We start from the raw sequence: 1,153,433 nt of genomic DNA on the forward strand, positions 1-1,153,433 counted from the left end.
CATGTGGGGGCGGGGGGGGACAGGCGCCTTTTCCATTGTTGCCATCGCAGGGCGCCCAGACGCTCTATCCTTGTTTTTTGTTTATTGTTATGGTAACTACTGGCTTTCATAGTGTTACATGTTTCATAGTGTCACATGCAAACAGTAAAGATGTGTTCCACATTTTAGCCATTCCCCTGTTAATGGACATTATATTGTTTCCATTTTTTTTCACTAATACCAAGGATACCATGGTGACTATACTCAGATACAGCTTTTTCAGCTTATGGTTTGGTTTATTTCCTTAAAACAGATTCCTAGACTAATACTGCAAAGGTGAAGGAATGATGATTTTTATAGTTCTCTTGCATATTTACAAACTATTTCCGAAAAGTGTTGTGCGCACTTTAGGGCCACCAGCAACATTTTTTTCCAAGACTGGATGTGGATATCGATGCAGTGTTTTTCGCTGTGTGGGAAGAAACTATCACTGCCTTGCCCAAAGTTTGAGAAAACGTTAATAGCCAATTAAGTGTTTTTGCAAAATCTTGCGCTAAGGAAATTGATGTGCTGCTAACAGAAATGGAAAGGAGGTAAGTAGACAGCGAAGTAACAGGCACCGGAACTTAGCACACACCTGTCGGAAGTACCGGAGAAACAAGTCACTAGGAAGGCACCTGAGGTGCTCCGACTGCCCAGGACACGGGACAGGACCACGAGCACAAGCTCACCTGCTCCCAGGGCGCCCCTCGTGCACAGACAGTGAAGGAGCCGAACATCAGGAAGGCCAGTCTGCGGCGCGCACTGGCCCAGAGAAGAGGGGGCGGAGGGAATGCCGGGCGTGTCTGGACGTACCGAAAGGAAATGGCACTTCTGTAAGAGAGCTGAGGGGCGGATGCAGTAGGCACCTACGGAGCTATACAAGTGACAGAAGTTAGCCCAAGAGAGAATGAGACACGTTTATACAAGAAAGTAAGTGTGGTTACAGTGGACTGTGTGGGGTCAGGGACATACAATATGTACATGGGCGTGGGAGTAACTCCAATCACAATGTGATTATGCTGAAAGGACGAGTGTGAGAAGAAATGTGTGTGTGTGGAGAATAGAGTCTGCTCTGCCTCGTAGAGATGGCAATAGATAATGTCTAAAATTTAAAGTAGCAATCTGAGCCCTGACCAGTGAGGTTTAGATGGCTGAGCATCGTGCCACAAAGCGAAAGGGCACCAGTTCAATTCCTGGTCATGGCCCATATGCGTGAGTTGCAGGCTCAGTCCCCAGTTGGGGGCATGCACGAGGCAACTGATAGGTGTTTCTCTCTCTCTCTCTCTCCCCCCCTCCCCACCCCTTATAAATAAGTAAATAACATTTTTAAAAAGTAGCAAGTCAAGATACTTCTCATTGGGCGAAGTAAGGATAAACAAGAAGTAATAACTTTCAAAGCTGAGAGTAGTTGCCTCTGGGGCGGAGTGGCCTAGGGACGGGACGGTGCAGGGCCCCATACAGACCTGTGTGCGTGCGCGGCTGGGCTGCGTGGTAGGAGACTGGATCACGACGCCACGGCGGTCAGGTCCTCTCCCCCCGGTTTCACTCCTCTTGCCCGCGTTTCCATCCTTTGTAGGACCACGGGGACCTGGAGCCGCTGGGGAAGCACAGGCCACGTTTGCAGCTGTGTGTCTGCGTCAAGGCATGCGGCAGGTAACGGGGAAGGGTGGGGAGTCTGGGCACACCTGAACCCCCTGCCCGGCGCAGAGTGTTGGCAGGAGCCTGGCAAATGGGTTTGAGGGCCGAGCTCTTCTGCGTTTTTGGGTCACAGTACAGGGCAGCCAGGGACAGCTTCCAGACGGCTCTGAAAGGGGCTCGTGATGTCACCAGTGTGCGGGCTCCTGGTGGCAATGCCTGAGCTTTCTCACTGGAGGAAGAGCACACACAGGCCTCAGTGGGGCTCACTTGGGGGGCGGCCTCCAGGAGGGGAGGGCCGGGTGACCCCATGTCGAGCCCGACATGGGCTTTGGGCCCATGACTCGGAAATCCAGCAGTTTCTTCTGGTGAACCCTCGGGTCCTTCCCCGGACCTCCGTCTCTGGCCTCCCCATCCAAACGTCCCCAGACCCTTGTTCCTAACCCAGAGGAAGAGGGACTCTCCTTGGGGGGGATTCAGCTCTCCTTGAGTAGATGGATCCCCCTCATCCTCCTCCAGTGAGGAAGGTGGGGTGGGGGGGGACAGGCATCTGTGACCCTTGACCCGGTGATCCAACAGTGGATGGGGGGCCTGAAACCAGGACGAACACACCTGAGTACCGGCCAACTTCAGATGACTTTCCTTTTCTGTCTTTCTCTGCTCTTTATTCCTTCTGGTAAGGCAACATTCTGAGCTTAAGAATTTATTTAAGAAGTCGGCAGAATTCAATATGTTACATTTCAAAAACCTCTATAAGTCAAAGAAAAATATAGCCAAAATAAAAAAGCAAACCCAAAAACCTCATTTGTACCAAATATGACAATGTTAATATCATTTTACAGAATTCGTCTGAATTGCTTGAAAAAATATTAAGGCACTATTAAGAGAAATAAGTATGGGAGCCCTGGCTGGTATGGCTCAGTGGGTTAAGTTCTGGCCTGCAAACCAAAGGGTTGCCAGTTCGATTCCCAGTCAAGGCACATGCCAGGGCTGTGCACTGGTTCCCCAGTAGGGAGTGTGCGAGAGCTAACCACACACGTTGATGTTTCCCTCTGGTTCTTCCTCCCTTGCCCTGTCTAAAAATAGATAAATAAAATCTTTAAATAAGCAATCCTTTTTATTTTTTCTAAAAGAAGGATAAGCATTGGAAAGGAAGGAAGGAGATATGTTAACAGGCAGGTAAACAGGTAATTCACAAAAGATGAACCATAAAAAATGTGGTAAAATAAGCAACTGTTAATCAAAGAAAAAGTCAGTGAAGGAGCACTTCTGGCTTATGAAATGAGCTGTGTGGACCAAACGACAGCCCCCAAGTCACCGCCGTGTGTTGCTGCGCGGGTGTCTGGGAAGCGGACTCCGGGCAGAGACTTGGGTCCAGGGATTATGTTGGGGACTCGGGACAGTGCTGAGTCCGAGGGGGAGCAGGCGGTCAGAGGGGAGCTGAGCTGGGTTACCCCGGCCAGGGCATCAGGGGATCTGCAGGGAGCTCCGCAGCAGCGGTCAGGGAGCTGAGGGAGGGCGGCTGGCCTGGGCCAAGGGCAACTCCTGCAGGGGGCGGGGGGACGGGGGGACACACCTGCGAGGCCTCCATGCCATCCTCCCAGCAGGGTGGCAGCCCGACTACTCTGCCTGTGTCACTGAGTCACTGCCATCATCACGCCATGTCATTGCAGCTGTCAGAGCAAAGAAGCTCTTGAAGCCTCAGGATTCTCTGCTCGGAAGCTCGGAAGCTCATTGCTCACAGGATCAAAGGGAAAGGGGCTGAGTTTTCTCCCTTTGGAGCGAGGGTGGAATCGCACAGATCCCCATCAATGGTTTTGGAAATCTCTGGTCCTGGGGCTGTAGGTGGATTGACAGGTACCCAGCCACCAGCTGCTGTCCTGACAGGTGACTGGTAAGTTCTGTGCAGGGCCAATGGAACACGGTCTCTAATTTCATGCGCAGTGACTGAAATGTCCCACCCAGGAAGAGCAGTGCCAACAGATGGGGGCAGGGGGTCAGCTTGTTTGCACTGTTTACCTGATTGAAGGCTTTACACACACTGTCAGGGGAAAACCCGCTGTCAAGAAATCCACCTGCTCCTAATGGACCATCGTTAATAAGCCTGTTTTAGCCTCAATGGCCAAAAGTCAGTTATGATCACATGACCTGCATTATTCATTTACAACGCGAATAGCTGAGCTTTGCTTTACTTTCCCAAACTGGGATGAACTGGTGACTGATGGCAGGGGGACAACAAGTATGTCAGGTGAGTCTTTGTCAACCCTGCAGCCGGGCCCCACGACATCAAGGAGCGTGGTCGGGTTGCTCTGCTCCGACAGAGTCCGATCACCCTGCACGCATCGTGGGTGCCACAAAGTGTTGATGAAAGTAAATGAGTCTGCGGTTCCCGCTCGCCCTTTGAAACCAAATTCAGTTTGGGGCCTCTTTGGGCGTTTCTTGAGACATCTTCATCTAAAATATCAATTTGCATAAAAGTCTGTCGAATAAAACTTAGCCTCGACTTGCCGAGAAGAAAGCTTGGTTCCTGCTGTGTTCAGGGAGGTGAGGAAGAGTGTATGTTTCATTTGATGGGAATCAGAAGGGCCAGTGGGGAGTATCTCATCAGTTCCTTAAAGTCGAGACTGAACACTTGGCAGTAGCTTCTCTACCCTCTTGCGCGACCCCGCGTGCAGTGAGCCAGCTTTCCTGGTGCACCCACATCTGCTCGTCCCACCAGCGCCGCGGACATACACGACAAAGGCGCTAGTATTTTAGATGCGTGTTGGTGTATTTTAAGTTGTTATCTCCATTACAGTGTGTGATTGCTCAGGAGTGTGCCCACCGAATTTTCTTTAAAACAATCTCAGCAGCCGAGGCCAAGGAGAGAGACGGTCATGGAACCTGGCTCGGGCGGCGCGCCGTGAATGTGTGTGGTCCGTCCGAATTTTCAGACCTCAAGGAGCTGAAATGTGCAAAAGAAGGTCCGGTCGGGTAATGGGCCTGGAAGCACGACCTGGTGGCTGAGGCAGGCAAAATCCCTTTGAAGTCAGAAAGAGTTTTACTTACCTAAGGAGCAAAGGGTTTAGTTCTCAAGGAATCTCATATCGAATGATGTTAGCTTCAATCAGCTCTTGGTAGGCAGAGAGTGGATATGCCGATAATTGGATTTGTCATATAAAAATCACATCAGCTCAGACCTCGGAGCACCATAGACGGTATTTTCTCATAAGGCACATTTCCCAGCCTCTGAACCCACTTTAACCTGGCTGGGAGAGCATCGCTGTTCTCGGTGACAGCTTCTCTGAGAAGTGGCGGGTGATTGATTATAAGTCAAATACCAAAGTTCATCTAAGAGTTTCTCAAAAAACACTTCAAAGATAAAGACAGTTAACAGTTTTTTTCTGTTACTTTTCAATTATTTTTTGGTCATTTTGTGGGAACAAATTTGAAATATTCACGTAAGTGGCTCAGCTTATGTTATTTGACCACAAATCAGTGTTTTATCATAGGAACTGTGGCTTGAACTTTCAGCCTCTTCTTTTTTTTAAAATTTTATTTGTTTATCTTTAGAGGGGAAGGGAAGGAGAAGGAGAGAGGGAGAGAAATATCAATGTATTGTTGCCTCTTGTGTGTCCCCTGCTGGGAACTGGCCTGCAACCCAGGCATGTGCCCTGACTGGGAATCGAACCGTGATACTCTGGTTCGCAGGCCCTCGCTCAACCCACTGAGCTACACCAGCCAGGGCTCAGCCTCTTCTTTTTAATTTCTTACAGGTGGAATGTTTAGAAGAGAAATATTGTAACAGACTTCTGATGTCATAACTGAGTTTAAAAGTCATAATCTTGACTTACTAATAGTGACCTTGGAAGTTTGTGATATTATCAGTTGGAACTTTGCTAAGTCACAAATTTGAATTCTGTGAGCCTCAAGCCACCTAGCTGGTTCCGTGAGCCCGCAACACACCTCCATGTAGAACTCAGGTCCCAGGCCTACTCTTTGCCCTCTGTGATTGTAAGAAACCACCATCTAAGTATTTGCTCTGCTTATTAGCTGCTCTCTTTCTCTGAGACCTGCCTCCTGCATATGGAGACAGACCCTGGGACCCCATTTCTGCTCCCCACCAGCCCATCCAGGGCAGGCTGGCCCCTGACCCAAGCTCAGCCCATCCAGACTCCCTGGCAGGAACGCAGAAGTTTGGAAATGGCTCTCCGCTTGCACGTAGACCTGCAGGACAGTGCTGCACGCCAGCAGCCAAGAAAGCTCATCTGCAGAGAGAAAAATGAAGCTGAGGTGCTGATTAATAGTTGAAAGAGACCACGTGGCCTCGGAGCTGGAGAGATACAGAGAAACGGCGGCGTGGTGGAGGGGTGGCCTTCCCAGTCCGGATTCCGTCAGGCGTGGCCGTACTCTCTGCCTTGAATTTTTTGAAGTAGCTGTTATAACTTAAGATAATTCCCCATTTTTCTCTGCTGGCTTGGAGTGGATTTCTATATTTCACAGACTCAAGAGCCCCGCTGTCTGAGCAGGGGGTTAGCCGGCCCCAGCTGCGGAGGGCAGAGGCCAGGGTCAGGAACCCAAGTCCTTGCTCGCACAGGATCGCCACAGAAGATCCTGCGGCTATTCCAAGTTCTTGGTCACAGCCGACATTCATCACAGAGCAGAGAATGAGTAAAGGGAGTCCTTGCTGACACTTTGGTGCTTAACATGGAATAATTTGTTAATTTAATTGATAAGCATTGTCACTGAGTCAATGAGTCAATGGGCTTCAGAGCCAGCAGGGATTTTCCCACGACTTTCCTAGCGGATGCACCTGGTGCTGCCGGCCTCACCACCCCTCCCAGGACCGAGGCGTCGGGTGCTTCTGCCAAGGGGCCCTGGGCACTTGGATGGAACCATCCCTGGTGCTCGCTAACCCTCCGAGGTCTATGCTCCTCTGCTCACGGACAGCTCTCCCCACGTTTGCACACAGCTGAGCCTGCTCTGGCTGGACTCTGCCTTCCTTCAAACACGCCATCTGCTGTGGCTTCTGGTCCCTCACCACCACCCTCCCGGGGGTGAGCTCCAGTGGTCGTTCCCATCCACAGTGTGACTGTGACTGGAGTGGGGTTCTGGCGTGCTCGCACAGGACATGGGGCCTCAGAGCGCAGAGGCTCTTGCCTACGGTGATCGGAACTCCAGGTACCAGGCACGCCTGAGTGCCTGAATGATTTTTTAAAAAAATATTTTATTTATTTATTTATTTATTTATTTATTTATTTATTTATTTATTTATTTATAGAAGGGAAGGGAAGGGAAGGAAAAAGAGTGGGAGAGAAACATCAATGTTTGGTTGCCTCTCATGTGTCCCCTACTGGGGACCTGGCCTGCAACCCAGGTGTGTGCCCTGACTAGGAACCAAACCAGTGACCCTTTGCTTCACAGGCCCATGCTCAATCCACTGAGCTGCACCAGCCAGGGGTTGAGTCTCTTTTTTTAAATACTGATTTTATTTAGTTATGAGTTTGTCTTTATTGTGACAAAAATTACACAACATGAGCTCTTTCCCCTTAACAAATTTCAAGTCTGCAGCATGGTGTTAACGACCAGCGCAATGCTGCACAGGGGGCCTCCAGAACTCCTCCGTCTTGGATGACTGACCCTCGACACCCACGGGACAGGGACTGCCCATTCCTCCTCCGCCAGGGCCCCGGCGACCGCCATTCTACTCTGTGTTTCTCTGCGTTTGGCCCTCCTAGAGAGTTCATATAAGTGCAGTTGTGTGCCATTTCCACACAGTGGTATATTGGTCTCCATAAAAAAGAAGGAAATCCTGTCGAATGCTTCAATATGGATAACCCGAGGACATTATGCTTCATGAAATAAGCCAGTCACAGAAGGACACCCCAAACCTGAGTGTTTTAATGGTGAATTCAGCCAAATAGTTATAGAAGAGTTAAACCTGAGGACACACTCCCCATACATTTTACCAGGCCAGCATTACTCTGACACTGAAGCCAGATAAGACCACCACGGGAAAATAAAACTACAGACCCATGTCTGTGATGAATACCAATGGGAAAATACTCAGAACACTAGGAAACCAAATTCAACTGCCCATTAAGAGGCTCATATACCACAGTCAAGTGAGTCATCCTTTGGATATAAGGATGGCTTAACCTACATGAATCAAAAAATATGATACATCACATTAATAGAATGAAAGATTTTTTTAAATCATTAATAGAATGAGATTTTTTTTATAATCACACAATTATCTCAGTAGATGCAGAAAAAGAATTTGACAAAACTCAACATCCATCTCTGATCAAAACTCTTGGGTAAAGGAACGATCTCAGTGTAACTAAGGCATCTACGACAAGCCCACAGCCAGCATCGTCCCCAAGGACGGAAGGTGGGAAGGTTTTCCTCTAAGACCAGGCAGGAGACGAGGGCAGCCGCGCAGTCCTACCCTCCCGTTCACCGGAGGGCTGGGCGTCCCCTAGAGCCGTCAGGCAAGACGAACCAACAAAAGGCACCCAAATCAGAAAAAATTATGTCTGCATACGACATGGTCTATTATAGCACAAATGTGTAAGACTAAGCCCAAAGAAAATGTGAGGACAGATGGACAGACTCAGTAAAGTTGCAGGATACAAAATCGATATACAAAAATTCGGTGCGTTCCTACAGATTAACAAAAATTTACGCCCAAAATAAAACTACCTCAATTACAACAACATCCAAAACAATAAAATACTTAGGAATAAACTGGACCAATAAAAAAAAAAAGTTCGTGTACTGAAAGCTATAAGACCCTAATGAAAGAAATGGAAGGAAACACAGATAAAAGAGCCATGTTCATAGACTGGGGTCTGTAGTGCCTCATCTCTTGAGGAGATGTGTCAAAGAATTTGCAACCATATTTTAATATTGCCACCATTGGCCCATGGACCGCAAGTATTTACATTCCTCCCACCTACAAAATGCAGTTGCCCTCCATCAAGAATTCCTGAAAGTCTCTTCTATCCACAGTACCAAGTTCAGGCTTGAAGTGCAGGATATTGCTACCTGAGTCAGGGCCAGGTGTGAATGAGGCACCTGGGGTTACAGCTCCTTGGATAGGATTTCTCTCGACTTACAGACCTGTTCCCTGAAGAGGCAAGTTCTCTCTCCCTAGACGAGTAACGTGCAGGGCAGGACAGGCCCGGGTTTGCTACGATAGATGCGCACGATGAGAGAGGAGGAGTGTGAGGGAGCACCGCAGGCACCAGTCACAGCGACCCTGAACACGGCCAGGCCCGTCTCCTGCTTCAGGGCCTGCTGGGAAATGGTTTACCGTGACTCCAGCTGCCGCCCTCTGGGTCCTTGGGTTCACCCTCTTGTCATCCTTCCCTTCCTAAGATCACCAGCTCATCTTCGCATCTGGGACGTATTCTCAGTTTGCTTCCTGCCCATAGATGTTCAGGGCTCCAAAGACCTACTATACTTTTTCTCTCTCTTTCATTCTAAGCAGATGCAATTTTGTGCCAGAGAATATAGGGGCAGGTTTTTAAAACTTTCAGAACCACCACCGTTGTTTTATTTTTGTTACCAGGTGTGCTGTAGTTCGGAAATGAGAATCTTTGGAGGTTTCTTTACCTAAATAGCACATTCTCCTCTGATGACCCACAATTAATTGAAAGCTCATCCAGCTATTCGTGAGTGGAACCAGGCGTGAACTGGAGTTTCAAAAGAACAGTCAGTGTCCTCACGTAGCTGGGGGAACAGGTCAGAGCCTTCAAGAAGCTGTTCAGATTGGATCTTGACCCAACATTAACCTCCATGCAAACGATATGTGACTTGGGGAACCACTGTATTTAACCTTAGGAAATCGGATCAATGCGATTAAAATGAATTTTCTTTCAAGGCTGCCTTTCTCTCTTCACTTGTCTTTGGTGGGGGTGCTTGAGAAAAGCAAAACTCCCCAAGAAAATAACTATAATTTGGAGATCATTTTTGTTTCCAGAACTAATTTTTTTTTCTTACAAAGAATCATATGCAGCCCTGGCTGGTGTAGCTCAGTGGATTGAGTGTGGGCCTGTGAACCAAACAACCATGGTTCGATTCCCAGTCAGGGCACATGCCTGGGTTGCAGGCCAGTTCCCAGCAAGGGACACATGAGAGGCAACCATACATTGATATTTCTCTCCCTCTCTTCTTCCCTTTCCCTCTAAAGATAAATACATAAAACCTTTTAAAAAAAAGAATATGCAAGCACTAAACACAAAATGTTCGAATTACAAATGGCCTACACAGGTGAAATAGTTCTGAGAACTCTATCCTCTTAAATCACATGGAAGATGGTTTCTGTGGGAAGGAATTGTGTTCTGCCCACCCTAGAACACACATTACCAATTTAACTGTAATCGCATGTGCATGTTTTCAGTCCCTTCCTGCCAGACATGCTCTCTACTTACATCCAAAAAGTTTCAGGGGAAAAGGTTTTATTTTCTCTGTACGGATATTGGAGAAGGCGGCCTTCTCAGATACCAGCTCGATGCCCCTTTGCAAACTGGGATCTGGGGCCACTTAAATGTAAGAAGAAAGAAAAATGATTATTCTGATGCTTTGAAAAACATGGATGAATTTTTAAAATCACTGTTCTTGAATTCTGGCCAACCAATTAAACAGCAAAATTCTGAAGACAAACTACCAAAGTTGTTTGGAGACCTTAAGCTGGTCTTCAAACTTTGAGAAATTCTACCTATGAAATTGCAAATGGATTTATGTGACTGTTTACTGTTGGACTTATTCAGTCAGGCGCAAACCATTCTGGATTCTGGAATCACAAGCACAAAAATTGGCAAAACCTTACTGGGTGTCGTGCGAAGGTGGTTCGGAACAGATTTTAAAAGTCTCCTGTGGGCTGCAGTCTCACTGGCTGTTTTTCTAGGACGCACCTGTGTTCGTTTATTTGAACAGGTGGGTGGATAGCACTGGGACATGTAAAGAAGGGACAGGTAGTGCCACAGAACCTTCACAGAACCGGATTTAAGTTGTAAAGCTCCAGATACCAAGGACATAAGATGACCCCCGAAGACCACTGCTATGCTGTCGAGGGGTGTCCAACCTCCTGGCATTTCTGGGCGACACTGGAAGAAGAAGAGCTGTCTTGGGTAAATGTTAAATAGATTGTGAGACATAATCACAAAAGAAAATCTTAGTAAATTTAGTAGATTTAAAAAATTCTATTTAAAAATAGAATTTAAAAAATAGATTTTAAAAATCCATGTTTTTCAAAGCATCAGAATAATCATTTTTCTTTCTTCTTACATTTAAGTGGCCCCAGATCCCAGTTTGCAAAGGGGCATCGAGCTGGTATCTGAGAAGGCCGCCTTCTCCAATATCCGTACGGAGAAAATAAAACCTTTTCCCCTGAAACTTTTTGGATGTAAGTAGAGAGCATGTCTGGCAGGAAGGGACTGAAAACATGCACATGCGATTACAGTTAAATTGGTAATGTGTGTTCTTAGTTTACTAAGAAATACTTAGTTTTAAGTAAATTGATGATTTGTGTCGGGCTGCCTTCACAGCCATCCCGTGGGCCACAGGTCAGACACCCCTGGGGCAAATCGGGACACTCAGGGCGCCTAGATGCTGCCTGGGAAATGAGTACACTCACGTGCTTCTGGAAAAGGGGCAGCTGGCATGGCCAGTGCACAGGCTCAAGCAGCCCGACCCTGCTCCTACGCCCAGGGGAGGCCTGTCTCACTGGTCCCCCTTCCCCTCCAAGTCCTGGAGCAGCATCCCGACACAGAGCAGCCATCAGTCTGCCCGCTGTTTGGCACGGATGCTGAGAAGAAACCTCCGTGCCGTCTCTGGATGCGATGGTCACAGTGACCCCAGACTGAAAATAAGCCACGGGCACAGCGGATGGCATTCAGTCACTAGGAATAGATCGCAGGTGGGAGTCACGAGGCAATGCTGTCACGGCACGAAGCTGTGACACCAGGAATGGCATCAAGCCAGCGCATTCGTGGGGACAGCACGGGGTGGGAGGGGTCTCTGGCTCTGTCACATCCGGCACAGATGTCACATCTGCAAAACAGAGGTCCTGAGGCCTGCTTCCCAAGGTTGCTATGAAGATTAATAGAGAGAAGCTGTGTGAATCACCTTAAAGTAGGTGTCCGCTAAGTGTCAGCTCCAAATCATAGCTGCGGAATTTCGAGAAGGACCTGAAGGGGGTTTCAGAGCAAGGTGTTGGAAGGTGTTCGGGTGACCAGAATGGTGGGTGAGGTGTAAGGAAAAGATCAGGCACTCCCACTTGTCACACAGCGATCAGGACAGTGGCGGTGTTTGCCCCTCTTTTGAGCCCCAAACCCCGGCAATGTCACCGAGGGATGGGGCAGGGATCAGCAGTGGCCCACAGAGTTCCCCACCAGGGACTGGTTAGCTGCCTGGCTTTCCACAGGCCCTGAGCTGCAATTTCAAACCCAGGTTTTCAGCTCACACAAAGCACGTGATACATGGGGGCAGCTTCTAGAATAGCCTAGATGGGGTTTCTTTTTGAATTTCTCGGTTTTATCCGTCAGTGTGGAGCAGTTTCCTGGCAGTCTAGGCCCCGAGAATGTCTTGTCCTGACCTTTTTAGGTGACCCTGGGTCCTGAGAAGTGCTCCTGTGTGGTGCTTAATGCAGTCATATCAAGTGGCCTTGAGTGCTCATCAGTGAACTAGAACGTGAGCCCCATGAAGACACCAAGGGGCCACAGATGTGGCGGGAATTACAGAAAGTCTCAGGTGTGGAAATGCCTGGATGTTGGGAAAGAGGAACGGAAGTACGAGAGAGGAAAAGGGAAAGCGAAGGGTAACAAGGGACAAGAACGCAGGGACCCTCTGGCTCAGGCAGCCCTGGGCTGCTTCCCCAGGCCCAGCTTCTGACACGGCCACGCCTGCCCTGCGGCTCTGACCCACCGCCTCAGCCAGAAAGAAACCGAGCGTGGTCCTGAGGATTCAGCAGGGTCCGTCAGACAGTTACCCGATCACCCGGTGCACTTGCTCTCTCCTTTTAACTAATAGGTGAGTCATGCTTTGCAACTTAGTTTTGGCTTGTTTTCTTGGAGAGTCTTATCTTTTCGATCTCACTCCTGGCCACAGCCCCTGAGCCATCCAGGGAATGTCTTAGACCAGCAGCCCTTCTTGGGGAAGGACAGTTAGTTGTTGGCAAACCCTGGGTCTCGGCAGCCACCCGGCTGTTCTCTCTGCACTCCCGGTGTCGTCCTGCATCCCACCCAGGGCTGGTCCTCGTGAGCTAGACGCCAGATCCTGCCACGTGGACCTGCGGGCGGAAGCTGCTTTGGACCCGTGAGCAAGCTCAGCCCTGAGTTGGGCTGCTCGACTCCTGGCGTTCGAGCCCTGGGCCACACGGTAATCAGGTTCGCAAAAGCTCAGCTCCTGAGAATTAGACAGAATGAGGATTCTGCTTAACTCATTAACCCTGAAATGAGAGTTGATGGGTGAGATTAACGCCATGCAACAGATGGGCTGGGAGTGGGGGGAAGACGTGGCTACAAGTCATGTGGTAATGAACTTGTGTTATCAGGTAAACCACTTCAGCACAGATGTCCTGCTTTGGAAAACACACACACACACACACACACACACAGAGCGCAAGGCATGACTGATGTTGCTCAAGTTTTGTGAGAAGTAATCTGACTAACACCATAGGCAGTACCCACGGCGCTCAGATGTGCGTAGTGATAAGAAAGACCTCACCAGGTAACTGTCTTGGTGGCTGCAGTATGTTTGCTGGTTGAATTTTACAGAAAAATGAGGGTCCTCATGTACTGGGGCTTCTTCAGGACGCAGGTATCATATGAACAAACCTTAATCTCTGTAACAAATGGTTTGCACGTAGGTGGCTAGGTTTGTACTATGATTACGCACTTAAACAAAATTAAATTGAACCGTGAAGCTTAAAAATACCTTAGATTTACAGACCATCGTTAAGTCCCCTTTATTCATGGGCACTTAAAAAGTCAATTTACTTCTGTCTGATACAATTTTCAAAGGAAGGCATGGGGCTCACCCACTGAACCCTCCTGCTCCCCTAGTAAATTCTGCATCTCCCTCGCAGTGATCTCGTGCAAGCGCATAGCAATTTCTACGCAAGGTTCTCCCGGTGTTTCTGCAAACATTAATTAAGCTTTGCAACACCCCAGCAAGGGACAAGACTGGCATTACAGGCAGGTGTCCTGTGCCTGCTGAGACGGTGGCTGGAATGACATTTGTCCCTGTCACTCAGATGCAGCCCTGGAGCAGGGGCCTGTGGGGAGAGAGGATGTGCTGATTCTGCCAGAACCACCAACGCCGCTGCAGCCTGCCTCCCTCGGCTCGCTCTGACAAAGGCCAATGGCTGCTTTTCTCGTCAAGTCCTGGCAACCTTTACAGCACGTACAGACACTTAGTTGTATCTGTTATGGTGAGTAACTAATCTGATTTTTTAATCATGTTTTGAGATCAGTTTAACTAAATTCGGTGTCCTTTCCTGCTCTTACCTTCACCTGAACAGCCCCAGAGCTAACCATCAGAAAATGGGAAATTATCCCACAGAATGTGGTCAGAAAAGTGTCCACATCCAGACACCCACAGACCTCAGCTGCCTTCCAAGTGTCCAGATGTGCCCTTGGCTCCGGGACTGCTGTAGAAGCGTCGTGGCGAACACGTGTACTGCAGACGGCGCCTCCTGGCTCTCAGCCTTCACGGTGCCCCATGAGCATTTGGGGGCACGTGTACACCCGCCCACAGCTACCGCGCACCAGTGGAGACGCAGTGTGCCCGGCGAGGCTGGCAGCAGGAGCTGCAAGGGGGCCCCATGGTTCACAGCGCTGGGGGCCAAGGCCCAGCCTCGCAGGAACCAGGGGAGGCAGCTAAGCCTGCCCTACAGGACAGTGGCTGGGTGACCTCCACTTTCAAGAGACTCCTCCACAAAAACCTCAGAAGGCCTTTGCACTTCTCCTGTGGCCTTGTATGGGTTTCGTCTCTCTGGTGTCATAAGGAAGGCCCTGGCTGAGGGTGGAAGCGCTGGCCAGCGACAGAGAAGACCCACATGGACAGGACCCTGTCCTCACCTTCCTGGTGCAAAACTGTCCCTGCAGGGGGGTCACCCCCAGCGTGGGGCCCAGGGCCCAGCGCAGGCTTCACTAGCCACTCCCGTGACCCTGCCCCAGGCTGCGGGCTCAGAGCCTCTGCTGAGCCAAAGAAGGGTGACAGGTGAGGGTGAACTTAGCTCCGAAGAGCAGAAGGAAGATGCTCTCTGACAAACAGGCCAGCAGGTCAAGGCAAACACACTTCAGTTGGCAGGAACACTGCAAACCTGTCCACGAGGGTGATCCAGAAGATGTTTCCCGGGTCTGTGCACAGCGTCCCGGGTTAGCGTTTGGTGAAATGAGACAGTCCCTGCGTTCTCTCCTGTCCCCTCAGGAAATCTTCTGATGAGACAGAGTTTCTCCTTGGACTGTAATGGAGGAAGACATGCCATTTAAAATGTGTGGGAAAGAGAGGAAGCCATTTGTCTCCTCTCAGTTGTGTCTGCTGCCCCTGGTGGTGGCAGGTGGTGCCACAGGAGCTGGGTGACAGAAAATGGGAATTGATTTAAAGAGATAACATAGATAGGGTACATATATGGCAAAAGCTGTGAAGGGGATATATTACTTTAGTTAAAAATTATTCCACCACTGTCTGTTTGAGTAGTGGACATGTTTTTTAAGCAGATCTCTCATTGCCAGCTTGATGTTAGGGCAAATGTAAATGGCATAATTTCTAGACTTTAAAAATTAGGTAATTAATGATTTAAATTTAAATGTAGCTCAGATTTATTATGCACACCCAACCCTAACTTTCTTTTCAAGTGGAAGCCTTTAATAGTGTCATATTTAACCATTTGAATTGTTATCTATAATCATTTCTACTTGCTTTTAGTACTCACATGGGAACTGGTCTTAAAATGTCTCAAAATAGGTTTCCTAAAGGTAAACAGCTGTTCAGTTTAATGAGCACAGATGCATAAATCCCCCCCCCAAATATTGGCAAAACAAATGTAACAACACGTTAAAGGAATCATACACCATGATGCAGCGGGATTCAGCCTGGGGAGGCAGGGATGGGTCCGCATCTGCCGATCAGTAAAGGAGATACACTGCATCGCAAAGTGAAGAATAAAAGGCAACATGATCCTCTCAACAGATGCAGGAAAAGCATTTGTCAAAATTCAATATCCATTCACGATAAAAACTCAACAAACTGGGTACAGAGGGAACAGGCCACAACATAAGGAAGGCCATATGTACATGATGACCCAGAGCAAACGTCAACACTCAGTGCTGAAAAACTTAGAACTTCTCCTCTAAGATCAGGAAGAAGAGAAGGACATCCACTCCCATCGCTTTTATTCAACGTCACATTGGCAGTCCTCTCCAGAGCAATTAGGTGAAAATAACAACAGTAATAATAGGCACACAAATAAGAAAGAAGAACATTGTCTCTATTTGCAAATGAGGTTTTCTTATATATATAGAAAGTCCTAAAGGCAACACCAAAAACCTGTTGGAAGTAATTAACAAATTGAGAATATTTGCAGGATACAAATCACACTTAAAAATCATCTGTGTCTCCAACAAAATCATCTATATACCAACAAAAAAAACCAAAAGAGAACTTAAGATAATCTCATCAAAAGCAATAAAATGCCTAATGAATAAATTTAACCAAGGAGGTGAAAGCTACAGGGAAAGCTACAAAGTACTGATGAAATAAATGTAGGAAGACACAAATAAGTGAAAAGATATTCTGTGTTGTTGGACTGAAGGAATATTGTAAAAATGTCCATGCTACACAGAGCCATATACCTACCAAAATTCCAATGGCATTTTCATGACAAAATTCTAAAATACATATGAAATCACAAAACACCCTAAATAGCCAAAGCAATCTTGAGAGAACACAATTGGAGGCATCCACTGCCTGATTTCAAAGCACATTACAAAGCTATTGTTTTTAAAACAGTATGGTATTAGCATAAAAACAGATGCACAGACCAGTGGAACAGAATAGAAAGTCCAGAAATAAACCCATGCATATATGGTTAACTAATTCATAACAAATAAGCCAAAAATGTACAGTGGGGAAAGGACAATTTCTTTAAATATATGATGTTGGAAAAACTGAAGAGCAATGTGCAAAAGAGTAAAACTGAACCCCTGTTTTATACCATACTCAAAACAGATTAAAGACTTGAATGTGAGACCTGAAACTATAACACTCCTAAAAGAAGAGCGAGTAAGCTCCTTGACATTAGCCTTGACAATTTCTTTTTATTTGACATCAAAAGCAAAGGCAATAAAAGCCAAATAACCAAGTGGGACTGTATTAAACTAAAAACCTCTGCACAGCAAAGGAACCCATCAGCAAAATGAAGAGACAACCAAGGAATGGGAGAAACAATCCAATTAAAATTGGGCAGAGGAGAAAAACAGATATTTCTCCCAGGAGGACATACAGATGGCCAACAGACACATGGAAAGACCCTCAATGTCACTAATCATTAGAGAAATGCAGATAAAACCACAATGGGATATCACCTTACACTGGTCAGATTGGTGATCATCAATAAGCCAACAAGTATATGCTGGAGAGGACGTGGAGAAAAGGGGACCCCCAGTACACTGTTGGTGGGAATGCAGACCAGCACAGCCACTGTGGGAAACAGTGTGGAGGTTCCTCAAAAAAGTAAAAACAGAGTTGCCATACCTATAATCCAGCAACTTAATCTTTTTGGTATTTAGCTGAGGAAAATAAAAACGCTAACTCGAAAAGCTGTATGCACCCCTATGTTCATTGCAGCATTACCAGTAATAGCCAAGATCTAGGAACCACCTAGATGTGCACTGGTAGACGCACAGATACGGAAAAAGTGGTATATAGGTATCCAGTGGAGTACTACTCAGCCATAAAAACCAGTGGAAACCCTCCTTATGGGACAGCATGGATGGACCTACAGAGCACTATGTTAAGGGAAAAAAGCCAGCCAGAGAAAGACAAATCCACGTGATCTCTCTCACTCAGACGTGGACCCAAACCACAGACGAACAAACAGAACATGCTGCGGTCTCCCAGGATGCTCTGGGACTTGAGCCCCATGCCAGGAACCAGGGCGAAGACCAAGCATTAGAACAGAGGACACTCTGAGCAGCTCCTTCGCTCAGGAGGTAACAAGGGTTTTAGGAGCTCGGGGTCAGGTACTGGGCACGGAGACCAATATGTTTGTTTCTTTTTATCTTATTTCATAGAAGGAAACAGAGTAAGGTCTCTAGTGTGGTTAACGGTATTCCACCAAGGTCAGTTTCCTGGTTTCAGTATTATACTACAGCGCTGTAAGATGTCACCACGGGGGGCAGATAGACGGTGCTTTTTGTACCATTTTCACAACTTCCTGCCAGTCTTCTGTGACTATTTCATAGTAAGTAGTTGTTTTTTTTTAAAGGTCATTGGTCTACCTGGAAATGTAACCAGAGATAGGCCACCGGCTGCTTCCGTTCCGTCTGCTCAGACGTGTGAAGCACAACGCACTCCTCATGGCCACGCTACAGCGAGAGAAAATCATCAACAGGTGTGGGCCGTGTCGGTAAACTTTCCGAGAGGTGTTGACAGAAGGCCTTCTTAGGAGATGTAACAGAAGTATTTGGCACACCGGAGCTGGTCTGCAGTGTACCTGCCACCATTGGCAAGAGGGTACCGATGACCAGGAGGCTTTGACGGGACGCAGAAATGTGAACTTAGTGTCCTTTAGAGAGGGAGTCAGCAGTGGTCTGTCTGTAGGTCTCCCTGTTCCATTCCCCTGCAGGACACTCCTGCCCGTTGTCCTGGTGGACGTGCTCTGGTGTTGGGCTGGGGACGGGTGACACAGTTCCCCTTTCTGTCCTGGGAAACGATTACCAGTAAAAAACTGACGCTTGGCCCCAGTGAACTGCGAACAACCCCCCACCCTGTTCCTGGCACAGCTGACTGTCTTGCTTTCTTTCCATGGCTCTGGTCTAATCAGCCCCTCGGCACATGGGTACTCTGTGAGTTTGCAGACAGACGGGCCTTGTCGCACCACTCCCCCCCTGCACAGATGCTCCAGTTCTTTCATCTCAGATCCTGGGACTTCCAACTCAGAAACCATGTCTGAAGCAAAAATGGCAAAGGAAGTTTAATACACTGGCAGGTTCTCATCTTCCTCACCTGGGCTGCTTGCACAACGGAGGGAAAGATCTGGAAACAAGTTTTGTTCCGTGGAGCGACCTGTGCTCTGGAGGCTCTGCAGCTGCCAGAGCCCTGGCGTGTCCTTCTTCGGTGGCTGCCGGTCAGCGCGCCTGAAGCCTGTGGGCTAGGTTTGCACATACAGAGCAGAGGAGAGCCCGTCAGTGCCCAGACAAACGGGCCTCCCTGCAGGCCCCTGGCCCTGTTATCGTCACCCTCAGGCACAGCGGCGGGGCGTCTCCAGCCCAGTTCCACGCTGTGTGTGTGGCTCCACAGAGCCATCGGAGTTGCCTGGTATTGGAGGTGCACAGGGCTTCATCAGCTCCCTGGTGAGAGCAGGTGGGTCAGGACCCTGCTGCGCCAAAGCGAGGCCTTCAGTGCAGACACGTGCCCTGGACACTGAAAACGTTGTGGGTGACATGGTGTTTTTTCATTATTTTTAAAAATTTTTGGTTCCTCTAGTTACACATGGCCAGGATTAGGGTCCTCGTGCCGAGACCACTTTTGAAAGGCCACTGCCCCCCAAAACCTTCTCCAGTGATGAGGCAGAGCTAGTGCAAAAAGGAGAGTGGGAAGCACCTGTTTACTCTCAAGTAACACCATGTGTACTTGCACACAGCTTCTGCCCAGAACCCCAGCGGAGACGGTGCTTCCAGGCTGGACTTTGGGGCCCGTCAAACCCTTTAACGCCAGTCATCACACACCCAGAAATGTACACCCCGAGGGGCTTCCTTTCTGAAGAAAACGGAAACAAACCAGCCCTGCAGCAAAACCAAAGAGAAACAATTTCCTGGGTCTGCCTAGCAAGGATCATCAGCAGCTCCAACAACACAAACCTACTGGCGTGTGCTTCTGTAGGTCAGGAATGCCATAGCGCTGTCACCAGGCCACACTCAAGGTGCTGGCGAGCAGCACTCCCTTCTGCAGGCTTCAAGGTGAAATCTGTTTCCTTACCTTTCCTGGCTTGCACAGGCTGCCCAAGTCCTTCAGCCCCTGGCGTCCTGCCTCCATCTGCAAACCATGAAGAGCAGCCCGAGTCCTCGTCATGCACCCTGTGTCTAGTTCCCTGCAGCTGAGCATGGTTCTCTGCTTTTAAGGACTCGTGTGAATAGACTGGCTCCAGCTGGAAAATGCAGACTCACCTCCCCCACCTTCATCATATCTGCGGAGTCCCTATTGCCATGTAAGACACAGTCACAGGTTCTGGGGAGTAGGGTATGGGCATCTTCAGGGCCATCATTCTGCCTAACACGGGCCTCTAGGCAAAAGGGTGCGAGGCTCGTGGTGTACACTGCATCCTAGTCCACCTGGGCAGCCATAACAAGACACCATGGACAGTGTGGCTATAAACAATGAAACCCCATTGTTCATAGTTCTGGAGGCTGGGAGTCAGAGGTAATGGCACCAGCCTGGTCAGTCAGCTCCCAGTGAGGCCGCCCTCCAGCTGTGGCACTGCCAAGTTCATGCATCCTCCCGTGGCAGAGAGCAGAGAGTGAGGTGGCAAGCTCTCATCATGTCTTGTGAGGGCAATGAGACCGTGCATGAAGGTTCCACCCTCTGCCCCTCATTGCCTCCCATCACCGAGGGTTAGGATTTCAACTATAAATGTGGGGGGGACACTACAGCTCAGTCCTCACCACCATGCTGCAATCTCCCAGTGCTCCCGTTTCACCAAAATACCAATGATTGGGAGCATGTAGGAAGCTTGAAGGCTGTGCTCACCAGCCAATGCTATTCCGACGTGTGTGTTCCAAGTCACGCACAACCTGATGGAAACCTGAGCTTTGAGGACAACACTGCGGCCCTTCTCAAAACACGACAGCTGGGGGCTGCTGGGCAGCTCACGCTGCGCAGTGTGAGAGGAGTGTGTTTATGGTCATTAGGCCTCTGCTCTTTAAGGAGGCTCACCTGGGTGCCCTGGGCTCGCAGGTGCCTTTACCTTCTGCCCTCAGGCTGAGTTTGGTTGGTGCAATGCAGGAGCAGGTCAGAGGTGTGATGAGATCTCGAGAAATGTATTGTTGGACACTGTCTGCTTTCCTCCACCTAAGATGACGTATTTCGAAGGCAGTGCTGGCTCAACTGAAACGTAAGGAGGAGTCGAGGATGATGCTGTGCTTTTTGACTGGAGCGACGAGAAGAATAGATGAAGTTCTTGAGACAGAAAAGTCTGGGAAAGGAGAGGCTGGGGGTGGGGGTGGACAAAGGGTCTGGCTGTGGACATGTGGCATTTGAGATGTCAGTTAGACAACTGAGTATGACAGAAAGTCAGGTGGGCGGAGACGTGAGTATGGAATTCAGGGACGAGGTCTGAGCCAAAGGTGTCTATTTAGGGATTGTCAGTGTTTGGGGGTTTATGTAGGTCCTGAGACCGGATGAAAGGCCCCAGAGGGTAAGTACAGAAATTGACGAGATGCCTGAGGATAAAAGTTGTGGGGACAGTCTCATGTTTAAAGGCCAGAAGAGCAGTTGCATTGAGCCAAAGAGAAACCCCAGGAAAGTGGGGTGTTGAAGGACAAGCGGAGGACATGCTTCCGGTAAGGGGTGGGGATCGAGAAAAGTGAGTAAAACGAGGGCTGGGAATTACCCAGTGGGTTTATCAGTGCGGAGGTGTAGCAGATTCTTGGTGACAGGAGTTCGAGTGAAGTAAACAAGAGCCTAAGCAGAGTCTGTTCAAGGAGACTTAGAGGAGAGGAAGCCCAAACAAAAATACTAGCCATTCCTTTCAGAGTGTTGAGGTAAAAGGCACCAAGGAATTGAGTTCTGGCAATGTTGGCTAGAGAGGGATTGTGGGAGGTTTTTAAAAAATGTTTTTTTCAGTTTTTAATTTTTTTAGATGTAAGGACATGTACGTGACCTAATGGGAATGACCCCAGGGGGAGGGAGGGCAGCGGGTAAGGCAGGGTCAGTGCCCGCAGTTGGATGAGGCGGGAGAGGAGGCAGGTTTGGGGTGCAGGTGCACACAGGTCAGCAGATTGGGCGGTGGGAATGTGGGGAACCTCTCTTTTGGCTGGCCAATTTTAGTGACCAATTTTATTTTAGTGAATAAAACCAATTTTATTTTAGTGAATAAAAGTGATAAGCCAAGAGTGAAGATAGGGGAAAAAATGTTAAGTGCCAGAAACTCTCTTTTCTGCCAGTGGCTCTCTACTGTCCTCAGCAGAATTTCAGGACCTGGGAGCAGGGCCCTGCTGTCGTATCTGCCACAGAGAGACATTTATAGTCGAGGACACCTGTGAGTGTGCCCTCACACAAGCTTGGCCCCGAAGGGCCACCAGCTTTCTCGCTGCTTACCCCACCACCCCTCTGCGTCAGGTGCCTGCACCTGTCCAGCCCCGTGATTGGAGGGACTCGTTAATCACTTGTGGGGATACAGCTGAGGACTTTCGGCAACTCTTTCTGCCTGGGTTCAGATCAGAACTTGCACATGTACTGCATTCTAGATGTTGCTTTGGCTCCTTCCTCCTTCCTTGCTCTTAAAGGGATGTCTAATCCACAGAGGGGGTTAAGAACACCTGCTTCTGAGTTATTAGGAAACACTGTCATTGTTTTTGTTTAATAGATCATTCCTTCTGACAACTTCCAAGGCGAATAAAACAAGCGTCTATTGGCTACCCACCACTGGCATGGAACTAATCTTCTATGAAATCCACAGAGAAAAAGAAGGAATAATCCCGACTCCCATGATGGCAGAAGGTAAATTTCTTAAAATTCTTATACCCATTAAAATAACTTTGGAACATCCTTGCAAAAGTATTCCACTTGGTGGTTAAAAATATTCTTAGGGGGTAATATTTTGACGTGCCAGAGGGCCGCTGGAGGTGCAATGCCACTATTTTTGTCTCTGAAAGGCACCGTTTTTCTTTAGAATGTCTGTATTGGACTCAGGACTTTTCCCTTCCAGCATGGGTCTCACTGTAACAAGAGTGGGGAAATGGGGAGTGATGAGGAAAACGACATGCGGTACTTTCCAGGGGTTGTCTGAATTGTGTAAGAACTTGTGAGACATGTCTGCGAGTCTTTGTTTTGCAAATCAGGACACTAGCGTGATCACAGCAGCCGTGAAGCACTTGGCATCGTGAGGAATTGTTCATTGCCATGTCTCCGAAAAGTTTGGAAATACTGCTGAGTTTTCCTACAACACTCCCTAAGCCCTCCTGCACAGAAAATGTGCCCCCCGTGTCCTGGCCTGGCATCCAGACTTTGACATCATACCCCTCCACCAGCCCGACCAAATCAAGGTCCCTGAAAGCTATTCCCATCTTGCCAAGAGCAAGAAGCTGCTCCAGCGCATTTATTGAACTTAGACTCACTTCCATCGCCCTGTGGATAACTCTGGCCCACAACCAGCCCTTACGGTTGGACACCACTTGATAAATGACCTCAGGATGACAAGGAGTCATGGAGAGCTCCTCTTTGATTGCAGCTCTTCAGTCACTTGACAGCACTGTGGGCCCAGCTGTGCGTTACCAGCTCACTGAGAAGAAGCGCCATAAAATGGTGTTAAACACCTCGCCGCAGTCTAGACACAGTGCACCTCTCCCTTCTCCTTTGTCGGGTGTCAAGGGAAGAAATGAAGCCTTTATGGCTGGTTTCTTCCTACAGATGTGTTGGTGCCCACCCAACCCGTCTTGTTTTGTCGATTTGCCCACCAGTGGGTTGTTTATATCTTGCCCCTCATTGAGGTTTTTGCATCACACCTGATAAGCATCCTTAACACCACATTCTAAAAATCTTCGGGCACTTTTAGATTGTCTTTCCTTAGACTCTATTCTGAATCTAGGCCGCAGAGAAATAAGCCCTCAGTTTCTAGGGAGCAGTAAAAATATTCCCTCTGTTCATTCACAAGTGCTGTATTTAAGCTCACGCTAAATGAGTAACTTCTGGCCACTAGAGAGTTGGCTTCACATTCCAGTTCCAACTGCAATATTTCAGTGCAAAGAAGTGTCGTTATTCATAGGCCATCCACTGGCTTTGATGTGGGGGAGTGACCGAGAGAGCGAGTGTGTGTGTGCCTGTGAAGGATGGCACGGGAGAAAGAAGGAATCCCTGCCTACGCCTATGGCTTGTTTCTTTCCTTTAAATAAACTCAGAATTTTCCTCTAAACTTTCCATGTTGCCAACAAGTAATTCCATTCACAGAACAGAAAACTAAACTTAATACACATGTATTTTGAACGATAGATTTGGTTTTCTAAGTTTTCTCTTGTCCCCAGTGAGATCTCTCTTCTCTGACATCACTTTCTGCATCCTTGCTACCAACTCCTGCTACACGCTATTAAACGACTTCCCGTTCCTGGTGCAGATAACTAGCTTTGAGTTGGAAGCTGCACCTACCCTGTTAGATCTCACACTTCTACGATGCTGTCCCTACTTCTGGGAAATGAATGGACGAGACTGATGTGTGTACAGCACTGCTCCCCCATGAACATAGCAGGCATGCAGAGGATCACCCATAGCCATCTTCCCTTCTGAGACCAGGAGGGAATCTTCCCTTCTGAGACCGGCGAGGCCTCAGCCGTCTCCCCACCATAATCCTCTAGACCAGGAATCAGCAAGCATTCTTTGTGAAAGAATAGATGGTACATAGTTAGGCTTCACTGACCATACACTCTTTTTTTTTTGCGACCACTCAGCTGTGCTGTTGGAGGGTGAAAACAGCCACAGGCTGTATGGACTGAATGAGCACCACTGGGGCCCCATGACACATGAGTCCAGGGCAGGTGGCGGGCTGCATTGACCTATGGGCTGCAGGCTGTAGTTTGCCAGCTGTGTCCCTGCTCTGAATACCTACCACCAACCAGATTTACCGTCTGAAGACAGAGCCCACCTGGTGTTCCCCGGCTGAAGTCCAAGGTGCTGCAATGTCCTACTAGCATAAATAATAGTGTTTGCTCTACTCGTCTGTCGATTTCCACCTGAGAAACTGACTCCACGTAGTCTGGGGCCTTCTATTTGTGGTACCTTGAAGTTAAAGTCACTTTGAGACCAAGGACAGCAAGTTTCAAGCCCTACTCATTTTCACTCTAACTTTGTCAGGGGTGGGGCTGGCATGAAGATTCTCTACGATCTTTTTTTCCTAACATATCAAAAGAAAGGACATGAAATATCTCAATGTCCTTGCCTTAGAATAAGGCCTATTAAACATAGCAGTTCAAGCACACAAAGCTTTTCCCTGTGTGATTATAGAGAAGCAAACAACAACAAGCAAACAGACCTCAATTCCATTGCAAGGGGATGGGGCGGAAGACCGTCTGACAGCAGCCATCAGCTGGCCAAACCTCAGGTGTTCCTGGGCTTTAAAATGCGTGGCCGCAGTTTCAGCTGTCTCATTCCTGGTTCCAGTCAGTGGACTCCTGATCCAAATAGATGATCAAAGAGAAGTAGGTAAGGCTTTGAAAACCTAAGGGGACATTTCAGGCAAGAAAGAAAGAAAGAAAGAAAGAAAGAAAGAAAGAAAGAAAGAAAGAAAGAAAGAAAGAAAGAAAGAAAGAGAGAGAGAGAGAGAGAGAGAGAGAGAGAGAGAGAGGGAGGGAGGGAGGGAGGGAGGGAGAGAGAGAGAGAGAGAGAGAGGGAGAGAGAGAGAGAGAGAGAAGGAGAAAAGAAAAAAGAAAAGAAAAGAAAGAAAAGAGAGAGAAAGAAAGAAAACAAATTTGTTCTCAGAAGACTGTTACTTCCATGAAGCATATCTCTCATTGTCTTTCATCATGGATAATTAACATATCTTTTAGAAATGATAAATATGTAATATATCTCTATATTTTAAAAAGAGACCCTCTGAGATGCCAATGCTAGAAAGTTAGCACAGGCCCTCTCCCGGGACGCTGCCCTGGAATTCATTCTGTCCCCCAAGGCTGGCGCCTGCCATCTGCGTCCCTCCTACTCTTCCCCGGACACGCTGCCAGCAGAGACCATAAATGTCCTCTTCTCAGACCATCATCTGGGAGAAAAAGCACAAAATACTTCATTGGATCCTTTCGAGCCCAGTGTTACACGAAAAGACAAGAAATCTATTTTTTATATCCCCTCATGACCTTCCAGCTCTCTTTAACGCAGCTTCATCAATTGGGACAGTAAACTCATTAACCTGTGTATCATGGCTTTGGAATAGAGATCATTTGGGCAGGTCTAGCCTAAAGATGATCTGATCAATATTTATGGAAAAATAGAATTATGCATGCTGCTGATGAATGCAAATAACTTACTGAAGCAATCAAAAAGCTCACCTGAGTTTCCTGAATGAAGTCTGAACTCCGGTGAGACTGTCAACAGCCTCGTTGAAGGAGCCGGAACTGCCGCTTCAGCCTCGTACACCAGCAGGCTCCGGGCAGCCTCCTTCTGCCCTGACCAAAGCCCAAGGCCGCCCCTGCCTTTCCTTGCCCGGTTCTTTGTATTGAGAATATGCCCTTTTCTAGTTCTACCTTTCAAAACTCGATTGCTCCTTTCGAAGCCACACTAAAACATGGCCAGCATACGAAGCCTTGTCAAATGTGCACCCAAGACGAACTCCTCCACTACTTCATGGCGCGGCAGACGAGCGCCACGTTGGTCCACCAACACCTTCCCCCCTGGTGCAGGCCTCTGACCGCTTCATGGCGCTTTTCTGTCGTCATGCCAGGGCGTTTACATGTGGGTGTAGTTTGTCCTCACTTTCCTTTTATTTATACTTTATCTTACTAGTGGGCCATTGTGTTGAAATTTTTATTTAATCCTCACTTGATACATTTATTGATTTTAGAGAAAAAGGAAGAAGAGAGAGAGGAAAAAAAAAAAACCATTGATTGGTTGCCTCCTACAGGTGCTGACTGGGGATCGAACCTTCAACTGCAGCATGTGCCCTGACTGGGAACTGACCCTGCGAAAGTTTGGTGTTTGGGATACCTGGGACAACTGAGCCACCCGGCCAGGGCATGTGCTGAACTTTTCAAAAAATCTTGTATATAAACAGTTTATATTACCCATAAATTTCCAGGGAAGTCCGGAGGTATTCCATTTTTTTTTTAATGTAGAAAGTGTGTTGGGTTTGAGAGGTTAAGATCATCGGAAAGAGATTCTGGAAAGATCTGTTCTCCTTTTATTAATTTCAGAGTCAAAGAACAATACTACCAGATGCCCATTTGCCCAAACAAAACATTTTGTCAATATCGTAACTTCCTCCTTTGCCCCCCCCCCCCCCTGGCCAATCAATCACTAAGACTCTCGGGTTCTACTAAGAAGCCTCTGGTCCTCTCCTGCCGCCACAGTTTCTGTCACTCATCAGGGCCTCATTATGTATAAACTAGATTATTTCAGCTCCACCTCTTCCTGGAGACTCTTTGAAACCTGTAAATCTGATTTTTTATATTCCCATTTAACATCCCTGGCTGCTCCCTAGTGCACGAAGCTCCTTAGCATGACAAAGAGGACCTTTTAGGTCCTGGCCCACACCCCCATCTAGTTTTACCTACCTCAGCTCCTCTCCTCTGGCTCCTGCAGTCTGCGTTTCCTCCCAGCAGCGTGTGCTATGCTTCAGCTTTGAACCCGCCCTCTACGCTGCCTGGGCAACTCTGCTCTGAAAGCAGAGCTGGGGGGCGTGCAGAGAGGGGTGGACCTTGTTTTTTAAAAGCAGTGCATTATTTTTTGTACCTGTATTTGCATAGACCTTAAGCTCACTGAGAGCAGGAAGTATATCTCTCCCCCTTTGACCCTCAGACTTAGCGGCCACCTGACAATCAGTGTTCGTGGGCGCGCTCTGCAGCGATGATGACCAAGAGGGCAACAGCCAGGTGTTGTGAAACCGAAGGAGGTGACACAGCGATGTCGGAGCACAGTGCTCTGCAGAGAGCGGATGCTGAGTGGGGACTGCAGGCTGCCTGACGTTTGGTTTGGTGTTGGGGTCGTGTTGTCGCTGTTTGTCATTATTACTTTTGGTTTCAGGATTCTTGGAAGGAAGCCAAGCATTTAAATAAACTGAGACAGGAAATCATACATTGAGAAGAATGGTTCTCAGAGAACCTTCAGCGAATACTTAGTGTCCTCGTCTACTCACTGACAATAGCCACTTTTTATTCTGCACAACACAATTTGACGCTATTAGTTTATTACAGGGTTTTCTTTTTTTATTAAATATATGAATGTTCATGATGTTTTAGAGTCAAGATTTATGTTGTGCAGGAATATATGTATCTTAAAAACTATGTCAATGGCAGAATATTATTAGATTTTCAAAAGTATGGTTCTCTTGCCCTGGCCAGTGTGGCTAAGTGGGTTGGAATATTGCCTGGTAAACCAACAGATCACAGGGTTGATCCTTGGTCAGGGCACATGCCTGGGTTGTGGGTTCAATCCCCCGTTGGGGCATGTATGAGAGGCAGCTGATTGATGTTTCTCTTTCTCTCTCTCCCCTTCCCTTCCCTTCTCTCAAAAACCAATAATCATGCTCCTAAGTAAAAATTTTAAAAAGCGTGGTCTTCTTCAAACTCTTCGAAGTGTATTGTTGTGCGCAGTAAGGCAGATACACAGGCACAGGAGGAGGTCAGCTGACTGGTTCTCTGCATTGTGATTTACACCGATGGCCATTTCTCTGCCCCGGAGAATGTTCATCAGTCCTGTGGCCAGAAGGCAGACAGTGCATGCCCTGGCACACTTAGCTGCCAGCGTCTCGTGCTATCCCTCTGCCCAGTGAGACACAGCCACCAGCACAGGAGGAGAGCCCGTGGATTTGTAGCTATCAGAGAGTTCTTTCTCCATCTCCAATGGCATACTTTGGAGACCCAGGAACACGCAGAGAAGCACGCCACAGGTAACCCAGCTCATCCTTCGAGATGCTGCGCAAATGTCACAGCTGCCCAGGAAAATGGGGCACAAGCCAACCTTTTCCCAGGCTCCCCATCCTTCTCTGCATGGCTGCCTGGGACCCCTGGGCCTTACTGGGGGCAGCCTCACCAGCAGCCTCCCTGGGACGCATCTTGGTTTCCTTGTCAATGGTCTATCATAGTAGAGATTTGGCCCAACCTGCGCAGATGTCTTCATGAAAGTACCAGCCACCCAAATACATCATAGCAGGGTCCCTTTGTGGTCTCAACCCAAAGGCTGAACTCGTGAGGAAATGTCAGGCTCTAAAGTCAGTTGGGAGGGAGAGAAGTGCTTGTCTTTTGTCTTACTTTACAGGGTGGTAGAGACTTGGAAGAGCATTTTATAGTCAACATTTTAATTTTAAAAAACAAGCCCAAAACCCCATCATTTTTTACGTGTAAGCTATAAAATACTGTATTTTGCTGTATACGATGCACACCCACATTATGTATGCACCACACATGGGAGAATGCGACCCATGGTGTGTGGTCAGCTACCCATGTGTAATGTGCATCCTTATTGTCCCCTCAGAAGTATGGGCAGAAAAGTGCACATTATACAAGGCAAAGTAGGTACACAGCCCCATAGAGTGCCCTTGTCTGGAAAGGACTCAAAGAGAAGACTTTGTCCTCTTCATTTGGGAGACACTCGTCGAGGGAGGTGGAAGTGTCCCTGGTGACAAGTAGTTCTCGTGGGGGCGCGTGGAGGGAAAACTTCGATGTGTCTGAAGAGGCGAGCTGTGCCCCACGACTCCCAGCAGTGCATGTACCGACTGGTGCCCACACTGGTCCAGGGGGAGTCTGTTCTTCTCTTCCTCCTCCTAAACTTGTCGTGTCTGGTCCTCGAAAACATCACAGACACAATTCTCCAACTGAACCACCGAGCCCAGCCTGGTCACTGTAAGTGGCAAACTATCTCCCCGTGCTGGGCTCACCTTCCACCTGAACCCAAAAAACCTTAACCATTTGGAATAGAATGTCAACATCACTCTTTTGGGTAAGGATCCTGCCCGGAACAAATCATTCCTTCTTTTATTCCAAGGAACTTTGGTTGAGGAGTTCCACTTCTTGAAATAAAGTAACATAATACACCATATCAACTTGCTCTGGAAGAGTCCTTTTCTTTCCAACAGAGAGCAATCCACTGGCTTCTTATCAGCAAACTCGGGCTGAACTCGGATGTCTTTTGAACCTGACACCTCATCGGGGGTGGTTTTTGGATGGATGTTGGCCTTGCAAATGCCTGTTCACTGGCTGAGATATCAGTGACCTTGGTTTCCGGATACCAGGAAGTCCATCAGAAAAGGTAACCAGAAAACAGGATTCTCTGAGCATGAAAGAGTCAACGCCATCCCAGGGGGGGAGCCATGCAATTGCCTCCCAGACACAGGGGCCCTAAAGTATTAAACATTCTTCAAATTTTAGCAACTGGCCAATAAAAAAAAAGCAAAAGTAGCAACAGAACTGAAAAATAAAGACATTATATAGTATCCAGGTGAGATTTATGTCTTAGGATATGTATGGCTAATTAAAAGGTTTAGGAAAATCCGAAAAATGGTAAGAGAGCTAAAAGCATTCTGCGTTGGCATTTTTAGCTTAGTATATATTTTATATCAGAAAACAAAATAGGTGAACAATCATTGTTTAGAAACAGATGGGAAGAAAGGGTCTTCTTTCTACTCGAACATTCTCGACAGAGTGGGAAACAGTCACGCAGAGAATCATTAATAACTTTTTCCAGCATTGCCGAGATGCACAGGTGGACAGAATTTAAAGTTGCTCCCTAAACACGGGAATATTCTGTGTTTTGAACTGTGTCGTTCCCACTGCATCTGAAGCCGCACAGCTGGAGGACTGGGGAGCAGGAGGCTTAAAAAGTGTGCCGCGGAAAATGAACCCAACCCACAGTTATGAGGGATGGGGGGGCGGGGGCGGTGCAGATAGGTGCCTCCTTCCCATCAGCAAGCAAGTAATCCTGTCCCTCTCGAAATCCTTCGCACAGGAAGGGGTGTGATCAGGCACTGCTGGGAACACAGATATCTGCACATTTTCTCCCTTGGCTGACACAGTAGATCATAAGAAACCACCGGGATATGACAAACGAGGGCATCTCAAACGGCCTACAGGGGTCTGTGCCGACCAGCTTGCCTGGGCGCAGGACCGTTTTGCTGCAATTTACAGACAATCCTTCCCGGGAGAAGATGAATGGAGGTGAGCGTGGAGCTGCCAGGCTGGCCTCTTGGTGTTTTTAATGCCTCGTGCGAACTTTTCCTTCTTTCCTGTGGCGTTTGGAAAAAAAGCAGGTGGGTGTGTTGGTAAAATATTTTGCAGATTTTAAATAAATGCACCACAGAGACTCTCAACAAGTCACCGGAGTGTCTCACTCTGGGCTCTTGTCCTTACTGCACCTTAGTCTATGGGTGTTTCCCTCCAGTCTTTCAGAGTCCCTGCAAACCAGGACAGATTCCATAAGGAGTGCTTCTAAGGACAGCAGCAGAGATCAGAATATAAAGTTTTGCCAAAGAGTAAATTGGAAAAGTTTTAGAGAAGGGTTGATAAGAAAAGTAATGGCATTGGAAGAACAAAATAATGAGGAAATGGCCAAGGCACGAACTCTTAAACTATTTTTTCAGCCACTGACGCCTTGAGAAGTGGGGTGAGAAGCCCGTGGGCCCTCCTTTTTGGTAAAACAATCATGTGCCATTGGAGGATGCCAATTCCTTTCCCATCCAAGGCCTCCAGACTGCGCCCCTCCCAAGAATAGCTGTCACTGCTTCTGGCTGAGAGTGTGAAGAAGGCTCAGTGTGTTTTGGGGTGCTGCTCAGGGCTTCTCTTTCTGTGTGCACCCCCCCTCTGACTGCCTCCCCTTGTCCAGGTGCCGGCACCCACCGGTTCACCTGGTTTTGACATCCCGTCCCGCCTTAATGTCTCTGGGCAGCACTCATCGGTGAGCCTTTTCCCTCTATCGTCACCCACCCACCTTCATCCCCAGCTCGATGTGCCCCCTCTCTGGTGGATTCTCATAGATTAGAAATTGGGGTTCATTTTCTAGCAAAGCGTACCAGACTGTGGGGGACAGCAGACTTTACATGGTGTATCACGCACATGCACACAGGCGCACAGCTATGTCAGGGGTGGGGACAAGGCTCCTTGGCTCCATCCTGGGGAGGGGATGGCACTTGCGATGACGGCCTTGTGTGTGGGAACTGGGTGGAGGCAGAAACCAAGCTTCGTGGCCTCAAGAAAGTAACTGGGGCTTGTTAATTAACCAATGACTTTTCACTGGAGTGTGTCCCATGGGTGATCCATTTTATTTAAAACAAGATTACCTTTTAAAGTAGAATTGATTTTCAATGCTGGGAATCAGGCTTCTGGACATCAGCCAGTGGTCACTGTGGCCTGAAGGTCCTTGGCTCACACACGCTCAGTGTGGAGGGAGCACAGTGTGCGTGGTGTCCCCCATGGCGCATGGCGGGAGACCCTGGGCAGCTGAGCACAGAACTCCAAGGTGGGAGAGTGCTCAGACAGGCCCAGATTTCAACCTGACCTCCAGGGGGTGGGCCCGCAGAAGGGAGGCCAGGGGGCCTGGGGGCAGCTCAAGGCCGGGACAAAGAAGGGCCGGGGCATGCCAACCGCCCAGGACAAAGACTCAGACATGGTCCGCATTTACTGAGCGCCCGCCCTGTGCCAGGCGCCATTCAAAGTAGTGGGTCCTTGCCTTGACCTTGACAGACAAAAGCCATGGGGGTGACTAGGATAACCTGAGACTGCCAGGTAAGGGCTGCAGGGAGACTCAGTGGGGAGTATGGTCGAGGGTAAGTGGCGGGGCTGCTTTCGGCAGCTGTGGGGGACGGTCGCTGAGGGGTCACTGCTAGCCCCACATGGCTGGTGAGCCTTTCACACCTGGTGGGTCCAAACTGAGATGTGACGTCACACACACATGCCAATGTCTAAGTGAAAGGCACACACAGGATTTCAAAGACTTAGCATGGGGGGAGCGAAAATGTAAAACATCTCATTCATAATTCTTATATCAATTACTATTGAACTTACTATGTTTTTGGATATATTGGGTTAAATAACCCAAGGCACTACAAGTCCAGAAAAGCAGCGCCTGCTCACTAAGCCTTGAGCAGTGAGATAATACAAATGTAGCCCCTGTGGCTCCTTCTGGGATTTATGCCTCAAGACCTGCCTGCATTTAAAAATAGCTCTGGAGGCTGCCCGCTCTGGACCAGGTGCTGCCCTGGGCTTTGCCACTCGGGGAGGAAGGCCCGCCCCTGGGCTGACCTCGGAGCTCCTCTGCCAGGAGGTTAAAGGTCCATCCACAGCACATGGGAGATCTGCACGTTCCCACTCTTCCTCTCACGTAACGTTGGGTAGACACGCCTTTTTCAGAAATGCAAGGACAATGTTTTTACCTGTAGTAGTCTTTCCCAACTCGGCCAACAACTCAGCGCTCCCCCTGGTTCCCCGCGACCACCTGTGGCTCCATGGTGAGTCCACGCGTAGCCATTTCTGTTCCGGCTGCTCCAGCCCCGAGTCCCCACCATTCTCATTGCACTGTGTTTCTATTTTCATTTCTTCTCCAACTGGTTTTTTAAATGTATTATTAAATAGGAGGCAAGGCAATCTGAAGGCGACAGCAGACTCTTTTAGTGCTAATACAGACATAAAATGTCTGTAACAAATTACCCTGTGGGTTATACAGTAAATGCTGATGCAGTGAAGTACGTGAGCGCACACCCTCCGTACAGCCCATGCCGACCGCACAGAGGCCATTTCAGAGACCGTAGGTCAGTGTCAGGGCTGCGTGCAGGGGGCTGCAGCGGCCCCTTCACATCGGAGCCGAGACAGGGCCCCGCTAGACGTGCTGTTGTGTGATCACATTTTAGTGCCTATTATGGCTTGATTAAAGCTCCCCTGGATATTCCTTTTTAATGGGATTTGAGGAATTAAAAATGGCTTCGCAAATCACTTTTTAATCTGGCGAAGTAAGCAGGGAATGGAAAACACCATGCCACCCTCTTCCAGTGCAAGAAAAGTTGTAAATAAAGAAAACAAATTAGCGGCTGGTTCACACCTCATCAGCTACCTAATAACCTGTTACCAGTTAATTACATACCTCCAAAATGCACGTGCAGGGGAACTTACTCGGAGATCAGTTTCTGAAGGGGGGTGGGCAGAGAAGCACCCTATCAGTAAGGGGCTCTCTTTCCCTCCTAGGATAACCAACCATGCCAGGGGCCCGGGGGGGGGCGGGGAGTGTATTTTCTCAAAAATTGCAGTCTCGACAGCTCCACCTGTTCAGGAGACAGCCTCAGTGGCCTCCGCACTAACAGTCCAATCTCATCAGACACACACAGCTGGGGCAAACATAGGTTTACAGCTGTGAGTACATGAAACCCACAGTCCATCCTCGTATTATTCTTTGTTTAAAATTGCATTATTTTCCATGCCAACAACTGGGAACCTCTCATGCCCTACCCTGTATTTGTGGGGGATCTCCTGGGAAATAGGGTCTCTGCTGTCCCCTGTGACTTCTGACCTGGTGGGTCTCCCAGGTCAGAAGTGCCCGCTGGCCACACACTATGTTCAGATTGCCATCCACTCGGAGCACGGTGACAAGGGTGCCCACCACCGCTGCCAGAAAGGGGAAGCAGCTCCGCCATGTGCTCTCTGCTCCCCACAACCCCTGCTTCTTATGGTTTAGGCTTTAGTGTGAATAGAAAGCAGTTGGAAACTATGGACCGTATTTTGCCATGTAAATGCACTCTTGTGTATAGTAAGGATCCACATTTTTGGCCCAGACTTTCCGGGAAAAAAAAAATCTTTCATTTAAATTTTTAATTCCTGTTTTTATTATTTACATTTAGAAACAAAACTGATTATTATATTCCAGGGTATTGTTTTGCATATGGCTATTATAATTGCTTCCTAGAATTACACTTTTAAGGCATAAGCATAAGTAAAAGAGTTAAAAACATTTATAAAGGTACAGAATTAGTACCACTCATGTATAATGTGCATCCTCATTTTTCCCTCAAAAGTTAGTGCAATGAAGTGTGCATATACATGGCAAAATACAGTATAGTGAACAAGTAAATCTGGGATAGAACAGTTGAAGACTTTTATCTTCCCCAGTGTGTACACAGGGCCTTTTCGGGGGAACGGTACAGGTGTGCATGTGATTGATTTCTTCCAAGTCCTTTTTAAATATGTGAAGAGCTCCAAAATGTGGCTTTCTAACATCTGAAAATGTTAAGGAGATAACTTGTTTCTTTTTTGCTAAAGTTTTTTCTTTCTGGTTTTTTCGTTGTTGTTGTTTTGCTTTGTTTTCAGTTTTGCCCTTTCTTTATTCTCTTTTTGTGTGTGTGTGTGGAGCTGTTATCTCTTGGTCAGGACTCCAGGACATTGGTCTGCACACTGGCTTTGACACCTGGGACGTCTGCAGTTGATCATTTGCTGGCTTGGAGCCCAAGGCACTCACTCCCTAAGCGAAGAGAACCATAACCTGCCCGCCTCACTGAGGGGCCTGAAGGGGCAACTGACAGAAGTAATTTCGGTGCCATGAGCCTGTGGGAAATGTTTGTTATTATTATTTGCCCTGGTTTCTGTGGATAGTGGGCCACGGCACCTGGTTGGGTGGCCTGATAAAATCTATTTCCTACAGCATTTTAGTGTAACTTGTGACCTAAAGTCTTAGAGTGATAATATGCTACGTGCCGACTAAAGGCTCCACTTTCAATGAGCTGATTTTGAAATTAGAAGTATAGCGGTTTCCCATCAATGAACTCCACAAATACAGTGTATGAATTCCATTTGAATTATATTCATTCATGTGATTATTAATATGATGTGTACTCAGTCACTGAGTATCAATTTGTCATCCAGCAACTGCATCCTTTAAAGTGCACCACAGTCAGAAGACATTCAGTCATTTCCAATTTAAAAAATATATTTGTATAAACACACATATGTACACACACATACACCATATATATTCCATGGTCCATAAGTTGCCCCAAATCATGCAGGTAAAATTCTCATGGTTATTTGCCCAAAGACCTCTGTTTGCTGGTCAGGTAAAGGGTCAGACTGGTCGGGGCAGAGTGCACGAGTCCTTGTGAAATCCTCATGTGGGTACCACGCACGTCCACAGACACTCCCCTCAGAGAGCAGCGAGGTCTCTCCACGTTGGGAGGACACAGCCAGACCACGGCTCCATAACCACCCCCACTCTCGCTGGCGAGTTAATCCGTGTGGTGCAGTCCATCCTGGAAGAGCAGAAACAACTGTGAAGAAACAGCTTCTCAGGTTGAAAAGACTGGATTCCTTTAGTTATATCTTTACTATATCACTTTTGCACATTGGGAAAGTCATTCAAACATAAGACCAAAGGCATGTGTCGTGCAGGAGTCCCACAGTCCCGCCCCTCTGAAATAACCATTCTATACGTATGGGTTTTAAACAGAAGAATGACCATCCTATAGGCTCTGTCCTGAAGCAACCCCTTACTGATGGAAATTCCGGGCCTTCCCAGACTTTCTGTGACAAAAGCACTAGGAATAAGCACCCTGGAGCATACGTCTTCCCATAGCTGCGAGAGTGTTTCGCCGATCAAACAACTGACCATAGAGTTGCTGCGTCAAAGAGCACAGGCATTTAAGCCTTAATAAGCGTTCCCGACGACACCTCTGTAGAGGTTATAATTGCACACCCTCCCACGCAGGAGGCGGCACTGCTGCTGATGCCTGCGCTGGGTAGGACCGCCCCTCCAGGTCTTCGCTGCTCTATTGGTTACGAAACGATGGTTCTCCCTTGATTTCATTTGGGGATTTGAGGCCATCGTGGGACTCAGCTTTCATCCCCTATTTCTAGTCATTTTAACTGCCTTTTCCATTAGTTGCCATTCACTTCGTCTCTATCTCACCCAGTGGTCTGGTTCTGTCACTGCGGGCCAGGTCGCATCTCTCCGAGGCTTGTCGATGGGTTGTCCAAACGAGCCCCGTCTGAAACCCGTGCACTTTGTTTGCCTCCTTCCCTCTTACCTGATTCCATCCCTACCCCATTTTGAAATGTATGGTTAAAAAATAATTTTCAAAATAAGAGGTGAAATCCTACTGTCATGGAGATTTGCAAATGAACACACGCTAAAGATTTTACTCTGAAGAGGAGACGAGGCACACCCACCCGTTTGTCAGGAGTTGTGCGCTGTCTCAGCAGCTGCAAAAGGCGAGCCTCTAGTGACTCAGGGTGGGCTGTGGAAGGGTGATGTGTGGTTTTCCACTGACACACACTTCTTTTCCTACAGTCTCTCCCCTTGGATCAAAAAATCACCTCCAGAGAGTATCTTGATTACAAAGTAAGACTGGTGGTGGTGAGTGCAGCCTGGTGCTCGGTCCAGCGCAGCAAGAATACCACTTTACCATAAAGGCCTTCTTAGGCGAGCTTTGTTGGGCGTTTTCATAGGGAATCTCAGAATGGACTTTTAAGGGCTTCTTGTTATGCGCTATTCTCAGGTGAGAGATTTTGTAATTCCATCTAATAATGCCCTGGGGAAGTAAGACAGTAATTACACACTCAGGGGGTGAGACGCAAAGGCCTTCTGAGTTAGAGTCACACGCATACAGACATAGGGAAAGGGAGAAGGCCGGGAGCTGCCATTGTAAAATTTAAGCCTCGGGTCAAGAGGAAAGACGGAATTGGAAAACTCACCTGTCTAGATATCGCTTTCCCAGTGGGCGTGCAATTCGTAATTGATTTGATCTCCAAATAGTCAACAGAAAAGACTAACGTGCCGGATTCTCTACCATCTCTCACTTAGGAGAGAGCTCTGTAAACTATGGATCTACTTCCAGAGACCACTGAGTAATCAATCAGATGATGAGACCAAATTCCCTACAACTCATGGGAAGTGACGACTGGCCACAAACACTCCAAAACCAAAACAAAAAGCCTAGAACCAGTAGAGAGGAAACTTAAAGTTAAATAAGCAGTGAGGGAGCCAAGTGTTTCAGATTAACCTTTGGGGGCCCAGGAAAGACCTGCATAGGTATGAACCACCCAGGGGAGCCCTTGTAGGCACAGGAAGTGTTCCCAGCTCTGGTGGCCGAGTCTGCTGGGTATCTCAGGGGAACCATCCAAACTGTTGAAGGGTAAATTTCTGGAAGAGATAAAATCATGAGTCCCTTCCAGATATAAAAATGAGCATGCGTTAAAGATTTTACTTTACTGATTCAATAAGGGAGCCAGGTAGATGTGCTCACTGGTTTGAAGAAAATGTCGGAAGGCTCCCAGTTCTGTGGGGTGAAGGAATGACAAACGCAGGCAAGACCGGGTTTTCCCACAGGCCAAGTGGAAGTCAAGGGAAACTCTGTCGAGCAGCTTACAAAGAGGCTTTAAACAGTTCGGCGGTTGTGGGAGACTGGATTCTGGTAACCCAGAAGGGTGTGCTGCATGCCGATGATACATAGTTTTCTACTGAAACTCAAAACTTATTTTCTTCCAGTCTGTTCTTTTGGATGTCTTTATACACATCTGCTCATGTCTCCTGTAGGCCCCATAAATGTTTTATTACTCCTCCAAATAAAACCTGCCTCACATATGACTAGCAGTTGAGAACACATCTCAACTTAGGTGGTAAATGCCAAGTCATTTTACTAATACTTTTGTCCTGTCTATGAATGATACTGAGTTGTGGGATTGAGTGATTTTTTTCATTTCTATTAGTTGTTGGGTTGTCGTTTATAGGTAATATGCAAAAGAAAATAAATTGCTCACAGTCGAGAAAAACTTAGGTTACAGATGGAAATGGAGGGGCCCAGAGCTTGTTTAATTGATTGATTGATTGAGTCAATAATCATTTCTGGGTTGTTGTCCATGATGCCAGGCACCATACTTTATGAAAATGCAGTGTAAGCTTTTAACAATTTTAAATTGATCTAGAGCAGTGGACAGGAAATAATCATATATAGAGTGGCACGAGTCTCTTAAAGCAAAGAGGCTGCTGCAGAGGGGCCCAGAGGGCAGACTGGGAGTCCAGTCACCAGGACTCTGCAGCTCAGCCCTCCAGGAGCAAGGTCAGGATGTGTGCAGAAGGGTGTTTTGGCGGAATGAGGACAAGGGCATGGTTTGGAAGGCAAGAGAGCAGGTATCGTTCTGGACTTTCCAATTCTTTCTGTGTAGCTGGAACAGAGACAGGGAGAGGGAAGGGATGGGAGGGGAAGAGATAAGAAAGAGGGGTCAGCCATGGGGAGCCCTGGCTGTCTGCTGTGGGTGAAACATTTTAAGCTAGGGAGTTTGCCAATCGAATCTACATTTTAGAAAGACCCCTCAGGTAGCCAGGTGGGGAATGAATGAACTCTAATATTCTGACTAATGATCCTGCATGGATCTTTAACAGATTCTCAGTTTCCCCTCCCCCACCCCACCACCATCTTTGTTGCAAGGTGTGGTCTGTAGCTGCAGCTTTGCAGCATTTTGAGTGCAAGGCTGGGACTTTGTGGTATGGGACAAATGAAAAGAATGAAGGGAGAGAAGGACGACATGAAGCAAGGGTCAGCAAAGCATGGCTGGCCGGCCCGACACAGATGCTTGTCACTGTAAGTGACACTTAGTGGGAACGCAGCCCCACCCACTGGTTTCTGTGCAGCCTGTGGGTCCTTGGGTGTCAGCACAGCAGACTGAGCCTACGAGAGAGGGTGCAATGCAAACATGAATGCAGGCACGATCTGGCCCGTCAGGGGAAAAGTGTGCTGGCCCCTGAGATGCAGGGTGAAAATTTTGTATTGCTTATTTTGCATATTTGATCATGTGCTATTTATTCCCTATATTCAAAATGAATTACGCAAATATTTGCAGCCAGCTTAGTATGGATTTTCAAAGCTTGAAAGTTGTGCTGGCGATAATACTTATATTAATGCCATGTAGAAGACTGTCTGCATGACATTAATTCTCAAAATCTTCCCAAAAGGAGCAGATGGATCTGGTTTATGTGCTATTGAGCTGGATTTATTTTTGCTCAAGGAAAGATCAGGAAAGATTTTAAATATTCTGCATAACTTGCAGGACCTTGAATTTGAAAATCTCAAAGACAGCGAGTGGGAGTTTGGGGATGGAGTGTAACAGTCAGGATCCTCCCTGAATTCTTAGTGGAATGCCTCTGAGCTTAGCCCAGAGCCTTACGGGGTCACTGACTAAACTTAGTGACTTCCTAGGGGGTCCCTTTTCCAAATAAGATGGCCTTGGATGGCATCAAATAGGCATGTGCAGGGAGGACAGGGCTGGAAGGGGTCACACAGAGACACTTCACCACTGGTGTCCCTGGCATCCTCACGAGGTCCTGCATGCCAGCTGCTCAGCCACCCCGAGCCAGGACACACCGAGCATTTCAACATTCATAGAAGAGATGCAAAAACTGGTTTCCTGCCTCGGGCTTCTGTGGTGTCTTGTCTCCCGTACTCACCTCGGGAGATGGACCGAGACGTCTGCATCAGCAAGAACCTCCTTGGACCAATTGAAAGCCAAAGAACAGTGATGTTAAAAAAAAAACATATTTCAGTCCTCGACTGAAATGATTCCACATTTTGGGAGAAGTCAGTCTGCATAACAGTAGGTATTTCCCTCCTGGTGTTAAGCCATCTTCCTGTCTGCTGTCTTCTTGGGTTTGTTAATGGCGTTTCTTGCCTTCTCTAGACAGCAGCCTAATTGGTTATGTCCTGCAGAAACCCCTTGCTGAGAAAGAGATTTCATTTGTTCCTTAATCCGGTGTTTTTATGCAGTATGGAAAAATGCTATTAACTTGTTACAGTAGTTTGTCAGCTTCATCATTAGCCTCCTAATGGAATCCCTTCCTTTGATCTTAATCTGACTTCTGTTATTTTCTTCTTTACTAACCTCCGTCACAACTTCTGGTTTTATTTCCTAGCCCAGAATATCCTTTTCTGCCAGAGAAAAATCATTCTCATCACCAGGAGAAATATCACTGCCCACCCACGGGGGGCATCTCGTTGTACCTGGTGCTGCGGGGGGTTGACTGGGACTCACGACCTTTCTTCCCTGATGTCACAGAAAACCCAAAACACGGCAAACAAATAAACAAACAAACAAACACCCACTTTGTGTCATTCCTTACAGTTGGAGAAAATGAAAGGCAGCGCTCCAAAGTGTGAAGATGCAGATTTCAAAAGGAGGCGACTGGGTTGGAGACGTGGAACAGGCTGTAAGTACCCGAGGTGTGGCCCTCCCTCTGGGGTTTCTGCCTCACGCAGGATGACTCTGCCACCTCCTGCTTCCTTCTGTCCCCACCTGGTGTTCTGGCGGTGGCGGAACGCGTGGTCGCCATGCCACCAGTATTATTTGACATCCTTCTTTTTATAAAATTGAATTTCTTTTGAAAAATGTCAGGAAGGGACACATGTTCTTCAGTACAATGAGCTGAGCTGGGGACAGATTTGTCACTGCCACCTCCCAAATCACCTCTTCTGCTTCTGACAAATATCATGTGTCCTGAGCTTGTCTGTCCTTGCTGACCTTAAAGAAACAGAAGCGGGCTCCCATCCTTTCTGGTCTCAGCACCGTGGCCTGTCACAGCGGGCAACTTAGAGATGACGAAGGTGTTCCCGTAGATTCCTCTGCTGCTGTCCCCTCTGGGAACGTGCACAGGGGACCCAGCAGGACGCCACGGAAAGGGCTGTACGTGAAACCAGGCTGCTCTGCATGGTGGTTGGGAAACTTTGCCTGCTCTAAAGCGTCTGTCAGTTTTATTTCACAAATCCCTTTTGTTTCCCAATAGAGGGACCGATTCTAAAAACAGCTGCTTCTTCACTGTGGACCCTCCCTCTACGTGGGTCATATGAAAAAGAAAACAGTGAAAGGAAAAAAAAAAGGAGGAAAACCACTAAAAAAAGAAGAAAAGGGGGGAAAAAAAGAGAACATTAACGTGAAAAAACATAACAACATTTAACTTTATTCCTGGGCAGGGGAGAAACAGAAGCTCTCCCCCCCCTTCCTAAGTCCTCCACTGGGGTCCTGTCCCAGAGGACAGAGGAACAAGACACAAGCACAGGAACGGACTCTGTGAGTTTTACACGGCACAGGAGCCTTCGTAAGGAAATGGAGATGCAAAAGGAATGGCGGAGCCCAAGTGTCTCCGTGCTGGGTGAAGAATGGACAGATGGGACAGGGTGAAGGGGGTGATGGAGGCTGAGTGTAGGGGAATATGGGTGTGGGGGGAGGGGGTGGGAATGGGGGTGGGCGAGGCTCAGCAAGACGCCTGCACTGGGGTTCCTCTGTGTGTCCCAGACTTTGTCCTCAAACGTAAGGGCCCTCCTTTCCTTCGAGGGCACCTCGTATATGAAGGTTTCATGACCTGACCCAGGGGAAGGTCAGAAAGTCCTTCCTTCACGTGCCTTTTCTCAGAGTTTCTCTGTTTCAACTATTTAACGTGCCAAGGTGCCGTACAGTGGGGCAGCCTGTCCCGGACTGTCACCACCTGGTAGATCAGCCTTTTTCTAAGAAAATGGTATTATTGCTAGTTATTCCTATGTCAAAACTGCCGCAAAGAGAAAGGAGTCTGTTAATGTCATGATGCTATTGCATCATTCTACTTTCAGGTAGTTAATCCTGGAAAAAGCAGGAAGTCCTTCTTTCCCAGATCTGAAGGTCTGTGTTGAAACTGACAGCAGATCGTAAGAGACTAGCTGTATTAGAAATTAGCTTTTAATTGCAATCATTAGATTAACCCTTCTCAAGAGTCCTAGATGCTGGAATGTAGTCCTGTCCTGGGGCCCATTACAACTTAATGTTGCAGAAGGTGTACTGTAAATGCGTAGCTCTGTTCTTTCCTTTCTGCTCTTCAGATGATGTCACCAAGTCACAGTCCCAGGAGGTCTTACAGACCTCTCTCTCCATTGGACACCACCTGGCCATAGTCATGTGGCCCCAGGCAGGGCGATGCTGGATGCCGAACACATCAGATGAAGCTTGCATGAGTGCTGAGCAATCAGCACAGCCACGACTCTGAACCCCTTACTCACGATGGCTCGTGTTTTTTCTCTGTGAAGTTCCTTGACTGTGAACCACTGAGGAGTTTGGGCTTTTGAGTAATAACTTCCCTGTTCTTCGTGACTAGTGCTCTGCGAATAGAGCCACTCTCTTATCTCCACCACAGTCCTCAGTTTCATGAAGTGTTTGGCTCTGAGGTTCAGCAATCTGCCGGAGGTCACAAAGCTACTGCCAGGTGGAGCCTGGATTTACCCCAGGGCGTCCAGCTATCCAGCCTCTGCCCTTAGTTGTTACTGCTCTTGCAATTCACCCAACAATAACCATGTACATTACTTAAATGCTGAATATCGTGCCTGATGATTGCGATACAAATACGAACAGAAATGGTGCATTGCCCGCGAGAAACTCACAATGGAGAGTGGGAGGTGGCAGGGTAATGGAAATGCAGCAGGGCAAATGTCAATACCAGAAATGTGACCGAGTTACATGAGGATCACCGAGGCTTAGTGTTTAATGTTTTCTTAAAAAAAAAAAAGAAGAAGAAGAAGGGTGGTGAGCAATCCACGGTGAAGCTTAGAAAGTGCTGCTAAATTCGCTACTTAAGCAAATGGGAAATGAAAGTACCACTACTCACTCTTTCAATTCATTGGGCCTTATGAGCCAAATTCATTCACCTTCAGCGACGCTAACTCTCTTCTGTCCTTGCCACCCAGAAACAGTGTTTGGAAGTGGGCAGGGAATGCTGTGTTGGCCCGGGCAGTGGGGCACAATTCGATTCTGGGTGATAGACTATTGCTGGATGGCGTGTACTTGTCTTTCCTCAGCAGCCTCTATTCTTCTCGTTCTCCCAGCCTCGGTCCCTCCTCCCGGCCCCTGCCTCCCTTCCCCACGGAAATACTTCCTGGATGTCTCATGGGGAACTTGCTCCACCACAGACGGATGCCCCTTCACAGAGGCTCCTCTGCCCGGATGCTTCCCGGCTCCATCACTTGGTGGGTTAGTTTCCTAGGGGGGTGGGAACAAATCGCCACAAACTGGGCGACTTGAAACTGTAGAAATTAATTTTCTCACAGCTCAGAATCCAGATCTTTTCAATCAAAGTGTCAGGAGAGCCATGCCGCTTCCACAGGTTCTTGTGTGCGTGTTTGGGGGTCGGGGAGGGGGGCAGACTCTACCGTGCCTCTTCCAGCTGCTAGCGGCCCTGGGTGTCCGTAGCGTTGGAGTGTCGGAACTCGCGTCTCTGCCTGTGCCTTCACACAGACACCTTCACTGTGTGTCGGTCGGTCTCTCACGATGAAGACTCTCCCCTCCAGTGAACTCTCAGCTGTCTTCTTGACGGGCCTCAACCTTGGTCCAGAAAAGCTGCAGACTCGGAGCTGACATGCCTTTGTGTCCCCGCCCCCGCACAACCACACACACATTAAAAGTCCTGAACAAACTCTAGTCAGGTTTCTAAACGCTCAAGGCTGCATCGTTGGATTCTGCCTTCTTAAGTTTCCACCTGGGGAAGCTCAAGGCTGCCCGAAGAACTGGCTGTTTGCTCCTGCCCACGCTGAGGACGGGCCCTTGTCTCCTGGTCTCTGTGAGGGGCTAGGAGTCTAACTTTGACCCGTGCCGGTCAGCAAACCCACGGGTGTTGCACGTACACCAGCCTTCCTCCCCTCCCCACTCTCAGGAAATTTCCACTTCTCTGACTCTGCCCAAACCCTCGCTGTCCTCCCTCCCCACGCCTTCCTTCTTCCTAGAAAGTGCACCGCACCCTCTGCACAAATTTAAGTGGAATTCAGTTCACAATCATAGACCCTCTTCCCTACGGCCATAGTTCCCCACTGACCAAAACAGCCTCACCACTAACACGTGTCTCTCTCTGACCCGCACAGAGACACTGTCATGGAAGGCAGGGCCCCCCAATCCAGTATGACCTTGTCGCAGTCCTTACCTCACTGACACCTGCAAAGACCCTACTTCTAGGTGAAGTCACAGCCCGAGGTTCTGGGTGGGCAGAACTTTTAGGGGGGCATTATCCAATCCACAACTCTCCCTGTGTCCAATTAGTCACTGTGCCAAGCTGCTCTCTACCTAATACGCAATGCCTCGGACGGACCATCGTCAGTCAGGCAGTCAAAGGCCCTCCTGTGCCGCCCTTCTCCAGCCTCCCAGGCAGCTGGAGGCTGCCACGTGACCCCGCCCTGGCCAACAACCCCTCAAGTCAGCTGTGGAGAAAAGAGCCGTTCGACAGCACGGGGCCAAAACCATGAGAGCTGAGAAACATCGCTGATAGTGCCAACCTTCTGTGCCAACACCAGCCTCGACCTGCCCGAATGTACTTCAAGAAAATGAGCCTCTATGCAGTAAGCCCTGTTTAGCCCAAATTCTGTTTCTTGCATCCAAATGCACTTCTGATTGATTTACTCATCAAGCTCAGTTAATTTTCTCTTTGAAATGTCCCTATTTCTTTCCCCCTTTCCATTCAATCAAGTCTTTACCATGTCTCACTAGACAATTAAAATATTCCAATTATCCTCCCAGCCTCCCTGCCTCATTCTAGAATCATCCATTCCCTCTGGGGACTAGAGTAATTGTTCATAGACACAGACCATACTCTCTGCTCCAGAACTGTCTCCCGCTTCCAGTTACTTAGAGAAAAATGTCTAAACTTGTTAGCACTAGTGATCTGGCCTTCATCCTTGTTTTCTACTCTTTTTTACTTCCATATTGTTTGTGCCCTCTATACTTTTCAGTATAAAAGTATTTCCCTGGACACACCGTGGATTTTCACATCTCAGTCTCCATCCTCAGTCTGAAAGACATTGGGGGGAATCCTGTTCGTCCCTCAGAGCCCAGCCCCAATGCACCCTCCTCCATGAAGTCCTCCGCTGTTGTTCAGTGGGAATTAATCCTCGAATGTACATAACATGCTCCTCTACCTCAGGCAGCCCTAGGGTTTAGGATGGTTGACTTTCAGATAACTTGCAGCTCCGCCAAGGGTACATCTGCACCTCCGAGCCCTCCTTCCCGTGCTGGACGCAGGTGTTTGTCCTTCACTGAGAAACATTTCACACCAGCACACGGCGGTTCTGCCTGAAGGTGTGAGGGAGAAGGGAAAATTGGCCTTTTCCCCTCTTCGTTCTCTGGCTGGTCAGACAATTAAAGTGACCTAAGACAGATACACAGGAGCAAACCACCAAAGGTGATTATGATGTATGTGTGTGTGGAGTTCCGTGAGAACATGGGGCCGGAGGACACACTGGGCTTCAATGCCACCTTGAGCTTACGACAAGGGTTGGGGAGGAGAAGGGGTTGGTCATGGTTTAGGACTTCAGAGCGAGCAGGAAGGCCATTCACATGTAGGTGAAAAGCAAATGTTTGGTGGGAAATGCCCCCTGGGCCGTCTTTAACGAGGGGACACAGAGAGGACTTTGAAATGGGCCTCCTTGGTTCCTCCCTGCCTGTCACACCCAAGTGCATGTTTCACACCATTATTGATGATGGTGGTTCTGTCTTTTAGGCCAGTGAGGGGGAAGGTCAAAGGCGTTTCCCCCCCAAATCTTTTGTTTCTTAAAAGTAACCTGCTTAAAATAATCCATTTCCCAAGGAGGTGTATCTTGGGGTGGCAAACTCAGCTCCCTTTCACAGCAAAACATCTGATCTTGCAGCTTCCTCATCTCTCTTCCTTTGTGACACTTGCACTGTTGTTTAAACATCCTGATGCGTGACACAAACATGAAAGTGGTCCTATTAATGAAAGTATTAATTGAGAGCAACATTACTATCGTGAAGCGGGCTCCAATTTGCCGTGTCTTTAGCTTTAATCAGATGCTCAGCGCGCTTAAGCTGGTCCACCGTGTGCAACAGTAAAGAAATAGTACAAAATGAGAGGATCTGGAAGGATATTGTTGAAGGTTAGGGCCTGAAGCCCAGGCCTAATATGAGAAATGGAGACATTTTTTAAAATTAAAGATTAAGAACAGCTGCAAAACATACTAATTATCCAAAGGCAGAGAAAATCACAAGGCCTTAAGGCTCTTGATGGGAATCCAACGTAAGAGGAATTCTCTTATCAAGAAATGAATGAGGACTGATGTTCTGTCCTTCTAAATTAAAAGTGTTTAGGTTGCCAGATAATCACATGATGTAAACTTCAGCATTGGGGATTCAGTCATTAATATGGTAATAATTATGGATGGTGTCAGATGGGTACCTGAATAGTTGGGGGCTCACTCTGGAAAGTATACAACTGCCTAACCACTATACTGTGATGTGGACTCCGGCCCACGGGGTCCACGTGTTGTGGCTGCGATGAACAAATTCACACGGACTGCAGAGGCCTGTGGAGAAAAAGGGCCGGCATGGCCACTCTCTGAGAGAGAAGCCCTGCCCCTGCCTGGACAGGCTTTTATTGTTTTTCTGGGCACATTACATGGAGGATGGTCCTCATTTACTATGCACAGTTTCACTGCAGGTGATTACCTTTTACAGATAACAAAGGAAAGAATGTTGCTAATTACTTCAAAGAGAAAGGATATTTGCAAACACAAGGGGAAAGGTGGTTGAACTTGTTACACTCCATACTTGGGAGGTTTAGAACAGACTTTAGGAAGTTACTTAAAGATATGCAGTAAACATTTGCTGCCTCAATTCAGGGTGAGGGAGTTTTGGCAACAAGCAAGGTTCAAAGCAGCCTGGGTACAATGCAGGCCTGGTTCCCCACGGGAAAACCCATTTGTGGGCGTGGGTCCTGTATGCCGACTCATTCCCCACTGGTTTTCTGAGTCAGGGGCTGGGCTGCATTCGCCACTGCCATGTGGATTGGTTCCCTGTAATACTGTACACCTGAAACTAACATAAAATAATATTAAATATCAACTGTAATTGAAAATAAAATTTAAAAATGTTTAGAACTTACATACAACAAAGTTATCATCACGATTTTCTGCAAAATCTCCATTACCAAGTCCTTCTCCCCAAAATGGAAATGATTTTTTTAAAGAATATTAAATGCCATCTAAAGGCACTACAGAACTGTAAATTGAGGTAAGAAATTACTTCAGAAAATTACTTTATAATCTCTAATATATAATTAGAGATTAGAGCTTTTGCTGCCCAAACTTTATTTTCTATTACATTTTTTGTCGTTGACACTATTACAAACATTCCCATTTCCCACCCTCCCTTGCCCACCTCCATCCAGGCCCCGCCCTCCCTTCCCTCTGGCCATCGCCGCACTGTTGGCTGTGACTATGGGTGATGCATACATGTTCTTTGGCCGACCCCTTCACCCTCCTTCATCCAACCCCTCTGACAGCTGTCAGTCTGTTCCACATGTTTATGCTTGTTTCTATTTTGTGCACCGGCTTATTTTGTTCATCAGATTCCACAGGTGAATGAGATCATGTGGTGTTTTTTTTTTCCACTGACAGCTTATTTCACTTAGCAGAATACTCTCCAAGTCCATCCATGCTGTGGCAAAAGGTATTTCATGTTTAATCTACGTTTTTAATGTAAAAAATGTTCATGTAATCACGTGCACATTCTGTAACACTCAGGGACGAGACAAACGAGGCACAGACACCATAACTGCAGACGGCGGAGCACGTGTGGCCGCAGCTGCGTAGAGAGAACCCTGCACAGGGCTGGTCTCCGACTTCTGCAGGCACTGCACACAGCGGGAGAGTAATTAATTGGGCTGCAAGAGAACAAAGAATTCCTGATCAAATAAGCTTAGGAATAGCCGTTTACTGAATCCCGTCTTGGAAACTCAAAGTGTACATTAGCATATTAAAGAAGTCCCATGCTTTCAAAAAATCCATTTAACTTTGTTTAATGATTTACTTGTAAAGAGAAATAATCCCCCACCCCCCACCCCAGCACACCTATTGCCTTTTCCAAGGAAACAAAAAGCATATAAAAAAAATCAAACGGTTTTCTTTGAATTTCAGTTTGGGAAGAACTAACCAATAGGTGCTCTCTCTCCCTTCTCCTGAGCTCGACCGTGCCTTTCCTCCCTCTCAACTCTCAAGGCACCTGTCTGTCCCTCCCCAAGCTGCAAGGGCCCTTCTGCTGCCTCTGTAACTCATTTCCTGAGTCCATGCCCAGCTGGCTCACTTCCACCTCTGTGACCTTCTAAATAAACTTTCTCTGATAGTTTGAGTCGTTGGCCCTGAGTCCTTTCTTGGCCAGAGCTCAAGTACTGGCCTGTCTGGTCACCAATGCCTGGTACTGTCTCTCTGCCACTAACATTTTTCTTTTTTAAGTTTCATCGGTGAATCAATTTATTTAAAAGAATATGTCATAATTAATTATACTAAGTGACATTACCAAATAATTTTAGAGTGGTTAGCTCTGGAGAAAGGAAGGAAAGAAACACTGTTGGTCATTATGCGTCTGTGTATTTTCTCTTTCACATTTCTTAAATTACAAAAAAAAAAAAAGAAACTTCAGTGAAAATACAATCAGAGTTCCTCTCAAGGAAATTAAAAGTGTGCATGGTTGGGGGAAAGCTGAAGCCCAGCTCACTGGCTTAACAAGGGGGCATGATGTAAAACTGGTGTCCGACTCGAGTGGTTGGCCAAGTGACTTCACCCCATATCACTCCCTTCTTAGGCCCCGCTCTCTCCTGCAGCCCCCCGCTTTCCAAACACAAACAAACACAAAAAATGAAACAATGGATTCCAGGGAAAGAAGGATGCCTTACTTTGAATTTTCTGCTGTGACTAGCCTACTATTTAATATAAAACCTCTCAATAAATATTCACTTAATTAATTAACGAAGGGGAGAAGGAAGATGATTTGGAGTGTTTGGAACTTTAAAAGAGTTTCAAAGCCTATTGGACTTCCAACCAATTTTTTTTATTGTGGTAAAATATACATACTATAAAATGTATCCTTTTAATCTTTTTTACAATCCCGTGGCATTAACGACACTGTCCAGCCCATAGCTCTGTCATCTTCCCGAACAGAGGTAAACCCTGTGTTCTGAACCACTGACCACTGGGTGTTTTTCCTTTTGCTACTTCTCTGCATGAGTGTTTCTCTCCAGTATAATATATTTGATGTATCTGGGGTATTTAAATTTGTAATTTGGTCCATAAATTGTGAGAAGGTGAGGCCTACATTAAAATGGAATCCGAGGAGGGAAGGGGCATTGCCTGGAAATTGGGTATGAGAGGGCCGGTGGCTCCAGGACCTTCCTGTTGGGCGCAATGAATTACCGTCCACTCCTTTGGGTTAGTTTTCTACTTCAGAGAATAAGTGAATGGCGGTGTGTGTGTGTATTTGTATTTGGACATGATGTAGTTGGACCTTAATGTTGAGAATATCTTTGTAATGTAGAGAGATAAGTGTATGTTTTGAATGTACTTTTGGAGATGTGTGCTTAAGCCATCCTTTCCCAGGAATCACCCGTTCTATCCATAATGGTGACCCACGGGCAGCCAGCGATGATCTCCCCCAAGTGGCTCTGTTTCAGCAGTAGTTGATTGGATCCAGGAGAACACCTGCTTCAAAGGGGCCCGTTTATTGCTCTGTCTCCTGGAACAGGAATTGGTAATGATGGGAAGGCTATTCTCTTCCCATCGTCACATCCCTGCCTTAACCCATTATTCAGAATTCTTAATCTCTTGGGAATATTGTGGAAGTCTCTCATCCCCGTGGAAGCTGGTGGAGTGACTTACTTAATCGGGGAGTTGGGGGAGAGGGTGGCTGCACAGGGTCTGACTGTCCTCAGTTTCCCTTCCTGTACGAGTGCAGATGGAGTGGGCTCTCCCCTGGATTCCTCCCCCAGCCTTCACCGTACGGCGAGCTCACCTGGCCAGGCCTGCTCCTGAGATGGAAGAAATGCCGTTGCTTGATAAGCTGCTTGTGCCCAAGTGAGTGCAATCCAAGCAGAAGTTGTAGGAAACATCACTGTGGTCCCCGTTCGAGTCACATTCCCTAAGCATTCTACTGTGGCAATTTGTCAACTGCCTGAGGAATGACAAGGGAGAATGGTATGACAAGTTGGCACCACAAGGACCACAATGATTGAGGCAGCCAATCATTTCGGGCCGGTTTCTTGGATGGCAAAGTTGTAAAGTAGGGACCTTTGGAGTAAGTATCTTCCATCTGTCCTGTGGCTGGGAAATGTGGAAAATACATCTGACAGGAGAAAAAGCAGCTGTGTAGAGAGGAGCAGAGCCAAGCCAGAGAGAGTCCCGATGGCTCCGGTCCCATGTGGGAGCCCAGCTGCATTGTACAGGCCAGGGGTTCCCTGAAATAGCACTCAGTCTTTCACAGTCTTTCATTTTTGTTAGGCTAGCTCAAGTTGCTTTTATAACTTTCCCAGAATATTGACGAATACCCCCTCTGAATTGCATTATTCTCATCCTTAAATGGTAGTTTGAATACTGTCCTATGTATCTTACTAAGGGAATAAAATGAGGTAATAGAGACAGAAAGAATCAAACTTTTAGAGTCCCTTTGATAATATCCCTGATAAGTGGTTGTCTATAGGAAACCTATCCACATGGCAGTGGCAAATGCAGCCCAGCCCCTGACTCAGAAAACCAGTGGGGAATGAGTCCACACACAGGACCCAAGCCCACGGATCAGTTTTCCCGTGGGGAACCAGGCCTGCATTGTACCTAGGCTGCTTTGAACCTTGCTTGTTGCCAAAACTCCCTCACCCTGAATTGAGGCAGCAAATGTTTACTGCATATCTTTAAAGCAACTTCCTAAAATCTGAGCTAAACCTCCCAAGTATGGAGTGTAACAAGTTCAACCACCTTTCCCCTTGCGTTTGCAAATATCCTTTCTCTTTGAGTTAATTAGTAACATTCTTTCCTTTGTTATCTGTGAAAGGTAATCACCTGCAGTGAAACTGTGCATAGTAAATGAGGACCATCCTCCATGTAGTGTACCCAGAAAAGCAATAAAAGCCTGTCTAGGTGGGGCCCGGGGCCTTTTCTCACTTACAGAGTGGCCATGCTGTGCCTTTTTCTCCACAGGACTTCTACAGTCCATGTAAATTGTTCGTCACAGCCTTAGCCACAACACATGGACCCTGCAGGCTGGAGTCCGCATCAGGCCAGAGTCTGCATCAGTTGTCCAGCCTTTTTCCCGGACAGGAAATCACTGTTTCTTAAGGCAATCTGTTTTGTTTTCAGAGTTTTCTAGTTGCTGGAAAATGGGTATATATAGAGAGAGTCAAAATTTTCTTCCTTGTAACTCCACCTCATTTATCCTCAATCTGTTCTCATGGGTCACCCAGAATCAGTGCAATCTCTCTTGTTCAGGACATTAGCTCTCACGTAAGCATTTTTTCCTCTAAGCTGAGTGTTCTTAGGTTATGTAAGGATATGTCATGATTTCTCTGCTTCAGAGTGCATAGAGTGACCACGGAAGTAAGTTTGGACATATGAGTTAAAGAAAAATTTTGATTGTTTTTGTCATTCAAAAAGAAAAACAAAAAGACTTGGTTAATAAGGCAGTCAGAGCATTCGCATTTTTATGGTGTTTCCAAATTTCCAACAGATATTTTCAGGGTTCAGGAAAAAAATTACGAATTCCCAGGAATTCTCGAAACAAAAGTTATTTTGTATTTTTACAATACTTGTATGTTTTTAAATAATGATGAGGGACCATAGTCAGTATTATTTTTTGATGATAGAGTTATACTAAATGTTTTAGAGGTTTTCTAGAAAAGTAAAGACAAATAAATACATGTTGCAAGAGCATATATTTCAATAACGTGTAAAAATGATCTTTGTTGGACACCAGAAAAAATTAAAGACAGAGAAACTTAACACTAAACACCAAATACAACTGATTAAGAAGTTGAAAGGCATTAAAACATACAAAAATTATCACTCTCAAAATAAAAAATTAAAATATGCAAAGCGTGAGTTGCCCTAGCTGATAGTCTTGACCTTTGTTCATAACAAATATTGTAGAGGTATAGACATTTCTTTCATGTGCCCTGACACTTGTTGAATTAAGAGATGCTGCATCCCGAAGCATCTTAGAAATGAGCAGCACAGTGCACATAGCTTCATTTCAGTGCTGTTTCACTTCTTTTGTGTGCTTGCCTTGGTTTTGAAAATTGATATTGCTTTTGATATTTCAGATTTTAGGTTAGTTTCTGATTTCATGTTGGAATATTCCACAACAATTTATATCTTCTTTGCCTTTTTTTTTTCTATTCAAGTATTTGCAAAGGGACTTCTGGGGCTGTCCAACTTGAAGTAGCCTCAGTCCTCCCAGGTCCTCCTGCTTAGAACCACACCCTGGGCATAGCTCAGCAAACACAGAGGAGACTCTGAAGGGTGAAATGTGGAAGGTGGACTGTGTAGGCACCTAGGAACATGTGTTCCGTGGGTTTCCTGTTGTCCAGTTTTCTAAGTTTTTTTTTTAAGTAGTCATTATTCAAAAAATAAGATAAAAAATGATCTTTGTAGTAACATGTAATAAGTTTATAATTTTTAAAATGAATTAAACACAAATTTTAAATCTGTTTTAATTTTAATACAGTAAATATGGACATATACATCCCACTCATTTTTAAGATTGTTGAGCGCTGGAGACCAAAACTTTTGAAAACCTCCATAATATATTGCATTATTTACTTACTGATTGTAAGCATGTATGGATAGGAATAGATTTGACTATAACTCTATTCATAGAATGTGTAAGGGAACATGTCTAATCATTATGTAATGTTGTACCTTAGGAATATATGATTCATTTTTCCCCTGATCACATTAATGCCATGTGGAGGGTTGTTCTAATATAAGGAGATAACTCATATTTCAACTTCACACATAAAGCCAGTTTCACATTTAATTGCTGGATTTGAAGAAAGTGGGATGTTCTGAGGCTTTACCACGGCTACTTCTTTTTCTTTTTAATATTTTACTTCTTTTTAAAATTTTTTTTAGAGAGGCTGGAAGGGAAAGAGAAAGAGAGGGAGAGAAACATCAATGTGTGTTTGCCTCTCACATGGCCCCCACTGGGGACCCAGCCTGCAACCCAGGCATATGCCCTGACTGGCAAATGAACTGAAACCCTTTGGTTCACAGCCCACACTCAATCCACTGAGCCACACCAGCCAGGGCGACTTCTTTATTTTTTTAAATAGACTATTTTTAGGGCAGTGTTAAGTTTACAGCAAAACTGAGCAAAAAGTAGGGTTCCTACATATCTCCTGGCACACACTTGCACAGCCTCCCCAGCTAGCAGTGTCCCAGAATCAAAGTGGTCCATTCGTTACAACTGATGAACCTCACTGACACATCAGGGCCACTCAGGGTCTATTCATCCCTTCCCCCCAACTCTTGACAAACAGATGTTCTTACTGTCTCCATTGTTTCACTGTTTTCAGAATGTCAGAGTATTGGAATCATATAGCGTGTAACCTTTCCAGACAGCCTCAGCTTTTTTTTAGGTACATTTGATGAATCTTAGTGAAAAAGTCAGGTCCAACTTAGTAACTCTTTTTTGCATCTTTATTTACTTTCCATTATAAGAAAGTCGTCCTGACACATTGCAGACACTTAGCTACCAGTGGGCAGCAACTCCATGGAATCACAGTGCTAGTGCACACACCGGTCTTCTCAGCTAAGTGCTCTTGGAATTAAATCCTTAAGGATGGCAACAAACAAACAAATAACACCCCCCCAAAACCCAAAACCAAGAGAAACAAAAAACCACAAAACAAAAAATAACCAGCCAAACAACAACCATCGTCCCCCACCCAGCTCCCAACAAAGCTTACCAGACAGTATCTCAGGGACAAAGATGAAACACTACAGAAGTGGCACATGTCCCCTTCACAGACCAACTCAGTCCTCCAGAGACTCTAGGAGTTATATTTATCAGGTTCGTTTAAGTCTCTGTGATGGTTCTTAAACCTTTAGAATTACTGTGATTTTAAACCAAAGTTATTGTAACTTTGATAAAACATAATACTCATTTTTGCATTAAATGATCTGGAAACGCAGGTGTACTTTGGCAGTATCCAGAAGGACCACGGAAACAAAATAGTGGATACTACTGGGGAGGAAGGGACTTAAAAAAAAAAAAAAAAGAAAGAAGCATTTTCAGTGTCTTTGGTAGTTCTAGGCTCCTCTTTCTTGGTGGGTGGCCCTAACCCAGTGAAAAGTTTGTACTGTTAGAAGGCAAGGGGTTAGGAAGGTAGTGTCCGTTCTTGCCAACTAAAGCACCTGTCTTGGATTAGTGCTGTCCGGCTGGCTCAAGACAGCAGGGTTGAGTGGTGTTCTCCGTGCGCCTTAGCGGAAGACCGGCAAGGAGCAAGGATGGGTTGGCAGCTGGACACTCGGGGTTTCTCCAGCTGAAACACCCGGCAGGGGGCTGAAGACAGACAGCCTCAGACACTTTCAGCTCAGCTTTCTGTCGCCCCCTCTGCCACCAAGGCGGTGCTGAGTCTAGGTTAAGCGCTGGCAACTGCTCGCCTTCGTGATCCGTTGTAAAGCCCTGCCAGGTTTTGGGCGCAACCACACGGAGGTGGGGCTTCATAGCGCGCCAGCACGCAGGGGTGGGGGCGGGGCTTGCCGCCTGAAGAGGCGTGGCCACGCAGGCTTGCCTCCAGGCTGAGCTGCGCAGCGGGTGCGGAGGGCGGGCCCTGGCGGAGGGTGGGGGGCTCTGGGAGCTGGTGCGGGTTGGGTGATCTGTGTGCCGTGTTGGGGGGGGGGTCCCCTAGGGCCCGGGACCCTACTCTCGGGGCGGCTCCAGGCGAGGAAGGCATTGCTGTGAGCAAAGGGCGGTTTGGCTGGGGCTCAGGAGCAAGCGTGCGTGCGTGCGCGCGTGGCGTGGAGGTTGCCCGGCTCCCTTCTCCTGCGAAAGCAGAGCAGGAGCCAGCGCCTCCTGCAGACCGAGGTCCGAGCCTAGAGTCAACCCGCTACTCTCCTCCCCATAGGGAACCACCTCGGCCCCAAGTCCAGGCCGGGAGGGCGCGCTGTGGGCACGCGCTACTCCCTTCCTGCAAGTGTTGGGTAGGTGGTGGGAGTTCCAAAAGCTTGAAACTCATAATTTTAAAACACGTGTCTGTCTCTGTCCTTTTTACTTTTAGGGTTTTGGCCAAATTGGGAGAGGGCACACAATATCCACTTACCCCTTCTCGCCGAGGAAGAGCGGGAGAAAGGGTAAGTAGGGAATGAGCAGGGATGGAGGGAGCTAGGATTGTGCAGAGACAGAGCGGGACACACAGGGTCTGGACCCCGGGAGCTGCCCCCAGGGGATCTTGGGCCCAGTTCCTCGTTTTCTTCAGAAACCTGAGGCCCACCTTCAGGGGTAACATTCTCCAAGCTCAAGAGCTTTATCAGGCTTACAGACAATGTAGAGTTGGCTTCGAGTTTGCCCTTGCCCTTGACTTCTTTGGAACATTGGTCTTATACCTCTCAACTCTAACCCCTGGGACTGTACTATTAAAGAATCCTGGTCCTCCTTGATAATTAGTGGGGAACACTCCCAAGGATCTTGATATTTTAAAAAAGGACTGCTGTAAAAATTCTTGAGGACTCCAAAGCATAAAGTTAATAGCAGTATCCCACGTGTTGAATTTCTTTTGGGATCTTCTCTCAAGCTTATAGAGGAAGGTATTTTTCTCTTGACCTGTTTTTGATACCCCTTCACCATCATTCTGTTCACTTCTGAAAAGTGGCCACACAGCCCCCTGAAGTCCCTGGAGGTTCCCTGTGATTTCCAGTGTGGTCTCTCATTGGTCCTTTTCTGGGAATTCTCCATCCCTCTCCACCGCATAGCTGCCCACTCCTCTCCCAACAGCAAAATGAAGCCCAGCCTTTCCCAGAAGGTTGGGAACATATAAATCAATGCTTTGAATTAATTAAAGTTCAGGTTAATCCCAAAGAGGAACAGGGAAGACTGCAGTATCCCTCTGGGATACTCAGGAAAACGGGAATAGCCCCTGACCTTGACACTGGCTGTCTGTGGCCTGAGCTTGCCTTTTCATTCGTTTGAATGAAGTGGCAGGTGACCACCTAATGCACTTTCTTAAAACTCAGAAAATAGCCATTTATTGATGAGGGGTTCATTCACTGATTCAATAGATTTTCATTTATCTGTTGATGTAAGCGGGGTGGGAGAATGATGTCGGAGGTGGCTGTTTTGAGTCAGGCCTGCACCAGTTTTCTGTGGATTTTCTGACTAGCTCAGTGTCCATGTCCAAGACCTTCCCTGTGCTGATCCTGTGGCATGTGGGTCTGTCCGTGTTGTGGGACAACAGTGTATTTGTCTGACTTTCTGGTACTTTCAGTAATAAACTTTCAATGCTGACTGACCATGGTGATTTGTGTCCTGTAATGAATAGTACAGTCATTTTCCCAGTGTAATAAGTATATTGTAGTAGTATCATAATTCGGTGAGGATAATTTTTTGAATTGTTTCATGCAAATGACCTAAGATTAGGAAGCTTGCAGAGTGTTGGGGTTGCCGCACTGAGGGAAATAAACACTAAAGTTCATTCAAGAGGGTTTCAGTACCTTGAACCTCATTTTTTATCACAGTGAAAAAGGTGTCTTTTTCTGGTTACAAAGGGTAAAAAAACTTTTTTAGTGGAATCTTGCAAGGATATAAAAAGTAGAAAGTCAGTCTCCTCTGAGCTTACTCTCACATGCTCACTGTCAACTGTGTTGATTTCTTCAACTTTTTGTTTCATAATTATTTATTATTATTTGGCAAAATTCTAAATTTCTGCCTTTTTCCTCCATGTTTTTTGGCTGTGTACCACCATACCTGTTTCACTCCAGATCCCCCAAGGTAGACGCTGCATACCTTTTACGTGTAGTCTGTCTGATGCGGGTTTGATTCCTGGGCCAATCTGGTCAGCTCTGCCACTGTGGGCCAGTTCAAACTTCTCTGCTCCTTCCTTGTCGCCTGTCAGAACAGAACCATGAGCATATTAAAACGAGTGTGTACAAAAAGCAGTGGCTGGCCCTGTTGGATTTCCTTCTTTGTTTCTCCATCTGGTCACCCGTCACTTCCGTACGACTTTTCCTTTGCTCGTAAAAAGCAGCCTAGTATTTAACTTCCTAAGGGTGCCAACCCTCCTGGGTTTTTGCATTTTCACAGAGATCACCTCTTATATCTAATCCTGGAGTTTCTGGGACAAGGACTGACACCTGCTGCTGAGGCTCACACTCCCCCCTTCTGATCTTCCACAGCCCTGCCTACGCACAGAGTGCCAGCTTGAAAATGGAAGGGACAGGGTTTCTATAATGCGTTGAAAAAGCTCTGAGACGGTGCCCAGAGTGAGAAAGACATACTACTGCATTTAGCTGAGAGCTTAAAGCTAGGATTTCTATTTCAGAAATGTCTGTGGCTGATAAGAATGATAATAAAAACGCTGATGCTTCATGTCTGAACTGTCACGATTTTGCCAAGGTGTGGTTTCATCATACGCCTGAGCTGAGTATTTGGTGTAACTAATGCTGCTGTAGAAGCCAAGAAGACAGGTCCGCAGACATCTGATTTCGCACGAGATGTCTGGTTTCACTTTGCTAAGGAGTACATTTTGTCAGTAGATTATGGGCATGTCAGCTGTACCCCCATGGTCTGTGGCACTTCTGTCCTGAGTTCTTGTCTGTAGGATTTAGTGTGATGTTTTATTCACATGACAGCACACTGGAAATGAGCACCTGGTCAGAAAAGCACATTTCCCACATGTGTCTTCCAGTGTCATTGTTCCTGCAAATTAGGGTGGAATAGTTTCTATTCTTGGTGATTTTTTGTGTGTGTGGGGGAGAAAAATAATTTTAAAGAACAGAGTTATTTAAGGAACCTATGTATTCCCCAAACTTATTTTCAAGTCCATTTTTTTTGTGTGTGATGTTGATTGGGATAATTATAGGAATGAAATAACAAATAGCATTTAGATTTCTAGGGTAGGTCCCCTAAAAATCTAACTTTTTAAACTCATTGTACCCCCGTGAGGTAGGAGCGGTTCTGTAGACTCTCACCCACACTGATAACAGTGTTTTGGAGAATAGCATATTCTGAGTTCCAGCCTGAAAGGGCTTGACCGCATCCTCTTCGACTTTGAGGTCATCAGGGCCATAGAAATACACTGGAGGCTGTCATTCTTGGGCTGGCTGTGTCACTGCTTAGCTGTGTGATCTCGGACACAGATCCCTCCACTGTAATGGGGCTCTGACTCCTCATCACTGTCAGACTGAGCATTTGTAAAGTAGCACAACATCCGGGACAAAGAAAGTCTTCAGAAAATAGTAGTTTCACCTTCTTCCCTCTCGGCCCTCACCACGAGAGCAGAGACTTCCCATCTCTTGCAGCCCGGGCCAACCCACTGGCCAGGATGGGGGTGCCAACGTAGGGAATTCACCATGGACTTGGGGATTTGGTTCTGGGGACTGGGAGGGGTATGGAGAGAAGGGACAGAGGGATGAGGGGTGAGCAGAAAGGGGAAGCCAGTCTTTCCTCAGTGCACGGATGCAGGTCCACGAATACTTGACTCAGAGAAGGAACCACCTTTACCTCTGGACTGTGGGTCGCTCTCGTCCGCTGCTCTGCCGGAGACTCTGTCTCTCCTGCCTGTGTCGTCCAATGACCGGCTTTTCTCCTTGTCACTTTGACACTGCCTGATTAACCATGTATTTCATTTTTTTTTAAATGGGTGGGACTTAGTAATAGAGGTCTGTACTTCATTAGGATCTGTTTTTTTTTTTCTATATTCAAAGTACAGTGGATATTCTCTTGTCCTTTCACTGGCCCATAGCTCATTCATTCCTCTTGAAAAAAATTTTTGTATTATGGTATGCTGTGTGCATTGAACTAGATATAAAGGTGAAAAGTCACTGTCCTTGGTCAAGAAGTTTACAGTATAGCAGAACAATAGACACCTGTACGAAATCGTGTGCGATTGGCCATTTGGAGATACTCTTGGAGAGGAAGGCTCACAGGAGCTCTGATCCCTGACGGAGATGCCAGGGAAGGGTTCAGCAGTGGTTGTGTCTGGGCCGAGTCTCGGACCCTGCGTAGGTGTGGGCAGGCGGGCAAGGGGCGAGGAACGTTTCCAGGTGGGGCCAACAGCCTGCGTTGTCATCTGGAATTCTGGGAGCAGCAGGTGTTCTGGGCACTGCATACAGGTCAGTAAAATGAGAGTGTGGAGGGCAAAGTCAGGAGGGGAAGGAGGTGGATCGTTGATCGGAGTCCACTTTCAATCCCACGTGTGGCAGTGACCCACTGAAGCCTTGAATGTGACACGCGAGGTCACGGACTCCGTGTGCTGGGTAGGTTGCAGGTGGAGTGGGTGGGGGCGGGGCGCCGCAGGATCGCATGCTGGGGCGGACAGTGCGTTAGTCTGCAAGGCCGGAGTTTGAGAGCTCAGACAAGGGGCGAGTGGTGGGGACACTCTGAAGTGAGAAGGGTTAGGGAGAATATGTAGGAGGAGGGGAAACTGCCTGGTCTTTGTGACCGAACGTGAAAGGAATGGGAGACGTGGACGTGAGAGTGACACTCAGGTTCCCGGCTCAGGCTCCTGGGTCGTGAGAGGGAGAGGGGAAGGGAGAGCAGGTCCGAGGGAAGCTGATGAGTTCAGGTTTGGGCCTGTTGTGGTTGACGGCTTGCCGTCGTCACTGGTGACAGGAGGCGTCCAGGGGGCAGTTGGCTGCTGGGTCCTGGTGCATCGCAGGGGACGGGGAGGCGGGAGGTGCAGGTCTCCGAGGGAGGGCGTGCATCCGGAGAGCCGGGGAGGCATGAGTGGCGAAGGATGACAGTGCTTCGGAGGGCTGCCCAGAAAGAGAAGAGAAAGGGGTTAAAGTAAGTCTTAGGGAACACCCACATTACAGCGACAAACCAGAAACGGGAGGGGGGGAGGCTGAGGGGGCGTGGCCAGAGAGTCTGGGCCAACAGACAAAGTCCAACTTTTCAGGCCAAACTTTTCAGGCCAGCGGTAGAATTTCTGGTAGAAACCAGTGAAAAGTGTAATGCTCCGGCCCTGGCTAGTGTGGCAGAGTGAAGGGAAACTAGAACACTTAGAGCAAAACTTAAGATCCATCATGCCACCTTGGCCTTGTGGCGCAGTTGGTTGGAGTGTTGCCAGTCCATCCAAAGGCTGTGGGTTCCATTCTGGGTCAGGGCACATACCTAGGTTGCAGGTGCAATCCTGGTTGGGGCGTTTATGGGAGGCAAGCAACTGATGCTTCTCTCTAGCATTGATGCTTCTCTCTCCCCTCCTCTCTAAAACCAATGAAAAAAACAAAAAAAAATGCATTGCTCTGAATCAAGTATGACAAAAATTGTAAAGTGCTCGTTAGAAGTGATTGGTTTGGTCAGAATGGCGGGGGCAGAAGCTGCACAACCGAGGGTGACCTGGTAACAAGGAGGTGAGGAGGCCAGGTGAGGAGGTATGCGTGGCCCCTCCTCAGAGATTGGGGCTTCATGGTCTGCAGTCCAGAGTTTTAAAAGCTCTGCAAAGGGTTTTCCAGGTGCCGGAGAGGGAGAGCCGGCCTGCAGACTTGACTTCTGTGTTTGAGGGGAGGGGCCACACGGAGAGGGAGATGTTGAAAGTGTCCTTGCTTCTCCTCACAGTTTTTTGTTTGTCACAGTTTCTTGTGGATGCAAATCAGGTTGTCCCTTCCTTGGCTTAATCCTCCCTTTAAAAAAATCCGCCCTGACCCACCCTTGAACTGCCTGTTTACACAATCCCTTTGAGGCCAGAGGTCCATTGCTGCCCTGCTCTGTCCCCATCTGGCCCTTCTGCACACGGTGTTCTGGATCCTAATCCAGCTGGGGTTGGGAGAAGGTCTCCTTCTTTTATTAAAAGGTGCAAATTTTCAAAGGAGTGTGTACCAGGAGACTAAGGGAGGAATAACCATACCAAACATGAAAAATTACTCTATTTAGCAAAGACTCATCTGCTACCTTCAAGGCTGTATGTGCTGCAAGGACCTAGAAGAAGGGAAGGATGAGTAGGATAGGGTTTCTGTCCTCACGGAGTCCGTGCGAGGAATGGCTGTGACACTAGTGCCCTGTGCCTTGCGTGCTGTCACAGAGGTGGAGCTGAGGGTCAGGCAGGTGCAGGCACTGGACTTTACGTGTGTGATCCCAAAGCCTCCCCCAAGGAGGTAGCACGTGAGCCAGGACTCGCCGGGGAGTTAAGGGATGGAGTGTGGAGGTTTCAGGGTGTGGGATCAGGAGAATAAAATAGTCCTTGGTGGCCCCAGCAGAAAGGGTTCAAGTTTCCCACCTCTTCTTCCTTCTTGTCCTGCTTGGTGTCTTGCAAGGCATCTTTGTCTGAGAGGGAGCTCTTAGGGGATCCAGATGTTTCTGCTCACCTATGTGGTACCAGCAATCCCCTTCCTCCCCCCGTAGTATGAACTGTTTGTGATTTTACCACCACCAGTTTATCACCTGTTGAAAACAAAGACTGATCAGAGCAATGAAATCAGCATCTCTGGGGATGGTGGCTGGTCCTGAGACTGAAATTTTCAGAGTGCCCCAGGTGTTCACGTGGCAGCCAGGTGCTTAGCCCATTCTCAGGGAGGGTCGGAGCAAGCCAGCACCCCCTACCCCCCCATACCACGGTCCTTCCTGTGTGACTCCTTCAAAGTCTCATTGAACTCCCACCAGGTTTGATAACTCACAGCGTGTTCTGGACTAAGAATACCTGGAAGGTGGAAGTACACATTTTTCTTTTATGTCATAAATCACAAAAATCTAATCTTTGCAGTTTTATCCAAAGGTTTATTCTGCGAGCTTGGTCTTTGTCATGGCACTTTGACATACAGACTTTTTTTCATATCTTTCTCTTGACAAATGTTCATAGCATTTATGGTCAGCTTTTGAAAAATGGTCTTGTTTATGGCTGGAGGACAGGTTGTGAACACATTATCCAGTCCTAGTTTGGGAACCACGTGCAGCAGACATCGATTAAAGAAGGGGAGTATTTGTGACGGTGTGTTCTGGATTTTAGGATGACTGAATTTCGTATGATTTTTTTTACACTGCGGACCGAGAAGTTCACAGCATCTCAGGAATGTTTTCTCCTTTCTCCTCTCTCGAATATTTACCTGTGCAGATGTCTCTCCTCAGGAGTCCTGTATCTCCCTCGCCACACTCCGCCTCCTCTGTCTGCTGGCCGCACCTCATTTTCTCCCTGTCTTTGGACTCAGTTCATCGATGTCCTCGTGGGGGATGAGTGGGCCTGATGGAGCGGGCAGGCATCTCGGGGGAATGAGTGCATAAAGAAGCATTCCCCTGAAGCCGAGGGTGGGCGGCAGTGGCGGAGCTAGAAAGCTGTAATCGGTAGGAAAAGGTTACAGTTGCTGTAATCTACCTTGATTTTTTAACAGACTATTTAAAAGATTATAGTTTTACTGGGCACTTGAAGAGATTACAATTTTAATAGACTATTAAAAAGATTACAGTTTAAAAACGATTTAAAAGATTATTGTTGCCTTAATTTATCTTAATTTTTTAATAGACAATTATTTTAGAGACGTTTTAGGCTCCCAACAAAGCTGAGTGGAAGGTAGAGATTTCCCATAGTCTCCCCACCCACACCCTGCCCCACGCCCCTCCCCCATTGTCCACATCACTCACCACAGTGGTGCACTTGCTGTCACTGATGAACCTCTGCTGATGCATCGTCACCACCCAAGGTTATGGTTTACCGTTGAGCTCACTCTTGCTGGTGTACTGTTACGGGTTGGACGGACGTGTTGGTGTAATGACATGCATCCACCCCAATAGTCTGGCGCGGAGCAGTTTCCCTGCCCTGAGCATCCTCAGTGCACTGCCTGCTTGTCCCCCTCTGCTCCGCAAGCCCTGGCCGCCCTGGGTCTCTTCACCGCATCCACAGTTTTGTCTTCTCCGGAATGTCCGAGAGTGGAAATCATGTCGTGTGTAGCCGCTTCCCCTGGATTTTTAGTTTGCCTGATAGAGTAGAGTATTTACAAAGCACGTTTTATATTTTCCCAAGCGCTTAGTTGTTTAACAGGAGTTTTATTAGTGTCAGATTCAGATGCTAAATAATTGTTTAGTTTTGTTAGAAAGTGGCTATTTAGTATATATAGTATTGTTACTATGGAAGGGCGGTTCACAGGGTCATAGGTACCATTAGCATGTGTTTGTTACACGTCTTGGTGTTTCTCGGGTGTGAGGGGCGGGCGCCCTGGAGCCTGGCCCTGGGGGGCACAGTGTTAGAAGAGTCACAGTTTGAGACCTTCTGGGGCATCTGAGTCCATGATGTTAATACTCCAAACATTTCATCAAACCTTTATTTTAAAACTTAAAAAAAAGTAGTCATTCACCATGAATTTCTAGACATTAAAGTGGTTATGTGGTGTGAGAAGAATATGGAATGGGGTTATGAAGATTATACGAGTGCTGGCTCTGCTGTCAGTGATGTGAACATGAACTTGTGTCTGAGCTTCGTTTTCTTTGGGAGAATGGAGCTATGTACTTCATAGGTTATTTCTGGGGACTGAATGAGCTGTTTGTAAGAATCCTGTGTAAATTTAACCCATTATAAAGAAGTATAAGAAATTATTAGTTTACAAGTCATACCCAGTTACTATTTTCACCTCTAATTTTTTTTTGTTCTGGTTTGTAGACAAGTAATACAGGGAAATAATGATTTGAGGTTAAGGAGGCAGTACAGTAAGCCCTCACCATCATCGGTAGGTTCTTGGAAGTGTGTCAAAACAATGTATAATGAAACCAATTTCACCAAAGGCTAAATGATACAAACAAAAGTTACATTCCTATGGTATCTCATCGACATCATCACGAAACAAGCCTGAATGAAATATGATTCTAGGACCTGTCGTACTGCTGAAAAGATTATTTAGCTGTGTTGGAGAAAAAAATGGATGTTTTTTTTTTAATCTGAATATGTCTCATTGATTTAGCTGCTTGTGTCTTCTCGGGAAAGCTGTTCACTCTGCTTGTGTGCTTGGCTCCAAATCACATTTATTACCTAGCTGTCAGCTGGAGTGTTAGTCTCCCTTCCAGAAGCATGAATTATATTGCCATACTCTGTACAGAGTCAGAGGCGCATTATTTCCTGTTTATGGTAAGAAAAGGCGAGTTTCTAAAGCTCTTATGACCTGTCTCTGCGTGGTTGAAGTCACTAGGGCCAGATGGAGTTCGGAAAGAGAGAAAAAATAGTCTTGTTGAAGTCCTGAGGCAGGTGATATATTTAATATTTTTTTAGGTTCAATGAACATGTCCCTGCAGTTTAAAATACTAGGGGGACGGCCAGGGACATACTAATGAATTAAAATTATAGAGAACTTTACATTTCTGAGTTGGAGACATCTCGACAGTGCTCAGTTCATACTCAAAGTGTAACAGTCATTTTCAGTCAGTTCAGTTGACATCTTCATTACATTGCAATCGCAGCTTTTCGTAGCTACTTTCTTCTATTACCTTCAAATACACCATTTTGCCGAAGACAGAAATATGACGTGTCCTGAGGCTAAAGGTGGAAGAATGTCCAATGACCAGCCCCCCAGGTAGATGTGGGGAGTCCGAAGGGAATTGTCACGAGACCCCTATTAGGTGCCATCTGACCCTGATATTGGGAACAGAAAGAAGAAAATTGGAAATGGTGCACGGGACCCTGAACAGGAAATGGTGCCCAGGACCCCTATTAGGTGCCATCTGACTCCGATATTGGGAGTGGAGAGAAGAAAACTGAGCAAGCATTCTGGAGAAGCAGCCAGTAGGACTTTTCTGGCTGTTTGTTTGGAACAACTTGTCTTCATAGCAACCAAATAGAATGTCACTTTGGAGCAGGGAACTGGGTGATGACATGGGTCCTGTCCCCTGCTGGACCTACCCAGGCTCGAAGTGGAGATGCGCACCGATACCTACATGTCATGATGAGCTCTCCCTGGACGTGTAGTCCCAGACCCTGAGAGCAGGGTAAACAGGGGGTCTGGCTGCCTGCTTTACAGGCAACGGAGAGTGGGCAGGCTGAGGGAAAGGCACAGCGTCACACAATCTGAGCCCTGCTTATCTGTCTTGGGTTTTACATTAAAGAAAGTGGGGCGGGGAGAGTTGGCTCCATCTTTTATCCCCAGCAGTCTCATCTGTAAGTCCTCTCATCGTCCGGGTGCTTAAAGTTCACTGGGGACAGTCACTGTTGGCAACCCTCAGGCGGGAAAGTGGAGCAGCACTTTGCCTTACTCTGGCTTTCTGCAGCCTCTGTCCCACGGCCACTTAAAATTGGTGTATTGGATAAGTGGAAGTGTATCTGCATTCTAATCCGCTTCAAGTCTGGACACATAGGGCTGACTTGAGTTCCAGAGTGTAGTCGTGGTCTTTGTAAAATTCCTATGTGACTAGCTCACTCCCCTGCTTCAGGTGGCCATGGCTTACAGTGGCCCTTTGGGAAAACTTGGGTCAACTGGCCTTTTTCCCCCGGCCCTATTGACTTCTCCAGCATTTTCCTCCCTTTTCATTCCAGCCTCAACACTCTATACTCCAGTCAGGCCAGCATATAGACAGCGAGTTCTGACTTACCTTGACCTTTGTTTTATTTTATTTTTTCAAATCCGGGCCATACCTTCTCATTAAAGCTTTAGAGGCCACTGCCCACCCTGGGTTGAGTCTCCCTGCCCTGACTTCCCACAACACAAAATTCATATACTTATTGCTCTGCCTTGTGCAGTGTACTAGACTCTAACTGAATTGCTGTTGAATCAACGTGACCTTGACTGGTTGGGAGAGAGCAGAGAGAGCAGAGAGAGCAACGTGAACTGACCTCTGAAGAAAAAAAGGAAGAATCTTCAAAATGTCAGGTATGGGTTGAGCAAAGGCAGAGTGGGAGGGCCTTTGTTCCCGCGCTTAGGACCAGTGAGAAACTGCCTGGCCACAGTAAGGGGCTGTGGGATACATAAATCGAGGTTAGCATGTGAGTGACCTAAATATTAGACTTCATAGTCTATAAATAGTAGGGAGGGGATAATTGAAGGATTTTTGACTGGGGACTCGTATGGGCAAACTGTGTTTTAAGAAGATTAATCTGACAAGGGTATAGAATAAGTCAGAAAGTAGAGGGAATAATGAGAAGTAGACCAACCAGGAAACCGTAATTTACCTGCAAGGTAGTGAGGATTTTTACTGTGATAATTGTAGGGATAGAAAGTAAGAGATATTCAGAAACCATTAAAGAGGAATGATAAAACTTGACTGTGGAAATTCTGCACTGCCAAAAAACAGAATAAAACTTAAAAAACTATTTCAAAAAGCAAAGACAAACTAGGAAAAAAGATTTGCAATTCATATCAGAGGCAAAGAGCTACTTTCATAAATATATAAAGGATTCCAGAAACAAAAGCGAAGAGACGAATTGAAAAGCATAGATGGTAGGTAGAAAATAGATAGGAGGGAGGGCAAGAATAGTATGGGAAATATAGAATCTAAAGAACTTGAGACATGTGGTTATAAACTAAAGGGGGAGGGAAGGGAGGGGGAGGAAGGGTAGGGGAGGGGGTGTGCAGGGGGGAGGGGAATGAAGGGGGGAAATAGAACAACTATAATGGCATAATTAGTAAGATATATATTTTTAAAAAGCAGACAAAGCTATGGAGGCTGTGAATAGATAGAATAAGAGAGATGCAAAGTGAACCTTCAAGAAGATACCCTTTTTTAGCTGACCAGATTGTCAAAGAACACATTTTGAAAGCACAGTGTGTCTTCGAGGGCGTGGGGACACAGGCAGTGTCACCTTTGCTAACAAGAGTCTGAATTCTCCTTGGAACCCATCTGAACATAGTTATCAGACCTTAAAAGACAGGCCATTTGATGGCTGTAGCCTACAGGTCTTGTATGTGTGTGTGAAATGATAGATGTTTAAGGATATTCTTGACAGCTATTGGAAACGGCTGAAACGTTTCCCTCAGTGGACCGGGTGAATAAATTATGGCACACAGAGTAGAATATTTAGCAGTTGTTTAAAGTAATGAAGCAGTTCAGATATACTGAAGTGGAGCAGTTATTGTTGAAGAGGTAAGGTGTAGACCTGTGGGTATTAGCAGATTATTGTTTTGGAGGTGAGTAAATTAAGATACTGTTTTCTTGTCCAGGCACAGGACATCTCTGGAGGGAATTATTTTAAAAGATGGAAAATGCCTCTGGGGATTGCATCTTGGTGGCTGGAGAACAGGGTAGGGGAGGAGTCTTATTTTCCACCATACACCCCTTCTTAGATACTTTGAATTTTGTATTTTACAAAAAGGTTAAAAAGGAAGAAATGTGTTCAACTCAAAATATATTTCTATTACATGTTGAATTGTAAATACAATAGAAAAGTGCATTTAAAAGAACCCCGTGGTTCGTATCTCTGATAAGGGGTCAGTAACCAGGGTGTATAGAAACTCCTGTTTCTCAATACAAAACACAGTCCAATTAAGAAATGAGCAAAGGGCTGAATAGACTGTTCTCCAAAGAAGACATATAAATGGCTGATAAGCATTTGAAAAGAGCTCAAGGTCACTTATCTTTAGGGAAATGGAGAACAGAGCCACAGGGAGATAATGCTACCTCACACTCATTAGGATGGCTATTATTAAAAAAAAAATCAGTAACAAGAGTTGACAAGGACGGGGAGAAATTGGAATTCTCGGGTGTGCTTAGTGAGCACAGGAATGGTACAGCCGAAACAGGTCAGCAGTTCCTCGAAAACTGAAAATAAAATTGCCATGCGATCCAGCAATTACAGTCCTGAGTGTACACTCAGAAGAGTTGAAGGCAGGCTCTCGACACCCATGTGCACAGTGGTATCACTCACAGGAGCCAAAAGATGCCAGCTGCCCCAGTGCCCAGGGGTGGGAGGGTGGACGAACAAAATGAGCCATGGACATACAGCGCAGCCTTAGCCTTCAGAAGGAAGGGAGTTCTCACACATGCTACCACGAGTGTGGACTTCTAGGACATTATGGTAAACAAGCTAGTCACAAGAGGACAAATACTGGACGGTTCCATTTGCATGAGTATTCAAACTCATAGAGACATAAAGTGTTAGAACGCTGAGGGCAGAGCCTGGGTGTGGGGGGATGGGGAGGGTTGTTTCCTGGGCCTGAAGTTTCACTCTTGCGAGACCGAGAGTTCTGGGCATGGTCTGCATAGTAGTGTGGATATGCTTGTCACCACGGAACCCCCTACCGAAAAATACACCACATTTGCCTGTATAATGCACACCCATGTTTTGGGCCCACACTTCCAGGAAAAAAAATCTTTCACTTAAATTTTTTAATCCAATTTTTATTATATTTAGATACTTATCTTTTGTATTATAAAGACACTTTACCATTTATTTTTGAAAATATGGTATAGGAAATTTAATGCAACAAATTATAAAACACAAGAACAGAAGCAAGGTATTTCAGGTACTACCCATGTATAATACACATCCTTATTTTCTCTCAAAACTTTGGGTAAAAAGTGCTCATTATACACAGCAAAATATGGCACTTAAAATGGTTAAGATGATAAATTAGTATCATGCATTTTACTGTAACTATATACATACATACATATATATATGTGTGTATGTATATGTGTGTGTGTGTGTGTATATATATATATATATATATATATATATTCCCTCCTCCTCTTTCCAAAAAAGAACCCTGTGGTAGAAATAGTGGAGATGAATATGCAGACAGATGGTTAAGATTCAGAATATAATCTAAGTGTCCAAAACGAGGTTCAGACAAAGCTTTGTCAGGGCCCTGGATGGGATGTGGATAAGGGAGCTCGCCTGTGATCCCACGAAGTAGGAGGTGATATTCTGAGTGGGTGTTAGAGGGCAGTGTCACGGGGTGGGGAGGGCTAGAAAGACTATCTAGGCCCAAGGTGGGTTTTGGGGTGGGTAGCCCAAGGAAAGGCTCAGAGGGAAGGTGAAGGGCCCGCTCACAGACCAGAGCCAGGGGAGGCCGGCGAAGAACCGGGCAGTTCTTGGTGTCTTTGTATGCTGGGCCACGGACTTCGGACTTTGCCACTGTCTGGTCGCGGAAGTGTGTTGAATGGAGCAGTACTCTGATTTATATTTGTAGGAAGGGGGTAGGCAGTGTGGGAGGTCAGGGGCTTGCGTAGGAGCCTGCTGAGAGATTCGGTGGGCTCTGTAAATGGAGTCCTTTTGCGGAGTTGTGCCATGTTGCTATGGTGGCCGTGAACTGTCGAATAAGATGGCACAGATTCTATCTGAATATGCTGTTTTTGGCCCGGGGAATCAAGACGTGGTCAAAGAGTTCTCACGGTGCTTGTTGGGAGCATCTGTGGGCAGAGCTAACGAATCAGGCATAGCCGTTTTCTTCTTGGTCTTGTGTTAACAGTGTAAAACAATGTCCTTTTCCTGTGTGTGCACACTCACGTGTTTGTGAACTCTGGGCGCTGGCCTGTTGGCTCTTGGTGTCATCTTTCACTCTGTCTCCCGCATGGTAAGGGAGAGGCTGGGGGTTTCTGTCTGATTCCCACATGCTCTTGCTCGTCTCTTGTTTGGGATGTAAAGTGCTCCGACTCCTTGGGTCCTCCTGCTGTTTGTTTGCTTTTCACCAAGCTGACAATGAGCTTCGTTTGTTCTTAGGGTTGCCTGCAAAACTCCCACAGACGTCATTTTCTATAGGCAGAACTCGGGCCTCATCTTGCTCCTCTTTTCTGTTGTAGGAAGCCCGGTTTCATTGGCTTTTGGCCAGAGACCATCTCTGTGAAAGATTTCCTCCAGTCAGTGGAGCAGAACGTATTTAGTGCTCGGAAAGCTGGAGACGTTGTGTTCCAGAGTTTCCCTCTGTAAATCAGCACAGTGGAAATTCCTTGGGCCTGATTGATTTTCCCTGTGATGGGTGGGGTGTTGGATTTGGTGGCTGCGTTTCACTGTTTTGGCTCTGTGTGCTGTGTGCATGCCGTCTCACTCTTCGAATTAAGAAACGCAAAGTGAATTCGCAGAGTCGATGGGAACCGTACCCAATTTTAAAGGCAGAATTAGTTCCACAGCCAGGTAGTAGATTGCTCAGTTGGTTTCCTCCATCTCTCTGTCTTCCGAAGTCCTGGAGTGAAAGGCCGGAGGATACACCTGTGCCCAGCCCTCGGTCCAGGAGGCTGGGCTGGATTTTGACGTCATTTATCTTGCTAATTTTTCCCTCCTGCTGGGAGAGTCACAGTTTTAAAAGAAGGCTGAGAAAAGTGTTTTCTGATCTGCTTCTATTGAAAATATTCAGTCAAAGGAGTCAAAAGGGAAAGATATATTCCCAAGGATTGCCACCCGATGATGGAATTAAAAAAATTGCAAGAGTGAGTTATCTGAAGTGTGATTCTCTCAGGGTAAGTTTGCCATCCTATTAGCATTGATTTGCATATCTTTTACTTTTCACCAGTGTGTGATTGGATCTGAAGATACAAGTCTACATTAGCTCCCACACACAATGTAACCGTATGGCAGTACCGACTCCCTAAATACTGTCTTTGCTTCTAGTGCCTTGGACGGAGGGTCTGGTAGGTGAGAAAGGGAGCTTCCGAGACCTGAGAGTCTCGGGCTGAATCGTTGGTCCAGGCCTCACCTTGACCCTCTGCCAGGCACATGGTTTTCTTTTCGTGCAAACGGACACGGGTGGATTGGGGGCAAATTCATCATAACCAGTAGGGCTTCAGTGGCAGGAGGTAGCTGGGGTAGGGTGACACTCACACCGGCTTTGCACGTGAGGAGCAGAGTGGATGAGTGTGGTTGTGCATGTTTACTGACTAGGGAATGTAACCACTGCAGCAAGGGTGGTGGTTTAAAATGAATGGCCGTTTTATGTTAAAAGTGGGGTTGATTTTTAAAGTCTTTGTTCTGTATTTGCTTTTATATTTGCTGAAAGTATTGCCTATGAAGATAATGCTTTCAGCACCGGAACATGTTTTCCGAGAATTAACTACATGCTGTAGGAGCCGCTACGCAGTGAAGGTCACGCTGATTCCGTAGCAGTGCCAGGTTTACATGTTATGCACACAGGTGGGTCGGTGCGGCTCCCCTCTGAGTGTTTAAAGACCCGGGTGAGAAATGCAGTAGGGAAGCTGTGAAAGGGCACAGTGTGTAGGAATGTGTGCATCTCCCAGCTTTGCTTTGGCGGTGAAATTTCAAATTCCAGAGGCAATTCGGAGGGCCCATGGGATAATAGGGTTTTCAGTGCTTGTTTAGTACAGAGACAACTCTAATTGTATTTTTCCATGAATTGGTGTAGATAGATTGGTACGTTTCCTCCCGCCGTCCCCCTTGGCCATTTGGAAATTCACTAACGATGAGTGAGCCTCGTACCTTTGCTTCCTATATTGCGGACTGGGTTAATTGTGTGGTCAGAGCGCCTGTCCCGTCAGTCACGTTGGAATGCTGGAACGTCCTGCTCTGCGGTCACTGGGGTTGGGCAGTGGCTGCCAGGCAGTGGTCATGCTCAAGGGCGCAGGCCGTGGGGACAGGCCACCTGGATTCAGTTCTGCTGCTGTCTGACTGTGTGACCTTCAGGGGATGGCAAACTGGGCTCCTCTGAGCATCAGTTCATAGCTTTTAAAATGGGATAAAGTGAGAGCTAACATAGTGGTTAACTAAGCTCATTAGCATAACAGAATTTTATTATATTGATATAGTGGTACAATATTTTAGACAACACAAAATAATGTGTAGTCTTTACTAGACTGAAATTCTTATTTCATTGGTTTCCCAATGAAATTGTTTTTTTCCCCTAGTTCCTGTTTCTTTCCGAATTTATAGATTTAATAATTTGTGGAAGAGTACTTTTTTGACTAATTTTGTGAGTGACCCATCAGTCTATCTTTATTAAAAAATAGAAACAAAACCTCACTGTACTGTCAGAACTTTTATGTGACTGTTAACTATTTATACTGAAGTTAACACCCCAAAGGTAGCAAAATTTAGGCATAATTGTGGCAAAGGAGAAGTAGCATTTGAAATATTTTCTGCAGGATTCTGTTACAGACGTCTCACTTCTAAGACTGACTTTTTGTAATTGCACTGTGGTTCTTTTGCTAGGCCTGTATGAAGAGGTCACATGGCTGCCTTTCTTTTTAATTAATTGGACAGCAAAGGACTTGGATGGACAAAGGTCTTTGGGTGATATACTTAGCCATTTTGCAGGACAAAGCTACATTAGGTTCTGAAAAACTTCCTCATTATTTAGAACTGATAGGTATTAATTTAAGCTGCTTTGAATTTCTATATGGCTCATATATTTTTATCTGGTTCATATATTTCCTGAAATCTATCAGAATTGTTACTGGATTTTCTTTCTAAACCATTTGCTGTAACTACCATTGCTATGTTTCCTAATATCATTTGATGTCGAGGAGACAATAAAAAATAAGTTTCTTACAAAATTAGGAAGATCAAGGAGTTATTCTCTGGGCTACTGAGCTGTTGATTAAGTTGAGAGAAACCTATTTCCCAACCAGTATGGAAGTCATTTAGTTTTACTTATTATTACTGGTGCTTATTTGCAATCGGGGCACTCACCTTTGATGCCGAAAGCAGGAATGTACTAGAAGTTCTGCAAAGTGTGTGCGTTATCCTGCGCTACCCAGCTGGCCACCTGCCGTGTGTTGGGTAGATGCGCACAGGTCTGAAGTAAAGGTCAGATGGACGGGAAGCTGAACTGTGTCATCACCAGAAGTGAAGCTGATTTCCTGAGTGTGGTTCTCCTGCTGCCGAAGTCAGGACTGTCCTGGGAGCCCAGGGGCAGTGGTGATGGTGCTGCCGGCACAGGCCAAGGGGCCAGCCCTTGGACTTCTGACACCAAAGGTAAAGGCCCGAAGTTGGAATCATGGATGGTTGAGCAGAGGGCCTTAGAGACATGAATTGTCTCACCATTGGCATAGCTAGGACTTGAGTCCAGGTTTTCTGATTTCTCATTTCGTACTGAGCCCTGGGAGAAGCCCTAGAACAGGGTGGGCAGGTGGTTCTTTGGGAGTGACACTGCTGGCTCTCAAATGGCCTGCTCTGGTCACCCAGTTTGTGCCTTACATTCTTGACTGGCATTTAACGGAATGGAGTGTCTGACACAACCATGCCAAACTCTCTTTCCATCAACCTTGTAAACAGGTGTTAATGTAAACCGAATGTAAAATTAAACAACCTGTCAAGGTACATTTATTTTACACCTGCAGATGCTTAGCAACATCCTGAGACCTTTGGGGCACGTGAAGAGGAGTGAGACCTGGCTCCTCCCAGTAGAGGCTGTAGTCTAGCTTGGGGGGAAGAGAACAGGCAACACCGGGTGCCAATCAAGGGTGTGGCTGGCACGTGCCTGGGAGTTTGGAGCTGCCAGCTGGCACTGTGAGGTTTCCTGGAAGAGATGAAGATGAAGTTGGCTGATTCTTACCTCCATAAACCTCTTGAATAAATAGACACGTTCAGCTCCAAAGGTTTCCCATTCACCTAACTTAGGAACTTACACAGCTGGGACTGGTTCGCAGCTGTTTGCCTGCCTCCCAGCAGTGAGCCCTGCTGGCACCGAGGTGTCGCAGCATCTCAGGGTCGAGGTGTCCTGGCGGCTGCAGGTTTCTACAGGGGAGTCCTGTTTCTGCTCCTGCCTCCTCCAGGAGCTCACCAACACAGCCATCCTCCCCACTGGGCTCCTGGATGTGGGGTGGTGGGACACCCCCTGTTTTCGTCACCTTGTTCCCTGTTTCTTCATTGGCAAGTAGCTAACGGTTCTTGTTGAATGTGAGTTTGGTAGATTTTTCCACTTAAGGTGGTTTTTACTAAGAGATTATCAAAGTGTTATGAGATATTCATGTACAGGACAGGAAATGGCAGCAGCTGGCTTTCACAGTGGGCTTTTCTGTGGTTCAGTGGGATTATTTTGGGATTCTGTGTTACGAATCGTTACCTGGAAGATTGGCGTATAACTAAAGTTGTTAAACACTCTAAGAAGCATACACTTAGAAATAACTGCTTCAGAAACAACGATACTTCTCAAAACCCACATTTCCTCTCCACCTGGACATCTCCGCATTCACATGGCATTTCTCACTTTAGCATAAATAAGGGCCTATAAACCTGACAGAGGTGAATTTAATCCAGGCAAGAAACATGAGAGATATTAGTGCTTCAATTAGATAGTGTGAGCCTCCACCCAGCACTGATCCTATAAGGCAGGGTTTCTGACCTCTTTCCTTATTCTCAGTTTAATGTAGTGAATGAAAATCTTTTTTTAAATATGTGAATATTAAAACCGCAGAACAAGAACAGATAAAATCAGAGCGGCTCTGAGTGAGGCTGGGTGTCGGGGCTCAGAGTCCTGTCCCTTCTGTCCCTGTGACTGACGTCCCTGGGTCCAGAGCCTTTTGGAACCTTCAGGACACTGGAGCACAGGTCAAAAGACACTGCTTTTGAGGAACAACAAGTTAAGCCCTTCCTAAACGTAAGCTGTTAATTGAACAAACATTTCTTAGTGCCCTGTAGTTGAATGGATTCTGAAAGATTACCTGATTCTTGTTACCCATTGCTGCTGCTTTTAGACATGAGCTGTGTGCTGTGATTTATTGAAGAAAAGAGCACCCCTCGAATCAACCTCTTGAAGTTTTATATGTGTCAAAAAGCACTTTCTTGAATATCGTCAGCTGCCAAGTAAGCGCGTCTGAGGAGAGGTGGGGACATCAGGCAGATGCAGTCACCTGCGCTCGCGTGTAGGCACACGCACCGCACACAGTTCGTTGTCCGTGGTCAGGTCCATTCCTCCACCACATCCCTCACATTCTGAGTGTAGCATAGAGAATTTATGTGGATAGGGAATTCTGAGGTTAGCTTACCAAAATAAATAATTAAAATTAGTTTTAGCAACAAGTTACCGAAAGTGGTTTATTAATTTCTTGCATGAGTCTGTCCAACAGCGAATGCCTTGGGGCAAGGCACTGGGTTGGGTGGTGAACAAGCATCCTACCCCCCAGAATACATGGCTGACTGCAGGGGAGAAAGAGGGAGGCAGGTGGGCCGACTGCCGTGTTGGGGGCGGGAGCCTGGGTTGTAGGGGACCACCGGGGAGGGCACCTCATCTACCCTGGGCAAGGTGGGCTGGACTCCAGCAATCGCACGTGGCTGGGTGGAGTATCCATGCTGGAACTCGGAGTCATTGCCATTAGCTGTGTGTGCTGAATCGGGGTCAGGGGGCACAGTGGTTCCTGTGGGAAATGGGGAGTTACGAGGCAGCTGTGGTTTGTAGTTTTTCAGGACAGGACACCCTGGCTGACTCCCACCTGGACCTGAGGGCAGCTGTTCAGATGACAGACTCACGCTGAGAGTGGGAAGGCCAGAGTGGAATGCTGCTGTGCCGTTTGTCTTTCCATCACGTCCCCAGCGGCCTCTCTCTTTGACAAAATCTCTCTCTCTCCATGTTATTTTTATGGTCCTCTTCACCTTATCGCAAGGCTAGAGCGATTCAGAAGGACAATGCTGAATGTTCAGTATCTGCACAGATAGATAAGTCTTCATTCTTCCAGGACAGAAATTGGCAGGTGGCCTGGCACCGGGCAGGTGTCAGGAAGTGCTCATCCACCTGAAAGGAATTAAGTGCCCAAGGAAGAGGTGCCAGCTCAAATCACGTTTTTGGAAATCCTTTCTCTGCCTCTCCCACCATCCTTTAGGCGTAGCTAATTTCACCATCAGCTGTTTCCTAACAAACCCACAGGGGTCTGACCGTTGACTACCAGGACTAAGGGTAATTTACAAAACGCTGTGCGTTTGAAATAGTTCAAGTGCACAGACTTTGCATTTTACAACCGACCCCAGACTCACTTAGTAACTGGAGAGGCAGGCGTACTCACAGTGGACGGCTTTGTTTGCTCAGCTCAATAATTATACTTTTGAGATTAGTTTGAAGGACAATTGATGAATTGAAAAAAAATTTGTTTACCTGGGTGGGAACATCATTTCTAACCTCTGTCTGAGAGTGATCCCAAAGGAGACTTACGTTAAAATAACATTTTGCCTTTTATTAAACATCAATTCATAAAGTATTTTTGTGTGATCACACTCAATTAAAATGAACACTGCCTAATTTGCCTTTTGAAGCTAAATACCCCGTTCTTTCATATTTTCCAATTTCAGAAACTAAGCATGTGCAAAGGTGTTTTTCAGTGGTTTATGATCACCACTGACGTTAACCGTGTATGTGGTCAGATCTCCCCGCATTTGCCCAGGGGGAACCCTTCCAGCAGGCCCCTTCCATGCGCGTTCATCGTTTTCTGAGCCCTTCTTCACCTGATTGCGTAACAAGATGTCCCAGGCTCCTCTTTTTTAAAATATATTTTATTAATTATGCCATTACAGTTGTTCTATTTTCCCCCTTTATTCCCCTCTACCCTGCACACCCCCTCCCTCACCATTCCCCCCTTTAGTTTATGACCATGTGTCTCAAGTTCTTTAGATTCTATATTTCCCATACTATTCTTGCCCCCCCATCTATTTTCTATCTACTGTCTATGCTACTTATTTTCTGTACCTTCTCCCCCCTTCTCCTCCTCCCACTCCCCTGTTGCTAACCCTCCTTGAGATCTTCATTTCTATGTTTCCACTCCTGATCTAGCTGTCCTCTTAGTTTGCTTTTGGTTTAGGTGTGGTTCTTAATAACTGTGAGTTTGCTGTCCTTTCACTGTTCATCTTTTTTATCTTCTTTTTCTTAGGTAAGTCCCTTTAACATTTCATATAATAAGGGCTTGGTGATGATGAACTCTTTGAATTTGATCCTCTCTGAGAAGCACTTTATCTGCCCTTCCATTCTAAATGAAAGCTTTGCTGGATAGAGCAATGTTGAATGTAGGTCCTTGCCTTTCATGACTTGGAATACTTCTTTCCAGCCCCTTCTTGCCTGTAATGTCTCTTTTGAGAAATCCACTGACAGTCTGATGGGAACTCCTTTGTAGGTGACTGTCCCCTTATCTCTTGCTGCTTCTAGGATTCTCTCCTTCATATTAATCTTGGCTAATATAATGATGATGTGCATTGGTGTATTCCTCCTTGGGTCCAACTTCTTTGGGACTCTCTGAGCTTCCTGGATTTCCTGGAAGTCTGTTTCCTTTGCCATCTTTAAAGGTTCCAACATCCGAATTATAGGGGTACCAGAAGGGGAAGAGGAACAGCCACGAGTGGAAAACTTATTGGAACAAATAATAAAGGAGAACTTCCCCAGGCTCCTCTTATATGCATCTTCTGGGGCCTGGCCCTGGACCGAGCCTTCCCCGGAGGGCCCCGTGCTAGGTACAGAAACAGTCATTGCTGAGGCGGGGTCTTTGCTCTTGGGTCCCCAGATCTTCCTTGAGGTTCCCCAGTGTGTCTACAGCTCCCTTGCCCCCAGACAGCACCTGGCTCCCAACCGACACCTTTACTCAGTCCCACCTGTCCCTGGAACAAAACTGCCTCCCTCACTGCGCTCCTCCTCCCCCACCCCAGCTGAGCACACGCAGTGAAATACTCTGTTCAAAGGTCATGGGATTAAAAGAGATGGAAGGAGATGTTTGGAGGCGATGGGTATGTTTATGGCATTGATGGTGCTGATGGTTTCCTGGTGTATACTTATCTCCAAACTCCTCATGTTGTTTACACTAAAGATGTACAGCTTTTTGTCTGCCATCTATGCTGCAATTCAGTGTTAGTTTAAAAAAAATAGAGACAACCAGTGCATTGCCATGATGGGTAATGTGGGGTTAGTGTGAAATGCCCATTTCCAGAACTCTTATATGCGAAAGAAATAATAAAGCTCATTTCTGTTTGTGACACACACACACACACACACACACACACACACACACACACACACGAGTTAATTGGATGAGTCCCTGTTCCATCCGCCACAGTTAATGCCTGTTTTATTCTCCATTTTGTTTAGACTTTGAGCATTGTTCAATGATATGCCAAGGCTGCGGGCTTGTTCCCCGGTCAGGGCACATACAAGAGGCAACCCGTGACTGCAGGAATGAGCAGGACAACAATGAGTGTTTCTCTTTCTCTTTGTCCTCTTCCTCTCTTTCTAAAATCAACCAATCAAAAAAAGTTAAAAAAAAACTATCGTGAAGGTAAAATTTATTTATTTTCTTTTTTTAACTTATGGAATATTTCTCTACATCTGCATTTTACTCAGAATAGCATAGACATTTCTCTCAATAACATGTGTGTATTGGTGAAAAATGTTTAATTCTGCAAAATGATGTCCTAAAAGTGATAGGATGTATAGGGAAAAAGCGAGGAACAGAGGATTTGAAACCAGTGGGATTTTGTAAACAGAACTCAAACACAAAAATGACAACGAGCTGTGATGAAAATGGTCAAGTCTCAACCAGCATTCACGCCCCCCGTCAAGCCTGCGAATTTCAGGCAGCCTCGAATCCGGGTTTTCCTCCTCTGGGTCGAGGGCCCATCAGGTCCTCACTTCTACTGAGGAGTGATTTCATCAGAGGTAAACACCTGATCCCGGGCGTTGACTTACCGACTTTATTGTACTTAACCACAGGAGAATAATGTGTGTTTCTTCATCTGCACTCAGCTTCCTCAGAAACCTTCACGCAGAGAGGGAAAGTCTTGAAGCCCCTTGATGACACCTTCCCTTCGAGTCTGAGAAAACTTCCCAGGCAAAGTCATATATGAGCCAACACAAAGGACATCATTTTCCTGCCTGTGAATGAACTTATGTTAAAGAAATATCTGCCATAGCAGAGCAAATCTCTTTAGTATGTGAAGATGATGTCTATCCAACGCTGAGAATTCAAGTAATGAGGGGCAGAGGAGGGAAGAGTAAAGGCTCCTTGACTGCCTATAAATGCTGTGACCGCCCTCATTTTGGCTCACACTCTTCCTCACCCGACCTCTTTTGCTGATTATGACGACGACAGCGATGTGTGTGTGTGTCTAAAATTTCAAAGAAGCGAGTTCATACTACGCCTCGTTTTCCAGCTTTCCTTCGAAACCCAAAGTCAATCAACATAGCTAGACAGCGTCCTTTTGGATGACACATTATTCCACTTCAGTGCATGGCGTACCTTATGTATTTGGGGACACTTAGGCTGTTTTTCGCTGTTATAAACTGGGGTGTACTGAAAATCTTTGATCGCGTCCTTGCCCCCAGAGGAGGTGTCCCTGCATCAGCAGGTGGGGCCAGGGCACATTCCAGAAAGGTCGTACCTATTCATTACACCCGGACAGTGAGTGAGGTCTGTTTTCCCACGGTGGGTGCTTTCAGGTTTCTAAACCGTTGCCCGTCTGATAGGTCGCAAAGGTGGTACTTGGCTTTCATTTTGTATTTGTTTTATTGCTACTGTGACTGAACATCTTTTTATGCCTTTATATACTCTCCATGTTTTGCTCTTGGTGCAATGCCTTTCATGTATTGTATTCATTTTTCAGAACATTTGTCTTTTTTTTCCTTATAATTTATAGGAATTGTGTAATTTTAGGGATTTTAAACCTTTGGGATTAATGTATATTGCCATTTTTAAATATATCATGCTGATTATCTTATAACCTTATTTATGGTATGTTTTGTTTTTTACATGATCAAATCCATCTATTTTTCTTTTGTGTTTTGTGGGTTTTGTGAAATGTTCAGAAAGGCCACTTATCACTGCTGAAAGGTTACCTTACCTGCCTTCACTTACTTACAATACTTTCATGTTTTTAAGTTTTCTGTTTAATTTTTGAATTATGTAGAATTTATATTTCTATAATGATCAATATCCACCTTTTATTTTACCCCCTCCAAATTGCAGCTAGTTATTTCAAAACCGTTTGTTTTTCCAGCTCTTCCTCCTCAGTGTACATAATACCTTTATCATGTACCAGGTGTGTTTGTGTCTTTGGATCTTTTCTTGACACTATTTTGTTACCTACTTCTGAAAAAACAATCACCCCCACACTTGGTAGTGTTAAAACATCATCTCTCATGGTTTGCACGGCTCAGAAATTCAGAAGCGGCTCAGGTCCGGCGCATGGTCTCTCTTAAGATTGAACTTGGCATTGCAACCCATACCATGGTCATTGGAAGGCTTCATTGAGGGGGCGGGCCTGCCTTGCAGGTGGTCCTCCTTTTGGTGGCTGGAGGGCTGCTGACTGTTGCGGGAGGGAGCCTCTGGTGGGCCAGCTGTCCCTGCCACATGTGCTTGCTTGCCCAGAGTGGGGGTCCAGGACAGGGAGCCAGGAGGGAGCCCCTCTTATGACAGCCAGCTGCAGAAACACACGGCATCATGGTCCTGCATTTTGTTTGCTCAAAGTGAGGCGCTACGTCCAGCCTGCCCTGGAGAAGATGGGAATCAGGCTCCTCTGAAGGGCGTCCTGTCGGGGAATGTGCGGGAACATTATTAAGCCCCACAGCCCCCTCTCCTTCCACTCACACCCACAACCACGTCTGCACTAACAGCACAGCTTTTATGCATCAGTTCATTGCAGGAGTCGTGTCAGGCTGATGGGATGTCACATAAGGATATCCTCTGCTGGATTTGACGGCCACTGGCTCTTACTGGTCAAGTATCTAAAAGCAGACATGCAAAATAATATCAGTAATAACCTGGGGACACTTGAAGTTGCTTTATTTCCCCAGCTTCTGGGAATTCTTTGGAATTATGAGGTAGGGGTCATTGTATTTTGTTGCTGGTGCCTGCTCATAGCATTAAAATTTTTTTACATGATTTCAGACTTTCACAGGTAATTTTAAAGGTTTTGATCGGCAGATATGTCAGAGCGCTGCATGTTGATGAAATTTCCCAGGTATCTTAAACAGAATTTCCTCATATACCAGCAAGGGGATGAAATCAGAAGGAGGCATTTGCACGTGTGGGAGCAATCCCAGGCACCCCTCAGCTCCCTAGGGGTTCCCTGGGCGCCCTGTGCCCCAGGTCCCCGAATCCAGAGAGGGCTGCCTTCCATTTTTCTTAGTCCCCAGGAGGAGCTGCTTTGTGCTTTGACTTCTTGGCTTCCCATTGCCCCCCACCCCTGCCCCCAGCCTCTTTTTGAGAAAACACGCGGAATGTTGCCAGCCTGACCTCTGTTGCCATTTCAACAAGTGTGCGTGTCACCTGCTCATACACTGAGAGGACCGGAGCTGCTCACTCCAAAGTCAGTAGTTGCTGCTGCTTCCAGCCTGAGTGGGAGCTCTTCCTCATCCCGCTGCACCTCCACCCAGTACAGGGCTGCCACTGCTGGTGGAGCTCGCTGTGGACGGGCAGCTGCCGTCCTCCCAAACCCCGACCACAGTTTGGACCCCGACCAGGTTTTATTGTTGAGAGACGACTCCTCAGAGTCCCGATGTGTTTGCATTTATTGCTGAGAGTAGTGTATTCTTGTCCCACCTTTTTGGGACCTGGCCCTCCCATCCCTGCCCCTTCCAGTCTGGAGGCTGTGGCTATTTTGAGAACCCTTCCTGTTGCTATTCCCAACCCCAGTCAAAGGAAAAGCCACAGTTTTGCTCTTGACCTCTTCACATAAATTTGAGTTGTTGCCTTGCATTCACCTGTAGGTATTTGTAGTCTGGTAAACAAAGCAATGTACTTGAGGCATGAAAAGGGGAGGGGTCAGGACAGTATTATCAAGAGACCCTGAAATCGTGTTCTTTTAAAAATTTGCCTGTTCAGGCTGTGGAACTAGGCTCTAGTTATATTATTCAGGATTCCTGAAATTATCTGTGGTAAAATCTAGTTACAAAAATGATGTAACTCAATGACAGAATTGTTATCTTAACCCTTATAGAATGCTATAACTTGCTTACACCCATCTCTGGATTTCGGGTCAAAATACTAAACGATCTCCCCACAGGGCGTAACTGGCAGTGGACAAGAGTGTGTGTCAGATGTCACAGTGTCAGATGACAGCCCACACTATCTTAATTTTGCAATATGCTGCGTTTGCTGGTGTCGTTTATATACGGTGAAGCAACAGCCTTGCAGGAAAACAAGAATGTTTAACAATAAAACATTCTACTTCTTCATGTAAAAAAACACGCCTATTCTGCCTACTGTCAAGGCCTTATGAGACGCCTGTCCGAATCGGGCAGAAGTCGGGTTGCTGTGAAAAGTAGTTAAGAAGCCAGTACGAAGCACTGCTAGACCGTTGGCCAAATGCAGAGCCCAGTGGTAGGTCAGGAGCTGGGCTGGCACCGTGGGCCACGGTGCTCCGTGGACTGTCTCCCAGGGCCGCTCTGCAGGGACGTTTGCCCACCACCCCTGTTACTACTGACCGGGGCCCACTTTCAGACGTTCCTCTTGTGTATTTGCACTCTTTATTTTTTTAGCTTCTCAAAGGTGCCATCTTTTTCTTACTTCCCCTGACTCATGCCTATTGCTTAGTTTTAATTTCTGAAGCATTGTGAGGTTTTTTTTTGAGAAGGATGCTTATTACATGAGACTCCTTTAAAGCCAGTGTCACATTCAGCCTTAATGCTAAATAATGCATTTTTAAAAATTAAAAAAAAATTTTTTAGCTATTCTGTAAGTATCCTGGTACTGGAAATATGTTCTCCTGCCATTGAAACTCGTATTGCTTCAGGTGTCTAATGGTATTTGAAAATGGTATTGGAGGACTACCAGAGTGTCCTCTGATTGCTCTGTGTGGGCCCGAGAGAAGTGCCTAGTGGTTCGCTTACACGTTTTCCTTACCGCGTTGTTAGCTTCGAGTCTGAGTTGCCTTTCCATTTCACCCGGTGATGGCACTTCACTTTTCCGTTGGATGGGAAAAAAGGTAGAGGTCGACATCCAAATTCCGTGGTTCCCTCAGTCTAAAGTGCACCAAGCTTCTCCGTGCTAATGGTTATCATTTAATGGGATTTTTTTCTCGTTCTGTAAGAAGCCATCTGCTATCCTGCTAATTCTTATGATAAATTATTTTCACATAATTTATGGCATTTGAGAGCTGAAATCTGAGATGCGGCCTCAGTTATAGACACAGCCGTAGGGACGAGGGTGGCCTGTGGCGGCCCCGAGGGGCCTAGTGTATCGTCGGGGGTTTGTCCTCACGGACCACAACACATAGTGGCGTCATGAAGATGTCACATTGCTAAGGAACAAGACAAAGCAAAGTGGAAAGTACGTGTTATGTCCAGTCTTCTTTCTCACTTCTCTTGGTGTGTGCCCTGTTCCCTGGACCGGTGGCTGGTCCTTCTGCCGCTTCGGAGAGGCCGTGTGCTCCTCCACAGTCTGCATGGCATTTCCTCTGCCCCGAGAAGTCCGCCACATGCGGTGCACACGGGGGTTCCCCACATTCTCATGGGCGAAGTGGAAATGTGACAGGAACATTGTGCAAATTAGTGAACATTTTTCGCTCGCCGCCCTCCTCTCTGATTCATCGGATCAGCTTTTCGCACGGAGCTGTTTCTCGCAGTTCCGGCTCTTGCCTTTCTTTTTTCCCCTCAGTGATCATCATATAACTTCTTCCTCTGGTCCAATTCCAGCACTAAGTTATCTTTTCCTTTTATTCCGCTTTTAAACATAGATTCTCAAAACACTCCACAATTCCTGTTAGTTGGCTAATATCAGGACAAGTGAATGGTCCCAGCCAGTCAAATCTTATGACAAGGTGAGGTTTGAAGCAGAATGAAACTATGACTCTGTACGTCAGGTGTCCCGTCGCCCAGAAGACAAGAATTACTGGTGTCATGGGACGTAACAGACATCTCCAGGTCTGTTAGCCTTTCTCAGTTTGCTGTTGCCAGTCCTCTGCTTTGGACAGTGACTTTGGACGCTTTCTTCGAACAAATACCTTTTCACTGATGATCCAGACATTGTCTTCTAATGCATTAGTTTTTTTTATTCCTTAAAAAAAAATACCTGTGGACATTTTGAGCCTCCAAAACACCCTGCAAGGATTCTCAGATGGGAAAATGGTGGCTTGGGGACATTTAAGATCTGCTCCCTGGCCAAATAAACTCATAAACATTCTTCAAAAAACTGGGGTTCAGCAAGATGAAGCAGTGTGTTCACAGTGACGTGACTGGATCGCGATGTGAACCACGGCCCACCAGCCTGCCCTGCAGGGCCCTCCCTGTGAGCGACACCGCATCTGTAGAGCACCGCCTCAGACAGGCGGGGGCTCCTCTTCCACTGAGGCTGGGGTGGGGTGGGGGTGGCCATGAATGCATGACCTCGATGACTGCAAGGAGCCCTGACCAAAACCTCAGGAAGCCTGTATGGATTTGCAGATCCTACTTGCTTTCTCCCTGTCTCAGTTGTCATAGAACACGTCCTTGGGGTTCATTTGCTTTTTAACCTCTCCTCTCTGTATCCAGATGCTTGTCAGTTCACCGATACAAAGTTACAGTTATCTGTGTCAGAGAGGCAGTTTTTAGGTCACGATGGGGGCCCCTTATCTTCATCAGACGGCCGGTATTGACTTTGTACTGGGTGTCTTTGCCAGACACGATGCACTTTAGGTCTGACCTCATCACATTTCTCCCCTTTATCGTTTTCTGGCTAGTTTTTCTTCTTTATTTTTTTTTCTGTGCATTTTGTCCTTTCTGAGGATTTTCAAGTGAGAACTGCTAAGGCAGACATGTTCAAAGATAAAGAATTTGTTGTTGGCATTCACATCATAAAGATGATCAGTTGTCTGTTTTTTAAAGTATATTTTACTGATTATGCTATTGCAGTGGTTCCATTTTTTTCTCCCCGTTACCTCCCTGCATCCTATACCCCACTCCCACCATCGTTCCCCCCCGCTTAGTTCATATCTGTGGGTTGTACATATAAGTTCTCTGACTTCTTCATTTCCCAGACTATTCTTAGCCTCCCCCTGTCTATTGTGTACTTACCATTTATGCTTCTATTCCCTGTACCTTTTCCTCCATTTTCCCCTTCCCCTCCCTGCTGATAACCCTCCATGTGATCTCCACTTCTGTGATTCTATTCCTGTTCTAGTTGTTTGCATAGTTTGCTTTTGTCTTTTATGTTCAGATGTTGATAGCTATAAGCTTATCATTTTACTGTTCATAGTTTTGATTTCTTCTTTTTCTTAGATAAGTCCCTTTAACATTTCATATTACAAGGGCTTGGTGATGATGAACTCCTTGAACTTGACCCCACCTGGGTGGTATTATCTATTTGTAATGTGGCAGGAGCAAGGTGGCCCTGAAAAGCTTTTTTTGAGTTGGCTCCCATAGATGGCTTTCCCACACCTGCTTCTGGTGGAATTGAAACCGTTCCATTTCATTGGTTATTTTCCCCTCGAGTTAGTCCAGACGTCTCCAGGTGCCTGCAGAGTCCGCATGTGCTGAGGCTCTGCTTGCAGAGCGAGGCTGTTGGTCCCGGGAGCTCCTGGCAAGATCCACCTGATCACGAGTGGTCACATGCCCCTTGCTCGTGATCTTTTTACAAGTCCCTCTGGGGGAGGGGACTGTGGTGTGGTTGATCTCAGCGTGGCATCTAGCACAGAGCAGGCACGTCACGCAGACTGGATGAAAGTGTCAGCTCCACGTGGCCAGGGACCGCACCTGCCGGGCTCCGCCGCCTCATGAGCGCTGCCTCAGTGCCCAGACACGGGGTAGGCGGTCAGGAAGGCGGAGTCAGGCACTGGGTCAGATTTGCTGTGATCCCTGTTCTTATGTTCTCTGGTGTTCGTAGTTGGGTATCTAGTTTGAGTGAATAAATAAAGTCTCGATTTAGTTATCCAATCGTGTAAGCTTGTGTGATTGGAAGGCTTCACATGTTATAAAAGATATTGCCTTGTAATTTATTTTCCTCTTCAAACTTCCCACCCAGTTTTTTAATTGTTTTGATAAGAATTCAGATGACTTGAGGAGAATTTATCGGCCTGGCTGCTAGGGATTATGCTTTGATGCGGGATAAAATGTAAGCGAGTTTATGGCTAGTTTTCGATAAGCTCCTGCATGATGGAACCCTAAGCAGTCGGGACAGGCCAGGGGCATGTTCTTTCTAGGGCAGGTCAGCGTGTGGCAGAGGCTGGTGGCTCCGAGAAACCTTCATGTCCAGGTGCGATATGCCAAGTGGCAAGTAGCCAAATCCGAAAGCTTATTTCAGAGTATTCTCAGTTGAAGAACTTCAACAACTTCAATGAACTAGGTGTGCCTCCTACTTAAGCAGTAATTTTCTCAGGAGCAATGTTTTGAACCTCAAGTGACTTGCAGGGTTTCTAGAAGAATGAGGTTACCAATAGAAATTATTTCCTTTTGCCAGGGATGATGTTGGTACCACAGGGTAATTGCTTAAAGGAAATTTTCTCAGAGGAATCGGATGCTAGGTGCTTATTAGCATGGTAGCTTTCAAGATTTAAGATGTGAAGAAAAGACCAGACCACCCCAATAATTCTTGGGCAATTTATACAGGAAAGGAAACACATTAACATTATCACAATGGGCATGCCGTATTTATACCTTGACCCGGAAGTATGATGTTCATGTCTTCATTTATGTTGGTTTTCTTGAGTATTTGGGGGGTAGTTAGGAGCTTTTAAAAGTGTTTTATAATTATGAGGGACAGGGGTTCTTTACAGCTCAGGTAGGACAGGACTGGACTGAGACTTCTGAGTGACCACCTGTTTGCAAGGAAGCTTTCCTCTGATCCTTTGTTGGGGGCAGCACCCTCGTGCCTTCACACCGGCACACCTGCCCTGTGCTCTTCGAGGCTGTCTTGGCGGACAAGCACTCATCCTGAGTCTGGGGTGGGGGAGGTGGCCGCTGTGGGACGTGAAGGTGAGAGGTGAATGGGCCGTGGCTCCCAGCTCTTTTCCAGTACTTCAGGTGTACTTGTGTGTGACCTGGGCTGGATCCAGCGTCTTTGTTTAATTAAGGCCGAGTCTTTTCTCTCTTTGACACCTAAAGTCTCAACCCTAAAGGGCAGCTCTGTCTCTCTTCTTAGTATGAGTACTTTTCTTTGTTTTGGTGTCTGCATAAATCCTGCATGAACTGTTGCTAAATTCATAGACACAGAACGCTGGGCACAGCAAGGACCTTAAACATTGAAGGGCCTTTCTTTTTACAGCTGAGGAAACTGAGGCCCAGAAATGAGCCGATCAGTTAGGCAGCTGGGTCTAGGCCACCTTGGGAGCCCCAACTGTCATTGCTATGCTCTGTCCTGGCTGTCATAGTCACTGGATGGGGTAGCAGCATGGAGGAGAGTGTATATTGGAAAGAAGGGAAGGCTCAAATTTTTCAGAATCTTATGCAACTTATGTTAATGTCTCTTTTCCTTTAATTGATACTGTAGTTGTGTGTGCTACTCCTGATGGGTAGCTGAGCTGTGGTCTTATCCTATTTGAAGGCTTTCTTAGTGTTTATCCTGCAGGTGTCCCTAGTTGCTTAGCAAAGGTCCACACATGCAGGGCACAAGGGACAGTAAAGAGGACACACAATCTCTTCATTCTGTCACATGTTGGCTCCTTTTATTCTAAGAACCACAGATGCATAGAAGCATGTTTTTCAGTTTGCATTTGTCCCATCCATTTAATTTTTTTAGTCTAATTCCTCCAGGTGCCTAAGCCTATTTGGTCTGATTATTAAAATACAGTGTGTTTAAAACCAGTTTGTTAACTACCTAACTACCTAAAATAGGCAAGTCATCAGGTGAGTTATAATATGAACTGTCAGCGTTTCCCTCCCGTTTGAAATACAGTGCTTACTATGGATGGTAGAAAAGTAAGAATTTCTAAGTTCAAACACTCAAGATGCTGTCAGAAGCACACCGAGGCACTGTTCTGTCATAGCCTGCGTAGGCCGCACACAGCACGTGCGCTCGCTCAGTGGCACGTGTTGATTGCTGCACTAAGGGGAAAGCCTTACCCAGTGGTTGTGCTTTGCATCGCGTGGCAGGGAGCCTGGCCTGAGCACGTGTGGCTTGTTCGTTGTGATGGGAGAGAGACCCGGACTGGGATTACCCCACAGTTAGCTACCCACCAGTGTGACTTCTTAGGATGGTCCTTCTTTTTTCAAGGTCAGAAACCAACAGAAGTGCAAAGAAGAAAATAGTCATCCTCTACATTCCCAACATCTGGAATTACCCATTCTTAGCATTTTGATAAAACTGTTTTTTTTCAGTCTTTCTTTATACTTTAATTATACAACTGATATATAGGTATTTGTTAAATGATTAAAACAATAATAAAAATGATACTCTGTTTTATATACTTTTATATGTGTATATAAGTTTATATAGAAAATAGGAAGTAGAGTTTAGAGTTTTTAAATGATGGAGAGTGATTTATCTCTCATTTAACTGCCTCCATGGTGGTGGGGACCTGGGACCCTTCTGTTGCTCTGCCATTGTTAACTTTAAATGGCCACCCCTACTCCTGTCACTGCCTCATCATCACAGGTGTCAGAAAATGAGCCACAGAAAAGGGAGGACATATTCCTTTTAAGGACACGGTGTGGGAGTATGTCATTTCTGCTCATCTCTCATTCATCACACCTAGTTACATGATCACACTTAGCTGCAAGGGAGGCTGGGCAGCCATTGAAGTACCTTGTTGAAAATTCTGTTACTGTGGAAGAGAATAGGTCTGAGGGTATGAGAAGCATATCCATTATAATTCTTACTATTTTTCTACCTTACTATTTGTAAGGGGAAATTTTCTACTAAAGTTATCAAGTGGACTGGAGCTACCAAGAATAGTTAACCAGAGTGAATGCATTTGCCTTTGGGATTTCAAATCTAATTTATTCCAAAGGTTACAGGGATGAGGTTGCTCTTCCTGAACTCAGTTTTTCTTGTGCTGCTTTTTGCATCTTTATTTTCCCCCATTTTTTATATCTGTTTTAAGACTCCATTTTATACTTGTTTTCTTTTTGTTTGCAGGTATGGCACAGTCTCAAGGCTGGGTGAAAAGATACGTCAAGGCCTTTTGTAAAGGCTTTTTTGTGGCAGTGCCTGTGGCAGTGACCTTCCTCGATCGGGTCGCCTGCGTGGCAAGAGTGGAGGGAGCATCGATGCAGGTGACAATTCATATGACTTCATTTTTGCTGCATACACTTCATTAATTCTCAAGCACTAGAGATGAGCTTTGTCAGCCCAGTTCTGGGCTGGGAATGGAAAGGTTTTAAAAAGATCTTGAACTCTAATTTAACTTTAAGAACTTTCTTTATAAAGCCTTTTGGTATAGTGATCATCAGAGGGGAGGCAGATAAAAATAATGACCAGGTTGTTCTCTGTCTCTCTAGTATTTTCAAAGGAATGGTAAGTGAAGATTTGAGGACATTTTACTAAATGATACCATAGGCTGTGGATATGGCTTGGGATTTTAAGATACTTTAATTAATCCCATTTGATTCCATATGTAAATATAGTCTTAAAGACCAAATTATTAGGGAAGATACAGGGTGGGTTTGGGTCAGATATGTGTCCAGCAGGTAGAAAAGTCCAGAGCACTGGCCCCAGATGGTCTAGTGTGTTCCGTAAGCATGTTGCTGACTGAAAAGTTTAAGTGAAGAGGTTTGGAGGGGGGATTTCCAAAAGTTATATGCAAATAGTCCTCTGGAATAACTTAGAGAAAACGTTATTGTTCTAAAGTAGATGTCTAAAACTGAGCTATTTAAGTATGTTTATGCAATTAAGGAGAATTTGCATGTTGTGATATGGTTTGTTTTCTTCCATTACTGGCATGTTTTAAGTTCATGTCCGATGCTAAATAGCTGTGTAGAAGAAATAAGTAAAATGACTACACGCACTTCTAAGGACTTGTGGTCATACAGAGAATAACCAGCTTTGGGGTGTGTGTGTGTGTGTGTGTGTGTGTGTGTGTGAGTTAAAACTCGTTAGGGGCCTAGACATCAGCTTTGAGCAATTAGAATGCATTTGCTTTTCGTTGTATTTACCATATTGAAGATCAGCTCTGTTTCTGAGTGTGGGCACTCAGTGAGGTCCAGAGAGGGGTACTTATGGGGTGAAGCAGAGGATCTCAAGGGGGGTTGTCTGAGCGTTGACTCTGCGCCTGTCATTGGAGGGCACCTGGGGCTTTTCTCTGGCCAGGGGACTCCGAGCCCAGCCCTCATCTTTCTGGTTCCCTCCATAGCGGTCACCAGCCCCAAGCAAACTGGTCACTTACTCTGAGAGCAAAGCTCTTTCACTGGGGGTCACAGACGGAGAGGGACTCACAGGCACGAGGCTTCGTTCCCCAGTTTAATGCGTGTGACACAGATTGGGTTTTACATTTCCTGTCTCTTCAGATTTCAATTCCTGGCAACCTCATTTTAGACACAATCCTTAAGGAAGGCCAGACTTTCTTGGTTGAGATTTTGAAACAAAACCTTTGTGTGAGATGAAAACTGCCTTGTCTGCCCCTACCCGAGTCCAGTTTGGGTTCCTTGGTTCCCACTGAATCCACCCATAAGGATGTGACTCTTGGTAACAAATAACCACATTGATAATATTTTCTCCAGTTTCATTAGTGTTGCTTTGCTACACAACCATCACTCTCCTGAGATGGATTCTTTCAGAATGTGACACCTCCTGACTTTGGGTCTGATATTTCAGGGAGTCACGTGGCAATCAGAGAATCCCGTTCCTCTACCCATGGAATACCTATATTCATGGCTTCTGTTAAGAGGAATTTTACTACACTCACTAAAAAAGATAAGAAGTCAATTGTCTTATAAAGAAAGTGTTGGGTAGTGTCATTCTTAAGTGTTCGTCTGTGGATTAATATTAAGTTTTTGGCAGAGACTTTAGAGTTCCTTATGGTATTCTCAGACCTTACTCCCAAGAATTCAGAGTCGTTACCTTGTAGTGTGTGTGCTGTTATGTGGAATTTTCTTGGCCGCCGGGTACAGAGAAGCAGGTTGCATTGACGCAGATGCACAGGGGAGTTAATGGGAAGGCTGTGCCCACCCACGAGGAAGGCAGGAGGGCGCGACATCGAGGACAGAGGACCGGGGCCTTGGGTGCTGCCAGGGGGCCCGGCCTCTCTGTTTCCACCGCCTGCATCTTGGCTTCGGTCTTGCAGACCAGCTTTCCTCACCACGGAGGGCACATGGCTGCTGGCAGCTCGCAGCTTCAACGTAGCTGATGTCGTCACCGCTTGAGGGGGAGCTCTGGTCTCATCCTTGATTCACTTGGAAGAGTCTCAGGGAAGGACTGCGAGTGAGTCAGCTTGGGACACACGCCCTGGCCCGTGCACAAGGTTTGGCCAGCTTGGGACAGGTGCACGCTGCTGCCTGTGGCTGGGCTGAGTGAGAAAGTGACAGCGCACGTTTGCATCCCACTGTTCCATGGGCTTTCGGGGTGACACAGGAGTGACAGTTCTCAACACAAGGGGGTGGGGCCATTTTCAGAATAAAAGGGGAAAGGATATGCTGGGGAGAAAGGACAGATGTGACTGTACTTTAGGAAGTTTAGACTGCTTCTAAGTATAACAGAAAATTTATATACACTTTTATTAGATGTCGTTAAGTCTTTCTTAAAACCAGAGTAGAGATTGCAGAAATGAGATACGGTTATTATGGGAGTCAGCATGTTTGAGGACATCTTTCCCACTGCACGGCTTCTATGAATAGATTGTGTTCAGCCCTGGGGTTCAGCTGAATTTTGGGCAAGTGTTGGGAAACACCCCTGTCTTCACATATACCTAATGATGCAAAGACTAAAATTGCAGGCAGGGCATGCGGAGGACTCTGGAAGTCCCTGAGCACCTGTGGGGAATCACACCTACTTCTGTTCACTCGGAGGCCTGGTACTCATCTCTGGTGTGTGGCAGGTGGTCGAGCTGGTGTGCGGGGAAGGCATACTCTGCGTGTCTGGTGATGTCACCTTTACCAAGGTTTAAAAGTGTGAAAGAAAGGCAGAGAAGCCAGAGGCAAGGAAAAAATAGAGAAGAGGAGGAAAAGAAAAGAACAGAGACGAGTTGGGTGATGGAGGGTGATGGAGAAAATTAGACAGCTGGGGCAGTGAGCAGGGAGACAGGAGCCGGGGACCAGTGGGGAAGAGGCTCAGGGCAGAAAAGTGCTCTGGTGAGGGGGGTGGACGGGCCTTTGGCAGGCCCTCACTCAGACTTGCGCCCAGGCTGGTGACACGTGTGTGAGGCACGTTTGTGTGGACAGCTGGAGATGGGCCAGCCCCATCTGTTCTCCGTCTGGGTACGCGCTGTGAAAGTGGTGGGCCCTGCAGAAGGAGTTCACGCTGGTGTAGGTGAGCAGTCCTAAGCATTGCTCATTGCAAAGTACTCGAGCTCACCTGTGTATTCAGGTGGAAAGGTCATATCGAGTCATTGCTCTCAGTTCAACTATATGAACATTTCTGTAACTCAGGTCATTTTGGGGCATGGCCAATAAACAAAAGCACTGGTAACTGTGAACTGGAATAGGGAGTCATTGTCAAGTGGCTAATAGGTGCAACACACTGTTTTAGGTGCCACAGGGCAGGTCAGATACAGGTCTGTCTTCAGGGTGCTTTGACATTGGCAGAGGAGGTTCAAAAATTAGTAAGCCAGGATGACGGGTGTGTGTTCAGATATAGGAGATATCAGGCTGTCAGACGGATGTTGGCAAGGACATCCAGAAATGAGAACTGGCTTGGTTCTGCACCCCGTTTTGGAGAACGGGCCTGGCCATTTCAATCTGGAACAGAGTGAGTGGTACTGGAAAATACCCATAATCTCAGAGCCCTTTCGTGGTCGGCCACCATGTTGACCTTCACTCTGACAACGGCCCACGTGCAGATCTTTATTTCTCACCCATGAGTCTGTAGGGTGAGCAGAGTCACTTAGGCCATGGGGTGTCTCTCACTGTGGGGCCCCGCCCTGGAGGAGCCGTGGCTGCCTGGGCTGTGCTCTTCTTGAGGGTGATCGTCAGAGACGGGGGTGATGGGGAACACTCAGAACCCCCGAAAGCTTCAGCGCCTCTCTTCTGCCTGTATTCCTCGGGTCAGAGCAAGTCACACGGCTGAGCCCAAAGTCAGTGGGCTCTGGATGTGTGCCTCACCCACAGGGAAGCCGTGGCAGGGGTGGGGAGGGCAGGAAGAACTGCAAGTACGTAAGTACGTCCGTGACAGGCACTGTGGCTCCAAGGACATGTGTTGACCTCAGAGGCAACCTAAACTGTTGCTTTCACCTTTGCGTCTCCCTAGGAAGACACTAGGCTTCGTCTGAGGCAGACAAAACTGGAATAGGGTGAAACGTGAGCCACCAGTGCTGGAATGGATCGATCCATTTTGGACGTGTTCGGGTTGGAAATTGTCCCCCATCCTCTCAGATCATCTCTTTCGCGTGGCCTTTCTGAAAGGCCACGTCTCTGCAACTTAGAGACGTGTTGTTTAAGAAAATCCAGGGAATAAAAGATGGGATCTCATTAAAGGGGCAGACAATTCCAGTCCTTCGGAGTTTGTTGAGTAAGTAAATACTGTTAGTGCTGCACTGGAAACTCACTATGAAGAACACATTTTTTTTTTGTCTGAGTTGTGTTTGTGTCTTTTCCAAATTCTGTTCACTTAGGATTTCATAGCAGCTCGTTTTCAGGATTCTTTCTTACAAGACATAATTCTTTATCCTTTAAACACTACCTCAGTGTTTCTTTCTGTAGGTTTGCAACATTAATTTATAATTCAATAGGTACCTGGCCAGAAGGCTAGATAGAGATGATCAAACGTGAGGACTCACAGCTAGTCAAAGATAAGTCATGCATGAAAACAAAGGTTTTTAATAATATAATTCTGTGGGGAAATAGGAGTTCATAAAACATTTGATTTTTAAAAATAGAGCTGTGTAGGCATGTCCATTGGACTGGGAGAGAGGACCCCTTTCCTGGGCTGTGCACACTGGGCGCTGCCCGAAATGGTTGGCTCCACATTGTCCGTCCATACTGGCCGTGTCCCTCGAGTGTGCGAGGCACTCCTGTGGGTTGCTGAACAGTTGCTGTGAGCGGGGCACATTTTTCTTTTTTAAGAAGCACCGCGTTATTCAACCTTAACTTCACGCAGGAAACGGAGACCAATACTGTGCACAGTTGAAACTCCAGGGAGAATTTATGTTGGTGGAATGCAGTTACTCAGATTAGAAGTCCAATGGCTCACGGAGGCTTTTAGAGAGAAAATGTGCCCTAGGGGTCGTTTACCGACCTGGCATCTGGGGTTGAGGTTTGATTCCAGTAAGAGTAGCTGCCGCGGTGTCCCTGGTTCTTGTCAGAGGGGCATGCGTGCCTTCGATGGTTGAAATGACGGCCTGAGACTTCCCAGAGTAAGAGAAGGAAGTAATTGTAAGCACGTTGTCCAGTGTTTTCTGCAGTCGGTACCTAGTTTTTGACCAGTGTACCACGTTCTTCTTGCCATTCTGCGTAGCCGGAGGGGACAGCACTGGGAGAAAACACCACCACACAGTGCCATGTCTCCAGCCCCGACTTCAGAGAAAGACACGCACAGAATATATTAGAAAATCAGAGAATGTGAGGGAGAAGGGAGTTTGATCAGTGCAGAGGTCTATATTCCTCAGTAACACACGTCCCTTGGCTCAAAATTGCCTTGACTTTCCCCGACCTGCAAATGATTCTGAAGAAAGCGGCTTGCAAGAAACCTCTCAGACTCCCACCTGGCTCTTGCTAGTCATTACTCTCTTCCCCGCTGAGTTTAAAATGAACAGTCCTGTCCAAAAAGCAAACAAAGAGTCTCGTGCTCTCTGTTTCTCGATCACATTTATTTATTTTATTTTATTTAAAAAATTGAAACCTACAGTGGGCTTAATATTGAGCCATCATTATAGATCCTAATTATTATTTTGAATTCCAAAAAGACAGATGCAAATAGACTCTCATGAAAAGAGGTACACTGTATTTTGTGCGGTAGAATCTAAGGCAGAGTTAGGGAGGGTTACCTTGCGTGCTGAACTTGAACTTCCAAGATGTAGCGATGCCCCAGGGCACACATTTCCTGAGGTGCTGACTGCTCTGTGTTCTCACCCCCTCCCTGGGCTGGGCTGGCTTCGAATGCAGCCTGGAGGTCACGCTGAAGTTTGTATTAGCTTCCCCTTGAGCTTTCCTCCCAAATTACTTCTGGCTTGAAAATCTCACCCGAGGTTTTTACTCCTTAGGATGTTTGTTACCTGTTTGTCATTAATAGAGAATTCAAATGGATGAGTTTGCAGTTACAGCCTCCAGCTTTTGTGATACAGAGATGGGTGGTGAGTGGCAACTTTCCCACATCCCTTCCCTTCACGGGCTTCCCTGGCCCCTCCCCCCATTGGGAGCGCAGCAGGACGCTCTGATTTTATGCATGTTTCGAGGGTTCCCGCTGTTGTTGTTTAGACATGGACTTCACCATGCCCTTTGGTCTTTAATGTGGAAGTAACTCGAGGCTTCAGAAAGGTTGGAGGAGTTCTACAGAGAACACCCGTGGGCCCTTGGCTCTGATTCTCTGGTTTTCAGTGTCTTGCCACGTTCCTTTACTCTCTTCCTCCTTGTCTTTCCCTCCCTCTCCCTGCTCCTCTGCCTCTCTCAGTTTGTATGCAGTATGTGTATCTGTGTTTCTATGTACACACGTGTATGTAAGTCTGCACACACAGGTGTGGTTACAGAACCACCCGAAAGAAGGCTGCATGTGTTATGCCTTTAACAGAATCATACCTCGAAGACTTCAGACATTCTCTCTCTCAGCTGTTAAATGCACTCAGTTTAAAGACATAAAGAGGGAACCGAAAACATGGTTACTTAAAATTGTCAAGCAATGTACTGTTTTTACCACTTGTGCTTTCATCTGTTTTTGAAGGTATAAAAATGATATTGTGGTTAGGTTAAAAATTTTATAGAGTGTGAATTCGGTAACATTGACAATGAAATACACAGGAGCTGAGATTTACTCTTAAAGACTGGGGGAGCCGGGAGAGCAGGCCGGGCTGGTTGGGGGATGGAAGGGCACGGGCCTGTCTCACCGCTGCTGCCAGGGGCGGTGGGGTCCCCTCCCCGCTCTGCCCACTGGAACCAGGGTGCTGGGCCCCTTCCCCTCCTGTGGTTGTCCTGTGGGTCTTGGGCTAGAGAGCAGGCTTTTCTCCAGGCTGTCCTGTCCTGCCTCTCCGTGGCCCCTGGCTGCAGGCTTTCTGCCCCTCCGAGTCCACCCCGGGTATATGGGAAGCAAACAGAAGACCTAGGAGACCCTCCGCTGTGTCCTTCCTCAAATCCTAGGTCCCTGCCTCCACTCCGTTTTCATCCCCCCTTTCAGAGTCTTCCTCTGTTCACGCTTCGTGCTGGGCCCGGCGCTGTCAGAGCAGGCGGGGAGGCTGGTGATGAGCGCAGGTGTTCCCTTTCGGACCTGGGCTCTCGTGGTCACACGTGACTGTGTTCCGGCCAGTGTTAAAAGGACAACAAGCAAGGTGATGCTTCCAGGCCTGGCCCCTTAAAGCCGCCTCTGTGGCTTGTGCTCTGTTCTCTTCTGCCTGCTGGCTGATGGCAGGGCGTCCGGTGGGGTAGAGAGTCCACAGAACAGAAAGCACCTGAGCGCCGCAGGGCGGAGTGCAGTGCGCATGCTCACAGGGAGGCACCCCCTTTCCACGGCGGTCAGTCCAGCGGTGGCACTAGACTCGAGGACCCTTTTCCTCTCGCCTTTGCCTCCTCCTCCGCTCCCCTAGGGCTAAACTCGAGCCCTGTTTTCTTCACACGGCTCTCCCTGATCCCTTCATTTACTGTTGGAAATCCTATAGCACTGCACATTTTGCGCCCAACAACACGTCCTCCGCCTTGATCTCTCGTCGTTTCAGGGGTTCGCGTGGACTCCTTTTGTGAGCTTCTGCAAGAAAGGGCCTGTTCACCTCTCACCTAGCTGGTCACAGGGGTGCTGAATAAATGCATCCGAAATTCCTTCTCAGAAGCATCAAAGCTCCTACATAATTAAACCCCGCAGAAACATGGTAAAATGAAATTACCATCATTAAAATTTCTCTCTCTGACTCTGAGGGTGTTTCTGTACTCTTCACCCCGAACACCTTCCAGCTCCTTGACGAATCCGCCCCCGTGTTGAGAGCAGAGGTTTTGCAGCCTCCCTGCCCACGCAGGACGTGGGCACTCCCAGGCGCACGACCGGAACAGAGGTTCCCTGTAACAATGCCTCCACCCTAGTCCCCAGCATTACGTGCGGTGCCCTCTGCTACTTTCTATTCTGGTCTCAGCCCATTAAAGTGGCTCTGGGACTCCGCAGAGGTCGTCACCTGTAGTTTGAAAAATGCTGCTTCATGGTGGGAGGGAGGCTGGAAAGGCCGAGGCTGCCGAAAGGGCCCTGTGGCGGAGGAGCCGAGGCAGGTGGGCTTGGTGTCAAGGCTGCGGGCACTCAGGACCGTGAGGAGGACAGGGCCGGGGGCCCAGAAAGCCCTCTGGGGCCAGCGTGGTCCTCGGGCCTCGTTCCTACAGGTTCCTGAGCCCTGGTCAAAGTCTACGGAATCAGTCGTGGCCATGGCCTGGGAATCTGCATTATGCAAGCTCTGCAGGTGCTCACCTTTGACAGCCTGTTCCCGGACCCAGAGCCCCAACTCTGGGGAAAGGGCAGCTGTTTGGGGACTCATCAGACATGGAAGTGCTTTGCATGAGAAATCCTGATTACCGTGGTGTTTTTGTTTTAAGATTTTATTTATTTTGTTTTCTCTAGAGGGGAAGGGAGAGAGAAAGAGGGAGAGAAACATCACTGTGCAGTTGCCTCTTGCACGTGCCCTGCTGGGGACCTGGCCCACAACCCAGGCATGTGCCCTGACTGGGAATCAAACCAGTGACCTTTCTGATTCTTAGGCTGGTGCTCAACCACTGAGTCACACTGGCCACAGGGCCTTGGTGTTTTAATGAAGCTTTTGAATTCTAACTCTTAATACCTTTTAAAAATATAGTTTTTATTTCCTATCCTTTGTCTATTAAGTCATTTGTCATATGTCTGAGCTAATTTTAGCTTATTTAATTGTGTATAATCTGTTATGCCAATGGCATAATTTATAACACTTTAGATTCTTTTTTTGCTTAATAAACTTTGTTTTTATTTCTTCAATTTTTAAATGCATGATCTGCACTTTGTGGCTTACAAGTGTTATCTTTTAATATTTTTCTGTTTGTTTAGTTCAGCTTTTGGCCAGCTAATTATCTATCCCCCCCTTTTTTTGCAATATAAACCATCCTTTATTTCTGTAGTTTTAAAATTAAACACTTAAAAATTTACTTACTGATTTTTAGGTGGGAGAGAAGGAGAGAGAATAAAAAATGTTTGTTTTTCCACTTATTTATGCATTCATCGATTTGGTTCTTGTATGTGCCATGACCGGGGATCAAACCCACGACCTTTGTGTATCTGGACAATGCTCTAATCAACTGACCTGTGTAGCCAGGTATTTCTGTGGTTTTTTAAAATGACCAATGGGAAGCACAGAGAGTGTCAGCGGAGAGATGGGCCTGTGCCCTTAGCATGGGGGGGCGTGGAGGAGTTCCCGCCCTGGTTCCCTGGTGAATCGCAGCTCCCTCGCTGATGGCTGTGGTTTCCTCCCACGCCGACTCTGGCCACCTGACTTGCTTTTTAGCCCGTGCAGCATTGCACCTGTTAATCCGGTAGAAACTTGGTAAACCCTTGTGCAATAGGAACGTGCGAGGAAACCCTGGCTCTCCTGCTGGAGGGGCCACTGTGGGGGGCAAGTGGAGCATCCTGGCTTAAAAGCCCCCCATCAGTGCCTGGTGTGTGAGCAGAGTCCTCTTGGACTCTCCAGAGAGGCCCCACATGACCCCAGAGGACTGCAGCCACGTGAGGGAACTCAGGAGAGACCAGCAGGGGACCTGTCTAAGGAGCAGAGCCCAAATCGCAAGCTTATGGGCAAATAAATGGTTGCTCTGTTAAGGCACAGTTTTGGGGCAGTTTGTCATGAAGTAATCAGTGACTGAAATAAAAAGTGACATTATTACTGTCCTGACAGAATCCTTCAGAATGTGTCACTGGTCTTGGAGCCAGGTGGTGGTTGGGGCTGGAAAACCAGTAATGGGACTGCTGGCAAAGACTGGACGAATGACCAGCGACTGTTAGTGGAAGCTGGAAGCTGAGAGAGCTGCTGTCGGACACTGGAGCAGTGGTGGCCCATGCTGGATGGCACTGAAGCAGTTTAAAAAACTGTCACTTGCAGGACCTTGGGATATACAGATGAACCTAGTGAATCCAGAGCTCTGGCTTAGGAGCTTTCAGGGCAGAGTATTGAAATTGTCAGTTGGCTCCTTACAATGTCGTACAAGGTCTTACAGCCTCCCGCCCTTAGCGAAGGCATGCTTTTCCTCCGATGTCCTGTAGGTCGGGCGTGTGAAGAATTGGTCTCTGTTCCAGCCCATGTGGGACCTGCCTAAAGACTCACATGTGAGCAGGCAGGGGCTGCTGGGACTGGCTGGCTGGGCAGGGTGACCCATCTAGGACAAAGCACTAAGGTGACTCTGGGAAGACAGGGTCCTAATGGGAACTCGAGCAAATGGCCAGGTGCTCCTGTGGGGAGTCTGTGGGAGCTGGAGCAGGTGTGAGGAGTCCATTATTTTGTCCTTATTAATGATGTGCCAGATGGAACTGGGACTTAATACATATAAATTTCCTGAGAGGCTTTATGACTTGAATTTCCTCCTTTTAGCACTCAAGTGTAACATGCATGTGACCATGGGTTTTAATCACCCAGCCAGGTGAGGGGCCCTCCGGTCAAAAGCTTGAATAATTTTTGTATTAGCTGGATTCTTATTGTAAGGGGTCAAGCATTAAAGGCTCAGGGTAATAAGCGCCCTTACCTGGGAGGGATGTTCCTCCAGGTTGAGCCACAGCCCTTGGGTGCAGCTGGAGCCCTTGGATCACGTGTACCCAGTGAGACAAGTTCAAGGGCCCCAGGTGGCAGGCAAACAGTGGGGCCTAGAATAGCAACGGGGTGGGGGGGTGATGGTACTTTAGACCACTTCATCCACAGTCTTTCCAGAGTGTGGCATATACTAATGAGGATTCTATCAATAGAATATACATTTATCTTAACTGTAGTCCATGCTTCCTGGCCAGCACTGCAAGTGGGCAAAACTGTGACACAGATAGCACTTTTTTAGTTTTTTTCTCTTACTTTTAAACTAATAGTCATCTGACACCCCCAATCATTTTTCTAATATTATAACTTTTCAAAGGAAGTTAGAGGGCAAATCTTGGTTCCTCATGGCAGCTCGGAAGCATCTCATTAAAAAGCATGGCATTTATTCAACAATTTAGAGTATTTCTAGTCCGGTGGGTGGTGCTCTGTATTTATGAGATAGTTGAAAGCACCTATCACTCCCAAAGAAGTGAGGTGAAAACCAGGCTTTGTGGGTGAGTAGACTGTAAGTAGCCAATTGCAGGCTGTGAACTTTTTTTTTAATTAAAAAATACCAGAAAAATTAATAAGAAATTTATTTAAAAAATCAAAACTAGAATAATAACATTTACTGATTGGTGGCTGGGCTAACTCTTACAAGGTAAAAAATTCGTTATGTCTCTCTTTAATTCTCTAGCGGAGCATTACTTTCCCGAGCCACAACATAGATTCCCCTGAAACTGTTGTATGCTTTCAGCGTAGACACAAGCTGAGAATTTAGGGTACCTTGACATTAATATTTGTTTGTAAGAGCACTGACATTCCTTCAGCAGAGTCTTCGATCAGGGATTCACAAAAGCCACCTTCCGTCTTGCACCATTTCAAAAGCAGGTGTGACACCTGCTATTTCTAGCTTTACCATAATTTACTAATATCTGCTGAAACCTTCTGCTCGTATTTCTGCTTGTATTTTTCTAGAGTGAACAACCCAGTGCTTAGGTCACAGTAAAGCACACAATAACCTCCTTTTTATGGATAAACTTAATTTTTTTTTTCAAAAAAAATAAAGTAAAGGAAAAGTATATGTCAGCTAGAACTAAGAAGTTCGATTTTAATGTATATCATTTTATATGTATGTGTGCATATTTTAACATGAAAATTCAGAATATGCTGGGCATGATGTCTTTATAGAAGATACGAGTACATAGTTGTGCACAGTCAAGTGTGTATGGCGGTTAAATCCTAGAGGCAGAACAATTGAAATCCAAAATAAAGTATTTTATTACTTTACTCGCCTAAAAGAAGTGAAGACACCCCCAAGAGTTTAGAGACGAGGGGTAGAACTTAGAGCCTGGAGACTTTCAGTTCAGAGTTTAAAGTGACAAGCGTCCAGGGCAGAAGGCAAGAGCGACATTTCTCTGGAAGAACATTGTGTGAGCTGGTTTCCCCCCGTCCTGCTGTCCCTGCACCCACACTGCGTCTTGTTCTGACTGTTGACCCTGTGTCACGTGAGGACTATGTCTCGAGCCTCTGTGGGTCTCCTCCTGTAATTCTCCTGGTTGCCCCGGAGACTTGGTGGTCAGCCTACCTCATGGCGCCAACATGGAAATGGGGCTTGGGAACATTAAAAAAATGAAGGTCCTCTAGCTAGTAAGTAAGGGAATGGAGCCAAGATGAGAAGAGCATTTTTTTTTTAATCTCTAGAGCAAGAGCAAGGCTGCCCTAAAGACCCCTGAGGTTGATGCTGAACCTGAGGTCTCCCTGGCAGAGGCCGTGGGATAGATGGAGAGGGCGCAGGTCACGCAGAAAAGCGGGCAGGGCAGCTGTGGGCCGGCTTTTGTTGTTCATCGCTCATTCTGGTGATTTTTTCGGTGTTTTTCCACTTACCGCTGGGACTCTCTTCCAGTGCTAGCAGCGACGATCAACGCAGTCACGCATTTTGAAATGTAGCCGCAAACTCCTAGATTAAATATTCTCTGAGGTTTGTAACTTCCCCAAACTTCATTATTTTAAGCTGGTTACAGTTTTGATGGAGTCCCTGGGAACCTGGGATCGAAAGTGCTGACAGCACGACCAGAAGACGCGCTCTCAGTGGTTCCATCAGGTTCCCGAGGGCTGTGAGATTCGATGCGCATTTCCTGTTCATCGCTTCTCTGACGTGAAAAGACTGCTTGTTCTGTTTGGAGCGTGCTCTGCCGTCTCCGCAGGGGAAGCACGCGTGGGCTCTTTCTGAGCTGTGATGTGGGTTACTCGTTTTCCTAGAACAGCAGCACCCGTATTACGTTTCCTTAAATGTTTTCTATAAATGTTTTATTTTGAAGTTGGTGCATTCTTTTTCTTCTCAAAAGTCATTTTGGAAAACTCAGGAAATAGTGTTTTTTTTTTTTAATTTAAATTGCTTAATTGAAGTATGAGGAACGGCAGTTTTTATAGTGCTGTAAAGTGGTTTTCCAGTTCAGGAAAGTTCCTGTATGATAAGCGTGAGTCACATTCCTCTCTTCATATTCCTGAATGAACAGTGAAGAAGAAATGTATTCTGTTGTGATCAGCTTGATGTCATTATGGAAAATAATAAGGCACCGCTGCACTTTACTCCTAATCCTTAAATTGCCTAACTTGATGCGAAACAAAAGCTTTTCTACTAGACTTATCTCGAACGTGTTTCCAGTGAAAGAGATGTGGCTATTGGTTAGATAAGGTGCATTGCTTATGAACCCTCTGGTTTAAACATGCTTTTTGAAAACCGTTCATGTTTTGAACTTTAAGCTATAGAAATACTCCTCCCCAACCCTTCTCCTGGGTGCGCAGATATGGATAAGACATGACTTCTGCATTTGAGAAGCTCTCAGCTGAGTGAAGGAGTCGTGTGTAGGCAGCTGTGTGTCACGGGGTTTCAGGAACCATCCCTGAAGTTGACATGAACTGGGAAGAGAGCACAGGTGGGGGAAGGATTCGCTGAACCTTGTGGCGAGGAGATCAAAGAGAACTCCTACTGTTTCCTGTGTAAAGTCAAATGTGGCCTTCCCAGTGCTGACTCCTGATTCTCATCTCTCGCTGTTTGAAATCCGACATGCTACCTCCTGGGGTTCTTCTCCGAACACAACTTTTGCTCACAATGCATTGCCTTTTGGCTCCAACAGTTGGTATTAGACAAGTAGATAGGTGAGTCATTCTGTAAAGGATAGATGGGTCCGAGGGTCAGGATTTGGGTCTGTGGGCATTGCTTCCGTCCCTGCCCTGGAGCACCAGGATGTAATGTCCTGATTTTTGCAAGGAAATTGCACGTGGTGATGTTTGTGTTTTAAGGGTTCTCAGAGAAGTTGCCGTCAAAGGCCTTCTGAGCAGAGGGCAAGTCTGATGGTGAGAGACTCAAAGAAAGGTAGAAATGGAGGGTGACACGGGAGTCTTCTAGAAGGGCGACCGGGTGAATGGTCTCCTGTTAACTAATGAGGGTGACACAGAAGTTTATTTGGGTGCTGACGTGGAAGCCGATCTCCGTCGTTGGCACGTTAATGTGGGGAGTCTTCAAGAATTTTATTACTTATTTTTTGATTCTTCCCAGTTAGCATTGTTAACCATCTTCAGTGATCAGGTGTCAAGAACACACGTAAGAAACAATTTGTTCTCAATATGCTGGTAGACTTGTGGAGAGAGAGACAAGGCAGTGATGACGAGGCATGTTTGGATGTGCTGTGGTGGAAATAGCCACGGGTTCTGCGGGGAACTTGGGAGGGTTGGCTGCCCACTGCCCTCTGAGGATGGGAGCGGGGAGGAGAGAGGAGTGTGTTAGGAAAGGATGCTTCTGAGCATCCCCCGTGGGGTTCCAGGTTTGTGAAGGTAGGAAGGGGGAAGAGTGGGAAACATTTCAGGCAGAAATATTTGCCTCTGTGTTGAGGCAAATATTATCACTCATGAAGGACTCGGGGACCCGTGGGAGAGGTTGAAGTCTCCAAGGACACCTGGAGGTTTCAGGTCCAGAAAGCTGGGGTGTCAGATACAATGTGGTGATAATGGCCCCAGGATGAAACGTCTGCAGCATTGTCCATCTTCTTTGTAGAAAATCTACAGATAGTTCCAGGAGTCTTTCAAGAAAGAGATGGTCACTTGGGCTCCAGGGTCTGGCCGAGCACTGGCCAAGGTCATGTCCTCTCCTGCCTCCACCCCCGTGCCGGGGAGAGCCGGACACGCCCTGTGGTTCAGCCCCTTTCCCCCCACAGGCACAGACGTTCCCCTCATGGTACTCTAAGGGACCCCACAGTGCCCATGGTGAAAGGCCACCTTGTCTTCCGTGTCCTCTGTCCCACCTCCCCTACTCAGGGTTGTCATGTATCCATTCACTTTCGCTGCACCCCATGCGGACTCAGGTTGTAGGCATCATGCTTCCTCACTCAGCACTTTAAGCTCGATGGCCCCTGATGGTCAGGTGGGTCCCTGCACAGAATGTTTCTGTCCCTGCCCCACCCGCCCTCGGCACATCAAAGCTCATCTGATCCCAGGGTGACAGCTGCTTATGAGGCCACCTTACCCTGGGACCAGGGCCCTTGCTGCCTGCTCTCTCGGGAAGAGAGGGCAACATGGGGCATCCCCACGTTTTCCGTGCTGCCCCACTGTGTGTTTCTTCTGCTCATTTCACTGCTTCCGCTGGCGTGTCCCGGTTGGGTCGAGGTGGCTCTTTCCCCCACGAAACAATGCCGCGTGCTGTTGTGGGATTAGCTCCTGTTTGGACCTTCTGTTGGGGGGGTCGATTCGATTCCTCCTCACGTCTCTTGAATCCTTCTTAAGGCTCTCCACACCTCGTTACTCGAGTTTAGGAGAGATTCAAATACCTGGTGCATTCTCCTTCCCAGTCGGTATTGGGCACGTATCTCTCCCCTGGTTCACTGTGTAGAATCCTGATGAGCCCTTTTGAAAACTCATCATTTGCTGTTCCTTTAGAGCAGCAATTTATTGAAAGTGACTATGTTAGAGATATTTTATTGTTCCGCACAGAGCTATGACACGCAAGGCACCGTGAAGACTAAAAAACACAAATGAGAGACATGTCTCTTTCTCCCTGTGTTTTAGCCCTGCCTGAATCCCGGAGGGAGCCAGTCATCCGACGTGGTGCTTTTGAACCACTGGAAAGTGAGGAATTTTGAAGTCCAGCGTGGTGACATTGTGTCATTGGTGTAAGTAGACCAGAAACATACTGTATTTGTACATAAATCATAAGGATGTGGCTTAACTGGCAATCTGCTGCTAATGCCATATTGTTAATTAGTAAATTGTAGGTGCATTGAGAATCGAATGTGTTTTCAAAAATCAATCTTGAAATGCAACGATGCTATAAAAAAGTTTTTCTTTTATATTTAAAATGTTTCTGTTGATTGACCTACTTGGATTTGGCAAAAAGTGTTTAATGAAATGTTGACTGGTAGTTATTATACTGATGATTAAAATACATGTATTCGATATTAGTTTTGATGATTTCCAAATTTTGCATCTTGGAAGCAATCTTTTATTCCCATGTTTTATTACTCTGTGTAGGTACAAGATATTTCTAGAGTATGACAAGTGTGATGTGAAATTCGATGACATATCAACTCGGTGACATACCCATCAGTACTTTAATGGACAGAAGGCAGTGTGGCAGGCTGTCCCACTGGAGACTTTTGTGTGAGACCAAAGGTGGCGCTGTTGCTCTGTAAAAGTAGGACAGCTGGCCAGACACGTGAATTTCATTCCAGTCTTAATGTAGAAAAGGACTGTCAAAAGTGTGTATAATTGACACAATGATATAATGCCTAGTCCGAGCATGTGCTTGCATGGTTAGATTTGAGATTTTTCTGTTTGTTTGTTTTCAAAGTAAATTCACACTGAGAGGACTACAACAGAACTTGCCTTATTTCTTCTGGTTTTAGCCTCTTGTAAAAATGTTTTCATGTGATTCCCTATTATTCCAGTTGGTGCACTAGGATAGCAATTAACCGAGCCGTTCTTGCCTGCATTTTGACAACAGTAAAAATCCCATCATTTGGGGGAACCTTCCATTTTATATTTCTGATTCTTGAACGGGAATGTCTGTTTCTTGGATGATATTTGTAATTGTTTGCTGGAAGCAAAGCATCATTTCCTCGTTTACACGTAACCTTTCACAGGTGCTTTGTGGAAACAGGTATCTTATAAGTGTGCCTCTGTGCAGCCTGCTCAGCCAGCCTTCCTTTGACAATCTGTGAACTAATCTGCTTAGTACCGAATGGAATAAATACATCGGAGTGGAGTTTTGTGTGGCGGACGTCCAAAAAGGGGGTGAAATGCTGCTCGTGCTCAGGAGCACTTTCTGTGCTGTTAGCCTGCCCTTCGGGGGGTACTTCCAGCTTGGCATCCACAGGGCTGCTCTCCCAGCCTCCGGGGCATCCTCTTCCACGCTGGGTTAGCCTGTCGTGCGCTCATTATTCTTTCATCTTTGGTTTGACAAGGGCACATCCTCGCTTAGTCGGTGATGGAGGTGGTGCCCGCCCAAGTGAAAGAGGTCACACTATACGCAGACAACTGCGCATTGTTTTTTCCCATTAGAAACACGCTGTCTCTCGGCTAGTGAATGTGAACAGGTAATTGGGGGGAAAAAGCTCCTTGAAATTCAGGGTTGCATGGTCCATAAAGGTACCCTAACCTCTCATATGCTACTTAGAAGACAAGGAGAGAGAGCAATGCTCTTTTATGTAAATATTAATTATAGTTACTTATTATCTTTATAATATAGTACATATAATACCATTTTTACTTATTATTTACATGAATTTAAAAAGGGTATATTTGAATTGATGTTGAGAGGACACATTGTAGCTCCTTTGAAGTGTATTTCTAAGGAGTTAGTCATGCACTTTATCTGTCTGGTACAGATAACAAGTTTTCTCTCACAATGCTCATTGATAGCAGGAGCTGCTGGATAAAAGAATGCTTGCCATTGGGCATTGTATTATTTAACAACAAATAGTTAAGTATTAATTGTTGCTTCCTCTGAGAAATAAGAAGTCATTCTAAATTCTATTTCAGTATGATGTCATACTATGAAAGATACTGTTTAAAGTGTATTTTTACTTTTATGAGCAAAAATGCTTTCTAGACACATCTTTATATTTTTATATATTTTATAGTCTGCCTCATTTGAAGAAAACGTTGGCTTGATGAATGCTCACAATATATGTTTAATGCACATAAAAAACACTGAATATTTGCTTTTCTTACAAAATGCATCAATCTGGTCTTAACTTAGACAATAATTGTCAGCATTACATTGGAGTATCCTGTTTAAGAACTGCATGACTCATCCAGAAATGCATGACTAAAATTTGAATTTATGGCTAAATATGAAATGTATAAAATGCAAATCAGTAATAAGCACACATTTCATTGGTATATTATTCATCTTTGGAAACAAGATATTATGACAATTTGTATTTTAAATAGTACTGGAACAGCATTTTGCATACTCTGCTCAGAGGGTATGGAGGTACAGCATTTCTACTGTATTACATATGCATTTCTCAAACACTTTCCAGTGCGCATATTCATATTTGAATCAGCAGGGCTTATGCAGCTTCATAAATGGAATAGTAATGAAAAGAATAACAATTTCATTAAAAATGCCAGCACTTTAAAAGACATGAACTTTCTAATAAGAAAACACTGCAGTAAATGTAGGATTTTACTTAAAACAAACATGGTGAGGGTGGCTTGGTGGAAGGCGATAGAAGCGAGGGTCGAGGCTGCTGATGTATGCAGACCAGTAGGGGCATCCCCTGGAGAAACTGCGAGGAGAGAAAAGTAGCAAGCTTTGTGCAAAGTGTCCTAATACTAGACATGTTTGCTCTGCTCTTTGCCATGTGTTCCTTTGTGTATGTGTGTGTGTTACAGGTATGTAAATGTGTCCAGATACATATATAATATGTACTTTAAGATCAGTGTTTGCCTTGCAAGAAGCACTTCTGAGGGGAGGGTTGAATGCATAATACAGATTCTTTCCTTCCCTAGTCTGCTAGCATTCTTAGACTTCAGGTGCTGTTATGAATGAAAGAGAAACATTAATGCTGTGGGGAAAAGAAATCACATGTGGACCAGTGCAGCCTCTGCCTCATACGGAAACCCTTTCTGCATTTATCAGTTGCCTATGAGCCTGATTCATTGTGAGCTACAGAAACAGAAGCTGGAGCAGAAGCACCCATTCTGCTTTTGTCCCAGGGGTTTTCTTCGGAACTCATCGGCTGCCTCTGTTTCTTAGAGTGGGCTGTCCGGGTGGAGGCGGGGGAGTGGGCTGCAATGAGCTTCTTTGCCCCTCTTCTTTATCTTTTCCTGTCACTGTCTTTCCGTAAAAAGTTGACCTCAGGGACCTGTTGTTTCAGCCTATTATTTAGTAATGCTAAGTCAAAAGGTACGTTTACTTAGTGTAGTAACAGGACTGGTTGGGAGAACATTGTTGGTTCTCAAGTGCTCAGTATTACTACTAAGTATGTAGGTGACATCGTACTGTCTTAGTGAATTTGCAAACCAGTAGTGGTGATTACCATGGATTCTCTGCGCCTTGGAATTGACTTTCTATCAGCCTGTGTCATGGCCGCACTGTCGCCCACTCAGCGTCGGTAGCGCTGTGTTCCAACAATGCATCAACGAGTGATCTACTGGGACAGTGTCCAATAATCACATTTACAAGTGCATTGACTATTGTGAAATATTAGGCTTGAGGAGAAGTTACAAAAACAGTATAGAGAGTTTCCATATGTCCCCCCTAATGTTTTTTGATGCTTCATTGGGGGAATGATTGACAAATAAAACGGTAAGACATTTGAAGTAAAACATCGTGAGGACAGGATATATGTGGACCCTGGGAAAGGATTTCCCCGTTGAGTAGCCAGTCATTCTCTCACATATGTGTGCTCTGGGGGAGGGGGAGGCTATCGAAGTTGTACTCTCAGTAGATTTCACCCGTCCCACACTGTGTCCTCAGCTGCAGTCTTCTCGGTGTCCAGTGGGTGCCCAGACTTCGGTTCGTCTTGTACCCGCTAAAACTACTCTTACACGCAACCGCAGGACAGTCACTGAACCCAGGAAACTGACATCGATGCAGTCCTGTTAACTAACCCATGGACCTTTTTTGAGTTTCACCACTGTTCCCAGTAATGTCCCTTTTCTAGACCAGATCCTTGGTTGCTCCTTGTCCGTTTGACCTTGACGCTTTAGAAAGGTCCGGCCAGTGACTGTGCAGAGTGACCCTCACCTGTTTAATTACCGAGGCTATCTTCCCTTGGAGAAGCACTGCTGTTGCCAGCACTTGCTGAGACGGCTGTGGTGGGTGGTGACAGTGGGGAGGGGACAGGGCCAGAGGAGAGGGAAATTCTCAGGTACAGGCCTTTTTAGTTTCTTGGGACCACATACCTGGGTCACATCTGAGAAGGTCCCTGGCTTCTGCAAGTTACACAGTCAAGTTCACAGCTGTTGCGAGTCAAGGAGGAGAGCTGTGCGGGTTGGGGGGCTGTGGCGTATGGCAGAGGGCGGGGGAGCTGAGGGCAGGTCACAGCTCCTACGGCTCGGAGACAGTGTCCTCCAAGTTCACAGGTGGGGTGGGGGGAATTCTCATTCATAAGCACCACTGCAGAGCAGGCCTCGTGCTAGGAGCTCCGTGATTTCTAATTCACGTGGCAATATCTGGAGATTGTTATTTTTAACCCGGTGAAACTGAGAGTTAGCAGTAGATGGTGAGGAAACAGAGCGAGAGTCTGAACCCAGGTCCGTCCGACCGTGAACCTGTTCTGTCTGCATTGTAGGCACTTGTGGCTGCTGAGCACTTGCAATGAGGCTTCTGACACGTGTTTTCTTTTCTCTCCTTCTCTTTTTAAATTTTTATTGAATTTATTGGGGTGACATTATTTAGTAAAATTATATAGGTTTCAAGCCACTTTTTAAAAATGATCACATTTTGGATATATTCAGTCAGGTATCTCATTGAAGTTACTTTCACCCCTTTCTTTTTCCTTTTGTGAGGTGGCCGGTAGAAAATTCGAAATTGCACGTGCCCCAGGCATGTCTGTTGGACACTCTGCGTCTCAGCTTTCTCCCGCCATCCTCTGCTGTGCTCCTGGAGCGCGTCTAACGTGGCCTGAGGTGTGACCCTCCGGTCCGGGCGTGACCACACCACGGTGGCTGTGCGGTGCAAGGCAGACCCTCACAGTAGGTCAGCACTCTGTGCCAGTGAGAGTGTGGGGGTGATCGTGCCCTAGATAAAGGGGACAAGACACACAGGGAACAGCAGCTTTTATTTATTAACCCCTTATTATTTTCTAATCACTGGGATAATGCTTCTGGATTCATTTTTATGTATTGTTTTAAGAAATCCAATAAAGTGGATACCACTGTTGCTCCTTTTTATACACAAGAGCACGGGGCTGCCGAGAGGTGCAGCGACTGCTTCAAGGACTTGCAGCTGGTGAATGCTGGCGCCGAGGGCCGAGCGCCTCCCACCAAGTCCGTCACGCGGTAACGCCTCTGTGGACGGTGGCGACGGGTCACCTGAGGACACTTACTCATTCTCCACACAGACGTCATCCGCCCCAGCGTCTCCACATCTTCCCCTTTCTGTAATGAAGTTTCTCAAGCAGTGCGTCCTGAAACGAACCCCTTCATCAACAGCAATGATGCTTTGTCGTAAGCACTTCGTGTGCCTGCAACGCGGACAGCTGGTTTGGGGCACGCCAGGTTCTTCCTGCCGACAGACAGCCGGTGCCTGTGACGGCTGCTTCTCTTGCAGTGACCGCGAGCAGAGAGTGATGAAGCTCTGAGCCAGGAAGGGGATGAAACAGAAAGGAGCCTTTGAATAGAAACGACGGGGGGCCAGTTCCTCAGTGTCTTGAGTGCTTGTAAATCTTCCCAGGGCCTTTGACCCACCGAGGGAACTTGATTGGAGCCCGCTAGAAACCGAAAGTGTGTTTTGAAACAAATGCCCAGAGCAGGAATAACCGAATAACGACCCAGAATTACCTTAAAAGCTGGTTAGTTTTCTGTTGAGTTGGGAGACTATCATTGTGTATACTTATCTTTCTACCTGCATTGATCTCTAACTTTCTGTTGTTGATAGCCAGATGTTTTTCTGAGGTTGTAGTTAGTATTGTGCATTTCAGGAATAGAACTTTACAAAAGACAATGACTTAAAAAAAAGCTCTATGGGCATGGTGAAGTACCTGATTTTATTTTGGGGTATTTAAAAAATTAATTGTCAAAGTGTTGGAGTGTGGTGTCTGGGTCACAGTTGATTTTGAAGAGAGATTTAGATTTTGGTACTTTAGATTACAAGAGTAATCTGTATTCCTTCCTAAGTAGACTTAGAAAGGATACTTGAAAAGAAAATGAGATAGAGTAAGTATGATTGCTATTATTTGACACTGCTTAACTGGCGTTGTAACTGCTATTCGTGGACACACGCAAAGTTGCTGCCCTGAAGGTCGTCTTTAATTAGCTTGCTTTCCTTCTCCCCCACAGAAGTTTGCTTTCTTTACTAGAATAAACAGTCCTTCAAAACTTTGTACATTTAATTATGCAATAAAACTTTTTTTTAGTTCAGAGAAAAGCTGCATTTAGAAATGTTTCAGTGATCATAAATTTCCATTGTGAAGTGGTGACATTTTACGGTAACTTAACTACAGGAGGTATCCGCAGCTCAGCCCATTTCATAGCCCTTACATTCTTTGACACATGACTCAGAGTTCTCAAAGGACAAAGTTATAGAGGCAACATCCTATGATATAGGGTGTATTTATGTTTCTCACTGTTTTTATTTTTCTGTGAAAAAGCTTGGCTTCTGAGAACACTGTTGATTTTAAGTGCAAGAAAGCACACACGAAGAGGGAGGTTCCAGGCACCCATTATATGTTATATATATTTATTATGTGTAAATAATTTATATATACCCATTATATTCATACTATGTGTAAAGAGTCCCATCAGGCTGTTGAGGAAACGCTTTTTGAGTCTAAGTTCACATAATAATTCTAACAGATAAATAGTTGACTTTCAGAGAAGACACAGCTTAGGTTTCAAGCAGGAAGTGCAACCCAGAAATGCAACCTCCCCCGTCTGTCTGCCAGCCTCCCTTCAACACACGCTTAGAACCAGTGAGACCCAGTGAGACCCAACTCACACATAAGGAGAGGGGGTCAGTCAGTCTGAGTTCCACTTTCAGCTTTGCTGGACTGGGTTGTTTTGAATGGAGGCCACGGCGAGGAGAAGGAGAATGCCACATCCACCAAACGCCTGCAGGCACCGCAGCACGACTGGGCAGGGGTGGGGAGGGTTGGGGGGGGTGAAAGTCCCGGAGGGAAGAGAAGCAGGTGGGGGTGAGCCCACAGTCAGGGCCGCTTTGAACCCTGGCTTATCTGTCACTTTGTAGGAAGCCCAGGATGGGAGGCAGAGAAGCCAGGCAGCAGCGGCTAAGGTGTGAGGCACTGAGTGGAACTGCTGGTAGTTTCTCAGTGCTAGGGAGTGGGTCACTAGGCAGAATTCAGGGAGGCCGTGACGTTTCACTGGGACTCCTGCAGGGCTGCAGCCTAGGAGTTAGGGAAACTTAGAAATAGACCACAGCTTCCAAACATTGAAATGCAGCTTCGTATAAAGTCAGTCCTGATTTTAAGGCAATCTGCCTTTACTTTGACCGGCATTGCCAGAAGCAAGAGGCGCCACGCAGAGTCTGTCAATTCTGTATTCAACACCTGGCAATCAATAAAAAGATGCCACGCATGTCAGAAGGCAGGACCAAGAGAAGAGCCAAACAAAACAAGAAATAACAGAAAGAATCTCATAGTGATCTAGCCATTAGGATGATCAGACGTGGGCTATAGAATAATTATAATTAACAGTTAAAATAATTGATGAAAAGATGGATCATTTCATCAGAGAATCGGATTCTAGGAAGAGAACTGAAAAAAGGCCTGAAATGAAAACTAATGTAACTGAAGGGAGGCACTAGGCAGGCGAGTTTAACTGCCGATCAGACCCAGCTGTGGAGGGGCTGCGCACCCTGCCGATGGGCCATTTAGGGTGATGGACTGGAGTGTGGAGGGAGAAAAGGATGGGACATGCAGCAAATAGTGTAGCAGACACCTGGGACGAGGGGAAAAGGTCTGACCCCATGTCGCTGGGGTCACAGAGGAAGAGGAGAAAGTGACTGGGGGTGGGGTGGGGGGTTGTGTCTGCATAGAGGCGAAGAATTTTTTTCTGAACTCAGGAAACCTGGCAACAACTTACAGGTGTGAAAAGGGCTACAAACCCCCTCAGGATAAACACAAGGAGGAATCTCATTTAGGGCACCTGCTAGTCAAACTGCGGAGCGCCCAGGGGGAGAAACTTTAGGAGAAAGAGAAGATGTATTACCTTCAAAGAAGCAAAACCAGAGCTGACTTTTCAATGAGGGGGAGACAGGACACAATGCTCAAGGGAAAGAGCCCTCACCTGGAGTATTGTGCTCGTGGGAAAGATTCCCCGGAGAAAGGGGGAGAAGACTTTCCAGCAAGCCAGCCCCAGCACACGCCGCCTTGTCCTGCTGACTTCCTTTATGAGAAAGTGGTACGAATTTCAAGAAGGCAGCTACAGAGCATTCAGCCTTCAGTTTGGGCGGGGAGTGTGGAATCTGAGCGCAGGTCCGTGCGTGGCCACCACCTGTCACAGACCTGGGAAGCTGGCCTGGGGCCGGGGCAGGCCCTGGACGAACGCAGCACTGACCTGAGCCGTTCCTGGAAATAGATTCACCGTGCGAGGGGTGACAGGTGATATTATTGCAAGTTCTTATGTTTGCACAATGTGATCTGTTAAAAAACAGTCACATTTCCTTAAATAAAATTGGCACTAAGTGTCATGGGCAGAATTGTGGTCCTCAAGAAGACTCCAGGTCCTGCTCACCAGGACAATGGACAGGACGTGTCATCACGCCTATGAATAAAGCCGGTGGCTGAAAGGACTTTGCAGATGTAATGAAGGTCGTAAGGTTGACCTTCTGTTGACCTTAAAATGGGACGGGTAGCCTGGCTTATCCAGGTGGGCCCAATGTAATCACAGCAGTCTTTAAAAGCACAGGCGTGGGTGCACTGAGGGAGGTGCTGCAGGAGTCAGAGGGGAGGGCTGGTTCGGAGGGTCATGGCCAGGAGCAGCGTGAAGCAGGCTGCCTCTAGACCAGGGGTGTCAAATCCATTTTCACTGGGGGCCGCAGCAGCCTCGAAGTTGTCTTCAAAAGGCCGAATGTAACTTAAGGACCGTATGAATGTAACTACTCCTTAACCAGGGGCAAGGAGCTCGGTGCTGCCTCCAGGTAGAAACAAGGTGCCGGGCTGGATAAAACAAGGTGGCGGGCCAGATTTGGCCTACAGGTCTTGTGTTTGCCACCTGTGCTCTACAAACTCAGAATGACTGCTGACCAGCAGAGAGACGAGGACCTCAGTCCTCTAACCACACAGAACTGAATCTTGCCAACAGCCTCATCAGCCAGGACATGGATTCTCCTCACGTCCAAAGGAGGGCCCAGACTAGCTGACACCTTGATCTTGGCCCTCTGAGACCCTCAGCAGAGTTCCCAGTTGGCCTGCCCGATTCTGTCCTGGGGAGCGGTGGAGAGCGGTGAGTCACTACATACGTGTTATTTTAAACCCTTCCATTTGTGTTAATTTGTTGTAGTAGCTACTGGAAGTGGTGGTGTTAAATGCAGACAGTTCTATCTCTATCTGAAAATGTATAAGGAAATGAACTTTTACAAAAGAGTTTTATCAGACATTTGAAAAACACTGATTGTATGTAACTTCTGGACCAATTAGCGAAAAATTATTTTCTTTTACATAACACAGATCCTCTTCTTGGCAAGTCCTTGGTGCTTGATCCCAGGACAAGGCTCTGGGAGACCCCACTTTCTGCTGCATCGCTTGCTAATTGGCTGTGTGGCCTTGCCTGGGTTGTCTTAATTGTTCCCTGGGTCAGTTTTGGTATTTGCAAAATAAGAACAATAGACTAGTTGGTCTCTGAGGCCTCTTCCGTTAAAAAACTGCATACAAATATCTTTAGTGATGGAGAAGGAGTATTTAGGGAGTCGGACATCAGAATCAGTCCCTCAGAATGTCAGAAAAAAGTGTTCCATCCTTTTAAAGCTAGAGTCAGAGGTGGTTTGGAAATTTTGAAAGAAGGCTAATCCTGGTGGCCCATTAGGCAGGAATTTTAGGATGGAGGACACTGAATTCCAGGCCTTATTTTGCTCAAAGGCATCGAATGAGTTTATATGCTTATTAGGATGGTCTTTTGTTGAAATTACTGAAAACTGAGAAATGATAAGTTGGTAGTAGGTGTTTTACAGGGGGGACAAGAACAAAACCTTTGTCTGTTTGTCTAAAGTGATGCAAAATAAGTAAGCTATACCAGTCTTACGGTTCCTTACTCCTTGTAATTCATTCTTGGAGTTGAGCTTTTGAGACTGGTGGATCATTTTATTCCGGTTGTGTCCCCTCTTTGGCCAATGTAAAATCTTTTTCCCATGGGTGACCGTTCTGGCCCCTCGTTCTCAGGACGATGGCACCAGGTTCCACAGAGCGCCATGGTTCAGGCCCCAGAAATGGTGGGTGGGGGGGGCGAGGCAGTCTCCAAACTGAACTTCCACGTAAGCTTATTGGACCCAAGGTCAGTGCTCACCCTCCCAGTTTTCTGTCTCCCACACACGCACTGCAGTGTTTGGTGAGTGGAGGTGGCTGTCGCTGGGAAAGGTGGTGTCTGTGGCTGATGAGGACGGGAATGGGGTTGAAGCGACAGCCACCAAACTGTGTGTCAGTGCTTTGGAGTCCAGGGAAACACTTCTTTCCAGGAAGGGGACAGGAACACTTCCCCCACCCCCTGCCCCTGGATAACTGTTTTTTCCACACTGTCCCATGTTATAAAAGGCTACTCCTTGCATAACACAGTGACAGGTCGACTCCTGTTCAGAGGTCACCTTCATATTTACCGAGGGCACCAGGAGCGTAGGTGCCACTTTATTAAAAACTGTTTGGATGGCGACACTGCGGACACGTGGACGCTGGCGCCGCTGGATTTGGCTGCCAGTGTGATCGTTGTATCAGGGCGTGTTCCGTGTTCAGAGGTTGGGAGCTACGTCACGAAGATCTGCGTGTGTCGCTGCAGGGTCGTCACTCCAGAGCGTGGTGACATCACCGCAGGAAGCGGTTCAGCGCCAGTAGTAGGTCTCACCTAATCTTACTGCAGAATTAAATAAGATTTATTAAAATACTGCAGGTTTATTGAAAATCCATCATTCTCCTGGAGGGTCTTTGAAGAGCCAGAAGAGCTTGAAGAAATACCAGGGAAGCTTGGTTGACAGGGACAGTGTGTTAATTGAGTTGAAGGAAGGTAAAGAATTTATTAACAGAATGGATCTAAAGTTGGCCAAAAAGATTTGTAATAAATCAAGGAGGGGAGTTATTTAATAAAGACGGAGACCAGTGATTGGTGAAGGAGGGGGGATATTTAATGATTCTAAGTTAAAGGTTAAATGGCTTCAGTGAATTTCAGTTTAACAAAGAGGAAGGAAAACAATATGGATAATTAGGCAGTAATAAGATCACACTGGAAAAAAAAATCAGAAACCTGCCTTAGGTGTCAGGGGAATATTGGGTAATGAACTTAACCTACTGCAATTATCTTTGAATAGACACTTTTGCTTAAGAAATGGAGGGAACGGTGTTTTCAGTTATCTTTGAGGAGGTATAAGTCTTTTGCACATTTATTGTATGTGGATTTTAAAATGATAATAATGAAAAAAAGATTTTTCTTCTCTTTAGTTAACCCAATAATTTATATAAGCACACATGTGCACACGCACACACACATATGTGTATGTCATTATGAAAATCTTATAAAGACGATGACAGATTCTTGGCCATTTTTACCGTGTGCGATCTTACATGTCTGAATTGTGGAAAGATGTTGGCAATCATTTCTGGAATCAACGTAAGGTCTAATTTTACATGACCTCTGTACTAATGATCAGATGAAGGGGATAGTAGCAGAGAAAATGACTTTAAGGACGGTGCAAATGCAGAGTTTGAGTGAATCTCAGCTCCCATGATGCCGTGCAGAGAAGTAGTTCATATGACATCCCTTATAACTAGTCTTTCTTTTGTCACTGATATTCTTGAAATTAGCTTGACTTCTCTTGTATTAGGTATCAGATCAAATATAGTTGGACATTAGATATTAATGTGGAAAGCCAATAAAAACAATCTGCTTTTCACAAGGCTAGCAGCTTCTGAACAGATCGTGGGCTCAAGTGGGTGGTGACCCAGGGGCAGCATGGCCATCTGCTAAGTGGAGATGGGGACCAGGAACTGAGGGACCCGGGTTTGGGGCTCACTCTGCCACCAAGATGCTATGTATCCATTCACTTGCCAATGAACTTCTGTGGATCTTTTTTCTCCTTTTAAATAAGATGACAGGATTGCATCCGATAATATCGGAGGGGCCTTGTAACTTGACAGTCCTGTTTCTCTGTGTGTAGGTGACATTTATTTTTACCAGGGGAGGCATATCACAGCTTCTACTGGATTCTTCTAGACTACTTTGTTATACTGAAAAATATTGATGATGTGATCATTTGGCAAACAATTTCCGGATGCTGACGTGGGGCACAGACCTGGACACTGCGACTCAGCAGCGAAGAAGACAGGCAGGCAGAGCACCTTTCCTCTGGAATTCGCTATACTGCTGGGCATGCCTTGAACGAGACAAAATTAAAAACAGGCATTTTCAAAGCTTACCAGAAAGGACTCGGGTGGGCTTCTACGGAGGGACGCTTGCTAGTCAGGAAGGCAGCAGAGGTGCTGCCCGGCCTGGGGCTCGAACTGGCTCCCAGGAGTCAGGTTGCGGTCTCTTCCTGACCACGCCTTCAGCGGCTGTGTGTTGGTCGCTCAGCGTCAGCCACGGTGGGAGTATTTAGATCGAGAAGGTTGGAAAACACTCCACAGCAAGGCTTTAAAACTTAAAACAGTAAGTTGCCCGGTTTAACAGCACATTATTGGTGGTCAGTGTCACGCATGACAGAAAGGAGTTTCTGCCCCAGGGTGTTTTGCGGTCAGCGTGGAGACGAGGTGCAGACGCAGGCTGCGTGGCAAGTGCACAGGGCCAGAGGAACGACCACTGTTAGGATGTGGAGGCTGAGCTAAGAAGGAAGAGGGGCTGGATTTGAAACGGGGTTTCCAAGACAGTGGTAGATACGCTACCAAAGAAAAGCAAGAGAGTGCGGGAGGGCACGCGTAAACCTTTGAGGCAGGAGCAAACACTGCGTGGAAGGAGAGGTAGGTAGTCCTGTTGATCTTGAACGAGGCATCAAAACTTGGCCTCATCCAAGTAGAGCGACGTCTAAATCACAGATTTGCTTCTGCCAGCAAAGTCCCCAACGTGGCCAGAGTTTCACTAGCCATGAAAAATTGAAGACTGTCATTGAGTTTCTGTGATCTGATCCCTCAGTGGCAGTTTAAAAAATCCTTTATATCAAATCATAAATTGGAAGGCCATTAAAGTGTTGCTGATGGTAAACATTTGCAGCATGTTGGTATGGAATCGATCCCAGGTACCTGTGCCATTTCTTGCCCATCACCTCAAAGTCACTCTTCATCAGAGGGAGTTGCTGTGAACATCCACACTGATTCCAGCCACGGCGACTCTCTGACACCATCCTGGGTCATGCTTCAGTGATGACCTACTATGGGCAGTAACCCGAAAGGGGCAAGTACAAGCCAGGGAAACCCGAAAACTCCCTTGTGGTTGTGCAGAAGCTCAGCTGGCAGTGACCCCTGCCTCTGTACTTGAGGGAAGTCCCAGCAGCCAGTAGATGGGCTACCAGAGAGGATTCCAGAAGGCACCACCTTGGACAGGGACCGACTCTCAGGCTGCAAGGCACAGAAGGGGACATGTGAGGATCAACATGGAAAACTCCTCTTTGCAAATCAGTCACCCAGTGCATGCCCGACTCATTACCGAGATTTGCCTCAGTTTTTTTTCCCTTTAATCTGTGTGATGCATTCAGATAGTAGCAGATACTCATGAAGTGGAAGCCAGTATTCTTTATTTCTGTTACTCTTGGTAATGTCATTCGGGAATCCCAGTAACAGTGTTTACTTGTTACAATAAACACTGGATGGGTGTACAGAATGAAATAAACATGCTGTCTAATCAAATAATCTTTTTTTCCATTTTCAGCACTGTGTCTTGGAGCAATAACTATACCAAGAAAATAACTATCATGATTTTGGCAGTTATTAGCTTATTAAACTGTCTCAAGGAATTAAGTACTATGTGCGGTTTGAAGTGATAAATTTACTTTTCAATTTCACTTAGAAAATTAGAATGAAAAGAAAATCTCATTTCTGTTTTTTTTTTTAACTGTGCCCTTTCTTTGGGGGAAATACAAATAGATTTATAGTCACTTGGAGTCTTGAAGAAATCACAGCCAGTGGTTGGTTGTGGTGACCAGTGAACCAGAGGCGGCAGCTGGCCCAGAATGTAGTGGCCGTGTGAAATCTGAAGGTTTCATTGGCAAAGTGGGACTTTAACCTCCTGCCAGAATTTGAAATATGCTCTGTCATCATATACTGTGGCTGTCCTTGGAACGGTCTAATTTTTGACTTTTTACGAGTATTGTACTTCAGGGCACCCTGATGCTCCTGCTCTCGGATGACAGTTAATAACAGGAGAGTTGAGAAGTAAATACTTTGAATTTTTTCTAGTAGGTTTTTTTTTACAACCTTTTTAGAAAAGTGATATATACTTGAATGGATGATATTCACTTTACAATTAGCATGGAATTGGGTTAAAATAAATTCAGAGTATAGACGACAAAAGTATAACAGAAGCAAAATACTCATGGGTTGACATACTGAGTATTTTAAAACATTAGTTATAGGTTGACTGGTGAACACAGGAGGCTACGATGCCTGAGGATATGATTTTAATGTGTTTGGAGGTTACGATTTTTATCACAAGCCGGTCATTTTATTGGATGTGGCATAGGATGAGACACATGTAACAGCCATGCTACTATTGTCTTTTTTTATCCCAACTTTTCAATTTTTACTGACATTTTAGGAAGTGGAATAACAGAAGTAAGCCCATGGGTCAGTTCTAGTTTTTTTGCTGCTATGCAGGCAGATGACCTGAAAAAGCCACCTAATCTGTTAGGACCTTCCTTTCTTAAACTCTGCAGTCCTGAAGCTGTCCTGGGTGAGCTTATTATAAACTTCACTTTAATGGCAGGTAAGGCCCGGCGCCCACAGAACATCTGTGAATTCTGCTCTCCCTCCAGTCCGGCGTGTCTTCATTCCCGAGGGGGGGCTGTCCAGTAGGGGTGCAGCGTGAGTTCTGGGTGTGATTTTCAGGTGTCCAGTCGGCACGTGGGCAAAGTAAAAAGAAATAGGGGACATTCATTTTAATAATATATTTTATTTAACTCAATATATTTAGCATATTATTTCCACATGTAATCAATATTAAAAACATTAACGAGATGTTTTTACACTTTTTTAAATACTAAATCCTGAAGTACTAAGTCCTGAAAGCGTGGGCTGGGCTTCCTGGAGCGCACATCTGCTTGCATCCGCCAAGGCTCCAGGGCCCAGGAGCCTCACGGCTACTCCATCAGGCCGCGCAGCGGAGGCATCGGCCCCCCGTCACTACCCACGAATCCACTTCAGGGGCTTTACAGACACCTGAAATTCCTTCTGCTCCCCTCTTTTATTCCATAGCGATAGATGTGCTCTTCCTGGAATCTGTCAGGATTTAGAGCCAAATTGACATATTTTCTCCTTCTTTATTTTGAAACTTCTGGAAAGAATAAGTAGTATGTGAATACTCTTCAGTTCTCTAATTCATTTGTTCCCTCAGTCCACTGAAGTCAGACTTCTACCTTCAGAGCTCAGGAAACTCCCTGGAAGAATTCTCACCCCTTCTCGTTGCCAGATTCGGTGGCCCCCGCACAAGGGCTCTCTGCTCCCCCAGCAGAGGCCAACCCTGCAGAGCCTTCCTGCCGGAGCTTTCCCGTCCCTGTGCTGGATGGCCCCTGCTCGTCCTCTACACTCTCCATTTGGCCCCTTCCATTCTAGGTCCTCTGTTCCTCTCCCTCCGCCCACTGCCCTTGACCTCTTTCCTAAGCGTCAGGCCTGGGCTTGCAGCTGCCTGCTGGGTGGGTCTGGGAGGCGATATCCTGTGCTGTTTCCAGCCCAACCCCTGCCGGACTTGTCGTCTTCTCCAGGTCTTAGTTGGGTTTTGGCGTTTCTGTCGTCACAAGACATAATCAGCAACTCGCCATCATTTTTGACTCCTGCCATTTTGTCCCCATCTACGTGCACTTGGACCCAGAGTCTTGTTGGCTCAATTTGTGAATTAGCTATTGAATACCTTTCCTTTCTCCATGTACAGAGCTCCAGTTGGGGTCCCCTGGACCCCTGTACGTGCTAAGGTCCTATGTGGTCTCTCTCTTCGACTCCATTTCCTCTCAGACATTGTCCATATTGCTGTCAGACTTCTTTCCAACATGCGTGGACAGTGTCGTTTTCCTGTATGAGTCATCCGCTGGTTCCAGCTTTCTCACAGGTTTAACAGGTTTGGTGAGTTTTACCCCCCAGGTCCTCCCTGCAGCAGCCGTTATTCCTTTGAAACCCCAGACAGAGCCGACAGGGCCCATGGGGACTCAGGCCTGCAGGGCTTGGAGTTCAGGCTCTCTGAGCACTCTGTGCGGAGCGGCACGTGTCCCAAACTGGCCACTGCCTGTAGTCAGTCGGGGACTTTCCCCTTCAGGGGGAAGGAAGATCAGTCTGCAGGCCCAGCAGACGTGGCTGTGAAGCTGGCCCTTCCTCCCGGCCCATCTCTTCCCCTTCAGGCCCATATTTTGCAGTGGATCAAGAGAGTGGATCAGAATTTAAGCTGAGTTAGAGGAAATGAGACAGTGATGGCCATAAAGGGAGTGACTGGGAGCAGCTGAGGTGCCCGCTGACCTCCCACATCCAGTACATGTGCTCCAGGGGAGAACAACAGATATAACAGCCCACGGAATGCAAACACTAGAATCAAAGTCCACACATCCACAGGCAGTGGAAGGCAGGAAGGGAGGTGGGGGCGGGGGGACGGCGCAGGGAGAGAAGGTGTTCAAATCAGTCCAGGCACAGGGGCCAGCCCATGGATTGGCCAGTGCTAGAAAAGATGGGCAGGAAACCCCATGGTCCTTGCAGACCCCCAGGTGTGAAAAACCCACACAGTGGTGCTGGGAAGGCTGGGCCCGACCTGCCCCAGAGACATGTGAGTCCTTGACTGCTGTTCTACTGTCCACTTTAGACGGTCTTTTCTATGTTTCCCTCTCCCCTAAAAGCCTTGAAGACCTAAAATTGCTTCACCGATGGAACTCTAGGCTTCTTGATGCTTGGTGGAAGAGAGTGGGTATCGAGGCCGGACGGCACGTCCAGCAGCACGCCTGTCCTTGTAGGGAACGGACCGCTCCGTGGGCGCTTTGTTTACAGTTGTGCCTTCTCTACTTGGAAGCAAACGCAGAGAAATACCTTGGTTAAGCTGTGCAGTGCGCTGCCTTTTCTAGGAAAACAATAGATCCCCCAAGGTAATAAGTAGGAAGGACCGGGCAGTTAGTAGATCTAGTTGCAGTGAGAAAGAATGGCTTTAGTTATTACCTATTTCTTAATATTTTTATTGGGGTGGCCAAAAAGTTTGTTTAGTATTTTTCTGTACAATGGGTCTAGTAGTGCTTAGTTGTCTTTAACTTCACTCAAAGCAATTTCATTAGATTGTATCATGACTGTTGTCATATGAGCATGCATTAAAAAAACTTATCAAAATTGGTGAATTTGGAGATATTTTAATATTGAAGATGAAAGATGATATGCAACATTTTTGGTGTATTATGCTTTATTATTTCAAGAAATAATACAAAAGGTTTGTGCAGTGTATGGAGAAGGTGCTGTGACTGAACGTGTCAAAAGTAGTTTGTGAAGTTTCTTGGTTCTGTTGACATTTTTGCCAAAGAATTCTCTGCTGTGGGGCTGTCATGCATTGGAAGGTGTTTAGCAGCACCCCTGGCCTCTACCCACTAGAAGCCAATAGTGGGAGAGAGCTGACAGACTCAAAACATCCAAATCAGTTATTGGTGAACATGAAAAATGTCCTATATTTTACAGAAAAAAATGTAGTGGACTTTTTGGCCAACCCAATACCATGGGCTGTCTCCTGGCCTCTTTATTTTTCTAGCATATTTCAATTGGATGAGATACTATGGGTTCTTTAAAATGCAGTGTGTTTTTTCACCCAGCCGAGTCCTGTCATGAGTCTCGAGAGCTGGCAGCGGGCTTCCCTGAGGCAGCACGGCCACGGGTCCTGGGAGCAAGGATGAGTAGTAATTGCAGAGCGTTACTTCGGGGGGACCTTTAAGAAATACTAAACAGGCCAAGGCACTGATTTTTCGCTTTCATTTCACAAGTGTTTGTTTAAAATCTAATTGCTTGATCTGCAAGAAAACTAGAGGTCATAAACAGCAGTGAATAAATTGTCCACAGGCCTATATTTGCATATAGCAAGAAACGTTTTGCCCTTTTCTCAAAAAGAAAAAAGGGTAATAACCAATTATCATATTTAAAATGGTAATTAACCTTCTCATCTCTGTAATCCCAAGCAAGTCCAGATGGGAACTCGGGGACTTGGGGTCCGGCGTGTTGTTTTAGTGTAAACCTCAGTCATCATTGAAAATTTATTCTCTAAAATCAACAGCATTATGCTTAAGAGTGTGTGATCAGTGTGACTCATATAAGTAGGAGGGAAAAAAGTCAAAATATTTAATTGCAACAAAATATTTTCTTTAAAATGAATATCATCTTTTATAGAACTGTATATCATTCTGGGCTGTAGATACAATGGGAAAATGTAGAACTAAAAAGTTTCGAAAGCTTACTCTGTGCTGGGAATTGTCCTAAATGCTTTGTATATATTATTTCTTTGCATCTTCCCAATAGCCCTGTGAGGCAAGAGCCGTATTACATTATGAAGAAACTGAAGCCCACAGAGGTTAGGGAAAGGGCCCAAGGTCACCAGTAAATGCAGGAGGGAGGATTCAGACCAGGGACTTCTGACCTTGGAGCTGTGCACCTGCCCCCGGGGTTCTCTGCTACTTTGTTTGTCTGTCTGTTAGTCAGTCAGTCTGTCTGGTTTTCTTGATCATGAACTCTACTGCTACTATTCTGAACTCTCAGCTGGTATGCTTATTTCCAAGTCAGACCTTTGTTGGAATGTAGATATTTCTAATGTATTGATAAACAAGCATACATATAAATACATAAATAGAGCATGTTGAAATGTGCCTCAGAGCCATTTTTTACAGTAACAATTACTTTATGTTTATTTTGTTTTTTTGTAGCTGATGTATATACTGTTAAGCCAAGTTAGCACATTTTTTATGAAGTTGCTTGTTTCTTTTTAACTTAAAACGAAGCCTTACGACTTGCAAAGATGAAAGAGGGTTTCTTTTCCCAGATCTTCTCCCCAAGTCCTTACCTTCTCCTAAAAAGGTGCTACATTTGATGATTTTTCATGTCTTTTTTAAGCAAAGTCTGGCTCCAACCCCCTCCTCTTATCCCTTCCAATTAAACGAAACCAAACATACATATTTTGGGATGAAGAGCACCATTGAGGGCTATCCCTGGATTGAGGAGCGGTTTGGTGACTGTCTTTTACCAGCCTGAATGGACCTCGGGGCTGTGGCTGGGTGCGGGGGCCTCCCATGGAGCCTGGCGAGGCCCAGGAGGGCGATTGATGAAAACCAGAATCTTGTCTGATAGCTCAGCCGACCAAAATGAGCTGTAAGGAAATAAAGCTGCGGATTTAACACGTCCTGCCAAATGGGGGTTGGAGACCCAGGGATAGCAGGAGTGACAGGTTTCTCTGACCTTGAAAACCGTTGGGAGTTCTGAGAAGGGAAGTTACGCAGCTGGCTATTTTTATGTTCCTAGCATCTGTTTGACAGGGCAGGGCAGCTCCTCAGAAAATGGTGCAGCTTGGATTGATGTAAAGCGCAGGTCAAGGGAAAACCATCAGAGGAAAATTAATAATACCCTAACAGCAGCTAATGCTCACAGAGCACTCTGTGTCTGGTACTGTTCTAAGCACTTTTTTTTGTATATTAACTAATACACTCATAAAGTGAACATCAGCAACCTGATGCACGTCTGCATAGCAGCCCTGTGACTTGCACGCTACCATGTTTGTGCCCAGTTACTAGTACCGGGAGAGGCTCAGTGCACAGTGTGGGGCATGGAGGAGGCAGGGGCCGGCGTGAAGCACCTGCCCCCACAGCCTGTGCTCTGAGCCTCCTGCTCTGCACCTCCAGACGAAGGTGTGAGAGGGAAAAGCAAAGGGGCACCGATTATCCAGGATCCAGAGCAGGGTCATACTTGACCGCGTGTATCCGAGGCACCCATGCCTGCAATCTCACTACTGGGGAGGGCTTTGATGAGTAGATCAGTCAGGTTGTCTGAGGTAACGAACTGGCCTAGTCCAATGTACCAGACAGGGTCTTGGTGAGAGAGAGGTGGGGTATTCCCAGGGGTAGGGAGAATTTAATGCAGGAACTGTTTACAAAGGGATGGGCAGTTGTGTGCAATTTGACCGAGAAGGCATCGTGATGCACACAGGCACTGGCAGCAGTGGGAGGGCACGATGGCCTCATACAAGCAGGGGCCAGGGGATGGGGTCACCTGTACAGGTGAGAGCTAGAAGCATGGGGGAGGGCTAGGGGACAGGAACTAGGACTGCAGCCTGGTGGGGGCAGGGCGTGGTGACAGGTGCCCCACCTTCTCTGTCCTTTTACTGGGGATCTACTACAGGTGCCTCCCATTTGCTGATCCCAACCAGAAGCTTAGGAGCCAAGGAAGCTTGGGTGGTGTCCTTCACAGAAGTCGGCCACTGGGTGGGGGGCAGAAAAGATGAGTGGATCTGGAGGCCAACAGAGAGTTTACTGCATAGGGTGGGTTGAGTTGTGCCTCCTCTCAAAACAGCCCTCGACCTCAGCCCCTCAGAGTTGACCTTACTTGGAAGTGGTGTCTTGATGGAAGTAATCAAGTTACAATGATATCTCTGGGGTGGGCCCTAATCCAGTGTAACTAAGGTCTATATAAAAAGGGAACATTTGGACGTAGGAAGGGAAGGTAATGCAGAAGCTGGCCATCTGCAAGCCCAGGAGCACCTGCGGCTTTGAGAAGCTAGTCACGAGGCCTGGGACAGAGCCCTCCCCAGCCTCTGCAGGGGGACCGCGGCTCTGTGGACGCCTGAGTCCTCCTCTGACCTGCAGAAGCCTGAGATGAAAAATTCCTGTTCTGAGCTACCCAGCTCTTGGTACTTTGTGGCGGCAACTCTAGGACACTGATACCCTTCATAGCATGGTGAAACTTCTCTTTTAAAAAAGTGTATTGAATTTATTGGAGTAACATTGGTTAGTAAACTTATAGGTTTCAGGCGTACAGTTCTGTCATACATCACTGGCAAACTGTAGTGGATGTTCACCACCCAAGTCAACATGATGAAGCTTCTCAATGGCCAATATCACTTTCAATTTCTTTTTAAGTTTACCTACAGTCATAGATTCCTGAAGACTTTAGAAATTAGCATGTGCAAAACACTGAGTTTCGCTGTGAGTGACTTGCCCCAGGCCACGGAACTTGAATGGCAGTTGGGGCTGGGGCCTGGGAGATGGCTGTGGAAGAATTGTTAGAGATGGACATACTAGTGTGGCAGGCCCATAAACACATGGAAACTTTGAATTTTTAGTCACGAAAAGCCTTATTATAATTTATAGGTTTTAATATTGTAATTGTTAATTTCTGGGTGTTAATTATACCTTAGTAATGTAATTAATTAACAAGTTAGCTTTCTTGTTAATGTGAGTAGCTTTGGAAAGTCTTTGGGTGTAAAACTCTATTTTGAAAATTTAGAAGCAAAATAGCATTAAGTGACGACCATGTTATCTGTCACATTGTTTAGAGATTATAGATCCAGTGTGTCGAGTTGGGGGGATGTTGATATAACTGAGCTGGAAATTGACAGGCGTACAGAATCAATTTGCTCAAATGAGGATTTTGAGAGTTACTTTAGTTGATAATTTAAAAAAAGTATACATGGACAATGTTTATTGTTAAAGTGAAGGCATATAAATAAGGATAAAGATGTTTATGCAAATCACTTGTAATATCAACCCTCTGAGAAGGCACGTTTTCATTAGGACTTTTCCTGTGTTTGGATACATAGGTGTGCATATGATACATGCAGAATGGAATTACGTCTTACAAAGATTTGTCGCCTACTGTTAAAATTCAACAACATAATGGGAACTCCCCTTGTTTCCATATCAGTAAATATAGGAATATTGTACAGTCCCTCAAAGTGATACAGTAATGATTGCTTCCAATTTTTGCTAAACAACATAATGCTACACATCATTTTGCTTTGCAAACAACAAGATGATGTACATTTCTGCAGGTAGATCATTGTATTATCCAGGTCTTGTTCTGAGTGGCTTTGTAATTTGCATGAGGAAAACAGAGCCTCGTAAAAGCCAATGCAAATGTCCAGAATAAAGTGAAAACTCAGAAGCATATCTCACAGAAAAAATTTGCAGTAGGTTAGAGACATGTGCTGAAGTCAGTGTATAAAGAAAGGCTTCGAAGAAAAGTGGGTTGAAAGATAAAGCCTTCACAATAGACCTTAAAGCTATATGTTGGGAGTAAGGATTACAGCTCTTTAGGGAAGCACTTTGACAATGTGCACCAGAAGCCTTAAAAAACTTTTCATCTTTGCTAGAATGAATATACATATACATTTTTTTCTAGGACGCAGTCTGGTTTTCATTTCTGTTGGGACATATTCTGGAAAATTTGAAACCTATACAGCCTTGTTGCATCTGTAACTCCCATCTAATTCCCTACCTGGTATCATTTTGTTACAGATTCCGGGCATTTCATTTTAATTTTCATGATTGTATTTGATATCTAGTAGTTTCATTTTGAGGAGTGTATTTGGAGTAAAAAATTTGAAATACTGGGAAAACTTTATGCCCGATATGCTCCTTATGGAACTATTTGTGATGGTGCAAACATGAATTGTGAGGTATCAACCCGATGGGTTCATTTCCTGTGGTAAAGCCTGGGGGGTGGAATCCAGGGCAACATGAGTCAAAGCTGATGTGGTTTTGTTAAAGAATAAAAAGTAATTAAAAAAGCATAGAGAATCAAACACACAGGCAAAAACTTGGCTTGGAAAATGTGAGAGGGCTGTATGGCTAAACAGCAAATCATAATTTTTTGGATCACAATGTTGTGGGTAATTTTTCCCCCTTTTGTCGGCTGTTCAATATAGTCCATGTCTTCTGTATTGACCATTAATTAGTTTTATGATGGGAAAAATTCAATGAACTTGAACCATGCTAAAAGCATGGGACACCATATTTGGCTTTATACAACCACACTACCTGACTAATTATGTATCATAATTGTGGGAAGTACTTATAAGAACAAATAATATGAAAAAAAGATATTGATAGAAATCTTCTAGATTGCATATTTTGCAAGTGTCTTCTCTTTAAATTAAAAAAAATTTCAATTACAGTTATATTCAATACTCTATTAGTTTCAGGTGCACAATCCAGGGATTAGATGTTTAGGTAACCTACAAAGAGATCTCCCCGGTACATCCAGTTCCCGTCTGACACATACGTGGTTACTGCAGTGTTACTCCCAGTGCTTTGCTGCACCTCCTTGGGCCTGTTCCGTACCTGCCCATCTGTCCTTCTGACTCCCCTCATCGTTTTCACGCAGCCTCCAGCCGCCCTCCCCTCTGGCATCTCTGTGTCTATGAGTCTGTTTCCGTTTTGTTTGTTTAGCGAATGACTCTTTTCAGCCCCTCCTTTTCCTACTTAACTTTTTCCCTTTTAACCACTTTGAACAGACAGAGAGAAGTCAAAGATTTATTTTTAGAAACATCTCCCACAAACATTTTTCCTTATGAAATACAAACAGAACAGTAACAAAATACCCCACTCTTCTTTCTGACTTTCTGAAATGTTGATTGGCATTAAATTTGCTGCTTATTTCTAGCTGTGCTTCCTCTAGTGTCTTTTGTGTCTTGAAATTTGCACTAACATTGTTAAATGCCAATGGGCTTCACTGTATTTGGACAAGAAATATCCCTTACCTAATAATATTTGAATAATAGTTAAAACTTCTTTAGAAACTCAATTTCTGTGCCTAGATCTTTATGTTTTATTTGGTGGGTTTATTGAAATTCAGATGTCTTGAGTCTGAGTCAACATTTTATATCCAGGGTTCTGGCTACCTTCTCAAAGAAAGCGATGAAAAGATGAGCAGGAGAGGATAATCAGGAAAATTTGCTTTTTTGGGAAATTCTTGAAGAAAGAATTTAAAAAAATTAAAACTAAGTTTACTGGGATGATACTGGTTAATAAAATTACATAGGTTTCAAGTGTACATTTCTGTGGTACATGATCTGTATTTCGCTTTGTGTGCCCACTGCCCACAGTTGGATCATCTTCCTTCACCGTGGGTTTGACCTCCTCCATAACCCACCTCCCCCCTGGTGACCACTGGGCTGATTCACGGAGGGAATAATTTTTTGAGATGAAATAGAGTAGAGAGGCAAAGGAGAAGAGATTGGAGGAATGATTTGATTGGTAACTTAAGGTAAATTTTCTTTTTTTTTGTCACTTAGGGCAGTAGGTCAAAAATCAAAAATATCATTGATATTATTGATGGTAATCATAATAACTTCCTATGAAAACTGATCAGTTTTTTTTACTATTTTGAAACTACTGTCAGTAAAGCCCAACTGACAGATTATGAGGAAATAATTTATATTTTAAATAATAATTTAATAATTTACATTATACAAATTTACTCAAAGAAAATATATGAGGAAAATTTGCTCATGCAAAGCTTTGTGTCAACCAAGTAGTCAAAAATACATATTATATTTATTCACTTACTGAAGAAATAACTTATATTTAGAGATTGAAGCAGATTACGTGGCCTGAAATCTGCAAAAGAGAAAAAAATATATATGGGAAATTTAAGTTTTAAATCTCTTAGACCAAAATATCTGGGTAGTACAGTTCTATGCATAAACTCAGTGATTTATATGCTGTATCTTGAAGGGACTAAAGGAGCGGCGACTGTTTTTCATATGTCACAGAATTCTATGTGTTTGCTTCAAGGGACACATCAATGACTTTTGGAGACGTTACAGTGACCCTGGGCAGGACCGGGGCAGTGGCAGTGCGGAAAGGGCAGTTCAGACATCTACAGCAGGAAGGTGTTGTGAGCTGGTTCCAGGTAACAGCTCCCTGCGCAGCCAGTCGGGCTGCGGTGCCGGCCACACTGGTGTCGTTCTGGCTTCCCCTCAGGACCTTCAGTCGGGTTAGCCAGTGCGGGCAGGCGGCTTCATCGGCCAGTGTGGTTGGAGGGGAGGTGCATTTCTGTTTGTGCGTCTGTGACAGCCGGGTTGCCGTAGTTCCCTCTTTTTCTTCAGCACACGCATGGAAAACAAAATGCTAAGGAGTAAAATTTAGCAAGAGATCTGATTGCTGTCATTGCTAAGGTTTTAGAATATTAGGTTTTTAAATAGGAAAATACCTCTGTTCATCTACATTTCAACTCACTTTTGCACATGCAGAATTTGAGGCACAGGAAACTTCAATGTGTTGTTCTCCTGAGAAGCTGGCCACCCGCCTGTCAATCCTGTGCATTTAACAGCCATCTCTGCGGTACCTAATTTTACTAGGTTCGTGCTAAAATGCAAGTGTAACCAGGGAGGGCATTTCTGCATTAATAATCCGGTACTTTGTGTGGCTGTGGTTTAGTGGCTGAGGCAGCCAGTTCCCTGGGACAGGTACCATTCGTTAGGTGAGGGAGGAAAGGGAAGGAAAGCTACTAGACATGAGACACTGAGTCTGTGACTGTGAGACGTGGGTCAGACCCAGAGTCTCAGGGCCTGGACAGTTTTGACAGTGCCACTTAGTAACTGTTCGACTTTGGGCAAAGTGCTAACCCCTCTCAGCATTTAGAGATTTGTCTTGTATGAAATGGGAACAATGATTGTCGTTCTTCACTTCATAGGTTAATTGTGAGAATCAAGGGTAGGGTGAGAGAGTTCCAGGTCCAGCCCACCAACATTCGTGACCACTATTCTGGGCAATCCAGCAGATGTCAGTAAAAAAGAGAATGTGCCACAGGTGCCACACCCGTGACACCCACGGGCCAGTGCCCTCACGGGTCACAACCACGGTGGATTCTTTTCCACTGGGCAAAATTGAGTTGCACTGGTGTGGCAAAGAATCCTTTATATTATCAGGTGTTACTATTAAGAGAGTGGTAAAGTAGCTGCATGATACAAAAAAAACTTAAGCTCTTGTAGAATCAAGACAACCCGGAATTCTGCACTATGAGGATACTTACTAACATGTTTTCTTTGTTTTTTTTTGCATGTTTCAAAGTCTTTCACATTATTTCCTGACAAATCTTAGAGTTTAGAAGGCCTTTCACTGAACTTGAGCTTTATGGGAAGGATAGGAAGAAATATATGGGCTATTTTTTATTTTTGGTCTTGAACAACAGGTATCTATTTTCTCACAGTTCCAGGGCCTCTGTCTATCTTGCAGGTGGCCGGTGTCTCCTTTCTCCATGTGTCTTTGCGTGGTTGTCCCTCTTTATGTGCACATAGCACTGTCTAAACCTCCTCTTCATACAAGGACACCGGTAATTCCAAATTAGGCCCCATTCCAGTGACATCATTTAATATTAATTTCCTTTTTCCCCCCTAATGGGCTCTGTGGAGGTTGTTGAGGGGTGGTGTGGATTGGGAAAACTGAGAGGAGTAACTGCACAGTAAGGGCGTGGGGAGGGGCCAGGGGTCTGGCGCATGCAAATAGATGGGGTGGCGAATTTGAGGGAGAGGTAGGTTCCGGGCAGGAGACTCTGGGAAGACACTGCCCCAGGACGGGAGGAAGCTATATCCATGCTGGGGCGCTTTGGTTCTTGAGACATGAAAGGAGGTCAGCCCAGAACAGAAGGATGCTGAATGTTCTACCAAAGGCTGAAGGGTGCCTGTTTCGTTTCCGCTCGCAGCAATGCACTCTTCCCCGTGATGCCATTAGGCTGCGGAAAGTCCTGTGCAAATTAAGTAATTAGGCTTGGAGCTGCCGGAGGTGTAGTTAGTGCCATGTCGGTACAGGCAGAGCCCCCGGCAGAGTAAGACCTTGTTCGTTCAGTCTGTTGGTGAGCCCTGTGCCACGTGGTGTTGTAGGTGCATGGGGTGGGTCTCTGCCCTTGGGAAGCTCACTCTCCTTCTGACAGGAAGAGGCAGATACAAAATGCCACCCATGGGGAGAGGACACAGCTCCTCCGAAGGCGAAGGCGAGCTCTCTGGAAGCCACTGGGGGAGGGGACGGCAGCAGCTCACCGTGCTGAGCAGAGTCACATGCGGGCTCTGAGTGGGAGAGTTGCAGCGACCTGCTGTTCCAGCCTCTTTCTGCCCTTAGCATCCCGAGAATGGAGCCGGCTGGCTGGAGGGCCGCAGGGAGTCAGCCTGGAGTGTTTGTCAAGACTGTGATAAAATTTTGCAATTAATAATAATAGAGTACCAGCGATGCAATTTGTCCTTTTCTCTTCAGCAACAGAAGATAATGAAATACATTGTAGGAAAATGGCAGCCAATTACCTGAGTTGAACACCAGGGATAATTTTGTGGAAATAAATCTATCTTATGAAGGATTTGGGTAGCATTTGAGTCACATGCTACATAGGAGTTTTATGACAATTTTGTGTGCCTCTAGTTTGTTTAGGGATTTCTAAGATTTAATTTTTTTCAAAAAACTGGTGTAAACAATGTTATATTGGCAAAATTGTGCATGTCTCGACAGCTTGTGAAAATAATAGTTAGCTTCTGGCTTTTAGTTACAAATCTGTATCATAAATTGCCTGACTACTAAACTTGAGAGATGTGTGTGTGTGTGTGTGTGTGTGTGTGTGGTCATGGTAGATTATACAAAATTGTTGCTGCTAAGAGCCTTATAGTAAGGCTCAAAAGTAGACTCTAAACCTGCATCTTGATTAATATATAAATGTTTCTAAAAAAAGTCCGAAGTGTCCCATGGGTCATGAAGTGGTGTGATATCTGGGTGTGGTGTCCCCTCCCTCAGCCCCATGCTCACGTGCGACTACAATTGCTTCAAGCCTGCGTGGAAAGATACTACTGGTTTTATATTTTCTGGCACCTGTGTATTTTATCTTCTTTTTGTGTAAGCTTTCCCCTTGAAAAAGCATCCATTGATTTCTTCGTTACGCTATAGTGGTACGTCTGGGGAACACATGGGGTTTCTTATAGAGTAAGCGGCGTTCGGGCATTTTCTTTTGGTGATCAGGTGCTTCGATCACTAATTACGCTTTATTGATTGGTGGTCTGTGTGCCTTGGTCTGTGGATTAGGAGCTCCTCCTTTAATACTAAGTCAGTTGGCCTTGCCTCCTCTCCTCTTTCTTTCCTACTTTGTTCTCTTATTCTTTCCTTTTCTTTAATTAATCCTATTTTGCATCCTCTGCCCTTTCCGCTCTCCGTGAAACAGATGATCGACGTCGAGCTCTGAACCCCGAAAGTGCTCACAGTGTCTAGAGAACACGCTTGGAAGCATGTTGTCTCCTTGTACCTGACAGTTTTCATCATTCTTTGGCTTCACACCTGTGCTGCTTTATTCTTCTGCATGGCCTTGTATGGCTTTGCTCCTTTGAAGTCTAAAGCCATTTAACATGTGTATGTAACATGTGTATGTGTTAAAGCCATTTAACAAGTGTTTGTGTGTGTGCACACCATTTTTCTGTCTTCCAAGAAAATGGGGGAATAAATTTGTAGGAAGGAGGGGAGAAGGTAGGACATTTTCTCACTTTGTGGGGCAGTCCTCACCTGAGCTGAGTGCCTACTGGGGCAAAGGCTATGAGGAATCGTGTGTGTGTGTGGTCCCCCAATATTTTCCTCTCTCAGAACCATATACTCTAGGTGCTTAGGGATCCGTGAGCAGAGCTTTTTCCTGTAAAGTAGAAGAGTAGCTGTGAGAAGGGAAATGGGCGCAGAAGTTCTACCCAGAGGCACTTTCTGACATGTAACAGTTTAGGAAGGAGCTCACATGCAAGTCCAGGAGCTGGAAATTGATTCCCTTAACATTCTGTGTGCCCAAGCACCCCTTAAAAATTATCCTGGAATTCCAGGGCATGTCTCTGTACCTCGGTGTGAAGACCACAGAAGTGGCGCTGTGCTTCTGTCCCTGACTGCTAGTGTGCACCCTCTTATTTATGTCCGCGTGTGCATTACCGTTAGTCAGCTGTGGCCCGTCCTTTATTTTCTGAGTATATAAAGTCATCTAGAATGCTGATCAGATCTCGAAGCACTTGGTAGATGTTGCCATGGGGACAGTGAGGATGAGGAAAAGGAAAGGGAAGAGGAAGAAGAGAAGGAGAAGGAAGAGGAAGTTAAGACAATTTTCAGAAACCCAGCAATTATTTACAGCTACTTAATAATGCCCATCATGATTCTAATCATTTTACAAATTTGAAGTTATTTAGTCATATTTAGACCCTAAGAAGCAGGTACTGGTATTATTTCTGTTTTATAGAGAAGGAAACTGTGAAGCAGAGGCTGAATCACTTGTCCAGGCTCCAGACGTGGAGCCAGGGCCTGAGCCGAGTTGAACCAAGTGTCCTGCTGGGGAGTCTCAGCCGTGGTAGCACTTTCCTGTTGCTCAGACACGTGCGTGTGTATGTGTGTGCACCCTGTACATGGGCGTGTGGGTGTGTGTGCTCCCTGTACATGGACATGTGGGTGTGTGTGCTCCCTGTACATGGGCATGTGGGTGTGTGTGCTCCCTGTACATGGGCATGTGGGTGTGTGTGCTCCCTGTACATGGACGTGGGTGTGTGTGCTCCCTGTACATGGACATGTGGGTATGTATGTACATATTTGCCAGCGTGTCAGCTGAGCTAAAATACAAACATGTGCATCAACAGATACAGGAGTATGTAGATTATGTTAAACATAAGGGAAAGGGTATTGTAATGAATAGAGAAACCCAAATTCAGTAGGGGAATACAGAAAAATAGTAACTAACACACATAATTCTCCCAAGTGACAAGGGAACTGATTTTTTAAATAAAAATGCTCTGTTTTAAAAGTGAGTAAGTGACAATGCAAGGGTAGACTCTGTTTCTCCTGCTCACAGCTGTTCACACCTGTAACCTGCTTCGGTTCCACCCTGCGCATGTGCTGTCGCGTGTGAGGTTTACGGAGACGTCATTTAAGATGGTCTTTGAACCTTTTTTTTATTGCTTTGAAGTTGGATGCCGCCCAGACGCATGCACGTTCTTTACAGTTCAGGTTTCCACTCACACCGCCAGTTCAAGTGTCCCGCCCTTTCGGGTGGGGGGAAATGACCTGACTCCGCCTCTTGCTCCCCGCACTTGGCCTTGCCGCTGTGTGGAGAGCATGGTGGACGCACTGTTTTAGATGTTTACAGTGATCCCCACACTTAAAACCAAGGGAAAATGGGTAGCGGTAGAATACACAATATGTAAATATATTAATTATATTTGAATTAAATAGGATATTTCATTTAGATATTTGAATTAAATATGATATTTTTGAGATTTTAATGGTTTTAGCCTTTTGTGTTATGTCTGAAAATTTGAGAACATGGATGCTGATGTCCTTCTTCCACATATATTTTTATTTAACACCAAATACTGTTTTCCTTTCCATTATAATTTTTACCTTCAGCATTATTTTGTACCAGTTTCAGGTGCACAGCACGGTGGTCGGACAGTCATGTTGTCTTCACAGACCCTTCTCCCAGTACTCCCACTGCCCACCCGGCCCCTGCGTGGTTGTTACATTATCATTAACTGTATCCCCTGCGCTGTACTTACATCCCCGTGACTGCTCTGTGACGAGCAGTCAGCTATGTCGAGGCCTGCCCTGTGCTGTGCATCTTGGCCCAGGAGGGATTGTAACACAGCACTCTACTAAGTCCCCAGGCTCAGCCCTGTCCATGGGGCACTGGATGAGTGTGTGACCACTGCAAATTTGCCTGGCTTCCTGGGAATCAAGTTCGTTTCAAGCGGAAGACCAGGCTCGTGCCCTTGCCACCTTTCCCGGCCCAGGCACGGTTCCTCTGAGCAGTCGTGACCCTCTGACTGTCTTGAAGGTGGCGTGGTACTTCGGTGAACTCACAGAACTGCCTTCTCTGTCGTACTCTTTGGAAAATGGACTGTTTTGTGGGGCGTGGGTTTATATCTTTAAGAGGGTGCATGTTTAATCTTTAAAATGAAGAGGATGGAGTGAGATACACTTTAAACATCTTTCTTAAAAAATAATCTACGCTATGATGCATGTGTATTTTTATTAACTGACTCAAAAGTTTTGCTGGGTGTTCTGGAAAGAAAAAGCGAAGTGAAAATCCTGTATTTTTCCCAAGCAAATGGGACATCGAGACATTTCTGGATGTTGTGTGAGGCCTTTGCTCCCCTGTGACGCTGCTCTGTCCACACAGAGGCTTTCCCCTGCTGTGTTTCAGTGGAAATTTCAGCCACGTCCGAGCCAGCTCAGTCTGGCTCTTCCAATAACAGGGCTTTTGGGCAGCAGCACTGAACTGTGGGGGGAGACTGAGTGTTAGAATCACTGACCCTCCCGTGATTTGGGGCGGCTCCCTGGGCAGATGAGGTGGGGCACATTCCTGCACCTGAGGAGTCTGCTTCCTAGAGTGCGACGTGGACAGTAAAAGATAAATAAAGTAGAAATATAGCAGATAAATTCAAGTGCTAGAGGAACAATTAAAACAGAGTGAGGTGATGATGGCCTGATGGCTAGTTTAGATTAGGGGGTGGGAAGAAACAGTAAAATAAAAAGAAACGCTAATTAAAAAATAAAACCTTTGATGAGTGGTACAATTAAAATTATTTTATACACATCTTTTGAGACTCTTAGTTTTATTCTTTTATTGCTAAGGTGCTGAGTCTGACACAGTTCTTTGTTTTCACTCAGGATTTTTTAAAAGATCTATTTTGGCTGATCTTCATAAAAAGAATAAGTGTAGTTTTGTGCAGGGACTTAGTGTTAAATTCTTTGTTTAAATCAGTGACAAGATCCCAAGTATAATAAAGCACTTAGAGTTTTAAAAAATTGGAGTGACTTTATTTGGATTTTTATACAATGAGAAAAACTCTTTGTTCAGTATTCAGTGATGTGTATCTCTGAACAAAAGAAGAAAGAATCGGAGGATAGCTCAGATCTGTCTTGGATAAAAATGCATCTTTGTTTAGTTTAACTTTTCTAGTTTCTTCATAAAACATCATGATGAGCAGTTTTGCTTCTGTGTTATGTTGTTTGGTTATTAAAACTGTTCTTTTTTTTTTTTAATGGGATAACTCATTTCCTTTCAGCTATTGCCTTTTTTTTTTTTAACAAAGCATTTCTGTATTGCCAGTTGGGTTTTATGTACATCATTTTGACTGGCTTCAAAATAGAAGCTGAAGTGGGTATGCCACAATGTATATAATCATTTTTAAATGATTTTGAGTTATATCTGAAATTTTGCTGTTATAAATAATTTTGTGATAGACACGTGGCTTGTGCTTTTTCTCTGTGTTTGGGAGTCTTACTAGGATTGTCCACACCTGGACGTCTGAGTATTCCTTCCCTTGTTTCCCAAAGAGCATAAACATTTAAAAATAAAAATTAGGAAAGTACTGATTTCAATTATCTCAAATTATAATTCGAGATCTGTGAAGGTTTTTAACTGTAAAAAACAAAAAAAAAATCTGAAAGAGGACTATACATCTGTGATTTACCATAGAAGTTAGAACTAGGGCTTTTGTAGAGTTTTGGTGGCCTGATGGGCAACTCTTTAAGAAAGTGGGTAATCAAAAACTGGAACAACATAGTTACCAAAAAACATTTTTAAGACTTCACTGATCTGATGTCTCTTCTCATATCGTACTTCCGGCTCTGTGACCCTCCTCCAGCTTACGTCTGCTCGCGCAGAGCCAGCGGTTCTTCACCTCCCTGCACCTGTGCCCGTCGTGGCCAACTCCGTCAGTTTTCCGTTCATCTCCCCCCCACTTGTGTGGGCCTCTCACCCTCTCACCCTTGCTCTTACCACTTTTGATGGACGTGCCCACCCGAAGGTCAGACTTAACAATTACAGAATTGCAGGTTAGACCGACTGGAAAGAAACTCTGTGATCTTGCATTCTTCTCGTCGTTCTTGGCCACCTACTGTGAGTGAGTGTGAGCGTGTCATGGCCTTTGCTTACAAAGAGTTTACAGACAAACAGAACTGGTAAGGAAAATGCATGCTTGCGTTTCAGAAGGCCAAGCCCCAGAGAGCAAAACGGCTTACTTGTGAGACAGTCTCCTTTTCCAGTGGGTTGTGGAATCTTGAGAAAGTCCCGAGTGCATTAGTTTAGGGATGTATGTCATGGTGCCAAGAAGTGCATTTTCTTTCCTGTTTCTCTGGGTTTGGTCACCTGACCAAAGTGCTACATACAAATCCAGGCCGTAGTAGAGAGTGGAAATGCCGTATGTACTATAGCTGTTACTGAGATACAGAGGTCTTCTGTCCTTGAGATCAAAAAGGGCACGGGATATTTAAATTTAACAGTGTCTATGGTCCACTAACTTGCTGGAGTAAGAGAAAACAATATAAGTATTCATGAGCTGCTGAGGATTTTATTTTTCGCACCCTACTTAGATCTCTTAAAACATAGCTTATTATTAAAAAAAAGTTTCAAATAGTTATCCCGCTGTTTTTCTAAGTGATTAATTTTACTTGGCTTGCTTGAATAAGGATTTTGGCTTGAGTTTGGAATATCTGGTAAGTTAAGGAGGTTTTGGTATAAAGTATAAAAATGTACCAATGATTCTCTCCATAGTTATGAAACAGCAGATACTCTCAAAATTATTCTGTTCTAAACTCAGATTTTTAAACATTTATTTGAGAGAGAGAGAACAGCAATTTGTTGTTTGACTTTTTTTATCCATTTAGTGGTTGGTTCTTGCATGTGACCTAGCTGGGGATCTGACCCACAACCTTGGCATATCGAGGCGATGATCTGAGCTACCCAGCCAGGCAAAGCTACACAGACCAGGAGTAGAGTTGGCTCAAGAATGCAGTATGTTCCTTCCTTTATGTCTGCTTGGCGTGGGCGTGGCTGTAGCTTCTGAAAGGCGCCGCATCTGATCATTCTCGCCGAGGGCCTCACGTGCATCCAAGTGGTTCCAGAGCTGCAACCGGTGTCTGGTGATTTGATTCTGGGCCAGCATCCTTGCCACTGCACTGGGCTGCCCTCCCCTGCTGTGATTTTGATTCTTGGATTCTGTATTTCTCTGGGTGTGAGCTATGTCCAGTAGAGAAACTTAAGAAATTATTTGCCACCACAATAAATGCTTTTAAAAGCTCAGAGGGGTGCCGGGGAAGATCCTATTTCTCTAACTTTCTGTTGCTTTGAAAGGCAGTCGGCAGCCCTTGGAGTTTCTTTCCAAGAAACACGGACTGTCCCATCTGGGTGGGAGTTTAGTTAAATCTATTTTTTTTTAGTTTAAATTATTAAATTTGTTTATTAGACAAAAATGTCTACATTACATTTTTAAAAAATTTTTTAATTGTTGTTCAAGTACAGTTTTCTGTCTTCTACTCTTGGCCCAGGCCACCCCAGCTTCCTCCCATTTCCACCTCCCCACCCCCATAGTTTTTGTCCATGTGTCCTTTATACTTGTTCCCGTGAACTCTTCCCCTTTTCTCCTGAAATTGCCTCTCTACTCTGGTCCTTGACTTAATTCTCTTGGGCTGTCGTGAGATGGTGATGTTTGATAAACATGAAATCAGGGCTGCTGGGTTGGTTTTATTATCTTGTCTTAGCTGACTTTCCTGGCTTCGTCATGTAGGTGGACGCAATCCTGCAGCTCTTAGTTCGAGAACTGTGCCCAGTGGTTGCTGCCAGTACAGATGCCACTCCGGTTGGTCCCCGAACGATGAACATTGGCCTGTTCAGACTGCCTGCCTGGCTCCTTCGCACACGGGCCTTCTGGGACCACAGGCCAAACGCTCTGGCCAGGTGGGCTTTTCCGAGAGAGCAGGCTGACTGTCTCTGTTGAGGAGGAGGAGGGGCCCTTTGTGTGTGTGTGCGAACAGAGAGCTGGTTTGCACACCTGTGTGGCGTCGTGGGGCAGGGCGGAGGCCCAGGCCCTGCTGCGAGGAGCTGTCCCTGCACACAAGCCTGGGTGCTCATAACTGAACTTTCATGTCTCAATTTCAGTCCAGAGTCTTAAAAGTCCTGAGAACTGTCTGTGCACATTTAGGCTTTCAATTTCATTTTTAAAAATGAGCCTTGTGTTAAGCAATGCGGTTTCCAATCTATTCCCGGCAGCTACGAGCTCCATGGTTAGTGAGGGCCCGAGTTTGAGTCTGTATGTTTTTTTGAAATGCTCAGCTTTGAGTTTACCTAGTATCATCCTTCCATTTGCTTAAATGGGTAGAACTTCACGGCCTTCTTCTGGGTCATGATGCCTTTAAGAAGCTCTTGATCCCTACTTCTGAAACAAGTGCCTGACTGGATGTCCACACGCTCAGCCCCCGTCTGTCTCCCGCACGGTCACGTGTGTGCCGTCTCACCCACATCCCCTCCGTTTACAGGGCCTGGACATCCAGGCCTCCGCCCCCTTCCCCGAAGCACAGTGACACCCCCAGCTTCAGGACTTCTGTAGGTCTCACCCCAGTGAAAGGAGAGAAGGGAGAGTCATGTTTTGTCAGATACTTCGTACTTGTCAAAACCTTTTGTGTTTTACTTTCTCCCTTTTCATTTCTTCTAAAATCAGGAGCTGTGCTGCTACATGTTTGTGGAAAAGGAAAGAATGAATCATGGCAGCTGTGAAGCTGCTCAGCGAGGGAATATCCCATGATTCATTTCTGGGGGGATAATGTGCTTCTGTGCATTTACAGATCAGGAAGCAGGTGCCGTTGCTTCTGCTGTGGCCGGGTGTGTCACAGGCTTTTTTGTACTTTGCATGTCTTTCTTTGAACCTTCCGTACTGCTCTGGTTTTAAAATAAAGCACTCGGTCAGTAACCAGAATAGCATTTTCTGGGGTCAAAATAAAATAGTTATGCATCTGGTTATTTCTTGAGAAAGATACTCTCTCCAAGTATTTTTTAAGGTTTTTAGTGTAGATTTTACTCTTCTTTCCAAAAAAGTTTTTTTTGAAATAATAGATTTGCTTATTACAGTATAAACCATTTTTATAAAGGTCTTTTTAGGGCTATAGGGGCTCACCTGAGTATTTTACACATTTAAATTGTTTTTCTCCTAGTCCTTATTACTTAAAAAATACTACCAAAATGTCTCTTTCTTTGGACATTTTCAGTATTTATTTTTCCACTTCCCTGCATCTTTCTCATTTAGTTAAGAAGCCAAGCATCTATTACTTATGTAGGTGAGGGAGGCCAAGTCACTCATTTGCTAAATGAGGCCCCTGATTGCCCTATCATTTTCTTGAACACTGAAATACAAGGTCAGGGAACGACAAAGATGATCACTCTCTTAGAACACTGCAACTCGAAACCTAGAGCAACACGAAGCTTCCGCGTGCCCCGTCACCGACAGGAGTGCGTGCGGGCGAACTGCTCCAGAACATACTGGCATCAAGGGCAGGTCGTGAGAGGCAGCAGGCTGAGCGGCCGGCTGCTGGCGTCCAGGATTCCCCACCAGCGTAACTAATGTTCCAGCAAAACCAGATCCAGGCCTGCATCTTCAATTCAATGTGTTTCACGAGACGAAGGGGCAGTGTGATGGACCGGCCTCGTAGACCTGGGCCCTGGGCTCTGTATTTTCCATTACAGCATTCCAGAAGCAAGCTCTTTTTAAGGCTTCGTGACCTGTTGGGAAGATTTATGGTGTAATAGGCAATATGAAGAATATTTTAGTTTTTGTTTGGTAGAAACATAAGATGGAGATTCACAAGCTGATCAATAAGCAAGATTATTTTGCAAGGTTGCTCTGAAATTTGCAGATGGTTCTGGAACTCTGTACAGAAATGTCCCTTTCTGTTTAAGATTCATTGATTCGAATCACTTAATTGCATCTCAAAGTTATAGCTTTAAATTCTCACTTCTATCTCAGAGTGATAATGCAGTGTTTCATTAAATAACAACAGGCATTATTATGTGTACTAACAGATGAAATTGGATTTTATATTTATTTTTGTCTTACAAATCTGTTTCCCTAGAATCTCTGAATACTCTCATTTTCCATTGTAATGCAGTGCTCAGTCTTAAGAACTTCCCTAAAAGAACTTTTTCTCCCTGTGTCAAAGATCCTCAGAACAAAACACCTCGTTCGGCCAAAGGATCATTTGAACATCCCCATCAAAAATGGCTTAGAACAAATTACAAAGCACCTGGAGGCAGAACCTCTGGCCCGGCTCGGTCACTGGGAATTTTTTCCTATGATTACTTAAGGTGAAGGTCCAGTGATATGTCTGTTCTCAGCCACTGACAGATAAATGGTAAAAGAATTCGAAGGTCTGTGTTACTGAGCTCCGTAAAGAGTGCGCGTCTTGGGTGAGCAGTGAGGTGAGGAGCTTGGATTTGACAGGGAGCAAGGGAAAAACTCTTCGTGACATTGCAGCGGTCAGGAATGCAGTGAGGCTGAGTTAGGGCTTTGTAAGGAACTGAAAAGATGGGGTGAATCCGAGCCCACCATAGCTTCTCCTGACCCAGATTCTGCACTTGCACAGCCCGGGCCCGTGTGGCTCAGTTGGGCATCATCCTGCAGACGGAAAGGCTGCTGGTTCCATTCCTGGTTGGGGCACATTCAAGAGGCAACTGACTGATATTTCTCTCTCCCTCACTCCCCCTCTCTAAAATAAAAAAAAAATTTAAAAAGATTTGCAATGCACGAATAGGTATATGGGTAATTATTTTTATTATTTATTACTATTTATTGCATGGTAGCACTCACTGCTTTTCACTTTTAAAGTATCTAATGCTTACACTCAGCATGTGAATAAATAGTAATACTGACATTTTGCAGATAAGGCACATTGAAGGAAGCCCACATATACTAGAATTTTGCTTAAGTTTTTTAGATGGGCAAACTACTCATTAAAGGGAACGTGCCCATCCATACATTTGGCAAACAAAGTATTTAAAGTATCTAAGATTGTGTACCATATACGTGGGCTGTGGGCGCTTTCTGCCGAGCTGAGTTGCTGGGAGAGACTTGTGTTTTCAGATGTCGAGTCGGGGGCGGAGCTCCTTGTACTCCCAGAGTGTTCATTGTTGGGGTTTCAAAAGCTGAGAGCAGTGTTTTACAAAGTGAGTTCCAGGTAAAACTTTTTATGGGAAAAGTAATTCCTATGAAGTAGTGAATCCCATGTGGACATGCCTTTAACGATTTACAGTGGAGCGCAGGTCCCTGGGGCTCCGCGGTGAGTGAGAGACACCAGACCAGGTGCTGGTGTTGGGACGTGTGCAGAACCTCCCCAGGCACCGCATGAGGCAGGAAGAGGAGGGATCCGATGTATGTGCACTGGTTTCAGATATTTTGATACATTCAAAAAGCAGCCACTGTAGGAATAGAATTTATTCTTAGCTGTAAAACTTCTGTGTCATGCTTAATTATATAATTTCCATCAGTCCACAATGAGTCTCCCCCCCATGCTCCATCTGGAAGAATTTAACTCCTTCTTCATGGTCTAGAACGTGCCTTTCCGACCGTGCTCCTGAAACACTTAACAGACAGCACATTGTCTTTATGGGACTGAGAGACATCTGGTACGTGGAGGATATCTGTGGGGTGTGAAGTTATACCTTTCATTTAACAAGATTTTTTTTTTTTTAGTTTTAACTATTTAGGTGATTGTTGTAAGTACTTGAAATGATCAAGCAAGAGGGCAATTAAGGTGATGGTTCAAAAATCTTTGGGAATACTGGCTGATTCCTCTTTTTTGTTGGCTTCTTTAGAGACTGTTAATCAAAACTCCCTTTCCCCTCTGCCCTCCCGTACTTACCCTGGGCAGACGGAGGTGGCAGAGTGAACCGTGTGGTAGCTCGGGAGCCTCCGGGGATCGCTGTGTTGAAGTGGAGTGTTCAGGTTTATTTACTCACCTTTATATTATCAGAGGTGTATGTAGATTCTGGAACAAGTTTTACTCAAGATTTTCTTACAAATGGATGAATCTGCACCAAGTTTATGACTCTTGTATTCAGGTAGAGCATTTTATTGAATAAAGAAGAAGTGTGGTATAACAAATTCTCTCGAATTGAGACTGGCACATAAATCAGCAATATTTATGGGCAATTCTGGGGTTCCCCTGTCTGGGGTCAAACCCCACTCAGCCAGCAGCCAGGTGTGTGACCCCAAGGAAGTGCCTTAGTCTTTCTGCGTCTTTAAAATACGAGGGTCCTGCTGGGTCTCTCCATGAGACAGCGTAAGTTAGTAGGTGTAGGTTTGGATGCACGTGGAAAGGCCTGGCATGTGGTGAGAGTTAAATAAATGTCAGCGAATACATTTTTTTTTAAAGTTTTATTGTGGTACAATGTGCATAACATGAAATGCATCATTTTCACCATTTTTAAGGGTGCAGTTCAGTGGCATTAAGTACATTCTCGCTGTTGTGCCACTGTGACCACTGTCCAGCTCCTGAGCTCCTCATCTTCCCCCCCCCCCCTTAAAGCCTGTCCCCATCAAGGGCACAGCTCGGGGACCACACCTCCCTCCTCCCGCCTACAAGAACATGGCCCATTCATGATCTCTACCAGCAGAACAGTTTGGTGTGGGGCAGGGGGGCAGGTTTAGAGTGACAAGTTATCGCATTACTTCCAGTCCTCTTTGTGAGAAGTCTTTCTTTCTGTTTCTTAACTGTGGTAAGTGTTTCAACAGGGTTGACTACTATAACATGTATATTCCAAGTCTAAATTCAGCTCTTCAATTGTTTGAACATGACTTCTAATTTTTCATTCAACCGAAATCTTTTTGTCTTCACTGTCAGCATATTGCTTATCTATTAGAATAACCTCCTTCTACAGCTGGAGGAGGCCAGGACAGAGTAAGTGGGCCCAGGCAATTATATAAAGCCTGTCTATTTAAAGCTGCAGTCACTTGTGTGAAATCGGGCTTTTCCTTCGATTTCCACCTATGGCTATGGCTTGCAGAGATTTGATTTGCAGTTTCTTTGATGTAATTTCAGGCCGAGAATATCTTTGCAATACAATAATGACAAACTAGGTTATTGGAAGTAGGCCTTAATGAAGTGTAAGGGAGATGAAATAAAGCATAAACAAAACGTACCTCAAGGAACGTGCACATAAGTAGCATGTAGCCCTAGGCAATTTTATATTTATACTGTAAGTGCATTTTCATAATACATAAAGGTACTTTTAAAAATGTTGGTGCCATTTGGAACATTTCCTAAATGGAATTAGGCAACTGAGCTTTCTTTTGTCTTTTTTCCCCCCTTAAATGGACTGGTATGGTCAGGGCAGCATTTGGTTCAGTATGTTTTGTACTCCAAGGACGGTGTTGGGTGTTTTGAAGAAGCAGAACTGCAGTCGTACCGAGGGCTCCCCAGGCGTTAGCAGTGCAGAGCTCACGCCCTCGGTGCAGCATGGCATCTGTGCCAGTGTCAGGGAGGCCTGAGCTGCTTCCTGCGGAAGGCTGTGGAGGCTCAGGTGAGGTCCGCTGTGAGCCAAAGGCATGCATTTCAGTTAACCCTTTCAATCCCTGGGTTCGTAGCTGTGACAGGACGGGGTCGTTGGATGTGGCGGCATGTGTGTGGAATGCAGAAACAAGAATGTAGAGATGGTTAATTGGGAAGCATGCATGTTCATCAGGACATAATTTCCTAGCACCAGGGGAAGTTCAAGGTTTTGCTGGGAACCTGAAACCTAGATCTGTTGCGGGGGAAATCCTCTTTCAGGAAAAAATACAAATACGAATTTATGTACGAAGGTCAATATTTACTTAGCATGAAAAAAAATTACAACAGATGATAGATATCCAAAAAATAGCCAATGACGTAATCACCACAACATTTAGAATATGAACATTTTAAAACTGCTGATCAAACTCTAGAATTACTTCTTTCTGCATCTATAAATGTGTAGTCTTTGATTTTGTCTTTCTGTGCTCCTAATAACTGCATTTGTGGTTCTAAGAGAGTTATGAACTGTGTTCCTAATAAGTGAAAACTTCCGATCTGACTAGACATCTGTTCAAAACTGAATTATGTCAGAATGTCTGCAGCAGTTTGTTGATAAAGTTCAGTCATTTTTAAAGAGAAGAATGGAACTCTCTGCCTGCCCTACTCCATATGTGGTGACTGGAAGAGTTTTCCAGACTGTGAACATGTGGACTGTGTTATCCACTACTTACCTCCTCCCCCAGTTCTGGCTCCCATGGGACACACACCTGTCCCCATCCCCAGGACCTCCGACCCCGAAGCTTCATGTCCTGTTCCCAGGGGAGTCGGTGCAGGGGGAAGCCGGTGGAATCCTAGAAGCTGTTCCTGCAGCAATAATCAGTTACACAAGGAGATGACGAAGAAGCAGGGACATTTGTCCACTGGACCCAAACCACATGTCATCATCAATCCGCCTTCCTTTTGGCCTGACCCATGGTAACCCACACCATCTGACACAAGAGGAAGAGTGGCCAAGGGGACAGCTGGGTGGGAAGGGGTAGATTTTTATGGTTAAAACATCTTACTGTTGCAAATTTTATGAAAACATATAAAGACCCTCCCAGCTCCCTGCAGGGGGCTTTTCAAGTGAGGTGCCCGAAGTGCCGGCACCATGTGGTCAGTCTATAGGAAGGCCACCTGTGCAGACAGGTGCTGTCTCTGTGGCAACACCAGTCTGCACCGTCCCATGTGCCAGCAGCCAGGCAGCCAGTGGCTACTGGGTGCATGAAATGTCATCAGTGCCTCTGAGAAAATGAGCTTTAATTTTGTGCAGTTTTCATTCCTTTAAATTTAACTGTGGTTAATGGTTGCTGTACTGGACCATACAGGTCTAGCATCTACTTCATTAATATTTAATGTAAAATCAGTGCTTATTTAATTCTATTAAGGATACTATGTATTGTATCATATTATGCTTAGCTTAGGATGTCTTTTAGTTATTAATCTCTCAATTGTGACATCAATTTTACATTAAATACACTATACATTTATTGCTCACTCAGCAAAGCCAGTGGTTCTCATACTTATGGACACAAGGTATTCTGCCTATCTGTCTCTATTGAACTGAGATAAACACCTATAAAGTATTCCGGCTAGAATTTTTAGTATCTTGCCAGAACATAGACTTGAGACAAATTATGTTGAAAAATCTTAAATTATGGGTTAAAAATGTGTGTTTTCAAAGTAGGGGTTAAAAACTTACATGTTTTTTCCTTTGGAAATTTGTGTTTCCAAAGACTACAGGGAAGTGGATTATTTGCTTGACATGCTTACTGTCTGATTTGACTAGTACTTCGTTTACTGATCCTCGTGGTCGGAACCAGATTCTGGGATCCGGGCCCCACCTAGTCTTGCAGGGCATCGGGCACTGACCGGGACTGCTCAATTGGCAGGCGAAAGTGAAAACACGCATATTGTTTAATACAGTGACGTGAACCGCCATGGTGGCATAGAATTACATAGAATTTCTTGAAAAATTTTGCAAATTATATTCATCATCTGCTTAGCACGGGATGGGAAATTTCTATTAGTTACCAATGCAGCGAACAGGTGACCTTTCAAGCACTGTGTGTAAAGTTTCAATATGTGCCTTAATGGGGTAGGTGATGATTTTCTCTTCATGTGCTGGTGGTTTTTATGGGCAGCGCTAGGTGTGGACAGGAATCGGGAATACAGCTTCTCTGTACATCTATGTGTAATGATTGTAATTAATATGTCGACTGACTAGATTAAGCTTTAAAAAATTGAAGTGAAACACATAACACAAAACTAACTCCTTTAAAGTGTATAATCCATTCAGAGTTGTGCCTGCTCAGTTTAGTTCCAAAATCTTTGTGTTATCCCCAAAGGAGCCCCCATGCCCAGAATGGGTGTCCTATTCTGCATATTTTACATAAACGAAGGCATACAGCATATGGCCTTTGTTCCTGGCTTCTTTCACTTAGTGTGATGCTTTTAAGGTTTGTCCGCATTGTGGCTGCGTTAGGGCTCCATTCCTTTCTATGGCTGAATAATACTCCATCGTGTGGCATGCCACACTTTGTTCACCCACTCCTCTGTTAGAATAGCCTGAAGTACAACGGAAACTGTGCCCCTCAGTAGTTTTTTAAATTAGTTCTAAGCCTTGATTGATTATAAACATTTGTGTATATAGTTGTTCAATATTCCTCAGGTTTAGCTTACTGAAATATTACAAATACTTCATTTTACCCTCCCATTTCTATTCATTAATTTTTTAGCCTTTATTTTGTGCTTAATATCATGTATGAAATTCCCTTTAAAGTATTTTTAATGTTAATAAGATAGTTTAATGCACATGCTCTAAATCTAGTCTGATGAATCATAGAGTGATAAAGCTGGAAGAAAAAGAAAATTTGGTATCTATGAGACTGATGTCATTAATTAAAAAAAAACCTGTTTGATAGGAAAAAAGACCACCAGAAAAATCAAATACCCTTTTTATTCACCTGTCATCAAAACCTTTAGATCTTAGATTTTCGATATTCTCTTCCATATCAGTGAATGTACATAAAAGTTAGCCTCACCAGAATTTTAAACTCTTGTGTGGACCTCATGGTATTCAGCTTCTTGTTTTTTATCTGTTTTGCTTGGTTGGCCCTCACACTTTTATATTCTAGAGAGTTTTATATAGAAAAGCACAAACATTGACTCTGCCTTTGAAAATTATATAAATTCTAATCAGAAATCCAGAACATTTTATTCATAGATTTTTAAAATTTTGTTTTTCCTTTGTACTTCTTTGGGATCAGCACCTGTACAGTTTGTTTCCAAATGGCCACTTGGTAACAATTTGGGAAATCCTAAGTAGCGTTTTGTAACAGTTTCTTCCGATGGATTTGTCCTTGCATTTTATTCTTGTCTGTGCATTTTTCAATAGGCCATGGTTGTGTCATATATGCTATTTGCCACTTGGCTTTCAAAATGTCAAACACCAGTGATATGCAAAATAAAGTAATTTACATTTTTATGACTGTGAAATTCAGTTAATTTTCCAGAATAAAGAAAACCCCCAAATGACTTCTTTTAGCATAATTTGTGGACTCTGGTGGTTTGTCAGCTTGAAGGTAACAGACTGTATTCATTTTCTATTGCTCTGTAGCGAATGGCCATAAACTAGTGGCTTCAAACTACATAAATTAATTATCTCACCGTTGTCCTGGGTCCAGCATTATGCTAATGGGCTTGACAGGCCTGGCTCCCAGGCTCAGCCCCTTATCCTCCGCGGGGCGAGGGTCTCCTGCTCTCCTGCTCTCCAACCTCCCTGGGGCGGTTGGCAAAGTGCGGTTTCTTCAGCTGGGTGATGGAGGGCCCTGCCCTTTCACTAGCTGTTGCCTGGAGACCGCTCTCGTTGTCCGGAGGCCCCTTTAGGGTCTCGCTAGGATGGCCCCCAGCACAAGGCCCCCCTCTTCCACTAGAGAATCTTTTGGGCTTTGAGGCTCGCTCTTCAGGAAGGACACCTTCCCTTGTGAGGACTCACCTGTTTAGCCCAGAGTGGTCCCCAGCTGGTGCACTCCAGGTGCAGCTTCGGGACCTCACTTACATCTGCCAAGCCCCTCCCCTTACAGGGAATAAAAGATGCAGGGTTCACAGTCTCCCCGCACTCACAGGGAAGAGGCCAGGCAGTGTGCGCACCTGGGGGCGGGATCTCAGAGGCCTTTCTAGAATCCCACCCTCCGCAAAGACCCTACGGGAGGCTCTGAAGCTGTGTTTGTGTGTGTTGTAAAAATAAGTAGACTGCATTTTTTGTTGTTTTTGGAGCAGTTTTAGGTTGACCAAAAAATGGAGCAGAAAGTACAGAGAACACCTTTGCATCCCCTCTCCCTCTCTGCACAGTTTACCTTCTTCGTCTGCATTCGTTAAAGTTGGTGAACCGATATGGATACGATATGATGAACGCAACTCCATAGGGTGCGTTAGGGCTCACTCCTTGTCTTGCTCAGTTTCATGGGTTTTGAGAAGTGTGTAATGTCGTGTATGCACCATTACAGTGTCAAACAGAAGAGTGTCACCTCCCTCCGAACCCCCATGCTGCCCATCCCGTCCCCGTCCAGAACCTCTGGCATCTGCTGGTCTTTTATGTCACCAACAGGCTTGCTTTGCCACTATGCCATATGGTGGGGATCATGTGGTATGTGCAGGTAGCCTTTTCAGACTGGCTTCTGTCAGTTAATAATATGCATCTAGGGCTCTGCCCTGTCTTTCTGTGGCTCCGTGGTGCACCTCTTCCTCTCAGTGAGTAATCGTCCATGTACAGGTGGCCACGTTTGTCAAGGAAGCTGCCCCCAGGTCCTGCTGAGACTTGCTGAGAAGCTTGGGAACCTCATGTGTGGGTAGAAGGCAGTGGCTTATCTTTCTGGTTCCTGTGCTTTATTCCCTTCTTGTCCCTTGGGGTGTGTGGAGATGAGCCAACACCTTGAGAGCTGGCAGAAGTCACCCGGAAGGTGCTCATGTGGGGTGCCGCTGAAGCCGCCTGGGTGTGTGGGCCACTGGGCTCCCCTAAGCTGGTGACTGCCACGGGCAGGCAGAGGAGAAAGCACCCTGGGGCCAGAAAGAGAAGTCCTTCCCTCTAGTGCCTGCTCACTGAAAGTTAAGGTCATGAGAGCTGGCGAGGAAGATCAGGTAGAGGGCCCGGCTCCCGGATCACAGAGCAGGGCCATGAGGGGCCGCCTTCCTGCTGACAGGTAAGACGCGGCAACTGGCTACTGCTTTTCTGAGAGTTTTCTGCAACTGTCAGTAAGGTCATATGGCTCTTTTTTAAATCTGTCAATGCAGTGGCTTACACTGATGGGATTTTAAAAAGTTAACCCAGCCCTGGCTGGTGTAGCTCAGTGGATTGAGCACGGGCCTGCGAACCAGACAATCGCGGTTCGATTCCCAGTCAGGGCACATGCCTGGGTTGCAGGCCGGTTCTCTGCAGGCCAGTTCCCAGCAGGGGACGCACAAAGGCAACCATACATTGATGTTTCTCTCCCTCTCTCCTACCCCCCCTTCCCCTCTAAAGATAAATAAATAATAAAATATTTTTAAAAAACATTAAAAAAAAAAGTTAACCCAATCCTCCATTCCTAGATAAGCCACACCTCTTTCTCTGTATGTTATCTATTGCTAGAGATATTTTGGTAACATTTTGTTCACGATGTTTCTGTGTAGATTCAGGAGGGATGGTGTGTGTCCTTTTCCCTTTCTGTGGTGTCCATCTGGTTGCTGTGGCGTCGGGAAGCATTGCTCATGCTTCTCTGAGCGAGTTTGTGCAGGATTCCTCTCCGTCCTTCCTGCAGTATTTGATAGAGGGCACCAGGGAAGCCATCTGTGTTTAGAGTTTTCGTTCAGGGAAGACTCATCAAAGTTAGAAATTCAATTTTGGAGATCGATGATGGGTTTTGTTTTTTTTTTTGAGTTGATTTTATAATTTGTTTTTCAAGCAATTTATCCATTTACTCTAAGTTACCAAGGATATTGACATAGAATTGTTCATAATATTCCCTTGTTACTGTTTTAATGCATAACCATCGATAGAATATCTTCTACTTTTGGTATTTATAATTTGTCTTCTCTATTTTATTTTCTTTACCATTTTTAGCAGTTATTTGTCATTTAAAAATATTTTCAATAGACAGCTTTTGCTTTGTTTTCTCTTTCTTTGCTTGTTTACTCTGATATTTATTACCTCCCATTTTGTATGCACTTTGATTTTAGCTTTTCTTTTCTTTTCTTTTCTTTTTTTTTTACTTTCTTAAGGTATAGAAATTTATGTATTTTACAGATAATTTTCTTCCAAACCAGTGGTTCCCAAATTTGTTTTCAAATTGAAGTTATCTGAGTGTCTTTAAAGAATACCGATGCCCATTTCCCAACCCTACCTGTTTGGGTTTGATTGTCTACATTGATAGGGGACAGTGAGCTATTAAAAACTCCCTTGGGGATTCTGATACTGGCACGTTCTGTGAGGTGCTGGTCTAAGCACTACACTAGCTTTTCCCCACACATTTTGGTAATGTTGCAGTGTTCATTGAAGATCTTCTGTTTTTCAGAAGGGCGTCACTTACCGGGCCACACCTTAGCTTTTATTCTTGTTTGCTGCTATGGGGAAAGTCGGGCAGCCCATCGTGGACAGGAGGCGGGGCTTCCATACAGAACGGGCGGCCACCTTGTCTCTGAGGGAAGATTGTTTCTCCTTTCTGCAGTTATACTTGATACAAGGGCTGATTTCTCTGCATGGTTTGGGTAAAGAAGACAATATAAGGACAACCGTACTCAGATTTCACCCAAGAGTAATTTCACGAGAAGTGGATGGCTTGTAGGGGTGTCCAGCCTTTTGGCATCTCTGGGCCACACTGGAAGAAGTTGTCTTGGGCCACACTTCAAATACACAAACGCTAACAAAAACAAAAAAAATCTCATAGTATTTTAAGTAAATTTATGACTTGGTGTTGGGCCGCAATCTACAGCCATCCTGGCCGAATGCGGCTGGCGGGCCACGGGTCAGGCACCCCTGTTAAAAGCATCATCCCAGCAAAATTTCCCGTTGGCCGCAAGCTGTAGTGGGGGCGTGTCTGGAACAGGGCATGAGGTTTATTTCTTTGCCGGTGCAATTTTAATGTCTTATATTAAAGATCATGAAATCTTAGTCTCATTGGAGAAGAATATCCCTCTTAAATTTCGCCTTCTGTTAGCAGAGTGATGAGTACAGTAGTTGTAAATCTACTTGACATTATAATAAACTGAGTCCAACTTTTCAAAGTGAAAAAAGGAAAGAGATTTTAAAATCTCCTTTGTGATCTCTTCCTTTTCTCTATTGCTTATTTAGAAGTATATTGTTTGATTTCCGAATGTTTCAGGGCATCTCTCCTTCTCTTATTTAAAAATTAATTGCTAGTTTAGTTCCGTTGTGGTTAAAGAAAGTCTTCTGAGTGAGTTTAATATTCAGTACTTGGAAATTTATGGAGCCCTTCCTTCTCCAAGGCCTGACATATGATGTCTCTTGGTTGATTTTTATATATGTCACCCTCTTCCAGTTCCATACCTGGGAGGGTGTTCCTGTAGCAGCCCAGCATAATCCTTTTTACCACTTTAATTCATCACAGTGAGGCACTGGGTCTAAACGTGAATATTGAATCTGGTTCCTCTTAAAAGTAAGCATTATGCTCATGTGTATTTTTATTTTCTGGGGTTTCAAAGAACTGTTTTATATAGAAGCCCAAAGATTACTTAATCAATGTTAAATCATGATAGCATCTTTAAAAAAAGCCCAACAGATTTTTCACAGAGGTTAAGATATCCTTTAGGTCATGTCTTTTCTTTTTTCTTTCTGGTGCAAGTTGGTGATTTATTCATTATATTGGCAGCTTCTACATGTTGTTTGAAAAATGAATTGAGACTCAAAATGAATCTGTGCTGTCGTAATGGCTCTTCCCACAGTGTGTGATGACTTACAAGAGTTACTCCTAGTTGTATGTCACCCCGGAGGACTCTTTAATGCGTTTGGCTACAGAGATCTGCAAATGGTTAGCTCTGGATTGATATCCATATTGAAGAATAAATTTATTATTGGTGCATTGCTTTCTAGGCAGACATTATTCTCTAAGAGAATTAAGGATAGGAATTAATTTTCTGTTATGGAATGGTTGCTTCAACTTTAAATAAATGCCTTAACTATGCACATTACTGACTTGGGTAACCAACACACAGAAAAGTTGTTTAATTATTAGTTTGGAACATTAATTAATTGCACAGTTTCCTAATAAAACTACAAGTGGGAGCATACAGGCAAAAATATTTCTGCATAGAAGCAATTTAAGTGACAGAAGCTTGTCAGCACTTAGAAGCATTTATTCTGAGTTATACGTGGCCCATATTTTAGCACCACTGTTATTTTAGCTTTGCATCAATGTATCATTAAGACAGAAAGTGCTGATGTGGGTTTTTCCATCTTAGCTCGCAAAGGTGTTGGAGGTGAATGTGGTTTTCATTGCACAGCCTGTTTCCTTCACAGTCTGGGTGTTGTGTTTTATGAGACTGTTTAAAACACACTGTTGTCAGATATGATAGTCCTGCTGCTTATTTATATGAGGTGCCTTGGTTGTTGCTGTTTTATACTGACTATATACAAGGTTGCTCATTTATCAGCTTTCTTGCCCGGAGCTGTCTCTAAATTTGAGAGAGTTTCACGGGAAGATATAGGAGAAGTTGACTATTCCGAAGTTTTCCATTTATATTGGTTTACTGCCATGTGACATTTATAATGCAACTTGACTACGAAAAAGATAAAACACACTGTCATTTCATCTTGTCCCATTGTGCTTCTCGGTTACAGGAGCAATGATGTGTCTTCAGGTTTGTGACATTGTTGCCCTAGAAAAATTGTTGTGTGTGTGTTTATCTGTGACTTGTGGGGAATAATGCTCTGTTTACGTGCACCACAGTGATATTTTGTAGCTCTACAAACACACTGTTTCAGTAGGTTAGATCATGGGTATTCTTTGTGTTTGCTTATGATAATTGAGTCTCACATTTACTGACAAGACCGTCTTGATAATGAACATGTATTTGTGGCTGATTTTAATGTTTAGTAGAGATAATTTTAAGTGTTGCAAATTGATCTCTTTTAGACCATCTTAAATATGCCATTCATGGTCAATTTTCTGTTTATACACATGGTACCTTTTGTTTTTGCTGGTATATAGGTAAATGCTATTATTTAGCATTTCAAGGTAGAATGATTTATTTTTATGAGTTAGTTATTACATTCTTAGTTTATTTACTTCTGGATCTTGACTTAATGTTACTTAATTTCCCTGTGTCTCAATTACCTCACCCTCTGAAAGAAAGATGAAATAGGTCCTGTTTTATGGGATTATGTTTGAAATTAAATGAATTAATACATGTAAAACACTTAGAACAATTTTTGACCCCTAGCAAACAGTATGTTTGCTAGGGGTCAAAATCATTATTATCACATTAGATTCAAGAATCACTTAGCCAGTTATCTTTTTTGTTCTTTTTTCTTTCTCTATCTTTATTGATGGATCACTTGCATCCCAGAAAATTCACCCAGTGCAAGTGTTGACATCACTGACATGGAGTGGGTTTGCAGGGCTGGCTGGCCACCCCACACCCACCATTAGAACTTTTCCATCTTTTCCAAAAACGCTCCACGTGCCTATTTGCGTGCCCTCCCCTGTCTTGCCCCCAGCGCACCATCTGTCTGCTTTCTAATTCCGCCGATTTGACCTTTCTGGACATTTTATGCGTGCAATTCCACATCGAGTGTGTGTGCTTCGTTTACTCAGAGTGGTTCTGAGGTTCGCCCCTGTCCAAGCAGACGGTATCTGTGACTCATTCCTCTGTACTGCCGACTAGTATTCCTGTCCGTGTGTCCTCCAGGTTGAGTCTGCTCGCCATTGGAGGGACCTTGGGTTGTTTGCTGGTTTGAAGTCTGATGAATAATGCAGCTACAAATATTCCTTTACAAGCCTTTCTGGAGACATTTATTTTTGTTTCTATCGAGTAGCTTCCTCAATGTGGAATTGCTGGGTCATGGGGTAAATTTATGTGAGCTGTTTAAGAAACCACCCAACCTTTTCCGAAGCTGCGGTATATACCAATTCACACCCCCCATTGGCAGTGTGCAAAGGTGCTCATTTCTGTGCATCCTCACTAGCTTTGCTTGTGTTCTGATGTTTGGGCTACAGCGGATCCCTGTATGTGTACAGTGGTGTCTTGGGTGGTTTCAACTTGCCTTTCCCCAGTTTCCCTAGAGCACACACACTCTCATGCATCTGACTGCTCCCTCATCGGGCGTGCCTGCATCCATCTGTGGGCTCCAAGCTCCAGGCCCTGGCCGCAGTTGGGAGCATCCTGGAGTGCTGTTCCTCTTGTAGTGCCTGTGGCATTGGCTGAAGCTTGTCTCTTTGCCTGCTCTGCCGCCTTTGCTTTGTTCCAGATGTCCCAGAGAGCCTGCCCCCAAACGTCTGCACATCTCTGAATCCCGAAATCTGCTTCTACAGCTGGGCTGCTGTGTATACAGGAGTGACTAATTCAGAGGCAAGAAGGAAGAAGTCCTCGGGTTTGAATGGATAAATACTTGAGCAGAGACCTGAACGGAATGAGGAAGGGATACATCTAAATATATGGGGGAAGAATTTTCAGACAGAACAGCCAAGTGAGGAGACCTTGGGCAAGACCAGGCTTGCCAGTCAAAAGGCTCACGTGGAGAAAGTATGGTGTGGGTGGCACACGGGGTACAGCCAGGGGCCCAAGCGTGTGCAGGGCTTCGGCAGCCAGCCCTGTGTGGTCTGGTGGGTATTTTAGCTGTGGGTTCCATGACCGTGCTGGGTGCTCTGTGCAGGCAGAGTGTCAGGGGCCGAGAGCAGGAATAGGGGCCTCTGAGGAGGCCAGGACGTTAGTCTAGGGGAGCAAGGGTGTTAGAGCGGCAGTACTGGAGTGCGTGAGAAGTGGCCAGGTTCTGGGTCTATTTCGAGGACATAATTTTTTGACTTTCAGGATTTGGAATAGGAGAGAGAAAGGAATCGAGGATGATTCTAGAGATTTTGGCTTAGGCAGTTGGATGAACAGAAATGTCTTTTGGAGACACGGAATGTGTAGGAGCAGGAGGGGTTGGGTGGAGATCAAAATGTCAGTTTTAGATAAATGTCAGTGATAAATTTGTGTGCCTGTTAGTCAGCTGGGCACAGGTGTGTCCTGAGATGTCTGGGTCAGGGGTGAGGACAGACTGGGGGGGCTGGCAGGGTCTAGATGTCCAGCCCTGGGTCTGAGCAAGGCCCCCTACGCAGAGGCGGACAAACCTTTTCCATAAAGGGCCATGTCCACCTGGCAGCTCCCACAGCAACCACTCCCCTCTGCCCTTGTGTTGTGAAATATTGTGACAATAAACACGTGTGGCTGCGCTCCAGCAAACCCTTATTGATAAAGACAGGTGGTAGGCTGGACGCAGCCTCCGGGAGGTGGTTTGCTGACCACTGAGCCATACGGTGAATAGAGAGAGAGAGAGCAAGAGAAGAGCTCTGAGGCCTGAAACTCAGAACAGGGTTAGGTTATCATTTATTTACGATTACCCTCGTTTAACTCGCATTGGTAACTGGACAGATACTGCATGCGAGAATCTAAATGTGTAACATTCTAACTGTCTTTGGTCTCATGTGTACTATTATTGCACTTTGTCAACCATTCTCCAGCGTTTATGCTATAGTATCACACAGAATGCTCAGAACTCTTTAGACAGTTGAGTATGAAATTCTGGTTGGAATTTTTAGGGCACTGTTCCAAATACACACTTTAACATGGGGGCCTATTTGTTACATGCTGTATCTGGGAGCTTTTCATCCCAGGCTGTCCGCCGTTCCCCGTGTGGGTGCACCTGCACTCAGAACCGTGAGGGCAGAGCCGCGAGTTCACAGATGACAGATGGACCCTTCAGAGCGTGGTCACGTCCCGAGACCCGTGAAGCCCCAGGGGTTGCACCCTTCCTTGTAAGTGGCTACAAGTGACCTGCATGCCCATGTTCACCCATGAACAAAAGCATTGTGGGAGGAATTTTAAAGACTTAGTGTCTTAGCTTGGGAGGATGACTGACTAGACATCACTAGAAGTCTTGGTGAGGCTTGAATTTAACATGTAGACCTATAGTTCTAGCAAGCTGTGCCTGGTATAATTTTTATTTTTTCTGATTTTTCTATAAGCAGCAGATGCAAGGTGAAGTAGGAATTAAGGAACTTCTGTAGGTAGACTTTCTCAGTTGCTTCTTACAGTTCCGACACCAGAAGTGTTTCTGGGACTGTTGGACTGCCTGCTGACAGGCTTTATGTATAAAGAACTCACATTACCACAGGTCACTGAATCAATGTAGGAAATACCAATTGACATCATTCCTTTAGGGAATGTGGGCTGCTGTTTGATATTATTGTCTTTGTCAAATATGGAAGTTGAGAATGAGTTTTATTTTCATACAGAGACTTTAAGAATGATGCGATGTCCTCTTCAAATTTAATTTTTTTCCAATGGGTCAGAAGTGGAGTTTGGAGACTTTCTTTTTACCTCTTTGTGTAAAGATAGTGCTTGAGTTTCCCACAGACTGTTACATGGAGTTGGCTATCCCTAAATACAAAAAAAGAACTCCAAAAAGCATTAAAAACACTTCAGAGCTCTGCTCAGAAGTTTTCATTTTTCATTTTGGGGAGAAGCTGTTCATAATTGGTATTCCTATGTGCCTGTTATATTTGAACGTATTTATATTCTGTCAGATACAGTGTGTGCCAGGTGAGATCATTATGAAACAAAACTTTTCACAGTCATTCAAATAGTAGTTGGGCAAATCCTTTCTTTGCTAAGAGGCTGTTGGTGATTCCTGACACTCCCTGTATTTCAGGTTTTGCGGAAGCACATTTAACTGTACCGAGCAGAACCTGCTTCCTCGACATGCTGTTCGTTACCTTCTCAGATGGATTTAAGTCCTTCGTACTGTCAAATGTTTTAGACAGTACATTGACTACTATGGACTGACTAATACTAAAGAGCCGTGAGCTGGGGTGGTGGGAAATGTGACGGCCAGGCCACGCCCTCCCAGCAACTCTCCCGCGAGTGACACTGTCTTTTGATAGTGGTCCATCGGCACATGTGTTGGGGTTGCTCCAGGCACGGCCAGTACCGTAATGTGCATGTTACAAAGGTAAATGAGCAAAAGCCCTTGGAAAGGCGTCAAAACAACAGGGCTGATTTTGCCCAATTGTTCCTTTTCATTTAACTATGATGGTCATTTCACATTCAGAATTCAACTGACTTTTCAATGGTAAGGGCCCCCACTTTAACAGTGTTTATGGGGAGGGGTCCCTACAACTTCAGGAATACAGAGTGTTGGGTTTTGACCTGGCTCTCTAACTGTATGTGGTTTTGAACTAGTTATTTAAAAATTTTGTCCTCTGCTTCATGTGTATAGAAAAAGGTTGTTAGACTAGATTATTTTATTGACTTTTTAAAACTGCACATATATTTTGAATACCTACTAATTTACCATGCGATGTACTGACTACCCTGGGAAGTATGAAGTAGATAAAAGGACAACTCTTTGACTCTAAGAATTTAACCTAACAACGTAAGACAGCATGGGATGAAGTGCCAAAATGAGCACCCTCTGCAGTGAGGCAGAAAGTGGTGTGGGTGGGGCCAGTCTGGGATGCCCCCCCCCTGAGAGAACGGAGCATGAGAACGGGGCGTGCACTGAGATGTCAGAGCTCCAGCCAGGGGCGAGGATGTGCTCCGTGAGGGGGGCCACAGGCATCTCTGCCTAAAGAGCCGTCGGTAAACACTGTGTCTGTGGGGTGGCGGGGGCTGGAACAGAAAATGCTCGCTGGGAAGGTGCCAGGAAACAGGCTGGACGTTTTAGAGACGTGAAGGGCGTTGAGGAGCTTCAATTTGCTCTGGTAGTAAATGGAAGCTTTTAGGTTGTTGAGCAAATAAAGCGATAGAAGCAACATCTTAAGGCAAAGGGTGATTCCATTTCATTTTGCGAGTCATCTGCAGAAACGAATAAGAGAATCTATGTCAGGGACCAGGGCTGCGGAGTTTTACAGAGAGCGAGTCGCAGATGGAAGGTGTCTGCTTCATTTTGTTTTGGACACGTGATATTTAAGGGTAAATATATGAACGATGGGCCTCCAGGTTTGTTATTACTTTTTTGAAACAAGAATGTATAGCATGGGAGACAGTCTCCTGGATAAGATTTTTCCTGGATTTTACTTGCTCACCCAGCATTTCACTCTAGACCCTCAATCAATGCTGATTTGATAACAAACCTGTAGCCTCCCAATTCTGTTCTTCACAGCATCACCTGGGATGCATGTAACTAGTCTCTAGCTTAACCACTGAACTGCTGTTTTGACCACGCCTTGCCTGACCACATAGTTTTCTCAGTAAGTCTGCGGGACTGCAGAGGGGCCTCCTGTTCAGCAAGCAGGACACCCCTCCACTGCCTGACCACGGCCACTCTGCACACGTGCGCAGGAGCTTAGTGTACAGGGTGCCTTCGGAAAGGGCATTGTCAGGTGGCTTCCCTGTATTTATTGCTATAGGAGTATTGGAATTCAGAAGAGCATTTAGAGCTACAGTTTCAATCCTGTCTACTCTGTATTTAAAAAAATTTTTTAAAGATTTTATTTATTTTAGACAGAGTGGAAGGGAGGGAGAAAGAGAGGGTGAAAAACATCAGCGTGTGGTTGCCTTTCATGCACCCCACACTGGGGACCTGACCTGGCCTGGCCCGAAACCCAGGCATGTGCCTTGACTGGGAATCAAACCGGTGACCCTTTGGTTTGCAGGACAGCACTCAATCCACTGAGCCACACCAGCCAAGGCTCATCTCTGTATTCTTTTAAAGCTAAAACTCTTATGCCACTACAGGACATGTTTATTTTTCTTGGAGGAACCAGTGTATGCTACCTGGTGTTACTGTTAGTAAGTGGATTGCTCTGTACCTCAATAGAGTGTGACTCCTTGGAGATGCAAAACTGGTGTTAATTGGTTTTGCTCGCCCCTAACACTTAGCACAGGTTTGCAATCAGAAATATTTGTTGAGTGAAAATACTGCCCTTAATGCCTGTATGTAAATATGCATTAGAAAATTGGAACTACATTTTATTTTAGAGACGTATCGTCACTTATGGTCAGTTTGGTGGTTCACATGCAGAATAGCAGGCTCCATTTTGAAGACATCTCAAAAAGTTCGTAATGTTACCATCAGATCCTTTAAAAGTAAAAGCAAGTCCTTTGGGTCCAAAGTGCACTTATTCTGAACATTTATGGAAATGTTTAAAAAGTCTAGACAAGAGCATGAAAAGCAGGAAACGCAAAATAGAAACAAAACAAAATGAACCTTTTGTTTTTGTTATGTGTCCTTGAGTTGGCTCAGGTTCCTGGGGACCCCGTGAAGGAGTGACATCCCCAGTGTCCCCTCCTCAGCAGCCCTGCTTGGCCCCTGGAGACTCTTGCCCTGGGGGCTTCTTTCATGGGGTCAGTGCAGCTCATATGAGGCCCACACAGAGCCCCCCCCCGGGGTGTTGGCCGGCGGGATTCACAGGACGGGGAAGTGTGGCCTCTCGGGCTGTTTGTGGTGCTCACGGGCCCTCTGTTTTCTAAAGATCCTGAAGTCCTTCGCGAATCTTTCATTCACGTGTTAACCATAAGCCATCTTTTTAATTGTTAGTAAAAACGAACATGATGGGTTATATTAGTGTTTGAAACTGATGTGATAGTAGATAATAGACTTTCACACAAAAATTGAAAGAAAACTTGAATTCGTGAGTACCCTTTTCCTCTGGTAGTCGAATGTATTTGGGTAGTAACGGTGAGGACTGAGTGTATAAACTGATGACCGTGATCTGTTTTTCCAGCTTATCTCATAATCGAGTGGCACCGCTCCTGGCTCTGTGGGCATGCTTTTGTCTGTGTTTTCTTTGTTTCAAAATGTGGTACTAAAAACACACACACGGAAACTGAAATTTAGTTCCACTGCATCCCGTCATCTCCTCTAGTTTTGTTCTGTTGCTAAACCAGAAATTCACATTTGCTAGATTTTTATCTATTGCCATGGAAATTGTTTTGTTATATTTCAGTTTCACTACAGGGACAAGCAGCAGGAGCTAATGGACCATAAGAGGGAAATGTGTTGTTTAAACAATGATTATCTTTCATATTTGGCTACCAGGAACAGGGGAAGGTACAATTCTCTGTCACACAGCAGGACCAGGGAACGGACCAGAGTGGGAAGCAGAATTCACCTTACAAAAATGTACAGCTGTCTCACGAGTCAGAAATAAACGCTACCAGCTCACCAGACAGAAGTATAAAACGTGCCCAGAGAGAGCTGTGTTCTGTGAAAGGAGGCCTTGTGGTAGGTTGGCTGCCCATGTAGACAAAGCCTCAGCCAGCTCAGTGGGGACTGTGGAGACAGCGTGGCCCTCAGCATGGCTTATGTCACCCCTGTTCTGTCCCCAGATATGGGATGCCCAGAGTGGGCGGGCTGCTCCCTGCGGGTGAGGCAGTGATGGAGGCAGTCTGATGACCACCCCGCCGCCTGCGGACAGTGAGCTGGTCCGTCCTCAAGGCAGGGGTGTGGTGACCCCCGACGGCTACCCCAGTCTTCTTAGCTCATGAATATCAGCGATTTTCTGCAGTAGTATCCTCATAGTAGTTGAAATTCCCAGTATACAGAATCTGGCACAAATAATGCCCCTTGTTATTACATAAAAATCTTTTATTACAAGATTATAAGCATGTGATTCTGTAACATAACAATATCACACTCAAGCACACCATAGGACATTTTAGATGAAATGTCAAAATTGCTGTCCTTTTTGTAGGAGACATTCACGCACCCTACCAATGGTGTTACTTCTGCCGGACCCCGTATACCACTTCTAATCAGCCAAGTATTTCATAAGGATGAACAGTTCATATTGTTTAAATGTATTAATGATAAAAAGCCCTTTTAATGTCTCATTTGAGTGCTTTTAAAATTATGTAGACTATGTATTGTCTCTAGCCAAAGTAGAGTTTTTTTAAAAAATAAAAAATTATATCAGATTGTATCCTTCATAGAAGGTTAAGCTTTTTCTTTATAGTATATGAACATTTAACAACAAACATTTCTTTTTTAAAAACTTTTTATTTTTACAGTGATTTCCAATTTAAATGATTCCCACTCCAAGAACAGGACAAAGAACTCACATATGTTCGTCACTCAGATTCCTGTTAACACTTCATTACAATTGCATCATTGCTTTCTCTCTCTCTCCCCTCTCTGCCCCTTCACTCTTACATTTTGTTATTTTGAAGATGTTTTTGTTTGGTTTGACAGTAAAAGACGTGGACACGATGCCTTAATATTTCCTTAACACGTTAGTATTTCCTGAAAATAAGGACGTTTTCCCACATAACTACAATGTCGCCTTCCACATAGGAAATTCATATTATAACAGATGACCGCCTAATGCCCAGACCCCGTTCTTCACTCTCCTGTGATCCCAGTGATGTCTTTGATGGGCCCACATCTAGGCTCAGGCCTGGCCTTAGTTCTCCAGGCTGTTTGGTCTTCTGCCCGGAACTGGCCCTCCGTCTTGCCTTATCTCCCGCCAGCTGGACCTTTGGGAGAGCGCGGCCGAACTGGGCATCTCTCTGTGGGTTTACCTGGTGCTCCCTCGCGAGGAGGTTGCGAACAGTGCATCCTGAGCTGAATTACTGCAGAGGTGGTGCTGTGCTCTCCGCTCATGGTGTTAAAGTCTGGTCTGGCCTGATTGGACACTTTGCCTGCCCCAGCCTTGGGGTCACTAAAAAACTTCTGGTTGCATTTTGTGGAGAATGACACTTACAAACCAAGACCTGAAGTCTAGTCCCGTTGCCAGTGGGGTAGTGTTGCTTCTAGGTCACCTTAGACATTCAGTCTAGGAGGTATAGGTTAGTATGTACACACAGGAGTGAGCAAAAGTAGGTTTACAGGTGTGTGTGATCTTCTTTTCACTAATAAAGCTACTGTAATAATCAAAATCTGCGCGTCTTTTTCCAGATGGACAACTGCAAAGCTGTGCTTCCCTCCGCGTATATTCACACTGTGTCCGCACATGCATGTGTCTGTGCGTATCAGCTGATCTGTCTAAAGGAGCGTGTTCATACTGATGTCTCCAGTGCCAGCCCTAAATGGCAGGACACAGTCTCCTTCCCCCTTCACATACTTGTAGTTTCCTTCTCCGACACCGAAAGACCTGTCCTCCGCTGTCCTCCGTGTGTGTGTTTACTCAATTCCCTGTGCATGTTCCTGTCTCTGAGCTGCGTGGGCCGCCCCCTGGCCAGGCCCTGGTGTCTCCAGCCGGCCCTTGGTATATTTGGTCTTGGCCTTGCAGGCCCTGCTAGCCAACCGCTTCGTTTGCACATGGGGTAGGGGCCCCAGAGCCCTGGGGTTCTGGGCTACAGTACTTCTCCCTTTGGGTACCAAGCGTGGTGGGGTGCAAAGGGATTCGGCTGAGCAGGAGGCATTTGGCTTGAATTACATCATAAAAGAAAGTTCTCACTGAGAATGGGATTTTCTATCATTTTACTTTTTAAAAAATATTGTTCTACGGTATGAATAGTGGGGTTTTAGTGCTTAGCTTCTGCTATGGATGACAATAATAGCACTGGGACGTGTTTGGCCACTTCTGACACCGCAGAGCGCATCTGGGTAGGAAACCGTCCATATTGTTGGGACTGTCTGCCTTTGGCTTCCTTTGGACTTTACTTCTTGGAAGCTCGATGAGCGATCGTTATTAACAAAAACAATTTTTGTTGAGTCTTGTTTGTTGGTTTGCAATAATGAAAACCGTTATTGAGCCCGATAATTTTGTGCTTTTATTTTCAGGCAACAAAATGTTCTTCTTTTGTGATGACACCATGGAACGGAGTGTAAAAGCTGGTTTTAAAGGCTGTGCAGATTTGAGAGGTTATAATTTAGAATGGTGGCGTGGTGGTCAGAGGAAATGAGCCAAAGTTAAAAGGCTTTTCTGTGCCGTTGCCTCTGTAACTGTCCTCAAAGTGCTAGGCACTTTCTGTCATGAAAAAGCCTCCCATCCGGTGGGTAAATGTTATCAGCAGCAGGAGCCTCATCATTTCTCAAAACAGAGCCTTTATTCTGTAGTGTTTGAACAAGAAATACAAATAATAGTATTTTTTCTTTTTGCAGGACAACATGGCTATAGGATAGGGATCGTTTGACTATTTTTGAATACCTGCTCTGTGATACACAAAGCAAAATCAAACCAGAAAGTAATGGGTGGTAGGATGGAAACCTAAGGTGTTGTCTTGCTTAAATCTCTTTTGTCCCTTTTGTGAGTTGGGAATTGGTTCTTCTCTTCTTCTTTTATGGAGTTGTTTTATGTCTAATTTATTTTGGAGGATAAGATATACTTGCTTGTAGCTGCAAGTCGATGGTGTAGGTATTTCGGCCTTGGTTTTCCGTCCCCTGGGAGGAGCGCGGGGAGCACTCGGAGGTGGGCAGAGGAGTAGGCACTCGGCGACTGTGGTTCTAGGGAAGGGCAGTGCGTCCTCCCTTCATCCATTTTCTTTAAACGGGTCTTCTTTTTCTCACAAGTCTCCATGCTTCCTCCTGTCCTCCCCTCACGTCGATTTTGATGCTTCTTATCCCATCCCCCTCTTTGTGTGTCTCTCTCCCAGGTACTGACTCACACACGTGTGTGCTCACTCACACTTCAATTTAAATAGTTGACATGCTCAGAAATGTTCCCAAGCGGAGGTTGCACAGGGCCAGTGTGTACAACCTGTGAGTGCTTTTGTGTATATGTACATGTGTACTCACACACTGTTTTCAAAAAGGTAACCACTCGGAGCCCCTGGCTTACTGTAGGGTCTGAGTCACAGTCACTGAGTGAAGGAGTGTGTGAGTCAGGAAGGAGCTGTGATATCGTGACCAAAGCAAACTGGGCCAAGGAGAGAGCAGAGTCTCATGGAGATGCCCTCAACACAGCGAGGGTTTCATTTTTGTAGAGAGGGTTATGCCAAGTTATTCAGGGAACATTCGGAACAGTTGTTCGCTTGAGTCTGCTGGTCTGAGTCCCCTTTCTGCACCAGCTTTTCCTTGTGATTGGCAGGGGCTGACTCAGTGAACTCTGTAAACACTTCTCTGGAAAGGTTTACCAGTCACAGCTGCGGACACTGACCCAAGGGGGCGGCCGGGTGTTCGTCCATTTCCTTCCTTTTGAAAAGCCCTCTTCCCTGTGGCTCGTCTTTGGTCTCGTGACAGCCAAGGAGCTGGAGTGCAATGACTTTTGTGGGATGGCCACCAGGACCAGGACATTTGCTTTTTAAACAACAATTGGAAGACCAAACATTCTGCAGTCACAGCTCTGACATTTCACTGTTTGGAACGGCGCCTGGCCCAGGGCTGCCCCACAGAGCTTGGGGGCGCTCAGCGGATGGGGTGGTGTCCAGCCCTGACAGTGTGCGTGAACCCGGGGCACGAGCTGCATTGTATCACCTCTTTCTGGTTTGTCCCCACCAAGGGACGTACAAGGAGCTCCAACAGGGAGCTTAGTAGACATATAAGGAAAGGCCCATGGGCGTTTCGATGAGGAAGTGATATTTAAATCTGACTGGACTGCCAGGTGGACTTTCTTGAGTGGGTGACAAATGAAGTAGACACTCAGGGACTTGAACATATGAAAGTAGGAGAGATGATTTCAGGAGGATGAGATTAAGGGGAACAGTGACAAATGAAGAGGCAGAAAAACTTGGTGCACATTTTTGTTGTCTGTTGCTAAGGGCTTTTGGAGAAGGGGGTTTTGAGGTGGGATTCTTCTCAACTTACCCTCTGGCCTTCCGGGCTGAAGGGACAGAGGGCAGCAGGGGACTCAGGTGCTGCTTCGTGGCTGGATGCATATGGGGTCCAGTCCCGGGCTTTTGAACCCCAAGGCTTGGGTTTGGAGGTATAACTGTGTTTCTTACTCCATGACACTCGGTCCCACTCACCTTCCCAGGTGGAGGTGGGCAAATTGGCATGGGAAGGAGATGAGGATGACCAGGTTTCTGATTTTTTTAAAGTCAAATATTGTCATCCTTTTTTGGACCCTGGCCCTTATCACTGCACAACGACCCCCCGACCCCCGCCCCAGCAAGTGCACCTCCTCCAAGGGCCAGCTGCCGGTTCTATGCCAACCGCTCCAAACGCTCTGGCTTCAGCTGAGACCGCCCTCTTGTAGCCTGAGCGCCGGTTCCTTCCTACGTACTTCCACTTACACGTCTTTGGGGCCTCTCCTTCTTGACACCTTGACACAGCTGATTGTAGCAAAGCCCTCTCTCCTCTATTTGCTGTTGCAGTGGGCGGTAACAGCCTCTGCATTGGCCCCACCCAGAATGTTGATGAGCATCTCAGACTTCCTTCCCTTTAGTCAGTCACCACATCCTGTCTCTGCTACTTTCCTTTCTTCCCTTGAGCCTTCTTTCTCCCGCCCTCCTCCGTTCCCACCTTCTGGGTCAGGCTGTGCCACCTCCTCTCCCCCTGCCCGTGTGGGCAGCCTGACTGCTGGTGCGTGCGCCACTCCGTTTCATCCCCTGCCCCACTCCTGTCCATCTGAAATTCACCACGAGTGACAGGTCTGTTATTGTGTACTCCAGTAACCACATTAAAAACAAAAGGAGGTGATATTGATTTTAATTTTTTTATTGGATCCGGCACATCCAACATACTATTCCAGCCTGTGGCTCTGATCACATCTCCATGTGCTCAGCCGGCCCACACTCTTGTCCTCTTTGCCTGGAAGCCTCCTATCCCCTGAACACACCTTCTCAGGCAGTAGCGGCCTGAGCGCGCTTCCGGCCTGAAGCCGCCTCGACCCACTCCCGCAGATTTCTTCCACTTGTGGCTTTCCAAGTGTTTCGACTGTACCTAGTAAGAAGCATGCTTTGCACTGTTACCCAGAGGGTAAATCCATACCCATGTAAAACTGGAACAGAAGCTAAAAACAACTTCATTTCATGATGCACACTGTAATGTTTTTTATTCTAACACACTTAATGAAAACAGCTGATCGTGGCTGACTCTGCTAATCCCGGGGCCCACAGGCAAGTCAGAAGCCACAGTTTGGGACACACACGTCTCCACCATCAGCCATCCTATCCATGAGGCTGCTGTCACATTTACCAGGTTGTACTATACATTTTTCCTGCATTTATCTTTTCACAAGACTCTAAACTTAGAAGTGAGAAGCCCAATGCCAGCAGCAGCGTGCATGTCCCATGTCGTATATTTATCAAATGGGACGCGAGGGCAGAAGAGCCGTTCACTCCAGTTCAAGGGCAGCATTGCCCCCACCCAGGTGGACCCGAAGCAGTAGGTCGTGCGGCCATCTGGAGGATTGGGCGGCGTGGTCTGGATGGGGAGCCAGGTTTGTTCTCTCATTCTGGCATCCTGGAAACCGGGGGGCAGTAGAAACAACTTGATGGGTTTGAGTTACCATCACCTCGGATACCTGAGATAAACAAGGCCCGTTCCCTTCCTGTGAAGGGCTGGGCTAACCACGTGTTCCCAGGCTGCAGTGTCTGCCTGGCAAGTGCCGGCGATTCTGATGACCTGACCCAGAATCAGCGTTGGCCAGAGAGAAGCCAGGTGGCTCATTGCTAAACTGGTTTGACTGCTAATTAAAGGGCTAATTTCTTTCCCTCACACTCAAGAGTGTGACTGCATCCACTGCCAAAACATGCAATAGCTGGACAAGCTAAATTGGCCCAGGAAAACCTAATTGGGTATCTTCTATGTTGTATCATTCCGTGCTCCTATTTAAGAGAGCCTGGGGAATAGCTGTGCATGACGGTATTGATTACATGTCTGCTGCTTCTTAATAGCTGTGTATTAACTCAAGCCATTAAGTGGTCAGAAACTAAATGTCAAACAAAAACAGAAACAGGGACAGGGCTAGTCCTCTCCCTTTTTGCTCGGTGACTGCTTTTGCTTTCATCATGTCCCACCTGTGTGGGACGTGGCTTCATGACTAGAGGGCTCTCATTCTGACAAGATCATTATCCGGCTGCATCAGGTTCCAGCAGCCAACAAGCATCTCCTGTGCTAGTTCAGATTCTTTGAAGAGATTCAGTACAATCTCATTTTGATTGTAGCTATTTCTTTATAAATATTTAAAAATTCTCTTGGCATGTGACAACTCATAAATAGACCATTGGACAAGTGTTAGGTTAATAAAAAGGCATATTCCTGGGAAGTGCTTTCAGATTATGCAGGTGCAATAATAAAGGATCATTTTTCCTTGACAAATAAGTTAGCAATGACTTAATTCTTTCCTGTTAATTTGCATTGAGTATTCACAGCAGAATTTTTATGAGCTATGTCTCTTGTCTTTTAGTAATACATTTTTCATTTTTGTTTAGATAATTCATAATAGTGAATTATGTGGAAAGGACATTTGCAGTGTATATATGAATTCTATTTTTTACCTAAACTTGCATGGACATATGAATCCTCTTGTTGATGTTAGAAAAGAATTTAACCAAGATTGTCATCCAGAAAGTTGTTCATCAAAGTTATCTCACCTAAACATTCAAGACTTGAACTGACTTGGTGCTTTTCTTCATCTTACCACCGAGTCCCTGTCTGAGCAATAGTTTGTGAGTATGTGTTAAACAGTTTTGTTGCTTAGAATTTGACACTATGGGCCCCTTTGACAGGTCTGGGATTGTTCTGGTTTTGAAGGCGAAAGCCAGCAGACTTTATTGTTGCTATTATCAATGTTTTCATTATTTGAGAAAAGGACTGGCATCTGCATGGGCCCCTCAGCCTGGCTCCTTTCCACTCCATCCATATGTAAGGGAGCCTCCATTTGGCCCAGTGACAGAGCCGAGAGGGGTTGGGGTTGGGAGGTGGGTGTGGGTAAGGGGGGGGGGGGGGCGGGAACACGGAGACAACTGTATTCGAACATTGATAAGAAAGCAAAACAAACAAACAAACAAACAACGCTCAGTGAAACAGTGACAGTGTTTTCCGAGGTGCAGCAGTCTAACCTGAGATTGTTGTAAGGTGCAGAATTAGGAAATTTCACCTCACCCCATATGCATCTGGCCACTCTTGCAATTGAAAGATGATTTGCATGTAAATACAGCAACTGTAATCCTGAAAAACCGATATATAATTTGTATTCTCTCGTTAGAGAAGTTCTTGGACTGGAATATAAATTTTCTTTGCCTATCAGTTTAAGTGGGAAGCTGACCTTGTACATGGTCTTTCTTGTCCTAGTAGGAATTTTTTACTAGTAGGTTTGTAAGGTTTGTGATGAACATACGGGGATACTTTATTTTAATTTTGATCTTCTCTTACTGTGTACAGATGTCACATGTCTGGTTTAATAAACAGCTCGTGTTCTGTCTTATTAGCCTTTCAGTAAATAGGACCCAAAATAGTCTCATTAGCCTTTAGATAAATATCATGTTAATTAAATATGCATAAACACGGAAGCATCTACTGAGTAACCATCTCCGCAGTAGTTATAATCCATTTTATATTAATTTTTGTTCCTACGGCATTGCATATCTACTTCTGATGGAGGGTAACCACACCATCAGGGGTCTGCATCTACCTGGTTTTTGTGTTTGCAAAGACCCCAAGTCCATCAAGTAGGTGTGTTGAATCAATTTGATTTCACTTTGATCAGAGTTCGGCGCTAATGGCATTGATATTGTAGCTGTCTATGTGCCAGGAAGAACTGAGGTTTGCTAACCCTTTGTGCTGACTCAGAACGTTGATTCGCTGCAGGATTTGTGTAACTATAGATGTTCCCATGCCGCTCCCCGTGGGACAGGGTGCAGGGCACCCAGAGCATCGGAGTTCTACCAGAGAGGAATGTGTCCCTTCTTGTTTTATACATACACACACACATATTTAAAAATAGCTTTATGGAGATTTCACCCACACTCCCTATGGTTTACCCTGCAGCTCCTAGCCACCACTAATTCTGAATATTTCATGTAAATGCATTGATACAATATGTGGTCCTATGTGACTGGTGTTTCCTGTTAAGCACACAATTTTCCAGGTCCCTCATGTTGTAGCAGGTGTCAGTATTCGGTTCCTTTCTGTGGCTGAATAACATTCCATTGCTTTATCGGTTGCATTTTCTTCATCCACTCATCAGCTGATGCTGTTGTTTCTACCTGTTGGCTGTGTTGAACAGTGTGGCATGGACATTCATGCACAAATTTTTGTTTGGACAGCTGTTTTTAGTTACCTTGCCTGTATGGCTAGGAGTGAAATTGCTGGGTCACATTTAGCATGTGAGAAAATGCTGAACTGGTTTTCAAAAGTCGCTGCGCTGTTTTATGTTCTCGCCAGCAGTGCGGGGAGGCTTCAGCTTGTCCACACCCTCCTCAACGTGTTGAATGTCTTTTTGGTTCCAGTCACCTCCTGGGGCTGAAAGTGGAATCTCAGTGTGACTTTGATTTGCATCTACCTCATGGCTAATGATGTTGAATATTTTCATGTGCTTATTGGCCGTATATATATTTTAAAATAGTAAGATTATGATTTTCTGTGTGTCGATAATTTGTATTTTTAACTAAACATCTGTCAGATCTGTCCATTTTTTGTCATTACTCTTTATTCTTTGTAATTTTAGGTAAGGGTTTAATGCAAAATTAGTTACTCCTCATCATTTCTTGGTGAGCTGAGTATTATACCCATAAAAACTGGGGCTTAGAGGATGTAAGTCATTTTCTCAAGGTCTAGTCAATGGTACAGGATTTGAACCCAGGCCATTGTAAATCCCGAGCCTGACTTCTCAAGTGTGTCACTATCATGCACCTCAATTCCTACGGGTTCTCATGTGCATTGTATTGCTGCTGATGCTGCTGTGATGGCTCTTATTTTGTCTTCTCTGCCTTCATATCCCACTGAAAGTAAGTTTCAAGGGGCCCTCATAGTTCAGGAGGTGCTGCTTTCACCAGATGCGGGAGATGTGCACACAGGCTTGCAGAGGCCTGGCGGGGCGGCCAGGGTTGCATCCACCTGCCTCAGGACCAACCGGTCTGTTTGTTAAAACTGCATCTTCCCAGGCTTTGCCCTCGATCTTCTGAAGGAGCCAGGTGAGAGCCAGGTGAGAGCCAGGCCGAGGAAGAAACCCTGAAGCCAGTGGAATGAGAACCGCTTTTTTGGGGGCAGACACCTCACCCTCCCACAGGACGATGGTTTTATTTGATGCTTTGCTTCTGTGCTTCTGCCCTGTGACCTGCCTGTACTCTCTGCGGCAGCCCTCTCTCTGCAGCCTGCTTCCTTTGCTGCTTGGTGAAGGCGTCTCTCGTGTGCAGGCAGACAGGACTTCAGTCTGTGGTTTCCGTCCCGGGAGTCTGCTGAGTCGCTCCTTCAGGAGGAACCCGTGCTCAGCATCTCCCAATACTCCAGGTGACCTCTGCCAGGGAAGAGACAAAACCCCTGGGAGGAAATTTGAGCATGAACCAAAAATAGCCAAGTCTTCTTGATACAGATCCTGATGTAATCTTTGGATGTGTGCTGAGAAAGTTGCATATTTCCTTTTCTCTGCAAACGAAAGTCCAGGCTTAGTGAGAGTTTCAGCTCACATCAGCTGCTGCACGCCTTGTGTGGCCGGTGACAACCTCTCTGCCTCACTTCCCCACGTGGGTTGTCAGGCTTGGAGAGAAGAAGACTGTTGGAGGGTCAGACTCGTGTTCTGCACCCCTTCACTCTTGCTTTATGACCGGGGCCCTTGACTCACCTCTGGCCTGGTGTGACTCTCAGGATTCGGCTGTCCTCTGCTTCTCCGTGGACAGTCGCTGTGCGGACACTGTGAAAGCTGCAAGGCGCCCGACAGCATGGGCCGAGTCAGAGGGGCGGGGACAGTTCTGTACATGGACCACGGTAACGTGCGACGGCACCTGCATGGAGACACTCCTCTTGGAGACTTACGTCCTGTTATTTTTCTCCTCCTGAGAGCCAGCTCCTCTCACCGAGTTCTATAGCTTCGTGTTAGTCCTTCTCCTAGGACGTCATGTTTTCCTTCTCATTGTTTTCTGTCATCCGCCTTGTCCAGGAACTTACCAGCTTCAGAATGATCAATGCTGCAAAGGTTAGAAAGGTCAGACGTGAGTTTTTTATACAAGCATTCCCTTGACTTTTGCAAGTGCGTTGTCAACAGGTTACCAATTTGCATTGTTCAATATCCATTCATAGGCACTCAGGACTCTGTCAGGCTCCAGCGGGTGAGCAATTTTTAAAGCCCTGGTTTCTGCTTGGATGGCGCTCATCACGGAACTGGTAGAGGCTGTGATGTGGCTTTGGCATTTGTCAGGAACAGGCTCTTTACTGAGCACCACAGCAGGAAGAGGCGGAGTGAGCCCGGCATTAGAAAGAGGTGTTTGGCATGTTTTCCTTCAGGCTCAAAACAGCAGGGGGGCCTGGCTGGTGTGACTCAGTGGACTGAGTGCTGGCCTGTGAACCAAAGGGTAGACAATTCAATTCCTAGTCAGAGCACAGGCCTGGGTTCCGGGCCAGGTCCCTAGTGGCAGGGGGCGGGGTTGTGAGAGGCAACCACACATTGATGTTTCTCTCCCTCTCTCTCTCTCTCAACACCCCAACCTCCCCAAACCCCAAAACAACCACCAAAAAACAGGGGAAAAACATTTTTTAAAAACTATGATTTGATCCAAAACTCTGATTTTTTTTAAAGGCATAGCCATTCTTGTTTATGTGCGTTCCTGAACTTAACAATGGGTCTGTTTCAATCCCTAATAGACCACCAGGCTTTCCTGTCATGCTTAGTGGGGCAGGTGGTTTTTGAACTAGCTTACTCAGCAGAGAGGTTAGTTTGGTACAAAATATGCGCAATCCAACCTTAGCTTGTTTTTTCCTTCCTTTTGGTCTTAGAATTCATTCTATCATCACCCCCTATCCTTGAAGACATTTTATCTTAGTTCATAATCTTCACTAACCAATTTGTCTTGTGTGGGAGCCATAAGCATTCACAAAGCTCATAAGGAAAATGGTCCAGAGTGGACCAGTTACCGTCTCTCGCCCAGGCAGCATCCAGGGGGTCCTCCCTGCATCGCCACCTCTGCAGCTCCATACTTCGTAGTTGCAAAAGGTGGTTTTCTGTCCTGTCCTCAGTGTTTTCCTCAATATTAGGATGTTTACTATATGCCACTTGCCAACTGTACGTACCAGCGTCATGTCACATAGTTGTCATATAGTTCTGGAAACCACCCACCTGGCAGTGGCACCGGCCTGTGCTCCCCAGTGCCACGCCCTGTCCTCCCTTTAGTGTAACTGTTCTGACCATCTCCAGTATTGTTTCCTTTTCGGAGAAAATTGGTTTTCCTTTCCCTGATTTACATCTTCAGTTAAAATGAGAGATATTCATCTAACAACCCCTCTGTGGGAGGCAGCCGAGCTCTCACTTCCGCTCCGCCTTTTCCAGGTCACGGAGCTGGGATCACGCCATACACTGCGTTCTCATACTGGCTCCTTGCACTCAGTGTCTGCGCTCAGCAAGGCTCCTCCGTGTCTTTCATGGGTTCACAGCTCATTTCCTCTTAGTACCGAAGAATATTCCATTGTCTGAATGGGCCACAGTTTATTTATCCATCACCTACTGAGGGGCGTCTTGGTGGCTCTCAAGTTTTGACATTTAGCAACAACATTGGTATAAACATTTGCGTGCAAATTTTCATAGGGACATATATTTTCAAGTCATATAGGAAAATGCAGTGAGTGCTTACACCTTTTTAACACTTCAAAAAGGATGACAATGAATTTTTTAGAGCTTTCAAATAAGCCATAAAAGATAGAGAACATACTCATTAAAATGATTACATGTGTTTGGTTCTGAAAGCTATTTTGCAAACAATAGAAATCATTTTGGTAATAATTTGGAAAGCAATTACTTTCTGAAAATTATTATTGACTTGAAAACAAATGTATGTTTTTGTATGGAAAGTTATCACCGACATTAAAAGAGGCCACATGGCTGTTTAAGAGAAGCTCCAAGGCCGCCAGGCAGAGTTTCTGTTCCCGTTGTATGTGTCGGGTGGGTTACTTTCAAATATCAGGAGTCCGGGCCTTCCTTCACTCCCAAAAGACAAAAACCTGTCAAATCAAGAAAAAAAACAGCCTTTCACTTGCCTCTGCCTTTTTCTGATGTTGTTGTCATAGTTTTTAAACAGCTCTTTTGGATATGTCTTCCCTGAACAAATGCCTACTGAGTGCTCTGGAGGGGCTGGGGGTATATCAGTTAACGAAAGAGACAGACAGCTCTGCTCTCATGGAGTCTACATTTTAATGGAAGGAACAAGCATAAATGGAATTTAAGGAGAATTCCTAGTGTACCAGATATTATTTATCAGCAGGCATGGAAAGAATCAAGCAGATGAGGGGCGGGCGCTCTGGTGGCCTTGGGGTGGCCTCACTGCCCTGAGCGGGAGCTAGGGGTGAGCTGGGGGCCTGGGGCCTGTCTGAGAGCTGATGAAAAGGGGAAACACGGGCCTGCAAGGGTTCGTCCTGATAATCCCGGGACTGTACACTCAGTAGACTGAGTGGTGCTGCAGGGAAGGTGCCTCGGTTCTCATGCCTGGCTGGCCGGTGCAGATGCGGAGGAGGACCGCTCCTGCCTGGCGCTCCTGGGTGCTCCCTGGCTCTGTGCTGATGGAGGCCCAGGAGTCAGGGGAGGTGGTGTCCTGTGCAAGGGACGGATAGAAGGGAAGAACCAGAGCTGGGTCAGGCATCAGTGGCCACGGCATGATCAAGGCCACTATCATGGCCTTGACTCTTGATCAAGTCCCACCTCCATGTCCCTTCTCCGCTCTCCTGGGCCTCCACTTTGTTCTGTGGCAACTTGCCTGACCTCTTGGTCATGTTTCCTCCTGCCCGCCACCAGAAAGGGAGAACAAGCGATGGCCATCCTCTTCTTTCGTGAGGCTCCAGTATTTCATGGAAGTGCACACCACACAGGCAGTAGCAGGCCAGAGTTCTCTTTGTTGTGCTGTGTTTTGCAGTTGCTGGCTGTTTTTACCTTGGGTCCCGGATAGAATACTCGGGCCAGAGGTGGTGTGGTGCAGCTGCCCCTCCGGGGAAAATCGGGGTGGGGGGCACTGAGGCTCTGGGAGATGCTTGTGGGGTGGGTGTGACTTGCTCAGCTGGAATTGTGGCCAGCTGTTGATCATTTTGAGTGTCATGGCTGGGAGATTCTTGCTTACATGGACTAGCAGGAATTTAAGACTACCGACACTTTGTGATGAATGTTTGATGTTGAGTGTTCAACGTTAAAAACTGTGATTTTATGTTGAGCACTCAACATCAAACAAATAGTGAGACAAAACACTAGTGTGTTTTGTTTGCACAGGTTTTTGTTTTGCTTTAAAGAGTAGTTGTCCAAGCTGAACTTACTGAAGCTAAAACACACGCATATACCTGCCTCTTCACACCATTTCAAGTTTTAAATTTCTAGTATATGTCGTGTATATGTACCCTCTGTGTATTTAAAGAAATGGCCTGCCCTGGCTGGTGTGGCTCAATGGATTGAGTGCCAGCCTACAAACCAAAGGGTCGCTGGTTCCATTCCCAGTCAGGGCACATGCCTGGGTTGGGGGCCAGGTCCCAGTAGGGAGGCGTACAAGAGGCAACCACACATTGATATTTTTTCCTTCTCTTTCTCCCTCCCATCCCCTCTGTCTTAAAAAAAAAAAAAAGAAAAAGAAATGGCCTCACGTGGTGGCTGTGCCCCGTGAGGTTGGTCTCTGTACACACTGTCTCCCCAGGAGACAGCGTCTTTCTGTGCTGGAAAGAGCCCATGCTCAGGCATCTTTCCTGGGGGCCCCGGAGCCCCTGCCAGGGTGTGAGAACTCTGTTCCATGGGGGTGTGCTGGATGGAGTGGTGACCATGCCCCAGGATGCCCGCTCCTCTGAGCTGAGGGTGCATTTGGTGGGATGGCACCGGAGCGCGCAGACTTTCAGAGGGAGGCGGGGAGCAGGGTCCAGGAGGCGGCAGCAGTGGGACAGAGACATCACATGAGGTGGCAGGGACTTACTCGATGAGAAAAGGACAGGAGCCAAGCCCAGAAGGCTGAGCTGCCCTGCCACTCCTCTGGTGACATGCGTCCCAAGAGCCTGCTCCCCGTCACCCCACTCCCGGGCCATTTCAGACGGCAGGGGAGGTGAACCCCTCGTGCTGCGTGGGGGCAGTCCGTGCCAACTGCACCAGTGCACTTCGTGCATTTGAGCAAAGCAGGTCTATCAAACTCATCACAGAATTTTAAAAGGAATTATTTGTTCTCTTGAAACATTTCTCTAAGGTTGGCACTTATACAACATTTGAAACCATGAAGGAAAGCATATGTTGGAAGAATGTGATATTAGAAAAATGTAAAAATTTGTAGAAGATGCATTGCTTTTCCTGCAGGTCTTACAATGTATTTACGGAGCAATAATATTTCAAGCCTTTTTATTCCTTAGGGATAAATCTTCTGAGACAGGGGTGTCATCTCTTACAGAAACAGTCTGAAGTTATTTGATTTCTGTTTGTCATGTGAAACCACCGTGCCATCCGATTTGTCTGAAAAACAATATTAAAAAAGAGTCGGAAATACTCAATTCAACAATTGCATGTGTTTATTTCTTGAAAGAAGGTATGGATTATTGGTATATATTCTTAAGAATCTCCTTTCTCCAAAACATAATATTTTATGAGTACAAGAAAACCTTCAGGTAAAACCACCCCCTTTACAGACCAGGAAAACGAAGAACCGGAAAGCCAGAGTGCTTTCACACTCCCGCCGACGGGAGGCCTGGGCTGGATTTCGAAGCTTCACATTCTTTGGCCAGCATGTTTTCCAATAAACCAAAGGAATGGAAAAGAATAAATGTCAACTGGAGAAATGCTAAATACAATTATATAATTTTATCCCTTTCTGTCTTTGTTTTATTTCACACATTTGTCTTTATATTTTATTCCATACGTTTATTACCTTTGTTGTTGCTAGCGAAGAAAATAGGCTCTGACTGCAAGGCAGTAAAGGAATTTATTAGCAGTGTCTGGCATGGGGGGTGCTCCCAGCATTGAGGAGAGACTGCAGGGGTGTGCTGGGAACAAAGTACCACCTGGTTGGTCTGAGGGTGGCAGGAACATCCAACAAAACTTCCTAGGCTCTGTCGCAGACCCGAGTCAAGTCTGACGACATCTTTGGCTCATATACAGACTCCCTGACTCCCGAGAGATTGTGTCTGATCGACTACGCTCGGCTCAGGTGCTCCCCGGCCTGGGCCCTGGGGCGAGCAGGCAGTCACTAGAAGGAGGCTCCAGGGATCATCTCTGGTTCCAGGGTTGGAGTGTGTGTGTTTAGGTTTATGCTTATACCAGGGATGCACAGTGAAGGAGAAAATACAGTGAAAGGGAGCTGAAGAGATGGGGAACAGAGCCCAGTGTGCGGCAGCCATAGATGACACAGGTTCACTTCACCTGTCCATCGGGGTCTTCTTTCCCTGGAACACTTTTTCTGGTCCAATAAAGCCAGCCTTTTCTATGTGGCATATTCGGTATTTTTAACATGTGGGTCATCTGGTGGTAGAGACTGGGGCTGTTGGAAAGGTTTTTCTGGCTCTTGCTTGCCCATCTGGAAGCACTAGGTCCCCCTAGTCAAGGAGGTGTCCACTTTCTGTGGTTGTGACAGGTGAGCAGTGGTGGGGAGACCCTGCTCCCGAGGGAACCAGCTCCTCTCACCTAGCAGCTGTCGGTAATTCTTGCCCGAGCCAGCTCTGTTGTGGTTGCAAGATGATGCTCCCTGTCAGCAGCAGCAGGCCTGGTCCCAGGTGGCTCTCAGCTTTCTGCTCCGTGCTCCTTCCCTGGACCCCACTGCTTTCTCGTGTGACTTCCCTGCCCTCCACACCCCTGTCAGTGGCTGTTCTGGGTCCTTGTGACACGACTCGTCCCTGAGCATTCCCTACTTTCTGGGACAACAAGATCCCCAGGCTCATGGGCGCCCTCTCTGCCCCGCCCTGGAAGCGTCCACCTTTCCAAGGAACCTGGATTCTTTCCAGTGAGGAAGGGCCGGAAAGCCCACCACGTGGGTGCCTGGGGTACTGGCGCCGCATGTTGATAAATTGTGGGTTTGGGCCAGTGGCTGATTGTTCCCCCTTTTCCTCCTCCAGCAAACTGGTTATTTATTGAGTTTCTCTGCCTTCAGGTAAGATGCATCCTTCATAACCAAATGAGGTTATGAAGAGAATCATCTTTTAATTCTCTTTGTCTTGTTTATAGTCCTCTGTGTACCTGCGGTGGCATTCCTCCTGAGTGTCGGTGCCAGCTGCCACTCCGTGGGACATCCCACAGTGGCGCCGATGCCCAGCGAAATGAGCTGTGGTGTGGGATTAGTAATGACACCTGTCACAGGCAGGTGAGATAGACGTTGTGATGCGGGGTTGTTGAAAAGGGAAAGCGGGGAAATATTTTCAATAAATGAAATATTCATGACACCAGGCTATGTTTTAGAAGCTGAACCGTTTCTTTCTTTTTTTTTTTAAGATTTTATTTATTTGTTTTTAGAGAGAGGGGAAGGGAGGGAGAAAGGGAGAGAAACATCAGTGTGTGGTTGCCTTTCACGTTTCCCCTACTGGGGACCTGGCCCACAACCTAGGCACATGCCCTGACTGGGAATGGAACCCATGACCCTTTGGTTTGCAGGCTGGCACTCAATCCACACTCAATCCACTGAGCCACACCAGCCAGGGCTGAACAATTTCAAATAATGACTTTCTTTTCTACATCCTTCTTGAAGTACAGGAAACTATGAAAATGGAGAATTGTGCAAAGGTCACTCCAGGATACTAACATTATTCTGAATTAAATAGTAACAGTTCAGCATAGAAGGTTAGGACCTTCTCATTTAAAGTTTCCCTTTATTCTGAAGGCATTTTCTGTTGGTTTCAAGTTCTAACCACTGGGACTTTTCTATATTGAATATGAGTTTAATAAAAGCAAGTAATCACTCTCTCTATATGTTTATGGTTTATACAAAATATTTCACATGCATCTAATTTGATACTACTTACCTAACATGATCTTGTAACTATGATTTCATTAATATAAAGAAACTGTGACTCAGATGCATTATGTAATTGCACCAAAGTTACATAGCTGTGGTCTATTTATTCACCTATGCCCTGTCTGTTTGCAAGAGAGGCATTGAGGTAGATTATTACAAAAATAAAAATACAATAAAAACATGACAACTGTGAGATGACACAAAAGCACCAGAAGTATAAGAGCAGGGGAGAAACAAGTAAGCTAATTGTAAGAGCTGTTATAGTTGTTATGATCAGGAATTAAATTGTATTTTACTCAGCTTGACTCAGTAGTCATCACCTGCTTTACTCTGTTACTGTTACTGTTTGTTTGGGGAGATGGGTCATTTGAATATATATATATATTTTTTTCTTTCAGTCTCTATTTTTTTTTAATTTTTATTTTATTGATTATGCCATTACAGTTGTTCTATTCCCCCCTTTATTCCCCTCCACCCTGCACCCTCACACCCCTACCATTCCCCCCTTTAGTTTATGACCATGTGTCTCAAGTTCTTTGGATTCTATATTTCCCATACTATTCTTGCCCTTCCCCTATTTTCTATCTACTGTCTATGCTACTTATTTTCTATACCTTTTCCCCCCTTCTCCTCCTCCCACTCCCCTATTGCTAACCCTCCATGTGATCTTCATTTCTATGGTTCTGCTCCTGATCTAGCTGTCCTTTTAGCTTGCTTTTGTTTTAGATGTGGTGGTTAATAACTGTGTGTTTGGTGTCCTTTCACTGTTCATCTTTTTTATCTTCTTTTTCTTAGGTAAGTTCCTTTAACATTTCATATAAGTGCTTGGTGATGATGAACTCCTTGAATTTGATCTTATCTGAGAAGCACTTTATCTGCCCTTCCATTCTAAATGAAAGTTTTGCTGGATAGAGCAATCTTGGTTGTAGGTCTTTGGATTTCATGACTTGGAATACCTCTTTCCAGCCCCTTCTTGCCTGTAAGATCTCGTTTGAGAAATCAGCTGACAGTCTGATGGGAACTCCTTTGTAGGTGACTGTCCCCTTATCTCTTGCTGCTTCTAGGATTTTCTCTTTCATTTTAATCTTGGCTAATGTAATTATGATGTGCCTTGGTGTGTTTCTTCTTGGGTCCAACTTCTTTGGGACTCTCTGAGCTTCCTGGATTTCCTGGAAGTCTATTGCCTTTGCTAGCTTGGGGAAATTCTTCTTTATTATTTGTTCAAATAAGTTTTCCACTGGTGGCTGTTCCTTTCCCCCTTCTGGTACTGCGGGAATACAAAGAAAAGGAACATTGCCCACTGCGTGCATATGGCGAAAGCTTCTTGGAAAAGCACTTGAGCTGGCCATGGAAGGACCGGGAAGAGCCAGCAGACATTGCAGAGGGCAAGGAATCCTGGGAAGGGGTGGTGTGCAGGACAGTTACCACTCGGGTGTTGGGGAGCTAAAGGAGTAATTGCAGCAGGACATGGATTGCAGCTCCGAGATGAGCAGAGGGAGGTAAATGGGCCAGGTTGCCATGTCCTCACGTACTTGTAAATATTTTGTTTTGAATCTAGAGGCCCTGTGAGGAGTTTTTAAACGGGGGAGTGCCGTGGTCAGATCGGTCACAGAACAGCAAGGAGAGGCTAGATTGAGGGGCAGAAGGACAGTGCAGAAGTTCGGGGCAGGGAGGAGGAACTGCATTTCTGGGGCATTTTTTAGTTCGAGCCTAAGGAGCTGGCCAGTACTGGTGCGAAGGACAAACAGGGAAACCCACGGCCGTTCAAGTCTCAGGATCAGAGAGGAGGCAACGTTAATTCTTCACTGGAGATGCTTTCATCGCATTAAATTTCCAAAAGTAGTTCTCACCATCGTGGATCCGTGCTTACATGCTTATCTGCTTGTGAGCCTCCTGGGGTTCTGTTAGATCGGATACTGATTCAGCAGGTTTGGGGTGGGCCCCCAGTTTTGCATGTCTACCAGGGTCACAGCTCACACTTCTGTTGCTGTTCTGAGGACTCCCCTGCGGGAAAGGACTTTGAGCCTGTTTACTGTTGTGATGATTGTGCTGTCATCGATCGTTTTATAACGAACACAGCGGTGGTCTTCCTCTGGTTGCTCTGTGTGTGTAGAGGGAGATGGGGCCAAAGGCAAACAGAGAAGTTAAGATGCTAAGAGCTGTGAAAGGACAGAAGGGCCCATCGGCCTGAGGTCGGCAAACTGGTATGTGACCACTTTGCGTAGTACATGTGGTTGATTCTGAAGAATCCAACTTCTAAGGCCTCGATTTCCAGTCTTTCTTGAAACTGGTCCCCCGAGAAGGCATCTCAGCAGCAGGTCTTCCTTTTCTGTCTCCACCGTCACAGTGGCCCTTCTCTCATGTCACAAGAAGAAACGCTGATGGACCCCACAGCCGCTCCTCATGTCGTGGTGCCTGTCTAGGCCGGAGAGTATCTGTTGCATTAGGCAGAGGATCAGTTAGAAATACTGGTGTTGACTGTAAAAACAGCAATGACCTAAATACTAGGTAACAAATCCTTTTGTAACTCGGATGGTTTCCAATTCTTTGTTTTCAGGATGTGCATAGGAAGATGAAATTGAGTCATCAGCTGGTAGATTATTGAAAATATTTGGTATATAGTTAACTATGTGATTTTGAAGGATTGAGTAGCATCACTATAACAAAACTCTTTCCATTCTCACCCACTTACTCAATTGATCAAAGTTTTGCAATCCTTTCATAAAAAGAGAAAACAATAGAAAAGTTGATGTGGAACCTGGCCTTGTGCTAGCAATAAATAACATTGAGAGGCCTCTGAAATTTTTTTAAAAGAAAAAAATAGCCTCATCCATTTCATTAAGAATTGCATTTCTGTTGTAATACATATTTTTAGTTTGAATTTTACAATCTTAGAAAATAAAACAAAATTTCAAAGTTCAGTTATAAGGTTTGAAGACAAATATTTTTATTGTAGAAAATATTGGATCAATAAAAATTTTTCAGAAATAAAAATGTGTTATAGTAAGGTAAAATTCTTTGTGGAAGTGAATTAAATAAGTTCACACACAAAAATATGAACCATGTAAAATTTCTTACTCTTAAATAATGTGTTCAAAAATAGACCATATCGTCTATCAAATTGCTGTGAATTTAGAGTTCTTTGGTACCCTGTAAAGAGTGATGTAACAGTTTTAGAATGAGAATGTTTGCAATATATGGGAAATTACATCCTTTGTAGCCATTTAAGCTTGTGATGGAAATTTTATACGTCAACTGAAAAAGCGTAATTGCAGAATTTTAGAAAACTCTTTTGGGACTATGGGAGGAGAAAAGAGTGGAGGCTGCTGCTTTGGAGTATTTTTCTCGGGCCCCCACTTTGCTCATCAAGACTTTCTGTAAAAATCAGGCGAGGAACAGAATTGAGAGCAAGCTCGTCGAGAGCTTGTTCTGTGATCGGTAACAGAGCGGTGTCTCGGTTCGGGATGCTTGACACACAGGTCGTGATAGAATCAGTTTTCTGCTCTCGCACACGTGTGTCCCAGATCCCCTCGGGCGAGCCCTTCTTCACTGACAGGTGCAGGCAACCCTATGCAACACCGGATTTGCCTGGGCATTTGAAGAAGTAAACACCTTGTTGAGACGCCATAAAGCAAGATGGGTATTTCAGGACATTTTTGTGATGGTTTCAGCCATTTTCAGTTACGCTTCAACAACTGCTATAGAATGTATTATATGCAACTCTGAATGGTGAGTTGGTTGTGAAATTAGAGGTCTGCCCAGAAAGTATCCAGCCATGTACTATGAAAAAGAGACATTTATTGAAGAAGATACAAGATACACACACAAAAAACCCCCAACAACACTGTACACAGGACAATGATGCCTCAGTCCCCTTCAAAGTCGCAGGCACCTTGGAACTTCACACACTTCCCCCAAACACCATCAGCTGCCTCATCCTATTTTGTTGACTCTCATCAATGGTCTGAAGTCTCTTCTCTTTCAAAGGTGATTTTAGTTTTGGGAAAAGCCAGAAGTTGCTGGGTGCCAAATATGGGCTGTAGGGGACAGAGTCACCTGAGTAACTTGATGTTTTTTTTCACCCATAAACTCTTCATGAGACATGATGCATGAGCGGTACATTGTTCTGATGAAGCTGCCAATCACCAGTTGCCCATAGCTGTGGTCTTCTGAATTATCGGAATAGTTTCTACAGGGGAATGTTCAGGCTTAATGCAAAATTTGATGCAGATTCATTGCTCTACTCACTCAGTCATTTTGAATGTGACGTCCACACAGTGCACATGCTCACTCAACAGCATCTGCCACCCCCGCTGACTAGTACAGTGAAGTCGTCATTGTTCACACAGGTGCATTCCAGTCCACTCTCCGTGGCTGCCAGGTGACATTGATACCATGCAAACCATTCTTGTTATATTCACAATGGCTGGACTTTTTCTGGACAGACCTCTTATGGTCCCCAGATAGTTGAATTAGTTAATATATATAATTATATAAAAGTCACTCTGTATAATCTTGGGTAATTCCATATTCAAAAACGTGGGCAGCATGCAGTGATTCTCATTTTTCTGGGATAACTGTGAGTGTGTCACATTGGTGTGAGAATCATAGGGACCAGACACCCACACTGCCGGTAACTCAGGACACTGGTACTTAATCCCAAGTATTCAGTACCTTGTTCTTTCTACTGCCGCAGTTTGAAAACTTGCCTAATAGTTTATCCATGCAGAAAGCTACTTATATTTAAATATAATTTATTGTTTACTAAAAGGGATTCTGGCAGTAATACAAGATTTTGCTAATTTGTTTATAGTTTATTAAAATGAAAACATTGAGACCCCCAAAGAGCTTTTGTTTACATGGTTTAGTTTTTCCAATAGTTATCGTATTAGAAATTAAAATCGGGAAAATGAAAATATAGATTTATTAATGCATTTAAAATAAGAATAAACTTATTACCTATTAGTATAAGTATTTTTTGTGAAAGATAACTATATTTCCAAATATAGTTTCCAAACACATTTCCAAATCTATTTCTTACCTTTTTGTAAGTCTCCTTAACATCTGGCTTAATAGGAACAGCTGGACTCCCACGTCTGCTTTTGCGTTCACTCTGGTGCGGTGCGTTGGTCTGGCTGAGGTGTAAGGAGAACACCTGCCCTCAGGTCTGCGCTCGGAAAAGGGGAACCTTGGGGAACCTCGGGCAGGTCCTCCGCCCTCGGAGGTCTGTGGACCAGACCAGGAGCACTGCTGCTTTACACTGTTGTCACAACCGCTGTCACACTGTTGTCATTTGTATGCATGTGATAAAGGGGGTGCGGTTTTCATACATGAGTTTCTTGGATGTCATCTGCATTTGATTCATGCTTTGTGTATCATGGAAGACTTTTTCCTGAACTTTTCCATGTGTAATTAGATTTATGACAAAATTATAATCCTAACCTGTAAACATTAAATAAAATTATGGGGTACACTAGAAAGTGAGTTTCAAGAGGATACAAATTGTGAACAAGTGTTTCTTCTCATTCAGGGAATTCAATAGAAAAGAAATTCAGCTATATTATTATTATTTGCTAAAAACTGGTTGTAATGATGTGAAAGAATTCTAACTCCTGGAAAATATTGGTCCCATAAATCTTTTCAAATCATCTAGATTTCCATCTTTCTTTCTGCTCTTTCCAGCCTCCCTCCCTCTATCTTGTTCCTCCTGTTCATTTAAGAAATACTCGTTGGACTGTTTATCAGTCAGGGTTAGCCCTAACTTATGAACAGAGATGGAGATGCCCCATAGTTCAAATGCAGTGGAACTGTGAGCACATTTCTATTGGGGGGGGCTGCTCACTTCAGGGGGCACCCAGTCAGGAGAGGACAGTGTCTGCCTTGCTCAGGGACTGGAGAAGGCACAGGCCCCTCACAGCTGCTGGCTGCAGGGCCGAGTCATCTCTGCCATGGTTTGCATGGCTGTTCAGTGAGCTCTTGGCATTCACGACCATGGGGGTGGTCACTGGGATCTATGTGGCAGAAAGATCCGGTTGCTTCTGTCTGGGTGATTTTTCAAGTAATAGGGGCAGAGGTGGCCGCCCTCCCCCTCACTGAGTTAACTCAGACCTGTTTGCTTCACACAGGCTTATGCCCAGGTCTCGTTGTCGGGGTGTGCAGGAAGCGACCCTGACTTTCTAGCTTAGTTTTGAGGCGTCTCGCGGGGCCTGCACTGAAGAATGTCTCTGGAACAGAGTTAGGGAGCCGGTCTGTACCCACAGAAAAAGGCTGAACCCAGTGCGTTTAAAGCTGCCAGGCATGGTCACCAGGTGACTGAAGCACAGCACCACCTGGCTTCAGCACCTTGATTTTTGTCCTCAGTCATCTGAATCTTCCTCCTTTTCACGGAGCTTTCCTGCTTCTTCTGGTCCCCAGTGACAGCCAGTCATTTCCAGCAGCCTCAGAAGACTTGACTTGTGGTGTGAAAATCATAAAACTTTCAGCCTTCCCCGAATTGGCTTAACGTATTGAATTGGCTCAGTGAGCCTTTCAGGGCAACTGTGTGTGTGTTGGAATCTGTGGTCATTGCCATTTGGCCGCTTGGCGTGGGGGCTTCTTGGTTTCCAACTCTTGACGAGGTCCTGTGTTATAGGAACCAAAATGTACTTTTAGGGAGGAAACCGAGCAGGTTCTATGCTGTGTTATTTTCCTGGGGTGGGTCGGGATAACCCCCTTTTCTCATGCCCTGCTGCCCGCGGAAGGTTGTTCTATAGAGTTTATAATGGGAAGAGAATTTCTTTAATGCTTGGGCGTTACCTAAGTAACTGGTGGAGTAAATAACTTACCTTTAACCTTGGGTGGCATCCTGGTCTTTGAGTGACAGCGGGTGGAGGGTAGCTGGTGATGCATCTGAAGCTCTGGTGCAGGTGAGGGAAGGTCGAGCGTAGTCCAGGATGGAAGCCACATCTGAACGTATTGGGGTCTCCAACCAAATTGTTCATTCCAGAGAGGGAGGTACCCTCAGGGTGAGGCAAAAACAAGCCCAATGATTTTGCACTTGAACGACAAGGTGAGTGGGTGACGGGGGCAGTGGAGCATGGGCTCCTGGTGTGTCCGGAGGATCAGAATAGCCTGAAGGCTCTCGTGGCTGGTGGGGACTGGGGAGTGTGGTGGCAGGTGTGGTGATGGAGAGTCACACCGCAGTTACTCCAACGCTGGCCAGCACCCACTTTACCTTCAGTTTCCCAGTTCATGGGAAGGAGGGCATGTTCCAGATGGTTAAAGGTACCAGAGAGAAATGGACAACAGCCCTGTGCTTTTCCATCCATTCTTCACAATGACTCACGTGGCTGAAGGCTAGGAGAGTGATTTCAACGCGTTGCTCACCTCGTAAAAGTCAGCTTGACGGAGTTAATTACATTAATTTGTCTAATAAAAATATGTAGGCATAATGGCTAGAGCTGGTGGATGTTACCAGTAATGTAAATTAAAAAACCAAGTGCACCATTCCGATAAAACAAGTTAATTTAGTTGACACTGTTCTGAGTTGGGAAAGCACAGACCGGCATCTGAGGGAACACATTCAGGATTTTTAATGTGGCAATTAAACATGGTTAGGGGGCTATGTAAATTAGCATGTTCGTAAGCGCATCACGGTCATCTTCATCTGATCCGGCTGACTTCATTTCATCGGCATTTGAGGGTAGTTAATTCTACTTTATAGTTGCTTACCAGGACAGCATGCCTCATGCTGTGTGGTGAGGTTTTGTAAATGAATTTAAAGAAAATTGTTATTGTTGGAAAAAAATTTCTTATTTAAGCACCATCTATAAAGTTGCTGCCTCAAGGGATTGTTGCTGTATGGTATTTAAAAAAAGATTTTAAATGGGTTTTACAGCTTGCCAGTTTTTCAGCAGAAAAACACAGATGTGTGTATTTAGCAAAAAAAAACAAGCCCAAAACTTGAAATACCATTGTCAGGCAAGTCTCTGTCTACATCTCTTTGAAGGGCTAGTGACTCATCACAGGGCGGAAATGAGTTTGCAGTTTAGGGAGCACTGGACCCTCAGAGATAACTTTCTGGTGTGTACACACAGACCGTAAGAATCGTATAAAGCACAGAGGGCAAACACAAGGCCCACGGGCCGAGTCCAGCCCACCACCGTGTTTAATCCACCTGGTACCTTGTTTCTACTCGGCAGCAGCACTGAGCTCTTTGCCCCTTGTTAAGGAGTTACATTTGTACAATCCTAAAGTTACATTCAGCCCTTTGAAGGCAACCACGAGGCTGATATGGCCCCCCGGTGAAAATGAGTTTGACACCCCTGTTAAGTATTTGTGAACATGCCAGCTCTTTCTCTCCCTTTTTTGAAACCAGGGTTTTTGACATCAGCTAGTTCAGAAAGTTAACTAATTTAATCCTAGATAGTATTGCTTATATGAGAATTCTTCTGCAAAATTTTAATTTTGTATTAAAAAGCAAGCATTCTGGACTTGGTATCAAGTAAGGCATTGTGAAGTCTTACAGTTCTCCTCACATAAACTTCGTGCATTTCTTGTTAGGTTTATTCCTACTTGTTCCATGGACTTGTACCGCTATCTCTCAGAAGATTTCTTTTCTCAATAAAATTTGCAATCAATTATCTCTGTGTATAGGAAAGCCACTAATGTCGTTTTTGGTCCTGGCCACATTTCTGATGGTTCTTATTCTCATTCCCTTTCATTTGATTGTGCCTGTCTCTTACGTAGGCCTGAGCAAAACCCTGCACTTCTCATTTTTCTTTCTTTCTCTGGAGAAAACCTCCATCCACTTCCGCTTGACTTTCTTGGGAAGCTTCCTGCTCTTGACCACTAAGTGGAATATTTGCTGTAGGCTCCACCTGTGCAATTAAAGGTAGGGTTCTTCCCTGATTTCCAGTTGGCTTTTTTTTTTGGTTTCTTTCTTTTTTTTATTTGTAATTAGATGTTTATCTTAAAGTGAAAATTATTAGATTTTAAGTACTTTCAGATTTTGATACTAGGTATTGATCAAGATAGCAATGGGTGTGTTCTGCATTTCTCTGTTAATAGGGTGAATATATTACATAAATAGCTGTGTTTAATTCTGCCTTTCTTGCATTCCTGTGATAAGTCCTATTGGGGCACGAGGAGATATTTTTTCACTATGCAATTGGGTTTGTCAAGATTTTATTTGGAATTTTTGCCTTCATATTTATAAATAAGAACTTATAGGTTTATCTGATATACTGCCCCATCTCTCCGTTAATCATAACTATAAAGCTGTATGTTCTGCCCTCAATTAGCTTTACATCCTCCCTAAAGTGCGCCTGTCCTCACCACTCCAGCTGCACGTCTACGTGCCGTCTCGCCCCCTGCAGCCCTGACGGAGGGCCCTGGGCAGGCCAGCAGCGTCGATGTGTCAGAGTTCTTAGAACAAGGGGGAGGGATATGAATGGAAATGTGTGGATAAGACCATGTTTTCCTTTCAAAGCTAATGAACATGTAACTGACTATATTTGTATATGTGGAATTTACTGTTATACACATATGCAAAGATTGTTTATTTTTTTCTTGTTAAACTTTTTTTTTTATGTTTCCAATACAGTCCATGTGCAATATCGTACTGGTTTTGGGTGTACAACCCCGTGACCATTCGTGTGGCTTCATGGCATTTAAGGCACTGGTGCCCGTAGTTCCAACCCCCAGCTGAGTGTCTGCACGCCCACCTTTTACTCTTAAGTCTTGGGGTACACATTTGTTGCCTTCATGAGAAACAGAATGATATAAAATGCTACTAAAAACGAGGCAGAAAAAGGAACTATTCGGTCAAGTGTCATGTTGAAGTAGGTGAACATCATTTCTCTGAGAAATCTCAGCCTAATCAGATTCAAGTTTATGTTAATACACCAACTGAAATAGAACATGTTGAGGTACAGTGTCGCAGTGGTCGTGAAACACACAGGAAACAGTCTAAAGTGAAGTTCATTGGACACGTGGTACAACATGAATGACATCGCAATGGACGGCGTGTCTGCATTAGCTCATTTCAAAACCGTGGCTTAAACTTTAACATAACAATGAAATAATTAGATAATGATCATGAACAGCAGTGGTCGCCTCTCTTTTTGCAGTCTCATGTTTACTATAGCTGTTCATGGAGCATTTTTTATCTGTAACATTCGTTTGAAATTTACGTAGGTCAAAAAGAATAACTTTTATTTTGATTTTGACTTTGTTTGCATCAGCGTGGAAGCAGAATGGTGACAGATGATCTTGGCGATGGGTGGCCCCCGTCGCTGGTTGTTTTGTGAACTGGCAGTTGCCCGTGCTGAGTGCGAGAAAAACAGGTGCTGGCCTCATCGTTTTGGTTTCACGGGTTGGTGCAGAATACAAGATACCATTCCCTCCCAGGATACAGCCCAAAAATAGTGAATTGACCAGAAGCGGTAATAAGTCAGCTTTTTGGTTGTACATCAAAATCAATACCTGAGTATTGTTAGAAATTTTCGGATTGTGATTTCCTCATCAATTTGTGTTGTACTTTCATCTCTGACAGTGTAATAGTTGGCCATCTAGCCGAATGGCGTTAAATGTGGTGATGGAAATGCATAGTCAACATTCCCCTGACTCCCCACCCCCTGCCCAGCGGTTAGTGGTCGTCATTCTGCTGTAAGTAGATGGAAACGCGGAGGACAGGAGGGTGGTGGGGACCACAATTCAGAATAGATCAGGGGGAGAGGTGAACGTCCTCGTGGTGGCCGTGAAGAGAGATTTACCTGTTTTGGTTTATTTTGGGGAAAATGGTAAATTCTGCATTTACTGTAAAATACTCTGTCAAAAGGAAATGAAAGTGTTTTATGGTGAGGTGAAGTTCAGATCCCCTCCTAAGCAGCCACCTCAGGCAGAATCCACTGTCGTGAGTATGGACACATATAGAGAGTAACTGTAGAAGATTCAGCTAATTAGTGAATGTCTAGAGCTTTCCATTTTTGGAAGAAATACTGTCCCATCTTAATGTCCCAAACAGCTACTGAGTGCCACTCCAGGTTCGGGGTACATGAAGGTGACCCTGCCCTCAAGGAATCAATCCTAATAATTTATAATAATATGAGGCATTAATAATTGTGAAGCAGTGATGAGTCAGTCCAGCACTATTGCTATATATGCAAAGGTAATGATATGGAACCTATTTTATTAATAGTTGGCATCAGGGTTGGTCTTTGAATAGCTAACACAATGAGTTTATATGGAGAAGAGGAAGCCATGATTTTGGAGGGTGGTCGGGGTGGAGACTTTGGCCTTGGAGGAGAAGGGACATTCCTCTTGACTTGGACAGGGAGGGGCTATCGTGGGCCGTGAGTAGAGGCTGAGGCTGCACAGGGAGGATGCAGAGTGACCCTGCCTGGGAGAGGCCCTTTATGTCCCTGGCCTCCCCTCCTGCTGTCACCCTATGTGGCCTTTGTGGCTGTTCTCTCTGTGTAAGCTGGGGTTCCCCCTCTGTTCTCCTCACTCACACTCCACGGGCCACCCTTCCCCTCCTACACACACCCTTAGTCCCTGTCTGTGGCAGAGGGTTACCTGCTCACCTCTCAGCTCCTACGTGGATTAGGCTCTGAGGGCTCTGGAAGCCACGGCACACTTCCCTCCTTTACTGCAGTTTGGAGGGAGAGCTGATTTTTAACATTGGAAATTTAAAAACAAGGACACCTGTTGTAAATACCGTCTGCATTGGCTGAATTCTTGCTCATTGTCTTTAAACCATTTGCTCTTTCTTGTACATCGGTCCCCTCTGCCTATACGATTCCCGGAGGGCAGGGAGAACGTCTCCTGTGGTTTGGGCAGCCGTCCAGGACCCAACCGAGCAGCTGCCCAAGGTTGGTACTCGTTCGCATCTGTCAACTAATTCCTTCTCTTTCCCCTCAGCAATTCATCTTTCTTATTTCCCACATTTTAGAGAAAAATAGAATTGAGACAATTTTATGTTCTGATTTTGGTAATTTGGGCTCCGGGAGGCCCCTCCGTTTTGACCACGTGGTTGTATATCAAAAATAGTTCTCTTTCTGGTGGCCTGGCCCTGCAGTTGCGGGAACTCTGCACCCAGAGATAAACCAGCCTCAGGTGTGGTCAGCACCAACCCCAAGCTCATGAAGCATTAATGAGCGCATACAGAACTCCGTCTACTTGGAGGGAAATAAATACTTGAAAGGATTGTTAATGAAGAAAAGATTTCTTTGCTAGTTTAAATTTATTCTAGGAAGGCCCTGAGGAGTTTATAGTGTGTACACATAAATGAGACACAGGGAAAAATATATATTCCTTGCTTTCAGATGTCAGAACTCCTGCACAGTGGAATCAGCTGGTAGGTGGAGAACAGAGGTTCTGTTTTGACAGATGGAACATCGAGGGCCTGGGACCCAGCATCGAATGAGACTGTGGTTGTTTCTAAAGACCGTCTGGCAAGTCTCCTTTCATTCAGGATGCTCATCCTGCCGTCGGGGCCCCTGGGACAGCACCTGTAGACACAATGGCCTTACTCATGGGGCAGATTCATGTGAACTGTTTGTTATTAGAATTTTTTTTGCATATTTTCCTCTTTTACTTATTAAAATGGTGTTGCTTGGTTTCTGACACTACAATGCAGAGTTGCAAGGGGTGAGGTGTGGTTAGTGGTTTGAAATTGGCTTGTTTCTCTTAGGGAGCAGTGAGCAAGCCCTGGAGAGTGACTGGGAGTTCAGTGCTGGGCCAAACATGGTCTTGTGGAATGAGAAAGAGTTCACCCTAGTAACTTGTGTAACAGAATTTGTTGAGCCAAGTGTTGTTCAGGAGAGGAAATGAGCACTGAATTGGGCCCCAGAAGCTAATAGTTAGCTCACGCTTTTCCTTTGTCATTTTTGCTCCCATTTAAAAAAAATATTGCTGTGAATCTTCACTATCGTCCTCAAGTCCAACTCCCTAGCCCCCAGCTCCAACCCCACTCCTCCCGGAATTGATCTCAGGTTATTAGGAAATAAGAGTCTTGGAGAGAAGCTCCCTCCATTTCCTGCTGTAAACACATCACCCCCTCGCCTGTCCTCCTCCCACCCTTTTCCTGCTTCTCCAGGGTAACGAGCCCCGGTCCTGCTCCAGCCTGTGCTCTGCTCATAGGTTCTTTTGTACTGCCCTGAAACCCGCTGCACCCGGGTCCCTTTTTAACCACTGACACCTGCAGCCCCTCCCTGGCTCCTGCTTTTCTCTTTCACACTTGAAATGCTTGTGTTGTCCACCAAAAACAAGCCACTTCCCTGCCCAGTATCCACACCCTTCTCATTCATAGCCAGGTTCCTTTCTGATGGTCTGCACCCAGGTGTTTACTTCTACGTCCCTCGATTGTCACTCCCTGGTAACCACGGACTCCTCAGCCTCACCACCTTGTGCCCTCTCATGCCTCCTACCTGCCGGGGGCTGGCCTCGCTGCCTGTGTTCCCTCTCCAAGTCCATCCTGTCACCTACGTGGAGAGCCTCGTCACCTGGACTACCGCCTGTCCCTCTTCTGCATTCTCACCGCTAACCTTGAGGGAGCGTTTGTTGGGTGACAGGGACTCCTGTGCACTCTCTCCGCCTGTCATCTAACTGCACTGGGTACCCACAAGCCTGTTTCACAAGTGCAGACACCAAGTTCAGCTTCAGTCACACAAGGTGGAGGGTGGGGCTGTGAGTCAAACCGGGACTCAGTCCGCAGCTCACGCTGAACCCCGTGTGTACCACAGCATGAATCCAAACCATTGCCACTGCTGTCCACCCTGCCCCTGACACCTCTCTGGAATCCACAAACGTGCTTGGTGCCTCCCCCACCGCACCAACCTGGTGTAGCCTCTTGTCCAGGGCTCATGTGGATCGTGGTGAGAGCCTTCTTACTGCTCGCAGACTCTGGGCAGCTTCCTTTTTATCCAAGCATGTCTGCTCTCAGAATAAGCTTCCTGAATTGCTTCAGTCCACGTATAAGTTCATCATCTGAGATCCTCATGGCCTCCTAACGCTAAGGTATGTTTGGTCTTCTTCCTATAGCATTCAGAAAGGCCGCCTTCAACCTCGTCTTGTTTGGCCTTTTGTTTTTCAGTTCCTTGAAGACAGATGTAGTTGTTACTGCAGGTGGCTTGGACATCTGGGTCAGTTTATGCATTAAATCACAGCATCAGGGTGAAGCAGGGGTGCAGAGGCCCTTCTCCCCATCCCACTGCCTGCTCTGGCCAGGTCCCCACTGTGGGAGTCCAGGACAGGGGTTCAGTTTGGACATTGCCTCAAGCAAGTGCTTCTATTTCTGCAACCCTCAGTATCTTCATTATAGGATGATGGCCGTAATGGCTTCCTTATTAGAATTTAGTGAAACAAGATGAGCAAAAAACTTAGTATGTATGTTGGTTCTTACTGTTAGGATTACTGCAGTACAGCAGTTGCAACATGTTTAGGAGAGAGTAGCTAGGTAATTGGAGTGACTCAACACTATTCCTGGGACAAGTGTTATAGCTGAATAAGCTACAGTGGTTTAATTTGAAGACAAGAAAACTGATGCAAAGGGTATGTAAAGCTGTCTCCAAATATTTGTGGGGATGTGGAACATGAAATTGATTTATTCTGTTGGTTTCAGGCAGCATAACCCAATAGGCATAAATTGAAGAGTTAAAGTAGATTTTCAGTCGCTATGAAGAATTCTGTGACAGAGCTGTAGCAGGTGTTTCAGTGGTGATTGGGGCTGTCACATGGGACATTTGTTCTCCAAACAGGGAGTCAGACCTGTTACCCACCAGCCAGAACCTCCACCGCTTAATCTCCATGGTGCCATCCATCTCTGATGTTCTACAAGTCAACTCAATTTTTGCACAGCATGTTATTTCCCAGAATATTCCACCAGGGCCATTTACAGATCATGGTTTTTGTGGTAACCAACTCCTGTAATAAGTTGCTGGTACTTTCAGTGATCAAATACCACACACGTGTCTCCTTCTGTCTTTGCCTGCTGCCCTTTCTATTCCCCATGTGTTCACTCTGGCCTTTGGGAATCAATGTCCTGTAAACACCAGGAGACAGTTGAGTGTTGTCTGCAGCGTGGGGCGCTTCCTGCAAACAGCTGCTCATTGCAAAGTGGTGGTTAACAAATCTGCCTCCGGAGGCCACCGTGCAAAGGCCCCAAGGGCACTGAGCTGTCACGAAGCAGCGCTGCGTCAGTTCGCTGTGAGAGCACAGCTCGTGGATACTTTTCCTGGACCCCACCTCAGTCACACTGCATGTTTGGCAACAGCAGACCCGCCTGGGAGTTGTAAGGGGTTCCCTGACTCTTAAAATCTGAGAGCACTCTGTGCGATCCTCTGTGACATTCCCAGTGTTCATGTTTAATGTTTCTGTGCAGGAAAACTCTAGGAAAAAATCAGGTGTGAGGTGGGAAATAACCAGGATTGATCTTTGCTGCTGCTTCTGGCCCCATCTGCTTTTCCCCAACTTATGGTCCTGGGTTTCTGGGACTCAGATGTTGTTTTTTTTCTTTTCTCTAAAATCTTACGATGTGGCTTCTTCCTGACACCACTACCCTCCTGTGGCACTTTGTCTTCAGGACGTCCTGGACTTCCTCTCACTTGTCTGGACTCTCAAGTACATTAGCTTCTATTTTTCCTTGATCCTTCTTAAGGCGACAAGCATCTACTTTTATTGGCTAAACTATATCAAACCATGTCTTAGTGGTAATTACTTTTCTTGCCCTATGTATAGCACAAAAATACTCTGGGATTGGAATTTGGAAAAAAAGTCAGATTTTTGTTAGTTTGACGTAAAAGGTTTTCTTTCCTCTTCATTCCATTTACTAGAGTTCATGGTTCTGTTTGATGTTACAGTGAGCCATGTCTATGGATTCTGTTTACTGAAATGCTGCCGTCAGTGGTCAACACTGGTTTGCTATCTCTTGGGCAATTTTCATTGCTCTCTAAAGCCAAGTTAGCACTTTGGGGAGTATGGCAGCTCTCACCATGTGTTTTAAAACATAAGTGTCCTTGTTTGACATGGATTTTAAATGCTGTTCTAACCTCAGTTTTCTTTAGTGTTCGAAAAGTATGTGGATGTATTGGAGGCTAATTACTCAATTTTTACTGAATTCCTTTATTATGCAGGTGTAGGCCCAGGATGTTACAGAAACAAGCCCCTTCTCCTGATGTCTTTTTCTTTTCTTTTTTTTCCAACTGTGGTTCGTCTTTGCCCGCTGCCATCGTATTAGGAATTTTGGCTCTTAAGGCCAGAGTTTGGTAAAAAGGAAAAGGAACTATTCATTCAAAACATACAGGTTTAGAGTAATGGCAGAATGTTGCCACTGAATCCCCAAGTCCCTTTAAAACAGCCCTCTACACACACACAGCCCTGCTTCCCCTTGCCAGAGCAGGCCATTAAGGGGCACTGTGTCTCAGGAAAGGAGGCAGAAGTTTGTAGCTTGGCTAGACTCCCAGCTCCTCCCAGTCATCCGCACTCAGCGGGCAGGCCTCCTGCGGTTCCCGGCTCCATCAGCTGTGTTGCCATGACCTCCAGTTCTTAATCCAAAACCACATCCTTGTGGCAAGCCAGGGACTCCTTCTGCATCTTTTCAAACTGCTAAGAGAGAGCTCTACATGGCTGCTACGTCTTGCTTTCCTGCTTCCTGAGCCGCGTGGTCAAGGGAGCTCTCTCTCTGCTCCCAAAACCACACGGTTAGACCCCACATGGCTGCTGCACCTCGGTTTAAATCCCCTGTGGATCTTCCTCTGTAGCCCCATTTCCAGCTCCTCCCACAGTCAGCTACACCTGCTGGCACTCCCGTACTCTGTCTTTTTGGCTGCCATAGGTAGTCTGGGCAGGTGTGGCCCCGTGACATGGAGCAAACCATCTCTAAGCTCTCACGTAGGCACTGTAACCAAAGGAGCTGTTTTTCGGTTATATCATGGGTCAAAGTCATGTGTATCGTCATGGCTCCAAGCGGGCAGGCTAGGAGACTAGTCTGCTGTTATTGATATGGATACGCAAAATAACTGCTGCTTTTTCCAGCCCCCAAACTAGGCTTGTGAGGGGCCCTGGCACCTCTCAGCCTACAGCCCATTACAAGATGACAAAGTGGAGTTGAGGTTTGTACATGAGGTGGGGCATGAATGTATTGCTAGCTCTCATACCTTGGTTCCCTGTTTGCGTGTATGGGTCGTGGTGTAGTTTACCCCAATTTACTTTGGATTCTTTCAGTCACTCTTTCTGGACTTTGGGTAAACCCTTCCCCTCACTGGGTGTCTGTTTCCTTCTCTGGTAAATGAGTGTGCGGAACTCGGCTGGTCCCTTCTAGACCTAACTTCTGGCTGTACTGTATGTTGCCACATCCATGTAGGGTATTAGATGCATATTAACGAAGTATCGCTTAGGTGGGCAGCTCTGGGTTTCTCTCATCTCCCTTGCAATTAGGAAGAACTATTTCAGAGAGAGAATAACTGTCCTCCCCCTTCCAGAACTTCACACTGGTGCTAAATGAACCAGGGAGCAGAGTTCTGCTGAGTCATGGATTGAACTTGGCGTTCTAAGCATTATAATTGCTGATGAATAGTGTCTCTCAGGAGCCTTCTGTAAAATGATCCATTCTGACATCCAGTGACCTTAAACTAATATTTCTATTATATAATTCAGTTGCCTCTGTTTCCTGCAGGTAATGGCATTAGTTTGTACTGAGGTAGATAATGATTTTGTTAGCAATTTCCTTTGTGGTAAGTGTTTTCACAGTAATTTAGTTTGAAGAAAGGATCGTTTGTACAAATAAAATCAGAGGAACTCACCTGTAGTGCACCATGGTCAAGAAGAAAAAGGTATAATCATTGACTTCTGGAGCAGTGTTCTTGAGACTCAGGGTAAATACCACATTGACTGAATTTATTTTGGGGAAAGTTTGCTGTCAGCTGCCGGTCTTCCCTGCCTCCCTTCCCTACACACACGCACACACACGCGCACGCACACGCAGCCTACTGTGGGAAACGGACATGAGAGCGGAATCAGACCTGCTGCCCATTCTCTCATGAATGGGCGAGAACGTTGCCGACCTGGATTTCTTTGTCCGTAGACGATATGCACACTTCACGGGAGCGTATCGTGAGCACCCAGAGCAGAGCACACGCTCTTCTACCGGCACACTGCAATGTGCTCAGCCAGCGCCAGGGCCTTCCCGTTCCTGCACGGGGGCTCCCAGGTGCTGGAGGCCTCCTGCCTTATCAAAGGCAGCTGAAGTGGAGTTCGGGCACCTTTCCCCATTATGTGTACACATTGCGTTCTGGTCGTGGCGGTCACGGCTGATGCGTTAACTCTTTTTTTACTAAAGTAGTTGATTACTCAGAGTACTTCGCCCCCATTTTGTGCCTGATGATAGTTCGCTGGAATTAGAATGATGGAGATGGGGGTGGACAGTTAAAGTTTAGTCTTACATCTCATTGCTTTTATTATTTTTATTTTAAAAAATTTTATTGTTCAAGTACAGTTGTCTCCATCCCCCCCAACCACTCCTGCCCACCCCAGCCATCCCCACTTCCCACCCTTGGCAGGGTTTTCAGGAACAGCTATAAAGGACACATGGACAAAACCAAAGTGCGGCAGTTTTACATTTTTATTGAAAATACTTACATTCCTGGTAAAACAAGAAAGTGCTAAGAAGACAGAAGTAGCACTTGTTTCCTCCCACAGTTTGCTTTTACCCTTTGATCAGGTACAGTGTCCCCACACAGCCTCCACAGGCACTGCTCTGCCAGACCGCTGTCACTGCGTCCACAGGCCGCGGTCCCTGCCCCTGTGCTCCTGGTGGCTGGGAGCTGCTCTGCACCGGGGCTGAGGGGGGCCCCTCACAACGGCTTTCCCTGTGTGCCACTGTGGCTCCGTCCTCCTCCTCCCCTGGCTCTCTGCCCCAGCTGCCTGTGCTCAGCCCAGTGGCCCTGCTGTATTGTCACACAGCTTCCCTGAGTGTTCTCCCTCCCCATCTGCACTCGGTGTGGAGGCAGTGGCTTTGTCTGTGTTTGTGGGGACCCTTGGAGAGTCCCCCTCCGCAGACTGTGACTGAGTGTGTTGATGCCCTTGTTGCTGCCACGCCTGCCAACGCTGCTCAGCAAGAAGGAAAATCTGCCCCTATGTGCATGTACTTGGCTTTGCCATTTCTCCCAACACCTTGAGTAACCAAGACGCTCCAGGTCTGACAAATTGGAGGTCAGACTTGGGTCTTTCTGCTGAATAGTTGATTTATTCCCATCTATCTCTTCATCCATCCATCCACACATCTCTCTACCCAAATAACTTACCCAATACCTTCATTTAGTCAGTGCCAAGTGTGTGCTAGAAACCATGGGAAACAGAAAAATAAATCAGTCAATAGATGATTACACTAATTATGTTATTGGCTATTCCTAAATAGTTGTTTCCCATCTTCAAATAATCTCAGAAGCCTGGGAAATCAATGTTGATGTTACTAAGGTAAATGAACTGTTTAATATAATGTGTTAGATTTTACAATTCCTTGCTTTAAAAAAAGACCCAACACCATGACATTTTCAATTAATTGACAAATGCTGATCCTTTTTGCCTTACTTACAATTTTAATGTTCCTATAAAAATCTCACTGAACCAAGAAAATACTGCAGGGTTTCTGAAGGCTGAATATTAAAAATTAAACGATAACCGTGTAGGCTTGCTTCTAAATAACGACTAAAATTTTAGGATGGAGTTTAAACAAGACAAGAGTGACCAAGGTGAGATACCCGTGACGCTTACTGGTCAGTTTTCAGCGCCACTGTCTGGTATTTGGCTTAGCTCATCAAAGCCAGTCTCCACGGGACCACCTTGTCTTACCTGCTATAAAGGACAGAAAACACAGAGCCACTTCTGGGAATGACGGCATTCCGTAAGGCACGCAAATGAGAGTTTGCTTTCTCGAAACTAGTTTGACGTAGACCTTCAATGTTGTCACCGCAGGAGAGAACCATTCTGTGACTGGGAGGTGTCGGTGTGGACGAGCCCCATGGCGGCCACTTCCCCGGGCGCACAGAACTGCACCACGTGGTGGGCTGGGCCTGGCTGAACGTCGTACGGTGGCTTTGCTTCCAATTAAACCCTTAGTTTAATGGAGGGCTCTGATAAGGGTTTTAAAATGAGTATGGTTGATTTGCATGGAGGTAAGTGAAGAAATGGCTGTTGTCCCTGACATATCGCAAGGTCTCATGGAAGAAAACTGGCGTCTGAAAGGGAAGCGTGGAGCTAAAAAGGTTGGGTTAGAAGCTGCCGACTGGAAATGGTCATGGAAGTGCAACACCACACCGCTGCAGATACCCTGAACTGGGGAAGGCTCCTTCCTGTCCGGATTCTTGAGCTGGAAGATATCATTAGAGAATAAACCCCCAAATCAAGGGTAGATTAAAAATGTAGAAAAGTATAACAATATCATTGAGACCAAAAGATAGGTTGAGAAGTGCCATCGTAACTGAAAGTACCTAAAACACTTTGAACTCATACTCTCTCAGTACCTCCTATATTCACTTTTAAAATAACTTCTCAAAATGCAATTATATAAGTATCCAGGGAAATGTTCTTAACTAAACCTTTGGACATCAGCAAGTGTGTAGTGATTTAAAAAACAGAAGTACTGCTTTACTGTTTTTAGCCGACCGCAGTGGCTCTCACCCTGTGGGGGACCGTCCTCCACTCGGTGTGTACCTTCATTCCTGAGCATTTACGTAAAACGCGTGCACCCGAGTGGAAATACGTAGTTTGTTTTTGTAAGAGAAATCAAATAGTTCCTATTACTAGGCATCTTAAAAAGTCACAGTGGGGGCGTGTCTCTCTGTGATCACCGTGAGCAGATGAGCAGAAGCAGTGAACACATGGCGGCCAGCACGCTGCTAACTTTGTCGGGACGGCAAGGCCGCCCCTCGGTCCAGTCGCGCCGAGTTCCCTTTCCACCAGTGTCGTGTGAGGAAGCCAGCTCCCCCCGCACTGTCACTGCCACTGGGTACCGTGAAGCTATTCAATGTTATGATTCATGGGAAGGACATTTCCATATTTTTTGTACTTATTAGTGATATTGGACACCTCCTGTTCTTACGTTTTCTTCAATTTCTTCCATTAACTAAATATTGATAACTTCTGCCTACTTGTATGTTGTTCTACATAATAAAACATATTAGCCTTCCACCTTTCACACGTGCTGCAAATGCCTTCTACCTGTCTGCTGGCCATCTAGCTTTGTTATGTTGCCAGTCTGTTGACAGTTCACCTTCTCACGTGGTCCAGCTGAGTTCTGAGAACTCTTGGATCTGTCATAACACGGGCTCTTGGCCGGCATCCTGATACTCGTATTTGCTCTCCCACGAAGACGTGCATCCCTCCACCAACTGCAGGTTGGAAGCCGTTGGAGAAGCTGAGGGAGGCCGACACACAGCTCTGGGCGGTCTGCTCCTGTCCCTCCGGCTCCCGGTGCCCGGCGTTAACACCCAGGCTCCAGCAGAGCCTTGGTTAGTGAGTGGGAATCGCTGCTGATCTGATCAGTTCTGTGGTGCTCCACATGCACTTGAGAGGAAGGGTTATTTTCTGTTTTCAGGGGGTAGAGTTTAATATACAGTAAAAGCATCTATATTATTGTATGTTTTGGGTTTATGTTTAGAGTTTTAGTTTCTAATTTCTGTTTCATCTACCAAAGGTTGGTCTATGGATATTTAATTTGGCTCTGAGTGTTATGTTCTCATTTTCTTCTGTTTTGCCAATTTTGTGGAGAGGGAATGGACTTTTCACCAGTAAACTATTTAGGTTCTCATTTTCAAATGTCTTTTTATAGCCGTTACTTTGTTTGGTGGGGTTTTCGGTGACTTGGGACAGTCATATTCCTAGTTCAGGATGACCCTCTTCTCTCCCAGAGGCAAAGTTTTATTGCTTCTTTGGAGACAGCATGACTTTTTATTAGTCTCACGTTTGATTTTTACGTCTTCTTTTATCATACGGGACTCTGCCTGTCCCACCTCGCTGCTTCGCCTCTCTGCCCGTAGCTGCTTCTGTTTTAACTCTCTCCTCCCTCCCAGGGGAGCAGCCTGGTGCGGTCCCCTGCGCCTCTTCAAGCCCCTGCTCTGTTCTCAGCCCTCTTACCTCATTGTTGCCTGTGCAGTATCATCTCATCCACGTCTGACTTTCTCTTTCTAGCAGAGGTTTTAAATCATGCTTCAGCCTGCCGTTCGCTCCCCTTGTCTTCGTTTTGGCATCATTTCTCCTGAACAGCTCTTGGTCTCCATGAAGCTTTGTGCAGGAAAATGGGCAGAACTTGCTAGGGCTTAATACTTATTTTCATCTATATTAGTAATTTGAAGTTGAGATGTTTCTGTCCTATAGGCTGAGGTCATGAGTTTGAATCATTTTATTTGTTCTTTCTGTCACTTTTATTTTTCCCGGGATGTGTTGGGACTTTGAGATTCCCCCTGCAGCCACCGCTTTGGCTGTCCAAAACCTCTACCTGTGGAGCTTGCCCAGCAGCCGGTAGCCACTGAAATATTTCCTGGTGTTGCTTATGATGCAGTCCCAATCCTGAAGCTATGCGGAAGCTTCCCAAACGATGAGAAAACATTTTGAATTATTAAATTTATATAACATAGACTTTATCAGACACATAGTCTGAGCAGGTTAGAAAAAAAGTGAATTCTGAGGTCTCACTAAGGTCTTACTAATGTGAAAGTCAATGGCTTCTTGTCTCTCTGTTATTAATGTTCAAAGTCCCTAATGTGTTTGGTGAGGCTAAATGATAAAAGAATGATCTCCTTTTTAAGTGTGAGTACTGTCTTTTTGCTAAGATTATCTGGTGCAGCTCTGTGGGTTTTATATTGAGTGCAAGGGCATGTGGAAGTTTCATGTGGAATAGTTACACAGGAATTTGCTGAAACAGTGACTCTGCTGTTTAATGACAAGTGACTGTCCACGTTTCCGAAGCTACACATCTCTCTCTCTCGTCCTTCAGCTTTATGAACGTCCTGTCCATTGGCATGTCCGTTTATTCTGCTACAGGGTCCGCAGCTCTATCTGATATGACTAAGTCTATGCCTTGCTGCATTTGGGCTTGTAAAATCTAATGTCATATTTGTTTCTAATGGCCATTTTTTTGGTATTCTTCAAACTTTGTAATGCTTTTAGAGCCCGTGGCTTCTGAAATTGTTTTCTACCAATTAGGAGCCAGAAGGGACTATTACTTTCTTCCTGGGGGACATGGACTAATCCCAGAAAAGCTTTTCTAAAGAGCATTCTGTAGGCCTCTGTTCTTGCTGCCATGGATTTCATGGTGACATGTCATAATTGCAGTCATGGTGTTTAAGTGATTTTTCCTGAATGATACCAATTTTTGAAGCATTTTAATACTCCTTTGTAATCTGCAGCTGAGTTGAAAAGAGCCCCAGTTGTATTGACAATTTTCAAAATAACTTCTAAGAGCTTATAAGAGAATAGTCTGGGAGGAGCGCCCCAATGATGCCCTTTTAGGGAACCGTACGAGCCTTGGAGCGAGGCTGAGTCTTTGAACTTTCCCTGGTTCTGTTAAGGCTGAGGGGTCACGAAGGGGCTGGCTGCAGTTATCGTTCATTCCCAGGTTAACAATGGAAAGACAGAAAAATAGGGGCAGTTCCTTGCTACACAGTGCTTTATTCTCATACTTGTTTCCATAGGTTATGTAGCTACTGTATTTACCCCACAGGTGATCATGTATTGGTTAAAACCCCACTTCCACACTGAACTCAGAATCTTCTCTGTACATACATGTGGGGACATCATTTCCCATACCCTGTGGTCCATGTTTTTCTGCTTCCATTTCTGACCTACAGCAATTTGCGGCTCTCTCCTACCTCCGCACTTACCTTGGTGAAACCAAGGATTCGAGGATAGAATTTAAATTATCAAGATACCAGAAGATTGCTTTCTGTCTTCTGACTCCCCTGTGAAAACAGTTAACAGTTTTTTTTCTTTTATTTAGAATGGGTGGGCTAATATTCCCATATTCATTGAACTTTCGTTTATTTGTGTGTTGCATGTCTGTTATGTGGCAGATGATGGAGGTCCTGGTTTAGTCTTCTAGAGTGTGGTGAGGCAGATGGCCATGGTGCAGTCGAGGACACTACCTTGCAGGAATGGCGGTCAGGGGCAAGAGCAGCGAGGAGAGAGCAGAGAGCACGCTCGCAAAGCCATAGACAATATTTTGCGACTGCAGCACATTCACGGAAGATACATTACAATTTATATCTAAGTTGAGGAACAACTCAGGTAAAGCAGATGAAATGAGTCATTCTATTTAGGTATTTGCTCTTATGTAAGTTTGAAGAATTGGTATGTTTGGTTACACTTTTCTGTATCCAAGTTATGTTTTCTGACTTGAGTTTAGAAGCTGTCTACATTATTAAAATCAAGATATACAAAAGAGTTAAAATCTACAAGTCCAAAGGTAGAAATTGTTTTGTATCATCATTGTGCAGATGCCCATTTGCCTTGCAAATAGCTGTAAAAGGCTGTTACTTATATGAAACCTATTGAAATTAAAGTGCCTAGGTGGCATCTCTGAATAGAGCTAAGTAATGACACTCTGTGTTTGCATATGACTTCGGGCTATTGAAGAAGCACAGGTTTGCAGGCAATTCTCTTAAAACCCAGTGCTGGGATTTCCTTATGCCTAAATTCCACAGCATAAGAATTTTGCTAGATGCGTTTGTGTTTCTGTAAAAGTCATATGTTAGATATTTATATAGATTTTCTGAACACTTACATTATTTCCTTTTTCTTTTCAAAATTTATTTAAATTGACTTTGGTAGCTTCATTAAATAGTATGCTGTTTTATGTTCCTTTTACAAGTAGGTTTGAGTCTTTGTTGGTTCATGCACATATAACACCTAAAGTATGATCCATACTTTCAAATCTGACATAGTGTACTGAAATTATAAATTATATATAGTAAAAATGCATTTAAGAACTGTAAATGATTAGGATTGGTACATGACCAGTTTAAAGTTATAATCTTTATTTTTATTGCTTTTCAAATAGCAACTGCACAGAGAGAGATCTCTTCAAGTGGAGAAAACTCTCAAGGACAAAATAAATGAGTACAATAGAAAGAGAATGATACCCGTCTCCGTCACAGATTGGATGAATGTTTGCAGTCATACCGGGGGCCACCTGAGGGTTTGAAGCAGTGATGAGTCTCACAGTTGTGCTCACGCAACAAGAAAAGCTGCACTTGTTAACAGACTCACAGAGGGTGTTGGATTGGGAGCAGATCATTTTAAACCGTGTCTGCAATACGTACCAGGCTGTCCTTTTAAAGCAGGGTAGGAAATACATCTCAAAAAGGCAAAGTTTAAACTCTGGTGTTATTGTACCCCATAAAATTTACTATTAGTTAATTTTAAAGGATTAAAGAATTGCAAACAATTCAGATGTGAAGAACCACCTTTCTAAACTTTTCTAAGTCAGTTCACTTTAAGGCAATAATCTGTAGTCGTGTCTAATTTAGTATAATTTAGACTACTGTGTTTATTGTTAACTTTAACTAGCTTAAATATTTATACTAGTCCTCTCCCCACTTGCACCAGATAATAGTGGCCCTCCTTTTCAACACTGTGAATACTATTACTGTATGTAATTAACTTCAGTTTAAAGAAAGCAATTTGGGATCAGACAGTTGAAAACAAGCATAGTACTTAAGAGGTTTATTCTTACAGAAAACATTGTACCTTGTCCCACAGTAATTCTGCAGTGTCATCTAATATCTAGCCCACAGGTGTCTCCAAAATACCTTTTGAAGTGTGTTCTCTTTTCGGTACCACTACCGAAGTTCCCAAGGTCGTTGTGTCTTACACATTTTTTCCAAAGTCCGTACCACTTCAATAAAACAGGTAGGGCCTGTTGTAACAGCAGCTCTTTTCTACATGGATTCAAATACAGACCAGTCATGTTCCCTGACATTCAACAGTCATGTGCGGTGAGAGCCTGTCATGCGTCCCTCAGCACTCACTCCAAGGGGCTTTCTTCCAGCCTCCTGTGCAGAGCCTTGGGCAAAGGAGAGGCCGAGCAGCAGGAAGAAAGGCTGCTGTTGGCAGTGGTTTAATTTCACTGTCTTCAGGAAACACGCAGTTTCTTCCTTCCTTGTGCCTGGCGCTGTCCAGTGGGGGCGGCATATCCTGCTGATGGTACCAGGTGTATAGATACACCATAGTAATACAAAGTGGAAGCTGTTAAAATGAGTTCAATAACAAGTAGGTAACTAAATCTGGAGTGTTGGACTCCCTGAAAGAGATTCAGAAACTAGTCAAACATTAAACGTTTTACTTGGGCAAGGGTAAAAGAGGACTTTGTATGTGCTGGTGAAGGTTTTTCTAAGTTGCTCCAAGGTTACCCTCTCTCTGTGTTATCTCTAAATTTGGCAAAGCATTGTGAGTGGCATCACCTTGTGCATTGCCACAGGAGGTCCCAGGGCCGTGACAGACAGCAGTGGGGCTGGTAGCCAGTTCAGGTGAGGCACTGATCTTGCCCTGGCTCTCAGTTCTTCTGCATCTAAGTGTGTTACATTAAAACCTCGTTTCTCGGTGACTGCACCAAACCATCGCCTTCAATCCGTATTTGGAGGGCCCAGGAGGCTTCTTTTCAGTGGGGTGATCTTTTTCTCGGGAGACTGCCTCACGGCTTTGCTGAGTACACCCTCGAGAATGTCCTACTACCTTTGCTGAAGAAATGGGACTCCCTGGAGAGATGTTGCCCACTTGGCGAGGAATTTCTCAGTGGCGTCTCCCTCCGCTTGTTTGGAGGCCCCCTCCGCAGTTTCCCCTCACTGACCTTCATCTGCCAATCGTGGTAGATCCTCCTCTCCTGGGCGAGGGTTCTCACTCCCGGGACAGGGCGCAGTCAGGACGTCTCCAGCCACAAGGAAGAGCCAGTTCCTGTTAGGGGAAGGAAGGGGATTAGGCTGGTTCTTCAGCTACTGGGAAGGGTCAGGCATCGGGGTCAGGACCTGCAAAGCAGATGCCTGAACTGGCTTTCCAAGTGTCAGAGGTGGCCTCTGCGGCCCTTGGTTCCACCAGCTTCTCGTGGGTCCCTTCACCTGCACAGGTTCTGTTGCCCTCGGCCACTCTGAAGGGGAAGGTGGGCACATGTATTTGCACACCAAGTCTTCCCATTCCTGAGCCCTCCAGGATGGCCTTGGTCCTCGTGCCTCCATTGAGTGATACCCTGCTCGGTGTTTTCCCGGCTTCACCTGTGGTTACCTTCCTCACACTGAAGGTCCCATGTCCTTGCACTCCAATGGCAGTGAGGCCAGTGCGTGACTCTGAGACGGGAGGCTGCGGTGGGTGGAAGAGGGTGCAGATCACCCCCTAGCTCCCTGGGCAGCCAGTCCTGGAGGGGGCTCCAGCGCCTTCCCCTCTGATCCCCTCCCCCCATCCCATGTATATATTTTTAATAAAACCCAGGGCTTCCTGTTTTGGTGCCTGTGACTGAGTAAAGAGAGCTGACTCTCTCCCAGGGAATATGTTTTGTTGCTGAAAAGTTGGAGTGTTTCCCGTCAAATCATAGATAGCAGCACGCAGTGCCAAAGCCCCTCCTTTGCCCCCCACCCGCTCATTGTTAATCCAAGTGGGGTCAACTGAAGAGGAGGGGAGTGGTCCAGCTGCATCCTCCCCCTCCCAGTTCCCTCTCCTCCACTTCGCACTCCCCACGGGGACACCAGCTGTACTGTTCAGGAGGCAGGAGTCCCAGTGGGGACTGAATGCGGCGGCTCAGCCCGGCAGTGAGTGAGAGACAGCTGGAAACCGGCCTTCTAGGAATTTCACTTCTGCAGGGAGAATGCGCGCTCACAGTTTGGGAATTATAACTTTGATGTCTAAGATGAAGAAGTATTTTAAGTCTAATCTTTGGTCTTCATTAACATTTTTTCTATGGTTTCGAGAAAATGTTTTCAAAAATTTAAATTTGTTGGTTGTTAAGCATTCTTAGTGGCTTTGCACTCTCATCTTACATATGGACTATTTATATACTAAACTGATGTGTGATGATGGATGAATTGCTTTCAAAATACCTAATCCATAAAAAAACTATGCAGTATCCTTTTCTTCACATCTTTATAAACCTGAAAGTGGTAGGAAGTGAGGAGAGAAGAAATGTACTCTGGTTCGGTTTGGGCAATTTTGAGAAATGGAACTTCAGCAACAGCACTGCACATGATCTAAGCAGAGCGTGTTTTACCAAATGTGACGGCAAAGCAGTGATACATTACGCATCGCACTGTTGGGCGCTACTCAGGTGTAGGCAAAACGACACCATAGTTTAAATTAACATTTGGGCAGGTTACTACTGTAGTAAAGCGTCACAAGGTTCAAGCTCTCCCATAAGGAAATGCCAAGGATCAAGGGCGCGGTGACCCCCTGATCTACCCTGTTAACCACTCTGAGTAACAGTGTGGGCAGGGTTCAGGGGCTAGGAGCGGTGATCTCCTCATGGTGGCATGTAAGATTCTGCCGTCTTCTTGGAGGGTGGTTAGTAGATGTGTATTGGAGAAAATGCAACAAATGAACAGACTCGTAGGCACCAACAGCAGTACGGGGGGTACCAGAGGGAAAGGGGGGAGGGGAAGAGGCAAAAGGAGGTCAAATACATGGTGTGGAAAGCAGACCAGACTTTGGGTGGTGGGTGCACGGTATAATAAATGGATGTTGTAGCATGAAGTTGTACACCTGAATGCATATAACGTCATTAACCAATGTAATCCCAATAAATTTAATTTAAATGCATTGCAGCTTTTGATTCAGTATTGGTACTTCAGGGCATTTCTGTTAAGGAAAAAATAAGAGAGCTACACAAATAATTACATGAAGTGTTTTATTACAGAAGGATTTATATGACTAAAACATTTTATAAAGCCTAAATGCAAAAGTGATGGAATGCTTAAAAATGTTTTGATAGGTCTGTGTAGTTACACAATATGCATTCATTTAGAATTATACTTTGGAATTTAGTGATATGGTAAAAAATCTATAATAGTCACATTAAATGAAAAGAGTGGAATGAACTTATATTTATTTTGCTAGCCATCACATTTGTGTTTTTTAGAAAAAGTACCTATGTACCAGAATATTGAAACAAAAATGTGCCAAAATATTATCAATTTTTACTTGTAATTTAAAGATTATAGATTTTAAAAATGGTTCATTTTTATATACGTCTTGAACCTTTCAATGTTTCTAGCACTGACAGGTGTTATTTTAAAAGTAAAAATTTATATATTCATTTAAAAAAGCTGTCACAATTTGCTCACACATTATATATTCAAATGTATATAAATTCTTTTGTGGCTAAAACCTCAGATTATCTTTTTCTTCTGTGGGTTAAATTATTGTTGGCCATCGCGCCACTAAAATAGTATTCACCAAATATTCCGTTCTCTGTGGAATGGCATTTGTAAAACTCATAAATTTAGAGAGCACAGTAATGTCAATGCATTGAAATGAATGAAATGGTGTCCCACACAGGTGCTGTCATTTGCATATTAATTTCAGTTCATGTTTTTATGGAAATGACAGACTTATCCTAGTCACATTCCATAAAAATAAAAAAAACAGGTTGTGCAGCGATTGAATGTTGAGTGCTTGTCCCTGTAGAACCCCGGTATTCTAGAGGCCGTCCTCAATGGGGCTTTGTCTGTCATATTGAGTTTGGTCCCTTTGCCTTTTTTGTTTTGCTTTAGAATAAAAATGTTTATTCTAGAAATTTTATGAATTAATAATAGATAGTTCATATTGAATATTTATTTTTAACGACTGGACATTGTTTTCTTTTAAATTGAAATTTCTCATTTAGAAAAATTACATTTAAATTCAACATTAATGACACATTAACCTTGAGTGCATTTTGTCATTTGGATCTTACAGATGTTGTTAAAAATATTCAACAGCTTTTGTGTAAGTTGACGTGCCTCAGCCTAACTGCAGGGACCTCATGAATTATGGTCTATAGGTGACAATTTGGTTTTACCTCTTTTCGTAGGCATTTCTTCAGTAGCATTCTCTCTGTTGTCCATTTTTGCCAAATTACATTGTATTTCATCCATGGTTTCAACTGTGTTTGCGTGCACAGTGGACTTTCATTCTCCATTTTATCCGTGTCTCATGTTGCCTCTCTCACTTGATGATTATTTCTCACTTGTCATTTCTTATTATGTTTTTGGACTTTGTATTCATCCTCCTCCCCACTCCCTTTTTAAAAATTAGCTTGTCTATTTTGCTGACTATTTCAAAGAACCAGCTTTTTGCTTTATTGATTTTTTGTTAAATTTATTGGGGTGACATTGGTTAATAAAATTATATACATTTTAAGTGCATGATTCTGTGATACACACACACGCACACACACACACACACATACAGTCTTTATATTGCACTGTGGGTTTCACACTCAAAGTCCAATCTCCTTCCTCAGCATCTGTCTCACCCCCTTTACCCATCACCCCACCCCCCACCCCATTTCCCTCTAGGACCCATTGATCTGGTGTCTGTGTCTAGGAGTTTGTCTTTGTCTGTCTTGTTTGTTCATTTGTTGCTTTCAAACAAGCAGTAAATGACTTACTAATTCTGTAGTCCTTTTGTTTTATTTTTGTTAATATCTTGGGTTTTATTTTTATTAATTTCTTTCTGCCTTTGTTTTACTTTCATGATTTTTTTTTAGCTTTTTGACTGTAACATTTAAATCACTTTTTAAAAAAAAGTTACGTAAATCTATGGAGTCTCCTCTGACAAGTGCTTTTGTTGTTACTATAAATACTAGTTAATAGCTTGCTTTTTAATCTTCGGGTGAAAAGGTCTGTCCTCCTTTTATATTATTATTATTAGGATGTTCCTTATTTTTTTCATTGTGATCAGAGAATGCTATGAGTCTATTTGTATATTAATGTTACTATACTATAATATAGGATTGTATTCACTCACTAACATTAGCATTAGCATATTTCCAGAGTTTTGGATTCAGTTTCTACTACTGTCCATACTTCTGAGTCTTGGCACCTAGAGATTTAACTTCCTTATATTTGGTTCTATGACCCCCAATTCCTTTGTTACTACTTTCTGCCTCAGCGTTTCATTGGTTTGGAGCCAAAAGCAACTGATGACTCTGTCCAACCCATTAGAAGGCTGTGCTGAAGTCATGCCTCCAGTTTCCGGGAGGCTGTGTGACGTGAAGCACTGTTCTGAGTCCAACCAGTCATGGGGGCAACGGGACCTCCATCAACATTTATTGGGAATCTATTATATGACATGAACTATTCCAGTGGAGTCGGGAATAAAGGAATTTCTGGGGCAGCTTCTTGTACATTAGTCATTGCTCAGGAGATCTGAGTCCTGAGCTCACAGCCCTGTGTGTGGGACTGATGAGGCAGGCAGAGCTGCGGATGGGAGGGTGGCATCTTACACTCCTGCAGGGCCATCTCCTGGCACTGTTGTCTTGCACAGGTAATGCCAAGGCTCAGCCGCGAAGGGGAGAGCACTGAAGGCCTCTCTTGAACAGGGACACCGCTTCCTTGTGCTTTGGGCTTCGTCGTGCTTTGGGTTTGAACCGAGGCATTTTAGGTTTGAGGATTCAAGTCATCACAACTTAAGTTATTTTATGGTCTGTTAGGTAGTTACCAAGGCAAAGATGAAAGTAAAACTGTAGAAGCATTTCCAGGACCTTTGAAAAGGCATGCTGCAATTTTCTATTCCAGTCATCTGGTTTTACACCTTTTTAATTAAATAAACCACTGTTCATACTGTGCCTCCTCATTCTTGGACTTTGAAGAGTGAGTCTGTTGGGAGGATACTTAAATTGAAACCGTGTTCAAGGAGTTGTGGATTTAGGGATTTGGGGCATGTTCCCATAATAGTAAGTCCAAGTTTTGGATTTGGAGCTCCAGTTTTGGTCCATAGTGTTTTTTCCTGCTTCCTCACTCTAAAGATGTATTATAAACACCCGAGAAGCTCAACCCTCAAGATAAATAATTGAAGCAGAAAAAGATTTTTTTTGTAGTTTGTTTTCCCAGTTGAGAATACTTGCATTTAATTCAGGACACTGAGCACAGTCTCCCAAATCAGAGAGCTGAGCCGTTGGGAGCTCCTCAGGAGCACTTGGAGTAGATGGGAGCCGTTCTTTATAATTACTGCCAGTTCTTTAATCAGTGTGAAATGATTAAATCATGGAAGGGAGCAGGGTTTCGATTAAAATCCTTTTCTTTCAGTTGAATCTGTGATCCCACACCGAGTCAGTTGGGCGCTGACTGCCCCCCGCCCCCCCGCCGCCCCAGTGTGGACAGGTGCCTCTGGTACGCTGGGTCTGAAGTCCACGTGACTTCCTAAGTTCTCCCTCCAGAAACTTCCCTGGACCCACTGGGAGGGTCCTGCAGTTTCAGACAGTCACTTGGCTGTTATTTATTTTTTGGAGGGGGAGGCATACTTCATATACATTTCGATGCCCACATTTTCTTGAAGAAAGAACAGGTTTGTGTACCATTCCTTCCCCATTTTTATTTCTGTATTCTTTTATCCATCAAGCATTTATTGAAAGTCTCGTCACATGTTCCAAATGCATGTGTTAGGCACCATAGTGGACAAATGAAGACAGAGGCTCCCCCTTTTAAGGATTTCATAGGTGGGGATGGAGGAAGGGAGAGAAAAAACTAAATAGTATGATACAGTGTAATAACTGTAACCACAGGGTAGTTTTGGAGCCCATTCATGGGTCACATGGAGAGGCCTAAGTTGTGTCCTGGAGCATCAGAATTGAACTTGGCTTTGAGAAGTTGGGGATAGTGGGACTCGGTGCTGACAGTATGGCCAGCTGAGTTACTCCAAGCAGTCTGGCATTGTTGGCTGTGGAGAGAGGGCGTGGTAAAGGTCAGGCTTGGGCAAGAACAAGCGCGTCAGATCCTAAAGGACATTTTAAACTATGTTAATGAGTTTGAACTTGATCTGAGTGTGCTGGAGCCACGTACGGGTTTTAGGATGATTACTGTGGCTGTGTTCTGGGGCATGAATTTGTGGGTCATAGAACCAGCTGGGAGCCAGCCTGAGTAACCTGGATTGGAAATGCGTAGGGCAAGACTGAGGCCGTTCATCGGAGAGAAGTGAGTAGATTGGAGGAGTGTCAGGAATTTGGACACTTGGACGGGTGGCCTGTGGGATGATCGGAAGAGGCAGGTGTGACTCCCAGGCTTCCAATGTGAGTGTCCAGGTGGAGGGACACTGATGCCATCGTCTCGGGTGGCCAGAGCCAGGTGAGAAGGCCTGCTGGAACTTGCAGGGTTTAGATTTGCAGTACAGAACCCGCTTTCATCCTGCAATGACAACCTGACCAGGCATTTTCTGCCTCCCAGAAGGATGCAGGCCAGGTGGAACCCGCTATCAAGGAAGCTTCCCATGACCTACAGCTGGGGAAGGATGACTCGTTTTCCATTTCTAAGTAGATGTCTTCCCTAGATGGCGGAGGATGGGATGACGAGGGTACTTGTTAAAAGAGGCCTTTATGCCCAGGAACGCATAGTTAACAAGGGAGGAAAGAAGTTTAATAGTAATAAAGATACAAATAAAAGGGCAAAATAAAGCCAATTTTCATAGGAAGTCACTGTTGCCCCTCCTATCAAACATTGCCCCGAAACCATAACCGTCAACTGTTCCCTAGAAAGCCCCAGGCACCCGGACAGTGTCCCTGAAGGTGCACTGTCAGCCAGTGTCCTGGCATCCCTTCCATCTGTGGCCTTTTCTTCTCGGTGCGCTGTTTCAGCGTTCTGGGAAACCTTAGGTTTTCAGCCATCATGGCTGTCAGTGGTGCTGTCTCCTCCCTTAAATACCACGTATCCCTGTGGAGTATACTCTTCCCTGTAAACTGACTGCGGGTCATTCTTGGGGCCCGGCCTTGGGGGTGTGTCACGGGACTTCTGCTACTTCTCCAATCACCACCTCTTCTGACTCTCCTGGCCCAACCCCTTCCCACCGTCTCACCAGGCAGATGAGTCCTGCTTGGGGTCGCTGTGCTGGGAGCTGCTGGCTGCTCTGCGGATGGCAGTGGGGACGTCCTGGAGATGTGTCTGACGTGGTCGGTCATTACAGCCGAGTGCTGGTATTCTGATTGCTGTGATTGTATGGGGGTCTTTTTTAAAAAATAGGCTTGAAGAAACTTTTTCTTGTGTGTCTTTTGCCAGAATCGACTCAGTGTCACCCATCACTGAAGCCATAGTTGGTGCCAATGGTCTCCCCATGAATGGTTTTGATTGGACCGGGGCTGGGATGAAATGAATTTGGGGGTTTCAACTGTATTGTATATACATGTAATATAATGACATTTCTCCCCCACACCCCACAGAAAATATATCCATGTACATTTTTTAAGAAACCCCAAACTTTAGAAAGGGTTATAAAAAGGTAAATCATTTCTTCTTAGAAATGCAGTTATTTTCACACTCTCACTAAAAAAAAATTCAAAATTGAGCTTCGATATTTAAAATGAAAAGTAGTATTTATTTGCAAGTGATGAGAACTGGAAGAACTAGTCTGTTAAAAATGTAAGTGTTCCCCCTGGGCCCCCCTGGGCAAAGTGGAGGAGTAGGCGCATGTCAGGGGCCGTGGTTCCAGGAGACCCACGGTGGTGACATAAGCACCCGCCTCGATTGCTTCTGAGCCACTCAGGCCTGCCGAGCTGTGACAGAGTGGTCCCCAGGGCCGCTGCAGCCAAGTTTCTAGGTACCCAGCGAAGACTGTAGGCTTGTGGCCCCAGCCAGGCCTGGTGGCGCCCTGGCTCTGATTGAGACCCTGTTTCTGCTCCAGGTAGGCCCCTCCTCCCTTTTGTCCTCCTGACCTGATCCCTTCAACATTCATCTGATTGGTTTCCACTGTTAACTTCCTGGTGCTGGAAACAGCAGCTTCCACTCTCCTAGACAAGACACTCACTGGGAATGTTCTTGGAAAATAGAGGTCAAAGGTGAGAATCCGGGACTGGTTTTCTGAACTGATTGGGACCCAGCACAGTGGGGTCTCATGGCCTGCGGGAACTTGACCGGGCAGGCAGGGGCCGCTTAGTTATGTAAACTATCAGCTTTATTTTATTTTATTTTTTTATACCGAAAATGCAGTGTTTACTAAAGTCTAAGCTCTGGGACATCAAGTGGATATGGTAATTGACTATTATGCTGAGAATAATGACTGTTAAGGCTCTCCGGTGGGTTGGACGGCCTTGACTCATGCAAGAATCTGAGAGAGGAATCGATGAGTCTGGGGCTTAAACTCTGGGCTCCAGTGCAGTTGGAGGGCCAGAGCTGTGCGGTGGCCCAGGGCCGGCCGGCCTCTTGTTGGTGTGGTGCTGAGGTGGCTGAAAGTGAGACCCCACACTGGACCCTGAGACAGGGAGAATCACAGATTGCATCGAATGCACAGCCTCGTTAGCTTTCATACAGGAAAGAGAAGGTGTCTGGGCGGACACGGATGCTGAGAGCTGCAATGAATGCACTTCGGTGAACGTCGGCGAAGCTGAGCACTTGGACCTGGCTTTCCTTTCTTGATGCCTCAATTGCAAGCCCCTCCCACCCCTGGCTACACTGTGGAGCCAGCCCCTCCTCCTGTCCCTGGGGAGATTGATCCCCCTCCTGTAGAAGACCCTGCAGTGGCCACCTTGCTAGGAACATGTCTCGGGAGACAGAGGAGTGTGAGAGTGGACGTAGCATGTGTGACCCACAGACACTTCCCTCGTGGAGACATCGGGGCAGGCATCGGTGGAAGGGGCATACATATTCTGGAGAGTTTGGTGATGGTCGTGTCGGATGGCCCTGGGATGTGGTATCAGGTGATGCTGTGGAAACTGGCCCTCTCAGGTCTTCAGCGTCGTGGACACCTGGGGTGACAGAGGCTCCATGTCCTGGGCACACCTGCCGAGGCAAGGTGGGCTCGGTTGCTATAAGGGGCAGGAGAACAGGCTGGGGGGGAGGACGGTCAGAACCCTGTACTGTGGTGGCTGCACAGTCGTTCGGTGCAGCCTTGGGACTGCAGGAACGTTCTGGGTCCCTGAGCAGAAACCTGCTTTCTCCCACCATCGCGGAGCATGCTGGCCTGTCCCAAGGCTCTAGACCCAGGCCAGTCCATAGACCAGAGCCCTGCAGTAAAGAGGGGGAGCTGGATTCCCTTGAGGAGAAGCCATTGCCGTTGCTGCCAATACACACTGACACACTCCCTTCAAGTTCTCCCCAGGGACCTCTGGCATTAACAGAGCAGCAGGCCGTGCCCTGTGAAAGAGACATTCTCAGCTCCTTCCAGTATTACTAGACGTGGCTCTTAGTTGTTGACAATCATCTGGGGGATGCAAACCACTCTTGTTGTTGTTCTTGGAGAGAGAGAGACCTCTGATGATCCGATGGTGAGGTCCCCCTCCCCGCCCCTCCCCGACTTGACTCCATCGGGCCGCCTGTGCTGCCCCTGGCGGTTCTCGTCCTGTTCTTGAAGGCTTACCTTGCAGAAGAGCATCTCCGTGGGCTTGGTGAATCACACTATGCGGGTTCCTGAGGTTGGAGGCGCAGGGGACGGCCCGGAACACTTCCCACCCAGGAAGGTGATCGATAAATAAGAACGGCCTCGTGGGAACTGCAGAGACGAGCGCTGCCATCAAATGTGTGAGACTCAAAAGTAGAGGGTTTTAAACAGCACATTCTCCTTGTGCTCAGCTTCGGGCTAGTGCAGGAGGAGACTGGGCCTGGGAAACTGATTTTTTTGGTAAGTTTAGGTTGTGATTCCAATGGAGACGCCTGTTCCGATGTGATCTTTGTACTAGAGCTGGTCACCCTGGTTGCTGGCACACGGCAGCCAGCCATGGATTCTGCACATCCTTCCCCGCATCGGTCAGCCAGGATTACTAGAACAGGGGGGACAAAGCAGCACCCGCCACGGTCAGGGCCAGGGAGTCTGCCGTCTGCCACAGCATAGTCCGGTTTGAAGTTATTCTGGAGATGGTCACTAAGGATAAGCAATTTTATTTATTTATTTTTTTAAACCAAAGAACATTTCTTAGAACCAAAAAATGGGTGGACAAAGACTGTGTTAGCGCTTAAAAGCAATATTTATTTCATTGGCTTCAGCTGTGATCAGGGGGTCCCAACCTTTGGCATGTCTGGACCACACTGGAAGAAGAGTTGTTGTCTTGGGCCACACATTAAATACACAGACACTAAGGAAAACTGATGAGCAAAAAAACCCTTCATGGAAAATGTTCGTGATACCCACCACCCACAGATAAACAAAGACGTCCTCACACGATATCCCTAATTATGTGGCGGCCCTTTCCATAATCTTTTAAAATTGTTGAGCAGATCCCAAGTTTGTGATCACTAATATAGTACATGTCTAAGCAATAAAGCTTAGTAATAAACTGAGTCCTGGTTTAAGTAAATTTACGATTTCGTGTTGGGCCACGTCCAGAGCCATCCTGGGCTGCGGGTTGGACGCCCGCTGGCTAGGGTGATCGTTTTCCCAGAATTAAAAAAATAAAACAAAACTTAACCAAAGCAAAATGTCAACACAAAAATATAATATTAGGCTCCAGAATTTCTTGTCTCCTTCCCTTTCCCCTTGCCTTGCCTGCCGGGTGAAAAATCGGAGGGACCTGACGGGTTTCCTGGTGAAGTCTGTGGACCCAGTTACAGAGTGCTTCTAAGTACACAAAATCAACTGCATCGGGTTACGAAGGAAATCAGTTCAATTGAATCAAAGTTATAAAAATATTTTACAGTCATCACTATAGTAACATGTACATTGCTACTAATAACTACGGTGATTTTGGAGTTAGCAGTGAGCACAGCAGTGTTTCAAAGCCTGTTTTCTACGGGTCACAGAGCTGTTAACACTACCGCCATTCATTGTCTACATTCTTCATTAAGGGAAGTTTAAACCTTTAGCGAGGTGTGAGTGAAAACACACATGTGATCTCTCTTCCCTTTAAATACGTGGGTCACCCCCACCCCCACAACCCTCTGTTGAGTTCTTTGGTAGATGAGGGGGTTCATGAACCCCAATTAAAGAACCCCTGACCTAAACAGATTTGTATAACAAATGGCCCCCCAAATGAATATGTATTGTCTTTGAAACATAGTTGCTTAGCTGTGTATTTTACTACATTTTATTTAGTTTATGGGGAAATAAAATCTTCTAACATAATGGAAAGGGGAGACTGAGGGAGTCTATGTGAGTAAGTACTCTCTGGTTGGTGAGATCCCACATAGTAAATTAACTTTTCTAATATACTAAACGGTGCCTCCTGGACCTTTTAGTGTAAAATTATTTTGAACATCCACTTAAAAATTTTTTAACTGGTTCAAGCTCATTTACTTGTAATGTCGAACTAGACTGGTTGCATAGCATTTAAAAGTTTTGTTTATTTCTAAAAGACGGAGTCTCCGCAATCCTCCTCACTAATTGCCTGATGTAAAATTCTTACTAGAGCGTTGACAGATGTATCATTTGCTGTGCATCTGTCAGCTCACCGAAATAAAACCGCAAGTAATGAGGACACTTGTATTTTGCCCACCCCCTATAGCTACGATAGAATTTCTGCAGTTGTCCTCTCTTGTCCAGAGTTTCAACCCCAAGGTACGACGATTTCCCTCGCATTTGAAACATGACTGTGTTTATTGGATTATTTGCAGGTGGGGCTGTATGCTTGCATGGGAAAATCAGCGGTTAATTGAATGATGCACTGGTTTGTATTTGGCAAAGTGAGACCCGACAGGCCCCGCCGGCGATCCCCGTTTCAGCCACAGGCCTTCACGCAGCAGCCGATGCGCCCCATTGTGCTCGCCGCTTCCCTCTCTCCTCACTGAAGATGGCGCGTGGTGGTCCTGTAATCTTTGCTTATTTCCAGCTGGCAAGAAAGAGGAGCCCTCAGCAAAGTGGAGGCAGTTTGTAAAACTAAAGGATATTCTTATGCACTTGGGCCAAGTGAAATTATTGTCAGAAAATCCACTTCTTTCTCCCCAAAATTACTCCTGAGACTTTTTTCATGATAATGTTGCATTTCAGTTTACCACAGAGTTACTTTTTTCATTCATTCCATGTAAATTTTTTTCTTTTCTAAGACGATACCTTTTAAAGTCAGATTGGCCCACGGAAGTCAGACATTTCCAGATTGTAGTGGTTCGCTCTGTTGCCAGTTGTACAATAGCTTTTCTGCCTGGAGAGGGCTGTGGCTCTTTATAGACAGATGGAAGTGTTGACTCAAAACGTGGCCCTGCGAGGGGAAGTCGACGAGATTTTCCGTGACATGTCATCCCTGCAGTCTGTCGCTTGCATGTCCCTGCTCTTACAGCACCTGTAACATTCGCTGTCGCTGCTTTTGCATGTTCACGAAACAGAACTTTCTCTTAAGAGTTCATTACTTTATGATTCCGTCACCATGCCTGTGCGGGTGGGACCCAGAGTGGGGCTCGTTCCTTCACTGTTGCCGACACAGGCACGTGGTCTTGTAGACACTGAGCCCACTTGCGCTCGGCAAGGCAAGGGAAGAGGTGCAGGGACGGGTCACAAGACGGAGTGGGAGCACATCGATGTAGTTGTTCTAGAACAATCCAGTCTGCCCTCTGTCCTAAAATGTAGTGTTGCTAAAAATGTTCAATTATAGTCCACATATATTTACTCTGGATTCTCCGAATGCCAGGCCTGGTTTTGGTTGATCGTCCCATTTTCTTTACTCTGTAGAATGAGTACACTTCTGTCTCATTACTGGCATTCCGTGTCACAGCTAGAAGCCCTGAGCCAGGACCTAGGACACCATGCACGTTGTCTGTGGGGCTCCTACGGAAGGTAGAAAGGCAGCCAGGACATGCAGGCATAGTTGTGCGTGACAACAAAAGTCCTGGTGCCGAGTGGCAGTGAATGGCATAAATTACGAGTGGGACTAAACGCACGGGGAGCTTAGAGCCTTGAAAAGTATTTTCTTGAACTAATGAACAATGTACATACACTTTACAATATATTGTTTCCATACAAAGTGAAACTTTGTATGTTGCACACAGTGTATATAATCTGGGCTGTGAGTATCACCCTGGGACGGCCTTCATTTTGACCTGCCGTCCAACAGATCACCGTGGACGTCCCAGTTGCGTTTTTATACTAGGAAATCGCATGTGTGGACACGCTTTGCATGACCTTGAGGACTACAATGCCTAAGTGGCATTAGAAAAAAACGGAACTAAAAAAAAGACAAAGTGACTTCAAAGTAACACTAAATGCCTTTCAAATTCGTTTAAAAAGTAGTAACACTTATGAGAGAGCTCTCAGCACAATAAGCAAATATTTGAAAACTAGACTTTTTCAGTTTGGGGTGTTAACTTTATTTCCATGTGGGGCACCATACCGTCTGCTGCTCCCCTTTCCTGGGCCACCCCCCAAGTGTCTCTCTGCTCTGGGAAAAGCTCCTTCCACAAATCCGTGGCATTTCCTTTTTGCAGAAACTTCTGCTGCACATTTGGTGGGGCATTGATTTCTCATGGTGTGGCAGAAGTGGCGATGTTAGCACTTCAGAGGAGCTTCTCTTCCGTCAACGGCATCTTCGCCCCTCATTAGTTTAATTCACGATAACAATCCAGACGAGCATTGATCATCAAATCCTTTGAGGGAGAAGAGTTTCCCAAAGCCGTTCTTCGTTTTTGAGTAATCAGTTTCTTCCGTTCATTTTAATGTATGGAGGTAATAGTATATGGGAATTCATTTTCTTTCCGATACAACACACTCCCTTTTAACATAGGAGAACAATTTCGATGTAGTTTTCCTTCCCTGCGGAGCTGCTAGAGGACCTGGTAGAGGGTTTTGCTCGTTTCAGACTACAGCTCTTCTGGGGGCGTTTGTGGTTTTAATAGTTGTTGCCTCAACTCTGATCCCTCCACCACCCCTACCCCACCCCGGCCCCTGGAAATGATGAGGTCTCTCAGAAAAGCATTTATGAAATCCTGGAAAAACCCTAGTAAAGGGGCTGAGATTGTTCTCCGTGTTTCCCTTTGAAGAAATGTTCAAGGAAATTGAGAAGTCAGCATCTTCGGGAATCTTAATATTCACCATCATCTACTCACCTCTCAAAAATTGCCTTCTTTGCCGTTATTATTTCTGACAGAGGGATCAGGGCTCATTCCGTGAATTATTTCTTCCCCAAATTAGGGTTGTTTTACAGACAACGATGCAGGATATCCTAACCTCGCGTAGTCACAGTCATAGAATTGAAATCCCAAAGCACTTTCCTAGAGATAAGGAGAATTATTGCAGAAATAAATGATTGGGATTGGCCTGCATCTCAACAGTGAGTATATCTAAGTACATAAAAGTTTGCTGTATCAGGCTGAGCTTTTTAACTTAGTCTGCCAGAGTTTCATTGCTTTGATCTGTGATTTTTTTTCTTGAAAGAAGAACATGTTTGTACTTCAGGAGTTGCTAATATTAACTAGTTTACATATTGATGGAATGTTTTGTAAATAGTTAATGTTTAATTGGTCCGGTCCCTAAAGCCCCCTTAGAGGGAAAATGAAATGCTCATGCTGAGGACTCTCAGTAGAGCAGAAGGGGATAGTCAGAGGTGGACATTCCGTACTTACAGGTGCAGTTTGGCTTTTGGAAGCTGTCTTAGATATCTATGCCGTTTCCAGTTCCCAAATGATGTTTATACAAGGCCATCTTTTGCTTTCTAAGACTTCAAGGACGGGGCAAAGAAGGCAGTGTTGTGAGCTATCTCAAGGTGGGTAGAATACAGTTTAGGTCGAGGAGAAGATCTCAGGAGCGCTCTGTTTGGGGCTTAGGTCGCTGGAGTCGGTGGAAAGCCGGGGTGTGGTGGCCACAGTCATAGCCCCTCTCGTGAGCCACGCTGGGAAAACCTCCTTAAAGTCTGGTCTGTGCCCGCCATCTCCCGACAGAGCAGTGTTTTCCTTTGGGACTAAGGCGAGACATCGTCAGACACGGGTGTAAGTAATAAGGATCCTGGCGGTTAGTGTATTCTCTGTCAGGCCAAGGAGGGACGAAGGAAATGCTTTTTACTTCACTGGTTCTTTTTAGCACGATGACTGGGGGTTAGGAACAGCCTGGGCCTGATTGCTGCTCAGCCATCAGGACGCGTAGCCTTGGCTCGGTACGTAACCTGTGCGTGCCTCGGTTTCCTAGTTTAGGAAGAGAGGACGGTAACCTCACCTCTGACGGTAATTGTCAGGACTGCATGAGTGTGAGTGTGTGTAGGGGTCAGTTTGCGTTGTCACTATAGTTATGACGATGCATGCTGGACCCCGTAAGTAGGCTTCATACACCTGTTCAGCAAATACTCGTTAACGCTCGCTGTGTGCCCAGCACTGATCCCAGGGCGGGGCTCACACCTATGAACAAGGCCGAAGACCTGTTCTCAGGGAGCTTGTGCTTGGGTTTGGGAAATCGCGGGAAAAAATTCCATACGTGAGTGACAGAAACACTGGGTTGTGCTAACTGCTCTGTAGAGAGCAAAGGGGGCAGTGGGCAGCCTGGGTAGGACCGGGGGCTTTGTCAGGACAGTGACGTCTCAGTGGAGAGACCATGACGAAGAACTGGTCTTATGAAGATCGGGGACAGGGGCTTCTAAGACGTGCGAAGGGAGCAAAGGGAAGGCTGCTGAGGCCAATCGGCGGTGGCCTGGGCGTGGACGTCCAGCAGACCCGAGGAGCTGAGGGTCTGGCTCTGTCAGGCCCTGTGGTCTCGGCAGGGAGTTGGGATGTCAAGGGAGGGTGTCCGAATGCTTCCGGGAGGTTTTCAAGCAGAACGCTGGCATGGCCTAATGATGTTTAAAAGCTGTTGTGATTAAGGCCCTTAGTGATGGAGACCATGCGGTACTGGTGGAGGGAGAGGCAGAGAAGAAAGGCACCGAACAGGGAGCCCGAAGGCAGACCTGCACGGCCCTGCCCGACGGGATTGCAGCCAAGGGACAAAAGCCATGCAGTGAGGAAAGGATGAGGATTTCGGCAAACGGTGCTGGAAGGATGAGGGGGTCACAGGTAAGGTGATGACTCTGGACCTGGGTCCCACACCTTAAACAGCAATTGGTTCCAAAGGAATCATTGACTTAAATGTGAAACATAAAGCGTAACACTTTTAGGACAAAAACAAACAAAAAAGGGTAAAACCTTCAGTGTCCAGGCCAGTCAAAGAATTCTTAGACTTGACCCCAGAAGCAGAACCCACAGGAACAGGTCGATAAATTTGACCTTATTTGTTCGTGCCTTGGTAGAGACCCTTGTTAAGGTAGAAACTATGAGGAAATACTTGCAAACCACGTATATGACAAAACATATTTACGTATGTACACACATGTAAATATACATATTTAGTATGTAAAATATGTAAATAACTCAAAATTTAACTACAAAAAGCAAATCATCCAGTTAGAAAACGGGCAAAAGATACAAAGAGACAGCTTACTCCAGAGGGTACACAGACGGCAGATAAACCCGTGAAAAGATGTTCAGCATCATTAGCCGCTGGAGAAAAGTGTATTACAGCTGCATTGAGTCACTGCTGCACACCTGTCAGGACGACTGAGATAGAAAAGTAACACTCAAATGCTGGCGAGGACGTGAAGACATCAGGTCGTGCGCACACCGCGGTGGGGTGGGGGGTGTGAAATGGCGCAGCTGCCCTGGAACCCCCAAGGTGGGCTCCTGCACCTGCAAACGTGCGCTTACCGCACCGCCCAGCAGGGCCCCAAGCTCGCAGGCTTTCATCCCAGGGCAGGAACTCACCTGCATGTAAACACCTGGGCAGAATGTTCCCGGCAGCTGAGTTGGTCATCAGCCCGAACAGGACACACACAGATGTTCCACACAGGTGAACTGTTAGATAAAGGTGACTCGTGGGTGCCATGAACTCCTCCTGAGGCATAAAAAGGAATGCTACATGGAATGGCGCAGCCGAGTCTCCAGGCAGTTGTTCGGAATGAAAGCACCGACCGGCAAAGGTCACATACTGAATGATTTTGTGTACAGAACATTCCTGAGAGGACAAGGTTAGGACGCAGAGAGTGTCAGGACCGGTGGGGGCTGGAGTGCGGGGAGGCAGTGGTCATGTGTACAAGGGGCGGGGCCTGTGCTGGCAGACTTGCTCTGAGTCTCAGCCGCATGGCCATCACGTTCCTGGTTGTCGGCGCGTGCTGCCATCCTGCAAGACTCCACCATGGGGAGAAACTGCGGAGGGCACAAGTGGCCTCAGCCTGCGTCATTTCTTACAGGTGTGTGGGAATTGCCGACTCTCCAAACGAGAAGTGTGATCAAAACACATTTTGGAAGATCAGCAGAAAATGCCCGGCTTCCCGCCCAGTTATGCTGATCCAACTGGGCAGGAGCGGGCTCTGCCTGGTGCTTTCAGCAAGTTGTTCGGGGCCTTCCTACGCACAGGACTGAGGAGCTGTGCGCCTGCCAGCCGGTCCCTCCGGGCCTCCCGGGCAGGGTGTGGCCCTGCCTTCTTCAGCCCCAGACACTTGTTTCAGGTGTTCACCTCTGCAGGTCTCTGGCCTCGTCCCCGGGGCCCAATGTCCCATCCTCATCTGAGAGCGTTTGAGGAATCCATATGTCTATGAATATCTTGGTATTCCCCTTTAAATTGAGTTTTACTCCACTGTTTTTTTCCAGGGTTCACTCAGCTTTCATTTCAGGCACCTGTTGAAATAATTACTCTCATCACTTGTAGTTACTGTAATTTTGTTGGCAAGGATGCAGCCCCTACTCATTCATGCTTGCAGGGTGCTGTTTATCTCTCGTTCCCCCGTCTCTTTATCATGGGCCCAGGCTGGGCAATAAAATTCCGTGCAAACAGAACACACACAAGTGTTCTTGTGTGGTCGCTGCAGGAGTCCATTAAAAACCCCCAACATTCAATTCACATACACGATGCCTCTTTTGAGGGCACTCTGCTTATAATCAGAACCCAGAGTAGACTGTTACCTTATGAATAAGTTTAATATGCTATTTTCCACGAGAGCTGCTTTCTTTGTCTTTTTAAAGTATGGAAACACACATTTCTTTTTCTCTGCTTCAGCTGCACTTTGAAAGAATATTCTGGCAAACTTCCATTGATAATAGGGCTTGTATCTGCTCCTGAAAATGCCAGGCCCTTGTTTGATTTTTTGATGCCGGTTAATTCTGTGCTGCATTTTCAATATTAGTTCTTTGATGTCAGGCTCAGCAGAGCATGCAGCACCAGAGGCGTTCGGTGGTTTTTACTGAAGAGGACGAACAGCCATTGAGGGGTCACTGCTCTGTCCCAGCAGGGGGGACAGTCCCATCCTCCTGTGGCTGTTGATTCTGTGGTGAGATGCGTAACTAATGAAACTCATCAGGGTTTGTCCTCCTCATGTCCCATCTGTGCAACAGGGTGGAAACTTAAAATTTATTTGGCACACCTGTGTGTACTTTTTGACGGGGCGCTGGCCTGTTGCCCATGCCTCTGTTTTTATCTCTCTTCCTCTTTCTTATGTCTCCCTGGCATCACTTGGTAACTGTCCTTTATGATTCTGGTAATTTAGGATAAAGAGGAAATCTCTGGGCTGTTTCTTGAACCAAGAATGGCATAGATAGTTGTGCCTTTTGACTGTACTTTCCCCCTTTGCGGACCGCGGGTGCTCAGGATTTGTTTGCACAAGGCAGACTCTCATCATTGATGCCGTGCAGCGCCCCCTGCTGTTGTTTCGTTATTGCTCTTTTGACATGCAGTATTTAATAGATGTCCTTATGGAGCCCTTTTCACTTCCCAGATACTGTTTTAAGCTTTTACCAACATTAATGTATTCACTCCTCACGACAACCCTGTGAGGTAGGTGCTCTTAGCCCTGCTGTCTCATGAAGGTGGGGTCGTGTGCCTAAGGATACGTTCTTCAGGTGTGGAGCCAGAACTTGAACTTGGGCAGTCCGGCTCTGGAATCTACACCCTTCCCCACCCCATGAAGCTGCCTCTCTAAATACCCTGGTACTGGGCTGTACATCTCAGTTGGTGCTTTCCCTTCCTTCCATGCCCTGTGTCTGTCAAGTTTGTGCCCTCTAATGGCTACTCAGTATTCCATTGTGAGCATGTACCACATTGTATGAACATCAACTTTATTAAGGTATTTCATTCAATAAAATAATCGTTTTATGCATACAGTTCACTGAGTCTTGACAAAGGTACGCAGTCCTGCAGCCAACATCACACTCAGTATGGGGGACATTTCCTTCACCCCAGGATGTGCCCTGGTGCCCCTCCCCACTCCGTCCTCCCCACACCGATCACCCACTGACCTTTTTGTCACAATGCATTTGTGTTTTTCCCCTGTGCTAGGCTTGTAGTAAATGGAATCATACATATGTGTTCTTCGATTTTGGCTTCTTTTATTCGGCATGTTTTGGGGGATTCATTCATACTCCTGCTTGAATCAATTAGGTTACCTTTTTTATTATGATGCAGTTTTTCATTGGCCACATGTACCTTGATTTGCTGATCCATTCATCTGTTGATAGACATTTGAATTGTTTCCAGTGCTGGGCTGGGATGGGTAAAGCTGGTGTGACTATTCATGCACAAATCTTTGGGTTTTTTCCCCCTTTTTTAATTTTTTATTTCTTTTTCTATGGGCAAATCTTTGTATTGGCATGTTTTTATTTTCTGTGGGCAAACACCTAGGAATGGACTTTTGGGTCTTAGGATAAGTACGTATTCACTGTTATAAACTGGCAAAATGTTTGACCAAGTGGTTGTGTCAGGTCACACTTGGACCAGTGATATGTACTCGAGTTTCTCTGCATTCTTGGTAACTCCTGGTGTTGCCAGTCTTTTTTCTTTTTGTAGCTTTTTACTTTGAAGTAATTGTACAGTCTTAGTGGCAGAAACAGCACAGGGAAAGCCTTTGTGTTCTTTACCCCGTGCCCTGCAGTGGTAAGGTGCCGTACCTGAGGATGGGGTCAGAGACAGGCCCTGGACATGGGCACAGTGCCCCCCGTCGATTCGGAGCCCACCAGCTCTGCACACACTCACCGCTGTGCACAGACAGAGTCTCGTCCTGTGTTGCAGTCACGTGACCACCGCTGCCATCAAGATGCAGACGTGTCCCGTCCTCACCAAGATTCCTCATACCAGCCCCTCTGGGTCACACCTGCCCCCTTCCCTCCCTCCCTGCCCTCCCACCTCTTCCTGCTCCCTTTGTGAAACCCAGCAGCCACACATGTGTTGTCCAGGTCTGTAACTTTGTCAGACCAAGAATGTCAGAAAGAGAGTCATCCAGTATATAATCTCTTGAGATTGGCTTTTTTTCTTTTGACTCAGCATCATGCCCTTTACATGCATCTGACACGTTGGCTGCATGTATCGATACTTCTTCCCTCTTCACTGCTGAGGAACATGGATGTGGCATGCTAGTGTAACCGTTTGCTCATGGAAGGGCATTTGGATAGTTTCCAGTTTTTGCCCGTTACAAAGGCCACTGTGAACTATTGTGTACACACTTCTGTGCAGATGTAAGTTATTTTCCTGGGCTGAATGCCCAGTCAGGCATGTAAAATTGTTTGTGTTTTGAGAGGTTGGGCCCTTTTACATTTTCCTCGGCAACGTCCGACCCACCCATTTTCTCTGCATCCTGGTCACCATTTGGTATCGCTCTTTGTTCTTTTTATTTTTTTTAGCAACTCCAATAGTTGCGTAATGGTACCTCACTTTGGTCCTAATCTGCATTTGATGGCATTCCACCTGTCTGTGTGAGTGTGCCCGCTGTCCGTGTGTCCTCTCTCAGGGAGCGTCTGTCCGTGTGCAGCGTCCTCAGTATTCAGTCTCAGCCGCGCCAGTACTGTGTCCTGGCCTCTCACCATAGCCCTGATTTTTGTTTTCCTGATAAATTTGGGTGTGGAGCATCTTTTCTCATACGTATGGGTCACTCTTACATCTCAGTGAAGTGTCTGCTCCGATTCCTTTGTGCCCGCTTTTAAGTGGGTTTATTTGTCTTAATTGACTTCCGAGTTATTTATTTTTGGAACCCAGTCCCTTGTTAGAGCTACATGTTGTAAGTATTGTCTTCTACTCCTTGACTGGCCTTTTTCATTTTCCTGACAGGATTTCTTTGGAGAAGAAGCTTTAATTTAGATGACATTCCATGCGCCGTATTTCCCTTTCACTGGTAGTGCTTTACGGCATGCTTTGTGACCCATCCCTACCTACCAAGAGGCCATGAACATTTTCGCTCAGAAATTCTACAGCAGCGGGTTTTCCCTTCAGGTCTGAGACTGATTAGGAGTTCATTTGGGTCCACGTGCCGCATCTGTGTCGTCCAGCCCCCTCGTGGTTGTTGCTCAGGTTTAATAGCATAAATAGCGCTGATGACACATTGTCGTACTGACTCCAGGTGGCTTTTGGAAAAGCATCTCTGGGTGTTACGGCAAACACATGATTCATTAGTGTATGCAAATGGCTACCCACAAAGGTCGAATACCTTTACATTTTTATTAGTGTGGCAGAAGAGTTCTTGTTTCTTTTGTTTCGACTTCTTATGAATAATTATATAATAAGCGTTATCTCCTTTTCACTTGCTTCCAAATCCGTATTTTATAGTATGTCATTTTCCTCATACTTCTTTGTGAGTCTTGAGGCTGGCACCCAATCTGCTCATCCTAATCTGTGTGGTGGGGGAGGCCGGTCCTCTTGGCTGGTTCAGATTGTGTCTAAGTTCTGAGTGCGGAGGCCCAGCGTGAAGGCCTCGGGGCTGCAGACTTAAGGTGGTGACTAGGCTTCATGATACGTATTTCGACATTAACTTATCTTTTATCTTTTTTTTTGTTCTCATATTTGTTCTGTATTTTTCATGATGTTGAGTGGGTGACATCAGGTGAGTGAGATGTTAATACATATAATTAACTGCCAGTTTGGGTGAGGGCAATTTTCTAGTGTAGTTATGCATGCTATATAATTTTAGGTGAAAATATATATGAGTAGATGATAGGAACAGTAACTTCAGGACCTCAATACAGGTGACACCTTCAAAGTGTCTTAATCTGGTAAAGCAGCAGTCCCCGACCGTTTTGGCGTTAGGGACAGGTTTCCCTCGGGGGTGGGATGGCAGGGTGGGGGGAGGAGGTGGGGGCTGGAGCTCAGGCGGTACCGTGTGAGTGATGGGGGTGAGATGGTGCTTCACCTGCTCGCTCACTCGCCTCCTGCTGTGCGGCCCCCATACTGGTCCAGTCTGTGGCCCGGGGGTTGGGGATCCCTGTGGTAAAGGACAAAACCATCATGTTACAAAAATGCGGTACAATACCTAGTATGCAGTTTGGATCTTCATGTATTATGAGGAAAATGTGTATGGAACAGATGCTTTAAGTCATTAGGGCCACAGTATAAACCAGTTGCATTTACATAATGATTTTGTAGGCTAAAATATTAGGTGTCTTTTCACTGATTGAAAAGCCCGTTTATCGCTAAATGACGTTTACCTGGGGTAAGAAACACCTGTGCTAATCTTCACTCTGAAATGCTGACTAGAAACCATTACACGTGAAAAGAAAATGTTCCTTTTTTTAAAGTTTTCTTTGCTAAGTTCTTTGAATATTAATATTAGTTATATTATTAGAAACTGCCACTTGCATGCAAGCACTTGTGTCTGGCGTGCGTGATGTCGCCTGTCAGCAACTTGATGTGACTCTGTCCTGACAGTTTCAATGTCAGACTGGCAAACACGGAGCAGTCTTCGAGAACCTTTGACAAGGTCCTGATGGTGTCTTCACTGTGTTTGCACAAGTGTGTATTTTTTCCTCCCATTCGTCTGGTTGCTTAGTGTTTAAATTTATGGGCATATCGACAAAGAAAGGCAAAAAATCAAAAGCATAGATATAAGGGTTATTAACTTGCTTATAGTTTAATGTGTCGTTCCAACTGCTCTGCCTTGTTGACAAGAAAAGACCTCTGCTGGGCACAGCCTTCTTTCCCCCGATGTTGGCTTGATAAACAAGTTGCGGTTTGTTGAAAGCCATAGGCAGTGCATTCTGGTTTGCTCAGGCCAGTTCAAGTTCGTGCCTGTGTTTCTGGAATAACCATTGCTAGGATCCCCTTGCACTTTCAAAGGGTAATGGGCCTTTTAATGTATTTCTCAGATGCATTTGCATCCAGCAGTCCCGGGCTCTTGTCTGACACTGCCACGCACTTGTTCTGTGACTACGGGTAAAGCAAGTCACCCAGGCTTTCTCTGGGCTTCTTCCTTTACACAGTGAAATGGAGCACTAAAGGGTCTGAATATTCTGGAACGCTTTCAAGGTCTGTCTCTAGGCATTCTGTTACTTCTGTGAAATGGTTTGGAGGAGTGGCGGTGAAAAATGTTATTTTTATCTTACCCTCTATGGTCCTGTGTGGAGAGTTAAGTCCTCCGGCTCATTCTCGCTCTCTGGACCAGCCTTCCGTCCTCTACGCTGCGCTTCCTTCTGGAAGGAAAGGACCTTCCCGACCTTTGCCCTCGTGCTGTGATGGTAATTGCAAACAGCCAGGCTGGTCGTTCCATGAAGACAGTAAAACAAAAACCACGCATCGGTGTCACGGCAGAGTGTGTGTCACTTGGCCACGTCCTTCTTTTTACTGCTACAACTCACTGCACGCGAGGCCCTGCGGCGTGCATTTTGTTACCCTCAGAAAAGGTCCATCATTGCCTCTCAGGCCCGAAACCTGTGGGCGGCAGGGGTGTTGTGGAAGCCCAGGTGTGTCTGCCCAGAGCACCGTGTGGAAGTGGGTCCTGATGCCCCTCTCCTGGCCACGGTCTATATTCTGGGGTTCCCTTCTTGCCGTTCCTCTCACTAGGGAATAGAAAAACATGTTCCTTTTTCCGCTGGGGCTATGAATTTATCACCACACACTGGGAAAGGCCTCCAAAGTAAACTGTCTCTGACATCTAATCATTGTCATCAAGAGCGGTTTTGCAGAACTTGCCCTGAAATCAGCGGCACCCTTGGCACTCAGCAGTTTGTGTCCAACAGGCCCGTGGAACATGTCACTTTCCTTGTCTAGGGAAGTCAGATTATTTGGAAAGCTACTGAAAAATGTGAATTAGTCTGAAGATGTCTTGTCAAGTGTGTTCTTTTACAGGAAGGTGGTTCAGATGCCTCCCTTGAAAACTGTGTGTTCTGATATCTTTGTAACCAGGTCCCAAGTCTCGGGGACCTCCCACTCCCCAGGATGAGAGTGTGAGGGAGGACCACACCCATTTCCTCACAGAAATCTCAGCTTGCCTTTGCTTAAGAGGGCAGTGACGTCCGCACGCAGCCATTAGGATTCCAGGAGATGCTGCAGTCCTGGGTATTAGTCCGCCGATGGGCCAAGTTTCCTCTTCCCTTAATCGACTTCTGTATCTTCTCAGAGACCAGATTTTCAAACTCTGTGCTGCTCTGCCCTTGCCAGAACTCAGTCCTAAGGAATAATGTGTGTGGAAAATTCCTGAGGAATATGTAAACTGTTCATTCTGCTGGAGATTAGGTGTTTATCCTTTATTCAAGCCGTCAGAGAGCTGCATTTTTATCTCCCCAGAGAACGGCTTTCACTGAGTTGTGTGTGGCCTCACGTTATTGGCCAGCTCGAGTGGCATAGTCAACAACGAGCCACAGGAAAAAAGCATCATTGCCCTCCGCAGTGGGGCGGGCGAGGGCGTGTTCCACAGCTTCTGTGGCTGTAGAAGGGTGTTTTCTCAGTTCTCTTGGTCAAGGTCGGAAACTGAACTTCTCCTGAGCACCTGTTGATGAGAATTCTTTTACTGATTGCTGTTCGTCTATAACAACTTCTGGAAGACTTCTTGTCAACTGCCTTGACTCCATCTTGGCTTTTTAAAATTATTTCTTATCTACCTCAATAACCAGCCTTGTTAGTGTTATGCTATATTTCTATCAAAAATCCTTTTTGAATGAATGAAAAAATGACACAAATGCATGTTTTAATTGTTCTTTCTTCTTTGATTGGTATTATAGAAACTTGTTTCCTTACCTAACTTCCCAGCAGATGCAAACTCTCTCAGGGTAGAGGTTGCATTTCTCATTTCTTTATTGTGTAGAAGTATCGAGCACAACGCTTCAAATTTAATAGGCTCTCTGTGAATGTTTCTGCAATAAATAGATGTGCATTTATTGAATCTGGGTTCTGTTGGGAAAAGAGACATGAATGAGGTGTGCTTCCCTAGCCTTTGGAAATTTATTTTCGTTTTGGAGAAACACAAGGAAGACTGCCATATGCCTGGGAGGTTTTGGGGAGGGGAAACCTCTGATTGGTGAGGGCCTTGAGATTGCGGCAGGGTGGTCTGGAAGGATGAGGAGGGTACCACCAGGGAACATGACCTTGGGGAAATCTATTCTGAGCCTTGAAAATTGAGTTGCATGAACATTCATGTAATTTTTGTATGACTCAGAATTATTTTCTTTTTCCCTTAAGCTTCAAGGATTCTTTTCTAAGCTAGGGCTCTGAAATTTATAGAATAAGCCCTTATTGATGTCACGACTTTATAGACTTCAGTTTTCTCTGGTCCGTACTTTGGCACCTTAACCTTTGCAGTTCGCCTCGACATATTAACTTTTCCCTTTATTTTCAGATCCTTGTAAAAGCTTGCCTCTAGACCTTCCTAAGTTCAATGAAATCTTACCCAAGGAACGCTGTGTACAAACCAAGACTCTGTTAAATGCGATTTCTGGTTATTTCATGTTTGCGTTGATCTTTTCTGCACAGAGCATCTCATTTAGATGTGACTTTGAGGTTGTTCTCGGGCCGTGGTGCTGTGTGGAAACCTTTGTGGTTTACACCCTGGTGAGCTTTCTCCCGCCAGGTCCCTTCACGTCTGCCTCATGAATCACCTAACCTGAAGTCGTGGGGTCAGCCATTGCCTCTTCCTGTCGCAGGATGTCCTCCCTGCACATTCCTTCCCAGCCGTCCCAGGAGAAGCCTTTCCTCACCATGGACCCAGCCCCCCCACGACCCCTGACCCAGCTTCCTCAGTCCTCCCTCTGCTGACTGCAGCACGACTTCCATGCCTCCTTCTCCATTAGCCTGGAGCTTCTGAAGGCCAAGGCTGCGTCGTCTTAAACTTCCCCAGTGCCTGTCGGGGTGCGTGTGTTCCTCCTCCACGTCCTTCTTTGTTGGCCCACACTCACGCAGTGAGGGAACACCTCTGGGACTGTCATTGCCTGCAGCTGGGAGCATCGTGGGTGAGCGGAGCTTCACTTTGCACTCCCTGACCACAGGCTGACCAAGTGCAGCCCTAGGAAGGAAGAGCCTCTGTTGAGCGTGGTTGAAACCACTGCTATCAGAGACGGGCCCTTCACGACTGCCTTTTGTCCCCCTCCCTGCGTTGCTTGTGATTGACATAAAAGTAGGCAAATGTGAAACTTTTTTTCTCCTGCAGAAAACTTGAGTTTCAGGATCTTCTTCTTGGGAAACTCGGTCACGTGTTTTTCTGTCTGTGGATGTCCCCTCGGGGAATTCCGGTGGGTCAGTCGGATGTTGAGTTTCCTCGGAGAAACCCTAGGTCTCTCCCTCCACGGGCGGTGAGTCTCAGGTGTGTGTGGCCATGCGTGCCTTTCTAATTATTTTTGTATTTTGACTGTATGTCCACGTTAAAACCAGGTGCACAGGTATTCACTCTTCAGTTCCGTCTTCAACTGGTTTGTAAATCAAAAAATCCTTGCATAGTAGTGGGACTCTGCAGAGAGCTAGCAAGCAGTCACTGTTGGCAAATTCTTAAAATAATGGCTACATTTGCTTTCCACAGACGGTCCCCTTGGCTTCAAGTCTCCCTGAGAGTTAGACGCCTAGTGGTTCAACAAAGGCAGGCAATGGCTAGGAGCCCTGTGATCAGTTTATTTTACAATGTCTCCCCCCCCCCTCCCCCGGCAACATATCTTTAGGCAAATAGTTCTATTTTTGTGATTCCTGGTTGTTTTTGCAAACACTTTTGTGTTTTGAAAAATGTCAAAATAAACTCTGAGTCTGTAATGTTCTTTATCCAGAATATTCTGGGTGGTAGTGTTACCAAACAAGAGGTCCGAGGTGGGGGCAATATCTGGCCCACCTAGGGATGCCAAAAATTGCTACAGAACAACAGGGGCCCCTCCCAAGGACAGAATACTAATATCTACTGGGCTCTTCTGTCCGCTGCCAATTGGAAAGACATCTCTCAATGCCAGAGATTTGTGAAAAGGAAACAAAATGTTTATTTAATGCTATTCAGGCCTAATGCCTCCACTAAAATATATACACCTACACCCACACAGCACTCCCTTTTCCCACTGTCCCAACTCCGGGTACCGTAAATCAGGAAAAGAGCACACATCCATTTTTCCAGGCAGCTGGTATCGTCAGCTGTGTCAGGCAGGATCTCGCGTTAATCCAAAGTATGGTGGTACCCTCTCATGGTCCACTGGCAAGAGTTCTTTGTACCTAGTTCTAGTCAAAGTCTCTGCTGCTTTCCAGGCCTCATGGCCAAAGGGGGCACCCCAAAGCAGCGTGGGCCTCTTCTACCAAAGCAGCAGGGGTTCGCACTCCACCAAAAGCATGTGGCTTTCTTCTTCACCTGGCTGCAGGGATCTCCATTCTGGCAAAGTTGCATGGTTTCCCCTTTCACCTGGGAAAGAGAGGGTCCGCACTCTGCCAAAACCACGTGGCTCCCTCTTTCACCTCACCAAGAGGGGGTCCTCACTCTGCTGAAACCGCGTGGCTCTCCCCTACATGACTGCAGGTGTCCTCACTCTGCCCCAAACCGCGTGGCTCTTCCTTCACCTGACCAAGAGGGGACCCTTTGCTGAAACCTAGTGGCTCTCTTTCATCTGGCTGCAGGGATTCCCATTCTTGCAAAGCCGAGTGGTACTCTATCACTCTGCTCAAAACCGTGTGGCCCTCTCCTCACCTGGGCAGTTCTCCCCTCATGTCCTGGAGCCAATCTTTTCCAAGCTCTCACACAGGTCCACTCACTCAGGTGCGCAGCCCCTAGTTACATCCTGGGTACAAGCCACTCCCTTCTCTCTGGCTCAAAACTTGGCCACAGCTATTTAACATATCTATGAAACCAGTTAAAGGTTATAGATATGTTAAATAACCATTCCAGAGGTTAGCTGTAAAGCTGTTGCTATGCAAAACAACTCTCAGTGGTCCTGGCTCTATTTGTCTCTTCCCCCTGGGGGGTGGTGAGGACATCTTATATGTCTCTCCAATATTCTTATACACTTTGAATTCTGGACACTATTCCAAATCTTTTTTTGGGCCCCCCCTTGGCCGCACCCTGTATCAGTAGGAGGTGTACCCCACCAGCATGAATTGTGTTAGGAAAACCTGTGGTTTCAGTGTACGCGCTCCAGTTCCTTGCTGCCCAGGTGGAGTCTGGCTCGCAGCGTGCGCACACCTGGGGTATGCAGAAGTGTGGGGTCCACGGTCCCACTTCAGACCTAGGGGACTGTCACCTGCACTTCAGCCAAGCTCCCCAGAGCCTTCCCTGCTCACTGGAGTGCAGAGCATGTGTTTTGCATGTGCACATCACATGTGTTTTGAAGGCATGGAGATCCCGGTTCTTGTTCCTCTGCTGTCCCATGTGCCCTCAGCACCCGGGTCCTCTGGGAGCTTGCCGGAAGTCCAGGATCCGGGGTCCAGTCCCAGACCCGCCGCGTCAGAAGTCTCCTGTCCACCAGATGCCCCGGTGATTTCTGTGGACCCCGAGTCTGAGAAGCGTCGGTCTAGATTACATTATCTTCCTGAAGCTAGCTGAAGATGAGCTAGCTTCATCTAGTTTTAGGATAATGTGGTATTATTCTTTTCTCAAAACGCCTCTTCCATAGTTTTGGCTAGAAGTGGCCAGCCCAGCAGTGCGGCTCGAGTCCCCGATCGCATGAACACAGCAGGGCCCGCACTTTCTGCATTGCCGTGTGCGCCCCCTGACCTTTGCCTTTGGTACTTCTCACAAAAGTCGTCTGTGGGTGACTCTCCTGCGTCCACTCATCCTCCTGAAAATAGAGGAGTAGGTCACACTTTTCCCTACGCGTTATGATTTCCAGAATGTTGTTCTGAAGAACTGCTTACCCCGTTCCCATCGGCTAGTGCTTCTCAGCCCGCGATTTCCCAGCCACCTGCTGTCCCGGCCGCCTCCCCGAGTCTGCCCTCCTGGGCTTCATTCCTCCTTCCCGAGGGGCCACCCCTCACTCACTGCTCTCCTCCTCCCAAGGGCTGCTTGCTCCCTCTCCTGTCCGTGGTACTCTCCCTTCCCAGGTTCACTGTCATTCTCAATTTTATTGACCTTTATGCCCTCTTGGCTTGTGTACCCTTGAGTAGAGTCACCTGTGTCACTGTGACTTCCCCACTGCACCTCCCCAAACCATTTCACCTGTGAGGATCTTGAGCTCCCCTTCCAGGTCCCCTGTCCTGTGAACCCTGACCTCCTGTGCCCACCTCTCAGTCTGTTCTCCTCGTCTATGTCTTGGCCTCATTTGTCTGACCCTACAGCCAGTGGCTGTCATGAGGTCTTCACTAGCATCTTTGACAATTCTTTCTTTTTGACTTTTCCCAGACTTGTGCTTGAACCCCAGGCCACCTCTGGCTCATGCTTTAGCAGCAGTTGGTTTTGGGCTGGTGAGCTTTGCTTGAGAGAATGATGGGGCCGAGGTGACTGAGTTGAAGGGAGCCGGGGCTGCGTGCCCTCGGTGGCTCCCCCGGCCCCACCTGCATCACTACAGGTTCTCAGGGCGGCGGGGGCTGGTCTCTCTGGAGAGGATGGTGCCCAGGCTTTCTAGTTGCCAACGAGCTTTGCTGGGAGGCTTCTAAACTAGTGTATTTCTGTTTTGTCACAGTTTCTCCCCAGCATGGTTGCAATACACTTAATGTATTTGGCATGTTGCTGTGCTACAGATTTGCTTGTGGTCTTTAGATGCAGATAGCGTCTTGTGGGTGTAAACAACAGCAGCCACTCTGGTGTCTCCCTGGCCTCGTTCCCATGAAGCTGCTGCTTCTCACACTGCTACCTGCAAGGAGGAGAGGGGACGGAGGCTTCTTTCCTAGCAGCATTAAAGGGTAAGGAAACACAATTCAGTTGGAATTCATTCAACTCTACTGGGTAGCCGGCGAAGCTAACTGAATTTAAAAATTAAAAAAAAAATTCTTCAGTTTATGGGCAAAACGTTTCTGGAATTTCTGTAGTTTGGGCAGTAAAAGTGTTATACCCAGCTAGGAAAATTACAGCTAGGGCATTACCCAACCCTAAATCTGCAGTTCCTGGAACAGGGTAATGAACAAACATCCGCGAACAATTGGGTTTAAAATTCTAGCCAAATAAGGTAACTAACCTGGCCCGCCAGAAAGTGCCTGCCAGCAGCAGCACCCACCAATCAGGGACCCTCGCCGTTTTTAAATAAGCCAATAGCTAACCGTCACCTCTGCTTCTGTATGCCTTTGCTTGCTTGCTAGAAGATATAAATACCCAGTAGTCTGTAAGCCAGGCGCGACTTCCATTTTGTAGCTCTGAGTAGCTACGTGACTCCGGTCAAAGTTCGCCCCTGCGCAGGAAAAATCTTTGGCCATTAAAATTTTTATCAATTCGGTTCCGGACTCCCAGAGTGTGTATTTACCCGCCGATCGTCTACAACAAAAGCAGTACCTTTGATGAAGTCACTGCCATGTCCCTAGCTTTGCGGCAGAGACAGAAGTGTGCAGGGATCTCGTCTAACTTAAAACCCAAGCTTGTGTCATATGCTGAAGAGAAAGTGGCCATGTACCTGAATGCTGTGAGCGAGAATGTGGCAAAACCACAAATCTGGCTGTGCCGCTGCCCCTTTCACAAGGGTAATGACATCCCATGACCCACAGTCAAGGCCGTGCTCCACAGAGTAGTGGCCGTCTGGCCTCACCCCTTCTCCAGCGTCGTCTTCCTCCCTGGAGCCCTGCTCCCGTGCGCTCCGCACTCCCATCTCCGGACCCTCCTGTCATTTTGGAATTTACTCCTACACCTCCCTGCTCTGGTGAGAGCTGCTCCGCGGTTTTCATCCTCCTGGTCCCACCCCGTAAATTCCCATGCACCTTCCAGGACCCACTGTGGCGCCCCTTCCTCTCTTCCGCGGGGCTGTTTCACAGTTCCCTGGAGAGAACCGTGAAAAGGCAGGTTTAATTTTGACAGATCTCAAGATGAGAAGGTCTGTATCCACGGGGAAGCAGAGTTGTGCCCAGGCAACCAGCTGGGCACTTGGGACCAGAGCCGCCCGGCAGATGCCTCCCCACCCGGTGCCCAGTGTTCCCCACCTGGACGGGGAGGCTGGGTATTTCCCGTCTGCCCTTTCTTCGCTTCTAACGCGGCACCATGTGACTCTTTCAGCCGAGAATAGCAGGAATGGCTTTTCCCTCTGTATTTCCCTGATCCCGGGACATGCCTGTTTGCCTAAAGACTGGTCTTTGAATTTAAGGTGGCCCCACAGTTGTTCTGAAGACAACTGCTGTGTGTGCTTTGGAGCACCCATCTCTCCTTCCAGCTATAACTGGATTGGTGATTTATGCCTGTTTGTTAATTGCATGGGTGCTGCTTTTGTAATTTAGAATGCTTGTTAAAAACAGTCCAACAGTAGTCCTCTGAGGGACCATAGATAACCTGCAGTGTGTCTTGCTGGGGGAGCTGGCGATTATTTTACTGTAAATGAATCTAACAATAGCTTATCGCAAAGCCACAAGAGGGACAGGCTTTGAGGGAGGAGCATTAAAATCAAGGCTCTTCTTTATTGGCTACATCCATCAGCCCACATTCCTGGCAGGGAGGTTTTCAGAGAGGTTCAAGGAAAGCAAAATAATTAAGATTCTTCTCGGTAGTGTGAGGAAATTTTTCGTATGAGTGCATCTTATTTAAGACTCATTTACACCTTCCTTGTAATGGAAATTTTAATGTTTTATGTTACGTAATGATGGCTTTTTGCTTTTTAAAAGGCTGTGCTACCAGATCAAAGGCTTGTAAATATGCCCTGTAGGAATTGCTTGGCTATTCTCACTGATTTCACATCTTAGAGCTACCTACTCTGTTGCATTTTGACTTATGCTGATTTCTTTCTGGGGAAAACAGATACAGGTAAAAGTAAGGGCAAGCAATAATTTGGGGCAATGTTGACAGAAAAGCACATTTTCTTCCCAGGAAAAGATTTTCAAAATTATGTGTTGGCTGAGGAAGCGTGAGTCAAGTTATTAATTTTCAAAGATTTTGAGAAATGTACATAGAGCACTCAAAATAAAATGGAGTTTGTTACAGATCAAACAGGTGGCCAGGGTGCGTGCACCTTCCCAGCACTAGGTTTGAACCTGCTTTCCCATCTGCCCTTCCCCCTCCGTCCCCTTGTGCCCCTTGGCTGCTGGCCAACCATAATTGTTCTTCCAGTAGTTGGTGCACCTTCGAGGTGCTAGGTGTGATTTCACTCTGCTTTGACTGTTTCTAACCCCAACCTTGTGTGTCCAAATCTTGAGCCTCCTTCGGATCCAGCTGCCTGGGGAGGAGCTCTCTAACTGATTAGGTGAATGTCTTGCAGTGATGTATGTGCACCTCTCAGCTGCCTCCACGTAGAAGCTCATGCGCCCTCCTCACTGGGACCCCACGCCCAGGCCAAGATAACTGTTCTTCTGACCCCCAGCTCTGCCCTTAACTTACAGCTCATCACTCAGCACTACATTTACTGGGTTGGCCAAAACGTTTGTGCAGGTTTTTCCATAAACCAAAGGCACACTTTTCATTTTCACCAGTAACTTTATTGATTTGGAGATTTTGAGTATGTCAGCTCTCTTACGTGGTATAGAACGTTGATTACTCTTAATTAATGTCTTGATTTAATCACCGTCAACTTCCACTGGTCTACCGGACCCCGGAGCACTGTCCAGTGAGGAGCCTCCAGCAGGAAACTTCACAAGCCACTGTGACACATTTGACCTACCACAGCGCCTTTTCTTACACTGCACACATCTTTCTTTGTGCGTGTTCAGTCATGTTTTTACCTTTCTTGAAATAATAAAGAATAATATGCCGAAAATGTTGCGTATCTTCTTCCATCTTACATATTAAAGTCGCTGCACAAAATTCACCAATTTTGATAAGTTTTAAAAATGCACCGCAACATGACAGCTGTCAAAATGCAATCCAGCAAAATGGTTTTGAGTGACGTTAAAGACAACTACGCAGTACTGGAGCCACGGCGTGGAAAAACATCAAGCGGACTTTTGAGCCAACCCAGACCCACTGGTTTCCCAGATAGTCCCCATCAGGCTCCGCGTTCTCCCCTCCCCCGCCCTCCTCCTGCCATGACAGGGAGGCCCTTTCTGCCTCCCTTAAGTGGCTGCACTGACTTGCTTGGCGCTCTGGGTCTCTTCTGCACACTGCCCCCTAGAGGTGACTCTCCAAGTGCAGATTTGACCTTGTCAGTCTTCCCCATAAGCGTTTACACTGGTGGCACCAGCCACAGGGACAAAGTCCAGGCCCCTTCCTTTGCCAAGTCAGATAAGGTCACATGTCTGTGATCTGACCCCCATTCCTATGCTCTTACCTTGCAGCCCGAGCCCCCACTCCCTGGGGCTTCCTCCCTGGGGTTTCAGTGGCGCTGGGCTCTTTTCATTTCCACGGGAGGCATCTGGTATTTTGTGATTATGGACCTTGCTCAAGGTGTTCCTTCCGCTTGCAGTGTTCTTCTTCAGAGTACAGTTGATTTGGGGTCATCCTTTGAGACCGTGTTCTCGTGTATTCCAGGAGGGCATCTGGATCAGGAGGCAGATCTCAGGGGACAGAGCACCTTGGCGCGCACCCCACTCTGTCGCTTTAGTGGTCTGTGTACGGGGCAGAGGCCATGTCTTACTATTGCATCCTCAACAGTGTTGTACTGGCGCACAGCCGGTTCCCAGCACGTGTTTGAATGGATGGAAGAGCAGAGATGAAGAGTATCTCACAGGCCTTATGAAGGCCAGGAGGATGGGTCTTGGTGCGAAATCAAGACGGGGCAAAGATTCTGTTGCTAGCTTTCAGCCTAAGAGCTGAGTCTGTGGGGCGAGGGCAGCAGCGTGGCTCCTGAGGAAGGCCCCTGTCCATCCTGCAGAGGGGTCCGTGGTGCAGGCCCTGGAGAGGAGGAAGCTTGCCCGGATTCTGACAGGTGGCTCTCCTCGGAATGGCCTTCAGGAGAGGGTCCGGGTTCCATCTTCATCTAACTGGAGTTTAGAGGCACTGGATGTGAGGCAGGGAAGCACTTACTGGAGATCACTCTGAAACCCAGGTGTGGAGACTCCCTGGAGGGCTGGCTAAGAAGGGAGGCGGTCCTGGGACACTTCCATAGTAGCCTGGATGCTGTAAGCTGGACCGGTGTGCTCAGGCAGTGCGAGGGGGTTGATGGGCCGATGAGAAGCAGACACGGAGGGCTTCTCTTCTTTCTGCCAGTGGCCACTGGGATTGCTCCTGGATCCCAGTGTTCAGGCCCCAAGAAGGGGTTCAGGGGCCTTGCTGACAAGGCTGGGGTTGCACTGTGGGAGGGAGCCCAGGGGACATGACTGTGAGCTCGGGCAACCCCTTTCTACTTTGCTCCCTCCCCGCCTCTGTTAACATGTAAAGATGTTGGCAGTTGTGTAGGCATCAGCCAATCAGTGCCTAGTTTGGGACTCCTCAGGAAACCATGTTACAAATGTACTATTTTTAGAGGTGCCTTTTGTGTATATATAACAGAAAAGAAATCCAATTGTATCTTTCTAGAGGACTGAGGAAAAATGGTATGAGTAAGAGAATAAGCAAAGAAATACTTGTGTTTTCATTAAGAGATCTTCTCAGGTCAAACTTACAGTTTGTAAATTATTGAAATACAGGTATCACGTAGAAGTTACTTCAATTAAACTTTTTACCTTGGAAACTACTTTCCAAAGGGTAGGGTGCTATTTGGTAAGCCTTTTTAAGTTGTCTTTGACAGCTAATTTTCTCACATAATAGCATAAGGTTTCTTCTCTTGTGATTCATATTTTTTAAAAGAGAATTTTTTCCCTTATAATGAACTCTGATGAATATACGAGATAATTGATGGCCTACATCTGCATAAAAAGAATCCAACTTGCTAACTACAATGCTCATGACAAATGGAATGCATTTAGACTCTTCGGTCCGGGATTGCATTCTGTCACTGTGCTCAAGAATAATACTGAACATTATGTAAAAAATGAAAAGCAGATCAGTGGAAGTGGTTTCTTTAAGGCGGTACTGAAGTTTATTTATCATAATGGGAGGCAGGCAATGATAACTTTCAAGTAATAGAATCTATGCCATAGTACATTCACTTGACACATTTTCTTTGAATGAAGCAGGTTTTTTTTGGGGGGGAAAGGCAAGCTAGCTTCCTCTTGCCCCATTGAATGGGAAGCTAGTTGGTAGACACTGTGAAAAAGCAATTGGTGGTTTTCATATCAGCGGGGGAGATATATACAGGGAGGGGGAGATGGAGGATGCGGAAGACAGAACGGAAGGTCCCCGAGGGAAGCGGAGGGGATGGATCTGGTCCCAAGCTGGTGGGCGGGCACTAGCGCAGGATGCTTGTGCTGAGAGGCGGCACAGGTGGCCCGGGATGGCACACCTGCAGGTGCATTTCTAAGTGATCACACACGTTGGCGACACACTTCTGGAAACAGCATTTCCGTGTGGTGTGTCCGTGTTCTCCAAATCTTGCTCCCGACAAAGCGCTGGGGCTTAGCTGGACTCAGACTCACAATTCCATGTTTGGATGATGTTATTCTGTAGTTTGTTACAGCTTCTCTCATGGTGTGAGCGTTGGTTATTGTTTATTAAACTGGATACATGTACTGGAAGTTAAAATTTGTTCTTACCCTGATTTGCTCAGAAAGAAAATACTGTATTTATTGTAGACTTACAATAATTCACAAGCATCATTTATTTTTACCTTTTTTATTGTTCTTCAAATACAATTGTTTCCATTTTCCTGCCACCACTTTCCCCCACCCACCCCACCCCCACCCTCAATCCTAACCCTATTTGGCTTTGTCCAGGGGTCCTTTATACATGTTCCTTGATGACCCTTCCCCTTCTTTCCTCTGTTGTCCCTCCCTTCTCCCCTCTGGTCACTGTCAGTTTGTTCTTTATTTCCATGTCTCTGGGTACATTTTGCTTGCTTGTTTGTTTTGTTGATTAGGTTCCACTTATAGGTGAGATCATATGGCATTTGTCTTTCACTGCCTGGCTGACTTCACTCAGCATCATGTTCTCCAGGTCCATCCATGCTGTTGCCAAGGGCAGGAGCTCCTTCTTTCTGCTGCATAGAATTCCATTGTGTAAATGTGCCACAGTTTTTTATTCACTCATGTGCCGATGGGCACTTAGGTTCCTTCCAGCCCTTGGCTATTGTAAATTGTGCTGCTATGAACATTGGGGTTCACAGGTTCTTCTGGATTGGTGTTTCGGGGTTCTTAGTGTGTGATCCCATTACAACGTTCATTTTAAGTAAATACGTCTTTTTATTCTTAAACTACAAAATGGAATAAGTGACACACTCTCTGTAGAAAGATGCCTTAGTATTTATCAGGCCCCAATTATTTTTGTATTTGCTACTTGGGTTTTAAAATTATTTGCACACTTACATGTTTTTCAAGATGATTTATGGATGTGGTTTGGCTTTAAACTCCTGTCATCTGTTGTCTTCCCCTAGAAATATTTTTTTCTATGCACATGGCATTTCTTAATGCTTATTTATACATCCTTGAGCATGACGAGGCAATGTAATAATACAAAAACTGGGGAAAGAGTGATGTTTGTTGTGGGAAGGGGTTGGGCAGATGCAGCTGACAGTGTCAGTTTTACAGGGGAGCCCCGCTCGTCCCGTGGACTCCATCCTGCGCACAATCAGACTCGGCTGGGTGTCTGAGCTCAGATGCAGGCCGCTCTGCAGACCGATGAGCCCTGACCTGACGCCAGTGTTTGGGGCCTGGGGTCCTCTCTGCCGTGTGATCGATCCTGGCTCTGCGGCCTCGCGCGGTACTGGGCTTGCTCACCTGCTTCAGCGGGGACAAAGAACAGACGGGACTTGCCAATGCCCCCCAGTGACCAGGGGGCCAGCCAGGACATTCTGTAGAGAAATGAGGAGTTTTGTTCAGATGTCTGCCCTAGGGGTGCACTTTCCATTTTCTTTTCCTTTTTTTTTTGGTCCAGCCTGAGTGTTTGAAACCAGCAAGTCTACTTTCTTGCCAACATGTTTCTCCTTTGTTACCACCACAAAGCTAAAACCCATTACTGGAAGTCTGCTTCTGGGCAAAACCGTGAAATAGGTGAATTTGTCATCGGCAGCCATGACCTCCTTTTTCTAGCTCTGCTGGCTTCCAGACACCTATTTGGAATGCTCTTGCATCCCCCTGCCTGGGGTGTGGTGGGTCCACACACAGTGGTAGTGATGGATTGCACCCTAATTCCCTGTACCTCCCAGGGACATTGGCTCTTTAAAGGGACTGTCGGAGATAATACATGACATATCAAAATAAATCTCTCATGGAGAATTTAAAACATCATTGGGAAGTTGATGAGTGAGAATTTGGGGGGCAGGCACCTTGTAATTCTAAAACAGATGTGTGACTGCTCCCTCTGCTTTTATGAGTAAAACTTGGGTTATTAATAATTAGTGCCAGTTAAAATCCCTTGGATTATTGTGCTTAAGTACGATAAGATACAAAGTATCTTTGAAGGTGACACTTTATAATGATATTAGGAATGAACTAAGACTTTTTACAGAAGACTTTATTTATTTTTAGAGAGGGAGGTGAACTGAGACTGCTTTATACGGTGGCTTGTGAACTCACAGGCACAAGGGAATGACCCTTGTTTAGCATTTCAGTTGGAGGTCTGTCTTGGAATCATATTTTAATTAACCCAGTCAACACCTTTGTGGGTGGTAAGTAATATTACCTTGGGACAATGGTATATAGAAAGAAATGTAATCTAATCTAAAAGCTTGAGAGGGGAAAAATGTTTCCCTTATCAAGCCTGTTACAGACTGGGTTAAAGAGCTAGCTCAAGGTCAAGAGCCTCTCGCTAAGAAGCTGCACAGTTCATCACTGAGAGTTGCAGGAGGAACACCCGTGTTTCTGGCCTCTGAGGGTGCTGAGTGACTGTTCCTTTTGCACTGTGTTACAACCACCTTCCTCGGCCTCAGGAGACCGGAGCTGCTGGCCGTGAGCAGCAGGCCTGCCGGCCTGTCCCCCCTGCAGCTTAGGACCCGAGATGCTGACCAAGTGGCCCATGAATGTCTAAAAATAACAAAGTAGGCATGTTGAAATCATGGCATTGACTATGTCTCAGGAACTTCCTGGTTCTAAAGGACTTCACAGGTATTTTTTGTAACCCAATGAAACTGCTTAAAATTCCTCTAATTCAAAATAACTATGGTTCTTTTCAATGTCAAGAAAACAGCTGTTTGGTAGGGCCATACATGTTCTGATGGTGAACTTGTATTTAAAAGAAAAGTTCAGCACCCACAACTGTGAGGTCCTGTAAGTTTATGGAAACATACCTGGCTGGTGTGGCTCAGTGAATTGAGTGCAGGCCTGTGAACCAAAGGGTTGCTGGTTCGATTCTCAGTCAGAGCACATGCCTGGGTTGTGGGCCAGGTCCCCAGCAGGGGGCCCTCGAGAGGCAAACACACATCCATGTTTCTCTCTATCTCTCTTCCTTCCCCTCTCTCTGAAAATAAATAAACAAAATCTTTTAAAAAGGGGCTGTGTGTGGGGGGTGTCTGGTGCAATTTTGCACAGAAGGGTTGAGGATGGCCCCGCAGGGGGGCTGATGGGCCTCTCCCCTGGACTTGGAGAGCCTGCATTTCCCTCTCGGTGTCTCCGACAGGGACACGAACCTGCCATCGTCTCTCTCCTCGATTGCAGATGCTCTCTGGTCCCTGCGTGTCTCTCTCCCCTCCGTCATCCTGCCTCCCACTTAATTTTCAAGAAATCAGGTCAGAGTCCCATCCCTTCCCCACCTGGAAATCTTCGGTGCCTCCTCATTGGCCACAGCGTCTCCACCAGGACATCCTGTCCTTGGTGTTGTGACTGTCCCCCCTTGCCCTGCCTTCCCTCCTTCATCTCTGCTCATTGTGTCTTTCTTTAGGAGCGCCCTCCTACTGGTCCATCTCAAGCCCCTTTCCTTAAAGGCTTTCCTGATGCTTTTTCTCCCCACCCCCACCCCCATTCCAGGTACCTCCCTGAAGGTAGCAAAAGGCCTTTCAGTCTGTTCACAGCATGCCCTCGGCACGTGGCACGCTCCCTAGGGTTTGTTGAATCCGACTGAATGGTATTTATCAGCTTTCGTGGGGAATCAAGATTTCAGTCTGGGTTCAACATACTGCTCATGAAAATGTAGCCAAGGCAAACGAGACATGTGTTTTATTTCTTGTATGCCTTGGAAAAGGAAGAAAAGGAAGAAACTTTGAGAACCGCAGCCTGTTCTGTGTTCAGGGAGAGCTGGAGAGGGAATGGACCCCTGTGAATCTGTGTGGGAAGCTGGCGTCACTCTGACTCATGTGGACACTCATCTGCCTTAAACAGTTTTCTGCTAAAATAAGCAATATCTTAGAAATGTTGTCTCTCTCTTCAGGTCGGTGCTAAATTATCCCACAGCCCCTTGAAGCTCATCAACTTAATAATTGTTTCCAGTGATCTGTAAATAAACTTGCTTGAAACAGCAAAGCCTGTTGCTGATTGGGTAATGGACTTGGGTGATGAAGGACGGGAGGTCGAAGGGGTCCGTTCAGGATGTGTGTCCATGTCTGTGTCTGTTGGTTCTTGTTCCACGGTGCACGGCTGCGGGTGCCCAGGCTCGCCTCCGGGAGATGCAGCTTTCTCTCCTCGGTCCGGCATTCATGGGGACCTGGGAGCTGTGGCTTCCGTGAGGAACAGGCTGGGAGGGGAGAGCTGCTTCTAGACCCAGTGCCCTTGGCCTTGTGGGGAGGGGTGAGCCTCTCAGTTTGTCATGTGACTTTTCCCCCAATGCCAACATTATGGTTTTATCTTCCCTGGATCCACTTAGTAAATTTCTGGTCTGTTTCAGTTTTTTTTACTAACAATTCATGGTTGGTATCTGGCCCCAAATTTCTTATCTGTAGGTTGGGTTCCTATTAGGCAGAAACCTAAAAAAATAAAAAATAAAAAATAAAAGAAGAAAGAAAAAGAAAAAAGAAAAATCCTATTCAGTGGGTTTGTTTCTTCCAGGCAAATTTTTCTTGAAGTGTATTTGCCAAGCGGGGGCCTGTGAAACCAAACCAAATAAAAAGTCTGTCTCTCCGCTGTTGCCAGCAGACACGATGCGGGGGGCGGGGCACTTCTGTCCCCAAAGGAGCAGCTTCTGTGGGGTGAGCACCGAGACCCACCTCCCTTCTCTGGAAGGGATGAGAGGCGAGCCCGGGGCCTGTATTCCCAGGATGGCCATGGCCTCATTTTAAGCAGAGACAGGTAAAAAGCAGGTTGCTTTTATTGTTTGAGACTTGTATTTTCAGGCTTTTTGCAAAAATATCTGTTGATATCTCACTCGAAGTGTTGGCACTTTATTGGTTAGAAATATAACTGGGGACTTTCCTTCCTCTCCTCAGGTGAGCGTGGAGAGTGACTGTCCTGGGCACATCTGTCTGTGGTTATTACCGTCACTCGCCCAGTCACCCTGGCCAAAACCTTAGGGATCACCTCAGATGAAACCTGTTCCTTCTGCCTTTAAAATATCCCTCATTAAGGATCCCGGTGGCTGCCATGATGCTAAACCCAATGAACATGTTTTAATCCTCATTTTTCCTGACCGTCAGCGAGGATGACACTGATGAGCTTCCTGTGAAATAACTTCCTCTCCTGGCTCCCTCCAGTTTCCCGAGTTTCTCCTTGGTCTTGGCTTGGTCCTCTTCCTGTTTCTGATCCTTAATGACTTGACTCCCCTGGTGCGTAGGGCACGAACCTCTTCTCTGATTTCACTGAGTGTGCTGGCGATCTCCTCGGGAGTCATGGTCTCCAACACCATCTCTCTGCTGATGGCCCCCCGAGTTGGGTCTGTCTCCTGGACTCGTCATCTCCTGAACTGCAGACTCCCGTCTCCAGTGGTCCACGGCTCACTTCCCTGTACTTGTTTAATTAGATTTGCATTCCAGTGCATCCGAAATAGACGTCCCAAAGTGGCCACCGCTCTCCAACCCTCAACTCCTGCAGCAGGTTCTCGGACTGAGCACCTTGGGCTCATGCTTGATTCCTTCCTTTTCCTCGTGCTCCACCTCTGATCTGCCCACAAATCTTGTTGGTTCTATCTTCAAAACACTCTCCTAACCAGTCTCCCTGTCCCAGCCCTTGGCACCCTGGAGTTTTCTGTTGAAACACCAGTCAGAATGACTGCGTCACTTTTCTGCTCTGCACCCTGCGCTGGTTTCCCTTCTGTCTCCAGGTATGAGTCAGAGGCCTAATAGTGCCTCCTAAGGCCCTGGACCACACTGAACTCAGCTTTCTGTGACTGTCCTTTCAGCGCCGGTGCCCTAGCCCCGCTGGCCTCCTTACCGTCTCTCCCTGAGCAAATCAGAGCAGCGTGAATGAGTGATCTTTTGTAGCGTTCGCTATTAAATGACATCAAGGTCACAGGCCACCAAAGGTTTGGAAAAGCCAGAGAAGGGTCTGGGACATCCAAGCTGCTGCCAGGGCCCTTCCATGTTGGATGTGAGCTTCTGGCTTAGAGTAGATGATATTTGAAGAGTAGTTCTTGAGATTACCTCCAATGAAAGGGCTATTTCAGTGAGGAAATACAGCTCTTTTATACCCTAGAGAGCTGTGTCTGCATGCGATGTAGACATGATATACATCTGATGTGAGGCAATGAGGGAGACATACGTCATGCCGCACTGTCACTGGTCCTCAGCAAGGGACATCTTGCTACAGGCATCCAGAGATTTGTTTCTTCCTCCTGGGTAGGTACCATTTGTCTACTGACTCCAAAGTCCAGGTGGCAAGGGTCTAGCTGGGTAACTGCCTTCTCAGTACCTCCTGCTGACCAGTAACCACCCTGCCCCCCAGCCCGACTCTCTCCTCCGGCCCATGCACGCGGCCCATGCACGTGGTCCTGCCGCGGGGCTGTTGCCTTGATCTTTCTTCTCACTGACATGCTCTGCACCCACACTGTCTCACCGCCTGCTCCATCCCTTCCTTCAGATGGTTGCGAACCTTCTCGGTGAGATTGTAACCCCGTGCCCTAATACCTTCGCTTCTGTCTCCCAGCCTTTTTTCTATTCTGTACTTCTCACTATCTGAAATACTATTATTTCACTTTTCATCTTGCTTATAGATTGTTTGTGCTGGGAAAACACCATCCCCATGAGGCTAGGGGTGTCTGCTCTCTGCCGCATCCCCCACGCCCAGAGTGGGCCCTGCTGGGAGGGTTCTCCGTGCTGCTGAAGGGTTTTCGGTTTGCCAGTCCCCAGCACATCTTTTCTAAAAATCACATCTGCTCTGTGTTTGGATCTCAGTCCGACTTAAATCTCTTTGGTGGCCTTCGGGGTGGACCCCATGTTTCTGAGCCCGACCCCCGAGGCCCTGCTTCCCTCTCCAGCCTCATTGCAGGCTTGTTCTCACTCACAGGTGCGCGCCTCCCCCCTCACTTTGTTTCTGGGTTTTTCTGCATCAAGTGCTCACCCCAGTCATCTGAATCAGTGGCTCCTTGCTTCTTCGATGCAGCGTTTCATCCGATGCCTGGTGGTCTGGGTGAAGGGCCCGCCTCTGCCACAGCCTCGCACGCTGTGTCATGACTGTCCCCGGATGTGCCTGCCCCAGTCACCAGACTTCAAGCATCCTGAGTTCCGTCCTTTGGTATCTCCTAGACACGTGACAGTCTGGTCCACAGCAGGCCCTTAAAATATGTTGCATGAAGGAAACCTGAAGCCAAAAAATAAAGGGCATTTAGAAAGGTACCAACTTTTAAAAAATGGTTCGTATTGGTCACCCAAGACCCAGAAGAGTGTCTCCCTTCGTCGCTTCTCACAGTCGTGTGCATGGAGAGCGGCGACTCCACACGTGTCCCTGCAGGGACCCCGTCTGGGAGGGACACGGGGCGCCCTGCTCAGGGACCGGGATGTGGTGTGTTTCCTTCAAAGTGCAGAATTTCGAGAAGGCTCGGAGGAGGAGCCTCGCTCATCTTTACCCCGAACTCGGAGGCTCTGGAGGAATTCATCATAATTAAATCCTTGTCATGTTGTTAAATAGGGCGACTTTGTGAAGTTAATGGGAATTTCTTGACCCTTGATCTTGCTCTATTACACTGTGACTCAAGTGTCAGCTAGAGAAGGGCTTGCTTTCCACTGAGACTCACGACTGTTGGCTTCCAGAACTTTATTCTTGGTTCCAAATGTCTACATTTATCGTGTCCAACACCACAGGCTTTTTGTTTTTAATCCCATGGGTATTTGCACCGAAATCAAGATTCATAAAAATAATGATTTCAAAATTAGCATTTATCTACTGATTTTTGTTTTCATTTAGCCTGGTGTGTTTTTATTAAACTGATACACATGGGAAACCTGATAGGTTTTCTATATTGTCATGTATTTTTAAATATAATTTACATTCCTGTAATTTGTAATATCTGGTTCAATGACATAGTCCTTTGAGAAAATAGTGCCTTCCTCTTGTATTTCACAGAGAAACAACTAATTCTTATGCATTTTTAAAGGAATGCAATCTATTATGATTAAAATGTTTTGGGAAACCTTCGTAAAAGGCCTGGGCAGGCTGTCAGGCATTGCCCCTTACAGAGAGAGACTATCATGTCGGTGCTGCCCCCAAATGCCATCGCCTTTGCTTCTTCAGTGACATTATTCCAATCAAGTCCAAGCATGACCCACCTTGTAGGATATTCTGCTCCGTAGAGAAGTGGCCAAGAGGCCAGCAGAGCTGGATCTCAGTGCTGTAGATTTCATATTGCAATTCATTATGTCGTTTCCTCGGTTATTGGAGAGTGACCACAAGTACAAGCACTGGAAGATGGAATTGTGGCATGCACTCTTCTTCATGAAGCCATATGTGACGGGGGAGCTGTTCTCCCCTGGCCGTTGTGTACAGATGACAGATGGGGGTGGAGAAAAGGGAAGGCGCCGATGAGTGAGTGAAGCTCTTCCTGTTTTGTGGACACACTTTGTTTTACCTTTGGCCTTCTCATTTTCAATCCAGTTCACTTTTTTTTCTTCTCACCTGTGTACATTCTCCTCCTTCGCGATCAGCCCACATTTGAGGGATGACGTTAATTGACTTTGAATTCATTTCTCCAAATATCTGCTTCATTCAAATTTGCAACAGAAGGAAGCCTACAAGAACAGCTCTGAGTTGCCCTTATTTTACTGATGTTCCAAGAATTTCTTCATTAGCTTTCACACGAAGTTGTGGGGTTCAGTAATTACACATCAGTGTGCCAGGGAAACATGCTTCGTTTAATTACTGACTCAAATGTTCTTTGGGAAAGGGGTGTTTCAGAGATGGACAGGCCAGCCATTTGGTACCAAGGCAGTCATTCACTGTGGTGTTTAAGCAAATAAGCTGGTCCAGATGAGCTCATAATGAGTTTCGAATTTATGGAGAAATGAATCAGTAGGGCGAGGAGAGGTGTGACGTCTTGGAGGTCTTTGCCTCGCATATTAATTGAAGAATCACTTGAGAAAAGTCCCTGCTGAACTAGCTTTTGTTGGACGAAAGCAGGTGAGTATATGAAAAATTAATACTCGAGTGTAATGCAAAACTGATGCCGCCTGAATTATTCTGGGCCCGAGTAGGTTGCCGTGAACAAGAACAGATTGGGTGACCGTGCAGAAAGAAGCGCTGACGTATTTAAACCTCGGCTGCATGTTTATGAGGTGCCGTGACAGCAGAAAAGTGTTTTATTTAGTGACGGGTGGCCTGGACCAATCTGCCTTACAGAGCGGTGGGCTTCTGGATGAATTCTCAGTCGAAACAAAATAACTGAATAACCACCCGCTTTAGGACATAATACGGACTATTCTGCATTATTCTTAGTGTGAGAAATGACAGCTTTCAGTGGGAGTGAAGAGCCCCACGTGGCGTGCTGCCGACCCAGTGGGGTCCGAGCCTCCTTTCTTCCTCCGAGAACCGAGGATGCCGTGTTCCTGGTTGGGCTGCGTGGGGAGCACCATCTAAGGAACACCGTGGAGGAGAAGCAGGTTTTGGTATTTGGTGTTTATGTTTGGAGTTTACAAAATATAATTTTGTAAACCCAGTTCTACTTTTACAAGCTATAGGTCATGTAATATGATTAAAAAAAACAATGATGGATGCATCTCATGTTTAAGAAGATCTCTGGAGTTGGCATTTACCCAGATATTTTTTAGTTAAGTACCTGAAACTTCTTCCTGCCACCGTTTTCTGTCTGTTCATTTGAGTATTGTGTAAGCTTTTTGTCTCGGAAGGTGGGACTTCACAGTGTATGATAGTGTAATGTGGCAATTCGGGCAGAGAGGTGAATTATTGAAGAGTCAGCCTGCATCACTTTAGGGGTCCTGGGTCTTACGATTATCCTGTGACGTGGAGACACACCTCGACTCACTTAAGAAAACCTTCCCCCCTCAGCAGCGTGGCGCCCTGTGATGGGTGGGCGCACCGAGAACGTCTGGGGTGGGAATGAGAAGCTGCACCTTCCAAACATGAAATTGCTTCTTGCAAATGTGCCGTTTGCCTCCCCCCCCCCCCTTCTGTGGGATGTTTCCTTGATCTATCTGATTCATTTGGAGCTGGTTTCCAAACCGAACTGGAAGAAGAAAATAATGTGTACCATCTCATACAGTGAACCGAAATGGGTCCCAAGAGTCACACTTTGTAAGCCCTTTGCTGGTAGGAATGTAACTGCATTTCTTTTCCATGTCTGAAATCTGCAGTTATGAAAGTGGTATTTTTAGAAAATATGGGATATTAGATTCAAACATGATTTCTTCCATTTAAAAAGTAGCATTATAGTTCATATGTGCATTAATTTCAGATGTGGTACCTTCAATCTGTTTGGTTTAAAGGCAAACAAAGTTTTATATTTACATATGCTACTTTGTACATCTGTAACTTTGGTAAATAAACGTGTCTGCATTAAAAAAGACTTTGCATAGTACTTTAACACAAGGAAAAAAAGCAGATTTGTTTATGAGCTTCTTAGGATATTTTCTAAATCAAGTAACTAATTCTTTTGTTTTATATAAAAACAATTCCACTTTCCCAAAGAAGCAGCATGCAGCGTATTGTATAAGTTTGAGTGCTTTAGTTTCACTTTGGAGAGAGAATTTGTCATGGTTTATTCTTTCAAATGACAAGGCTTTAGAATGTTACAGCTATTGAATATCTGAATAACAGAAGAAAATCAAAAGCATTTATTGTTTCTAGAAACATTTCTTGGTAATTGCTGCTTTGAATAATACTATACCGTTGAAGCTGGTCTGCAGGAGTTATTTTCCAGTTAGAAACAGCACATCTCCTCTGAGAAAAGTTTTAACGCTCCGTTAAAGATCGGCAGTAATACATACAGGGTGGTCTCTGCAGTCCGCGCCTTCCAGAAAGGCTGGTGCTGACCAGAGCAGGGGGTCTGGTGTTTGCCGCCTTCAGTTCAAATGTCAGCTCATCTCCTCTGCTCCTTTGCAGTTTAGATCTCAGACATGCTGCCTTCCTTTCCTGAGCCTCCTTGTTTGTAAACCGTGTCCACAGTCCATACGCCACAGGGTGTTGTTACACTGTGTTGGTGTGTACGTGAATGTGAGTGTTCGGTGGACACTGTTTTTATATACCATCATTATATTTTTAGAAGGCTCTCTGTGAAGAAACCCTGCAGCGAGTCGCTTTTAAGGGGGGAGCTTCTGTGTCAGGCACCCGAGCAGCACGTGCCCCTGCCCCGACCTCCCCACCGTCCCCGCGTCTCCCTGCCTGTGGCTCTCGGCTTCTCAAACACGGGCTCAGGCCGTGTGCCTGCGAGATACGCCTGAGAATGCGTTCTCGCCTCATGGAAGAAAACAGAATTTAATTTGCGACTGAGGTTTATTTGTTTTCTTCGATGTTGCTATTTGCGGGACTTTTTGGAAGAGGAACTAAAACTGGTCTCCAGTGCCTTTGGGAAGGAGGGCTTCGAAAGCAGACTGTGGTGCGTGTTTGCATCCACCCGTGTTTCTGTGGCTTCGAGACGCAGCTCCTCTTAGTGCTGAGTAACATTCCCTTGTTGGGTGGACCAGACTTTCTTTGCTTATTCACCAACCAAAGGACATTTTGGTTCCTCCCAAGTTTGGGCGACTATGAGCAAAGCTGCTGTAAACGCCCGCGTGCAGGGTTTTTGTGGACGTAAAGTTCAGCTCCTTTGGGTAAATACTGAGGAATGCAATTGTGAATATTTGCCGTCAGTTGTGGTGATAGGTAAAACACACTTTGCATTGCAATTTAGCAAAATATTACTCCCCAACAGAGTCCCAGCATTCTCATGAGTGGACCTCTATTGCAAGAAAAGTCTGTCCAGTTATTATCATACTTTGGTTCTTGTCCATGAAAGTCTGGAAATGGAAAACAGTGCATTGGGGGTGGTGTTCCTAATGACGGGTTGTTGGTGTGGAGGGGAACCGCTGTGCAACTGGCAGTGCCATCGGTCCCCAAGTGCTCGCCATGCTGCTTTGGAGTAGATTAAAAATGTAGGTGGTGTATATCTGATTCTGGGATGATAGTAATAAAATGGGAACATTGTGTATATGTTTGCGGTGTAAGAATTAGCACTGATTAAAAAGCTGACAGATTTTTTTTGGAGAAACAATATTTATAGACTAGTTAAGCATTTGTGTGTATCTTGATTTTTTCTTTTTACTCACAAAGCGTTAATATTCAATACACGGGCTCCTCAGCTGTCCAGTAGTCCAGCATTCAGTGTGCTGACCGGCCGCTCCAAGGATGGGCGTGGGCCCCGGGGAGCAGCATTCTGCAGGGAAGGGTCTTGTTTCTGAGGAGTTTTCGCCCGCGAAGCAGCATTCCTCTGAGCACTTCTGCTCCCCAGGTCAGGTAAAAGCAGAACTGCTCTGTATTCATAATGGTCTGCACTTGCAAGCTTTCCCCTGGGAATATTTGCATATATTAAAGAGTTTTGGGGTCATTCCAGAAGGCTTAGGACCATCTACTTTCCTCTGAGTTGAGCCAAACCCAACCACACAAGGGCAAACAGATTTCTGTTCAAATGAGGGCTAGTTAACTGGTTTTTCTCTGCTACTTGCAGCTACCAGCGTGAAGGTTTTTACAGTCTTATCACTCAGAAATCTCTTCCCACGAGCGTCTGTGTGTGTGTGTGTTTGTGCGATGGGTGGGGGGTGCAGTTGGTCCAAATCAGAGGGGACTTAATTCTGTGTCTTAGTGAATGCGTTCTGCATGCCTTTGCACTCTGTGGAGTTAAATCATTTCCACGGGCATTTCGTCTGGTTCGTCGCTGCTTTTGCAAAACATTGATGTCAATGCTGTGATTTAAAAAAAATCAACCTATGTCACCGAGGAACCTTGCTTTCAGTTTTCCTTTCAGTGTAAGAGGGGCCATGCTGTGGTTTCCAGGGGTGTGTGATCACCGTCTCCCTGGGCCCTTGCGCACGTCACCTGCCTGGTTTGTGAACTTGGCTAAGTACTCCTCTGACTTTAGAGAAAGCTGCTCGCAGCGGGGTTTGTGTACACTGATACACGCTTTGTGGTTCTCTGGTAACAAACGTTGACCCTAATTAGTTTGTGTGATCTTTCTGAACCATGGACTTGACACATGCTTGACACAAGCCCTTCCAGGGACACCCTCCTCAGACCTTGGCTGCCGTGTTCCGTGACCTTGGTCTCGTCTTTCTCTCAGGAGCTGCATTTTCTTGCCATCCCCACAGCTGACCAGATTCCACCTGGCTTCCTCTCACCTCTGAGCCTTGCACCTTCTGTCGCCTGGCGTGCTCTCTCGCCCTTGGACATCAGACTCCCTCGTCACTGCCCCCACCCCTGTGGCCCACCCTCGGGGCTGTGGCTCCTAGGAACCTGCGACTCCCTGCTCTTTCCTTGCGCCCTCTGCCTACTGGCTTCACCTGGAGTCTCCTGCAGTAAATGGTGCTTCAGAGGTTTTTATTGGGGGGGGAGTGTTATAATTTTCTCATAGCATTGAACTTTAGGTCATTTACATCTTGGGAAATGTCGATTTTAGTCCAGGATTAACAAACACTCCCCCCGCCACCCCCCACCCCCATAAATACTCTCAGTGAGGTCTCTATCACCTAAAATTTGGTTGGATTGCAACGAGTCTTTTATCTTCCACATCTCTTTTTTACCATATTTTCTACTAATGATAAAAGTGGAAACATTTGTAGAAATGAGACAAAGACTCGGCAATGTTAGGAAAGTATGTGAAAGTTTTGTAACTTTCATCACTGTTCCTGCAAAAGAAAGCGTTTCATAGACATACGAGCTAAGTCTTTGTTCTTTTAAACACTATCATCATCAATTTGGAACCTAACAACTTTTAAAATGTGGTTTCCGGTGAGGCTTCCAGGTTTTCGAATAGTACTCAACAGGAAACTCCATTGTCTAGCGTTCAAGACTTCAAAAAAAATAAGCTCGTGCATCTGAAGCAATATCAAAAACTATGTGTGAATAATTATCTGCATATTATGCCAATGTTACTATTTCATGTGTTCCTAAAAATAGAATTTGAGTTTAAAATGCTCAAAAAGCCCAACAATGCTGTTGGTGTCCAGTCTAATGCCGCACCGGAGCCATCGTTACTCCTCTGCGGCTGGTACTCTGCTTCCTCGCCTGCCTTCCCCCCAAAGTACCCCTGTCTCTTTCTCCTTTTCCAAGGCAATGTCCCTTTGTCTTCTCAAATCATGGGACAGTTATTTTAAACAGTCTTATGACAGTATTTGGGGAGCTGGTTCATCTGTGGTACTAATTTGCATCTCTGGAATCTGTTTGCCAGGTCTGAGTTGGTACTGCCCCATTCAGGATTACCTTCCTTGACTTGTTGCTCACAGACAGCCCCGCGCACCAGTATCGATAAGCATCCACGTGAGCACACATGTGCACACACACACAGATCTGGATTTTGCTTCCCTTGTGTTTGATGCTGCCGACCTTCCCTGTCTGTACCACCAGCTGAGTAAACCATGGCTTCCTCGGAACTCCTTCCAGGGGGAACCCGGAGTGTGGTCCTTACAACAGGGCGGAGCACACCTCTCCTGGTATGGACGACCTTCTCGAACAGGTGACGGTTGGTGAGGTTCTCCAAAGCGCTGTCTTCTCCCTCGGCGAACACAGATGACAGCCTGCTTTGTGACAGCAGCATGACTCACTCGGTGGGCATTCTCCTTTGGGGATGAAAGCTTTCGAAGAGGGGGTGGAGCAGCGTCACATCTTGAGAAGTCAGGTGGAAGGTTAACACAAGCAGTACCTTCCCTGACGTGGACAGGGTCATGTTCTAGGAAGCAGACTGAGTGCTCAGTGTCAGGAAGCAGGGGGTCTGGCTGGAGCCCTTCGCTTCCCTGAAGGTGGAACCGTGACTTTTCAAAAGCGCAGAACTTTCCTGTCGTAGTGGATCTCAGCCCAGGGCAGAGGGCACTTCCAGCTCCATGCACGAGGGAGTGGCCAATTTGGGGAGGAAGAGCCACTTGGGCTGCTTGGGCTTTACCAGGTCCCTGTGCGTCCCTGCTGGGGGCACGTCTGTTCTGCCGCAGCTTTTAGTTCCGTAAGAGACGGAGGTGCGCAATTGCTCGTGACGGCAGACTCTTCAAGCATAATACACGTATTTCATAATTCAGCGGGTTGATAAATAAATATCGCATGTTCCGAATGACAGATATTCCTGGAAGGGTTGAATGTCCAGTGAGCAAGGCAACTTCATGCCGTGATTTAAAAATTGCTGCTGTTTTTTCAGAAAGCAACCTCAGTTTACCTGGGGTAAAATGAAAAAGGCTGTTCTTTTAGCAACAACATTTTTTACCTTCAGACATTTGAGTCCCAAGGAAAGTGCACAAGAAGATTTGTTGTATGACAGAAAAAATATCTTAGGATCTCCTTTTTCTTCCCTGGTACAATGCAGCTTAGTATATAAAGCACATGAAGGAATAGTTTTGAGAGGCCAGGTAGCAGATGCTTTCTACCTACTGAATCCTTCCAAAAGAGTCCAAGCTCAGATAGTGGAAGGATGCGCATGCACATTTCTTTTGGCCGTCATTCTACCACGTGCCCACCCTCAGCCTTCCGAGCTCTGCTCCTGAATCAGGGGAGGTGAGGTGGTCGGGTCGAAGGCTTGAGTGGGGCTTGGGTTCAGCTGGGAGAGCACTCCGTGTGGCCCTCCAGTGCCCCTGGGTTGGGTGATGTGCGGAGCCTGCAGGAGGAGGTGGGCGGCTGGGGTTAATAAAAAAATTATAAACAAACAAACAAAAACAAAACAAAACAAAAAAAGAAAACCCCGGCCAGCTCTTGTGGGCCAGAGGACCCGCCCAGCCTGTGAAACCCAGCTGATGCGCCCCGCACGGGGGCGACTCTGGTTCATAAGGTGTTTTTGTACCTGTGACCTTCCCCGGAGCTCCAGGGGCTGCTGGCCCCCGGCCCGGCCCCACAGGGCAGTGCTGCTGGCTGCGGGCCCCGCCCCTGCCTGCTGCCCTGGCCTGGGAGCTGGAGTGCCAGGCTCCTTTCTGCTGTAGCTGCATCGCAGTGACTGTGGTGCCACAAACAAATGGGACTCTGGGGGGTGCACTTTGTCATAAATAATCTTGGAAGCGATTGCATTCTCTCCTAGCGGTGATCTGCCAGCTGTCTGGGAAAATCAGCGTCTCCGAGTGGTCGCCGGGGGACAGGCACCTGCCCTCTCCCTGCTGTCTCCTGGCCCTCTCTGCTGACCTAGAGCACAGTCAGCGAAAGTGCGCAGGAAAGGAAGCAAATAGGCTCTTTTATGAATTATTCTTTTCATTTTAGCCTCTGCTTCAGAAAGTCAGTTCTGTGATGCGCAGCGCTGTCAGAGAGTGATTCTTCATGATCTGGAAGGAAAACCTATTTCATGGATTGGCTAAGGGCATTTTCCTCAGCGGGTCAGCTGTATCATATTTTTCACATATAATGTTAGGATGTTTTAAAATTTAACAATGTGTTCTTGCTAGAGGCTTCAGATACCTTAGCAATACCTGCAAATGCCTCTCTTTATTACCTTTACACGTGTTGTTGTTTTTTCCATTAAAATATATTTATTTTGTTTCAAGTTATTTGGTTGCATAAATCATCTGGAGACAGAGAAGCCGGTGTTTTCCTCCCTGGTGGAAAATACACATATGAAGCATCATTTACCCCTGTCCTTAGCCGTCACGCTAAAGCAGAGCACACGTTTGGCCGGGCCCTTGCGCTTCCCTGCCACCTGCAGCGCTGCACGTCCTGGGTTCGGAAATGCTGCCGTGGTTACTGTGTATCCGCGAGACTCATCCCCATGCAGGCCAGGCTGCCACGGACTTGTTAGACAGGATTAGTACTATTATTTTTTTGCTAGACACTCCACACATGTTATTCAACTTGGGGTAAATATTCTGTCCATTTTGGCACATGAGAAACCTAACACTTAGAATTGTTAAATGACTTGCCTTGGCAAAGCACACAGGTAGGACGTTGGAGAGCCAGACTCTGCATCCGTCTACAGAGCTTCCTCGCCTGCTACTTTACTGTCTTGTGTGGGAATAAAGTTTGTACAAAGCAGATCATATTTTAAATTTGATACAGTAGAAAACAGTGGTGAATGTGTTTTAAAGTGATGGCTTTTTTTTTTTGCAAAGATCTGTTTGTCATTTAGAAATGCTGTATATTTTCCTCAAATGAGGCACACCGTCAGAGATGTGGCGTGAATTAACAGAAGCGTGAGATAGATACGCTCTTACCAGTAATAGGCAAAAGCATATTCAGTGAAAAGTTTAACTGTAATGGCATAATCAATAAAATATATTTAAAAAAACAAGCCCCCCAAAAGAAAAGTTTTTAGAAACGAGGATGCAAATGTAATTTACATATTGCCTAATTCAGACGTAAAAACACGAGATGATGATACCTGCGGGCGTTTCCAGGACAACGGTGCTCACACACGGCAGCATGGAGTGTTTGCAGCACCTGGTGGCGCTGTGCTCTGGGCAGGCCTGGTGTCCAGTGTGGTGCTGACAGACAGCTCGTTGTGGCAGACACTGACGAGGGATGTGGCAGGAGGCTGACAATGTTTAATCTTTTCTGACACCAAACTGGTGTGCTTCAGAGAGAAATTTAGCAAAGGTGCTTGGCCTGGCTGCCCATCCACATTTGGTCCAAGCCCAGACCCGGGAGTACCAGCCCTTAGAATAGACTCGACAGCAGCACAAATCTGTTACGAGAAAATGGAACTGTCCCTGACCTGATATAATGGGAGTGTCCCGGACACAACACACTGTACAGTGTTTCCCTTTAATTATTGTGTGAGAACAAAATCATTTTTGGCAGCTGGTCCTTCTTCATTTTCATTCGCCTTGACTAAATCTCACACCATGGGGGTTGAAACCTGACGAACAACATGTGTGGGTCAGCACCCCCCCCCCCCAATGGGCCGGAGCGCCTGCCATCCCCTGAGCGCAGCTGCGCCGTGAGCCTCTGTTACATGGACAGGGACGGCCTTCTGCCCTCACGGGTAAAGGGCTTTCCAGAGCGTGGTCAGATTGTATGTTCGAATGAAATCACGCACATAAATAAATCAAGTTATTAAGTCCTTCTTGCTGGAAGAGTAGATTTTAAAGGAATAGTGAATCTCAGGCAGTTCAAGTGCAGCTGGAAGGCAGCCATTCATTACGGCCTAGTGTGACATTGATTTTTTTGACTCGGGAGAAATGGAAACATAGCGGCAACTGTGTATCCTAAAGGAGACATTCTGCACTATCGATGTACTTTGTTTTTTCAAAAGCCACCACCAGAACTTTGTCCAAATGGAATTCTGATTGCACTAATGAGGCAATCCATTCATTGTCAAAGTCAAAACATTCATTATTGTGAAAATAGGATGCTGAACCCGAACTGTTACTTTAGCAATTATTTTTACCATCTTTCTTAAGGACACAAGGTGTATAATTATAGACAAGACCTCTTTCTTTTCCTTTCAAGCAAAAATTACAAAATACCACTTAATTACACTTCGTGGGAGCACTTAGGCTGTGTCATTGTGCAGACTAAATAGACTACTGAAACAAAATCAGTTGGTTTGGCTCCTTTCTTCCTCCTACATTTTCTCTGGTGATAACAGCTCTCATCTACTTGCCAAATTGATGGGACTTGGCAGGAAAAAAATAGGCGGTGGAATATGTGGGAGATGAAGTTTTCTGGATTTTGCAGAGGATCATCAGCGATAGAGGTTACAGGAATAGCTATTCGTCTTCTTTTTAAATTGCTGTTTAGTTATAGTTGTCCCCGTTCCTCCCCCTAGTTGCTCTCCCCTGCCCACCCCCCCACTCCCTCAGTCCCCACCCTGTGGTCCGTGTCCATGGGTCCTTTGTATATGTTCCCCAACTGCACCCTTCCCCTTTCCCAGTTACCCTCCCCCCACTCTGGTCACTGTCACTGTGGTCCTTGCAAGTCGCTGTGCTGCATCGGGTTTGCTTGTTTTCCACCATCATCAACCACACCGAATTTAAGAGCCTTCGCCTTCAGAGAGAGTGTTATTTTTGTTTTCCAGATTTTGAGAAATGGGGTGGATTCAGCCAAGGAGGTATTTGTAATAATTCTTGCACTGTTTGTCTTTGTCTTGTCATTAAGTGTGCGAACTTAGATTCAAATTGTTCTAAAAGTGTGCGAACGTTAACAGTGGTGAGTGGCACAGTGTCTAATTAGCATAAAGTAGACGCAGGCGAAATTAGTGCGGAGGAGAGGGGATGCTGGCCTTGAGGTCTGATGGGGCGGGTGCCCTGCGTAGTAACAACAAGCCTGGAGCATCTTCTCCTGCGGGTTGCGGGCTGGAGGCGGGGCTTGATCTCAGCGGCGCCTCCACTTCAATCACGAAAGCTGCAATTATTGCAATTATGGAAAGTTCATCACACGCATTCCCATTTAGTTTTTTGAATGGTCTTGAAAGGTAGTTGTTATTATGCATGTTTTTACAGATGTGAAAATTAAGGTTCAGAGACTTTTAGGAACTTAATTAAGGTTAGTCAGCTAATAAGTGCCAAAATTTGGACTCACACAGGTCTGATTGCAAAGCCTCAACTTCCCCACATACAAATTGTAAAAAAAAAAATAGATCTTTTTGTGTAACAGGTCCACATTGGCTCTGCTTTCCATTCAGCTTATGTCATCAAAGCTATTTTTACATGTGGATATTTTACCTTCTGAGAGGTCTTGATCACTCAAAAAAGTTTCTTTTAGGTGATTTGGGGAGGGGAACTTGAATGAGAGGCAGATGCTGGAATGTTCCTAGGCTGACTTGTTTCCAGACTGACCTTGAACTCTAGCTGCGTTTTGTGAAAACGGAAGTTCGTACTTGATGCTTTCTTCCTCTCTAATCATCCTGGCTTTTCTGAACAGTTACTGAGTGCTTGCTGTATGTGAAGCTCTGAGATGTAGAATTAAGGCAGCAAGTCAAAGAAGGAAGGGAAGAAAGAAGAGAGAAGGGAGAAAGATATTTACTAGCGTGGGAAACGGGGTTTGAGGAACAGGAGCGGCTGGCTTCAGGACCTGCCTGTCCAGTCCCTCGCTGGATGGGCTCCACATGATGGCGCCTGATTTCATGGGTAATGAAGTGGTTTTAACAGTGTTTGTTTGTTTTTTTAAAGACCACCCCCCAAAATGAGTCTACATGGAGACATCTGAAAAAAAATTTGCATGCCAATGGGATTTGTTAGCTATTTTTATTGGGGTTTGTGAATTCTTTAAATTGGAGACATAAATATGGAGGCAGCAATTCTGTATCCTAACTTTCCTCCCAAGTTCATCAAAAGGAGGATTATGTCGAAGTGTGAAATGTAACCCATGGTACTTGTCCACACTCACAGTCGTGAAGAACATGCTGTGGACCCTGGCTGGTGTGGCTCAGTGGACTGAGCACGGGCCTGTGAAGCACAGGGTCGCCAGTGTGCACGTGTGCACGGCGAGGGCCACTAAGCATGGCCGTGCTGCCTGCAGGAGCAGGAGGCGGGTGACGCTGGAGTGGACGACGGTGTAGTCGTCAGAGAGTTTGCTTCTTTCGAAGGGGAGGCCGGTCGGGTTTGCTGTAGCGTGTTTTCAGCTTGCGCAGGCTTGCAGAGAGTAGGCAGGCCGCAGAGTCCCGTCTGCTGACGGGACACCAGGACGGCTCTTTGTTTTAGGATTGTCGGTGTTTTTTCCATTGTGTGTGTATGGGCACACACGATGTTTACACATGTACCTGTTTTTCTTTTAGAGAAATCTTACTTGTGTTTTTCTATTAATGCGTTTTGAGAATATCTTTAGAAAGTTTTCATTTACTTACCATATTATCTTCAAGAAAGCAGGGCGGAGCCCTGGTGGGGCGGCTCCCTTGGTTGGAATGTCGGCCCACACCAAAAGGTCGTGGGTTCAATTCGCAGTCAGGGCGTGCACCTAGGTTGCAGGTTCTGTCCCCAGTCAGGGTGTGCAAAGGAGTGAACTGATCAGTGTTTCTTTCTCACATCTCTCTCTCTCTTACATCAATAAATGTATCCTCAGTGAGGATTTAAAAAAAAAGAAAAGTAAAGAAAGCAGGGTGGAGCTAATTTCCACATTGCTTCTTTATTCGATTATTTCTTGCAAAGTGGAAACCCCTGTTCACCGCTGCTCTTCCAAACTGCCGAAGTGAAACAACAGTCACGTTTGCCCGGGGCTTTTCTGTGTGCGCCAGGCTGACGGTTCCAGGGGACAGTGGGAACACGGGACCCTCGAACTGACAGCGTGGCCCACGTATTTTCATTGAAATGAGTTGCTGGAAGCCAGCGCATTTTTCATGTGTGGCTTGTGTAATTCCTTAGCTATTCCATTGCCTAAAACCATAACCTACTTTATGATAATATTTATTATTACAACAGCAGATTCCATCATACTTGTTTGTTAAGCGAACTCCTCTTCAATTCTGCCTCATGGTCCCGTGTGACGTCTTCAGAAGGCTTTTGTCCCTCAAGGCCATTTGAAAGTCTTCACTGCAGGAGTGTACTTAATTCTTTTCACTGGCTCTCTCCACTTGTTCCATAAGTAGTACTACTGACAGGAACGAAGAGGTCACATTCTATTGACAGCCTCAATGATCAGTCGTATCGGTCCCCTGGTCTCAGGCAGCGCACAGTGCCCAGGAAGTTGGTGGTGGGCAGACCCGTTTGCTCTGCTGGGGTGGTGTCTTCTTGCCACGTGAGCTCCAGGGGCTGTGGCAGCTGCACCGCCCTCTCCCGCCCGCTGACCAGGGTCCTTATGACCCGACACACTCCAGGTTCTCCGTGCCCGGTTTTAAGGTCCACTTTATCCTTCTCCTGACACAACATCTCAATGTCTTATTTTATCATTTCCAAATTCCATTTTTTTCATGGCATTTCCAGTTGTTTCCTCCCCACCTGGGAGTGCCCTCACCTGCAAGCTTGCTCGTGGGTTTTTCTCTGGCTCCGCCCCTTCTGTCTGCTCATAGTTTTGTGATATTTTTGTTTTCCTAAGGCAGTTCTTAAGAAGAAAGCTGTGGACTCAGCATTACACCTGATAATACCTTTTCAGAAAAATAAACCGAGGATCATAAGTAGGATGTGTTTCTTTGTCGGCAGAGTTAAAGTTTCTTTCTTGTCTCACTCTGCACCCAGCGGGAATGGTGTCGAAGTGAGGTGACAATCGACCATTAGCCTTCTCACTGCGGCGATAGTGCAATTAATCATCAGTCTCCAGGACTGCAGAGAGCAGCGCCTGTCAGACAGTCGAGGACTCCGTGCTCGCTGTTGCAGGTTGGGGTTTCTGGGAGCAGATGCCACAATGAGGACTTGTTAGCACGGGGTGTGTTAAGAAAGTGAGAAACCAGGTGGGGAGTGATGGAATGGAAAAGGACAGACAGACCAGACAGACCGGGGGCGGCGGCCGGTGTGGTTTTAGGTAAAATCTGTCCAAGGGCAGCTTCCATTTGAACTTTCATTATGGCTTTGTGGCAGGGACCACACCCCTGCTTCAGCCCCAGTTAAAGGGGCAGGGCCCTCAGGCTTCCATACCTGTCAGCCATGGCTGGGGACCCCGGGGTGAGAGGCTGGGGGAGGGGAGGTTGTTCCCGCCTCAGTTGGGCAAAGCAGCCACAGGAGCCTGTGGTCAGAGCACACCCTGGCGCTATTTCTTAGAAGCCACATCACACGGAGGCATGAGCGGCACGGTGTGTATGGCAACAACGCCTGCTGAAGGGCCATGTGATAGCACTGGACGGTTTCCTTCCTTCCACCACTGGACACTCCACTCCTTGTTTTGGGGGGGTTGACAGGGTTCTAGCCCACTTCCACTGATTGGAATTGGGAGGAGCATTTTAACAGCCCACTGGACAGTTGCAAACATTCTTCTTCAGCACTATACCTGAGTATGAGTGGTACTCGGTTACAAATTAGTCACCATGTGGAATTTGAAACCGTAGTCACGATCTCTTTTGTATTTTGTTGCTTTACAATCCATTGATCTCTCCTGCACTTTGAACAAATGTTTTGCCCTTGCGTAGTGTGGCAACATCACGTAAGTTATTTGGAAAATACTGCCTCCCAGAGTCTCATAGGTCCTCCCCATGTCGATGCACTTCCCTGACGGCCAAAACGTTTTCATTGTCAACATCGCCACGACCTCCTCTGAAGAAAGTCACGCTGCAGGGCTGGCGCCCACACGGAGGCCCTTCCAAGGGTTTCGAAGTTCCGGTTTCCGCCTGGAAGCTTTCGTGTCACCCTCGGCCTTGGGCACAGTCAGTTTTTCTTGAGGTGTCTCATCTGCTTCATTCGTTTTTGCAAAATGTCTTCCAGAACCCCAGGCCTGGATCATTGCAGCTTGTTTGCCGACTGTTCCTTTAAGTACAAATGGTGGCCTGTGAGAAAGAAGCTAGTTCAGCCCACAACCCAGGACCCAGGTGCTGCCCCCCGAGGCCACCCCTGGTGTGTCCCACGGGGCATGTGCCTCCTGGGTGTTTGCCATGTCACAGTGGGGGATAGAACATGTGGACCGAGCTCAGTGTTGAGCTATAATAGAATTAAGACCTTCTACTGCTTCACTGAGGACATTTTTGAATGAAATAGCCTTTGATTGCTTCTTTGAACGCAGGTACGTGGCTGCGAACTGCCTGGCAGCTGCTGACAGTCTGGTGCGTGAACTTCACTCGTGCTAATGCCCCATCTGGGTGCAATATCCACCCAACAAAGGGCAAATAGCATCCAAGTCTTATTATGAAAATAACTCTGCCTCCATGGGTTTCTAGAAGGTTCCAGGGACCCAGGAGTCAGGGAGCATACTTCACGAACCCCTGCTATAAGGAAAGCCGCGACTCCTGGAGCTCCCCACCTTCCGCTCTGGTTCGGGAGTGTCCCCTTTAAATGTCGCACACAAACTGTGACCTCTCTTTAACTGTGTCCTTGCAACAGCGGGTAAAAAGCACTCCAGACATCTTTCGCCTCTCTCCTTGCACACTCCTCCTTTGAGCAGAGTTCCTGCCTAAGACACTGGTAGCAATTGTTTCTTTTCCTGTAACAGCTATGCTCACTCGAATCCAAACCACAGCTCCTTGAGGCCACCACCTTAATTCTTCTCTTACTGGTTTGCTTCTGAGCATTTTACTGTATTCATTTCACAAGTAGGTATTTTTTAGTTCTGAAAGAATCTAAACCACATTGTGGCTTCGGAATGTGTTCCAGTCCCCAAAGCACCCTCCCATGTGCCCTGTCTCAGGCCTGACCCTGACCCCCATCTCGGGAGGGTGGTGGAACAGTGCCATTACGCCCACCTGAGTGACCCCAGGGTGCGAGAGGGGATGCGGGAGGCCCCAGGCCACAGGGAGCCAGCGAGAGTCTCTGCAGCTTGTCTCTGTTACCATTTCCTATCCCAGGACAGCTGCTCAGGGGGTGGGCCCAGGTCAGGACCTGGGGAACGGCAACTCTCCGTCCGAGCCGGGCTCTCCATGAAGGAAGGCCCGACACCCTCAGAATTCTGTTGTGACCACAAAGATTAAAACCTTCTTAACCTTGACAAACACCAGCCAACCCAGATATGAGAATTTCTGCTGTGAGGCCAGCAGCAGGAAATAATGTAAATACCCTCTATAGCCAATAGGAGGAAAAACAGTGCTGAGAACGGAGCTTCGCTGGGCAGGGAAGCACGTTACAGATGAAGTCGACTGACTGATCTACAGTCACATGCCAGGAATCATAACACGAAGGCCGAAGTGCCTGGTGGGAACTAATGGAAAAGGGTCTTTGAAGAGTTCACAATAGCAAAGAGTGTTTGCATGTTGTAGAAATTAATGAACTGTTACTGTATTTTTTGTGGTACTCTGTTTTGATCAAGAAGGTTGAAATGAGTCCTAGCACTCACTTTAACAAAAAATGTTTAATTCCCTTTTTAAACTTTATTAGAAAATACATTGAAACACTGTGAGTAACAGACATTATTAAATGTCCATGCAGCCACTATCTGGCTTTTATTATATTTTAACATTTCACTGTATTTGCTTCTTTTCTTAAAGAAATAGCATAGCACAGAGACAACCAAGGCTCCCGGTGCACCTCTCTCCGGCTGTGCTGGGCCCTCCCCAGAGTTCATTATTCTTCTTAATTTACTGTTCATTTGCGTAATGCTTGTTTTTATATCTCGGTACATATGTTTGTTTTGATAAATATATAGTGCTTTATCCCTTTATAAAGTTTGTTGCAATTCTGTAGTATTTTGCAACAGGCGTCTTTTTCCCCTGCAACTGCAACGTGTCCCTCCGTGTAGTGTCCCGTGTGCAGTGTTTGTGAAGGAGCTGTAATTCATGCGGACATTCCGCTACTTGTACCACATCTAGAAGAAATGACGTCCCAGTGAGTGTCCTTGTTTACACTTCCTGGGCCCGGGGACCGCAGCCCTCTAGAGAGTGCACAGTTTGGATGGAGCATCCAGGCAGGGCTTGGGCTTCTTCGACTGCCCTAATTACTGCCGAATTGTTTTCAAAAGTGACTTCTTGCTGTTTTACGCTCCCTTACATATTATGCGAATGTTTCAATTCCATGTCATCTCACGAGCACTTGATGCTGTTGGGTCGTCAATTCGAATTAATCTGAGTATGGCATTCTTGGAGGATCCCTGCTGAGGTGAGCTTTTGGTTCCGTTGTGAAATGTTTCTTTGTATCCTATCACTAGTTTTCTACTTGGTTGGGAACCTTTACAAAATTTACTGCGGTCTGGCAGGCGCCCTCTTGTCTCCTGACAACGCTCACCTGTGAGTCGTGAGCGTGGACAGCATCTTCTTCGAGCCTGCGCTTCTCTTAACTTTGCTGCTGTGTTTATTCTCTTGCACAAAAAGTTTCATTTTAATGCAGCAGTGTTGTTCTCGTGTTTGTGTTTTGTTAGACAAAACATGTTTTTCTTCATGAAGGGAGATTCTGCTTACCTTTGTGATCTAAAGACATACTTTTCTGTATTTTGCTTTTCACATGCAGGCCTAATCCGTCAGCGGTGGCGTTTTGTGGCTGGTGTCAGCCAGGAATTCCCGCTCCTCCCACCTTCCTGCCCAGTGCCCAGGCCCGCCCGGGGCTCTGTCCCTGTCCTCCCGTCCGCTCGTCTGTCTGAGCCTCAGCGCCACGCTGTGTTCATAGTGAGCGTCTCTACACCTTCCCAGCTGGCACAGTGTTTTCACAGTTATCTCCGTGAGTTAGTCAAAAAGACAACCACCTCAAATTAGATATGATTTCACTGTTTCATAAGAGGAAGCATCCTTGGAGAATTTAACAGAAATGTGATAAATAAGCAAGAATCGATAATTAATTTGATTAATTTCCTGTCATCACTAGGGCTAACTTTTGTGTTGGGCTAGCTCTGTTATTTTTTTTAAAAACTGATGCAGTGGGAAACACATCAGCTCAAACAAGTGAAAAATAACAGAAATTCAGGGTCCTGGGCCCGAGTTCCCAGGACCCTGGCCCACGAGGTATGGGGAAGGTCCCGGCATCAGCGTATCGAACACTGTGGTTGGCCCTGGGGTCGTGCTTTCAGAACGTGCCCGACCCGCAGGCAGCAGTGATTGTATTGTAATTGGGTCAGTACAGACATGCGCTCTCGGTAGTCTGGCATCGACGTGTGGCCACTTAGAGGTTAACACAGAAGTGTGATTTGAGGTCATGAACAGCTGCATGTCTAAACCAAACCACAAAAATGCACCACTAGTCGATGCGGTCAGTGAGAGGTGTAGTGCTTTTGCTTTTGCCAAATCCTACTCTTCTGAAGCACTTCCTAACTTCCTTAGCCCCTTCATTAGTTCGAGTGGCTGCGCACGGATGGCTTTTTAATCTGTATGGATTTCCTAGGTTGTGGAAGTAGTCGTGATTTCAGCTTTGCCGCACAGCCCGGGGTTGGTCGGCTTTCTAAATATTCACTGTCTTGTGTTGGGAGAGACAGGCCGTTGGTTTCCAGGATTTATTACTTTTTTGCAATAACTGGTTTCAGCCAGGGGCCCAGATTTCAGAGCTGCTCATGGGCAAGGAAGTGGCTGTGCTGCGAGACTGGCTTTGGCGTACGTAGGTCTTGCCACCACTGGCCAGCCTGACACCGTCCGAAACGATGACCACGTCAGTAACGCACTGAATTCAAACCTTGCGGCTTCTGAGCCAGGCTGACGAGCTCTGTCCCTGCAGCTGAGACTCTCACAGCTCCTGTTGGGCTAATGAAAATATCTTAGGTCCCGCTGCACATGTGAGCCTCGGGCCTTGTGGTGATTTCTTTCAAGACTGCACGGGGAACATTTTATGTACATTGCCTGAGATTTATTGGCGCAGTTTGTCTAACTTTGTAATGGAATCAACTGATCAAACTTCTGAAAGTAGGCTGAACACTTACCCCCTTTGCTTTATTCACTGTACCCAATAGTGCACATAATCGCACTTGTACACACATACTTAATTTACAGATCTTTCAGGAGGAAGGCATTTGTAAGGACTGACCAGCTTATAGGGTATGCGCAGAAGTTGGTGGCCCTGTACGCGTGGGGTGGCCAGGCCTGGGCCATGCCTGTGCAGGCAACTTCAGAGCGGGAGCTGGGACTTAGCTCCCCCTTGGGAACCTTGGTTTCTATTCTGGTGTTTATTTGTAAGCCTATACATGCGAGGCTAAGACAGTTTTATACAGCCAAAGGATAAAGAAAGAGATGAATTCTTATTACTGTGTTTATGATTCAAGTTTTCTGTCTACCATAGAATCTTTTGAATTTTATTGCTTATTAAAGTATAAAGAGGCGATCACATTTCCTGTAGCTCATTCTTTTGAAAAAACCAGTGAAGGAAATGAAAAACACTGTTGCTCTCCTGAGTGTCCCAAGCCCTCTTCCTCCACCCAGAGGACTGCCTGAGGCCTCCGAGTCACAGCAGAGATCGGAACGTTCCGAAGCTACCAAATTTAATTTCACATTAAAAGTAGGACTTCTAGAATACATAGGGGAGGTTGATAGTTGCTTCATCTCTAATAGTTTTTCTGCCTTGTATTGGCGTTTCATTCGCAGGCATTATTCTTTAGCGTTGTGATTTGAGGTTAATGGATTCCTAAAACTGCTGTGATTGCGTGTAATCAAGAGGCGGCAGGTTTTGGTGTGTGAAAACTACAGGGAGGGGGAGGAGTCGGTTACAGCTCTCATTCCGGTCAGTGGACATTGTATAGCCGGGACTCTGCATCCCCTCCGCTCTGTCCTAACGGTGCCCTGACGTCCTTCCTGTGCTAACTCTGCTCTCCTGTAGGCCGAAGCTTCAGGAGAGGCCAAGCGCCGTCCTGGCTGCTGGATGGAGGGGTGCGATCTGAGTCGGGGGCCCTTCTTTCTTTCCTGGGGCAGTTCCAGATGGGAAGAGTTAGGCGACCACTTCAGCAGGCTGACATGTGGGTTAGTGCTCCTGGCGCCTTTCCGGAAAGGTCTTTGGTATTCTGTCCAAGAGACGTTTCAGAACTGAGTCTCCTCTCTCCTCTGTGGCTGCTGGCTGCATCCTGATAGGACAAGGACCCATAACTTTAAGATAAACATTCACTATGGAGCAGAGCAAACGGTCCGACCAGGAACATGGTAACTTCACTGTGGGTGGCGTGCAGGGGAGGGAGAGAGGAATCTGTAGATGGGGCAAATCCTGCAGAAAAATGTACCTCCACATGTTTTTTTTTTTTAAAGAAATTTGTAGAGGCAAAATGAAAATGTTCCATTTGGGGTTTTAATTCACGTATGTGTATGAACCACATCCGCTGCCTGCATTTGATAAATGGTCTTTTCTTCTGTTCCCCGCCCCTTCAAAGATGCTTGTTTTTCTTGTTGAATCTACTTCCAAATGCTTATGTGGCTGACTGGATATAAAATCATAATGCTAAGCCTTCTGAAGTTGAAAGGCCCATTGCTTAAAATGGCATTCTTTTGATGATATAGTTTCTAATTATTTGCATGTTTTAGTGCCTCCTATAGTAGAATTTGGCTTCTTATCTTTTGCCCCAAAGAGTTTAAGAAACCATTTATGTGTAAATTCCAATTTGTTAGAAACGATATCCCCAAAATTAATTTTCAAAGCAAATCTAAAATGCGGGATCTGCTTTGAAGCACTTTTTCTTCCCCAGGGAAGAAAGAAGACGAAAGTAGAGCTGGTCCTTCTGTGTTTTCCTGCTTTTCCATGTTAGAAAATAATTCTCTCGAGATGGGACTACCTCAAGGAATACCTGCTTTCGACCTCGTGGGAGGAAAATAAGCTGGCAAAATTGGTCCTGTGCGTCTCCATTCCGTCGTGACAGAGAACAGAATGACAGAAAAGTGCCTGCAGTGATTTAGGGGTAAATAGGGATTTTCCGGGAGACAGAATAGATGCATTGGAGAAAAAGAAAGCCAGGCGTGGGGAAAAGTTATTTTAGCCACATGTTCTGACCATACATGACTTGAAGAGGATGACTTTCAAGAGGACAATAAAAAAGAAATTATAGTCATCAAGAGAGGCAATGATTACAGGATGGGAGAAAATTTCGGCTGAGAGGATTAAGCGTTGAGTCTGGCCGACCAGTTGATGAGCACGTTCGCAGATGAAGAATGTGGCGGGAGCGAGAGGACTTCAACAGTTGTGTGTGAGAGCCCGTGCCGGGTTCGTGTTGGGAAGAGTGGATGGAGAATTTGAGCAGAGAATTTCTGGAAGGAGGACAAAAATCGTGTTGAAGTTTTCTTCCGAGGCTTCTCCCAAGACTGACATTTTTTAAAAATGGGTGCCTGTTAATGGGTGGTCTTGCACTCTCTGTGCCTGCCTTTCTTTCCTTGTTGGGGGCAGTACGGTGAGGGTCTAGAAGAAAGGATGTGTATCATTTTGAAGTTGGACTAGATGGAGGCCTGTTGAATGTAGTGACGCGGACCTTAGGATGTGAAGACACCCATGTTCAGGGACGCCGGGACCCCTCCTCGCTCGCGCTGGGGCAGGTGACTGTTGTGCACTGGCCAGCCATACACTTTCTAATTTCGAAGACGAACATTCCAGCTCCGTGTGCAGTAATCTCCATGCCAGGGGTCTCTTCCTATGGAAATGCCGAGGCCGAGGTTACTTTAACTACGATGAAGCTGCGAGTCCAGACCCTGTAAAACAAAGTCACTGTGAAGAGCAAGTCACTGAGCAAGGCTTCTGGGAAGGGAGGCGGGGAGAGGGATGGGCGGTTTGCTCCCGTAAGGGTGGCCTTGCTCACAGTCTCCAGGGCGGGGACAACAGCAGGGCCTGCGCAGGTTGAACTGGGCTGATAGGCAGGTACCTGGCGTGGGTCTCAAGGCAGGTAGGAGAGGCCTAGAGACAAAACACACCTGGGTCGTTTTTCTCTGTCTGACACAAACCCTCAGGTCCATGAATAGGTCTCCTATGATCTGTTTCCTGGGGGGAGGGGTGGTGAGTTTCTTGATGTTATACCTGTGCGTACAGTAAAGATAAATGACGACCAGTTGTTTTATAGTCGAAACACCATTCCATATTGTTGCTGATCAGGTAGGGGTGCTCTTTAGAGACTCATGTCATGTAATTATGTCTTCTAAAACATTATGCGCCCCTAAAGGCTGGTTGACCTAGATGTTGCATCGTTGTAGGCGTGCATCATACCCTGAGAAAGGGGATGTGATTCCTCTAAGCTAAGCAATCTTGCTGATTGAATGGAGCTAAACGCTTGGCATTCATGCCAAGAAATATCTTTAGGCTTATTGGTGTGTGGATAGATTGAAAATGAATATTACTTTTGCCACTTTTATTAACTGAAACTACATATTAATTTTTGAATGTAAATGTAATTAGTGATGGCTTACTTTCTGAACATTATTTTAGAATTTCTGGACGAATAAATAAGTTGTGCTTGTTAGGTTCTCATTGCTGTGTGTTCATAACTGCTGTTGTTTCCAAACTGTAAATGTGGAACCAGCACCCCTGGTATTAAGGCAGCGAGCGGTTAAAGCATTTCCGCGTAAATTGCCTCAGAGGATAATTAGATGATTATAATGGTACTTGGTATGAGATAGCTAATTTTAAAAAATCCATTGCTCCCAAGTCTAATTATTTGAGTAATGATAACATATTAGCAACCATGTGACTTCAGTTGTAGCCAACCCCTTGGGAAAAAAAAAAGTAACTATGTTAACATTTCCTACCAAGACCCAGCCTCTGATCGTCCACTCTGCCCTCTGTGCCCAGCCCCTGACCCCCATGCACTCTGCGCCCCTGCGTACATTTCAGTCGTCTGATTTCACACCAGGTGCTTTCAGCTGCCTTGCATAACGCCTCTTCTGGCCCCGGGGAGATCATTTTCTCCCTCGCCTGCATCCTTTGTGAGCCCCTGAAAGAAGGCTTTTGTAACTGGACTTCATAGTTTAAACAAACATTCATAACCTGCCAGGAAAAATGTCAGTTCTCCGGGCCAGGACATAATTAAATGAGTAATATCAGTGTGGAAGTCCAGTCACAAAATGAAATGATGTAAAGGGGTTATTAATTAAGGACTTGCTTTGGGTTTGGAATTCCAATCAATAATGAGCTACATTACAGAGAAAATCTTTCTTGCCTTCACCATTCTCATTACTTGGACTATTAAAAATATCAAATAAAACCATGTCAATGAAAATTTGGCTTTTCTTGAATGATTTAATCACCTAAAAGGATTCTGGTAGCACACTGACACATCAGCTATGGTCAAAATGAGTGTTTTGCTGTGAGATTTTAAAACCCGAGTTGAGCGATATCAGCAACGTAGAAAACATGGCAAGGGGCTGTGTTTGAGGGCTTTACTTCCCAGGTGAAGACTAGAAAAAGAGCAGGAACTGAATTTTGGAGGCAGATCATAGCTTTTTTTGGTGGTGGTTGGGGGGAGGTCCTTTGCACCAGTGCACAGGAGGAAGGCGGTGTGTTAGGCGGTGGGCACTGTGCCCACGAGGTATGATGGGGGTGGACTAACTAGTGGTCACTCTCCGAACACCGAAGGATGAAAAGCTAATGTTGAGAACAAACCCAGAGACTGATGGAATAAAATTAACCTTCTAACACAGAAAGGCTCTATCTTATGCTAGGAATTAATCAGTTGGTTTTGTATGTTTTTAAGGATATAGTTGAGGTTTGGGAATGACGCGGGTGAGCAATGATTGCTTTGACCTCAGCATCCTAATCACCAGCATCAATCCAGCTCTTCGTCCTAGGAGTTGAAGTACGTGTTTTGTGTCTGTGGATTGAAGTCAGTTCTCCTTAGGACCCAGGGAAAAAGGTGAGTCCCCCATGAAGAAACTGAGGCATGCAGATTACTGGGTTAGTGCCTAAGCTGAGGTGTTCAACCCACAGCCCAATTCCAAATTCACAGGGCTCGGCTGCCACTCTGTACCCTCTCAAAGGTAAGCTTTATCGAGAGCCATGCTAAGTATACTTCATCCCGGTGAGGGTTTGCAAACTAATGATGGTTTTCAGACCACCATTATAAAATGGGGGTGGGGTGGGGCCCTGTAGAAAGTTCTACTTTATACACCCCAGAGCAGAGAGAGACCCCCAAGGTTAAGTCATAGCTTTCCTTGAACATCTTAACATTTTTTGTGAAAAGTGTTTTTATTCCCAAAGAATTGAACAGTGAGTGGTACATGGTGATTATTGGTCTTCTTGCATATACTTACTTGAAACATTTACTTGGTGTGGCCACCTGGACCCGAAGAGCCACACTCCCAGAGGAATAAGTCTCCCTGCATGAGGCTTGTTTTGCTCTGTTCAGTATTACTGTTCTCCTGCTCAAAGGATGAGCATAAGCTTCTAAGGCTGTGTTCTCACGTTGCAGACCGGAAGATCAGTCACAGGTTGGGTTACTGCACTCCAAACAGAGCATCAACATAGGTCCCACCTTCACTGCTGTCTGAGCCGCCAATTCGGGGAACCAGTAGAAGGCCCGCAACACTGCCCAGCGAGCCTGGGCTTACGTAGCTTCACTCTGGAAATCAACGGAGACTTAGTTGCATGGAGGGATATTAAAAGAAGCCTGTTTTTGTTTGTTTCTCTGGGTGGATGGAGGGGAATGGGCCTGAGCGAAAGCAAGCAGGATCTCGCGTTATGAGACAGGTGTGACGGAACACCTCCGGACCTTGCTAGCAGTGAGACCTGAAGGACTGTATAGCTTTTTCTTCAAATGCAGTTGTATAAGAATAAGACCCTGTATGCGGTGGCTTTACAGCAGTCTGGCATGCCATTAGGCGAGCAGATCAGGTATCATCGGGCTGCCTTTGGAGTGTAAACGTGGTGCGTGATTGCACATTTTAATTGATGTACTGGCTTGGGTTGGGAGCTGTCTGTCCAGAGAATGCAGGAGGCCTCCAGCCAGTCCCACCCGTGTCATTCTGCAAGGCCACCGACTGCAAGCAGTGAGCGGATGAACTCACCCAGCTTACCTGATTCCTGATGTGACTCTAATAGACCCCACGTCCACAGCCTCCACTGATCCACACGGGATCCACTGTAGAACTCTGCATGCACAGCTCAGAGCAGAGCAGGGCAAATCAGCCCATGGTTCCTGGCTGATTGCATCTTTTGTTGAGTGTCTAAAACTCTGTTTTTGTTGTCGTTTTCTTTTTTTAATTGTTTTTCTACCGCAGTGGTTAGTTTGTAAATTTCACTCGTGGAATCAAATCAAAGAGGTAAAGATGCAAACAGGGAGAAAAACATGTGCTTGACTAGTAGAAGAGCACTCTTGACCTTTAATGTGCTGTGACATTCAGTGGGACCGATTTCCCCGGGGACCTGGTACATTGGCTCTGTGACAGTTCCCTAGAGACGTTCTAAAAGTGGCAGTGACAGTGACCTTGAAGTACATAGACAGCCTGTTTAGTAACAATACTCTGAAGGGCTGCTCTCATTTGGTATGAGGTCTTGATGTATTAGATGTACATATTGCATTTGATGTATTTATGAAAAAAATCCATCTCAGCAGCAGATAGGCATGTTTTACACCCCAGTCCACCCTCCAAATGAAAACAGAAGTGGGCCTTCCAGTGATAGTGCTACGATAGTACATGATTCCTTTCCTAGGAGAGCAAGACTTGGTTGTGTCATTTCTGTACCTTTGATATTGGCCATTATTCAAGTCAGAGCTTTAAAATATTTTTTGTTTTTTTCTTTTGACATTGTGAGAAAATCTTAAAGTGACAGAGATCAAAGCAAGGAAAATTATTTTATTGTTACTCATTTACAGTTGTCCTTATTGTCTCCCCACCCCTCCCGCCCACCCCTTCCAAACCCACCTCCCTCCCTTGCTTCTACTCCCCCTTGGTTTTGTCCATGCGTCCATTTGTCCAAAATGCAGTAGTTCCTGAAAACCCTTCTTCCCACTGTCTCCTCCCCCCTCCCTCTGGTTATTGTTTGATTGTTCTTAATTTCAATGTCTCTGGGTATATTTTGTTTGCTTTTTTCTTTTGCTGATTATGTTCCAGTTAAAGGTGAGATCATATGGTATTTGTTCCTCACCACCTGAATCTTTCTTTTCCTCCCTCCCTCTCTCCCTCTCTCTCTCTCTCTCTCTCTCTCTTTCTCTCTTCTTTTCTTTTCTCCCTTCCTCTTCCACTTCCAAAATGAGAAGGTTGGTTTCTTCTATCTTTTCCTGCCTTGTGTTCTGCCTGGTACAGACAGGTGCCCAGAATACTTCCTGTTTAATAAATATCTGACTCTCAAAGTCTCCCTGAAATACCCTTCTAAGTTCTGTGTCCTTGAGGTTTTTTTTTTTTTTTTTTGTCTGTTTGATGGCTTCCCCTCTTGTCTCTATAAAAGTAAGTCAGAGGCACTTTTAGCTGGGGAGGACCTCTGAAAGGAACTGAAATAGGATTGGATCTAGATTATAGTTTTTCTTTTCTTCATGTTTTTAAATTAAGTTTTCTATTGTGGCAAAATGCGTAACATAGAGATTATTATAATTTTGGGGTCAACTTATAGGTGTTTCAGAACTCTGTGATTTGTAGTCTATAAATTGTTAATTAAAAAAGTGTATCATTTTTCCAGATTTCTTTAGCTCCAGGCTTTTGGTAAGGATTATAATCTCATATGATACTTCTATTTCTATGAGAAAATAGCATCATCTTATATTGTTCTGTCCTAAAGTGCTTGTTTTCTTGATTGTTTTCCTCTTTGATTAGAGGGATTATAGCAGTTGGTTCTGAAAGACTGGGATGTGAATCCCAGACCCTCACTCTGTGGTCTTGGGTAGGCAGTTGCTTTTTCTGAGCCCAGGTTCTTTCTTTCAAGTGGGGACAGGAAACCATGCCTCACAGGCTGTGGTAAAGGCATTATGCATGATACCTGCATGTAGGTGGTGGCCCAGAAGGGGTGTGTGTGTGTGTGAATCGTTGGCTACTGGATATTTCTAATCTAAATAGAAAAATACAGTATCATAGTTTTCATAGAAAGAGAGAGCTTAGAAATTATTGTAATATTGTCAGGTTTAGCTGCTTCATGTGCTAACATACATAGTATACATCAGTCAGCATTACTGAATGTTTAGTATGCATGGAGAATTGTACAGAATATTATTTAATCAGAGATTTTTATTTTACATGCATTGTAATGCAAAGGTGACTGTGTGCTCTGGGGTTTGTTACAGACCAAAAGCAGAGTTTTGATTTATGCCACGCAGCTCCTATTATAACTCATATAAACAGAAGGGGCTTGTAAGCTGCATTTTAAAGGCAGATCTGTCTCCTGAGATGTTCGTGTGTGAGTGCCGTGGCCTTGTGTTTTCCAAACTACTCACGGCAGCAGGGTTTGTCGCAGTCACAGAACAGTTCTTGGACAGGGCGTAATGATTTCTCATCCACTAGAGGGATGATACTATTTTAGGATAATATTTTAAAGTGCAGATGCTGTACAAAGTGGCAGGTGGCCATCCTGAAGGGAGATGTCCTCTCTGAGTGCAGGCTGCGGTGGTTAGATCTTCAGAGGGACGGGTCAGTGAGCCCGATCTGTTCTGCAGTTCGATGGCACGCAGACCATTCGTATTATTCAAGCCACCAGTTTAAACCTCTTCCTAACAGCGTTCTTACAAGGGTCACCCATGTCACATGGCTCCAAAGACATGGGAATCATTTCCAAGAGATTTAAGCTTGCATTGCTTCCCCCCCTCCCAATACTTGGGAGCTATCGTCTTAGCTCTGTTGCTGATTGTACTGCATGTTATTCTGAGGTTCCCTTCAGTCTTGATGCATCTTATCAAATAATGTCCCTCCTTTCTGGAAAATGACAAGAGGAAGCCAGAGATCAGTTACGTCACCTGAGGTTAACAGCCCCAGAAGCAGAGCAGGTGGTATTAGAAATCTCATTTTGGGGGCTTCTTTTATTCTCCGGTTTTAATTTAAAAAAAAAAAAACTACTGAATTTTAATATTATAATGTAATCGTAGCCTGTTCTTTCCCAAACATTACTGCTTTTCCCTTTCCTTTAAAGCTTCTGTGTTATGTTCCTGACCCTTTTATTTATAGTCACTGTCCACACGGTTCCCTGTGCTCTGGCCTTCTCTCAGACATACTGTACTACATATTTTTATCTGGTGTATTTATCACTTGTCTTCTTTATTAGAATAAAAACTCTGCTGTGTCTGGTGTCAGAACAGTGTCTGGCACACAGGTGCCTGCAGTACATTGTTAGGACCTGAATGTGGTCAAAACCAACCAACCAACCAAACAAAAACCAAACCAAACCTGTGCTTTGCTTATAGTAAGATGATCAAGTAGTCCTTTTCACTGAAGTGTTTGGTTCAAAACTCAATTTATCTCAATGAACTATCCCTGTAAACATTAACCATTTCCTTCTCCTGGTATCTGTCTGAATAGTCCTCACCTGGGAGGTTTTTAATTTTTACTTTTGATTTTCCAGAGAGCAATGGCTTTTCTGTGGAGGGCCGGTCACTCCCCCACGGTCATCAGTGCCCATGGTTTGGACGAGGAACCTGCTCTCAGGTCGTCTGTGCCGTGAGTGGTCTCCCAGCGTGGCGGCACCTGTGGGTCTTTATCTGCGTGCTCACTCGCTTGTGGTTTCTGTCATCTCTTCTGCAGAACGGGTTTTCGGAGGCCCCCCATCCATGAATGCCCAGGGACCCCTGCACCCTCCTGTCTGTTTCTCAGTCCATACCGGGTCGACTAGTCCATAGAGTAAAATCACTCACCATTTCTTCAGCCCATTCCTAAAGAGAGGTACTAGTTCCTTTGCCCAAACTCCCTTCCTGCTCAGATAGTCTTTCTCTGATGCTGCGTTTTGGCTGTGTCCAGCTGGTCTCTGTGGAGGGTCAGCTCTGCATACCCTCCTGACCTCCTGGCAGTGGAGGAGCCCCTCTCGAGCCCAGCGGAGGTGGCGGAATGCTGGCTGGGGCCTCGCGTCCCTGTCTCCATGGGTATATTCGGAGGAGATTGGTCTAAATGACAGGTCTCTACAGGAGAATGGAAGGCACTTTTGTAACAGTGATTCTGCGTGGCAGGAAGCTCGGACCGCGTGCCAAGTGCAGTCATGTTTTGATTCTTGAAGCTTGTCATCAGAATGTTAGGCAGGTGGACTCAGGGGCCAGCATTTTTGTGAATCATCCCTTATTTGAGAAAAATTGAGGTTCCATGAAGGAATTTGTGCTGCCAGCAAGGAAGTTAATAGCACGATATTAAAGGAAAGGGAAACCTTCATTTGGCTTCTGATTGTGTCTCAGCAACAATTCTGTTTGATCCTAGGAGTGATATTGTTATCACAACAGTGGAAACATTTTAGTAAAGAAGCTATCACTCAACAGATGTACTTTGAGATTAGTATCTTGTTTTCTCATGGATTGGATAGAGCGTAATTCTCAAAAAATTGCATAAAGATTGAATTCCTGCCACTGGGGCAATTGCCTGTGGATTTGACATGATAAATGCTGGTTGGGGCCAGCACATCGATTTTTATCATATACCTTTAGGATGCAGACATGCTCTGCATATCCATGTAATGGATTGTTTGTGTTTAAAAGATGTCTTTGGACTCCTCCAGGTGTTTGCGTGTGATGCTGGAATGTTCGTATGAATTTCTTAGAAGAATAGGTAAGAATTGTTCCCACATATCTGAGCGAGGTAAGCCGAGACTCAGGATTGTACGGTGGGAATCATACAAATCATGGGGATCGGATTTTGCTTCGTGGAAGACTTAATCTAAAAACCTAAAAGGAAAAGTTCTTCTCTCTGTGGCAGTGCTGTATCTTTGTTGAGATTGTTGTGGAATAAAGAGGGTAAGGACCGAAATGTGAGTTGGCACAGACATAGTCAGCTTGTGTAGCAGGCACATTTGTGTTTCTTTGTATTGTTTGTGCTGCTCTCGTATCTTTTGTCTGCTTGGCGAACTCCTTGTGGCCTTTCAATTTCCCGATGCAGCATCACTTCCAGGCCGAGTTGCTCGATCTTCCTCATGGTTCCGTGGCTGCTCTGAATTACCCATTGTAGATAAATAGAGATGTCTGTCACCTCCATTCTGTAGCCATGCCTCCAACTCTCTGATCGTTTCTCTGTGTGTCCCTATCTTTCAGTGGATAGTGGGTTTTCATGAGTAGAGATGATGCCTTAGTCACTATTTTATTTTATTATTATTTTTTAATCCTCACCCAAAGATATGTTTATTGATTGTAGAAAGAGAGGGGGCATTATGGAGGGGTAGAGAGGTAGACAGACAGACATTGATTGGTTGCCTCTCATATGTGCTCTGACTGGGAATCGAACCCACAACCTTTTGGTGTAGGGGATGATGTTCTAACCAACTGAGCCACCAGGCCAGGGCCAGTCACTATTTTAATATCAGCTCCTTCATGTGCATCCAGTGTGTGGTAGGTTTGTTAGCTGGAAACTTAAGCAAAATTTGTTCTACCTTTAGTTCTTCTGTAATGATGCCTGCTGTTAGGCCACAGGTAGACTGTGAGGTGTAAATAAAGCCGGCGTGTCAGAAGATTTTATGGGGATGTGCTAGATATAAAAAAGAGACTGATGGAATATCCAGGAAGACAAATTAAACAATGTTAGCCTCTTCATTGCACCAATAAGTCAACTTAAAAGGGTTTTATTATACTTTATTCTGAAAAGGCAATATCGAGAATTCTTCTTTATTAATACCTAAATATGTTATATACCTTGATGTAACCACCGATTGGTTTTCAGAGGTTTATGTGATGGAGAGGATAAGGAAGGAATCAGACTGGAAAGGGATTTAGTCTTCTGTACTCTTCCCCATGCTTTTGTAGACTTGTATCCCATACATATCTGTAAAAAATAACTCTCTCCCTTTATTAAAACTCCAGTATCTTCATTTATATTTAGAGTGGCGGCAACATAAAATTGAAACCTGAGAGTTGTGAAGGATATAAAGCCATGTTTTAATAGAGAAACTAAATTGCTCCTTCCAAGAGCCTATAAACCTGAAAAGCATTCATTATAAAAGTAATAAAAACTTATGAGTCCCATTTTATTAAAACTACACCCCGTTTCCTGAAGGGGCCAGATCATTTGGAGGTAGACCGGTGACACTTTATGTTTAGCAATGCATTTTATGCGAGATGAGGTGTCTCTGCAAATGGGGCTGGCGGTTTTCACATGATCCCTAATGGACATCTATTCATGAGGTAAGATTAGAATTTTTATTTTAGCCGAGTTTGCATCTTCTGGTAATAATGCAGCCAGATCAGGTTAATGACAATAGTAAATTACTACTCGAAGTCCCTTCAAGAAATAAGAACAATAGTGAAAGATAAAGCTTATGCTCCCACTAAATGGTGTGTGACATCATCCTATCATTCTGTAAAATTCTTGTTCAAGTCCAATTATGTACATTCAGATTGCTACAGGGTGGTAACTGGCTACTGATTGCCTTTGGCTTTTTCTTTCCTTCAAGTACAGTAATAATTTTAATGTCTGAAAAAATACCAGTTTCTTTTAGTCTTTGCTGCTTTTTCGTGATTTCAACTTTCACATACTCTGTATTTGATTCTGTTTTACATAATCCATACACATATTTCCATGTTATTTTCATCAATCATGGTTGTATCTGCGACTGTGTTTCTAAAGTGCACAAGGAAAAATGGTGGTGTGACAGATGGACCGGTTACTCTTAGTTTTAGAGTCAAATTTAAACAGAGACACTTGCGTGCTTAAACGAGGACATGGGAGGACTTGAGTTAACACACATAGGTCGCGTTGATTGGTTCCAGACCCGAGGCTGGGTGTCTGGGAAATGGTGGCAGAGTAAAAGTGTGTTTATTCCTATTCCTTCCTTGAAGCACACCCCACATAGAGAGAAATGATATAATTAATTTGCCTCTTCTTCCAGCTGATACCTCCTTAAGGTTTCTCAGAATGGCTGATCATATAGCAGAAGTGTCTTCTTCATTTTTGACTGACCACATATTCCACTTTGGTTTGTTGAAGCCCAATTTTATAGTTTTACCTTTGCTTATCTTTTAAGAGATGTATGGAAATTGCTTAATTGGAGAACTAACTCCATTGCTCTGAGGATTCTTTCCCTGTGAACAGGTGGATTGTTTACAGTTGATGGCTGGGGGCTCTCGCCACCACAGCTGTAGTTCCTCCACGGTCTCAGCGTCCCTCGGGTCATGCGAGAGGTTTCTCAGTATTTCAAGAAGGCTTATTAATTCTAGAGAATTTGTGGAAGTTTAGGGCAGCTTTGTTTATAATAGTAAAAAACTGGAAGTAGGTCAGGTCACCCTTTATAGCGGTGAAATCAATGTGAAATACCTATTCAATGAAATACTACACAGCTGTGAACACCAATGAGCCAGGTTCATCTGTGCTGTTAAAGAGATGTCTAAGGTATATTTTTAAGTGAAAAAAAGTAAAATGTAGAATGCAAATGGTATGGGTGCATTCATGCGAAGATAAAGCTGTGCTGATACATGAATAAGAAACTCATATACAGAGAAAAATTGTGAAAGATTTCCAAGGAACCATTAACAATGGTCATTTTTGGGAAAAGAAACTAGGAATAATGACAAGGACTTGCATTTTTATGTTCAATTTCTCCTCTATATTGCTTTGATTTGTTTCCCTTTATTTTCTCTCTTTCTTTTTACAATAAGTGTGTATTCCTTTGAAAACTGCAATGCTTTTTAGAAAAGTACCCATTTACTTAGAAAACAAGAACAGGAGGCTGTTCTGTGGTCTCCTCCACACCTTTTCTGAATGAAAATTCATAATCTTCTGATTTACAGTTATCGTAAGAAAGCTTGAGGAAAAACACCCCATTGTTTTAGTCTAAACCTTTTTGTTAGATTTTGTGGTTGGACTCTGCAAATGCGGAGCAGAGCTATGCCTCTCTTTGCCTGGTGTCCATGGAAGTCAGTACCATGAAGCATTTTGTTTGTTTTCAGTGAATAAGGTAATCTTTTAGTTCACTCTAAAAGAATAATTATTTTGATTATTTAGATCTTGTAATGCCAGAATTAAACTTGAGTTAAAAAAATTAAACTTGTACATTGCAGCATTCTATTCATATTGTCAAAGTAAATTTATAGATTTGGAAAGACCTCTGGTAAGCTTTTATGAGTGCGTTAGTTTTAATTTATTTTATATTTTCCTGGTTACTTCTAAACCTTAAACCCATAATATTCTGGGAGGTACATTAGTTTCGAAATCCTATATACTTGTGAAATTGTCTGATAGGTAGTTAAAATGAAAACAAATGAGATTAAATGTATAAAACACCCTTAAGTAGGATTTGGCCACATATTCAATAAAAATATTTGTCTATTTTTAAAAATAAAACTCCACTGATGATAAAAATTATATGATATGAAAGGTTATATTACAATCGTTAAAGTGATGCAATTGAAAATACACACTGAATTGACCCATTTTTTAAAAAGATTTTATTTACTCACTTGTTTTTAAAGATGGGGAGGGTGGGAGGAAGAGAGGGACAGAAACATCAATGTGTTATAGCCTCTCGTGCGCCCCCTAGTGAGGGCCTTGCCCACAACCCAGGCACGTGATCTGCCTGGGAGTGGAACTGGTGAGACTTTGGTTTTCAGGCCAGCACTCAGTCCACTGAGCCACACCAGCTGGGGCTGCATTTTGACCCTTATTCGAATATACATGGTCTACTCCCACTGGTGAGCCTCTTGCATTCTGCCAGCCAGAATCATTCTTACTCCACACAACTTTGTGTGTTTAGGAAATTAGGCTTCAGGAGCCGCCGATAGTGTCAGCGCAGTTTATAATGTGACCGTAGAAACTGGCACCACTTCAAACAGAGCGAGGCTATTAAGAAATTGTTTCCAGCTTCTTATGCCACCTTCCAAAGACGTTAATGAGTTTTAGGTTTCTACTGTTTTTATTACTTTAAATTAAATTGTGTTAACCCAACAGATTTAATACATCTTTGTAATTGTATGTAAGTATAAATGGAAGCCAAAAGTCTATTACTTGGTACATCAGTCACACACTTGACAGCATAAGCTTTATGCAGTCCTCTTACATCTTTAAAAGCTAACGTATTAAATGGCACACTGAACTCTGGCAGTGTCATATTATTTTAAGGTAATTTGTTCTTTTTCAGCATTTCACTAAAAGGCATTATTCAAAGCTTGTTATGCCTACACAAACATAAACAATATATTTCTGTACATGGAAATCACCTACAAAAACAGTAAGTTAAAATTACTTTATTGTCATGTTTTGATAATTTAAGTGCACAGCAAAATAAATTGGAAATTTAGTGTCTGCCTGGGAGATAGAATTCTGGAAGTTGGCCCCGACCAGATCTGGGCGGGATGTATCCGTGTAGGTGATTTTGAGATTTGTAACATAATGTGAGAACAGCTCATAAAGGAAATCTCATAATGGAAATGCACAGTGTTTTAGGTGTCCATTTTTTAATTTAGAACAAATAGTGACTCACTTCTTGTTGGCTACCCATGTGTTACTGGACGTGGAGAGATGAGTGCCGTTCATTGGCGAACATTTACTGAGGACTTGCTGGTGGTGGGCCTCGTGCCGGGAAGTTAGTGAGCAGGAAGGTATGGTTCTCGCATCCATGGCGCTCAGAAATATGAAGAGGGAGGGAGCATTCAAAGCAAGTAACCGTGATGCACGGTGCCAGTGTTGCAAGCACAGGCAGTGGCACTAAGGATGGGCCCATTCTGCCCGGGTCATAGGGCCTTGGTTGTAGGGGCCTCCCGAGGCCATGCGCGACTCGGGATACATGAGACTGAGCGACATGGGGAGGTAGACTGAACCTAGGTAAGTGTTCATCCCAGGATTAAAAACACAGTCAGCGTAGACAGGTTCCAGTCTTTCATTAAGCATTTATTGCACAGCTGCAAGGGGTGGCCAGGGAGGACATGGAAGCCAGCAGACCTGGTGCCCGCCCTGAAGGGGCTCCCAGAGCCTTGGTGGAGTGCGGAGGGGCTGTCCCCAAGGCAAAGCCCCCATGCAGGGCTGTGGCCTTTGGGCCATCTGAGTGCCAGGGTGTAACTGCTCAGTCTCAAAGAGGAACAGAGACAGCTGTGACTTTATAAGTAATTAGGCCTCAAGAGTACTGAGTTAAAAATGGACTGACAGGAAAGAGCAGAGAAATTTTAAGAAATCAATATTGTAAAAACAGATACATGACATAGTCTTGAGGACTTACAGTCAGCCAATGGGTAGGAGACAGCTTAAATAATGAGAAGCTGATTGATAATGTGTCCAAAGAGAGTATTATGAAATAATAGGTACAATTAAGTGATACTGAAAAGAATCGAAACTCTGTTGTCCACAAACACTATTGGCTAGCCCATCTAGATTCTCTTAATTAGTTCGCCCGTTCTGTATGTGTCCTGGGAGGTTCCTGTTGGTGGTTGAGTGGCTGCCTGCTCCCACGAGGGAGGCGGCGTCCAGCCTGGCCAGCGCTCCAGTGGGATCCCGGAATGTGAGCACTTCCTGTGCTCAGGCCGCACCTGCAACACCCTTCTTCTCCTGCATCTCAAATGATGACTCTTCGGAATTAGGAAACCTGGGCAAAACGAGAACTGTCTTTCCTTCTAATGAGGTTGGAAATGGCTGCGCCAAGTTTTATTGTTTTTAAGACCATTTCTAGGTTTTCCATTATACATCTTGACCACAGCTTTCCACCACCGAACATCACTTCCCTCTGTTTTATTTTCACTCCACCTCCATATTGGCCCATCCACTCGTCCCTCCTCACCTCGCTCGTTTCTGGGGTGAACAGGAGGCGTCGAACTTGCTGGAAGGAGTCAAGCTTTCCCTGTGCTCTCTCTCCGAATTTCCTTTCTTCCTCTTAGCCCTAACACAGGCTAACTTCTTCAAAGAAAAAAAAAGTTGAAAAAGAGGAACTCCTTCCACCCATTTTCCCTAAGGCTTTTCCTTTTTTTCTTTCTCCATCTTTAAATGGTTTTTAAGTCAATATTCTATTTTTAGAGCGTTTTCTATTAATACTCCACCCACTGCACCAAACAGTCTGTTCTTCTCCCTCTTTTTCCTCTTATCTCCATGACTGGTTTTGGTTGTTGCTTCTGCCCTTCCCCTGCTTTCAGAACTGCTTTCCCTCTTTTCTACCCTTCGCACCCTCTTGGGCCGTCTGTCATTCACTTTCCTTTATTAAACCACCCGCGGGACACCCAAATCCAGGGCTGTGGTCCAGATCCCCCCCCCGAGGTCTGGACTCAGACTGAGTCTGGGTGGACCAGGCACCCCAAGCTGGGTCTGTTTCCAGCTGCTTACTGATTTATAGCTGTTGTCAATTAGAATCAAGATTTCTGCCTTTAAAAAACACACAGTTCATGCAAGTTTACTGATATGTATTTTAGATAGCAAACTCTGTTGGAAGAAGAAAAAGAATTATCCTTGATGACGGTATTAATTTATTCAGTTTGTGGATTGAATACCAAGTCAGGGCCCTAGTATGGCAGGAAAGAAATGTAAATATTTTGGAAAAAAATTATGTAGGTATTTTTAAAAAGTCATAGGAAACAGAATTTTGTTGTAGTTCCTTATATCATAGTATAGCCTTTTTTATTTTAAACTGTTTGCCTTTGACTTAAATGAACTATGTGGGGTGTGGGACCTCATGATACCTTCAGGGCATAGGGCCACCTGGCTGTGGTTGATAAGGGTTCTGCAGCTTGTGTGTGTTCTGAGTTGGTGGGCTTCTGGGTCTGTCTGAGGGAAAAGAACTTCTTCCACTTGGACACAGAGTCCATCAGCCAAGCTCCAGATGATCCCCGAAGTGAGGTGGCTGTGTCAGTGTGACGTCTGTTCGTGCCAGTTACCTCCCGCCTCTTGTTAATAAACCCACACTGCCTGCAGCCACCTCCCCTCCGGGCCTCAGCCAGCAACCCCCTCATGGGCTTCTACCCTGTGACTCCTGGCGGTACAATTAGAACCAAATACTTTGTTTTGCAGAACAAGCGCATTTCTTCCTAAACAGCAACAGGTAAGAAGTGGAGTCAGTGCTGGGCTTGTCTGCCCTTAGAGAGTGCACCGGGCTGCTCACCTGAAGTGCTTCCAAGCCAGTAAGAAGGAATATGCAGTTATTCGCCTCCAGTCAAGGCAGTGTATTTCCACGTAAAAGCACACAGGTGGTGTGTGTGCATCTGTGTGCACAACGTGTGTGTACTGAAGCAGCAGCTTCACCTACCTGCAGCTTTTAATGTATTTCTGGAGCTGTTCTGTTAGCGAATGGGCTTTGACAGACTGAATGCATTTTTTGTGCTGTGACAGAACTTCAGCTGCTCTCTCAGGTTAAGTAAAATTGGTCACCTACTTTTGCCTTAGTTTTCTTACCTGCAGTTTGGGGGAGGAATATTGCAAAGAATATTTCTACGAGTTTCAGAATGAAAAATAGTGTCCTGTACATTGTATTAAGTCATTTAACTGCATTAAACTGAAAACTCATGAGCCACGGCAGGGTGCCCGTGCGGCTTCTCCGTCTCCCCACCTAGTCGCGTTGCAGCTGTCACTGCCGTGGGCGCTCATCTCTGTCCTTCACATCCCGCTCCAAATAGGAGGGCACGTGGCGGGGGGGTTTGCTCCGTGTCAGACTTCGGGTGAGATGTTTTGCATGCTTCCCATTTAGTGACCAAGGTCACTGTCAGCTAGAGACACCTGCTCTCCACCCCCAACTTCAGACTCCGGTGAGTCAAGCTCCCTGGTCAGCACGTGTGTGAAATCCACTCACCTTCCATTGTGATGCACACAGATACCCACGTACCTGCCCACGTAGGTTCATGGTCCTGTCTCACGTCCACGGAAGTATGCGATTTTCAGCTTTGTTCATCTTGCAGCACACATAAACTAATTACTAAAATTCCGGAGCACACCAAAAAATTTTTTTTTGTTGATTTGGCAAAAAACCCCACCAGGTATTATTTTGATATTTATTTTACAAAAAAAAAATTAATGATAATGGTAATCACCTACCCTTTTTGCTCCAAAGTCATATTTTAAAAAATCAGGTGTGACGTGACCAATAGAATGCAGCTCTGTCGTATGACCTGTATATTCATGGGTCATTCAGGGCGTTCGTATCAGAGGCTGCTGTCGGGTGGGCTGTCATCACTGTTGAATCTGACCAGCTGAGGGAGAGGAGGCAGAGCCCCTGACTGAACAGGTGTGGCGTGTTTTAACCGTTCTTGTGGCGCACGTGTTAAAGGGCATGGCCTTTGAAGCCAGACTATTTGAGAAAACCTGGGCTGCAGAGAGTGTCCCCCTGCCCAAGGTCACATATCGTTTGTGACAAGTGTACCAAAAAGACTGGGACCCGCGTGGGAGGGACTCCAGAGCCCAGTCTTTCAACCAGGGCTCTTCTCCCCGCTTCTCCATTTGTTCTGTTGGCGCACCGACCACTGACATAGTCCCCTCGGTCCCCCGCCTTGTTATCAATTTCACCCATTTTGTGGAAAACAAAAATAATTTTCACTTTTGGTGAGTCTAAAGGCACCTTTGATGATAAACGAAGCCGTGCCATCCGAACGTGGTGATCTAGTGATGCTCGCTGTAATTTTAAACGGAAGCCTGAAGGACTGGTGGAATCAGAGGGAACCTTGTTTCTTCATAGGTGTCATTGTTTACCTTGAACATGAAAAATAGAGCGAGTAGTTAGAAAGCTTAGAGGAATAAAAAATAATAACCATCCCGCTGCCCTGGCAATAAAAGGACACGATAAAGAACACCCTGCCAGCTCCACGTGCAGAGATTTTAGCTGTTGGCCAGGCATTTAATTTAGTGGGAAGAATGGGGCAAGACGCGGCTTTGCAATGTACACCCACAGACAGTTTTTCATCGTTATTATTTTGATATACTGGCAGCTGATCGCTTTTACTGGCGCTGGACATTCGGGTAAAATTACCTTATGAACATATACATCGGTACCCAAGGTTTGTCCTGTCAACAAAATCTTTTATACTTGAACTGATGTAGTAAGGCTGAGCCATGATAGCAACTGGCTTGAGCATTTAGCCGAGAAAGGCATCCTGTCTCTTAAAAGGTGGAGCGAGTCTTCCCTCCAGCCCCAGCCCTTCATACCCCACCCCTGGGTGGGGGGTGGCGCGGGAGGGGTAGGAATCACCTTCGGCCCCATCCGTTTGAGATCGGAACCCTGCAAGGAATGGCTGTGCTCTGAAACGTGACTGCAGGAAAAGTGCCCGCCCCACCCTCTTACACGCATGCTGTCCTGGTTTGTGGCGGGAGGACACCAGCGCCTCTTCAGGGCTCAGAGGTTTGGTGGGGGAGGGGGCATGCGTCTTTCCCATTTTAGTTCTGTTCTGTGCCTGGGTTATTGGCGAGAGGGAAGTGAAAGGAGAATCTAAGAGGAAAGTGGAAAAACTTGAAAGAAGAGCTCTTGAGAAACTTCTGTATTTATTTAGCATTAGTGCAGTTTTTCTGGTCATTAATGGGAAGCTAATTTCCTCTTGAGCCTGTAGCATTTCATTTCTTTCCTGAAAAAAGTGGGTTTCAGGAGAGCATTATTTCCATTTCACAGTTATTGAGACAGGGGCCTTTGCAGCCTCCCGGGCCACAGAGGCCACGTGTCTGCTTTGGGGACAGGTGGTTCTCTGCTGCTTTACCCTCCAATTGCTTCTGTTATTTTGATTGAAACCTCTGATTTCAAGGAATGGAATCCTGTAGAGCCTGTCCCTAGAGAATGGCCACAGTCAGGCGTGCGTTTTCTCCGGGTTGTCCAAGTAGCCCCACTCAGCTCCGGGAGCTGGAGGACCCTGTCAGAGCCTTCTCCTGTCTTCTCCTTGGCCACAGCTTCTCTCCGCAGTGACACAGATTTCACACCAACAGTGTTGTGGGGTGATCTTGGGGTGAGGGATATAGACAGAGTGGTTTTCTGTGAGCTCACAGAATGTGACTAAGTTCAGACTCTTACACACGTGCCCACGCACACGCACTCCCATCCGTGGATAGTTGTCAGTGGTGACACAGCCAGGCAGTGGCAACGTCAGGGGAACATAGGAATTCACGCTGCTGTTGGCGTTCTATTTGCTCAGCAACCTTCCCCACATGGTGCTCTTATGCCAGCCTCGTGGCGGAAAGAGCTTTCTGGTACTTTCTGCTCCTTGTGGTCTCTAGAGCTGTAGTGAGGCCAGGAGCCCTAGAGCAGAAGCCATGGCCTGCGACATCTGTCACTCCCTTGGTTGCCGGGATTAATTGGGCCGATCTGGCTGACTAGGCAGGTGTCCCCTCTCTCCCCCACCACTCCATGCGTGTCCCTCCCAGACGGCCTTCCCCGCCAGGCGGGAGGATGGGTCTTCAGTCAAGGGTGAACCTCCAGACAAGCTCTCTAGGGGCACGTTTTCCGTGCTCCAGAGAGTGAAGGGAGTGTGTCCTTGTCTGGCAGGCTGTGGCAACAGTGGCTACTGTCCTTATGTCACTGCCTCACATTATCAAGACGTATATATTTTGAAAGACTAAATGTAATTTATTCTACACAGTATAATTTTATAAATAACTACCTTTGGGGCTGGAAATTGGCCCTGCAAATAATTTGAAGTAGCGATTAAGGAACATAGAAGAACATTTCTTATTGACTCAATTTGCACTGTTTCCCTCTATCACTCGTTCCTTCCCCAGGCGGAATCCTAATTTCCCTCAAGAAGACCCCAGAGATCACTCTCGTTGCTTGTGGCTCCTCACACACCTGGGATAAGTACTCAACCGTAACATGAAAAAAATGTAACTCATCCAATATAAAATAGAATAACTACCCTTTATGGGCGCTTTCTATTTTCATAGATGAGCCACATGCCTTATATTTTCCCTGTTATTGTGACAGCAGTGCCAACTCCATGGTATTGTTTCCATTTTATAAATTCAGAGAATGAGATGGGGAGAAAGTCAAGTTCTCCCAGACATACCTGCCCACTGGGTTTAAAAAACCGTTGTCTGTCGACCTCCAGAGTCCTTGTTCTTTCCTCTGCACCTAAAACTCTGTCTCGTTGTGGGACAAACGCTTCACAGGGATTCATTATTTCTTGATTCAGGTGTTCTGCCCTTTCAAAATGGAAGGGCCAATGTGACCTACAAACACACCTGCTGGAAGGGGTGGCCATTCTAGCAGCAACAACCGCAGCCCTGCCTGTGAGGGGTCGAGTTGCTGGGGAGTGACGTCAGCATCGCTGTCCAGGAGCGGCCAGCGCGGCTTCAGGCCGGGTCTGAGCCTGCGGCCCCATGTCCGTCTGTGCGGCCCCTTCCCTTCACAAGCCTCTGCGGGTGGTGTGCTGCGTCAGCTGTGACGCGTTGGGACAGGCTCCCCGGACAGTGGGGACGAGGAAGCTGGGACCTCGAGTAGAAACTCCTTGAAAACCATTTTTTTTTAATGCACTCGCCATGTTCCATCATTAGTCAGAGGCAATTAAGGACTTTAATGAGTTTGACCTTGATGGGATTTCCAGCATATTTTTGTTTCGTAGTCAGAGCTAAATTCACGTGTAAGACTGACTTCCCTTATGAAGGTGTGCATTAGCATCCATCAGAGTGCCTTACTTCCCTCCAGGATGGGGACCTTTCATTGGCATGGTTCTCACAAGCGTTTCATAAAAACCCAGTGTTACACATCATTACTTGTCTGAAATGTCACCTAATCTGCCTGGAGGCAGCATGGGGTTAAGTAGACCATTATGGCTTTTCATTTTGGGGGTTAGGCGCAGCCACGGAATAAACATGTAAGATGTACTTTTAAATAGTTAATATGTCTTTGCATTTAATATAAGTGGTACTTCAAATTTTTAGTATAAAATAATTGTTCACATAAGTGTTGATGTAATCTAGCGAGGCACCCATTTAAGGGGAAACTGCCAATCATGGTTGGAAGATTTGGCGTTCACATCATAGTACAAATGAAGGGTTGATTTGATTAGTGAATTGTTGACTTCCGCATTTCGATTTATGTAACCACTTGAGAAAATCCGAAGTGTTGAGAAACAAGCCTGAGCTCCCTTATTTTCTTTCTCACATCTCTGCTTGTAAGGCCACTGGATATGCCTGTAGGATCGGGTCTTTGCTGTCTGGTTTGCAACAAAGCAGTTGTTAAAGTCCCGGCTGCCCCAGATTCATGCCACATGCCCCTCCCCCTCCCCCCAGAGCCATTTTCTTAGGTGAACACGATTGATTTTTTCCTGCTTTTTAAACCCCATTTTTCATCCCTGGGGGGGTACTTTATGCTGTATTTTCTAGTTTTCTTTTTTTCACACTTACTATATTCCTTGTTCTTTCTTGGTTGGTAAATACACTGACAAACTCTACCTCGAATCCAGGGTGCCTTTGAATGTGCTGTGTCACAGAATGCAAGGGACCAGACGCCCTGAGACTGATTCCTGTGGAGACCCTAGGACAGCCTTCACCCCCTCAGGTCTCATGGGACCAGAATGTTGATCCTTGGGGGTGGCAGAAATTGGGGAGCAAGCAGTGGGTTTAGCTCCATGAGCACCATTTGCCGCGGGGATGGGCCCCAGTTCCTCTGAGCATATGCCCCGCAGCAGAGCCCTGCGTCATGGGATGGGGACTGACGCAGAATGGACTCTACCGAGGATGGGACTTGGAAGGGAAAGAAGAAGGTTCTGCATTTCATATGTCAATTTCACTCTCATTTCTTTTTCTGTCCCTTATGGGAGAGGAGCTTAAACATCTCTCTTTGTTTATTTTTATCCTTTATTTCTTTTATTGAAGTACAGAATGGCTGTGCATATTGAAATGCTTATTCTTCAAGCTTTGGAATCCAAAGACTTTTATTCAATACCTGTTCTACATGTAAGCGAGCTGTGAGCACATCTAAAGTGACAGAGCAGCTAGCTGGAAAATTTATAGCTATTGGTTTGAGCTATAAGAAGTAATCAGAAACGTGTAAGGCACAAAGAGACCTCTTTGGTGCTCTTTATTCTTGTGTTAGCTTTCCTCCTGCTATTGGAAGAGTTAATAGCAATGTTTTATTATTGTTTGTGGCATACAACCAGATTGAATAAAGCTGGGGATTTGTTTAGAGTTATATAAAACCTTTGCATTTACCCTAGTATCCTCGTTCAGAATTGCAAAGTTTAGCGGGTGTTTTTAGGGAAGCAGAGCCTTCTTTTTTTAAGATTTTATTTATCTTTAGAGAGGAAGGGAAGGAGAGAAGGAGAGAAATATCACTGTATGGTTGCCTCTCTTGAGCCCTCTGTTGGGAACTGGCCTGCAACCCAGGCATGTGCCCTGACTGGGAATCGAACCGCGATTGTGAAACAGAGCCTTCTTTTCCACCCTGAATGGACCAGCTGGCTTTAGACTGATTGCTGGGCTCCCCAGTAGGAGCTGTGCCCGTGGGGCCATAGTGTGTGGACCAAGCTGGGGTCACTCCCAGAATGTGTGCATCAGCTTCTCCACCTCTTCCTTTCACACCACCACTGTGCCAGCGTTTCAGAGATCCTGGACCCAGGATCCACTCAAGTCATCACATCTCGTCCCTCAGCACTGAGGCTGTCTCGGGCAGAGTTGAGAGCACGCATGTGCAGCGATGAACAGAGGAGATCCCCCTTCATGGGGCTCATGTTCTTTCAGCTCACGTTCTTTCAGCACACACGAATGAGAAAGTCTCAGAATGGTGGAAAGGGTGACAAAGATGTACACATGTTCCTTAGAAGCAGGTTTTAGAGGACGTGTTTAGGCTGTATTTTCTGTTTAGGATAGATGTTATCCATTCCTGCTTTGGAAACCCCCATGAAATATTGCTTTACGTATCCTGCAGCCATCCGCGGCTGAGAAACAGGGCTCTGTGAGCTTAAGCTCGTCTTATTACGTGGATCTTCAACATATGTGCAAATTGTCTACCAGCAGTAAAAATAATATGGTAATAAGGACACTGGGTAATGTATACTCCTAATTATATTTAAATAGGTCTACATATAGTGGTAATAATGCTAAGATAATGTAGTCACAGTGGAATAATAGATAGCATGGAAATAATGGTATTATATTTGGTGGTTGTAAAAGCTAAATATTCTTTTCTCTTTTCAATAGCATCAGCCAAGCACCATAATATATGTTATTTTAATATGCTGGGTGTAACTTTAAAAAATAACATCTTTCTATCCTGGAAATACAGCAACTTAATATGTAGTATGTTAACCTTTTTCTTAATTTAGACAACGAGGCACATATCCCATATAAAGCAGCCTACATGAAGAAAAAATTAGATGCATTGTCAATAGGTGTGCATAATTGCACTGAAAATAATTGGTGCATTTCATTTCAGGGCAGTGTTGTGATTTGGTTCTCTGATCCAAGGGCACGGAGCTCTTTCAGGAGCACAGATACCCCCTCGCTAGCTGGGAATGGCAGTGCAAGAAGGAATCGCTCACTCAAGCTACGGTTTCACTCATGGTGTCAGGTGATTTCTTCTCTCCTGGGGTTGTCAGTGTGACCCCCATTCTCAGAACGAAAGGAAGGGGGCATGACCCAGGCCAGTGCCCATGGCGGCTTTGGGGGGGGGGGACCTGAGCTCCCTGCCCTCCAACTCCATGAACTTGCAGGCCATTCCGCTCCTGGTGACATGAAGCCTCCAAACCCATCTCGCTGCCTTGTTTGACTGGCCTGCACGTGGGCAAAGAAATCTCCCAGGTCCCTGACTTTGAGCGAACATTTTGGGCCAATTCAGCTCACCAGCCCACTTGGATTCTCTCTACTTTGACAATTGCTTCTTTTGTCCTTGGAGGTGGGGGACACAACACAGCGATGGACAGGGAAGGGCGAAGGACAGAGGACTCCTCTTCAAAAGGGAGGGTGGTTGGAGACTCAGCAATTCGAGTCCAGTGTTTGCTGTGGTGACAAACTCTCCCCAACCCACACTCTCAAGGTTCAACATTTTTCTTAGCTTTTTTCATCCACACTCACCCGTGAACTCGAATATGGCTAATCATGAAAAAATAATGCCTATTCAGGAAAAAAAGGACCGTATATGTGAAGGAGAAACAATGCGGGGGACACAGGTTCTCTTTTCTCTCTCACTGGCAGCGCGTTCGGAAAAGAAACTGGATTAGGTGGACAGTGGCCCATACTGCAAGGGGGCACCATGGAAAAGTCCTAGGTAGCGGCAGAATTCGGGGGCATGCATCTCTCCTTGTGGCGTAAATGAGTTTAAACCATTTCACATTATCTTTCATGAGCATCTTTTAATTTTCACCTGTTAGCCAAAGGCGAAAGACTGGTGTCTTCTACTCAGTCCATTTGTGAGTGGGTTTACAATATGCTTCAGACTTAAACAATGGCATTCGTATGTGAAAACTAACCTTGTTGGCCATTCATTCCCTACCCAGCACCGAGATGATACTCAAAGAATAAAAGCTGGGGAGGGTTACACGAAGTACTTTATGTTGCCATTTCTTTCCCCCTTTGTATCAGTCAACCTTTTTTTTTGGGCTTGTTTCATACATAAATTTTGCGTTCATATGCAATTTTACATTTTCCCGTCAAGAAACATCAAGAAAGCATTGCATGGTTAATTTTTTAAGGCAAATATGTGCTTGCTAACTTGAGAGTGATTTTTAAACTAGCTTCATTGAGCTGCCACTCACATGTCACACAGTTCACATGTGTGTGAGTCAGCGGGTCGGGTGTAGATGACCTTCACTGCTGTTCGCTTCGGAGCCCTTTCTTTCCCTCAAGAGAAACCGGGCACATGTTAGCTTTCACCCCATTTCCCCCTCGTCCCTCCCACCCCAGCCCTAGACAACCACTCATCTTTCTGTCGGTGTGGATCGGCCGATGGGGACATCTGGTGTGAATGGAACCCTATGCTATGGAGTCGTTGGTGACTGGCTCCTTTCACTCAGTGCGGTGTCCTGAGGGCCCTTCCATGGTGTGGCACATGTCAGGATTTCCTTTCTTTCTTTTTTTTTAAGATTTTATTTATTTATCTTTAGAGGGAGAGGGAAGGAGAGAGGGAGAGAAATATCAATGTATGGTTGCCTCTGGTGCATCCCCTGCTGGGAACTGGCCCCTGCTGGGAACTGGTCTGCAACCCACGAATGTGCCCTGACTGGGAATCGAACTGGGATCATCTGGTTTGCAGGCCCGTGCTCAATCCACTGAGCTACACCAGCCAGGAGGATTTCCTTCCTTAATGTGGCTGAATAGCATCCAATTGTACAGTGACTTGACATTTTGGCCATCCATCATGTACATTTCGGTCACGTACTCCTTTTGAACATCGTGAACAGTGCTGCTGCTTTGAATGCTGGGGTACAGGTTTTTGGGTGGGAGTGTGTTTTCTGCCCTCTAGACACTTCAGAAGGAATGGCTGGGGCACCGTGGGACTGCTTCGCTAAGCAGCTGGGCCATTTTACATCTCCATCAGAAACAGACTCGCCTTCCAACTTCTCCACCTTATGGACTGAATGTTTGCATACCACCCAAATTCCTAAGTTCAAGACTAATGCCCACGGGGTGGACTTCAGAGATGGGGCATTTGGGAGGTAGTTGGGGTCTGAAGAGGCTCAAAGGCGGAGCCCTGGTCAGGAATGGGCTCCATGTTTTCACCTGGTGTGGTTTTCCTGGTGACCAGCCTCCGTCCCGAAGGTCTGCTGGAACCCACCAAGAGCCACCTCTTTCCAACAAAGACACCTGTTATGCAGGAAATTCCAAGAATTTAGAAGCTCTGTGTCAGGAACTAGCATTGAAGATCAACTATTAGAACCAAAGATGCTGCTAGCGTTTTTATCATGTGGGGAATTATAGAGGTTTTAGAAGCTCTGGCCAGGAGCTACAGACAGATCAAATATGTCTTTCTGATTATGTCACAGCACCACAATCTGTCTATCAGCTCCTTTAGGGTGGATCATCTTATGTTCTTCATCTCAGAGAAGAGGAAATCAAAACATGAAAATGTTTACAGGCATACCCTGGTCTCCGGGGGGAAGGCAGATGTTTCTCATTCAGGCTGAGTTTTGTTGACTCTTTCTTCTGAATGAGAATTGGATTTTAAGTTTAACTTTGAAAGTTCAAAAGGAGGAAAGTTTTTAACCCTATTGCTTGGTAAGGTAAAATTTTTAATGTAAATGTGAGGGGTGGCTTTGAATGCCCTTTGCTTTTAGGCCACACAGCAGGTGCATCTGTGTTAACTGAGCTGCCCATGAGACACCACACAGAGGTCACCTGGGCTCTTCTGTGTCCTCCTCTGAGCTGGTGAAGAAAGGTCTTTGTCAGGATGGAGGACGGGTGGCTGCTTTAGTGGGACTTTTCCCTTGATCTTCTGCAGGTTCTCATACTGAGGTCAGGCATGGAAACAAAAAATTTCTAGGGTGCCGTGTGGAAGGGAGGGTGGGCGTTTGTTTTGATTTTCAGCTATTCCTGATGCATTTTAACAATAGCTTTTTCAATCTAACAGCTCGGTATTTGCTTTAATAAAATATAAAGGCTCTTTACAATAATAAGAAATTATTAAGTGCCTACTGTATGCCTAGTATTTCACTGGGGATGTTATTGATCTTTGATTTGTGGGCTTTTTATGTTTTTATTGGAAAATCCAGCCCACTTAGAGGAATTATTTTAATGCTAAGTTTTATCTATGTATACCTTCCCTGCCTTCACATTTCTCTGTAACCATTTGCTGCGCATGTATTGATTTCAGAATCTCTGTCAGATTCTTTCTCAGCAATTTGAACTTGTGCATCTGTGCCAAGAACGCATTGTATTTGTTGCTCTGCACATGCTTTATGGGGCTGTGTTTTTTTCCCCAATAATTGTTTTACTAGAGTCAATAGGAGGCTGGTTAATAGATTTTCATACGGTAATAGAATTTTCTGAAGCAGAGAGAATGTCATAGTGAAATTTAAAAATAAGCAAACAAGAGCCAATGGATTTAGGCTGTTTCTTGTAAGCACTGTGAACTTGGAAACCGGCTCTGTTTCTGCACTGGGTGAGGTGGGAGCTTCAAAAATAAAATGCACAGGCCCTGGCCGAGTGGCTCAGTGGGTTAGAGCGACGTCCAGATAAGCTAACATTGCAGATTAGATTCCCGGTCAGGGCACATGTGACGAGCAGCCAGTGAGTGCAGAAATGCATGGACCGACAACCACCGTGCCTCTGTCTCCCCCACCCCCCACTCTCTCTAAAACCAGTAAGAAAACATACAATAAAATATAGCTGATGACTCCAGATCACACATGTGGGATTCCAGCTCTGTGTATGCTCGCTGACATGCCTTCAGTCAGGGGTCAGAGGGCAAGCCTTTGCCACTGTCCATCTGGAGGAAGTCGTCAGACCCTCATCTGGCCTGGCTGGTCTCATCGAAAGTGTGCAGTGAGATTCTGTGAAAAGGCTGAAAATCACCAGGTTGTTAAATTGTGAGGTAGGATTATTATCAGTCTGTGTGTTTACAGCCCATGGGAGGTTCGTATTTATGAGAAGTGTTGATGTTTAGAATTCATTTTAAGAGATGCTTAAGATTGTTACCTTAATATATTTAATCTCACCGTAAGGTAGATATATTTAGAGTTGCTTGAAATTTTAGATTTTTCCTGTTTTTGGAGACAAGAAGGCCATGAGATGACAGAACAGAGAAAGACTGATTATCCCTGGTGGTTGTCCTAAATGTTATGACACCTTCCCAGCTCCTTTGCTGGCACTAGATGTGAAATTTCTTCATAGATGTGCTCTGTAATTGATAAGCCTTTAGCTTTTCTTATTCTCATTTACTATCTGGATTACATTTCACTCCTGGCCTGTTCTGATAATATGATAAATATTACAAGGGGCACATTATACCTGCTGTCCTGCTCAGGATGGGCAGACACATCCATTCCTGCTTTGTGGCAGGGGACTGCAGACCACAGTTCACCATTTCCCATCTGTGAGAGAATGAAGGGGAGCATAGGTTCCCCAGGCCGTCGCTGTGGTTATGAGCAACGTAGGAAAACCGCATGCCTCCTTGGCAGCATTTCTGTCTGTGGAGCCCATGAAGACTTTCCAGTCTCAGCCTCCTCAGACAGCTGGCTCCATAGCTCATCCACTCGGGATAGCAGAACGGGCCGGAGAGGCCAGGTGAGGCCACCATTCAGGTGATCTCCGTTTAACTTGCAACAGCTGCGTTTTCCCCTTCATCAGTGCGGGGGCCATCCCTCCTTAACTGGCTGTAAAAGACTGTTCAGATGTTTCCGGAGACATGGTTTATCCCAGCTTGGCCAGCCCATCCCCAGAACATGTGTGCTGCGGCCCTTGATTTCCAAGGAATGCCACCAAGTTTGGCGGCAGGTGTGGCCTGTGGACAGTACACCTATTAGCTCCGTCCTGCTCTTAACAGTCCTGTGATCCATTCACTGTTCCTCTGCAGACGGGGCAGCCAGGCCAAGAGAAGTCGCCTGCCTTGTCACGTGGGCAGGAAGCCCCAGCGTCCAGCTCCCATTCCTGTGCTCTGCAGCACTCTCTTTGTGTACTCGAACTGCTGGTGAAGAGAAATGCTGTTTCCCTTGGAAGATGCACGGGCTCTCTTCCACGTCTCCAGTGGGGAATGACAGCATGTGGCCCAGCAGCCAGTGTGGAGGAGTGTTTGCAGCAGCGTGTGGGCGCATGCAGACCATGGTCCCAGTCGTGCCTCCGCAGTTTTTCCCTTTGAGTTTGGTTTGGAATGGGGCCTGTGGTGGGGTGGGAATGGGAGCCCCGAGTCCTTTCGTGACGAAATAGCCTGAGGAGTAAGACACTCTGGGTGGGTTGGGCACTGTTTCCACCAGATGCCAGGCACTATGCTTAACCTAGGACCCATCATGGACATTAATACAATGTCATTGTCACCAAGCAGCTTAGAGCCTAATTGTGAGCAGTAGGGCCTTTGGCAAGTTCATGTATGTGGGTGTAAGACTCTCGGTCTGTTAAATGAAAGGATTATTTTGCCCATGTTATATTTTGTAATGTACAATACTTACTAGTTATGAATTAACTGCAACGTGGTTGAATAGAATGTGAATATAAAATATAAAAATAGAATATAAAAATTACCTTATGTAATCCTCATACTTCTCAATTCAATATCGAATCATTTTTTTCCCTGATCATCTTTTTTGCATCAGTTTTTAATTTTATATGTTGTCAATACTTAAAATTTTACTCAGCTAGAAAGCTGTTTTGGAAACATCTTTCAAAAATCATTTGGTAACAAATTAATTTATCAGGAAAATACAATATTTGGCAAATCACCTTGTATTTTTCCTAAAGAGAAATGAAGTTTTTGGACACCCTGCTCATCTAATTAAGTTAAATTCTGAAGAAGAAAATTCAAGCTATTAAAAACCTTTCTGTGACTACAGTGTCTTGGTTACTGCTTGGAGAAATGCTCCACTGCTAGGTGATTAGCATCCCGTGGGGCTTTTATGACCTAAACTCTGGGTTATTCTGTGCGGGAATTCTCCCCGACTGAGCGTGCTACTTGTGTGTCTACAGCATGCGGCGTGATGACAGCCCCTCAGCAGCTGCCGTCGCCCCTCTGCGTATAGAAAACGGGTTCCGTTGTTTACAGACATTTCCGGTGCAGCGGTTTTTCCGATTTTTCACCGAGCGAGCGTGCTCTGTGTGCCTTCTTGTCATTTTCAAGTTGATTTTAATTGACATAATGGCATGTTGCCTTTACAAAATACTTTCCTGCTATCATATGCACCACTCCACATTGAAGGCATATTGACAGAGATAAGAAATTGCACCATGGAGTGTTTCCACCTGTAGACTAAATTCAATGTGGAATTCAATGTCGGCAGTAAACAACACTGCAAGGATTCCTTTCTTCTTTCTGCCGAGAACCTGGAGGAGAGTGGAACAAGCGCACAGCACATTGCTTGTGTCAGACAATTCCCTGACATTTTATACCACTTAGCAAACCGATTTAGCCAGTGATATCTGTGATGTCTTTATCTTCAAAATGTAGCCTCGAGAACAAGGGTGTTCGTGGTACCAAAGAAATTCTTCTGGGCATACGTCACTTTCTAGGTCGACATTAAGGCTGGTTTCTGTTCAATCAGAGAAGAAATTGCCAAATGCCTGTGCCCTTCTTTCACCAACCGCACAATTTTCTACTAATTTTTTCCTTCAAATCACTGATTTTTTGTTGTTTCATTTCCCATCCCTAACCTTACTTTGTTACTTGGCCCTTATCTTTTGAATTCTTGATTTAATATTTTTAGTTGTATTTCTATCTGCTTTTAGTGTGAGTTATGTGATTTTTTTTTAAGCAGCAGGATTTTAATTGAAAAGAAAACTTATTTATGTGATACCTGTGCAAGAATCTTAACATATACCCTTAGCAAGTTGTGGCCTGATCAGGATGTTTGTATGTTTCCTTCAGGATTTTAGGCTTTTCCCCGGAGTTTTTAAAATTATAAATACTATGACTATAGTCTTTAAACATCTAATGTTAGTGCAATAATGAGGCCTGTCCAGAAAGTATCCAGCCATGCAATATGAAAAATAGAGACATTTATTGAAGAAGATACAGTGTACAAGGAACATTGTGTGTAAGACAGTGACACCTCAGACCCCTTCAAAATAAGGTATCTTGGGACCTCGTACAGTTCTCGCAGTCATAATTAGCTATCTCAATATATTGTCTTGAATCTCTTTAATGGTCTGAAATCTCTTTCCTTTCAAAGGTGATTTTAGTTTTGGGAAAATCCATAAGTCTCAGGGGGCCAAATCTGGGCTATAGCAGGGCTGAGTCACCTGGGTGACTTGATGTTTTGCTAAAAAAATTTTGCACGAGATGGGAAGCATAAGCAGGCGCATTGTCATGATGAGGCTACCAACCACCAGTTGCCCACAGCTGTGGCCTTTTGAATCATCCAAATAGTTCCTGCAGAGGAATGTTCAAGCTTCTGCAAAATCTGATGCAGATCCATTGTTCTACTTGCTCAGTCATTTTGAATGTCATGGCCACACAGTGCACATGCTCAGTCAACATTGTCTACCACCCCCCACTGACTAGTACAGTGAAGTTGTCATTCATCACTCATACACATTCTAGTCCACTAGGCTGCCAGGTTACACTGATGTCACAGATACCGTTCTTGTTATATTAACAATGGCTGGGCTTTTTCCAGAGAGATCATGGTATTTTTCATAACAGATTGGCCATGTTCTCTTTTGAGGCAGAACAGTCATGACCCTTGGAAGTGGAGGTGAGAAAGCTTTACGTGATTCATGTTGTACAGTTTGTCCCTTAGTGGTTCTTCTGCCTCTCTAGGTTTTAGAAATTTTTGTGCTATTTATAAAATTAGGAGACTCAAATATCACGTCCCTTAAGATCCCTGATTCCCAACTGAATACCCTAGTGAGTTTCCAATAAGTTCAAAATGGTACAGCATTGAACATGCCTCATGGGAAAATATACACGGTGATTTAAAATACACAAGTGTGCCATATGGTTTTCTCTCTCCATCTCTCTGTGTGTTTTAAAGGCATCATTTTTTTTCAGATAAGTGTTGTCAAAGTGTTCATGAAAAAGTCTATTGCGTTCATTGCTTTACACTTAGAAAAGTCTTGGATTTTTATACTGATTCCACAGGCTTTCTTAGCAACCTAAACTGATCAGAATAGCCCTAGATATAGGACAGAATCACTGTGCTTTTTAACACATTAGGGTCATATATCTCAAGCTTCATGTTTCAGTTTTAAGAATCTTTTCAAGTTCAAGAAAGTAAACGGGGGCAACAGGACACCATTGGTGAACCGGGACCTCAATGGCAGTGTAGGAGACCGCAGACCTTGTTATGGAGTTGTGCCAGTGCGTGGGTGGGCCTGTAGAACCGAGGTCGCTCCAGCAGCCCTGTCTGCATTCTCTGCCTCTCTATTTCCCATGCTGCCAGTTTCTTCTGGAAATGACTGCCCCGGGTGTTACTTCTGCAACATGGGTGCCTGAATTCTTAATCCCAGGCTCCTTTGCTGGCCTCAGCCTTCTGGCCTCTATGTTCCTGCTTGTTGTCCTGGACTTTGGCCCTCGCTGTGGTCACCTGGAGCAGCTGTGGAGGCAAGCAGCTGTGTGCTTCAATGGCCTTTCCCTTCTTCCTGCCAGCCCATCTGTGCTACACATCAGAACTCCCTGGTTCAGAAGTTACCTCAGTTTCTCAGTTGAGAGGTTGGGTCTCCTGGGGGTCTAAACTAACCCTGGTTAACCAAAAAAGAGTCTTGATTTTCTGTTGTAGGGAATGATTTGTAGGATTAGTTGTTTGTACTTCCTCATACTAATCCACAAATGTTCCAACATGCAGTGAATCCATGTGAGCCATTCTCCCTGTGAAACCCTGGGCTGCTATTTGGACTCAGTTCTTAAAATCTGGATAATAAAGAACAAAACTGCTTATGATGTATGACCTCAGGAGTATAAAATGTTGTATCTCTCTCTCTGAACCTAAATTAGCTCAGGTGCTTTTAAAATCCAGTACGAGGAAGTTAGCAACAACAATAAAGGGAGGTGACAGCCGAGTCCGACCCCCGGCTGGGACAGAAACTCGGAAGTGCTCATGTGCAGGGTAGTTCGTGACCCCTCTTCCTGAATTCCTTTTGTTTAGGGTTGAATTGTGTCACCAAAAAGCAGGTGGAACTCCTAACCCTCAGTTACCTGTGCCTTTATTTGGGGGGGGGATAAAAGATGTTTGCAGATGATTAAGTTAAAATGAGGCATGTGATTGGGTCCTGAGAAGAAGGGGACATTTGGACACAGAGACAGGGACACAGGCAGCATGGACTGTGCTGCCACAGGCCAAAGGAAGCCAGAGTCTGCTGCGTTCAGTAAACTACTTGAACTTGGGAAAGAGACGTGGCTCAAATTCCTACCCACAGCCCTCAGAAGGACCCAACCCTGAAGGCACCTTGACTTTGGACTTTGACCCTTCCAGACTATGAGACAAAAAAATTCTGTGTAAGCCACTCAGTTTGTAGTACCCTAGCAAATTAACACAGCTGTACTTCGGGGACACATAATCCAGTGTCCATTGAAAAAGCCAGGGCAACCTTGCTTTCGGGGTTAGGTGCAGATGATGTCTTCAGGACAAGTGATTTCCTGTAGAAAGGATGCGGGGGAAGGCTAGCAACTATTTACAGCCTCACTTGAAAGGTCTCCAAGTAGATCGTTAAGATTTTCTTTGGATCTGTTTTTTGCATTGAGGAAGCCCTTGTCAAGTCAAAGTCAAATCTGTATCACAGTATGAAAGATGCCTCAAAGGCATGGGTCAGAAGCGAAGTAAATTCAGCCCAGGTCAATAAGTGTGTGTTTGCCCAGAGAGGTACGTGGGTTCAGCGGCCGGCTCCCTTTAATGATGTGCCGACTTCGGATGCTCTGACCTCCTGTCAGCTTGTGAGTCTGGCTGACATCTAAACGTCCTGCTCATGGATGCCGAGGGTGGTTTGCTTAGCAGCACACTTAATGGGACCGTAGGGAATTTGGTTTTCCAGCTAAATGAGTTAGAAATGTTCAGATAAAAGCAAAGATTAAGCCTTTAGAAAAAGAAAAGAAACACCCACAAGTAAAAACTATTCACAGTGAGTTAGAGTATATGCTTCTTATTTTTTTTAATAAATCTATTTTCATAAATAGTTCTAACTCTCAAATCTATTTTTGAAGAAAGCATATCCAACAGAAAATCGGTTTTCAGATTTCACTAGAAAGGTTGAAGCATGCAATATTCCTTAAGTATGATGCATGTCCTCAGGAATATTCCTTAAGTATACCTAAATGAACTTAGAGAGTAGAAAACTTTATTTTCACAGAGTAAAATTTTAAAGGTAGGAATCTAAGCTGTCTGGGTGGTGTTGGGCTTTTCCAGACAGGCACTTTGGGGGTGCGGGAGGGGGACTGGGTCATCCTAGGCATGTGCCTTTGAACTCTTATAAACGATGCTAGTGTTTGTTCAGGTCTCTTGTGTGTGTGCGTGTGTGTGGCCGGGTGGGGCAGGGTGTGGAGTGTGCAAACCCTTTGCACTGCAGGTGCGAAGTTTTCTGGGCCAAGGTTGAGGCCTAGTGGATAGAAGATTTACAGATTCCTGAGTAGAGTTTGGTCAAGGGCAGAGCTTTGGTCAAGAGCACATCTAGCAGTGGGGCGTGGAGAGCACCTACAATGTGTAAGAAAGACTACCGGTAACTCAAGATCTAGAATCTTCTGTGCTTCACAAATGTGACTTCTGTACAGAGAAAATTAGTGTGAAAACAGGCAGTAGATTGATTAGTGCCCGTGGAGAACGTGCCTGCCTTAGCTGAGTGCGTTCGGTGAGTCTCATGTGCACATTTACAAAGTTCACTGTGGTGGTGCCCTGCTCACCAACACGTGAAATGCCACATTTCCCCCTTTTCACAGTGCCAGCATCTGTATTCCGTGTGACTGTGAAGAGCACGTGGCTACTTGAGGTCATGCTTCTTGAGATGATTTTCAGGATAAATCCCAACAGGAATCTAATCTAATCAAAGTTTATTTAATTTCTTCAAACTTCATTTCTTCCATTCTTGGACATTTATAAAACCCCTGGGAACCATGGGTATGTGTGGAGGGAACCATGTGCACGTGTGGAAGAACCATGTGCATGTGTGCAGGGAACTGTGCGCATGTGCGCAGGGAGATGGAGAGAGATGTAGAAGACATAATGTTTAACAAAGAGTTAAGAATGAAGAAATTCTTTACTAATAAGTGTAAAGTACTGGTGTGGACTAACTTTTGGTTTGCGATCACTGATTTTGAGGTTTTGATGTAACCACCATCCCAGCACAGCCACGCGGAGCCAAGACGGTCCTCCAGACTGATGTGAGTTTGCTGTTACACACACACTTGGATATTGTGGAGGTGTGGCCTCAGAACATTACGGAAGGCAATTTCTCACATGAAGCGTAAAAGTTTGGTATTTTACTTGAAGTAGAGACATTTTTGCCATCCCACTGTCTTAAATACAGAGATGCCAATGAAAGTATTTACAACTCAAATGCATGAATTGCTTCTTTGCCAGTAAAAGACAAACATTTTGATAGAATTAAAAAAACCCAGCCCTGTGTAGCTAATGAGTGTCCTGGACTCTGTCTCCCATGGCATAAGCAACTTGGTGTCCCTCGTGTTCCTCCCGGTGCCCACTTGTTTAGAGCACCGACTGCTCAGTCCTGGGGAACTAACGTCTGGGGAGTCTGTAAAACCTGAATACCCTGGGCCGGATGCCTAACAGTGCATCACCAGTGATCACCCTGGAGGTCTGGGGTAGGTGCTCTCCCCCTTTTCTGCTGAACTGAGTTTTTGCTAAGACTGGCACTGGATTTTATCGAATGCCTTTGCAGCATCTGTCGAGATGGTCACAACTTTCTCTCCCCACCTGTTACTTCGATGCATGGCACTCGTGGCTCTTTTCACAGTAATCCCCTTCGCATTCCTGAAAGTTGAATTTAGTCAACCAGCAGGGCTGTTTATCCATGTCAGTGGGTTTGGCTATTTAATGTTTTGCTGTGTTTATCTATATGCCCAAGTGAGATGGCCACGCGAGTTTCTGTTCCCTGTCGCTTGCTGCTTTCACTGTTGAGATTATACAGGCTTCGCAGAGCCGGGAAGTAAATCACTCCTCCCTCCGCTCTTGTTTCTTTCTTTCCTTTTTCTTACTCTCTGGGCAGCTGTATGATTGAAATGTCTTATTTATTGAAAGCCTGAGAAAACTTTCATCTGAAAAAATCTGATTCTGATGCACTTACTTGGATTTTTTTAAGCATGTAATTTCATTTCTTTAATAGTTCTAGGTATATAGGATTCTATTTTTATAAAGATATTTTTATTTCCTGAAAGTTTCCTTGGAATTCTCTTCGTATCTTTAAATTCTATTATTTACTTACTGTATTTCGTCTTCATTTATTATATTTATTTGAGCTCTCTTTCCATTCTCTGTTTAATTTTTCAGACTCACTTGTTTATTTGACTTATTAGTTTTTCCAAAGAATTAACTTTGGGCTAATGATTTCTTGTTTAATTTTTATTTTCTATTTAATTTTTTCTTTATTATTATCTTTCCTCAACTAACTTTATTTTGTTTTACACTTTCTTACTTCCTAAGTATAATACTTAGCTCATGAATGTATCGCCTTTCCTCTGTCTCAATAAAAAATTATGTCTTTAGATTTTTAACTGAGGGTTCTGTTATTATGTGTGATAATGAGTAAAGAGTCAGTTGGTTTACAGATATTTATTAGTTTTCCTTGGTTTATAAATAGGCAAAGTGACTTACCATATGTGACTTAAAGTCACTTACCAAAGAGACTTAAAATATGTGTGATTCACTTTGAGCCTTAGAAAGATTTTCTTGTAAATGTCAATGTAAATATTGGAAGTGAAGTGGGCGACAGTGATATGTACAAATTCAAACAAAAACCCTCTCAGAGGTTTGTTAGCGGAATTTACTAATTTACCTAATATGGTAATTCTCAGAGGTTTGTTAGCAGAATTTACTAATTTACCTAATATGGTAATTCTATTGAACATTTTGTTTCAAACTTTGAAAAATTTTCAAGTAAACATAATTATGACATCACTGCACGAATGCCAGAGAGATTTGACTTTAGTCCATTTGCCGTTTTATTTGTCTGAAGGCATTTTACAATGACTTATTCTGTTCCTGCGTATTCATGAGAGAATGAACTTTGCATCATGTCATCGTTGGTCAGTGTTGACCAGAATTAGAATTTTATAAACTGAGTGCTGAAATACTGTTTATACATATCGTTGTTCCGTAAGTGAACGACCAAGGTCCTGTGCCCTGGGGTACTGCTGGTGCTGCTATGAACTGCACTACTAATACTGACAGTACTTCCGTGTGCTGTGCAATGTGGTGCTACCAGGGCTCAGTACTGGCACTGCCATACACGGTGGTACCAGTGCTATATGCAGTAAACAGCACTGTACTACTACCTGTGCAGCCCTGAGGTACCGCTAGTCTGGATCGAGAAAAACACACCTTGGGTTTTCAAATACTCATAGGAACAAAAGAATATCACAACATCCCATCAATCAATTATATGTTGATTACATGTTGATGTGATACTATTTTGGTTTTATTGTATTAAATAAATTATCAAAATTCATTTTAGTTTAGTTGTATCTTTTTCTTTAATGTGGTTATTAGAATCCTCAAGTAGCATATGTGGCTCATTGGCGAATTCTCTTGGCAGTGGCGGCGTAGACGTTCCTTTCTTCAGGTGAGCCTGTACGCACGGCAGACCGGTGAGAGACGGAAACCACGCTCTGGCCCACCGATCCCTGGGCTAAGGCGCCTTGCCTGTTTTGAAAAGTAGTCTGTTTCCTTCTCTTGCCTTTGGTGTAGCGCTTTGATTTTGGCTGGCTGAGTGTCCTCTGAATTTGGAGCTGATATAAAGCATCACAGGAAAAGCTATTGTCTGCTCACATAAAACCTGTGAACCCAGTAAGTGTTTTCAGTTATAAACATCATGAGCAACAATCTGAACAGAAAATACTGTTTCTGAGTATTTCCAAAATATTATAAATTTTAAGACAGGTATAATTCTAAGTGACTATGTTTAGAATTTCTAAAGGTACACTACGAGACTCGGAGGTGTAAGTGTGTAGGTATTAAACATATGGGCTTATTAAAGAAGATTAAAGTCTCAATTCAACTTTTCTCATGCTCGGTTTGTTGAAAAGTATACATTTAGGTGGATTGATAGAACATCTGGTGGAGAAATATTAGACCCGTCTCTGATTTCAAATTAGGTTTCGTGTTGCCCGTGGGCTGTCGACTTTGAAATGCAAGCTTACATTCTACTCCATAGAACAAGTTTTTTGCTCTTCTGTTTGAAAATTCTAGAAAGCTAGAATCAACAGTTCTATCTACTCCCCCATCATCCAACAGAATGAGTACATGCGCACCTCTGAGAAAACACGTCACAGCGTAGCTTCTTCCCTGTGTGGGACCCATGTCACATAGCGTGTTGCGTGGTGTCCACAAATACGGCCGTGCCCTAAAATAACTGAAAACAGTGTGATTTTAAAAATTAGCATTTTGGATAGAAGTTGAATTTGCATTTCATAACAGTGTTTCATTCTACAATTACGCTTAGCCTTTGTAAAAGCACATAATTACCTACGGGCTGAGTGGCCGCTGCTCCCTGTGTGAAGTGAGTGGTCTGTAGTCATAACGGACTGAGCGGGTCACACAATCAGAAATCCCTCCTTCCTGCATGGTATGTGGCTGTCACTGGTGTTGGCTTCTTTTGTACACAACATGGTGTGGCGTTTATCTGTGAGTGTGAATCTTTCCACCTGTCTGTCTGTCATCAGAGCACTTTGAAGAGTTGAAAATACTGGAATAAGTTTTCTTCAATGTGAACAGACCCCACAGCAATCTTACTTAATAATTTTCTGGTCTGTGCCAATATGCACATTTGCCTCTTGAATAGTGAAAAGTGAAGACAAAGCATTCATTTCGTAAACAGAATATGGGGCCAGAGAGTATCCCCTGCTGGAAGGCCGAGAGTAGCGGCTCTCGTCCTGTCATCACCAGGGCCAGAGCGCTCCCTGGCCATGTGGCCGCGACAGAAAGAATAATCTGATTGTTTAGTGATCGATTGTCTCCAGAAGATGTGTTTACTATGAAATGATGCTCTTCTCCTTTTACTGGATCTTACAATTTTACACTATAACACTGTTTTAAAAGTAAAGAGTAGAATGCTGTCTCTATAAACTTTCCACCCTTTGAGAGGTGTGTTCTGCCTTGTATGAAAAATCAATTTTCATTAATAGGTGCTTAGGAGAGAAATTAAGAGAGACATTTAAAGCAATTTTCTCCTGGAGATAATTCTAGAAAATGATAGATTCATTGGGCAAAATTCAGTAACACAGGTGTTTCTGAATAATTGTTCTGAGTCACAGCCAAAGCCCACTCCTCTGGCCAGAGCAGGGATTTTGCAAACGCAACAGCCTGCATTCTGACCATTTGTAGTTATTCCCAAGGAGAGCAATTTTATAATTCCTATCAGTGCTAAGGTTTGGCATTTCCAGGCCTGTAGGCATTACAGCGTACGGCAGGGTCACTTTGACTATAAGAGGGTAAGTGTGTTAGAGAGTGAAAGTCTTATTATCCTCCTGCTATTAAGAGGCAGAAATATCTCTTTATATTTGTAATGAAACAGAAATGGTTTTATGTCCTCTTCTAATATGTTGTAATATAAATATAAATATCAAGTATTCATGTGAGTCTTTCTGCACTTCTATGGGGCTGAGTTAATATAGTGCAATGAATTTGATGTTTTGTTCCCTAATCTATCTGGGGCCCATGCGATCAAACCCGTTCAAAGATTACAAAGCAATTTTTTAATAGAATAACCTACATGCACAAAATATTTGATACCATGATTTTGTCTTCTAAGCTTTGATTGCAAATGTGCTTCTCTTTTTAAGATGAAAAGTTTTCTAGGAGGGAGAATAGACGGGACCAATTTTTTCCAGATAGGCATTGAACATTATCGTGAAGGTTAATATTGACTTCTATGAGCTTATTTTATAGAAACCATCAAAAATGTATACACAGATCACTGTAAATAATGTTTATATTGCATTTATTTCTAAATGGCGAGAAGTTGGAAACAACATAACTTCCAGGGAAAACATGGTGATTCATTAAAAAATAATTATAGGACATCTGATGTAAGCCATTTCTGTGTGGCTATTTACACAGTCTTTTTGAAGATCACCTGACCCTTTTTTAAGTGGCAAAATAGGCCACTTAATAAAATGACCACCATAAATATATCCTGTATGGTGTCAATTTTATATGAGAAAGATTGCACCAACTACATCATAATTATTTAATCTTAACGTAGGGTATTGTCTCTCTAGGCAATAGCAGCATGCTGTCTGTCTGTCTTGTTTGGAATCGTGAGTGGTTTCCAAACCACGTTCAGCATGAACCTGAGTTGCTTCTGTAATCAGAGTAAACCACTGTATCTTTCCAGAAGTCAGAAGCCCTGGAAGGTGGCGCTGTCTGTGCATTTCCATCCCCCCACTGGCTTACCTGGGGCCTTTGCCCTGGCCGGTGAGGGCAAGGTTCCAGTCCCTATTTCCGTGAATTTCTTAAAGGTTAGGATCGCCAGTGCAAGCCTCTGCTTCTTTATTGTCCACACAGCATGCTCATGCCCTGCTCTCTTCCAGAGTTATTATTTCCTTTCTGTGTGTCAGGTCCTCGGAGGATACAAAGACCAGTATCTTTTCTTTTCCTATAAAAACAAAGATTAGCAGTGAATAGTCAGCCTCCATGTGTCTGTTTTCCAGATAAATTAATTATGGCTATACCACAGGAAATTGCTACTGTCTGTTATTCTCTGTGTAGGTGATACAAAGGAGAACAGTGATACGCATAGATAATTTTTGGTATGAAAATTGTATGTGGTTACGTGCAAAGAAACAGACAGGACATAGGTGCATGGCTCTCTGCAGAAACAGGTCCTGCTGCCCACCTTGGCACTTCAGTAGGACTAGGGACTGGTGGAAAGAGACCATCATTTACTCATGATGAAATATCACTTTATTTAGCAAATTAGAGGACACTGCATATGAAGGACAGGTCTAAGGACTGTTTCTGGGAGAGAGGATGTCCCTGAGCTCCTGGGTTTCCTAGTGGACAAGCAGGCTCCAGTGATGCCCCCGACCCAGAGCCAGCTGCCCCCAAGTGTCATGATTCACCTTCCCAGCCTCCCTGCCATCCTCAGGGCTGGCGTCACCACCCCCAAGGAAACAATAGCCTGAGACCTGAGCTTCTGCATGTGGAACTACTCCACAAAGTCTTGCACAAACTTAGAAACTGAAAGGCCATGCTCTCTTGGAGCAGAAGGTAGAATTACTGTCCTTACATCTTGGAAGAGCTCTCTTCCCCCAGCAGAGCTGTAGTAACAACTACAGTGATTTTCCTGGCAAGATCCTCCATGTGACATGGGAGCCGCAGATGCCACCAAGGGATTTGCTGGTCATCCCAAGCTCTGGGTGCTGGGATTCAGGGGCCCGAGCTCTGTATTCCAGCTGATGCTCCCGGTTGCAGATCTCATTGCCCTCCTTGGCCAACCTTCACCAATTGTCCCCTTTCTGAAATTAATATGAAAGTCGGCTCTACCAACTTTACTGCCCCAAAAGGTTTTTCTTATTATATTTCAAAAGTAACATCCTATTTGCTGATTTGATGCTTTTAGTTTTCACTGGGCAAATCGCAAACCACATACACATCATGGGTAATAAAGGTACTACTTATGTACCGTACTGTGGTTCATGTTTGTAACAGAACTTGACAAATCCAAGTGAGAAATAAGTGGCTAGCCCGTCAATACAGGGCCGGTCAGAAAAGATGAGGCAGTCGGGTTTTGGAAACACCCATGAAACGTATTTTAGAGTAGTTTCCAGTTCCTTTTTAATACTTTTTAAAAAGCTAACTATTGAATATAATAATAGTGGGAGAAGACAAGGTATATCCATCTTTAATTTTAATTGACTAAGAAACAACATTAAGTAATGAGTGAATCATTATACGGTGAAATGAGTGGGGAACCTTTTTTTACATCAAAAGCAAAAAGCACTGACACACAAGCCCTTGTTAGTGCGAACTGGGCTGGGAGGGTAATTTGATGAGATGTGGGGAGACTCTCTGCAGTGCGGCTTCCAGTTCAGAGAATGCGAGCAAGAGGGAGAAAATGTGACTGTGTTTCTGCCTCGGCTAACTCGATTTGGTACAGCGAGTGAGAAAAGGTACCGAAAGGGCAATAACTCATGCTGAATGGGGGTAGGCAGTCAGTCAATGAAAAATTGATTTTCATAGTGCCCTAGACTTGGTAACTTTTGGAAATTTGTGTGCTTATTGTGCAAGGACCATAAAGAAAAATACATAGTTTTCCTTAAAAGGCGAATACATTTTTTTTTCTGTATGTGACCTGTGTTTGTTCAAAGTGTAAGCATTTATTATTTGCAATTTTAGATGCTCTTACTATGCTCCTAAGAAGAGTGCAGTGGCGAGAAATGACATGACTCCAGATTCACTGGTTTCTCTTAGTTGAGCTGAGTTTATACACGAACTGGCCAGTATCCATCCTGAGCAAGACAGGCCTGGTGTAGGGTGGTGTCCATCTCAAAGCAAGACACTCTTTGGCAGTTCAAAAAGTTACAGAGTCAGGCTTACTCACTGGAAAGTTAGACTCTTTGTTGAGTATGTTGTGAATCCAAAGATGGCCCCAATGCCACGTAGTAGCACAGTGTTTATTGCCGGAGCCCGTCACAGTCTGTGAAACCAAGAATTCGCCTTTAATAGATGTAATGCCCTGTCCTGACATTTTAATGACAGACAAGTCTGAGTTTCTGTAAATTAATCTGCTTTAAAGTCCCCAAAGTCATGATGACTTTTAGATATTGCTTTGATAAGAGCTTTCTTTTAAAAGCTGTTGGCCGAGAGCCAGTACTCACAGACATGTAAAATCCTCCTTTAAAGAGATGTGATTTTTTTCCTCTTTGTCACACACAAAGGCTTTTAGACTTCTTTACGGTAAAACTGCGCATTTTTGCATTTATATTCAACTCAGAAACACAGACACAAACTATTACTTTAGCGCTTGTTATTCCTCCATCTGAATTGTTTAAGCGTGTTCCTCATGTGTTTGCTTGTTTGACTTTGTTGTTGTTTACCCACCATTTCACATGTCAGTGTTCTCAGCCCTGGGGTATGCTGGGAAGACAACTGACTGATTCCTAACCTGTTTGCTCACAGTCCAGTAGAGACAGATAATAATTTAAAGAGAAATTGAAGAGATGGGGTTATAAGGAAGTGAAATAGGGATAGATGATCTTTGTAGCACAACTCCGAGGAGCTGAAATAATGATTTTTCTGTCTGTGAGTGGGGAGGGGTCAAGTAGTGGACAAACGACGGAAAACTTCCTGCTGCTTTAGGTTGGTCAGCCTCTCCCCTGACCCCTTCTTTCATTCATTAAAATTTGTTTGTTGAAGAAACCGAGCTTGTTGTCTTGTAGAAGGTTTCTCGCACGTTGGATGTTGCTGGTTAGATCTGTGAAAGGCCATCTTACCCATTTCCGAGTGCTCTATATTTCAGACAAGCTGGTGGCTAGACCTTTCTAGGCATTTTGAAGATCTGGGGGAAAAGTGAGAATATCAACAGATCTGCCCAAACCCAGAGAACCGAGGACTTCTCTCACCCCCCACTAGGAAAGCCAAACAAGTGCTGACAGAGGCCTCCCTCCACAGAAGTCCTCTGGCAGGTGCCTCGACATCTTATGGAGCAGGAACATTCAGGTTCCACTCTCGAGTATTTGTTAAGTCCCCACTGGCCATCACTGGCTGGCTTGCTCAAGGCTTCCTGAGACAGTTTTCAGTCACATCCGGACCCTCGCTCAGGCAGAGAGAGCAGCTTGTGGGCAAGGACCAGTATTCTAAGGAGAAGATGCCATCAGTGTTCACAGTCTCTCTGGGCCTCAGGCACGCAGTGTGGCTAATGAAATGCACAGCTGGTCATGAGGAAGTCATGTGGGGGAGCAGGGGGGCTCGGGCAATCCTCCAGGAGGCCACAGAGAGAATTGACCACAAGAAAGATTAGCAGAGTCATCAAAACAAATATGATTATTTCCCTGAGACAGAAGGAGAATAAGGCTTGCATTTCTGCCATAAAATGAAAGTATACCTATGTCTGTATGTAGCTACCGATGCATATTTATATAGGAACTCTTTTCAAGAGTGCAAAATCTTCTAGCAGTGACTATTTTGAGGGCATGGTGGGAAAACAAAGTGCAGAAGGCATTCAAGCCTCACGCCCCCTCAGTTGGATGGGTTTCATGTTTGCAGTGCAGAGTCAGCACGGTGGCAAAGGCTAAGTTACAGTGAGGGTCTGTCACAAGTCAGTGCCATGGGCTCAGGTGGAGGTACAGCCCAAGTGTGGGCCATCGAGATGCGTGGTTTGTTCCATAATCCTCACGGCAACAGCAGGTAATGTCCTTGGTCACGCCAGGAAGTTGGTTGGTGTGGTGGGAAGCGTGCAGGTGTGGAGGGCGGTTGGTCACTGTGGTGTCAGAGGGGGCTCTGGTTGACTACCTCAGGGCAGGGCACCCCAATGCCCTGGGTGGCTGGGAAACTAAGGGGCCATTTGAAGAGGTGAGGGGTGTCCTTATGTGAACGTTGAAAACACACAGCATGTGCCCGAGGCAGTTTACGTCAGTGCCTTACTCGAACTTGAATGCCGCAGCCCACCCTGGAAGGAGCGCGCTGTGTTTTCTTTGGTTTTCATGGCCCTGGGGGAGATCCGAAGCTTTCTTGGCAGTCACAACCTATTAAGGGCAGGCGTGAACAAGTTAACTACTTCCGAGTAGTGCAGAACATGAAATAAAAAATAAAAAGTGAAATCAAGTCTGAGAAGGCTCGGCTTTCCAACAGCGTCCAGGTTTGCCGGTGCCCTGACAGCGCCGCACCTCACCGACTGTGAGAGTAGCTGGGAGATGGCATTTGGGCGGCCCGAACAGGGGTGCTGGCGAGTCTTTGTGCCAGGACAGCACCCACAGTAAACTCTCTCAGACACAGTGGGGTCCCTGTCTTTTCATACAAGTGACTACCAATGACTCAGCATTCCCTGTAACACTTTGCTTTACTAATTGTATTACAGGCCATTTAAAATCACATCCGTGATTTATGGATTGACATCCAGAGGTCATGTTCTTGCTGTTACATGTCGTGAAGGCAGTTTGGGTTTTCTCCCCTGACTCTTCCACACCAGCGCTTCCTTCCAGTCGTTTCTGGGCGAGCCAGCCCACGTCACGCTCTTTCCTGTGGTCTCGCTGACTGCTACATGGCGTTCTCAGCGGAAGTTACATCCCCAGCTGGAGGCACCTCTTTACGAAACCCAAGGAAGTTGTTGTGGGTTCTGTCTTTTTTCTTTCCCTTCTCTCCGTGGAGCACATTTGTGATGTCTGCAACATAACTACCTGTTGTATTGCTTTCCACACACTCATTCAAGGTTTTAATGCGAAACAACTTGACCCTGTAGTTACAGGCTATGGAGCCCATCAGCCTAGACTCATGGTGGGCTCCATCTCTCACTGCAACTGTGACCTTGACCTACTTAACCTCTCTGTTTTGATTTTTCTCTGGACTTCCTACAGTACCAAGCTTCTCAGATAGCTTGAGAATTCAGCAATTCCGTGTGAGACACTTTGGACATGCAGGACTGAGTGTAAGCATTTGGTAATAAGTGTGTAGGCATTTGGTAACAATGCTACTCTATTTTCTCCCTCTCTCCCTTCCCCCTCCCTCTCTCCCTTCCCCCTCCCTCTCTCCCTTCCCCCTCCCTCTCTCCCTTCCCCCTCCCTCTCTCCTTCTCCCCTCTTCTCCCTCCCACACACACAGACATCTATAATTTCTAGAATGAATAAAGATAGAAGCAAATAAATCTATCAGGTGATGTCTGTTAAGCTGAAAATCCAGGAACTATTTAAAATTCTCTTGTTAGGTCTCTTTATGACATGGTATTTTTGCCCCAAGTGAAAACTGCCATCTGCTGAAATGTTTTTAAAAATAACTTTATGGAGACATAACTCACACGCCATCCGTTTTAGACTTTCAAAGGATATAGTTCCGTGGGTTTCAATGTATTCCCCACGTGGGACATTTACCGCCACTGCATCACGTCGAAATGTTTCCCACAAGGAGCAACCCCTCCTTCCACAGCCCCAGCAGGCACGCACCTGCTTTTACTTTGACTCTCTGGAGCTGCCTCTCCTGACCACGTCACACACATAAAGTCACACGACACTTGGCCTGCCCTGACTGGCCTCTCTCCCTCCTCATGTATTCAAAGCTTCTGCGGTTGTAGCTTGGGTCAGAACTTCCTTCATTTTCACTGCCAAGTCCAGGTCCATTGCAGAGGTAGACCACATCTTATTTACCCATCCGTCAGTCGATGGGTTGATGGAGACTCAGTTGTTTCTCCCCTTTGCCCCTTGTGAGTCCTGCTGCTGCCAACGGTGGTATTGACGTTTCAGTGTGGCAGTTACATCTGCGGTCTTGTGCACGGGAGTGCTGGGGCAGATTGTTTTCCAAAGTGCTGACGTCAAATGCCACGAAGCTCACCATTTTTAATAAGAGTCGTCTATTTCTGTTTCCTAAGTTCTTCTCAGGTTGTTGCAAGCTGTTGGTGAATTTCTACAATTCTGGAAGAGTTTATTTGGACAGTTGTTTGTGTTTGGAGAAAGTGTTTGGAGTGTCTTCCTTTGCCATTCTGGGGGAGGCCCCCCATCTGCTGACATGGAAACGGTTGGCATGGGGAGGGCCCAGGCCTCTGGTGGGATGTCAGGTACCCGGGAGCCGAGGCAGGACTGAGACTGAGCTGGTCCGCACCCCCACAATGGCGGAGACAGGAGGGAACAGGAGCTGAGTGACCCACAGGGCCGACCCCAGGTGTGTGGACGTGCCCTGACACGGCCAGCACGTTTTCCGATCCTCCCGTACAGGTCGATGTGATGCTTCTGTGGCACTCAAGAACGGTCACGTATAGTCCCTGGTCATGAGAAAGGCCCAGAGCCACACTTGGAAAGAAGAGATTTTGTGATTTCAGTTAACATGTTTAGCTGTCTAAAACATCGTATAGCACATTGTAACTAATCTTCATCTACTTCTACTATCCTTCCGATTACTTTATTCTTTAAAAAATGGTCTTCAGTTGGTATTCCTTCCGCCTCTCCTGGCACATCGCGGTCTCTTAGTCCTGGCTTGCATCCTGTCACTGACCGGTCTGTGCAGACTGAGTGCAGCACAGTGTCACTGTGTCCCTAGCGCTCCGCCCCTGGCCACTCTCCCTGCAGCTGCACCTTTCCCAAAGCCTCCCTTTGGATAACACTCTCATTGGGTTAATTTACTTGGAATTGCCCATGAGTCTTACACAGTGTTCCTCTCATTCCCCTGATTTGGCTTTGCAGAATTCTGCTCCTTAAGTCAGAAGTAGCTCAGGACCTTTCCTGTCCCCTGTGACCATTGGACTGTCCATGATGACCAGACTCAGCACTGACTCTGACCCTGCAGTGACAGCCCGGACGTGAGTGGGAGAGTTCACCCAGTGGCTCATCCAGGAGACTCACCACCCCTGGAACATCTTGTTTGGCACCTCCTGGCTTTGGTGCTCCAGCAGATTCATACGCACATCCTGGGCGGGGGGGTTCCTTCATTTTAACACGTACAGTAAATACTTGCCATCTGTGACTTGTAATTATGAGGTTCCACACCCCCAGCGCCCACCCCATGCTGATTCAGCTCTGGGTGCCATTTGGCGTTGCATAGCTCAGTTCATTTTTCCCGTTGCTTTTGATGAGATTTCGCCAAGATCAGTGTATATTAGTAAAGGTTAATTATTTGAAAGAAGAACTAGCTATCCTCAATGTAATGCTAATCTGTGAAAAACAAGCTGAATAGGGGATGACTCTGGATGGTATCATTTATACCCAGGACTTAATTACCACTGGTATGTTAATGGCTCTCAAAGGTTTGAGGGGAGGCCCAGCTGTCTCCTCTTCGCTCCGCTTTCCCTACCCGTCATCGCCACTTGGATGCATTAAAGGCTCCTCCAAAGCAAGCAGGCAAAACGCTGGTTTTCAGCCCAAATCTAATCATCATGGAAGTGTTTCCTGCCAGGAACGGCACTGCCAGCCATACAGGTACAAGTCAGTGCTCTGGGACTCGGTTCTGGCAGATTCTCTTCCTGGCCTGCATTATGGGGTCCGTGAGGAGGGGTTGTGGGGGGTGCCTTCTGAAACTGACATCACACCAACCAGCTTCCTCTCTGCGCTGCCACTGAGGCTCACGCAGTTTGAAGCTGTGACTTCTGTGGGTTCTCTCAGTGTTCACCCCTCCCCCCCAGCTTTTTTCTTAGTGCCAGTGATGTGACTATAGTTGGCATGTGCCCTTTTAGCCAGGTACCAAAAGTACAACGACAAAATGCAAAAGGCACAAAGGTTGTACAGTGGAAGGTCAGTCTTCTTCCTAGTTTTATTTTCCAGAACCTCTCAGTTCTTCCCTTCACACATGCTCTGTATACGGACTAGCAAAACAGCTTCTTAGTGCGGCGATTTCCAACCTTTTTCATCTCACGGCACAATGAACTCATGACAAATTCTACAGCACGCCCCCAAAAATGTTTTTGGTGATCTGAACAAAACATAGGTCCAATTGTGATTCATTCCCACCAGGTGGCTGTGGTGTTGGCTGTGGACAGTGCTCCTGACCGAAGAGTCATGTGTCACCTGTTTCAACATTGCTTGCAGCACACCAGTTGAAAATGGCTGTCTCAGTAGATAAGACCCCATTCCATCAGTTGGTCTTTTAGGCCTTACTTGATACCCTTGCCGGGTCCCCTTCTCTAGCTGTCTTTCTCGGCGCGTTCTCTGCTGCCCTCCCCGCAACCCCACTGCTTCTGCAGATCCCTTCTTTCGTGGTTGGGCCGCCTCCTCACTGCTTCTGACCCCCTGCACGTGCCGTGGCATTCCTGCCTGAAGGTCCTTCTTCCCTCTCTTCACTGTGCAGTATGCTACCAGCTCTGCTTTAACATTCCAAGTTAAACGGTACTTTCCCAGGGGCATCCTCACGGATCCCCCCGTCCAGGTCGGGCCCCTGTGACCCAGGATCTCATATTTAGCCTTCCTAGTACTTCTCGGAGTTTGTGTTCATGTACTTAGTGATTGCTTGGTTCATTTCTTTCTCCTTTATGAGACTAGACATAACGTTAGGGCTTGTGTTTTGCTCAAGTGTTGCTTGGTGTTGGTATTAGCATGTGAATGGTCAGTAAATACTTGAGAGGGCTCCAGTGCCTCTGGAGAGCCCTCTCTCAAAGTAACCTTTGTGGTTGTTTGTGTTCTGTCTGCTCTCCAGACACTAGGGAAGGGCACCCAGCAAGGATGGTTTTTGAGTCGGGGAGGACGAGCTGTGACTGAGCTCCATGCCAGGCAGCACTAGGGTGGCCTTCTCTGCAAAGCTGTGATTTCTCCCTTAGCAGACTCTCCGAGTGCGCCCGACCCTATGCTGGGTGGCTTGTCAACTCCAAGACCCACCAGGGCAGCGACTGTGATCTGTCTCGCCCGTTGCTGCTGCTTCTCTGGTCTCACCAGCATCGTGCCTGGCGACCACACTCTGACCAAAGATGCGCTACCTGGAGCTCCCTGCTGGCTGCATGGTGCAGAGACTCAGAAGTGCTTTAGGCAAAGGAATACGCAGTTTTTCAGGGGGGCTCTGGCACATGCCACCAAAGGCAGGTATTGGGGTTGTACAAAGAAGTGTTCTTTGTGTTCATAGTTTTAGCTCCCCTTTTATCTAGTAAATTCGGTAATTTTGTCATAATGCAGTGGGCTTCACTTGCAAGTAAAATTGTTAGTCCAGCAACCAAATCTTGGCCTTTGGGAAGGTTGCAGTGGATAAGCAAGACACTCGAAAGAAATGCCAATTTTTCAAATGTTTTCCAAGACAAGACAGCATAAAGAACAAACGAAGTAAACAATTTTAAATCTTTATGGTGACATGATTAGATTGCTAGTTCATGTGTAGTAACTTTTCTTCATTGTTGTTCAAGTACAGCCATCTCCCTTTCCCCCTCTGTACTCCCCACCGACTTTGAGAATGTCGTCTCTGAGTTGGCTTCTCTGTGGGCCCCACAACGACTAGAGCGAGTGTCGTGTAAAACGAGAACGCATTTTCCACAGTGCGTAGTAGGGCAGACGCCTGGGGTCTCATTAGGCTCTGATGAGAAAACGGTCGCTGGGTGTGGCTCCCATGTACTGCCGTGCCCTTCGGTTGTGAGAGCCGTGTTCGGGGAAGGAATCACCTCGGTTTCAGTGAGATGTGTCTGTGAAGAATCCTTTCATTTACAATCAGGGGAACAGGAAACTCGTAAGCAAAGGCAAACCCATTTCTGAGATATATTCACTGTTTGTAACAGGTTCCAGGTGAGTTTTTAAAGTGCAGATGGGATGGAGTGTTTCTGGTTTTCTCTTAGAAATGTGGTCCAGCAACTGCTGCCTTTGACAGAGGCGATCTTCTCAGTGCCCAGGGTGGCCCGCAGTGTTGGGGAAGCATTCCCGGGATCCGTGACCCGGAGTTGGTGCTGTGGGGCCGGGACTTACGGGTATTTCCTTATCGACCCTGGGAGGGGGCTGAGGGGGCAGGAGTCCTCAGATATATGTCAGAGAAGCAAGTTGCTTCTTAGTAGTAGTATAGTATTGGGATTTTATAATATATTACCTCTTTAAATTAATGCTTTTGCTTATCTCTCAGTTGTATGATAAAATAGCTCTTTCTAATGATGGATTTTAAAAATGTCATTATGTTTGCAACCATTTTATGTCTTTTTTGACCTCAAAACAAACATACAAAGCAAAACATTGATTGGAGTTCACAGAAGAGTTAGGAGGAAAAATAGTGCTTCCCTACTGAGTAAATCATCCTCAGAAAAGATGCACTCCTTTTAAACTTAAAAGAAGAAAAGGTACACTCCTCTCCAGTGTAGGCAGTAGTATGGGTCAAGTTACATTCTGTTTTCTGTCCATAACCACAGAGGCGTCCTGCTCTAAAAGTAAAATCAGAAGGACACCCTGCAGTGTCCCCAGAAGATTGGGATTGGGGACCACGACAGTTGCTCATCTGATTGAGGGCATCACTTTCTCTGGTCCTCAGGTATAGGATACTGTTCCATTTTAAGCCATTGAGGGAGAAGGGCTTTATATTTTAAATTGCAAGCTAATAAATGCTCTCTCCTCATTAACACACTTGACCTCTCTGGTTTGTTCTCTCACTACCTGGCCCAGTTTCTCAGTATCTGTTAATGACACTGAGACCCTCTGTTCCAGGTGAATCCCTGCAAATTCACAACAGATACTCATTTATAGTCATCTGCTCCTCTTGTTCAGGAAAGAAAACTCTCAGAAAGAACTCTGCTCACTGTATATTTTCTGATTTCTTCAATGTGTATATACAGTGATTACATTTGTGGGAAATATGCAGACAGCTTTGTCATGCTTCTGGTACTAGACATAATACTTGAGTTTCTTATTTCAAATACGAAGCTATTGGCTGTTCAAATAACAATTAGTTGAGCTGGAATGAGAAAGACAGATGAAAGATAAATGGTAATTAAGTTTAGAGGGCTCTTTCCTGTTTTATGTTCCTAATTTATGGTGGATTAAATATTCTCATATTGTTTTGCCTTCCTGGACACAGATGGGTATGGAATTTGGATTTCACTCCAAATCTGTAATGTCTGCAGTAAAATCTTAGAAAATGATAATAAGTTTGTTTCTAACTCTGCATAATTAGTGAGTAGATTGAGTTAATTTTTAGTTTTAGGGAGTGGAGTTTAACAGAATTTGCTTTCTCAGGACAAGTTCATATCGGAGTCCCCCCACCCCCAGCTTCCCCTGTTTTATCATTCGACATGACTATTGGATTATAATTTCACCGTCAACACCACAAGGATGTTCGTGGTGGTCCTCTTTCTGACCAATCTAGGAGGCAATAATTTTGGCCACTGACAAAATCACCCCATGATTGGGCAAATGAATACAGTAGAATATACACACATATAGTATTATAGAATATTAAAGTCAGAGATCACCCTATTCAATCCTTTTATGACAGGGGTGTCAAACTCATTTTCACCAGGGGCCACATCAGCCTCGTGGTTGCCTTCAAAGGGCCGAATGTAACTTTAGGACTGTATAAATGTAACTACTCCTTAACCAGGGGCAAAGAGCTTGGCACTGCCGCTGGATAGAAACAAGGTGGAGGGTTGGATTTGGCCCGTGGGCCTTGTGTTTGCCACGAGTGACTTAGGATGCATGCCAAGGATATTTTCCGTATTCGAGTAGGTCTCCCCCAGTTCCTATACTGCTGATAACAAGGTTGAAATGAAAATTTCCAAGTGTAGTTCTCAGACCAAAATCACTGTTATCACCTGGGGGCTTATTAGAAATGAAGACTTCATCTCAATCTGCAGTGTAACCGGCTCCCCAGGTGAGTCACATGCACACTGAAGTTTGAGAGACTTTAATCTAAAATTTGGAAGTGATGAGGGAGATCCATATTAAACTAAAATCCAAGTTGTTTATTTACTTGGGGAAAAATGAAGATGAAAATTCTGGCTCATTTTTTCAGGTTCTTTTTCTCAACAATCAGAAGCCATTTGCAGTGATAATTTCTTCCACACCTACTCATTGTGCTGATACTCTGTGCTTTACGACTTTGGCATTTGTTAACATCTGGTAATGTTTCAATATTGCACACAGGTATTAAAAATCAATCTTCAGCTCCTTTTTAAATATGGTTGATTGAACAAATGCGTTTATCTTCTCTCCTTGAAATGTCATGAAAATACCAATACAGAGTAAAAGGAAAACACCAGCCCACAGTGATAAAGAGAGTGAGAAGCATTCTGTATTAAACCGGGAGTATTAGCTCATTTGTACCTGTGTGGAGAACCTGGAAGTGAGCTGTTTTAGGAGCACAGAAAATTACAGAAGTGAAAAAAAAAGATTAAGACAGTGAGTATCTGTAGGGAATGCCAAATTGTCCAAGAAACACCATCTGATCACAGCTATAATGTCCTGCATGGCTCGGCTCTAGGAGATCACAGCCGGGTGTGTGTCTGGATGTCAATCACACAAAAAGTTGTGGTGCCATTATAGTTGAGGAATGATTTGAAAGGAAAAACGGTGAGGACTGTAAGGGAGCTGACTTCTCATTCTTCCTAGCATCATTTCTGGTAAGTAAATGATGTCTGAGACTTTAACACAGTATAGGTATGGTGTGCAGTGTTAGCACCAGAAGGAGTTGAGTTAGAATCACGTGTCTTTCTCTTGCCGTCTCCCCGCTCCAGCCAGGCTGGAGTTCATGGATCCTGAGTGAGGAGATCATGGGATTCACAGTCTGGAGACCCGAGTGCTGGCCCCATCCCGCCACCAACTCGCCATCTATTTTTCAATTAAAGGCCCATTATTCCCAGATTCTTATACCACTGCATCATCCAAGAGATTTTTCTCCATAGTAAAGACAGTGGACAAGAAGCAACTATTTCTAGCAGCACTCTCAGTGGTATTAATTTTTGCTTCACTTCGTCACTGAGTGGCTTGAGAATGACCCTTTCAGGAGAAGAACAGGCACTTTCTCTTCTCAAGAAGCCCAATGGCCTTAATAACTTGGAGAACAGCATGGGATTATCAGTATGAGCAAGGTGCAGGAGTCCCTCTAGGCAGACAGAAATGTTTTCAGTTCTCCCACCCCATGACACTTGTGAGAAGTTCAGACATTTCCAAAATTGCCAGAAGCCATCTGGTCGAAGTGCCATTGCCCCTTTACCTTCACCTCTGCCCAATGATGTTGCTTACTTTTCTCATCACTGGTGCTCCAAATGTGTATTAAGTTCATTGAAAAGTAAGTATTTAACATCCACTGAAGCAGAGTATCTTGGAAGGGCCATATAGCCTTTGCTTTGAACTTCACGTAGGTGAGAACTCTGCAGGTTAAGTGCGCCAGCAGACAACACCCGGGCTTGACTCACCTGGGCACAGAAGTGCAGGGTCCCATCCAAAAAGTTCCCATCCGCTGGGCCATTGCCACTTCATGTCACATCTGCCTTTGCCAGCCAGTTTCTTAAAGGGCAGTAGAGAGCAGGTAATAGTAGACACAGGCCAGCATTTCATGAGGTCAAACCAGCAAGCACGTCAGGAGGGCAGAAGGCTCTGTCCTCTCATGTCCCCAGTCTCCATCTGCCTCCCTCTGTCCCCCTCTCCAGCTGGTCCCACCTCGGTTGCAGCCTGTTCCTTTGTTCTCGCCTTGCCTTTTAGTGTCTGTGTCGCACTCTTGGGGAGACCGATTTGCTCTGTTTGTGTCTCTCTTTATTGTCTGCTTTTATTTCCTACTCTTGTCCACTGTGCTCCAGAAAATAAGCTAAGTAGGAAATGGAACTGTAATTATAACTGGAGTTCAGTAGACGAGGCCATAGAAAGTGTGGAAGTAACCGTAGAAATAAAATAAATAAGAGTTTCCGTGTTTGAAGAAGTTGTGACGCCAGCAGCACAAGGCAGTCTTGTCAGAGAGAATTCTTCCAGTGATTCCTTTTGCTGGGAAATTGGGAGGCGGACCAGATCTTCAGCAGGTGGAGTATATCTTAATAGGTGTTCTGTTTTCCTAGCTCAAAACAGGACATTTAGTTCAGAGGAAAAATGTAAGTTTTTTTATTTTAGAAAATGGAGACTTATTGCTGTTTGTATAAAGAGGAGAGACACTGTTTTCTGTCTTCTCTTACAAAAAACAACTTTCTAGATAGGAGAGGTGATTAACTTGCAAGTCAGGGTCAGGCTAATTCCTATTATCTGGAGTTTTCACAAAATACATTTAGAAGCTGCTTAATTGCTCTAGCATTCCCTATCTTTTTTTTCTTGCACAGAGTTTTTTTCTGCCATAGATAATTCTCTGAACTCTAGCAGGCAAGGCGCTTATCTGGTCCATCTTCGCATGCCCTGAAGCTTCTAATGTTTTAATTCCTTGGTAAATACCTTTGAACAAAAAATAGCAAACTAGTCCAGTCCCTGGCCACTGTGCTAGTTTATTAGAATCATTTAGGATTTTGGACTCTGGGTAATGGTGCCACAGAGATTCCCAGAGCGGTAAAATTGTGTCTTAATTTAGTCTTTTCATTAGCTCAGTTCCAAAAATTTTCTTCATTATGCAGTGTAAATAGGGCAAAGATAAAAATTCAAGGTTTGTCCCTTCTGTTGGCAAAAAAAACACAGTAGCATCCAGTGGACACCATATGCCTTCCTTGCTCACTTTTTCACACAAGAACCAAACAGAAATTTGAAGAAGGGGATCAGTGGAGACAATCTTTAAAATCACATTACCTGGAAAATACAAAATGGTATTTTCTGCTGCATTTATGGTATTTAAAGCATCAGGACTTTTAGTGCTCAATATTTTAATATTTTTCTTCCTAGGTACAGGTGGTTCTCTTTTTGCCTTAAAGGATTTTACAAGTCAGTTACATTGTTTGTGCGCAAGTGTTAAGCTGTTTCAGGCCACAACCACGTAACTTCTGGCATTCTCCATTGACAAAGTGACTCATGGCACTTCTAGGCTTGTAAGGTCTGAGTATGACTTCAGATGAATTAAGAACCAGGGGGATTATGTATCAGTAGCCTTATCTTCAGTTTTTTAAAGCCATGTCCACGTTTTTTACCAGACCACTTTAATTTGTTGTAAGTAATTTTGTCTTTGGGGGTTTGTCTGTACCTTACAGACAACTTGGAATAAACAGTGTCATTTGTTTGTTTGTGGGTGGCCACTGAAATTAAGGCGGTTTCTCTTCAGATGGTGTAAATCTTTCGGCTTTTAAAATTTTAAATGAATGAAGCAATTATCTGTATAAGAAGCAATGAATGACATGGGTGGGAAACAGTAAGCTTGCATAATACAGACAAACAGGACGATCATTCATAAATAATAATGCAAGAATAAGCTGTTTCATGCACGCACAACCGTAAGCCTACTTTGGCCACCCCTCTCTGGCCCATGTGGTGAAAAGGAGTGGCCCCTACCGCACATGAGGGCAGTGTTTCCTGCCCCCCATGTGGAGCTTGCGGCCCCAGGAGGTCACGCAGGGCCAGGGTGTCAGTCTGGCCAGGAGGCCAAGGCCTCGGGCAGAACTGCACCTCTGCAGTTGTGTCTTTGTGACATGGTCCCCTCCTCGTGCTGGTGCTGAGCAGACACATGCAGAGGACACCTTTAGCTGCAGGATCTGGCTTCTTCCACCAGAACAAAGGCAGCAGATGACCGCAGGCCGCCTGGACGCGGTCCACACCCAGTGGGAGTGTGGAAGGAGATAAATAAATGGGGCACCTCTTGGCAGTTTAAAATCCAGTTACATGAAGGAGCTGCGAGGCCCTCTGTATTCCCACTGTATTTTGCAATGCGATTTTTAAAGTATGATTTGCTAACTCATTCATATTAAAGTTCTCACAAACATTCAACACTGATTTCTGTCTTTCTTTGGAAAATCTGTTGGAATACCACTTGGTTTTAAGAAACTGAACTGCTTTGGACTCTGCTTTTATCATTCAGAGCACTGAGGTGGTAATTCAATATCTTTACCCCTCAAATCAAATTATTTTCCCCCTTATCGTTTGCTTGGCTTCTTGGCTTATCAAGCTTGATTACATTTGCCTTTTCTTACTTTGAGAAATGTGGTCTGAAAGTGTGAAATAGAAAAATTGATCATCCTAAGCACATAAAGCAATACGCCAGTGTTTTGTGTAAGTTTTGTTTTGCATGATAGAAACTCGTAATCCTGGCTTAATATCTTTTTTTGCTTTGATTAGGAAATGGTGAAATGAATCATCAGCAATGAAACAAATGCGAATTTTGAAAATTCTTTACTTCAGCCGGAGGGCGGGGGGACATTTTTACAAGGCGTCTAAGTGTCTCTTCCAGCATGATGATTAGTGTACATTGACCATAGAATGAATCCTTCCGGAAAATTGATTTCACTTTTTTTTGTTTGCATTTTCATTACACTGTCATAAATGCTCTTGAAGAGCTGAGGTGGAAGGAGTTCAACACCCCTCTCCCATGGTCTGTCCCCGGGAGGAGCTGAACTGAGCCGCTGTTTCGTCGTGACAGTCCAACTTGACATGGACTGTAGTTGGCGTTCTAGATTTATTCATTTCTCTCTGCTCATCTCGGGTTGAGTTGTTCCCCAGGAAGGACATTGTCACGTTCTGACCCCAGGCCTGTGAAGGCGACCTCACTTGGAAATAGGGCCTTTAAAGATGTGATCAAGTTCAGGCGAGGCCATATTGAATTAATCCAATCACTGGCACCTGTAACAAGAGAGCAGCACAGGGAAGGAGATTTGGGCGTAGAGACACAAGGACATGGTGGGGGGGGCGGGGTGTGGTGCTTTGTTCTGGCGGCCCTGGGGAACTAACACAGCATGCGGTCCCAGCTGAGAGCTGAGCAGTCAGCCATTGGACATTCTTGCTTGGAAACCTATAGGGAGTTTATCTGAAAATCTTCTGATTTTGTAATTTTTAGCTCTTTTTCTACCCTTTGAGAGGTTTTTAGTTTTAGTATCTTTAGACAAATGCATTTTAGAGATATTAATTAGATTCCTGTATGCCATTCTCTAACCGATGCACGCTGGGTCATACAGATTCGGGTTTTAATCCCAGCCCTTCCTTGGGGGCATGTTATTCAGCTCCTCTGAGCCTCAGTGTATGTGGAACATGCTCACCTTCTCCTGCCCCTGCACGGAGCTCTCTCCAGGGACTGTGCTGCTGTCTCTTCATGTCTGCTACTGCCCTTTGGCAGCCTCGAATGTGCAGAAACAATAGTCGGCTTTGCACTGAAGACTGTAGGAAGGAAAGCTACGTGGTGTCTCCGCAGTTACTGCCTTGCTTGTGGTTCGTTTCTGACAAGGGGTGGGCTAGTAGGTGCTCAATGGTGTTCAAATTGCAGGTCATGACTCATTAGTACTTAATGAAATCTATTAATAGATCATCCAGCATGTTCAAAAACAGAACTAGAATTAAATAGAAAACATCAGTTTGCATTGCACAGGCTAAGAATAATGGGTATGTGTGTGAAATTTAATTTTTTTGCATGTGTGTCACAATGCATTGTATTTATCTTAATGTGAAGCATAATTAAAACCAAGCTTAGAAGCCACATAGCTTCATGTAATAAATCATATGTGAATTGCACCATGTATTCACCAGCCCAAGTCAAGTCTCCCTCTGTTGCCACGGGTGGGAGGGAGTGGTAAAGGGCAAAGGGAGCTCTCCTTGGCGAGTTGGCTTTCTGAGAATCTGGACTGACTTTCTGGTGGGGACCGATGTCTTGGAGCTCTGTCAGTCTCTCTCATGCTGTAGCATCCACATGAGGCCATCACTCTGCTTCTCTGCCGGTTCATGGTTTGTGTCCGACTTTACTCCAAAAGTATGCCATCAGAGAAATCTGATTTCTAGTGACAGCGATTCCCACTTCCGTGCCCTTATGAGACGCGCTATGCTAAGCTATGGTGAGAGCCACCCACCACCTGCTGGATCCCGTGCACCTGCGAGGCCATGTTAGTTCCTATGAGAAATCCTACCGTTTCCAGTGGGGGTTAGCAAGCTGTCCGTTTGCTTTTCTACATCAAGACCGAATCCCCTGTTACCACGGCCCATAGAAACTTACCAGGGAAACCTTGGTCGGTTACTTTCACTTTTTAAACCTCCATGTTCTCACCTGTCATTTGAAAGATGGCTCCTGATAGACTCTTCCCCGTAAGGGTTCAGTGCTAGGGATTGGCATGGAGAAATTGCTGGTGATGAGGATGAGGGTGATGTTGGTGACCACGAGGCTTGGCACCAGGGTGATGAGCCTCGCCTGCCTGCACGTGGCCCTGAGTGTGGCCCTGCGTGTGGAATTCAGTCAGCCTGGCTCCCCAAGCAATTAAAGAGGTGCCAGCTGAGCACACCCAGAAGATTGATTCCGTTTCCAGTGCTGTGTTTTAGAGAGGATGTAATGATTGGGATCGCTTCCAGAGAAGGGGGGCCTGACTTGCTTTAAGAACCTGGGTTTCTCCCATGCGGGGCAGAGGACACCCCGGGGCTGCCACAGCTGCACGGAGCTGGAGAACTGCCCGAGGAGTCTCCCTTACCTTTCGTCCCTTGCTCCCTAAATAAAACCAGTATTGATTAAAAAGAAGCACATTCTCAGTTTACCGTGAAGGGGGAAATGTTTGGACTACGAGAGCTTTGCAAAATGGAATAGGCAGTATGGAAGGGACCAATCCAGTGGAGGATGGTGACTTCCGCCCATCATGTCACCAGGAGATTCTGGGGTTGGAGGGAAGAGACAGCTGTCTTCTGTTCTGAGCTGGGGGGCCGTTGGTGCTGCCACTGAAGTCTGCAGAGCTCTAGGCTGGACTGAGATTTAAAGTAGCAGAATCAGAAATAATGTAAAATGTGTGAAAAGCAAAGTGACAGTTTTTTTATGAGTATAAATGAGGGACATGGGGAATGTGAGACTGTATTTTCTTGAATTTTGTATAATAATCATGTCATTTTTATAATAAAATAAGTTAAAAATAGATAATCATGCCATATTTTATAATCCTATGTTTTAACAGGATAACGTGACGTCATGAGGGTAAGTCTGAGATGATGAGTCAAGGAAAACCGTAGGAGAGGTGTAATGGAACACCTCCTCCCACAGCCAGATCATTTCAAGATCGCGGGCTGGCTTTTCTCAATGCAGCAAACATCTTTATTGATGAGCCCACTGCCATCTCGAAAGGCGCCCTCCGATCCCTGACAGCGCTCACTTGGGAGCCGTGGAAAGATTCTGTGGGTTCACAAATGTGTCTGGTGATCATTTTACTTCATGTTTCCTTCCCTGTGACCAATCATTCACCAGGGTAGGTTAGCCTAATCCCTCCGATGTCAGAGTAGGGGTGGAAAATACATTCACATGCCAGATGTAATGTACCTGAAAATATCTCCTATCTTCAAACACACATATGTAATCACTAGAATTTTATAACATCCCCGCAAGGTTAAGATTTTAACTTTGGTTCCAAAATCAAGGGCTACTGATCTTGCAGTTCTTCTCGTGTCTCAGCCAGGATGGGCCTCAGCGAGGCTGAACCCTGGCTCGTTCTGCCAGGCAGTCTGTGCTGAGCCCCCTGGGTGCCCGTCCCTGGCGTTCTGAGTGCTCTCACTGTTCGGCCAGAGCACGAGAGCCCAGTGCGGGGCAGAGTTACTCCTCTCAATGCAATTAAAACAAAGAAATCACTCCGTTGCTGCATTTAGTCCCCCTTGTGTCTAAAGGCTGCCTGGCCATTCCCTGTTACCTGTGCCAGAGAGAGGCGGGGCAGGTGCATCTGCCATGGCGCGGGGGGCCCACCCCACAATTGGGGGCCCACTGTAGGACACTGTGGACCTTTCCAGGCACACCTAGCCTCAGAAATGTCACGGGAGGTGGGTGAGATTTCACCCGGTTTATTTTCTGTTTGGAATTTTCCCCTTGGTTTTAAGTGACGATCTCCAACAAAGTTTTCAAAAAATATTGAATTGAAAAATAGTTCATTTAATAGTCTAGGAAACACAATTCCCCAAAAATACTTTTGAGAAAATTTAATAGCAAACGTATGTCCAAGTGTTTATGCTAATGCTTCTATCTTATATTTAACACTATGTGTAATGTTTATTATGTCTTTAATGCTTATCTCCTCTATTACTATTTAAGTGCATTTTGAAAATTGAACTTTAAGTTATTGTGACATAATGCACATCTTTACCCTAAATCCTTATTAGACTGATATTAGACAATCTGAATAAAACTTTGTTTTCTTAGGAGAGCACAATGGTGAGAAAATTCTAGAAACTCTAGAGTGTCTGATTCATGTGCCAGGACTTCTACAAACACTCTTATACTTTGAATTATTTTGAGTTCAAGGTCTCAACTGTAAAACTATAATGGACGGTGATTTTCCCCCTATTATCTGAGGGAAGTGATACCTATGAGATCCCATTAAAACCGTATCCGGTGCAGTAGGAACATAACCCAAAGAAATGAGACACAACTTTTTCCTGCATCTCTTTTTATACTTAGCTACTTACAAAGCTCTGTGTCACATGTGTATGTGAAGTTTCTGAAACAGGAATGCAATGGATAGTGAAATGGAACCAGGCCCATGTTAAATTCAACCACATAGACCCTAATTTTACATTATATTGCCCAGAATACTGAGAGGTGTTTTTTTCCCCCCTTTGAGGAGACAGCGGAGTCACATTGTCACCCTCTGTTCATTTCATGGGAGATGGACTTTTAAACTGTCTGACAGACTGATAGCTATGAAATAGCCACAGGAATGCAACAGGCAGCATAGGGAACAGGGTCAGTAATACCGGGGTGACTGTGCGGTGCCAGGCGGGTGGGCACTGGCAATACTGGGGGACGCTTGGTCAAGGATAGGATTGTCTGACATGCCATGCTGCGTACCCTCTGCTAACGTAAGATAACATCAGATGTAAACTGTAATTGAAAAATGAAAAAGTAAAGTACTGTGGAAAACTGGAAAAAAATCTGAAACTAAGCTAACTGGCAAATAATGGACTCTACCAACCTTAAACGTGAAGGGTGTGTGTCCGTCCAAGTATATGCTTGTGAGCATCTTGAGCGTGCGTGTGTGTGCGCATGCGTGTGTGCACGTGCGTGTGGTTTCAGATTAGGGAAGGCCTGAGGGGGTCAGGGTATAGCTGTGTCTTCATCTATTTCCTTTTCTATTTCTGACTCCTCATATTCCCAGCCTTGGAGAAATAGGGTTTGGATGGCAGACCAGACCTGGCTACAGAGGGAGACAGGGTTGAAACGTGGCGATCTAATTTTGTATCCTTATGAATCAGTCCCAGCGTTTTAAACTCAGTCTCGTCATTTTCCACTGGGATGTTAGTCCCCACCATGGTTAGCAACAAAGGTTGATTTTTTTACCCATTTCTCCATTTTTTTTTCGAAGCCAGCTCTAACTTTTTCTGTCTCCAGAACTTTCTCACAGTTGATCAGCACTCCCTTGCTCTTCAAATTCTGCAGCCTCTTGCCGTCCTCACTCTGCCCCCAACATGCACCAACACTGCTCTGCTCCCCAATTGGGAGAGTGTATAAAAATTGTCTCCATTTTCAGAACTTCTTTCGGGCCTCTTTATAATAAACTGTAGCCCCTCAATAAATATATGTATGCTCTCCCCATGCTTATCATATTTTTACCAACCTATTTTGTCGATACCAGATCCATGTGTTGGTGCCTGCCTGTGGGCTGTTTTATGACACCAGGAATTTTGTCTGTTACAGTGCTTGCTAATCTCTAGTAGCTAATATCATGTCTGGCACATAGTAGATCCTCAGTGAATGAAGGGTGCATGAATAAGATTCACCTATGAATGAAAACATGGACCACTCCTTACTTCTCTGTTTGTGAACTTGGCTACTATAGTTTTCCAATCTCATTCTTTGAATGGAGTTCTACCATAAAGACGATTCATTAAAAAATCAAAGTGGGGACATTATCATTTGGAATAGGAACATGGTTCAGCCTAGTGACTTCCAAATATTTGTAATAAAAATTAGTACTTACTGAACACCGAGGAACTTCTTTGCACATGAAATTAATGTTTGCATGCCAATTTGCCCTCATAGAAGCTCAATAACCTACGAAAGTGTTTGCTTGTTCTAATGGACTGCCTCCTTTCTCCTGGGAAGCACAGGTGACCAGCTTCCTACATGGGCATCATATGGACAGGTTGGAGAGTGTCAAGTTCTCATTTAACATTTTTTGCCACCTTATTAATCAACAAACAGTCCATGCCATCTAACCTACATTAAATAACTTGATTCTCCTAGAACAAATTCATTCATAGAATTCCTCTGAGCCAATTTTTAAATTCCAATTCATAAAATAGAACTTCCAATTCAAAAAATCAGACCCCAAGGTTTATACTAAATGAGAGGTTATCCAACAAAGCTAAATTCTATCAGAGAAACCAGCATGCCAGAGTCCTGGTAAGATGCATTTATTAAGACCATAGCAAATTAGCAGATGGTTAGCCTGGCACATTTGTAGCCTTCAGTAGATGTTTTCTCCCTCCCTGCCTTCCTCCGTTCCTTGTTTTAAGGTTGTTACTCAAGTAGATATGAATGTGCCCTGGCTGGTGTGGCTCAGTGGGTTGAGTGCCCACCTGCAAACCGAAGGGTCACTGAATCGATCCCCAGTCAGGGCATGTGCCTGAATTGTGGGCCAGGTCCCCAGTTGGGGGCACATGAGAGGCAACCACACACTGGTGTTTCTCTCCCTGTCTTTCTCCCTTTCTTCCCCTCTCTCTAAAAATAAATTAAAAAATCTTTTAAAAAGTAGATATGAATGTATATTTACTCAACAATAATACTATATTAAGAATATTAATTCTATGCCTTTTACAGGCCAGAAAATGCCTCAAGCATCGTATTGTCATTTCAGCACTGAGCCTGAGACACACATAATTCATTTTTAATGGGGAAGCGAACTCCCTTTATCCTCACACAACTGTTTCTGATGTAGTTCCTTCGTTAAATGCAATCTACTAATCCCTATATATTTGTGTAGGTAAAGATTTCGTTAGTAGAAAGAAATGAATGTTCTCATCTGTTTTTATACCTTTTCTTTCCCATATTCATGGTTTTAAGCATTTTCATTTTCACACTCAAGGATTTGAATTGGGTAGTAAGAACCACATAATTATTTGCATCCAAAATGTGTAAGTTTATATGTTTTTTAAATCGGATGAAATAAGTGATTTAATATGAAAATATATATGTTAAAATGTTGGCTTATTGACAAACTGATGAGGAAACAGAGATGGAAGTGCCAGGAGCCTTTAAAGTCATTCCAGAGATGTGGTTTCTTGTTCTCTATTAAATACACGATTCTTCTCTGAAGCCTCCGTTGAAGGGATGTCTACCAGAGGCCTCTGACTTTAATTCCAGTTCTCAAAGTTAGGGTTTTTTTTTTTTTGACTCATCTTTTAAAGAGCTCTTTTGGTGTGTTTGACCATATTGCTTAAATTATGTCCCCTTGTGTGGTTTATGAATGATCCTGTCTTGATCAGGCTCGAGTCTGGTGTTGCATGTGACAGAGAGCGTGTTATGCGGTGGTTCGCTCCACACCAGGGCTGGGAGGGTCAGCTCCTGTTCCCGCCTCACTCCATAATCTGTTGGGAGACACTCTAAGTGGGCATCACAGTTGGGTTAGAATCAGTAACTTCAGGTGTGGAGCCGCATGTTTTAGGGAGAAGGCGGATTTTCCTCACTATGGCTTTATAATGCTTATTGGCTTCTTGAAAATATATTTGGCTTAGAAAATAGAAATAGAAACACAAATTACTGTGGGGTCTTCAAATGTCATTCTAGTTCATTCTTCTGAAAGGCTTGCCGACGTCAGCCTGAATTCTCTGTTAGACTTTGTTACTATGGGGCACTCTTCTATAATGACTTTCAAGTTATTGAATATATGTATGATATTTGCTGTCACTTTATCCCTTATTTGAATGCCGCAGTTTGATTTCAAGAGAAAGTTATATTGACATGCCTGTGATGTATCTAACCCCTGAGTTGGTATTGACTGTATGGCTTATTTAAAAGATAAGCTAAGAGCCCTCTGAGGTGTATTACTGTAAAATGAACTAAGTGAACTGGAACAGGTCAATTCCAATCTGTGGGCTTGTCTATTCTCGATGGGAATGAAAAGGACTTGTGTGGTATTTTGTATGCTTTATCTTCTCACCTGAGAATACTGAATGCTTACTAGTGAATTCAAGAGCACCTTTGTTATATCATTAATGAAATGTTTAGTCTGGATTTAGAAAATGACCTATATTTTACTAGAAGAGTGTTTTTAAATATCTTTTATTGTCTTATTCTAAGCATTGATTACATGGATTGTGACTACTAGAATTAACTCTGATTTTGCCATTGTATTCCTGTCTATGGATAGTGTTTTTGTTTTCCCCTTGCTTCAGAGGTATAAATAAAATAAACTAAGTGGGTGGTCAGCTTTTACCATAGATTGAGTCCTCACTTTTCAAACAAACACACAAAAGCAGCCACAGGTGTACTGAAATGAGTTCATTTCTTTCTTTTTCCAGAACTCGGTGATACTGAATGTAGCATTTTGATTGTAGATGTGGCTTTTCTCCTCCAGGACAATACAGCCATGCTCCCAGGCAACAACCTAGTGAGCAGCGCATCAGCCAGGGTGAAATGGCATAACAGCAGCGGGGGCTGTGGAGTTGAGTGTGAAGGTTACTGTAGTCTTTCTGTTTAGCTTTGTCCCCAAAAGACCATTGGGATGTTTGATATAGTAAACATATCTGCGACAACCATTTTGTTAAAAAAAAAAACAACCAAACAACTCTTACTTATTTTTTATAATGTTTTGGGAAGTTAAAGAAACAGAGAGAGAGAGAGTGAGATTGGATCCAAGAAAAGGTGTCACAGTATCATCACTATTCATTGTTCCTCACTTCCAGGTGGAATGAAGCCCAAGTCACCATTTAATGGGGGCATGTCCGAGGGGGGACCAAAAAACCCTCCTGGAATTTATTTATAAAACTGTGTATTTATTCTTAACATAAATGTTAAGACTTCAGTCACCTTCAAAGTACTCTTAATGGGATACAATACACCTACTGAGATTTTTTTCCACTGCTGAAGACAGTTTTTGAACCCATCAATTTTGATGCCTTTTAGTGCTTCTGCCCTTTTTTGGTTTGTTTGTTTCACTTCTTCCACATCAGCAAAATGTTTCCCTTTGAGGACTTTTTTTATCTGGGAAAATAAAAAAGTCTCTAGAGAGATCAGGTGAATAGAGAGGGTGGGGCACAAAGGTCATGCCATATTTGGTTAAAAACTGCAGAACACTCAATGTAGAGTGGATAGGTGTGCTCATAATTACCCATCATGAAATGGGCAAATGTGTTGAAAGAGGCTTGAAAAAAATGCCCTGAAACCAAACACAGCCTCTCACAACAATGCCAGCTGGTGCACTGATACAGATGGGTTCCTAGAGCCCACACCTAGTGGGGGAAGCCTGTACTGCAAGGGGTCTGACCTCCAGAAAATAATTTTGGGTTTTTTTGGGGTGGCCCCCCTCATACAGTGAGAGTTTTTTCTTCTATTTTTAGTAGTTGTGGGAATATTTTTATCAGAAATTTTCCTTTTTAGCAAATATGTACTTTTAAACTTTTAGTTGATTTTATTGTTTGCTCTGTTGATTACTTCTGATTTTTCATGTAAAAATCACTTCTGATTTTTCATGTAAAAAGTTAACCCATGGAATTTGAAGGTTTTCCTTCATAGTTGTTGAAAGATCTTATAAGAATTTATTGTTTTCTTTGTAAAATAAATAAACATTTTGTCAATGCTAGATTGCCTTTTTGAATTTGTTATATTTCCTATATGGTCAATGTCTCTGTTTTTAAAGTAGAGGAAACATGTATTTATCCATTTTTCTTTTCCTAGAAATAGTTTATGGTTAGTAGACATGCTTCTTGATTTAAGCAGTCTAAGGGTGGTATTAGGTTAATTCCTATCTATAGTGCATAATAAATGATAAATTTCAATATTAAATTTGAATTAAGTTTCTATATTGTGATATAGTAAAAGCATGTTATGATAAGTGAAAGATTTTAGACCAAGTAAAATTTTCTGTGTATGAAAGTGCGCTCCTTTGAAAGTGTGGTTTGCAGCCGGGACCCCAGTAAGTAATGTAGTTAAGACATGTTTGTGAAAACAGCAATATACAACCAGAGTGTAATCCAGTAGAAATGGGCCCCAGAATGGTGAAGAATTTGTTCTATTCACTTCTGTGTCTCCAGTAACAAATAGCCACACATGGATATTTTTGAAATGTAAATAAAATATAGTTCAATGAATAGATGAAGGAATTATAATTTTAAGCTTAAGCTTGCTGATATGTAGTTTCACTCAATGCTTTATTTAATTAAAATAAAAAATTAACTGAAATCAGTTTCAAAAGGCTGATGTATGTACCATAAATGTATTTTATATTTTTTTCTGTAAAAATGATCTGCATGTGATTGGCAGCATGGCTTTGCTGACAGTAACACATTTCTTTCCGCAGTGCTTTTATACATTCTTGTACTCAACTGGATATACTTATTTTTTAAAAATTGAATTTTATTTTCTAGTGTAAATTAGACAATACATATATTTTTGATTTTTTTGTGTGTAAAATATGTTTTCTGTACAAGATGGGGGGTCCTTTGGAATTCATAAAGGTGTGAACTTCACAGTTGAGGTTTGCCACTGCACCCATGTGGTCTCACTGAATTGTGAGTTACCTGCCTTGGGCACTGTGGCCAGGACTTTGTTGATTTTATGTGAGATTTAGAGGGAAACATAGGGAGTGTGAAATGCCATTCTTGTTGCTGAAGCAAATGTTTTTTTCTTTCTTACTGTCAATTTAGATTAAATTAATCAAGTAAACATCATGTTTTGCTTTGAGCCTCTGTATTTATTTGGCTGTAACAAAAATACTCCCTTTCAATGCTTAGTATTGAATGCCTATTCAGAGTGCTTATTTGCCACAATTTCCGTAAGAAAATGTAGCTTGAAATGGATTCTCAGCTATAGGATATGTTTGTTATAGTTCTTCATGCAGATAGGTTTGAAAAGCACACTGGATACCTGAGAAAGTTTTTGCTGATCTATACAATACCTGCATCCTAATAGGTCACACTTCAGCTCCTCTATTTTGACAAATAGCCTGGCTCTTTTAAAAAAAGCTCTGTCCGTGGTTCTGAAACCTCTCGTGATGTATGAGCACGTCTTGCTGATAAATTCTAATGTCAGCCACTGTGTGATAGTGATTCATCAGGTTGTAAAACCTGTGTTTGGGAAACACACTGAATTATCAAGTCTCCAATTTTGTTTGTGTTAAGTTAACACAGTTTGTTTTTTCATTTCAAAGAGTTCATAACAATTACCTTCCACATTGTGAAAAACAGCTAGGATTTAATTAGAAACTGTCAATGCTATCACAAAAGCAAGAGTCTAGTATTAACAAATAAATTGATATGACTACAGTATGTAAATGTTTACAGGACAATGACATGTGGATACTATACAGCAAGCTACTGTAAGAAAAGTTGAACACTTGATTAGGAACAGGTACAGAGCAATTAACATGGAAACCTTGTAGCTTTGCAGAGATAAGTGATTTGCCTATAAAAAGTGTGGCTTATTATCTCAGATGGTTTTTCATTGTTTCAGGATACCTCCTTTGTACACAAGTACATTTATTTTGCATGGCTTTGTGTTTTTGTTTGTAAATACAACTAAAATCCTAAAAGATATTGGCTGGGTTTTTGCTCAAGTAAAAGTTACGTATTTACTATATAAGACTCTTAAATAATCAGTTACATTTTTGGCAGTTAGATTCAATGATTCTGAATTTTTTTAAAGCTGTGTTTTTAGGTGCCTCAAATGGAGTCATAGAGAACTGCACTTAATTTTTTCTACTTTGATTTTTTTTTTGAGACTTTCCTTTTATTAAGAAAGTTGTCCTCTTAAATTTCTGCCGAACTCTGGAATAATCTGGCTCATGCCATTTTTATATTGGGGTAAAGTAAATAAAAGGGAGAATTTCATAAGATGGAACCTATAAACTTCTACTATGAATTCAATACCCCAGAATACAATAGATTTTGAAAGTAAATTCTCAGATTTTAGTCTTGGCAAATCCCAGTCTTCTAAAATTAAAAAATATCATTGTTATTCTGGGGTAAAAAGACCATCTACTTTGATCAGACTTCAAGTCAGCACTTGTAAGGTTAGTTGCTATGTAAGTATATAAATGTCCTTCTTTTGGGGTTTTGTAGAATATGTTTCATTGCTGTGTTTGCAACATAGAACATTATTTGATTATTTGCTTATTATTGCACTAAAGCGCATTGAGCGTTTAGAATCATAGAAAGATTTGAAGGTTACATCTAGATGTTAAGTTCTGCCAAAATTTGGCAATATTTTCTGCAAAGCAAGCATCTTAAAATTGAGTTACTACTAATTATCAGAATAAGGCTTTCAGTTCCTTAGATATTGACTTATATTATGTGAACTTAGTCATTAAATCCACCACAAAAGCTTCTTGTTAAGAAAAGAAAATATTTTAAATGAATACATAATTTACTAGGGAATTTTTTCATCATTAGCGAAAGGGTTAAGTACAATGTGATGATTGCCTTTCAATATTGATAAAGTGCCTTCTCAATCCATTTTTGTGCATTATAAAAATGTAGTTACAGAACCCAGTAAAAGTGTTACTCTTAGCACTTCAAATTTCATTATAGAAAAACACTTTTTAAAAAATGTCATTTAAATGATATCTGGTCAGATGACATTTCCCAGAAATTATTCTTTATTTAAAAACAAAAACAAGACAAAAGCAATTGATTTTAATCCAAAATGTATTTTTTCTTATAAAAGAGGTCCACATACTCACTGTGTCTATTCTACAGAATTTGTCCATTTTATTACACCACGTGTCAATTCAAGTTCATCTGGTCACTGTGAAAACTCGTGGCTAATATGTGTAATACAACACAGTCGGAGGTATTGCTCAGTTCAACTACTCTCTTATACTTAAAAAAAAATACAGAAATGTTTTCGTCCACTGTAACTGCAGTCCAGACATAAAAGTTACATGAAAGTTCTAGAAAATGGAATTATCTTATTTGGTTGCCACAGTACCCTTTGAAGCCGGTAAATTAAAATGCTGAACTTGTACAATTTCCATTGGTCAGGAGCAGCATCGGTGAAGCTTAAACTTTCTTCTAGAAAGTAATATTTCTATGCTCTTTTCCCCCAAGCACAACTTCACTCTTCAGCTTTTCTCTGAAGTAGATTTAGTCAGTTGTTTTTAAGATACATCAGTTGGCACACCTATAACAGTTGCTTTCACCTCCAATGCTGTACTTTTTTCTTTGCCTGCTTCCCAGAGGTCGATCAGAGGAGGGTAAAGCTCGCTGAACTTACAGGCTGGTTTCTGTAAGTAACTCCTCACATAGTTTTGTCCGGTATCACAGTTCATTTTATTAGAGAGCCAGCTGCAAAGACCTGTCATGCTGACAATCCCCAGAAAGCCCGCAAGGCAGACAATTAATGTTGTGATGTCATTCTTTTCATATTCTTTTTGATCAGGGTCCAACCCCTTTGTGGTGACATTAACACACTGTTTTCTGTGTTTCTGATAGACGGTGGGGACATCAATACAAATGTTATACTCAGTCGATGGGTTCAGATGAGTGAGATTATAAACCTTGACACTAGAAGGTATTCGCGCACTTTGGGCGGCATGGGAATTGTCTGTCTTGACAAAGGCTGTCCACTTCACACTGGATTTGAGAATCTTAGAACTTGCCTTCCAAGACACCAGAACTGAATTGGCCTGAACATCTTTTACCTTAATGTTCAAGGATCCATTGTTATCCTGGGGAAAAGAACCATCCACTTTGATCATAACGGACTTTAAGTCAGCACCAACCAGATTAGTTGCTATGCAAGTGTATAGCCCCCCTTCTGCCAGGGTTATACCACTTATATCTAGCGTGCCTTCAGAATGAACATAGAACTTGTCCATCAGAGTGTTAGGCAAGAGCTTCTGACCAGACGGTGTCACCCAGTAGATTTCGGGCTGTGGCTCCGCTGTCGCTCTGCAGTGTAAGGAAACATAGCTCCCAGTTTCTAAGTCCAGGTTGGAAGGAAAGCTCTCCGGCCCTATAAGAGGGAGACAGATTTCCATCATTTCCCGGAAATGGACCTGCCGGACATTTTGGCCTTGGAATTCAGGTGGGTCCACACAGAACAGGGACTCTGGCTCCATAAATCGGATGTTGGTTTTGTTCATATTGATCCAGCGGATGACACAGTCGCACCTGATGGGGTTGCTGTGTATGCTGATCTCCTTGAGGCTGGGCAGGGCCTCGATCGTACCGTGGTACAGGGCGCTGAGGGCGTTGCTGTTCAGCATGAGGGACTCCAGCTTGGGCAGCCTGAAGAATGCATTGGGGTGGATGTAAGACAACCTGGGGTTGTTAGTCGCTTCTATTTTTCTTAAATCTGGCAGGTTGTCCACGGCCAGACTGTCGATGGAAACCAGCTCGGGCATGTTATTTATCCCCACTTCCTTCAAGTGCAGCATGTTGCTGAAGTCGCCTCTCCGGATTCGATTAATGGGGTTCTTATTGAGATCCAAAAATTTGAGGTTTGCAACTTTTTGAAGAGCAACGTGGGGCACTTTCATGAGCCGGTTGTCATAAAAAGAGATGCTCTCTAAGTTGTCAAGCCCCACCAAGGCGTCATCTGGTATTTCCGTGAGGTTTATACCAGCTATAACCAGGCTGCGAAGATTGATAAGTGGCTTAAAGTTCATGTCTTTGATTCTGATGATTGGATTCTCCCCAATCATCAAAATCTCCAGATTGGGAAGAGCATCAAACCACTTGCTGTCAATCATCTGCAATCTATTCGAATTGAGATGAAGCCGGAGAAGATTGTGTAGGCCGATAAAGGCTCCTGGCGAAATTGCAGAGAGCAAGTTGTGATTAATATACAGTTCTTGTAAGTGGCTCAGTCCCGACAGACATTTGTCAGGCAGCCCTGTGAGCTTGTTCTCCTCTAGGTACACAGAAAGGAGCTGAGGCATCTTTCTGACATTAAGATTGGTGACTGAAGATAAATTGTTTTGTGATAAGTCCAGGCCCGTCAGGTTCACCGGAAAGTCTATAGTGTGTTCAATTTTGGCAATGTTGTTAGTCTGCAGGAGCAGAATCTGTGTGTCAGCAGGAAGCCTGGCTGGGACATTTAAAAGACCTAAATCGTTACAGTCCACAGTAGAGGCGTCCATATAAGTGGATCGGGGCGTAAACCAAGGCCTGATTTCACACGTGCATAACTGTGGGCAATCCGCTTTCTGGTCTGCAGCGCGCACCAGTGTCGTGATTGCTAGGCCGAGTAGCACGTGCATTCGGAGTGGCATGCCCTTCATCTTAGCTTTCCTCTTCAGCAACGGAACGGGCCCAGAAGGATTCCGCAGTCACTGCCAGTAGGTTCAGCGAGAGCTGACTGACGAGGAAAGTGGCGGCATGTGTCCAGCGGTGAACACCGTAGACCTGCAGCGTCTTCTGTCGTGGGACTACGTGCCGGCACCCCAGTTGCCCTGTCCGGAAATGTCACACATGTTGGACAACAGCAGGCCGCTGCCGCCACTGTGGTGGGAGACCGAGACGTGCTCTGAAGACGGAGTGTGAATAGATGGTCATAGGAGATGGAGTAATTCATTTATTTAGGAGTGTCATATTCAAATCCCGTCCTGGTTCGGTACTTGCAGGAAGAGCAGCGTGACGCTAACAATAATAAAATGAAATATAAAACAGAAGAAAAAGAATTAGTCTAGAGGAAACAAGTGCCATCATTAATGTCCATTAACTAATTATGGTGACCTCACATATATTCTTAGAGTTGACGGCTAATTCAATATGTGATTTTACCTTCGATAGTGATTGGCCCAGGCATTGGAAGGCTGAGAACTGGAATCGTTAGAAGGCTGAAGTTACAGTAAACATAACAAACATGCTTCCACAATATTTCTGTTATTTCCAAATTTTACTTGTTCGTACCTTGTAATTGTATTTATTATACTTCTCATTCTCTTTGACAATTAGTTAATGGGAAGAAAAGAATACCTTTCAACGGCCATACCCATTGCCCCTCTTCCACAGACCAAATTAAAGGGTGTAAAACCACAATACGGTTCAGTTACAAGCAAATGCATTAGCCCGAGGTCAGTCCGGTCCCCGGGGATCAATTGCAATATGAACTGGAAGTCCTGGTATTCGGCGGGACTTCCTGTTTTCATTCATCCTTCTCTCCACAGTGTCCTCTGTATCAAGTGGCTTCACTTTTGCAGTGTTTGGAAGAGACGAAGTCTCACTTGCCACAGATGTACCTGTATGTTGTCATTCTTATAGGGAAATCTGATCGATGTTTTACTGTTCTATTTTTCCCGGAAAATAGCTTAGATTCTATTAGTCACTAACAGTGAAAGAAGTAACTTTATTACAGCACTAAAATAGGCCCTTAGCTATTCCTTCTTTTAAATGGATACTGATGTTTTTATCACATAAAAAATAAGCAACGCAAAACCAAGTTGCTGCGTTAATATGCGCTGTGTTTTATGATGCCTCACCACCTTTGCACACACGCTCCTTCAGGGGACTGCAGGAGAGCCCCTTGTGCCCACATTCAGACCGAGGAGCAGGGTGGGTGGCTCATCCTGGGGCGCTGTGCTTGGGACACAGATAGGAGCACTCTCTCATTTTCCTGGAGGCGTCCTCAGTGACTCTAAGATAAGATGGGGGCTTCAGCGACAGCAATAAATACACTGGAGATGCTGTCTCTATGGAGAGAGAGAAACTTCTTTTTTATTTAAAAAAATCCCTTGTCTTTCAGAATTCTAAAGCACGTACAACTCATAAGGTCACACCTAATTTTCCTCTATTTTAAGAGTGGTGATTTTATTTAAAGCCAGATCTTGAAGTTCAGATACGCACTAAGTTACCTTGAACTGAGTGTTTGCTTTCCTTTTTTTCCTTCCTGTTTGCTTATCTACATTTTCTTAACTGACCCTTCAGCTATTGCTTGTAAGCTGTTTTATTTTATTTTATTTTTAACTATAGTCTGCATTCATCACTATTTTATATTTGCTTCCAGTGTACAGTATAGTGGTTAGGCAGTCATATACATTACAGATTTCCCCCCAATATTTCCAGTACCCACCTGGCACCATGCATAGTTATCATAATACTACTGATTATATTCCCTGTGCTGTAGTTTATGTTTCTGTAACTGTTCTGTAACTACCAATTAGTATTTCTTAATAACTTTTTAGAGTAGATTCTGGGTCCCTTGAGGGAAGAAGAGTCTAATACAGCTCCTCCCTCACTGAAGGTGCCTGAGAGATGCTTAGCCCACAGAACTGCCCATCACGTGTGGTCCCTGTCCTTCCTGTCTGTCTGTCCTGCACTTCTGTCTATCTTGTGTGCACAGCCTTCCCTCTGCTGGTGGAGCTAAGGGGGCCTCAGACCTTCTCTCTGCCTGGAACGCCTGGTTCTTTGTTTTAAAGTAACCTGCGCTTCAGCTCAAGCGTCACCTCTCCGGGGAGCCCTCTGGATGCCTCCTCACCCCAGCTGTTGTCAGCTGCCCTCCACAGTGGTCTCAGCCCTGAGATGCACACCCACCGCAGCATCTGCTGGTGCTTTCCCTCCCCAGCGCTCACCTGCCCAAGAGTATGAGCCTACCTCACTTTGCCTTCTGCCTTCTGGGCCTGGAAATTATGCCGTAGTAGATGTCCAAGAAAGGTCTCAAATAAACTCATACATGAATCATGTTAATTCATGGACACATATCGTAGTCACCTTTCTCATGTAATCTCGGCAATCCAGTCTATTTCCTAATTTCAGTGTTTAGCTGCTTTAATGTGCATAAATGTACTGCTTACACAGCATGTGTTAGCTATGTCACTGAATCGAAAGGTTATATATGAGTGTAATATAAAGGAACACTGTACTGTAACAAAAGTGAATCTCATAAGTGTAGTTTTTTTCCTTCACTTACTCAGTCCCCTTTAAAGAGCACCTTCTGTCTCCCAGGTAGAGATCTGATAGCTTGAGGACAGAAAGCTGGCCTGGTCTCTGCCCTTTGTCTGTGGGGGACACGGGACCAGGTGGGTACGATTCTGTGTCAGAGTGGGTATGCCAGCACAGAGGGGAGCACCCGAGAAAACTACAATAGAAGTCCATTGCCTCTTCATTCCCAACGTGGGCAAAAAGCCTGTATACAACGGGCCAAACCCATTTTGGTGTTTTCCCATGAAGGCGTCAGGTGAGCCCAGAGACATCGTGACGGCCAGTGAATGGGCACTGTCCCCTTGGTCCAGGGTCCAAAGCCATGCCCCCACCCTCCCCTGTGTCAGCCACAGTACTGGAGATGTTAACGATGAAACACGGGATATGGGGCGGGGGGAGGGCAGAGTTCACAATGCCACTTTTTATTTTGAAATGATTCCTGGGAGCATTTTCTGAATGTATATATATCTACATTTAGTTAGAAACTCTTTTCTGATCTAATTTCATGACTGTATAGCCGTACTCCAGAAACAACCACATTCGAACTAGATTTATCCTGGAGGCTTTTGGAAATCAGGAGAGCTCTTAGAGTGGCGGACAGGTTCAAATTCTGTTTCCCCAGGCCTGTAGGAAGAAATTGTCAGCCCGGGAAGCACAGCAGAGAGTCTGGACATTGTGCCTTTCTTCCTGGTAACACTGACTTCTTTCTCATGTCTTTGAGCTGATGATGCTGACTCGCTAATGGATGCTGTGGCAGGGGCTGTTTGCAGGAGAGGAAGGCAGCGCTAACTTCTTCCCGTGCAGCACTTTATGGGTTTCAAAGCCCTTTCTTACTCATTGTTTGTTTTATATTAATCATGACCTTCTGAGGGCATGGAAAGGTACTTCAGTTCCCGTTTTTCAGGTCAGGGTGTGGAAACCCATGTGCCTCAAGTCACAGGTAAACACAGTGCTGTGGGATTAGAACCCAGGTTTTGTTTTGCGGACCATGGCTCTTTCTAGTGGCCCACATTGCACACATATGTGGAAGAGAGATGACTTTTTCATGTCACTTGTTTTCCGTCTCAGCAGGGCTGCCATTTCCTTGGCTTTCAGCTCTTCCAGTTTGGAACACTGGTTTAATCTATCTACCAGCAGTGACCAGTGTGAGATCCACACCAACCAAACTCACCGAGACGCCAGCCCCGCCCTGCAGTGAGAAACGCGGCGGTCGGAGAGTGTGTGGACGCTTGACTCCACTGGTCGGTGCCTTTGCTCTGTTTTTAAAAAGTGGACCTGGGAACACAAATCAGGGATTTGCAGTTGGCCCTGAAGTCTAGAATCTGAGGCAGGAAGTCAGATCAGAGTCCTTCACTGCCATGGTCAGGAGAGCCGGACATACCCGCTGAAGCAAAGAGACCATGGTCACAGCAACGAGGGCTCTTGAGCCCCAGGGCCCTTGGCATGACCTTGGACCCCAGGCCCCTGTGCTTGGACGCGGCTCCTGGGTTCATTGTTGGCCACCCACATCTGTGCCCTAATCATGTGTTTACCTTCCCTTTTTCCTTGCTGGACATGAAATTGTTAGACATGAGATTATCAGATTATTACATCAATAGACATGCAGTTATTCAATTATGAGTCCCTTAACAGATGATGAGATTTTTATTATTATAGACTGTGCAAAACTCACTTTTGATCTGATTACATTAGCACACTGGCTTGGTTGGTCAGTACCTAGCCCAGCACCTCCAAAGCAGCAGTCACTCAGCAAGTGTTGCGCTCAGCGTTCACACGCAAACGGGTCTGTCTGTCATTTCTGTTGGAGGACAGCATGTGGAATGGTGATTAAGATGACTTTTCCTTCCTAGGTAACTGATGATAAAAAAAATGCAGGGAAAAACAAAAGAGAAAAAGGCATGGCCCCAGACTGTGACAAAATCTTTTTCTTATTGCCTGACAAAGTAGAAATACCCCAGCTGTCCTGTCAAGTGTCACCTACTCACTTTCTGGGCACCGATCAGAAAATGTCGCTGCTCTGCAGGGAGTGGCCCTTAGCGTCACCACCGAGTGCACAGGCTCTGCCTTGGGCCACTCGGGTTTGGCCCAACTCACAATCGTAGTGGTGGCATTTATTTCAGAAGGGCAGATTTCAACTTGCTTTCATATGTGTATGGTGTTTTAAACATGAACATAATGATATCATTAAAAATTAATTGGCCCGCTTAATCCCATCTTCACGTGTTGAGCATTTTTAGTGCTCTCACCCCTGTCACTTTTACTCTCTCTCCCACTTCACCCTTCCTGCCTTTCCTCTTAGAATACATTGAGAAAAAGAATAAATATTTGAAAAATGCTTTCAAGCTTAGGAGACTTAAATGATATAATTATTATTCTATTTGTATAACTTCCCGTATTCCAGCAATTGCTGGGATTTTTTTCCCCTTCTAAAATAAGAGTAGGGAAATTGTATTTCAGAATGTCAGTGTTTCAGCTTGGGTTTTTGAGGTTTTAGGACTCTTGCTTTAGAAGAAGCTATGGAGTTGAGCCTAGGGCCTAGGGCACAGTCAGCCTTCAATAAACATGTTTGGACAGATGGCTGAATGGGTGGCTGTAAAGTTGATCACTTGTGGGCAAAATATATTGCTTTTCTTCCTTAAAATGTGGTCAGTAAACCCTATGCAACTACATGTTACTAACAGTAGATGCATTTTCATTAAACGAGTCCCTGTGTCGGGTGAATACTCATATGCGTGCCCATACCCTCAGGAGCTAGGAGCCAAGTCACAAGCAACTACTGCCTTTTCAGTTATTTTTTTAAATGTAAAACTATTTTTGAAGGTATTTTTGTATCTTCTTTTAGTTTTAAAGGCAACAGAATCTTTCATATATAAAAGCAAAATAAATTGTAGTGGAATATTATTACGTGCATTTCGGAAGATGATGTTAATGATGTCTTACCAGGAATGGAAACTGACATCTTAATGTATTATATCAAGACTCTCTTACATGGTTTGAACAAATGACTCACCCAAGTTCAAAGCCAGCCCTTATTAGGCTTTTCATTTATTTTTCATTTATTCTTCCATTCAGCCTTTCAGTAAATGTTTGCCGACGACCTACCGTATTAGTCACCATGTTTTTATTTCTCATCTCTTTACTTGATATGATTTTTTAAAAGTTGAAAGATTAAAAATTATTCTTCATTGGCAATTAACTTTAGGCCTTTTTGTGGATTGATTCAGAAGACTTTTTTAAAAATTAAAAGCATTTTAAGATGTGGAATATTCTAATACATATGTCCTTGTGTGCTTTCTAAATTTTTTCATGGTATCTTTGATTTTGTTATGGGCTCCTCCATGTAGATTTGCCTGAGGGAATGTCCAAGACCTGAATGTTTTCTGTGTTTTCAATTATCGTGTAATATATGTAGAATTATACTCTGGCCTGAAACTTGAAGTCTAGGCCATTAGAATAAAGTGATTTTAAGAACCCTCATATCTGACAATATCTTTAATACCTATGAACATTCATTGTAACTGGAGATTTCTTTAATCTAAGTACAGAAATTGTTTCTGGATACATGGGAATATAGGGTGAAAGCTTTTTATTTGACAAAAGGATCTTTGTTTTGTAGCTTCGTTTGTTTTCCATCATTGACTGACACCTACGCAATGGCAGGCACTGTTGCAGACCAGGAAGGCCAGTGGTAAATGAGATGAACTAGCTACTTGCCAAGGTTATGGCTATTGGAGGAGTAAAGCGCAGGGTACAAGGCATGGCAGAGCTGCCTCCCAGTAACAGAATGGCATGTGCCCTGCTCCGGAGCTGTCCATAGGTGGGAATACCGAGCTCTATGCATCCATCAGCAGCAGCCGGGATGTCCTGTGTTCTTCTACAATGCTCATTCAAATCAGCAGTGTACACTGGGGCACACGTGGGTGGGGAGATGTAAAGCCCACTGTTTCTGATGACATTGTAGAATGCTGAAGCTCAGGAACAAAGGGTGGCTTTCTCCCTGTGCCTCACTGTGTGCGTTATAAAGACCACAGTCTGGAGGAGAGAAAGATGTGATAGTTGACTGAAGTTCACAAAGTGGTAAAGATTGGAAGTTGCCATGGCTACAATGAAAACCTGTTTTTTTCAATCTGGCAAATTGCTAAGTTCCTTTGTAGAAAGAATTCTGTTCTCCCATTATCTGACTTCATATCCCTTCATTGTAAGACTCAGTCTTTCTTCATTTCTAATTGAAGATTCCGTATCCCAAAGGTATTGGGTTATACTAAATGCCTTCCTATAAAAAGCTATTTTTCCCCTTGGGAAATAATTATTTTCCAGTTTTTCAAAACTAATTGCTGGAGTCTTTCTGTCAACTTTCAGGCAGTGGATAATGGTGACTGCACAGAACAGTTTAATGAATGCTATTTGAAAGTGTTTATCTGTTTATGAAAACTTGATAAAGGGGAAGAAAATCTTGGTACGAAACGCGGGTCACGTTTACCAGGCGACTGTGTAGTTGTAGAGCAGATACCTCCTATTTCTTTGCATCAGGTTAACAAACATGTAACTACAACTCGGCTATGTGGTCATTAAGGTTTCTTCACATTCTGAGCATGTCTGATACTACTCCGTAAACAGGAAAGGTCTTTAAAACGGTGTCTAAAAAAATGGCTGTGTCCAATTTTACACTTTCTATTTAATTCATCACAAGTTTATACTTGCTACTCTAGTTCTCTCTCATCGACACATTAGGATCAGCGAATTTTGGCCATGATGGGGCTTTTAAACACTATTAGATTAATCACCTGCCATTTTTATCACTTCATTTCGTGTTTATTTGTACACAGTAGGAATAAAGACAAGGGTCACTCTCATCATCATATTAAGGCAAACTAACCACTGGGTAAGTCAATTGCCATGATGGAATAAATGAAGCAAAAATGAGTTGTCAGTAACTATTAATACTGATTGAGGAACAATAGATCCATTATGATTTTTTGCTAAACTAAGAAAATGTAGATTTTTGACAATATTCAAGTTTGAACCTCCTGAATGAATTTGGCGCCATATAAAATCAGCATTGTTTCCATGCCATAGGAATTTTTAGCAGAAAAGGATGTATAGATCTATTGATTCTCAACCTCATTTCAGCTGTGAAGCTGCTTGTTCAAATGAAGTCTCACCGGGACTCACAATAAGGCAAACGTAGGGAAGCAGATCTTTTCCTGCGGGCGCAGGCGGAGGGATGGGGGAGGGGAGCATGGTGAGGCAGGTGTCTGGAAGGGTTTAGGTGGTACCCAGCTTGGTGTTCCCGCCCATAGCATCTGACCCTGAAGGGGCTCCAAGGAACTCATTTCTGAACCTTCCATCTGCTCCTATCGCCTCTTAGGAATGAGGTACTGCAGACCCTCAGAGGTCAGATGACTTGTGCCAAGTGCTTCATTGTGGAGGAGTGTTAAAACTTTAGAGAAACCTTAGGTATTCTTTCTCATGCGATTCTCCCCACCCTCGCCTCAGTCGCTAGGCTGGCCAAGGTGAGATCTGTTCCCCTTGGCCTTGACTGAGTGCACATTGGCCTCTTGCCCTTCAGGGTGTGGAAGGGTAGCAGGTAGCCCGCATAGGGATGGCAGGGAAGAAGGAAATGCCATGGCAGGGAGGGGGGAATGGGGGTTGCCAGAGCAGTTAATAATCCACCAGCCGCACACATGTCCTGTGTTCCCCTGGTCTCACGCCTACAAGGATTCTTTCGGGTGCTCCTCACATTGGCTCCTTTGGTAGACACTGTCATTGTCCTTACTTTTGTTAAGAAGCCCAGGAGGATGATTTGCCAATTCATTGTTCCTCAGATGTGCATCCACACCCCTTCATTAGGCCTCTAAAAAGCCCAGACTTCCCCACCATTAATTAAACAGGAAGGCCATCACACTGAGGTGGCTCTTCTGTCACAGGCCAATGAAACCCCAGCCTGTGGGTGACTCAGGTGCCCGAGTGGAGACGGCAGGACACTGCTCCCCCAGCAGCCCACTCGCCAATCCACAGTCCCCTTTCTTTGTTTCTACGTTTTCTCTGTAAAAGTCTCTCCTGAGAGCCTATCACAGCAGGGCCTCCCCACAACTTCTGCTCTGGCACTTTCCTGTTCAAATTAATTTTTGCTCAAATAAATGCTTAACATTTTAATATCTCTCAGTTTGTTGACTTGACTAACACATAGCTCTACTTCTTCTCTAGTGCGTATTAATGTAGCAACCCTCATCCAGTATTTTTTCAGAAGGATGTTTCCTCCAACTGAATGGGTCCGAGAGCTTTGATTGTTTGTCTCTCCGTTGATAGGAGAGCTTCACTCAGATGACATTTAGATGGCAGCTGAGCGATGACAAGAAGGGGAACTTTGGAAAGATAGCCTGTTTCCTAGGCCAACTTCCACTCTGTGATTCAGTTGAATCATATTTCTCTCAGCCTTAGAGTCCCACAACCTCTGGGGTTCGGACAAAAATTACAGTTTCCAAACTGATGGTTAATGTTCTAGAAAATCCCATAGCAATTTATTATAGCATTGTCATTATAAAGAAGTTTATTTTTGAAAGCAAAGTTATTTTTGTTATCATACAGTATTTATGCACTAAAATGCATGTGATGTATACCCATGCATTTAATGGACTAGTACTAGCTTTGAGATGATTTCCTTAGATTCTGATAGTTTCAGATTCTCAAATCAGATACCTTGAGATCCTCAAACTGGCTAAGAGTCTGTCCTACCATTGTAATAGAAATACTGTAGTGTAGGCAAAAAGAAATAAAGAGGGAAGATGTGATACTATTTTGTGTCCTTGTCGTATCCAAGCCCTTATACTTGAACACAGAATATCAGTGAAAATCTTAAGCGATCCATGGATTATTTTCATCCCTCAGGAAACTAAGCTCAGCGGACTCCCTTCAATGAAAATGCAATCCCTGCAAAAAGTTTCTTTTAGAGAAACCAGGAGTAACTTAAATAGAAGAATTCCTTTATTCTCCTGACTCTTAAAATACGATTTGGACAGATTTTGAGGGAGTCTTGGACTTTTTATCATTTTCAGATTTCAGCCTGGCGCTGTGCAGGGAGAGCCTCGGGGATAACATAAAATAGGATCAGGATCGTCTCCCTAAACATTAATTTCCATGGGCGCCCTTGAACATCAGATTTGCGGAAGGGAGTTGGCTGTAGCAAGCATAGCTCCATCCAGGAAGGGCAATTTGCAGCTTGGAAATCCCTCCTCCTCGTTTACTTTTGGAGGGTGTGTCGTGCTGGCGTCGGGAGTTTTTGTGCACTCGCAAATTACCAGCTTGTTGTGATAGTCATTTCTGATTGTGAAAAGCATTCCAATTTGTGTTTATTTTTAATGATCACTTTTGCTTGACCGAGCACTTCATTAACAGCATTATCTGCGAAGACGATTTTTGAACATGAGCAGCAAAACAAATGGTATATTTAGGCCAGAACTTGTCCTTTTACTCTTGTACTTACTCTAGGAGAATCCCTCTGTGTATTGGGAGCACCAATTTCTACTACAGCATCACAGTTTCCTTCACTGCCTGTGAGAGCCAGTGGGTGTTGATGGCCTGCTTTGCTTTTTTACCTTCGTTTTTATCATCGCCTTGTTTTATGTAGAGGCACGCATAGGCATCTGTGGGGGAAGCACTCATTTCTGCATTATTCTTAATGTTCATGCATCTTAGATTGGAGTAGAATCACCTTATTTTCCAAATTAGGGAGCAGAACATGGAAAACTTGCCTTGTGTTGTAAGGAACCAGGGGTCTCTCTGTGCATGGTCAGTGGCACTTTGCGTGTGGGGTGTTGGCAGAGGCTGGAGCCCCAAGAGGTAGGGAGGACCTTGTGCCCTTCAGTGGCTTCACTTCTAAAGTGGGAGGTGCCTTCAGGCTGTAAAATTACCAAGTTTTTATAATAGCCTCCAATAGGGAAGCTCAAAACCACTTCACTAAACTTCCTTATACAACCGTAGTACAGTATTCCTGACAGAACTTACCCGGAGATGTCAGAATATTTTCAGGGTTTATCATGCCTATTCACATGTTTTACATGTATGACAAACTGTGGCATATGGATAAGGGTGCTGGTTTCACTAGGATTAGAAGAAGTCTCTAGAAGGAGTTTTAGGAATTGTACAAATGCATAGAGAACTGGGAGATTATTTTTACTTGTACATTATGGACAATTTATATCTGTTTTATAAGAAAAATAATTATTCTCTTGGCAAAATATGTGCGTGTGTGTGTACACTTAGATCCTTCACTTCTGCTCAGAAAATTCTCCCTGTGATTGGCTAAACTTATGAGCTAACATTTCCCATTTTGTTCCAGTTTTTATTTCTGTTTGTAGATGTTCTGGGTAATTGATTTAGTTACCCATCAGTTTGTATTCTATAGCAATCACATGGGTTAAGAAGAGTTGTCTTCCTAAATATGCTTTCCTTTTCCTCAAAACTGTTGATTTCTGAGAGTTCATTCTTATTGTCTGGTTCTGGTTTATTTGGGAGCGAGTGAGGTGGACTGATTTGTAAGTGACACCATCCTTTTATTTTCAAAAGCAATTCTGGCTGCACTTGGAGAGTATCTCTAGCAGACTCCCCCGTTTGAACAGCAGGAGGAATACTTGGGGGGCAGTGCACTGTCGTACATCAGATGGAAACACATGTCTCCTGTGGACCCTCTTTCAACTATCTGCATTTCACATGAAAGCATGTGGGCTAATTACCCAGATAATCTAGGCAATTTTCACATCATTTTCTTCTTCATTGGAAGACAGCCAAGTACTTTCACCTAAGTCTTTGAAGTTCCCATTCTTTGAGCCACCTGGAGACGGTCCCCCTCCCTGGTGTGGTTACAAGAGAAGAAAGAACTGTGTTTCCAACTAGAGTTGATGCTAGTCCCACGTCTGCTGCTGCTTTGTGCGGTGTGTGATCTGCACACACTGCTCTCTCTCGGGGCTCACACACAGGAGGGCGTGACAGGCATATCCACCAAAAACCACCCCTAAAAGTTTGTTCCATGTTGGTTGTCACAGCTAATTGCTTTTATACCAATCTCAGGAGGGATGGTTTCCATATAAGAGATTTGCTGTCAAAACATGGCAGCAAAAGCGTCTCAACACATTGACTCCTGATTAATTGAGCTCGGCAGAGCGGAAGGTCACTGGTTCATGAAGGAGATAAGGAAGCCTGAGGGCAGGAGCCCAATGGCGTGCTCCAGACAGAAGACGAAGAATATCCAAGTTATAGAATTATTACAGGAAACTGGAATCTGCATGTCAGAGAGCATTCCTGACAGGAACCCACAGTCCATGGTGTCTGGGTAGTTCAGTTTCTGTTCTGCATATATTAATAGAGCAGCATGAATATCAATGTTTTATATTTTTACTGAAAGTTTTGAGAATGAAACATGTTTTGAAAAGAATTGAAGTGTGGTCCAAGAATGAATGAATAAACTGTAGCAACGTGTACCCTGTGCCCAGGGTCAGCGCATGCCCACCACGAGGGCAGTGAGGGACAGTACTTTCATGTTGAGGTTACTGTGGTCTGCATTTTCAGTTCCTTGCAAGTGCGGAATTGTTTACCCATTTCTTTTTGGAAAGTGTGCAGAGTTCCCTCACGCTCTTGATTTCCCCTGTACTCTTGACTGTCTGCCTGAAATGGCAGTGCCATGTCTGCTTCCAGGGTCTGTTAGGAAGATTTTTAAACAGAACAACAAAAACTCCATCAAAATCTTGAAAACACCTTCCCAAATTATGGTTTTGAGTTTCAAAAGTAATCCTCTCAACAAGGCGTGGAGGCAGTTTTCATGTCTGTGCGCACAGCTGTGTGCTGTTCTGTAAGAAAAAACTCATTGCTGGGCAGGTCCTGGCTCTTCCCCCAGCATGTGGTGACAAGCGACAGATGCCATCCAACATGGTGGTACTTTGAAGAAGTTTGAGCAGGCAGGTGAGTTAGTTCCTGACACACTGAAGGCCGTCGGAGCTTTATTAGCCATTTCTTGTGGGAAAACAGAAGGTGCTGGATGCAGGTTAAGGCTGTGCATTTCCCTCTTCCTGTCACATAACTTATAGCTGCTTAACTCCATGGGAGCTTGTGACAGCTCTTGGGGTTAGTGTGCAGGGCTGCCTTACGTAAACAATTGTGCGAGATGTGGCTGCCTAGGAGCCCCTGGAAGTCATTGACATTATTACTAACCCAAGGACATAATTTGTTCACATTATACCTTCTCAGAATGGGCTTTACGGTGACTTCTGCTTTAATAAGTTTCCAGTGGTATTTGACCGCTATCCCATTTAAGCATAAGGCTACATCTGAGTAATGAACAATTTGGGGAATGTGAGATTCTCCAAAACAGTGGCATGAAAAAGAACTAAGTCTTGCCTTTAAGTGGTGAATAAAAGGGATCAAAGTTAAAAGAGGAAGTTAAAAAGGAAGAAGAAACGGCCATTTTCTTGAAACGGAAAGAAGTATCATTTGTGATGCCTATCAAATTGTAATTTTGCTTTAATGGGCAATGTAAGCCCTTGCTAAAATTGCTGCTGCTGCTTTTTTTTGTGTGGCAATGCCATTTTATTCCAGTGGCAAGATGTAACATGGGACTTTAATAATGATATATGTTGCATTTCAAGTGAACCAAAAAATTCAGGTGATAACTATATACTAGACATCCATAGGTGCGATTAGTATGGGCTGTCACGGCACAAATATTGTAAAGATGCTAATGTATCATACATACCCACAAAGATCACTCTCAGGATGTCCCTCCAAGATCCTTGCACACACTTTCTCACCCTGCTTCCTGTCTGCAGTAGGAGGGAGTCCACAGGCTGCTGAGGCTGGAGCCAGATCTTACTTAACGCCCCACTACCGTGATCCAGGGGAGGGCAGTCATTATGTCAACTACCTGTGAAGTTCCCACGAAAGAATCTCTGCTTCTAGGAGACAGCGTGTGTCCCTAATTAATTTAGGGCATAAAAATACCCTCCTTAAACAGAAATTCCTATTTACTCCAGTAATAAAACAGTTGATACTCACCAAAGCAATACCTGCTGGTAGTCAAGGTTGTGCAGACATTGCTGGCAACCAATTTCCAGCAGAAGGACCCAGAATCCACGTAGAGCATATGGAATGAGCAACATTTCCTTAGAAATTTAAGCTCTATATAATAGTTCCCCCACTACATGTACTGTATACTAGATTCTGTAATAGTATCAGCAGAATTAGAAGCATTTAGTGCAACTCAGAGCTTTGAAATGATGCATTGAAAATAAACCTTCAAGAGTTCCTCATTACCCAACAAAATGATTGTGCCCAACTACATCTGATATAACAAATCCATGGGCTTGACATTTAATCAGAGCATGAAACGCATTTAAGAACCTCATATTTGAGATTATTATTTCTGTACTGCCCCCGTGAAAGCATGAGGGTTTTAAGAGTTTCTGTCAGACAAAGTCACATACAGAATGCTTGCTATGCTTGCATGGAATTGTTTTATTCATTACTTCATGTTTGGTTGCCTTTTCTTGAACATGCTTATTTTGCGCTTTTAATGAACAGAAATGGCTTTAAAGCCAGTATACAAAAAACAAACCAGGCATTTTTTTTATGTGTGTGATAGAGGACCTGGAATGTGGAGACTGCTGGCGTCTTCCTGTGACCGACCAGTGGAATGTCAACTGTTTGTAACACAAGGTCGAAAGGAAGCTTCTACATGTGGTAGGGCTGCTACTGTAACAGAGGCATTTTACCTGCCCACACCCTCAGAATGTCTCCAAAGACACTCTCCTTATTCTGAGTCCAAGAAGGAAAATCATGGGGGGAGAGGTTAGGAGGGGGAGAAAAAGAGGGAAGAGAGTGAGGGGAGGAATCTCCAAATCTCCATTCCCTTTCTTTTTCACATTCTAGTGAGAAAAGCTCTAAGGATTGTCTATTCATGAGCATCTGCAAGTCACATTGAAGCTTATCCATGTCTTCTCTGATTTAATAGAAACTTTGATTGTTTTCTAGGATTTACATCCAGTGTAATTGTTTTTGCATTTTAATATAGTAAGAAGTGGATTGAATAAATGCATAACATATTAGAACTGCTATTAAGCAAATGATTCTGTGTGGGACTGTTGAACGAATGTTTTCCTTTTTCCTTCTGAGCAAAACACAAATTTCTCCAATTATTTTTAAATTGATTGTTCTCTATTGTTGCCCAAGGACACGTGGAAAAAATCTATTTGTGTGTTCATTCTGTTTCTTCAGTATAATTGAATGGGGCCGCAGAAGACTAATACAGCAGATGGTCAGATACTTCCCCTCTCAAACCTGTAAGGGACACTTCTATTTGCATCCCGGAGACATGTGTTTTCATACGCACAGACTTTAGTTGTGTTCCCTTAGTGGATTTGCAATGCACATCCGAGTATCTTTTTGCGCCCTACTGCAGCGATCCTCCCCGCCTGAGTCCCTGCCTCAAAGTACTGAGTTCTTAACTCACACACGGTGCACACGAGCTCCAGAAAGGGTCTGCATGTGGCAGTGGTGAAGACATTATCTGTCTGGTTTTTAAGTGGACCATTTTTCTTTGAGCTTCCAGAGAGCAGAGAGTTCTATTGCACCAAGGGCTGGTAACTGGGCTCTTTCAGACCCATACCTAGAGAGTTTAAGGAGTTGTCAGACTCTTCATCAAATGAGGAGAACAATAATGAGCTTCTATAATTCCATTTTCAGGACCTTAAAAGTCCTACATATTCTCCTCCATCCTTTTAAGTTCCAGCTTGGAAATAAACAGGTAGGAGATGAGTGCTCTTCCCATTTCACTCTGCTCCCATGTGTAAATTTGCCCGCTCTGTGGTACACAGGTGTTGGCAACAAGGCGTGTTCTAAGGTCTTGCACAGCATCCTTGTGAGCAGACCATGGTAGGTGTTACTGAGAGATTAGGAATATGCTTCCAAGACAATTAGCAATCTCCTGTTTGCACCCTGCTCCTGTTTCCAGTCCAGGAAAATGAGCTTGCCCTTGCTGGTGCTGTAAGGCTTGAGCTCTCTGTGTATTCCCGGGGTATCACTCAGGGGCACGACACATACATCAAAGGAGTTAAACTGGTGGAAGGAACTGTCGATGATAGAAGCAGGGAAGCTATAAAAGACAGCAGCCCTATCACATTCGTGTGACTGAGGCAATCCGTATCCATCTCTTTTATATTTCTATGGATTTTTCTTTCCATTTGCATAAATTGGTAGTATACATAATAAAAATGCAAATGACAGAAAGCAGGCCCATTTTTAAAGCTATGAAAAAACACCTACTGTCAGGAGGGTTGTTCTCCTGGGGTGGGAGGAACAGAAAACACACGCTGTGTTTGTGTCAGAGAAGGTGCTTGGAGGGTTGTTCCCTGCTCTCTCCCAGCAAGCTAAATAGCACGTGGCAGTTGCCATGGCAACCCATGTTTGTGATTTACAGAATCAGGGTGCAAACCAGATGTAAACTGTCAGTCAATAAATTTCTGTTGTCATAGAAGATGGTGACATATGCAGTCTCATTTGGCCAATTTATATACTTTCATGGTATTTTGTTCTCATCCGCTCTTTCCCACATGCGGTCTGAGTCAGATTTCGTTCTTCGGCCGCATCGTTCATGTTTCATCCATGATGTTTACTGGGATAACTAGAGTCAGATTCCGAGAAGGGTATTTGACATCCGTTTTGTCACGCGGACACATGGACTCTTTGGTTTGGCTCATGGAGAAGAACCAAGTGAATTTTTAAATGGTACTTTCAAAGTTTTTGCAGTTACTATTTTTCTTTGAAAGTACCTATTTTCAACCTATGGAGATGAATCTATTTTTGTCTCCTTGATCCCTTCACTGTGAAAATAGAGCGCACTCTGCCCTGGGAGCATTTGGGAGTTTGGGGTCAGGCTTTTGCTCTCCACGTGGCACGTGGACCCCCATTTGGACCCAACTTGCTTCTAACAATGTCGCACCCGCATGCAAGTCCTTTCTTCTTCCCGGGCCTCCCTCCCGTGAGTGAGACCACCCCGTTCCCTCTGCCAGCCTTTTCTCTCTTCCCGTGTCCTGGAAGCCATGACCCTCTCACTCTGGGCAGACTTGCCTCTGCTGCCAGTGGCCCGGGGTGTTTGCCTGTGGACTCGTAATGGGGCCTGATCACTAGAACGCATCGCTGACCTTCCCTGCCCGTGACATGCCCTCCACATTTTCCATCCCAACTCACAACCCTCCTTTCCCCTACATTTAAAAACATTTCTTTAGCATTTGTTTCAAAAATCCAAACCCCAAAAAGACCAGATTGGGATTAGTGGTGAGACCTTTTCTGTCACTTAGCACTGTGGACAACTCATGCTTGATCTGGGATACACCTCCTGCCTTTCTAAAGGGAGTGTCAGCACCCATCGATGGGACGACAGTGTTGGTAACCAAGGGGACAGCACGCAGACACTCGCAGTCCACAACTGTGGATCACTAGCAACAGATGTGAGGACTCTTCTAGAACAGAGGATGGCATGTGGTCAGTCCAAAGCTGGTGACCACACAAGTTGTGTCCGCCTCTGGTGAAATTGTGACAGTGGCTTACAGAACTATACGCTTAGGGCAAAGCAGGGCACAGGGAGGAGAGCAAGAATTGTATGACTTGTTTTCCTCCTCGCCGTGGGTTTTTCTCACTTTCAAGTACGCAAAACCAGCTCAGGCTGTGTGAAGCGGAGCCACACACGTGCATGCATGGAGGGAACTACGTGAATGGCATTCGAGTCCGTTTTCCACAGACAGTTGTAGAGTTGCACTTGACCTGTACATTTTTTTCCTGGCTATTTCCCTGAAAAGAACTCTTAAAGGGCACCACAGTATTTGTCTTCTCAGTTTGTGGCAAGTCTTAGAAGAAAAAGTATTGGAAACCAGCTACAAACAAGTGTGGCTGGACTTCAGTGAAACATTTATGAACTGTTAAGAACTGTTAAGAGTTGGCAAATGTTCTGAAAAGTCCAGTGTTTGTGTGGGAAGTGGATGCACGCTTGTGTTGAGTTGGCACTGGACCAGGTGCAGCTACAGAAACCTTTCTGCTACCTATCGATCCATAAACATGCTAACACAACTCTTTTGAGATGGTGGCCTAGGACAGTTGTCATTTCTTGAGCTATGGTTACATGCGGGGAGAAACAAAGGCTTACAGAGATTGAGAAAAGGTAACGGAAACCTTATTCATTAGTGCTCCCAGGGGCCACTTTCCAAATGAGAGAAGAAGGAGCGCACTCACTGTAAGTCATTATGATAAATGGACACTGCAGGCATGAAGCACCTCATGTTATAGTCAGCAATTAAAAAACTGTATTCTAACAACTCAGGCCTCCAGTGCTCGTTATTCTGTATTATTCTGTACTCTGACACACCACATTCTTTGGGGGTGGTATTTACAACAAGATTTTTATAAAAGTTGAAAAGTAAGTATGCCATGAGATTTATAATTTCACACCTATAGTTACTTTGCGTTGGTTAGAAAGCTTCTCAGGAATGAAGATTAGGGCAGAGAGGTCAGGATGCTGTTTAGATGGGGCAGCAGCAGAGAAGCGCAGCCTTCCATCTCCAGTTTGGATGAATGTGAACCTTGCTTTTTGTACAGTGGTCATTTTTTTAACTTGTGGTTTTCTATTTAGTTTAACTCTCTCTTATTTGTCTAATTTAAAAATGAAACAAAACAACTCTTCAGCTAAAGTTACTGGAGGGCACACATTAAACCCCCAGTTTCAGGAGATTCACGCTCAGATGCGCGGAGCGGCAGCACATTGCTGTAGATGAAATGACGCCCTGCAGAGGCACCTTGGAACGTGACTGGAGGCCATGCATCGGGCCTCCGCTGGGCCTCCACGGCCAAGAATGTGCACAGACCTGGGCCCTTTGCAGAGGGGACTCCGCTGAGTTTCTCTAGGAGGCCGAGTTTGGGAGCTTTGGGTCATAATCATGCTTAAGAAAAGGAATGATTTGATGGGAGTGTACGGCCCCATTTGTTTGAAGCTCTGCCATCGCAGTCACCGTTGGGTGAACTGACCACTGGGCAAGCAGTGAATCGCTGGCTTTCTGGTTCCAGTTGAACCAGAAGTGGTTGAAGTAGTGAGGTGACTTTGAGCAAGCGATTACTGCCTTAAGAAATCTCTCTGTTTCACAATTCTCTTCTACCAGTTCTGATTCCTTAAACTATTTCAAAGCACTTGAAGCAAATCCACAATCAGCGTAGAACTCATCCATCATGCCCGTGGTAGTTTCTGGGTGACCCTCAGTTGAGTCCCATGTGGATGGGTGGTAGAATGTTTGAACATCGGAGTTCGTGAACATGTGGTCAGTACGCCCTACAGATGTTGTCTGAGAGCCACAGGGTGACTATGGCGGTGGACCACATTAGATGGGGGTACTGGTGATGGGGGCTGTTCTTAACCACAGCCCCCTGCCCCCATCAGCTACCAGTGTCCATTTGACAGTCTCGAGCAGACCCTCACAATCAAACCCTAACTCGCGTGGCCATACCCTGCTCCCAGGGGGAGCATACCCAGTCTTCCTTGGGGGAAAATAGAACTCAGTCTACCTGCTGTGTGCTTATTCTGTATTTGTTCAAGCAGTGTTTGATCACAAATACACAATTTTTGCTAAAAACAAGACAAAAATGGCAGACAGTAGACAAGGAAAAAGGACTTGAATTCTCAACCACTTGTTCTGAAACTGTGCAGGAAGTTACTAGGGGTTCCTCGGTATCACTCTCAGAGATTCTGAGATTCTGTGTTAAAAAACAGGTGCATTTGATGTAGTTCACCCCAGGTACAGCTTAATAAACTTCTTTTAATGTTAAAATGAATATATATATAGTCTAGGCAATGCACATGTTTAGCAAAACTTTTCGAATATGGTGCCTTCAAAAATCAGAATGGCTCACGTTAAGATGAGAAAATTAAGATAGATAGTTAAAGATTTTTAAAAATTAAGATAGATAAAGATTTGCTGTGTTACACATACATCATTCCTGTCAGCGGTTCAAGTTTGTATTCATTGACTATGATGCAGCCTTGATTATCAGTTAAATGCCCATGATGCGGTGTATCTAAGTGAGTGGTACATTATTTTAGAATAGCTTTCCTTTCAAAGTTTTATAGAATTCTCTATCAGGTGAAGCACAGAGTGGTACATTGATTTAGAAGTAAATATAATTAGGTCAGAAGGGAAGCCTCGTGCTTAAGTGAGGCTAGGGACTTTGAGACACCGTCGTCTTCCGTGTGGTGCGGTTAGGAGTGGAGGCAGATAGCACGGTCAAGGAGGAGTTAGCAGCCTAAGGCAGGAAAAACATGGGGCGGATTTGAACTTACAGGGGTTCATACTTTTTTCTAAGTATATCAGCTTTAGGAAAATAGAAGTTTCAGGTGCTCCCCTAATGTGGTGAGCAACATTCAGGAGTGAAGGAGCGCACTGAAACACTTTCATACATGTTCAATTTGCAAGGTATTTATGGTAGAGAAAATTTCCCTTGCTTCCTTCCTGATTTCTATTTCCCGAGAAACAATAAAGGGCTGAGACATTCACAGGTCCTTCTGGAATTTAACCTGGTCATTTTTTCTACACATTGTACTTCTGAAATTTCACAGATTAACGAGAATGTTTAAGTAGAATATCCACAAGTCATAATTTTATTTTAGATGAGTTGAATTATATTAAGTGTTCATTATTTTATTCATGACACACTAATCAGGTTGCACTCTGTGGTAACACTGTGAATTCTGATTAATTATCACATAAGCTTTCTGAACTTGGCTGAGGATCTTAAACTATAGAAAGGGCCCACTGTTGGATGTTTCTGCCTTAAAACAAGTCAAATGCAGTGACTACATAGGAGAAATGTACTGTGCTAATCCTGACAAAGGTGTGCTCTGGGGGACACAATAGCACGGTTTAAAGTCAGGGTCTGGCCGTGATGGGGAGGTGGGCACATGCTTCCTGTCCCGTCTCTGTTCCCTCAAGGAGCTGTGAGGTTCCGTGACGTGATGTGGGCACAGAGCTTAACCAGGCTCCCAGCTGTGGTCCTGGACGAGCAGCTGTTGGCCAGTAACCCCGCCCTCCTTCTGCCTCCTCACTGTTGTATGGGTATATAAGAAGTAGCAGGAAAAACGATCCAAAAGTTAAAAATTATATGTAGTCTTTATTTCTGACATGTTGAGTTCGGTTTTTCATGACGCACAGACATGTTATTTTCCAGCTGCCCAATGACTTAAAAAAACCCAATTTTCGTATGAAAAGAAAATGTATATGGGCCTGTGCTCTCTAAACTCCACCCCTAAACACTGGAAGAATCCTCAGGAACATCTTGGCCTCGATTTCCCACTCAGCTTTTTGTATGTAGGACAGCCGGCTTGAGCGCTCCCCTGGTAGCTGTTGGAGGAAGTCGCCCGGTGAGAAGCGCCGAAGTTTTGCAAACGGCTCCGATTGAACGCTTTCGCAGAAGTTTTAGGTCTGGCTCAGCCTGATCAGTTTGTAAAGGGGGAGACGGCTTTCATCCACTCATGTGAGGAGCCAAAAGCTCATTAATACTGAGAGAGGGGTTGATGGATCTCACTGAAACTGGATGATCCTGCCACAGGTGAAATGTTCAGTCAGACTTGCTGTGACTTCCTTGTTTAAAACAGAATGCACGAGGAAAGAAGGGACCCGCAGATGGGAAGGGGACTCTCGGGGACTGTGGTCAATAAGGACAGGAGACTGTGACCTCCACTCGCGTTCTCCCTTGCACCAGGTACCGCACTGCCTGACTCCAGGTGGAGCCGCAGGATGACGTGAGAAGAGGGGACAGGACCCGGCCAGGCCACAGGTTCAGCTGTGAACCCACCTGCAATAATCCTTTTAATTAATCAAATAGATGCTGGTATTTAAATAGAAATAAGTAGGTCACCTCTGTTTTCTCTGAAACAACAACAAAAGGAAGAAAATGGGTTCTACAAAGAGATGACATCCTCGTCTGAGCAGAGTGCATGGCCAAAATGACAAGGGGCGCGATTGTAGTCTGAGGGGGAACCTGGCTTCGGGAGGCAGTGTGGATGGCCGCTGCTGGGCAGTGCCCCCTGCCCCTGTTCGAAGGCTTGTGTGTTAGAGCCACCTGTCTGGGTTCCTCCTCTCGTGCCTTGACTCAGTTGAGCAAGTTGCTTTTCTTCTCTAAGCCCAGTTCGCTTCATTGGTTAAACGGAGTTGGGAATATTACTGGCTTTGCCCTGGCTGAGTGACTCAGTTGGTTGGAGCGTTGTCCCATACATACACCAGAAGGCTGCAGGTTTGCTCCCTGGTCAGAGCATATACATGGGTTGTGTGTTTGATCCCTGGTCTGGGGACATGTGGGAGGCAACTGATCGATGTTTCCCTCTCACATTGAAGTTTTTCTACCTCTCTCCCCCTTCCTCTCTCTGTAAAATCAATAAACACATTCCCGGATGAGGATTAAAAAAAAGGAAAGTTACTTGCTTTATGTGCTTATTGTGAGGATTCAGTGAGGAAAATGCAAGCATAATGGTCCAAAAATGCTCGTATGTTCACGTGGCCTGCTGGTGTTCCGCCCATTCCCTGAGCCAGCAGAGAGCCGTGTGCAACAGTTCCCGTGCTCTGAACCCCTCGGGCCTCTGCTTACAAGATGTTACTGAATTACACGTTTCAGTCTTCATCCCTTTGACCACCTGGTCCGACAGCCGCGCACTGCGACACGTTCCGTAATGGAAATGAAAAACGAGACTTTGGTATTTACATGGAATGTGCTTGCTCATTACAGGAAACGGTAGTCTGGCACACGCCTCACTGGTTTAAAAAAGTTGGCTGAGCGTCACCTATGACACTCTGAGCGGCTGTGGTGTTTGTGAAAAAACACGTGGGTGACAAACTACAGTTAGAAGAACAAATATAAATGACGTGCTTCGTCAGTGAATCCGTTCAGCTGTTCACACCAGCAAGCGACTCCTCGGATGAAGGCAGTCTTGTAAACCCACATCTCAGAATGACATTTTATCTGGTTTTCATTCAAGACTCCCTAGGAACAGAGCTTCCTGCTTTTAGAAGGGCTCCGAATATGTTTCTTTCTCACGTGGGGGTAGCATGGGCTCTCTCTTCCCGTCGTGCTTGCTGTCCCTTACACGACACAGCATCGTGCCTGAGACTCAGCCCTACCTGTTCTCCTCCCTGTGGTCTTGCCCCCGGGGCCTGGGACATGGGCCGTGCGAGGCATTAACCTTTGGGCCTTTATGGAAATCAAAATCCGATCTGTCTAGAGGTGTATTAAAGTTACCCCCGATGATTATTAAAATTTCTGTAAAGACCACTGTGGTCCCCTGTACCCTCTGTAGAATATGTTCAGTACCTGGTGTTTCCCAGGGACAGATTTCTGGTGAAAGCCAACTGGAAGGTAGAGCCTGCAGACACTGTTTGGCAATGAAGGGGAAGACTGGGGAGTTTCAGGTGTCGGAGCACAGCCACGAGGAGAGTCCTCCACTGACAGAGACCAGAATGCATTGTATCACTGAAAACATATGTCTGTTTTCTAACGTATTTTGAGTTTTTATTCTTTTTCTTAACAACAGTAAACTGTAAACTAGTTGACAATGTAATTTAAATGCCTCGATCTACCGGTATTATGAGGCTGTGAGGTATTACAAGGCCAATTTTACACCAGTGGGGTGAATCTACCGACATGTTTGCCTGCTGTGTCTTTATAGTCATTTTATTAATTTAGTAATTTTAGAGACGATGTCTCGTAAGCACAAATCAATCCTCTCTACACAATGAAATGAGGCGTTTAAGTATTTTCTGCAAATTACCCCATACTGTTGATGTCATTGGGAAGTGTGGTGCGTCCTGAGTCTTTGAAGGCCATTGAGTGGCCATGGCATGTGGACGGGCTCAGTCCCTGGGCAGCACATTCTCCCACCTGGAGGTCCTGCTTGTGCAAGTCAGGGATCCCCGCCTCCCCTTTCATCCCTCAGGGGATTGAAGTCCAGGGCTTCAGAACTCCGGAAACGGAGATGGTTGCCTCTTGATGCTAAGCCTTGAATTGACTGGGGGGTCTCTGGGGAGGCTGGGTCTTCACAGTGCCCACCCGGGTTATGGGGAGGTGTGCACTCCTTCCCAAGCAGAGTAGCTCCTTGTCTGTGGAATGCGCCCCCTTCTGGAAGGGGAGCTTGACACAACAGCCTGAAGAACATGTAGTTGAGGGACGTTAATTTATTCCAAGGACAATGTTACTTTTGAAAATCTCCCCTATTCAGGGCTCTCCGAATAATATGAATGAGTTCACCAGCATTTTGTGTGTCATTTTCTCCCTGAGACAAACAGACCGGGAAGGAGATGACACAGAGATGGCTTTTATGTGGATGCTTTGCTTGTAGGCAGTTGAACATCCAGTGACTTTGAGGACCACGTTCAAAACTTCCCAGCGCCCCGGAATGCGCCCGAATCACTTACTCAGCCCATTTTATCCATTTTGGGGAAACCTTTGCCAAGTATCTGTTTATCAAAGTGCTAATGCTGTCAGACAAACATATGGATGAGGAGGTAGAACAAGACGCAGTCTTCTTCTCCAAGAATAGATGTTGGTTGTGTCTGTCTTGTTTAACTCAGGCATCTCATTAGCTGTGGTTTAAGAAGTACAGATTTTTCTTTGTGAAAGTCTATCCCCACAGAGTGTGATACGGTGCAAAGGCGGTGTGAGTGTAGAGTGGGAGTTCGGGAACGAGGGACGCATCTTTGCCAGCAGACGCGCAGAGTGCCTCTGTGGACCCGTGCGGTGCCCCTCGGGCGTCAGAAGACCCCCATGCTCCCACGTGAGTCCCCTGACTGCGGCCTCTCCCCAACCTCACGGGGCCACCTCCTCCAGTCTCCAACAAAGCTGATTATCCTCACACCTCCCTCCCTGGGCTGGTGTGACGTGCTCTCTAAATGGTAGAGCTCCAAACAGATATTCACAATTATGCTGTTTGTGTGTGTGTGTGTCCCTCCTTACTTCCCCAAAGTTTTTGAGTCAGTTCATGACTATCATCTTAAGTAAAATTTGGAGAGCATATTTAGAAACAGACAGCCATTTGCCAAGAAGAAAAACAAAAAGGGCTGTGACGTTAAGGAGGTGCCCACAAGACGGGCACGTGAGCGTTGGAAAGGAAGAGGTGAGGTAGGGCGGGGGACACAGCAGGGAGAGAGGGCCCCCGTCCTGAAAATGTCCTCCCAGTTCTTCAGTGTGAGTGCAGTAGGGAAGGGAAGCAGGGGTCCTGAGAAGGGTCGCGCATGGAAAGAGGATGCGGGGAGTGCTTTACAGCGAAACCCAGTGAGAGAGGATGCGGGAAGTCCCCAGGATTCCTAGAAAACTCCCAGGGGACCACCCATGGCTGAGTCTCTGCAGGAGAGCCATAGCACCATTATTACTGAGGTGTTTTAAAAACAAGGCAAAGCTCTAATTTTTATGACAGAAGATAGCGGAGTATCCAAAGGATGAATTATGGGTTTCTGGTGTTTGGGTGTTGTATACCCAACACATCATTACTGCCTCTGCCATCGAATGTCTGCTTTTGCTTTTAGATATTTGCAGATCTAAAGACATTGCCTACAAATTTTATTTTATTTTGGCATATATCTATGGACTTGTTCCCCCCCTTTCTGAAAAAAAAAATACTGCCTTTGAGAGACCTAGAAGTCAGCATTTTAGTGGGGTGATGTGGGAACCGTCTCAGGCTTTCTACCCCAGGCAGCCAAGAACAAGCTCTGTGGTTTGGGGCAATGACGTTATAGCCCTGGGGCTCAGTTTCCTCACTTGTGAAATGAGCACATGAGACTGACCACAAAACGTCCTTTTCCATCCTAGAATTCAATTATTGGATGCAAACCTGTTCCCTGTCTTCATTCCCCTATACTGAAGCTATGCAATGCACATTTATGAATTGCACCTTTAAAAATATCACCCGCCCTCATTACAGCCCAAGAGAACTGAACACCAGAGCAAGCAGTTGTGCACACACCTGACAATTACACAGATACGGCAGGTGGCGTGGGGGGGGGCATATCTCTCCACTAAGACTGGAGATGGGACTTGGTCTTCCTTGCTACCCCTGGACTCAACGGCTCTGAGTCACATTTCCTGGGATCTCTTTCTGTCCCTTCCATCAAGTCACAGAAAACACTGGGATTTCTCCCTGTGACTTTCTGTCCTCCGGCACCACCTACTTTCTTTGCTTCAGAATTTGATTTCCTTTGATATTGCAGCCTAAGGGACCATTGTGATCCCGTCGCACTGTCCAGGTGTCCAAGCAGACACCACTGTATCAGAAGAGGTGGGGAGGGGCTTGCCAGCTCCGAACAGCCCCGGTGCAGGGGCCGCCCAGGGATGCTGCCCTGAGTGCTCCCCGCACGGCCCTGTCAGGGCCTCCTCTGGGACAGTGTGGGCAGGCCTTCCAAGTTTCTGCCTCGCGCTATCTGCTCGTCTTCGTTTCATGGGACCAGGCAGGGGTACGCGGGTGGTTCAACCCTCAGAACCAGGTCTCCGTGCAACCGCCGAGTGGGCTGCAGGTGTGTCCGCTGTTTCTCCAGATTGGCTGGAGCAGCGTGGGTCTCGGGGACGCTCTGGGGGCACCCTCGCTGAGGCTGCAGGGAGGGGCCCGTGTTTAGCATGCCATTAGCTTCCTTTCAGCGATCTTGAGATTCATCAACACACACTTCCGCTGTGACCATCTTCAGGGACTAGCAATTAAGGAATAACGTGTAACTGACAGAGGTGTTATTTTTTTAACTCGGGTTTCCAACCTTTCTGATCAACTTAGTTTGCCATACATATCACAGTGCCACATGACACACAGTTTGCCCTCAGGACAAACTCAGGGTGGGGCTGAGGGAAAGTAGACCATCAAACCCATTCTGCGGCCAAGGGGGAAAAAAAAGCAGTGGGTGTAAAAAAAGAACAAAGAAAGAATAAAATACAGCAAGTGAATCACAAGTCAATCATCTTTTTCATACGTCCCTAAACTGCCAGCCTAGAAGTCTGATAATACTGTGTATGAAGCCATTGACAGCAACAACCACAACCAAAGAAAAAATTCCATGTACTAATCAGTATTCTAACTCAGCATGTTGCCTGTGACAACGGACACCCTGAAAAGATGTCCCTTTGAAGCCTGTCTTGCCTGAGAGCGATTATTTCTGTTGTAGCTATGTGACAGGTGGGGGGGGAAGGGGCAGGCTCTAGCTAAGCCTCCCCGGGGTGCTCACATGTTCATCACCTGACATGGGCAGGTGCCGATCAGATTGCCAGACTCACTGGCACACACATCAGGTAACAGCCCCGGGGGTCTGGCCTGACTGCACTTCTCAGACTCCAGTGGACACACTATTGAGCTCCGTGATCCACAGTATACGCATTTATGTGAGCTTCGCCAAGGTTAAGGCGTGAATCTGCTGTTCTTAGGTGTCATTGGTTGCAGTTTTATAACAGGCTGGGTAGGATTTAAGGATGCATGTGTTTGGTATGGAAAGTTTCCCCGGAAGAGGTCTAAGAAATGCTGAAATCAATACCGCAGTGCTACATTCTACAGGAGTTTGAAATCGGAGGTTGACAGTCTGCTTCAAGCCCTTCCTCTAGGTTAGAAACTTAGGAGGCAGCTCCAAATACCAAGTCTGCTCTGTGGCCAACGCAACACCTCTAATGAGGAGCAGAAAAGCAAGTAAAACGGCATTTTCTCTCTGCAATAAATCCACTGTGTGTTTTCTATAGACTGCAAGTGCGTGTGAGGCAGGCGGAGCGAGCCTGCCAATACCGCGAGCTAAAGCCTCAGCCCCATTCGGTTTTCATCGGAGCCGGAGACCTCTCCCTAAACTTGTTCATTCCGCACAGGGAAAATCGAAGCTGCTAGCACACTGGCAGAAGACCTGCTTTATTGTTACCATTTGCAAAGGTCACTGGAATTAATTGGCTTCTTACATTACACATTGTAAATTGGCTCATTTTTTGACACATTTACGGGAAAGTGGCAGGATCTAAGTGGCTGGTTATTATCTTTTGGGGTTTTTTTTGGCTCCTATCATAAACCAGGGAACCAATGATAATTCAGAAATCACAGTCAGAGAAAAAAAAATTGCCTGCAGTTTGAAAGAAGCCGACTCCATTAACTATTGGGTTAGTGGGACTACAGGAAGGCCAGAGCTTCAGAGACGGAATGCAAATCCTCCCTTACTGTCCACGTCTTTACAGGGCCCATTAAAGGGGGCAGTGAGCATCCTCAATTGGCCTTGTCTGTCTGAAAGCATACTCCTAGTATCTGCGCCCTTTTACGAGACTGGAAGCGTAAATTAACCCCACCGTGTTCCTTGAATCATCCATGAATCATGGATGCTCACAGTTTACTGAGAGTAATTCTGTCTCCCAGGAATCGCTTCTGAAACTAACAAGGAGAAACGTCAGTTGCAGGACCAGGGCACACTGCTCTCTAGGTGGGTATTTCAAATCCTTACTTCTTCTCTTCTTATTTTTCATAGTACCCCCTTTTCACCAGATTAGGGAGGTCCTACTCACATTCGTAAGCCTGTGCCCCCTGAAATTCGAGGCACAAAAACAAGGACATATTGTGAAAAACGAATAAATTAGAGGCAGGTGAAGCCATCTAGCTCAATACCAGCAAAGGGGATGTAGCAGTGGGCTTGAGCAAACAAGCCTCTTAAATCGGAGCCCAGCCTCAAAGCCGCCCTGCAGGGAGGCTGTTCATTACCAGGGAAGATAGGAACTCTCCCGGTTGCTGGGATGGCTTCACCCGCTGTGTGTCACTTCCAGCTGCATTAGCAATCAGACGTTGCGCCGTCCCTTCCGACCAGCCACCAGCGAGGGGGTGTTATTAAAGGGAAGTCATTTACCCCAAGCCGCAAGCTGTAGGCTGGCAAAAATTCAGCAACTGTTGGTGACAGTCTCATTCCCCACTCTGCTCTGGTTCCAGAGCTCGACACACAGCAGCGGCGCCTGCATCTGCATCCACTGGGTGCCAGGGAGAAAACTGCCCCGTTTGGGGGATGGGTTTCAAAACCCAGACCGATGGGCGCTCTGCTTTCCCTGACCCACACTGGGAAGAAAAAGGGGCGAGGGGGAATCCGGCCGGCCCCCTGCGCTCCCCTTCTCTCCTTTCCCCGGCCCCCTTGGCGCTCTCTGCCTCCCTTCTCCCGCGGGCACTTCCTTTCTACCCCCGCACTCGTCCTCCGCGGGCCGCCGGCTCGTAAATGCCTGTAGGAGAAGCGAGCACACACGCCGGGCTGGGCAGGCACAGAGCCCGAGGGCTTCGGCGTGTCCATTGCTTCTCAAAAGTAAAAGGGAACGAGGAGGGCTCTTAGAATCCCGACAGGAAGAAAGCAGCACAGCAGAACCGAGCGTAAAAATACACCCCAAACCGAGTGGAGGAGAAACGGAGCCAGTCTCCATGGAAAGGCTTGTTTCCAACTTACCTTGCGAAGCCGGCGCGGCGAGCACAGCAGCACCTCGGCGCCTCTGCGTGTGGATCGGCCGGCTCCCGAGCTGCGGGCATCACATGGCCGTGTTCCTGCCGGGCGTGAAGAGGTGCGTGTGTGTGATCGAGTACACACAGGCATGTGCTGTAGGTGTGCACGCGCGCCCACACGCCTGCCTCCAGCTCGGCGCTCCCCGATGGGAAGGGAGGCGGGCCGCTGGCGCTCGGACGGCCTCGCCCGTCCCGGAATCGCGCTCAGTCGGCCGGCTGGGGCTCCCCGCACCGACAGGACCGGTCCCCGGGGCTCACGGGCCTGCTCCCCGACTCCATGGTAGTTGGCTAGTGGTGCATCGCTCACCCCATCAGCTGTCGCGCTGACATGGTGCTGCCAGCTCGGTGGTCATTAATAACGGAGCACCTCCACTCCCTGCGAGGAGCCAATGGCTCCGGGATGCCGGCAGGGGGCGCTCGCAGCTGCTGCCGCCTGGTTGGCTGAAACGACCTGTCTGTTCTGTGTCCCTGCTGCTTAGGGTAGAATAAATGAAGCAGGTTTGCACATGTTCTGGGGATCGGCGCCCCTCCCTCCCTCCCTCCCTGCCTCCCTCCCCCAACTCCTTGCCTTCTTTCCACCCTTCCCCCCACCCCCTTTTTTTGGAGGGGGAGGAATTTTTGGACAAGTTTTTCCTTTTTTTTTAGGTTATCAGTCTTAGAGAAACTGTTTTCTCTCTGAAAATAGCTGGGTACACCACTTACAAGAATTTCCCAAAGGGTAACCCCCCCACCCCCACCCTGCCCCCACGCCCTGAGGGTCTCAGAGCCTCCGACCGCTTCTCCTCGGAGTTCTGGGAGAGGAGGCAAAGCCGCATCGTTGGGGAAGAGCCGCCCGGGGCTGCTGGCGTGGCGCTCGCCTCTCCATAGGTCCTCCCAGTTTCAGCATATGCGCTTGCTGTTCAGCAACATTGTTTTTAAAGCAGTGGCATTTTCTATCTGGGTTGACCAGATTTTTAAAAATAAAGCATGTTCACAACACTGGCATACGAGGGGGTGTTTTGCAGAATGTGTATTTCCAATTACATTCACTCACTTCTCCTCATGTGATGCACTGAACCTGCCAGCCACACGGGAGCCGGAGCCTGTGGGGCGTTGGGTGTGTGCATGTGTGCACGTGTGTTCAGGGTGTATGTTCTACCATTCTGGGCCAGTATTTCCACGGTAACATATTAAATACTCAAGGAAATGATTTTTCTTTGTTCTTAGACCTATTAACTCGGAATGTATATTTTCCAGGAAAATGTGCTATGTACACTGAATTAGGTAAAAGACTTACTGAATTATCAGAAATTGGGGAAAAGCATAACATTGTATACTTCTGAAAGAACATCTGTGAGTAAATAGTGAACAATTTTTAAACATGTTTGTTGTACCACCTTAATTAGCATACTAGTAAAGCATGTTATTGAGAAGAATGAAACATGGGATTAATTTATCAACAGGTCAAAAATAGACTAAATTCATGATGGAGCCCTAGTTTTGAGAGACTACCCTCTAGTGGGGTAGAAAGAAATGACAATTTTTTTTTGTGTTAGTCCTTCGTTTTCTTGGGGGAAGGAAAAGCCTGGTATCTAATTCCTCCCAAAGTGTTTACTGAAATGACATAGGCCAGTAGTCTGCAGTTATGATTATCATAATACCAGAAAATTAAATAAAACAATGTTATTTCTAACAACTGAATGTTTTTACTCTGTAGTTTTCTTTAAAATGCTTCATGTTTTCCTTATATAAAAATTTACTCAAAGAGTTCCCAAACTTTGGAATATGAATAAACTCAAGATCAAAGTAGTTTCTTGATTAATCTAATAATCTTTATTCCAGACTGTTATTGCAAGCTTTCATTCTTTACCAGGCAGGCTAGGGTTTACTCTGTGAGTGTTAGGGATCTGTGGTTGAGCGACAGGATGTTGTGACGAAGTATCCATACAGAATCCAATGCCCTTGGATAATGGAAGTAACCACCCCCAACACCCCTCCCTCAGTTTTACTCTTTCCAGCTTCAATTTCATACCTATTTCAAATCATTTCAACACTTGCAGGATTCTATTTCCACGTACAAACCAGTTATATTAAAATTGCGATAATTATTTGAGAAAAAGAATATTAGTTTTCTGCCATTGGTTCCTTAAGTATTTCATTTTGCTTGATTGGTATTGACTGTGTAATTGACAAATCCAGTAATCAAACCAATTATAATGTACTCTCGTAATGAAGGTAAGTGGTGATAATCAAACAGGTGATTAAACGACTTTCTTGGTTTCTAGATGAAACCAGCTATCATACCTAATCTTCAAAATTTTAGCCTCTTTCAGGAATCCAAAAATATCCAAGTTTTACCTTTGTGAGAGTGGAATATTTTAAATGCTACCTGGCGCCATATCACTGGGCATCATTTTAACTAAATGGTTACCTTTTTTTGCATCTAGGGGATGAGATTAATTTTATTGTGGTTGTCTTTTTGTTGTAGGCATATTTAAGATAAATTCAAAGGATTTCATACTTGTTTTTATAAATTTAAGGTCATGGGATATTAGGAGTGAGCTTCCAGTGTGAGGGAGAAAACAACTCCAGCTTTGGGTAAAAAGGCTGAGAACTGCGCTCTTTGCTTATAGTTTCCTTTTGCTGCAAGAGCTTTAGCAGCTTAGAAATTGGTGTGCCAGGCAATTGTCACCTGTCAGTCAGGGCTCTCATTTACTGCAAACATGAAAAGTGACTCTCCGAAAAGATATGTTAAAAACTTACCAAGTCATCACATCTTCATGAAGTATCAAATGAAGGCATTAAATTGTGACTGGATATGGACTGCAGGACTTTTGAATCTGTACAGTTGTGACTGGCCATCAGATTAGAGCCAGGGAATCTTAAACCTGCAGTGCCCCACCTTGGCCAGGCGGCTCAGTTGGAGCCCTGTCCCACGCCCCGAAAGGCTGTGGGTTCAGTCCCCAGTCTGGATGCACACCCAGGCCGCAGGTTCAGTCCTGGTCTCGGCATATACGGGAGGTGCTCAGTCCGTGTTTCTCTCTCACATCAGTGTGTCTCTTTCTCTCACCCTTCCTCTCTCCCAAAGACCCACGAACATACCCTTGGGTGAAGAGTGAAAACAAAAACAAAAACAAAAACTCAGTGCTCTGATTCTTGAAAGGTCAAGAGACCTGTCAAAGTGTGGATGGGGGGAGCAGGAATGAGAGCCCGAGGTTTTCTGAGACGTTTTCCTCCATGTCTCCCTCTCTCATCTACTGGGTTGTTGACAGATCTCTCCCTTCTCTTCTTTCCTCCCTTTTTCTCTTTCTTTTTAAGTTTTTTCTTTAGGAACAACTGAAGCTTTAGAGAAGATTACCTTTGGAAATGCACTGTGGTACCTGGATATACCTGTCAGCTACCTTGTAGTAAATGTCAGCAGGGTTTCCTGAATGAATAGTTAGTTCCAATTACAATTTACTAAAATAACTTTAAAACATAAATGAATAATTACAGTCCTTTAATGATGTTGAAAGAGTTCTGCCTTCATTATCAGATATGAAAATACAGGGATAAAGTACATATTTATTCATTGGTTTAAGGTTGAGGTTAATAATTTGTAAAGATGATTGTCATTTCGTGGACTCCTGGGCGATGCGTTCTATTGTTGCTGCTGCAGTTAGACTCTGAGGGCGAGTTCAAGGGCAGACTGCCTGGCCTTGAATGCTACCTGGCTACTCCCTAGTTTTGTGACCCTGAGCAGGAACTTAACATCTGTGCACCTCAGTTTCCTCCAGGATCATTATGAGGATGAGGGTGGAGGATGAAGGTGGATGAGGATTAAGTAAACACTTAGCATGGTGCCTGGAACACACTCAGCTGGCATGAGTGTTGGACACCAGCATTGTTGCCACCATTGTCATCGTCATCACTGTCATCTCCTCTGTATCGTTTGTTCCACCTGTCCTCTGTGTTTGGAAAGCCTTTTCTGCCTCTTACAGCAAGTTCCTGCCTCTCACCCGTCTACCGAGTCCTAAGTCAGTCTGTTTAGTTCAATAGCTGCTTCCACTGTGGAATCTTCTGGGACCCTCTAACCAGATATGATCTCTTACTTGACCCAAAACAGCATTTTTTATCTCTTCGATCACTAATCACTTTTGAAATGTATTCTAATTATTTCTATAATTTGAACCATTTCCCTTTTTAGCTTATAAGGTTCTCCTGGGGGGGCATCTATTTCTTACTCACCTTTAAGCTCTGTAGCGCATAAAGACAAGGAGAAAACATTTGTTGAGTCAAAACTATATGTTTTAAAAGTTATTTACCCTTCACAACATCTTTATAAAATAGGTCTTTTCATTCCCATTGGACTGTGTAGAAACATCTGTTCAGAGAAATTAGCTTACCCGCTCCATATCCCAAAACTATTAAATGACGGAGCTAAAATTTGAACTCAGTTCTGGCGGCCTACAGAGCCTTGGCTCTTTTTACTGCACAAGACACTCAATATTCATTTGTAAAGAGATGCTTGACTGATGACCGAGCCAATGGATTCAACATAGTCAGCAACAAGGGTTGCTAAGAATAAACTACTATTTTAAAGGAATGAATTTTATGCACTGAACAGTGGGTACTTTTGTTCCCATTTGTGGGACAGCGGGTTTTGCTTACTCGGTGTTGATGACAGAATTTTTATTGCCGGCACGATTTGAGAAACGGGGCTCCGAAGAATCGCAGTGCCTAGCGGGGGGGGGGGGATGCGTGGCTGCCATCAGAAAGTGAAATAAGTGCGAGTGGTCACCTACAAGGAGGGGCCCCCACTGTGCCAGGAACCCCTTCAGTGAGAAACAGCAGGGGAGGTGAGTGGCAGGGGCTGTGTGTGCGAAGGTCACACTAAAGAAGGTTGGATCAGATCCTCATCTGCTTTTTCAAGGAGTTTTTAAAAGTAGAATCAGAGAGAAACAATGGGTTTCGCATGGAACTGTAGGTCTTATTTTTCATGAGAGATGTGACTGCAGCTGTGGAATGTAAGTAGTTTCACCACTTGAGGGAATTCACAGTCAAGATCCAGAAAGATGTCAGAAATCAAGGAGGTGAATCAGTGTCCTGTGTCTCTTCCTCAGATTCCTTCCTCCCTCCCCCGTTTACCCTCATCTGTCTCTGTAGGTCCAGCCCTCATCTTGGTTTGTCTCTGCACATCTCCATTCTTTTCTTTCAGAGGACTGACTTTTACTTCTTCTCCAGCCGTGGAAACAGAGAAATAGTAAAGTAATTTTAAAAATATATGTGTATGTAGTTGGTAGATAGATAGGAAAGTAGCTAGAGAGGTAGATGGTTTGTAAGTTGCACAGAGACAGTGGAAAAGAAATATATCGAAAAAGGCCCGATAGTCACCGTGGTGGTAGGTGGTTACCTTTTATGGGGTGTCGGGGGAGTTTATTTCCTTTTGTATTTCTCAAATTTTCTACAGTTGGTACGTATTAGTATATTTATAACCAGAAATAACAGCTATTATTTTCAAGATATGAAATTCTTTTGGGTAGGACTTTACTTCTATAGCTGGTGCTATCTTGTTTAGTAAAATACCCAACCGTCTCAACTTAGTATTCAACTCCATCCATGAGTTCATCATTGAAACAGCAACAACAACAGTGGACAGCATTTGCTGAGCACTCCTTTGCCTACCAGTCTGGTGAGAGTTTCCCATGAATTGTCTCAGTCCATCCTCTCTATTAAAATACCAGGTAGTTATTAGTCTCACTTTACAGATCAGAAAACTGAGGGCTGAGTGTGCAAAAGCTCACCTTGTTGCTCATGGGAGTCGGCACTCAAACCACACTGCATCTGCCTGCAAGGTTGACAGGTGTGACCCCCGTGCGCCCACACTCTGGTACGTCACCCCGTGTGGCTGTCCATCATTCTCGCCATTTCTAACCCCAGTGCCTGCCACCCTGCAGCCACACCCAGGGCCTCAGCCTGTCCCGAGTGAATCCCACGTGGCCCGCTCTCGCCCATTCATTCCTTCCGCGAGCACTGCCAGTTCTGCAGGGCTTCTGCTGGAAACGCCCATCCTTGAAGACGCTCTCTCAGCTCAATGAAAATTAGCATTTTGCTTATTTTATCACATTTTCAATGTACTTTTTATTATCACATTTCTCTTGTTACAACATGTATTCTCATTTACGGTTTATCTAGGCCTAGAAGGTAAGCAACTTGAAAGCAGAATAGGCCCTCTTTGCTTTGTGGTATGCTTAATTAAGTGCAGTTTGCATATGAAAGGCCAGTGCCTTTCGATTAATTAAACCTTACTGGGTGACCTGAGGAGTAATTAACTGCTCTCATCGGTGTGCTGGTTTTGTCCCAACATTTGAGTCAAATCAGAGGATCACTCTGTTAATAAAAGACCTCCCACCACAGGGGATAAGTTCAGTGGGATCAGGGACCTTAGTTGCACTGAAGGTCATTCATAAGGAAGCTATTGTCGATGGAAGAGCGGTGTGTTCTTGGACGTGACCTTCTCCTTGCTGACCACTTCCTCTCTTCATCTTCTGTCCTTAGTACATGTTCAGTGCAGTTGGGTTTGTGTAAGTTTTAGGTTGATGTAAGTTCTAGGCAAACATTATGCCGAGAACCAAGATGGTATGTAAGTTCTAGACAAAAAAACTGAGGACCCAGATGGCCTGAGATAACATTTTGCCTCTTGTCCAAAGTTCTTGTGCAGAATCTGTTGCATGTTTTTCCTTTTTGCCTTTATGTGGGTTCTTTTGTAAACGTGGCTACTGAAAACTATCAGTTTATATTTAAGCAAAAGATCAAGGCAGTGATTTCTGAGCTCGAGAAAGCAAACTTTTTTTTTGTCAGTAAAATATTTATGCATCTAGTCATATTGCACCATCCAGCAGTTGAAGGAAGGGTCATTTGAATTTTCATGAATATTTTGTGTCACTTTTGCTTCACTTCCACTAGATGGGAGAACAAAGGTGACTGATACTCTTCTTGGCTGATTGTCACCTGTCATTGAAGGAGAGCTTGTGAGGTCCGGGGCTGGAGTTCTCTGTCCGCTCCTTCAGTGATTGTTTGTCGAGTTATTCCTTTGGCGTGGGGCAGGCGTTTTCCAGACAGGAGGCCTCTTACTGCACCTGCAAGGTGGCCGAGGAGGGGACTTCTGTGATTCTCACCTACACCGATGCCACAGCTGGAATTCCAGCTCTGAATCTTAAAATTACTTTCACTCAACCTTATCATCCTACTATATTCTGGTAGGGCCATTTTGGGGGGTGGCAGACACTCAGATCTTTGGTTGTTGGACTGCCTTTGGAAATGAGTTGACCGGGTGATTAGGTAAGGTGATTCTGGGCATGTAGCAAGTATCCCATACAGATTTATGTTTGAGGGGTACTGCCCCGTTTATTATCACTCTATATGTTATTCAGGCCTGACTCTCCTGGGATTCAGCCTCTGCACCAGTGGGTTTCTGATTCCGGGAGCTGGATGGGTAGAAGTTCTGGGAAGTACAAAGAATGCTGAAATCACGTCCAATGTGTATGGATAGCTGGGCAGCATTCCAGGGAGGCCTATTGGTGGCATTCATTTACCTCTGCTATGGGCAGAGGTCACCCAAGCGGTCAGGACAAGGGAAAGGGGACTGACTCCTGCCCTTCTCCTCTGTTTGGAGTTGTAAGTAGCTGTCCATACTAAGTGTGCGTAGTGATCAGAATGCTTTTGGCCGTGAGGAAAACAGTCCCTCCCTGTTTAAACTAGTTTAGGTTAAACGTAGGTTAACACTACTGTGCCTGGGTATTTTGGAATCATGCAGTCTCACACGCTCTCATCTGGGCAGAGGGAACCTGGGCCTCAGAGGCACAGTGGCCAGGGACTCAAATACTAGAGATGCTTTCTCTCCTCTCCCCTGTCTGCATCTCTTGGAGTATTGGGTTGATTCTCCTTACACGTCCAGCAGCCTGCCCACCAAGACCTCCCAAGTCCTTCACCTCAGTTTTGCCACCAGAGACAGGCTGGCCCTTTCTCTTAGTTCCAGTTTGAAAAACCTGGGGGGAAGATCTTGGCTAGCACTACTCAGGCTACCTGCTTCTGCGTGGATACAGTATTCTCTCTCATTCTTATCCCCTTCTCTGCCCAAACTAGAGGGTGGGAGACCAGGAGAAGTTGCCCAGGAAAGGGAAGGCGAGCAGTCCAATAGCAGTGACAATGCAGTAACGTTAGACATCATTCACCATGCGCTGTAACCCAGGCCTGGAGCTGAATACGCACTTGACTTCAGCAGCTCTCATTTCTTACCTACAGCAAGATCTTACTGTAGGCAGATCTTGCTTGCCGCCTTCACAGATGAAGACCTACCACATAGGACAGCTTGTAAGTGGCTGAGTCTCGGTCCGAAGCCACTTGTCCCAAGCCTGAGCTTTGAACCTCACACTGTGCTGAGTGTTGTGCCGTTTGTTACCTGATGAGATTATCCATGAGCGCTCACATGGGTTTGTCTGCAGCGCAGTGGTGCAGTCTGGCCGGCAGGCCTCTGCTTCCTGGCCTGGTTGCGTAACCAGCGGGCAGGTTGGCCTGAGCCTGGTCCTTTCTGCTGTCCCCTGAACTGTGGGTGGTCTTTAGCTAAAATCAAAGCCCTCTAACCTTCCCTGGCTGGTATAGCTCAGTGGACTGAGTGCTGGCTGCAAACCAAAGTGTTGCCAGTTCGATTCCCAGTCAGGGCACATGCCTGGGTTGCAGGCCAAGTCCCCCAGTGGGGGGCCACATGAGAGGCAACCACACATTGATGTTTCTCTCCTTCTCTTTCTTCCTCCCTTCCTCTCTAAAAATAAAATATTTTTTAAAAAGCCCCTTCACCATCCATCAGATCCTTGGTCAAGTTGTGCTCTGAAACTAGGCCCTCTGCGGTGCTTGTGGGTAACTGGACGTCCGAGGCAGGGCTCTTCCCAGCCTGCTCCTCATTCCATAGGGTGTTCTCCACCCGAGGAAGGAGGCCTCTGGCGTCCACTCGCATTCCATCACCTGGCTGCCTCCACACCAAACCGCCCAGGTCTTCTCATTTTCCCATTACTCATCGCTGAGCAGGTTTGCTGTCCTTTGCACCGTCTCCCAGGCCTCTTCTTCCATCTCCTCCTCCAGCTGAAATCTAATTTCCTTTCGGGACCTGATGATTGCTCTGACCCTCGGGCTTGGAGAGCACTCCCTTTCCCACGCCCGAGGCCAGTGATATGCAGGTCTGCCCGTGCGTGCACACAAGCGTCCGTGGGAGCTCGTCTTCTCCCATCGCCTGGCTTCCCGGTACCCACTGCAAGCCGTCCACTTCGCCTTCTTTGTAAGGCGCTTCCTACTCCTTGAACTGTCTGATCGCGCTCTCACTCCACATGCCTGCGCCCCTGGCGCCTCACACTGTCTGTGTGAACAGCTGGCCTTCTAAGCTTCCCCTGAACTGGTTTTTATTTCTTTATTATTTACTTCAACTGCTGCAGTCCTGCCTGTTTCCCCAGAGAAGCTCAGGGTCTTTTTGTTTCCTGCTCGGCCTTACAGCCTGGATCCATCCATCCTGTCAGTAACTCCTGCTGATTTTGTCTCCACATTTTCCTGCAGCATCTTTTCTGTCTGCCGGGTCTCCGTCCTCTCATCTCTCGGTTGCTGCACTTGCTGTGAACTTCCTTCCAGCTTCATCTGCTCCAGGCCAGCATCTAGAGCATCCCATATTAAACACAAAGCAAAACAAAAAGCAAAATAAAACAAACAAAAAACACCACCGATGTGTTTCTTATGATAAGCAGAGAAGTATTCCCCGCCCCACAACCTGGCTCTCGGGCCCAAGGCCCCCTACAGGTCCTATGTCGCCCGAGCCACAGAACGAAACGAGTTCCTGTCCGTCCAGCCCCATGCTCATTTTTCTCTCTCCTGGGTCTTCACTGATTCCACCGAGGGCGCTTGGGGTGCCGCCTCCACACCTCACAGTCAGGGCCCCACGTTACTGTAGCAAGGCAGCCTCCCACTGTTCATTCTTCAATCCTCAGTCCACTCTTCTCTCCTGTGGGACATCTGTCCCCTGCCTGGAGCAGCTGGGGTTGGCACTCTCCCTCTGTGCCCACAGCACAGATGAGCTGATCAGAATGCATGACTGAGTCTGCGGATGGATGCGTTTGGAGTAGAGGTCCGATGGGTGAAGTCACAGCATGTTTCAACTCAGCAGCATTCTGTCTGTAAATCTACAATCGTGGCTGCGTAGGTTTGTGCAGATTGACATCAGGGTTCTGCCTTGGTTCGTGTGTGAGCCATTGGCTGTACTCTATGGCTCACTGGTCAGAGACACGCGCTCTGGTTCACAGGGAGACCCGGGCTGCGGACGTGGGCCCCGAGGAGGAGCCCGTCACAAATTCTGGGAAGAAGACCTCTTAACATCATGTCACAACAACATGTCACTGGTGGGGAGTGCTGTTCTGTTTGGTGGCAAGCTTAATATGTTAATTTTTGTTGTTACATTTATTATTGCAGTTGTCCAGGAAATGACAAATGATTTTCCTTGAACTACCCACAAAGGATGGTGGAATAGATCAGAATGTGAAATATATATCACCTTGCACATGCAGCAGTTATGAAAGTATCTCAAATAATAATAGCATTTGTTGAGTGTTAACTACATGCAGAACCCAGGAACGGGGCGAGTGCTGCGTATACCCAGTTTTATTTCTGCAATACTGTGAGGCCGGTAGGCATTGCCCCTTCTCCACAGAGGAGGCAACCGAGCTTCAGAGAGGCCGGCCAACTTTGCGGGCACACAGGATGTGAGGAGCTTGGGCCAGAGCTACAGGTTTCTTCCCCTCAAATGCTGTGTGAGACCCCCTCATTCTCCTCCTGTGGGAAAACTTTTGCTTCCTGTGTTTGCTTGTTTATAAATGACTTCACTGGAGCACACCACCAATGATGTAGCCGCACCTCACTTTTCTCACTTTGAAATCCTCAACCATATTTCCGCTTTCTAACTGGACGACTTCAACACAGTAGGAATGTACCTAGAAACTCTTATCCTCAAAGGCCAGCATTGCATCAACTCCGGTAATTTTTTAAAACTTCCATGTTGGTTTTTTTATTCTAGGATAGTGGAATGCCTTTTAGAGTCAATATTTAAGATGAATAACAATTGGGTTCCTCTATGAAACAAGTCAGCTCTTCCTCTAAGTGTCGTGTTGTCCCAAAATAAGAAAATAAATGGCTTACTAGATAACATGCATAAAACGTGAACATAGCTATACATAAAACTACTTTACTGTTTCATTTTTAAAAATGTATTTGTGACTATAAAACGGCAAAACGTATAGACTTCCCTAACAACGGAATTTCAAAGCTTCATCAAAGACGATCGCTCTGGAGAAAATGGGAGATTAGAGGCCGAGGTCTCTAGGCAGAGACAAAAAGGGACGAGACAGGCTTAGTTAGGTCTTGGAGGCAAGGAAGTTCTTCAAAATACATTCATATGAAAGCGTCATGTGTCTCCTTTGTGAAACCTTGTATCTCTCATTCTCTTCCATGGACAGGATGCAGAAAATGGGTGAATTAACCCTCAGCAGTAAGAGCACTCTTGCATCTTTAGCCTTAACAGTCAACGAATATTCATATTTGGGGTTTCTCCCAGGAGGGAATGTTCCCTGCCAGCCACATGTGGGCTGCAGGGTAGGGAGAACCCTGGCTGGCTGGCCCGAGGGGCAGCCGGGGCTCCCCCACAGTCCCCATTGCTAAGGAAACGGCTCATTTTGTCTGTACGCGCTCTGAATAGATTCTCATTTGAAGTCTAGTGCTCAAACCGTGAGGATTGCATTATGGAGCCGAGAAAGGAATGAAGGGAGGAAAAAATGTTTGAAAGTGCCACCAAGCACTCACAAAGCATCCCACTGTAATGACATTCCAGGAGACAGAAGGTACGTTTATTTTTGCCGCATTCCAAGCTATTTTGGTATTACAGAAGCAAATTCTTTGCCTTTCCGTGTAATGGAAATAAGCAAAGCGGATGTTCTTCTGACCTGTTCTTAATTCCTGCTCTTGCTAGGGTCTCACTCAGAAGTGTGCTGTGGCGCATGGGGAGGACCGGATACAAATTTTCATGGTGATCTGGGTCTGCTTCCTCGGGCTTTGTAACTGAATGGAATAGTGCCATCTCCGTGCCAATAAAAAATTATTTAAATGTTCGGAATCAGACTTCAACATGTGCAGCCTCTAAATTGTCACTGTTACATTCAGAATGGCTACACTGCAAGCTGGTACTTGGAGTTCTTTAAGGAGCATCCAGTTTGGGTTTGAAGTAAGAAAACACTGCTTCTAGAAGGTTCCTGCCCTGCTCTCTTGCTCCTGGTGAAAAGTCAGATGATCTTTTCTTCCTTTCCCTGGAAAGTATGCTGCAGGGACTTTGTTTAGAAAATAACTGCTACCACCGTCATTCCCATTCTTTGACAGAGGCAGTTGACATTTTCTTAAATGTACTGGTGCTGTGAGGACACCCCAATCAGGAGTCGCCATTGCAGGCCACGGAGGTGTTATTAGCTCCATTTCGTGCTCCTGGAATCTTCCATGTATCAATATAGCAGTTACTTTCCAAAGCAGGAATTAACCTACAGTTATGGATTCCTTGATGTTTTACTGTGTAGCTGACACTCCTAGCAGCGAGGTGACTCGTCTTCACGGAAGTAAGAGACCAGACGTTACCCTTGGACTCCAGACTTGAGCCGTGTGCCCTGGGCGGCCCCTGTGTGGGGAAGTGCTCCTGTCCCTCCTGGGAACACCTGTGTTGCTACAGCTGTAGCAACCAGTCCAGAACTCACACACCAGCATAATACGTTTATTTCCTTCATGGATTCTTAAAGGTCAATAAGTGTAAAATTAATAGACATCAAAGCCAGCAGCACTGTCAGAAAGTCTTGGTCTTTTTTTTTTAATGTTTCCTTTTTCTTCGACTTAATGTAAATGTATTGGTAGTTGTGCATTTTCCATACACATATATTTCAAGTAGCTGTCTTCTTCAGCTTTTCTGCCTGACCAAGTTTGAGAAATGCCAATAATCTGAGTTGCTTTCTAGAATTTAACTGCGTCCCAATGCCATTTAAAGGGCCCTCAATTGCAAAGAAAGGCTGGGGAAGTCCATGATTACTGATCCTGTTGGCCACACCCTCACTGGCTCTGAGGACAAGCCTTCACTCGTTTTGGAAACAAACAGCCTGAAGCACCGGCCGTTTCTGATGGAGGGGCCCACGAGCTGCCTCCTTCGTGTGTCAGCATTTCCGCCGTGGAACTAGGACTCATTGTGGAGTTTCTCATTTCATTTGCGTGTGCAAATGGCCCGTATTGGCTCTGCTGTCAAGGTCGGGCAAAGGTCAGGCTGTGTGTCCTTTGGCATCATCGGTACTCAGCATGTGCTGTACACAGTGAGCCTTCGGAGAGACCGAACCTGATTGTCAGAGAGGAGAAAAACAGCCAACTCGGCATTTATAAATGACCCTTCGCCTGACTTGATCGAGCGCTAAATGATGGAAACAGCAAATGGTTAACTCTTAACATCCAGCTCATACACTGTCCACATCTCTTAAGTCACCCATAGCTCTTTGTGAAATAGTCTGTGTGTGTGTGTACGAGTGATGACATCGCACCAAGAGGATGGAGTCATATCTGTCTGTCAAATAGCCTTGTGCTATTTTAGGTCTGCGTGGTTGTATTTGTATTTCATTCTCTTAATGGGGGAATTCTCCACATGTCTCCAGGTACCATGAGTCATCACAGCAGTTCTGTGCTGCCTGCAGCTGTCATATCTGCAGTCCGTGGGAACAGTGGTACATTTCAATTAACACCGAGCATGCTCCTGTTTTGGAGAAGTCAGTCTGGTCTGGCAGACCTAAACTTGTTATTGGGCACGTGGAGTGTGTGCACAGAATCATCCTCAAGGCCGTAGGACCCCTCCCACTGACGTTGTGGGGTGGGAGGCTCTTGGAAGAACCAAGTGTATTTTTTTCCTAGGGAGAAATTAAATGTCATCTGAGGGATTTCTCAAATTATCAGGCTAGACTAAGTTTAAACTAGATAGGACATTCAGTTCGTTTGATCTTCATATAGCTAACAAGTGAATGGCCAGGTACAATAATTACACTGCCCGTAAATAACAGTAAAACAGTACTTTTCTCTCCTCTGTGTATTCCAGACGACCAAACCTAGCTTTGCGTACTCGTTAGTAGGATAATGGCCGCCTCACGTTGGGACGTTGGGTCTTGGCGCCTGGAGGAGAGGTCAGGGTTGCAATAAGAGTTCAGAAGTCCTTGTGTGTCTTCAGATGGGAGCCCTAGGGCAGGCGTGCACAGGGGATGGAAAGGCCTGAGGAGCTGACCCAAGGGTCACTTCCTGTGGACCCCAAGGGGAGAAGCCACCTGAGTTGGGGCAGAAGAAGCAACCAGCAGGAAGGGAGCCCCAGAGCTGGGTGTTAGCCCCGGGAAGGAGGGTGGCTGTTGGAAATGCCCCTGTGATTTGGGGTACGACGGAATATTGACCATCAGACTTGGCAACCACTGGTGTAGATTTATGATGTATGTTAATAAGACCTTTAAGAGTATGAACACAAGGTTTTTAAACTATATATCTAGATTTCCCTGCTTTCAGTACAATGGAACTTCTGAGAATATTACCTTCTAGCCAGTATCGCCATGTCCTGGCTTCCAGGACCTCATCCCCTGTAATTGGCCCTTGGCCAGTCTGTCACCCCATAGAATGGTTCTTACCCTTCACCTTCATGGACTCTGGGTCCCCATTTATGGGGTTTTGTTTGGTTGGTTTTATAGCCCAATGTGCTACAAAACAGTCGTCACTGCTGAGATTTCACGTGATTGCCGTCTTGGCCAGAACCAGAAGTGGAAGGAAAAAGCTGGTATTCAGATGTTTCAGAAGGAAAAAACCTTGTATTTTAAGGAAAACTAGGACTCTACGACCCTCTCCTTTCGTAATCAAGCTCCCTTCACAAGAACATTAGAACATCAGTTTCTAGCAGCAACCACGTGTGTGAAATCCCTGTGAGCAGACTCCCTTTCTCATTAGCTGGCAGGGGGCATGCGTTTAGGCAGAACTGCATCCAGAACCGGGAGCAATAAAGGTGTGCTTGGTGTGCCCAGGTATTCAACACAGGACCAAGACTGGCTAGGTCTTGCTCTAAGCCTTAAGAAATAAAGCTCTTTCAGCTTTGTTAGAATTGACCCTTGCTTTGAAAGATTATTGCAAGTGTACTGTTTATAAAGAGCAAATTAGTATTCTATAAATTCTCTCAAACACTTAAAGAGATAGTCAGCTAAGAGAAAGGCCCTAAACTATTTCATGAGGTGTAATGGTGGGTGGATAGACTAAGTTTCTTATTCTAACTCTAGCTCAATTTAATGTGTTCATTTGGGTTAACAAGTCTGGACCTTTTTTCTGTATCTATAAAATGAGACAGTTAAACTTGGTTGTCTCTGAGGTCCATACTAGCTTTTAGAGACTATCGTTCCAACAAAGACTAGTCAAGCTTACTAGGTAGAATCCAGGAAGTGTCTCCTGCACACAATGATCAGAGCTTTGACCTTATCCTTGATCCAAATGCCAGGCCCGGGCCAGGCCAGTAAACATGTATGTCTTTCCACATAACAAGTTTTTTTTTTCCAATTTCCCTACAAGGATGCCAAAGCTTAATAATTAAAGTAAGTTGGGGTACAGACCATCACAAATGAGTATTTATCTTCCTGAGTGACAAGATCTGCTGCAAAACTGGTAGCACAACCAAGGCAACACCTAAGGGAGATAGATATTTGTTTGAGCAACAGACAGTTAACAGAAGCTCCCCCGCAAGGAAGGGGTGGAGTCCCACACATCACACATCGGGGGGCTCCTAACAATGGACCCAAAATAGCAGTAAAAGCGAAGCCACAGGGAATAATCTCGCACCAGCAAGCAATTAGACTTGATCAGTAAATGGGATTTCTCATTTCAGTTCGCTGTGTTTTTAACGGGAAAATGGCAATTGAGAGAGCACAGCTGAGAACAGTCTCAGGTCCGTGCAAGTGTGCGGGCTTCATGAAGATAAACGGGTCTCAGAAACACAGTTTTCTAACATTTAGGCTTTAATTTTGAAAAAAAATCCCAACTTATAGAAAAGTGGCAAACAGTATGACTATTTCCTAAATATTCTCAACAATGAATAATATTTTGGCGATAGCTCTCTCTCTCTAATTAGGAATCGGAGTTCTTCTGGCTGGACTAATAATCAAAATAACACGAGAGATTAACAGGAGAGAGTGACTAAACTTATCACTTACGAGCGTGTCGGGGTTCTGTAAGAATACGAATTGTACAGACTTCGAACACAGACCACAGGGAAGGCTTACATGCCGTCTTAACTAGGGAGAAGGGGAGGGGGAGGGTGGCCTGGGGCTTCAAAGGGCAGAGTGGCAGTTCACAAGGAGATAGAAAAGCACGTGGTCTGTGAATCACCGTTTGCTGGGGCGTCTTCAACAGTGGGAGACAAGGAGGACTTGGATCATGGGTCCCTCCCTGTCTATCACACCTGGTTCGTGTTCCACGAAAGTCACCTACAAGGACAGCTCCCTTTGGGGACACATCTTCTGTCTGAAATGTTTTAGGTAATGACACCAAGGACAAAGGTTTCGTTTTGTTTTCCTCTGAGTCTTGTGTTTCTGCAAAATAACCAGCTTAAAATTATTGGTGTCCCCAAGAGGCATATTTTGGGATGGCAATCTCTGCTCTCCTCCACACGCACATGTGTGCAGTGTGTAGGTGACTACATGTATGCGCACGTGCACATTGATTATCATTTTCATTGCTATCGTTATTGTTGACGTACTTGAAAGGAAGTTGCAGATTGAAGATCCTTTAGCCCTAAATCCTTTTTAAGTGGTTTTTCTCTTGCATAATCACAATACAGTAGTCAAATTCAGGATTTTAACATCAGTACAGTGCTATTATCTAATATACAGTCCATGTTTGAATTCCACTAATTGTTCCAGTATTACTTTTTAGAGCCATTACTTTGTCCTAACCAGTGGTCCAACCTGGCATCACGTCACCCAGAGTTGTCGTGTCTTTTCTGGCTTCCTTCTCTTTTCATGACATTAATTTTTCTTTTTAACTTTGTAGGATATCCTGTAGTTTGCTAGTGTCCTGATGATTGCACTGGGGGTTTTAGGTTTGGAAAATAATACAAGGTAAGTACATCATGTCAAGAGGCTATCAGTTTGCTGGCATTTAATGATATCAACCTTGACCCCTTAGGCAAGGTGGTGAGTGCCAGGTTTCTTCACTGTCGCACTCACTTTTATTAATTCAACCTTATAAGTTGTGGAAATATTCTATCTTTGTCAACTTTTGCACAGTGGTTTTGGCATGCAGGGATGATTCTCGCCCAAATCAAGTACTGCTGTGATGTTGCAGAAGGGTTATTCGTAACTCCGCCATTGCTCTTACAGTTATTAGTTGGCATCCTGTTGTCAGGAATAATTTCTCTCCCCCCTTCTTGTTCAGTACCAGGAAGGCCTAATGGACTCCTTTCCCCACAGTGAGCTATAAGCTGTCACTCTCATTATTCATTGTGACTCTCACATTGTCTGGGACTTGGCAGTGGGCAGTTGTCCTTTTAAAATGTCCATTCTCCCATTTGTTGTGACCCTGTCAAATCTTCTATGGGCACTTACCATCAACGCGGTCCTGAGAAGTCTGCTGTAAACCTAAACAAATGAATTAAAATCCACACAACATAAAATGAATCATCCGAAGGTGTACAGCGCACAGTTCAGCGGCATTCTGTCCACTCATGGTGCGGCGTGACCACCACCTGTCCCGCCTCCCATCAGCCATTTCCCGCAGCCCCAAGGGGAGCTACACCCACCAGCTAGCCACTCCGCCCGCTCCCTGCCCCTCAGCTCTTGGCCACCGCCGGCCTGCTGCTGTCTCTGGATTTGCCTACTCAGGATATCTAACTTAAATGAAACCATATAACGTGTGACCTTCTGTGGCTGGGTTCTGCCACTGGGCAAATGTTTTCTACATTTACCCACAGTGGAGTCTGTATCAGTGCTCATCCTTTTTATGGCTGGGCAATATTCTTCGGTCTGTATGTCACACATTTTGCTCATCTGTTTATCCACTTAGAAACACTGGAGTTGTTCGCACCTCTTGGCTATTGTGAATAATGGTGCGATGAACACTGATGAATGAGTGTTTGTTTGAAAATCGTTTTCAGTGTTAGGGGTTCTACACCAGGAGGTGGATTTGCTGGGGTGCATGGTAAGTCTGCGTTCACCCTTCTGAGGAGCCACCGAACTGTTTTCTGCGGTGGCTGCACTGTTTCCCTCCCCAGCAGCCCTCTCCGCCCTTGCCAGAGTGTACGAGGTTCCGTTTTCTATTCTCACCGTTCATTCCAGTGGGTGTAAATTGGCATCTTAGAGTTTGCGTTTCTTTAATGCCCATGCTACACATCATTCCATGGACTTGCTGACCATTTGTTTATCTTTTTTCAGAGAAAAAGCTATATATTCGAGTCCTTTGCCCGGTTTCTGAAGTTGGTTGTTTGGATTTTTGTTGTTCAATCGTAAGAGTTCTTTATCTGTTATAAACTCATAATAATCCATATTATTTAAAAACTAAAAAGTACAAATATTTTTAGTCATGATTTTTTCTGATGCGAAATTTAAATTGACAGACTTGAATTAACAATAGTGTCAAGAAACTGTCTAATAAGAAATCCTTTTTACTTGCTTTACTAAAATTCGGAGACATGTCTATATATATGCATAATTAAGAAACATAGGCTTGTCCTATCTTTAAGTGTGTGGGCTCAGTTGGACTTCCACAGGCTGTGTCTGCTGTCCAAGGCGGCTTCGGCGTGGCTGGCGTGGTGGGACCGAGCCTGTGGGGAATCATCCAGTGAATCGGCAGTCCGAACTCAGCTGGGAAGTCATTTTACACTCAGTTAGGATTTCCTACTAAGACTCAGTTCAGCAGAGTTGTAAAGTTTAATTTGCAAAACAACTTCACCTGCCTAAGTTCTTTTTTTTTTTTTGCCAGTATTTCTTATTTGCTCAATCAAAAATTCTCTGATCACCAGTTGCTTTCTAGACAGGTAACATTTTTCTTTAACCAATGCATAAATAAATGGTATCCCTCTCTAGCCATTATTCCTTGTATAATTATTTCCCTATTCTGCATCAGCTGAACACTAATCACTGCTTGCCATGGTGTCCTCAGTGGGCAGCCCTGGGCTGCACCACTTAGCACGCCCGTGGGGCGGTTCGCGGGATATTGAGGGGCTGACGTCCCCTTCGAGGTGGGACCTGCAGCTCATGAAGGTTCCACAGCCCTTCGCGTTTTTTCCACAGTGGAATTTATAGCATTCTTTTCAGTATTCAAAGTTCTTTGACTTGGGGTGGTGAGCACACAATACAACATACAGATGATGTATTATAGAATCGTATATCTGAAACCTATATAATTCTTTTAACAAAAAAAGAGGCTTCTTTCATAGGTGTTTTTCTTACTATGCTTTTATATCTAGTCCTACATTTTTGACAAAATGCAAACTACTTTTCTTAAAACTATTTTCCTTTCAACCTATAAATCTGTGTTGTGAGGTGTTGGATCATACAGGATGGGGAAAAGTAGGTGTACAGTTGTGAGTACACAAAACATGGAGTGTATGCCGGTGTTCTTACTTATTAATCATTGCATTATTTTCCGTAGGAGCCCGGGGGACCTCCTCCTGCCCCACCCTGTCTTTTCACCCTGCTCTGCTCTGTTACGTACAAACTATGTGCACTCTCCCTGGAGGAGGGCAGGGGTGGCTCACACCTGGATGGGAAGCTCCCACGAGGCTGTACCAGAGGTGAAATACGACTTGTTCCCTCGTGGATGTGCAGAGTGGAAGCAGTTTGGGCCTAGAACCTGGTTCAAAAGTACATTCTGGATAGATGCGCCGGAGTCCAGGTTCTCTGAAATTGGTGCAGCTGTTTTTCCACCTTAGCTGTCCCTCCAGGTGGGACTCCAACTCCTGATGGTCCCACCTCCTTTGGGCATCTAGGCCCTCAGTGGTCGTCGGATGGGGACTGGTGCGATGCACAGCCAAGGCCCCGAGGAAGCCATTGCTTTGTGCCTCTGTCTGCTTGGAGCTGCACCAGTCGATGGGGTCATCAGTGCTCATTACTTGCATTAGTTCCCAGGCACCAATCAGACGCATTTAAACATTTCCACATGGAGACACAGAATGTTCTCAGAGAGCCTGGATATCATCCATGACAACCTTCTAATTTTATAGGTGAAAAAACCCAGGTTCATTGCTCTCTATGGTCTATCATTAGTGATTAGTTCATTATTATTAGTCCTCCTTATACCAGATGTTGGAGCTGAAAAGACAGGTAACAAGCATCATGTCCAGTGCTGCCCTCCCCATTCAGACATTGCTAATTGATCAAAGTGACCCTTCCTACGAAGCACAAACCCCCCTTTGCCTGTCCCCCCACTTATTAATGATAAAAACAGAGTTAGTACAAGGGAAGGAGTCTTCTAGTTCAGTCTCCTCAATTCAAAGAAAAATAATAGTGCCATTATTTGCTTAGATTGCAAAAGAAATAGCTTGCTGAGCAGACCCCTGACTCTGTGCCAGAGTGCGTCCACACACCCAGCCTTTCCTCTTCGCCGAGTTCCACCCCAAGTGCTGAGTAAAAAGCAATGCTCTCAAGGAATCCCTCTCTTCTTATTACTGGCAGAGAGATAGTTGGCTTTACCCCCTGATTAGCCCATTAATTCATTGAACAAAAGCACAAAAGGGAGTTGAGTTAGACTTCAGAGATGTCCTTTCTGAAATTAGGGTGACCTCATGGTTTCTTCTGGGAAGTTGGAAGTTCGGAGAATAGACAGGGCGCCTTTCAACATGGCTCCTCTCTAGATTAAATTTAGTTGGAAACGAAAGGGAACTTTTTAATTGTTTTTGTCAGCACAAAGAGGCTTTTCTTCCTATTGCCTACAGCTGCTGTATGTGCTATTATAAACATAAAGGCAAAAATAACTTAAAAAGATAATTTATTATTTTTCTTCAAAATATTCTTAACTCAAGAAACTTTGCTAAATTGTGCAGCCTACATCTCGTGTCTTTTGTCGTTTTACCCCCTACAATTAGAAGGAAAGACTGCTTTACAAAATATTCGTAAAATGAAAAATTTAAGCTGCATATTGATTTCATGAAACAAAGAAGATCAATCACTTTTTTTCCTTAGTGCTGTTTGCATATTAATTTGTATCTGCTTGGAAATGTGAGAAATTACTTCGTAGAGAACACATTCCTCACTGCCAGAGAGTATTGTGAAATGTTCCTTCGCCACACTGAAAAATGCTGCCTGTCAGTCACACACATATTTGCAAAATTATTAGTGATACACAAGATAAATTGAGCCATCTGTCCTCACGCAAACTGCTCGTGTTCCATGTCCTCCCTGGTCCCTGTACAGAGGCACAAGCACACTGACCTCAGAATGTGTGCATGATTTGACATGTGTATGTATTTGTTGCTTTACACTGCAAAGGCCGTCACATTGGTTTATTTCAGGGGCTAGGAAGCCCTCAGGTCGTCTTCTCTGAAGGATGTTGCATCTTCCACATGCCACCCTGCCACAGTCCCAATCTCTTGCTGCAGTCCTTCTGCTAGAGACCATGACCACGCTCGTTCCTGCCTCTCTGCCGATTTGTCTGGCCTGCCTCAACGCCTCTGCCCAATTCCTTCTGCCTGTTGTAATGGCAGAGCACACTGTCTCCCCACACACACACCCGGGGTCAAGTCTCACTTTCTCTCTCACTGTGGGACTTGAATGAGCTATGTTACCCTTCTGGGCCTCTGTTTTCTCATCTCTGCAGTGATGCGATGCTTCCCATGTGGGAGGCTCCCCGCAGCTTCTCAGAATCACCTTCAGGGCTGATAATTTGCTAGGAGCATTCACACCACTTACTGGAAGCCATGAGGTCTGCAGTTACGGTTTGCAGTAGGGCGAGGATGCAGATAAAATCCACCAGTGAAAGAAGCAGAGAACGCAGGGCCTGAGAGGGAACCAAATGCTAAGGTTCCCTTATCCTGTCCCGGTGGAGTCAGGATGTGCTCTTTTCCTGGGGTCAGTGTGTGACAGCAGTCACGTGCTGTTACCAGCCAGGGAAGCTCACCTGGGCCAAGGTGTTCAGAGTTCCCGTTGGGACTCGATGACACGGGCGGGGTTGACTGGTTGCCAGAGTCATTGATCTTAGTCTCTAGGTTGAATGAGACTGTCCTCACATCTCACCCATGGGGATTCCTTTCCAAAAGTCAACGGCGAAGGCCAGACCTCGTTCTGGGTGAGTTAGATTCTTTGGTACACAGTGGAAAAGAATGGAGAGTGAATATGGCTGGGAAACAGTTACCCGTTGGCCCATTTTCTGGAAGAACTACTTCAGTCCTGGCCAGGCGACTCAGTTGGTTGAAGCATTGTTCTGTACGCTGGAAGTTTGCAGGTTTGATTACTGGCCAGGGCACAGACTTAGATTGAATGTTCGATCCTTGGTTGGGATGCATATGGGAGACAACCAGTCCAATGCTTCTGTCTTACAGGGATGTTTCTCTGTCTCAACTCTATAAACATATGCTTGGGTAGGAATTAAAAAAATACTCCAAAAATAACCAGCGTAAAGCACCTCCTACGTACATGCTGCCCTGTCTATTTAAAGTGGTGTCTTTCTAAGCATGTCATTCAAGCCCCCTTTTACGTAAAAAAAATGTGTGTTCCTGTGACTTCTCCTTTGAGTTTTTTAGTTAATGATTTTCATAGTTTAAAATCTCACTTATTTACTTATGAACTTATTCATTAAGGAAGTATTTTGAGAGCTCACTTTATCCCAGTACAGATATGGCTCCTACCCTCATAGAATTTACACCCTATTGTGGGACACAAACAATAGCAGGACCAACTGCGCGCGCGCGTGCACACACACACACACACACATGCACGTGCACACATACAAATAAACAAAGTAGGACTAGCTGTAAGTTATAGAAAATACCTTAAAGGAAGAGGAGGGAAGGGTGTGGAGTTAGAGAGTGGGATGGGGACGGAGATCACGTAAAAGCTGAGATGCTGTGGTTGGAATGGAGGCAGCTCTGCTATGACCTGGTGGTGTGGGGGGAACATTGCACAAGGAGAATGTTTCCCAGGGTGGCAGAGAGCTGGTGTGACGAGTAAGTGACAGAATATACAGGTGGCTGGGAGCTATGTGAGTGAAGGGCTCGGAAGGGAACATAGATTTAATGCAAGCATCACGGGGAAGTCATAAAAAGGCCTTATGCAGATAAATGACATTATTCAGCCTGTACTTTTGAATATTACATTGGCTGCACTGTGGAGAACCGATGTGGTTTGTGGACGGGGTAGCAAACAGGTACAAATCGGTACTCAAAGACCTCTCCTAAGCCTGTTGGAGCAGTCGGAAAGAGGAGTGTGGTTTGGGATGGAGGTGGACATGGTGAAGAGCCTGTGGATTTGAGATGCATTTGGAGGTAGTTTTGCCAGGTCTTGCTGATGAGGAATGTGAGGGGGAGGCAGGGATGGGGCATGAATGACTCCAGCCACCCCTCTGTCTCCTGCCTCCTGTGAGCACGTGCGTGGTGCCAGTCTCTGAGCTGGAGGAGATGCTCCGCAGACTCGCCACTTCCTCCATCCTGGTGCCCGCAGGCAGTCATCCCCGGAATCTCAACTGTCCAAGGCCCCGGCAATGAACTGCGGGCTTGGCCAGCCAGTGAAGGCCCACTGTGGCTTGGCCCGGGCCTTTCCTGCTTCATGGGTCACCTCTTTATCAGTGACCCAACCAGTCTGCTTTGTTGGTGTGCTCTGAACAGGCCACTTCTCTCCAAGCTGTGAATCTGACTTTGCCCAGACTATCTGCGGTGCTCACTGCTGAAATCTAATTTGTTTTCGAAAATTAACCAATGCTATGTCATCCTCTGCTTTGGATCCTAACTTGGTCTGAGTCCCAGAAAATATGCCATACATTTTTCCTTCTTGAAAAAAAGATTTTATTTATTTATTTTTAGAGAGGGGAAGGGAAGGAAAAAGAGGAGGAGAAACATCAATGTGTGGTTGCCTCTCAAGCGTCCCACACTGAGGACCTGGCCCACAACCCAGGCACATGCCCTGACTGGGAATCAAACCAGCAACCCATTTGTCCACAGACTGGTGCTCAGTCCACTGAGCCACACCAGCCAGGGCCATACATTTTTTCTAATAGTTTGTGAGAGTAAAATTCAGCTAAGTAAAATACCTAAACTTCTAAGACATTATTTGAGTCAAAAAAGACCAAGCAAGCTCTGAAACGATATACAAGAGTTTATTTTTCCAAACAGCTCAATTTAAAATCAGTGCTGCTCATCAATACATCATCGTACTAATTAACGTAGTGAGCCCGTAACATGTCACAGGTAAGCACATGTCATCCTAGTGCTTACCATGAATCAATTCCTTCAGTCATTTGTAGAAAATAATAAGATGGGCACAGAATGATTTGCACTTTGTAGGTTTAAGACTGAGACCTAGGGGACTGAGATAAGTCACCCCCAAGTCTTGTAAGATTCAGTGCTGGAGCCAGGACTCAAACAGCTTGGCTCCGGAGCATGCCCTGCTCAGGACCCTGTGTGATACCGTGGATGCAGAACTCCAGGTTGAGTGCAGGCACGCCAAGGGAGAGAAGCAGAATGCTTGCGTATTATTTTAATTTTTAGGTTTATGTTATCAGATTTTCCTGAAAGGTCAGAAAATAATAAGGTGCGTGGGAAAAAGTAATGTTGATTTCTTCTGTAAAAGCTACTATAGGCATGCAAGACGGAAGGCATGTCTAAACTTGGTTGTGGTCGTTGCCTGCCAGGGCGGTCGAGATGAATGGCCAGTTCACACAGTCTTCCTGGGTTGTCAGTAATAGGCTTGGGGATAAAGGTCGTATTCATCTTGATAGCAAATGAATATTTATTTTTTTAAAATTCGCTATTTTGGCATCCTTGGGTTGATTAGCCTGCTGTTTACAGAAATAAATCAGGGAAGACTTGGCAGATTGCGGGCTCTGTTTTCTAGACACGGACAGAAATGCAGGCGATGTTCCCATTAGCTCACTAACTAATGAGACAGGGTTGGCTACTTTCACAGGACTGGGTTCTGGCAAGTACAGCTCTTTTTTTTTTCACAATTGGGTATTTAATCTTAAAATTATTACTATATGCTGTAGAGTGAAAAATATATGTACACGTACATACTCTGAACAAAAGGCTCAGCTTTCTCATGGCGTGCAGATGGCTATAATTGCAGACTGTGGACATCCCCGCCATGAAAGAGGGAGAGTACTGGGTTTAGCCTTGGGGAGAACTTGCTCTGGGGTCTCCTGCTGAAATTGTGACCAGTCACTCAGTGTCTGTCCTGCTTGCTCAGCAAACTCCATAAATGACAAATGTCTGTGCCAAATATATAAAATCGATTCATTGAACTTGTATGGAGTGCCCCGTTTGTTCTGGCTCTTGTTTCAGATCCCAGGAGAATGGAGGCTGTGACAAGATGGTCTTCCTCTCATGAAGCATCTAGTCTAGCAGGAAAGACAGGTCTGTAGAGAATTAAGTGCTCAGGGGACTAAACTCGGAGTGCTGTGGGTACGGCAGGGGGCTGCCGAGAGAACGATGCTTAAGGATCCCAGGCACAATCCGAGAAGGCTCAGTCTTTCTGCACCTTGTGTTTGAACACATACCTTCAAATACCTTATACAGCCTGCTTAATTTCATTTCAGTGTGTGGTTCCCATTTTCTAAGGCCAAGGCCCTGCCTCCCTGGTTGCCCCTGTAAGCTGTGAGGAAGGGACCCTAAGGCGGGGTGAGAAAGCATCAAGGTGAGGAACTATAATGACTTTCTAAAGAAAAATCAAGGTAATGATTCCAGTTACATAGTTCAATTTTTGAGGATTTATTAATTGTTTTAAGCAGAAATAAGGTGGTAGGGCTCAGTCAGCTCATGCTGGGCCATTTGCTGATGGCAAGTGTCCCCAAGACCTTCCCGAGTCTCTCTGGAGGGCAGGGAAGATGGCAGTGATTTGGGTAACTATTCTTGGCTTTCTGTAAGCCGATATAATTTGAGACTTCTTAAAGCTTCATGCTTAACAAAGGCGGCTTAGAAGGTAGTAGGGCAAACCGAACAATGGAGACTTATTCTGCTGCTCTTAGTAGTCTCATTTTCACAGGTACTAGGGGACTTATTTAAATATATATAATCTATATGACAAGAAGCGTCGTGCTCTCTGTCATTGTCATGTCACTTGTGATTGCATCCTGAGTTCCTATTTAATGAAAACACGCTGTGTTTCCATTAAACACAGTATCTTAGTTTAAGCTTATTTTCTTATGAGAACTCTTTGCTGTCTTATAGCTGAAGTTCGAATAGTTCAAATGGGCCGGCCAGTGTATTTCAAAAATAAGCCTCAAATGCACATTATGATTTTGCAGAGTCACAGTGTCAGTCTGTGTAGATATGTTTTTACTCATTGTCTTTATTTAAACTCCTAGCTAGAACTGATCTTTCACTGAGGTGACTGATAGCTTCCAGAGAGGCTGTGGCTTTGCCCCTGCCCCCACCCCATGTCCACATTTCTGTGGCTTGGTAGAGGAAGAAAGAGGCCATCGGGGGTTTAGGGACATCCAAGGCATTGCAATTTTCAGGTGACCGAATTCTGCCTCTTGCAGAAATGGAAATGCCACTCACCGGGGGCCTGTGTGTTGCGAGGGAGGAGGGGCTGCTGAGAAGCCTGTCTGATGTTTCCTGTAGAAGGAGGGTGATGTACACACACGTTGTCCAGATGTGCGTTGACCGTTAGGTGTGTTTATTGTGTATAATCGAAGAAATGTCTTATGGGTAAGAGTGTTTTACAGTGGCCACATATATTAAGAAAGGAAGTTTTCTGGTGATTATTTGATTATTTTCTTTCCATTGTTAAAGAATTAAAGGCAGCATTTCCTCTGGTTTCAAGGCACTAATCAGTAATACTTAGGGAGCATCTAGTTGATGGGAGTTTTGACTGAGGGGTTAACAACCTAATATCCATGATCCCAAAAGTCACATTTATTTTATTCAAGGGTACTAGTGGGACAGGCAGATGCGATTTCACTGAACATCTTGACTTACAACTTGCCATTTGTTCAGTTCACACGTATGTGGATTCCTATGAACGGTAAATATTGCTGAACCCTCTTTAAAGTAAGTATCCATAGGCTATGAACCAGGGGATCCCTTTTGTCATATTATTTCATGAGTTGTTACATTTCTCTTCAGTGAGACTTGTTTCAAAGTTAGGCTGTAATGAGTGAGAATTGCAATTAAACAGATCATTATTTGCAAACCAACTTGAACCATCTTTTTCTTCTCTGAGGATGATTAGCTCAAAGCCACGTCAGTCCCTTCAGCCTTTGGGAGGTGGATGAGGCAGGTGGCTGCTTCCAACTCCATGGGCCCATCACCTACCCCAGGTGACAGCACTAGGTCACGGGTGGCAAACACGAGGCCCTCGGGCTGAATCCTGCCCTCCACCTGATTTTATCCAGCCTGGCACCTTGTTTGTGTCTGGCAGCAGTGCGGAGCTCTCACTTAACTGTTAAGGAGCAGTTACATTTATACAGTCCTAAAGTTACATTCGGTTCTTTGAAGGCAACTGCCAGGCTGATGAAAATGATGCGGCCCCCGATGCGGCCCCCGATGAAAATGAGTTTGACACCCTTGCACACCGCCCATAAACCGGATATGGGCACTGAGAAGTGCAGAGCGGGGGAGGGGGACTATGATTCCTGGGAGAAGGTTCTTCAGTTAGTTCCTATCACCACAAGCCCAAATGGTCACACCCTCCATGAACTGAGAAAACACCATCATTCACAGTTTGCAAAAATTGCATCTGTGAGCAAGAAAGAATTCCAGGTAATTACAGCTAGAAGTGAAATCCAGTTGAAGATGATAAACTCTACTAAGTGGACTAAGGGTTGTGGTGTAGTTATTATGAAAGGGGCCCACCTCCAATGGTTTAAATATCTGCAATGTGTAGCTGCCTGTAACGGTGTTGATATATGAGAATATTTAGAGGTATGTAGCTTCCTCCCTGTGAGCAGCTTGCAAGTAAATCCAGTAAACACAAGAACTCCCTTCTGTGCCACCCTGACATTGCAGACTTATCTGGGCTCCAGGCCCGTGAGGAGGCAGGATGAAGAGATCACCGAGCAAAATAATCGGTGCCATCTCCCAGGCTGGCATGGCTGACAGGGGGCCATTAGTGGAGGGTTTTATGTAATTGGATGTGCTATGGATGATAATGCCTGCATTAGTGTTATTCACTTTTACTAGAAGACTTTCATTAATAATGTTAATTCTGTGCAACGCTGTGCTGTGCCAACAGGTATGCATATACTTGGGGACACATTGTTTCTTTAAATAAACAGCTTACTCAGAGATGCACCTTTGAGTAGAGAATTAGAGTTGAATTTAAAATAACATGGTTGATTCATAAGTTAGGTTGTAATTAATGCAATTAAAATCATATACAATATTAAAAAACTGTCAAATGCCATGAGTTTTTATAAAATATGCCAGTTCTCAGAGCAATAGCTCATGTGTGTTATTTCCACACATACATCCCTTTGATAGATTTCTGGTATTAGCCTGTCCCAGCCACAAGAATGTGCACGTCATGCTTCACGATGATCAGTGGGCAAGTTTGCAGATTGTGCGAACCTGCTGGCTGGGCTGGTGTTTGTCGGTTTGCAGGTCATGGCTGTCTCCCCTTCATTCCTTCATTTTTTAGGCCACCATGTCCTTTGAAGCTTATGGACCCTTCCCCATCAGGCATCATCCCGCCTTCTTTCTTGAAACATTTAAATTTATTGACTTTTAGAGAATAAGAGGGAGAGAGAGAAAGAGGGAGAGAAATATTGATTTGTCATTCCACTTATTTGTATATTCATTTGGTTGATTTTTGTACGTGCCCTGACTGAGGATTGAACCACAGCTTGGCACACTGGGTTAATGCTCTAACCAACTGAGCTATTCAGCCAGGGCCCGCCGTGCATTCTTAACCATGAACAACTCAGCTTGGCAGAGGGGGAAAGAGTTGTGCTTCCAGGGTCCAATGCAGGAAAGCAGTTGAGTGGTTCCCTGAGGCAGGCACAGGTAGGAGCAGAACTGGACTCAGTACCCAGCAGAAAGGCCAAAGGTAGCAGAGTGTGGAGGCCTAGGAGAAAGCTTGTGTGCTCTGGAGGGAATCCCATGGATATCTTATCAAGGGAAAGAAGTTCCCAAAGAGGAAGTCAAGAAGGCCAAGGTATTACAGTCCTTGCCTCTGAGGTGGGGGCTTCCAGGCCAGGAACTTCCCCCTGAGGCCGACCAGCTCAGGGGCTGCAGAAAACAGTGTGCGTGGGGTCCGGGTTTTGCATGGTGGCCACTGTTGCGCCAGCCCACTATTTTATTTCTTGTTAATGTATTGCTACTTTTAATTTTTCAAATGGAGAACCTGTATGTTGACCCTGAAATTTTACCAGTAATTCTCTTACAGCCTTTACTATTTTCTCCTTCAAATCGATCACCCTGAGAAGACGTGCAGAACTGTTGGGGAAGTGTGCAGTAGAGAAAGGGAAAAAAGTGGGAGATTTCCCAGAGGGCGCCATCAGCAGCGGCTTTTTCCTCTGACCGCATCCCCTAGGGTGAAGAAGGCGTTTCTCCAGATCCTGTTGTTCAGCGTGAAAACGTGCTTCCCTTCTGGGGCGGGAAATTCCTGCAGGGATCCACGTGCTAGGTTCCCAGGGCGTCGCTCCCTGCTAACGCCGATTCCACACATGGAGCGTGTGGCACTCCCTGCGTGTTTCTCCGTTGCATTCTGCAAAGACCACGCCTGGTTTCAGGGGGCCTGTCGCTGTGTCTGGGTGCCAGCCAAGCACCCATGCCAGCGGGTGTGCCTTTCATAGTTTCTTCCAAATGAACTATTTTTAAATGTCTTCAAGACAGGGAAGCTCAATGTATCATGGGTAAAAAATTTCAAGACAGGAAAGGACATTTAAAAAGTCAAAACAACAGAATGATTAAAAAATCTGTTTTGAGACAGATTTTTTTTTTTAAAAAACTGAGGTATCTCTGTATACAGATGAATTTTTAAATGCCTACATATTAAAAAATGTCAAATAGAATTCTTTTAAAGCACTATCTTAAAAATAGGTTTTCACAAAGAAGATAGTGATTTGAAAATTTTTGTGCACTCATTTGCTTCTTTTCTTAGTGACCCATTTTTAAAATTTTCCTTTTATTGTAAATTGCCTCTTTGCTGATTCTCCTCTCAGTAAATCTAATTCTCTTTGAAGATGATTTGTTTCTTCCTGGATTGCCTTCCCTCACTACCATAAAGACCTCTATTAATTTAATTTAAAGTACTAACCACAAAATGATTAATTTGTTTAGTGGTTAGAGTTTTAATATTCTGTAATCTGATGTAGTTCCCTCTTGCTTAGTCTTGTGGAATTGATTCAACAGAGATAGTTATTTATCAGAAGATCATTTGATACATCTGACAGTGAATCGAGTTTCTTCTTTGTGGTCTGCTTCTTGGAATTACTTTTCCGCCATATTTTATTGTGTGTCTTCTGATGCACCGTTAAGCTGACATGGTGCTGCCTTTTGGTGGAGAGAACAGAAGCCCATTGGAGGGAAGAGCAGGGGCCAAACCTAGAAGCTGCTTGTTCATTCAGGCCCTTAAGCTGGAGAAGCGCCTGTTTAGAGGGGCAAGCAGATGTCTCCCTCCATTCTCAGCGGCCTGCTGAGAGTTCCCAATATTCTTTGTTACCTGCTCTCTAAAAGAGGCCATTTAATAATATAATCTGCCAGATGCTGTTAAATGGTACAGTCTAAGGTTTTTCACAAGAATCTTTCAACATATAACTGCTTTGAAGATTTTTTCCATCGTGCGTTCTGTGATTAGTTGCAGTCAGAGTGACTCCATTTTTCTTGTTTTAGCCAACTTATATTTCAAAATGTAGACACTGCTCAAGTATTGTCTCCCAGGAGATTTTCAGGTATGAAAGTGAATCTGTGTATTTTTATACTGATGTAAGCAGCCTTGTATTTATAGAGAAAATTTTATTTAAGGGATTCAGAACATTTTAGAAATGTTTTATGATGAACATAAGAATAGATGTGAGTCTTCAGGAGGCACAGAACCGAGACTGATGTCGGGTTTCTTTGCCCTGTTTCTTTGCTGGGTGGATTTGCTCAGGGATGTTCCCTGGAGGCCTTCTCAGGCTCCCCAGGGGAAACCTTTAGTGGTCTCAGAACAAACTAACTTAGGCTTTAGTGAAAATGCTGATAAAATAGGAACAGTCACACGCTAGTGTCTTTGCCTTTGTTTTCAAGTGGGAAAGATGCATAAAAATACTCAGATCATTAAAAAAAAAAACTATTCCACGGCCTCCCTTTGTAGAGTGCTGCATATTTTTCTTCTATCCATTGTTTTCCAATAGCTCTTAAGTCAGCTGTCTCATTTGTTAATTTATTTTCCTGGAATCGGCTCACTCAGCTTTCACTGAGGTTTCCAGACAAGAGGCTGGATGACTCGCTAGCCCCAGTGTATCCTGTGCTTTTCAATTAACCCAGCGCTGACACCTCTTAGAGACCCCATGGCTACTACCGCAGACAGCTGTTTTCAGGGGTAGAAAAATACACTGATACACTTTGGAAAGGATATGGTACATCTCTGGCACAAATGTGGTTGAGCTAAACACACGGGCACATTCCTAGGCTCGCTTTGGTAGTGAGGCAGTAATTAGGTTCAACAGTGAGTCACCTCCAAATCTGAGACTTTAAGTCACTGAGAACCACACGCAACAGAAGATGCACGGGTCTGGCAAAATCTGTGTGAGAGAGAGGCCTGGCAATCTGCCCGGTGAAGGGTAGGAAAAGAGGTTTTCGCTTTCCACCAGAGTACATAACCTGAACATTCCTACAAGGAGAACGGGTCAAGAGGAAGGAGGTTAGGCGTGGGGGGGGTGGTGGTGAACATTTTTAGGGTCATAAGGAATTATGTAGACACCTCACGTTGGTGGTTTTCTCTCTGAGTCACAACCCTTAAATTAGGTTTCATTATCTCTACTTTAGAGATGAGAGAACTGAGCTCTGACAGGTTAATTTTCTTTTTCCTGAAGTTTTACAAGGTGGAAGTGTCAGAGTACCAATGGGAAATTTGGCTCCCAAATGTACGAGGTGATGTGCAGCCTCAGCCCAGCAGAGCCTGTGTGGTAAGAAGCCGCTGAGGGATGAGAAACGTTTTTGGTGGAGGAATGGACAATCCGGGAGTATCTGACAAGTGCTCAGGGGTTGCACGCCACACACTGCATTCCTAGAAATAAAACGGTTGGGGCACAATCATCTGGACTTTACTAGCATGATGACAGTGACATAAATCTCAGAATCTGAGACGGTCCCCTGCCCCCTTCCCCTTGCCCGTGCTCAGAACAGGCCTCACTGGGATGTCTCACGTTAGCATGTGAATCGTTCAGAGCTGAAGGCAATTGAGACCCTCTGGGTTCCAGAGAAATGTTTACCTCCCCCACTCCCTGAAGAATTGAAATGAGGGCTCTTGCCCATAGTAAGTGTTACCAGTAGAAATAACATTTTGTGACTCGTGCGGCAAGGCAAACATCTAATTACTAAATAGCTGTTCTTATCATTCTGAACATCATACTCTTTCCCTGTGAAGTCTCGGGGGTCTTCCGCATTTTTCAGACTGTAAGATGCACCCCCCAAGTTGGGGAGGAAAATGGGGGTGCCTCTTATAGTCCAAATGTAGCTTTACATTTACATTGGTGAAATATTATATGTATCAAATATTTTACTACATTTTTTGCTTCAAAGTTTTTTTCCCTATTTTCCTCCTCTAAAATCCGGGTGTGTCTTATGGTCCAAAAAACACAGTACCTTATTCCTTAACACAGGATGCCCTACATACCTCCTGTTGCCTTTTTGTCTCTGAACCTCCCATGTATGTGGGGGTCCCATGTGGACATCTGTAATTAGATTTGCTTATTTTCTCTTGCCGACCCATCTCATGTGGATTCCATTCTGAGACCAATTGAAAGAACCCGGAAAGGTAGAGTAAAATTTTTTCTTCACCAACACTGGCACTTCCTCACATCTGGGCCAGAGGAAACTCAAAACTCACACCGTTGAGCAGGGAGAGAGAAGTTATGTTTCTCGGATTTCTACGGGGGGTCTCAGAGCACTGTGCCCTTGTGTTCCCACATGCCATATTCTCTGGACTCCTTTAATGGCCCCCTTCCCCTCATGGGATGGGACAGGATGGGAATCACAGCACATGGACTGATTTTCCGTAAGGATCTCATCTTTCTAATTTCTGCTTTTATCCCCTTCCATTCTTGATCTGAGTGTCGAGCTGAAAAACTGTTTTTTCTAGAGGTTTTTTGACTACTTTCTTTACAGTCCTGCAAAAGAGGGCTAACATTTTCTCGTACTTCAAAATTTGTTTTGGAAGTACTTTACTTTGACAACTTTTGTTCTCAACCTTTTGGGGCTTCAGCTAAACTAGGACAAAGACCCAATTTAATATCCTGTTGTTAGATACTATTTTACAAAGAAAGAACCGAAGTGATATAGAATTTAGACAGATAAGAGGGAACAGGTATTCAAAGGTGATGACTGGATTTTTACTGAGAGTGATTGGTTACCAAGAACTTTACAACGAAAAAGTCACTTTAATATAGACTAAAGTCACAATATTTCATAATACTTTAGAAGTATCATTAAATCATTGCCCTAGGTTTATAATAAAGGAGTTTCTTTAATATTGTGATTTTTAAGAGATGTCCTGGAGGTATTTCACTACCAGATATCATGGTGGATACTGTATTTTGTTGTGTATAATGCACGCTTTTTTGCCCAAATTTTTGAGGGAAAAATAATGAGACACATTATACTCGGGTAGTGCTAATTCTGTATCTATATATAAATGTTTTTAATTCTTTTATACTTATTGCATGAAAAGTATAAGGCTAGAAAGCAATAATGCTATCCATATGCAAAATAATACCCCAGAATATGAGAACTGCTTTTGATTCTAAATATAAATAAATAAATAATTGAATTAAAAATTTAAAATGAACAATTTTTTCCCCTAAAACTTTAGGCCAGCTCTGGCTGGTGTGGCTCAGTGAATTGAGCACCAGCCTACAAACCAAAGGGTCACCAGTGCAGTTCCCAGTCAGAACACATGCTGGGGTTGTGGGCCAGGTCCCCAGTAGGGGGCGCATGAGAGGCAACCACAAATTGATGTCTCTCTTCCTCTCTTTCTCCCTTCCTTCCCCTCTGTCAAAATAAACAAACAAACAAACAAACAAACAAACAAATAATCTATGAAGAAAAAGAAAGTTTAGGCCTGGCCCCAAAACATGAGTGTGCACTGTACATGGGAATGCATTATACATGGTAAAATCTGGTGTTTAAACTGGTCTCTGCTAGAGGTGGTGACCATGCCAACACAACAACTCTGAGTCCGCTTGATAGGCCATGTTTCTTAGATTTCAAACTGATGCATATAGTATTTGGATATTTCTAAATCTCTCGTGTGGACAGGGACCACCTTCGTGTCCCTCGTAGTACTTTCGAGTGGCTTTGCTGAAGACGAGATGCCCAGGAAATAGTGCCTATTAGATAACTTCAGTGTGCAGACAATTTTGGTAACCTCTGCATTAGAAGCATCCCGGGAGCTTCAAAAATCCTTCTGTTCAAACCTCCGCTCACACCGGTCACATTGGAACACTGGGGGTCAGGTTGGTGGGCAGCCGAGGCCGCCAGCCATTGCTTCAGAGACGCTCAGAAGTTGATCTTCTTCTTAAAAATGGAGGCTTTGAAGGAAAACTGTTAACTTAATTGTTTATTAGTCCTCCAGTCATTACCCAGTAGTTTCTAAGTAGTTGGCTCAACAACTTAATTTACTAAACATTCTAACTAAACATGCAGTTAATTATGGATATGTATTTCCATCCTATTTCTAAGCAAACTGTGGAACAGGAACATGGGTTGGCCCCACTAATAATTCCTGGTAAAAGAAGTGATGACAAGGGATTAGATCCGGGCTTCCTTGCTGCCAGCTCTCTTGCTCTGTCATTTTCTTTACCTGAACTCCCTGCCATCTTTCCAGTACCATGACTTGCGGCCATTTATAGATTTCCCCTGTCACAGCAGCTCAAGAATCACTGTTAACTACATGTATTGTAGTCAGCAACTACCCTTCATTTCAAAGGATGTTCTGGCTCTACAGAGGCTAGCTTCTTTGTTTATTGATGCTATGTATATTATTAGCATGATCTATATTTCGTGTATTGTGGTGTGGGAATATAATTTATGACTAAGTCATAGGCCCTGGTCTTGAGGAACTCACAGACTGTTCCAGTTCACTGTGATAAATGCTAAAGTAGTGGTTAATACAAGAAGCCACTTTTCTTTTTTTTTAAGTCTGGCCACTAGGAAAAGTGGCTCACCAGGTAGTGAGTACTCACTGTCCGACTCCTTGTGTTTTGAAACTGGATACAGTAGGATTCTTGATTGTCCTCAGGCAGATAAGCAAAAGCCTGCTCTATCCCTTCTCCTTAAACAGATCAGCAGTCCACTTCAGAGAAAGACTTAACACACTCAGTCTCAGCACAGGTAGCACGTTGTTGCCTGCTAAGATGTTGCTTTACACATTTTCTGTATACTTTGTATGGCAAGCAGAGTCTATCCCTGAAGCCTTGGAGATTCAGGTCCCTTCCTCCGCAGGTCTTTGTAGGTGGTGTTCCGGAAAGGCCTTCCTGGTACATTTTCCCTCTTGGTCCGGAACACAAATTTTCAGCAGCTCCCAGCATTGCAGCAACATGGGCTGGGAGCTGAAGTGTTACCACTTTATACTAAACCTGCCTCTGGCTGCCATTCATCTTTATTTAGCTCACTCTTGATTACCAGTCTAGCTGGTGGAGAGCGCTGTTTCCTTCAACGTTTTGAAGACAATTTGTAATAGCCCTCTGTAAGCCAATGAGGATGCCGCTGCCAGTCAAATTGTTTTCTAGACCCAGTCTTTTCTCTCTGGAAGCCACCAAGCTGTTCTCTTGACCATGACATATTGCAGTTTCCCTGTGCTGGTTCTGCAGGTAGATTTATTGTTTTGTTTTCTTGCTTGGTCCTCACAGGATAATTTTCCACAGTTCTAGAAACTTCTCATTCATGAGCTCTCCTGATGTTGTGGGTCTACCTTTCCCTCTCTGCCTTCTGGCATATCTCAGACTGGAGCTCTCTCGGCCTCTCCTGCATGCCAGGGGCTGAGCCCCTGTCCTACATTGCATTGTCTTACCAGGATGCACTGGGGGTCTCTTCTCTTTCATGTGCAATTGACCAATTCTCACTTTAGGGATGGTAGCTTATAGGTCATTCAGTCTGTTTTTCTAAAAAAGTCTAGTAACTTCATATTTTCATTTGTCAATTTCGAATGGGTTCTTTTTCATATGTACTTGCTGTTGTTTAATTTCTGACCATTTCAAATTTCTTATATATACGTATAGTTTGTTCCTTCTCGTTTGTACTTGGTTTTTTAAACTGTACTTTTGAACTAGTTTAGATTATATTAATCATTTTTCTGGAAACTACTCCCAGTTTTTAAAGTGTGATTTCCTTCTTATCTTTACTCTTTTTAATGCATTTTGGAATTTTTTTGTTGTTTATGTTCTTGTGTAGGAAGTTTTCATTACAATCTTTGTTAGTTTCTTGTATCTGTTATAACAAATGAACACAACCTTAGTGGCTTCAAGCAACTTCAACCTACTATCTCACAGGGCTGCATTCCTCCTGGAGACTTGAGGACAGAATTAGTTTCCTTACCTTTTAAGCCTCTAGTGACTGCCGGTATCCTTGGCTCATGGTCCCTTCCATGTTCAAAGTCAGCAATGTCCCTGTGAGTCTTTATGCTACTGCATCATTCTGAGACTGACTTTTCTGCCTCCTGCTTCTACGTTTGTGACCCTAGTCACTGGGCCCACTGGATAATCTTCCTACTTTAAGACCAGTTCATGAGCAACTTGACTTCCATATGAAGCCAGGTTCCTCTTTATCGTGTAGTCTGATGTGCTCGCGGGTTCCAGGGATCAACACATGAATATCTCTGGGGCCGTTATTTTGCCTACCACCCCGCCATGTTTGCTGACCATCTTGGGAGTTTCACTGGCCCCCAACCAGTCTCCTGGGTGCTGCTGTTAACTGCTAGCTGCCTTTCCTCACTCCCTGATCTGGGGGCCGGCAGACCAAAGCCCCTACTCCTCGGCTGCTTGGTTTTTCTGTTCCTGACAGCTGTTTCAGATGACTCAAAAGGGTACCATTTACACTGAAGCTGTGAAGCTAATTCCTTTTGGCAATAGAGATGTTTGTGTAGGTGGAAGGGTTAGGAGGGTTATGCTGAAATGTTGATTTATTTTTAACACAGCAATTTAAAAAAATTTTTCTTGTCTCTCTTTTGTTGCTTTGAGTTTTTCACAGAGGCATGGCCTCAAGGCATGAAATCAGTGTCGTCTGGGCTGGAAATTTTCCCAAAATCATTTTCTAGGATGTTTGTCAGTCCCTTAGTTCCGCTATGACTGCGAGAGAACTTAGGTTGCTTTCTGAGTTTTGGCGAGGGTGAACTGTTTATTATTGCACCCTGTCTGCTAGTACTACATTTTGTGTCTTGTAAGCCAACAGATTCTTGAACTCATTGCTGCTCCATTTGGAATTTTGTCTCAGAAAAGCAGAAGTTCACGATGGTATGAAGTTTAGAGATCACTCTAGATGCTCTTAAGATCTGCTCATTGACAATGTCCATCCACAGAGAGCTGAAGGCCAGGAATACATGCACCGGCACCGCCCCCTCCTGTGCAGTTGATTCCACCAAATCATATGCTTTCATGACAGTCGTCAGCTTACGTCTTAGGGAAAAAAGCTTACTCATTCTGAAGTGTCTCTCAACCCTGGTATCTCTACTGTTTTTATTGCATGGAGCTTTGGCTCCATGTTACGGGGCTGACATGTTCTCTCCTCACATGAAACATACATTTCAGATGGGGATGGGGAAATGGACCATAAACAGCCCAGGAAGTTAATAAGGTAATTTCACTTAGAAATGCCGTGATGAAAATAAAACCAGGGTTTATGACTGAGAGAGAGAGAGAGTGCATTTATTTGAGGATTTTAGGAAAGGTCCTACTGAGGAGGTGACAGTGGAAGTGAGCCCCGACAAAAGTTGTCAGTCAGGCCGTGGCTTGAAGACATGGCTTCTTGTTCTGGGCAAGAACAGTAGCAAGTGCTGAGCTCCAAAGCAGAGCTGAGCCTGCCATATGTGTATGCTGAGGACAGAAAAGATAAGCTGGAACAAGTAGGCCAGGGGCAGAGCCCTAGGAGCCAAGTTCAAGGTCCCCATCCCCAAGGTCATGGGGAGGGCTTGAAATTCAGTGAAAGTCCAATAGACAGCCACAGGTAGTTGTGAACAGATGAGTGACAAGGTTTCATTTGTGTTTTTAAGTGACCAGCTAGAGGGCCCTTGGGATAATCTAGGTGAGAGAGGGTGGTACATTTGCAGGGGAGAAGAGTGGGCATATTTTGAGGTTAAGACCTACAGGATTTACTAACAGAAAAATCTGGGAGGTAAAGGACAAGGAAAAATCAAGGACGACTCTTGCTGCTTTGACTGTATCATGGAGGAGCCAGTCAAACAGGTCTGCTTCTGCAGAGAAGCCAGTTCTGCCTTTCCTCACAGCATTGTCATTCTAGAGTCTGGAAGGGGAGGGTGAGATTCATGAGCTGTTTTCACTAATTCCTTCCAGCAGGGCTTCATCACCATCCTTTGTGTATTAATTTCCATATTAGCCCCTTATTACTTTCCTCTCTTTCTATTCCCTCTACACTATCTTTCTCACTTAAAAGATTGTTTTCCAATATATGATCTGCATTTTTATAAGCTGTCTTAAGGTAGAGCATAAAGAAATTATAAGTAAACAGGAATAAATTATAACCAGATGGCGCCCCGAGTTGTCGATTGTCCACTGTCCACATATGTAACCTTTATGGTGATTGCCATTCATAATGTCACTTAACACACACACGCATTGCTTGTTGATAGTATAAAAAAGGCATGAGATGTGATCAATTGTTAGGTTTTGTTTGTCAGTCATTCTGTTTTTGCATCTGTGTTGCCTATTGGACTTTATTTCTCTGTCACTCATCAGTCAACTTTAAATAGTTAAGAAATAAGACATTAATAAATGAATGAACAGTTGATCGGGTTGATTTACATAAGTACCCCAAATTACGGAGCATGTATAATACTAGGTTCTGAGTCTCCAGCAGTCAAGGCCATGTTGCTTTCGTTTTCTCCAATCTGTGCTTTCTATGGCAGGTGAAGAAGAGATGGCAATCGTGATTTTAAAGATCACGGGGAGGAAATTTGCAGACAGATCAGAAAGCATCTGTGAAACAGGATGTTCAATCTGCTGAAGAGGGTTCTGAGACACAATTGCTTGGCACAGTATCTTCTGATGGGTACTGAAATGCAAGCATTAACTTGGCGAATGCCTCCCTATTTTATTATCTTTATTACAGGTCCAGTCCGTCTTGGTTTAGGGGCTTTCTCACCCATCTCTCTCAAATCCCCTCACTGACAAAAGGGCTGACAAATAGTCATTCTCTTCTCATTGAAGGTGCAGTGATGATCTCTAGTTAATATTCCTGTCCACAACTGGTTTCCTCTCATGTTTCCTAATTAAAAGCATCGTATCCTAACCCGCTTTCTTGTCTGGAACATGCGCATTCACACGTCTCCACTGCCCCTGTGCAGAGAAGGCATGAAGGCCGCAGGTGTAATTACGTCTCTTTCGGATTAAAAAGGCCATTCTGCCTGATCATACAACAAGACTGTCATTTTCCAGTATTGAAACACAACTTTTTCCTGTTCTCTTTGTTCTCTTCTTTAATATCTAATTTTAACCCATAGAACTGACAAGGGATTGAGTTCCTACCTAGGAAAAATGGCAAATTTAGCCAAGATAAAAAGAATATAAAATTCTGCAAGACTGAAATGACAGATGTCAAATTTGCATCTCCTTTAATGTTTATGTATTTTCCTACAGGCACTTCTAGGTACTTTATAAATAAACTGTTAAAATGTTAATGTGGGGAGGGGAGAGGCAAGAAGAAGGGTAGTTAAGTGACCATGAAATCCCAGGCGTCTTGGTGAGTTGATTCTAATTCCACATCACTGTATTGTATTCATGCTTTTTTGTCAACTTCTTGCTGCTTTTTAAAACGACCAACTTGTTGAGTGTGTTGAATTCATGAGAGATGTTTAGGAAAGGATCTTACAGAGGCATTTGTTTCTTATTTCACATTTTGAATGCTAAAGTTGGAACTCCAAGAAGGCCTGTGGCGCACAGCCCACGTCGGGAGGTCAGCGGCTGCCCTGAAGACTTCCAGGGTGATGTGTGGGTGGCAGGCCGGGTGGGGCGCAGCCTTGGACATGGGCATTTCTGAGTCCAGTGGTGTCAGTGGCAGCAGCTATAAAAACAGGAATTTGACTTCTGCCTTGTTCACTTCTGAAATTTATTTTCCACTCAAGATGTATTGGTTGCATTTCAGTTGTATGCCAGGGACCCTGCAAGGTGCTGGGGTGTGTGGACCAGAAACGGTGTCTGGCCATTCTAAATGCAGGGCCACCCTTCACTTCGGCATTGCTTCTCCTCTGCCTGGGATGCCACTGCATGAGAAGAGATGAAATCATCGGGGACTGGAGACAGGGGGGAAAGCGGAGCTTTGTAAGCTTCTTAAAATCCTGAAACCCCATCTCAGTGTTAGCCATCTGCTCCAGCAGGGAGATACCCCAGTCCAGGGTCTGCGGTCCTCACTGAGATCCCAGGCAGAGAATGAAATAGGTCGAAATGTCCCCTGGCCTGCCTGATCTTCCCTGTGGCTTCTGGCACCTGGCTTCCTGCCTGGGCTCATCATTCCCCAAGTTTCTTGAACTTAGGTGTCCTCGGAGGCTTAGCCCTTGTGGGAGACCAGCAACTTACGTGTTCTGTGCGGTGGCCAGCTTCGTAACCAGGACGAGTGGCTTTCAAATGTAAGCACACATCGGGATGTCAGAAGGCATATTTCATGAATCTTAAACTGTAGTATCTCTTATTTTTTTGAACTCGCACTATACTTAGTACTTATTATGTACCAGGTCCCATTCTAAGTTCATTTCACCCACATAGCAGCCCGATAGGTAGATGATGATGATGAAGATCACCATCTATTTTACAGATAAGGAAACTGAGGCACAGAGGGTTAAACGACTTGCTCAAGATTGTACAACCAGTGGGGCAGGCATTCCACCTCCAGAATCTGTGCTCTCGTGGGAACCAAGGCTGCGCTGTGCTCTTCCAGAGCCGGGTGAGGTTCGAGGGGAAGCTGGTGGAGTGAGCGGCCACAGAGGCATGTTCTATGAAGCGCAAGCACGTGCTTTGATTTTCTGTGTAAACATACTTGTTACTCGTGTGGGAAACAGATTCAGTGGATTTCAAGGCATTTTTTTCCTATGAACTTGTGCTTTTGACCATAACCCAGCTTAATATATTTTTACCTTGTAGACACGTACATATTTCTTTAATAAAGGGATACCAAAAATTGAAGAGTCTGAAGAAAACAATTATTTAAATTCCCTTAGGTGGTTCATGGCTGTCAGAATTAGCTAGTAATCCCTACGCAGGGTAATCCTGTGGAAGATTTATTGTGCCAAAACACAAGTTGTGAATCTTAATTCAGAACAGCCCGAATCCTACGATGACACTGTACATTTGTAATTGAATTGCTTGCTAGAGTGAGTGATTTCAATATTTCCCTTCAGTGCAATATTTGAACCAAGCAATGGCATCAATATTAATTTATGTTATTTTTTTATGTAACTAAAACTTGATTTATTATACAGTGCTTTATCACTGTGGTTAAAGTCTAATAAATCTTTTCTACATGTGTGTCACTCTTAAAGAATATGCCCTAAAACGTGGGGGTGGTCACAGATTCTTTTAGGAAGGAGAGTGTGTGCGATGAAAAGGCATTTCAGCATACTGAATGAAATGCTAGGTGACTTTGCTAAGTTCTCTCATGGCTGTAATTGTTTGATGTAACTCATTTCACTAAACTCAGGGGAGAAAGATTCCCCGACCTGGTGCTTTGCTTCAGTGGGAATGAAAACTCAAGTTGCGTGAGTCGAGTCTGCAGTGTCCCCCTTGTTACCCCTCTTTGTACCCTGCTGTTTCCCAACTCGTGAATGACGGCCGCTCATTTTGGCAACTCCCATAACTACCTAAGGAATTCAGTCATTTAGTGAAATATCAAGTTCTTGTCAACTCAATTGTTTTAGGAAATTTATTTTCAGTCCTTGTCCATAAAAGGGACCAGCTAAAGTGGTGACCGTGCCCTTGGACAGACAGGGCCTGGGGTGACAGAGCTGGGCTCGGGACCTGCGGGCTGGGGTGGCAACATCCACAGGGAGGCAGAAAGTTGTTCCGCAGGGAAAACACACATGTGACTAAGGAAGGAACAGAGATGCTGTAACTGCTTCCCGACTCACCTCTTTTGGGGAGTGCAGTCAATATTGCTAGCTGATGTTGCCATTTTAAAATTATTGCCATGTTAACACTTTATCGTACAGGCCAATGAATAGATAGAGAGTACCAAGAGGAGGGCTCCCTGACCTGAATTCATATGATGTTCTTTCGGTTGGGCTGTCTGTGCTAAAAATAAAGTTTCACTTTTCAGGTGACACCTGCCTACCAGTGAGCGTTACCAAACACAGCTGCTGAACATGTCTTTTTAAAAGGTGTATGTATGTTCGTTGTAAAGGTTAATAGATTTCATTATGCTATGTCCAGAGAAGAATATTCTGTTGTTATTAAAAACAAGGCAGTTGTTTTGGAAATTTTTATGATTCCCTAAGTGGAGCCCTCTACTATATTTTTTCACCACCATTGTCATTTGAATAACTGAGATGTTATGTTTTCTGAAGTTAAAATGAAGCACATGTTTTGAATTGATGATTAGAATAGTAGACGCAGTGACCTCATCGATAAAAAATAAACATGAAAGTTCTGAGATCAAGGTCATCTTCATGTCACTCAAGCAGACCGTCCTCTTCTGTGCATTGTGGCCATTCGAGTTGAGGAAAGAAACTATAGTCCAAAGGAAATGACACCTGTTTCCCAAGTATTTTACATAAAAGATGGGAAAGAAAAAAAAGAACAATCTCAATTTCAAGGCTTAGAAATAGATTTCTGTTTCCTTCTTCTTTATACGGGGTCACAAGTGGAAACCTTAATTTTGGTTAATGAGTTATCCTTCCGAAGACTGACTTAGCTATTACTTATGCTTTGGAAGGTTGCCAATACCCTGTTTTGCAGATTTCTTAACTTGCTCTCTAATAATAACATGATTTATGAGGATGATTGCCTTTGATTTTAAACTGCTTCGTTTTAACTTAGATAAAAAAATTAGTTCCAGGAAACTGTTCAAAAGGGTGCCCTCCTTCATACACACTCAACTCCAGCACAGGTGTACCCTGTGATGGTGATGTACATCTCCATTTCGCCCTGGAAGCAGCGTCAAATGCCCCAGGGCTGTTCTCCTGACCGAGCCAGTACCTCCCTTCTCTGCTTTCCACTGTGGGTCAATGTTCAAGATCACTGTGACTGCCCAGGGCACACCATTCATGGGGGAACTCAGTGAGCTTACTCTCCTACATAAGGGTCTTGGAACCCGCCCTGTTGCCTCCCTCCAGCAGACAGCTCCAGCAGGTGGAAAAAGGGTGGCTTTCACTCCTCCCTGACCCTCCCTCCCTCCCTTTCACGGCCTGTCACAGACGAGGAGAGAGTCTCAACCATTAGCCAGGAGGTGCCAGACATTAACTCTTTTTACGTTGCTCTTCCAAATTACTGTCCGCTAATCTATTGGTTATCTTTTCATTTTTTGCTACCCAGAATTTGAGTCATTATACTTAGCTTTTGTAAAAGGAAGCATCTTTGAACCCTCACTGCCTTTCTTTGCCTTTTGAATTCTGTAAGTTTGTTTGTTATTTTTTAGGTGGACACAAGCTTTTCTCTTAATTTAGGATATAGTGTTATACCAACCACTGAGAAAAATATTTGAATTTCAAATTAGGGTTCTTCATCGCAACATTTGCTAGCTTTGGTGTGGCTGGCGTTTTACCAGTATTTTAATAGTCATTTACCCACCAATGGGAGACAGTTGTCGTGTGATGGATAGATGCGTTTTTAGGCAGATATTAGGGTATGGTGGTCACAGCATAACAATTTTTTTCTTCTAAATAAAATACAGTGCATTTTAAACTGTCATCTGGAAATACACATGTAAACTTTAGCGACTATTCATCTCATTTTCTGTATTTTCTGCCAGTGATTAATCTCTTCTCATTGCCCTTCTTTGTGAGATTATTTCAAGTCGTACATAACTTAATTACCTTAAGTTGTTTTAGAAAAGCTTACTTTTTGTCTGATATTGAAAAGGTCAAAATTCTACTATGTAAATCACAGTACATGAGATAACCCAGAAAGTAATTGCTTGAATAATGACTCCCTGCTTGGAGACAATGGAGTTTTATTTATATTGTAAATGTTACTTCATAGTTCACTCAGTTACCTGGCTGGGTAATAAAGACTGTGAAATTAAAACGACCCCTTTCACAAGGTAGAGCTATAGGGTTTATCTCCTGTGAGGCCACTTGGGTTTGGTATTGCAGCTCCTGGAATTGAAAGCAATGTCCTACCAATGTGTCTGCAACGAGTGGGCTTCAAAGCCGTCCACAGTGCTGGTGAGAAGCAATGGCTTCTGCATGTGGCCTTGGACTTGTCTTGTGATTTGCCTGCGCTGTGCTGGCCTTTCATCTGGTTCCTGGCTGGTGTGACCGTGTACCCTGGGTTGCGGTCCAGGTCTTTCAGAAACCCCCACTTGCGGAAGAGCGTGTGTCTATTTATAGCTGCCTTGCAATCCATCACCCCTCTGCCACTGTGAACACGCAATTCCGTTCTAGATCTAGTGACGGAAGGTCACCGTAGCCTTTTCAATATACAAACTTCTAAGACCTTGATGAAGAAACCGGCTTACAGAAGAACAGTGTGAAGATGACAAAGATGCTAACTAAAATTTTCCTTGTGAAGTATTTCTTCAGCCGTCTGGGTGAGCTCGGACCTCGGCGTTGCACGGAGATTTGCTCAGCTGACTGCTCATTATTGGTCCTTGGCATTTAGGGCCCATGCATTTTTATTGTGTTGCAAAACATTATCACTTGAAAACATGAATAAACAAAAATGTTTCCTTTTCTTTGCAAAACTCCCACATGGCAGTTTCTTACCATATAAAGAAGAGGTTTATAATCATAATAGATGCATTAGGAAAATTGGTGGTAGCACTTTTGAACATGTTAAGCCCCTGTTCACCTATCCAAAGCTACAGAAACTCGGTATTTATCTGATTTGTGAAGTACCTTGAATACTACCCTTTTCCATGGGTACATTGCCCTAAAAAATACCTTTTTGCATGATGGACCCGAACAGCTTTTTAATCCATGGTAGCATTAATAAAAGATAAGTATGATATAAATAAATTTCAGATTGCTTCTGGAAGTGCTGAGGACTTTGTTAATCCCTTATTTGTTACTCACTGGACAGTTTTTGGCTAATCATTTAATTTCCAAAGGGGCAAAGTGCTGTGGAGGGAAAGAAAAAGAAGAATAAAAACCTGCCCTGGAGGATCCTGACTCTATCTAATAAGTGTCTAGAGACAAATTCTTAAGCATCAAAAAGCCGAATTTATAATGTTACATAGGTACCTTAAAGAGCACTACAGGGTTTATTGAATCAGACTATTAAAACTAGAAGGGGCCTGGCAATCCTCAGGTGTAAGCTCTGTTTTAGAAACAGCCAGGCAGACCCCAAAGCACAGGCAGCCTACCTGGGCTCACCTGTTGGGCTTTGCACAGCCGAGACCAGAACTTAATTTGCCGACTTTTCTCACTGTCATTAGGGGTCTGGTTTGTGCAGGGGGAAGATTCTGGGAAAGGGTTCATCTTGAGCTTATAGAAAATAGCATTAGAAACCACAGCGAAGCAGAGCTAGAGATTGTGGTTTCCTGTGTTAGCTTTAGGGTCTTTCTAGTCCCGAAACCCCATGTTTCTTGGCAGAGATTAGCACAAAGAGGGACTGATGGGAGCCTGTAATAATGAGGGGTGGTAGTAACCATAACGACTAAAAGTTCTAGAACCTCCTGTGTGCTGGGCCCCGCTGGCAACCCTTTCCTCCCACCGGGTCATCTCACCGCCCCCAGTAACGTGTGAGGGACCTGCTGTCATCATTCCCATTGAACAGATGAGGAAACGGCCCAGAGAGGTAACTTGCCCAGTAGCAAACCTGGGAGGCTGTAGAGAAGGTGGATGCGGAGTGACCAGCCCAGTCAGGGGCCAGTGACTTCACTTGTAGAGGAAGTACTGTGCTGAGGGATTTTTCCCATGGGGGGAACTTTTTTTTTTTTAAAGGACAACCTGTCCGTAACCTTCTGTGACATGATGGTATCTAAGATTTCTGTAAGCTTTCCCTTTCCCGATAAGAGGAGTGATCAGTAATTTGAGCAATCAGTAATCCAGCCACAGCTGGCGCCAATAATTGTTGGATACTATTGCTAGAATTTGCATATGCTGGCATGTATGTGACTGAGACAAGAAACACGGTTACTTGGTCACATGTGTGTGACGTTTCGCTGTCGGTCTGTCATGCCTGTGGAAGCAGCTGCTATTTACCACCAGGTCCTCAGTTCGAGGGCTGGTTGTAATTGCACGAACTCATGTCCAGGAGCCAACTGCTAACTCGTGCCACTCCATGTCTCTGCTTGGAGGTGGGCGTCATCTTTTCTTTCTTGCTTGCTGTAGGAAATTTTAGTTGGCTTGACCACTTCACCAGTTGTTTGCGGGGGGAGGTGTGAACGGGGCCAAGTGATGATACTGCCTGTCCCTCCAGGCCTTTTTGTTTTAGGCGTGGTCCAGCACTGCTGGTCTGAGAAGCTAGGGCTGAGGTCTGGGAGTTGCTCCAGTTAAACCACTGTATCTGTAGGTGAGGGGAAGTGGGACTTTATTTTATCTCTTGAGTGTGTATTCAGCTCCTTCTTAATGTTTTCTGTTCCTTTTAACATCCTGTTGTTCACTTGACTGATGAAATAGTAAAAATAAAAAGGCAGCAACGGTGCGGGATCTGCTGTGGAAGTATAGGTTGATTACATAGGGAACTTCCCCATGTGTCGTTGGAGAAACCATAATCAGCCGTCTGTTTCATTTCCATTCGGCACCATTCACGCTGCTCTTTGGAAGCGTGGGCACCGTGGTAGGTGTCGGAGCCTGTGCCTGCTGCTGGGGCCCTCGGCCTGTCGATACTGCAGCTCATGCATCGAAGGAGGCGAGCTTCTCAGAGGGTTCAGGTCCAGTGTTCGCAGCGAGTATAAAGCGCATGTGCGGCGTTACATTTATTCTGCCTGTTCTGCAGACACTGGTAGAATACAACAGAGGGTGATACATTTGCATGGTACCAATGGAGTGTTGCTGTTCTACAATACAGAATGTCGTCCAGAGCTTATTCCTTTCCTTTCTTTCCTCCTTCCCTCTCCCTCCTTCCTCCTTTTCTTCCTTTTATTTTTATGAAATAATTAGAAAACACTTAAAATTATGGCTGTATAAATTAAACACATTTCCAGAAGTTCTAGCTAGTGAAAAACAAACTATTATTTTGTCCATTTGGTAATAGCTGGAAAACATAGTGAGGAAACTCTAAAAAATTTAAATATATTTAAAGTTTAGAATTAATGATTTGTATGGTACTATCAAAACAAATGGAAGTTTAATAACCAGTATAGAGAGGTAGCTGTACTCATACAGTTTGCTCTACCATTAGAACTTTTTCTCTGATAAATCTAGCATCACCGGTCTTTCCCAGTTTGCCTGGAATTCCTAGGTCTGAGCACTGAGAGTCCTATATCCCTGTAAAACCCTTACAACCTGAGCAACCAGGAGAGCTATTAGCAACCCTAGTTATGTGTAAATCTGAAGATTTAATTTTATAAATTTCACAGATAAAGCAGTTAATTAACAAATGTCATGCACAAACCTTTAGCTACAGGGTACATATTAAAAAATTAACGTTCCTCTAAGTACAGTGGTAGACAATTGAAAGATGAGGGAACGGGTGGGTGGGTGGGTGAGTGGGTGGATGGATGCACATATATAGGAAATAACTGTAATATGCTTTCTCATTAGTTAGGGACTATCACCTATTAAATCCTAATGACCTCTTACAGCCCAGTATAGGTGTTGCCTTTTTGTCAAGGTGTCTCTGAATGTTGTAGACGTAACCACTCTCCTCTGTGCCTGCAAAATTTTGTTTGGACCTCTATTATCAAACTTACTGAGTTACATCGTTCTTAGATGTATATGTATCTTCCTCAATAGACTGTGAATTCTTCGCAGAGCTAGAATGGTGCTTAACACATTTTCAAACTTCAACTTTCACACAACGCCTTGTGCCAAGCAAGAACTGAACATGTTATTGCTGAATCGAGCACTTATTATCTCCCCAATTTTGTAGCTTCTTTATTTATAATAATAATTATTGACATATGCACATACAATGAAATTCGCTGACTTTGAATGTACAGTTCTATATGCAGTAAGAAAATCAAGATGAAGAACATTCTGATCACCTCCAAAACTCCCTGTGGCCCACCGTACTCCCTCTCCCTGGCCCCCTGGCCCCTGACGAGTACTGATGCACTTCTCCTCACTGTCCTTTGGCCTTTTCTAGTGTTGCCCATGCACTTCCACATTTCTGGCTTCACTGACTTGTCATATTGCTGTTTGAGACCCACCCATATAGTTGCTGGTGTCAGGGATTTGTTTCACTTTATTTCCAGGTAGTATTCCATTCTACAGATATACCCCAATTTGTTTATCCATTAAACTGTGAGTGGCCAATTAGTCATTTCCAGGTTTTGACTATTATGTGTAACATTGCTGTAAATATTAACATACACATTTTTATATTGACATTTGTTTTCATTTTTAATGGGTCAATATCTAGGAATGCCATTATGGAATCTTATGGATAAGTGTATATTTAATTTTATAAGGAATGTTCCATGCTGTGCAAAGTGGCTCAGACTTCTGCATTTCTACCCACAATGCATGAGAATTCAGCTTGTTCTGCATCCTTGCCAACACTTGGTATTGGCCAGTGTTTACAATTTTAGGCACTCTAACACGTGTGTGGTGGTGTCCTACTGTGGTTTTATTGGCATCTCTCCAATGACTAATGATTTTGATGCATTTGTTTGTGATGTGTATGTCTTATTGACTGATGTATCTGTTCAAATATTTTATCCATTGTTAAAATTCAGTTTCAGTTCACTTATTTTTTTGGCAATTGTATTCTATGAACTCTTATTTTTCTGGATATGTCTTTTATCAAATGTGTCTTACAATTATTTTCTACAAGTCATAATTTTTTATTTTCTTTACAAAGTCTTTCAAAGGGTGGAAATCTCAATTTAATCAAGTATAATAAACCAATTGTTTCTTTTTGGTTTATAAATTTGTTTTTCTATCTAGTAAATATTGCCTAATATAATATGGCAAAGATTTTTCTCTTATGTTTTATTCTAGAAGTGTTATAGCTTTAGGCCTTACAATTAGGTCTCTATCTATTTTAAGGTAATTTTTACATATGGTTGAGATAACGGACATGGTTCTATTTTTTTTGTCCTATGTATTTTTCTAGTACAATTTGTTGGAAGATTATTATCCTTTTCCCATTTAATTGCCTTGGCTCCTTTGTAAAAAATAAATAAATCGACCATATAAATGGAAGTTTTTTACTGGACTGTTTTGTTGCAGTAATCATGATGTTTAGCCTTATGCCACAAGCTCACTGTCTGTATTCAAATAACTTAATAGGAAGTTTTAAAATTAGGATGTGTGAGTCGGTCCAGTTGTCCTTTTCAAAAGTGTTTTCACGATTCTAAGTCCTTTGTACATCTGTATAAATGGTATAATCAACTTGTCAGTTTCTGCTAGAATTTTTATTTCTGGCATTTTTCATTCTTTATATTGATCTGCATTTCCATCTGGTGTCATTTTTCCTTCTGCTTGAAGAATTTCTTTAAAGATTTTTTAGTGCAGGTCTGGAGATAAAAAAGAAGTTATAAGAAAAAAATAAGACAGATGTCCTTCATAAAACAGGTGTAAAAATCTTTAATAACCGTGTAGCTAATCAGATCAATTAATATATAAAAAAGATACTATCTTGTGAACCGTGAGAGGTTTATCCCAGGAATTCGAGGGCGGTGTAACATTGAGACAATGCAGTGCAATCTGCCAAAGTAATAGAGCAAAAAAGAGGAAACATATAAGCATCTCAGTGGCTGCAGGTAAAGTACTGACAAAACTCCGCAACCGTCCATCGTGAAGATGACCAGCAAGCTATGAAGAGAGAAGGAAACCCTGCAGACTAGACTTCAAAGAGACCCCACGAAAAAATATACAATGCATAAATACACTCATACTTAGTGACACAATATCAAACACTTCCCATTGAAGATCAGGAAAAGGGTGTCCCCTTTAATTCCTCTCTTCTGTTCACCATTGAACTGTACTATCAACACTGCCCTGGAGGTTCCAGCCAAGGCCAAGTTTAGAAATTCCAGGTAAAGAAATCATAAGTTACTCTTTACTGAAAAGTCTGAGAAGCTTTGTAGAAGGTTATGCTGCCTTGCTGAACACCCATCCATGCTCCCCAGCTTCTGCAGGGTTAGATCAACTTCATCAACATTTCTCACTGTTACATGACGTTGCTCAACAGTTCACTGAAAATCTAGTGAAATGGTTGTGACATTGGAATTAATATAGAAAATAATGGGCTCATTACATACAGAGACTGTTATTTGCAACAGAGGACATTTGTAACTAATTCTAAGACCATACACATCCTTTCGTATAGCTTCATGAAAAAATGTCACTTTCTTAATCACTTCTGTAGTTTAACATAAATTGCTATATCAAGATTCAGCAGCTTTCCACTTATGAAAAATAGTCGTGTGACCACATGAAATGATTCACATCTATCAGAATAACATTTTACAAATGACTTCAAAGCATATTGCAGCCATATTGAAAGAAATGTAATTTAATTTTGTTTCAGACAGATTGCATGTTAATAATTAATAGTTAGTGGTTCTTTTCCTACCCAAGCACCACCTATGTATCAGGGACCATCTCAAATTTCAGCTCCTTGAAGTTCTTCATCGGCCTCATTGCAGATGTTTCTTACCTCCCCTAAATTTTAAGTTATGATCTCTACTACTCATTATATTAGCATTTACATTGTATTGTCACTTTGCTTTTATTATCATATATGCAATATGTACCCTTTATTTTTTAGAGTTGTTTCAGATCTACTGAAAAATATTAATGGAACGTCCAGAGTGTGCACATGCTTTTTACCCTCTATCCACACATACCATCACCCCTGTCATTATCATCTTGTTGATGTGGTGCATTGTCACATGAGATTTTGCTCTTTGTGCGATACAGTCTGTGGATTTTTGCCAATTCCACCAGGACAGTATTATAGAGAATAGCTTCACTGGCCTAAAAATGCCCCGGGTACAACACTCTATCTGTTCATCCCACCCTCCTTCCTCCTTGCTCCTAGCCCCTGGCCACCACTGATGTTTTTACAGCCTCCATAGTTTTGCTTTTTTTATTTTCATTTTTTAGAATGTCCTACAGTTGGAATCCTTTGGCATATAGCTCTTCTGATTGCCTCCTTTCATGAATTGACAATTCATTATTTTTAAGCAGTGAATAATATTCTATGGTCCGGCCATACTACATTTTCTTTTTTATCTAATTAAAGACACCTTGGTTGCTTCTAAGTTTTGGCAATTATAAACAGACCTGCTATAAACATCTATGTATACATTTTGGTATGGGCATGTTTTTCACTCCTTTGAGTAAATACGAAGGATTACAATTGTTGGATTGTACAGTAAGAGTACGTTCAGTTTTGTTAGAAACTGGCAAACTGTCTTCCAAATCGGTTGCACCATTTTTAATTTCCACCAGCGTTGAATGAGACTTCCTGTTGCTCCACATGCTCATCAGCACTTGATGTTGTCAGTTTCAGATTTTAGTCATTCTGTTAGGTGCGTAGTGGTGTCTCGTTGTTTTGACTTGCATTTTCCAAATGACATATGTTGAATGCCTTTCCATGTGCTTATTTACCATCCATGTATATTCTTTTTTGGGGTATCTATCCAGATCTTTTGCTCATTTTTTTAAAAAATGTATTGCATTTTCTTCTTGAGTTTTAAAAGTTTTTTTTTGTATAATATCGATGTAAGTCTTTTGTCTGATACGTGTTTTGCAAATGTTTTCTCCCAGTCTGTGGATTATATATTTTACTTTCTTAACAGTGTTTTCCATAGAGCAGAATTTTTAAATTTTAATAAAGTCCAACTTATCAATTATTTTGTTCAAGGCTTTACTTTTAATGTTGTATCTAAATAATCATTGTAAAACCAAGGTCACTTAGCTTTTCTTCTATCTTCTAAGAGTTTTATTATTTCGTGTTTTACATTAAAACCTGTGATCTATTTTGAGTTAATTTTTGTGACAAGTGTGAGGTCTCTCTTCCCACATTCATTTTTTTTTTTTTGCAAGTGGATGTCCAGTCATTTTGCAGCATTTGTTGAAAAGCATATTCTTTCTCTCCGGAATCGCCTTTGCTCCTTTGTCAAAGATCAGTTGACAATGTGTGTTGGGTCTGTTTCCGGGCTCTCTATTCTGTTTCCTTGATGTAGTTGTCTGGTTTTTGTTTGTTTGTTTGTTTTTGGCCAATGTCATGCTGAAATGGTTGCTGTAGCTGAGCCATAAGCTTGAGGTTGAGTAGTGTCTGTTCAACAATGGGTTGGCTAAGCTGGGTTTTTGCCTGTCCACCCAAACTCCGGAATGCGTTTGCTGATGTCCACAACACGATGTACTGTGATGTGGTGGGGAAGGCACAGCTCTGTAGAGCAGGTTGGGGAGAACTGACCTCTCAACAACACCGAGTCTTCCTGTCCGTGTACACGGGGTACTTGCCATTCATCAAGCTCTTACTTGATTTCTTTCATCTGAGTTTTACAGTTTTCCTTGTAAAGATCTTGACTATATTTTGTTAGATTTATACCTCAGTATTTTGTGTGTGTGCTTGTATTAGTCAAGGTTCTCCAGAGAAATAGAAACTGAGATGTGAACACTAGACACGTTTATTGCCACCCAGGGCCAGGTGCCTTTAGTGTCTCTTACCTGATTGAGCCAAGATATAGGTCTATGTATTACTAACCTCTGGCTGTACACACAACTGGAAACACCTTATTTACACACACATTTATGTATATATGTGTGAGTACATATTTCTGCACTACATTAAACTACACATGAGTGCCTACTGATGTCTCCTAATCTGTCACTATGCATGTTATTCTAATTGCACCCCCATCCCAGCCTCGCTCACCTCTGACCTCCTACTTAAATGGTGAGAAACCTGGGTCCCACTCCCTGACATTCACCCACTTAATCATGCAGTTCATGTCTGTGTGTGTGTGTGCACACGAATGTGTTTCACTTTGCTTTTATCTTCCTTTGGACACATTTTTCTCTTAAAATTCTTAGCGTTTTGTAAATTTACTTGTTTTATTTATCAGCCTTATTTGAGAGTCAGCTGTGCAAAATATACCAGTAAAAGAGTATCAGGTTACATAGAAATGAGAAAATGTACAAGAAGATGCTTTTTTTATTGGGAAGTACTATAAAAATGTAAGGTAGTTATCCATCCGGGGTATCACCAATACTGTCAATATTTGTTTGTTATCAAGTCAGTATTTCAGCAGGAGGGTTATGTCATAAAATCAAAATAGTCTCACTGAAGGTTTTCTTCGGCTTTCATCTTGTATTCTCACTGTGGGTAGTTCGGCCAGTCAGTCTGGCAAATACAGTGGTTGGCTCTGTCATTAACCATTTTTCACTAGCGTAAGTAATGTCAATATTGTTCTTATCCGGGACTCAGAGTTGATAAGTTAAGCAGGCCACTCCCACTACCCAGGTCTTCCTAGGCCTGAGTCTCGGGGATAATTCAATGAGATTTCTCCAGGAGCCGCAAACTGAAATCTTTAATCCAACTCAAAATGGGCGAATCCTCTGACCTCCCCACATTTGTTCTGTAGATCCTAGTATTGACAAAGTCCATATGAGGAAAAGGAAAAGGCAAAAGAATTCATGATCATGAGATGAACTACTTCACCTATTGACATTTATCATTTGATCCTATATTTTCACGTTAAACGGGGAAATAAGGGTTTGTCTAGTAAAAGTAGGAAAAGCTCTGTGAAGGGGCACCAATTTTCAGCACATTTACAGGTTGTGTTCAGTTACTTTCTTCCCTTCAGATGACGGGAAATTGTGGAAGGGGCTAATTTTCTTTTTTTTTAAGTAATTCCCTTAGCTCGCAAATGCCCTTTCCGTGATGAGACGCAGTAGTTTCCTCCCAAACTGGGGACCTCCTGTCACTGCCATTTGGCTCATGAGCTAGGATGTCAGCTGGCAGGACTCAGACTCCCTTCTCAGGAACGAGCTGGCAGGGGCTGGATTGGGCTTCCTCGGAGGACTCGCACTGGGGAACAGGAGGGCCGGGGCTGCCCAGCGACTTGAGTCTGGCCCGGCACCAGAGTGGGGATGCCTCTTTTTCCTCTTTTCATGTTGCCTGCAAAACGTGACTTGGAACCTTGCCAGAAATCACTCTGAGACTGTCAATATATTTTTTTAAAAGCTGTTCTTCTTTCTGACTAACAATAATTTTCTTAAAGATCTGAAACACCAGGTTCACCCAGTTGTTCCAGAAATGTGTTTCTGGATTGGAGTGGCTGAAATTATAGCTAGTGTGGAAAAGGGTGAGCAATCCATCGAAATACCCAAATACCTTATTTTCTAAATACGACGGTCATTTTACTTCCTTCTAACCCGAGGGGCTTAAATTTACATATGTTTTTAGATTCGTGAGTGTCAAAATGTGTTTGATCATTACTTGTGGACTCTGGCTATCGACAGAGGCAGTTTGGGATATTTCATTCTCTGCTGAGGTGAGGTGATTTTTATTTACATCCTTTGGTTCTTGGGACAAAACAAGTCTTGGAAAGGAGATTGTACCTGCCTAGCCAGAGGGGAAGCTGGTAGCTCTGTCTCTCTAGCCACTTGCCAGTAGTTTGACCTAAACACGTCACTCGACCTCCTTCTATTTCAACTTTTTCACCTCTGAAACGGAGCGAGCAACTCTCCTGGGGATCCCACTGCTCAGGAGGGTGTTGGAAAGTGAGGTGACAAGGCCTTCTGCCAACTCAGCCCACACATCTTCCCCAAGATAATTCTCCATGGGGCCTTCCTCGAACCACGAACCACGTGCTGTGGGAGCTGTCAAGTGCTGTCCCCACGGCTGGGTTCTGCCACGGGCCCGTGGGAACTGGATCTGTGGGAACTGGATCCGCGCCCACAGGTTTCCAGTCTGTTGTAAGCTCAGGCGGTGAGTGGCATCCAATCACCTGTAATGACATGGAAGAGTCATATTGACTTTCTTCAAATTAACTTCGTCCAAATGGTTGCTTCAGCAGCTTTTAAATAGTGGGTTTTCAGAAGACTGTTTAATACAAGCTGCTTACTGCTATTTACTATATGAAATACTTCTAACATTTATTTAAACATTGCCTGTGCATCCTAAAGAGTAGTAGTTACTGTCTGTGAAGATTCTAGAATTTTAATTGGTGCACTATGTTTCCTACTTCGTCAGGTATATTTCAGATTTTCTGAAGAGGAAGCTTTAGGCTCCGTGACATTTGACGATTATATTTTCCAACTGAGTTTTAACAGGACCGTTCATAGCATTTTGTTCCCTATTTCAAACCCATTTTAGGTTGTAAATATGTGTCGATGATTCTTTTTGAATACATAGCCTTTTTCCTTAGCAAAAATTGTGATATGAGAAAAAAGGAGAGAGCAAGGAAAACCATGGAATACTAATTAAAAGCTTAGCATGCTAGCGGCGTCTGATACCTAATATAGAAACGAGTTCTCAAATAATGAGGCCCATGTTGAACTACAGCGGTTTTTTTCAGAGAGCCTCTTTTTGATAGTATATTTAGCAAGCAGTTTCAGACCTTTGTACCATATTCATTACAAACAAATTACCTAGTTTTTCCATTGCATGAAAATTCCATCATAGCCTTTTGCTATTATCTTTGTTTAGAAAGGAGATGAATATTAAGTATATTCAGCAGTAATGGCACACGGAGATTTCCCTGTGCAAAATCTAATTTGTATCATTTGTGGAGAGAAGGGGAGACTGTGGCAGAGAATACAGAAGCAGGCCCAGGCCAGGCTGAGTACAGTATCCGCGGTTTATCACTGACCACTTGTACAGCTCGGGAGTGCGTCTGATGTGGGAGCGAATGGCCAAGCCGCCGCATTTATGCTCACTGGACTTGACAGTGGAAATCCACATTATCGAATTTGGGCTAAGGTTACCAAAAAGTCTCCTTCTTGAAGCTGAATTTCGTGACTTATTTGCAAACATGAATGAAGGCTAGTTTTACCCTTTAATATTGTACAAATACCTGTAAAAGGAATGAAGTAGCAGAGATTGGTTAATAACTGTACAATTACTCTTTTTTAAATTTATGTCTGCAATTTGTTTTTAATATTTAAAAAAATTAAGTATATGAACCTTTAAACTATAAACTTTAAGAAATTCTCTGTAATGGACAAGATTTATTTTTGCTTTGTGTATACAAACCTGTTAGGCAAGTATTTGTTTCATTTTGCTTTTGTCTTCAAAACAAAACAAAACAAAAAAACCACACAAAAACATTTGTCCTAGTCTCTCTAAGTTGCCAGGCTTTGCAATTAAAAATAATAGTAATAATGATACTTTAGGCTGTGAATTTAGATTTTCCCCTCTTCAGGATTTCTGCCCCATGAAATATAAATTAGGATTTTTATTCTATTTTTCTTGCGAGTACTGTGTAACTCACAGAGAATGAGTATTAGGCTTCCTCGCACATGATGGGTACTGACAATTGTGTGTGGTTTATCACTGAAGATGAACATCCCATACTTGTCCTTTTAGCAAACATGTCAGCTGTGTCTGTAGAGTGTCAGTGTCTCTGCCATGTGCACTGTCGAGAGTTCCATGTGGGGCCAGGGGCCTCAGCTGTCCCGGTTACAGAATGGTCTGCAGTTTCTCTCTCTCTGTCTCTCCCCCACCTCCACTCTGTCCCCTGCTTCCCCCAATGCCACACACGCACTGGTACCTGGAGGAAGCATTTCAACCATTTCAGCCCATGGCATTTTATCTGTGAACTAAATATTTGTAGATATTTGCACAGGACAAGACAATTCTGGCATGTTTTATAAAGTATAAACACCATCAGTGTTGTTTCAACGCGTGAGAAGCTAGCAAAAGTAGCCTCCTTTTCCCTGTGTGTCTGTCTAGACTCACAGGTCAACCCAGAAAAAGCAGGACCCAGCCTCGCCTGGTCACCTACAGCGCTGCTTTCTGCCGTGGACTTTGTGCCCACTGCCTATCAAACCCACTGGTGAGGCTGCAGCGAGAATCCAGGTGGCCCTTTGTCCAGCAGACCAGCAGTTTTCAACCTTTTCCACCACGTGGCACACATGAACTTTTTCCTAAAATTCTGCAGTGCACCAAACAAAAAAGATATATATTTGCCAATCTGATAAAAAAAAGAGGGGAGGGGGGCATAATTTTGATTCATTCACACCTGACAGCTATTGTGGTGTTGGCTGTTGTCATATTTTTATTTGACAATCTCAGGGAAAAGAGGTCAGCGTCCCTGGTTAAACAGGCACGTAGTGCATGTTTTACAAATTCTGGCAGCACAGCCGTTGAAAATCACTGCAGTAGACCAAGTGCGTGGAGTGGCTAGTCTGTGGTGAGCTAGTGGTTAGAGACTGCTGATGAAGTTTTACTCGTCACACAACATCTTCAAGCGGGAGAGGACATGGCAAGGACAGAAAACTTAAACCAGGTTATACATAAAGAAGAAAGCAAGTTATATTAAAAAATGCAGCTCGTTTCATTACATCTTTTTAAAATTAAAAAAAGCTTTTCTTTGTTAACACTGTTAGGCTTGTTTTGCCCATGGTTCCCCCCCCCTGCTGCCCCTGCCCCCGAGGCCATCACCACCCTGTTATTCTTTGCCTAACCCCTTCCCCTTCTTCCCCTCCGGCTCCACCTCCCTTCAGACAGCGGTCAGTCCGTTCCCTGTGTCTGTGCCTCTGTTTCTGTTTTGTTCATGAGTTCATTTTGTTTATTAGATTTCACATCTAAGTGAGATTGTGTTTCATAAGGCACTAGCCAGCTCACTAGCCGTTTCTGACATTAGACAGACAAAACCTAAGAGAGAATAAAAAAACCGCATTGTGTATAGGAGGCATCACAACAGAAGTCTGAATAACCGCTTAATCCTTTCTTTTTCTCTCTCCCAAAAGACTATGGCCATGCCAAAGACGACCTGACTGAAGGGCTTCAGAGGGGTGTGGGAATCATTTCAATAATTTAAAAAGATGTTGCTTTCTGTAAGAAAAATTGATTCTATTTATTTTATTTACTCGAATGCATGCTTGTTGTAAATACCTTAAGATTAAACTGAAGTGCACCTAATCCATGTTTTTCTGACCTACTTGGTTCAGTGTCTTCAAGCACATTTGTGCTGGAATTTCGAGCTATTTATATGTAAATGAAAAGCCTTGTGTAATTGGCCCAGAGAGAGCCCGGAGAACCAGTAAGCTAATCTAAGTTGCACATTTTCCTCTCTGTTATACATTCGTAATGACATGGAGGGCAAACTGTTTGATCCTATGTCAACATCACTCTTCTAGGCAGGAAGGGGGCCCATAGGGAAACTTTGTTTTCAGGATTAAATGGCGAAATTCTTCTGTGACATGCCAGCTGAGACAGAGGTGCCAGGCTTCATTGGGAGCAGAAGGATATTAACTTCTGACTACTTGGGACAGGAATTTCAATGACTCGCTTCGGGTAGTAGAATGAAAGTAAAATTGTACAATTGTTCTGGCTGTGGTAGACTTTGCGTTGCTGAATTTCATCTTTTAAAATCTGTGCTCCCTGAGACTTTGATAATAGTGGCACCAAAACAATTGGCCTGTTTTTGCATTTTTTTTTCGTAATCCGTGTTCTTTTGGAGAAAACATTAGCCACAAGATCTATCGGGTTGGCAAGGGCATTCAGCTGCATTGTATACTCTGGGAGCTTATACACCTGCTACAGATCATGTGTTTTGACTCTCAGGGGTCTGAATGAAAGATACGAGGATCTCACATTTTATTCTGGAGAAAGCAATATTTAAGAAAAAAGATGTGATCTTAAACTAGTTAAAATGAGATTCATTATCCATTTAGCCATCCACCCAGGTTGGGTGCTGGGGGTACAACAGTAAGGGGGGCAGCAGGGGCCTCACGTCGCCCTCATGGAGAGTGCTGTCTTGTTATTAGCTCTGCAAGCCAGACCACACAGTCGAATGAAAGTTACGTTAAAAAATTAGCTAATTCCTGCCGCAGCTGGTGCGGCTCTGTTGGTTGGAGCGTCCTCCTGTAATCTCCGCAGCCTCCCCTCCCCTCCCTCTGAAATCAACAGGCATGGCCTCTGCTCGGGACTTTAGACGAAATTCTCTATTTCCCACTTTCAAGAATTGCACGGTTCTGAATATTGTTCTTTTCAAGGTTGTTACAAGTTAATTATTTAAGCACAAGTTGTTTTAGACGGAATTCTTTCTACTAGATGGCCCCTAAATAGACAGTATTGAGTATAATCATTATGTTTTCAGGATCATGGTTTTGGATATGAGGCCGCCTTATAATGTAATACCTAAATAACTCCGGTGACTGAATTGCTGTGCTCGATTTGGATTTAGATTTGGATTTCTTTTCGGACTACCAGATGGCTGGGTGTCCTCTCCTTGCTGGTTATATCCACTTCTGTATCAGAACCTTCCTCCCTGCCCTTTCTGTCTGTCTCTATCTATGGGTATAGATACAGACTCACTAGGATTACTAAAATCATTACGTTTTCCCATTAAATAATATGTTAAAAATGAATGGACTTCATTTCTCATCAGAGTTCCAGAATGTTTTTTAAAGATTTTATTTATTTATTTTTAGAGAGAGAGGAAGGGAGGAAGAGAGGGAGAGAAACATCAATCTGTGGTTGCCTCTCACATGCTCCCTAGTGGGGGCCTGGCTGGTAGCGCAGGCATGTGCGCTGACTGGGAATCGAACCAGCGACCCTTTGGTTTGCAGGCCAGCACTCAATCCACTGAGCCACACCAGCCAGGGGTCAGAATGTATTTTTTTTTAAAGGCTATTTCAGGTCTGTTACCCAGGGCGTTGGGGAGGGAATCAGCCAATATGGTGAGCCAGCAATTAGATGTCATGACATAAATTGGTGACCCCTCTGCTTCCGGTTTTAGTCCTGGAGCTGTCGGATATACAGACTCTCCCCGAGGTTAGCCACGGTTTCTGTGGCATGTGTATCAGTTGTTTCTTTCTCTGTCTCACTCCCTTTTCCTCAACATTCACAGGGACATCGCATGTACCCATCAACAGCTGCCAATCCCTACGAAGCTTAAGGGAGCATGGTGTCTCAGAATGTCTGGGTAGAATTTAAAAAGCCCTGCCCCTCCCAACACCCCTGGAGAACTTCACTCACCTCCACACCCCAGGTTGAAAACCACTGGTATAGAGTGTCTCACGACACTGACTTTGTCAGGAAAGGATGGCAGTGGAAGCCAAGCTTCTGGCCTGGCTGGCGTTTCCTTTGTTGCTCGGTGGGGTGCTTTATTCCAAGGGAGCCTTTTGGATCCTGAAACTATGCTGCATGAGAGGTGCTTTCCTGCCACGCCACCCAGTCTTCATCTCTTTGACCCAAGTCTACCTACAAAGGCTGCAAACTAAGCCCGCCCATCCTTGGGTAGAAACTCAGAGATTTAGAAAGCGCTCTATCTTCAGACCAGGCTCTGTCAGTTGGGCCTGGCTGGTTTTTAGTTCCTCTGGGAGGTGGGCAGCATCGTGCTCCACACAGGTCCTTCTCCTTAAGAAATGCCATCAACTGATCAGGTTGACTGAACACTCCAACTGTGAGGAGTATTTATCTTGTACACCCTGCTGGCTCTCAGTTAGAATTTTCTGAGGCTCATGAAGAAGCCCATATTTGCTAAATAAAAGAGAAAAGGCAATGAGAAGAGGGAGAAGAGAGGAAAGGAAGGTGGGAGGGGCCAGAGAAGTTGGTTCATCTCCCCCAGGATGTGGCTAATCTCCACCTTAAGTGCTTTTGTGGTTTTCTGCTGTAAATAATAGTGTCTTGTAGACTCAAGACCCATAGTGATCAGGGGTATCTCAACAGTGTGCTCACCACTAAGTGATTTATTCCTGACTTAAATGTATTAGACTTCGCAATTATGTGTGGTTTATCTCAGTGCCCTTGAGTGTTGCGGAGATGAACATCAGATGAGAAATGGGTCTGTGTTTGTTATTACAGGTTTTCACACTTTCTCACAATGAGCAAGAATTAAAAAACCCTTCAGGAAGGTAGCGTGAATGGCGCTCCTCACTGGTTTTAAAATCGCTTCCTCTCTCCTTCCTCTTTGCCTTCCTGTCGTCAGTGCTCCTGTGGGAAATAGAGGCTTCATCACATTGTCTTTCAAATTGGTCTGTGAAATTCTTGTTATATCACTTCTAATACACTGGGAAAAGAAATGGGCTTTTTCTTTTACTCTGACCAAGATTATAGGTTTACATTTTTGTGTGTGTCCAGAATATGTGGTAATAAACTGGGAGAATTCATGCCAAATACAAAGGTGAACTTTTCTCCTGCGGGTCCGTTGAAGGTAACGTTTTCTAATGCGCTATAGAAACATAGACTTCCTATTGATTTCTAAAGGTTGAACTGATTTTTGTAAAGCACTGTCTGCTCTGTGCGAGATACTGCCCTGAGAAGCAGATGAGATTTCAAAAGTATAAGCTGCACGGACGAGGGAAGAGGGCCGGTACATTTACTGCCGGTCAGAGGCTATAAAACTAGGCAATGCATGGTGTGAAACCCCACTTTCACACGCAGAGTGCTGTAGCGGAGCGGGCACTCCCTGGGTGCTGGAATCTGCTGCCGTCTCGTTCCCCGCCAAACCCCGAGTGTCTGGACAGGACACTGGCCGACGTGCAGTGAGTGTGTGTGGAAGAGTGGGTGGAATACACAGGTGACAGCCAAGCACTGCCTAGGGAAAGTGTCATTCTGGTGTTAAGGACAGACTTCATGGAACAATGGCACTCTGGTTCCGATGTGGCACTGTGTGGCAGTGTTCCCAAAAAGGGGGCCCGTGAGCCTCAGGAAAGTGGGGTGAGGAAGGTCCTGGGGCTTCTCTCCGACACACCCCCACATCGAGCACTTTCTTCTGGGGAATAATTGATGGTGTCAGCGGTCCGGGCTCCGGAACCCTGCAGTGGCGTGTCCCTTTCTGAGACAGTCACTGGGGATTTACTCTGGCCCTGAAAACACGCTCTCACTCTCTAGGCGTGAGTCTGACTTTGTCCCGTACTCCCTTTCCACCCTGCCGCCTCTCTAATGTCATCTTCATGAGACGGAAGACCCAGGGTGAGAGGAGGCAGGATCCTATTCTGTCAACTGGTCATCTTGGTTTTTCACAAAGGAGGTAGAGACCCCCTTGCTGCCTGGCCCCTCCGTCCCAGACACTCCACTCTGGCCGTCAGTGTTGGGTGAGCAGATGTGGGACTCGGCCACAGGGCTTCCCTGCAGAGGATGCGCTCTGATTTCTGACTTTGCTCTTCCTCCTGGGCCCCTGGGCCTTCCAAGCACAGCGAAGATGGTGTCCAGGCCCCAGAGCTGGGTGGAGGAAGGAAGCCAGGGCAAGGACACAAAGGGGTGCTCTCATCCCCTTTGCTCCCCTTTCCTCTTCCGGGGGCTTCCTCTCGGTGCCACCAGACACGTCCTTTCTGTAAGGGGGTTGCTTTACCTTCCACACACCCAGTGAGAACCCGCACTGGGCTGGGGATGCTCGGCGGACAGGCTGGCATCTCCATGTCAGAGAGCAGAGCTGACTGTGCAGTGTCTGGACACCAAGTAGCTTGTCCTCGGTGGACACTGTCACTTCCAGGTTGTTCACACCCCCCGCTGGTCTGAGCTCGGTCCCTGACTCAGGTGACTTTTTGTCTGAAGGACCCAAGCACACTTATCGGACACATGGGACTGTGTGTATGTGGCCTATGTGGTTTAACAAAAAAAACCAATGCCACTGTGAAACAGGTATTCATAAAGAACAGCAACAGCTGTAAAAAAACACACACTATTTTCAATTAGTTAAGCAGTTGTGGACCATGAAGACAAAGCCTGCGATTCAAATTTTGGCGCCTCTGTTCACTGGCCGTTTGATAGCAGGCAAGTCCTGCCACCTCACGAGCCTGTTTCCTTTTATGCACGATGGGGACAATAACATTCCGTATCTTGTGGGATTGCCGGGTGGTGGTTTGGGGGTCAACACGGTGTGCAAAGGACACAGCACCGCGGCTGGGACTGACCATGCGCTGCATAAGTGAGGCGCCGCCGGGAGGACTCCCACGTTTTCAGGTCCTAACCACAGAGCAGTCTGGAGTCCGGCTCCTCTTTGCCACAGGAGAAAATGTTTCCTTTTACTAGGAGCCGTGCTGCGTTCCAGGGCCTGCCTTTCCACGCCGTTTCACCCCGCACAAGGGAAGGATCCGGAGATCTCTTCCGCACGCCATCACATGCTCTTCGCCATCAGTATCAATGCCATTTCCTCCCAGCAGCACATCGAGCCCCACTAACACGGCCCACTGCGCTGCCTGGTGCTTGTGGCAACAGGCAGGCCGGCTCTGCAGCCAGGAAACTAGTCTTGCAACCTCTCATAGTGCTGTGTTTGGAGGAAATGACTAAATTTTTCCTACTTCTGCGAAACCACTGGAGTTCAAATAAGTAATAATTCTGCCTTAGAATCAAAAATAGAAAATCAAATGAAGACAGCGTGAGAGTGGCTGTGACTCCGTGTGAGTGATGCTCCATACTGGAGTCTGATTGCATTGAAGACGCCCACGCCTTTCGCCTTCCTCGGCGACTAATAGTTTGCCCTAAAAATATTGTGAACAGGGTTTGTTGCTTTGGAAAAATCAGCCTCTGTATCAGTCAGAATGAGTTCTGGTGTGTTTATATAAAGTCAGGAGCCTTTGTCTGTGCTCAGTGGGCATTTTCTCTGACACTGTTTCTGTAGGATCCGCTCTGCTGGTCCCTTCGATGTCTGTCCAGTGACATTGGTGGCTGGTCAGAGCCAGCCTGAGCTCTGGGTGGCACAAGGTTGGGGCAGGGATGGGGAGTGCAGGTGGGGCTGAGCTGGGTCTCCTGGGGACAGAACAGGAGCACAGCTGCAAAGATCAAAGCCAGAGAGACCCCTACTGTCCCTGTGACTGGGAAACAAAGGATTGTTTCCCACATAAAAGCTTGAAGTCAAAGGGGAGTAAAGAGAAAAGCCACTAGAAGGAGGAAGGTCTAAGGCTGTTTCTGGAAGCAGGACTAGGGTATTTGAGCTTCCTGGTTATTTTTTTTCCTCGCTGGTCTGTGCTATTCACACTTAACAGGCACAGGATTGGGGTGCACAGCACCCCCCTAACCACAGACCCATGTAGTCATTTCTCTTCAAAGTGAGAAGCATGGCATTGCCTGGACCTTGGAGATTCCTGGAAAATAAGTAATAGCAATAGAGTTAAAATAAGCAGATATATTTAGAAAATACAATTTGCAGGTCTATTGATTATAATTATAATGCAACGTCTGTCTGTTGAGATGAAACAATTGCTCTCATCTCAGCGAAATTTCAACTATTTTTTTCTGCTCAGAACATTATTCAAGTGTAAACATAGTAGTATATCTTAAAATCGGTCATATTATTGCAAGATGCTTACCAATTACTGAGCTTTATTTTCAAATTTGAGGAGAAAAAGAAGACAAACAAGCATTCTTATAACTAAGCTTCTCCATACTGAATTCTTATCTGAGTTTAGCCCAGATGAAACACCAGACTTTTAGCTCAAATTGAAGATGTAGTTTTAATTTTCGATGTTGAGATAAGATGTCAAAGCCTCTTATCCAAGCTGCCTAATCAATACAGTTGTTTCTGCAACGTATACAGAATCTCGGGCAAGGGAATTTCGTGTCTTTATTATTGAAATTCTCTGGCATAATCCATTGTTCTCAGATATTAATGCTGCCTTCTAGTTGTTGCCTTAGAACTCCTCGGGAGTGGAATGCAGCAACTCAGAGAAAATAATTTGATATTCAGGTTCCTGAAGGAACCACTTCATCGTCTTTCTCAGCGAGTGAAGCAGTGTTTGGCAGGGAGAGAGGCTGTTCAGGAGAGAGCCCGGGCGTGTCAACCACGGGCATCAGGAAGCCCTTCTCACAAAATTCGGGCCGTTCTATGGCTTAAAATACATTGAAACAGTTCTCCAACCGCCACTGGTATTTTACTCCAAATCACTTTCATTGGCCCCACCCAAAGGGACCCTGTCCCCATGAGCTGTCATTTTCACTGACCTCCAGCCCCCCAGCCCTGAGCAGCTATCCACCTACTTTCTGTCTATATGGATTTGCCTAGTTTCGACATTCCACATAAAGAGAACCATGCAATGTGTTGTCGTTTTTCTGATTAACACAAAATGTAACCTGACTCTTTATAGTAACCGTAACCATTTTAAGTGGAGTTCAGTAGTGTGGAGTATTCTCACACACTGTGAAGCTAACCCCCAGAACTGTTCATCCTGGAAAACCGAAACTCCATGTCCGTTCACGAGCTTCCTTTTGCCCCGCCTCCAAACCTCTATGAACCACTATTTTACGTTCTGTTTCTATGAACTCGACTACTTTAGATACCTCTTTGAGGTGGAATCATGCACAAGTTTTCATTTTGTGACTGGCTCCTTTCACTCAGCATGATGTCTTCAAGGTTCCTCCATGCTGTAACATGTGACAGGGTTTCCTTCCCTTTTCAGGATGACACTTCACCAGTGTGCACACCACATTCCGTTTGTCCACTCACCGGTGGGTGGGCATTCAGGCCGATTCTACCTCCTGGCGTTTGTGACCGGTGCTGCTGGGAGCATCGGTGCATAAACATCTGCTCCACGCCCTGCTTGCAACGATTTTGGATATTTACCTGGAGCTGGGATTGCTCGGTCACATTTTAATTTTTTGAGGAAACTCTATATTGTTTCTCATTGCAATTGCACCCATTAGAATCCCACAAAGCTTCCAATTTCTCTGCACTCTCAACAACAACACGTGTCATCTTCTGTTTGTTTTTGTTGTGGCCACATTAACAGGTGTGAGGTGCTCTCTCGCTGAGGCTTAGATTTGCCTTTCTCCGATGCCCAGTGATGCTGAGCATTTTTTATGCACCTGTTGGCGGTACATAATCGTCGGCAAAATGTCTATTCAGTTTCTTGGCTCGTTTTCTAATTCGATTAGTTGATTTTTTTTTGTTGTCGTTGTGTTGTAGGAATTCTTTTACAATTCTAGGCATTAGCCACTTTTCAGAGACGTGATTTGCCAGCATTTTCTCTAGTTCCATAGGCCGTCTTCTCCTCTCTGTTGACCGTGCCCTTCGATGCCCACTTTTTAAGTTGGATGTCGGCCCGTCTGTCTGCTTTCGTCCTCGGTGCCTGTGTGTTCGGTGCCATATTCAAGCCTTTCACTAAGGAATATGCAGGGTCGCCTTTCGATGGCAAGGGGTCAAGATTTCAAATAAAAGTTAATCCGGGAGTCATTTATATTTACATTTAAAAATGCAACTTACATTTATAACTGGTTATGAGTGGACTTGCAGTTCCGAAAGATAATTGCCAGCCAGATAGGGAAGACTTGCTGTGAATATATGATTCCAGGAAGGCTGGAAATAGGCATGCGTTTCCCTCCTTGTCCCCCCATTTTCTCCCACCACCCCAATTCAAGACACTCCCAAGGGAACTTTGCCCATGTCTGTCTTTCGAAACTTTTTGTTGGTAGGATGCAAACTGTATAAGGAAACATGATTTATTGACTTAAAAAGAAAAAAGGAAGCAGACTACTTTAGATTTAATCTGGTAAGATATGCCACAGATAAACTGAACTCAAAAGATTTGCTTAAACAAGATTTAACTCTGTAGTAATGCCCACATTACAGAGACTTATGCTGCTTTGCTATAAAATGAGTATTTTCCCACCTGTCAGCAGAGGGTGCGAGTTGGGGTGTGGGAGGGGTAGTTTGGAGTGATGTGTGTTATTCTTTCCTCTCTTGTGCTGCTTTTTACGTGTGAATGGCTTCCTGTTCACGCAAACAGGAATGTGGACCCTGTTCCTCTATGTCACCTCCCTCACACCAGACATTTAGTCCATCACCACCACATTCTTTCCATTTTACCTGCACACCTGAGGCCACCTGTCCTTCTCCTGGCTGCTACATTCTCCCAGCAAGGCCGGAGTTCCGCCTTAGGGCACTGCCGCTTCTCACGGACCTGCCGGCTGCCTGGCCTTTTGCAGGCACAAGGCATCTTCCTGCACATGTCTGTCCCTTACTCTCAATCCCCAATTGCCCTGGGACTGTCGCCGAACTCCTTAATGTGGCTCACCAGGCCCTCCAGCGTCTGGCAGGCATGTATCCCCATGGCTACATCTGTCACTGAACACTCACCCCGCCTTGTAAGTCCTTTATCTCAGAGCCTTCTAAGTGCCTCCCCACTTGTCTGTGTTGCTCAGTGACTGGGAGAGTCAGGAGTTCAGGAACCCCGTGCACCTCGCCCGCTAGTCTGACCCTGGCGCCTGCCTAGCGCCGTGCCCAACCCACCGGGCACCCAGTGTAAATCAAGTGGAGTGAACCGAAGCCTCAGTGTGAGCCAGCTGCTCTTCCCCACTGTGCCGGCTCTGACAGGAGCTTGGTGCGCTCCCTGTTTTCCGCCTTCCAGGGGGCCTTGAAGAAGTTCTCATGACGTACTATAGAAGTAAGGTCCAGTGGATCTCCTAAGCTTCTGTGTCCTCATCAGCAAGATAAAGAGTAGAGCCTTGGCAGGTTAATCTGTCAGCGACAGGTTGGGCCAGGTCACCTCGAAAATTCAGTTCTCAGATCCTGTGTACACAGAGCCATCGAACTTGACCTCAAACTCCAGGGAGGCTAATTTTACGTCTATGTATCTATCTATAAAAATATTATATATAATAATATAAATATATAATTATGTGTAAATAATTGTGTATGTATATATAATATATACATACCTGTAAAATATATAGCACTTCCTGTTATATATATAAATATTTCCACTCTAAATGTGTATTTATGTATATTTGTATATGTAATGTAAAATACTTTGGCAGAAGTGGGGCCTGCTCAAGTGTGGTTGGGAGCGTACGTCTCTCACACAAAATGCACAGTGGTTGGAACATGTCACCTAAAGTGTCATGTGGGTGTTGGAGCGTGTGATAGTGTTATGTCACAGAATTCCATGCTTCTGATTTTGTAATAAGAAGGGGCATTATTTTTGACAGACCCTGTGTGTGTGTGTGTATCTTAGTTCTAAATCTGTATTTACTTGACTTCCAAAGCTTGATCTCTATCAAGGTTTGTTTCACGTTTGCAATGTCGTGTGTGCCTTTTGAACTTGTGTTTGACCTGTCACTCTGTTGGCTCCCTGTGTAAACATCCCTGTGTGTGAACGCCTTTGCCATGCACTGAGAAACCAGGCAAGCAGAGGAAACGGTTGCATTCGGACTCATTTGCCTCTGAGATAGACGTTTGCTTTTCTGGCACCCACCGCATTAGTACAGGGGCTGCTGCTGCTGGGGAGGGGCTCCTGAGGGGAGTCACTGCATCGCACGGGGTGCTGGGGCTCCTCGGAGGAAGAGCATAGTGTACATCCCCAGTAACAACAGAAGGAGCCGCACTGTTTGCTCTGAACACTCGTGCTCCTGTAGCTCATCAGAGGTGCGGCGCCGTAGAATGTGCTAGACCAAATGTTGGCTGAACCAGCCACAGAACACTTTTTATCTAACTCCCCTCCTAATGGAATTCTTTTGGCCTGGCCAGTGCAGCTCCATTGGTTGGACCATCATCTGTGAACCGAAATGTTGCAGGTTCCATCCTCAGTGCAGGTGCATGTGGGAGGTGACCAATCAGATGTTTCTCTGTTGAGTTAATGTTCCCCACTGCTGTTCCCTCTCTCCACCATCTCTCCCCTCCACTCCACTCTCTCCCTCCCTTCTTCTCTCTCTCTAAAAGCAATGAAAAAGTGTCCTCAGGAGAGTGGGAAAATTTTTAAAAAAGAATTCTACTTTCCTATCAATTGTGTCCCACTCTGACTCACTGAATACCTCTGCCACCTGACACAGGCAGGGGCTGAGAACCCACCTCCCTGCTTACTTGCTATCCCACTTGGAGGTCAAGCTGACCCAGGAGAAGCCAGCTCCAGTGTGACAGCCAGGCCCTGGAGTCCCAGGGGAGCTGTGGACTAAAGGGAGCTGAGGTCCCGAGAGGTTGGCTCCACCTCTCCTGCCAGGCAGGCGGCAGTCAGTTCCAAATTTACACACATCATGCTGTCCCATGCCAGGGCGGTTTCTTCCCAGGGAGCAGTGCTCTTGCAGGTGCCAAGGTCATGCAAGTGAGCAGGCAGTGTCTCCGCCCACTCCCTGTGTGTCCACTCAGTGATCCTTCTTGACGAAGGGAGCCATTGGCCGCCCTTCATCTGCCTTTGTGTCTTCAGTGCCACGTGATGCCGGAGTGCGTGCCTTGTCTGGTCTCGGGAAAGGAGAAAATCATGTGCAGGAGAAAATCATTACCCAGGTACAGGAAGTGATCTCGGTCCATAAAAGAACCTTTGTGTCCCAGAGTCCCCGTTCTTGCCTCTGTTGCCCAGGCTCCATGTCAGAGGGGACGTGGGGGGTCTGAAATGTACCCACCGCACTGTGGTCAGCACGACACCTCTTGTCCTCAGCAGGCCACTTCCAAGACATCCTATGGCCCTGAAGGAAGATGGCCTTCAGCGTGTGTCTTCATGTCTGTGCTTCAGTGAGAGCCCACATGCGTACCGGCGTCACTGTTGCACACACTCGACTCCAGGAATGGGCCAGAACAAGACCCCTCCAGGGGCCGGCTGTGCGCCCAAGTTAGGTGTTGACAACAGCCCCTCAGTAAGCAGGGGGCTTTTTCACACTCAGACTCAGCAACACAACGGGGTTAAGGCTGCGCGCCAGTGTCTCTCTTCCCGGCGGCAGTGGACCCCTGGACTCGAGGATCCCCTTGCATGGGTGCTCTGCTTTCTCTCCACAGGCACTGCCTGTCCACACACCTGGGCCCGCACATTGGCAGTGCCCTTCAGGCCTACAGCCCTTCCCTAATCATCGCCCTCCCTTAGCGGTCTCTTTGGCACTGGCCTGCCTTCCACAGTGGGGGTACACCTTCCACACATCTCACTGGGGGCACCCACAGTACCCAGTCTTGCATCTAGCCATAGCTGGTTTGTCAGCTCTAACAGCTTCATTAAGTGGTCAACACGGAAGCCATTGAGGCCATTGTTCCAACTTCACTTCAGTTGAAACTGTACTGCCTTCATACTGTGAAGGCCGAGCATTCTTTTTCTGGCTGGAATATGGCCTGTGAATGCCATTTTGTCCCCCATGTGTGCTGCCGAGTTCTCCCAGCTGATTTCTCTGCCCGTGCACCTGGGCTGGACACCCCACTGACTCTGGGCCTTAGAAATCCGCTACATATCCACAGCCAGTTTTCTTCTGTGTGAAAGAGTTGCTGGCCTGGGTATGTACCCTGCTTCCAGCTCCAAAACTTTCCACAGTATGTTTATAGCAAGAGTTGTTCTGAGGTCAGCATGCCGATGGGTTGAATTGTACATTTTCTGTAGAGCTATGATATCGAGTGTCCACCTTTGCTCCCTTGTACCTGTGTGGATGCGCTCCTGGATTGTGTCGTCCCCTCATCTGCAGGCATCTGTGTGAATATGCAGCCCTGTGGATGGAGGAGCTCATCACGATGATTAAACATGATTAGTGGCTCTCGAAGGAAAAAGAACCAGGGAGGAAGTTAAGATCGGTCTCCATATAAATAATTGTTCAACTAAAGTATGTGCCAAGTGTCTAAAGGCATAAGACCACGTGATTTCTCTAAAACCTTTCATTCGGTGTGAATGGAAACATTCATATTTTAAACAGCAGGTCTTTGAAAATACTTGTCAGAAACAAGATACAACTAAGGTGGGAAATGCATGGAGCACTTACCAGAGGAGAGTGCAGACGCGCGGGTGTGGGCCGAGCCGCAGCTGTGCAGTTAGGACTCGGCCGTAAGGGGACGAAGGCCCCCTGTGCTCACCTAGTAATTTCCCGAGTCAGTGAGGGCGTGCATGACCAGTGAGAGCGTTGCCCTAAAGCACCGCTGCCACAGGAGATTGAGGTCCAGAGCCCCCGTGTAACTTCTCTCCTGCTGTCTCCAAACCAGAGCACTGATGCTTCAGCTTCCGCTCAGGGTGCACCAAGAACACTGAGTCCCTTTCCCAGGGCACAGTGTCGACATGTCTGGAACCTGCTTTGTGACTCTGCTTAGGGTGTTGCCAAAGCTCGACTTTCTCTTTTTATTCACTTTTCAAGACAGATGAAAACCCAAACAGAAGTCAGTATGATGAGAGCCATATACCACAGGCACACTTTCAGGACATCAAAGCTTTTCACTGTGACATATTGACCATTTAAGTGGGGAGTATTTCCTCTGAAAGCCCCCCCCCATGCCTGTGGTTCATGCCGTGGCTCATCGGTATTGGCACTTTTTCAGGGCCTGTGGGGGGCACTCTGTTAGGTGCCCCAGTAACACAGTCTCCATCCTCTCGAAATTTACCATCTTAGGGATTAAATTGTTAGGATCAAAATGGAAATGAAAAAATGGGAGGAGAAAATTACATGGTCTGCATTAAATCTGCAGTTACTTTGACTTGATCGTATAGTGTTAATAAAAACATTGCAGTCCTAAGCTCTTTACCAAATATTAGGGCACCCAATCTGGCTGATCTGAAGAAGAGGTTTGCAGCAGGAAAGTGGCCTGTGAACAGAATATGCTTGTGTAGAACAATCTGATGGAGGCCTGATAACCAAGCCTTTTATTGTTTCTTAGGGGCAAGAGACACCGGCAGATTGTGTTGCCAGGCACACAGATAAACAGTAAATACTTATCGATTGTACTAAAAGAACAGCCAGGGGAAAATTGTAAGGCAATACTGAAGCGAGTGCTGGATTGCATGTGGATCACACGAGCAAAAACCATTTAGTTATGAGAACAATGGAAGGAAGCCGAGGCCAGTTGGTGGGAGGGTCTTCGTGAACAGTGACCCTGAGGGGACCCAAAGTGGCCCAAGAGCTGTGCAGATCCCTGCTTTGGTTTAGAATGTTCTCTTTCATCTCTAGGAATGGCTAACTCAGTCTTTACCACTCAAGGCAGGCCCGTGGGGAGTCCTCCCCTGATCAGTTCTCTGGACCTGCTCCAGTGATGGCCACCTGCTTGCCGCTTGCATGGCAAATACCTTTGAGTTCAGACTGTTGCAGGCTGAGGGTGCAGCAGCCCCGCCCCAAAACGAGGGCAGGAGCCATGCAGGTATCTGGGGACGAGTGAGCAGGGCAGAGGGACTATGAATGCGAAGTCCCTGAGACAGCAGCACTCAGATCACAGGGAGACAGTCGGAGTCCTGGACAATGGAGAGGTGGGGTTGTGCAGGGGGGCGGGCAGCTGCGAAGGGGTGATTCAGGGAAGTGTTGGGCCTGAAAGGTCACAGGGAGCTGTGAGCAGAGGAACATTCCGATCTGGTACAGTCAGGATTCCCACCAGTGTGTTGAGAACAGGGAACAGCAAGAGCAAACATAGGGGGGAGGGTCGGAGGCTACCGCCATGATTTGGCAGAGAGTTGACGGCGGCAGGGGCCGATGGCGCTGAGAGGGGTGGGCAGGTGTTGGTCGCAGCTCTATTTTGACAGGAGAGCAATAGAGACTTGCTGATAAATTAGATATAGGTAAGAAATAAAGAGAAGAGTAAACAAAGCCTTCAGGTATTCGGGCTGCAAGGATGCAGCTGCTATTTAAGTGCAGTTTGGAAACCTGGGAAGGCTTGCACACGAAACAGGGTGGAAAGTGGCATCGGACTTTTGCGAGGCACCTGTTCAGTTTGAGATGCATGTGCTGCATCCAAGCAGAGGTGACAGGTGGGCACTTGGGCGTATGAATTGGAAACTCAGAGAAGTTTGCAATGAATATAGACACATGCATGCATGAATTTGCTTATGTAAATACGTAGGCATGTACTTCTGTACATATGTCTCTGTGTACACACACACGCACACATGCGAGCTGTATTTAAACAAGCAGACTGGACTAGATGAGCTGAGGAGTGAGTACAGTGGATGAAAGGTATAAGGTCTGAGCCTGGGGACGTTCTAACAGCTATAAGTCAGGGAGAGGAGGAGCAATCGGCAGGGGTGACGATGGTACAGCTGATGAGGCAGAAACATAGGTAAGGACCGTATTTCAGAAGCCCAGTGAAGTGTGTGCACATTCCCAGGAGACAGTGGCCAGCTCTGTTGAAGGGTGCTGACCTGGGCAAGTGCTATTTTGATGGAATGGTAGAGGCCCAAGTCCAGGTGACAGAAGGACATGGGGAGAAATTGGAGACCTGAGACATAAGACAAAGATGTAGTTGATAAGAATAATCTGACAGAAACCAGGGAAGCAAGCGAGAGAGGGGAGAATGCCTGGGGTGATTTTGTGCCCTGGGTGAAACCTGGTAGCACTGGGCTCTCAGAAAAAAAGGAAGTGGACTGCAAAGGTGGGAGTCTGGTGACAGTGGATCAAATAAGGGGACAGCCGAAATAGTGAGAGGCTCAGAGCCTGGAAGGGACCAGTGGCAGTCACCTGATGACAACAAGGACTTTGGAATCTGGGACATTGGAGCAAACTGTTGCTCTCAAAAGACATAGAAAAACAGAGAATAGGCTCTCCCCAGTATAGCAGCTGTCAAAGATTTGTGCTTAATACATGTCTCACGAATGAATGAATATTCAAATAAACAGCTGTTGTGGGAAAACATGCATTTGCTTGAGGGGATTAAAGTGGTTGATTTTAAAAATCTCTGTTAGCGTTGCAGGTCTAGGAGTCTAGCTTTAGCCTGGTGGCACGGTTGTTTGGGGTGTCGCCCCATGGTTGTGGGTTGGATCCCCACTCAGGGCGCATACAGGAGGCAACTGGTCGATGTTTCTCTTCTCTCTCCCTGCTCCCCCCTTCCTCTCCCTGTAAAGTCAATAGACATATCTTAGGGGAGGATTAAGAAAAAAAGATAGGTGGGGTTCTAAATGTCACCATCAACTTGGAAAGGAACGAAGTGAAGCACTGGAGGGACAGTCCCATACATAGGACAACTGGCCCAGGTTTTTCGGATCTGTAAGTGTTGAATCACAAATTCCCACCCTTCCAATGAGAAATGGACTGGCGTGGGGTGGACTCCCGAGTTGTCTGTGACTTAGTAGCTACACCACATGTTAGATGTCATCACCACCTGGAACAGTGGGAATTAGATGTAGCTGCACCGATTGAATAGCTTTGACGTGATAAGTGAGAATATTTTTCTTTGCACATCTCCCCTGAGATTTTCAAAATCCAACTCTTATTTGTATTCCCCAAGGCCTGGTTGTGGTAGTAATGGATTTATTGCTGGAAGGTAAGGAAATAAACTGCCCATACAGCATAAACCGAAAGAGCGATGTGCCCAGAGACAGGAAGCAATGAGCGTGGCCCCCAGAGCCCGCGTCTCGGGGAGAACCAGCAGGGCTTGGCCTTGTGCCCTCGGAGGGCATGGTGGCCAGGACACTCCGTGTTGTACTCAGTTCTGGGCACATCTTAGGGGCTGTGGTATTGCTTTTATTCTGGGGGTAATGACTCATTCCCCAGAAGACCGTAGAATGCCCGGGCAAGGTGGCAGGAGTGGACACTGGAGACCGTAACATCCTGTCAGCTGACATTGCTCAAGGCCGACTCGGGGTCGAGCCCTGACCTAAGGGCTGGGTGAGAGTCGTGTTAGCCCTGTGGCCACCCTACAAAATTGGGATGTCATTTCCTTTTCTATAGAAGCTGAGACAACTTGCATCATCGGTACGACAGAACATGGTAAAACCATGGAAACCTAGGTGCTCTGGCCCCAGACTCAGCCTGCACTGAGCTGTTCTGGGGGTGGGGGCCCTGGTCTTTCTGCCTGTCGCCCATTCACTCCTTGAATCCATGATGCTTGGCGAGGAGCCATTACTTTCTTTCTAAGATTTACCCGTATGGACTTGTTGAGAATTTACAGAGGTACCTCTCAATTTCTTAAATAAACCTTTTTCTGAAAATCTGTTTTAAGTGGAATTTCCCATTGTAAAGCTAGAGGTGTGGCCAGTGGAGCGGGGCAAGGCGCTTGATTTGCAAAGAACGACAGCAACTCACACCAATATCTTTTTATTTTACTCAATTTGGTGTTTGTTTTGTTCTTTTGTGCTCAACTCCGCATCTGCGATTTACAAATTCAGAACACTAACATTTTAATGCTAATAGCAGATTCTGATTTCCACAGTTTATAAAAGCAAATGATTTTGCTATGACCTCTGGCTTTATCGAAGCAATATTTGGATGATGTTATGATCAAGTGAGTGAGTGAATATGTGAGGAATAAGTAAGTATAAGCCTTACAGCTGTTAGGCTGTTTTATAAAGAACATCTTATTTGGCATTTATACCGCACAAGTCCCTAAGACAGAGAGGAGAGGATGTGTATTCCTGTCATCCCCACTTACAGTTCAAGGTAGACCAGACAGATGATCGGATATAACAGTTTTAGAGGCAGGGTAAGCCCCTGTTGTCCTGATTCAGTGCCCGACAAAATACTGACCTTAATGAAGAATGATGAGGATACTAACAGTAATGATGTGGTTGTGGAGAAGTCCTCCCAAAGGCATTTGGGATTTGAAGGTTCCAGCATCTGTGTCACCAAGAGTGCAGCTCAGGAGCCACCGCCCGCATGGCATTGTCACCACGGTCCCCGCTGTGCACCTTGGGGAGACTGGCTTGTGCCCACATTCTCCAGGATATTCCATCTCCTAGGCCCAGGCTCACCCTCACCAAACTCACACAAGACAGTGAAAGCAAAACCGAACCATGGGTGTCATTTCTGAAAAGAGCCTTCTTCCCGGTGACCTATGTTGCCTGCGACTGCTGTCCTGGGTGATTTACAGAGTCGGGCTGCATGGAAGCCGAAGGGGTGTCTGGAATACTGAGGGGTGAACCTGCAATCAGAACAGCTCAAGCAATTCAGCTAAGTCATAGTTTTTCCATTTTTTTTAGACGTGGATCCCTTGGTCAAGTGCATGACAGGAGAAAGAACTGGTCTAGTCACTTCATTCCCTGCACCCCCACCCCTTCCCCACCCCAGCCTCTGAGCAGGCCACAGGAACTCAGGGTTCAGGTTTGAAACCATCCACCTGAACCACAGAGAGTCCTGAAGAAGGATGTCTGCCTGGAAACTGACATACGTCTTTAGGGAGGAGGGGCAGGGGGCCCTGTGCCCACAAATCCATCCCCTTTCCCCGAGGACTCAGCTGGATACAACCTTGGTCGGTTTGGTGGCTCCCTGGTGGTTTTTCCTTACTCTTTGCTTCTGACCAGCCACAGCTGTCTGCACGCCCCTTCTCTTGGGGGTGTCGATACCTCGGAGTGGGTTACCCCAGACTGGCTCCTCCCTCTCCGTGTTTGAGAGGAGCTCTGTCACTCTTGGCTAACTTTGGCCTCTATCTGACATCTTCTACTCTGTGCTGAGTTTCTTCAACTTCCAGAATTCTGCTGGTACCTCACAGGGTTTGTGCCTTTGTACTCCCTTTACTCGACTCTTACAGTAGCAGGAAGTTCAATTAGTTTTGCCAAATAAGGGAGAAAAAAGGCTATAGCTATTAACGATATTATTGATATTTTATGTACCAGTGAGTGCTGATGTTCAATTGCAGTTTTCTGCATCCCACTGTAATTCCTTGAGTGCCTGTGTGTGTCACATTGGTGTGTTGGAGGAATGTGGGTGTGGACAATTTTGTGTGTTCGCTGTAGGTCTCTACCTCCATTTACTTCTGTCCTGCTCACATGAAAATGGATGGCATGTCTGTTTTTCTTGGCGACTTTGTGAGAACAGACCCTGGGCCCATTATAAATCAGGAATTACAGTTTGACCTTAGTCTGGCACTAACACTCACTGTTAACTCTTCATGTTTGAACTTGGCTTGACACTTAATTATTGTATTTATCACGTTTTAGCAATGAAAGATTTTGACAGATTAATTGCAAGATTCTAGTAAATTTTTCTTTAATTGAGTCATGTGAGATATAATTAACTACCTTCCAAATTCCACAATAGTAGTTATTCAGATGGTGATTGTGGGCGCTGAGGTGGGGGTGGGTGGAGGTGGAAGGGGGTATAACGGGGTAAATGGCAATGGAAAAAATACAATGAAAATAAATTTAAAAAATAATTCTGATATTTAAAAAGAGAGAGAGAGAGAAATATAGTGGAGTGCACTGGCGAGAGAGCAGACCTTGAACTGGGTGCAGGTTGGCGATCCCCACAGCCGACAGGCATCTCTGGCAAGTTCAAACTTCTGACTCCTGGTCTCCAAATCTGTAGGCAAATGGCCAAAGTGTTTTTGCAAAGTTACTGGACCATTAGCAGTGTATTAAAGTTCTGTTTCCTTGCATCTTTCCAGAATTCAATATTGTCAGTTTTAAAAACCATTAAGTATGTAGTGTAATTTAGAGGTGGTTTTACTTAGTATTTCCCTAATGAATAAATAATGCTAATCATCTTTTCATGTGTTTTTTTGTCAATCACATATCTCCTATGATAAAGTATTGATTAAAATTAAAAAAGCACATAGGTATAACAAAACAAGATCTCTTTTGATATAAAAGCAGCTGATTTTAACTGGCCCTTTCAAGTTTTCTTTAATAACCTAACCTGTCAAAACATTATCTAAGGACATACTATATTTATGTAATAGTTTTATACTTTTATCATAATTTTATCCTTGATTGAATACAATAATAAAAGGTATGAGAAATATGTCAGTTGAAGTTATGCTTCAGTGGATTTTAATTATATTGGGACTCTCAAAGAAGATTGGCTTAAAAAGATGTTTGAAATAATTAAACATTGTATTATTTCATTTTCTATGAACAAAATAGTGTTTCACCCAATAATAATCGACAGTTGTGTCCGCATCTGTGTTAGAGACTTGATGTCTATGCAGACCCTGTGTGTCACTAGAGTCCCTCCCCTCTGGCTCCGCTGGCAGAGGCTTCCTTCTGTTTCATTGGCCCACACATTTCCACTGACTGTGACAGGCAGATGCACTGGCCAATGATGATTGCTGTCCACACAGCACATCTACCAGCAGTTCCCATTCAGTACTCTTCCCACTGACTTTGGCCTTTTCAGCTCTTTCATTATATTTTTTGTGAATTTGCAGAACAAGCAGAAGGGTGTCAAGGTATTGGTGAGAAGTTCCATATTTTTAGTTTGCACAGGGGAATCACCCATCTGTTTTTTTAAATGAGTGTTTAATAGCAGATACATTATAAATGGTATGTAATAAAAGGTATTTACAAAAGGAAACCCCCTTCACCCCGGTAGATTATCACCTCACTTCCTTTGAGTCTTATCATCTTCTGTGCCTATAAAGGCAAGAATGGTTATCACGGTGAAGTTGAGACTAAATTAAGATTAGCTAGAGGCAGCAGACCAGGAACACTGTGCTTGCCTTCTCTCCCTCATGAAATATTTAAAAGGGATAACGCTCTAACAGCAGAGATGAATTGGGGGCTGACAGCAAGAATAGGGGGCTGTCAGCAACAAGCAGCTACGAATGGGGATGCGTTGAGAGCACCATACCCCTGGTTTCTGTTCACAGAGCAGAGCCAGACGGCAAGTGATCAGGGAGAGCCATGGCCCAGTATCAGAGGGGACGGGTCTTTGGTAAAGACGCTGAGACAGTGGCCTTGGGGAGGCAAAGGCTCCCCCATGGGTGCTGATGCTGCACAGCAGCGGCAGCAAAGCCCCCTTGTAGAGCCGTCTGAGCCAGCTGATTGGATTTCTCCAGAGCCCTCTCCTGGCCCTGCTGTCTTAACCCGCAAGTTCCCAGGTTAACCCTTTGCTTTCGGTGCCCTCCCTTAGGATGCCCTATGCCCTACAAGTCTCTTGGTCAGAACGGCCAGCTCGAGGAAAAGCTCTTTTGTCACCATGGCAGGCGAGACCTCTGTCAACAACGTCTTCTTCCAGCCCAACAACGGGAAAGTCAAAGGTCACATGAGCACGGAATAACGCTGACCCCAGATGAATGTCCAGAGAACATGAAGAGTTTATTTATTTATTTTTTTATGCATCTGATACAATCAGAAAGATCTGAGAGCATAAGTAAGACTTAGGGACACTCTGATAAAGAAGCCACGGAGAACAGAGGAGTACTCTCAGAAAATAGAAATGTGATCGTCAAAATTAAATGGATAAAGTTAGAAAACATTGGTAAAATCGTACAATAGAGTGAGGAGACAGAGAAAAAAGTGTAAAAAGTCAGCCTCTAAGGCAAGACAGGAATCACAAAAATGATATGGCAAATTAAAAAATAAAGATTTAATGAGAAAATAGTAGTAGACAATAACCCAGACCCGAAGAAGGAAATTTGTCATTTGCGTGTGCTTGTACAAGAATCCTCACCAAGATACTGAATTTTTGGAACACCAAGGGTAAGCATGAAATCATGAAACCTTTAAGAGAAGAAAAAAACACACCTTAAAAGAGAACACGGACCAGATTTCCCTTGAGCTCTGGGGTGCAGCGCTGGACACCATGAGACAGAGCCTTGTTCTAGGTTTTGAGGGAAAATCTCCTTTTTAGCTTGAAGGGGTGTCTGCCTTCTCTCCCGGTATTTTCAGATATTTAAGAACTCAGAACATGTCTCTTTGAATGCGCCCCCACATCCTGGGGTGGATTAGAGATTGCTTCAAGCTCTTTAACAATCTTCCCGTGGAGACAGGCCATCCTTGCTCTCTCCCTGGAACCTCAGTGGCCTTCACACCAATCATGACCAGCTGGGGACTGTGAAGTGACACTGTGCCACTTGCTTTAAGAAATGGTCAGCATTCACTCCCTGTGTCTTGGAAAGCTCTTTGCGGCACCCCTGGGCCACTATGTGGAGAGTCCAGCTACTCCATGGCTGCCTTCTAGAAGTGATCCCACTTGAGCCATTCAGCTGGCCGTCCCCTCTGAGCCAAGCCTGCCAGTCATCCCCGCCAAGGGGATGTGAGTGACACCATCTTTGAATTAACGTCACTTTCATTAGGAACAATTTACACATGGGAAGTATGAAAGAGCAGAGACGATATTACCAAGTAAGTGAACTTAACAACAGAGCTTCCCTTTTGCATTTCTAGAGCATACCAGAAAGTATAGTTTTGCCTACAGGGTCCTTTTGCAAGTTCTGAGTGTTGCACACATATATTCCTTTCTAACTCCTGCCTTATGCATACTGATTATTATTTATCATCACTGTGGAGACGAGCTAAGGACTCGGAGAAAATATTGGCAAATCACATGTCTGACAAAGGTTTTGTATCTCAAAAAGTACACCTTAGCCATCAAGAGGAGTGAACTATGGGGACATGGAACAGCTTGGATGGATCTTACAGGGATTATGCTCAGTGAGGAGAAATAATAAAACGGTGCACTTGATATGATTCCACTTCTATCACATTCTTGAAATCTCTAAATTACAGAGATGGAGAACGGATTAGTGGCTGCTGGGGTTCGCAGAGGCGTGGAGGGGGTGGGAGGGTGGGGGTGTGGTGATCAAAGGGGAGCCGAGGGCTCCCTGTGGTACAACTACTCCGTGTGTTGTGTGTTGTGTGGGGTGACAGTCACAGGGATCTACGTATAGGGTCAAATTACAGAGAGTCAACACACACACACACACACACACACACAACACACACACACACACACACACGTAGGGGCCTGCAAACCCGGTAAAGTCTACACAAGGTTAGGGAACCCTGTTGGTGGGGGCATTGTGGCCGTGACGTTGTGCTGTAGCTTTGCAAGAGGTACCATTGGAATGAAGGGTCCACAGCATCTCTCTGTATTATTTTCTACAACTGCATACAACTCTACAGGTCTTCAAAAATTTAGAAATTGAGAAAAATAAGAAAAAAAAGAACTGTGTGTTTTTGTAGCCCACTCAGAAAAAGGCTTTTAAAGATGCCATTCTAGAAGGAGGGAGGGTCCTCGGCTTGCTCTCTCCGTCTTCAGGTCCCAGAGGTAAGATCACGAGGCCATGATACTTCCCAGCAGTGAGCACTTCCTGTGTGCACGTTGCCCTGAGGCTTCACATCCTTCCCTGGATAACAGCTCCTGCTGCCTCGGCCCACACCCACCCACCCCTCCAAAGCTCCTTTATACCCCCAGCCACCGCTGCTCTGTGTTCCAGCTGCTGGTGCCTTCTCCCACCAGATACTACCTCCCACGGCCTGCTCTTTGTTGTCATACCCTCTCCACAGGGAAGCCCTCCCTGATTTTCCAAACTAGGTCGAGTGGCTTGTACCACCTTCCTGCAGTTACCACACATGCAGTTGTATGCTTGTCTGTGTTGTTACTCGACCTTAATTTTGAACTGTAATGTACTGACGAGTAGAGATGTTTTATAGGGGGCCTGAAGTGACCCACCTGCTACAGTGGCAGATCTGAGACTGAACCCCCAGGCTTTTATCGCGGTGACAGCTATGGTGTCCTGTATACGTCCCATCTGGAGGGAATTTCTATTTCAGGATCTTCTACATGCTGCAGAAGGATTTGTGGAAAATGACACACCCCGCCCCCCACTGTAGAATTGCATTTCTTTACTGATGTAGGGTTTCTGGTGGCTTATAGATAGGCAGGAAACACACCCACAGCTTGTGGTTCATTTGGCTAAGGATACAGATGCCAGCAGGAACTAGAGTGGGGGCCAGCATGTCTCAGCCTGGCTTTTGTCTACCTGGGTTCTCCAATGGGGTTCACAGCTGCTCGTGATGCCGCAAGAATGCTTCACATCTTGCCGGACATGGAAAAACACCTGATTCTTAGAAACTTGAACCAGAAAGAACTAAAATACAAAATCTAGGCACCAAACATGTCCATTTCAAGGACTGGATGGATGTTGGAACTCTCCTGGCCATTGAACCAAACTCAGTAACGACCAGACACCTTTTCATCTCAGGGAAGGAGCAAAGTGACTTCACTGTGTCCCTGATCACAGTTTTGGGGTCTTGCTGATCAGCATCCAGGAAACAGTTTTCTCATGACTCTTCACCATAAGCACAAGTATGATCATTAACTAGATAACTATAAATATGTTTCAGCAGGGTTCGGGAATGAGCTCACCATTTTTCCTTATTGTGGAAACCGTCACCTGTTCTAGCACCTGGCCGACCCAGTCTGAGCTCCTCACCTGCCCTCTCCCAGCTCCGGTTCTCCCCTGCAGTGGACCCCGTAATGTGCGTGTTCCACGCAGGTCTGTGTCGGCGTGTACCTTCTGGGTCTCCCGATCCTCACTGCCGGGTCCTCAGCCTCTGTGTGAGCGAGTGGTTGATGTTCACAGCAGTTTTACTTCCCTCTACTGAACTTTTCCAAATACTCCCTTCTCTTTCCAACAGCAATGGTGTGCTTGCTGTCGCCGACTAATTTCTTCCCCACCTTGAATGTGCTGGAGCCTTTTCCTGGGAAGATTTATTTTCTCATTAAAGCCACACTGAAAATATGTCCCTCTTTTTTTTTTTTTTTTTTTTGCACCATGTTTCTTTCTATGCAATTAAATCTCTCTCCTGGCACTGGAAGCCCAGGAGCACTGTTCCTAACCCTTCACCCCACAGGCTCTCGTGAGCCGTGCATGTCAGCGCTGTTCACAGGCAGGACAGGTGTTGATGAGACGGTGTCTGTTTATTAGATAGCCGGTTGTGAAGGCTACTTTAACAGAAAGAGAAATTACAAAGGTTTAAACAAGGCCGACGTTCACTTCTCTCATACACAGAGATCTGAGTTCTAGGTGGCCTGGAAAAGGCGGGTGGGGCCCAAGAGGTTATTCAGGACGCAGAGCCCCTGTTGGTCCCCAGTGTGTCGCCTGTTTCTGGCATCTTTGTGGTTGAAGATGGAAGGTGGGGGGAAGCGGAGGGCACGAGTCTTCCTTTGAAAGGCACAGTTGGGAAGCTCATCCCCCGTTGTCCAAAATCTGGTACTGAGGTCACAGTCTGCAGTGGGGGAGGCTGGGGAAGGCACTGTTTAGCTGGGGCTCAACTGCTTCTATTATTAGAAGAAGACAGTGAAAGTGGACATTTAGGGACACCTTAGCCATTTTGCATTTAGGCTGGTGGGGGGCCGGGTGGAAGAACCCGAGGATAGAGTTAAAGGTAGGTGAAGCTCCTGTGCTGTGCACAAGTGAAGAGAGGGCACGGGCAAAGGTCGAGGTGTGATTTCTCTGTAAAAACCTGATGAAAAGATAATGGTCACTATTTCAGGAACAAGCGACTCATGGAGGCCGTTCCTGGGCACAGTAAGGGGAGACTGGCATTAGAGACGGAGAGGCTACTCGCAGAGAGAGACGCTGGCTTCCTTCATCCCGAGAAGGGCCAGTGCGAGCCGGCTCTGAGTGGGGACAGCAGCGAGGGCAGTGCCAGGGCAGACCAGAGGGGTGCCGGAAAGGCGGACAGCCCTGAAATGGGCAGAGGGGGCAGCGGGAAGTTGGCTCTCCAGCTAAGGGGTCCAGCAGGCACCTCTAGTAGGAGTATGTCTTCAGTAAAAGAACTAGCACAGAGAGGAGTATTGCCGTTTGGTTGTTTCATGGGTTTTCTTGTGGCTCGTGGCAGTGGCGGAGGAGAGAGCCGTGTCCTTGTCTCTAGACCATTTGGGTCTGAGGTGTCAGTGCAACATGGGGGTGGTTATGTTGACAAGAGTGGCAGCCTGCTGGGTGGGGTTAAGGACCTAAAACCTGAAGGCAGAGAACGCCCAGGCCCAGAGAGAAAACGGCTAACTTTGAGGAGGACCCGTTCATTGCGGGGTAGCGAGAAGAGCTAGAAAAGGAACTTAAAAAAAAAAAAACAACCCACAAATCTTTCATTAATGTCGATAAGGTCGCCATGAAGGAGAGGAGCTGCCCCAGGGTAGGATTTTTAGAGAAAATGAGGAGGAGGAAACAAGCCCAGAGATCTCCTTGTGGGGAGATGACTCCACTTTCTGTAGGGTGAGTTTTTGAAGGGTGTCGAGGGTGCGTGTGAGCCTGGGCAGGGTGCAGGCTGGGCTGCACAGGGGGGAGAGGCAGGTGCTGGGATGCCGTTACCTTTGCCTGTTTGTTTCAGCCCTGGAGGTGGCGTGGGCTTCTCTGTGGTGAGAGTGACAGGTCTGAAGGCAGGACGGCCTGGGGCAACTGGGCCTCTTCTCTTCAAGTCTTTAGATAAGGCACTATAATCCTCCTTCCTTCTCAAGCACTGGTGTTACTCTCCCTGTGATTTTAGAAATAAACATTCACTTCTGTGTTTGCCTAACAGCAGGTTGATAACTCAGCACGTCTAGGTAGGTTATGATTTTCCATGGTATGTGTCCCCTTTGACGCAGTGAATGCTCACCAAGGAAATTGCCTTTTTCCCTGCAAAGCGATATGCCGTTGGAGTCCGGCCAAGTTATTTTAACTGCAGGCACTGAAGACAAGTGGCCCACGAGGACAACATGAATTTATTTGCCAAGAAGTTGGCAATTTGAATAAGCATTAATGATGGCATCATATCTGAATATATTCTTAATTATACTTGTATAGGTATTGGCTGAGTTTGGATCCATTCAGATGAACTGTTCACGTGAACAGATGCCTGTGTGATGAAGCTTCCTGATGAATCTGCTGCGCATTAGAAACCTCTTGCCAAGACATTTAGGAGCTCAGTTAACTTAAAAAAAAATACACCCTTATTTGAATTTCAAATATGGCTTGGATTCTGTTCGGAAAATTAAACTACATTGTGATGATGATTTATCTTACTTTTGAGGGCTGATCTCATTATTGATGCATTATCATTATATTTCTTTGTTTAATATTTATGAACTCTATACTTCATTGGCAGGCTTGATATGGGTCACCAATGTATAATTATTTTGCGTGTTATTTACTAACTCAGCTATTATATATACAGTTTGGTATTTAAGTTTGAAACTACTAGAAGTATTCACTTCAGTAGGCATGTTGTCAAAAATCTGTGGCTATTGTAACTTCTAATGTACAGGGTCCAGCAGAAATTACATCCCCTTTTTATTACAAAATCTTTTATTAAAAAATCATAAACCTGTAATTCTGCAACATAACAATATCACCTTCATGCACACCGTAAGACATTTTTGGTGAAATGTTCAAAGTAAAACTATAAATGATCACACCTGTATCATTTCCCTACCAACCACACTCAAGCAGGCCTGACTTCTGCTGGACCCTGTATATTTATCTAGCATTTACTTGGCATAATACACAATTCCAGGGGGCACAGGTCATGTGAGGGTGCATACAAGATTCCCCTTGCTCTCAGTAGGCTTATTGTCTCTTGGGGAAATAAAACAAATTCATGTATAATTGTAATGTATATTATAATTTATGTAATGAAAACTATGGGAAGCCTGATGAGGTTTACAAAAAGCAGAAACGTGGTCAACAGTGACAGTTTCACAAAAGAGAGGACGTTTGAGAAAAGGCTTGGCCTGTGGACAGGGTGCCAGTGGCAGCGAGGGGGAGGGAGCCTTTTCCAGGCTGAGTGCGCAGCCTCAGCAGACCAAACAGGAGGCTCTTGTGACCTGAAGTTGGACCTGGCTAGGGCGGCAGAGTTATGACAGCAGGCGCGTTAGCTAGAGGAAGGTGCCTGCCGGCGTTTCTACCCATAAACAATAGAAAGTCATCGTGAGGGTTGTTGAGGTTGGAGCCGTGGATTTCCGATGCAATCAGCAGACTCTCAGAGTTGCGAGTCTTTCAATTTGAAAAGATCAGGCGTTGGGTCTGTGTCTGGGGAAAAGCAGCAGCCCCACCCCAGGGAGGATCAGGATGAGCCTGCGGACTTGGGTTTTCATTCAGAAAGGCCTAAAACAGGAGATTTTAACATTTTCCTTTAGGGACAAGGGCACACTGACAAGACTGAAAAAAATCGGTCATCGGAAAACGTTAAGCTTTGCTTCTATTATTGGGCCATGCAGCCTTTAGTAAATTATAAAATGTTCAAAATGATGATGGCAAACCTAAATTAGTTTGTGTGAGCAGAATTGTATTATATTGCATTTTTAAATGTTGACAACATTAATCTGTTACAGAGAGACATTTAGAACAAGCCAGACTGTATGCATTCTGGTTTTGGCTCTTCTCCATTTTTTCATGTGCTGAGAGGTTCATGAAATGGGAAGACCTAGGTCTTTCTCAATGATTCTGAGAGGCTTTGTCAGGGCCGCCGTATCCGCACAGTAATATTACGTGCAGAGCATCACCGTCCACTCATCTTCTGTAGGCTTTGCATCGATCATCCTAAATGATGTAGTGTGAAATACCAGTACCATGCAAACTGGTTCTAGGGTCTGTGCTAATCCAGTGGAACTCACGGAATTTATTATCACTTATAAAATGTGGATTTACATCTTTTTGCATGGCAAAAACAAAATTCTCCCAAGGGAGAAAAGAAGGAAGAGCATTAGCATGCACTGTTATTAAAATGTCGACATGCACACGTGTGTTAGTTCTCATCCAGTGAGGTTTCAGAATTTGCCGCTGTTGAGAGTGGCAGTAGGACCTGGTCTGACGGGTCTGATGTCCCGTGTATCACATCACTGCAGATCCAGCAGTTTTCAAAGCGGAGGAGGCGTCTCCAAGCTGAGGTCTGTGAACACCAGACTCAATCCTGGGCTAGCCAGGAGCAGACAGCTTAGTGGGGCTGGTTAGGTTCCCTCAAAAACCTAGCTTCAAGGTGATAATAACAAGATGGAAAATAACACCGAGAAGGAGGCTTTCCAAGGCAAAAATCAAAACCAGTCAGTCTGGCCCCAAACTCTACGTGGGTCTTCCTGCCATTCCAGGTCATTCCTGAAAAGAAGTAGGCATCCTCTCCTCTTGGTACTTACCCATTGTTAGAATAAAACTAAACCAGTCAAGATGAGATATTTAGAGAAACAGTGCTAATGATGCCTGTAGCACAGGTAATAAATGTAGGTATAAAAATATATTCATCTGTGGTCTTATATATGGTCCCTTCTGATTTCTTATGAATTGTCTGAATCAGAAAATATTCACATCTGAATTTTTGGCTGGGATTATTGGTGGAGGCAATGGCCATGAATTTTAAGGTTTTATTAAACAAGTTCACAAAGAGAGTCACTTTTAAATGTTACTTAATGCTCTCCTGATTATGGGAGATAATTATAACTATGAGTTATAAAGCTTTAGGGACATTGTCACAATACATGTTCCTAAAATGCCATACTCACGTGGCTATGTTGTTTGTTATAGATATTTGAATCACCGCGTTGTAAACCTTTATTTGCTACTTGTGCCTGTATGCTTCTTATTAAGATGAGTAAACAGAAAATCACGTAAGGGCTTTTACTGAGCAAGGCCGCTGATGAAAGGAAGGACTGGCGTGCGGGTCAGCTCACACACTGGGTAGTGAGAATGGTGCTGGTTTTCGTCCACATCGGTTATAGTGAGTGCTCAGAGATATGTAGTGGTTTGTCGAAATTATAAAATATAAAAATAGATTCCAACAAATGTTGAAGTTATTAACTTTTTCACTACCACCAATTTACAATTTTTTTCTGATGTCTTAAAATTTTTTCTCATCAGATGTTGGTCAAGAGATAAAATATTTATTTGTTATTTTGTTTTTACTTTTACTATAATACAGCTTCAGAATTTTGTTATTGCTCTGTATTTAGTTGCTTATAAATATTGTTATTTAGAAATATTTATTGTAAATATACTATATATTTCTTTTAAAAAATGAGAAATAGCAGATAGAAATTAAAAAGATTAACTTTCTCTAATCCCAATACCCGAATATAAGTGCTCAGAAATATCTTACTATCTCTCCTTCTAGACACTTTCCATATGCTCATGATTTAGATCAAACAGTTATATATCTTAATATATTGTGAAAATCCTTCCAAATTTTCAGACATTGTTCCACAACTTCGTATTTATTGTGTACATACTACTCTATTTTAGGAACACTGTAATTCATTTAATTGCTCCCTTATTTTTTATGCTTGGATTAATTTAAATCTTTTTAAACATAGGTGTTTTTATTTTTTGATGGTACAAATAAGTCTAAGAGGACCCTCGCTGATAGAAGCAACTACAATTTTTAATGAATATTTTTAAATGAATGTAATGTTTTTTAACTAAATTACAGAACAGCCTCGTTCATACCATCTGTGAGACGTTAACGCATTTTTGGCAAAAAGAGATTCTGTTCCGAGGCCCTGGAAAGCCTCGCAGGAAGGAAACTCCCGTCCCTCCTCTAACCTGGTGTTTCCACAGTGGGCCCGCCCTGGTCTCCAGAATCTGCCATTAACACCTCCGGAAGCCAGCAGTTCTGAAGCGTGTGTTCCCTGAGACACAGCCGGGAAATGCTGTGCCAGGATATCGCAGCCTGAGACACCTTTGAGATGATTAACAAAAAAGCAAACGGAGAGAACCATTAAATTTTTGCATGTAGCTTTCAGAAGAGGACCGGCGTGGTTCAAGGGGAGACGTCACTGTGTTTTCTGTCACTGAGTGGGATCCACTTCCTTGTCAATATTTGTCACCTCTGATTGTCCTTTCCTCTGTCCAGAGTTTAAAAATCACCAGGACACTATTGCTGTGTGAATTCATTATATTATTTTCTCCCTTGACATCTTTATAAACATGATAGGTTATTTAAATCGGTGAATTACGTTATGCAGTCTTTCTGGCTTGTGCATGTTAGGTTTTTACCTCTCACTTGTGACAGGTAGATGAGACAGCAAGGGAGCGGTCTTGAAAAGGGACGTCTTTGCGGAGTTTAAACTCTCATCCCCCCTCTCCACTAGTTCGATGTGTATTTGTTCTTACTCTGCTATTGTCATTTGAGTTCATAAGTTTTTGCTATTCCAGAGGAATTTTACACCAGGGGAAGTTCCCTTTAGGAAAACAGGCAATCCAAGAGGAAGCATATTTAAAAATGAAAATCTGTGGAATGTTACAGAAAGTCCTAGGGAGTTTTCTTGAAGGGGATAATGTTATTGTTTTATTCTTATTTTTATTTTATGGATTGATTGATGATTGATTTTTGCCAGCTGCGAAGAGGCACTTCAGCCCACCATAGTCACAGCCCTGGGATGGGGTGGGGCGGTGGAGTTTTACAAAGCAACCAGCTGAGGCCCAGAGATGCTATGAGATTTGACCAGGACCCAAAGCTAAGTTTTCTGACTCTGAAGTCTGCGCCTTCTCCTCTCTAGACCTCGCAGTTTCTCATTTATCTTTTAGCAGTGCTGTTAGTGGGGGCAGGCATCCCTCCGGATGGCAGCAGACAATTTCTACAGCAGGATTTTCGAGAGGCCTGGGAGCCTGAGGAAATAGTAGCAGTCTTTGTCTTTCAACAAAAATGCTCTTACTATGATCTTACTATGAGAGTCAAGCAAAAGCTTTAACTCAAGCAGGCACTCATTTTATACAAGATGAAGTATCACTCAAAGGAGAGGTAAAGACACATGAATACTTAAGTAAAATGACTACTAATTTTTTCCAATTGGTCACTATTACGAATGGTTTCCACTCCTGTGTGGCTGAAATCACAAGCTCTTCTGGAGGATACTGACAGTTCTAGTGCTTTGAGGTGGGACCTAAGACGCCGCTTTGAAAACACCCATTGCTTTGGTGTGATCATCCTAAATCTTTTCTCAAATTTGACTGAAAGGCAGGGAGGAGTCTGCTTTTACTGATTTTCCTTCTTCTTTAAGAATCCAGGCCATTTGGGGGATAAGAGCACTAAATCTCTCAAGTAGCTTAAGCAAAAAGTGAATGTGTAAAATTGGCCTGCTATCTCATACACCCGTTTCTCTATTTCTGCCAAACCAGGTTTTAGGGTGTCAGAGCAGATGCGCCGTGGAGCCCCATCTCCCAGTCCTGTGTTGCCTGTTACACAGCCTCGGAGATGGCAGGACGTCCGAGCCCCTGTAGGGGAAAATTCCTCTGGGTTGCGGCAGGGCATGCTGTGCCTGCCAGGGGTCAAGGGTTAGCCTGTGAATGTGGCATCTGGTGTTTTACTCGTTGGGGTGGGTGAGTGATCAGGGACTGGGAAGCTGAAAACCCGCAAAGTTTAAATACTTAGCTCGTAGTAACTAAATTAACAGTAGGGGAGTAGGAGCTCTCTTCTTCCACTTTCTTCGCCTGGTGCTGCCTGGGTGTGCCTAGATCTATTCAGAGGGTGCCTAGACCTATTCAGGGTGCCTAGATCTATTCAGAGGGTGCCTAGCCAAAGCCAGTGTGTGCTGGTAGTGCAGCCTGCCTGCCTTCTAAACTGGTCAGTGCTTTGTCCTGACACTGAGTAAAAATAAGGGATTTCACCTCTAGTCCTTTGTACAATCTGAGGGAAGCAGGCAGAACCCAAAGAGTTTTAATTGCACCTGTAGGACTGCAAGAGATCACAGTGGTACACAGTGAAAGCATTTTGTACGTGACCCCGGGTGACGTGTCGCACCTCCAGATTCTGGTAATTAGATTTCTAAGTGGTGATGGGAAAATAACAATATGCAGAGGCAGTCATTCCTGATAGAACTTTGAGGAGACTGTTTTTTAAAATTTGCTGCAAGAAGCCATGCTAATTGTCAGTCCGTCAAACTAAGGGCCTTCAGACTATATCATCCATTCTTTTTTAGAAAGGGGGACAGAGCCCTCGTTTATGTGTGCTGACCTTGACAGTGAGGCTGCTAGGCTTCTTTGAAGTCTGTGGTCAAATAATTTTCTTCCTCTAGTGCTTGTCAGCATGTAGGGTTTTTTGTTTGTTTGTTTTATATAGAACAACTATCAAAAACTTCTATTTAATGTCAGAATTGACCAATTTATTTATATTTTTAAGTAAAAAAAATATGTGGAATTTATGAGATGTTTTCACTTCATGGAGGACTTATTAACTGATAATTGCACAGGTATAAAAACAATCAGAATTACGCATGCGTGATGTTTAATGAGGTCAAGAATAATGTTAAAGGTGTAGTTCTAAATGGAGGGGCATGGGCCTTAAGAGGGTTCAGTTAACAATCCTTAACCTATGGCTTTTTGTTTTGTGGGATTACAGGGCCCTAGGTAATAGTTACATTATATGACTTTACAAATCAGGTGAGAAAAAGTATGTGACTTATGAAAATTCACAAATTATCATTTCCACAAAAGACTTGCAATGCAGAAGCTCTAATTTAAAAAAACCTTTATCTACTTGATGAAGTTGAAAGTAGATTCTTCACTTTATAGTAATAAAGAAAACCTTAACTTGTAAGAAAAAATTAATGTGGTTGGTGTATTTTCAACTACACATTAGCTCTCCCGAAGCAGACATGTGAAGTCACAGCAGGGTCTTTGCGGGAAGCTCGCGGACCCCCGTGTGATAGCTCCTTCCTGGTGCCCATGATTCACTTTGGCTTTGACCCAGCAGGGCCACCTCCCGGGATCAGAGAGTTGCTTGGTCTTCATGTCTATTCAGCCCCAGGCTTCTCCACTGAGACCGCCCACAGAGGAGCGAATTTTGATGTTCTGTGTATCTTCCCCCCTCATATGAACGCTTATGCAGTCAGAACTCCACTCAGACCACTTGACTTTGAGGAACTAGTGATCTAGCGAGGGCCAAGTGCCCTGACTAGGGAGTTCCAAATCAGTGGCTTCTTCATGGAGGCGTGTGCTTGACACGTGACCTGATTCAGTTCTATACCTTCGCATCAGTGACACAGCAGGGTCTAACTTTTGGAGGATAGTAGCTCAAATGTATCTGTAATATTTTCAGAAACATGGCAATTACACAGGGAAAATCAGTGTGTTGTTTTGGGTTTTTTTACTAGAACCTGGAATCAGATGCAGGTATTAATTAGTGTGCACAGTTGCTACATGAACAATCCTCACTGAAACGTTAAAAAATGGCTTTGAGCTCTGGCTCGTGTGGCTCAGTAAGTTGGGTGTTGTCCTGCACAGCGAAAGGTCACTGGTTCAGTTCCTGGTCAGGGCACTTGCCTGGGTTGCAGGCCTGATCCCTGGTCGGAGCACATGTGAGAAGCAACTGAGCCTTGTTTCTCTCCCTCTCTTTCTCCCTTCCTTCTCCTCTCTATCAGAATAAATAAATGAAATCCTAAGAAAAGAACTTAAAAAATGACTTTGTAAAAGATCCTTCCATGAGTATTTGACTTTAGATGCCCACTATCAATTTTTTAATGAATTACTATGTATTTAGTTCCCCATTTCTTGTTCCAAGAAACAAGAACAGAAGTTAAGAGATGGTACTTTTATTCTGGACACTGAGTATGGTTGTTTCAATAACAGACAAAGTGGCAGGCATTGCTTGTGGCCGCCACCTGTCTCCATGGGGCAAAAATAAGGGAGGTGATGGAAGTGGACGGGGTCAGATGTGGGGGTGAAAGTTAGGGAAAAGGCAGTAAGACAACCCTCAAGTTTTCTTCATTTTGTCATGCTCCAGGAGAGTACTTATAATTGTTTATGTTGTCAGGCCCAGTTTCAGTAGGAAGTTGAACAAGGTTTTCCTAAATGATGTATAAAGTACAACCCGTTGGCTGGATTGGCCAAATAATGACCTGACTTTGGCAAGCATTGTTAATTACCCTCATCATTTCAACTGTGTGACCGCTGCCAGACCCAATAGTTCAATTCTCCTCAAGCCCTAATTTGGGTTAGTCTCTCATTGACCACCAGTATTGATAGAATTAATGAGACAGTCACAAATCTTTCATTTGTAATTTGTGTTAGTCTACCTGAAACTTCTCGCTCTTTGGGGAGTTAAAAACTGGAAAAACATGCTTTAAGTAACTATGAAATTTTGGAAAAAGTAGATTAGAAAACATTGTGTACTAATTTATGTTTTGAAAAGAGGTACGTAGAGTGTGTTTAAAAATGAGAAAAGGTAAATTCCAAAATGTCTAGCAGTTATTGCTGGATAATGGGGACTAGTGTGATTTTGCGGGGGATGAAGAATGTAAATAGTGAGAAGCCAGAAGCACTAGGGAAATCTTTAGGGAGATTTGTAGAGACGGCCAGGCAGTATGGTGCACTGCATCACAGGGAAAATCGGCATATGCTACGTGGGCTTGTATGGATATTCATGTACAGGAATACTCGGGAGAAGCTGTATGGAAAGCCTATGAAGTTCAAGAAGAAAACCTTATTGGCCAAACAGTTTGTCCAACACTTGATTATCTCTAAGTATAATACCAATTATTGACCTTTAAAATATGAATAATAACAAACTGCCTTAAATTTCTCTCTAGCTCTTCCCATTAAGTAATTTAAATTGCTTTTAAGAATTATGATTTTAAAATTATACTTATATATTTCTTTCTCTAAGTCACACAAAGGTTAAAGCAAAATGTTTTAAATTTAGCAAAATTATTGTTTTTTTTTCTTTTCTCTTTAACAAAGCATTTTGTATTTTGATATATACCTTTGAACAATCTATCAAAGAATTTAGACATCAAAGGGTCAGGTGTCTTCTACATGGACTTTGTATCAATCTATTCAAAACTGGGATTAAATAATTTTTTGCATATGAAATTATGGAATGTTTAGTATAGAGAAGAATCTTATTTAAAATAGAATGTGTTTCTGTTGACAATAGTGTGATCCGTTTATCTGAAATCAAAGTTTATTATGGGTATGTAACTTTTAGAAAGACTAAAAATAATTTTAGGCGGCCATCATTAATTTCTCTTTGGTGTCACTTAGACATTTTCTATATTGGTCTTCTAAGCTGAAACCCCATTGCAAATGATAATGGCCAGCATGAGAAATTGCGATACAGCTTTCTGAGTAATAGACAGGAAACCTGATGCCCGTAGTGCCGGTCTTGGTTGTAACAATCTGCTTTGTGCTTGGGAGACAATGCCCGCTCCTCTGTGGCATGCCTTTCTTATTGTAAAACATAGATAACCAATATTTCACCCTTTCAAACTATTTAAAATACCCAAATTAAGTTAATTAGAGCATTTGAAAATACTCAGAATAAAACCCTAGAAAATACACTAATAAATGGCACAGCCATTATACTAGAAACGCTGAAATGCTGTGAGGCTGAAAGGGACAAATGGCTCACTTCCCAGCTCTCCAGTGCCGTGTCCTGAATATCCATACGGCTTTCAACTTGTCTGCCTGCGCACCAACGCTATTCTAGGACTATGTGCTATATTTCCTGGACATTTTAAATGCAATATCCTCGTTTCTGTTACCTAGCTTTTACATGAGGAGCAATTAAGTACGCAACAGACGAAACAATGATTCCCTTCACTTTCCACACAAAATTGGTTGATTGAACTTTCGCATTTCACTGCAGCAATTAATCTGTAAGGATGCATTTAGTTTCGAGCTTAACAGCTCATAGACTAATGAAAAAGGGAAATCAAGAGATGGCTGGGCCTAAAAGTGGCTCAGTCGATCCGTGTACCATCTTTAATTAATAACGTTCTATGCAGAACATTCTGCAAAGGAAGAGAGGAAGAAAGAAAAAGGCGAAGTAGAAGAGAAGAAAGAAGGAAAGGAAGAGAGGCAGTAGGAGAGAGAGAAGTACTGAGTACTTGACATTAATTTGGAAGTAGAGTCAAGCTTTCTACGTGGTGGCCAGATGGCCGTCTAGCTGTGACAGGGCACAATGCAGCCATCTCAGAATGTCACCATGATCTTCGTAGTCAGTTCATCTTATGGTTTTTGTTTCAGAGACCGTAGCTTCTTTCCTACTTGGAGTGGCAGTTGGGCCCCTGGAGCTCACAGACATAACCAGTTGTCTTGTTTTGAGACTCAGTCTAGAGTGGCAGCTGCTCAGAATCTGGTGCTCGGCAGTTCTTTTGATTCCTTGCTGCGACATTGGAGGGTTGCCTGGACCACTTGTCATCACCTGTTTTCGCTCATGAAAAGAGAGATGCTAAGAGAGGTAAATGACTTGCCCAAGGCCTTACAGCTACTAGCATTTGGGTCTGAATCAAAGATACCACCAAGGACATCATTGTAATGAGGTTGGTCTTACAGATTACCTTTCAGAGTGCTGGTGCCTGGTTGTCATTCTGCAAATATTTGTTGAAGGAAGGAAGGAAGGAAGGAAGGAAGGAAGGAAGGAAGGAAGGAAGGAAGGAAGGAAGGAAGGAAATAAACTCTTCTGTACCATAGCCTTTGTCACATCCTAGTTTCTTCATCATTGCACCTGTTTGGAGTGAGGATTTATATTCTAAGCAACCCTGGAAATGGGGTGTTTTTACTCGTTTCTCAGCTATGCGCTTCCATACTGCTTGCAGATCCAATCCCAGGTTAAATGTGAAATTTTCAGAATGTTGGGCTTTTCCCTGGTAGGACATTGTGTTTTGCCACTAGTTTAGAATTCAGGTCATGGTTTAAAATCAGTATTGTGTGTCATGTTCACTTCGGAAGTAGATTGTGGCTTTTTTATGGCTTATGTCTCTATTGAGTGTGTGGGGAGCTGATGCACTGGATCTCCTGGGAGGGTCCCCAGTGCGTCTGTCAGAGGCGAGTAGGGCCACCTGCGCGTCAGAAGCACCTCGATGCTTTGAACAATGTGTGTTCCTGATTCCCAGGGCTTGGCCCTAGACTAAAGTTTCAGGACTGCTGCATATGAAGATTTGCACACTCAAAATTACTTACTTTCATGTCAGTATAAACTCTCTTGAAAAGAATTGAGGAATCCTGTGGTTTTTCTTCCAAAGGTTTAAGTTAGATAATAAGAAACATACCAGGTAATTGCCATGTCATTTTGGATAGTCACAAAACAACGACCAACATCAGTCACAAAGATAGTGAGGAGTGGAAGTCAGAGACCTGCAAGGATGTTTGATGGCGCTGAAGACGTCATGCTAAGTAAAATGAGCTGGACACAAAGGGACAGATACTCTGTGACTCCACTTCTGTGTGATACCCAGTAGCGACATGTTGGAACGTTTCTTATGACCTAATGATTGTTAACTTCTTATCACTTGTTTTTAAGTGCCCGTAATGGATGTGGGGCTGGATGCAGTGAGAAGGTTAAGATGCTCCTTAACGTGGTCGGGTCTCCTTGTGGAGGTGGGAATGGCGTATAAATGAGCGAATACCAGGCAACGGGAGCTTGTGAAGTGTTCCATGGTCTTGGTAACATGAGAGTCCCGGAGAAGTGGGAAGATTCGTGATGCACTCCAGGCTCTGACCTTCGGCTCTGTGGCTCGCTCTCCACCGCCAGCCCTTCACTGGTTCCCACCGCACCTCTGCATTCAAACCCAGTTTCACGTTTACCTCAGGGTGGTTTTCTTGTTCTGGTTTGTTGTTTTAGGATTTAAATATGAGGTGCTACAACCAGGCTTAATGAAACTAAAAGCATGCAGGAAACACTAAAACTACAAAGGGAAAAACAGTGCACTATTAATACAATATACATACCTTCAATTTATGCCAAAAGCGTTCTTTTTGTTGTTCTTGGTAAGATTTCTCATGAAGCCAGTGTGTCACTATAACTGTGACAGTAGAGCCCAGGGCTAGTGTGTCCCTGTGTCCTCAAGGGATCGCTCAGCACCAGCCCTGGTGCTGCCGTGCAGAATGGAGAGGCTCTCCTGGGAACTGACGTGGCAGAGGGTCTGTAAGTTCCTTTGGCCGACTCAGCAAAAGGCACGTAGGAGGCACAGTCCTGAAAATGAGTTTTTCTGGATCGAGATGGTTTTTCCGTTGGCACGCACGAGATTCTGCGTGCATTCTTCGAAGCTCAGGTTAAGGTGATAAAGTAATCGAGCCTTTTAACACTTAAGGAAAGGTGGAGGTGAAATGAAATAGCTGTTCACAACAGCAAATAATTAATTGAGTCCCTTTGTTAACAGGCGGGAGGTCAAGTACACACAGTCACAACATGGCACAGTCTGCATTCTAAAGAGCCGAGGCTTTGACTTAAAAGCAGTTAGAATGGATTGCTGAGAAGTAATGAAAATGGGCTTTTAATTTAGAAGGGTAGCGATACAGTTTGAAAAGTACTATAAGAGATTCAAATATGGTCACTTAACCTTGCTTTTTGTTCCGTGGAGTTACAACCTTTGTGCTCCATGTCCTTGCCTTTTCTTTTAATTCTATTAAGTTATTTATAATAATTCTGCAGTCGGGTATTGATTATCTGATTAGATTAGCATAGCTATAAGTGCATAGACTTTGAAGTACTAAAGTTAATAGAAAAGGAAATATGACTCCTTCAGAAACACTTGAATTAACTACTTCTTCCTCGTAGGGCTTCTCTGCATATTGTACTCAAATCTGTAAAGCCTGAAATTCTAAAGATTTAGGAAACAATAGTTGTAAAAGATGAGGTGTTCAGGAAGTTTTGTGTAACACGAAACAATACAACAGTTATGCAGGAGACAGAAAACCAAGAGCAAACTTGCATACATTCGAATTGAAAAATGATACCTGAGAAGGGCGAGTATCCGGAACGGACAGGGGTGGTGTTGAAGACGGTCTGTGGGAAGAAGGGCCGGGAAAGACCCCGGGACACGCCTCGGATTGGGCTGTAAAAAGCCGAAGGGAGGCAGCCGGGCACCAGTGACCAGCCTGGAGAAGTGGGCACTGTGCTGGGGGCGGCCAGGTGAGCAGATGGCCGAGGCCGGGAGCAGGCGGTGGCCGGTGGGAGAAAGGGGGTCGGCCTCCGCAAGGCTCTGTGGCTGCAGGCTTTAAATGAGGCTGAATCCAAGGATGTTCAGCGAGATGTATTTCAGTGATTTCATTATATCTCGTCAAGAAAGGCATTTTGTTTTAGGGAGTAGGCTTAGGTTATTTAGAAGTCCAAAACGGAGTCGAATAATGTGGCAGAGCTCAAAACATCTCTTCTCCTGGTCAACCCAAAACATACGCCATTGCCTCTCCACCCACCTCACCTGGGTGAGAGCGCCAGCACATGTTGATCCCAGGGACCTTCCTCAGTCTTGGACGTCTGGACTCCTGTCTCTTGGTGAAGCCCCCGCCACAAGAGACACAGTGGCACAAAACCGATGCTCCTACCATTCAGGTGAAGAATGGGGGGTGGGGAGTGTGTGTTTCTGAAATCTGCTTCGTTTCAATCCAGGCCTCCTCTATGCATCTGGACCATAGGCGTGGACGGCCGGTTGGAGATGTTCTCCCTGGTTCGGTTTGGTCCTTGCACTCCCTTGTAGATGCCCAACGGCTGTACCTGTGTCTGGGAGGCGCTGGTGGAGCTTCAGTGGTGGAAACCTATGGGAACCAGTCCCCTGTGAATTTTCTGTGCACACAGCCTTGAGGGGTTGCTCTCAGGTTGACTTCATAATCTCTCACTGCTATTCTGGATCAGGGGAAAGCTGTTGATCACCCCTGAGCTGCAGGGCAGTTTCTGAGGTGGTGAAAGGTACCACTCATGAGGAGATCAAGGTGACAGCGGTGGAGATTTGAATGCATCGTGTGTGTAGAAAGTGAACCCAGTGCTCAGAGAGGCCAGTGAGCCTTGTCATTGGTCAGCATCTTCCAGCCCAGAATCAGCGGGACTCCCTGTGGAGACCACACATGCAGGCAGATGTGTGTTTCACTTTAAGTGGGCACATGATTGTCTGGAATAAAATTGTGTCTGCCATGTGTATACACTAAAGAATGGTGATAGAAAGGGGTAAATCGCCTGGCAAATTGTATCTTTAACATACTAAGCTTTTATGATAAAGACATACCTGACCACTCTCTATAGTTATAACTGAGTGTCTGATCAGCTGAAAAAGGTCAAGAGAATCTTTAGTACCACAGGTGGAGATCCAGTTGAGATTTGGGGAAGGGATTCCTTGGATCTATAAGTATATCTGTATCTACATCCACACCTACATCTATTATCTCTATATATCACTTGTAGCTAGGAACATTTGACCTCTGGATTTTCTTACCAGGAAGGAGACTTTCCCAGGACAATGTAACAAGGGAAAGAACCGTGGCTTGTGTGAGTTGCAACAAAGTAGCCGACTTTCTGTGACCCTGGGGCTCTGTTAAATGGTCTGAACCCAATTCAGAAATTGCACGGGGCATAGTCCTTCTGTGTGGAAGCCACTGATACCGCACTGTCTCTGACTAACCTGGCTCTGCCTCCCTCTAGTCACTGCTGTGTGCCTTTGTGACTCAGTTTACCCTTGGAAGATAACTCCTGTTAGTCACGGGCAATTGTCTCCCCCATCATCCTTCCCTTGCCCCTCAAGTTCCCTTCCAGTCTCTCACAGTTCTTTTTGACTCCTCACCCATGTTTTTTATGCTGTTCTCAGTTTGCCTCCGTTTGCTGAAAGGCATTTCTTCTCAACCACTCACACCCGTTTGTAATTTACGCCTGTTTACTCACCAGTCCACCACGCTGCGCGGCCGCGGCTCCCGGCTGCGAGGAGCCGGGGCGGTCCTACTAGGTGACCCAGAGACAAATGTGTACCGTTAAGAATAGGAGTCTGACATATAACTTAATCTTCATATCTTTTTAGTTTAAAGCGTTGATAAACTGTCATAGTAGCAACTTTTTGCAGCACAAACTGCAGACAGTGAAATACATAGAAGAAGTTTCTGGTAACTCGCAGCAGTGAGAGCTGTGTAAGTGGCTCTCCAGCTGAGCAAGTAAATGCTGCTGTTCTCTGAGGGGAGCAGCTGTGGCTGGACAGGCAGCGTCCCCAGCCTCACTTCCTGGTCTCCGAAGACAGTTTGCCAGGACTATTCAGTCTGCCACTACTGGGGGCGCAGAGTTGACATCAGCTGACATTTTCAAGGGCGCACACTGAGAGTGGCTATTGGAGCCTGAGAACTCTTCCATAAAACACTAGTGCTGAATTTCAGAAATTAGTAAATTCAACAGGATTAGAACAGAAATGAGCCCTATTGTACTTCTGTCCTCACCTCTGCATTGCCACCAACCTCCAGGAGAGCAACCGTGTTAGAGAGATTAGGGTAGTTTCCTTAATCATGTGGGAATTCACCTTTCCACACACACGTCCCTAACTGCACTAGAAAATTTCGAATCCAGTGTCAAAGTCTCAGTGTTAATAATGCAGGTCACTACAGCTGCTAGAGAGCACAGGATCCTGCAGGCATAAAAGATGGGATAAAGAAAAGAAATGGCTACAAAGTCTTGGGCCCTAAAAACCAGGTGTACAAAGACATGTAACTATTTTGCTATCCCTGAATTTCAGTTTCTTATTGCTAGAAAACCCTATTCTTTTCAAGTTCGGGTAAACTTAAGCCTTTTGTGGGACATTTCAAGGCACATTAATTAATGTTTAGGGGTGTCATGCCCCAGGAGCATCTAAGCTTAGGGGGTTCATAGTGTGGTAGCAGCGGGCGGACACATGAGCCCACACTGGTGTCCCCTAACCTGTCTGGGTCTCACCCCACCCCGCTGCTGGCAGCCACTGAAAGGCTCCCATTTCCATCTGACACTTTATAAGCTATCAAGGGGGTTTCCGACCCCGGAAAGTGCCACGTGGTCACTGTGGCATGTGACAGAGATGGCAAATGTTACCTTGGAGACATTGGGGCCACGGGGTTTGGAGTGAGACCTCTGGGGGGCGCACGTTGGGCACAGTTGCACGGCCTTCAGAAGCTTCATTCTCCCCCAGATGCAGCATTCAGTTTTACTTTTGTGAACATGAAGCTTCTGCCTCGTTCTCCCCCCAGGTGTTCGCCAGGTGAGAAATGAATAATTGGTGAAAAAGTGGGTGTGGGTTAAACCCCGGCTCCTGTAAAATGGGTCTGGACAAGTTTGTTCTCACTCTTCTCACTCTTCCGAAGATGCCCCCAGCCCCAGGTGTGACCCCAGTCTCCCCACAGTGCGACCAGCACTCTGGCAAAGCAGCAGGCGAGCTCTGAGGACGGCCTGACACTGTGCCTTTTTCCTGAGTGTTCTCCGAATGTCCCTGGGCATGGGTGACAATGTCCCCACTTCAGCTCCTCCGCACGAGGGTTCGCTTTTGCACCCCTTTTCAGCTGCTCTGCCCTTCTGTGCCGTATCGACTGATGTGGTGCAGTTTGACCTAGAAAACACCAACGCCTTGTACTTTCCAGCTGTTGGACATCTCTCAAGACGACCACAAGTGTGGAACCCTACTTCCCACCCTGGTGGAAGCCAGAAATACAAAGCTGGTCAGCTCAATTGCAGTATTATGGTTATAGGGCCAGAATGATGCTTTAGTTCCTTTGAAGATCAGTTAATATTGTTTTATTCCATGGCCTTAAATGGAGCTCTATCCCAAAGGTGTCCCCAGAGCGACAGCAGGGGTGGTGGGGGTGGAGGGCAGACCCTCCTTTGACCACAGAAGAACAAGTCAGACACCCCTGAGGGCTGCCCTGCCCCTCGGCCTGGAAGCAGAAGAGTAGCGTGGTGGAAGGCAGCTCTGTGCTTCCGCAGTCTACGCTAGAAAAACATTCACTCTTCGTACGTGCGAGTCTTCATCTTCTCCAGGTCCGCAGCTGTGCTCGACTCTAAGCATATTCAGTGTGTGAAAATGTAGATTTATAAAATAAATCAGGGAATATGTGTTTCAGCCCAGAAGTTTCTTTATAGTCAGAGAAATTTCATTAAATGGCGCGACTCCATACTGCATGTCAGAATCCAGATAGACGTGTGTGTGTACTATATATTTCATATGTGTGCTATACATATTCACATATCTGCGGCCTCTTCTGGGCATTGAAATATAATTGCAATGATGTTTGCTACTAGAAGATTGCAATCCTCTGTGTTTTGAAATTCTTGAATTAATAAATATTAGTAAAAATTGTCTCCTGGGTTAAGATTACACTAAATCTCTTAGATTTTTTTCATAGTTAAGTGAAGACCTTTATTTTCAGCATCAAAACACTCATGTGCAAAACTACTGCGTCTCTTTTCAGTTACAAGAGTTAATCATAATACACATTTAATTGATTTTACATATTCAAGGCTGATTTATTAACAAGACTAGTTGTCACTATTTGCTTATTAAATCTCTTCTAATCATAGTGACAGTGAAACGCTGTGAATTTTAACCGAGAAAATGTTTAACCATAAAACACAGTTTACTTTTTTATGTTCTACACTTTTTATTTAAAAGTTTTTAATTGAATTTATTGTAGTGACATTAGTTAATAAAATTACATAGGTTTCAGGTGCATAATTCATACATCATCTGTATATAGTGTTGTGTGTTCACCACCCAAGGTCAAGTCTCCTTCCATCACCATTTACCCCCTGCACCCTCTTCCGCCTCCACCCCCTCCCCGCCCTCTGGGGACCACCCGGCCATTGTCCGTGTTTACATGTAAGTAGTTCTAGAAGACGAGGCTGAGACCTGACCCCGTTGTTCCCGCTGCTGCCTTCTCAGATCACCGAGCCCTGCCTGGGACCCTTGGGTCCTCTGCAACCCTGTCTTCCTGCTGCTCAGTGGCCTGATTCAGGAAGGGTGGGCTTTGAGAGAAAAGACAAAATGGATAAACCCTCCCTTTCCTGGCCCATTGGCCCCAGGGCTCTGAACCTGGACTCACTTCTATACACGTCACCGAAGTCTGTCCCTGCCCAGTGGTGACCCTTTCCCAGGCTCTCCCCCACACCCCACCCTGTCTGTCCCCTGTCTGAGAAGAGTCGCTGGTATAGAAGACCTTAACCTCGGGGTCTCGTCACTGCTGCTGGAGTTTGCTTTGCTGATACTGAGGGCCTTGGATGAGAGTGTTTTCTGAGATATCAGAACAAAAGCAATTCTTAGGGACCGCCGATACGTACTTTTCAGAATGAAGAGAGACAAGGGTCTGTATAGTTTCTTTTGTTTGAGTTTAAGAGAGTCGCAAGGTGGAAGGAGATGTCCTCAAGGGGCAAATGTGTAGCTGAAATACCTCGGTAACCAGTTGGAGAGTGCTAAGTAATAAAACTACATTGAATTCAGAACATGAATCATTAAAAATGGGGCCATATGCAAATAGACAGAATCCAATGCTGAAGATTACTCATTTTCATCTTGATTTCACAGATAACACCCATTTAATTTAAAATTAACCTGTGACTTTCCATTATGAATACAATTATAGTTGGTTTTAATGTTTCTTCAGTTAATTGTGTAATAAAACTTAACCAAAACTTCCAGATGCCCTTCTAGCCCTCTAATACGACTCTGAAAATCCTTTTATTGGAGGGTCTTTGAAATTAACATTTTGTCTTTGTAAGCCTCAACAAAGGGACCTGATGATATCCTCGGGGCCCTTTAATTGACCTTCTCTATGGCTTTATTTTAGTAAGGGATGACTCTAAAGTTCATGGAGTACTTAGCACTTGGTTGACCCTCTGCCAGAACTTTCCTTCCTGTCTGCTCGGTACTTGTATGATGCTGGGGGTGGGAGAAATCGCCAAGACCTCAGCGGCTTCCCAACTCGTCTGCCCTCAGGCACGAGACATTTGTAAACAGACTGTGGGGACCCTGGCAGACACCCGGTATCCGCTTCTCAGCCCCAGGGACCATTTTTTACGTGAACCCAGGGCCACCAGGTCTTCCTCTTGTTTTTCTTTCAACAAGAACAAGAAATTAGAATTTTTACGTGAAGTCTCCTGTTTGCTTGGCTGGCTCAAGAAAAGTAAATAACATAAATAATATGCGGCCCCAACAAAACGTTTCTACCCACTCCTGTGGTGCTAATCCGGCCCCAGCTTTGGGGCCTCTGAACCAGCCCTACCTGCTCACGGAGCTCGCCTGCACTCGGTGGCTCCCTTGAGGCTACATGGGGTAGTGCCAGCCATTTCCTCTGCCCAAGTTTGTGGGGTTTGCAGGGCCCACAGGGGTCCACGCAGATGCACTAAGGCCGTGGGGAATGGGTGAGATGCTGTGAAAACCATGGCAAACCTGGGCAGTATTATATTTTAAAAAATCCAGAAATAAAGCAAACCCACAAATAAACAAGGGAAGCCGTCATGCGATAACTTTTTTATGAGTCTTATAACTGTGTTGGGTGGACTTTTCGTTCTACATCTTGTTCTGATGATTAAGACAGCAATCCTTGCATTTTTAAATTGTGATGGTGTCAAGTTATGTGATATAATGGCTGACCATACTAAGGGCAGTACAGAATCAGCTATCTGATATAAGGTGTCCCCACAATATTCTTACTTTTACCTCATTAATGAAGTAAAAGTTTAGAGCTTGCTGTAATATATGCAATGCAATTAGTGTCCAGTAGATTGTGATGTTTTTGAGGGATCAGTGTTTATATTAATTAGGATGTGGCTAAAGTGACCTCTAGGCCTGAGATTTTCCATGACACCCTGGGCCAACCCTGAACCGTGATTATAAATATAAAAATCGACAGGATGCCTAGAGGGAGGGTTGACAATTCCACTCTAATGGGAGAGGAGTCGGAGTGTTTCAGCACAGGGGCAAGGTGCCCATGTGACCTCAGGGCCAGTGTGGGGTCAGGCACTGAGCTTGCTGGTCCTCTCACCCCACAAGACACAAGAGATGGCTCTCTGGGGTTTTCCAAAGTACCTGCCCAGATTTCCTGATGGGGCAGAATTACCACCTTTAAGAACACACAAGAACGTGAAATCAGTTAGACAGATCCCAAGACATAAGCCTGACTCTGGCCTGTCCCAGGGTAAAAAATGGCAGCCTTTCTATCAAGATAGGAAATGAAATTCAAGAAGAATATTAAGTACTGTAAATCTTATAACTATTCCCTCTCCACAGCCAGGCTTGTTAGAGACAGATGCTGCCAAACCAAACCAACCTACGCAGTGTGGGGAAAATCCTAGGCCTCTCACCCGAGCCCCTGGAGAACCCTTGCCTAATTAAATCCCAGCCTAAAACAGAATGACTAAAACCCAGGCTCCAGAAATAAATATTGTCAAATGATGCTTATTAGGAAAACACTCAAATGACAGATTAAAATGCAAATATTGGTATTTATGGGGCAGGGATACTTATATCCCTAAAGTAAGGCATAATCCTCCACTCGTTATGCTTCACTTCCTAGCATATCTGCAAGCGGCCAAGAAGATTTAGACAAAGGGAAGTTCACTGACTCTCTCAATGTAAATCCGTAATAATTTCCATATCACTTCCACATACTTCAGCAGCCTAGTGATTACAGTATAGATTTTGAGCATTAATGGGATTAATGATAGTAATAGCTTTTTTCATTCTGAATCATTTGATTAGATCCAAGTTTAATATTTCATTAAAATTTATAGATATGTTTTTGTAGATATATTTAAGTGGTAATTCATAAGACTTTAATTATATAGATAGCTCACTTTGCATATTCTATTTTGCTTTGTGAACTTAAGACATAGATTATTTTAAAATATAAAAGAGTTTTCTGCCTTGGCTGGTGTGGCTCAGTGAATTGAGAGCTGGCCTGTGAACTGAAAGGTCACTGGTTTGATTCTCAGTCACCGCATGTGCCTGGGTTGTGGGCCAGATCCCTGCTTGGGGGACATGCGTGAGAGGCTACCGATCAATGTTTCTCTCTCCCTCTCTTCCTCGCTTCCTTGTTCTCTCTAAAAATAAATAACTAAAATATTTTTAAAAATAGTTTTCAAGTATCTCAAGAACTTCAAGATTGTTGGTATAGAAGATGTTTTAGGCTGACAAGGGTTGCTTTTCCAAAGATTTCATTAACATTAATATTGCATTATATTAGGTGGGGGAACCCAGTCCTTAGATCAGTTCTCATGCCCACCTGGGCGTGTTTCCGCTCAGATAACATCACATGACACAATTGTCGTCTGCCAAGGGGCTTCCCCGTAATCAGAACAGAAAGCGCAGGCTGTGTTTTACCACACAGAGGCCGGCCCCCGCCCACCCCGCCTTTCGGTTTATGGCCTTTCCGATTTCCCCACACAACGGCCGGTGCGTTCTCTCTGCAACCGCAGATGTGAGGTCCCGGGTAGAGCGTAACTTGTGTTTTCCATCTATAAATTCTGTTTATATTTTTACATCATTAAAAATCCTTTTATAACATCATTTTTAATGACTGAGAAATGTTTGATAATGTGGCTGAGCTGTAATTGATTAAACCAATCTATTCTTGTTGAATTTTTTTCTCTTTTTAAGAAATAGACAGCATCCACTTAGGTGAAATTTTTGCACATGTTCATAATCATTGCATTAGCATAAATTCTAAAAAGTGTGGTTGTTATGTTAAAAAGAATATAAAATCTTGGCATGTTCACAGAAAGGCATGTTACATGACCACACTCTTAATATTCAGATTATTCTTGTCCCTAAGCCCTCGACAACAAACTATTAATATTATTTCTTTGTCAATATTATAGAAAAATGGTACTCCATTGTTTTAATGTGCAACTCTTTGGTGATCACTGAGGTAGAATTTTTTTTTTAATGTTTCTGGTTATGTAAAGAGGGGACGCAGGAGGGACTTTTCTGAAAGCAGCCTGTGCAGAGGCCGTGTGTTCTGTCATCTGGGATGCGCCCTCACGCAGCTGTACACAGAGGACACCGAATTCCTAGAAATACAATGTTCAGTCAACTCAGTAAGGAGAACAGTTCAGACACAGTCAAATTTCCTTTTAGAATAAAAAATAATAGATGTAGTAAAAAATCCCGAGACTGATTGTCACAAGTACATGCAACTTTGGTTTAGACAACTTCATTTTCTCTGTAAGCTATAATGTAAAATACTCATCTTTTGGATGCTTCCTATTTCCTTGAATGAAGTACATTTTAATATATTTAATCTTTGAATATATTTTGAATATATTTAATCTTTTTCAGTTTTTGTGCATTTACCTTTTTTTTAAAAAAAAGTAATTCAATTCAAATGCAACTTGAATTGAAAATATGTTTACTTATCCCTGATTTTCAGATATTTATTGAATGAACATTTATGTGAAATAGGTCTGTTAGATCAAGAAGCTTAAAAGGCTATCAGCAGAAAATGGGACAAATTAAGACTGAGGCACCCATTGCTGGGTAGCATTACCCTGCCTGCCTGTAGCTCTTTAAAACAAGCACCTCACACATCTTCTGAGGTCACAAGGCCATGGGCAGGTCAGGTGGGGTATGGTGGGGGGGGCGCGTCCGGCACAGGGTCTCCCCTGAGATTGCAGTGCAGCTGTTAGCCTGAGCTGCACCCTGAGGACTTGACTGGGGCTGAGGAGGGCGCTTCCAGGTCCCTTCATGGGATGCTTGGCTGACCTTAGCTCCTCACCGCATGCTGGTCCACAAGGCTGCCAGACACAGACGGGGCTTCGCCCGGAACCAGAGATCAAAGAGATAGATGGGGAGGAGGGAAAGGAGGAAAGGGGGCAGGTGGGAAGCGGGGTATTCATTCAGCGTGAATGGTATACTTTACGTAATTACTCACAGTCCACTATCGGTCACAGCCTAGAATAAACGACATCTGCGCCAGGTACGTCAGCAGCCATCCACGTGTTCCGACTGGCCGCAGCCTTGTTCTGGCTCTCTGAGTTGCACAATCTTAAAATGGCTAACCATGAACAGAATTTAAGGCAGTTTCCTAATTCTTTACTTTATCAAAAAAAAAAATACCTCCATTCTCGGGGTTTTCTTGAGGATTTAAATCCATCTCCTCTGTTCATTTTAAATGGAATGAAGAAATTTCAGTATGTTACCATTTTAAATAAATGCCCCATCATTTTTTACATATGAATCTTCGTTGCTTTAAGTACTTACCTTTAATAATGCAATTCTTTATCGCTCTTTATTTTTACTTTTTATGAAGTTTCAGCATGACTTCTTTCCCTCCAGAGAATTCCTTCGATAGTAGCTCCATCTCACTTGGGGCCTGCGTAGTGCTAATGTCAAGGATTTGTGATTCATGAATCTGTAATACCTTTAATAAGGCCATTTGTAGAATTTCTTTTTGTTTTCTTCAGACAACAGAGACATAACTGATTGCATAATCTTATCTCATTCCAGGTCCCCTAAAAACCCAGGACAGAAGATCATTAAGAGAGTGATAGCTCTGGAAGGAGATATTGTAAAGTAAGTACTCGAAACTGGTGTTTGTGAGTTCAAGCTGCACATGTCTACATTTTTGTTGAGTTTCAAGCCACATTACATGGGAAGTACATTTCAAAGAGGACCAAAGCTTTGGAGACCTTCCAAATGAGAGGACATAGTCAACTGTTTCAGGATGTGAGAGTGCATGAACCTGCCGGGTCTATTACTGTCCTTTAACTGGGAGGCACAGCAGAAATAAACTGTAATTACACTGAAATTAACTATGTTTTCTAAGGCGACCATTAAATTACTGTTTTTCAGATATGAGAATTAGCATGATTGTTTTAGATGATGATGTAAAGGTTCGAGGTTCGTGTTAGAAACATTTAAGAACGCTTTGTTATTTTAGAAACAAATTCAGAAACTGAGGGGGAGCTTTTATTATTATAGGGACAAGAAAAATGGGAAAAAATGGGAAACAAACTTCTGAATCATCCACAAACTAGTAGCTTTAGAAAATAGCATTGTAGCAATGAGGTGTTTTAACAATGTGTCCCAATGTCTTGTTTATTCAACTTGCTGATAAATGTAGAACAGTGTTTGAGATTCAACAAGTAAGTTGATGTGGCATCTCCTTCTGCATCTTTAAGTAAATTGTAGCCAGGGCTATGCAACGTGAGGGTCCAAATGCTTGTACAACTATATTCAGAAAGTTCTGATCCTGCTTTTTGGAAAAGCCGAGTCCTATAGTGTCCGTAGGCTACTATTGCACAGATTAGGTGCTCTCATTAAAGTGAGCCTCCGTGGGGCTTAGGGACAGAGTCTGGGCCGGGCATTCTCCAGTGATGGTGGGGGATCTCTGGGAGGTACAGGACCTTCGTGGGAGTTTGCGGGATCAGACTCCTTCCTAATAATACTCAGAGGGTGCTTGTCCTCTCCACTCTCATTTGCCTGTGTGTCCGGGAGAGCTTTCCTGAGGCTGCCTGGGTGAGAGGTCGCCCCTGCAAACTGACTGCAGCGGTGGGAGAGAGGGGACTGTGGCGTTTTTACTCAGCTGGGAACTAAAAGGACTGGCAACGATGTTCAAAATGCCACTCTTCTCATTCTTTCTTCTTTTGTTTCGAAAAATAAATATGCTATGCTTTTCACAAAACGTGTTCTTCATGCTAACATACAGGTTTATTGTTATTTTAGATGGAATCACTAAAGATTTTTTTAATTCTCCATTTTAATTTTTAATAATGGTCGACATTGACAGGCAGTATCCACAGAAACATAACGGCTTTGAGACCTCAATTATTTTTTAAAAGTGTCGAGGAGCCCTCCGAGGCTGCTCAGCACTTGGAGAGGCAGTTGGAGAGGCCGCCGGTGCGGAACGAGTGGCCCCAATTTTCATGTCAAGATGACCTGCTTATCAGAAGCCCGAGTGGAGTCAGTGGGGCTTCCAAGGGGTGATGCGTGTGGGTCGCATTTGTGAATGTTTGCTTGGTCTTCTTTTTCTTTTAAAAGCTTCATTAACAAGGCAAAAAGTTGGCTTGAAGCAGTGGTTCAGAGCATCCAGCCAAATATCCCTCAGATTGTTAAAGAGGGGGCTCTCGGAGGGCTGGACTTTCTATCTTCACGTCAACATTGATTAATGTCATCGATAGTCACTTGGTTCTCTGGGTAACTTCGCCAGGGATGCGGTCAGTTCACCATGCCAACCCCAGTGCACGTGCTTCTCTGTGACATGGGCAGTAAGAAGCCCATGGCCACGGTATTTAGACCGCCCCATTAATGACAGTGAGATGTGTTGCATAGTTCTCTGCTTTTCCTTATGCATTTGTTATGGCTGACACAGAAGCATGGTTTTAGAAAAGGATGAAAAGAGCACGAAGTCCCAGAGTGCGGGCAGTCACTGTGAATGACCCACAGTTGAATGTTCGGAGGCATCCATGTTTTTCACTGGCAGCCTTGCATTCCGGCTTCACAGTTTTGTCAGCAACGAGGCTGCATATGGCATCTCCTCTCACTTGGTGAAATATGCTCTGGAGACTCGGAATCTGGGGTTCCATGTAGGTAGTGACCTTAATGAAGAAGAAAGAGAATAGTCTTTTTAGTTCCTGATGAACAGGGTAAGCACAGAATAGGTCACCTGCAGTAGACATGTTGGGGAGGAGAAAGGGATGATTTTAATAATCAACGTAATAAACTGGACTTCCCGGGCAAGCTGCTACAAATGGCCACCTTACCAGTGAAATGTAACCTACTTTGTAAATCACTTCACGTGATTTGACTTTGTTTACACTGTGACTGCCCCCCTGCCTTATTTGGGAGAATGCCCAGAAGTGGTCTTGGAACCACCTCCCGGCTGGGGGAGGACTGTGGTTGGCAAGATCTGTGTCCAGGAGTGGGCTCTGCTCTCGGCACACACTTTCTCCTGCAGGTGTGGATGCTGCGGGGTCGTCACGGGTGGAGAAGCATGAGAGTCCTGTCACGGTAAAATGTGTGAATGATAAGTCTTCAAGGCTAGAAACTACTATACGATGTCAAAACACTCTAACTCATTAAAAATAGCTTTCTGGTATGAGCAAAAACAAAATCCATTGAATTAATGGACATTAAACACTTAAAACCTTGTTGATTTTAAGTATGCAGTTTAAGATACGGAAATCAATATCAGCCTATCACAGATACTTAGATCACATTATGTTTCAGGAGAAGATGAAGCTTCATAGGAAGACAAACAGAACCAAACTGAATTTTTCCCAATATACAGTATTTGCCGTGTACAACGCATACCGACATTTATATGCGCATAATACACGGGATTATTGTGCCCATTATTATGCCCATGGTGTATGATCATTATACCCATGTATAATGCTCATCTTTATTTTTTCCCTAAAAAATCTGGGTAAAAAAGTGTGCATCACACATCACAAAGTGAAGAGTAACTTTTTTCAATGGTTGGTACAGTAGCTTTGAGTGAGAGAAACCTCGTGTGTCTACATAGCTGTCCTTGAGGACCGTGCCCTCACGTAATGCATTTTGGTAGACCAGGAATTGGGAATGCATGCTGTCCTGAATGGAAGGGCAGCATAAACAGGAAACTCAGAAAAAAGAAAACAAATAAAAAACCACAAGTTGTGTCCAGGACCCTGCAAGGGTAGGGGCATTGACTGCTTTAGACCCCAGAAGCTGGTGGGAACTGGGTGGTCATTGCATTTTGGGGCCTCAGACAATGGACACTTGACCCGAAGGATTTCAGAAATTTCTGAGGCCCTTTGCCTGGTTCAGTTTGAACCTGCCTTTTTCCAAATCAAATCGTGGCTCATCCTTGTTTAGTACCTGAGGTCTGCCCAGTGCGATCCTTTAGTAAATATGGGCCTGAGCAGGGAAGTTAGGCATTCCAGGGGCTGTGTGGTAGTTTGGTTACTGCTGAATAAGAGGCATTTGTGAAAAAGCATCAGTTTCCCTGTGATGTCAGCCAGAAAAATTACTTGCATCGCCTGAACATCCTTACCTCCTTCTTGCTAAAGTATAGTAATTATTATTTTTACTTAATAATTATAGATCGGTTGGTAGGGAACCCATGCCTTTTTGGAAATATTTCTTCCTTTGATGTAGTTGGAGTTGATTATTTATCACACTGCTGCTCTATCAGTGAGGAAAAATGGAATTGTTAATGAAAACTGGCTGCCTTAGCAATAGGTATTTCTTACTAAACATCCGAGCTATAGTTTCCTTAAATTTATATGTAGGAGTGATAATCTTGATTTTTTTTAAGGCCCAAGTTATTTCTGTCATCCACTGAGTGGCGTAGGGGGATTTCAGAGGTGCCACGAGAAAGGCCGTGTGCATCCTTAATTTAGGAGACGCACCAGCTGCTGGAAGTCGCTGGGCCTTTTAGATTAAATTGCTTTTTCCCATAATGGTGTCACCTATTATTGGGGTCTCTCCCCCTCCCTCAATGGGGGTTTCATTTTCCACCTTAGTCTCCCTGTCTCATGGAAAAGACTCTAGTTTAGATATGGAAATCTCCCTGTTCATTCATCACACACAGGCATTAACCCATTTGGTTTGGTTTGGTGTAGAGGTCATGAGTGTCACCTGTAACTGCAGGCAGTATTGACTTGGATGCCAGCTTTGCCATGTCATGTGTTGTTATTAGCAGGAGACACCATAATTTGGTCATTGTGTACTGAGTGCCTTGGGTATTCGCTGCATGCTAGGCACCGTGCTGGATCCCAGGATTACAGACATCAAAAGCTGCAGTCAGTCCTTGTCTTCTGGAGTTTATAGTCTGAGGGAGAAACAGAGCTAATGAAGAGATGCAATGCCACGGGACAACAGCCACTAGGGGGCGTGCCAACAGCCACTGGAGCTCAGGAAGGGGAGCTTCTGGTGGACCTGAGGAGGTGCCCTGTGTTGGAGACAACTTCTGGGTTCAGGTGAGGGCTAAGAAGGAAATCTGCAGCCTCCTCCTTAACTGTGAAAGGATGGCTCAGGGTGGCTCAGGATGGCAAGTTCAAACCTTACCAGAGCCTCTGAAGTAAAGAGGAAAGGTTCCCCAAGGTCCGTCTGGTGAGTGTCCTTCTAATTTATGTGTTGCGGTAGGAGATTGAAAGGATTAGAAAGCTATTTATCTAATGGCAGTTTTTTCTTTGAATGTTCCAAAAGGAAAAAATATACATACTTGAGATGTATCTGTAAGGATTGACGTTGCCTAGTGTGTATGGCACAGGTGGCAAACACAAGGCCCGTGGGCCGAACCTGGCCCTCCACCTTGTTTTATCCGACCCTACACCTTGTTTCTACCCGGCGGCAGTGCTGAGCTCTCGCTTAACTGTTAAGGAGCAGTTACATGTATACAGTCCTCACATTACATGCGGCCCTTTGAAGGAAACCGAGAGGCTGATGTGCCCCCCCCCCCCCCCCCCCCCCCCCGTGAAGGTGAGTCTGACACCCCTGGCGTGTGGTATGCAGTCTTCCTGGCTGGCGTTCGAGGCACATGTTTGAAAGCACAGCACATCCAGAGTGCTTCTTTCGTGCCTAAATAATGAGCGACATTCTCAGGAGTAACATACACAAAGATTCCACAGACAGATTGGTGGGTAGCCATGACACCTAGACAAAACCTTTTACAGGAAGTTAAAGGCAAGAACACAAAAATGAATATGAAAACAATGTCCTCGTTATTTGCTATTTTCTTACTGAACTCAATGTATCCCCTTGCTTGGCTCTAAAAAGTGGTGTTCGATTCATAACTTTGATGCCTTTGGCCAAGCACCTTTTCTGTCTTCTCCGCTGGCCTTGGGACTTGACTTTGGGAGTCTGCTTCCTAGCAGGCACAGTCTCAAGGGGGGGGGGGGGGCTGGCTGCAGTGTTAGCCTCTTTTGTTGCTGCCTTGATTACATTTCTTAGGAGTGTAACTTTCTGAAGTTGTGAACTCTAAGTAAAAATACAGAGGAATGCTAACTTTTGACACTCCTTTGAACTAAATATTGATTTTTTTATTTTTCTCAGCTCACAGCAATATAAGTCTGTCAAATATTTTGAAAAGATGTAAAAGTATAATTATTGCAGTAGGAAGCTAAAAAGATTGTCTTAAAATACCTTTTTAACTCAGCTTAAGAAGCATGCCAGAAAGATTCAAGACTATTTGAGCCTGAATAATTAATAGTTAAGGAACAGATAGCTCTTCCACTTTTGTGCACTTCCAGTTAACCTTTTTTAAACTTAAAATTGACCGTGCTTTCTCTTTTAAAATGTTTGGAGGAAGGGTTTCTTGCAGGGAACATTTAAAGTATTGACTCAATTAGTTGTGGAAGCTCTTAAATATTTACAGAATTTTTTCGTATAAAGTTTTTTAGATGCCTAGGGGAAAAAGGGTAACGTCCTGTAAGGGGAAGGAAGAGCATCACTCTCTCTCAGAGTGAGTTGTGAAGAGAGTTGGTCTCAGCTCTGGTCTTTGCAAGCCGTGTGACCTGGGAAAGTTCCGGGTCACTCTGAGTTTTCACAGTTATTTTGCAGACAAACTTAGGAAAAATAATATATGCAGCGATCCTTTGTAACTGTTAGCACACCATCCAAGTACACTGCATCATTAACTGATGCTCTGTGGGAGGCGATGGCTGTCACTTGGTTTGTGCAGAGCTCAGCCAGAGCGTGGCAGGATGCCCTCCTCACTGTAGATTATCCCGTTTTTTGGTTGTTGTTGAAATGACTTGCTTATACTGCTAGGTTAAGGTACGAGTCCATATTTTTGAACCCTAAACCTGGAAGAAAGACACTTTTAAGACTTCTTGTGCACACACCGAAATGCTGGCCCCATGCCTTTGGGAGCCGGGCCCGCTTCCTCGGCACACTGTCTCCTGTTGCAAGATACGGTGTTTCTTGCTGGTGTTTGTTCCTTGTTATGTCTGTGGCAGTGATCAGGAAACCTTATCTGTGAATGGCTGGTAATAAATAGTTCTGGCTTTGCAGGTCCTATGGTCTCTGGCAAAAGAAAGTACTCACGTCTGATACAGCAGTGTGAACGCAACTGGTAAATGAATGTTCCAGTGCAACGTTATTTTAAAGACAGGTGTCTGGACAAGATTTGGCTCATGGTCCATAGTTTGCCAGTCTTTGATCTGTGTGATCTACTGCGATTCCTTTAACTTGGAAATCCATAGAAAATATAAAACTTATATCTTGTCCTTGCTACTTGTTTAAATGGAAAAGAAGAATGAGCCTACAAACCAGGGTCCTTTAGTTGTTTATGGGTTGGAACAGGGCAGGAGCAGAGGGACTACTCAGTGGCTCCTCTAAGCACAGCCTTTGCCGAGTTGTTAGAAGCCATGTGGGTGCATCCGGCCAGGGGAGACATTGGTCTGGGGCTGGGTAAGGAAGAGCGATCACACCCTGCAGACCTGTCCCGCTGGGGAGCACCCACAGTGCCCATTAAGAGCACAAGCTCTCTCTTCGCCTAAATAGTCTCTTCTTAATGTGGAAGGAATTACACTTGGGAGGAGTCAGATGCTACTACCCCGTGCTATTCGTCACTCCTTTTATAAAGCAGACATTAGAACTCCAGTTATTATTTGCCTATTATTTTTTAGCTCATTCAGCCTGGAGAGGGGGGTGCAGATCAAACTGATATACAGAGAAGAAGCTAATATCCTAGGGGAACCCTTTTAAAAAAAGGAACTTAGTTCCTCAATTCATTCTTTTGTTATGATAAATATTCGGATGTAATTTAACTTATTCTTGACACCAGAAAAAGCCCTGGTCCCTGCTGCCTGTCACATCCAAACCCAACAAATAGACAGGGATTGAATCTTTACAGGCACTTGATCCAGATGGCCGGCCACCTGAGAAGACCCCCCCCCACCGTTGTACCCTAACACACCTGTCTCACACATCCTTTCCAGCCAGCCTTTTTATAAGGAGGGAAGAGTGTAGGTAAGGGATTTGGAATTCAGGGAAGAGGTTAATCAGATAAAGGCTGCAGTCCGAATTGTTTATCTGTACCCTGGGCGATTCTTTATCTGTGTCCTGTGTCCAGAGTTCCTGGTGGCCAGGATGTCCCTCATTGGAGCACAGCGGCTCAGACAGCATCTTGATCTTTGCATATGCATTAACTACTAAACTTATTAATTAGTGCTTAAAACTGAAATTTTCCATCACTGAGCTCCCCATCATTATGACAGATACCCATGTACATCGTATTATAGCATCTTAGGTGCAAGCACTAATTATCCCCATATTTAAAATGTTGATTTGGAAACTAAAGTCTGTTTGCAGTGTGGCAAAATTGGAACATGTTTGTTGACAATGACATTAATTGTAAATTGTTCATTAAAAAGACGTGCCATCTAGTGTTCCCCTGCAAAGTGATCCTGCATGAGATGCTAAATGGCTTATGCCTGCAGAATAAGATTTTGAAATTGGTCATTCTTGTAGTTGCAATTCCATTGAGAATCTGAGTGAGAAATATTGTAATTAATATTTTTCATTATTAGGGGCTGACAGTGGTTGATATTTTCTTTCGAAAGAGTAAACTGCATGGTGGAGGTGGTATATTTGGGGTGTGATAAGTAGCCAGTCATTAACTTCAAGCATCTGCACCTGGACCCTGGGGAGCCAAGAGGGTTTTCTCCTTTGCTTGTTACATGAATAGCTTCTGCTCCCTGACCCAGAGGAGATGGTGATTTCAACGCCTGGCCCCGAGCAGGCCGTGGCAAACACGCTGCCGCACCTCTCCCTGTATTGATATTTCCAAGGAACATTTGTGGACTCTGGATTTCAATTTTGCATGCATCAAAAAGTAAATGACTGTTTAATCTTTTACTGTGACACGAAGAGGAGCAAGTAATACATGCTGGAATGGAGTTGAGGAGGAGAGAAAGGCGAACTGAAAGATTTTCTATGTGAAATGAAAGTGATAAGCAGTAGGTTTTACAAAAGCCTGGAATAGGACAATTGAAGAGGAAGAATGAATGGATTATGATTTAGGGACCTGCATGGGAAAGCGAGGTGACCTGTAATGGGTTTCGGGGGCTGTCTTTGGGGGATTTTGTAAATCAAGCCTGATTGTAAATCTCATGCAGCTATCATTAAAATCCAGAAAACGCCCTAGGCTTGATGGAAATGGAAATGACTTCTAACTTGATAATGTCCCAAGCTCAGGTTGCCTCCCTCATAGGACTTTCCAAAAATAATGCTTTTTGAAAATTAAAACTTGCAACATCCCTAGTAATAAAGTGAAAGAAATCAAGAAAGATGCGATAATAAAACTTGTAGGAAAGTTTCCATGTCCCCATTTCCAGGAATGTGTGAAAACATCACCGCATTGAGCCAGTAATGAGTATTAACATCATTTTAGTCTGTGCCAATGTGAAAGGTGAAAAAAAGTATTTCTTACAGTTGTTTTCACTTACATTATTTTCATTGCTAATATGAATCATATTTTAGAAATTTATCAACCTTTTATTTCCTTTTGTAAGGACTGTCTATTCCAGAATTAAGCATTTTAAAATGGTGCTAAATATTTTCTTCTTCGTTTGAATATATTATGTATGTTAACTCTGTCATACTTAGATTGAATATATTTCCAGTTTGGGATCTGCCTTTTAGTTTCATTCTCATAGACTATATAAGGAAATACATTTTCTTTTGTCATTTAATCTAATTTTGATGGCTTGAGGTCCATGAAAGAGAACTTTAGAAATTGAGTTATTTGACATAATCTTATACATTTATCCATTGTGAGTTAACATTGTTAGTTGTTGATACAAATCTACACAGTTTACAGATACAGAGATAAGGTACTGCACTATAAAGCTTGTAACAGGATTTTTGCAGTATTTTAAAGTTATAAAAATATAGAAATATTTTATTGTAGAAAACCAAGTGTATGTCTGTTTAGCTTCCATAGACAACACATGGGAGGTAGGTTGTTCTAGCAGTGTTTCTCAGAATGTGAACTCTGGGCCTTAACATCTATCGTCCCAGAACCTTCTAGAAATGCAGAATCTTGTTCCCACCATACTGAACCTGGGCTGAGACCAGCGAGCAATCTGTCTGAATAAGCGTCCAGGTCATCCTGATGCCTGCTGAAATGTGAGAAAAGGTTCTAGTGTGAGGTCTAACACCAAGTAACTTTGGCCTTGAAGTGAGTAGTATAAAGTCACTCTCTGGTCTAACAGGGCATGGCATGGGGCTGCTTCCCCACAGACAGATGTAATGTTTTGCATCGCGGCTCTCTGCCCTTTACCATGTTGGCTACGGCTGCCTCACTGCCTAAGCTCAAACTCCCAATGCTGGGATTTGCGTTAAGAATTTTGGTGGGAAAACCTATGGAGTGGTGTCATGTCCCTGTGTCCTTCTGAGTCTGTAATGACAGTGTCCGATCCTGACCGCCACTTCTGCCCCAACTATTTTTAGAGGTTCCCTCCTGCTTCCTTTGTAAACTCAGCCCTCCCTGAGTGCCCGCGCCAATAGGGAACTGGAGAGCAGCTGGTGATAAATTGGAGGACCCTGCGCTGAATGATTTCCAACAGGGCTTGAGCTGAGATTCCATTATAGTTATTTATTATGTAGAAAAGAGGGAAGCCACAAGTACATAAATTTTTTGTAGGAGGATTAGCACCAGGAAGGCCGATGCTCCATTCCAGGGCGGGGAGGGGGGGTGGGTCCTACCCCTGGGCCATTCCCCACAGCTGCCCTGTCTGTGCAGGCTCTTGGACTGCATGTAGGCCTTGCAGGTCTCCCTTAAGGAAAAGGCTTCTGAGACGAGCAGTGAGGACTTCCTGTCACAGTGCCAGGAAGACGGGTCACCAAGCCTTCGTTACTTCTTCCTGCATCTATGTCTGTACCCTAATTCATTCCCTCTCTTGCACTGACCGATCCATCCTTCGCACTCACACAGGAATGATTTATACAAAATGTTCATGTCATTGTGTCTCCCACCCTCAGGAATACAGCCTTTACGACCCCCAGGGATCTGGTCCCTGGGTGTCTCTCCAGCCACACAGAGAAGTGGCAGTTTCTTGGCGGCTTGGTGCCTGTTCACATACGGTTGCCTTTGGTTTGGGCTGGGCTAACTTTTGCTCACTTCCATTTCTAGGAATTTATCTGGTAGAGAGACTTGCACATGAACATAGGGGAGTAATGCAGGGGCCCACTTACAGCATTGTTTACCGTGGCAAAAGCCTGAAACCGTCTAAGTGTACATTAGTGTCATCAGGGACGTTCGGGTCGTTCGTACAGCATAGCAACCTGGAACAATGAGGAAGAAAAGGCAGGTGTGCGTGTGCACACACCCACTCGTGCTTGTCTGGGAGTGGGCTACTGGGTGTCAGATCCTGACTCCCATCGCCTCTTCCTCCCCAGTCACTCTCTCAGGCCTCACGCCCACTCTCTTTGCCGTCTGAACTGGTGAGCAGGCACTAGCAAGTGTGTAACTCCTGCTTGTAGCGAAGGGGAAGAGGGGGCGTCAGGGTCTGGAATGTGGGGGAGATTGTCCACTCCAAGCTCTTTAATGCTGTAGGATTGTACTGTCAGGAGAGACTGTAGCCCCATCCCCGACCCCTGCTTTCTTCCCCTTCTGCTTTCATCATCTCCTCCTCTTCCTCCTCCTCCCTCTTCCTCTTCTCTCTCTCACATGTGCAATATGCACATGTGTACTGCATGTATAGGCATATAAGTACATATGCACACAAATATGGAAGAGTGTGTGTGTGTTTGTGTGTGTGTGTAAACCAAAGATTCAGTTCAGGCATCTGTTTCCCAAACCGCTTGTGGCTGGGATTGGATCCCACTGGGGCCCCATGGTCCTGTGCTTGCTCGTCCTGGCATTCACAGCCTTTCCTGTTCATCCCCTCCCCATCCCGTCTCCTGGCCCACAGTGAATGTCCCTCAAGCACAACACTCACTGTGGGCCAGAGACACATTGTTCCAGATTAAAAGCACTTCCCTGCTTGTGTTTTATCCTGAGCGTGGCAGACCCTTCTCCATCACCACCCATTTAACACCATTTCTTTCTGGAGCCCCGTATCCAGCACAGCCTTGCCCGGGCAGTCTAGCCTCTTGAGAGTGCACTCAGTGCATCTTTGGGCTTTGATCTGGAAGGAGCATGCGCAGTTTCCACCTGGGTGTTGTTGGCTGAGACAAGGCACGGGGCCAAGACTGGTCTCAGCAGGATGGGTAGGCACAAGCCTCCCTCCGGGCTGCGAAGCGCGTGTTATCAACACAAATGCATGTTATCAGTCCCTCTTGCAGTTCTCTTGAACATGAGTTGGTTTTGGCTCTTGCATCAATGCGCATATTCCACACACTTTAATTGAGCATGTACCATGAAGAGCACAGTGGGAGGGGAGCATGGTAAACTGGCAACTCTCTTTCCAGGAACTGACTATGAGGAGGGCCTGAAAATACACATGGTTTGTCCCTGCACAGGGGGCAGGTGGGTTTGCTGGAAATAAAGCTGGAGTTTGGATAGCATGAAATTACACGTGGTAGCTGATTAGCTGACACCTGAATGAATTTTCTATTATTATCATTATTATCATCATTATCATTATTTAATCTTACATATAAAGGATGCTGTTGGAGGGTTTATACATCTATTTGCCCTTTTTGTGATCATTTCAGATGACTCTATGGTACCTATCTATGTAATATGTGCAATATGTAATTGTGCAATATGTGCAATATGTAATTATTTAACAAATACATATTTCCGTGTGTCATGCTAGAGCACTAACACTAGTCAAAATAGCTGGTGACACCTTATCGCTCCTACTGCTTGGGTGCTGGCTGTGGGCGGTGGTCTCTAGAAGACCACAAAGCCCACTAAGTATTGTACTTCCATAGTATTTTTTACATGTCTGCCTGTTTACTTGATTTTCCATTTACTGCCTTTCTTTTATGTAGCTATCGTTCTATTTTCAGAGAACAAACATCTGCTCCAGCCCCGTGTGGGTCTTAGTGCGCCCGGCGTGGGGACCACTTCCTAGTCTGCCGCCAAAACACGGCACCGCTGCTCTGAGGCATCAGGGCTTCTGTTGTGGATTATTTCTCGTCCATTGCCCTCTACACATATATTCAGAAGGATCGTATTTTAAGAAAGGATTAAGTATTTCAAGGAAGAAAAATCATTCTGGCGTTTCTGAAGCACACACAGCTGTTGAACTTTAATTAAACACATTTGTAGGAAAGGGGACTGGAGACCAAGTTCATAAAAGCAGACAGATATATGCTTTGCAAATGAAGAAGAAAGCTAATTAACCCAAGCATAGCAGCTTAATATTAATTTTTAAAACACTCCTAGCCTATTTGTTGTAAATCTTGACTCTGCTATTACATATTTTTCCATGGGTTATTCTGCAGGCTGAGATCAGCATTTGGATGTCAAGGATTCCTAGTCAGTCAGAAAATTATAATGTCTCTCCACATCATGTCAACATTTACTGTGAGAAACTTAATTCTTGAATAAAATGGAATTTGACGATGAAACTAAATGGTGAATTTATTCGTAGGAAATAGAATTTGCTACATAAGCCACAAAAACAATCCAGAGAAACCCAATGTTTCTTAAAAAAGTATTTGATCACCAGGAGATTCTGTGTGCCAAAGCAAGGCTGATCAGCAGATTTAATGTTCAGTTGTGTTATTCTGGAGCTTGTTCTTAAATCTTTTAACCAAGTTATGATTTTTCAAAAATTACTAAACGGTAGCTATGCTATTTTAACAAAAGTGCACTCAGAATTATGTTCCCATGATTCTGTGAAGGAGGAGGAACAAAAAAAATCTAATAAATTAGAATATGTTGCTGCACTATTGGACCCTAAGAAACTTGCAGATGTGTTCAATTATTGAATGAGTTCATGGGTCTCCTTTGTGCTCTGTTGTGTGTGGACTCTGTGAAGGAACCCTTGAAAGATTGAGATTTTACCTTCTCAATAGGGAAGACATGCAGGGGAAACTTTAAAAGCAGAGCGGTGTTTCAATTAAGCCTGCTGAGAATGAATGCAGTACATAGAAGCAAATTGTGATTTATTTAAATGATTCGCAAGGTTAAACCTCTTGTTTCTCATTCAAGAGTTAAGTGCCCTGCTTTATTCTCCAGATGGAACTAGGAACCGTAGATTAAGCACTGACTACCAGCTAAAATGCATTGACGTCATTATGAAAATTTTATACTCTTGCTCAGTCATACTGGAAAAGACTGCTTTTGCCTTTGCTACCCAAAGGGTGACAAGCACAGTTCACTGGAAACACCACCAAAGAACAAGAAGATATTTGAGACCATCTAGACCTTTCCAGTCACAGGAGCTGCAAGGAAATGGAGATTTAGAAATGAATTACACTGAACGGGGAAGGCTGTGTGGCCCGTTATCTTATGACTCCTCAGTGGATGTGTTGGGTAGCCATAATACTCTGTTCAACAGAGCATCCCTGAAAATGGGACGTTGCTGCCAGTAGGGCACCGGATGAAATGTTGGAGGAGGTGAGAAGTGCAGAAGGCATTCTTCTGAGAGATGCATCTGACCTGAAAGGATGCCTCTACCTTACGTTCTGATTCCCATTTCCAAGGCATTGACATCTCTGATTATGCAGAACGGAACTCCCCAAGGCAGCGATGGGTGGAGGGCAACAGTGAGGCCTGGTCCCCCAAACTGGTCCTTTGGGCAGCAAGCAGGCTGTCAGCGTGTGATGCGGTTGTGATGAAGATGCCATGTCTAAGCGTGTTAGCCATAAAGGCTTCCTAAGTTCATTCATTGTCTATTCCTGAGACATCTAGTCATCTAAATATATAGTGTTGTGTTTTTTCTTCCTCACGACACCTGAGGCATTTCCTGGTAGTCACATGCTATGCCCGGATGTTCCACTTCCCCAGGAAGCCTGCTGAGTGGGCCCAGGCATCTAAAGATGTTTTTTGTCTCTGTCTTCTTATGAATTCACTAAAATAGAGTGACAGATATTTGTGTAACTTCAGAGATCAAGTTCAGCTCACTGATGTTATAGATGAAGACACTGAGACTTGACTAGTTATGTGATTTGCCCTGGTTTATGTAGCTCATTAAGGAACCAAAACTGAGCTCTGTTAACCTCAGTCACACTGGATCAGAGGACATGCATTGGAGACAATGAAGGTTCCTGTTGTCCTGGGTTCATGGGGTGGATGAAGGGCTGAACGAGATCTCTCAAGAGCCTTACACTTCTGAGATTTCAGAACTTCGTGGTTTCTATTAACCTCCAATGAAGCATATATGACATTTTATTTCTCCTTTTCTGTGTTATTACATAAAACTTTGTTATTTGTTAGCATTTCAAATGGTCCCCCGTGATGATATTTCTGAAATGAGAGCTCCCTTAAAGAGGGACTTCAGACCCGTGATGGACTCATAATTTGTGCTTCTGGTTTGAACCCGGGAGTGTATCAGGTCAGGTTCTCTGTCACCTCTCCATGGAATTCAGCAGAGAATCCTGCTCTGGTGCGCGTCTGTGGGGAGTCTCGATGGTCTTTTCTGTGTGACATCTCTGTCACTGTCCTTGAGCTTTGCGGTGTGACCCGGCACCTTATCTGACAGCCTACTGGAGCTCTGATGAGTACAGTGAGCTGGACAGGCACATTTCATTTAAAGTTGACCACCGGGTTTACCGCAGTGCTTGGTTATGTGGCTGTGTATCGTGGGCCTACTTTTGTAGGGGAGGATACATTTGTCCCCCCTGAAATGGGGCAGAGGAGAGGTCATGTACCTTATTAGGGCCAAGGCTCTAAGAAGGGTGGTTGGTTCACTGCTTTGCAGTGCCATGGGGCCGAGGACAGCCTTTGTCTTGTAGCACAAGCAGTGTCAGTACATTATTTTTTGACCCTCATGCTAGCTTTTGTGATTTGGGAACCAAAAGACTCTTGCTTCTGCAATTTTGCGTTAGGTCCATGGTGTTAAAATTTGGCTAAACATGGAAGCTCTGAGGACACTGTTCAAAACACAGCTTCCTGGGAGTCACCTCAAATCAACTGAATTGGCAGCCCTGAGGAATGGAGCCCAGGAATGTGTCATTTTTAAAGACTTACCTGGGACACTTTAAAAACACGGCTGTATCCCGTGTCAGGCTGATCACATATCCACTGATGCAGGCGATGCTCCCCCCCACCCCCCATCCAGCATTTCAGAGCTCCCCGGGGGGCGTTCCTTTGCAGCCCAGGTTGAAAATCGCTGCTGTAAACTTTCTACTGTCTCTAGGATTCAGCATGCATTTTCTGCTTCAGGGACCTAGCCATGTAAGCTTCTCTGGAGGAGCAAATAGAAGAATCCCTGCCTGTCGTTTGTATTGGGTTGGCCAAAAATTTCCTTTGTCTTTTTTCCATATGATGGCTCTAGTAGCACTTAGTTGTCTTTTGCTTCCTACGAAACAATTTTGTTGGATTGTATTGTGACAGCTGTAGTATCAGAGCGCCTTTAAAAATGCATGTCAAAATCAGTGAATTTTTCTGTGCCCATTTTAATATTGGAGAGGGAAGAAAATACGCAACATTTTTGGCACACTATGCTTTATTATTTCAAGAAAGGTAAAAATGCAATTGGAATGCAAAAAAAGAGTTTCGTGTCATATATGGAAAAGATGCTGTGATCGCTCAAACATGTCAAAAGTGGTTTGTGATGTTTTGCTGGGGATGTGTCTCTGGGTGATACTCCACAGTCAGGTCACTGGTTGAAGCTGACAGCGATCAAATCGAGACATTCATTACTTGAGAACAATCAACATCCTACCATGGAGGAGAGAACTGACATACTCAAAATATCCGATGAAGCTGTTGGTGAAAATGAAAAATGTCGTTTGTTTTATGGAAAAAACACAGTCTTTTTGGCCAATCCCATATGCTCGAGAGTGAAGTGGGCTGGCGGTCTCCACATCACTGCAGAATCTGCTCTGGGGGAAGCCTGGGTTTCCTGGTACAGGGAGACTTTCTGATGGATTCCAGGAAACTGATTTGCATGTAGAATGATCTAAAGCGCAGGTTTCCACTCAGTCTTACTCAGTGCTATCTCCTTTTCTGGGAGAACTGCATATTGTGTTTAGGGGTATTTTTCTTCTTAGGCGATTGTTAGAAAAAATCAATTTTCTTTTTAATCAAAACTCTATCGATGCCTACCTTACCAAAATGTGGAAGCTGTAATTAGCATGCATATATGAATTAGTTTTGGAGGGACTATTGGAATTTGTTGTTTCATTTAAAGGGAGGCGTGTCTTGGGAGGGTATTTTTAGAAAGGATATGTGTTATGTCTTCCAAGTCAGTCCGTCTCAGAAAATGCTGTCACAGAGTACTGCTACACTAGCCTTGAACTTGAACTGTGCTGCGTTCATCATGCAGCATCTGCCTACCCAGCTAAACGAAGTTCCTTAGCAGAAGTATTTTGGGTCCATTGTTTCAGGCCCTTCCGCTAGCGCTCAGCGCAGTGCTGCCCCCAGGCTGGTAGATTGGTGTGCACAAGCAGGACTGCATTTTAAGGAGAGTAAATCCTGGTAGATTATTTTGCCTGTGCCCAACAGAAGATAGCATGGAAGATGGGAGACCAGAAGGTGGGAAGAGCTGGACTGACCAGCGAAGAGGAGGGGGCGACAGAGAGTGAGTTCTGGGAAGGAGGGCTTGAGGGGCAGAAAAGGAAAGGGGAGGGGTCCAGGGTGCTGAAGGGATGAGGAGGCCACCCACATTTTTCAATGAGCTCTTTTAAATTCAAACGATTGGTGTACGTGTTGAGGTACGAAACCTCCAAACTGGTAGAGAATTTTTTATTCAAATTCACCTACAGACAAACGGACAACCTTGCCAGGAAGCGAGATGTCAGTGCTCTGGGGAATGGCAGTTCTGTAGCTTCTGTTCTGCATCTGGAGTGGAGGAGGGAGCCAAGGAAGAGGGCTTAGAGGCGGAAGAAGGCGAGGTGGGGATCGGATGACAGGACAGTTAGCAGATACTGTGCTCTCTTGGGGGTGGTTATAGCTCATTTCAAAGTACTGCTAACCTAGATGCACAGAAATGATGAACAGGGCTGGCTTCAGGCAAAGGTAAGGCTTGTAGTAAAGAAGTCACAGGCCTGGGGTGTGACCACCCACCATGCTCTCCGTGCACAGTTAGAAATTTGTGATTGGATCTCCCTCTGAGGTCCCTTTTCTGTATTTATGACAATACCCCCTTATCATCCACACTGTAGGACCCATATATCCTGTTGGCACAGTTGACACTTGGATAAGATTCCTTGAAGGAGGACCCAGGGGTTCAGCTACCACGAAACTGTCTCTTCTGCCAGGGCGTGGGATGAAGTATGAAATGGGCTTTGTGCTTTCATGAATGAGCAGTTCATGGTGTGATCTGAGCTGAACTGGCTCTTCACTGTAAGATGAGTCTGCAGGTGAGATTCCTCCCACCTCCATTGTGAGCCCCGGTTGCGTGAGGGTGAGCCTCACGATAGTGCCATCTTGGAAGTCAAGGATGGTCAGACAGGAGCAGTTGCCTGACACCTGTTATGTCCTCTCTGTTGCGGCCCCCTCCACCAGCACACTGCAGGGAGGCTAAGCGAGAGCCCCATAGCCATTCCCCTTACTAACATGCACAGCCTGAGGAGGGACCGTTACATCTGCCATTTTTTACTGTCTTTGGTTTTTGTGTTTATTTTCATCGTAAATTAGGAAGAGGAATCAGAGGAGGGAGAATCCATCCCTGCCCTTTATGGAGAAAGAGCCCCTGGGGCCCAGGCAAGCCTTAGAAACAAGCAAGCCCCAAGGGCTTCTTCCCGTGGAATGAGATTTGAGGCAGGGCTGGGAATGTTTCCTGAACCAACAGTCACAGACTCTGGAGTGTTAGCATCCAGGGTGAGAAGTGTAGAGCGAGACTCGGGACCCTTACAAAATCTCCTGAGTCCTGTGCTAACAGAGCACCTATTTTTATAACAGCGTCCTGTAATTTCCCTCTTCACAAGAAGGCTCACTGCAGCATTGCCCAGTCTCTCCTGTGTACTTACCATATTCAAGTAGGCAGACCTAGGGGCAGAGAGGAAGAGGTGGGCCTGGCTTTACAAGAGGCAGGATTATTCAGACCCTATGGGCCTTAACCACACCTTCTCTTGAGCTGTCTGCCTGGGCTGGCACTTCTAGGGATTGTATCTCCATTCCACCTGGGTGAGCCAAAGACCCTGCTGTTGGATCAATGTCTCATTACCTGCCCCCCTGCAGTCTTGCCCAAGTCATTCAGGGTCCCAGCAGCTCTGTCTCCACTGGGACCTTCCTCCAAGTCCATTTCCCTGTATAGCACAAGACAAAAATGAAGGAGCAGTTCTTCCAAGTTCATTGCATTCAAAACTATCCATGGTAAAGTTAATACAGCTGTCGCTTCCACACCTTATTTGTGATTATGTTCCAAGTAAGCTCAGTAACAGCAATCTTAAAAACCCTGTGGCAAAATGGAAGGGAAAGCTCTTCCCGGTGTAATATGCCGAGATGGTGGTGTCATAGGTTATTACTGAGGGCATGTGCAGTCATATATCACACCCGAACATTCTATTGCATTCTGCAGAAAGGCAACATGAGATTTTTTTTTACACTGTTCTTTCTATTACCCCTTTCATCCCCATGTTGTAGCCCTGAGGTAAGATTTCCATACAGAGGACCGCAGTGTTAAAAGTGTGGGGACAAGGAAAATAGAGGGGGCATGCCTCCCTTTTTTGCAAAGGCAAAAATAGCAAGTATTTTTTCAAATATCATCTGAGAATGTTAAACCTATTCAACGCAACCAGAAAGTAAATTCTTAAGCAGCACTTTCAGAAAGGGCTTCATGCAAGCATAGGGCTTTTACTGTGATGTTTACATTTATTCATTCTGGAAATAGTTACTGAGCTTTACGGTGGAACTGGCGTTGCTCTTGGCAGTGTGGGTAAGTCGGTATGAGTTACCAACGCCACGAGTACCTACGCCACGAGTCTGAATGTAACTGGTGTGAGGAAGTGAGGGTCAGAAATGGGACCTGCAGATGGATGGCACACAAGTAAATAAGTGACATTGATAGAAGAGGGTGTGGGGACATTTATTGACTGGGCTCATGGATGGATGAGTGTTTGAGGGTTTGAGCAGTCAGGGAAGGTGGCCCAGACCTGATGAATAGAAGGGGGTAGACCTGTGAGGACACAGAATCTCCGAATTCAAGGTGGAGGGAAGGCCAAGACCTTAAGGTGCCAGTGAACTTTGCACGTACAAGGAAGGGAGCAAAGGACGAAGGGTCCTCAGTAGCATGGGAAGTGGCAGTAGGGTGAGCACACAGAAAGTCCAAGGGACGTGACAGGGCTCGGATTGCATCTTACGTGTGGTAAGAAGGCACTAGAGTGTTTTAAGCAAGGGCGGGATATGGCCTCATCAATGTGCTTAAATGGTCATGAGTCTGGTATATATCCAACTCTAACAGGAGGGGACAAGAATTCACATAGGACACTGGGTAGGGAAGGTGGGGGCACAGTACTCCAGACAGGGAATGGTGGCCATTCCCACTGGGGTGACAGAGGAACAATGGAAAGGACCTGCAGGGGATGGAGCCCAGATGCTGAGACCATCCAGTCAGGAGACTGGCTGAGCATTAGAGGTAAAGGCTGAGGGCCAGAGGGGGCTCAAAGGTGGCCCGTGGGTCCTTGTCTGAGCGACTCCATCCAGTGAAGGAGGTTGGTTGAGGAGGTGGGGCAAACACCTTAGGTGGGAGTAAGGTCGATGGGAGCGAGGGGTAAGTTACTTGAACAGTGTACTCAGTTAAGAAGGGTTACTTTTGCTGCTGTCTTTTTAGGGGTTAGGGACACTGTTTTGTGATTGGTTGGTTTGTCTTTAGTGATTCAGTCTGGGAAACCCCTGATGCTCTTTTGTCCCCATAGAAACATTGGAACATCCCTGTAGAGCACAGACTGAAGGAAAGGGTATTTGGTCTGCATCTGTCACCCAGGGCTCCCATCCAGGCCCTGACGATCCCCTTTCCATTGACCGTTCCCCACCTGAGCTCCCCACCTGAGCTGTCCTGAGCCCATTGCCCCACCTCTCAGCCCCCGACCCACTTCTTCCCCTGCCTGGCCCATGATATCTCTCCCTCCAGTCTCTCACTCCCCAGAAAAATTTTGTTTTACGTGTGTTATATTTTAGATTTGAGCTACCATTTAAGGCACTCAGAGTGTGTTTTGAGATCACGCCATTTATAATTGATCCAACCATTATTACAGTGATCCTTTTTACGAATTGCATTGTGCTTGGCACTAAACAAGAACTTCAAACTTGTATAAGCATATCTCTTGCTCTTCATGAACTTAGGATATAATTAAGGATAGAAAACACAATCATATGAAACAATTAAATGATGATACTCGATAATGAAGCTTTCTGGAAACCACGGGGCTGAATTTATCACGCAGCGCGGTATGATTACTTACTTCAGTACGGTCATGGTGATGAGGTGGGAATTCTGACCTTTCCTTGTGAGTTCAAACTGCATTAGTAATTCACATTATCAGGGTGTGAAGTGCACTGGGTTTCGAGTTTCAGTTTACACCCTTACTGCACCACTTGCTGTGATTCTGGGGCAACGTCTTGTCTTTCAAACCTCACAGCCCTCCTCCGTAAAGTGGGAATAAACACAACCTACTTATATGGCTTTTATGAAAACATATGGAAAGAATTGTCTAGCACATGGTAAGAACTCCTTAACTATTTGCTCCCCTCCGCCTCCCCTACGCCCTCCCTATTATCGGTATCACTTGCTGCCAGGGATGGAGGACACAAGGAGAGTTTCTGGGCATGGGTCCATCCCTGGAGCAGCTGGAGCTGGGGGAAAGGTGGTAACAAAAGGTCTGCTGCTGCCCATGACCTTGCCGCAAGGGCAGGGGGCTGACCTCGGTGGGAAAAGGTGAAAGAACCAGGAGGCAGTAAAGGCGTCTGACTTGATGGAGGAGCTGGTCCCATCTTTCCAAGGAATCGTGCCCAAGGGGAAAAGGAAGTGAAGGTTTCAGCCCGACAGTGAAGCCAAGTGAAGCACCTCACAACAAGGTGTTGACTTCATGGGGCTTCTGACCCGCACCCTTGAGACCCAGATATGAAGGCACATTCAGGGCAGTGTGCTCGTGAGCTGTGGAGTAAGCTACTCTGAGCCCAGACCGAGTCTGCCACCCAGACGCGGGCAAGTTTCTCTCCTGGCAGACTGGTGTTTCAGGGCCGTCATCTTCCCCATCTGCCACCGCCTTTTCTGGTCCTCGTCTTACTATTGGCAACTGGAAGAAATTCACAATTCAGTCTTTTGATGACATTTCCCTTTGTGAATGGTACCTTCTCTGTCATTTCTTGATCCATGAAGAATCAAAGTGACTCATCCCTGATTTGTTAACGCAAAGCCTTTTTGTCATGTAATCGGTTTGAGGTGGTTGTGGGCAGTTGTTTAGCTTCGCCGGTCCTTGGTCCTTATAAGTCATGAGCCTGCTCAGGCAGAGGGTGCTGAGTAGCCAGTTGAGTCATACAAAATGAAGTTCAAAAAGTCAATCTTGATTTACAGGTGTTGCGTGAGCAATCCAATGTGGGTTCAGTGAAGCAAATTATCTGCAAACAGTACTCTGCGGTTGTAGGGAAATAGCCTCGACAGAAAGAGACTTTATTATGTAGGATTCATACACAAGTGCTTTGTCAACTGGGGAGCGATCTACTGCTAGAAAATAGGGCACATATGTAACATTGATGTGACCACGGGGGTGGGGGCTGCCCAAGGGTAAGGAGGAGTTTTCCTATGGAGGCCCACCATTAAAGGGGACTTTACTTTTGCAAATGGAGCTAATAAGTGTTACCCTTAAATATCCAAGAGTTATCCTGTAAATATCTTAGTGTTAATCTTGCACACTGTCTCAGGTTTCCACATTTGCTGATTTTGATGAGGAGAGCAATTTCAGCAGCCTTTAAATCCTACGAGCACTGAATGCCAACCACTGTAGAGACCCAAGGAAGTATAGGGCACAATATGTAAGAATCCCCCCAATTTTGTCTGCCTTCCATATTGATCCCCAGTAGATGAGTCACTTTACTAGCCCAAGTTGTCTGCAGATGGGACCATATATACACTTAGGCATCATTCTTATTGCTCTTTTTTTCTGACTTGTAGTTGACCAGCACACTAACTTTGCTTTTGCCCCCATGAGAGGCGAATCCTCTGCCATTTCTCTCACAAACAAGTTTGCAGAGCCAGAGCTGGGCAAGTGATCCCGATACGGCTTCCAGAAGTGTGCTGTTAAAAGAGAACAGGAGGCTGTGACCAGGTCACTACCTGTGTGGCTTCACCTGGGGCACAGGTAGTGGCGCAGGGCCAGTCAGGACTGTTAAGTAGGCTGTTCCCAGGCCTTCCAGACACTGTGCACGGAGAGGACATGCACACAGTGGCCCTCGGGCAGAAGCCTAGGGTCATGGGTGTGATCCCCAGAGAGATGGCTGTGGCCAGGTGGCAGGGAGGGGGACTGACAAGTACAGAAGAGTCACCTAAAGCAGCAGGAAGGATCCCAGTAGCCTCTACCATTCACTCCCTGCCCTGGGTACACAGGTGTCTCTGGCTGGGAAGCTGGGCCAGGCCAACCTGCCTGCAGGGAACGTGGTTTTGAAGCTGAGAAGACGTCAGGGAGGCAGGTTCACCAACGACAGGGCTGCTGCTGAGAGAGAGGTCACGTACCTATTGCTGTTCCAGAATGTTCAGATCTGGTGCCATGTCAGAAGGCTCGGTGCGACCTCCACGTGGGGAGTGGGTTACACCACAGACCCGAGGGTGTCTTTCTCTTCTAGCCCAGTGTCCCTCTTTTTGTATGCATTCCATTGGAATTTCTGCTTCCCATGTGCCATATAAGTACCTGGCTTTCTCCCTCTCCCAAACTATTTTTTATCATCTCCTTTTCCCTTCTGTTCCTGTGTCTTTCTCTGTTAACTCTTGGTCTTCACTTGCTTCTTCCTCTGTGCTCACTTCCTTGAGTGGGCACGATGCACAGCTGAGACATCCTACATACGTGCTGGTGTGGATACATATGTGTGGTGTGTACATACACATGTACACACATATTTTTATTATATTTTAGATAAGATCTTCTTACTCCCTCTTCTTAAATTGAGAAGCTTAAGAGAAAAACACTTTATTTCCCTGGTTTTAGAAAATACTAAACTAAATTATATTTGCTTCTCTCCTTACGGGGTGTGTTCCAAAGCTATCGGCTTGCTTTTGAAGTTTGGTTTTGGTTTCAACAGAGACCAGAATAAGACACTTTTTATTCTGTCTACCTCATTACTTCTGGTAGGTCATAATAAATATATTATTTTAGTGATCCTATTTATTTCTGGCACCATTCTAAAGGGATTTAAGACAGTACTAAAACAAAGTAAGCATGACACAAGTGAGAAGATAAATCAAGAAAAAGGAAGAATTTGGGTGCAGATATGAGATTCTGCAGGTTGTCCAAGGTGACTCATTGATTTGTTTTGAATTTCCTATAGACCAAGATTGAGAATTAAGGTCACTGTTCCGATGATAGAACATTAGATAAGAGAACCCTCCTAAATTTAGAGACTTGGAACAAGAGTACATAATTTACTATTGCTGCTGTAATAAATTAGCGCAAACTTAGTGAATTGACAGCACAAATGTATTACCTTACCGTCTGGAGGTCAGAAGTCCCTCTCAGATCTCGTTAGGGCTACAGTCAAGCCAGATTGCATTTCCTTCTGCAGGTTCTGGGAAAGAGTGTTTCCTTGCCTTGTCCACTGTCCCAAGGCCTGTGGTCTTCCCCCAGCCATTCTGAAGCCACAGTCTTTGGCTATGGCTCTTTCTTCCACCCTCACAGCCAGTGATGCTACACGTGTCTGTCCAGTCTCCTCCTCTGGCATCTCACTCCCATTCTATTCATCTGCCTCCCTCCTCCCCTACTGAGGACTCCTTATGATCCCATTGGGCCACCTGGAGAGTCCAGAATAAACTTCCTATCTTGAGGTCAGTTAATTAGCAGACTTCATTCTGTCTGCAACCTTAATTTCCCTGTGCCATGTAACGTAACATATTCACAGACTCTGGGGACTAGGTCATGAGCATCATTAGGGGACTGTTATTCTGCCCACCACACAAGGGTAACAGCATTCATTCTGCTCATGACTCTGTGATCTGGGCAGAACTTAATAGGGACAGCTCATTTCAGTACCACCTGGCATCAGCCAGCTTGGGTGGAAGGCTGGGGCTGGAATCATCTGAAGGGTTTTGTACTCAAACATTTGCCTGTTGCTGCTGGGAACACTTGGGACCCATTGTCAGTCCTGGAGCATCTCCGTATGTCTGCATGGTCTGTCCATCTGGTCCACCCAGCATAGTGGTGCAGGTAGGGGAACTTCTTACGTAGTTGGCTAAGGCCTCCAGGGAAGGGTGAGAGGAGATACCAGCATAGGCAGGTAGGTAGGTAGGTAGGTAGGTAGGTAGGTAGGTAGAAAGAGAGAGGGATGGAAGCTGTGTTCCCTTTTCCTCCGCCTCCCAAACCGCACAGCGCCACTTCTCTATCACTGGATTCATTAGACCTGAGTCCCCAAAGCAAGGCACAGTCAAGGGCAGGAACTGACGCTGAAGGAGTGTCCAAGAATTTGCAGACATGTTTTAAAACTACCCTGGCCACTTCACAGATTTACAGTGTCCCCTGAACAGCTTTTCTTGGAGGTAACAAGTAAATAAAATCTTGTTCATGGGTCTCATAAAAGGACACTGCATGTGGCATAAAAGATGACAGTCTCACCAATATATGTACAGAAAATGCAATGATAAAACTCACAAAGATGTTTATTACAGCATTCCTAAGTGCTAGCACCAAGGTATATTTCAGCAAAACACAAAAACAATTCTACAAATTGCTAAGGGCTTTACTGCAAATATATCAGCCTCTAATATATTAAAGAGAACCCGGGCAAAAACTTGAAGACTGTAGAAAAATTAATGGACTACACACCCTTCAGCCAATCTCCCATGAAAATTATATTTTATGATAAAACATTTTAAGATCTAGACATTAAAGAGATCAGGTTCTATTCCTTGGCGAGAACCAGGAGTAAAAATAATCTTTGTAGTTTGGGGCAGGTCTGGAGGTTTTTAAACTCTTAACAGGTTGGTATTTAATTCTTAGGGGAAGTACGTACACTGCTCCCCCCTCACAGAGTCAGACAGGAATAAACACAGGCACGTTTGGCACAGAGAGGATGAAAAGGCATCGACTAAAACTGGCCATTTGCAAATTTCAGGGCGAGCCCCTCCCAAGTGTCCAATGGCTGCTCTGGAGCCCTCATCCTCACACATAACTAATGACAGGAGTCAATTTCCACCATTAATATTTCTCTGAAGATGTTGAAGTCTCGTGTGACTTAAAAAATTGGAGTGTGAATGAAACGAGAAGGTCAAGTGCGGGATTCCGTGCACCTCGTTCTCATACTAGCTGTTTGGAAGTCATGTTTTACTAGGAAGGTGGTAGACACCGTGGTCAGTTCCACCCTCCTATTTTACCTTCTTCCTGTTGTCTTCATTAACATTTTCCCTGTCGTGGACTGAGGACTGGACTGTTTGATCATTTACGCACTTAGCAGCCCGCGTGCCCACCAGCACTCTGATGTTCTCTGCAGTGGAGTGACGCCAGAGAGACTTTGAGATGATTGAGAAGATAACTGCATGGCACGTTGAGAGAAAGCTGAGTTTGCCAGCTTTTTAATGTTCTTGTCACTCAAGTAGCCTTGTTGATTATTGCTGTATTTTTTCCCTACGGCTACCTAATAAAACAGGCAACTAGAAAGGACTTCCGAATACCTGTCGAGTGTTGCTTTCCCTCGGACACAATGTCGGCAGATCTATATGGAAATTGGGTGCCGCATCTACTCAAAAGCATATGGCCGAGTAGAGCTAGGATAGTGAGTATCCAAGTGAAATGACCCTTTGAGGGGCTGGTTTTCATTTTCAGAGACAGAGCCCCATGTACTCTGTGCCTGGGAAGACGGAGGTCATCATGAGAAGTCATGCCCTTGAAGTTAGAGTTAGCCCATTAAGACCAACTACCCAAATGCATGCACAACTTATTTTCAACTCTCTCCACTTCCTAAAAATAACACAGCTTATATATTCGAATGTCCCTGCAAAGAAAAATAAGAGCCAGACTTCCTTTGTCTTCCCTTTTTAGCCCTGAGGTGTTTCTTATCATCTTTCTGCCCACATCTGGGCCTCGATTCCTGGTTCACTCAGCAATGCGAGTTTTCAGAGACCACCTTCCCGATCACTCCTCGTCTTCTTCCCTTCACTGTCCATTCAAAGGCACCCTTCCTCGTCTTCAACTGTTCCTCTGTTTTCTTTCTCTTGCAGAAAATATCCTTCACCTTGTATTGAATGATGTGTGTGAAAGGGCAGGGTAGGGGTGGAGGCATGAGCGAGAGTGTCTCCAAACTAGTTCGTCAGCGCTACGCCAGTTCTGCTTGGGGGCAGTAATGATAGGACACAGATGTAATGGAAAGTGAAACATTCAAGAATACGTCACTTCTTCTCTTGCTTGAGAATCCTGCTCTTATTGCCCGCTGTTGACTTGCATTACCACATTTCCCAACATCTAAAATAAAACCAGCCAGTCCAGTCTCCCACAGTGACAGAAACATACACTAAGTGATGGGGCCCATGTTGGGTCCTTGTGCGTCTTCTACGGGACTCCGCAGGCAGGGTGCAAAGTGCTGCGGCCTCAGAGGGGCTAGAGACTATCACACTCCTGGAGACCGTTTCCCTGAGGATGGGTATGGAGTGTAAGATACTAGGAGGGCCTGCAGACCTACGGACATTCTCACCAGAAACCCGTCCCCACTTCTGCTTTAATAAGAAGCGCTGTAGAAAGACTGGGGAGGAAAGGAAACAGTCCCACTCTTCCTTGGCCAAAGTCTGGCTTCCTGCTGATCGAGGCTGGCCGTTTAAATAGTTTTACCGAGTTGTAGCGAGAGCTGTAGTAAGAAGACAGGATTTTAAATAGTCCTGTGAACTGTTACTTTGTCACACATTAGACTCCATTAGGTGCACTTGGCTCTGAGTGACAAGATGGGGTGAGTGCTCCTGTAAAGTCAGTGAGGAGGGTAGGCTTCTAATCCCCCGTCCATCCAGGGAGGACTGTCCCCCAGCAGGTCTGAATCGGGGCCTGTGCTGTCAATCAGCAGAACCGGGGCTGCGGGGGGAGTGGGGGAATCGTCGAGAGCTCACTGGGCTGCAGCTTGGCCATTAACCCAGGCTCTCGGGAATCAGTTTCGGCCCAGCTCAAAGGAATGCGTAAATACAGACCAAAGTTGTGACAAGAGGAAGGTTCTAATTAAAAAGTGAGATCTTTGAGTCATAATTTAGATCAAATTAATGTGTTGACAACACATTTCTATTATTAACCAATAAATCAACTGTGACCTAGTATTTATGTGAAAAGTTTATTTGATAGAGTTTACATATGAGGAGGAAATGCTTCGCTATGGTAGGTTTAGAGAAGGAACTTTAAAGGTCCCCCTAATAGAAGGGTAGATAGACTCTCCCTCACAGGGAACATGAGGGTGAAGCCTGCTTCCAGGTGAAACCCGTGGTACCTGAGAGTCCACGTTCCATGACTGCACTTCCCAGTGTCCTTCTCTTTGAAGAGTTCACTTTGGTTTGTTTCTTTCCCATGTTACTAATGACACCAGATGCACCCACCTGTCTAGACAGATAACTTATTGGGTAAGTAACCCTATCAAGTGCTTAATTTTAATTAATTCTCAAAACAGTGCTTTTCAACAGGAAATTGTCTTCTTCCTTCACTTCTGGCCAATGGAGAAGTTTTCTCTAATAGTACAAAAATTACTTATTCTTGAAAAAAAACCAAGAATTATTGTCATTGTTTATCACTAAAGGTTGCTTGGTGATCCATCCATGTCTCAGCTGTTATGTGTTTTGTTTCTGTATTAGGGTCAATGAACTAATGTTCAACAGAGGTGAGTGCTGGCCAGGTCACGTGATGGTGCGGGGGAGGGGGGAGGGGCGGAGCCCGGGGCATGGTCACCTAGCAACTGCCTCAGGCTGGCTTCACCCCAGGAGGGGTTTGGCTTGGGGAAAACCCCCCCCGAAACAACTCATCTAGTGGAATGGCTGCCTGTGCCATGCGGGGGTGCTATTCAGAAACTCGATCTCAGTCCTCTATCTTGTCACCCGTGAAGGTAGGCAGAGTCCATCTGGAGAGGAAAATGTGGCGCCCAGAATGCAGCTGGAGACCACGCTGTCTGTCTCGCTGCTCGGGTGGAGCCACACGGCGCCTGGGCTCTCACGGACACTGCGTTCTCCCAAATTCCGAGTCCTGCTTCACGCATATAAAACAGGACGCAGTAGTAGACCAGGGTCTTCCCGATGTCTTTGGACCCCTCGGCCTATCCTAACCAACAGAGTAATCGAAAAGGAGAAAAATGAGCCTTTCCAAGCTTCAAACCTTTATTATGGGGTTTGAGTCATTTCATTTTCACATCTTCTTCTAGGGATGTGTATATATCCAATAGATTTAGATGGTTTAAGTAAATATTCAGTAAGAAAAACCTAAAATATATTCAATTATAACAAGCTCCAAATTGATTGGAGTTTGTATGTCTTGTATATATTTCTCTGCTGTGTTGAAATATAATGACTTTGGCATTCCTGTACACTCCCGAGGCCCTTTGGACTGTAGACAGTAAATAATTGACTAGCATTTTAGGATTTTTACATGCAAGCATCTGTGGAAGACATAAAGGAGTAGAATTTCACTGAAGCCTGAAGTTTGCATATTTCTCTACACAAACACCACTCACCCGTCCTCTCCTGAGCACTAGGCCTCCTTAATAAGTAACCATTATTTCCACATTTTTATATGAGCTTCTGTTTTCAAAGCAGAGTGGGATTACTGTCTTCACAGCGTCTGGGCCCTGCGGATGTCATAGAGAAGTGATGGAAAACACAGAGTGCAGCTGATCCTACTTAATCGAGGGAAAATCTGTGGTTGTTCACATTTTGTTTTTCTTTTTCTGAGCTGAAGAACCAAATCTGTAATTTGCCTGTAAGTTCTGCATTATACAAGGGCTCTGGAGTTAAACTCGAAATGACATTGTAGAAAAAGATCATGTCTGACTAATGCCAGTGACCTTGGAGGACTTTTCCAAAGCCAGTTTCTGACCCGCTGCACTGAAGTGGTCCACAGTTCACGTCGAGGAGAGACGGAGCGTGTCCTTGTGCCAGAGCCATTTATGTGTCCAGTTTCACATATAGGGCAAAGTAGTCCCTGGGGCGTGCCACGGGTGGTTAGGCACACTTGTTATTCTAAGATACAGGCTGGCGGGTTACTGAGTGAGGGACAACAGGATGTGACCGAGGCCAGAGCCCAAGATCGCGAAGACACACGGAGGAAGGGCCAGGCGGGGCTCTCAGTGTGGGCTGTGCTCTCCTTGGCCTGGCTTCTACACTTCTTACGTGCTCTTTGCAGTAAAACCTCTGAAAGGAGAGTAATTGGAAAGAAAGCACCTTGTTCTGTTGGATAATTAGGTAAGAAGTAATTCGGAGGTAAAAATGAGCAATGTGCAGAGGTGCTGGTGACAAATGGCCTCTGCTTTGATGTCAGGCAGTGGGAGGGATGCGTGTTGTGAGCAGGCAACTGGTCCTCTACTCGTGGGCGGCCCTGGTCCCACCTCCAGCTGCAGCAGGGATTTGGAAAATGCAGAGAGGGGGCCACGCCTTCCCTCCCCAGGAAGGAGCCGCCTCCGGTGCAAGAGAAAAGGAGAGTACTGAGGAGAACCGTGAAAGCTGTATTTTTCTGTATCTATTATGTGTCGAAGTTCAGCCAAGGTTACACACAAAAAAAGCACATTGAGCAAGGTTCATCCCATTGAACAAAGCTAATGTTTCAAGCCTAACACAAAAAAACATCCTTACTCATGAATGTCTCATTTAAGAGACTGGCTATTCTAATTCCTAGTCCCTTCTGTCTCTCAAATAACTGGTCATTCACTAAATTATTATTTTTTAAGTCAAGATGTCAGAGGAGAAAAAGGACACTGTTGAAATTTGAGTGAAGCTTCCAGTTAATAGTGTGAAACCCTGTTATTTCTCAGTGTTGACCACTTACTGTGGGTCTGTGAGATGTCGACATTGGGCATTCTGGCGGAAGGCCTCGGCCACTCTCTCTGCTGTTACCACAACTCTCTCCGTAATTTTGTCAAACTACTTTTTTTTTAAACAAAGGCTCTGATCAGTTATTGGGGGAGGGGCAACCTGAGTAAGATCTATGATAATTAGTGTGACATACTCCATAATGATCATTCTTTTTAAACCTCCAACTGTAATGAGAGCTAGAAGCCTAGGAAAGCATATTGAATATTAAAATAACTCTTTCAAAACTAAGAACACATGCTCAATGTCCAGTGTTCAGACTTCCACATTTACCCGGCACTGGGTCATCTCCTCAGTACCAATGACAGGAGACTGCTTCTAAAAGTAGCGAAAAGCCAAATTACTGGCCCAATCTTTAGAGGACTAGCTCTTCAATGGCCTTTCTATCGCAGAGACATCTGTGAGAGACTCTAAACTCTCCCCAATGAATCTGCTCCCCTCCCTCCGGATGTTACAGCCTCTGGTGCACCGCACTGTGTCCCTCACTGGGGTGCCTGCCTCTCAAGTCAGGAAGCTAAATTTTGGGGATCTTCCCTAATACCTTCGTTCACAATTTTACGCATTCGTAAAATTTGTTTTCAAGGACTCATTGAAGTTGATCAGTAGAAAAAAAATGTGCGTGCATAGAGGTTTTTTCAGAAGAGCACTTGTGGTTTATTGTCTTCCCCAGAATTCAGGTGAGGAACAAGCCATGAGACAGACACCCCTGAAGCCCTCGTCACCTTGAGGGCACTTGACAATGTACCCTCCCTCACTGCTCCACGGAATCAAAGTGCATCGTCCCCAAAACCTGTGGCATCTCTCTGAGAACTGCTGGCACAGCCTAGGCTCTTGATATTCGCTGATTCTGCTCTAAGTTCCACATGCGATTTCTAAGGTTGAAATCTGGTGCCTCGGTGGGGTAGGTGAGTTCAGTGTCCTTTCACCACAATGTTCTACCCCAGACAGTTTCTGTCTCTTGCGGCTCATTTTGGTTAGTCATCATAGGGCAAATCAGTCAAAAATTAATTACCTGGAATCTGTTTGTGACATTCAACAATCTCCTGAAAGTAGGGAAGTAAAAGTTAGATTCGAAAGTCGATGCAATGAAGCAAGAAAGTCGTACGCAACTCAGCGGACGGACCCGGGCTGTCTGGGGAAGGTCCTGCACGCTTTGGCTTCGTCAACACGTCTCGTTCTTGGTGGGCATTCAGGAGGCACTGTGGCTGCCGAGGTCCGAAGGTGGTTAAGTCTGACCTTGACTTTATTGTTCACTCTGATCTGCTCAGTTACCTCTGGGGTTTGCAGGTGTCTCTGCGAATGAGGAAGCACCCCCCCCCCACTGGCTTATCGAGTTGTGAAGAATTGATAAAATGCTAATTGAGAATAATACATTGATAAAAACTTATTTCCCTTTTGAAATTTATATTCTCTTTTAATGACAAGAGGAATGGCTTATTTGGGGAGAATTTTAGGAAGAGAATTATGGTGAAAGGCATGAACATTTTAGAATTTTATGTGCAAGAATAGCTATCAGAGATCATAAACATCACCTTCTCCTAATTTTAAGTCTAAATGCAAGTCACTTAGGACAGAAAACCTGAATTTTTTTTAAATATCATCCAGAGAATATGGGTTTATAACTCCCTTAGTAATATAGTCATAATCTGTGTTTTGAGACAACCTATATATTAATTTTAATTTTTATTTAATTGATTTTAGGGAAGGGGGAGGGATGCAAGGTCAGAGGGGGAGGGAGAGAGACACACGCACACACTGATTTGTTGTTCCACTTATTTACACATCCATTGGCTGATTCTCACATGTGCCCTGGTCAAGGATCGAACCCACAACCTTGGTGTATTGGGGACAATGCTCTGACCAACTGAGCCACCCGGCCAGGGCTGGGACACCTGATTTATACACTGTCATGGGCTGTGTTTTCAACTCTGCCGAACTAAAACAAGTAGAAGAGGAGGGGACTGGCTGGGGGAGAGACGTGTACTCTGAGGCCTGGAGTAGCCGCGTGGCCCGTCATCAGCGGTGGGAGGGTGCTCACAAGAGAGGCAGAGTGTGCGAGGGTCAGGATATATTGTTGGGAAAAGCTGACTTCTATTTAAATAACAGCAGAAAGGTCAGCATCACTCCAGTAGTCACCTAATGTTTTCTTGACATATTTCCTGGTTTGTTAAGTCTGCTATTATTTTAGTTATAGTCCCCAAACTGTTCCTTTTGCTCACAGATTTTTATTTTCATTTATTACTTGTTCTTCATTTGTGATTTTAAATTTTCTTTCATTAGGTGAGTCTTTTGTCACTTATTTTTTTTAAAGATTTTATTTATTTATCTTTAGAGGGAAAGGGAAGGAGAGAGGGAGAGAAACATTAATGTATGGTTGCCTTTTGTGCGTCCCCTGCTGGGAATTGGCCTGCAGGGAACTGGCCTGCAACCCAGGCATATGCCCTGACCGGGAATCAAACCGCGATTGTCTGGTTCGCAGGCCCGTGCTCAGTCCACTGAGCTACACCAGCCAGGGCTTGTCACTTATTTTTTCAGTATGTAATACAATGACATGGTTCGGAAAGGTGGACAGTGTAATCGAATGAGGGATGCCTCCCATGTTGCATTCCATCTTCTTCTTTCCCTCTTTCCAGAGACTTTTTAAAGGGCAGATGCAAGCAAAGAAGTATTCATTCACTTTATACTCTCCCCTTTCTCTCTCATTTTTACATGGAGGGGCACGGACTGGCATCACACCGACTTGGGTCTGAACCCTGGCTCAGTTTCTGCCTCTCCAGTAAGAGTCAATCATAATGTCACCTTCCCAGGTCTGTTAGGAAGTCTAAACGAGCAAAAGGCTATAAACCCGTTATCTCTGTTTCTGACATGCAGAGAGTGCTCAGCAAGTGTGATTAAGTCATAACCTTTGAATAAAAGAATGGAGGGGCATGAAAAGAAAAAACGTTGTGTTAGTTTTCCAGGCCTACCAGGACAAAGGACTATACCCTTGGTGGCTTAAACCTACAAACGTGTCTTCTCTCACAAATCCCAAGGCCAGAAGTTTAAAATCGAAGCAAGGTGTGCACAGGGCCACCCCCCCCCAGCGGTTCCGGGAGAGGCCCTGTTCTCCCCGCCCCGGCTTCCGGTGGGGTCTGTGGGTGCTCAGGGCTGGCAGCTGTGTCACTCAAGTTCTGCCTCCTTTTCCACACGTGTCAAGTTCCTCTGTGTGTCTCTTGTAAGGGCTCTCATTGGATTTAGGGCCTGCCCAGCTAATGAAGATGAGCTCATATTGAGATCGTAAGCTTAATTATATCTGCAAAGACCCTTTTTCCACAGAAGGCCCCCTTCACAGGTTCTGATGTCTTTATAATTTATTTTATAATAATTACTTAATATGAAGTGTGTTTTCAAGGACCCTTAATATATTGAAAACTGTAACATTGCTAATATGGAAGCAGTATAAAGTTATCAAACTGATGGTAATAAAACAAGCACAGAGAAAGGAAAAAAACACATTATGTTTGCAAGTACAGTTACTTGATTTTCCTGCCGCGCTTTGGTTCTATATCTGTATGCGTGTAGGGAAGAAGGAAGAAAATAGAGCCAAGGTTTAAAAAGAAAAATAAAAGAATACATTGACAAGATCTGATCCCACTTGAGAACAGAAACTTGAATTGGCCTGACATGTCTTCATAGGTTTACCTTGACTCTCTGTGGTTGATGTCCTGTCCCAATGGAGACCCAGCTTCGTTGTGTTAATGGTACAATAGCTGATCCATTCTGTGACAGCACAAAAAAGGTGGAAGATAGGGTGGTATCAGATGTATTTTCTCTATATCTTTTGAACAAAAATAGAGAAAGTGTTAATTTTTTTGTTTGAAATCCTTATGAGTGCTTCAAAGCGTCACCATTTCTGAAAAGGAAAGCTTGCGGTTGCCTCACAAGTGTGCAAACAGCGGCTCCTGGTGCCGTGAAAGCTGCTCTTCGCCCGTGGCACCATCGCAGGCCCCGTGCTGTCCTGCCATCGGTGTGGGACCAGACCTGTACACGGGCCGCTTTCTAGTCCCAATTGTCTTTTCTTCCAGTCGGCTGACTTGTATTATACTAACATATCTGTGAAGGTAGTAGGGTACTGGAGGCATTGTATGTGATGTCAGCCTTTTAACAAACATGTTTCTTTAACTTGGCAGGACTTCAAAAAGTATTGGCAGGGTTAAACAATTAACCTCACACTAAGAAATGCCTTCCTAGTATTTGTAATTCCCTACTCAGCCTGTGTGTTAGGACTGCTGTAGGGGATGGTAGGATTTTCACTAGTGAATAGCCTCCAATGTGTGATTAAACTTTTCACCCTTATCTAACTGAGTCCTATGCACACATAGCAAAATACTTTCCATGATGCAAATTTGTTTTCTGGCATTTTGAGAAAGGTGAAAGTTAGCCATATTTTGTATTTGTGAACCAACAGGATACACAGTTCGCTCTTGGCCCTTCAGTGCTCACTGAATCTCCTTGGCTTATCGTAAGCCAAAGGGCAGGTCACATGCACAGCCCCTCATCTGTTGTCCAATGCCCAGTGGTTGTCAATCGGTCAGGCCCTTCCTGGGCAGTACCGAGCCCTCTCCTCTTCTTGCTTCTTATCTGACTGTGAGGAAGACTAGCCACATCCTCACTATCTTAAGTCAGACTCCAGAGTTTCTTTGACAACAGAACATGAAAAATGACAGCTTTCTGACTTTACTGCTCACAGACCTCGTCCTGATTCTGCCTCACGTGTATGTATGTCTTTCCCAGGAGATGACCTCCTCCTTCCACAGTGTCATTCCCCACAGTCTGTTCCCTCTCCAGCCACGTCTGTCCTGTCAGCCACTGAGTGGGTGCAGGCAACAGCCTCTCCTGGAGTGGCTCAGGAGGGGCTCCAGCTTTGAGGTCCTGGGCCTTTGGGCAGCAGGGGAGGCCCCACCTCCACGTCGGGTGGTTGTAGACCTTGTTTGTCCAGCTAGGAGCAAACAGCAGCCCAGAAAGTCTCTGGCCTTTACTCAGCCTTTTTGTTTGTTTTCTCCTTTTTATATGATATTTAAAAACCCCAAATACTGAGTTGTATAAAATAAAAGTAAGAGTTTCACTTCTTTAAAAAAGTGTCTCATTATCGTGCTCCATGAGCTGAGCAATCTTCATATTTGAATGTGTCTCCTTCTGTAATTTCTAATGCTCAGAGGAGTGTATATGCGTGTACTTATATGTACTTTATTGGTTTTTTTTAAAAAATTCAGGCCCATTATGAACATTACATCACCAGAAGTCTAGCCCATTATTTGTAATCTATGCCCTGCACTCCACAGTTTAATTGCATTATCATTTCTAAGCCAGCTCTTTATTGTTGAACGCTTCCGTTGCTTATCGTTTTTTGCTGTTACAGATAAGGTCACAGTGATCCTGCTTTTTTGCTTTGTCCCTGTGCAGTTTGCAGTCACCTCTGCTGGGTGGACGACCACATTTCCTGGACCCAAACATTTACACATTTTAAAATCTCATCGGCGCGGCCAAATTGCCCGTTTAAAGACGAGGAGGGCAGGGAAGAGTGACTCAGCCTTCTTTCATTGACTGTGTGCTGGAGAGTTCTTGCCTTCAGTGTGATTGTTTGCATGTTCATTTCCTCCTTTGTATTTTAACTGGATATTGGAGAGGAGTGCATCAGTCAAGGATGCACTGAAGTTTTGGGAAGTAGATGCCTAACCAGTATTTTTAATATCGCCCATACTACCAAAAACCTTCTAGGAACTTCTGCCTTCCAGGAGGAGACATTTTTCAGTGCATTCACTGCGATTTCCATAGAGGAAATTATTTCGATACATATTTACTGTTCCATCACATGCCTGAAAGAAATACCTGAATTTGCCAGGAAATCTTGAATAGAAATGGAAGGATTAGACAGGTTTCAGTAGACAGCAGTAATATGTGTCCCTTTCTTCCTGGATAAGTGTGGATAAAGCTGGAGAAAGCATTTGGTTCGTGTCACGGAGCAGAGAGCAGGGGTGTTATTGTGGGGAAGGGGACGTCAGCCTCCGGGCCCTGCTCATGAACGCTTTTAACACCCCACCCCCAGTGGAGCTCCCAGAACTCCATCTTCAGCCTCTTTTAGCCAACTTGGTTTATTAGGAGGATTTAGCATTTACGTGTGTGAATCCCTTTATTTGTACAGTTTCTGATGTACTGTTTGAACAGGGACAAGCCATTTATTCTTTACTCTCCTGTTTTCATGTCCATGAAAGAATAATTCCCACATAACTGAAGTCAGAGCCAGACCGCTCAGGTCAAGTTTGCGGAGCGCCCAAAGCACCCTCAGAGAGCAAGGCGGTGTCGGCCTCTTGATTTACATTTCGTAATGTGTTTCTAATTTTACTTTTAAACCTGAATTTGAATTTATGCATTTTTATAACTTCTGTCTTTCCAGTTTAAGCTGCTTACCATACAAGATAGCTTAGGTAAACAGTGGTGAGGAAGGATGAAAGTCCTAGCTGAGTGATTTCCTTTTCTGTGCTGTGTGTATGTTCTAATTTTAATTTCTAATCATTCATATTTATGAGTGGTCTTAAATAGCAAAAGGTACTCACACCTTTTAAATGTGCACTTAGAATTATAGATGGTTTACTTAAAGTGCGTCTTGAATAAATGTTTGGGTCTCTTCTACTGACTGATTCTGAAAAGTTCCACCGTAACTTCTCTGTGGGAAGAAACGTGCACACATGCAAATGCAGGTATGGTTGTGAACATTATGTGTGTCAGCCATGTAACATGAAAAACAGACATTTGTTGAAGAAGATACAAGATATAAGACATTGTACACAGGACAATGACGCCTCAGCCCCCTTCAAAGTAGGCACCTTGGGACCTCACACAGTTCTCCCAAACACCATCAGCTGCCCTGTCGTATTTTCCTGAATCTCACTGATGGTTGAAATCTCTTCCCTTCAAAGGTGATTTTAGTTTGGGGAAAAGCCAGAGGTAGCAGGGCGCCAAATCTGGGCTGTAGTGGGGCTGAGTCACCTGGGTGAGTTGATGCTTCACCAAAAATTTCTGCATGAGACCTGCTGCATGAGCAGGCATGTTGTCGTGATGAGGCTGCCAATCACCGGTTGCCCATAGCTTCAGTCTTCCGAAACACCCGAATAGTTTCTGTGCCAAGGAATGTTTAAGGTTTTGCAAAATTTGATGCAGATTCATTTCTCTGCTCTCTCGGTCATTTTGAATGTGGCAGCCACACAGTGTATCTGCTCACTCAACAGCATCTACTGCCCCCACTGATGAGTATATTGAAGTGGTCATTGTTCACACATACGCATTCCAGTCCTCTCTCCTTGGCTGCCAGGTTACATCGATGTCACACAAACTATCCTTGTTACATTAACAACAGCTGAACTCTTTCCAGACAGACAGATCTTTTGTATGTGTGTATGTGTGTATATACATGGAAAGAGACTAATTTATATTTAAAAATATATGCATGTTTATATGATTAAATGTATATATACATATATGGATATTCATATACAGGGTCTGGCACAAATAATGCCCATTTTTATTACAATATCTTTTATTACAAAATCATAAGCATGTAACATAACATCCTCAAGCACACCATATGACATTTTAGGTGAAATGTTCCAATTAAAACTATAAATTATTACACCTGTATTAATACCCTACCAAGCACACTCAAGCAGGTATTACTTCTGCTGGACCCTGTATATTTAAGAGTAGATTATAATGTTCTCTCCTAAATATCTTTATTTTCACATATCCTGCAATCCTCCTACTAGCTACTTCCTACTATACTAAATCTCACCAGCAGAAGAATATTAAGATAAAGACATTTCCTGAATCAAAAATATGTCCTCCAGTGTGTAGGAATCATGTTATTTGTCCTGCCTACTAGAAGTCTGTATTGTCGGCCAAGGATCATGAGTGAGCAGAGATGATTATTCCTTCTGTACATGAGCCCCATTTGTCATCAGAACCTCTCCACTCGATGAAATCACACACCACTGGAAACTCTGTTTGTCATTAGAACCTCAAATTTCATAGCTGGGCTTCTGCTCCACCCCCTGAAATGTGGCCAAGCTCTGTACTTGACACAGCAGTCCCCTCATCTCGTGAACTTCAAACTGTGGAGTCAGCTTCGATGCCCCTTTCTCACCTCTACGATTCATCTGGGATAAAAATGTTCAAGTCCCTCAGAAACTTCCTTTCCCTCCGTGAGGGTTCTGCCTTACCTCAAACTTTTCACCATTTATATTAGTAGCTGTCCCCTTCCTGGGTTATCACCTACCCTCCTAGGACCCAGCCCTGTGCTTGGGGGCATTGGAGGAGCTGAATAACTCTGTATTGAATGTGCGGGCAAACCCGAGAGTTACTGTGTTAATTTATTAGAGGACAGCTGTCATCAGGCAGCCTCCCCAGGGGGGGCACATGGCCCAGCGGAAGGCCCGACTCTTCTCACCGCTGCGCCCCCACCCCTCCTTCTACCTGAATGACTGCTCCCTCCGAACGCTGTGTCGCAGGCCTGCAGTTTTCTATCAACCCTAACATTTCACGCTGCACCCCAAGCCCAGCACGCGTCACTCCTCTGATCCGGGGTTCCATGCCCACGTTTCCCCTCTCCAATGACCAACCCTGTCCAGTCTCCTCCAAGCCCAACAGTTAACTGAAGTCCTGGTTAACCTTTCTCAGCTTTGGTGTACCCCAGTGTCTTTGTTCTTGGCACCCCAATTGATTTCATGGTGTCACTCTTTTTTTTTTTTTTAACACTGCTAGTATTCCTGAATGTAAGGCTTCTCCCAACTCACAATATATGAACCCACCCTTTTCTTTCTGTGAAGAATGCAGGCATAGTTTATGGATCCAGGGGACCAGCAGGTGGATTTGATAAGCCCTGGGAGTCAGCAGGGGCAGGAGGCACGGTGGAGAGGGAGGGAGGCCAGGGCTGGGGGGTGACAGCCAGGTGGATGCAGGGGCAGTTGTGCCCGGCCCGACAGCATCCTCGTAAAGGACAGAAGGCTCACGGGGAGGTTCCGTGATGACTGCTTCCTTCTTCAGAACCTGGCCTTTGCTCAGCGGACCAGCATTTCCTGGGCCTCTGAAGTGGAGTCAGCTCACAACATTGACCTCTGGCTGTCTGCATGTTAGACCTTTGGTCAGTTGTCTTTAGGGGACAGTCACGCAACCTCATTGTGCCCTGTTAGGGTACATAGTCCTGTCTCACTGGGGACTTCATTCAGGCATCTAACCAACAGAATAAGCCAACCCCCTGGACTGGCATCCTGGATTCTCCCTGCAAAGTGAGTGCCGCTTGGTCCCCGCTCGCCATGTTGTCCTCGGTCTGTATCACTCTCTCACTCTGCCCCGGGGACTTTCTTGAGTTTCTCAAATGTCCTGAATTTCCTGGGGACCCAGGACTTTTGCACGTGCCCTCAACCTGCCTGACACATCCCTTTCCTTCTCTGCTCAGCGCCCCCAACTCTCTCAGCCCAGTTCAGATTTCCCTCGTACCTGTGGCTTCCCAACACCTGTCTCACAGCCCTGAGCCTGGCTGCTTTACATCTTTGAGTGATTACTCGATTAATGCTCATCTTTCCCGCTAGATGTGAAGTTCCTTAAAAAGATGGATTGTGTCTGCTTTATCTCATGTTTGTATCCCAGTACACGGTGCTCAATCAATGTTTATCTCAGTGAGAGAACTAAGAGTTATTAAATTTCACCTGTGAGTCCTGTTATTTCAGTTCTGCACAGGCGGAAGCTTTATCTGCAGCCCTGCCATCTCCATTGCCTGAACCCTCTCAAATCCTAACGAGTCCAAGCATGTGAAAAGGCTGCATGCGTAAATTATTGAAAATGGGGCTTCTGTACATAGTCATCTATCTGTTTAGCCAAATAGTAATCTTTTATTTCTCATAGATGGCATGTTGACAGTTCTTTACGAGAAGAGTACCTTTCTCCCTCCTCGTGATTTTTGGAAACCTTAGTGCATCTTGGGTGTCCCTAGTTGCCCCATTCCAGGGAAGAGTAAGACTATCTGCAATATCTGTACATTTCCCTAAAAGAAGCGCCACGATTTTCCAACTCAAACTTGTTGTTCAGGGTTTTCTCAGTAGACTGGACACTAAATCAGCCATCCAGCAAGGTCCCATTAAAGGAAAGATGTTCAAAGAATGATTCCACAAGACTTTCATGCCTGGATCTTAAAAAAAAGCAAAAACCGCCTGCATGGTTTAGGGATCCCAAACTGGAACTGATATGGGAGGAGGGGAGAGAGGTTTGACAGCTTAATACAAAAGGGGCCGGGTTATTCTGACACTGAGGCAGCTGGATACAGACATTGTTTATAAAGATATTTTTTCTCCTTTTGCAGCTGATTTTGTGAACTTCTTAGAAATACAAGCTTTGATTTTCTTAGCACTTTCCCAAGTTTACTAGTAAACCCAAAGCATGGGGTATAGGAGAGCAGCTGTACAGAAAACACCTCGAGTAGGGAAGGTCCCCTGTTCCTGCCTCACTCCAGAGCCTCACCCAGCACGCGGCCAGCCCTGCCACGTGAGGCCACATGCCTGAGTCTTCACTCTGTCCTCTACCTGTCCCTCTAGGGGACATCCTAGCTCAGCACCTCCTAAGCTTCTCCTACTCTCAGGTGTATTCCCTCAACCTCCCTGCCCCGCCAATCCTACTCCCTCCCTCTCACTGTTTTCCGGTTTCTTCCAGAATGCAAACCGGATCACTCTTTCATTTAAAACCTTGAAGTGGCTCATCACAATAACAACACTGACAAATTAGTGCCAGAGTTTTCTTACAGGCCAGGCGCTGTTCAGAGGACTCTCTATAGCTAAGTTACGATGATAGTGTAATGAGAAAGTTGACATCAGTTGAGTGTTTTGACCAGGCACTGTTCTAAACACATATTTTACAGTGTTAACTTATCCTAAAAAAAAAAGACAAACCACTCAGTGGATAAGGAACTTTTATTGTAAAATGGAGGGAGCTGAATCACTAAGGGTTAAGTAACTCGTCCACGGCTAAGGCTAGTGGGTGAGGCGGCAGCATGCACTCCCCGGCAGAGGCGCTGCAGGCTCCGTGGGGGAGGCTCTGCTCAGGCTGCCTCACCTGGGCTCCCCAAGGTCAGAGACCAGCTCAGTGCTGCTGTGTCTTCTCTGTCTGCCCTCTATTTCTACTGGCTTGGCTTCCTCCTGTCTTGCCCCGCTGCCGCGTGAACAGAACAGGCGCTCCCTTAAGTGAATCCTCCTCCTGGATGAGCTCGAGTCCTTCTGCACAATGTCCATCCGAGGCCAGGGTCCTGGGATACTCAGCTGTAGCAGAACTGCCGTGAGCTTCTGTCCCCACCCACGACAACGTGCCTGAGAAAAGATCAGCTGTGGTTGTTCTCAAACACGCTCATGCTAGTTGTGCCTCTTCTTGTATACATGGAATTTAACTAAATATTGTACAGATCTGTGAAGCGCGAGGAAGAGAAACAACAGTCAACTGTTTTGAAAAACTGACATGTGATGAGTTTTTCCTTCTAAATGGCTGTCAAATGTGGGGAGAGAGCTGCGAAGGCACAGGGAAGACGTGCGGGAGTCTCGGAGTCGGCACTCAGACTGCATCGCGACTCTCTGTAAGTTTTCACTGCAGTGTAGAGACTAAAAGTGAGAAATATAAACAGTGCAGCATCAGTGTGGTGTAGGCAAGACGCTCAGTTTAACCCATGGGCTTATTCGTACCCAAAGAAAGCGGCTTCTCATCTCAAAAGGCTGGCGAATTCATTGCGCATTAGGTGTTTTATAATACAGTGATACAATTGAAAAAATGAAGGTTTTTAAAAATAATTCCATGCCTTGCCAACTTACAAAATTAATGACAATTACTCTGGATTGTGTTGGGTGAGAGGGTTTCTAGTCCCTTTGGATCATGGAACCGCAGAACTCGGCAGGCTGGCAACTGGCCAACCCAGGACCCAGGGCTCTTCTGACCTTGACCTGTGAGGCACTCTGTGGGCTCTCGTTTCTGCTTTTGAATGTGCTTTTTCTTTTGCCTGAAATGCCTTTTCTTAATCTTTTATTATTTTCTTACTAACTTCAGTTCATCTTTTTTGTTTGATATCACCTGTTCTGTACTTTTTTCCAGAACACTCAAGCCTGTCTACCTGCTCCTCTAAATGACTATCAGAAACACCTACCCAGAAAAAACGAGCAAACCTATAATTAAAAAGTTAGAGGAAATGATGAGATATTCATCCTTTTCACATTTCATTTGCTTTCATGAGGAAGACGTTACAGGACAGTCTTCAAAAGTAAAATTATAAGGACAGGCACCAAACTTTTCTCATCCTACTATCTTATCCAAAATAAACCTGCAGGGCAACCACAAACTTCACCGTGACCTGAAGACTGTTACAGTGCCAAGGAGAGAACCCACATGACAAGGGAATCGGGCAGAATTTTGGTTTGGGAATGGTCGGCTCCCAGAACCTGTTGTTTAGTTCTGCCGTGTTAAGTAGCTGTGGTCAAGCTGATCACGTGTAGACGGGAAAGCAGTCAGTAACAGACCCGACGGGGCCACGCCACGAAATGTGGGCCCCCCTGAGGCAGGGCACAGCAAAGCAGGTTTAGGTGGCTTTGGAGGTTCCCATGGTAAGCCTGTTTCATCTCATCAAAGCGGTGTTTTGTAATCCCGAAGGGAATATAATGAACGTTTATTTTCTAAGTGGGATGATTTTTGATAAGGGTGAAACAGGAGTGCTTTTATTAGAATGAGCTAGATATCCTCTCATAAGATACGGAGATTATGTTGATTAAGTGGCCCTGGTGCACCAGAGGGAACAGGTCATCCCCTGGGACTCACGTTCACTGGCAGACAGCGTGCAAACTAAGGTGTGCCGGAGCTGTCGGGTCGCTTCCCTGGGGTCATTGCCCAGCAAGCCCCAAAACTGGGGGGGGGGGGCAGCTGAGCAGCATTAGGCCTCAGGAAGAACCATCATCCCAAAGTGAAGTGGCTGTACACCACACACACCTGATACTGTCCCCGTGGGCGCGGGAGGGTGGCGTGTGTAGAAAGCAAGGGCTGCCTCTGGAAGAGACTGGTTGCACTGATGCATCTGGGGGAATGGTTTCCACGGGCAGCTGCCTCATCCGTTCAGTCCACATTGTGGTCCAGGCTAGTCCTGGACCTTTGAGGATAATGATGCCACTCTTGATGCCTGTAGTCCTTTGAGGATAATGATGCCACTCTTGATCAACAGCCTCCAAATGTTCCCCATTACCTGCAAAATAGAGTACATGCTTCCTGCACTGAGGTTTAATTTTCTCCACTGTCCATCCATCCCCAACTGCAGCCTACCTTGCTGGCTTCCATTAAACCGCAGTCCAGCCACACCAGAGAATGCACAGTTTTCCTAACATGAGCCCTGTGTGTTATTTGTCATCTGCCTACCTCTTGTCACTGTCTGTACCGCTCAGGACAATTTTATTTATTTTTTTCTTATATCCCAGCTCAAGATCAGCCAGTCGGAAGGAGTCATCTTCCTAAGGGCAGATAGGATACTGGTTAGGTGTCCAGGCTTTTGTGCGTCTGGATGCAGACCCTTCACTATTTCCCTTGTTTGACAAAAACCCCAAGTTACCATCACTGTGAACACTACATGGTCCGTGGTCAGTACTCAGGAAATAGTAGGTCACGGCCATGGCCATGACTGCATCTCAAATCTGCAACGTGTCGCATTCTGCTGTGTGTTATAGTTTCTGTGGGTGAACTGTATCGTCAGGGTCTGGAGGTTGGAGACTTTGCCATTCTTAACTTTGTAATCCTCCTGAAACCTCCAAAATGTGCATTTTAGATGCTCATTTTAATACATGGGAATTGAGTTCAATGGATAGAAATGTAGTTTACTTCTCATGTTACAAATTACCGTCCACTGCTGGGTATCCGAACACCGTGTTTCGATGATCCCATCCCCCTGCCGTCTCACAGCCTTGATGAAATCACTCGATTACCCCATGAAATGTGAATCCAGCAGACACTGCTTGTGCCAAGTCTCTCACTCTGTGCTTTATGAAACTTGAATTATTTTAGTTTATAATCAGATATTGCTATCCTTTGTATCAACCATAATCCATTACTTTTCTTTCACTGGTTCCTTTCACTATCTACATTGCTAAGAGAATTTACTGTCTAAAACTCAAAGACAAAGTGGTGTTCCCTCACCAGACAATAATAGCCCTCTTGGCCAGTGACTGTGCACTCAACACGTGTTCACACATCCAACTCAGAGTTTTCTAAAACTCTGATGTGTCATCGAAGCTCCCATCGATGCGCACACAATGCCCACGAGGAAGACTACAAAGAGAGGCCCCGAAATTTGGTCTTTATCATTTTGATTTCCGAAAGTCAATGAACACAAACTAAGTCCATCACTGTTGACAAACTAACCTCTCCAGCCTTCAGATTTACTTCTCATTTGTAAGATGACCATGTTGCCTGGGGATGTCTAAGGTCCTGATCAGTGTAAAGTTTATATGATGCCGTTATCAAAATGAGAGTAGCAGCAACTTCCAGTTGTTCACAGGACTCTGAAAGAATGACCCCCAGAATTCACACTCATTAGCCTATTCAGTCAGTGTGTATTTATTGAGCACCTACTGAACACACAGCCAGGCCCTATGTTAGGAATTCGGACGACGGTGTTGAACAAAACAGGTCCAGTCTTTGCTCGGGGAACTTTCATTCCCGTGGGGGCGATACACAAAAATCAGGTAAATGGTGAACTGGGTTCTAAAGCCAGGGGGCAGGTGAAGAAAGTTGTGCTGAGAGCAGTGGGTGACTGGAGGAACTAATGTGGACGAGAGAGGGGACATTTAAACAAGAACACGGAACACAAATTAGGGAGAAATGAGCCTGGAGGAAGAGCGTTCCCTGCAGAGAAGAGCGATGCACAGCAGGGCCATGGTCAGAGGTCACCAGGTCCACAGGGCTGGTGGGGGGGTGTGGGTCAGTACAAGGGGAGGAGGCGGAGCCTCGGGCTGGGCACATGGGGCAGTGGTTCCCAGAAGGGCTGCTTCTGTCCCCCAGGAGTCCGTGCCTGGTGACACCTTTGATTGTCTCAGCTCAGAGGAGGAGGATGCTGATGCATACTGGGTGTGGGGCTGGGATTGCTGCTGAACATCCTGAATTGCACAACAACTAAGAAGTATCTGACTCAGGGTGTCCTTGGTGCCAAAGCTGCGACCCCCCGATGTGAGGACCTGCAGGTCACGGTGAGGAAGAGGGATTGTTGTCTGTGTGATGGGAAGCTCTAGGAGATTTTTCAACAGCAGAGCCATAGGACAGGGTTGTCCTACACCTGTGGACGACAGGTGGTGTGGAAAACGGCTGAGGATGGAGGAGAGCGGAGACAGGAAAGCCAGCATAGAGGTGACCGCAGGGGTCCAGGGAGGGAATGCCATTGCCCTGGACCAGCGTGGGAGGAGGAGTTGCTGGACTCCAGGCAGAAGTAAGAGTGAATCCTGGGTTTTCCCCCCACTTTTAGTTATGGTTTCTCCATCTGGTTTCAAAGTTTCACAGGGTGGTTTATATAATTAAAACTTTTACTTTGGGGGAACAGCCACTGGCCCACCTGGCAGAAGAGCAGGAAGGTGTGTCCATGGGAGACTAATCTACCTTCACCACAACATGAGAAGTTACAGTTTAAGAGGCACTTCATCTGCTTGCACGCAGTTTCTTACAGGGCAGATGGTCACCATAAAAACTCATTGGATATTCAAGTCAGTTTTATGCTGTTATATATTATTCGGGGTTACATCCAAAGTTTAATACAACCTCATTAAAAGTGAGCTTCTATTCTTCTTATCTGAATTACACCTTACCTGAAATTTCTCTTCCATAACAGAAAGCCAGGCTTACATCAGAGAGCACTGCTGTCTACTTACTTAAGGCTAAGTCATTGGTAGCAAATATTTGAAGACACTCATGAAACAAAATATCCTAGGAAGCTTCCATACCCTTTATGTTTGCAGCAAAGCGGCGTGGTAGCGGGGCAGTCTGATTGGTAACCTCCTTCATGTTTTGCAGTCCAGACAGGTCTTGGGCAGGGACCTGTCACCAGGGAACTGTTCAGGGAGAGGAAAAGGGGGCACAGATTTTTCTGACTTCGTAGCAGCTCACTTTCCTCTTTGCATACGAATGCTGTCACTCCAGACATTGCCATACGGGTGGGTTTATAATACAGGTTCCTAACAGCCGAAGCAATTGGGCTTGGATTAGCAAGACCTCTTGTTTGGTACTTTATGAAACCTATTTTATTCACATTTTTGTTTTGTGAGCTATAATCAGGAGTTGTTAAATGTGTAGTCTAGCTAGTATGGTAACTCTTAAGAAGTCATTGTGTTCTCTACCCATAATGCTATTTGAATGAAACCATTAAAGACATATTAAGGAATATCCGGTTGGAAAAATGATGATTGAGATAATTCTTGCTGACTTTAATTAGGTGATTTTATTATTTTGCAATATTGAGCATATAAAATGAAGAATTTTAATGCAAATTCAATGGATTCTAATTGTCTCGTGTGATACAGCTTTTTAAAAAGCTTTATTTATTGGTTTTAGGGGGAGAGGACAGGACAGAGAGAGAGAAGCCTCTATTTATTGTTCCATTTATTCATTCATTAGTTAATTCTTTTTTTTAAATTTTATTTATTTATCTTTAGAAGGGAAGGGAAGGAGAGAGGGAGAGAAATATCAGTGTACGGTTGCTTATAGTGCGTCCCCTGCTGGGAACTGGCCTGCAGCCCCTGACTGGGAATTGAACCATGATCCTTTGGTTTGCAGGCCTGAGCTCAGTCCACTGACCTATGCCAGCCAAGGCTCGTTAATTGTTTTTTTAAATGAATTTGAGAGAAAAAGTGATTTGTTGTTCTAGTATGTATGTGTTTACTGAACCCACGACCATGGCATATGGGACTGGCACTCTAACCAGCTGAACTACCTGGCCAGGCCTGTTGAGGTAGTTTTACACAGAAATGTAGAAATGTTATTGGTAGGTGAATAACGCTTAAAAATAACCATTAAAAATGCAGAATGAAAAGTTGTGTTCACTGCATCCTGCTGCACTTGGAGGATCAGAGAGTTCTAGAACCATCGTCAGTGATAATGAGTTAACAGAGAAACAAGTTCTCAGAAAATAGAATTGCAGGTGTCCATACGGAGCAGGAGAAAAGAAGGCAAACAGTCCGTGCGCCTGGTTAAAGAGTAATATTTGTTTCCTAGAAGCCCTAGGAAGTGGCTTTAAAACACAAATCATCAAATCTGAAATTGGAGTGCCCAGGCAGGTTTCCAGAACTTTCCACCCCAAAGAAGGTGAGAGGTCTCATTCTAGTGACCACATAGGGTGGTGCCTAAGTTCTGTAATTGCCACAAAGCTAGGAAAAACTGGCTTTGCAGTGGGAGAGCATCTTCTGATTCCTACTGAATTATGTGGGGAGGGACCAGAGCAGGCTCAGCCCATCAGTGGGCACCCCGACTCATTCAACCCCCTCTCTTCCTCTCAGTCCCAGGTGGGGGCGGCTCCCGGCCTAGTTGAGAACATGGCTGTTGTTGTTATTCGGTTTTGTGTTGTGTGGTTGCTGTTTGTGTTTTTTGGCATTGGCCTTTGAAGGGTGGCCGACATGCTACCCCAAATATCCACATTGGCACAAGGATTATTTTGACATAAAGGGACCAGAGAAATGGCTGATGCCATTTCCTTCTTTTTCTTAAAAGCAGGAGATGAAGTTCTTGTGGGAATGTCATCTTGTTTGTACTGGAAACAAAGTAACATTCTTATCGTCGAGGACAAGAAGTTGAGACAGAATATTCTCTACAAGCAGGCCTTCTAAAATAATTCTTATCTTCCTCTAGCCTCCCCACATAATCCACTTATTTTCCCATAATTGCTTCTCTTTGTTCTGCCTATTATAAAAACATACAGGTTCTGCCTTGTCTTTGGGTCATTTCAGTTTTTTTTTATGGGGGGAGGGTCTTTATTTCTTATGAGGACTCTCATGTCACATAAAATTTGTATAAATTTATATGCACTAAGTCTTTATTATTGTGCATAGATTCTAAAACTGTAAACAAAATAATGTATGACAAAATTGATTTTGCGACAGGCTAGTTGATATAAACCAGAGCTAGGTTTCTATGGCATCTCATTAATGTTCTAACAAAACAACGTGAATTAAGCATTATTCAAGGACCTGTTGTACTTTTCTCTGGTTAATCTGCTTTATGTCCATTTATTTCTTGGGCCCAGCTGAGAACCTTTAAAGGGTCGAGGTACAAGCCTGCCTCCCCCAGACCCTCCTGCCCTGTGGAGCAAATGGCAAGCTTCTGGGAGCTCTGCACATGAAGACATAACTTAAACAGAAGCGATTGTTACTGTGCATCCTGCTGGGGTGAACAAACCCTCTGATTAGTACAGTTCTGTGAACCCCCAAATTTAAGCCAAGAAAAAGGCACTTAACTTTGCAACTCATTACAAGATGTCAGCATTTTAAATAAGAATCCAGAAGCTACATGTACAAACCAAGATTGAGGAGAAAGTCTTTTAAAGCAATACCCCCCCCAATAACAACAACAACAGAGGAAATTAACAGAAAAGAAAATACACAAAAAGAAAATAGTAAGAGAAAAAATTAATAATCATGTCTTCAGAATAAAATTTAATGTATTTTTGCTGTGCAACTATAATGACCAAATATCTTCATTACAAAGTGACTTATAACATATTTTCCTTAATTTATGATTGCATGTCTCAGGGAAATAATGTACTAAGGAAAGAGAAATATGTGTGTATGTATGTGTGTATCTATATATATATATATATACACATATATGTATATACACACATGTATATACACACACTCACGTATTCTGTAAGTGAAATGGGACTTGAATTCCATAGTACCTTCTATACCTGGTACCTTGTGTCTGCCCTTTATAACTTGACTCGACTATTCACAATGCCTTTCCTGACTAGTCCAGCCTAAAATAATACCATCCTCTGAACACTGATGCAGTTGGCAAAATTTGTCACTCATTCATTTATTTATTCCTCTATTCCTCCTGCTATTTCCTTATAGATGCTGCCAACTTGTTAAATTCCATCTATGGAAGTTTAGAATGCCATCTATATTTTAGTTCACTTTGTTGCTCATGTTTTGAATCACAGGTTAAATTATGATCTTGGTAGAAGGAACAGTATCTGCCCTGTGCCATTTATACCGTCTCACACAGAGTCACTCAGTCATTGTTTATTCATACCAGTGAAGAAAGAGCAGAGCTTCTTCTGTCACAGAGTTCATAAGCTCGTCCTCACAAACTAACCGTAACACACAGGTAAACTGCCCCCCGTCGCTGGGATAAACAGCAGGGCCCAAGTACCTTCCATATACAGGGCCTGATACAGCATGGATGGAATCTATCTATGTTTGGCAAATATTGTCATCTGATCAAATTTCCCTACAATTGCAGTGATTTCCACGGGCAGCCATGGATATTTTTAAGATGTATATTTAACAGGAGAAAACATTCTATATATTAAGGAATTGTCATATTTCAGTTCCTGTAATCCTAATGTAGAGAAAAAAATTAAACCTCAGGAGTATGCACCACTGAAAAAAGAAAGCTGTACCAAGAGCGTGCATATTAAATTTACAAAATTAATTCTGCAACTTGATTGTGAATATGTATAAATGTAACATTTAATTTAAATGAACTAAATAGAGTCGCCCCCATCACCTAGCAACAGCCTACAGTCTATTTAAAAAATGACATTTCATTTTCCTCTCGTGAAGAGACACTAAGACCTGTTCTTGGGATCCGCCAGTTCTGAGCTGTGGTGCAATGGGAAGGAAATCCTGGAGTCTGGTTTGTACAGCCTTGGCCCCTCCTCCGGCTCAGTCGGTGGCCTCACCTAAATGCTTCGTCTCCACATTAGCTGTGCAAAGAGGAGCCATATTTTACTGTTGCTGGGGTATTTCCAGCTGTGATCCTGAGAAGTGTAATCACAGGTAGCTCTGGGTGATGTCACTTACTAGAAATACTACCAAATTTGCTAAAATTCACTGTCTATTAATTGCATACATTTTTCCCCCAATCCAATACAAACTACTTCGGTGTTTGGTTACTAAGCAAACACACCGTTAGCAGCATTCAGAATCGGGAGAGAAAGAGTACACTGGGCACTGCTGGGGCAGCACTGAGGTCTTAGGAGAACTCACAGTGCCGACTCTGACCCTGGATCTTAAGGAATAATTCCCCGCACTTCCCTGCTTAAAATCCTTCTAGAGGATGAAAAGACAGCCCTGGCGTTCCCCATTGGCTCCTGCCGAAACTTCAGTCCATTCCTCAGACCTGCTCTTGTTTTGTCTGGTGTTAATCTAGCTATTGTTTGTCTGATTTGTTGTCTTATTGTTACTTCAAATTCTCTGTGTTCTTTTGTTTATGTGGTTTTCTCAATTAGCAGTAATCTCACCTCCCATAAACCTTGGTGGCTAAGACACTGCCACTGCGCAAAGCTGTTTACGTATCTTTCTTATAAGCAGCACATAGCTAGACGTTTTACCTAATTGGAGAATCTCTTTTTTTCAATTAGCTAGATTTGCCCATTTTACTTTTGTTATAAGTACTGATATATTTCAATGCCATCTTATTTTGTACTTTCTATTAGTCCTGCTTTTCCTCTTTCCTTGTTTTTTTGTATTTTCTGAATTCTATTTCATTGACTAAGATTTTTTTTCTACTGGTTAGGAAGTTATAAATTACATCCCTACCCTTCATTTTAAAAGAATGATCTTAAATATCTCTACTCTTCACTAGAAACATTTAAAAACTTTAGGAAAAATATTTTCAATCACTTTCCTTTTTTCTGCATGTTATTGGTATAAGTCCTCACATGGGAGACAGACAGACAGAGTGACAACACAAGCACTTCTCTGCTTTCTCTCCACGAGGGAACCAATCCCAACATGGGGGTCCCTCCCCTGTGACCTCCTCTGACCCCGATTATCTCCAGAAGCCCTCATCCTGGGGGAACAGGCTTCAACACAGAAGTTTAGAGGAGACACAACTCAGATCATAGCACAAAGTAATTCAATTCAGAAAGAATAGTTTTTTTTCAAAAATAGTGCTGGAATATTGGATATCCCTATGTGATAGGAAGGGAAGGAGAAGGAAAGAAGGAAGGAAGGAAGGAAGGAGAGAAGAAAGGAAGGACTGAACAAACTTGAACTTTCTTACCATATTAACAAAAATTACAAAACTATAAAAGTATTAAAAAAATGTAGGAAAAAAATCTTTGTGACTTTTGTTTAGGAAACAATTTGTTATGCTATAAAAATCATATCCCAGAACAAAAATTGTCTAGACTCCATCAAAATGAAAATGTTCTTTAGAGGAAGGTATTTGCAAAAACATGAATCTGATCAAAGTTCTTCCAGACTATATAAAAAAAGTATACAACCCAATAAGAAGGCAAATCACCAAATTTAATCTTTAAACACTTTAATAGTTCACCAAAGAAGAAAGCATGTCACAGAAAGTGCATAAAATCACTAGTCGTCAGGGAAGTGAACATTAAAACACTGCATGCCCCTAACATGGCTCATGTTATTAAACAGAATGATAATTAGTGAGTGTTGGTGAATCACAGGGCACTGGGACTCGTACACTTGCTGGCACCATTGCTTCAGGAAACAGTGTGCCGGTTTGTTAGAAGGTTAAACATTCAGTTACTAGGTGACCCAGCCTTCTCACCTGCAGATAGTCACCCAACAGAAAGGAAAACGTATCTGCATGAGTACTTTCACTGAACTGTTCATAGCTACTGTATTGACAATAGCCAAAGATTGAAAACCACCCAAGTGTCCATGAATCACTGATGGAAGAACGAATTGTAGTATGTCAGTATAATAGTAAATTATTAAGAAAAATGGTAACAAATTGCTAATACATGCAACAACATGGATTGATCTCAGGCATTAGACTAAGGCAAGGCAGAAATAAAAGAATACCTATGGAATGATTCCATCCAGATGAAAGGCTAGGAAAGGCAAAACTGCAGTGACAGAGGGCAGTTCAGCCCTGGTTTTCTGGAGCCAAGGATGGTGGTGAGAGCAGGTTTACCTGCAGAGAAGTACAAGGAAGCTTTTTTTTGATCATTCAGGTGTTTTATATCTTGATCTAGTGATTATGTGATTGTATAGATTTTTAAAAATCACTGAATTGTATGCTTTAAATGGCTGAATTATACTTCATCTAAGTTATACCTTAACAAGGGAACTTGGCTTTGGATTTAATTCTTGTCTTTGATGATAATCTACTTTTTCCCCCTTGGGCAACTTCACAAAAATTTTGGGCACAGAGGGCACCTTTAGTGCTCTGCAATTTCATTACAATGTATTCAGCAGCAGTTTCTGTTTATGTATTTACTGTGGTCACTTTGATTGCAGAATCTGTGAATTCATGCTCTCATCAATTCTGAAAAATTCTCTACCCCTATCTTCCTTGTTTCAAATATTTCCTCTTCCTTGTTTCTTTTTATTCCCTTCCTTTGGGACTCTGATTACACTTGTGAATATTTTTCAACATGTTAACATGTTCTCTGTGTCTCTTTATAGACTTTTTAAAAAAGATTTTATTATTTATTCCTAGAGAGAGGGGAAGGGAAGGAGAGAGGGAGAGACACATCAGTGTGTGGTTGCCTCTCACATGCCCCCTACTGGGGACCTGGCCTGCAACCCAGGCACGCGCCCTGACTTGGAATCGAACTGGTAACCCTTTGGTTCCCAGCACGTGCTCAATCCACTGAGCTACACCAGCCAAGGTTCTGTGTCTTTTTAATAGCTCCTGTATAGTTTCCATTTCTCTGCCTCTCTGCGCTAACTTCTAATTTTCTAGATATGTATTCCAGTTCATTACTTCTTCCTTTAGTTTATACTAATCTACTTTTTGTCTTTATATTTAATTATATATTTTAAATTTTAGAAGTTCAATCTGATTCTTTTTCAAGTGTCCTTTAAAAATAGGATAGTATTCCTTACACATATTTTTAATTCCCTTTTTTAATTGTAAAAATATTTAAATAGGTATAATTTATATTTTGTGTTTGATAAATTCACTACTCAGAGTCCTGGCCTCAAATTCTGCTCTTCATTGTTCATCCCGACTCATTAAAACTGGCTGTTTTCTTGTGAGTTCCATTATTTTGAATTCTGAGTGCCTATTCGCTGGCTCTTACCCATAAATGTGAAAACTCTGATGTGACGTGTTATCCCTGAACAATCACATTTCCTTCTGCCAGATTCCTGGGGCCAATCAGCGTTCATTATTAACTTTCCCAGATCACACACACAGTGTGGGCTTGAGTCCTGATCTCAGCTGAGAGCCCTCTGTGGATTTTCAAGGGAGATTTTCATTTTGTCGCAGATGCTGACCCTAGCTAGACAAATGTCCTTGCCATTTTTCTTTCCTGATGGTAAATTCCTTTTTTTCTGTTAAAGTCCAGTCTATCAGCAATGATAAAAGATCTCATTCAGCCTTCCTTCCTGATCTTTCTGAATCCTTAGCCCTACACTGCTGGTCTCTCCATGACAATTAAAACCCAGAAATCCAGGATCCAGGTCAGGGCACCCACTGCTTTGGACAAGGATAAAAACCCAAGGAATGGTTTGAATCATAAAGAAATAAAATATTCAAATTGATCATGGCTTATAAATACGAATTACCCAAGTTAAGAATGTGTAAGTATGCACATGTACATATATATTTGGGAAATACTTTGAATAGGAACCTGTTCCTTTTTGTTGTCTCAAAGGTTACATGGATAGTTTTGTATTCAATGGATGACACTCGGCAGATTCAGGGACTTAACAAAAACAACCATTGTTTTCAAGGTCAGATCACATTGGAGACAATCACTCCTGCTCTCATTTGTAATACCCAGGTAACTTGTCTTGGTAAACCTAGCACTAAAAATGCCTTTCTGTGGACAGGTAGTTAGAATAGTATACAGAACTCATTTTTGACTGTCGAAACCCAAATTATGTGCAGGCCATAGATATATAGAACCTCGTAGGCTGACACCCTGCTTAACTGTTAAATCACCTAAAAGATTATCTTGTCTTTATTTTATGTGAATTCAGGAGCACAAAACTGTTTAAAATTCCATCCCTAGAGGAATTCGATTAGGAGAGTTATATTTCTTCCACCGTCCTAGGAGAAACCAGCTCAATATTTTATCATTGTATATTTTTAAAGCTATTTTGGGTTGTTTTTGGAAAAGTGAGATTGATACCTGGGACACAGAATATACACTGTGTAAATGGTGTGAATTTGACCGGGGTTGTACAACTCAAATGGCTCTTTCCTACCCATTTGGTATCTAGGGAAGCCGTGGTCTGCTAGCATCGCAACATGCGGGCGTGTAAATGGTTAGTAGGTGAAACACACACCCTGCTTTGCCTATTTAAACAGTCACAAAGGGATAGTGCTTTCACATGCCAGTTTCAGAGTATCCTAGAATGGCATAAGAATTAAAGAAAAAGAAAGATACATTGTAGCATTAAAATAGTCCAGAGGCACAGTGCAACTGTGGGGAAAAGAAATTACTGAAGCATTTAGCTCCGGTACTTTGATGAGACCAATGCTGATAGAGTGGAGGCTGAACACATTCTGAATTATGAAATGAAAGAAAATAGTGGGCAAAGGAAGATAATGGTGGTAATCACCAGCATTGATTGGGTTCTTACTGTATAGCAGAAATGTACTGAGTGTTTACTGAAAAACAGCTCCAGTTTTAAGAGAATCCATTTACCAAGTGTGTAGCCAATGCCACTTTTATCCGGAGAGGAACTTTTAGAGTTAGGACCTGGTAGTCGCCCCGTTCTTCAGATGAGACGCTGACACAGAGTTCCCACCCCTTCCAAGATCACGTGAACTTTAAATTCAGACAAGCAAGTCCCACACTGGCAGACCGTAGAGACCCTGCTGCCAAGCCGCCTCTCCACTGCGCTCTCCTCTGACCACTAGCCTTCATCTCAGCCCTTTCAGTGAGTGTCTGGCGCATCCCATTTTAAAGATGGGCACGTTAAAGTCAAAACTCAGTCCCTTGTACAGGATTCCTCCTGGGCACCAGTATCCAGATTCAAACGGGTTCATCTATTTCTAGACTTTCTGAAATTTCCACTATGTCATTCTGCCTCTGTGACAGTATGTTTCACTTATTTGTTCATTCATTTATTTAATGAGTGTGGGTTGAGCCCCTTGTGCCTTGCCTTTTCTGGGCTCTGGGGACACAACAGTGAACAGGAAAGTCAACATTCCAAAGGTCACGTTCTAGTGGGGAGGGATGGGCAACAAACAAATAAACCAATAAGTGAAGCGTTAGTAGGTGTAAGGAAGAAAAATAAAGCATTGTAAGGAGCTAGAAGGTGCTGGGAAGATGGGTGTATTTAAAGCTTTTAGGTGAGATGAGCAATGCAAGGACGTATGTCACTGCCAGGGGTTGTCCTATAATACTGTCACTTCTATAATACTATCACCTGTATCTTGACATCTCAGTTTATATGACCTTGAAACTGAATCTGGGCTCTATATTATTTTTCTGATTTGTGTTTGACTGAAATCTTACCCTTTTGGGGCAGAATTGATTTAGTGCTGGTTATATTCCATAGTTCAGCTTGAAAGATTGTTCCAAGAGACAAAATTGTTTTCTTTTTCTAAGTAGTTATCCAGAATAACTGTCTTTAAAAGGGGGGAAATGTTTGGGCTTCATAGCAGAGCGTGCCTTGCCAACAATTAAGTGGAAGCAAGGGTCTCCCCGGGCCAGTCATATTTGATATGGGACTTCGGTTCTTGGGGGCAACTGCATGGAAGAGGCAACAGTGATGTCAAGAGCTCATTGGCTAATTTTACTTGAACCCTTACGTGATGGAGTATGTGACAAGAAGACGCATTCAACTTGTTTTTCCTTGAAACACTGAAACTCTTCTTCCCATTAGTAGTTAAAAATAGACAGCTGTTGGCAACTAGCTTCCAATAGTTATAGTATTGCTTCCTCGTGCGAATGCTTTACTGATTGAAAACAAAGTAATTCAACATGGAAACTATGTTGAAAATCAGAATCCATTCTAGATAATAAGCAGTCTCCATTTCTGTAGCACCTTCTCGTGTATTCTTCTGCACATGTGTGACTTGGTCTGAGGGACCAACAGAAATGGTCTGGGGGACTCCACCTGGAAGAACTGGGTGAAAGCTCAGTTTCTGGGCTTCACTCTCCAGACCAGGGGTGACCAGCCAATCACTAGTCCATTCATTTCACTATCCAGCAAACAGATGTTGAAAAGCCTCTTTAGACAGGCATTTTCCCCTAAGGCTTTGGGAAAGAAAAAAAGAAAAAGAAACAGTCTCTGCCTCCTAAAGAATTTATTATAGAATTGGATAGTAGTTTTTTCTAATTCTCTCCCTTTAATTTAACTGGTTGTGTAATATTTAAGCAATCTTGTGTTATTGGCTATTTAGGAATATATATAAAATAGATATATAAAATATTGCTGTGTGTATAACTATTATGTAATACATGAAAGATGTGTATTGAATATCCCCATAAAAATATTTGTTCATACTTCTGATTATTTCTCTGGACCTCTACCAGTGGAATAACTAGGTCAAAAGGGGTAAACATTTTAGCCTAATAAATAAATTTGAAAATGTTAGTCAGGCCCACCTAGCAAAGTAGGAAAAAGTAGCTGGTCCCTTCTCCATTGCCACCAACCCTGGGCCAGAGCATGTTGTCACGCCCTGCCCTTGACCACCGTGAGGACACCGAGCGCTGCTGTGTGTATCACTGACCACTGCTTTTTAAATCCTTTTCAAAATGGTAAACCTTTTCTCATCCACAAGAATAACATGTAGAGTTAAATAGTGCTCATCCACCTTTTTCAATGACATTAATAGTTTGTGTCCAACATGAGATCATTGAGTTTTGGTTTTGGTTTTTTTTGCTTATACATCCTGAATTTTATAGAATTCTTGATCATGAAAAGTTGGTTTGAGCCATTCCTTTAACTAAAAAAATGAAGATTACTGCTGACCCAGCATTGGACATCGACTTAACAGCAAATATTAGGGGAACTAAGTAGATTACTGTTTTGTTAGGGATGATTGAATTTCATAAAAACATATTTAGGATATTGTGAATTAAAAGTAACTATTAAAACATGGTGTTTGGTGCTGGTGCAATCTACTTAAGCACAAAATTCCTGCCTGCAGAAATGTGAATGAAACAGCTCGGCGAGGGTGCAGAGTCCTAGCCACACCCTACTTCCCCCTGAGGCCTTGATGACGCCCTGTGGTCAGTCCACAAGGGTCGCTGGCATCTCCACAACAGCATTTTTTCCATTCTTGCATCACACGCCTAGCTGCTTGGTCTCTTGGCTGTCCTCACCTCCTTGCTTGTGCTGTTTCTTCCCAGAACCATCGGACACAAAAACCGCTACGTCAAGGTGCCCCGAGGCCACATCTGGGTGGAAGGCGACCACCACGGCCACAGCTTTGACAGCAATGCCTTCGGGCCTGTAAGTCACCCCATTGCCAATGTCACGGGAATTCACTGGGAGGAGCGAGAGCGTGCCGGATTGCTCCCTGGAGTAACCCATCCAAGAGCGTTCACGAACTTTGCAGGGAGATGATTTTCATTTGAAAATCTCCTTGCAAGTGTCCTGGATGTGTGTGTGCCAGTGTGTGTGTGTGTGTGTGTCTGACTGTTGCACAGAAAGGAACCTGGGCACTTCCATAAAGCATGAGAAGAGCCTTCCAGCTGACTGCTGGCCCCAGCGGGAGAGTGGTTCCCCCCCCAAGGAACGGCGTGATACCTTATCTTCTCAGTTATTTAACTGATACAATGTGTAAAAAACCTCTAGGCATTGCTTTTCTACGTCAGTCGTTAAAAACACAAGTATCTTGGAAATCACATGGGTGAGTAACAGTTTGTCAGCATTTAACTTACAGCAGAAATGCAGACATTCCTTATGCCAAGTTCATGGTACATAAAATATGTGACTTAACTAATATTTTATATATGGTTTTTCATTTTGAATATGTACAGAAATTCTCTACTTATGAGCTCTTAATATAAATCATTATATAAAGCAAAGAACCTTTTAGTTCCTGGAGATTGCACCTGATCTCTAGTTACCTATGTCTGTTCAAAAATGTGGCTCTTCACCCATTAGATTTTTCTCAAGTGAGTCCTATCTACACCTTAATATATATGTAAGTTAATATTGAACACCTTCAGATAGGTTTGCAAACAATATATGTCCACATGCTTTCACCTAAAACTGACTGTTGGCAGCATCCATGTGACAGTCTCCTTCGTGTTACGAGGGACCAGTCATTGTCACTAATGGGCAGTCTCTTTGACTCACTTTTGGCTGGAAGCACAATTACTGAGAGATGCAATTGGATCAGAATTAGGGGTAAGTGGAAAAAATTTTAGAAGGCTCAGCCTGCTTCTTTTTTCCAGTTGCATTGATGGCAAAAACCTCTAAGGCCCTTTTTGCTTTTCAGTAGTAATTATCACAAAAGTACAGTTTAGTTTTTGTAGTGGGTACCAAAGGCGGGATGAGCAGACCAGAGGTCCTGTGCGTCACCTGTAGTATAACAGTGATTCCTGTGAGCAAGTTCAGTAACAACTTGAAAGCGAAAATAAATCACCTAAGAGCCCTTTTATTTTTCTCTCATCCATAAGATTAAACCTATTTAACATATCACATTTTGGGCCATGTCAGCATTAAAAACGTTAGTTCACGTCGGTTTGGGTTTTCATTTGTAGGGATTCTGAAATAGAGTATTAAAACATGGTTTGCTCTCAGTTGCGGGCTGTGTGGCAGAAGTGTGAGGTTGGTTTGCTTTTTCCTTATTAACTAGCCAGTGAAATACTATTTCTATAAGTTGTATGACCCTTGGTGCGCCATATCCCACCGGCGTTCTCACTGGGAGGAGAAAGGAGGGGGCTCTGGTGCCCATGACCCACCCTGTGCCCAGTCCTCGGAGCCCCTCTGCTGGGCTCTGGGCACGCCACCTGGAGCCACCGAACCATGAGTTCACACAGGAGAGGGGATCAGGTGTGGAACTATCCTGTCACTTCATCTTTTAAAAAGAGAGAAAGCGAGAACTGTGGGTGAAGGACAATTTCATTGTGTTTATTACACTAAAAAACTATAGTATGCTACACATTGACAAATATATTGTGTGTAGCACTTGACTTCCTTTTGGTTTACATCAGTTTTTAAAGGAAATCTACTTTTTTATTCTCCCTTCAACCAAGAGTATGAGTCTGAGGCAGAAAATGACTTCCTGTTTCCTATTTATTTCTTAATATTTGAATTTGTGTTTCTGCTTTGGCTTATTGCCTCTTTATGTAGGTCCTAGATGGGGTTACATAGTTTTATGAGTGGGAGATTAATGATGGAATATGAATTTAAAATAGCGATGTTAAGTTATAGTAGTGGACTCCATTGCAACAGAACAAGTTCCCACATCGGTCCTTGTCCTTCTTCCTCATGGTGAGGCCATTGTGGAAAGAAACTAGCAGATACTCATGATCGAAGATGATACGTTGTAACAACACACAAAGTCAGGTAATCTTGGTCACAGACCTCAGTTTGTATGGGTTTGCATTGCCTCCTGTTTAAATGGAGACATTTTTTCTTTTCTGAATCCATCTTAAATAAACAATTGATAGAATTAGTGTGTGTGTGTGTTTGAGAGAGAGAGAGAGAGGGTGAGAGGCTGGATAGGAAATGATCATGAATATATCTTCATGGAATATCCTGGTCCTAACCTTTGTGAAAGTATCTTCATCACACAGTAATAGGAAATGTCCTATCTTCTCGTAATATCAATTCACTAATATATGACTTTCCTTAGATTCTTAATATGGGGAATACCTTTTGTAAGTGTTCTTCAAAATGATGATAATTTCCTGGAAGTGTTTTTCAGTGCACTTACTGGATTATATATTGAAGGTATCTGATGATTCTGAAATGTAGGTTTATGATTGCTTAGTGTATTGGATAAGCTCTTCTCTTTGTAATTCTTGGCTCTGTGAACAAGTTAGGGTCTTTCCCTTCGCCAGCCCTACTTCTGTGTCAAGGACGTTGAAACATTGTTTATCGTAGCTCTGTTGTTTTCCAGCACCCAGAAGGAACTGATTAGAACAAATATTGATGGGTTTTTCTGCTTGTTTGGTGTACACGCATAGCTGTGAGTAGTGATTTTTCAAATAATGATTTTTAATTATTTCAAATTCACAGACTCTGCTTCCATTAAAAAGGTATGCCACAGTTCCTTTCTTCCGGTTATTATAAATATTCATTCCAGTACTTATATTAGAAACATTCTATTCAATTCATTCCTGTTGGTAGAAACACAAATGTGACCCCTTCTGTGGCCCCTATTTAGGTGTGTACTTTCTGTCTTTGATGGTCTATCATTTTTATCTAGTTCTAAGTCATGAGCCACTAAGACACTATACTTTCAATGTTTGCAGTATACTGACTTGTTGCAAGGAATATATGTTCTGGTACACACTATAGTTATTTGGGATCTAAAATAAATAGCGTATTTTAACTTCACGGAACAAAGGACAATGGGGGGGAACTTGTCATTAAATATTTCAAGGCAGAGATAACCTTTCCAAGATGTATAAAAATATTTAGGCTCTAAGGTTCATGACCATCATACCACCTTGTGAACAGTTTGTGTCCAGCAACTGCGAAGCACAACTGAGCAGTTTGTGCTCAGAAACTGCCTGATGTAGGGCCTCTGTCTGAGACCGGAGCTGCACGGTCGTCCCCCACCCCCCACCCCCAGGAGGAATTCTGAGTTCCGAGTCATTCGGAAAAGATCTAATCATTTGTTTTATTGATACCTAATCAGATAAAGTATTAGCCCCCTAGAATATTTTCTTGAAGCAAAAATGCCTAATAGAGGATAGTTTTCGAATCTGTGTGTCTTAGAAATGTTACTTCTAATGAACTGAGCTGATGATCTGAAAGTGATGATATATAAGAAAACAATGAAATGAAGACTAAAATTCTATGGTATTTCTTTTGAACATAAGGAAATTCAAAAAGTTTTTACTTTAAAAAAACTAGTGAAGAAGTAAAGGACAGGAAAGGTAAAGTTTATGTTTTTATAACATGCAAGCCTTTCATCTAGGTCTGTGAGACATTTTTCAGCACCTACCGGTTTCCCACCATGATTCTGGTGGGTGGAGGGGACCAGGGGAGACAAGGGTGCATTATCCGGAGAGAGGCGGCCAGATTAGGGAAGACATGTGGGAAATGAACATTTTAGGAGGTTTACCATCTAGCCATGCCTGTTTGTTTTTAAATTTTCCCAACTTTACGCATTTTTGGTGACAAATGAAATCACAGTACGCGATTAACCAGGGCTGCACAACAGAATTCTCAGAGATACAAGTCGGTGAAAGAAAGTGGAAGAACGGGAGGCTTTGATATTCTTGAGACCACGTGGCAAAGCGCGGTGGGGATTTGGGAGACGTTTCAGATTCAGAGACAACACGGGCAGAGATCCCAGTTGTGGGCGGTGAGCAGTGCACTGAACCAGCGAGTCTTCCCAAGCCTTCTGCCACAGATGCCTAAGAGCTGCCCCAATGCCTTGGAGGAGCAAGGACGAGGGTCAGTAGATACAGGGACTGAGAAACAGGTCCTGCCTGTGAGAGGGGAGAGCCCAGAGGGGAGGCAGACAAGTCGCCAGGCGGCAGCAAAACAGCACGCGTTCTCTCTGCGAGGCACGCACGGGGCCACTTACAGGAGTGGAAGTCGCGTGCTACACACACACCAGAGAAAACTATGCAGTCCCCTAGACGGGTCTGGTGAAACAGTGTTCTGAAATGGGGGAAAATGGAAACACTGGGTAAATCCTTCTGCTGCATGGAGCACCCTCGATGACTCACATTTTGTGAATGGAGCCGGTCACGCTGGGGCTGGCTGACGGGTCCCAGCTGCCGGGGCAGTGCCTCGCCTGTACCACACAGGACAATCTCGTGCACGCGTGCGAATGAACTGACATTTCCTTTGATTTATTTTTGAAGTGTAGCATTTCCCTTGCGTAAATTCTCTCGAGCAGCTAGAGTAACTTTTATTTAAAATCAGCCATTTTCAAATAAAGAAAAAGGTCATGAGACTGTGTTGAGAGAATCCAAATAAAGTGTTCCATCTACATTTTCTTTGAAAAAAATGATGCTTACACTTTAATTGGTCCTGTTTTCTTATTTTCTTCTAAGATATGCTTTTGTTCATTAAAGCATTTTTGGGGAACTGAAATAATTAATATTTTATATGCAGCTAATGGTCACAACAGTCCTATGGATCTCCACATCTTAGAACCTCACCTTGGCATTTCTCTGGATGTTTCCCAGACTTCCCTTAAACCATGCTGGAAACTGGCAACCTCACATTTTATTTAGGTATAATTTTCATCGGGCTGGAATAGACATCACAAATGCATGCACTTCATAAAAAGGTCAAAGCCAATGAAAAGAAAGCCATTGTCATAAAAAATATTTGTATAACCGAGACAGGTCATTCTCAGAAGAAAACAAAAGCCCATTTTCTAGAGCAATATTCTAAATACAGAAATGACTGAACTGCCAAAAGACCCACAGGGCCCCTGAGGGTCAGCATCGCTTTTAGTCGGAGGTGTGCTCTGCAGTTAGGACATCGACAACGATAACGAGAAAGCGTATCACTTTAAAAAGAGAGCATGGGCAGACAATGGCAGCCAGAAATAGTGGTGACGTAATTAATTATCACCCCCAACCCCGCCCCGAGAGCAGAGACAATCTCAGCTTCCATTTTCACCAAATCAAATTCTGCCTGGCATCTTTATCTTTCTACTCGTGTAGAAATCATTTTCCACATGATTTCATTTTCAGAGAGGAGAAATGTCAGCAGAATTGTCATTAGACTTCATTACTATGGCAGCCGCTCTTCCTGTGGGCTGTTTAGTTACAGAACTAGGCACGTTCGTTTTTCAGAAATGCGTATTCCCTGACAGGGTCAGGAGCCAAGATTTAGTTCAATATGTGCGATGTTATTAATTTAGCCATTTTATAAGATCTCAGGACTTTTTAAAAAATGAGATTGAAAAACCCTGATTATTTGTAAGACACAATGGGTAAGTGCATATGGAAAATAAAATGGACCATCCGAGGGGTTCAAAAGTGGAAAAGAAGTCGGCTCTTGCTGTGCCCTGGACGACAGCAGCGGAGAAGGCCTGCTGCTGTCAGGACACTGGGACTCAGGGTCTGAGACTGAGTCGCCTCATTTAAGTGGATATCTACTTATAAAATACTTGCTGGGTAATTGCTCTCCACTGTTCTTCCTATGCAAACACCAAACTAGGTAAATGACTCTTGTCTTTTGGCTCAGCTCCCGGGAGATAACTTTCCTTGGAAATTTTTAATTTTCCTGAAGCTTATTGAGTGATCTTAAAGATGACTTTGCTTCATGTCAACATCCTGTTGGGTGTACTTACCAAAATGACTTGCAGAACTTAAAGGTCAATGTGATGGTCAGCGGCCTTGGTGGCCGTATCCTGCATCCCAGAGCCGTAGGCAGGGCCCATAACAGACCACGGTCACCACCGTGTTAAGTACCATCTTTTGCAAGGCCCCTGTGGCTCTGGGGCGCATTAAAATGCGTCTGCCGTGGCGAATCCAATGCAGTCCTTTGTTACCGTGCCGAGAAGCCGGGCCGTGGTGTGTTCTCTGGATGGGACATCACAGGCCTTGTAGCCTCAGCATAAATAATGGTGATTCCTCACACATGACCCCCAGGTGACTCTGCTCCAACCCCTCCCCCTGTCCCTCAGAGCTGTGCTGAAAAGAACTTTGATCACATCATGCCACTTCTTAAAACAATATCATCAGCCTGCAGCACCTATCATGCTTGACGTAAAAATGTTAGAAACCTTCCGTTTTAAATCAGAAACAAGATGAAAAGGTCCGTTCTCACCACTGCAATTCAGCGTTGTGCTAAACTGGTCATTGCCAGTGCAGGTGAAGGCCAGGAAGGGAAATAAAAGATGTAGAGATGGAAAAGAAAGATCCCAAACTGTTATTCTCTCTCTCAGGTGTGTGATTGCCCACTTAAGAAACCCAGGGAGAACCGGCAGAGATATTAAAACAGTTCTTCCACTGCACTAGCAGCATGAAGAGCTGTCACATGCAATGACAAACCATGTCTGGACATCATCAGCAAAGAGCAAATCCACCTTCACAGAATCTGCCATTCAGAAGAGCAGTGAAAACTGGGACAGTGGTTGCTTCTGGAAGGGGATGGAGGTGACTGGGGGGCGGTGAGCTGGTACGTTCTTACCGCCTAGGCAGGGCGATGGGTTTATAGTCATTCGTTGGATTAAGCTTTACACCTTCTACGTCTGGAACACAGTGGAACATTGTCAATAACCATGTGAGCAAAAATATTCCAAGTTGGCCTCAGCAGCTGCACATCACTCACAGCAGGTCTTCTCCAGTGTCCGTGGGCCTTGGGCGTGGGGTCTACTTCACACCTACCTAAATGTGTTAGCAGCGATGTCAGGTTAACAGACCTGGTTAACAGAAATACATCCCTGTCTCTTAAAATAATAAATATACCTTTCTATGGCTAAAGCCAGGAAACATAAAATGACTGAATTTAATTACTTTTACCAACTCTGAATATTCTGCTGGAAGGCCTGTGATGTTGGAAAGAGTGATCTCATATAAGCAGTTATAACTCATAAATTATTATATGCTTACTCATAAAAATTTTCTGACCTCCATTTCTGCAAAATTGCTGTTACAGTAAAGATTTCCACATAATTTGCATTTATTCACAATAATTATATAAAGGATTAAAATGATATTTAATTGCATTAAGAGTATAGAAAATCAGAATATATGTTTATCAAAATATAAACGAAAAGTAAATGCAAAAAATTACAAAGTGCATGTTTTCAAAGTTTTCTAAATTTTTTGGTAAAGCATCAAGAGTACCTTTCAAAATCTAAAGGCAAAATAAAAATGACTACTCATGAACATAAAAGTTGCATCAAATTATTTAAGTAAAACTAAATCATTAAGTAGTTAAAGAATTAATTAAGTCTTACTACATATTTTTATAAAAGCAAGTCTAGATACAGGTTCGGTTTCCACGTAGCGGCGCCTGTAAAGAGTCAGGAGCAGTCTTCCTTCGTTTTGCGTCCTGAACTACGTACCTGCAGCTTTAAGGGGTGCCGTGGGGCCCTTTCCATTTCTGGACAGGAGGGTGAGAAGAGGCCTGTCAGCCGGACTGATCTGGGAAGACTGGGACTGAGAGTTTAGGCTGCCAGTGGGCTCCAGCTGGAGAACCCAACTACTGGGTGACAGTATGGGCTCAGGTGGGAGACGATTAGGCCATGGACTGAGGTGACAGGAATAAAATCATGAAGAAGTGGACCGATTGGAGGGGCCTTAGGAAACAAAACTTGACTGAATATGTATTAGACCCTGCTGCCCGGAATGAACTCACCGCATCTGTCAGAGAAGTTCGCTGGCTGAAATGCTCAGCTGCCTTCACTCTTAGCTCTGAATGATCAGACTTTAAAATTAAGCATGAGAAACTCAAGTCAGAACAGTATTTTGGTGATGGTTTTTATGTGGAAGACCAAAAGGTGGATGGAGGGGACAAAATGATGTCTCCAGGCTTCTTTAATTTGCCAAGTGCTTGGGCTGATACTTGGGCTACAAGTGTTGACTGGCCAACGAGAACTGGGCCACCTCCTGGTGACTGGACCTCGGTCCTGACCGGGGGAGGGACAAGAGAGGCTTGCTCCCGCCTCCTGGGGACTCACAGGCTGGGGCTAATCCATCAGAACTCTGTTCTCCTGCACTGGGCATCCCCAACGGCCGGGGGCCTGCCCACCTGTTTCCCAGCCCCTCTGCTCCCTGTCTGAAGTTCACCTGTGTCTCAGGAGGTAAAGGTGATTCCTAGACTCCAGCAGTGAATGAGAAGGAACTGTACCAGGGAAACGGAAACATTTCAGTTATTACACTGGCTGATAGAAAAGCAGGTTTAAACCTTTTCTCTTTAATTTTTGTTATTTGTAGTTATTATTTAAAGTGTACATCTATATATTTTTTAAACTTCTTTTTTAAAAAGATCTTATTTATTTATTTTTAGAGAGGGGGGAAGAGAAGGAAAAAGAGGGAAACATCAATCTGTGGGTTCCTCTCACCCACCTCCTACTGGGGACCTGGTCGCAACCCAGGCATGTGCCCGGACTGGGAATCGAACCAGTGATCCTTTGGTTCTCAGGCCAGCACTCAGTCCACTGAGTTATACCAGCCAGGTCTATATGATATATTTTTAAATTAAAATGTTTTTTAAAAGAACCTTAGTTTCTACTTACATTAACTAATAGCTTCTCTCAATGAAATTAATACATTAAAATAAGTGTATTGCAATTGTGGAATGAAATTAGGATACAATCAGTGGAGGGGGAGGGGAATTATAAGGCTTCATCAAGTTGTGGAATATTAGTTCTACTGTTTTGATCAAGACACCTGATTTAACGAAGATAACTATTAACTAGGATCTACTTTTGCTAAAAGCCACGTGAAGCTGAAGTTTCACCTTGACCTCCACTGATTGTATTGATAGTCCAAGGGCTTCAACCAAACCAGCTGGAAGCCACTTAAAAAGGTCCCTGCTTCAAAAAAAAAAAAAAAAGGTCCCTGCTTGTGGCATGTGTTTGTCTTTTCCCCACAAAAGCTTTCAAGTCAACCTGCCTCCTATTTATTGGGAAGCAGCCGGCAGCAGAACTTTCTTTTCAAATAAGCCATAATTACATTTAGTTTGTTCACAGAAACTAAGTTTCACTTCAGAAACATAATGAGATGATAAATGATGTCATTTCTACAAGTCACTGTGGAATTATGTTGGCTCTGGCCAAGGAAAAATTCTAATCTTGAAATATTTGGTCCAGAGGCTTTTAAAGCAAACTTAACTGTGTGTTTCTTCTGACATTAAAAAAACAAAATAACCCTTTCAAAACAACAAAAAAAAACATAGGTATTTGTTTGGTCTTTCAAACAAGGAAAACGCATGTACTGAAGAGGGCACAGCAACAGCATTAAATGAGTGGATTCTTGAAACTGCAAGGCATGGTTCCCCAGGCTTGTATTTGCAGATTTAATGCATGACCCTGAACCGGCCGAAATCTAACAGTGCCCCGTGGGAAGGCCATTTCAAAGGTCCTTCATGGAAGTGCATGGGATTTAAAAAAACTTTTTTTCTTTTTTTTGCCCAGATGGACATTGCTGGTTAAATCACTGTATCTTTTCAAATAGCATTACACTATTGAGTCAAAAAAGTAGACTTTATATAAGATCTTAAATAAATTTTCCAGAGTGAGGTCTTATTTGGCTTTATTATAGGCACACGATATTTCTCTATATTTTAACTGGGCAGGTTGGGTGGGGTGGGGGCTCCCATGCTTTAACTGAAGCATTTCCCCCTTTAGAGGAGACGAGTGTTTGTCTACAGGGAAGGCTCGCCCCACCCTTAGGTCAGGCTCCCTATAACGGTATCGTATTAGTGTGAAATTATATTAAGTGCTCGTCGCCCTATCATTACCTTTAACTGTCTCACTCCTCATCCATTTGGAGTTCATTATCCATAGTACGTTTTCTTTGTCTCAGCAAAGTAAATTGAGTATTCAGGTTTTTAAAGAAAACCATGAATAGGGTTTAAATCGGATAGGCCTGCGTATAAGGCCATTACCCTAACTGATGTATCACGGTCCTTTATGTGCAGGAAAGTTGCCCTTTCGATAACATCATTTTTTAATATCCTCTGTTTTTAATCTTTGAAAGGCTCCGACAGGAACATGCGGGCTATTGCCAGGATGCTTTGATTGGTGTATCGGTTCAAATGTGTTTTTCTATAACTTCAGTCCAGTTTAAAAATAAACCAGCCAAAACCGTCATGAATCATGCAAGGCAGAGGCATTTACAGATGCATGCAAAATCACTCTATATATTCTTCATGCTCAATGCAACGTAAACTGGGCCTAGAATACATTACAGTATCTCCCCGGCTCATCATACATTCCATGTTCTCAGCCCCTGATTTGTGTTCCCCGAAGCAGCAGCCCCTCCTTCTGCCTTAGGAGTCTACACTTCCCCTGCTCTCAGACTCTTTTCCTCTCCCTTTCCTCCAGAGGAGGAAGTCTGATCACCTTTCAGAGAGTCAGAGAGAGAGAGAGAGAGACAGAGAGAGAGGAAGCATGAAAGGGAGGGAGGGAGACCAAGATGGAGAGAGACCATCTCTCGCAAACGTTACTGTCAACTCTTTATAAATGTGACATTAGTCTTTCTCCTCCACCCAGCAGCATCGGGAAGGAAGGGATAACAACAGCAGAGATCAGCTGGCCGGCAGAGCAATTACGTGTGCAGTGGTGGCTCCCCCAAAGTGTCACACTGTCCCCTCACTTGGGCCTGAAGGCAGTGACGGATGGTGCCGGGAGAGTGTTTTGAGCCATCGGAACTAAAGGAGGGGCTCCAGTGTCCTGAGACAGGCAGCGTCCAGTGTCCGTGTCTGCTCCTCAGAGGTTTTGGTGGATCCATGGGAAGTGGGGCTTTGGAATTGGCTTTCCTTGTTTTGTTTTCAGGACAGCACCGGTGGCCAGGTGGGTGTGGAAACAGGACAACACTTTGAGAAATCCCCTCTCGGGAAGTAATTTGGAGAATCTGGTTAAGAATTCTTTGAGCATGAAATAGCCCTGTTCACCCTGGCAACTCGCTGAGCCTTTCAATGTCTGGAAGGCACCCCGGACTTGGTGTCGCTCACCAGAAGTCAGAGCCGAGCAGACGGCCAGAGGCGGCCAGCAATCTCACTTGCCTCCCCGGCGGACGGGGGCTTCATTCCGTGTGGTGCCATCCCTCTGTGGAGCAGTCAACTGGACACCGCACAGCGTGACTCACCCAAAAAATAGCGTGGAGTTCTGTGGTTGCAGTGGCGGGCAGTGCCAGAAAAGACTAATATATTCTGAGAGGGAGGGTTACGACTTTACGTGGCTTTGAGATTCTGCTCTCTGCTGGCAACCTCCACAAGTCCAAGTGCAGAGCACTTTCAAGTGACAGGGCAGTGGGGGCCGTCCTCAGCTTTTTGGCAGTTCTGCTCTGGACGGAGGGGGAAAAGTGGGCACTCCTTGGAGTACCTTCCACAGTTGGCCCTGTTAGTAGCCTTTGCTTGGCTGCTGTTGTTAAATACTTAATTCTAAGTCTTTAAAAAACTCTCCTTATGTCTTCTGAACTGGGAGTAATAACAACACAGTTATCCCATGTACATGAATTCTAAGATCCAAGTATGGACTGATTTAGTGTGCATCAGATAGTATGTTTTGTTGTTTTTTAAAAGTTCTACTGTTAGTCGTTCCTGTGTGGCACCTATGTCTCTCTGTCGTTTGTCTGCGACTGAAAGCTACTGAAGTTCTGAAACTGGCAGAAGAGGTTCTTTGCATCCTCTTTTTCCCTTTATCATTGTTACATTTCTTCCACAGCTTTCTCTGGCCTCTCAGCTGGGTACGTGCTGGGGCTTTGAAGGGACAGTGCATTCACCTGGCTCGGGTTTGTCGGGGTTACTTCCATGTTCCCAAAACCAGCGTGCTTCCCCCTGCTTTCCTCTCATTCAGACTTTCAGCAGCATTCCGCACCGCGGACCACTCCCTCTTTCCCACACTGCGAGAATCTTCTGCCCTGAGCCCCTCTGAACCCACCGGGGCCACCGGCCGTTTTCTCCGGGCCTCTTGCACTTCATCCTTCTCTGCCGGTCCTCTCGTTTGGCGTGGCCTGCGCTCCCTCCCAAACTTCCATCTCTATACAAAGCTCTCCCTAAGAGAACTGGCCCCATGTCTGCAGATGGTGTTTTTATGCACTGGTGCTCAGATTTCCGTCTCCGAGTCTTAACACACTTGGATGCTCAGCAGCATGTCTGACTTGATACTCTGTTCCCTTCCTTCCCACCCTACTTCATTTTCTCAGGCTTTCCCCGTCGTCATAGGTGGCATCACCATCTCTCTCCTTCGTTAGGCCAAAGAGTCAGACGCCTCCCTGGTGCCTCACTGCACCAGTCCCGCCTCAGCCCCCCACTGCGGCCTGTGAGCTGGGCTCATCTGCCCCCTTCCCTCCTCGCTGCTGCCTCCCCAGTTCCAGTCATCATCACGGCTCACGTTGAGTTTCCTCACTACAGCCCCTCCTCCTTACTCTTAATTCCAGTATTTAGATAGCGGCTGGCTCATCTCACCCTCAAACCGGGTCCCCTTTCCCCATGAAGCACTTCGGTAGCTTTCTGTTGCTGTTAGAATTTAAAATCTCCTCAGGAAAGTTTTCTCAGACTCACCTGACCACGGCCTTCAGGGACCTCGCACCGTGGGTCCCCTGCATTTTGCTCTCTCTCTGCTTGCACCATGCTGGTCTTCTTTCCGTCCTTGAGCAGCCAGAGGTCTTTTGTACTTTTGTACTTCTCTTCGTTGAATTCTCTTCCCTTTGGCTTTTGTGTAGCTGGCTCCTTCTCTTCCCTATTTCGGAGAAGATTTTCCTGTGTATCTGGTCTAAAGTGGAGCAACACACACCTGCACCATCACTATCGTTACTATGTTGGTTTTTCCATGCCTCTTAGCACTGACTTACATTATTTCATTTCTCTATTTACTTTCCTTTTTTAGTTGCATCTCCTCCAGTAGAAAGTAAGCGTCACGAGACCAGCGCCACTGCCAGAAAGCAGTGCCTGCTCAAACCACCTGGGTTAAGGGGGCATGAGCTTCTGTTTGGTGAATGAGCTCAGTTTGAGGGCCTAGAAAACAAAAGTTAGTGGGAGGACACGAAAGGACATCCTTGGTGGAGACAGACTAGCACGTGCTCTCAAGGGCCAGTGAAACCAGAAGGAGGCTCGTGGCATGATGCCCTGTGCAGGGAGCCTTTGATGAGACCAGAGAGTGAGATGATTTCCACCTTAAAAACACGTGGGGATGATCCAGCCACCCTGCTCCTGGGTGTGTATCCAAAGGACGTGAAGGCAGATGTCAAAGAGATATGCACTCAGCATTACTGGGAACAGCCGAGACAGAGAGGCTGCTGAGGGGCTGATCGCGGGGCAGGGGTGGGGGGCGATGGAGGAGACATGGTGTGTGTGTGCAGTGGAATACTGCTCAATCATGAGAAGGAAGGAAACCCTGCCATTTCTGCCAACATCAGTGGGGTGGACCTCTTCCTAGTTTGTCAGTTATGCCTCAATAAAGCTGAAGTTTTAAAAAATACAATAGATAATTGGGAAAAGTAAAGTAAAGCTCAACTAAGTAGGTCTTTGCCCTGAAAAAATTCATGGTCTAAACTAACAATAAAAGCTAACCAAAGGGGGGAAAAAAAACCAGATGATGATTCAATCAAAGCAAACAGGACAAGGATGGACAGCAAAGGCAAGGGTTTCTTTCTGGTGTTGCCAGGGCTTTTGTAATGGGTCAGTGGCCCAGACTGGCTGAACCCTGGAAGCGGGGCAGAGTAGAAATGGGGTGATAGGAATCTTAGGGGACACAAGAGAATTCCTTCCTCATCTAGAGAGCCAGTAATAGAACGATAAGATATTGGTGCTTTGAAGATATCAGTGGGATGTTAAGAAGGCAAAGTCCAGTTCCGTATGGAACAGCCTGAAGTCTGGGGGTAAATAGATCTCCCTGGGAGGGTAAGACAAGTGTGGGGCCGTAGCTCCGATCCCATTCTCCTCTCTAAACAGAATCCTTATTAGCCAGGACTAAAGTCTTAGAGCACTGCCTGCCATAACTTAGTGTGCGTCAGAGTCTCCCGGGTGCTTGTTAAAAATAAGGTTTCCTGGCCTCCTTCAGACCCTGATTAGTAAAACGTGTACGGCTTGAGGACACTGCATTTCAGCAAGTATTCACCGAGGCGAGTGGGCGCATCTGATGCACTAATGCACCGGCTTGTCATTTTAGCTGCTCCCACATAGCATTTAAACAGTTCAACGGTGTTGTGGATGCTTGAAGTTTTTCATGTAAACTGTTGATTATGTGGATACAGTGGAACTTCAGACCCATCTTATTCTACGGAGTAAATGGTCTCATTTTTATTACCCTAGTGCATGCTCTTGCCTTCTCTCTTTTTGTAGAGTTTCGTTTTGAAAAATGTAAATAGTTTCAGATAATTTACAAGTTATTTGAATTTAGACACTTAGACTTCCAATGAGGACATTAAATGGGAGAAATGGGAGCGAGGGTTATTTAAATGTGTAGTTTCTCTTCGTATGAGTTTGGACGGCCCGCCTGCAGGTGCTCCTGCCCGCCGATGCTCCTGAACCCCGGGAGCGGGAAGCCCGCCCGTTGTGGTTGTGATTTACTTAAGCAGTTCACATGGGAGCAGGTGAGAACTGAAGAAACTGTAAATTGTGAAAATGATAAAGGTGATTGTGGTACCTGCAGGGGGTATTCTTGTCTTAGGAAAACTTAGAGCTTCCTTTTTCAAGAGATTATGAAAATACTTGGAGTCTCCTTTATTTTCCCCCCCTCTTTTCTGGGAATTTTGTTTCTGTTTCAGAAGTTTGTGTTTTCATTTAATTCCAGAACTGTTAAAATATGGCTATTTTACAAAACAAGAAACTCCTGATTCAATTGCAGCAAGAGTAATGGAGACAGGCTAGTTGATTCGAGGTAAATGGCACCTATAAAGAATACCAAACGCAATGCCTAGTGAGGTCTTCTGCTCATCAAAATGACTTACTGGAAGGCGGTGGCTGCCTGACTGTGCACACAGAGCGGCGCCTGCCCTGGGCCGCTTCATGTAAGCTGCTGCTAGAGATTTTCTGAGGACAGAAAATGTCTCAGCACCTTCATGTCCTCTGTGCCCATTTGTGACGCCTGCCACTCAAAGGCTTCGTGAATGTCTTGAATGGACTAGTTTGGAATACAAACTGCAGTAATAGTACGATGCATTGAACCCCCAACCCCCTGGGCTCAGGTTCGACTATTGAAATTGTGACTGTATAACATACCGGTTACTGTTAGACTTGGGGTGATAGATAGGCTGTGGTTCTGAGGCTAAACTAGCTCAGAGGCTTGTCTTGATCCAACATGGCCACTATTGCCCTGATTGCTGAATCTACACGTTGCTGGCTGCTTTTGTTTCAAACAGAACAGATCAGCTGGGAGAATAAGAGAGACAAGTCCGTAGCCAAAATAATATATTCCGGGTGTCCTCAGCTTGATTTAGCCTTGGTCATCCAGCGCCTCGTACTTGTCTTTATTACTGAATTTGAAAGACAGTAGACATTTTCTTTTTAACTCACAAGAATCCTTCTATTTACAATAAAAAGAGCAGCAGATAGAAATTTTTCAGTTTGAGTCTGTCTCTTCGGAAGGTCAGCTGCCTTCAGTTAATTGCTCTGTGCTGTTGCTCAGTGTGCTGATTATTTTCACCCGGAACCCCAAAGCCCCAGGGGAGCTCCTGGGGGGACAGCCCTCCACGGAACAGAGGGCTGGAGTGTCTGGGAAACGTCGGCTTCCGAAAGTTCCATGTGAGGGCAATGAGTTCAGGCGGTTCAGAAGCCGGCCAGCTTCAGAGAGTGGCCCTTGCGTGTAGTCGTGCTTACTTTGAAGTGGGAGAGCCTCAGGCTCACTTCCTGGGAGAAAGAGCTTTTCAACAGAAGCCGGGAGGAACCTGGGTGGGTGGTCACTTTCACTGGGAGGGAAGGGCACTGCCGTTCAACTTGATCTGAAGTGAAATCTGGAGACGAGGGTAAACGAGAGCTGCTCAGAAGCTTGTTACAATAAAAATGCCTGGTAAGAAATGGGTGGGGAAGGGGTCATTGAGTTCTTGTTTCTCACCTATCCTCTCCCCACGTTCACCTGTGTTACTTGGTTGCTCAGGGGTGTTTCCGTAGGGACTTTTCAGTGTTCTCTCTCTCACAGCTGCAAACTGGACCATGGCTTCCCCAAATCCCCATGTGGAAGCCCTAGCCCCGGACCTGTGATTCTGTTTGTGGGCGGGGCCTTTAGTAGGTGGTTAGGGCGGATGAGGTCGTGAGGGTGGGGCCCTTGTGAGTCCTTTAGTGTCCTCATTGGAGAGACAGCAGAGCTCCCACCAGAGCCTGACCAGGCAGGCACTCTGCCCTCCCACTTCCAGCCTCCAGAACGGTGAGAAATAAGTTTCTGTTCCTGCAGCCACCCAGCCTGTGGTACTTCGTTCTGGCAGCCGGGCTGACTACTAACTCACACAGTCATCATCGGTTACCCCATGAATGAGCTGAGGGAACCGGTCGAGGAGGGTGTATAAACACAGCTCATGTTAATAAAATGTCCTTTAACCAATAGCATAGGTAGAAGTATACCTTCTTTGCTATATGCAAATTTGAAATTCTTTTCATTCTTTCATTCAAAGAGTTTCTTTGAACTTCTTGTAAAAAAAAAAAAGAAAGAAAGAAAAATAAACACCCACACCCGACTGTGGCTGGTGGCTTGATTTAGAGAACCCTGGAATCTGTCAAGGACGAATCTGTCATGTGAGGTGCCCTAGATCTGAGATTCGTTCCTGTAGGGTGAAAGCTTTGCGTCTCTGGGAAGCCCACGGTAAAATGTAGATGCCCTTGAAGGATAATGCATTGAGACTTTCCTGTTATTTTTTCTCAGCGTGGAATGATCCTTAAGACTGGCATCCGGTTACTTTAGAAGGGACACTGGAGCCTGTGAGAAGGGGAGGGTGGAACAGGGCCGTTCCGCGGCGTGGAGAACAGCCGATCTGGACACAGGTGCTCCCATGCGGTGGCAGGAAAGGGGTGTCAGGGACACCCTCAGAGGAGGGTTTGGGCCACAGTGGCAAGATTTACGAGGGTGCCCTTGGAAAGGCGGCGGCCCTGGGTGAGGCACTTCCCCCGGGCTGGGCAGCAGCTGGTGGTGGTGCCCGTCAGCCGCCAGCTCCCCGGGCTTGAGAAGTCCAGACCCAGGGGCTCAGCGGGGCCCACAGCTGAATCGCTGCCCCCACGCTACTTACTTAACTTTCACGGTGGGCCACCAAGGCCGATGGGTGGTGTGTCACCCGGCATGATGCCCAAATAGGAGGCCGGGTCACCTGTTTGTTTCTCGTATTTCCTTGGGCTTGGGAGGGAACAGGCTTTCTTCCAGTATCTAGCCTCCTCTCTGGGTTTTCCTGCTTTCTCCTCATCCTATCTGGTCTTTTCCCCAGGTTTCCCCAGGTTTTCTCCTCCCCTTTATGGTGGCCTTTTTGGCTTCTACTGCACATGCCTCAGTCAAGGAACCGCCCCCACTCACGTCGCCCCCTCGCCCCAGCAATGGAGAGCCAGCTGGTTGTTCCCTGGGGTGTCTGTGAAACTGTACTTCCCTGACTACATCAGCTCAGCTATCCTTACCCCTCCTCTTTAGTTTCCTGCCTAACTAGCTGCCCACCTACCAGACACATGCCCTCAAGGGAGGGTTAGAGAGAAGCTGGCCCCACCGAGCTCAGGCGGCAGAGGGGCGCGGATCTGCCCAGAGAAGGAGGCACCCTGTCCCCTACCCCTGTCCCCTGCCCTGTTCCCTGTGCTCAGCGCAGACAGCCCTCCTCCTCTCAGATCTGGACGTTCTCAACCACTGCTTCTTGCTGCGATCCTCATTCCCGTCTCAGCAGCTGATCACAGACGTTCCTGTGCCCCTTGCACTGTGCTTGTCTCCATGTCCCTTTGTCCCTCTGTGCTGAAACTGGTTTTCCTCTTTCCTTCCCTTTACCCCAAAGATACATTACTTGCAGCCCCATAAAAGCAAAAAGCCTGGAATCTGAACCAAACCCACAAATATAGTAGATATTCGTGGATAAGGATTTGTGATCAGGCTTTGCTATTAAATTTTTTTTAACGTGTCAATCACGTCCTTAAAAATATTATCCAAAGGCTGTAGAAATCTCTGCTGCCCAGAGCCCTTTAATTGAGTTTCTTGGAGACACATCTGCTGTCTCCCTGTCCCTTTATCCCCACGGCTCCCAGTACCCAGATGCACCTTGACGTGCTGAGATGAATTTTGAAGTAATTCTACTTTGTATTAGTATTTAATTGATACTTAAGTGCACGGATGCCCACATACTCCTTGGAAAAAATAATTGGAGAAATAAATGCAGGGTTCTTCCTTTATTTATCCCATTGGAAACAGAAATGAGGTCGCACTAAATGTTATAAATGGAAAGCTGCCTTCACTGTGAACTTGCTTAATTAACAAAAAGAGAAATTCAGAAAAGCCTGTATCTAAGATGACTTTCTCCTTGGGTTCATCAGTGCTGCCTGGATGATTATCTTCAGAAAGAGAGTGTCTTCTGTGATTAAGTCACTTGTCAGATTCACACTGATATGCAGAGTCCCCTCTTCTCTCTCTCAAGCAGCCTCACCATCTGTCACGAACATTCCACCCGTAGGACGTCCAAGAGAAAAGCACCTGTAAGGTGAAAATGCACCAGCCACAGCCAGGACTTCAAACCACTGTGTCTAGTTAAGAAATGGAATTCAGAGTAAATGCTGATTGAATTTGGTGGGTAAGAATGAAATGGAGGACAAAACTGGGAGTTGGGACAAGATGTGAAAATGCTGAAGGGCAGGAAGTATGTTTACATTTGTTTTTTGAGAAAAATTTGAGGGAAGTCTCAGTCTTAATTTTTAGCTCAGGAGGATGGTTGGAATATAGTGTTTGTCAGAATTTGCCTTTTCACTCATTCAATGAATACTTCTGGACCCAACAATGAATGAAGAAATATGTGTTTGCACTTCTTGACCCTTAAGGTAATAAGTAATGCAGAAAATATGTAAAATTTATCTGCAGATATATAAATTTCACACACCGAAATATGAGCCCTTATGTTAAATGTGGATGAGACAGTTAAATCACTGAATATCCTGTTAATGTCAGGTAAATAGCATAATAATAGATAAATGTATTTAGACATTAAATATGTAGATATTTAAACATGGAGATAATTAAGAAAATATCCCATGAGCAGAAGGAACAGAGCCGCAGTAAGAAGGGTGGATGTGACCAGTGAATCAAGCCCTGTGGGATTGTTAAATGGGAGAGAAGTAGTGAGGGTAAAAAGACGTGGTGGTGTGGAATCTGTGGGCATCGTTCTTAGAATTCCGAAATCGTGGCTTCCGATTGGTAGGTGGGTGCATAGAGTAAGTGGGTAATTTGTGATTGGTTCGTTGGCCTCAAAGCAAAGCATGTTTGTTTCCCCACAGATTAGAATCTGACCCATGGTGGATGCACAGGTAGTGAGTGCAGAGAGGCTATTGGATGAAAAGGTGGCGAAAGGAAAACCACGTCTAAAATGACCCAGGGTTATAAATAACCCTCGGACAAGCCTCTAACCCTAGTAGGTGATTTTGAGAAAAACAATGGAAGAGTTCAAGAGGGATCGCAAGAGATGCTAAGCCCACTTGTTGAAGAATTCGAGAAGCTTTTATGTGATTATTACAGGATGGCTTGGGCAGAGCTTCACATCATGCTTACATTTATTCTCCTAATAGTGGCAAACGGTTTTTCTCCCTCCTCCTCTTAAAGATGCTTTCCATGTTTGTGTCCCCATGTGTATTTCCTGCATTCACACCAAGTTACGTACCATTACGTCAAGCACATTTCTATTGTCAAGCTTTAAAAAAAATAATTGTTGGACTTGGTACACTCTTTACTATCATCAGTGTCGTGCAGAACAATCAGAAACAATTTAAAACACAGAGGTCTTTTGAATTTTCATTTGGTGCTAGCCTAACCGATTATGGTGTACCCTCTCCTGAGCAGGTGTCTTTACTGAGTGTGTGTTACCTGCGGATGAATGTGCCGTCGTTTCCGTTCTCCCCTCTCCCTCCTTTAAGAGACTGTGCATCCTGCCCTTGTCTTTATGGGCTGAGAACACTCCTCCTGTGAAGTGTATTTTCCCGCCCCACCAACCTCGGGCTTGTCGGTAGGACTTGCTTTGTTTGGTAGAGTGTGAGTGAGTGGTGTGAGCGCAGACTGAGCTGACATTCTGAAGGCTGTTGGGTGGCTTCTCCGTTGCTCTTCACCCTGTGCCATGAGAGCAAGCGCATTCCAGATGGGGGCTGTCCTCTCAACCTCGGAAGAAGATATGTGAGGCTGACCTAGGATGACTCACAGGGACGGGACCCGTGGCTGATGTGGGAAGTGAGTGAAATGTTGGGAAAGTGAGAAAATACACCTATGTGACAACAGCCCCTGAGGGGGGGGGGTTGTTGTCAAGAACAGCGGAGAGTCTGAAACTTCCCCCTACTTTTGAGCTCATGAGTTAGCCTGGGATGGGGCCATGGAGGCTGGTAGAGAAGGCGAGCCTCCTGGCCCAGAGAACAGGGCTGGTTATTATTCCAGCAACACCAGTGGCTGCAGTGTCAGCACTGGTGCTGCCTCCTCAGCTGCACTTTCTACAGGGATGTGAAGAGCTCTGAGTGCTAACCACACACACATGGCACGTTCTGTTACAGGAGCGGAGTCCTGAGCAACAGCATCTGAGTCTTTTAAAAGGGGTGGTGAGCATCCAGCCCAAGGCTTCTGAGGGAGACAGCTCTGGCTTCTAAGGCTCCTTTGCTAAAGGGAGAGATGTTCTCTTCCTCTTCCAAGGCTGGTTACTGTGCAGATACCCTCAGAAGGCATTCTGAAACAAAGACAGTCTGTGCACAGTAAGGAAGAGATGCACGGGGACCATCTCCTAACAGTTCTTAGGTCAGAGTAGCCGAGCAGATGCCACCAAATGCAACAGGTGTTGGGCGCCACCCTGGAAGTTTGCCTCTAACTGTTTCACATCCGTCAGTGCCTCTGTTTTGTTTTTAGTTATCATCAGAATAACAGTGCATCGAGTGCTTATTATATATGTGCACTGTGCAGCACTGGTAACTCATATACAAGGTCTGTCTAAAAGGAATCCAGCCATGGAATGTGAAAAATAGAAGCATTTGTTGAAGAAGATGCAAGATGCAAGGAACATTGTACAGAGGACAGTGATGCCTCAGTTCCCTTCAAAGTGGGCATCTTGGGACCTCACACAGTTCTCCCAATCACCATCAGCTGCCCCACTATATTTTCCTGAATCTCATTTATGGTCTGAAATCTCTTCCCTTTCAAAGGTGATTTCAGTTTAGGGAAAAGCCAGAAGTTGTAAGTACCAAATCTGGGCTCTAGGGGGGGCACTGAGTCACCTGGGTGATTTGATGTTTGACAAAAAAATACTGCACAAGACGTGATGCATGAGTGGGCATGTCATCATGATGAAGCTGCCAATCACCAGTCGTCCATGACTACGACCTTCTGAATCATCCAAATAGTTTCCATGGAGAAATGTTCAAGCTTAATGCAAAACCTGATGCAAATTCATTTATCTACTCACTCAGTCATTTTGAATATAACGGCCACACAACGGCCTCTACCACCCCCACCGACTAGTCCAGTGAAGTCGTCACTGTTCACACATGCGCATTCCAGTCCACTCTCCTTGGCTGCCAGGTCACATCAATGTTGAACAAAGCATTCTCATTATATGAACACTAGCTGGGTTTCTTCTGGACATACCTTATATAACTTCTATCTACGAGGTTATTCTTATTATCTCCATTTTATATATAAGAAAAGTAAACTCCAAAGAGTTTAGATAGTTTTCCCAAGGTGGTACTTTATTCATCGGAAGAGCTGGGATTCAAACTCAGGTGTCTTGGACTCCAAAGCACGTGTCCCTCAAGCTGGCTCCTACCCACCAGTACCTATTACTTTAAATTAGATAAATATGCTTCCACAGTAGGATGATGAAAACATTCACAAAGAATGAGCCGAGGAAAACTTCTGACCACGGCTGAAATCATCCATACATGCCCTTTGGGAGAGTTTAACCACCTATGAAATTACCAACCGGATTATCATCCATCTCCTACATGTGCACTTGGCCTTTAGGAAATGGTGAAGGCATTTGGACAAGCTACTGAGCTTAGCCATCCAGTAAGTCTGTCACAAAAGAGATACAGGCTAGGCTGGTAGGCCTCTTCAGGTCTTTTTCTAATTAAACACATTTGCATCTTTAAATCATCCCTGGCTTTCTAAGTGGTTGCCTATGCATCCATAGTTTGGAACTTAATTTCTTGTTATATCTATTATGTACTTTGTTAAATTTGGGCTCTTGAAAGTTGCTTATAGTTTGCAGTCCACTTGGGAGAGTGTTGCTGGCTAAGGCAGCGTGACAAGAGAAGCTAAGGCAGGGGTATTTAGCGTAACTCTACAGCATCTCAGGTTCTGTTTTAAGAACAAAATAAACCTTCAAGTGAGTGGATGCATCCATTCTTTTGAGAGGTCGTGTATGGAACATGAAGGACCGGAATCATACAAGTTAATTTGGCCTGGGCTGCTTTGAGGGAGATTTAGTGAAGTTTTATATATCTCAATCAAATGCAGAGCTGGGAGGTGAACAAGACAGGAGGGGCGTCTGCCCTCCTGGGACTTCCGGGGGCAAGAGACGTTCATAAAAAATCATACAGATAATATAAGTGATAGCTATAATAAATACCACAAAATTCAACCACATCCTGCCAAGAGAACTTGTAAAAGAAGAAAGTGAACCAGTCTTCATAGGGAATGCAATCACATTTTGTTTTTAAAAATTATTGTTCACAGACAAAAAGGACTGGATCTAGCAAATATGCTATTGATCAACAATTTCCCGCCCCCCCCCAAAATAGATACTCCATAAAAGTATCAATTTGGGTGAACATCATCACAGTTTCTATGCAATGAGTTGCAGGGATGTTTTATCCAGGACCTTGAGGTTGTTGCCACAGTAATTTGATCCTAGAAGCCAGAAGGTAGAGAGACACATTCTGTTGACTGGTGTTGGGTCAACACGTTTGTATTGCATGCTGAGGACCCTTCCCGCTCTTAAGGAGCTGCCATTCTACCTGGGAGACAGGGGAAATGACACAGATAAATAGGACAAAAGGTGACATGCACCAGAGTGGGTGGTGAATGAGACTTTCTCCTGTCCTTTCAAGGGAGGACTTACAGACTCTTGGCTCTCCCTTTGCAGCTCCAAACGCTGGGATCAAATATGATTTTTTTCTTCTATCCTCTGTATTTCCTCCAGGCTGGATATTGTCTCACTGCTTCCCTGCGTGTTTCTCGCTTAATGCAAAAGAACGGCGAGGCAGAACAAACTACAACATTAGTCAGTTTAGGGAGAGCATGTTCAAGATTGTCACATTCTCATGACAGAAAGTAGGCATTTGCCTTATTTTGCATTATTATTCGGTGCATTTATAAAATGGAATTGTTGCTCTCTGCTGAAAAAGAGACTAAAATAAATTGATGTGTTCAGAAAACAGAGGCACTGAAATAGGGGATAAGGTTTTAAGAGTCCAGTGGAAAGTTTTTCCCCTTCCATTGAATTCCACGTTAAAAGTCTACTCTACACAAGTTTCGTTACCTCCTGGGGGTGGGGTGTGCGAAGCTTTGTGCACACATGGCTCTGAGTGTGTGATGAGTGTTGTTCAGATACCCACACATGTTTTATTGAAGAATTTCTAAAATATACATTAACGGACATATTTAGCACACAAAATACATACACATTTTTATGTGATAAACATTTTAGAAATAAATTATGCTGGTCATGTGGACACAATTTATCATTTTTATAGTATATTAATTTGAGTTAATAACTTCTTTCTCATCTTCTGAATATGTTATAGATATTTGGATATTACCAGAAATACTTATGTTTTCCTATTATGTTACTTTACTCTGGTCATTTTATTATTTTTTAAATGAGAAATATGCTTACAATTTGTCAAACTTTTTAGAGTTAGTTGAGAATGTTTTTGAAGTATATTTTTGACTTTTCTTTTTCTTTCTGCCTGTGGTTAATCACAGGCTTCAGAAGGATTTTGAACTGTATCTTCAGACTGTCAAATCCAATCTCTTAATAATTAGAGTGAGAAAATTACCTTCTGAACATTTGCCAAAGTTTTGGCATATAAAGCTTTTTCTAATTAAAAAAAAAGATATTTATTCTTAATAAGAACCACCAAAAAGCACTGTATTGGTAGAACTATATTTGCTTTCCTCCTCTTAATGGGAACTAAATGGGCCACAGTGATTTTGCCCATTTATCCTTTTTTTTTTGTTTGTTTTGTTTTGTTTTAGGTTTTTTAGTAGATTCTGCTTGCACCCACAGCAATCCATCCATGGCTCAGCCTAAAACAACTTCTGATACTAGTCATCCTATTTTCCCCTTGGCTTTGAGACAGAAAAACTCTTCAAATACCTTATCAACTCACTGTATTCAGAAAACATGTATCTTTGCATTGTTGCTTGAATCCATGAGACATGCTTTTATCCTTTAATATTATTGGACTGATTTCATGTAAGTGTGACTATTTGAGCTTTCAAAATTGAAAGCGCTGTTTTGATTTTTTTTTTTTTAACAAACGAGAAAGGCTAGTCAACTCCTGTTTTAACTTTCTTATGTTTTCTTTTCTCCAAAATGACTTAGAGCAATTCAGAGGAAGTAGGTGAGCTCGCTCAGAAAGCGTGTTTGGAAGAGAACTCACTCTGGTTGCAGAACTGCACACAGATGTGAAGGTGGTGGCTGAGTCTCGTCTCTGTGTTGGGGAACCTCCAGGGTGGTCACAGTGCCAATTGAAAGAGACATTGCGCCTCTCCCCTGGCACAGAGGAATGGGACTGGCCCAGCCCAGCTCCATGAGTCTCAAAGCCACACTTTTGACCGTGCTGACATGGTGCGAACTGCACCGGGGACAGACATGCTTTCAGGGAACAGGGAATGTGTTGTTTGGCTTCCAGGAAGTACATTTCTCAGTTCTGTGAGCACATCTGTCAACACTGAGTTGGCCAATAAAAAATATTACCTTCAACTTGGCATTGCTTTTTAACTAATCTTAGAGAATCTGAGAACATACTATCCATGCAAATGCCTCTCCATAGGAGACCACATTTATTGTCAGCTTAACAGCCCAGTGACAGCACCAATGACTGGAACATCTCGGGGGTGTGAAGGACAGTGGAGAACGCACTGTTTGTAAGTTAGGTGGTCTCATCCTCTTCTCTTTTCCCTTTGCCTCCACTCAGTTCACTTTGCCTGTTCTTCAAAGTGCACCACAGCACTGCCCAGCAATGGATTTGCTTATTGGCACCATCCTAACACTCGGGTCTCTGCTGTGTCCATCCAGAATACACCCGGTGGTGATTATACGGATGGCAAAAATAAACAATGATGCATGTTCTGTGTTAATTCATGAATACCTAATACTTTAAGCTAAAGATATAACAGCCATTCAAGTTCAAAGGTGATAAGATCAAGTCATAAATTTATAATTCAGAATTCTATATAAGTGTGATTATGAAAGATCGTCTCTAATAACTTGAGTACTTTGCTTATTTCGAGTTTAGAATTGCAAAACTGTACCACAGGCAAAGAAGAAAGTTTTTCACACTTTATCTGCATGACATTTCCTCCTTAAAGACATTTTTAATAGACTTCATTTTTAGAGCAGTTTTAGGTTGGCAGCAAAATTGAGCAGAAGGTACAGACATTTTCTGGGTAGCCCCTGCGCCCACATACCCACCCAGCCTCCCCCACTGCCAGTATCCCAGGCCAGAAAGGTGCGTTTGTTACAGTCAGTGCACCCGTGCTGACACATGATTGTCACCCCAAGTCCACAGTTCACGGTAGGGTTCACTTTTGGTGATGCACTTCCATGCTGTGGGTTTTGACCAGTGTGGGGCAGCCCGTGTTCACCATTGTCATATGCAGTGGCCCTGAAAGCCCGCCGTGGTCTGTCCTCTCATCCCTCCCTCTGCACTAGCCCTGGCCACTGCAGACCCATCTTCGCACTGTCTCCACAGTGTTGCCTTTTCCAGAAGGTCGTATAGTGGAAATCTCACAGTGTGCAGCCGCCCACGACAGGCTTCTTTCACAGAGTCATTTCATGGTTTCATAGGTCACTTCTTTTTAGTGTCAAATAATGTTCCACCATCCAGATGTGCAACAGTGTATCCATTTTGCCTAGTGAAGGACATCTTGGTTTCTTCTGAGTTTTGGCGATAGTGACTTAAAGCTGCTAGAAACATCCATGTGCAGGTGTTTGTGTGGACACAAGTTTTCAACTCATTTGAGTAAATACCAAGGGATGTGATGGTTGGATTGTACGGTAAGGGCATGTTTAGTTTCATATGAAACCACCTCACTGTGGCCATCGCTTTTTCACTCCTGCCAGCAATGAATGAGCATCCCTGTTGGTCCACATCCTCTGCAGCATTTGGTGGCATCAGTGTCTGGATCGGGGGTGTTCTGGGAGGTGTGCATCTGTCGTTGTTGGGATTTATAACTTTCTAATGACATGTGATGTGGAGCGACTTCTCCTGTGCTTATGTGTCATCAGCCTGCCTCCATTGCGAAATGTCTGTTGAGATCCTTTGCCCATTTATAAATGGGGTTCTTATTGTTGAGTTTTACAAGTTCTTTGTCTGTTTGAGATAACAGTCCTTTATAAGATGTGTGTTTTGAAAGTATGTCCTCCTGGTCTGTGGCTTGTCTTCTTATTCTCTTGAGAGTATCTATAGCAGAGCGTGAGTTTTAATTTTAATGAAATCCAGCATATCAGGTGTTCCCTCTATGGATTGTGGCTTTGGTGGAGTGGTTAAAAGTCTTCACTGCACTCAAGGCCATGTAGAGTTTTTTCCTGTGTTATCCTTTGGGAGTTTTATAGTTTTGTGTTTTACATTGAGCTCTCTGATCCACGTTTCATTAATTTTTGTACAGGGTGGAAAGTCTTTGTCTAGCTTCATCTTTGGGCCTGTGGAAGGCCAGTTCCCACACCATTTTCAGACATACCAATTTTTTTATTGGCAAAAATCAATATGTGGAGGAAACATTTTAATCTCATACTTTGCCTTGAAATCTTTTCTAAGAGCTCTCTTTGAATTTCTATAAATTCTGCATTTAGGTTTTGTGTGCGGCAAAGATATCAGACTGACTTAGTTAAAGACTGGGGGAAAAAAGACTTCCGAGAGCCCTAAGTTCTCTTCTTATCCAGTTCTTTCAGTCAAAAGACTTTAAAGAGACTTTGAAATCCTCAGAATTTTTATGAGCACACTGTTTTATCGTGTTTTGTCATTTCAGCATATAGAATTCTAAAATTTACCTTTTACATTAATCAAAGAAGCTAGTCAACTAAGAAACAATAAAGAGAGAGAATGTCAGCCAGTCGCTCATCCACAGTGGGCTGGCTGCACCCCAAGTGGCGGGCCCGATGATTGCAGAGAGCCTCGATCAGAAAGCAGGAGGAAGTGATTCGGAGGCCCCTTCGGGATGGCCCAGGCCTGCGGCAGGCCCACCGCAGCCAGGCGTGTGGGCTGCAGGTATTGTTCATGCACAGCCCCAAGTTCGGGCCATGAATTCAGATTGCCAGTGGGTTTCAACCTGGTTCATGGTTAATTTTAATTCTCCCCTCTCTGCTGTTTCAAGGAATTTCATGTATTTTAGAATATTCCAAAAACCTTACCCTGGATGTAGTCATCATCCCTCTTGAGTTCTTACAGACTAAGATGCCTTGTGACTAATCTAGACCTACTGTGTGTCCAGGACAGTGTCTGGGGAGAAACAGAATATGCCATTCCCAAATAGCTACCATCGCGTATTGTAAATCAAGGAGGAGAAAAATCATGAAGCTACTGTAATTTTTATTTTCGATTTTTTTCACTCCCTGATGCACTCCAAGAGAACTTCGGCAGTGTGTTATTGTTCCTTAAAAAATTATTTATATAAATATCATCAAAAGGGAAAAGAGACTGGAGAGAAGGGAGGAAACCGTGTGCTCAGTGTGAGGGTTACTGGCATCAGTTTGGGTCTGAGCTCCCTGGCACCCCAGGAGAAAATGGAGACACTGCAGGTAGCGTAGTTTTTATAATTAGGAAGAAGAGTGCATACCACTGACTAGAAAGAGAGTTAACTCTGAGTGATGGACTCCAGCACCCTTCTTCCCACTTTCGTGGCAAAGCTGTAACAGAATTGGCATGTCTGTGATCACGGTCGATATGAAAGATGATGCTTTAACATCGAAGCACTTATAAATCAAGCTGGTATTTCACCTGTGCAGCTGCAGGTTGTCCCTGCAGAAGTTTCATGCAGCACCTGGGGGACAGACTGGATGCTCAGTCCCTTACTCAGACCGGTGGTTTTCATGCACATCACATGAAGCCCTTGCCAAGAATGCGGGTTCCAGGGCTCGGCTCCTGGAGTGTCCTGTTTAGTCAGTTTGAGACAAGGCCCAAGGGTCTGTATTTTCAACAGGTTTCCGATATTCTAAATCAACCAGTCTAAGTGGCGTTTGAGAACCATTGTCTTGGGCTCTCTTGTTAACATTTCTTTTCTGTCAGTCAGAATTTTTCATAGGAGTGCAATTACAAGGACTTCAAAGTCGTGGTGTCTGTGCACCATCTTCATGGCACGGGTTCTGTCCTGCTCGTTCAGGGCGGAGCTGCAGGTGGACTTTCATTCTATGGTGAACGCCACAGAGCCAGATCCACACCCAGGGCTGCACGACAGGCCCGCCACCCATAACTTTCTCCCGGTCAAGGCCAGATTTTCCTTGAGGGAAAGTTTTTGAGTTTCCTGCAGCACTCAGGTCACTGATGAACCCAAATGTCAAGCTAAAACAAGTCAGAGGCTCTTATAGTTGGGAAATGTTTGGAGAAAGTGGCACCCACATCACACACAGCTATTGAACATGACTGAAGGACTGACCTCGTACTGGTCTCCAGATGCATCTGCTGAGATGAGTTGCTGCTAAATGTTCCCCAGATGACTGAGCATGCTGACCTGCTGCATGCTAAGGGGCAGGCGCATGTCAGGGAACGTCTGCTGGAGGCTATAGTTCCACTGCATCAAGGTCAATGATGAGTCATTCTTCCACACAGCTGCTGGGTCCCGGAACACTGGTCTCTTAACACCACTCCTGCGTGATGGATAGTAAAGCATCTTCACTAGCATGCAGGAGCTCTCAAATCCCCAGTTTTTGTCTCTCATTAATGAAAGGCCCCTGGCCCCAGCCTCTGCTGGTTAACTGGTAACATTCCAAAGTATATCTCGATATAAATGATCATGAAACATGACTTTTTTTTTGTACCAGAAAGGAAGATAAAGTGAGCATTCTCTCTTCTCCAGATCAATGTCTCTTAAGTGGAAGATTGATTTGACATGCCAGGTCTTGCTAGCTGCTCTAGACACTTTCATAATTTTTGATCTTTTGTAAAAAAGTAGCCTGATTTTCCCTTCTCATGAATTGGGATCAGATAAACTAATGTTGCTTCCGGTTCCATCCCCAGGCTGAGGGACAGCTGCTTCTGTCTTGCCTCCATTTCTAGGAGGCACGTCGTAGGTGACTGGTTTCCCTTCCAGAAATTAACATCATTTTTCTGCTATCTCTGCAATAGCATTACTCTGCTCTTGAGTGTACTTACAGCCTTTCAAAATCTGTGCCTGCCTTAGAGCTGAGGACTCTTTTAAAAAGTTTGACACAGAAAGGACTCCTGGCCTTAAGAAGAGAGATTAAGTCCCTTATACTGTCTTTTTCTTCCAATCTCACTTGAACAGACTGGATGATGAATTTTTCTAAGTGGTGGTTTGGATGCCATTTTCTCACTGTTTTTACTGAATGTTCCATAAATCTGGTCGTCGGGGAAGAAAGCATATCAGTTTGGAAGGAAAGCTGCTGTCAGGATAAGCAGCTCACACCTCGGAAGAGGTGGGTGGAAAGGAGCAGATCAAGGCTTTACATTTTTTCGAAATGTTTTCTCAGCCTTACATTATGATAAGGTTATGGTTTTTCATTGTTGGGTCTATCACGTTATTTTATGAGTGCCAAGTTGGTTGATTTGTTAATCAACCCATATTAAGTATAATTTATAAAGAGATTACTCAGATCATCACCCGACACAAGGTCTGTCCTGGAGAACTCCAGCCATTGTTAATATAATGAGAACAGTTTGCATGACATTGATGTAACCTGGCAGCCAACAAGAATGGACTGGAATGTGCATGTGTGAGCAATGACGACTTCACTGTACTAGTCAGTAAGGGTGGTAGAGGCCGTTGAATGAGCATGTGTACTGTGTGGCCATTGTATTCAAAATGACTGAGTGAGTAGATAAATGAATTTGCATCAGGTTTTGCATTAAGCTTGAACATGCCTCCATGGAAACTATTTGGATGATTCAGAAGGTCACAGCTATGTGCAACTGGTGATTGGCAGCTTCATCATGACAACATGCCCGCTCATGTATCACATCTCGTGTAGAGTTTTTTTGTCAAACATCAAATCACCCAGGTGACTCTGTCCCCTTATAGCCCATACTTGGCACCCTGCAACTTCTGGCTTTTCCCCAAATTGAAATCAACTTTGAAAGGGAAGAGCTTTCAGACCATAAATGAGATTCAGGAAAATATAATAGTGTGGCTGATGGCGATTGGGAGAACTGTGTGAGGTCTCAAGGTGCCTACTTTGAAGGGGACTGAAGCATCATTGTCCTATGTACAGTGTTTCTTGTATCTTGTATCTACTTCAACAAATGTCTCTATTTTTCATAGTACATGGCTAGATAATTTTTGGACAGATCTTGTATAAATTAAGATACAGATCAACAAGTGCATGTCTACTTTACTTTAGGAGTGGCATATTTATTTGAACTATTGTAGGACTAATTATAGTCATCAAATAAAGGTGAGATGTTTGGCAGGGAATCTTGGAGAAGATGACTTTTGGCAGGGTTACGAAAGCTGGAGGAACGACACATTTGGACTGGGAAAATACAAATATCATTCAAGTTGAATACATGACAGACAGCCAAGGGTACAAGGGACACTCAGGGTTCTGTTTCAGATCAGCAGCAATTGCCTCCCTTTCTTTGCAGATTTGGCCTCTGCTCAGAGTGGTTCTTGGCATGGGATCTGGGTCAGTGTGGAATTTGGAAGGTTGTCCCACTGACCCAGCCCATCACAGGTAGTGAGTGAGACACAGCCTTGGGAAGTGGGCCGACTTCCTCTGGGCCGAATGGCTGCGGGGCTGGTGGAGTCAGAAAGCCCCGCTTCCCTAGGAAGTTGATTCCACTGCATTGCACTGCTGGGGTGTTCCTTTCACATTCCGTCTTCCACCTCCTGTCTGCGTTAGACCACAGAAGAGGTCGAAGTGTCCAGTGTGCAGGGCTTTTAGTTATGTAACTTCAGTAAGCCAATATTATTATTATTATTTTTTACTACAAGCTCTTTCTACTTGAGCAGAAACTTTAGTAATAATTTAACATAAGAGTTCCTTCTAAATGATGACAGACCTCGACTCTTGGCCCCACGGGCGTATTTTGCGTTATCAGTGTAGACTCTTCTCATCTGGGTGTGTCTTCTTACACTGAGAAAGAGCTGCCTGAAATAGCTGTGCGTAGCCGACCCTTCAGGGGATTCCTTAGCACGTGGGCTTGGGAATGGAGCACGTACGTTCTTTACAGGGAAACACAGCCCTGTTCTCAAGGACAAATCATTGTTTCACACTCGCGCCGGGATAGTCCCTGACTTCCAGAACCTGAGCGTCTAGCACGAGGCAGACATGACCTAGCAGATAATTACTAGACACTCAGGCAACCCATTTTATTTCAAGATTGTGACGTGCGATTTGAGGTCTGATCATTTGATTAAAAACCCTGTTCAGCCCACCTTTATGTATTTGTCTTTGGAGTTCATGTGCATTAGTGCTGTGTTTGAAAATGGTAATATCAATTCATCTTTTATTGTTACTCCACTTGGCTAAATTAACTGCGTGACATGGGGTTCCCAGTCTCATAAAATGCTGTTCTAGTCGGTAATCTGGGGACCGTGCATTTCAAGTTGCAGTGTTATGAAAATGGAAGAACCATAAGCACGCTGGTATTGTTTTGACAGAACAAACCCCACTGCCAAACACTTACAAAGACCAGTATTTTATATTAACAACAACAAAAAAAACTGCCTAGCTCTCTCCTCTGGATTTTGCAAAATTACCCACTGTAAGTATGCATTCACTGTTCCTATTCCACAGGGCACCCAACCAAGGGGTTTAGTAAAGCATAGTGTGCTTACTACTTAATATTTAATATTCAATTGATTCTTTATGTTTCCCACTGATACATTACAATCGTCAATTTAAAAAAATAAGAAAAATATAAATGTGCGAAGTGGAAAAGTAGGCAGTGTTATTTCTTCGCAAATTTATGGTAGCAGGATATGTGTATAGAATATTCGAATGTGTGTGTTTATAATACATATGCACCTAGCAGAGTAATATCAGTTAGTTTGAAGTATTTGGGACTTTGTGTTATCGATGACTGGGAGACGTGCACTCCTCTGTTTCCAGTTTGATGTAATATTCTTAGTAAACACTGACTCCACACTTTTAAACAAGAAAACCATTTTGCCTGATATGTGAGCAGCGTTCATAGTATGCATTGCATTCCAGAGATTTTTGCGGTCATTGTTTACTGTGTAAAGCTGTACTTTTCTGGCTAATTCATATTAAAGTGCATAGTCCAGGGCACCACAGGTTTGCCAGGTAATCTATGAAAACAGTCCTTACTGACGACTTGCTTTGAAACTTACTTTCACTGAATTTTTATTTCATGGAGAAAGTTACATGCAATTATTATACCCACCATCTTATCGTTAACAATTGCAATTTCAAATGATGAATCTTTAGGACTTTCTGCAGTTTGTTTCCAACGTGTGTTTCTAAAGAGAACAGTAGGAACATGACAGTCAAGGCTAAGTTTCAGAATAATCAGACCAGGCGCTGTCTCTCTGCCTGGGTAGGGGGCGCACTTTTCTCTCCAAGAGTCCTCCGTGGTCCCATCATGTCACATGCTAACCAGGCTGTGGGGAAACGGCCTGACATTTCCACCTGGATGGAAGCCAGCTCTTATTGTCCAACAGTGTCCCCCCTGCTGTCCCGGTCACATCACATCTCTCTATGTGTGCTCAGTGCCTTCTTTCGATAGACACTTAGGGGGAGAGACAGTACCGGGATGGATAAACACTCCCAAGTACCTAATCCAGAGATTAAGGTACACACACAGTACTTCGTACAAGCAAAACTCGTCTGCTCCTGTAGTTGAATTTGTCATGTTTTTCTAGGAATGTGTGGCCACCTGACATACCCCCTCCAACTGTAGTGGCTGAAAACCAGCAACATCTTTGGTCTTGGGCAGGGCTCACCAGAGGTGGCCACACCACAGCTCTGCGTGGCATCAGCTGGATGGTCCTGGAAAACCGTGGTCACCCCTGCATCTGACGCTGGTGCTCGGCTGAGCCTGCCCATTCAGATGTCTCCACCTGGGCTCTGCACGTAGCCTGTACTTTTGTTGGGAGACACTTCTCCGTGACTATCCCACATTTCTAAATGGTCCCGGTCCCCAGAGAGGCAGTGACAGCCAACATGAGGGTGTTTGCATAAGCAGTCACTCCAGGACAGGAAAGCTTAGGGGCGTTTCCGCTCTGCCCCCTGGGAGGGGCCCAGGGGGCTCTGGGGGAAACCTGCCCGTCCCCTGCCCAGGTTTGCTTCCATCCTGGAACTGACGTAAAGTACCCCTGTATTTTTCCCTCCTCCGGGGAGGGTTGGTGGACCACTAGCCGCCCCCTTTGAGATTAGTAGCCCCCTAATTTAGGGGGGTGGTGAGGGTCACCCCCTGTAACACACCCCAGGGTATGTGCAGGCACCATCCGGCCTCACCATGTGGACACACAGGGACTGGGGCTGCTTCCGTTGCAAGGAATAAGCTTCTGTCAGTGTGTGCACGTTGTCTGTGTGTGTGAGTATGTGTCAGATAATATCCATAACATCATATCTCTCTGTGTGTGGATCTGAGTGTGTACATCGGTGCAGTAACCCTAATGCCCGATATTTGCCTAGTAAAGATAGTTCTCCACTGACTGTGGCCAGCCCTCTGCACTCTCACTGTTGCTACCCCTGGGTCACAGCACCGTCATGTGAATCCCTTGCTTTTTGATAATTATTAGTGGTAAAATTTAGATTTTTTTATTTAGTTATTTGTTTGTTTTGCCCCGCAAAGTTGAAAGTCAGTTTTTATTTGTTCATCTGTTTTGGTTTTCTTCAAGATACCTTGTCAGGGGGACAATTATTAAAACATCTTCTTGCCCTGACTGGTGTAGCTCAGTGTATTGAGCACAGGCCTGCGAATCAAAGGATCGCAGTTCGATTCCCAATCAGGGCACATGCCTGGGTTGCAGGCCGGTTCTCATCAGGGGACACATGAGAGGCAACCATACATCGATATTTCTCTCCCTCTCTCCTTCCTTTCCCCTCTAAAGATAAATAAATAAAATCTTTTAAAAAATCTTTAAAAAAATCTTCTTAAAACCTTTAGCCCAGGGGTAGGGACAAGTGTAATGCTCTGGAAAGGCCGTGTTCACCACCTTCCTGTCTCCTTGTCATCATTTCTCCATACAAAGGCTGACTTAGAATCACCATTGATCCAGACTATCTTGAGCAGCCCAAGAATAACCATGCCTTTTACGGCAGGTTGGTTTTTTTTCTTCCTTAGCTGATTTGAGTTCTGAGCTCTGGGTTTCACATCTAATCAAGACATCCTCAATTCCTCAGTTTCCATGTGGGCAGCCTGCTCGGGCCGTCATGTTTAGGTTTCGAGTCTTCTCCGATGAGTTTCTTCCCTGGCTTCTCTGCACTCAAGCGTCCCTCCCTTAAGCTCTGCCACACTGAGTTCTAAGGCAGACTGACTGACCAGTGTCACTAGGAGCCAAGGGAGAGTTCTCCCAGAGCCCCTCCGTGTGCAAGGTAATCCAGAGGGACAGGCCAGTCCAGGCGCAGATGCCCGCACATCCTTTTCTCCCTGTAGCAGGTTATGGGTGTTTTGGGAACTAGTGCTCCTCCCCATCTCCTCACCTCTTCCGCATCTCTGATCTCTCACTATTGCCCCTCCCCTCCTCCACCCCACCCTGAAAGATTAAAGACACAAGAGCCAGAGCCAAGAGGAAGCTGGCATTTGATCTGCCCTTTGACGGGCCCTCCTAGTTGAATTCATCCCTTCCCCTTGCAGTCCACCTGTCTTGTCCTGGGGCCTGTAGCCCTGAACCCAGGCCCCCACTTCAAAGGCACCACAGTAAGGCACACCATCTGGCCAGCTGGCCCCGCACCCAGAGAGACTGGGAATCACAGTGCCGAGAAGCTAATTATGTGCAGAAGTGTTTCATGATTTGGTACTCTAGCCAAAGAAACAAAAAAATAGATTATTGAAATATTTTCTCTCCATTCTCCTGGTTCATCAGATTCAAAAGCATATGGAAGAAAACATAACTTCCCCAAACTGTGAAAAAATTATTGGGGATGTCTATTTTGCATAACTGAGCCTGCTTATGTTCTAAATTGTGATCCTTTTGGAGCTGAGATTGATAAGAATATTTAATGTGCTTCTGCCTCATTTTACAGCGGATGGTTTTTGAGCTGAGAGCTTTAATGTGTGTCTGAGCTGCCAATGCATCACTTGAGGCACTGAGTGTACTTCATGAACTTGAGATTTATTGACCCAGTCTTTATTTTAACTAAGACATATTTATGTTTGTACCCTTTTTAAAGCCAGGCTATTGGGACAAAAGCAAATGTTTAAATTTTGCATCTGTTCTTAGACGATTTGATCGTGCATTCGTTGGTTTGTTTTTTTTTTTTTTTTACAGTTACTTCTGCAAAAGCTTAAGAACCTTTCATTTGCCAAGCCAGATGCAGTGCACCCTGTTCTCTGCAGCTCCTACCTAAACATTAGTGTTCCCCTGAAAGCTGATTCTGAACAGGACTGCAAGGAACCGTATTTCAATATTTGCTAATTCCATAATATATCTATTGAAGTCATGTAGAATTTGCTTTAAAATATGGTGTGCATGACAAATCTATTATGATGAAAGAAACCAGGAAGCTATACAGCAAGTGTGAAAATATTCATGTGGGAATATGTGTCTAAATTCTAATTAGACTAAATGATTCCAGATTAGCTTTACTAGTTATGCAAAAATGCATTCCTGTAGAGAAATGATCTTAGTTTATAATCTGTCACTCACTTTCAGGCAGAGGTTTCCCATGGTAAGTTTTAAGGATAAGAACTCTCTCCTTTTTAAAAATTATTTCATCCACTGCTCTGTGTTGACAAAATATAATTGTCAATTAACCTTTTTGAAGTACGTGTTGTACAGAGAAGTGTCTATTGTACACTTGCTGATCCATCCGAAATGCCATGAGGGCTTTGAAATTGAAAGGTAACTGTAAGCATAAAAGTGCTACTTTTTCCAGTTCATCAAATGGGCCGCTGAATTAAATAACACCGTTAAATAGGGGCCTCGGAAGCTCAGTGCCTTTTTACTACAAGTGCATGGCCAAAATTATTGTCATTAATTATTAAGTTCTAATTTAAGAGTTAAATCATTGCCCAAATTCGGTTGATCCCCACCAAACTGTTAGAAGGAATGCATCTGTTAATACAAAATACTTTTAAATATTTTATGAAAGAAAGTTTTAGAATATGGGCTAGTATGCAGAAGTTTAAAAAATCAAATATTATATAGGAAGTAAACAAGTTTTTCATAAAATAAGTGTGCCTATAAGCTAATCACTTGGGGCACAGATATGAATTGCCCTTTCAAATACCGCATTGCACACGCACAAATTAGAGGGAGATGGACATTGTTAATATTATGGTGTTTCTAAATTCAATTTCATTATGTTACATGCAAGTTCAAAGTATTACAAGCCAATGCACTGATACCAAGTCATCCCATGGGACTTCCTACCTCTGTGCCCCCTACATGTATAAGACAGTACTGCCACCTCTCCTTAATGTCTAAGCAGACCTTAACCAGTGATACCCGAGGACCAGTTACCGCCTTTGCCAGCCTGTAAACTGAGAGTGAATCGATTTCTGATTGATTTTCACATGCCACGGAGCCCTTAATGGATTTTTGGCATATCAGTGTCTGTGTCAGAGTGCCATAAGGAAATAGGCGGCAGACTTAACTGGTGTGATTTTGGAGTGTTTGGTGAGGGGAGTGTTCACAGAGGCCCCAGCAAGGTTCCCTTCCTCCCCACCAGCCACTGGGCGTGCGCGGGCTGTGAACAGAAGGCTGGGGGCACAGGAGTGTTTGGGGCAATTCTTTTTGTTGTTTCTGTTTTTTAAATTTTTATTGACTTTATTGGGGTGACTTTGGTTAATAAAATTATGTAGGTTCCAGGTGTACAATTCTGCAATACATCATCTGTATGTTGTATTGTGTGTTCAGCACCCCAAGTCCAGTCTCCTTCCATTACCGTTTAGCCCCCTTCACCCTCTTCCACCTCCCCATCCCCTTCCCCTCTGGTCATCACCACACTGTTGTGTCTATGAGTGTGTGTGTGTGGGGTGTTTTTTTTGCACACTTCCTTCACCTTTTTCACCCAGCCCTGCCACACCCCCTCCCCTCTGACAGCTGTCAGTCTGTTCTCTGTATCCATGAGTGTGTAGATTATTTAGTGATTGATGGTATATGAGTACTTATGTGTATATACCTTCTCCCCAAATTACAATACCTCCTGTAAATTCAGATCTTCGCCTCAGAGAGAGCCTGGGAAACAGCCAGCTGGAACCCATGACTTGTGTAGGTTGATAGAACAATGAGAAAATGGGGACCATATGAACTCAACCTTATCATTTGTGAACTGGAATTTCTCTTCCCACCAGGTCATATGTTTCCAAAAAGCCTCTCCTCACCCCGGTCTTGACAACATTGACTGAGACTTGTCATCCTGTTAACTCACCACCAGATCTGTAATTCATTAATATGTCAGTGGTAGGGGCTTCCAACTGTAAGTGAGAAAGAACAACTGGGTGCTGCCCCGCATCCACATGTAATCATGGTCTTCAGTCCAGCACATGCCATGGTCCACGGAGGCAGTGACCCATCAGGGAAGATAGTAGCCCCCCTCCATGTGGTGCATCTGAAGAAAGGTTTGTTAAATGAGAACAAGAGAAAACAGACAATGAGAATAATAAATGGCATTATTAAAAGATTTCTAATCTACCATTTAGCATTTGTTGAATAGTTTGATATATGCAAAAATAACACAGCTCATTTCTATTCACTTAAATTCACAAAGAAAGAAAAAAGATTTAGGAAAAAATGTGTGTAAGCTTAGCACAAAACTATCTTTAAGGAACAAAGGCAAGCATGTCAGAGAAATGTTAGGAGAAATGATCGGAAATTTATAACCAAATAGCGTAATAGTCCTGGCTTTGCTACCCCTGGTAATGTCTCCAGTCCCTGGTGCCAGGGCTTTCTGAATGTGTGGATGAGCAGGTTGATGAGCCAGGGACAATGGCTCCGTGGCAGCTTTCTTAGGGTCTTTGATGACTGGAGATTTCTGAGGACAAAAGCTTCAGAGTCTATGGAAATCTCTGCCACACCTCACATTAGGCAGGCAGGTCACCCCTTTGGTCTCAGGCATAAACACCTGGATACCTGAGCATGCAATGATGGATAGAGTCACGCTACTTCCTGTCCAGGCTCGCTTTCTCATGTCTTCCCCAGAAGGGGTTTCTGGGCCATGTCTTTCTGAACCTTTGCAGCAAGAATTTTCAGTTTGGTTTGGTTTGGTTTTTTTGGTGAAGTGAACACATTCCCTGCTCTGAGCGGCAGCTGTGATTTAGACCCCTGTTGACATAATAAACTCCTTCTGGGGGTGCCCTTATGCTGACAGTATGAGCCCAGGTGGCACAGATGACAGGTCCATATTCGGGGAGGACCTTTTATTTCCAGGGGAGCGCTTTCCCCGACGCCCACCCCTGCAGATGGCTCCCTATGTTTCTCTCTAATCTGTTCTTCCGAGACTGACTTGTCACATGGCAAGTGTCTGGCCTTTGGGCAGGTCACAAAGGCACCCGTCATGAGACCAGGTTCTGCTTTGCTCCCTAAATTAGGACCTCTGCGAAGATCCCAGCGCCACCCCAGCGACTGTTCCAGAGCTTTCTGTTAAGTTGTTATCCATCCCTGTGATTTCTCTGTGCAGCAGGAGACAGTCCCACCCCACTGAACTCTCATACCCTGTGCCGCCACATGCTGTAATTTTCCCTTCTTCACCCTGGCTGGAACTTGGAGATACATGTTTGAGTATATAATAAATACTAAACCACAAAAGCTATAGGCCCCAAATTTAATTCTCTGTTCTAAGATGGAACCTGGTGAGCCCATTGGAAGGAAGATGGAGATTCCTCCCTCCTGGTGGTTGGTTGTGTCCTAATCCAGTGTCTGGCTCCCCTTTTACCAGTTGCTGGAACAATGATCAGATACTCCCCTGGGGGAGTGACCTGGGCTAACCCATATGTCTATTGCAGAAGAAGAAAATCTACCCTCTGACCTCCCGGGGTCTGTGGCTGGGCCTGAGAATCAAACCGACATAAGACACGTCAACAAGAGAAAAGCATCACATTTTATATAATACTTTTTATGGGCACAGAAGGGTCTTCACAAGAAAAATGAAGGCCCAGAGAAGCAGGTAGCACAGAGAGCTTATATCCTTTTTAAACAAAGAATGATACATTTGTGGAGAAGTGACAAGACCAAGGAGTTTAGGTTCGGGGTCGTACACTGTGGGACAGTGACATGGGACTTCACGGGGAAACTAATGGGCGGTAAGGGCTATTTTAGTCCATTTGTTTGTTAGACACATTTCACCATGGGTTCCTTCAGGGCTAAGGGTATTCTTCTCTTTTGGGTACAAGGAGGGCACCTCTCTCCTGGGGGATTCTGTGGCCTGCTTTTAGGGGGAAAAGGGAGGTCAGAAGGTCCTTCCATCGGTTGTCTTTTAAGTGCCTTCAGCTCAACATCATCAATCTGCCCAAGTGGACTGTTTTTCACGTGCACACGTGTAGGCGGAAGCTCCTCTTCACCTTCTTTGTGTTAATATGGCAGAACGGCCGCATCCAGTGCCCTTCCTTCCAGACAGACCCTGGGCTCGGCTGGGAAAGGGCTCCACCAAGTTGTGCTGCAGACGGGCCCGCATCTGGTCCCCTCCCTTAAGAATGCAGTTCAGATGAATTTGTTATTTATAAAGAAGAGTTGAGGAATCTTTAAAAATGAACTGCAGTAAGTAACAATAAAATTGGAAATAAACTCAGAACAATGAAATTATGAAGAGAAAGAAATTGGAAGTGACTTCAAGTGGATTTATGGACGTAGGCAAGCACTGAACTTAATGCTGAAGATATTGGCATCCACAGCAAAACCAGAAAATACTGAATTTGGTTAGTTCATTGTTAAGCCGAAGAGACTTTCCTACCCATGTCAGGTGCCCTCAGGGCCCCAGCCGCTGAGGAAATGAGTGAAGAGGCTGCGTGTGAACTGAAGATAAGGGCTCAACTTTTGCTTGTCTCATCCTAAGAAATTGGATATAAAACCAAACTGAAATAAAACTTTTGCTGGCCAAATAAAAGCAGAGTGGGTGGTGGCAATAGACACCCCATCGCAACTCCTAGGCTGGAGCTGAAATCCAGGAGAAATTGATTACCTGCGTCCCTCTGCTTGGCATTCTGTAACATAAACTATGATGGATAATATGTAAGTTATTTTATTGAAAAAGCACAGAAATGGCTGTTGCTCTAGCAGGTCTTTCTAATATTGAGGTTCTGAAAGAGCGGAAGGTTTAATACTATTGTTTTGCCTTCGTGAATCTCCTGTGAAGTCTCTAGAAATCAGATATGGTCCAAGACACCCCTGGCCATCAGGAGATAATTCAGGATACTTCTGTGCAGTGATCAGAGGAACTGTGAGACGTCCATTTTGTTTTGGGGGATTTTGGGGGGAAAGAATGAACATTTGCCATGATTGGGAGTTAGCAATACGGAACCTCTCTGGGTTCTGAGAGGCAGAACCCATGTTAAATGAGCAGTGCTTGTCAATGTGTGTGGATTGCAGCTTGTGCTTGAGGTAGGGTGTGGGGTGGGGAGCCCTGCCATGTCCATTTTGGGCAGAGTGCTCAGAGGAAAACAGGTCAGGACGTGGAAAGAGCAAAGGCTTCTAGTCCTTTCTCCTGCTGGGCTGGTTTCTTAAGGTCAGCTTCTCGGGAAAGAAAGGAAGGAAGGGAGGAAGGAAGAAGGAGATTCCTGGCCCCATGTCATTCACTCATACACTCACATAGGAACCCCTAGGAGAAACATTTGTAGACAGAATGAAGGTTAATCCTCAGCAGGCCCGAGAACAGGCAGGGAGCTGGGCTTCTGCAGGTGGGTCCAATGTAATCACGTGTCTTTAAAACCGGAAGGGCAACCCAAAGGTCAGAGAGATGCAGTGAAGGGAGGTATGGAGTTTACAAGTGGGAGGAGGACTCAACCACGTTGTAGGCTCTGAAAGATGGAGAAGGGGGTTCAGGAGCCCCCCAAAAGGCTGCCTCTGGAAGCTAAGCAGGATTCCTGGCTCATAGCCAGCAAGGGACTAAGCCTGGAGTCCTGCCCCTGCAGGAACCTGCTTTCAGCCACTTAACTGAGTGAGACTTCACATGTGGGCCGTCCCCCACAACCTGGGCCTCCAGCCCCTGGATTCGGGCCTTGCGAAGCCCAGAGCAGAGGATCAGGAGCAGTCAGACCCGCCTGGGACTTACAGAACCGTAAGATAATGATCTGTGGTGCTCCACGGGGGTGTTTGATCTAAGTAAGTTTTATGTTTGTGGTTTGTGGTTTGTGGTAACTTCCTGTGGCTGTGATAAAAACTGGTCTATATGAGGTTCCGATGGCTTTAGAGGACTTCAGAGACAGAGTGACTTGAACTTGACTGACTGACTAGTCAGAAAGAGAGATGGGTGAAGGGAGTAAGAGTGAAAACAGAAAAGGAGAGGAGCCGTGGTCAGCGTTCCTCCCAAGGAAATTGGGACTCTGAGAAGGTTCTGCAGGCCTCGTGATACTTAGGTGCTCGCCAGACTGGGTGTGATTCAAATTCTTAAATATTTTAATGGCTCTTTGGGGGTACAAGATGGCTCTCTGTTACAAGCTGTGTGCTGTCCAGTACAGGATATTTATGTGTAATGATAGGATCTGTATGTATGCAAAAGCATACTTGCTGGTCCCTAGGAAAATAGAAGGAGTTTTCAAGGGTCTTTTGATTCCAGGTCGTTTTTGCTTTTATAGGCTGATTTTAGAAACAAATTCCCATGTAAGATTTGGGTTGGCCAAAAAGGTTATTGGGTTTTTCCGTGGTACGGCTCTTGTAGCTCTTAGTTGTCTTTAACTTCATTTGAAACAATTTTGTTAGATTGCGGTGTGACAGCTGTCATATCATGTGCATTTAAAAAAACTGAACAAAACTTCTAAATTTTTGTGTAGCCATTTTAATATTAAGGATGGAAGGACATACACATTTTCAGCATATTATACTTTATTATTTCGTGAAAGGTAAAAACACAACTGAGGCACAAAAAAAGATTTGTGCAGTGTATGGAGATGGTGCCATGACTGATTGAACGTGTCAGAAGTGACTTGCGAAGTTTCGTGCCGCAGGTTTGTCTGTGGACGATGTTCCACAGTTGGGCAGACCAGTGGAGGTTGACAGTGATCAAATTGAGACACTAACTGGGGGATGATTTCCTCATCCCTGACGTCTGTCTTCGCTGGGCCATCCAGCCCCCTCTGTGTCTCTGCTTTCTCAGATCCCATCGTGGTTTTCTGCGGAGCCACCTCCACCACAGTCCAGTCATTGGAATAAAAATATGGTGTCACTTCTGCTCCCTACAACCTTCAGAATCCTTCAAAGATAGTTTAATTTCACATGTTGTTTTAAAAAAACATCAGAATTTTAAGGATTTCAGTTCTAAAGCCAAATTTATAATGTTCAGAGTTGCATCTGGATAAAAGGCAAGTATAAAATTAAACTATTAATCCATTCATATCTTTCAGTGATTTAAATTATTCACAGCTGTTTGTATTTTAACTTTATAAGGACACGGCCTTTATTTATGAGGCTGATCAAATTGAAAAGGATACCCTTTGCTTGTCCAATCCTTCCCAGCAGTGGTGATTTTAATACAGCACCCCCCCACCCCCACAGCTTTATGAGCTGTGTTCATCCAGCCTTCACATTTGGCTGAAGCACTTAACAAAAAAAACTAGGTAAATTGAGCACTAACTGCTAAAGCAAAATGCTAGGCAACTATTTCTGAATTTAAAGTGCTTTGAAGCTGTTAATTCCTGTGCTCCCCAGCTCTCATTTCCCTTAGAATGTAAGGGAGTTGAGGTTCTATAAACTATTTGGTGGTGTGTGTTTTAGTGTTAGGTCTACATTGGCTAAGCTACTCAGAAATGAGACTCAGAAATGTCATTTGGACCTGAAATATTTTGTTGAGTTTCTAATCCTTGTTTGATTCCAGGCATTTAAAAAGTAACATTATGCCCACTAAATTTTTGCTTTTTACTCTTTGCCCAATTCTTTGGAGCTTATCTGACTTGCTAAGACTTCCAGAACATTTAAAGAACCTGGTTGCTTTTCTCTGTCTTGTTAGTGTTATACTCAGAATTGAACTACATCCTTGCACACCTGTCCCCTCTTTGTTTGCGATATCTGTTCCTATTAGTATCACCTGAGGCCACTTTTATTTTTTCCCAGTCTCTTTGTTGATTCTGTGATGGAACAAGGAGGGCTAGCCTGGGACTGAAGGGATTAGGTGCTTTTGTCCTAGGCTAACAGCAAAATGCACTTTTGCTGTTAAGCCCCTTACCCTTCCTTCTCCCTTCTTTGGGCAGAATTAATCACTCTTCCGGGCTCCCAGAATTCTTTGCACAGGGTTCTGTTACAGCGTTCATCAAGCGGCGCTGCAGGTATTTGTTTACATGTTTATTGCCCCCCGGCCCTTGTGAAGTCCTTGAAAGGAGAGACATGCCTTATTCACCTGAGTCTCCCCAAAATGGGCACAGACCCCCGGCTCATCACAGAAGAAATCTAAATGCTTGATCAATGCCGTCCATCTCCGAGAGCAAGGCAAGGACCCGTGTCAAATCTCAGTACAAGGTACGTGGGGACAGTCTGACACTCGTGGAATGATGTCCTAAGCAGTGTGGCAAGTCCTCGGAGACCGGACCTAGGGTTAGGGTGCGTGCGTTTGAACCTCAGCCGTGCTGTTCACTGTTAGCCTTTGGGTAGGTTGCATAATCTTGGAACCTCAGTTTCCTCATCTTTAAAATGGAAAAAATGGTTTCTAACTATGGTCTTTGGACATGTGAAGAATCCCCAAGAGCCTTTTAAGATGTCTGTGAGTTTAAACTTATTTTAATAAGAAAGCCAAGACATGGATGACCTTGTTCACAGAGCGGGAGGTGGGGAAACTCGCTGTGCCTGAGCTCATGTCAAGGCACCAAGCTGACCCAGAAATGATCGTTTTGTTTCCCATGGTTCACAGGCAGGAGAACAACAACAACAACACGTCATTTGCATTTAAGGGTGCCCTTGATGATGGAGTAAAATTACTGACTTTATTAATTTTGACCTTTGGGTACAGTGTCTTTCTAATACTTTGTGTGATAAAATGGAAAGTATGTATAAACCTGTTTTGCTATATCTCGAAGTACAGTTGCTACCTTAAGAAAAATATTTGATATTGAGTTGTTAGCTGAACTAGCCATAACTTTATACCTAACACAGTTTTTACTTAAAGAATCATGACAAACTATCATATTTTGAGCTTTTATATTTGGCAGATATTGTCTCAACAATTATTGAAGTGAGCCTACCACTTCAAGGAAAACAAGTAGTATTTGCTGCTAATGACAGAATTAAGCTTTTAAGGAGTATTTTGAATTTTTGAAAACTTGCATCTTCCACCATGAGTCTGGTAGCTTCTCAATACTTAGAGATGTCTCAAGAGATTGGTGATGAGGTAAATGGGATTTTAAAATATTTCACGATGAAATAAGACAATATTTAGAATGTCTGCATAACTAAGTGGGTTGGTACATTCCAAATACAAGGACATGATGTTACAAAATCCTGCATAGGTAGAGATCCATTCAAAGTGCTGTATGGCTCTGGCTGGGTGGCTCAGTTGGTCAGAGCGCCCTCCGTACCCCAAAAACAAAGGCTGCAGATTCGATTTCCAGTCAGGGCACCTACCCGGGTTGCAGATTCAATCCCTGGTTGGGGCATGAATGGGAGGGAACTGACAGGTGTCTCCCTCCCTCCCTCCCTCCCTCCCTCCCTCCCTCCCTCCCTCCCTCCCTCCCTCCCCCTCTCTCTCTCTCTTTTTCTCTCTCTAAAACAAAGGAACATATGCTCAGGTGAGAATCTTTTTTAAAGTACAGAATAGATAGTCCTCAAGACTAATTGATTTTGATATAAGGGAGTCTTTATGTTGGATACAGTGGGTGCCTGTAACTGTGGATTGTACTGAACCCTGCGCAAACTGCATTTCTTTCTGTACTTTCCGACCTGTGATAAAGTTCAGCTTATAAATCATGCACATAAGAGATTAACAACAATAACAAAATAGAACAGTCATAATAATACACTGTAGTGAAAGCTCTATGTATGTGGTCTCCCCTTCTCAAAATGTCTCATTGTACAGTACTCACCTTTTCACCCGAAGGAAGCACTCCACGGCTGCTCCCTGGCATGTCGGGATTGCCAGCATCTTTCCTCTTGTGCTTGGGGCTCTTTGAATTAGAATGAGGTGACTTGAACCCAAACACTGTGACCCTGCGACAGTCCATCTTGTCCCCAGGTGGCTACTAAGTGACAAATGGGCGGAGAGAGTACACACATCCAAATCCCAGGCTGGATGGTGGAGCAGGGTGAAGGGGCGGTGCGTGAGATTTTGTCACACTTCTCAGAACGGCATGTGATTTAACACTTAGGAATCACGTGTTTCTGGAATTTTCCATTTAATATTTTTGGACCATAAGAAATAGGATCCCAAGGCACAAACTACTAATAGAGGTGGGTAAGTACATCCATACTGGGAAGTAGTAAATATTTTTCAGACCTTAAAAATACAGGTGGGCCCTGAACAACGTGGGTTTTAAAACATGCAATACCTGACCTCTTTCCCCTTAGATTGTCATATTAAAAAAACAACAACACAACAATAGCCATCCGGGGCGAATGCCCTGTTTTGAACCTTAAATGTATTGGTCACATGATAGAGTTGCATCTTATTGGTCATGTCGCATAGTAAGGTCTCATCTCATTGGTTAATTTGTGGTACCAGAAATCCTAATGTACAAGTATAAGAACCTGATTTTTTAACAAGTCACTTTGGACGAAAATGGTGATTGAGTAATATTATTTTTTGTAAGTCAATCAAAATTACACCTGTGTTTGTCAGATTGGCAAAAAATACATATTTTTGGGGGTGCTGCAGAATTTTAGTAATTAGTGTATGTGTGCCTTGAGATGAAAAAGGTTGGAAATTGTTGGTGTAGGCTAAAAAACAAATGACACAATTTTCCTTTTTAAAATAAAGAGCATTCCCTGTTTGACTATATTATTTAAAAATCACCTGGTGATTGCCAGTACTGCTTCTTGAAAAGTCAAAATACAATTGCAGTATGTTTATACATATATTGTATGTACAAATACATTTTTATAAAATAGGACTTAGGTCACTGTGTGAAAACTGGATAGATCTTTCTGCAAGAACAGAAAGTAATAGCTTATCCCAACCCTCTTATTGAAAGAAAAAAGCCAATTTGAATAATATGGGGAGATAAAGTATACCAACATTATTCTTTGTCTTTAATTAATGAATTACGATACAAAAACTCAATAAAAATTACATTAAAAGCTAATAAACATTTCTTAAATCTTCTTTCCACATCAGTCATATTTATGAAACTGACATTTTTATTTAAACGGTACTTAATAACAATAGGATTCTGTTTAGTGTGTCAAACAATATGTGGGCTTGTGTGTTTACTCACCAGACATTTGTTGAGAGTGGATGGTATACTTGGTACTGATCCCTTAGTTCTAAACAAGATGTATTTCTCACATGTTAAGAGTTCGGTGGCCATAAATGTAAACATATAGTTAAATAAGGACTGAGGTACAGTGGGTGGAGTGTGGGGTTTTGCAGATCAACACATTTGAAACCTGGGTTTCATCACATCTGAGTTCTATGGCTGTGTAACCTTCCAGTGCTTCAGGACTTTCATCTCTAAAATGGGGCTAATATTTTCATTTCATGGCTTTTTCATGGATCAAAGATCACACGTTCAGAGCACAAAGCCTGGAACTGAATCCCATCAGAGAGAATATGTTTATTACCCTTACACTACTCTTGGAAAAGTACTGTAATATGGGCATGAACAAGATACAGGGATTCATTTGGAGACTGGGAAAGCTAAGAACACAATTCTTGGAAGAGGAGGTGCTTGGGATGAGAAGGTGTTCATAAGAGAGATTCCCACAAGTCATGGAACTTGTGCTTCAGTGGGTGGAGCTGTGAGTTGTTTGATGAGGCTGTAGCCTCGGGTGCCAGAAGAGCTGGCGTGGGCATCGTGCATTAACGGTCCCCAGTCACGGAGGACCTGTGGTGGCCTGCAGATGATTCGAGACTTGTAGCAAAAGCAGTGGGAACAAAATAAATAGATCAGGGCAATATTTTGAAGCTATAATTTCTAGAATTGAGTGGTGATGTGAGATTGATGGAAAGAAAAGAAGAGATTTCTCGACTTCTGGGTGAGGCTAGTAATTGTGAGTATCATCAATCAGGAAAACGAATCTGGGAGAGAAAGTTGATTTGGGAGAAAATGATGAACCTTATTTCATTCTCTTAAATCTGATTTATCAAGACCTCAGACCAGGAGAGAGACCTAGACTGGAGAAAAGTTTTGAGAATGCTAAACATGTAGACAGAGTAGAAGTCAGGAATCTCAAGTTCGAATCTGGCTGTGTTGAATATTGGCTTTGCAACAGTGTGTTTTATTTACCTCTTCTTGTTCTATAAGGTATCGAGAGTCCTTTACTTTGTAATTATGAAATCTCATAAATAAATGTCTGGGCCTTGGCTCTAAGTTTTCTCATAAATGAAATTCAAATGAGAAGCAACTATTCAATAGCCTTCATGGTGTTGTGTTAAGCATCACATTTAAAAAAATTTTTTTCAATTATAGTTTACATATACTGTTATTCTATACTAGTTTCAGATGCCCTGCAAAGTTGTTAGAAAACCACCTACCTTTCAGAGCAGTCCCCCCACTGCTTCAGGTCCCCACCTGGCCACATGCATTGTTATCATGATGTTATTGACTATGTTCCTTCTTCTGTACTTTACATCCCTGTGACTATTCTGCAACTACCAATTTGTACTGCTTAATCCCTTCACCTTTCTTACTTACTCCCCAACCCCCCCGAAATCTCTTTAAAATGTTGCATATACAAGCGGAAAATGCCAGATACAGTGATTAAAGACAAATTAGATTCATGTCAGCAGAAATGGAGCTATTAGTAACTTCGCTGGCAAGAACTGCGTTTGCAGCTACGTTGTAAAGCAGGATCATTCGTTGTGCAGTGGCAGAACCGGAGCATGGGCTCTGAGTCCCAAATGGCCTGGGTTTGAATAGCAGCCATTTGTCTCCTGGACTTTGGGCAACATACTGAGCCTCTTCTCTAAAATGGAAATCATCAGTGTGTTTGCCACGTAGGTTGTTGGGAAGACTAAATGAGTGTATATAAAGTATATAGGGCTGGCTCATCGTTAGGCCCCAGTGCATAATGGGTATTTTTAAGGGTGTCATTGGAGGTAGGAGCAGCACATCACTCTTGTCGAATGGCAGGAGTTTAGTGTGGCAGGAGGGTGTTGCAGATAATCACACCAATTTTACAGGGGAGGGAAAGGAACCCCGGAACTGGTCAGATAGTTAAGCATGTGGACGTGGAGAAAGCAAGACCGAGAGTCCAGTACCGATCAGCTTGGGGCGCTTGTTACCACTCTTCGTTGAAATCAGATCTCGTGCCTTTGTGAGTAGGTTAAGCAAAAAATATACTTTTGTTTATAATTAGTATTTCTTATACACCACAAAACTAGAAGTGTTGTGCTTTATTAATAAACCTGCAAGTGGCCAGAAGTTCCTCTTTGTGTCTATTACTTCAAGTCGAGCAGGAAATATTATGGGTGTGTATATATCCCGCCATATAGGAATGATGTAATAATATTCATAATATTATGCATCTATGTTCAGGTAACATTTAATAGTCACTCAGTCATTTGCAGACGGCCCAGTATTTAGTGGGAAACCAAATGCCAAAACGCCATAAGGCACTTCCTTGACTTAACTTCGATTTTATCATATTTCCTGATCTATTAGGTAAATTCAACTCTTGCTTTACGAAGAGATTTTCTTGTTTTGTGAGTTCACAACCATAAAATATTAGACCTTGGGCTAAAGGTATTGAACACTTGCACATTTGCACACAATGCTGAACGTGCCACAGAATGGTATTTAATAACACTTGAGTTTCATATAAAATACTTTCACCTGCAGAGCCCAGGGCCTTTCATAAATATAGATGGTGTTAATCGAAGTCTTGAATAAATAGATGGGTTTTGTATTATACCCTGAAGATAAGTAGATCTGGATTCTTATTAGATTTGTGTGGGCTACTTTAGACGTGAGGTAGAAGTGATAGAAATGAGCTGATTTTTTATCATCTGCCCATAAGAAGTGGTGCCAAATGAAACATTCACAAGCATTACCAGAAGCAAACAGTAGCTGGGTCATCAGACCCTAAATATGAAGAACTAAGGGAAATAATGGCAAATTAAACAAAACAAAATAAAATGAATGGTAAGTTAAATATTAGTTAAATGGTATAGAGAAATTAAAAGAAAAAATGGAAATGATCCAAATAACACATTTAAACAGTCCTAATTTAAATACATAATGAAAATGGATAGTTGTAATTTTGCTTGGAAGATACAGATTATAATTATTTTAATTATTTAATTGGGACTTTCATTGTCTTCTTCCTTTTAGTTTACGTTATCAGTCATTTTTGCCATTCTGAGTTCCTTTAGCTTTAAAAAATTTTTTTTTGCCATGGTACATTTTTTAGACCCCTAAAAACTGTTTAATTTTAGTCCTTATTTAATCACATGCAAATAAAAACAACAGAAATAGTTCATCGGTGAAAACATCATCCGCCCATTTTTAAAACAGTAACACTGAGAGTGTGGGGACATAGGCATCCTGGTATCGTGCAGTGCCATGGGACATTTCACTAGTAACGTCATCAGGACCTAACTTACTGAAAGGAAAAACCCCTCGTACTGTGTAGTTTAAGAAGTTCCTAGCGGACATCTACCAGCCTCATACTGCGCTTGTGACTTGGTGACCTCCTGGTCTTGGGTTTGCCCAAGTGAGTGAGAAAGTCAGAAAAAGTAGATGAAAGCATTTTTCCATCAACACCTTTCTGGAGTCCCTTTGCTCGCCACTGCCGTCTTTCCCCCAGACCTCCTGAGCACACTGCACCTGCTCCCGAAGGGACACACTTCTGTGCACCAGCCACCAGCGCGCGTCTTCACTCGGAGCGGCATCCAGAGTTCACCGCGCCTGCTTCCACGCCGGGCCCTTCTCAGTCCCCTGGGGCCTTGTCCCCACCTGATCCCTGCCTATAAAAACGTTATGTGCCACTTCTGTGACATAGACTGACTCCCCACAAAGGGAGTGGAATTTAGAATTTTCTCGCCCTTTCCTTCCAAGCCAGTCCTGAAGACAATAAAGTGAACTTGAAATGGAACCATCTCCTGCCTAATTTCAAGCAGAAGGAGCCCAATCCTGCCAATCAAATCAAGATTGCTATTTGTTTTTATTTCACGTTGATGTTTTTAGTCAATCTACACTCAAAAGCATAAAAATAGTTCATGTTCTGAATTAAGTATAGAAAATATTTTTTCTGTCTAGGAGGTTAGTTTATATGAAATTAATTTATCTGAGGAAGCAGCCCACTTAAATGACTTCCCTATGGGTGTAATTTTAAAGTGTTCTTTTTCTTAACCTTAAACTCAGATAAGAAAGTACTAAAAATGTACTTTAGTAGAGACTTGATGAATATTGCATTAGCCTAGGGCAGAATCTATATGGAAATGAAGAAATACTTGAGTATTTATTTGAAATTTTTGATGTGTCCTTACAGAATTAAAATCTTTAGCTTCTTTATCTCCAGTAATACATTTCTCTCTCATTGCCCCCTGGTAGCGCCTCTTTGATTTAAAAATGTTTTAATTTGATGTCTTTAAATAATTCAAAGCCTACAGACAATTAAGAATTATTATACTCAGTACAGACTCAAAGTAATTCTGAAAAATATTTTTCCTGCTACAATGACCCAATCAAAAAGGAAAAAAATAGTTTGACCTCAATTTTTGCTCAAACAGGAAAAGAAGTATCTGTTTAAACTGAGGATTAGTTATCGAATAAAGAGCAAAAACAATATGGGTTAGAAAGATAGAAAAACTCCTCGGGCACCTGCTTTTTACTCTGTATCTTTAGATTTGTATGACATTTTTACAATGGACTTAATCCTGAAAGGAGAGGATGGAGTTAAAAATAAAGGGAAAATCACTTTACTGCAGGGGATTTCTCATAACTCTTACTCTGTTTCATGCTGCTTTAGCTCTTCTGGGGGATTTATTAAGCAAACCAGCCTGCATAAGAAAAAGGCAATACCATTTGAAAATGCCAGTTATGTGAATATACATATATTTTGATATAATAAAAATAAGCTTGACATTTGCTTGACTTGCCTTTTTAAGAAAGAAGAAATGTGTAAGGAAATAGAATCTATGCATAAAATTTGGGGTGAGAATGGAAGAAAAACCAAAATAGAGTTATTATCAGCTCGTTTTTTTTCGAGCTGTTTCTTCTTACTTTGCAGAAAACAGATCTCATCTTCATGGGTTGCTCTTACAGATTATGTGATTTTTGGAAGGAGTTTTTCTTTTCCCTTTTAGGCCCCTCTTTCTCCTCCACCCTTCCTTCCTTTCCCCTGTTTCCTGTCCTCAACGTGTCCCGGGTGGGTCCATGGAGCGAATGTTACTGGCTGCACCGAGCACATGGTGTATGTGCGAGGCATATAGGACAGTGTGACACAGGTGTGGTCCTGTCCTAAAGGAACTCGGATGCTAGTCAGCAAAAGACTTCAAACAAATCACTACAGTTAATTAAATTTTCGATGAGCTTGAGGAAGTAAAGGGCAAAGGATATTGGTTTTCAGTAATTACCCTGCAAACAATACAGTGTGTATATAGAAAAGTATAATTTTGAGTGTGTAATATTGAGTAAATATGGTTCCCGGTCTGAGGACTTGATACTGGAAGACATACTAGCTGCTGTGGTTCACATGTGGAAATGTCCTCTGCATTGAACAGTTAGATGGACATGGGCAGTTTGGGGGTTTGAAAAGGCCGCCTTGTGTCCATGTTTTGTGTAGGAGCCGTGAACAGCCAGTGGTCCCCTAGGGCTCCATCCTCTTTTAGTGGATGGAGTATCCTCGGACGCTGCCTTCCTTCATTCATCCACAGCCTCCATCTCCTGTGAGTCTGTCAAGACTTCAGCCCCAAGTTCCCAATCCTGATGCAGTTGTGGGGCACCTCCAAGGCCAGCCTGACCTGGTTGCCCCAGAACCAGCCAGTGACTTTTGTCCTTCTGCTCAGTAACACCTTCCAGTGCCACATCTCACCGTCCCAGGTGAGAAGCTGAGGAAGACACTTCCTTCTTCATTTTTCTCAGGTCCATTTCTTTTCTTCCACTGCACACCCAGCAGGGGCTCCTTCTAAGTCACGGCCCCCAGAGGGGCCACATAACGCCACGGGGCCTTCCAGAGTGAGTTCTGGCCAGTGTCGTCCCGTCTTGTAGTTCCTTGTGGGATAGAATATCCCACTGGTGATGTGGTGAATTATGTCCTCTCCGGGGGACAGACTACTGTGCCATGGTAAACGAGTTGAAGTCCCTCTGGGGCCCTGAAATAGAGATGTGATCATCTCAGTGTGAGTGAAAGGGGTCAATTAGTCTCATACCCTATTCCAGTCTATGCAGAAATTTTATTTATATGGGCACATACACACATATCAGTCCACAAATATGTATGTGTCCATCTGTGTGTATATGTATAAAGAGGCTTATTTTATTGACATATATACATGACAGAAATAAGTCCAGAAGGAAACATTAGCAAACTAGCATCAATGATTATCCCCACAGAATAGAAATACAAGCAGAAGTAGCAGCAAAGTTCTGAACTTGAACCTCGCTAAACCTTGGTCATTGGCTTATTCCCGAGGCAAGCTCTGTGGCTGCAGGGTTAGAATACTTTTATTAGGTGGGCTCCCTCTCAAGCCAGGCGGTGGCAGCAGGTCCACCCAAACCGCCTGTGTGAATAGCTTGGAAGGAGAATCAGGCGCTGTTTCCAGAAGGGGTCCTGGGTGCCATCAGGAAATACAGCTGCTGCCTATGGTGACGTTTTCTCTTTTTCTAACTGTATTTGGGTTGTTGACACTACTACAGGTGTCCCGATTACCCGTCCCGATTGCCCCACTCCTTTGCCCACCTCTACCCTGCCTTCTCTCAGGCCGTCACCACACTGCTGTCTGCCTGCGTCTGTGGGTTATGTCTGTATGTTGCTTGGCTGACCCTTTCACCTTCTTCATTTCTTTACAACATCCACGCATGACTTTGCTCTCTGAAAAGCTACATATGGCCAATCTTAAAAAATAAAACAAAAATACACGTGCTTTTAGTTTTAATCACATTGTTATGTGTGTTGAACTAATACTTATGCCAGAAATCACAAGTATAAAAAGTAATAGCAAAGAATATGGAAAGTTGTGTGTACACCCACCCTTCACCAGTACAGACCTGTTGGTGAATAAGCCCAGTATGCTGTTTGTAACAGGTTGCCACCCTGTACTTGTTTTTGAATGTTTGTTCATAAATGTATTGCCCTTTTTCACATTGTTCATTAGACTAATGCTTGGCACTGAGGCCTCATACTGGTGAATTTTTGGATTTTCTATGATGTCGTTTTTGTTAGTGGTTAAGGTTATTCTAGACTTGGCAAAGTGAAAATGTTTGTTTATTAAACCTTATGGTGCTTCTTGATTCCATGCAAAAATTAAAGTATTTTGCAATGTAGGAATAGAGGAAATTGCAAAAGTAATACAGTTCCTTAAAGGTCTAGCTATCCAACTGGGAACCATAACACTTTATTGGTTGCATCACCTGCCAACCACGTCAGGACCTCCCAGTCTGTGCATCGTCAGACCCCGGTGCAGGGAGTGTTTCATTCATCCCAGCCCCGGCCCTGCCCCGCCCCCACCAGCCTCTCCTCTCCCCTGGGAAGGTACGTGGCTCTGGGCCAGAGGCCTGATGGAGATGGAAGTGGTCTCCGTACATTTGCGGGCAAACGTCCATGGTTAATAAGGAGTCATGGTGCCCACAGAGTTCCTGAGAGATCGGTGGCACCGTTACTTTGAAGAAAACCACCCGTTTGAGACGCACGTAATTTCCCAGTGCTGTGTAACGAACCTGGTGTCCCTCAGCGAGGCCACCGCACTCTCAGGCCAAGTTCGACCTTCCGCTCTGTCCCTCCAGCCTCTAGCTGTGCTGCTGAGGAACCAACATCTCCTCTGGAGGTTCGAGGCCCATCCCAGCCTCCTTCACGGTGAAACGCTGGCAGTAGCCGTGTATTAGACTTAAACCTTCCCTCCTACATCCACAAGTCAGCATTTCTTTCTGGGCTGTTCACAAACTAATGGATCCAGGAAGGGGGACCTAGTCCTCCCAGCACATTAAGATTTTTTGGAGGGCCAAATATTAGCTCCTTTGGAAACAGACTCTACAAATTTTAAGCAATGATTTCCTTGGTGTAGTAAGCTCCACTTTTCTGGCTGAAGGATTTGAATATAAACAAACCCTCTTTTCTACCGCTGGCCAGCCATCCATGGGTTCTCTCTAGCTTGTTTCAGCTGAGTACCAATAAGTAAATTAGATGCAGCTGTGGTCATGGCTTTCCGCGTGGAATGAACGCAGGCAAGTGCGAAGGAAGAAACCAAGAGGGATAAACAAGGGGAGAGCCAAACATCATCGGCTGAGAGCCGGGGCTGAGCCAGGTGCTGGCCTGTGAGGCAGTGAGGACACCTGGCCCAGTGGGCAGGTGTGGGAGAAAGATGTCCCCTGGCCACAACCACAGCAGGGCTCCTCTCTGCCCTTTCAGTAATGCAAAGCATTGCCACTCCCCAAAGGGTGTGGGAGCCCCTGGAACCTAAAGACGGGAAGGAGAGAGCCACAGAAGGGAGGGGGGTGCCGCTCTTCACTTAGGTTGTTTCAGGTGTAACGCCATCGGGCAGTGGGGCCTCAGGACTGATTTTGACGGACTTGTCTGGCTGTTTGCAAGTCAAGAGCTGTCTGGCTGAAAGAGCACTGGGTTGTCCTGTTACAGAAATGCAATAACTGTCTGCCTCAGCTTTCAGAGATCTTTATTTCGACATTTGACTGTCTAGGAGGTTTGAGAACACAGAAAGAAATTATTCCATTGACCTAATACATAACTCAGTTTGAATAAAGTAATATCACCTTTTGGTGGGGACCTGCTTATTAATGAAGGATACAACATGGTCATTTAAATAACTTTTTAAATTATAGAAACATTTATTTTAGAAAATTCAGAGAGCATCTGACTCAAAACAAGTTAGTTTAAGGAAAATCCTTCCTAAGTACTAGCCATAATCCTATTCTTAATTCTACACATAGGCACTGAAAGTGGTATTTTGGCGCTCTTTCTAAGTACCTATTAAAACAACAAGCGTGTGTGCTTACATGCATGGTAGAATTTTGTTACTGCCACAACCTCAGTGCCTAGAAGAACATCAAACACACATACGCGGGAAAGCTGATTTCTTCTTGATGGTGTTATCTTAGTGTTTTCGGTGGAATTCACCTACTGTGATCACCTGCTAGAACAGGGCCAGGCCAGCGCCATCCCTTGGTGGGAATTTGCTCTTCTCCTACCTGCTCACCAGTCTCCTATTTAAACGTGATCTTCCTGCCAGGGTGGAATGAAGGAGGAGAAGTTAAAATGGTGACTGAGCTTCACTGGGTGATTTTATTTCTAAAGAAGACAGTATGTTGGGGCCCCAGCAGGGAGGAGGAAGAAGGCGGTATAACTGGCATGTCTGTGGTTTCAAAGCCCCGCCTTGAGGGTGAGGGTGGTTTCAGCTTCACCCATCTCTGTGTGTTTTCTGGGAAACCTAAACCCTGGGTGACGTTGAAGGTCATGAACCATGACACCCATAATTGAGGTTGCAGAGCGATATAATTAGTACATTGTTACTTTGAAGAAAACCACACACATCCACGTTTAGGTACAATTTCAAAGTTGCTTCATTTGATCTCCATGTCTCTGCGCACTGTCTCGTAAACCATCCAGGATCCTGAAGGCTGTTCTCTGATAGAGGCAAAGAGCATGTAAGATGACACTTGGCTGCTTGTCATGTTTTCAGACTTGCCACAGTTTCTGTTTAGTATTCAGCGGCCTGGCATAGAGAAAACCATCTGCCCCACAGCTGCGAAGGGACTACCTTGGGTTCTTCTTTGCAAAAGAGCTCCAAGTGCCCCATGAACAGCCCCGGGCGGTTGCCTGGGTCTCGCACCACATGCTTTCTGCGGGGGTCCTGGAGCTGAGCCAGTCAAGAGTTAGAAGAGGCAGCCAGCCTTGCAGTGACTGCGTTCGCACACAAACCTGCCTCAGAGAAAGAACTCCGATTCCCTGCCCCTGTCGCAGCTGCAGGCTGAGGATCTGTCTGAAGTGCGGGCTGTGCCACAATGGTTAGCCCCCCAGTGCACATAGCAGCTCATTAGCCTGTGGTCGCCATGCCGAAATCCTCAGTGTGAGCTGGGGTGTGGGCACAGAATAAAAATGAAACTGTTCTCAGTGGCAAGTGCTTCAGTAGAGTGCCTCAGTCCCGACCATGTCTTCCTGTAGCATTGGTCCCTCTCCAAATATGTACTTTAAGCAGGTGTTGAGTGAGGAACAGGCAGTGAGATGTAGTTATTACAGCACACATCCATTATTTTGCAACTCGCTGTCCCAGCCTTGGCAATCTTTTATTGTTTTAAAGTAAAAGTGAAATCTTTTGAAAATATTTCAGCAGGCTTACTTCTACTTTCTCCTTCGCAACAGCCTCTGGGTGTGTGTAGCTGCAGAAACCATGGTCATCGTGACTCATGGAGGCCGAGTGTCCCCTCTGCTGGGCACAGCCACACCGGTTCTGTCGGGCCTGGAGGCCGGTCCCCAGGGGGTGGTGGTGTAGTGGGGGCGTCAGTCTGGTGCGGACGGGGACGCGACTTGCATGTGGAATTGAAGACTTGCTTCCTCCTAGGTAGGGTGCCTGACACCTTAAATAACTATATAAAGTTAATGAGGTGACACTAATAGAATAAATTGAAGGTTTTCCATACAGAGTTTTAATCATTTTTAAACATATGTGAATATGTTCATATACGTACACATGTATTCAAATGATTTTCCCAAACTACCATTTTGGGAATACCAGTGTCTTTCGGGTGAATCCTAAGGCATTTATGTCCAACAATCAACTACTTATTTGTCAGAGGTTCAGTTTTGTGTCTGGATTTCTGAACCCATAAGGACAGAGGGACCGCTAACAAAGTCACTAGGAAGGGGTGGGAGTGTCTGTGCCCTTTCTGTTCTATTCAGGATGGAGCCCAGTAAGACACACAGGGCGTCTCCTGACACATCAGAAAGTCCAGACACACCTTTAGGCTGGTTTTCCCGTGGCCGAATGGAGACACGTTGTCCTGGGTCGAGAACAGGCGAGAGGACACCACCTCGGACAGGACAGAGGGAGCTCCGCCAGCCTGACCGTGGGCCGAACGCCAGGGGTACGTGAGAATCCCCTCCAAGGAAGCAGCTGCTCCGGACAGGGAGCCCAGGAGGCGTGTCTGCAAGGAGCGAAGGTGTAAAATGAGAGCACATTTTGGCTTTAATACACATGCTGGCAGAAACGGGCGCCTAGAGCCAGAGCCAGCCTCCTGGAGAGCGACCGTGGAGTGAGTGGGGACGGAGGCTCACCCCTCACCGTGGCAGCGGGCACCCTAAGAAACTGCTGTGCCTTCTTCAGATGCTTTTCAGCTTCTGTGAGTCCCTTGTACTTTCTGGCAGGATTAAAACGTTCTCATCCTTCACCTCACCATTCTCTGCCAGGAAATCTGAAGGGGGCGAAAAAACAAGGGGCCTTAAATTGGATCCTATTTCTAAATTGCAGATTTAACCATACATTTGGCAGTCATAGCTCTGAGCACAGAAATATGTTATTACTTGCTATTTTAGAGTGTGGTATCCTTTTAATTAAAAATGTTTTTTTAAAGTCGACCTTTTTTTTTTTGCAAGATTTGTTAGAAATTCATCACGCTTCACGTAGAATGAATAGGATTATCTTGTAAAGACACAGATAGTGAGGTTAGAGACATGAAACATTTGCAGAATAAACAGGTATAATAAATGGCAATAAATAGGTATAATGCTGTCTTGGATCCACACCACACTTTCCTTCCAAGTCCCTGTTCTATTTTAATACATTTTACCATGCTAATCTGTACATGTTCCTATGACTTAAATGGATGGAAAACAATACTACACATTTTGAAAAATTGTGGCGTAGTAAAGTCTAAAGCCGTAGCTTTGGAACACAGGCATGAATCAACACTCTTGAACCTACGCTGACCTTAGGGCTTATTGCTTAAACACGTGCAATATGTTTGCCCTGTTTTCCTAGTGATTTTATGGGTTTACCTATTCATCTTCCTTACAGGGTCCCTCTGTGACCAATGGCAAGGATTACCACTAACTGATTTATTGAATCAAAGGTTTTGCCCACTTTAGCAAGGGTTGACCCAGTTAGGGTAGTTGGCCGAAACCCTGAAAATTAGACTAGACAACGCCAAATATAAAGGATTTTTTTTTACGTGATCATACCACAAAGTTAACCTCAAGTCTCCCTGCATTTCCATGAAAATCCAGAAGATAATTTTTAGTAATGTAAGCTCCTTTTCATTTTAGTTCTGCATCATCACACTCTTCTATCTGTGCTGGACCAGACCAAGAAGTCTCACCTAGATTCCAAGACAGGCAAAATCTTTGACTGGGAGTGAATTCATATATGATCTAACACAGCAAAGAAACTTTCGTATCTTGTAAGGTTGCAGATATATGCCCAGGGCTTCATGGATTGAATGGAAACATGCCGAAGTTCTGTGGTTCTTGGCTACCATATAGAAGGAGACATTTCTGGCAAGTGAGAGGATCCTGGAATGGTGGCCTTCCAGCCTTTTCTCCCAGCCAGCCTGTGAGCACCAGTGGCCAAGGCAATAATGTAACAGGTTGACCCACGTGTCCCAGCCTGTGTCTGTTACTCAGCATTTCAGGTCTTGCCAATGCTCCGTGCTAGCATGGGGAAATTATTCTTGACCGACACCTGGATACGGGGCCCAGGTATTTCCCATTTATAACCAGAATGGGGCTCTTGAGGATGTGACTAGCCATGTCCTACCTTTTTTTTTTAATAGTTTCAGAGGATTTATACAGAAATAATTGAAGAGTGAAGTTGTTTTCACATTCTACAATCCTATTCAATTTTTAATGATAGCTAGAATTGTAAGTAGCATAAAGAAACAAGAATGTCCATTGTTTTCTCATCCATTGTGTAGGGTTCTATTGAAGGACAGCTGGTGTTCACTTTGGGGTTTTTTTTGCAATCCTTATTCAGAGTCTCAGTTAACCAGCCTAGTTGTGGTCAGAACAAGCACAACAACGTTTAAGTCGCTCAGAGCTGGAAAATCCAGGTTTGTGATTGAGGTCTGTAGAACATGTAGTATAATTAGGGTAGTTTGAATAAAGTGCATACATGTGGCAAGGCTCACGCTGAGCAAAACAGCAGCTGTAAACAGCAGCAGGCCCCTCCAGGGCCAGTGGCCTCAGCTGCGTTGGTGTGCAGGTGACGTGTGCAGGCTGAGGGTCAGAGGACAGGCACGCTTCTGACTTTCCAGGCACTGGGTGACCCTCAGACAGGCACTGTTTTCAGCTCTGCACCACGGAGCCACTGAACTAGAGGGAAGTGCCCATAGCCCGCTGCCCTCCATGTATGAAAGCAATTGTGGGTTGTGAGCCATGTGCTCTGATTTTATTTGATTTTTTAAAAATATTTGACCTACTGCTCCTATTAAGGTACCTTTTCACTGGTGGCCCTATGTATGAGGTAGCTGGCTAATTGGTGATGGAACGGGCCGAGTTCATCTTGAGCCACTTCTTCACTCTTACTCCTTGGCATTCTACCCTTACCAACTGCACCAAGTAAATAAGTCCCCCCTTTAAAAAATGGGTTCAGCCTCTGGCAGGGTAGCTCAGTGCGTGTTAGAGCACCATCCCAATACTCCAAGGTTGTGGATTGGATCTCCGGGCAGTGCCCATTCTACAAGCAGCCAATTAACTCATAAACAGATGGAACAACAAATTGATGCTTCTCTCTCCCTCCCTCTGTCCCTCTCTTTCCTCTTTCTCTCTCAAACTGATACATAAAAATTTAAAAAACAAGCCGATTTTAACATCCTCACCGTGTAGACCTTCATTTCCGAATTCTAAGCTTTAGGCAAACACGCAGTGAGCATCCGCTTCACGGACACTAGGGTCTAGATGGTGAGCCGTTCCTTGCACAGACCTCAACCTTGAACTCACTGCTGTCCAGTTCCTCAGCTCCTGCCGACAGTATCAGAGGGAGGCACTGGCAGGTGAGGTGGGCGGTATTCACCACCCATCCCCTACATCTTTTCCAAGGTTTATTTACGCTTTAAAACAAAGTCACCAGAAGGAAATGACTATGCCTAGATCACTCCTTCCGGCACCTCCCCAGGACACAGACGTTCTCTGCCTCTCCACACAGTGAGCCTTCAGGCCGGGCTTTCCCCAGGAGGTGCCCAGCAGGTGGCCAGATGGTGGCCAGTGTGGCTGTCAACCATCTAACTGAGAGGTATTAGAAGGTATTAACGGGCTCACTGTGGTTACACAAATAAGCCCTGTTCTTTGATCAGCTTTTTCAATAATAGAGCTGACATTTTGATCTTCTTTGTCTCTCTCTCAGTCGATTCCAAATGGAGACAAGCATAATTTTTCATTCTCAGCCACTGAAACCCTCAAAAATAGGCAGGAGCAAGTACAGAAGACGGAGATATATAATGGATATCAGAATAATTACCACTAAAGGTAGTACAGTAAGAGTTTTTATTTATACTTTGGGAAAAGAGAGAACGACAAGTCACTGTCCAAATCTTCAGGAAACTGAACACACATATTCAGAAAGTTATCAGCCGTTGGAAGAGAGGAGCTGATCAGAGAAGCTCACTTTTCCTGCCTGTGGGCAGCTAGTTGCTGTCACCCATGTGAATGGCCTCTCCCTACAGACCTGTGCTTCGTACCGTGTCAATATTTGACTTTTCTTTTTAGCCCTGGTCAGCAGCTGCCCTACAATTTGTTTCCTTCTGTATGTGTGTCAGGAGAAAGGCTGGGAAGTACCGCTCATTCTTTGTATGAGTGGTTTCGCTTTGGGGCTTTGGTGTGGTTTGTCTTCCCGGAGGATCTGTGAGTGATCTGCAGCACTGTGTCTCTAAGGCCAGGAGTCTGTGTGTGTGTAGCTTTCCAATGGCCTGCATCCCCAGTGTCATGTCTGCACTGTCAGGGGTGCCCAGTGAGGCCATCTGTGCACGCAGGTGTCAGGGCTGCACTGCCTGGACAGTGGCATGCAGGGGTCTCCAGTATGGGAGGCATCACTATTCATCCCTCGACGTATTTTTATCCATGTTTGGGTATTGTGTCCAGGGCTGTCTGAGAATCAAAGAATTTATCCATTGGTTCTTGGAACTTCCACTTATCTACGCCATTGTGCAACTGAACATTGCTTTGGAACTTGCTTGCCAGCCCTGAATTCATGCTGTGAAAATAGGGCCCTTGTTTAAAATAAAACTGTGCTTAAAACAGTACCACTGTCCAGCCATTCACTAAGGTCAAGCATCTAGGAGTCATCCTTAATTGCTCTCATTATCTTGTGCCCAAACTGTAATGTTTATTCAGCTCTGCTTTCAAAATACATGCTGCCCTTACCGCTGCAGTTCAAGCCACCACCATCTCTCGCTTGACTGAATTACCGCAAATGCCTCTGAACTAGTCTGCCGAACTGTCCTTCTCCTCCTGCTTGTCATGCAGGCTCTTGGCCAGACATCCAGAATGACATTTTAAAGGCCAGTCTGGTCACATCACTGGCCGGCAGTGTTTTCCACCTGTCTTTGCTGGAGCCGGGAAGGACCTGCCCAACCTGGCTCTGACTGCCTCGGCTACCTGGTCTGACCCTCTGGCTCCATGCTCACTTTGTCCCGGTCACACTGTTCTTCAAAGAAATCAGGCCGCTTCAGATCTCAGGGCCTTTGCACTTGACCTTCCCTGTGCTTGGAATGCTCTTGAACAACAAGCAATGTTTAGTGAATTCCTGCTATCACCGGGTACTACTCTAGTCCCAGGGACCAGAGCTTTCAGTAAGAAAAAGATTGTGTCCTCAGAAAGCTTTCCTCTTATAGGAGAGAGACAGACAAGCAACATAGCAAATGCCTCATAGTGCAGGTAAAGGTAAATCAGGACAGTGATAGAGATGGGTGTGAGGGCCGCTATTGTGTATAAACTGTTTGGAGAAGACCTCTCTGACAAGGTGACTCTTGAGCTGAAGGCAAGGAGTGTATTTAGGGGAGGCATATTCCAGGCAGAAGAAACAGCACATGCAAAGGTTCTGGGGCAAGTATGCAGATTGTTTTTAAGGGAGAGCAAGGAGGCTTTGTCCCTAAATTGAAACAAGCAAGGCAGGGAGAGGGGTGGGAGAGTAAGATTAGGAAGAGGGGTGGGGACCAGATCTTGAAAGCCCTCACAGGCCTTTAAGGACTTCAGCATTTAAGCTCTATGACCCAGAAAGCCGTTAGGGTGCTGAGCATTGAAGTTATACGATCTTGCACTTCTAGAAGAGTGTTGTTCCATGAGAGGCAAGCTGGAAGCAAGACTAGTTAGGAGGCTACTGCAATAGCCCAGACAAGAGGGATAGTGGTGTGAAGCAGTAGGGCCTGACTATCTCAGAGGAAGAGCTAGGTTTCACAGGGTTTACTGATGGACTGAAGGTGGGTCTGAGAGAGAAGCTGAAGGTGGCTCTGAGGGGTTTGGTCTGAGCAGCCAGTAAATCCATTTCAGTTACTATTGTTGTATTAAACTGAGTGGCATAAAATATTCACATCATTCAGCTCAAAGGTTCAGTGGGTCAGGAGTTCAAACAGGGCTCATCATGGAGTCCTTGTCCCTGTCCCACAGCATCTGAAGCCCCATTTGGGAAGACTCGAAGCCTCAGGTTGGCTCAGGGGTGGGAAGTGGAATCATCTGGAGATGTTTTCATTCACATGTGTAGCGGTTGACACCAGCTTTGGGCCAGCACCTCAGCTTTGCTGTTCGCTGGACCTCCTGTGCAGGCCTCTCTACGTGGCCCTTCTAGGAGGCCAGTGTGGATGTCCACACAGCATAGCAGCTGAGTTCCCCACAAGTGAGTGACCCAAGAGAACCAAATGGACTGCATAGCATTTTCATGATCTAGTGCTAGAAATCAGATAATGTTGAAGGATGTGCATTATAATGTGCTTCCTTCATACTCTGGACCAGGCAGTCAGAAAGGCCCGCCTAGAGCTCGGGGAGCATGGACAAGCACTTGCCCACTCGGTGGCAGGCCGGTCGGGTCACAGTGCCGGGAGAGCACGTAGAAAGGATGATATGGCGGCAGCCATCTTTGGAACCCAAAGTTTGCCTTGGTGACAAAGACTGGGGGCAGCAGGTATGTGTGGAAGTGCAAAAATAAGAATTAGATGTTTGACATCTGTAAGGCCATTAAGTGGAGATGGCAAAAAAAAAGTAGTAGCTGGGCATCTAACTCAGGAGCGGATCTGTGCTGCAGACACATTTGTAAGTCATCCCTCTGAAAGATGGCTGGGTGAGTGCAGACAGGGAGGGAAGGGGGAAGGTCCAGGACTGAGCCCTGAACCACATCAGTGCTCCAAGTCAGGAAGATGAGAGGGAGCAGCCAAGAATAGAGCTTCGTCGCCTTCCTGCTGCCAAGCAGGCAGCGTGCTCGAAACCCAGAGAATGCGGTATTTCAAGAAGAATCTACTGTGTCAGGGGGTGTTGGAAGGCACAGCCTGAGAATTGACTTTGGCAATATAATGGTTACTGACAACTCTGAGGAGCTTGTTCCTTGAGTCGTGGGGCTTTAGGCCAGCTTGGTGTGGTTTCAAGAGCAAATGGCAGGAAAAGAAGACTTGAAGCATAGACAACTATTTTTGAAGACTTCAGCTATAAAGAGAAGTAGATCAATAGGGTGGTTTTCACAGGGAGATGCCAGACCAACCATAAAATAAATTTAATTCATTTCTTTGATGGGAGATGTTTGAGCCTATATGTGTATGTTAGTAAGGGAAGAGGTACAGAGTGCAGTAGATGGTGATGGGAGGGGACACCTGCAAGACAGAGGGGGAAGGCCTGTGGTGGAATCAATATCAGCTTGGTTCCTTTCCTCACCTCATTCATGTTCTCTGTTCAAATGTCCCCTCCTCAGAGAAACCTACTCTAACTACTCTATGAACACTCCAACCCCTTCTTGAACCTGCCTTATTATGTTTCCTGGCTTTAGGTATTTACTCATTTCCTCTCTTCCCAGCAGGACGTAAGGTCCACAAAGATGAAGATTTTGCCCATCTTCTTCAGTGATGCCTTACTGCTATCCAGAAACTGGCACGTGGGGTATATAGAAAACCATTTTGAGTGAATAACTTAATGGAAGAATGCCTGTTCTGAGCCCCCTGTTCAGGTGGCTCAGTTAGTGGGAACATTGTCCCATACACTGAAAGGTTGAGGGTTTGATTCCCTGTTGGGATGCGTACAGTACACAGTCAATGGATGTTTTTCTTTGACATCAACATTTCTCCCTTTCTCTCTAAAAATCAGTAAATATATTCTTGGGTGAGGATTTAATAAAAGAGTACATATGCCTAGATGAATCTTTTTCTTTCAGCTTAGCATCTTTCAAAACTATTTTACAAACGTAATCAATTTGTGATTTGTACATCACCTTTTAATGAAGGCATCATTTTGAGACTTCTGGGGATAACAGTGTGACTTCAAGGGAAAATCATTCGGTGGGTCTCAACTGCCTGGTGCTAAGTCCATCCTTAGCACCTTGAAGAGCTCTGAAGACAGGTCTTCACTGGACAGACTCCCTAGAGGGGACAGTGGTGTGAAGCAAGTGATCGTGCCCCCCCCCCCCCCTGCAGCGTTCTCAAGGAGCAGCGGTTCCCTGGCTCAGGACAGAGGACTAGAAATCAAGAGGAAACAGCTGTAAGGAATTAATGTAAGAGTCTTAGAAAAGTATTTGCCATGTATCACGTGCACCCACGTGCACATTATACACGGGATTGTTATGCCCATGGTGCATAATCATTATACCCATGTATAATGCGCATCCTTATTTTTCCCCTAAAAAATTTGGGCCAAAAGTGCACATTATACATGGAAAAATATGGTGCCTTGTCATGCTCTAGCTTGCCTTACCTGTTAGGAAAATGCATGTGATAACATGCTGATAATTCATGGGCTGTGTATCAAAGCATATGGAATTAGTGTCGGGGACACACATCCCAATCCACAGCTAAAGGCACTGTACACCTTCAGTGTCATTATCAGACTAGCTGCGACAAACACGAACATCCTCTCTACTCTCCTCTCTTGTACGTCTGTATTGATTTGTCACGTCAAATAATACTGTATTTTCTTGCACATCTTTTCTCTCTGCTTTAGAGCAGGAAAGCAAATTCACAGCAAGGGCAGAGGGCGGTCATGGTCGGATATTATTCTCTGTATCCCAAATTCCTTTTCTTTGGCGAGCCCTTCAAATTCAACTAAAGACTTAGCGAGTTCTGTTGTTTTTCAGCATGTGATGTTTTGGCTTCCTGGGCTAGGGAGCAGCGCCCAACCAAAAGGAAGTCTTTAGTTAATTCCCAGTGTGCCCTTTGGCAGCTTTCTCACGTCACTTGGGGGTGGGAGCACCGAGAATGAAATGCATCATGTCTCAGTTGGCAGGAAAATGGCATTCGGTGATTTCATGTCCCTGCAGTGGATCTCGTTCATTGTTCCCCAGTTTGGGGAGCCTTTATTTACATTTGCACACCGCAGTACAGGTACATGCAGTACAGGTACACGAAGATGCTGTATTTGGGGGTTGTTCTTGGCGTGAAGTTTAGCTTTAAGCCATAGATGGCCTTTGGCAGAACAGCATCATCGAGGGGCTGGTATGTGGGTGCCTGCCCACCTCTATGGCAGGCCCCCCAGACAGACCGTACCCTGCTTTTCCATTTTTCAGTGAAGCAATAGCAATGTCAGAAAACTGTGGCCCAGTGTATGCCCATTCTGTTCACAGCATCTTCACAGTAAAAAAGGAGAACAGGTTCTGTTTGCCCTGCTGTGTGTCTCCAAAGGCCTCAACTCTGCAAATGATCATGTTTTGCTACCATTTAAATGTCTTTAAATGTCAAAGGGCAACTGAACACCCATCTGATTTTTTTATTGAAAGATGTATATTAAGATTTAAAAAACCGGGTGTTATGTTTGACATAGTCTATTAGAAAAATAACTCTGGGAACAATAGACTGAAATAAGTATTTTTTTAAAATGTGGCAGTTTTTACATGGATATTTTAAGCAAATATAAGAACTTAGTTTAAAAAGGTAATATACAAAATATGGCAATATTTCTAATAAATATTCAGTATCTTTCTAAGTAACATAGTTTCTATTGCCAAGCTAAAAGCAAGTTTTTATTTCTATAATTAGATTTTAGCAATAAAATATTAAAATATGAAAAATAGCATTAATACAAGTATATATGTGTGGGTGTATATATGTAAATCTAGATGTAAACATAAATAGTGTATATGTAACTAGCCCAGACACTCCCAGGGCATCACTGTGGGGCAGGCAGAGAGTGTGCGTGACCCGGTCTGGAAAGCTAACTAACGTTTATTTTACGTATCCGCGATGGGCTGTGTTTGGAACATGGATCCCTGTTTCATACATTCACTATTTCCAATATGACCATCTTGTTTCTTGTGTTGGGTCATTTACTTAGCTGCTACTGAGGTCCAAGTCACCAAAGCACAAGCAGTCTTCACGTCTGTCTCTACAGTGCTCACTAATGGAAGAGAGGACATCATACAGTTTCAGAAATGTCTGTGTGTGTGTGTGTGTGTGTGTGAATGAAAGTGAGAGAGAGAGACACACACACACACACACACATACATATGAGGGACACATGGCTTGTGAAGACTAAGTCGGAGTTAACTAGAAAAAAGAAGGAAAAGAGTGTGGTCGAGGCAGAGAGCCTGGACCCTGTGGAGGGCAGGAGCGGCCTGGATGTCAGAAACTGGGAGAAAGCCCGGGGCACAGCAGTCAGGCCGCAGGGCGTGTGGGATATTGTGGTGCAAGGTAAGGCTCGTAGCAGTGATTTCTGATAGAAATAGGAGGGGGAGCCACCCAGATCATTGACACTTCCATTAGCCACCTTAGAAAGTCAACGGACATGACACCAGCATTTCCATCCTCCACTGCAGCGCGTCTGCATTCAGACTGGCCCCCGTCAAGTGCACAGGGCCACCGGCTCTCGTGGCACAGCTCTGAGCTCCAGTTCTCAGCACTCGTGCAACAGCGGAGCCCTCAGTGGGCTCCCCAGAGCCTGGCTGTCCAGCCCAGCCTCCCCGACACTTGTACATCAGAATCTCCGAGGTGGGGTGCGGGCAGCAGGGGATTGTCTTTGTAAAAGTGTTCCATGTGATGTTACTGTGCAGCCAAGTATGAGGACCGCTGCGTGGACAGGGCACCTCATCAAGGAGTTTTGCTTTTACCCTAGAATAATAATAAGTATTTAAAGAGTTTCAAATAAGGATCTGGCAGGAGTGGATTTATATATTTTTTAAAGGTCACCATGGTGGAGTCACAGAGAACAGATTACAAGAAATGAAGTAGACACCTATGCTGGCTGACCCTTTAGTGGCTTTGGCAGTGGCTCTGTTCAGAGGCGACGGCTTTGTGGTAGGTGGAGCTGCAATCGGGAGTCATTTAGAAGGTGAAGGTGTTGATCAGCGGTGGAATGTGGAGCAGGAGGGCAGTGAGACTCCTTGTTCCATGTGATGGAGGATGCTGCAAGGAGATGCAAATTTTACCTGAGTTATCCAAGGCAAGCTACAAGTTTTTGCATTTCGTGAGTTTAGAACCCACGTGCCCAAGTCCTACATGAGTAAGTTCCAAATTGTGAAGTCAGATCCCCCCTTTGCTGAGAAGCCCGTAGACTCTGCTATCGAGCATTTCATCCGTCGACCATGGGACCGAAGGAGTTGAAGAACCATGCCACCGAGGAGGACCCTATCTCATTCTATTCTGGTCACCTAGACTGAGTTGTCCAGGGGAAAGGCCACTTGCAGAGTAGTTTTTATGTCATCGGACTTGTGGCTCATTAAGGGCCTTGTCAAGGACATACTTGCTTGACCCAGAGGTCCAGCACGTTCCTCACAGTTCCCCTGTTCTCGGTGTGCCCTGGGAGCGGAGCCCGGGCTCAGCACCAACGTGGAGAGTAGGGGAGCTCTCATCATCCACTCCTCTGCCATCCACATTCCTCCTCCCATCCCGTGTCCTCATGCGGTCCCATCTTCAGTCATGTCCTCCCGTGAAAAAGCACCTTTGTCCCTTATTTCCTCCTCTTCTGGGACTTGAACCTGCCATCTGAAGTTCTGTCATTGAATTGCATTCCCAGTGTGGTCCTTTCTGAAGCTTTATTTTCAGAGTTTTTTCTATATCCCTGGCCTCTGAACCTCGTTATGCTCATAGTCCAAGGAGGCAGTAACCCCCACACATACCACCTGGCCACTTAATTCTGTCCAAGGCCGGTGATACTTTTGCACGTAGCTGAAGAGTCCGTGCAACTGTGAAGGAAGAATTGTGGAGGACGCAGTCAGTGCCCCAGGGATGCGGCCCAGGATGGGTTGTGCGGCCCAACGCAGAAGCATAAACTTACTTAAGACACGATGAGATCTGTGATTACGTGTCACATTGTATTTCATGTGTGGCCCAAGACAACCCTTCTTCTTCCAGTGTGGCCCAGAGACGCCAAAAGGTTGGGCACCCTAAACCAAATTCCTGCGGAGGTAGCTACCTGGGGCACAGTGAGCCCCTAATGGCAGCTTCAGTTTGGGATGTATATAGATGCAAACAGAACTCTCTTCCACCTACGGAGTGTTCACGTGAAGGCACTGAATATACACAAGAAAGTGTCTTCAAGGGAACACTGTGTCGCACTGCCTTAAAGACCTCTGAAACAGCATGAAAGAGGAAAGTTTTCAAAGGACTTGTGTAGTTCACACGGGTGCCTCTCCATCTGTTCCCCTTCCCCCACTAAGTTGCATTAATGCATTAAAGCAACTTATTGTCAGAAAAGGAAGCTGTCAAAGTAAACATGCCAATGGAAAGCCTCCTGGAACTGTCAGCATCACGTGGTAGGTTGGACTCTTACCCTGTTTTGTCCCCCCCCCCACTATTAATTCTAATTTAAAATCGCCATGTGTATGGTCTCTCTTTAAAAATAGGGTCTTGTTGAGGATTGGAATTGTACTGTGTCTACTCTGGGCTTAAGGTATGTTTTTAGCCGTAAATTGTGCATCCAGTGGATGTCTTGGAATCTCCTTTCCGTGTACACAGGGATTTGAGGGCAGGGTGGCTGAGGAGTTAGACTGGTGCGAGGCGGAAGGGCGTGAGCCCGGCCCGCCCTCCACAGGCGCGCACCCCATGCCAGGAGCGCGCAGGGCTGACCCAGGCTGAGGGAGTCTTCAGCGCTCGTTTCTCCCACCCACAACGAGATTAGAAACTGGGATAACAATCCAGTCTTTCCCTACTTCATATTCAGAGGGTAAGGCTGTGAGTTGATTGAGTAAACTGATTATTCTCCTTTATTAGAAAAGAGAATTTGATTTCTATTGCCCATTAATTTTTCAAAGAAGTTGAAGGTCTATATAGCATATCACCTGAGGTATATAATTATAATGAAACTTTATATGTGCTTTTTGTTATTAAAAGAAATATAATTAGGCAGGCTGACTTCCCTTATAATTATCTCTTTAAAGTTTTATTTCAGGCACAGGCTATTGTTAATATTTTGTGTGGGTCTGTTTTATTTTGGATGAAGATTTTTGACAATTCATAACATGTTGTCAGATAAGTTCCACTTATATCTTGCCTAAATTATATTTGAATTTAGAAAATGAATATTTTGGTTCATTTTAGGAATATATTCTATGCATAGTTTTCTAAGAATAAATGATAAAATATTGCTATCTTAGAAATGATATAGTGAATCAATATTTCATATTATTGATCACTAATAATACCATAATAGCAAGTTAAAATTCAGTCATTTATTTTTTTGCTATTTTGAGTTTGAATTAAGGGAAAACAATACATTTAAATCATTTAAAAACTGTCTGAAAAACCCAATGATGTGCAGAGCTTAAATTTACATATGTGGAATAAGTCACATTGTGCTATGCTGAGAATTTTTACTCAGTATGGTAAATATAGATGTTCTACATTATTGGAGATCAAAAAGCCCATTTCTTCAACTGCTGATTTAATAAGAGGATGATTCTTACAGCAGAAGGTCAAATACATTACTGAGGAAACTACATAGTTTGCATTGCCCTGTATTAATGTCAAATGTAGTATGTATCACTAAAAGCCTCTTCAGTGATCCTTGAGCTCTTATGAAAGCATGATCAATAATTATCCTCAGTTTTGCAAGGTTAACGAAGGGCACATACACATGAAGTCCTAACTTGTAACATCTTCGTCTTCTAATGAAAAGTCTGCATGAACAGGTACTAAACCCACATTAGCAGAGCCACTGTCTCATGTGGCTTCTAAACTGAGGTGACAGAGACCACCAATGACCAGAGACACAGAGACTGAAAGGGAGGGGCTGGTGCCGTGGCCTCAGGCTCTGAGGCACTAGAGGCGGTGGCTGAGGACACCCTCTTCTCTACATGAGATTTATGCTCCTGAGTTAAGGTACTGAAGAGTCTTATATAAATGCAGAGGAGCCCTGGCTGGTGTAGCTCAGTGGATTGAGCACTGGCCTGTGAACCAAAGGGTTACCAGTTTGATTCCCAGGCAGGGCATATGCCTGGGTTGCAGTCCAGGTGCCCAGTAGGAGACACGAGAGAGGTAACCACACATAGATGTTTCTCTCCCTTTCTTTGTCCTTCCCTTCCCTGCTGTCTGAAAATAAACAAACAACAAAAATAAATAAATGCAGAGGAGATTTAAAGTAAGACTTCTAGATTATTTAATCAGTAGACCCTGTCCCAAGAATTGACTCCAAATTCATTACAAACCACATGGGAAGGGATCGTGGAGCTGGCTGCCTGGGGAGGAGGCAGCAGCATTGGCGAGAGCCGGGGAGGGGGAGGCAGGCCCGTGAGCTGGAAGAGTTGTGAAATGGGAGGGACGCACAGGAGTCTACACATTGACTTCTGAGTATCCTCTTGATGCCTCTGTGGGAGTTAGTTCTCCCACATTTGCAGAGAGAGAGAGAGACAGACAAACAGACATTGGGAAAATGTTTTTCTTGGGTAATACTTTTCTTTTGCAAATGGTGAGCTCTCAATTCTCTTCTCAGCACCAGAGTAAACCATAACATTGGACTTTTAAAAACACAATTCCTCAATTTCCATCTACTACATAGAGAAATAATCCAGAGGGTTCACTTCTAATTCAATTACAAGAACTGAACCACTCATTCACCGCCTGGATGCCAGTGTGGGTCAGCCTTGCTCTGAGCTTTGGTCGGAGGCACTCGAGTTATAAAGGAGGAAGAGGAACGAGGCGACCTCGGGCTTCCTCAGTCGATTGCTACCTAGGCCGGCCAGCCAGGTCAATAACTCCACGTCAAAGACGACTTCAAAGGCAGTACAAAAAGTAGGAAGACATGACCTACTGATTTTAATTATCATTAGAGCATGTGCTCTTAATAGTGCTCATGTTAAAAGCTTATAGAAAAATAATTTTGTGTATTTGCTTTATATGCAACCTGCGGATGAAAAAAATTAGCCCTAAATGGTGTGGCTTAGTCGGTTGGAGTATCAAACTGTAGACCAAGAGGTCATGGGTTCAATTCTTGGTCAGGGCATATACCTGGGTGTGGGTTCAATCCCCACTTGGGGAGCATACAAGGAGGTGACCAATCAGTGTTTCTCTCTCACATCGATGTCTTGGTCCCTGTCCCTCTCTCTCTCACTTCCCACGCCCCCTTCCTCCCTCCCTCTCTAAAGCAATTGAAAAAATCATTCTCCAAGTCCAGATCCGACACTAACTTCCTTGGTAGGCAGTTCCCTAACGAGGACAGCCAGGCGGCCGAGCCACACCAGTCAGGGCCAAGGAAATGGTCTTATACGGTAACATTTGAGAAGCAGTCGTAGAGCTTTCTAAATTGTGGGGGAAATTTTGCTTTGTTCTGTGTTAGGTTATTGTTTCCACTGGAAGAGATTACCTCTGACAGCAGCGAAGCCTGAGCAGTAAGGATAAATGCATTCACTAACTCACAACGGAACTAAAGTGATGGTCAGTGTGTGTGTTTGAAGAGATTACCATCATCTTAAACCCCCAGTGCTTCTTCCAACGACAGCACAGATGCGAAGTAGGTTTTCCCTGAAGACAGCGTTTCAAACTGTATCGTGTCTTCTATTTGCTATATATTTATTAAAAATAGGATTTTCTTTAAGATCCTTATTTGCTCACACATGTGAACACAGACACTAGATATCAACTGTGTTTTTCATTTTCACCCACAAAAGCTCTTAGATGTCTGTGCTGGAAAACTTCTATATGACAAAATAGTTTTCCCATCCTACATTTTTGCCTTCATGGGCGTCTAGAAAGCCAGATGTTCATCTCAGTCAAGTTGACGTTGTCCCCAACCCCGTGCCGCCGTGGTAAACTGCCAAGAAGTTTTGAGAGTGGGTGTTTGGAGTAAAAAGGAACTCACTGCTGTCCATCAGTTCAAAAATGTTAGGTTTCCTTTTTTAGACAAGCAGAACAATAAGTGACAAACAAGCCGGCCTTAGAACAGGAAACACTTCGTCATAAAATTAAAGCAATAGCTTTTAAAATAAGAGACTGTAACCCCCAAACTGTGTCCTCTTTGACAGTTTATTTGGGATCAAGGTTATTTCTTCTCTTGTAACTGTCAATATGGAAGTCTTAATACAGTTAGTCTGCAAGCCACCACCGAAACAAATCCTCAGAATAATGCAGATTGTAGCAAAAATACTGCAGAGCGACACACCTGCCAAACGTATTTATAGAACGAAGCTTATGTAACATAAGACATCCTATGCTAGAGGCACAGTCCCTTCTCCAGCGTGCAGCCCTCTCTGCAGTGTTCCTCAGCCTTATTTGGGGGATAGGATGTTCATACTAAATTAACGGGCTAAAAATATTATTCAAGGGATGGCATTGCATTGAAGCACCAAATTTAAAATGATTTTTTTCTCCCAGGCAAAATGTAGGGTAGGAAATGTGTGTGCCAAGGGCGCTCCAAATTGTCTCATATGAATGCATCTTTCATATTCACATGGTCACAAACCCATTTTTCTGCCCACAGGACACAGTAGTTTGTGGGGCTGTCGTAGCTCAGAGGGGCCGCATCCATGTATGTATGTATGTATGTATGTATGTATGTATGTATTGCCTGCGTCTTCCAGGTGTGGTCTGAGCGGGGGTGGGAACACCTGCTGAGACTGTGAGTGGCAGTCACACAGGTGTGAACAGTCCCACCCATGAAGCACACAGCCCAGGATGGTGTGCTGATGGGAGTATTTGAGACAATCTCAAAAATTTCCCGTGATGCTAAGCCTTTAGTACCTTTTTTTCTAAAACCCAAGTTTAACGTAGAGCCATCGTGAAATATACAGCTACAAATATTAACAAGCACCAGCCCAGAAGTCACAGGGATGAAGTTAACATGGTCCTGCTCCAAACTTTGAAATGCAGAGAAACGCAGCTAGTGGGGAGGACGTGCAAGCCCTGACCTTTTTTGGGGAATGTAATAGGATAGGATAAATACAGGACCAGACCCGTCGGGACGCATAAAGGAAGCAACAGTCTCTGGTCCCTGGGGAGGAGGGGGGAGCTTGGCCGGGAAGATGACCCTCGGTCTGAGTTACACAGTTCCCAGGCGTTTGCATCAAACACTGGTGACTTCCACAAAAGGAGGGTAAGTGGGAGCTAGAGGTCTCTCCCTGATATGAAAATGAGAGCAGGCCTTAGTCAGAATCCTGCCAGAATTTTATCAGCACGCTGACGCAAAGATAGTCAGTTCTCTGCCCTTTGGGAAGTCCCGACTGTGAGCTTTGATGGAAACTCGCCTCCAGAGGAGACGCACCACAGGCCTAGGGTAGCAGGGTCAGGGAGCCGGGCTTCCTCGCGGACAGTGTCCCCCATCAAAGGGGCTCTGAGCTAAAAGAAATCCTCGACTCGGAGTGCCGTTTGGCTCCTGGGCCTGTCGGGTTCTTAGATTTTGTACGTGGGAGGGCAGAGATACCTGTACAAGCTTTCCAGGAAGCCACCCCTCCTGAACACCACCGGTTTTGCTAAAGAAGGGTTATTTTTGACATCACCGAAGCCAACTCTCACTGTGGCACAGACACACTGGTGCTGTTTGAAGTGTGACGCAGCCGCCTGCCTCGTGCGGGCACCTGGCAACAGCCCTCTGTGCGAACTGACCCCCAGAGGGAGTTACCAGTTCCCGTGCTCAGGTGCTGTCAGAGATGACGCAGGGAGACACAGTCTGCTTGCCACGCTCTGTTTGTGAACTACAGACACCTTAATGCCGGACTATGACTGCTTTAACTTGCTTCGAGGTTTGGAAGTTCATGCCTCTAGAACTGATTTCCAACAGGTTGTGTGTATGTTGTTTGCTTGTTTTTGGTTCCTGAGCAGGCAGCTGACTCTGTCTCCTGGGCTCGGGCAGAGCCTGGGTGGTGAGGGGGCATGGTGCATCAGTGAGGGGGAACAGGCCCCCCATTCTGTGGGGGGGGGGGCTGAGACCCCTCCCGATCTGGTGGCTGCTGTGCTTTCCCTCCATGTCTAGTTGACACGAGACGGATTGTTCTTACTCAGAACTGGCCATTATGAAAGAATAGCCCTTGAACAAGATGAGAAGCACTTGAGGGTTCCTTGAAGATAGGCTTTCAACTAAAGACAAAGGTGTTTGTTTGAAACTTTAGATCATCCACCATCGCTTTTACAGCGTGGGAGACCAGCAGGCCACGTGCCTGGCCTTCCCTGCAGTCGCGGTGCTCTCGACCAGGTGAGGTCGTGAGGACTTCACACAATCGCCCACCTCCTAAGGTTTCCCGTCACCTTCAGGTACCTACTTGGAAGGGAGCAGAGTATTTCTGCTTCGGGTGGCATTGCTCTGGGCAACAAATTCAACCCATTGTCAGTTCAGTTCCATTCCTGAAACTGCTCACACTTCAAGCTACAAATACAAACCAATGTTACATCAGCACTGCACACACATGTGTGCACACACGTGGTTGCTGTAAGCAGGACATGCTCATTACAGAAATTCAGAACACTTCATGAAAATATAAGAAAAAATGCTTACTTTCACTATCAAAAAGTAGTTAATGCTTGAGGTGTTAATATTTCCACATGCTTATATTAGTTCAAAATTGTCATTTTGCAAATAAAGTTTGATCTCTTCCATTTTACCTGCTATGAGCCTTTCCATTAAACAATCATTGAAGGCATGACCTTTGTTGGCTGCATAATATTCTAACCCATGGACTTACCATGATTTATTTAACTGTCTGTGCCATTGTTTGTGATGCTCAGGATTTTTTTTGTTGACAATTGAAAAATCTATTTTCTAAAGATGAGTGTGTGCATATATGCATATGTATTTAAATTGAATGCGATAAGTTTTGAAACAGGTTTAAATTATTTTAAATGCAATGACGTTTTTTGTTTACATCTAGGTAAAAGTAGTGGAACTATCTTTAGAGATAAAATAATATGTTTTATTAGATGACCATTTGCTTTGGAGGCAGGGGAGGCAGCTGGGGACCTCACGTAGCCCCCATTTACATGTGAGGTTTGCCCTTCCCCATCCTTGCTGGGGTTTGCAGCGCTGGAGAGCAGGTTCAAGTACCAGCCAACCGAAGAGCATCATCAAACTCAGGGGGACTGAAGGTCCCAAACCACTGATTTTATTTTCTTTTCCCTCATGAAATCTGTTTCAGTACCTTGCAGACCAGTTATTTTAAACTTTGGTCAAACCACAGAACCCTGGACGGTATTTTCACGCAGAACACCCACAGTTTTTCAGGGCACCCCTTCCAGCACATGGTCAGATATAAACAGCCACAAACAGCCACAGTTGTCAGAGACAAAAAGCAAGTGATTTCATTTCTAAAGACACAAGAAGTAAGTGTCCATTTCCAATACCTACCTACCTTTTTGAAATGGCTACTCTTCCACATTTTTAGATTTTTATCCCTAATGTCATGAGTTGGAACTCTAGTGGAAGATAGTCTAAAGAACGTCCTAGTGCAGAAACTGAAAGCGTCTTTTAATGAGCAAGCTGTTCAGGTGCCACTGAGCACTCGCCACCTGCCCTCCAGCGGGGTCTGACTCCCACGTGACAGGGTGGTCTCAGTACGTGTCCCCCGCACCCTGAGGACTCGTTTTGGCTGCACACATTGCTCGGTCTGTTTGAGAACAGCTGGGTTAGGTGCTGTGATAATAGTAGCACAGCTGTTTTTTGTTGTAGCGCTTTTCTCTGTGCGCGCGGCCCTCTGGGAGCACAGCCTACGGAATCTCTACAGCTATCTGCCACAAGAGAGCACTTGGTCCGAGTTCCAAATCGACGGTGGCCCTTCCTTAGGGATGGTTTCATTTCTGCTGTTTTAGTTACCCCAGTCAACTGAGGTTCAAAATATTAGTGGAGAAATTCCAGAAGTCAGAGTTCATACATGTGGAGGTGTGGGCCATCAGTGTGGAATGAGATCTCACACTGAACTGCTCCATCCAACCCAAGACGGGGACCAGCGCTTTGTCCAGCGCACCCACAGGGCACGTGAAGCACAATGAGGTATTTGAGAGAGGCTGCCTTCACATAACTTTTATTACAGCCCATGATGGTAATTGTTCTGTTTTGTCATTAATTATTGTTGTTCATCTCTTGCCTGCCTAGTTTATAAATGAAGCCCCGTCATAGGTTCGTATGTCTAGGAAAGAAAAGTAGACGTGGGGTTTTGTGTTCTGTGGTTTTAGGCATCTACTGAGGGGTCTTGGAACGCGGCATCCATGGATGGGGGGGTGGTGACTGTCATCTGTTTCTGCACCTGAAACTTAATGATTGATTTTTCAACCTTGTGCACAGCACCCTCCATGGAAAGTGTTCCGTAACACGCGGTTGGGATGCTGGTTCAGAATGTCTCCAGATAAGGGCTGTCTAGTGAATCATTCCTGCTGTTTTCTGAGACACCTGAATTTTCTGCGTGTCTCAGCCAATTAGGAGGCAGATTTAGTGTTCTTTGCTTAAAGCCGTTGCAACAGTGTAGCCCCAGGCAGGCCGTGAGCATTTTTATCTGTACAGAGACCTTGAAATATTGACAGGTTCAACATTTCATTTGTTTATACAGTTGAAAATTCTTGGTTTTCTAGCGTATACTGACTGAGCTAAAAAATACCACCTTTTCTCTGTTTGATAGTCTCTTATGAAACCTGGCTCCTCGATGACAAGGAAGAGTCTTTAAGTCTTATTATTTGGAACTTACACATTGCCTTGGGAATATAGTGCATGCATACACCTGTCTATGTACATATGTCTCTGTGCGCACACATATGTGTGTATATATACATGTGTATGTGTCTGTACGTACATTGATTTGCTTCTTAAAATTCCACATTTGCAATTCTTTTAAGAGCAGTGCACATTGGAAAGGACAAAGGCAAAGCCGAGAATGGCAGATAGAGCTTCCAGGTCTTGGTGGGGTTTCCCGCTACACAGTTCAGAGGCCAGTCGGGCCCTAGAATGCAGAGCCTAAGGCTCCTCCCAGCACCCGTGTGAGCTGGGAAGTCTGAGGTTCCCTCCTCTGGGCTCTGCCCCCAGGGCTGCTGGTGTTTGCAGGTGACCCCAGCAGGAAGTCAAGGCTGAGTCGGTCCCATCTCACTGCCATCAAGAGATCCTGACTATTGAGTAGACACTGGGTTTGGTGAGCTTTTTCCAAAGCCAGGAGTGCTGAACCCACGAGTGTGAGGGCAGCATCTTTTCTCCCAGGAGGGAATTTGCTGACCCCTCACCTGGCGTTCAGGGAAGGGGCTCACGGTGAGGTTGGCCATGGCTGGTGTAGGGGGAGGCTATGGGCACCTGAGCGTGGAGCCTCATTGGGTACAGAGGAGGGCTGGCGGCCTGTCTCGGGAGGCTGTCTTCAGGAGTCCAGCAGGCAGGCACAGAGGCTTCGGGAGGAGAAAAGGGAAGGTGAGGCCGTGCTTCACCCTCAGTGGTGAGGCCGTGTGTCCGGGAGGCGGTGCTGTGCTCCTGCACTTGAAGGAATCCCATTCTTCATTGACAGACTCAGGCCAGACGCAAGGCAGGAGAGCAGCTTGGGAGTACCGGGCAGGGTCCGAGGCAGGTGGTACAGGATGCACGGTGCAAGAGCTATGCAGAGCCCACCAGGGACACATCGGCCCGTTGGGAGCCACATGAATTCCATGCCAGAGGGCATATTCCAGAAGGAGGAGAGCTAGGTAGTCTACAATCCATGGGACAGCCAGTCCCAGAATCATTAGGAATTAGCTGAATACTCAAGTGATGAGAGCAACATGGAAGGCCCAGCTCTTCCTGGAATGTCTCCTGCAGGGTCAGGCAATCTGACCCAGAAGCCCCACCTCCACCGCCTAGCCCTGCGCTCTCGGGTAAACCTCTTTCGCCCCGCAACTGCCATTTTCTCTGCCTCCCTAATGTAACAGTTACCCCCAAAAGAGCATAAATACAACCTTCAGTGCCCTCCTGTGCAGACACAGAGCTGCTCAGTGGGAAGACGACCACATTGTCTGTGTAAAAATAGCTCTGGAAACATGTAGCGCCACCAAACAGGTCCACAAGACAGTGCGTGACAACGCATGGATTTGAACTTCTCTGAAGAAGTTTGGGATGTGGGTGGAGATGGTACTTCCTCGTTAATTTTAACGTATTCACAAAAGTCCATGAAGTAAAATACATTTCCCTGATATTTTCTAATTATAAACGAAGGCTAATTTCTCTTAACCCTTTTAATATATTCACAGAAGTGCTTTTAGGTTCGCCGAGAGTGCCGCCGTATGGAGGGGCACCCTGGTGCAGAGCTCGGCGTTTTGGCAGCGCCGGGCCTGCACACACTCAGGAGACTTCCCAGCTGTAAGGCAATGAAGGATGAGACTCCCCCTCTCGGAAATTCTCCAGGGACACCAGTTAGCTATCCCCTGGCTCAAGTGCCTCAGACTTCACAGCATTGGTAGCTTTTTTTCCTTGTAGGTGTTTTTAAGAAATACTTGGACTCCCTGGGTCCCTTCGGGATTAGAGAAGCACAGCTCTGTGTGCTTGGGCATGTGTGCGTGGGCGTGGGGCTGAGCCTGGGAGCAAGGTGGGCATGGGGCCTCCTCGGGGCTGGTGTCTGGTTGAACAAAGACGAGCGCAATCAAACGAATCCGCTCAGATAGTCCACGTGTTTGTTTCTGAGTCTGTGCTGTGATGAATAATCAGTGTGATGGGTGTTTGCTGGGCTGCATGTTTACTGTGTCCCCACAAGAGACGGAGGCTGCTGCTCCAAGTCCCAGGTGGCCCCCGGCCGGCTTGTGCTGGAGAGAACACAGTGCAACCTCCCTCTCACCTCCAGCTCTCCCGCCTCGTGCCTTTCATCTCTCTCTGGTTTTTGTTTTCATTTGCCTTTTGCTCGTTTTCTTTCCAATCATCCATGTTACATGATGATCAGAAACAGCACTAATAATGGCATCCATGGACAGTTTGTAAATCTCAGCTGAGCCAATAATTTCAACCTTGTCTTCTATTGGATCTTCACATGGAAGCTGCTTGAAATGATAGGAACCAATTCATTTGCATTTCACTTCCACCCTTTCCCTCTGCATGTTATCTAGTGAAAATGCAGAACTTGGGGGCCATGGATGGACAGTGGGAAGGACAAGGAGGAGGAGACCTAGGTGATCTGTCCATTGGACAGTCAATCCAAGAATAATCGGGGGGACCTAGGTGAATACTAAGTTACAAGCCTGCGTGCAAGTGGAGGGGGTTCAGAGCCATGAGAAGCTGGCTTCTCTCACTGCAAGAAGCCAGCCCCGCAGTGCTGAATGAACACAGACAGCATGGCCCAGAACTGAATGTGGGCATGTTTTAGTGGAAGGGGCTGGGCACAAAATGCAGGGTATGCAGCCAGGAAAGAGCAAATACTAGTCTAGGTAAGTTTTTAAAAAGATAATGATAATGACAAGGACAGTGCACCGGCCATCAAGAAGATAATTTAGGAAAATAGCAGAGAAGAGTGGGGGAATGCAGAGTGGCACTCTAGAATAGGTGCTGAGCAAGTGAAAATACTGTGGACAGACTGGTGCACAGGGAGTGGGGATCTTAGGAAATCATGCTGCCAGACAAACAGGCACAGGGGCAGAGCACTGTACGAGCACGCTGTGTATTTTCTTGGACAAACTGTGAGCATCCCGCCTCCTCTGCTTGTTTCCATGAACCCACCTCGACGTGGTAAGCACTCAATGGGCCCCTTGGCTCACTCAGAAAATACTGAATGCTGGCCCTCCATCAGGGCGCTGTGCTAGCTCTGGATAAACACGAAATCAGCCAAGCAGCGTGTTTCCCAGGAGCTGATGATTCGGTGACAGGGAGAGATGGCTACATGACCAGATCCCTCCACGGGGTAGTCAGTTCTCTGCTGCTGCGATGCTCAGGCAGTTACCACCTCCCTCAGGCGAAGGGTATGGAGAGGCCTCTTCCAGGCAGTGATGTCTGACTGAGGGTGCAGAGGTGCATGGAAGCTGGCGGCGGGGGGGGGGGGAGAGGTGTTGATGGAGACGCTCCAGGCAGAAGGAGCAACGTGGGTGGAGGCCAGGCCAGAGAGCATGTGATTTGGGGAAGCCAAACATACTCCAGAATGGCCACTGCACAGCAGGAGAGAGAGGAGGAGGTGGAGAAGGGGTCCTATAGCTTCTAGATTCCCCACCCCAGCCTTTTGAAATGTATTTGACATAGGACATTGTGCACATTTAAAGTATACAGTGCAATCACGGGCATGGCAAAATGTTTGCCGTGATGAGGTCAGTCCACACATCCATCACCTCACACGATCACATATTATTTGTTGTCATTGTTACGGTGAGAACACTAATGCTCTAGTCTCTCAGCCACGTTCAGGTACTCAGTGCACACCGTCGACTGTGGTCCCCAGGCTGCGGACCAGATCCCTGGAATGTATTTATTTTATACCTAAAGGTTCATACCCTTTGACCACCACCTTACCATCCCCTATCCCTCCACCCCTGGCAACCACCATCCCACTCTGCTCCTGCAAGTTCCTGGTTGTAGATTCCATGGAGAGTATTTGCCTGACTTAGTGCACTTAGCAGAGTGCCTTCTGGGTCCATCCAGGCTGTCACAAAGGGCAGGGCTTCTTTCTTTTGTATGGCCAAGTAATATTCCTCTGGCTATATCTACCACATGTGCTTTATCCATGGATACTTCCGTTCCCTCCATGTCTCGACTAGTATGGACATTTAATGCCACAGTGACCATGGAGGGTGGACATATCTTTGACATACTGATCTCATCCCCTGCATCTGTGTGCCCAGGGGGGACTGCTACATCACAGGGCAGTTCTGTTTCTAATCTCAAGGAATCTCTGTGTGTTTTTCATGTTGGCTGCAACAACTTAGGTTTTCACCAACAATGAACCAATCCTTACCTTGTGTGTGTGTGTTTTGCACAATAGCCACTCTGACAGACACAAGACGTGCCTTTTGTGGCAAACCACAAGATGTGGTTTGACGTGCATTTCCTTCAGGATGGATCATGTTGAGCACCTTTTCCTGTACGTGGTGGCCATCTGTATGTCTTGGGAAAAATGTCTATTCGTGTCCTTTGCCCATTTTTCTAATCAGGCTATTTGTTTTTTGGCTATTGAGTTGTGTGAATTCCTTATATGTTTTGTTCATTAAACCTTTACCAACTACATGATTTGTAAATATTTGTTCCTATTCCATAGGCTTCCTTTCATTAATTTTTCCGTTGCGATGAAGCTTTTTAGTGTAATGTTGTTGCACTTATTTGTTTCTGCTTTTATTGCTTGTCCTTCAGGTCAAAAAGTGACAAAAAGTCATTGCCAAGGCTACCATCAAGGAGATTTTACTTATGTTTTTCTTTAGGAATTTAATAGTTTCAGGTCTTACATTTATGTCTTTAATACATTTTGAGTTAATCTTTATGAGTAGTTTAAGATAGGGGCCTACTTTCATTCTTTGCATTGGACTATCCAATAAACTCAGCACTGTTTATTGAAGATACTATGTTTTCTCCATTAAGTATTCTTGGCTCCCTTGTCTAATATTAGTTGACCATGTATGCATGGGCTCTTGATTCTGTTTCATTGAGCTATGTGTCTGTTTTTATGCCAGTACCATACTGTTTTGACTACTGTAGTTTTATAATATAGTTTGAAACCAGGAATCGTGAGCCTCCAGCTTTGTTCTGCTTTATTAAGATTTCATTGGCTAGTCAGTCTCTTTTGTGACTTCATATGAACTCCGGGATTATTTGTTTAATTTCTGTGAAAATGCCACTGGAATTTTGATAGGGATTGCATTGAATCTGCAGGTGGTTCTGAGTAATATGGACATTGTAACAATATTTACTCTTCTGATCCATGAACACAGAGTATCTTTCCATTTATTTGTATCTTCAGTTTATTTCAACAATGTCTTAGAGTATTTGGAGAAGGGAAGGTTTTAACGGTATAAATGAGGTTGCTCCTTTCTCTACTTAAAACCCTCTAGTGGCTTCCAAGGCAAGCAAAATAGACTCAAAACTTGATCATACCTTGCAGAGCATTGTGTACTTTGCTCCTTAACACCCTTGGCTTCATGTTCTTTGCTCTGTCTTTATTATTAGTCTTCTTAAATTTCTGTCTCTTTGATATATCAAGATCAGTTCAGTCCCAGAGTCTTTAAATTCAGATTCCCTCTGGTTTTCAAGTTTCTGTTCATTATTCAAGACCCCAGTTATGGGTCTTCCTTCCTGAAGGCCTTCCCCAGTCATCCCACAATCAAAGCAGTACTCCCAGCACTCTGCTGCATCTTATTTTATGTTATTCATAACACCTATGTGTTCCAAAATGGTTAAGTGTATTCATGTCTTTTACCTTCCTGCAGTAACAGTAAGACCTGGTGGTCTTACTTAGGGACTCTGGACACTAATTTACGGTCAGTATTGGGATCAGTGGTTAGCCCAGAATAGGTATTCCATCAAATTCTCCCTCAACACTTGTAGGGGAATGAGCAGAGATCGACTTCACAGATTACTACCACTCTCAGGGCTTTACACTCAAAGCAGATGTTTTAGGCAGAGTAGGACATTCTCAGACGTGTGGACTTCGGGAGAATCCCCTGGCCGTGGCGTGACTTACGAACTTGGGGCACAAAGACTAGGTAGGACATTGTTGAGATTGCTGCAGCCCCTCCCCCCCCTAAGGTGCTGACGGCACCTGGGGAACAGTTCTGGGGGATTGAGGTTGAGACAGAACACAATGTACTTGATGATCAATTAGAGAAGCCTCGGCAAGAGGAGGGGGAGGCAGGATGACGCACAGGTGTTTTTCTTGTGCACCTGAGCAGGGAGCATTGTGCCCCGGAATCTAGACCTGAGTGTAGTAGGCAAATAGAAGGTGTAAAGGAGGCAGAGGAAGTGGAGGGAACATGGAGACCGGGAGAGGGTGGAAAGGGAATCCTGAGGTTCATGCATACATTCAATATCAAATTAAAAGGGAAAAATAAAAACAGTGCAAACCCACCTCTAAGACAAAAACTCTAAGACATTGCTGAAATAAACTGAAGATTGAAAGTATGTATTTTTTAAAAAATCTGGGTCTGAGAATGTTTCTCCCTTGTGTGTGGAGTCTCTTTCTGGTCCTGTCTCGTGTGTGTGTGTGTCCACCTTTTCAGCTTCACTGGAACAGGTGGGCTGGGTTCTATTCAGGCAGGGCCCCCTGACTTGTAAACAAAAACAGCATGGCTAATAGGATAAGTAACTTATACGACAGACTAAAAGGTCAGTCTTGCTCCTTGCAAAATAAATATTAGCAGAAGAAAAGCAGGAAATGCTGACAGCATTGTAATGACTCTGAAATGAATGGTTCCAGGGAGTCATTCGTCAAGTCATTTAAAATGCCACACGAGACCTCCTTTCCCTCCCTCACCCAGACGGGACCCGTGGCCCAGTTAGGCGTGAAAACTGCCAGAAGTGTCTCTGGGATTGCCCACACCAGGTCCCACCCTCCCAGCACTTCCTGCTGACGTTTCTGACGGCTGCTTCTCCTAGCTCATCAGAATCTAATTAGCTATGATTCTGCCAATTTTACAGGAGACTGGAAAGCCAGATATAAGCAAGGTCCCTTGAAAAAACAGAGTTAGAACAAATGGGAGTGCTCAGTTTCCAAGGGAAATATAGTTCAAAAGGGCTTAAAAAATAACAGTGTGATTCCATCCCCACCAAGAAATTGTATCCCCAAATAGGAAATGATAAACTTTCTCCTTGTTTTTATTGTTTGAGGTCATATACATTTATCTCATGCTGCTAATATTTGGCAATACCCATTAGAGTCAGAGGAAAATATAAGTTTATTAAGAGCCAGAAAATAGTTGGAAATAACCTGTCTTCAGCTAATGTTTTGCCAGTTAATTCATTTAAATCTTCTCTCTTATTTGGAAGTGTTTGATTTATCCTGCTTCTATATAACACCAATACAGCCCCGGAAAATTCTAGCACTCAGTAAAACCATTGAAACTGTTTCCAGAGTTAGAAATTAACCATGGAAAGAGCCAAAATCTTTTGTTTAAGGCTTCAAAATAGTTAAAGACATTTTGATTAATGCATAAGAATGATTAGGTATTGGATTAAGTCAATAATAATGAAAGTGAATCTCAGTATTTAGATTTTTAAAAAATTGTTCTCTAGGACTATGTAATTTCTTTTATTAGTAAACCATATTTGTCATGAAAGTAAGCTTTATAGAATATAAATTGTGCATTTTTTTGTTTTTTTTAGGGCAAAACTCATTTATTACTGATGTCACATTATGCTCTAGGTGAAAGCACATATATCTTTTTTTTTAAGCTTCTGCCCAGGTTTATTTTATTTATTTATTTATTTTAATTTTTATTTTATTGATTATGCCATTACAGTTGTTCTATTCTCCCCCTTCATTCCCCTCCACCCTGCACCCCCCGACCCCTACCATTCCCCCCTTTAGTTTATGACCACATGTCTCAAGTTCTTTGGATTCTATATTTCCCATACTATTCTTGCCCTCCCCCCTATCTATTTTCTACCTACCATCTATGCTACTTATTTTCTGTACCTTCTTCCCCCTTCTCCTCCCACTCCCCTGTTGCTAACCCTCCATGTGATCTTCATTTCTATGGTTCTGCTCCTGATCTAGCTGTCCTTTTAGCTTGCTTTTGTTTTAGATGTGGTTGTTAATAACTGTGTGTTTGCTGTCCTTTTACTGTTCATCTTTTTTATCTTCTTTTTCTTAGATAAGTCCCTTTAACATTTCATATAATAAGGGCTTGGTGATGATGAACTCCTTGAATTTGATCTTATCTGAGAAGCACTTTATCTGCCCTTCCATTCTAAATGAAAGTTTTGCTGGATAGAGCAATCTTGGTTGTAGGTCTTTGGATTTCATGACTTGGCATACCTCTTTCCAGCCCCTTCTTGCCTGTAAGATTTCTTTTGAGAAATCATCCGACAGTCTGATGGGGACTCCTTTGTAGGTGACTGTCCCCTTATCTCTTGCTGCTTCTAGGATTCTCTCTTTCATTTTAATCTTGGCTAATGTAATTACGATGTGCCTTGGCTTGTTTCTTCTTGGGTCCAACTTCTTTGGAACTCTGAGCTTCCTGGATTTCCTGGAAGTCTATTTCCTTTGCCAGATTGGGGAAATTCTCCTTTATTATTTGTCCAAATAAGTTTTCCACTGGTGGCTATTCCTTTCCCCCTTCTGGTACCCTTATAATTCGGATGTTGGAGTGTTTAAAGATGTCCTGGAGGTTCCTAAGTCTCTCCTCCTTTTTTTGCATTCTTGTTTCTTCATCCTTTTCTGGTTGGTCATTTTTATCCTCCTTCTGGTCCACTCCTTTGATTTGAATCCCAGTTTCCTTTCCATTGCTATTGGTTTCCTGTGCATTGCCATTCATTTCAATTAGTTTAGCCTTCATATGTTCCTCTAATTTGTGACTAAAGTCAACCAGTTCTGTGAGGATCCTGATCACCAGTGTTTTAAACTGTGCATCTCAAAGTTTTGCTATTTCTTCATCACTTAGATTTATGGGCTCTGGGGCTTTGAGATCTTCTTGAGCCATTTTTGGTCTGTTCGCACCCATTAAGTACGAGGAGGGGAGCCTTAGGGGTGGGGCGGGGTCTCCAGGGCGGGGTCGCTGGGTTGTGATGCTGTATGTGGTGGCGGGGTCAGAGTGGGGAAATGGCGTTTCCCTCTCCTGGTTCCCTGCTGCTGGGTGAGGAGCGAAACTTTATGTGTTCACCAGGGTAGGGTCTCTCAGGTCCATGGGTTGTGATGCTGTATGTGGGGGTGGGGTCAGAGCCTGGAAATGGCAGCCGTCTCTGCTGCCTCCCATCACTGGGACCCGTTTGGTCCCGTCTCACTGCCCACTCCCTCGCCAGTCTATCTGCGCAGAAATGCGCCAGCACAGTCAACCTGCCGCCCTTCGCCCTTGCCAGATCCGCTGGTGGCTCACTGGGTAGTTCACTGGGTCTGCCCCGTTGCAACCCCACGCCTGCGATCCGTGCACCTGAGTCTGTCTGACCAAGTTTTCCTATGCAACTCCGCTCCGCCAGCTGCTGGTTTTGCCCCTCTTACCAGTCAGGCTGAAGCATTTGTTGTTATCAGACTTCCGAAAAGTTCAATTTTCTGTGTTCTGGCTATGTTTTCTGTTGCTAATATTTTGTTGTCTCTCAACTTGGTTGTGGGAGAAAGCACGACGTCTCCACCTATGCCTCCATCTTGGAGGAAGTCCTAAATTGTGCATTTTAAAAATGTATTTAATGATTTTATTCCCAATGATCTTACCTAATCATTTCTGCCATCTAGTGGCAGCATACCCTAATTACAGGCAAAGTACTGTATGGAACGAAATACCTGGGAAAGTGATTCAAATATTTGGCATTCTCTTCTCTCTCCATAGCTCTCCCCCGGTTATTTTAAGTGGGCATATATTAAGCATTATGTTAACTGCTTCAACCTTCCCAAAACTTTTTCAAATTGGAGATTTCATTAATAGTCTTGTCTTCTCTTTTGTGGTATAAATACTATCACTTTTCTCAATAACCATTCAACTTCCTGAGATAATGTTTATGGTTTGAAAGTCCTATTTATCACAAACCTTAGCAATTTGATTTATTATAAACATACAATGCTTTATGATGGGAAAAGAAAACTGTTCCTCTTATTCTACCCAGTTGTGCATAGCAATTATCCAGCCCTCAAATATACATAATATTTCAGACCTTTATTTTTCACTGTATACAGATGTTAGGTTTTTTCTTGCAGATTGCTGTCTAAGAATATACCAGTGCAGTGTCTAGGTCAGCAGTATGCCTGTCTTCCTTTTAAAGATGGAAAAGTTGAGGTTTGGGGTTCGGGGTTGAGCCTGTTAGCAAGAGAGGTGCAAGGGGAAAAGTTTTCAGAAGCTCTTCCCTTTGTCACCTTGAACCGTCACAAGAAACTACAATAACATAAGTAGTTTTTAATGTATGATAACATCTAGAGATCCAAAGTAGAATCGCAGCATTTATTTTGAGTTTGATGAGTTTATGAGGATTGAGCTCAGGGGTGGTGCTGAAACATTTAAAGACTAACATTTTGTCCCCAAGTAATTTAGTAACAGAAAAGAAGCCAGCTATTACCTCCCACCCCCTTTGGGGTCATAACTCTTTCATTGCCATACTAATTTCTCCTACATCTGAATTTTTCATTATTGTAATTAAGTGCTACTTTATGAGCAATCATTTCTAAATAGATGTTGATTTGCTAAGTTGACAAGTTTTTTTTACACAAGTGTTGTTGAAAAGAAATTAGCCATGCTTCATACAGAGAAGCCCCCATAGCAATGAGATATGCTGAAGTTGTAGCAAATGCTTTGTGGAACTCTTTTGTCTCATCTACTCATTTTGTTTCTGGTGAAATAAATATGGCAGGGGAGACTCTTATCTGTTTCACAATTTAAGTGAAATAACCACCTGAAAATCGGAAATCCTCTTAGTTATTGTTAATATGCCGTGTGATTATATGTATTTATGTGATGCTGTGGGCCTGAGTGCCATTAGGGGGTGTCTGGCTTCTTGCTCCTCTTGAAATGGTTGGCATTGTCAATGGGTCAGGGCCCCCTCGTTTTGCCAGGAGGTGACACTTCAAAGGTGTTTCCAGTGTTGCCAGGTGGCCGCCCCCAGCGTTCTGGTCAGAGCCACATTTCCCAATTGTTACTTCCAGCAAGCAGGAACAAGGCTGTGGCACTTCATTTAAGGCCCCTGTGAATTCAAACAAATTCAAAACCTCATTAGTCCGCACCCCATTTGTTCAAAAGATGCAATCACTTAGAAAAGTGCTGGGCCGCAGTTTACTTCCTGCTACCTGTAAAGGCTCACTAACCCACTCACCAAACTCACAGTGCAAACAAGATTGGAAGAACAAAAGGCGTTCAACACCCTCGGGCTCTGGAGAAGTACCACAGTGCTCAGGATGATCAACACTTGAAATACATAAAAGTTTTGGAGTTCTTAAGGGTCACCCCTGTCCAGCAGACAATGATGAGAATATAAAATGGCCCTTATTTGAAATACTGGGGTGGCCAAAAAGTCGGTTGCCTTTCTTCAGCAAGATGGCTCTAGTAGCACTTAGATGTCTTTAACTTCCTTTAAAACAATTTTGTTACATTGTATTGTGACAGCTGTCATATCAGCATGGATTAAAAAAACACATCAAAATTGGTGAATTTTTGTGGAGCCATTTTAATATTGAAGATGGAAGAAAATATGCAACATTTTGGTGTATTATGCTTTATTATTCCATAAAAAGCAAAAAGGCAACTGAAATACCAAAAGAAAAAAAAAAGATTTGTGCAATGAGAGGAGAAGATGCTGTGACTGATCGAACATGTCCGGAGTGGTTTGCAAAGTTTCATGCTGGAAATTTCTTGCTGGACGATGCTCCACAGTTGGGTAGACCTGTTGGTGATGATCATATCGAGACATTATTGAGAGCGATCAACATTATACCATGTGGGACACAGCCAACATGCACAAAATGCCCAAATCAATGAAGTTATTGGTGAAAATTAAAAATGTGACATAATGGGCCTTTCGGCCACCCCAACACTTCTCTCATTCGTTATTATCCTGCTTTAAACCCTGCTACTCCAAGTTACTGAGGTTTGACTCAATGCGGTAGGCACAGCAACTGTGCCATCCTGCATCCCCGCCAACAGTGCCCGAGGACGCCCCTTTCCCCACGTGTTCACTGACACTTGTTTGTGGATTTATTAAGGATGGCCATTCTGGCAGGTGTGAGGTGACACCTCACCGTGATTTTAATTTGCATCTCTCTGACGCTTACTGAGGTTGAGCATCTTTCATATGGCTATTGGCGGTCTGTATGTCCTCTTTGGAGAAGCGTCTATTTGGGTCCCGTAGCCATTTTCTAATTGGATCGTTTTTTTGGTGTTGAGTTATAGAAGTGTTTTATAAATTTTGGATATTAATTCCTTACCTAATGTATCTATGGGAAATATGTTCTTTCCATTCAGTGGACTGTCTTTGTATTTTGTTGATGGTGTCCTTTGCTGTCCAAAGCTTCCTAGTGTGATGTAGTCCCATTTGTTTTGCTTTGCTACTCTTCCCCAATTTCTTTCTTTCATAGTCCATAATTTTCTGAGTACAAGTCTTTTACCACTTTAGTTAAATTTATGCCTAAATACTCTATTTTTAATTATAATTGTAAATGGGATTGTTTTCTTAGTTTCTCTTTCTCCTTGTTCATTATTAATGTAAAAAATTACATTTTTTATTTTTAAAGACTATTTTTAGAGCAGCTTTAGGTTCACAACGAAATTGACAGGGAGGTACTGAGACTTCCCACATATTCTCTACACACACCCATGAATAGCTTCTTTCATTGTCAATATTGCCAACCAGAATGGTGTCTGTATGTGTGTGTGTTTGTGTGTGTGTGTTAACAACAAGGGTGAACCTACATTGATGTACCATAATCACCCAAAGTCCACATTTTAAATTCGGGTTCACTCTTGATACTTTGCATTTTATGGGTTTGGACAAATGCATAATGTCGCGTATTCATCACTGATGTCATAGAGTGTCATCTCTGCCCTAAAGAGCCCCTGTGCTCTGCCTGTTCCCCTCTGCCCCCTGCCCCAGAAACCCTCGTTCTTTTTCCTGTCTCCATAGTTTTACCCTTTCTCAAAGGTCGTTGTAATTGTTCTGTATGTAGCCTTTTCATGTTGGCTTCTTTAACTCAGTAACATGCATTTAAGATGCCCCCATGTCTTTTCATGACATGATAGCTCATTTTCTTTTTTTAGCGTTGAATAATATTCCATTGTCTGGATATGCTGTACAATACTTTTCACCGAGGTTTGTTATTGTTGTATGTCTCACAGCCGGGCACACTGCCCATCTCAGGGCTTTGCTGACAGTTAGCAGGCGCCCAGTGAATTTGGAGTGAGTGAATCTATTTCAGTCTGCACTGGTAAACGTGGCATCAAGGCAGAGGGCTCTTTTCTGTGCTGTCGAATAAGCAATGCATTTTTCATCTCTTTAGGAAGCTAAAATAAAGGATTGATCTCAAGCCTCGAAATCCCATATCCAGCTTCTTAGCATTTTGAGCTCAGTCTGTCACTTAACTTCAGCTCCCCTTTCCCCTCCCAATCACCTCCCGAGGTTGTGGATTTCTCTCCCGGGATGTCATCCTGCGGAAGGAAAGAGGCCCAGTGTGGGGTGTCAGTGGTTCCTCTCCTCCCTTCCGGAGCTGTGATCACAGGGAAAGCTCCATCCTGTGCTGATGTTCGAGAATCCGTTTCCATGGAGTGCAATTCACCAGCTCAGAAGTGGGTTTCATTGCACACAGCATCACAAGGAAAAGAGAATGATTAAAATTAAACTTAAAAATCCCTGGTTAATAGTAGAAATGGAGGAAATGTTTTCAAAATTAAGTACAGGGTGGAATACGATGCATATTTAGGGTTACACTCGCTCTGTAAACATTGCCTTTTGTTTTATTTTATGTTACTTTATGTTGCTTTCTGTTTGGGGGAATCGTACTGCCTCTAGAAGACCCTACTATCCACTAGCGTTTGGGCATATGTCCAAAATACAAGTGGGCATTAACAAAATTCTGCAGACAAGATTTCCTTCGAGACTTCCGGAAGACTTCAGTCCATCTTTACCCATGTGGTCTGGCCTGTGCCCTCCCCGACAAAGCTGCTTAAAGAAAAAATAATCGGATTTGGTGCCTGCGTTGTAGAGGTCCAGAAGGATACAGGAGAGAGAAGAATAAATATGAGATTTTGAAGCAAAGGAGACTTGGGGAGCAAAGGTCACGCTGGCCCCGCGGCGGGTCTGGAGGGGCGTGATGACCAGGGGCAGAGTGGGGTGAGCGCTTTCTGCAAGGGTCTGAGTCAGACCTGGGCCCTGCACTCCGCATTGGTTATGATTCTACCCAGACACTGTAACCCATTTTTCCTACTACAGGGACCGAATGAGCAGGATTTACAGTTTCTGCGGACCCACCATTGTATACCAATTAGAATTTACTTGTGCTGTAGCTCAAGTATTTTATACATTTTATAGCACTTCGAAGCTCATTAATGCTGAAAAAAGTGGTATGTTTACAAAAAGTCTCTTTTCCCAGTAAAAAACTCCGTGAAGTTATTTTTTTATGACTTTTAGGAGCAATAAAATTTAGAAATATGTTAGAAGGCAAACAAAATGAGTCACTATTAAATATTTTTAGATACCTTGAATAGTTCCATGATTCCATGGAAGGTTAAAAGAGGAAGAGGAGGAAGAGGAGGAAGAATTCTCTGCGTATAGGACTTTGGTCTGAGGCTCAGAGTCCGCCAGGCACTGGGGGCTGGGATGGGAACTGGGATGGGGACCCGGTGTTGGCCAGGAGGGCCCTGCTGTCAGTGTTCAGCTCTGGCACAAGCAGAGCCCCAGAGATGTGCTCCGTAAACCTGACAGCTGCCATTACAACAGCAAGTTAGAGAAATGAACAGGCTGCGATGGATCGTGGACAAGGCAGGCAGGTTAAGAGCTGGCCTTCTGGGGAGCAGCAGGTGTTTGTTCCAACTCTTTAAGGCTCAGGCTCCTCACCTGTAACATTGGATTCATAGCTGCACTCAAGCCGTGAGGTCATTGTAAGGACTACATTAGATTTGCCATTTGTACATGCTAAGTTCCCAGCCTAGAGCAAGCATCTGATGAATGGGGATGGTTATTTTTATTCGGATTTAAAATGTACTTGGAGGATCTACTTCAATTTCATTATGAATTCCTTCTGTGTGGTCCACCCTTGTGGTAAGTAAGGAGTGAGTGTTTAGTTGGGGTCATTGCGATAGTCGGTGAACCTTCGGAGAGTTTTCCAGGCCTCGAAGTGCTCCCAGAGATTTCCAAAGAAGCCTAGCACAGGAACAGAGCACCCGTGCACAGAAACCCAGTTTGGTGGTGCGGTGCGATGAAAACAAAACCAGCGTGTCCCTCCCCCGCGCTCTCTGCGGTCTGGTGTCTTCTGGGCACTTCCTCCCTCCCCAGCAGCTGTCCTTCGGGAGTTGGGGGACCACAAAATCTCTTTTTTATAAGCTGTAAGCAGAGACTCACAGATGAGAGCCCACTGCTTAGTGGTTGGTGCGGGCATTTCATTTCTGATCTTTAAAGTATTTACCTACAGAAGCAGCTGAAAACGGAGAAAACATCAGCTTCAAAGCCCTTCACAGCTCTAAAACATTCTCATCTGTCGCTGCATTGGTACAGTTTCCTAAAGACAAATGGGCTACAGATGATCTTTATCAGAAAAAAGTGTTTTCAATTTAAACTTGACGTGGAGGGTGGTCCAGCACAGGCGCCCACAGCTCTCTGAGGCAGGGATGGAGAGGGGCGGACCGCGGGCGGGCGAATCTGCCCCGGGCTTGTCTGTGTGTAGGGATTAAGGCTGAATTTTCAAGGTGGCAAGTGAATTCTTAACCCAAGGCTGCTAAGCAGATAATAAGTGGATAATAATTAGGAAAATAAAATGGTTTTCTTTTTCGATGACAAAGCACAGATGTCTTCACTTGATTTCATATTAAGTGCGAGGTGTAACTGCCATTGGGGGCCGAGGGGAAGGGAAGCTATGTCTTTTTTCCTCAGAAAGTGCTGAAGCAGATTGTCTGTTAGAAAAGCTGAATAGAAAATTCAAAGACAGAGCCCTCACAGCAGGGGGGAGAGAAAAACCAGGCTGGGAAAGAGTGAGTCTAATAGTGATAAGCAACTTAATGCCGGGAAGTTCAATGCTGAAAATTCACATAATGTAAACTCAGTTCATTTATATGCCTTCCGACTGGAGAGTATTAGAGCTGCAGCCTCGGGAGTTCATTGTCGTCAACGTTCCCCTGCAGTACCAGCTGGACAAGGGCGTTTATGTACTTCCTTAAGGAAACAAGCAAACCCCCGCGTCCGAATCTCATGTTACCAGGGCAGAAACAGCTCGGAAACCCGTGTCTCAGGTTAAAAAGCCTAGTCAAGAGCTTGTTTCCCGACTCTGCTTCCTGACACGGCCCTTGAAAACAAGGTTCTTTCTGTAAAACACTTGGAATTGGTAAGTATGTGTTCTATAGCCTCCTTTTTTTTTTCTTAAAAGATTGTATTTGTTTTTAGAGGGAGAAGGGAGGGAGAAAGAGAGGGAGAGACATCAGTGGTTGCTTCTTGCCACACCTCGCACAGGGGACCTGGACTCCAACCCAGGCACATGCCCTGATGGGACTCGAACCCGCAACCCTTCGGTTGGCAGGCCAGCACCCAATCCACTGAGCCACACCAACCAGGGCTGTAGCTTCCTTTTCTCACTAATGCTCACACAGACCTTCTGTGAATGTATTCATTTACTCCATGTCTTTTCTATCATGACATTTTATCTGATGAGCCTCTGTTCTGAAATTTATACACTTCAATTCAGTCCTTCAGTAAATGTTTATCTCATACCTATTCTGTGCAAGTCCCCGAGGAGCCAGGGGAGTGAGATACGGTGCTAGTGTCTGGTGGGGGTGACGGAAATGTCAACAGATCGTTCCAAGGCAGGCTGATCAGTGCCATAGCATGGGGAGGAACAGGGTGTGACAGGGACGCAGACGGGGACATTGTCCCCGGGGGACCTAGGCAAGCCTCCCAGCGGTAGTGCCTCTGGACTGTGTCTCCCAGGTGGAACGGGCATGTTCGGAACCTGTGGTTAAACTTAACATGCAATTTCCTTATAAAAATAATGGCAGCTGGGAGATCAAATGTATGCTGTTTGTATAAAAGATAAGACTTCTCAGAAATGAAACTTAATTATAGAGCGTGTTAAGACATAATGAGTAAACATCTTTCATTTGGAAGAAAATTAAGAGGATCTATGCAGTAGGAATGAGGCACCGTGAAGAGACGGCCTCCACGTGGCTAATGCGAAGGGTGTACGGGCACCTGCCCTTTTGTTCTCTCTTGGCAACTCCATAGCAGTAAGCAAGAGAGGGACCCGGTGGTTGTGCAGGTTTAGTTACATAACGTATGAATTTCCCAGGCACTAGAATCACCAGCAGATACTGTGTTTCTTAATCACAGACAAACTAAGCCATACAAAGGTTGGATGTCTTGTTTGGGGATTGGAGTGCATCAGTGACAAAAGAGTGGATTAAACTTCAAGATCTTCATTATTACTAATACCGTAACTGTTCACAAAGTATCAGGGGGCTTTATTGTGGAACGACTATGTGCCAATATCGACTGACTCGTTGTTTATTACATAGCCCAGAGTCACAGGCCCTAAGGACTTTCCTGCTGGTAGCTAAGGCTGGTCCGTCATCCTTACTACAGTAGACCCATCCATCCCCTTTGACCTGCAAGGACATCGCCCTGCAGTTCCCATCCTCTCTCCCACATCATCAGGGTGTTCCTGTCCCCATCATCCTTCCTAACAGCTAACATCTGTACTAGCCTCGACCTCCGACAATTTCCTATTGCTCTCCCTGTCTTCCTTGCCGACCTTCTCACCAAGTTCTCTGCACATGGCGGGTGTTTTCTCTCCTCCTGGCTTTGTTAGGGCCACTCCAGCCGGGCCCTCGCTGGGCCACCTCACAGAAATGCTCTTGGGAGGGCCATCGGCAAACCCCAGGTTGTTGACTTCAGGGGTCCGTTCTGCACCCTCACTCTAACCAGCCTTCAACTGCACTGATGCAGTAGAGCCCCTCCATCCTTCCTTCGTGGAAACGTTCTCCTCGACTTCCATGACAACACGTCTCGCATCTCTCTTGTAGCAGCTTAGATGTTCAGACAGAACCTGCAGCTGGCAATGGCTGATGCTGAGCTTGGAAGTGCGCCGATCCCGATCCAGCATCCCGCTTTCCTCCCACCAACTTTGAGGCCCGTCAGTGGTGACTCCACACTCCAGTTGCCTGTGGAGGGAAGCTGTGACCCCGCTCCCCTTCTCTCATACCCCACCCACAGTCCACCAGCCAGGCACTGGGCTCCACCGTCACAATCGACCCAGACAGGGACCACCTCTCTCCAGCTCCCTGCCACCACCTGCTCTCAGTGATCGTCACTTCTGTGCCACAGCACAAGCACCCCTGAGTGCTCTCCTTGCTTCTGTCCTTGCTCACATCTATTTTTAAGGCAGTGGCCACAGTCACCCGGGCAAAAGCGAAGTCCTCTCCTCAAAACATTTCCTAAGGCTGAGGCCCTAACCTCTGTGATCCTGTTACTTCTGAGACATTGTCACCTATTTCTGTCTTCACCCATGAAGCTCTAGACTCCCTGGTCTCTAGTTCGGGGTTAGCCAGTGTTTTCTGTAAAGGAAAAGACTGCAGTTTAGGCTCTGCAGGGGTATGGTTCTTGTGGCAGCTGCTAAACTCTGATGTCAGAGCATGAAAGCCACCACAGACGATATGCACATAAACGGTTGTGGCTCTTCCAGTTCCACCTTGTTTATGACAACAGGCAGCAGACCGAATTTGTCCCACAGACTGTGGTGTGCAGGCAACCCCCTACCTTAGAAGACCAGCGAATTCCTTGTCTTGAATTAATTCTTTTCCTCCAGATAGCCGTGGGGCTTCCCCTCACCTCTTCCAGGAATCGAGTCACCTTGTTAATGAAGTTCTTTTCGTCAGAGTGCAGACCAGGCACAGAGGCCTGGTTCGGCAGAGCCTTAGATGGGCAAGGAGCGGTTGCAGAACCTCTGACACCAACAGCGGGCAGACAAAGCCCCTGAGAGAAGCAGTGACCTTTGAGCTCCTGCTTGGGCTCCCTTGTATTGGAACCAACTAGGAAGGCGGAGGGCAAAGGAGGTCACTGATGGGGCCCATGTGGTCAGGCTCCTGCATCAGGAGAGCACAGAGAAGGGCAGAGGGTGTGTGTCGTGAGCTCACCCACCCTATTGAAAATTGCAGCCAGGACGCCTTACGTATTTGGAGGGACCACTGGTTTAAAAAAAAGAAGTTCAAGGTGGTGGCAGTGGAGCATCACACCCGACACAGAGCCTTTCTGAATGCGAGGCTCGGGGGCTGTGTGGCCACAGGCTGTGGAGCCAGCCTTGATTTCCACCACTGCCCCAGCCCTGAATTTCCATTCTTCCTCCCTGCTTTCTTCCTGTCTCCTGTCTCCTGTCTCATTGCACCTGTCTCCATCTCACACACTGTGTAATTACACTAATTTAGTTTATCATTCCTCTGCCTCGCTTGAATTTCAACTCCCGGGGCAGAGATTTCAGTACCTTTTGTTGCACACTACGTATAATGCCTAAACCCTGCCTGGCACATAGGAAACATGGCAAATAGGCATAAACATGTACAGTGTGAATGAATAAAGCGGCCCGTGGAAAGGGAAGAATAAAGGCCATGCAGACAGGGACCCTGAGACTCACTGGCCCAGCTCACTTCCACTTCTGTGGTCTCGGCCACTCTCGTCAGCTGTAACTCAGCACTAAGTGCTGTGGGCCACTGTCTCCCATTGGGAAGGGCGATTTTTTGAATTCTCAGTTTTTAAGATGATCTGTCTGAATAATTTCTTATACAGACACAGTCATCACAACAAGCCCTCTCATAGTTGGCGTTTGGAATAGGAATGTATGCACGAACACAATTTTTGAGTTCCCTGAGGACGGGGACCCTGGTAGAGCTGCGTCCCGGGCCCACCCGCTGCTCAGTGTGCAGCACTGCAGCGAACTCCTCGGAACCCCAGCCTCAGCCTGGCCCCTCAGCCTGATGAGGCGCCAAGGCGGTCTCCACCCTTAACTCTCCACCTGGGCTGCAGGATCTCTGTGCTGCAGCCGGACTGCGGACTGCTTAGCCTGACCCCGAGATCCCGCAGGGATGTCGGACCCACCGAACTGGGCTGCGATGGCATTTCCTTCTCCCACTCTGCCACCAGCCTGCTCTCCCTGCTTCATCTCTGGGGACAGCAGCCTCATCTCCTGTGACCCGGGCCGGAACCCTAGGAGGGCTGGTTGCTTCTCCGCCTTCCCCGTCCACCATCCAGTTAGCCCCTCAGCCTGTCTCTTCTCACCTCCTAAATATCTCCCACGTCTGAGTTTTCCCTCTCACCTCCTCATTTGTCACCTTGATTCACTATGACAGGGGTCCCAGGTAGTCTTCTCACCTTGCATGGTGCCGTTAAGTCTGTCATTCACGATGCTGCCAGTGCCATCTCCTCACATTCGAACCTCAGCGTGTCCCTCATGGCAAGTTTGCTCAGGGGCTTCTCTTCACCCGCAGCACAGAACCTTGGCTCCTTTAGAGAGCAGACGAAACCCTCCGTACCTCTCCCTCCACGCCTTTCCAGTCCATGCCACTTTGCCAAGAGCCCTGAACTCAGTCAGCCAAATATTTCCCGTGGTCTCCACCCAGTGCCTCTCCTGGCCTGAGCCCCTAATGTTCCTTCTACAGAGAGGGCTTTCCCCATCTTATAATCCCAGAGAAGGGACGATCCTCCTCATACCCCTTCTTTCTCCACTGGAACCGTAACAACTCTATTATAGCCCTGCACAGCACGTGTAACAACTCTGCTACAGCCCCGCACGGCACATTGCAAAAATCCGTTCAGGTTTTCTGCTCTCCACTAGACTCTAAGCTCCTTTGGAGAAGACACACCTTTTTATTTTTGTATCCTTGTACCTAGCACTGTGACCAGCACATAGTAGGTGTTCAATAAATTGGATGAACAGGTGCTAAATTTAGATTTTGGCTACTACACAATATAAGTTTAGAACGACACAATCATAATTTGAAATACTTTAAGTTATAAGGTCTTTTAACCAAAAATTTAAACAAACCTACTTTTGTCCAGAAGGTACTAAAGGAAGCTACTTTTATTTTCCCTAATGATTGTGAAAAGGTTGATTTTAAAATAAAAAAATAGTAGTCAATTGTTAAATTTATTTAAAAGCTTTAGGAAGAAAACTAAATGTGTCCCTCCAAATGAAAATATGCAAGTATACAATATTTAGTCACACGGATTAACAAACATTTTAAGAAGTTAAAAAAAATTTATAGTTGTATAGTCCACACTATCAACCATATTTATTTAAAGTTAATATTTTAGACACATTATTTATGTTGAGACAATTACATATTTTTGTAATTGTGCATCGACTAATGCTTCATTTAGATTTAAGTATATATAATATTAGAATGCATTGTCAGAACCTGGTGATTAGATTAAATTTGGCTCTACAGTTGAAAAGAGTAGCATAAGCAATAACCATGGTTTCCCCTGGTTTTCTGAGGGACACATTAAAGAGATAATGTTCTCGTTGGAGGGATAGATAGGGCGATAAACAGTTCTGCGGGTGATTAAACAGTGAAGTGAAGCCAAATCTTCCAATTACCAGCAAAAGGCTCTTACTGCAAATATGTTATGCTACCGTGAAACTTTCCTTTTGCATATTAGTTTTATAACGTTACTTTATGAGCTTGAATATTATTAGCTTTATACTAAGCAGTAAGCATATGTTTACACTTAAAAAATTCTAAATAGAATTTCTGAAATTCAAAATCCAAGTTAATGTCACTAGGCCCCAAAAATAGCTTCTCATTTTTCTACAAATGATTTCTCTGCTTCTACAGCAGCAGAGAGAAGAGAGGACACTTAATCCAGAAGAGATAAGTCTTTGGGTAGAGATAGCTGCTGAGTGAAGCCGAGAATTTTGTACACAAATGTGGTCCATAGATGGAAAACCTCTATTCTGAATCCACAGGCTATTAAATCTGGACTTTCAGAAGAAAGACAATTGAGCTAACCCTAGCCATTTCTGAAATAAGGCAACATTTATCTTAGAGTACCATCAATAGCTACTCATTACATTAACTGGAATATGATTATTTAAAAAGTAGAACATAGGAAAAACCGGAAAAGCTTTACGTTACTTTTCTTCTTGGGTGCTGTGATCTGAACGTTGAGATCTTTCACCCTTTGACCCCACTTAGGGACAGGCTTCCGAAAGGATACATTATCTGACAGGCATCTGCAAGCTTGGAGGAGAGCTTGGGAGAAGGGTAGTGAGAAGAATCTCCGTGACACGGAAGTACGTGTGATGGTGGGTTTAGTCTCCATGCCGGGTTTTGCAACAGGAAACGCAGGGCCAATCTCCTGGGAGGCTCGGGTGGCACCCCAAAACCTTCGTGACAGGAAGTCCAGACAGCTGGGCCTTCATTGCTCCATCCCCACGCATTGCCAAGTGACTGCAGAGCGGAACACACATCACGGCAGTTCATGACAATGACGTTCAGACACGATTTTGTCCCATGGTAGCACGCTCTTCCAATTCATCCCTGTTCCTCTTCCCGTACTTGCACTTTCAAATGAGAGCCATCTACCTCTGTGGCCATTTACCTTTGAAAAATCAGGCAGGACGTGCTATCCCACACCTTTGGTACGTACCAGTAAGGACACACATCTAAGGGCCACCAGTCATGAATAAATTGTGGTTCCTGTGCATGGTTGTTAGAAGATGGTGGGGTCTTAACGCTGTTCTGATGGTGCAGGATGCAGCATTTCACTGCAAAGTGGGCTTCTTTGTATGTGTATAATTCCATTATGACATCTCGTGGGATTTCGTCACAAGAGTTAAGGGTCAGAAGGCACGGGCCCATTTGCAGGGCTCAGTAATGAAAACATCCTGGATCTCAGTTTCTTGGCTGTGAATTAATAAGTAGAAATGGTTCTGGTCAGCACGAGTCCTTTATCCTTCCCTCCATTCCCTTTTCTCACATCTAAGACCTTTGAGTAGAGTCTTTTACTCGAGTAGGTGGTTGGAAAGCTAACTGGACTCCTTCACTGGATTTGAGGAAGAAAGATGTGGAGAGATTCAAAAAGTAACCATTGGTTTGGGAAAAAGTGATGGATTTCAGGGATCTTCGCAGTTTTTTCCTCCGTCTCCTTTACCCTCAAGCTCAGTTGAGCGTCTCCCATAGAGTTTAATTACTAGGAAGGAAAAGCTTAATAAACAGTGTTGCTGGGGTGCTGCATCCGAGCTTTCATTCTAAGGAACTGCATGCCTTACCTAATCTCTCCCTGCTTTTATTCTGTCTTTGGCAAAACAGGGGGCCTTCTTTATTTGTTTCCCTCTAATCCGTTCTAGCTTTAACGCTTTGTAATCGACGACATTGGATTTGCCGCTGACTCAGCTCTCCTTCTGATTCCTGCCGATGCACTGAGGTGTACTCTCCCCCCGACCTCCACTTCAGACCCACCACCTCCTCTTCTCTTACCCACATCGCAGCCCAGAGGCCTCCTCTTTGATTGGCCCAAGGGGGGCCTGCTTGCCACCAACACTGCCTCCCTGAACGGGTGGACAAATGGGTGCCATGGTGTTCATGATGCAAGAATAACCATGTTGCCATGGCAGAGAAGAGCCGAGAATCCAGAGCCCCTGGAATGATAGTGTTGAAGGCAATTGCAAAGTACGGCGCAGGGGTTATACTCTATAGTATTGTAGTAACTCTGCATGGTGCCGGGGGGGGGGGGTTGGGTTTATCACAGTGACCACTTCGTAAGTTATGTAAATGTCTGGGCCCTACACCTAAAACTAATATCATACATCAACTGCAACTTAAAGTAGAAATGTTGTGGAAAATAATAAAATATAAAACAACAAACCAGTAACAACATTAACAATAATGAGCAACCCCGTCACTTTCTGGTGTTTAGCAGAATTGAAACCAGGATTTAAAAATACACATTGAAACATTAGATGTATAGATGTGTGTGCATAAATGGGGAAGAAGCTAGTGATATGCTTTCATCATGGAAGACACTGTCACAATGAAAAGACCCCACAGAACACTGTGATGTCACTGAGGCCATCGGGACCAGCATGGGGAGGCCTCCCAGCACACCTCCGAGGCTCTGTTCCTGCAAGAACGGCTGAGCCCCAGTCCTGAGCACACTGTCATGACAGCCATCGGCCAGCCTCCATTTGGCAGAGTGAGAGGGGACCCTGTGAGTGCCGTGCGGTGCTTCTGTGCCACACTTCTGTGGTACCCAACCTCAAAATCGATCCCATGGGTGTTCTCCATCAAGTCTAAGCTTTAATTTATTGTATTATTTTGTTACTAGTTTAAACATTTTTAACTCTCACCATAGGATATGTTTGTTAATTTTAGAGAGGAAGAGAGAGAAAGCACCGATGTGAGAGAGACACATCGGTTGCCTCCCGTAACACCCTGACCTGTCTGGAAAAGTCCAAATTGAAACTCTGTACTTGTCAGGGACTCTCAGACTTGTACAACGCACAGTTCATTGCATTCTAACTTTGGGGCCCTGGAAGTACTGATTGAGAAAATGGAATGTGGGACTTACTTAGGAATCTTGCTATTTCAATAATCTCCCACCAAGGGGATGACAATGTCCCAGACGACAATAGAGTGGAATACAGCTGCTCAGAAGTTAATAAAAAAAAATGTGGACACATATAACCTTCTGAAGTTATCTCCATCTATCATTTATTTAAAACAGTATTAATGCGCTTTTAAAAATCTTCAAACATTTCATATAAATGAGTATAAAATGTCTCAATGTTACTTGTAATGACGGGATTTGGAAGCAGCTAGAACATAGCACCGGTTTAAACAGCCCAAACTTTAGTTCTTTCAACACCAGAGCCTCCTGGTTATTAACTTGGTGTGTCACGGCTACAGAGGTTACCTTCTTTACCAAGTTGCAATGGATCACGTTGCAGCTCCGTCTTGCTCCGTACTCCACAGACGCTCCCTTGAGCATCCTTCAGCTGCTTATCGGGGCTGGTCCTGGTCTCTTCCCTCTCCTGCTGTTGTTTCTCATGAATGTTTCATCTCGCCTCCGCGAGGCCTCTTTGAGTTGCTTGAATGCTGGCCTTGGAAAAGACAGTTGGTAAAAGGCTTGAGGAAACCAGTTGAAATGTGTAGACAAAAAAAAAAAAAAAAAGGATGCTAGCCAAATATAAAATACGTGTTTTTAAAGGAGAATTGTAATGATTTCATTTTTCCCCCTGTTTTGACTACTTATCATATATAATGAGGTTTGCTCTGTAAATACCAACATGTTACTTTTCCATAATGGATTTTATTTTTCCTCTGAAGATCCGTGGTTTCCTTTCAGCCTCCTAGTAAGGGACAAAGTGGAAATATTCTGGATGGTGTTTTGTGCTGATGTCCTCAAGCAAGGATTTTGAAAAGGTTGTAAATAATTAAAAACAAAGACATTCTATGCAAAAAAAAAAAAAGGCTTACCTTCTTTCATCCTGAAAGCATTTTTTCTGTGATGTCGGGACATGATTTTTTTTGGCAGCTCTCCCTTCAGAACATGCCCGTTCCTTTCTCCACCGCAGGCCCGGGTTCCTTGTAGCCCCGCCCCCGCCCCTCCCACCCAAGCTCCAGGGCCCTCCTGCCTCCATGTTTCCCGAGTCCATGCCCAGCCGGCTCACTTTTCCTACTTCTGTGACCTTCTAAACAACTTTTTGCTTGTACAAAAATGTTTTTTTAACTTAAATAAAATTTATTTTATTAATTGTATCAAACATACAGAAAACAATATTGCAGAGAATCATTTACCCACTTTCTAAATTTAAATGATATTTATATGTGCAGTCTTTGCCTCAGAATATTTTTTTCTACATAAATAAATCATTACAACTATACCTAAAGCCAAACTTCCATCTAATTTCCTTCCCTCTTCTGGGTTATCCATTTCCTATCATTAACATGTCATTGCCATGTGTGAGTTTATGCATATACACACACACATATACATATATATAGATACATAACACAGACCATCTTTTTTTAAACTGAGGCTTAATTGGTGTATAACAGCGTATCAGTCTTGGATGTACAACATGATTCGATATTTGTATACACTGCGAAATGATCATCCCAATGTGCAGCTAACACCCGTCGTCATCACACATACATGCAAAGGTTTTTCTTCTTGTGATGAGAACTTTTAAGACCTATTTCATTGCCAGCTTTCAAAGAGGCAGTACAGTCTTGTCCATTCTAGTGCTGTATATTGTATCCCCAGGACTTACTTATTTTAGAACTGGAAGTTCATACCTAAAAACACTTTTTTAAAGATTTTTTAAAAAGTTAATTTATCTTTAGAGGGGAAGGGGAGGAAAGAGGGAGAGAAATATCAGTGTATGGTTGCCTCTCGTGGGTCCCCTGCTGGGAACTGGCCTGCAACCCAAGCATGTGCCCTGACTGGGAACCGAACCTGGATCCTTTGGTTTGCAGGCCTGTGCTCAATCCACTGAGCTACACCAGCCAGGGCTAAAAACATTTTTTAACGTGAAAAATATATGATTTCCATTTAAACCAAGTAGTCATTATTACGTGTTTGCTGACAGATCTTAAGTATATAAAATTATATTTTCATCGTGTTTTTACGTTAGCTTTACTTTTGAACTATTTCATGATTTATCTTGATTGATGAGGGGATTTGTGTGTGTGTGCCCCTTAAATGTGGCACCAGAGGCAAATGCCCGCACGGCCTCACCCCAGACTGACTCTGACCACGGCTGTGTGTGCACCGCACAGAGAAGCACAGGGTGCAGGGAGCAGGGCGTCCGGCAGAGAGCACGCCCTGGTCAGGGTAGGGTGAAAAAAATTTTTTTTTAATCTTAATTTTTTTTGATGTTTTTCCTTTGTTTTTTTTTTAAATTTTATTTAGTTATTTTTCAAGTACAGTCTTTTGTCTGTTTAGGTAGGGTGAAATTTTGACCAGCATTGAATTGTTTCAAGTTTTTGTTATTATTTTAAATTTCCCACAGTGAATCTTCGTAATCGCCATCAATTTATTATTTTCTTGCCATTCATGTTCCTTTCTCTTGTTGCAAAATCAGAAGAACATTTAGTTAAAATATATATTAATATAGCTCTGTCTGGTGTGATTCAGTTGGTTGGAGTATAGTCCCATACACCACAAGGTTGCAGGTTTGATCCCCCGTTGGCACATACAGAGGTTTTGGGTTTCAAGTTGGCGTGCGTAAGAAAGGCAACCACTCAATATTTCTCACTCACGTTGATGTTTCTCTCTCTCGCTCTTCCTCCCTGTCTCTAAAAGAATGAAAAAAAATGTCCTTGGGTGAGGATAAATTTTTAATATATATAGAGATGAGTGGAAATATGTATAATCTAAAATACCATTGCTTCTGTTTGCAACATAATCCCCAAATAACCCAACAGGAATTCAGCGTTTTCCCCAGGTTGTCTGTCTTTCTTCCCCCCAGAGGTTTCAGTGCCCTGGAGAATCATTCTTTTAGAACTTGCCCTTGGACAATCCCTTCACTGATGCAAAGTAAACAACACTGAGTCTCCCTCTAATGCAGTGGCCTTGCTCTGTATTGACAAGAAATCTTACAGCCGGGCCTTCTGTGCCGCGTGTATTGATGTGTTTCTGAAGGCCCAGACCGATGAGAAGCTGGTACTACACTCTCTTTGTAGGTGTTGGGTTTTTTTTTTGATCCTTTACACCACAGAGATTTTTGGCAATATCATTGCAGATGGAACTTGAGCTTGAAACTTAAACCAGGTAATCCTTGTAGTGCTTATCTATCAGGAAGTTTATGTTAGTGACATATTGATGCTGTTCTTGTTGGTGCTGGCAGTTTTCTAAGCCAAACCACTTTTCTGGGAGCTGAGTCGGAAGCTGTTGAAGGGTTTGCTCCAGTCTCAAGTGGAATATGTTGACAGGTGTTTAATGTAATTGTTTAAGCACATAGATGATTTGTTTAACTTTTACTTGGCACTGGACGTTGTCTCTCAGTCATATGGATATGACTTCTGCATATCAGATTCAGATGCATTATTGGTAATGCATTGTTACTAGACTATGAATAATTACTAACTAAATTAGAATTTGCATGTCCCCAGTCACATCCCAATGTCCCTTGTCTGACTCAGGGACCCATCGTCTCTCCGTTGCCTGGCACTGCATACATGAAGGTCTCCCCTTCATATTTAGTCACTCCCAGAATCTACCGGTGTCTGTTTTTTCTGTCAAGATAATGTTCAATAAGATAGATTTTCAATAACATTGAGTTCTGATGATGTAAATGTAACATATTTGTGCTGGGGAATTTGGAAAATACAGACAACTATAAAGAATGCTAAAAATCATCACCGATATGACTCCTTAGTCCAGGGGTGTCCAACTCATTTTCATGGGGTGGGGGACAAAATAATTTTAGGGCTGTATAAATGTAACTAGTTCTTAACTGTTAAACAGTTGAAATTACATTTGGCCCTTTGAAGGCAACCATGAGGCTGATGTGTCCCCCCCGTGAAAATGAGTTGGACACCCCTGCCCTAGATAATACTAAATTTTGGGTCTGCTTCCTTTTAGGCTTTCACCTGAGTAACCTAGCTAGAAGTGTGTGTGTGTGTGTGTGTGTGTGTGTGTGTGTGTGTGTGTGTGAATTCCAAAGTTGCTTTATCCATTTCATATTGTATCATGGACATTTTTTCAGGCCATAAAATATGTTTTGATCATGTAATTTTCATTGTGCACAGGCAGCTCTTCCCAAAATATCCCTTTTATATGTGCCTCTAGATATTCTTCCATTTTCTTGCCTTTCTCTCTCAAGAGGACCATGGTGGGAGGGGTGAGGTAGAGCCATGATTTCACGGATGTGCTCAGTTGATGGGGGCGGAGGGTGTGCCAGAAGCCCAGTGACGGAGGGCCGCCCAGTCATTTGTCTTGCAGCGCATGCCACATCACTATTCCCTGCGTGGGTTGGCCTGTGGACCCTCGTCCTCGAGGGATTTCCGCATGAGGGGCAGTTGGATGTAGTGGCTGTGAGCTGCAGACTCCGGGTGGGTGGCCGGGATCCATCCCGGCTCCACCACCCACCAGCTGTGTGCCCTCGGGGAGCCATATAACCGTAGCGAACCTCAGTGCTCTCCCCTGCAGAGTGGGGCTGCTGCCCCCTGCCTTGCAGAGTTACTGTGAGGACTGGATGAACCGATGTGTGTGGGGCCCTCAGAAGGACGTCCCACGTGCGGTACACGTTGTGGCAGCAGTAGCTGTCATTGTCACCCCTATTGCCACCGTCCCCAGAGGTTCGGTTTAAATGTCACCTACTGTGGGGGTCCTCTTTATCGGGACACGAGAACTTGTACTCTGTGGGCACACAGCACTATTTTCTTTCCCACCGCCTTGTCACCGGTGTACCAAGGTCAGTGTTAGCGTATCGCCTCCATTTCAAGGCCATCGTGTTTGCTGCTGGGGGCGGTGCTTATGCCCAGGGGACACGGTCAGCAAATGTTAGTTTCTTTTCCTCTCGCTGTTGAGTGGCTGACTAACTCTGAAGATGTAAAAAATGAATCTATAAGACAGAATATCATATAATATTTTAGTAATTTGTGTGTATAAATACCATATAAATCAAAAAAGATGACTTTTTATAATTAATAAAACCTGCTATATACTCGCAATTGATTTAGACCAAGAAAACATACTCTGCACAGATAGGATAATAACAAAAGCCAAAAGTTACCAAAATCCTGACTTTAAAATGTAGAAAAGCAAAATATTTAGGCAAGAACTTGTTTAGTATTAATGAAAACTGTGAGCCTGACTCCAGCGCCCATGGACACTGCCGGCTCTGGTGTCCTGTGTGTAGGACGGAGCTGGGACGTCCGGGCTGCATCTGGGACGCTTCTGTGACAGGAGCGAGAAGCTGAGGTTGGCGTAATCAGTGTGGCTCCCAGAGCAGCGAGGCTGAAAACCCCAGGACTGGTGAGGACAGATGTGTCCCGAGAGGGGGGCTGCCTCACTGTGTGTTGCCCAAGGGGCCTGGAGCATCCCTGTTCTCCTGGCAGCCGCAGACCTGTCCTCCCGCAGGGCAGTGACATGATGGGAAGTGTGTACTTGAACGCACTTGTCCTGAGTCAAGGTCCTGCAGGTTTAACCCTGCACAGCTACTCCCAGGTACGTGGTGCCCTTGGTGTCGGTGGTTCTTGTGTGAAGAGAAGGGTCAGGCGAACACTGATGGGAGGGGCTTAGTGGCTGTGAATTTTGATGGTCATTTAAAACCCCCCAGGGCTAAGAATTGTGTTTATGGAAACATACAAAACCATTAGAATTATTGGAATGCCTCTTCTCTTTTCTGGATCTAATTTATAAAGTGTCTCTTTTCTGACACGTGGGTACAAAAAAGGCTGAGGACATTTTCCTCCATCCTCGGCAACCTTGAATCCTCCCCCAATGCTCCTCAGGGAACCCGTATCATTATTTTAAACAAAATTCCGGCAGCATGCCCGTGAACTGCTGCAAACAGAATGCCAGAATGCTTCTGAGTGCAACAGAGTAAACCCCCTTCATCGGTATTTGTTACAAGGCTGACTTGACCAAGCTTGGATGTTAAGGCGTTAATTCTGACCCCAGTTTTTCCCAATTTAAGCCAAGTTTGGGAGACTGGATCTGTCACAGGATGTAGAAAGTAGTCCCCCCCCCCCATAACTCTGTTGAAGCATAATTCTATTTCAGATGAAAAACTACACCAACTAAAATCTCAAACCAAACAAATGGTTGCCATTTAAAGTCTGTTTTAGAGTTACAAATCTCAAAATATTACTTATGCCTAAACTATGAAATGATATTTTGACAGTCACAAATCAGTTCAGATAATCATAGTGTTCTACAATATTTTAAGGGGTTGTTGGTAAGAAGAATTAGATAAAGAATAGAAAATAACTAGGAAAGGTATTCATCAAAGTAAGATCTCAAAATTTAGCATAAACCCTTTAGTAAGTATTTATAATTCATATAAACTACACACAAGCTCTTTCTACCAAGCATTTGCAAATGTTTCTGCTAAATATTTTATAAGTCGTATTTCTCTCTTAAAGTTGTTTTTACTGTTCCATAATAGCTATTCTTAGGTGTGAGAATCATTTGAGATTGTAGCTGAGAGTTCCATAGCATCTCTCTATAATCACCTGTATTTTGTCTCTCGTTCATCTCCATGGTCATAACCAGGGGCTATAAAATGAAGAATCCAGTTAGTATGTCTCAGTATACTAATTGGACATTATAATTTTTTTTTACAAAAAGAGTTTTATTAAAACATATTGCCAGACATATGGACTGTGTTTTTTTCTTCATCAGTCACTTTTGAGAACCACTCCAATTTCTAACTGGAAAAAAAATTCATTAAGAGGATTAAAAATACCCCGAAGAATGAGTCATTACCTTTTATTCCCTTTGGTCAATGAAAACATCAGTCTCAAAGTTCAACCCAGACACCCCCCACACATGTGGATTTCAATTTGCTTGTGAGTAGTGGCAGCTGGGGTGGGCTCATCCCAGCCATAGGATGGGGACCTGGTCAAGGTTTGCATTGGGCAGCTGGGGGTTTATCCCATTAGCTGGAGTGACGGTCACATCCACAGTCTTCCTGATTTGGAGGGGACTGGTCCAGGGGTGTCCAAACTTGTGGTGTCTCTGCGCCACACTGGAAGAAGAAGAGTTGTCTTAGGCCACACATTAAACACATTGGGATGCATAATCACAAAAACATCTCACAATGTTTTAAGTAAATTTAGGATTTTTGCCACATTCACAGCCATCCTGAGCTGTACTCTGCTCACGGGCCACAGGTGGGACACCTCTGGGCCACATGTGCATCATTTGTGCCTGTTGCCAAACAACTCAAAACTCTCACCTGTGGTGCAGTGCCCAGAGCTTCAGTGTGTAATGCACTGGCCATTTCATTACTCTTTATCACTTATAAAGAAGTTTTTTTTTTTGGCTTAGAGTTGTTGTATATGTTTTAGCAAATGTACCGCCATATGCCAGGAACAAAGACACTTTTGAGGAGGCCTTGGAAGAGTGGAGCTTTGACATGTTGGCTGCAGTCACCAGCATCCCAGTTTGAAATTCATGGCCAGGTTTTTCTTTGGATAAACTGTCCGCAAGGGAAACTTGAAAGAAGTGGTAATAATACCAGTAACGACTGCAGTGAAACCGGCTGGCTGCCCCCCACCAAGCACTCACACTTGCCCAACTACTGCCCGAGAACTTCACAAGGCATTATTATTTCACGCGGTCCTTGTAACCACCATGAGCAGTTTGAGACTCTGGGCAGTAAACAGTTTTCCAAGGTTACAGCACAGGCGGTTACAGGTATGAGATGGTGCCTGTCCCACTCAGCTTGTCACTGGTGTGCCTGAGGGTTGGGGGGCATGATCCTGTTGGAGCGAAGTGATAGAATCTTTCTGCAGCTGGTTTTGTGTAACAAACACTATTTTCACATAGCGTGTCTCGATGGAAATCGGGGGACCGGGCAGCTGAGAGCAGGAGCAGGGGAAAGTCGGTCCCAGGGCACCAGGTGCTTCTGCAGGTGCCACCCAGCCAGGGCCACAGAGGATAAATCTAGGTTTCTAGGAACCTGTGAGTGAAAACACACTTTGAATTTCACCTCTTCTGCAAAAACAGAGTGGCAAGAATCCAAATATATTTCTTTGCTCTTTCAAAGTAGCAGTCACAACCATTAAGAATGCATGTAAAAGATTTTGTAAATATTCAGTGTAGATGGTGAGTTTCCAAGAGTCATATCGCAACAAATACAAGACAGCTCCTGTAAGAACAGAGGGCTGCAGCCCTGCCCCTCCCTCCGACTGCAGCCAGTCAGTAGCAAAGCAGCGGAGCAAAAACTAGAGTATATCTTATTTTCCAAAATTTAAATTGTCTTAGTTGGTGAGAATGAGTCATCCTGTGGCATTTAAACTATTTTAAGATAATATGACATAGCCATTTTTCTTTATAAAATTGCAAGCAATTATGACAATATTCCCCTGTGGCAGCCAACTGTTCAGTTGTTTAGATTATGGCTTTAGCTCATCCCTTTGGCCCTTTTTTTATTTCTTTTACTAATAGTTACAACTGCCTTGAAGAAGCACAACCACGTTCCACATAAACGTTTTGTTAGAATGATTACCACACTCACCTGGGGCTCTGACTTTTATCCTTAGCTGACTTTCTAGAATAACAGAACATCTCTTTCTTTTATTGTTTTGTTAACAGCCATGCCTTAATTCCACTTTTGGGTAGCTCTTAAAATTTTTTTCCTGTGTCTTGCTTTGGGCTTCTAAGTTCACGGCCCCTCACTGGACTCTCCGGTGAGTTCTGTCCAGCACCAGTGATGTGACCCAGTCCCTCTCAGTCCATTGTCCAGACATCAGGAGATTTCAGAATCTTAGTTGATGTATATCAATCATCCAAAATGGTGATTTTTAGACTTCAAGCACTGAGATGTAAAATAACTCCTGAGTTTTACAGCTGCCAGAAGCAAGAACATATTGAATGGGTTTAAACCAAAAATATTTCATCTCCAATTTGATTTAGCTTGATATTTTGGTTAGAAGTGCAGAGATGCCATAAAATAGTGCATAGTGATGTACAGTGGAACCACATGAAAAAGTGCTGTATTTATCAGAACCACAGAATAGAGCGTGTGAAGAACGTATTGTATTGTTATTGTAATATGGCCGAATTGACAGATTCTTCTCATCTAAAGCTGTTTGTTTTCTGTGATGATCACAGACCAAGGTCATTTGACGATGCAAATGACACTCAGCTTCTTTGATCCTACCTTCAAAGACGTCCAAGCAGAACAAAGCATCTCATATTTTACTGACATGCAAAAAGGTCATCCTTATAAACATCCCAGACTTAAAAGAACTTCCTGTTAGTTTGTGCAATTGCAGAACAGAAAAAGGTTAGGATACATTGGGAGAAGTTGGAGTTTCACCCAGAGCACTATTAATTCACTTGTAAAGCCTCTACGGCTTTTATCTGACCTGTTTTTTTAAAATGCCTGATTAGCTGCCTGTGACACTTTGTTGTGTAATATATGAGTCATGAACATTAGTGGAAGAAAACCTTATGTTTTAATCACTTTAAAATACCTATTACTCCTTGGAATCCTAAAACATCAATATCAAAGAACCTATGCACCACAATGTTCATAGCAGCACAATTTACAATAGCCAAGAGTTGGAAGCAACCTAGGTGCCCATCAGTAAATGAATGGATCCAAAAATTGTGGTACATATACACAATGGAATTCTATGCTGCAGAGAGAAAGAAGGAGCTACTACCCTTTGCAACAACATGGATGGAACTGGAAAGCATTATGCTGAGTGAAATAGGCCAGGTGCTGAAAGACAAATACCATATGATCTCACCTTTAACAGGAAGCTAAACAACAAAACAAACAAGCAGAAAAAAAAAACCCAAAAAACAAAGACACTGAAATAGAGAACAAGGGGATAGTGACCAGAGGGGAGAAGGAAGGGAAGTTAAGGGGAAAAAGGGGGGAGGGATTTGGAGGAACAAATAGGAAGGACACAGGGACGAGAACTAAGGGGGGGGAGGGAATGGGAGGGAGGTGGGGAGCAAGGGGCAGGGGAGGCTGGGATGGGGAAAATAGACAAAAAACTGTACTTGAAAAACAACTAAATAAAATTAAAAAAAATACCTATTACTGAAATTGGGGACTCATAATGTCACCTCACGCTTGTTCATTTCTGTGCAGACTCGTCCACATAAGCTCAGGTCCGGGTCAGGTGGCCCTCAGGCCAGTCAGGGACGAGTCACAGACTCAGACCCAGCTCGATGGGTGCAGGGGGTCCCAACCCACCACCTTTGTTCTGAACCACCTGCTCTTTGCTCGCTGAGCTTTGTCCTAGTCATTTGATTTCCCAGAGTCTGACTTCGATGTTTTCTAAGGCAGAGTCAACCCACAACAGTGTGCAGGAAACTGTGTGTCTCTTTGTTATTATCTGTTAATAATTCCTGCTCTTCTCTGCCGGTGTTTTTGAAAGAGAAATCAGCCTTCATTATCTTATTCCTTAGCTCCTCAGTGCATTCCCACTTGGGTTCTGCCACCAGAACTCCAAAGAACTTGATCTGGATAAGGTTTTTTTTAATGACTTTTGAATTACCAAATCCAATAGTCACATTTTAATTCCACTTAAATGTTTTTCCCCCTTGATGCACTCTCTGCATTTGGTTTTCAGAGCATCACTCTCTGGGTCGTTTCGTTCATTTACATAACAGATGTTCACCTGCCGTGTTGTAGGTAGTGCAGTAGGTGCTGTGGGCATATGGGCCCACTCTGAGCTCACACCCTGCAGATTCCATATTTTGGGTAGGACTTTGCTTCTCATCTTTAAATGTTGCTTTTACATGTTGCTGACCAGGAGGATGCCATCCTCTGCCTTCTTTTTCATTCCCAGTGGTCTCTTAGACACTTACCCAAATCTTCAATGACTAGTATTCTTCATGTTCTTAAGATGTTCCAATGTTTCTTCACTCTGGGCATCCATCTCGACCTTTCACCCTACATTTCTACATGCTAACTTGATTCTGGGTTGCCACTCCCAGTAACTGGCACCATTGCTTTTTTTTCCTAGTTTAAGATATCGTCAGCTATTTCCTTCCTGTTCATCCAAAACATTACTAGAAGCCATTTAACAGCCTCATTCCTTCAACCAAACCAACTGTCAAAAATGATGTTTGGTGAGGTTTGGGGGGTGTTCTAGCCAGTTCTTGATGATCCTTCTTAAGGGATCAGCATGGATGAGAGACATTTGCAGATCCTTTTAAGCTCTGTTCACCCAGTAGCTGTAAAGTCCTCCATCACCAAGTCCCTCATGACACCTGCTATTAAAGAGCAGAGAGTTTGTCAGCATCAATCTCTTCATACTTCTCCGTAGTTAGTTCTGATGGGAATAATAATAATGAGCTGATGGCATATACAATGACTACTGATTTCCTATCATCGGATTATAGAATAGCTTGACTTTTTTTTTCAAAAAGAAGACATTTGATCTGGTCTAAGCAAATGCTTTCCTGGAAAGTTTCCCCAGATTTGGCACATGCCGTGGAATCAGGGTGAAGGGCAGAGGGTGGCCAGGTGTAAAATGCGGGGCAGAGAAGCAGCGCTGGACAAACCGGATGAAGAGAGACTTTCAATAGCCTCCCCAACTACTTAATTAACTTAAAGAGGGGTCTCATCAGTGCTTAGTGTTTTTCCCAGGAGACTTCAGAGTTTACTTTTCCAAGTAGTCTCACTTCCTTATCTTTTCCCTGAAAAAGGCAATTGACTCTTAGTCTAGCAAAAGCAAGTAAAAAGAAATTAAGTGAATGGAAATTGACATTTACACCACAGAAACTGGACCAACTGGATCCGACAAAGTTAATAGTCTGATGAGCTACCACAGAGTCTAATGTTCCGTGTGGTCGTCAGTGTCCCCGTGGGGACACTTTGGGCGAGCATCAGCTTGGTAGTGACTGTCTGTGGCGCTCAATTCACCACCTGTCAAAATGGTTAGGGGAGCGTCTCTAAGCAGTTACGACAAGGGAACTATAAATTTTACTGAAAATAGTTCACAGTTGCACATTGCATCAAAAATTACACTGTTTAATAGGTGTGATAATAGTGTAAGAAAAACTTGGAAATGTAAGAGAGGAGTGATATTCCTAAGGGTAATTAATTACTCAACCTGAAGTACCTTAAGCTTGATATTTCTTATTCAGCAATCTTAAGGCTGTTATTAACACATTAAATTGGTGATTTTCCCACTATACACACATTTAACAAATATAGTTACTTTGACTCTTTTATTTTGAAACTATAAAACCTATTAAGAATTTGAGGAAATTAAAGCCCTGGCTGGTGTAGCTCAGTGGATTGAGCACAGGCCTGTGAACCAGAGGATCACAGTTTGATTCCCAGTCAGGGCATATTCCTGGGTTGCAGACTGGTTCCCTGCAGGCCAGTTCCCAGCAGGGGATGTACGAAAGGCAACCATACATTGATGTTTCTCTCCCTCTCTCCTTCCCATCTAAAGATAAATAAATAAATAAATAAATAAATAAATAAATAAATAAAAAAGAATTTGAGGAAATTACTCTTAAAACCTTTCTATTGCCTATGATAAAATTTGGGAGTTTAGGAGCAATTATAAAACTATCCTTCTCTATGTAATTAGAATCCAATAAGCTTTTCACTATATTACATGTTTATTTTGAAACCTAGTCATTATATGAACAGTGGTCTTCACAACACAAAGACTTATTTGAAAACATCACGGTTTTTATTTTCTGAACATAATATAGTTTTTTAATGATTTTTTGGCTCCCCATTGCTTCTCATAGCTCATATTTCCACTAAATTATTTCTATAAGGTAAACCAATTTTGTATATTGATTTCTTTTAAAATATGAATGAGCTAAACACTGAGGTTTTAGACCACATAAGTAAAAGGAATGCTCTCTGGGGGGTAAAAGTATGGGAAGTGAAGCAGAAATTATGCTGGTAGATTCTACCAAACTCTGGTCTCTTTATGTTATTTTATTTTTATTTTTTATCTATCCTTCCCATTTCTTTACTTTTTCATTGTTGTTCAGTTGCAGTTGTCCCCATTTCCCCCCATTGCTCCCCCTGCCTCACCCACCCCCACCTCCCACATTCAATTCCCCCATTGTCTTTGTCCATGGGTCCTTTATACATGATCCTTGACTTGACCCTTCCCTTTCTTTATCCTATTATCCCACCCCCCACTCTGATCATTGTCAATTTGTTCTTTATTCCATGTCTCTGGTTCTGTTTTGCTTGCTTGTCTGTTTTGTTGATTAGGTTCTACTCTAATACAGGTGAGATCATATTGTATTTGTCTTTCACTGCCTGGCTTATTTCATTTAGCATAATGTTCTCCAGATCCATCCATGCTGCTGCAAAGGGTAGGAGTTCCTTCTTTCTTTCTGCTTTGTAGTATTCCATTGCGTAAATATACCACAGATTTTTTTTTTTATTCACTCACTGATGGGCACTTGGGCTGTTTCCAGCACTTGGCTATTGTAAATTGCACTGCTATAAACATTGAGGTGCATAGGTTCTTTTGAATTGGCATTTCAGGATTCTTGTTGTACTTTATTTTTGAATACAACACTCTGTAAAAAGGAGGAGGAGGAGGAATACTTCTTAACCCATTTGAGAAGGCAAGAATTACTTGGTTTCAAAATTAGACAGAAACTGGCCCTTACTGCTGTGGCTCAGTTGGTGGGGTGTTGTCCTGTAAACCGAAAGGCCGCCAGTTGGAGTCCCAGTCAGGGTCTACGCCTGGGTTATAGTCCCTGGTCACTTCACGTGCAACAGGCAACACATTGATGTTTCTCTCTCACATCGATGTCTCCCTCCCTCCATCTTTCCCTCCCTTTCCTTTTCTCTACAAATAAATAAATAAACTTAAAAAAAATTAGACAAAGACTTACAAGGAAAGAGAACTACAGGTCAGGATTCCTATAAACCTAGTTTTTAAAAAATGCTTTATGGAAATATTAGCAGATTGAATCCAATGATATATAAAAAGGGTACTACTATCACAAGCAAGTGGGGGTTATCCCGGGAATGAAATGTTGTTTAACTTTCAAAAGTCAATCAAGGTCAATTTTCATTTTAACACAATGAAGGAGCAAAACCACATGACTGTCTTAATTTGTACAGAATAGTGAAGGGCGCTACTATGAACCTGCATGACCACTAGTTGTTTTTAATTCTTTTGGATGTATACCTAAGAGGAGAATTGCTGGGTTGGGTTTCTTTTGTTTGTTTGTTTTTTAAAGAACCACCAGGTAATCTGTCTCCGGTGCTCCATCCGGAGTTACCGCTCACAGAACACCTCACGACGTCCAGGAGACCACACTCGATCAGAACTCAGGCTCTGATTCACAGGCAGTTGAGGCCCTAAGCACTAGACTTCACTTCTCTTTCCCTTGACTTTCCCCTGAGACTGCCCGGATTCTCCTCCTCTGTGGCTCTTTTTTTCCTGCATCACATCTGTTCTCCTTCGTAACTGATTTTATCTGGGTTTGCAACATCTTCACTGCTGCCAAACACTGCCTTCCTTATCTTCTTGAGAGTGCGCTCTGTCCCTGCTAGGAGCCAGTACTTCCAAAATCATGTCACCACCTCTGTTTCCATGTGGCACTTCTTTCTCCAGGGCCTCCCAGTCTCCCAGTGTGTCCCGGACTTCTCATAGCCCGTGATCTCCCAGGGCCACCGTGCCGATAGGACGGCTAGTGTCCGAGAGGCAGGAAGCCAGCGGTAAGGCCGGTTGAGTTCAATGCCCAGACCTGATCACAGCAGTCACCCGTGCCCACCCCAGCACAGTCAAGCTGATGAAGAAAGACTCTGTTTTTGAGGGGGGCACTTTTGAAGGTACTTACCTGGGGGAATGGTGGTGAGCTGGTGGGTCATGTTTGTGCCATGAGGAGGCACCCCACTGGGGATGTCCTGCAGGCCACAAAGAATCAGCTGTGGAGGTCAGAAAGAAGGCTGAGGCTGGAGTGCAGGTTTGAGGGGTGTCGGCAGAGCATATGGAAGGGTTCTATTGCATAAGAGTATTAGTTTGGGACATATTTTGGGGGCCACATATGTAAAATACAATCTTCCACAGGTAGTTAATTCACATTAAAAATCAGTAGAAATGTTTACATATGCATGCTTTAAATGTCATAAAAATGGTAAATTTAAAAAAATATATTTTTTAAAGATATATTTCTAGGATCAATGAAAAGATCTAAATGTTAATGTGATCCATGTTACAAAATATGTTTCATGCTAAAATTAATAAGCCTGTGTGGTGAGCCATGCAGGTTTATTGGTTCCTTCCTAAGCTGGTCTTGTCAAAGAGAATGCTACTACTTTTTATTTCCTTATGAAGAAAATATATGTTTAGTGCCTACTATGGATAGCATGTTATGTTGAGTCCTTTAGGGACTAAAAAGATGAATTAGACTGGGTTTCTGCCTTAGAGGGCCTTAGAGTCAGGTAGGGAAGATAGAATATAACATATAACTCTGGTTAAGGCAGCAAGAGAGACATTGAACTTTCTTTATGAGACGTGCTGCTGAAACCCCAGGGATGGGCAGGAGCAGGATGCGGAGGCGGTGATGAGCAATACTCGGAGGGATGGCAGGATGGAAGGGGTGGGTGTAGGGCAACCAGGAGGACACCACAGCCGTTTGTTCGGTGGTAGTTTGGAGCAGCGGTTCTCTCACTGTGCTGGGCACTGGTGCCCCTTGGAAAGCTTGTATGGAGCCCGGGTAGGGTACAGGGTGGAGGGAGAGTCAGAAGAACGGAAAGGGAGGTGGTGGGCTTAGTGCTGTGTTTGGATGCTCCGCCAGGCATCTTGGGTTTGTGTGGTTAGGCAGTGAAGAACGGTGCAGGGTGGCAATCGTGGGGGTGGCTTGCTTGGATCCGAGCTGGAGAAGGTCAGTCTGGGACCTGTGTGTGTGTACGGCAGCTGGCTGCCGTGGCGAGGATGGGAAGGAGCAGAGGGAAGGCAATCCGGCACCCAGAGAGCAGAGTGGTGCAGCACAGACAGAAGTCTAAGACTCTAAGGTTGCAGCGGAAGCCAGAAGAAAGGGAAGATCCCCAAATCGAGAAGCCAGGGCGAGGCATGCATTTGCGGGCACTGATGATGAGGAGGTGGGTCATGTGTGTGCCATGAGGAGGAACCCCACTAGGGACATCCTACAGGCCACGAAGAGTCAAGTGTGGAGGACAGGAGAACGGCTGAGGCTGGAATGTGGGTTGAGGGGGCGTTGGCAGGGTGGTATGAGGCGGAGGCGTGGCAGCAGATGCGTTTGCCAAGGAAGGGCATGTAAAGAGAATAATAGAGACGACCTAACCTCGGGGACCACCTGTCCACATTTGGGAGACAGGTGGGTGACAAGGCAGCAAAACCTCCTGTTGTGCTCAGAACCCTCGGGAGAGATGTGAGGTCCTCACTACTGGTGACTTCCTGGCAGGGGATGATTAGCAGGGCCGACTGTGGGAGAGGCCGATGGCGGCTGAAGACAGGCCACTGGAGATGTCGGTGATCTTTCAGGACGCGATTCTGTTAAGTCGTGAAAAGAGAAGCCAGCAGGGGGTCCGGACTGAGTCAAGGGTCAGAACTGGCACCATTTATATAGTACAGAGTTATTTTGCTAAGAAAATTTACTCTTCCAGCAGACCTGTTCACTGTTTTGAAAAGCTGGGAGGAATCAAGAACACATCACCCGTGTACTGGAAAGCCATGTCGTGGTGACCTGTCATATGAGTCATTTAAAGCAGCAGTGGTGTCCCCCCACTCCCCCTTTATTCATTACGGCAGGTGTCTCTTCCAGAGGCAGACGCCTGTTGGGGATGAGACCTTAATCCAAAGGGCTTGGCGGCTGTCGAGCGCATCGGGCACGTAGGGAAGCTCCTTCAAACTTCAGCTCCGTGTGAAAGCATAGACCGTAACAGCCACTGTGTTCTGTTGCTTTTGCACAAAGAGTTCCTAAGAAAATGTATCGGAACATTTCTTGCAATTATCTTTATACTTAGAAACCAGGATCACAAGCTGACTGCATGCACTTTTTCTCAAAGGCACACCTCCTCACCGGGCCGTTAACGGTTCACTGTGAACACCAGAGTGCAGCCATGGTCAGCACCTCATTTTCTAGCCCTGGGTGTTGTTGCCAACACCTCAGGCTTCCCCTGGACCCGGCTGCCTGTGGGGCCGTCCAGCAGTTGGCATGGAACAGGCCCTCTGCTAGACCTTTGCACCCCCCTCTCCCCTACACGCCATCCGTTCTAAGAACTTGGAAGAGTGGAAATTGCAGATCCCGTTTTCACCAAAAGGCAGACTGAAGGAAGTGAAGTAAATTGCCAAGGATGATGCAGGTGTTCACTCTGAGTCTGGACCCCGGCGCGGTTCTCTGATTCCAACACTTCCGCTGCTGGTGCGCTGGCACCCACCTGCCCTCCTTCCGCCAGAGCATCTGCCCAGCCCGGGCCCCAGGAGTGGGGGCAGGTGGTGTGCGCCTGAGGCCAGGCCCTCAGGGTTGGTGACAACGACAGGACATGCTCTCTCTGTGTCATTAGTATGGATGGAGATATTCTCTCCACCCTCGTGAGTTAAAAATACCTTTAAAGTAACAAAACGGTTGTCTTTTCAGGTTAAAGGGAATGTGGAAAAGCCAACTGGGGTGGAAAACACTTAAAGGGAAAAGGAAAGCTAATTGGAACTGCGGTTTCTAATGCCAGGCAGTGCTGAAGGCAGTGGGCTAAACGTGGCCGGAATTTTCCCGAAAACACTTCATCAGAAGGCAGGGCAGGTTTGCTGCAGGTGCTGTGTGGATGTTCCACTCACCTTAGCAGGTCAGGACAGTTTCTGAACCGCTGGGGGTGGCAGCGAGGGTGGCGTGAAGACAGGGGTGCTAAGGAGGCTGACCCCTTCTCCGTCTCTCGGTGAGCACCTGACAGTTAGTGATTCAGAGGATGTGTGTGGAGTGCTCAGAAATAAAGCAGATGTGCATTCGTGACGGGCCATGTGGACCAGGCTAGGAAACTCGGATTTCATCCTCGCGGTGTCCTTTCCCTCCTCTTCTCCTGCCCGCACTGCAAGTCTCGTCGGTGCCATCGCCACACCCCGCAGTTGCCTTTCCTTCTGTCTCCAGATCGCGGTCCGAGGCCCGCCTCCTGAGAGCGTGCAGCCTGGCTCTCCTCCTCACCTTGCAGCAGCCTGCGTTACTCACCACGTTACTCTCATTTCCTGCCACCTTCCCTTCTGCCACCCACACACATTCCATGGATCAGGCTTGCGACAACTGTCTTCCCCTGAGTCACAAGGTTTTAAAGGCCAGAGCCCAAGACTCGCACATCTCGGTGGATTCGGAGCAGCTTCCCCTGTGCTTGGCACACAGTGGGCTTTTACTTCCCTGTGTGTGGCATCAAGCACTCGAGGACTTTCCTGACTGTCTTCGTTCCCCAGGGCCTTTTATGCACATGAACATACATGCTTTGCTGTGCTGAGCCCCGGCTTCCTGGTCACCGCCGGCGAGTGCTCCTCACTGCCCCGTGGCTGGCGCCAGTGCCCTCCCGAGGCAAGTCAGCAGCACATCCCAGACGTGGGTGCCCACAACCCTGGATGTGCAGTGTTTGCTTTTCCTGCAGAAAATGAAGGGCCCGGCTTTTCCTTGAGGTAGAAGCAGGTTCAGAAGCATTGGTGCAGGGCCCCATGCCAAACATTAGTTTTCTGGGCTCTGCACCTGTTCCAACGACGGGTGGGGTGAAAGGGCCGGACTAGCAGCTGTAGCGAGGACAAGTCCCAGCCCTGGCTCGCCGGGACTGTGAGCGGCATTCTGAGCCTGTCTCCTGGGCTGTGGGAATTAATTTCTATTCTTGCTCCAGTACATTCATGGCCATGCACCAATCGGGTATCTCCCATGACTTTGGCTTTTTTCTTTGTCCTAATTTAAGCAGAAACATGTCACTGCCAGAATTCTGGGATGTTTCCCTGAATAGATGGGATGAAAAACCAGGCTTGGGAACTGGACAGCTGGCAACCCAGGGCACCCTTATGTCGCATACAGGAGCAGGAGGATGCAGTGGGTGTCACTGGACACTTCCCTGGCACTCACAGCTCTGCTAGGAATCTCTGATTGTCTTAGAATCACCCACATGCAGGGGAGAGGACTGTGGGGAGTGTCCAGCTTGGAAAGCAGGTGGTGGCCAGGACACTGCCATCACAAGGCTCACAGACATGCAGAGCTGGTCCTGGGCAAAGAGGCTGACAGGCAGCAGCTCTCATTCTTTTACACATAAAGGCCAGGACTGTCAACCCCTTTCTAGATGACGGTGTGCTTGTAGGTGCCAAGGACAAGACGGAGGGTCCGCGGAGCTGGGGCCTCAGAGTTCACGCTGAAGTAGTTTCTGGGCGAAGCACAGAGGTGGCCCTCTCTCTCTCTCTGGGTCTCCACTGTGGGGTGTCCCATCACCCCAAGAAGTTTTCCTGTGGGAATGGAATGAGCAGAGCTATGAAGAGAGGGCTTCTCCTTAAGGAAGGATGTTTTGTGGAGGTTTCACCTAAAACCTGTCATTAGATGACCAGGTATACTCTGAGGGGCTCCGTTAACTCCTGGGCAAACTTGGAGGCAACTTGGAGGGTCTCCAGAGGCCCCCGAAGGGTGACATGAGCCTTCCTGCAGGGAAAGGCTTTCATAGAAGGCTGAGAGTTTGCTCCCGCCTCGGGTTGAGAAATACAGAAGCAGGGCTCATCTGCAGGGCCTGGGTGGAAGAGGCTGAAATGGGTGGTTCAGAAGGGCTCCGAGATCTCTGGGCAAGGGGCAGAGGCTGTGCGGTGGTCGGCTGGGGTCTCCATTCAGGCCTGCCTTTTAGACTTGGTTGGGTCAGCGTTGGTATGGTATGCTGGTCTGTAAAACTCTCCAAGGTTTTGGATGCTGTAAAAAAAAAAAAAAGCATTTTGGAAACCTTTCTAAAGTCAGTTTCCATACTTCACACCTAGTCTATTGTTTCTTTTCCATTCGTGTGGTTCTTTTTACGTAGCTGATTATAAAAGGAATAGGAAAAAAGCAGTTTTACTGACCTGATTTTCAGGTCAGTAAAAGAAAGAAAGAAAAAAATTTTTCCTTATATAAAGAGCGCACATACTAAACATTCACAATGTACCACCAGTATTTTACATCTTATTTAATCATTATAGCATCGGCTTGAGGTTGTCCAAACCTGTAGAAACATTTATTAGTTTATCTGAGCCAAACAGAGCATACAGCTGGAAGCAAGATCTCAATGGAGCGAAAATAATGCCTCCCAGAATGCAGTTTGCAGCTTCTTTTACGCATTTGGAATTAAGGAGGGAATTTAAGGAAGGTTCAATGGAGGCGGGTGGAGGCGAGGTGGGGATCGGATGACAGGATGATTAACAAAATTCTGTGCTCTCTTGGGGGTGGTTATAGCTCATATCAAAGGGGCGCTAACCTAGATGCACAGAAATGATGGACAGGGCTGGCTTCAGGCAAAGGTAAGGCTTGTAGTAAAGAAGTCACAGGCCTGTGTGTGACGGCCCCCATGCCCTGCGCAGTTAGGACTCTGTGATCAGATACCCGGCCCCAGGGTCACTTTGGGTTAGAGTTATGACAGCGCCCCTTTCTGCCCACAGCACGAAGTGTTTCAGGTACTGTCATTATTCACATTTCAGAGACTTGGAAACTGAGGCACAGAGGTGTTAAACTGCTTATCCGCTGCTACCATGCTAGGCCAAGAGGCCTCAAAGTCTGTCTGATTCCCAAGTCCATGTTGTTAAGAATTTACTGATATATGTCAAGGTCATGTTGGTACTTGATTGCAACTTACATTAACATCACAAAAGGAAGTTTTACTGAGACACTTTCTCATCTTGAATCCTCAAGCACCTTTACTCTTGGCTTTTAAAATCTACTCAGTTTTTTCTACACACAGTTTACCTTGCTAGGGAGGGCCTACGAGAGACTACAAAAATGTTCTGAGCAGGGACACGCGGCGGAGTGCCCTGCGTATTCACGGGCCGGTTCCAGTGCTCTCGAACAAATGTGCCTGTAGTGCCCACTCTCTGGTCTTTTGAGTGGGTTGTAAACTTGCTAAAACCAATGACTTTTGAATACTTAAACCCCAAGAGGCTGGGGTCCCACCCAGGCCGTGCGCATGACCCTAAAGACTTGAATGACCAACGAGCCTCTGCTTCATCATGCACACTCAGACTCATCGGGCGCCTGGGAGATGCTTCTTTCGGAGAAGCCCGCCCTCCTGGGCTTCAGGCTGCTCTTCCAAGTCCCTCCCAGTGTGCCCCCCACTTTGCAGTTTCCTTACCAATGCAGGCCCTGGGGTTTGGTCAGCTTCTCACAGACACCCAGGAATAGGAGTCATGGCCCGGCTCACCGAGAGGGCTCCTGGGTGAGGACAGGTCACCACGGCCCGCTGCCCGAGCCCCTGCAGAGATGCAGCCAGAGCGAGGGGCCAGAGCGTCTCTCCAGCCACAAACAGCATGGAGTGGCTCCCGTATCTCCAAGCCACTGCTTAAAGAAGTGGTCTTTATAACAGGTTATTTACAGCGCAGCCTGTCTGCCCGTGCCTCCCGGCGACCTGAGCGCCCGTGTCGGGAATACGTTTGACCTCTGCATCACACACAGGACTCCACTGCCTTAGCCTCCTGCAGAACCATGTTTGCCTCATGGCCACCAAGCTGGCTTGTGCTTCTGACTTCTGGGGAACCCTCCTACAGTGGACATTGTCCATATGGATGCTTCCTGCGGTAGACGTCATGTGAAAAATAGCTTGTAGAAAGCTAATCGGTTACCAGCTCGGCTCCCGTTATCACCAAGGATGTCTCCTCCTCCCTGGCAGAGCGGCGTTCACGGTCTGAGAGCCAGGGAGGAGGAGGAGGCGTGGTCCCCAGCGCGGCTCTCTCCACAGCACCTGTCTTGGCCCTCGTCCTTGTGACTTTGGTTCATCTTTTGTTCTAGGTTGGTTGTTCTGTAAACCTCCTCATTTCTCATTGGAAGAAGGAATAAAAGAGGGATGAAACATGGACGAGATGATCAGACAGGGATGGGATGTCAGGGAACCATTGGTGTGAACCGAGGGGGCCAGGGCAGGGGAGGGGCGGTTGGTGTCCACCACGCCTTTGCCCACATCGTCTCATCCGTGGCAGCCTGCTCTGTCTCAGTGGTTCTCCGCCCAGGCCTACACGTGGTTTAAAGCAACGCTCAGGACTTCCACACCTCTGTCCTGTCTTTATGTGGCCCGTCTCATCTCCTCCATGAAAAGAGCAGGTGGGACATGAGCTGTAGGGAGAACTCAGGAAACAACGAGAGTCACCCAGAATGTCATTCTTCCGCCTGGTTCCCCATGGGGATGTGAGTTGCTAACTATCCAAATTATGCTCAAGTATTTCATCCCCTACTTGATCAAGGTTCAAATAAAGTATGTAGACCACTTCAGCAACAGTGATTTGATCATGAGGTACAAACACTGGTGCATAAACTTTAATCCTGAGAAATTAATTCATGAGACGTAGCTGCCGATAGCCCTAGAGGCCTGTTTTGTATCTATTTTCACATAAATGGTGACCTGCCTACTTCCCAAAGGTGTCTTGGGGAACTAGAATGACTATGCATGATTCTGTAGTCATCTAGAGAAACCCACGCAGAGGCTGCAAAGTGGCCTGGACGTGCATGTTGATGAAAGCCAGGTCTTGAACAGGAAAATGACATTGAAATGCTTCAAGTCAAAACTGTCGGCAAAGAAGGAAAACACTTGTCCTAGAACCAGGCCTTTGAAAGAGTCTCATTTTGAATCGGTTGTAAAGCATATGGTTTTTCGATGCAAAATATCAGATTGCATCATCTTATCATATTGTCTCAACTTTGAAGTTTCGTGGAGGGCAAGAAGGAGTAGGAGAATGTTCCAGATCAAAGACTGTCAGGGGAGGTCACAGGAGAGAGCTTTTCCAGAGCCTGTTGCAGCCAGCTTAGAGGCGTCTGCTCCGGGCGCCTTCCCGTGGCTCAGCCACGCAGCCTCTCTCCTGGGGGACTTGGCAGCTCCCCGTGTCTAGCAAGTCCAGTTGTATTTTGACATTTTCTCTACACTCTGTCTTTCCCACCAGATCCCAAAGTCACAGGGGATGCGGATTGTCTTGCGGGCGTGCATCTGTTTCTAGTGTAGTGGGCTGCCTGTGCCGCCGAGGGCTAAGCCCATAACTGATTACATTATCCTTCGGTGAATATTCATCCTTGCAGGTATTTAAAGAGATTAATGCCGTGTCTGAAACTTCGGAGGGCAGATGTGCTTCAGAATGCAGGCTTTTTGACTATTGGGAAGGTGAGCTCCGTGTGTAGAAACAGCACCTGTGAACAATGGCCGTGCCATATGGAACATCTCTCTCCCTGCGGAGCCTGGGGCACCTTCTCTGATGGAGCACATTAGAATTCCCGAAAAAATTACAACTGGGCACAGGATGTAGGATAAAGGATGACTATAATTTCTTAACAGCTCCGGTCAGGTCAGGGTTTGCTGCCATAGGGTAACAAACACCTTGACTGGTTTGGGGGCGCTCTGGATTTTGCAGTGGTAGGAGAGGTTCTGGGGGCCTGTATTATACCTTCATGCAGGAGGGGGGCTCACCTAGGGGCCCATTCACAGATGCAGGACCTTTTCCTCTTGTCGGTTCAGCGAGGAGGAAGCACACGGGGCTGGGTGTTTGCGGAAGGGGACGTGTTTCATAGCTGACACTGTCAGTGTGGTCCCCACAGGAGGGCAAGGGGCCACTTCCTTCCCCACCAAAAACTCTTTTCCAGGGGCCACCACTGCCCCAGAGGCCTTGACCTTACCTGCTGCTCCCCCTCTGTTCTAACGAACTCCGACATTTTTCTAGAGCCTCCCTTCTCCATCTGTATTGCTTGTAGCTCAGCTCCCAGGAGCTTCCATATTGTTCTTATCCACCTCCCACACACATCTTTGGCACATGTCCCTCAGGCCTCTCGTCCAATAAAAGCTCAGCTCTTCCTAGTTTGTCTTTGCGCAGACGCCAGACAGCGCTCGCTTAGAAGGGAAAGCAGCCTCCACATGTTTTTGTTCAGAGAGATGTTTACATGGAGGAATGTCTGGGAGCGTGTGCAGGTGATCAACGCCCCGCCCCCCGTCTTGTTTGTCACCTTTGTCTACAGAATCGAAGCATGAGGAAGGCGGAGTCAGCTCCATGGGTGTCTCTTTCAACAACTGTTTACAGAGGCAGCGAGTGCTTTTATGCCATTTGCAAAAGGAATTATTTGCTCTCCTCTCTCTGTCTTTTTCTCTCTAACTTGTTTCTGAAGGTGTGTCTCTGGATGTTTTGTCATTGCTGACCTTAGGCCAGTGACCACAGAGGCAGGAAGGGGCAGGAAGGTGGGGCTGCCCTCTCTGTGGAGCTGGTGCCAGCAACACCCCCGTTGAAGCCAGTCTTTCCCTGTCTCTCTGTGAGGAAAGCTTGCCCCTCCCAGTGCCTGGCTGTGCTGACTTTCTCGGAGACTCTAATCCCATTCCTGGTGGGTGGCACTGTGATGCTCTTTGCTGTCCTCCTCTAGTTGGTGCCCCGTCCGGTCCCCTGCCCGGGTTGTTAACCAGTGCACAAGTTGATAGCCAGCGTGCCTCCACCACAGTGTGGTACAAGCTGGCCCAAAGCACCAGCCCAGAGTCAGGTTCGGGGCAGGGCCTGTCTCCCTGCACCCTGCTGGGATTACGGACACGTGCCCCTTTGTGTCCCCCAGTCCAGAGAGTGCCAGAGCACCTTGTCAAAGCAGCACTAAGAAGTGTTCCCTGGCTAACCTGTGAGCATATCCATGTTGTATTCTGGGAACTTTTAGTGTGGGAAGAGGACACACAACCAGAATAATGATCAGCTACCCAAATAAGCACTGGGACGAATCCCAGGAAGCCTGGGACCTGTTGTAATAAGTTTCTCTCCTTCTTGCTATTGTTTGTTTGTGTTGGAGGTAAACCATAGTCACCACAATTGACTTTGCATGTGTAATATATTTTTCAATTTTGCGAGGTGCAGGAAATCTAAAACATTTCAACCTGTGCACTTAAATTACTTGTATACGCTTTACATTCCATATCATCCCTTTTGCAAGCTCCTTGGTGACCGTATCAAAGATCCGCATCAGTTCCTCAGCACTGCTAGTTCACTGCTGTTTCCTTGTGGCACCTCACCCAGGATTGTGGAAGCTTTCACATCACCTGATACTGTTTTCTGCGGAGCACCCCAGGGGCACAGGAGGCGCCTCACAGTGTGGGAGGGCAGCTTCGACTGGGAGCAGGGAGGTGGGCATGGTGGGGTGCCCGACGCTGGGCCCTGCGGGAGACCGATGGCACTGAGAAGTCTCCAGGTTGAGTTTGGGAAGACGGGACCAAGAAAGGCCTCAGATGTCAGGTTGGTGAGGCTTACGGGCTGTAAGCTTTGGGAAGCCGGTGCTTCTTATTAAAGTGTTCTTCAAAGTTTGAATATTGTTCCCCTTTGAGTTGACTTTCAAAGATAATTATAGATAATTTAATCTATGGTAGAATAAATATCATCTGACTGCTGCTTTGTTTACCTGGAAACCTCTGTCATCTTAGGCTGCTAAGTAAATTCATCAAAGATTTTATTTGCTAACAGGGCAGATAAAATGTGTTTGCATCTCCTATTTAGGAAACAGTTTAATGAGATGAACCTGGAAGTTTTGCACTTTGTCCCATCTCCCATCTTGGTCCTCTCCTGGCCCTGGCCCCAGTTCTGAACGTTTAATTAAATAGTTTGCATCTAGCAACACTTTCTTCCTTCCTCCCTCCTTCCTTTCCTGCACTGGCCCCTCCATCCTGCCTCTGGACTCCTGTGCTTTTGCTTGTCCTTATCTTGTCTGTTCAAGGGAGGGTTCCCTGCACCAAGAACAGCATCCTGTAGATGGGAGGTCTATGGATAGGGGGTGGAAGGAACAGAGTTGGCCACACCTGTGTCTCTGGCACCTGCAGGGAGAGCAGGGCTCAGGAAGACATCTGCCGGATGCTGAAGCAAGTTCAGGGTGCCAGTTCGGTGGGAGACAGGCAGCTCAGTGCAGTCAGGTCGCGTGGCTCCTCGGTGGGGTGCACAGCACCGACTGCTGACCGGCTCACTGACTGCTCACCAGCCAGTGATGGTGGCGTGTCCCAGAGCAGGGATGTCTGATGAGGGATTGGGACTGTGCAGGGGTGTGTGTCCAAGGATCCTCTGGTGTCAACAAATAAATGAATAGGACTTTGCATCCAGAAAGTAAGAAATTGAGCTTTACTAACATTTGCTTTGAAAGAGTATTAATATTGTGTGTGTATAAAAATGTTCAACTATATAAATATGGAGGTAAATTCTCAAATATTTTTATGATAGAGTGCACAATCAAAATACATTGGTGACTATTGGTCTAGATGATTGATCTCCAACCTGTGGGTGAGTGAGTTATTGGCTGAGGCCCATTCATACATGTAGAGGGATCTACTTTCTTATAGTAGCTACTAAAAATACAAAAATCTGCTAAGGGTTTATAATGGTCACACAATGTTTTTGTTGAGGTGTTTTAAACCCACTGTAATCCAAAGTGGATTTTTTGTGTTTGAAAATACCCCGACTTTTCTCATGGAGACCCAGTCATGTGTGGGACATGAAAGAGCAGAGAGAGAAGAGTAGAAGCTCATTGAAATACTAGGTTGGCTGTTCAAAGTCTTTAACCTATTGCAAAAACTATCGATGCTGAAGACCTCTCTCTCTCTCTCCTTTTAATAACAGAAATGTTTTCTCCTCAACATGTTCCTTTGCTCCCCAATTCTGAGTGAGTACTGGGACATCTCATGGCCTCAGCTTCATGTGCAGCATCCTTTGCAGTCCCATCTGCATTAGTTTGCCAGGATGGCCACACATCATCCCCACCTGCCTGCCTTAATCCACAGACATTTTCTCACAGTCCCAGAGGCTAGAAGTCTGAGATCAAAGGGTCAGCAAAGGTGTTCTTCCCCCATCCTGAGGCTTCTCTCAGTGTCTTGCAGGTGGCCTCCTTTGGCTATGTCCCCCCAGCATCGCTCCCCTGCACACATGCACCCCTGTTGTCTCTTTGTGTGTCTTAACCTTCTCTTCTCACAAAGACACTGGTCTGACTGGGTCAGGGTGCACCCGAGCGGCCCGGCCCTAACCTAGATGTGTCTGTGTGGTGTGTGGATTATGTTGAGTGAGGGCAGCTTGAGCTGTAGCTCAGAAGAAACTCCTGCCCCTGCCCCCTGGCCACCCAGAAGAACTGGAATTAGAGGCCTTGCCCATATCGGAGATTAATGTAACCTTCTGACCTGTCTGTAGGGCAAGCAGACTCCTGTTCACTAAACAGCTGCTCTTATTGTGACCCGGAGGTGGCCCTTTAGGTGCCCAAGGCGCCTTCCCTCCTTCTGTCTCTGAACCTGCACTGCACGTGGCTTCTCTGCCTCGCGTGTGTGGGTTTTTATATAGGCTTTGGAGTTGGTTGTACCCCTTGCTGATGTGTGTCATGTCTGCCTGAGTGTTAGACCATCCAGAAGAATCTTGGGGGGAGAAGGAGGGTTCTTCTGCCCTCCCTTCCCTGGTAGTGCTGTGAGCAGTGACAGTTGACCAATCCCAGTTCATCTGATTCAGGAGCCAAAGTGGCCATGTCCCCAGGACATCAGGATGGCCCAAGTCCCATAAGGAGTCATTTTTGCAAAAAATAGAGTGGACATCATTCACATGGGCCACATCTGACAGAGTCGGTCTTTTTAGTGTGTGCCTGGGTTTTGATGACAGACATCTCCTCTCAGATTCCCAGGAAAGGCACAATTTCTAGAACACTCGTAACATGGACAAACACAGTATAAAGAAGGCCCAGTGTTATTTCTCATTTCACAGTGCCTTCCATGTCATTTCAACACACCCAAATCAGCCTAATTAGTGTGACATTTCTCTTTTAGAATAAGAGAAAACAAATCTTCTGAGGTGTTCCCAGGGCCTTTGGGATATACCTCAAAGTTACTCCCAGGTCAAGACTCCATAATTTAAATTTTGGTAAATTTGTCAAAATAGATCAAAAGTTTTGGACATTTGACTAAATAGGATCATAAACAATGATGAAGCAATACTTAACAAGCAAAACTTAGTTCTTCCTATTGAGATTTAGTTTGCTCTTAAGTAATCAAGGACTTTTAAGACAATATAAAACAGAAAATTATTGAAATCTTCCTTACATTATCAGTAATAGACCAATAGTTCTTTTTAGTAGGAGAAAAACCAAACTCGAATTCTGCCTCAGCTTACTATTTAAATTCCCTTGCTTGTTAAATTAATTTTAGTCTTATTCAGCTTGACCACACATAAAATTTTCTTTCTCAAGATTCCTTTTTCATGAACCTTCTACAATTTTTTTACTTTACTTTTTTCCCCTTTCCCTCAAAAATACATCTCCGTATCTCATACTTTTTAATTTGGGGCCAAAACATATTCCTATTTTTTTGTATTTTTCAATACATAGATTAGAATTATTAACCTTAAACTTAGTTTCTAGTGAAAACTAAGAAGTGAGCAATGGGAGCTGCCCGCTGAACCAGGTCCGTGAACACATAGCACACTTTTTAGAGTTGGTGTTTTTTGAATGTGACACATGGCATGTTTACTGATACCTTTAATTTCTCTATGATAAACTTTAATGTTTCATTATTTTATGTTCATCCCAGAGTGTATTCAAGGGACTCTTTAAAATCAGTGAGGTCGCCCTTTTCTGGGTGTGGAGCCAAGTAGAAAGTCCAGATTAGAGTCCCAGCGCAGCTGATCCGAACCACTCAGGATGGAGGGGGGCCCAAAACAATTGCCGGCTCCATCTCTCTGAAGTGGTTTCAGGACATGCTGTTGAAAATAAAAGCATGATGCAAAGGGAGTATATAATAAATTACCTGTGGTAGGAAAAGACGAATGTATGTGCATGGGCTTTGGTTTTATTCTTCCAAAAGGAAACAAGTATAAATGAAAATAGAAACAAATGAACCTAACTCTTTATCAAATAACTACAATGGGGAGGAAAAAAAGAAGGAATTCAAGTACATTTTGAACAAGGGACTTTGCCAATATATTTAAAATGAGGTCTATTTTAAGGACCAAAATAATTGCAAAGATATCTTGACTTTTTTACTACGCCTTCTACTTTGTTAAGTTTGTAGTTGGTTATATACATACCTTAAAACTATTTTGTGAGTATCTTAGGACAGTGCAATGTGTTGTCATTGTGGGGAGGCTTGTTCTGGAAGAAGGGAGGTGGAGATATGTAACGGAGAAAGGTGAGAAACACGTGGTTTTGGGTTTTTTGTGTTATCCCTTGAAATGGCATAGAGGTTTACCACTGCCGGGAATAACGATCATAACTAGTACCAAACCTTGGTCCCCACATAGCATTCCTTGGTAAAGGAAACCAAGGCTCCTTAAAGAGATGTGGGATTTCGGGTAGAGTCAGTTATAACCCACAACATCCAGTGGTACCAAAAAGTAAAGATGTGCTCAGAGTCACAGGCTGCTGGAGACATGTCCCTCATAAACAGGGGACTCCCACTGTCCCATTTAGGACACATGAGCATCAAACAAACCAACCCTAAAATAGTACCAGGTTTTGAATTGGCAAAGAATCTTTGGTATTAAAACTGAGAATTTGGGGTTGGGAGGAAAAGTACCTTTTTAGAGAAGAATGGAAGGTAACTATGAAAGAATAAATTTGGAACATCATGATTTTGTAAATGTTGATGTAACAATGGTAAGTCAGGATCACAAATGCCTGTTAAAACTATTAGATGGTTCGGAGGACAGCTTCCTTCAGAGAGCAGTGGGATGATTAGATGAAATGCTGACATGCAACATATTTACGTATTCCAAAATATTATCCCACAGATTTATTCCTGGGATACAAGTTGGGCTCAATTTGCATACCTCAGTTAATGTGATATACCACATAAACAAAATGAAGGATTAAAAATCATATCGTATATCAATAGATACAGAAAAGATCATTTGACAGTATCCAACATCCATTTATGATAAAAATTCTCAGTAAAGTGTGGCTAGAGGAAACATACATCAACGTAATAAAGCCATGTATGACAGACCCACATACAACATCATACTCAACTGTGTAAACCTGAAGATGTTTTCTCTAATATGAGGAATAGGACAAGGATGTCCACTTTTATATAACTTAGTACCAGAAGTCCTAGCCAGAGCAGTCAGACAAGGAAAATGAAGGCATCCAAATTGGAAAGGAAGAAATAAAACTCTCAGTATTTGCAGTGGGCATGATACTGTATAGGGATAACCATTGAGAAGCCACCCAAAAACTGTTAGAACTAATAAATGAATTCAGTAAGGTCATATAACACAAAATTAATATTCAGAACTAAGTTGCATTTTATATGCCAACAACAAACTCTCAGAAAGAGAAAAAATTTTAAATCCCATTCATAATCTCATCAGAAAGAATAAAATACCTAGGAATAAATTTAACCAAATTTAAAACTGTACTCAGAAAACTATAAAATATTGCAAAAAATACCAATAAGTGGTAGGCTATACTGTGCTCATGGATAGGAAGAATGGACATAGTTAAAACATCTATACTCCCCAAAGCAATTTGTTAATTCTGTGCGATCCCTATCAAAATACCAAATGGCACTTTTCAGAGAACTAGGACAATAATCCCCAAATTTATATGGAGCACAAAAGGCCCTGAATAACCAAAGCAGTACTGAGAAAGAAAAAGTTGCAGTTATCATGATACCTGATATCAAACTATACTACAAGGCAATGCTAATCAAAACAGCATGGTACTGGTATAAAAACAGATAACTCAATGGAACAGAATAGAGAACCCATATATAAACCCACACCTATATGGTCAATTAATTTATGACAATGGAGGAAAGAATATATAATGTGGGTAGAGACACTCTCTTAAATAAATGGTATTGGAGAGAGATATGTAAAAATATGAAACTGGACCTCCTTCTTATACCATATACAAAAATATGCTCAAAATGGATTGAAGACTAAATGTGAGAACAGAAACTATAAAACTCCTAGGAAAAAAGACAATAAACTCTGACTTTGCTCTTAGAAATATGTTTTTGCACGTCTCCTCAGGCAATGGAAATACATGAAAAAGTGAGACTACATCAAACTAAAAAGGTTTTGCACAGCAAAGGAACTATCAATAAAATGAAAAGACAGCCTACTGAGTGGGAGAATATATTCACCAATGATACACCCAATAATGGGTTAATATCCAAAATACATAATGAACTCATATAACTTAACACCACGAAAGAACAATCCAATGAAAAACTGAGCAGAGGTCCTGAACAGACATTTTTTCAAGGAGGGCATACAAATGGCCAATAGGCACATGAAAAGATGCTGACCATTCTAACCATCAGGGAGCTGCAAATTAGAATAATAATGAGATGTCACCTCACACCTGTTAGAATGGCTATCATGTATAAATCAACAAACAACAAGTGCTTGCTAGGATGTGGGGAAAGGGGGAACCCCTGTCATTGTTACTGCCACTGTGGAAAGCATTATGTAGTTACATCAAAAAATTAAATGCGCCCCTAAAATTAAATACATCCCTCTATTCATTGCAGCATTATTCACAATAGCCAAGAAAAGGAAGCAACATAAGTGCCCATTGACAGAGAAATGAGTGGATAAAGAAGTGGTACATATACACAATGGAATATTGATTCAGCCATAGGAAAGAATGAAACCTGGACATTTGCAACATGGATGGACCTAGAAGCTATAATCCTGAGTAAAATAAGTCAGATAGAGAAAGGCAAATGCCAGATGATTTCATTTATATGTGGAAACTAAAACAAACTAACAAAAGACACATAGATACAGATAACAAACTGATGGTTACCAGGGGGATGGGTAAAAAAGGTGAAAGGGATTAAGAACTACAAATTGCCAATTATAAAAACAGTGATGGGGATGTAAAGTGCAGGGTAGGGAATATTAATCAATAATATTGTAATAACTATTTACTAGACTTACCAGGGTAATCTCTTTGTAAGTTATATAAATATCGAATTGCTATGCCGCACACCTGAAACTAACATAACATTCCATGTCAACTGTAATTGAAAAAAGTGTCCTACAGATTAATTACTAATTACCAAAGCAAAGTGATTCATTTACAATGGGGAAATGTGGCCAACATCACTTCATTCAAGTCATTGAACTTTATATCACAACAATGGGACACACTTGCGTTTTGTGCCACCTTCTGCACCAGAATGGGAAGGACACACCATCAACTGGATGTGCTCAGCAGGGGCAGTCAGCACCAACAGACGCAGGCAGGATGCTGGCCTGGATGCTGCATTAGAGGGAACTAGATGTAAGCTAAACCGAAGCAGAAGAATGACCATGATGATACCATCTGTGATGAAGAAGTTAAAAAATGAAATAGCTATAAAAGGCATTGGGACAATAGGAAAAAACTAAATAAGGGCTTATATTAAGAAACATCACATCAATATTAACTATCTTGCATATAATACATTGTGTTCATGTAGGAAAAGTCTGAGGAGATACACATAAATTGTTTCTTTAGGGATAAATTCCGCATGTCGTCAGCAACGCTTAGTTCAGAAAAATATATGTGTGTACAAATAACCGTCCCACACATGAAAGAGGAATAAATGCAGCAAAATGTAACAATGAGTAAATTCCAGGGTGCAGAGCTTTTCTGCACCACGTTTTCCAGTTTTCTGCAGGCTTGATTTTCAAAGTAACACATTGAAGAAAAATTTCTTTCTTGGGCCCATGAGCTTCTTGGTACCCTTTGGGTTTCTTTTGTTTGTATATCAAGTTGTTGTGAAGGTTTTCTTTAAAAAAATGTGTTTTGGATAATCTTGGTGGAATCTCTCCCCTGACACTTAGTTCTTCCCTTTGAGTTTCTGAGCAATGGGATTTTCTGAATGCGAATGCTAGTAAATAGAGTAACTTCAGTAAAAGAAGTGTTGTTCGTTAACCTCCAAGGAGCTCCAATCTATGAGGAAAACATTAAAAATAAAACAGACGCATCATCTCCTTTGTAGCTGCCACTCAGTAAGTATGTGCTTAAACAGGAGTGTGTTTTGTAAGTCTCTGAATATCATTAGCATATCTAATATCAACAACAACAGCACAGACGCAGAAGTTGCAGGGTAACGTCCCAGGAGAGGATTTTGATGTGCATTTTAACCAGGTTTGCTGCACCCTTCTGTAGCTACAGGCCCTGCCCCCAGGGAGCCCAGGAAGACGTCTTGACGGCTCCTTCCTTCCCGGGGTCCAGCCCTCAGTTCTCTGGGGAAAGTCTCCTCCCTTTTCCTTTTGGTGCATCTCGGTGGGTGGGGCTTCTTTGTGGTGATCTTTACACCCATTGCAGTCCTTCCAGGAGCTCCCTCTCCCACCTTGCGGGCTTTCCACCTTTCTCCTGTGAGCACCACTGCTGGGTTGCTCCCTGTGCTTGTATGGAGGTTCCCACCCATTTTCACATCTAATTTTTGCTGTTCATCCGGTAGATAGAATAATGTTCTTTACAAAAAAGAAAAGTTTTTTCATGTCTCTCTGAGTTAGAGTAAATTCTGAGAATGACAACCAGCTATAGGGGGCCATGCAAGCAGACTATTGAGGATGACATGAGGGCTGAGGACCCTGGAGTTGAGCAGCTAGCCCTTCACGGAAGCCAGTTTCCACCAGCTTCCACCACGGGGTAGCTGCGGGGGCTGTTGAGAAGCTCTTGCCCCTCCCTGAACTTAGGGTTCTGTGCCAAGTGGAGGGCAGATCCGATGGCTGGAGGGTTAAGGGGCTTGCAGATAGAAAGCACCCCGAAAGGCGCCCTGTGTTTCTGCATTTAATCTTGAGCAGCATCTTTGCAGGGAACCACAGACTTGGATCCAGTTTTGTTTTCAGGATATTAATGGTGACCCTTACACTGCCGATTATTTTGGCCTCCTGGGCATCATGTCCCTTTGTAAGACCATCAGTCTATTAATATTTTTACCAAAAAGAGATCTGTATTATTAATTTTAAATTTCCTTTAGTTTAGAGGTCCTCTAGCATACAGTACTTTTTTAGTTCCATATTATATTTTACCTAATAAACACCAATAAAAGATTCTACAACAAAATGGTTAAAAGAAAAAGATATTAACCGTGACCCTTACAAAGTAATTTCCTCTTGGCTTTCTCTGTGTCTCCCGTGGATTCAGGTTGCCCTGGGACTCCTGCACGCCCACGCCACACACATCCTGTGGCCCCCCGAGCGCTGGCAGAAGCTGGAGTCTGTGCTCCCTCCGGAGCGCCTGCTGGTTCAGAGCGCAGATGAATGAGTGCAGGCTCCCCACCTGCACCAAGGGCAGGAAGAGGCAGCCGCAGCGGTGGTGATGCTGCGCAGGAAACTCGGCTGTCACAGTAAAATGATTAGAGAGAGTTCTAGAATATTAAACAGTATTAAATGGCACCTGATTTTGTGGTTAATTGTAATACCCTGCATTGTTTTATGCAAAAAAAATGCTGACCTTTGGGAATACGAACATTTAATTCCCATGTGTCTTGTCGGGGGTAAATTTGAGATTTTGCTGTGTATGCTTAGTCTATTGATGAGTTTTGATTCTGGTGCTTGCTGCTGAAAGAATAGGAAAATGAATATTTGATGAAAGTTATTGCTTGATTCATGTCATTTACTCTTAAGATGAAGCACGAAGGAGCGTATTATGTGCACACTGATAGAAATTATATTGTAAGTGACAGAGTCTATAAGGCAGTGCCCACCGGCTGGGATGAACAGGAAGCTGCTATAACAATAAACACAGCTTTGCTCAGGTGCCATTGTGGGTGTTTGTCATTGAACCTGTATGTCCATTAATGAGGAATATCTTCTCTCTTTGGGGGACCAATTCTATCAATATTTGCAAGCAATCAAGCCTTTCTTATCGGCCCTTTTTAATTAAAAAACTTCTGAGTGATCTCATGACTGTTCACATTGATGAGTAAACCCATTTATCAATATTTGGTCACTCTTTGGTAAACTGTCCTAAGTGAAATGTGGGGAAAAAAATCACTTCAGATCAACCAAGTTTGATTTCTACCCCAAGGATCTCTCAGTGTTCCTAACTCTAATACTGACATCACCAATTGTCAAGAGTTGCAATATTAGTGAGTAGCTTCCGTAATTGTATAGAAAAGGAGGGAAACTGCCAGCCCATGAGCCTATGTTTATGAAACCTTTCTTCTTTTTTCCTCCTCCCATTGATCAGAGGCTTGGGCCGAGGGAAACTCAGTCTCTGAACCAGTGTCCTCCAAATGCCTAGTCTCCTTTCCTTCTGCTTCACCAGCTGGTATGACCCCCAAACAAGGGCCAGCTGTCTCTCAAACTCATGAGCTTGCAGGAACAACAGCAAAACAAATGCATATGTTACTAAAATAATTCATTATCATAGTAGTTTGTTCACTGGCCATCAGTGAGTACTTATGTCAATGCTAAGATTGGTCAAAATTAAGGTTTTAAAAGAAGACATGCTGAAAATCTTTCCCTGGATCTTCATTACTTTCATCAATTCAATTCCATTTTGCTTTCTTCCCCAACTTGAACTTCATGCTCTGACCTATAGCTGCAGTTTTCCAAATACTTATTGCTACTTAAGGGCCCGCCATTATTTTTACTCTTGGCAAAGTGCAGCCCTTGGGATTATGTATAAAATAAGTACATAATCTACTCTTTAGTTGCTAGAACATAGGAAAGCCTGGGGACCATAGATGAGGGCATTGGGGGTAGTAATGACAGGGGACAAGGCAGACAGCAAATGGAGGGGTGCTCAGAATAGCGGGTACGCACCACTGCAATGGAAGAATCTGGCATTTGAACAAAGGCATACTGGTTTTCAGTCTTGCCGCCTTATCGACTACCTGTGTCGCTCCTACTCTGACTTTAATGCAAAACTATAAATCTTTGGAGAAAAGGTAAGTGCTCTTTCTACTTAATTTGTATTCTTTAGCCATCTAGCACATCACCAGCAGAACTAATACTTCATGTTGGTTAAGCCACTCAGCTAGTAGGTTTCCTCCTGGAAAATGCACCTCCAGACCCAGCTGACCACTGAGCCCCCCAGCACGCACGCTTCTGTGACAGCATCAGCCACTTTCAACATTGCCCGATGGAGAGAGTTCTTAGCACCACCACCCGTAGGACATAGCAAGAAGCAACCAACCCAGGAGCCAGAAACAAGATCTTCACTGATGTCCTACTCTCACCACAGCCCGCCTCTCCTCATTATTACAGGAGAGACCACGACAAAATCATTCTTCTCTTTTTCCTAAAAAGACCTCTAAGTTGACCCACAAAATCACTCCGGGGCCCCTCCGGGTTCTCTTTATGGCTGCCAGTGGGATGGTCGTAGTTATAAGGCCCTGAGGGTAACGCCCACAGGCTCCTGAATGACCACTTGAAAAACAGCTGACTCACACATCCTGCCAGGTCTGTTAAGTGAGCAAGAAACAAATGTCTGTTGTGTAATGTCACAACAGCAATGTTGAAGTTTGTTACTGTAACCAAGTCTACCCCGATTCTGTAGGTTAGTTCATCTGGAGAAGGGTTCCAGTACAGCTTACACGAGGTCTTTGGGTCAGCTCTGCTTTGGCCCAAGACTGTCATGTCCATCATTAAGAGGTCAAGGTCTCCACTTGCCAAATTGGGGAACAAGCCATACATGCGTGTCAGTCTCAAAATCAGCTCACCACTCCATTGCTCAACTTCAAATATGCAAGACACCATGATGCACATTTGATATACGGCCAATCGGTAAGACCACAGAATGGGAGCTTTCACTTGGCAGGTCAAGAAGGGAAGGGTGCCCGAGTCGTCAGGGGCCTTAGAGGAGAGTGGTGTTCCATCCCCAGCAGCAAAAGAATCAGATTGCCCCACGAGAGAGCACACGCACAGGAACCGAGGGCCCTGCTGAGAGGGTTCACTCCCCAACCGGCGTGCGGGGCCGGCGATGATAAGGCCCCACTGACGTGCTCCTACGCAGGTCTCTTGTTCTGCCGTTCCAATACCCCAGAACATATGTCCTCTGTTTTGGTGAAACATTACTTCCCCAAGGTCAGATGAGGGAATGCTGCCCTCACATACATGTTTCCCCTCGAGTCATCCCAACCCCACTCCTTCCGTGAGAATAAAATTCAACTCGCCGACTTTCTCGGACTGTGTCAGTCTCTGCAGTCTTGATACAGACCTGTCTGCAGAGACGTCAGAGATAAAAATGCTGTCTCCATTCAAAACCACAGCACATCTTTATTCTCCCACTATAGCTGTCTGTATCAACTGTTCACCCTTGTGGAAGATTGATTCCTGCTTTCTCCTCTCACAAAGATCTGAGACCTTCTCCTAATGCTCACCTTCAACTAATGGCATTGCTTCCAGTGTAACGAGCCTGTAAAGGGACAAGAACAGGACTGCACCCGCCTGCCACGATCATACAGAGCAACCCATCTGTGCCTGTCTCCACGTACTCTGCTTCCTGCCTGTTCTTGCTCATGAATTAATTAAAATGCACCTTTTCATTTCACACAATAGAATTAATGACTGAGAAGATAAGGCTGAATGTCTATCCAGACTTTGGTACAAATTTCCTTAAACAAACGTATATGTAGGAATTCTCTTACGTCCACTGTGCACTAGATCCAAACCCTCTCACCTGGTCAAGAAAATTTATCTAGTAATGAACCCTCTTCTTCAATAGTGCCAATTTTCCCTTTTTCATAATCACCTCTATCAGCATGAATATGGGCTCTAATTTTCTGCATCTAACCACTGAGCTTCGACACACGCCCCTGTACTCAGGTTACTGCCCCGGAGCTCTTCTCCACTATAAACATCTCCCCAAAGGAGTTGCCCCCGGGCTCTGTCTCCAGGTCCTCTGGGAGCCTTCCCTTTGAAATGAAATCCGTAAGCTTCAGCCCCTCCTACTCCACTGGAGCTTTTTGTGTGAAGGCCACCAAAGACCTCCAATAAAACTTTTTTTTAATAAAAAGCTTCCAAGAGTGCTTAGTATTTGTGTTTAGAATATTCCACTTTCCTCTTGCCTAAACCAGGCAAGAGGAAAGTGAAATATTCATTTGTTTGGTGGGGCAGGTGGGTATAGTTCAGTGGAATTCGCATCTAAAGAATCAGCTGTGAGTGGAAGTAGCGAAGGAGATAAGAGAAAGATGTGGGAGACAATGAACAAATTAACAAATGCAGTCAGAGGGAAAGTGGGCGGCTTTGGCAATTTGTATGATTTAAGAAGTCTCCCTTTCTGAGATAAGATATAGTCCTTTCAGTCACAAAGGGTCCTTCTTTCCTAAATTGAATGCTCCTGCGGGTAAGGAGATGCTAACGGCTGTGAAGAGAACAGAGTTATAACCATCTCCACAGTGAGATGAGATTAGAGGTGGGTAGAGTCAAACAGTGCTGGGGACTCAGTGAAAATCACCTAGCTGCAATAACTGCTGGAAGTTAAGAAGGAACCAACCAGACAGCTAGCTCATCAAGACTAACTTGGAGACCCCTTGCTCTGTCCACCAATCCGAGCCCCTCGGAGCCAGCTGGCTGCCCACAATCGGCAAGCAGCTGTTGAAGGTGTTAATCATCCATCTTATCTTGGGATCATGAAGTTCTAGGTCAGGGGAGTCAAACTCCTTTTCACCAGGGGCCATATCAGCCTCGAAGTTTCCTTCACAGGGCTGAATGCAATTTTAGGACTGTATAAACATAACTACTCCTTAACTAAGGGCTAGGAGTTTGGCGCTGCCTGGGGTAGAAACTAGGGTGAATAAAACTAGGTGGAGGGTTCGATTCAGCCCTTGGGACTTGTGTTTGCCAACAGTGTTCTGGGTTTCAGTAACTGAGCAGTGGGTTAGGCTCATTTATTGACACATTCAACAAAGATTTATTGAGTACCTACTAGGTTCCAGCCCCTGCCCCTAAAGACTCATCATCTCATGAGGAAGATAAATGTCTAAACAGGTAGCCATAGTAACAGGCCTGCACGCTATAACAGAGACATATGCAGAATGCTTCAAGTGTGCAAAGCACGCAACAGCTACTCTGTTGAAGGTGCTCCAGAAGCAGACTGTGACAAGGGCCCAGGTTTTTTCTATTCCAAGCCAGAGCGAGGGATAAAAAAAGAGTACTTAAATAACACACCTAGCTGTTTGCCCTGAGGTAGAAAGGATTTAAGTGTTAATGAGCAGTTCAGCAAAGATCAAACCTACAGTTAAGAGTGATAATAGTGTGGTGCTACACAGCAGAAGCATCCAAAGTAGGCAGAATAAAATATTTGAGGGCAAGAGGCTGCCTGTCCACATGGACAGCAGACCACACCAGATCAATTCCGGCACCATTATCTCCCCATCCAGAGCTTGCTCTGGCTCCCTTAGTGTGCAGAGGGATCTCTCTACTCCTTTCTCAGGACTCTTGTTTTTAACCCTTAACTCACAGGTGGCAAACACAAGGCCCCGAGGCCAACTCTGGCCCTCCACCTTGTTTTATCTGCGGGCACCTTGTTTCCACCTGTTGGCAGCACCGTGCTCTCACTTCACTGTTAAGGAACAGTTACATTTATGCAGTCCTAAAGTTACATTCCACTCTCTGAAGGCAACCATGAGGCTGATGTGGCCCCCAGTGAAAATGGGTTTGACGCTCCTACCTTAAATAAAACACCCTTAGCTAAGCTTTCTGAAGTTTTATGTCTCATTTGTTTAATCTTCTAAAACAGTCTCCCAGAATGTTGCATATGATGCAGGAAGCTTTGGAAAACCTTTGTTCACCCAAACCCCAAGCGCCCTGGGAGAGCAATAAGGCCGTCTGGGAAAAGCAAACAGCAGGATATTCACAAGGGCTAGGACTAGCACCCCTGCAGTCAGAACAAATTTCCGCATTTAGCCTTTGTACTCTGCTTCTGCCACGTGGGTATAGGGAGCCCTATAGCCAGAACTAACTTCCCCATTCCGCTTCTGTATCCTGCTTTGCTACGTAGACAGGAAGACCCCGTAGACTATATAAACCCCTTTGTTTGGGGCTCAGAATTTGGAGTTTGGCTCCTCTGGGCCTGTGCACATTAATAAACCTCGTACTCCAGAATCCCTCAGTGTCTGGTTGCTTCATTTTCCAGTAACACGTATAGTAGTAGTCAATAAATATCTACACAACAAATCACTAATATAGAAGACCAGTTGGGAATTTGTAAATAACGTCATTCACATAGATTTCGTGTCTGTCTTTGAAGAGTTGAGAGGTTGACTGAAGAAGTCACGGTGAAGTGGAAAATGAGACAAGAGGGAGCTCGTGTGAGGAACACGAGGTTACAGGGAGCCAAGGCGGCCCTGAGGACAATGCTGGCGGTGGACAGGAAAAAGGTCCGGTTTCACTCCGGAGCAACTCCAGCATCACGGAGATTTCTGCGGTGACTCTCCCTCACAATATATTGTGCACGTGTGTGCACAAGTATCACAAGGAACTTTAGAGAGCAAGGCCCTTGTCTCTAGTCCCCAGGCACCGTGACATATAGAATATGAAAAGACTCAACCTAGTCGAAATCCAGGAGAGCATAGAGAGACTTTAGAGGTAAGGCAGGTAGTTAATCTTCTGGAAGGTGCTGCAAGGGAAGACAGGTTTGCTCACCCAGCTAGCTGTCTTGGGTCTGCGTGGATATGATTTGTTATCTTAGCCGGTGGGAAATCAGTCCTGCCACTGAATCTCAGAGCAAGGAATACCCAGATCACTGAGTAAGGTGAGCCAACGAAAGAGGAAGAGAAACAGCCTTTCATCAACCCTCAGGCCAGAATGACAATCCAGGCAAAATTTGGTCCCACATACAAATGCTTCTAAGCACATTTCTTGTGACTTGAGGAAAAGAGAAATGAAAGAATTGGCAATGAGCCTTATTATTACAAAGCAATCTTTCCTTATCATCATTCAATAATGATTCTAGATGGATATCTGAGCCAGAAAATTGCACTTGCTGCAGAAAATTATATTCTTTACATTACCATGAAGATAACATCTCAGTTGTCAAAATCATTAAGGGCTACCTAGGTGAATGGCATAGATACTACAGAATCCTCAGTAGGTTACTGTTTCACATTAATTGTGTAATGTCTCCTTTCTTGGCTTGACATAAGCAAACATAGTATTTTAATAGAACTAATACTATGTCAGCTTGAAGGACATGCTTAAACATTTTTGTCATCTTCTAAAATGTAGATACAGAAATCGGTATAAAGGCTTCCCTTTCTCCAAAAGATACAACATCCCTGTTGTACAGCTGACACTCTGGTTTTCTTCTCTACATCTATCGCCACTTGGCCCGCTACCTGTACGCACGCCCTGGCGGGGCGGGGGCTGACTCCCAGCTCTGGGAGTCAACTCCAGTTAATTGACCACAGTCCTGATAACCTCCTGCACCTGGACAAAATCTTTCACTGAAGGACACACAGACTTGGGACTTTCCTATACATAGGCAGTGTGGTTGACAAATAGAAATGTGACTCATTCCAGAACACTGAGAACAAGGAGAGGTTTCCTGATTTCTTCTGGAAAGAATATTTTCTCACTTGTACAAGAGTTTAATGAATCAAATCTTCCTCTTCCTCTTCCTTTCAGCATCCTGGTGAGTGGTTGTCAAGCCATAGAAAATAGCTAATGCAGAACTTCCAGCTAAGATGGAGGCCTGGGTAGACACACTGTGCCTCTTCGCAAAACCAAAATAAGGACAACAACAAATTTAAAAACAAAAAACCAGAACTGACAGAAAATTGAACTGTGTGGAAGTCCGACAACCAAAGAGATGAAGAAGAAACATTCATCCAGACTGGTAGTAGGGATGAAGACAGGCAGCCAGGTGGAGAGGACTTACCCTGAGACAGTGGCTGGAGGAATGGGCGATGAGATGGCTGGCAGAGTGAGTGGTCCCACATCTGCATGCAGATAAACCAGAAGGAACAACTGGGGCGCGAGACAGACCGCTCAACTCCAGGTTCCAGTGGGGAAATAAAGCCTCAAAGCCTCCGACTGAAAAAACCTGTGGGGGTTGTGGTGGCAGTGGGAGAAACTCCCAGCCTCACAGGAGAGTCTGTGGGAGCAACCCACAGGGTCCTAAATGTACACCCACCCACCCACCTGGGAATCAGCACCAGATGGACCCAGCTTGCTTGTGGGAAGTGGGGAAGTGACTGAAAACCAGCAGAGAGTGGAGCAAATGCCATTGTTCCCTCTCGGACTCCGCCCCCACATACAGCATCACAGCGCACTGACGTGGGTTGCCCCGCCCAGGAGAACACCTAAGGCCCCTCCTATTACTGCGTAACAGGCGCACCAGGATGCCCCCCCCCAAAAAAAACCCATTTGGGTTCTTCCCCCAAGTGGAAAAACAGATCAAAGTTCCAGGAAAAATACAACTAAGCCACAAAGAGATACACAACCTAACAGATACACAGTTGAAAACACTGGTAATCAGGATACTCACAGAATTGGTTGAGTGTGGTTGCAAAATAGAGGAAAAAGTGAAGGCTGTGAAAAGTGAAATAAAGGAAAATGTACAGAGAACCAACACTGATGGGAAGAAATCAAAACTCAAATCAACAGTTTGGAACAGAAGGAAGAAATAAACATTCAACCAGAACAGAATGAAAAAACAGGAATTCAAAAAAGTGAAGAGAAGCTTAGGAACCTCCTGGACAACTTTAACATTTCAATGTCAGAATCGTAGGGGTGCCAGGAGGAGAAGAGGAAGAGAAGAAATTGAAAACCTACTTGAAAACATAATGAAGGCAAACTTCCCTAATCTGACAAAGGAAATAGACTTCCAGGAAGTCTAGGAACCTCAGAGAGATCCAAAGAAGTTGGACCCAAGGAAGCACACACCAAGGCACATCATAATTATATTAGCCAAGGTTAAAGAGAAAGAGAGAATCTTAAAAGCAGCAAGAGAAAAGGAGATAGTTACTTACAAAGGAGTTCCCATAAGACCATCAGCTGATTTCTCTAAAGAAATCTTACAGGCAAGATGGGGCTAGAAAGAAGTGTTCCAAGTCATGAAAGGCAAGGACCCACATCCAAGATTGCTCTATCCAGCAAAGCTTTCATTTAGAATGGGAAGGCAGATAAAGTGCTTTCCAGATATGGTCAAGTTAAAGGAGTTCATCATCACCAAGCCCCTATTATATAAATGTAAAAGGGACATATCTACAAAAAAAAAAGATGATTAAAAAATATGAACAGTAAAATGACAACAAATTCACAATTATCAACAACTAAACTTAAAAACTAAAACTAAGCAAACAACTAGAACAGGAATAAAATCATACAAATGGAGATCACATGGAAGGGTTATCAGCAGGGAAAGGGAGGGGAGAGTGGAGGAAGAGGCACAGGGAATAAATAGTATAAATGGAAGGTAGAATATAGACAGGGGCAAATTAAAATAGTATAGAAAATGTGGAAGCCAAAGAACTTATATATATGACTCATGGACATGAACTAAACAGGGGGGATTGTAGTGGGGGGGCATGCAGGGTGGAGGGGAATAAAGGGGGATAATGTGACAACTATAATAGTATAATCAATAAAATATATTTAAAAAGAAAAAGAGAAATACCTAACGCACAACCAAAGGACCACAAATATATGGAGCTGAAGGCATTGAATTTTTGTTGGCCCCAAATCTTGTCATTTAGACATGTTTCTATGAGTAAATAATTCTGTTACTTAAGCCACCATCTTTCTGACACATGCTAAATAGATGCCCATTTAAAAAAAAAACACTTGTGTGTGTTACAGTTACTTAATAACTATCTGGCCAAGACAAAATAACCAAACCTAATGGTTGAATCCTGACCAGGAAGGAAAGGAGCGGGAAGGAAGGAAGGAAGGAAGGAAGAAGAAATGAGGGAGGGAGGGGTGGAGAGGAGGAAGGAGGGAGAGGAGGAGGCGTGACAGGAATTGCCGTGTCATGTGGTGAGGGTGTGTCTAGATTTTTTAAAAACCCTACTCTTCCAGAGTGGCTGTACATTTTTATTAGCAGTGTATGAGAGACACAAATTTTCTGCATCCTTGTCAGCATTTGGTACTATGAGTATTTTTTTTTTTATTTTAGCCATTCTGATAGGTGTGGACTGATAGCTTACAGTGATTTTAATTTTCATTCCCCTAAAGGCAAGTAATGTTGAACATCTTTACATATGTTTATTTGCCATCCACAGAGCTTCTTACATGAAGTGTCTGTTCAATTATTTTTTGTCTATGATCTAACTAGGTTGTTTGTTTTCTCAATATTGAGTCTAGAGCTTGTTATATGTTCTGTATGCAAACAATTTGCCTGGTACGTATTTTGCAAATAATATTTTCTCCTAGTTGCTATGGAACTTTTCATTCTCTTTGCTTTCTCACTTTCTTAATAAGATCTTTTGCAGAGCAATAATTTTTTTAAAAAAATTTATAAAGTCACCCTGGCTGGTATAGCTCAGTGGATTGAGTGCAGGCCTGTGAACCAAACAACCACAGTTCAGTTCCCAGTCAGGGCACATGCCTGGGTTGCGGGCCAGTTCCCAGCAGGGGACCCACGAGAGGCAACCATACACTGAGATTTCTCTCCCTCTCTCCTTCCCTTCCCCTCTAAAAAATAAATAAATAAAATCTTTTAAGAAATTATAAAGTCTAATTTATTTTTTTTTAATTTTATAGATCGTGCATCTATGTCATCCAAGAAATCTTTGCTGAATGCTAGGTATAAATACTTAACATTTCCACGGCTGCTTGCCTACTTTCCCTTTTTTGCCATTCTCTTCTTCCGTTTTTTAGCCCTTGTATCAGACTATAGAGGAAGTAGATCAACCCCAGGCAAAGTACTTCTCATCTTAAGGGTCCAGTTCAGAGAGGTCCCAGAGTAGGCCCACTATAGCTTCTAACATGTGCCTTGGCTCTTTCATTCGGGTGACTTACCCAGACCCCCTGCTTGGCCAGGGTTTCCTCCCGGAGCTGGGGGACCAGGTAGAAGACCCACATGAGTTCCCAGGGATGAGGTTGAAGGGCCAGGTGCCTCTCACACATATTTGTACGAGTAGGTAAATGATAGATGCAATGTCAAGGGGAAGCAAAATCTCCAAGTTTGAAAAGCTAGACTGAAAAGGAGAGCCAAGGAAAGAAGCTAAATTAGAGAAACCAGGAAGGCAAAGGATATGCAAGAATGGATACAGGGAGGGGCACGGAAAATGTGAACTGATAGAAGCTGACACATTCCTATTTGCTTCAGAAATAAAGTCAATACTGAGATCTACTTCTTACAATTAAATTCACCCCATAACAGGTACTGTTTTAACTGTTTTAAATGGATCCTGCTGGATCCCCAAGACCACTGAGGGATCTGCAAGTCCCAATCTATTTCCTTAATAATAGTAATACGTTATTAGACGTTTTCACTCTTCAGTCTCTGAGTCAAAGTGGAGTTTTCCAGAAGCAACATGATGTACAATGTTGAAATAGGTTGAAGGCAGAAATATATATGAGACTCCAGCTGACTTCTATTAAGCCAGACCAAAGAGTAGATTTTTTAAAAATGTAAAATGATTTTTTTTCTTGTTTTGGCAGAAAGCACTAGGTAGGGAGGAAGCTAGGTCGAATCAGACAGAGAGAAACACCAAGGTTCCAATGAGGGAAACCTTTGATCGATTTAATTTATTCCCTGTAGACTAGATGAAGAGTGACACGTAGTATCTGGTCGGCACAGCATTCTTTTTACCGCACTGCTCTTCCCCCATAATGTTAGTGCTCCCATCGTCATTTGCGACACTCTCTGTACCCCTGCGGTAGTTGCATTGCAGGGATTCTGCAGTGAAGGAAAAGGCAGCCTGGGTAGCAGCCAGAAGGGCACCGGGAGGCTGCTAGCAGATAGACTGCTGGCCTGGAGTTTTGGGGGCTGATTAGCAGCAAAGCAATGAAGTTGAGAGTTACCCATAGCAACTGGACTGGAACAAGAACATTTTTGCCGCAGAGTCTCTGAGACTCTCGAGAGGGAAAAGAGGCCAGGTGATGGTGTCCCTATGGAAGGAGCTAAGAAACAGACTCTTTTCTAAAAAGAATATTTAGCCAACAAATATCAAGCATTAATTGTATGTGAAATGACCATTCATGAAAAACACACAACATAAAATAACATACCCTTCTGGGGTGTCAGTTTTAGCTGATGGTAATTTAAAGTACATATTTATTTTCAAAGAACCATGCCTATATTAGAAAACAGAACACAAAGTTCACGTCTGTTTCTGAGAATGAACAACAGTGTTGTAGGTCTTGGTGGCTGTCCCTCTTGCAGGAATGGAGAGAGCTTCCAATCCCCTTGAGCTCCCGCCTCCAGAACTGGGCCTCGTACACCATTCCTGCCCTTCTGCCCAGCCTTCTATCTTGAAATGGGACTGTATCCATTGACACTTTGATGATATGGAAACTATATCAAGGGTAAATATTTTTAAAAAATAGGAAAATATCGAAAAGATCCAAGATTCTATATGTTTAAAAATTGTTGATTTAATGTATCTTTTATAAAGTTTAATACATAATCTATTGCTGGTCCTTCATCTTAGAAAAAATAATTTTATAATTGGTAGGTAAATAGAAATAAGAAAGATTATTTTGTAGATATATGAGTGCAATAAATATAGCCTATAAATTACGCTGCACTTCGACCGAGTATCACATATTTCATTATTGCGTGAGGACAAAGAAATCCTCCTATGGTGTATGTCCTTGTCAAGGGGCTATTGTATTTTGCTGTTTATAATATAATAGGCACACATATTTTTTGTGTGCATTATACACAGGATTATTACGCCCATTGTTATACCCATGGTGTGTGCTCATCATAGCCATGTATAATGTGCATCCTCATTTTTCCCTCAAAAATCTGGGCAAAAAAAGTGCACATCATACATGGCACAATACGGTATTCTCTCTGGCAGCATCGAGTTTAGTCTATAGCAATGTTTAAACTGTTTCTTAATCAGGACAGGTAATGAAAATGAATGAGTTACACCCTGCTGGAGCTAAAGGGAAACTCGAAGATGATCAAGACTGTACCAGCAGTACTGCTTGAGAAAGGGAGGCCCACTGACGGGCTAGATGGCGCCTTCTTGAAGCAAATGGTTGAGCTCAGAGTAGTGGAAAGCATCCGGTTCGGAGGTAGACAGAATTTGGCTTCTACCCCACTCTACCTCTCACCTAATTATGTAAAACGGGAAAGTTATTTATACTTGTAAGTCTCAGCTCCTGCATCCTACCGTGGGAGAATAACTCTACCTCCTTTGGTATGTATTTGAAACATGCCACAATGTGCTTTATGGGGATAACAATGTTATAAAGGTAACATTTCCATTAAAAAAAAAGTCTATTAATTTAAGTTCTACAATTAAACTATAGAATATACAGGATCTGGCACAAAAGCACCCCTTTTTATTACAAAATCATCAGCATGTGATTCTGTAATGTAACAATATCACACTCAAGCACACCACATGACATTGTAGGTGAAATGTTCAAATTAAAACCATAAATTTTTACACCCATATTATTACTCTACCAACCACACTCAAGCAGGTATTACTTCTTCCAGACCCTGTATTTAGTTAGGTCACAGATCTAATTATAGTCACAGAGCAGACTCGTAAAGGCATCCATCCACACAAGGTTAAAATGTTGTTCGCCTAAGAAGATGTGAGGTGTAGGAGAGAGTGGAAAGCTGATGTGTCTGAGGGTCACAGGTCTCCTAATTTTACATCTAGAGAACTGAGACATGTCACCAAAGGTTGGACTCAAAATTGGACAGTTTATAGCCCATATTCAACTTAAAGTTGAAAAAGATAACATGCATGAATTTGTATATTTTCATATACAGGGTGGGGCAAAAGTAGATTTGCTGTTGTTTCTATGGGAAGTAATACAATAATTATACCATATAATAATTAAAGTAATACAATAATTCTTGCACTACAATAAATAATAACACAGGAATAAACTCTGCATTTTGCATACCCACAACTATAAGCCTAATTTTGCCTTGAATAAATGAGCCTTCAACCCTCATGGTTAAGTTGAATCATATGAAATTTCTGATTTTCAATCAGGTGAAAAATAATAATATAAATGACAAAATTGAGAGGAAGGTCAACTGAGGTCACATAAATGTAATAAATTCTTCATTCTGAACTTTGATCATCAATTTGGACATAAATGTATTATTGTTAGGTATGGAACCTTTGAAAGCTAGAGAGTGAGATTGGGAAGAAGAATTACAGTGACTGCAGAGGAGGCCTGTGCCTTTTACACTTGACCTCAGCCAAAAGGGCGAGAAGGGATAGGAGGCTTTTCCTTTTTAACATGTACTTTCCTACAACCTGACCATTGTTCCCCAATTACACCTGTTACTTCACAGTAATAATTTTCAAAGATTAGTTTCTCTCATGTGTTATACCATATTACAGCAAATAATGTATTATAACAGCAAGTATGAAGCATTTAACATTTGGAATGTATATTTTTAGAAATCTGAAAGTATTTCTAAATTGTTCCTATAGTTATGTTTTCTACATAACTTTTATACAACAAATTAATCTCTTTTTCAACTTGAACTAATAGTTTCTCTTTTATTTGTGCTTAATTTTTGTAATTTTTCAAGGAAAAATATTCTATAAAAGGAGAGTTGTACAGATCTCTTCTTGTTTCATGTGTTAAGTGACATTGTCCTACAATATGTAATAAGTCTCTGTTCTACAGCAAAACTTCAGTTTTACTCTTTGAATTGTCTGAATTTATTGCCTTACTAAGCAAATCACAGTCTTAGAATGTGTCTCTTTATCTTCACTCCATTTATCAAATTAGCATTTGACTCTTGTTTATTTACTTATGTATTCTTTAAAGAAGGGAAAAGATAAAAAGGTGATTTAATTAATTTAAAAAATACATAGATTATTTTATTTACTTATCTTTAGAGGGGAAGGGAAGGAGAGAGGGAGAGAAATATCCATGTGTGGTTGCCTCTCCTGCGCCCCCTGCTGGGAACTGGCCTGCAACCCAGGCATGTGACCTGACAGGGAATTGAACTGCGATCCTTTAGTTCCCAGGCCCAAGCTCAATCCACTGAGTTACACCAGCCAGGGCTTAGATAGATTATTTTAGAGCAGGTCTAGGTTTATAGACAAATTGAGTGGAAAGTATTGAGATTTGCCACATAACCCCAGCTCTGCTGCACACATAATTTCTCCTATGATAAACATCTTGCATCATGAAGTAGGTAGACATTCTGTGCCTCCTCACACAACCAAAAGAAGGACAACAACAAACTCTGAAACAAAAAACAACCAGAACTGACAGAAAATTGAACTGTATGGAAGTCTGACACCCGAGGAGATAAAGAAGAAACATTTATCCTCCTTAGGAGGGGCGGAGACTGGCAGCCAGGCAGAGAGGATGAGCAGCAAGGCAGCAGACAGAGGACCAGGGAAGGTGAGGCAGTGGCTGATGCTGGACCAGGTGGTCCCACATTCACATGCACATAAACCAGGATGAAGAACTGGGGAGACAGATCATGCAAGCCAGGGTTCCAGCACGGGGAAATGAAGCCTCAAAACCTCTGACTGAATAAACCTGTGGGGGTGGCGGTGCCGTGAGAGACTCCCAGCCTCACAGGAGAGTTCATTGGAGAGACCCACAGGGTCCTAAATGTACACAAACCCACCCACCCGGGAGTCAGCACCAGATGGACCCAGCTTGCTTGTGGGAAGTGGGGGAAGTGACTGAAAACCAGCAGAGAGTGGAGCAAACGCCATTGTTCCCTCTCGGACTCTGCCCCCACATACAGCATCACAGCGCACTGACGTGGGTTGCCCACATAACAGGTGCACCAGGATGCCCCCCCCAAAAAAAAACCCATTTGGGTCTTCCCCCAAGTGGAAAAACAGATCAAAGTTCCAGGAAAAATACAACTAAGCCACAAAGAGATACACAACCTAACAGATGCACAGTTGAAAACACTGGTAATCAGGATGCTCACAGAATTGGTTGAGTGTGGTTGCAAAATAGAGGAAAAAGTGAAGGCTGTGAAAAGTGAAATAAAGGAAAATGTACAGAGAACCAACAGTGATGGGAAGAAATCAAAACTCAAATCAACAGTTTGGAACAGAAGGAAGAAATAAACATTCAACCAGAACAGAATGAGGAAACAGGAATTCAAAAAAGTGAAGAGAAGCTTAGGAACTTCCTGGACAACTTTAACATTTCAATGTCAGAATCGTAGGGGTGCCAGGAGGAAAAGAGGAAGAGAAGAAATTGAAAACCTATTTGAAAACATAATGAAGGAGAACTTCCCCAATCTGGCAAAGGAAATAGACTTCCAGGAAGTCCAGGAAGCTCAGAGAGTCCCAAAGAAGTTGGACCCAAGGAAGCATACACCAAGGCACATCATAATTACATTAGCCAAGATTAAAGAGAAGGGGAGAATCTTAAAAGCAGCAAGAGACAAGGAGATAGTTACCTACAAAGGAGTTCCCATAAGACCATCAGCTGATTTCTCTAAAGAAATCTTACAGGCAAGATGGGGCTAGAAAGAAGTGTTCCAAGTCATGAAAGGCAAGGATCTATATCCAAGATTGCTCTATCCAGCAAAGCTATCATTTAGAATGGGAAGGCAGATAAAGTGCTTTCCAGATATGGTCAAGTTAAAGGAGTTCATCATCACCAAGCCCCTATTATATGAATGTAAAAGGGAGATATCTACAAAAGAAAAGATGATAAAAAATATGAACAGTAAAATGACAACAAATTCACAATTATCAACAACTAAACTTAAAAACAAAAACTAAAACTAAGCAAACAACTAGAACAGGAACAGAATCACAGAAATGGAGATCACAGGGAGGGTAATCAGCAGGGAGGGGACAATGGGGACAAGGTACAGGGAATAAGTAGCAAAAATGGTAGATAGAAAATAGACAGGGGGGAGGTGAAGAATAGTATGAAAAATGTAGAAGCCGAAGAACTTATATGTATGACCCATGGACATGAACTGAGGTGGGGCAATGCCGGTGGGAGGGGGTGTGCAGGGCAGAGGGGAATAAAGGGGGGATAATGGGGCAACTGTAAGAGCATAATCAATAAAAAATATTAAAAACATCTTGCATCACTGGGGTACATTTGTTGCAACTGATGAACTCATAACTACACTCATTTATTTTTTTATTTAGATATCTATTATTGGCTTCTATATTACTCACAAAAGCCGGTTTCTGAAGAAAGAGACTGCCCTGATAGCCTAATTTTCTCAGTACATTTATGTCACACTTGCACTACAAGTTCAATGTAAGGCTCTGCTCCACAGGGTCATTCGGGGACCAAGGCTGGGAAAGGTCCCGTCACACTGAAGCTATTTCCCTTTGAGTCCTGCTGCTTAAAGCATTGTTTCTAGATCAGCATCACTGACATCATCAGGGGTTGGTTAGAAATGAGACCTCTCAGGCCCCACCTCAGACCCGAGTCAGAATCTGCATTTAACAAGTTTAAGAAGAGGGGAGCTGGAAGACAGGCTGAGACCCCTGTGTGGGGGGAGAGGATAGGAGATGCAAAACCTAAAGGGGCAGCTTATCGCCTCAGCCCAGAAGCACATATCACTTCCCTTCCAAGCCCACTGCCTGGAACCAAATATACGTGGGTTCATCTCCCCATGAGGCAGCAGGAGAACCCAGAGGTAGTTGGTGAGCATCACTACCCCACACAGCTTCAGTATCCTAAATTGATAATAGATTTGTTTTGAATGCTTATGGGTGAAAACTTTCAGAATCCTGAATATGAAGGCTATTCACTTTAACATATCAATTACAAATTCATCTTCTCCATTTTTGTCAATATGAATAAGTCATGTAACTCCTTCATACCAAATGATGCAGTAAATTTGATTAATCCGTTTGCTAGATTCAGATGTTCCAGGAAAAATTCCAGTACCATTTAGCTCCATTTTCCTCACAAATACTGATGTTCAGGATCAAAACTGATGTATATGTGACACCATATTTACATACCCCAAGAAGTTCCTGGATTGTGCCTACACTTCACATGCTTCAAACACACTAGTAAAATCAATTATAGTCCTCAGGCAATCGAGTGAGTATCGATTATCATTTCTATTCAGAGCTATTGTTATGGCTGTTTTTTGAGGTTAACAGAGTTCCAATATGTCAAACACTGGCCACAGTGCATACCAGAGGTGAGCAGGCAGACTTTAAATAACACACAGGTCGAGAGCAGAGTCTAAGAATGAAGGGAGTTCAGTGAGGGAATCGAAGAACTCTCATAACAAGGAATGAAGGTCTGAACAAAAATCGTAGGCCAGTACAACTTCAATAGGAATATAAAATCATAAGAATGGTTTGGGGATATATTTTTAAAGAGCAACCACAAAATACCCAACTCCTTCATTCACTCAACAGTGTTTATTCTCATTTTTTGCCAGGAGGAATTCGGAAGCCACTGCCTCATTTCTCTTACATTGTCCTTACATTTTTCTTCTCCTTTGTACCTTTTAAAATAAGGCAAGTTGATGTCAACCACACTGAGTATGTCAAACATTTCAATTTTTATAAAATGAAATATTTTCATTCCCATCTTATATAGATGAGAATAAAATATCCTCAGTATATCCAAGGATAAGATTATTTATCCAGTATGTAAAAAATAAGTATGAAAATGTAGTGTAGGGTCTGACACCTGGTTAACATTCAAGAAATGATGATGATGACTGTAGAAAATACCTTTGTGTTTATCTCGTTCCACACTGTAAACACTGTAGGTACCCTCTCCACTAGAACGAGTTCAGTGACAGGCCGCTCACTACCTGACCAGCTAGCAAATCCACACGTGGACTGTTCTTTTTTGTGACAATACTAATTTTTCAAATATTTTTTCTTATGCCTATTCCTTATGTGGATCTGCCTTGTTGTTACTCACCTATATTTGGTCTTATCGATGCCTTCTGCAGTAATCTAATATAAATGCATATTTTAATATGTCAAAAGTGATGATGTCTAGCCCTGGCCAATGTGGCTCAGTTGGTTGGCAGTTCCTCCCATACACTGAAAGGTTGTGGGTTTGACTTCCCATCAGGGCATATATCTAGGTTAAGGGTTCGATCCCCTGTTGGGGTGTCTATGAGAGGCAACCCACTGATGTTACTTGCTCATGTCAATGTTTCTCTCTTTCTCTCACTCTCTCTCCCTCCCTCCCTCCCCACCCCTACCCACTTTCTCCATCTCTAAAAGCAATGAAAAAATGTCCGCGGGTGAGTATAAAAAAAAAAGTGATGCTGTCTCACCACTATGCCATTCACCTAAGCTAATACAAAACACTACTGAATCTAAACGGCAATTCAAAAACACAATTTAGGAAAAAGGAATGCTGTCAGGAATGCTCTCTGCAAAAGGTTAGTAGTTTCATATTCCACACACCCCACATTACAAAGTCACCTTAAACGTACTTGTAGGCTTAGCCAGCATTGTTCAAGCAAATGTGTAAGCCATTGACTGCGCACAGAGCAGCCGTGGGCTATGTATGATCATCTCAGGTACCTGCTAAAGACAAAACCAACGCACTTCTGAGAAACGCTTGTTCTCTGCTTCCACGTGACTTCCTGTCTACAGGCCGGTCATGAATAATGGCACATTCCACAGAACTGAGAATGAAGAGAACAGGACTCGTAGGGAAAAAACCATGGGGGATTTTGACATCTGTGATTGAAGCCCCCCCAAAAACCACAACTCTAATAAAGGATCCGAATGAAGTTAAATCTCTACTAGCATCAGAAATGCCTTTGCCGAGTTATACCTGTTCATGCTGCCTCAGTACTGATTCTGGGAGGCATTTCCTTTCAGCAGAGACTTTTGATCAGAAATGTTTACTAAGATAGTGTAATCAGGAGTGAAATGTCTTCAAGCTGCCTCATCTGTGCACCACCCCCCCAACAGCTGAACACAGTTGAAAACCAAGCCGTTCTGAAGCAAGTGAACAGCTACTTCTTGCTCTTAAGGAAGGGGCCTCTGAGATTTTCTGCCTGGTTTTAATATTTCTTCAGCTCTTCATGTATTGCAAAGATGGCCTTTTTAATTTTGAGGAGCTCATTCCAGATTGCTTTCAAACATTAACAGGCTGGGCATAATTGTGTACGAACCAATATAAGCCGCACATGATACTCATACTTTGCTTCATTCACCAAAAGCCCATGAGGTGGTTCAAATCAAAGACACCTGATAGTATCAGGTATTTCAAACCCTGGAAGTCATATTTCTTCAGATACTGTTCAACTGTCACAGCACAAAGACCCTCTAGCACGCGCCGGACATCTGTCATGGACTAATGGCACACACTCCTCTAACGACACAGGATGGATTTAAGAAGACTTTGAGGTGAGCAGAGGCATTTGAAAATTTTATTTATTTGAAATTTATGCACCTCTTACTTCCAAAAGCGATTGGAGGTACTGCCAAAGAGGAAGGGCTGCGTGCCAGAGAGAGTTTCGTGCGCTTTCTGTTGTCATGACATATACGTCAGACATCCCCCCTCCCTGAATGGCAACGGCTCCGAATGGATTGAGAGCTTCGTGACGGGAAAGACAGATTTCGGACTCAAGCAAATCTCGGTTTGCATCTTGGCATGTCACTCCATAGCCGTGTGATGCTTAACTGGTTTTCCTTCTCCAAGCCGCGGTCCCTTCCTTTCTGAATGAGGTGACTGTAATAGCTCACTAAGTTATCACGAGAGCTGGATCAGCTCCCCTATGTCAAGCAACACAACAAATGATAACTCAACACCCTTTCTCCATCACTATTATTTTATCTTTTGTCCAGAGTGGGCCTCATGCAGTGCAATCACACATCCATGTCCTGTCAATCAATACGCTAAATGGTTTCAAAATTTTTAATGGACAGAAGAGATTCATGTTTAGGCTTCTACAGGTCCCGCTTTGTTTCTGAAATGCTCACCCCAGCTGACACTATCCCGGCACCCTTTAGCGGTGCTGAAGGGCCTCGAAGATGCATCGCAGTTAACGTGAAACCGGACAAGTGAGAGTAAAATGTCAGGTGCTAGGGAGGGCAAGAAACGCACTTTGTTTAGTCAATAAAAGTGATTGGACTCGATTATCTTTCCGCCTCTGACATTAGCCAGGAGATATTAGAAGGTTACATATAACTTGTTCCTAATATGAGATAAAAGAAAGAACCTCTTTCTGAATATTAATATTTTAAAAACCAGATGATAAACCAGCTCCCTAAGTGTGTGTGTGAGACCAGGACCATTGACCTTGGGCAAACATTCTCTTTTTACTTAAGAGTTCCAAACGGAAGCTTTTAGTAAAGATCCTGCTTTGTTTTTGAGTCTGGAAAACACATCACACCTTGAAGTAAAAATGTGCCACCTACTGGCCTGGGCCCAGGGGGTGCCACCTCAGATTGCTAGCAGGCCTTTGGGCTTCTAACGCGTTGCCCTTGGCCATCGGTGAGCATCGCTAGGAGCTTGTTGTAAAGGCAAGTTCAGGAGCCCATGCAGACCTGCTGCATCAGAATCTTCGGCGAAACAAAACCCGGCCAGGGTCCGGCACAGCTAAAACCTGCTTTGCGTGCATCTCTGAGCACAGAGCCTGTCATCCGCTTTTGCTCTGTCCGCCCACAGCCCAGACTCCCCTGCTAAAGCAGGGTCAGGTTTAACAGGCAGGCACCTTCTATCACCCAAAGCAGGGATTCCCCAACCACACACGTTCTTCAGAGTCATGCCAAAGTGGCAGGGTCGGTGGGAACACTAGGGCCGGGCAGGCCTTTCCAATTCTAGGCTACTTGGCAACCAGACCGCACTAAGTGGAAACGTAACAGGTCCCTCCAGGGGGCACTGGGGCAGCTAGGCAGGCACTGGGCATAAAATACCCACAGAAACGAGAGAGTGGGAACGCTGGTGGACCAGTGCAGAGGCCACACGGAGGGAAGCAGAGCGCTGGGCGCGGGACCGGAGCTCATGACCAGGGAGGGCAGGGCTGCTGGGGAAAGGAGGGATCAGCGCTCTGGAGAGGAGTCTAGTTTAAGAAATTTCACATCCATGAAAACCAAGAACAACTTTGGCCTTTTGCTGGTCATTTTAGGTATGTGAAAACTGATTCGTATAGGATATTTCTACCTTAGTTTTGAATTTGTCATAGGTCTATCTCAAATTTGTAATGCTGTACTGATGAGGAGACAATTTTGCCTCCTGTGAGTGAGCGCAAGGCTTTGCCTCAAGGAAGGAACTTGGTTCCCGGGCTGACATTGTAGGTGCTCTTTTCATTGTAATCAAGTGACAGGGCACAGGGTGTGCACGCACCTGCCAGGCCCACACTCTGAGTGCGGCTTCTCCTCGCACTGGTTTGTATTTGACACCATGCCACAGCCCCTGCCCCTGAAAGCCAGGTCACATTCTGGCCCTAGGGCACAGCACCTATAGCATCTGGCTTCCTGACACCCCTTCCGTACTTCCCACTCATTGTATGTTTTCTAGATTCTTGCTGCAGTCTCGTCTGCCACAGTGGGGGAGTGTAGACAGTCCAGCTAACTAACGAGCATGCACACAAACACACACATCTGTGTTCTGCATTTGTGTGTGTGTGCTCAGCCAAACTATGTGTGTTTGTCTATTTGCATTTGTGGTGTGTGTTTCGTAGGCATGCAAATGAGATAATGAGAGAGAGAGAGACTAAGAAGAAATGAGAATAAGAGAAAGCAACTTCTAAAGTCTGTATCCAGCACGTTATTTAACTCTAAACCACATAATGTCCCATAGTTTTGCATTACAATTACCCATGACTTGAATATTCAATTACCGAGATGACTACTGTTCTCAGTTCCCCATCAGCCTCTCTCTCTCTCCCCAGCACCGGCTCTGTGATCATCTTCAGCACTGGGACCCTTCCAGGGATCTTACTCACTTTCCCGTGATGGGCTCCTCCCATCCGGTACATCACAGGTCTGTGCTTCTCTCAGGTCTGGTTGTTTCCCAGCAAGCATCTCTTCACTCTGATCAACAAAAGTGTTTGTAGAAAGGTTCCTCTTGCCTTTCCATAGAGTCTTCAGGTGAAAAACTAATGACCTCCTTCTACCTCCCTGTTTTGTGTTTAAACTCCCCCAACAAGAGAATGGGGCTGGTTCAAACAGTGGATGACCAGGACAGTGTGTCCTAATGAAGGGGATCCCATGTCACCCTGTCATCATGTGGCCATCTTGAGACTGACTGAGCTCAGCTCAAGGCTCCATCCTGGGCCCCAGCACCTGTAGCCAGCGTGGCGATGTCCAGGTGGCCTCACGTGGCATGACCGATAAAGGCAATGACCCCCTCTGAATGCAGGGAGGGGCGATGCTGCTGACTTTGGGGGTTTATGTGGCTCGGTGAGTTATAAACACATATACAGATGCAAGATGAGGAACTGTCAGGCAACTCACATGTGAATCCCTATAGGTCACAGGAATTCAGAGCAAGAAGGAGGTGAGTTATCACTCGGCCATAGAACACTTCTTAGGTAGAAGACATGGTGACACAGAAAAGCAGGGGGGCACTGGCAAAGGCACGGAAGTGAGAATGAGCAGGATGGTGTGGGGGCTGGGGGAACCTGGTGCTTGCGGGCTACTGGGCCCACTCATGGGCCTCGGCCTGAATAGCACATCCTCACTCAGAGAGGTCTTCTCTGAGCACCCCATCTGAAGGAGAACCGCACCTGTATCCTCTCTCATATGACTGTGGTTCTCATTTTCCTTTACAGCATTTAACAGGTGTGGCAATTACTGATTTACTCTTATATTTACTTGTTTGGCACAGTGGCTGAGTATGTTGCCCTGGAGAAAAACTGCCTACATTTAAATACTGGTTCTGCCATTTACAAGCTCTGTGGCCTTGGACCAAGGTCAGTGACCAGCAGTCCCCTGGCTGGGCTCATGGGCCAGCTGAGGATCTCCTCTGTCAGTGAAAACTAGTTGACATAGGCTGGCCTCATGCAGCCTCCCGAAAATCGGCGGGCTTGGTTGACTTGCAGCAAGAAGCTGGCACCTCCGTACTGTTCTGGAGCTCAGTGAGAGCTACAGGGAGAAGGGAAGCAGGTTTTCTCTGGGAGGACAGCCCAGAAGAAAGGCAGCTCCATGGGTCACAGACCATCATTTGACATCCTAGTCCCACATGTATCCAGGGGAACAACAATCCACAGAGTGGTGAGTCCAAGCTACTTCCTGCAGGATCAAGACATAAGCCCTTACTAGCTAAGAAATAACCCATCTCCACACAAGACCAGAATCTTCTAAGGCAAGCACAGTAAAAAGAACTGTACCGTATTTTTTGGACTATAAGACCCACTCCCCCTCCCCACTGACAAATTTGTACAGGTGGACCTGGAGAGTACTATGGTAAGTGAAATAAGCCAGTCAGAGAAGGACGATTATCATACAATTGCACTCTTATGTGGAATCTAATGGAAAAACTAAACTAATAAAATAGAATATATCAAACTTTGATAGAATGCAAATTTTTAATTATGTTCAAATCAAGTAAAAAAGGTTGTTTTTTCTTTATGCTTAATCCAGCTTGGGGTCAAAAAGATACAGAAGTAGAAGCATTTTCCTTGATTTTTATATTTTTAATTTTTTTAATGAAGGTTTTATTGTTTTGGAGGGAGGGGAAGGCAGGGAGAAAGAGAGGAAGAGAAACATTGACATATGAGAGAAACATCGATGTAAGAGAGAATCATCAATTGGCTGCCTCCCTCATTCACACCCCCAACTGGGGATGTGGCCTGCAATGCAGGCATGTGCCCTGACCAGGAATTGAACCAGCGACCCTTTGGTCTGTGGGGTGACACCCAACCCACTGAGCCACACCAGTCAGGGCTGAGTTTTTCTTGAGTTTTAAAGGCCTGAAGATAAAATAGGTACCAAATAAAACAGAAGTTTGGTCTTGGGATAATCACAGTTGGGGAGACCCTGCCATACGCCGCACTAGTCAAAGACAAGGTAACCATGCAGTTCTAGAAAGAGCTCAGTGTTTCGTGTTGGGAAAGGACAATGGATATCCATCCAGATTAGGCCCCCAACCTGACCATTTCTTAAAGTTATACTCCCCTCTTCATGATCGGGGAGATTATGTTGTTTTAGAAAATTTCAATGAAAGAGAAGGTAGAAAAGATAAATATACTATCAAAAACATTTATCAGTTAACCTGGTATAAAATGCTGCTAAAGCAAAGATTGATAAATGCATACATAAAAATTAGCTAAGCAGTTGTTAACTGCTTACCAAAAATATCATATGGAAAAGGCTTTTAAACAACGATTCATCACTACAGATCTGGCTGCTGGTGAATACAATCACCTCTTTCAGCAGAACAAAGCACTTATTAAAAAGTATAATTTACCATTTCATCATACCTTCTCTCCGCCTCAGATCTGAAATGCTAATCATTCATGTGTTACTGCTGTTGTTTGTAACGCCTCTAAAATTCATTACAAACTATAGCAAGATTGTAAACACCTGCATACATATGTATTGAAAATCAATATGGCTATGCTAAAGTGTTTGAAAAAATATGACAACTATCTCAGCAGGTGTACCAATCCATTACTACTGTGATTTCCCTTTATGGCATTTTTTAATGTTTTTGCAATATGAGAAAATGTATGGTCCCAGTTTATTTATCCTTCTTCTGGGGAGAAAGATAGTTCACCAAGCCCATTCAAGTTTCTTTTGGATATGTATCTTCCACAGTGTAAAAAAAAAACTCTATCCAGATGCTAAAATGAGCAAGTGAATATTTAACACAATTTAACACATCCCTTCACAAGATCACTCCTGCACAATAATTCTCAGGTTACAGAAAAAAAGGGAGGGGAGGAGAAAGAGAGAGTTTCCTTAGAGACAGAGCTGAATACACCAGCCAACAGCCCTAAGCCTCTGCTTGGATACTTTTCAGCTGTTGTAGGAAATTATCACAATGGTCTACCCAGCCTTCCCTCTGAGAGTGACACAGGGGCGCACTTTTGGAGAATGGTGACGGGAGGGGAGCTGACTTTGGGTGGTGGACACACAAATATGCACATGGCGGATTATAGGACTGTGCACCTGAAACCTCTGCAATTTTATTAACCACTGTCACCCCAATAGATTTAATAAAAAAAGAAAATAATCATTTTTAAATGTACAATAACCACAATGAGGGGCATTCACTCATTCATTCATTCACTCATTTTAAGGACGTAAAATCAGTGTTCATTTAAGGACTCTTGATTTAGAAGAAGTTTTAAGAGGACAGCATGAAAACCGGGGGGGAAAGAGGTCCACTTGGGTGGCTACCAGCCGGCACCGAGCCATTCTCAGGGTCTGCTCCACTTCTCTGGTGGCGACACCAACCGGACACATTTGAATACCAATTGTCTAATGAAATGAAGTACCAGTCACACTGTAGATTTTTCTACTTCACTTAAGAGGAGGAGAATAGGACCTTGTACTGAGTGACTTCATTTCTCACTTGGGTGATACCCGTTGCCAATGTGATTTGGGGAAATCACCTTCTCTCTGTGTTAGTGTCCTCGTCTGTGACATGAACACAACTTGGTGTACATTGAGTAAATCTTGGCACGTGGTTGACCCTCATGAATATGATTTTATTCTGAATTCAGGGGAAAAACTATATATAAGTGTATGGCACACTGTCTGAAACCTCACAGTCTACTGAGAGTTCAGCAGAGCACCTGTTGCTCTTAGGGTTTGTCAGGGAGGAACCCAAGTGTCAGAAACATAGCGTACCCAGTGTCAACAGGACACATGGTAACTGGCCTTGAACCCCTTTTCCTGAGATAAACCCAGAACTCTGCCATGCCTGTGTTTCCCAGCTGCATGCACAGGGCTGCTAACCAGGTCCTGCAAACCATCCTGAGGCGAACTTACTTGCCCAGTTCTCTACCTCTGTCCATGTGAAGTACGTGGCACGCCCCTGGGTTCGGTGCCACGCTGCTTCCTCTAAGCCACGCTGGCCCAGAGACCCCCGTCTCCTACTCATTCCTTTTGTAGGTGTTCAGTCCGCCAACAGAGAAGGGCATGTGGAGGACATTTTGGTGTAGAAAGGAAAGGGCAAGATGGCCAGGTGCTCACCTTCCCAGAGAAGCCTGCCCAGCACTGGGTGTGGGACAGTCAGAGCTGTGAGTGGCTGGGGAGGGGACTCTGTTGACAGCGCAGGGGAGCAGCCTGGAGAGCAGTGCGCAAGGCCGCCGTGACCCTGGCTCCTAAGGGCCGTGTGTGCGGCTGACCTCCCTCAGGGGGCCCTATTCCCTTCTTTCACCTCTCGCATCACCTGTCCACATCTCTTTTCTAGCTGCCACCTGTAACCTGGAGAAAGGCTTCCCTGGCACCCACCATGATGCCAGGTAAAGAATAGGTCACAGGATTACGTACTCATTGATGAGATGGACCACGGTGCTGGGCGCACCGTCAGGAGCACCCTGCCCCAGGCAAAACCAGAGGAGTGACTGGGGGATGTGAGTGACAGTTCGTGGTCTTGTTAATATCCAACACCAGCCGGTTGAGAAACATGGAAAATGAAATATTTTTGTTTGATTGGCATTGTGCCATGGTAACTAATTAGCTTAAAAGTTCCCACAAAATGATTATATAGATGGGACAGCAATATCTAACCTGTTTCCTGGATAATTTTCTCATCAATAATTCGTCTCATATGAAAATTCTCCCTACTTCATCAGAGAGAGAAAGGTTACCATTCATCTTTCCCTGTGCAGTTGTGTTTGGGAGACGATGGGCAAGGAAGCAACTTTGCTTTTACCCTTCTAGGTTCTTCCTGCTGGCCTAGTAAGCAAGTCGACACGAGACAGATGAACCAAAGAAAATAACCACATTTCCCTGCATACGTGTGGGGGGGGGGCTTGTGTCGAGGAGTCAGAGCCCCCACACATGAGTCTGAGGGAGAGAAAGTTAAAACAGGGCCCAGATGACAGTCTCCAAGAAGGATGAGATATGGCGTCTCGGGCGGCGGAGGGGAGAAAGGTCCCCCATGGGACGCTGGGAAGAGCAGATGTTCAGTAACAAGATGTCTGCCCTGCCCTACAGATGGGTCATAAAGAGTAATTTCCGGTGATAGCTCCTATTACAGGCAAGGCAGCCAAGCCATTTAGATTTGTAGGAGGTTGCAGGAGGGGCAGAAGTTCCTCCTGAGCCCTCAGGGGCTTGGTTGCCTTCAGCTCTCACTAATCCATGTGCCAAAGTAACCCATCTTGGGGAGGCCTTTTCTGAGCCCTTTCAGAAGACATAAATAAGCTTAATTGATTCATATTTTTAAAGCCAGTTACACTCAATTTACCAGGTATCATCTGAGCAGCAAACATAACCACCAAATTTTCATTCGTATCACAATTTTATGCATCTCCCATGACAGTACTGTTAATTTTTTAAAAAGGGAGTTAATGGGGGAAAGTAGGGGAAGGGTCATCAAGGACCATGTATAAAGGACCCAAGGACAAAGACAATGGGGGGAGATAGGATTGAATGTGGGAGGTGGGGGTAGGTGGGGTGGGGGAAAGTGGTGGGGGGAAGTGGGGACAACTGTAGTTGAACAAGAATAAAATTTTCTAAAAAAGTACAAATAGGTAGTTATAGAATGGCCTTGGGGATGTAAAGCACAGTGTAAAAAATGGAGTAGCCTTACATGCATGAGGACCCATGGACATGAACAATGGTGGGATGTGGCCCATGGAAGTAGGCAAAGGGAGAAAAATCAGGACCACTGTAATGGCATAATCAATAAAATATAATCTAAAAAAATTAAAAACCCTACAGTGATTGCCAGAATCAAATGTAAAATACTGTGAACGAAAAATTCTTTTACCAGCGCGCTGCAGTTCTGAAAGGTCTACATTCTGAATCCCCCCATTTAAGACATTCTTCTGACCACCTGAGTTCATATGCTGCCCCCTCTGGTCATAACTGACCAAACAAGACAATTACAGGGCCAACAGCTCTGAGAGAACCTGCCCCATCATTTCAGTGAAGCTGTGCCCTTTGAAAACGTTTGGTAGTAAAGTGGGTGCCTCACCCCCAAACGGAGCCTGGAAGCACACGCTCTTTCCAATGAAGTTCATGGGCTCTTCCCAGCAAAGAAAGAATTAGGGAATATGCTGGTGCTTCATGGGTCGGCTATTCATGAAAGCTACGTTCGAGAGTTGATTAGATTTCTATTTCATTTGAATAACAGGGTAATTAGGTTGCTCCTTCTGGGGCTATTTTGACATATGCGTTTAGAGAAATAGTTATTTTAATAAAAAGTCCGAATTGCCATCTGAAGCCTCCCAGTGGCGCTCAGACATCTATTTATGCATAACTCCATTAGTTCATGGACTGAGTGCCTAGTGTGTGTCAAACATGAACTTGGGGACAGGGTTTTAGAGGCAAAACAAGAGAAAAACAGGATGTGTGTGCCCCGGGGCTCTCGCTGTATGGTGAAGAATTAGGCAGATGGACGAGTGTCCTTTGATTTTGGAATTCTTGATATAACAACTAGGAAATACTTTTCACATTGTAAATTCGAGTTTTAGACAATGGGATCTAATAGCCCAACCCACCAGCTGTCAGGTGCATTACTGATTTTCTATGACGATGGAGCCGATAACCTCACATTGAGCACACGCTCAGCTTCCTCTCACCGATGCATTGCCTCATTCTCTTCCCAGTGACTTCCTGTCTGTCCTATTACAACCATAGTTCTGTGTTCCACTGCCACTCAGCTAAGGTTTTAGCTCTCCAGCCATCATCCGACCTGCTGTCAGCACCTCTGAGGTCACTCCCGTGACAGGGCAGGAGGAATTCTGAGGGACATCATTCTCTGAGCACAGAATTAGTGGGCCCTGAAAATAGGGAAGGCGTCCACACCGGAATAAGAAATGCGGCGCACCTAAAGTCACGAGAGCCAAGGGAAGAAGACTTTGGTTTGATGTAACTAGAACAGTGGAAGTTATCTGGTCACGTTTTCTCCCAGGTGACAATGGAGAAAAGTACAGAAGGGTTCTCAGGGGGGTCTGCGAGGCAGAGGTCAGCGGTGAGGAGCAGCTTCAGTCGAGCTTGTGGGGGCTGTGGCTTTGCAGGGGAGAAAGAAGGGTGGTCTCAGCTGCCTGATTCTGAGAGAGAAGGTCTCTTTGGTTTGGTTTTCACTTGGTTTTTCACGGGCGATCGCTGAGTGTGATTAAGCGTCCAGAACACATTTTAAGAACCGACCCCCCTGTGTGCTCCAGCCTGGGCACGACCACCCTAGTTATGTGGTATTTACATGTGGGGCCGACGAGAATAAACGGAAGGGCTCCAGTCTTTCAGCTTTGAAGAGCCAACAAGCCTCGGGGTGCTGGGGGCTGTGAGTCCTCACAGAGCACAAGGCTTGCTGACCGTCCAGCGGTCATCTAGAGAGCCCACCAGTGACCCACTGGAGTGTCTCAGAGCGTGGCAGGTGCAGCTGGATTGTTCCAAATAAAACACAAAATTGAATTTTTTGCTGGTGATTTTAGTAAATTAAGAAAGTCCTAAGTTTGTAACAAAATTCATAAAACGTGAGATAGTTTTAAAGAGACATGATAGGATTCACAGTTCATTATGGGGGAAAAAAGAGAAAGACAGAGCAGAGCCTCAGAGGGACCATTTAGAACAGTTAAAGGATGATAAGGATGATAAAAATTCATCTATTTTAGATTTCAGCATATAATGAAGAATTCATACATTCACTTTGGTTTTTCAGAGGAGTTTGACTTCCAATATTAGGCACATTAGCTTCCTATTCCTGGAGAGTCACAGAAGAAAATGGAATCAAATCATTTAAGAAATAGCTCTAAAGTTCCGTGGGTAATTATTTTTTTATGCATAGTTCAGTTGTGTCGCTATCAACAAGTTGTATAGTTCATCTTATTTAAAACAAATGAGTGGGTTGATAAGGAAAAGCTTTGAAATCCCATGTAAAGCTATTCCTAATAAGTGTCATCATAATCGTATATAAGCCATTCCATGACGGAATATCGGATGGATTTATCCCGATCATCTAGAAAATGAGTAGGAGATACTACGCATACACACACACAAATGGAAGTTAGCTTCATACATTTGAATCAAATGTAACATATAGTAGAGAGTTCACAGGAGATAAAACAAATAAATTAATACATTAAAAGCAGGTGGGATTTTAATACTTTTAGGGATCTGAGATACTAAGTTTGTCACTCATTTCACTGCTGAAGAAGCCAAGTGCCATGTAGTTTTTCCTTTTCATATCCTGTTTTTAATATGCTCATATTTTAAGTTTCTAGTAGGATACCTTAAATCATTTTTAAAAAAAAGCGATTTGTGTGTATGTGTGTGTGTGTCATAGAGAGGGAGGGAGGGATGGAGGGAGGGAGAGATGAGCAAGGAGGGAGGAAGGGAGGGGCGGAGGAGAGAGACTCGGTCTCCTGTTTCAGCTACAGGCCTCTTCTCCACTTGAGCACTAAATCCTAGGCGAAGCCACTGCTTAAGCCCGTACTTGAGCAATTCTCTCACTCCCCATCTCTCGTAACACCTATATATCCATCTCTCCTTGATGATCAGCTTGCAGCTATTAACACACATTTTTCTCATCTCAGAAAAGTAGCAAACAGCCCTGGCTGGTGTGGCTCAGTGGACTGAGAGCTGGATTGCAAAGTAAAGGGTTGCTGGTTTGATTCCCAGTCAGGGCACATGCCTGGGTTGCAGGCCAGGTCCCCAGTGAGGGACATGTGAGAGGCAACCACACATTGGTGTTTCTCTTTCTCTCTATCTCCCTCCCTTCCCCTGTCTCTAAAATAAAGATAAAATCTTTTTTCAAAAGTAGCAAACAAAACCCTACTGACATCAGTTCTTCCAGTCGAGGTCTGTTTCACCTGTTCCTCTTTACAACAAAATTCTTTAAGGAAGTTATCGATAGTCACTGATGCCAACACCCCCTCTCCTCCAGCTCCCTCCTAACCTGTGGCCTCGACCCCGCCATCCCCACGGAATGGGTTGGTCGAGACCGCTGTGGCTCCCGTGTTCTGACAGCTCTGTGTTCCATTCTCATCTCACTTGACCTTGACTGTTGGATACAGTTGATCTCTCCTCCAAATGCTTCCTTCACTTGTTTTCCAGAACACCACTCAGCTAAATTTCTTCATACCATTACTTTCTCTGGCTGGTTCTTCCTCATTCTTCCAATCTCTAAACATGGATGGAGTGCTCCTGGCTCATCCTAGGACAACCTGTCTACTTACATTCATTCATTCAAATACCAGGTAGGGGTGGATGAATCCTAAGTAGATAATCCCTAGGCCTCACCTGAACTCCAGACTTAGGCATCTAACGGCCTCCTCGATCACTCCACCAGCAGCTCTCATCGACACAGCAAGCTGAAATGTCCTAAAGCAAATTCCTGATCTTTGTCCTCAAATCTGTCCCTCCTACTGTCTCAGTTAATGGGAACCCCATTATTCTAATTCTACCAGCCTGCAAACTTTGGGGTCATCCTTGGCTCCTTTTTCTCACGTCCCATGCACGGTCCTTCAGCAAGTCCCACCAGCTGTGCTTCTAAAACAGCTCTGGGGAAGTCTCGCTGTCACTGCTGTGGACCTCACTGTTCATCACTGCTCCCCTGTGGGACTGCAGCAGCCTTGCAGAGTCCTCCTGGCTTGTGCTCTTGCCCCAAACCCTAATATCTTCCTCAAATGACAGCCAGAGCGAGCCTTTCAAATTGTGGCTCAGCTCACGTGACTCTCCCAACGGGTTTGCATCAATGTAGTGCCAAGCCACCACTAAGGTTTGTTTTAGTAAAAGTAATGTTTAGGCTGAAAACATGTTTAACCCATTATGGTAGCTCTATTAATCGTTCCTTGTACACATTTAACAAATTCAATGTCAGGGTTACTCATCAGTGCAATGATGGATGTTCACAGGATGAGTCACCACTCTAAGAACTGCACCAAACACTCAGACCGGAAGACACAGAAACTCAGAAATGTAGCCAGATAAGTATTCACAAACACAGTGTGGGAAGCAGCGAGTATTTCAGTAGTTTTGGTCAATGTCTTCTTTCATGTGTAGTGGATACTGGAGGGGAGAGCAGCTGCCAGTCTCAGGGTCAGAAATGGGAACTGGGCCAAAACCACGAACAAATATACTTCCCGGAACTTTCCCAGTGACCCCACAGTGAGACACACGTGACTGGGTAAACTCCAGCAGTTGTAAATGTTTGTTGGGTGACGGAGCAAAGCGTGTTGATGCCACGCTGCTGTTTATGAGTCACCAGTGCAGACTGCTTCCCACGGTTTTCCTGTGGTCTTGTCCTTGGTGAGAGCACCTGCTGACACCAAAGAGGCTCCCGCGGAACAGCAAGGCCCCAGAACCACAGTGGTTTGAAGTCTCTGCCCTGCCTGGCCTCCACTACTTCTCTGACCTCACTTCCTCCTGCTCTCCCTGCCCTCACCTGGCTCCAGAACCTCTCCTGTCCAGCTGGTCCTCTAACATGACATCCGTGTTTCAGCCTTGAAATCCCCGTTCCCTCCACCTGCAAGCTCTTCGCAGGACAGTCTGCATGACTTGCTAACTTCCTTCAGCCCTTTGTTCAAGTAGCCCTTCAGTGGAACCTCCCTGACTGATGGGTCATTCTATTTACAGCGGCAACCCCCTGGGCACCCAGCAGTCCCTGTTTCCCCACCCTCAAGTTATGTTTACTCTTAGCATCCATTACCAGTTTGCATACAAAGCTGGCTGGCTCCTTTTACTGTCTCTTGGCTTCAGTAAGAGCAGGTACCTGCACCTCTTATACAAACGCTGATGTCCCCTCCCCTGCCCTTCACCGCCCTCAGAACCAGGCAGGCACAGAGAAGGCACTCAGTGTCCCAGCCTGACCTCTTGTTTGACAGCAGCTGTATGGAAGAAAAACACAAAAATAAAACGACATCTGAGGACAAAACCACACAGCGCTCCCTGGGAAGGGTGTCTTCGCGGCGCTCGTCTGGGTCTGCTTGATGTTCACGGTCCCCTGAGCTTCAACCACCACTGATTAAAGTTAATGAAGAACTAAAAGCGCCACCGTTAATGTGGACTGTCATCATTCAGTTATGCAGTCACTTTTGCTTTGTGTAATGCGAGGAAGAGGTTCAAAAATAAACTTTCAAAAATGAACTGGATGAGCTGACATTTGTTTCTTGAAGACGCGGTGCCCAGTACAGAGCCCGGTCAGGGCAGTATTTAGACTGAAGGCCACAGTATATTCTATCTCCTCTACAGGCACAGTCTGAAAAATACCCAGGAAAATTCGATTTTCCCCAATTATGTGTATTGAATATACATTTTTGAAATAATCAAATTCATTTTTCAAACACATTCAGCACACCTGCTGTTATACACTGAATGTCCAGGGGCTCGTCAGGTACACCCCGCACCCCCTACCGCACCTGGCCCCAGTTTCCAGCCCCACTATGGCAGCGCCTCCTAACACATCGTTCCGCTCCAGCCTCCACCCCTGAACCCCTCACCCAGCAGCCTGAGACCTTCTCTCCCACGCGGGTTGTGAAGCTCGCTCCTGTAAAGTCTCCGATGGCTCCCTGGGACCCTCCCAGTGAACTCCGGACTTCTTCAATGGAAGTCTTCCACGGCCGGGCCTCGGCCTGCTCTCTGGCCTCACCTGCAGCTTGGCTCCCTCCGGCTTCCAGCAGGAGGCCCCTGGCGGCCTCTGCACGGGCCCTTCAATCAGCCTGCGGTGCTCACGCTGGGAGCCTGGGCAGCGCTCCTCTCCCACTTCCCAAAAGTCTCCCCCCCAGTGCCGTTTTGACTAAGATGACCTTAAAATTCCCCTCAGCTCAACTCAACTTCAAGTGGGTTTCTTCCTGAGTACAGGCACCTGACCTCCCTTTTCTGGGAGCACTCGCTTTAGAAAACCTGTCGTTGTAAATTCTTGCTCAGTCCCATTTGAGATGTAAACCTTATTCCAGTTTCCTGCCCATCTTCCAGCCCAGGGAAAGTCTCTATGGAGAGCCCTGGAAGCACCCCTTGGGTGCAGCTAGCTCCACTACCTCCCAGTCTCACAATACTCGGTGGACGCCACCTTCCCTTTGCAGGTGGACAAAGAGAAGAAGACCCACTTGTCAGCTGCCCATATTCAGTGAAGGCTATGAAGTCACAAACACATGGCAGTCAACAAAGTCAAGGTTCCTTCCCTGCTGCCAGAACCCTTGTGAAACCTCCATTGTCACAGTGTACACACCGCGACAGTGGCCACAGCCCTGTGCAATGAGGGCTAGAAGAGAAGAGTGAAGCGGGGAGAAGTAGAGGAGCCTATCAGAGCCCAAGGACTAAGGAAGGTTGAGACCTAAAGGACAAGTGGGTGAAAGCCAGGGAGGCAGGAATGTGTTACAGAAAAGGGGAACCATGTGTCAAAACAGGGGCGGAGGTGGGGAAGCCTGGGTATTCGGTTCACTCCAGAGAAGGGGGGCTGGCGAGAGGTAAGGCTGGGATACAGGTAGGGACCTGACAGAGCAGGGCATGGCAGAGCAATGTTTGGGTGGCTGGGCTTTTGAAGACAATAGCAGCACTGAGGATTATAAGGATTTCTTCTTGCCTTTCAGAAAGATCATTCTGACTGCAGCATCGAGTATGTGTTAGGAAGATGACTTTGAGGACAGTTTTGGGAATCTGGGCAAGATGCGATGATGCATCAGTTAGAGAGTGGGTGAGGTAAGTGCATGGTGAGCTTTTTGTGTTTTAGGATTTGGCGTTTGAGTGTGGGGAACATGCGCGAGAGAGCGGCTACAGCTTCCAGGTACCTGCTGGGTCTCCCCTCACTGAAGTGGCTGATACTGAAGGAAGAGTGATGTTTGGAGAAACATAGGCAGCTCCCTTGTCTTGTTCAGAGTGGCTAATTAGGCGCATTTCCTCTTCCTCGCCAACCCAGGTAGGCAAGCACTCATCTCAGGGTTACACTGGTTTGCAAACTATTGTGTTCACACTCAGCCCAAGCTGTCAAGCCCTTGGCTACCTCCAGTTACCTATTACCAAGATTAGTGCTTTATTTTCCAAGTTATGTGTCTCGGACCAGGCAAGATAGGACGACAAAGTCTGAATTCTGTTGTTTCCAGAGTCAACTGGTGATTTTGCCTCACATTCAGCTTGTGTTCAGGATACAGAAATTTACCTAATTTTCTAGGTGAGGAATCTCAAGGTAAGAAAGTTAAAGGGACATCAAAGTTCTCATCCTTGTAACTACAACTAAGTCACTTGAGCTAATTCTGTTTATACATATGTCTGATTCTCAGGGACACCTCACTATTCTGATAGTCCAGACGGAGGCTAAAATTATTCTTCTTGGCAACTGACAACTTACCCTCTCTCCTCTGTGCTTCGTCGATGTGCATTTACTACGCATCTGTGTATAGTAATGTACACTCTTTATAATATTTCCTCTCTCCAGGTGCCCAAAGTCAAATTTCTCAAACATTCCCTCCAGCTCTTACTGTTGAAAGAAGAGTAGTCACCCTACAATAGCCTCTGAACTCAGGGTTACCCTTCTTGATCCCAGGGTATGTTCTGCCCAGCCCCCACTTTGAGCACACCTCTCCATCCACAGCCGCAAGGTCAGCTTCTGTAAGGTTTGGTAAAGTTTCCCCAGCTTTACTGAAGTATAACTGACAAATAAATCCTGTATGTACGTAAGATGGACAGCGTGATGAGTGGCTAGACCTCTGCATTGTGAAATGATGGCCACAGTGAAGCTAATGAACACATTCCTCACCTGACCCAGTTGTGTGCTGAGAACCCATAAGATCTCCTCTTAGCAAATTTTAACTTTCCAGTACAGTCTTATTGACTGAAGTCAACATGCTGTGCATTAGATCTTCAAAACACACACATATTCTCTCTGCCGTGTGTACATTTTCACTGGGGTCCTGCTGGTTAATCACCATCCATTGTAAAAGTAACCTTTATAAAATCCATACTTACACAGGCCAATATAGCAGTTGCTTCTCTGTTAATAAAAAGTGAGATAACTGAAATAGACATGCCTCTGAGAATGGGCAATTCACCAAAGGGACTATTTTATAAAATTAGGCAAATCAATCATTTCCCAGGGAAGAAATTTTCAGTAAATGAACCTTATCAATGTTTAGCCTCATTTAGCCACCATGGGCTAAATTATGCAGCCTGTAATTTTCAGTGAATTATACTGCTCTCTCTAGTTTACTGAACACAGAAAAGATAGTCTGTGTATGTAGTTTAAAGAATGTTATAAGTCAGAATTCATTTTTGAGGAAAATGCCTTGGTACAAAAAGCCCTGTGTTAGGATGAACTGAAAACAGAATAGCTAATAGAAAGAAAGGAATACAGAAGGAGAGAGAAAGGGGTGGGAAAGGGAAGAAAGAAGGAAGGGAAAGAAAAGATTAAAGAGCAAAAAGAGAAAGAAAGAGAGGGGGAAAATAAGTGAGAAAGAGGGAGAGAGAGAAAGGAGAAAAGGAAGGATGTTTAATCACAAAGGAGCAGCAGGGTTAAGTTGAAAACCTGTGTTAGAAAATATGGAAAAGGAAGGGAAATCTTTTCAAGGGATGCAGTTCAGTCAAACAGAGTAATACGGTTGGTGGCCAAAGATACAGTCAGAGGAATCAGGACCCAGGAAGTCTGAGTGTAAACAGACTGAGTGTAGGGAAAAAAAAAAAGGCTAGTAAGATGGTTCTCAAGTTTTGTGAAAATGAATCATCTGGCCACATTGGAAGTGAAACACAGTAAGAATTGAACCAATGCATTAAGTACCATTGATCAGTTTTAAATAACGAGCCTGTATCTTAGTAAACTATCCTTTGAATTGTTTGGACACTTCGGGGTGACACATTGTGCTCTGCACATGGGCATTTTGGCCTGGTGTTGACATTAGTTCAGGGCTCAGGCCACTCCTCTCCTGGCACTACTGTGCAGACTCTGTTCTTTGGCCCTGCCGCTGCTCAGTTAAAGGGCGATGCCAGGTGGGACGCAGCAATCTCAGCTCACTGCAGGGGGGACCCGGGGCACCCACGTGAAGAAGAATGGATGACATCTATTCTGAAGGATATAGAGGCAAGATTTTAAAATTATAGCTACACTTGGAATACTAAAAGAAAATAAGCTTTGTGAGTATACAATATGAGAAAATAAATAACTAGGTAAAAGATCACAAAAGAAAGTACAAGTTAAAAGCTTTAAGGTCCCTTAAAATGTATTAACCTTTACAGATATGCTGTCTGCCATTCAGTGTTGTAATACACAACACCATTTCTATGAGTATTTCACTAATCTTTAAGTAGTCAAGAAAAATTGTCTGCAGAATCTATTCCCATCCTATACACATATTCCTTTAAACATAACTAATGCGTTTCTTCATGCATATTTTTGAAATAGCTTATTTTTACAGGAAAAAATTATACTCTTGACTAATCTGCACATGTGGTTTTAAAAATATTTATTTTAAGATTCAAATGCTTTGATATAAAAGTATCAATATTTAGCTTACAACATGTAGCTATACTCATTTCTTGAAATTTTCCAATTATAATACAAGCTGAAAATTAGATAGTGTTATACTAATAGTCTACTAAATTTTCATCTTTTTTCATGGCTTTGGAAAATTGAAGATTTCAGCAAAGAGAGAATATGTTTGCTCTTTTAGTAAAGTTCTGTCTAGCTCTTCTGGAAATCTCTTGTGTCTTGCACAGACTTTAAATCTGGTTGCTGGTGAAATTCTGTGATTGATAGGAAGCTAACTGGTGTCAACCACTAGAACGAATCCATCACATACCGTTGTCATCGCACAAAGAATGTCAGTTATCTCTCACAAACTAACTGAGATGGTAAAATCGATCCAAGAAGGTACAGCAAATTATCTTCTATATATAGCAGGAAAAGACAGAGTCTGTGGCAGTCTCAAAAGTTGCTTCCCTAAGCATGACTGTGTATATGAACAGAGAAAATGAGCATCACTAAAATGTCTATACTATCCAAAGCAATCTATAGATTCAAAGAAATTCCTATCAAGAGACCAATGGCATATTTCACAGAGTTAGACAAATAGTAAAAAAAAAAATTGTATGGAACCACCAAAGACCTCAAATAGCCACAGCTATCTTGAGAAAGAAGAACAAAGTTGGAGGAATCATGCTATCTGTTAATCTATATAGTACAAGGTCATAGTAATAAAAATATCATGGTACTAGCATAAAAACCAACTATAAGTCTGAAATAGAATAGAGAGCCCAGAAATAAACCCACACCTTTACAGTTAACATTTGACAAAGGAGGCAAGAACATATAATGAGTTAAAGATAGCCTCTTCAATAAATGGTACTGGGAAAATTCGACAGATATGTGCAAAAAAAATGGAAACTAAACCACATTCCTATACCATACACAAGAATAAATTCAAAATGGGCTAAAGACTTAAATGTTAGACTCAAAACCATAAAAAATCCTGGAAGAAAATAGGCCATAAAATCTCAGACATTGCTCGTAACAATATTTTTTCTGATATGTCTTCTTGGGTAAGGAAAACAAAAGGAAAAATAAATAAATGGTACTACAACAAAGTAAAAGGTTTTGCACAGCAAAGGAAACTGTCAGCAGAATGAAAAGATGACCCATGAATGGGAGAACATATTCTCCAATGATACATCTGATAAGAGGTTAATATGCAAAATTTATAAAGAACTTACACAACTCTACACCTCACAAAAATTTGATTAAAAAATGGGCAAAGGACCTGAATAGACATTTCTTCAAAGAGGACATACAGATGGCCAATAGACATATGAAAAGATGGTCAGCATCACTAATAATAAGGGCAATGCAAATTAAGACCACAATGAGGTATCATTTCACACCTGCAAGAAAGGCTACCATCAATCAATCAACAAACAAGTGCTGGCAAGGATACAGAGAAAAGAGAACCCTTGTGCACTGTTGGTGGGAATGCAGACTGGTGCAGCCACTATGGAAAACAGTATGGAGTTTCCTCAAAAAAATTAAGAATGGAACTACCTTATGACACAGTGATTCCACTTCTGGAAATATATCTGAAGAAATCTGAAACACTGATTTGAAATAATATATGCACCCCTATGTTCATTGAATGTTATTTACAATAGCCATGATGCAGAACCAGCCCAAGTGCCCAACAGCAGATGAGTGGATGAAAAAGCTATGGTACATTGACACAGTGGAATATTACTCAGCCATACAAGAGAAGGAGATCTTACTTTTTGCAACAGCGTGGATGGACCTGGAGAGTATTATCCTCAGTGAAAAAAGATGGACCTGGAGAGTATTATGCTCAGTGAAAAAAGCCAGAAAAAGAGAAATACCACATGATCTCACTTATATATGGAACCTAATGAAAAAAATAATCAAACCAACAAAATAGAAACAGACTCATAGATAAACAGACTGACAGTTGTCAGAGGGGAGGGAGAAGAGATTAAGCCAAAAAAATAAATAAAACCAAAACAAAACACCCAGAACAAAACAAAATGAATCAAAACAAAAAACAAGTCATAGACACAGAAAACAGTATGGCCGTTAGCAGAGGGGGAGGGGACTGAGGAGAGGTGAGGTAGGAGAGGGGAAAAAGGAAACACGGTGACAGAAGGAGAATCCACCGTGGGCGGTGAACACACAATACAACACACGGATGATGTATTATAGAATTGTACGCTTTAAATCTATATAATTTTATTAGCAAATGTCACCCCAATTAATTTACTAAAAATTAAAAATACAGAAGTTGCTTCCTTAAGGAAAAATCAAATGACAATGTGTTAGACAACACCCCGGACACAGATATTTGAGGACCTGAATAAAGGCCTGAGAGAAGTGGGAAAATTGCAAGTATCTCAAATGGCAGCGTCCAAGGATCCCGTAGAGGTGAACAAAAGCAATAGCTCTCAGTTATGAGCCCAACTCTTTTGCCCATTGACCCATTGAAATAGGATGTAATTTAGTTTTCCAACTGAAGACAGAGAAAGGAATGACACTCACCCAGCAAGGTGTTCCTTCATTCCTGATTTATGTCAAAAATGTAGCCTCTCTCATGTGAGTTTAGGTGGATGGATTATGACAGAACCTGAAACAGGGCTTTAAGTGATGCTTCATGCAGAAGGGGAAGGTCAGTTGGTCTGGGTCAGCATAGAAAAGAACACAGATAATAGTTATCTGCATAAACCACTCAAGGCCAGGTATTTACATTTATTTTAGAACTTGGATCATGGAGGCTGAGTAAAACAAGGTCAGAAACATCCCTTCTTTGGTCATGTTTATTGAGCATCTACTTATAAAGTCCCGGACAAGACAAGGGTGAACAGGCAAGAACAAGCTGGAAATGGCTGCCACACTCATGGAGCTTACACTCAGGAGGGGCTGCTTCTTAAGACACACAAGATACCCCTGCTGTGGGGTCTCTCCCTCTGTGTGGGGTGATCACGGTCTGCTTCATGGCTGACATACCTCCCCAGCTCCCTAACTACTATATGTTAATGACAAAAGGCTCTTGTCCTCATGGGGTACAGTCACACGTAACCAGACTGCAGTTAATTTGCAGTTAAGGCCAAATTAACACACACACACACACACACACACACACACACACACACACACACACACACACATTTACTTAGGGTTTAATAATCTCCACAGGGACCTTGACAATTAGAAGGGAGATTCTAAGAGACCCATCGTAGGTCATCGAAATGTACAAATCAGAAATTCAATGAATATGGAGAAATGGAGAAATGTATTCCAACAAAATGGAGAAATTGTATTCCAAAGCATACTTTGTTTATCTTGACAGGTACAATTTGGCTTCAGTTAGTTAATTTTGGTAGTGTATTTACTGATTTTGCAGAATATTTCAGAAAATTGGTTAATTCTTTTCTAAGAAATGCATGAGACTGATGAACAACCTCATGGGAATGGCTGCATTTTCAGATAAACAAAATAAGAATTATTAAATCTTTACGCAATATCTATTTTATTTCTTAATCTGCCAGTAAAGAACTGAAAGACACCAAACAGATTGGATTTTCCAGGAGGTGTGGTTTTCTGTGAAGACAAGAAACTAGATCACTGGTCATGGTTATTTGGTACAAATGAGCCACAGGTCAGCCCCAAACGCCATTGGTAAATGATATGATTGGATAAGTGGAGGGGGATGGAAGGAACAGTTAGTCCTTGAACCCCATTGGCTAAGCCATTTTTATGCAACAGAATAACTAAATGGCACCTCAAGGGATCAACAGACTCAGATGTAGGACTCTTTCAAGCTGAGACTGATATTCTTAATAACTGTGTTTAATGAATAAACAGGATATTACGGTTTCCCAGTGACCATTTAAGAAATGAGCATGCGACCTCCTGACTCTTCGCTGCCAGGCCCTTGGTGCAGGACCTAAAGGATGCCCCCACTGCGCTACCCCATTGAGAAGCAAAGAGATACAGAACACACATGTTTGACCTTGGTATTTTGAACACTGCCAAGAGCAATATTCCCTTAAATTTTCTCCTTCTAATTAGTACAAGCTGTCTCTTGCTTTTTATCTCTCTACATTTAAGTGGAAATATGAGTCCAAAAAAAGACAAATTGTTCTTTGCTCCTTTCCTGGCTGCCACCAAGACAAACGATGCTCCTATAGGTTATGGGAACACTCCGAGTAGCTAAGAGCCTTTATTACTTTTTACTAGCACCACGTGTAATAAAGGGATGAAGAATTAGCAGTGCAGCACATCACTTAGATAATGAGCACCTACTGAACTTGAAGCATTACATGTTCCTTAGTCAGGCATTCTATTGTTCATCCCTTATGTATTTGGAACAGGAGAAATGAGCAGAGGGAAAAATGTATGTGTGGAAGGACTTGTGAGGGCGTGTGTGTGGGTATGTGTACACTCTGCTAGGCAATTTGCAGGTGGAGGTACCTAAAGATAATGTCAAAGTGACAAAAGCAGTGCCAATCTCAAGTGTATTTAGACTTAAATGTTATATATATTTTAAAATAACACACACAGGCACACTCTTAGTCACCCTATAACGTTTCAGTCGACGGTGGGCTGCATATACAGTGGTGGTCACATGAGGTTATACTAGAGCTAAAGAATTCCTATTGCCTAGTGACATTGTCGTCCTCGTAACATCCTAGCGCAAAGCATTCCTCACGTGTTTGTTGTGATGCTGGTGGAAACAAACCCACTGAGCTGCTGGCCTATGAGAGTACAGCAGGCACAACAACAGCAGCAGGCGGTACCACCTAGCTTTGTGTGAGTGCACTGTGATGCTCGCACAAGGCGGAAGCCGCCCAATGATGCATTTCTCAGAACACGCTCACCTCGTTAAGCAGTGCATGACTATATGTTTGTGGAACTTATGTGGCACCTGGCATAAACATGATTTCCAAAGGTGCTGGCATGGGAGTTCTGCACACCAGGAAGCAGGGCGGAGAGGTGGGTGGCACTAGGTCTGGGCCCTGAAGAAGGGACAGAGGGTCCTTTGTCCAGATGGCAGGTCAGTGCAAGCAGCAATCAGGCCTCGTACCTCCCCACCCTTTGATTCTGTTCTGGAGAAGTGAAAAGTTGGGAAAACATTCAATCACATAATTTTTACAGGTGGACAACAAAAAAGATGAGAGAATACAGACACATGTAGGCAATGGTTTGGTCCAGGGGGTATGGTGGGGGGGTGATATGGAAGAACGCAACTTGAGGTGGCGGTTAAGGACTCTTTACTACTCGCTACCATGCTTTTTCTTTTCTTCTGACAAATAAAAGAGTATGTAGTAAGGGATGACGAACTGGCTTTCACTCACAATGGTGAAAATATAGACATTTATTATATATGTTACTATTAATAACGGTTATATTTTACTTTGAAAAAAATCGATTTATAGTTATATAGAAAGGGAATTGAGGAAGTCCACAGGATAGAAGAAGGAAATGGTCAGTAATTCAGCAAAGCCGTCGAGATGCATAAATCAGAAAGTATCACTGTGGACTTCTATCACCAGAGCAGGAAACCCTGATTTTCTTCAACAAGCAGCAAGTAGCCTTATGAAGTCTTTGAAAAAAATATGTTATAAGTTGTTGTTTAGCATACTAAACCTAAGAAAGAGTTCAAAAAAGATTCAGTTACTGAAGCCTGCATATGTTCCTATGTTGATTTAACACAATACTCTTGCCTGGGCTATAGAACCAAGAAGGGTGTGGTAATGGGCATGTATTTGAATTGTTCAGTGAGACAGTATTTAATAAGGGACTGAACTAAGTGGCAGCAAGAAACAATAGATAAAAAGCATGATTAATTGACTGGATGCAGCAACAGGGTAGGGAGGGGCCAAGGGTAACTCCTGGGTAAGTGGTAATGTTGAGAGAAATAAGGAAATTGGGTCCTTTTTTGTAAGATGAGAGATAGCATAGCCTCTTTATCTACTGATGGGAATGAACAAGAAGTGGGGAAAATGGGTAGTGCAGGAGAGGGGGGCCTCTTACAGGAGCTGTGCTCTATGGTGACCAGAAAGGATGGAACCCAGCACCCCTCTTGAGGACCCACTGAGAGTTCCTCCACCATCATTAACCATGGACTTGGGTACATTTGGTGGTGGGGTATGTGACTATCCTCTTCTGATTAGTTCTATGTTCTCAGTAAAATGGAAAGCAATTTTGTTAGCTCAGAGAGAAGAGGGTGACAGTGATGGATGTTTGAGAGTGGAGAAGAAGGTGTAAGTGGAGAAGACAGCCCAGAGAACGGATGTGTTAGACAGAGGAACCTAAATCTCTTTAGGAATCCTCTGGGTCTCATCTGCTAATATACAGCAAGCCCCCTTACCCTCAGGGGATACGGATCAAGTCTCCCACTGGTTGCATGAAAGCATGGGCAGCACCAAACCATACATATACCTACATTATTCTGGCACAGACGTTCCTTTTCAGTTAACAGAGGTGCTTTACAGCTTCTCTCGGGCACAGGTGAATCACGGGCATCACCACTCTCATGCTGTGATGCCATTATTAAGTAAATGAACTCTACAGTACCAGGACGGTCCACCTGATGAGCTAAATGGCTACTGAGGGACTAAAGGATGGGAGTGTCCACGGTGTGGGCCCACTGGGCAGAGGGACGGGCTGGACACGAGATCTCATCACATTACTCAGAACCCTGTGCAACTTAACACTTAGGAACTGTTTATTTCTGGAATTTCTCACTTGAAATTTTCAGCCTGTAGTTCACTGTGAGTAAATGAAACTGCCGATAAAGGGAGAGAGCTGTATCCAGTTAGAAACTACAATAAGGTGGTGGTCATAAATGACTTTGATTTTGAAACTTTGCATCCTTCTGCAAAGCAAAACCAATGTCCATCAAACCAAAGCTGGGAAGGGCAAATGTGGTCTTTAAAAACCCAGGAACACAAACGGCCTGTTTCTCTTTTTCCTATGATCATGGCTTTAATTGGATAAAGAGAGAGAGAGAGACATTGATGTGACAGGGAAACATCGATTGTTTGCCTATCACACACACTCCCCACTGGGAGTGAACCCACAACCCAGGCATGTGCTATCACCAGGAATCAAACCAGCAACGCTTTGCTTTGGCAGAATAATGCCCAATCCACTGAGCCACACTGGTCAGGGCTCACTACTTGAGTTTAACTTCACGGAGCACACTGATTCAACCAGGAAATGCCAAATGGTTCCTCATTGTGGGTAGGACAGACAGGCCAGATTAGGATTCAGGAAAAGGAAGATGGTCACTTCATGCCCTTGAGACCTCCAGGCATCCCTCTGGTACCTCCTGCATGTCTGTGCCCCAGGCAGTCACAGTCCTTGTCCCTGCGGTCAGCACTAGGTACCCCCACCTCCCACTGGAGATGCCTGCATTTAGTGAGTCATCTCAGAAAAGCTCCTTGGGCAGCATCATGGATGCCAATATGATACAACGTTAACATTTGTATTTCTTGATTCTCAAATTTATATTTTCAATGTAAACATTCCAGTGCTGCAGGTGTTTCATTTGGGTTTTGCATACATTCCCATAGGTAGATAAAAATGTATCTCATCGTGTGACTGATCAATTCCTTTGGGCTCATGAGTACACATTTCCTTGCAGACATATGTTGTCAACTCACCAGTGTTGCAGATATTCTGAAAAGCTGTTATTCTGGAAACATGTTATTCTACCATCATCAAAAGTGGCAAGGAGAAAATAGATATGACTTGAGTATGCTTAATTTATTACATTTTTAGCAATTTTCTGGGAAGTATTCTTCATTAAAGCAAATTTCTATTGGATGGAGATTATTTTTTAGGTATCAATTTAGCTAAATAAGTAGTTCCTTAATTTAAAAAAACTGCCTAATTAATTTTAAAGGACTTTTTTTTAATGTTCCCTCAAACTGTGTCCATATTCATTCAATTCAAAGAAAAAAAAAAACCCTTAATGGTTACATTTGTAAACCTGCCAAATTACCGGCATAAAACACATTGGTCTTTCATTGCACTGGATCATGAATCATTCTCCTTACTTAAGGATTTAGGGGAACTTGGTGTATACATATTTTTAAATTATTTCCTAGAAGTTTCCTTGGCCTTCCAGCAATAATGCATTGCCCTTTGGGTCAACCTCATTTCCCCCATAACTCCCAGATAACATAAAAAATACAATCAATCTACTTAATCCCCTCCTGCCATAAAAAAAAATCACCACCTCACATCCAATACAACATGAGCATTTTCTTTTTAAATCACACATATTTGTAGTAGCATGCCATATTTTCACAAGGAAACAAGTACATTTAAATGTATCTTATCTTCACTCTTTGTTTCCTTTCACTATCAAGTCATATGTTCAGAGAAACAAGCCATTAAAAAAAGAGGTTGGACATTGTTTTCCTTAGGTGTAAAATTCCAAATCATTATATAGCAATAGATAAAAATATACAAATCTACAGTTTGTTTAGATCCATGTCATTCGGTCATTTTTCCCACAGTCAGCAGAAAGAAACCAAAAGCTCACTGGTTGAAATCAGGAGGCCTGGGTTTGGTCAAGGTTCCAATACAAGCTCTTGAACTTGCAAAGCCTGAGCCTCGACTTCCTTGTTTGTGAGATGGGATAATACCCACCTCCTCCATGTGCCACCCACAGTTGTAAAAATCCATTTTTGTCAGCTTAAGTACATAATTCATTAACGAATCTTTGTAAACTATGAAGTTAAACATGAGTGGAAATCATTATCGTTGCCACAATTATTATGTGCATAAGATACATGATACAAGCCAGAAAATGAACTATTATTAGGTTCTTTGTCTTCCATAACATTCACTCTAATAGTCAAAGGCATATTCATGCATGAGTTTAGAATATATTATTTTAAAAGGAGAGAGAATGTAGTGCTGAGATTCACTACCTTTCTCCAACACCCCCAGCCCTTTCTCTTGTTCCTCTCCCTTCTGACCAAAGCTGAAGGGCGTTTGAATCAGGATCATGGGAGTCTCACATCGATTCATTCTCAGTTGCAAAGAAAGTCTGACAACAAGAGCCCAGTGGGGTATGCACAAGAATCTGTGGTCTTTTCTTTATAATCCTGACTGTGATTTTTTAAGTCTTCTGAAACACTTAAAACAACTTCTAAGTCTAATTAAATGACTTCTGTTGCCAAGATGGTGGGTGTGGATGCCTAGGAGGCTTTGTTAGGATATACGACATGGTAAACTTTGTTCACCAGCACAGTTGGCAGGAGAGAGGGGGCTGAGGTGTTTCCCTTGGCGGAGTCAAGGTCGGCATAGGTGTATGTGGGACTGGGTCAGAGGCTACCCGAGTCTGAGCATAAGAGAGAAAGATCCAATAATCCCATTGGCAAAATCAGAGAGTACAGTGGGTCCTATACTCATTTCTTTCAATGTTGCTTGGTTGTAATGTTGATGAGCTGCAGTAGCAACTTAACTTTTATTTCTATCAACTAGCCTTATAGTAAAATCAGTTTTGTTCTACGTTGTTTTGCTTCAGGTTGCAGAACCATTAAGTGAGAACACATTGTAATAGGTACATTAGACTTCCGCCAAGATGGAGGTGTAGGTGGAACCACTTTGCTTCCTCGCACAACCAAATCTAAAAACAACAAAGTTTTAACAATAAATGCAACCAAACCACAGAAAATTGAACAATACGTAGTCCGAAAATAATGAACCGCTCAGCTAAACCGGTGAAGGGGCAAAGCCAGCAGCAGAGCAGATCGGGCAAAAAAGATCCCCGACCCAGGCAGTGCACAGGCAGCCAAGGGCACAGATCCCAGGTGCGGGGTAGCTATGGGCAGACCCAGGCAAGGGGCGAGGCAGCTGTCTGTCTGCAGTCACGCACTTGCACGCAGATAAACCAGTGAAGAGACGCACATTGAGACAGACCGTGCAGGCTCCGGCGCAGGGCAGCAGGCTCGCACATTTGCACTCAGATAAACAGGCGGGAGTGAGCGGTGAGGTGGACCAAGGGAGCAGAGAGGACCGCCACTGCTCCCTCTCTGACCCTGCCCCCACATACAGTGTCACAACCCAGCGGCCTGGGTGGCCCCGCCCTGGTGAACACCTAAGATGCCACTCCTCATATGTAACAGGCACAAACAGATCAAAACATGGCTCAGGAACAACTCAGAGCCCCAGAGCCAATAAATCTAAGCAATGAAGAAATAGCCAAACTTTCACATGCACAGTTCAAAACACTGATGATCAGGATGCTCACAGAACTGGTCGATTTTAGTCACAAATTAGAGGAACATATGAAGGCTAAACTAATTGAAATGAATGGAAATGCACAGGAAACCAATAGTAATGGAAAGGAAACTGGGACTCAAATCAAGGGAGCATATCGGAAGGAAGGAAAAAATGACCACGAAAAATATGAAGAAACAAGAATTCAAAAAGAAGAGGAGAGGCTTAGGAACCTCCAGGACATTTTTAAACGCGCCAACATCCGAATTATAGGAGTACCAGAAGGGGAAGAGGAACAGCCACCAGTGGAAAACTTATTTGAACAAATAATAAAGGAGAACTTCCCCAATCTGGCAAAGGAAATAGAATTCCAGGAAATCCAGGAAGCTCAGAGAGTCCCAAAGAAGTTGGACCCAAGAAGAAACACACCAAGGCACATCATCATCATATTAGCCAAGATTAAAATGAAGGAGAGAATCCTAGAAGCAGCAAGAGATAAGGGGACAGTCACCTACAAAGGAGTTCCCATCAGACTGTCAGCAGATTTCTCAAAGGAGACCTTACAGGCAAGAAGAAGTTGGAAAGAAGTATTCCAAGTCAAGAAAACCAAAGACCTACAACCAAGATTGCTCTATCCAGCAAAGCTTTCATTTAGAATGGAAGGACAGATAAAGTGCTTCTCAGATAAGATCAAATTCAAGGAGTTCATCATCACCAAGACCTTATTATATGAAATGTTAAAGGGACTTATCTAAGAAAAAGAAGATAAAAAAGATGAACAGTGAAAGGACAGCAAACTCACAGTTACTAAGAACCACACCTAAAACAAAAACAAACTAAGAGGACAGCTAGATCAGGAGTGAACCATAGAAATGAAGATCTCATGCCTCCATTAGCAACAGGGGAGTGGGAGAAGGAGAAGGGGGGAGAAGGTACAGAAAATAAGTAGCGTAGACAATAGATAGATAATAGGGGGGAAGGTAAGAATAGTATGGGAAATACAGAATCTAAAGAACTTGAGACACGTGTTCATGAACTAAAGGGGGGAGTGGTGAGGGAGGGATGTGCAGGGTGGAGGTGAATGAAGGGGGGGGGAATAGAGCAACTGTAATGGCATAATCAACAAAATAAAAAATATAGTAAAAAATAGATGCATTACTTTCCTAGAACCACCATGACAAATGACCACAAACCAGGTGGCCTGGAACAACAAATTCTCCCATGGTTTGGGAGGCCAGAAGTCAGAAACCAAGGTGTCCTCAGGGTCATGTTCATGCTGAAGGCTCTAAGGGATACCTCCCTGGCTTCTTCTGGCCTCAGATGGCTCCTGGCATTCCTTGGCTTGCAATATAATAACCACGATCTCTGCCTCTACTGTCCCACGCCCTCCTTCTCTGGGTCCCTGTCTCTGTCCCCTGGTGCAGGCTGCCTACGTTCCCACTGATAAAACATGCTCAGAAACCTTGGAGTCTACCCTCTATGTTGAGGGGATCCTCACCATTCAACAAGAGGCCCCCCCACAGATCTTTCCTGGGTAACCCCATCTTTACCACTGGTGTCTGCTGAAATGGCCAACTGGACTCATATGTCACATTACTACTCCCCTCAGCAGAGGGTTTCCCAGCCATACCCTTGGCCTTCTCTCCAGAACACCCTTCCCCAACAAGGACTTCCCCCCAGTTTGGCCTCCTCTCCCATCTGGGAGGTTCTTGGTGCCCGAAGTCCAGGTGGTGCTCATCTGGTGCTCTGTAATGGGAAGCCTCTATTCCCAAATTTGGCCATGATTACAGGTGTTGGGGGTCAGACAGGTCTTTTGGGAGAGCACTGTGAAGGTCACTACAGATGGAGACTGATGACTGTCAGCCTCCTGCCCTGCAGTGAGTGTCTTGGGTTCCTGCTTGATCCCTTGAGTACTGTGAGAGATGTCCTGACACATCTCACTGGGATGTAAGAGGTCCTTGTCCAGAAGTTCTGGAGAGCCAGACTTCCAAACTGGGCAAGAGAAAGTCACTATACCCGAGGGGCAGTTACTGTTAGAAAATGCACACGTGTGTGAAAAGCAGATTCTGGACAGATGGGATGGAATGGGAGGTGGGGGTTGGGGAGGAGATTGTGCCTGTGTTTTTAGGTCAAGTGAAGAAGTCATGCAAATAGCAACAGTGGCCGGCACTACCTTGCAATCTCCAGCTCACAAAGGAATGAAGTTCTATTGCATTTTGATTTTCATCAATTATTACCGATGTCAGGCAAATCTAGTTTTTTCCCTTGGTGCTAATCTAGTGAACCCATCAAAAAAAATCAATCAGTATTTTGAAGGGGAGAAATGAGGACAAGTTGTTACAGAATATCATTGACAATGAAATACTTCTCTGAATCTCATCATTTGCTCTAAATAATTTTCAATGAAGCTAGCATTACTAGCATTAACGAACATGAAATTCCCAGGCAGATCAGGTGTGCTTTGAAGGCATGTCACAGTGCCCTGACTTAGAAAAAGAGGAGGGGGAGGACTTGCATCTGGTCAATTAAAAATAATGATGTTTGGTTAAAAATGTCACCAGTAGTTCCATAGCTACGACTGTTATTTAAGACACACGCACATTTCACAGGTTTTAGAAATGAGTTGGAACAGCCCTACCAATTGCCTGTGGATGAATTGATGAGGTGCCCTCACGGGCCAGCCCTCAGCTTCCCGAGGAGATGTGCGAACATGGCGAGATTAAAGATGCAAAGCAGCTTATGGCATTTTTACTGAGGTGGGGAGAGTGGCTCTCTTTTTAATCCAGTATGCAGTTACAGATTCCTTCTTTTTAAAATGAGAAAGGAGAGCAGCATGTTCAGTGTTACAGGAGTCAGATCTGCTTCCTGTGGAGAGAAATGCTAATGACTGAGAAAGCAGTAGCCCAGCCTGGGTCCTGTTCCCAGATATCACCATCAGCAATTCTCATTGTCTTTTCCCCAGTCTTTGTATGCTTATTTCAACCTTGACTTGCCAGTGGGGTGCGGGGGAGGGAAGGGTTGTTTGTTCCTATAAATGGTACTCTCCTGTAACTTCTTCCCAAAGAGGGACTTGATTGAAAGCACCTATAAGAAGCGGCAGAAGCACAGACACTAAGAGTCAGAAACCAAGAATTAGGGATTCACCTACTTCAGGGAGCTCTTCCTGACCCTCATTCTGCTTCCTCACCACTGCACCTATGGAGGAGGCACCTTCCTCAGTTCCACCGAGGCACCCACACTTCCGTGTCTCTGCCACTGTACCCACAGCGCGGTTAGACCATTACCTCTCACATGTGCTGTCTCCCACTAAACTTTGGGTGTCCACACAGGACACAGCGTCCTGAACAGGCCTCTCCCATTCATAGGCAGAGCCATCACAGCACCAGGGAAGGCCAAGCAGCCTTGCGACCAGCCGGGCACGCAGCTTACACTTGGAATGACATCAACTCCTTAATCAGTACTCTTTGATCATGAGTTTCCATGATCAACTGCAATTTCTTATACTCACACTCACACTTCACCCTCATCTTTTCCCTCCCGTTCACAAGGATGTCATGAGAAACACAGTAGCACGTGTCCTTGATTCGCTAAACCAGTAAATCCACCCCATAAGAAACTTGAGTTCAGACCGGCGTGATTGCTTGTATCGGAGCGACAGCTGAGCTTTCCACAGGAGGACAGACTCTCCAGGCCTTGGGGAGGAAGGGAGTGAAGAGAGAAAGCTGGCTGGGGAGGTGCAAGCACCTCAGAGAAGCTACCGTTTTTCCATCCAGAGGCAGCGCAGGCTGAGCTAGTTCATCTCTCTCCTGAGCAGGACAACAGAGGCAGAGAGACAGGGAATGCCCAGTGACAGGCATTTTCACTGAGTGGCAGAGCACTGTGCTGTAGTTACAAGTGCAGGCATTGCCCAGGAAGTTTAGAAATACAGTTGAGGAAGACTGTAAGTTATGTGCCTCCTAAGTGCATAGTCATTGCAGTTAGTATAGAACAGCAGACACGGGAGTGAAATGGCAACACTCACAAAAGATGTAGAAAAGATGAAGCAAAACCAGATGAAAAACTAGGGACATGACAAGCACATTGTTTTAATCAGATCTATGCAAAGACAGAACCAGTTCCTTCAAAAGTAGGAATTAGACATTAATGCCCCCAAACCTATATTAGACTATTTATAGTTAAATGTAGAGGGTTGTGATGGTTAATTAACTTGGAGGATGTTTTTAGCTGAGACTATTTAAATCAGTGGACTTTGAGTAAAGCAGATTGCCCTCCTTAGTGTGGGTGGGCCTCGTCCAATCAGCTGAAGGCCCAGGAGAACAAAGAGGCTTCCAGAGAAAGCAGGGCTCCTTCTTCAGACTGTCTCCAGACTTCCTGTGCACCATAGACTCTCCTGTCTCCAACCCGCTGCCCCTCATAATTCTGTGAGCGAATTCCTTAAAATAAACCCCCTTCTCTCCTTACACACATCTGCTGCAGGTTCTGTTTCTCTGGAAGACCCCCACTAGTCCTGGGGTCTGTGCACCTGCATCGCACCTGTCTGCTTCCAATGAACAGCTTAGTACACTGCTCATCGTGTAGGCACGTGCACATACATGCTTATAATCTTTTTATGACCCTAAATGATCATTTCTATTATTGAGACTGCATACACTGTACTGTTGAGTTGTAAATGCTTTAACCAGTTGGGTCTCAACCGCAATTTCAACTACCATTATCCTTCCCCGAGTTTGTAAGCAAACAAGTATGTTTCCCTAGTCATGACACATCCCCTTTCTCTCCCAAATGATCCCAACTTCAAACTACCGATCATTTTTGCAGGTTTGGAAGTTCATAGAAGTGGAATTAGAATACCCGCTATTCTTTCACGCCGTACCATGTTTGGAAAAACCACTCCCCCTGCATGGCGCATAGCCGTAGTGTGTGTGTTTCCATTGCTGTACAGTATTCTATTGTATGACCGGATCGCCATGAACACATCTGTTCTACTGGTCACAGACATCTGGATCGTCTCCAGTTCTTTATCAGTCACAGTGGCCCCAAGACCATCCTTCTGTAGGTCTCTCAGAGCCCGTGTGTGTGCGTTGACATCGGTCACAAACCTAAGAAGTGCACGGTTGGGTCATAGGGTCAATTTACTGTCACCTGGAGCTGAGAGTCCTGATGAGTTTTTCCAATGTTCTTGAACAAATGTTACTCTTTTAGGAGCCAGCACTTTGGCAGCGTTTTGAAATTGTGCCTTCCTCCTGGCTGTTCTCCTCCCTTCTAACCAGCACTTCCTCCTTTGCAGGCAGTTCTGCAAACTCTTCTCCATCATGTCCAGGGCTTGGCACCGGAATGGGCTCCAACTATGATGCCAGATGGAGCCATCCCTTAAGCGTCTGTGGCATATTTTATCCCTGGGAAGTTTTCTTTAAAAAGCCCCGATGGGGTAAACAGTCGATCATTCAGAAGCTTAGGAACCAACCACTCAGCTGTACTTGTTATGATGCAAATTAGTAAGATTTTTTTTACTAACAATCCTCAATGTCCTACTGGATTATTAATATGAAATTCTGCCCCTTCCTACAGATTCTTGGGAATCGTTTGATCTCTCTTTTATTAAAGATTCCTTTCCTTCAATTTTCCAGTACATTCCTGAAGGGCTGCTGTACTTCTCACTTAAATACGTCTTGCTGAATGTATTATTTTTTGCTTGCCATCTTAAATTTCTGTGTTATTATATGTCAAAAGCACTTTTGCACTGCTGTCTGTTTCAAAGGAAACATCAGTTATAGAACAAGGGCTGTGCCCTCTCTGAAATACAGGTGTGGCAGCTACTGTCCACTGAAAACATGGGTCAGGCACTGATGGAACCAGGCACTTTCCTTACACTCTCTGCATTAAGAATGTTGGGATAATAGCCATTAAAGAAACTGTGCATTTTAACGTGATTCATTTAACAGTAGAACTGCTCATTGAACATCTAGAAATCAGGGCAAGTTTCTTGCATACCTAATTTCTAATTTCTGCACATGCCCGTTCTAGAAGATCATCATGCATGGCACACACACACATACACACACACGCACATATGCACACTTTAAAGCAGTAATGCCACCTCAAGTCATCGTCACATAAAATAAAATGACTCTGTGCCAGAATGTTATTCCTCTCCTTTCTGAACGCCTCTGTCACTTTGTTTGGTTGCACATCCAGGTCCAAAAGCACTCCCTCCAGAAACTTTTCTCTGCTATCATCTGTTAAAAAATACGCTTAGAGTGCTATCTGCCTACGGGGTGGAAAAACTGAAGCCGTCTTGGTGGCTTCGTCCGGCCCCGTGTTAAAGAACAGCACTCCCCTGAGAAGGGGGGAGAACGGGGCAGGCCCGCCACAGATCAGACTTGAAATTGAATATCCTGGAAATATGAATGAGTGCTCTCCGAATGGGCTGGGCATGGCCCAGGAGTGAGCAAGACCATCAACGGGAGGATGGAAGAAGAATGTACTAGAACACGTTTTAAATTGTGACAATATAAAAGCAATGTTTTGCTAATACTTACTATTCAGATGGGCCTGGGGTCCTCCTTAACCTGCATGACAGATATTCACCCATCACCGATGTCCTTGGAGTGTCCTGAAGGCTCTCAGTGAGGGGAAAGATCCACAACCGAGACCTCACTCACTCACTCGCTGTGAGCATGTCGAGGTGCTTTGGGGTTTGCTGTGTCAGGTTAAGCAGGTGTAATTATATCACCTAATTCCAACTGCACTAACTCTGTCAAAATGTCCCTGAAGCCATCAAAGAACCCCACTGTGGAGCCACATATAAAACACTTCTGTGTTTGGGAGGGTCTTTCCAAGCACTGTAGAAAGTGACTTGGTGACATCACCAGGATTGACAAGAAGCCCAGATTCCATAAATAATCCAGAAGATTCGTTAAAACAAGACTTTAGAAAACACTGGCAAACATGTTTGATTTTATCCTCCAAGTTATAGGCCTTCCATAAATATTTCTATAGCACCAACAAGTAGCCACATAACGATTTAAAAGTAATGCTAACCGACATAGCTCTTCTAGCAACTTCTGAATTAAACAACACGTCCTCCAGGCAGCCAGTCTGTGCCTATCATTAATCTCCTAACCATCCAAGCCTACTACCCTCTCCCATTCCTCTCCCTAAGCCCCCTAACATTTCATTCTTGGCAACTTTTCTTCCTCCAACACATTCACTGACTTATACCTGAACGCTCTCCTATTCCTTCCTGGCCAGACTATGATCAGAGTATTTATTGTCTGATAGAGTAACTCATTGCAATGATTTCCAGATGTGAAAGGCCTCTTTACAGTTGTTCTGATGTAAGCCCCAGATCTGTAAGGAAGACCTGAACTGAAATCTGCAAATTAAAAAATAAAAGCATAAAATCAGAGCAACTCACTTTAAATAAGAGTTCAGAATAGTGCCTTTGGACAGCCCAAGGATGGTGGAAGCACTTTTGGGGAGCTTGTTGTATGGTATAGAGAAGGACCTTGGAACCTAAAAACAATTCTCCCAAAGGAACATGCGTTTTCGTGGAGCCTCCAGGAATGTAACTCATAGATACAACATCACGAAAGCCTGTATCAATTCGTACTGATGATGGGAAAAGCCTGCAGAGTGGCTTCCATAAGGAAGTGGCTGTCTCAAGTCCTAGCAAAAGGTGGCATCGTACTGAGTCCATATGCATGGCCGGCTCTGGACTGCCACTCTTGTTCACTGCCACTTGGCTCTCAAGGTCCATTTGTTCAAAATGAATTCTCTGTCCTGACGGCTTTCAGCCGGGTGGGTCCCTCAGCTGGAATCCCTGGAGCAGCAACCCAGTGTTCTGCTGGTGGGAAATGGGGAGATCTCGGGTGAGAGGCATGGATGGAAGTGTCAAGGCCGCAGTTCTAGAAAACCTCACGTGCACCCAGAAGGGCTATGCTGCCTGATGGTCTGGCAACGTGACAAGATTCTCATCACCAGGACTAGTGAGCCATCTCCTAAGTAGTCCACGGGGGATCACTACTCATGATACAGAAGACAACATTGCTAAAAGTGAACCTGTGGATTGAAGTCAGCCAGCAAATAATTCCAGTGTTGTTATGAATGCAGTTAAACCCTGGTGGGTGAAATTTCAAAACATCACATGGGATGTGGCGGCCTAATTCTCATAAATACCTTGAAATTGTACTCCTTGCTGAGTAATTGTGTAATGAGAAATAAATAATAGCCTCCTGTTTGTAGGCCGCGCTACATTTTGGTTGCTGGGCTCACCCATCCCGCCTTCTCGGCTGATGGAAACCATCTTCCAGCAGAGCACAGGGCGCCCAGCCCTCCCCGAGCCTGGGCTGTGCTCTGATGCCTGGGGCTCTGAATTCCACAGCCTCGGGGGCCTGTTCAGCTCCAGCCTGAAGATTTCTTTCAAAGAAGCTTTCATTGGATGCATTTACAATAACAAATGGATGAAAATGTTAAAAATTTAAAACCTGGGAATGTCTCATGCTGTTTGGAAAAAAAACAAAACAACAATGACAAGCATAACATTTCCTTTCATCTGTCTTCAATTATAAAATAATCCTGGTTTCAGAGAGACTAAAACTTAAAAATGGCATCTTAGAATGGATAAGCCTTTAAATACAAGCTCAAAGGGCCCCAGCTCAAAGTGTCGTACGAGCTATCTTTATATTAATACACTATTTAAAACTGACAAGTGTTTTAGTGGGATCGCTAATCCACACCCCTTCATGCATCCAGTATAAATGCGGTTCTCCCACGGGTGCCTACTGATGCCGACTTTGATACACACCTCAGTCCCGTCCACCTGTCTTCTCACCTGCTGCTCCCACCCATGCCTGCGCATCACCCCCAGATGGACGACTAGAAAGACTTCCTAACCAGTCTCCCTGCTCTTGTCCTTGCTCCACATCCTGTGAAGCAGACAACTGATATCGGACCCTTTCAACTACCTCCCGGTGCCCTTGCAACTAAATCCAAAGTCCTCATCACAGCCTACAGATGCCCCGAACAGGCCTGCACCCGCCTGCACGCCCACCCCCAGGCACTTGGGCCGCTCACGCTCGCTCCACTGCCGCCCATCATCTCAGCCTTTTCCTGGCTGACAACAGGTCAGGTCAAGATCCTTCCCTCCTTAGGACTTCCCACCGTGGGACTCCTTTTGCTTGCACGGCTTCCACATGTCGCTCCATTGTCATCACTGTATGTCTTCATCTTGAAGGTTTCAGCTTAAATGTTGTCACTTCCTCAACAAAGTCGGGCCTGACAGCCAATGTGAGATAGGCCCTTGCCCTGCCAGAGTAGCTCATTTGGTGAGAGCATCATTCCAATACTCTAGGTTATGGGTTCGATCCCCGGTCAGGGCACATACAAGAGGAATCCAATGGATGCATCCATGGGTGGAATGAATTGATGTTTCTCTCCACTTCCCCAATCAGTCAATAAAAAAAGACACTGTTTCTAAAGTCATTGTTAAAATAAATCAATCAATACCACAGGTCCTCTCCCATTGTTCTCTCAGCTGTCTAACTTCCCTCTGTAGCCCCTTTTCACAACTCAATACAATAGTTATTTTTCTAAAATGTTTTATGGTCTGCCTCCTCCCCTGGATGAATAAGTAAAGCTCGGGTAGATTTTGTTTGGAGTTCTGGCACCCACCAGAGCAGACTCAGTAAATACTGATGAAACAAGGAAGGGTTTCCTCCCATTACTGCCCACACCTGCCACCACCTCCTTCTCTCCCATGGCGTCACCGTCACAGGCAGGTCCTGTGCTAGGAAATGGATGTGCATCTGTGTGCACCACTTTATTTAAAAGAGCTAAGGGGACATGCCTGCTTCCCACTGTGTGCTAAGAGGCACAGAGCGGTGGGGTAACCTACACAAGTTCTCATATCTAAGTGGCGGTCAAACAGCCAGCTTCGTTTCCATCCATCTTCTTAATCACTAGACTCTGGAGCTTCCCCTACAAGACTCACCTTACTCTTATTTGTTCTGGGCCAAGGGTACTCCCCCAGAGGCTCAGGCTGATAAGCCGCCTCCAGCAAACCGATGACCAGCAAACTCAGAAGCATCAATTACACATATGTGTTTATCTTGCTTCATCTCCCCAAAGCCTGAATAAAGGGGGCCTGATGCTGGCTACATGGCCTCTGTGTGGTCACAGCAGCAGTGGTTGGTTTGTGGATGCACCGGATCACAGCTGCTTGGCAGACCTGCCCCGGGGGTCTGGTCACCCCAGCTACTCCTCTGATGTCTTTATTGATTTCTACATGGCTCCCAGCTTGTTCTCGGCACATCACTGGAGCGTCTCTTCTTTGACAGCCCTCTGACCTATTCACCCCTGAACTGTCATTCCAGAATGCACACCCTCGCCCTCCCTGCACAGCAGAGCTGGATTCCTACACGCCTCTCCTCCGCCTGACACCTGAGTGCGAGGGGGGATCATATCGATGTGGTGGAGGCTTCCATGGCCGTGAGTGAGTGACACTTGTGAAAACAGACCTCAGAACGGTGGCTGCAGTGTGTTCCCATTTTATCATTCTATTGCATCTCTGTTACCAGGACTATGCAGTTCAAGTACCGGGTACGATCGAGTCTGCACTGTCTGGTCTTTACATTACTGGAAATACGGAGGAGGATTGAAAATATACAGTGCTGAGACGACATGCAACCTTATGGGGAAAAAAATTTAAGAAATGCCTCAGACAATTTTCTAGGATAGTATAAGGTCGAACACTGGATTGAATGTCACCAACACCGTGTGCTGTTGGAATGAAAAGACAGCCTGTGATTATGGAGAAAAACTGAGCCCTGAGGCTTCATGGAACGTGGGAGGGTGTTTGGTGTATTGCAGGAAACAGCATAGCCCTGTGGCTCAGAGCAAGGTCAGGTGCGGTCAGAGAGCTTGCATTCAGATCCAGATTCTCCATTCACCAACAACCTGGCCGTGGACACAATCCTGGATTTCCATGGTACCAATTTAATTGCCGTATGTTAAAAATAATACTATTTACCTTAAGGAGCTATGATCGGGATTAAGGGGAATGACATTCATACAAATGTAACCCCCCTGCTGGGACACAGAAAGTAGCGTGTCATACACATGCAGGGGGATAGAGTGTCAGGAAAGCAAATGGTGCTGACAAAGGCCTGGAGCTGGGGGAGAACCCGGCATGAGCTCGGGAAGGAGAGGGGAACTGCTTCTGGGGAGCCAGCCTGCAGTGGCCTAGACCAGAGATGTTTATCCCTTTGCATCTCACAGCACACATAAACAAATTACAAAATTTTTGCAGCACACGCACATAAAATATGACATTTTTTGCCGATCTGACAAAAATAGGTATAATTTTGATTCATTCACACTGGACGGCTATTGCTGCATTGGCTGTTGTCATTATTTTTGACAGTCTAAGGGAAAAGAGGTCAGTGCCATGACTAAACAGTCAGGTGGTGCATGATTTACAGATGCTGGCAGCGCACTGCTCGAAAATCCCTGGTCCCATAGCATCTACCAGAGACTCTGTTCTACCCTTTGATTTGAGAAAAATAACAAAGTCATGCAATTGTAATTTAAGCAAGCACCATCTCCATAGAGAATCCAACATCACCGCTGCCATGGGCAGTGCTGGGTTCCGTCTGCACAGCACGCTGCCCCATTCCATTCCCGCCAGTCTTCCCAGAGAGGCTCTCGCTGTCTTAATGGAGGTTGTTATCTGCTAGCTGGGTGATCCCTCCAAGTCACTCGAACACAGACACAGCTTCTAGCTTTGGCCCCCGGGTGGCCTCACAATTCCAGGTTGGGACAAAGCGCAACATGTGCCTCTGCCTTCGACCTGGACCGTGGTACTCAGAATAATTTATTTTTCTTTTCATGAGATTGCCTTGTGTCGTTTACAGTGAGGTTTCCTCAGCAGCTACACTGAGATGGTCACACAGCAGCCAGGCTGCCTGTGAACCTTCCTTGGATGCACAGGGTTTGCTGCATGACAGGAGGGTACGGTGAGATACAGTGAAGATTCTGTTCACATTAGAAAAACGACCCCTCGTTTCCTTCTGCAAACAGCAGGCACATTCTCTCCCCAATTCCATGGAGTCTGTGACGTGGAAACACTGTCCGCATGTCCCAGGAGGAGAGGCAGTGGGTGTTCTCAGATGCTTTCCCGTGAGATGCTCGGGAGGCCTTCAGAGAGTCCCACGGCTCCCAGACCCTCCTGGCCAGGCTTTGCATCAATCCTGTCCAGTCCCGCAGCCTCCCTGCTCTGCCAACACCACACTTCCCCTCGGTTCCAAACCACATGGAGCGTGAGGACCCAGTGTGCAGGGGCTCTGCCTCGCTGCCCCGTGCCACTCAGAACAGGGTTCTCCTGTACTGGGGGTGCCTAGGTGGTGTGCCTAGAAAAAGAGGGTGCTGTGGGCATGCTGGTTTGCTATGCACGGGCTTAACAAGGGAAAGAGGGACCAGCTCAGGGGCTCCTATGAGCAGCCTGGGGCTTCCTAGGGAAGACAGGAGGTCTGGTAAGGGACATGGACATTCTGACACTTCCACCTTGGCCTTCAAATGCCTTAGATGGGCACATCTGGCCACATCAGATTTTGCTATTCAACAAAGAGGCAGCGGAATGCAAACACGGCGCTGCACACTCTAGGACATTGGGACTAGGTGGACCAAGGGCCACAAGAATGAATGAGATGTTGGCTCTCGCTTGGGACATGCTGGTGCCCCACACAGAGGCAGGCGCTCCTCTGAGGGCTGAGCAGGGTAACGACAGAGCACCCACCCTCTTTGGCTTCAGACTGGCAGACGTCGGCCTGCTGTGCTTCTAGGCTTAGGTGCCCTCGAGGGGCCCGTGCCTGGGCATGGGGATCCCCCGCCTTCAGGCCTTCCCGGGCTGTCAGGATGCCACGGCAGCACCCACAGACCAGGATGTGCACACGAACACTGCCAGAGAGACAGTGGCTGCCCCCCTCCAGTGCCACCCTTGGGCAATAAAAGCCCATTTTTAATAAAGCTAGATAGCCTTTTGATGATTTATCTTTCTGGCTTTAAAATAAAACCACTTGCTTCCTGCCCTTCTCATGCCACTAAACATTTGCAGGCAGGTGAACACTGAGTCGGCGTCTGTGCTTATCCACATCCAGTCTCTGCTGAGCCCCCAGACTTCAAAAGTCTGCAGTCAAAGATGACAAGAAAATGTATAAATCATGATTTTGCTTCCAGCACTTAGCCACTGAGACGAGGTGCTTAGCATCCTATCCCACCTGCATCCTAATGGGCCGTCCTCCGTTCTGGTTGTCCTGGGTGCACCAAAAGTGTGGGGGGCGAGCAGCAAGTTTCAGATTTAATCTTCAGTCCGAGAAGGAGGACTGTGCCGGAAGCCGCTCTGCTGCTTTGCTGTCAGCATGGACTTGCGATGCTGTCTTGGGTGGCTTCAGAACAGCATCCAAAGCGACGCTGCAGGAAGAGGCCGTGGACCAGTGGATGCCTGTGGCACTCCTGACAGAGCCACAGAATTCCTCACTGTTAGGGTCTTGCAGGGGCTATGCTCTGGCCGTCACGGATACCACGTACAGCAGGGAGAGCTCACAGGGGCTGTACACGGCCAATGGCCACTCATGCCACAGGCCACTGTGCCTCCAGGTGACCCGTTACGAGGGCGACACAGTTTCTCTGGTGTTATGTTGGCCCTAGAAGCTGACCTCTGGCAGCACAGATGCTATGGGTTTACAAAATGGACAGACGTCATGTGTAGGCAGCATGCTCTGCATTGGACACCCAATGGTGTCGCAAAAAAAGTAACTTCTGATGCAAACTGAAAACCAAAGGTCAACATGAAGTTGACCTTCTCAAGCCACTCTCTTACACCGTCCATAAGAAGTTTTGTTACATTCATGCTTCAGACGGCATTGAAACTCTGGTTAGACACTGTATTCGGAGAGTAGTTCGTTCAGAGCCGGCTGTGGGTTAGACCCACTGCTGACCTCTATTGCATTTTGAGCTCCTTGTTCTGTCTTAAACAGGAACCAGGGAATGGTTACTTTGTAAAGAACAAAATAAGACATAGTTTCTTAATAGCCAGTATGACATTTTTATTGTTCTCACCAGCCCTAAGTTTCTTCTTCTTGACACTCCCAGGACAGTGGGGGTATATGTGTTGCCTGGCGGATTCACAGTTGAGCACATATGAGCCAGCGTGAGTCCAGCCAGCCATCGCTCCTTTCAGATTGCCTGTCAACTCACGTGGGGAGGCCCAGAGCCCAGTTAACACTAATTAAAGATGGTCTTTCACTATCCTGAAACACAGATATCTGGGGAAAGCAGAGATGCAGGCCCTGCAGAAATTCTTTTCTTTTCCTTCCAGTGCTAGCTTTGTCTTGCAGCAACTTGACACTAGGGCCCAATGGTGTCAAAGCACTATCCACACACATTTGTCATCTGGATCTGCTTTCATTCAGCAAAAGCGTGCTGAGTGTCTATTGCATGCTGAGCATTAACTCCCACACTACAGGTAGGGGCAGGTGAGGAAACAAACCTCCCAGCTCTCCTGGCATTTCTGTGCCAGCAGGAGAGGTAGACAACAAGCAAGAAGAACGAGTAACGTAGGTTCCTTGCTAAATAATGATAAATGTTGAGAAGAAGAAAAGAGCCAGGCCTGGTGGGGTAGGAAAAGACTCGAAATGCTAGGTAGGATATCCAGAAGGAATCCTTGAGAAACTAATTTTTGAGTAAGTACCTGGAGGACGGGAGGGAGCGAGCCATGCAGTCATCCGGAGAAGGAACCCTCCAGATATGGGCAAGAGCAGGTGCCAAGTCCCCGAGGTGCACAGTGTGCTCAGGAAGCAGGAAAAGGGAAAGGAAGCATGCGTAGCAAGTGACGGCAGGAGAGGAGGCGGGGCCTGGGGCGGATCTCCTGGGGCCCTGGAGGCCTCGGTCAAGACTCCTTTTACTCCAAGTGAGACAAGAAGCTGGGAGAGGCTTTCAAGCAAAGGGGTCCCCTCATCCTGTTTACATATTAATAGGGTGATGTGCGGAAAGGACACTACTTGAGAGCAAGGTTCGGGGCACCAGGTAAGAGGCCCCTGCAATCACCCAGCCAAGAGGTGGTGGGTTTGGTCCCTCAGTGTCAACGGCAGGGACAGGGTGTGGGGCTGGAGAGACGCCTGCACGTGTGCTGCCATAGTCAGACTGACACGAGGGCAAACCACAGGGAAGCGCTTTGTGACATGCAGGGTACTCGGGATATTCGGTGTCTTCAGCAAACAAGTGGAGGGAAAAGATCCGTATTAGTTCGCTTTCGTTCCCCGCCCACGTCTGTGTTCCCTGCTCAGGTCTTGTAGTTACGCTTAGTTATCCCAGAGCAGGAGCCATCTCGAATTGAGCAAACTTGATGACTTCACTGCTAAGTTCTTTAGGAAAAGTGTATTCTATATACACATAATTTTAGAATAAATTTTAACCCTTATGTGCAATTACTAAGTGGGGACTCACCACTGGCATTGATGACTCACGCTCTCTATGACATTTCTCCTGTGACTGCTGCACTTTGTGCAAAACATGTAAAACGCTGGTCTTCCTACACCATCCCTGTGTCAGAGTGTTAGCATTTACCCCTGAACAAAATATTGCCAGGCTTCCCTTGGAAGAAGTCCCCTGTTGGAGAAGTCAGCTGCCTTCTTGGGTCTGCAGCTCCTCTCCAGGGGTAGCCACGCCCAATGACTGGTCTGTGTGGGGCCCACAGACATGGCCCCTTGACTTGGTTCACAACTCTGAGGGGCCCTGGGCATTCCGCCAAGGCTTTTGTTACCACCAACCCACAGTTCCCCTCCTCCTCCTCCAGCCTGAACTGGCTTTCTGACTCCCTTGCATGCGCAGCTCCCGAGAACACTCACCCAGTGAACTCACTGCCGGTAAATTGGTCTCAGTCCACTCTCCAGCCACCCACACTAAGATGTCATGACCCTATCTACACAAAGGATGTTTGATGAAATTGAATATTGAAGCCAGAGAAACACCCAAATCATAACCACAAGCAATCATCAAAGGGGTAATTATTAATTACTACTATGTTAAATTTTAATTCTCACCTGATGTGGATCCTGGCTGGCAGGAGACAATTCACACAGACTGCAGAGTCCTATGGAGAAAAAGGGATGGCTTGGCCACTCTCTGAGTGAGAAAGAGGGCCCCGGGCCCCTACCTGGACAGACTTTTATTGCTTTTCTGGGCACATTACATGGAGGATGGTCCTCATTTACTATGCACAGGTTCACTGCAGGTGATTACCTTTTACAGATAACAAAGGAAAGAATGTTGCTAATTACTTCAAAGAGAAGGATGTTGCAGATCAAGGGGAAGTGGTTGAACTGGTCATAATTCATACTTGGGAGGTTTAGCACAGATTTTAGGAAGTTGCAGTAAGCACTTTCTGCCTCAATTCAGGGTGAGGAAGTTTTAGCAAAAGCAAGTCTCCTAGCATCCTAGGTACAGTGCAGGCCTGATTTCCCAAGGGAGAACCAATCTGTGGGTGTGGCATCTGTGTGCCCACTTGCTCCCCAAGGGCCTGTTCGAGTGGGGGATGAGCTACATTTCCATGCCATGTGAAATGATTCCCTGTACTCATCTAATCCCCAAACTGCTTACTGTGTCAGTTCATCTTAAAAAAAAAAAAAAAGGCTTTTAAAATGAGCAACTAACTTTCAAGAGAAAACTATATCACCACTGTACAAAATGTATCCCCTGCTCTTCAAACTACAGAAAACACATGTGCATAATTTTTAAAAAAATAAGCTGTCAGGGGTGGGTGGAGGTGGAAGAAAGTATAAGAGGGATAAATGCTAATGGAAAAATATAATAAAAGATAAACCACTAAAAATAAAAAATAGCTGTCGTTAGGAGTCAGTGTATGTGGTATAATTACCTCAGCATGCGTGCATCTTGGCAGGCAAGAATTCTACCACTGAACCACCAATGCACGAGCTTTTTGGAAGGAGAGTAAGACCATTGTACTTGAAATTGTTCTTTAAGTTCCTCAGCTACTCAGCCACTAATGAGATTACAAATCTATTGTCTAATAAAGTTATAAGATATATTATATATAAATATATACATTTTTAAGTTCATATGCACAGGGTATATCTATTCAAAGGTGAATATGCTTAGAAATGCTCTCTTGACTAGGGAATCTTTTGTAAAGTATTTTAAACACAAAGAAGCACTGACTGCCATTGGAAGCCTCAGCATGTCACTGTGAGTTCATCTCCCTGGAAACAGGAGAGAGCTTCCCGATGTAGTGAATTCTGGTACAAGCAGTGACCCCAGTAATACATGATATAGCAATTGTAACTGTACACCACAAAATACTTCTATATGCATTAATAAATTCCACTAAAATTGAAACACAGTGTGTGGGAATTATTTCTTCTCTCATTTGTTTGACTAATAGCATCTCAAGATCGGAGAGTCTCTCTCTCTCTCGCATTCCTGTTTTGGTTCGAAAGTGATTTCTGTTCTTTCTAATGTTTTTACAAAAAACAGGTAAACTGATTGTTCTTTGGGGAGCTGAGAAATTATTTTGCGATCACAAGAAGTCACTTTAACGAGACATAAAGAATGTGAGGATAATGAAGTGGGCACAGCTTATTGTCGCCACAAGATTTCACTTGTCCTCCTTGGAGCTGTATCATTTCATTTTATAATGTTAGAGCTAGAAACAACTTAAAAAATCACCAATTTAAAATGACCTATTTTTTTAGAAGAAAAGAAAATCAGGCCCAGGAAGATACAATTACTTTTCTGAAGGCCACCAAGCTATCTGGGATGGAGGAGGGTGTCTTTGTGTCCATGTGCTTACGTTGGGCACACCTGTCTCTCTCCTGGCCACGGTCAGTGAACCCACCCAGGAGGACCCCCTGCTTAGCATCAAGCACCATCTTCAAGGGGCAGTGGGGGAGGGACCCTGCGCTCATGGTCAGATTACTCCTGGTGCTCCATGACCCAGCAGCCTGAAACCGAGGGACACAAAGGGCTTGAAAGAGGGACCTGACCTGGGAAGGATGCCACCTACTGACTCTGAGGACACACTACAGAGTTTACTGTTCACAAAAGGCCATGTATTGAAAAAGGAATCAAGCACAAGAGAGCGGACTTCCCCACTGAAGTAATTCACTGAGGCCTGAGGCCGGGAGTTAACACTCCAATGGTTCAGAAATGGTGGCAGCCCTGAAGCCAGAGTGAGGGGAATGAGAAATGGCCTGGTAGGACTCGCTTCATATCCCGACAACTTGCAAAGGAAAACTAGAAACATTCCCTGAAGATAAGCACACAATGTATAATAATGAAATAAATTATATAGGTGGCACAAAAGGGGGTTTGCAGCTGTTTGTATGGAAAATAATATAATTAATAAAACAAATAATACCATATATGTAATTCTTATATATAAGAGTATAAGAATAAACTGTGTTTCATGTACCGCAATGGTAAACTTACTCTTTGCTCCACCTTGTTCACAGAGAAGGTGCAGAAATCCTGATTTCTACGCAACTAACATCACTGTGCCAAACACATAAGGCAAAAACAGGCAGAATTCCAGGGAGTAACTCAGCAACCCACCATCCAAGCAGAACATTGTAAATTACCTTTCAGAAACTGACAGATCAAACCCTTGTAAGGTGAGTGTGGCTGCAGAACACTCGAACGACACACAGTGGCACCCAGTGTCTGTTAGGTATGTTTTGAATATCACCTTCAACTAGTTTTCCATGCACATAAAACTTTTCAAAAGCTGACCACTTGCTAGTCCATAGAGGAAGTCTCAGAAAGTCCCCCTCAAAGAGCTGGTACACAGGCCACATCCTATTATCACGGAGCAATCACATTAGAAACAACTAGTGTCAGAGCTACTTAAAATTATGTGTGCAACTACAAGTCACACTACTAAATAGTACATAGGTTGAAGAATAAATCATAATCAAAGCTATAAAATTACATATATCAAGATAAACCACCAAATATATAGACACCCAGTATGTATGTATGTATGTGTGTGTGTGTGTGTGTGTGTGTGTATATATATATATATATATATATATATATAATAGAAATTGAAGTAAATATTACAGGGAAATGTTAGATATTTAGTAAATGGCATTTGTTAATTGGCTTTCCATCTAACAAAAAGTAGATCCTTATCTAAAACTATACTTTGACATGAGATCTAGAAATCTGAAGATGAAAGTGAAAATAAACAGACAAAAGAAAAATGAAATAAAAAGTTCTTGAACCCATCAGGAGAAATTACAGAAGACTCTCTCTATGACCTTGACATAGGAAAGAATTTCTTTGTCAGGGAGCAACATAATCAAACAAAGAAACACGTTGATAAACTTGACAATACCAAAACTTAAAAATTCCACCTGACTCCATAAACAAAGTTAAAAGGCATTTTAAAGACTGGAAGAACAGTTGGCAATGTAGACAATAGTCAAAAGATTTTCTCTCCGAATATCAGTGAACTACACATCAATAAGAAAAGGGCAAATCAATGGGAAAGTATATGAAGCCACAATTCACAGGAGAGAAAACCAAGGGACCAATAAGCTCATAAGGAGGTACACGTCATTAGCAATGAGGGGAAAGCAAGTGAAACAGCAGAGACGTAGCACCGATTGCCAAAAGAAAAAGTCAGAATCACCAAATGCTAAGGAAGTTGGCAGGCGGGAGGGTCAGGCCGGATGACTGCTCTGCACAGCAATCCAACCAGAACTGAGGATGAGGGCTTGGGACAGTCGGAGAGGAGGGTTGGTCCTAACCACCTGTGTATCTCCAAAACTCAGGCTTTTTCCTTAAACAAGTGCCATGCATTTTTTCTGCATGTCCCATAGATGTAACCTGACACTGTACTTACAAGGGCTCAGTCGATGCTGCAGGTGCAGGTGAGGGGCCCACCTAAGGGCCCCTGCTGAGCTGTCCTTTGGGGGCTGTGGGCTCCCTGGTCAGCATCTTTAAATTAAGTTAGGGTCTCTGTGTCGCCTCTATTTCTAACATTTCAGTCACTAGCTCCAACAGTGTACGTAAGACAAGGTGGTTTTGTCAAACGTAATAGAACAGCACAGTTGGCAGTTTATTATGTAGTACAGCTGCAGGCAGAATGCTCGCACCTGTCCACACGATGCCCGGGTCCACAACACTTCTGGCGGCCTCCACCCCTGGGTTTCCAGTCCAGTCCTGGGTTGGGTGGCTACAGACTTTTCTTTTAAGAATTTAACTCTGCCCGTTAACCAATCAATGTGAAGTTTTGACTCTCAACTGTGTGAATAAGCAATTTTTCATTACTACTTTATGGTGGCAAAGGTGTTAAGAACCTACAGTTTAACCAACAGTGGAAAATGACCAACCGCTTTCAAAGTGTTTCTCTGGCAGTCCCTGGGGCAAGGAAAAAACAGCCCAAGAAAAGAGCAGTCTGGGAAAACTCGATGGTTAATATTAGCCTTAGGACTTCAGCGAACTTAAACACGCAGCTGCTATATGTGTATCATGTGTAAAACTCACAGGCGTGGACTCAGGTGCTGCTGGTCAGAATATTGCCAAAAGGCAAGGAACCAAAGGGCCTGGATTTCTTTTCTATACAGAAAAAATGTATACAAAATCAATATTTGTATACTTCTCACACAGGACTGGGCAATGCCAATGCCATTCTGTTGAGGATGAATGCTAGGTAATAATAAACAAAGTACAACAGATCAAGTAGAACTCCCGCTTGCATAGTCCACCAGACCCTCCCTTCCCACCCCCGAGGCACTGCCCAGCAATCACCACTCACTGGGTGAACACGGCGCCAACAATTTCCCAAACATGTCACAACAAACATGCATACCTATAAATAACATACACACATGTAAATAACATACATGTCTGTAAATGACACACATATCTGCAAATAACATATGGTGGGTTACTTTCTGACACTTACTTTCTTATCCTCTATTATGTTTCTGAAACCCTAATCTTTTACATCACACCCCATTGTTTAAATGCATCACGTTTGCCTGTGACTGTTGGTGGATATTTGGCTTATATCTGAATTTTCACATTACAAAACATGTCGCATTTCAAAAACTGCAGTGACCTTCTCTGTGCATGTTTCCCAGTAAACACACAGAAGGATTTCTCTGTTAAGAGACCTAAAGACTGGGCTCTGGGCTATGAGCATTTTCAAGTTCATGGGCTAGTGCCAAAAACACTGAGTGGGGAGAAGGCCTGCTCCCCAAATGCCGTGAGCAATAAAAACAGGTGCAATCTTCACAATCAGTAATTTGGCAAAACAAACCAAAATTGAAAATGCATATAAGCCTTGGCTGAGGAATTCTAGGTCTAAAACATAGATCTTAAGAAGATACTTGTTCATGTGTACACAAATATATTTCAGAACACTATTAAACACAACATCGTATTAGTGAATAATTAGAATAAAATTTGATGTTTTTTAAATAACATTTTGTAAGAAATAGTATAATTTTAAAGTCTACAATCCCAACCTTTCTACCCACACACACAACCACCAATATGGGCAGAAGGTGCCTTCCGCCTGGAGGAGAGTATGTATGAAAAAAAAAACAAACGAGAGAAAAGTGTACTAACACGTTCAGTACTTACACTCACTTCCTATGTGTACACATCACAGGAATTGAAGCAGGAATTGAAGCAATCCTGGAAGTGCTGGCCGGGACCAAAACCTGGCCGTGAAGTGGCTCCAATCCCTTCACTCCCCGAAGGGAGACACCACTGTGCGTCTGGAGCTTCCCTTGGAGCTGATCGAGAGGTGACTGAGGAAACTCCACAGCCCCAGCCATGTCCCTGGCTCTCCCGCACCTCGTTTCTGTAAGTGGAAGAATAAAAGGGGAACAAAACATCACGAGAGCTGGAAGAGTTTTCAGGGGTACAGGCTCCATGGGTGGAGGGAGTGTTCACCCCTAAGTGACATTAGGCCATTTTATCTCCCTCCTTCTGGCCTGGAGCAGACAGCTTGGTCCCACATTCATTCCCAGGGGTAAAGATGGAAAGGAGGGGACCTGAGCAATCCTGACACCTCTCACTGTGCAGTGAGGGAGTGGGAAGACTGAGCAGAGGCGGAGAACACCTCTCCCCAAGACCTCGATCTGAAAACTTGCTGGAGACGGACCTCGGGACCTCGCAGTGCTTTCAATGGGGGATGTAACAGTGGGTCTCACCTAGGGAAGACAGGGGTCTATGTTTGTTTCAGCCCCTTGCTGTGCATTGGCTGTAATAATGGGAACTGACCAACAAGTTTGGAATCCGCACACGTTTTTGTTAGAGGATTCAGCAACATAGTCCGAGAAACAGATCATAACAGAAGAAAAATCAAAGGTCTCATGTTCATACTCTCTAAGTTTGGGCTGCTTAAAAAAATGGCTATGTGTGCATAAAGCCTAAAAGACTAGAAGTATATATATGTACCAAAATAGTATCAGCTCTTATGCCTTACTGGCAGTATTATGGGTGGTTACTTTTATTTATGTGTTCATGAATTGTTCACAATTTGTAGAATAAACTTTAAAAGTTAGAAGAAAGCTGTACTCTTTCCAAATGGGCACATGGGCAAGTGTTAAGGAATGCATCAGGGATTACTCGTAAGGTACATAACTTGTGAATTAGTCTTCTACTTGTTTCTCAAGATGAGGAGCAATGGGAGTCACAGATGTCTCGGCACATTCAGAAACAGATATTTTCTGAACACCAAAGTGCAACAACAACAAAAAAAAAAACCAGAAGACTGACTGGAACCCCAGGCTGTACAGGCAGAGACATGGAAGGGGTCGAAACCCTTTCCTTTTGTCACCCCTGACCCCTCCTGGATTTCCTTCCACTTTGAGATCGTGCCTCTCAGGGGGAACTGAGGCTCAGCAGAGCTGAAAAGAGTTTCCTTATTTTGTCAGCCGGGTGCCTCTGAACAAATGAGGATGGCTCCTCATAGGAAGAAGGTCATTAACACAGAGCTTCTGTGGAGGTTGATCTTGGCCATAGAGCAAAGTACACTTCTGTTTCTGTGACCAAAGGGATGCGCCTTCATTTTCTTACTACTGATGACCAGAAAGTTGTCAGGAGGCCAAGCAACATGTGGATCGTCTTAATTCCAAGGAGATTATTTCCTTAATTATTATTTTTGGAAATATAAATTTCTGATACAATGTTTACAGATGGAATTTTCTTTATTAAATATTTAAATGTTTGATTTAGCGACTTAATCACTTTTAGTATAGCCTACACTTCCAGGCAGGGGACATGGTAGGAAGGGAAACCAGATTAATGACTAAATTATTGTTTTGTCTGAAGCTCAAAAATCCTTTGGGCAAAACTACTAAAAGCACAGGGCCCAATTAACATGCAATTTACTCTTTTCTACCTCATGCGGTATATCTCTTTCTTTTAGTCACTCTTATTTAATAATAGCAAATTCTGGGTCACTAAATGAAACAGCAGATTTCTTGTTCCCAATCCTACGAAACATAATTAGATGTTGGAAAAAAAACTCTCATATTATTTTTAAGAGATATAAAGAAAGAAAAAGCAATTTCACTAGCACTTGCAGTGTTACGTATTTGGAAGAAATTGGTTGAATTAACCTCTACTTTTATTGGCTACAGTAATTTTCCATTGGATTATTAAAAGAGCTTTGCTTTGGATTAAATGGTCGCTTTGTGAATGGAGGTGAATCAGAGAAGAAATTTTTTGGTACGCCCGATGCTGACCCGGGATGGGGAGAGTGAGTGAGCAGACACACACCACCTGCCCTCCTCTCCCGATCCCTACATACACTTGAAGGCTGAAGGATGGACAGAATCATGCTGATCTCTGACCTGTATGTGTGGGGCAGAATTGTGCTGACCTATGACCTGTGTGTCCAGACTGCTGGCCCCCACCCAGAGCCAACCATCCAGTGAGACCACAGAGACAGAGTTCACCCCTAAGCACTGAAGGAAAGATACCCTCATGGCAGTCCACCAGCAGTGGGCTCAACAATGTCACAACTCAAACCCCAGCTCTGGAAACCCTCACAGGGGGCACCCCTGAGACAGCAGCATCTCCCTGCCTCTTGGTCACTGAACGTGCTCGTCCCAAGTTCTTTTGTCTCTGCTTTTAAAGGAGTGTAAAGAAACCACAGTCTTGTCTAGGGAGGATGTCCCCAGTCCCCGTGAAACATCCCTTGCCCCTCACGCCAGGCTTAATTGCAGCTCTGAACAGGGCTTTACACAACAGGAGCTCCTGCATTTTTTTGATAAGGTACGCTTTCACGTTCCCTCCGGTTTTGTGATCCCGAAGGAGTGCAGAACGCTGACACAGCAAGTCAGCAGCCAGGGGCGCTGGCTCTCCGAGGGCTGACTTTCTCAAAAGGGAGGAAGATGGAGGAGGCGGAGGAATTAACACAGTGATGAGGAAGAGAGTGTGTCCATGGCAACTGATTGGGATCCCAGAGAAGGAAGAAAGGCTGCAGGGTGAACCTGTTTATCTCTCTCTGACTCAGTGCAGATTAAGGAGACAGGGGCGGGTGTCTTGTCTCCAGGCCTGCCTGTCTTGATCTCTGTATCACCGGTATCTCAGAACATCATATCATCTTTGGCCCTTCAGGCTTCTAAAAGGCAAAAGAGAATGCCAGCAGACTAGCAAAGCTCATATGAAACCTGCTACAGTTGGATGAGCACCAATGCCTCGCAGGCCTATTGTGGCCAAACCCTGCCCCTGTAGGGCACCCTGCTTCTGACACTGTGTCGTAGGATTCTACAGTGAAGCAGCCCGTGGAGATCGGCAGATTTCACTGAAAACAACACCTTCTTGTCTTGCTCCGCCTTTTTCAGGAGGACTCCCAGGCTTCTCTGTGGGGTCTAGCACTTCACCTGTCCCTCTACAGGCTGCAGGAGCTGACTGCAAAAATGTATCCCTTGCAGGGTTTGCACAGGGACACCGAAGTTACCACCCCAGGCACGGTCCACTCCAAGACCTAAAAAATGGCTTCTTTCCCCTTTTTTCTCTTCAGAAGAAGTGTTAAACAAAAGCAAAAGCAAAAGCAAAAGCAAAAGCAAAAGCCTTCTCTCAAACCCCAAGAGAGTAAGCCAGATAAGTGGTGGACACACTATTAATGGGAAGCATTTCTCCAAGTTCAAAGTCCCAGGTTATATCTATTTCTAAGGAGCATACATTTTGAGCATCTGTTATGTCCAAGAAAGACCCTGTGCTGCTTTGGAGAAATATGATGCATTACATGTGTCTCCCTTTTGATATTGGTCATTTAGTTTGAACTCCCACAATCCAATGTCCAATATAAACCACTCCATAAAAAGTGGGCAAAATATTTGAACAGATATTTTTCAAAAGATTATACAAACAGCCACCAGGCACCTGAAAAGGTACTCAGTGTTCTAAAGCATCGCAGAACTGCAGATGAATACCACAGCGAGGTGTGACCACACAGCCACTACCACGAGAAAGCCTGCCAAGACCACCTGAAAAACAGATATTTTTCAAAAGATTATACAAACAGCCACCAGGCACCTGAAGGCAGAGAGCAACTGGAGGGCTCACACCTTGCTAGGGGGAATGTAATATGGCGTGACTACTTGGGAAAGAGAAGGTCTGTAGTTGTTTTACAAAAGTAAATGTAGGTAATGCTATCATCGGCGATCCCACCCCTAGGTACTTCCTCAAGAGAAATTACAGTCTATACCCATCCAGAAAATTCCACAGGAACATCTTGGCAGCTTCCTCGTAATAGTCGGGTACCAGAAACAGCCAGAAGTCCCTCCAAAGGAGAGTGGATAAACAAGCTGGAATAGTCACATCATGAAATACTACTTGGCAACGGTAAAGAACAAAATGCTGATTATGTAACATGAATAAATCTCAAAGCATGCCGAAGGAAAGAACCCTTATACAAATGAATAGTTAAGCTCCCATTTATAGTAAGGTCTAGTACAGCTAAAACTAACTTGTAGTGGGAAAAAATGAGAAGTCCCCCTCAGGAAAGCTGTAGAGGGGACTGACTGGAAGGGAATGTGAGAGAAATTTCTGAGGTCACAGTAGCTTCATGTATTTGAATAGGAGTTTGGGGTACACAGCTGTACGCACTTGCCAAAAATCAGTAAGTATTCACTTATGTGTTTTTCATGCATGTAGATGTTTATCTTAATAAGATTGTTAAAATTACATATTGTAGTTAGAAGATATTTATACTGAAGTGTTTAATAGGAATTGAACTGATATCTTCAATTAACACCAAAAATGAGGTGAAGTGAGAACTGATGGATGGATAGAGGTGACAAAGCAAATAAACTAAAACAAGGCGAACATAGCGTGAACCCACTTAATGGGGGATACACGTGTGGTCCCCGTAAAATTCTCTTAATGTCACTGTATGTTTGAAAATGTACAAGATAAAATGTTGGAAAAACCATGTTTCACTCCTTCCATCATTATCTCCATGAGATGGTCAAAGAGAAAGGAATCAATTCCTCAAGAATTTTCCTCAAGAACTGAGGAAAAAACTGAAAGAAACACCACTAACAAAAGTGCTTCGAAATGCATGGCGCATAAACCAACAGAACTACCATGGGAAATAAACAAACGCACGATTATAGACAGACATTTCAGTATCCTCTGTCAACTGACAGTGTAAGTAGGTTAAAAAGTCAGTAAGGATAAAATAAGACTTGACCAACACTCTCAACCAACTCGACCAACTTAATGTTACAGAACTCTTCACCATGTACAAAGGAAATGCACATTTTTTCTTTCCATTTACATACAGAACATTTTCATAAAATGGACCATTCCGGGGCATGAAACAAATCTTAAGAAATTTAAACTTATTCAAGGCAAACAAATTATATTTTCAGAACAAATATAATTAAATTAGAAAGCAACAGTAGAAAAATATCTGAAAAATTCCTTAGATATTTGAACAACATCTTCAACACATTTAAAATAACTCAGGGATTGAAAGAGAAATTTTTTAAAATTTATTTTTTCAATTGAATTAAAATGGAAATACAACATAAAATTTGTGAGATGACACTAAAACAATAGAGATAAATTTATAGCATTACATACCTACATTTGAAAAAAGAGATCCTGAATCAGTAACCTCAGCATCGACCTTAAGAAATTGGAGTAAAAGCCTGGGCTGTTGTGGATCATGAATTGAAAGCCAGCCTGTGAACCAGAGGGTCACCAGTTCAATTCCCAGTCAGGGCACATGCCTGAGTTGTGGGCCAGGTCCCCAGTAGGGGGCACATGAGAAACAACTACACATTGATGTTTCTCTCCCTCACTTTCTCCCTCCCTTCTCCTGTCTCTAAAAATAAATAAATAAAATCTTGAAAAAGAAGAAATTAGAGAAAAATGATCATTTAACTAGATAGTAAACAGAGGAAAGGAAATAATAAATATAAGAAAAGAAATCAATAAATAAACAACAAATAAGCAATAAAATAAATCGATAAAATTAATAGCTAATTATCTGAAAAGATCAGCAATATTTGTAGGGAAAAAAGACAGTAAATATAACATTGTCACAAATTAGAGAGGGAACATCATTACAGGTTCCACAGGTATCAAAAAGATAATGAGGAAACAGCATAAACAAAGGTGCACCAAGAAGTCCATAACCTGCATGAAATGGACCAAACCCTTGAAAGGCACAACCTGCCAGGGCTTACTCAGGAAGAATGAAGCACACAATACAATATATAGATGATAATGTATCACAGAACTGTACACTTGAAACCTATGTAATCTTATCAACCAATGTCCCCCCAATAAATCTGATTTAAAAAGTAAATAGCTCTAAAAGTATTAAGGAAATTGAACTTCCCATTTACACCCTTCCCACAAAAAACTCCAGGTACAGATGGATTCAGTTGTGATGTCTAACCAACTTTAAGAAAATAATATCAAATCTATGCAAATGAAAAATTAAAGAAGAGGGGATGTTTTCAAACTTATTTTAAGAGAACATGGCCCTGATATCAAACGGAGAAAAAGATGTTACAAGGGAAGTATTAACCAAAATCTCTCATGAATACAGATGTAGAAATTTAATAGTTTAGCCAAATTCAACAATATATAAAATGTCTAATACAGCATGATCAAATTGGGTTCATCTTAAAAGTATAAGGCTGATTTAATGTTGAAAATCAATGCATTTGACTGTGTCAACAAAGGAGAATAAATGGCAACCTCAAGAGATGCAGAAGAAAATGTTTGATGAAATCTAATGTGTAGTCCTCATAAAAACACTCAGACAACTAAAAAAAAGAAAAGAAAACTTTCTTAACTTGTAAAGGGCACCTCATATAAAAATTAACTCAAAATCAATCATAATCTAAATATATTACAAAAACAAATGTTTTAAACTTCCTAAAGAACAATAGCAGACAATTTTTGTAATCTGGATTTATGCAAAAACTTCTAAGATATAGTATCAAAAGCATAATAGATAAAATAAAATACTGATAAAATGAACTGAAAATTAAGAAATATTGCTCTTTAAAAGATGCCATTAAGAAAAGGAAAAGATAAACCACAAACTGAAGGAAAAGATTTCCAAATTACATCTCTGGATATAAGGAGTTGTATCCAAAATATACAAAGAAATCTCTAAAATCAATATTAAGAAAAAGAAAAGCCCTGAAAAAAAGACCTAAACAGAAACTTTGCTCCAGATGATGTGTCAATAGCAAGTAAGAATATATGTTGTTAGAGGAATGCAAATTAAAACTCAAATGATACACTACTGCGCATTTGTTAAATAGTTAAAATTAAAAACTGACTATATCAAGTGTTGGCATGGATATGCAGTAACTGGAACTCTCATGCATGCAGGAGAAAATGTAAAATAAAACACTTTGGATGACAGATTGACATTAAAAAAAAAACTAAACACCTACCCTAATGTTCACCCATTTCATTGCCAGGTAATTACCTAGGTGAAATGAAATCATAGCTGCACACAAATATTTGTGTAGAAATTTTCATAGAAGCTTTATTTATAATAGCAACAGCCCACATGTCCATCAGTATATAAGTGGATAAACAAATTGTGGTGTATTCATACAACAGAACATTATATAATACGACATGGATAAATACAAAATAAGTACACTGAGTGAAAAGATAGATTAAAAATGTATATATCATTAAAAAATATAAATTTCTAGACAATGCAAACTAATCTTCAGTGAAGAAATAGGTTATGAAGAGGCAGGAGGAGACTTTTGGGTAATGGACATATTTATTATCTTGATTGTGTTGATAGTTTCATGGGTATGTATATCTATAAAAAATCATTAAATAATACTTTTTTAAAATAATACTTTTTAAAGATGTGTGGTTTTTATTATATCTAATAAAGAAGATAGATAGATGATAGATAGATAAATAGATAATAGATGAATAGGTGGATGGATGGATGGATGGATGGATGGAATGGAAGGGGGGGAGGGAGGGAGGGAGGCAGAGAGGAAGAGAACCAACCCTGGGGCCTTCCCAGAGCTCTCGGGATAATACATGAAGTCTTTAAATCCCATTCTCACCCTTTCATGAACTGGCTCCTGTGCTTCTCCACACTCTCATTTCTGACAACTCTAACTCTCATTTATTTCCAATTCCTTTTACTGCATCCTCTCCATTCTACAGAGTTTGCATTATTCCAAAGCTTGTTACCCCCACGAGCCCCACAACACTGGTTTGTTTCTCGAGATGAGTATCATTTTCCCCTCAAATCTCCGCTCCCAGGCTCAGTCAGCTGCCCTGCTCTGTCGGCTCATTTGGTCTCTGTCTTCCTGAGAGATCCCTAAGGGATCCAGGGGTCCAGCCTCCCTCTCCTGGTATTTCATACAGTGACTAGTACATACATAGTCTGCACTGAACATAACTTGTTGCATGGAGGAATGAATATAATTATGTTAATGGACACTCCTTCCCTGGTGTCCTTTCACTGCATATTAGAAGAAAGTCCCAAAAGCTACTAACCCAACATCGGTGTCTATTATGGGAAAAGAGAGAAAACATTGAAACAAATCCCAAAGGCATGAGATCATTAAAAGTGCTCACCAATTCATAGAAAAGCATCTCACCTCCAGGGTTCATAATGAGCCTTATCATAGAGTGATTTGCCCAACATGAGATGTCTAGGAGGCTCTTAGAAGGGCTGTCTGATTGGCTTGCGCCTGTGTTTCCAGCAAGTACAGCACCACCACCGACTCGGTGGAGCAACCACGTGAGAAAGGGCTACAGACTGCTCCTTCATTTGGGGTGCAGAGTGCTCACTGGTGAAATCGGGGAATCTGGAATTTCAGGGCTGCTCACAATTTTGCTGTAAGAAATAAATAGACCTAGTTCGCAGAACAATCCCCAGTGGGAATTATAGAGAAGTGAGAGGAATTCTCTTGAGTGAACATGTTTGTTTTTTCCCTCACCAGAATGTTTTTTTGTCTCTCTGCTTGGACAGTGCTCATCAACTATTTACAAAATCGTGCATTTGCTATCAATGGGTACTTGGTTGCTCACTTAATGCTTTGGAATCACCTTTTCTGGGACCGGCTGGAATGAATCCAGTTGTACTGCTCCTGCAGGATCCAGTTGAAGATTAATATGAAAGGAGACCTGAAATGGTGCTGGACTGGATGCCAAGTGTGGTCCACTGTGAAAGGAACTTGAGAGTACAGCCCCTTCAGATGTTGTTCTGTGTCATTGAGGTCGGACCATGGAAGCAGGAAAGGAAATGCAAGCAGACTTTGTCTTTTTTTTTTTTTTTTTGCCAAGCCTTTAGAACATAGCTGAGAAAGCTTGGGTGAGAATGTGTGAATTCCAAGGTATTCTGGGAATGGGTGAAAATTAAAATCTAGCTGGCAATTCCCTCCAGAGCAAGGTTGTTCTTCCTCCTTGAAAAGCACAAAGAGGAAACCATGCTGCACAGTGAGCCGGATCCCTTTAAAGCTTCCCTTAGTAGTAGGTTCATTTATTTCTCCCCTGAGCAAGAAGCATCGTCAGGTTTAAATGAAAGGCTGGAGGCATGCTTTGTAATGATAATAAATGATGAAGAATCTATCTGCAAAAGTCACAGTGGAAAATCAGAATGGTAAGGTTATTTTTACAAACATTTATTTAATAAGGGCGTGCACAGAAACCTGAAGGCAAAAAAAAAGGTTGATGGAAAACAATTATGATATACCTAGGGGAGTCTCTCAACACCTATTTCAAACTGATGGGAGTGGGAGAAAAACGTAACGGCAAATGAAATTCTCATCAGTCAATCCTAAGAAACATGAAAAGGAATAACGTAAAAATCTCACTCATCTCCATGCCTGGAGATCAGGGGGAGTCTCCTTTGTAGAATTTTCTTTGGGGTCGTGGTAATAAATTTAGAATACCTGAGAAGAAAATGGCAACTCTTTCAGTCTGAAACACAGGCCTTTTGGTCCACCTGTTACCTCTTTCTGCCTAGTTTCTTTAAACAAGAAATCTGATAGCAACTAAGCAGTTTCATTGAAGTCACACATGACTACAACATGTAAGAAAGTAAACTTGTTCTGTTGTGGACGGTGAGCACGTGTTCACTGTTGAATCACAGGAAGCAGTATTGGGGTGTGTGTGTGAGTATGTGTATTGATCCCCACTTTCTTTCCTCGTGATCACCTTTGTTCCTGGCCTCAGGTGCCTCGCAAAAGACAGGAGGAAAGCTTGCATTTCAGAAATGACGCACATCATCAGGCTTAATTTCCCAACAACCAAGTTCAGAGGGAAGGTTAAAAAAAAATCCCAAATGCTGAAAATGTTCAGTAGCAATTTCAGAAGCTTTCACTTTTGGAAGCTGAAGTGACCTGAAGGGCATGAAGTTGCAAATTTTGAAACAACAGCACCATAAAGTTATTTTTTCAAAAGCACGGTCTCCTCTTTTGTGGTGCCAAGCCTAGAGACTAGGCTTTCCTTCACCTAACATCATGGGCTTGAGTCAGGAGGGGAATAAATAGCCTAGGAACCTTCAAACAATTGCAGTATGTCTGCTGATATTGGGAGCACCCCGAGCCAAGTGCGATCTTCGCAGGGGAACCTTGAGGTGATGTCTTGCAAGCCCATGCGGATGCACTTGTCGAATGGCAAGCTGGGAGGGAGGTGAGCTTGTCTCCAAAGCTCAGGCTCTTAAACTCCACACCAGCCTATGTAATTCTGTGTCCTGTTTACGTCTCCAAGATGGTTTCATTAGAGCAAGTCAACCTCAGATCAGCACCTCCAGAAAGTGCTTTTTCCATTTCCAAGTGCACCTGTCCATGGTCTCACATGCCCCACGTGCCCCAGGCAAACTTCGAGAACATGGCACTGAACACCTTCAGTTGTGGAACGAAGCCTCTCTGGACGGCATGGCCCTCACAGGCTGCAACCATAGCCACTTGTCTCCTGTTTAAGCACCCTGTCAGCAATGTGGTAGGTGCTTGACCAATACCTGGTGAGTTAGAAGTGGACGGAGAGAACTAGTTAAATTGAGCCTTTCCAAACTGTGCTCCATAGAATTCCAGGAGCTCTTTAGGGCTGGCTTGGCATCGGGTGAAGGGCTGGGACAGTAGGGAGAGGGTGCAGACCATCGCCGACATCACCCTGACCCCTGCTTCAGTTAGCGTGCCTCTTCTGTGATCCTTCTCCTGCTAACCGTCCACATGACCTGTTTTCTTTGAACAAAAGAATATGTGGCTAAAAAGAATTTAAAACTGTTGGATTTACTGATTCCCTTTTCACTTCCAAATTTGTATACACTCTGGAATCCAAGGGATGGGAGGCAGCCCACACACAATGTATCTGAAGTTGCTGTGGGGACTTCATGTTAGTGGGTGTGATGTTCTTGGCTTCTGTGATGTGTTCCAGAATCTCACGGAAGAACATGGTGGCATAATCCAACATGCCAGGCTTGTCAGGTTCTAGAATGTGGTCTCTCGAGAAACAGTTCCTCATCTGATTTTCTGTGGGGCTGAAAACCAGCAAAACAGAGGCATGAGCCACCCCAATTTTGGGGTGACTCATTGTGCATTTTCCTTCCAGTCTTGGACAACCAGAAAATCTACCAGAAATTATTGTCTGCGGAGACATTTCCTGGGATCCTCTGGGGCCACTGAGGCTGAGATCAGACCCAAAGGAGAGTGTTCAGGAGAAGTTCTTCTCATGCAGCATTGAGAGCAGAGGAGGGGAAGGGCCTAGCATCAGGCAGATTATAGGGGAGCTTTGCCTTATTATAATGTTAGGGCTCTGTAAGTGTGCCCACTGAGTAGATCACTGTCCAGTGTGGTGAGGAAAAAGCCCAGAACGTGGTGGGAGTCTGACCAGGCATTCCGACTGCAGTCACATTCCCTGTAGGCCAATCTGTTACACTGTCACAGGGCGGGGTGTGGAGGGGACCCTCCTCCCCCTTGCTCCTCCCAGATCTTAATGGTTTTGGGAAGCTAGCAGCAGGCAAATGAAGTCAATATGCGTCAGAGGCAGAGTCAGCAGTGGCTGCAGCCCCACCGTGGGCCACTGTGGCTCAGAGGTGGCAGTTAGGAAAGGGTGCCAGACCCAGAAAAAGGTGTGAAGGAAGACACACGGGAGAAATATTCCAGGCAGGGCCCTCAGGAGTCCTTCCGTGACACCAGGAGATGGCCCGCCCAGTCGGGTTGGGCCGGAGGTCGGTAAGTAGTGCTGCCTCATGACCCAGGTGCTGCTGGTCCTCAGGGCTGCCCAGAGGGAGCCAAGGACTAGCCCCAGGGGACACCCACTCTTCAGGAGCCTTGTGCACACATGTTCATCCAGAGCCGGGATGACCTCCCTGCCTGAGGCTGCAGTTGCCCTGGGTTCTTCTTGATCCCTGTAGGGAAGTTGGGGCGAAGGGTGGAGCTGAGTGAAGAGTCATCAATGACTTAGTTTGATACTGCCTTTGTCCCAGGCCAGAAGCTTCACTGTCATCCCCATTTCCTAGAAGAGTAATTAGACACAGGTCCACTGACTTGCCTAGTTTCAGCACAACTGAAGTGGAAGCCAGACTACGGATTTCGTTTTTCCGACTCGAAGAATTAGATGGCTGATGACTTGGCAATGATGCCTTCAGGTGGCACACTGCTGCTGTCTGGTTCAAGTCCTGAATTTGGTGATGGTTCTAACTGGTGTGGGAAGCCACAGAGCCGAGAGGCAGATCGGCCCACCTCTGAAGATCGCAGAGCGCTGTGGAAATGACTTGTGCTAGCAAGTTCACAGCGGCAACCTCACAGCAGCAGAGGGTGGCCCCGTGACATCGAACGGTGTTGCAGAGCCTGGCCTGTAGAATCGGGCCCACCTGGGCTCAGGGCCTGCTTCTGCTGGGGCTCAGTGACCTTGAGGAAGTTTATTTCTTTATTGAGACAAGCTTCATGGTACTGCTATAACAATGAACTAAATAAATGGTGCAAAGCCTTGGCATGGTGCCTAGTACATGATAAGAGCTTTATAAGTACCAGCTACTACCATTTTTGTGCAGCTATGATTGTGTTTGCAGCCATATTTCAATATCACACTTTTTCCTTCTCTTCAAAAACAAGTTTTGCCTATTCAATTCTTTCTCATTATCCCACAGGCTACAACTGAGATCTTAAATATATTTACAGTGATTGCTTCTTGCTAGAGAACTCTATATGGAACATGATGAATTAGTAAATTAGTCACCATCATATATACTCGTATGTACCAAAAATACTAATATTCTATACAAGAGGAAAGCGAGCAAAAATTGAAGAAGAAGATACGGATGAATGCTAATTTCCCCAGGAGCTATAGTGGCGATGTGGCCATGCAGGAGAACATCCTCAGTCCCAGAGATGCATATCCAAGTATTGAGGGACAAAGTGGGTGCTACCTGCCACCTGCTGTCACTGAGTCTCAGCAGGCCTTGCACTTCCACATGTCCTGGGAGCGGCAGGGGCACCGACAGGCTCTTTTCCACACAGTGTCTCCCTCTGGGGCAGACTTAAACAGATACGCTCACAGCCTTCTTCAGAGAGTTCGAAGCTCCTGAGGTACTGTGAGCCCAGTGACACCCTGGATCTACACGCCTCAGCCTCACTCCCGTAGGACCTGGGACAAGGGGGCCAATGTGAACTCACAGCCTTGGGAGCCTGCTGTGCCACGAGTTACAACATTTTGCTCTCTAACCCAGGAGATGCACGTGACGTGCCAACATCCATGAAACTTGATCAGCCTGTCTTGCTGGTTTTCAAAGAGGACAAAAATCTAGAGCCTTTATGATTCCTGACCCCTGCTCTCGCATGTTAGAGCATGTGAAATAAACAGGTGCATATATGTGCACATGCTGAGATGGTAACAGCCAAGGGATTGATTAAGTACCTTAAGAACATCAATTAATTAACCTCAGCTACAGATCATGGAACTGGACACCCAAACACATGATCCCAGGAGGACACACGGGCGTGCAGGAGAGTGGGGCCTCCTTCTGGGCTGCACTTCAAATATGACATTGAGAGAAAATCCCCAAAGGGGCTTCGGGGGACCTGAAGGCACACGCTGATCTGACTCAACACTCCAGAATCACACAGGCAGATATTCAGACAGACATTATTTGCACACTGCTTTACCTTTCTACCCTGACACACGCGTCCACGGATGTTTCTCAGATGTTGGCTGAGGACCTACTGGGTGCCACGTATCATAGTAAGGCAGAAAATAACCCTGTGATCAGTGAGTAGAGATTACAATGAAATTTTTTCTGGCAGAAAAAGAAAGTAAAGCAGGACAAAGTTTAAGGAGTTTGCTGACACACCAAATGAGGACTAGAATGTGAATTATAATTCAACCTTAACATATGCCCATTATGCTTAGATTTTATATTCTAATCCTATACCATCAAGGTTACTAGGATCAATGTTATACTCTCCTTTTGAGTAAAAATAATTTAACATGGAATGAATCTTTTATTATTGATATCTTCTTATTGATATAGAATCTACAATTCACTGTTTAAAAATATATTATCTTATTTTATATGCCTGTATTGAAAGGCTAGTTTAATGCTGATTTCCCACCTGGTTTGCACAATCTAAGTATGATTACATTACTTAATTATTTTGAAGACCTATTTAAAAGTATTAATAGTCTTCATTTATCAGCATATGAAGCTTGGAGAAGTTAGTCGACAATTCTGAGTCCATAGTGATTTGGACCCAGGTTTGTCTTTCATCTGTGAATTTAAGTAAAACTTTCAGTCATGAGATGATGAGCTACAATTATAATCTTTCACTCAATTCATTTGGGGAACTCCAAAGAGGGATTTAAAAATTTTTTATTGATTTTAGAGAGAAATAAAGAGAAAGGGAAAGAGAGAAAATTGATTTGTCTTTTCATTTACATATGCATTCATTGGTTGCTCCTTGTAAGTGCCCTGATCAGGGATCAAACCCACAACTTTGGTGTATCAATGATGTTCTAATCAAATTAACTACCTGGACTAGGCCCAAAGGTAAATTGAAAATACAGCCAAATTATTTTGTTTTGATGGCAATATCTCATCTTACCAGGAGATACACACATACACACACCACACACCTTTAGTCAAAATAATTTTTTGAGCATATCCACGTAATACCTCTCACTGGGCACTCCTTCATAATCAGATTTTTATCTGTATATGAACTATAGCTATTGGGTTATGAAGTGTGTTCAGGATGATGCAAACCTAGATTTATCCACTTATTTGCCTTCGAGCAAAAAAGTATGTTTTGCTCTCGAGCTATCAGAATGAATCCTTTGTGTCTATCATGTAGGGTGAACCAACTTGAAAAGATGGGCTTTCTTGCGCGATGTCTGATATTTTTCCATAGAAAGGCAAGAAAATAATCTTCGTAGTTTTTATTATGATATGATATCTAAAGCAGGGGCAACTGACAAAAAAGAATGTGGGGTAAGAAGAAAGTCAGCAAGGGATGAGATGTGACAGAGAGACAATGCCTTAAGTCGATCTACCTCTGCTATCTAGAAGGCATGTCGCACGTCAGACCCAGAATGGACATGCAGAGCGCCTGTCCCCTGCTTACAAAACTATTGATTGAAGAGATTTGGGCACTTTGCATCTCAGATTTTTCTCTTCTTTTTGATTAATGCTCCGGAAGTATTCCCTGAGGGTCTGTCAGGATTCTCAACCATTTTGTATACTTGCTTTGAATAAGCAAGCATAAAAATTACATTAACTCTTAGAGATGCTAATACCCATTTTAGCAGGTTACACCTTTGGTCGAAATCAGCCTTTTCTGTATATCCCCACCAAAATCAAAAGATTTTTGCCCAATTTTACTGTCAGCGAATTACCTTATGAAACCAATAGATGGGCATTCTTTTTTTAATACTAAACTGGTATAATGTTGACTACGCTTTTTTCAAACTGTACCTTAATTCTTCCCTGATATGAAAACAAATTGTCCATTCAAGAAAGAATTACATTTAGACAGAGTTAAAACAAACATGCACACATACGCACATTTACCAATTAGAGGAGAAATGAGATCATTCCTACTCCAGAATAAAAGTTAGGAAAGAAAACAAGAGGTTTTGTCTAGCGTGACATTTCATTATATAAAATTAACCACTTAGAAAAATCTATAGTCATCAGATGTATTAATGTAGGAATTACAGCATATCAAACATTGTATTTAATTTTCCATTCACTTATGTTGATGAATAAATTAATTTGACATGAGGGTCATTGTGCCCTAGCCGAGTCCACTCCCAACTTTTAAATGCAGACTTCTGAGGAAGGATGATCCTGCTGCATTGTAATAGCAGAAATAGTTTTAGTTCAATGCCTAGCCACATAACAAATATTTAAATAAGAAACCTATGGCATTAGTCATCTTTTATAATCCTGAGGTTGGGTTCCGTAATGAAAGCTTGGGATGGTTTACTGAGGTTTAAATTGTGAACAATGTTAAGGATCAGCACTTAAATTAGCATGAACAGAACAATTGAAAGGGGCGAAATACTCTCTTCCCAGTAAGCGGCACCGAATCAATCAATGTCACTTGAATCGCTGCTCTGGGGCTCCGGAGGCATGTGAGTTTCACTGAGTGGTGCTGCGCCGAGCACACCGTGAGCACCGTGCTGAGGCCTCGGAGAGAACACACGTGAGCCTTCTTTCGCAAAGACGAGAGGCGATCAGAACAGCACTTCATGCTTCCTGCTCAGAAAAGAGAGATCCCTCTAACCAGTAGAAGGCCTGCATTTTTATCATGAGCTACTATATTAATGTACTGAATACTTAAAGACACGCTGGCTGTGTTTCTGATACAAATAGCCTATTAGAAAATGAGATCTTTTTAAATCATCTACCAGGAGAGTAAGGCAGACATCTGAAAATTTTTTAATCTTCAGAAATTTGTGTCCCCGAGGATAAAAAATTATAACCTCCCAGGGTTCACAAGCCCCTTCTAGAGCAGAGTTGGTTGTCAGGCCTGTAAAGTGACATAACTTCAGCCGATACGTGTTGTATTGTTCACATTGCTATGGTCACCAGCTGTCACCTGAACCAACTCCATTCACTTCCTAATTGTTCTCTGAGCCAGGCATCCCCTCCATGAACACCTGCCCGCAATGACATGGCTTTGCTCATGCTGCTCCCGGGATGGAAAATCTGCATGCTGGTCACTGGGGTGACATCAGTGACATCATCACCACCTCGTTCCAGCCTAACAGACGTGAGACCCAGCCAGTCTCTCCAGGTCTGGTTCCCACCTCTTCCCCTCCACACCATGCCCCCGCCCCCCCCCCCCCCCCCCCCCCCAGTCTTTTTCACAGGTTGAGCCTGTGGACACCTTCCGGCCTCTCTGCCTTCGCTCAAGGTTCTCTACTCAAGCTGGCCTTTCCCACCCAGCTCTTTTCAGACTCGAACCCCTGTCCTTCCCTTCTGAAGCCTCTCTGTTTGCCTCCTTCCTCCCAATTCACGCCCAGTTGTGGGTGTGTCGGCTACACTGTTCAGCTCATTCTGCTTTATCTTTAGCTGAGTTGCTGCTTTGTCTCCCTTACTGATCCTTTCTGTATCCGTGGGAGGAGGGGCTGCGTTTTCATCATGCATGGATGGTCCCCAGCCACAAGCCTAACAACCTGTGTGCCTTAAGCCAAATGAGTTTTTCGTGTGGATTTTTCTGCGATGACCCTCTCAGGGAGAAACCTAATTTAAGACTCCTTCGCCAGACAAGGATGGCAGAATTCAAAGAGGAGGAACTTGAAATTGTCATAAAACTCATCAGCTCTCAGAAGGCAGACGAAGGGAAATTATGTGTGGTGACTTCGTACCTGAAGGCTGTTGGGACTTTCCTCAAAACAAAACCTACACATTCTGCCTTCACTGAGTAATCAGAGCCCATGTTTCTCTCTTCTCTATATTCTGGGTTTCCTTGGGTCGGTGTTGCTATCATCCTGAAATGCACAATGAAGGTGAGATTGTAAGAGTTTCAGAATTTTTCATTTTGTTTGGTTGGTGTTGTCCCAAACGGACTTTCCCAGGTGTGGGGTGGGGAGAATCTACCTCTGACAGTGTCCCTAAGAAGGAGACATAAAATAAGTGAGAGGAACCAGCTTTGCTCCCAGCACTCACTTGTGAGGCAGAGAGAAGACTCTACAGCAAAGCCAGGGTCACTGAGGTGCCTCTAAAGGGTGTTGGGGTGTTCCAAGACACTCCTTGTAGAGGGGAAGTTCATTTCTTTTCATTGGCCCTTGGCCCAAACACTTCTCGTTTCATTGCGCTCTTTTCAGCAAAGCCCCTCGTGACAAGAGAAGGCACAGCTTCTTCACCTCTTTCTGCTGGGGTATTTGCTGTGCCCTGGAATCCGGGTGGGATGACCCCTATGAAGAACTCACTCGAAGTGTGTCTTGTTGAGCGTCTTACTGGGGTATTGAGATAACTTTTTTTTTTAATAATAAATTTTATTTAGTTACTTTTTTCAAGTACATTTTTTAAATCTATTTCTCCCATACCACCCCCCGCCCTGTCTCCCCCCTCCCTCCAATTTCCCCTCCCCCAGTCCTCATTCCTGTGTCTTTCATACTTGTTCCTCAAAATCCCTCCCCCTTTTTCCCCTTAAATTCCCTTCCCTCTCCCCTCTGGTCGCTGCCCACTTGTTCTCTATTTCAGTGTCTTTATTTTTATTCTGTTTGCTTGTTTGTTTTATTGTTTAGCTTCCTGTCAAAGGTGAGATCATATGGTATTTGTCTTTCAATGCCTGGCTTATTTCACTCAGCATAATGCTTTCCAGTTCCATCCATGTTGTTGCAAAGGGTAGTAGCTCCTTCTTTCTCTCTGCTGCATAGAATTCCATTGTGTATATGTACCACAATTTTTTGATCCATTCGTTTACTGATGGGCACCTAGGTTGCTTCCAGCTCTTGGCTATTGTAAATTGTGCTGCTATGAACATTGTGGTGCATAGGTTCTTTGAAATTGATGTTTTAGGATTCTTGGGGTATAATCCTAGCAGTGGAATTGCTGGGTCCAAAGGCAGGTCAATTTTTATTTTTCTGAGAAAATTCCATACTGTTTTCCATAATGGTTGTACCAGTCTGCAATCCCACCAACAGTGAACTAAGGTCCCCTTTTCCCCACAACCTCTCCAACATATGTTGTTTGTTGCTTTGTTTATTATAGCCATCCTGACTGGTGTAAAGTGGTATATCATTGTGGTTTTAATTTGCATCTCTCTGATAGCTAATGATATTGAGCATCTCTTCATGTGTCTCTGGATTGTCTGTATGTCCTCTTTAGAGAAGTGTCTGTTCAAGTCCTTTTCCCATTTTTTAATTGGGTTCAATGTCTTCCTAGAGTGGAGTCGTGTAAGTTCTTTGTATATTTTGGAGATTAAACCTTTGTCTGAGGTATCATTGGCAAATATGTTTTCCCATACAGTTGGTTGTCTTTTTAATTTAATACTGTTTTCTTTAGCCCTGCAGAAGCTTTTTATTTTGATGAGATCCCATTTGTTTATTCTTTCCTTTATATTCCTTGCTCTAGGGGACATATCCGTAAAAATGTTGCTGCGTGGAATATCTGGGATTTTCTTGCCAATGTTCTCCTCTAGGACTTTAATGGTGTCACGGCTTATATTTAAGTCTTTTATCCACCTTGAATTTATTTTGGTGTATGGTGTAAGTTGGTGCTCAAGTTTCATTTTTTTGCACGTAGCTGTCCAGTTCTCCCAACACCATTTGCTGAAGAGGCTATCAATAGACGCGGAAAAAGCTTTCGATAAGGTACAACACCCATTTATGATAAAAACACTCAGCAAAGTGGGAATAGAGGGAGCATTCCTCAATATAATAAAGGCCATTTATGAGAGACCTACAGCCAATATCATACTCAATGGGAAAAAACTAAAAGCTTTTCCACTAAGATCAGGAACAAGACAAGGATGTCCACTTTCACCACTTCTATTCAATATAGTATTAGAAGTTTTGGCCACAGCGATCAGGCAGGAAAAGGAAATAAAAGGCATCCAAATAGGAAAGGAGAAAACAAAACTGTCACTGTTTGCAGATGACATTATAGTGTACATGGAAAATCCTATAGACTCTACCCAAAAACTGCTCGAACTAATTGATGAATTTGGCAAAACAGCAGGATACAAAGTCAATATCCAGAAATCAAAGGCATTTTTGTATACAAACAATGAATCAGCAGAAGCAGAAATCAAGGAAAAAATCCCATTCGATATAGCAAAAAGAAAAATAAAATATCTGGGAATAAACCTAACCAAGGAGGTAAAAGACCTGTATGCAGAAAACTACACAGCACTGAAGAAAGAAATCAGGGAAGACACAAACAAATGGAAACATATACCTTGTTCATGGACTGGAAGAATTAACATCATCAAAATGTCCATACTACCCAAAGCAATATACAGATTCAATGCAATACCTATTAAAGTACCAATGGTGTATTTCACAGACATAGAACAAACACTTCAAAAATTTATATGGAATCATAAACGAGCCCGAATAGTAGCTGCTCTTTTGAGAAAGAAGAACAAAGTAGGAGGGATCACAATACCTGATATCAAACTGTATTACAAAGCCACTGTAATCAAAACAGCCTGGTACTGGCATAAAAACAGGCACATAGACCAATGGAACAGAACAGAGAGCCCAGAAATCAACCCAACTCTCTACAGTCAATTAATATTTGACAAAGGGGGTAGTAACATAAAATGGAGATAACACTTCTATTTCATGTCTACTTCATTCTGTTTTGTGAAGCCCAGATGGTGTCGATCAGCTCTTCTGACTTGCGCATGTTAATTTCAGCAGCAGTTAAGAAAAGGTGTTGATGAAAGCCTTCCTCCCACTGACCTGCAGGTTAGGAGTGCATATCTGCACTTCACAGGGGGGTTAACTAAGTTTGAGGGAGTAGTGAGCTGTTCGGGAGCTACTAAGCGCTGGAGGATAATTAAACTCAACTAATCATTGGTTTTGTTTTGTTTTGTTTGTTTGTTTTTTGAAGAAAATACACCTCACTTTCTAATAGAAAACAGCATGAAAAACTTTGAATCTAAGAAAAAAATCTATTTCTTAGATTTCAAACTATTAGATAATATTTTAATGTCTGCCAGTGGCTCTTACACAAACAGTTATTCATAAAAACGCATGAATTGCTCTCCCATAGAACCCTATACTAGTTTGTTTTGAGCATTTAAAGCTGCTTTCATGCTTTGTCTTGGTATCTGAGCCCATCAGTTTCTCCACTAGATGCTGACGCCTGCCTGTCTCAGTTTCTGGGCACTTTGTCACAGTACACAGCATTGGGGAATGTCGTATTCCCCATCCCCTGGATTCCCCCCACCCCTAGGACCAAACTCTGAAAGAACTTCTACGCCCCGTGTTTATCAATATCTTGAACAGGAACATTCAGAGTCTTCGGTGAGATTTTCAGGTGTAATAAGCTTACAAGGCACAAGGGTCCATAGAGTATCAGAACTGAGACCTCAAATACCATGAAAGGACTCCAACAAGATAAAGCCTAATTGGGTTAATCATCCTTTGCAGGTCTTTAAAAACAACACTGCTACACACTGAAGTATTGAGGGTGAGCTCCACACCGGAAGTATTGCAGAGACACCAAATGAATGAAAACAACGGCTATACCGAGTGCTTTGAGTGTAAATGAGGAAACAAGTGCTGGGAGTGAAGAATGACTTGACTAAAGTGGATTATTTGCTACTAGGCCCCCAGGCCACCCAGGTGAGGTCTCCAGCCTCATGCCACCGAGTTGCCACATTGCCACCCATGGGACAAAGACTGGGGAGTTTTAATAGACTCTAAGCTCGAAAACATGAAGCAACCCCAGAAAACAGTGTTGCTCCAAGTCAGAAGTGAAGAATGCCCAGCACTAAAGAGACCACACTCCCCTGGCTCATCCCCGAGATGGGCTTCTGCAGAGGCCTCGGGACCAGTTTTCCACTGGCAGCTCAGCAACGTGACTTAGGCCTAACGTCCCTTGCTCCCTCCCCCATCCTTCAGGCCTATCCCTCAAGCTCACTTCTCAAAAGAAACAACCAGCAACTGCATCCTGTCCCGGGCTTTCTTTTGAAAGACTCGTGGTGAATCTGCCACAGGGGAATACAGCATGCTGGATTTCACAATCTATTTTATCATGTTTTTTAAAAGAACATTTCTCATCTCAGATGTTCCTAATAATACCCTCAGGGAAACACAGAGCTGGATGCGTTCTCCACCAGCCTGGCATGGCATCCGAGTTCCCTGGTTTGACATTCCCACAGGAAAATGGGAGGCAGAAACGTGACCTGCATAGTCTGGTCCCAGCTCTCTTCTCAGACTCATGTCTTAACCCTCCCCTGCCACTCTGTCTGCTCTGCTTCCACTGGTCTTACTCTGCTTTAACATCCAAACCTGTTCCCACCTGTGAGCTTAGGCTTGCCGTTCCCTCTACTGGGAACAGGTCTGTATCTGGATAGAGGGGTGACTCACTGTCTCACTGTATCCCCGGCACTCATCTGCCTGTCGCCTCAGCAGAAGTGCCTCCCACAGCACCTGAAACACCATCTCCAGTCCCTTTCTTTCATACAGCTTTCCTTTCCTTCAAAGCGCCTCTCTACTTGAAAGCACTTTCCACTTCTGTGTTTCCAGGTTGTCTGCCCATTAGAATGGAAGTGTCTCTGAGGCCAAGACTGTGCACTGTTGTATTTCTGGTGCCTGGGACAGCGGCGAGCCTCTGAACACACATGCATGCCCTTGGCCATCTTCACTGTTCTCATTGGTTAGGGACCCGTGAAAGTGCAACCCCAGACCCACTGATGGACCACATGCTCTGTAGTGCAGAGTGCCTGCTTATGGACCACAAGGCCTCGGCCACCCTCTTCCTTCTGCTTCCTTGGTTCCTCCTGCTCACATTTCCCTCGAGAGTTTCCAGTCTCTCTTCTGCACTCAGAGTCAGCACCCTACCCTCCGTGACACCTTGCCCAGGGCCCACCCAGGTGGATGCTCTGTCCAGTGAACTCTGTGGCCTGGGTCCTGGGTGCTCACCTATCCTAAACATGTTACTCTGTGCAGGAGGGACTGGCCTCTGTGTCTGCGCCACCGGATCTGAGTTCCCTGAAAGCAGCGACCCCGTCCTCTCTGTCGCTGTAGCCGTGGCTCCTAGAACAGTGCCTCTCCCAAACCTGGCCCCCACTGCCACCCCGGTCAGACAGGGTGGCAGTTCAGTGGGATGTTTCGGAACCGCTGTGCACCAGCCCTCAGAAGTTATTTCCCTGTGATTGCAGTTTGTCCCTAGGGCCTCGAATGTTGTGGTCTTTAGTTTTTTTCTTTGCATTTCTATTTTCACTCTCTGAATAAAATCCCCTATAAATAATTCGGTGTGCTACTGGACAGCTTTAACAAGATTTTTAATCTGCGTCATCTCTGAGGTTCATTGACATTAGGGACATCACCACCAACCCAGAGAAGCTCTGAGCTTTAGGATCTCATAGCTCTTCCATTGGGCTTACTGTCACCAATGTGACCTTTGGTAAGTGCTTCTGCTCATGGCCTTCACGAGTGTGGTCCCCTCTTCCCTCTTCTGAAAGGCTCTTCCTTCCCCTGCCCCTTCTCGGGGGGCACAGACTCACCTTCCCATCCCACGGAAGCCCCGGCCTGGTGGCTGCTGTAGGCATTTCTACATTTCGAGCATCAAACACCTCTCCTGCCAGCATCATTCACATTTGTTATTTCACTTTGATTCCATGATTATTTAATGTCTGTTTCTCCCCCAGAAAATGAGCTCCAAGAGGGAAGAGGCTATAGGTTTTGTCTAGCAGGATGGGTACATAGTAGGTGGTCAATAAATATTCTCAGGGTGAGTGAATGCAGGCACACAAGTATTTAAAATCTAACCAAGTTTCCAATGTACAAGGAAAGGATTGCTATGAAAAAAGAGAACACTTCCCAGTTGTCTCCAGAGGATTTTGGTTTCCAAAGGTGCCTTCAATTCTTACAGTTAAAAAAGGAATAGCTTTGCAAACCTGGTCATTTTTAGAATGCTAGCCTAAGCTCTGCGTCAAAGGCAGAAAGCTTTGTGCTCACAAGCCCCAAGGGGTTAAGGGCAGGATCCAGGGAACCTGGAAGAAAAGTTCGGCACAGAAGCATGAAAAACCTGCTATAAAAGGACTTTCTGTTCAGGGGCACTTGCTAGGAATTCTAAGTTTTACAGACTTTGATCGTTCTGTATCAGATTACTTTGTAATTCAATTGTTTCCTCAACTCAAAAGAGCACGACTTTACTTTTTTGATTCAGGTGCTGAGTGACCTGAATAAAGAGATTAATTAAACTAAGATAGAAATGGTCAAGTGTGCTGAGTGTGCCACCTTCATCTTCAATCTTCTTAAAGCACACGCCATTAATTTGAAAGCCTGAGGGCACTTCCATGGAAGGGATAATGGGGTGAGACTTTAAATGAGAGAAGTTCTTAATCTGAAATCTCTCTGCTTTACTGGTGTATGTTAACACCTTACTGATTAATCTTGTAATGATGAAAACTGTTCCTATTCACAGATATCAAACTGACTGATTCTGTTCCGGTTCGGGTCATTTAAAACTCTCAGTCACCACACAGTTGGGTAAAGTCACCGAGTTACCATCCAAATCTTAGAACTGCAGAAAATATCAGATTTGTCATCACTTAATACAACGGGTATCCTATACCTATGATATATCATATCATAGATATATACAGAGAAGAAAAGGAGAGAGAAAAAGAAAAATAAACGAAGGACAAGAAAGTAGGAGGGAAAGAGGGGAATGGAAAGGAGGAAGAGAAAAAGACAAAATCAAAATTTACCAAAATGTTATACTGCATGATAAAATTAAAGGTTTCTTTTGTCTTCATATTTTTTCTGTATTTTCCAAAGCAGTCTGAATTATTTTATAATCAGAAGAAATCAGCATTTTAAAAGCTAGAGTATATACTCTATGGCCCTCAAATAAAGAAAATAATCGTCAGAAATCTCTGATGGTTTGCGGAGGCTAGTTGTAAAGAACTGGAGAGGAAGAAAAACGGTGTCGGCTCCCCATCTTCTGACACATGTTTTCTCCCTCCCCGTCGCCCCCTCTCAGCGATGCTGCTGTAAGCCTTGACATCACAAGCTGAGCTCTACCACATTCGTAAACAAAATGCCAACCCTGTGTTCTTAGCTGCTGCTAACCTAGAACCGATGCATCTTTTGAAACAAGCAAAACATTCTCTCCATGTGTGACTCTAAAGAGTTCTCTGCAACCAAGGTGCTGTGGGGCCGCCACTGGCTGTGAATGAAGAAAAGGATCTGGGCGCGGAGGCAGAAGGACTCCTGCTGCAAGCCTCCCCCCTTCAGAGTCATGGTCTCTGGAAGATAAGAGATGAAAAGCTGGTCCTCCCCTGGTGGACGGAGGAGCCAGTCTGTGTGCTATGTGCCCGACACCGTGGGTCATGGAGAAGCCTGTCACTCCGCCTCATCCTGCAGCCACAGACACTTTGGGGACCCACAACAAAGAGAGGCAAACACAGAAGTGATTCTGAGAACATCCCACAGGGCCCAGAGGAGAAGGAAAACAGGAGCTCGCGGGACCCTTGCGTCCTGCAGGAACGAGGGGCTGGGAAGGTGCTAACACAAACCCTTCTTTCTTCCTGTCTCTCCTGACTCGTCGAGACATATTAGAACTTGCTACTGAACGTTGTTCTAAGTAAGGAAAAATTTCAATTTTTGATTGTTAGCGTGGATCGTACCATTCCTGTTTATATTGTACAATGCCCATTTTAAGTGCACATAGAAGAACATTTACCTCAATGGCAGAATTGAGGAAACAGCAAAAATCACACAAGTCATATCTTGTAGCTTGTACATACCTACATGCAATATGCTGTTCCTAGCAGAGCAGGGCAAAGGCAGCACAAAATAAGTCAACTCTTTATCTCACCACTTGACATGCACTCACTCTATCGACGCTGCCCACGTTAAGTTCACTGGTCAGTGAAGGAGAATGGAAGGGAAAGAAACTAGGGTTTCTCTCCTGTCCCCTCCTTCCATTCAGCCTTTTTAGCATTAGGGTTGGTAAATTAGGGAAGTGACATGAGTGAGGAAGGACCTGGTATAATTCCTTGGTCATGGGACAGAGAGAGACACCCGTGTACTACTCACACAGGACACTTCTGGCTCTTCTGGGCAGTGCACTTGAGCATGTGTGTGCATGCCCACATGTGTGTGTGTGTGTGTGTGTGTGTGCGTGTGTGTGTCGAGGTGGGGTGGGGTCCCAACCCCAATAATTCTGCCCTCCACTCCACTTCAGATGCCACCTGCAAGTCCCAGATTGTCACCTGTGATTCTCACTGATTGGCACTAAATTGGGATCTCCATGACCCCCTCTTGGTCTTGATCATTTGCTACCATGGCTCACAGAGCCCAGAGAAACACTTAATGTTTACTGGTTTGTTATTAAAAATATAATGGAGGATACGGATAAATATCCAGATGAAAGAGATGCTTGGGACAATGTCTAAAAGGGTCCCAAGCCAAGGACCTCTGTCCCGTAGAGTAGGGGTGGGCCACTCTGTTACCTCTCCTTCACAGGAATGTGTTCAGCAAGTTAGAAGATCTCTAAGCCCTGCACTTGGGCGTTTTATGGAACCTTCATCACATAGGTGTGATCAATCCTACATCAACCTCCAGCCACTCTCTTCCTGGGTCATGAGAGATATAGCCACACACTCCAAGCTTCTAATCATGGAGGGTCTTTCTGGGGACTGGACAGTAGCCAGAGATACCACTTAAGAGCAAAAGGACTCTCATCACCTAGGACATTGCAAGGGATTTAGGAACTCTTGTGTCAGGAATTAGGGTCTAAGACCAAACAGAGAAAAAAAGGTGCTCCCACATAAGAACTTCCAATGGTTTTAGGAGCTCTGTGCCAGGAACCATGGGACAGAGGCTGATGTCTGTATTTTCTATTATTTCACTGTTTTTAAAGATTTTGTTTATTTTTAGAAAGGAAGGGAGAGAAACATCAGTGTGTGGTTGCCTCTCACGCTCCCCCTACAGGGACCTGGCCTGCAACCTAGGCATATACCCTTACTGGGGATCAAACCGGTGACCCTTTGGTTTGCAGGCCAGTACTCAAATCACTAGCCACAGTAGCCAGGGCATTTATTTATATTCTGTAGAACACTATTGCTCCCTTTTCAATTTGAAGCAAATTTGGTTCAAATGGAAAGCATAATACCCAGAATGTCAGCTCATCTACCTGCTCAGCTGTAGATGTGACTTGCCTGTTTTGCACTCACTGTGTGTCTTGCTGAACATCTGTACCCTGTGAGTCCACCAGAATTCTATGCTCACGGGGCATTGCTAACACTATGTGCAAGTGAGGTGGTCAGAAGGGTGGGCATACTTTTCAGTACTCCTGTACTCACACGCATGCTCTGCCACCAAATTTCACTGACAAAATACAAGTTCAAAGATAAAGTATTAAGAGTTTCAAAATGACGACACCAGAGCATGAAGTCAGAGGCAGGACCTTCTCATCTCAGGCTTTCCAGGGTGTACACCCTCGATGCCAGCCAGGGCACTTCCCAGTGCACTCAGGAGCCTAGAGCACCTACTGATCTAGTTAGTGAAACTAAGCACTGCCAGGCTCAGGGGCCAAGGCCAGGACCTGGACACCCTGGGTTCCATGCAGAAGGATAGACACTTTTATCCTTCTGGGATGGAGAGCTGAGAACAGAACACAATGATCTGAAGTTCACCTGAGCCTCTATGACTGGCTCTTCCACCAAAATCCTGCTTTAGAGTTCATACATACATCAGGTGGTGGAAGAGAGATTGAGGAGCCAAAAAGAAGGGAGTTTGCTCTCTGGTTAGTTTAGACGTGATTCCTGAGATTGACTGGGACACTAATTGGAGAATCATTAAATGAGAAGGCACAGTCTTACCTATATCAAGGGTCTGTCTTCTTTCTGGTTGACAAAGCGAACAATTCCAGGAATCGTGCTGAACACTGTAATCTGATAATTAAGGAAGGGCTCAGTGAAGCAAAAAAGGAAACAGGAAAATTAAATTTAGAAAGAAGCTGATTAAGAGCCAGGCACCAGTTGACAACAAAATTGTCCACTGAAGATGTTCTTAAAGAGAAAGTGAAAATGCTCTTTACAAATAATTTTTTTTGGGGGGAGAGGAGTTTTTCTGTAGAACAAGCCCCTCAGGGCAATGTATTTCTTAACCAACCAGCTAACACTGCTTCTGTCTCCTGCTTGCTTCAACATGGGTAAGGTCGGCCTTCTCACAATAAAGTCAGGTGTGTATGTTCACTCATAAACAACTAAGTGAATTGTTTCTGTACATTCAGCAGCTGTCCACACACATAGAGCTACTACTCTCATACCATCATATCAAAGAGGCAAGATTAACCAGAAGTCTTTTGCCGGACACTGATTTGTTATAATTTCTATCTCCATTTGCCTAGTTCCCTGGTGCTCCACCCCCTTTAAACCTGAGGTCCTGGCACAAGCCATAACGTAGGCCATCTCTCCTAACAAACCACATTCACCTGAGCTAGATTTTGGTCCCCATACCTTACCGTGGGGAACACTGTAAGGGGTCCTCGGAGCCCTGCCTGAGTTAGGAACTAGAGACCACCGTATGCACCTCACTCTGTTTTCACTGCCACCATTGCCAGATCCAAGCTCTGGATCCTGAGGATCCAACTCCCAAATTATTCCTGATACCGCGCCCAGAACCCCTAGCTCGGTTTTGAGATCAGCTCTTCAATCGCCATCAAATACTGCCTTATTTAATTGCTGTTGGCACCAAAGTGTCAAGAAATCAACATCTCTTTAGTCCGACTTAACCCGAGTTTCTAAGCAAGTCTGAAGGTCACTCAAGCTGGCATCCCAGCTCGTGGTATATAAGTCTGTTACTAACACCAACCCTGACCCTAGAGCAGAGTAGGGTGGGGGGCACTGCTCTTCCCCATCAATGTGCTTGTGTGGTCAACTTTGGTGCAAAGGTAAGAACTAAGAAGCATTGAAAGGCCTCTTTATTGCAAAACCTGTCCCCATCCAGCTGCCAAAAATATTTACAATAAATATCATCATTATAATTCAGCCCAATTCAGCATAATTTTTTAAAGATTTTATTTATTTATTTTAGAGAGGGGGAAGGAAAGGAGAAAGGCAGAGAAACATCAGTGTGTGGTTGCCTCTGATGCGCCCCCACTGGGGACCTGGCCTGCAACCCCTATAATCTGATAATTGAGGAAGGGCTCAGTAGAGCAAGACACAGGAATGTGTCCTGACTGGGAATTGAACCAGTGACCATTTGGTTTGCAGGCTGGCCCTGAATCCACTGAGCCACACCAGCCAGGGCTCAACATAATTTTTTTAGCCCTAACTTAAAGAAGACATAGTAGGTGACTGTAAAAACCAAAGATAAAAAAGGCCGAGTCCCAGCCCTTGAGAAGCTCACAGTCCAATTAGAAATAACATATGTTACACTATATTGTGATTGTTGTTTATATATGCACACATAATAGAAACATCTATGAAGTTCTAGGAGGACATAGATTGAAGTTCATTTGCTTTGGGCTAATCATTGTTCCCTTCCATACATTATTCAAATCATTCTGAGGGGCAATACATCAATTATTAGAACTATCAGGGTCTAGCTCTTCCCCAAGCTGTGCAGGAAAGGTGATAAGTGAGCTGGTGAAAAAAATACAGCATGATAAGAGGCATCAGGAAAATATTCATTAGTGCACGCATTCATGCATTCAACACAAATACATCGCCAACTCCATGACAATTACTATGCAGGACGAGCAGTTCTACCAGGCGTATCACAGTATTCAAAGGTACACATATCATCACCTAGTCTTTGATGTCCAGAAATCAAGTTGGAACTTTCGTGACTTAGAGTTTAATAGCTGAACTATTAGTATTTCAGGACTTAACCCATATTCCATGACACAGTGAATCCCTGTAGGTGTGGAAATGCCTTACACCTGTTAATCCATTGGGTTGTCTGTACGTCTGCTTGTTCCTTTTGGAGTCCCTCAGCTTCACTGTTACCACAACATTGTTAAAAGAAAAACTTAACTGCTTATAGGCCTGTATTTCCCAGAATGAAGTCACAGCTACCTACCTTTGAAAGACTCGTTTGGGTAGCCATCCAAATGCAGAAACTGTGACTCAGTCTCAGCAGTTGAGGGCCAGAAATGGGCATTTTTGAGAAGTGTACAGATTATTCTAATTCATACTGAAGTTTGAAAACTACTATCCTCTCACATTCTCTCCTTTGCCTTACACTCTGAAGATGGAGGTCACCTCCTTTGGTAAGTAAGTACTGTTCTGCCTCCTGGGCTCATCCCCATTCAGAGTACAGTGATTACACAGCTTCTATAGATACACGAATACGATGAACTCTGTGGTGAGGCTGCAAGGCCCCTCCACCTTCCTTGCCACACCCTTCCCTTATAAACGTCAGCGGGGCTTAGCCAGGTCTGTCTTCCCCTTTCCTCACTGCGTCAGGCTCTGGCCCTGCGCATCTTTCATTCCTGGCTGTGTCTCATCCCTCAAATGTCCTTCCCTGCACTCTTTGCCGAGCTAACTACTTTGATTCTTCATATCCCTTTCATGGAGAGACTTTCCTAACCACTCACCATTAATTAGGCCTCACCTGATATTGTTCTAAGAGGACTTCCTCCTACCAAGGAACTTACCACAGTTCATTATTGCATTGCATTGGGTTGGCCAAAAAGTCTGTATGCCTTTTTTATGTAAAATAAAAGACAGAATTTTCATTTTCACCAATAACGTTATTGATTTGGATATTTTGAGTATGTTGGCTCTCTCCCATGTGGTAGACCATTGATTGTTCTCAGTCAGTGTCTCAATTTGATCACTATTAACTTCAGTTGGTCTATCTGACCTTTGAGCATCTCCTAGCGAGAAATCTCTAGCTAGCAGGAACTTCACAATCCACCTTTGACACACTGGATCAGTCACAGCACCTTCTCCATACACTGCACAAATCTTTCATTGCATCTCAGTTGCATTTTTCCCTTTCTTGAAATAATAAAGCATAATATGCCCAAATTGTTGCTTATTTTCTTCCATCTTGAATATTAAAATGGCTACACATTCACCAATTTTGATAATTTTTTAAAATGCACAGTGATACGACACCTGTCACAACACAATTTAACAAACGTGTTTCAAATAAAGTTAAAGACAACTAAGCACTAGTAGAGCCATATTATGGGGAAAAAAACCCACAAATGAACTTATTGGCCAGGCATACATTTGCATATATTTTGCTTGATGCGTAGTTCTGCTACTCCACCCTGCATGAGTGGGACCACAGCCATTCACTTCACCAGCGTGCACTGCATCCTAACTCCATGCCTGCACCGATTAGGGGTCTACTTGAATACTTGAATGAAGAAATGAGCAAAAAGTGAGTAGTAATCACCTTCATACACATGAAGATAGGAATAAAACACTGCATATAGGAAATAATTTGTAAAATATGTAATGAATTAATGTGATCAATTATGTGAAAGTCATAAAATGCCTTAAGGATTCAGAAGAGGTCAGGACAAACGTAGCAGGTGAGCTAGAACCCCAGCTGGGCCCTGGATAGTAACTAAAATAAACAAAGAGGGGGAGGGAGGCAGGTCGCTTAGACAAAAGTTCAGAGGCCAGAATCACAGGCTTTCCAAGTTAAATCATCCCAAGATTTATTCCAATTCAGCACTTTCTGTCTATAGAGAAAGGCAGTGAGGATTTTCAAAAATTTTTGATTGACTACTGTCCCTTGAGGCATGGCCCACGGAAGAGCATTATTCTAAATTTCTCAGAGATTGTATTGATCCTCCCACCTCCAACCCCCAGAAACACTAACTCCGCGGGATTCAAAGTATAAAGAGAGGTTAAAAGAGCAACGAAATGTGAGCAGAAATCCCAGCAGACGTTATGAAACTTGGCAGAAGTGATGTGAATGTCGAAACCAACCACATCCGACTCAGTGGGGAATTAAACCTGAACATGAGCAGTGGACTCCTCTCATATTCAGTCCAGGACTCTGGGGATCAGTCTCCCCTGAATTTGCCAAACCCCAGAGTAGCCACCTGACCTTTATTTCTGCTCATACGGTTTCCTCTTATAAACGCAAACGGAAAAGAATTTCTGAAGGGCATTCTCACCTAAATTCCTCGCCTACCAAATAGTCTGCACTTGGAGAGACGCAAATATAAAATGACTGTTTTTCTCTCCTGTTTGCTGCCAAACATATTTTGAAGATTCCCCCCTTCAGATCTGGCACGGACGCCCCTTTCAGACATTAAGAGAAGCTTGTAGACACGTCACTGGGTGCCCTTTTCTAAGCTCTTACCATATTGAAGCGAGTAATTTGTTTTCACCCAACCCCTATAAACAACCAGAAATCTGGGGGAAAAATATGGGAAAGAACTGCTTTCAAATGAGACGAACGAGGTGGCCTTCCATCTCTGGCTTCCGGTCTGGAGGAACAGGGCTGACTGCAGTCCGTGGAGGGGACCCCAGCTCTGAGAAGGAGGCTTGAGTCGGACAAGAACAAGCCGCAGACCTTGTCTTGAGCACAGGGAGCAGTCAAGTCACCCAGTGCCTTTCAGATGACCTTATGGACCGTCACACAACGGTGGCTGCCCTCATCAGGTAGTATCTCAGTGAACCTCAGGGACTGGGTGATACTAACATTAGAGAGAGCAGAGAACATAAGAAATAAGTCTAAGAAAAAGAATGCCAGCCCACAACTGCACACTGACTATACACCCAGGGGGAAGAAAACTATTTAGGAAAGGTATGCCGGTCTGATTAATCAGAGTCAGAGGGCAATGACAAGCAGGTAAAAATGGCAAACTCTGGAGGGATTAATAAGGCAAAGATTTTAAGAAAAATGTTGAGGCAATAAAGAAAAATTCCTGTGCAGAGAAAGGTACTAGAAATACAGAATACCTGATGTATTTTAAATAAATATGGTTTTATTGATCTCAGACAAATAACATGTGATAGATTATATTTTTCAAATTAATAAGGGGGTAAAAGCAGACAGGATGGAATCAGGCAGAAAAGGAAAACAGGGAATTCCAGTCTTGGATGATGGAAATCTAAATAATATAAAAGTTGGTTAAGGGACACATTTTGTTTTATTCAACTGGGACAAGAAAATGATGACTTGTTTAACACTTAAGGCTCACCTATGCCCTAGAGTCAGTTTTGAATTAACCCAGGCCTGGCATTGGTCTCCCTATATTTCTACCCCCTAAGAATTGGTGGGTTTAATAATACTCTTGATACTCTAAGGCACTCACTTATAAAAACAAAGGATTCAATTATGTTTATGATATTTTGCTAAATTTCAGTAAATATTACATTGAGGAAGTCTTTTGGAAAGATTTCCAATAACCAGAACTGAACCAAGAGGAGATTCTGTCTAGCCCGCCCCTGACCAGATGGGGAGAACACAGAAAGCGGTTCAGAGAAGTTTCTGGGGTCAGACTTGCTGGAAGCCTCAGTGTTCACGTCTCCAAAATGGAGCCAATGACAGTGCCAACCCCATACACTTGCTGTGCGATTTAAATTAATCTTTGCAACATTCCTATGCTGCAGGCACATGATTAGGTCAAGAAATATCAGCTGTTTTGTTATTACCACAAGGTATCATAACCTTATAGCTATGGTTAATGTGTATTAGTTTTCTATTGCTGCTGTAATAAGTTACCATAAACTTGGTGACTTAAAAACAGCACCAACTTACTATCTTACAGTTCATCTTACCAAATAGAAAAGCAGATATGAACGGGTGGGAAGTCTGATGAGCCTCCTGGGCTAAAGTCCAGGTGCGGGCAGCTCTGTGTTTCTTTTTGGAGCTTCTGGGGGTGAAGCTATTTTCCTGCACCTTGAAACCAGTCACATTCTTTCGCTCCTAGGCATCTTCCAAGGAAACCAAATGTATCCCTGACTGATCTTCCCTACTCACATCTCCCTCTGACTCCCTTCTTCTGCCTCCTTCTTCCACTCCCAAAGACCCTTGTGACTGGGCCCACCATGAAAATTCAGGATAAGCCCTGCATCTCAGACTACCTAAACCTCATCATATCTGCAAAGCTGCTTTTGCCCAGGGAGCAGCATATGCACAGGTTTAAAGGGTTAGGCTACGTACGTCTCTGGGCCTCTCTTCTGCCTACCACGAAGAGTTACGCAGTACGTGCCTCTCCTCTAGCTAGTTCGGATTTTGTCGAATCAAACAGAGAAGCGGTACATGCATCCAGGGCACTTTTGTTTCAAATATAGCAACAGTGGGTCATGCTAGGCCCTCCTTTCAAAATCTACTTCAGGACTTTAGTTACTTTCGCTGAACATCTATCTACACAGCCCAAACTTAATTACAGTCCTGTTTATATCCACTTATATTTTGTAACACATGGATTTGTTTAAAGCAGTGTATTCTGTCAATAATGAAAATTAAATCATAAATAGCACGAAAGATGTAGCAAGCAACTACTAGATATCTGTCCCATGCTTATGAACCTCAATAAAGATTCTGATTTTAGAAGTATTAATTCATTGATTCCACTTAGCTGGATTTATGGAAAGAACAAAGGAGAATTTCAAGGGCCTGCATTTTGATGGCAGAGTCCCTTTGATACATAGAGAGAAATGGATTCTTGTGCTTCCTGTTTTTCCTACGACTATGTTACTTTACTTTTCTAATCATGGAAATTTATCTGTGAGATATGACAAAGCCACCAAACAGAAAAAACTTACATGAGTTCATCAAAGTCATGTATGTATATTTATGAGTTCATCAAATATACATATAAAAACTATTCACTTGCTATATCTGTAAATATATATATTTATATATTTTCATCAAATACGTGTGTGTGTGTGTGTATATATACACACACACATAAAAGAACTATTCAAACTTGGCCAGGTACTGGTACATTACAAAGTATAATTTGTTCTGTAACCTGATTATACAAATATATTCTTCTAATTAGGGTAGACTGATGAAATCCAAGTGTTTAGAATGACTACACAGGAAAAAAAATGCTATTTAATTAATGCAACTCACAACAGCTTCTATAGCTCTTTGTCCTATTGATTGTTTCTTGATGTGAAAAATTACTCATGAATAACTCATATAAAAATAGCAGCATTCATAAATATCATAGCAGGACATATAGAGTAAAAAGAACCTCAGCAATTTACTCAAAGGAAAGCTATTTTATTACTGCTCACTTCATAATAATTCTTGGTACTGGACTAAAACAAAACAGAAAAGCACATTCTTTTTGTTTCTGACAAATGTTTATTTTTATGCTAAGATTCACCAAAAAAAAAAAGATGAGAATTTGAAATTATCCATAATTAAATAGTAATCTATAATCACTCACCATTAAGTAAAACATATGTTAATTAGACAGCCTAAACTAATTGCAGGCTGTCAAATGCATATGGGTAATAAAAATTTCTTATTTTCATAATCATCTATAATTATATATTTCACAATAGACTAATGGACTTTCAGGAGCCATCAGGAGCCATGTTCAGCAGCACTCACGTTCATCAAACAATGAGATAAGTAATTTAGGAAGAGCTGTTTTCTTTCCTTATGCTAACAAAAATTAAAGCCTGATAAAATCTGGGCCCAGGAAACCATAATCAATTTATATTAATAACCTGAACAAAAAAGAAAAGTCAGAGGGTTTCTTTGTCAAACTGATTTTTAACTTTTTAAGAAGTGTGTTGTTTAAAGCATTCGATTTGGCACAAACCACATCCTTATCGAAATCCCTCCAGTGGGTTTGTGGGTGGAAGTAATAAATAAACGAAGTAATCACTTCTAGTAAATTTCCAGAAGACTATGGGAACTAATTCTCATTACCCCTTCATCGCACATTTTGCTCCTAAACAGAATTCATGCAAGTGAGAAGGGAATAATGTGGAATAATAAAACAAAACCATCGGCGCCCTTGTGTGTTAAACCTCTCGGGCGTCCTGGGTTTCTCCAGCCTTAGGTCAGGCTCTCGCCCCTCCACTGCTGTGTCTGTACTGACTCCGCGATGGGCGGAGGCCCGCCACTGATTCGGCAGCTCACGTGATTTACAAAACCACAACAGCCGTGCAAATATGGTCAGTATCCTTAGCATTTTTATCTTTTCACACCATATGAATAATAATAAAGGACAAACCAGGCAGTGCATATATCATACATTTGTAGGATTTCATCTTTAGCCAGAACAGCAGAAGTCAGAGGCCATAATCCCTGCATCAACAATTAGCACTTAACAAGTTCCGGACCCAGGGAGGCCACCTTCACTTACAAAACACATTGTCACAGATTCCTTCATGTAGGCTTCAGAACAGAAAAAATCTAGGTTATTCTGCAAGTTAAACATACCAAACATTTTTGTTTTACTAAGAAAAAGTTCAAATATTACCTAATTTTTTGATTCTTTAATTATTCAAATAATCCCTCAATATCCTGACCTTTATTTTACATGAGTAAACACAATCTGTGGTTTACCTTAAATTCTCTTACAATTATTTTTTGGTTGATTTTTTATTGTTTTTAATTGCTGATTAGTAAAATTGACTTTTGAACCCTTTCTTCAAGTCATCCAGGGGCAACTGAATGGTCCTTGGTGTCCCATCTCCACAGAACAGAGTCCCTTCCCAGTAAGAGTCAGGTCCCGAAAACACATGCATGAAAATAGCTCACAGTACCTTACAGGACAGAGAAATCAGGCTGGATCCTGGTTGGTGGGTCTGAGAATCACAGTCAGGCCATAGCAAGGATGTCCAACAGCAGGGGTGGATCAGCTGTCCCCATGGCTCCCCCTGCAGGGCAGAGGCATTCATTAGAACAAGGTGCTTGCAAGACCGACAGGATTCACCAGGCTGGCTGACCAGACTCCTTTGCAGTTCATCCCCATAGGCAGAAGCATCTGATGGTTTGGGCACAGGAGAGGCCAATCTGTCAAAAAGGCAATGCACTTGGCCTCCTCTCATCCTGATGTCTTTGGGAGGACAGCTCATCCCAAATTTACAAAAGAAGGAATTCACTACCAGCGTTCCTTCATCAATAAATGACAGCAGCAGGCCTGGCTTGTAACTAATTGCCTGTTTCCAGAGCAACATTTAACATGTAAATGCAAATCACCCCCCTACTGTCAACTGGTGGGCAGCCACCTTTGCTTTTGAATGAATAAAGGCACACAATTTGGAAGGGACAAAATGCTATTGCTATTATGAAAGTATAAAAATGTACATCATTTAAGTGATGACTATAAAAGAGATGATAGAACTAAGTAGTTTTCATACAAATAAGGCCTGGAGATCTGTGATGTTGTAACGGCAGTACAACTACTTTTTTCTTGTGAGGGAAATAGAAAATCAGCCAGAAGGGGACCACTGGGAAGGGAAGCAAGAACAAGATGGGAAGCAAGAACAGGACGGGCCTGGTTCTTCCACATGAACAAAAAGAACATGGTGAACATCATCATGTAGTCCAATCAGAAAGCAAACAAATACTCAAGCACCACTTCTCAGTCCAGTACTCTCAATGGTCATCAACACATCACTATCCCCTACATGTGCCCATTCATTTGGCAATATGTTACCTAATTACATTGTTCATACACAAGGGTCCCCCACCCCCATCCCCAGAGGTCATTGGCCAAAGGCTTCACAGGCCCTCAAGGGGTCTCCTTCCAGTGATGCTCCATGAGGGGTCTCTCCTTGCTGGTAATACCATTGCTCTGCATCTTCAAGGGGATTCTGTGGGCTCACCTGCCTTCTCTTCTTCCCCTCAGAGGATCTACCACCCCTGGATGGAATGTGAATAAATCCCAGGCCAGCTGTCATAACATCTTCCATCCTGAAAATACCTTCCAACACTGAGAAACCTTTCAGGAGTGCCCATGTTTGAATTCGAGCCTCACTCCCTCCTAGCTGCATAAGCTGTCATTTAACTACTTGATACTCCAGTTTAGTTATTATAGGCAAAGCATTCATTTGTTTTACAGCATTTGTTGAACACTTACTGCGTGCTGCATGAGCTTCCTCTTCAACGAGGATGACATACATGGGTGACACAAATGACGATTCCTGTCCTCAGGCAGTTTTGAGGAATGACCTCTCACCATCACAGTTTTTTTCCGACAGGCTTTGCAAGATTTTTCATCTTAAAAAATATCCTGTCTGAAAATGTGAATATCCTCAATGGAAAGTACAGCTGAACATGTGTCAGCCCAAAGTGTAATTATTGGCAGAGAGTTGAGCCAAGTTCAATCAGCAACCAAAAGCACAATAATGAGACACTTGCTCAGGTATTTGTGAGTTGGAGCAGTGGGCTGGTAAGCTGGCTCAAAAACATGATTTGATGTATAGGGTTTGCTGATTTCTGTGGTGTAAATACTCTCTTTGTGGCTATTTTTAAGCTACTAACACCAGCTTCTAAAACTGAGTTCTGAGCAATCGGCTGAACAGCAGGGACAGGCTGGCCCTAGCAGGCCCCTGGGCTGAGGACAGTGGGCAGAAGTATGAGAGGTGGACAGACAAACAGCGAGCAGTAGGCAAGGGAAGGCCAGGGCACCGTCTGCGCGGACATACGCTCAGGACAGGTCCTGGTCTTGTCCATATGTTTGCACCCCACAGGCTGATGAGTCTTTATACTCAGTAATAATAACACCCAGTGTTATTAAAAATGATGGGAGCTATCAGCTAAACAGCCTTCACAAGAGCAATAATCAACCCTGTTAATAAAGCCTTTTATGTGGCTTTATAAAAATTTTCATCCAATTTCAAGAAGGTAATTATCCTGATATATTCAGTACTAGTGAGAGTATGTTTGATGTATTTGCACTAATGTGGTCACCATATTCATACACTAATACACACAAACATATAAACACATAACTAATATCAGTTAGCATTTACTATGTTCCCGAAACTGTCATAAGAATGAATATAATTTCCGTGACAGCAACAAACTTTGGGTTTTTTTCACAGATATTTCATAACCACCTAGAAGATTGCAGGGCACAAGGGAGGGGCTTTATAAATATTGGTAAAATAAGCCAATGCTTTACATGCAATAAGTGAATGGAGGCACAAAGGTTAAATAACTGTCTGAAGTCATGCAGCCAGTAAGGAGTGCAGCTAGATTTCAAACGTGGGCAGTCTTTTAAGGGGTCCTTAGCAAGACTAAGAAATGACAGAAGGAAGAGAACCAAGTGGATTTCAGGAAATTTGATGGTACACAGAATGGTCAGCAGACCTGGGGCTAATCAGCTCGGAAGAAACAAAACTCAAGTAAGAACTCTTCCGACCTGGGAAAATACTAGCTTTGTTTTGTTTGTTTGTTTTTTAGAATATTGCCAAGTATCTTGGGTTAAAAGAATAAAGAGACATAAGAATGAATCTAAAGTGATAGGTCCCCAGTCAGGAAGAGTTTCCGTTAAAAATCAGGGTACATTTCTGAGGATCACAACTACCCAACGACGCAGAACAGATAGGAAACAGAGGACCCTTCTCTTCCCGCTCCATTCACGGACGGTGGTCAAGCAGAAGACGAAGAGCCCCCTGAGGGCCTGGGAAGTTGGACAGCACGGCTGCTAGGATTTTCCCAGTACAAACGGTCCTGGGTTTAACCAGGAACAGGAACTCAACAAGTATGTTCTAGTGCCTCTTTACCCTCTCATCCACCACCAAACCACAAGTTGGCTTACATGTTTGAGGACATTTTTGCCTGGCTCAGAGCTGTCCTATTTTTAAAACCAAAATGGAAGACAGAGAAAACTAGATACAGGCAAGAAACCCAAGAGAACAATGTTTACACATCAGCCCCATCGCCAAAGTCTCTAAAACATACTGTTGTTCTGTGGCATCTAAACTTTTAACCTAGGCAGCGTTTCAGGATGCACATCAGTTCAGTAAGAAATATTCCAACCAGTCATTTATTCATTATGTCTCTGAGGTATGGAAATTAGGAAAAGTTTTCTTACAAAGATCAAGGAGGAGCAGCCCATGGCAGCAGGTCACCGCATACATATGAATTTCTTATTTCTCTGTGGATCCTTCCAGAATAATGTCTTTAGTGCTAAGTTCTAAAGTAGGGGCTCTGCATGGAGTTACTGGAAGCGATTCATTATCCTCTCCAGCTTTAGTCTGAGGAGCTTGCCAGGTGGTAAACACTAGAAACATTATTTAGACACACCTGGGACACTTTACGTAGTAGAACTTACACCGGTGATTGGCTGTGCTTTTGGTACCATTGGGACCAGGACACATGCACCCCAGTGCAAATTAGAAAGAGGTCCCTGTTGTGCCAATCAAGTAAAAACCACAGCTTTTCCTGTGTCTGCCTTTCCATCTCCTCTTCACAGGCTCCTGACCCGGCAAACTGAGCTCGAGGGAGAATCCGAAGCCTCAGCCAGACCCTATTATGAGGGCATGATCTGAACAAGTATTGGTGGAAGCCTAGGGAGACTGTTACCCACAGACTGGTTCTGACTTGGAAGAGTATACTCTTTGAAATAAACACTTAGAGAAAAACAGTCTAGTCCAATTCATTAACTACCCAGCACTCACTACCACTACCACTACCACTACCTCCTCCGGCAGCAAACAAATGAAAACAACTTCAAAGCAGTGAATCTCCAAGTAATGATTTTGCACATTATACTCTCAAACCTAGCACTTCTCACAGTTGGTTAAAAATCCAAAATGGGCCACATGCAAATCAGTCTTGCTCAGGATTCAGCCTCGTGTTAGCTTGTGATCCCAAGAGCTGGCTCACTCTATTGGAGCTGGGTGTTCCACACCCCTCCCCCCCGTCCTTACTACTGATTTGTTCTTGTTCTCTCAAACCTCAGCTTTGGTCTAAACATTGTTTTGACCCCACGTTCCAGACCTTAATCTCCCTTCACATTCCTGATAATTAAGCAATCATTTAATCTTCCAACTATTATTCATTCAGCATCTACCATATACTTGATACTGGATTAAGTGTCAGGACTACAGAAATGATTAGGAGACTTTGCTTGCCCTGTCCTCTGCCCTTCCTCTTTCTATATATAAACACATTAAAACATGGTCCCGGAAGTGCAGAGGTGGGAGTCATCAGTCATTCAGATGAGAGGACTGGAGCTGGACGGAAACTGGGTTACCCACCCTGGTAACAGAACCGAGCCCAGGACCTGGACCTCCTGACCTCATCTTTGCTGTAATTATTATTTTAAGGCAATAATTTTAAGATAATACAGTTATTTTCATTTGATTCATCTGTTGACTAAATGATTATTTTATTTATTCAGACAGGATACTTATAAAGAGAAATATATGAGTTATTGTGGAAGGAAAAATGTAATAAGATGAAGACCTGGACTGTTAACTCAAAATTTACAAATTAAATGAACAAAGGGAGAGAGAGAGGACTATACTATGCTCTGACTTGTATGGCTCAGATTAAATCCCATAAATTTCCCATAGTGCTGCCTTCATTTTCTGACATTCACAGCATACCATTTACAAGGGTTTCTAATGGACAGATATGAAAGGTCATGTTGAACATCTAAATTTGCACATATATTACATTTCTTATTTTGACATTGTTAAAGTATGTTCTTTTTATGTATCATGGAGATATAGGAACATTTTGTACATTTTATGCTTTTAAAATACAGTTCCATTTTAAAGTAATAAAATGGATCAAGATATTCCTCCATAGTTTAGTTCTTATAAAGAACACACTAGTTCAAACTTCTGTTTCAGCTAATAGCCTTCACCTAATTATCTGGTCAACAAAACCAGAACGAGGAAGGTTATGAGAGAGCCTCTCTCCCTACACATCTCCAGACCCCATTAATCAATCACCAAATTAAGCGGAACCTCCTTTCGAAACCACTTCTTCCTCCTCAATTACCACAACATTTATGTAATTTGCACCTAGACCATAATTTGCTCCTGATGCACCTTTCTACCTCTGGCCTTGACCCATTCCAGTTCCTCCACTATATTGCTATCAGAGTGATTTTTATATAAACCAAGTCCCTAGCACTGAAGACTTTTTATTGTTTTCAATTTCCTACAGAAAACAGTTAGCCCTAGTGTATATGTTCCTCCTGATGTTACCTCTGCCTGCTTTTCCAACTTAATCTCCCCCTTTGTCTCTTTGAAATCTTAATTTCCAGCCATACAAATCCACTTGAATTTCTTGAAATCCACTTGAAAAGAAGAATGCTTCTTCTTTGAAAACATAGGCCTTCTCACATCCTGTTCTTTTTTCTCAGAACGACCTTCCCTTTGCTCACTCAACAAAAATCCATTACTCCTCACTCTTACTGTAATGTACACCATTATTAAAGTCATATACTTTTGCCTGCCAGCCTATCAGATCATGAAAAACTGTGATTTGTTCATCTTTGCATCCCTACCTTTTAGTACAATGCCTGACACAGAGCACTCAGAAAAGGATGGTTGACTTCTACACTGTACTACAGAGTGCTTCTAAGAATGGCTAGACTATGTCAGAGACAGGCAGAATGACAGAACTAGGTTGCTCTGGATTGTCTGTTGACAACCTGACACAAACATCACTATTTCCAGCTAAGTCTGGAAAGTGTTTCTCAGAATCCTCTTCCCTGCATGGTTTTAAGTGGGAGTTGGCCAATGAGAGGCCTCCCACAGGCCTTGGAAGGCACAGGGAAGCCTTTATTCTCTGGAGGCCAAGGGACTTGAACAAGAATCAAACTGCTGTCACCACAGTGCTTCCTTGGAGCTCCTTGAGGGCTCCCACTGGGAGGTTCCATGTGCACAACTTCACGAGCATCGGCACAATTTTGCACTCAGGCCAGGGCTTCAGAGGGAGGTTTCTCTGGTCCTCTACCTCCCCTGCCAGTCTCCACCCAGCTACACAGCGAGTGTGTATAAACCCCCATCACCATGTTAAAGCACTGATTCCCGTGATGTTTGTAGTGGCTCAGCTTTCCTGAGCAAACCCCGACTGATAGAGTTTGGGTACTGAAAGTGAATGCAGGTGAACAGGAAGGTGAAGATAGGAACCTGGACTTGGTTCCACAATGTAATTAGACTTAAAAGCATTAATAACCTCATTGGCAGTGGTAAGTAACCTATAGAGCATGATACACAATTGTAACTTAGTTCCTTAAATTATTACCTGGGGTAAGCTACCTATATCTTTGGATGACCTTCCTAAACAAACCATTGTCATGATGATAAAGAATGTAAGGCCTACAGTACAGGGAGGTGGTTTGGCTATTTTAACAGCACTGAAAAAACAAACAAACTGGAAACATCTATGACTATCTTGAAAAATTACCTATTGCTTTTAGTTGCAGGTTTGAATATTTTGAGAATCACAAAAAATAGGATACTGTGATTGACAGGATTAAGATGTAAATCAAATTCATAACTTCTCAGGGTCTTTTCCAGCATATCTATGATATTGATTGGGAAGAAGTAAAAGTCTAAAAATGGCTTTAGAGGTATTTGGATAGATCGCAATGAAGCTGAAGACCTCGAACCCCTAGATTCCACTTAGCAGGAAGCTCCCCTGACTAGATTCTTCTTCCTAAATAACCTGTGGCTAGTGAGAGGAAAAGTTGATCCTCATAAAGACCTGATCCATCACCTGTCAATAAGTCCGAACCTTTAAGTAGACTTAAACCTTAAAAAAAAAACTAAGTCTGACTCTGCAGGCGATGTTATACACACAAATAGCTGAAATATTCTGACAATCTGAATTTCTTTCGACAATTAAATTTCAGTGGCAACCAGAAGGATGGCTTCTCAACACATTAGCACAGGGAGGAAAGAATACACAGTAGGGTCCACATGACTGGCTAGTGCGTGGGGGCGATGTGCTACCTTGAACGGGTGGAGACAGCCGCAACAGCCTGTTTGGTTGGTTGACCACAACAGGGTCTCTGTGGTGGCCGAAATGCACTGCAGAAAGCAGTCTCCAGAGGCTTACGGAAACAAGGGTGGCTTTTTGGTGTCCCACGACTCACACTCATACCCTTCTCCAGGTTCTGCACAACTACACTGACAAGGAAAAACAAGCAACCTGGACAGGCTCTTTAGTGCTATTGTTTGCATGTCAGGTACGACAGGGGAGAAGTTCTGAGTGGAACAGGCTCCAAGAAAACAACGGGGATATTGGGACACTGAAGCAGCAGGAGCCCTGTGCTGCCTTTCATTGCTACTGGGCCTTACCTAGCTGGGTGGGGGCATGGCTGTGGGCATGGCTGCCATCACAGGTAGCAGGGAGGGAGCGGAAGTCACCTAGTTTGACAGGTAGAGATCTCTGTCTGTGGCTAAATAATCATATCCCCAGGACTAACACAGGGGAGAGGCCTGCTTGATTTATGTCAGCAAAACCTTTGGGTGGGGTGACTAGAGGCCTGACTCGTGTGGCTCCACGGAGTTGGGGTCCTCATCCACTTTCTGGACTTGAGTGGTCTGCAGACTTAGAGCCGCCCCTTACAGAAAGAGGAGGTGTGACTCCCTTGAAGAAGGGCATCGCTACACTGCCAAAAGTGTGTACTGTAAACTATCCATTTAGCCTTTTCCAAAAGATGCTGTAGCCATTTGACAGGGTATTTGTGCTTCTGGGAAAGAAAGAACCCACCCTCTTAAGGATAACTAGACATGAGCTCTGAGCCAACACAAACTCTGTCTGGGAGGCACAAAATAGCACAGTGATCCACTTTCCAGAAAGGGGGCTCATGGGGGCTGGGGATTAATATAGATGCTTAATCATTTGCAGTGGGTCCCTCGAGCCATCTACATGTCATGTTCCTGCCTCTAAACTGAAGAGTTGGAATAGACACACAGGTGTCCACTTAACGAGGTTGATCACAGTATTCTGATGCTGAGTGCCCAGCCTGCCACGGTAGAGACAGACTGTGAGCCCCAAGTATAACAGTGCTCCACGGCGCACCCAGAGAGCTGCATGATGGCAGGTTAATCACACTTCTTTCATGAAAGGAACAATAATTCCTACTGAAATAGACACCTAAACTGGTTGAATTTCCTCTCATGCCCAAAACATTTCTGCTGGTTTGCAGCTCTTTGTTTCCAAGGAAATAATGATTTCATGAAGAGATAAAACATTGGCTCCATTAAACTAAAAGCTGAGAATGCCACCTGGCCACTTTGAGTTTCTTGTGCCACGGACTTAACATGCACAAAAAGCCGTGACTCTCAGATGTGGTGCAATGGATTGCTAATCACAACGGTGGCAGAAAGAGTTATGCTCAACGGGGTAGGCCGACATCTACGATTACCCCCAATGATTCCTACCTTTCGATAGTTATGCCCTTCTTCAGTTCACTCCGTTTGACTGTGGGCCACACTTAGTGGGCTAGTTACCAGCAGAACACAGCAATGGATTTAGTTCCTCATCTAATGTGATGCTGCTTCATGATTAGGTTATAAAATATTGTGACTTTTGTGTCACTGAACTCTATCATTGTAGCAGCTCACGCAGTCTGAGGAAGCAAGCTGCTATGTTTGCTTCTCAAGAAACTTAGGAGAGCCCCTGGACAAATGGCAATAAGGAATTGAGGCCCATAGTCCAACAGGGCAAGAAGAATTGAATCTTGACAATGACCACAATGAACTTAGCAATGGATCCTTCCTCATCTGAGCCTGGAAATAACTTCGTTCCAGTCACCACTTTTACTACAGCCTGGAGAGGCCCTGAAGCAATGCATCCAGCTAAGCCAGTCTCAGATTCCTAAACCTACAGGAACCACGGGATGATAAACATGTGCTCTTTCAAACTGCTAGGTTTTGTAGTAATGGGTTACACAGCAATAGCTCAGCATTCAGGAGATTCCTTGGGACAACATCTCTTAATACTCTGGTGACGAAGCTGAGTAGAAAACTATCAGATAACCAGGACTGCTGATGGCATACACCTCCTTTGGAATAAAAGTTTGGGTCACCAACTATTCGGAGAATCACAAGCAAGGGAGGGACTTGCTGAGGACAAAGTGCATGTGGGGAGCACCTTGCAGACCAAGGAGAGCAGACCAAGGAAGATGTAACACCAGTTTCTGGCTTGGGCTCACATGCAGAAATAAGGACAGAGGACCAGGACAGTGGTATTAACTTTCCTGCACGGGTACACATGTATGTGGGTATTTGCATTATGTTGGTAACCGTGTATATGCAGTTGACATATAGGTGCGATACGTTAGTTAAATGCACAATGTGGTCATTATCTAGATTTGAAGGTTTAAAAGAATGCCAAGTTGACAAAAGCATGGACTGTTGGATTGCGCCATGTCCACTTGGTTAAGCCTGAAACCACATCCAACCAGGTCTGTGACTACAAGGACTGAGGGGAAAGATAAGGCAGAAGTGAAATTTAAAAAGAAAACACCAAAACATTTTGCTGGGAAGGTCACAAAGCACTGGACTTGGTGGCTTCGCAAGAGTTGCTAGTAACTTTCTGTGATTTTCCAGAAACAGCCTCACAGAGCAACATTCCCTCAGTGGCTCCCGGGGCCATGTAACCCTGAACTCCTGTGCTAAACAGGAGTACTTACTCCTGTAGTACTTATAACTGTTATCCTCACCAAACCCAGGCTGATGCATTCACTACCATCTGCACAGTAGTCACCTATGTGCTTTTTTCTTTAGAGTTTGTGTACTTGATATTTTTAAATTACGACTTTACTATAAGCTTGAAAGTAGTGAAAAAATATGGAGATGTATAAAGAAAGAATGTATCACCCGCCCATGCCCCTCCCCACCGCCTCCTCAGAGCCAGCCCACATTAAATTCTTGTGTGTGCATCTTCCCATACATCTCAATTTGCTTATTCAAACTTACATGAGCCTCTCCACACACAGAAAGGGAATTTTTAAACATTTCCTTTTCTCAGTTGTTTATTTTGCTATAATAAAGTCATACTATATAAAGAACCTGCAATTTTGGCAAGATACTAAAGTAGATATAAGTATTTATGTGTTTTCACATTTTTCCAAAATTTGAACAATATTACATACATATTTTTCCATATTCCACTTCTCATAAATACTTTATGGCAATCCCTCCAAGTCAACTGGCATAGCTCTAATTCATCTGTTCATGTAAATGAGTGCAAAATATTCCAGTTCTTGGCTATTTCATAATTGATTTAAGCATTTTCCTAGCACTGAGCACTCACTGTATAGTTGTATGCCATCGTCATCTATATGCATGCATTGATTTGCTTTATCTGTATGTGGGAGATATGTAATGCCAAGTTGTCTAGGGCTATGGGCTTGCAGACTTTTTATTTCAATAATGACTGCCAGGTTGTTTCCCCCAAAAGGCTGCAACAATTCACATTTCTACCAGAATATTTATGAGTACCCATTTTTAATATTAATTTTTAAGCTTTGTTACTTTTGTTTGCATTTCTTTAACTATCAGTTAATTTAATACTTCTTCATGAATTTGTTATTTTGTTGGCTTTTTGTGAAATGACCACACACCTATTGGTTATTGTTATCTTGTGTATCCATAAGACTTCTTTGTATTACATAGAAAAGCACCATTTAGCTCTCATCTAGATTGCAAATAGGTGTTTCCAAGAGTCTTGGTATTTTAAGAACTCTAATGGAATACAGAGAAACTATGCAAGAACAGATGGGTAATGTAAGCAGAGAGATGGAAACTCTAAGAATGAAGCGAACAGAAATGCTGGTGATCTAGACCACTGGAACCCTCAGTAGGATTACCAATGGTCTAATCATCAGTTCTGAGGAAAGAACTCATGAGCATGAAGACAGGTCAATGGAAACTTCCCGAAATGAAGTTCAAAAAGGATGAAACAGAACACCCACAAACTGCAGGACCATGTTGGAAGGCAGAATAGACACGTGTTTAGAACACCAGAAAGAGAAAACAGACCCAAAGAAATATTTGAAGCAAGATGGTTGAGAACTTCTCCAAATCGATACAAACACCAAACTGCAGATTCGCAATGCTCAGAGAACACAAAGCAAGAACAATACCAAGTAAAAACAAACAAAAATAAAAACCACATAGGTAGGTATATTATATTCCAACTTTAGAAAGCAAAGACAGAGGAAATATTTAAAAGCCTGAGGGCATGGAGGGGAAACTGACTCATCTACAGAGGAACCAAGGTGGGAATTACAGAGACATTCTCATCAGAAACCACACAAGGAAGAAGAGAGCAGCGTGAAACACTCAGAATCAAAGGAAATGTTATATCAGAAATGTGGGCATGCACTAAAACAATAATAAGAAGAATACAAAAAAGAGCATCAGAGAAAGATAGTGGTAAATATCTTTTGTATTTATTTTTAATTAATCTAAAAGATACCTGCCAGTTTATAGCAATATTAGTAATGGTGATTATAGCATATGGATAAGTAAAAATCTATATCATACTTAAGTAGTCTGCTTCTATTTTTGTCTTAATTGAAGTTATTATTAGTCATTGCTGCTGACTTTCATCAAGAGATTTTTCAGAAACTACAGCCTGGGGCAAAAGTATATTCACAGTTTTTCATGTGGAAAATAATATAATGATTAATAAATAATAATAACGGGAAAAAACTGTTATTACACAAAAATCTGTTTTGTGTACTCACAGCTATAAAGCTACTTTTGCCCCACACTGTACTGGTATAATCACATCATTGCTCTCCAAAAATAGGGGTGATACTTTGAATTACATTGATAAATTTTCAGTTATTGAATCTCGTCTGCAAAAAGGCTTTTCAATCATAGTCATCATATAGTTTTGTATATCCATTTTTCAGGTCACTGTACATATTATTTTTATACTGAAGTTAGTAACTGAAAGTAGTAACTGAAAGTTCCAGTAGTAACTGAAAATTATTCATATAATCTGACATAGTTTATATAACATCAAGGGTACCTTTAAAATTTAGATACAAATTAGGCATGAATCCACTATGCTAGTCTTTCATTTTAATGGTAATCTTTAATCATCTTTATAATCTCTTTTATGGTTATTCATTTCTTTTCAGGGTGATCTTTGATCACTTCCTTGAATTTTTAATATTTCTTGCCATAAATTTCAACCTATTCTCTTTAATATTTGTGTATTTTCTCATTACTTAACAAGTATATTTTTTACTCTCGTTTCTTTACTCTTCCTTAATCAACCTGATACAGTATTTATTAAGTTGCGCTATTACTTAACATTACCTATCACTTATTTATCTACCTGCAAGTGAGGAGATGGGGTCACTGTCATCGATGCTTCTTCTTCTCCTTTTCATCCCCTTTGTTGGTATCTCCACTGGGATTTGTCATTTGGTTAGAATATTTTCCCAACTATTTTTCTTATATAGGGTTATGTAGTTGATAATACCAGTAGTTTTTTAATATTGTACATTAATAAGTATCTTTCCTCTCCATAACAGGTGAATGCTATCTTAACTAGAATAGTGAATTCTTATGTTTCAGAACTTCTCATGCAAGAATCTAGTAGTTGTTTTATGTGGTCTTCTACCTTCTAATGCACAAATGAGATGTCTAATTCCAGTTTGATTTTCTTTTTGAGTAACCTATTACATCTGGGGCCATTTTTATTTTTATTCTTGGAATTCTGAATTCCTCAATATCTTATTTGCAACTAAAAATTATATATGGAGTATTTTAGCAGAGAAGATTTTTCTTTAATTATTTGTAGTTACTGCCTTCCCTGTTTTTCTTTTTCAATCTTCCATTGGTCAGATGGAAATGTCTTTCTTGTGTTCTCAATTTCAGCTCACTTTTTTTTGGACATAGTCAGCTAGTAAGATGCATCCCTCACCACGTCTTTGGGTGGTCCCCTTTCCTCCCTCTGCACTCCCCAATGGCCTGGGGTGGGAATGGAGGGAAAGGAAGGAGGGGAAGATAGCGTTTTCAGATATTGTGAGGAACATCTATGCATTCCTTGCAGAAGGTCCTTTCTTCTGCCTTGTCCCTGGACTGGGAGATTCTCTCCAGTTTGACCACTTCTCCCCCTGGGCCAGTAGCTTCCCTCACCCCATCTTTCTCTGGTGATAGCCTCATCCAGTCCAGCAGTCCATTCCCTTAACTGATATACCTCCAAAAATGAATCAAATTCAGCTTCTTTCCATGGTGTCCACGAGACTCATGGGAAGTTCTGTATTCCCACCATACCAAGCTGTAGAAGGGAGCAGGCAGCTCCACGGCCAACTCCAGCCTGGACCTGCCATCTCTGGCCAGTTTCCTTCACATGTCACTCCCGGCATCCATAAATACATGCGCAGAAAAGCAGAAGGTCCGCTGCAGAAGTGGGCCTCCAGGCAAGAAGTGAGACACAGGTCTCCTCCTGAGTCTCCTCCTCTTGTAGGTCTCTTCCTCTTGTAGGCACTGCTAACTCTCAGAGCCTCCATCACTCAGGGTGGGGAGGGGAAGGAAAAGCCCCCCAAGTCAACCATCTATGGCAGTGCTGATTTGTGCCTCCCAGCTCCTTTCTACTTACAGAAGCTATCCGAGGGGGGTAGAGATTTGGCTTCATAAGCTTTGAAAGTGTATACACACCCACCTGTTTGGAACTTAGCTGGGGGTTTACCAACACCCAGGAGGAGTCCTCTGCAACATCCAATTCTATGGCTCGGCTTCTGTTATTTTAAGATTGAGACTTTAAATATCTTCTGCCAAATATGTGTAAGCCTTTTAGCTGTCTACAAATAAGTGCTGCTATCACCTGCTTACATTTGCCTTCAAAAACCGTCTGTCTTTTCCACAGGGCCTCAGAGCACAACAGGGAGTGACTCATTTTGGTACCGTGAAGTGCGGTAGTGTGAAGGGGTCAGATGCACCTGACCCTGGGCGCCCACCCCAGGCGGTTACTGTGTGTGGTGGTAAAGTGCCTTCGTTTGCTTAGTTCCAGTGAATATTAGAGGGCCACCGAGTGTTCAGAGGAGTTTGGGAAGTGCTTCCATATCTCCAGAAAATGAAGTTCTTTTCCTATATTTTTCTAAAATGCCTAAAGATGTGACTTTCCTATTTTTGTAATTTATCTACTGGAAATCACTACGTGTGTATGTTTGCCTGTGTCCGTGTGTGCTGTGACGTAGGAATGCAATATTAGCCACTTTTCGCAACCTCATTTCTTAAATAATCCATTTCTCCCCAACGGTCAGGAGTGATGCTGCATTCTACATTCAATTTCCATACCGGTATAGGCTTATTTCTGGGTTCTTTGTTCTGTTCTACTCAGTCGATTTGTCTTGATTACATTGCTTCATAATAGGTCTTCATTTTGGGGAAAGAACTCTCTTTTTTTATTTCTTAGAGCTGTCATTACTGTTCATACTCTTCCATACATTTTATTAGATTCTATATGCTTCAAGAAAACTGCTAGCAGGACTTTTATTGTACAGTCAATACATTAAAATGTATAGTCAATACATTGAATATATAAATTATTAAAGGATTGACGATTATTTTCTGTTTTGTTATCAAGGCTATGCAATCAAGTTGATTCCTAACAATTACACTGAGGTGAATAACTATAGTCAAATGAGACCATCATTAAATTTTATTGGATTACTTTTAAGGACAGGTCACAGAACAAAGATCTGTAATTTTTTATTAGAACATCTTATTCCTGTGTTAATCAAATTTTCTATATCTTTGCTAATATTTTTTCTGATTGTTCTAACAATTCCTGGGTAAGAAATTTTAAAAGTTCCCATTATTATGGTGCATTTGTCTATTTTTCCATAATAATTCTGTCATTTTTGCTAATAATATATTTATTAACAGTGTTATATCTTAATGATGAATTCACACTTTATCACCACTATCTTTTTATAACTAATAATGACTTTTCTTTACTTCTCTATTTCCTCTAAAATGTATGCGAATATCATAATTTTCTATTGATTAGTATTTTATTGGTCTATCTTTGTCTATACATTTACTTCTCACCCTCTGTGGCTTAAGAGCTTAGTTTTGTTTTTTGCAAATGAGTAAATAATTAGATTTTGTTTTGTACCTTTTAGGTAATCTTTCTCAATTAAGTACTTTAATTCACTTATATTTGTTGTTGTTACTACATAGTTGCATTTGGTTTAGTTATATCATTATGGATCCATTTGATTTTCTAATCTTGCTGCTTTTTAATTTTCTTCCCCACATTTAGATTCATAAAATTTCCTACATCTATTATTGTTAAATTTTGTTTTTTCTTTCCATTTGTTTGATAATCATGTCCTCAACTCTGGGGGTAAGCAAACCACATACCGGTTAAATCCAGCCGGCCCACTGCCCATTCCTGTAAAGGAAGTTCTATTGGAAAACAGCCACACTCACTTCTACAGGGTCTGTGGCTGCTTTCCTGTCCTGACCAGACCACACAACCTCCAGAACTGGACATATTTACTGGTTTTTACAGATATAAAAAAAAGCTTACAGTCCTAAGCTCTAATATATTACAATTTTGTGCAGGGACCCTTAAAACTTCAACTTGCATACTTATGTAAAATCTCAACTTATTCCACACCTCCATCTTCGTGTGTGGAAGAAAAACCAAACACTCTGGCCCCAGTTAGCCTCCTCCTGTCTCGCATGGGATTTTTGAACAATTTCTTAATTCTTTCTAGTTTTTATTAAAATCTCTCAAATTATTCAAAACCTCAATGTCTCTTTAAAGTTTTTTTCATATTTTTAATAATATTGGTATCATTTTAATGATGAGTTTACTGATTTACTAATTTCATTCCATATCTTTACGAATTTCATCCCTCCTTGTATCTAATGTCATCTTTTTGGGATCATTTCTCCTTGTTTGAAGTACACTTTACAGATCCAATTACTGGTGTTCTTCCATTTTTATTTTTATAAAACTGGCCTAATCTTGCTCTCTTTTAAAATAACTGTTTATGGGTATATGATATTATGTTAATCCTTATTTTTCCTCAATATTTTGAAGAATTTTTAAATGATTTTCCTGCTTCCTTTATTACTGTTGAGGAGCTTCCTATCAGGTTATTGTTATTACTTTGAAGAAATTGTTCTTTCATTCTAACTTCTTTTAAGTTTTTCATTTCTTTGTCTTTGTTGTCTATATTTTTACTACAAGCCAAGAAATAGCTTTCTCTTCACTTATCTTATTTGGAATTGACTGTGCTTTCTAGAAATGAATTTCCACATCTTTCATCTGTTCTGAAAAGGTTACTGTGAATGTTGACTGGCTAATACTCCATATTGTACCTAGAAATACATTGGGAAACACACAAGAGCTTCCTGTTCTGTCCCCCTGACTCTTAACCTCTCTTTTGTCAACCTGAACTCTTCTTCTCTCTATATGGAAATCTGCCCAGTTTCCTCAGACCTATCTTCCAATTCATGAATTTTCCCTTCACCTCTCTCTAAACTACTGTTTAATCATTTTTTTTAGTGTTAAATGTCGATTTATGTTTTTATATTTAATGTTATGAGTATTTCTTTTTCAAATTTGCCTGGTTACTTGTGGCAGCCTCTTTTCTCTTGTTCATCTTATCAATTTTTTCTTTTTACTTCTTACATATATTATGAATATTTTTTAAAATGTTTTTATAATCATTTCAGTATCTAATGTTCTTTGAGACCATATTCCACAATTAAATGTTTCCTCTGATTTTCTCTCATAGTGGATTTTTATTTTTTAAATTTAAACCATACATTAAGTAATTAAATCTATAGTAATCTTGAATATCATGGTTTAAGTTGCATACTATGAGAATTTGCTTTTGCACATGATTGGCACTCTGGAGTATTCTAATCCATGACACTTTCAAGTAGATGATTGATTTTCCTGAAACATAATGTTTTATAAAGGAAATCATCCTTAGAACATCTATTTTGCCATAAGACTAAAAGAAAAAAATCATTTTTTCTTTATGCAATATTAACAAAAGAACTATTATAGTGTTCCAACAAGTTTCTTATTATCGTTGTTTAATTATACATAAACAGATGTCTATATTCTCTTTTAGAGCTAGAACATTCTCACCCCTCCTTTAATTTGCATTCACAAGTACTTAGAAAATTATAGGGTTAGAGACTGACTATTGCATTTATGAATCACACTGTTCCCTTCTCTTTTTGTGGGGTAGGCTTATGGATATAGCATATAATTTTCATCAAGTGTATTCACTTTGTCGAAGATTTTCTCTAGTTGTTTCCAAATCTTTCAGCTTTCCCCTCTACTTCTTTCCCCTGTTCTCATCTCACCCCAGATCTACTATGTGTGAACAAATAAGATTCCTTTTCTTCTGTTTTCTCTGTCAGGTCACTAACCTACCTAAGCATTTCTCTTTCCTTCAGTTCTTTTTGACAATGAGCCAACCAGCCTGTGAGATAGGTCAAAATATCTGTGAACTTTTTTTTCTTGCTATTGTACTTTGTATAATATCACTTAAAACTACTAGTCAAGAGTAGATGTCTACTGTTTAAAAAATTGTATTAACCAAGTGACATTTTATAGAAACATCCAGGTACTGTATTTATGACATTTGAATTACTCTAATTATAAAGAGAGTTGTTGATTAAAAAATTAGAATTTTTATTCAATATTTACATTTTTAAAGAGTAGAAACAAAAATAATGTAAATTTACTGTGTGTAATTTAGACTAGCTTCAGTAATAACTTAATAATTATGGTATTAATTTAAATATATCAATTTTAAATCACTATCATACAATATTATATTATTAGTGTTTCTGAGAAAGGCCTATGGAATTCATAAGCCAACTACTACTTTTTTTAAAAAAAACCTTTGGGATAAAACTCTTTATCTTTGGGATAAACAGGCCTAAAAGGTGTTTATTAGCAATATGAATTAAGTGGACAACTTGGCAATAAAATTGGTTCAAAAGAAGGTCAAATTTTATTCAACTATTCTGAATTAAAGGAGATTTTCACTTGAGATGAGTTATGGAAAACCATCAGTTTTTTTGTCTTACTGGAAAATTGAACTAAGCCGAATTTTGCATGGATGAAATAGATAAAATGGGGAAAGCTGGGTGCACTGCTTTATTTAGGTCCTTGTGTTGCAATGAGGCGGCGAGTAAGGGCTGGATGGCAGCTGCATGTGGAGTGATGGATGCATGTGGAGTGACCAATGAGATGGAACTTTATAAACAGGGGCCAGAGGAGACTTAGACCTTGTGGAGAAGAGCATTCTGGACCCAGAGTAAATCAACGAATCCCACCAGTAGAAATAGGTAAATGGTCATTTCTTCTCCTGACATGTTGTGCTGTCTCTTCTTGCTACCTTTGAACACCTGCTCCCTGTGTTCTACGTCTTTTTACCTTCACAGAGTCTCTGCTTAACCACTGGCTTCTCTTTCATGCCTTTGGTTTGTCATAAATCCTTATGTTCCTGTTCTACCTCATGTCCCTGGCAATATCAACTTAAATTCCTTCTCAAAGACCTTAGACTCAACAAGAATCTCCTGAGTCAAATTTCTAAGAGGTAGAATCTAATGGGCCCAATTTGTTTGTGTGAGGCTACCTCATGGGCTCCTGAGCAGCCTGTTACCTGGCTGCTCCCCACTGGTCTAAGACAGGATAAAAGCCATATTGTAGAACACCTAACCCCACAATGCTACCTGCCCCCACCTACTGTGGTTCAATTCCTCTTTAGAGGTAAGTGTGCTTTTTTAGATAGTTTCAACTCATCGCTCCATGGCTGAAAGAAAATACATTTCTTCCAGTCTGCCAGTCAGTATTTACTTACTGTTTGTTCTATGTTATAGGAGTCTACAAAAGAAATAATATCTAAAAAGCTTTCATATTGACTCATTCAGCTCTAAATATAGGGAATTTTATTGTGCAGTTATCTCAATGGCTACATGTAGCTTCTTATTTCTTTGAAAGTAAAAATCACATTGACGCATCTTCCCTGAACTTTCTATTCAAATAAGGGTTGACCAGCCTTCCTTCCTATCTTTTCTAAATCTTACATTTCTATTAAAAGAATTCAAAGATGATCATCAATTTCTTATTCCACATGTAAAAAGTTTAGAAACTGTCTTAATAACAAGTATAAATCTGAATACACTGAAAACTGAGAACTCTTCACGGATTCATAAGAGAGGAGAGGGAAAACAATTGTCCACAGGCTGGAAAGGCAGAAAGGACAGTACAAAAATCTGTGGTTTCCAGGAACAGAGACCCACCAGCAGAAACAGCCTCAGAACCAGGGTCTGGCTGAAAAATGCTGGATTATAATCAATGAATTGTCAGAGGCTTAGAACAAGCAAGTCTGAGAGAAGAAAATTCCAAGGATTTCAGTCTTTAGGATGCCCTCACACTATAGGCACACCTTGTTTCACTGTAGTTCCCTTTATTGCACTTGGCACGATTGTGGGCTTTTTTTAAAAAACCAAAATCAAGGTTTGTGGCAACCCTGTATCAAGCAAGTCTACTGGCACCATTTTTCCAACAGCATTTGCTCACTTCATGTCTCTGTGCCACATTTTGGAAATTTATGCAATATTTTCAAATTTTTCAAACTTTCCATTGTTATGTTTGTTACGGTCATCTGTGATCAGTAATCTTTGATCTAAGTATTGTAACTGTTTTTGGGTGCCACAAAATGTACCCATATACAATAGCAAATGTAATTGATAAATATTGTATATCTGACTGCTCCACATACTGGCTGCTCCCCATCTCTCTCCCTTTCTTTAGGCTTTCCCATCCCCCAATATACAACAATATTGAAATGAGGCCAATTATTAACTCTATAATGGCTTCTAAATGTTCAAGTGAAAGGAAGAATCACAGGTCTGTCACTTTGAGTCAAAAGGTAGAAATCATTAAACTCAGTGAGGAAGGCATAATGAAAGTTGAGATGGGCCTCTTGCACCAATTAGCCAAGTTGTGGATGTAAAGGAAAAGTTCTTGAAGGAAATGAAAACTGTTGCTCTAGTGAACACACAAATGATAAGAAATCAAAATAGCCTTATTGCTGATATGGAGAAGGTTTAGTAGTCTGGTGAGGAGAGCAAACCAGCTGCAGCATTCCATTAAAGCAAAGCCTCCTCCAGAGCAATACCCTAACTCTCTAATTCTCTGAAGGTAGAGAGAGGTGAGGAAGCTGCAGTTTGAAGCTATCAGAGTTTGGTTCATAAAGTTTAAGGAAAGAAGCTGTCTCCATAACATCCAAGTTCAAGTACTGGTATAGAAGCTTCAGCAAGTTATCCAGAACATCTAGCTAAGATGACTCATGAAGGTGGTTACACTAAACAACAGAATTGCAGTGTAGACAAAAGAATCTTCTATTGGAAGAAGATACCATGTAGGACTTTCACAGAAAAGAGAAATCATTATTCTGACATCAAAGGACAGGCTGACTCTCCTGTGAGGGACTAATGTAGCTGACGACTTTAAGTTGAAATCAGTGTGCATTTACCATCCTGAAAATCCCTTAAGAATTATGTTAATTCTCCTCTGCCTGTGCTCTATGAATGGAATAACTAAGTCTGGATGATAGCACATCTGTTACAACATAGATTACTAAATATTTTAAGCCCACTGTTAAGACCAACTGCTGAACTGCTCAGAAAAAACAAAATCCTTTCAAACTATTCTGCTCACTGGCAATGAACTTGGTCCCCAGGAGCTCTGATGAAGACATACAACAAGATTAATATTGTTTTCATGCCTGCTCACACAACATCCATTCTGAAAAACATGGGTTAAAGAGTAATTCTGACTTTCAAATATTATTTAAGAAGTATATTTCACAAGGCTGTAGATTCCACGAGGAGATTTTCCTCTGATGTATCTGAGCAAAGTAAATTAAAAATCTACTGGAAAGGATTCATCATTCTAGATGCCATTAAGAACATTCATGATTCATAGGAAGAAGTCAAAGCATCAACATTAGCAGGAATTTGGAATAAGCTGATTGCAGCCCCCATAGATGACTTTGAGGGGTCAAGACTTCAGCGGAGGAAGTAACTGCCAATGTGGTAGAAACAGCAAGAGAACTAGAATTAGAAGTGGAGCCTGAAGATGTGACTGAATTTCTACAATCTCATCCCATCCTAAATCTTTAATGGATGAGAAGCTGATTTTCATGGATGAGCTAAGAAAGTGGTTTCTAGAGGTCAACTCTACTCCTGGTAAAAACACTGAAAGTTGATTAACTTTAAATTCTATCACCTAACTTATCTGTTTCAAAGTTAAGTCCAAAGCCCAGTTCCCTGACCTCTCAACTCACTCACTGGATAAAAATGGCACCTGGAATAACAGATACTTTGGGACCTATTATCATTGCTTTCTCTGCATCTATAAAAGTGCACATGGCTAGATAGATTAATTCATACATGTCACATAAGGTTGAAAAAGTTGAGAAGCACTAACAAGACCACTTCTCCAACTTATAGTTTATTATTAATAGAATAGAGCTGCTGCAAGATGTATAGCTATTTTTTATGTTCTCATTCAACTGATGGGCACTTATAGCACCTACATAAGGACTGATGTCACGATAGTCAGGACCTACCAGCATGCAATGCAATGATTATAAGTAGAGAGTATGTGTGGAGCCCAAGAAGGAGCAGAGCTAGATGCCTCTCAGATTAGTTAGAACTGTTTCTCACTGTGACAAGCTGATTGGTTTGCACCCTGGATTGCTGACTCCAGTGGTATGGTCAGTATGGAATACAAGTAAGGAAATGCAACCTATCTCCACTATGAGAGAGCATGAGGTTGAACACAGGAACAAAGCCACAATAAATGCAGCTCAAGTTGAGAAGCAGTTATGGAGTCCAGCCAAAGTCAGGCAGCTGGTCAGCAGTTCCCTTGTGTTTATGGTGCTTGATCTGCAGCCCCCCGGTGATGTGTGGGGTCAGGCAAGTGTGTCCTCTAACAGGGAAGAGCAACAGCCCCCTTTGCCCTTATGCCTCCTCACTTCCCTGAAGTTTTCTTTCCCTTTATTTAGTATTCATCTCCAAATCCTCAGGATCTGCCTTCACTGATGGATGGACTCAGCCCTTATACATCTAGCACCAGTTAAAATTCTTTGAGGGCAACAGGAATGGGCCCCAACTTTGTCTGTCTCTGGAACAAGAGCAGTGCACTTGCAACTCTTGCTTCAACACCGTGGGAGTCACAACCCACTACTGTGTACTCCTCATCCTTCAAGAGTGTTCCTGACATAGGAAAAAAGATAGAGCTGGAGAAAGGAGCCCTGGGGGACTTGTTGTCAGGCAGCATTACATCAGCAGCACTGCGTGATGGATTGCCAAGGTTACGCCAGACCCGCAGAGAATGAATCGGGGCCACATTGCGGGATTTCCAAAGTCTCCTGTGGATAAGAATTCTAGTCGATAATGTCATCCCCTTCTGGGAATCTGCGAACTCTTTGCTGTCGTGAAAACCAGAAGGAGATCCTGCTGGAAAGGCTTCCTATTTCATGCACAAGGGAGCCAGGAAAGTAGGAAGATGAAGCCAAAACACGTGTTCAATATAAAGGAATTTTTCTGAAAAACATGCAAACCTACAACACTGAAACAGTCCCAGAATGACTGATTTATTTTGAATAGTTAAGACTCTCATTTACCTTGATAGCAGTCTTGGGCAATAATTACAGGCACCTGTATTGTAGGTTACCACTCAGCAACAATAGCATAATTAGGCAATTCAATACCCTAATGCAAATGCACTGGCTTAAAGTATAGCTCACTGTGGCTTTTGCACTTGACACATTTTGAGGTTAGCTAACTATTTATGTTCTTTTGGTTTCACACTACACAGGCAAGGTGCAATGTGCATATAAATAAATGGCCACTTAAAGTACAAAATGTAAACGTGGCTGACACTTTTTCCCAATGTAAATTGTACTTAAAAAATTGTTATTCAAAAAATAAATGTGTTGCTCCAAAGAGGCCAACCATGAAATGACTGCATAAAGGGAATAAAGGCTTAATTTAAATGGGATGTAGATTTATAGAATCAGCTCTAATATATAAATGATGGAAGATGTTAAGAAGAAGCCAGGTGGAAAGGGAAAAATGGCAACAAAAATATTTAACAGGAAATGACCCCTACGATGTCAACAGTCCTCTAAACAGTAAGTAAAAAATGAGCGAGATATAGTCAGTCGTGAACATTCCATCCAGCCCCACAGAATGAAAGTGTCACCGGGAGGCGTGCAAGTCCACCGAGCATTCTTCCCCTTAGATCACCACTATGTGTGCAAAACAATCTTTGAAACTTAGGGGTAATGTATTTCTTACATCAACAACATTAAGAATTTTTTCTGAGTTTATTCGAATATGCATATCTAATGAGTAGATGATAAAAGTTTACAGAAGCAAAAAGATGACCATCTTCTGTTCCAAATAAAATTTTGTTCCCATAGAACAGATTAAAATAACGTGGCCAGCTTTTGCTTTCTCAGGAAGGGAATCCACAGCTGAATGCACACATGGATGTACACACACATATACGCACCGATGCACACATGCTGCTTTTCATTCCTTCAAGGCCAACCTCCAGTCTGGCCAGTAAATTCTAAGTTTGGACTTCCAAGTACATCCCAAGTCCAGCTGCCTCTCACAGCAGCCACAGCTTCTGTTCTGGTCCCACCCAGGGCATTTCTCATTGGATATCTGTGGAGGCCTCTGGGCTGTTCTCCTGATACCAGTCTGTAGCTCTCACCCCACTGTGCTGCTGAGTGATTTTTGTAATACCCATCCCCTCATGCCATGGCCACGTCCAGAAGCCTCTGCCAGCTTCCTATGATGCCCATAGGGAAATCTAAATTCCTTTCCATGGACTACGCAACCCAGTCTGGCCTGGGCCTCTGCCTAACTTTCCAACTGCACCTCCACTACTTTCTCTGTTGTAGTCACTGCACCCAGGGTACTGAGCTTCTTGTTGCCCCTTAGTCACACCAAGTATGTTCCTGCCACAGGGCCTTTGTGCTTATTACCCCCTCTGCATGAGGACCTCTATTTTAAAAAAACAACAACAAAAAACAGCTTACAGCCCTGGCTGGTTTAGTTCAGTGGACAGAGGGTGGGCCTGGGAACCAAAGGATCATGGTTTTATTCCCAGTCAGGGCACATGCCTGGGTTGCAGGCCAGTTCCCAACAGGGGATGCATGAGAGGCGACCACACATTGATATTTCTCTCCTTCTCTTCCCCTCTAAAGATAAATAAAATTAAAAAAAAAAGCTTAATTGAGATGTACCTCAAATATCATATAATTTACCCATATAAATAAATGTGATATACTGGGTACACTGTATTTTACTGTGTATAATGTGCACTTTTTTTGCCCAAACTTTTGAGGGAAAAATAAGGATGTGCATTATACATCGGAATCAGCACTAAAATGTGAGTGAGCATTATACACAGTGAAATACGGTAATTCACCCATATAAAGTTTACAATTCAATGGTTTTTAACATATTCACAGAGTTGTGCAAGTATCGCCACTGTCAATTTTAGGACATGTTGTCCATCCAAAAGAAATCTCATAGCTATGAACAGTCACTCCTCATTTCTCCTTACCCACCCCCCCGAGGCCCTAGGCAACCATAAATGCACTTTCCAACTCTATATTTTCCTACTTGTGGATATTTTTTAGAAATAGAATCACACAATGTGTAGTCTTTGTGGCTGGCTTCTTTCACTTAGCATAATTTTTCAAAGCTTATCTGTGCTATAATATGTACTTCATTCCTTTTTATTGCTGATTAATGTTCTATTGAATGACTAGATCACATTTATATTTTATCAATTTACTGGATGAACTGCTTTAGGTTGTTCTCATTTTTGGTCATTATGCATAAGGGTGCTGTGAACATACATGTGCAAGTTTCTGTGAGGGCATGTTTTCCTTTTTCTTGGGAACATACCCAGGAATAAAATAGTACAGGTCATACTAACTCTATCTTTAACATTTTCATGAACCACCAACTGTTTTACAAAGTGACTGAGCCACTGTACATATTCCCAAGAGGATAAAATTAAAAATACCGAGTGTCAGCAAGAACTTGGAGGAACTGAAACTCTCACACGCAGCTCATGAGAGTAGAAAATGATGCAACTATTTTGAAAATCAAGCTGGCAGCTTCTCATTTGTTTAAACATATGCCCACCTCTCTGACACAGTGATGGTACTTCTAGGTATTTATCTAAGAAAAATAAAAACAGACACACACACATATACACACAAATGACCTGTACAGAAATGTTTGCAGCAGTTCAATTTATGATAACAAGAAAATGGTAAACAATGCTAATTGTTTCAAACTAATAGTGATTCTCCAACAACAGAAGGATGGGTTGAAAATTCTGGTATATTCAATGCCCCTTTATAGGAAGAAACAAACTAGTAATGGAAGAGCAACATGGATAAACCTTAAAAATGGGTAAAATTAGCCAGACGCAATGTGAAGCTACCACCTCAAGTGCTGTAACAGGGAAAGTTGTATCTGCCAACTAAATATTAGAAGGGCCACTGTTGCCAGCACGGGGGTTTGCACTTGGGGGAGGCATGAGAAAACTCACTTCGATGGGATGTGTATTACAATGTGTATTCATTCGTCAAAACTCATCAAACTCGACACTTAAGATCTATGCATTTCACTGAAAATATATTATGCATCAATGAAGATAATTAAAACATAAGCCTATGTTTATGTGAACAACACATGCATGGAGAGAAAGAGAAGGAAAGAGACAGAGAGAGCCAATCTGCCGACACATTGCCGGCACTGTGGGTTCCTAGTACACAGTGCTCTTCACGCCAGTGGAACTCACAGTCTACCGGGGGTTGCAGGAAATAATTAAGTATCTGCTAGTCAAACCTCTGTGAAGAATACAAATGAATGGCATTGTTTTGTCCTCAAGGGCTGACAACCTTCTTTTGTCTATTGCTTTTCACATCAGTGAAAATGAGCACAGATATGACTGGGAGCACTCTAAAAAAAGAATACAGAGAAAATGCATAGTTCTTTTGACTATTTACTTGTCAATTTATAAATAATCAAGAATTTCCCGAGTGAGGATTTCTGTAAATGATATTCTCTGAATATGAGCAAAGGAAGTGAAAAAAGAAAACAATAGTAAGAGGAAACATATGGATTTAGAATACCGTAAATGAGTGAGGAATGAGCAGGCTGAGTTTACTCTTAGCAATTCATGCTTGTTCATTTTTATATCAATGCATTGGGATGCATGATTTTTTTAAATGTGTCAGAGTCTTAAAACAATGATAAATGAATCCTCCTCCTTCAGGGATGTGTTATGACCAGGTCATGAAAGGGGAGTTTGCATCCAATAATTTGAGATGTTTATTAAGGAAACAGAATGGGGGTAAACAACATGTTAATTAAATTTACTGTTAATGCTAAAGTAAAAAGTGTTAACATCGATAGACAGGCTATTACAACTGGTTGAGAGGGAGTGAGAAAATTAGAGAAAAATAACAAAGACACCATTATCTTGGTATTTGTGTGCCCTTTCAAAATAGAACAATGCATACTGAAAACTTAAGGGTGACATAAATAATCTGTGAAAGGAACCCTGGAATAATAGTACTACCAGTGTGTAAACAGTCATCATCCTTCCTCCAAGAGGTTTCTACAATAGTTCTTCCCAGGCTAGTGTTCCCTGAATGTAGGTAGAATGGAGGAAGGCACCTTGATTTATCCTCTGAAACTCTCCCTGAATAGGATCATTGTTCTGAGCTTAGGCACTAGGTATATGATCACGTCTCTTAGAGAGGAAGAGAATAAGCAAGGAATAAAAAGTGACTGATACTGCCATCTTTTTAAAAAAATTATTTATTTATTTATTTGTAAAGAGAAGCAAAGGGACAGAGAAAAAGAAGGAGAGAAACATCAGTGTGTGAGAGAGACATGGATCGGTTGCCCTTCACATGCCCCCAACCGGGGACCTGGCCCACAACCCAGCATGTGCCCAGACTGGGAATGGAACCAGCAACCTTTTGGTTCACAGGCCCATGCTCAATCCATTGAGACACACCAGCCAGGGCTGATACTACATTGTGAAAGAAACTGGTGAGGACTTCTACAGAGGATCCTGACCCATCCATTCAAGATTCTGCCTCTCAACCAGGGGCACTCGCCTTACCCAAGCACAGTGAGGTACTAGTAAGGGAGACTTTTGAAAAATCATGCCAGACCCATCTACGATGTCAAGGAATGCTTGACAGAAGCTACACACAGAGTAGAAGAAGATACATTTAAAGTGTCCATGAGGATTTACTGATATTAAAGAGTTACCTGGAGCCTCAAAAGCCATAGAACCTCATGATTTTCCAGGTAGAAAGGAACTCATTGCCAATCCAACCCAAATGCCCAGTTTCTTAAGTAAATGCTGCCCCTGCAAAGTAAAGGAACACGTGTAGGGGCAAGATTGCAATTGGGACCTAGATAACCTCAAACCCAGAGCTTCTCCCAGTGTCCACCCTCCACAAACGCACTGCCCTCAAAGCAGAGCCACTCCCCAGAGTGGGAACTGAGTGGCCATGCTGTCTGAGCTACAGGAGCCACTGTCTCTGCTTACTTCACAGCTGGTCTTGGCATTCAGCTACAGACATGACAAATGTGTTGATCTTTAAAAAGGTTAGGTGAAAATAAAACTAACAGCACAAAAAGATTACATCTATCTTAAGGAAAAATAAGGGTAGAAACTCAGTTTAATGATTGATTAAGTATAAACACAGAAATGAACATGCAGTTTGAAAGAAGAATTCCCAAAGCGAATTACCCTGGCACCATGAGTAAAAGAATAACATGAAGTTAGAGATGTATATAGTGTTAATATACTATTATGTTGTTCAATAAAGAAATGATAGCACAAACCTGACTTAACCCATTCAAAATAATTGAAAAAATGTGGTGATTCATGCTTTGATTATACTAAAATATGCATATGTTCTTGGAAGTAAAGATGCAATAAAATATATTGTTAATATTCAATCAAGTTGTTCTTAAGCCAAGAGTCCTCTTGGTAAAATATGTTCAACATTTAAGTCTTTAAAATTCCCTTGAAAATTTGTAATATAGGGCATTGGTTGAATTGGGAGAATGTGTTTCTACAGATTTAATATTCAAGAATAATAGAAGTGACTTAAATTAATAGCTTCATAAGCAAAACTACAGAATGTTCTTTTTCTTCATTAGTAACATTAATCTGTCTTCGTAATAGATTACAATGTTTTAGGTTCAACTGTTTCAGCCAGATATTTCTAAGGCAGCTCTTTAAGTCTGGGTATGGGTCATGTAATTTAGTGGTGGGAAAAATAAGTTTTCTCCTACTTGTCTCTAGCTGGCCAACCCCCACCATTCTTTCATTTTATATTGAAGGACGAAGAAGGCAACATAGACATCTGCTCTTGAGGTAGATTATTCTATACCCACTTTACAGATGGGGAATTGAACTGCAAAAGGTAAATACCTTCTCCAAAGCTGCACCAAGAGTTAAGTAGATCTGGTTTGATTTCCAAGCCCATTCTCTTCCACTACATTCTTATGACACATACCAATGCATGTGGGGGGGTGGGGCGAGAGCTGCCAATGCAGGGCTTTGTCTCAGCTGAGTTCTCTGCAAACGGTATAGATGCAAGGAGCAAAGGACTCAGAAAGATCATGGGCTTGCAAATCAAGCAAGAATGGCGAGAGCCTTGCTCTGTCTCTTACTGGTTTCATTAAATCGGGCAAGTTGAGCAGCACTTCCTAAAAACTCTGCATTCTTGTCTTTTAGACCCTGTGAGGACGCTTCCCTCCTAACACTGTTGAGAGGAATACATCTCAAGTGCGTATCACAGTGCTGGCACTACTAATTGTGCACTAACTGGGAACTATTTCTACCTTTATTTTTGGTTAGTTGAATTTAAATCAGTGTTGTTACGATTCTTAATAAATTTTTCACACAAAGCTTGTTTCCTCTAAGCAGCATGAAAGATGAGAGGAAATGTGTTGATATATTAATATAGGAAAAATGTACCTTTTTTAGATTTTTCCTGAAATACATACAAATTCTCTTAAAATAAATTTGAGGTTCAGCCACATGCTTTTCTAATCACAAGCCAAGCCCCCACCGTGTTTGAATTTTTAAAGAACAGCAGCCAAGCACACTAGAGACCCATCATTAGCTGAAAGATGAAAGCAGGTGGTCTTCAAGTTCTTTGCTAACTTTGAGTCTATTAGCCTTCAGATATATATCGGTACATACTGGTATATTTTTTCTCCAAAATAAATCTGTAACTGCTAAAGTGCATTTCAGAGTGTGGTACCCCAGTTATCACATTGGGCATCAGTTGTGCAAAATCCCACAAAGTGCAAATGACACTAACTAGGTTTTGTGGGAAAAAAAAATCTGGTTTTCTGACCCACAGACTGAGGCTGTGTCTCAAAGATTCCAGACCTTTGACCCAAAGAGAAAAACTGCTAGTCTGGCCTCTTATTTTATCTTTGAACTTAATATTATTCTTAAATGTTACAAGCAAATAAAATATTTTGTCATTGTAGCATTAAAAACAAGCAAGCAAAGAAAGCATTGGCTCCTTGATGTTGGCACCCACAGGGATGGCAAGGAGCTCACCAACCTGAAGGAAGCCACATGTCCCTTCTGTCCAAGGGACTGATTTATTACTAGTTCCAGATCAGACAGAGGGTGATAGGTACAGTGTCAAGGGCTGGGCATGCTGAGCAGGCCCATTTAGACTGAACTCAGTTTGATGTAAAAGACACAGTAGAAGATTTATGAAAATATCTATAGAACATCTATGATGTCTAAAGAATGGATTATGCAAAGATTTGTGGAAAGATTATTTCATGGCCTTGTAATTCTTTATTTTGTTTTTTTAATAGAATTAAATCTACAGACTCCTTTATTACCTAATTAGCATAGATTTCCCTTAAGGACATCAACATTTGTGAATGATAATACTCTCTGATCAGCTATTGCTTCCCGCTTTCTTCCCATACAGAAAGCATTTACTTTGCATATGTGCACATACTTATATGCATTTAATCTTTTTGGAGGCTTAGTTCAAATAAGAATACATTGGAGCAGACTAAACTGTTAGGTCATTTCAACTTAATGCAACATATTGGGTTGGACAAAAAGTCAGTTACATTTTTTTTGGTACAGTAGCTATAGTAGTGCTTAGTTGTCTTTAACTTCATTTGAAACAATTTTGTTATATTGTACTGTGTCAGCTGTCATATCAGTGTGCATTTAAAGAACTTAATCAAAATTGGTGAATTTTTGCATAGCCATTTTAATATTGACATGGAAGAAAATATGCAACATTTTTTGGTATATTATCCTTTATTATTTCAAGAAAGATAAAAATGCAACTGAAACACAAAAGATCTGTGCCATGTATGAAGAAGGTGCTGTGACTGATTGAACATGTCAAAAGTGGTTTGTGAAGTTTCTTGGTCCTGTTGACATTTTGGCCAAATAATTCTCTGCTGTGGGTCTGTCTTATATATTGGAAGATGTTTAGCAGCACCCCTGGCCTCTACCCACTGGAAGCCAATAGCAGGAGAGAGCCAACAACTCAAAATATCCAGATCAATAAAGTTATTGATGAAAATGAAAAATGTGCCTTTATTTTATGGAAAAAACCCATATGAGCTTTTTGACTAGCCCAGTATTTAACTCAGTATTTCTACAGAACTGAGACCCTGTCAATATGTTAGGTTCTCTGAAAACTGAACAATGTTCTGCTTTTCTGTTACAACCGTCCAGGTGACTGCAGATCAACATGTCCCACAATGTGATCTATGGGCCGCCTGCAATGAAGTCACCTGCAGAGAGGATGTTAAAAATTCAGGGTTTGGGGTCCATCGCCAGATACAATGACTCAGTATGGGGCGGTTAAGAGCATCCCCAAATCTGGATTTTAAACAAGCCTACCAGATAACCCTCATGCATGGTGAGATAGACCCATTGCATTGATCCTGTGCCCAGGGATTAGACAGTAGCTGCTACCTGGAACTGTGAGGACAGCAAAGTACAAATGCAGTAGCTGTCTTTCCTGTTTACCTCCCAGGTGAGGGTGGCAGTAACAGTGTGTGAGCCCTGGCACAATCCCATCACTCCCTTGTATCACCTTTCAGAAGCTACTTAATCTCCTGAGACCCTCAGCGCACCTCGTATGTTATAATATATCTACGCTACAGGATGTTCTCTCTCTGCCTTCACCTTACATATCTCTTTAATGCCATGTGTTCTCACTACTTTTTATATCTTAGGAACCAGAAAGCTGAAAGCTAATAGACATGAGTTATTTTTTAAGGCCCTCCGACCAAAAAAATCATGCATTCTGCCTGACTATAGTACATGATTCAGACTCTATGCCATGGTTACTTTTTTACCAAATTTGCCATAATTCTTCTTTAACAACTATAGTCATCACTTCTGCTGGAATTTCTTTTAAACAGCAAAATTCACAAAATGAACTATAATTTGTTCCACAGTGGACTTTAGTCATGTTGCAGAAGGGGGCCTGTGACATAAAACAAGAAAAAAATCGTGTTCTTAAGTTTTATATCATCCACTCATCACAGCAGCACCCGATCTTTCTCACTAGACTGTGGACTCGCAGACGGATGACCTCTCTGCTCCACAGACATGAACGGCAGCACTTTGCAGGCAGAGTTCAAAAAATAGTTTAAAATAAAAAATGGACTTCTGTTTTGCATCTTGTTGTATTTTCCTGCCTGATTGTCTTTGGGTAGAGGTGGACTATGGTGTCCCTTCTATAGTTATTCTGACCACTTTCTTATTTGTTCAAACAGCTCACATGGATATACATGGCAAAAGTTAGTGGAAATAATTACTCAACAGTCTATTTCTTATACAGATAATAAGTACTCCCAATGGTTCACGGGGTTTGGGGAATTACTAAAGCCAAGGCTACCACTCATTAGGTGCTAGTTATGTAAGTAGACTCTCTGAGACACATATTAAGGACTCCACTTTATCAAGTCCCACTTTGCCTCTGAGTGTCAGTGAGAGAAAATGACTTGTTTGAAGTCACCGAGTTAAATCTATTGAACACCTTCTACCTAAATGTGGAAATTCTTAGGAAGGCATCCTGGGTACTTGGGCCAACCTAGGGCATTAAATTAGAAACAAACATTAGAGATGATCTAACCTATTTTCTGATTGCTCTTTATAAATTACTTTCTCTTAATCCTGTGACAGAATCTTGGGTTCTTTTCACCTGATGGTTCTGATAATTTAACCATCTTTCTGTGGAAGTGACACCCAGGACTTGCAGCTAGTGGCCATGTAAATGGCTCCGATGTGGTGGCCTTTGGCCGTAGAATCCTTCCAGTGCCAAAGGACTGTCAACTCCTCTAGGCCACATCCTTTGTGTGTGAAGCATGTTTAACCTTCCAACCCTGGGGCTCTTGTTGTGCTGACAAGAATCATTAAATACAACAGTGTCTACCTTTTTTCCTCCAGAAGCTTTGCTTTTATAATGACCTATTGATGTCTTAAGTGACCTAGTGTCCTAGACTCTCAGGTCCCAAGACAAACATTAATCTTCAATATATATGTGAGTGATGGAGGCATCATTTCTCAGTAAATTGGACTCAGAGCATGGAGCTCAATGAAGACCTGTCCTACCACTTCCTGATCATTTTTCAGTGGGATTCATTCTTCTGGGGATATAGACAGAGGGATTCTGTTGCCATGGCAGCATAGAGCTAACCTGTGGAGTCAGCCCTTCATAAGAACACTGACAGAATCCTGGACGTGGAGGTACTTCATCTGTCAACTCTTTATATATCATTGAAAAGAAATGCCAGATGTGGGTCCACTGGTGAAGTCTTTGGCAGATCCACACTGAGTACATTATTTTACTCCATCCTGCAAACTAGATAATAATCATACTAATTTAGGGTCATTAAAATATATGAAATGAAAAAGAAATCTCTTCAGTCATGTCTGATTCAGTCACATGAGCTAAAGCCACTGAGGGTTCATTCATACCCTAGAAAACTCTAGAAATTTAGAACTTTCTGAAAGTGATACCTGCATGTACCTGGAGGTACACCTCAGAGCTTTTGTGACTTTCCAAAGACTCATTGTTAGGACTTATTGATTGTTTTTATGTTTATTGTTTTATGAACTCTTAACTCCTCTGGTATAAAATACCTTGGTTGCTTTTTGGGATCCTATGAGGTTTGGATGATTATAAATCCACAGGAAATACAAAGAAAATAACTCAATGGCCTCAGCTGCAGCAGGGAAACTGTCCCATTGCCACTGCCATGAATGGTAGCAATGGATCTCCTGAAAAATTACATTGTCATCTTTCATGAGTCAGATGATATTTAAAAATTGGGATGATCTTAAAGCTCTAGAAAGTTCATATACTATAGGCAGAGACATCTGACAGAAAAGTATACATTTAAAAGAAAAAATGTAAACTAAGATTTAATAGCTTATTTAATGTGTTATTAACTACAAACTGCCTAATAATTTAAAATATTTACCAAGAAAAAGATGTTTATTGAGTATTTATTGAAAACTGGATACTGAGAATATAAAGTAAAGATTGACTAACTTGTCAATATACTATAATCACATGATCTTTTGTCAATATACTATACATAGACATCAGTCTAAAATAATGTAGAAATAGGGGAAAGTCACTAGTACAGGTAGTGTCAGTCACTTACTTAATAATCTTTTAAAAATGCCCTAGAAAATGCCTTTTATCTTCAGACAACGTTCTGGGTGCTAGGAATACAGTGAAAGAGATGAGCAGACATACATTCATTCACATCCCAAGTCCCTGCCTTAGGTTGTTTTCAGAGTAATTCAGGTACAGAAAATATATATACATGAAACCACATGCTGAGGGCTGCAAAGGAAGCACAAGGCGGGAAAGAATCTAACCAATGCAGGCTCAGGCGCAGCAGGTGATGACACATGAGCTGCGTCTGAGAAGGGAGTGAAGGTCAGCTCAGCAGACTTGGGCAATGGCGTCCCAAGAACTGAGCTTGTACAGATATCTGGGAGAGAGCCTAGTTGGCATGCAAGGGTACCTAGTTGGTTTGGAGACGTATGATGAAAGCAACAGCAAGAAGAAGAAACAAAGGGTGTCTTAAGGGCGGTGTGAATTCATTAAAAGGAAAAAGGTGGACTTACTCATAGTTATACTTTAGAAACATCACTTTTGAGGCTGGATAGAAAAATGACTGGAGACAGTCAAGGGTAACTAGGAAAAGTAGGCAGATTGCAGTCAGTAAGAGGAGAGCAATGAGATGATGAACTAAGAATGACCATGCAGACAGAGGACGAGGGGATTGAATAACAATATAGTAAAGGAATTAACTAACTTCATTTGGCCATAAATTGAATAAGATATGTAAAAAAAAAAAAACCCACAAGAAAAGTCAAGGATGGGATTTAGGCTTCTGACTTAAACATTCACCAGGATAAGGAACATGGGAACAGGAGCAAGTCCTGGTCTGCAGAGCTCAGTTTTGGCAAATTGTGGCCCAGGTATCTGTGGGGCACCCAAGTCAAAATGTCTAGTAGGCACTTGAATATATATGTGTGGATCGCAGGCAAGAATTCTGGGATGGACATAACTATGATGATAATGAATAGACAACTTTTTTGGAGCACTTCATATATTCCAAGAACAATTCTAGGCATTTTATATGTGTTTAAATCGTGAACATAATTGTATCATTTCCCATGTAATTAATTACTACAATGAACTGAATCGTGAGCAGGTTAACTATCACTTGACCCACACTGTCACTAAGTGGGTCAAGTTTGGTCAACTGAGATTTCACTGGAGTCCTTGGTGAGCAGTTAAGATGGAGTGGAAGAAAGAAGAGAACAGGGAAAATTACAGTGTGTTAAAATGAATGAGAGGTAAAGACCTGGAAGTGGAGGGCACAGCTAACTGTTTCTAATACAATTATCCAGGCTTTACTAGCCACTGAGGATAAAATACGATGGCATTAAACTTTTTTGTTTTATTTGTTGATTCCTACATGACTATAATACCACCATCAAAGTCAGGAAACTGGTGTTGATAAAAGACTCCCATCTGGTGATCAAACCTCATTCAGGCTTGAACAAATGTCCCAATAATGTCGTCTGTAGCAAAAGATGTCTAGTGTCCGTGATCACACACATTTAGTAGTGTCATTTCTCTTTAGTCTCCTTCTATCTGAAGTAATTCGTCTTTCCTTGGTGTTCCAGCACTTGCTATTTTTTGAAGGTTGTGGGCCAATATTTTGTAGGATGTTCCTCAGTTTGAGTTTACCTTCTGTTTTCTTATGGTTAGATTCAGGTTATGCACCTGGGGCAGAGGTCGGTTGAAAAGACAATGACCATGTAGGAGTGCCTTCATCACTAACTGAATATTCCAGATGGAATTGATATGAACACTGTGAAGGAAGAAATCAGTTACAAGTAATCTCAGAGGGGGAAAAAAAGCATATGAAATGGAGATGAGATTCTAAAAAAATGCTAGGTGAGCAAAGGGAGCTACATTTTGGAGAGTGGTTAGATGATGGGGTGACAAGGATATGAAACAAAGAGGGACTCCCTATCTCAGGTTTGATACACAACTTGGGCATGAATGTTTTCTCAGGGCTGATGTGAGATGAGGCTCTAAGTAAACCTGAGCCTCATCCAGTGGGTCTGTGTGGGTCTCAGTTTGGATCTGCAGGCCATCCCTACAGTGTTATGGAACAGGAAAAGCTCTGGATCATCTGAACTTGACAGCACATGGGGATTCAGTGGGTATATGACCAGCCTATCACTGGTGACTCATAAACATTCAACCCACCTGAATGAACCCCATCCCCAGGCCACTGTAAATCTCTGGGGGAACTATCTCTGAGTTGGGGGGTTTGGAGTCCCCTAGGCATGATGAGGTGATTTGATAGGAGTAGTAAGGTGCTTGGTCAAGGAACTCTTCTCCTTGAAGCTTCTTTCCTTCATTTGCAAATTAATATCCCTTTGTTACCTAGTACCTTACCCAGACGTGGAGGCATGACATTTCTTTGGAAGCGCAATGTTTGCTTTGGCTCTAGGACAACTTAGAAGATCAACAAGAGGATTAACTCTTCATGCTAACTATATGGAAGGGGCTTATTACAGAATTTCAAGTGATTTATAGAATTATTAAGAGTGTTGAAGACTCCAGTTTGAGCTTGTAGGAATAACTGCAAAACCCCACCGCAGAATAGGACCACTGAGGGAGCTTCTGCCCCTGCTTCAGTGAGAAGCTCCCTGTAGAATTAGGGTGTTACCATGACAACCAACTGGCTGTGGAACCACGTTTCTCTGCTACATTCATCTCAGCTCCAAATTCGAATCTCATGAAAGCACATCAACTTGGGAGACTCCACATTATATCTCAATTCCTAGTATTGAGGGAATTCTTACTTTCCAGACTCTACAGTGTGGAAGTATAATCGAAATACGTTAAGTTGGGCATTGAGAGGGCCAATATCTACCAGTATCCTACCCATATTCTTGTAGAAAAGTCTGAGATTCCTTCCACCAGGGATATTAATTCCTTAACCAGTGGTTTTCAGATATTAATTGCCCCTCCCCATTCTTAAGGTATTGTTTCCTGAATTCTAGTATATTCCCAACTGAAGTGAGGAAGAAGGAATTGAAAGTTCAAATTTCTTACTCTAGCTTTGCAGTTTGGCATTTTATGCAAGAAGGAGCCATGAGAAGGAAATTTATCATTACCTGTGACTCTAGTCCCTGGGTGGCAGCAAACAGGCCCTGAGAGTTGGGCTGTGAGCACAAAGAAGCAACCACATTCCTAATGTCTAAAAACTGACAGTCAGATGTCTTAGTTCCAAGAGAATGATGTTGCCTTCGCTAGAAACACGTAAGAAATCAAAATCAAGTCACAGGCCCAGAAGCATTACTGCATTCCAGAACTACTTCTTCTTCATAAAATTCTGTTTTGAGTTTGAGTGTAGTTGGCATCAAGCACAAAGGCAAAAGAGTACAAATGATGAAAACACAAGCCTGGAGTATTGAGCAACATAAAAGAAAGAAACAACTATAAAACATGCATGCAAAGAGGCTCTAGATTATGCTTCTGGGTCTTGAAGTAGAAATTTGTAGATTTTGTGTAGATGCTGGCCTTTTAGGTTATGTTTTAGGCTGTTGTTCTGGTGAGATCATAGAATGAGCCCAGGATTGGTTAGCAGTCACAGCCTTTCCTGAAAGGTGTAAACAGGCCCATCACCAACCCCCCAGGGGAGAGATGACCCTCAGAGAACATCTGTGAGGCAGTGGTCACCCAGTGCCAGTCTACAGGCCAAGTTCAGTCAGCCAGCTGGTTCTACTCAGTCCGAACCACGCAGGACTCATGTTATTCCTAAACATTGCCTTTTTTCTTTGTAATTTGCTTGAATTCTTTCACTGACTGTCAACATTTCTAGGTAGCAATATCTTAAATGAAAATCCAGTTTCCCATCTTCCCCGGATGGAAACTTCCCTGTAACCCTGACCTCACACTTCATCAGGGTAATGGAAAGGCCTGAATGGTGCAACCTCACTTTGTCAAGAAGGACCCCATCACTCCCTGCTGGCTCCTTGCCTAGATTAACTCCTTAGATTTTTCTAACGGGGCTTTATGGACATCTGAGCTGGTGATTTCTGCCTAAAGAAGTTGACCAAAGAATGTACCCCTTTGGTTAGGCTACCTCTTGAGGACGTGTCCTTGAAGGACTCCAGAGTAGGGAGAACGCTCGCCTGGTGAAGAGCCCGGTGGAGAGCTTGGCATGGCCCTGGCGGACATGCAAAGCCTACTGAGCTCGGGGTTCACGCAGCACTGGGTGGTGGAAGGCACAAACACGAGAAGCAGATGGAACATGAGAAGCACAAGGGAGGACATTTGACATTGAGTTTGGTTATCACTTGACCTACTGAAAAGGTGACTATTGTTTCTTTCAAAATCTGAATTCTGTTCTTATCTGTGGCACATTTTCTTACATTAAGTGAGAAAACCCTTATTATCTAGAATATATTAAGCACTGTGATAAGTGTTATGAGAATACACATTTAAAGTAGATATCATTGCCGCCGAGAGTTTAATCAAAAAGTCTATAAAATGGCAAAAATTATCCCTTTGTACTTTGTAGTAAATAGTAATTAAAAATAACTTACTAGAGTAATAATACTTGGTTTTAATGATATAATCTTATATTATTCAGACATACAATTTAATATAATAAATTAATATAATTTTATATTATGTATTATAAAATTATAACTTTATATTAAATAAAAAGTAGCATGTTGATGTAAGTGGAAATGCTCCTGAATATTAAAAATATGTTCAAACATCACACTTCTTTTATGGTAGAAGAATTAACTGAATGAACACTTACTGGAATTGACATGTAAAATGCACCTGAAGAGAAAATAAGTGAAGCATGTATTTTCTATGGATTCATTCCTTTCATGATACTTATGTATCCTTTACATTGATATCAATTTAATAAGAGTAATATAGTCATGGTTAACAGCAGTAGATTAGAGAGTCAAGCTGCCTACCCTGGATGGGTCAAACCAATCTTGGGCAGGTCACTCAATGTCCCAAAGCCTTAGTGGTCACAGCTGTCAAAGCAGATCATACTTGTCTGTGTCCCAGTGGGGATTAAATTAGATGAGAAGTGAAGGTTTAGTGCTAGGTAGCTACGTGATAAGTCTGGTATAAGTATTACAAAATATTAATAAAAGCATTAATACACATTTCTAGGTCATTGAACAAATCACAGAAAGCCAGATGACATGGCCCCAAAACACCTAACTAGAATTCTCTGAGGTCAAGTGGTTTTTGTTTTTTCCCTCCATCATGTAACAAATATAAAGTTTAACTACAATTAAATGGCCTGCCCATTATTTAATTTTAATTTTAATCTTTAATATTGGTTTCTAAATTTAATTTATTTCAGAATTATATAAACTATTGTGACATTTCAAAAGTCAAATCTAGAAGATATATCCCCCAAATCAAACAACTACCCCTCAGTCCCCTCCTCCTAAAGGGAGCTGCCTCCCTCTTTCTTAGATAAGTGATAACAAACTGTACACACTACTTTGCACTGACATCTCTTTTGCTTAAGAGTATACCCTGGGGATAGATCTTCCATTCTGCATAGAGATACTGTATGTATTTAGCACAGTTTATTCAACCAAACCCCTGTTGATGGATATCAGGTGACTTCTGCTTTGACAAATATTGCTGCAGTGACTGGCCTTATGTATGAACTAGAGGGTCCTAAGTTGGAACTCTGTGTTCACTTCCAACGAAGCTGAAACTTAGACACAGCCTGTAAGTCTAGGATCTTACATGCCGTAGGAAGCACTGGGGTGATGCCTGCGTGATGGGCCTCCTCTGGGCAGGGTAGGCTGTTATGACAGCACAGGAAGCCTCTTTGCCTCTGCAGGGAATTGGATGATTTGCTCAAGGTTTTTTTTTTTTTTATGGTTTTTCCTTTACTTTTTATTGAAGACAGATTGCATCTTTCTGCCTCAATGAGATGCCAGGAAAATTGCTTAGTAGAAAGCTGACATTAAAAACAATCTTCATGCTCCCTTATTGTACTTCCACACTCTCATGCACATTTGAAGGAGAAAGAATTATAAGAGCATTTCTTTCTTTTCCCTCTGTTGCTTTTTTTTCCTTCAAATTTTTGGGAAAAAAGTTTAAAGAAATTACATATTTATTGATATATAATTAACACAGCATAAAATTTACCACCCATTGAAAGTCTACAAATAAATGAAAACATATTTGTGCTCATAAATTGGAAGGATCAATATTGTTAAAATGTTCATTTTACCCAAAGTAATCTACAATTCAATGCTATCCTTATCAAAATTCCACAGAAACTTTTACAGAAATAGAACAAGCAGTTCTAAAATGTGTATGAAACTACAAAAGACCCTAAATAGACAAAGCAATCTTGAAAAGGAAGGAAAAGGCATTATGTACCCTGATTTTGAACTACATTACAAAGCTATAAAATCAAAACAGATATATGAATCAGTGGAACAGAATAGAGAGCCCAAAAATAAATGTACATATGTATGGTCAGTTAACTTACAATAAAGGAGCCAAGAATATACAGTGGGAGAAGGACAGTTCTTTTAAGAAATGCTGTTGGGAAAATAGGACAGCCACATGCAAAGGAATAAAACTTGATGCAGAACTGGCATATGATCCAGCAATTTCACTTTTGGATATTTATTCAAAGAAAAGAAAAATACCAACTCAAAAGGATATCTGCACCCCCATAATGACTGCAGCATTATTTACAATACCCATATATGGAAATAAACTATATGTCCATCAACAGATTGATGGATAAAAAAAATGTAGCCACACACAAGTGCATGCAAACAAATGTACACAGGACTCTTATTTAGCCATAAATGGAAACCTTGCCACTTGAGACAACATGGATGGTCCTTGAGGGCATTAAACTAAGTAATATGCCGGATATAGAAAGACAAATACCATATAGTCTCACTTATCTATAAAATTGTTTAAAAATGACCTCACAGATACAGAGAAGAGGTCAGGGGTTACCAGAGGCAGGGGGTGGGTGGTGGTGAAATGGGTGTGAAGAAGGTCAAAGGTACAGACTTCCATTTGTAAAATACATGTTGTGGGACGTAATGTACAGAGTGGTGACTGTGGTTGGCAACACAGTGTGGTATATCTGAGGCTGCTCAGAGGGTAAATCTCAAAAGTTACCTGAAGAAAAAGAAATTGTAGCTATGTATGGTGATAGAGGTTAACTAGACTTATTGTGGAGATTGTTTTATCATATATACGCCAATATGTAATCATTGATTCGTACACTAAAACAAGCACAATGCTATATGTCAATTGTACCACAATGAAAGGGAAAGGGAAAGTAACAAAGAACAGGCTTTTCCAGGAGCTTTACTTTGTATCTGCAGAGGGAAAGGCGGGCTAGGAAATGACTCTGGTTCACCTGAGGAGGGCCTTGGGGCACCATCAGCCTGGAGAGTGGGAATTTTCCCCCCAATTTTTCATTTCACTGTGACATCTCATATTTCACAACAAATTACAGAATGCTCCAAAAATGTTACCAAAGAGAGCTTTCAAAATGCCCAGATAATGATGTAATCAATACCCCTGCTTGGACAGTCAAAGGTTTGGGAGTTAACCATTTCAACCCAAAGAGCTGTCTGTAAGCGTACTGCTGGCTTCTACGGCCTTAACCATCTGCTGCCAGGCTTGCGAGGAAGGCTCGGATGTAACTGTCATTCCTAGAAATGTTTTTAAGCCACTCAACTCTCCCAAGACTCAGTGTCTATCTGAGGATGTCAGAGTTTACTTAGGGAGAAAATAGACTTGTGGAGACAAAACTATAATTCATTCTAATATGTAATATAGAGGAATGTGCAGTGTTAAGAAATTTCATAAAATAGTGACGGAGCTGCCAAGGAGTTTGACAAAAACGTAGACACTTTGAACTGAATCCTGACAAACAAACTGACTTAGGGAGGAATGAGATACATTGTCCAGCAGCACGTTCCAAGGCATAATGAAAGGACTGGCAAGAAAGTCACAGCACGAAATGTGTGTTATGTTCACACTCCCGTGAGAAGAAAGCCATACCCTGTGTGTGCACTTATTTATGTGAGCAAATACCTTCGAAGATCTAAAATGTTTACTATAACCCCACAGCTCATAGGGTCACTCCTGGAAAGGGGAGGGGCGGGGAATATTCAGACAATGAAGGGAGATTATCTGTGCTCTGTTTGCAGACAATTTGGACACAGCAGCATTGTGACTTGGCATATTCATGGCCACCCGGTGTCTGAACTGCAGGCCTGTCAATCACAATGAACTCTAAGCGAAGAACTTGCCCACACCAGCTGTGGGCTGACTCCTTCCCACAAGCTGTGAATGGAGACTGTGGAGTTCTGAAACTTGGCCATGATTCATGGTGTAATTTTTTCTTAAGTCTCAGTGGCCTCAAAAAAAAAAAAAAAAAAAGGCAGGCTCATTGGATGGTGAGGATATAGACAAGACCAGCAACGGAACTAGCAGGCCCAAGACGCAAGAACTTGAAGTGCTTTTGAACATGAGGATTGTGTGCTAGCAGACAGCCGCAGGAAATGAATCTAGAAGCACAGATCAGGGCCAGATTACGAAGGCGAGTTAACTGTATTTTGTTTGAGGATATTTAATCAGGAGAGTGTCACAGTCAGATTGGACTTTGGGGGAGATAAGTGCCAACAATCTGGAGGACCAGTTGGGAGCAGCAGAGCTGCTGTAGCAAAAGAACTAGTTAGAAGGCTGTTGCAATAGTTGAAAGAAGGGGAGACAAGCACTAAAACATATGGCAGGTGGGATGGCTGGCAGAAGACAAATTTAATTAATGTTTAATAGATAATGAATGTAGGAAGGGGGAGGGATGGCAACAAGGACTATGTACTCCCATATCAAGATTTCAAGCAGGATGTCTGGGAAAACAACGGATCAGGCCGACATGCATGCTAAACCACGGAATTCTTGCCCTTAATCTTCACCTGGGTCAGATATGGTCTCAGAGCCCCAGGTGGGGCTGAGCCTGCCAGTGGGCACTCATTAATTGGCCCCATGTTAGATATGCTGAGTCAGATGGGTCACTGTCTTGTGTTACAAACCAGCCCATGTTCTCCCATCTTATTCCTAAGGATATAATAACTTTGTCAGCTTCCTTGCAGAAGTATGTCTACAGCTTCCCTTTAGTCTGCCAGTCATATAACCCTCCTTTAAGAAGAAATAACACATTGAACTTGACTGAACTTGTTCTCTGTAAACTAAAGCTGCCTCTTGCTAATAACATTCTTGCCTTCGAATCACCTAAACCCATGTAATGCATTCATTAGTTTTGCTAGATATTTACATTAGGACTCTAGTTTTCTAAGTCTAATTTTTCCCTATTTAAGAAAAACATTGATAGGGTATTTGCCAACCTTCCTCCTTCTGGAACATCTCATATTCTTTGTAATTTATCAAACACCAACAATCATATCTCCAGGCTTTTCTGAGGATTGCTGGGTGCAAGTCACTTACATCTTGAACTTATTTAGGATGCAGAAGTCAGATCCCCAGGAGTCCAACTTAGTATTCTGTGTTTATTCCCAGAGGCAGATACAAACTTAGCACACATGAGGCAGAGCATTTGAAGGCTGGTGTTTCTGGAGTCAGGAGGGCTTGCTGCCCTCTGCAATGTGCGGGTACCAGAAAAAAACACAATCTACAAGCCAGGAAAGGGGTCCTCAACAGATACCAGGTTTGCCGGCACTTTGACCTTGGACTTCCAGTTTTCAGAACTGTGGGAAATTTTTGTTGTTTAAGTGCCTCCTCTGTCAATGGTAATTTGTTACAGAAACCCAAACTGACTAAGACAATGAGCAAAAAGTTGACTGTCAATTTTTCTCCTCCCAAACCTCAGTCTAAGGCTGTCCCTGAACAAAATAAATGCCTCCACTTCCTCTTTGTCAGCAGAAGAAGCTGAAGCTGCAAAGCCCATCATCTGTTTCACTTCAGCTTTTCAAAAAAATGGGCAACGTCTATCGCACCCAGAGCCCTCGCTCCACCGAGACTGCAAGATACAGCTTTATCATTGGTTTTATTGTCATGTCATTTCCAGAGAAGTTTTCCATTATTAGCTTAGAGTTCAATGAACTTTGAGAAATCACACAGCTATGGAACTGCCACCCCAATCAGGACAGAGAGCACTGTCACCATCTCCCCAGTGTCCACTGCTGTCCCCTCCCAGTCAGTCATGACTGGCCACTTGAGGCCCCCGGCAACCATGGATCACTTCCTACCCTTCTGGCTTTGCCTTTTCGAGAATTTTCTATAAATGGAATCATGTATCATGCTGTCATTTGTGTTTGCCTTTTCACTTAGTCTAAGGCCTCTGAGTTCACAGGGTATTGCCTAAATCAATAGTGGTGTGTCTTTTGTTGATGCCAAGCAATACCGCCTTGCATGGCTCTCCCACTTTGTTCACCCGTGCGAACTGAAGTGGCCATGGAGGTTGTTTCCAGTTCGTGGCTACATCCTCACCATTTGGTATTATAGTCCTTTTCCTATTTCATCTAGCATGTGTGCTGTGTTACGCTGCAGTTCAGTTTGCACTGTCCTGATGACTGATAATGATGAATAGTGTTTATGTAGCATTCACACAATTTTATGTGTGAAGAATCTGCTCAAATGTTATCTTCATTTCTAAAATCACATCATTTGTCTTCTTAGTTTTGGGCTGCAGTAATTGATTACATATTCTAGATAAAAGTCTTTTCTCATAGAAACGAATGATTAATATTTTTTTCTAGTTAGTGACTTGTCTTTTCAATTTCTTTCAGTAAGCAAAAATTTCTGATGAGGTCTGATTTGTCCTTTTTTTCCCTTTCATGGTTTATGCTTTCCTCTGAGTCCTATCTAAATGATCTTAGCCTCACGCAAAGTCACAAAGAATTGTATCTAGAAGGTTTCTGGTTTTAGCTCTGTGTTTAACGTTATGATCCATTCTGAGTTCCTTTTGCTTGGTGTGAGGGAAGGGCAGAGGTTCATTTTGCAGGTGTGCTTGCCCAATGGCTCCACATCATTTGTTGAGATTATCTTTTTTTTTTCCATTAAATTAACTTTGTACTTCTCCTCAAAATCAATTGAATATATTAGCAGCTCTATTTCTGGACTTTATTCTGTTCCATTGATCTGGACAAGGGGTTTTCAAAGTGTAGTCTGGTCCCAGAGATCCTTTTGGGGATCACTGAAGTCAAAATCATTTCTAAAGTAACACTAAACCATATATCTTTTCACTTTCATTTTCATAAATTTTCAATGATATATTCTAGAGGCTACATTATTTGATATTGCAAAAAATCAAAAGCTGAAACAGAAATGAGAATTACCTGACTTTTAATAAATCAAGCATTAAAAAGAGCTTCAAAAATGAATGGCCTAAGTGCCCATCAGTAAACGAGCGGCCCCAAAATCTGTGGTACATTTGCACAATGAAATTTCACAGCAGAAAGAAAGAAGAAACTCCTACCCTTCATGACAACATGGATGGATCTGGAGAGCACTATAGTAAGTGAAATAAGCCAGGTGGTAACAGACAAATACCATATGATCTCACCTATAAGTGGAACCTAATCAATAAAACAAGCAAGCAAGCAAAATGGAAACAGAGGCATGGAAACAAGGAACAGACTGATAGAGCACAGAGGTGGGGGAAGGAGATAAGGGAAGAAAGGAGGAGAAGGGACTAGTCAAGGAACATACGTGAATGTCCCACCAACACGGGGACATGGACAACAGCATGGGGATTGACTGTGAAAGTGGGGTTAGGGGGATTGCAGGGTGGCAGCGGTGCAGGGGAGAGCAATGGGAAAAAATTGGGACAACTGTAATTGCACAACAACTAAATTAAAAAATAAATAAAATGCCACTGTTCTGATTGTTGAGGGCCTTGGGAACTTAGTTAATTTTCATCTAAAATATGTTGTTCAGTAATGGGATTGTTATAATTAAAGTGAGCACAAAGCACTTTAGGGTCTTTTTCAGATGTTGTAAACTCATACAGATTTTATCTGTCACCAATTCTCTTCTGCCTGAAGGAATTCCTTTGACATTCATCGTAGTAGATGGGCCTACTGGAAAACCATTCTCTTAACTTCTGATTGTTTGAAAAGTATCTTATTTTGCTATCATTTAAAAAATATCTTGTGTCTTTGGAAGATTTTAAGATGTTCTCATGATCACATTTTTATGACACTTTAATTTTTTTTTGCCTTGGTATAGCTTTCCATATTTCAATTGGTTTGGGGTTCTTTGGGTTTCCTTGAGATGGGTTTAATTTTTCATACTTTGGAAAAATTTTGGCCAACATTAACTTCAAATACTGTCTCCTGCCCTCTCCCCACCCCAGCTTTTCCCTTCCCTTCTAGGACTCATTGTGTATACCTAGACATGTTGACATTGCCCCGCAGGTTGCTGATGGTCAGACTTTTCTTTCTCCAGGCTGCATTTTCAATAAGCCCTCAAGGCGTGTTTTCAAGTTCACTGGTCATTTATTCTGTGCTGTCTAGTTTGTGATTAATCCTTTCCAGTTCATTGCAGATATTTTATTCTCATGGCTTTAAATTCTACTTGGGTCTTTTTCCTATTTTTCATTTCTCTCCATTTTTAATACACTTGAACAAATTTTTAAGATTCATAATAACTATTTGGGGTTTCTTTTCTGTCAATCCCATCATCTCCATCACTTATGCATCATTTTCTATTGGTTTTCCTCTTGGTCATGGATAATATTTTCATACCTGCTTGCCTGCCCAGCTCTTTTTTCATTGACACCAGATATTGCTGTATTTAAAGGTAATAAGTGCCGGATTTCATTATATTCTTTTTGAAGTGTCCAATTTCGTTCTGGCCTAAAATAAAATGACTTTTCAGTTCTGTTTGATGCTTTTGTGGCTTTGAGGTATTTTTTTTTAATTCCCTGGCATATACATAACGGTCTTCCCTCTGGGATAATCTATCTCCTCTACCAAAGCTTTATCTTTCTGGGGACTCTATCCAGTGGCTTGTGCATTATAGAGCGCAGCCACGCTGGCTGGAAGAATGGGAGGTATTTCTAGTATTACGGGGCCTTCTGACTGCCAGTGTTCCCCCACTGTCCACCCAACCTTATAAAATTTCACCTCATGGTTACCTGCATCGACAAAGACAAAACGGAACCCCTCTGCCAATTTTTGGAGTTCCCCCTCTTCACGGTTTTCTCCTTTCTAGCATTTGATCCCGCACATTACAGCCCTCTTGGCTTCCCAGGATTCTAATCTCTATCTTCTCAAATGAGCAAGGCCACTGGGCTTCCCTTGGTTTCCCTCCCCACACTTTGACCTGGGCTGTGTTCTTGGCAGTCAGCTGTGAACTTCTGGGCATTGCATTCATCTCCCTTTTTTTCAGGGGTCAGTCTGTGGTACTTGCTGTCCAATTCGTGGAAACACTCATTTTTATGAATTTTGTCTGTTTGCTTTCTATTTGCTGATGGTAGAAGCACAATTCCTATAGAAGTTAGTCCTTCATGGGGAGAAGTGAGGAAGCTCAGAAAGTCAGTGTCCAGTTTTCCATAGTACAGAGAGGAAGGCAGACAAGAAAGAGGGTAGAAGGATTTTTGAGGATCGACCCACCACACCCGTCCAGGCCATCCCCCTGCTGCAGAGGACCTGGTTGTAATAAATCACAGAGCTCATGAGTGGCTGGAATAGGACTGGCAGTGCCATCTGATTTCAGAGTCGATGCCTTCACTCACTGTTCTCCCTTTCCTCCTTAATTCCAAACAGTCACACCCCTCCATGTGTGACTCAGGTTCTTTTCCATTTTGGATCTACTCTTTGTATGTCCAAACCCAGTCTGACAGAGTGGAGGGAAGGTGCTGGGACACTAGATAACGTGTAAAAGGAGGAACCACTCTTGCAGGTAAACAAGACAGACAATTTTTAAACCCATTGCCCTTTATCTCCACGTCAGCTTGACACTCAGGAGAACTGAATTCCTCATTAATGCTCAAAAGCAGTCCCTCTAAATGAAGCTCTCAGCATCTCACCCACCTTTCATTTAATACTCTCTCCCCAATCTTCTTTCATTTGGAAGTGTTCTTTACTCAGAATAACCAAATAGAGTGGCTTAAACTTTTTGTATGAGAATTAATGGGAAATTAGGAGCAAAAATGTGTGTAATTTAATCTCTGGCCAAAGGACTCTCCCCTAGAAAGGCTTTGATAGAGCTGATATAGAGAAGTAGCATACTGTTATTTGTCAGCATAGTTTACTCTCTCAGCCAACAAATACAGCTCCATCTCTGGAATCATGGCTTTATAGATCAAGTAAGGTTCTATTTAGAAACAACTCTCAAAGGCCATATTGTGCCCTCCACTCACATGCCAAACTCCCACTGAGATGTAGTCATGTGCAGATTGAGGTCGCACCATGGATAATACTCTCACTTTCACCTCCATGTGAGAAACTAGGGCGAAGGCATACGGATTTCCATCAGTAAAGTTCAAGCTTCGGGGTAATTAAAAGGGGTCCGAGGTCAAACACAAAGACTGATTTTTAACAGAATTGTTGCCATGGCTTGAGCACCTCACAGGCGTGCACCGCACAGCAAAGCAACAGGCGCAGACTGAGACCGCTTGGATCAGAACAGACCGAGGGATGGTCACTCAGAATGTGGCAAAAGCGCTGCTGGGAGGTGGCAGCAACGAGCTATTGGCCACCCAGAATGAATAGCCATCCTTCTTCCTCCCACCCACCCACTCTGTTTCAAGCTGAGATGATACAGGCAAAATAATAGAGTTTGAGAAAAATGGGGGCCCATGAAATTGCTACTCTCAAACTCGCTTCCTGCAAAGGTAATTCTCTACAGAGGGTCTCCAGTAATTCCATGACTTAGAAACTTTATCCTAATTTCTCCTTGTTTGTACCAAGCAGTGTATTATTTTCTTTTCAAGCTACAGGGATCACCGTCTCCATGCCACTGCTGCTTGGAAGACAAAATCTATTCTTTGTTATTTCAAGCAGTACTTGGTAGATGGTGTATAGTGAGTATCCAGACAAGTCAAGTGAAGAAGATCCTGCAACAAGGAGGACATTTCTGTGTGTTACTCACTGTGGGGCAGGGGTGAGGTAGTAAAGTCAAGGGTCCCCTGGCTGAAGATGTATGAAGGGGTTCAGCCTCCTCCACTTGAGAAAATACCACATGGTCATAGTGTCCCACCTTTCAGAGCCAGTATGAGAGTTGATGGCCCCCTTCGGGCCATAACAACCACAAAGTGGTCGGTCACACTGGTTTTAACCAAGTTTGTTAGAGATTAGGAGTCGGTGTTGCCTTGTCCCCATTTTTTTCTTTTTAGTGCAGTGAGTTTCCCCTGCTTCTGCTGTTTAATGCAGGCTTTATGCCAAGACCATCTTAGAAAGTCTGTTGCGCCAGATGCCACCCTCTTGCCCTTTTGCTCCATCTACAGATTTTCTTATAACCATGAGTAAGGCCCAAGTTAGGGAGCAGCATTTTCTACAGTAAAAGGAATATGAATAACACCATTGTGTTTTGGATTACACCCACGAAGAGCACAGCACTTGCTTCATGCACTACATCTCTAAGAAAGGATTGCTCGTGGGTCCTTCAGGTTAAAGGGAGAACAAATGGGAAGATCTTAGCCGTTTAAGATTTCTGCCCTCACTGGTAGCAGAAGCTGAGACATAAGCTGTAGTGTACTGATAGGTTTCTTTCTGCCTTTCAGTTGACCGGTTCTAGGAGAGAAAAAGAGCACACTGTTCTTGGTCTAAGTGCCTTCTGTCTACTCTAGGCTGTCGAAGCAGACGGTGAATCCAGCTCAGAGCCAGCTACCTGATGGAACACAACTACCCGGCCAGTGCTTCACTCAATGCGCTGGGTGTGTGAGCTGCCACTGCAGAGAGAGGTCTGGTCACTGGTTCATTAAAGCAGGAGGAATTCCTGATAAACTGTTGGTCCCACTTTGGCTTTCCATCCTATTGTGCACGTTATTGACTTCCAGCTTTGCAGGTTTCTGTCTGGAAGTCAGTCAACAATCTAAGAGCTGACTCTAAGAGAAAATGTGCCAAGCCAATCAGAAGGTAGGGCAGGCAGTATTCTTGATTTTAGAAAATGGAAAAGGCCTGAGAGAAAGGGAGGTTCAGGGCCGAGGAACTCCACTCCTTGTCTCGGGGAGAAGCTGTTCTCCCTAACAAGGCATTTCTAAGCATCATGTACCTTTATTTGTACCCGTCTCCAAATGTGCTTGCTGCTGCAGAAGCCTAAGCCATCCTATCACCACTCAGTGGATGAGGTCAAGATGGTGCCCTTTTCAAGCTTCAACAGACCTTGGAGAAACACGCATGGAATTAGCTGGCTGACATTTCTAAAGCTACTGAACAGCAGACGCTAACCAATGCCCTTAACTTCTGGGACAGCCGAGCCGCACACTAATGGGAGCTCACTGAGGAGGGCCCAGCCATCATACTTCACGTGTGAGGGACATGAAACCCCAAGAAGGGACCTGGGCTCTTTTTCATTCTCTCCCCTGAATTTTTTTCTCTGCCATACCATGAAGCACATGGTGAGGCACTTCTGGACCACTGCTCATGCCGCCCTGAGTGGCTGTGCAGAGGGACTCTGAGGCCACAGCAGGCGCAGCGTGAAAGGATGCTGCGATTCAAAGACCATGTCTGTGGTGGGCTCCCAGGTAGGTGGCGGTGGCATGAATGCCCAGTGGATACCATCCCCAGGCCAGTTAGCAAAACCGGGTCTGTCAAATCGCTACATGCCAGTCAAGCCATGAGGTGAGGAATGGAAGTAAGTTGCTGTTTACCAGCCATGGGGATACCTTCCAGGGAACTCTGTGGAGCGGATTGTATGGTCCTGTACCCAATCCAGGTCTGCTTGTAGACCTGGGCACAGAACACTCAAAGAATGTGTTCAGCTGATTTCTTATCTCAACAGATACACTTTCTTTTCAGTGTAATTCTGCATATACTCTATGAAGAATCAAATCCCGAACAGACCAACTGAAAACTTCCAGAAAGAAAACAAACAAACAACTGAGGGTAAAGAGGTAGTTAATTAAATCCAATGGAAGCAATTACTATTACTTGGGCATTGAAAATGCTTTTCCCAGCCCTTAGCCAATATTCAGTTGCCAAAATCTCAGTCACCCATTAAAGCTCAATGCTTCACAATCCAGTGTGAGAAGCACATTCAGACCTGGGCTCCTGTGGGCAGCCGCGCGTCTGGGACCAGCTGTCTCCGGACAGCGCTGTACCCCATTGAGCTTCTCATTGCCACAGCATCAGCCTCTCTGCCCCAGATGCAGCTCTATGAGGGAAGACCCCCCCAAATCCAGAATTTTCTTATAAAAGATTGTGTATTCCTTCTTACATGTTTAAACTTCAGTCACCTTCAGAGTACTCTCCATTTGATGCAATACACCTACCAAGACTTGTTTCCACGGCTCAAAGAAAATTTGAACTCATCAATTTTGGTGCCTCAAAAGGCTTCTGACATTTGTGTGTTTGTTTGTTTTGCCTCTTCCACACTGGCAAAATATTTCTCTTTGAGGACTTTTTCATCCGGATATTAAAAAAAAAGTTACTAGGGGAAAGATTGGGTAAATGGAGAGAGTCAGGCACAAGGGTCATGCCATTTTTGGTGAAAAACTGCTGAACATTCAGCATAGTGTGGGCAGGTGCGCTCATAAATCTCCCATCGTGAAATGGGAGAATATGTTGACTCTTCAAAAAAAAATTCTCTTAAGCCAAACACAGCCTCTCACAACAATGCCAGCTGCTCCACAGATACATATGGGTTCCTAGAACACTCACCTAGCAGGAGAAGCCTATAATCCAAGGGGCCTGCCATCCAGAAGATAATTTCAGTTTTTTGGGGACTCCCCATCTCATACACTGCATGCAGGGAGATATCTACCAGAAAGTCCGCTCCTTCCTGACCCTTCCACACCCCTGACTCCCAACCCTGCCTGCATTTAGAATCACTCAGAGGAGGCTTGAAAAGTGCACAAACTCCCTGCCCTCCACCCCAGCAAAAATAAGACTATCTTAGTGGGACAAACCCCAGTTGGGACTCTTGCCCATGAGTGATGGGAGAACTGAGCAGGCTTACCCAACAGAAACAGAATAAGATAAAAAATGAACTTTAATTTTAGGGCAGAAGAGAAACAAGAGAGACCGGGGAAAGGCTGAGCTCAGACTGGGAGACTGCATGGACCTCAGGGCCATGTCTGGCCCACCAGACACTGGCTTGACGCCAAGGCTTCAAACATCTCGCTCTTGCAGCGAGCTGCCTGCAGGAATGGCCTGTAGACTCACTGTGACGATGAAGGCAGATGGAAGAAAGGACAAAGGACACTGCCACTGGTTGGTAGGAATGGTCTGGTTTGTAAAGGTAGCATACTGAGTCATAGGACGGTCTATTCAACCCATGAATTATTTTGTCATGGAACCAACCACTGTGACACCAAAGTGGAAAGCTATTTACAAGGTTTCGATGTGACCTGTGTGGGCCATGTGGCTTTAAAAACACCAATGAGTTCTCTTTGAATTGCCTGAACACAAATTCCTTGTTTTAGACCCAAAACCCACTGATGCTTAGGTCCTACAGGGAAGGGCTAGGACGACTGTTACAGCACGTTCTTGTTATTGTGTCCTTCCTCTCAGAGACCCAGCTACCATAACTCTCAGTGAATTCTAGTTTAAAAAATGGTTTACACCTGGAATCTAGAGAGATAATGATTCTTTTATGGGGGACATTGTTCTCCGTCTCCTGGCCTTCTTCTTCCTTCCTGCCACCAATTCCCTGGCCATCCTGTACACCCAGCAGTGACCTCGTGGGCTGCCCCTCTGTTTTGCTCCCTGTGGTTGCCATGTCTATTCAGCATCTTTACAACGCTCTGCAGGGCCAACCCATGTGGCTGCCCCTTCATGACATCTAGAGGTTCAGTGCTACCACCTGTCCTCTACTACTTCAGGTCCCCATTGTCCCTGTTGCTATGCAAAAGCCAAGCTCTGTAACACTTTCTCCTACCAATACAGCCCTACTATCCAGGGACAGCCACCAGTGAATGCCCAGATGAAGCCACCCTTCTCCCTCCCCCATTGCCCGGGGGCCTTGGTGAAGGGTGTGTCCTCTGAGAACCCCATTTAGTCCTGTGGCCACCCCAGCGCACCCCCACTCTCATGAACATTTTAACCCCCTGCTCTGCCTCTGTCGTAGCAAGGCCGGCATTCCCATTTCTCTCAGCTTCGGCAGCAGTTTTCTCCACGTTTCTAGGAGACACCCAAGAAATGAGCTTGCACCACCTTCTGAGGGCCTTGTTGGGGAACTGCATGCCACATCCCAAGAGAATTTCCTCGATTCAATACATTCTCCCCTATATAGTCTTCATCATGGTCCCCGTGGTCTAGTGCTCTTCAAGTCCATCTCCAAGTGCTCCTTCTAGTGCCTGCTTGCGAATTCTGGCAGCTCCTTTGCAGCGCTGCTCCACTCTCCCCTTACCAGGCCCAGCGTGTCCCTGGCTGAGTTAAGCTGCAACTTAATCTTAGTTATTGATCTGGGGGCCAGAAGTGGAAGGAGCAGGCGATCCCAATGGGGCTTCTCGTAGCTGTAAGGGGTGGAGTGCCTTTTCCTAAGGGGATGAGTTTGCTTTTAGCTTTCTTCTTATAGGAGATATAAACAGGCCTGTCAGTGTTACTGAAGAAACCTTCTGGATTACATACTTAGTTTTGTTTGCTCACTGTCCTCAACTTTCCATTAATCTTTTATAATCAATCAGTGAAACATACCAACCAACCAGTTCTACTGTCTTTGTGAACATTGTTCTCTGCACACATGGTTCAAAGCCTGAATCACTGCACCTTCAAGTCCCCTCCACTGAAACATTCTTGCACATCACGCCAGGGAACGCTTAGGCAGTTGGTCCCTCATCTTGTGCCAGGGACAATGCCACCTCCCGCCCCAACTCCCTGCCTCCTTTCCCCCTTCTGTGCCAGGAGAGTGCCCCAGAAGGAGACTTTGAGACTTGCTTATGAATACAAAAGGATAACATTCCAAAAGGGATGGGGAGAAAGCAAGACTGGGCAAGAACAGCACCAAACCACAAAGAACATCTCCAGTCGCCATTCTGTATTAGAGGTGTTTCTTTCAGGTGGAAATGGCTAGAGCTCTCACTGTAGTCCTGCTTCATCATTGGTTGGGTCCGCCACCCCACAAAAGAGGTGAGTTCAAAAGTGAAGGAGATTGGAAGGAAGTTAACAGCCAACTGCCTGTCTCCAGCAGGGAAACTTAAAGGGGCACATCTGTGTTTGGCTACTTGGCTTCCCTTCACTTTCCTTGGCACAGACGCCAACTGCACACAGGCTTTGTGGCTCTTAGTGGCCAATCCCAACCTGCCTGTACCTGAGGCTCTTGGCATTGCAGTGACACCTGGTGTCACTGTAAATGTTGGGATGGCTTTTTGGCTCTTGAGTACTAGTCTCTGTTTTTATGTGGGGATTCAGGAAGACCCCCTAAATTCAGCTGCCACCAATGCCACCTTCCCAGAATCAGGTAGGGGGGTTGAATTTTTAAATCTATGATTTTAAAGGGAAGTGTGGAAGACTCAATGAGGAGTTCTATATTTGCATTATCATTTCCACTGAATCAAGCAGATGAAGGACTATCATCAGGAAAGGAGGCATTTAAAATGGAAGATCAAACTGCCAACTTATCATATAGACCTTTTTTCTTAAACCAAGAAACTGATGTGTCTGAAACATTAAAAAATAATGAAGTGACCTTGTACCTTGAAACATTAAAAAATAATGAAGTGACCTTGTACCTTCTTTCTACCTGTCACATTCTGCCACTAATGACATAAATTCTGAAAGACACAAATTACACGGAAATGGGAGACTAGTGCAAAGGATAAATACAGTGGCAAAAAACCAAAAACAACCACCCAACCAAAAAGACCATCTAAATTTGCACAAATGTTCACTTTTGAAAATGGAAGAGAGTCTATGCTTGTTTTTTCACACAAATCGATTCACCTAACCAAAATTAAAGGCTCCAGCCAATCAGAGTCGGACTGACGCTGGAGACGGCTCACTGTGAAAAGAACAGATGGAGAAGAGCCATTGTCTTGAGTACTGAAACTGAAGGTTTCATACAGATGTGTTTTAGATCTTAGGCTCTGAGGAAATAATGAATTTCAGGGCTTCCATGGTACACATTTCTTCTATTTTAGAGTATTTTCATCTTTTTAAGAGTTTTTTTCTTCATGAGGAGGTCTGATATATGCAGTGAGGTGTTCAGCCTGTGTGGGTTCCCACGTGAGATAGTCTTGAAGGCCTGTTCTGCCTTCCTCAGCCAGGCGCACACTCAATAACCAGTCTTCCCATGTGGCTGGGAGCCAAGATGGTGCGGGGCGGGGGGGGGGGGATGCGTGAGGGGTTTGTGCACGACTGAGCAGACCTGGGTTCAAAAACCAGCTCTATTTCAATGAAGAGAGGCCCTGGGCAAGCAGCTTAAATGCTGAGCCTCAGGTTCCTCTTCTGCAAAATGAGGATTACACAAATCATCTTTTAGAGGGATTACAGTAATTAGAGATAAGTATTCGATTGCCTGACCTGTAAAGTTGTTCCATAGCTGCTTGTTATTTTGAATCATTTTATCTCCTATTAGTTTGGGATATTATATATAGTACCCAAAATGATTTCCTTCAGCCTTCAAACCAGTGGGCTCTACCACAGTCCTGTAGACACGGGCCTCTGTGGGAAAGAAGTAAAGGAGGACCAGGACCAGAAGGGGGCCTGAATGCTGGAAATGTACACTGGGCATGAAGAGATCCCCAAAACAACATAGAACAAAACCACGAAGGTCGTCCACCCATATATTCTCTAAGATATTTGAAGAGCAGGCCTATATGATGGACAGAAAAAGCAACAGTAGCAAAAATGTACATGTCTTTTGTTTTTTGTTTTAATGAAGTCCTAACAATTTTATCTGAATTAAACTAATCACCCAGAATAGAGATAATTTGTCCTTAATGTTAGTTCGTACCAAAATCTTCAGACCTATCATCACTGAAGTTTTGTTTTTCAGGGTTTTTTTTTTTTTTTTTTTTTTTCGGAGCAAGCTCCTATTCCATCTCCCAGCTCCAAAAATCCATCAGGGGGTTTTTAAGTAGTAATTGGACCTCGTGATTAAAGAAGAAATTCATATTTACAATCATAAGGGTACACCAATTCAAAAATATTTTATAGAAGTTCAGCTCATTTCTTTACTGCTGCTACTTTTATATGTATGTGATACTGTAAAAAAAAAAAAAAGAGAATTGTGTTTATCCTGATAAGAATAAATGTCAAAGTCATATCTGCAAAAAGAGCTTTGAACTTTGTATTGAAGGCCAGCTGCCAAATGACAATAACATCTACAAAAAAAAATACCTGACAATTTCTTCAGCTATAAATATGAACATAAAGGCTGATAGATTACTATATACTTGTGCATAGGATATGATAGTAAAAACAAATCTCTTTTTAAGAGTTTGAGATAAACTTCGAATTTTTCGTTTTTAGTTTTATTTAATAAATGAGGAAGACATAGATGGCCCGAACCGAAACTGTGGAAGAATTAGGGTATTTACCAATGAAGCAGATGGCTTTGGGAGGCAATAAGCTCATCGATAGTGAAAGGCTTATCACAAAGCTCAGTGTTCATCTGTTAGGGGACTGTGAGGAAATTGAAACATTTGAACAGAGACATCAAATTGGCGTCCGGCCCTAATTGATCGGGAGGCACTGCCCAGACCTCCCCACTGAGAATAGTTAGGAAGCTACGCCTCAGTTCATTAAGGAAGAACGCCGTGGTCTCTCTGCCATGTCTGCCCAAGACATCGGAGGGGCCCACGCTGGTTACTCACCAGAACTGCTGTTGCCACCGTATCACACACACAAGGGCTGTGGGTTATCCCCACCTAGCAGCTGATCTCCGGAACAATAGTCAATGTCAATAATGTCATCAATAAATGATCTTAATTAATACATAGCATTGACTAAGTGTTCTAAGCACTTTACACTGTATTAGCAAGTTTAATCTTCTCAGCAGCTCTCTGGAACATGTGCTGTTCTTACCCCTCCTTTACCCATAAAACAAATGGAGGGGAAGAGATGTTGAATGAACTCCCAAGTGAATAGTAAGCACCAAAGGTAACATATGAATGTCATTCTGCCTGGAATCAAAACCCAGAAACTACTTCCCCTGTTTTGCTATTGGGAAACAATGGCCAAGAAAGTGGGGAACAAACCCAGCGCTCGGCCTAGAGCCACATTTGCTCTGTTTTCCTGGCTGTGGCCTGCAATACTTTTTTAACCAGACCCTTGGCTTTCAAAGACTTCAGCTGTGTTCTAGAATAGCTACAAACCCCCTGCCCTGCTCCGAGTTCCTTAGTGAACTGTCCCTTAATAAGCTGTCAGATATCCTAGGATCCTCTCCCTGGGCCCACCTTCTTCTTGGTAGGTGCTGCCTGGACTAAACCCCTGATCCCCACCCCATGCCTGAGGACACTGCTGCTAGAGCTGTGTCCTTGCTGCTGGCACGTCCCCAATGAGCAGATGAGACTAGAGCCACACACCCCGCCCCATTCCCAGACCACCTGGCCCATAGTGGATAGCTCAATGTCCTGGGCTACGCCCTGGGCTGCAATCAGACCACCTCTGCCAGCACTTGCAACTCTAAGATTCTACCTGGGAGCCTCAATATTCATAAGGCATGTTTTTTAAAAATGTTTTTCAGAAAGACAAAAGTTATTTTCTTGCAGCCCTAAGTTGTACTGAGTGCTGGCAAGGGTACCAAAGGAACAGATGTCTGCAGTTCAAGCAGCACAGGGAGCCCTTTGCCCCTCTCCCGTGGGGCGGGAACAGGCCAGGTAGAGTGATGGGAAGAGGGGCAGCTTCACCCCAGGCCTGCCCCAGGGTGGAGCGAGGAGGCAGCCTCTTAGCATCAGCCTGGTGCTCACTGGGGAGGGAGGTTGTTAGAATCCTTGTTCTGACATTTCTGTACCTTCTCTGACCATCTCCCTGCACTGAGTGGGTCACATCCTTCTGCCTTGAAGGAGCCCCCCACCCCATTCTGGGCCTCACAGGAAGGTGATCCTCAGCCTGCAGTCCTCAACCTTCTTCTGTGTCTCTGTGGTACCCGCTGCCGATCTCCCTGCCTCCTGGGTGCTGGGCCAGTGGACACCCCTCAGCAGGTGGCTCCCCAGCTCGGCCCACTAACTTGAGCCTCTCCCCTCAGCCTCCCACCTGCACCTTGAACCGCCTCTTGTAAACATCAAAATGACCTGCCCATGGCACAAACTCAGCACGTCATAGATCTAACTCACTGACTCGTAGGACAAACCTACATGGCAATTCTAATTTTGCCCTCTAAACTGGGATGAAATTTTGAAGTTACCTTTGACTGCCTCTTTTCATGATATATAAACACCTGTTTCTAAATTCCATAAACTCTGTCTCCTCACTGCGTGACTCTGCCTAGCTCCCTCACCCATATTCCCACTGCCCGTATCCAAACCTGCCAAGCACATGGCTGTGACATACATCTCCCTCCATCATGGCACCCACAACAATGCCAATCATAAACACAGGATGAGCATCGCCATACAATGAGTGGCTTCCTTATCTTTCCCGACTCTCAGAACTTCTGGAGGTAGGCATGAAAAGTCATCATTTTTATGGCCAAAAGGGAGCAAAGTGTTCCGGGAAACTTAAACCTTGCTTGAGGAAACGCAGCACAGAGAACAGAGTGTGGATGTACATTGAGCTCTATCAGATGCCCGTACATACCTGTGAGCAGAATCTTCTGCCTGTCCAAAGCCACCTCTGCTTGCCTTCCTCACCTGGTACTCATCCCCCATCAGCAAAGCCCCAGTGGGCTTTCCCAGTCTTGCCTCTCCCTATCCTCCCCTGAGAGCCTGCAGTGCAACCCGACTTGGTCCTCAGCATTCCCATCCCTCCCATTCACTGTAGCCTAGAAGCTCTGTGTACTCTCCCCGAACGCAACGCTCCTACTCAGAGCCAACGCATCCTTCAGGACCAGTCTCAAAGGCTCCCCCCTCTGGAAAACCCTTCCTGGTCCTCCAGGCTGAGTAAAATATCTCCCTCCTCTGACCCTGTGCAACATAGTATTATAATTCTTGAGAAATGTCTTACTTACTTTGTGCTATTATTTTATTCCTGCCCTTCTCTTGTCCTTCAACTAGAACGTGAAGTCCTTGAGGGTCACGAACTGCTCCTGACCTCTCTGAGTGACACTAGGACATATGCTCCCCCCGGAATTGTGTGCTGGATGATGAAAGCAAGTCCCGTCCCATGGAGTTCAATCCTGGGAACTGCAGGGTGCTGATGCAGATGGACAGTGTGGCTGTTTCCAGGTTCTGCTTTAGCCTTTTCTGGAAAGCAATTCTCTGTCCTCTTTTAAATCTCCATGGTAATTCTACTATTTTTCAGCATTCTTCTCTGCCCCCGGGAGACCCTTTCTCAATGAATAAAGTCACTCCAGTCCCAGAGTAAGGGATGGCACTTTTATTTCAAAGTGCTAATGTCTCCTAACATAAAGCCCCAAACCACCTCACACTTCCTTTCTGACATTTCATGTCATGCTCCTTTCCAATGCAAATAATAAATCAAAGAAAAACCATTTTTAAGGTGCTCATCTTTTAGAATGCTCTCACTTTAATGAAAAAAGACATTATATATTTTTACCAGTCATTTTCTTCTCATAAGCCAGAGTTCCCACTGAATTCCACTATAGTTGTTATGTCTTTTTGCAGCTTAATATCATTTATAATCTCTATCAATAATTCTGATTAAGTATGCAAAGCATATCAAAGTATCTTTCATCTGTTTCTTACATGGTGTTCAAATGTTTTTCTAAACAGTGCAGGGCATCTTTTACGTGAGCGACGCTCTGCCGCCACATAAACATGGAGTTTGAAGATAGTCCTACATGAAACTCTTAGGGGACCTGGTCCTTGGATAAGTAGGAACATGCAGATCATTCCATGGGTGGTGTTTTTATGTACACCTGTCGTGGTAAATCCAGACTGCGTGTTCAACACATTACCCTGCTCTCGGTCTATAGCTACTTATATGGACTGATGGGCCATTAGGCGAGGCTCTCTTATTACCAACATCCAATAGGAAATGGGTTTCTAGATTGAAACTGACTTGTTAATAAATAAACAGAATGGTCAAATGAATGTTAAAGGATTTTTCTCTTTAGAAATTCCTTTGGGACTTCCGCCAAGATGGAGGCATAGGTGGATGTGCCGTGCCTTCTCCCACAACCAAGATTAGAGAAAACTAAATATTAGCAACAGAAAACACAGCCAGAACACGGAAAATTGAACTTTTCGGAAGTCCGTTAACAACAAATTCTTCAGCCTGACCGGTAAGGGGCAAAACCAGCGGCTGGCGGAGCAGGGTTGCACAGGAGGACTCGGCCAGACACACTCAGGCCCGCGGAATCCAGACGCAGGGTCAGACCTAGTGAGCGACCCAGCGAGCAACCAGGCGAGCGACCTCGGGGGAGACAGCCGGGCCGGGGCTGCGTGTTGACTGAGGTCGCGCATTTGTGCGAGGGTGGACAGGCGAGGAAGTGGGCGGTTGGACCGGGCCGGCGGGTCCCCAGGGCAAGCGGCAGTGGAGGGCGCCGCCATTTCCCTGCTCTGACCCCACCTCCACATACAGCGTCATAACCCAGCGACTCTGAGTGGCCCGGCCCAGGTGAACCACCTAAGGCACTGCTCCTCCGCACCCAGCTGTGAGAAGGGGCAGAGGGGGTCGCCGTTTCCCCGCTCTGGCCACGCCCCCACATACAGCGTCACAACCCAGCGACCTGGGAATCCAAGCCGCCGCTTCTCACACTTAAAGGGCCCGAACAGACCAAGAATGGCGCAGGAGGATCTCAGAGCCCCAGAAATAAATCTAAGCGATGAAGAAATAGCAAAACTCACAGACGCACAGTTTAAAAAACTGGTGATCAGGATCCTCACAGAACTGGTTGATTATACGGACAAATTAGACAAATATTTGAAGGCGAAACTCATTGAAATGAATGGAATAGCACAGGACACCAATAGCAATGAAAAGGAAACTGGGACTCAAATCAATGGAGTGGACCAGAAGAAAGCAAATAATGGCCAAACAGAAAAGAGTCAAGAAGCAAGAATTCAAAGAAATGAGGAGAGTCTTAGGAACCTCCAGGACATCTTTAAACGCTCCAACATCCGAATTATAGGGGTACCAGAAGGGGGAAAGGCACAGCCACCAGTGGAAAACTTATTTGAACAAATAATAAAGGAGAATTTCCACAATCTGGCAAAGGAAATAGACTTCCAGGAAATCCAGGAAGCTCAGAGAGTCCCAAAGAAGTTGGACCCAAGAAGGAACACACCAAGGCACATCGTAATTACATTAGCCAAGATTAAAATGAAGGAGAGAATCCTAGAAGCAGCAAGAGCTAAGGGGACAGTCACCTACAAAGGAGTCCCTATCAGACTGTCAGCGGATTTCTCGAAAGAGACCTTACAGGCAAGAAGGGGCTGGAAAGAGGTATTCCAAGTCATGAAATCTAAAGACCTACAACCAAGATTGCTCTATCCAGCAAAACTTTCATTTAAAATGGAAGGACAGATAAGGTGCTTCTCAGATAAGATCAAATTCAAGGAGTTCATCATCACCAAGCCCTTATTATATGAAATGTTAAAGGGACTTATCTAAGAAAAAGAAGTTAAAGAAACATGAACAGTGAAAGGACAACAAACACAGTTATTAACAACCACACCTAAAACGAAAGCAAACTAAAAGGACAGCTAGATCAGGAGTGGAAACATAGAAATGAAGATCTCAAGGAGGGTTAGCAACAGGGGAGTGGGAGGAGGAGAAGGGGGGAGAAGGTACAGAAAATAAGTAGCATAGACAGTAGATAGAAAATAGATGGGGGGCAAGAATAGCATGGGAAATATAGAATCTAAAGGACTTGAGACACATGGTCATAAACTAAAGGGGGGGTGATGGTGGGGATGGGGGTAGGGTGGAGGGGAATAAAGGGGGAATAGAACAACTGTAACAGCATAATCAATAAAAAAAAAGTAAATAATTAAAAAAAAAAAAGAAATTCCTTTGGTGTATTACTCTCCTTTCATAAAAGTGACTTTTTCTGAAGTATCGAATTATATGTTTTCATTTCCTAATGTTATTGAATTTATGAATATGATTCATTGTTCCTAATCAATGAAATTGTGTTGTAGTTTGGCTAAACAGCAACTAAAGTTTAATTAAGTTTTAGTCTCTGTGAAGGAAAAATTATTATTGTATAAAGAAAAGAAAATTGATCACTTGGGAGATTTTAGGAGATTAAAACTTAGGCAACAATTTGAGTGGGTATTATTTCTTTGGTAAGCTGTTCCAACCCATCAGTATAAGGGCATTATATCTTTCAGTACCAGGGTTGTGTTGATATGAAAAAGGGGGTGGATTACGTGACACATCTTGGTCTCTTAAACTATGAGTTGGCAAGAAAACTGGTTCCAGCGGTCTGTTCTGAGAACCCTGAGTGATGCATTAGAACACTTTGTAACATACAGAGTTCTATTAAGTTATTCTTTGTCAGCCATCCTGCAGAAATGGAAGTTCATTATATTTAGATTTATGTACATCAGTTTGTTTTTTCATTGCTGCTTTCAAAGAGATCGTTACCTGTTCGGACAGAATGAGGAAATACAGTCTTCCATGGAACTCAGCCTAATGTTTACTAGTAACTTAATTATTAAAATTTGTGAAGAATAAGTTTAATCAAATGTAGGTGTCAAACTATATAATAGAGAGATAATTTGCACTATCTAGAGAGGCAAATCAAAAGTCACAGGGTCAGTGGCCCACAGCGCAGGCTTTAGTCTAACCCAGGTGCAAATCCTTGCTTAAGCACTTACAAGTCATCTGAGCAACTATATCATTTCATACTTACACTATTTGTTAATAAGGCAATGGCATTTTAGCTTTACACTGCAGTGTTAAGAGTAAATCCTTTCCTAAGGTTTCAGTTTCTTCACAGCTTAATGGAAAGTAGTTCGTCTTAGTAAATATTACTTCTGTTTTCCTGGTAGGTTTGTAAGATATAGCAAAACTTGCAAGGCGTGAAATGACTACAGTTTCTTTGGCAAGGAAAAAACTTCCTTTTTGATCAGGAATAACACTTTGGGAGCAGAGTCTTCCAACCAGGTCATCTAGATCAATGCTTTTTTTTGATATAGTCAATATCGCAATGATGTTATAATCATATTCAATGGGAATATAAAATAAAGTGCTCCTAATCAGAGAAACTGTAGCCTTGGAGTGTATACACACACAGTTTGTGGTGGTCAAAAAAAAAGCAACTCCAAGATACTCTTTGGTTCTAACTCATTCACTGTAGGACGTAATGAGACCTCATGACTTGGTAGATGCTCTAACTTGGTACGTGGTCTGATGAAGGGTCCAGCTTTCTGTCAGTGTGTATGCTTTCTGTAAATCCCTCCATATGCAAACAGCAGAATTATGTTGAGGTTCATTCTAAATATCATTAAAATCCCACTTCTTGGACATGAAGCTGGAAATAAAGGGAAAGTGTGTGATAAAGTGCCTGCTTATTAATTTTAAACATGAAACACAATCTTTATTTGACTGCTTTGTGGGGTCCATGAACTTGGATCCAAGAGCCTGAAGGGTGAAGGGTATCTGACAGGCTGGCAGAAGCCCTGATGTATAACTGAAGTCTGCCTGGTCCAATGGGATGCGGGATGGCAACTATCAGACCTCCTTTTACATGGAGACTAAGATGCAAACTCCAGATAATTTCCAACAGATATTACCAATTAAAATTTCCATGAGCAGGTTAGACATGTCAGACACAACCAGATAAATAATCAATGGTAGTATATAACTGAGGATACCGCCCAGAACACAGCACAGAGAAATAAAAAGATTATAATTTGAAATAAAGATTGAAAGATACAGAAGACAAAATAAAGCCTAATGCCAAGCTAAATAGGAGACACCAAAGGAGAAAAGAGAGGATATTACTGGAAGCAACAATGACGAGAATTTCTGAGTTGATGGACAATATATGTTCTCTAATTCAGAAGGCTCACTAGATCCCAAGGAGAATAAATAAAAGTAAATTCATGACATGATTGTAGTAAAACCGCAGGAAACCTAAAAGCAGTAAAAGAGAAAAGATAAATCACTTAAAAGGAATAACAATTAACTGACAGCAGACTTAACTATAACAAGGGAAGAGAACAGAGGAAAAAAGTACCTTTAATGTCTTAAAAGGCAACTCACAACACGATAGTTCTATATACAGGAGACTGAAGATTGTATTTCTGGAAAAAAAATTGACCATAGAGCCAAAGAGTAGAATGAAAGAAGCAAAGAAATGGAGGGTATTGTAAGTAAATCTAAATTCAAGTATAATAAAAACTAGCTTGAACCCTATAAATATATATGATTCAATCTAACAATAGCAACTAACTTGGAGGGTGTTAAAAATCAAAAGGATGGACATGCCTATTTGCTTAAACTCATCCAATCGTGTACTTAATGTGTATGCATTTTATGATATATAAATTGTAGCCCAGAAGCTGGTTTTTAAAATCAACAGAACTAAAATACTATACAAGAACATGCTAAGGACCATGTATTACATTTAAAGCATTGTGATATATTTAGATTGCTCTGGAGAAGGACAGAGATAATGGTTAATGCTAGATTATATCAAGACAAGAAGGCCCATTGAACACTGAAGGAAATACTAAAAGAATGAAAACAAAATGTCAGCCCTAGGGTAGGGGGACAGGGTGTTCCTCATCCTTCCTTTGTGTGACTTTAAAAATATAACATAGGCGTAGAAACCAGGCAGCAGCACTGGTTATGAGGGGTCTTCCAGATAATCCAGGAAGCTTTTATTAGAAGGGGATTAAAATGAAAACAAAAATTAAACAACAGAAAATAAGTGGCCAGGCAGACCCTCGAGGATATACCTTCAGGTCAGAGTTTGAGGGACATTTTTCAAAATAATGAAATAATCTCTCCAAGAGGTTAGCCATTCCGTGGAACACAGAAAACAATGAGATGCAAGAGGACTGGAATGGGGCCTGGTGCAGGGGTAGCTGCTGACTTCTTTTGAAGTCAGACTTAGAGGAACATACAGGATCCTGCAGATAAGATGAGCCACAGATTACAGCTCGCAGATGAATGATTACAAGACTTTAGAGAAGTGGGAAACCTTTATATGTTTCTAGGTCAGGCACTTCAATAGATGAAGACACTGGGGTATAGAGAAGCTACTGTTCATGCGACATTTGTATTCCTGGACAATCAACTGTCACCATATAATTACATTTTTCACACCAGAGACAAAGATTTATGAAGTACCTTGGAAAATGCCTTTAAAAATATGCAATTCAGGACAATTATTTCAGTTAAGGTAGCTAATTGGGTACTTAAAGTGGTTAGTGTGTTTGCATGCTTAATTAACTATAATTTATTTAAAAGTACTCTAATATCAAATTACTGAGGGATGCATTGGAGGCTAAATTATTCTTTTAAAAAGTTTTATTTCTGTCCATTTCTTTTGCAGTACAAAGTAAAGCTAAAATTTTATTTCATTAAAGGAACATCGTCAATTGGAACTAAAAATACTAATTGAAAGAAAATGAGCAGGAATAAAATGTTGAAACTAAATACAAGCACATTATTAATGACCCTTTTAAGAATTACAAGGAAAACAGTTTAATTCAAATAAAGATAATGCACAAATAAGAGCAGTGGAGTATGGTAGAAAGTGTCACAAACTGAGTTAGACTACTTGGAATTGAATAGCACTTTATCACGGACAACTTAATGTCTCCTGACCTCAGTATGCTCATCTGAACAATGGGTGTGTGCGGTTATCTTCAAATGCTAATAGAACACATTTAATTAAGTGAAAGCACTTTTGGTTTTGGCCAGTCTAGTCATCTGATAGATCTGGATCTTCATGATGGCCTGTGCATCCCTCCTTGGTTCACGGCAGCAAGTGCTTCCCACTAAATGCCTGAGATCTCCGTGGAGCTACAGAAAACATCGGAAGAACTGAGTATCGGCAATGGACCTGTGTGTATTTGAATGGATTCACTTTGCCAGATTAGGAGGCAGGGAGAGCAAGTCCCTAAAGGGTTTCCTTGTACATGGTGGATATGGCTTCCAAGCTCAGGTCCTTCTAGTACGTCTGGAATCCTTTCCCTTCTCCCCATTCTTATTGGCTGTGTCTTAAGTCTGGCCCCATTCATTCTCACCTTGAGGCAAGAACCTCCTACTTGCCCTCACCCTCTTGCCTGCTCATTGCCCACAAAATGATTATTAGGAGGATCAAGAGCATATGAGACTGTGTTGAAAATCTTTGTTGGCTGCCCAATGCTTTTAAATAAAGTCCCCTATCCTTACAGCAGCATCTTCAAAGACCTGAACCTTGTCCCCTTCTCTAGCGTCACCATGTCATTCCCGTTATAATAATTCCTCACTCCGTCTGTCCCAAGCTGTCTTGTTGTCGGAGCCGTGAAACCTGCCCCCAGATGCTCCCTCTGATCGCCTGACAGGCCCTGTAATTTCCACCCTGCACATTCCTTTTCTGCTTGGCTCACTTCTAGCTTTCTAGGATCCCTGTTATTTGGTTAAGATGCCCAGAACACTGTGTTGACAATTACTGGAGCCTATCACGCTGTACTGTAATCATTTACTTTCTGAAAGATTTTTCTCCATCGGACTGTAAACTCTCTGAAGACATGAACAGTTTTAATCATCTGTGTGCCCCATGACTCCTGCAAGATTTTCTGAGAGTGGAAAGTCTATAATATGTTGTGACTGAATAAATATCTGCTTCTGCATTTTGTCATGAGATGAAATAATCTCTTCTCAAATACAGAATCCTTCATGAAAGATTTTAGAATAATCAGGTTTGAATCTTTATACTTTTCCTGCAACTTTGAACCTTCCAAATTACATCCTTATGAATAATGGGTCCACCTGAGCTAGAGAAACTTTAAAAATCTAACATTTGAACAATGAGCACATTTTCTGCAAATAAAGGTTTTTGTGAAAATCAAATGGTATTTCCTAAAAATTGTTCAACAGTGAAATTGTTGGGAATTTATCAATAACCATTATTATTCAATGAATATATAGCTTTTACTAACAGAGCTGTATTTTTTGTTTTATTATAAAATGTAACAATACATATACAGAGGTCTTCAAAATACTGTTTAGTGAAAAAAAGAAGAGCTAGTTGTGAATAGTGGGAGGAGAACAGTACCTGAGATTCTAGGAAAAGAGTCGGGGCAGATATGACCTGGGGCATCAATCATTCTGTTCATTGTTATTGTTGACCCTGAGTCATGTGTTTTGAGGGCCTGTTTTATTTCCCAGGAACATTAGCTGTCAACATGGCAGTAACATTCAGTGACCACTTAGTATGCCCCTGACACTATTTTAAACATCTTACACATAAACTCATTTATTCCTGGGGACACCTTATAGGGCAGGTAAAAAGATTCCCACCATTTTCCTATGAGGAAACTGAGGTACAAAAGGATTACGTGCTAAAATTCACACAGCTAGTAAGCAGCAAGCCAGTAACAGACTTAGCACAGTCTACCTCTGGGTGGTCTCCCATAAACCACCCCTAACCTTTAACAGGTAAGAAGAATATCTACCTTGTGGAATTGTTGCCAGAATTAATGGCTGTAGTAAAATGTATCACTGGCCCTAATTCTTCAGCTTTCCTTAGAATATTCAATTTCTTCCTCTAACAGAGTAAATTATTTCTTCTCCCAAGGATTTGATTGGGTTCAGCCATATGGCCAGCACAGGCCCGCAAAGTCAAGAGGAGGTGACATGTTTGTACACTGCTGTTGCCATGGAAGCCCATGCCTATACCGCCCCTGGTCCCAGAAGAGAGAGGAGACACGTGTGACATGGAGCTGTCCAGGTGGACCAGTCTAGATCAGCCTAGCCCAGCCTCCCCACACAGTGATGAGCTAAATAAGTGCTAATTTTTAAAACTTGTTTGAGATCATCATTGCATGAGGCACAACAATGTAAACCACAACACCTGTGTAAGTATTTGGTCCCAGTATTTGGACTGCAGGTTCTTTCTGTAGAGGTTGGGTATTATTATCCTCTGCTGTCTCTTGTCTCCATAGTTCTGTTCAGAACAAATAATCCTGTGTGAATATGCCATGAAAAGGTCAGTGGTTGGAGAGGTCAAGCACAGGAAAAATAAAATTGCTTCCCTGAGCTCAAGCAGAATGTCTTCAGAGGGCACTGCAATAGGTGGACTGGATTATGCATTAGGTCATTAGCTGTAAGTTTAAAGGGAAGATGACATTTTAATATGGAGAGGACTGCATATAAATAGGATAACAGGGTATGAAATCCCATAAGGCTTACTCTCACCCTCCGGGTATAACAAGAAGAATGAATAAGAGGAAACTAGAGTTAAACGGGCTATTTATCAATTTTAGTTTTTCCTGAAATGTCTGCAGCACACCTGCCTCAGAACTGCCTGTGGTGCTTGATTTAAAACGGATATTCCCAGATCTGATCCCATGGCTGCTGAATCAGGATCTCTGGAGGCCTGTGAATTTTTCCTTTGGGATCCCAAGCACCATGTAGGATCTGTTGAGATGCTGAGTTTGAGACTCACTCATCTACCAGCTTCCTAAAGTAAGGACTCTTGTGGGTGAGCAGTAAGTTTGCAGAAAGATGACAGCAACCAGTGCTAGAACTTTCCAAAGAGCCCAAAGCAGAAATAATTGCACACTTTTTCTGGTAGGTCTTCAAATTCCTGTGGAATTTGAAGTTTGGAAAGAAATAACTATGAACACTCAGACTTTTTAACGTAGATAAAAAGGTCACAGTCTTTGGGAAACATACACCCTTTTCTCTTTACAGACTACCAGTGATATCAAACCTCTTCTACTTTGGAGGGGAAGAACCCATAACCTCGGTACAAAGACCTGTCTCTTTTCCTGACCAGATGGGTTCTCATTCCAGCGGGGTGGAGAGGGGAGAAAGGCTAGGGGGCGTTATCTTGTAACCATATGTGGAATTACAAAACTGGACTTGGGTTCCGTTACTAGAAGTGGTACAGCTTTCCCTTTAAACCTGCCGTGGATTTCTAGTCCTACATCTCCTGAGCTCTTCTCCTGAAATCCAGCACTATAACTCCAACTAATACACCCCAAACTAAACACATTAGGTAAAGCAGGGGGAGAAAGGGGAGAGAGATCTATATGAACAATCCTTCTTCCCCCACTCATCGGAGTGGGAGCAGTAGTCATTAGAGAGATGCAAATTAAAACTGTCAGAATGTAAGAAAACTCACTGGAATGGCTAATTATGCTATTGTGAAGCACCTGTGGAGGAAAAGAAACCCACCACTACTTATAGCAACAGAAAATGGTGAGTTGATGTTGGGATGCTGTTTGACAGTTTCTTACAGAGTCGAGCATGCACTTACTCTGACCCAGCAATCACACACACTTCTGGGCATTTACCGGGGCAGAATGAAAATACAGATTCTTAGAGACTCACATAAGAATGTTCAAGCGGCTCAACCTAGGACTGACCCACATGTCCATCAACAGAGTCATTTAAAAAAATAAACCCGTTGTATTCACACAAGCTACTACTCAGCAATAATAAGGAGCAGAATTTAGATACACAAAACAGCATGGGTAGATCTCAAAAATATTCATGTTGAGCAAGGAAAGCCAGATATAATTCACTGTATAGCAATGGTTATATGAAGTTCAAGAACAGACAAAACATATCCTTAGTAATAGAAATGAGAAAAGTATGTGCCTCTTCAAGGCGGGAGATCTGTTAGAAAGTGATGTACTTCTGGGCTGGTGAAAACATTCTGTATCCTGGTAGGGTGTGGATTACATAGATATAGACTTTTATTAAAACTCAGTGAAGTCTTCACTGAAGATATGTGCATTTCACTGTATGTGGAGTTTAACTCCAAAGTACCATATTAAAAATTAATGGCGGAAATTGTTTTCTTTGTGTTTGCAAAGAAATTTCACTGAGTTCGAAATTCATCGAAAAGGCAATTTTTCCTATCTATGAGACCATCATCTTGAATACGCTCGAGACTCATAAATTTTATTTACGTGTCTGTCAAGCCCTTTCTTCTCGCTTATTTAGGACAGATAATGTTTACCAACCTGGAGTCATTTCTCTTCTTTGTCCTTGAAAGCTTCTATATTTAACTGTGAGTTTCTAAGTTCGCCAGGGTCCATTAGAGACAGATTGAAGAAGCTGAAAAAGGATGAAGCACCAGGTATGAGAAAGAAAATAAAATGGCCTGATAGCTGTTCTTTTTTTCTCGAGACTCACACTGTTGGCAGTGGTGCCGGATGTCAAATAATCTACCAGCCACCCACAAGCCACCCTAAGCCCTTAGGAATAAGAAACAGCAAACATGGGGCAGAGTAATGGCAACGCTGGCCCCTGAGGAAATAAATATCCCTCCTCAGAGCCTGAAAGCAGGCTGGCTCCACAAGCATCCCCCAGACAGATGGGCATTCGGCTGCAGTGAAATGATGATCAAAGCAAATGAAGGCTTGTCAGGGCTGGGAAATGTGGAGTCTGAGCTTGCAGGGGACTGACTGGCTGTGGCACGTTGTGAGCCAATTTGTACAAGAGCCAAATGCGCACAAAATACCTGGTGATTAGTGAAGGCCAGTTCAGCTGGGGTCGGACTCCAAACCTGTCACTGCTTGTCCTTCATTTGAAAAGCCATTAAGACCGTAGTAAGGTCTGTGTTAGTCCTGCATCTGTTTGTTCATTCTGTGGGCTACGAGCTCTCTCTTTTAATATCCTCCGGAGTACTGGGTGCCACTGACTAAGAAGAAGCTTATTTTCTTGCTTTAAATAAGTTGCAGTCAGAAGCTTATACGTTTTAATTTCCTGGACAACAACATTTTCCCACACTTTAACAGGTGCGTCTTCTATAATAAATAGTGAAAGGAAGTGAAACACACTTGGAATCCAATATCATGATGTACTTCTGCAACGCCACAAAAGAATGACTCTTGAGTCCAGGGTGGCATGCATCCACTATCATTCAGGTAGTCCCTCAAAGCCCCTTAGGGATCTGGATCTTCACGTATGTGAGCTGCAAGTCCCTTGTCATATTGACTGAAAACATCAACATTTCTCCAGGGAAAAGTCAAAGGAAGAAACACATTAGACTTGCAGCAGCTTAGAAGAAAGATGATGGTGTTTCTGGCTGGAGTGGGACAGACAGAGGGGGAAATGCACAGAGAAACTGCAGGGCTTGCTGGTGGATTAGATACAGGTGGGACAGGAAAGATAGGCATTTGGGGATTCAGGTTCTAGGATAAGCCACTCAAGGGTGTAATGTGCTCTGGAGACATAAACCTGTGAGTCGTGGGCATATAGAAAGGACGCAAAGCCATAGGACATGATGAAATAATACGGGAGTGAGAAGATGGAGGGAAGCGCCCAGGACGATGCCCAAGCACCCTACATAAAGTTCCAGCTGAGGGTGTGAGACTAAGAAAGAGACTAAGAAAGAAAGCAAAGGAGAGATGGAAGAAAACATGGAAGCATTATCACAAAAGCCAAGAGAAAATGTATGCCGAGAAGGGAATAGGGAGTTAACTAAGAAACAGGCCAAAGAGATTCCATTAGACTTGGAAATATTATAAATGTTTAGCTCATTCCATAAATTGATTATAATCTAACACACCATGAAGACTAACACCAGACCCTACGAGAAATTACTACAGTAAAGGCAGGGATTGCCACAATTTCTGAAGAACCCATTTCTCTCTGCAAGTCAGTTAAGGAGGAGAATGGCATCTGGGTCTTCTTTGCCACTCGGGCAATGTAAATGCAGGCAATGCCAATTTCTACCGGAGCAGCAGGAGCAGTATGTGGGTGAACGGACACCCGCCCGGACTTCTAGCACACCACATCACACATTCTGTTTGGGGAGCAACGGGGAGCAGCCCAGCCAGGCTCTGAGGAGGCTTAAAGTGGATTAAGGTCGGGATCCAGAGAATGGAGAGGACAAAATCTTAAAGCTGCACAGATGAGCAAAGTCAATATAAAATAAGCCGTACGTGAAAACCAGCTGGGAGCAGAGAAAGAAAGGAGTGTACAAAACAAGGGCAGGAGAAGGTGGCAACCAATTCCATGCCTCAATCAGAGAGACTAAAGAAGACCCGAGTAGAGACGAGCAGTGTTTTAGGTCCATGCCAGCGACTCTGAGGTGCAGAACCTCTGCTCACTTGCTGGGCTGGGCCTAGGTCCACACACAGGAATACCACAGCCAAAGTGCTGCCCCTGTGATGTCCCCTCACTTGACCCAAGCTCCCCATAACTCTGGCCTTTATCCCCCACCTCTTCCTCTGTTACCAAGGAAGCTGAAGTCAAGGAAGCTGGAAAGTCTACCCAACGTGACATGGGTGTCCCTACCTGACCACCAAGGTTGCTCCCGTGTAAGGTGACTGGTGACTATTCTCAGATCACCGTCCACACAGGGGCACTTGAGCATAAAATCCTTAAGCAAAACCGTGGCCTCAGGATGGTGAACCATACTTCTGTCAGAAACAGGTGGGGAAGCCAAGCAGCACATTTTTTTGAAGCCAATTCTGAGATGCGAAGCCAAGCTCAGCATCATTAAGCTGACTGAATGAAAGAGATGGCTTCTCGTTCCAAAGTTTTCACATTCAACAGCACATATGGGCCCCTCCAGAAGGTATTGCTCTGGACTGAGAAAGATTCCTACACAGTAGGACCCAGCTCTTCAGCAAAATCCAAGATTACTCACTCAGTGGCCCAGCCACGGCCGCCTCAGCTGGGCCTGTGAGCAGACAGCCAGCATCCAGGGTGTTTCCATCTATAAACACCCCTGGGGGGGGCAGGTGGAGGGGGGGATCAGTGATTCTTGGAGGTTTTCTCTAGCCTGAGGAACCAGCTTAATTTAGATAAGAGTTGTATAAATATTACCATTCAAGCCTTTCATAGTGAATGATCTCCATTGCATTAGGAGTCATTAAACATTCCAGGGCTTCAAAGCTGACTTGGCACGAAGATAGACTCCCCCTGCTCAAAGTGAAGGCAAAACCATGGAGAACAGACAACCTGGGATGGGCTTCAGAAAGCTTGTTTCCATTTGGCTGAAGGCCGAAAGGCAGCAGGATGAGATCATGCATGATAAAATGAAGATGGACCGAAGGCACGTGGTTACAAGACACCAGATGGACTTTGTGTTAACCCTTCAGAAAGCAGAACCTGCAGCTTGGCAAGGTATGATTGCTAAAGAAGAAAGAGCTGTAGAAATTTGTGAGTGCCGTGTCCCTGGGAGGAATGCACAAAGTGAACCTGAACATCTGAGTAAGAGAGAGAAATAAACCAGGAGAGTCGGAGGGGCAGGCCTTTCTGGTGTAATTGGCAGGACCCTAACAAGGGCTTGATGACCTGGGGAATTTCCAGACAAAAGGAGATACCGTGTTTGGGAAAATCAGCCCCAAACAGCCTGGGTTTGTCTCTCCAGAATGGCCTTTGAAAAACGTCACATACCATGACTCGAAATTCGATGGGCTGTGATTTTAGGAAGCTGCAATGTGATTGTGAAGCAATTTTTAAATATCTGCTATAAACGAAGTTCATAAAGAATATTTATAAATATCCACATCATGGAAGAGCCAACAGATAAGGTTGAGTTTGGACAGTCGGTTTACATTTTGTTAATTATACACAGTACTTGTACAAACTCAAAAGCTTCAGTAGCCAATATATTTGACAGAGAAGTACCACTTTTTATTCCTGTAATTCAGAAGCAAACATAAATTGGTTACCATTTATCAAGTGCCCTGTTCCTAATGGCCTTGTGTTAGGCATAATGCCAAACAATTTACACATTATATTATTCTACCTTAAAAGTTTCCTGAGATGTGGGTATTATTAGTTCCATTTTAAATATCACAGAAATTAGAGAATTTCGGGAATATGCTGAGGTTCACACAGGTTGTCTAAGTCTCAACCTTGGACTCAAAGTTCACTGAAAGATTTATTATTATAGTCTGATTTTTTAAAGCAGAGCTAGAACTTTACTGTGCATTAATAGGTGTGGGTTTAGGCTGCATGATATGTAACAGTATTAGATCAGGGTTAAATTCCTTGAGTGTGGAATTGCTTCATGCCTACAGAGGGGAGCATCCTTATAGATAGAAAATACATGAAGTATTTAGGATAAAGTGTCGAGGTCTGTCAATTACCCTCAAGCAGTTCACTAAGGTAAAAGTGTAGTACTGATAGAGAAATGATTTAATAAAGATGACAATCTATACAGAGACAATATAATCTATATAAAATATGTCATATATATAGAAATATTATATCAGATATAGTACACTCATCTATTAAATATATTAGCATATATATTCAGTTTGTAATATATACTGTACTATATATATACTAAATATATAATATCCTAAGTAAAATATAACAAAGATATAGCATATACTACGTAGTATACTATATAGATTTTATAGATACTATATAGATTATATAAATACATAACTGATACATAATAAAGGATACAGACAAGTTAAAATATATCTAAGTATATCTTATACATCTAGATGTACAAGATTTTATACAAATCTAAGTATATTCTATATTATACAATATGAGATATTTTATATATAGTCAGAGAGATTACACAGAAATGATAGAGATTATATATTAAGGGATTTATAGAATGCACATAAAAATACGTAGCGAGAGCTTAGAGCTTGGTGAGCTTAAACATAGACTTGTACCCATTTTGAAGAGTTCTGCCCTGTACGGTCAGCCTGTTTCCTCCTTGGGAAAGAGCGACCCTGCCCACTCAGCTTTAGCCCAGTGAAGGAGCATCAGGAGAAAGGTTGATGGACCTACTTCTGCTCTCAAGTGGACACAAAAGGGAGGTGTGGCTAGAGCGAAACTGCGCATGTGCCAACAGCACCACCAGTGCCCTGCCCCACCCTCTGCGCACAAGTCCAAGGTTCTCTGGGACTCACTCCAGCCCTCAGCGACAAAGGGGCCTGAGAGGACGTACAACTGGAGTCTCAAAGGCTGGGATGGACGCTGGTTCTGACGTGAAGGTGAGAGGAACTGAGTCCCATAAATGAAAAAGGCTCGGCCATCTAGCGGGGGCAGCTGGGCATTTACCATGCAATTCTGTAACTAGAGCTAACATTGCAGGGGTGCATTTGGGTAATGAAGACAGAATTTATTTTATTATCCATTTCCTTCTCCTAATACTCATCAAAAAGCAACACAGAATGAAAAACAGAGGAGAAACCCTTTCTGGGATGTAGCACAAACGTTACAATAACCCTAAACTGCCGTGCATGGAGCCCACTGGTCACAGACAGAGAAACCTGCCAGTTCCCTGCGCACCCCTCCCCCAACTGCCCCAGGAGACACAGATGGCGGGCCTCGGAAAGTGGGCACGCCCTTGTGGAGAACAGACTCCAGGTTGCTGAACAGCCAGAGAGGAGACTATGAAGGCAAGAAAACGGGATGCTTATATCGACCCCCCTGCCTCCCAATGAAGGGAGACCACAGGCGAGCAAGGCAAGGAGGGCGGGAGAGTGCACAGGTTCCAAACCAGCACCGCCAAATGCTCTTCAGAGACCCTATGATCTACAAGGCTCAGCTGTGAGCCGCAAGAGGAAATTAAAAAGAAATGTATCCCTGCGTCAAAGCAGCAGCAGATTTAGTGACAAGGCATAAGACACAATAAACCCCAGGAATGACTGCAAACACCCTCTGGCTAAATCTTCTTTCCCGCCTCTGTCCACAGCTATTTTTCAAAGAATCGGTACCTTCTTTCTAAAGATAAGGCAACAGCCACTTAGGAGTAATTGCACATAAATTATTCCTAAAAAGACCTATATGTGCAATCTTGGGGAAAGTTAAGTTACAAAAGTTAGAGCTATAAATACCCAGGTATCCAGGCAGAAAAAGCAAGTCATGTGGGAGGGACACACACACAAAATCCAGCTGGTTTCAGACTTCCCACAGGTAGCGCAAGGCCAGCAGAGCAGAGCCCCCCAAATCCCTAGGGAAGTATCAGTACAGCCCGAGTAAAAAGCCAATGGAGAAGCACATTTAAATAACCCAGAACCTGTGAGGACCTCGCTTTGGTACCATGTAAAATTGATCAGATAGTCGGGGTTCAGCTAGGAGTCGCAGTCCCTGATGTTTGCATCCACACGGGCAGTGTTTTAAATCTAAATTCTCAGATTTTATTTGGCTCAGTAAAGTGCTTTTCAACTGTATTCTTAAATGTTGCTTTTATTCTAATGTTTAACTCAGGGACACTTGTTGCTGTTTAGACCAATCTTAGGGTCTCTATTATTGTCTCTCTCACGAGGTTGAACACTTTGTTTTTTTCCTTTATGTTCTTGGAGAAGTTTGCATTTGTTAAAACTGACTTCAGTTTCCATGTCCTACTATGTGCCATCTCCACTGTAGGTCTTAATTCTGCTATTGCCTTTTTTGTTCCTTTGCAATCATCTCACCTTTTTTCCTTTCACTTAACCTGTCACCAAATCTCTCCTCTTCTCCCAATATATTCCCGAAGAAACAGAACCTTTTGATGTTGTATTTCTAATTCCTCTGTGAATCCTGACGCCAGCTCACTCTCCACGACCTGTTCTCTACACGGATGGGATCATTTCCCCATAGGCACGAGTCATTCTTTATTTGTCTTTTTCCCATTTACTTATTTGTACATTAAGAAATTTCATGAGTGAATAATTAGATTCACTTGAGCACTAGTAGCTTGCTTGCCAAATTCTTATGAGAATAACAAAGCACATATGTAATTATTTTCCTCACCTTCATCATTGATCTTGGGTCTTCTAATAATGAATGAGCATGTATATGTGAGGGCACATATGTGTTTATGTGTAAGGGCACAAGTGTTCATGCATAAGTGCAGGTGTTCGTGTCTGAGGGGCTCACAGACACAGAGAACAAACTGATGGCTACCAGGTGGGAGAGGGTTTGGGGGGCTGGGTGAAAAAGGTGAGGAATTAAGAAGTACAAATAGTGGTGGGATGTAAACTACAGGGTAGGGAACAGAGTGATATTGTCATAACCACACATGGTGTCCGGGTGTGCTAGACTTATTGGAAGATCACTGCATAAGTTATATAAATGTCTAATCTCTGCAAACTAACTAACATAAGATTTCATGTTAACTGTAACTAAAAAGTAAAAAATTAAACTCTAGGATGGACAACTTATGACTACACTGAACTCCCTCTTAGGTGCTACGGCTCCTTTGAAGTCAGAAGCGAATTCATGGGCCCAGATTGCTTTCCATTCCCCATGTTTCTGAAGCATTCACCTTTGTATTTCTGCTATGCTAAGTAGAATCTTCTCTGTGCCTATTTTTGGATCTCCAAAGCCTCAAAATCATGGAGTATATAAAACTCAAGATTTGTACTTTAGCACTGACCTACAGCGGCATGTTTGAGGTGTTTACGGCTTCCACAATGCTTAAGAGTCATTAGTCTTCCCCACTTCCCACCCTGTTCACTCACTGAAATTAATCTGCAAATGGATTTAAGAACCTTAGAGATGAGGCTGAGGACAGTGACCTGCTACCTGCTACCTTAGCAAGTAGCAGGTCCACCATCAACAGCAGTTTGCTGAACTTCATGCTTGATCCAAATCTGGTCTGTGAATCTGGAACAGATTGACACTATTGAGAAAGAGAAAGGGTAATCCTGATTTCTGGCAAGTAAGTGGATTGTTCTCTTTATTAGGCAAAGGCTGGGCACTTCTCACTTGTTTTTCTCCATCCGGGTTTATTGCCCTCACGGTTGGGGAGACCGAAGCAATCAGCTGCCTCTCAGTCTTCACCTTTTGGACTGTTGTCACGGTTGATCTTTTCTAAAACTTGATATTTTTCTCCTGGTTGTTCCTAATCACTGTCTTATCATTGTTCCAGCTAAGCCTGTACCAAGAGCCTTGGATAAGGGCCTTTGCTATCCGTAAGACTTTCTGACATTGTCTGAGGTTTTGCTCATGTCAAATGATAATCTCACAACTAGGGCTCCCCCTCCCATCACAGAAATTTCAGAAGTTTAAAAAATGAGTAAGTCAGTCATTAATGCTTAGCTGTAACCCATTTTCGAACCTAGGATTCACTTAAATATTCCCATGGAAAGCAATGATGAACATAGGCTGTTAGTACTGGGGGTGGTGGTAGCATGCACAAGAGCAGTGCCCTCATGCATGAACACACGTGCCTGTGCACATGGACACAGTGTGCACTCACACATGAGCAAGGCCCTCATGTGTGTACATACGTGTGCTCCCACATGGACTCATTTGTCATTAGGACCAAGGACAATGATGTCACTGGGGAGGAGGAGTCCATATGTTCTTCGTTGCTCTCCTAACCATCTGACAAGGAAGCCACTAGAAGTCAAATGAATTCTACTGTTCATTCATGAAGTGTGTTAGGTACTCACCATGAGGTCAGCATGGAATGGAGGCTGAGGAAGGTGATCAGTAGGGCCCTTTTCAGTGACAGCAAATCCAAGTCTGACTATATCGTACATGGGTTTTCCATTCCTCGCTAAAATGTGGAGCTGATTTATAACCATACATTATTATTATTTTTTTGTAGAACACTATTTCCACAGAAGTTGCTTTTCCAGCAAATTTGAATAGGAATACCACCTTACCTAACTCTGACTTAGACAGCTTTTGATGGAAAAGGTTTCTGCATCTCAGAGGCAGTGGGTAGATAACTCAGGCACGGGGAAGGACGACAGCAGGCAGAAAAGTTTGGGAGCATCTGTGCCAATGCCACCCCATCCATAACAACCTAGAGAGCGCATACAAAAGTGAAATCAAAATCTCACAAAGTCGGTGTGCAACAAAGCAGCCACACGGTGTCCCCCAACCTGAACATATGAACAGGAAGTCGCCGGGCCCCAACAGCAGCAGGAGCCACGTGGATCTGCAGCTGTGAGAGAGAAAATGGGAAAAGCAAGAGCGTACAGATGGCCCGAGACCCAGAGAACAAGCAGCACTCCTCAGAATCCTCTGCAGGTGATGCGGAAAACAACAGCCAGAGCCGGCAGAGAAGCTTACAGCCCGATGTGCAGGCTGGTGGGAGAGGGAACCACTATCAGGCCAGACTGTAGAGAGTGCTTTGGGCCACTTCCACCCTGGACACCAGCCCCGCTGAAGCTTCCTTTTAGGAGCAGGTCCACATTGAGCAGAAACTAGTGGGACTGGAACCCAAATTGGACAAGAGAGGGACAACAGAGAAAAGGGGAAGGTCCAACAGAGACAAAAGTGGGGGTGACAGAGAGGTCTCCATACTACAGAAAGTACAAGGTCATGGTTTTAACCCTTTGTGAAAATAACAAAAGAAGTATTTCCAAAGTTCTGAGGTGGCACAGCTATCCTGGAACCTTGCAGGAACCAAAGATACATGATCACACTTAGGACTCAAAGAGGAGGAGGAGGATGGAGCCTCACTCATAATGCATGCTTATAAAAGACACGATAAGGTGCGGGTAATGAGCCTATAAGCAAATGAGTGCACGTCATAAATGCATGCCTGACAAGGTGAAAACGGTAGTCTAACACTTCACAGTAAGCTACAAGAAAGTAAGATAATGATGAAAGAATGGCATGAATCTGATGCAGAGAACCTCAGAATTTAGGTTGAGAAAAGAGAGACTTGAAAAATGGCTGAAACATACAGGAAAGATTTATAAATAAAGAGAAAACTATTTCAGAAATAAAGAATTAGAAGAAGCACAGGAGTGAGTAAACACTAGGGATAATATGAGGAGAAATAGCACAGAAAAGAAAAATTTAAAAATTAGAAGAAATGAAGACATATAAAAATTTAAAAGATGGTAACAATAGAGAAAGTAAAATTGAAAAGCATCATATGTATGTGTTCCCCATCTGTATATAAAGTGCACAGTGAGATACAATACTAAAATTTTTAATTTGATAAACTATGAAACAAACAAAAACTTGAAATGACACCAAACGGTCAACAGAGAAAAATCCACTAATATGATGAATCTTAAAGATAAAAAAGGCAAAACCCATGGGGTAGCCATGAAGAACAACAGGTCACTAATAAAAGGGAAATGATTAAATTGTCATCAATTTGTCTAGGGTGACACCTCATGACAGGTGTCACTGTGTTGACTAAAGGACATGAGAGGAATATGAACCAAGGAGCTCAGGTTTAGCACCAAAACTTGGAGGGTAAAAGCCATTTCATGCCTATAAACACTTCTTCAGGCATTTACTAAGAATGGGACTTCAAGAACCAAAATTACTAGAGTGACAATGACTAGTGATGAACACTAAATGAATATTTACCTGAAAAAGCTAAATGGTGTTTATAGTACAGAAGCCATAGTATGCAATGGCTGTATGTTCTTATGAACAGCTATCAAAAAATCAAAGCATGGGGAGAGGATATGAAACGTAGACAGAAATTAGCCACCACCTCATGACTATTAACTGAACATGATAATGCTCTGAAAAGTAAATTCTGGGGAGGAAGGAACATGTCATTCGCTTCTTTCAGCAGGGAAGGAACCCAAAGACAACACCGCCCAGAAAGAAAGAAAGTGTGGTTACAAGGGCATTCATACAAAACGATCATTAGAACAAGCAAAAACAAGCCTTCCTAAAAAAAACTGATGGGAGGATAGAATCAATTTTTTTCGAAGTGTTGACCTATGGGGAGATAAGAAACGAAGTCAAGAAGACAGAAACAGGAGCCAGACTGCACTGAACATGTGTTGTTTATAGATTTGACTTTGAAACAAAGAAAATATTGTACATCATCTTAATATTTTAAGAAGTTAAAGCAAAGTAAAGCAAATGAACCCAACTGTATTCTGAGTTTATAGCCAAATAGGACAACTATTTTAAGTGACTTTGAAACACAGCAGCTTTTACTGTGCCCAGTGAGAGGTACCTGATTCCAAAGAACTGCAAAAATATATGCATTAAACTGTATCGATCAGGTTGCCGGTGGCAGGGTTTGTATTTTACTCTGAGTCCATTGCGTGTGTGCCATGGGGCAAAGCAAAGGAACAATTATACTGATGTACTGATGTCTTTGAGAACTGAGATATTCAGCATGAGACAAACAAGGTATGTATGTAAAATCAATGTAGTTAAATAAAAACTCCACAGTCTTAAGAGTGAGTAGATTACATCAGTAAGAACTCATGATGTCAATTATTAAGACAAAAAAAAAAACCCCCACAAAGCTCTGTTCGTTAGAGACCTGGCTACAATGGCCAATCTGAGAGCAATAGACTTTATCAATGTGTGACGAACCCCCATCCCCCAAAGCGTTACTTTTAATACCATTTCCTACAATTCTGGGGACATGGCTGATTCCAGCCTGTGACACCAAGTATGTAAAATTAACCTGGCACTTCTTGTAATACCAGAAAATTAGGAAGCTGCTGAGGAGCATTGCAAAGGGGTCCAAAGGATGTACAAACCCACTTAAGGAGACCGCCCTGGCCGAAGGTGGAAAAATTGAACACCTGAAATGGAGTAACATCTACAATATACAAAAGTGTGGTAGAAATAATAAAAAATGTCACTGGTTATATCTAGAGAATACTGGGAACAGATTTATTATTTTGAAAACTAGTAAATAAAGGGAAAGAATAACACTGATTCTGTATACAAACTGTACCTCAGGATGGCTAACTATCTGATAAGAGGTATTTTTTTATAGAAGTATCCCATTTTATCCCAGTTGATAAAATGGAAGTGATAAAATTTTATTATTTTAAAACCATAAATAATATATCTAGGTAACAATCATTAATGGCTCTTGTTAACATTAAAAAAAAACCCAGTTAACTGGATATTACCCGCTTCCTGATGGATGGAAGTAGCAAATAGTTTCTGAGGCATTCTCTCAGAAACTTAGTTAAATCTGCTCAGTTCTCGAGATCTTACTGCCAATTTACAGGAAATAGTGGGGGAAGTAGAACTTGTTAATTGGTTGTCACATTGCATTGCAATTGACCAAAGCCAGACTGTGGGAAACTATACAGAGGAAATGGCCTGGTTTCTTTACAAAGCAACTGCAAGAAAAATTTAAAGATGGAGAGGAAACCTATATCGCAAAAGGGACTTCAGAGCTGTATAACCGGTAGTAACATCTGAGTCTATTTATATATTGATTTGAAACAAAATAACTGGACATACTTAGAGATCTTGGACACTTACTGGGTGTCAGACCCTACTAGGCAATGATTTTTGAGGATAATAATAGGTCTGTGGTTCTGCGTTTTAAAGAGTTCGTATAAAGGTACGTACAAAATATTTACAGGTGTAATTAACGTAGCATTGAAGTAGTCAGGATAGGATAGGGATAAATAGATAAGGCTGGACATGAATTGGAAGTCACTGAAATTTAGTGATAGATACACAGAAGTTTTATCATCTTATATTTTATACTTTCATATGTATTTGAATTTTTCATATTAAGTTTATTTTTAAGTACAAAAAAGAAGGGGTAAAAACTCTAGTGGTAGGGGGTAGGAATCCTTGCTTATTAAAATAAAATGAGCATCTTGTTTTTCAACGTATAGTATTTGAGTAAAAATATTCTGAATCTTTAAAAAGTTTAAAAGCAACAGCCTTAAGTTTAACTGCAGAAAATAAGAAATGGAGAGTCCTAAGTCTATAACTGGTCATTAATCTATTTTGTTTTGTTTGGGAATTTTTTTCCCTTGTAATTTCAAACAAAATACTCTCTTTAACGCATAACAGAAAAATGTAAACTAGAAAGCTCGTGGTGTATATTGTTAACAAACACCTTTTACCTAAGGAAATAAATTCCTGGAGCATGTCTATTTTCTCTCTAAAAGCATGTAGTGTCTCCTAGAACACAGTTCATTGGTATGGAAATGGATTTTTTTATGTATAATTTACCCCCCCCCACTGTATTATCTCACAGTTCTTTTTCTTTTAAGAAGCATAACCACATTAAAGAACAAGTTTTTAAACAATATAAGATTTCAACCTTTGTATCAGAATTAACATACATCAGTTATATAGTAACAGATGAAATTAATTTAAAAGCAGGAAGATAATTGTAAACCCAGAAGGCCCCATAGCTTATACATCCCAGGGAGATTGAACCCACGATTACAGAAAATGGAATAAGCCCATTTGTGAGTTTATCACTCTGTAGCGAGAGTCATTAGCTGAGCTCAGCACAGCAATGCATGATGATGTGACCAACCCAGCGCTTGCAGAGCTTGATGGCAATCCAAGTATCATTATCATCTGTAGAAACTATTTATTACTAATACAAACAAGATTAAGAAGAATACACATGTGACAGCAAAGGCAGTAAATGACAGGCAACTACCTAATGTGACTACAACATTTTCATGAGAGAACACTGGCTCGAAACCCGAGAGCCAGCTCAAAACAGAGAGCCACGGGTTCGGCCACATCACGCATGCAACCACACGTGGGGGGACGATCAGTCATAAAGACGCACCACGCATCTGGATAACGCCCCGCCCCCTCTCTCACCCCAGCAGCTCTGCATCTCAGGAAATCCAAGTCACATTGTCCCGTCCAGGTTCTGTTGTAACGGAAGCCTTTGGAGGACCTGAGACACTGACCTGAATACTGACCCCATAACTGTCTTACACAGACACGGGCTATCTCATGGGGGAATGTAACAACTATGGACCACTTTGGTCTCGGCCCAAGATTCACTGTTTAGAGAGCATATGTGTGCAGTGCCTGCCATGAGGCACCATGCTGACCACGCTCCAGGAATGGGGACTCTTCTGCCAGCCCTCTTATGGATTGACCTTGGCTGAAGACAGCCACCTCACACAAGGCCATGCCCTACTCCTGGGACAGCCATCTTCCCATGACTGATCAACATGGGGACAGAAGAGCCTGCTGACACCGGCCCAGCTGGGGACAACTCTGAAGAGTTCTCTCAGGTCAAAGTTCCCTGAGGGCTGGCTGAGGACTTCAGACAGGGCTCCTGTTGTCAAGGGGGTAGTGTTCTTCCTATTGCATTCATGTAACCATGTATTAACCATAAGTTTATTATGACACTATGTTGGGGAGCTTTCAAAGAGGTGTAATGACTCGATACAGAATAGTAAATTGCAAAACACCGTTGGCTGGTGCAATTGTGTCAGAAGAAAGACTGAAGGTATTTCTTCTGTTTTGCTTTTCCCTGCTTGGGTCACCATGATTGACCAGAGCTGCCAATGTGCACCTACGAACAGCAAAGACTTGCTGCGAGTAGGAAACCATTCAGAGTATTTTATATATTGTAGCTTAGAGTCAGCTGGCCTCTAAGTGTCTTGAAAGCGAGGATGTGTCCAGTATGTTTACCTCTACACCCCCAGCCTAGCACAGGACTCCGAATTAAGAGCTCAGAACCACACTTTGAGTGAATGACGAGTACCACAAGAAACCTTTTGAGCAGTGAGTGCTATCACCCTCACATTACAGAGGACAGTCCTAGGACTTAGGGAAAGGTCACAGAGCCAGGTAAATACAAAACACAAACAACAGTGCAAACCCACACCCGCCACTCCACCTCCTGGACGGGTTTGCCCGCCCCATCTCAGGGGTTAGACGCCATGTGGCTTTTCCTGTGTGCGGAGCAGCACAGAGCTGAGCACACATGTCAGATTCTCCTGACATGGCTGATTGCAAGATCAGGCAGAGTGACTGGTCCCTGGTATAAACCCCACCAATGAAGGACCAGGAACACCCTTCCTCCTATCCTTCGGGAAATGCTTTCCACTGTCAAGTGCGAACTCACCCACCTCTATGCAGGGACTGATCTAAACCAGGAACAAACTGGGAAAGCAGCCCAGCCAAAGAAAATTAATGGGAGAAGGCGATGACGTTTTATACCTTCCAATGTACACTTGGCTTAATTCAAAAAGCATTTGGCTTTTATTTCATGAGAGACCAAGGACTGACTCCCTGTTCGAAACAATGCACAAAATTCTTGTGGAAAAGATGAAGAAGCCTCGGAGATGTTTAATGTAGCCAAAACGAGACTGGGCCAGATTTTTTAGCAGTTCCGGGAAGAATTAGGAGGAGCTATAGTTAAAATGATCTGTTTTGTTGCACAAATAGTAGAAGGCTGTCTTGGTGCCAGGACGATTATCTAGTTAATTGCTCTAGGACAAGTATAACCCAGTTTCCATATACAAAATGCACATTTTGCCAAATGTGACTTGACTTAAGCCAGCAGTCGGCAGCAGTTTCAGCTGCAGAAGCTACCAGTGGAGCTGGGGGACACCCAGGGGAGCCCTGGGCAGACCCAAGACTGCAGGAAGGCAGGCGAAGGAAGAAAAACTATGAATATCAGCCACCAGGCCCAAGGGGCGCAGGAAAGGACAATGAAGAAAGCAGACTTGGACACAGAGAAAGAGAGATAAAGGGAAATGAAAAGAGGGAAAAAATAAGTGTGGTGGAGAACAATGGCCTTCCCATTGGCATGCGAGGACCACAATACATTTGGGCACCATAGATGCTACTGCTCTTTCTTTAGAATTAAATGAAATAAAGCATGTAATGCACGAGGCAAAGCGCCAGGCACTCAGGAATGAGGAGAGGTATTTTCCTCCCCAAGTGGGGTGTCTGTGTATGCTTTGTAAGTATACGATATGGTTAATTAGGATAACAATAATGATAATAGCTCTTTAATTATGGGGAAAGCCTTGGCTAGTCAAAGCTCCCAAGAAAAGCCTTGTCCTGGTAGATATTTGAAATCTCCCACCTGCTACCCTAAACCATAAGCCATGCTGGCACTTCGGGAATGGTAATTAGTTTTCAGTCCTTACCAAATAAATCTGGAAGTCGAGGTTGTGCGCACAACATCTCCCAATGTACGGAAGAATCGTACATCCCCTTCTCTAAACTCATCTTTATATTACGGCCATTATCTGCTCGTCAGCGGCAACAGAACACAGAAGTGGAAAAATGCATTCTCGCCCCTCATCAGAATCTGAAACACGCTCCAGATCTCACTGTAATCAAAGGCCTCAGCCTTTCCCCCGAAGCCCTTTCCTCCCAGTTCTAAGGAAGGAAGGCGTTAGATAGGCTTCTTTCAGTTCCCATGTTTACTACCCCCCTCGCCAGGAAATGTTGGTGAGGGTGGGAGTGGCCTGAGAGTGAGCAGCAGGGGGGAAGTTCATAATCAGAAAACCCCCCAAACCGCATCCACCAGCAAACCAATGTTTTAAATAAGTGAGAATAAAACCACGACATCACTGATAAACGCATTCGGGTCTTAGCTTGGACCTCCCATGGCTCCAGGGTTGGTCAAACTTGTGGCCTTTAGGAGAGAATTGACCAACCCAGCCCTTCCATTGTGCGAACAAAGGGACTGCGAAGGGACACTGCCACACCCTGCAGGGCCCTGGTGGCTGTTACCCTGCAGAGGAAGGGTTTCCCAGGCGTCACACCACAGTGGTCCCAGAGGCCTGAAGGCCCATCACTTGTGATGGCTTGTTTTAAAGAATATAAAACATCTGAACTAGATCACGAAAAAATGACTGACAGTCAGTACATGCTAGGCCCCTGGATGCCCTTCTCCTTTTCCATCCGTGCTGGTGACATTTGCAGTGTAGAAAAGAAGAAGCCGCCCCAGGAGGCAGGGTGGAGGCTGGTCTCTGAACTACTAGGCCCCCATGCAACTGCTGGCTGGGGTAGACGGGTATTCGCTTTCCACACAGAGAAACAGGAATAGATAAGATCAGCCATTCGCACTGGGGACACAATGATCTGCTTCTTGTCAGCTTCTTTTTCCAGGTGCAAGTTTCATACCAAGTGCAGGCAAATTTCGAATAAACAAAGCCAGGAAGAGAAATGTTGGCTGTTGGCTGATGACATTGCTTACCAAAAATAGAGAGTCATTTTACGGGTGGCTGCACTTCACACTTGGACTTAATTCACTTTCCACCGGCAACAAGAGTGAGAAGAATTCACTTCGGTGTGGGGAGATCAGAGATGAGAAGTCACACTGTGCTTTGGGATGGAAAGTGACCTGCCGAGACAGCAAGGGTGGCAGGTGCTGCTCGTCACACGAAGGACAGGGGCCAGGAGATGGACTGGAAGCTGAACAGGGTTTCTGTGAGCCTGCCTCCGACCACAGCGACTCGGCTGGCTGAGAGAACACACCCTGACACCAGCCCTCGGCACTGTGAGTGATAGCCCGTGGCCTCTGGACGCTGAGAAATAAACCTCCCTCAGGCAGAATCTGGGGACATATCTGCCAAGAGTGGGGACAATTGGACCGGAAGATAAAAATCCAAAGCCCAACTTCCGTCCGAGGGCTCACGCCAGCATACTCCGCTGACCTGGGTGTGGGGCAGGCTGCGAGGGCACCTAAAACAGTGTGTAACTGAGAAAAGTCTCTCCATGCAATGAGTACGCACTCACCACATTGTTTTCCAGAATTCTGCTATGACCAGGCACCAGGTCACTGCCTTAGTGACATGATAGAGCTCTCTCTCCAAAACAACTATTTGAAGTAGGAACTGTTATTTTCCCCATTTTTTAAATGGGGAAATTGAGGCCTAGACACAGAAAGGGCTTCCTCATCAAGTAACCATTTTCTAAAAGGAGAAAAGAACGTTATTTGAGAAGAAAACAGTTTGTCTCTCCCGATGTGAGTGACAAAGACATACAGCATGACAGGTGAGCAGATGCAAAGTAAAGCAGGTTTTACAGGCAGGGTAGCAGGGTTCACTCAGGAGTTTTCAGCAAAGTTTACCTCCGCAGCAATTCCTGTACCTCCAAAGGAAATAAATTCTTTTCATTTATTATTTTTAAAAGTATTATCTATTGACTTGAGAGAGAGAAGAAGGGAGAGACAGAGAGAGGGGGAGGAGGAGGGAGAAAGACAGAAAGAGAGGAACATCCATGTTGTTGCACTTATTCACACATTCATTGGTTTTCTTGCATGTGGCCTGACCTAGGATTGAACCCACAACCATGGCATATCGGGACGCTGCTCCATCCAACTGAGCTACCCAGCCAGGGCTTCTTTATATATATATATATATATTTAAATCAAAACAGCTGAGCTTACACTAAATTATTCATCCCTTAAAATCTAATCTAAACTTGAACAATACTCAGAAAAAAAATCCGACTCCGACTCCTCTCCATTTATGCCATCTGCTGCATCGGGATCATCCCTGGAAACTTCGGGACACAAGTCTGCTCCTCGCTCAGGCCCTGTTTGCAGGAGTCACGCTGCCATTGATTCCTGATGCTGCTGGTCTTGGCTCTGCCAGACAGGGCCAGGCAGTGCTAATGCTATCAAAGATGACTGCGACATCAGGCAGAACATGGTGTCGAGGGCATGACAGTGTTCTCAGGACAGCTGGCCGTCTCCTGCGAATGCCACACTGAAGCCAAAAGGTGGCTGTCCCTCTCGGTCTACTCAGAAATCCAGGGGGCAGCCATCAGAAATCTGGGGAGCAGCCATAAGATTTGGGTTCTCAGCTCTGCTGAAAGCCTATCTTCCACCAGATGCTAGGGTGATTTTTTTCAATTGGCCTCTTCCTGCTATAAATAACTCCTTAAACTAAAAAATTATCCATCGTAAAATGCACCACCAAGTTAATGATAGCTTTTTCAGAGAAACGCTTTGTTAAATAGAAAAAATCAACGTAAGCATGCTAGCATCAGACACATTTTAATGTGTGAACATATGTGTACTGGAATTGAGGTATATGGGTGTATATGCCTACATTATGTCACAGATCCCATACATCTGTACTCATAATACACTGAATACACATCACAGAGACAAGCAGCAGGAAAACAAAAGGTCCTGGGGACATTTTATATTTCTATCTCTGAGAACATACACGTTCCATCTAATTTTCACTCATGCAGGCTGACGTCACATAGAGACCGTGGCATCCAGGGAACCGAAGTGTAACCCATATTCTTCTTTAAACAGGAAGAAGTCGGAAAGCCATCTGCTCACAACACTCATTAGTGGTACCAATTATTAAGAGATTATTTTCGGTTTTCACAACAAGCGTGACAACCTTGGAAACAGATGCTTTTCCTACCCGGTGTGTGAATCGTGTAGTAAGACTCTAGAACAAGCCTTGCTGAAGGCGACCTGGAACGAACATTTCAGACCTGGCCAGGCACATGCAGGAGCTCCGCTCAGGGTCTCAACAGGAAATGTTCCCTTCGGGAAGCAAACCACAGTGAAACGGGTGCACCAGGCCCAGCCCAGAAGGGCAAGTGCGCAGCCCTTTCCCTGCAGCCCAAGCACCAGACCCCTGAGGACGCCTGGCACTGAGACGGCCTCCTCACTCCGGGTACCCGGAGTCTTCCTCCAGCTCCTCTGAAGCATGCGTCTTACGTCAGCTGTCATCTAGGCACCACGACACCGTACAAAGGTAAGTGAGACACCTGGAACTGCCATACGACGTTTACGAGGTGAGTGAATGGACAAAACAGATGCACCATCAAGACGATTCTTGAAAATGAAAACTAAAGTCTGGGGAGCAGGTGTGTGTGTGGGGTGTTCCTCAAGGAAGAGACTGCCCCCTATCGGAGACAGCAGGCATGTCTTCATCAGAGGGGACTGACACATCCTGATGGCCTGGGGACAGCGAGCAACTGGAGGCAGAAAGGGCAGCCTACACGCTCCAGAGAAGAGACGGACGCACCCAGACCCAGTCCCAGCAGCAGTACATGCAAACGTGTGCGCACACAGTGGGGTGCCAGGGGGGACTGCAAAAGCGGGTAAAGGTCTCTGAGCGACACCGGACACTCCTCAGGGGTCCAGGACACAGGATGTATTGAGTAGTCGGTGACTTAAGTAAGGCTCCCATACCATCAAGTTCTCAATAGTGACAAACTGTCCCAAAGAGTCCAAACTCTGAACCAAGTGAAAATAAGACAGTATTTACCGGAGACCCACTTTTCTATCAATGGAATTAGTAAAACACGTAGCAAACCAGAGGCTTTATGTCAGAGGTTCTGTTCTTAATTGAGCCTTTTTTTTTCTTTTAAACTAATTCCCTTTTAAAAACAGAATGGAGCATGTAAGCAGAGACTGGTATCATTGACCAGTTTCACAACTTGCTACATGGTAATCACTACTCTGTTGCAAATGCTACGTAGTCACCTTCTGAGTGAGGGCCTGTAAGTTAGATTCTGCTCTGCATCATCGTCAGTGAAACCCACGGGGGAAGGCAAAACCAGCAGGCGTGGGCCCTGGAGTCCGAGACCCACGTGAAACCCATCCCATCAATAGCACACGCTGTTTACAGCTACGCAGGACACTTCATTACTCTCCACCTCAGGCATAAAACAGCAGTGATAAAATGCTTTGCAAAGGACCATGTGGGGGAATTAATGAGGATGTTTTCAAGCACATTCTAAGGCACCTAGAATGTAGCTCCGCACGCAATAAATAGGAGACACTTGCAGGAAAGCACCTCTTAATGCCAGGCAGTGCGCCAGGCAGTGCGCCAGGGGTGCTGGGCGCTTCTGCCGTCTTCAGCGCGCAGGCGCAGATTGTCCATTGCTATGGGTGCCGTCCAAGGATGTTTATAGAAAGACAGAGGCAGTGTCTCCCTCCAGAGCAGAGGGCAGGTTTGCCTCCTATCTAGTATCACAAAGAGAAAGCCTCTTCTTGGGACACAGTTCCAGCAGGTTTTCTGGTGTCCAGTATAAAAGATCTGGGTTCCCCGAGCTCAGGGTTCCTGTGCCACGTGACCCATTAAGGTGGGTACCATCTGGCCCTGGAGGAAATGTAGGACTGACGACTGCTGTTGCTGTGAGCTTGTTATCATAAGGCCTTTAGCGAGACATTGCTCTTTGTGTTCGCCCAGGAATCTCATGTCTCCTGCCAGCTTCCATGAAACTGATGGGCTGACTTGTTAGCTGGCGAGTAGAATCAACTCTCAAAATGTCACAGTGCTTCACACAGCACTCAAAAACCCAGTCTACCTGAAACCATTCCCCCCAAACGTTTGCCACGTGGGCACTAATTGCGACCACTACAGCCAATATTTTCATTAAAGAAAGCTCCTGTAAACTTGAAAATATATTATCTGTGAGAGCTACCACAGTGAGTCATTAATACCTAATTGCTAATTGGCTTATTGTTTAGTTTGTGAAACACTTGGCAAATGCCGGCAGTAAAGGAAAATAGGAGGTTCAGCTTGGGTAGGAATGCTCATGCTAATAGATGCTTTTTTGCTGGAGAGACTTCATCCTTGAAAGCGGTACTTCTTGGTGGTGGAGAACAGAGGGACCAGGAGCAAAAGCTCTCCCTTAGAAGCAAAACATAAACTCCCTCAACTTTTAAATATGGAATCACATAAAAATGTTCCGGACTGTCAGCACCTGCACTCACTGGTAGTTACTTTGCATCAGTTAAGTTAATCCGCATCTCCCCTCCTCCCCACCAGGGTGTGTGAGCTCTACTAGCAGGAAGCACAGCTGACCAGTCAGTCGCTGCTTCCTCCCTACCCAGCCCTGACCCTCACCCCATCTCCTCCCATTCCTCGCAAGCCCTCCCATCTGCTCAGCAAATTCTCTGTGCACTGTTTCCTGTTCTGTTAAAAGAAGAAACACAACACTATGAGTTCACACCATTCTGTCAAACAGCTCGAGGAAACCAGAACCTCCTAAGAAGTATGAAAAATGAGCCAATCACTGCAGGCTATGCACACCATTTAAAGGGCCTAAGTGTAACATTCGGGATGCTGAATTCTTTTGTATGACAAGGAGACAAGGATGTTGTTAGTGGCTATTCTGCTCCTTTAAGCAACCCAGCATTAATAACTTTCTGTACTAGTGCCTGTAAAGAAAAATGGGTTCACATTTTTCTTTGCTTTATTTGGATAGTGATTATTTGGTTTTTCTCCCCCTTTGGTCTAACCATGTGGTAAATTGTGAGGAATAAAAAAAAAACTGTGCTAATTCTCTTATTACAGAAGAATGGAAGAGTCAACAGGTAGAAGTCCAAACTGGGATTGAAATTTGAAAACTGCTTCTGAGCTGGCTAAGAGGAGGGAGGAAGGAGACAGCAGGGAAAAGAACAGGAGTCAGGGCTGGGAGGGAAAGGTCAGCACGCAGGGAGCGCAGGGACAAGGGACTGGGCCTATGGACACAGAGCACCCGGTGATGAGCCAGGCGCGCCAAGGGTGCTGGCATCGCCGTGGGTGACAGGACCTGGGCGAGTATTCCTGAGAAGTTCCCTGGGTGTGCCCCAACAATCCCCATGGCAGCCTGCGGGCTGGGTGGGAGGGAATAAACCTGAGTGAGCGAGTCCACCTAGGAGGCCAAGTGTGATTATACGAAACTATTAATTTAGTTGGCAGCAATTATGGGAACCCCTGGAGACTCCGTCAGCACAGGAGAGAGGAACTTGGGGTAAGAACGGGGTCTTCTAATCGGCTCTGATTTCAGGCAAAACTGAAGACACAGCTCCCAGCAAGGCTTGGCATAAGCATTATGTAACTTGATGCCTCTATTTCTGTTCTTCAGCAGAGAGCTGCTTAAATGTGGAAGGAGAGCCAGAGAGAGGGAGGAGAGAAAGGGAAGAGGGGTAATGGGAGGGGAGACAGGAATGAAAGGTACTGTGGGCAAGCACGGGGTGCAAAGAGGGGGGAAAAATGGAAATGGAGGAAGATGAGGGAAGGCATTCCTTTTTAAATGGCTAAAAAGTAACATTTCTTTCCTTCAAAGTATAGGGGAAAACAGAGACTTAAGACCTTTCATGAGTTTGACAGGCTTGCGTTCACGAGCCCGTGTCTTGCCGATATTGACACTAGGGATGCACTTTCATTTTACTGGGTAGAAAGTGAACTCGGGCCTGGCAGTGACAACCGCTTCTCCCGTGGGCTCGTTCTGGCCCTCCGATCAGGACACAGCCACTTGCTTAACCTCCGGGGAACAGGCTTTCAGAGAAAAATGTTTATTGTGGAGAAATTGTTTCTATCTTCTCAGAAAGTATCCGAGTTACAAGTGAGATGGAAGCTTTATAGGAGAAGCATAAGTGCGTGTTGCATTAGGTAGTGGCAGGGCGATGTGGACACAGGAGGGTTTGGTGCTAATAGCATCACTTGACCTAAAGGATGTGTTCCTTCCCCACTTTAACCTTGGTCCCAACGGTCTTCCCGTAGTCAGCTTGTGTTTGCAATTACCTGTTATGTCTCGCACCGGGTTTATTGAGGTCCCAGAAAACTATTATGACCCCTCAAAGACATAAGGCAATTTTCTTCTCCCTAGGATATTTTGAACAAATTGTTCTCGGTTTTAACATGAATAAGGCTATCAATTTTTGTTTCCTAGACCTGAAATGATGGAATTCAGCGATAGTTTCAATTACAATGATCACATCACATCAATAAATTGCAATTTTTAAAAAATCCTACAGAAGGGGAAAGCTTTCTGTCTTTGTATGATGCTACTTTGTTCCTTTTGGGCCCAAGCCCAGGGAACACTTTGAAGTGTAATTATTTTGCAAGGCACTTGAACTAGTTCTACTGTTTGGAAAGACAGTGTTGTAGCAGTTCATTGTTGTTAGCATTACAAAGCGTCGCTGCCGCTTGCAATATAATTAAAGGCTGTTACAGCTAAGAATTTTATGATTATTCCTGTTATGGCTCATTGAGCTTAAGTTTTGAAATTTTGTACTGAGTCCAAGACTAAAATGTGTCTTAGTCACAGGATGCATTTGAAAGATTGATCTGGACATCGTTCAGAGGCCTCTTGTTTTCCTGTTCTTGGGGTACCCCCATAGCCTTCCAGGCCTCGGTAGCTGGTGAGGTTAAAGGCTCAAGCCCAGGGAGAGGAAATAAGCCTTTTTGTTCTATGAACATGCCGATCCATCCTTAAGTGGCCCCAGGTGAGGCTCCAGCATCTTAATGAAGTCGTTTCTGGACTCTGCTCTGCTGCCAAAGCCGCTGCCATGAGCAGAGTCACACACTTCAGGTCGAGTTCTGGAAGGTAAGAGGAGGCTTCGGATGGAGACAGAGGCACCCAAGCTTTCCCCCTCCCCGTACTGCCTGCACTGGGAATGCATAGCTGTTTAAACTTCAACAATAATGTGTATGTGATACAACCCCGTTTAATGTTTGCAGATATAAAACGAGGCCTCTAACAGTAATAAGGAGATGTCTGCCACCAAACAACTTTTTTAATTAGCAGAAGAGGTAACATCCTTCCTCCTCTGTCCCTCTGCCCATCTCCCCGCCCCCCCCCCCATCACACCTACCTGGGGGCCGCCGGGACTAGGAGAAGAGAGGGAACAAACATAAGCGAATGCAAAGCACTGTGATAACTACGGGGAGGAAATGAGATGGAAAGGAAAGCAAAGCATGTGAAATGGTCAAGGGGCTCTAAGAACATTCCGGAAAATCAGAATTCTGGGATGGGGTTGCTGGTGGTGGGGTGGGGAGAACAATGCAACTGTCGTAGACTTAAAATATAAGGGAAAATGATCAAAACATGAACCAAAGAGAGAGTAGCACTCTACCACTCCCCTCTGGACCCTCGGTACTGAATAGGGGTCAGGTGTCCACCCCGCTGAGCCCCTCACCCAAGAAATGAAAAAGACTGAAAAATATGCTACAACACATGCCACAACATGGATGAGATTTATGCTAAATGAAAAAAAGCCACTGACAAAGAGACAAATACTATACGATTCCACTCACATGAGGTATTCAGAGGACTCAGAATCACAGAGACAGAAAACAGACAGGTGGGGGCTGGGGTGGGGGCCTGCGGACACCACTGGTGTAGAGCTTCAGTTTCGCAGGGAAAAGAGTGGTGGGTGGGGATGGACGGTGGGGACAGCGGCACAACCACGCAAAGGCATTTCATACCACTGAGCTGTACACCGAAGATGGTTTACGGTGTAATTTCACGTTACGTGTATTTTACTGTACCTTTTTAAAAAGGCGATATAAAAACATTAAAACCAGCAAAAGAAACAACAAAATTCAGCCCTGAAACAAAACAGTATAAACCAATAACGACAAAAGAGGGTGGCATTAGCCAGATGGGAAATAACTGCAAGTAGCTAAGAGGCCGGAACGGGACACCAAGGTGCTAACTGGTAATAGCCCGAAGCTTTAACCAGATTGTTAGATCAGACCCGGGCCCCCCAGAGTGCTTGAGAACTGGAACATTGCAAAGATACAATAACGCAAAAATTGGGGGGAAAAAACAAAATGGGTACAATGCTCATTAAGAAGGGATATTTCTCAGCTCTTTGAGAAAATACCCCTAATGGGAATTTTGAAGGGTAACTCCTTTACCAGAGTGCTGTGCTGACTATAACAAATCTCAATGTCCAGTGAGCTCTTGGAAGAAAACATTTGCCTTTCAGACCTTGTTAGATGGGAAGATGGATTGTGTCCTCAGGGTTCAGCTCCAGGAGCCCCCGCAGCTGCCTCAGGGCCTTCCCCATCCTGTGTGGCTGCTCCGATGGGTCTCTGAGCCAGGGAGCAGGAAGTCTAACAGGAGGATCGGGTTTGCTTGGTAGGTGGTGTAAGCCAGACTGTTTACGGGCCAGCCTGGGAGGCGGGGCCTCCCGCCCAGAGGCACCCGGTGTTTCTCATCACTGCAATCCCACTGCTCATTTGAGTCCCGAGACTCCTGCTTGGGTTTCCTTGGAGGACAGTGCCTCAGGACTGGTTCTTCTATTTCCACTATTCTGTTTGCAAAGCTGTGCTCACACCTACAGGCCTGAGAGATGTTTGCTTGTACCCAGCAAAGAAGAGCATCCCCAATGTCATACTTTTATATTTTTACAAGGCACTGGGCGGGATAAATAAGGTGGAGAGCCAGATTCAGCCAGTGGGCCTGGTGTGTGCCACCTGTGATGACGGCGGCACCGGCCCAACTTGCCTGGTGAGATTCACCTGGGTGAACTCCTGCACCGGTGTCTAGGAGATTCCAGTTGATGAGATCAGCAGTGGAACCTGGGACTGGATTTTTAGTGCGTGCTCACCCTGAGGAGTCTCATTAGACAAGTTTTCAGAATCCGGCAGTGGAACGCCCTGGAATCAGAATAGTTCTCAGCCAGGTGCACTTTGGCCCACCTCCCAGGGGTGTGAGCGTTTGGACTTACCAGGTGTGGCCACTCAGGCACTCACTTAACCTACACATAAATGAGGGGCGTGTGCAAACCTAGCCCGGGGCTCCACGCTCCACGGGGTGCGTGGCCCACACACCTGCCTTCTGGTTTCCCCTTTGAGGGAGAACATCAGAGGTTAATAAGCAGTGCCCATGTGCCTAAACCAGCTGCACTGAGACCCACGCCCTTTGCCCAGAAGGTCGCGAACACCAAGGCAACAGGACACACAACCTCCTCCCAAGGGTCTGTTAATTTAAAGGTTATGCTGGCTCAGTCACTTCCTGACAGATGAGGGACAAACACTGGCCCTTCTGGAGCCCGAAGGAGGACAGAGTCCGACTGGACGTGTCCAAGGGCTCTGCCCTGAGGGGTGGATGCCTGACGGCCTGTACAAAGGGCCCAGACACAGATGCGGCAAGCGAGCAAACCTCTTCCAAGCGGCCGCTCTGCCCGGCCCACCCCCAGTGCTGGCTCCAGGACAGCTGAGACGCCTGGTGAGCTCCCTCCTCTGGCCCAGGACAGGAAGCAGTGTGGGCAGAACATGAACCCTGAAGACCCCTGCTTGGGTTTCCTTAGAGAACAGTGCCTCCAGCCTGGTTCCACTCTTTCCACTATTCTGTTTGCAAAGCTGTGCTCACACCTATAGGCCTGTGAGATGTTTGCTTGTACCTGGCAAAGAAGGGCATCCCCGATGTCATACTTTTATATTTTTACAAGGTTGATGGAATTTACAGTTGCTGCTGCAAGCCCATATCAGCCTGAGTTTGTATATGCTTCCTGTTAGGGAGGAAGCGAGGGTGGGAGGCAGAGAGATGGAGAGAGAAAAGCATTAAGAAGTGGGGGCAGAGGGGTGGTTAGGGACCACTCACTGCATCCAAGCACAGCCCAGAGTGCCATTGTTCACCAGGGAAAGGGGGAGCAGCTGGCTCTGCTGCCTGGCGCCTGTGCGAGAATGAGACTCACCTGGTGAGAGATCGAGCAGCTTGATGGGATTAGACTCCTGTTCCTCCATCCTGCCTACAATTCACACTAATCGAATTCCTAATTGAGAGTTGACACTTCAGCTGGCTGATAGTGAAAATATAAATATAGGCACACCTTGTTCTCCTGCATGTTGCTTTCTTGTGCTTCACAGATGCCGTTTGCACAAACTGAAGGCAAGATCCTCCACCAGCAAAACTCACAGCTTCCTTTATTGGGATTGTCTGGAACCAAACCTGCAGTATCTCCCAGGTCTTTCTATAGTGTCTGCATTATAGAAAGTTCCTTCTTTTGGCTTAAGACAAAAGGCTAATAGTGTTCAGCGTGTTATCGCTTCATTTCCAATGTGGTTTTTTGATAAAGAGAAGAATAGTCACTGTTGGTGGCTAATGCACCATGCCAGGCTCTTTTCCAGGACATTCTCTATAAACTGTGACAAGAAAACAAGGGGCAAGGACGTCTGTTGAAAATGTCTCAATAACACAACAGAAATGTTCTATTGTCTTCCTCGTGCATATAGGCAGGACCAGCCCGCCACTTAGAAGGTTTGCTGCAGATGTGAAAGGTCCGGGGCTCTGCTCTGCACCCAATGACGTGCTGAACTGAGACCCTGGTGGCTGGTTCCATTGTCACAAAGCAGCCAGGGAGCTAGAACAGGCTTCACCAAAGGCACCTTCTGGAGCATCCTCATGTTGACTAGATCCGAGATTTTTAAATTTTCCGTAATACCAGGATGATGGCGTTCTCTTTGTCAAGACCACTTATCTAAGAAATCTTACATATGTGTTCAAACATTTAATGTAAAAAAAAAACAAACCAGAAATAAATAGACCCCTTAAGCATTCTAGAAGCTCTGGTCTGCAACATCACATGCTGAGCTCTTGAATAAGGTAGGATCATGTAGGGTAGAATATAAGAAAAAGAAGAAGATGCTATAAATGTTCAGACCCAAAAGTCAGGGCAATTTCCCTCTTTATAGGTATGGAAACACATAAAGAAGTTTATTCAGGTCTTCAGTAGAGTCATATACACAATGGATTCACTCCATATAAACAAACAGCCAAAAAAGAATAATTTTGTGCATGTTATCTATATTTAGAAAATGGGATAACTCTCTCTCAGGATTAAAAGTCAAACAAAAAAACACCTAAACAAAGAAACCAGAGGTATTCAGTAGCAGCCAAAGGCAGCTTGGTCAAATGCTAGGGGAAGGGACTTGCTGTTTATATCTGGGGGTACAGGTGGCTAAGTACCACGTAATAGTGTTCGAGCTGGAATCATGCTACACAGTCTGACATCTGGCACTCTCTCCGAGTTTAGTCTCATGTTCCTGTGGAAATGCTGGGCTTTTAGAATATGCCAGGCATTGCTCGGTGGCTTTGCCAGCACCAGGTGGGCTGAGGGCTCTGCCCAAAGTCTCAGTTTGGTGGCACACCTCAACCATTGCTGAAATCCCACTGAATGGCAGGCGGTGAAGTTCATGGCCCCCTGTCACTGGAAGGCTAAAAGTCATTTCCAAAAGCCATTTGTCTTTTGAATATTTACAAATCTTCATTTGTTTTTTTTTTAAGCTCAACTTCCATATGTTTTTCTACATACATAAATTGACTGCAGACTTTAAAATGTCTGAAAATCAAAGGATTTAAGGTCTCAGTCTCCTTTAAAATTCTGGTAAGACAACAGAACCCGTTAAGATTTAGTGGCGGCTATATTTATAATCAGACTTGCTCTTCTTGTTCCCGAATCAGCCCTCACTCAAGTGCAAACACATTGTTCTCTGCGGGTGTTTGTCAGCAGCAGCTCAGCCCAGCAGGAATCCATCTTCCCTCTGGCGCCATTATAAACTGCTCACCCTTGTTTTATGGCACAGGCAGGACCAGCCCTTTGCCGGTTGGCTGCTCAGACCTGGGCTCCATCCTGTCTGGTAGGTGCACTCCATCTCCCTCCCTTCTTTGTCAGCTTGAAACCCCCAGGTAGTTTCAGGCAGAGGCAGACAGAGGATGACTGGAACGTGGGGGGCGGGGAAAGGCCAGGGTATTTCTCCCCCCATCGCTCTCCTTATGGGGGGTGCTGGGGTGCTGGTCCCAGAGTACTGCTGCAGCTGGATCTTCTCCCTGCTACCATTAGTCACACAACCTCCCTCTTGTCTGGGATTTAGGGCTTCCCCAACAGCCCTGTCTCTGGGGGCAGCACTAACCAAGTCGCCCAGGGCTGGGCTTTGTCCTCACTTCCCTCCAAACCCTTCAGAGCCGAGGGGAGTGTGCCCTGTCCTGAAGCTCTGCTGCCTCACAGCTTCACGTTTGGCTTCCCAGCTCTTCCAACTCCTGTGCAGTGTCTGTCATCAAATTCCCTCTATCAGAATGCCTACCCTGGTTTGTGTTGGCATGACAGTATCCTGGCTCACCCTGAGGACCGTGAACTCCTGGAGACATTGGATAATGTCTTTCTTCTGACACTCTGCCTCCAGTCTGAACTGTCTCTGGTCTATCTTGACAGTGTTACCTGGACTATCTTTCTAAACCACAAATACAGTCAATTCATCATTTTTCAAGGGACTCTTTAAGGGCTTCTCATTGCCCATACCCTTTTCTAAAAATCCCTTTCCTTTGTTTCTCAACCTGTATTTCAATGAATTAGGAGCTGACAAAATAACTTAATAAAAGGAAAAATATAAATATAAATGTGTGTTTCATCGCAGAAAAAGAAAATAAATGAATGAATGACCTCAGGAGATTTGGGAAGCAGACACACAGTCAGAAAATTTGGCTCCAACGCCTTGGTGATTATAAAAGGGCAATATTCAATCACATGACCGACTCTCTTTCTGAAAGCTGGCAAAGTGTTCTTGGCATTTCCATCTGATGGAAATTGCTCACCTTATCAGGAGTAAGAGAGAGTCAAGCAAACAGGACTTAAACTTTCATGTAAAGAAAAGTTTCGGCAGCTCACAGGTATTTGTAAGTCACAGGTCACGAGAGATGGATGAGCTGCCTGTCATTCAAACAATCTCTCATAATTACTGGTTGTCTCTAAGGTTTTAATAAGTAGGAACGGGTGAGAATCAATTTTGTGCACAGGCACGTTCTAATGCTATTAAGAGAAGTCCACATTCTTTAAAAACCCAACAAACAGCAGACAAGGCTGACAGTACTGGATTCGACTCTGAAGCAGCTAATAAGCCTTCCTCCTGAATATGTGGGCTCTCACAGGCTCTCGATTTTCCCACTGACATGGTGTAATGCAGGAGCTGCAAACCGGGGAGCTGCACTTCTGTCTGTGATATTACCAATAAACCAGCCAAGGCCCAGCAGATGTGGACACGCCGCGTACTACTCACATTACCGGGGATGCACCCAGGGCAGCGGTTCAGTGGAAGAGAGACAGAGAGAGGGACCACAGCCCCGCCTCCAGCCTTGGTGCTACTTAAGGGATTGGGGAGGGAGTGGCATGTGAAAAGCTGACACTTTTGTGATAAACTCAGGGGCCTTGAGAGGGCTGGGACATCCAGACACAGATTGTTTTTCTTGTTCCTTTTGACTGCAGGCCAGGCAGCCCCCGTTCTCTGAGGCCGTGCAGGGGCCGTGTCCTGACCTACCCACATGTGGTCAAAAGAATTTCTTCAGGCAAAGCCGAGATTCCGCCCCAAATTAACAGGTATAGGAAAAAAGAGTCCCAGCTATGAACGAATGATTGATCTCCCCCTGATTTTTCTTACGGTGAGTAGTGCAGAAAATTATCTAAATAGGGTTTATAAATTTTCCACCAATTCCATTGGAAGAATGCCTCATTTTTCCTCAGTGATTGTCTAATTGAGCAAGAGAGGGTCCTATTGAAATTGCTAGAAAGAATTAGTAGGAATATGTACTTGTAAACAACCAAACCAAATGATCTAATATGGAGGGATTTATTTTTTAAACATAAGTGAATTAAAATTTAGAGACTTCCACCAAATACTATATAACATGTCCAGTTTTAGGATAATGGATTTTAAGCCATTCTTCCTAATGATCAATTATAGCAAAACCAACTGTGTTGAGTCCAATTCTGGTTTAAAAAAATTAAAAAAATGAAAGTATAAGGGGCTTTTTGAAAATGATAATCTCCAACACTGAGAACTGTGTGTGGGGAAAAAATATTCTCATAAGCAACTCATAGATATGAAATCAATAAAACCTCTCTTCAGTTATCAATATGTATCAAAATTCTTAATATATGTATAGACCTTATGAGTACATAATACCAATTCTAGGAATTTTCTAGGAAAATACTTATGGGAAAGTACTAAGTTTTCCACACAGATGTTCATCACAGCATTGCTTCTAAAACTGAAAAGCTAAAAATGACACGAAACAAAGTTGTTAAGTAAATGATCGTATATTCCCACAATAGAGCATGATGCAGCCACTAAAAACTCCGTAGAATAATTTAGCCATGTTGAAAGTTCTCCATATATAATGTGAAGGAACTCTTGCTCAGGAGACTTCCAGTAAAACAAAGCAAGGGCAGATGGGACACATCCAGGTAGGCCCACTTCCTTCCTGAAATTCTAAAAATGACAGTAAGGAGGTTTTTTTTTTTTTTTTTTTTTAAGGAATAAACCCACTGAGACAAAGCCAATAGAGGTGACAGTGGCAACAAGCAGATAAAAATATGGTCACGCACTTAGCAGATCCAACAAAACAGAGCCCGAAGCCAACAACAGGGAGAACCAATAAGCAACGGGGTTTCCATTTTCTTCCAGAACATGAAAGGCTTGAAACTGATTGGCATCCAGTACTTGCAAAGCTAAAGGGGAGGGTACGCTAAACATAAAAATGTATGTTTATAAACATAGAAAGAGTTACTGGAATTTGGATTAAGAGGCCATTAAAAAAATTCTTTAATGACAGTGCAAACAAGGAAAGCATTTAGAGGCACCACCTCAAAGACTTTGGGCTCAAGAATTTTTTCTCAGAATTTATTTTCTTTAGGTTCCATGCAGGTAGCCACCCCCTGGAACACGACTGGAGACTCCCTTCCCAGACAGTAGACAGATGGTCTCCAGCACACAGGAGGGTGTGGGAACCATACCGAAAACAAGGATTAAGTCGAAGTTTACACAGCAAACAGAAAACCTGGTCCTAAAATTTACAAATAATTGCAAGGGACTCCAAATGGTCAGAACAACCTTAGAAAAGAACTCAGTTCGAGGACTCATACTTCCTAATGTTAAAACCTACCACAAAGCTAGAATAATCAGGAAAGAGTATGTTAGTGGTATAAGGTAGACATATGTATTTCTGGACCCGCAAGTCTATTTTATTCATCTATGTATAGAAAATACATAAGCCCGTACATCTTTAGCCCTTGATTTTCAACACGGTTGCCAAGAGCATTTGGTAGAGAAAGAAATGCCTTTTGCACTAATGATATTGGTGCAGCGAACTATCTACATGCAAAAGAAGGAATTTGGATTCCCATCTCATATTCCCACCTTGTACACAAGAAGTTAATTCAAAATCAATCAACTAGATGTAATATCTAAATTTATAAAACTATCAAAAGAAAAACTTAACTGCAATTTTTGTGGCCTTGGATTAGGCAAAGTTGTCTTTAATTTGACACCAAAAACACAAGCAACAAAAGGAAAATAGGTAAATTGAACTTCATCAAAAAAAAAAACACAACTTTTATGCTTCTGAGGAAACCATCAAGAAAGTGAAAAGAAAGTAAAATTTCAACACACTGAAAATATTTGAAAATCATGTATCTGGTAAGGGGCTTGTGTCTAGACTATAGAACTCAATAATGAAAAGGTGAATAACCTAATTAAAATGGGCAAAGGATCTAAATAGCCATTCTCCAATGATACATAATATATATGTTCAGTGTCTTTACTGTGGTGCAGACACACAAATATTCACACCTGAACAAATTTTATAGAACTAAATACAGAAACACAAAGTAAGACTGGGGAAGTCTTAGTTTGTAACACAGAAAATACAACTAACCTGGGAAATCTGAATACCATCGAATCGTATCAATGTCAATATTCTACTTGCGAAGTGGAACTACGGCTTTCCCTAATATTGGCATATGAAACTGGATGAAGAGTATACAGAAAGTGTATAAAGGATCTCTCCATATTGTTTCTTGTAACTCTCTCTGAATCTATAATTATTTAAATAAAATTACTACTAAAAAGAAATATAAATAAATAATCCTTCCTTCATGTACATCAATATGAAATTTCTAAATTATGGAGACCAGTAAAAAATTCCTACATGTTTGTAGGGAGGAGGACATGAAATATATGTATTTTTAATACAAAAGATCGAGAATAGGAATGACACAACTTTTCAAGAGCAACAATAAAAACCCAAACCCAATAAAAAAATTTCTTAAAAATTCTGAAGAAACATTCTTCACTTATCTAAATCACCAGTCAACTTTGAAGGTAGAAACTAGTTTTTCTTCAAATGTTCAGAGGCTCTCAATATTCTGCTTATTGACCTACGAGGCCTTAGCTCAGGAATTTCTTGAAGGCTGCCCTCCATCAAAGCAAGGAAGCAACCAAGGAGGAGGAAAGCAGGAGACCCTCCAACGATGCTGAACTCAGGTGTGCTGTGATGATGCCCCAGGGTGGTGGTGAAGAGAGATCACAAGACAATATGTCTACACAGAATCAGAAGGCAGCCGAAATGGCTGGAGGACCCCAAAAAGTTTGAACCCTCCTCATGAAATGAAATTGGTAAAATGCCTCAGCAAACAAAGTGCTATACTGGAAAAAAAAAGATTCAGAGCAAACTGCATGGCTCGGCCATAAGTGGTTTTTATACAGTCATGACAATGGAAACACTGCACTGATACAACCAAGCTTAAAACACACCCGGACTGAAAGGACAGAGAGACGAGGTGTGCGTGTGTATTTGGTGGAGGTTAGGACACGGTGAAAGAGAGTGGAATCCTCAGAGGGTGACGGCGGACGAAATGACCCTGAAAATCTTTTGCATCAGTTTGCTGACGACTTGCTGGCAAAACACCTAAAAGCGTTTTAGAACTTAAAGATGAGAGAACTTCCGGCTAATGGAGGTGTAGGTGGAAATATTGTGCCTCCTTGCACAACCAAGTTTAAAGATAACAAAGTTTTAGTAACAAAAACACAACCAAAACACAGAAAATTGAACTGTACGGAAGTCTGACAACAAGGAACCATTAAGCCAGACTGGTAAGAGGGGCCGAGTCAGTGGCTGGCAGAGTGGGGTTGTGAAGGAAAAAGCAGTAGGACCAACCCCGACATACTCAGGTGCGCAGGTGGTGGTTGGCATATCCCAGGTGTGGGGTGGCAACGGGCAGACCCAGTAGAGGTGCAAGGCGGCTGGCTGACCATGGTCACATATTCACACACAGATAAACCAGGTGAAGGAGCGAGCAGTGAGACAGACCACACAAACCAGGGCCCCAGTGATGGGAATTAAAGCCTAAAAGCACCAACTGAAGAAACTTTCAGGGTCGGGGTGCTGGGAGAAGCTCCCAGGCTCACAGAGAGTTTGTTGGAGAGACCCACAGGGTTCTGGAGGATGCACAGGCCCACACACCTGGGAACCAGCACCGGGGGGCCCAGTTTGCTTGTGGAAAGCAGCAGAGGGGACCAAAACCTGAGACAGAGCAGAACAAACGCCATTGTCCATCTCTGCCCCGCCCCCACACACAGCATCACAACCCAGCGAGGAGGTCGCCCCACCCTGCTGAACACCTAAGGATCCTCACCTCATATGTAACAGGCAGGACCAGACCAAAACATTGTGGCTCCAGAAGAACTCACAGCCCCAGGACAAATACTTCTAAGTGACCAAGAGATAGCCAACATACCGATGCACAGTTCAGAACACTGGTGATCAGGTTGCTTACAGAACTGGTTGATTATAGTCACAAATTAGAGGAACAAATGAAGGCTAAACTAAGCAAAATGAAGGGAAATGCAAGGAAACCAATAGTGATGGAAAGGAAACTGGGACTCAAATCAAGGGAGTGGACCAGAAGGAAGAAAAAAATGACCAAACAGAAAAATATGAAGAAACAAGAATTCAAGAAAATGAGGAGAGGCTTAGGAACCTCTAGGACATCTTTAAACATTTCAACATCCGAATTATAGGGGTACCAGAAGGGGAAGAGGAAGAGCAACAAGTGGAAAACTTACTTGAACAAATAATGAAGGAGAACTCCCCCAGTCTGGCAAAAGCAATAGAATTCCAAGAAATCCAGGAAGCTCAGAGAGTCCCAAAGAAGGTGGACCCAAGAAGGAACACACCAAGGCAAATCATAATTACATTAGCCAAAATTAAAATGAAGAAGAGAATCCCAGAAGCAGCAAGAGATAAGGGGACAGTCACCTACAAAGGAGTTCCCATCAGACTGTCAGCGGATTTCTCAAAAGAGACCTTACAGGCAAGAAGGGGCTGGAAAGAAGTATTCCAAGTCATGAAGTCCAAAGACCTACAACCAAGATTGCTCTATCCAGCAAAGTTTTCATTTAGAATGGAAGGGCAGATAAAGTGCTTCTCAGATAAGATCAAATTCAAGGAGTTCATCATCACCAAGCCCTTATTCTATGAAATGTTAAAGGGTTATCTAAGAAAAAGAAGATAAAAATATGAACAGTGAAAGGGCAGCAAACGCACAGTTATTAACAACCACACCTAAAACAAAAGCAAACTAAGAGGACAGTTAGATCAGGAGTGAACCATAGAAATGAAGATCACATGGAGGGTTAGCAACAGGGGAGTGGGAGGAGAAGGGGGGAGAAGGTACAGAAAATAAGTAGCATAGACGGTAGGTAGAGAATAGATGGGGGAGGACAAGAATAGTATGGGAAATATAGAATCTAAAGAACTTGAGACACATGGTCATAAACTACAGGGGGGAATGGTAGGGGTGGGGGGGTGCAGGGTGGAGGGGAATGAAGGGGGGAAATGGGACAACTGTAATGGCATAATCAATAAAATATATTAAAAAGAAAAAAATAAAATAAAGAGAGAGAGAGAAAAAAAGAGAACTTAAGGATAGAGTACTTAAAGCTAGAGTACTTTCCTGAACTGGCTGGCCTCTCCCGAGTTAGCAAACAGTGCCTGGTGCTGGGTGACAGAGGTGGACACACTGCTGATTATCTAAAAGCCACGGTACACCACCTGTTTTTCACTGATCTTGTTCAGGATCAGGGAGAGGACAGTGAGGGGTGCCCCACAACCCCTGGATCAACAGGAGGGGGCGGGACCCTGAAGCCAGGTCTGGCCCAGCAGACAAGAGAGAGGTTGAGAAAGCCTGTGTGGGGAGAAAGACTCGGGAGGTTCCCTTCTTGGATAAACAAGAGGCAAATGAGGAAGCAGCTCTACCTCTGGCCGCCCCTTGCACCTGCTTTAGACACTCTTTTGTGAGGATGTGACAGACCTAGGGGCGTGATGGGGAGGCCAGTCCCAGAGAGAGCACACCAGAGTGCTGGTGTTTCTGAGCCAAACCGCAGCCAGCACCTGAATGATCAGAGAGGCCCTGCTGTGGCAGGCTAGCTTCAGTCAAGCTTCCCGCAACGTTCTGTTGACTAGAAGCACTGCAAGGCCCGGCGGAGGGCAGGGGACCGCAGAGGGATCCAGACTCATTAATAAGATGATGATTCTTGCTTTTATGTAAACCAGCTCCTCAGGAAGTACGAGCGCTGGCTGATAAAAAAGCCTTAGCCAGTACATCTGAAAGGAGGACTCTCCCAAATAATTTTACGTAATTGCCATCTCTAAAAGTCAAACCCACAACAGGCATGCATGGTTTAAATCTAATGACATTCCTCATCATCTTATATGAAAACTAATCTAGTCCCAGTCAGTTGGTTTAAAATGTCTGTGATATTTGCTCACAATTTTTAATAAAGGTAGAATAAGCACTTGTCCTCTGTCAGTAGACATTGGAGACGTCCATATAAATTAGACTTGGCTTCTGCCTGTAAGGGACGCATAGCTAGTCTCCAAATAGGAAATATTGAAGTGTCTTCAATCAAATCTGGAATCAGCCCTTGGTCATGATTACACAATTGTCCCTCCCTGTAGGAAGAGCAGCCGCAAATGCTCCAAGGAATGAAGTAGAAGACACATCTGGTGTGACACCTCTGTGGTCTTTGATGTCCCTGCAGACTCCAGTGAGGAGGCTGTCAGGGTCCTTCAGGCAGGATGCGGTTCTGGCTTAAAAAGAGGACATATTTCTCCTCTTAGAGACATAGAAACAGCAGTGTCACAAAACACCGAGAACATGACCCTTCTTGTCCACCACAGAAGCGCTAAAACAAAGCCATCGTACTTATGCAGGGTGAACTGAAAGGAATCGATCTTCAGTTCCAAACGAGAAGTAATAAATGACCAATCACAGGGTCTCAGCCAGTGATCCCTTCTCGAATCAGAAAGTTGACGGATAATGAATCTGAGTATCAGTAGCTTAATGATGACTATATTGCCGACAATGTAATTAACCTTGTTATGATAATAATAATGAACAATGATAAGGAAAACTATCATGAGTTATTTTTAAAATGCATTGTTTTAGGTGTGGTTGTTAATAACTGAGTTTATTGTCCTGTAATGGCATAATTAATAAAATATATTTTTTAAAAATGCATTCCTCTCAGGGCTTTCTTTTTAAAATTAGGATTGAAACCAAATCCCCATGAATCAAACCCTGCACCCCTGTCATTTCAGTAATTTTACCTTATACCAGGAAATTACATTAAATGCCTTATATCAGATAAAGCCTCACCCACTCCTGTTCATATATTCTCCTTCCACTTCTCTGACAGCGGGGATCTGAATGGGCTCTTTCCGGGTATAATAACAGGGCTTTCTTGGCCGAGGCCACACTGTTGCCTGGATCCATTTGACTGACAGACGGACGTTTGGCATGTGCTTCAAAGGAAATGAATACTTTAATTAGCAAGTGACTCAAAAGCAGCTCGGATGCTGGGTCCCGAAGTTGATGACTATAATAAATGCTGACAGGAGAACCCTGGTCTTCGGCCAAAGAGGTTTTTATGAAATAGGGAAGTCATTTAAAAGCTCTGCATCCTTCAACCCAGAGTCTCCACCTCACAGATTTTTCAGCTTTCACTTCTTCCTCCAGGGCCCAAGAACCACCCATCAGATAGCAAGCACCACGGAGGTGAGTTAGTGGAGGAAGGGTGGTCTTTTAGAGAAACGGTGATGACATCCAGAATAAACAACAACAACAAAACTTGAATTCATTCCTCACACTATATAAAAATTATTAACCCAAAAATAGACAGTAGGCAAAAATGCAATGCATAAAACTTTTGGGAGAAAACATTGTACCTTTGGGAAAAGTTTCTTAGGTACAATATGGAAAGCAGGATCCATAAAGAGTGACAAATTGGACTTAATCAAAATTAAAAACTTCTGTGTTTTAAAATCAGTGTTAAGAATATAAAACAGCAAGTCACAGACTGGGAGAAAATAATTACAAAACGTATATTCCTCAAAGGACTTGTGTATAGAATATATAAATAACTTTTACAACCCAATAACATGATTAAAAATCTTACTTAAATATAGGCAAAAGATTTCAACAGACATTTCAACAAAGGAGACATGTGGGTGGCAAATGAGCACGTGGAGAAATGCTCAGCATCACTAGTCATTAGGGAAGTGGAAATTAGAACCATAACGAGACATGACTCTCCATGCCCTGGAGTGGCTGACATTGAAAAGAGGCACTATGTATGAGGAGCGATGGGCAGTGTTACACACGGCTAATGGATACCATAGTTTCTTAAAGCTTATATGGAGCCCTACCCCCGAATCCAGCCATTGCACTCCTAGGAATATATCTAGGACAAAGGAAAACATATGTTCATATACAGACTTGGACATACGTGTCCACAGCAGATTTATTTGGAATACCCGCAAACTGGAAACAACCCAGATGTCCTTCTCCAGGTGAGTGGACAGACAAATTGGCTATATCCACACAATGGAATGCAACTCAGAAATTTTTAAGAAGTGAACTATTAATATTCACTACAACTTGAATGAATTTCAAAATAATGATACTGAATGAAGAGAGACAAAAAGAACATAGACTATGTGATCCCATTTATATAAATTCTGGGAACTGCAAACTCACATAATAATGACAGCAATCAGATCACCGGTTGCCTGACCATGGAATTGGGGTGGTGTAGGGGGGTCCTGGGGGGAGAGATTGTGAGGAAGGACAAAGAAACCCTTGGAGGCGATGGATATATTCTTACGGAAACACAGGAGACGGAATGTCTGCTCTGCTCAGTTCTGTGCTAAGCCCTGCTCAACATTATCTCTTGTAATTCCTAGAACAATCCTACGAGGATTGTACTGTCACTGCTCAATTTAAACATTAGGAAATGGAAGAGTTAAGAAAACTGCCTAGGGTCACACAGCTGGCAAAGGCAGAGCTGAAGTTCACGCCTGAGCCTGTCAGATTCCCAAGCCCAAAGCCTGCCTTCACAGCCTGAGTATGCTGTTCGGAACTCCCCGTGGAAAATGCACGCTCTTCTCTGACACCTTATCAATCATGTTTTTCAAAATGACTGACTTGGATAAACTGAATTATCTCTATTACAAATAACTTTCAAGCAAAGACTCAATGTCCAATAACTTTTGAATGCAGAAAAAATGATGTTAGAATTTCATCTCCACCATGGAGTCCCTTCTCTTTGCCAGCATGTAACTGGGAGAGCACAGTCATAGAACCCGTGAGGAGCTGCAGGGGGGCCCTTTAAGAATCTTCTATCATAAGAGTAATCCTCACAAAAGAGGTTACAGAGAGGAACTATCACTCCTTCCCTTTCTTCTTCTTGTTAGATGGTTCCAACAACAGACATTTATTTTCTCAGTTACAGATGCTAGAAGTCCGAGGCGTCAGAAAATTTCGTTTCTGGTCAGAGCACTTGACCCAGCTTGTCGGCAGCTGCTTTCCTTCCGTGTACTGTGTGGGGGTGGGGGTGGGGGTGGGGGTGGGGGCAGTCCTAACCATGTCTCTTCTTAAAAGGACAATAATTCTTTCAGGTTAGGGCTACACCCTTATGGCTGCATTTAACTTTTTAGAAACATTTATTAGGGTGACACCGTTTAATAAAATTATATGAGTTTCAGGTGTACGATTCTATAATACATCACCTATATATTCTGTTTCTTATTGGTAGCCAGTCTGTCCAACCACCAGGGTGTCCCCACTATGGCCCCAGATGGTAGTGGGGAGAGTCTTACACTGAGCTGTGGAAAGCTAGAAATATCAGTGGGTGGGGCCCAAGCATGAACAGCTAGCAAGATAATAGGATAGGAAAAAGTCCTTCCCCCTTTCTGGTACCAGATTGGGAGTGGAACTGAGGGAAGGCAGGCCCATGGGCCATAGAAGTTAAAATGGGGCAGAAGGAGGTGCTGACCAAAGAGGCCTGGCAGTCCAGCCTGGGGAAAGAAGGCATTGGTTGGGAGGTGGACCCACCCAAAGCACGTGAAAGTCTGGGAAGCTGACTGGTCATCTTGAGAAGGGACTTGGCCCCTGCCACACCCAAACTGATATCATCCCAGGGGAACCAAGAGGCTCTCGCTTGTGACCTGCACTCCCATGGTGGTTTCACTGGGCTGTGCTCTCCACGGGCCCCTCGGCCTCCGGGGGGAACCTCTCTCTCCCCCTCCCACTTGCCCACCTGGTGATGCACAGGCCAGTGCGTTCAGGAACTCTCCTATCTTGGAGTATGTGACCTTGTGGCCCTGGAAGCCACATGGCCTATGGTGGCAATGGCTCTACATGCAGGGTGCAGGAGGGAACCTGGAATGAACGGCGGTAGGGGACAAGCGGAGCTACCTGGATGAGGACTATGCCTGCTTTGCAGCCACCCGTGGGCTCCGAAGGACTATACTCTAAACTGGAGCAGCAACTCTGGACACTGGCTTTCGTCTTGGTTGTGCTGAGGACGGCTGGGCTTTTTTCCAGGGCAGGAAGACGAGCTGGGCCTGAGGCAGAGTCTGCTGTCCTCCCAGCTTTCGCAGCACACGAGCCACACTTCTTTCCCTTTTGCACCGGCATCTGCTTCACAAGTTTGGCATTTGTGGTGACAGGAAGCTGAACCCCTACTTTTCTGTTGAGTTACATGTTCACCCTGAGTCCAGTCTCCTTCCATCACCATTCACCCTGCTTTACCCTTTTTTACCTCCCTCCCGCCCTTTCCCCTCTGGTAATCACCGTACCTCTGTCTGTGCCTATGGGTTTTGTTAGTTTTTGCTTAATCCCTTCCCCTTTCACACCCAGCCCCAGAACTCCCCTCCCCTCTGACAGCTGGAATGATCACACTTGATGTTGCTAATTCTCTTTTAGGATTATGTGGCTGTATGGGTCAAGTTCTCAAGATTTCAAATGGGGGGAAGATTATTGAACTTTCCTGTGATATGGATTTGAAATAAAAAGTACTCAGGTTTAGGTGATAGCTCTATGCCACCAAAGAACGAAAATCTTTTTACATAAAACCCCTGGAATATGAGATTCATGAGCTCCATTCTCTTGGGTTCCTACTGACTGTCAATTAGTTTGTTCTGAATACGGCTGCATGGAAATCCCTGCAAGCAAAGACAGAGGGCGCTGCTGTTTGAGGGAGACTGGATTTGAGAAACATCACAGCAAATGCTGCTGGCAACTCGAAGTAGAATATTCAGATGCAAATCCCACTTGACATCCTAGGTGTCATATTGATGTTTGACAGTCCTGATCGCTTCAGAGACAGGATCTTTTGAGAGTGTGGGTTGAATAAAATGCTCTTTTAAAATGTGGTGATTGTTGTTTTTTTTAATTAAAATACCTCCTCATTAGGAATAGGGGTTCATTAAAGTCTTGTAGAAGGTTTTGTCCGTGTGTTTTTGCTCTTGTGTTGGAGGAAAGCAGCAGATTCATGGCACAGCCATGTTACATGTTTCCGGACTTGCGCAGGCTTGTTGCCTTGTGAGTGGGATCTGTCAGTCAGGGCCCTTCTCGTGGCAAATGGCTGAAACCCCAAGTGAAACAGCCAGTGTGGGCAATGTGGAATTTACTGGCTCGTATAACCCATCTGCTGAAAAGGCAGAGTGGCCCTGACCCCTGGGCCTCAAACCGAGGTCTCAGACAGCTTTGGTTGATGTTTTCCCTCCTGAATCTTCCTGTTGGCTTTGTCCCCTCAGATAATTTTCTCCATGGGGCTTTCTCTGGCTCATACTGCTAGAGCTTATGACTAGAGAAGAGAAGAAGCTCTCTCTTCACATCTTGAACTTGGGTCTCCACACAGGAATGGGATTGCCCCAACTCAGATCATCTGCCCAGGTTTGGAGTCACATGGGAAGGAGCTGATAAACCTGACTGATGCCCACCTGAGGTCCAAGCCATCTACCCACCACAGTAGCCTGGGGATTCCTTTCTGTCTTCAGAAGGGGGAGCCCTCTGGGTACATAAACATGAGAGATATTTCATGGAACGAAGATGATTGGGGTAGCGTTAAAGAAAAAGAAAATTACCATCTTCCCAAATTGTCATTATGATAATAGTGAGTAATCCTTAGTATGTATCTGTGTGTGGATACACACACACACACACACACATATTTGGGGGACCGTGTGGAATCAGGTTGAGTGATCCATAAATTCACTCTTGCCCACCTTGGAGGGGCACTACTTTTAGGTGACCTAAAAGGAATATCGGTTTTCTCATTTTGATAGGTAATCCATACCACAAATTCCCATTGGCCTAATTACGATTGTTTCCCTACTAATAGGGGAAGCCTACAATCTTAGCCACGTGGTAATGGTTACTTTTCCATCCCTGAAATGCCGCATTAAAGTTTAAAAAAGATTCTTTGTGCAAAGAGATTCTTTGTACAGATGCAGCCAGGTTACATGTGTTAAAGTATTGCTTGGGCAAGTACGCATGCTTAGGATAATTATGCAGTATTCCCTATTTATTTACGAAGTGTCACATTAAAGTTTAAACCAAGATTCATCATTAAGTCTAGATGCCCCAGCACAGCAAACAGCGGTCGGCTCACAGGCCAGGTGGTTGAGTGTTGAACCAGTTCAGCTTCCCAAACCAGCTCTCTGGTACTTAAAGACGAAGCTCCTGAACTGAACCACAGGGGGCTCCAAACAAGTACTGTGGGCTGTGGCTACGAGTCAGCCTGAGGAGTGAAAGTTTATTGAATAAGCTTACTAGAAGACCCGCCGGAATAATTCATGACAAAATACCGGGCCTGCTTTCATGTCATTCTAGCATTTCTGATGCCAATTCTTGTCATGTGGCTGATTCTGCAGTAACTCTTGAGTCCATTGACGACAGTTTGTGAAATTCTGTGACCGTGAAAAGTAAAAACACAATTCAAAATGGAAATCTTGCAAATTTTTCATTTTGTCCGTTACTAAATCTGCCAGATCACCCGTTTTTCTTGCTCAAAACATGTAACATGTGCGCAAGTCAGCTTGGCTCCTCAGGAAACCATGCTGGGAAGAAAGAGGAGGTTCCCGAGTGGGACTCTGGGGGGCAGGGAGTGAGACGCTGCTGGAGGGAGGTTTGGGAACACAGGCAATTGTGTGGGCTCCTGGGGTTTGCAGTGCCCAGGCACCGGGCCTGGTGCAGGGAGACGCTAGGAGTGTGAATCTGAGCACACATGGGCCCCCAGGCTCCGGGCTCATTTATTCAGTTGCTCTCCTCTTCATCAAGTGTCTGCTGAGTGTCCACAATGTGCCTGGAGGACATGGTGGCCAGGAAGACGGCCACACACGACACTGAGGGTGCAGCCCAAACACCTTAGATAAATCAAGCAGCCTCGCAAATGTAAATGCTCTGAAGGAGAACAAAGCCAAGCAAAATGGGCTCCAGGACAAACACTGAGCAGCAGCAGTGGGGGCAGGGCGACCAGGCAGGAACCCTGAAGGACCAGGGGGAGGGGTCACCCAAGCCTGGTGTGGAAAGGGCAAGAAAGATTGCATTTATTTTCAATGTGTAATGTGGGTAACCACATTAAAAAAGGAGGGAACTAATTTAGTAATGTTACCGAGCAGAGGTCCAAGGGAGGCAATATTTGGCCCACCCAGGGATGCCAAAAATACCGTTAAAGAACAGATACACCAGGGCCCCGGACTCCAGAGGATGGTGTACTAATACCATCTGGACCCTCCTACTGGGGCTGAGTGTCCATCGCCAATTGGAAAGATATCTCTCAATGCCAGAGATTTGTAAAATGGATACGAAATGTTTATTTAATGTATTCAGATGTAATGCCTTCATTAAAATATCAGAGTCCTTTAGGGTATACACCTACACACACACACACACACATACAGTGCTCCCTTCTCCCCCTCTCTCAACTTCAGGTACCGTAAATTAGGAAAAGAGCACACGTCCGTTTTTCTAGGCTGCTGGCACCATCAGCTGCATCACCGTGCAGGCAGGATCTCTCTCTAGTTAATCCAAAGTACTGTGGTACCCTCTCATGGTCCACTGGCAAGAGTTCTTGTACCAAGTTCCAGTCAAAGTCTCTCCTGCTTTCCAGGCCACGCAGCCAAAGGGGGCACCCCAAAGCCACGTGGGCCTCTTCTACCAAAGCTGCAGGGGTCCGCACTCCACCAAAAGTACATGTCTTTCTCCTTCACTGGGCTTCAGGAATCTCCATTCTGGCAAAGCTGAGTGGTTTTTCCCTTTTGCCTTGGAAAGAGGGGGTCTGCACTTTGCCAAAACCACATGGCTCCCTCTTTTACCTCACCAAGAGGGGGTCCTCATTCTGCCCAAAACTGCGTGGCTCTCTCCTACATGACTGTGGGGGGGGGTCCTCACTCTGCCCCAAAACCACATGGCTCTCCTTCTAATGGCTGCCGCGTCTGGGTTTAAACCCTTACGCCAATCCTCCTTTGCAGCCCCATTTCCAACTCCTCCTACAATCAGTTACACCTGCCAGGACTCCCGCATTATTACAAGTTTACTGGGCTGCCATCGTTAGTCCGGGCAGGCCTGGCCCCATGGCATGGAGCCAATCAACTGCAAGCTCTCACGAAGGCGCTGTAACTCAGGGAACCAGCCCCCAGTTACATCCTGGGTAGAAGCCACTCCCTTCTCCCTGGCTCAAAGCATGGCCACAGGTATTTAACATACCTATGAAACCAGTTAAAGGTTATAGATATGTTAAATGACCATTCCAGAGGTTAGCTGGGAAACTGTTGCTATGCAAAACAACTCTCAATGGCCCTGCTCCATTTGTCCCTTCCCCCAACTGACACCTGGGGGTGGTGGTGAGGACATCTTAATATTTTCTGGACACCCTGAGCTCTGGACCCCATCCCAAATCCTTTTCTGGGCCCCCCTTCTGTTACAGTAAGACATTTTACTTAACACAATGGTATATCCACAATGACATAATTTTACTCTGTCATCAGTATTCAATCCCATCGATGAGATCACTCACATTTTGAGTGCGTTTTCAGGGTTGTCAAAGCATGTTCTACACTCACCGAGCGTCTCAGTTCAGTCCGGGCTCAGGCCAAGCACTCAGGAATCTCATGTGGGACCATATTGGACGGCCCAGCCCTAGAAAAATAAACACATGGTTATACGCTGTGCTCGGTGCTCAGGAGTTCAAGGTCAGAGAGCACAAGGGTGAGAGAAGCCAACAGAAGTTGGAGAGGCAGGGAAAACCTCTCTGCAAAAGTACCATGGAGGCTGCATCCTGAAGGGCGGCCTGCCAGGGTTGTTCCCCGAAAAGGGAGGGGGACGCATCAGAGAACCACGGTCAGGACTGGGCCTAAGGACATGCAGCCCGTGAGGGCAGATCCAGGAGTGGGAATGTGGGGGGTGGGGGCCGCTCAGGGGTCCCCTGAGAGATCTAGGTAACAGCCCATTCATTTGGAAAGCCAGAGAAGGGACTTAACAAGTGACCCTCCGGCCACCCGTCTCCCTCCAGCTCCGACACAGCAGCCACCTGCATGGTCAGAGGGGGTCTCTCTCCCTGCCTCCTACTGCAAAAAGAAGACCGGGGTCTGGACGCCTGGCTTGGGGAGGCTGTCCTGGCTGCCTTCCTCACTCATCTCCAACTTGGAGGACTTGGCTTTAGGGATTTCATTTTTTCCACATGTGAGGTAGCCTTGATGAAAACCATAAAATACGGCAGACCCAGCTCATAAGACCTGATGTTGGCCTAGTATTTTGAAACATGGTCTTCCTCCACTGGCAAAATTAATTTTTTCAGAGTATAATGTACAATAAAGTATCATAAGTGTACATGAATAAACGGTGTCACTACTAAATTAATTACCAAGGGCATAGCAGGAGCTATAATTAGAGCTTCATTTTGATAATGAAGTTCAGAGGCTATAGAAGCTCTGAGTATTACATCATTAGAGTTTGAGTTTTGGACAATGAGTTTCTGGAAACTATGATGATATCGTCTCTATACTGTCCCTTCAGATCCTAACTTCCTGGATCCTTCTGTTTCGGCAGCATTTTCCTAACCATGCGAAATAACTGTTCGCTTTTTTTGTGTGTCTAATTTTTCATTACCATGCCAGTCTCGCCTTGGAAATCTAATACGTAATTTCAAAGCAAAAAATGGACTCTAGTTTCTAAATTAATTACGGGAATTATCCAACTCATTTTTTAAAGTGTCAGAAGGGCCTGCAATAGACTAAACCTGGGAATGGGCCCCCTGGAGCTTTGATTGTAAGGAACTGCGGTGTTTTCCCCTGGTAGCTAATTAGTTTTATTCATATTGCCACCTTTTTTGTCTGTGAAACTAAGGAAACAAAAGAAATGTGTTTGCACCCGTGTAAGAACAGGGCGAGAGCTTCCTGTAAGTGCATTACCGCCAGGCTTCTGTTCGTGGACTATTAGATAAAGGGTTCAAAGGATGTCCCTCTGAAAGTTTATTTCCTCCATCCCTTTTCCATGTTTTGAATCTCGAATCCGGCATGAACTAGACTAGTTGAAGTAGGCTCCTTTCTTATTCGTCAGTTTCCATTTTCATTTTTTAAAGAGCATCATTCCTGAGTATAACTAACAGGTGCCATCTAAAAACCAAGAGAAATTTCCAAGGTGGTCAGCCACGTGCTCTGCATGGAACAGCTTTGAGTTTTCCACAGACAGCCCTACTCACCCAGCACCTATTATCTGTTGTACAAAAGAGAAACACACACACACACACACACACACACACACACACACACAGGCTTCTGCTAACACAGCAGTCTAATGGTTGAGAACAATAAACATGTGTGGAGAAAACATGCCTTCGCTAGTGTGTTCAAATGCAAGCAGCCCACCTCTTTCTGGTCACTGTTTTGCTGGCCCTCACCACTCAAATGCCAGCGCTATTACTCACAGAGGGAAACTTGAACATTTGCATTTCTTCCAGAAGCCTTAGAATGACTAAGAATGATTTTAAAAGACTAGCGGGAAGCATGAAACATAGTCTGACCTGACCTTCTTGCATCAAACTGAAACAACGGAGATATTCTTCTTTGAGGGAAATGGGTAAAGAAATAGGAGACAGCCTCCACCAGCAACCAAACTGTGATTTGTGAAGGCACAAAATGCTGAAGAAATCCTTCTCTGAAACATTTTCCAAACCCTGATACCTTAATGTGAACTCAGGTTCTACTCACGGCCTAAGTGTGGTATAAAAGCAGCCAGGCGCGATTATTCTCTGCAAAACAGAACTTTCAGTATTGGAAGCCAACACTTAAATTCTCCCCAGCCTTCTCAACTGAGCCTAGAATGCTAATAGATTTCACAGATTTTTATTGGCCGTTAATTTTTCCATATACATAATAAATGTCCCTCTTTAATTTTAAAGGGGAGATATTGTCTCATTATCTTCTGGCAGTATTAAAAATGCTGAAAGGGTGATTATAAGGCCTTCATCTGTCAAACATTTGGATCTTTCTCCCCAGTTCTTGGGCTCTCCTACAAGTTAGGCTTTTGGTGGCTTTTTTCCCCGTCTCAGAGGAGTCTGGTTCCCTGGGTCTCTCCCTCCTGTGGGCATCTGAGAACAAGGGTAGGGACAGGATTAGCTCCTAAGCCTGGCTTCCCCAGCTTCCGTCTCCTGGAGCAGGAGCTGAAGGATGCTGAACGGAGACACAGGGCACATTTTTAGGTCGGTATGCCACATCATTATAGTTTTCCCCATCAGAAGAGAGCTCGTGGCTATCTTGTTTCCTAAAGGAGAGAAAACCCAGCAGCTCTCCCAAGGTATTGGGGTCTCCAGCCTCTAGGCACCCGACCTGTTACCTGTGTGCAAATGTATCACATTTCTCTCACTGCCATAGTTGGCTCTGCCCCTCTCTTTGTCTAAGCATTTGCTCTGTAAACCTTTCAGTTACTTTCAGAAAGTGCTATTGTCTTTTCCCACTTGCTACTTTATTTTGAATAATATCGACACGCAAAAAAAGGCAACAGTTGAACACTGGTTGCCTATTCAACTGCCATTTATTGCCCACTCAAAGCAATTGGCTCCTTTCTCGGCTAACAACACAAAACTTGCAACACTGTTTAGGTACCTGGAGGTCTAAGTGGTTTGTAGGCCTGCCCCTACCCTCTCCCTGGTTTATTGAAAGAAAGACAGAGACAGAGACAGAGACAGAGAGAGAGAGAGAGAGAGAGAGAGAGAGAGAGAGATCTGGAGGGGGCTTGCACTAAAATGTAACATGCCCATGATCAGAGTAGGAAAATGGAAAGAAAACAAGCCCCGGATGACATCACTGCACTGCGGAGTGAACCGGCCCCCAACAGCCTCCAGATTTCTTGTTAGGTAAGATAATAAATTATCTGTTACTTAAAACACTTTTAGTTAGGTTTTCCATTAGTGTAGCCTAAAGCTCCCTAACTTATAAAAAGCTTTTACTTGGGGGGAGGGGGGAAAGGGCAAATTAAATTCAAACTGAACAGAAATAGTAATAAACATAATGGAGTTGGGCTGTGCCTCTAGCCTGTGACTTAAAGGGCTGTTTCGAGAGCACTGGCAGTATTCCTGGCCTCCAGTGACCCTCTCACACTCCGTCTTCACAAAAGCCTTTTCGGGTGGGCACTTAACACACAAGGGCACGGGGTGGCACAAGACTGAGCAACTCGATCTAAACAGCCCATCGTGGAAGTGAAGGAGCTGGGAACCCAAGGTGGAGCCTTGCCATCTCTTACATGCTATTTTGCTTCAAAATGCAATGAAGATTTTTTGGATGGATATAAAAAGGCCAAAATGTTATTGCAAACAAGTATTTCCACAGGCTAGAATTTCAAAAAGGACCAAACAAGCATCTGCTTACAGCCAGGCTGTGCATCTGAGTGCTATTCATTGGTCTCCTAAGAGTTTGTACGGCACGTGTTCTTGCCTTCTAGACATCCACAGTAAAAGCAGAAATGCCCCCCCGTGTGTGATCCTCACGACATCCTGCTTGTGTGCCTGCAGGCCGCCTGCTGCTCAGAGATGCTCTTCCCAGCCTGGAAGCTCCTGTTGGCCTGCAGCTCCCACGGGACCACACTGTTGGTGGGAACCTTTAGACCTACAATGAAGCGACTGAGCCAGGCCAAGCATTTCTGAGAATATTTGCTTGGCGCCCAGCAGTCATGAGAAGTCTGGTTCAGTGTTTTAAACAATGCCCAAGGCTTCCCAAGCGAAGGATCCATTTCTTGAAACAAGAAAAGTAAACCACAAATGAAAGACAATGTTTGAGGGCCATGAGAAGTCTATCTGATGATGTCTGAAAGATGAGAATTGCTGAAATGCCTCTCAGCTGCCATCCATTACGTAGGGTTGTGCTCTCAAAAGATGTCTGTATGGTCCTCTTGGAATATCATATTAATTCTTTGATATACTTGTAACAGTCAAGTGGAAAGATAATGCTAGAAGAAGAGTTAAATATTATCCATCTAGCCAGTGCAAATTAATATAGAACACTTGTTTCTAGCTTCCATATGTATTCTTGGAAATCCTCTATGCACACTGGTCATTAAGTCCCAGACACAAGGCCCTCTGAGACCCTGAGCACTCACCACTGAGCACTCCGAGCTGCAGGTTCAAATGTGGTGGGAGCTCCCTGGAGTTCCAGTCCCATCTGGCAGGTTCAGCTCCCTGTGGGGCTTTAGACCCACCGTCCCACTGCAGACCCGCAATGGTCCTAGGAAGTAGCATTGGTATTGTTGGTTTTCACTCCACTGGTGAAGAATTTGATCTGTAGCCATCAGTAAGTTTGTAACTTGCCTGTTACATGCTAAATGTTTGCATACCCCCCAAATTCGTATGCTGAAGCCCTAACTCCCAATGTGACTGTGTTTGGGGACAGGACATTGGAGAGGTGGTAACGCTGAGAGGAAGGCACCCCACGGACCCACGTGTGGGAGCCTGTGCTGTGGTAGTTTCGTTCAGTGGAAGGCTGCCTCCATGTCCCATCTCCATCCGTCCCACCACTGAATAAACTCGGCTGTGTCTTCAGCAAGGGCAAAAAACGAGGCCAGTGTCCGGAGTTTCTGTGTCATATTAAAGCTGAGTCCTTCGGTGGCAGCAGAAGGACTGCCATGCATGGTCTCAGTCCCCATGCAGGTAGCTTAGCACTGTTCCCAGCTATGCTGCTGTACCCACGCTCTGGCCTGGAGCCCAGATTTGCAGTCTGTGTGGCTGTTGGCTATGTGGTTGCTGAGGCCTCATGGCCACAGAGAAAACAAACAAGTGTGTGAGGTGAGTGTGGGAGAGAGAAGGCTTCTTTGTTCCCTGGGATTATATTATCTTGGAAGGGCCATGACCTTTTTCAAAATAACCAATCAACTTCCCAAGTGTTCCCAGGCTTCTGATGGTTCCGCCTCTAGTTAGATTGACAGGCCTCTATTGTCAAGCACCTCCCCCTGAACCATTAGACTTACGTTGCACCTGTGCTTACCTCCTCCAACTCCCCACAACAATCCAGCACTGAAGGGGGGAGGGAGGTTCTTGTTAGTCCTCATCAGGGGGACAATGCTGTGATCTCTTGGAGTGTGTGAAGCTGCAGCTTCCTGGTAAAGCCAACAGGCGTATGGTCACTGCTTGATGGGGCTCAACAATGTCCAATTCTTTTGCTTCCTTCCATATTAATAATTTGCTAACTATCTACAGTCACAATTAGGCAGAAATCGGATTTTGAAGGTGGGCCACATGATGAAGCCAGCCCTCATAAGAAGGGGAAGACAGAGAAATCTCTCTGCACATGCGAGGAAAGGTCATATGAGGACACAGCCAGAAGGCAATTGTTCACAAGCCAGGAAGTGGGCCCTTCCCAGGAACCTTCTCGGCCCACACCTTGATCTTGGACTTTCTAGCTTCCAGAAGTGTGAGAAATAAGTGTCTGTTGTTTATGCCACATAGTGTATGGTATTTTGTTATACAGCCCAAACTAAGACACTGTCCACCTGTTCAAAGAAACTTAATTACTAGGTAGGCTCTATTTCAGCAAATATGCACCTTTTCAAAAGGACCACTGTGCTTCCTGTCCTACGTCAAGTATTAGTAATGGTAACGTATCCAGCAAAGGCACCTGAAGGTCACTGGCTCACCTTAACATATCTATATGGACCAGAATCTTTAAGGAGAAATAGGAAAGGACGGTTGAAAAGCAGAGCTATTGGGAGAAGCTTAGTTGCCCTGCTGATCTTAACCAAAGTTTCCAATCAGTTTATCATTGTCCATTGGAATTTTTGTCCTCTCTCCTAAAGAATTTGAGGGCACACTTCATCTTCAGTAGCTGCCACGTGTTGTTGTAAGTGGTTTACATATATCAGTATGAAGATATTCAATCCTCACAACCTGCCCTGGCTTGTGTGGCTCAGTGGATTGAGTGCTGGCCGGCAAACTGAAAAGTCGCCAGTTCGATTCCCAGTCAGGGCATATGCCTGGGTTGCAGGCCAGGTCTCCACTTGGGAGTGTGCAAAAAACAACTGATTAATGCATCTCTCACATTAATATTTCTCTCCCTTTCTCTCTCCCTTCCCCTCTCTCAAAAAATAAAGTCTTAAAAAAAATCCTCACAACCCTGTTTGATTTTAATGAACAATTCAATTGTAACTAGTAATTCCTATTCTTATCACCATCAGGTAGATGAGGAAATTGAGGCACGGAAATTAGACAGAAGAGTGGGAGGAGCTCTGAAGTGGTGGGGTCAGGGTTAAAGGTGGTCAGTCCACAGACTTAACCTTGGCCTTGTGCTGATCTTCTATCTCAATCACTGGGGAACCCCAGCAGTTAGCCACTCATCTTTGTTGAGTGAATGCCAACCAGCTGTTTTATTAGGTGAGTGCCAAAGTCAATGACATAAACTTACTATCCAGTACTCAAGCCCAGTAGCTAGGAAAGGGGCCTGAGCCGCAGCCATGGAGGAAGAAGAAGAAGCCCATGGAGGAGTGAAGCCTGGTGGCGGGAAGGCCCCGTGGAGGTGGAGTCGCCCAACAGGAGAGGACGTCACCCTCACTGAGCAGCAGGCTCGTCTTCTTTCCCACAAGACTGATCTGCCAGGATTGCCACTGAGATTTCATTATTTTTAAGTGTCAGAATCTGTTTTTGTCAAAATCGGAGATTCCACGGTCAGAAAGCATTTCCAATGAGAAGTGTGCAAACACTGTCCAACACGCCCCCGGCTCCCCAGGCTCCTCTGGCTCCAGCTCCAGGCTCCGGGTCTGAGCTGCAGGCTCAGATGTGGTGGGAGCCCCCCGGGGTTCCAGTCCCATCTGGCAGGTTCAGCTCCCTGTGGGGCCTTTGAGAGGCACGGCCTCGGGAAACTCCTCTGCTTGGGCTGGTGGCCATGAGCTGGTTTCATGATTCTCCCTGACCTAGAAGCCGGCTTGTCCTAGGCCGGCTTTTATTTGCTTGTTTGCAGGGAAGGAGGAGTAGTCAGTGGGGAGAGGAGGTTGTAGGAGTGGAAAGAAGGGCTGGAGAATGAGTGGGAAAGACTAGAGTGGGGACAGGGAAAGGAGGAAGGATCAGAGAGAGAGATCAAGTGAGATTAAATGAAACTGCGGAACTGGGTCAGATGTAATGGAATTACAGTGATGAAAGTATAGGAAGGGACTTGCTACTCAGACAGGGACTTGGCTACACACATAACAGCTGTCTCCTGTTAGGAAAGGGTATAGATTTCTTTCTTTTGCCACTTCAGAGGGCAGAAGAAATTACCCAAAGAAACTTTTAGACCACCGTAAAGACAACTTTGAAACAAATACCCCGGTCTGAGAAAATGGGCTGTATGAGTGACAGCCAGTGTTCCATAATTCGAGGCCCTGACACTCAGGTAACTGCTTCTCAGGAACTCTGTGCCGGGAGAGGACTTCAGACGTCCTTAAGCCAGATGCCCAGAGCTCCTGCCTCCAACCCGCAGAGTGGCTGGAGAGATTACATTCCCGAAACCTCCTATTCTGCGAGAATTTCAGGTCGAAGAACAGAAAAGCTTCCTGAGATAAATGATAGAATGACCAAGATCATAAAAGAAAATCTTGAAATGTTTTACAACTTGCTAATCTAAGATAATAAAAACTTCCACACACAGCAAATACAGATGCTACCAGTAACTTTTACTTAAGTAGTAAAAGACTGGTCCTCAGGTGCAATTTTTATATCAAGCCTTTGCTCAGGGACTTCCTCTGATTGATTATCAAAGAAACAGTTGACAACAATTGTACTTTGTTGTAGGAACTATGCATTGTGAGAGGGGTTTTCTTCCACACGTCATCTCTGCTAGTCTCTTCTGCCTTCCCAGAGACCAATCTCTTCTTGATTTTATGAATTAAGTTATCAGTGTCTGTCTCCCAAGTCCAACTCCACTGCATGGCTGCAGAATAACTTCCTGCTGCAGATCCCCTGCTTGTGTTATCATATTTAACACACCAGTCTGAACAGTAAAGGGGGTGTACTTTAAACCCCTGAACACAGGCTACTCACCCGAGCATCTAGAATGCAGCCGCGTTGCCAGAGTTGACGCCGGCAGCTCTTCCTGCAGGACTGGGGGTTCTGGTCCCCCACCCCACAGGAAGTAGCGCTAAGAACTATGGTACTTCCCCGACCCTCCACTGCAGCCAGCTGCTACTCCTGCTTGACCACGTGCTCAAGCTCCATTCTTATCTCCTGAACCCCATGCTCAGTCCCAGTTCTCACCTGTTTCTAATTAGCTTCCACATTGGGCAGTCAGTCACTAAGTGCTCAGGCTCTGAATGAAATTCCCGACATCACTGAACAAGCATAGGAAAGTCAATTTGCGTAGGCCAGAATTTTGCTTTAGGGAAATTTGTGGTCCAAAAGAATTCATGAATATGCTTGCCCAAGGAGACACATTTAAATTATTTTCTTTATTATGTTAAAAAAGACCATTAAATGTGGATTATAATTAACTTTATAACAAGACAGTTGCTTCTCTTTAAAAATAAACTTAGTCTACTAAGTATTAATTCACACTTGCATCTTTAAATTGAGTGAGAACAAGTGACTGATAGAAAAAACTACAAGTCAAAGTATTTTTATGACTTTAGAATGGTAATGTGGAGTTCACGGTATAGACCGTAGAACTCCCTTCCCACTGCCAGGCAACCTGCGGCAATTCAGAGGCCAGCATTTCAAGGGGCTGCCAGTGAATGTACAAATGTTCACACCAGGTTGGGGAAATGATCTCTAAAAAACCTCTGATGAACTCAGGCCAGGCTGTGCTCCAAATGAGTTCAAATCAGGTGAGTTTTGCTGTCAAATAGGTCAAAACCAACCAACTGCCCGACCAACCAGGCAACAAAGAAATCTCAGTTATGAGGACAATTCAGATATGGAATTGCAGATGAGGTGTGGAGGACCAGCACCATAAAGAGGGGAATATGCAGAGAGGCAGGAGAAGGCTTAAAAAAAGTGAGCAAGCAAGCAGAAACAAAAGCTGCAAAGGCTTGTGTTGAATGAAGACTGATGGATGATTGACCCTCATTTTTGTAAGGGAGGCAAGTGCAACAATGCGGAGAGGAGGGAACCATAGTGGGGCCAGCTCCGCCCCTGTAAGGCCTGAGAACATAGGGACACAGGAAGGAAATAGGTGCAAATGCCCATGAGACTGAAGGGCAGCCCACGGGGCCCAAAGTACTGGAGGAGGAGGTGGGGGAGATGGAGGTCCAGGGGGCTAAAGCCCTGGGTCAAGGGCAGGCAACTGGAGCCAAGACAAAGCTGGTCCAGGAACTATCCTGTCGCTTCAACAGCCAGGAGCAAGGGCAATGCAACCTGTGTCAGTAGGTGCTATAGTTGCATGTTCATGTGCCCCAAATGCATCTGTTGAAACCTAACCCCCCAAAGATGGTGTTAGGAGGTGGGATACTGGGAGGTGATTAGGTCATAAGGGTGAAGCCCTCTTGAGTGGGATTAGTGAACTTCTAAAAGCTACCAGAGAAGGCTCCTTTCCCCCTTACCCCTCGCCCCTTGCAAAACTACAGTGACAAGACAGCCATCAATAAGGAAGTAGATTCTCACTGAACATTCAATCAGCTGACCTTGGACTCCCCAGCCTGCAGACTGTGAGAAATGTTTCTGTTGTCTTACACCCAGGCTCCGGTGTTTTGTTACAGCAGCCCAAGGGGATGAAGACAGGAGGGACTTTAATTTCCACACTTGGTCTGTTAATTTAAAATTTCTTATATTCTAGTAAACACCCATCTTCTCATCTGTGTGAAGAATTTGTCCCATTGTTTGATTTTTCATATTCATATTAATTTTATCCAGAAAGTACTCTGAGTCAGAGACAGATTTCTTACAACTTTGCAGGAAGTAATTTCATCCCTGTTTCCCTACTCCTTGCCCTACAGCCATTCGATGAAGCCATGTCCAATGTCCTGTGTGAGCAGCTGGATACTGCCTAGGCGGAGGGACGAGGAGAAATTATTTTTCTCTTCTTATCAAGGGAAAGACGTCTCAGGAAGTGAGGGCTTTTCACAAGAGCACTGAAAAATCTAAGGAAGTTTTATTTCTCCACAATCACATGGTTTTAATGAGGATTAAACAAGAAGTATGAAAGATGTTAGCACAAAATCTGGCATTTTAGCCTGTATAATATCCTAATTAATTCTGTACTTAGGGCAAGTTGAACAAATATTTCCTATCCTGAATAACAGTTATTCTCATAAATGCCAGGACATGCGATGATATTCCTTAAGGCTACCTTGAAAACTTAGAAGGTGCATGGCTATAGATGTTATATGAGATTTCTTTGGAAGCTTATGTTCAAGTTCAGTAAAGTGAAGTGGGTTGCAGTTGCTCACTCTCTGCCTGAACATGAAGCTGCCCTTCAGCGCAATTCACGCGCTACATGAGGAGAGTTATAGGGTGGCCCTGCGGCCTTGAGCACGGTGGTTAATACAGTTGCAGCATAGTAATTAAGTAATTCCTACTAAAGTCAACCTCAACTTTACATCTAAATACAATTGCTTTTATTTTTAGGAATTAGATCTAAGGAAAATATGCAACTTGAAGATAAATACCATTGAGGAAAAAATTAAAGAATGGCAGAACAACAGACCATTTTTGCATAAATGTTCCTACTAATTAGTGTATACTCATCACATAACCGAGTATTTAACTGAATTTTATAAAAATGTTGGGTCAAATACTTTGCCATTATATTGTTTTATATATTTATAGTGGCTTTTGATAAAAAACATAGTACTGTATAGAACACATATTTATTATTAATTTTATATAGGGATTATTAAAAACCAAGTTCTTTGAGAGATTGAGGAAGTGCTGCTGTACATAGAACGTAAGTTATGAAAGGGGCTAATGAAAATAGATTGACACTGACCTACTGTTTCTCTCGATCACACAGGCCTGTGCCAGGTGCAGCAGAGAAGGAGGGAGCAGTAGACCGAATCAGTCGGTGAGGTCTAGTGCTGTCTCTACTTCAACTGCCTTATGACCTTGGCCCCATTTCTCTGACACTAAGCCAAGTCAGATATGTTTACCCAGCATGTTGGAAGTTCATTCAAAGAAAATCAGGAAGTATTATATCTTACTTATCTTTGAAGTTCCGATTGCTGGTGTAGAGTTGGTTCTTAATATATATTTGCTTAAGGAATGAAGAAGGAATAAAATAAAAATGGAAGAAAGGAAGTAGAAAGCAAGGAATAGAGGACGGAAGGAAGAAGGAGGTTGTATGTGCATGAGCAGGAGCTAATGGCAATATAGGGAATCTTAGTGTGATCTGACTTCTGTGTCCCTCACACTAGGGTCTATTCTAGATTACAGGGCTCCCCACCTGTTTTTGTAAATAAAGTTTTATTGGAACACAGCCACACCCATTTATTCACAAAATGCCTGTGGCTGTTTTCATATTACAACTAGGGCCAAGTAGCTGCAAAAAAGGCCATATGCCACCAAATGTAATATATTAATTATCTGTCTCTCTACAGAAAAGAGTTTGTTGATACCTGATCTAAAAATCCCACCCAGCTCCTGCCCACCATGAACTTGGACACAGAGGTGTATGGTTATGAAGGTCATTCCTCAAAAGGCAGCTGCATCTGGGATTTCTGGAACTGTTACTGACTTTCAAAACCCAGTTCCTGGTAATTCTGAAAACAGAAGTTTTTGAAAGAAACCAGAACATTCTGTAGGAGCATCGTTGTTATAACCATTAATAATTGCTGTCAAACAATAAATATTGACTTAGAACACATTTTTCCAAACAGGGTAAGCGGACATCTGTGTTCACCAATTTCCACCTACATTTGCAGTGTAATCACTAAGAGTGCCCCTTCTCACAATCGACATGTCCAGGTTTGGAGAATCTCTCACTGTACACAGTCACTCTGTGTATGGTTGATCCTGAATTTATTGTGTCTGCTCTTGTCAAATCCAAGTCTCATCATATTACAAGTTTCTCATGGGCTCAGGGTATTTGGTCCATCTCTGTTTGTTGTTTTCAATCATGGCTTTGGCTTTATATGCTGAAGGGGCCTTATCTAAAAAGACCATGGCTTTTAAAGTTGACTGTTTTTTGAAAGAAAGAATGTAGTCACAAAGACATACATCTGAATGCTCGCCATGTGTGACTTTCTCCCAGCAAAGATAAAAAAGGAATTCACTGGAAAATACTGTTTGACTCTCAGGCTCAAATATTTCTTCCTCAGTTCCTATAACAGCATTGACCCCGTGGCATCGCTGGAAAATCATTTGAGTTCTCTTCACCTGTGGATGTCTGAGAATTCAATGTATTTTCCCAAGTCATTTCTGAGAATTGGTGATCATTAAAATGCTCATAATGTTGCCCCTGAAAATGGAAGCTTTAGCTGTAGGAAGACGTCTCACCTCTGAAACGTTGTCTTTGCAAACTACCCCAAGGAAAGTACTTGAAACCAATAAGTAAGTGTCTAGTCTGCTCCATGTAGACTATTTAAAATGGAAATCAATGGCTATAGAAATTAGAGATTAATGTGAAGCCACCTTCACAACTTATATAAGCAGGGAAGTTCCCTTATGAATTTTTTAAAAAATTTATTTCTTTTAGAAAGAGAGGAAGAGAGAGAGAGCACACTCAAGAAACATTTATTTGTTGTTCCACCCACTTATGTGTTCATTGGTTGCTTCTTCTATGTGCCCTGGCTGGGGATCAAACCTGCAACCTTCACATGTAGAGACAAAGTTCTAACCAAAGAGGTACCTGGCCAGGGATTTCCCCTGCTCCTAAAAATATATTTGTGACTTCAGTATAGATTTGCACTGTCTAGTACATGAACCATTAATTGTGTGGCTACTTAAATTTTAATTGTAATTAAATAAAATTAAACACTTAGTTCCTTAGTTGTAGCAGCCACAATTCAGGCGCTCTGTGACCCCAGGAAGCTGGTGATAATGGTATTAGCCAGCACAGATCCAGAACATTTCTACCACTTCAGAAAGTTCTACGGGTTATCCACGGGCAGGTGGATGGAGAGGAAAGCTGATTAGGATAATTCAGCTACTAGATTTGTAAGAAAACATCATCTTTCTTATAATTAGCAAATGAATGCTATACTGTAAAGGTGAATTGTTGAATCACTAATGTATTGGATTCGACCTATTTATAAAGCAACTATTACTGATAGACAATGGGCTAATTGCTGTGACAAATTAAAGAAAGATGGACGTTGTAGCTCATGATAGCTGACTTGAAGAACTGGCTGTAGACCAGCGGGTGTGAAGTTGTGGCCTGGGAATAAACGCTAAGATAAAGAGTGGGGTTCAAGCCCACAAAGTACACTAGAGAGATGGACCTGTGTTCCAGTCAGCAGGGCAGCTGGGAGGAAGCTTTGGAGAGGAAAATATTAATTTATTCACATGTACATTCCTGATAACTCTGGAGGGGGGCAGAGCAAATCTGACAGTGTCCCAGGGTGCCCTCAGTGTCTTGCCCAGGATGGCCTGAGGCGAGGCTAGGCAGGCTGAGGCTGTTCCGGCACCGGGACAGGGCTCAGGGTTGGGCGCCTTTCCTACTCGATAGCAATCTCACAGCCTGGAAGTCTCAGACTTCGACAATTCGGGAAAGAGCTGTAAATGGTGATAGAGAAACATTAACTTTATAGAGCACTTTTTCATTAAGGGGAGAGAGCTTTCGTAAGGACACGAGTCGAAGTTTCAATTTTCTTCTATTCTAAAATTTCCATTAAGTCTAAATGTTTGAGGAAAAATATCATTTCCCAAAATGTTTATGATGCTTCTATAGGCAATGCAGTTATGACAATGAGGTGTGTTTATGGACGAATGCTGTGGACGTTTCCAGGCAGGAACTCCCAGCTCCCAGCGGGAGCAGGACCGAATGCAGCCCTGGCCTGGAAACGGGGTGTGTAGCAGGCCCCGTTTGGAGCCGAGCCAGCTTAGCACACGGTGCCATTGCCCTCTGATGGGAAAGGGTGGCCCGAGGTCTCACATCACTATGCACATTTTTATAAGGCTCCTTCCTCATTGAATCGCCTTTTAAAGACTTCACTCTATCTGATAGAGAATGTGAGGGGAAAACACACTTTGTAAGTGCATATTTGTGATAATATAATTTCATTGGAAGGACACCAGGCCATTTTCGTCTCGAAGGTCATAGTCATTTTAAACCATAAATGTTGGAGTGCTGAGTTCAGAAGCTGAATAATAGTTCATTACCCACACACGCAGCAATGTGGTGCAGACCTAAAATGTGGCTTTCTGGTGTATACTCAGCAGTAATAATGGCTCTGTAGTTCTGGTTTACGGCTTCAGGACGTCTTTTCTTAGTGCTTTATTTTTCCTCTCAGGCGGAAGTGTTTCCACCTGGGGTGCATAAAGCAGATAGATAACAATGGCCTTGCTCACAGTGTTGGTAGATCTCTGCAAAGAGGAGGAAGAGAAAACGAAGGACCAGCTCAGTAGAAGAGAACAAGATTAAGAAGAGAAGGTAAGAAGGTAAGTAGAAGAGAAGGCGGTCTGCCACCGAACCCAGCCTCTCTGTCCGCTCATCTCCACCACTGTCCCCCACTCTGCCGCCTCACTCAGCTCCAGTCACCTGATCCTGCTGCTTCTCAAACTTGACAAGCTCCTCCCACTTCAGAACTGGCACCCTTGTTCATCCCTAGTCCTCAAGTACTTTTCCCTTTGGTCTTTCAACTCAGAGACACCTTTCAGGGACACCCTAACAATGCTCCCCATTGCATCCTTCTCTGCTTCTTTTCCCTGCACTGTTTTGCTTCAAAGCCCTTAGCACACAGGACTCCAGGTTTGTTTTCTCGCCCAATGGACGGTACTCCCAATTGTGCCCCATGTCACAATAAGGTCAGTACTCAGGGTCCATGGGGAGCACAGACCAAATATTTGTGGCAGGAGTTGGCCCAATGAATAACATCTATCGAATTCACTTTCCCCATGTTACAGGTTAACATTTATCTTTCCTGTCTTGCCTTATAAAATGACAACTCAGAAACGCAAGCTCAAGGGAGGAACTGGGAAAGGGGAAGGAAACTACGTAGTTCTGTCTTTGATCTACTTGATTCCAACTGATGGCGAGAACTCCAGTTGACTGCACTGAAATTTCTGGACCAAGAGGGAAGAATATTTGTACATAATGATCCATTCAAAGATGGAAATTAGACTCTCTTTACTAGGGAAGTTCAGCCACCAGCTCTGTTTTTCCAGAAAGAGTAAAGGAAGTCTTTCAGATACTTAACTTTTTATTCCTCCAGAGGCCCTTAGTATGGCAAGAACTAAGGAATGAGAGTCACAGATTCAACAGTTAGCAGAACAAGGTGATGGGATCCCCCATGGATGTGGGTTCTCAGGTCAGACTGTGATTTTCTGGTTATCCTTTCTATTGGCTCTCAGCCCACAGGGACAAGGATGGCTCATTCTCATTGGAAACAGGGCCTTGCCTTTAAATGCATCTAGGGCCCTTACCTGCTGCTGGTTCCTCATTTATTTTTCCAGGAATGTTTTTATTTCTAAACTAAAAAGTCTAGTTCATTTCCCAGGGAAATGTAACAGCCTGCTCCTGGGAATGAAACCTAAACACATTTGTCCTGAGTGGAATACCTCCTGTCTGGGGCGTGGGCGCAGATTCTGCTGGATGCTTCCAGGGCACTGCCGGACGTTCAGAGGTAACGTGTAAAACTGGGGTAACTGCCACACGCTGAAGTGATAGGAGCCATGCTGGAGCTAAGAGATGTACGATTTTTTATTTCTCCCCTAGCAAGAAAGCATATCCTGTGACATGTGCTTACTAGTTGCAAACCTTTGCTGGGGCACCAGCGCCGTGTGCATGACACTCACCAGCAGCGCCCACTCCAGGCTGCGAGTCACATTCTGCAGGTTATTTCTGGTCCCCGCCGCCACTGCAGGTTAGCTCTGCGGCTCACACTTCGCTCTGCACGGGCCTTTCTGTAACAAAGTTTAAAGCTGCTAAGTGAGTTTTAAAAAATGTATATGTATATATATACACATACATAAAAGTTAATGCTACTGTATTGGAGATATTTCTTAAGAACTATCACAAAATGCCACCATGTACCTTAGAAAAGGAGTCAGATACAAGAGCAAAAAGAGTGCTGAGTGAACTTCTTTCCTGGGTAGCATTAGTTGATCTCTTGTCCTAACCGTAGAATAATCTTGTAAGAGTCATGAAGATGTGTGAGCATTTTGGTGCTTCTCTCTCTACCATTTAGTTCTACACGGTCACATTAAAAACATGAGGATTCATGCATTTATGTATAGTTTTCCCTATTTTTAAATTTAACCCTCACTGTAACCATGCAAAGTATGTAGCATACTCAAAATGGGACAGCAAAGTAGAGAGGAGCACAGGCTGTCAGGGTTTGAGAGTTTGACAGGCCCAGCTTAAAATCCCGGCCCTACTGCTCCCTGGCTATATGACCCCCGAAGCCACTGAAGTTTTCTGTTTCCTCATCTGTGGAATGGGGACAACGACAGAACCTCCTGGGCAAGCTGTTGTAATTTAATGAGAACATTAATATGGGTATCTGACACATGGTAATCATTCAATATTACCCATCATTTCTATGATCATCGTTTTACAGATGACATAATCGATTTAGAGAGGTAATGTAATGGAATTCACCCAAGATTCCATTGCTAGAAAGTGGGTGAAGAGGGATTTGAACCCCGGTATCTCTGAGTGCAGAGGTCATGTGTTAAGTTTGCATTACAGCACAAGAGAAGATGAGAAGAGTAGAAGACTGGTTATCATGCAGGAGGATTGTGAGGCTCACCTGAAGTACGGAATGTGAACCCATATAGTTGCGTATATATAACTTTATACGAAGATGAGCTATTTTGACTGTGTAGCTTCTAAAACTTTGAGAATCTATGCTTATTCTAGAGTTAGCCTGAGCACTGCCATGGCAGAAACTCACCAAATCCATTTTTCCTTTTCCCTAAGCACCCAGGTAGGCTAGTATTGCCACCTTTTCTTGTGCTAGCTAGGTGTGCTGTGTAAGCAAGGCCGGGCCAATGGAATGTAGACAGCAATGCTGAGCATCATCTCCAGGCACAGCCCATGATAACTCCTCTGTGCAATACTCTTCCTACTCCTTTCACCTCCACTGGCAGGGAAGGAGATGGTCTGTAGGGCCACCTGTGGGCTATAAACAGATGATGGGAATCCACATGACTGGAGCAAGCTGGGTCCTTGTATCTCTGACATGGGAAGGGCCAACAGTGTTCAGAAGTCACCCAAGAAGTCACCTGAAGGAGAAAGGTACTTCTGTTGTGTTTGGTAATAATATTTTGGGATTTATCTCTTATAGCAGCTAGTGTTACCTTCTCTGGTATGATTACCCAGCACCAATATACCCTGGCACCCTAGGCTGGGTAAGGAGGCTGCTAGACTGCCTAGGAAACATGTCAGTGGAACTTCTTTTACTTAGAACTTCTTTTACTTCATTTACTTGCACATCCCTTTAGGGCCTCCATAGGGTGCATATTTCACTTTGGCCACCCTGTATTTTATAAATACTTGAAGCATATCTTTGAAAATGGATTCACAGAGTCAGAGTCAGGAAAGATTTTAAGTCACCTACTCTATCATGAGTTTGTATCCTAGCTACAGCATCCCTATGCGGTTCAAAGTAACCTCACTTTTAGATTGTTCCGCCATGAAGTAGCATCCATCATTCATTCATTCTAGGGAGCATATCATAGAGAACAGAAGTTCAAGGCCCACAGTCCCTGTTCTGATGTGTTTTGGCTCCTCCTTGTTTCTGTTTTAAGTTAAATTTTAATTGACACAGCTGTCCTCTAGGGTTCTACCCAAACTCTCCCCATTGTCACTCCTGCTCCTCTACACATTTGTGTGATTTATCTGGTCCCTGAAGCATTATTCTGTGTCCCCTAGTTGGCCGTGGGGGTGAGGAACTGGGTTCAATCCCTAGCTCTCTACCTTGCTTAGTTTTGTGACCCTGGCCAAGCTCTGTAATACATCTGGATTTTCTCATCTATCAAGTGAGTTTCAGAATTTTGGTCTCTCTTATAGACAGTGGCTAAGAGAAGGAAATGAGATAAGGTACTATGGAGACTTAAGGTGTCAGGATTGTTACTGAGGTCACTCAAAATATTTTTATTACATTTTTCCTTGTGAAAATATTTGAGGAAAGTGATCATGTCATTCCCCAGCCTTCTCTTCTCGAGAGTAAAACATGCCATCTCTTTCAATGATTCTCTGAATGACATTATCTCAAAGTTGCCTCATAGTTCTAAGCCAGGACGGTGGTGTAAACGTGTGTAGTAGGCTGAGTGGGGGCAATGGCAGAGAGGAAACGCCATGTCTAGAACAGAGAAAGAAGCCAACGTTCAATTGATTGTTACAAGGTGGCAATATTCAGTTGGCCTGGTCTTCCAATTTTTCAAATGAAGGAAGCAATCAGGATTTATATGTAAAATCTCCCCATTTTTAAATTTAAAAAATTAACTCATATTTTAACATTAACTCATATTTTTAACACTTTAATGACCTGACAGTGTTATAAAACGCTGTCTAAAATTTTTAGGCCCTGATACACACATATTTTAGAGTTAATGTGCAGAAATAATCTATGCTGCATAGAAGGTCCAAATTTGAAAAACAATTTATCAACTATCAACACGATCAAAACTTTTGATAGATAAATTCTAGTGATTAAAATGAATGATCTCTATTTAATTTACATGGGACAGCTTCTCTATTATAAATTAAAATGTTTATGCATACATTATATCTATGACATGTATTAATTATATGGTAATTACCTTAAGTGTTCAGTTGCTGAAAGGACTCACGAGGCCAGGCTCACCGTCACTGAACAGCTTCATCACAAGGAAAAGTTACCGTACACCAGTAGGAGGAGGACGTACATGGAGGTGGGGCCTGGAGGTCTCGGGTCCCAGCTTAGCTCACCATCCCTGAGCTGCCAGGGTGCGCTCTCCCTTCAGGTCTGAACCCATCATATGCCTGAGAGCATGCGAAGCTTCTCTGTGCCAGGAGGCCCACAATTGGTTCATGATGGGATCACCCACACTGAGCCAGTCACATTGGTACATTACAGCTGCATGTGCAGATTTAACTGGGAAAACTCCCCGGCTCCACTGGACAGATTGCCTGGCTCCCTCTGTGCCTGGACAACTCACAGACCCATGGCTCGAGAACTGTTGTTCTTTCATTAGATGATTCTATAGCATTGGCGTGAGCGACCAGCATGCTTCAGACCACCAGGTCCTCCAGGGATAGACGTGCATTCAACTCCGCTGGGGAGTAACCCACGCTATACTTGCAACATAGCGTCAACTTCCTTTAAATTCTCTAAGGATGAGCAGCCATATTTCTGTTGGACTTATTCAACAGTCCAAATCGCCCTTGTTATGACTGACCGAGACAGCCTTTGTGTTCCGCTCAGCTTGACTAAACCAAGGCAGGCACGTTTCTTCCTAACTCTGGGCCCCGACCTGGCTTCTTTTAGCGCATTTACTTTAGAAAACTTGCCATCATAAATTCCTTTCCATTCCTCTGATGTCGCTCTTTTCCCAAACTCTTGCCAGTTTTATAACCTAGGAATGTCTTTCTCCAGGACTAGCAGCCATCCCTTTGAAATACAGTCATCGAGAAAGATGGTGCCCTGTTTCCCACCTGGGTAGGAGAGTAAAAGCGCTACTTTCATCAGTGCTGATAGTCCAACACAGGTGGCCTGATCACACTGACCAGCCTCCCCTCTAGCATTTTCCAGTACTTTCCTATAGCTCACCCAACACTGGGGAACTGTCCCATCTTGCCTCCTCCTTCAAGGGAGTTGAGCTCAATCTCCCTCCTCTGTTACCATCCATTTGCTCCTGTTACAATAGTCTTGAGTACAGTCTTTCTCTGTTTAACTCCATCCATCACAATTTTTCTCTCCTGTGATAATATCCTTAAATAAACAAAAGGAGCATCTGTATACATAGCCCCTTCATAAATAATGTTATTTTGAAGAAAAAAAAAGTTTTGGTTTTCTATATTTTATTCTCTAAGAAACAACTTGATTCTTGCTAAGGGTGTATTTTCAATTATTCAGACATTATCTTTAGAAATTCAAAGAAAAATACTTTTAAAGAATGGCTGTCTCTGGTACAACATTGCTAATCTCAGAAAAGCTAACTCTGTCCTCAAGTCCTTTATTTTAGTTTTAACAAGATATTATTAAGGCAGTTCTTTTGGTAGAGGTTTTTGTTTTCTTGCTAGCCCAGTACCTGTGGCGGTCTTTTGAGGTGATTATAACAGGAACAAAGACTTTTGGGAAAATGATTTGGTACAATGTGAAAATGTCAATATGTACTTTTTCATATTAGTATCACTGCCAACCACCAGAGTAATTTAGGAGACTTCAGGCTGAGAAATGTCCCTCTCTTGATGACATGCATACAGATAAGGCTACCTGCTGCTCACACTATTGAGTGGCTTTGTACTTTTTTGGTAACATGAATGAGGTTGGGTGACCCAATGCCCATGACTGTGATCACGGCAGTTATGGAGCTAAAATGCTACAAAATATCAATGTCAAAATAGTAACTGGATTCTACACAGTTTCTTCATTAAGTTTCTGGAATGCCCCTGAATTTACTTTAAAACTAAATGCCTTTCTTACTAAACAAATATAAGCTGCTGAACTATAGACCTTGAAGAGTCCATGAAATATTTCCTGTTTTACAGCTATCATTAAAACCTCAGTGAACATAGATTAAAATGACATATAGATATGCATATAAGTATATACTTTTTATTTCTTATAACCATAGACTATGGATCTTAACACATTTTCTGAACTGGGTATTTAGCATATTTACTACTAGTATACAATTAAATCAACAATATTTTACAAGTTTTAATAGTTGCTAAATGTCAAAAGTAAAATTTTTTTGAAATGTATCTTTTAATGATCTTGTATATAACATTTTCTTTTCATGTATCTTTAGGAAAATACTACTGGCAGAATAAGACAAGTTTCACCACAAATTCAATTTCTGTATTTCAATTTCATATATGTAAAGATTCAGAAACTGTCTCATATAAACAAGTAAATGTGGTTGACCATTTTTTTAAATAAAGGAGTTCAAGTCTTTGAACATCCAAGTTATAAGGAAAAAATAACTGACAGCTCAGGGCTTCCTTTTGCTTAAAGTATTAGAAAGGACTTCCTTCAATTTTGTTGAAAGACTCACAACATTATGTGTAGCTCATTATTAGACTCACTCACTTTCCAACACCTACAATTTTCCATTTTTTAAAATTCTTTGGCCTATAGATTTGATAGTGTGTAGGAGTGCACCACACTATGAGACTGGTACAGGAGGCCTTTCTTCTATGAGTGGGAATAAGGCAAGCAGAGCAATTTGGGGAGTGCTAGAACGGAAAATGATTCCCCTAACCCCATGTATGTGCCAGGCCTCCTGGAAAATCTCCGTGTGTTCCCAGGGGTAGCCCAGGAGGAGGGGCAGCAGCTCCTGAAAGCTCTGGGAGACAGAACTCCTTGCTCTTGCCCCAAGCATCTCTCTAGTTGAATTAGAAGCCATGATGGAGTTGGAGCTCATGCTGGAGTTGGAGCTCGTGATGGAATTGGAATTCCCTACTATTTGTATTTAAAAGAAAAGATCCCCAGCAGACTGGAACAATGATTCCAGCTGGAAAACCACAGAATTAAAGAAAATTCGGTGAGGGTGAGGGCCAGATGGCTACTGGGTGTCCCTCTCGGTCCCACTGTGTCCAAGCTATGTGACCCAGGACAAATTGTCACTTCTCAGAGACTCTTTCCTTCCAACTTCAGAGTGAGGATGACAACATACCTTCTAAGCAGGTCTTGTTGGAAAGTTTGGATGATATATGGAGATCACTGTCACATGAGAGGCCTTCAGCAGATAATGGCTGCTGTCACTGCCACCATTGTCATCAGCACCATTGCTTCACCAGCTGGATGTACCCCACAAAGCTGCCACCATGCCACGGAGACCACACTGTCATGGAGAACTAATGGTACGAGAGGCCCAGCTCACTTTCACGGTGCTCTTCCATGGCTGTAACTGTAGGGAAAATCAGACTGGTCACATGAGTATGAGAGAATTACACAGGAGAGAAGGCGACACTTCAAAAACCACAACACCTTCTCTCAAAGGGAAAATTAGAAGTAATGAGAAACCAAAAATCCAGGTTTAAAAGGCCCAAATATTTAAATTATCTCATCCACTAGGCATATGTCAGACCATCATATAATTTCAGCAACTTGATCCCATTTAGGAGATTTAATATCCTTGCTTTAAAAATCATATAAAAATTAAATTCAATAAAAATTAATGTGTGCTCATATCCACCTAAGTTAATGAGAAAAATGAGGTTTAGCTATAAAGGTCTCCAAATTTGATTTAAAGTATGTGTGACTGCAACAGAAAAATGGAGGAGATATAAAAAAAATCTCAGTCTTAGGATGAGGTAGGCACTTAAATTTAGAGACTAAATGAGCGCTAAGGGAGATCCATTTCTTTAATTAGAGTCTCATCAAAAGCATGTTAATCAAATGATAGCAGCATATGAAGAATTTAGATCTTTGAAGGCCAAAATACAGGATTAATAAAACCACAGGATTTTTCGGTAACAATTTCTGTGAAGATGATATCCACTCCTGATCAAACAATACCCGGGGAGAAATTTTTGAAGGAAAGAAAGTCCTACTGTCATTTGTTTCATTTATTACTAATGAAAGGATATTGACTATTCAGATGACGATGCAAAGTAGTCCCCTAAAATGTGAATCCCAACTATATTAGAATTGCTCAGTTGTTGTGCAATTAGACACTAGATGGTTGGAGGTTTAGAACAGAAACTGCACAGGGAAGTGGTGCTGAGGACCTTGGAGGAAAATGCATTCCCGACACAATCTATCAGTGGTCCAGGCCTGCAAATGGAAACAGAAATCTCTGACGCATCCACGCTGGGCCACTTGGAAGTGAGTGTACGAAGGTAAGTGAGTGAACATAGCTTGTCATCTGAAGGTTGAATAGTCTAAAGTACAAATAATAAATAACGTGCAAATTTGTTCTACCATGATGTAACCCAGAGTCAGTTTGCATGCTTTATTAGCTTCAACTTCTGCCAGCCACTTTGAGATATTTTTCACCATATACCTGAAGTCTAACCTGGTAAGCAAACTCTTATTAAGTCTCAAAAAACTGCTCTCTAATTTTTATGATAGAAGAACTATATTAAAACCTCTTCTTTTGGTGAATTTAGTTGAAATAATATTTCTAGACAAATAAAGAATTCCTATGGTGAGATATATATATATACACCTATAATCCAGGTATTACAGTAGGCTCTGACATAAACTTAATGAAAGTGTTTTGTTGCTATTAAAACTATACAAAAAGCAGAGGATCCTATCTTCTTTGGGCTTCAACCTATGGAAATTTAGAGTTGTAATAAAGAGTTGTAGTCAATGGGCATGAAGGCTTCTTAACATGGTGAGAATGAAGCTGATTACTGGCAGTCTTTGAAAAGAAATGGCCTCTGACTGTGGGAATAGTAATGAGAAATGGACAAAGGGAGTGGATAAGGTGAGATGATGCAGGTATAATCACTCCTTGTGTAACGCAAGCAGGGAGGGAAAATTGGCTCATTCTTATAAAAGTTCTCATGAACCTATAGGCATTGAGGTAAATTACACTGCAAGGACTTCTGGGAAGATGCTGAAGGGAAGTGCCAGGGATGCTCTCTGACTATTATCAGCACTGTTTTCTAAAAAGCAATACATTCAAGAATGTGTTTCCTGTTTGTTAGCAGATATCCTATGGTTTCTCCCCATTTATGCTAGATTAACTTACTTAACTTTAATGTAAGGAGTTTAATGTTCAATTTATAAAGTCAAATATTTCTTATCATTTTAGAATAAGATTAAAAACTTAAAAATACCATTTGGTATATGTTAAGTAGAATTCAAAATGCTAAAATATTATTTAATACAATATTTATATTTTCCTAATGAGAACAATATAAAAGCATTGCTTCCACATCCCTCCTTCCCCCTCAACTCAGAAAACTGTACATTTTTAAAGTTTCTTATATAAGTAGTGTCTTGGATTCTCTCTTTTTAAAACTATTATTATTATTATTATTATTATTATTGTCAGACCTGAGTTTGTTAATATTTTCCCAGTTTTTTAAATTAACTTATTTAAAAGTATAATTGACATACAGTAGCATATTAGTTTCAGGTATACAACACAGTGATTCAACGTTTACATATCTTACAAAGTTATCACCACAATAACTCTAGTGACTCTCTGTCGCCATACATAGTTATTGCAACCTTAATTCCCTCTTCACCGTTAGAAAAGCACTGATGAGTGGGACAAGCACCATAAAAATCATAATGGCCCATAAATAAGTGATTTTAATTACTCCATCCTCTGTATTACTCCACTGTAGATGTGTTACTCCCATATATCTACTCTAAAGTTATTAGGACCTGTGGTAAAAAGAAACAGCAAGTAAGAATTATTTAGCTACACAAATTAAAAATATTAAATTTGGGCATCTGCCTTTCTTTATCCCTTCTGACTGGTTTTAACTAACCATTATTTAGTAGTTTCTGACACATAATCAGCATTCATGTGTAAGTCAAATGAGTGACTATTTGATCTGATTTCACATAAAACCAAAGAAATGTAAAATAGAAGCACTTAAAACAAATATCTGTTAAATATGATTCCTTTGATTATCTAGGAAGATCTAAAATATATATAAATCAATTAATCTTTTGAACATCCCATTACATAAAATTTATATTGTTCTTATAATCAATGTGCATTAGACGAGACATAAACAAGTGACATACATTAAGGACGAGAATCAAACACATTGCTCTGGATTGCAAAACTCTAGGAGGAGGTTCGAGCACATCCTGCCAGTGCGTTTTGCCCTCTCCAGAGCCCACACGACACCCACCACAACTGTCTGGGAGTCCAGGCTATGAGACACAGAAGCACCTTCTTTGCACCATCCTTTCTACCAACTACCACTGGAAATCCAAGCACTTTATTTTAGTGATCACTACCAAGGACTTGCTGAGCCAGTATCCTGAACATAAGAGAGACCAAGAGATGGTGATGGCATTTGGCTCCTGATTTTCCTTAAGGCACTTGCCAGTGTCAATGCAGTAGCTGAGAGACTTAAAAGCTGACCAAAGGCTTTGGTGGGCTCAGAAAAGATGGGGGGCCCAGTAAACATTACAGGGCAGGACCCAAAGGGCTACAGCCTGGGAGGGTGATCAAAAACTAGACATCTCCTCTGGTACATGTTAGTATTTATTGAAATATCTCCATTGTTATTTCTAAATAGCCTTCTATTATTTAAAAAATTTTCAAACATGTATTTTTTCAGACTGAATTAAAAACATTGTTAAGTGTCCAAAATTGCAAGAATTGACCAAAATCCAAGAGGGAAACTAGACAACAGAAACAGACACATAAGATATCTAAATATTGGTGTGATTAGGTGAATAGCTGAAAATAATGATTATTAATATGTTTAAGAGACATATGCTAAAATGAGGAACTTTACAGGACATTGGGAACTATAAAGAGTACCAGAGGGAAATACAATACTGGATGTTGGGAACTCCATAAATGATTTAATAGCAATTCAGGCATGATGAAGAGAGAATTAGTGAAGCAGAAGATAGGTCACAAGAAAATGTCCAGATGGATGCCAAGGAAACAGAATTACAAACAGAAACAAGTAAAGGACGCATATGTGGCACGAAGATCTGTGCAACGAGAGTTAAAAAGAGAGGAAAGCTAGACTAACAGAGACACAGCATTTGAAGAGATAACTGAGGCTGAAAAACTTCTAAAACTGACAAAAGACATAGCACAGATTGAAGCAACTAAAAACTGCGAGCAGAATCACTCAAAGGAAATCACGCTTGGTGCTCAGTTCTGTTTTCAGAAACATCATAGACACTGCTACTGGACTAATCCTCCTGGAGGTAACACTTATAACTCCAGACAAAATATTTAAAATCTGCTTGAAATCATTAGAGAATGGCCAAAACCAGGGAGAAACTCAAGTGTGCTAATCTTTTTCTTTTTTGAATTTAGGTATAATTGACATATAACATTATACTACTTTTAGGTATACAACATAATCATTCAATATTTTTATATATTATAAAATGATTACCTCAAGTCTACCTCATACATAGTTCAAAATATTTTTTCCTGGGACGAGAACTTTTAACATTGACTCTCTTAGCATCTTTCAAATATGCAATACAATATTATTAACTACAGTCATCATGCTGTACATTCTATCCCCATTACCTATTTACTTTACAATTAAAAGTTTGTACCCTTGGACCCACTTACCTCATTTTGTTTGTCCCCACTTCAATCCTCACCTCTGGCAACCACCAATCTGAGCTTGGTTTTTGCTTTGTTTTGCTTTTAGATTATTACATATAAGTGAGATCATATGGTATTCATCTGTCATTGTCCAACTTACTCCACTTAGCATAATGCTTGCAAATTCCATCTGTATTGTCACAAAAGACAAGGTTTCCTTCTTTTGTATGGCTGAATATTAATCCATGAAATAAATATATGTGCCTCACAATCAGTGAGTGATCAGCTTGTTTCTATACCTTAGAGTTTGTAAATAATGTTGCAGTGAACATGGGGATACAGAGACCTTTCTGAATTAGTGTTTTGTTCTGTTTAGATACAGACCTAGAAGTGGAACCGTTGTATCAGATGGTACTTCCATTTTTAAATTTTTGAGGAGCCTCCATACAGTTTTCCATTGTGGCTGTACCAGTTTACATTCCCTCCAACAGTACACATCCCCTCCAACACCGATTATTTCTTGTCTTTTTGGTAATAGCCACTTTAAAGACGTGAAGCGATATCTTATTTGTGGTTTTAATTTGCATTTCCCTGTTGATTAACCATGCTGAGGAGCTTCAGATTAATATTTCATCCCCCCAAATGGTTGATGGGAACACAGCATGGCTGAGCATTCATACCCATGGAAATGGCAGGGATTTTCTCATTTTAAATGTGATTTTTTTTAACCTTTGCACATGTGAGAAAAATGACCATTTTTTTAGTGGTACTTCCCATTGCCATGAAACCTAAGGAAAAGAAATTTCCAAGTTAACAATCAAGGGCCAGTAACACAGATTTCATCCTACGACCATTTGAAAGGCATTTAAGGAGGCAGCTGGGCTTTTGCAGCCTGATTATGAAATGGAAATTTCATGAGGAAGAAGGAATGTGAAAAGTCTTTTATCTGGAAGGAAGGCTAGTCTTCAAGAATGTTTGACCCTCCAAAATAGCCACATTTTGTGGCTGCATGAGAAACTGCAGGGAGTAGAATATGTACTGAAAAATATCAACATTCCTGTGGGTTTCCCTGAAATATTTTCTGAAAAACCAATTTAAATTATACCTACTGAGACAGAATCACAGATGTTTAGCTACAGGACTGGAGGCATTGCGAGATCATCAGTAATCCCCACTTAACACGTTCTGGGGCTCTCTGGTCTCGGGGTGTGACTGAGGCCCCGGAGCCAGCCCCTTGGAGGAGGCAGCTTGGACCAGGGCTTCACGCACACTGTGCTTCCTCTGTGTCACAGGTCATCCTGCAGCTCCGTATGCAGCTTTAAGGGAGGAATCAGCAGGCCTAGCGAACTTCATGCAGCCTCGCCCAAGGCTCTTTAGAATGCTTTCTGCCTTCATGAATAAATTCAGATAGGCTGAGAGGGGATCAGGGATGCTTAGCAGTCACATGATCAGTGGGCTGCTGGTTGAAAGCAGGAACCTTGAACCCTTTCAGGATGGGATGAAAAAATAAATGACTTAACTCATCTCCCCATCTCATTCATTTCTCTGAGAGAGGCTTTCACCGAGTGCATTGCAGGAAGAGATTATTTGGGGAAAACAAAGATTAGTAGGAATCTAACATTTCCTAGGCCTTTCCACACCACACAAATAACTCAGGACTTCGTGATACCCAAGGGGCAGAGCAGGTATATGTCATATGATATATGGAAATGAGCGTGGTGAATTAGGTACAAATATCCTTCAAAGTCTTCTTTTTCTGCCTCAACTCAAATAATCTGAGACAGTACCGGGCAGTTTCAGTGACACATGGCCCGTTGCCCTCCCTCCGTATCAGTTGCTGTGATGGAGTAAATGCCAGTTCACTCCCCCTGATTTCCTGGCTGCCCCGTGGGAGAGGTTTTCACATCTCTTGTATAAACAGGGGATTGTACGCTGGCAGCGATCACACATGTCTGACACCAGCCTGTCCCAGGCATTCAGAGGTGCCATAATATGGCCTGATCTCCCAACTCCCGAAATGCTGGGCAGATGACAACGACTGTGTGGCTCGTTCCAAGGCCACTGGTGCCTTAATTCTGTGGGTGTGATGGCAAACGGAGCCTCCACTTCACAGAGGTCACATGTGACCTGCACCAAGAGCCTGTGGTCCACGTCCCCGCCTTGGGGCGTTTTTCCTAGCCTTACCTCCCACTTCTGGCAGAAACTGCTTCATGTTTTCTGGGTTTTGTACTAAAACGCACATCTCAATCCCATCTCCCCACCTGAATTCTGGCTTTGATGGTTTGTCATGCCCCTTTCATTTTGCCTTCAGCTGCTTTATCGAATCTTAATATTTTGATTTATTTGCTTTGGAATTTTGCACAGACTGAAGCATAACAGATAGTGCTGAGACCCGTCATGCACACCCCCCCTTGAAACCAATTCCTCCTTCCAAGCAGTGGCTGCTTTCTTGAGTTTGATATTTGTCATTCTAGCCATGTTTTATGTCAATATGAAATTCAAATGTACCCACAGACAGTTATATGACTTTGTTTTGCAGGTTCACTGAATCCACTGCTCAGCAATATGCTTTTTATAGTCAGCCTTATGTTTTGGGGATTTAGCCATGTTAATTTATGTAACTTTATTTTAATTGCCGTATTCGGTATTACTATATCATAATCTGTCCATTCTTCTGTTAATAGGTACTTTAAAGCATTGTTTTGTTATTATGAAATAATATGGCAATGAAAATTCTTGTAATTGGTTTCCTTGTACAGATGTGCAAGAGTTATCTGCATGATATACCCAGATGTGCAAAAGATATCTGCATTATAAACCCAGAAGGGTAAATGCATTAATGCAATTTGCTTTGTTGCTATCAATACATTCCATATTTGTGCCAATTTACAAACACCTAAGCACTATAGAGGACTTCCATTTCTCCATAGGTTCCCCAAAACTTTGTTTTGTCTGACTTATTTTGGCTAATCTGTGGCCTGAAAAATTGTGTGTGTGTGTGTGTGTGTGTGTGTGTGTGTGTGTATTTACTTGTACATCTCAGATTTCTTATGAAGTTTTTTGGAATTCTCTCTTGTGCAAATGTCCTGTTCTCATAATTTTTGAATTTTTCTAATGGATCATTTTCCATTGTTTGCTTACTGAATTTAGGAGTCCTTCATAAATTCTGAAGACTAGTCCTTTGACATTTATATATTAGCAAATATCTTTTCCCAAATCAAAGCTTTGCCTTTTAATTTCTTATGATGTGTTTTTAAAAATATGAGTTTTAAGGGAGTAAAATCTACTAATCATTTTTCCCTTTGTAGAATGTCTAGTGTTTGCATCTTGCTTCAGAAACAAACAATAAAGGAAGATAAAGCCTGAAGTTAAGACAGCTCCAGTTTGCAGGAGAAAAACAAGGGCCGTTTTGATGAAATGCCTGGAAGCTGCATCTTGGGAGAAGGGCGCTCCTTCGGTACACTGGCCTAGAGTGAGGAAGGGGAAGGGCACACTCACACAGTTGGGGGGAAAGAAAGAAGTCTTCAGCATCAAAGGAACATACACTACTCATTATTTCTACTTCTCATTTGGTATCAATTCTGACATATGCTCCTATTATTGGGAATGGTAACGTTCTACCTTACATGTTGGATGCTGGATTCAAAGTCCCTTTTTCAGTTTTGAGGGTTTATTGAGGGATTACACGTTTTCCAATAGTTCATAACCATAACCATATTGCTGAATTTGGCAATAGCTCCTAGTCCTTTTATAAATGGGAAGACTGCTCAGGGCAGGTCTGTGAAGAGCTTATGGCACTGATGACCCCCAAAGGTGTGGGCTGGGAAGGGCGAAAAGAACTCTCGGCTCCCAGCTCCTTGCCCACCCTGGCACCAGCACCTGGAACTCCGCCTTCAACACTGCACTGCTTTGGCCTATTGCTCATGAACAGATGAATGGCTTGATGAATTGGCAAGACAATTTCCATTAGTACAGAGGAAGAGAAATTGGGAGGCATGACACATTGGTCTCCTAGCGGGGATCTGAAGTTACAGAAAAGAGCTGTTTTGTTTACCTTTGCATATAGAGTGCTTGAGAGCGTGCATGCAATACATATGGCTTGAATGAATGAACCAACAAATGAATGAAAGGGGTAAAGAAGATTATTTGCATAATATATTATATGATTGTAAGTAAGTGAGTGAAACATGCAGAAACACAAGTGAATCTTAGAAATATAATACGAAGGAGAAATTGTAAGGACCCTCAATTGGGTATAGTTTAACTTTTTATAAAATTATGACAACAAATACATACACGGACAACTATCCCTGTGCCCCACTGTTTAAGAATAGATATATTTGTAGTATGTTAAACGAAGGAAAGTAAGGGAATGTTAGATACAGGATTCAGGTTATGGGGAGGATGAGAGGGTGAGTCAGAAGAGGTTACTTCATGAACTCTATGGTAAAACGACTATTATTCTTAAGGTTCCAGACTCCATTTGGAAAGAGCGCTTGTGACAATATTACAAATAACTAAGTAACTAAATAACTCATGCATAGATGGAATGCATGGGTTAATGATGTATATATTGATCTTCTATAAAGATTACTGCCATACTAAAAATCTAAACTAATTTAATGCAGGCCTGAACAGAAAAAAACAAACCAAAACAAAACAAAACTCAAGAGTTTAGACTGGAGCAATCAGCTCACATCCCAGTGTGAGTCTCTGGCCCAGAGACTTTGGCTCAGAGAGAGCCAGTGAGGAGCATGGCCCTCTGAGACTTCATACAGAGGGAAAAGGGGAGTCCACCCCAAGGGCGGGGCAGGGGTTTGAGGGGGTGGGGCATTGTTAAGAAACACCAGAGTGGAGTTGACTGCACACAGAGCAAATCATCTGTAGTAATGGCGACTAATTAGAACCAGGACATAACTCACTGTTTCTCTCTTCTGCCCTGGTCCTCAGGAAATGCAGATCTTAATGTGACGATCCATCATTGGAGACGTTTAAGTTCTTAAATCTCCCACAGTCTTTTTAGGAACATAATTTTATATTTTACTAAATGACTTTACTGTTTTTATATATCTTAAATATTTTAAAGTATGTTTCGATGAGGTGGAGTATATGTAATGTAATAAAATATACATGGCCACAAATGGCTAAAGCTCTCGGTTTGGAAACAAGGAAATAATGAACAGTGCATCTAGCAGAAACCACTTGGAATGGGGGGAGAAATGCTTCACTTTGTCAACAATGTGTCAGCTGTTCAACTTCAATAAATAAAGATGTCTAGAAAATCAAGTTTATAACACATTCAACAAGTAGTGGTTTGGGTTAAAATACTAAAAAAGGTAATTGACCTCCCCTTACGGTTTCAAGACCGTAAGCATCAGCCATCCAATCAGCCTGAAGAAGTCTCTTAAGTTTTCCATTTTTGTATCGTATGGTGAAAACTCACATGGGCATTTTGTGTCACGGTAGCAGCAATAAGAAATTTCTGTTCTCATCTGCTTTGTAAGATGACCCCCAAAATATCACAGAAGGCCAATAAAGAAACAAAGTTGGTCTCAGTGAAACTTGGGAACATCGGTGTATCGGTGTCCCTAACCAGAGGGGCTGAGAGCCAGTGCAGCTGTCACATGACACAAAGAACAGAAAGCCCGACCCAGGGTCCAAGGAGGGGGTTATCCGTGCTGTATCAGAGAGCCTGGAACGTGGGGCTGTCTTCAGTGCTTGGGAAGAGGCCGTGCATGGAGCGGTTAGCACCTGCTCTCCTTTGCCCTTCTCCTCTCCCATGTCCAGAGAAAGACAGGCAACTTCCCATCAGTAGGCCCTGAGGAAGTCAGGAGATAGACTGCAGACACTGAGACCAAGCCAAGGACATGTACATGACGTGTGGAGTCTGTGTGCAAAATGAGCACGTCAGGCCCTTGTTCAAAACTGAGAATTTCAGGATGGCTTGTAGAGAATTCAAGCAAGTACAGGGCCCTTCTGAGTGCCCCGTGCAACTACATTGCAGCTGCGGCCACAAGGTGGGCTCTGCAGAGAGCCACAGGCTCAGGAAACTAAGCCGAGAGGAGACAGGGGGCATGGCACCAACAGTGCAATTACGTTAATATCTACATACACAATGGGGAGGCACCAATCCCATTGTCCCTAATGACAGACTGATTGTCCTTTTGGCTGTCACCTATGCCCTTGAGAGATCTGGAGGACCTACCTGTGGAGAAGCTGTACTAACTTACAGGAGGATACTGGCATCTGGTATTTCCCAGCGTAACATCTACCTGCTCTCCAAATGCACACACTGACAGACCATCTGGAAATAGTCTCCATACCCCTGGAAACGAGCCCATCCACACACAGGGCTTCTGGAGGCTCCCAGTGTTTCACTAAGGAGGAGTTACCAGGCATGTCAGAGAATAAGCAAATGACAACAGCAACACGAAAAGAGCTTTAAACAGAGAAAAAAGAGCAGCACAACATTTCAAAAGGGAAATACTGATGCTAAACGTCTTAACTATAATCGTGTCAGATTGCCTTTAGGCCACGCTCTCCCAGGCACGCTCTCTCCTGTCACACAGGGCTGGAAGTGGGGCAGCCTCATTTCTCAAACTCTTTGCCAGCAGGCGTCATGCCCAGGAGAGGCCCTTTCATGATTCAGGTTCAGAAAGCGGAAGAATAACCTGAGCTGTTAGGGCGCCAAGAGGATTGGAAGGCAAGCCTCTGGTTTTAACAGGCAGCAGGTGGAAGTTTTGCGAGTGGCTTTTGAGCCTCCTCTTGTGGAAACTGCTTTGGTGTTGAAGACATCCATTGTGATTTTCTGAGATCACCCTGTACGTACTTTATTTCCTGAAAGCCAGGGGTGCTTTCTCCAATCTGTTATATATTTCACAATACTCAATTTTAGGAACCAATTTCCTTGAATATGTTCCTACTTGAAAGATCCAGTGAGGTTTCGGTATTTCTGACAGCTCTCTGACTGATAAAATAACAGGTAACGTTTGTATCATGTTTTTTTTTTATGTCACAAGAACTTCTCTTCATTTTATTTTATGTTTAAAATAGTTTTAGTTATTTTTAGCCACAATTGTTATTCAACTGTCAACCCATTAGGAGTATACACACATGACAATACAATGATACATGTTTTTTCTTCCCATCATCTCTATTCCCATTCTGACCATATGTCACAATCTAAATTATATTTTTGTACTTCAAGTTTTTCTAATTGAAAATATCAATGCCTTTAATAAAAAACAGAAGAGATAAAAATAGAAGAGAAATCAAGTGATACTTATGGTATATGTTTGGAGGATCAAAAATCCATGTAATATTGGGTCTATAAAGATAAAACTAAGAAAATGGATGGGGTGTTATATAAAAATAACATCCCCAAAAGTTTTAAAGAACTGAATTCTATAGTTATACATTCTGAAAGGTTCAGAACAAAGATCTCCCTGAAGACATGAGAGAATATCAGAGATAAACACAGAAATAAAAAAACTAATCACACACCAAAACTAGGAATCATAATGGGATCAGACTTCCCAAATGTAGTATTGGAATAAAAAAGAAAATAGAATAACACCTTCCATATTCTAAGTGAAATGGTTTTAACCAAAATTTTTATACCCAGCCTAAGTACCAACCAAGTATAAAGGTAACAATGGAACATTTTATTGACACCAAAAATACTATGTTTCTCTGTATCCCTTCTTAGGAAGCCCTCAGGATTTGCTCCACAAAATTGAGGGAGAAAAAAATAGGGGGTCCAGGAAACAAGGGGTCCAACACAGGAAAGAGAAGCAGGCATTCCAAGGTCACAGTCTCAGAGCAGACTTGACAGACAATGAGGCCAGACAGGAACCTGAGGACAGAGAAAAAGAAATAAAGCTAATAGATTATCTGAAATTTGAGGTCAGAAGTATGCAAGAGATTGGAAGAAAAACAAGCAGATGGAAAACACCATGGGAGTTACTCTGTCTGAGAAGTATAACATTTACAAATAAAGGAAATATCACAGTACACAAACATGGACCAACGAAGGACCATACAGTACAGCACACAAGGAAAACAACAAATATCAGTGTGACAACAACAAAAGGGACATATTAACAAGGACAGAGAAAAGGAGACAAGGGTGAAGTGAAGGACTGCTGGTTTCCATATTGCTATTTTGACAAAGGCACATAACCGCTGATTGAGAATGACATCAGTTGTAAACACGCTCATAAATTATGCATCAGACTCACTTCTCTAAATAATTCAGAAGACTATGAATATCGATTTGTCATCAATTGCAGTGTCCAGGCTTTCATACTCGCTGAGGGACACTATCTCATGACAACAATGCCTAAGAAGTGAAGGCCACGTCAGATTCCCTGGAAACGTGACTCCCACCCAGTACAACCATTTTTCATTCTGCACTTGGACACTCTGGTTATGTATTGGAACATTCCTTGGGCCTAGCATTTCTCTTCAGTGTTAGAATTTCATAAACAATGCAGTGCATGTGGGCATGACTGTATTTCTTATACATTACCTTCCTATTCTCCAGACTACTTTTTGCAACTACGAGCACATTCCCAAATGAAGTGCTGCTCAGCTAGAGGAAAGGTCAAACACTTGAAATTCTGTAAGAGTCTTGAAGATTAAGATTTTAGGTAACTGTAATTCTATAAAGCCTTTTACCATTATTTTCTTTTTGAAGCTATATACGTGGATTGCTTTGACCAATAAAGACAAAAAATTCTAATAAACTTATTTTTGTATTAAAGAAATCCTTATAATTCAGAAGTGTAAAGATAAGCTTCTGAGTGTCTTTCATGCTTGGGGTGCATTGGAACACAGTTTTCGGTGCAGGATCAATACAATATTACTCTTTTGTCAAGACTTCCTACTAATAACTTGCTATAACCTTCATCAGTCCCTTGACAGATGATTTGTACATGCCTCTGATTACTCTGCTAAGCCCTTTCTTTCAGTCACAGAAAAAAAAAAAAGACAAGGAGAAAGAGATCTGAAGGATGTACTCATATAAATCCAATGCATGGAAAGTGAAATTGACCCTTTTCAACTTCCTTCTTGAATCTGAATTTGGGGTGGGACCCTGATTTCATAAAGAATAGAACCCGCTTAAAAATATCACTGCATTTATTTCTAGCCTCCTAAGTAATACCACATATACATATCCCTAAGATCACATCTTTCATTTAGTTTTATGTCCCTGCAATAGGAGAACAGTGAACAGTGGTTTGGAAATGCGATGTCTCACTGCTCCCCCAAACAACGACTTGACTGGTCAGAATTTAATGTCTCAGCGGGCGCTGCTCCTTCACCCCACACGACCATCAATGAATCATCTGAGCTGTTTGCTTAGCTCTTTGCCCTCTTTCCTAGCTTACAGATAATGAAGCTTGATAGTAATGTGCTAAAATCATTTCTCTTGATGAAAGCTTTGAAATCTTATCCTAAAAACTACATTTAATGACCTTCAAAGACTTCTTCAAAAATTTTGCATTGAGCCAACTATGTCTTTAATTTTTCCTGTGGTTCCTCTCATGCAGTTAAAACACCCCCCCCCACACACACACACATCCTGCCACACTTTGTAGATTTAAGTAAATATTTCTTAAGAAGCTGTGAACAGTTTGATGTGATTCAAGAATAAAGGCCATGATTTTTCAAGCTGGTTTTAACACTGGTGTTGGTTTAGGATTAAATATTAGCTGGTAAATTATCTGTTTATCACAAAATAAGAAGCTTTTGAATCTTTCCCTATTTTTTTCATTCTCCTTATGCAATCGCCACTGTTTAAAACCACTTTCATTTACCCCCAGAGTAGCACAACTTTATACTCCTCCTGAGTGACGCTTTCAAAAAACACAATTTTCCAGCCTTGTTTTGAAATTCAAACAAGCCAGCCTAACATTTGTCAAAGCTCCCCTGCCAGCCAGGGGAGCAGAGCAAGTCATCTGCTTCCGTTTTCAATTTTCAGGTAGGAACATACTGCTGATTATATTATCCAGTGCAGCCAGCTGTAGTTTGAGATAGCCTATTAGTGAGAGAAGTTGATATAGCCAATCAGCAAATAAACAGGTAAAAATCTTCTCTTTTCATTCCATGAGATTCTGACAGATGAGAGGAACGTGACCCCATTAGCATTAGGAACAATAAGGGAGAAAACCACTCACAGAAAGAAATCAGCAAGGCCAAATTAGATCACGGTCAAACTGCCTTCCCTCCTTCAAAACAGACCTTTTACTCTGAAAGCACCTGTTCCGGAGTGCCAACATTCTGCACCAGGCCGACGTAATCACTGCTGGAGCACTTTGACTTTCTCAGGTAAGTTTGTTTTCAGATGCCCGAAGGCCATCCTGTAGACTCCAGGGGCCTGGAGCCGTGATGAACATCGGAGGCAGAGGCTCCGGCAGCAGTCGCCTGTGCACACTAGTGCAATAGCTGGCGTTCCCTTGTATTTCAGGTCCTTATGCAGTCTCCTACCTGAAGCCTGCAGGGGAAGGGTCCAGGGATATGGCTCCTCACAGGGTTATAAGCAAATCTGTACTCTTTTTAAAAAATATATTTTCTGGAGAACTTTGCAAATGATCGAAAAATTGTAACACCACAGAAACTGTTGTTAAATTTTGGAATTGTTACAAGGATATCTTGCTTTCAAATTGTAATTAGAGAAGGGACACACCTTAAATGAAAGAAATTTGGAGGAGGAAAGGACAGGTATGATCCTGTCTGGACGGATATGATGCTCTTCAGGAAGCCGGGCAAAGCTCGGAAGTTTAAGAACAGATCCAAGCGATGGTGGGCAGGAGCAGGCAGAGCTTCTGTGGCAGAAGGGACGCAGTCCCTCTTCCAGAGTCACACCTCCTGGCTCTGAGGTGCCGGGTGTCCCGAGATTTCCAGACATGTCAGCAGATTTTGATCACTGTCAAGTGGTCAACAGTGGAAGGTAATGAGCACCTAGACTATACAAAGCAGCAAGTTCAGTGCCATAGATCACATAAGTGTGAGTGGGGATTTGTGGGACTGGAAAGAGTGCCCATGCCTTCGGCGGAGTGGCGTGCGCAGGAAGAAGTGTGTTGGTCCGGAACAGCGGTGGTCTGTGATTGCGTCACTGCTCCTTGTGGACCTTCATCCTTTTCTGGCTGTTGGTTTCTGCTCTACCCTCAAGATTTGACAAAGTCCATCAGGGCTGAACAGCCCTTCTGGCCCAGCTTCTCCTCCTTCCCTCAGAATTCTCTGCCTGCTGTGGTTCCCGTAAGCCAGGATGACAAAGCAACATTTCCTAAACTCACCAGATCATAATAATCCCTGGCACTGGGGAGGCACTGGTTAAATCCAGATCCCCAGGGTCACCCTATGTCAACACTGAATCAACAGCACAGAAACTACGTATTTAACAGGAGAAGCTCCCCTCGGCCATGCCTGGGCTCAGGTCAATGCAGGAAACATGATGGGTGGAAAGTGGGCTTACCTCAACCCAGGTAAAATAAGTTTATTTAAAGGAATGAGCATTTTAAATAACGCGTTAACCTCCACCAAAATAAAGACCATGTGGAAGATTCAGTATTCTCTAAGTTCTCCAATGGTGTTTACCAGGCTAAGGTCCTTAGTCATGGCAGACAGGTCTATGAAAAAGCCACAATGTAGTTCTTGGCATCAAGGAACTTGTGAGGTATGTTAAGGGTCACATGTGGCTCTATTATTATTTATAACCCAGGTAAGAAAATGTTCAGGGTAACACAAGCTTACTTCAGCTATGCTCTAGGCAGTGCTTCTACTGGCAACATTACCATGTCTGTTCAACTAGATAATGTGGGCAGATAGAGGTTGCTCAAGGTGTGCGTCCAAGACAAAGATGCTAGTGCACGGGGTTCGGTGGCCAGGCTGAGAACATCACCTCTGCGCACAGCGGCTTCTCAGTCAGTGGTTCAGTTGGGTCGGAGGTAGTTGTATCAGAAAGTGGAAGTCAAGGTGGATGGGTAACATATTTTATAATTGACAGATTTTTCTTCCTTTTACAGTTCTGAGTCAAAGTATTTATTGCAATCTCTATACCATTATTTATTAAGCTTATGTAACTAATAATACCCATTCATTAAATAATTCTTTCCATTCATTGGATGAATTATATGTGTGCCAACTATAAATTTTGCATATCAACAGAGCCAGCCCTTGCTTCCCTCTCTACCCTAATGGAGTGACAGTGACACAGTTGCTGGTTTCTACTTGCTTTTGCTGGGAGCAGAGAGAAAAGTCAAGTGTCTGGAAAGGCCCAGGGTGAAGTGCAGATATCTGCAAGCTAAAAAGGGATGTGTCCTCCTCTCCTTCCTTTATTATCTTTCTCTGTTTGGTGAAGATTAAAGTCTTCCTTCCCCAAGATAAGTCAGATGCCAGGAAGAAATAACGATGCTGTTAGGTAGAAGGAAAATGAAGATGCATTTACCCGAGGGTCAAGGATGAGAACTCACAAGCAGGCGACAGCTGAGGTTCTCAAGAGGCACTCCGGACGTGATGCGGGTTGGGAAGGGCTCTGTAGTGATTTTGTTCTTCCCTTGGGAAGCTGTTGGCCCTGGGGAGGTGGCCAGGCGGTGCTGGGAGCTCCGTTCAGCTGGAGCGTGCCTCAGCCTTGCACAGCCACAGGAGGGAGGGGCCTGCACATTTCTGCGTTGCCTTCAAGGAGGGGGAGTTATTTTTTTTTCTGCTTTGTGTTCTATACTAAACCTGGAGAATGTCTTTAGAGTTTGTACTTGTATTTTTAATAGTTTTCAATTACTCTGCATTAATTCTTTCAAGGTTTTAGGTTAGTTTAGATCAGAGATTTTCAACTGGCATCCTGGAAGAATTTGTAAAACACGTAATACGTGACTATTTAGTCAGGGGCACTGACTTCTTTTCCCTTAGATTGACCCAAAAAAATGATGACAGTCAACACAATAGCTGTCTGGTGTGAACAAATTAAAATAATACACATGTTTTGTCAGATGGGCTGCAGAATTTCATGTGTGCCCTGAAATGAAAAACGTGGAAACCCACTGGCCTGGGTGACCTGTGCGAAAATCCCAGTTCAATTTCCTACCATCAATTTCCTACCATCCAGAGCCCAGGGGCTCCAATGTGGAGACAGGTGAAAAGACTAAGCAGCAGGGAGCTGGGGCTGCCTGGTCTGCTCCCTGAAGCTGATCCGTGTTTCCTCCCCGGACCCCCAGGACTCAGTTAAATCACACTAGTAGTCTGACACCTGCTGAGATGGGAATATTTATGGCACAGGGAAAAAATGCAACCAATCAGTGATGTTTAATTTTTTCTGCTGTTGCCTGTTTACCAGCAAACAAACCACTGTCAGAGCAGTTTTCTCATCTGCGCACAGCTGAGAGCCACCCACTCATCCTACGTTTAGCGCTTTAGCTGGGCGGCTCTGCACAGCTGTGGCCACGGTGGCCGGCACTAGTCAGCTGTGTTTGTTCACTTGCTTTTAAAGTTGGGAGAAAGCAGGTGGTGGACAGTTTGGAGCATCACCATTTATGTCTAGTTCCAGGATGTGACCTGGGCCTTGCCACAAGTCGGGTACAGCCCACATTTCTGTCCAATAATATTTTCAGGGCCCCTGCCTGATGGTCACCAAGCCATGTTACCAAGACACAAAAGGACCAACAAGAAGGCACCGGCTGTCCCTGGGAGAGAAGGGATCTTTAAGCCACGGTCATCTGAAAGCAAACCCACAAGTCACAGTTCAACGGTCTAATTCTCACAGATGTTTTCTCCTGCCAATCTGAACTTGGGAAGAATGGGGCAGCATGAAGTTTCACCTGTCCCTCTCAACCAGATACCACAGACAGAGTTTCTAAGCTTTGAGCAAATTATAAAATTCACTTTAAAATGATGTTATCATTCCTACTGGTTTCTCATGGATAGAATCGTGTTGTACAGTGTTGATACTTTTGTGTTTCTGTCCATTTCTGTAAAATGGACTATTTCTCTCCCCCTGTTGACTCTGACACCACAGGTTTTCATCCTAATGCATTGCTCTGTTTCCTGTTAGTGTATTTTCACAGGTAGCTGCACGTGCTTGCTTTTTGCGAGTGGTAAATAATTAGATGTTCTTCAAGTCCTGCGTAATTCTTCTTAGGTAGATTTAAATAATACTTTAGGAGACAATGTCACCGTAATGGTGTCCTCCAGGGTAGCATAAAATATCACAGGAGAGTGTTTCAAGAAGACTGTTAATGCTAATTACAAATTTTACCCTCCTATCAAAGTCAAAAGACTGCTGATATTTTGCAACACTGTCAGAAAACTTTTCCCAAATGTTGGCTAATACAGCAGGGAAATATAGGTAATTGGTCCGTAGAGTGTCTGCATCTTCTAAAAATTTTCCTTTTGTCCTGTACGTTTGAATACGAGTCTCCGGTGGTCACGAAATTCACGTGCCACTGAGGGCTCACCTGGTTTCTATGGCATCTCAGTGGAGGACAGAGTGTGAAATCTCCTCATCACAACCCTATTCCTAGAGCTGCAGCTTCGTAGTTTTCAGGGGAAAATTTAAATTCACACCAAATTGGTTGTCCTCCTACCCAGTCTAATGCTAAATTACTTTTTGAAAAACTATTTCATTTATTTTTAGAGAGAGGGGAAAGGAGGGAGAAAGAAAGGGAGAGAAACATCAATGTGTGGTTGCCTCTTGTGCATTCCCTACCAGAGGCCTGGCCTGCAACCCAGGCACGTGCCCTGGCTGGAAATCGAACCAGCGACCCTTTGGTTTGCAGGCCAGCAGACAACCACTGGGCTACACCAGACAGGGCCTAAATTACTTTTCATTCATTGTTATTTTCTGGTGTTATTCACTGCCTTCTCCTGAAGAGACAAACATAAAATGATCACACTGTGTTATTCCGAGGTATGCTTTTTATCTCCTTCAGACATCTATCCTGTGGGCTGCTAATATGAACTGAAAAGGAGGAGCAACTGTTTCATGAAAACCTTGTCTTCATATTCTCTGCAGACGTTAAGTGATCAAAATCCAAATATATGCCAGACTTGGGAAAATAAGCACATGCTACTTTTCTATATATGAATGTACTATTTAGTAACTGGTCCTGATTGGTCTTTTCTCATTTTTCATTAGTTTACCCTTATTTATTTTTATTTCCTTCAGATTAGAATGCTACCAATATTGTCCTTAATATTGAGTCCCATGCATGTGAAAATATGGAGTCTCTTCACCTTTTTATTTTCCTTTTCCCTTTGGTGTTCCTTTTTTGTTTGTTTGTTTGCTGCTTCTTTATCTCCCACCTCCTGAACGTACACCTGACCCAGGTGGCATAACTGGCCCTCTGCATGGACGGCTCTGCATTCTCTGTCACGAGAATTTCACTCATTTCTACACCTTCTGCCTGTTACTTCCATGCATATAATTGCTGTAACCATGAGACTGATTGATCCTGACATTTTTAAATTTCGAGTTGCAAGCTCCACCTTTCCAACAGTTTGTTTTGAACGCCCCTCAACAGCAACAGAACAAAACCTGGATGTGTTGTTTCACTTCGCTTATTTCTTCTTCCTCCTGCCACCTGCATCCCCAAGGAAGCCGGGCTCAGAACCGGGCACCATCTCTGTCTCCACACTCTCCTTTGCTTCCTACACCCCAACCGGCCCCAAAAGTCATAGACATGGGGCCTCTGCATCCTGTGCTCCCCTTCCTAGTTATAGCACCGTCCCTGCTGACCTGCTTTGTCTCCACTGGACCTTTTGTCTTCTCTCCTTGCTGTGATCCATGACACACGGTGCCATCCGTTCATGTCATCCTTCCATGACAGCTTCGTTGTCTCATCCTCAGTGACTCCCTGAGCACTGTCTTAGGGGCAAGCTTTTCCTTTTGTCACTCAGGCCCTGGTTATAGCTCCCATTTCGGTTTAATGTCTGACCACACAGACTGCTTCCAGAGTCTTTTCGTCACACCTATTTCCTCAAAACCATTCTGCACTCTCCCCTCTATTCCTCACTCACCTTTTCCCTTCGAGCCCAAACTTCCAACCTCAGTACTTGGCGGTCCTGTCAAAGCCGATCCTATACGTAGGACAGATCCTATCCTACGACAGAGCTGACTGAGGACTGAAGGGAAGGACCAAGAGACAACATGGAGTGTGAATGCGCACTGGTGATTTCCAGGCAGCTCCGTTCCCGGGGTTGGGAGTGGAACAGCTCTCTCCAGCCCTCGCTCCTGGAGACTAGGTGCTTGACACACCACATGAATTCCCTGAGGACAGTGGCTCTGTAATTTTGTTTCTTTCTCTCCTTTTTGTTCCCTGGCTGTGTAATTTTGTTTCTTTCTCTCTTTTTCTCTCCGAAATGAACTGAGGTAATTTTCTCGCTCAGAAAATGCACCCACTGGGAGGAATATTCCCTTAAGCAGCCTGATAAAAACAAGCCCAAACCACTGGGCAATGGCACAGCTGCCCTTACTCTCTGGTTATTGCGTGTTGCAGAGTAAGGCTCTGTGAGCCCTGGAGGCAGCAGCTGACAGACGGGGCGAGGAGACACCACACAGGCAGGAACAACATGGCATTGTGGCCACGTCTCTGTCACTCCTGACTACTCACATCATAATTAAAGACCAAAGACTCAGAATGCATGGGAAGGAGACCTGCAGGGGACCCTTGCTAACTGAACTGGAATGAAGCCAGGTTCAGTGTGTCCTCATATGTGCCAGTTCTATGCACATGAACCTAAAATGGTCTTCAGAATGTGGATGGGGGGCTTCCTTGCCCTTAGTGAAGCCCTGGCTTTGCCTTCAAGAATTCAGAGGTTCTCCAGCTTTGCATTCTGTTTGTGTGACCTGCAAACTACCTCCTACCAGCAACAGTTCTTACAGCCCAGACCCTAATTAGGATATTTATCTTTTTGGTGGTGCTAATTAGGAACCAAGTATAGTAGTGTTTTAATATGCAGCAACAAATGCTTTCTTGCTTAAATCACTATGCTTGTTTCCCTCATGTAAGCAGACACTACCTTGTGAGCATCGCTGGCAACGCGGAGCTCAGGCATGGGAGAAGTCCCCAATGCTAACAGGCTCATTTTGTGGCTGTTTAGGTTGGCGTGACTTTAACAAGCCTTACAATCATTGTGGTTCCGTGGGTTTTACATCTGTTTCCACCGAAGTGCTGATGTTGGTCTCCTTGCACTCATCAGGGCGTCCCAGAGTAGAAAGTTCAGTAAATTTTCCAGCACAGTTTATTACATCAAAATGTGGGCTTCTGCAAGGTATGACTTATGATGCCCTGTTGACCAGTGACTAGTCATTAGCAGCTACATTCATCAGCTGGGTTAGTTTTTTTCCCACTGAGTTTGAGTCTATTTTAATAACTTGTGCCATTAAGTGAAAATGAGTGAATTTCTTCCAAGGAGCTTTCTGGCCTGCCCACACACTAGTGAAAAACCCCGACTACATCAAGTGTCTCATCCGCCCAGATTCAGGTAGTGAGCAGCCCCTGTGCCGTGAGCCGACCCACTGCTCCTGGGCTATCGTCATGGTGCTTGGCTGGGGTTATAATAGTTGATTTGGTTTGGGCACAACTGTGGTTCAAATGACAAATTGGTTGATTTAGAATATTTTCTATCCTTCCTTTCCATCTGCGGCCGAGATTGGTAAGAGATTAGGTGGTTTGGCAAAATGCATCTTTCAAATTCTGAGCCATCTTTCAGGATTTATAGTGTATTTGACTTTTCCTCATCTAATTCTACTTTCTGGTATATATTATAATTTTGTATTTTAATGCAGGAAAACATATGGAAAAAAATCAAACAGCTTTTAGCCAAATTATCTAACTACATTGCTGTTATAACATTTCCTAATTTGAATTCCAAGAAAGCTGGGCTCAGAGGTCTGACGTGTGAAGCGTTAGGAAGAGAACGACCAGGAAGGCATGGTCTGGAGCAAGGAGGCTTTGACTGCACACTGGGGCCCTGGCCCTGTGCATTACAGAACCCTTTACCGGTTATAATACGAAGCACTTATACCAGAAATCACATGCGTTGTACAGCATTAGTGTTATTATAAGGGCATAAAAATATACAATGTATTAGTTCCCAAGTTCATTATGCAAATAACCTACATACTGCAATATCTCACCCCTGTGGAAGACTTTTACTGCTCTAACTTTGGAATTAAAAAAACTTGTTAGCAATGGTGTTATGTAGAACTTTCAGCCCTACTTTATATAGGGCCACGACTTTTGTGCAAAGTGAGATGCTAGGTGTATTTTAGTTTCTTGAATGTAAATTTTGTAGGAAAGGAATATTTTTAATTTGTTCTACTAATAAATAGTTATATCAACAAAGTAACCAATGCTCTAAGTAAGCATGAAGATGGAAAGTGAAAGTGGGAAATGACCGAAGTTCTCTCATTCGTTCTTGACGGGATGGCAACCAATAGCTCTAGGTTTTTGAGATGGAATTTGTTCTTTCACAGACTATTTTATTCTTCATGCATTTTATAACGGCACAAATTTTCATTATTTCCTTACTTTCTACTTCTTTGTATTAGACCTTTCAAAACTGTAAATTAAAGGAATAGTGCATGAATCAATTAAAATTTGCTACCTTCATAAATAAATTGAGCATGGAGTTAATCATTGCTTTAAAAAGGTGATGTGGATAACTCTTTCATAGCCTTTCTATTTACTAAGATTTTAAAACATTTTTATTGAATTTATCAGAATAAAATTTGTTACTAAGTTATATAGATATCAGGTGTATCATTCTATAACACATCATCTATAGACCTGTACTGTGTGTTCACCACCCAAGTCAAGCCTCCTTCCATCACCATTTACCCGCCTTTACCCTCTTCCACCTCCCCACCCATGTGCCTTCTGGTCATCACTACACTGTTGGGTCTATTAGTTTTTGGGGTTTTTTTTTTGCTTAATCCCATCACTTTTTTCACCTGGCCCCCAACCCTCCCTCCCCTCTAACAGCTGTTAGTTTATTCTCTGTATCAGTGAGTCAGTTTCTATTGTTTGTTAGCTTATTTTGTTCATTAGATTCCACATGTAAGTAAAATGATATATTTGTCTTTCTCTGACTGGCTTATTTCACTTAGCATAACACTTCCCAAGTCCATCCATGCTGTCATGAAAGGTAAGATTTCCTTCTTTTTTTAAGATTCTTAAATTTATTTTATCAGGTACAGACATAGGTCTGCCCACGCCTGTAGTTGAAATAATCCTTCATTAGGAAATAGGACCTCGTAGGATTTGGAATTGCATCCTCTCAGCCAGGCAGCATGGAGTTATAAAGAGCTGTATGTTCAAAGCATAGTTCCTGCATTTATTCTGACTCTCAGTTTCCTCAGCCACGATGTTGAGGTCCATGTCTTTGGTCAGGTTAGAAAGGAGACAGACACTGAGATGGTAGAGGTTTGCTGGGTCAGGGGCGGTGCTCTCGGGAATGGCATTTGGGAAGAAGTGACACACCCAGAGAAGCTGACTTCTATGCAGTGACAGCTAGGACCTGAGCCAGATTCATGGAGGCAGGGCTCTTGAAGGAAGGGACCTTCAGATAAGTGATTCAGGCCTCTGGACCTTCTCATCAACAGTGCATTGGATGCAGGCAGCCCTTTTTCTGGGAAGGAGCTTCAAAGCTAACCCTTCCTGCCACTGGTGAGTGAATGCCTTGCTCCTGAGAGCAAGTCTGGTGGCACACTTCAGTTGCCTTGGAGAAATGGACCTGTGTGTTTGCTGAGCATGTGCTTGGCACAGTGCAGTTTTGGAATGAATCGTAGTTGTCATTATTATTATTTATGAGGATTCAGAGAGTTTTTCTGAGGATCCCATGGGATTACATACACTTTGTTTAACACATTAATTGCCATAAAATACAATTAAAATATAAGCAACCTTCCTTTTGAGGCCAGTTCCAGCGAGCTGCTTCTATGCACATACACCAAACAGAGCGGATGGGTCTTTTCAATCGTCATAATAATCCTTCACATCACACAGGGTCTCTTCCTTTCTGCTGGTGTACCATGCCTAATGCACTCAACGCAGGGTTAACTCAAAAGCCAAATACATGCATGGTGGCCCAAAGTAATAAGTGTTTCAAAGGGACTTCCTTAAGCATTAAATTTTTCATTGGCCAGTTAACGGGCTTTGAATTATTTTTAATGGATAAAACATTTTAGCAGCATTCTCTAGAGACGGCTCTGATTTCAAATGGAGCATTTCCAATTAATCTGAGGAAGACATTATATAAACACAAGTGAACAATCTCATGGCAATAGATAATAACAATATTGCTGCAAATTATTATAGCTTTATTCGCTAAGCAATTCAAAGAGTTATTCTAGAAATAATCAAACCCATTCTTGCATCTCCACAGGCTCTTTGGATACAGGTATTATTGTCCTATAATTAACCCCTAGGGAAGACATGTAGGTTGAATTATCATTTAGTCTTTTCTGAGCCTTGTTACAGAAATCCACTGGCTACTTGGTAGAATCTCCTATTAGTTCTATGGCTGTGTGTGTGTGTGTGTGTGTGTGAAGAATGACGGGACTGTGAAAATGAATTTTGGAGAAAGATATTACAAAACCCAAAGAAGAATAAATATTTTTATTGCACCATTTAACATAGGGTATTTCTTACCCTTATTTTATATATATATATATATATATATATATACCTTTATGTACAATATATAAAAATACTTTTATTCTTGTATATAATCTGATATGTATATATTATATCAAATTATACACATATCAGATTATATATTATATGATTATATAAAATTATATATATAATTATACACACATATATACATATACATACATATGTATATACATATATATCATATTCATGAGTGTAGAAGCCTAATACCCCTAGTTTAACAAGCTCTCCTAAATAACATTTGAATGGATTTCCATTATAAGAGAAGCTTATCCTAAAGAAGAGCTTTGTTTTACTGAAGTGATTTAATATATATTATAAGGTACTTTTACTCTGTTTCAATACAGGGCGCAGTGTCTGACATTGATGTGCGCCCCACTAAATACTTCCTGCAGTGGGTTTCTGATACATACGAAGGAAGAGCAGAATGGAACGGAGGTGCCGAGGCACAGGATGGCTTGTGTTCAGACTTGTGGCAGCTGCTGCACTGAGTTCCTTTTGCTGATGCATGGAACGCCCCTTGCAAACGAGGTCACTAGCATGAGCCCCAGTTATAAGTATTTGAGTTGTGTTTTCTTCGTGAGTGCTTATGGGGCTGTTATCTTGCAAGTCACACTCAGATTTACTTTGCACAAAGTAACATGTGTGCACCAAGTGCAGAGAGAGTGGCAAAAACAACAGTATTAGTAGGTGGACCCACAGGTAGGAATGAGAACAGGATCAGGTAGCAACTGGATGCTGAATACATTTGCATATTCTAATAAACACGTTAAACTCCAATAGGTCATCAAAAACCAGTTTTAACATATTTCATACTTTCCCACTATCCAAGATATGTGCTCTGTTTACAGCACAATTCCTCTTGGGTAAATTTTTTTTTTCCAGAACATCTGGCTCTGAAGATAAGTAGTGCTCTGGCTTATGAGGCCTTATGAGGGTTACTCACACTTTGCTGAGACCACGAGGTACCGACATAGGTAAGTAGGCGTCAGCGCATGTCCTGAAGCATCTGTGTGCTCCGCTCTTCAGCGTAATGGGAAACTAAGAAGATTGTTCAGGAACGCTGTGAAGACAGACATGAAGTGTGTCAGACGTGTCTTGTTCTAAAAGAAAGAGCTACTGTGCTTAAGAACTGCTTTACATTCCTTTTACCTGCTGCAAAGCAAATGAAATCCACGTTTCAAAATTCCCCTTCTCATGGGGGAAATAAATATCAAACACCAAAGGGGTAAGTCCAAGGATGGGCTAGTGTAAACTACTCAGTGAGCCATTCATTTAGCCTTCCCTGAGAATTACCTGCACACTAACTTCCACTGTGCATATTCTCAAACTGTGGTCACTTCATGTGAACCTTGGTTAACCACATAATATTCAAACACCACAACAAAAATCCAAAGACTGAGGTCATTTCTGTTTTTTGTTGTTTTTTTTTCTGCCAGTCAGGACAGCACAAAGTAAAACTTCGGTCTCATCATTGAGAATTCTGAGCACTAACATTGTGATTCTGGTCCTCTTGAGCCCAAGCTTCCCGGTGGCTTCCTGTCCCCGCATTAACATTAATATCAACATAAACATAGGCACAGAACCTCTTTTGCGTGTGACCACATTCCAGGTGACATGAAGTGAGGGAAATAAGATCCTCGCTTTATTTCTGGGAATGTCTGACCTACAACTTGATTGAATTGGATGTGACTGAAGAAGTTCAGTTTCTATTTGCTCTATTTCTAGTTTATTATCGTGGTCCTGCAAATAACAAAAAGAATAAGAAGTACTGAACATAAAAAAATCTTACACCATGGCAAATCAGATAGATTAAATGTGGAGTGGTAACCAATTTGCCTCTCATCCAGCAGTGTATTGTGATAGGTGCAGCTGCAATTGGCTGAACACTGATTTCTCCGGTGGCTCCGGAGACCTGTAAGACATGGTGCGTGTTTCTCAAGTAACTGACTTCTTAATGGCAAGCACAACAAGAATATAAACAACGACTATGTGTGGTCAATTCAACAGGAGAAATGTAAATGAAAGACTATGGGCATTTAGGAAATAAAGGCTACCAGGAACTGAGTGACCCAGATTTGGAACAGTTAAGGGAGGACGTGACTAGGAGGGGGAACACGGAGAAGTGGAGGCTGGAGGAGGCTGAGGACTGGGAGGAGGAGGGTGTCCAGGAGTCCGACAGAACCCACCCAACACGCATCTCTGGGCAGGAGGGCTGTGGACTCCGAGTTAGGAAGCTGTGATTTTGGATCCAGATCTGACGCTACCTGTGTGACCTTAGGAATGGTCCTTGAGATAACTGGTTAATGAGCCTCATTTGAGAAAAAGAAACAACTGGGCACGCCCTGCAGTCTCTAAGGTCCTCTTCAGCTCCAAAACATTTTGAGTCCCTGGGTGCTGGCACACACGGAGGTCACAAATTCCACATTTATGCTCAGACAATGAGGAACATGGGCTTGTCCAGGCCAGCGGACATGAGGAGTCTGTGCCTGTACCTCATGTGTTTGAACAGAGAGACCCTCAGGGCACGTTAGAAGCATGCGAGTTGGTGCGGACACAAAGTCAGGAAGTGGGGCAGGAGTGGCGGGCGGCACCCTTGCGAGGCTTTTCCTGATGTGCAGCCAGAACAATGACTGAGCTGGGTCAGGGGGCATCTGATCAAGACCTGCTGTGACGACAAAGGGGAATGGGAATCACTGTTTGCTATTTTGTTCTGGGACAGGATGTGCTTCAGGTAGAGCTTGAGGGCAAAGACTTCACTGCTGAAGCCTGGGAGACGAATGGGAAGGGGGGCTTAGGGATACAGTGGGGGTTCATACGGTGCTGTGGCTGTGGCGGAGAGGAAACCAGGGATGGGGACGGCGAGCACGAAGGAGGTCACGCATTGCCTCTGAGTGTGAGCAGCCACGGACGGAGAGGAAGAGGCGACTGGGGAGGGAAGCGGCTCGCAATGCTGCTTCGTGATTAGAAGTTTCATCTGACCAAACAGTACAAATAGAGTTATACCATTTTAAATCCTAAATTTTACTTCAGTTTCCATCTTCTACTTTTATTACCTCATTTTATGGCATATTTATTATTTCCAGTTCTATTTCAGGTTTTTTTCTTTTCCTTTTTGATATGGAATTTGGGAACAGTACAATGTAAAACACATTCACTTCGGTTAAGGAAACGTTCTGGGCTTGGTGAGACTACAAGTGGCTGAAAAATGCATGTTTTTAAAGAATTTCTCCATTATTAACCAAACAGAGGCCTCAATAAGTGAGACAGCTAAATGAATGTAAAGTTAACAGCAGCACAAAACTTCAAAGCTTTGGTTTATATATAAAATCAGAAAAGCTATTCCTACTTGTGAATGAATTTGGAGGAAATCAGAATTTATCATTTAGATGTTTTCAACAAATGATAGGTAGCTTTATACAGGGATATTCATTCATTATTTTGACTACTTGCCTCATGTCCCCCCCCCCCCCCCCCAGTTAGGCTTGAGTCATAGCCCATCACACAGAAACAAAAATGAAATGACATCGGACAACTTTTAGATCTGAGCTGGCTGACCTGCTAGTTACACTGTAAGCTCCTAAAAATTGTAGCTTACAGTTTATAAATATGTATGAGCCACGTGCTCATCCACAGGTGTTCAATGTAACTTGTAGAAATTGAACATAATACATGTGTGTGTACCACATAGGTAGCCCCACACATATTTTTTCATATCAGTTTGAAAAATATGTATGTAATCCTTTCTGTGACACCCCTTTAAATCTACAGCAATGATCATCAGCCTACATGCAGGCTTCCAGAACTCCTTAGACTTCAGGTGTGTTTGACAGACCTTCAGGCTAAGTGGGAGCCACGGTCCATCTGTCCAGGTAGAACCATCCCAAACCCGCTGTTGCTGGGGGAAAGTGGGACCACCCAGCCTGGCCTGGGGTGGGTCTCTCTGATGGCAGCAGGGCCAGATGTGAGAAACAGTCATGGAGGTGCAGAAACACCAACTGACCTTGACCGGATGAGAATGGCTGGCACGTTGTTTGGGAAAACCAGCAGACAATGGGGAAGTACTCCACCCGGGGCAGTGCTTTACCAAAGAGACCTTAGTTTTACTCTGAAGGGATTCTCTTCTGAAAAGGCTTCATCTCAAACAAAGGATCACGGGGCCTGGGTTCTCTCCCCCACATCACAGGAGAGGTATCCCCTTTTGAGTCACAGACTATTTTATCTTTCCTTTTCTGCAATTAAAAAAAAGTGTTCTTTACATAAAAGAATAAAAAATGTAAATGTAGTTAAATTAGAGAGCTGTCCCCGCTTCAAATGCCTTTTCCTCCTTCAGTCTAATCTCCTTTTCTTCCCAGAAGGAGGCGTTTTGTGCACGGGGAGGTACCCGAAGCTACCAGATTGTTACTGGATGACAGCGGGGCTCTGCATTCACTCTACACAACATCTGAGACCTGCTTCATGGGATGAAAGAACTGACTTTTAAATTTTATCTAACTTTAATCCCTGTCACCTTACACTCAGGACACGTGACTAGTAGCTCCGTATTCCTCAGCACAGGTTTCGCATCCTCTCCCAGAGCGACTGCAGCCTCATCACCATCCCATACCTGGGCCCCTTTCCCCATCATCGTGTGTAAATGAGCCATATGTAAATATGACCTCATCTCCCTGCCATGAGCCCCTCGGAGAGTCCCCTTTCCCCGTGACCACATTCCAAACTCATTGGGTGACACATATTATGATGTACTATGAGCTGGCCCTTGGGTGCCCTCCTCTCCTGCCATTCTCTCCAGCCCCAGAACACGTCATGCTTGCTCTGGCCTCAGCATCCCTTCAGGTGCTGCTCCCGCCATCTCGGTCTCTCTTCCCTCACGTATTGGTCTGAGGAATTCCATCATGTCTCCCCAAGCCCCTGTCCCGTTTCTGCCCCCATAGACTTCTCCAAGTAGCTGTAGGTGCTTCTTATCTCTGCATCTCCCAAACGCAAGCACAGAAAACCAGCGGGTGCTGGGCAAAGGCGAATTCCTTCCTCCCTCTCCCCGGTGTGTGAGCCTTGAGGACATCTGTCACCCGTTCTTGTCATAGTCTGCAGAGTGTCACCGAGGGTGGGGTAAGACACCCAGGAGGGAGTGACTCTACTGCAGGGTCGATTCCACAGGGGTGAAGATTACTCTCTTCCATTCACAGACACGGTAAACTCTTGGAGTGACGTCTGCACAGGTTTCAGATCACTGAAACTTCCAGTTTCAGATCACTTCTGTGAACTTATAAAATATAGAATTAAAAACAGCCATGACTCTCCAAACCTGCCATCTCCTTTGTGGTTGCTGCTCTCCTCAGGTGAAGAAAGTGGTCGCCATAGGAGAGAAAGACGTAACTAGTCATAAAAACCAAGGCACAGCTCCCTGCGATGGAATCCCAAGTGACACTTGTCTAAATCTCCGGTCCCCATACCAAGGACTTCGTTCCTGCCAAAGCCCAGCAGAACACCTCCTTGCCCTTTTTCACTGCTCTTCCATTCAAATGCACTTTGTACCTGTTAGTAAGCACTCCATTAAACATTTTGTTTACTATTAAACCCAATGCCTTCCAAAGCATAATTTCACTGCTAGGCGAGCAGATTGGAGACTTAGCCAATACACTCACTCATTAATATTAATTTGTGGTTAACTTTAGCTTAGTCTAAAAATCAGTTTCCTATCTACAGGATCATGTTTATATACAAACCAATTTGTGTTAATTTTGGAAGTTAACTATCAGGGGACAACATGTCAAAGTCATTAATGAAAGCTTAACAAAAAGCATCTATTGTACCCTGTTCATAGTTACATCCTGGCTAATGCTATTAAGTAAAAGGAAATCTATTATGAAGAACTTGGTCACATTACTGGCTTATTGCTCTTGATTTCATTACCCACTCCCAAGATACATGGAGATATAATCTCAGCATATTTGTTCTATTTTGATTGAACAGTCATTTATATGAAAAGGCATTTTATTTCTTTATGGGAGATGTGTTTTTTTTTTTTTATAAATGATTCAATTCGTCAGCTATGTTCTTTAAGATACAAACTAAATACTCGTGCTACCATGAATATTATTTATCCAAAGTTCTGTATCAGTTTTGTCATTCATATCTACTTTTAAAGTCTGAAGTACTTTCTAGCTGTTCATTTGCATTTTCTTCTCCTATTAAACATAGTTAAAAAATGAAGTCACTGAGAAAAAGAGCACTGAAGTTTTTCATCTTTATAAATTTTAGTTACAATATTATTTTTAATTTTATTTTCATTGTTGACATTGTTATAGATGTCCCCACTCGCCCCCACCCTTGCCCACCTCCCCCCAGCCCTCAGCACCCCTCCCCTCTGGCCATCGGCACACTGCTGTCTGTGTCTATGGGTCATGCACTCTTTGGCTAATTCCTTCCCCTTCTTTCATTACAACTCTTTGTAACCTGATAACATAAAATGCCTTTGTTTCAATATCTATTTTTACTGCCTGAGAACTTCTCATTGTACTACATAAAGGAAGCATATTCCTTTTCATTCACTATCCATTTTCACTGTAGGTTTTTCTCGAGAGATAGGCACAGACTAGACTTTCGCAAACCCACCTGAAAGCTTCCTTACTTTGTGTTCATTTCAAAAAGAAAATACAGGCATTTTAATGATAACATCCGACTACCGTCTCATTCATTAGCGAAGATGAGCATCCTTGCTCAGTACTCAATGCCCATTATTTTTTAATTATCTCAAATGCGGCGTGTACTCAGAGTTTCTCACTAGGACACATTCACGTTTTCTTTCTTACTGTTCTGCAGTTCATTCTGAGACCATTCGTGATGGATATAGGACTGTCCTTAGCTTCTAAGGGCTGTTCTAATGGATGAGGTTGGGTAAGAATCATTATTTCACAAACCACATGTTATTTGTGGGACTTTCTTTTAACTTGATCCTGGTACTTTGTGTTGAACCCCTTTGAGGTATTAGAGGAAATTCCTTCTACTTTGATATTTTGGCAGGTGGACTTATTATTAACAACAACAACAAAAATCCTCATCAAATACAAAACTAGAGGAATCTGGGCTGCGCCATTTGATTCCAAGAGTGAAACGGACCAAACTGGAAATTAATTACAAACCTCTCCATTCAAGGATCTAACAGTCACTGCCTCCAAAAGTCAACCCCCTTGTATATGACCTTTTAGTTTGTAATTTTCCTGTAAAAATTAAAATGAAAATTTAAATTCTAAGGATACCATAGGTAGGACATGAAGCAACATATAACACTGTAAGTAAGAAAGCGCAAATCTCTTGACATTGTACAATCTGAGGATATCACAACATTTGGCACAGGTCCAGCTCTCTCACAAGATACTGACACGCATTCATTTAGTCATTTGTTCAATAAACATGTACTATGTACTTACTATGATCTAGCTATGATTGTAGACCTACTAGGTGTGGGGAAAATAGTAAACCTCTACTTGTGGTGTTAATGTTGGTGAGGGAAATTACAAACCAAAAAATACACAGCAAAATTTCAGGTAAGCCTGAGTTCTGTGTGGGAAAACGAAGCCAGGTAAAGAGATCAAGAATGACTTGAGGCAGGAATGTATTCCCAGTGGGTGATCGGGGAAGCCATCCTAAGTCTAGAGGATCAATAGGTGACGGCCAGGGCAGGGGTATGCTTGGCGGATTAAAAGGACAGTACACGGGCATGTGAGAATGGACTGGGGGGGACAGCAATGATGTTGGACAGGGAGGAGGCTGGGTACCTTGTATGCCAAGGTACAAACAGATTTTTTTACTGTGCTTCAGTCACATGACTGAAGCCCTTGAAGGTTTGGGCAGGGAAGCGATGCAATTTGCTTTTTATTGTTCAGAAAGATCCCTCTGGCTGCTATGAGAAGCAGAGACTCCAGCTACAGGTGGATGCAGGAAGATTCACACAGTCACACCGTCTTAAAATGCTGTGTAAAGGTGATCGGAATACACCTGCAATTTTTCACTTAACCAAATGTCATGGACCACTTACATGTTGTACAGGTCAGGTTAGGCTTGGCCAGGGTTTCTCAGTGGAGGCACTACTGACATTTTGAGCCACAAAATTCTGTGGTGTGTGTGTGGGGGGATGCTGGGGGTCGTTCTATGCACTATAGGATATTTAGCGGCATCCCTGACCTCCTCCCACAAATGCCAGCAGCACCCCTTTCCACTGTGACAACCAGATGCCTCCAGACATGGCAAATGTCTCCAGTGGGAGAATAGCGCCCCTCATCAGCACTGGGACAGGCAATGCTGTGAAAACGAACCCTCCACATTTCAGGAGTGAACTCATGTACATACTTCTTACTCAAAACCTGCAGTGAGTCCAACGGTTCTCAAGGGCAGCTTCCTTCTAAGTGGTGGGATCCGGGTGAGCCCATCTCAGGTAGAAACACAATCTGGCCTTCAGGTGCCCATGTGAAGAACAGAGAATATGATCTTAATGCTTCTGCCCACAGTGACTCACATTACCCTCCTCCTCATCTGTGGGCCACAACTCCTAACACAACTTCTCGTAACTGCAAAGGGGGCTGGGGGATGTTTGGGGGAACACATGGATGTTTGGTGGCCAAGAATGTCTCTGTTTCCTTTCTCAGCACCAAAAGCCCCCAGTCTAAAGCAATTCTGTAATTCTTCAGGGCAGGAGTGTGGGGGTCCTGGGACTAGGCTCTTTGAGCTCCTCTTGAATCTAAGTCTCCTGGAGTCCGCTCATGATTAGTTTATTTATTTTTTCCCATTTTGGGGCATATTTGACGTGGGTGTTAGCGTTGTACTCTCTTTGCTGGCTGCATAGCTTTTGTCAGTCTAGTTCCTCCCCTTGGAGAATCGTGGAGCCAAGGATTTTAAATGTTGAACAATCACAGGCATTGCAAGGCAAAATTTATTATTATTTTTAGCAGTATAACTCTCATAGTCTTAAAAGGCTTCCTGCCTTTCAGATTACTCTCATTTCTACGTGCCAGCAGCCACATCTATAATTCTTTCCTTGGCATTGGCCTTCCCCCTACTTTCTTCCTTTCCTTCTGGCCTCTAACGGTCTCTCCCTGTCAACTAAAAGGTACGGAACGTGAGCCTATCTGGAACACGAAGTAGGAAGGTCATACCTTTTAGATGTTCATGTCTATGTTTATCTGTGTTATTCCAAAAACCTCACGAGGTTTCTGAGGCAGGGAGATATCATGACTTACAGCAATAATTGCATTGGTTCCCTCTGCCTTGAACTTCGTGCTCCTTGGGTGATGAGGGGAAAGGCAGGTAGGTGTCACCTTCCAGGTGCCTGCCCTGCATTCCTGTACGAGGAACATGGGGGACACGAAGCTGAGAGTTCAGATAGGAAGAATGCCTTTCCCTTCTCCTGATGGAGGGAGAGCAGTCTCTACTCCCTAGTGTAAACGAATCCTCCTCCGGCAGAGAGGGAGGGACTATAGTCCGGGTTCCTATCTTGAGAACGGTGACTTTTAGCCCTTGTGCCACGGCATGCTGCTGGTCTTTAAACCTGCAACACCTGACCCTTCAGTCGGGGGCACCGATCGCTTCTCCCCGAGATTGTCAAATAAAAAATGACAACGGCCCACACAACGACAGCCGTCTGGTGAGAATGAATCAAAATTATTCCTATTTTCTTTTGTCAGCTTGGGGAGAAAAAATATGTTTTTTGGTGGGCGGCAGGATTTTAGTAATTAGTTTGTGTGAGCTGAGATGAAAAGGCTGAAAACTGCGGTTCTAGAACGTGAACCACTACCTGGAGGCAGGGAGGGGCGAGGCAAGCCTCCGACCCCTGAAAGAGCTCCAGGGCCTGTCTCGGCCCCGCCCCCATCCTTCACGGAGCTGAATCTCAAGTCCCTCCCTGGGGCCCTTGTTTATTCGCTTGCTTCTGAATTTCCAAGGCTTCTCTCTAGCCCAGGTTTCAGAAAGATGTGTTTCAAACACTTGACCATGAAAATACTTGCTTCCCAGCAATGCCCTTAACGTAATATTAGGCCTGAGACTTTTCGATTTGCTGATCTGTTCTACTGAGTATTTTTCACTCAAAGTCCATTTTTTTTGCAATTTACCCCAAATAAGTTTTTTTTTTAATTGACAGGACAATTGAGTTACAAATGTGAGAGCTAAAGCTATATTTCCTAAGAAATAATAGGAGACAAAGTTTGTGGAATGACAGCTTAAATTTCTAAAGTATTATTTTATTTCTAATTGGTGGTATGAATTTATAAAATCTTGATAAATGTGTGCTAGTTAAGATATTATTTGCTATATTAATTTTTTAGTCACAGTTATTTCAGATTAACAAAAGGTCCAATACATCTGTATTTTTAGTTATATAAACTCTTTCTATTCCAGGGAAAGTATGTATTCTAACGTACATTATCTGATTAAACTTATTCAATTGCTTTGGAATACCTTCATATTTCACAGGGACTAAACTTATTAAAAAATTCTGTACTTTTTTCCTATAAAGTAGTTGGGATAGCATCTGAAACACGATTTACAACAGGAGAGTATATCTAAGAGAAAAGCTTTATTTCCCTATAGCATCATATTTAATAAGATTTTCTCTGAGTATGAACTCCTTGACATGTGTTTTTAGTTTACCATGAAAGGCACTCGAACTTTCCCATGTTCCGTGTTTCTCCCCGTTTCAATTCTCTTCCGTGCACAAGAGCTTGCGTTTACGCACTTGTATTCATGGCATCGTCGCTGGGATGGCTGAATTCCTCTGCCCCTGCAGCTCCCTGTCCCCTCTCTTCCCATTTCCAGCATCCTGCTGCCCTGTGAGGGGCAGGTCATGACAGTGTGTGACACTCCACAACCCAGCTCTTCCCTACAGTCACCAAAGCGGGTGCCCACTGTCAGTGCGGATCACCAGAAGACGAGCCTGCGGCACGAGCTCTTGCAGGCCCCAGGACCGGCCCACGCTGTTCAGACGGGGAGTCGTGAGGTCTGAGGTACAAGGAGCACGTTTCAGAAGGAAGGCCCTATGTTTGGTTCTCAGAACTCAGTGCCCTGTGAAGGGCCAGGGCCTGAAGAGGTTCTTCCTACTGGGTCACTTGAGCAAGGGCCAGCCTCACAGGCCTGAAAATGTTACTGGTGTGACTGTTCTGAGAAATAATGACATGGAGCTTCTTGCTGAAGGACTTCCCACATTTAGTTTTTATATCACATTTCTTCTCTGCTCTGTGCTCTCTTTAAAGTGTCTTATGTGAAAGCTTTCATTACAATGGTTATTTGTACATTTGTAATACAAGTTAAGGACTCATAGTTGGCAGGGTTTTCCATACATGTTACATTCAAGGGGTTCCTCCCTGGTGTGTACTTGCTAATTTTTAACAAGATGGGGTTTCAGGTGGAAGATTGTCACCGCTCTTATCACATCTGCAGGGCTTCTTCCCTCCGTATTCTTACTTTCCCTGACAACCAGTGGGGGCACGGGCTTTTGGTAAAAGGGTTCCCACATTCATTACACTCACGGAGTTTCTCCATTATATCTGAATTCCCTTCGGAAAAATAAAGACTATGCTATTTTCAAAACCTTTTTCACATTTATAGTCAAGGAGATACTTCAGATTTTCAATCTTATGATGCTGAATCAGGCTGTAACTATGTACTTTCTCATTGTATTGTCAAGTTCTAGTCAGAAAAAATGGAAATCATCTTAGTTGCTTCTACAGAATTTTACTATAGGATATTAGTTAAAAAAGGCACTTAGGGGACTGAAAAACCAAAAGGGAACCATGACACCAATGAGTGACTGAAGAAGCTACCACACCAAAGACTGGGGGACAAAGGGAAGAAGCTGAAAATATCTTAAGTTAGAGACGTAAAGGAGGAGCCTAGATGGAGTGGTATGTACGCTTGTGAGGGATGGCTGTTGCCTGGCTGTTGTTGACAAGATACCGAAGGGGAAGCCCAGCGAAGCTGGGGCTCAGACCTGTGAGAAGGGGACCCTTTGGCTGCGACTGGTCCACCTGATGATCTGGGATCAGGGGGGTCCTAAGGTCGATGATACTGGCCAGCAAGAGGCAACCAGGATGGAGCAGGTGCCTTTTCCATCCTCTTACCTGGCAGTCTCCTGCTAGTTCCTCCTGTTGATAGAAACCCTAGCTTCAGCATTATATAGCAGAGTCCAAGTAAACAGCTGGTCAAAAGGTAGCTGGCTGAGTCTTCCGGACACCCCCAAGGAATGGGGGTCCATTCTGGTCTCCGATGTTGGCAGATTAAGTTTCCAACAGTAGCAAGGAAACGGTCAGAGGAGGAGAAGTTCACGTGTTGACGGTGCAGAGCAGGCCCACAGGTACTTCTCACGTAGATCGACTGAGTGAGTACTGGGCGGCGGATGAGGAGACTGGCAGGAATAGAAGGTGTTATCCTTTCCGCCTGAAATCCGAAACTTGCATCTACAGTGGATGCCCTCTAAAGAGCATGAACATGGGATCCCAAGGTCTTTATACTCTGTGCACATTGTTAAAGTTCATCCACCTACCTCTTGGGAATATTTCAACCTGGTTCCATGTTTCTGACAATCCAGCCACACCATCGGTCTGTCCATGCATCGGAACAAAGGCATACACGGACACTCTCTTGGTCCAGACAAACTGAAAAATCAGAGGTATGGTTCCAAATTCTCCTCTTGGGAGGATTTCTCTTCCATACTGTTTTCAAGGACATTCCTGGATGGAACAGTGATGCTACAAAAGCCCTCCTGTTGGTTCCAGGAATATAGCGCTGAAGCATGTGTAAAAGTCAGAGATTTTCTCCTCCTCACTGAGCAAGTCTTTGGAACTTCCCATGAAGACACAGATGGAGTGGGAGGGAGGAGAGACAAAGCAGAAGGAGCAGTTGTCAAAGGAATAACTTTCTGTGGACGAGAACCATGGTTTTATTCCCTAGATGAGATGAGACTGGCTGTGGTCAGGGTGGTTTGGTTGCAGGCGCATGGTTTTCTTCCCAATCTCCGTGCGTTCACACTGCACATGTCACACTGGAAACCGCCGGAGCTCCCTATTTTTGTCACACACTGTAAGCGTGGTTAGATCTGCCATGTCAACAGGTCCAGGAAGCAGCGTGACTTGCATTAAATTCAGGGCCAACTTCAGGCCCCTCTCTGGCGCTGGGTCCCACTCAAAACTGTTAACCTCATGGCAGGGAATGGCTCACTCCAAAGTGGCATACACTGTCTCGAGAATCCAGAGAGACAGCCAACCCGCTACCTTTTTCGAAGAGTAAAAAGTGAAAAGGCAGTAATTTATCTTCCCTTGGAAGGCATCTCCCAACCAACGGGATCCCAGAAATGTCAGGAAGGGATTAACCCCTGTATTTTCACAGGATTCATCTCCCCCCACCTTCTGGCTCACGTGTCTCATTAAGTCATCTAAGGTTATTCCTGTTTCCTCCTTGTCAGGCCCATTTTTGTGATGTCACCAATGCAGCAAAGAAATGCGGGATTCTGTAGGATTTCTCTATGACCCAAAATTGCCCTTACTGGAGTGTGGTGGAGAACTGCAGCGTTACCTTGGTTTCAAGCATCTTTCAAGCCAATCAGGTAACACCCGCCTTCTCCCCGAGTCCTTCTCGGGGCTGAAGAGGACCAGGGCACTTGCCCAGCCAGCGGGGACCTACCAGGCAGCTGGACCCAAAGCCAAGCAGCATGCACCTCCGGTGCCGGCCAGACCAGGACAGCCGCGGCTGGACGTCCCTCCACTCGGCAGCAGCGCGCAGGTGGGAACAGTTTATCCACTTCCAGTCCTGCCGCCCACGCTCTCACTTCTGTGGGTGGAGCCACGGCTCACCTGTGCTGTCCCGTGAGACCACGTGCCACCGCCCCGCTCCTTCCCGGCAGCCTGTCTCCATGCAGGTACCTGTGACTGCACCTGCGCGGGCTACTCAGCTCTAACCGTCAACACGCAGACGGGCGCTTCACATTATTAGTAGGAACAGGACGAAGGAAGAAATGGAGGCCTTTTAGGAAACCTTCTAGCTGAATGGCAGAATTGAGGACCCGTAACTTCTGTGCATGAATCTTTTAAATAAATGGATTGGGTTTTTTTTTAAAGGGGACGTGGACACACGTGGGGGCGAGAGGACCGCGGTGGCTCTGAAACAAGCAGTGCTCTGGGAACGCCGCACAACCCCATCAGCCCTCCCTGGTGCCCAGGTCGCCACCTGGCCTCCCGCCCTCCTACCCTCCGAACTCTGGTCTGTCTGCCTCTTTCTAGCAGAATTCATATCGGCGTACTGCTACTCATCTTAAAAAAGGAAAAGCAGAAAGACGGCGATGGGCCTGCTGTATTCTGCACTGAGTGGGTAAGCGTTGTGGGCGAGAGCAGAAGAGACCGAGTCTGGCTCGCTCTGCACGTGTCCTGGAAGCCTCTGGACAGGACGCCCAGACTACCTGCTAGGAGCCAGGGCACCCGAGGGACACGTTGCCCTGGTCTCAGCTCACCACACTTGCAACTCCTCCCTCCTGTCATTGTTTCTACTGCCCTGTGTGGCTTCCTGCTTCCCCACCTTCCCAATTGTGAAAGAATAATGCAGAGAAATACACCCACACCAGAGTACCAGAGACTTTGCTAATTTGCTCCAATGAAGATGTACTCTTTCTAGAGTAGCAGTTGTAATTAGTATAATCACCTGATTAAGGTTATGATAGTGCATACTTACTTGCTGAGATCCATCTGCTTTCTGCTGGTGGCTCTTACTGCTCCAATTTCCCTAGGCACCTGAGACAGCCATGGCTTACTATTCTAGTGGGGGCAGGAAGTTCTATGGCTTCCACTGGTCCTTTCCATCATAACAGTTGTTGCATAGCATAGAAGGTCAATGTGGAGATTCTTCCAGTTGCTCAGTAGTTTTACTTATATTACCTACTGAAAAATGAGACTACATCACGGGATGAAGTAACAGGAAACCTCACCCAGGCTCTTCTGGCCTCTGTTTCTAAGAGAGCTCATCGTGTGTAAAAGAAGGCTTTTCACTGTGATACGGGCCCTGTGGGAAGATGACTTGGTCCAACACTGGGAAGACCTGGGTATTGTAGAACTACAGTTTTAGTGCCTGATAGTATCCGAACGATCATCCATCCATACACACATTCTAGCTCCTCCGCTGGACTAAAGAAATCATATGGTTTTTCTCAAGGTGACTTATCCAAAGTTCCTGCAGACCACCAATATCTCCTACAGTGTGCCACGTGAAAATATGAATATAAAGTGCCATTCGGCTGTCTGTTATACTTGGTAAGTAATATGTGACAAAATAGCACCATATGTGCTTAAACATACAAAGGAATCCATCAAAATTAGGTCTGGCAAAAAGTAGTACAATACATAAGGGAGGTAAATCTGTGGTATAAGAAAAAATATTTTGTAGAAGTATTGTGGGCATTTTTATAAACGTATAGAAGAAAAGTAGATGGATGATACCATCTACTCACTAATATTTGAAATTGAAGTATGTAAACAAGCCATCAAACCCTGTCTTCTCACTCAAATTACTAAAATGCAATATCTTGGGGGATTTATAGTAGAATTCGATTTGTGTTTATACCAAGCAGAATATAATGCACATGGGGAAGCTACACTGACCTCTACAATATTTCTTCTTCGGCTTTGCCGAAGAAGCCCATATTGTTTTAAAATAATGGAAGTAAATACATGTCATACCATAATAAAATCTTAAAGAGAAAGCATCTTCTCTTCAGAAAGATACATGTGCTAAGGAAACTGGAAAGCACAGAGAGAACTGTGCCCTGAATTAGGAGGACACAGCAGCTTCTTTTGGAGGCAGGGTGATGGCTGCAGATATCTGTGTGTGTGATTGGCATCTCCCGTCAGCCACTGTCCTGCCACATCTATTTCATCAGTGAGCAGGAAGCCTCACAGTTTTGAATGAAACTGACCAGAGTTTTTCTCAGTGTTCTCTGTCAAAGCCCTGTTGGAATATACTGCCTAAATTAGAAGTCACCTCTTCAAAACCTAATTCATGATACCATGTGGTACACCTTCCAGGCACTTTCAGTAAACTGAACTAATGCACTTAAAGTTGAATTTTGAAAATATAAAAACTATCTAAAGCTGGGCATTACACTTATTTTCTTCCTGGAAGACAGGTGCCGTTTCCAGCACAAGATGGCAAGCCCATTCAAACAATTCATGTTAGTGATATTTAGTAATAGTAATAGAGAAGAGTAGAAACTGGGCTCTTTGGCAATTTCAAGCAGCAATTAAAGATGTTTCCAGAGCTTCTCTTACTTAACACTGGGGGAAAGAGATAAGGGACTAATACAGAAGATGCACATGGGTTTTTTTATTGTATTTAGGAGAAATCCAACATCACACAGGGTGTTTACTGTGCTATCTCAAGAAAAGTAAGTTCTGAGACTTGGGCAGAGCAACAGCTACTGGCATTTTATTTTATTTCATTTTATTTGTGGATAAAGCCTGAACATCAACAAGGCCACATGCCTGCCAAACCATCAGAAATCTGCAGTGGGCATCTCATGTGCTTTGAGAATCCCTTTTCTTGTTCACCTTGCTGTCATTTGCTTCTCTTCTGCTCTCACTTACCATGGATATATCTTTGGGTATCCTTGAAGCTCACAGCAAAGCTCCTCTCCAGATGCCCACTGAACTACTGGGGGTGCTGGTGGCTCAGGACGCAGAGGTCTCTCCCCATGCCCTTCGTTGGACGTGTTGATATGCAGCAAAGTACTGACCTCTAACAATCAGGTACTATGTTTCAGGTTTGATTGAAGCATTACACCTGAGTCTTATGATTTAATCCTCCCACTGCAATGTATCCTGTTGTTTGGGACCTTGTCTATATATTAGGGGGAGAGGCGGAGGGATTGAGCAAAAAAGAACTTGTGAACACAGACAACAGTGTGGGGACCTTAGGATGGGTGTGGTATAAGAAAGTTAAATGGTAAAGAAAAATACAATAAAATTGTTTAAAAAGAAGAAGTAGATATTTGCTACATGGCAAGCATCCGACAGGCAGTATGTGCCTCTAGGTCATATCTGTAGTCCCCAGCAGGCTTTGCACAAGAGGGGTGCTCAATAAATATTTGTTGAATAAAAAAATAGATCACCTTCAATATTAAGGCAGAAAATAGCTTAAGGCAGTAATTGCTCAAGGTCAAGTTCCTCCTACTGTTATTAAAATACAAAAAGAAAGCATTCTACTAACTGGAAGATTTTGAAACAAAAAGCCAAGCTATGAAGAAGACATTATAATGATAATGAATCCTGCAGTACTGAAAAGTGTGGGAGGGCAGAGAACTATAACTTAGACAAATTTAAGATACACCTGTGCTTGTAAGTAAGAAAATAAGTTTTGTAAATGAGGTTACTAAAGTATGTTTACAAGACAGCAAGTGTAATAAATTAATAGCTACTATTTATTAACCAGTGAGTATCTGACATTCTTATTTTTACATGTGCTTTTTTACTTAGTCTTCACGACACTCCTGTTAGGCAGGTGTCTCTGCAGGGCACAGGACAGCGGAGGTGTCATGAGTGCTGCCTCCGGCTTGAGCAGCGGGTGAGGAGAGCTGAGGTTTGGGGTGGAGAGGACAGCCTCAGCCAAAATGAAAGAGAGAGAAGACAGGGTGGCATTTAGCACCTGACTGTGCTACTTCAAAAGGCTTTTAATGGCTATTAAAGCCAACCATTCACGCTCAGGAAGAAAATGTGTAAATTGCAGTTATGGGGAAATTTCTTTGAATTTGTGAAAAGGAAAGGGGGAGGAATAAAGAACTAATGCTTTCAAGCTTCCAACCCTTCCCAATAGCAGAAATATATAAACCATATGAATATGCAAGGAATTCTACAGCACAGTCGGAAAAGGTAAAAACACATTATATAATAACGGAGGATGAAACAGATTGTAGCCAAACAATAAAAACAGGTCTCTGTTGAATTAATTAGAAATTACTGAGCAATGTTAGAAGGATTTGTATTGGCCTTTGTTAAAGAATCATTAATAGTTATTGTATGTTGATAAACTTAATAACAGCTTGTGAGGTTTAAACGAATGATGGACAGGGAGAAATTTGAAAGGCTATGAAAACACTAAATAGATGTACATTTTTTTAAGGTTTCCTTTATTTATTTTTAGAGAGAGGCCAAGAGAGGGAGAAAGAGAAGGAGGAAAACATTGATGTGAGAGAGAAACATCAATAGGTTGCCTCGTGCATGTCCCTAACCAGGGACCTGTCCTGCAACCCAGACTCGTGCCCTGCCCAGGAATTGATCTGGTGATCTTTAGGTTCACAGGATGACGTCCCACCAACTGAGCCACACCAGTCAGGGCATAAAGTAATTTTAAACCCTCTTTAGTGAAATCAGTTTGTTGATCAGATACTGTAGCAGTTTTTTAAAAAATTAGTTCTAATTTACCTTAAAGGAGACCAAGAGTTTTCCAGTAGGATAAGTGTGTGTGTGTGTGAAAGGGGAAGAGAGAGAGAGAGAAAGAGAGAGAGAGAGAGAGAGAGAGAGAGAGAGAGAGCATGCAATGTGTAGTGAAAGAAAGCAGCTTATTGGTAGCCTGGGGGCAGGGGTGCAGGGGTAGAGGTGGGTGGGGTTAAGGGATGAATTATGAAGGGGCAAGAGGTATCATTTGAAGGGGGATTGGTTGATATGTTCATTATCCTGATTGTGTACATATATTAAAACATCAAATGATACATAGTAAGTATATGTAATTTATCTTTTGTCAATTATGCCTCAATGAAGCTATTTAAAAATCACTATCCCCTGGTTAAATTCCAGAGAATTTAACTGGTTATGCTTCGAGAGAGCATAATGCTCTCTGGAAAATGATGCATAACAGGTACCATTTAGTACATGGACATTTATAAGATTAAATAAAATGTGTATAGGTTTCATATTAAAAAATGATAACCCACTTATTGCCCAAATTCTAGCAGAAAAATCCATATTAAACAAGCTTAACACCCAACAAACATAATTTGCAAAGCTGTTAACTCTTTTATATTTGTTTTGGGAAATATTAAAATTACTTAGTACTTGATCATAGTCTGGGATAGTATTTGTACCTGTTATGAAGTCAAGTATGTTGATTTGAACTCTATCGAGATGGAAAAAAACATTAAAAAACCATAGTAGAATGGCCCATGTCACTTAACGTTTTTATACTATGCGTATATTGTATACTGCAAATGCAGAACATATATATGTCTATGATTTAAAGACAAATACATGAGTTTTATATTTGTAGACTAGGATTTTTACTTTGAAATGAATGACAACTTCAGTTCTGTGTGAAATAAGGAATTTCACATTAAGTTAGGGGATGTACCCACACGTATTCCAAAAGAGGCTCTGATTTTGTCACTGTGCCACCATTGGGGTTTTGCTTCTCGCTCCTGGGGACACAATGATGCCAAGGGCAAGGGAAGTCTGAGCGCAGGGAGAAGGGGCATGTCACAGTGCTAGGGGTCACTGTTTGCTTTGGCAAGTTTACTGGCTGGTGGGATGGGAACAGCCAAGTCCAAACACAATGGCTATCTCGGCATCCACTAGCATTATCTGGCTTTGGGGGCCATGTAAAGACATTTGGGGGGGATAGACCCTGGGCCTTTTTAATCAATTACTATTTTATATATTCATTACTAATACAATATCTAACTGGCATCTTTGGACAACAAAATCTCTTTTTCTATCATATGTCTATTCTTCCTGTTTAAAGGAGCCAGAGCTACTTGGGGAGTTATCAATTTTCTATATTGATTTCTTATTAGGTATCGGGAGAGCCCTCCATTTCTCTAAGTACCACTCATACAGCCAAAATTGCAAGAATGATTAAAGATTAGTCTACATTTAGGTCTGTATCCTTTCACAATGAAATCAGGAGAAAAAGGCAGTGGGAAAGTTCACAGGTATAAATATTGCAGACATTTAAATGTATGGTATATCAATAAATTGCTGTGCAATAATGACATGTGGGAAGTACCTGATGAATGAAATATTCTCTCATTTCTCACTAGAATCATGAGTTTATAAAGAAGGTATTTTTAACATTTCATAATTTTTTAAATATTTCTTAAGTTTAGGGATATTTTTGGTATTACAAAAAAAAAGTAAAAGCATCAGCTATAGTAAATACAACACAGTGATAGATATGTTCATAAGTTACATGATCTCCTTAAAGTTATCATTAGTTATATGCTGAAATAAATCTCAAAGAAAAAAGTTGCCATACTTTATGTCTTGTGCTCTGGGTACCTTTAGGATGAGTCACTGCTTATTAATTAGGAACTAGATAGTTGTTAAGTTATGGTTGTGTACTAAGGAAACAAAATCATTTTTCTGCAACTGATTTTTATTGCAGAAAAGCCTGAGTCCTATCTTCTATCGGTTTAAAGTGACAGATTAATTTAAATTCATCCTGCAGTCCAGCTGAGGTGACTGGGGTAAGATGGCGGTCATAATTTATCTCTACTCTGAAAATGTTCTGACATTATTTGGTTTCCAAGCTATGAATGAATGATTGCTAAATGGCTCAGCATTCAGGATGAGTGTTGGCAAGGAAAACCCCACGACACAGGAGGCATAGTTTGAAGGCAGACGTTTAAAGCCAAAGTCCCCAGCAGGGACACTAGACATGAAATTGCCTGTTTTGTAGCATTCATACTCAAATCTCTTTCTCCCCCCCCCACTGTCTTCCTTTTTTGCTCCTACTGTTCCTCCTTCTCCCCCTCTCCCTTCCTTTCTTCCTAGAACCATCCTAGCCTTTATCTTAGAACTGATTTATATTTGTAAACAATATGTGAAAATAATTTTTATTTTAAAGGAACTCACATTTCAAGAGTAAGTAGAATAAGAGAATTCTAGACAACATATGAAAGAAAACATGCATCTTATTTTTTAATTTTTAGTTAGTCTTCTATTTTCCTGTACTTTAAATTGCATAGCCATCTGGAAACAAAACTGTAAAACGTTAAGTTGTTCTTTTCTCTTTCTGATTTTTAGCATCTTTCTCTCAATTTCTGCACTTTACACCCTGACAGCAGGTACCCAGATGTCCCTTTCTGTCCTATTTCAATGAAACTTTGCACACGGAATATGAATCTATCCCCTTCCCACCCCCCAAAATCTAAGAGCTTGCAAGTGGTTGGGGCAAGTAGCTTTAAGAACACATTAGCTTGCATTATTACATGGAATTTTCTACAGCAACGCTGCAATGTATTTAGAAAGGCATGGTTACCTCCACCGCATAAAGAAACTTGGCTCCGAAAGGTCAAGTGGCATAACCAATGCCATTCAGTAAGTGGCAAAGGTGGAACTGAGATGGGTCTTGTGACTCATCCATCAGCATCCGTTCCCCTGCACTACCGTGGAAAGGCATTGGCTAGTTATGTCTCCTATACATGCTAAAATTTGCTTCCCTTTGGTTTCACCCCCGAATACACTGCATTGGGGACAGTTCTTAAACCCAGTTGGTAGACTGTCAAGTGGTAGAATCTGAGCATTAGCAGGAGAGTATATGCCATGGAAATATATTAGGAAAGGTCACCTTCATATTTATGTGGTCACCAGACAGGTCTCCTGCCTTCGCCTGTACATACACAGCAGATCCTTGCAAATCGGATTATTTTCTTACCCCACTTTTTGATAGAAAATCATATCATTCTTTTTTCTATCACACAGACATTGGTGGTGCACATACATAAACAAGGAACTTCTTCATACCTACCGCAGTTCTTTAGAACTTGGGCTTTGATGAGAGACAGAATTAGGGTGAAACTCTGACGCTACCTTACTCCCTTTTGAAACAAGGTTTGGTTAGTCAGCCTCTCCCAATCTCGTTTGCCCCCCGGGGAAAATTAGAGTGATTAGCGCTAATACTCAGCTCTACACCCTATATGGTACTGACTGTTAATTCTTCAATTATTTAAGAGTCGTACAGACTTGAAAAGTGATACCACTGTTCAGACGATCCCTTCACTTCAGTCTATATGCATCCTGCAACCTGGTAAATAACTACTCTATGTTAAACAACATACTATACTTCAGTTTCAGGCAAAGACATGCTGTTTATTTCAAAACATTGGCCTCTGGTTAAAGAATAGTACACACAACTTCCAATCACTGTGTTAGCATGTCTGCTTTGTACTTGAAACAAGTGAGAGGTACATAGAGAGAGATGATTCTTTAACACTTCACTCTGCTGTGAGCCTGCACCAGTTTCATTTCTTTCGAAGTGCTCTAAGGCTTTGTCTAGATTTTGTGCTTTAAATGTTTTTTCCCATGTTATAACTATTTTAAAATGCAATTTAAGTACAAAATAACCATGTCCCTCCAAAAAGGCTTACCAGTCTGAAAGTCAATCACCTTGGCTCTTTGGGTTTTTATTTCCTTCCCTAGGATGATTTCTTTGTTCCCTGCCCCACCTACCTACATCTGCTATTGAGTCAAGGAGTCATCTTTTCCTCCTTTGATTTGTATAATAAGCTTTTATGCTACTGCATGTTCAGAGTTTTCTGTTTGAAAATTGAGTGTCTTGGGTTGGGATGAAATGCATAATAATTTTACCTTACTAAAATTATGGAAATGTTGACATATTATTATTTAAGAGCTTTGCAACTAATGGCAAAGTTTTTGTGCACATATTTTTTTTATCTGTGCCACACATTTGCATGAAAGAGGATAAAAATAATGTATATCTCGTAATGATATCATGAAGACTTACTCAGCTGGTATATTTGAAACTTTTAGGATAGCACCTGGCAAAGAGCAAATGTTCAGTTAAAGTTGGCTCTTGCGAAAATAACCACTGCCACTTGATAGCCCACTGAGAAGAGTAGATCTCGTGTTAAAGACAGTGCCTGGCTACATGCAATACTTTTATTTTCATAAAAATGGATAAGCTGAAATCAAATAGGCTCAGCATATTTTAAATTGTTCAGTGTTGATTAGTGTTATTTTACTGTTGAATTTAAAATTTAAAAAATCAACTTTCAACTTCTTAATTAGGTTTATTATATTCTGAGCAATAAAATGGAAATAATAGAGATAAGATAAGGAGTTACTGAAGATAGGCTATTACCATAAGGTCCAGATTAACCTTCTCAAATTCATTAACTGACTTTGCATCAGAAATGGAGAAAACACTCAAGCGTGTGAAATATGTGGGAGATTCCTGTACAAAGCCCCTTCTTTAGGTGTGGCCCCTTAAAGAAGAAGAGACTGAATTAGAATCATGCTTGAACTAGAAGTTTGAGTGTGAGAAGCAACAGACTCAGATGAATCAGAATGGATTGCAAGATACAGGAAGAGAACTGCAAGTTATCATGAAGGTTGTGATGCAGGAGGAGGAAGAAAAAGACATGATGAATGATGTGAAGGGTGTCGGAAAAATGAAAAGCATCCTGGGAAGTAAAAATAAAGAAGTAATTTAGAAGGACTAGACCAGGAAGAAACAAGAAAGAAAGGATGGAAGACAGACTGTGGAAACTATAGCAACAGGAATTCTACCAAAACACATTGATAAAGCACGGGGGTGAGCCTAAGGTACTAATGAATATTTTTGGGAAGAAATGATATAGAAATCAAGAGGGAAAATATAAGGAGACAAAGGGTGATTAGGCAATGCTATATGGAAGGCTAACTGTTAAATGTCAGTTTATACCAAAAGCTTATTTTCCTTTAATGTTTTAATAAGTATATTACGTGTTCTTAAAAAAGATAACATAGTTTAGATGAGCATTGTCCACCAGTTGTCCAGTTTGAGAAGCACTCTTCCTGGGTTAATCTACTGCTTATTTGTTCAAACACTACACTAATCAACAATCAATTATTCTGTTATTCTAAACATATATGTTAATTGCCTCCTAAGGTCACCTTCTCAAAGTATTACTAGGAGTGATTACAAGATTAAAGAATGAAAAGAAATTAACCCAAGAATATGCAAATGAAATGTACAGTAGTGACCTTGCAATGACAAGGATAAATGGTCTTAATCAGAAATCATTCCTGAACTAGCAATCCACAATTGACAATTGACACTTGCTGTCATGGTACTTCCAAAATGACATTCAAGAAGACTACTGTCATAATATATGCATATGCTTTAAATACAGACACAACATTAGCTCACCTTCTAAAATATTCACACATATATGTATCTATATCTATATCTATATCTATATCTATATCTATATCTATATCTATATCTATACATACATATATACACACTATATATATGTATATATATGATTTAGGAAATCAGAGAAAATAAGAGCAAGTCACCAATCCCAATAAGTATCTGGTTTAAGGAGACAAATATCTAAAATAACCTTAATTAAAATGTAAGTATGTGTTATCACAGTTTGGTGAAGGTGAGACAATGAAAGATGAAAATAAGGAATAAAGCAAGCCTTCTTGAAGTAGATGATTTTTTAACAGGGACTGAAAGTATAAGAATAGGATGGCTAAATTGTTTCTCACCAAGAAAAAGCAAGCAGAGGGCATTGACAGCAGACAAATATCTGCCCCCAAGAAAACCAATGACAATGAAATTCTTATTTTTGAGGCGAATTTTTTAGGACTACAAAGTTCTGCTTGGTGTTCATGTAAGTTTATAGGATGAGCCAGCCTAAAAAATTAAAGGACTAGTAACACCATGTCACTAGCAATGGTGTAACACACTTACTTCTGAAGCATCACATAATTTTTTTACATCTCTTAAAGATTCACTGGTACCTTTACATATTAATAGTGGGAAAAGTGCTACATCTGGCCAAGACCTATGCAGGCCATGCCTAGGGGAAACAACCAATTTCACTCTTATTTTAAAGGAAAAGTTTAAACATCTTTATGTTCAATTACATCTAAGTAAAACTGAATCAACTTATAATTACATCTCAGTGTACCACCCAGTGAGCAGATTGATGACATGCACACAGACCACCTCATATGCAAATGTTTTCTGCCCAAAGGCAGACAAGAACCTCTCCAAAGTAGCTCTCTCTGTTCATCATACAGCCATTGAGGATCCAGTACATGTGCTTGACAGTGCCAAATGCTAAAAGATAGGCATGAGCTTGGATGAAATCCTTCCTTCTTCAAAGGAAGGGGTACATGGAAAGCTGTAATAGAAAAGATGCATGTGTGCGAGTGTGGGGGATTCCTGCCAGGAGAGTCCACCCGTTGTGGCTGACAATGAGAGTGAATGCACAGGTGGCAACAATCCTGTGGAGAAAAAGGGAACAGCAAGGCCACTCTCTCAAGGGGAGAGTGCCTATGGATGCCTCGGCCACTCCCTGAAGAGGGGAGCGCCACAACCCTTGCCTAGAGAGGCTTGTATTGTTTTCCTCAGGTCTTACATCAGAGAAAGATTTATAATCTATTACATAGAATATTATTGCCTACATTTTAGGTACAATCAAGGAAATGAAAATAAGATGCAGAGGGGAATGGAGATGAGCCAATTAGCTCTGTCCTTGGGAAAAGTCACACAAGCTTTGGATATTACCTTGAAGATAGGCAATACACATTTGTTGTTTTAGACCAGGGTGATGGAGTTTTAGCAAAAGCAAGTCATAACAATCTGTATGCATTTTCTAGGCCCGATTCCCATGGGAGAACTCGGTTTGAAGGTCTGGCTCCTGCCCACCACCTCACTTTTGTAGGCTTTCCATACAGAGCTGAGTCACATTCGCCAGGCCAAGACAAACCGGTCCCCTACATGTGAGGGGCAAGGATAATAATCTAGTCAGAAAGGGAGCATCACAAGAAACTATTTCTAGAAGCTGCCATTTATCCTTATACTGTATGCTTATTTTGGAAGAGGGAACTTTGGAGAGGCTCCCTTGGGAGGTTTGTGGAGTTAAAGTCATACCTTAGTGATATCATTGACTATAATCAAAAAACTTATTTAAGGAAAAAATCAAACAAGAATTACATTGGAATATTATTTGATAAACCTAGGACCAATGCAAAAGACTCCTATGGAAAACATTCTCTAGAAAAAATACAAACATTGAAAATAATTCTGTTAAAGATTCTAGTCTAGACAAGGAAACACAAAAGTGCAGCAAGCTTGGCAAGAAGAGACAATGATATCATTTCATTAGAATTCCCAGGAACACAGGGGCTATGGTCAATACATGAATGGTCCCCTGAAAGACTACTTATTTCTCTTTATCGAAGAATTATACAAAAATGGTCTCACAGTCAAAACCCTTGAATACAGACCACAAATACATTTCACTGTGTACAGTTCAAAAGTATTATTTAAAATGTTTGAGAAAGATAAACTTCTCCAGGAAGCCAGAGAGGGACCTGGATTAGGAGGTAAAATATTGAGTAAAAATAGCAGAGTGAACAGAATGAACTTTGCAGAGATCAAGTCGTGCTAAACTATTAATCCTAAAAGCTAACAGAACGCTCCACTGAACTCCAGCCCACTTGTCAACTGTGTGCTAGAGAGGAACTGAGCAACTGTCTTGAAGCGGACAGGTGTGTGCTGCCCCCGTTCCCCTGTACAGTAACAGCTGACACTAGTAATTTAATGAGTCTTAGCATTTTGGCATAGAGATGCTTAAGTAGCCCTTGCTGAATAATGGACTAGACAGTCTCCATCTAGACCATCCCCTTAGATAACTGCATAGTAAGTATATACAAGCTCGAGTTTAAAAAACTGTCAGACACTAAGGAATTGTGCCACATTTGTGTTGCCTCTTTCTACTGGTGATGGTATGCTGATAAACAATCCAACAGAGTTTGACAACTGTTCTATTTAGGAGGAAGTAATAGAATGGTTAACCAATAGTCACATTCTTTCTTTACTGAATTTATCAGGGTGATATTTGTTAATAAAATCACACAGATTTCATGTGTATAACTCAATAAAGCACTGTCTGCATACTGCATCGTCGTGTGCTTGCCACCCAAAGTTAGGTTGTTACTGGTGAAAGTGGGGCTCTTTCATAGGATCCTGAGGAAAGCATCTCATGGACCCACACACGAGCAATGGTGGTGGGGAAAGATTTATTTGGGTAGAAATAGAAAGCTGTGCCTGTGTCCCATCTCAGTCTATCCTGTCATGGAAAACACCCAACTGTGTCTTCATTAAGGCCAGAACAAAGACCAATGTTGAGAGTTTTTGTTTCATAGTAAAGCTTAGTCCTTTAGAGCCCACAAGCAGCTGCTGAGCAGTCTCGGTCCCCATCTGGGTAGCTTAGTAGTATTTCCGACTGTGCTGCTCTACCCACGCTCCCACCTGGAGCCTGTGTTTGGAGACAGTGTAGTGTGGCCGCTGGCTGCACAGCTGCTGGACCCACGTGGTGACTGTGAAGAGAACATGCACAGGAATAGGCGGAGCACAGGTCACTGAGAAGAGAGGGAGGGAAGGGGAGAAAGAGAGAGAATACTTCTCTGCAAAGCCAGGTTATATTATCTCAGGTTTGGGCAGGCCAGGAGCTTTTTCAAAATTACCAATCAACTTCCCAAGCTTTTGTGGGCTTCTTATGAGTCACCCCTGGTTAGGTTCACAGGTTCTATGGTCAACCACCTACTCCTGTGCCGTTTTTGACTTCTATTGCACATGTGCGCACCTCCTCCTCTCCTCCCCAAAAAATCTGGTACCAAAGAGGGGAAGAGATGTTATCCTTGGTGGGACAATGCTGTGATCCCCCCAGAGTGTGTGGAGCTGCAGCTTCCCGACAAAGGCTTATGCTCCATAGGTAATTATGCTCAACTAGGTCTGATTCCTTTTGCTTTCTTCCTTTATTAATAACTAGCTAACTACCTATGGTAACAAAGTCTCTTTCAGTCACTGTTTTTTCCCCTTTGCCCACTTCCACCCCCAACTCCCTTCCTTGATGAGAAAGAGGGAATATTGTTCCTACAAGTAGGGCTGTAACATGGAACCCAAGCCCTCTAAGTCTCTAGTGAATTCTTATTGAGTGATTGAATATTTTTCTATTTGTTTATTCTTATTTTTTTCTTTCTTAAATGTAAATCTATCATTTTGGACATAAAAGCAGTCTTTTAAAAAAAAACTGAGAATGAATTGGTTTAGATATGTTCTAATGCCCATAATTTTTTTCTTTTTATAAGAACATTTGTGACAATACATGACATACTTTCTGAAAGAGTCCAGTTTAAAGTCTAGAAGCACTTCACACCTTTAATTATCCTGTAGAATCCGACTTGCCATTCAGCAAACATGCATCACATGGTTATTGTGTTCCTGGTACTGACCTAAGCACCACAGGGGAATAAATACTACAGTTTCTGCTTTCAGCTGAATTTGGGAGGTAAGAGGACACCACACGGAGTCCAAAGATCTATGAGAGTTCACAGGGTGGAGAGATTCATTTCAATTGAGAGGTCAGGAAGAACTTCAAGGAGCATGTAGCGTTTGTGAAAGGTCTTAAAGCATGAATAATTCTGAGTGGTTAGAAAAATGGAGGGGTTCTGGGGGAAGTACATACAACCACAAGTAAAAGGTATAATTAAAAAAAGATTTTATTTATTTATTTATCTTTAGAGGGGAAGGGAAGGAAAGAGGGAGAGAAATATCAATGTATGGTTGCCTCTCATACGTCCCCCGCTGGGAACTAGCCTGCAGCCCAGGCATGTGCCCTGACTGGGAATTGAACCACGATCGTCTGGTTCACAGGCCCGCGCTCAATCCACTGAGCTACACCAGCCAGAGCAATAACTTAAAAAATAGTTGCGTGCCACGTGCACAGTTGGATCCCTTCCTTGACAAAGTCAAGACTTCAAAGAAGCATTTTCCAACCTGGTGGACATGGCATGGAGGGCATGTTTACCCCCCCCGAGTCAATTTTAGACATATCTAAAGCGCAGAATAAGAATAGGCCCCCTGCGACAGCCTAACCAAGGCAGACAGCCAAGTTCCTGTTCAGACCAAGAAGCATAGTAACAGTAACTGCAAAAACCAACGAATCCGAAATCACTTGCCAGCTGAAATCGCTTACCAGCTAGAATAGTATAAAAGCTTCAGCCTTACTTTCAATAAAGGTCTTCAGAGTATCACCTGCCTTGAGCTGCGTAGTTGCCTGATTTCCGTGCCGACTCCTACCTTCACCTGGAGGGGACCCTTAGACCCGCTGCGGCTGGACTGCGGCAGTTGCGAGATGGAAAACACTGTATGTTCTTGGCTTTATATTGTTGATTGCCTGCCTAGTTTAAGAGTCCTTCTCTGGACATGGCATCTACCTGGAGTTCTACTGTGGGTTGGCCGGCTGCCAATAAAACTAGCCTTCAAAACTTATAAGGAACAAAGGAACTGAGATAGTTCACAGAAGTATATTAGGTTCCTGGCACTGGAAGTGATATCCGGTAGATTTGCTACTGAGCAGTAAAGAAATGTATAAGAGATTGCCTCCATCTTTAATATGTAGTTTCCCAAGTCTGATCTTCAGGTTTCGTGTGATTTAACTCTGCTTTGGTCCTATTTAAAGACCCTTTAGCAATTCAGTAGACTCCCCCACATTTTAACTGGCTTGAATGGGTTTCTATCCCTTGAAGTCAGAGTCTAGACTAAGGTGTTATTTGGTTGGTAACCAGAGTGCCTACGGTGAATTACTACAAACTGTGAGGTCTCATGAAGCTCAGATGACAGAGTTCCCTAGTGTCAATTGGTTTTCTACTCTGGGCACAGAAAAAGAAAGTTCCTGAGCAGGATGGGGGTGACAGGATCAGTGCTATATTCCTGAAATGTTAACTCAGCTTCAGTATGCAGAACTGACTGAGGGAAGAAAGTCAGGTAGACAAATTAGGAGGCAGTTAGGGGATGTGACTGTAAAGTGATGTCAGCAGAAATGAAGAACACTTTGTGTGAGGACCACTGTCCCAGTGGAGCAACTGCAGATGGCCAGGTTGAAGGAGGGAGGAATAAAGAATGTCTGAGGCAGTGTCTGCTTAAAGCACTGCTGGAAAAGGAGGAACTTTGGACCTTGAATTCAGGGATTGACTTTATGGAGGTACTATTTTGAACCACACAATGAAATCAGTAAGTGATGCAGTATGGAGAATGGGAGCTTGACAACACAACTTGGACCCTTGAGCATTGCCTACACATTCGATAAGAACATGAATGAGAAATTCAGTGAGTAAGAAGATTTTCAAAAGGGAGAAGAGTTAATGACATGTAATTTATGTAAGATCATTTGCAGAAAGTTTAAGCAAACGAGAGAAAGGGCAAAGAGCTTAAATGGAGTGAATCACTGGTGAATTTGTGTCAACAAGATTTCAAATAAAGTGGGTAAAAATGAAGGGAAATCTTGCTTTCTGGTAATATTTGGTAGTAGAGGAAGGAGAATGTATTGCGTGAAGGAGTGATGAGTTCAAAGGAGACTTGGGAGAGTGAAGACTGTATCCTATGGTGAGACAGTGTGAAAAGGCTGAGTATTCCAAAGCTGAAATAACCTTCCAAGCGTAATGGTTATGAAGATGATAGGAAGAGTGAAAGTCAGGCACAGTGTCAAAGTGCATCTTGTGGGCTGAAGGCAAAGAAAAGAGAATGTGTGAAAATACAGATAATTTGAGGCAGGAAAACGAGAAGAAGGCAGAAGAATAAACAGTTAATATTGGATGGTCTTCTCAGAAAAAAGTAAGATAAGATTATCCACAGAAAGGAATTGGGAACTTAAGGAAAGTAGAAAAGGCAATCAATTGGATATGAATAAATCATTGGTGAGTTTGAGGTTCTTTGAATAAGACCATTTATCTAGCTTCATGACATGGTTCTATTAATTTAGAGGGAATGAGGGAAATACTAAGCTGCAGGAGTGGGCAGAGAATCTGGAACTTCTATCAATGTTGTAGGCTAGATATTCTGAAAAGCACTGTCATTATAAAACTTATGGGCAGAAAAGATAGACCAAATAGGTTGTAACATTAATAGTTGATAGTTGATTTTTTTAAATGAGACATGTAGCCAAAAGAGCATGCAAATCTAGAATCTCTGAATGCTTTGGCATACTTGCTTTTACTAGGAACTACACTTGAATTTTAAAGACTCTGAAGTGAAATTAATACAATATCTAGAGTTCTTAGGGTGACAACTTGGAATTGACACCCATGTATTAAGCAAGGACCCTCAAAGAGCTACGATGTCAATAAAAGGGTGATAGAAATTGTGACCTTCCAGCAAAGGAAGATGACATGACAACTTGTCTCTTTTATGCAGATTCAAGATGGGGAAAAAAAATCTCTAAGAATTTGTAACCATAGGGCCTTCCTCACATTAATTCTAATTTAAATTTATTCTAATTTCAAGGTTCAGAAAATTCTAAGCAGAAAACTGCAGAGGGTTTGAATTTATAGAATTGGAAGACATGTGACAGAGAAGCAAGTTCAAATAATCTCCCTTTATTTTTGAGAACTCTTGATAGTGGTATTACCTAGTATAGAATATAAAATAATTGTTTTTAAATTGCTTGAAGAAATAAAATATAGATTTAAAAACCACAGATCATTAACATAAAAAGGAGTAAGAAACTGGCAAAAAATGATCAGACCAATTAGAAAAGAAGAACAAGAATGAGGAAGGAAGCAACAGAAGATTTGAAAATGAAAGAGATGGTCATCAAATTTTAGAATGAAATTGCTGACTGAAATAAAGCATGGCATTAAAAAGGGAATGTGTGGAGTTTTGTTACCATTTGTCAGGGTAAATAAAGATCCAATATTCAGATCATCCCAAACCTAATATGAATGAATTCTGGTGAATGGGAAAGAGGTAAACCTACTACCCAAGAACCCCAGAGAATAAAAAGCAGGCAGATTTTGGGGAGCCATTGAAACTTGAAGAAAGGTGGGTGAGTTTCAGTTTTGGGGTTGTCCTCGGGGTGGCCCATGTGTGTACCCCACTGAAAGGGGCTGAAGCTGTAATTACCATGTTATCAGAGAGAGGAGTCTTCCAGCAAGGAGGGGGCGTAGAAGGAAATTTCAGTCTTGTCTGTGCAACCACTGCCCAGGGCTCTGCTGGATCTATAAACAGCACATGCAGACATCTGGCTAACAAGTTAAATTTTTTTTCATCTTGAGAATTGGGTTGTTATCTATCTTAAGTGAAACAGAGATTGCAGTTTGAGCCTAATCAAGGTACTTACTTGCTGAAAAAGAGATCCTCATTTTTGAGAGGAAGAAAACAACATCAATAAGTCTAAAATTGATTTTTAAAATCCCTATTAGTACATTTTAAAAGTCTTTTTCACTGATATTGATACAGCTACACCAGCTTCCATTTAGTTAGTTTATACATGTTTCCCTTTTTTCTCAAATTTTAAATCCATTTTGTATGTCTTGGGAAAACTATTTTTCATTCATTGTTAATTAATTCTTTCTAACATGTTTGCATTTTAATTCGAATGTATAGAATTTTACATTTAATAGCATAATTGATATTTTTTTATCTAAATCTGCCAAGGCCCAATTAAAAAAAAAAACATTTCCACTGTGCTACATTTCTTTTTCACCTTTATTAACTTATTTCGAATTCATATAAAGTTCAAAAACAGACAAAACATTTAGTTAATGTTCATAAAAGGAAGTTTTCTTCCTTAGGTGGGATGCAGTATAAACAGTTTCGTTGAGCGCTCTGAAACCAGGGGAAGAAAGTCAACGTTCCTTCCAGTGGTTGTTTTCAGAGAGTCTGGGAAACAAAGTTTGTAGATTCCCATGCTGAGTCACAGAAGAGAGTATACGGAAGTTGCTTTTCAGTCAAGAATTAGTCCACCAGGAAGGTTTCCTTTTTAATTTTTTTTTCAGATGATTCTATTTTCTAGTCACACAAATACATAGGCTATCTATAAAAACTCTCCATCTCTGACCATTTATAATAAATGAACATCTCTTACTCCCTGAACAGATTTCAATTTTGAAATATTTAGAAGTACCTACTATGGGAAAAAACTGTGCTATGTACTGGCAAGAAGGATTATAAAAATAAATAAGATATTGATTGAAAATGACAGTTTAAATTGTAATTCATTCCATGGCCTAATCCAAATAGCATAACTTAGTCCCAATAAAAAAAAATAGCAACATGAAACAAACATGTTACCTGAAACTTTAGGATTTTCTTATTCTCCTAAATTAAAAAAAAACTGCTTTATAAAATATTTTTAGAATCTATCATCCTGAGTCTTAAATATGTATCTTAAAATAAGTGTTGTTTTAATAGTAATGTAATTTGCAGGCAAAATTGTAAATCCAAAGAGATTCTGTCACTCACCTTTCCTCACTGTCATCGCTCAAACGTGGGCAGTTGTTCCTTATTGACCCCTCTGTTCCTCTCACTGAGGCTGTTTCCTCTCAGGAATATAAAATAGGAGATATGATTGTGAATTTATTTTGCACAGTGTCTCATAGAGTGTGGAATACAAATGCATGCAATTAATGTGGACACTTTGTGATCTTTTGTGAATCAGAACCTAATTAGAAATACTAATAAGAGGTGAGGGTCACGAAATTAATTGTTCTTGTTAGAATACAAAAGAATAGGATGTGTAATAAATAGATAAAAAATAAAACAATATGTAAATTACGTTAGAAAGGCATTAGCTGATTGCTGCGTCAGCCCAGTAAAGAGAGGGGGTCTGCCCACGTGGGAGCCAAGGGCGACTGCAGCTTTGTGGCTGTGATCAGTAGTAGCTATGGAAACTAATCTTGACAACAGAAATTTAAAAATGAGCTTTTAAGACATTTTTAAAGGGTTGAACGTGATCACAGCAGATAGAAATTTCTCTGTTAATTTGGTCTGGTATATTTTTATGCTTCTCAAAATGCATTTTACCTTCTTGTTTAAGTTTTGTTATTAGTGAGCTGCCTGAATTCTTGAATTCTTGCATCAAAATTTTATTGGAGTTTGTAGAAAGTCTATGAAAAGAGATGAATTATTTTGCAATTAAAATGATGAGTTTGATGATTTAGTTGGTTTTGTCAACTAACAGGGAATGGCTTTTCATATGCTATGAACACCAGTTGTTGAGAAGGGCTGGGGACAATGAGGGCAACTATTTCCACTGAGAAATTTTCAGAAGCTTCGATGTTTCCTCAGCTTACTTCAAAAAGCTCCCAGATATTTTGTTTCCTAGGCCTCTGGGACTAGAGCCAGAAGGGGCATCTTCTGTGATTTCAAAATGATAAAATAGAGTAACAGTTTCAGTGATAATTATTTCCTTTATAAATGCCATCCACATGTATTTCTCTTTCTTCAATCTCTTTCTAGTCCTATCTTTTGTATTAATTTTTATTTAATATCTGAAAGTATTTAAATAGAAATTATTATTAGCTGGATTAATAGTACATGACTGAGCTGAACTGTTAATCAAAACAGTAAAGGTATTCTGATTAATAAGTGCTTAGTACTCTTGGCTTCTGGGGAACACTAGTTCAAGGGAAGTCTTTCATACATTTTATACACGTTACTTATGTATATAAACAAGATTATCACAGTCATTAAGCTGTATATTATTTTATAATTTTTCTAAATCAAGTAGGCTGTCATTTAAGGAAGGTATCTTGATTTATTTCATTATTTTCTAATGCAATTGTATTTAAATCTTTGTTTCTAATATACTGGCTTGAGACTGGATTCTAAGGGAGGCAGAAGAATAAGAGGTATGAAATTAAGGAGAAGTGGATAGCCAGGGAATTAAAAGAGTAAAAATGCTGGAGTGATGGCAGCAAACAAGAAAAAGAGTTAAAAGAGGAAAGAAATATTCCCTGAGGAAAATGTGGGAGACTCGGCCATTGTCGGCTACCGCTACCATGTCACTCAGAGAAACTTCAGGCACATGTGCCTTCTGCCACTCCACTCCAGGGACCTGACAGGTACTGCTGCTTCCCCAGAGGGGTTTCTTTCAATGATCCACAATGAAAGACTACGGTGGGACATTCCAAGGAAGAGAGAGACTACTGGGGAGAAAGTTGTATCTGCAGGTGGAACATGTGGTCTACAGCATATCCCAGTTGTATATTTCACTCTCTGTAAGAAGCAAGGAGCATTTGGTTATGTCCCACATACCGGCTGCTAGTTTGATTCCAGACACATGATACCATTGATAATGGTATAAATGAAATTTATAATTTTGAAATATTTTTTCAGAACATTACTACCAAGAATGACTTTGCTAAACCTGATTTCTAAATATCTGACTAAGCAAGTTTTATTTGCATTATAAGTTATAACTGGTAATAATTGGTAGATGACACATGTTGCCTTGATAATGAAACATCCTCACATGTGACCTAGGCTCCCGTGTGTTGATTCGTATACTCTGGAGCTGGCTGCTACAGTTGAAAGAACTATTAATAAAAGATGAACATCTGACATAAAATGGTTATGATGGGCATGAAAGAACGCTCTTTTATTTTTCACTTTCTCATCTCAGTATTTCTTGTTGCTATTCATCTGAAATTACTTTTTAATAGGAAGCTGATATTGCTTATCTCTTACTTTCTCAATGAAACATGTCCCAATGATTTTTAAAACATGTCTTTCCAAGCAGGTCCTCCGGTGAAAAGCAAGGGAAGAGAAGGGCTTTAACTAGACTGTCTGACCCATCAGCCTGCCCAGACCTACTTAACCACTAAGTCCACACAGAGCAAAGGGGTTCTGAACACCACCCTGTTCAGAAATTTTGGGTCCTTTATTTTTTTCCCCGCTCCATGAGTGTTTCTTTGCTCTCCTTCTGGAAGGTTGAAGGGCCGTGAGGGACAAGACAGTGAAAATCTCATTGTTCTGTATCCCAGTTCCCACCCCCCACCACTCAACCACTAAGACATACAGGATGGGGCAAAAGTAGGTTTACAGTTGTCCATTCTGGAACCACAGAGGTCACCCTGGTATCAGTGATCATTGCATTGTTTTCCATAGGAACAACTGTGAGCCTTTTTTTCCCCCTCCCTGTACATGCACCCAAAGTCACCTTGCTTGGTCAGCCTTGTAGGACATGGCATGTTCTCTGCCGTTGCTAATTTGGTGTGTGTGCCCATGCATTTGAGTTTATGTGTGTGACACACATATGTACATCAACTCTGAACCTCTGAATTATTTGCATAGTAGATACTGATTCAAGATGATGCTGAGTTTCTTACTCCAGGTTTCCTGCTCTCATTACTGCTCCTCCGGAAGTGACAGCTGTTCATGAGCTCCATCATGAGTTTAAAGGGGATATAGTTTAAGACAAAGAATTCAATTCCAAAATTCATAATAAAGATTCTCACAGTGAAAGCTGAATACAAGTTGGAAATTCCAAGATCCAGACAACTCTGAAAATTGGTGGGGTTTTTTTTTTGGGGGGGGCAGCAAAATTTGACTTAATTGAACTACTTGGCTTCAAAATTTGACTGGAATGATGTTTATTGATGGTCTTCATTTATCCCACTCATTTGACCATCCATACAATTTCTCACAGCATTAAAGTATTAAAGTGTATTAGATTTTGGTGTAGTATCCCACATTTTGCTAAGGTGCTACTTAATATGCAGTAAATTATTTTAGTAGATAAAACTTATCCCCCCCCCCCCCCCCCCCCCCCCCCCCCCCCCCACCACCCCCCCAGTAGCATTTTAGTCAAACTAAAATTTAGAAAATTCTGACATTGAAAAACCCATCTGTCCCTGAGAAGTTCAAATAAATAAAGGCTTGTGGACCAAACAAATTCTGGTGAGAAAAATCAGTGACTTATTTGTAACTCCAGTATTTAATTGAAGTGACTTTAAGGCCTCAGCAGAGTCCAGTCAGAACTATTATTTTGGAGCCATTAGACCCTTTCCCTTCCCATTCTGTAATAGGTAACGGCTCGTCTCAGAGTGGGGAGAAGCACTTGCCCAGCAGAGTAAAAGGAAATCGGGGAGAACATTCTCTAGAGGAACAGAGTATTTCCTCTTTGTTTTTCCTGCTCTTCCCCTTTTTCAAATTCCTGTACTTTATTTTGAAGAGTATCCATGGCAACAACACTAAATCAGATTTGATGGTGTCATAATGTATTGCAAAGCATTGAAATACAATAAAACAAAAATATATTTAATATATAATTTGATCAAATTAAACATTGTCACATACCTATGAACCTTTCCTTTAAAAAATTGCACATGTCTGCAAGCGTGCCATATGCATTAAAAATTAGCCTCAGGGAATCCTTCCAAGTAATCTCTGAAGAGCCTCAGTCCTAAATGTGTCTGAGATCTTTCTTGCAAAGGATTGAGGCAGGTCCTGCACCATGGTTCTGGTCATTTAAATAGTCTAAGACTAATAGAGGATATAGTCAGACAAGTGACCACAGTGCGAGGCAATCATTCTCATTATCAGCATACGTGCAGAGTGGTTCTGTACCACAGAGGAGATAATAACTGATGCTTTACAAGGGAGTTTCCTGGACATGACATTTTAGCAACAGTCATGGAGATATATTGTCAACAGATAGGAGCAAAGAGGTCCGGAGGAGACTGGAAAACAGCTGAACTAAATGCATGGTGTGCTTCTCTCCAAGCACAAAGTTCTACATGCCGTGATTGCATTTGCAGAAACAAAACAGAACACAGTTCTAGTTTCTCAGTCTGGTTCTCCAGGACCCATTCGTTTACTTGGTAAATATTTGCTGAACATCTTTCCTGTTGTCTGTTAGGTCTTAGAATATAGAACAAATTGACACTGTGTTTGTTAAGGAGCTTGCTGTCACATCAAAGAGACTGGAACATAAACAATCAATTGTAGCCTGAGTTGCAGGGCCTGGGGACTGTGGTGACATTGTGGCTGACGAGCAGGGCCAAGTTGTCTCCTAACATTCCATGGAAATATCCCGAAGATAGACACACAAATCTGGATCTCAGTTTGCAGACTAAACAGAAGGTGATGGAAGAGTGCAGCAGCCAACAGAGGACAGTGAGACCATCCAGAGATCAGCAACAAGAGCAAACTCCTGTGTTCTTGGGGCTGGGGGACAAAAGGGTGTTCGCAGAACCCAGAATACAGGGAGGTTAAATTAAGGGATGCCCAGGGAATGTCGGGAACATGAGGGACAAATTGGCCTAGGAGAGAGAGGCCTAGAGTAGATACAACCAAGGTGCCCCCTGAGCAGAGAGACAAATACCTTGTCTAGCTCCTCCATTGCTCCCATGTTCCAAACATCCTTCACTGCTGCATTGACCCAAACTCCCCCCAAATCTGTCCTAGTTTCCTATAAAACAGAGGTCAGCAGAGAAAGCAAGAAAACGGTACTGAGAGAAAACAGGCAACTCCTCTGAACGTCTGGAGAGCAAGAAGCTAGAACTGTCCACTTCATCTGGAGTTATGGGCTCTGCCTCTCCCAGGATTCGAGAGTTAGGGAATGTCCCATTTCAAAGAGGGGTTGTAGGTCTAGGCAATAAAAAGGAACAGTATATATTCATAACACAAGCCACAACCAGGAGCAGAAATAAGTGTTAATGCAATGTCAACACCTCACAGGAGGGAAAGTCAACTCGAAGAACCTGGCCCACAAGCAGAAGGTCAGGAAGGATCCTGGGAGCAGGGTGTTGTCCTTGGTTCAGACGGAGATGAACTACAGATGCATCTCCTCCCTGGCTTGGTTTAAAACATTATTTGGCATTACTCATCTGCTCAAGGATTCTAACTGAGAGCCAAGAACCAAGTGAGGAGGCTCGGGGACTCCCATCTTTCTGTTGTCCTTTTCTGTACCTCACTGAAGAATTAATGAAGCAAGAAGAACAATCCCGACTCTGCAGTACTAGTGAAGAGAAGCATCTCATCAGAAGATTTCAAGGCAAAGCACACCTCTGAAGGTTACTTTTAACATCAACAACAAAAGTTTCATTGATTGCCAGATGCTAGTACTACTTCCATTTCCTAAGCCTATTTCGGCACGTGAGGCTGGTGACCACTCCTTTCTCTCAACTCCACTCCCGACATCATGCCATTGGTTCTTCTAATTTTCTGAATTCTTCCTGCTCTGATCCTTAACTCTTAGTGTTCTTCAGCTTTTTTTTTTCCTGCTCATGACTCTTCTCACATGACAGGCAATTCCTGAATGATGAAATTTACTCCTGTTTTTAATTTTCAGAGATACTCAGGTGACTTCCACACCCGCACAGCCTATTCCCCGCTTGCTATCCTGAAGGCCTGTACTCACAAGAACTTGTTTAACATCTCTAATTCTGTCCCCAGGGAAATGTTTACAACTGGCTTTTCTTTCATTTCTTCATTCAGCTGGGGGTTTACTGTCTTCCATTCAGTCCGGCAGCCTTGAATTCTGCATGTCTCAATCACTTGTGAACTCCTTCCCACTGAATCTTGTCCAAATGCATCTTTTCCTCTCCAGTCTTATGCTGTTGCCCTCGTGCAGGCTATTACGGGCATCTTAAGGGCATCTTACGGTCAACCGGATATATTGGAGCGTCAGTTTGGATAGACTCTATCCCATCCCTGTAGACTTGACCTGCCAAACTCCTTTGCAGTCCTCAAGACTCATTTCAGGATGTTAGTTTTCAGTTGTCCATCCTTTCAGACTAGGTCACAGTGAACTCAAAGCTCCTACCATTTGTCTCCACCCACAGAACACTGAGCACATTTCTGACAATGGACTGTGAACTCCAGGAAGACAGGGCATAATTCATTCACCCTTAAGGCTCCAGGTCCTCTCAGAGGCTAGTGCATACTGAGACCCTGAGTCTGAATACCCACATTTGGGTTCTTTTTCTGATACTTACCACCAAGTGACCTTAAGAAAAATAACATTTAGTTCTTAAAACCTCAGTTCTCTTTTCCATATGATAATATATAATAATATCTATTAATCAGATTGTGTGGAATATGAGGGTCAGTGAGATGTCTGTAGATATTTGTTATGTCTTACATGAAATACTCATATAGTGGTAGTTTTATTAATAGTGTTGTTTTTAACTAATAACAAATTGTTAAGAACTTGAGGTTAAGCACAGCTTTATAGAAAAATAGCATAGGCAGACATTTAACTTAGTAAGAAAAAAGAAGGGATTTTGTCGTTGTGGCTATAAAGAGAATTACCAACAAAAAAGTAATATATGTAACTGAAAAAATGGTTATGTATAAACACACTTTTAGATCTCTATAAAAGTCCTGGAAAACCCATGACAAAATACAACTTAGAACTTGGTTAAGTTAGATTTTAGGGGAAGATTTAATTTTTCTTCTAAGATGACAGAGAACTTATGAGGAAGAAGCCAAGATGTGAGAAGAAATGCAGCCAACACAACTTTGTTTACTTGGCCTGCAGCCTTTGAATAAGAACATAATTTATCACTGGGATGGTCAGAAACTACTTTAGCTATCTGTTTATACATCCTCGAAGTCACTGGAGTCTTTTCAATACACTTTCTGTCATTCATTTTATTTCCATGTCCATATAAACATGCATGGACCATTTAGGAATGAGAAAATATCCATGGAATCATTCTGAGGGATTAAATAAAGAATCAAAATTTACCAATTGAAAGGAAACATTAAACATGTCATTTAAAATAAAATGCACATTTGTCCAACTTGCAATGGTCTTAGCATGAAAGAATAGCATCATTTCAGAGGTGATTACTAGGAGACTTTGGGGGGTGTCATTTTCAGAGTCCCAGGGGACAGGTTATAACCCTGATGTCCTCGGGGCCCCATTTTACTGTGGTTGTTTGTACAAAAGCACATTAAAAAGAAGAGAGATTTTATAATTTATCTGGAGAAACTAAGACTGAAAAGCCATTTCATTTGTATCTTTAAAAGACTATGGACTCAGGGTAGCAAAAACTTTCTCAATAAGCTCTCCTACTAATGAATTGGTTTCACAAAATGTTCCAAAGCAATTTTCTTAGAAAACAAGGACAAGGTATTTCTATTTTTTTGTTTTTGTTTTTGTTTTTTTCCCAAGCCACTCTAAAGTCACAATTCAGCCTGAGGAAGCAAAAGAAATTTCATTCTCACCCTCACCAGCACTTTTCATTTTACAATCTTCTCTCCTGGTAATGAATTTACAATGAAATAGACAGGAAAATTGGAATAAAAGGAGAAAAGGAAGGTGGAGGGAAAGGAAGAAGGACCAGAGCAGCAGAACAAGTGACACGAGGCATGATCTTCGACAAATCAAGGTCTGCAGATTTCAGTGCACAAGAGTCAATAAATACAATTTCTATTCCAGCCGCAGCTGTAGAATTATGCTTCCGGTATATTGCTACACCTGCCCCCATTGCCAATTGTCTCAAGCGCACATTTTCCTTCACAGAAATAACTAAGTATGCAGGAACAAACTCATTCTCTGGCTTTGTTTGTTTCGGAACATCACATTTTCTTTCAAATAAACTCATTCTCGTTGCATTTATCGTACATGCTCACCTGCTTGAGTAGCTGCAGGAAGGCGTCAGAAAAAACACATGAGCCTTAAAGTAACAGCAGTGCTCTTTGGAACCTAGGTCTGGTGCCGGGGCGGTGCTAACTGCCCCGCAGGTCAGCGTGGATGAACAGCGGACCGGTCAGGGTAGATAACGTTGTCTCTATGTAGTGAAACAGGGATTTCAAGGAGCAGGGGACTTGCATTTTTCTGTGATGACTGCAACCCTGCAATGACGCTGGTCAACAACTGGACTTGGACGGGAAGGACATTTTATGTATCTACCTTTTTCTGAAGACTGCAGAGTCCTCTCTAAATAGCACAGGTATCTACTTGCTCTCCTGAAAAATTACATTGCTTGCAACCTATTTCTCACGTTGCTCTCTTACTGACTTGACTCAGGAAACGGTGTTCTGGCAGTGGCTCAGACAGAGCTCTGAAGGAGCCCCTGGTGCCTTTTCAATTATTTCTGTTGAAAATAAGGCTCTGCCTGTTGCAGTTTTAAAATTTATCTGAGAGGCACATGACAGCTGATAAATCATTGCATGTAAAAGCAACCAGACAGAAACTGTGGCTTAGAAATCAGTCTTTTGAAAATAAGTTCAATAAAGAACCACACGCAAAAATATTTAATCCTTCAGAAGAGTTGACTTTGTCTAAGTACTATGCATTCTTATTTAAAAAAGCAAAATGAACATGAAATAGGTTCTCCCTAAAAGTCGAGAATAATCTTTCCAATGTGATGACTGCTGCTGATGTTTCTATGATATCTCTGAAGGATGTCAGATAACCTTTAGGGACTAAAAGGGCTGTGGCCTGGGACCCTCTTACTGTCTCAAAAAGTTGTCGCGCCACAAAGTCAAGTCAGATCACTGCAGATGAATTTATTCCACGACAGGGCCGCTCACTGCCCAGCTCCCTCAGCAGGGCCTGGACTATTGGAGGACCCATCACCCCTGTCCCACTTCCCATGGCATTGGCATGGTTACCTCCAGGGCTGGAGGGCTGGGGAATTTTGGCAAAATTGTGCTCAGTGGCCCAAAATATACACTTGTGCCACTATTTAGAGGCTAGAATTGAGCTGATTTTGAATGCCTCTACTTATTCTTTATTTTTAAAAAAATCTCACCCAAAGATATTCTCATTGATTTGAGAGTGAGAGAGCGTGGCATTGATGTGATTGAGAAACATCCATCGGTTGCCTCCAACTCACGCTCTGACCAGGGATGGAACTCACAACTTAGTTATGTGTGCTGACCAGGAATTGAACCCGCAGCCTTTTGGTGTACAGGATGATGCTCCGACCAACTGGGCTGCCCAGCCAGAGCCCCTCGACTTATTCTCATTTTCTTTGTGCTTCTGAGGGCCACTGGATGCTAAGACCAAACTGGGAGAGGCCTGGGGAAAGTTGGATTTCCCTTCACTGATCTGAATACACCCTGGGCCAGATTTCCCCAAACCAGATCCAAACGCTACTAGGGAATGCTAATTCTTATAGAATGAGAAATTTTAATGATTTTTAAATAATGATGCAATGTGCAGATGATGTTTTGCTGAGTTATACACTTGAAACCTGTATGGATTTGTGAACCATCCATAAATTCAATAAATTCTACCCCAATAAATTCAATAAAAAAGAAAGAAAAAGTTCATTGTATCTTATGTTTACTTTGTTTAGACAATTTAGATGGAAAATTTCCATATATGTGCTCTCATTTTGTATCTGTGCCTTCATTTGAAGAACTTATCATTATTCAAATATTAAGTTTTCTTACAGCAAATGAGATATTTGAAGTAGATTATTTTTAATAATTCCAGACTGCCCTTCTGTTTCTGTAATGTGATGATATAAACAATAGATTATTCTATTATTCATCTACGATTTTTATTTTTGTACAGAGTATTTGTAAACAAAACTGAGGTGATTAGTAATTCAAATACTATAGCTATTTTCTAAAAGGAGATTTACAAGATGATAGAAAAAAGTAGTTCTTTTTACTTTCCAAAGAAGTGATTGAAGGGTTTTGACTTAAACAATATTTGCTTATAAATATTAGTCCTCTCTCAATTTAAGCCCTAATAATACATTTATTTATTGACATCTGAGGTTCTATTTATTTATTTAGATAGCTAAAAGAGCTCATTGGATCTTAGATTATTGAAAAGCCAGGCAAATTTAATTGGCTTAGTATGGAAATGAATCTAAGTTTAAATCTCTGAAACATTTATATACACATACGCTAAGTAAAGGCATTTTAGAGTTACCCCTAATAAGCCATCATCTGCATTCATCCATGCAATCTTACCGTAATCAACCAGTGACTACATGGATCAAAGCTAGAGCATCACTTTTATCCATTCCTTTGCCAAAGTAACTGCACAAGCTAAAGCAAGGAAGTTGATCATAATGATAAGACATAAAAATCTGGCTTCTTTGAATTACCATGGGAGAGGTGATAGGGGCCAGCCCTCTGGCAAAGAAAGGAGAATGTGGTGAAGTATCCTGGCCTCATCCACCCTGCCCCTCTTTCCAGAGCCTGAGGATCCCAGAAAAATAGTTCACTTCCCTGGGGAGCCCTCTCTCTCTGTGTCCTTGAGCCCTAGCAAACAGTGCACTTTGTAGCGGCCCCAAAATATTCTTATATATGGTCCTTACAGAGCTAAGTCTTATAATGGTACCACTTCTTTCCACTTATTTTAAATACAAGGAATTCAAGGCTTATGCTTTCTTAAATGTCTTTCCTGCCCTGCACCCTTCAGTAGTAACACCTATGGGCGTCAGCATTCCCAGACGACCTCCAGGGTTCCCAGGCAATGCGGTGCACACCCTATCCAATTGCCCCCCACCTTTAGATTGGGCATACCTGTAAACATGATGGATGTCACTCCTGTGACAATCACCAAGCTCCAGGTTAAAGGAAATGAGATGAACTTGGGTGAGGCTGCCTAACCCTAACCGGGCCCACCCTTTAAAGAGACACTCTCCTGCTGACCTAGCAGAAGGGGTCAGACACTTGTGCCAACTTCCTGCAGAAAAGTTCCAGGACTCAGAACAGGAGGGTAGCACAATGAGTAACTTGGAACAGAAAGAAGGCTTCAGAAGGAAATGAAGACATTATGACTGCTTAACTTCAGCCTTGTGAGACTTAGAGCAGAGAATCCCATTAAGCCAGACTCAGACCAAAGAAACTGTAAAACAGCAGATGGGTTCCCTTTCAAGTCACTGGATTGTTGGATAAGTTGTGACACAGCAATGGAAATACAATACAATATTGTATACATTGTATAAGTATACAATACATATACCATACAAAATATGTGTTAATTCACTGTTTATGTTATGGGTAAAACTTCCAGTGCATAACAGGCAATTAGTAGTTAAGTTTTGGGAGAGTCAAAAGTTATACTGGGATTCTCAACTTCATGGGAGTCAGTGGCCCCAACCCTCATGTTGTTTAAGGGTCAACTGTGCGATACATTGGCAAAGTTCACGGTCATCCTTCTCACCTTAGAATGGAGTACAGACTTTCCCTCTTATTTTATTTCTCCAGTGACTTCTGTGAGAATTTGAAGTAAATGAGGACTTGAAGCAGATGACTTGATTCCTGGTGGTCTTTGCCTTTAATTTTAAACCTTCAATTTTAAAACTTTTACACTTGAGATTCATGACAAGACCTGGTTTTTGCCATGAAAAGTATTTCAAATTATAAATAGACTCTGAGTATGGTAGGTTATTACCAAGTTGCTCTGCATCGTTGAAGTAGCGAAACCATGCTAACTACTAAAATTTTGGTTCCATGAGTTTGCCTACATGAATGAGCCACAGTGTTCTCCATCCATTCTTCTAACAATGTCCTTTGGAAATGGGGTGTTAGGAATGTGGATAGCTTATGGCCTGTTCTGTGGTGCGCATTAATATGTTGTACTGTTCTCTTTGCCCCCATAATTTTCAAACAATGTTTTTGATAAAACCACTGATCTTCCAGGAAGCCAGCTCTTCCCGCCCTTGAGATTAAAGTAGTGTCTGCAATTTTAGGACATACTGGTGATACTTGGCATCCTTTTTGTATCACAAAGATCCCTCATTTTGAACAAGCCTTTCATTTTAGAAGCATCTGCTGAAAGCTGACACATCTCTAATGCATTCTGCACAACCCTGTGATTTATCTTGCTTAAATTCTCCAGGGAGTTAACCTAAGTCTTCTAAGCCTTCTCATATATTGCCTTTGGATTGACTGTTACATCTGCATCTGTGCCAATGTCTAGTTTGACTTAATAATTTTTCTTGGGCACAAGTAGCAAAGGAGACCATTTGTATAGTGCTTGGAAGGTATTTCAATAAGAATGAATATAGCTGATTTCTGATTGTGTGACAGTGTGTTGATGCATGCACATGCATGTAAAAACCATGTTAGTGTTCATAAAATCCAGGTAACTTGGCAATCCAAAATTGTATGTTTCTTGGGTTTTGATTGGACATGGAAAATGGAATAGGAAAATAGTGAAAATTGATTGCATATTTTCAATCATGGTTTCTTTTCATATTTTTTTTACCATCACCTTGTATTAAGACATTTTGTATATGGATAAAGCCAAATATGCCATATTCTTCCCCCCGGAAATTTTTATTATTAGCAAAAAGGATCAAGGGAAAGCTTAAATGTTCTTTTATAATGTTGTAAGTACTGATAAGGAGGCTCAGAACGACAGTAAACAGCAATATTTCCCTATTTCCCATAGAACAAACCCAAGGGTCTGCATCAGGCTGTATTACCCTTGTGACCTTCTTCAGGGGAACCCTTATGTTCCTTGCCCTGGGGCCTTTGTTTTTTTCCTTTGAACCAAGTTCACTTAAAATTTCCCCTTATATACTTTCTTTATGGTTCTAAAATTACTGTAGCTTTTCAGATTTTGGTCACATGTTAAATATTATTATTCCCAAAAGCACTTGTATTTGATTTTTGAAAGTATTAATGGCTTTACTATATGTCCATACATTCATTGTTTTAGAAATGAAGTTCATGTAACTATTTTAAAATGAACAATTCAGTGACCTTAAGCACTTTTACAATGTCACACCACCACCACATCTGGTTCAGAACATCATCATCACTCCTAAATTAAGCCCCAGGCCCCGGAAGCACTTGCTCTGCACTCTATGCTACCCCGGTATCTGGCAACTGCCCATTTACTGACTCTGACTATTTCCAACAAATGGAATAGAACAATAACAAAATATGATGCTTATTGAACTTGCTATGATGTTTGATTGGTAAAAATTAGATCTCTTTTATTTTGATACCCCTCCCACAACTCAAAGGCATCCATTTAATTCAGATAGTTGGGAAATAAAAAATCACTTTTACTTTCCTTAGATTTCTCATCAGGTCTATTATTATTCAATATTATTAAACAAATTTGAAGTGTTTGTTGGCATTATTGTTTAGGATAAATTTGACCACAAAAATATCATAATAGGAGCTCTGCTTCTGGACATGCCAGAAGGGTTTGTATTGGATTAGGTCTTTCACAAAGGTGGCCAGGACAGCAGGACACCAAGTACAAAAACACTATTTGAAAGCATGAAAATAGTGACTGCAGCAGCCAGTACTTGAAGGGTTTCTTCTCTGTCCCTGAAAAATTCATGAATGACTCTTATATTCACATATTATCTTTTTAAATTTTTAAAAATTTTTGATGAGAGAGAGAGAGAGACTTATTGTTCCACTTATTGGTGCATTAATTGGTCGATTCGTATATGTACCCTAATGGGGGACTGAATCTGTAACCTTGGCATGTTGGGAAGATGCTCTAATAAACTGAGCTACTTGCCAAGGACTTACATTCATTTTCTTATTCTTAGAAAAATGATCATTCTTTATGCGGGGACTAAAAGTCCATCCAAGTCCATGTTGCTTAGTGTTCTTAAGTAGGCAGAGCAGGGATTTCCAGGCAGACAAGGCAATGAGGATTTCAAGGGCTGAAATATCAATGAGGAGGAAACCATATAGAAATGAGCTCAAAACACTGTTCACAATTTTTCTTGGCATATTTGCTGTTTTCTACAGATGCGAGGGGATGCTGTAAGAAACCAGTAAAAGTAGCGAGTATGTGGATAAAAGTATCATTGTGTGTGTGTGTGTGTATATGTATATATATATATATATGTGTGTGTGTGTGTAAAATTTCACAATGTTAGTAATATATAGGTTAAGTCTCAGGGGTTCCTCAAAACATAGGAGTCTTGCTATGGGTGCCTGGGTGGATGAATGCCTCTAAGTCTAGAGTTTAGTTCTAGAACTGAGTTCAGTACTAAATGCACCTTCCAATGAGAATCTAATGTATGTCCTTTCATGTAGCTTTTGTCAGTAATAAAGTACACATTTGAGCTCTATCGGATGCTTATGTCAACTAGCTCAATTAGTTTTGAACTTAAGAAGAATGTATCATACAGATGGTACATTCTTCTTACCGTCTGTACTGTCTCTGTCCCATCATCATCCTAAGTATTTTCTGTTGATTAGCCTATAAACTCTTCGTAAAGAAGAGAGCAAAGGAAGAATGAGATTGACAGGATGTTTAGCTCCTTCTTATTATTCTGCTAACTGCCAGTGTCAGATCCTAGCCCAAATCAAGTTTTCTGCTACATGGAGTTCAGGATCATCTTAATATGACTTCCAGTTGTTTCCCTTTTCCAAGTACCCTCGGGGTTCATTATTCATGGAAATTTTGTGCTATGAAGTCATCAGGAACACTGAACTATCAAATACTGAATCATTGCTGCTGGAGAAAATTCAGAGTTAGGTTCCTACGAGCCTCTGGTTGCAACATGTGAACCTATCAACACACAATCTTATCTAACATGACAGCCTTTTTGTTCTTGGTAGCTTGAGGTGGCAGGTCAGTGATAGACCATTTAAAACAGTGAAATCACTAACAAAATGCACAAAAAGTGAAAAACATGGCACTAAACAGATGGTGATAAGGACAGCGTGTTTGTCTCAGCTGGGAACATAAATACTGGGCGACTCAAATTTTCTAGAGGTCTCTGCATCCAAGAAAGCCTAGGAAGGTACACTGAGTATTGATTTGGGGGTTATAGATTTTTCAAGTGGATGAATTCACAAATATGGACTCTGCGAATAATGAGGTTCTACTGTATGGTATAACTTCTAGTGATATATTACACATTTTCTGAGAATCCATTTCTCTACCTCCAAAATATCCTAGTAGGATACATTATAAATGTATACATTGAAAGTGCTTTTTATTTTGGCTTAGAACAGGAGCCAGTCAAGTGAAGGGTTTTATACAATTTTCTAACTTTATCTCTGGAAAAAATATACAACTAGATAAAACAAAAACAGCTTTATATGTGGAAGTGAAATCCCCAGCACAGTGCCAAAACTAAAAAGAATTCTGTGAGGTGTTTAACCTGGCAGGTTTATATTTCAACACATTTTTGTCAAATGATGAAAATGAAAGCATTTTTATAACAGAGGGTTTCTCTGGTGACTACCCCCTTTTATTTTCACAGTTGTGCTGTAGTTGAATTACTTACAACTATCATTTTCCATGAGGTGAAAGCTACTCTATCCTCTCTCATGATTCCTTCCATTAAACATTTCAATCAAACCCCTATGTTGAGTGATAAAACAAATAGAATATCCTCACCAGTCACCCCTACAAATCAAAAGAAGAGTTAGCAAATCATTTTGTTTTTATTGCTGATTCAGAAACCATTTCCCCTGGGTCTGTTTGCTCTTATCGTTTATTCAGCAATTCCTTAAAGTGCAGCAATGCAAAGTTCTCTTTTCCTTCTCATTCGCTAAACACAAATTCATCCTCGTTATTATCAATGAGTGCTGTGTGTCTGTCATTCATCAGTCCTTGTGTCAGACTCAAACGTTAGGTCCTTTCTGGGATGCTTGGCATCTTCTCAGCTACTCCCTCTGCTTCAAATGCCTAACCCCACTCCTGTGGCCCAGTTGTTCACTGTCTGGGGCTGACCAGGCATTTCCGTAAGAGTGTTGCGCTGTTCTCCTTAGCTGCCCCACTTGTAGCCACAATGGTCAACCACATGCCCTGGGGTTCTGTCCCCTTCTACTTCTTCTGGATTTGGATGGAACAACACACTGCAGAGCATTGTATCTGACATCTGAAATACAGCTGAAAGGGCCAGGGACGCAATGTGGAAGGGTAAGGGAATTATATCCAATGGCCCAAACTTCCACCTGTGGGAAATGAGAGAACAGGAGAAGCAGGAAGCTATGGTGCCTACCTCTTCTCCTCTCAGGGATGATAGTGAGGCCCAGTGAGTGTCCCTGCTGGGTGACCTGCTGTGCATCCAAGCTCACAACTGCATGCGGCTTTCCAGCTATCCATATCTCAAGTTCCCCTTTGCACACTCTTGTTGTCCTGAGTTTATGCTTCCAAATAAAATGTCATCTCATCCCATCCACTCTCCCTTCCAGCTCTGATTTCCTGGGAAGCCAAACTAAGATGACTATGAAATTTAAAGCTTCATCTTTCTCTTACCAAGAGATGGAACTAATAAGGCTTTATGGTTCTTCTAATTATTATTTCTCTTAAAAATAGAAAACCAAATTAGGTAGTCAGCTAAGAAGGCTTCTAATATTAATATGAAAAAAATCTCTATGGATGGAATATGCAGTTTATACACCACATTAATAACACATTTCAATTTGTAGGATTGCTGCCTGATAAAAAAAAGAGGGGTAGTTAATTTAGCTTGAACTAAATTACAGACAGAGTGGAGGCCTTGCATCAGAATTTTGGTCTGTGTTATATTCCACGCTTGCATTATTCAGCACAGCTGAAACAGAAAACGCAGCTCAGGTGACAATCACTAACACTCTCACACCGCTCGGACCCTCTCCTGCCTCATCCTGTGAAATGCTTTTCTCAGAACTCTGCTCAAAGAAGCAAAGCAGCGGGGCCCCCCGCTTCACACAGTCTCCCAGGGAGGCATCATGCCACACACTTCTCATTTAGAAATAAGAAACTTGGACTACATCCATGGAAGTGAAATCCATTAGATAATTGCTGCTAAATAGAGAGCATTTTAATTTGAGGATTTTCCATGTCACATTGCTCTGGAAATGGCAGGATAGCTTGCAGAGCTCTGTCTAAATCTTGATGGATGGGAGCTTGCAGAATGGCCACGTTGCCATTTTCCCCGGGTGTGAGTATCCATCAACGTGGGGTAGCGTTTGTGCCATTACCGCCCTTTGTCAAGGTGCCTAGAGGTTCATTATGAATTTTAAGAAGAATATTTAGCAGCAATTTATTCTTGTTTTAGAACAAGTTTCCATGGGACTGAGAGAATTAGTAGTGGATTTACAGGTTCTGCCTGGACAGCAATCAGTCTTTAGAGTTAAACATTCTCTTGGCCTACAAGCCTCTTTTTCCTGCTAAAATTTCAGATGCATTTGTAACTACATTGTATTGTTTCGGCAATTATGCATATGTTAGCGATTCTGCTAGTCTCCATTGTTCCTGGCATTTTCTCATTTGGTGCTATTTTTCCATTTCTTACCATACTAATTATTGTAACCCTGGCCTCTCTATCCAAGAGGTAGCTGTTTTCTATTTCTAACCATCTGAAGATACTTTTTCATTTTTCACACCTTCTTTAATAACTGTTCCCAATTTCATCCAAATACCTACAGTGTTTCCTCCAGCATCCCTAGTCTCATTCAAAATTGCCACTCTCCTCATTTTCAACCAAATCAAATAAATAAAATATTCTCTTTTTTAACACACAAGAGTTAGCACCGTGGTGTGTGTATGTGTGTGTGTGCATAAAGGGTCCGGTTTCATTAAGATTATTAGTCCTATTTCAAAAAAACCTAATAAATATTTTAGTATGTTATTTTAAAAACAAATGAAACAATCTTTTGTTCTACCATTTATTTACTTTGTCAATTTTAATTACTTTTTTAAAAAGTGCTGCTTATAAATAGTACACTTATAATTGGACTGCAGTGAGCAGTGATTTATTTAAAATTACTAACTGAGAGATTCATTTTTTTAGACTTTACTACTTTGTTGGCAAACTGGAAGGATGCCAGATGGTAATTTTTTGCTACTTATTTCTAAGAGTATAATAAATCATGTTTCACTTTTATAAAGGATAATTTTAGTAAGGCTTATGATACCTACTGAGTCCAGGAAAATATTTTTGTCTATTTCTCCATAATCAACTCAAGAGCTAGAAAAATATTAAAAATAGGTTAGGAGAAGTTTCCTGAGGTGACTGAAGACAATGTAACTGTGTTTATGTCATACTTCAGTGATGCTGTTCTGAAGAACTGAGGAGTGGGAATATCTTCTCTTTCTGCCCCTCTTCAATCAATCCACCCCTCTGGTGACATGACCACAGCATGTTCTGAAATAATTTTTTAACATTCTTTTGCTATACTTATGAATATCATAATTGAATAATTTCGTGATTATCTGTTCAATGATAAAATCTAAAAGTCAATAGGCACAGGAATTTTACTTATTCAAAATTCTATTACCAATGCCTAGAAAAATGCTGCATTTGTTGTAGAAGCAAAGAAAATAATTAATTACTTAGGCTGATTGAGTTTTTTGAAGTCGTCGGAATGTATATTGCCACATTATCTTCAAGAGAAAAGTGCTGTGATTAGACATTTTCAGAATGACGTACACTTTCTTGGACTCTCTGTATCTGAGTATTTTAAGTGGGTGAGACACTACTTTTAAGATAGTTGGAGGTACAAGTCAAAAGGTGTTACATCTCTTTTGTTTTTCACCAGTTACTCAAGCAGAACTGAGACTGTGTGCTTTCCCTGTGGGTCCTTGGCGTGACAGTGGCTCTTCTGTGCCAGGGGATGGCACTGGGGGCTGCTGCTGAGGGGGTGCCTGCACTTCAACTGGGCTTTCCAGAGCCGCTTCAAACAGAGAAGGGGGTGCTCACTGCCTACTAGACTTCATTTCAACTTCTGCTCTACATGAAATCAAATCATCTTGGTGAAAATTATAATTACCTTTTGTCTCATCAGGCATACAAATAGACGCACCTACTTAGTGGTACATAGGAAGTCTCTCCAGAAGATATCCAGCCAGGTACTATAGAAAACAGAGCCATTTATTGAAGAAGATATAAAAAACATTGTACATAGGACAATGACACCTCAGTTCTCTTCAAAGTAGGTACCTTGGGACCTCACACAGTTCTCCTCATTGCCATCAGCTTCCCAGTTGTATTTTCCTGAATCTCATCAATGGTCTGAAATCTCTTCTCTTTCAAAGGTGATTTTAGTTTTTGGAAAAGCCAGAAGTCACAGGGCACCAAATCAGGGCTGTAGGGGGGCTGAGTTCAACATTCTCAGGTGTTCTGCTTGTTGCAGTCTTTTAAGAACATGGGTCACTTTCAATAGATTCTTGACCATCTTTGAAGCATTTGTGCCCCACTTTTTTTGGGGCTGCACTCATTGCATTATTCCTGAAAGCCTTCTGAATCATCTGAATATTTTCCGGGAAGAATCTTCAAGCTTAATGTAAAATTTGATGAAGATCTGTTGCTCTACTCACTCAGTCATTTAGAATGCAAAAGCCACACAGTACACATGCTCACTCAACAGCATCTGCCACCCCCACTGACTAGTACAGTGAAGTCGTCATTGTTCACACAGGTGCATTCCAGTCCACTCTTCTTGGCTGCCAGGTAACATTGATGTTGCACAAACTGTTTTCATTATATTAACAATGGCTGGACTTTTTCCAGACAGACCTCATATTTTATATATGTATACAGTTTTGTGTTTCTGGAATACACTTGGCTTCATGTTAGATGACAAATTTCTATTCATTTTGCAAAATTTAGTTTAAATGTCTTATACCTGTGCTGTCTTTCCTGACTTGAAGTTACCTACCCTCTCCCCTGGGATCAGCTAGGGTTTAGTGAATGTCTATATAAATTAGTTATTTTTAAAAGGCATTATTTTCCTGTCTCCCCATTGAGAAGTTCTCAGAAAGTACCAACTATATGGATAATCGTTATGTATTCAGTTCAGAGCACATGCCTAAGCTTAGAGGAGAAGAGAAAAATGTTAAAATGGATTTTCTACAAGATCCCCAATATGTATTGTAATGTGTCAATTTTAAATATGAAAATCTATTGGTTCTGCATACAATTATTATACATTTAGTATTGTTGGCTTTAGCATAGATGACAATTTACTCAGCATGTAATAACTCAGAACTTGAAAAATTCAGAGGGCCATATGGATGTAAAATATTTCATTCCTCTGGCATACTTAATAATTTGATGGATAAAATGTTAGGCAAAATTACACTTAAATGATTCTGAGTCCCCTGTGGAAATCATGTGCCTCTACTGCTCCTCTTTTTAAAAATCCCATGCCTGGCTTTGATAAAATATTTACTACTAAATAAATATCTTATGTAGAATATTGCTAAGAGTCTCTGAATATATTATCCAAATTCAGGCTGATATAGTTGATCTTTTCAGATGACAATGCTAATGAAAATCTTTACATTTCAAAATTTATTCTGGATAAAAATGCCTAAAACATTCATTGTTACTTGTATATACTCTACACTCACAAAGACTTTGATGTCCTTCAAGTAAGCCTCTGAGAGGTAGATATTTGGCTTCATAGATTCAATCTAGATGTTATTTAAATGAATAAAACAGTTACTGGTTGTGGCACCCGTGGAAAGAGAAAAGTGAAGACCTCAGAAAAATTAACTCCTTTATGCAACAACAACAGCAAAACCTGGCAAAAAATGGTCAGAATGCACTTTTAGAGATCTCTAGAAATTACCAAGACTTGCAGCCACTTAGGGTACATTTAATCAAGAAAACTGGCTGAATTTTGCCAAAATCAGAGAACTTGTGGTCTTTTAACTGGTCCTAGTCCCATGCCCTACTCATGGGCTCTGCATCAGCCTTGAAGAATAACAGCCCATGCTGTCCAGTCCTGGAAGAGCTCAGGTGGAACTTTCTCAAAGCCTTTTCTGAGAAAGGAGTTGTTACTTGACCTTGATGTTTCCACAAAGCTTCTCCAGTAGGGCTTTTGTTGATGTCTTGTCATTGAACTTTTATGAACTGGTGGGGCAAACAATAGACTAGCCCCCCCAAAAATGAAAAGGAAAAGGTGAGGACAAGTTATTCATGGGAGACAGGGGAAGCTCTGATATTATTGGGAATCTAGAAGATTGTGTTTGTGTATCGGTCGCCATGCACGCTCAGGAAAGACCTGAGAAGATTCTAAGCCCTTCCTTCTGACTGATATGACTGGTGTTCTTTATGAGTGGGAAGTAGAGGCCAAAAAGGAATTGTAAATTAGCTGGTTGAGTGTGGAAAGCATAGCTCAACACCCACCTGAGACCCCAGCCAAGGCTCAGAGACTCATCGACTGTGCATATTTAAGGTAATCTCTGTCTACTTATCTCTGACCACTAAGTAGGCTGAGTGCACACCTTAGTTGCCACACTTGACAAACAGTCATTCTTTTCAGGACTGGTTCATAAATACCACTTAACAAACAACAGTGATGTAGTAAGTAGCAACGTAAACCAAGCTTGGATGGGGGAGCATCTGATTTCCTGGGCTGCCACATTACATTAGCCAAAATTCCCAGTTTTCAACAAGATTATGAGACATGCAAAGAAATAAGAAAGTATGACCCATAAACAGGACAGCAGAGACAATCTTGAAAATGAAGAAGGAAGCTGCAAAACTCACACTTGCCCATTTAAAACCCACTGCAAAGCTCTTATAACCAATACAGTGTGATGATGGCTAGACATATAGGTCAATGGGATATAATTGAGAGTCCAGAAGTAAACCTCTCTATGGTCAGTTGACATGGGTACTAATATTGTTCAGTAGGGAAAGAACAGTATTTTCAGCCAGTGGCACTGGGATATCCATATGCATGTGAATAAATTTGAATTGTTACTTTACATCATATGCAAAAATGTATTTAAAATGAATTAAAGACCTAATGGTAAGAGCTAAAATGATAAATACAGTAAAGGAAAACATAGGGGTGAATCTTCATGACCCTGGAATAGCCATCACTTTCTTAGATTTGACACTAAAGTCATGGGCAACCCACAAAAAATAGGTAAATTAGAATTCAACAAAATTAAATTTTTTTGCTTTTTAAAGGTCATTATCAAAAAAAATGAAAAGACAATCCACAGAATGGGAGAAGATATTTTCAAATCAAATATCTTCTAAAGGTCTAATAGCTAGGTTATATAAAGACCAGTCACAACTTTATAAAAAGACAAATAACCCAAGTATATAATGGGCAAAGGGTTTGAGTAGGCATTTCTCCAAAAACATACAAATGACCAATATGCACAAGAAAAGACACCCAACAGTGACAGTCCCTAGACAAATGGAAATCAAATCAATGACATTGCACTTCAAACTCACCCGGATGGCTGTAATAATGATCAAAAAGTAAAACAGCAAGTGTTGGGGAGGAAGTGGGGAACTTGGAACCCTCACTATTGCTGGTGGGAGGTACAGGGCACCAACTGTGGAAAACAATCTGGAAGTTCCTTGTAAAGGTGCATGCAACACAAGACTCACTAAACCGAAGTTGTGACTAAGAGCTGAGTCCTAACAGGGCAAATGTCTGCAGCAAGGATGCAGGTGCAGGGATCCAGAGGGAGTGAGTGGGCCGCTCTTTTTACCAAGTGCTCACTACGCCTGGTGTAGCTGTTGCCCTTGCCTTTTCTTGTGGTTTTAGCAAATGTCTGTCTCAGAAATCTTTATAAACCTTAAAACCAAGACAAAACCACTAAAGCAAAGAACATTCCATAACACACAGAAGGGTGTATTTCTAGTTATAGGGCACAGGGACAGATAATAAAAGAGGTGTGGACTGCCACTTTTTCAATTAACAGTTTAGGCAAGTGGGCTTATTAATGTAAAACATGGCAGTGGGAGGTCATTAATTGTCCCCTTCAACACAGCAGTTATCCCTTTGTTTCTCAATGTCTGCATCCTGCCTTGTTCTCAGAGCATCTGTGATGCATGAGCTGTGTTATGCTGTGGGAAGAAGTGTGGCAGTGTGTGGTGTGTAAACTCCGAGGGTCCACATCTCAGGGGATGCAGCCGCTAGGACACTAAAAGTGTTCGTACAGCTTTTGTCCAGGAGCCAGGGGCTGGAGGAATTACATCTTTGCAGAAGGGTGGCACTGTAATGCAGAGCTAGATGCCATGGTGTGAAGTAAGTGAAGATTCACTGCTTTCTTGGCTTAAATGCATCAACAGCATTAGGCTAAACGTGCCACCTCATACTTTTACAGCATGTAGAGCTGCTGAAAGCCTGAAGGTGCTTAAAAATCTAATGTTATATGCTGAGCAGATTTAGAAGGAAGCAAGCTGCTGCAAAATATCTTTAACAGAATTTCAGGTAAAATAATAGTGGTGTGATTATTTCAATATACTGTTTTATTAAATGAGTAGAAATAAAACACACACAAGGGAACTGCATTTAAAAAATGTTATTTAGCCATAATATCTGAACAAGATACAAAATATAGGGCTTCGAAAGGGCTTCTCGTAAATATCTGATTTTGTGACCACGAGATTCTTGGACATTCTTATAATGGAAAAAATAACTCTCTTAAACTAAGTTTTGCAAGCTGTTTTGAAGAATAGGTCTCAGTAGGCCTTCCTCTAGGGCAGGATCCCACTGGCCAGGGCATGGCCTCTCTCTGTTTAGTGGAATTCATGGTATGTGACTAGGGCAGCTCAGGGTTGGGTGGCTCATTGCACAACAAGGGTGATCGGAGGGTCAGGTCAGACTCATAAGAAAAGATATGTTCCAAAATACCAGCATTTGCTAATATTTTAAAGACACAGGTGGTATGAGACACAGAGAAAGTATGGAGGTGCTGGAATCATAATCCACTTCCCCAGGTCCATGTCCGTACATTGGAACTGCTCTGGTTTGGTTTTCATGCATGTGGTCTTTACATAATGCATGTTGGACATCAATTACGGAAAAGGGCACTCTCTCCATCCTTAAACGTCTTCCTTTTATAATTGCACAGCCTATGTGACATTTACCAAAAGCTTGGACTCATCAGGCACAGTGTGCTTTCAGCATTCCACAGACAAGGGCTCTCCTCCTAGTGTGGGCTGCAGGCACGGGTTTCAGGAAGACACCCTCTCGGAGTCAGTCAGCCAACACCCACAGTTTTACCCATTTGAGCAGGTTAGCTGTCACAACGTCAGAGGCTGTAGTCACCAAAGTTTGTTACTGCTTATGAGCCTCTAAAATTTGTGATGGTCTCTTTAATTCTTAATTCTAAGAACCTGTGCTAATAATAATTATTCAGATTTCTGCTGGTATCTTTTATAAAGTACTTTCACATTTATTGTTATACTCTTGGAATTCCATGGCCATGTGGTATGACTGGGGTCCCCACAACCTGTATAGTTCTGTTTATTTTGTTTGCTTGTTTAATTAATCAGTGGCCTTCAGTATCTGTGAGTGAAAGCCACATCTAAACAGCTAGTCACTGAAGCAGGAAGATTTTCCAGAGATGGGAAAAACTGGATTTACAATATCTTCTCCACTACTTTGACTTCTTACTTTTGGGATCTAGGTTTTATCAAGGCTGCTAGCACAAGACAAGTGAGAGAAATTGTCACCAATTCTGTCCTGCACACTCTGCATATTCAGTGAACTCATGCCCATTTCCAGGTCAATTTTCTCAAAATCCCATTAGAAAGACATCCCCATATCCTGCCTCTTTAAGATATTACTCATTTAAACAAAGGATTTGGCTACTTTTGTATAAAGAACAGGTAAACAGCCATCCTGGCACCAAATGCTGGTGGTTTCTTTTATCCTTTACTTTCCTTTGTCAAAAATGCTTAGCTGTGGTGAGTCCCAAGACTGAAAGAAAATTCTGCCCACAGCGATGACTAGAGTTAATATGAAGGCTGGACTGTCCAGTCAGACTCATCTGGGTCAGAGACTCCACCCAGCATCAGACTGGGTTGGGTCACTTCAAGTGTACAAGTCCTTGAACAAAGAGGGATAAGGCATGCTGGACCACCCAGACTTAATGTACGAGTGACTTAGTTATTCATGAAGGATGTCACTTACATAAAAGGGAACCCATTTGGTCATCGAACATCCCCATGGTATTAACTAAAAATTACAAACCACAAGTAGCACTATTTCAAGAAGTCATGTCCCATAAATCTGTAGATTTCAGCATTGTTCTCCATGAGCCATCTTAGTATATCCAGGTACATTCTGCTAAATGTATTCCACAGGTAAGACCTGGCTCATTCTCTGTGTTCCACAAGATAATATTAACGACACATTGGCAAGGGAATTTACCCAGGTCATCTTGCTTTCTTTTCTGCAATGTCTTGTGATCAAGAAAAAAAGAAAAACAAAACTCTTTGATTACCAAACTGAAACCTCAACATCTCCCAACACTACGCATAACCTACTATTTCTGTTCTTTTCCCAATCTGGTAATAGCCTCTTTCTCTGATGGATTTTCCCGACAAATATAACATTCTTTGCAAGCTGTATATTTATGTTTTCTTGCATTTTTGGGACATTTCCTATAATTATAACTGTAAATATTTATCACAAACATGATTATTTCATAATAATATGTGGAATTGTCTTTACTTAATATCTTTGATCTATCACAAATATTCTTCAAATAATTCAAATTTATTTATGTGACTTTTACCTTGTCTTCCTTTTTATTTCATTTCTATCAATTATTTAGTTTACTTCAGCTTTTAGCAGGGTTTCTTTTTAGTACCACTCCTTTCAGTTTAACTTTCATTTCTATAATGGCTTTGCTTTTTCTTCCACTTCTTTCTTGAGCTGTCAGTTTGCACAGCAATTATCTATTCAACACATATAGTAATGTCTACATTACTGTATGCATTCCCCAGAATTAATTTTTACATCAAATTTAAAACAACTTGCAAAATTAGTGATACTAAGTGTTTGGCTTGTATGAAGGCAATAGGAAATTAAAAAAAGCACTTACATAAGTAAATCTTCAGTGTAAAAATTTTACTTGTTGAGAAACTGAAGATAAAAACCATAACAGATTTTTCCCCCTTCGAGGATTTTTTTTTTGCGCTGACATAGGCCATGATTAAATTATATTGAATTTAATTATAAACTCTGCATAGGATTAATTTGTACATTTTATTCAGCAATCCTAAAACATATGAACCCACATTTATTTAACCTATTTAAGGGATTTTCTAGTGGAAGTAAGATAAAATGCCCAGAGAGGTTACATGATTTAATAGAAATGGCTCAGGAAGTTCACCAAAGAGCACATACAGATGTTTAGCACGGTGTCTAATTTCCTAAAGCTAATCATTGGCTGTGAACAGCTGCAGTGCCACGACGAGAGAAAGTGAGGGAGATGTTGTCGTATGTAACGGCTTGGACAGGACGGTTTATTCTGAAACCAGCTGTTGCCTGCACTGCGTTCAAAACCCCGAGTGCGCGTTGGGTTTGAATAGCTGGTCTGGTGGTTGGAGACATTCCAATAAACACCCCACTGCAAAGGTTTGAGTTTCTAAATCAACTTCAGAATGCCAATTATGAACTCTAAGCTTCAAATTTACTGTAACAGTATCAAATGTCATTAATGCAAAATGTAAACAAAAGCGTGTATTTTTTAAAAACCCTAAGATACAGTTGGTGAATTAATATTCTGAAGAAACTAGAATGTAGTAGAAGATATGATTTGAGTGTAAAGGGATGTTTAAAGGCAGGAAACTTCCTGATGAGAAATTTAACTTTAGAAAACTGAGACTGATGCAAGTAAAAATAAAATCATTTAGTAAAACAATAAAGTATTATGAAGTTGGAATATAGTATATTTTCTAATACCTAAAATATCTTAAGATTTATTTATGGAACTCACTTCATATGCCATTAATATCAATATTTGAAAACTAGTTTGATATTCATAAAATGGAAGCACAGAAAGTTGAAAAAAACTGGGAAGAAATCAGGTAGAGTTCTGTATTTTGTACGTAGTTTTATTTAAAATAGCACTATTAAATACCAAAAATTTCCTAACATTGCAGGTATATACTCAATGGTAAATTGCAGAGCTCAAAGCTCATACAAACAAATTTTTACTAAATACATTTTAAATAGATTTTTGAACTTGACCTTTTGATACTCTGAGACGTGTGTGTGTGTGTGTGTGTGTGTGTGTGTGTGTGTGTGATAATCCTGCACTCAAGGCTACTTCATTAAACAATCTTCCTATTAAAGTTTTGGAACAATGTATCACTTGTCTTCCTGGGTGCACTCAACACATAAGCAATTTATATGTTACATCTGAGGCTCTTAAATGCTTCAAAACATTTTATAAACCTTAGTAGGAATAGTAACCTGGGAAAATAAAACCTAGTTTGATGTTAGGAGAGCTGTCAAAAACTGATTCAAATGTTTACTGTTTCCTCTTAAAGGGAAAAGGACCAGCTGCCTCAGAAATGAGAAAGAGCAATCGCTTCGCTATCAGATCATAAAGATCAAGCCATTCTGAGTCATTCTCTTGGGAGCATTCTGACTCCCTCCAGCCAAGTGCAAGGTCGCAGTGTGAAGGGTGAAGGTGTGCTGCACACAGCTGTGCTTGCAGAGATCACCCTAACACTTTTGGAGTCTTTACTTGTCTTAATTTTAGAAACATGTGCATTCAAACCTTGTGTCTCAAATAAGTGGCATATTTAAAAAGCCCCAGAATCTACTGATTTACTAATGCACCTATTAACCTACTAATCTACTATGAATTTACTAATGGATCTACTCAGTCATCTGTGCCCCTCGCTGGTAGTTTGGTGCAGAGCTCTGTGATATGGGTCAGGGAATAATTGTGCTGCCACTTAAAGGAGTTTACATCCTGTGGGAATGTCTGCTAGGTCTGTCATAAGAAAGTACTCGAAGGTGGGTTCTTAGACAACCGGAATTCACTTTATCACAAGTCTGCAGGCCAGACGTCTGGGACCAGGGTGTCCACAGGGTTGATTGCTTCTGAGGCCTCTCTCTTGGACTTGGGAATGGCTGACTCTCCTGGTGTCTTCATGTGTTGCAAATGTTACAAGTCTTAATACAACATCACAACACTAGTACATTACTACTCGGGATGCCCAGGCTCCTTTTCTATTCTTTAGCACCTTCCTGCTGCAAGGAGCTGCAGACTCAAAGAGCTTTCTTGACTGTGGCCGAATGTCCCCACAGTCTATCCTTCTCTCAACTCTCTCCTTCATTTCACACAGTGTTATGCATAATATGCTACAATTTTTTTATTCTTCATTGTGAAGCTGTCCTAGCCAGTGTATGGCATAATATTTCTTCTCTTCTGATTGCCTTTCAAGTAAAATACTCTTCAAAGGTTCTGGTCTTTTATTCTTTATAAAGCAGGAGAGGTGATCATCACAAAGGAGATAAAGGAGTCTGAGAATCTTCAAATATTAATATTGTACCTTTCAATATTAATGTAAAGTATAATACTTCAAATAAAGTTTGAGTTCATTTTTTGTTCTCCACTGAGAGGCCCCTCTGCATTCACTCTCTTTAGTCTTTGGAGGACCAGAAGGAAAAAGTTGGGAACCTCAGATAATTTATTTTTCATAAGTATCAGTAGAAGGAGCCATATATATTCTCATTTTACATGGGAGAACACAGATTCTGACTTATTTTAAAATTTATTCAACTGTATGTCATTGACAATACAACCAAAAGGTAAACTCAAAACTACTAGACTTTTCAGAGTATGCTTTTGTTTTGTGAACTCATACCCCACGTCAGGATAGATAACAGGATGTAAGGAGGAGAAAATAAACCTAAGTCTCATCTAAACTTTATTATTTCAAACAGAAATTATTTGTCTCTGTTTTTGATGTGTCAGTGCTTGTTTGTGCTGGTGTGTGTGTCTGTGTGTGTGTGTGTGTGTGTGTGTGTGTGTAGGAAAAGTGGAAAGAATGAATAAAATAAATAAAAAATTTCACTATAAAAACATCTCAGTTTTACTGAAATAAAGTTACAAATCAAGGATGTCAAGGGGAAGAATCAAACTACTTTTTAAATTGAAAGCCAATAAAATTATAACTGGAGCATAGACGTTAGGAAACAACCCTCAGTACTTCATTTTTTATGAACAAATGGGGACATTGAAAATACATTTTATTGCAAACTAGAATCATTATTCATTTCGTGTTGCCTTGAGTGGGATTTTATCAATTCATACCATACAGTCACTTTGGTCACCTTGTGGTATTTGTTAATGAATTGAAATTGTTTAATGTTTTGTGTTCTGTCGGTGGAATCATGAAGCTGAATATTTTCAATTATGAAAGACAAGGTGTGGGTGATGTTCAGAAGACTGAAGTTACCTAAGATAGGGGAGTGAGGAGATTCATCTAGTCTTGTAACTTATTTATTCAGCTTTTAGTTCCCTTGGCCAGAAACAATTTTTGTTAGCACATACATATTAAAAAATATTGGGAAATCAATAATGATTTTAAGACTCCATCTGCTGCAGAAATCCTGTAGGAGACTAAACACAAATAAAGGCTGAAAGTTTTGAGCAAAATGATTCTGGCAGGACCTTGGCACAATTATTATAAATATTTCAAAGTTGTTAGTTTAACTGAATAGTGAATTATATGGCATCCTATGTTGGCCAAGATCAAGTGAGAGCTTTTAGCTTCCAATTAAAAAGTATTTTTTATGATGTAAGAGAGTACTTGCCAAACAACGTATCCATAATTCAATGAATTGGCAAAGAAGAACATGTGATTTGGCATATTTACATGTTTCACTATCTTTTCATAAATTCATGGAGTTCCTTAAGTAACAGCACATGGTAAAAGCGGACCTGCTAGGCAATTATAGAAAGGTATAGAAAGATACATTATAGATATATGTATCATAGATGGGAACAGTTATCAGGAAGTATTCATGAATAAATCATTCTGGATTGACATATTTTATGAATAGCACAAATATATAGTATTTTAGAACAATGGTTACCAAGTATATGGCATGTGTTAGTCCAGCTGCCAATGATGTTAGAATTCTCAGCCTCCATTAAGTTTTCAAATTTCCCAGTGCTTCCCAGCCACCACCACAAGACTGATTCCCAACAACTCCCTGTTGCTTTGATGCCTCCACCATGGGGGGTACTGGGCAGCCTAGTTCTCATTCCCAAGCTGACATGGTCCTTGGAGCAGCCTCTGAAGAGGGTCTAGGGTCTTGCCATGTCTAGGTCTACTTAATCTACTTTGACCTATGGGAAGAAACAATGATCCACCTTTCCCAATGAGAACATCTGTATTGTAGTTGATTCTTATTTCCTTCAAGAGTTTTCTGAGAGATGCAGCATTCTTCCTCTCCAGGTGCCCTTCAACTATGACCAGAAGTCTCTCTTTTGTTATCCATCATCACAGAAACAAGTTGTACACCACACTGAGTTGCACAGCCCTAATCCAGACTCGTCTTCCACCACCTCTCTTCCATTGTAGTCTTTCAGAGAGCTCTTTGGAGCCCTGAAAGACCTCTGCTCAATAGGAAAACTTCCTTTACTAATGAATGTGAAGATTTCAAGGGGTCTAATACCATGATTACCTCCAAGATGTAGCTTTGCTTTTTAATTCCATAGCACAAAAGTCAACCTCTTGGTGTGCCCTTCCATCTCATTGGCAGCTCACCTTTTGCATCGAGTTCAGTCACTGCTTCCTACTCTCTTCCCTGAGATGCTGTCCATGTCTCCCAGTCTCTGGGCCTGGGTGCTTCCCTCTGCCTTGAATCCCTGTTTTCACTTCATTTTCCCAAGTGCCAGCTTCTTATACAGACTCTCTGAGGAAAATAGTTTGCTTTATTGTGCTCAGAACTTCTAAATGGATGTCTAGTTTGGTGTTTTTCACATCATTTCACAATTGTCTACTGTATCTAATTTTCTAGGTGGAGTGTGAATGTCTCGAGGTCACGACACTGCCGCCTGTGTGTTTTTACAGCAGAGCTCATCACCAAAGTCTCTCTGATGGAGAGCTGCTTTCTCATCTCACAATGAGAAATTGAAGAATTGAAGGGAAAGTCTTTATTGATTCAAGGCCTAATACCTGTACAAGATAGAACCTTGAATGGAGCTAATTTATACTGAAAAATGCTCCCTTAGTTACCAACATGCCCACCTTATCCTCCTTACAGAGCAGGGGGCTTCTGGGAGTGGAAAGGATGTCAGGACACCAGCAAGAATGGGAGAGGGCACAGGAGAGTGAACCACAGCTGTGGGGACTGGGGACAATTCCAGAAATGTGGCTATTCCTGCCCAAAGGATTATCATTCCTAGAACATTCTGTAATCAAGGAATTGCCTTAGATATAGCTTTACTACCCTTAAAATAAAATTTAACAAATTTGCTAATTATGTTTTAAAAGTTTGCAAAGCAGAAAGATTAAGATAAAAAGTCCAATAATTTCACCTCTAAGATAGTCACTATATTGGCATTTTGGTTTCTTTACTTCCAACAACATATAAGAATCATTGTCGATTTAACATTGTGAATTAACTTTTTATTTAATTTTTATCAGTTTGTTAAAGCAGAATGGTGTTGCATAACTATTTTAATTGGTAGTTTTAGAACTTGAATTTCCAATATATGTTTGTGTTTAATTAATTCATTCTGCATTCATTGTTCCAAATTATCCCAGTTTTTCAAAATTGTGAGTAAATTGCTATAAAATACTCTAGTAACAAAACTTTAATTATAAATTATCTTAAATTAGAGTATTACACAAAAGAAGAGACAATTGCTTAGATTCTCAAAATTAATCTAAAGTTGAGCTTTGCAGAGCCTAAAAGTGAGTTCTAAGAAATAAATAGTATAGTGTTTGCAAAGCAAAATAAATTTGAAAGTTCACAAAGCAATTATGCATTTCAATAGAGAAAACATCTTTGGAAAATGCCTGAGTAATTTCTATGAAGTTGTTTAGAAAGGAAGCATTGTCCTCTAACTTCTAATATAATGAGTCTTAATTCACTGCAGACCCTCGGAGAAGTAAAAACAAGGATCATATCTCAGAAATGAATTCTGAATTGTTTCTATGCAAGAAAGTAACTTGAGAAGAGTCCTACTTCCCAAACCAAGCTGCTATTGCTGCAGTTGTGTACAAGTAAAGCTTTGCAGAGCCTAAAATCTAAATTCTTCCATGCGTTGATATTAGGGCTAGGACTGAAGCTAAGTCAGTTAAGTCTTCTGATTTCTCTAGTTAACATGGGTCGCTTGAAGAGCAATATTTAATTTTTCACATAACACTATATACACAAATAATTGATAACATTGGTGGTGCAGTAATAATTTTTATAATATTCTTCATCATAGTATTTTTTATGTACAATAATTTTTCTTTTCCCAGGGCAAAAGAATTCATGATTAGAAGTTACACGTCCATTGATTAAAAGGTCAAATGTGTAAGTCCCTATTAAATTTTTTACAAATTAAAATCAATCCACAGTGTAACAATTTGGCATGTATAACTCATTTAATCAGTTCTTGAAAGTCCGGGTTCTCTGAATTCAAAGTATTGTTTTTGATGCTAAGGTCATGCTGAAATTATCTTGCAATACATAATTTTCCTAGTAGTGATTGCATTCCATGGAAACTGTGGACAAAAGCACTTAAAGATCTGTTACTCACTTAAGGGAAGAGGCTGTATATATGGAGACACATGTCCAGAAAAAGCCCAGCCATTGTTAATATAATGAGAACAATTTGCATGACATTGATGTAACCTGGAAGCCAAGGAGAGTGGACTGGAATGCAGCTGTGTGAACAATGACGGCTTCACTGTACTAGTCAGTGGGGGTGGTAGATGCCATTGAGTGAGCATGGGTACTGTGTGGACGTCACATTCAAAATGATTGAGTGAGTAGAGCAGTTAATCTGCATCAAATTTTGTGTTAAGCTTGAACATTTTTCTGCGGAAACTATTCAGATGATTCAGAAGTTTGCAGCTGGGCAACTGGTGATTGGCAGCTTCATCACAACAGTGGGCCTGGTCATGTATCACATCTCCTGCAGAGTTTTCTGGCAAATACCAAATCACCCAGGTGACTCAGCTCCCCTACAGCTCGGATTTGGCACCCTGCGATTTCTGGCTTTTCCCCAAACTAAAATCACCTTTGAAGGGGAAGAGATTTCAAACTGTTGATAATTTTCAGGAAAGTATGATGGGGCAGCTGATGGCAACTGGGAAAACTCTGTGAGGTCCCAAGGTGCCTACTTTGAAGGGGACTGTGGCATCACTGTCCTGTGTACAATGTTTCTTGTATGTTGTATCTTCTTCAATAAATGTCTCTATTTTTCATAGAGTATCCGACCATGCAAAGGGCCGTGATGGAAAGACACTGGGCCAGCAATGTGCGTGTTCTGCCCATTAAATGCCAGACAGCCATGCAAGGTGGGCTGAGGACACCAGCAGCAGCAGCATCCCTGGCAGGACCTGACTCTCCCTCACCCCACTTCCCCGTTACGCTCAGTGTCATAGAGGGATGAGTACTTTTTTGGTAATGTTACCAAAATACTCATTTATAGCCTTGGTTTTAATTATATTGATTTTTTTCTTAATTTATTGATTGATTGTGACAGAGACAGAGAAAGGGAAAGAAACATAAATTTGTTCTTCCACTTATTCATGCATTTGGGGATCCAACCAGAAATTGTGGTGCAGCAGGGTAATGCTCTAACCAACTGAGCCACCTGGCCAGGGCTCCTTGGTTGAATTTTAGAAGAAAAAAGTTGTAAAGCTTAATTTATGTCCTTCATTCATCTGTTGAAATTTTTGCCTTTAGATTAAGGCAGCAATGTTTTTCTTCTGAACAACCTAGGTATCTTTACAAATATTTTATTTATTTTTTCTGATACAATCCCCTTGACACATAATATATGTAGGCAATATTTCCTTTTCACACTCCTTCCTGGGGATATGTTCCAGTTGAAATGGTATATTTTTTCTTTAATGTTCATAGGCAGGACAATAACAAATCATGTGGCTTTCCTGCAAGAAAGCCATGAATCTCACTGGAATATAAGGAAGGAATCAAAGCAGACATTCAAATAAAATTATATCGAACTAAACATCATGGCGGAACAAACTTTACAGGACTGTTTATTTATGTTTCTTCAGAATTGCTGTGTGTGTAGGAGATTCATTGACCTGCAAAGAATGCCTTATTTTGCTTGAGTTTTCAAGAGAAGGCTCCAACAATTACAGTCACAAACTTTTAAAAAGCATAATTTGTGATATAGAGAAGATCTTCCAGTGTTGCTTCATTTGAAAAGTTTGGAGATTCTTGCTGATCAGCAGGAGAGTCTATTTGCTCAGTTTTCTTCCTTTCCTCTCTGGTCCAGTCTTCTCTGTAAATAATTACATCATGTACCTTGTCATATATTTATGTTTCAACACATCACAGATTGAAACTCATCATTTTTTAAAAATTACTTTATTGTTGCTCAATTACAGTTGTCTGTATTTTCTCCCCACCACTCCCTCCCACCCCAGCCAAACCCACCTCCCTCCCTTGCTTTCACCCTTCCCCTTGGTTTTGTCCATGTGTCCTTTATAGTAGTCCTTCTCACCTCTGTCCTCTTCCCATTTCCTTCTATTTTTAGATTGTTCTTAATTTCAACGTCTCCAGTTATAGTTTGTTTACATTTTTCTTTTGTTGATTATGTTCCAGTTAAAGTGAGATCATATGGTATTTGTCCCTCACTGCCTGGTTTATTTCACTTAGCATAATGCTCTCCATTTCCATCCATGCTATCACAAAGGGTAAGGAGCTCCTCCTTTCTCTCTGCTGTGTAGAATTCCATTGTGTAAATGTACCATAGTTTTTTGATCCACTCATTTGCTGATGGGCATTTAGGTTGCTTTCAGCACTCAGCTATTGTAAAGTGTGCTGGTATGAACATAGGGGTGTATAGGTTCTTTTGGATTGGTGTTTCAAGGCTCTTAGGGTATAGTCCCAGCAGTGGAATTGCTGGGTCAAAAGGCAGTTCCATTTTTAGTTTTCTGAGGAAGTTCCCTACTGTTTTCCACAGTGGCTGTACCAGTCTTCATTCCCACCAACAGTGCACTAGGGTTCCTTTATTTCCACATCCTCTCCAACACTTGTTTATTGATGTGTTTATGTTGGCCTTTCTGACAGGTGTGAGGTGGTATCTCATTGGCTAGTGATGCTAAGCATCTTTTCACATGTCTCTGGGCCCTCTCTATGTCTTTCCTGGGGAAGTGTCTGTTCAAGTCTTTTGCCCATTTTGTAATTGTTTTTTTTTTTTTTGTCTTCCTGGAGTGGAGTTGTGTGAGTTCATTATATATTTTGGAGATCAAACCTTTGTCCTAGGTATTATTGGCAATTGTGTTTTCCCATATAGTTGGTTCTCTTTTCATTTTAATGCTGTTTTCTTTAGCCATGCAGAAGCTTTTTAATTTGATGAGGTCTGATTTATTTTTTCTTTCCTTATTGCCCCTTGCTTTAGGGGACATATCAGTGAAGATGTTGCTGCATGGAATGTCTATGATTTTCCTGCTGATGAAATTCATCATTTCTTATTTCACAGGAAATGAGTATAAAACAATAAAAACCTGATTTTTTGAAAATGTGCAAATATAGTGATTCAAATCAATGTGATCTTTATGAACATATATGTGGATATGAACATATGTGTATATGCCTTACACATACTTATATACATTTGTTTATAAATTTTAATTTGTATATTAATTTTATTTATATATTCATATTTTTATTTTATTTTTTATATTCTATTTTATTTCTATATATTTTATTATACACATAGTTATTCTGCGTATCCAAACATTTTGGGACCATCCTCTAAAAAGGATAATGAGAAGAAAATAATTTTTTAAATTTTATAGTTAGAGTACTTTCTTCTGTAAAAATTAACCATGTTTCCTAAAGTGAAGTTAAGGTGGCTTTTCATTGTTAAAATGAGTAAAATTTATTTTTAGTTATAAAACAATACATGTAATAGTCTAGGAAATATGCTATAGTTGAGATAATAAAAAGCATATTTTAGGCTAAGGACAAGGAATCCAGGGTTTGGTCTTGGTTTGTACTAACTTTGCAATTTTGGGTCAGGCATTTCACCCACCTACCCCCATGTTCTTCATCTATAAAAACAAAAGAACACTGAATTAAACTGATGCACCTACTGACCTTTATATTCTAAGTTTCTAGAATTCTAAGTGTTTCCTAAAAAGAATAACAGGTCCCACAATATCATAATCCCATCTTGTATGCATCCTAAAATCATTTCTTTGATTTTCATTCTGCCCTCAGAGGTTGAGATTCATTCTCACATTCATTTATGTTTGCACAACACATCATTTTACGTGGGTGTACAAAAACCTGCATGAAAGAAACATGCCATGGTCACAACTGAATATTTGTCAACATGATTCCATGTGGTCACACAACACAAAATGCTCCTCCTCCCTCCTTTACCTGCTTAGCTTTGCATTGTAGGTGTCAAAATGCAGTTTTAAATCCATATTTCTCCTTGGCTAAAATACTTCGCCTGGTTAAACTGAATTTTTCGGTAATCACATAGACCTTGTAACAGTCTATCCTGGCCTCTGTAAGAAGACATACGATCTGTACTGAATCATTGATCTACTTTTATCATGAAAAAGCAACACTATTAACGTGAAACAGGACACTGAGTTTAAAATGAGGGAATATTCTAAATGGCACACACTTTCATCACTCTGCCATTTCTTAGGCATACAAAGTGAAGGGATATTTTAGTGCAAATGCACTAGCCACTAAAGCCCCTTATTTGAGTAATTCAGATTTTGAGGACTTGGACTTTTCAACTTATTTCTGAGCAGATGTACTTCTATAATAATTCAAGTGTATAACCTTACTTTCTGTCCTTGTTAGTAAGGGGAAATAGATACAACTGACCGGTGCCATCTATACTTTTGCATATAGGACAAATTGTGAGAACTGAAACCAACAGTAAAATCACATAAATGTCAAAATTTAGACCCTTGTTTCCCACATGTAAGTGTTAAATATACTGAAACCAGGGAGCCCAGCTTGATAATATAGCCTGAGCCCATTTTGCAGAATGGATAAAGGAATCATTGTATTTAAACAATGGTATCATAAAAAATAAGCTAAACTGTATAGACTATCCCATAAGTACCCTGGACCTTAGAGCAGCCTTTTCCCTCTGAAATACCAGTGATGGGTGAGCCATTTGCTTTCACATTTGTTTAATGAATGGGTATTATGTGAAAATGATGTTAAAGACTCATAATATTCATTAAACATGAAGATTACTTAGTGAAAACCCTCAGATGCTATGGGAAACTCTCAGAAAAGCACTTGTAGTTTTCTACATTCTGTAGATATTTACTCTATTCATTATTTGTTGTGTGTCATAAGGACACATAGATGTTCTAAAATGACAGTTTTCAAAATGATGCATGCGGACCTCAGGGAGTAAACCAAGTGCTCCATGAAGTATGGAAGGAAAAGATTGGAGCATCTGCTAGTGTTTATGGCATTCATTTAAAATTTCTAGTTCTGGAAATTTTTGTACATTTTATAATCTACATAGAGAAGCATGCTTTATTGCTTATAAATAATACTGTAGAGTAGCCAAAACAAAAAGTTTTTACTAATGGGGTGCACAGTCAACCAATTTGGAGACCGCTGTTGTAGCAAATGGGAGATTAATGACATCCCATTTATAAAGGCTAGCGAGTGAGAAAAAGGCTGTCAATAAGAAGTTCATTTATCTGTTTCCCCATGTCTGCAATGAAGCGCATTCACCTGAAATGTCATACTCTGGAAGGAGAGCCAATGTTAAATATGCATGAATGCCTACCTTGTGCTAAGTAGCTGTATTGATTTCAGAGGCTACATCGAAGCAATTGCCTATATATAATTATTGTCTTCTTCCAAAATGTCTAACCTAGCACAATGCAAAGTTTAAATACTTGGTGTGTGTGCTTTTTATTAAATATGTTCGATATTGTTGAGCTTTTCTTTCTGCATTTGATCTATAAACAAATGAATAGAAAATGAGCTTAATAAATCATTGGTGGCAAGTTCAAGAGAGCCCTGGTGTTTCTTTTGGCTGAATGCTAAATGAATATGGTTTCAAACATAAAAGAAGCAGAAAAAAGAAGGTGAAGAAAGAGGGTAATGAAGGCACATTAAAGCCATGAACTGTTTGTAACCTTGTGGTTCTTTTATAAATTTTCATGAAAAGCCATTGCCGGGTTTTCATCGTGAGATTGCTACGATCAATTAAATTGCACCCGGTTTCCATTTCTCCTTCAGGTGTTCACTTGCGTGATGCAAGGCCTGTTTTCCAAATACACATCTGCGAGAGGGCTTTGCTTTGTATCCCTCTGAAGGGTGATTTATTGGTTTCTACTTCTCTGTGTTAACATCTCTAGGGTAACTCCATCAGATGTGCTAATTCATGTTTTTCTATTACTAAAATGTAACTTTTCTGCTTTCAAAGTAGTGTATGTCTCAAAGCCAGAGTTCAAAAGAATTGCATCCAAGTCTCATTTATTTTTTTATTCCAAAACTGCATTGTGTTAAAAAAGAATGCTCATCCAATGCACACCCTGAGATTTTTAGTTACGCGGCTGTTACTTCAGGTCACTCTCCTTCAATAGCCTGTTTGTGCCATTAGACATTTTTCATTCTTTGAACTACAGATTCTGTTTCCTCTGTATATAATATTTTGAATTCTGAATTCTCCTATCTGAAGAAACATATTTTCTGTGTTACTTTAACATACAGTAAGTATGATCAAGAGTTCTCTAATCAAGCCCTGGCTGGTTTAGCTCAGTGGACTGAGGGTGGGCCTGTGAACCACACAATCATGGTTCAATTCCCAGTCAGGGCACATGCCTGGGTTGCAGGCCAGTTTCCTGTGGGGGACGCACGAGAGGCAACCATACATTGATATTTCTCTTCCTCTCTCCTTCCCTTCTCCTCTAAAAGATAAATAAATAAAAAATTTTGCCCTGGCTGGTGTAGTTCAGTGGACTGAGCGCGGGCCTGTGAACCACACAATCATGGTTCGATTTCCAGTCAGGGCACATGCCTGGGTTGCAGGCCAGTTCCCAGCAGGGGATGCATGAGAGGCAACCATACATTGATATTTCTCTCCTTCTCTCCTTTCCTTCCTCTCTAAAAATAAATAAGTAAAATCTTAAAAAAAAAAGAGTTCTCTAATCAGATCTTTAATCCTGAATTTAACACCACAATAAGGATGAATAATTTTTATTACTGTTAAAATATATAGATAAAAGAAGTGGACAAATGGACATTCTTGAAAATACTGAACCCTTTCATAGATAACAATGTGGCAAAATGAACTGTATATTTTGATAAAGATCAGCTTTAAGTTCATGTGTGGTTGGATCATTGCTAAGTTTTGTGAGGAACAAGTGAGAGGAAGCTACACCCATCACCTACACAACCAAAAACATGAGGAACAGATCATGCAGATATATCTAATATAATGTCTGCCTAATTTGACACTGAATTTAATTGAAGGCTGTAAAAAAAGTATGTCTTGAAAAGTTTTAACTGCTAACCTACACTCATGCTCCTTTTGGGAAAGAATCCCATGAGCTGTGTTGTCTGAAAAACCCTTGAACAAAAATAGTAAGGAGACCCCACATCAGTATTTTTCCTGCATACCAAATAGAGGTAAATCAACATGTTAAACCTAGTCCTAAAGAAAAAGTATCCCACAGATAGAATTCAAGAAATATGTAATCAAAATCAAAAAGCACTGAATATGCGAGGGAACAAGCCACCATAACTGGGAGCAACAATTCAAAAGCCATCAGACTCAGTCTCACTAAAACTAGGGATACAGAATAAATTGGATGCTATTGGTAAATATAAAATAAGTATGTTTAGTATTATTAAAATGATAAAGTAGGATATAAGAACCAGAGAATACCAGTATGTCCAATTAGATTTGAATGAGAACTAAATAGTACTACTAGAAATTAAAAATGCATAATTAAATTCAGCTTTAATTGGTAGATTAAACAATGATTAAACTTAGGCAAAAAGTTATTGAAGTTTAGTATGTCTATTTATGAAAAATTATCCAAACTAGAGACATTAAGAGGTATTAATTGGGAGATACAAGCATAAAAACCTGGAAAATATTAATAGAATAATGACATAAAGATTTAGTTAGAATTGTATGAAAGCCATATGTTATACATAATTATATATATTCATAATTTTTAAGTGACTTTATCAGACTATCTAGATATAAGACCCATGCACAAGTCATTTGTCCTTTAATAAGGCATGTATAATTAGAAAATGCAGTTAACAATGCCACTTACTGTACATATAATCAAAAGCTAACCAGGGGAAAATCCATGATAAGAGTTAGAGTCCAGGAAGTGCAGAGAGTCCCAAGCAAGATGAACCCAAAGAGACCCACACCACCAAGACACATCATAATGAAAATGGCAAAGGCTAAAAACAACTGGAGAATTTTAAAAGCAGCAAGTTACCTAGAATGGAGCTCCCATAAGACTGTCAGATGATTTCCCAAAAGAAACTTTGCAGGCCAGAAGGGATTAGCAAAAAATATTCAAAGTGGTGAAAAGCAAGGACCTTCTACCAAGATTACGCTACTCAGCAAATCTGTCATTTAAAATTGAAAGAGAAATAAAGAGCTTTCCAGACAAGAAAAAGCTAAGAGTTCATCACCACCAAACCAGTATCATGTGAAATGTTAAAGGGTCTTCAAAAAGAAAAAGAAAAAAATCAAAACTATGAATGATAAAATGGCAATATATACCTATCAACAATTGAATCTAAAAAAAAACAAGCAAAACAGAAACAGACTCATAAATACAGAGACCATTTTGACTATTGCCAGATAAGAGTGGGGTAGGGGGATGGGTGAAAAGGTGAAGGGATTAAGAAGTACAAATTATTAGTTACAAAATAGTCATGAGGATGTAAAGTACAACATGAAGAATGTAGTCAATAATATGTATGCCTAGCTTCTAACAGCTATGTATGGTGTCAGATGGGTTACCCAAGTGTATCAGATATCCAAACATGGAAGTAAGGGGCGATATTTTTGTTGTATAAGTATGTGCATCTATATGTATTTTTGTTTGTTTGCCTGTTTGTTTTATTTTTTTCTTGTTCTTTGGTTACAGACTTCTCAGTAAACCTATTACTTGGTTTACTTGGTTGGTTTATTTCTTGGATTGTTCCAAAATGTTTTTTCCCCCCAGTAATGTCAACAGTGAAATAGGAGTGTTGAAATTTTTTTGCTTGTTTCTAACCAGAAAATTGTATATTGTCACTCAAATCCTTCTAAAGTTTTCAAAACCTCTCTAAATGGTAGCCGCAAATTAGCATAAATTTTAAACCTGTGTCCTGTGACTACCTCTTTCAGGATGTAAGAAATGAATCCAAGTTCATGTCATATTAATAAATAGTAGTGCTGGGGAGAAGTAAGGGCCTTCTTTAGTGGCCCTTTTTTCCTTTAAGAAAAGAAACGGCATGAAGATTCGAGACAGAAATTCTTACTTACTTTTTTAAACATACATTCATTATTCTTTGTATTGAGATTTTTTAGACCTTGGTAAAAGTCTTAACAGATATTCAAGCTCATTCTATTTTTTAAGTAAAAGTTTGCATGACCAGTAAACTCTCATTCCTGCAGAAAGAATTTACCTTTCCAATACTTCAAAGCATGCCCACTAATTTGTTCTATTATTTCTCACTTAAATCCAACATTTGCATCATTCAAAGTGAAAGTTTTAAGAAACTTCATTATTCTGCCAGTTCCCCAATAGTTAAATTTCTAAATGTCTCCCTTTTCTCCTCAAGTATTAAAGTGATTTACATAACTTTAAGTAGAATTTTTACCTTCCTTCTCTCTAGGCAAAAGCTACTGTGCCTCTTGGAGCCTTCACATCAGCAGGAGCAGGAGGTACCAGACCGCTGCACCTTCCGGGAGGGGCTGCGACCTGCTCCTACAGCTCCGCCTCACAGCTGCACCAGAACCACCCATGGGGGGAACCTGAGAACTAACACAACTATGTCCACGGTGTTGTTTACTGTTGTCTATGTCAATCATCTCAGGAAATAGAAGGCTCCCAGGCTGCCTTCCTTTGCTAGGACCTCATGTCCCGATGGCTGTGTGTACAAGCAGGCTTTCCTCACCTCCTCTCACCCCTACTCTGACCCTTCTCCCCTGTGTGAATTTTCTCTGTAACTTGTTTTACCCTCTGACAGTCTGTGCTTATTTTCCCATTCCACTCTCTACTGGGATGTGCACCCCAAGAGTACAGAGACCCCTGCATATTTTGTTCCCTGCTCAATCACCAAAGCTTAGTATATTGTTCCAAATCACCATTTAGCCATAAAGGCTAAATAAATGTTTGTTAGATGAAGGCCGATGTGAATGAATGTATGAAATACAGGGCTGGCAGAAGTAAGGTCCGCTTAAGTGTGGTTGGTAGGGTGAAAATATGGGTGTAATAATTTATAGTTTTAATTTGAACATTTCGTGTAACATGTCACAGGGTATACTTGAGTGTGATAGTGTTATGTTACAGAACTACATGCTTATGATTTGGTAATAAAAGATTTTGTAATAAAAAGGGGCATTATTTGCTCCAGACCCTGTATACTGAAGGTAGACTTGCTTCTTTAGTACAGATCTGAAGTTAGCATACCTTTTCTTTCAGCCTATTATTTTACACTGAGAAGATGACTTACATCTTCTCCTTGTTAGGGTCTTTAATGCTGTTATTTGCCCCCTGATGATGAGATCTACTTTACTGAGTCAGAAGACTATCTTTGAGGCATCGACTGAGGAACCCAGGATTGGAATTTAATGTAAATGTAGAGACCATGTAGACCATTTAATGCCTGTGTGATGTGGGCCATTTTGGCAAAAATAAAGGTTTCTTCATCCCAAATACGGATACACATAAACCATGTTCTATGGTATTCACTTCTATGTATCCAGTATGTAAAGTGATCATTGTATGTTGCATGCCATGGGAAGCTGTTAGAGTAATCCCTTTGCTAAGTATTTATTATTAGCAACCTCACAGGTGTTCTGTGGCTTGCTTATTAAAGTAAAAACTAAGATAAGTTTTGAATGTAAGATTTATTCAGTGTGAATATTCTAAGCCATGTAACCTATCTGGACTGACAGTGTTGAAGGAAAAGAATATTGCTGTTCTAGTAATCAATGGAAATTCGCTTAAATTCAACTCGAATTTTGTCATACTTTGTGGCCACTGGGTAATAGATTAGATAGTTATGGGGCTTCATTAATTTTGCTGAAGGTTCAGGCATCATTTTATTGTTTGTTGATGTTAACTGGGTGCTTAATTCTTATTTTGGATGAGAAAGCCCTTGCTTGTTTACAGCCAAAGGAGCCGAGAAGTAATTAAGATAAATATCCTTTTGTATTCCCATGGCATCTTCATCCATTTATTTTTTCCATCAGAAGAACTACAAGGATAAGACATTTTACATAAGTCTCAGAAAATAAGCACACTGTACATGCAGCCAGTGAAATTTTCTCCAAGCTGCTGGTTCTGGGGAAATGAGAAGGGAATGATCCAGGCAGTTTGGTCTAAGAGTGAGTGCTTAATTTAGAGAATGGGGTAGACCTAAACTGAAGTCTTGACCCTCTCATTCGGTAGTGAGGTAGTATTTGGGTCATTTATTTATTTTGTCCTACCCTTGCTTTTCCCCCCCAAGAAATGGAGCTAAACACACCTAATATTTAGGATCTTTTCAAGGATGTTAAATGTATTTTATTTATAATCCTTAAAAATCAACAGGTTATTAGAAGTATTATTAAATTAGATTTTATTTGCTTATCTGACCTTTTTATTGCTAATATAGTTTTAACTGGTTTATTAATTGTTCTATATTGCATCCCATTTCATACATTTCAATGACCATAAATAGAAGTGTTAGTGGCTGAATAACAAAGCTGGGTTTCTTTGAAAATTAACAGAGAAGCACCTAACTCAACAAGTCATCTGAAAGTGACTGAACTGAAAGAAGTGGGCATCACCAAGTTGCTGTATTGAAATGTGTCTGTAACAGGCATTGTATTCATTTTTAACTTCTATATAAGGGGCATTTCCTGACAGACTTGACTGCTAACTAATAGCTCCCTAAATGAAGCTCAATAAATCAATCCTTTCCTTTGGGCTTAGCAGACATTAGGATAAATGCCTCCCATACTTTATCTCATTTAATTCTCAAGAAAAACTGTGTGAAATAGAAGTAGCAAGATAAGATCCTGACATATCTATCTTCATGCTTTTCTTGTTTCCAGAATGTCTAGCCCCTTCCAGCACTGTCTTGAGAAGAATGCAATTAAAAAGAAACTATTGCTGCTTGTGTATTTAAAAAAAAGAGATCTAATTAGGTGGCTGAGAATCAGAAGGGTAGGCCACAATGGAAGTTGGTAGGCAAGATTGAAAATAAAATCCTAGAAAGAAGATACTGGTGACTCCTACTCCCATTCCCTTTCCTAACCTGTAGAATATGAGGACTGATGAATGAGAACAGTGAGGAGGAACAGCATGGGCACGTCTGGAGACTTGCTTCCTCTCCCTTTCAAAATGTGAGTAAAAGTCTGTCCCCTCAAGTTTGAGTGAGCTCAGAGAAGTGACGCAGCTGTTCTGGGGGTCAGGGAACTGAGAGTCGCCGCCACTGTGGGTGCTCGGCTTCATGCAGGAACGAATTCAAATGCAAGGCAGCACAGAGTTTAACGTGCAAGTGCACTCATTAGTGAAGCAGTGAGCCAGAGATGGCCCGTGCGGCTCCTTCTGTGGGATTTGCGTCCTGTGTTAAAGTCTATTTAATTGGGGGTTAGGACCTTTGATGAGGGGGAGTAATATTCAGAATCCTCTCAGGAAAGGGGTGGGGATTTCTCAGAAGAGCCTCTTTGGCCATTTTGTGTCCCTCTATGGGCTTTCTCTTTCCTATGGTGTCAGCAGTGTATGGTGCATTGTTTAGTAAGCTGATATATTACAATGAGTGTATAACGAGGCCAGGGGGTACCTGAGGTGAAATGGGTGGCTCTGTTGGATTGAGCTGGTGGTCTCTGGTTTAAGCTCTAGGGTCAGTTGGGGGGTGTTCATGCTATCTTCCTGACAGTTCCCGGAGCTTCATCGATTGTAGCAGTCTGATGAGGAACTGTATCTCGGAACTGCCTGCAGACTCCCTCTGCAGACCTCAGAGGCTCCACCTTCCAGACAAAGCTAGTTCCTCCAGCAGGAATGGTGTTCTTCCTAAAAGTATGTGCAGCATTCAAAATGTCTCGCCCTGGGAAACCCTTTCTTGGTACATCCATTACAAGTAAACCTCACAGCGGCAGGCTTCTCCTTTGCTCAACACAGAGGAAAGAGGACAAGGTTAGCTTTGGAGAAACTGACATACTGGGAAGAGGCTGTCATTGGTTGACATACACCAGAGGCTGTTGGTGTTGCTAAGTGGGGAGGAAAGGAGTTACCCACCAGAAGTCTTCAGAAAACGCTTGAAAGCCTAGATATCTACCTGGAAACCAGCCATTGCTCTTGAGTCTGGTCAGCTGTCCTGCTTGGGCGGGGACCTTCAGAGACAGTGTGGCTCATGCCTGTCTATTTCAGGACAGTGTTTGCTCCGGTCTGAGCTGACCAATGCTCACCTGCACTCATGTCTCTTCCCAAGCCAACACGAAGCTCCCGGATGCCCAGAGCAGTGGTGGTAATGCGGGAGACAGAAGTTTCCCATGTACTTGCCTGGTGGTGATGCACAGCATGAAAATCTACCCTCATTGCTTATTCCTCAGCTATTACAATTATTCCTCTTTTAATCAATGAAGAAATTAAGGTTAGGAATATGAAAATGACTTGCCTGTGGGCTCATGTATAGGATTTCTCAGAACTAAGATTTCAATTTACATTTCTGGTGTTTGGGAAAAAATGCTTAAAAGAAACAGTCTATGCCCACAGCAATTTGTATAGAATGTTTTATACATTAATGACAATGGTGAAGAAATGGTAAAACTAAAGCTTTAGAATACAATAGAGGTAACCCACAATCCGCCTATAGGTGTTTATTGCATGGTCGGGATTAACATGGATGGTGGTAGAAATTAGTCTTTCCAGCACAGATCTGGGAGACATCCCTTATCTAAAAGCTTCCTAGGCAGTCCGATGGACCACTGAGCCAGTGCAATGCAACATTGAAATTAGTTAGCCAAAGTTAACGGTAAACATCTAGTAATTTCACTAAAAACTTCCTGGTATCAATGAAACTGAGGGAAAAGGCCTCAAAAGCAACTTGGATATATATGGGAAGGTTATGATTATCAATATAAAATCAAACAACAATTTCTTAATTACTGAACCTTTTTGAAAAAAAAAACAAAACAGAAAGTCTGTAGCATTGATTACTACTGACCAGCTTTAAAAACAGCCACAGCTGACAGGATAAAGAGAAAACTTTGTAAAGGAATGAAGAAATGGAGAGAGCGGCAGCAGCAGTGGACGAGGAAAGACAACCTACAAGTCACAAGGGCACTCAGTGTGGAGGGGAATTTCGCTTCAGATCACTGTTCCCTCTCCAGATTCTAAGTCCACATGTCTGACCTTGAACCTTAGCTCAACCAGGGCTGGGGAGAGAAGTGAGTGCATATTCTTTTTCATGTTGCGGTGAACACAGGAATGTGTGGTCATATAACTGTAGTAAGCATCCTTGAAAGCCGAGGCAACTGTTTCACTTAAGGGCTTCATGTTCATGTCTTAAATTCATTTGGGCAATACAGTAAATCCACAGTAGGGCACAGTGATAATTAAACAAATTTCCTTATGTTTCATTCTGTCACTTTTATTCTCTATAAAACCCAGGCTACTCTCCTTAAGGGCGCCACATGGAGTTTACTAACAGCCGCTTTTCCTGTTGCAAGAATGCACAGGTGGGAGAATCAAGAACTAGACCCTGGAAAATCACCTGTAGAATTGTCAGTCCCTCTTCTTGTAGTTTTGGGCTCAGTTAGTTTGAAGGTCACTTTAAAAACCAGAATGAGATGGTCATCCAATCCTTCATTCAAGAGAGGAAAACAAAAAAATATTTCAGTAGTCAGTCACAGAGAGCCCTGATGAGAACAGAAGCAGTGACCTTTCAGTTTTGGTTTCTGAGCACACAGTACACGGCCTTGCACATAGTAGTTGCTTAATAAATATTTACTGAGCAACTGAATTCTGCCATAAACACAACCTCGCTCCTTTCATCACTTAAATCATCCTCAGATCATCTGGAAATAATAGTTAGCTTGCGGTTCTGAACTTGTCTTGCATCTGTGAGGCAGTTTCACAGAATAGCTAATGTGTCACCACATTGTGTGACAGTGCCATCGCTATACTGTGCCCCCAGCAACTCTGTTTGTGTTAATACCTGGGAGCTGGTCTAGAAGCTGAATCTGCCAAGAAAGCTGACATGCAGATGGTCGGTGCCTTATTTTATCATTAACCTCTACAATTATATGTTGAGAACGTTCTCACTGACTAAATGTGAACATCAAGTAGTCTCATTTGAAATAAATTAAAGTGAAAAATATGACAACAGAAATGTACATAGAGCAAAAAGCTGGAAAGCATTTTTGTGGGACGTGCTAAACACTTTGGGCATTTCAAGTTCGCCTCCTTCAAGCTGCTGTCTTTGTGGAGGGAAAGCCACAGAGCACTAAGCCCCTGTTCGAGTTCCGAGCTTATAATATCCCCTGAGAGTAATGTACTTTCTTTAGGAAGCTCCAATAATTCTTTCAATTCCTCATTTTATGCAATAAAACAATAATCTATTAAGTGGTAGATTATTTAGTGGTCCAAATTATGTGATATTTTATTACTGCTAATGTTTTTAGAAGCATCTAAAAATTCTTAGCAAAAAACTCATTGCTATTCCAAATGATGTAAACATGTTATTTTTAAATGCATGTTTTAACCTATAGTCTAAATTTTTTTTTGAATTAAATATTTACGCTTGCTTGAGGTAGTATTTAAGATTGGGATGTATCTGATTTTTAAAATAGGGCTTATGCATGAAATATTTTTAATATGTCCCTAAAGCTGTGGAAATTTAGTGTTGTTTAAATAGACATCATTACTATTTTGTGCATTTTAGTAAAGGATTTATTTGTATTTGTGACCTAAGGAAGTATCAGAGAGGACACTATTGTAAAAAACTGGACCAGAAACAAAATTATAGAACTGTTTCTAGTAACATTTTTATACTTAAAAAATAGCTATAAGCTGTTTACATGAAACATATTTAAACCAAAGTGTGACAAATTGAAAATAAAGGAGTTGAAAAAGAGTTTCCAGGCACAAACAGAAAGAAGGTAGAAGTTGAAGCATTAATGCCAGGCAAGTTGGTTTCCAAGGTTAATGGAGCTAAACAGGATAAGAGGAAGCATTATGATAAAAGATATAAGGACCTAACCACTGAAAAGCCACAAACAATTTAGCAGGAAAATATCAGGCCAGAACCTATTAGAAATGCAAGAGCTTAAAAAATATGCAATTATAATGAGAGCCTTCAATCTATTTTCTTTAATGTAGACACAACTAATACAGATTTTTTGAAGGGGTAAGTGAAAGGCTGGAAGAATTAAATCACATAATAAATAAAGTTGATTTGCTAGACATATTTAGAACCTCCTGTTACTGACAGAAAGTAGGTATTATTTATGTTACATCCAAGAGACTTTAAAAATTGATAAAATACATGGCAATCTTAATACTATTTTAAAAGTAGAGCTTTTCCAAGGTATATAGGTTTATCATAATAAAAGAAAATAGATATATCTAATAAAAACATGATTCATGTATTTGGTTACTTGGAAATAAAGAAATAGATGTGAGTAAGCTTTGGATCAAAAAGGAAATGAAAATGTAAATCAAAACTTTCCAGCCCTGGCTGCTGTGGCTCAGAAGACTGACCACCAGCCTGCAAACCAAAGGGTCACCAGTTCGATTCACAGTCAGGGCCCATGCCTGGGTTTTGGGCCAGGTCCCCAGTAAGGGATGTCCAAGAGGTGACCACACATTGATGTTTCTCTCCCTCTCATTCTCCCTCCATTCCTCTGAAAATAAATAAATAAAATCTTTTAAAAAATCTTTCTGGAATGTAGTGAAAGGATACCACTTCAAAACCTGTGAGGTATAGTGACAGCTTCTCTAAACAGAAAGTTTATAGCCACGGATGTCTGTATTATTAAAGAGAAAAGAGGAGAACTTGATGAAGTTTATATTCAAAGGACATCGAAACAAACACAATATATAACATGAGACACAAGTAAGATCAAAGCTAAAACAAATGGAATGGATGTAAACAACAAAAATTAGTAGAAAGTTGTTACCTTGAAAAATGCAATAAAACATATAAACCTCTTTCATATACAGGTAAAGAAAAAAGAGAACAAAAGTACACAGTATTTGGAAAAGAAAAGAATGACTACAGATATTTATGAGAAAATGAAATAATTATAAGTGCATACTGGAATTACTCTATGGTAACACATTTGAAAACCTCAAGAATGCATATTTTTATTAGCCGACCCAAGAAGTGAAAAAAATAAAAATAGACCAATTACCAAGGAAAGCGATGATGCCAGGATAAAATGAGCTCATAGCGGAACTTCCTTTAAGTTTTAAAATCAAATAATTCTAGTATTATTTTAATTATTCCAGGCAGCTGGAAAACATGGGAAAGTATACAGTCCATTTTATGAATCCAGTATATTTTCATGACAAAACATGATATAGGAGAAAAGAAAAAACATAAGCCAGCCTCACTTACACTGCAAAATTTTAACTGAAATATAAACCAATGTATTCTGGTAATGTATCAAAAAAACCATGCACTATGACCACGTAGGGCTTATTCCAGGAATGAAAGGGTATTTTAGTATCAGAAAACCTATGTAATCCATTACATCAAAAACACTGAAGAAAACAAATTACACAATCATATTGATAAATGGTGAAAATGAATTCAATGAAATTCAATAGCCATTTCAAAATAAATATACATATATTATGTCATTTCAACTGAAATTCTAGTTAGATTTTGTGAGATAACTTGGCAAATTATTTACAATTTCTAGGAAATTACAGACTTTCAAAAATAACTAGGGAAAGTGCAAATAAACAACAGGTAAAAGGAGGCATAATTTAACAGAATAAATCTCAGAAAACAACTATAAAGCCGCTGTAATAAAATCAAGATGGTATTGGCTTAGGAGCAGAGATACAGAAAACAGAATCTGACAGTAGATCCCACAATATGCCAATTTATTAAATGACAATAATGGCATTTCATCTCAGTGAGAAAACAAGATTATGTCACAACCAGCATTAGTGTACCTGTCTGGGCATCTGGAAATAAAGCTCTGTAAAATACAGAATAAAAAATTTTCTGCAGAACAAATAGAAAATTTGATGTACAATACAAACATAAGAGGTTTTGCTCTTATTGTTCTACTGACTGAAAATTTAGGATTTTTGTGGGAAAAGAGATGCCCAGATGGCCAATCACAGCTACTTTAGGGAGACACACCAGCTCTTCCGATGTGGGGACACTGGCAAAGCACTCTCCGAACGTGCCTTCATTTTCTCAACAGCTCTATGTGGTAGTCGTCACTGTCATCTCTGCTTTACAGAGGAGGACACTGGGGTGTAGGTCACACAGTTAGGAAAGAGATCATCAACAAAGTCAATAGGCCAATGATCGATTTGGGGGAAACCATGCAGCACGCAGCACAGAGGGAGGGCAGTTTTCTGTGTGATGCCAGGAGCTTGTGTAAATTCTTAAACAAAAAAGATAAAGGGGAGCAAGTAGCACAATAGGATATGAGGGACATAGGTAGGCACTATCTAAAATATCGCATCCAACCAAATGTCAACAGAGACACTCAGACACACTGGTGACGGGATAGCACCCGTTAAAGCAACGAGAGTCAGTCATAACTACCCAAGCACCAACTGTTAGTACAACTCAGAACACCAGGTGCCTCTCCTGCTTACTGGTTTGGATACCTTTCTCCAGAGCTGAGTTGTCCAGATGCCACATCTTGTACTTATTTACCACTAATAAATTTGTACATAGAGACATAGATGGACACATGATTTCAATGGAAAATTGTGGGATGAGCTCACCCAGTGTTTGTTTACATAGATTTGAGTGCACAGCCAGACACACCAGCGTAGGCGGTCACTGTACAACTCTTTATAGATAACCTCTCTTCTCAGTGAGCACGCAAGTCCCCTAGGCACTACCCAGGCATTGGACAGGCGTTTCTCATTTAATCTTGCCCACACTTGTTAAGTAGGGACTATTACCCTGTCCATCTTCCCTATGATATGTATGAAGTTCAAAGCTATTGGAGAACTTGTCCTGTGTGCACACAGCACGGTGGCAGTCTCAGCACTTGAACCCTGCTCCCCCAATTTCCAAACCCCAAGTTCTACTTCTTGCATGAAACAAAAAACTGAAAAATAATCATCTTTTGAAAGCACTGTATATCTATACAGACGAAACGTTCCCCATTATTGGTCAAGTTGAAGTCCCATGTTTGCTGTCCACAAAAGTGTTTGTCTACTGGAATAAAGAGTCATTGTCTTGAACAGAGGCCTTTCTCCAGTGTTGATGAGTTTCAGTGCTGCAGAGAGATTTCCCAAGGGTGCTTGTTATTTTACCAAATAAAAAAAATTCTTTACAAATGTAAATCAGATAATTAGTAATAAAACTAGGTTTCATGTTCTTAGAAAGAATTCAAGATTACATACAGAAAATAAACAGGCTAAAATGACTGTGGTGATATCTATATTTAAAACAATTAGAGTGCATTCTGTAAAGGGCAGTAGTGTTGACAAAATTTTGAGATTAACTAGATAAAAGTCAGAAAAAAATGTTTATGCAGTGTGTGTGGTTTGTCAGGATAAAGTGCCTGGGGTGTTCACTGCAATTTTGGAAAGCCTGAATTTCCAAACAACTCAAAAGGTAATCTTTTCAAATTCTGGCTGGGTCATATGCTTGAGTAAAAGTTCGCTTGGGTTAATGGGAAAAAATAACAGCAAAGGGAAGGAAGTGTGAAGAGGGCAAGAGGGCTCTTCTGGAAGCTGCCTAGGGAGATAAGCGATGCTCCAGTGGAGAAATCGCCACCAAGCCAGCAGTTAAGAGGCGCGTGTTTGTTAGTTGTTTTGAAAATGCAGATCAAGTGATAATTTCCAGCTGTCTCCAATAAAAGTTAAACTCAATAGAAATACATTTTAATTTTCAAAATGCTCTGCTTTAAATAAATGCAAAAGTCAGGACGGAGAGCCCTGGGCTAAGCGTGTAAGTTCCAGCCGTAGGAACTCATTTACATGAAAGGCCCATCATGTCTCCTCCTGAAATGGCTTGCTACTCAAAAACACTGTGCAGCCCATATACTCATAAAGCAAGCTGAGGAGGCAGGCAGTCGGCACTGACAACTGTGATCATTTATTTTTCAAACTCCTGGTCATGTTATGGCAGGTTTGCTAGGTAGGAGGCAGGAGAGTAAAAGGGGAAAAAGGTGATGAAAGTAACAGCCAGAAGGACTTTAGCACCTTTTCACAAACCTACTGTTCCAATGTCCTTGAATTTTAAATCAGAATCAGATCTATGGAAATTAATTTTATGTCATTAAATTCCCCTAAATAAATATTCCCTTTGGTGTTAGCCACATCACCTAAAAAAATGCACAAAGAGAATATTAAAGCTTTAATCAATTATAGAAGAGAAAGGTCCCTAATTTCATGGTACTTTTGCAAAAGCATTGTAATGCTCAAGTATGGTTAGCTAAAGAGCCCGGATCTTCAATTCTTTTAAAAGTTATTCACATGTTTTAAGTCTACAGTGGACACCCAAGTTGAGTAAACTGTAGTCCAAACTCTCAAATTGCCTGATTTTGCTTTCATTCTTTTACTTTGACGTAACAGGATGTTTTATGAAAGGCCCTGCCCCTCCACGAAGGATCCAGCAGCCACATTCCTCCTTGGATGAGCAATGGGTTGGCGGGTTGACTTGGATGTCCTCCTCGAGTGGCCTGGTGAGGCCCAAAGACTCCAAGTCTACCTTGGAGCGTCTTTGAAAAATTCTGATATCACACTGATATCATTCTCTGCAGACTCATCTGATGGTAGATGTAGGTCAGTTTTTTAGTAATTTCTCATGACTCTCTTCAAAGCTCTGGGAGTATCAATACAACATGTACGTAAATATATGCAGATTTACATACACATGTACAATTTTTGATGTGTCCATATGTTTAAAGAATTTCATTGTTAATAAGTTCTCTTTCCCAGCATTTCACTATTCTTAAATTCTGGATTACAGGTAATCGTCACCCACTGTGAAATTTCAAGTGATACATATTCATCGGATTAGTCAAAGTAGTCCAAATCTGTAGTCTAAGTGTATTATAAGGACTTGCATATAAGAGAATGAACTTTTTTATCTTCACTCATGAGTAACATCTTGGCTAAATGTAGTGCATTAAAAAATATATATCATTCATATTTTCCACTATTTCTTCTTTTCATTGTTAAGTTGTTTAAACACAGTTGACCTACGTTGCTTCTCTCTTTCCCTGTTGCCCCAAATCTGCTTTGTCTGTCACCCGCCAGGGAAGCTGTGACATTGACTTCATCAATAGCCCTCTCATTAGTAAATCCCTGCCTTTTTTTTTACTCATTTATTTTATTTTTTAAATAATTTTATTTAGTTATTTTTCAAGTACAGTTTTTTTGTCTATTTCTCCCATCCTAGGCCCCCCCGACCCTGTGCTCCCACCTCCCTCCCATTTCCACCCCACTTAGTTCTCATCCCTGTGTCCTTCATATTTGTTCCTCTAAATCCCTCCCCATTTTTCCCCCTTAAATTCCCTTCCCTCTTCCCTCTGGTCACTGTCCCCTTGTCCTCTATTTCAGTGTCTTTGTTTTTATTCTGCTTGCTTGTTTGTTTTGTTGTTGAGCTTCCTGTTAAAGGTGAGATCATATGGTATTTGTCTTTCAACTCCTGGCCTATTTCACTCAGCATAATGCTTTCCAGTTCCATCCATGTTGTTGCAAAGGGTAGTAGCTCTTTCTTTCTCTCTGCTGCATAGAATTCCATTGTGTATATGTACCACAATTTTTTTATCCATTCATCTACTGATGGGCACCTAGGTTGCTTCCAACTCTTGGCTATTGTAAATTGTGCTGCTATGAACATTGTGGTGCATAGGTTTTTTGAAATTGATGTTTTAGGATTCTTAGGATATAATCCTAGCAGTGGAATTGCTGGGTCAAAAGGCAGGTCGATTTTTATTTTTCTGAGAAAATTCCATACTGTTTTCCATAATGGCTGTACCAGTCTGCAATCCCACCAACAGTGAACTAAGGACCCCTTTTCCCCACAACCTCTCCAACATTTGTTGTTTGTTTGCTTTGTTTATGATAGCCATCCTGACCGGTGTAAAGTGGTATCTCATTGTGGTTTTAATTTGCAAATCCCTGCCTTTTTATTCAGGCATCATTATCCACACACGTCTATGGTTCTGATCTCCAGTTCTGTAACTTAGCCTTTGTTCACATTCATGTCCCTTTTGGTAATCCATTATGTCCCCAAACTCAACTTCTGTCATGCAGATATCCTTACCTCTCAAAACAAACACCATTCCCTTGTTAATGACAGAAGTATGTTTCTCTCACCCAGGATTACAACCTGAATTATTCTATGTTTTCCCCTACCATTCTCAATCCTCCTTTACCAAGACTTGTCTTATGTCGCTTTTATGCAGAATTGACTGCTTACAATTGTGGGTGCAAGACGGGTGTTCAGGGCTGTGAACAAAGCTTTCTCAGGGACTCTGCATGAAACTGTCCAGAAATATGGAGTGTGCTAGAAGTATGTGCTGGATGGGTGATTCTGGTAGAAGCTATTGGGCAAATTCGGTAGGAGATTTCTACTGTGTGAGCTGAACAAAATGTGTCAACACGGTTCACAGTGGCATCCAGCGGAGGGTATGGTCTTGGTAAGTATTTTCATGTACGAATTCAGGTGTGTTTTTCTCATAGTGTTTATCCCCTACCAATTTTAATTCTCAGTTAATTGTGGGTTAAAAACATGCACTTCTTCCTTTGTTCTGGAGGACTCATTTCCACATAAAATCTGACTTGCTCCTAGCAGCAGTGGTCGGGGAAGCAAGAGCACCAGTGTGAAAGCTGTGAACTTGGAGGGCAAGAAGGAGGAGAAGGAAAGTGGCTTGGTCCTTTGCACATCTTCCAGGGTGAAAATGAAGGTATTTCATTAACATGTAATGGGGAGGTTTTGCATTCTTATAGTGCATACTTGAATTTGGACTTGAAAAAAATTACCTGCATCACACAATGTTGCATCATTTGAAAGAATATTTTAATTGGTCCATCTGGCATTTGAAATAATTTTCCACTTATTATAAAGCAGGTGTTCAACACTTCTGAATATTCCATTCTTAATTAAAGCTTAAAGAAAGTAAGATCATGTTTCCTATTTTAAAGTTACTAAAATTCTAAAGTTACTAGAAATTGATAATAAAATATATGGAATCATGCAATTTTACAGTTTAGATCACCAATGATCAGATATCACTTCTTGAATTTTAATTCTTGACATAATTTGGTTTTGAACTTGAGACATGAACTAGATAAGATTCAATATTTGGAGATAGTTTACATTTAAACTTGGTTTATTTATCTTAATTGAGAAAATCAAGTATATTCTTATTCTTCAGTGGCATATAGTTCATCAAGCACTTACTTTTGAAGTGAGAGTTCACCTTGGATTTGTGGCTTTAGGCTCTTTTTTAAAATAGAACATGAGTCTATCATTTTATACCTCAAAGTAAATGCACATTAAAAACATGTAGCCTACATCAATAATTAGAGTTTTAAAAGATGATCTGGGTTTCCTTTAAACTCAGATTATGTCACAGGTTGCCAGGATTTTGAAAAGAATTTGGGGATCATTTGAAGAGACTATATCATCCCTATAAAAATGAAAAGGAGCATTATTTGAATCTTCCTCATAATCCATATGGAGAAGACCCATAAAGACGGAGAAAGTTACTGGCATGGCTATTGGATACACAAGAGGTTAATCGGCAATGCACAAAGTCTGTGACAAATTTAGAAATGTTACAATCTTTGGTGGAAGGCTCTAGGCTTTTTTTAATATATATTTTTATTTTATTGATTATGCCATTACAGTTGTTCTATTCTCCCCTCCATTCCCCTCCACCCTGCACACCCCTCCCCCACCATCCCTTTAGTTCATGACCACGTGTCTCAAGTTCTTTAGATTCTATATTTCCCATACTATTCTTGCCCTCCCCCCATCTATTTTCTACCTAGTGTCTATGCTACTTATTTTCTGTACCTTCTTCCCCCTTCTCCTTCTCCCACTCCCCTGTTGCTAACGCTCCACATGATCTTCATTTCTATGGTTTGCTCCTGATCTAGCTGTTTTCCTAATTTGCTTTTGTTTCAGGTGTGGTTGTTAATAACTGTGAGTTTGCTGTCCTTTCACTGTGGATCTTTTTAATCTTCTTTTTCTTAGGTAAGTCCCTTTAACATTTCATATAATAAGGGCTTGGTGATGATGAACTCCTTGAATTTGATCTTATCTGAGAAGCACTTTACCTGCCCTTCCATTCTAAATGAAAGCTCTGCTGGACAGAGCAATCTTGGTTGTAGGTCTTTGGTTTTCATGACTTGGAATACTTTTTTCCAGCCCCTTCTTGCCCGTAAGGTCTCTTATGAGAAATCTGCTGACAGTCTGATGGGAACTCCTTTGCATAGGAAACCAATAGTAATGGAAAGGAAACTGGGACTCAAATCAAGGGAACAGAAAAGAAGGAAGGAAAAAATGACCAAACAAAAAAATATGAAAGAATTCAAAAAAATGAGGAGAGGCTTAGGAACCTCCAGGACATCTTTAAACGCTCCAACATCTGAATTATAGGAGTACCAGAAGGGGAAGAGGAACAGTCACAAGTGGAAACCTTATTTGAACAAGTAATAAAATAGAACTTCCCCGTTCTGGCAAGGGAAATAGACTTCCAGGAAATCCAGGAAGCTCAGAGAGTCCCAAAGAATTTGGACCAAAGAAGGAACACACTAAGACACATCATAATTACATTAGCCAAGATTAAAATGAAGGAGAGAATCCTAGAAGCAGCAAGAAATAAGGGGACAGTCACCTACAAAGGCTCTAGGCTTTTTAATTGGCAAACTCCATTCAAAACATCTATTAATGTTTAGATAAACAACTGGGAGGGAAACCCAACAAGTACCCAGTTCCCGCAGTGAAGAATTACTTGAGCATTCCAGTCCCACTGTATGGGTGAGTTCTCTCTGCCAAAGCACAGCCTGACTTAGGGCGAGGGGCAGGATGGCAAACAGCTCTGGGATATCCCAGTTTTCCTGGAGGTGACAGTCAGTTAAGGGAGACAAATGGTAAAACTACATTCAATTATGATCAAATAACACAAAATAAAAAACACACACATATGGCTCTTTAGGCTGTGATAGGACAGACTGATTTTATTCTAGGTATGATGAGAAGTAACTGGGAGGTTACTAAACAGAAGAGTATGTGATGATAAGTGAAATATACGAGGAAGTACCTAAGCAAAAAAAATTCAAATATTGGCTATGTATCCCCAAATAATGGTTCTGATTTGCTATAGCAGTCACAGTATTGATGGATAGAGATGAAAAAGCAAGGGAACCCACTCTCTGCCTTAAGCAAGATGCTACTTGTTGTTGGCATCAGCTCAGAGCCCAGGGTCTAATCGTTCTCTTATTCCAAGCAGATTGCAAACTGCAAGTCTGACTTAGGTCAATAACGCTAACTTGTGACCGATTATAATTAGAATTCAAGCTTCATAATTCACCATAATAAATGTGTTTCACTTGAGAACCAAAGACTATTAAAGGCTGCTTCCACGTAGGGGGGGAAACCTCAAACCAAGATGAAAACTGTGCAAACTGACATAATGAGCAAATAATAGGAACGGAATTCAACATGTTCGAGGAGCAATGGGATATTTTTGAAATTCCTGAAGGTGCTGTGCTATTTGTTCTTCCATTTATATGGTCACAGCTGCATGTTCTTGGTCCCAGTAACAGCCTCCACCGGAGGTGGAGCCACTGGAGGCTGAGCTGCAGTGTAAGAAGGTTCCTACTCTGAGGCTGCCACAAGGTGGCAAAGCCACAGGTGGGTCCTCAGAGCAGTGGTCCTGGAGTTTCCATGCTCAGCCTGTGGCAGGCCTGGACGTCCATGGCCTGCGAGCGCATCCCCAGCCATCCAGCTGTTCACGCTCTTGGTCCTTCTGGTTGAATATCTGCTACACAAAACACACATACATGTGTGCTCCTTCTGGGTCTTGTCTGAGTTCCTGACCCACAGCATCTGTGAAGATAACATGAAGGCATCTTTCCAGCCACTGAGTTTTAGAGCCATTTGAATACAATGAAAGTCAGGGGATGTGTGTAATAAGGAATGTTTCAGTTTTTTTAAATGAATCACTGTGACTACATTATGGCATTATAGGATGCATTTTATGCTAACTTGCATTTATAAAGATATCTGCCAAATAAATAAAATAAAATAAAATGCATGTATAATAATTCATTAGAATTTTATTAGCCCTGGCCAGGTAGCTAAATTGGTTGGAGTATCATCTGGCACAGCAAAAGAAAGAGGCTGTGGGTCCAATCCTTGGTCAGAGCACGTGCCTAGGTCGTGGATTGGATGCCGGGTCAGGGAGCATACGAAAGGCAACTGATTGATGTTTCTCTTTCACACCAATGTCTCCCTCTCTCCCTCTAAAGTCAATAAAGCATATACTTGGGTGAGATTTATCAAAAATTGTTCATTATATCTTCTTTTGCCTGTCATAGCCCACATAATTATCTCATATTTCTTCTTTATTCTAAAAAGTGTCCAGCACACTGCATGACACGTGCTAGAAGCTCAGTACCTATCTGAATCTTCTTTTTTGAAATCAGCTTTTCTATTCACATGGTGAATGCCATGAAGTAGAGCTAAAAAGTGAAAGCCAAGCCTTACAGAGAAAATGGTTTTTACCTTTGGAAATTATTGGGAAACCTTTTTAATGGCATAGATAATGAATTTTTTCAGGTATTAACTGAAGTGTTACCTACATCTCTTGAAAGTACAAAAGTATCACTGAACTGTAATTACACTGATCTCCCACCTTTGGAAATGAAGAGGAAAGCCGGGCCTTCTCTGAAAGGAAATCGGCAGTGAGCGTATCATCTAATTTGCAATCAGAAGAGAGAGAAACCATTTCTGAGTACTTAATATTAGGACAAAAGTAAATTATACTTTTAACTTCAACTGAATTCATAGGTGAGGTTACCACGCAGTCAGGACAAAAATGGTTCAGCCCCTTTAAGTGCTGCACGTGGTTTCCCTGTGGCCATATTCTTTAACTTAGGTCCCCTGCACCCCCAGACACATCCGCTCAACTCACCGTATTGCACACAGGCTTATTTTAGGGCAACAGCAACCTCTATTAAGGAACTCGATCAGACTCCTAGTTAACATCTGAGTCACGCTGGAACTATTTTAGGTAGTTCCCTTTTTCTTTTTCATAAATAACTGTGACTATGTTATAGAAGTGAGTGAATGTGTTGAAGTGAAGATGTTGCTTTGATTCTATTTATGGATAAGTTAAAGCTGCAATATTCAGTTAAGTTCTCAAACATGGCATTCCTGGCCAGTGAACGTCCACGCTGAAAGTCCGCAATCACTGATATCGTACCTACGTCTGCTAGGGTTAATCAAGGGGGTAAACCGTGTAAAGGTGAGGTTGGGCAGAAAGCCTTCCTGTCTCCTGTTGTCCACTCAAAGAGAAATAGTGGAGGGGAACCAACCAGCTGTTGTATAGTCGTTGTCACACCCCCAAGAGAATGGGCCTTTCATTGCTGAGGTGACAACAAGGTGAATCTCAGGGTGAAAGGCCAGTCACAGCAGTTTATCACACTCTTTTGTGCAGCTTCCGGAGAGCAGTCTTTGGATGCACCTGCGGGCTGGACAGCCTACCTTCATGGCAGCCTTGCGGGGCCACACCTCCCTCCACTTCTCTCAGAAACAGCGACCGTGCCCTACAGCATGTGCAGAACTACCTTCCAGGAATGCTGGCACCATCTCATTTAAACAGGTGTCTTTAGCAGGTTCCAATACCTTTCAAGAAATTGTGAAATCTTTACTTCTCTCTGTCTCCTTTGGTCTTCTCTCTCTCTCTGTGTCTCTCTCTCTTACACATACACATACACATAAGTACACATGGGCACATGAACATTCATCCACATTCACTTGAAGAATAACACTGCAGCAGAAAAGCAAACTGTTTTTCTCAGTTGAAAGTTTTGATAAGACGTGCTTAAATTAATTCTGCAGTACTGCTGAAAAAGAAAACCACAGAACCAAGAGCTTGAACTTAGCATATACTTTCAGTGCTAAAGACTAATTTGCAATTAAGCATCTTAAAAGAAACTGCCTCCTACTTCCACTAAGCACTGTGATCCAGAATGAGACTCATTAATTGCCAAAAGCAATCCAGAATTAAACCTCTTCTTCTAGAATGAACAAAAGTCTGTGAATTACTTTAAAAACTATGCATGCAATCTGTGACCAAAATAGCTCTCATTTGTTTACGTGGATTTCAAAAGGTAAGGGGTTGGGAGAGAGTCTAATAAAAAGGCTGCCAGGTTGCCTCACCCTGCTGGCAGTAACTATGTTTACTGCAACAGTAATATAAGTGGCACTTGCTTGAAACGTAAGTTCCTCACTTGTGGATCTTATCGGAACTTCCTGTGCCAGGCTTGGGCCCCTGGACTTGGGAGGGACATTGGGACACATGGGTCTCATGAAACTGGTGCCACCAAAAATGATCCCCTGGCTCCAAACCGTGTTTTATTTTCACAACCCACATCCAATTTCTTGGTATTTTATTCATCCATAAATCAATAATGAGAACAGAGAAATGGTTTTACTTAAAATACCTGCTTTTGGCATGCTGAAAAAATAAACAAAGTCCCTGATTGAGGATACAGAGTTCTGTTTGGCTACATTCTTCTCTAGGAAATGGCAAGAAAAAAGGAGAGAGAGAGCAGCAGTTAAGATTAGATTAAAAATTGTGCTTGGTAGAAACAATGATAAGAATTTGTTGTGTTAAATTCAAATGTCAGGATTTTATTATTATTATTTTTTGGAAATGATCAAAGGGTAGCATTACTAGATGGCCTCAAATTAAATAATAAGTATCCTTTAGGAAGAAAAGAAACCTTATTTGCGTGTACATCAGTAGGATGGGGGCCCAGATTTTGAGAAACCTAAGAGAGATAATTGCCCTGTACAATTCTGATGCCATGAACTCTGCCATGTAAATCAGTCTGGCTACAAGAAAGTTGTCTGAGTTATGTGGAGCTCCTCGAATCAGCTTTAAGGTCACAGTGACACACTTCATGATGTTTACGGGTAGGAATGCCGCGGGCTTGTAGTACGCAGTCCAACACAAATGCTCTCAGAGGCTCGCAATGTTCCCCGAAACAGCTCCCGGTGTGGTGCTTGATGAAACGGCACTAGAATTCTCACTTGGCTCTTTGAGTAGCTCTCCCTGGGTTTTTGTCTTCGTAATTTTCAATTACACCAGAGCATGTTGTGAACAACAACTCCAGTGCCCAGTCCCTTCTCTGACTTTCTCGTGTGTCTTCACTTGGGGCGAGAGCTCTCAGTCAGTGCCTGTGGGGGAGACGGAGCGGTGGTGGGGGGGCATTCTCCTCTGCTCAGAGCACAGGGCAGAAACTTGGTCAGGAAGGTGAGGGCTGGTCCAAGGGAAGGAAGGAAGGTGAGGAAAGGCCTCTGACCTGCTTCTCCTCCGTCCACGTTGAATGTGCTCAGGCGGCTTCACCTCCTGTCCTTCTTAAACAGTTTTCCTACTGACACTCATTTTGGCAAGGATGGGCCCAATGAAGAAATGGGTACCTGCCTTTATAAGGCAACCACAAGTTACACATGTTTACTTAAATGATGAAAATTGAGGCTCCTTAATTCACGATGATGTATTTCCTTAGGAAGGAAACATAGAAGGTAAACCCCAGTTAATGCATTGCCATGTCGCACTCTCAGTAACTTGGCATAGAGAGTGTTTTAAAACATGCCAACTCTGTTAGTGGTGAGATATATAAACCTTTCTCGGGGAGCTCAGGATACCGTGAAGTGAGCACATGCTCATTATGACTCCATGAATCTTGAGATTGATTTATTGGGAAAATTAATAAAATCTAATGAGAGCTTTGTCCTAAACCTTGGAATATAAAATACCTTTTATGCTATAATAAAATGAATCAGGCTAATAAAATGTGTGCATAAATGTTCTCATGCTAAAATGAAGCGAAAATGCTCAGAATTCCCACACTGCGCTCTCAGTTTTACCCGCACAGGAGCCGTTGCTCCGCAACCCAAAGCCCAAGCCCACTCTCGTCCTGCTGGTGTTTGGGGCTCTCTCCAGCCAATTCAAATGGCCTCGTAGCTGAGTCAATCAGTTATGCATAAAATGGCCATTAATAAGCTTATATACCACCACTGGGCTGCAACTAATTCAGTTATTTCTTAAAAATAGGGAGGGCCGAAGTTAACTCTCAGTTGTTCAAAGTGATGCCCTGCCTGCCCTCTGTGCATGCTCTGGCAGCGGTTCTCAACCAGGGGAGGTTTCACCCTGGGTCCCCCCAGGGGACATTTAAGAACATCCAGAGGAAGGTTAGATTGTCATTTGGGCTTGGAGTGGTGAGCAGTGCCCCTAGCATTGAGCCAGTCAAATCCTGCGATGCCCAGGACAGTCCGTGACAAAGACTTATCTATCCTCAAATATCAAGTGTACCCCTGCTGAAAAACAGTGGCCACAGCCGCCCTGTGATTTTGTGGAAGGACACAGAACTGTAACTTGCCCAGGTCATTTTCTGGATACGCATGTCATTGTTTGCAAGTTGGAATGAGGAATTACCTCATAGCATGTTTGTAAAAAAAGTTAATAGTAATTATAATAATCACTTGTTTCTTGCTGTTTCTCAAGCATTTCAGGCTGAGTCTCACATCAAACATTTTGCATATTCTTTGTCTTCTGCCTGGAATGCTCTCTCCACAGATTTAGCTGTGGCTTCTGGTTTTTGTGCAAACAGAACCACGTATCTAAAAGTGACCTCAGTGGCATGCACGTGGACAATGCTGTCCTCCTGTCCTCCCCGTCCTCTTTCCCTGCCCACATTTGCTCTGTAGAATGCTTTGTCCCCTGATCTGCCATATAAATATTCTGTTTTGTTCTGTTTAAGTCCCAGCTCTCGGTGCCTCGGCACAGGGTCAGGAGTACAGCTATGCTTACGATTTATGAAATGAAAATGTGGTCGAACGCCTGCTCTGTCCAGCGCTCAGTAGGCACCCAGGACATTCCCGGGAAGGAAAGAAACAAGCCGAGTCCTCACGCAGCTTCCGTTCTAGTGGAAGTCATAACATAAACAGCATGGCCCGCACCTCACCTGACCTGCTCCCCAAGACAGCTCTTGAAATTTCCATTGGTCTGCATGTTGCAGAACCTTCTGGAATTGTTACAGTACTATTTAACGGCGGAATAATACTTCTTCCCAGAAAACCTCTCTGAGCTTCTGTAACACTGAACTTCTTTGTGGGTACTCTTTCTCTTACTTCTCTGGTCATTCCTTAGATTTACACATTTCTGCAATCTGGACCTCATAATTGCATCATCTAATGGCATCCAAGTCAAACTGCCATTGAAACTCCATTATGTAGGTGCTATGCCTTTCCCAGTACATACAAATATAAAAATTATTACCTACTCATTGTACTTCATTTTTTAAGGTAAAAATACCTTGCAAGTAAAGTTCAAAGGAAGCACATATAAGAATATGACTACTTTGCTTATTCAGGCTATATATTTTCTACATTAAATTTTTTCTTTAGAGCTCAGAAGAATATTAGCAGTTGAACAGCATGTGTAAGCTTGTTTACAACATCCTCTGCTAGGTTGTAAAGGACCCACAAAAATAGTAATTTTGAGTGTGGAATATGTAATTTATTTCTACTAAAACGCTCATAATCTAGTTGAGAAAATTACATCCTGCATACACACATACATGGCACCAGTGAACACAAAGGCAGTAGATGGCAGCATGCTTTGCAACGCTGTATTTTTGTGTATGTAATATGCACACACATGTATCAGCATGCTAATTAAGCATGTTTACTAGAAAAAGCATAGGCTTAAGAGATGGATTTGAACCCCAGCTTACTTCTTGTGAATTACGTCACTTAGCTTCTTTGAGTGTCAATTTTCTTATGTGTATAATAATGATAATTCTTACTTTCAAGGTTCAAAGATCAGAGAGAAAATATGTTTGGCACACTTTCAGAAGACTGAAAAATTGCAGCTGCTGTTTTTAGTATATGACATAAAAATGTGATAGCTTATCACCCTGACCAGCATAGAAAGTATTGGTTTACAATTCCCTTATTTTTACAATTTGATTGCTTTTTAATTAGCTATCACTCATCCCTAGCCGAGCTGTAAAGGAAATCTACACAAGTTCCTTTTAATATGGCCACATCCACCATTCCCTTTATTATTTACATTTCTATGATTTACACCCCTACTTCAGTCTAGACTTCTGCTTTTTCACAAGTCTCATCCTATGTGTTTCTTTTGTCGTCACCCTGCGTGTGATGCGGGGGTGATGGCACCTCTCTCCTGGGTCTGAGACTCATGCTTTCATGGCCCCGTGTTGTCTTGCTTGTTTAGTTTACCCCCCTGTTTTAGTGGAACATAATCACCGGTGGACTTGTTGAAAGATACTTTGGGAATGGAAATATACTTTGGGACCATTTGCTGATCTAAAAATGTTTTAAAAAATTACATTTGATGAAGGCAAAGAGAGAACATGGGCACGTTGAATTCAAGGTCGGAAAATATTTTCATCCAGAATTTTCAAGCAGGGAACAATGTGTTTTGGCTTCCACTGCTGGTGTTAGGATGCGTGGTGAGCTCCAGTTCTTGTTCCTCTCCATACAAGACTAGGAAAATGACTAGGATGGTCTTTGCAGACTTGGAAACCTAACAATTGCACGATAATGTGTGTTGGTGCGCAGCTTTTTATTACTGACATTTTTTCTTTTACAATTTTTTTTCTCCTCAAAGTCTATTTTCTTAGAAATTCCATTAGGATAATAGAAACCTTGGATTTATCCTCTGATCTTCCTAACTCTTTTCTCCTATTTCCAGTTTTCCTCTTTTTAATTCTTTTTCAAACTCATATCAAAAAGTGCATATTCCAAACATCCATATATATTTTTTAATTAAGTAATTTTTATTTCCAAGACCTTCTTACATTTTCATAATTCCATTTTAACCCTCCCCTCATCTCCTATCCATAGTATCTTCTTTCATCTCTTTGATGATATCTGTTATAATTTGTTGCTGTTTTTGCTCAATTTTCTTTGAGGTTGTTTTTTCCTCTGTATGGCTCTTTCCCTTGAGTTCATTTTTTTTTTTTTTTTTAGTTTCTTTTGGTATCTGTCTTTCATGTCAGAGGCTCCATCAGAGGTCTGGTAACCTTCTGCTCTCTTTATATTTAAAAGTGAAGTATGAAGGGGCATCCTTAATGTTAGGTGACCGTCAACTGGCTGACTTCACTGGTCATTGATTGAGTCTTTTGCCACCTAAGCACAGTTGGCAGTTGTCTTCTGGGAGACAGCAAACGTCAACCTCTGAAGCTCCTCTTTCTTGGGTCAGTTTCTTCTGAAAGGACCCTCTGGTCCCACACTGGGGGCTGTAAGCCTAGCATATAGCACCCCCCTAACAGCTGTTGGTAGACTGAATTGGCACTTTTGCCTGCACACATCAAAGCCCAATGAGACATAAACAGGAGTTTGCAGCAAAGAAAATAGGGGTTTATTTTAGGAAGTGACCCATGCCTGCAGACACAGGTGAGCTAAGAGGTTCACAAACCTGGCTCTCCAGTGGCTTCCAGGGGGTGAGTTACCTAAGGGGAAAAATCATTAATCAGGGTGCCTAAGGGAGCTAGGGTCATGGTCAGGGCTGAGGGCTCTGCTGAGTCGTTGGCACTAGGGTAGCAGGTAGCTGATCAGTGCATCTGGTCCTGATGTCAGCCAGGGTGTCGCTTCATCTGGTTGCCCATTTTTCTGGGTCTGGAGCTGAAACACAGCTGAGGCCTGGATGTCATCTCTAGTTTGACCGAAACTCTGTCTCTGTGGTCAACAGACCTGAGGCTTTGTTCCTGTGGTTATTTAATGCAGACCAGAACCTCATTGTCCTTAAGGCTTAATGATTAAGCTCATGGACATGCGAAGGGCAGGGGTGGGTGAGGCTCGGTGCTGGATGAGGCCTCTCTGAATCAAAAGGAAAGACAGGAGAGTCGGATTTAAGAGATGACGCTTCTGTGCAGTTATGCTGTCAGAGTGAGAGGGTCTGCCCATTCAACCCAAAGACTGTCACTTAATTCTGATATTTGGAGTGGAACCTCACCAGTCATGACTGATGTCATTCATAGCAGAGACTAGAGTCTATAGGACAGTTTCTTCAAAGAGCAAGCCTGTTTGCTGGTGCGGGGTGGAAGCACCAGCGTGCTGCGTGAATGGGGAGGGACACCAAGGATGTTCAAATGATGACTTGGTGGATTTCCTAAGCCACTGTCTTTAAAAAACACTACTTGGAAGCATACTGTTTAAAGAAGCATTAAGGAAAAAGAAAGAGGAGAAAAACGGTGTTTAAGCAATACTTCTAAGGTAATGGGGCATGATGCATTCTGGCTGGAGGCCTAAGCTCGGAAGCTAAACTGACAACTTCTCTGCCCACTAATGCTACCTGGCCATGGCACTGGGAGGCAATGATCTACGAACCATTGGTTACAATTTTCCCCTTGGATGGATTAAACTGAAAATACATGACACAATAGCAACTCAATGATGTCATTAAATAAATAAATGGCCCTACACCAATGAGGAAAACAAACACAGCCACTGAATGGTAAGCAAAAGGCAAAAACAAACTCCCAACATTCCAATATATATTTGAAGAAAGCATTTCTGTCCCTGCACCCATTGTATACTCAATCACTGAGCTAAACCCTTTTTAGAAGACCGAGATCGTGATTATGTTATAAGCCTTATTTTCCTTTCTGTTGTGAGGGAAGGGGAGACAATGGCCTCAGGAAACCTGTCCTGACCCTGCTGCTGGCACTCAGAGGGTGACCAAAGTCTGGGATCCCAAGGAAGAAAGATGCTTCCCTACGATGGCCATGCACCTGAATATTTGTGGTCCCCTTGTATAGCACTTAAAATTGTCAGCATAGTCGGGATTTGGTCTTTTGTATTTTTTTTGCTCATTTGCTTTGTTTTTACTGAGAACATGAATTTAGTGCTTAAGCTTTTTTTCATTCTTATTCATATATGTCAGTAAGTCTTTCAGGTGGACCTACTTTACTATTGTGGTATTTTTATTACAGATGAGACTACGATCATGTAACTTACTCAAGGTAGAATCAGAAAAAACCAACTGGCGTGCTCAACATAGTCATAAAGTATTTTATGTAGCTTGATTTCAGAGTGACTTTGGATGGTATAATGATGGAATTTGTGAAGAAAAGAAAAATAGGTTCTTCTCCTGAATTCTTCTAATGTAAGCCCAGAGACCTTCCTAGGGCAGTGAACTTCTTCCCCTGTGTGCCCCGAAAATGGCAAAAGTCTTACCACCAGGATATTAGATTTGTATTTCAAAGAAAGGCTTTCCTAGCTGGAGGTAAAAACATTGGATCATAAATGACCCTGAGCTAAAATACTTATTTAGGTCCCAGCCAAAGTAACTGTTCAGGTGATTAAAATCAGGATTAGGCTATATTGATGCTAGACACAATTCATGGCTGAGTAACAAAACAACTAGAATTGTGCCTGGGAAGAAGCTACACTAAGGAGAAGATCCAGCTGTAACAAAGCTGAAGAAGCACGGTGGTGAGAAACTCCAGGTCTACCATCAGATGAGCAATCTCAGACATCGAGGGGAGGTGTATCTAGTACAATGGTCTTTAGCTCCTTCAACAGGATCGCTGGTATTGCCCCATTTTTCCAAAATATTTTCTCTGTGTTTGATTTCCAATGCAAATGCAATTAATGTTCATTTATTCAGGCTTCTTTTTGATTAGCTTGTTAAATAAAGCCTAGTTCTGATCATCTCTACAATGTTTATGTGACCAGCAATCAAAAAATAATGTGGGATTTTTTACTCTTTCTCCCGTTTCAGTTCATTTATGGTCCTATCAGCCTTTTAATTCGACGTCTCATAAAGACACGAATGAAATTCTTTATTGGGTTTCATTTACATTGCATTGCATATAAACAGAACTCTCCACAGCCCTCTTATTATTTACCCTATTAAATCAATGACGAGGAAAGGAATTTATTTGTCTGTTTGTTTAGTTTAGCCACACTATTGTCTGCGATTTTTATGTGTGATGAGTCATATTCCATATCAAAGCTGTAGTATGCTCTAATTGGAGGAAGCTGGACGGTCCGCAGACCTGCAGACTGGTTCCCCTATTGTTTGCTTCATTTTTCTAGACTTGGAATAGTGGGTTGAACATTGGGGAGTGGGAAATAGACTCTGAGTCAGAGATTTGCAGGAGTTTTTTTTTGTACAGAATAAAGGATTTACAAAGCATGATTGCACAGGTTGAGTGTGCGCCTCACTGCTCAGTGGACAGCTAGGAAGCTGCTGGGTTGTCCAAGTTATCCGAAATCATGGCTGGCCCAAGACATGATGGAAGCAGTGAATTCAGTGGTCAGGGGCCACTCCCTGAGTGCTCTTTATGCAATAATTTATGGGAACCTCATTCAGTGGATCAAAAACTTTTATATCTCTTTTCAGAGTGGCACTGGCTGAGGCCCTCTGGGCGAAATAGGCAAAACTTTATTTTGAATAGTATGTCAACTCTAGTTAAGATGACCCACTGCCCCCAACAGGTGGAAGGGGCCCAATGGAATCAAACTGCCACCACACTATTGGTTGGTCTCAAAAAATATCCAACTGTAGAGCTGAACTTAAGTCTCTGTTGTTTGAAAACTGAATATTTGGTGGGTTCAGGAGCTTGACTAAATAGCAGTGGACCTTAGACTATGAGTTCTGCATATATGAGGAGGGAACCCCCCAGAACGGCATTATTTTATAGAGGGTGGACCCCCTGTACTGTTGGTCTCCCCCTACCAAGTGAGTAGACCAATTAGTCTTCATCTAATATCTACCATAATTATACATATGTGGAAAGCTGAATAAAAAATAACTAAAATTAATGATCAATATGGTTTTATAATTATTTAGAAGTTATGTCCTATAATATCATTCCTAAAAAAAGAATATGCAATTAAATTAGTTTGCAAATGTCACCATTAGTGGGGATGTGTCACAGCTAAAGGTGAATGCATGATAAGTGAGCTGAGATGAAGCATTTAATTTCCTGCCAAACCTTTTTGCAAAGCTCTGCCCAGTGCCCTCCCTCCTGCCATTCTCCTTTAGCACGTGAGGCCTTATGCTTTATTCTGAGTGAAACAGCTCCTCTCTCCTTTTAACGGGAAATCTCTAATCCAGAAATAGATAGACCTTACCCTTTACAAGGAAGTTTTTAAAGCCTGATTCAAGAGTTTAGAAAGAGAAACTTCATTCATGGTGGAGAGAGATGAGCCTACCTGCCCTTTATCTTGCTGCAAATATCAGCACCTTGCTCATCTCCATAGGCAAAACGAGAGGTATACACTTTAAAATTTTCACTGCAGTCCCTGGTATGGCAGACACAGTCAACAGCATGCCAAAGAAACAGGCTAACAGTAGATGAACTAAAATAATCTCGAAGAAACCAAGGCGTTAAACAAACTGAAAGCCCTGCCTGAGTTTAGACACAGGTACCTGCTCAAGCATTAGGGTGGCTGGCTTTGTGCTGGTCTCTCTACACTCTCTTGTCGACACCCCAAAGCACCCACAGTGCCTCCTGTTCACTGTGTGTCGCCACCAGAAGGGGTATCCCAAGCCAGTAAGTTGCTAACACTGGGGTATTGCATCAAAGCAATACATTTTAAATCCTTCTTCAGTGCTTATTGAGTGAAGGGACTCCTGGAGGATAGGAGAAGGAACATTTCTGTTGGTTGAATTTGGTTCTTTTCTGTTACGGGTCCAAGGACTGTAGAGCTGATTCTGCTTGTTTCCTTGTTTCCTTGTTTTTTCTTATCCCCAGCAGAGCACACAAAAGCACTTTCATCTACAGGAGTGACCTGTGGCAAGTCCGAGAATGTCAAGGACAATCCAGGAAGAGCCAGGTGTAAGAGTTGGCAACACATACACTTTATGGGTGGTATTTGAACAGGGTTACAAGACAGTGGAAGTCCCTCCTAGCACGACACATTTTAGAAACAGAAATGCAAGGCCACCCCCCAGAGTGGCTTGTGGGTTCAGGTGCCTTCACTCAGCAGCAAGGTGGGGAGTCTCTGGGCGGAGAGCTCCTGAGGGCAGCAGCCGTTGGGAGTCATGTCTTTTCAAGTGTTTGTCTAATGGATTGCTAGCACCTTAAAGTGAAGTTTCAGCAGTATATCGAGGAGGCAGGCTCTAGATAGCGAAACTTCACATATTTGAAGTGATTGGAGTATGAGAGTTTGAGTTTGGCAGCAGCGCACTCTAGGCTGAGGTTTCTAGCTTGTTGTGCAGAGCCCAGGAGCTATTTTAGGCTGTTGTTGAGGGGCCATTTTTGGCCTATTTCCGTAGCAGCCTCCTCCTAAGGATGCAGTGAAGGGCATGATCTTTGAAGGAGTGTTTTTTCCAGTCCCTACCTCTACTCTAAGATCCAGACAGCCTCTAACAGTATTCTATTCCTATGGGTGGGGGCTGGGTGAAAAAGGTGAAAGAATAAAATAAAACAAAAAACAACCCTCACAGACACAGACAACAGTATGGCAATTACCAGATGGAAGGCGGGTCAGGGAGGTAGAAGAAGAAAAAGGGGGCATAAATGGTGATGGGAAGGAGACTTGCCTTGGGGTGCTGCACACACAGTATAATATACAGATGATGTGTTGTAGAACTGTATGCATGGAATCTACATAATTTTATTAACCAATGCCATCTAATACACTTAATAAATTTTTGTGAAAAATAATAAAATAGAAGTATTCCTTACTAGCATGTGAGGTACTGCTTTGCAAGGAGTTCTAGTAGATACATTTCCCCCAGAGAAATATTTAGGGGTCTCTCAGTTATGTCGGGGCAGCCTCTTCTCTGTCTCATAGCTTACCCCAAGGCCGGCCTGACTCCCTCAACGGCACTCCCATCCCCCCAAGGTCTTTCTGGCAGACCCCTGGGAGGGAGTATTATGAGTCCTTGCTGGGATGAGGACAACCTGGTTTGCTCTGAGTCCAACATTCTGGAGCAGGGCAGCATTGGAGAGGAGTTAATAAACAAATAAACAAACAAACAAACACAACAGAGAGTTCATAGGTCAGCCTATTCAGTGAAGAAAGACCAGACCTTTGCAGATGGAGCTGAGACTGGGTGGGCACATTAACAAAGAAGATGTAACCTAAAAATGAAAGGCCAAAGTGAGATGCAGCAGCATGCATTTGAGATTAAAAAAAAAGGAATTTCAGTCATGGGTGTAGATTCAGGCAGATCCCAAATTATGTCTCGAGTATAGGGTAGAGGCATGGGGTTTTACGAGAAATGAAAAAGAAATAATTACACGAAGAGGAGAGAAGAATTTCTATTGGTGCTAATACACTAAGTTACGTTTTAGCTACACGTGGCCGTTTACTGATTCCACAGAATGTTGGTAACTACCAACCCTTGTGGCCAGGACGGCTGCATTCCGGTCAGCTTCGCAGACGGTCGGCTGTGAGACAGCGCTGGTCTGGCTCAGTCCAAAAGCACCTGAGTTCCAAAGGGGCACGGAACAAGCTGTTCGGGGTCCTTCCTCAGGGTGGCAGCTCTGACTCCATTTTGAAAGGGCTCCATTTATTATCAATTTTCTCAAAGGCATGTCTCTTGTTTTACTTGGAAAGGAGGCATGGCAGTGGGAAGGAAAACCAGATCTTACATATTTCATGTGCAAACGTTATGTAATATATAATATTTTGAAGGGCAATGTTATATACTACATAATTCAGAGTTTTAGGAAATATATATTTTTAGTATAAAGATTATGATATATACTGTCAGACATAAATATGTTAAACTAATGATTGAGGGTTTTTTTAATCTAGTGAAAATTGTTAATGTTGACTTGTAAGAAGTTAGTGCAACCTATTTTCACAGCTTGCCTCCACTCTTAGGGACGAGAAGGTCCGCACCACCATTTATCCATTTAAACAGATGATTGTGGCACAAAAGTACACCGTCTTTTGAAATGGAGAAGTGATGGCAGAAAAGTTGCAAACTTGAGCCCCATCCTTTTCCTAAGCACCGGTAACGGCTGCCTGATGTCTCGAAGAAACTATCCGTCCTCCAGCTCCAGGACTTCTCAGAAATTACACGTGTGTGATTGTGGACAAGTCACTTCATGTCTCTGAGGCCCGGTTAAAAAGAAGACAATCTTGATTTGACCACCACCGACTTCAAAGAGTCATCAGGATTCAATGAGATACAGCATGAAAAGATGGGACACAGCTCCGGGCAGCGGGTGAGGGCTGCGCCGCACACCCTAACTGACGCACGTGGCTGAGCCAGAGCACGCTGGGCAAACACAGATGTGCCTGTCTCCTGAAGCCACGTGGAGGCCCATTACAGCAACAGAAGCAGGACCCAATTTCCCAACAGCCTCACACCACCCACGCAGGGGGAATATGGCATTTCTTTTCTTGGATGATGGGCATTCACAATCAAAGAGACCCAGAATGAGTCATTGAAGTTAGTCCTGCAAAACTCAGGGGACCCCCAAACATCTAACTGCATACTCACTAAAGCATGGCCCCAGAAGATAAGTAAGTCTACCATCACTGAGATGGCTGTGTTATCTGGTTATTATCTGACCATGTGCCATGAACCTATCCCCAGAGGAAATAGATTGTTTCTGGGGATTCTGAAGACCAAGGCTTGTTTTTTCCCCCTCATTTATAGTCTAAATGTTAAGCAAAACAGGCAGTAATTTCATTTAGCAAAGAAATTGCTTTGTATTTTTTAGAGTAGGCAAGTAAATTGATGGACTAACTCTTCTGCTGGAAAAGAAAAAATACGTTTTGTTGTTTGCCACTAAAAATATAAACATAATTACTCTATTAGATATTTTTTTGTTCTTTGAGGCTCACCAGAAGCCTGAAATGTAATACATTTTTGTTTCAAATAAACAGATACATATGTGTGTATGCATATATATACACGTACGTGTGTGTATACAACTTTGTGAGTATACAACTTTGCCATTATTTAATGTGGTTCAGTGTGATTTGTAACTGTGTCAGAACCAAAGAGAATGAAACCGTCAGTGCTCTATCTTAATTCTTTATGAACTGCAACCGTGTAGTTCGCTGAACAACCATTCATTAAGATAATCGCTCAATTGGCATGTTTCAGCTAGCAGTGAGATATGCAAATAAGCATAATGTGCTATTTCATTAATTAATATTGTGAGCAAGACACTTTTTTCTCTCAATTAATTCATTTCATAATGGATAGTATACTACTGCAATATTTAAAATAGATTGTGGAAGGATTCTACTTATCCATGCATGCATTGTGTATTTTTAGAGTATATAATGTTTTGCGTAATACTATAAAGAGTTGAATTCACAATTACATAGACAAAGATCATTTGCTGAAAATGCAAAGAAGGAGATGATGGAGCGTGGGACAAGCAGGCCAGCAAAAAGCATCACCCCAGAAAAATAGGAATTCCAGCTAGTGTAGAGGTAACCCTCACTCAAAACAGCAAATATTGCACGATGCCACTCATAGGAATATCTAGAAGAGGCATATTCATAGGGACACAAAGATTAAGGGTTATCAGAGATGGGACGAAGGGAGAGGACATGGGCAGCATTTGTGTAATGGCTACAGAGATTCTGCTTGAGGTTATGAAAAGTTCGTGGACATAAATAACGATAATGGTCACATACAACTGTGAAGATTCTTAATGCTACTTAAGTGTACATTTAAAACATGGTTAAAGTAGCAAATTTTTACTATATACACACTCAGAAACTCAAAAGAAGATCCCCCATTAACATGATCCCCAGAGATGAGGCTCTGAAAGCCATTCGGTGCTTCATCTGTGGCTCTGTGTGATCACGACAATGATGTTTAGAGTGAGAGCAGCTATGGGAGGCTAATAGTGGGAGCGGTAGGAAGCCCTGCTTGCCATCTTTTCTTAAAATAAGGGAAGTATGGGGCAGGGGGCACTTTGATGTGAGTATTTTCCCATTTTCAAAGTTTTGACAAATTAATGAGACCAGGTCTCCTTGCACCACAAACTGAATATCTGGTGGGTATTGGGTGGGGGGGGAGGAAGAGGAACTTATGGCGATAAATGACCTCTTTAATATGTTCCATGGTTTGTGGGAATAACAGATGTTGGACCAGGGATGGTATTTTTTTCACATATTAAACTTAAGTATTTTGACGTTGCTCTCTGAATTGGCGGCACTTGGCCTTGGCTGCACACACAGCCCCACCTTGGAAGCCTGGGAGAACTCCCACTGCCCAGGCTGCACCATGAGCTAACGATGAGAGCATCTGTGCAGTGGGGCCCAGTGTCCGGGCCTCTGAAAGCCCCCCAAGGTGATTCCATTGTGCAGGAAAGGCTGAAAAGCACTTTGAAATCATGTTTTACAGCAGGCCCTTAATCATAAGAGGTATTTAAGTAAATACAAATGAGGATGAATACATTCACTAGATTTTCAGCAAAAAAAAAAAAAAAACTTGAAAGCAAACATTTTAGGGAGAGAAGATTTGCTAAATTATTTTATCTCTTTAGTACATCAAGTGCCGGACCTGAAGGACTTGGCTCATAGAGTTTACTCTACAATGTAGATTCTAATAAAAATTTTTGCTCACCATCATGGTCTAGCCAGAATTGGGAAGAAAGAGGGTATACAAAAAAAGTGAGATATAGACAGATTGATGGATTGACAGATAAATAGGTATAGGTATAGATCTATCTATCTGTCTATCTATCCATCCATCCAGGGTCCAGCACAAATAATGTCTTTTTTATTACAAAATCTTTTATTACAAAATCATGAGCATGTAATTCTGTAACATAACAATATCACACTCAAGCACACCCTATGACATTTTAGGTGTTCAAATTAAAACTATAAATTATTACACCCATATTATTACCCCACCAAGCAGGCTTTACTTCTGCCAGACCCTGTATATTCCCTGGAAGTTACAGAACATAATTTGATATAGGTGAAGGAAGAAAATATGGCATGCTATATTTAAATGTAATATTTATTGAAAAATACATTTGCCATACTCTACTGCTATTAACATGCAGATTTTTAAAGGGTGTCTTAATTCTGCCTCTTATGTTAGAGGGTCAGATGTCACCCATGTGGTAGGAGCTACTCAGTGGCCTCAGTGGGGCTGTCACAAGGATGGCGTCCTCACCAGTTGCCTTACCTTCAGCACGGTGTGACATATTGCAGTAATAAGTGCCTGGTAAGTGGATGCACAAATTATTACCTCTCATTTCAAACAGACACACTCTTTACAAAATGCACAGGTTGCTTAAACAGTTTATGGAATAAGGCCATGCCTTGAAGGTAATATCTACAATGCAAGGACATGGCAACCACAAAACAGACAAGAGATTGGCGACATAGATTGACAACATAGATATTTCTGTTTCTTATAGGGATACACAGTTGACCACATTATCAAGTAAAGGAATTATATCTACTGACATCTGCAAGAAGACGGGAAAATAGACTTTCTTAAAAACAAGAATGAGAATTTGCTTTTTTCCTTATCCCTCTTTTACCCCAACAAGCAGTTTTCCCAGGCTCCTTGAATTTCAAGTGTCAGTAAAAAAATTTGAACTGTTTGCCTGTGGAGTCCAGACTCAAATCTCTTTTACTTCTTTTCGTGTATGGAGTGCAGTGGAGACTGGCGGTGCCACAGATATCCCCCTAGATTCCATGTATTGTGTTCGGCTTCCCCAGCTTCTGTGTTTTCCTGCAATGGTGCACACCTGAAGCTACCTCTGGAGAGCTGCTGCTAGAGCATCTTCGCATGCTGGAACACAGGGCTCCAAGTTCTGGAGGTTTGTCTTCCCACTGCCTGCTCCCCAGGAAGCCCTTGCTGAGAACGAGACAGGATTATGAGAGATCAGCTTCCCTGCCTTGAGTCAGGACCAACTCTTGAGGTATAATGTACACTTCAGGGTTGCTCTGCAACATCAGATGAAGGCCAGATTCTCAAGACTGTCCAAAATGGCACTTTTGCTTGGCCTCTTCCTCTTTTTTGTTCTGCTCCTTCCATTCTCTAATGATTTTTCCCCTTGAGTACAATTTTCTTAAATCATGTGACTTCTCAACATGTTTTCTTGTTTAGAAGAGTATTAGATAAAAGAGGTTCAGAGACTACTGGGGTGAGAAAGGAAATCCAGGAACTATGAAGACTTAAATGGGACAGGAAGAGGAGTAGAACAAGATCATGCGAACGCACCAACACCAATGTCCCAGCGCCAATTATCCTCAGTCCCCAGCACCACATGACTGTGACTGCAGACATGTATTTATAGCCTCGGGAGACAGGAAAAGAAGAGAGGTAGACAGAAGTGTGAGGAGAGCAGCTTGTGTCCCAGTTTTCCTTCTGCAGCTTTTAAACAAGAGAATATACTCCACTCATCTGTAGCTGCACAGTGTACCACCTAAAAGCAAGTTGGCTTGGAGCAGTGAGTACTGACGAGTGTCCCATTGAATGATCTCGAACAGGATACCTCTCCCTTGAGGTTGCAATCAAGTGAGGGCTGAGGGATCAGAAGGCTCCTTGGCCCACATGTCTGGCCTGACCCAGGGTGTCTGGAGGTGCCTACCCTGGTGGAGCACCTGTTTCCTCATAATCCACAGACACGGGTAGCATGGGCTCTGTCACAGGGCACTTGCAGGGCACTCAGATATCTCCCAGAGTGGCATGCTTGCCCCTGGAAAAGAATCCCCAAAGACTGGGGCAGCAGCTGCCATGCCTCTTCTGGCCTCAACTCCAAAGTCCTGCACTGAGACCCATGGCCAGCCAGGGGCTCTGTAGTGAATACTCCAAGGCATGGTGTGATATGGCCTTCTTTGCATGAGTATTTAATGAAATGATGGGAGTAACAAAAGCACAGAGCCCTTGCCTTGTTCTGGGACACCAGGAGAGACTCCGAGTAGAGGCCACACTACAAAATGACGTAAGAGGGCAATAATCTAGCCCTGGTGGGCACACCTGGATTCCCCAGTTCCTTTGAGACTCTGAAGTGGGAGCCTGTGAGTCTATCAGGAGCCTGGTAAGGTGGAGTTGAAAGATTTGGCAACAGAGGTGGAAGGCAGACAATGTTAGCTGAGTTAGATGGAGCACGTGCCCATCCTTAAGTGTCTGCAAGTGAGTAGGAGTCAAGGGAAACCAAACTCAGCAAAGGGAAGTGACCTATGCTTCCCAAGAGCCCAGCACAGCATAGAAGATCAGACTGGCACGAGGGACAAGTGCGGCCAGAGACACCACTGTGGACACCAGGAACAGCCAGCTAGTATTTACAAAGACAACTTAGAGTCCCAGGGACCTCCTTTTTCTATGTCATGAGACCTGGCAAGCCACACATCCCTCCCTCTATGCCCACTTTACCAACCCCAAGTGTTTGGGACTGTGACATCCTAATTTCCATGCTCAGCAAACTATTTTGCTTCTTACTGAATTGAAAATAGGGTTTCTGATTGCCTTGGATAGCCTGGGTTTGAGAAAAGAATTCTATTCTATAGCTAGCACATTAGTGGTTCAGGGTGGTTAACAATCCCATCAAGTTCACATAACCAGTAATGGGAAGGGTCTGGTGTTCAAGCTCAAGTCTCCTGCTTCCCCCTGGGTGCTGTGCACTTGACCGAACTGTCTCCAGTACTCATTTCACTGAAAGGGGTAATTGGAATACAACCCTAAGAAATTTATCATTTTTCAATCTTCACTTTTCACCAACAAATATGTTTTCTGGTTGTGACAATAGTAATCTGAAAACTGCTACATATTAATGAGAGCTGACAGTGATTTATTTTCAGGTGTTCATTCATGCAGTGTGGGTGAAGTCAGCTATGCCAAGCGACAGGAGAGCGATTTCTTATGGCTCATTAGTAGAACATACAAGACCAATCAATGGTTGTATTTGGCAGTCAGCACACACACAAGATAAAGATTTATTGCAGCAAGGGAATTAAATTTGAAAAAAGCAGGCAAGAAACAAAAGATGGGAGGTGTCCTAGAAGACACCTGCAAAAGTCAAAATTCTACCCACTCTCAGGCCCCCTTTCAGTTTCAAAACTGTACATTATGTCAAGTTGAACCAGAGGTTTTACCACAGTCTTCGTTTCCTCCACTTTAAAAATCATGCTGTTTTAATATAGTTTTATCAGATTTATTGGGGTGACATCGGTTAACAAAATTATATAGGTTTCAGGTGTACAGTTCTATAACATATCATCTGTATATAGTATTGTGTGTTTACCACCCAAAGTCAGGTCTCCTTCCATCACCATTTGTCCCCCCTTTCCGCTCTTGCAACTCCTCTAACCCCCCTTCTCTCTTCTGGTGATTACCATGATGTTGTCTGTGTCTACAAGGTTGGTTGGTTGGTTGATTGGTTTGTGTTGCTTAATCCATTTACCTATTTCACTGAGCTCTCCAAACCCCACCCCCCCTCTGACAGCTATGAAGCTGTCAAAGATTTTAATCACAACACGGATTTTAGGGATATTCTGATAATACAACAACAAAGTAATAATTTAATAGCTCACACTTGGTAAGTATTTTTGGACTACATATCATACACAGCTCTTTACCAATTAATTCATTAAATTTTAATTGCTTATATTTTTATTACTTATTTATTAATGAGAGAGAGAGACTTTTTCCCCACTTACTTACATATTCATTGGTTGATTCTTATATATGCCCTGAGTGGGGATCAAACCTGAAACCTTAGGGTATCAAGATGATGCTCTAACCAAATGAAATTCATTTAACTTTAACAACATTTGTATGAAGTTTGTTATTAGAGTTTCTAGTATTTCCATCATGAGAAAATGAGGCACAGAGAGTTTAAATAAATTGTGTAAAATGCCTTATATTTATTAAGTGTGGAGGTGGGAGATGAACTTAAGTAGTTGCCTTCAGAGTCCATTCTGTTAACTCACTGGCATGCACTTCCTTTCTATGAAGACTGCTATATCTGAGCAATATGTGTTTTCTCCTTAAATCTAATCAACATATTCATATGCATAAATATGTAGAGATTTTAAGAAAAAATATTTTCTGTGCTAAACAGAACAACTGGCCCAGAGGACAGATGTGATGAGCACCCAGGTATGTCAGTGAAGAATCCACATCTTTTATAAGATCTGGGAAGTGCCAAACATACTGTTGCTATGGTCTTTGGACGGGAAGTCTGTGAACTTGGCATGTGGTAACAATTTTGACAGGCTGTCAAGCCAGGCATTCTTTTTTGACCAACAGATATGTTCTCACAGAAACTGTTGCACCTACTCTTGAAAGATGCTTTAAAGAAAGAAATTATGATGTCCAAAGCAGAAAGCAAAATGGGGTTGCATTTTCAGGAAGATAACCCCTGCAAGCAGTCTCTCAAGAACCATTTGTGATACAGAAGACAGATGGACCTCCAGACTGACGATGTGCTTTGCCTGTAGTTGAAACTGCCATTGGATTGCACACTGACAAGTCATCACTCATATAGAGTCTTCAGGCTGCCAAAGAGGGACTGTTCCTTATTTCCCTTGTGTTAGAGGCTCTTGTTACTTTACAAATTACTAGAGAGCATTTTACAACAAACATCCTCAATATTCAAACCACTAACTCACTGATTCAAAACATACTTATTGAACAGCAGCTATACACCAAGTCATGTTTTCTGTGCTAGGAAACCATCGGTGAACCAAGAAGGCAGCATGTTTCTGCCCTCATCAAGTTTATATTCTAGCAGGAAGAGAAAAACCATCTTCAATGACATTGTACTTTAGAAATGACAACTACATGAAAATAATAATGGTGTTCTGAAGGTGGGGGTAGGAGGAATCTAAAATGGGTCATCCAAGTGGATCACTCAGGAAGCGATATACAAGCAGGCTGGTGAGGCCATTCCAGAGTGAATGAGTGGACAAAACAGTCGGCAGAGACGTTGGAGGCAGAATGGGGAGGCAGGCCATAACCTATTGTGGGAGCACTGCAGGGTCCTTGGCTTTCACCCTTAGTGAGAAGTGGTGTCACCGGAGTGTGTGCACAGAGAGTGACTTAAGGGCATCAAACTTTTCAAGGAAAACCGGGGAAAAGTCCTTGATGTTGGCCTTGGCAATGATTTTTGGATATGCCACCAAAAGCACAGATGATGGTGTATGTGTATGTAATAATTATATACGAAATTTACTTAATATTAAATATTAAATCAGAAATGGTTGAGGATTTCAACATTTTAAACATTAAAGAATTGTAATATCTAAATCTCATCTAGATATGTGATTTCAATCAAATTGGCTGCAATAAACAACTTTATGATATGAATGCTTATAGTGGATATGAATAATGAATGTTTCTTGTATATCTGTAATGTGACAGGCACTGCAATAAACAATTTAAAATTATTCCAATTAATTATCATCTTCCAGTTGCACATGAGGAAACAGCCTTATAAGGTGATCTGTACAAAGTTACGGAGCCATCACTGGCATGTTCAGTGGTATGTCTCCCTGTCTCTGGGCTGACACAGTGTCTCTTCTTTAATGAGGCCATTAGTCACCAGTAGCTCCATCCCTCATTGCCCTGGGCCATTATAAACATATTTTTTGACATAACCTTAAGCACTTTACGAGTTACTTCCTTTTTCCAACTGACACTTATAAGTTTCTACAGTAAATAGTCTAACAAAAGAGAAAAGAAGGTAACTGTTATTTTCAACAGGGAGAATTACATCTCTTATTTTTACTTTGTGTTTGCCCCTAAGTAGCAGGACAGAGTAAACCCACAGTGACTTGGCAGAGAAGCCAAAGACATAACTCTCTTGACCTCATTCCCCTTACAACTTCCGGATCTCCCATGAGTGCCTCCTTACCAGGGTCTTAGCCTGGGCAAAGACTGATACAAAGACCACACTCACAGGTAGGTGGGTCACTTAGTAGGTAACCCAGGAGCATAAGGTTGGAAGAGGAAAAAACAAAATAAGACGAAAAGGCAGTGCCAGTGTATATTTCTGGCTTGGATTCCCCTCCAGAGGCAGCCAGAGCTTGATCCTTCTTGAAGTTTCTCCTAGCATACTGAATGACTTTCAGCTGTGTCAACCAAGCACTGACAGGGAAAGGCATTTACCCATCTGGGCCCAACCCCTATTGTGTGAAGGTTAGTCCAGGGCATTGAAGATCAGCGAGGAAAGCCTGTGGGTGACTACTAACAGTCACTGAAAAAAAGAATGTGAGACTGGACTCAAAAGGTATGTGATGCAGCTCTATTGGCCATGTCCCACTGGAAGCTGAAAGACAGGGTGTCAGCTGATGCCACTCATATGGGGTGACCTCCTGGGGCACTGAGTAGGATGGAGAATATATATGGAGGTGCGAATGGAAGATATCAGCACATTTCCTTTAAAGGCGAATCTCAAAACAGCAGCCAGAATGATCATGTTAAAAGCTGAGCTAGACCAGATGGTTTGGTCAAAACCCTTCCTATTCTCCTCATTCCACTTGACGGTTTTCCCAGACACCCCATTTGCTAAGGAAGCTGATAGGCTCTCAGTTGATAATTTACAAAGAATCATTGTTCTGTGCTAAATTAAAATACTGTATAAATATATGAAGCATGAATATTGCACTGGAAAGCATATTTGGTCCTTGAATTAAGTGGCTAACCGATACTATGTAGTTTTATATCTTTGAAAGCATGAAAATATCAATTGGCTCTGGAATGCCAGATTGAGCAGATATTGAAGAGTAAAAAGAGAGTGCAAGAAAATTAACAGAATCTGTGGTACGCCCTTGTTAATAACACCTACTCTGACTGTGAATGAACTTTCATCATTGTTATTGACTTGGGAAAAAAATTTCTGACTCTTTAACTTTGAATCTTTGTTTAATACAGCATTCTCACTATAGATGGTTAAATTATTTTCAAATCCTTGCAGAAAAAGTCTACAGCATGAAAAGCAGTTCCCTTATTCACTCCACAGATACTTGTTTGTCACTGTGATAGATAACAGCATTTCAAAGGTACAAACACAGAACATAATTCCATCTCTAATGAGCTCTCAGTACAGTATAAAGTTATATGTTCTGATAAATGTAAAAATGCAGGCACAAACTGCTATAATATAAATACATGGGGAGAAAACCTAATATTCTTCTAGAATATGTTGCTTCCAAAAAGAGGCGGTCATTAACACAGATCTTGAGAGTTCAGTAGGGTATGGCAGTGTTAAAGGTTAATGCTCAAACACAGTTTTTAGAGATAGTGCTCTATTCTGGAAGCAGAACATTGGAATTTAAGAAAAGTTCATGGTGGGGATGATGCTAAACAGACAGTAGGCATCAGACTATGTGTTGTCCCCTCAGTTTATTCTGTGTCCTGAAGGTCGTGGCTAGCTACTGAAGGACGTTCAGCAGGAAGCTAATAATGTCAAATACATTCTTAAAAGGAAATCACAGTGCTCCCAACCTAAAGTACCAGTGGGACAGGAAGAGCAACCAGTGCTGGGAAGTCCAATTAGAGGCTGTTGCTACCGTTAGGTGAGACAGACAAACTTCCGGCTATGAAAGCTGAAGCCAGAGAAGGGCTTTATGAGCTACCAAAGAGGTGCAATCTATCAGATGTGGTAGGTCCAGGAAATGGGATGAGGGACAGAGAGGAATCTTGGGAAACTCTAGCCTCTCCGTGTAGGTGACTGGAGACAGTGGTCACAGCGGGGATGTAAAATGCCTGGGGATTAGATAGGAGCTGGAGACAGCAGGTTAGGGTGTCCATAGCTATCACTGCAGAGCAGTCCTCTCACACAGAACAGTAAAGCAGCCCCCTGCCCCTTCTTGGTCATGGCCCCTGCAGGATTGGACCAGAAAGGCCCCCAGGAGTGGCCTGTGTCGCTCCTGTAGGGCTGTGGCCTCCACCATAGGAGCCAAACGGGTGGTCGAGCGGGACCCCTGGTGTCTGGAATCCTCTGGAGCCACTTTATTTCCCACCTCGGGTCACTTTCACATGTGTGAGAAATGACCGAGGACCTCAAAGGGTCTTTGTTTCTGTGCATTACTATCATCGATAGTCACCATATTAAAAATTAAAGCAGACATGTTTAAAGGATTTATTTTTAATTTATTGAAAACAGCTATGCTAAGCTCTTTTACTGATATCACATATAACATTTTTGTAATGTTATACATGATGTAACAAAATCTGAAAGGAGTGACATTGTTTACATTTTTGCAAAATCCCTTCATTTTGGACTCAATAGAAAACAGTCAGTTTCCCACCTCTGCTTCTGGGTCCAGTGCTATAATATCTTGTTTTGATGGAAATATATGAAGAACAACCTGATTGTTCAGAGATGTAAAATTGGAAAAGGAGGGGCATTTTAATCACCTCTTCAGATAAATGTGAATACTGTCCTTCAGTACTATACCAGAACTTGACAAGAGGTATTTCCTTAAAGTTCTGCTGCAGCGGAATTTAAACTGTGTTAGTGAACAGTTTGCACTGTTACATTAAAATCCATTGATAGATCTTCCATTTTGAAAAGATTTTTTACCCATCAATGATTTTTTTTAATGTGCACAGTTCATTAGGAAAGCCCTATTTCATTGAGCTATGCAGATCTTGCAAATGTTGATATATTTCATTATAAAAATCAAAGAATGACATTTATTAAAATCCTCACCCATCTCATCAGAAAAGTCTTGGGAAGTTATGAGGCTGAGAGTGGTAGATACAAACTAAAAATGTATCATCGACAGTGTATAGTCATGTTTTTCTTTGAAATATTTCTTTCTTTTTGGGGAAAGAGTTTTCAAATATCTGCTGATGAATCACCATAGTTTTCCAGTCATTCTTTCATGTACAAATGTTGTTCATTGAAAGAAGCACCCCGCTCAGCCCACAGCTCCATTACATGATTGCTTTTCCTCGAGACATGCACCACACTTGGAATGCAGCAATAAACTTCATGAATATTTATGGCTCTCTTGTCCACAGAATCCTAAAAAGATGAGTACTAAAAGACTTGGAGTTGAGGAAATTAATATATTTTTTCTATGTTGGCAAGGATAGTCTTAAGTGAAAATGACATTTTGTTTTTCTGCAAGTGCCTGGTGATGAAGGATGCAAAGAATATCAGTATAGTGTGAGTCACGTCTCTGCCTTGACTCATATAAGATATCAGCAGTTTTTTCCACCACTTCCACTACCAACACAGTGGCAAACAGTGTGTTAGCATTATTAAGAAAATAGTTTCGACCTCACAGACTCCTTGAAAAAATCTCGGTGGCTCTTAGAGTTTTATGGACTAAACTTGTGAATCGCTCATCTTCATGTATTATTGAGCAGGGATGATTTCAAGTCTGGCTCAGCTGAAATGAACGACTGGCAGGTCTCAACTTGGCTTCTCCACATAATTGGGGTTCCTTATAGCATGACAGCATCAGACAGGTTGGGCATCTTAAACAATGTTCTTGTAAATGTCACAGCAAGTGAGGCAGATGCTCAATGGCCTTTTATGATTTAGCCTCTGCCGTGACATAGCACAATTTTTAACCTAGGCTATAGTTTAAGCAGTCACAAGCTCAAGAGGATAAGCCCTAAGCCTCTATCTCTCAATGGGAAGAATACCAAAGAATTTGCAGCCATAAATTATTTTCTTCCACTATGCAAATAAAAATACACACTTCTTGCCAAAGACCTCTGTAAGAAATCTCATCTCATTAGAAAGTCAGGATCAAGAGTCAGAACCTCGTTACCTACACCAGGTCCAGGTGTGCATGGGGACCTTGGGTTTGGTCCCCTGGTATGATGCCTTTTGATGTGAAAACTTGTGGTCTAAAGAGAGCAGTTACCTGTCCCAGAATCACCCAGCATGAAAAAATCATCAGGCCTAGAGTAGCATAAGTGACATTTCTATTAAAAGAGGAGTGATGAGAGGCACACAGCTGTCGCTCATTATTGATATTTCCAAAATTGGCCAGAGTTCTGCTCACCAGTTCCGTGACTGGGGTCCAGTCTTACTCCCTGCTCTCCCACTGGACTTGGAAGTATGCCAAGTCATCTCTTCTTTCCACAGGAAACAGCCTGAGCTTGCAGCCTTGGCCCAGCCATACCCATGTGGGGTTTAAAGGCTTCCTTTGAGTCACCTATAGCTCTGCTTCTCAGCTGTTCAGTCACTGACAACTCACCAGACTTGCCAAGCTCATAGTCGTGAATGTGGTCCTGCAGCCTCTACCTGCAGAGTGTGTAATACATGCGAGCAAGGCAGCCACGGGGATGTGGACTTGAACAGGTCAGGCATAGTTTCTACTCCCATGAAGAGCAGAATCTAGTTGGACAGCCCTCATTATTGAGATTCATACGATGAAAGAAAAACAGAGGTCTCTGCAGAACACAGGTCAGAATAGACTTATGGGGGGTGAGGGTCAAAGAAGGCTTCCTTTGGGAAGTGACATTGAAGCTAAGCTCTGACAGATGCGTAAAAAGGAACTTTAATGTGTGCATGCCTCCTGTGTTGGTGCTATGTACTTGAGCATTAAATTGATGCCTTCTGAGAGCTCAAAATAGCATTTTTATTTTTTAATATAAATCTGAGACAACCCCAAAAAATACGCTGTTATCCTAATCTCACACAAGTAGCAAGTGCGGAGGGCGATGATCATCCTGTCTTCCCATTGCAGCAGCATCATTATTATAACTTCATTCTTGCACACACAATCTGTATGCAGCAGTATCTCCATGATGGGTATTGGTAAGCTCACATTAGAGATTATTCCTCATCATTTGATCTCTTCCATCAAAAGAGTAAAAGTTACTGTTGAAATAAATAAGAATAAGGAGCATGGCTTATGGTTATGGGCCTAGTGCCTATGATTAAATATTTAACAAGGTTCCATTGGAAGCCTGCATTTTTAGAGATTTATTGTTCTGATATAAAATTCGCTGGGATTAAACTAGGTAGATAGCAACTTTTTATTTTCTAAATCTAGTTTAAATTGGTTTGCCTGTTTTATGGTATGGGATTTTAAAGAAAAAAAACCCACAGCATTTCCAGTCTTCAATTACATCTGAGCTCCTTTTACTCAATGTCTGCCTGAATTTAAAAAGTAATAATAATAATAAAATAAAGAGATAGGTTTATAGAGATGTATTTCATGATAGACCAAGCATACAAGATAGGTTTCTGGTAATTGGATGGATTTCCAACTAATCGTATTTTCTTCTCCCTCACAGAGCCCTCTGCATCATGCCTGAATCAGGGCTTCCTGTGTGGTACACAGCACTCAGCACCATCGCTGCGCAGCATCCATTGATTTTATCTCCACAAGTAAGTCGATTGATCTTCTTTTTTTTTTGCATATTTGCAACCCCTGGCTTTTAATTTGGCTTAGCATTAGAATAGACATTTGTAATAGTATAGATTTTGTTTTGTTTTGCCTGGAAATGTAACAGTTTTCACAGAGCCTCCTTTGTAAAAAAGTGATTCCAATAGTTCTGAACTTAAAGCAGTTTTTCTCCCTTCATTTTTAATAAAAGTATAAATTAGACAGGACAATTAAGGAGCATTTTGACATTGCTATTGTCTATAAAACAAGAAATCCAAATCAATATGATCAGAGTGTGTAGGGGCATGATATGGATTCTTGCTTACCAGAGCTACAACGGCTCCTATGATATTTGAAAATGTAAGTTTGGTATATAATGCTAATGAATTATATACAGTTATATAACTCAATACAATGAGTTATAATGCTAACTCTGTTATATACAGAGTAACAATGGTGTGAAACTCAACAGGACTAGAAATTGTATTAGGAAGAGAAATTAGGAATTGGAAGGCAGAAATAGTTTAAGAAAAGGTGGATCATTTGGGGGTTAAGAGTGACAGGAAATGAGTGAGGAGCTCAATCTCCTTTGAAAGTTGTAACTCCAACACCCTTAGGATAATAGTGAAAGACAAGCTCTACAGAAAAAGGAAGGAGGTAGACGTCTGGATGGGGAGGGAGGTGCTGGATGAAATTAGACTGTCGGAGAGACCATCGTGCGGAGACAAACTAGAGTCAGAACACTGGTCCCAAACTCCAAGACAGCTCTAGAAGTCATATTCGCACAGAGGTGACATGTGATAAACTGGCCCTGCCTCCGAGAGCTTGAAGACAGAGCAGCGAAGTCCTGAGAATGTGTCCATCATGGAATACACACACACACATACACATACGCTATTTTTCTATTTTTTAAATGTCATTTTAGTGAGAAGAGAAGGGAGGGAGAAAGTAAGGGAAAGAAACACTGACTGGTTGCTGTCTGCCAGCACTCCAACCAGAGACAGCATGGAGCTGGGAATCAAGGTGCATGCCCTGACTGGGAATCTAACCAGCGACCTTTACATTTGCAGGAGGATGCCCCACCCACTGAGCCAGGAGGGCCAGGGCTGGAACTTATAAAGTAAAAGGGAGGAAGGAGGAAGAGGAGCCGGAAAAGTTAGAATCTACATTAACTGAAGAAAGAGGGAGTTGAGAAAATACCTTGTTCAAGTGCAGGCCCACTGTGATTGTCTAAGGGAGGCTGCCGTCAGTGCCTGGGACAACCTCTGTAGACCACAGACTCTGTCAAGCCAGAACTGCTACAGACCGGTAAAAACCAAACCAAATCTTAGTTTCTTGTTTAAAGGAGGTTGTAATGCCAAATAGACTTACATAACCTAGAGATTTTCTGGGTATAATCTCTTTATAGAAATTGTTTGATGAAGACAAGACAGAAAAGATAGCAGGGTCAGTATCAGATTTGAGAACGAGTAAGGGTTCTTCTTTTTTAAAATGGACATAGTTTGTCAACTTACTGTTCGTATAGCAGATGTGAATGTCATATACAATTTTCTGAGTCAAAGTCTTTTTCCATTTGGCTTTCCTGGAGATAATTGAATGCAAAGATCAGCTGAACTCTGGAGGCAATTAACATCTGATTTAAATTTAGTCTTCCATGGCACTTGGGTGATTAGACTACCACTTAGAGTGACTATATCCGTTGGATATCTGGGGGGCATGCACACCTGGCATCGCCACAGCTGGTTTGTGAAGTTCACTGCTGCTTCATATAAATAAAGCAATAAAGCAAATAAACAGCATTTCAGAAGCATATTATGATGTCATTGTAGGGTGTTTTGATGATTTGTATGTTTCTTCATAAATTAATACAGAGTATTTGTTAAAATGATATAGTGACAATTAAAGAAAACATATGCTCAGCCAGCAATTGACTCATTATGGAATATAACACTCATCTACAAATTAAAACATTTCTTTTCTATGGATATAAAACCTGTGTATTGCTGAAAATGGGTGAATATGCTGGGAAATGAGCCATGCAAATGAATATTTCGATGTTATCTATAAAAATAATGCTGAAAATATAGAAAATTGATTTCTTTCGAAAATAGATAACGGTAAATTTAAAAGGCAAGGTGTCAAACCATATATTTTCATCTTTTTATGTTCTGGCTGAATTGTGATGAGGTATAGTCTGTATCATAAGTATTTCCTATGAGACTCAAGGGAAATATTTTTTACAGCCATAATTTGTATGAAATTTGGAGGAAACCTATTGATAAACTACATGACTGGATAAGATTACCATTAAATAGATATATAACGATATGCATCCAGTGATTGTTTTTATGAACTGTTTTGTGTGTATTATATTATCTAATAAAAGTCTGTTTTAAGACATTAAATTGTGGCTGTACGATAAAGTAGGAATAAGGAAAATGGAGAGTAAGACTTTTTTCTTTGAAATGGCCATAGCTATAATTCAGATACAAACATGTATTGCATGGGGTCTTTCACCTGTGGTTCCTCTTGACACATGACCAGCAGAAAATGATCTGTCAGGGTTTATAGGGCAAAGTAGAATCATAAGTTCAGTGTCAAAGCAAAAACTGCATTGGACTATGTTGAACGGGCAAGGCAGACTTGATTTAAGGCTGCAACAGCAGAGTGAGGACAGAACTCGGTCTGAAGACAGCCCCACCGAAGTGAATGTCTACAGGGCTTTCTAAGACCTTGGATGAGGGGGCAGACAAGGGCCTGTCTGCCTTTGCTAATTGAATGTACCCAAAAGAAAAGTAAACTTTATTCTCTCTTTATGTCAGGAGGTAATTTAAATGTGAAACAAGAAGCCCCTGCTGAAATCAGTCTCCTGTCCTCTCAACAAACTGAGAATAGGGGTGTTATCTTCCTTGATGATTACCTTTCAAATAGATGGTTCCCAAGGCCTTCCTGGGCTGTAACACTAGCAAGAGATGTTAAAAAAGATTTATGTTTTTAATGGGCAGAGAGAGGACTTAACAATGATAGGTTTTCTAAAGTAAATGCTTTAAAGAAGAGGTCAGGAAGAAACCCATCTACATTAGTGATACTAAGGGGAGTGTTTTTAGGCCTTCTCTGTTTTCAGAAATCCTCATGTCAAATGTTTCTAAAGGAAACGTCTCTTGAGTGAATAAAAAATCAGGGCATGAATTCAACAAGGCTGCTACACTGTAAAGCAATGTTTCTCACCCTTCCCCCCCATTATGGCCCATATAGAAAATGCTCGTATTTGAATGACCCTATGAGTTAAGTCAGCTCAGAATCAGATCAGACTTGCTCAGCCTCCATAAACCCCACCCAACTGTCCCAAGGGGTAACATCTTAGCATCCCTACAAACCCTTCTAGAAAATTCAGATAGAAAACTAATTTTAGAGGAGGAGCGCTAGTGATTGTGGAGTTCACTGAAACCACATTATTTTCCTTACCCCTTTCTTTCCTTTGCAAGTAAAATGAGGCCTCAACTTCCCATCACATTGTTCAACAACCCCAGCCTTCCCCAGTCTGGCTTCTTCCTCTCTACCCAAATAGCTCTCTGGGTGCACACTGTCTGCTCCAGCTAGATGCAGGCCCTGAGTGTGTGCCTTCACTGGGGATGAAGACCTCCACCCTAGAACTTTGTCTCTCCCCAAGCATTCTGCTCTTGCCTTTAGCCTATCCAAACACCAGCCGTAACTCAACACCCAATCTCACCTCCTTCATTAGACTCTCTTTTATTGCTCCATCCTGTACCGATCTCTCCCTTTCAGATGTTTGTTGGCTATTACTTTCTGTAGAATTTGTTTTCATACTTCATTAAGTACTGACACCAGGCAGTGTATGATGACCATTCCATAGGTTTAGCTCATGTCTACAGAATGAGAGTGTTTCTTTCTAGAATGTTGTCATGTTTCTATGCCTTTCTCCTCATCACAATAGGGTTTTTGATTAATACCCATTGAATTAAAAATAAAGATGAAAAATACATGACAACATGACAGGTTTACTTCAAAAACATTTAGCAATAACAGTAACATAACAGCTTTAACTTAAATCAAGTGACCTTTCTATCCAGTGTGGAGCTAGAGTAATACACCAGCTATTGTACTTTAATTAGGTACCCTAATGAATAAAACGATCTAGATGTCCATATCAAGTGTAACTACAAAATATTAATGTGGAGAGCCTTATAACATTCTGAGGAGACATAGCCAAAACCTCCTCTTCACCAGTTATTTGTTATGTAAGACTCTTATTTTCTTCTTATTAGTGAGAAGTATGTCCTTTCCTTTGTTGGCAAGTACTTGACAGATTCTAAATATATTAATGGCACCTCTGACTCCTGTTTATTTGGACATGCTCAAAAGAGTAAGATATAATGAAAGAGCCAGTCTGCCTATTTCTTCACTTCTTGCAATGGCGAAGCACAGCTCAGGTTTTCTCCCTCCTACCAATGGCCTGTACTATGCCTCTAGGATTGCAAACAAATGCCCATCCAGCATCTTACTATCAATTTCCTGTCCATAGCAAACGCACTACAATTTGGTATATCTGTTATTCTCTTTTAGAAATTAATTTCAAATCATGTTATCTAGCCACACTGTAGCTTTTAAAGAAAATCATTTTTTAATTATGCTAGATTAATGATTGCAATATTTCCTGGTTGAGAATTTCATTTACTCAGAATGGAAATTAAATTATATGTTGAAATGAACAGCTTGTGTTTTATAGAGAAAAGGAGTCTGAGTTTGCTAACATCACTTTCTGGGGTATATTGAGAGATCTTATAAGAAAAAAATCTTCTTAAAATATCCTTTTATATTGTTTTAATATCACTGTTATTACTTTTTTACCATCAATATGACATTTAAGAACCTTACTAATAAATTTGCTAATGTTCTGGTTTATCAAAACTGGAAGTTTCTGTGATAATATTAAATGTGCTCTTCAAGTTCTTTAATTTTACTATTTTCAATTGGAATAGAAAGTCTATGAAATTAAAAAAAATATTTCCCCAATTTCTTGCTCAAACTGAGCCTACATCTTAATATGCTGAGCTCAAATCTATAGAAATGGTTGCTTACAGACAGGTTAACGCTTCCCAGTGGTGTAAAACAGAGACGTGTCCTAACTGGCTCTCATAAATGTGTTTAATGACTTACCACTGCCCCTGGAAGATTCAGACCCATGTCCTCTTCCTATGAGGAATGAGTATTATGTATTTTTTCATACTGATGAGATGACTTCATTGTTACCTAAAAGAACTTCAAAGCGTCTTGCTACAAAATATTGTCAGAACAATGTTAAAGAAAGCTCTCCTAAAATTAAATCATTCTGTGAATACAACAATAATATCTAACCAGCTTATTTCCAACTCTTCTTTACAAAAATCATTTGTAACTAATCTTTATGAAATTATGATCCAAGAGTCCATATTAAAGAATAGTTAATATTGATAGGGTGCTTTATTGAGACTTTAAAGTGTTAATTATGCGCTTGGTACTATTTACTTTCACACTTTTCTAGACAAAAAAAAAATTAAGATGGGTCCAGGCAGGCAGGTTTTTTGGCTGTTTTATTGCTGTGTTGGCTTCGACTCAACCATCAGAAAAAAACCTCCCCATTGCTTTAAGACTTGGTGCGGAGATGTGGGGACTCTCTGTCAGATGCCAGGTCACATCGTATGTACAAGGATGTCACTCACAGTGTGGTCTGGCCACCAGTTGGGGCAAAGATCAGCTGCACTTCAGGTTTCTGCACAAAATGGAACCTCTGACTCTGAACGTTTGAAGTGACAATGGGCAAGGGTGCCCACTCATGTCCCTAGAGGGTCTTATTACTCTTGAGTCACTTAATTCATTGCTTCAGTTTTCCTAAACCACTGGGGAGGCTTGTAGAACATTTCTTTGACTGACTTGTGCGACTGTGTCTTCACCTCGCATTGAAGAGAATGCTCTCGTGTTGAACACAGAAGTGTCTTTTTCCTGATGGAGGGAGGTTTCTTTAGGTCTCAGAACTAGAAAATAGTATTACTTCATGAGAACAACTTAAAAAACACTGGAAATAGTAAAAAGTTGTAACTGAACTCATTCACATTTTTACTTTTGCTTCTAGGAAACCAAAAGAAAATTATTTACCCATGTCTAACAACTTGTGGGATTAATGACTGCACATTCTCCTACTAGTTTCTGATTTCATTTGTCTCCATACCCTCACTTTTGCTTTGACCCGATTTCCATTTCTATTTGCTTTCTCCAGATTCATTGAAAATGAGACCTCACCCAATAGAATACATGATTCCAAGTACTTTGGAAACTCCAAAATGAACCAAAACTTACTTTAGAAAAGAAGGGAGAATCGATGCCAATTCCGAGGAAGAAAGAAGGGAGCCAGGGGCCTGATGGAGCTCCAGTGATTTCTGGCATCCCTCTAAACATTTCCTAAATAGTCTCAGTTCACCATCGGAAGTGCCAGGAAAACTATTATAACACCTGTTTTACGAGGGACAACTTTGTTTTTCCAAGTATGCACTGAAGTCCTTTGCCTGTATTTCAGAAATTAACCCCATGGTCTTCTGAGCTAGGTATTAGGATTACCCATGAGGCTTCAATAGGGTAAAGATCCAGGGGTGTTCAACCTTTTGGCATCTCTGGGTCACACTGGAAGAAGAAGAATTTTCTTGGACCACACCTTAAATACATTGTGATACAAAAGCAATGTATTTTTTAAAAACTCACATTTTAAGTAAATTTATGTTTTCTGTTGGGCTCCATTCACAGCCATCCTGGGCTGCATGTGGCCCATGGGCCATAGGTTTGGACACCCCTGACGTCTAAGATCACACAACTAGTGTGTGGAGAAAAAGAATGCAACCACAGACGTTCTAAGACCAGAGCCAGTCACCGTAACTGGCCCCACCTTCCCTACCCCCTTCTCACTAGTGAGAGACTATGGGCCTCCAGATGCATCAACCCTCTGCTACAGGCAGCATGGAGTGGAGCCGGGTTCAGAGCCAATCTGCTGACAACAGAATCGGTGCTTCTGTTCTCCACATCACTCTGTCTCCCAAAAGCCATTTTATGTTCCAGGAATTACTCTCTGCCAACGATCCAAAAATATCTTCCCATGAAACTTTAGTTAATGCCATTATTTGGGTAAAAGCTTCTCAAGGTAAAAGAAGTTTGGAAAATATTGAGTTAAACAGTTATTTATTCCTAGGAAAAAATAAGGACGTCTAGTGGATGAATGCATTTTCTAAATGCACTTGACAATGAGGCATTTTCATTTCTCTTAACTAAGTATTTCTCAGGATGAGTAAGTCATGGACTGTAGTTTTGAAGACATGAGTCTGTGCCATATTTTAGATTATTTTGTTTCTTTATGGCTTTGTGAATCCTCAATGACTTCATGAACATGTAAATGGAGACTGATGTAATCATATATATGTATATATCACAAAATACGATGATTTGGTATGTGTGAGGATTCATTAGATATCATGATTAAGCTGAATTGAATTATCCTCTCTGTTAATATATGGTGATTCTGTGATATTGATTTATTTGTTAAAATGACGATTTAAATACAGTTTAGAGATTATTTAGATCAATGTGTTTGTGTATTTAAAGGGAAAAAACCCACTGACGAAGCAGTTCTCAAATGGAATAATAGGGCTCTCTAGAGAAATCCACTAATTGTATTACATGAAAACAGAGACGACTACCTTGATTATGTAAACCAAAGTAGGTGTCACCTGCAACACAGCGCTATGTGTCCTCTGAGTCATCCAAAATAACCTTTCAGTTTTCTCTTAATTTTAAATCAATATCTTTTGCCCAGCCTTCTTATGATGCTAAACTGATGATCTCAATTCTTTAAAAATCTTTCTTACTAAGAATTCATTGACTTAGAAATATTAAATGCACATAAAAGATCTCATTTAAATTTTACATTATACTTGATTCTAAATTAGGAGCAAAAAAATTCACACGCTTACATTTTCTTGCATTTTTACACGTTATGATTTTTGATTGCATATTAGATGTGATCTTCAGAAGAATAACAGAAAATAAAATGCTATTTACCACTAGCTATTTACCCACTCTGCTGTTAGACAGTTAGTATGTGAGGGGGAGTGAACCTAATCTGAGATTGATCTGCGCCCAGATTTTGCCGCAGCTTTGCCTGCACTCACTGCAAAAGCACTGTGGGCGTGGTCCTACCTTTCCTGGGAGGGGGTCAGGGTCTGAGTAGTAGCCGCAGTCTGTACTTCCCTGTAGAGCAGAGCTGCCAGCTCTCCACACCTTGGAAGAGTTCTACCTGCTTTTCTGATTGACTACCAATTTGGGGGCATGCTGTTTGTTCTCTAGTTCTACTGTCCAGTTTTCTGCCCTTTGGGTGATCTCTATCCTGCTACTCAGACAGATGTTGCCTTTGGAAACATCTGTTGTGACTAAGAGATGGCCTAGAGACTAGCAGAGGAATTATACGTAGTGGTCCCCAGCCTTTCCCCAGCCATTGGAAGTCCCCCAGGTGTGGGACAGTGACTGTCAGGAGTCCAAAGAAAGATTTCTCGGTGCTGCTAAGCTGCCCAGCTATTGTCTTGCCCTGGAGGTGGGTGCAGAGTTCCATGGGGTACTCTTCCCAGTTCTCCTGTTTTGACCCCTTCTTCAGCAGATGGCTGCCTTGCCCTTGGGGAGAGCCCCATCCACCATAGGGAGCTCTCTCAGCTTGGTTCTTGTGCTCTCAGTCTTTATGTGCCACCCACATGCACAGCTGGAAGTTCCACAGGACAAAGCTGGTGGTGGGGTGCAGATCCATTCTGAATTTCAGGTTCATTGGGGTTCAAACCCATCAAAAGGGCCAGACTGCATTTCTCCAAAATCATAATGACCTCACACTTAAACTTTTAGGTGGGCTTGTTATGACCTTGTGTGAGTGACTACTTAACTAAGAGTCTGCATATCACTAGGGACTCAAAGGAAGAGAAAAATAGAACTTGGGGAAGACCAGCTCCAACAAAAAACAAACAAAGAGTTAAGAGAAAATAGCAGCTTGAACTAGTCCATGTGGGAGCATTTCATTTGATTCCTGCAGGTCTGTAACTTTATCCCCTGGGAAGGGCACTTGTCCAGGACTGATCTACAGCACGTAGGCCTTGCTTCCTTCTTGGCCATTTTAAAATTACTATTCAGTATAGCTCATTTGCATTTCTACATTGAGAAAAATATTTTCAACTTAAAGATAACGCCTGTTAGAGGAAAGTTAGCTGACAAGCTAGTCATTTTTCAACATTGATGTGTTTTCTTACTGTTCTTCTAAAGTTGTGGTAACATTTGCCAGGGCTGAGAGACTAGGGCAGCCCCCTTTTTGCAGTGGTTTGCTGAGCTTGGAATGACCTGGCACAGTTTTCAGAAAGCACGGATTTCCCAACTTCCAGCTCAGTCTTTCAAATCCTAGCTCTGTGAAGGAGAGTATAGAAATCATCATTTTAAAAAAAATCTCAACACATTCTGAGCAGATGTTTGAGAGTCATTGTAGCTAAGGTTATTGTTATTACTGTTAATTATTATTATTCTTTAATGTCAAGATGAAGGATTTAGAAAAAGAAATTAGTTACATGAAAGATAAGTTTATCCATCCTTAGTTGTTTGGCCCAAAAATTACCTACAACCACTTTGACCCCAATGGTGTTGAAGTCTAGGGATTTTATTTTAAGTGGTTTCAATTCTATTTTTAATTTCCCATTTTATCTTTTTTAATATCTAAGACACCATGTAAAATATGTTAAGGCATTACCTCCTTTCCTGTGCAGTATTCCTATAAAGGGAGCGGCCAGCTATTTTTTTGCCTTTGTTTCAACAGAACTGTGCTGCTCACAATTGCAGTGCCTCAGCATTGAAATCTTTCGTCTCCTGTTAACTGGGCAGAAAGTTCAGGGACTAAACATCTATTCCCAAATATCAAAAATAAATGTTTAGTCCTGAAAACCTTGGGGAAAGTAGCACTTAAGAATGCATTGAAACCATCATGTTTTTTTCTTAGTAACAGCAGCCTGAACTCAGAATCAATTTAAGTGCAAGGTGAACTTTAAAAACGATGTCATATTGTCCTCTCTTTAATAGGAGCTAGCGACAGAGATAACTATGCTCAGGACAAAACCCTGGAAACCTAATTTAATCCAAGTCACACTCAATATTGGATATATTTGGGAACATTGTTTATATTGAGTTATAATGGTTGGTAACCTAGTACACGGAGAGTAATTCTAAGGACAGTAACCTGAGTTTGATCAATTTTATCTTCTAAATATCTATGTACCCCAAATGCCAGGCACATCACATCCAAAAGAAGGTTCTGCGTGAGAGATGGTGGGTATGGACTGACATCAGGATTGCCTACTACAAATGCATAACTCATGAGTTTATCGTGGACTTTATGAAAAGTGGTATAAAATTAAGATTGAATTAGCCCTGAAAATATACAATGTGTAATTTAAACTTCTGTCATTTTTCAGCCATCTAGTTGTTGTATTTTGTAACAATAAGCCAAAATAAACAGATACAGCCCTTTTGCAGACACATCCTTGAACTTGTCTGGAGCAAAGGAAGTTGGCGTGTCTGGTTGCTACACATACAAAACCGGAAGGGACCCACAGAGAACTGTCTTCCAACAGCATCCATCCCTCATTTGTACATTCCCTTGGCTTCTGGGGAATTTTCCCATACATATGACACTCTGTCTGCTGCTGGATGATATGACTAAGAGAGGCTAGGACCAACCCCCCCAGTTTGCCTCATATGATACTTGATTGAGGATACTATCAACCACCCCAAACAGCAGAGTGAAGCCTGCCCACAGCACTGACCTCAAACATGACAACCCAGGCCCTCAACCAATGGGCTGGACAAAAATCCATACATTATTAGGGTCTACTTTGGAAAGTCAGGTGGCTTTCTACTTACATTTCTGCATTGACATCTGAATGCAAATAAATATCCACTGAATAAGGAGGCAGTTCCCCCCGCCCCCACAAATCTACCTTGGGTAACCATGGACAGCCTTATTTTCAAGAGATTTTCTCACTCTTCTGAGGCCTGATAGTCTACTGGTGGTGTTTCTTTAAAGACTTGAAGGTGTCTTATGACCAGTTCTAAGGTGCAAAACACAGTGTTGATATAATCAATGTAAATATTGAAAGTGTATATTAAGTATAGATATATAATAATTTTTGTATATGGTGTGAGGTAGAAGACCAATTGTATCTTTTTTACTAGTGGATATCTAGCTGTCCCAACATTCTGTGTAATTTTAACATATGGCAGATTCATGTACCTACCCTCATGCAAAACTTAATTTTTCATTTACCTTAATTAATTTGATATATAAAGGTCTCCATGTGACTGTTGGTGGCTGTATTGCACAGCCCAGATCTATGCAAATGTCACCTTATTGAATTATATGCACACTAAAAAAAAGGAAAAACAAAAGTGGGTTTTATAAAGAATATTTTTTAAGAACAGGAGCAGTAAATCAATGTACTAAAGATATTTTAAAATTGTGGGTTTCTAAAAATTATTTACTATTTGAACCCAAAGAAAAACTGTTATCCACAAAATGATAAGCATGACACAGAGAACAGAATTCAAACTAAGAATTAAAGATGTCTCTGATTATGAAAGAGAAGAACCTGCTAAACAGTCAATAATCAATGACAAAGTAGTTTAAAGACTCTCCTCTGAGGTTTAAAACAACCATGAATATGCAGACTAAAAGAGCTCATTAAACTTGAATTAATGGAAAGAGACACAAAGAAAAATCCTCTTAAACTTTCTACAAAAGATTAATGAAAATGATGCTACACTCACTCAAATTGCTTACAAAAGAACAAAATCTAGCTGTTCTTGGTTTTCCATTTTCTGTAAAATATGAATGAGCTAACAGTTTTTAGAAACCAGAGTCTGATTACCCCCAAATTCATTAATAGCATATTGGTTTGGATATTTCAAGGAAACACTAAAACAATCTTGAAAACCTCGAGGAAGGATTCAGATGTTCCAGACTATGAGTAATTCTTGAAAATAATGATTTGAAAATAGCCCAGTCAACTAAGAGTTAAATTGAAATAGGAACCCAAGAAAATTAGTAGTGTATCTAAATAGGCAGTGACCATTTAAAATAGTTAAATAAAATGACTTCTAAAATATTGATATTTTGTTACTCATCTGAAAGGCATTAACTTTATTTTTATGAAAATATGTTTACATATTTCACTCAAACCAAATAAAAATCAGTATTGTTAATTTTATGCAAAATAAAATAAATATTAAACAACGCTACATGAGTGAGAAGGTGATTATACGTTCATTAAAAGTACAATGTATGAAGAAAATGTAATACTGATGAAGCATTATGGCTTAAATAACAAGAATATTAAGAAGTAAAGCAAGTATTATTAAAATGTAAGAAGACAAGGATACAAATATAATTGCATATTAATTTTTTTCAATGTATGGTTGCCTCTTGTGTGTCCCCTGCTGGGAACTGGCCTGCAACCCAGGCATGTGCCCTGACTGGGAATTGAACGGCGATAATTGTGTATTAATTTAACACACCTTTTTAGCTATTTGACAAGAAGTAAACAAAGTAAATGATGACAGATGATTTCACAATGTATTTAATAAGGTTGCAAAAATTATCTTTTATCATACTGAAAGATAATATTCCTGCAATAACAAGAAAATAAATGAAAAGTATAATTATCATAAAGCAAGAATCAATATAAGCAAATGCAATCACTAGCAAGGGAGAGTCAAAATAGTCAGAATAATGATGGCTCCTACAGAGAACATAAACCTATACATAAAACATCAAAAGTCAGTAGAATGATTCTGAAGTTTACACATTTATAAATGTGGCAGGTCAAAGGCCAAATACGCAAACTGGCTTATTGAAAAGCAAGAAATCCCAGGGACAGTCGTGTAAACAAGATTTCTCAGAATAACCATAACAGGGAGTGTGTGGAAACTACATATAAAAAAGAGAGGAAATCACACCCATGTACACAGTCTTAAAGGGACCATTTAGGAAAGGCACACCATAAGGAGGAAAGATTACCTACATTAACTTCTAGGATTAATAAAGCTTCCACTGAAGTCCTAATCTAATAGATTTCTCCAGATGAAAATAATTCTGGAATTAAAATTAAAGAAAAATAGCATTGTAAATTTTGAAACAAAAGTAACAGGGAAACACTTCAACTTTTTACTGCGGATGGTACTACAGTATTTCACAAGTAATGATACTGTGGCAAAAAGAAATAAACAGATCAATGGAACAGGATAGATAGTTCTAGAAGATGACTTTAAAGTATATGTAAAAATACTTATGTTAAATGAGGCATCAGTTAGTCCACAAAAGATTTTTTGAAAATTTGCTATTTGAAATCATTATCCCTAACACTTACCTCACAACAAACATGAAAATAAAATAAAAATAAATAAATACTAATTCTAAAACATGACTATAAAAACAAGAAAGATTCAATATGCTTCAAAATAATGTATTTTATATAAATATGTAAAAATAAAATCCCTTAATGAAAATTAGAAAATAACAAAACTTCTAGTCACAAAAACTAGAAATTATACAGTCAACCAATAAAACTGCAAGAAATAGAATTCTTTTCCATCCATATCATTGAAAGCTATAATAAGAAACTATCATTCGATGTAATTAATCATACTGGCCTTTAAAAGAAGCAGAAGAAGCAAAAGAGTCAGAGGGATGAGGTGGAAGAAGGAACAAGAGATGACGCACCAGGAGTGGCCGGAGGTTAGAGGCATGAAGGACCCAGCCTGCCTTTGCCAGCTTTGAAGATGGAGAAAAGGACCCCCACAAAAAATCTGAGTGGCCTCTAAAAGCGGAAAGCTGGCAGTCAGCAAGTGACCTAGAACTTCAGCCCTTCACCTACATGGAACTGAACTCTCCCACCAACCTAAGCAAGCTTGGAAAGGCATTCATTCCCAGAGCCTCCAGAGAGCAGCCAAGCCCTGCTAAGGCCTTGAACTTGGTCTCATGAAAGCAGGAGTGGGGGACCAGCTGGGCCTCGGTGTGCCTAGACCTTCGGCCTATAGAACTCTGAGATAACCAAAAGGTATTTTTGTGCCCCTAAACTTACACAATTTGTTATGGAGGCCATGAGGAACTAAAAGATAAGAATAATTTTTCTCCTGACAATCTGTTGGATACTAAACAAACACATACACACAAATCATTGCTGGAAGACAAGCAGCTACATTTAATACTGACAAAACAGAAATTATTACAGATTTTCCAAAAGCCAACATGCTGCTATGTGTGCAGAACATGAAAGATGTCCTTACTATGTAGGGCACTGATTCTACCTTCCAGAATCTGCTGCAAGGTCCTAACTAGAATATAGGCCAAGATTTGAATATAAGGATATTACTCATAAGAGCAAATATTTGGAAATCACCTTTTCTCACAAATAAATAAATTACCATAACTTATATATTGGGATACCGTGAAGGAAAGGATGTCATACTTTAAAAATGACTGAAACGTATTGGATATATCCAAATATACTCAAAATACAGCACTAAGTGAAAAAGTGCTTCAAAAACAAAACCTGTCTACATTGCTTTCATGTGCTCTCTTCTCTGTCTACAATGCATATGCACACACACACTTTAGAGCAAGGAACTCATATCAAATATACAAATTCTTCTACCCTTTTAAAAAAAAAACTGGAAAGCAAAAAATATTATGGTGGATTTAAGACCAAACCTGTCTGTTACATCTGTGATGGTGAATGGGTTAATATAGTTATGGGGGAAATATTTTTCAATTATATCACCAAATAGAAGAGTACTGTCTTTAGAAAAGATAAATCTAAATTAAAGTGATTCATAAAGCTTAAAAATAAAAGGGTATGGAAATTCCATACTGTTTTCCACAGTGGCTGCACCAGTCTGCATTCCCACCAACAGTGCACTAGGGTCCCCTTTTCCCCACAGCCTCTACAGCATTTGTTGTTCGTTATGATGGCCATTCTGACCAGTGTGAAGTGGTATCTCATTGTGGTTTTCATTTGCATCTCTCTGATGGCTAGTGATGCTGAGCATTTTTCACATATTTATGGGCCCTCTGTATGTCCTTAGAGAAGTATCTATTCAGGTCCTTTGGCCATTTTTTAATTGGATTGTTTGTCTTCCAGGTGCTGAGTTGTATAAGTTCTTTATATATTTTGGAGAGGCACTAGAATCATGGAATAGCTGTAAGAGGGTATGGAAGGGGTAGGGACCCACTGAAAGAAGGGGAAAGGACTTGTCAAAGAACATACATGAAGCCCATGGACAACGGTGTGGGGACTGACTATGGCAATGGGGGACAGATTGGGGGGAGGGGGCTGAAGGTGAAAAAATTGGGACAACTGTAAAAGCATAAACAATAAAATATTAAAAATAAAAAAATAAAAAATAAAAGGTTATGGCCCAAACTTACAGTATATACATCACTAAGAGGGGACCCTAAGGTCAACTGTAGACTTTAGGAGATTATAATGTGTTGATGCAAGTTCATACTTTATAAAACTGTATCACCCTGGGGAACGATGTTGCACATGAATGGGGCTGGGAAATACATGGCAGATCTCTGCACTTCCCATTCACTTTCATTGCAGACCTAAAACTGCTCTAAAAAAAAGTGAAGTTAAAAAATAGTTAACAGAAACATAACAATCAATTATAAACCAAAACAGAGTAGTATTCACTGTGAATATTGATATTCAGGCCAGAAAGCACTGAATAAGAAAGAGCTTTCTAAAATAGTTCTGTTCCCCAGACATTTATAATAGCCTTGAATGGCTGTGTATGTAGTGTGCTAGAGCAACATTCAGAAAGCAGGAATTATAAGAGATAAAAGGAGAAATCGATAGAGAAAACACAGTAGGAAACCTTAATGCATCTTTATCAACACATTAAATATGAAGTGGACAAAAAGAACTAAGGCTGTGGAAGACATGGAATAGACCCAGACAGCCAAATACAGGCACTTTCTTCCCCAAGAGTGGAGAATACTGTGCCTCCTTAGGGGCTCAGGAAACAGAGAACATAAAGATACATTAGAGGCCCAGGATTCAATAAAGGTTTTGCAAAAGATTGCAGTGTAATAAAGCTAGAAATTAAAAACAAAATCAAAACAGAAAGTTCTTCTATTGAGAATTTTTTCAAAACTTGCTCATGTAATGTGTGGGTAAAATTACAGTATCCTACACTGCAGAGCAATAAGGTATTAAAGCTGCTGAAGTTGGGATGCACGTACATGGTCCAGCATAAGGCAGGTGTGCCACTTGGTGCTCTAAGTAACAAAAACAACAATAATAAACATCTCTCAAGCATAAAGTCCCACTTGAAACTTTCTCTCATTTGTATTAAATGTCACCCTCCTGGACACCTGTCTTTTCAAAGCACATACATTGGAGAGTGTAGCTTTCAGAGCTTTTAAGAAGTCTTTGATAGGCAACTTTAAAAAAAAAGTTATTTATGACTAACAAATAGCAAATGGAAATTACATGAAAATTTTAAGGATCAAATAAAATATAATCATGTAAGTAAAATTTATTTTCATAAGAAGATAAGTTATTTTTTAGCATGGACTAGTTCATTACTTTTAAGATGTCTAAAATAGTACAGGAGGGAAAATTCAGGAAAAGGGCCTAAAGAAGGAAATGGGGCAAAATCAGGAAGAAAGACAAAAAAATATCTGTCTTGGTGGAAGCAGGTAAGAGAGTTAAAAATTTTACCTAATTCACAATTTTGACCGGAGTTAGCTCTGTGTAGAGTTACATCGAATAATAAGGTCCACAGATTAGTCCGTACCTGAATTTGTGTCAATTAACTAGTGAAATTAGTCATCTCAACTCTTCCTGCTCCCAGCTGTGATGGTGGTCAAGTGAGGGTGTTCATAAGGCATGATCAATTCTAAGAAATAACTGCATTTGACCTCATAATAGTGAGGATGGTGAGAAGTTTGCAGGAGCCCGATGCACAGTCTCATGAATGTGGCATGTTGTGGCTCCCTGAGGCACATGTCACCTGCTGGAAATCTTAAGTACCCAGAAGGAAGTGACACCTTGAAATTCTGACTCATGACATCAGCATGACAGGACTTTAAAGCTGCTGTGTAAAGTATCTGTTTCCCTACAGCCAGGTAATGTTGGAAACTGAACACGTAGGAGCTACTGTGCTCCTCTGGGGAAATGTGTTCCTGGCTCCTAGCACACGTGGGTGGAGCTACTACTGTTCATTCATTCGCTCACAGGGGCCTCTGGGTGTGTACTTGACTTTGTTATTACAAAGGTCCCTACTTTTTTCAAGCCTTTAGAAACTACCGGAAATGAGGCAGCATCATACCCCAGCCTCCTCCACGTTCTGCGGAGAATGTTAGCCATGGTTCCTCGACCAAGGATCTTTTAGAGTTAAAATTAAGTCCGTGTCAGAAAGGAAAGGACTGATGATCTCCAAGGCAGGAAGTGGCTGTCCCTGAGGGACAACAGCTTTAAAAGGGCAAGGACACAAAAATGGCGGGCATAGAGCGATTGTAACAGAACAATTATTATAAAGAATGTATCTCGACTGAGGACAGGGCTTAAATCGCATTAAAAAATGAGGAAGTAACATTAGCCTTTTCCCTGTAAATCAGGGCACTGTGTTTAAGATTTGACACTATTTTAGGAGATTTACTACTTTCATATATTTCTGTTAATAATTCTGCAGATATACTTTCTTTAATGAAAAATTATATATATATATTATTTAATAAAAGATATATTATTTTAAATGGAGAAGTAAAGAAATACTCTATTGAAATTTCTCAATTTTTCCTTTAATACAAACATTTGTTTTAAAAAATAAAAATTCATAATTTGAATTCCCTATAAGAAGCACTGTTTAAAAATGCATATTATTTACCCAAACGTTTTAAATAGCTGTTGTGGGTGATTACAAATATATATTTTCTGTGAGTGCAGAATAACATATTAAAAGAGAAGTTGCTACCTTTCTTTAGGAAAAATGACTCCCCTACCAGGTCCTCACACGTTACATGTGGAGACCCATACCTGTGTTCAGTGACTATTTCAGCACCACCCGGAAACCTCCTCTTCCTCGTTAGGGATCTGGGACTGCAGTGGGCAGCGTTACAGTAAGGTTTTACCTGTATCATCTCAAACAGCCTCTCCTTTTTAAAAATTTATCTGAATTTCACAACCACATGCGGAGTCTAATCTCTGGCAGGTTCTTTCTGCTCCCTCACCCCTCCCCCGCCAAGAAGCAGTTCAGACCCCAGGGAGGCAGTGGTGGGCGAAGGTGAGCCTTTGTAGGTAGCAAGGCCCATCTGCTGTGCCAGGGGGGGTCCAGCCTTTTGGCATCTCTGGGCCACACTGGAAGAAGAAGAGTTGTCTTGGGCCACACAGTAAATACATTGTGACACGTAATCACAAAAAAAATTTCATAATGTTTTCAGTAAATTTGCAATTTTGTATTGAGTCACATTCATAGCCATCTTGGGCTGCATGCAGCCCGTGGGCCATGGGTTGGACACCCGGCACCATTTCTGGGTCTGTTGACTCTAGAACCTTTAAGTAGTTACAATATTTTATCCAGAGTTTGTAGTTCTTACTCCACAGGGAGACTGGTCTGGTAGGAGCTTGTTTGGCCATTCTGGAAGAACTTCCCTAGAATTTTGAATTACTGTTTATTCAATTTTAAGGTTAGAGTGACAGCTTATTAATTTTATATGTTTTATTCTGGGCTTTTGCTTCCAAAAGAATGTTCTGGCCTACTTTGCATAAATAACTCAGCTCTAACTTACCACCATAAATTATAAACTTAGTAATTTAGACCAACACTGAGTAATTCATTTGGCAAGGTTGAAGTCAGGGGGATGGTTAAGGGAGAGTCCAAAAATCTGAAATAGTCTGGAGTAATCTGCTAGAGAGTCAGACAAGGACTGAGAATGGTGAAAATTGTTAGAATTCAGGGATTCATCTAGTCGTGGCATTGGGCAGGACCCTGAAATCATCTCATAGAGCTCACGTCCAAAGCAGGATTCTCCCCACGGCATCTCCCTACCAGGTAGTGGCTGTCAACCAGGAGAGTGTGCTGAGAAGAACGTTAGACAGGGTAGTAAATCAAATGGGGACGTTGGCTGGAAATGGTGAAACACCACACAAGCTTTCTCACATAAGGTACTCTGCAATATTTAGTACTTTACTTCTGAACATCAAGTTTCTAGGTTGGCTTTGTCATTGTACTTACAGAACGAAAAATTTGGGCATTTCTGAGTGAATATTGTTTGTTATGTCAGATATTGGCATTCTCCCTCGTTTGTGGAAGGCTAAGGTACAAGGGAGTCAATTACATCAGTTACCCAATGACAACACAAGAAAGATGCTTTGTGCTCTCTGGTTTGTTCTGTAATGCGTGCAAAGTCAGATCCAAAGAATTTCCAAAACATAAATAGAATCCTTAAAAATGTATTAAGATAATATGGAAAGCAAATCTAATGAGAAAGAATTATATAATTTTAGAGCATCTATCAAAATTATAGTGCTAAGAAAGTATGAGAATTATTATCTTAGGATAGTAAATACCAAAACATAAAAGAACATTTAAAAGTGAACTTTGAAATTTTCAAGCCCTTGCCCAAAACTCATTAATTCTTATATAAAAGAATTATAAACATCAGATCAGCATAAATATCACAAAACGCTACATGCAAATACACAGGCACAAAGCACATTTTCCCCAAACATCCTTACTATGTATGCAGTGCATTGCTCCCAATAACAAATATACAGAGTGAATGACTCCTCCAAGGAAGAGCATAATATACTGAGGACAAGAACTGAACCTAATTAGAGATTCATAATATGATAATTTTCTAAAGAGAAATTTAATGTTTCATCCATACAGTCCCTTAGGATCAGTGAGGCGCTGATATTCAGCAAGAACTTCAAAAATGATCTGCCTACTTACTACACAATCCTAAAGGAAACATCACTGTGCCTTATCACTACTACTGCCACCAAACGCTATAAAGAAAGAAATGTAGCATATATGCAGTTAATCTCAGAATAAACCTACTTTCTTTCTGTACTATTATAGGATAAATATGGAGTAGCCGCTATTTTTTTTAAATGCCAATGTAGGCAATCATGGCTTTGCATCCTCTCTTTTTTAATGCAGATGGAATTATACATTTAGATCTACTTCAGGTCAAAGCCCCAGAGTAAACTCAGTGTAGGAGAGTTTAGTAAGTGGATTCATAATAGCTAAGTCTCAATGAGCACTGTCTTTCATGAGCATTGACATACAATCCCTCCCTTTATTATTTTCCAGAGGCAGTGTGTTCACTTCACGTGAGCAAGTGTTCTAGTCCCTTCTAATGTGTGAAAGGTCACTCATTGCCCTCTCTGACCTTCCTTTTGAACCTCTCCCTCTACCCTATCCTTTGAGCTTATAAAATGCTGTAGAACTGCCCATCTAACAACAACAACAAAACCAAATTACTTCCCAAGCCTTTTCTCCTCTATACTGACATAATACTCTCCTTTCTTTCAAAGAGAAGCAAGCTACTCAGAAGTACAATGGACAATGCGGATTTCCCCTTCATCTTCCTTTGTTCCTCAGACTGTGACAGTCTGGGTTCTGCCCACATCACACTCCAACTAAATGGCCTGGGCCCAGGTTGCCAGTTGGTGCCTGCAACATTGGTCTTCCTTCCCACTGGGAACCAAGCTTCAGGTAGTCTGGTTTTCTTTTTCTTTCTCCTTCTACTTCTTCTGTTGCCTATCCTCAGTGTTTTCTGTAGACTCTTTTTTCAATACCTCTTGCTTACACACTACTGCTTTCTAAGATTCTGTTCCTGAATCTTCCTAATCACTCTGTCACTCAATTAAGACAGTACAGACTCAGGTACAAATAATAATCCCTACAATCTCAGTGGCTCAAAACAATCATCATGTATTCCTTGCTCATAGACCATGCTCTTCTCAGTTCAGCCAAGGGTCTCCATTGCATTGTCTTCAGTCAGGTACACAGGCTAACACCATCCCCCACCTGGGGTGTTCTTGGTCACTGGATAATGAGTGTACCAACTGAAAAGTTTCTGCCCCAAAGAGGTAGATATTTTTTTCTCTTAATTTTGTTGGCCAAAGTGAGTATTATGGTCAAGTCTAACATCAAAAGGAAAGGTCAATATTATCCTATTCTGTGCACAAAAAGAGTAAGCCAGAGGAACAGAGAATAGCTCCAATCATCATTAGAGCTTCTGAATGATTTCTTCCAACAGAGGTGGTTTCCATGACCACATAATGGCTAATCACTTGCAAATCTATATACTGGTCTCCTATCTCCTGATCTGTGTACCCCTATATACAACTCTCTACTTCACTTGGCTATCCAAACCTTGAAGTCAACTCTCCCCAACTGAATTCATCACTAAAACTTCTCATCTTAGTCACCTTCCAAGAATATAGGTCAGAGACTTGGGGGTTATTTCTGATTTAGTCCTCTTTTTTAAAACATATGTCATTGGTAACCTACTCTACTTAAACCTATGGTCTCAACACTGTTAGAATCTATCTCCTCTTCTCTGTTCACGTTATGCTTCCTTAGTGGAATCTCTCTGTACTTACTGCCTGGATTATGCAACAGCCTCTTCTTGCTACAAAGCTTAGTCTTTCCTACTGCTATTGATATTATCTGCCCACATCACAAATTGGATCACTTACTGTTTTACAAATCACTTGGCATTTGTTCCTTGTTGACTCTAAGACAGTATCCACACTGCTTATATCACACCAGCCTTTGTGTGATGAGATCTCTCATCATCTGGCTAACTGTATCCCCCCACTCACCACAGTCTGTGACCTAACATTGGTGATCCAGCGCCCCCAGGGATAAAACAGAAGTAAAAGTAAAAGATACCTTCAGAAGGAAAATAAGAGAAAGATGGACAGAAAGAAAACTTTAAGTTGGACACAGAAGCTGGGATAGCCTGTAGTGCTGAGCATGAAGTTCTCATTCTTTCTTTTTGGTCAGACATTCTACTCATTTAGAAAGGCTGCTGAGGTCTGAGCAGGAGACTAGCAGAGGTGGTTTTGCTCTTGGAGAAAGACAAATAGCTTGTGGAGGCAGTAGGTGTGTCCAATCCTGATATTTAGGATACTTGCCCTTTGCTGAAAGGCTGTGTTTGCAGGTAATACCGAAATTATTTAGTGAGCAGTGAGAGCTTCCCAGCCACATAGCAGTGACCGACAGACAGAACAGGCAGGCGGTGTGTTGGGGCTGCCCCTCCCAGACCTACAGAGAGTGCATTCGTTATGGAGCTGGTGTAGGAGTCAGGTAGAAATGTTGGGTAGATATAATGGTTGTCATTCTTTGGTATTACTTGGATATTTAAATGCTACAGATTGAAGATGCGGGAAAGGATTAAAATCAGAAAAATTGCCTACTTTGGGTTAATAAAAAGAAGAAAAAAAGAGTCTGAATATCTTTTCACACGTCAATAATCCCTGCTATTGGTTCTTAAACCAGGCTAAGCCTACAGAAGATGGCCAAGGAGGTGAGGTTTTGTAGAAGTCATTGTTATTTTTATTGGTTTTCTTTTTTCTGTGTCCTTTTACCCTCGCCTATCTCTTTATCTTATGTATTGATAATTTAGGGAGAGAAAAACAATTCCTGTGGCCAACTGCAGTCTTTTAGAATGTGTCTTTTGTTTCCTACTAAGGGGAAATCAAATAAAAAAAGGAAAGTTTCCCAAGTTACTAGTTCAAGATAAGTGACTAAAAAATAGATGTTCTTCCTTCAGGTGCCTGACATTTATAAGCAGAAGGATGAATTAACAGAAAGGCAGGTGTTAGGAAATGACGATAGAAAACAGATTACTGATGGGAATCAAAGTACTTAGTCCTCCATTCCATTCCAAGCACAACTAAAGTCAAACAATTAATCTTTTATTTCTGCCACCTGTAAACCTGCCAAGCCATGCATACGCAATAGCGTTACTGAATTTCCATGGAAAGGCAGGACCTAATTTTCCTCTACTCTGTAACATCAACGCCACCCTCATTTGACAGCTGGAGTCATCTTCTAGTGTGTCTATGCCAGTCCATAAGGAACAGTGGCTCATATCCAGAAACAAGTCCACAGAATTTCATTGAAAGAGAACAGAACCAAAGGAAGAGGGAGAGAGTACACCCTCTCGGCCCTAAAGTTTAAGCACTAAGACGTGGCTAATTTCTGGATTTTAAGGCAAGACAAGAAGAGGAGACTAGAAAAGGATGAGTCACATTTTCTTTTCCTTTGCTGTTTCTGTTTGTTAAGAGGCTATTAAGAATAGTGATTTTCCATTGCCGTTTTGACATTTGGAAAAAATAAGGGAAATGCAAGAAATAAGCACAACTATTATTTGTAGCATATGCTACTACATTTTCACATTTTCCTGGATCTCTTTACCATAACTTGCAATTATGCTTTTAGACCTTCTGTCTGCACATTGACAGGCTGAGAGACCTGAGCAGGCACAAGAACATAAAAGAAACCCTGAGACCATTACACTTGCATTGTAACAAATTAGCCTGGAGAGTTTGATTGCAGACACACGACTCGACTCCTACCCAAATCTATGACGTATCTAAAGACGTTCAGCCTATTTCTGAGACGTTCAGCCTATGACATTTTTTCTTTTGCTAATACCTGACCCAAATTCTCCACTGTGGAGATTTCTCTGCTACACATCTGGCCCCACTACGTAACTGGGCAGGTGTGAGACCACAGCCAGCTCCCCCACTCTGAGATTACCCAGAAATACACCACTAGAAGACTTCATGAAAATTCTGGCAAATAGTAGGCTTCTTATTTTATTAGAAAAATCATTTCTTTCTGACACAAGCATTTTTTTGCAACATCTCTAACAAGACTCTGCTTGTTTATTGACTTGGTGTTTTCTTACCCTAGATTATCAAGCAGCACATTTATTTCTCTTTAGGCCATCCCTCTTTTGAGTGACTTAGCAGTTAATCATAAGTCTTGTCATGATTACTGCAAGCAATCAGATGGTGTTTGATTTTTAATGAAGCCTTGCATTGTGATGTTCCAGTTCCATTTTTGGCTTGTGGTGATAACTTATTTGCAATGCACAGCGAGGGAAAGAAAAGGAGGGAAAGTGGGAGAGATGAAACTTCTGAGCTCATTCTGGCTGAGTCCAGTTCTTAAATGTGCTCCCAGCAGTGTAACTCCAAGTCTCCATAAAATAACTGAGAGCCAAATACTGCCAAGATACAAGGAAATATGAACTGATTCTTGCCTCTTAGAAATCCCATGCCCTGTGGAGCGCCCAGTAGTATTTTCATCTCTTTAAAAATATGTCCACTTTGATTCCTTGTTTTCTTTAGTATCAAGCTTTGTAGTTAATTGCTGATAACATCCTTTTTTACTTAGTTTTATGTTGAGCAGTCTAGTCTGCTTTCTTCTCTACCTGGCATTCAAAAGTCCCAGCTATTTTAAGGATCTTTCCCCCTGAGGTTAGATAGCTTCCTAGAGCTAACAACAAATGCATTAAATATCCATCCCAAGAAAAAATTGCCATCTGATTTTTTTTAACTTTCAAAAATATATTCTCAAACTGAGTTTCATAATTATGACTCTGGAGAATCAGTTAGCTTTTTAAAATCACTGGGACATTTCCCTGAAGCATTTTTACATTTTAAGATGCTGAATAAGAGTTTAGCATAGAAGCAATGGACAGAAGCAATGGGCAGCTGGAGCTTGACCCCAGGTAGCTTTGTTCGAATTCATGTTTTTATAACATTCCCCTCCCTCCGGTTAGTCTTTTTATTTGTTTGCTTTGATTTGAATCAAAGCAAATATTGAGCATTGATTCTAGAGGTTATTTAAGATATGCAGACCTGGGACCAGGAAAGAGGCATGGGTATCTCCCAGTACAGCCCGATCAATCATCCATTAGTTGTTACTGGGGGTTCTGAGGGAAGGTTCACAAGGAATAGGTTGGTGCTGGAAGAAAAGTGTGGGGTCTGGCTACCGGGCAGAGGCCCAGGTGCCGAGAAGTGAGGCAGCTCAAGTGTCGGCAGATCTGGGAGGTAGAGTCTGGACAAAAGTGGCTGAACCCTGAAGGACATGGCAGCACTGGCTGGCCAAGAGCCAGTCCTACTTCCCTTTGTGGTTCCCTTTCTAGGTCTAGACCCTTGTCTTCAATCTCTAACCCTCCACTTCCAGCCTTCCTCTCTGTGTCTCACCAAAGCGGCTAAAATAAAATAAACAAAAACTCACAGACAAAGGGAGCATTTTATTTAACCCAAGAGTTGAACAGAAAAAAAAATCTCATATTTCTTACCAAGAACTATGAAAACACTCATTCAAAGAGCTTCTGGCTCTTCCAGGTAAAAGCGCTTTGGAGAGGTCTGAGTGTTATGACGGACAATGAATAAAACAAGCATACGCATGTCTGTTGCACCTTTTAGGTGGGTTAAGCAATCTTCGAAAAAAGATTAATATCTATATTTTTCAATGTGCTCATTTCTCTAAGTTTTTAAACATATTTTCAGGAGCGATAGCCACATTACTTGGCATTATTATTTCCACAGTTGTTACCAGGTGCGGAAGGGAGCCTGAGTGTGGACACGCCTGTCAGGTGTTTGCTGGCCTTTCAGGCCCTGCTTCCCCTAATTTTTAAACGAAGGCCCACCACGCAGTGAATATGTGCTTCTTGTCTATTGCTGCTGGTGGGCTTACCCTTTCTTCTTGTTTTGCCTATCAGGAAAATATTTAAATCATGTTTAACAGGAAAATGGGAAGAAAAGATGACTTCCTTAGTGTTTCTGTTCCCAAGATGTTTACATTTTAAAGACGGCCAAATCCATAAGCCAAATGAATGATGTTGCAACAGTAGACTTTCAAGGACCAGTGAAAAGGTGGCCTGTGGATTTCTCCAGAAATCAGCCATTGTAGGTATGCAACACAGTTGATTGTTAGGTGGACAGTTCTTGAGGTCCACAAGGCTACATGAGGTTGCTTGAAGTTTAGTGATTTTTAACCACAGTGTATTTTCTTAGTTTTAGGTGGTGGAGTATTGAATATCCTTGCTTATTCCTCATGATCGAAGGATACTAATTTCTAGATTTGTTCTCTTGAAAAGGAGCCCTAGACTATTATTTATTTATTGTTGTTCAAGTACTTGTCTCCATTTTCCCCCCACCCCCCACCCCAACCATTCCCCCCTCCCACCCTTGATCCCATCCCCCTTTGGTTTTGTCCATGTGTCCCAGACTATTCTTAAGAAAAACTTGTCAATGTCAAAAGGAACATATATCACTTCTTTTCCTTAGAAATAATTCATTTGACAATCATAAACAACATTTCACTTTTACTCTATTGTGTGGAAATCCTTAAGAGGGACAGTCATTATGTGTATTTCTTTTGGTTTTAAAACCAGTGCTCCTAAAAGCTTTAGCATAGAAAAACCAGCATAATTTGGTTAAAACTAAAGCCACAGAGACAAACACATCCCCTATTTTTTTTAGTACAAGGACCTAACAAGTTAAATATCTTTAAATTAGAGGTTTTATGTTTTGAATCTATCTCATAGTTAAAATTACTCATGCTTCAAGACATTTAATTGTCACTGTTCACTGAGACTTGCTAAATGTAGAAAACCATCACTTTCACTAGGAAAACCATATTATGACCATTTAATGTAAAAAGAAAATATAGGTGAAAGACTCACATCACATGACAACAATTTTAATATGCAATCAGCATATTATATGCACTTTCAAGTTAGCTGGACAGTTTGGAATATTTCAGCAAACTTGTGATATCGGAGCCAAACCATGTGATTAATTCCTCTTTGCCAGTTGGTGCAATGCTAGACTTTGTCGGCTGAGGCTGCTGGAGAGAGGGCTCCAGGCACTAGCCCCAGAAAGGCCCTCCATTTCTGAGGTGCGACCTTCCTTTACGACTCAGCATGGGGGCCAGGGAGCCTGCACAAGCCAGCTCTAGCCACACTCTCAGTTAGGGAGACCGTTTCCGTCACATAGTTCCAGCATGTTCTCAGGCAGCTGTCTCTACCGTCTGCAGGTCAGTTCTGGGTAACGGCTCCCTCCCACACCCTCTGATGACTTGCTTTACTGGGGGCATCCTGGGTGTTTTGAGGTACCATCCCCTCTTTGAAGAGATCAGAACTCATCCTTAGGAGAGAGCAAATTCTAAGTCCTCAGGTCCTTCCTATCCACTCTTCCCCAACCTAGTGCTAATAGCTGCATTTGTTTTGTACCTGATGGTTCTTGACACTTTAACACTTTTAATAGTTAGTAGCAAAGCAAAGGAGGAAAGTAGTGATCCACTTGTGTAGACCTAAACAAACACAATACTCAGAGGTCATCAACATATACCATTAACACATGAAAATGTAAACCATAGACTCAGAAGAGATAGCTGCCATGTCTACCATAAACACAGACTAAGTATCCAGAACTTATAAAGAACCACTAAAAAGCAATAAGAAAAGGCAAACATTTCAATAAAAAATATATAGGACATCAGCAAACATATCACAGATGTGAAACCCAATGGCTAATAAACATATGAACAGATGTTCATTTTCATAGCAATCCATAAAATGCAAATTAAAACAATGAAATATTATTTTACATCTGTTGATTGATTTTAAAAAAGGTGACAACAGCAAGTGTTCTGAGAGAGTCTAGCAAAACATGTTTTCATCATCTGCTTGCTAGTGACTAAATTATTGCAATTATTTTGAGGAACAATCTGACAAGATGTGATTAATAGAAATAGAAACTACTTCATGAAAGTGCTCATTCTCTGGGTATGTATCTTTAAGAAAATCTCATGCAAGTACACATAAGACATGAATAAGTACAAAAATAGTAAAACAGTTTAAATTTTTACAAAATTTACGTTGAATTTATTATTTTTATATTAATTTAGGGTGACAATGGTTAATGAAATCACGCAGGTTTCAAGTGTACAATTCTGCAACACATTATCTGTATATTGCACTGTGTGTTCACCACTCAAAGTCAAGTCTCCTTCCATCACCATTTACTCCCCCTTTACCCTCTTTTATGGCCCCTGCCTCCCCTTCCCTCTGGTAATCACCATGCTGCTCCTCTGTGTCTATGAGATTTTTTCCTTTGCTTAATTCCTTAATAATTTTTATGAAAACATTTTAATGGGAATAAATTATAAGCAACCTTAAGCATCAGTGAGTAGAAAAAAATAAATGAATTGTGATATTTTTATGTAATAAATGCTATATATGCAGTAGGTAGGAAACTGAAGTTTTATCTATTGACATTGACGAATTGCAAAACAATATTTAATAGGGACCGGCATATAAAATGATGCAATGTTTCAAAGTTTAAACATGCACATACTACACACTTTATTAATATATAGATATATTAATAGAAATGCATTAGAAATCAAATATGGCAAAAGAAATTTTGATAAATTTAGATGTGTATCAGACATTTATTAGTATTCATTTTGCTTGCAGTACTTTAAAACTTTAATGATATACTGTTTTTAAAAAAGAGTGAAGAAGAACATTGGGAATGAGGGTGGATTTCAATTCTTAGAGACTCAGGCTACAAGTTAGAAATTGGCCCCGATGGTCCAATCATGCACCATTTCAGAAGAGATTAGCAAATACATTTTAAAGGAAAAATAGGCAAGCCTCCTTAGATCTTTCCCTGGAGCGATGATAAACAACTTTAAGTACATGGATGTTTTCTAGGTATTATCTATGATTAAAGCAGAAAAGCTTCTGTTGAAGAAGCCAGAGCCATTCTCCCAACACCAGTTAAGGCCAGAGAGAAGAGGACAAGGACTGAAAGTCACCCACATGCCACCAGGGCAGGAAACACTGCTCCGGCTGTGGCTTCTTATCTCTTAGCCCAGGCATTTCTCTCCCCTGTTAAAAATGCCTGATGGCAGAAACTAGAAGGGCCTCAAAGGCTGGGATCCAGGATGGAGAGCAGAAAAAACTTCTGATGTGCAGTTCCCTATAGATGTTTATGCCCAGTAAATGCTGCTTGGAATAATAAGGAAGGAAAAATAAAACAAATGAGGGGTACGTAGGAAGTAATGAAGCAACAGAGCTATCCTCATTGACCTGGGAAGCAGGCTACCTGGCACCTAGTTTCAGGTAAATAACCGTCCCTTTGGCAGACTGAGTTTCTTCAACTCTAACATGAGAGCATTTAGTGTTCATTCCCTTTCATTTAAGGTCCATCCGCTCTAAAATTCTGAATACCTATTTGGAGAGTATCCTCTTTCTGACATGAAATTGGAGAGGAATAGATAATTATCATTTCTAACTGATGTCTCCAAAAAAAAATATGTCCTTATTAGCCAAGCTTAGTGCTTCCTTAATCAACACGGTGATACCACACTGTCCTGGACATTGGGTATGCTTGAGATATTCCACCAACACTGACCGGTGAATTAATTCCCGGATCTTCAGATGAGGCAGGATTCCCACGGTAAACCTGTTTTCCAGCTCTAGCCATCGGCCAGTAGTAGTTAAAGATGTCTGCTGCTGCTGCTCACTTCACTAACTACACTTACAAGAATTTGGCATTTGAATAGATGATCCTTATGAACGTTAAGGGTAACTAGGGCTTTCTGATGTGCTAGTGCCTGTCTGACAATTGCTGGAGTGTGATACAGGCAGGAAGGCTCTGCTTGGTGCATCTCTCACAAGAACTGGTTCTGATTATGTAAATTACTGCCCCAATCTCAGGCTGACTCTTGTTAAGGGAAGTGGTCTGAGGTTCAATTCCACTCCTCTCTGCTCCTGAACACACTGAATTGAACTGTGCACATGTGTTGAGTTGTTTCATAATATTGCAACATCTGAGTCTGATGGTTCTCTGTTCCCATTACAAATTTGAGAGTTCCCCCAAAGGAGCCCCATCAGACCTCTACCTGTGGAGCCTCTGCAAGGGTTACATTTCAAATGTCATTACTCGAGTGATCTGTCAGCCCATGCGCCAGATCACTAATAGAAATGTGTAGGGATGTTCCCAGATGTAGTTGGTATCTTGGTTTTGCGTGTAAGCGATATCTGTGATTTACTGAAGCTAAACACTCCCTTCCACACTCAGCTGCACAATAATGATTGCAAACTGGGGAGCAGCAGCTTCAGTAAATGAAAAGTAATACTGACGGAGTCCGAAAGTGCTGCACTAACAGTTCACCAATCTTTTCATGGGAATCACATCTATTAAATGTCTTCGCACTGTGACAAGGAATCTGTTCTCACTGAAAATCAGGCTAAACTCATGAGTTGGGGCCGGGAGGAAGAAAGCTTGCAAAGATAGAATAACAAAGGCTGGGGACTTTTTATGCAATCTGGTTTATAAGCAATCTGGTGATCCACTCAGATAATAGTCAAAATTCGTTATTATTTTCCAAGCTCTCTCCTCAGTGCTTAAAATGTGCATTCTCACTGAACACTCACAACAACTGTCTAGTAAGAAAGGACTGTCATTCCCATTATATTGATGAAGCAACCCAGGATGCTCAGGGCATTTGGCTAGGGTAAATGACCATGACCTGTAACAGGAGGATGTGACCCCAGATGGTTCGGGTTGTGAGCCAGCACTGTTAGTATGATTCCTAGCCACTGATACATCAGAATATCGAATGCAAACTATAACTGAAAAATACAGTTAAAATTCAAAAGTTTACATGCTAGGAAAAAATTAATGTTTGTTTCCCTTGGAAAACAACAAATACTGCTAGTCACGTGAACCAAAGCCAAGAATTCCTTGAAAATAAAATTAATGTACGTGTTTGTCTGTTGATGTTTAATGAAACTCTATCAGAAAAACGCAGGAACCGGAAAACCCAGGGAAAAGCCTTTCTTTTGGGCGTGTTGTTTATAGTCACATCCAGCTTCAGCTGACACAGCCCATCCCTCAGCTTTTACTTCCTGCCAGACTTGCTCTGAGTCTGCAAGTTAACGGATTGATCATTTGAAAAACAATGGGCAGAAGAATGTACTATGATTTAAAATCATCTTAAGCTAGAAGTTTCCCAGCTGCTGGGAGGCTTTTCCACCCTGCTGCTCTCAAAGCCCTTCTCCACACGGAGTCAGGTCTACCTCTTGTCTTTTTCGGTAGAACACATGTGTACTCAAATAATCCAAGAGTCTGTTTTAATGTGAAGCTTAGAGCACAGATGTGGCAAGCTGTCCTCATTATGCATAGGTTGTTATACAAAAGTCATTACACTATACAGTAGGACTAGCTTTCCTCCTAGAAATAATTTTATAAATGGTAATAATGTTCTCAAGCCAGGCCATAGGAGACTATCTAATGCCTTTTGAGGTTTCCTGCTAATGGTAAAATCTATTCCCCAAATCTTTTGTAGCATTTCATGGAAAATGCTCCTTTATATGCAGAGTTAGAGAGATTGACATGACATGAGCTTTACTGTTACTAGTCATAGGCTAAGGGTCTTCTTCCACTGAGCAAAATAATCTATTTGAATAAAAAACAAAATAAATGATAATAAAAGTAAACAATGAGTGATATATAAGTCTGTCTGTGTTTCCACCTATATATACCAGGTACTGTTCAAAGTGCTTTAAACGATTGAACTCCTTGGGACATCTGATGAGCTGGTCTAAGACCTGCATTTTGCAGGTGAGGCAGCGGGCACGCAGATTTGCTCAGGTCGGCCTGCAGATGTCAGAAGCTGAGGTGCACTGTCTACATCCAGAGCCTGTGCTCCAAGTCCTGCTTCTGCTCCTGATGCCCTTCAGACACCACCCTCACCCAACCCCTCTGCCACAGCGCTACCAAGAGCTTCCAGTGGGGCACTGCCCTGTTTGATTTCATGCACGGGGGGTTCATGTGTTGAGTGGTCAAAGGCAGGAATCTCGTTATCCATTAGTATAAATCACAAGTTCCTTCTCATTTCCCTCTCACTTGCTCTTTTCACATTTCTTCTGGCTGCAGGGCAAGAGTCCCCTGTCTGACTCCTGGTTTTAAACTTTGAATGGTTCTCAAAATCATGCAGGTTTTAATTTTATAATGCAGAGATTTCACCCCCCACTCCCCAAAACAGCTTGAAACTGGTTATCAGAGGGACTTCTGGACCTAATTGCCTGCAGTCTGCATTACCAATAATAGCATTGGAGAAGTGATTGAAATGCTTGTGGTCATCATAACTGCGGACAAGGGGGGGTAGACTGTTTGATTGAAGTAGTCACATTTTGTAGGGTGTCTACACACACAGGGTGTGGTTGGTGACCAGTAGGTATCCCTCCACACGAGACTCTAGACTATTTTCCCAAGTTCTGTTCTATGGAACACCTGTGTTCCTCAAGATAGTTTACATATTCTACACACATCCCATATCTCCCACACACACATACAATTCTGTAATAAAAATAGCAGAAAGGGGATTTCCCGCTACATTCTCTTCTCAGAGATTCACAATTACAGGCTCTAAAATCTCTTATAGAGTAGAAACCAATTTAACTATTTATTTGGCATGCTCTGAGTGTATGTGATTTATAGAGTACTTTTTTTGTGAAACAATGTGAATATTTCTTTTTTCAGGTGGAAGAATTACATATAAAGATAGTAATATATATTTTAAGACACATAAATTAGGGTATTCAAATATATATTTACTCTAGTCATAACAATAAAATTTGAACCAGGTAGCAGGAACACACATCTGTATAATTATTCAAGTGAAAATGGTACCAGTGCCTACATGGTCAGCAGCGAGAAAGTAGCATTTCCTTTTACCTGTATATAATGGCTGATCAGGCAGAAGTGGGCACTTTTCAAAATTCTGGTCTATGCAACAGCTGCACAATCATTCATTTTAATGAAATCATTTCTTAAGAGGGTCCTTAGGAAAAATCACATGATGCCCACTTGAGTGTTTTCTATAGATCGGGTCCATAGTGATGGATGGAGGGCTCAAATATTCACTCACTCCTTATCTCATTAACAGGATAAAAACATTCATCCATCAGCACAAAACTTAAGTAGGAGAGCAAACCAAGGATGAAAAAAATGAAGTTTTTATGCTCTTTACATTATTTCTAGATGTAGGGGGGGATTTTTTCAGTGTATTTTTATTGCTACTTTTTTTTTTTTTTTGCATTTGTCTATACAGGATTTAGAAGGGTAAACCATGTTGCTTAATTCTCTCCTTTTGGCTCCTGTGCCTCCTGAGTCTGCCTTGCATCTCTATGGAGGAAAGCCTTCTGTATGGTGTCCCTAGAATCTGCTGTACTTGAATGCTGGAATATTCTATTGTTTTGGACTCTGAAGTCTTTCATTCAGGAACTGCTTAGTACTCAGAACGTTTTTACAGCCCAGATATTTCAACATTGATATGAAAGAAAATGCAGGTGAAATTTAGAATTCTTGAATCATACTGTCATATGGCATAGTTTCCCTAATCATGAGTACTCTCTACGCTAAGTCATTCCTAAAGAAAAAACTACCTTGCAGTTCATTTTTAAAATAGCAAATTATTTCTTAAGAATTTTAAGATGGTTCGAGATGGCTCTATGTTTCGCTGATCATGAGAGCATCATCTGAAAATCATTGCAGCCATCTGTTCCCTGTTACGGGAGGCGTGAGACCACGGTTCGTACAGATACATTGAGCGGCCCCAGCTTTACTGAGGAAATACATCTACATAATTTGAAAAAGATTTAATGCATTGGCCTAACAACCATTCTTTTTTTCTATCATATACCCTCCATACTTTCCATATCAACTAATTTGGACTAAGTTGGGCTGGAACAACATACAACCCCCTCATCTCAGTGCTTTATAGTAACAACGATTCTTTTTCCTTCTAACAACATGTCCCAAATGACTCTGTTCAGCCAGATCTTTTCTTGAGATGTGGAGACAGGTGAGCAGGGCCCATGCTGAGCCTAGTAAGTCACCTGGTAAAGGGAAAAGAATGAACTGGTCACCCAAGAGCTGGATCTTGTAGTTTCTGCTCAAAAATTGACATTTTGTATTTCTGCCCACCTTTCATTGGCCAAATCTAGTCAAGTAACCATTCTAAATTCACCAGCAGCAGCCATAAAGAGTGGGGAATGTAATATTTCCCCAGGAGAGTATGCTATATGGTCAGGCCAAGTTTTAATGCAGTAGGGAATTATCCTGCCCGCAGAGAAGCAGCCAGTATTTTGAATGATATGGCAATCGGCCAACCCTCCGCAAAATCTAAATATTTTTAAATATTGTTCATTCGAGATGTAAACAATATTCATTTAAACCCCTGCTATATTCTTGGAAATGTACACAATGGCAGAGGTAAAGATTTGAAAAAGACGATACATCTGTTCTCACAGAGCTCACAGAAAGCTGACAGACAAACATGTCAGAATATAGCATGTATTCGGTCAGGTTGTATTTGGAGGCGTGTCATAGGGCACCAGTTGGCAGGTTTTTTCTCAAACGGCCCAGTTGTAAATATTTTAGGTTTTATGGACCATTTGGTCTCTGTACTGACTCTTCTATTCTGATAGTGTAGTACAAAAGCAGTCACAGGTAAACAGAGGGTATAGCTGTGTATGAATGGAATCGATCATACTCATCACAATGGTCCAGCTGATAGGCAGGGTGGTCAGGGAGCCTTGTCGTGCCCTAGCTTCTGGGAGCTGCCTGGCCTTCATGTCATGGCCTTGAGACACCTCAGAAGAATCCCTACGGTTCCTTACACACAGTCTGCAAACCTAATAGGAGAGAGAAAGGTTCTGACTGGAGGTAAATGATTCAAATTCCTCACCAAACTTGACCACTGATTTGCTGTGACTGTTCACATCTTTTGACTACTTTTAGCCTCAGGGATTGAACTGAATTATTCTCCAATTTATGTGGTATCTATGCTTGATAAGTTTTCAGTTAAAAAAATTTATGCCCATATATTACATGCAAGTCAGCTGATAGAACTAATCACCGGATTTCATGAGGAATTTGTGTTTTAAAATCCAGTGAGTTATATACAGTCATTTAAACCTATTGCTGGTCAGATGAAAACTTATAACATTCTAATAATAGCAATAGTAATAATAGTAATCATAATTGCTATTATTGTTATAATTATTATAATAAATGCAAAACTAAATGCAAACACTTAAGATGTTTTTTCTTATACCCAGCCCTAAGCCTGGAGAAAGGCACAATTCTTATTTTCTCTATTTAAATGACAAAATTAAAGATCAGAGATGTTAACTGATCTGTCCAAAATTAGTCACAGACATGGCTGAGATTTGAGTCCAGGCTTATTTGTTTCTATATTTGTTACATTTAGTCAATTACTTTGATCTCAAGAATGATCCAGAATAGTAACTTTTCCTAAGAAAAAAGAAATATCAAGGAAAATGTGCCTTAAATTTCATAGTAAGCTTTAGAAATCCATTAGGAATTGCACATATAAAATATAAAATGTGATTGAAATTAAACACTTCAGGTACTTCTGTTAAAAAAAAGTTGGACAATTTTATCGAAGGCACTGGACTTGGGGCATTAGAATCCGAATCCTAAATTCACCACTGATTATTTGTATCATTTTAGATGAGACACTTACTTAATGGATCTCAATTCCTGCATTTATAAAATTTGCATGTTTTTCTGGAATATCTCTAGGGAACTTTCTCAAATTCTTTCAAATTATAAGATCTCTAGAAATGTTTATTGGTCAATTTATACCACGAGTAAGAAAAAAATCTGTGTAATGTCATTGCTTAAGATCCAATTTAACATGTTTTAAAATAATTTATATGAAATTATTCTTAACAATGTGACTTCCCAATTACTGAAATAATTAGGTGACTCTATCTAAAAGTTTACTAGTTATAAAAAGTAACTGAAACATTGAAGATCTAATATCTTTACATTATTATTCATAAGATTTTTCACCTCTTAGCTATATGTAGATTTCCATCTTAGTATGTATCACATAGGTTGAATTAATTTTAATGTATTTTCATTATACTAGCCCTTAATTTGAAGAACTTCGGAAGGAACATCCTGGAAGACAATAAATCAAAACGCCTTTGCAGTGGTTAGTTACAGTGGTCATCTTTTGAAAAAGCAGGCTCATCCATGTGTTTCTTCCCCTACATGAATGGCACGGAGCTCTGGCGACCACTGGGCAGCAGTGAGTCTAGCCCCCTAATGCCTGTGGGATCTGGGACAACCAAAGAGCTCCTCCGGGCAGGTAGACAAACTTCATTACGGGAACTGAGTTGAGAAACTAAAACTTAAGATCCTGATTTTGGGCCTTGTCCATTTAACTCAATGTTAACATGCTTCCCAAAATGTTCCATGATAAACTTAATAAACTCGAACACGTGAAAATTGTTGCTAAGCAACCTGACGTGATTACGACTGCATCATTTCCGAAGCCTCTGGAGGCAGACTGGCTGCAGAAGAAAGGTTTCCATGTCAAATCTGAACATTCTTCACATGGTCTCTCTAATGTGGGGGTGACTTTGCCCACAAGTCCCCGCCTTGTGCCACAGATGAAAATAACACTACCAAAACATGACCTGCTTGGGGAGAAGAGGTGGCCAATCTCTCAGAGGAGAAGGGCCAGGAGCCCCTTTCTCAACAGCTTCTATTGGGTTGTAACACACAGGAATACAGGGTGGCAAGGATCAAACAATAGATAACATTTCAAAGAAATCCAAGGGCTTAGTCTGAGCCAGTGTCTGTCAGGAAAGGGGGTTGCAGAAACTTTGGGGACATACTCATTTCCTGCTCGGACACTTATCATATGAATGAAAGCACTCTTAGCAAAACAGGCTTCATGGGACTTTCTTATGCTCAATCACCCTGGATCCCACTCTAGCTGGCAAGGAACTGTACTGCCTCCCCCATCATAGGTTTTCAGGCTTAAGTGGATTAGAGCCAGGAAGTGCTTCTCCCAGAGGGCATGGGGACTCAGGCTATGTCAGAATAGCCGGGAGGCAAGGGTCCATCACTCCCTCTTCGTCGCAGCTCCCTGAGTTCTTCCTTGAGGGTCTCCCAAGTGAACATGTCTGGCTTAGATTGTCCCCCCGCCCCATGAGGAGTCTTACCTGTCTCACTACCCGACTATGCATTGGGGGCAGAGGGATGAAGCAGAAGCAGTGCTGCTGCCAGAGACAGGCTTTGTCTCCTTTGTGGCCCGCATTCTGGAGGTCGCTCACTCAGCCTTGGGGGGCAGTTACAACTCCTGAAACCAGGCAGAGCAGTTCCCAGCACTCTAAGACCCCACCCCCCCACAATTCTCAGGTCATGTATTAGTACTGCCCTTTCTTTTTGTTCCTAGAGGTCTTTGTGTGGTCCATGTGTAAAGGGCCGCACCGAGTTCTCCCAGAAAGAGGCATGTCCTCTGCTTCCCATATGGTACCTGCATAGTTCCTCTGTAGGTAAAGGCAGTCTCCTTCTAACTCCGAATATAAGAAAGAATGACACTGCACGGCTTGGGGGGCATTCCCCAACAACCTCCCAGTCCATCAAGAGCATCTGCAGATGATTTAACACTCCACTCAGACAAAGAGGAAACAAAGACGGTACACATTTTAGGTTTTGTCTTATACCCGAGAGTTGACACTGGATCAGATGACATTACCCAGGTCTCTGAATCCCTATCTGCAAAAAAGAAGAAGCCAGGTCTACCTTAAATACATAATAAATCCTGGGTATCTGAAACCAAATGTTGAAATTGGTTTCTTGGTCACAGTTAAACTGCTGAATGGACATTGTGCAAACACAAAGGGTTTGATAGAGTGGCATCGTGCTATAGACTGAAAACTTGTCTCCGATGGCATAATGACAGCTGGGAAAGTTTAGATAAGGAGAAATGAAGTGTCAGAATGCTTGCCGTGAAGGCTGGCAGTCGGCAGGCGCATGCTTCTGTCAGAGCTGTGGGAAACCCTGCCTTAATCCAATTGTTGAAAAGTGCTAGATGGGAAAAATATCCCATAATTCACATCCAACTATAATGTAGAAAATGCTCACATCTAAAATTATAAGACAACAAAGAACTGTTCATTTATATACATTCAGATTTTCTAGTTTGGAAAATTAGAGAAGGGAACTATCTACATTGTACTCACAGCAAAAGGCAATTTGTGAAATGTAGGCAAGTCTATTTTAACACCAGGAGAGAATAGCACTAAAAAAAAATTTAAACCCACACTTCTACCTATGCCATGAGAAAATAATCACTGCAGTACACTTTTTGGAGGCTTCTCAAAAAAACCAGACAGGGATGAGTGCTACTACACTGCCACCTGGTGATTAGGCAGGTGGGAGAGATGTGAATCAGAACACCTGACAAAGGAAATGTCAGGGTCTGGTAATGAGTGTGTAATGTGCAGTTTCCTAATGCAGCCAAATTTGCTAATAACATGAAGATGCTTTGTATATCATTATATGTTATTTAAGAGAGTGTTCCTGGTACCTTTTCAATTGATCACTGTTAAAAAGGGGCGTTCTGCATTTCATATCTCCTTGCAGCTAAATCCTTCACATTTCTCTTTTGGGGACAGTGAATGCAGAAATGCTGCCGAGATTCCGGAGTTAGTGGCCTGTTTGTGGAAATGGGAGAGGAAAAGGATGGTGTGACCCAAATGTCTTCCATTTCAAATGGTTCATTTTACATTGGCCACCTCAACCAGCCCTGCCCAGCTACTCCTTCCAGGGAGGGTCACTGGTTGCTTTCTCGGCACTGCCTTTTCCTTTGAAAAATGATTTGGCCTAGAAAAGATGGCTTCAGCAATTTGGTGTCAAAGACACAGCAAAAGCAAAAACATAGCAAGAACAAGATATGAGAAGTCCATGAAGTTGTAAGCTTTAAAAAAAAAAACTGTTGAGAATTGTAAACAACTTTATTAAGCAAGTAGAGGTGTTGAGACAACAGAATTGTTAAACAAGTCATTGTTTTGGACAGACATGTTTTATTTACCTAGTCACAGGTTTGGAGGTGAAATTTAATGTGCCTTTATTTTCCAGTGTTTGTGCTCATACCGGCTGAAATGGAAAGAGAAGCCGGAAAGACCCAGGGATGGACCGAACTGGGGAGAACCCCAATATGTCGTCACAGCCCCGCAGGGCGAGTCAGCCCTTCCTCAGCAGAGCTAACATACCTCCAGAAATTCAAACACAGAGAGGTGGGAAGAGATCTGGTCAGCGGTTTTACATTCCTGGCATATTCTTGCTGATGGTGATAACTGATGAGAACATAATAAACCTGAATGCAGATTTCCAGGTGATTTAGATCATCTTCTATTCAGATCACTATCTGAACTGTCCTCTCATCCAAGTTTGGTAAGAGATACATTAATCTCTTACTTAAAACCTCCTTCAAGCACACAATCGTGAAACAGCACACTGCTGGTGAGGTCTACAGTGACAAACACAGGTACAACAAAAGGGTTGGCTGCCCCGTAAACGCTCTGTAGCTTCGCTATAATCACAAGAGGCTAAACACCCACTTTTGGTCACAACAGGGGTAAGATAAGATCTTGCCCTTGTGTCTATGGAGGAAGAAACACTACCACTATTTGCTGGGAGGCAAATACGGAACACAGCCCTGGGGTGGCCTGGCAGGGGTGGGGATGTTGCAATGTTTAAAAGTGCTGCACTCATGCCCTTAAAGTATATATATTTCCTCTTCACCCAATTTTATCTACGCATAATATTTTTATTCCCCATGTTTTCACATGAGTGTATTAACTTATTGACTTGACTAGGCTAAGAGTCAAGACTAGAAAGCTAATTTATGGGAGCAGAGATTTATTCATTGTACTTTGGGAAGGGAGAAAAAGGCACCATGATATGAAAAAACCAAAGGAAGAGAATTGGATAAGATATTTACAAATAGAATCTCTTTCTCCTAATGGACAGTCCCACTGAAATTACTGTGGGCTGTTGCATTCATTGCTATTTTGAGGGACACGGAGAGGTGAATTTTATTTTCCTCTCACAACATGGCATGCATTCTCCTGCTGTTTTTCTGCCCCACCCAGATGCACCATAGGCACCAAGAGGGAGCTGTCGGCTGTGAGAAGCACTGAGTAAGTGACAAAGATGTCGGAAAGGGGATGCAGAGAAGGACTCTGCTCTGTTCTTCTGTGCATTATAACCAGCCAGTGGGGTGATCGGCAGAGAGAGGGCACTAATAAAAACTAGTTTGACTGGTTTCTGAAAGGGCACCCTCAGAAAGCTGAGGTTTTGACCTTGGAAACATGAAGGCTAGAAGATGGTGAGCTGTATCTACAAAACCACACAGAACTGGGTATGTTCACCAAATTTCAAAAGCATGATGCTTGTGCTTATGAACATAAAGCATGCAAAGCACTTTAACAATCTTTATCTTAAAATCTCTCCCCATGAGTCCTGAGAGAGTTCCAGTAACCAGCTGTTTTCAGACCAGTTGCAACTAAGTGGATGTTTTTTAAGACAAATATAAGTACTGCTTTATACCATAATTTGAACTTATTACTCTGAGAAATGATTTAGAAATAAACAGGAGTGACTTAACAAGGTTTTGTAGATAATAGAGCTCTATGATAATATGTAGAGTTATTCTAATTATTTAGTTATATTCCTATATTTTAGAATTTAAACAAAGGAAGGCAGACTCCCACGTTAAAATGTACGTAGTTGATAACACTGGTAGTACTTGTACATAGAGCTTTGCTTTCACTTTCTAAGTCAGGAAATTTTGTAATACATTATTGACTTTTCAAAAAAGAAAGAATATGATTCTGATAAGGGCCATAACCATTACAAAAATACTTTTAAAAGAATACCATTAACTCAATAAACATTTAAAATATTTTGGGGAAGCTAAAGTAAAATATTGGTTCCTATGATAAAAACACTGTGCATAATTAAATTCAGAAGTACCAAGTGTCCTTTTATTTCAGCACAGAAGGCTTTCTGTAGCATTTCCTGGAGGGCAGGGCCACTAGGGATACAATGAAAGTAGGAACGTTACTACCAACCTTACAGAAATAAAAAGGATAAAAGAGAATTTGATGATAAATTTTTGACCAGAAAATCAATAATCTAGATGAAATGGAAGATTTTTCCATAAATACAACATTATCTAACTCAAGAAAAAAGAGAGAATTTCAACCAACTTAAAACATGTAGAGACATTGAATCAGTAATCAAAAACTCTGCCCCCCTGCCAAAAAAGAAGAGTCCAAGACCAGATGGCTTCACTAGTGAAATATACCAATAATTAAAGAATTGCCAGCAACCCTCAAACTCTTCATTAATGAAAAAAGGAAGCACTTCTTAACCAGTTCTTTGAGGCCAGCATACTCTGTGCCACTGGACTGTTTACTGGGAAAGGAATGGTGCTTTTAGCACGCGGTGCTGAGGCTGGAGGTCCACATGGGGAAAAAACGAAAATGAAAGTTTGGTGTCTACCCCTCACCATCACAATGGATCGGAGACTTAGAGGAGCTAAGATCCTAAAATGCTTAGAAGAAAACTTGAGGGTAAATATTTGTGACCTGAATTTAATAATGAATTCTTTAGATATTCTTAGCAACCCAAAGCACAAACTTTTTAGAAACAGATACATTGGATTTCATGAAAATTAAAAAAAAAATGTACCTTAAAGGACATCATCAAGGAAGTAGAAAGACAACTAAAAAAAAAAAAAAAAAAAAAAAAAAAAAAAAAAAAAAAAAAAAAAAAACAAAGTGGGAGAAAAATACAAGAAAATAATATATGACTAAAAATGTCTATTGTTCAGAATACATAAAGAACTCTTATTAGTCAACAGTTAAATTCAGAAAGATAATCCAACTTTTTAAAAAAGGCAAAGGTCTTAAACAGACATTCCTCCAAAAGTACATTAAAAATGTGTTCAGCACGGTCATTAGTCATTGGAGAGCCACAAAGTGAAACCATAGCAGGTAATACTTCGCATCCTCTAGAATGACTACGGTACCAGACCAACAGGAAGGGAGTGTCGGCAAGGATGCGGGGAGATGGCGACAGGTGGACAGGGCTCAGGGGAATGCAAAACAGTTGAGTTGTGCAGAAAACCATTTGTTGGTTCTTCCAAAAGTTAAATGTGGAATTACAGTATGATCCCACAATTTCACTTTTAGATATAGATCCAAGTGGATTAGAAAGGGATATTCGAATAAGCACATGTAGAAATTGTACATATTTGTAGCAGCACCACTCCCAAAAGCCAAAAGGGAAAGCAGCCCAAATGTCCAGCAACAGATGGGTGGATAAATACATTGTGATCATGTATATATGAATATTATTCAGCCATAAAACAAAGTAGTGACACAGGCCGTAATAAATGAACCTCATAAACATTTTGCTAAATGAAAGAAACCAGACACAAAACAACTCACATATTATATATTCTGTGTATAAGAAATATCCAAAATAGATTAATCCACAGAGACAGGACGCAGATTGGTTGGTGCCTGGGGACGGCGATGGGGAGAGAGAAAGAATTGTGGGAGAAACTGCTTAATGAGCAGAGGGCTCTACTTTGACGGAATGGGAGTGTTTAACATTTTTTTAAAATAAAAAAAAACATGTTTTACATTTGTACAGAAGCACGATAACGCTGAGAAGTGTTAGAAGGCCACGGCCCCCGCTCTCCTGTCAAACGGAATGAATCCCTACAGTTTGGGCTGACAGCTGGCATCAAGTCATTTCAGAACAGGAAGAACTGGAAGAGAGATGTGTGCTGTGAGTGGCTATGAGGAGCAATTAGTGTTCTCGGAAGAGCAGTGCAGCTTGGCGACCAAAGGATCAACTCCCTACCATCCAGTCTACAACCCCTCTGCAATGGGCTCACCGAGTTTACCACATTCGCATTTGGAATTCTTTGCTATGGTCATTAGATAGTGTCTAAAATGTGGCCTACTTATCTAAAGGCGTTTACAGATGGAAAGATCCTAGCACATAGGAAACACAAAGTTGAAAAAGAAGTTACAAGAATTCTTAAGTCCAGGTAGAAATAGAAAAGAATATAATGAGAGAGTACGATAGGATTCAGATACATTCATTTTCAACCCTTCCTCAGGTTCGGAATTCTCATTCGTCTAACAGTGTGGTTCTCAGCATTGCACCACAGTCGGTGGTCTCTACTGTTTAAGTGGCTCTTTTCATCGTGAAACCCCAGGGGTCCTCTGCCTTCCTCCCATTAAGTGACAATCATGTAGCAGATAGCTTGGTGAGAATGGTAATAAGACATGTATCACAGAGTAAACTGTCACATTCTGAAGATCATTAAACTAATGACAATTCCTGCAGAGTCACATGAATAAGTAAAAGCTCCACCTGAACTGGAAGAAGTGTCCAAAATGAGCATTTTCAGGGCAGAATCCAGCATTTAGCTTTCACAGTGTCCTTTCATTCACAAATCAACCATGACATTTAAAAACTGTACTCAATGAGCAGATGGATTAATGAGGGGGGCAAACAGAGGCTACAAAAAGCACCGATTTTTCCCTTTACCACTAACCATCCAACTTCTTATAAGCTAATGGAAAGTGTCACAAATTTTGGCCACATTTTATATATATATTAAAACTTATCTTCCTTTGCTTCATAAGTTTATATATAATTACATGCTGTAACATGTATTTAAATTATCTATTTGAAGACTTTGACAATGCATATAAATGAAAGCTCCAAGCTTTTCTCTCAAAGTGTTTTACATTAATTTTGCAATTAAAAAGTGAAGCATATGAGAAGATGCTCCATATCATATGTCATTAGGGAAAAGCAAACTAAAACAAAAATGAGATACCACTGCCCACCTCTTAGAATGGACAAAATCCAGGGCACTGAGAATGCTGATGGAAGGAGGATGTGGAGCGACGGGAACTCCTTAGACAAAACACTAGCAAAATGAAAGAGACTCAATGCCTAAAAGAAGAAAAACTCCATTGGAGGGGAAATTGGAGTTACAGGGTTTTTTATGTAAAAGAAGCTGGAACCTGAACTGAAATCCACCATTTTACTGGCTTAAGAAGTTGGAGGTTTGAGATGAAGGCTTCCAGAGTGTTTGGAATGTGAAGGGGTGAATTATAGCAAGAAAGAAGTCAAGTTTCTTCCAAACCTTCGGATGATCACAAAATTGTGCAGATGCCAGAAAGAATCCAAGGTGCCCTGTGTAAAGCGAGAGACAGGTGTTTGAATGAAGAGAGAGGTCTCAGCTGATAATAAAGACAGTGGAGCTTAGACTTAAGCTGATAAAATGGCCAGCAAAAATAAAAATCAACGTTCTTCAGAAGAAAGCATTTGCTTTCAGAACCCATATCATCAAAGCTACCTTCAAGTTCAAGGGCAACTTGTGAAGCAGTTTGGACCCAAGGCCATAACTTGAGTGATGTCAGAGCTACCTCTGGCCTACAAAATCTAACCTGCACAGAGGGATGAAGGGGTGCCACCCTACAACTTTGAGAGAGGCTCACTACAAGTCCTTACAAGAATGATGACCCTGTCCAGTGAAATTCTACATTACTCACTTTCTGGTCTTCATCTTGGAAACCACACTAATCCTCTCCATGTGGGTCCAGGGATTTTCCTAGCATGGGAGGAAAAAACTAAGAGCCTTCATATAGACTTATAAATCTGTTGAAGTTTGAGAGCCAGAAAACAATCCTTTTTGACCTAACAAGGCTGAAAATTGATGTTTTTGCATTGTTTTTCTATGGGAATTGTGTCATGCCCCCCAAATTGGTGAAAAAGTACACTGATATTATTGAAACAACTTCCTATGAAGACTGTAAACCTTTGAATTGGGATGGTGAGTAAAATAAACTATGAAAACAATAACATAATGCATTATGTCCCCTGAGTCATAAATTTCAGCACATAAAGGACCAGTTTTCCAGACAGGGATATGAACCGTCATATCATGTCCCAGAAGAAATACAATAAGGCTGTCCTAAGAGGACAGATGTGAGCCTTTAAACTCAGTCATTTTTCCAAGGTGAGACAGTTTATTAAAAAATAAAAGAGCATAAATAAAAAGGGTTTTTTTGAAAAATGACAACAAAGCATTCTGAAAGTATATTTAAAATAATAAGAGAGTTGCCCAGGTCATGGGGCACTAAATAAAATATTCCTCCGCTCTGTTTAATTGGTGAATTAGTGACAGAGTCTTGGCAATGGACCTATTTCAACAATCGTGGTCCAAATGCCCAGTCTCAGTTTTCTTCTGTAAGTTTTAAGTATTTGCACGTGCATATGGTAACCCCACATTTGATTTCTTAAGGAAGAACAATGGAAACTATAATAATAACTTCATTAAAAGAGCCCAGATATCATGGGGGAAAGAAACAAATCGAATAGGAGAATGAGTGGAGAACAGTGACTTGGTCAGTTAGTCAGTATTTTGTGGTGCCTAAGGGGGTCTGTTAAAATGCAGGAGTATTATTAAGGAAATTCAATAACCATGAGGAATGGCCCCAATCCATACACCCATAAATAATACCCTACACTAGTATCTGCAAAAATCCTGTAGGTCCAAGGAAACTCTTACTTATTTCCAGGTGATTCTTCTCTTTATTGATCTATATATTATCTTTAATAAATGATAATAATAATAACTATAAAATAATAATAAAAGAGCCACTCTACTACCTCCAAGAAATTACAGGAGTAACATTCTGTACATGTAGACATGAATGATACTCTGTACATATTTACTGACTGGTTCTTTCCATGACTGTTTAATAGTGTGTAAATGTAAATATCTTGTCAGATGACTACAGCTGACCCTGAACAATATGAGGGTTAGGGGCACTGACCCCTGTGTAGCCAAAAAGCCACATAGAACTTTTAACCCCCCCAAAACTAAGCTACTAAGAGCTGACTGTTGAATGGAAGTCTTACCAATAACATAAACAGCCTGTTAATAGATATTTTGTATGTTATTTTATGTGTACTATATACTGGGTTGTTAAGCAAGCTGGATAAAAGAAAATATTATTAAGAAAATCACAAGGAAATACATTTATAGTACTGTATGTATTTATTGAAAAAATCTGCATATAAGGAGAGCTTCAAAGTTTAAAACTATGTTGTTCAAGGATCAACTTTAGTTGATTTTTATTCATTTACTTTTTGACACAAGAGGTCAAATCAGTACTTAAGAGGTCTGATGAAAAATTATAGGTGCTTGAAATGTAGGTCAATTATTGTATTTTATTATAAATCACTGATTTCATTTGTCCCTTTGGCCAAGTTGATCATATAAAATGTAATATCAATTAAACAAATAGATATTTATCAATCTTCTATCATAGTCACATTTTATTAGGCATGCTAGCCATTGTTATGGTTCCTATTCCACATAGGCTAATTCATAATATGAATTCTGAACAGCTGACAATCTAAAATGCTCTGGAATTAAGGGTTGCATTGTGTGGTTGGTTTCTAGAAAACAAAGAATGAACAATAGGAAGCGTGATAATTTTTGCAGAATCACTGCATGTGTAGATAAACATAGCTATTTAGTTCATTAATTACAGGGGAGTCTTAAGTTCCATCAGGTGGGGGGGTTGTACATTCTGGTGTTTGACAAGTTGATGATTGGATCGATATGTCATTTGGGGGGCTGCATGCAGCAAATTCCAATGTTAATCTGCGAAGGAAAAATTATGTATGTAATGAATTACCCTCATTCTGCTAAATATTTTAGCCAATGAAGCACATGTAAATACTCTGTCCAGCAAATTGAGAAGAGCTTAAATGACCTACGAAGTTTCCTATGCTCTTTGACCAACAGTTTCCCAAACTGCACTCAGAGTTTAGCTCTATGATATGTGAAAAATTATCTAAAGAGTGCAGCCAAGTCAGTCACACAGAGTTTTGTAGAATCTAAGTCCTTTTGGTGTTATTGGGGTATAATCTATAGAATTTACACAGTCCTTTAAAGGACTGCATGTGCTCTATAAACATTTCCTTAGTAAAATCATATTTTACTTTATAGATGATCCATCAAGTTATAAGTGGTTTTAAAATTAGGCAATAGGTGTGAAAAAGCAATAGCATCAGCAAACATCTATAGTTTTGCTGTATCATAGACAATTCATTCAATTTGCCATTGTATGCTAAATGCCTGATTCAGGCTCAGATTACCAAAGTTTAAAAAAGAAGTAACACCCAATATTAAATGGAGAAATGTATACGAGGGCATTTTGTGGTAAAATGAGATCTCACATATCCTTTAACAAATGTGAGGTAAAAATACAAATAATCTGACATGAAACTCCTATTTCTGTGGGGGGGAATCTCTAACCTAGAGAAAAAACAAACAAATAAAAATGCAAAAGTGCACAAGGGGGGGTGAAAATAGGTTTACAATTGTTCATGTGGAAAACAATAATTAATAAATAACAAGAGTGAACTCTGGGTTTTGTGTGCTCACAACTGTAAACCTACTTCTGCTCAAGCCTGTATGTCTACAGGAACATTTTCTTTTTAAATAGTAAAAGATTTGGAAAGAAGATGCATATATATCAATAGGGTAATGTTTGAATTAAGTATAAAATATTAATATTGTGAAAATATAGCAACTAAAAATGAGTTATATTTTTTACCATTGATATGGAAGGATATAAATAATTGACTAAAGGCAAAAAATGGAACACTATTTATGAAACTATATTTTCCTAAAGAGTAACTGAAGTCCCTATCTATGCCTATGTATGTTGTTATACTTGGGTTTCTTCATAGAGGAAGATATGGAATATTTATGCTAAAAAGGTACATTCAAGGCAGCTATGTTTGAAGGCAGGATGAGATTATTACCATTTTATTTTCCTATCTGAACATTATTTGGCTTATTAGAAAATACACAGATGATTTTAATAATTTAAAATAGACGGAAAGTTTGCAATAATTAGCTAGATCAATTATATTGAATTGGATGATTGCTATGACATAATGTTTTATAAATAAAATAAAGTGAGTAATATTAGGAATGAATAGGCCCATTTCAAAGTCAAAAACAAAAGAAAGTGTGTGAGTATGTTTGTATATGTTAATTTGCATTTATTATTATTACTTTATATTCCTCTATGTTCTGAGTGGTATAAAAAGCATGACAGGAAGATTCAGAAAAAATTGCCATCTTCTATGACATTCGTGGAAATCTAATTGGTATAAGCATTCTGAGGATAATTATGCAAATACATATGAAAAGGATTAAAAATATTTATGCTCGTTTCCCAGAAATTTAACTTACAGTCATTTATCCTGAGGAAATTATTCAAATATTTACTTGTCAAATAAATTTAGCAGAGATGTAATCACTGGTGTTTCACGACTTCACGATGGACAAGAGGTTAATTGATGAAATGCATGATTGACACAATCTGAACTGAAGAGCAGCTTATGGCCATTGCTTGCTGGTGGGGGCCCGTAATATACCAGCTGTCAAGTTCTCTAAACCTTAGCCATGAATTCAACTTCTGAGAGCATAGAATTCAACCACTGAAAGTGACAGAGCAGCATGATGTGTCCTGGCTTTCGTCATTCGCTTTTCCATAGTTAAGATTTTCACCAGAGGCATGGGTCATCTAAATTATTATTTTCTAAATTTATTTCCCCATGTCTCATCAAAAGTAGGAGTCAATATTGCTTAATATAAATGAAGAGTCATGATAAAAAACAAATACATTCAAAACAGTAGTATTACTTTTGAGCTAGATAAGCTTGTTAGGGTATTTTATTAAAAGAGTGATTAATGAAAATTAGATGAATGTTTCAGTTAGACTAAGAGACCCTCTTCCTTATATCATCGAATGAACAGAATAGTTGAAATAAAGGAGAAAGTGGAATAAAGTTATTATATGAGTAATTAGTATTAGGTGCCCTGTTCAAAACAACATATAATTAGATTTTACAATCATAACATCAGCAATATGTATCCTACATTTAGGAAAAATTGAGATATCTGAGAAATAAAAGACACATATTTGGCCTCAAGTAACAGAAAACCCAATCACAGCAGCTCCAGTAGTTTATGTTTATTTCTCTTTTAATAAACTTGACCTGAACAAAGGATTCTAGAGCAGGCGGCGCGGATGAGGTTTAGGGCCGTTTGCTCTGTGATCTTGTTCCCTTTCTTTCGTGGTCTACAGATGGCTACTAGCACCTCAGCCTTCAGGTCATGCAGGCTGGAGGCAGGGCCAGGGAGGAGAAGGAACCAAGCCAGGTGCATCTACCTCGTCCAATCAGAAAACAAAGGCTCCTGGAACCCTTCCGACTCCCTCTCATTAACTTACTGGTCTGACCTGGACCATGAGTTCACCCAACATGCTGAGGGAGCTGGAAACGCAGGGAATAGGATCCATGTGAGTGGATCGTGGCAGTCCCCATCCTCAGCTTCACATGGCACCCTTTTACAGGGAGACAGGGAGTGAAGGTTAGGTAACCAGGTCGGAGGTAACCAACAATCTCTACCACGATCTGCAAGGTATTCATGGTGTCTTCTAGAGTTCAGAGAGCAGTTTACAAGCAATAAGTACAGGGTGACCTTGTTTTTTAAAAGGGTGCTGTATGGGTGCCTCTGTGTGTGGATTTGCACACGAGTGCATTGTGAATGAAAATGTTTCTTTGTGTTAACTCTTGGATGACTTACCTCTGTGTTAAATGCTGGATTTATACTGTTTTTTGAAAATAAGAACATATTTTGTTCCATCAGAATTTGTTAGATTTTAGAAAATAGTCCAGGTCTTCAGTCAGGCTCTGGTCTGTACCTGCAGGGCCTTAGCGTCCCAAATGCCCAAATCCCCGCCCCCCGCACGTGGTTGCCAGAGGTCTTCACGTCGTCAGGTAGGAGGTGTTGTCTGCTTCCTGCTCAGCAAGCACACGGTCTCACGGGGGACAGTTCCAACTGCGGATAGAGATCTGACTTTCACCTTCATTCATCCCTTCAGAGTGGCACAAAGGGCCGGGAAGCCAGCACGGGGCTTCCGATTCAAGACAAGAGCTTTTTTGCTTGTCTAATTCTTCCAGAATCCAGGGTTGGGAGCCTTGACATGATATAAGCTGCCCCTGTTCAACTGAACAGTTGTGAAGAGTTTAGTCCTGTTGTGACAGGAAGTGTCCTGCAAGAAAAATAAGAGGTTCCCAGCAGCACGTTGGCGTGTGTTTGTGTGAGTGGTGTGGCTCTGTCACCTTGTGTGGCTGCGTGGCCATGTCATAAACCGTGCCCTGCAAGTTCCATGCGTTTTCAACATCCCAGCACAATGCAAGGCTTTTTCTTAGCTATTGCAATTTTTGGAAAATGCATACACATATTTTTTAAATTAATGACTAACCACAATGGTGATTCAACTTACAATCAATTATGCAATGGATGAAAGTTTTGGAAACCAGAGATAACCTTCACGCACACTCGATATTGAAGCAAGCTCGCCTTCCCTGTCAGCACTCACTCACAGCTCACTCCAGACCCACTGCACGTAGGGGGCCTCGTGCAGTGGCACAGGGGAGCCTATTGTTTCTCATGCCACTTTGTCTTCTCCTTAAGTGGTGGGGGCAGGCACTTCCCAACCTCCCTTGAAAGTTCAAACAGGTGTGAGGCCACATTCAAAATGATGGCTATCTTGGCAGCTTTGCTGTGTAGGCCATAGACTTTATTTGTTTCCTATATAACACAGGGACACAAATTACGTATATGTATATTATTTTATAAGTTATATATAAATTATAACATATTGTCATGTGAGTGGAGACAAAGGGGTTGTTTGACTCCCTGCATGGAAGGATTCAGCACGGTGTGACTGTGCGCCATGGCTACAATGATTTCAAATTAAAAATCCACAGTAAAATAAACTTTGTCTTTGCACACACCTGTATTCCCTGCCTGCTTATCCCAGGGAAACATCTGGGTGCAGCATTTGGAAATCATTCTATTAACAAGTTGAGAGACCAGCAGCCAGCATGAGGAGATAAGACTCAATGAATCATTCATAACCAGGAGACAGGCGGCTTCCTTTTGGAGCCATTGAAGTGGACACAGGGTTTTTCACGGAAGACCAGCATAAAACACCTTCCAGTTGTCAAGCTAGATTAAGCACAGAAGCAAATTATTTGAGCATCATTTCAGAAAATGTCAAAAAAAAAAGCCAAGTGGCAGCAAAGATTTTAAGATTCTAAACTGCACAATTTAGGTTTAACAACTGTTTTATTTTTTATAAGGAATCTCAAAGATAAAACTACTACAAGTATTTCTTCCTTATGCTGACATTTAAGTGGTATTTATATGTCAACGGTTGCCTTAATTCTTTATAGAGAATAATGAACTCTACAGAATTTACTTCTGAACATGATCATCGAGGTATAAAGTTTTAATGGCAGGAAACTGAGTGACAAGTGAGAATGTGCACAAATGTCGGCAGATACTTTCGTCAGGTGCTGGAATAATCCAGGAGGGAGAGAAAGAGCTCCACTTCCCAATTCCTCACATGCACGCCCTGCACAGTCTCCTTCCCGTGGGGGCTGCACCTGGCGACTTGCATGTTACCAAGAGTATGATGACAGAGCGCTGAGACAGCCCTTCCACAACCAGGTTACAAAGACCTTGACTCTGTCTTTCTAGTGCACTCTCTCTCTCTCTCCCCTCTTCTGGTTGTTCCCCACTTTGCAGACATGAGCTGCCATGTCGAAGAGACTCCTGTGGCAAAGAACAGACAGGGGCCTCTGCCCCACAGGGAGCAATGAATCCAACAGCCCACAAGGACCGAATCCTGCCCTCAAGCACTGAGTGAGCCTGGACTGGGTCTGATCGTAGATAATCCCTGAGGGGACAGCCACCCTGCTGAGTCTCTGTTACAGCTTAGGAGATCCTGACGGAGAGGCTTTCTGGCACCCAAAAACTGGAGGCTGTGAATGTGTTATCACTTAAAATGGAAGTTGTCCCAGGAATAGACAATTGGTACCTCCACCTAACTCCAAGTGCTCAGCACACCCAGTCTCACAAATGAAAACCGCGGGCGCTGAGTGCAGGTAGCCTGGTGACCAAGAGCACTCTTGGTCTAAGGTGACTTTCACCCTTGACCCACATTTTTGGTCAAGTTGTCTGGAACAGGATTCTAACCTAGGTTAAGGATCATCTCGTACAAGTGATCTCCTGAAGACCCCTGGGAAACTCTGAAAGTGGGGCCAGTTGGGGAAAAAGTGTCAAGCTGAGGAGTGATTGCAGGCAGTCTGGGGAGGAGGAGATTAGCCTGGTCCTTCATGGGAACTCAGTCAACTCCTCCTCAGAGGTGCCCTGCCCACAGGCAAGACAGGTAGGCTTTCATTTCTCCAGCTGAGGTCATGGCTAAAGGGGGTCTGGCTGAGTGGGTAGGGGTGGGGGTGGAGGAGGGTAACCTGTCAGGTGCCCTTGCCTTCATGCTTAAGGGAAAACAACTCTAGCAGCTGGGGGGCCATGTGCTCAACAGGGTCTGTGCTCTAAGCCATCAGAGGCCGAAGCACGCTGACACTGTTGCTGGGCAGTGCTGACGTGGTGCAGCCCTTTTGACAAGACCCAGGTGGGTTCTTGAGTGGTCGCCCGGACAGCCTGTAGAAAACACACACCCCGCCCTTCCCCCGGGCCTGCTCAGCTCCTGAGGACACCGAGGTGGAACCTGTGCTCCCATCACTCCTCCCCTGGCCCTTTCCAGCTGGCATAGGTAAGGCTGAGCTCTCTTGAGGCCTCAAAACATGACAGGGACCAGCACAATGCCTTACATTTATAATGACATCCTTTCTGGGCAGTGGTGTGTGAGCAGAAGGGCTGAGCACAAGGGTGGGGCAGAGCCCCCCACACATACACGCACCCTGTCTCCACAGACCCAACACCTGGACTCATCACAAACTCAGAACCAACACATTCTATGGGGTCTTTCCTTACTCATTTCTATATTCCTTATAATTAAAAAGTACATATCATCCTTCCTACTTCAAGCATGGATTCTGTTTATCAGTATGCAGGTCTCCTAGTTTTGTGAAGGGAGTTAGCTAAGGAAAAGACACTCTGATAGACTTAGACCCAGCAGGACCCAAGTGTCAGGTGTCTCCCAAATGCCCACCTGGCTGGCTTTTCCCAGGCCTACAAAGCACAGTTCCAGTGAGATGCCAGGGCCTCCAAGAAGGGCTCCTCCCTGTGCTCAAGTCACAGAGTGTAAAACTGAGAAACAACCAAAGCCACCAAGTGAAACGAAACAACAAGTGAACCAAAGGAGTGGAGCGAGGTGCAGACACGCTAATGGGTCATGTCTCCCACATTTGCCCCCATCTGGCACCAATCTGTAGGTTGATTCTGGCACACAATACAATCGTAGGAGTTTTCAGGCTCCCTGCAGCCTCTGCCTGTCCATCTGTCAAAAGCCACACGAGTGCAGAGAACGGTTGTGCCATCTTGGCCAGATGACCCATGTCCCCAAGGGGAAGATGAGCAACGTGTTTAATAGGTCCCAACTGATGATCGCTCACCCACCACCCATTTGCTGGTAGAAAGGAAGAATGTTCTCTGACAGAGGATTAACCCCAGGGAACAAAATGTTAATGAAGCAATGAAGTGCGGCTTTAGACTGGCTCACCTGCCAATGTGGAGTGAAGTCCACAGAAGGGCTGGACAGAGTTTTAATATCACCTTTTGATACTCTGGCAAAGCTGGCATCATTTTACACTCTTTTTCTATATATCACTCCATGACAGACAATAGCTGTGAGTTTCACTAGCTCTCAGATGACAAAGGTCAGGAGCAGCCCTAGCACCCCTGTGTCCCAGCTGGAGACTGAGGAATGAAGAAGGTGAGAATGAGGACATGGTGAAGGAGAGCAGGTCAGGGCAGGCCCAGAGCCGAGCTGAAATCCTCCAGGTCACCATCATACACACTCCTGAGGTGGCCCAGAGGAATCCTAAAACTTCACATGCAGGCACCTGTGAGAACTTTTACGAAAATTTTTTTTAAATAATTCTTTCCCCTTTTATTTCCTTTTTCTTTTTTGTAATCTCAAACTGAAAACCCTCAGATGTTTCTCAGGAAACAGATCTGAAGGTAAAAGGCCAATATGCATTGATTTTTAAAGGGACTTTTTGCAGAAATTTTTGCACCTGATAATGCATCAGATGTATGTTTGTTTATTTCCAATACAGGCATTTCAGTTCCTCATTATCAGCATGACCTTGACTTCTGTTTCCTCCAGGCTGTCTGGAAAAAGCTTGGCTCACTGTGTTGAAGCCCCTGGTCAATTGCTATCTTATCGCGATCACTGGTCTGCCAACAGACTGCCACCGATCTCCAGAACACACAACTGGTGTTCTGAGTGCGAGTGTGGCTCAGAAATGGATGGTTTACTATCTGTGGCCATGTGTGAAGTGTTCACTTCTACATGGGCACTACAGATCGCACGGTAGTTTTGTTGCTGATATTATTTTATAACCAAGTACTTCGGGTTGTCTAGCCCTTGGACCAGTTCGCCAAAGTGAAAAAAAAGTGTAATAAATACAATGAAAAGGGTTATTTTATTGTCACTGCAATGGGAACCCCTTGGGAAACAGGGATCGATTTCACCTACAACTAATTATCTGGGGCACCAGGAGGGGATGAAAGTTAAGGAAGCTCTGGGCTGTCTGCGGAGCTGGTATGGGTCCCCTGGGGGAGGCTCCGTGGCCCCAGGACTGGACTGGGCTCTAAAAATCAACCAGTCATCAGCGAGATCAGTCTTCTGTAATTATTTTTCCATTTTTCGGCTTAGAAAATGGTCTCCAAATAGCATCTCAGAAACACATATAATTATGTAATTGAAACACTTTAGCTACCAAGACGCCCGTGGATGAATCATTAGTCTTGAAGCCGCACCCTGTACAGGGCAGGATCGCTGTGTTCATATCTTACGGGGCATTTTCCATCTGCATGTTGGTCAAAGGAAAACATTCAAATACCTTTCTATTTTTATTTTCCACATGTTAAGATAATTTTCTGCTCATTCCTGCAAAAGAATTATAAAGAAAATACATTTTTCTTACATATGTCATTTAGACTTTTTCTGTTTTATTCACAAAATTTAAGTTCTAATAGTTCTCAACCTGAAAAGATCTATATAACTTTTCATCTTTAACCCTCAGTGTGTATAACATTATCGTCAATATCAATGTAGCAATGACTGCTTGGCAGACAGAGCGTTGAGACTGGTTACAATCCCATTGCAAAGAAGGAATATATTTTTATATACCAGATATAAGGCACTGCCTAAGGCCATAATAATAATAGTAATAGTAATAATAATAATAATTAGAACAGTTTCTATTCTCAAGGAACTGAGAGCAGCCTTGCCAACCCAAACTGCCACATGGTGTTAAGTACCACAGTGAAGCCGTATCCCATCTGGTGCAATGGAGAATGGGTCAGCACTGCATGTCTGGGCTCATACAAGGACGGCTTCGTGGAGGAGGCACACGGACTGGATGTAGGACGTGAGCAAACACCCTGCAGAGACTCAGGGTTTACATGCATCCCAGACAGAGGGCCTGGCAGGTTCAAACACGTGGCCCAGGCTGCAGAACCTGGCAGGCTATCACTGAGAGGACCTGAGGACCAAATGGGGCTTAAGCTCCTTTGACCTATTAATCACCCACTGTTGCCAAGAGTCTTGCCTCAGTTAATCTGATTTACCTCTAAATAAACCAGGTTTTTTGGGGGGAGGGCAGGTAATATATCAATAAAATTTAAATATATGATCTTGTTTACACAATTTGGAGGTGATGGTAGTAGACAGTACGATTATGGAGATGATAGTAATGTTGATGCAGGGGGAATAATTTTCACTTGTTTCTGCGGCAAAAGTTATTGTGCCAAAAAAAACACCTGAGGATTCTGCATACACCATCAACTGTTGAATAAATTTTCGGGACACTATTAGCAAATGTTGTGGTTGACTTTGGTCCTATGATCCCTGGAATACACTTTAAGATACACTGGTCTAAAGAAAATTAACTCCAAATCACCCAGACCAAATTTATAAAATACAAAATCAAACACAAATAAAACTCCAGTGAGGTCTCTCCTTACACCCCCTCAAAAGACCTTAAAAATCAGAAAGTAAGAGATGTCGGTGAGGACGTAGGGAAACCAGAACCTCTACACTGTTGATGGGCATGCACAATAGTACAGCTGCTGCAGAAAACAGTCCAGAGTTTCCTCAAAAAAATTAAACATACACCCTGGCTGGTGTAGCTCAGTGGATTGAGCACGGGCCTGTGAAGCAAAGGGTCACCGGTTTGATTCCCAGTCAGGGCACATGCCTGGGTTGCAGGCCAGGTTCCCAGTAGGAGACACATGAGAGGCAACCACACATTGATGTTTCTCTCCTGTTTTTTCTCCTTCTCATCCCCTCTCTCTAAAAATAAATAAATAAAATATTTTTAAAACATTAAACATACAAGTACCATATGATCCATAATTCTGCTTCTGTGTACACACCCAATGGAGTTGAAAGTAAGTCTCGAAGAGATATGTGTGTACCTGTGTTCAGAGCAGCATTGTTCACAACAGCTAAATTGCAGGAGCAACCCAACTGCCCAGGGATGAATGAATGAGCAAAGCGTGTTATACACATACAACAGAATATCCTTCAGCCTTAAAAAGGGAAAGAAACTCTGACACGCACTGCAACATGCATGAACCCTGAGAACATTATGCTGAGTAAAACAGGCCAGTTTCAAAACAGACAAATACTGTGTGATTCCACTTAATTGAGCTACTCAGAGGAGTCAAATTCACAGAGACAGATGGCAGCTTTGTGGGTGCAGGGGCTGGAGGTGCAGGACGAGGGGTTCTAGTTTTAATGGGGACAGGGTTTCTCCTTTACAAGATGCAGACAGTCCTGGAGATGTATGGGGGCAATGGGGGCACAACAAATGCACTTATACCATCGAACAGTACACTTAAAAAAGGTTAAAATGGTACATTTTATGGTATGTGTCTTTTACCACAATAAACACATTGAGGAACAACAACAACAAAAAAAACAGGAGTGACAACCAGTTGTTTCTACGCTCAGAGCCAGCCTGACACGGTCTTCCCCATGAAGCTTTCTGAGACAGCTCTAGCCAGAGCAACGGTTCAACCCCTCTTTTGTAATCTCTCAGCACGCTATTCACTCTGTAATTATTACACTGCATTATGATTGCCCTTTACTTGTGTGTCTGCCCATCTGCATAAGTCCTTATATCCAGACTTATCTCTGGAAATCCAGTCTCCAGATTAATGCATAATGCATAGTTAGTACACAGTAAACATCTATTGAATTGATTGTCAATAATTATATATTACAATCTAAAGACTAACAAAGAAAAAAATTGATGAGTGAAGAGTCCATAAACAAGCCTCAGAGAAATGCAAATGACTTTCTTCTCACTGTTCTGACAGCAAAAAAAAAATGACGAAATTAATTTTTAGGAGAGCATTGCAAATTGATTCATCTTCAGTGTAGTGAAAAAGAATTCAGAGTCAACTTTTACCTGTTTTTAGCAAACTAAATGAACATATTAGGGTACCCATCAACTTCGTAAAATTATATCCTTGGAGTTCCAGCAACAGAATTACATGTGAATGAATGAATGAATGAATGAATGAATGAATGAATATCTACTTTCAGATAAACCACTTGCTGGATTTACTGTGGATTGTTCCCTGAGAAAGTGTGAAAAAAATGTATTGTAATGAAATCATACCTTACACTCAATAATATGGCAAGATACACAAAGAAATTATACAAATTGATTTCCAGAGTGCAAAATAACTCTGTAAAGAGCATAAATACCTTTTAATTGCTTGTAAATGCTCATGTATCTATTTTGCTTAATGGTAGCTATACCTCTACAAAAATGTGTTCACCGATCCCAGCCCTGAACTGATAAGATTGCCTTCATGTGGTTTCACTAGATCAGGGACAGTCTAGGCGAAGGAAGATTCAGAAACTAAGACATAAAACAATGAAGAGCAAAGATAGTCTCTTAAAATAAATAAATGAAGAGAGGACATTCAAAAAGTCAATGATAACATACAATACTGCTAAAATATCCCGATGTACCCTTGACTCTAAAACAATCATGCCCACCAATTATATCAACACACAATACAAGATCTTCTGAAATCAAATCCTATAAGAATGAATGAGGGCCCTCGTTTCCTAAGTAGGTTTTTATTCTATCTCTAGGCACTTGTGGAGTCACTTATTTGTCTGTGGAGAAGAAAAGGAATGCATGTCCAGAACGGACTGAACTTGAAAAGGGAAAGAATGGAACTCAGATTGTCATCTTCATCAGTGGCATGACACTGGTGTAGAAAAGTTACCCGTGGAGGTGCTTGGGCCCAAGCACCCGACCTGCTTCGGTTGCCCAGCGCAGCCTCTGATGTGCTGTATAGCAGGCAAGACATTGTCTCAGAGTCCTGCTCAGGGCTTCTGTTCAGAGGACATAAAGATGACGTACAATGAAGAGTCCAGAGAAAAAGGATTGAACTTGAGGCAGGAAGTAATTTTCACCCTTCCTTTCTGCTACGGTGACCGTGGAAAGTTCAAAAATTTCATCCTAACGAGAAAAATAACAAAACTGAATATAAATTCCACAGGAGATAAACTTTTATCTCCTTCCAGACTTTTACTGTCTTTCACCTGTATTAATGTGCCTACCTCTGTTTTCTTTATAGCTAATTGTGATCATTAATTTGGATATTAATAAAGCCAACTTCCAGGGATCTTTGTTCGGATTCAATTAAGTGAGAGTCTGTTTCCTGAATAATTAGCATAAGCCAATGTTAAAGATATATGTGTGTGTGTCCATGGCCACACACACACACACACACACACACACACACACACACATCGGAATGCATAAGGAAAAGGAGGCACGATTATTTAGGCCATAAAATGTGTTTTCGCCCTGGCTGTTTGGACTATAGTGTTGTACATCAGAAGGTTGTGGGTTTGACCCCTGGTTAGGGCACATACCTAGGTTGTGGGTCTAACCCCCAGGTAGGGTCTGTATGGGAGGTGAACGACAGAAATTTCTCTCACATGGATGTCCCTCCCTGCCCACACCCTTAAAAAATGAAAAAATGCCCTTGGTTGAGAATTGGAAAAAAGTGAAAATAAAATGAAATGTGTGTTTTCCAAAGACAGCAGGTTCTTACAATGTCTGGCTTTCTTTAGGCAGTTTAAATCTACTATTAGCCAAAACTGTGATTGCCGTTTTGCCGTTACACATTTTATTTTTTGTAAACTGGTCTCAATGAGATTGACAACTGGGTTCACCTTACTCTGGACCGCCTGGGAACCGGCGGGTTCATTTGCCACTCCCTGCCTGCAGAGCTCACTTGCCCTTCGGGGCCACCGCAGGAGCCCACGGGGAAATGCCTTATACTGGCTACCTCGTGTTCGGAGGGAATGCAGCACACGGCAGACACTTGCAGAGGAGGGGCAGGAAGAACAGGTCATAGCTCTGGCAACCGCGTGGGCAGAAGGCTGCCAAGTTAGACCATGAATTGTTAAGGTCCAGACCACTGCAAGGCTGGGCGTGCGGGGAAGTTGACCAGAATAGTTGGTCAAAAACCCAGTGGCCTTGGTCCAAAGTTCTGGGTTTATCACTTGATACTATGTGACCTTGGACAAGTAACTTAACCTCTCTGTGCCTAATCCATGAAACAGAGACAATAATGGCCTCCACCTCCCAGGACTATTAGAAGAACGGCAGGGAATTTGGGGTAGAGAACACTCAACAAGGTATTTCAGTAAACGAGGCTGATTATTATTACACAGACCAAGAAAAGGGACAACGGTACTTAAAACCAAAATGAAAACAGATCGAAGACAATTTCACAACACACGTGAACTTAAAATATGAGGAGTTACACAGCGAGGGACTGCGGGCAGAGGTCCAAGGGACTAACAAACAACACATGTTGAAGGGTGGGACGGTGAAATGCCCCCTACATGCACTGAGCGGTCAGTGCGACCAAACAGGTGCGCCTGGCCACATGTCTGAAAACAAGGCAGTGAAATGAAGAAATGGGAAATTTAAAAAAATTAGTACACCAAGAAAAAACGGCAGGTAATTTTTTTTTAAATTACATTTGCTGTTTTGTGGACCATTAACAAGGAAAACTGTGGGCCTCCACTGGGGAAGTGGGAACTGGGTAGAACGAGACTGTCAGTGTAGGGATGTGCTGTCTCCCCAGCCGCACGTCTCCCCCCGCCCAGTCCCGGGCAGTGCGGTCCCCGGGGTCCTCACGCAGCATTTCCCGTGAGGGGCTTCTATTTTTCATGTGAGTTTATACAGAGATGCTATCTCCGTGACAATCTGTTCTGCAAAAGACCTAAGACAACTTCCAAAGAGCACGTCAGGTCTTCCTCATCACCTTATCCACAAAACTGAAGTATGTTTCTACTGCCAGCAAACCAGCCTCCCTCCCACTATCACTTTTGTACTTGACTTTCAGTATGAACGGCATCCTGCCTCCAAACCGGTTTTAGTTCGGGAGGGCTGTTGATGACAGCCTGAGTTTTACGGGTCTGCACATGTGTTTGAAGGTATTCATACTCGGTCGTGTGGTATTTAACAGTCTGCACTGAGGATACATTTCAAACCTTCTGGGAGGCCGATCGTTTCCACCGCCCTCGAGGCGGTTCCTCGTTAATTGCACTAAACTGATGACTTTGCTGCGCTGTCGCAAACATGAGCTGACATGAGCCAGATTATCTTTGATTTGATTCTGTAGTGTTCAGAAAGCAGCTCTAATTAACAGTCAACTCTCCTCAGGCGAGTCTACGAAATCTTTGAGGGGAGAGAATGTGGCTCGCCGTCACTGCGTCTTGCTTTTGCTTTTCATTTTTTTTTTGCTCTGTCGCACGTCAAAGTGCTAAATCAGGAATTTGAAAACCATATCGAAGAAGGGCAAGCACACGTGGCGGCAGTCAGGAGCCAACCCCCTTCGGGACTCCCACCAGCAGACTATGAGACCCGGTGCTGGGCGGCCCACCATCCCCGACGTGAATCACCCACGTATCACTCCTGTAGCTGTCAGTCACTTACTCGGGGTCAGCAGGGACCCATCAGATCAAAAGATCGAGTGACAGACTAAGCCTGCATCATGAGTTGCTACAGCACCAGCCTGTCACCGTCACCGTGTCATTCTGACAGGCCTTGTCACACAAAGGTGAAGCCTGTATCAGTCGATATTTCAATAAATTATTTTCGGAAGCTCCCTCTGCACTTAAACAGGAGCGTGTGGAGGATAAACATAGGTAGCCATTTAAACCGATAGCTGAGGGGGAAAAAATTGAGTTGTAAACCTTAGATTTTCTTAAAAATATTTGTCAAAGAGATACCCCCCTCCTGTCCCTTTAAAAACTCCTCGGCTGTGGAAGTGAAGGCATCATAGAGGTGTTTTGTTGTCAGGGACCCTTGGGAACTGAGGTGACACACGCTTGTTTGCGTGTTTGTCCCTTGAGTCATCGGTCACACAGGCCCGTGTCTGTTTTCTTTCCTCTCCTCGCTATCCATCGGACTTCAAAGGGATCAGGGAAAACAAAGCTGATGTCAAACAGAGTGTCAGCTCCCTGGCAAACAGTGTGAGAGGCACAGACTCTTAGTTCAGGTGAGCAAACAGCTGACGTCCCTGCACGGGCGTGGAGAGTGCTGAGAACAGGTCTCCTGCAAACTCCTGGGGACTAGGCCCATGGCCGTGGCCTGTGGCTCATCCTGTCCTCGTCTGCGGGGACAGTCCGCAGCCTCAGTGAGCTGTGCTCCACCAGAACTTCCTGCTGATGTGCTGCGGCTCGTGTCATGGGAGCCACTGTCAAGAAATAATCATCTGAGCTGAGAATAGAAAACTGCAGCCATTAAAACCGACTTGGGCTTCAATAACATGCTTCCCCGAGACAACAGACATGAGCAGTTTAATTTATTACCTATTGCTACAGAAATAAAACTATCTCCTTCATGTAAGAAACAGTATAGTAAACACAAAACTGTGTGACTGACTGCACAATGATAAAAAGATAAAAGTATGCTGTAAGGAGGTTGTACTGCAGGAAATTGCTGCTATCAGACTGGTTTTTAACCTAAACAATGCCAGTTTCATAAGGTTTGATCTGATGTCAAAATGTTATCTAGCTGAATAATGTCTGCAAAGATCCTGCATGCATCATTTATGCTGTAAGTAGGATCATTCATTTTTGTCTCTAAACATCCAGGCAAGTCATTATTTTCCAAAATTCTTCCAAAGTAGGAAACTTTATCAAGTGATCTATAAAACTGCCTTGCTTTATTCCATTTGTTCTTTTCTTCTTTCTCACTTGTGTGTTTACAGAAAGGCTGGGTGGCATTTAGAAAGTACATCTTAATTCACATAATATATCACCGTGGAAAAGAAAGATCTATTTTGTATGGGAGAAATATAGTACCTCCGTTGGACTGGGAATTGAAATACTGCTAGTGGAGGTTTCTTTGCCAGAGAGCAGGTAAACTTTCCTCAGAAGTCAAAGACTGAGCTGACTATGCTAGAGGACATGACTCTCCAACAGAGCAGTTACAACTGGGAAATAATTAGGACCCCAGCCTCTCACATCAGCTCAAAGGTTAGAAGGAGGGCTTGCAAAGGTGTGTTTCTGACACCAAATCCTTTATTACTTCATAAATAAATGTTAACCCCCGGACAAGAGGGGCAAGTGGGTGTATCTCCTATATAACATGTTACTGATAATGGACAGGAATAAAATGTTCCCTGGTTTTAAGCCACACAAATTCAGTTAGCAAATTCCCACAACAAAATGTAAAACTGTAACGGGGTATGTGTAAAACAGTTCACAAAAAAATGGGATGCTTTGCGCTTGTGTGCAACAGGCAGTGTGAAGAATAAGCTACATGCATACATATCTTTACATATAAATGCCACATTATCAGAAGTGAATTTAAGATAGACTCCCCCTCCTCTGCCCTGTTTTGGTATATTTTCAAATGCTAATAAAACTGCATCTGACTTTGGTAACCTTGACAACACAGACTTGTTCATTACCTATCTAGACCCAGAAAGAGTGTACTCTTCAGTATGTCTTCCTCTTCCCATAAAGTCCCCAATCTTACCAGATTAGGGCCCCATCCAATCAGATAAAGTTAAATCAGATTATAATATCATTTAACCTTAAATACTCCCTTAAAGGCACCATCTCCAAATACTGTGATGTTGGGGTTTAGGGCTTCAACAGGTGAATTTTGAGGGAACACAATTCGAACACAACAAGTAGCCCACTTAACAGTTTGTTTCTTTAAGAAGATCTGGACTTCTGTTTTATATGTTAGACAGTCTTTGCATTAGCAAACAAATACAAAACAGTACTCTAAAAAATATTGCATTGATCACACAGATATTTCTCCTTTTCAAACTTTTCGAATGATAAAACATGCCTTACATAAAAAGTGTTTGAAGACTAAATGGGGTGTTTAAAGGAGAATACTGATGTGGACTCCATTGTTATCCTGACTATTAAAGAAGTGAGTTTTCACATCTCTTAGATTCCCCCATCACCCAAATCCAAGTCGCTGTATTCTCCCTCCACCCTATCATACCACCTCTCTCCCCAAATAGATTTTGCTGCATAAGCTCATAAACAATATATTATTTAGTGATGCCTCTACCTAATTTCTATAAATGGTATAATAGTGTATTTTTCTGAGACTTTCCTTTTAGCTTATATGATTTTGAAATTCATTCTCTGTGTCTTATGAGACCATAGTCATTCATTTCTAAAGCTGTGTTGCATGCTATTGCTTGTGTAGAATGTCACTTATTATTCATCCTGCTGATAAAGATGCAGGGTGTTTTTTGCAATTGCTTCCATAATGAACGTGGTCTAGTGGGTGTCCTGATGCATGCGCAGTGATTCCTCTGTGCACCTTGGAGTTGGACTGCTGGAAACCGGTGGTTCACAAATACAAATTTATAATGAATGCCAAATTATTTCCAACAGGGTTACCAATTTGCCAACTCACCAGTGGTATAGGAGACCAGATCTTCAACGTCCAGTCTTTCTGGGCACCAATGTGTTGACAGTCCTGTTTCTTTGTGCACTGATGGAGTCCACACACTCCGTGGCTGCGGGCAGGCGGGGTCAGTCATCTGTCTTGGAGCGCACTCCACGCTCCACACTTGTTCTTACCATGCCAGGAAAGCCTACCCATCAGATTTCTATTTCCGTTCGTACACCAAATACATGAATCTTACTCTCAACGTGCCGTTGGGTTTGGTTCTACTTGAAATTGGCCTCCTCTTTTCACTTTTCACTGTCCTTATTCCTCAGTTTCATTACCAAATGTCTGCTCCTCTTTTATATGTATTTATTGGCTTTTCCCCCTCTGACTAGATAGTTAATTCCCCAGAATGTCTCCTTTTCCTTTTATTTGTCTTCTTTGTTTTTAATATGATTCCCTAAAACAATTCTGTACTATTTTTCCTGTGCTAATTAGTCTTGCTTAATTGCCTTGAGTAGTTTGTCAAGTACCTTTGTTCCCACATTTTCTCTTGAGAATTTCCTGTTATTATTTAGTTTATTATCTAAAACATGGGTTATTATATTTGCTCTGAAATTTTAAAGAAGAAGTCTTCATCTCTTTTAAGCTATCGGTTTCTATTCAGTTGATATAAAAATAAAAATAATAAAGCTCCTTTGGATAGTATATTTTTAAATTCAGAATCTGTTAATTCTTTATGTAGTGCTAAAGTATTCATAGTCATGACCTCATTTAAAAAAATTCCTTCCAAAGTGTGTAATTTCCTTTCACATGGTTCATCTACAAAGAATGCCGTACTTCCCTAACAGCACTCCGGAATGGTGAGATTTTGAATATTCATTAAATAAATATGATACTGTTAGGCAGGCATATGCTCTGTGTATCACATTATTCTGGGTAACCAAATAGGACATAATGTTATACTGAATAACCTCTGCCCCTTATTTGAGACAAGAAACATATGGCCAGTAAAGGTAATCATAATGGGGTGTGTTGTATCTGTCCCAGATTTTTATGAGGAGACTAAACACCAATAGATTTGGAAAGAAAAATTAGAAAGTTAAAGTGACAGAATTCTAAGATTAATAACATAGTCATTTGTTTTTGTTCCTTGGAAACAGTATAATCTAATACAAAATCTAATACATCACTTCACCTCTTATTGTATTTTATTTATTTTTATTATTATTTATTTTTTTAAGATTTTATTTACTTATCTTAAGGGAAGGGAAGGGAAGGGAAGGGAAGGGAAGGGAAGGGAAGGGAAGGGAAGGGAAGGGAAAAGAAGGGAAGAGGGAGAGAAATATCAATGTGTGGTTACCTCTCATGCATCCCCTGCTGGGAACTGGTCTGCAACCCAGGCACGTGCCCTGACTGGGAATTGAACTGCAATCCTTTGGTTCACAGGCCCACACTCAATCTGCTGAGCTACACCAGCCAGGGTTTATTGTATTTTAATTAATATAATTTACAGTTTGAAACCCAAATAAACTGGTATTATGATAGGTTAATCAATAAAGATTGCATTAAAAATGAACCTCAACTACATTTCTTAGAAATTGATGTATCGGCATGTTGTTAATTCAAATGTTCACTGATTTGAGGCCCACACAGGGATTTGCTGTGTAAAGTAACATTGTTCTGAGTGAAGGGGATTTGAATCTATGCTGGGGGTCACTCAGTGTCCAAGGGAAAGTGCACATGGAAGCTGCACTGGCAGCATAAGTTCAAGGTGTTGTGCTTTAATCAAACTATAAACTTACTGCTTGATTGTGTGTTTCTTTACTCATCCATTTGATCCCTTCTGTAAAAGTAGCCACACCCCATTCAGGGAGAATAATGGGAGATGCCTGCAATACCTGTACATTTCAGTTTTCATAGGTTCTTAGGCTAATGAGTCTGTAAAATACTCACGTGATATTCTTTCATAATTTTGCTACATGTTCTTTGATTAATGGGATCATTAGCCTGACAAGTACTTTGTAATATCAATTATGCTCAAATGCATAACTTGGTATCTTCATGCTCATATGACTTTTTAATACAATGCAGTGGAAATGACATACGTCTCTCTTAAACTAAAAACTTTATTAGAACCGCACGTACATTAATTTCTCTAAGTAAAGGCAATAAGAAGCAGTCAGTCTTCTCTGTCATGATATGCCAGATTACTAGTAAAGTTGTTACACTACATAATGAGACAAACAAACTACTTGTTAAATACTTAAAATTACTCTCCATGATTCTCAACTGAATATTCTTGGCGAACATTAATACTTCTGTCAGAAAACTTACCATGTTTTTCCCTTTGACCAAATTACTTCTGACAATAGGGGTGAATTACTCATTAAAGCTCAAAGTTTTTCAATAGGATGGATCAAATTTAATTTAATAACATAGCTTTGATGATGGGGATTAAAATGATTATGAGGATTCCATTCACATATTTACATTTAAAGATAGGCTATTTCCATGGAAAAAGCCATATATTAGTAAATGGACTTTTTTCTGTGCATGTAGGTTCATATTCTAGAGCTCTGCCTCATGTTTGGACAAGCTAATACAAGACTGAGCAGCCAGTCGCCAGAGAGATGCCAGGGCCTGAAAGTGGGGACATTTTGTATGCCATTTCTGGCTATCGTATCATGACTATGGGCATGTTGGTATATTGCCACTCGGCTTGGCACCATCAGATACAATACATCTTCACGTTCAGACATGCTAAAATGCATTATATAGCTTCTCTTTAAGAAAAAATACTACCATGACTTCCTGTAAAACGGGCCTGCTAGTAAAACCTAAATGTCACAGCAACAGTAGACTTCCTACCAAATAATGTGTCACCAAGAGCAGAGCAATCGACAGTCCTAGCAATGCAGGGAGCTTCAGATGAATTATATTTGTAAAAATCGTATGAACTTCCTTCTTTTTTTCAAGATTTTATTTATTTTTAGAAAGAGGGGAAAGGAGGAAGAAAGAGAGAGAAACATCAATGTGTGGTTGCCTCTCATGTGGCCCCCACTGGGGACTTGGCCCGCTACACAGGCATGTGCTCTGACTGGGAATCAAACTATCGACCCTTTGGTTCATAGCCCGCGCTCAATCCACTGAGCTACACCAGCCAGGCCATGAACCTCCTTCTTATAAACACATTCTACCAAGTAAAGTCTGTTGAAGAAATGCTTTTATTTTGGTGACTTGAAAAGAACTATTTTGATATTCAAATAGAGTTATCCAATATTTAGAAAGTAAATTATACTCTAATCCAAACTTCTAAAAATGCCTTCATTCTGACACCAGCTGACTGCATAATCACATAAAGGTGGGATTGGGTCTATTGTGAATCCCTACTCTTCTAAGGCTTAGAAATGGCATGAATGCTACTCTAATTAATAAGTAGAGAAGAACCCTATACCCATTCTGGAAAATACTTTCCTACCTCACCCAATCTTATGATCTATGTATTTCACCAGGTTTACTCAGAGAAGGCAAGGTTTTCTATAGAGAAAAGAGAGAAGGCAAGGTTCTCTCTTTAATTCACCTCCATTTCTTTTTTGTGAACACACAGCATCACTACCATTGTCTAAACTTGTCTTTTGGGGATAACATGTAACTGACTGGCTCAGTAGCAGATGTGGAGCTTTTTAAAACTACATGTTGTTCAGCTCCTAAAAGCCAACATAGTGCTCTGTTTAAGAGAGGGGGCAAGTAAAAAGAAGATGCTTCCTGCAACAGTCACTACTCAGCCCTGGTGTACTCGGTAGATGACACATGTTCACACGTAAGCCTCATTGTGATGCTCTTCTTTGGGTGAGTCAAGGTGGCTCGCCACAGGTAAGCTGATCCGTTACTGGGGAAATGAGTCAGTGATGCCTTCCAGATGCTGTTCTCCGACCAGCAGGCACACAGTGCATTTTCGGCACACCTCTCTGGTATGGAGAAATAGAATAAAGCTTCTTAAGACTTAAGAGAAGTTTGTATCTTGTGCCAAATGTGTCAAGTTTGGAAATGGTTGCAAATAAGTTGAAGAACTCTTTCCCCCCTTAAGAGCCAAACAATAACTATCTTGTTACCCAAAGAAATTTTCAGGTACTCTGAGTGACATATATTTGAGCTATTGAAACGAATGCGTTCGATTGCATTAAATCATGGAGTTCGTGTACTGGAATTTAGTATGTGTAGGTTATATTTATCTCCCTGACAAATGCTAGATTTACAGCTGATAACACTTGCAATGCTCATATTTTCTTTACAAAACAGAATGATTGACCCTTGTCAATCTTTTGGTTGTCAATGTTGAGAATACCTAGTTATCAGAAGGAAGGCTGAATCTAACACCTTTTAATAAAGGAAAATGTAAGAGCAAGAGTTGCTGAGATACTTCAAATTATAATATAATAAATATTCTTGGCAGTTCAGACACATTCTCTTTTATTACAGCCAAGAGTACCATTTTACTCAAATAAAAAATATTTTCTCACTTTTCTTGGTTGAGCTGATGTAGACTTCTTTATTTTTAAATAAGTGTAAATTTGTGTGATGAATTCAGAGAGAGTTTGCTACTGAGAATCACTAATCACAGGTGATAATTTAATTCCATTAGATTTAATGACATTGAATCCACTGGTCCTTCACCAATAATATTGTGACAGAAACCTAAAGGGTGACTTAACCTAATTACAAGGGAATAATGGTTCCAAAGATAAGGGTATTAGGGTTCAAGGAAGGAAACACACAATAGTACAATATGGTAATTTTAGAGGATGACAAACTGGGACTATTTTTATAAGACCAAAACACAAAGATCTTCTGCTGAGCTTTTCAGACCCATTGATGATGTCGAGATGAGCAGAATGAAATCGGTATGTTGTCGCCTACGTTCAACCACATTTCCCACTGACACGGGGGTAGAAGGGCCAGCCCTGTAGACACCAGCTCAGAGCCTGTCCTGGCTGCACCTTTCCCATGAGTCTCCCTCACAGAGGCGCACACAGAAGACCAGTCACCTGACACTGTCTCTCCCTCACGCTCCTTATTGACTCAAAACAGCCTATTGTCTTTCTAGTCTGTTTTCATTAACGACAGAAGTGGTCTCAGCTGTAACAGAAAGGGAATGAGAAAATTCAAGTCCAGCTGACGGAGACCCCAGTCCGATCAACCATGGAGAGATCACTTGTGTATCCAAGCCCTGGTAGCCCTCTCCAACTCCCTCTAGCTCAGAGGTTCTTAAGTCTTTGAAACACAGGGAAGAGCCACAATTATAACAAACAGAAAATAGTATTTATTGAACAGCCCACTACAGAGGTGGCTTGGCAAGAGGCTGCAGGGGCCCCTGAGTATAAAACCAATACAGGGCACTAAGGAACTGGTTTCTATGGCACTGGACCCCATCGGCAGAGCAGGCAGAGATAGTTCTACCAACCCTGTTGTGGAGGCCTCTGTGATAACTTCATAATACAATAAAGAGAAGGTTGAATTTAGCATCACATACCCCTTCCAGAATATTTTCAATTGTTGGCTTGTTTATGTGTACCTCAAGCAGACACTTTTGGAGCTCAAGTTCAGATACCTTTGCAGAGGAAGGAGGAAGAAAGGGCAGAGTCCACTGTGATTCTGAAATGTCTTTTCAGAGCCCTGCTTTTTTGAAGACCTTTGATCAACCTAATGAAAGGGACTGTATGTTCTTTTGTAGCTCTTAATTTACACTCATAGACTTTTGGGTGAAATGCAAGGACATGAGTGATTTCCTAGACCAGCACTCTTATTTGAAGAATGATAAAGCTTTAAATGCCTTTCCCCAGATCACACAGCTCCCAGCAAACTGAGGTTAGAATGTGGCATTTCAGTTCACTGACTCCTGCCTCAGCCTTGGTGCTCACCTAGTCTTTCTCAAAGTGTGGTCTGCAGACAAGCAGTATGGCATCAACTGGGAACCTTTCAGAAACACATTTCTGGCCACCCCCAGGACTTGCTGGATCCAAAACACTGGGCGTGGGACCCAGCAATCTTGGCCTTAACCCACCTTCCAGTTATTCTGATACCACGTCTGAGAACCACAGTTTAGAGAAGAGAGATCAAGACTTTAGAAGAACATCTTAGATGGCCTTGTTGTTGGGACACTGAGGCACTGTCTTTTTCTGGCCTCCTGAGGGCCACAGGACACCATGTTGCACAGAATATGAGAGATACCATGTAGTGTTCAAATTCTGACCAATAAGTTTTAGTTTCTAAGTTCACCTCTCATTCATTTAAATTTTTATATTGTTTTGACAACAAAGATTACATACTTTGAATTTTAACAATGCTTTTTTTAAATTCATTAAATGTCGACATAAAGAAGAAATGATGAGAGCAAACACCAGAAGTCAAGGAAGGCTGTGCTCAACCCTTCACACATAAATGTGACAGGTCACCTTCCAGACGCGGTGGGACGAGAGATCCGCACCACCAGTGGTCCTTCCAGAATGGACAGACCTCCTAGGCAACAGTTCAAAAGGTCATATGAAGGAGAAATGTGATCCTGTGCATTTTCACACAGGTCAGAACTACATTTTTAAAAGTCAAGCGTTCCTTTGAAAAACAGGACAGTTACAGGGATTGTTCAAAAGTGGACAGGAACAATGATGCTGAAGTTCCACAAAGGACTTTCATTTTAGAGTGAAATTTTTAGAACATGTTGAATAAAGTACATTTGATTATGGAGGGGCTGATTCCCTCATTACTATCCAAGGAATACTATACAGCACCAAGGAGACAGAATGAACCATTTTAAGGTTGGGCACTTGCTGTACACAGGAGTGCCATTCCCTGCTCTTTGGCTGCTATAACTATCATCCTATTTGTAATCAAAAGAACATTTAAATTCTTGTTTTCAAATGTTTAATTATTTTGAATTATTCCTGTCACTCAAAACATTTTATTATGTCATCATTTCACAAAATAAGCATAAAATTAGTATACCATCCAAACAAATTATTGGTGTATTTAAAAATTGATGTTCTTTACAATGTTAATATGTGACATTTTCATGGTTTCTTCATAGCCCCAAATTTTTAATCATAAAACATACTGTAACTGAATGAGTAAATTACCAAAAAATGCTTTCGAGAATTGTTTTTTTTTTTAAAGAGTGGACGCATCCACACACCTTCCTCACTCCTATATGTTTACTACTCAATGAATTTAAGGGCACATAAAGAAAATTTGAATACTGGCTCTTTAAGCATCATCCCCATATGTTGCCAATACACAATTCAGAAGGCAAAAGAGTGGCTGGTGTCTCAATTACTACATACATTTTGTTGCAGTAAAAAGAAAAGTGCCTCTGTAGACATGGTGTAGAATTTTCCTATTAAACACGGTGGAATAATTTCTTACCATCTGTAGCATTCGTTTAAAAAATGTAAACACTGGTATATTTGCCATCTGTTTGAGAGACTTATATAATACTTTTGAATTTGTCATTCAATGGCACCACCAATTTTATCATCTAAAGATGATGCTTAAAACTATGATCGATGACATTTTGGGTTGCCAGAGAAAGTTTGCTATGGAAATGGGGCAGCGATGGCCTAAAAGATGGCCAATGACGCTGTGACAGTTCAGGTAGCACCAATGAAACAGTACAGAAGAGCCATCTGAAGGCATTTAACATCTTGCTGAAGGTGAAGAATATTCCGGAATGAATGCTGCATATCCACTTATGCCAGTTAGAAATTAAACAGCCAAATTACAATCCCAGCCCTTCCCACATCCTGGGAAATGTTGAAAAATGGCACTGCCCACGGAAATGTTCACCAGGTTCCCCCCGCCCCCTGCCCAAGACTAATGTTCCAAGATAATGAGTGAGTTCCTATACATATTCGGGGAAGCAAAATAAGGACGAATTAAAAGTTTACAGAGTAGACACAAAGTATGTAGACATAGACATTTATCTTCAGAAAATGCCAGGGACCCCATTAGGGGCTCCTATACCAGGGCAGCAAAAACACTCACGTAGCCACAGGCTGTGTTTCCAAGGATAACAGTGAGTTCTCACAGAAGTAAGAGTCCTCCCAGGTCATGAGGCTTGGGATATTTGAGACAAGAGCAAAATAAAATCACTCTCTTCTAGTAGCACATTATTTTAAAATAAAAAAAATAAATAAATTGCTTTAAGACACTTTTCTTTACCCTAACTTGAGAATAAAGGGAGAAGTTGCGGGTGTCAGGGATGGAGAGAGGGGGAGAGAAACATCCATCAGTTGCCTCCTGTACACACCCGACCAGGGATCAAACCCACAACCTTTCGGTGAACAAGATGACGCTCCAAACTGAGCCACCTGGCCAGGGCTATTTTAAGACACTTTGCCATCAGATTACAAAAATCGATATAGTCCTTGGGTAATATTTCATCACTAACTTCTTGTCCCAGCCCAGAGTAGAACTGAGAGCAGAACAGAGAGGAGGGGAGGCCATTTCTTTCCTCAGCGAACAGTAAATAGAGCATCAGAATAGATGACTGGTCTTCAAGGCAAGGTCTCAAAATGTTTGTTTTTCATTCCAGGTGCAGACATAGGCATTTTCCTGTTGAAGATACACTTGAGAGAGTTCTTGCATTTTCCTGGAGTTCAGGACTGGGGTTCCTAAAGCCTTTAATATTTCAGGATGGGTATGTATCAGTATGTCACCCAGCACCTCTGACGCGAAGTTCATGACCATCAGAGGTCAGGTTCAGGAGTGGTCTGTGTGCAAACTCACAGAAGGGAATCACACATTTAGAAGACATACTAAGGCTACATTTTTAATTAAAATAAACTGTGCTGTATTATTACTGTGTATTATTTGTATTAATAAAAATATACATGTAAAGAGCCATTTATACCTCTTCTCAGGGCCAGGGGCACTGCAGCAGTTCAAATCTCCCCAAGCCCAGACAAGAGCATGTTTTGCGGCACCAATGACATCATTTTGCTCCCCAGAGAAGAACAAGGCTGGGGAAATTTATCTCATAATTTGCTGACAATTGTATGTGAATATAGTTTATTTGGGAGAAGACAGATGGGATACTTCTTGGCAATATCATTTTATTCCTAAAACACCAAGGAAAACATGGTATAATATTTATAGTACAAGGGATGAAATCTCTTGACATAGAGAAATGCACAAAAATCAATAATTTCCCTGTATGACAGACAGTGAGAATTATAAGAAAAATGTAGCATCTGAGGGTTGGGGTGGGGAGCAGCCCCGTGAGTCTGAAACTTTAACTGGTGGGATTCAATGCCACCTCTGGGAAGATAGGGTCAGAATTGAATCAAATTTTCACACTCAATTTGCTTGTTGGTGTGGGACTTTCCCATCACCGCACTGGAACTGGGTCTAGAACATTTTAAAGATGCATGAAAAGAACTGACTTGGTCTATTGGCTACCTAAACATATCATAATTGCAACACTGTGGTATTGGTATAAGACCTGAAGAGTGGATAGAATAAAATAATTTGCTCCCAAATGATAGGTACTATATACATATATATGTGTATATATATATGTGTATATATGAATATATATACATATATGTGTGTATATATATGTGTATATATGAATATATATACATATATATGCATATGTATATGTATGTATATGTATATAACTTACATAATGTTTTAAAAATGAAAAATTTCAACTGATAATGTTGGAGAAATTATGCTATATTTAGAAAATAAGTCATTAAAATCTTCACCAGAAATCACACTAAATAAGTCTATGACAGAGATTTTAAAGACCAAAAGATGGAGGATGAAACTGTAAAGCCCTAGCTGAGAGCTAAAAAGAAACAGTTGATAGAATTGTCTAAATATGCCTGGGCAGGACGAAGAGAATGTCCCCACAAGGACATCCTGGAGCAAGGCAAGGGGGGCAGCCAGGCACTGGGTAGGGAGGGCACATTCAAGGTGTCAGAGCCCAAGAAGGGCAGGAGTGTGTCCATGAAGGAGGGGTGGCCTGGCACAAGACGCTGGAGCCGGACGGGGACAGCGAGGTGTCCATGCAGGGGAAGCGGATGGGCCATGACAGAGAGGGCGTCTGTGAAGGACGGTGAATGCCGGCATCTCAGGAGAGGAGAGGGGTAACAAACCTGGAAAAGCGGGAGAGTGGGGTAAACCCTGTGGTGCTGGGTGGGAACTGGAGGCCTGGATCTGAATGTGTGGTTTTCCATACACAGCCAGACACAGACAAGTGTAGAATCAGTGTGTGGGGTTTGGAGTGGGAAGGGGAAAGACGGATGGTCACGTGGCATAATGTGGAAAAACATTTTTATTAGGGGAAAGTACATAAAGAGATTAGGGAGTGATAGGTGTAAGGTCAAACACTTATTTTTAACAACTATATTAACATGTTATAAAATTTTTACTTTGTATAACCTTGAGATTACTTCAAAATTTCAAAAATGTAGCTGTAAATAATCTGTAAGTGCAGAGGTAATATGTTATATCCATATAGACAGACTCATATATGTACCCATGGGAAACCTAGGAGACAAAGTGATGGGAGTGGATCTCCATGTAAATGGTCAGAGCTTCTGTTCTGTATCAACTTAGAGCAATGATGGGTGCTGACCAGAAATGCTGCGTGACTATTAACAAAACCAACTTAGTTTATGGGGATCCCTCTCCTCCCCTTCAGCTGTGTTGTGGTGATGAACTACTGCCCCACTGACCAGACCTGGAGAGCCTTTTGGTTCCAGGTTTTCACACCTTAAGTGGATGGATTTACCCAGGAGTGCAGCAAGGGCTTTCTGGGGGGACAGGGGACACCAGGGATTAAAGGAATTGCAGGTGTGACGGAGAGCAGGTTAAGAGCACAAATTGTGGGCCCAGTTAGAACTAGTTACTAGGGAGCCTAACTCCCCCACTTAGCAGGGAAGTGACAAGTTTGAAGAGGCAAGTTAATCACTCAGACAGGAAGAATAAAATCTGAATTGTAAGCCTATGGGAGAATTAAATATAGTAATATATGGTATCTTTCCTATGATAAGTACCCAATTAAATGTAGTTATAAATTATCATGATCTCTCTATCAGTCAGCAAAGCTAATTGCTATAACAAGCAACTCACACTTCTCAGGGTTTTAGCAAGAAAACAATATTTATCACCTATTTTATATCCTGATGGGAGTCAGAGGGAGGCTCTGCTGTCCAGCCATTCTGGAGCCCAGACATTATTCAGGGTGCACCTTTGTCATTTTCTAAGGTCTTGGATTAGTTGCCTCCAGCTGCCACACAAAGGAAATAAAAGGACAAGTGGAAAGGAAGTCCCCTCTTAGAAACTTTGGAAGTTTGCAGACATCCCATCAGCCAACAGTCCATCGAGTCACACAGCCCCACGAGGCTGCCAGGGCTCTGGGAAGCACCCACTAGCAAAACGTCCACAATGGAGGAAAGCAACGGGTGGGGTCGACCATTTCAGGTCCTTGTCTCAGGCAGCTTTTCTGGTCTCCAAGTATCTGTTTGCTCCCTTGGCCGCTGTGAGGACACACCTAGGCCTCCTTGCACAGACAGCCGGAGCCCACGAGGTCGCTACTCCAGTCCCAGTCCAAGTTCAGGGTTGCTGAGACACAGTCCCTGTGTCTCTCTTGTGGCTGCACATTCGGTGTGTGCTTTTGTCCCAAACCATCAAGGAGGCCTGTACAGCAAACAGGCCAGAAAGGTAGACATGGTATTGCCCTCTGAGACAGAATGGTTTGCTGTCCAGAATAAATTATTCTTTTATAAAATTTGGCTAGTAGTTATTTCTGAGTGGCCTTTGCACTGTCAAGAGTTTTCTGTCTCTTGAGGTAGCTAATGCAAATAGACATTCATTTATAAATAGCACTTTGCACCATACCTACATATGTATTCACTTTTTAAAATATTAAACATGAAAAACACTGAGAAAAAATACACACACACACACACACACACACGCACACACTTTGGACAAAAGCTTATTGATATACTGCACTATAATCCATTAGTTAAATGGAGAAAATTCACATGTGCCTATCAATAAATACAGAAAAATCTGCTGATAATATTCAATTTTCATTTGTGATCAAATGAAGCCTGTTTACAAACTAGGATTAAAAAGAATCATTCCTAGACCTATTAGAGTTATGGATTAGAAACCTCTAGCAAATACCTCACTTTAACAGTGAAATGGCAGAAGCCTTTCTTTTGAAATCAAGCACCGACTGAGACAGAGATATCGACAATCACTGCTCATACAAATATACTGAGTGACTTTGTTAAGAAAATCAAGTTAATAAAGAAAAGATACATGTAAGTGAACTCTATGAACCTTTTTATATTAGCAAAACAAAAGTGTAATTTTCCAAAGACATTTATTTCACAATAAGAGATAAAATAAAAATATGTGCCTAGGTTTATTTTTTCTATTCTTTTTTATTTTTAATTTTAATATATTTTTAAATTGTATTGTTGGTCAATTACAGTTGTCTGTATTCCCCCCCATCCCCCACCCCAGCCATCCCCAAATTCCTCCCCGATCCCATCCCACCTTGGTTTTGTCCGTGTGTCCTTACCCCCTCCCACCTCCCCTCCGTGCCTAGGTTTAAACTGAGCAAATGGTTCATATGACTTCCTGGAGAAAATAATGCACATTTAATGAAAGACACTGAAGAGATGCAGATAAACTGAGAGACACCCTCTTAGGCTGAAGTATATGAACCTCTGTTTTGGCAGGTCAAAGCTGTCAAATGTCAGCAATTTCATATTGTTCAGCCTGATATATCCAATGAAGACAGGATGTTATGAATGTGACTTTCTCCCAATATTAATTTACACACTCCTTTCTGTTCCAATCAATGTCCAACCTAAGGTAATTCTAAAGTCAATACAGTGTCAACATAATACTTTTTGAAATAAGAAAGTAAAAAGGTAATACGTTTAGCCTTACAGAAATTATTATAACATTATAGTAATAGCTGAAGAGCAGCCCTGGTACGCAGATGGGCAAACAGCCAACGGGCCAGCACCAAGAGTCCAGAAACCAGCTCCCCTACATTGCCCATCTTGACATAGATCCAAATGGCCTCTGCAGATCGCTGGGGGAAGGTGGGCTGACTATCCAGTGAAGGACAGCTGGACAATGGAGTAGCCATTTGGCAAAAGATCTGTATGTGAAAATCATGTCCAGATAACAACAGTCTAACAATGTGAAAAACAGTACTTTAAAGCTTTTAGAAGTAAATATAGGAGATGTCATGACATTGAGGTAGGAATTTATTTAAAAAGACACAAAAAGTGCAATTCATAAGGAAAAGATGCATACATTGAAAGCCTTCTGTTCATCCGAAGCACCATTTTAAAAGTGTGATTAAAAGCCACAGGGTTTTAACATGCAAAACTGGCGAGGGGGTGGTATACAGAATATATCAACTACTCTTACAAATGTGGGGGGAAATTCAGCCAAACTAAAAACTGGGCAAGAACCAAGGCCGTGCATTTTAGACGAGAGAGGCACATACGACACAACATTACGAAAACATGCCGACCTTTATTTGACTGGGAAATACAAATCAACCCAACATGAATTACGATTTCACACTAACCAAACTGACACAACCTGAAACACATTGCCTGTTGCGGGGGTTGTTTGTGGATGTGGTGTGATGAGGACCTCACAAAGAGCTGGCAGAGTGCAAATTGGGAAATCACTTTGCAGATACATTTAAATTCAACCAGTGAAATCAGTGATGGGAGCCTTCTGGCCCAGCAAGTTTATTCCTAGGCATAGAGCGGGAGAAATACTTGCTCACACGCCCAAGGATGTTCATAGCAGCACTATTTATAATGTCCAGACAACAAGGGGCAATCTGAAGGTCCATAGTCAATGATAATTTTCACATAGAGGTCAGAATGTGCAAGACTAGATAATGTTTTAAGGATACGCACAGGGAGGATTTGAAAAAGCTATTGCATGAGAAGTACGAAAGTGGGGTTACAACAGAGAGGAGGAGAGAAGGTCAGGGTGGGGGACACAGTTTCCCTCATGCTGGTAATTCAGTTACTTGAATTAGATTATTGTCCATGCCTTATAAAGGTATTAGAACATTCCCATGTATGAATATAATGCTTCGCAATACATTCTAAGGGAGAGAATGAATTACTGCTGCTCAGAAATCCAAAGTGTAGGGTACAACAGCCCCAGATCACCTAAAATCAATTCAGCCTTCTTAGATCTGGAAACACCCAGCTGTCTTTTGTATATGAGATTAGTAAGTCACTTGGCACCCAATTTGGCATCCTCAGTTTTCACATAAGGCTTAATATATGGGCTGAAAGACAATAGTATGAGATATTTAGTTGAGTATTATTATGAAAAATGTTAATTTTTAACTATATCAATATGAAGGAAGTCTCACATGCAATACTTCACTAATCTCTCCTACTCAACACTGTAAGTGATGCTTTAGGTAAAAATATATGGGGTGTGCAGAAAAAGTATAAATATATTTTATTTTGTGTAAAGTGTAACTTGCTTATAATGGTTACCGATTAAATTTCACTTTTATAATTTATTGTTTTGTCCTAAAATTTTCAAATTTATAACTTAAATAATAATTTAATTGTAACAGCAACTCTTGACTCATTATCTTCCACACATTATTTGATTAGTGTGTATTAAGAGACAGCCTGTATTTCTCAAACATTCTGGAAATCAAAGCTTCAGCTCAATTATACAGTAACAAATCTGACTGTCTGCTTGTATAGCACTCAAGGTTAATAAAAGGAGACCCTGAAGACGAACCTGGGTTTTTTAATGCAACATGTTCCTTTAATCCGGGGCAGGAGGTGCCGCAGACTGCCACGTGAACGAGCTTCTGTGAAGGATAGCCCAGCGGTAATAGGTGATACCGCTCCCTTTTGTCCGTAGGGTGTTTTTTTCCAAAGGTAATCTTACTCCTGTAAGTTGAAGACCATATGGCACCGACACTGCTTGGCTAAGTTAATTTATCCTTATTGCTCTGCTGTGAGCAAGACGAAGCATTTCCTCTGACTCTCTTCCAAATATAAGTTCAGACAAACCTTAGGCATTTCTGAAAACTGAGATAACACAACTCCATATCGAGTATTTATAGGTGGAGAAAAAGGGCCCACCCTTACTTCCTCTTATCTTACCAACATTGTTCCACTAGTCCAACTCTATCTATTGATTTCATAGCGTTTAAGAGGCTAGACGAGAATAGAGAGGAAAAGAAGCGAGAGGAAGAGTCATACAAAAATAATTTTAAAAGGCAGAAGTGACAAGAGAAAAAGCACAGAAAGAAAAACATGAAGAGGAAAATGTTCAATTTATTGATAAAAATCTTTCACAGTGCCAAGGTAGAAAAAGCCAAAGCAGAAATACGACTTTGCGGTTCTGTTCACGAAGCTCTGATGCACACAACCAGACATGCGCATACCCTACCCCGGGACTTAGCTGTCCCCGGAAAGAGTGGTAATTGTGCTTTGGAAGCCAGCAGACGGTACACTCAGTCATGTTAAAATCTAAAATGCTGTGTCTAAAAACACCTCACATCCCAGAGTTTTTGAAAATGGAAGCTTATTATAGAGTGAAATCACAGTCCAATTACCATTGGAAAGTGATGTCATTTTAATGAACAGTTTCCATCTGTCTGTCAAAGGGATATGGCTGTGGGGGGGGGCATTGAAAACTGAGAAGCAAGACTCTTCCTGAAATGAATAATAATTCATGAAAACGCACATACAAGTTTGTATGGTTGGCATCATTTTATCGCCGCATTGCTTAAATAGCAAGAGAAAGGGCTAAAATTATATGCATTTCAAAAGTACACTTAACTTAGCTCAAGAATAAAAAGGAACTAATCTAAATAATTCTCATTTATGTCAGAAAGTTGGAGCATCTCCGGAAGTCACAGTCATGTTACTATCACTCAGAGGTATTACTCTGGGAACAGGAAGAATTAGATAATCAGATCGAAGCTAATATACTCTACTGCAAGGGCACACCAGGTAATGCCAAAGTCAAGGTCAGGGCACAGGGGAGGGTCAGCAGAAAGAGCCACGGGACAGCACACGTCCTAACATGTTTGCAGGCTGATCAAAATATAGTCTGTTTGTATTAAATTTTTCTCAATAATAAAGTATGTTGGGAAAATTTTACCACTACCTGGGTAAACTCGATGACAGAAAGAACCTTTGCAGACTACATGGGAGAGTTTCTAAATCCTGAATTTCTGTTTTTGTGAATCATGAAAATAAAAAATCTTCCCCAAGTGTTCAGAACAATAGAAAAGAATGATGTATCAAAAATTAATATAATGACTGAGAGATTCAAGTGTTTAAACCATCGGATTGCTCTGAACTCCAACTCTATACTGCAGTGCAGAATCTAGTCATTAAGGTCACAGTAACTGATTTCAACGACATAGTCCAGTGGAACCAAATGGCATGGCAGGCAGTAAGAGTGTTAACAAATTGACTTTAAATGTCCCAGTTTTTACTATAAGAAATGAAAGAAAAGGAAGACAGTAGGAGCCTGGTAAGACCATTAACATTCATTAACACACTTAATTTGGTGATGAACTTGGGGAAAAAATGTGGATGTATGTTCCTCAAGTCAAGCTATAATTTAATGTGACCTGTTTGATAACTTTTGGGTTCTGGTTTTCAAACTTTTTTTTTTTTTACCACCAATGAAAACAATACATTTTGCAGAATCCAGTCCATACACACTTGCGTGCCTAATACTGAAAAAAGCTTTCATGAAGCAATGCTTGCTGAGATAGAGAGCAGGATGTAGCTCTCGGTGTTTAACTGCCGACAGCCTTTTCTTACCATCACGCTCCCTTTACCTCTTACCCTGCATCCAGGCAAATAGCAAGAAAGCCCCTCCATTAGCGCCAAGAGGTGTGGGGTTCCCAACCACCCAAGGCCCAGCTGCACATGAGAACCTTTGCCACACAGCCACTCCCTCACCAGCATAGAAACTCCAATCCACCCTCCTTCTCTGACTCTCTCAAGTCATTTCTGACCTACAGGAGAGGTGCCTGGCTCTCCCCCAGAGAAGCCTATGATGGAGGCAGTAATTTTTTCCCACCTTTTCTTGGTGCCTGTGTGACATTACTAGTTTCCACATATGAACAAAATTCGGGAGCCCATCCACCTCCTAAGGGTGACCACAGCACTTGCCTAATCATATGTGATAAATTTTCATATTTTCTATTGTTCTTTCTCTCATCAATTATCATATTATCTATTAATTACATAGGAACTGCTAGAGAAATTTCTAGCACCGAAAGAAGGTAAGGTACTATGATAATGATGAAGTCAATTACCTATGGGAAAACTTAAATGCTTTCTGAGAAGACATTTGGCAAATGTTCTTAAACACAACAACAATAAGAAACAAACATCCCCAGGATGTGTATGGAGTTATTTGATGCCATCAGCCACCAACTGAGGAAATCTGACACTTTGCTGAAGAAGCAGCTGGAGACTTGGGATGTACAAAGCAGGGTCAGAATCAGGGGGCTCAAGGGTCGGAGTCCTTTCATGCAGGTACATCCTGCACATGGAGTACAGTCATTCTTGTCGCCAGTGGGCAGGTCAGTAGATGTGCCCAGAGCAATACATTGCTCCTTACCACTCAACTAAGTGAGAATTGGTTTTACCAAATGTGTGCGATTATTTGTGAAATGCTCAAACCTTCATCTCACTGCCCCTAGAGTTTGAAAAAAAAATAAGAATCACTTCTGCTCCTTGTTGGATGAGAAAGAATCATCCTTGGATTTAACTTACAAGTAAGGAGCTCTCCTTAATAGATACCCCAACAGAGCAAGGGAAGGGCATTCAGACGTTACCCGAATGGGTCCTGTCTCGTTGTATAATCACACGCTTTCTCGGTGTGAGCAGGGTCCCCAAGCCTTCCCTTCAGCAGCTCACATAAAACAGACACAGAGCTGCACCATCTGCTTTGCAGGCTTAGCTAGCACAACGCATTCGAAAGTCGAGTTATGGGAGGCATTTCCGTCGGCAGTTGCATTGTTTTTCTTGTTAATGTCCTGCAGTGAATGTAACATTTCATTGCTAAAATGCAAAGCTCGGGGTACCTGATTAAGTTTGGCACCAAGAAGAATAATAACCTACATTAGCTGGAGACGGACCGAAACCACTACCAATTCCGTACTTATTAAGGGGAGCAGTACTAGATAAGAAATTCAGATTTTTCTGTATATAAAAAAAAATTCAAGTTTAGGATGACCCATTATGGATAACGACCCAGATCCCTACTAGACAAAAGCCCAGAAGTGCACGTTCTGATGGGTGTTGGACAAGCGATGTATTTTTAGAAAAATCTTGTGAATATATATAATATTTCAGAGTTAAAACTCAAACACATCCACCTAGGCTTGCTAAGAAACAGAAAGCCCACTGGCGTGACAGGTAAGCAAGTCTACACGTCCTGACAGCGGCTGAGGGCTCCCCTGCGGGGCCGTGATTTGCTGGGGGTGGTGATACAGACTCAGCAACAAAGAGAAAATGACGCTTTTCTATTCCGGAGGGCAGAGGGGCTTTACGGTACATTTACGGTATATTCCCTTCAAAATATTCTAAATAACCTAAAAGGGAATTTGCTGCTCAAAGAATACGCTTCTAGGAAGTGGAAATGATTATTTTGTTCAAAATGGAATGATTAAGTACAGCATCTCTAACACAAATATTAAAAGAATTACAGCAAAATATCAAAAGAGGTTGTTTGTGGTTCTTTCTGCTGTTTTTCGCTCCCCCCCCCTTTTTTTTCTTACTTTTCTGTACTTTTCAACTTCTGTAATACCCTGCCTAGAAGAAGCAGTCATAGTTCTTACCTTTGACAACTCGGACAGCTGATTTCTTAGAAATGGGTTACAACCCAGTGGACAAAACAACATCCATTTACCTTAACTTCCAGAAAATTCTTTGGTGAGAAGTCTGGTGTACTCTCCTGTAGACCTGCAGCACATCGCTCAGCTGAAATGATAAATTATTATAAAAATAACTGTGGGTGGGTACAACATCTTAAAATCTACACAGCATTTATGTGTTAAGCATTCATGAAAAGCATACCTGATCACACGTCACTAATTTTGGAAACTACATTAAAAACATACGTAAGTAAAATAAGTTCCTTTTACTGTGATGTCTACATTGGGCATTGAGGCAAAACTGAGGTCTATGTAATTCAGAATTTTTACATCCCCTGACACTAACTAGAGCCAACCTTAAAAAGAAACAAATTGTCCAAAAAGCCTTCATTATTTGATCATTAATGAATTAGTAAACAAGCAAGAATATAAATAGGTAAATAAATAATTAGATAATAAAGCTAGAGACAAAAAGACCCCTGAGTAATCAGGGTTCAGGAGACAGAAAAAGATGGGTAATTTCTTTGCTCTGTGTTCAAAATATTGATTTTCAAGTAATAATGCAGTGCCTGAAAGCAAGGTGAGGCCATATTTGAAGAAACTTCAAATGAGCAGTAGATAAGGAGAAAAATGGATGAATATTTTATGTGTAGCAAAAAATAAAAGGTACGATGTATGCAAGTGATTCTTAAAATTTAATCAGAAAAAACCGAGACCTGAATAGTAAGTGGGCAGAGGACCTGGAGCCGGAATTCACAAACGGGCTCCCAAATTAGGCAGCAGGTGTGCACCGGCAGGTAGGTACCACCACGCGGCCATTTTCCCGAGTGTTGACAGAAAACAACGCATTTAAGTTTCCCGTTTCTGTCTTCCTGACTTCAGCTGAGCTCAGTCTCAAAGAACGTCCCCCTGGATTAAATTAATTTAAAAAACGGTTCTATTAATTAGGAAATAAATTAAAGGCATTAATTAATGTAACTGCATGCATGACTGCTCACAAACGTCTGTAAACACGTAGAGACTCGGAGACGCTGTGGGTGTACCTGGGGATGTTTGTTAAAGTGGCTGTCAATGCATCCTAAGCTTTTCAAAAATTCACATCCTTCTGAACAAAGGGTCTCAGGTCTAGAACTCTCTACCTGGTATTCTCACATCAGATTCAACCCCAAAGCAGAGAAACATGAATAAGTAAATCAAGACAATGCCTATGACAAAAATACTTCAAAAATTACCTAGAACTGAATAATGGTAGACTAGTTAATTACATTTTACTACTGTCACACAATTTCATGTAATGTCATGTTTAGGTCTGTGTTCATCATAAGCAATTGCAATTCCAGATGAGTTAGGGGTTTGTGTGTGTGTGTCTGAGAGGCACGTTGCTAAAAGGAATTGTAGAGTAAAAAATGGTATTTTTTAAAAAGACAGGAAAAGAAAAATACATTAGAATAAAATATGACATAGCAAAAGAGTTACCGTTGTTTTTTGAACAACTGACTATTGTTAGGCCGACACTGAGCAAGAAACCAGACGGAGGCAGCAAGCTAAGGTGCAGGGTTTGTTAGTGGGGGATAAGAGGGACAATGGAGCCAACCCAGGGAGGTTGGGGAGCCAACCAAGGGAGGTTAAGACTCATTCAATTGTTCTTAGGGCAGGGATTTTAAGCGCAAAAACCCGGG

General features: G+C 43.4%; 2 protein-coding genes across 6 annotated transcripts; one reads left to right on the forward strand and one right to left on the reverse strand.

Annotated features, from left to right (window-relative positions):
* Window positions 1–55,275: 55,275 nt before the first annotated feature.
* On the forward strand, window positions 55,276–678,480 carry IMMP2L (inner mitochondrial membrane peptidase subunit 2). 5 transcript variants are annotated; one of them, XM_037156081.2, is made up of 7 exons: window positions 55,276–55,328; window positions 55,792–55,864; window positions 89,469–89,605; window positions 105,463–105,566; window positions 481,937–482,002; window positions 540,194–540,296; window positions 677,869–678,480. In XM_037156081.2, exons 3-7 carry the CDS (start codon window positions 89,471–89,473, stop codon window positions 677,986–677,988), a joined length of 528 nt encoding a protein of 175 aa, XP_037011976.1. In that variant the 5' UTR covers window positions 55,276–55,328; window positions 55,792–55,864; window positions 89,469–89,470; the 3' UTR covers window positions 677,989–678,480. The 5 variants fall into 5 exon arrangements, with proteins under 5 accessions (XP_037011976.1, XP_037011980.2, XP_037011977.1 ...); XM_037156082.2 differs by lacking the exon at window positions 55,276–55,328 and adding an exon at window positions 55,450–55,471; XM_053661594.1 differs by lacking the exons at window positions 55,276–55,328; window positions 55,792–55,864 and adding an exon at window positions 59,768–59,839.
* Window positions 341,519–373,786, reverse strand: LRRN3 (leucine rich repeat neuronal 3). Its single transcript, XM_037156080.2, has 2 exons — window positions 373,275–373,786; window positions 341,519–344,511 (listed from the first exon to the last, which is right to left on the reverse strand). The coding sequence occupies exon 2, from the start codon at window positions 344,151–344,153 to the stop codon at window positions 342,027–342,029; it is 2,127 nt and encodes a 708-aa protein (XP_037011975.2). The 5' UTR covers window positions 344,154–344,511; window positions 373,275–373,786; the 3' UTR covers window positions 341,519–342,026.
* Window positions 678,481–1,153,433: the final 474,953 nt, after the last annotated feature.

This window comes from Artibeus jamaicensis, unplaced genomic scaffold (assembly GCF_021234435.1).
Source record: "Artibeus jamaicensis isolate MK-2021 breed Jamaican fruit bat unplaced genomic scaffold, CSHL_Jam_final contig_1016, whole genome shotgun sequence".
Taxonomy (NCBI): Eukaryota; Metazoa; Chordata; class Mammalia; order Chiroptera; family Phyllostomidae; genus Artibeus; species Artibeus jamaicensis.

Coding starts and splice junctions, on each gene's coding strand:
- IMMP2L (XM_037156081.2), top strand. CDS start 89,471: ATGGCACAGTCTCAAGGCTGGGTGAAAAGATACGTCAAGGCCTTTTGT. Junction 105,567..481,936: donor GGTGACATTGTGTCATTGGT/GTAAGTAGACCA, acceptor ATCTCATTCCAG/GTCCCCTAAAAACCCAGGAC. Junction 482,003..540,193: donor CTGGAAGGAGATATTGTAAA/GTAAGTACTCGA, acceptor GTTTCTTCCCAG/AACCATCGGACACAAAAACC.
- LRRN3 (XM_037156080.2), bottom strand. CDS start 344,153: ATGAAGGGCATGCCACTCCGAATGCACGTGCTACTCGGCCTAGCAATC.